This window comes from Lissotriton vulgaris, chromosome 6 (assembly GCF_964263255.1).
Source record: "Lissotriton vulgaris chromosome 6, aLisVul1.2, whole genome shotgun sequence".
NCBI lineage: Eukaryota > Metazoa > Chordata > Amphibia > Caudata > Salamandridae > Lissotriton > Lissotriton vulgaris.
The window spans coordinates 811,824,428-812,941,522 of NC_141694.1; the positions used below are offsets into that span (position 1 = coordinate 811,824,428).

The 1,117,095-nt window shown below is 45.9% G+C and overlaps 5 protein-coding genes across 5 annotated transcripts in view; 1 reads left to right on the top strand and 4 right to left on the bottom strand.

Moving 5' to 3' along the window:
* Positions 1-38,170: 38,170 nt before the first annotated feature.
* LOC147708029 (uncharacterized) lies at positions 38,171-40,813 on the bottom strand. Its single transcript, XM_086925700.1, is given in 1 exon segment — positions 38,171-40,813. A coding segment is annotated over 1 exon segment (2,643 nt).
* Positions 40,814-230,195: 189,382 nt separating this feature from the next.
* On the bottom strand, positions 230,196-816,037 carry MTR (5-methyltetrahydrofolate-homocysteine methyltransferase). Its single transcript, XM_086926839.1, has 33 exons — positions 815,793-816,037; positions 758,433-758,644; positions 751,171-751,260; positions 749,614-749,683; positions 728,075-728,167; positions 680,724-680,830; positions 675,812-675,871; positions 662,788-662,882; positions 657,925-658,025; positions 653,070-653,131; positions 613,330-613,397; positions 603,224-603,303; positions 592,072-592,184; positions 530,129-530,269; positions 517,717-517,902; positions 505,626-505,805; positions 489,571-489,687; positions 484,360-484,500; positions 459,893-459,982; positions 458,425-458,577; positions 429,009-429,116; positions 421,205-421,305; positions 386,823-386,890; positions 381,545-381,665; positions 374,441-374,522; positions 367,521-367,619; positions 352,351-352,426; positions 350,433-350,588; positions 317,639-317,835; positions 287,534-287,734; positions 270,456-270,648; positions 245,265-245,377; positions 230,196-230,478 (listed from the first exon to the last, which is right to left on the bottom strand). The coding sequence occupies exons 1-33, from the start codon at positions 815,836-815,838 to the stop codon at positions 230,389-230,391; spliced, it is 3,810 nt and encodes a 1,269-aa protein (XP_086782965.1). The 5' UTR covers positions 815,839-816,037; the 3' UTR covers positions 230,196-230,388.
* Positions 790,736-793,577, bottom strand: LOC147708031 (uncharacterized). The gene has a single exon (XM_086925101.1). It carries the CDS (start codon positions 792,251-792,253, stop codon positions 790,736-790,738), a length of 1,518 nt encoding a protein of 505 aa, XP_086781227.1. The 5' UTR covers positions 792,254-793,577.
* A 539-nt stretch (positions 816,038-816,576) lies between the features above and the next one.
* On the top strand, positions 816,577-973,609 carry YIPF4 (Yip1 domain family member 4). The gene is made up of 7 exons (XM_086926840.1): positions 816,577-816,705; positions 816,872-817,099; positions 840,272-840,425; positions 872,688-872,859; positions 918,827-918,904; positions 956,359-956,472; positions 972,528-973,609. The coding sequence occupies exons 2-7, from the start codon at positions 817,033-817,035 to the stop codon at positions 972,663-972,665; spliced, it is 723 nt and encodes a 240-aa protein (XP_086782966.1). The 5' UTR covers positions 816,577-816,705; positions 816,872-817,032; the 3' UTR covers positions 972,666-973,609.
* A 129,728-nt stretch (positions 973,610-1,103,337) lies between these two features.
* DESI2 (desumoylating isopeptidase 2) overlaps positions 1,103,338-1,117,095 on the bottom strand; it is a 234,368-nt gene continuing 220,610 nt past the window's right edge. The window contains exon 5 of the mRNA XM_086926841.1: positions 1,103,338-1,111,680. Coding sequence (XP_086782967.1) covers positions 1,111,441-1,111,680 — 240 coding nt within the window. The 3' untranslated portion in view covers positions 1,103,338-1,111,440. The remainder of the gene's footprint in view (positions 1,111,681-1,117,095) is intronic.

The window sequence follows — 1,117,095 nt, forward strand, 5'->3', positions numbered from 1 at the left end:
ATGGTAATGATTTCTATGCCTATATAAGGATCGGGTAATTTATACCTATATACGGGCATGAATCGGGAAAATTACACTAGGGTCCTAGATTCATTTACAACAGTTCTTTACCTCCGCCTGGGTGGGCCATGTCCCGGGGGCATTTTTTTTTCTTTTTAGTGGAGGAGGGCGCACAAGCCATCCATCCTGGGGCTCCCTATTGCCTCGGGCCTACCACCTCCCGGGGGCTTATAGTTTTATAAATGGGGCACCTCTTGGACCCCCCCCCCCCCAAGCCCCTAAGGTAGTCACCTTCCCGGGGCTTCATCTATAAACAAAGCGTGGAGCTGCGCGGACCCCCACAACACCAGGGGCCGCCACCACCATGGAGTTTTCAATTTAAATAATGTGAGGATCCATGTGCACACCCCCGTAGCCCCGGCAACCACCACTTTCCCAGGGAAAATTAGAACAAAGAATGGGGGCACAGCCCTCTCCTGTAGCCAATAATGGCCCTGGGGGATTGTCATCCCCCCCCCCCCCACGGTCGGCTCCTGAAATGCCCAGGGGTGCCCACCCCGGGACTTTGCTGTTTGCTATGGCTACCTACAAGCCATAGCAAACAATGATCCGCTTCTGGCAAGCGAGAGCATGTAAAATGTTCTTGCTTGCACGAAGCGGAGCAGAATTTCTTTTGGGAAGAGGCAGCTGCATCTTAGCAGCTCTCTCTGCCCAAGAGCAATGCCAGCTCTCGCAGCACGCAGGGAGCTGTCAGGGACTGCGGGGACCTTGAGGCTCCCCTGGCAGGACCAAACAGGAAAAACTGGGTGCCCTGGGTGGGACCAGGGCACCCAGTATTTTAGTTACTTAAGGGGTACTTTCCAGTGTAAACAAATATTTTCGCGTGATGGTAAATAGTTTACCAAGACTTTACGTCCATATGCGTTACTTTTGTGACACTGCACAGAGCAATGCCTTGATAAAACTGGCCCTAAGTGTTAGAATACTGTACACCGCTCCTGCTTTACAATTTTCCTTATCGGGACCAATAATTGCTTTCTCATCAAACATCATTGCCACCCACATCAGCCAGACAAAAAAAGTAAAACCCTTGGAAATCGGAGAAGGACTACTGCCGAAAGTGGATGAGCTAATATGAAATCACTGAAATTGGCACTCCATAGGTGGGACCTCGTTGAATATTTCATAAAGTCATTAACCTAAGAGGGGGAGATAATGACTGCTGTCTCGTGTTTGCCCAGGGGACCTTGTGTTGAAGTGAGCTGCATTCCGAGAGTTCCCTTGCCTAAAAATCTATGAGGGTCAGAGATGAAAGGCTCTCAAAATTCCCCCCTGGTTTAATTCACAACACAATGAGAAGTGCCACTCAGCATGCAGGCGGGGAGCTTGCCTCGCCTTACTGTAAATAGACCGCAGCCTCTTAGATCTACCGAGTCAAGGGATCAGCTGCGAGTGGGAGGAGTCACCGACACATTACAGGAACTCTTGAATTGTGGGAGCGGGGATAAGCGGCAGTATCGGTCCAGGCATTAGTAGACACATGTGACGCACTTTTTTTCTATCTATCTTTTAGTAATGGAGCCTGCTGATTGCTGCGGTTGTTCTGCGAGTCAGCTATATCCATTGGTCAATCTGGTCATCCAAAACTGACCGTAATATAAAAGAAAATCTGATTTAAAAAAAATGCTTTTAAGCTTTACTCTGCAGTGACCGAAGTGCACCCGATTAAATCCATATTTTATCACCATGCATTTGACTATATTCTTATGTTACAGTTTAATGTACAAATAGAGTATACTACAGTTTATATGATTATGACAATGTGTGTTTATGGAGAAGCTTAGCAAAAAATACCAGAAAAGGAAAATGGTGCTAGCCTTAAGTTTTCTGTGACTTGCAATGCTGAAACGACAAATATTTTACATCTGCTGCTTGTAAACACAGGTAGTACAGTAAAATGGCAATTTGAGGATATATTGTGCATTACGGCCTCATGAAAACATGGCTTCTTCAGTCCCATGCTCTTTAGCAGGCCGGGCCTGATTTAGAGTTAAGAGGTGGACTTTCTCTGCAATAAATAAGCAGATGTACCTCAACCATGCCAAGGGGAAAGCCACCAATTTTGATATGCTTCGAATATGTCTCTATTGCCTTATCCATTGGAGCCGCAAATAAACAAGAAAAACAAGACATAAACGTGACCCAAACAGGGTGAAAAGTGTTGTGTTCATTTTCCAACGCAAATCCTGATTTCCGTAGGAAAATGTCCAAAAGTAAGGCAAAGAAAAACTATGCGCTACTTTACACCAATGGAGCATTCCATGGTTGTTTAACGTACTCGGGTTACCTTTCATGTGTTTTGATGCAAAGCTTTATCTATTAAAAAAGGAAAACAGGACTTTACTTCAAAAATGTACGCCTCCTCAAAGCAGGCATAAGGTTTGAGCAAAGTTTTCTTTTCTCAAAACGTTTCCAACTTTGCATGCGATGCTGCTAGGTACCGCACACATGCAAATTAGGAAAAGTATTAAACTGTCTTAAAGCTTTTTTTGTACTGCAAGGCTAAAAACCCTTGCACTATAATGCAAGCATGTGTATGTTGATGCGTGACAGCCAAAAGTGCGCTACAGAGGTGAGGGGAAAAGCATAAAAGACCTGCCATCTTTTGTCATGTTTCCCCTGCCTGTTTGCGTCTGACCTTCTGTTTTTGATGGTATGCTGGACTTCATTTTTGTTGGTTTAGTGTCTATGTGCACTTTTTCACAGCTTTTCAGTGCTAAAGTGCAAGTGCTCCTAATGTAAATTGTGTTACTGATTGGTATATCCATGATTGGCATATTTGAGTTACTAATAAGTCCCTGGTAATATGCACAGGTGTGCCCATGGCCTGTAAAACAAATGCTGCACTTTTTGTTCCACCCACAGAAGTGGCTTTCCAAAGGTATCTCAGGCCTGCCACTGCAGTGTCTGCTCTCAGTTTTTGCTGCCATGTCGACCTGGCAAGTAGGGCTTGCCAGGCCCTAGCCTTCCCTTTTCTTACATGTAAGGCACCTCTCGGGTAGGCCCAAGGTACCCCCATGGGTAGGGTGCAGTGTATGTGAAAGGTAGGACAAGTACTGGTGTGTTTTGCATGTCCTGATAGTGAAATACTGTGTATTTAGTTTTTCCCTATTGAAAGGCTATCTGTTTAATAGGATAAAATGGGAGCTGCCATGTAACATCTTACAAGTGCAACTTCTCATTAGGACCAAATAGAGAAATGGAGTTTAAGCTTCCTGAACTCTGAATTTAAAGAAACGTCTTTTAGCAAGATGCCACTTTTAGAAAGTGAGCATTTTCTTGCCTAACCATCCTCTGTGCTTCTGCGTGTTGTGTATTCCCTGTCTGGGTTTAGAGGGACAGGAGCAGGGGATGTACATTCACTCTAGATAGACACAAGGGGGAGGGGGTTGGAGGTGTGTCCTGCCTTTCCTGGGTGACTTAGAGCCAGGCTGAATTGACCTGGCTGCATTTAGAGTAGTGGGAGTTATCACTCGCACCTGAATGTACTGTGCCTGCCTTCAACAAATCAGTCTGCACCTCCTGGAGAGAACCTGGCCTGAGCCAGGCAGACCTGGTTTATGTATGTCAGGGGAACTTTGTTCGTACCATCTTTAAAGTGAAATGTGGTATAAATATTGGGGCCCTGACCCCATGACTTTAGATATCTTTTGGATCAAGAAACCTGGCTAGAAGAAGAGCTGGAGAAGCTATGAGGATAGACTATCACTTTGCTGAGTGTTTTGCTGTGTTGGCTGCTTCTGTCTTGGGCAGTGAAATGACTTGACTGTACTTTCTACAAGCTTCTTTTTCTGAGTTTCTCCAAGAGCTTGAGCTCTGTTCAAGACATCTCAGGAACAGTAAAGACTTCACATTAATCTGCTATCAGCACCAGGTACCCGTGTTTTGTGATGCAACAGAAGAAAAAGCAACCCAACCCTGTCCGCAATGCCGCTACTGGCTCCGTGCCTTGAAGGCACAGCAGAAGGCACCTCCACATCACGCACCATAACCCTGGTGTCACTGACGCCTCCACCACCAATCTGCTGCTTGCATCGTGACCTGTGAGCACCACATTGCACTCTACCTCACTTCACACCCCTGCCCTGGTATCCCCTGCGATGACACTCCATGCTGAAATTGATGCCACAACCTGAGCAGTGGTTTAGTGGTGCCACTCGAAAGTTACATGATGCACCACCCCGTCCCAAACAACAGCCTTGGCCCACCGGTGCCATCGACTTCATTTCGTCAGCCGTCACCAGCGCTTCAACAACAGCGCGGCCGCCGCCTGCACCGTGAGCTGCCAGCACTGCAACAAGCACCATCCTTCTTCGCACCACGGCTTCGGTCTCTCCAACTCCAGTGGAGGCTGTTGCAGAGCCGCTGCCTGCACCATAACCGAGACCACTGCATGCCTGCCGGCACTCCCGCCTTCAACCACATGGAGTTCGCCAGGCAACGCATATGACTTCAAGGGCCGATGACTCCTGAACCAGCCTCTGTAACCAACACCAGGCTCTTCTGAGCTCATCGCAAGCCCCTCGACATCCTGTATTTCTAAAGGTACTATTTTGCAAGTCTTACCGACACTGTTACTGGCCCGCTACTCCGCAGTCAGCCAGAACTGTTAGATTTGTTTGTTTACAATGCCGTGATAGCCACAGATAGACCAATTGACTTCAAGGAACTTTTTTTAAAGTCTATTTTTGCATTATTGATATTTTTTAGTAGCTGTATGTTGGATTCTTATTCTTTTGGTCTTGTTTTACACAGATGAACATTGGCTATTTTTCTAAAACTTGTATGGTGTCTTTTTGTAGTGTTTTCACTGTGTTACTGTGTGTTATGTGCAAATGCTTCACACATTGCCTCTGAAATAAGCCTGACAGCTCGTGACAAGCTACCAAGGAGGTGAGCAGGGGTTATTTTTAAAAGTGTAACTCCCTCATTCTGACTAGGAAGAAGGGTTCCTACTTGGACAGGGTAACAACCTGCCAACCAGAGACCCCCATTTCTAACACACCACCATATAGACTAAGAGATGGTGTTGTTTTTCTCTCTCACTCTGACACAATGCCGCAGCATAGGTTGCTGCGCTACATTGCACCAAAAATGTGTAACTTTGGCCCACAGTGATGGATGAGCTACACAAACCAACTCAAGCATGGAGACATGTGGAGATGTGGAGAAATGTATACCGTGTTACTGTTCCTATACCAAATATTATGATTGAAAACCATCAAGGGCCTGATCCTCAAAAAGCAGTTGGAAATGTATTCTCTTAGATTTTTTTTACTGCTTTACAATCCAGTTGTAGTTTTCTCAGAAATACTCATAGAAATTCTTTGTGAATTTCAAATTTGAATGAGAAAATAAATGTGTGTATATGTTCTCATAGAAAAATCAACTGCTGCATCAACAACTGCTAATCCATATGAAAGCTATTTTTTCTTTATTCTAACTTTTTAATTTTTTTATTGGGAAATTCGAGCACACAGGGGAAGACTGCACACTCAAACAATACATAAAATGATTTAGGCTTTAAATCATAAGAGAAAAAAATGAAAAAACATAAGATGATAAGCTTAATTCCATACACAGTTATTTAAGAATTGATCTATGAATTGTAATTTTGCTAATGTTGTTTCTTCATTCTACATGACAAAACCATGGGGCATATTACCAACAAATAGCAATATTTATCGCTAAGTAGGGTTAGCGGCAATATTTTTATTGCGGCGCATCACCAGTTTTTAACGCTGAGATAACTTGCTATTAGCAAGGTTTATCTCAAAAGCGATAAAAATCAGGCGAAATGCGTGAATATCGCTAAGAATACAGCGATATTCACGCATTAGCGACGAAATGCTCTTAGCCAGGTTATCCACCTCCCATTGGATAACATGGCTAAGAACTGGTCTGAGCAGGCGTTGGTTTTTGGCGATAGAGGGAATATTTCCATTGCTACACCTGCCTTGGTAATAGGCGATAGCAACGTTAGCGACTGCTTTCAGTCGCTAACAGGTTGGGTACGCCCACTTTGCATGTCATTAGCGATAAATATCGCTGACATGCAAAGCGGGCCCCAAACCGCTCGCTATCGCCTAAAAGCTGTCGCTAACATCAGTTAGCGACAGCTTGCTAATAGATCAATGGAATTATCGCCGCAAAACGGCCGCTAAACCGGCAATAATTGCCTATCGCCACCCTTGGTAATATGCCCCTATGTTCCTCAAGGAGAAAACACATTATCTGCACTCTAACTAATTTTAGCGGTGTTCCCTACCCATTCCTACCTTAAAAATGCATTAATTTCTCCTCTTGGCAAAAAGTATAAATCTGACCCCTTCAATGGGGTGAAATTTCATGAAATGCATTTAATGGCCCACAATAATTGCACTGCATATGTAAACACCTACAAATATTCGTAGTACATGATGCCGTTATCATATGCCTATAATTGTCTAGATTTCCAAATTTTTTGTGAATCAGGCTCACAGTTTCCTGGCATCTTTAGTGCTCTTCATGTTATCCAAGGCGGTTAGTGGTCCTGCACTCAAGCGTCAGTGGGTTTTCCAAACAAAAATAAAAATAACATTAAATGTCATTCAGTGCTATTGGTGGAGGACATCTTAAGATCTATTAGAACATGTGCTATCATTATTTATACATTTATAAAATGCAGTACTCAGTACCTTGGATGTGACAAAATGTAGATTGTAAAATAGTGCATAGTATAAACAAGGGCACCGAAGGCAATTCCTCTAGTGGCAAGATACATCCAGACCCAGAGAAAGAACCAATGAGGGGTGCTGTGCTTCCTGGCCTATAAACTAAGGGTTCATCACACAGAACAACACAAAGCAGAATGGACATTTGGAAAGTGATAAGGAAAAGAGAGGAAGTGATCAGAGAAATGTCAGAGGTTATACATTCTATGGAAACATGGAAGGCAAGAGGGAAAAGTGTGGAGATAGAGCTGAAGCACAGGCGCAGCTAGGAGGAAAAGGCTTGCTGCTGTCAAACATGTCATACTATTTTAGTGTACCAAACAATTGTGACCTGTCTTTAGGAAGACGGGCTCTAGGGAAAGTGAAAACATGGTACTTGGGAACACCCTGTGGTGATGCTGTGTTAGCTGCGTTATGAAATAAAAAATCAGGCTTTTTGTTTTCTTATTAAAAAAGTAATGCTATACGAGAGCAGGGTCCATCATGTTCGGGCGTGGGACAAGCTAGCCCGACTGGCCTCCCCTTCTGATGGCCACGTTGCTGTCAGGGTTGGATAGGCCGTAGTGGGCATCAGGCGTTTTACAGGGAGGCTGAAAGAGTGGGCGCCAGTTTTGGAGCAATACTGCACTCCCAGTAACAAAAGCAGCAGTGCTGAGGGCCGGTTTAGTTAAGCAACAGTGCTTCACACTTGCACCCTCGCCCCCCTGGGGGCTGGTCTGATAAAATTGCCTGGGCTGATTGAGCACCGCCTCCTCCACAATGGTGGATGAGCATCACCCACTGGTTCAGAGCCAGCAGTTGAAAAATAAACCAATATTTTATCATTGTTTTATTGTTCAGCTGCTGGCTGAGCCAGCATGTGTGAGGATGGGTGGGGCGGTCCATGGGAGGGGGAGGAGTGATGAGCCCTGTTAACTGTGCATGTCTGTTTGGCCGGCTGTTTTAGGCCTTTCAAATAGACTGGGGCAGTTAGGTTTCTCCAACCCATCAGTATTACACAGCCAGGTTAGAGAAACAGCACAGACTCCCTGTGCCTGAGCGAGCGTTAAACAAGCCCGCTCAGGCCAATCCCTGTGCTGCTCTCATGCTACATTAAAGCTGCGCGGATTGCACAGGGAGTCTGTAATGCATTCCCAGGGTCTGCTGGGACCAGGAAGCATCGGAGAACCGGGGCGCAAGGAGGCAGAAGCAACGCCAGGTATGTTTTTTTGGGTTTTTTAAACCTGCGTGCTCCCCTATCCCCCACTCCCTCCACCCGCTGCACCACTGTTTACATGCGTCGGCCACCACTGGCTGAATTGTGTACTCAGTTCAGCCCTGGTTGCTGTAGAAAAATGGCAAATGTTTATATTAATTATGGTGCTGCATAATGAGGTATTTGGAGCTATCCGAAGAGGAATTGGTGTATGCTTGAGATGGATACCCTTAATGAGTGAATTAGCTGGACAATGGCAGAGAGTGATAAATGAGTATGTTTTGAGGAGCAGTGCGCTAGATGAGGTAGCTATGTGCTGTTTTTTCTTACAATACATACCACCCGATGACCAAGAGTTCTACCACATCTCCGTATCTCAGAGTTACCATTTCAGTCATCCTTTTGCCAATCGATTTTTAATCTGAAATAGCCTCAGTGTGGCACAGATCACCACTTTTTGGACACCAATGAATTTACACACCCTTTTTAGCAGTGATGGCCATTTTGTGGTCTCACGATGCAAGAGCGCGATAATTCATGAACTTCTGCCTTTATCTATGAGGCAAAATTAATTTTGTATCACACGTTTTTAAGGCCCTAAAGTGGAATTAGCTATTCCCATTGTTTTTGTTTTTTGTACTGGTTAAACTGACATGAGAAGGGCATTGCCCCTTTTGCCCCAGTGTTTATTTTTACTTGAACTCCCTGTCATAGCTCGGGAAAGGTAAACTTCAGATGCCAATTGTTCTCCCTCTCCCAATTTAACTCTGCTTATCTACTCATTCATCTTGCACCTGACTCTACTAGGTTCTTTGGGCCTCATTTATGACTTTTTGCCGTAGGGAAGCGCAACAGGCCTTCCTGCTGCGCTTCCCTACGGCAAAAGAAAAGGGCAGAAATGCGCCGTATCTATAAGATACGGCGCATTCCTGTCCTTTTCCCCTCCGCCGGCGCACAATGGGCTGCCTGCGCCAGCGCAGGCATCCCTTGCACAATGGTGCAAGGGTGCCTGCGGTGCGGGGAAGATTATTTTTGTACAGGAAGGGAAACCTTTCTGTACAAAAATAATCACAAGAGGCTTTTCCTCTTTCTATGTGTGCTGTAGAATGCAGCACACATAGAAAAAGGAAATACGAGGAGAAATAAAGACATTTCTCCCTGTTGCGCCTCCCTTATGCCTCCCCTGGGGAGGCGTAAGCTTTTGGCACTGCTTCAGAGTTACGATTTCTCGTAAATCTGGGGCAGTGTCAAAAGGCCATGGATGTTGCTGGGAACGCCCCCAGCAACACCCATTGCACGCCCCTTTAACGCAGAACACTGCGTTAAAGGGACTGATATTTATCAGGCAGCAGTACGCCACAAAAACTGGCGTACTGCTGCCTGATAAATACCACGCAGGCTTCTGCGCCAAGGAACTTCATGAAAAGTGAAGTTCCGATGGCGCAAGGGGCCTCATAAATGAGGCCCTTTGTATCTACCCAAGTCATTTTTTTCCCACCGATTTTCTTCAAGTGATGATGGTCATAGTTCTTAGTAACCCAGGTACCTGGGTAGATTGTTCTTCTCTTCCCTTTAGTTCAAATTTTAATAATCTTTTGACAGCTTTTGAAACCATGGACTCTGTCTCTTCGAACTCCAGGGTCTTAACTGGGATGTTCTTTTGAATGTTAAATAAAGCGGAGTTATATTTCAGTGTTCATTAGCACTACATAGGTTAAGGCGCAATTTCCATTACACTGGTATAATCTCACATAGTTTCACACATATAGGGATGTATTTACAAGGAGATAGCGCCTCCAGAGTATCTCCTTTACCGACGTTCTGGTGGTCCTATGCCCTCCTCCATATTTACAAAGCAGTGCTAAGCCACTCTGAGTGACTTTACGCCGCCTTGTAAATACGGCCCTTTACACACATAACTGTACGTGAAAGGGGTGTGCAATGAGTGTTGCTGTGGGTGTTCCACCGAAACACCCATTGCTTTTTGATGCTGCCCCAGATTTACAAGGATGTGTAAATCTGAGGCAGTACCAAAACCTAACGCCATGCAAGAGCAGCCGTTAGAATGGCGCAATGAGGAGAAATACTTTTATTTCGCCTCTTTTTTGCTCTTTCATAGAAAGAGCAAAACACCATTAAGGACTGTTTATGTGCACAAAGGTGTTCCTTCCAGCACATAAACAATCATAAAATAATTATGCTTTGCTACTTCTATGTGTGCTGCAGAAGGCAGCACACATAGAAGTAGCAAATCACCATTATTGATTGTTTATGTGCAGGAAGAGACACCTTCCTGCAAATAAACAATCACTCCCTACAACACAGGCACCCTTGTGGTGCATGGGTGCCTGCATGGGCGCTAGACAGCTATTTTTAGTGCCAGCACTAGGGAAAAAACAAGGGTGCGCAAGCGTTGGGTCAAAGGTGCCTTTGACCCGACGCTTGCGGCTTTGTGCGTCCGTTCTCCTTCGATCAAAAACGTATCCGGTACTAAACACCCTGAAATAAAATCTGGTTTGAATCACTACTTGGAACGCAATTAAAGGGACAAGTTTTTAAATCCCTGAGGGTATGAATTTACACATTGAACTGCACTTCTGAATGCTCGCAGTGCTATCTGTGTTTTTTATTATAAGGGTCATCCATACTGCACTAAAATTCTCCGTCCTGATGATGGTCTTGGGATAAAAACATATAAGACCGAAACGCCGACACACCAGTCCATGTCTACACTCTACATCTGACTTTCTGTTTGTTCCAACAAGGAGTCAATTCTTCATTTAATTTACAGACTGGATCAATTATCTTATGTATTGATGGAATGATTTTGTCGCTTCCTTATACCTAAGATTCATTTGCAATTATTTTGACCATGAACCCTTGTAAAATTTGAATTTGATTTGAAGATACAAATAATAAGTTTCTTTGAAATATTATTCTGTATTGCTTCTCATTATTATTTTTCTTCTTTCTGAATTTCATTTGATGAACAGAATTGTCATTTCAAAACTGTTTGATTTCCTCAGGGCTAGTGTGGTAGCTTCCATGAGGTTTTAAACTGTACTAATAATTACAACAGTGACTGATTTCTTCAGTTGAGGAGTCTTAGTAAGACAGACCCTATTACACTGAAAAACTCTGATTTTCAAAATAAAACCATTGCTGGTACTTTCTCTTAAATATTCATTGTTGCAGAGACGCTCAATGAAGTTGTGGTGAAGATTTCTATGTTCATACTTAGTCTCTTTTATGAAAGTCAAAAATCTCCAGCAGCGGGTCTCACTGACGGGGAAGGAGTTGCTATAACGGATCCAGCAGCTCTGGCGGCGAGCTTTGCCAACTATTATGCGTAACAATATGCTCAACGGGACTATCTTCCGGCAGATGCGATCGACAAATTCATTGCAGACCTGCCCCCCCGGGCAGTTTCAGATGAGGTGAGGAAATCCCTGGCCTCCCCCTCACGGCGGAGGAGCTGGGAGATGCGTTAGGGCAGCTCAACACATGGAAAGCACCCGGACCGAGTGGCTTTCCTTGCGAATTTTATAAGAAATTCCATCTCCAATTGGGGTCCCATTATAGGACGGCGCTGGAGATGGCGCGGGAACGGGGTAGCTTGCCGGCTGACTGGCGACACGCCGAGGTTGTAGTTTTTCAGAAGCTGGGTAGACCCCCGGACCGACATGATTCATATCGCCCCATATCCCTGCTTAACATCGAGGCTAAATTGCTGGCCAAGGCGTTGGCAAATCGCCTCCTCCCATATGTGGCTGACCTGGTCCACCCAGACCAGGCGGGTTTCATGCCGCATAGGGCGACACGACACAACATCAGACGAGCGCAGACGGCTATTGACGTCATGGGGGCCACAGGGGAGTGGGCGGCATTATTGTTAGTGGACATAGACAGAGCATTTGACTCGGTCAGTTGGACATACCTGTTTGCTCTCCTACCTCGCCTCAACCTGGGCTTATCTCATATGTCAAATTGCTATACACAGATATAACTGCGTCCGTCCGGGTGTCAGGGGCGATCTCAGAGAAATTCTCAGTTGGCCGGGGGACCCGGCAGGGATGCCCACTGTCCCCTTACCTCTTTGCGCTGGCCATGGAGCCTCTGGCCTCTTGGGTGCGCTTCGACGCGCAGCTTCGTGGCTTTGTGTGGGTGGAGGGACTCTCCGATAGAATCGCACTCTATGCGGATGATGTCCTCTTGTTCCTTACAGATCTTAACCGGTCAGGCCCCCGAATCTTGGAGATTATGCGTGTATTTGGTGAGGTGTCAGGACTTTTTCTCAACCCGCGGAAGTCAACCCTTTGGGTGCTGGGCAGAGAGCCAAGTGTGTACCCCTGGGAATCGGCCTTGCAGGTAGCGGTCGGGGGACTGAAATACCTGGGAGTCTTCCTGTCCGAGTCCGCTGACATCGCATGGGAGCGCAATGAATTGCCGGTGTGGGAGAAGGTCCAAGCAGACATCAAGACGTGGTCCCAAATGCCCCTCACCATATTTGGTAGGTCTGCGATCTTCAAAATGGTCGCACTCCCGCGCCTGTTATACCAACTGCAGAATCACCCACATCGGATCGAGCCCCAGTGGTTTCGTCGGGTCAACTCAGTGTTGGGCCACTTCCTGTGGCCTGGGGGCGCCGCCAGGGTGGCGTTACGGACATGTTTCCTATCCACGTATTGTGGGGGTCTGGTCACATCGGATCTCCTGTCCTATTATCAGGCCTCCCACCTCTTGGTTCTCAATGAATTGTGGTATGGAGATAGAGGAGACCCTGCATACGCCCTCGAGCGCTCGTTGATGGGAGACACCACGCTGCACACGCTACTGTATTCGGCTAGGCAACGGAGGGGGCTGCCACGTGCCACTCAGGTGGTCTTCGTGATTTGGCGACAAGTACTGCGTCGTATGGGTTGGTGGGGTAGACTGACAGCGGAGACCCCACTGTGGAAGAATGGACAGCTCCCCGCACTGGCCTCGCTGACAGGGTTTGGTGGCTGGGATTCGATTGGAATTTCTTCACTTGGACACGTTCTGACCGGGGTCACTCTCAAGTCCTTCCAAGAACTTAGCACTGAATTCCATATGCCCAAGACCCAATTCTTCAAGTATTTACAATTTTGCCACGCGCTTGGACCTAGCTTGAGTGGCTTGGAACAGCTGCCAGAGTTTAGTCCAGTAGAAGCAAAAATTTTCATGGGGGCCTTGGGGACAAAAAGGTGTCTCGAATCTATCAAACGCTAGTCACTCATTGCTCCTCTTCTTTGCTTCCGTTGAAAGAAACCTGGGAAAAGGACGTTGGCCCCTTGGACGAGGATGATTGGAGGGATGCTTTGGAGTCCCCGTGTGGGGCTGCTATGGCAGTGCGACTCCGCCTAATCCAGTTTACATATCTGCACAGGGCGTACTATACCTGGGAGAGATTGTGGAAGGCGGGCCTGATTGCGTCCCCGGAGTGCCTGCGCTGTGGGACTGAGAGAGGTACGCTGTTGCATACGGTGTGGTCTTGTGTTGGTCTGACTCGGTTCTGGAATGGTGTTTGGTGCTGTTTGTCGGAGGTACTGGGATGGGACCTCCCCCGCACTCCCCGGCTGGGACTTCTACATGTCTTGGAGAATGTGGGTGGGAACATCTACAAGCGTCATTTTATGCTGTTGGGTCTGGTGGTCGCTAAGCGGGACCTGGCAAGGGCATGGAAGAGTGAGCGGGCTCCTCCACTGGGTGCCTGGAAGGCAGGCCTCGACTACTTCATGGGGTTGGAGCGACCTGTGTTTGAGGCCAGAGGATGCCCCCGGAAACATTATAAGATCTGGAAACGGTGGGCGGATTACAGGGGTTTGACTCTAGAGCAGATGTCTTCAATCTGTGGGGCGCGACCCCTAGGGGGGTCGTGGAGTCCTGGGAAGGGGGTCGCAGATTCTGCCAGAGTGCAGTTCCTGGCGTTGGGCTGTCGAGGGTGCTCAAGGCGGAGGCCGCCTAATTCACACCGAGGTGTGAAGAACATCAAAGCCTCGTTAACAAGTAAAGGTCTTCTAAAGACCTGTGATAGTACTCTGGTGTGCCTTTGTGTGTGTCCAATCTGTTTTAGCCAGGCTGACATACAGGAGCTGGGGGGGGGGGGGGGGGGGGGTGGCTGTAGCCCTTTGAGTTCAATGGACTTAGCTGTGGGTTTATTTTTACTTTTAACGTTTTATATAGCGCTAGTTTAACCCGTAGGTATCAGAGCGCTTTACAAATACACAGTAAACAGCAGAAGGACAGCAGAAGGAGATTACAATCATATCATTGGTTCAAGTCCCACGAGCCCTCATACCTGGCGCCTGTGCAGGAGAAATGTGGCTGAGAGTCTGTTCTTCATGGTGAGATGTTTTCACAGCCGGCTGTCCCCCCCCCCCCAAGCAGGGAGGCACAGAGATGCCCTCCCATGAGAGAGGAAGACGAAGCAGAGAGATACTGACCCCCCATGAGAGAGGCACAGACAAGGTGGGTGAATGAATGATGGGTGAATGGATGGATGAAAGGGTGGACGGATGAAGGATGTATGGATGGATGAATGAAAGGGTGGATGGCTGTATGGATGGACGGATGGAAGGATGAAAGGGTGGACGGATGTGTGAAAAGGTGGGTGGATGAATGATGTGTGGATGGATGTAAAGATGAAAGGGTGGATGGATGGATGTGTGAAAAGGTGGGTGGATGGAGGATGGATGGATAAAGGGTGGATGGAAGGATGAAAGGGTAGATGGATGAGGGATGGATGTATGGATGGATAAAAGGTTGCATGGATGAATGATGGATGATTTGTGAAAAGGTGGGTGGATGAGTGATGGGTAAATGGATGGATGTAAGGGTGGATGGATGAAGGATGGATGGAAGGATGAAAGTGTGGATGGATGGATGAAGGATGGATGTATGGATGGATGTGTGAAAAGGTGGGGGATGAATGATGGATGGGTGGGTGGATGGATGGATGAAAGGGTGGGTGGATGAAGGATGGATGTATAGATGAAAGGGTGGATGGATATATGGATGGAATAATGAAAGGGTGGATGGATTAATGAAAGGTTGGATGGATGAAGGATGGATGTATGGATGGAAGGATGAAAGGGTGGATGGATGAAGGATGGATGTATGGATGGATGGATGGATAAAAGGTTGCATGGATGAATGATGGATGGATGTGTGAAAAGGTGGGTGGAAGAATGATGGGTGGATGGATGGACGGGTGGATAGGTAAAGGATGGATGTAAGGATGAAAAGGTGGATGGATGAAGGATGTATGGATGGATAAAAGGTTGCATGGATGAATGATGGATGGATGTGTGAAAAGGTGGGGGATGAAGGATGGGTGGATGGATGGATGAAAGGGTGGGTGGATGAAGGATGGATGTATGGATGAAAGGGTGGATGGATATATGGATGGAATAATGAAAGGGTGGATGGATGAAGGATGGATGTATGGATGAAAGGGTGGATGGATGAAGGATGGATATATGGATGGATGGATAAAAGGTTGCATGGATGAATGATGGATGGATGTGTGAAAAGGTGGGTGGAAGAATGATGGGTGGATGGATGGACGGGTGCATAGGTAAAGGATGGATGTATGGCTGCAAGGATGAAAGGGTGGATGGATGATGGATGTATGGATGGATAAAAGGTTGCATGGATGAATGATGGATGGATGGATGTGTGAAAAGGTGGGGGATGAATGAAGGGTGGGTGGATGGATGGATGAAAGGGTGGGTGGATGAAGGATGGATGTATGGATGAAAGGGTGGATGGATATATGGATGGAATAATGAAAGGGAGGATGGATGAAGGATGGATGTATGGATGAAAGGGTGGATGGATGTATGGGTGGATGGATAAAAGGTTGCATGGATGAATGATGGATGGATGTGTGAAAAGGTGGGTGGAAGAATGATGGATGGATGGACGGGTGGATAGGTAAAGGATGGATGTATGGATGGAAGGATGAAAGGGTGGATGGATGATGGATGGATAAAAGGTTGCATGGATGAATGATGGATGGATTGATGTGTGAAAAGGTGGGTGTGTGGATGGACGGGTGGATAGGTAAAGGATGGATGTATGGATGGAAGGATGAAAGGGTGGAAGGATGAAAGGGTGGATGGATGAAGGATGGATGGATGTGTGGAAGTGTGGGTGGATGAATGATGGATGGATGGATGTGATGAGGTCTAACAGGCGCATTTATGGTTGTCGATAGTTGTTTATGATGAGGAGTACCAGTTTCTAGAATCTTTTGTCGGAAGGGGGTCCTTACGTCTAAAAAGGTTTTACGAGGGGGTCTCGGCATCAAAAAGTTTGAAGACCTCTGCTCTAGAGCCTCCAGCAGACCTGGATGATGGGTTACCTACGATTGAGGACCTTCAGGCCAAAGGAGGCACTCGACGACTGTTGTAATATATTCAAATGATGAGGCTTATTGTGATCACGTGCATCGGGTTAGGGTGGGATAAGGGGTGGGTAGTTGGGACGTTGGGTAGCTGGGGTAGTGGGGGAGGGACGGGAGGGGTGTTCCTTTCAATTGATTAGGTTTGTAAGAATATTGAGACGTGTCTTGCTATTTGACAGTACCCTCCTGATTGTGGAGAACTGTATTTATGCTTTGCCTAATCAATCAATAAAATCAGTTGTGAAAAAAAAATCTCCAGCAGGACGAAGCTGCAGGCCGTAGCTGGCTAGGGCCCCACAAGGCCAGATACCCCTTCTGTGTGGAGCCGCTGAACAGGATTTGCTGCTGCGGAGAAGAACACATTGGGAGCTGCTGAGACATCAGACTGACCAGCAATGCACCTGGGGCAGATTGGCGAGCAGGTAAGTCTTGGTCTCCTCTCAGTTCTAAGAGCATATTTTGGCTGAAAATTTTCAAAGTCACAAGTTTTCGATTAGGGCTATCTACTCAACTTTAGCACCACTTTCAAGGGTCGAGGACTGGAGGGGCACCGCTTGGTGGTTTAGAACTCACTCAGGTTAGGTCCAGGTGCAAGTTCAAGATGATTGGAGCCTTTTGTGTCCCGAGGCTACAGTCAGGAGGCTAGCCAACTAGGTCTTCTGAGGGTGCAGGGCAAGCTTCAGGCAGCACAGCAGTCTTCTTGGAGCAGCAGGGCAGTTTTCTGATGTACATAGCATGCACAAGCAGCAGGACAGATCTCTGAGTCCTTCCACAGGCCCAGAAGTGAACTGAATAGTGGGTTTGAGGGTCCTAGTTTTATACCTGGTACCAGCTTTGAAGTGCAAGAAACATCTAAAGCTTTCCCCCATAGAACTGGCTGAAATGTTATGCCCCTCTGCCCTGGTCCTAAGGAGTCTGAAGTCACAGTGGCCTAGTGTGAAGTTCTTTATGTGTGTGCTGAGGCACTGTCTTTGAAGTGCAAATGGGGGCTGTGCATGGCTTTGTCTCCCATCCTGATTGGATGTTCCTTTCTGCCAACAGACAAACCCTCTATTGTGTGGCTGTCCGAGAAGAATACACAACGGCCAACTGCCAACTACACCTAGTCATATGACCCTGTAAAATGCTGCAGGCACTAAATGGATAGGACAAGAAAATGCCAACTTTCTAAAAGTTCAAAACACAAAGCAACGAACTTGGCTCCGTGCTACCATACACTCCTACTACTCATGGAGTAACGGACATACTACTCTTTTTGAATGGAATTTTTATTAACCAGTAGTAGGAGTGTATAGTAGCACGGAGCCAGGTTCGTTGTTTTGTATTTTGAATTTTGAATAGCCCTACCTGGCCCGGTCCTTTGGGCTTAACCCCTACAGTTGTTTGCAACTTTCTAAAAGTGGCATTTTCAAATTTGTGACTTAAAATCTAGCTTTGCAATTAAAGAGGATCTTAAATTACAAGTTCTTAGACACCAAACATGCTCCCAAACAAAAGTTATCACTTATTAAATGTAATAAGGTAACCCAATGGAATCCTATGGGTGAGGTAGGCCTTGCAGTAGTAGAAAACGAATTTGGGAGTTTTTTTAAATACAGTGCGCCCTGCCCTATAGGCTGTTTAGAGCCTACCTTAGGGGTGACATGTATGTATTAAAAACTAATTTTGGGCATGGCAATGTATTTATTTGTGTTAAGTCGAATTGGCAGTTTAAAACTGCTTACAGGCTGTAATGGCAGGCATGGGATATGTTTTAAGGGACTACTTAAGTGGGTGGCACAATAAGTGCTGCAGGCCCACTAGTAGCATTTAATTTACCAGACCTGATATATATGGTATCCCCCTTTACTAGGGTCTTAGTAGTAAACTAAATATGGCAATCGGGTCTAAGGCAACTTTATCATGCATTAGGGAGTGAGATCAGGCACTTTAGCACTGGTTAGCAGTGGTAAAGTGCTTAGAGTCCTAAGGACAACAAAACCGAATTCAGGAAAACAGGAGGGTAAAAGGCAAAATGTTACAGGTGATTGTCCTGAGAGGGCCAATCAGCTACAGCGGCTCTGTAGACATGGCTAAGTTCCACTTATCATTAAAAAATACCTTTTTTTGCTTTGGTATTAACATTGGTGTCATTTATAAAAACTGCACAAAATCGGCACACAGCACATTCAGCTATGTTCCGCTATGTCAATCTTCTTGGAGGTATGTCCTATCCCAGAGGGTGTGGGAGTTGAAAGTATTGCTCTCTACTACAGCAAAGACTGCTTAATCGAATCTCTCCAAACCTGGTAGGAAAATAACATTTTAATCAGACTGGCTCTTTTTGTGTTTTGAAGTGAATATGGTAAGTAGTAGGAAAAACCTTTTAGAAAGCTTCTTAAAACCTGGATCTTCACTCTCTCCGATGATTACACCAAAGCAGCCATCTAGACCTCTTGGACTAGCTCTCACAGGATTCTTAGCGCCAAGATGCTCCCTTCGGAGCGAACGCTGCGCTCTAAAAATACCCCCCAAATATCAAATATCAAATAGTAGTTCATTAACACATTTATGTTACAAAAATATAGGCAGTCTTTGAAGAGTTAAAGCTACAGATATATTGACCGATTTATACTCGGATTATTCACTATCTCAGTCCGAGAAGAATGTGAGGATCACAAATCTGAAAATAATAGAATTGGAATAGATGAGTTAACTCTTTTTCTAATTGTCTGATGCAGGAGCTTTGGATCCTCATAGGAAGTGTGGATTTTCGCAATATCAAGAACATTGCGTTACAGGTACCATTATTCGATTAAATAACATGTGGGGGACATAAGGAGCAAGGAGAGCATCCATTGACACCGAAGGGGATATGTTTAAGTTCCAGACTAATCAAAGTGTGTTATGTCCATCCAAGGATTTGGCACAGGGCCTGGCTTAATTCAAGGCCTCATACCTACTCTGCACTGTGCATAGCTGAATAATGTGCATAGCATTATTCTCACACAAGAGCCATGAAATGAACAATAACTATGCACAAGTGCTGTGTACAGAGCATGAGGGCTCAGAGCACGTCCTACCAAAAATCAGGCTCTGTCCAACCCAATCCACACACAGCCAAATACCATGAATAGTGTTATCAAAGTTATATAAATCACTTGTAGGACATATACCCCCAAAAGGTACTTCAATTTTATTCTGATTTTGGGCAGAGCCTGAAGCATCGAGCCACAGAAAATGCCAGTATCTTGTAATTGTGTTATGTCTTGAGTACTGCACCTATAAAAATAATAAATAATAGTGAACGGAGATTAGAAAGCCCTTTATAGGTGCAAGAATAAAGATCTGCTGGCAGAATAGAGTTCTATTTCTGACCAGTGAAGATGGCTCTAATAAGAGCCTTTTTGTTGATTTCATTTTCTTTTTACATTTCTTGAACCCTTAACATACTTATGCTTATTACTTATTTGATTGTAATTTGATTGTAATTACAGCTAAGGAACATCAAGCCCTACAAGAAAATGTGCACTAATCTTAGATCTGTATTGTAAATTCTGAGAAATCACATATTGCGAAACTGGTGGAAAATGTTCTTTATTGCCACAGTAAGGGACATCAGATCTTCCTTAGCATGAAAAGAATGCAATATCAGGAAAACATTCTTCCAATTCTATGAATGAGAGCTTAATGACTATGTCAGACATGCTTATATCTCTTGTTCTCAATGTCAATCGTTAAATCTGGATGTGTAAACCTGTGAAGTTACCACTTTTCTCTAGAAGAAAGTATCAACACAAAACGCACAATTCGACTTTACCTGTTTCCCACAAGCCACAGTATATTTGCAAGATCAATGCAATCCCTTTTTTAAGACTTTGTGCAACACTCTGAAGTCTACATCTAAACTATACCTGAGAGAAAACAACATTTCCATTTATAGAAAAAAAATCCATATTTGGTAGCCTCTTGTGTGTGGACCTCTTGTGATATTATCCTACAAGTCGATTACAGAGCTGTCAGGCAGTGTATATCTTAAATATAATATTATTTCCATGTATTAAGTGTATTTAGATTAAAATCAGTACTTTATTCACGAGAATACATCTTGATAAAGCAGATTTCCATGACACTAGTATCGGCTGTGGCAGTGATTGTATTTGAACGATCTAATATTTGAAGAAGAATGTATTCAATCATTATAAAAGAACCATACTTTGAACCCTCTAGGACTGTGATTGATATTACTGATGAGGCATTACAAAAACATTTTTAATTAAGGTTTAACAGATTAATGCCAGAGGGTAACCAGTATTGGGGAGTTCACTGTAAAGTGCCCTGCACAGTCTTCTGACAACTAGAGAGCTTTACTTTCGAATATGTTTGCTTCAAAGTCTAAGGGCCCGATGTAGGTAGCCAAATACTGGTCGGTAACGGCCGAAATTCAGTAATTTCGGCCATTACCGACCGGTATATGATAATCGAGATGTATGTGACCGAAAACGTACCGATTCGTTAAATACCAGTCGGTTAAACACCGAATCGGTATTAAACTAATCGGAATATACCGAAGGCATATTTACCGAATCGGAAATTAAGAAATGGTAAATATCCGAATCGGTAAATACCGAATACATATTTACCGAGTCGGTAAATAAGAAATGGTAAAAATGGGCTGTTGAGATGTAGCAAATTTCAAAAATACAGAATTTCATGAAAATCGGTATTTAAGAATCGGTATTTACCATGGATTGGGATCAGGTGGTAACCAGGAACAGGAAATATAAGAAGGCCCCAAAATGCAACAGTGCAACCACAAGTTTCCTGCTCAGTGCTTCCCCTGAACTCCATTGGGAGCGCTGAGTCGCTCGCCTTCATGCTCAGACTGTCCCCGGGCCAGGCTTTGAAGGGGCTGTTGGTTTATAGACCACCAGGCCCTGTGGGCTCCTTCCTGGAAGATTTGCAGACAGCTGTCTCCGAGTTGGTGCTGACCACACAGCATTGCGTGGTGGCCGGTGATTTCAACTTCCACCTTGACGTGGCGGACGACCCGGATGCGGCCAAGCTGCTGGATATTACATCTCCGCTGGGTCTTATACCGTTCGTGTCAGGGCCAACACATGAGAAGGGGCATACCCTGGATCAGGTGTTTTTGTCTGTCCCTCTTATGGAGGTTGATACTCTGCCGGTGCTCTGGACTGATCACAGGTTGATCAGATTTTCGGTGCTGGAAAGTGCGCGGCTGGATAACAGCGCCTCTACCTTGTCTAGACCGGCTTCGAGAGCGCTGCACAGAGTGACACCTGACATGCTGGAGCAGGCGCTTCTGGATCACCCATGCCATCTTTCGGGCGATCTGGAAAGCGACACTGAGGCTTTGCAGCTATGGCTCACTGATAGGCTGGACGATCTGGCTCCCAAGGTAGCCTCCCGGTCCACGGCGGCACGGCAATCTGCACCGTGGTTTACGGAGGCGCTCCGTGTGGTTCGCAGTCAATGTAAGGTGGCCGAGAGGGCGTGGCGCCTTCGGTATGATGAGGAGGCTAAACTCGCCTATAAGGCGGCGGTGAAGGCCTACCATCGGGACATCCTGGGAGCGAAGAGGGAATATTTGGCTAGGAGGATCGAGGCATCTGCGAACTCCTGTAAGGAGATCTTCACCATTGTGAAGGAGTTCACGACCCCTAGCTCCCAATCGCCCCCTTTAGTTTCTTCGGATGCGTGGGCATGTGATCTTGCCGGTTTCTTCACCAATAAGATCAAGGCGATTCAGGCCTCCTTTGTGGAGGGACCGGAGGATGGAAGCGGCATCACTGGGGCGGGTCACGGACCTCCGCACACACCTGTGGCGGTGTTGTCTGTTTTTCCTGTTGTTTCCAGCGATGTGTCCAGGCAGCTGCTGGCCAATCTGAAATCTGGCTCGCCACTTGACCCCTGCCCCGCCAAATTTTTGGCTGGGTTGGCGGCGGTGGTGAACCCGCTGGTTAATCCCATCCTCAATGCCTCTTTGAGGGAGGGGAGGGTCCCTAGCTCTTGGAAAAGAGCGATGGTGATCCCCCTCCTTAAGAAACCGGGTCTCGATGCCGAGGTCCTGGCCAATTATAGGCCAATTTCACTTCTTCCGGCCCTCGCGAAGATCACGGAAAAACACGTCCACGGTGTCCTGTCGAGCTTTTTGGAAGCTAACAATCTGCTCCACCCATCCCAATCCGGCTTCCGTCCTAATTTTAGTACGGAAACGGCTTTGCTGGAGGTCACCGAGATCATCAGGGAGACTCTGGATGTTGGCGGGAGGGCCATGTTGGTCATGCTAGACCTATCGGTGGCCTTCGAAACCGTCCCCCATAGGGCACTCCTAGCGAGGCTTTATGACATCGGCCTTAGGGGGACGGCGTTCAGGTGGTTCACATCTTTCCTTGAAGGCCGCCGCCAGACGGTCTGGGTCTCCCAGAGCTCCGCCGAGATGCCGCCACTGGGAGTTGGGGTTCCACAGGGTTCTGTGTTGAGCCCCACGTTGTTTAACATCTTTATGTCCCCTTTGGCGGCCTTGGTTGAAGCATATGGGGCCCAGATCGTCTCCTACGCCGATGACACGCAACTCCTCTTCACATGCGGGAAAGACCAGGAGTTTGATGGAGGGAGAATTCGGGACTGCCTTGCATTGGTCTTCGACTGGTTCCAACGGAACAGTCTGAGGGACAACTCCAGCAAGTCTGAGGTTCTATTCTTTGATGGCGTCGCCGATCCGGAGTGGCAGCAATGGTGGCCGTCTGACATGAGCCCTCCTGCACAGTCTTCCTTGGTGGCTAAAAATCTGGGTGTCAAGCTGGACAACCAGCTGTCGCTGAGAACACATATCATGGGTCTGGCTGGCACCTGCTATGGAATTTTGAAAATGATCCGTAAATTCCTGCCCCTGCTGTCTGAGGAGCACAGGCGGATTACTGTGCAGGCCCTCGTGGGCTCAAGGCTAGACTATGCTAATGCCCTCTTTCTCGGCCTCCCTGATTACCTAGTTCAGCGCCTACAGGTGGTACAGAGCTCTGCCGCCCGGGCTATTTTTGGCCTGCGCAGACGCGCCCGAGCCTCCGGGCTGCTACAGGCGCTACATTGGCTGCCGATCCGGAAGCGGATCCAGTTCAAATCCCTGACTCTGATGCACAAAGCCTTGTTTGGATCAGGGGCTGGATACCTGCGGCGGAGACTGGCCTTCTATCGACCAGCCCGCTCTTTGCGTTCGGAATCTCTTTGTAAAGCGGTGGTCCCGCGGGTGAGGAAGGCCCGCGTGGGAGGGCGTTCTTTCAGGGGCAAAGCTCCCCAGCTGTGGAATTCGCTTCCTCTTTCGCTTCGCAGCACTGCCAATTTGTTCCAGTTCAGGAAGAGTCTGAAGAACTGGCTTTTTAATCTTTAGGCAGTTTTTACTGTTTTCTGTTTTAGTTCTGCTCCTATTTTCGCTGTGTTGTGTTATTTTTACTCTGAGCTGCAGGTGGAAAGCGCCGGGACACTCTTTTCGAGTAGCCGTGCGCTATATAAAAGCGTTATAACATAACATAACATAACATAACATAACAATGGCGGCTTTTTACGTAATTGCAAGGCGGCTACGGATACAGGCAGCAGGAAAGAGGGTCTGGCTAAGGGAGGAGCAGGTGTATAGGCAGAGGATCACCCTCTTCCAACTGACTGAAGCTGAGATCCTGCAAAGGTACCGACTCCACCCCAGAACCATCCTGGACTTGATTGGGGACCTCCACCCATATCTGGAACACCCAACCCCAAGAGCACACGCCATCCCACCCCATGTGCAGGTGCTGTGCTGCCTACACCTTCTTGCCTCAGGTAGCTACCAGCACGTGATAGCCACAGTAGGTGGGGTGTCTCAGAGCTGCCTGTCACGGTTTTTCAGAAAATTCCTAAACGCCATGATGCAGAGGATGGAACACTACATCGAGTTCCCTGACACACCTGCAGAACTTGCAAGGACGAAAACCGATTTCTATCATTTTGACCAGTTTCCTCACATCATAGGCTGTATCGATGGAACGCACATCCCACTATGGCCACTTGCAGCAACTGAACACATATATAGAAACCGGAAGTCCACACATTCTATAAATGTGCAGGTGATCTCCAACGCTGGCAACATAATTACGGACATTGTAGCCAAATATCCAGGGAGTACCCATGACTCCTACATATTCACCAACAGTGGGATATACAGACGCCTTGTGGCTGGTGATTTTGGTGATGGATACCTGCTGGGTGAGTATGTGTGACACACCCTGATAGCCCATGCAGAAGGAAACATAAAGAGAACTTGACTAATCAAAATTTCATTTTCCACCCAGGTGACAGTGCATATGCCCTGCGTTCATTTGTGCTCACCCCTTACCTGAACCCATCCACCATGAGCGAAAGGCGTTATAACATGGCACACAGAACAACACGTTGCGTGGTGGAACGCACTTTTGGACTGCTGCAAAGTAGATTTAGGTGCCTCCATAAGAGTGGAGGTGCACGGCAATACACGCCAATCATCTGTTGCAAGATAATAGCTACCTGCGCCATGCTGCACAATCTTGCCACCAAGGAAGGCACAGAGATTGAACTAACATATCATGAGGACATAGATGATGGGACTGTACAAGCCAATCACACTGCAGCAGGAGCAGCACCTGCAACAGATGGCAGACTGCGACGAGCAGAAATCACCAACAGATACTTTTAATAGAGTGATGACACACAGGCATGTTCATGTCTTGAAACACTCACTTTAATTTGCACAACTGCACTAGTCAAGACCAAAAAAATCAAATTCACTTTGCACACTGGGTGGCCAAAGTTAAAAACGCTGTGACCTGTCCTGTGTTCATTATGATTTATTAATGTTTGCGCTTACGCGTGAAGTTGTGGGAGCCACGGGGCTGGGGGTCAACCTGCGCAGTGGGAGCGGTGTCATCTGCATGGAGTCTGCTGCTCCGACGAATGTCCCATACAGGTGTGCTCGCTCCACTCTTGCTAGTGGACTCCTCTGTGTCCCCTACACACATGTTGCCAGCAGTGGCTGTCTGCTGTGTCAGCATTACCTCCATAGCAGAGGTCACCCTCCCCATCCCCCTGGACAAGTCACTGCAGCAGTGCACAATTTCAGTCTGCATGGTCACTGACCGGCGGCATAGCAGTGTGGTAGAAGTAGCCAGACGGTTAATTGACTGATTCAGCTGCTGTACCTCGCGCCTATACCTGCGCCTTTCTTGGTGGTCACTCTCCAGCGTGTCACAGAGGGAACCCATGCGCACACCCATGTCCCTCACCGCCTCTGCCATGGACTCCATTCCTTTGCCCATTGCCTCCATTCCTTTGCCCATGGACTCCATTCCCTTTACCATGCCTCTTATCCCCCGATCGATGTCTGACACCCTGCTGTTCAGGATGCGCACCTGTCTTTGCACTGGCAGGATTCCTTTGGCCTGCATGCGCTGCACCCTCACCATTGTGGCTTCCAGCCCTGCAAATACCCCCTGCACATTATGCCCCTCATCCTGCTCACGTGCCCTATGGCCACGGTCACTTGCACGGCCAGATCCCATTGACCTCTGTTGGCCTGCGTCGCCAGCCACTGGTGGTGTGGTCGGTCTGGGTGCCTCCACCACTTCCTCATCAGAGCTTTCCATGAATCGTAATGTTAGTACGTCCTGCCTCCTTGGCCTCACATGCACAGGGGACCCAGAGCTTGGTGTTGTTGCACCTGCAGGTGCTGCCGGAGTCTGTGTCTCGAACAGCAGGGGCGACAGTGGCTGTGCAGTGGTGTCTTGCTCCGTAGCTGTGGGTGCTTGGCTTGTGGTTGTGTCCTCAGGGACAGTGCTAGGTCCTGCTGTGTCTGTTGGCTTCTCCCTCTGTGCCATTGTTGGTGCACTGGACTCCCCTCCCTGCGCTGCTCTGTGCGATGACTCTCCTGTGGAGAGACATGGACAATGATCAGCTGTGTGTTTTCATCACACATATTCCTACTACACATTTTCATATGCCTCAACTGGTTGTGAATGGGGAGTGTGGCATGGCATGCAGTGTTCAGTGTTGGCAGCTTTGATGTATGTACCTATGACTACGACTACCATGATGCATTGCTGGTGACTATTGTCATGTGTGCTGGATTGTGAGTGAGTCACCCACATTGGGGAAAGGGGCAAGGGAATGGGTGGGGTACATGTCCATGCATCTTACCTTTCTTCCTTGCAGCTCTGGCTGAGCTATAAGCATCCCCAATCCTGTGTATGCTCTCAGGCTCCATGGTGGATTCCACAAGCTGCTCCAGTTCTGTGAGGCTTGGAGCACGGTTCTTCCCCCCACCTGCGGCTGCTGATTCCTTCCTATGGGTGGCAAGCTTCTTTTTGGTGGTGATCCTCAGATCATACCACCTTTTCTTCATGTCGTCAATTTCGCGATGAGTCACTCCCAGGGCATTGACTTTGCTCTGTATTGCCAGCCAGGTGTTCCTCTTTACAGACCCTGCTACTTGCAGGGACTGTCTCCCAAACAGCTGACTGTAGTGCTCCACAACCTCCTCCACCAGCACCTGGAGTTCTGTTGGGCTCAATTTCACCTTCCTCTTTCTGTCACCTCCATCCTTTTGTGCTTCCTGGGACTCCATGGTGTAGCTATGCTGGTCTCAGTGCAGCCTGCTCCTCTGTCTCACCTCCAGCTCTCTCTGCAGTTCTGTTGCTCTGCACCTGCATGGGTGTGGCCACCTCCAGGTACTGGGGTGTGGTACTTGCATCTGATTGGTTGGTTTCTCTGAGGCTTTGTTGTGGGGTGTGGTGTGTCTCCCTGATTGGTTCACTGGGTCACATGTCATGTATTCAAATTTTCGAGATAGGATTTTTCCGATTCGGTAAATACCGATTCGGTAATCTCCGATTCGGTGTCTCCCATTCATTCCTATGGGACTGGAGGCCCATAGGGGTGAATGGGTGTTACCGATTCGGAGATTTCCGATTCGGTGATTACCGATTCGGTATTTACCGAGTGTGGATACCGATTGTTACCGAATCAGTATTTTTTACCGATTATTTACCTACATGTGGTTTTCCGGTTCATAAATACCGATTCGGTATCATTCGGTATTTACGAACCAGTAAAAAAAAAATTACCTACATCGGGCCCTTAATATTTATTTTTCCGGATCAATCTTAACATATAGGATTACAGATGCGTAACAGTGAGTTATGGAGATGTTTTTCACCAAGCAGTTCTGAGAGACCATAAATAGCCTACGAGAGCAACGAGAGCGATGAATGTATAAGTATAAAAATCTAAAACAAAGGATTGAAAGAGAGCAGCACGTGGTCAGAAATACATTAAAAAGTAACCTCAGACAACTAGGAAATTTAGGAAGTTGCCACGGTTACTCAATTTTGAGACGTAGGCCTTCGAGATGTCACCCGCCTGCCAGTAATAGACAAACCTCTTTCCTGTTGCTGACCTCTCTGTGTAAAGGAGAGGGTGGTCGCGCTCTCTTCTGATTACTTAAAACCGGTGACTGTTGCTGAGGGCCCTTCCAAAATCGAGACTGGGGACCAAGGAGGAACAGCGAGACCTATAGCCGTTTTAGCCTGAAGTCCAGTTTATCAGGCAATCCCAAAAAGCGCTCTTCCTACTATCTTTCAATCTAGCCAGATCATTCCTAGAGATTTTATACAAGGAACACAACCAGTCTGAGTGTGGGAGGTGAGGCCTCAGTCCATCTCCTGCATATTTCTCGTCTAGCTAGCAGAATGGCATAGAATACGTTTGCTCGGGCCTGTAATTTAGCTAGATATACCAAAAATGATGACTCTAAGAGAAATAAGTAATGGGCGTCCCAAAATGTTCATTAGAGTGCTTCGAACTTTCTCCCAAAATTCAGATATTGCCAGGCAGGCCCAAAACATATGTGTGTCTGGGGCATTTTCCATGTCGCATTTTTTACAGCTAACGGGGGGCACTTGGTCATTTTAGAGAGGCTCGCTGGGGATAAATAGGCCCTATGTGTGGTGAAATAATGATTTCTTCTGAGCCAGGCTGGCTTTACTTCTGCAAACAAGATGTTAAAAGAGGTTTGCCACAGGTCTGCCCAGTCTATTTCTGGTATAGATTCTCCCCACAATTCTTCAGCTACTCTGAAGTCTCCATCTATGGCCTCTTCAATAGTCCAGTAAAAGAACGATACCTCTTTCTTGCCAACTGGCTTTTGTACTAGATGTTCTTCCAGCATATTCCCCAGGCCTATAGGATTTTTAAGACTCAGGGACCAACTCTTAAGTTGCAAATATTTAAATCTAGACATGCCCCTTATCCAATTTTCCATCACGAAATACCCAAGGTAAGAGTGAGCCCTCTGCTGTGAGATCTCCCCATACCAGAAACCCAGCTGTTTTTAAAGGGGTCGCCTGTTTATCTTTCAAACAGCTTGGTGTCCCTGGACTGTCCCACAGTGCAGCTAACTTTGAACAGTACTCTAGGCCTGTTAGTTTTTTATTTCTGGCCCAAATACGAACCACGCTCTCTAGGACTTTCAGTCATACTTTCTTGAAGAATTTCTGATCTCCATATTTAAAAAGAAAACCTTCATGAGGTAACCCCACTTGCTCCAACATAGCTAGGTACATTACCCCCTCCCTGATGAATCCGGCGATTTTAACAGCATTCTTGAGTGTGTTAGCTGGAAAGCCCATGCATAGTATTGTATATCCGGAAGTGCAAGACCACCTTTTTCCCTCCTGCATCTCAGCTTATTCCAAGATATCCTACTGGCTTTATAGGCCCACACAAATCAATTAAGAGATTGCTGGAATTTTTTGATTGTTTGCCTCTCGAAGTGTAGAGGAATGGTATTAAAAAGAAGGATAACTTTTGATAGAATTGCCATCTTTACCAAATTGATTCCACCTAAGATGGTCAGGGGGAGATGTGCCCAAGATATCATACGTTTTTGGCACTCTCTTGAGGCATTTAAAAGATTAATCTCCGCGATCTTATTTATACTTTGCACTATCTTCACCCCCAGGTACCTTATCTCGTCTTTGGTATGATATCAACACCCCGGCAGATTCCATGTCATGATTTCAGTTTTTTCTGCATCGACCTCATAATCCGAGACCCGACCAAAATCCTTCGCTATTTTAATAACATGAGGAAAAGATCATTCTAGATATGACAAAAGATTAATATGTCATCAGCGTACAGGGCTACCTTCCTCTCCCATGTTCCACTCTTAAATGGTGAAATAAGTGTCTCATCCCTAAGACGTTGAGCAAATGGTTCTGTGTACATGTCATATAGGAGGGGGGAGAGGGGGCAACCCGGTCTGGTTCCTCTCTTAATTTTAAAACGTTTGGTCAGTTGTCCGTGGACCACAAGCCTTGCCGAAGGGTCGCTGTATATAAGGCTAATAGTCCAGCAGAATTTTGGCCCAAAATTGAACTTCTCCAACACAGCCACTAATTAATTCCAATTGACCCGGTCAAATGCCTTAGTGGCATGCAGGGTCATTGCTGCCAGAGGGAGTGAAAAAGTTGAGGCAAAATCGATGGCACCAATAAAATCATGAGTGAGGTCAAAAAGGTTCCAACCTCTTAAAAAACCCTTTTGGTCTGCATGCAACAAACGTGCTGCTACCGCACCCAACCTATCTGCCAATATTCTGGTAAAAACCTTATAATCGGTGTTTAGAAGCAAGATGGGTCTGTATGACCCACATTTGGGTGAAGACTTGCCTGGTTTTAAGATCAGCATTATGTTGGCTTCACCCCACGAGGTGGGTGGTCTAACTCCTTCAATGAAGATTTTATTGAAGAGGATCGTCATGAATGGAATTATCGCCTCTCCCAAACTTCTATATAATTCAACTGGAAGGCCGTCTGGCCCTGCAGCCTTACCTGCCTTACAAGTGAAAAGCGCCTTCCTGACCTCCTGTTGTGAAATCTCGGACTCTAAATTGACTTGTTGGGCGGAGTCTAAGGGGTGAGATTTATTGGATTTAGCCATTCATGTGCTAATGTGCTATCTACATCTTTGTCTTCATTTTATAGATTCTTAAAGAAAGTATAGAAAGCTTCTCCTATCTCTTCGTCATTAGTTACCAACAAATTAGTATGCGCATTATCAATTTGTTTGATAAAATTTTGTGTCCTATCAGTTTTGGCTTTCAAAATTAATAATTTTCCAGCCCCTTCACCATATTCAAAATGATCTAGTTTGCTCGCATCCCGTCTCTTAGAGATCCTGGCCTGTATAGTATCCTCTAATAGATCTTTCAAAGTTTTCAGTTTCACAACTTGTGCTTGGCAAATAGCTTGGTCTTTTTCAGTATTAATCTTCCTTTCCACCTATTTCATTTCCCGCTCAATAGATGTCAGTTCTTTCCTATACTGCCTATTTTTATAGGAGGCCCTATTTGTTACCAATCCTCTCAGATATGACTTCAGGGCGTCCCATACCACAGAGGGCTCTGCCGATCCTATATTTACATTTAAGAAGAACTCTGTCGCCTGGTATAGATAGACGATTTCAGTTTCATCTAGGAGAAGTGTGCGATCAAATGTCCATATCCTTTGTTGTTCTTTTTCTGACAGATCTAGATCCATCCATACCGCCGCATGGTCCGAGAGGTGAGGAGTCAAATAACCTATATCTTCGACTTTACCCTTTAAATCATTACTAATCAGGATATACTCAATCTTTGATTTGTGTCTGTATTTTTTATTATAAAAAGACACACCTAATTGGGCACCTGACCTTTCCGTCCAAATGTCAGATAAGGCATTCTGCTTCATCATCATTTTTAGGTATGACCTAGATTTGGATAAGGCATTTGCTCTACTACTTGGGGATTTTTTCATTTGCGGATTCAATACTATATTGAAATCCCCGGCTAAAATAATAGTGTCGGGAAACCCCAAAAGATTTACAAAAATGTTTTTTTTAATTCAGAAGGGTCATCCTGATTAGGGCCATAATAGCCTACTACTGTTATGAATGAACCTTTAGTGGATAAGTGGGCTGTGACCCACCTACCACTTCGGTCTGTCATAACCTTTAAAAGACTAGCATTTGCTTGTTTTTTAACTAAAATCGCTACACTCCTAATATTGACATTCTGACAGGAACTGACACAATGTTCCACCCACCTGAGTTTCCCACAGATGCCACTAATTTCTTCTCTCGGGAGGTGCGTTTCCTGCAAAATAATTATCTGTGCAGGTGAGTCCTTAGGATATTGAAAGATTTTTTTCCCTCCTACTTTTAACTCGGAGGCCATTAACGTTCCATGATAAACATTGTATCATTCTCATGGTGGATTAAAAATCTGATTTCTGAATGTGCACCATCCTTCAAGTATCGACACCAGACCAAAAACAATAACCAAGAAAAGACTGCTAGGTTAAAAGGCGCATGAGAATTTTTTCCTTTTTTCTCCTTATGCTCCCCCACCCAATGATTCCCCATCCCTTCCCTTGATCCCCAACCTCCCCTCCCTGGAGAACCCAACCCCCATTTACCTGGACTAGGTCCAGATTCTGCCTGCTGGTGTGCCCCACTCTCCCCCATCTTTAACTCTTACCCAAAAATCTATAGTCAGCCTGTAGTGTAGTTCCTATTTTTCCTATAGGCCCTGCGCATTGGAATTACATAACCAGCAGTGTAGATGTAGGACTGCGGTCTTCTAGGTCTCTACTGACTATGTTAGACTTAATTTAGGTTTGCGCCAGCTAGCTCAGAGGTCACTGGAAACTTTCTTGACTGAATAGGAAGTGATCAGCTTCCCTGGCTCAGACAAAAAGGGATTCAGCTTCCGACAACCGCATAAACAGGACAACTTTGCTCCTCAGAATAAGAGTCAATCTCTAGAGTCGTGTGAAACAATAGACAGCTATTTCACTCACTCAGACGTGCGTTCTTAGTTTCACCAGGGTGCAGAGAATAGAGAGACGGGTCTTTTTCAATAAAAGATATTATTTATTGAGCAGTCTTCTTTCTCATGCAAGAGAAATGAATTGCCACAATTGCAAGACTTGTTATTATAAAAAGTGCGTACAGTAAAAGGAGTATTACGAAATAATACTGTAAAAGCATTGATATGGTTTCTTAGCCATAAGATAGTTAAAAAGAATAAAATATGTACATTCATATATACATTGGCTAATGACCTCAACTGGTGCTTCTAACTACGCCTACCCCGGTGTACCTGACCTAAGCCTAATACATGGGAGGGAGTAAGTAAGTAGCAGTTTAAGTTAAGTTGGTTTTGCCAAGAGTTTGATTCAAGAATTCTCTCTAAGGGTTTAGTCAGCACCGTACCTCTGGAATAGAATGTAGGAGTTCTGGTATCTCCCTCTCAGGACTCGATATCCCAGTCACCCGCAAGGGTAGGCTGGAAACGCCGGAGCTGGATTTTCTCGGCAGGAGAAAAGACAGCGTCTTTCTCAGCGCGTCAAGGAGGAGGGGCAGCGTCCATGGGCTTCTCGCATCTGCTGGGCTCTCTGCAAGGGGACAGCTGTTCTGCTCCAGTATTCACCACCACCGTGTGTTTGCTTAAGGCAACTTTGGTATATTTATACCTGAAAGGTGCAGAGTTTACGTAAGTTTTTGGACATAAGAAGTCAATAAAGATGTCACTAAGAACTGATCGTTCTTACAGTGCTCGCAGGAGTTCTATTACTAATCAAAACAAAGCAAGCAGGGCTTTCCCAGGTTGCTGGAGGTTTGGTATGTCGAAAGAACTTGGTGTGCTATCTAGGAATCTAAGGAAGTGGCTTCTGCTGTGTCATGGATTTTCATGGACTGCAGAGGCGAGTTACTGAAATATGGTTCTGATTTTTATGCCATTTATAGGGATATGTATTGATTATAGCCGTTAGGGGCATGAGGTCACAATATTGATCGGGGTCCTAGATAAAACACATCACCCACTCCACGAATTTATGTCCATCAATTACTAAAAACTTAAGCAAATAAAAGTTGCATCTGTATTCCTACCCACCCCAAAATACATTTTGCATTTGAAATGGTGTATACGAAATACATGAGAATGATAATAGGTGCTGTACGTTTCAAGCAGAGTAATCATTCAAAACAAATTTGCATATATAAGCAGTTGAACGATTTTGCGAAAAATTACACATGAAATGTCTCTTAATACAGAAAAGAAGGGCGAGACTATTTCATCACATATAAATACAGTTTCTGTAAAATGTGCTAGAGGCTGAGGTAATATATTGTCTCTAGATCTACTAAAAATAGAAGCTCTGTTCTTTATGAATAGTTCTACTCTAAGCAGAGTACCAGTGCCAGAAAAAAGGTAAATATTTTGAAATTTGGAAAAAATAATTTCATCTTCAGGGGAAAAATAGTTCCAAATGTTTTTTAGTAGCTCTTGTTTATCAAAGCGGAAGGCCGAATTCAGAGTTCATGGGAACGCTGTGTCCCGGATTGTTTTCCAAAAGTTATTGTTTCTGTTCAGGGGAGAACATCATTTCAGACAGGCTCGCAAAGAATTGGTCTACATATTCAGGTGACAGTTCGACCAAGTTCGATAATGCTGTAACTTGGCAGTTGTGAGAATGATTGCTATCATCGAATTCAGGATCAGCAATGCTCACAGAAGGTCGTACCTGGGTGATGTTGCTTTCACTTTCTGCTTCACTGCCACCACCTAGGCGTAGCGCAGGAGTCTCAACGAATGCCGTCATCAGGATTGGTAACCGCTGGGGACAACACGATGCGTGAGCCGTTACTGGACTTAGCAAAGTATCGACATCCATTGGTACTGCTGATTGTAGTGCAAGACAGGTGTCTAACACGCATTCCTCTCCGCATAGCATACATCGAAGTACAGGTAGGATGCAGGTTTGCCATATAGGTCTGAATGAAAGAAACCAGGTCATATTCAGATCTCGTAGCCGGGCTAGTCCAAGGACTTTAGTTATGCGGTCACGGTAGCGTATTGCTAGGATCGTTTCTTCCATTGTCGCTGGAGCCATGTCTGTGTTTTGGCTTGCCATATCGGAGCAGGAGGGTCAACAATAAAATACCTGCTACGAGTCCCAAAAGTAGTGGTAGGCCGCCAAAGACCGAATGGACAAAATTGGGAAAGATGCCCAGGACTGCTTCGAATGGTGTTAACAGTCCCGAAAAAATTGTCTTAAATACATACGAGATACCACTGGCATCCGACATATTTAGGATTTGGCTGAGCATTTCTGTGAAATGCACGGGGCAATTTGTTGATAAAAGTGTATGTATCTCTGCAGTTGTCCTTGCAACTTGGAGATCATACGTCTCTTTTGATGACGTGATGGGCACTGTTGTCTGTAAAAGCACAGATTTCATTCTGCTTAAAGTATCAATTCGTATAGAAGAGATATTCAAAGGAGGCTAAATCGGAGCCACTGAGTCTCCAAGGCCATTTGGATACAATGCTCCCATACAGCAAGTGACCATGGAGCTGACGCTTAAGAGATATGCTTTCCCTGGCACCAAGCCACAACAGCTGTGGTCCGTTATTAGAACGTAACTCCTGTTAGAAAGTTGTCTAAAGAATGGCTCTATTTGTGCTGCAGGTGTGCCGTGCTGGTGGCATGAAAGGTTGTTCGAAGTACCCTCACAGGCCCCATGCAAGTTAATACCTTGGCACAAAAGTATACCGCTTAGTGATTGTTTACACTCATTACGACTAAGAAATACATTTTTGTTATTTTCACTATAACATGTGTGTGTATAAGGTAATTTCCATGATGACTTAATGTATCCTCTACCCAACTTTTCATACTGGCCTGCTGGTATATACTTTAGGCAATTTTTAAATCGGAAAGTTGTTATCGGAATTGTGATAATCCTGTGTATTATCCATTCAATGACAGGTCTTTCTGACATTGTCAATGGTAATCTCTCAAGTTTTTCGATGCTCAGGATTGTATAGTCTGCTCCTTTCTGTGCCAAACTGATTTGTTTATCAGTAAGGTTAAAGATAGAAAATAATGACGTTGTGTTGATTACACGCCAGGGCACATAGCCTGAACGGAGGTTTTGCAACGTCCAGCCTAGCTGTACAATAGAACGTAATTGGGACTGGCCATGTTGTAACATTAGCAAGTCCTGGTCTATTATATCACTAGCAGATGATAAAATACTGTCCAGTGAATATATTCTGGAGGACAGAGTCATTAACCCATTGTCCACAACAGAAAGTGATTTTTCCAAATTAATACGATCAATTTCTCGTATTCTCTCTGCCGTTTCAATTTGAGTCACTTTCCATGCCTCGTTGTATGCAGCATATATGCTGGCCACTATGAAACGTTTTTGACGCTGTTTGCGTGGTCCCATTATGAAATCGCGCAAGGCAGCACCATCTTTAAGTAAAGACAAGTGTTGCTTAATTTGTGCCAGTGTGGATGTTTGCAGCCATTCAAGGCATAGTTTCCCTACACTGTATGTTGTTACTATCCCTGGATGTTGTCTCTGGGAGTATCTAGGGTCTGGTCTGGTCATTTGTAGCCCCTGTATTTTGTTCAGGAATCTGTCTTGACAGTTATTTGTGTCTGTAGGCCAGATTAACCACTTTTTCCAATCAGGATGTGTTCTGTTTTCATGTAAAATGTGGGATACGTCTATTTCAACATCTGCAGTGGTGTTACTATCAGGTATTGACTTTGGAATAGACGGTTTGTTCAGTTATTTTATCTTAGCTAGGCCAAGACAAGTGGTCTGTTGAATTGTGTGATTCAAGAAAATTATTTGTTCTGGGATCATGCAGGCTCGAAATAGAGCTTCTAGGCCTTGTACCTGCCAATCTTTTGTACCCCAGATGGTTTTTGTTTCAATGTTATTTTTCCAGAAATCAAAACCGAATGTAATCATTTTTTCATAAAATGCTTCTGAATATATCAATTTAGTATTTGTCAGCATGGTTTTTGTCCCTGTTTTATCCAACAGTTTATAATAAAATGTTTCTGCATTACTTGTGTTAAACCCTGAGAAGTATTGGAATTTCTCATAGAATGATTTTGAACTGCTTTTAGGTGGAGTAGCACAATGTTCCCATTGGTTGTATTTAAAAACATTTCTAGGTTCAGCAGATTTATGTAAATAGTGGTCTGCATAATGCGTAAAACAGTACATCTGTTCATAATTAGATGAACCTTGCAAATAATCATGTTCTGTAAATTTTGCTGTTAAAACTAAATCCGACATCATATCATTTATACTTTTAAAGTCCCAATCAGCAGAGAATGTACTTGGTTTCACAAAGTCACTTAATGAGACCTTAAATTGGTGAGGATATTTCAAGAGCTCAACCGGGCCATATATTTCATAGTCAGTTTTGTCCCAAACTACCCCGCCGGGTATTGGAATGGCTGTGACATTCACTGATGATAATTCTCTTTTCTTGATGTGAGATGATTTGTGAGGCTTCAGAACTAGGTTGATGTTCTGACTTGCTGTGTCCATTGAATTGTAATACATTTTCCTAAAATTAAAATTAAAATTAGGCATAGTAGGAGTATAAGTATCCCTGATACAATCCAATGCTCAATCAATGGTGCATTTAAATATGCCTCATTAAGTTGATGAAAGAGTTCTGTTGCTTTTTCTTTAAAAGTCTTTGTTGCTGGCATCACTTCAGGTTCGCTTTGATCTTCAGAAAAGGTATCGAAATTGATGAAGTAGCCAGATGCAGTTCTGTCGATTGTTGGAATTGTTTTTCCCAATTGGCTTTCATTAGCACATTCTGATGCCACATCATTGTAGACTGGTGTTTCATGACGAACTGTTTCAATTTGGGTTTCAAGAGGCACAAGTTCCATGGCATTTCTGCATAGTCCTTTTTTATTCACTGCAGGTTTATCAAATGTGATTAGTCTTTCAGTTTGAACCTCTTGGATACTAGCAAATTTGGGTATTCTGTTACTTCTTGGGAGTCCACTGGGCCTGCTATTGATTATAGGCCACATGATTGTGGTTTTACCAGGTCGATTGATACAACTATGTTCTCCTTTTTACCAGCAAGGGGCAGTAGTACTACTGATCTTGTTCCGTTGATTGCTAAGACAGGTACTGCTTTTCTGTAAGAAGGCCCGAATTCCTTCTTCACCGCTATTTTCTCTCTGACCAGATCCCCAATCTTTGGAATCCAGACAGGTCTTGCTGGGACAGGTGGTGTGTCTTCAGTGGTTGTTGGCTGTTGCTTTAACTTAATGTTGCTCAGGGCTTTTCTTGTTTCATTTAAGTCCTGTAAAACATCCAAATGATCTTTAATGTCAAAGTCTTTATGCTTATTTTCTACCACTGAAGCGAGACTATCTAAGTCCTGAACATACATTCTAGTTCCGAACAATAGTTCGTACGGGCTGAAACCTTTTAGAGAATTCCTTGGCAAGTTGTTAAGACTACGTTGGACACTTGTTAAATGTTGGACCCACCCATCACCCGAACCTAATACCTTTGCCGTTATAGATTGCTTTATGTCTCGGTTTTTTCTTTCCACTACACCGTTTCCCTCAGGATGGAAGGGACAAGAGAATCGCAATCCAATGCCCATGCTGGTCATGGCCTCCTTATAAGCTCGAGAGCTAAAAGCAGGACCCTGGTCAGAATGAAGCATGGCAATTGCGTATGTGCCGATAAAGACTCGCAAATCTTTTATAACAGTTCTGGCGTCAGCCGAGCGCTGGTGTCTACATTTATTAGTATATACAGTCTTAAAAATGTTTTTAATAGGACGCTGGATTTTACTTATAGATAGCTTTATGCTAACTATAAGACTGGCCATGGCATTACTCCGCTTGACTCGTTACTGCGGTCTCTGTCACAGTCTGGACAGTTCTTTACAAATTTGTAATGTTGTATGCTCATTCCTGGCCACCAGTACTCTGATTGTAGTTCTTTCAGAGAATTTTTCATCTGGTTGTGCCTTGCACCCAATCCCATGTGCGCGTCTGCTATTAAAAAGACTCTCCGATTCGTGTATGGAATTACCCTATCCCCCACTCCAGGGATTCGAGCAAAAGGAACGGAGTTTGCATCAATTACATATGTATAATTGAGTGGATAGTTCACGGGTAGCGCTGCACAGTTGCCTTTTGAAGACGTTTTTACCGCCAGCATGGTTTCCCCATCTATGTATTTTTCTGAACGCTTTTTTGTGGCTACGGAAGCCGGCTTAGCTGCTTCCGCTGTGGCTGTATTAGCCAATGAATTCCCTGCAATGTGAACGCCATCACGTTGATGACTCAGAGTGTGTATCACGTGAGTCTTTTGTAGTTGCTTCTGTAAAAGAACTACTTGTTTCCAAAGCACTTTATGCTTGATTGTGGCACCTGTGTCATCTTTGTAATCATTTTGAACCCAGCTCTGCACGTCATTATTGTAAGATTTCACGCAGAAAAGCGAATCGCACACTATTAGTGTCGGGAATTCACGATCGGCATTTTCAAGCGCCATCTTCAAAGATTTGATTTCAGCTCGATGAGCCGAACAGTTTCTCAATAATTCAGTTTTTGTTATTTTCGGTCTGAATTTACTGCAGAGCCAGCGACCTTTAACAATCGCGCAGGCTGCATTGTATGATTTATCATCTACATTGTAATGCTGTACAAATCTGTCTGTATAGATTATACAAGAGTACTGTTGGAGAGGCAGAATTTCGATTGGCAGAGGATATTCTTTTTCATATTTTAAATCATTCCGTTTTTTCATGTTCGGGACATAATAGTATTTCACTTTTTCTGTATCAAGAGAATTTTCCCACTGTATCCACTTTGGATCCAGTGCCACTGTTTTTAGATTTATTGGGCTGAATAGTGCCTCGAAGGCTGATTCTGCTGTGAAAACAGTTATTCCTTTGCCTTGTGCTTGTGATCTTTCTCTTGCTACAGCCGTCTGAACTGCCTTTACAGTATTTTCTGTGAGACTGAATGTTTTTTCTGCTTGTGTGTACAAATGTGATTTGTAAGCTATTGTTACCGTTTCTCCCTCATTAGAGGTCAGGTACGTGAATCAGCATCTTCCTGGGATGACCCGGATTACAAGGTTGCGTGTATTGTCACTTGTTTCTAATTTGGTTTTAGCTAACATGTCTGTTTGCAGTGATCTCAAAATTTCTGTGTGTTTTTGAGTCCAGTTGATTGGTTTGAAATCAGGTTTAATTAATTTGTAGAGAGGTTTAATCCTCTCTGCATAGTTTAGAATATAAGTTCTTCCGAAATTCAGGAAGCCTAGGATCGTTTGTAAGTTTTTCAGCGTTTTCGGTGCTTGGAGTACAGCGCATTCCTCTAAGAAGTTATCCGCTAGGCTTTTTCCTTCACTTGATAATTCGTATCCTAAAAATAGGACAGTTAGATGGGCAATTCTTGATTTTTTAAAGTTGAATTTATAATCCTCTGCTGCGAACCCAAGTATTATGGTGTTCACTCTTTTCAAGTGAGTATCCAAGTCATCGTCAGTGAGATAGATGTCATCGACATAAGATAATGCCTCATCATCATACATTTGCAGTAACTCTGTTACTCTGGCTGAGAATAGTCCCAGGCTGTTCTTGAATCCCTGTGGGAGCCTACAGAAATTCTTCTGTGACCCCATTATTGAGAAAGCGGTCAAGTACCTGCTTTCTGGTGCAATATTTTGACAAAAGAACCCATTAGATATGTCTAATGTTGTTTTGTATTTTTTGCGAACTATGTTATTCATTAGTGCCGCACTGTGCGAATTTTGTACCGCAAATGTTTTGCAACATGAGTTAAGGTGTCTGTAGTCTAAGACTAGACGATACGAATCATCTGGCTTGGAGACAGGAAACAAAGGATTGTTCATTTGAGAGGTGCATGTTTCAATTACCCCTTGGTATTCAAGTTGATCTAAAATCTCCCTGACTTGTTTTTTAGCTTCTTGCTTAATTGGATACTGGCTTTGTGCAGTAGGTTGACTTTTTAACTGGATTTTGTGAGGAGGAGAGTCCTCATCCCATCCTACATGATTCTTATATAATGCTGGTGCCTGGGCTGCTGCCCATTTCCTTGCATATATATATTTAGTGTGAATTGGAATGTGATTTGAGAAGGCAGGCATAATCATTTCTTCGCCGTGAGGGCACTCCCTGACAAACTCTGGGGGCCAATCTTTCTCAGCTAACAGGATGTCATAACCTTTTGAGAGGTTATCCCAAAATAGACCTCTTATTTTTCTAGTCTTATCTCCCTCTATACGCAGTGTTATTTCGTATATCTTATGAGGTTCGCTAACTCTGGTATTCACAGTTTCTACTTGAATGTATTCATTCGTGTCCACTGTCTCCAGATGACTCGTCAGGATCTTGCGAGCTATGCTGATTTCTGCTACACTGTCTAGCATTGTCTGTGCCCACTCTCCGTCTTTCAGCTGTGTCCTCAGTATTCTTGGCATGTTCGATTACTCTAATACTGGCTACCTTCTTTCTTGGAAATTGTAATTTTTTACTTTGAGCAGGTTCCTTGTCTTTGGACTTGGTGTGCTCTTCCCTTGGATCTGACCGTCCTCTTCTTTCCGATTTCTGCGAAAAAGATCGAGAGGGACGTGTATCAATACTTTGATATCTATCAGGCTTTTTCAAGTTATCCCTATTTCTAAGGTTATATCTTTTCTCAGAGTGCTCCCTCTGGGGAGACTGGTGTTCTCGATTCGGAGTTCTTTCCCTCCGCCGAGGAGACCTACCTCTGGACTGGAAAACTTTTTCTTTGGGAGTGGATTGTTTATTTCCATCCCAGTTCTTTTTAGGAGTGTTCAGATTATTTTTAATAAATAATTTTTCAGGATTTTCGAGTAGTTGGGGTTTTACAGGTTTCCCACCCAAACTATCTCTACCTAATTCTTCATAGCATTTTTCTATTATTCTGGCAAGCTCAATTGGTTGATCTGTTATATCTGTTTCTTTCAATTGCTGGCAGATCGCGACAGATGCTGCTTCACACTTTATGTTGGCTAGTAATATAGCCGAGACCTGCTTGAAGTCTTTCAGTAATTTCATACCAAGAGTTAAAGCAGGTTCAGGACCGTATTCACTCTGAATTTGTTTTAGCACATCCGGTATTACCGCCATGGACGGAACACCATGTGTTTTTGTGTAAATGGAAGCAAAGACTGTACCCCAAGTGTCACAGTCCTCCACTGGTGGTGCGACCCCCATTTGAAGGCAGATAGTCAGAATTCTGTGTTTCTCAATAGGGGTAGTATTCGGGAATACTGCCTCTATTTGAGTAATTTTCTGTGCTAACCAGAAAGGAATTTGTTCCCGTTTTGTGGGAGTTTTTCCAAGACATGATTGTATGTTCTGTGGTGTAATTTTATTTGTGTTCCCCTGATGAGGGGTCAGCTGTGGAATATTAACAGCTGTTTGGACTGTTGCAGTCCGCATTACATATTGGACTAACTGTCTGTGTATTTTAATTAATAATTTTAGCTGTGCTAAAAGTTCTTCTCTTGACATTTTATCAATGTCTGGATGTGGTGTGTAGCTGGCTAGAACCGGCCATGTTGCTCCTGGTCTACCTAGTGGACCGAGCCTGGTAATGTGATCATTGTGTTTTAGGGCGCCTTTAAACCAGAGCAGGTGCTCTTGGTATTTTAATGGGATTTCAATCTCCTCAAAAGGAGTATATTCTCCCGGTGGTTCCTCAATTTTGTAATAGTGGAATTCGTGTGGTGTAGCGTTTGCCGCTGGAAAGTTTATCCATGAATAGAATACCTCTGTCTGCCGATATTCGTGTGCCTCTATCACGAAAATGACTGTACCACCTTGTGATGTCAGTCCGTTTTCTATAAGTTTTAAAGTTATAGTTTTTCTTATGTTTGCCGGGATGATAATTGCATCCAGTTCGTTAATCCCTGTAACATCGGGACCCAGCTGATTCGCATCTACTGCGACTTCATTGGTTCCGTTGCTGTCGCCGTTAGTTGACATTGTTTTAATGAAAGTTTGCAGAGCAGGTTTCCAAGGAAACAAAGATTAGGTGCACAATATTTTGGAACACTGTATCCTTCAACGTTGACTGAACCAGAAACTCTACATAGGAATCTCTTCCTACTAAGTTCCGGCGGATTTTAACCTTTCACCCACTCCAGACGTCTATTGGAGTATTTACGGGAGAAAGGGTCTGTGTGAAAAAGCGCGACTGATTACTCTAACGTCTTGCGTTAGTTTTATCGCCTTACCAAACGTTGGGCGCCATGTAGTGTAGTTCCTATTTTCCCTATAGGCCCTGCGCATTGGAATAACATAACCAGCAGTGTAGACGTAGGACTGCGGTCTTCTAGGTCTCTACTGACTATGTTAGACTTAATTTAGGTTTGCGCCAGCTAGCTCAGAGGTCACTGGAAACTTTCTTGACTGAATAGGAAGTGATCAGCTTCCCTGGCTCAGACAAAAAGGGATTCAGCTTCCGACAACTGCATAAACATGATAACTTTGCTCCTCAGAATAAGAGTCAATCTCTAGAGTCGTGTGAAACAATAGAGAGCTATTTCACTCAGTCAGACGTGTGTTCTTAGTTTCACCAGGGTGCAGAGAATAGAGAGACGGGCGTTTTTCAATAAAAGATATTATTTATTGAGCAGTCTTCTTTCTCATGGAAGAGAAATGAATTGCCACAATTGCAAGACTTGTTATTATAAAAAGTGCATACAGTAAAAGGAGTATTACGAAATAATACTGTAAAAGCATTGATATGGTTTCTTAGCCATAAGATAGTTAAAATGGATAAAATATGTACATTCATATATACATTGGCTAACGGCCTCAACTGGTGCTTCTAACTACGCCTACCCCGGTGTACCTGACCTAAGCCTAATACATGGGAGGGAGTAAGTAAGTAGCAGTTTAAGTTAAGTTGGTTTTGCCAAGAGTTTGATTCAAGAATTCTCTCTAAGGGTTTAGTCAGCACCGTACCTCTGGAATAGAATGTGGGAGTTCTGGTATCTCCCTCTCAGGACTCGATATCCCAGTCACCCGCAAGGGTAGGCTGGAAACGCCGGAGTTGGATTTTCTCGGCAGGAGAAAAGACAGCGTCTTTCTCAGCGCGTCAAGGAGGAGGGGCAGCGTCCGTGGGCTTCTCGCATCTGCTGGGCTCTCTGCAAGGGGACAGCTGTTCTACTCCAGTATTCACCACCACCGTGTGTTTGCTTAAGGCAACGTTGGTATATTTATACCTGAAAGGTGCCGAGTTTGACGTAAGTTTTTGGACATAAGACGTCAATAAAGATGTCACTAAGAACTGATCGTTCTTACAGTGCTCGCAGGAGTTCTATTACTAATCAAAACAAAGCAAGCGGGGCTTTCCCAGGTTGCTGGGGGTTTGGTATGTCGAAAGAACTCGGTGTGCTATCTAGGAATCTAAGGAAGTGGCTTCTGCTGTGTCATGGATTTTCATGGACTGCAGAGGCGAGTTACTGAAATATGGTTCTGATTTTTATGCCATTTATAGGGATATGTATTGATTATAGCCGTATAGGGGCATGAGGTCACAATATTGATCGGGGTCCTAGATAAAACACATCAAGCCTGTGGCTTAAAGATTCCTACCATTTCTAATGCTGTTTCCAGTTTTATATTCCTATACTTCATGTTATGCTTTTTACCCCCATGCGATTGAGTTGATTTAGTTTATGGCTCTGATTACTTCGAGACATGTTTTACTGATGTATACTTATAAATATTAATTTGTGAGTGAGTACTTCCCGTCCCCATAAAGTTATCGTATGTGTACAAATAGTAGTCTAGCTTAGGATATTCTTATTGGAAGCCATTTTACATTTTCCAAAAGCTCTTCTGCCTCCTGCACTGTTTTCAGATTATACATTTTGTTATTAAACATTACCTTCAGTTGTGCAGGAAATTTCAACTGGACAACGGCCCCCAATTTCTTAAAATCCTCCATTTTCCTGCCCAACTCCCATTGTCGATCTAAAGTGACCCGTGAGCGGTCTGATCAGATCTCAAAGGCAACGTCTATGGGTTTCAATGATTTTCTGTTTAAGGGCAGCTGTTAATATTCTCTCTTTCACTGAAAAAGTCAGGAGATTGATTAATATCTTTTCAGGTTTTGTTCGGTTGGGGTGTCTCCTGAAGGGGTCCCTATGGATCCTTTGTATATCCCTCATTAAGTCTTCTTCTGAATCATCGATCAGAATCGATTCTTTTATGAGGGTTACTATAAAGGTTTTAAGATCCTACCCCTCCTTTCTTTCTGGTATATTCAGGAGGTGTAGATTATTACGTTGGGAGTTATTCTCCAAGGATTCCAGCCTATCTCGGAGCACAGCCTCCTCTTTCTTAAGTATTATAGTCTAGATGTAGGTAATTCCCATTCACAGACTCTTAAATACCGAATTTTACCGATTCGGTATTTAAGAGTCTGTAAATGGGAAGGGGCAGATGTAGGTAATTTTAAAATCTGAATTACCGAATCTGTAAAATTTGGTATTTACCGATTCTGTAAATACAGAATCGGTATTTCCCATTGATTCCTATGGGCTTTGAAGCCCATAGGAATCAATGGAAAATACCGATTCTGTATTTACAGAATCAGTAAATACTGAATCCTGCAAGGGTGCAGGGGGTGTCACTTTGACACCCTCTAGCACCCCAAGTACAGGCTTGTGTGCAATGTGGCACACATACATGCCCTAAGGGCATGTCTGTGTGTCACATTGCACAGGTGTGCATGCACAGATGTGCATGCACACCTGAATTCGGTATTTTACCACACAATAGGATTGTGTGGTAAAATACCGACTCTTAAGGGCCTGTGGCACTGTAAACTGTGCCACCTACATTTGTAATTACAGAATCGGTATATTTACCGATTTGGTAATTTACCGAATCGGTAATTTTACCGAATCGGTAAATATACCGATTCTGTATTTTTCAGCCCCCTACATCTGAATACCCTAATACCGGTCGGAAACGGCCGAAATCGGCCGTTTCCGACCGGTATTGGGCTCCTACATCTGGCCCTATAATATCAGCTTTAGCTGCTCCCAGATATTTTTTAAGCCCCTCCACTGAGTTCTCTAGAACCACCGTCCTAGAGTCTAAGAGGTCAAATTTTTTCTCAAGGGATTCACAAAAAAGTCTGATCTCTCCCTAATTTGACCCCGAGACAGCAAACCCTTTTCTAATGTCCGAAGACATGGTGGAAAATAATGCTTCCAAAGAGGCCACAGAGGGACATCCCTCTCTGGAATTTCCGGGATCCCCCCTATTTCTGTGCTGGTCTTAGCACTATCATTCTCACTGAAACAGAGACGTCTTAAGGTATGAGCTAATTGGGCTCTGGCTCAGGGCCCCAGCCTTTCACGGGCCCCCTGATATAGCCAGCTCTATTCTGCAGAGTCCCTGGTGATGTTGAATAATTCTTTAACAGATTACTGCAAATAGCGTTTTCTTTAATTTATTTTTAATCTGGTTAATGTGGGAGAGTCTAGTACAGACTTTTTGCAGACAAATGTGTTTATATTTCAGGCAACATTTATTTTAAAAAAGTTTCTCTGTCAGATCCAATCAAGATCTCACAAATAAAAAATGGGAGGGTGTCACAGAGATTATTTGCAGTAACATTAGTGAGCTGCTGTGTTACAATATTGAAAACACGTCACTATTCCTGAATATTAGATTAAACATATTTAGAATGTGGACTAGTGTGCCTGTGCACTGTCAGTGACCTGGCCAAAGAGGGCATGAAAGAGATGAAACTGGATCATAAATTCAAAGCTGTTCTGAACAGGGGCCCCCAAAATACGTTTGGCCCAAGGGCCCCAAAATCCTTAACCCCTCGTGTGCTTCGGACGGCCGTACGATGTCACGTGGGCATGTGCGGAGGACGGCCGGGGGCCGTCCGAACCTCGCCCACTCATTAATTCGCCCGCACCGCAGCACGCAAAGGGTTAAAATGTCCCTGAAGTGTAGTGCATAATTTGGTTGTGGTCACTTCTGTCACCTTACCTGTACGTTTTCTGACACATACTTCCCATACATCTTTTGATTCTCTTTGAAATATCTCAAAATTACACCTAAGACCAGAAATCAGGTCAGTGGAGGTATGCCTTATATGAGTTCACTCCCCAGACCACTGTGCTGCGCATTTTCAAGGCCATCTTCGTAAGGGTCGGTTGCGCATCGCTGCTATTTCTGGGTGACATTGTTGTGACTGTGAGCACACACCTCGGGGCACCCTGGCTATCAGCAGAGATGCTTCCCAAGCAGAGCCTGTTCTCCAGTGTTGAAGGTGGCAACAGCTACTGTACCTTCAGGCGACAGGTCTCAACACAGACTCATCCATTAACTCTCCAGGCTCTCAACGAGGACAATTCCTTAAATTAGCCACCAACAGGAGATGTGAAGTGTGACAGAAGTAGGTATTACAAAGGAGATGCGGCAAGTACTTGCTTAAGGGCATAAATGGGGCAATTTACAGAAAATATAATTAAATTATACAAAACAGATTCAGATATTTAATTTCCCCAAAACGGTACAAAACCTAGTCTACTCGTTTCCTTTGAAATTAAACTATCTTTGAATAAACACATAGAAATTTCGCTCCCACTTTTTGAAAAGTATCTGTGTACGAATGATACACATGCAAAAACTCCCATTTTCTCTCTCGCTCTCCTTCTCTCTCTTTCGATGTCTCTCTTTTTCTCGCTCTATGTTACTTCTGGAACAAAGATAGAAGCTGGAAAAAAGTTGGAAAACTCGGGAAAAAAATTATTTGAATAGACACCAACAAATCACTGCTGCTCCTCCGGGAAAGCAAGCAAAATAGCATTTCATATGTCTAATAACCTTCTAGAAACGAATAACACAAGTACATAGAATTTTATAAAAGTATCACAGCTTACAATGATGATTATTAGTAATATTCATGAATAACATATGCATAGCAATCGCCTTTAACACAGACAAATTTAGTATTAACTTAAGGGCATGAAAGAAGAGGAGAAATAAGAATGTCTGACATCTTTAGTAAGCACTGGTTCACTGCACTATTACAAGCTTTCCACCCTGCCAGGCGTTTTGTCTCACATAATAAAATCTGCTGCTCCTCTATGCGACAATAAAGAAAATGAGCGACCAATTTTGAGATATGTGGTGTCCCAAACTTACTGCACCATTGTGAGACTAGCACGAGCGATCGAACAGGAACAGAAGACAGTAATTAGCACACATTGTCTCGCTGTGTGATTAGAAGAGCACCTACTGGAACAAAAGAGGTTCTAAGCAAAAATATGTTAATGGTTCAGATAATTAACTGTTCAGTGCAGCAGGTACTACAGAACTATTAGGAAATGCAAATCACACTCTCTTGAATATACACCCGCACTCCCACATTTTGCTATCTTTCTTAACCAAAACAATCACCAAGCGTGGAAAGAGAAAAGGTGCCTGTTATTATGTGAAGATCAGACAATGTCAAAACATTCTTATGTCCAGGAATCGAATACTTGGAAGTACAAAGGTAAAAAAGATTCTCTAACCATGGAAAATCCCAGATTACATGAAAGCTACATATAGATTACACAATTAGCGAGAGTGATAGGGGTGAAGGAATAAAACAACAGGAAATCTGAAGGCATGTGAGTTACGTATATGTTTTCTAAACCTCTATAGAACATAGCATGCATAGAAAGCCAACAGAAAACATGGTGCCCAAAGCTGTCAATCTTGGGATGCGTATGCCTTTGTTCACATATTGAAGAGGTTTAAGAGTTTCTACCCTCTGCTCTGCTCTACTGGGTCAGATAGGAATAAATAGGAGTTATGTAACTATCCTGCATAACAAGCTTAGCATATTCATTCTGTATTGAAGAAATTCTGCATGCATAAAATTAGGAAATTTGTGATTTTTGGGACCGAAAAGTCCTCTGCTTGGTAAGAGACGTATACCACTGCCTGAGTGTCCAACTGCACTGTTGTCTGGATCCCAAATGCTGACTTTTTGGCATAGGTCAGCATGTATAATGCATGTGCATCATGCCATAGGCCTGTCTCATGGATTCCGGTCTTGCTGGACTAGGAGGGGCGCCCAAAGCGCTACCGGCATAGTGGTGGAAGGCTACCCCCTTCACCAGGAGTTAAGCAGCACAAGCGCAGGGGTGGCAGCATACCTTTTAGGGAACAGTAGTAGTGGACAGGTCTGTTTTACCTTGTGTCACTGGAGGGAGGCCTACAGGCTCACTGACCATTTTAAAAGTTCTGCTGTGGTGTGTTTAACACACTCATGACCTACCTCAGGTAGATGTGCAAGTGTGTGCATGATGGAAACATGTGCCAAGTGTATATGTGATTGCAAGAAGTACAATACACAAAGGTTGAAGTGTTGTATAGTGCGCAAATGGTAAATGTGTGTATGCTGGCAGTGTGTGTTTTTAAAATAACGCACTCTGGTATAATACAGAAGGGCTTCAGTACTGAACAGTGCAAGCAGACTGAATGTGTTTGCTGCATGTAGTTATGCTTGTGGCGGCATAATGCATGAGATAACAGTGATGTTCAGTAAGTGTGCTGTGGATGTACACTGAATGCATGTGGGCCTGCACTGGTACATGACATGGAGGACCCAGCGTTCCAGTTTGGAAAACCCTGCCCTGTGAAAACATGAGGAGAAGAGAAATCCCCTTAGACAAATGTGTGCACTGTTGCATCTCTTGTTAGATGAGAGGGACATGCACTGGAGTAAGGGAGAGCCAGGCTCTCTCTATGCAGTTCAAAGGGCTCTTCGATTCAGCGATAGTTCACAAGGAAGGGCCCTGGACAAATCTCAGGAAGAAAGAGATGGGGCTAATAAGGTAATCATAAAGAGTACGGCTGGAACACGGGTGTTAGGATTTGGGTGTATTTTATGATATGGCTTTGAGGCCTTATCAAGTACTACACTTGCATAAACTGTCCTGGGTTTAGTCAGGCTCATTTACAAACCTTAAGCTCAACCCTGGGCAGCTGTGGCTGTGGGAAGCGAGACTCAGCAAAGGAACAATGTGTAAGGCATTTAACAGTACCAAACAATAGAATAAGATAGTCACACAACAAGAAAGAGACCAAACAACAATTTTTAAAAATGGAGCATATTTTTATGAATTTGTAGAGATCTTGATGATCAAAATCCAAAAGAGGGTTCCGAAGATACAGATTTTTGAACCTATAAATACTTTTAAATGCAACCGCAAACAATATTTGGTTAACAAAAAATTTAAACTTTTGAAAAGTTTGAAAGAGTTAGTTTGTCAACTCCAGCCTGGACTGGGTGACCACACATGACAGGATGGAGGTCTAGGGGGCCAGAGAGGAAACTGTGAACAGTTACCTGAGCACCAGAGCATTTTTATGGCAAGTTCCAAGCTTTATAGGATGACTGCCTTAGAATACAATGGAGTGGTCCTGCAGCTGGGGATGCAGGATTTAGATGATCAAGCGATGTTATGGTTGAGGTATAGTTGACGGGTAGTGTCTCTGTGAGTGTCCCTCGATCCTGGGGTGATGAAGGGCAACTCTGGCTACAGCGATTTTAGTCTCTCAAAGTGCTCTAGGTTGCAGCAGCTGACCAGCCTATGCTGGGTTACTAGTCTTGTTGTACCAAAATTGGGGCAAAATAGGTGAGGGCTAGTGTCCCTTGGTATGATGAGTCAGGACTCTGATAGCACTCCAGGCAGACATGGGTACAGATTTTGGCTTTCTCAGATTTATCCTTTTATGCGACTTGTAGAGGCAAAACTTCTGTGGTGGCTACCAACTTGTCGGTTTGGGCTCTTTCAGATCTTGTGTACCTGGAGCTAGTTCCTGGAGATCAGCCACCTGATCCTTGGAGGCACTGAAGTATGTTGAACTTTTCCCTGGGTCAGGAACAGCAGGTGCAGTATTCTAGCTACACTCAACTTTTGGGACCCTTCTCAACTGCCAGGAGCATGGTAGCCCACCCTAGAGGTGTGGCTACCTGTGGGCTACATGCCTATGGGAAAGCCGCTTTGGGAACAGGTATTCCCACCCTGTCCTTGTCTCCAATTTGTCTGCAGGAACAAGCAGCATCTTGCTTGGGAGTGCTGTTGCAGGCAGCCCTTCAAATGCAGCTTCCCCTTTGAAGCTCGCCTTTTAGGCTAACACCCCAAGTAGCCGTCCTGGGTAAGAAGGTTACATCTCACTCTGTGGCAACAGCCTTTGTTCCTTAGCCTGGAAGTCATTCACATGTCTCCTCAGACGGGCAGAAAGATGTCTGCATGCTAAGGCCTTTGGGAGGGCACTGAGCTAGGTAGACACAGAGTGGCAACTTCTTAAAAGTTGCTCAACTTTAAAAGTGACATAAATCTCAACATGGGCACTGAGTCAGATTTAATGCCATGGTTAACTTGATATCTTACAGGACCCGATTAGGCAGTTCCATTCAGAAGTTAGCCAAGCTGGGGTACCAGACGGTAATCCTGTGTTAGCCAATGGTGCTACTCACTTATCTCCAGCAAAATGACAATTTATTGAGTGCTGCTGTTAAGACATATACAAAATATATGTCTTACATATAAATATACAGCCCCCTGCCTTAGGAATTCATCGGCATTCCTTAGTGGAGTATTATATATAATGTTATGGGAGTGGTGGCTTTGCCATTAGTTTTAATGACAAAGTCGAACTACCAGCACTGTGTGGATACTCTTCCTTACATGTTCTGGGTTACCATATACTAGGGACTTGTATGCAAGTCAGTACTTGCCAATTGGGTAAAGCCAATTCAATGTACTTTTATTAAGGGTTAAGAATACTGGCAGACCTCAATGCACTCTCAGAGTAAAAAAAACAGCAGCATCAGTCCAAAAATGTGGGGATAAATATGCCTAAAGAGGCATGTACTTACAGGAATAATCTTGTGGTGCACATATCACTGTGACTGATATCCAGGTGAAAACTCTGGTCACTCCCATGAATCTTGTTGTGGGTTGATGAACTTCAGAGTCCTATCTGTTGTGACAGACATACTTCAGGAGGAAAAAGAAGGGGAAAGATGTCCACTTAAAAGAACCTAAACACCCCAACATAAAACTTCAAAGAGTCCGACATTAAATTACATTTTGTGTCTGGAATAGGACTATCAGTAGGGTGTTTGAGACCTTGACTTTGTCACCTGCCAAGCAGCCAGACGGGCTGTGTCAGGAGGGGAAGCTCTTCAAGGCTTCTGCCTGTGACCAGGACTGGGGGCACAGGCTTGCCAGTCTCCCAGCTGGGTGAGGGAGCATCACCCAAGGAAACTAAGATCAACTTCATTGGAGCACCAGCACCTGCCTGCTTGCCAAGACCAGTGTGTCCTGTGAGGATGAGGAAAGTATTAGAAGGAGCAAGGTCTAGTGGGGAACCATATGGTGAGGACTTACTGTGTGAGGTGGGAGGAATACACTATTGCACTGATCAGACCATGGCCCGTGTGCTGGATTGTTTCAGCAATCCCTGTGTGGCAGGAGGGTCCGCCGTGAACTCAGCTGAGGAGCAAGGGTTGTGTGGAGGGTGCCAGGCATGCACAACCTCATGGTGGGTGGCCACATGTCTCATGGGGGGGGCAACTTTGAACTTCAAGTCGGAGAAAGCAGATCAACCTCACCCCCTGCTAAGGGAAGTGTGACTTACTGTGCGATCACCGGCGCGGGAACAACCCTGATCACTAAAACCAGCCGGTAGTGTGGCTAGGAGGAGAAACCCTGTGCCTGCCGGGTGATGCCATGTGTCACCACGCACAGCCCGACTCTGCCGATCTGGAGCAGGACTTCACTGCGCTGCTGAAGGGTTCTACACCTCTGGAGTGGGTAAGCCTTGAACAGGGTGTTTGGCCCCAGGAGACATACTGTCATCGGGGCTGCAGCACCATATACTCCTGTAACTGAACTTCCTAAAGGAGTCGGTAGGGAGAAGTTTTTGAGTATGGCCTAATAGTTTACATTCCCTGGGTGGGGTCATCAGTGGATAGTGAATAACAACGAACCTGTTGCACTAAAGTTAGTATGACAGAGAGTGGCCTGACAACTACTAGAGCCCTAACATCAAGGGGGATTGTGTTATTGCTCTCGAATGTCGTTTACCTTTGCATGTGCAGAACTAGAATTAAAAAACTTGTCTTTATCCAAAAACAAGTATTTGACAGGGCATGGATTTATTGTTCTCGCTGCTTGAATATTGAGTTGTGATTCGTATTCACTGATCTGATCATTCATTAAAATGATGATCCGTTGTCCACACCAGCCCTGAAACGAGGCCCTTAATATAAAATACCCTCATCCTATCACCTTTCCATCGACCCTTTCATCTTTACATCTACTGATCCTTTCACTCTTTCTTCATTCTCTTGTTTCACATTTGTTCACCCTTTCTTTCACCTTTCCTTCATTCCTTCCCTGTTTCAGTCTTTCCTTTCAGCAATCCTTCCTTTTCCCTTTCTCTCTACCTATCTTTATTTTCTCTACTTCTTACTATTTCTATCTTCCCTTTTTCCATTGTTGTTGCAGTATCACCCCATCAGTCCTCTTTTTCCCCATTTTTCTTGTTTTCCTGATTTCTCTTTCTCCCATGTCCACCGCTCAAATTAATTTAATATCTCCCTATACTAATTCACCACTAATCCTTTTTGGGTTCTGGAGTAGCGCACTACTCGCGGAAAAAGCACTTTGACGCCTCGTCATGGGTAGTAAGCGCTCTATAAATGCAATTACAATTCTCAGTTTCTCGGGTGGAAGTGTCAGCCCTTTGGTCAAACCTCCTACACCGTTACAGTGTTATTTATGAGCTATTTCCTGGCTGTCTCCGTATAGAATAAGCCCATAAGGAACAAGTCAGTTTTGTAGAAGACCATGGCAACCCTGCTGTAGCTGGAAAAGTGTGGGGAGGGGATGCGAGGGGCTAATCGCTTCCTTGGACACATTTAGTGGGCGGAGAATGCAGCTGCCCGAGGCCACCCGGTGGCCATCAAGAGGGCGGCACCTTAGTCGCCGGGGGGCTCCCCCCCGCCCCCTTTCCATGCAAGTACCCCCTCCTCCCTCGGGCAGGAGGGGTCCAGCAAGGAACGGGGCTGGCCCAGTGACGTTCTTCGGGGGGCGGCAGGCCGGGCGAGGGGTACTTAAGTCCCCCTCGCCATGTTCAGGCCTCTTTGCCGCCCCTCACCGCGTACAGACGGTCGATTAGGACGCACTTCTTCACCAAACGGGACCGTCGTGCTCGCGGTGAGTGCAGGCCTAGCTGGCCGGTACCCCTCCTCCGCCAACTCCCTCCTAGCGGAGGTCGATCGGGGCCAGGCGGCCTGCTTGGGAAGCAGGCCGCTGTGGAAGTGGGGGGTGCCACAATACTGAGCACCGCTCTGGGGGTTTAGCACGGGAGGGGGAGGTCGGGGGTTATGGTGGGTCCCGTGGCGGCGCCCCTACCGGGGCGGGCGAAAGCTCGACGCGGGGGACCTTGGGGCTGGGGAGGACGGACAGAAGGTCGCCGCAAGCTCTCTCCCACGTGGCTTGGCCCGCGTCCTCCCGGTAGGCCCGCACCATGCGGAGGGCGGGGGTGGAGGCCCACAACACCCGCTCTCCTACACCACCCCCCCCCCCATACCCCCTCTCTCCACGGACCACGCATGGGGGGAGTAACAGGCGTTTTGCCCCTGCCTCCCTCGCCGTCGACGCTGTCCTCGGACCATTTGGTCCAGAGGGGGAGTCCACAGGCCGCGTGTCCGGCGGCCCACAGGCCACGCGTTCAGCGGACCACAGGCCATGTCAGGGAGACACAACGGGCAGGGGGGGTGGCAGGCCGCGAGATGGCGTATCGGCCCAACATGCACCCACGTGCGGTCGGACTTGCAGTGGGGGCTCGGCTGTGAGAGGTCGGTGCCACCCGCATCCCTCCCCCCCCCCCCCCCCGCCTAGTGTGTGCCGGAATGAAGAGCTGCCGTCGGAGCGACCGCTGGCTGCGGCTCCGGGGCTGCGCCCCGCCACCTTGCTGGCAGCTGCATAGGGGCCAGGCAGAGCGCTCAGACCCCATGGCCCGGCATCTGCGCAAGTTGTGTAGGAATCCCGGGGTTGCTGGGGCTACAGGGTTGGTCCCTTGCCCCACTTGGTAAACGTCGGTTTCCGGGGCCACCGCTGCTGGCAAAGCGGTCGGCCGCGGTGCTAGAGGCCACCGGGATCTTGGGTCACATCGAGGTCCCCGTTAACTCGGGGTTACGGCTTCACTGCATCCCCCATTCTGGGGTTGCTGAGCCAGGGGCCTGGGTACAGCCCCATGCCCGGACGCAGGCGCAGGGCCTGGGGCACTGGTCACGCGGGCGGCCATAGATGTTGGAGGGCCTTGGGTCACCGACTCACCATCGGAGGCGCTAGAGCGGCCGGCGGCGTTTGTCGGACTAGCTGGTTGGCTATGCTAGGCAACCGGTACACGCCATCACCTGTCTCAGCTAGGGGGGCACGGAGCCCCAGTCTGGGCACAGAGGACAGCTCTGATGCTGGCTCTGCGGTGCGCGCTGTTACCAGGCGTAGCATGCAAGGGTACAAGGGAGCAAGCGCGCGCTCGGTATCAGCAGTCCTGCCCAGATCCTTCTTTGGGGGTGCGCCCATTAATGCCTGGAGCACCCCAAGGTCGGGCGGAGCAGGAGGGACGCGTGCAGGCCTCGGCTCATCACGAGCAGCCCCGCATTCACGGATCGGCCTCCACGAGGGCCGACGCGTTATTCACCAGTCCGTCGGTAGGAGAGGCATTTACTGCACGGACATCTACAAGGGTGGGACACAAGGATTGTTTGTATGTTCCTGGGGCGTCGCCTCGCTCGGGTCGGACGATAGCTCCCAGCTGCGGGCTGGGGGGTAGGGGAGGCCCGACAGTGTGTCAGCCCGCCAGCTCCCTCCTACTCCTTCTACGTGGCATGGCCTGCGCCTCCCGGGTGGTGGCCCCCACGGGGAGGGCGAGGGGGAGGCCATCCACTCCAGCCACCATCCACGGCGTGGGGTCTGTTCAGCTGCCCGGTACTGTGGGGGCACGGAGATGCGGCTCTCAGGTATCCGTCCATGGGTCCGAGACTGCCTCTCTTCTCCTACAGTGGACGTGCCTAAAATACCATCAGAAACGTGTGATCCTGAACAAACTGGGCACTTCTCTCAGTGACCCACTGCCTGCTTCTGAGAGGACCTCGGAGGTGACCGTGCGCCTGTAGCACCCAGCGCATCCACCCTTGCCCCCGTATCTGCTCGCTGCCCCCCTCTTGCTTGTACCAGCAGTCCTGACCCTGCGCACCGTTCCCTGTGCCTGCACCCTTCTGCCTGGTCGCGGCACCATCATCTTGCTGGCTGGATGCAGTGCCTGCACCTTGCTGCCTGGACGCGGCTCCTACACCCCGTTGTGCCAGCACCCTGTTACCTGAAGGCTGTGCCTACACGCAAGTTGCCGTATCCTTAACTTGCGCCACCCCCTGCCCCTTTAAAGATGCAGTCGGTGCTGTCCCGGCTCTGCTCCTGCTCTTGCTGGCCCTGGTACTTGGCACTGGGTTCCTTTACCAGTTTCCGGCAGCATCCACCCTGCAGCACACCTACGCGGAGCAAGCAGCGGCCCCCCAGGGCGGGGGGTTCCACAACCGCCGGGGAGTACTCGGGCCCTGCCTGCTGCAGAGTTCTTGTTCATCCAGTGCCTGCCAATGTGTAATTTCCTCGTGTGTTTAAATTAAGTAATGTGATCATGCTAAAATGAAAACGTTTCTATAACAACCTTTCGACGTGTTTTCATCCCAAATGGCAGGTACTGTTTTCCAAGTTGTGATGCACAGTGCCCCCTGCCCCTCATGCTTTGTTTTCATACTGTAGCTAATGTATTTCGCGTGCGTCCGAGCCCTGGAGCTGGTGCTGAAAACTAGGGTTCGAGCCTCGGGGTCGCGTCCACAGCCTGTGATTTGGGGCAAATCACTTAATCTCCCCGTGCCTGAATGTGTAATGTAAATACGGTGCTCAGGTAAAGCACTCCGCTTGGAGGGCGGGGGGAGGAAGCCGTCCACACCATCTACCACCCACACTGGCAGCAGCCGCGGACTTTCGGGGACCGTGCTGCCTTTACATGTTCGAACTACCTTGCTGTAACTAGTGCAGGCGTTACCATCTTTGGGTAGGAAGTGGTTGGTGTTTCTGCGGAGTGTTGGATTATGCCCTCGATGGAGGCGAAGTACACTGTGGGTATACAGTCACAGGTTTCTCCGATAAGTGATCCCGTATGTGCTCCAGTGGCGCAATCTGTTAGCGCGCAGTACCTATCCAGAAGTACTTGCAATGAGCGAAGCCGAGGCGGTGAGTTCAGGCCTCACCTCGAGCAGGATAATTTTACATTAGGGTTTGTTGGCACATGTACATTCTCAAATGGTGTTCGGGTAGCTCAGTGTTTTGTGCCCCTGCTATTTAGTGGGAAAAGAGTTGTATTACACTATCGTGAAATAGACTGTCTGGTTTTCCATGGGTGCTCTGACGGGTTGAGCAGTCGAGAAAATAGGCATGTTAGATTGTCCAGTTGCAAGCGCGTGTTCATTGAGGGTAATTTGTATTACCTCTTGCCAAAATACGGTTTGGTTAGTCTGTCTCTGTGTACACTTCGCCGCGTACACAAGAGTGCGCTAGTCAGCCCGTTTCTCACGTTTTAGAGCCTGCTGGGGCAGTATGTATTCTGAAGCTGGTAGCTGGTAAGACACATGACTGACCGTGGCCGGATAAGCAACAGCACTCAAACGGACCTGCCTGTTGGCTTACGGCTATGGCGCCTCAACTTGGGGAGCTGGGTTCCAATATCGGTCATGACGCCAATCGTCATGTGATTCTCGGCAGAGAACTTCATTGCCCCATGCCTCAGATGTTTGTGTCCCACGTTCTTCTGGAGCCATGGTGTTGGACTCGGTTTCACTATTCGGCTCTGGCCTAGGATATCATTAATAGTTATTAGCTGCTACCAATCGGGGCATGGTATGTTGGGATCGGAGGGGCTACGCACGCTGGTGGGGCGGTCCATGTGTTGCTGCCAAGTCGGGGTTAGCCAGTCTCGGAGGCCCGATTTTTGCATTTTGCGTCAGGAATGTATTCCCAGGCAGTAGGCAGTGTGGAGATCACCCGTACAGGCATTGGGAACAAACTATTCAAGAGGTAACAAACGGTACCTTTAGGGCGCTTCACAATTGGAACAGAACCATTACTTGTGAGCACAGTCCGTGAACACTTCTCAAGGGATTAGTCAAGAAATAAGTGTCAGCCTTGAGCAATATATACAAGTGGTAGCAAACGGTACATTACAGGAAGAAAGTGTCATGGGTGCAAAGTTCTAATCATATAATTGCAAGTCGAGGTTTGTGCTGAAATAAGTAGATCACTCATTCGCGGGAACTTAGGTTGCGTGACTTTGATGGCACTTGCGCAAGTGCCAGAACATATCCCTATGTAAGTGGTAGCTATCAGGGGTTACTTAGAAAAGTTAGTGGGCATATTCTATAGAGTACCAGACACGGGTAAAAGGACCATACGATCAATTCGCAGACGCTCAAATTACAAGTCCACTGCGGAATAACTGGGTGTTTTCCCTTATAAATTAACTGAGCATGTACATTTGATTATTCCCCGGACAATATCTGGTGTGCTCTTGTCGAAAGAAGTTCGTGAACCCCCTGTAACCATTAGGGTAATGGGTTTTTCCGTTAGCATTCGGGGAGTCGGGGCTATTGCAGGCATCTCCCGTGCTGGGACAGTATAGGTTCTTTGTACAGGACCTGGTGCGCAAGTAAGTGACCAGGATCTGCGAGCGAGTTAGCATGTCGCTTTCTTGTATATGCTGGTTACGGGCTGTTTTCATGGATCTTCTCTCTATTCCAGAACGCACAGTCTTCGTCTTGATGGTCAATCCCTCGCCTTGCTGGATGACCTGCTGGGCGCGGAGCACGAGCTAGGGAAGACTACACTGGGGAGTGAGTGGGTTGCTGGGCCAGCACGTTAAAGATTTAGGGTAACTGTTTTCCAATTGCAGGACAATGGGAACAAGTACACAGGCTCCACCCGTAGCATACAGTTAGGGCCTTAAAAATTTGAGAATAAAAGGGTGTGCTTGTTGCAGTTAAGTATTGGGGTTTAGTGCCTCTGACAGGTACTTAAATTTAAACTCAGAGATACATGGGCTTGTGATCTCATGCACAGGTGACTGGCAGGCGATGTTTATGTATCCACTGACAGGGCTCGCAGGAGGGCATCACTTGAATAGCGTAACTGGTGGAATTGTCTATGAAGCTATTCTGGGTTTTGAGCAACCATTGTGGAACCCTTTTCACTTGATGTACAATAATACACTGGTACTCACTAAAGTATAACTATGTTATGCTTCCTGTCATAGCAAGTCACCTCCGCCAAAGAGGGGGGGTGCCCTTACTAAGTTCCTCGCCACTTGGTCACGGGGTACTCACTGGTCATACTGGTAGATGTATAACCCAGCTAGGTGAGAAAGTTTTGGCTGGACTGCTCATGGTGGAGACGGCCCGTCGATGCTACTTTCTACAACAAGATAACAGGGCTTTTGAGCCAGGGTGGGGGTTGCTGGGACACTGCACCATCCCTTTATGGTCGCTAAGTAGCATTGCTGGGCTGTCGGATATGTCCACTACAACAGGCACGGAGTAAGTCAAGACCATGGGTGACCTTTGCCGTTGGAGATAGCGTGTTTTGATTGCTGGGGCCCAGGATAATTCGACTCTTGCTGGCGCGTTTCTGGCCAGATAGGGTATGTCTAGGCAGGAGGACCTGCATTTCTCTTGGCAGGAGTTGCTGGTAGGGCCCGGAGGTGGGCAAGTAGCAACAAGAGTCTATTGAACGGCGAGGGTTTTACACGTGGTTGAGGGCCCTCCGTTAGGTACTCTGGTGAGCGTTCGAGCAGAGACAGTGTCTATATGGTTGTTCAGGTTGAACCCGTGAAGCTCTAAGAAATTGGTGGCCAGTTCATGATGGACTATGCAAGAAAGCTTTATTGTGGCCTCTTAAGCTTGTGCAACTAAGCAGCATTGACCATGTCAACAGATGGGCTGTTGGAAGTGTAGTGCTCCTTTTGTAAGAAATTTAGGGAGGCTATGGCGTAGCAGCTTTTACCAGGCAATGTTCAGCACATCACCTGAATAGATGAGTAGCCCTACATTTTTGATGGGCCTGCATGAGCCACACAGATAACCCATACTTCCTGGCCCACGCCGAGACACTCACTTAGTTGTACCACAGCATTGCCAGTTTGCGATTCTCCGGCTAATTGGCACTTTGTGGATGCATTGTCTATTTGCTCAGAATTTTGGGCCTGCATTAGCCACACATACCTCCTCCAGTCTGATCCCACGAAGACCTATCAGCTCTGACCCCACTGTGGTTCAAGCTGATACCTTTTAGCCTCCACTTGTTCATTTCGGGGGACACTTGGTGGTCCACATGCGGCCAAGTTGGCGATTGCTTTAGCTGTTTTACGTGTCCGCAAGGGGCAGGCAATTTCCACAGTCTAAAGTTTCACAACAGGGGTTGTCTTGCAGTGGAGGGCCCTTGGCTAGGTGCTTGGGTAAGCGTTCTACCCAGACCGTATCTATTGAGTTGTTTTCAGGTACGAAAGTTGGGATTCCTCGTGCAGCGTTCACTTACCAGAGAGTTCGAGGAGGAAGTATTTGTTCCCCTAGTTGCACAGCATGTATATACAGTTGTATAGGCTGCCTGTTAAGCACATCATAGGGGCCAACTAAGGCCAAGTACAGGGGGACGACTTGCGCAAATGTCAAACCTCGCCAGGTCATGGGTAGCCGTCTTTAGCTAGAGCCTGTGGGGGTGATAGTGTTCGATTCCCAGTCTGGGGGTTTTGGGCCAGTTTTCCTTTGCCATGCGGTGCGGGGGCAGCGGGCTCTAGGTGCCTCTGAAGATCAGGCAAGGGTCCATCTCTATAGGCAAGGCGCTAGTCAGGGGAGGCGCTGGAGCCAACACGCAGGAGGTCCTGTGCTGTGTATAATTAAAGGGGCAGAGACACAAAACTTGGTAGCCCGACACCGTTCCGGTGGAAGTATCAAGGCTCACACAGGTGGTTAGCAGGGACCGGGATTCTGTGTCCGGTCTTAGGGTCAGCAAGCAGGGTAGACCGCACCAGTTGGCCCTTCATGGAGGTTTTCAGTACCATCCACAGGCAACACACTCTCTTTCCCTCCACCTTGTTGTGACACGATGCTGTGTCGCCGGGGAGCTATGGAGAAGTATTGTTTATTTGTCTGGGCTCTGGGGCTAGCATGCACCCTAGAGGTAGAACACAAGGAGAATGGGCCACACGTTGGTAACAGGTGAGCTCTGTGGTCCGATTTCTTATCCCGAGCTCCCGTGGCATGATGCCCTGTTTGGGACAGCGAGGCAGCTGGCTCGCATGCGGTGTGCTGCGCCATGCGTAACTATTTTGAGCAGAGATTTGGCCTTGTACATATGTGCTACAAGCCAAACTCCCTGGGTGTTGCTGGACTTACAAAAGTTATTGGGGTCTTTTGTGTTGACAGGTTCGAGAGTTTGGGTTCTGGGCCATTCAACCGTCGCAAGGTTAGGCGATGGGCAGCCACCAGGAACTGGATGCGGGGTTTCTCTAACACGGAGTGTCTATGGTTAGGTTTCCCGGGCATGCGCTGGAGTGGCCTCTTGTCCAGACTCAGGCACTCCCTTGCGACAGGTGGCGCTCCGCCGCATCACTTGGTCATTCACCTGGGGGGCAACGACATCATCAACATGGGAAGGTCCGCGCTGCTGCATAAAATGAAGGCGGACCTGGTGGAGGTTTGCAGAATGGTGGGGAGCTGTGAGGTCTGGTGGTCCGAATTGCTCCCACGCAGAGTTTGGCGAGGCACTAGGTCAGGCGAAGCCATAGAAAAGTCTAGGAGGAGGGTAAACCGCGACATGCGCAAGTTTACTTCGCAGAGAGGCATTGGTTTCATCCGCCATGAGATGATTCAGGACAAGATAAAAGGTTACTTTGAGATGGTTGGCGTGCATCTCAATCCAGTGGGCTTGGACCTTTTCCTCCTAGATTTGTACGATGCTTTGCAGGAGAGAGGCTGCAGGTAGGAAGGAGCATAGTGGATGGGGGGCCCGGGCGGCGGCGGCGGCGGTGGCCGCCGGTCGGGCTGTGGCGGAGTTACAGGGTGATCCGGAAGCAGAGAGGTGCAGCGTTGTACCTCAGCAGGCACATAGGGGTGCCAGAGCCTAACACCTGGACTTCATGGGAGGTCCGGGTACACGTGTCGGCGCCTCAGTAGTCCTTCGGGCGGTTGTGGGCCTGTACAACCGGGGGTTGCCTAGTTGCGCTCCGCCCCTCGGGGCGTGAGTATAGTTAATTAACATATGGGGCAGCACACAGGTGGTACACACTGTGCTGCCCGGCTCATCAGGCGGGCAGGTGGCGAGAATGCGGCCTGCCCTTGGATCGCCCGTAAGATAACCCATCTTGATTACATATGTTGTATGTAATAAATCCTGCAGCATTTTCTTTCCAACCAAAGACTGTGTCCTGTGTATTATTCCATGTTTGTAGGGTATCCATGTGTGGGGCGGGGGGTTCCTGTTGCCATGAGGGGACTATGCAGCTGCCCGAGGCCACCCGGTGGCCATCAAGAGGGCGGCACCTTAGTCGCCGGGGGGCTCCCCCCCGCCCCCTTTCCATGCAAGTACCCCCTCCTCCCTCGGGCAGGAGGGGTCCAGCAAGGAACGGGGCTGGCCCAGTGACGTGCTTCGGGGGGCGGCAGGCCGGGCGAGGGGTACTTAAGTCCCCCTCGCCATGTTCAGGCCTCTTTGCCGCCCCTCACCGCGTACAGACGGTCGATTAGGACGCACTTCCCCTCCCTACCTCTTACCCGTGCGACAATGGGGGGTGGGACTGCTTGAACTTTTTAATGTTTTCATTTTTCGTTGCAGGCGGAGTTACAGGGTGATCCGGAAGCAGAGAGGTGCAGCGTTGTACCTCAGCAGGCACATAGGGGTGCCAGAGCCTAACACCTGGACTTCATGGGAGGTCCGGGTACATGTGTCGGCGCCTCAGTAGTCCTTCGGGCGGTTGTGGGCCTATACAACCGGGGGTTGCCTAGTTGCGCTCCGCCCCTCGGGGCGTGAGTATAGTTAATTAACATATGGGGCAGCACACAGGTGGTACACACTGTGCTGCCCGGCTCATCAGGCGGGCAGGTGGCGAGAATGCGGCCTGCCCTTGGATCGCCCGTAAGATAACCCATCTTGATTACATATGTTGTATGTAATAAATCCTGCAGCATTTTCTTTCCAACCAAAGACTGTGTCCTGTGTATTATTCCATGTTTGTAGGGTATCCATGTGTGGGGCGGGGGGTTCCTGTTGCCATGAGGGGACTAAGGGAAAAGTGAACAACGTAAAGGAAATTCTTTGTTTTCATGAGGAGAAAAAATATTAAAAACTGTAATCAATGTTGGTAGTGCACTTCTTCTACTTTTGATCAAAGTTGTTATAAATTTACCGACATCCCGTTCCTTTTCCTTCTTGGAACACTTTCGGCTCTAGCCCATCTGAATTCTGCTCATCTCCGTGCATCGCCATGCGTGTCTTTTTGCAGTCACTATCTCCACAGGGTTTACAATTTTAATCTCTGGAACTCATTTACTAACTACAGTTTGGCATCAATGTTATCTCCACGGTCTGTCGTTTAATTATTTTCTGCTGAGGATTAAACACCAATCCTGTACAAGAAAAAAAGGCAGCAGAAAAATAAATGATGTTATTTGAGCTGTATTATTTTCTGCACATTAACGCGGGAAGCTTCCCGCTGGAGTTGCTGGTCTTATCTTCGAGCTGTCAAATCCTCTTATATTTTTCAAATAAGCATTCGCTTGATGTTTTTACGTTCTATTATACAAGCAAGAGCCGTTGTGTGACTGGTGAAGTCACATCATGCCACGCTGAAAAGCTTAAACAATGCAACTTGTTCATGTTTTCTGGACTGTCTTCAAAAGTCGAGCTACCCAGTTAGGTGGAACAGGTTGCAACGGCCAAGTCTTCAACAGACACGCGCCTTACCGTCCCGCTACTGAAAATCGTGGAATCAGGGGTGTAGCTTCGAGGGTGGGGTTGGGGGGGGGGGGTGAAGGGGGTTGGTTTGAGGTGTTACAACCCCCTAGTAAATGTATTTCTCGACAAATAGTTGGGGCCAGGTGCTTTCTTGCGGGTATGGTGAGATGTCTTTCACATTCCATCAGAAATTGTTCCATACACACAGGCAAAAATGCTCACAAACTCTGGCACTCTCTGTTTTGAAGGTCCTCAAAAATATTGGTTATTTTAAAAAATATTGTGTTTTCGCTCTTCGTGCTCCTACCAATCCGCATTCCTTTCCCTTTTCACTGCCCCTTAGGCCGCTCTCGTGCACTCTGCTTGTCATACTCTATGTTTAAGTCCTCCGCTGCGCTGAACGTTCCGCGCTGGTGCGGAACGTTCTATTGCGCAGGTGGGGCCGCGACGTTCAGCAGACGTGCGCAGCACTACCAAGGTAGTGCACGCGACGTCCGCTGAACGTGCGCCGCACTTAACGGGTTAAACATTCTGGGGCTTATTTATGAACCCGTTGCGCCGTCGGCACTGGCAACGCAACCTACTGCATGATATTTCCAAGCACACGTAAAGGCACCCTGCGTGGCTTTACATATGCTCGTAAATATCACCCCTTTTCACGCAACATGTTTTGTGTTGGGGGCGAGACATGGGTGCTTCTGTGGGTGTTCCCGCGCAAAACCCATGTCCACTTATGCATTTCCAGATTTATGAGTAATCGTAAACCTGGAAAAGCGTCAGAACGCTACGCCACCCCCAGGGGTGGTGTAGCGAGACCCAACAAGGAGAAATTTTATAATTTCTCGTTTTTTCCTCTTTCTATGCATGCTCTATTCTACAGCACACATTGGAAGAGGAAATCACCTCAAGTGATTGTGCAGGTAGGTGCCTCTTCCGGCACAAAAACAATCTGCCCACAATACAGGCATCCTTGCACCATGGTGCAAGGGTCCTGCACAGGCGCATGGCAGCAGACTATGCGCCAGCGCAGGGAAAGGCACAGAAATGAGAGATGTTGTTGTCAATATGTCATACCTTTCCCTGCGAAACTAAGGCAGCGTGGCACAGCAAAATAACTTGAGGCACCATGCTGCATTAGTTTCTCATAAATAAGAATATGAAAGTGGTGCGGCGTTAATGTTGATGACAATTTCCACAGAGCGATTGAAGGAAACAAGGAAGAGCAATTGACAAATTGGGACTGAGTAGATCAAGAAAACTGAACAAAATCATGAATTTACGGCACATTCTCATAAGAATTCGATTACAATACATACAATACATTTTTTTTTTAAAAATCCAAAGGGTAGTATACCAGTAATTATTAATGGCAGGTAAGCTGTAACTAACAAAATAGATTATACATAAGGTACAGTTACCTTTCAAGAAAACACAAGAGGGCTGGAACCAAAGAGTTAGGCCTTTGAACTTGAAGTACAGTTGAAACTTGTAATTCTTTAATAATTATATCTGAATCATAGTCATCAACAGGAAAAAGACGTAACGTGATCTTTTGATTCATTACCTTTTCCTTAACTGAACGCATTCAAGTTTAGAAATAGACAAAGTAGGGAAAATCGACCAATTTTGCAGTATTTTTGTGAATTTGAAAGGGTGTTATCTTAGAGGCAAAAACGTCATACATGAATCGAACTCTTCAAGGGCCTCGAAGGCTTGGTGCTAGTGGGTCTACTACGTGACTGGCTTTGCTTTAATCATGCTAACTCATAAAAACCAATAAAATTAATGCTTAATAAATTCTTTACTCCTTAGAAGCATAGCTGCTGTGATTGACTTGGGCCCAACCAAGCTAGTCTTTTAGAAGCAAGCCTCTTCTGTGATTGACTTGTCTCCACCTCTACACATCTTTCCATAACAAGCCTGCCCTTCTACTAACTACATCGCAGTCCTAGCCACGCGTACTGATTTATCCAATGTCATTTTGCCATGTCTCTGGCTATAGGAGACATATGCCTTTCATGAAAGGTTATGATTTCCTTGCCGTCCGGGTAGTACTTCTCCGCCAGCCAAGACAAAGGCTAGCCAGGGTCTCACTTCCATGACAATAAATGGAATCAAGGAAGGGCAGGGCTGGACTGGCCATAAAAGAAAGGCGGGCCGTCATCGGCCCCGCCGCAGATATGGCAGGGCGCACCGGCCCCCACCCGCTACCGCAATGGCTGTTGCGGCGTGCCTCCGTCTCGTCACCATGAGGCGGCAGGAGCGCCGCAACGGAGATTGGATCCCGGGTCCCAGAGTGACCCGGAAGTGATTGAATCACTTCCGGGCCTCTATTGGAACAAAGGCCACACCGGTTAGATCCGGCCTGGCCAAAGAGGGGTAAAAAGGCAGTGGAGCGCGGGAATTTGTCTCTTTGACTCCGGGCACCACGGCCTGCCCCTCCAGCCTCTAGGAGGCTGTTATTCTTTTTCCCCACCCACCATCCCCTGAAGCAGATGATTGGTATTATGTGTTATGAAGATTTTCGCAGTTTTGCTAAAAATGTTTATAGATGACAAGTGTATCTGACTAATACGTTTCTGTTCCTTAGAACTTTATCCCGTTTACAGGTCATCAATCGTCATATTTATTGCTATTCCTTGGTCAGGCGGTAAGGTCATGATTGGTGAGCAGTAATTTGAGGTCCTTAGGGGTCGGCGCCATTCTTGAATGGGGTCGCCCAAACGAGGGACAAGTGGTCTCTCCTAGAACTCTAGGGGCAGTTACAGCCTGTTGGCTACATGGGTGCAGGGGAGGGGAGAGTCACGCTTTCTCTAGGCTGGTTAGCCGCCCCGCACGTGCACAATGACGCCAGTAAATGGCACAGAGATGCAAGGGCCCCCGTTAATGGAGTTAATAGGGCGTACGGGGTAACCAGGGGGCGGAAGTACCCTCACGGTAAGCGGGCCTTCTGCGCATGCGCACTTTGACTGAAGGGCGAGATTAATCGGGCGTACGGGGGTAACCGGGGGGAGAAGTACCCTGACGGTAAATGGGCCCTCTGCGCATGCGCACTCTGACAGGAGGGCGTGGTTTAATGATAAGGATCTGACACCAGTTAATGACCTTGCCGTAGGCCCAAATAGGATACGCAGAAAATAAATATTGAATAATGTGATTGATATGTTAGTTTCGGATAGGAAATACCTTGTACTAGACGTATGTTAAGGTTAGCCATCTAATATCTGTAAATATCATTTGTAACGTTTTCTGCGTAATTGTGTAAATATTGTTTATTTCAATTTTTGATTTATTTTATATTTGAATAAATACGGCCGGGGGTCGTAAGACCCCCCCACCTTCCAAAGAAATCCCTCTCATGTCCTGGTTAATAAAGTTTTCTAACGGAAGGGTGGGGGGTCCTCCGTTAGTCCCTGGCCATACGGGCATTGGTCATTTCCCCGGGAAGCTAAAAGGGTGGAGGCAGTTTTTTCAGCAGTGGGGTCTGGTTTTGGTATTGTTACAGGGGCCCCCAGGAACAAAAGCGGCAATGCACACTTGCACATTCCTCCCCTGACACATTTTTTGAAATGCACTAGTAGTAGTCATAAATAAAAAAAATGGACTGAACGGGCTACGCTTTACGAAGGCAGTCCTGGAAATTGCTGCTCGTATCAAAGGCAATGCAGTTATATAAATCTATTCAATTAAGCTGCGAACAATATCTGGCCTGGGTAATGCATTTAATATGGTCATATGCATGAACGTATGCGCACGCACCAGCGCAGGCTCGTTGAGGCTGCTTCAGGACTCACAAAAAGTTGCTGACTCACTGACCAAGGAGCTCTCAATCCACATCCTCAGGGCTTGAGCACACAATAGGCTACGACTTTTGGTCAGAAATATATAGGGAGCTTAGTTGAGCATGTTTGAAAGACAAAGAGTGAGATAATGAGATTGAGCTAGGAAAAAGCAGTGAAAGAGAACAAGTGAGAATTGACGAGGGGGAATATAAACACAAAAAAGAGAAAAACAGCAGGGTTGCGTACAAGTTAGAAGAGGGTAGATTTCACTGGCAATGTGTGGGAGGACAGACATCTTTTGGAGTGGACTTTAAATAGTATCTTAGCTATCAATTCCATCCTGGGAACTAGCATGTCACCTTCCCCTAAAATGTGTTTATTGGGATATGTCAAGGCGGCACCGATGGGACACCGTAAGCTCCTGCTATTAGCCAAATGCAGGATTGCGATGCACTGGGGCAAACAACCCCCTCAGACATTAAAGCCTGGGTCCTCGAATCCACAGTCTGTCAGGAACAATTAAGTATATATTGGGAACTGCTACCATTAGCTTCTAGACCCAAAGACATTTGGGGTCCGGTTCTAGCCTGGTTGGCCAGCCAAAACCCAACTACTGCTCGTGATTCTACGCCTAACATTGAGTCACTCCAACCTCCAACTTATGCTCAACCAGATGCTTTGTAATGTGTTCATTGCCATTGTATTATGTTAATACCCTATCATTGCTCTCTCCCACTGAACATCAATCTGCAACTCATTTCTGTATACTCATGCTATTTCTGCTGATGTGCATTGCTGAATTCTCCCCTACACATTTAATCACCGTAGGCTGCTCCTTCTTCGGTTGTGTTCTGTTTGGTATGTTTTAGGCAGCACTTTTTCCTTGTACTAATTGGCATCATATGGTTGAACTAAACCCTGCTGTACCTCTACTGAAATGTCAATAAACAAATAAAAAATAAAAGAAGAATGTATGTTAGATACACATCCCAAGAAAACGTATAGTTAACTCTACCTCAGCATATACAGCCAGATTCATGAAGGTGAATAGCGCTCACAAAGGGCCAGATTCTCAGAATCTGGCCCTTTGCGAGCGCAATTTTTGCATTTGGGATTCATCATCCCAAATGCAAAAATCGGTAATAGCGAATTCGCAAATTTGCGAGAAATTACATTTAAGGAATCTCTATTTGAGATTCCTTAAATGCAATTCATCATCCATTTTCAAATTGCGAATTCGCAATTTCGGCCCGCTATTTACCGCGAGGTCAAACCTCGTGGTAAATAGCGAAAACTTAGAAAAATGCTTTTAAAACCATTTTTCTAAGTTGCATAATGCACACACACATGTCCTTTGGACATGTGTGTGCGCAACACCTGTTTAAATTTGCATTTAAGGGGTGCTACAGGGTGTCCTTTGTTAACCCCTGGCACCCTTTAAATCGCTATCTTATTTGCGAAGGCCTTTTGGCCCATAGGAATGAATGGGGAGTTATTCCTTATTTGCGATTAGCAATTTGCTAATCGCAAATAGGGAATATGTAGGAATCGCATTTTATTTTGCGATTCCTACATGAATCCCATTTTGCGAGCCTGTAATAGCGATTCCTTATGAATCGCTATTAAAGACCCGCAAAACGGGTCTTTGATGAATCAGGCTGTTAGTTTCCATAACATTAGATACATGCTCTTTGGTGTCAGAAAAAAAACTAAACAAGATGTATTTCTAGTCACACAAAGGATTGGGTGGTTCGACCTGGCCTTCAGGTTTTCAAGGATCTCTAAGCCGGACAATGTAGGGAGCACACAAGCAAACTCAAAGGCTCAGTTTCAAAAGCTTTTCACCAGAAAGAGTGCTATCACCTCACCGAGGGCTGATAATACATGCTGATGGTAACTCTAATGTGTGGCTAGCTTTTGTAAAGCTCTACAAAGGTAGTGTAGTGTACTCGTTCTATGAATTTCAATTTACAACGTAATCCTTTCAACCTTGGTGTGCTACACTGGGAAGCATACTGTCTAATATGCTTCTGGGAAATCTGAACTCATGAATACAAGCACATGTACTTGGACCAATGTCCACAATTTACTAACGACAAATGTCAGTTTGATTCTTCTCAATTTCTTTGCATTCAATTGTATTCACAACAATGATTTCTACAATGCAATACATCAACTTACATTTATATTAATTCACATATGAATATTACATAATACACATTCTATTTCATTGCGTTTAAATTTAGCATAAAGGAATGCTTGTTTGCGACGTACAAAGATTCAAATTCTTCATGCCCGCCCAATGCATTTTGGGACCTGTGTCCTTTCGTCAGGGGCCAATCTGTAACAATACATAATAGCAATGTACAGGGTAGCGTTTAATTTAATTTGTTGTACTAAAAACTACAATGTTACTGTGTGGAAAGGTGAAACTGTCATGCTTTTCCGACCAAGTGATCGTGCTGAAACAAATGTGTCCTAATGTACTATTCACCTTCGTGCAAACCTCACCTTGTGTACGACTTGTTTACTGGTAGCAACTGAACCTTATCACCTGTGATATAGTACTGTTCAGAAATTAAACTTACTCAATACCACCTCCTCTAACCTAACGACAACCTCTGCTAGGTGACGTTCCCAAATGTCTCTCTATCAGAATACAATACCAAATTAAAACCAAATTCAAAGCCTTTTTCTGAAAATGACTCTTGGTTTGATAGCAACTAACCTGCTCAACGAATCTTCGTATACACCGAAAAATGGAAAATGAGACCAATGCCGTTCTCTGCAAAATTGAAATTATACCGAGTTGTCAGTAAGAATATGTACAAGCAGCACACAGCAGGATGTTTGGATGTTGGTCATGCACCAGTAAACAAGTGGTACACGAGGTGAGGTTTGCATGAAAGTGAATAGTGTAATGACCTAGAGTCAGCGCTCTAGTGCTCAGCATGTTACCACACATTGAACACCCACCCACCACAGGCGTCATCGGTCAGATGACCCTGCTCAATAAAGAGGGCTGAGCGCACGTGCTCAGGGCCATTTAACCAACCATCACACCAGTGTCTGTGTCACCTTATTTACCAGCATGCAGGCCTAGGGCCCTCACCTCATAACACTAGCGACGAGGCGGAAGCTGTGCCACGCGTGCCACAGCTGTAAATCATCGTGGGGAAAAAGGGGAGGGAGCTGCCTGCCTCGAGGGCACCCCCGTAAATGGCGCTGGCCGCCGAGAGGCCTGCAGGGCATGTGCCAAGCCCCGGGCCTGCTGGGAGATAAGGAGGTGACCAGGAGCCTACCCCCACCTTCTAAGCCCAGCGTGAGCCGTCCCTACCTGCCTGGGGTGCAAAGTGAGCTGATCGGAGCCCACCCGCATCGGCCGCAACCGGGCCGCAACTAAATGCCACGAAAGTGTGATTATCCAGGCGGAGCCCACCTGCGTGAAAGATGTCCGATGGCCAAAGGTGAGAGGCCGCAAGTGCAGAGCGGTCTGACCGGAGCCGACCCGCGTCGGCTGCGAGGGAGTGTGAGACCCACAGCAAAGCCCACCCGCAGCAGAGCAGAGCGGCACTGGCACCCCCCCCCCTGCACGGCCCGCAATGCCAAAAGGTCTGCTGCGAGGGGCGGGAGACCTTCAAAGTGAATGGCTGGCCGCCGCGCCGAACGTGAAGGAACACTGACCAGTGTGAGGCCCAACAGCACACATGAAGCAGCTCTACCCCCACCCCGTGCGTGACCGCACAGGGAGCTGCTCGCTCCTGATGCCAGCCCATGCCCAGCTAAGGAGTGAAGAAGGCTACGTGACTGCTGTGGGTGTAGGCACGAGCTGGAGCCCACCCGTGATTAAAAAAAACCCAGACGAATGTAGCCTGGAAGCAGGCAGCCCCGGGAGTAGCACAGCCCTCCCCCACTGGAGCGCCGCTGCGGTGGTGGGGGTCGAGGAGAAGAAAGGACGCATGAGGGGAAGTAGCGTTTGCCCCCTGGACCTAGCGTTTGCACGCCATACCCCCCGCATAGTCAGAGGAAAGGAGATTGCCCAAAGCGGAAAAGGCCGGCCCCAGCAGCTGCGCCGACTCTCCCCCACCCAGCGCAGCGTGTAAACTGAGAAGCTTCTGCGGGCGGGGAGAACAAGGGCAGAGACTGCCGGTAGACTGTATGCGGTCAGCGCCGCTGAAGCAATTGAGCGGTAGGTCGGGAGGGGTTGAGATCTCCCTCCCCAAACACCAAGTGCATTCTGCCCTCCTGCACGGCCCAGGAAGATAAAATTAATAGAGGGCTGACTCACTGATGGGGCACAAGAGGTCCGGCTGTGGCGCGTGGGTCCAGAGGAGGAATTTGGAGGCACCGGTGGATTGTGTGCACGAGTCCCAGAGGGAGGCCCTGCGCCCAGCTTCGGAGCTGCGCAGGGGCCCGGCACAGGCAGCGATGAGAAAAGGCCCTGAGTGAGGAGAAGACTACTGGCACCTGGAAAAGCGCTCCCCTGCCATCTACTGGCCGTTTCTCTGTACTGCAGGGAAGTAGGACAAACAAACCTGCAACAAGCCAAGGAAACACAGCAGCAGCACAGGACAAGCTGTTTTTGCAGCACATGACCGAAGGCCTAGAAAGCACCGGAATTGCAAGACTGCAGCACAGAGACAACGGTGGCTAGCCAAAGGACAGTAGAAGCAGCCAAGCGCCACCCAAATGGCGGACGAAGAACAACACTGGACAGTGAGTACTGCCAAGTACAGCAAAGCATGCGCGAATAACCTGCCATGCCAGTGTGGCACCAAACCACTGAAAAGGGGACGGCACAGGAACGTGCCAGAAGCGTGAGGAACGCGCCAGGAGTGCAGCACCTCCACACAGAACACTCAAGATAGCGCGCAGCAAGTGCGCCCAAGAGAAGCAAACAAAGAGCGCAGCCATCAGAGCGCAAAAGGGAGTGACCAGAAGAAGGTCGACGGAGAGGTGGCGCAACCCTCCAGAAGCACTTAAGCCACGCCGGAAGAGAGTGCAGCGATGCCTGGTGGCCACAGGCCATCGCTGCAGCAGTATGGCGAAGACAGAAGCACAACCACACGAACCGACGGTGGTTCCGAAACTCGGCAACAGGAAAGTGCGAAGGCGCATGATGCAAATGCACAGCAGTGCAGACGGCTGTAGCCCAAAGCAGCAAGTCACGTGACCGAAGAGCGCATCCAGAAGCACGGCAAAGTAATCGAACTGCGACGGAAAGGAAGAAATGGTTGCGCAGACAACCAGAAGCATGAAGACTCACCGGAAGAAGCCGACCACCCAGTCTGGTTGCAAAGGATAAAGCCGACCAGTCAGATGGTCGCCCAGGGAAAGAAGAAGCCAACCAGTCGGATGGTCGCCCGGGAAGAAAGTATAAAGCCGACCAGTCAGATGGTCGCCCGGGGAAAGAAGAAGCCGAACAGCCAGGTGGTCACACCAAGAAGCCGATCAGCCAGATGGTCGCAAGAAGAAGTAAACCTGCCAGAGATCGGCAGAGTGGACCAGCGAGAGGTCCAAGAAGTTGGAACAAGGCGTGGTCCGCGAACATGGACCAACGAACTTCCACAACACAAGTTAATAGAGTAGAACTGAAGAGGAAGTGAAGGTCGCGACGCTAACTCTGGCAGTTGAGTGAAAAGAAGACAGTGTCCTAGGACTAGGAAAAACCAGGAAGACACGTGCAGAAGGCGCGCGCTGCAAGGGGAAGCCTGGCCAGAGAAGATGAAAGGAGATCGGTCCAGGTTACGTCGCGAGAAGAAGGAAGAAGAATTCAAAGTGGCATGCCGCCATTGCGAAATGAAGGAAGGTGACAGACACTGGAACACCTGAGTGCACTGCAGCAACAAGGCCTGGCAAGAGCACTCACAGAACAGATCAAAGACATCCACCTACGAGCCGCCCATCCACATGGCGATCCCAGAAGAGAGAAAGATAGACTGTTCGCAACATCTACCTTTGGGGTTGATCGGAAGATTGGATGACGAGAGTGCTCAGGGATCCGGAAGTCGAGGAACTGACCACTCCTCACCAGCCCGTGGCAACCCAAGAAGCAGAGGCCTCAAGGGACTCTGGTGGCAGCAAGTCCCGCACGGGAGACAGATCCACAGCTGTGCGTCTGCAGGACCCACGAGGATGAAAGCCTTGTGTGCAAGGAAAGGAGTCAACAACTTAATCTTCAGGTGGAACTAAGGACACAACGGTGAGGCTCGTGGAGTGTCCCGCTCACGGCCCGAAGACTATGGTGGAGTGGTGAAGCAACATGACCGAAAGCACCAGTCCAGTGGAAGCCTGGCAAAGAGGGCCTCCCGGACATCTTGTGAGAGAAGAACACCAGCGAGAGGGGCATCCTAGTAAGAAGGATGTTTGCACCTACTCTTTTCACCTGCCAAGAGACACTTTGAAGTCTGCCCGGAGACATCACCAAAGACCAAGACTGAGTAGGGGAAGCTAGAAGACAGACAACACCCATATCATCCACACTTCTCCCCAACTACTCATCGTCACCTGTTGAGCGAAGTAAAAGCAAGATTGAGGATGACGTCCAGGCAGCACGGGCAGGAGACCGGACCCGCCGAACACCTGCAAACCATGCCACAGCGAACTGTTGGTCTTGGCCGCAGTAACTACTTTGCCTGCGGCCAGCGGCAGCCAAAGAGACTCGTTTGAAGTCATGAGTCCTATGTTATGTTTTAGTACATCCTTCTCCCACAGGTTTTCGGACTTTTCCGTTGGTTTGATTTTTCACCAAGTTTGGGAGGGATGTAATGGCCTAGAGTCAGCGCTCTAGTGTTCAGCTTGTTACCACACACTGAACACCCACCCACCACAGGCGTCATCGGTCAGATGACCCTGCTCAATAAAGAGGGCTGAGTGCACGTGATCAGGGCCAGTTAACCAACCATCACACCGGTGTCTGTGTCACCTTATTTACCAGCATGCAGGCCTAGGGCCCTCACCTCATAACAAATAGTACATTAGGACACATTTGTTTCAGCACGATCACTTGGTCGGAAAAGCATGACAGTTTCACCTTTCCAGACAGTAACATTGCAGTTTTCAGTACAACAAATGAATAATAATGCTACCCTATACATTGCTATTGTGTATTGTTACAGATTGGCCACTGGCGAAGGGACACAGGTCCCAAAATGCATTGGGCGGGCATGAAGAATTAGAATTTTTGTACATCGCAAGCAAGCATTCTTTATGCTAAATGAATTGCAATGAAATATAATGTGTATTAGAACATTGGAATGTGGAGCACTCCATTGCAGACAATGGAATGTTCTGAGCTTCTACGGGCGGTAAAGGACCGCAAAGCAACATTCAATGCTGTTTTCACAAAGGACTCTCGGAGCCCGAGGGGATTTAAACTCGCTCGGGCTCCGAGAGCCCTTTGTTTAATTTGTTAGAACATTCTGCCGTCTAGTGGCAGAACGTTCCAATAGTCTCATAGCCCTTCATAGCTGGGCTATACCAACTATTAAAGTCCTGCTCCCAACGCTGGAGGGGGCCTTTAATAGCCGGTATAGCCCGCTACGGCGGACTATAAGACTATATTAGAACATTGGAGCGTAGAGCACTCCATTGAATACAATGGAGTGCTCTGAGCTTAAGATAGCAAAGCAACATACCAATGTTGTTTTACAAAGGCCTCTCGGAGCCTGAAGAGATTTAAACTCCCATGGGCTCCGAGAGGCCTTAGTTTTATTTGTTAGAGCATTCTGCCCTCTAGTGGAAGAATGTTCTAATAGCCTTATAGCCCTTCGTAGCTGGGCTAGGGTGGGCTATAAAGCTATATTATGTAATATTCATATGCAAATTAATATGAATGTAATTCGATATATTGCACTGTATAAATCATTGTTGTGAATACAATTGAATGTATAGAAATTGAGAAGACTCAAACTGACATTTGTTGTTTGTGAATTGTGCTCATTGGTTCAAGTACATGTACTTGTATTCATGAGTTTAGCTTTGGTAAAGCCCATATCTATCTGAATTTCGAATGAGCAACACACAGTTCTTCTCAGGTGAAACAAGGCTGACTATCTAGTCATGCTCTCCCATATGTTAGCCTTGTTTCACCGGAGAAGAACAATCTGATGTTCATTTGAAAATCAGATGGATACGTGTTTGTATGTAACCAGGCCTTTGTGTTTTATATTTATGAGTGGAGGGCGTACTGGTTCTTTTTTCCTCTTATGCTCCTTTCTGTGAAATGCTAGCTTCGGTAAAGCTCCAGGGCACCCTCTGGACAATGTCAGTGCTATAGGAAAGTAACATAAATACACACAAACCAACAGGACAAGCTGCATGCATGTCTGAAAACAAAATAAAGGCACACACTATCCTTAGATACAAAACACCTATATCCACGGGTCTAAACAGTCAAAATGAACCACAAGAGACCCGAAAAATCGTAACCACTGATCTCTCAAACTCTAGCAGGCTATAAAGGACAAAAACAAAAGTCCTTTTAAAAAGGACGGATTCCCATCACTTACCATTGGTGACATGCTTTATCATCTGGGTCTCCTCCTAGTCTCACACAGGTGGCACTAAGGGCTATAACCCTTTCAAAAGGAAAGGGGAGCTCACAGATGTTTTTATCAAGAGCTATAGGTGTAGCTCTCAATATAACATGCTTATCGTTAGACCTACAGACATGAGCGATCAAATTGTGTGGGAGTGAAATGTGCAGTGCAGAATGATTTGAAATAGTGAACTAAAATTGAGCAGTGAGAGAAAAAAACCTTTATTAATTTCTCTCAAAGCTCAAATCTAAAAACAGTGCAATCAACAGTTTTCAACAAATAACTGTTTTTATATGGATGAAAGGGTCAACATGTTTCAGCAAAAGAGGAAAATCTTTATCCTATACCTTCTTCAGGACCACAAAAGAATTGCTACCGGAAACGTAAAATAAATAGGAAAAGGTTGGAACGAATACAGCCTTGTCACCTGTAATCAGGAATGTGCAACGTGTCCTCTGCAAGTGACGGAATGCTGATAGCTTCCGTAATGCATGAGGGGAAGACCTCACCTGGCTGCGGCTCAGGAAAAAGGAGGCACCGCTCTTTCCGTCAGTACCTCTGGCGGTCCGTTGAACCATCTGGGTTCTGTTTTTAGGTTTGAGCTTTGAGAGATATTAATAAAGGTTTTTTTCTCTCACTGCTCAATTTTAATTCACTATTTTTAAATCATTCTGCACTGCACATGTCACTCCCACACAATTTGATCGCTCATGCCTCTAGGTCTAACGATAAGCGCGTTATATTGAGCGTTACACCTATAGCTCTTGATAAAAACATCCACGAGCTCCCCTTTCCTTTTGAAAGGGCTGTAGCCCTTAGTGCCACCAGTGTGACACTTGGAGGAGCTCCAGATGATGAAGCATGTCACCAATGGTGAGTGATGGGAATCCGTCCTTTTTAAAAGGACTTTTGTTTTTGTCCTTTATAGCCTGCTAGAGTTAGAGAGGTCAGTGGTTACGCTTTTTCAGGTCTCTTGTGGTTCAATTTGACTGTTTAGACCTGTGGGTATGGGTGTTTTGTATCTGTCTTGTATTTGGGGAATATATCCACGCTAGGTCTTAAAATATTCCCTTAGACTCTGTTAAAATTGGAGTGTTTGTTGTTACACACTATCCTTAGTCTGTACTGATTGCACAGCCGCAACAGGGTGAGGCAGTGGAGGCTTCACCTCAACACTCTCTGCCTCACTATCTCAGGAACTCTGTAAACGCACCTGGTCACTCTCTGCCGACATATGAAGCCATAGTACTTCCCTCCCCTACTATTCCCATAACTGAACTTTCAGAAAGAGGGCACACAGTGCTGTTAGCTGCACTTGTGGATGAAAGATGCACGCCGAACACGAGAGACAGCAACACGGCCACTTTATTCTTCATGCCACTGCAGAGTCTGCAAACTTATGTGGGATCAGAGGGTGGATGTTCTGGTTAGCAGTCAATGGGGCAATTGAGGCATTTTTGCCTATAAAAATATATGCAGAAAAGATTTCCCAAGAGGAGTAAATGGTTTTACTATTGTGTATATTTCTGGCACAAGAGCAGAGAAATGAGCAGTAGGCACTATCATGCAAGGTATGAGGAGTGAGTGGTACACAGTATGGTTAACCTTACAACTTTACTTCCCGATCTGTTTATGTTGGTGGGCATTGCCAAACTCTGATACAACCTTGGAAATTATCAAAGATTTACTCCATCAAAGGGCTAGAGGAACTCTCCTTTCAAAATGGGAAGGAGAATGAATTACCTCCAAACATGGAGATCTTGGGGAAGTGATCTCTCAACAAAGATTTTTTTTCCCAATACAAAAATGAAAAGAAAAAAAGTATACATGTGTACATCAGTCTCTATTTCTGAGCCAGTGCTTAGCTTTACGCTATGAAGAATTATGTACCAGGGAAATGGAAGCCCAGGGAACATGCCACAAGATATTTCCAGAAGTCCCTGCACCTGGAGTGTAGTGCTGGAAATTATTGTGAAATCCAAAAGTAGTTAATCACACTCACTAGTAGGAGTACTTTTACAGCTGTTGTTAGAAATTGGGTTACTGGCTAACTGGGGTTTGAGTCCTGGTCAAGCAGCAACTACAAACCTAGTCTGGGTAAGGCACACAAAAATCCCAAATTTACCTGAAATCACCCTCTGGTAGCTTGGCACAGGGCAGTCAGGCTTAATTTAGAAGCAATGTATAAAGTATTTGTGCAAAATTTTAAACAGTAAAGAAGTGAAAACACAACACAAAAAGATTCCCACACCAGTTTTGAACAACAGAGCCTAATTTAATAAATACAATAAGACCATAATGACAAAAATCCAATCAGTGGAACCGGAGTTATTAATTTTTCAAGAATAAACTGTAAAATAGCACCTAGACGCAGAAGGCACCAACTGGGGATATCTGGCCATGCTGGATCAGATCAAATTCAAAAGCTCAAGCCGACCACAATGGAGCGTGGATTGGATACAGTTCAGATTATTCCTGCTGAAAGATTACCTTCTCAAATGTTGTGCCAAGAGTCCCGTTTGAACTGAAGAAATTAACTGAGAGCGTTGCTGGCAGTGGTCAGTGCGACGCAAGGAGTTTGGTACTTCATGTTGGCAGTCCTCCACGGGTGAACGATGCTTGCTGGGTGAAGAGACTGGCTTGTGGCAGGTCCTGCTTATTTTCCTTGCAAGGGGCATGGTTCCAGTGCAGACTGTCCCGTTTGCAGTAGTGAAAATCCAAGAGCTTGAATTTAAGAGCTTAAGCATCGCACCAAGGGCCCAGGACCTGAGGGGCACCTCTTGGGGGTCAGTAACTTGTTGAATACGGGTCCAGGAGCTGTAGGGAGCCTGTTATGTCCCTGAGTCTCAGATCAGGAGGCCAGCAGACTAGCCCTTTGAGTCACTCAGGGGTCCTGGTTTCAAGATGGAGTCACAGGTCCAGTTCTTCTTCCACAGGCAAGATGGCAGCCAGCAGCAGGGCAGTAGTTCAGCACAACAGGTCAGCAATTCCTTGTACAGCAGCAATCTAGCAGTGTGGCAGTCCTTGTAGCAGCACAGCAGCACATCTTCCCGGGAGAGTATCCACCAATCCAAAATTGTACTGAAGTTGTGGTGTCTCAGGTCCTTTTTTTATACACAGATGTGCTCTGAAGTGGGAAGAAGCTTCTAGATGCATGCCTTTGAAGTGCATAGATGCCCTGCCTCCCCAGCCCTGGTTCCAGGCTGGCTGAAGTGAAAATGTAGGATTGTTAAGCCCTTTACGTGGAAACAGGACAAAGCCTATTCAGGTGTAAGTGTGGCTGGGCCAAGCTTCTCTCTCCCATCCTGCCGGTGATGACCCATTCAGACACACCTAAGTTCTCATTGTGTTTGGCTATCTGGACGAATACACAAAGCCCAGCTGCCAACTACACCCAGTCATATGATCAGAGACAAGCTGCAGGCACCAAATAGCTAAGGGAAGAAACTGCTGACTTTTTTGCATTTGTCACCCCGAGTGGGATGGGTATGCTCAGATGTGAGTCCCATGCTCTCCACACAACTGGAGTCAAGCTATCCTGGCTGAAGATGGCTGATAGCCAGAAACTGGTCCTAGAATGCTTGATTCCGGTCCAGGAAAGACATGGCTTGGCAGTTCGGGCTGGATGTTCCCATGAGGCACAGGGTCAAGACTGATTTGCATATGGCCATGTCTGAACTGGGGTGGTGTGGAGTGCATAAAAACGTAGGATTTAGGCCCAGATCTATGTACTTGGGTGAATGTATGACATTGTTCTGCATTCTGTCCATCAACTGTGGTTTTTGCATTTGTCACCCCGAGTGGGATGGGTATGCTCAGACGTGAGTCCCATGCTCTCCACACAACTGGAGTCAAGCTATCCTGGCTGAAGACGGCTGATAGCCAGAAACCAGTCCTAGGATGCTTGATTTCGGTCCAGGAAAGACATGGCTTGGCAGTTCGGGCTGGACTGTTCCCATGAGGCACAGGGTCAAGGCTGATTTGCATATGGCCATGTCTGAACTGGGGTGGTGTGGAGTGCAAAAAAACGATGGATTTAGGCCCAGATCTCTGTACTAGGGCGAATGTATGACATTGTTCTGCATTCTGTCCATCAACTGTGGTTTTTGCATTTGTCAACCCGAGTGGGATGGGTATGCTCAGACGTGAGTCCCATGCTCTCCACACCACTGGAGTCAAGCTATCCTGGCTGAAGACGGCTGATAGCCAGAAACCGGTCCTAGGATGCTTGATTCCGGTCCAGGAAAGACATGGCTTGGCAGTTCGGGCTGGACTGTTCCCATGAGGCACAGGGTCAAGGCTGATTTGCATATGGCCATGTCTGAACTGGGTGGTGTGGAGTGCAAAAAAATTATGGATTTAGGCCCAGATCTCGGTACTGGGGTGAATGTATGACATTGTTCTGCATTCTGTCCATCAACTGGTTTTTGCATTTGACACTACTTCCACAGCTGTAGTGCAGCGGCCAAGGCACATGACTTAACAGCACAATTTGGGCTCACCCTTTAATCCCCGAGTCCCGCACCAGCTCACCTTAGCAGCATCAGACTCTAGGCAATACCTCACTTAATTTTCGTAGCCTCCAACAGCCTTTCCAATTGGCCTTTCTGACATGGAAAGGCTGTCGGAAAGTGACCTTTCCAGCCCCTAGCAGGGTCCCCTTCTCCCCTGGCCATCAACATCTGTGCTTGGGGGACACCTTTGGTGCTCCCCTGAACAGCCCAGCACATTGGGCCAGGCCTTGTGAGGTGCCTGCCACATGGTGGAAGGATGTTCATAAACTCAAATTTTTCTCAATGGAAGGTTGTGCTGCAGGCAGTTTCTGCCTGCCACACACGGTCCCATTGAGAAATGGGAGAGTGAGACCGCACCATGTGCGGTCGCATACAAATAATGCTGTTGGAACCACCGACCTGAGGTTAATCTGTACCCAATACGCAGCGGTGTTGGTCGGAGGCAACTCCAACCAACATCGTAATAAGGGTCCAAGTGTTTTATTTGGAGTTGTTGCACAAGCGCAACATTACTTAAATTGCTGCGCTCATGTCTCCATCATTTCAATGGCATGCTCATGCACACAACTGTTAGTTTTAAGGGCTTAGGATTGGTGTTTAGGGTTAGTTTTTAGGGTGTAGGGTTGGGTTTTAGGGTTCGTTTTTAGGGTTTCTGCCTAGATTTTAGGGTTTCCGGCTAGTTTTTAGGGTTTCCGGCTAGTTTTTAGGGTGTCTGGCTAGTTTTTATGGCTTTGGGTGGTTGATGTTGGGCTACAAGGGTCTTAGGTTCTTAGGGTTGAGGTCATGTGTTTGTTTTGTCCATATAGGTGTTGGCTTGGTTTGGGTGTGAAATTAAGAGTTTTCGTGCGTACATGGCTGAATTTGGCTTGTTTCTGAATGGGCGGGGGTAGGTAGTGTTTGGGGTGAAAATCGTATGCATTCCAGTAATGGCATCTGGATGCGGCTGCTGTCGGGTGTTGGGGAGAAGTGGAACTTGGAACAGCACTTTCTTATGTACTCGCTGTCAGTTAAGAAAAGTTCATACCAGTATTTCAGTGTTGGTGTTTTGCTTCCTTGGAATTAGTTGAGTGGAGTCGTACCCTCTATGTGATTTAGCGTTTCACCAATTTGGAAAAGCTTTGTATTTTCGTCCATTTTCTGCTTGTTAGAGATTGGCTCACTAATGTGCTGCAGGATGCCCTTTGATTACTGTTGGGCAAATCACAATCAGCAAATATACACACAGTTTATAGCAGGACGGCATCAGCTTTCACAGTAATTAATTTTCATCAATCTTCTCAGCTGTTTGCACGCCGACTGGGAATTGGGCGTTTTCATATTATACTTACCTATTAAATTTTGAAAACAGATATGCCTTTACAAAACACGTATAAAAGGCATGAGTGGTAAAGGCATATGTGTTGTCAAAATATTCATTGCAAATGCATGTGTGGCAAAGACAAAGGCGTAAAGACGTTGTGGTAATAACATGCGTGGTTCTGATATACAACCAGGAAGAACTGTTTTCATGTGATCAAGGTGGATGAAAGCCAAAACGCGCCAGAGAGTGAGCTGCCACTTTGTTTACTATCTTTTGAATAAAGCGCCAGATTGGTGTAAATTTACATATATATTTACATACATATATATTTAACCATAAGTAATATATACATTTGTAAAGCAAACCTTAAGAATAGCTATATATTTTAAAAAGAATAGTTATTATTCATATTTGTTCATGAAATACACATATCTAGATACATATAATTAAATTATTCAACAATAGATTCCTTTCAACTATCTGATTACGTTCATCACAATCGGGCCAGAGCGATTTACGGGATCAAGAACCCTTCCAAATTCGAAGAAAGATGTGTCCTTAGATCCTGACACATAGCACTCGCACTCCAGGATTGTGCTTTTCAAAATATTTTTTTAATTACGACTGTAAGTAAAACTTTATTTTAAAAAGCACAATTCTGGAGCATAAGTGTCTTGTGTCAGGGTTTGTGGACACATCTTTCTTCAGATAAATCAAATTATTAATGTTGATATACACCGGTAAATGCTGTACATTAGTGTTTGAGTTTGGTGGTTATGTAAGAAAGAGCCAACTCTTGAGTTATCTTCTGAAGATAAGATAGTTATCCATGGATCTTATGTTTGGAGGTAATTAATTCCCTAGTTTGGCTGCTTGAACAGGGAAAGATGTACCACCTATGGTTTTTGTCTTGTATGGTGGGGTTTTGAGACAGTGCCAATCTGGAGCAGAGGTTCATTTGTTGAATGTATTTGATGATTTTATTCCTGATGAAAAGCGGTCCTGTTCCATGTATTGCTTTGTGGGTGATACAAAGCGGCTTGAAGGTGGATCATCCAGCAACTGGTAACAAATGTTATATATTTTTTATTTTATTTTGTGTGCGGAGTTTTATATAGTGCGAACTTGACCCGAAGGTATCAGGTATCAGCGCGCTTTACACAAGCACCAGTTGTGTTACATGTCATTTGAGGTGTCATCAGTGATGTCATCAGTGATGTCACTGACCATGTCATGAGTGATGTAATATGTGACGTCATCAGCTGTACATTGCGGGGGGCGAGTTATAGTTCCCTCAACTAACTATAACAGCCACATTTTTCTGTTTTTGTATGACTGAAATGTCCAACTAACTATAAATTCCCTGAAACCTGTGGATTTTTTCAGTGTATTTCAAAGGTTTTTTTAAACGCTAATTTCTTATTATAATGTCCCTGAAACCTATGTTTTTTTCAGTGAATTTCAAAGATTTTTTTAAATGCTAATTTCTAACTATAACGTCCCTGAACCATATGGTTTTTTCAGTGAATTTCAAGGTTTTTTTAAAGGCTCATTTCTAACTAGAATGTCCCTGAAACCTATGGTTTTTTCAGTGATTTTCTAAGGTTTTTTAAATGCTAATTTCTAACTATGCCAACATAGGTAGGACATACGCAGAAAGAGGAAGAAAGGCACAGAAAAAAGCAAGAGAAATGCAGAAAGAGGCAATAAAAGTCTAGAAAGACAAAGAAGGGTGAAGAAAGAAGCAAGAGATATGCAGAAAGAACCTACAGAAATGCACAAAGAGGCCTTGTTGCAAAGTCATCCTGTGCCCCCAACATTTTGCTGACTGGTATTGGTGATAACTGACTAACTAACCAGGCACCTAGCCAGTGCTATGCTAAAAGACACTTAGAATACAGGGGAAACACCTAAATACACTAGGGTACACTATGGGTTGGGATACCCCTGTGATTGGCATGACCTCCCCTGTAAGGCCCTAGTACATAATCGGGCAGGGTGATTAAAACTACCTCTAAGTCAGAGGTGCAGAAATAAGCAAGAGCAGTGAAGAAAGAACCAACAGAGGTGCAGAAAGGGGCAAGCGAACTGTAGAAAATGGCAAGAGAGGTGTAGAAAGAGGAAGGAGAGGTGCACAAAGAGGCAAAAGGGGTATAGAAAGAGGCAAGAGGGGTGCAGAAAGTAGCAAGAGAAGTGCATAAAGAAGCAACAGAAGTACTTAAAGAGGCAAAAGGGATGCAGAAAGAGGCAAGAGAAGTGCAGAAAGAAGCAACAGAGGTGCCGAAAGAGGCAAGGGAGGTGCAGAAACAGACAAGAAAGGTACAGAAAGAGGGAGCAGGGGTGCAGAAAGAGGTGAGAGGGGTGCAGAAATTTGCAAGAGAGGTGCAGAAAGAAGCAAGAGCAGTGCAGAAGGAGGCAAGAGAACTGCAGAACATGACACAGTAAGTAGCAAGAGAAGTGCAGAAAGAAGCAACAGAAGTACTTAAAGAGGCAAGAGGGTGCAGAAAGAGGCAAGAGAAGTGCAGAAAGTAGCAACAGAGGTGCCGAAAGAGGCAAAAGAGGTGCAGAAACAGGCAAGAAATGTACAGAAAGAGGGAACAGGGGTGCAGAAAGAGGTAAGAGGCATACAGAAGTTTGCAAGAGAGGTGCAGAAAGAAGCAAGAACTGTGCAGAAAGAAGCAGTAGAAGTGAAGAAAGTAGCAAGAGAAGGGCAGAAATAGGAAAGAGGGGACAGAAAGGCATGAGAGATGCAGCAATTTGCAAAAATGTATGGAAAGAAGCAAGAGTAGTGCAGAAAGATGTAGGACAGATGCACAAATTGGCAAAGGAGGTATAGAAGGAAGCAGGAGGGGTACAGAAAGAAGGAAGAGAAGTACAGAAAGAAGGAAGAGAAGTACAGAAAGAAGGAACAGATGTGCTGAAAGAGGCATGAAGGGTGCAGAAAGAGGCAAGAGAAGTACAGAAAGAAGCAAGAGAGGTACAGAAAGAACCATGAGAGGTGCAGAAACATGCAAGAAAGGTGGAGAAAGAGGGAACAAGGGTACAAAAAGAGCAACGAGGGGTGCAAAAAGAAGCAAGAGCGGTGCAGAAAGAAGCAAGAGGGGTGCATAAAGAAGCAAGTGAGGTACAGAAAGAGGCAACAGGCGCAGAAAGACGCAAGAGAAGTACAGAAACAAGCAAGAGAAGTGCAGAAAGAGGCAAGAGAATTGCTGAAAGAAGCAACAGATGTGAGGTACAAAAAGAGGCAACTGAGGTGCAGAAACACGCAAGAGAAGTGCAGAAACAAGCAAGAGAAGTGCAGAATGAGGCAAGAGAATTGCTGAAAGTAGCAACAGAGGTGTAGAAAGAAGCAAGAGAAGTGTAGAAAGATACATGTGAGTTACAGAAAAAAGCAGGAACAGTGCAGAAAGAACCAACAGAGAAGCAAATAGAGGCAAGAAGGGTGCAGAAAAATGTAGGAGAGGTGCACAAAGAGGCAAGCAAGGCACAGAAAGAGGCAGGAGGGGTACAGAAAGAAGGAAGAGAAGTGCAGAAAGAGGCAAGGGAATTGCTGGAAGATGCAACAGAGGTAAAGAAAGAAGCAAGCGAAGTGCAGAAAGAGGCAAGTAAGGTGCAGTAAGAAGCAAAAGCAGTGCAGAATGAACCAACAGAGGTGCAAAAAGAGGCAAGAGGGGTGCAGAAAAAAGTAGGAGAGGTGCACAAAGAGGCAAGACAAGTACAGAAAGAGGCAGGAGGGGTACAGAAAGAAGGAAGAGAAGTGCAGAAAGAAGCAAGAGAGGTATAGAAAGAGGTAAGGCGAGTGCAGAAAGAGACAACAGGGGTGCAGAAAGAGAGAACAGGGTTGTAGAAAGAAGCAAGAGTGGTGCAGAAGAGGCAATACATGTACAGAAAAAGGAACGTGAGGTGCAGAAGGGGGCAAGAGAACTGCAGGAAGAGGGGTATAGAAAGAAGGACGAGAAGTGCAGAAAGAAGCAAGAGAGGTGTCGAAAGAGGTAAGATGAGTACAGAAAGAGACAACAGGGGTGCAGAAAGAGACAACAGGGGTGTAGAAAGAAGCAAGAGAGGTGCAGAAAAAGGCAATAGGAGTGCAGAAAAAGGCAAAAGAAGTGCAGAAAGAAGCAGCATAGGTGCCGAAAGAGGCAAAAGAGGTGCAGAAACAGGCATGAAAGGTACAGAAAGAGGGAACAGGGTTGCGGTAAGAGGGATACAGACATTTGCAAGAGAGGTGCAGAAAGAAGCAAGAGAATTCCTGGAAGAAACAACAGAGGTAAAGAAAGAAGCAGGCAAAGTGCAGAAATAGGGAAGAGGGGGGCAGAAAGGCATGAGAGATGCAGCAATTTGCAAAATAGGTGCAGAAAGAAGCAAGAGCAGTGCAGAAAGATGTAGGACAGATGCACAAATTTGCAAGAGAGGTACAGAAGGAGGCAGGAGGGGTGCAGAAAGAAGGAAGAGAAGTACAGTAAGAAGCAACAGAGGTGCTAAAAGAGGCACAAAGTGTGCAGAAAGGGGCAAGAGAAGTGCAGAAAGAAGCAAGAGAGGTACAGAAAGAGGTAAGGCGAGTGCAGAAAGAGACAACAGGGGTGCAGAAAGAGAGAACAGGGTTGTAGAAAGAAGCAAGAGTGGTGCAGAAGAGGGAACGTGAGGTGCAGAAGGAGGCAAGAGAACTGCAGGAAGAGGGGTATAGAAAGAAGGACGAGAAGTGCAGAAAGAAGCAAGAGAGGTGTCGAAAGAGGTAAGATGAGTACAGAAAGACACAACAGGGGTGCAGAAAGAGACAACAGGGGTGTAGAAAGAAGCAAGAGAGGTGCAGAAAAAGGCAATAGGAGTGCAGAAAAAGGCAAAAGAAGTGCAGAAAGAAGCAACATAGGTGCCGAAAGAGGCAAAAGAGGTGCAGAAACAGGCATGAAAGGTACAGAAAGAGGGAACAGGGTTGCGGTAAGAGGGATACAGACATTTACAAGAGAGGTGCAGAAAGAAGCAAGAGAATTCCTGGAAGAAACAACAGAGGTAAAGAAAGAACTAGGCAAAGTGCAGAAATAGGGAAGAGGGGGGCAGAAAGGCATGAGAGATGCAGCAATTTGCAAAATAGGTGCAGAAAGAAGCAAGAGCAGTGCAGAAAGATGTAGGACAGATGCACAAATTTGCAAGAGAGGTACAGAAGGAGGCAGGAGGGGTGCAGAAAGAAGGAAGAGAAGTACAGTAAGAAGCAACAGAGGTGCTAAAAGAGGCACAAAGTGTGCAGAAAGGGGCAAGAGAAGTGCAGAAAGAAGCAAGAGAGGTACAGAAAGAACCATGAGAGGTGCAGAAACAGGCAGGAAAGGGGCAGAAAGAGGGAACAAGGGTACAAAAAGAGCAAAGAGAGATACTGGAAAAGGGGTGCAGAAAGAAGCAAGGGGGGTGCAGGAAGAAGCAATTGAGGTGCAGAAAGAGGTAAGAGAATTGCTGAAAGAAGCAACAGAGGTGAGGTGCAAAAAGAGGCAAATGACGTGCAGAAACATGCAAGAGAAGTGCAGAAACAAGCAAGAGAAGTGCAGAATGAGGCAAGAGAATTGCTGAAACAAGCAACAGAGGTGTAGAAAGAAGCAAGAGAAGTGTAGAAAGATACAAGTGAGGTGCAGACAAAAGCAGGAACAGTGCAGAAAGAACCAACAGAGGTGCAAAAAGAGGCTAGAGGGATGCACAAAAAAGTAGGAGAGGTGCACAAAGAGGCAAGACAAGTACAGAAAGAGGGAGGAGGGGTACATAAAGAAGGAAGAGAAGTGCAGAAAGATGCAAGAGAGGTATAGAAAGAGGTAAGGCGGGTGCAGAAAGAGACAACAGGGGTACAGAATGAGACAACAGGGTTGTAGAAAGAAGCAAGAGAGGTGTAGAAGTGGTAATACAAGTGCAGACAGAAGCGAAGTGAGGTGCAGAAGGAGGCAAGAGAACTGCAGGAAAAGGGGTACAGAAAGAAGGACGAGAAGTGCAGAAATAAGCAAGGGAGGTGTAGAAAGAGGTAAGACGAGTACAGAAAGAGACAACAGGGGTACATAAAGAGACAACAGGGGTGTAGAAAGAAGCAAGAGAGGTGCAGAAAAAGGCAATAGGAATGCAGAAAGAGGCGTGCAGAAAGAGGCACAAAGAGTGCAGAAAGAGGCAAGAGAGGTACAGAAAGAACCATGAGAGGTACAGAAAGAGGCAGGAGGTAACAGAAAGAAGGAAGAGAAGTGCAGAAAGAGGCAATGGAATTGCTGATAGAAGCAGCAGAGGTAAATAAAAAAGCAAGAGAAGTGCAGAAAGAGGGAAGTAAGGTGCAGAAAGAAGCAAGAGCAATGCAGAAAGAACCAACAGAGGTGCAAAAAGAGGGCTGCAGATAAAAGTAAGAGAGGTGCACAAAGAGGCAAGACAAGTACAGAAAGAGGCAGGAGTGGTACAGAAAGAAGGACGAGAAGTGCAGAAAGAAGCAACAGAGGTGCTGAAAAAGGCAATAGAGGTGCAAAAACAAGCGGGAAAGGTGCAGAAAGAGGTAACAAGGGTACAAATATAGGCAAGAGAGGTGCAGAAAGAGGTTGCAGAAGGATGCAAGAGAGGTGCAGAAAGAAGCAAGTGAGATGCGGAAAGAGGCAACCGAGGTGCAGAAAGACGCAAGTACAGAAACTAGCAAGAGAAGTACAGAATTGCTGAAAGAAGCAACAGATGTATAGAAAGGAGCAAGAGAAGTGCAGAAAAAGTCAGGTAAGGTGCAGAAAAAAGCAAGAACAGTGCTGAAAGTACCAACAGAGGTGCAAAAATAGGCAAGAGGGGTGCAGAAAATAGTAGGAGAGGTGTACAAAGAGGGAAATAAAGTACAGAAAGAGGCAGCAGGGGTGCTGAAGGAAGGAACATTGTGCAGAAATAAGCAACAGAGGTGCTATAAGAGGCACGAAGGGTTCAGAAAGAGAAAGAGAAGTGCAGAAAGCAGCAACAGAGGTACAGAAAGAAGCAAGAGAGGTGCAGAAACAGGCAGTAAAGGTGCAGAAAGAGGGAACAGGGTGCAGAAAGATGCAAGGGAGGTACAGAAAGAGAAAAAAGGGGTGCAAAAAGAAGCAAGTGAGGTGCAGAAACAGGCAACAGAGGTGCAGAAAGGTGCAAAAGAGGTGCAGAAACAAGCAAGAGAATTGCAGAAAGAGGCAAAAGAATTGCTGAAAGAAGCAACAGAGGTGTGGAAAGAAGCAAGAGAAGCGCAGAGAGTGGCAAATGAGGTACAGAAAGAGGCAAGAGAGGTGCATAAAATGGCAAGAGAACAGCCGAAAGAGGCAAGAGGGATGCAAAAAAAGGGAAGAAGAGTGCAGAAAGAGACAACAGAGGTGCCGAAGGAGGCAAGAGAACTGCAGAAAGAGGCAAGAGAGTTGCAGAAACAGGCAAAAGGGGTGCAGAAGGAAGGAACAGGTGTGCAGACAGAGGCAAGAGAGGTGCAGAAAGAGGGGAGAGGGGTACAGAAAGAGCAATAGGGATGAAGAAATTTGCAAAAGAGGTGCAGAAAGAAGCAAGAGCAATGCAGAAAGAACCAACAGAGGTGCAAAAAGAGGGCTGCAGATAAAAGTAAGAGAGGTGCACAAAGAGGCAAGACAAGTACAGAAAGAGGCAGGAGTGGTACAGAAAGAAGGACGAGAAGTGCAGAAAGAAGCAACAGAGGTGCTGAAAAAGGCAATAGAGGTGCAAAAACAAGCGGGAAAGGTGCAGAAAGAGGTAACAAGGGTACAAATATAGGCAAGAGAGGTGCAGAAAGAGGTTGCAGAAGGATGCAAGAGAGGTGCAGAAAGAAGCAAGTGAGATGCGGAAAGAGGCAACCGAGGTGCAGAAAGACGTAAGTACAGAAACTAGCAAGAGTAGTACAGAATTGCTGAAAGAAGCAACAGATGTATAGAAAGGAGCAAGAGAAGTGCAGAAAAAGGCAGGTAAGGTGCAGAAAAAAGCAAGAACAGTGCTGAAAGTACCAACAGAGGTGCAAAAATAGGCAAGAGGGGTGCAGAAAATAGTAGGAGAGGTGTACAAAGAGGGAAATAAAGTACAGAAAGAGGCAGCAGGGGTGCTGAAGGAAGGAACATTGTGCAGAAATAAGCAACAGAGGTGCTATAAGAGGCACGAAGGGTTCAGAAAGAGAAAGAGAAGTGCAGAAAGCAGCAACAGAGGTACAGAAAGAAGCAAGAGAGGTGCAGAAAGAGGCAGTAAAGGTGCAGAAAGAGGGAACAGGATGCAGAAAGATGCAAGGGAGGTACAGAAAGAGAAAAAAGGGGTGCAAAAAGAAGCAAGTGAGGTGCAGAAACAGGCAACAGAGGTGCAGAAAGGTGCAAAAGAGGTGCAGAAACAAGCAAGAGAATTGCAGAAAGAGGCAAAAGAATTGCTGAAAGAAGCAACAGAGGTGTGGAAAGAAGCAAGAGAAGCGCAGAGAGTGGCAAATGAGGTACAGAAAGAGGCAAGAGAGGTGCATAAAATGGCAAGAGAACAGCCGAAAGAGGCAAGAGGGATGCAAAAAAAAGGAAGAAGAGTGCAGAAAGAGACAACAGAGGTGCCGAAGGAGGCAAGAGAACTGCAGAAAGAGGCAAGAGAGTTGCAGAAACAGGCAAAAGGGGTGCAGAAGGAAGGAACAGGTGTGCAGACAGAGGCAAGAGAGGTGCAGAAAGAGGGGAGAGGGGTACAGAAAGAGCAATAGGGATGAAGAAATTTGCAAAAGAGGTGCAGAAAGAAGCAAGAGCAGTGCAGAAAGAACCAACAGACGTGCAGAAAGAGGAAAGAGGAGTGCAGAAAGAGGTAGGAGAGGTGCACAAAGAGGCAAGAGGGGTACAGAAAGAGGCGTGAGGGTGCAGAAGGAAGGAAGAGAAGTGCAGAAAGAAGCAACAGAGGTACTGATAAAGAGAAGAAGCATGCAGAAAAGAGGTAAGAGAAGTGCAGAAAGGAGAGAGTGAGGTTCAGAAAGAGGCAAGAGAAGCGCAGAAAGTGGCAAGTGAGGTGCAGAAACATGCAAGAGAGGTATAGAAAGAGGCAAGATAAGTGTAGAAAGAGGCAAGAGAAGTGCAGAAAGAGGTATTTGAGGTGAAAAATGCTCCATCACTTTTCTATGTTGGCATGATTGGCCCTGTGCTAATCCTATTCTTCAAATCTTTGCTAAAAACACAGACATTTGAGGTGAGTAGATTTAGGGCCTGATTACAAGTTTGGCAGTCTGACTTCTTGAATCCCGCAGCCACAGCTGCAAGTAGACCACATCACTGGCGGTCTTCACGCAGTCGTATTACGAGTTCACCATAGTGCCGGCAGGGGTGGCTACGGAGATCTTGTGGTGGTGGTGATTTTTTTTCCCTCTGTATCGAAGGCTGTGTGAACATTCTGACTTCATATGTGTTGAATGCACACATATGCATGATACATCTGGAAAAATACCATCTATCCATTGCCATAGACTTACCCATATATGGGCAGTTCAGGCAATGGGTATATGGCACAAAAAAGGACTTACATGTATTTCACTTGTGGTTGTAATCCTTGGGGTAAGATGCTTTAGTAAAGGGGGGACCTGAAGAAAGGGATCCATGTCGAACTCTGATGTGAAGAACAGGAAAGGGGTGAGTACCCACCCCAAATCCATAATTTCCACTAACTTGAAGCTGGCAGTCCCACTGCGCCTCGGCAGAAAGCCAACTCGTAATACGGACGGTAGTTAAACTCCTCTGTACCAACCTATGGCAGCTGCTTTTCCCTGACCATGGCCCCGATGCTCTGTGGTGTGCTGGCAGTGTCTGCATTTAAGCAGCGGTCTTTGCAATAGCAATCCGCCCAACCCGTAATATGGCGGTCGATTCACTGAGCTTTTGGCTGTCGGACCTCAGGTACGGCAGTTCATTGACCGCCAAAGTCGTATTAAGGTCCTAAGAGTGTTGGTGGTATTGTAGAGTGCTCCATATAAAGAAACTGCTCATCACCTACAAGTTGGGAACTAGCCAGGGTTCCTTTCTTCCTTTAAGGCATATATATTTATATATACAGAAAGAGCAAGACCACATGAAAGGTAACTACAGAACATGGTCCAATATTGCAATTGAGGAGTTGTGTTGATGAAAAACGAGGCTGAAGGCCAAGTGGTTTGTAGCTATCACCAGAACCCTGAGAAGGCAATATAGAATCACACTACACAAGTTATCCTTTATGTATTTTTTATATTACATGGTTATTATGAAGTAGTTTGATAGAAAACTCTTTTTCTTCAAAGTGCAGCTAATATTCAGCACTGATAGAAATTATAATGTCGAATTCCTTTTACCTTTCCTGAATGTATTCTTGATTTAATTATGGAAAACAGTGAAGACCAGGGGATATATGTGTTTCTGTGGCTCCAGCATTTACCGCAAAATGATGGATTTACTTCATTTGCACATAATTTGCATACATGGCAGAAAACGTGGCTTGTAAATTATTTTTGCTGCATAATTCCGATACCCTTGCCATACAATTTGGTCCTCTATGCCCGTGATACCAGTAGCTCCAACAAAGCCACATCTCTGCATAGCAGTTTCAGGGCTGTCATTATGACGATCAAACCATATTGCACAGGGAACCGTGAACTATTTTTTTATATGTCTCTGATCCCTGTAAAATATGGATTTTTATTCCATTGCATTTTGTATAGTAAAAGCACTCAAACACGTAAATATATATTTACATGTGCTTACCAAGCAATATATTAATGGAAGATGTAGTGGCAGTATTAAGGGCAAACCTACTGCAGGCGATGCAATGATAAATAATTCTAGCACACAAAAGCTGGTGTTCACCTCAAAAGACATCCTTTATAAAAACAATGTATAAGCTATCACATACTGAAAGGCAGTTAACTTTCTGATGGGATTTCAGTTTCTCCTACATTGGTACAGTGACGCGAGCTGTTCTTGGTGCTACATTGCCATCTTGTGGCCAGAACACAATCCTTTTTGTGGAGAAAAAAAAAAGTCTCTTTCATATTGTGTCGGCTCACAAACGTGTTCGGTATTCATGTTGTACATGTTGTTCTGTCCTCTGAATGCAGCAATGCACATATGACGTTGACAATTCTACAAGTCATAGATTTATTAGCAAAGGTCTCAAAATTGGAGGGTTAGGAGTGTGTGATATTTTAATGCATGGCTAAAGTCTTCACGTTTCGTCTATCCCGATGTGTGGACTCCGTGTAGCTTGTAGAGTTCCCTTTCCTGCTATTCCTTCATTTGCGCCTTTGCATGGTGTTTCCCATTGTCTGGAAACCCTTTCTCGCGAGCGCTAGTTAGCACTGAAAATGAGTGCTTGTTCCTCTCAAATATGAAACTTGATGAACGCCGACCATCTTTTTTCCCTCCCAAAAAACGTAAAAGGGCCATGAAAGTTCAAATTAAATGTGAAATTCCAACTAAAGAAAAATGTGAAAACTTTGAGCAATCGTCGTATTTTCAGGAATTGAGGGATTGTGAGACTCACCTTTAGCGGCCGCATTGCTACTGAAGCACAAACAGCACAGAAAGAGTCTAGGGAATCTTATAGTAAAGAGAACAGTGAAGTGTTCTTAGGGATACTGGGGAGAAGGGCTGGGCAAAATTATAAGAACACGTTTAGGGCAAACATATTGCCAAATTATGTATTCCTATATACCTTAGTGCACCGACATTGATCAAAGAAATTGGGGCTATGTATGTAAGTGTGTTTGTGTGCAAGTAAGATTGTGCCTGTGTGTGCATAAAGGTATAAGAAGCAACAGCTCAGGGGAGTTGCTAAATTGCCCTGAATGGAACTCCAATTTTTGTTTGAGCTGGCATTCTTACATTTAGTAATTTAGAACATTATATCCTAGATATTATTTCCACAAGATTAATATTGAATGCAGATTTTCGAAAGCATTCTATAACTAAGATGGAAGCCACAATGGGAAGTATTTAATGTACCTTTCCCAGATCAAGGTGTTTCCCATATAGTGAAAGTTACATTCTGAAAAAGAATAAATGTGAAATACAAAGTGGCAGTGTTAGACCTGTCAGTCTTATGGTGGTCTTCCGCCAAACCTTTTGTTTTTCTCCTCCATCTTTGCTGATCTCGTTTTTGCTGGCCTTAGCACTCTGCACACATTGCCACTGTAAAGTGCATATGCTCACTCCTTAAAAATAGGAGCCTTTGTTTTTTGTTTTTTTTTTGTTTTTTTAAAACCTTTATTGCAGTACTATAAAAGTACAAGTACGGGCCTACAACCGCAGGGGCCGGCCGCTAGTCAGAAATGTAACCAAACATCTCACAGTTCAACACAGCTCATCAGCCGACAACCCTGAGGTCCGGCAGCGATTCAGGATAACGTTTATCTTGCAGTGTATGAATAGGGTACAGAATATAATAAAGGTTTCATTTTATATTATAGAGATAGACGGATCAGGTGCCATACAATCAAGTTAAAGGAGACGGGGACAGGTTAAGAGACAGGATATACGTAAAAACAACAATATGAGGGACCCTGGCGCCAATACCTATACAGCGAGATGAACAACAGTACGGGAGACAGTTCCATAAGCGCCAGTTCCCAGATCCTGCCCACCCGGACTATCGGTTAACCTATAAAGCACTAAATTCCAGTACACAATATACAGAATAGTTCACAGACGATACTGACCCGAAAAGAAAGAAAGGGAAGGGAGAAAAAAGGCCATAGAAAATAAAAAAGGCAAAATAACCCCCCCCCCACCCTGCACCCCGGCCTATGGCTATAGCCTAACCCCACTAGCAGCGTGCCTGTCGCCCTAAGAACTAAAACCCCTAAAAGAAGGGAAAGAAAGAGAAAGAATGGAGGAGGGCCCAGTAGTACATGCCCCCAGCCCCTTACTCCCCCCGCCAGAAACAGGCACCCCCTATCGCAAAGAAAGGGATGTTATGCAAGCCTTATAGAAGTAAATGGGGGGAACCATGACACACCGCCCAGCCTCTGAACTCAAATCAGCATTAGTCGAACAGTCACAATAGCATTTCAATCCGCCCCGAATGAAGTAATCTCACCCCTGACCCTTCCGGACCAGCATACAAGCCCTCCCCAACGAGACCCAATGACATATAAGCAAGTCATAGAGGAGAAGAAAGTCACCGAAAGTCACTCCGTTACCACTTGCAGCGATTGAGTCCACGGGAACTTCATGTACAGAAAGCCTCCCTCTTCCAACAGGACTGTCTCGATGTTTCTTGCCCCGGGGTCGCAACATTTCCAAAATGGGGGGGAGACGATCACCAGATGGAAAAGGGTCCACAACACAAGTCTCCGGGGGTAGGAAGCCATTCAAGTCCTCGAAAGTCAATAACAGTGGAAGGTGCAGAGGCACCCACACAACCTCCAGGACCCTATCATCCAGGCCTACGTCCGGTGATTCCAATAATCGCGTCTCCATGAGGTCCTCGCAGTGAGGCAAAATGGCCGCTGGTTGAATGGCTACCGGTGGTAGTACAAATAGTGGGGCAGGGTCCGGTACAATATGCAAAATCCCCGACAGGCTTGCATCCATTTTATTCATGGAAATTGCCATTTGCGATCGAAGCGCACAGAGTTCCGCCAATAATGGCCTCAGCGATGGCTCGGATACATTTCGATCCATGGTCTCACACCCGAGACCGACCACAATCACCCACCGAGTGGATTGGTGTCACCGGGGGGAACTGGCAGGGGTCACAAGAATGCAGGCGTAGACAGCAGCCCGTTGTTCTCCACAGCCGCGATCATCCAGCTTATCGCCGCAGGCCGGGGCCCCGACCCGCCAAGCCCCGGAGGGAGCCAGCACCGGGTCCGCGGGACGGGAACCCCCGCCCGCCGCCAGCAGCAAGCAAGGTCACCACTCCATCAGTGCTGAGCAAAAAGAGCAGTCACTGCCAATTCCAGGCGCAAAAAAAGCCTCCACTAGGATCGACCGGACCCTGCCCGGGTCTCTCAGCCGTTGTTGTTGCACTACCACTCGGCCACGCAGATACTCGAGGCCCCGGCTTCGCTGCCGGAGTAGGCCGCAATCTTCCACACGGTATAACTCTGTGAAACCGGCCGATAAAATTCCCGGGATTTCACCTCCGGAATGAGGAACTGTTCATGTACGCAGGGGCCGGGCGTAAAAGCAGGATATAATGCAGGATCTTGTGGCGGGATACGGAGGTCGGCGGAGCCGAGAGCCTAAGCAGCCATCTTGTTTGCCGTGGTAGCTCCTCCCCCCCAACAAAATAGTAGCCTTTGTTAATCCACTATTGGCATATTTAATGTACTTCTAAGTCCCTAGTAAGGAGGGCATTGATGTGCCATGGGCCTGTTACTTAAATGCTATTAGTAGGCCTGCAGCACTGATTGTGCCACCCACTTAATTAACCCTTTAAACATGTCTCAGGTCTGCTATTGCAGCCTGTGTGTGTAGTTTTACACAGCCATTTCAACCTGTTAAGATAAATCTGTTACCAGGCCAAACGTAGATAAAAGGCATTGTCAATAGATCTAACTCTCGCAAATGCGAGACCTAGTCCATTGCAAATGCTTGTTTACCTTGTAAATGTGTCAACCGTAGCAGTGGGTTGTACGGAAATATTTAAGGCAGAAGATGTACGGCTGGCAGGGATGTACACTAGAGAGGGTAGGAGGTAGGGCTTTGACAGATAGGTGCTGAGGGGGCTAGGGCGGGAGCATTAGGGATATGAATGGTTGAGCAGCATTAGAAGGGATGAGAGGGGCAGGAGTGAGTTTTGTGATGGACAGAGTGGGGCTGTGGCCAGAGGCTGGCGCCACTCGGGCTCAGGGCACCTCTTGCAGTCCTCAATGTAGTTTTTGGTGGTTGCCCATTGCAATTGTGGTGTGATTGCCACATTTGTAAATGTATTTTATAAACCTAAAATGTCAGCAGTCGTGACTTGGGATTTTGTGAAAGCAATTGCCCTTTTAGGTTTATAAAGTAGTTGGTTTGTACACCTAAGTCAATGAGTTCACTAACGGTCTTTGAAACTGGTTGTGTGAGTTTGTCGACTCACAGTAGAGAATCCCATGGCAAAATTTGTGTAAAGGTGCAAAATTGTTTTTGTAATTTGCATTGAGGCAAATCTGTTTTATTCACTTCCTACTGCAAGCGGCAAACCGGGTACAATGTGTCGTTTTTGCACGTGTGCACCAGTGCACAGTTAGTAAGTGCACTCTGACCGCACGCAGAGACCCTACGGTTCAAAAGCAGATTGCATTAGGGGCCGGTGCTTGGATTCCAAAAGAGGAATTGTAAAGGAGAAATGCTAAAATACTTCAGCTTTACCCAGGAGGCCCTGGGCTCCCTGAGATCGTAATATAAAACACATGCTCCCCCAGCCCACTCCTCCCCTACCCTTACCTTTTCCCTCCCCACACACACTGGAGTGGCAGACACTGGTGAGCTCTAAGTACCTGCACTTCTCGTTTTAAGGGATAACTCGGAAGGGTGCGTGCACTGACAGGCAAGATGGTTGGTTGAGCAACTGCTACTGTGAGCATACACACCTCTGTAATTCTGCAGCCTCCCTAAATAAAATAACTGCAATGTATGTAGCTCAAGTGTGAGTTAACACTCACCACTGACATTAGCGGTGATATGAACATCGCAAGTTTGAATTCTGGGGAGTCAGAACAGCCCCTAATGTCTTCTGTGTTCGATAGATACATAGGGTGCAGTCGGTAATAGTAGTATGTATTATTATCGTCAGTGCTTAGAAACGGCAGCCGCGCTGTTATTCGGTACGATACAATGTAACAAGTTATCATGTAAAGGAAGGCTGTGCCCCTTCCTCTGTGTGCTGACCTCCCTGGCCCAACGGTTGGACCCACGAACTTTCAGTCCGCTTTGGTTGTGAGAAAGAGGAGCGGTTCAGTGACTAAGATGTAGGACTGTGGCTCCAGGAGACTGGGATTCCAATCCGTGTTTGGCTACTTGGCCAGCTGGTGTGACCCTGGGCATGCAACTTTATCCCCAAGCACCTCAATTCCCTTCTATTCCTAATACTGCGAGTGTACAGAGGTGATTGAGTGGGTACAATTCGTACGGAGCTGTTTTCCGTTGTGGGGACACGTGCCATTAGGATGGTAAAAGTTTGTGCCTTTTGAAGTCACACTCCCTTTGTCAGCCAAGAGTAGCACACTTAGTAATCTCTGACAGCTACCCATCTACTTAGAAGGACAAATCTTTCTCTTCTTTCTTGAGAGAGCGCCATGTTACTTTGAAAAAATTGTAGGGGTGCATGATAATCGCCCGTAGTCAGCACCCACATATTTAGAGGGTTTATTAATGTAGTTTAGAAATGTAACATTAGACCGGGGATCAGTGCAATATGTAGTGGGGTGTTTATTAATCATAAGCAAATGTAGTGCCTTAACCAGAAATTAATGTTTGCATAACGTAGAAATGTAATCACATGGGAAATGTCGTATTAACAATGATGTGCTTTATTGGGGTATATACGTGCTTATTAATGAGTGAGTTAACATAGGCTTTTAATATGAAAGTTATACTGCTTACGTTGAAAATGGAATTAATGCTGAAAATAATGAAATGTAATGTCATGTTGTGATGGAAATTCATTTAACATGCATAGGCCTCGGATATGCTGAAGCCAGTAGAGGCCTAACTGTATTTTTCTTGGTTAGCCTTAGTCGAAAAAAATGATTTCTCTTTTTCTTGGGAAAGGCTGTCCTCAGCGAATATTGAATTGTAACTTTGAAAGCTGCAAGGTTATTTCTCGCGTATTCTAGCCTGCAGGTGCAAGGCCACAGGCCTCGTTAGGTAGAAGGATCCATTGTTTAGAAGTTAGGTTGGTAGGCGCGAGTGCCGAAGAGCCGCCAAGGAATTTGGGAGTGCTACATTTAGCGAGGAAGGTGCCTGGGACCCAAGGACACTCCAACGGACTTTTGATGGAGAGGTGCCATACTGGAAAAGTCCAGAGATCTGTACCTGCCAGAGGGGTGTGCCAGAAGGCGTATCAACTGTTTTTGGGGTTTTGTATTGGGGACAGCAGCCCGCAGGAGGAGAGCAGATCTGAGTATACTTTAGAGAAGAGCAGACAGGAATTGGAGTGTTGGCTTTGGGAAAGGCAAAATGTAGGTCGATGGTGAGCTTAAGGCAGAGTAAGGTATAGGAAGGAGCATCTTAGAACGAGCTCGGTAGCTGAGGTTACTTACTGAAAGGTGAATGTGCTTCTTAGGAAGACTTCGCTGCTTCTGACACCTTTATTCTTGCTTGGGTATGATGTTAAGTAGGGATGTCACCTTAGAGTAAGTGTAGGGACAGTCTAACCAAATTCTTTTCCTTTCTGTAAATGCAGTCTCAACTTCCAGCAGGGACTGTTATTGCTTGTCTAATGTTGCTTGAATTGACTTTGATTTTCATTCTGAGTCGTCTGAGACTCTTGTGAAGAATAATGTTTGTACTAGTGCCAGTTTATTTCCTGAATCTTTTGCTGAGATGTCTATACGTTCAGTTGTTCTTGGCTTTGTAATACATCTTTGAAACTTCAGTTTGTAGTCAGTGGTCCTTTGAGTTCAATTTGGATTTGGTTGGAAAGTTGTTTAAAGTTACGATGTAAAATTCTTCCCTCTACGCTTCTAAGACAGGTAAAAAGATTTAGGGCCCGATGTAGGTAGGGCTTTACCGATCGATATTGGCCGAAAATACCGATTTTTGGCCCTTACCGATCGGTAAACAGCCATCGAGATGTAGGGAACCAAAAACAGAACGAATCGGATAGAAAACCGATTCGGAATGAGTACCGAATGGGAAAGAATCCGATACGTACATACCGAAAATCGGATATGTAACGATTCGGAAAAACACCGAATCGGTTACAAAGACCGAATCGGTCCTTGTACCGATTCGTTAGTGACACCGATTCGGAAAATCACCGATTCGGTCCTTGTACCGATTCGTTAGTGACACCGATTCGGAAAATCACCGATTCGGTCCAAGAACCGAATCGTAAGTGACACCGAATCGGAAAATCACCGATTCGGTCCAAGAACCGAATCGTAAGTGACACCGAATCGGAAAATCACCGATTCGGTCCATGTACCGAATCGGAAAAAATACCGATTCGGACATGATCCGAATCGGAAAACATGCCGATTCGTATGAATCTCCGATCGGGAAATTCCCCGATTCCGACAGTTGGGGAGATGTAGGGAGGCACAGAAACACCGAAATCGGCTCAAAATCGGTAGAATTCACTCGGTATTTACCATGGATTGCAATCAGGTGGTAACCAACTCCAACCCATATAAACAGTCCCAAAATGCATTGCAACTTGCAGGATGGCAGCTTTCTATGTCATTGCGAGGCGGCTACGGCTACAGCAGGAAGGACAGAGGGAATGGCTAAGAAATGAACAGGTCTACAGACAGAGGATAACCCTGTTCATGCTCACTGAGGCTGAGATCCTACAGAGATACAGGCTGGACTCTGACACCATACTTGAGCTCATCAGGGACCTTAAGCCATACTTGGACCACCACACCCCAAGGGCACACGCCATCCCTGCGCACGTCCAGGTGCTATGCAGCCTACACCTGGTAGCGTCTGGCAGCTATTAAAGTGGAGTAGCAGCAGCAGGAGGGGTGAGCCAGAGCAGCCTGTCAAGGTTCTTCCACATATTCCTTGACGCCATGATAGACAGGATGGACCAATACATCTCATTCCCTGCAACCCACGCAGAACTGCTACAAACCAAAGCGGACTTCTACCAGATGGCACACTTTCCCCAAATCATCGGTTGCATAGATGGCACGCATATTCCGATTTGCCCACCAGCGGACACCGAATACATATACCGCAATCGGAAATCTACACACACCATCAACGTGCAGGTGATCTGCAATGCCAAGTGCACCATCACAGACCTGGTAGCAAAATTTCCAGGAAGTACCCATGACTCCTATATATTCCAACAGAGCGGCATATATGCACGGCTGATGGCTGGCGATTTTGGAGAAGGATACCTCCTAGGTGAGCCACATCATCAGACCCCCATAACACATAGTAGGTAGGTGTAATACATGTATGCATGTGTCTAATGTGACCCCTTTCTCTTCCAGGCGACAGTGCATATGCCCTCCGCTCATTCATACTCACCCCCTACCTCAACCCCTCCACACCCAGCCAAAGGAGGTATAACCGGGCCCACATACGCACCAGGAATGTTGTCGAACGGACCTTTGGCATCTGGAAAAGTAGATTCAGATGCCTGCACAAGAGTGGAGGTGCAAGGCAGTATACCCCCATCACCTGCTGCAAGATCATAGCTGTATGTGCAATGTTACACAACCTTGCGGTCAAGAAGGGCACTGAGGTGGAGTTGTCTGACTACGAGGACTATGACGACGACGAAGCTGTGCCACTGACACAGCCAGCTGGGGTGTGTACGCCATGTGATGGCAGATACAGACGTGAGGAGATCACTGAGAACTATTTCTGACTGAGTACAGATGCAAAGACAGCTAAATGTTGCTTGGAAAATATAATTTTTAATAGTGATGCACCACAGTTACAGCACTGAAGTGCATCAAAAAATGGAGTCTGTAAAAACAAATAAAGTCCAGGGTACTGGTTTGCTCATCCCCCCTTGTCAGGCTATTTTTTGGCCCGCTTGGCAGACCCACTGGGGTGTCCCTCGGCCCCCTCCGAATGGCCAGCAGCATCAGCGGATCGCCTGGTGCTCCTCCGCGGTTCAGATGCAGCGCTGGCCGGGCTGCTGCGGCTGCTGCTGTCTCCAGCATCACCCAGGTCCAGGGCAGGATTGGAGGCGGCGTTTGATATTAACATGGCCTCCATGGCCGTGGTGATCCTGGCCATCCCCCTGGTGAGCTCAGCCGTGTGCTGACTGAGCACGTATTCTTGATTTGAGCTTCGATGGCACAGCTGTGCGGTCGCCGCTGCAAGGCGGGCCATGGCCCGGTTGAGCACCCGGGCATCCCTCCTGCGCGCAACCTCATGCTCCTCCTGCCTGGCAGATGAGTGGGTGATGGCAGTGGTCAGCCTGCCCAACCCTGCTGCCACCTCCTTGTTGCTGTCCACAACAGCCTGGAAACCCTTCACCAACTCCCCCATCTGCATGTTGTGCTGCAGGAGCTGGCGTTGGCAGGCCATGGTGGATCTGGCCTGTTGGCGCTGGATTTTGACCATTTGGCCCTCCAGGCCCAGGAACACACTGCCCTCCCGTGCTGGTGCAGCAGTGGTGGTGGTGGTGGCACGGCGTTGGGCACTGCTGCTTCCGGCCTGCTGACTGGGCTGGGGTGCCACTGGTGGGGGTGTGGTGCTGGCAGGTCCCTGAGCCCCTGCTCCCAGGACTGGTTGGACAGGTGGCAAGGCCACGATTGTGGCAGGAGCTGGTGTAGGCGGAATGATCTGCCTTGTAGGGGAGTTTTCGGGTGAAAATTGCAAGGGGGGTGTGCTGGACAGTACTGGGGAGTGCACTGGTTGGAAATCAATCACCAGGTCTCCCTCCATTCCAAGCCCTGGGGTGTCTCCTTCCTCATCCTCATCCTCCTCCTCCTGGCCAGCCTGGCTGTTGCTTGGCCCTGCGACAGCAGTGTTCGACGTTGATGCTCCCTCTGCTGTCACAGTGGTGCCGCCTGATGGTGCCCCTAGGTACAAAGAAGCATTTGTAAACTGAGTGCCGATGTATTACAGTCAGTACAATTATGGCATTCCACATGTCCTTGCATCTCCTTACACTGTGTCACACTGTTTCCTGTCTTGTGATTCTGCACTGACATATTTGGCTAACTTCTGCTGACTACATGTACCATGATGCTTGTCTCTTGTATGTTGGTGACAGTACAGTGCTGGTGTTTGCCTATGCATTGTGTCTAATGGGGAGGTGTCTGGTAGGGTGTGTCATGATGCGCATGCTTCTTACCTGTAGCTGTGGCTCTCGCAGTGCTGTCCAGGGTCCCGATTCCTACTATGCTCTCCCTCTCGATGGTGCTGGAGACAATTTCCTCCAGCTCGGTGAGGGGTGGCGCCGGGTTCTTGCCTCCTCCGGTGTGTCCAGCCTGCCTTTGAAGGTCAGCCAGCTTCCTCTTGGTGAGGCTGCGGAGGTCGTAAAACCTTTTCTTCAGTTCCTCAATGGACCTGGGGGTGACACCAGCAGCATTGACCTTCTGGGCGATGTCAGCCCACAATCTCCTCTTGGTGCTGTCTGGCACGTTGAGGGACAGCTTGCCAAAGAGCTGGCGGTGCACCCTCACCACCTCCTCAACCAGCACCTGAAGTTCGGTGGTGGTGAACTTGGGCTTCCTCTTTTGGGAGGACTTCTGGCTTCCTGCCTGATCTGCCATTTTCTCCTGCTCAGTTTGCAACCTCCTTCTCCCACTGCTGCTAACTGTGTGTGTTGGGCTCAGGCAGGCTTTCCAGAAACTTCTAGAAACTTCTTAATTGGCTGCACCTGCCAGGGTTGCCACTCCCTGTTTGGGTGGGGGAGGGGGAGCCACCTCATTGGCTGAATCGCCTATTGCCGATTCGGCTTTTACCGATTCGGTAATATCCGAATCGGTAAAATCCGAATCGGTATTATCCGATTCGGTAAAAGCCGAATCGGTTCATGCAATGCATTCCTATGGGCTTTTTCGCCATGGGTCTATGATTGCCGATTCGGTTTTTACCGAATCGGCTTTTACCGAATCGGTATTCGCCGAATCGGAAATATCCGATTCGGTGGTAGCCGATTCGGTGTTTTCCGATTCGTTGTTGGCCGATTCGGTAATTTCCGATTCGGACCGAGCTGAATCGGAACGTACCGAATCTCATTACCGATGCCGACCGAATCGGTATTCAATCGGTATTTTTTTCCTACATCTCGTTTTCCGATTTCAGAATACCGATTCGGCCCGCCTCGGTATTTTGAAATCGGAAAATCGCGTTTACCTACATCGGGCCCTAAGTCGGCCTGACCTGGGGTTCTAGAGTTGGTAAGTAAAATCTAGATGAGAATCCCAGCTTCCCCAGTTGGTAGCAGAGGATGGTTCCCTTCTAGAGCGAGGGAAGATCTAGATTAGGATAAGAGTTTCCTAAGGCCCATAGAAATTAGGTGATGATTACCCAGTGGATTGTTGGCGGAAGATGGCGTTTCATGGAAACCAACAGAGAGTGATGGTGCGGTGAAAAGCGGCAGTTCGTAGGAGAGTGAGTATGACTAGGGTTATATGTTGTTAGATTGCGGTGTTTATGTTTTGTGCTTTGTGTTGTGATGTCTTGCGGAGTTAGAATGCCTGTTGTATGAAAGGAGATCAGGCTGTGAGCGCGCAGAGCCCAGGAAAATCTTAGGCTCAAGGAGTAGCTTAAGTGGTTTGGGTGTATGGAACACCCAAAGTAATTGTCGACCATTGTTAAGGGGATCGTGAGGTACCATCGATTGCCCGCTGGACCGAGATAGGGGGAACGAATGTGTGAGTGCGTGAGTAACTGACGCTGGTCGTGAGTTGATGTGTGGTTGTAACCTATCAGTTGAGGTGATTGTCCGGTCGTTTCGTGGACAGACAGTTGCCAGTTCGGTGACAATTATGCGACTGTGGACGTACAGTCAGACTGTGGACGTACAGTCAGCGAAGTGATTGCTTGGTCGGAATTGATCATTTCAGTGTATGATTGGGACGTTTGAGTGAGTGAGAGACGAGCTGTAAAGGAGGGGAACTGCTGCGAAGCTGAGGCGAGTGACGTCAGAAGGTGCCGCGCTGGGATAGGGCGGTTAGTGTAAAGCCGCGCTGGGATTGGTGGATTGTCATCAGGAAGTAAAAGAGCGCTGCGAGAGAGGAAACGTTGGGCTTCATCTTGAAATGCTTCAAAGTTTTGTGAGATTTGTTTAGAAAAGAAAAGAGATTAGTACCCCGGGGGGGGCGGGGGGGGGGGGGGGGAGAGGCCCCGCCTGAGAATACTCCGGCTCATTACATGGCTACGAATGTTGGGTTGCACACTATCTTGTGGCTCGAGAACTGGTGCAAGATGACTGACGGAAATGAGGAGTTGACTTTTCCCAGATATGGAACTTTTACATTGGAAGTGTTATATCAGTTGAAATCGATTATGGCTTCTTTGCGACCCCTACCAAGACCGACACAGTTTGAAGCATTGAATGCGTGGATCAGGGCGGCGAACGAATAGAACAGGGACAGGCGATAGGAAAGAGTGAAAAGATCAGTTAGGGCAGTCCTAGATGCGAGGTGGGCGCATTGGAAAAGAGATGGAGAGTACAGACGATTGAGGGGGACAGGTGGTACCCGTTGTTGGTCAAGACAGGGGAAGCGCAGAAAAAGAATATGGAGGATGATGACAGTGATACGGATTATAGCTTGATAGAAAGGCTGTTGTCTGATAGACCACCTCCATACAACCCAGAGTCAGGGGAGGAGAGATCAGCCCCGGCAGAGGAAGTTAGAGTATTGCAAGTTCCTACTAGAACTGAAGTAGTGGGAAAGCTCTCGGCAGGAGAAACGCAGAATGTAGAGTGTGTCAATTCTCAGAGGTTGTCGAATGCTCTTACAGTATCGGTTACCACTGATCTCATAGTGTCAGTATACAGTCCAGAGCAAGTGTGAAGCGGTAGTCCATCACAGGCAGGAATGGAACGGAGTATCAGTTATGAGAGGAACAGTGTAGTGGATGGACGGAGTCAAATGCCAAGGCCCGTAGAATCGAGTACCCCATTGCCAGCAACTGCAGATTCGTCGAGAGGGCTGTTGGATCTGAGGGGACCAAGGCCAAAATCTTTCGGGGAATTGAGGCCAGACTTGAGAACATGGGGGGCAGTTGAAGGAACTCAGAGCAACAGGCCAAGGGAGGATTGGGACCATGGAAGTACCAAAAACAGGATGGTTCCTCATAACACCCCTGAAGTGAGTAGGCGCAGGGGACAAGACAGTGATTGTAGCGAATCGGGTAGGGCATCTAGTCGAGGTACCCTGAGTGCAGCAATTTAGGCAAAAAGAATTGCTGTGATGCGGCTAAAAGCAGAAGTGGATGAGATAGTGGAAGGAATCTTGCCTCTAGAGAGGATCGAACTTTATGAAACAGATGGGTTGCTGGTTGTAGCAAAGGATGTGACTCGAAAAGCTAGGTCGACTCATGAGAAACTGACTGAATTAGTGAATAAATATGACGTGGATCTGTCTAGGACGAAAAGGTTGCAGGGTAGTCATAGGCTGCAATATGCTGATCAGGACTTAGAAGAGAAAAGGGTGATCAGACTAACGACCCACATTAGAGAACTGATTTAGGGATACTGGCTTGGAGCAGACTTGACAAATGGGAAGAGAGGTGGTCAAAGAAAGTGAGAGTTAGAAGGAGTGTGACAGAGACACCTCCTCCCGGGGGAGGAATGGCAGGAGTTGGGGTCTATCCTTTGCGGGAAGTGGCCAATGTGCTGTGGAGTCGAGGTGATTTGTTGCCTTTACAAATGATTTTTCAAAGCTGAGAGTCCAGTTGAGTGGTACAAACAGGTAGAGAGGTTTGTTAAGATCTCTAAAGTGTTGTGGATTGACTTGAACACCCTGTTTGACATTGTGGTTCTGGGAGATTTGTGGGTAGCATGCAAGGTTGCTATTGAATGGCCCATTGCTGAGCCAGAAAGAGATGCTGCCACAAATGGACCATCACCTTTAGTCATGAAGAAAGATGAGCAGGTGATTACCTGGCTGAAATCTAAGGTACCACCACAGGACATTGACTGGGTGAAGATAGATCGGACAGTTCAGGAACCCAAGGAGACAGTGCATGAGTATTACGAATGATTGTTGCAGGTATTTAAGCAATAGGGTGGTCTAGATGTAATGGACCCTAAAGACATGAGGCAATTTGTTTCTAAGTTCGTGCTGAGATTGAGACCTGAGATTTGCCTCATGATCCAGCAACACTTGATCTGTTAGCAGAACAAGCCGCTGGACGAGATTTTGAGGTATGCTAGATATTGTAGTGATGAAATCGATTTGAAACATAAAAAGCTCAAGGATAAGCTGATGCTAGTCCAAATGCAATCTGCTGACAAGGGAGGACAAGCACATTCAGGAGGAGGTACTCTAGGGAGGAAACAGAATGGTCAGAGAAATGGGGATGACTCCAAGCCAAGAGTAGATTTGGCCACTTTGAAAAAGACTACTGAGTGCCACCAGTGTCATCAGATTGGACACTGGAGACGCAAGTGTCCCTTCAAGCCTGCAAATCAAGTGCAGGAGGAGGAGGAAGTGGTTCAGGTACAAGTACCTCAGGTGACGACGACAGCAGTAGCGAAGACTAAGTCGATAAAAGGGGGGACTTCGGGTCCTCAAGTCCAGGTTCCCCAGCCACCCAAGATTTCGACAGGAACTCGGACTTATCAGCAGATGCCTCTCTTTGATGAGAATGATGAGAATGATGATTGCTACCTAGATCCGTTAGCATGACGGTGCCTGAGGGGGGATGAAGACTGCACTCTTGGGGCAGTCTTGGAGGTAGAACAGAGGGGCCCATTTGTAGAAGCTGACGTTGTTGGTCACCTTACCACCTTTTTGGTTGATACTGTTGCTACCCGTTCTATTGTAAGATCTGCAGTAGTCCCCAACCTACCCCTCTCGGGACAGACAATCCAAGTTGTAGGTGTTGCAAATAGTAAAATGACAAATCCTCTGATGGAACCAATTCCTGTAAAGATAGGAACGTTTAGAGCAGGCATCTCCAACCAGTAGCTCGGGAGCTCACCAGCAGCCTCAAAGTAGCTCTCAGAGGTGAAGCCAACCCAATCCGATCTCAGGGATTTTGTGTATTTTAAAGAAAGCAGCACTGCTTGTTTCATTACCTGTAAGAGTTACAGACAGCCAAACCAATGGCAGGACCTCTTGATAACACTCAAACACACACTCTGTTGTCCTATCAATCAATCAATCAGGGATTTATAGAGTGCACTACTCACCCATGAGGGGGACATTTGGGCAGCTCTGGTCATTTGAAAAGCCAGGTCTTGAGGTTCTTCCTGAATGCTTTCAGTGTGGGGCTTCGTCTGATGCTGAGGGGGAGTGCGTTCCAGGTCTTTAGCCGCGATGTAGGAGAAGGATTTGCCTCATGTTCTGGCTCTGTGGATGCGGGTGATTTCGGCCAAGGCCTGGTCAGCAGAGCGGAGGTTTCTCTTGGAGGTGTAGAAAGAGATTCTTTAGTTGAGGTATTGGGGTCCGGTGTTGTGGAGGGCTTTGTAGGTGTGTGTGAGCAGCTTGAAAGTCACTCTTTTTCAAAGGGGAGCAGGTGGAGGTCTCGTAGGTGCTGGGTGATGTGGTCTTGTCATGGGATGCTGAGGACGAGTCTGGCTGCAGCGTTCTGGATGGTTTGGACTGGAGTTTGTGGAGCAGAGAGTAGTCTAGCCTGCTGGTGATGAGGGCATGGGTGACGGTCTTCCTGGATTCGGGGGTATCCATTTAAAGGTCTTGCGAAGTATGCGGAGAGTGTTGAAGCATGTGGAGGCTACGGTGTTGGCCTATGGGTCTGCCACATGAACCATCTTTATCCACTTTAAATCTACCTAAGAAAGAGATTGGCCATGTTATATGCCCTGCTCTATCAGTCACACCATGTGTGACATCAAATAATAGTGGCAGCAGTAACCAGGGCTGACCTACCAAAGTGTGTGACTGAAGAACTAGAGTGAAAATGTGTTAGTTGAGAGCATGATCAACCAAATAGCTAAGGCAAGAGAGTATGCATCCAGGGTAGAGAAAATTAGAAGTATCACATTAATTTTTTTGTGGGTGGGTGACATTGCGTCCTTCCCTAATAAACCGTGTTGGTTCCTTAAAGCTACTCCTAGTGTCTAGGGCTGCCAAATATGTATGCTGGTCCCCATCATAAGAGTATTATCTCTGACGCAATTGTGCCCGTTCATGGTATAATTGTGACATTGCCATAATATTTTCATCCTTGACTATTTTGGGCATACAAGTCTAGTAATTAGATACTTGCTGCCATCACTGACATAGTAAGAGCATGACTGGCCTGCTTTTAGCTATTCCTGACAGAGGGGCAACCGCTTCTCCCATAATAATGTCCATAACTGATATATGTTGGGCATCCAGCTGTGGCACAGTGGTAGCCCCGGTGTAATGGTGGGCATTATTAGCACAACAGATGCATTAATAGTGTTATGGTGAGCAAGCATGGTCTATGATTCCACTTTCTGGGTATTTGAAGCAGAATTTATCCATCAGAGGCATTTTTACATGGCAGTACTCAAAGAAAACGAAAAGCTGATGTTTAGGGACTGTGTATTTTCTAACAATGAAAACTGATTTGATTTTTAAAGAAAAAAATTATGTTTTTTCTGAAAAGGTTTTTCTTATGGAAAATTGAGTTTGATTGCTCAAAGTGGAAAGTGGTATTGATGGAACAATATAAGTATTTTTAAAAATGAATATGCTAATGAAGACAAAATATCACAATTCTAAAACTCATTTAAAGTTGTTAGCTGAATGATAATTCAATTTGAGTTGGGGAGACTTACTGCTGTGGTAGTACCTTTTGTGGCACACAGCATGTGATGATTGAATTTTACTTGATTACAAGCATTTAATATTAATAAACGTTTTCCTAGCATTTTGCGGATAACGTCATCTGGAATGTTTGGGTGGTTACTACTGATAAATCATTCTTAGGGTGGTCATAGTGTAATATTAATACATATCATCAGCATTTTACAGTAATAAAATATGCTAGTAGCTCGGGAGGACTTTCCTTGAACAGAATTAACTCTCATTACAGAAAAGGTTGGAGACCCCTGGTTTAGAGATAGACATCAATTTGTGGTATGCGATTCAAGTCCTGTGTGTTTGCTGGGAAGGGATCTCCTATGCAAGCTTAACTGCACCATTTATTGCACCCCCAAAGGAGTGGAGTTGCAGACGAATGACGATGATGCTACCTTTAAGGTCACGAATCAGCATGTGTGCATAGAAATGTACCTTGCTCTGACAGTGGAGGAACTTCCACTAGACCTGAGAGATTCAGTCTCACAAGAGGTGTGGGACTTTACAGGAGAAGACATAGGGGCAGATTTACAAGCCCCCTGCGCCTCTTTTACGCCACTGTTGCGTCACTTTTGTGGGAGACTTACTTTTGTGACGCAGCAGCGGCGCAAAAGATGCGCCATGGTGCGGGGTATTTACAACGTGACGCATCTCCCAGATGCCTCGAATGGTAAAGCCCTGTGCCTGAAGGAGGCGCTTCATCGCAGGTTGGGGCGTTCCGGTGCAGGAACGCCTCCCAAAAGTGGCTGAGTGAAATCTACAAGATTTCACTCAGTCACTTTTGGGCCCATGCTGCGTCAAAACACTGCGCCTGCTCGAAGCAGGCGTAAGGATTGACGCAGCATTGTGGAGATAGGGCCCCCAGAGCAGTTTTGGAGCTGTGTCACGCTTGCGACGCAACTCCAGCAATGCGCCACTTTTACAGCACAGATGCGTTACGTTTTTGCCCCATGGTGCGCCGCATTATAAATGCGGCGCATCCAGGGTGGCGGAGCTGCGGCGCACAATAACTGGCGCATCCCTGCTGATATGCAGGGATGCGCCGGTTATTGTAAATCTGCCCCATAGGATTGATCAAAGGAGTTGAGCCAGTCAAGATTCAGATCAAGCAAAATGCTGAATTCCCGAGAACGCCTCAGTATAATTTGACCCCAGAGACAATTGCAGGGATAAAGCCTGTGATTGAGTCTATCATTAAACAGGAAATTTTGAAGGAGATATTGGGCAGTCCATGTAATTCACCGATCATGGGATTGCAGAAACCGAGCTGCAAGTTTAGGATTGTACAGGATTTACGCCAGGTGAACAACATAGTTGTGCCCTGTTGTCCAGTGGTACCGAATCCATCTGTGATCTTATTTCAGATCCCGTGTCAAGCGGAGTGGTTCTCCGTGATTGATCTTTGTCAGGCTTTCTTCTCGATACCTCTGCATGAAGAGAGTCAGTATCTTTTCGCTTTTAAGCTGGAAAGTCGTGTCTTAAGGTGGTGTCGTATCCCTCAGGGGTACACAGAGGGTCCATTGATCTTTAATCAGATCTTGAAGAAGAATCTTGAGAGTCTAGTACTGCCACAGAACTCTGTTCTCGTCCAGTACATAGACAATCTCCTTGTCGCGTCAGAGACTGAAGATGCATGCAGAATTGATACCATCGCTTTACTGAATCATTTGGCAGAGAATGAACACAAGGTGTCGCCAAATAAGTTGAAGTACTGTTTGAACGAGGTGCAGTATCTGGGTCACAGAATAGAGAAAGGCAAAAGGAAGGTGTCGCCTGATAGGATTGAGGCGATCATGAATATGATGGTGCCATCAACTCAGAGAGAGTGCAGGATGTTCTTAGGGATGGTTAGCTATTGTCACCAGTGGATTGCCAACTTCTCATTGAAGGCGAAGCCTTTGCAAAGACTGAGTACAAGGATGTGAGTGATCCGGTACCATGGGACAATGACTGTATGAAGACTTTCCTTGAGTTGCGAGAGGACCTATCTCGTGCTCCAGCACTTGGAATGCCTGACTACAATAAGCCTTTTTCGCTGTTCTGCTGTGAACGAGAAGGTTGTGCTTTAGCAGTCTTAGTTCAGGATCATGGAGGTGTCCGTACAACAATTGCCTACTTCTCAGCTACTCTAGATCCAGTAGCTTCAGTGTTGCCCGGATGTCTCAAATTCGTTGCTAATAACTGGTTGAGTGCGTTACCAAGTGCGTAAACGCATCCTTGTGTATAGGGCACACCTTTGGGTTCGTCAATCATTGACACACAAGGATGCGTTTACACACTTGGTAACGCACTCAACCAGTTATTAGCATTTTGACATATGGGACGGATACGTCACTTGTTGGAGCACCCTCAAAATTAATGAACTCTTATACTCATCAAACCAAAACCTATTTCACTAAACCCACGCAGTGCGCCTGACCTCTCACTCAGTACCTCAAATTCGTTGCTGCAACGGGTGTCAGCATTGAAAGATTTGGGAGCGTTGTGAGGGGTCATTCACTGACTGTATATGTTCCGCACTCTGTTGAGCTGCTGATGATTAGGACCAAGACACAGCACCTGACCAACAATAGACTCACCCGCTACAAGCAGGCTATACTTGCTGCGGAGAATGAGACTCTCAAGAGGTGCTCTGTTTTGAATCCTGCTACCCTGATGCCGTTTCCAAACACACTTGATGAAGATTGTGAGGACCATGATTGTCTTAATGTGACTGAACTTTGCACCAAACCGAGACCTGACATTGTTGATGAACCATTGACTGACCCCGATAAAATTTTCTTTGTTGATTGTTCATGCATAAAAGACAGTGTTGGTCAGTTGAGAGCAGCGTTTGCTGTATGCACCATTCCAGGAGTTGTTGAAGCTGCATGCCTGGAAGGAGTATACTCCACTCAGGTAGCTGAGATCATTGCCTTGACTCATGTCTGCTTAGCAGCAGATCAGATTCGGATTACAATTTACACTGACAGCCAATATGGGTTTGATGTGGTTCAAGAATTCGGACAGTTATTGTCTCAGAGAGGTTACATGACATCATCTGGATCCCCCATCAGGAACGGGGAGTTTGTTAGGTTACTCTTGGAAGCTTTGTAATATCCCAAAGAAATCGCTGTTGTAAAGTGCACGGCTCATGGTAAGGGGACATATTTCGTGTTGTTTGGGAATCGCTACGCAGACGAAGTTGCACGTTTCTGTGCCAAACAAGGTTATTCTTTCACTGAACAAGACATAGAGGGATGTCAAGAAAGAACAGAGTTGAACATGATGATGGCCATGGCAGACACTTGGGACAGGTTCCGGACCATGAGAAGAACGTGTGGATCAATTCAGGCTGTGTGAAAGGAGATGTGGACATTTGAGTCTCAACTGATGGAAGAGCAGTGTTGCCGGATGAGTTATTGAGTCCAAAGGCACAACAGATTCATGGTGCAGTGCATTTGGGAAGAGATGCAATGGTGCGTGTGTTTAGACAAACATGGTGTAATCCACGGTTTCGCACGGTGGCGGAAGCTGTGTGTCAAAGGTGTGTTACGTGTCAGCAAATGAATGTCGGAAAGAGAACTGCAGTTACCATGAGTCACATTGGGCGATCAGGAGGACCTTTCAATAGAATGCAGTTGGATTTCATCGAGATGCCTAGGTGCAACGATTTGAGGTACATCTTGGTGGTGGTGTGCGTGTTCTCACGGTGGGTGGAGGTGTACCCAACACGTGGGTGCAATACACTTACGGTAGCAAAGCTATTGTTGAGGGAACTTGTGCCTAGATTCGGGATTCCGACCTCTTTGGAATCGGACAGAGGAACTCACTTCCATAGTGAGATCATGAAGATGCTATGTGCAGCACTGAACATTGATCAGAGACTCCACTGTAGTTACCGTCCAGAGGCTTCTGGGATAATGGAGCAGATCAACGGCACCTTGAAAGCTCGAATGGCAAAAGTGTGTTCATCTACATCCCTGAAATGGCCAGACGCTTTGCCTTTGGTGCTAATGAGTATGTGCAGTACCCCAGACAGGAGAACAGGTCTTTCACCTCATGAAGTGCTGATGGGGAGGGCATTGAGGTTACCGTCGGTGCCATCGACAGTCTTGCTGAGTATCACAGATGATCTGATTCTTGACTATTGCAAGGGACTTGCTGATGTCATCCGTTCTGTGTCCCATCAGGTGCAGGCTGCAGTGGTCCCGGCTTCCAGTGGTCTCTGTCATGACCTGAATCCGGGGGACTGGGTCCTGCTTCGGAAGCACGTGGGAAAAAGCTGTTTGGATGTTTGTTGGAAGGGACCATACCAAATCATCCTTGTCACGAACACCGCTGTGAAGTGTGGAGGGCTGCCGAATTGGGTGCATGCTTCACTCACCCGTCGAGTTCCAGCGCCCTTGGAAGAAACAGCTCCTCTCGCGAATGAGAATCCAGCTGAGGTGGCAGAGTCACAGGAGGGGACAAGCCAAGCTGTGAGGGTGTCTGACGAAGCTGGTTGCTCACTAGATCAAGCTGAGGAGGGTCACGACAGAAGCGACACTGAAACTGCCTCAGAAAGGGGAAGTGACTGTGAGGGTGACCCAGAGCCAAACTCAGCTGAGAGAAGTTGTGAGCAGAGTGAGCAAGTGAGAAGCGGGAGAACAAGTGGTGCAGAGGAACAGTGGCCGGAGAGACAAAGGCGACTGAACCTGAGGTTGGTCTCCAAAAGAGATTTTGCTCCTGTGTCTGAGGAGTATGAATCGGATGGAGGGGAAGAAGAGCAAGTCTGTGGAGGTCCCGAGGAATTCGAAGCGGAAGAGAGTGCCTTGCCAAAGATATGCAACTCCTGAGTGGACCTACCCTGTGACTGATGCCAGGCATACTGAGATCGGGGAGGGTGAGGGCAGTGACAGTGATCAGTACCAGTCCTAACATCTAGTTGGATGTGCTGCTGTTGGTGCCGGGACTTGAAATAGAAGGCGTACTGGCCATCACCGTTCCTAATCCCCCAGTATTGAGTGGAATCCGTCATTTGATTCTGAGTAGATTGGTCTTTCCTACATTTGGCCCCGAAATACCATCTCATGAATTTATTGTTCTTCATCTTGAACTTTTGGAGTATGTGTTAGAAGCAGTTGGAACAGATCTTATTATGGACTAAAAGATTTTGCTGTAAATAATTGTTGTAAATAACCTAGGTCCGAGTGGAAGAAGAAGACATTTAGGGACTTCCTTAGAGGACGGAGAAGGGTTAGGGTTGTTTTTTCTTGCTGTAAATAAGGAACTGAAATTAAAAGAGGACTTTCAGCTTCTGAAGTGTGGTTCGAGTGATTCAAGCAACAAAAGGGAGAAAAGAGACTCTTACGTGCTGTCGCTGAACAAAGAATTGAAAATAGTCCTGAGACCATGGAGGCTGGAAATCCGAATCGTAGAGCTAGGTGCATTGTAGGCACACTTGTAGGAGGAGTGATACTCTTCATTATCCTACTAGTTGTAGGTTCATATTTAGCACCACATGAGCAGGCAGTGGAGGTTGAGGGAATACCTACACCTACCACTCCTAGCGAGAAAGAGGTCAAAATAGGAGACGAAAAAGCCTTGCTGCTAGAAGAGAGTCATAGGTTACATGCAGATCTGTCCAGAGGTAATTTCAAGCTTAACGCGTATGCAAAATTGTTGTATGAGTATATTGATGCGATGGATGCGAAAGATTATGTGTGTATGCAGTTGCCTGCTTCTGTAGATGAGGGTATTAGATACCATCACCTTCCATTGACATGTGGAATTTCATGTAGTCTGCTGCTTAGCATATTTTATGGACGCAATCATTTTGAATATTTCTTTTCGAATCATGATGCGGTGCTTCCTGAAGTGCCGGCCTACAAGCATTTGAACAAGTATGATTATTACAAGTCAGAGGATAGACTTGGGACGTATTTTATTCCGACCCAGGAGTTGGATACAGCTTATGCACATAATCATAATCTGACGTGTCTGTTGTCAGATACAGAGAAGAAATTCATAGATCAAGTAGAAGACAGATATCGTAAACAAAAGCAGTTGCGAGATTCAGGACAGGGTAAAGTGGATTGGACAGATGAAGAGAGGTTGCACAAGTCAAAGGGGAGTTATGGTCCAATAGCTTTAGATGAAGTGCAGAAAGGGACGTTGTGCATTCATAGACCACAGACCTATCATGAGAATGGCAATCTAGGGCACACCACATGTGAGCATACTTTCACTTTGGAGTATTATGCAAAGGATTTCTTGCAAAGTGTGGTGCAGGTGATTCCGACCCTGTATTTCGTTTGTGGGAGGAATGCTTATGTGCGATTGCCTGAGAAATGGTATGGAACGTGTTATTTAGCGATAAGTTTTCCCAAAATCTACCATACAGAAGATTTTGAACTCCTAGAAGGAGGACAACATGTGAGAGTGAAGTGAGGTGAAAGTGCAGGAGCCATAGTTGGAGATATTTTTGGAGCAATGATACCAACTTTGGGAGTGATTCTGAATGATGTGAAGATCAGAAGATTGGCGACTGTTGTAGATGAATTATCCATGAATACAGCTAAGTCATTAGTGTTGGTTGAGGGTGAGATGTTATCGAAAAGGACTATGGTTTTATAAAACCGTCTTGCTTTAGACATCATTCTAGCAAAAGAGGGAGGAGTCTTTAAACCTTTGAAGGTCCAAGAATGTTGTACTTATATACCAGACAACAGCAAAAATCTGGAGAAATATATAAGCAACATTACTGCAATTCATTATGAAATTGAAGACTTGACTGAAGAAACTGTGTGGGAGTAGATTGGAAAAGGTTTTGGTAAGGTTGGAAGTTGGTTTGTGAATCCTGGAAAAGGGATTCTTGGTTATATCTTGAAGCCAATTATCATTGTGGTGTGTTGTGTGATTGGATTGTGGGGTTTAGTACGAGCCTACAAGTGGTACAAGTCAAGTAGACTGGAGAGGTCGATGAGAATGCAAGAGAGATGAAATGAAATGAAATGAAATGAAATTTAGGTCTTATATAGCGCATGGCTGCCCGTGAGCGTCCCAGCGCTGAAATTGCAGAACTTCTGAGGGTGAAGACGGGGAAGGGAAAAGGTTATTGCGGGAAGAGGTGAGTTTTTAGGAGCCTGCGAAATTTCAGAAGATTGGACTCAGAACGAAGGTGAAATGGCAAAGCATTCCAGGAGGTGGCCACATTGACCGAAAAACGGCGTCCTCCAGTTCGGGCTTTTCTGATTTTGTGGACCGTGGCCAGATGACCTTGAGCTGATCGTAGGGGCCTATTGGGTCTGTATGGAAGGATCATGTTTTTTAACATTGGAGGCCCTTGATTTTGCAAAGCTTTATGGGCCGTGCAGAGGGCCTTAAATTTGACCCTTTCACGGATCGGCAGCCAATGTAGTGCCTTGAGGGCGGGTTTGGCTGAGACCCTGCGAGAGGTCCCAGTAAGAATCCTAGCTGCGGCATTCTGTGTTCTTTGAAGAATGTTGATCGTGGATTCCGGGGCAGCAAGAAAGAGAGCATTGCAATAATCTAGTCTTGATAAGACTAGACCTTGAACGAGTGATGAATGGAGAGACTGCAGGACAGTCAATATCGAAGTCTGAAAAACATGGAGTTGTCAAGAGAGGGAAAGTGGCAGCAAGCTCTGTGTAAATCGGTTCTTGCCCTAAAGATGGTGTTGTGTGTGATGACACAGGTCATCAAAGGGGGGGACTGAGAGAGCACCATGTTGCTTTGAAAAAATTGTAGGGGTGCTTCATAATCACCCAGAATCAGCACCCACATATTTAGAGGATTTATTAATGTAGTTTAGAAATGTAACATTAGGCCGGGGATCAGTGCAATATGAAGTGGGGTGTTTATTAATCATAAGCAAATGTAGTGCCTTAACCAGAAATTAATGTTTGCATAACGTAGAAATGTAATCACATGTGAAATGTCGTATTAACAATGATGTGCTTTATTGGGGTATATGTGTGCTTATTAATGAGTGAGTTAACATAGGCTTTTAATATGAAAGATATACTGCTTACGTTGAAAATTGAATTAATGTTGAAAATAATGAAATGTAATGTCATGTCGTGATGGTAATGCATTTAAAATGCATAGGCCTGGGATAGGCTAAAGCCAGTAGAGGTCTAACTGTATTTTTCTTGGTTAGCCTTAGTCGAAAGAAAATGATTTCTCTTTTTCTTGGGAAAGGCTGTCCTCAGCGAATATTGAATTGTAACTATTAAAGTTGTAAGGTTATTTCTCGCGTATTCCAGGCTGCAGGTGCAAGGCCACGGGCCTCGTTAGGTAGAAGGATCCATTGTTTAGAAGTTAGCTTGGTAGGTAGGCACGAGTACCGAAGAGCCGCCAAGGAATTTGGGAGTGCTACATTCAGTGAGGAAGGTGACTGGGACCCAAGGACACTCCAACTGACGTTTGATGGAGAGGTGCCATACTGGAAAAGTCCAGAGATCCGTACCTGCCAGAGGGGCGTGCCTGAAGGCGTGTCAACTGTTTTGGGGGTTTTGTATTAGGGACAGCACCCCACAGGAGGAGAGCAGATCTGAGCCTACTTTAGAGAAGAGCAGACAGGAGTTGGGGTGTGGGCTTTGAGAAAGGCAAAATGTAGGTTGATGGTGAGCTTAAGGCAGAGTAAGGTGTAGGAAGGAGCATCTTAGAATGAGCTCGGTAGCTTACGCTACTTGCTGAAAGGTGAATGTGCTTCTTAGGAAGACTTCACTGCTGACACCTTTATTCTTGCTTGGGTATGATGTTAAGCAGGGATGTCACCTTAGAGTTAGTGTAGCAACAGTCTAACCAAATTCTTTTCCTTTCTGTAAATGCAGTCTCAACTTCCAGCAGGGACTGTTATTGCTTGTCTAATGTTGCTTGAATTGACTTTGATTTTCATTCTGAGTCGTCTGAGACTCTTGTGAAGAATAATGTTTGTACTAGTGCCAGTTTATTTCCTGAATCTTTTGCTGAGATGTCCATACGTTCAATTGTTTTTGGCTTTGTAATAAATCTTTGAAACTTCAGTTTGTAGTCAGTGGTCCTTTGAGTTCAATTTGGATTTGGTTGGAAAGTTGTTTAAAGTTACGATGTAAAATTCTTCCCTCTACGCTTCTAAGATGGGTAAAAAGATCTAGTCCACCCGACCTGGGATTCTAGAGTTGGTAAGTAAAATCTAGATGAGAATACCAGCTTCCCTTTTTCTCTCTCTCTCTCTCTCTTCCCCCCCTAGCCCCCCCAGTAAAAAAAAATACAGGATGATAGAGAATGTCACAGGGTGAGGAGGTGTGGTGAGTCTGCCGTTAGATGTGCTTTAATGGGATGTCATGGCACAGGACCTGCACAGAAATGTTGAAAAGCGGGAGCACATGGCAGTAACAACAACAAGCATTTGCAATGCATTAGGACTCAAATTTATGCGAGACTTATTGCTTTGCAAACGCAGGCAGGTGAAAAGGCACAAACATCGTGGGAAGGCACGGGAAGAAAATAGTGCTCTCAATCTAAATAAAACATACTGTACAACACTCGAAGTAAAGGGGCCAGTAGCCATGGAAGGATACAGATGACGACATGGTTAGAAAGAGGGACTAACAAGCCTAACACCAATCGGAAAGGCAGCATTTAGTAACGAAAAAGCCACACGCCAATGATAAAGATGGGCAGAGAGTGGGCGGAGCTTCCACTCCATACTGAATACTACATGCCTCGCAAAGGGAGCAGCGCGATACCGCTATAGGCTCAACCTAATAAAAAGTGGGACGTGTCATTTTAACTTTTACATGTCCTGGTAGTGAAAAACTCTTAAATAAGTTTATCACTACTGCAAGTCCTACCTCTCTAATAGACTAACTTTAGAGTTACCGTATCACACTTAATAAGCTAGAATTTTCAAATAGGAGCAGGTAACCAGTTCATGTTTGGTGTATTTGGAATTGGAATGAAAATTCCTAGCTTATAGTGAAGTTAGATTTTAAATTACAATTTTGAAAATGCCACTTTTACAAAGTTGGTGTTTACCTGCCTTATCCATGTAGTGCTTGCAACCTGTCTCTGGGTCACATGACTAGGTGTGGTTGATAGTCAGGCTTTGTGTATTCCTCCTAGACAGCCACACACACCAGAGATCTTAGGTGTGCCTGAATGTGCCATCACTGGCAGGATGAGAGGGCGTAACTGAGAACAGCCTTACTTACACTTTAATAGGCTCTGCCCTGCCTCCACACAAAGGGCTGCATACCCCCTGTAGTTAGTCTGTAGCCAGGACAGGGAAGGTGGGATGCTAGGGAACTTCAAAGGGAAACCTTTACAAGGTCCCCCACACACACTTTAAAGGCACAACTGTGTATAAAAACTGGACCTCAGACACCAACTTATCAGCAGACTTCTGGACCTGTGGATAGATAGAAGGACTGCTGTGCTGCTGAAGGACTTCTGGACTGCTGCCCTGCTGGAGTACTGCTTTGCTGCACTGCTGGCTTGCTGTGCTGACCTACTGCACTCTTGTCTCTTGAATCCAGAACCCCAGATTGACTCAAAGAGCTAGCTGACTGGCATCCTGATCTGAAGCCTCAGGGACAAAACAGGCTTCCAACAACTTTGCACCTGGACTCTGCCATCTGTGAATCTACTCTGCCAAGTGGTGCCACCCCAGTCCTGGACCCTTGGAAATAGGCCTAAGGTGCTCTGCCAGACTCTAGATCTAGTGGAACTGACGTAGCTACTCTGCAGTGCAGCACAACCCAGTGCAGAACAAACGCATCACTGCTTCTTCCTGGATCAGAACCGGTGCTAAGACCCACATTGCATTGCAGCCCATCGTCTCATAAGAACCGCCGCTAGCCGATGCATCCTCAGCGCAAGCTCTTGCATCTCTTGTCAACAGCAGCCTGAACGACGATGGCAGACTCTGCATCTCAGCCTAACAGCTCCTAGGAACCGACACAACGCACCGACTGTGCGATGCATCTTCGACACCGTACTTCATATTGCACGCTGTTGTCATCAATAGGATCTTTGATCATGCCGCAGAACCTCACACCTCAGCATTTCTGCATCTCAGAACCAACTTAATGCTTTGGCTATCTGGCGCATTTTCAACGTGGATCCTCACAACGCTCCGCAAATCAGGATTTAAGGTACTCTGTTCAGCGGGCCTGAGTTCCTGTAGCCAGTCCATGCTCAGATATGCACAGTTGACGCTTTATGCCTTTTAGCGCTATTTTTACAAAAAAATCTTTAAAATTGAATATCTCCAATTCTGCTGATTGGATTTTTGTCATTTTGGTCTTGGTTTATCTATATATATAAAAACCAATGTATGTCTGTCTGTTTGTCCTTTATGCATTACTACACCATTCATCCGATCGGCATTAAACTTTGGGAAGTTGTTGAGTACACTCCCGCAAAGGTTTCTGGCCAAACAAATAAATAAATAAATAAATAAAATTTAAAAAATGTTTTTAAAAATGTGTTAAAAGTTGTTGAGTACACTCCCGCGAAGGTTTCTGGCAAACAATTAAAAATAAATTGTTAAATATCGGCACCCCGGCCCCACAGGGCCCTCATAATCTTTCCAATACTGAATGTTTACAGTTTCCGGTGCGACTCGCTTTTGCAATGACCATCAACAAAGCACAAGGACAATCGCTGCAAGTGTGTGGACTAGATTTGGAGAATCCGTGCTTCTCACAGGGACAACTGTATGTGGACAGCTCACGCGTCGGAAAACCTTCTGATTTATTCGTGTATGCATCAGACGGAAAAAAAAATACTGTGTATCCAAAAGCACTGGAAAAAATAAACAGAATTAAAACAACACTTTAAAATGTTTTCCATACTTAAATGAATATGTTTAAATAAAAATGACACAATGTAAATTGAATGTTATCATAACAAGTTTCCTTAAATTTCCTTTCTTCTGAGATCGCAGCAACGCGCAACGGGTAAGCTAGTTTACTATAAAACACTCTATTTTTCTAAACTGTGTGGGGTCTTTTTGTGGTGTAATTTTACTGTGTAACTGTTTGAAGTGTTGCACACATACTTTACACATTGCCTCCGAGTTAAGGTTTACTGTTCTGTGGTGAGCTACCGAAGGGCTGAGCAGAGGTTAATTGTGGGTTTGCTTGTGACTTTAGTCTGAGAAGAATTGTGGTTTCTGCTTGATAAGGGTTTCACCCCCGTCATCCACGACCCAGTTTCTTACAGGTCACCATGTTTTAACTCTAGTATATTAGGAAACTTACCCAGGACCGCTTTGCTTCCCAATGGCTATTTCTCATTTGCTCATGTCTCACTGAGTTGAAGACTGAATTGTTTTGCAATCTGTCTGAATTGTCTTCTTCAGGGAATCGGCTGAAGTTTCTTCAGTGGAGCCCATTCCTGTTGGAGTGCTGCCAATGTTTTTACAGACGTGGACATTACTTATAAGGTGATATTGTTTCTTGATGGATTCTATTTGAACTAAAGTTATATTTAAATCTGGGGAGTTACAAATCTTCTAAAGATTTTGAATAATGTAGATAGGATACAATTTGTAGAGCGAACTTATACCCAAGTGTGTCAAAGCGCTGGACAGACAGAGGAGAAGAGAGAAGCACGGAGCAACCAACTAGGATGAAAATAGCCATGTTTTCAGCAGTTTTCTAAAAGACCAAAGAGATTCCGCATTGGAAATGGAGGAAGGCAGGGAATTCCATAGTTTGGTGGTCGCTAGCGAAAAAAAGAGACCACCCCATCTGGTCCTGCAATATCTTGGAGAGATCAGTTTTATCTGAGTGGAAGATCTCAAGGTCCTCCCGGGGGTTTATCGTTGGAACATGGTTTTCAACGTTGACGAGCCTTTACTGAACAAGGCCTTATAAACCATTCTCAGGGCCTTGAAGGGAATGCGTTTCCGAATGGGGAGCCAGTGCAAGGCCCGAATCCCCTCCCTGGCAGCTTTGTGCTTCAGGATGTAATGGATCAGCCTGGCAGCTGCATTCTGAACAACCTGAAGCTTGTCCAGGGATGCCGCATTGATGTTTCTTCATATGGTTTCTGTTGGAACTGGTCCTTTGTGCAGGGTTATCGCCAAACTTTTTGCCTTCCTCCTGCATTTTTTCTGATCTGTTTTTGTTGATTTTTTTACCCTGGGCACTTTAACATTGCTGATCAGTCCTAAAGTGCATGTGCTTTGGTAAGATTGGTCTACACCTGTCTGGCATATTTAATTTACTTGTAAGTCCTTAGTACAGTGGTTTCCCAGATACCAAGGGCCTGTAAATTAAATGCTACTAGTGGGCCTGCAGCGCTGCTTGCGCCACCTACCAAAGTAGCCTTTCCAGCCTGTCTCAAGCCTCTGTAGCCGCAGGGCCTGCATACGCAATTTACTGTCATAGTGATGTAGCATTTAAAGTGTTTGCCACGTCTAAAACTCACCTTTTACTACATATAAGTCCCTCCTATATTAAGCCTTAGATAGCCCTATGGGCAGGGTTCTGTGTAGGTAAGAGATAGGACATATGCCTTGTTGTGTGGCATGTCCTGGTAGTGACAAATTGCCTATTTGTTTTCTCACTACTATGAGGCTGCTCTCTCATCGGGTTGCATTGGGAATCCCATTATATGTGCTTCAGTGGTAATGTCTCATATGAAAGGGATAGCGTGACCATGTTTAGCATGTTTGGAATAGTACTAATCAATCCTGCTTATTGGTGAAAGTGGATTTGTTATCACTATTTTAGAATTGCCACTTTTAGAAGTGGGCATTTCTGTGTGCTTATGATTCTTTGTGCCCTGCCTGGGTGTGTATTCACCGTCTGGTTTAGATTAATAGGAGAAGGGGATGTGCATTCACTCTAGACAGTCACAAGGGGGGTTAAGGTGTGTCCTGTCTTTCCTGGGTGACTTAGTGCTGGGCTGAATAGACCTTGGCTGCATTTAGAGTGGTGGGAGGAGTTGCACCTGTACCTGAATAGGGTTGTGCCTGACTTTCACAATGCTGTCTCCCCCCTCCTGTAGTGTGTCTGGAGCCAGGGCTTGGGATTGAATGGGGGTAATGTGCACTTCTAAAGAGTGGTTGAAGTGCCACATAACAAAGACTTTTGGACTATATGTACAGGGGCTGTGACCCCAGGATTCTAGACACTGCGTGGACTTGTAACCAGACGCTGCTGGCTCTACAAAAAGCACCTTGCCAGGAGGAGCTGTTATGCTGCCAGGAGGAACCACCATGGAACTTTATTTATTGTTTTGAGCTGCCCAAAAGGAACCTGTGTGCTGCACTACTGCCTGCACTCTTGCTTTGGTGCCCCAGTGCTCTCGAAGAAGTGCTGTTATGCCCCCTAGTCCTTGTAAGCAGAGCGCAGGGTGAGTGCTTGTTACCTCCATAGCCAAGGAGGAGCGCGTAGTTTTTTTGCCCTCAACTTAGTGCATGGAGAGCACTTTTCTTCCTTTTTCCATCATCAGCGCTTCCTGTGTGGCCAACTCTACTGCATTAGCGAGTGTGGGAACTCTCCAGGACCGCAAGGAAAGAAACGCTCCTCGATCATCAAGCGGGCTAAAGCACTCCTTTCTTTGCTGGGAAGGTGGGATTGAGGGATGAGAGCCTCTGGCCGTGAGGCCCCGGAAAGGTCCCAGAAACGCTATAAGGTCAGAGCAGCTTGTGGGGGTCATTCCGATGCTTCCTTATTGGTTGCAGCTGTACCACGCATTCCTGGACAGCTGCCTTTCACAGAGTGGTAAGTGGGGAACTCCGCAAGGGTTCCCCTCCTAAATCCAACAGTTTGTGCCGCCCCCTTCGTGCCTGCACCTACCTGGGGGCACGTAGCTGATTTTCAAAACAAGGTGAGTCTTCGGTGGGGGCCCTGCTGCATTCATGCAGATATTGGAAATATTGCACTCCCTGTAATAGGAGTGCAGGAGTAGTGAGGCCTGTTTGGGCTTCGTGCTACCGGTACGCATATGCGAGGCTCATTCTGAAATTACCCTATAGTGCCTAATAGGAGTGTCAGTGTCTTGGAGCCTTATAACGTGAATTTGAAATCTGGGTGAATTATGTAAATGCTGCCTGTTATGCCCCGATGTAATGATATTGTTGTAGTGGTTTACATGCTCAGGACTAGGCAGTAGTGGTGATTCATGTTCCCTTACATACTACAGTTCATGTCCACAGGGATATGCACAGTAATGGTGCCTCTCCTGGTTTGTTTAGGACATGTGCAACTGATAAGTAATTACTTGATTGCACTATCTATACTGTTATGACAATTACCCAATTGGCAAAGTGATTTATGATCTATGTGAAGTCATGACAAATGCCTAGTGGCACAGTGATTTATGTGATTATGGTCTAATGTGTTTTCTTAGCAACACAAAGGATATTTTTTAATAACCGTGTGTGGAGTCTCTTTTTGCTGGTGTGTCACTGGTGCAGGTGTGTGTGTTGCGCGAGCGCTTTACACATTGCCTCTGGGATAAGCCTGACTGCTCTGCCAAGCAACCAAGTGGGTGAACAGGGGTTATCTTGGGCGTCATACTCCCTTACCCCGACTAGAGTGGTGGGTTATGCCTGGCTTAGGTATACACCCTAGCCAGCCAGAAACCTCATTCTAAGAGTTTCCTAAACACATTACATGCTGCGTTCAATATTACTCCAGGTAGTTCATAAACTAGGCTCTGCATTTTAGACCATGTGAGGTAGCTCAGTTCAGTAGACAATATAGTAAATGTGTATTCTATTCAGGTCTCAACGGCATGAGACGAAAAGAGGGTCAGTGTGAGGGTGCTCTACCGTGACTTTCCCAACTCCTCTTTTACCCCTGTGATCTCACGAATGGCTTTTAGCTTCCTTAGAGTACAAGGCGGATGTGACGAAGCAGCATTGAAGTCCAGACATCCCTGCAGTGTCACATATGTCTTCCTTAAGGGCCCATAGTATTTTCTTGGTATGTAAAATTAGAAAGCTCCGATTTGAATATCAAATGAAAGTAGTACTTTCAAAATACTCTGCAAAGCAGGGACGCTGAAATGCGTTCAACCTTTTATATATTTTGACTCTGTGCTTTTCAAGTATTGAAGCATTTTCAAGCCCTAAGAAGACAGATGTTTGTTAAAAGCCACAAAGCAAAGTTCCACGCTGACGACAGACTGCTGCTATAGTCAGCGCATCTTTGAATACATTAGGTAGTGCTTTCATTACTGTTTTCAGCTTGCTTCATCCCTTTCGCATCAGGCAGGTCTGTGACAAAAGCCTCAGAGCGGTTGTATTTATATTTTAAGGTATGCTTAGAGACCTTCAAAGAATAACCCTAGACTGTTTGTGATGAGCACAGCCATAAAGAGAGTCTGATTGTGGTAATATATCTCAACAGAAATGGGTTCTTCACAAAGTGGGCCTTTCTGTGTGATTCATGCGTTCATTTGCTTGACAATGCCACACTGATACTCACTGCCGAACCTCGTAAATAGGTAACACAGATGTCATTTATTAATTCTTATCCTGCCTCTTTTGAAATAAGAATGACTCTTTCCATGAACCTATATTCTAAATTGAAAGAATGTATTCGGGTTTAGTGTGTATGCTCACCTGTGATTGATGACAGCACCTGTGATCCAATCAACGATTCTGGGAGGTGGTGGTGGTGGGCGGGAGGGGGAGCGGTGTGGAGTATGCTCAACACAGAAGGGACTGATTTCTAGATGTTTTTACTCCATAGAAGATGTCTATAGCACAGATGCTATCCCATGAGGAGTAGATGTTGTACCACAACAACAAGTGCAGGATATCAGCATGCATATTAATGACTCCAGGATATTGATTACAACTTTAGCCTCAAGGTAAGCATAAAGGGTAAGAAATGTAAACCCATACCAAATGCAAAAACATTGTAGATATAGCCGTAGTCGATAGTCTGCACTCAATACTATTGAAGGTCGATATTTTGTCACTCAAGATTGTGACACTTATAAGGTCCCAAAAGCGAGACTTATTGGCTATGCCAATGCTTGTTGTACATACAGACTGAACCAGCCTTGTTTTTTAATGTATTTAAATTTTGACAAAGTGTTGTTACCAACACTCCTCCCACATTATTAGCTTTCTTTCATTAATTAAATGCTCCCATCTCTGGATACCAACTTCTTTCAATGGGCATGCCAGTTTATCCTTGCACCATTCTGGAGAACCCGGAGATTTCCAAATAGGGGTAAGATTGCTGAAATAGGCAAGTTTTATGCATCTCTGAATGCGTTATTATGTTTCCACCATGCCTCGTAATACTTACAATCTCACCTTATTGAAGTACCTAGGGTCTGCAAACTGTTACATATAGCAAGAATCGCCCCCTTTATGTCTTTTAGCATCACACAGAACATTCTACCTATTTCTGAACAAAGGGGTCTATCCAAGAGCATTTTCCCCTTCTTGAGCAAAAAAGCCCAGGCATAATATCGCAAGTCTGTGAGGGCTAAACCACCTTTCTCTTTTTTCCTCCTCTGTTTCTCCATGCTATTCGAGACCCATTTGAAGCCCAAATAAAGCTAACTGTCTTCCCTTGTAGTTTTTCAAAACACTCAATCCTAAAAGGTAATGGTATTGAGTTAAATAAAAAGGGTAAACTTTGGAAGAATTACCATTTTACCCAATTTACTCTACCAAAGATAGTAGAAGGTAGATGCGACCAGCCCGTTATTAGATTACAGACCTCTTTACTAGCCTTTATAAAATTTGCCTCCGGGAGTACTGTAATATCTTGTGTTATTTTAACCCCTAAATATCTAATTTCTTTCTTAACCTTCTCATTTACCCTCTTGATATTCCAAGCCATTATCTCTGTCTTTTCACTACTGTCCTCATAGTCGGCCACCTGCAGAAGTCTGTGGTCAACTTGTCAATTAAAGGTGTATCCTGTAGAACCACTGTATAAATCATAAGGTCATCAGCATACAAGGCTACTTTTCCCCCCAAATTATTACACCTACAGGGGGGAATACCTGGCTCATTCCTAATTCTTCTTGCCAGTGGTTCGAAATAGAAAATGAACAATAGTGGGGACAGGGGGCAGCATTGTCTCGCCCCTCTAGTTATCTTTAGAGAGGATGTCAAATTCCCATAAGCCAACACTTTAGCACACGGGGAGTTGTAGATTAAGGAAAGTGTCTTACAGAATCGAACTCCTAAATTTAGGGATTTCATAATAGTTTACAAGAATTCTCAATTTACATGATTGAATGCTTTTGTATCATCTAGGGCTATTACTGCCAAGGGGACCTTTTATGCAGAGGCATGATCTATAAAGCTAATAAGGGTGGATGTCAGTTCATTAAATGCTCCTTCTCATATAATTCCTTTCTGATCCTCCTGGATAAGGTTCCCCATAATACAGTTGAGCCTACCAGCAAGAATTTTAGCATAGATTTTATAGTCACAGTTTAACAGTGAAATAGGTCTATATGATTCGCAGTTCTTTGTACATTTTCCCGGTTTTAAAATTAATGTTATAATTGCTTATTACCACGATACTGGTATTGGTGACCCTTTTTCAAAAATCTCATAAAATAGTTCTGTCAGAATTGGTAATAAGGATCCTGCCAAGGTTTTGTAAATTTCATGCAGCAGCCGATCCGTGCCTGCTGCCTTGCCCTGTTCGCCAGCCTGAAGTGCTTGTTCCACTTCAAGAGGTGTTATCTGACTATTTAAAAAGGAGTTTTTATCTTGATTTAATGTTTCGAAAGAGTTTTGATTCAATCAACTTTTCACCTCCTCTTCCGTAACCTTTAAATCTTTTTGTTAGGTTTGGGGGTCTCTAGTTGGCAGAGGTAGGTACCTTTGACGAAATAGGGACCCTTGTGTCTAGTCAGGGTAAGGGGGTATACTCCTAAAATAACCCCTGCTCACCCCCTTGGTAGCCTGGCACGAGCAGACAGGCTTATCTCAGGGGCAGTGTGTAAAGCATTTGTGAGCACATACAGTAACCCAGAGACAACACTACAGATGGACACCACACAAGCTGTAGTATAAAAATAAGTATTTTTATACAGACTTAACACCAGACCACAAACTACAAAAATCCCCAAGACTGTACTTAAAAGGGTAGAAATAGCTTAGTTCTCTTTAGATGTAAAATGCGACACTTTAAGTTCAATGTACCTTTGGATGCGTAACGCTATACAACAAAGGGGTTGAAGGGAAGGTGATGCGTAGATTACTTACACACAAGAACGGTGACGCGTCGGGTCCCTACTGCTGCGTAGGGGATGCTTTGGTTCTTCTCCGCTTGGGGAGGTGATGCGTCGGTTTCTTACTGAACTTCTGTGGCAATGCAACCACCAGCGCCGTGATGCAAAGAAGATCCGGTGCAATGAAACAAAACAACATATTCTTCTTGATGGGACAGCGATGCGTGCAAGCCCCACAGCTGTGTGGCGACTCAACGATTCTTCTGAGCACCGACAGGCCCTGTGACACGCTTCTCCGGTGGTGCGACGGCATCTGCTGCGATGGCGACACTCTGCTCCGGTGATGCGAGGCTCTTCGGGTGATGCGATGGTGGCAGCGGCGCCACACTTCTCCGGTGATGAACGGCGTCTGCTGCAATGGCGACACATCTTCTCCGGTGATGCAATGACAACGGCTTCGGTAGCGACACGCTCCTTCATCTTGAGTATCGCCCCCAGCTCCCAGCGACACGCAGTCTCTCAGAAGGCCCAGCCAAACAGCAGGCACTGCAATTCCCAGCAAGGGAAGGCAGGGGAGCTGGTTGGTGAAGTCTGTTGTCCCTGAGACACCAGCAGGAGGCAAGCTCTATCTCAAGCCCTTGGAGATCCTTTACAAGTTGATTTGAAAGTAGCACAAAGCCCTTTCTCCTTTCTTTGGCAGTCAGGCAACCACTGCAGGCCAATCACCCAAACAGCACTCAGCTTAGGGATAGTCTCCTCCATAGTTTTTCTGGTTCCTCTCCTCAGCAAAGGTTCTTCTTGTTTCCCAAAGTGATCTAAAGTTCTGGGGTCTTGGCCCCCATATTTATACTAGCAAATCCTTTGTCTCTGGAGGCAGAGAGTGTATTTGCCGAGTTCAAACCAGTTCTGTGCAGTCCTGGAGCACTTTGTTGACAAGACATCTTCTTTCCTTGGACAGTGGGGGCCAGGGACATCAAACGCACCACACGAGGTAGAGCCAGCATTGTGGAAGGCAGGCACACCCCTATTCAGATCCCATGTGCAAATCCTCCCACCCATCTACATGCAGATAGCTCTATTCAGCTCTGTGCTGACCCACCCTGTCTCCTGGAATCCCCCAGCCCCTGTCACTCAAACTCCAGACAAGGAATACACAACCTAGCAGAGGCAGGCTAGGATAGTTAGGCAAGGAAATACCTACTTTCTAAAAGTGGTATTTTCAAACACAGAATGTTAAAACCAACTACACTAAAAGATGTATTTTATCATTCTGAGTTCAGGCATACTAAACTCAAATTTCTACCTAGTTCCCTGAGTCAGTTAGGATTATAAGATGTTTTAATCAAACTGCCCATTCTGGCCTGTGGAGAACAGGTAGCCTTGCAATAGTGAAAAACGAAAATGGCTGTAATTCAGTATTAGGACATGCCACACACACCAGGGCATGTCCTACCTTTTACTTACAATGCACCCTGCCCTTGGGCCTGCCATAGGGAAGACTAATAAGCAGAAAAGGGAAAGGTTTAGGGACTGGCGAGTGGGTGCACTTGCCCAGTCAACATGGCAGTACCAGACTGCACAGAGGCTCTGCCATGGTAGACCTGAGACAAACTTTATAGGCTGCTTCTGTGGGTGGCACAACAGTGCTGCAAGCCCACCAGCAGCATTTGATTTACCAACCCAGGGCACCCGCAGTGCACTGTACTAGGGTCTGACAGTAAATCAAATAAGCCAATCATGGAGTCACTAATCTATACATCAATTTACAATCGGGAGAACATATGCACTTTAGCACTGATCAGCAGTGGTAAAGTGCCCAGAGTCATAACACCAACAAAAACAGGTAAGACAAAATACAGGAGGAAGGCAAAAAGTTCAGGGATGACCCTGCAAAAAGGGCCTAGTCCAACACTTCTTAGTATAACTTTTCAAAACAGCATTGAAAGGCATCCTCTATCTGTTTGCTACTCTTTACCACTATACCAGTGTCTTTGCATTATAGTTCACTAACCAAATTTCTCACTAGATCAGTTTTTGCTTTCCATGCTAGTAATTTATTGCAGTTTTCCCCATATTCAAAATGAGCAAGCTTAGTGACCTCCCATCTTTTCTTAACCCTATTCTCAAGCGTTGAGGCTAGCTTTGTTTTTAAATTTATTAACACTAACTGTAAAGCCTCTATCGCTTCATATTCTAGGTTTAATGTGGATATTTCATCTTCTATTTGCCATATCCAATTTTCTAGTTCTGTAACCTCTCTCTTACATGTGAGTCTCTTAGATGCTGAGATACTTCCTATTCTTCCCCTTAGATAAGCTTTATAGGTGTCCAATACTATTTGCAAGAGAGCAAAACCTAAATTAAATTGAAATAATTATTCCGTCTCTTTGTTCAACAACTTTACAGATTCCTGATCGAGGAACAAAGTGCAGATCCCTTGTCCATCTAGTCTAAACATTATTATTCGTTAAACCCAAGTCTAATAAAACTGCAGAGTGGTCCGAAAAATGGGCCCCTACATGTTTAATATACTATCTGATCTTTTAAATTCAAATCTATTAGATAATAATAAATCCTAGATTGATGTTGATATTTTTTATTATTATAGGCATATCCTCTTCTGACTCCTACTTTCTGTTTACAAATATCACATAGGCCTAATCGTTTCAGGGCCAGTTTTATTTGCGCCACCATCTTTTGATTAATTATTGCCCTTTTTTTCATTGACCCATCTAGGGTGCGTTAAAATCTCCGCTATAATAATTGGATCCAGGAAATTTAATAATTCTGCTAACATCTCACTAAATATTTGGTCCATAGTAACCTACCAACAGAAAGCCTTGTCCATAAGCCACCACCTTTACAATAAGCCACCTTCCTGAAGTATATGAAAGACTCTCTTTAATTACAATCCTAGCATTCTTGTTTAATCAAAATAGCCACCTTTTTTGTATTTGAAAAATGTTTTGTACATATTATCTGTTGTACCCATTTCCTTGATTTAAACAAATCTGCACACTCCTATTAATTCAAGTGTGTCTCTTGCAGAATTATCACCTGAGCAGGATATGATCTTAATTTGGGCTACCTTATCTCCAACCATCTTTTTTAAGTTAGGAGTAGAAGCCGGAAGATCTGAGGCATCTGATGTTTTTTTTCCTTTTTACCGCATATGCTCCCCACCCAGTGCCTAATCCCCAATCCCTCCCTCCCTTCCCTGGAGAACCCCCACCAACCTCTTCATAGCCTCCGAGTTATGGGTGCCCCCCCGCCAGTGTGCTGAGTTCTGTTAAATACACTTGAGAGATGAGCGTTTGAGAAAACCTTATATCCCACCAATAATCCTAACATCACTTAATCAAAATTCTAGATTCTTTATAGAGAAAGAGAGAGAAGAAAAGGTCTGAACACATCTCAGATTTGAAATAGTTATTTACCAGATCACGCAATAATCACTATAAAGGTGTCCACTTCCTTAGGAAAACGGAAACTGCATTTATTACTGAACATCACTTTTAGGACTACTGGATTTTCCACTGTACTGTGGCCCCTGGTTTCTTTAATGGGTCTACCCTATTTCCCAGTCCCCACTGTTTCTTTGATGTGATATAGGAAATGTCTGACCTTATCTCACAAGTAATCAAATCTATATTTGTTGATTTAATTTCCAGAGCACTTGACAGAAATCGATCTTTTAAGTTGAGAGTAAGAAAATTAATCAGGATCTTCCTTGGTTTAGATTTATTTGGGTTTAATCTAAAGGGATCCCTATGAACCCTTTGTATATCCTTAAAAATATCTTGCTCTGCATCTGCTATTTGCACCCCATTTTTAATCAAATTAATCACAAAGGTTTATAGTTCTTCCCCCTCTTCTCCTTCCTATACATTAAAAATTCGCAGATTATTCTCCAATGTCTCCAGCCTCTCCTGGTGACCTTCTTTTACTTTTGAGAAGCTGATGTCCCCTTTGCTGACTTGAACAATGATTTTTAACCCTTTAACTGATTCTTCAAGGATAGCCATTCTACTTGCTAGTTCGTCAATCTTTTTTTCCAGATTTTCGCAGGCCGTCCTAATCTTTTTTTGGTTGGTCTCAGAGGTTTCAAACCTACTCTTAATTTCTGAAGAGAGAGCCATGGTCAGGGCCCCTACTGACTATCCTTCCTCATTCCTCAAGGATGCCCTGATAGCATTTACATAGGCAGTCAGTTGCATACCAGGTGATGCATATGGAGTTAGGGAGATTGAAGGTATTGTATATTCTATTATGTTTCCCTTTGCGGCTCCAGTGCGTCTTGCTGATGACCTTGTACACCCTCATCTTAGACTCCTAGGTTATCCACAGCTACCATTTGGAATCTGTTTGGGCTAGTGACCTTCTGATCCACCTCACTTTGTTTTCTCCATTCTTTCCTTTCCAAATTACATTCGTTGATGAAACCATTTAAAAAAGAATGCTCAAGACCTTGACTTCTATCTTTCCCCTACCAACCTCTCGTTCTGGTACTCCTTCATTTACTGTCTGTTGGTTAAAGAGGAGACCCCCCTTTTCTGGCACTCCTCAAGGAGTACCTTGTATTACTTTTTTCTTCTGTGCGTCCTCTGTGAACACCCCTCTCAGTACTTACCTCTACTTCAGGTCTGCACCTCCCCACATGCACTCTTACCCCCTGGGCTGGTTCCTACTCTCCTTCCACTCCCGTCGGCCTTTGCAATTCTGAATGGTGAGGGAGCGATGATTTTTTTAAATCAACCTCAGCGTGTCTCCTGAGGCTACCACCTCCACCCTTGCCCTAAAGGGAATTCTAGGAGCAGCCCACCGTCCTCTCCGCAGCTCAAGCGCGGCTCTCGACCAGCGCTGCCCCCTATCGCCAGCACCCACTGAGGCTGCACCACAAGGTATCCAGACTTTTTTTCCTTTTTAAACGTCATGCATCTTCACAAATGATTCAACTCTGCACATTAGAAGTAGCTCCCGCGACCCGCTGCCATGTTCTCCCTCACTTAATAAATGTTATACGGTAATGCTATTTTATAGCCTTATAGTAGAGAAAAACGAGTTTAGGAGTGTATCACTATCAGGTCATATAAAACTTAAAAGTGCATGTCCAACTTTTTTAATACACTGCAGTCTACTCAATGGGCTCTTTAGAGCCTACCCTAGGGCTGATTTATCTGAATTAAAAAGGCAGATTTAGGCAGGGCAAACGGTTATTTTGCCTGGTCTAAATGGCAGTTTTAAAATTGCACAATAGACTGCAATGACAGGCATGGGACATATTTTCAAGGGCTGCTTGTGGGTGGACCAATAAGTGCTGCTGCCCACTAGTAGCCTTTAATTTACAGGCCCCAATCACCTGTGGTACCATACATGAGGCACTTAAAAGTAAATTAAATGTACCAATCAAGGGAAAGCCAATTGTACCATTTTAAAGGAGGGAGTACAGGCAATTTAGCACTGGTTAGCAGTGATAAAGTGCACAGTTCTAAAAGTCAACAAAAATTGGTTCAGAAAACAGGAGGGGCAAAGGCAAAAAGTTTGGGGTAACCCTGCAGAGAGGGTCAAGTCCAACAGTCAGGATCCTGATGAGTTACATATTCACAGTAATTTAACTGTGCATACTATTTTAGCCTAGTGAAACTTTAGGTAATCTGCTACGTTTTCTGTATCCATTAAGAAGCGTACACTTTGCAGTGACTTAAATTTTGTCTGGATGGATGCTGCTGGAGGAGTTTGAGTATTCTTGTGTTTTTTTGTGTTTGTTTAGTTGTAGCTAGAGGCTAGTAAATTAGTAATGATCTGTTGTCTTCAATAGTTTCAGATAGAGAATATCCAGGTCTTCATTTGTTTCCTGAATTTCCAGATGGTTCTCGTTGGCATATCATTCAGCTAGAAAGTAATTTGATAGCGTCATTGCTGACGGAATGTTCTTTGTTCAGTCTACATGTACTTTTCTAGGAAATTTGACCCTATTCCAATAATGATCAATAACCTGATAGCTGACCACAGTCAGAGAGTAATGGTTCATAGAGACCAGCTTCTGACTCGGAGAACCATCTATTTTAGGGTAATTATTAGATACATTACAGAAGATCTTTTGGCTGGAATTCGCAGCGTAGGGCTCATTGTTTCTGATCAGGAAAAAAAGAGAAGGCAATAAACATACAAAAGACATGCAAAATGAGAAGTAGAACATTGGATTGATGTGGCTCTGAGAAACGTGTATGTAAACAACAAACAAGAGTATTAGCCTTCAATGGGACGGTTTGTGAAAAGGGAAAAAGCAGTCCTATACTTTATAAAAAATAACAACTATTAACATGGATATTTAAACATTAATTTCAATTATAGTGTATTGGTAAACACACATTTGGAGTGCTGTGTTTGTTTGTGTTTAAAGTCAATTTTTGTATCATTTATAGAGCAGTTGCTCAAAATAAGTGTTACTGGGCCAGTTTGTATTTATTCCAATTTTAGTAGGTATCAGAGAAAAGCCAGGTTTTAAAGGCTTTTTAGAAATGACTCATCGCCAAGATCGAATGTGGCTTTGATGGCAGTCGATTCCAGAGACTGGAAGCTTGAAAATAGAAACTTCAGACTTGAAACTTCTCATGCACACATACAAAGCCCTAGACAACACAGGACCAGAATACCTGAACAGCCACATACATTTTTGCCAACCCACCCGACGCCTACGGTCTACCTCCCTCCCACACATTCTTTACATCTGCAAAAGCAATACTGTAAGTCGCTCATTCTCCTACATCGCACCTAAGACCAGGACCAACCTCCCTCAACACATCAGAGCCTCCTCCTCTCTTCTTCATTTCTGTAAGAAGCTGAAGACCTGGCTCTTAGAATAAGCACCTTGGGGACCACAGACATTCACACCTCGAGTGGTTAGTGCACTATACAAATCAATTTAACATAATAGAAGCAGTACCCTCCCATAAGAGCTTTTTTGAACTACCAACAGATTGGCTGTGGTGGAGCACAGTGATTTAACAATGTGATATAGCAAAACACACAGAACGTCTGCAAAATGCACGACGCACAGCATAAAGTGCATTGAAATAGATTAATTCTTTAATGAGCAACCAAAGTATGTATGACAAGAACAGATGTACATGACTACATTTCCCTGCACCTGTGTCTAGGTGGGCTGCCTGATTCTGAAGGACCTGCAAAATGTAGTCAAGGAGTACCAAGTAAAGATAGTGGGCATGATCCAAACTTTGGCCCATCCATGGCCATGATTGCCCAAAATATTCAAAAACTTTAAAAAAAGGGAGAAATGTCCTCATTTTGCGTATGTGAGCTGTCCAAATAGCAGCTAGAGTGTAGATCTTGAAAGCCATTGCAAGTTTGGAATCAAACTTGCTTCCCAAATTGCAGATTAAATTGACAGGTGTGGGCAAAGTTTATATCACGGTGGCCACAGGATTCCAACCAGGGACCAGATCTTTAATTTACCTCCAACTTCCATGGTTTAACTGCATTAAGCATGAGCAAGTAATTTCCCACCCACCCCAGATGTGCCTCATACACTGCTGCAACTACACAACCAATGATACATACCCCTAAGCCTAAAACTAAACTGGATATAGTCAGCCTGCATGCTGAATTTCACATAACTGGATTGGACAAGAGTGGCCAGAGGTAGGGGAAAGGGTGGGCCCCTGAGAAACTCCACGTCCTACACCAATAGACAAAGTTGACTAAGGCAAACAGATTGAGGCAACTATTTTGAATTAGCCTAAATCAGGACATCATTGAACCAGTGATTCTACAGATCCTAAGAGATCAATCAGTCTCTGGTGCTCTCCTTTACAGATAACCCTACGCTTGACTGGTCTAATTTCCAAAGAGGACTGCTAGCAGTTGCAGAATGGACTAATTGCAATTGCCTACACCTGAACGCAAAAAAAACGTAAGCCCTCCTACTGGGAAAAGACACCAACTCTTGGGGTGACCACTGGTGGCCCATTTCCCTCAAACCTCCCCATTCCCAGGTCCTCCATAAAAAAGCTAGTTGTTCCCATGGACAGTACCTTAGCCTTTGAGGCCCAAGCTAAATCAGTAGCAGGCACTTGTTTTCAGCTTTTGAGAAGCCTGAAACCCATTCTTGGCCTCTTTGACGCTAGCACCTGAAAAACTAGTAAATCAGGCAGTAATTCTGTCTTGACTAAACTACTGTTATGTCATGTAACTAGACACCGACAAGTCAGACGTCAGAAGACTCCAGCTTACCAAAATGCGGCAGCTAGGCTGTGTTGTTTCTCTTCTGAAGTTTTGCCCTGTCTCTGGTCTTTTCCACAAACTGCATTGGATCATAGTAGAAGAACACACCCACTTTAAAACCTCGTATGAATCTAAGAAGATTTTGACTCTCAGAGGTCCCGCATTTTGTCCAATCTCTTTTCTTGCTACTGACACTCCTGCCTTCTTCACTCGGCAGATCTTAATTTGGCCACTGTACTGAAATTCAGGAAAGCCAGAGCTGGAGGTCATTCCTTTAGTGCCAAGGCCCCTGCTCTTTGGAATTTGCTATCTCTTCCTATCAGGAAAACTGAGAACCATCTCACTTTAGGAAATCCCTGACACATGGCTTTTCTCCACCTAATGCCAGTCATTATCTGTTAGGCCATAAGTTACAGCTTATCCATCTTTGAGGTCTAGCTATGGGAAGCCCGGTTTTTGAGGCAGCTAGGGACTTTATAAATACCTATAACATAATGACCAACAGTATCAAATGTTTGTAGCAGATCCAACATGGTAAGTGCAATGAAACTGACAGTATCATCAATTAATTGCTAAATCCTAAATCCTAGGCAAGAAAAAGCCTGAGTAAGGTTCAGAACATCTTTCGAGTGAAGATATGTGCAGATTTGCTTAGCAATATGATCCCCCAGTAAGTTTAGCTGCAGCAGGCGAAAGAGAAATAGGATTATAGTTACTTAAGACATTAGAGACAGCTGCCACCTTTGTTCCCTAATGACATCGATATTGCATTTTTAACTTGACCTGGAACAATTCCAGATACTGAGGATATTTAAGAATCATTCTACAATTACTAATGGTCAACAGCACCTGAAAAGCATCTAAAAAACCTGAGGAAGCAGACAAGACCAATCGACTAGTGCATTACCTCCCCCCCACCCCCCACAGAAGGCAGTTGTAAGCATTCTGCAAAACTGGGATTAAAAAAAGTTTATTTAATGGATTTTAACCTGGTCAGATAATGTCATTGATGGCTGATGAGTTTCCTTCCAGATGTGCAGCTCTATGACGTTATGATATCACCAAGAGGTTTGGTGCCGCATAAGAGAGGCATAACTTACCATACCTTCATCTTCAACCTATTATCCCAAGATCAGCAAATTACCTTTCACAGACTCCAAATTATACACCACCCTGCTTTACACCAGGCCTTGGGAGGAAATCAAAAACGTTCCAAGTGAAACACCTGGACAAAAGATTTGTATTTCCATAGATTGTGTAGAATGGCATATGACTTTGTAACTTAAACAAGTTGATGATTATACTTCCAGGATGTTTACGATTTAATGTTTTTATTTTTGTATAGCATCAAAACAAGGCATTAGAGATATGGTAGAAAACTGAATCAATCCATATTAATGCGGACAGATGAGGAGAAGGGTGATTTGGAAAAGTCACATCTTGAGTATTGTTTTCAAGAAGGACAAAGAATCTACCAACTTTTGCCAACCATAGATGATGAAAAATGGTTTGGGCTGATGAAAAATGGTTTGGGCTGAATTAATATATAATCAATGTGAAGCAATACAATGAACATTTCAATCCCAAAGGTAGTTAAAAAATATTGTGTTTAAAAAGAGTTTCAAGAGCGTTCCTTATTAATCTGAAAAGTATGTAATATTCATTAAAACATGGGACTCCACATGACAGTAAGATTAAACTGGTTCACTGATAGAATATCGATGACAAAAACATTGATGTTAAAAATATCGAAAAAAAATATAAAGAATACAAAAATGTCGACTCCCATACCACCACAGGTAAGTATAAAAATATTGAATCAAAAATATAGATGTAAAAAATATCTGTTTAAATATATACATATAAAATAAATTAATATATATTAAATATTAAGATTAATTAAAAAAATACAATTAATATACATTTTAACAAAATATAAGAAACTTATTTAAAAAAACATAAACACAGACATAATTTATACATATATATTTACCATGAAATAGTTAAACTATTATCTTTAATTTTAAATCTTTAAAATGATATAAAAATGAAATATATCTCTCTCTATGTATATGTATATATATATATATATGCATATATATCAATAATCTAGAATACAAAAAAACATTCTATAATAATTTCAAACATTAAACTATTAAAAAATATTTAAAATTAAATTTGCCAATGCATTCAGTGCAACAGTAGGAAAAGTGCTGGATAGAAAAATAATAAAATGTACTATTCCAACTCCAGTGAGTGCAACAGTAGGGAAAGTGTTGGATAGCTAAGGGGTAAAAAAAAAAAACTTTTGCCACTCTAATGAGAGCAACAGTACAGAAAGTGTTAGATAGCGGAGATGAAAAAAATACTATTCCCACTCCAGAGAATGAAACAGTAGGGACAGTGTTGGATAGCAGAAGAGTAAAAATTACTATACCCACTCCAGTGAGAGCAACAGTAGGGAAAGTGCTGAATAGAAAAATTATAAAATGTACTATTGCAACTCCAGTGAGTTAATTAACATTAACTATATATTAATTAATTAAATACAAATTACTTCCCACCCTTTACTCCTATATACACCAAAACACACACCTAAAATTAATGAGAATTAATTATGAATTAAAATTAACATCTTATTATGAATTCAATTAAAAATAAATTACTTCCCACCCTTAACACCAATAAACACCACAACACGCCTAAAATCAATTACAGAATTACCATAATTATTAACCAATTAATTAAAATTAATTAACAGCCAATTATTAATTCATCAATTAAAAATAAATTACTTCCCATCCTTAACATCTATAAACATCACAACACACACCTAACAATATTTACAGTTACCATAATTAATTACCAATTAATTAAAATTAACAACCAATTAGTAATTAATAATACATTACTTTACTCATTTAGCACTATAACATCTCAATTTAACAAATATTAATTTAAAAAAAAGAATCAATAAATTTAAGTTAAATCAATTTCTTCCCACCCTATTCCCCTATAAACTCACAACCCGCTATGGAACTAAAAACACAGAATTCAAATTTTAAAAAATGAACTACTATATTAAAAATACAAACAATTGTTACACAACAAAAATATCCAACACATACATATAAAATATATACAAAAATCCAAAACATTAAACAAACTATATTTTTAATAACTATATTTTTGCAAACGATATTAAACACTTCGATATTTTTAACATCTATATTTACTTACCTAAAATCGATATTCTTGACCACAAGAATCTGTATGTCGATATTTCTGAACCACGATATTTTTTAATGAAAATTCTGCACCAGATTAAGGCTAGTAATCCCTGTACCATTATTAAAGTAACATTTAAGCATGCCTAAAGCTGTGAACATCTGATGCTGAAGTAAAGCAAATTTGCATTTACATCCTCATCATTAGAATTTGCTACATGTGGGCTACAACTCATATCTAATAACCTACAATGAGTACTTGGGTCTGAAGGTGTAGTGTAGGAAGTGTGATCAGCAAGGGGCATTTGATTATTGCAGCAGGAAAAATGCAAAAACGAGACTAGAATGGTACATGAATTGGAACAGTGTAAAGAGAAATAAATTAGAAAATAAAATACATGAAGATTCAGGGCTAAACTCACCATCGTCTCAATAAGCCTCAGAAAAAATTGAACACAGGAAAAAGTTAAAGAAAATAGACAAGGCCAAGAGGTGTATTACAAAAAAGTGCCCTGGAGTCACAATAGACATGAACACCCGCTTTCTGAGCCCATGGAGTGCTTTGGTATAACAGAAAGGGCTCCTTAGGTAATACTGATAACGCTGGCGCACATGAGTGCCAGCACTATTGTGAGCAGGTATTCCTGCATTTTAATGAGAGCGTGGTCCCATGTGAATGACGGAATCAGTTTGCCTCTGTGCCCCCGCCGAATTACGCACGTGAATGGTTTGGCAAACAGGCTCTCAGAAGGCACGCTGAGAGTGCTCCAGAAAGGCGTGGTGCATTGTTAGCCTGCTCAACGAGGGAAGCCCTCTGGAGGCTGCAAGGAAGTCCCATGGAGCACCAAGACATGCCCCTGAAGGGATGTTGGGTCACTCACTGCACCCACCTGGAGGGGCATCTCTTTGCCCTCTTTAAAGGACAGGGAAGTTGCCACCTGTACAGAGCAACGAAATCGACTGTAAAAAACGGCTCCATATTTCACTGAATGCACGGACCCCAGGGCAGGTCAATTTCACAGCTGCCCTGTGGGCAGACGTTCTTTGTAATACGGCGCACTATCCTGGTCTGAGCCAGGTGTACCTTTTGAAAGGTGAGGCGTGGTGCACTCAGGGATAGTGTGGCTAATATATAATCCGAGCTCAGGAGAGTATACAGGGTTATTTTGATGGCACAATCACTTGTAATGGCAGCTATACCTTTGGTAATAATTATGCCCCCATAGAAAGGGATAATATAAAATATCTTCTACAGAAGAAGGAACTAAAGCTAGGTTGCTGTGGGTATGACCAAGAACAGGTGTGTTTTGAAGATTAAAGAAAATCAGAATAAGGAAGTGTGCACCCAATGCGGATTAGTAATACACTAATTATACAGGAGGGTGCTTGGAGAGAGGTGGAGGGGCATTCATTTAGTGATGGACACATGATATGTACCAATGGCACACAAGGAGAGAACTCTGGGTATATTCATGAGAAAAAAACAATTTCAACAGAGTCACAAATGTTTTATATATAAAGCAGTGGTGTACCGTAAGCCACGGGTAAAGCTGCAAAAGTATTGCCTTTTATCAAGTAAGTTTTCAAATGTTTTTGAGTAGGTTAATCAAATGTACAGTGCCACTGATCTGATTAATTTATTTTTACGACATTGATTTGATTCATTTTGGGCAATTAATCATAGTTTACATTGCCCCCTGCAGAGAACAATTGCTGACTTATCCCAGAGTTATCGACAGGTTCATTGATTGTTGACCTATTGTAACCTGGAGGATTATCCTCTATAAACAGGAGACGACGAAAGTCTGGGATCCATTAAACGAGCTGGATGCAACTGAAGTATCCAAGTCACATATTACATCCTGGTCAAGACTCTTGGCAATATCCTGCGTGCTGCACCCAACATATTTCCCCATTGACTGTTGTGAGAAACACCTACAGCAGTATTCACTCATCCATAGCTGAATAGCATCATTTTCATGATAGCAATAAGGGGACTTCTGAGGGAGCTCACCACTTCAGATGTGACATCTGCCCCACGTTTGGCATGAAAGCACACGTTTGTAAAGGACTCTGGGGTTTTGTAGGCTGTAAGAAGAGATTGCTAGACGGTAAGTATACTATCCTTAGGGAGAAATTAAGTGAAAAGGCTGTGGTTAAATTACCATATGTCTGAAGGAAAATTAAACACAATAATCATAAGTGAACATTCCCACTAGACCTCTTTACATGAATAAACTGAAATTAATTCAACGCAGTCGCTGACCCAAATGTTCTTTCAAGAATTGTTTACATTCTTCTTAGACTACCTTATTTGTAAACATTTCAAACTTTTACATAAATTGCACCACATTTTGTTCATATTTCTTTACATAAAAGCCATCTATATTGCACTTCTTTGTCACATCAAAAAATACACTACAATAGTATATAAAAAATGTTGATCAGAACAAGACAAATTGATACACAGAATACTACACAGTACCCCACTCGTAATCTACTGTCTCTCATTCATACCCACGCACTGCATTAACACACGTTCCCCACATACAGTTCTCATGACCTCAGAATAATCCGAAGTAGCCCAACAAGGAGATCTCTTCTTTTAATCTGCCCTCGCAGTGTCTTGGTGCAGGATCTCCACACAACCTTTGTCAATGTACGTTTCGGTGGATACACAGCATACCTAGCCTCCTTCTTCAGGACCAAAGTCCAGTACATTAATTCGCAAGCACAAGTGTGGGTACATTCTAATAAAAGGAAACCAACTAAATCTACTGGTTACTGAATAAAAATATATTTAATAAATAATTTAAAACTACCTTTCTATACAAGCGAAAACAGAAAAGTATGCTTCACCAAATCGACTGAATCCACTCACCAATATGAGCAGTGAAAATCGTGCAACGAATTAAAAATAGAATACCATTATCAACAATGAATGGTGAAGGAAAAATATACATAGAGAAAGAAAAATATACACAGTGGCAGGGTTTGTTCAAGCCTTCAAGGGGGAGAACTCTGCATATATCCATAAAAAACTATTTCAACAGAGTAAAAACGTTGTATATTTAAACAGTTATAGAGCAGATAGAATCAGTAGAATGATTGCCCCATTGACTGTTGTGAGAACATACTGTGGCAGTATTCACTCCTACATCACTGAAATAATATATTTACCCAGGCGTCATTTTCATGATAGCAATAATGAGACCTCTCGGTGAGCTCACCGCCTCAGATGTGACATCTGTCTACCACAAGGTTAACCTGTACCTATTATCAATATATCTGACAGTGCCAATCACATCTCTAGGGACTATTTATTTTCTGTGGATTACTTTTGGCCGGGGTTGATAGCCACAGTCTTCCAGAAAGTGATTGTGAAGTGGTGTTCCAAGATGTGAGATTTCTAAAATGAACTCCTAGTGCTCAGAAGAGAGAAGAGACTTGAGTTAGCAACAAGAGTAATTTATTAAGGTATTTAAAATATTGCTGTGTAGCACTCTGATATTCAGGAAAGACAAATTCAAGTTGAAACAAGGAGTGATAAGAGTATTTGGCAGGAAATTGGTGCATGAAGAGTGAGGCTAAAAATAGATGTGGTAGCGTCCACGTGCGAACTCTGAAGCCAAGTACTATGGGACATAATCCAGCATTTCTTGCCATAGCAAATTATCATTAAAAACTATGGCTCTAATGTATCAAAGCCCAACTTATGGATATTTAATTTGTGAGAAATACTGACTCACAAAATGTGAATCGCTAATTTAGATGTGCTAACATTACCTGCAGTGCAATACCAAATTGTTATGATTTGCTAACGCAAAATACTAAGGGGTCCATTAGGATGGTGGTCGGAAAACCATCCCAACTGCCATGGTAGCAGAAATTAACCGTCCTCTGGTACCGCTGCAAAACCAGCGGTCCGATTAGGATCAACCGCCACAAAATTCCGACCGCAGCGGAACGATGCCATGAAAGACCGCCGGTAGCTGGTGAAAATCCGTTTGCGGCGGTCAGATTCGTGTCGGAAACACAAAACCGCCACTAGGCCAGCGGAGTGACTGCATGTAAAATTAGGATTCCATTGAGGTGACAGCGGGATGATCCGCTGTTTCTGACAAACCGCAAAACAAACAGTGATGAATGGGTGAGCCGGCGGAAGGGCTGATGCATGGCCACCGCTGCAAACGCTCAGTGACAAATATGGCAGTCAACAAAAAAAAAAAATCATCAAGTCCACCAAGTGCACACATCACACTAGCTCAGCCCCAAAAACCACCGAGCACACCCCAATGACACACCACGATGGGAACTTAAAAAATACAAAGCCCAGGACAACCCACACAACACACCTGACAGCAATACTCCATTTTGACAAACCACATAGCGGAGTATAAAACCAGCCCCTTCCCTGACCAGAATCCTTTGCACTACTCCAGCCCTGAAGGAACTAAACCCTGCAGCACATTAGATAGACAAAACACCACACATCTAACCAGCACAGCAACAAGCGCACACACCACCTACACCACCCTCACAACTGTACCTCAAACCATTTGCACATCACATACAATGGCACAAAAGAAAATGCCCAAATTCACTGACAGTGAGTTGTTAGTCATGGCAGATGAGATAATCAGAGTAGAACCACAGTGTTTGGTCATCTGGTTCAAAAGACACCACAAGCCACCAGAGCACAAATGTGGGGCAGGATAGTCAACAAGGTCAATGCAGTAGCGACCACCCCGTGCACCAAGCAGGAAATCATGATGTGGTGGCATGACCTGAAGAGGATGGTAAAACAGAAGAACTACAAGAACCGTCAGCTGGCTCAGATGACTGGCAGTAGCCCTCCCATTCCACCAAGAACATTCACTGCATGGGAGGAGAAGGTGCTTGCCATACTGCATCCAGAGAGTCTCACAGGATTTCCCGGGGAAGTAGAGGTTGGGAAGTACAAACAAATGTCTACCATTACACTGCTATGTACTGTCTTTCACAATTACAAAGCTACACCTCCTAGCCCAATTCCATTCCTCTGCACCACACACTCCCCAACACATGGATTACAGATGTAAGAACACACCCGAACCGAAGACCCTGCAATGCATCCTCCTCAACGTCCGATCCCTCCACAAACACGCCACCGAAATCTGGGACCTCATCGACAGCACCACCCTGGATGTAGCGTTCCTCACCGAAACATGGGCCAACTCCTCCTTGGGACTAGACATCACCATCGCCATCCCCCAAGGATACAAGTTCTCCAGGAAGGACCGCCCATGAGGAGGAATTACCATCGTCCACAAATCCACCCTCTGCCTGAGCACACTCCCTGAAGAGCCCACAGACCTGATGGAATACCTTTACTTCAAGATACTGGCCAGCCCCACCACCACCCTCCGAGGCACCCTCATCTACCGACCCCCTCGACCCTGCGGACTTTTTGCCGAATTCATTACGGACATCATCTCCCCGCAGGCCATCGCATCCACCAACTACATCCTGCTCAGAGACCTCAACTTCCACCTTGACAACCAACTGGACCCCAGCACCACATCCCTCCTGGACAACCTCCACAACATTCGACTCCGCCAGATCGTGACTAAACCCATGCACTCAGCAGGACACACCCTTGCCCCCCTCTTCACAACAGGAAACTCCATCACCTTCAGCCACACCACCAAACTCCCATGGACCGACCATCAATGTGTCCACTTCACCTTCAGAACACCCACCATCCACTGACACCAGCACCTGCTCCCACGAAGAAATTGGACCAGAATCACCGATGACCAGCTAACCTCATGACTCAGCATCTCCACCACTACTGTCGTGGAAAATGACAACCCCAATGCCGCAGCCCGAACCTTGCACAGATGAATAACTGACAGCACAACACTTTAGCCCCCTCAAGAAAAACAACAACACCCACGCAAAGAAAGCTAGATGGTTTACCAATGAACTTCGAGAGTCCAGACACACCTGCCGCCGCCTCGAAAAGGTCTGGAGGAACACCAAATCCACAGAAGCCCACAACAACTTCAGAGCCGCCATCAAAGTACACCACCAACTCATCAGAAAAACGAGGAAAAAAGTGATCAAAGACAGAATCTCCACCCACGCACACAACAGCAAAAAACTCTTCAACATCATCAAGGAGTTCGCCCAATCTACCAGCGAGTCCACCAACATCCCACCCTCACAAGACCTCTGCGACAAACTCAGCACCTTTTTACACCACAAAATCAAGAGCATCTATGACATCTTCGATGAAGACAACCAACACACTGAACCCTCATCAACCACCCCGACACCATGAAGCCAACGATCGACAACTGGACAGCCCTCACCACCGAAGACACCCCTTCCCCCACCACATTTTCAACCGAGCCGCTGATACCATCGCACCCATGCTCTGCCACACCATCAACTGTTCCCTGGCAACAGCATTGTTCCCCGATGACTGGAAACACGCCAAGATCAACCCCCTCCTAAAAAACCCTCGGCAGACCTCACCGACCTCAGAAACAACAGGCCCATCTCCCTGCTCCCATTCCCAGTGAAAGTCATTGAGAAAGCTATCAACAGCCAACTCGCCACAGTCATCGAAGAGCACAACATCCTCAACTCCTCCCAATCTGGCTTCAGAAAAAAACACAGCATAGAAATGGCCCTCCTCTCCACAACAGACAACATCTGCACCCTACTGGACAAAGGAGAAACAGCAGCCCTCATCCTCCTCGACCTTTCATCGGCGTTCAACACAGTCTCTCACTGAACCCTAATACACAGACTCCACAACGCAGGGATTTAAGACAAGGCCCTCAACTGGATCCACTCCTTTCTCTCCAGCAGAACGCAGTGGTCAGAGTCCCCCCTTTCCTCTCGGACCCTACACCAACCACCTGCAAAGTCCCCCAGGGGTCATCCCTCTGCCCTACACTCTTCAATGTCTACATGGCTCCGTTCGCCCCCATCGTCAGAACCTACAGACGCAACATTGTGTCATACGCAGACGACACCCAACTCATCCTCTCCCTATCCAACGAACCCAACACCGCCAGACATAATTTTCAACAAGGCATGGAAGCTGTCATCAAATGGATGAAAAACAGCTGCCTTCAACTAAACACCAACAAAACAGAAGTACTCATCATGGGCCCACACCCCGATGCCTAAAAAGACACCTGCTGGCCCCCTGCCCTCCGAAGTCCGCTTACCCCCACAAACCACGCATGCAACCTGGGAATCATCCTGGACTCTGAACTCAAAATGGACCACCAGATCAACACCATCTCATCCTCCTGCTTCCACAACCTCTGCCTCCTACGCAAGACCTTCAAATGAATCCCCCTCGAACACAGAAAGACCGTCACTCATGCTCTGGTCACAAGCTGAATCGACTACAGCAACGCACTCTACACCGGAATAAACAAAAACCTCACATTCAAGCTACAGAACATCCAGAACGCTGCTGCAAGACTGGTCCTCAACCTGCCAAGACACTGCCACATCTCCCAGCATCTGCGCACACTCCACTGGCTCCCATTGAAGCTAGAGTCACCTTCAAGATACTCACAGATACCCCCAAGGACCTCCATGACACCGGACCAACATTCCTGAACAGCTGACTCAAATTCCAAGCACCCCACAGGACCATATGATCAGCCCAGCTCTCCTACGCCGTGGTCCCCCTCACCAGAAAGACCAGATCAGGCGGCCGCTCTTTCTTGCGGCCAGAGCCTGGAACGCCCTCCCTCTCCACTTCAGACAGACAACATCTCTCTCCATCTTCACAAGAAACCTCAAAACCTGGCTCTTCGACAGACCCACTCCATGAATGGACTGGAACCTGCTAAACGCCTCTCACCCAGTGCCTTGAGACCCTCATGGTTGAGTCGTATCTCTTAACAAACGTGTGATTGATAGATTGTAGGTAGCCATCTTCTCAGGTAAGGGTGTTTGGGGGTGGGAGGCCTGCACTACAACTCCCACTAGACACCCCTGTCCCACCCCTCAGCAGGATGTCGCACTCCCCCCACGCAGAAGCATGTGGCAGCCATTGTATTACAACAACCAAACTTACAGGTAGTTAGCCATCTCCCCAGGGAGTGGTGTTTGGGGGTGGGAGGCCTGCACTACAACTCCCACCAGGCCCCCCTGTCCCACCCCTGAGCAGAATGTAGCATTCCACCACACCCAGAAGCATTGGGCAGCCATTGTATTGTTCACCTTCACCTAACAGGTAGGTAGCCTTCTTCAAAGGGAGGGGTGTTTGGGGTTGGGAGGCCTGCACCACAACTCCCACCAGGCCCCCCAGTCCCACCCCTGAGCAGGATGTAGCACTCCATCACACTAAGAAGCATATGGCAGCCATTGTATTGTTCACCTTCACCTAACAGGTAGGTAGCCATCTTCCCAGGGAGGGGTGTTGGGTGTGGGAGGACCGTACTACAACTCCCACCAGGCCCCCTTGCCCCAACCCTGAGCAGGATGTAGCACTCCACCACACACTCCGAGAGATGTGTCAGAAATTCCACCCAAATGTGACAACAGAACAGGTAAGTAGACAGTGTATGCACCTCACCATTCCTCTTAAAATGCATGGGGCCATATGAGAACACCAGCCCTCACAGCCCACCAAAATTGACACAGATCCAATAGCCACTTACAGCGTGCAAACAGCTAAGCGTTTGTAACTGTCACAGGAACCAAAGTGTGAGTCACCAAATCACATGTTGAAGAAATTCAGGGCACAATCATGCACGGCGCTGAATGCTATCTGCAAGTGCCATGGGGCAGAGCTTGAAGGACCATATGAAAACAAAGCAAGCATGGTCTGTACTACAAATAAAGCAATGCATATGACATGACAAAGGTACGCATGAGATAACAATGGATAGTCCATGCACAGATGTCACGTCTGCCAGGCAGAGTAATCAACGAAGATGCTTCATAGATGGAATTGTTGTGCCACTAGTTGTTAGATGACAGCATGTCCTTATAATCACAAAATCTGCATGTGGTGCATGGTAACTATTGACATGTCACACCATGGACAAGTAATGTATGTACCTCACATCACGTCATGATGCACAGTACTGTGCAGGCATTTACTGTGAGAACTAGTAAACAGTGTGGTGCATAACCTGTAAATAAGATACATCTAACACCAAGCTTGAGGGTAGCACGTCAATGACCATTTCCCCTCTGTCCCACAGGTGACCGAGAACTGACAGTAGAGGATGACGACACCAACCTGCACAGCCAGACTCCACCCCTGGATCATGGACTCTCTGATGATGAATCCCTGGATTTCAAAGATGCGGAGCATGATACCGGCCCATCAGGCATGCTAGGGCACAACAGGTCCCAGGACCCCACTGTCCCTCCCGCACCACATCAGCAACAACTACGCTGACCCCTGCTGTAATTACCTGTGCGGCCTCGACCACCACCACCACCAGTGCTGCCTGCAACACTCTCCCTGTCTCAAAGGATGATCACCCCACCCCAGCAACTGAGGAGGGCAGGTAGAGTGGGCGGGTATGTAGAGGGATGATGCCACAGGTAGCAGTGCATGTGGGAGGGCAAGTGGGAGTCAAACACAACCGGACACAGGGACTGAATCCCTGGCCAACATCGCCAGAGTCCTTGGGGCCTATGAACAACCCAGGGACATACAGGCCAGGCTCTGGAAGATTCTTGTGAGTTCCGCCTGGTGCTGAGGTCCATAGACACCCGCATAGGCCAAATCATGGACCTCTTGGCCCAGCTTGTGGCAGGTCTGAGAGAGAGGTTTGCGGCCCAAACAACAGCTCAACCTCCCTCCAGTGGCCCACAGGATGACAGTACCCTAACCTCCCTGCGGCCACAGAGAGGGTGCTGGGAGTCTTCAGCAGAGGCTCCCCTTGCCAAACGATTGAGGGGCCAAAGAAATCCCAGGGAGGATCCCATGGCAAAGCGACAGCCAAACGCCAGTCAAGGAGCCAGCCATGATGGCACTCCTCTTTACTATTGTATTGACTTTGTTGACTGTCCTTCCCCATACTGCCAGGTTAATGGCATTCATCTGTTGTGTGGAAAATAACTGAAATGGCTGTTAGCATCAGCTGAAGCCATTTTGTTTTCGTCAGCCATTTCAGTAAGCCATGTGCTCGCCATGGGCTTCTCCCTCTTCACTATTGCCTGCCCTTGTATTCTGCTTAAGTAATCAGTTACAGTTAACTCCTTCAGTACTGAGCCAGAGCACTACACATGCTCAGAAAGGCCTAGCTGGTAGAATGCACCTGCTCTTAGTGTATAACTCTGAGGCTGTTTTTACTGATGTAAGGAGAAATGTCTCTCCTCCCACTTTGTTGAGCAAGCAATTTTTGTATACCCATATTAGTCAAATATGTGCCAGTACCTCCCCTTGGTCTTATGTGGACTATGCACCAAATGTATATATAAGGTCCCTGGTTTCTGAACTCCTTAGACTGTCTCATACAGTGGCCTGAGGGTACCGTATTGACGCAGTCTCCCTCATTTGAGGTTAATAAATGCATTCTTTTGATATTATAGCTTCCGTGCCAATCTATTCTTTGTTGCTTTAAGGACCAGGTGCATCAGTGAACCCCTAAAAAGGTTTTTTTATTCTACAGTTGGACTGGTTCACCACATCAATGTGGTGACTACTCAATTGTCTCATCTTCCATCACTGACAACTCATTGATTCCCTATTCACCTTTTTGTAAATATTCACTTCCCTGTCACATATACCCATTGTAAATAAACACTCCTTACACACATATGTTTTCGTGTCTGCTCCATGTTTATCACAGGATGTACAATGTTGACCATGATTACAATGTAGCAGGAGCACGGATTGTTTGTAGGCAATAAGAGGCTGAAGGAACCTAGAAAAACACAAGAGAACAATATTCACCTGTCAGGTGGCGGCATCACAACCATTACACAACATTTGTCATCAAGGTACTCCAATCTGCACACATTACAATAAGCAACAGTACCGACATAGACATCCTGCAGCTGTGCATATCTACCCTGTCCCAGAAATATTAGCAGCCAGCACAGAGGCAACAACAGGCAGCAGTCACAAAGCTCTCCTAGGCCTTTTCACCAACAACATCAGCAGATGGCTCAAATGGTTAGAGCGGCAGACCCTGATGCAGAGGTCTGGTCCGGGACCAGGGTTCAATACCCGCCTCGGCGGGTCTTGGGCTCAATTTCCTCGGACCTGATCATTCTCGCCTCAGTGCCTATTCTAATCATGGGTCCCACTCTGCAACTCTGGGCAATAGCTTGCTTAATCTCCACAATGGCCCCAACAGCGCTGGGATGCCTGGCTTCACCTTGGGGGTGCCCAGGAGTGGACATTCCACAGGGAAAAACCAGGAAGGGTCCCTAAGCGGTATACGGACAGCGCCGGGACACCTCCGTTGGAGGTAGCTGTGCGCTTTACAAATGGCATTTACATTTACATTTACAATGGCCCATTGTACGTTTTCACTCACCTTGGTAGCAGTTGGTGAGCTGTTGGCGCAGGTCGACTCATTTTACTCCTCTCCACTATCCTCATCACTGGACTTGTGTGGGTTTGCAGGTGGGGCCCTCGGCTGCTCATCAGCGTCCAGGAGCAGGGGCATCTCCTTGTGCAAGGCCAGGTTGTGGAGCATGCAACTTTAATCTGACACACCTTTTTGGGTGAGTACATCAGTGCACCTCCGGTCTTGTCCAGGCAGCGAAATTGTGACTTCAGAAGACCAAAAGTATGCTCCACCACACAACGTGCCCTCCCATGGGCATCATTGTAGCTGACTTCAGCCGGGGTCCTGGGACTCTGCAGTGGGCTCAGCAACCAGGGCCGGTTGGGAAATGCAGAGTCACCTAGGTGTGAGATACACATACCGATTTTGTGATATAACTGTGGCAGAGAACAGCATGTCACACATACAGCACGCTACTTGAGTCTGAATACTCACCCACAATCCATGCACGCTCCGGAAGCAGATTTGCCTTTAGCTTGGCACAATGCTGTTACGCAGGATGTATGGGTCATGGGCAGAGCTGGGAAATTTGGCACAGACGTGTGAGATAATCATATCCACCTGGCACACCACTTGCACATTGATGGAATGGAAATGTTTCCTATTCCTGTAGATGTGCTCACATGCCTGTAGTGGAACCAGGCCAACATGTGTGCAGTCAATGGCACCAACAACATTAGGGATGTGCCCAAGGACATAAAAATCACCATTCAGAGGCACCAATTTATGTCTCCTGGGGAAATGGATGTATCTGTCCTTGTAGGTCATCATAGCAGACAGGACATCATGTAGCATCATGCTGAACATTGGTTGCGACATCCCACCTGCAATGGACACAGTGTACTGGAATGATCCAGTAGCAAAACAATTAGTGAGAATAACAAGGACCCCCTGGTTGACCAATTGTAACAATTCCTAGGTCAGGGACATAACAACATGTGAAATAACAACCTAAGCAATTCACTTTATGCTTGTCAGATCTTATGATAGAGAGGCAGGAAAAACTAATGACATAAAAATATTGCTTTTTATTAGTTCAATCAAAAGGTTATACACATTAATACATCAGTTAAAAAGATGTATAACTCAAAGACGAAGAGCTAATACATCAAACATAGGTAAAATCAATTACTACAACCAAATATATTTGTTAAAAAAGGGAGAAAAACTTTTTTTCGAATACAAAACAACACAGTGGCACAAATTTATTGTCGACGCGCGTTTCGGCGACCAGCGACTTCTTCAGGAGTAGCCACGTATTACCTATAAAATACAAAGAAATATATAGTATAGTAGATACTTTTAAACTTATTACAAAGAAAACTACAATAGATTAAAATGCATAAATAATTAAACAAAAACCTTTCTATTGAACTTTTAGCATTTCAGTAAAAGCACTGATTTAAAAAGTCTCATTTCTGGGGGGGCGTGGCTAGCAGCCAAGCATGGCGGCCGCTTAGCGTGAGAGCTCCCGAGGGCACTGCAGCCTTTTCAGAAATCCGTCATACTTATCCGCCATCAAGCGCGCCTGAAGCGGCGGCGTCCGAGTCCGGGACCCAAGCGGTGTCACCGGTCCAAGTCTCGTAAAAATCGGAGCACCGGAGCCCGAGCAGCATCGAGAGGCGAGTGGAGGCCTGTAGCGGGAGGCGAAGCACCGGCCTTGCGTAAAGTCTCGGCCCCGGCGGAAGTGAGACGGACCCGGCCGGAAAAAGTGATCGCACCCCGGTGCATAGCGCTACCTTCGGACCAAGCCTGCCACTACTAGCGGAATCCTCCGGTGACAAGTAGGCTGCCGCCTACGCCACGCAGGACCGACCGGACCGACGCAGAGGTCAGTGTAACCCCAGCCTGGGCCACGAGAAACGGAGACATCGCCTTGCAGCAAATCCCCCCCCCCCCCTGAAAACAGACATACCTGGCGCCGCGTCGCTACTTGGGGCACTCTCAGACACCACATGCAGGCGGGGAGACGGAGGGCCCGCACAAAGAGCCAGAACAAACGACAATCGGCAGGTGCCCCGGGGGGGACGGTGCAACACCGGGCAGTAGCGAAGAACGCAAGGGGACCCCCGGGCCCGCCGTCAGCAGCGTCAACACACCAGCGGTGCCCATCGCACCACGGCCAGTCCAGCGCACGGATCAAGGTGCAGTGCAGAACAGCAGGGGGGGGACCGCAGAGACAGCTCCGTCTCGGAGAGAGAGACAACCGGGGACAACGACACGGTACACAGCGGTGGCTCCTGGACCTCTGCGCTACCGTCCTGGCTGACTGATAACGCTTTTCGGTGACCTCCGTCGGCCCGCGAGCCGCGGGCACCTGGAACATATCTCGGACACCCACAGGCCCCAGCACTATGGCGGGAAAAGGCCTCAGGAGCGGATCCGCACAAACCAAATTGGATAAATTCGCCTATGGACACCAAGGGCAGCAACAACCTACAGGGCGACCCTCCACGGGCCAGGCCCAGGTAGCGGAAAAGACGTCGACGATAACGCTGGAAGACATCATGAAGACGCTCACAGAAGTTAAAACCACGGTGGGTGCCATCTCTTCAGAAGTATCACTGCTGCGAGCGGACTTCCACAAAATGGCGGAGAGGGTGTCGCAGGTGGAAGTGGTCACGAAGTCACTCGTAGAAGACACCTCAGAGCTCCAATTGGCAATGGAAAAGATGCAAAAAGTCACTAAACTCCTACACGACAAGCTGGACGACCAGGAAGGGCGTTCACGCCGTAACAACGTGCGTATCCTTGGGCTTCCAGAGACGGAGGGGAAGGGGGCCATGGACCTCTATGTAGAAGACCTCATCAAGAACAAGCTCCGGCCCAAGGGCCTGTCGCACTTCTTTTCAGTAGAGAGAGCGCACAGGGTCCCGGGAGGCCCACCCAAGACGGGGGCGACTCCAAGACCGGTGCTAGCACGGCTCTTCGACTTCAGAGACAGAGACGCAATATTACAGGCGGCGAGGAACTCGCCACCAGTACAGATTCAAAATGCAACCTTAGCGTTCTTCCCGGACTACACGGCAGAGGTGGCCAGGAGACGTAAGTCCTTCACGGAGGTTAAGAAAGCACTGCGTGACAGAGAGCTGCCATACTCCATGATGTTCCCGGCTAAACTTCGGATAGTGGCTGAGGGGAAGACCTGGTTTTTTGACACGCCGGAGGTGGCTCAAGAATGGCTAGAGGGCTGGCGGCCAGCAGGGCGACGACACCGCTCACAGCGAGACCAGCCGCGACACCAAAATGAACGGACTTCGCCCAGTCAGTCCTCCCACCGACAACGCCTGGGAGGCGAGACAGAACTTGACTCCGACCTCGAGAGGGATCCATTGGACTCAGGACAATCGGCTCCGGTGTAACATTCACCTGTATTGTTTCTTGAGACTGTGTGGGCCGCGGAACCGTGGCTCGGACGTAGCTGAGTAGGGTGGGCACAGGCAGTGCCCAGAGGGGACTCACCAACTCTACGAGCAAGTAAGAGGTTTAGGGGAGGGCTGAAGCACTCTGCAAAGTTGGGGATGCGGGCGGGAGTTTGTCCGTGGAGCAGGGTAGCAGGGAGGGGGGAAGGGACTGAAGTTTATTTGTTGAAATGTTTATTCTTGTTTATAGTCATCACTCACCACCTACACAGTAGTATCACCCTGGCATCAGCAGGCCCCCTACACGACACGACACTAGTCATAGCATGGGCTGAGCCGCAGCACGCGTTGTGTGCCAGACTCCCTCATCAACCCAATGGCCAGGCCACTTAATCGCACGCCCGCGGAGGGCCCCTCCACAACCGGCACGATTCCCCCACTGCGCATACTGACATGGAATGTCCGGGGCCTGGGTGACAAAATCAAGAGAGGCTTGGTCCTCCAGGCCATAAAACGGCAGAACCCGGATGTGGTCCTCCTACAGGAAACCCATCTCACGGGATCCACCTGCAAAGCCTTAGACAGACGTGGGTACACAATGGCGATCCACGCCGACTTCACTACTGGCTCCAGGGGAGCGGGCATACTGGTGAGAAGATCTTCCCCCCTTATGGTATCCAATTGTGTGGCAGACGATCAGGGCCGCTTTGCGGCAATCCACGGACAGTGGGAGGGCAGGACCCTAAATGTGATTTCAGTATACATTCCACCAGCCCTACATTCGGTGGCCTTACCAGCTCTGGGCAAATTCCTTCTTGATCTCCCTGATGGCGACATGATTGTTGGGGGAGACTTCAACGCAGTCATGGATCCACTCAAGGACACTTTTCCCTCTAGAACCCGGCCGCGAGGCACTGCACCACTGTCAGACTTTGTGGAAGCAATGGGCCTGGTGGATCTCGGGCGGCAACTGCACACAGAAACCACTTACTACACCTACTACTCAGCGGTACACAACAGCCTATCTCGCATAGACTACTTCATGACGCTGGGCTTGGGACTGGATATGGTAGAAACATTAAACACACTACCCAGGGGGGTTTCAGACCACTCTCCGATTGTCCTATCACTGGCCACCGGAGGGAAGCGAAATGCACGACCATACCCAATTTACCCCAACTTCCTGAAAATCCCCAAGATCCGGAAGAAACTCAAACTGGCAACGTCTCTGTATTTTAATGAAAACACGGGCACAGTGGAGTCACCCTCCGTACTATGGGAGGCGTACAAAACGGTTCTCAGGGGGGCGGCCATTGCCGCGATTACGGGACACAAACGGGACTCACGGAAGGAACTTACAGACCTAGAACTTGCACTGGATACGGCCAATAACGCTCATAGGGCAGACCCCTCCCCGACCACGATACACACACTCACGCTCCGGCAGCAACAATACCTAGCCCACCTCAAAACGACAGAGAAGGGATACATAGCGAACACTAGACATAGAATCTATGATGTGGGCGACAAAGCGGGGCGAATGCTGGCGTGGCTGGACAAGAGAGGGAGTGGAGTGAGAGGTATCCATAGACTCAATACGGAGGATGGGCGGACACTGGTACACCCGGAAGCTATAGTGGGCGAACTGGCTCGTCATTATCAGGACATCTATGCACCGGGACGGAGGGTCACACAACAAATGGCGAGGGCAACACTTGCTGACATTACCATACCTAGCATAACACAGGAGGATAGCGACGCACTAGAACTGGACCCAACGGGGGAAGAAATCCAGCTGGCAATCCAGGCGTTACAGTCAGGCAAAGCACTGGGCCCGAATGGAATACCGGTAGAATGGTACAAGTCCATGGCGGTGGACCTCAGTGCCCCGCTGCTAGCTATGTATTTAGAGAGTAGAGACAGACTAGAGCTACCGCTGGACCAACGCACAGCGACGATTGTAGCAATACCCAAGCCCGGAAAACCGCCGACAGAATGCACCTCATACCGCCCGATATCATTACTGAACATCGAGGCCAAAATACTAGCTAAACTTCTGGCTACCCGGTTGATGCCCCATCTTAGCACCCTAATCCACCCTGACCAGTCGGGCTTCATGCCCCACCGGAGTACGGCGCTAAATCTTCGGCGAGTCCACGGAGTGTTGGCCCGTGCGCACCTCCTCACGGAACAAGCGGTAATCCTCTCCCTCGACGCCAAAATGGCGTTCGACCTAGTAGAATGGGAATACCTCTTTGTGGTGCTGGAACGCATGGGTTTTGGCCCAAAATACATTCGGTGGATACGGCTGCTCTACACGAAACCCGTGGCACAAGTGGTGGCCAACGGCCACACATCGCCTAGATTCCCGCTGGGCAGGGGGACCAGACAGGGCTGCCCCCTGTCCCCCCTGCTCTTTGCGCTGGTACTTGAACCCTTGGCCATCCAAATCAGATCAACGCCACTATTCGCGGGCATCAAATGGGAGGAGGGGTGGGAGGACAAAGTCTCGCTATACGCAGACGATATGCTCATATACATGACCACACCTGAGACCGGCATCCCAGCACTATTAGATCTTTGCGACACACATGGGCGCACATCGGGTTACACTCTCAATTGGTCGAAATCCACCATTTACACACTAAAAGGCCCAGAGCCGAGATTACAGGGGAACTGTCCTATGCTTAAGACGTCGGCCTCTTTCAAGTATCTGGGTATCATCATCGCGAGCGAGGAAACAGACTTTTTCGTAAACAACCTAAAACCGCCTATAGACCGCCTGCGAGCGGATGTTAAGCACTGGGCAGCTCTCCCCCTGACCCTACTGGGCAGGGCGGCACTGTACAAGATGATGGCCCTCCCACGACTCCTTTACGTACTGGAAAACACTCCGCACCTGGTGCCGCAGCGTTATTTTCAACAGATAGTGGCACTGGTCACGGTCCTGCTCTGGAACGCGGGCCCGGCGCGCATAGCATATGACAAACTGGTAAAGAGCTGGTACGAGGGTGGCATAGCGCTCCCCAACATTCAGCTCTATTACTGGGCGGCCCAACTCAAGATTATAAATTACTGGATCCACGCCCCGAAGAACGACCCGGCCTATCGGGCGGATTGGTCACAACTGGGGACGGACTGTATGCTGTCCGTACTTTACAACAAGTCACAACTGAAGGCCCTGATCGGTCCGACCAAACACACGGCGGCACTGTGGCACGTGGCGCAGACCCGTCTGGGGTGGGCAGGCCGACTCACTAAAATGACACCCTTGTGGGACACGAAAGCGCTGGGGAATCTGCGAAGCTGTAAGGGGTTTGACCGGTGGGACTCGATAGGTATTTCTACAATAGGAGACCTCTGGGAAAGTGACTCAGTATTACCATTTCCACAGTTGCAACAGCAATACAACCTCGGACCCACAGAAACGTTTAGGTATGTCCAGATTAGGCATGCATTACTACAGGCCATCCCGGCCGGCACCACACTACCAGACTCCTCTCCTTTGGAGGATAGATTGCTAACTGACTTCATGCTCCAGAGTGCCACCTCCCTCACGTACAAGAAGCTAATCAACAACCTCAAAGACCCGACGCTAAAACTTAAGGAGAAATGGGAGGGGGAGCTAGGCGATACAGACGAGTTTGAGTGGAATGAGGCCCTGGCCTCCCCAAAGGAAGTGGGAATCTCTAGTAGGCTCAGACTGGTCCAACTTAAAATCTTACACCGCATCTATTACACCAGAACACTGCTGCACAAAATACAAAGAGCAACACACCCCTACTGTTTGCGAGGCTGCGGGGAGGAAGGGACATTGTTCCACACACTATGGGAATGCCCCCAGATACGTGAATTCTGGAGACAGGTGCTCCGATCCATCTCCCAGGCCCTAAAACTTTCAGTCCTGCCTGAACCGCGTAAATGCCTTCTAAACATTTGGGACCCGAACGACCTGGGTAGATATGAACTGATTTGGGCGACACTGGCATTGACCGTGGCTAAGCGGGATATAGCACAGAAATGGGGGGCACAAGAAGCACCCACCGCCAATAGGTGGGCTAAAAACATGGACATCCTAATGGTAACAGAGAGAGCGGTTTATGTGATTCGAGCGGCGCCCAGGAAATGGAACAAAGTCTGGGCGGCATGGAACTTGTACAGAGGGGAACTTTGTGAGCCCTTGCCGGAGGGAGAGGAATCGGACTCCGAGGGGGAGGAGGAGTGAATGACCAACTGAAAGGGGGTGGCCTCAGGCATGTAACGTGAGTACACAGGTGGCCCTGGCCTGAACATTTCTTGTGATACGATCAGCGGCACAGGTGACTACGAGCTGTGGGGGGAGTTACGGGGATGTGATGACACAGGGTTGGGGGGATATGTTGGGGAATTTGTTCTTAGTAGTTAGGGGAGGGAGACATAACCATCACTGAAACAGGGAAGAGGGGTCATCGAGGTAATGCACGTTGTGAACAGATGGAACAAGTCGAAAGCTTAGACGAGACCCATGTCACGGCAGGAACTATGTCTTGATTACGTAATTGTAGCCCGCGAATTATTGCACAGAAATGATGTACGAACTACAGGATTACAAAATGATTGTATGCAATTGATTGACCATTATTCCTTCCTACCAATAAAGTTTAAAAAAAAAAAAAAAAAGTCTCATTTCTGACAGGCAAAAGAGGAAGACTAACCAAATTTGTCTAGTCTTATACATTTATTCATTTCATTGCTCAGAGTCTCAAATACAGATTACAAGAGTGAGATAAAGACCGAGATAGAATACTACATATAGAACTTGATATGTCTATATCTTAGAATGTAAATTCCGCCATATTGGCATCATGCAAGGATTGTTCCAATGTAAATTTGAAAACATCTTGCATTGAGTTATCTCTTTTAATTTTAGGGTATATGTAGCTTGTGAACGATTTTGATGTTCGAAATTATATACATTGTTGTTTACTCAGGGAAGTACTTACTAGATCACTGAATGTGAACAATCGCAAAATACCTTGATTCCCACTTCCCATATGATCACGAGAAGGATTTCTGTGAAAATAAATTCATTGTATATGCTTTATGTTAATACTGGCATTGCTAAACACCTTCAAGGTATAAATATACCTTCACTTGCTATAGAAAAGCACGGTGTGGTTCGGGGCAGTTCGACTACCTTCTTGCACGACGCAGCTTGGTACAACAAGTGCCGAACGAACCCAACTCTCCAGCTGACGCACTGACCAGAAGCGGTCATCCTCTGCCAAGAATCCAGCTCCAGTTTTTCTGACTTCCCTTGCGGGGTGTTGGGAAATCGAGTCTGTGAAAGAGACACCAACCTCTCTCATTCGAAGGTATGGAGCTGATTAGAACCTAGAGAAACCTTTTGCAATTCTTGGCAAAACTAAACCTATGCTAAAGACAAACACCTACTTCTTCCCTGGTACTAGACCTAGGTGAGGTACATTGGGTAGGCGTATTTTAGGAGCACCAGTTGAGTATTTTAGCATGTGTTATTTATGTATGTATTTTTACATGTCATAGCAGCAAAACAATGCTATTACAGTATTATTTTATATTACTGTTTACGCTGTATGCATTATACTTTGCATTCTGTCTAACGATTGTAGCAGTTCACCTCTCTTGCATGAGAAAGAAGACTGTTCAATAAACCCCTTTTTATTGAAACGCCCGTCTCTCTACTTCTTTGCAACTCTGTAGAAACGAAGCATGCACGATTGACTGAGTGAACTAGTTATCTATTGTTTCCGCGACTCTGAAGATACGTTTTGATTCTTAGGGAAACAAAGTTGTCATGTTTATGAGGTCGTCAGAAACTAATCCCTTCTTGTGTATTCGAGAAAGTTTCTAGTGACCTCTGAGCTAGCTGGCACTCACAATTAAGTTTAGTATACTCGGTAGAGACATACTGACCTCAGTCCTATGTTAAATCTGTAGTGCATATTATTCCGATGCGCAGAGCCTATTGGGAATATAGGAACTGCACTACATGGCGCCACAGCTGAGTAGGACGAAAATCCTATGTATTAGCATTTTTGATTTGTTCAACGTTGAAGGATATAGTGAATATTGTGCACCTTATCTTTGTTCCCTTGAAACTTGCTCTGCAATTTTCATTTCACAATGACCGAAAACGAGGATAACAACTCAACTGGAGCTGCAGGCGAAAACGCCGGACCAGCTTTTAACTTCACAGGTTTCCTAGAAACCGACGAGGATGCTATATGCATTCCTCTAAATTTAAGGAAAGCCAACACTATAAAACTTATAAAACATGGCCTACCATCGAGAGGTCGTAGGGCAGTTTTTGTGATAGAGGCACATGAATATCACCAGACAGAAGTATTCTATTCATGGATAGTCTTCCCTGAAGCAAATCCGGTAATACATGTGTTTCACTTCTACAAAGAAGAGGATCCACCAGAGGAATACATTCCTTTCAAGGCATTAGAAATTTCATGCACATACCAGGAGCATGAGCTCTGGTTTAAAGGCACCCTAAAACATTTAAATCGCATTACCAGGCTCGGTCCACTAGGTAGACCAAGAGCAACATGGCTGGTCTTAGCCAGCTATACACCACATCCTGGCATTAATGAAATGTCAGATGTAAACTTACTAGCCCAACTCAAAGAGTTAATCGAAATCTATAGACAATTGGTTCAATATGTCATGCAGACTCTCACAGTCTAACCTGCAATAGTGATTCCACAACATACATCTCATCAGGGGAATACACTAAAAATTACACCACAGACTTTACACTCAGCCATTAGTAAGTTACCTGCAAAGAGGGAACAAATTCCATTCTGGGTAGCTAAAACAATTACTCAAATCAAAGCCATATTTCCTAATACTAGCCCTCATGAGAAACACAGAATTTTAACAATTTGTTTACCAATGGGGATCACACCACATCTGGAAGACTGCACCACTTGGGGTACCGTCTTTGCTGCAATCCACACTAAAGTTAAATGTGACTAGTCGCCCGGAAGTTTTGCTTAAAATCCAGGCACGATGACACGGAAGTGCATCGTCGTATTTCAAAACAGCGAGGCGTGTCTGTCCGGAGCTACTCCGTTTGAAGACCGGTAAGCTTGCCATTGAACCGTTTATCTAATAGTGTGTTTTCGGCCACTAGTATTATCTTTAAAGGTACTGACGTTACCTTTATATTGTAGGAAGCGGCGTTGGTTCGACCACGTGTAGACGGTACACACTTCTTCTTCTTGATAGAGGTGAGCATTTTGAGTACCGATGATACGAAACGTTATGCTTGAACATCAAGCTGGTATTGACCTTAGACACTTGTTTTCTACAGAGTTGTTTACATTCGCCATTTAAGAGTTGAGGATTAACGGCGTTTTTCCATCCTTAGTTGAGGTGAGCACGAGTTTATGAAACCTGTATATTTACGATCTGTTGTTCATGTAGTTCAGTAAGAGTGATTGGTTATCTACATATTTTTTCAGGCAGTGTTCCTTACATCTAAACGAGGTACGCTTTTCTTGTTGTACTATTATTATTTAACGCTGATCATTATTATAGAAATCATTGGTTTTTCATTCATGTTATGTTTGTTTCATGATAATTAACTTCACATCCAATTTTTTCAGAGAGCATTTGCTATGACTGTCATGAAGTTTTTTCATTATAAAAAAGAAGTGTTAACAGCCTATAATTTGTAATGTGAAAAATATGAGAATGATTTATAACGCATGACGAATTGAAAATATGTGATATGGCATCGTTTATATATTGTTTCCTTGTTCTTTTCAGTTGACAATGGGAACCCCTGACGAAGGGACGAGAGCGTCCCGAAATGCATTGGGTGGTGGTTCATGCAATATGACTGCAAAATGTATATTCAGTGTTGAATTTGAATTGATTTAATGAATCTTTGATTTTATATATGGTTCAGTACAAGAAAATGAATTAAATACAAGGTTGATAAATTGAAGAGTTGTTTTGAATGTTTGGAATTCCAATTAAGTAGTGCGCACTGTAGTCCTAACAGCCTATACGGGTGTTAGGCCATATTCATTGCAATCCACACTAAAACAGACGGTGTTCCGTCCATGGCGGTAATACCTGATGTCCTGAAACAGATTCAAAATGAATACTGGGCAGAGCCTGCTTTAAATTTGGGTATGAAACTGCTGAAAGATTTCAAACAGGTCTCAGCAATAATATTAGCTAATACTAAAGGTGAAGCAGCATCAGTGGCGATCCGCCAAAAATGAAGGTGATGTAACTGAGCAACCACAAGAATTAGCCAGAATAATTGAGAAATCCTATGAATAATTAGGCAGAGACAGTCTGGGCGGGAAACCAGTAAAACCCCAACTGTCTGAAAGTCCTGAAAAGGTCTTTACTAAAAACACTCCAACTCCTTCTAAAAAGAAGTGGTAAAATAGCAAACAAACTTCTAAAGAGAAGCGTTCTCAATCCCGAGGTAGGTCTCCTCAAAAGGAGCCCTCTGAAAGGAGGTATAACCTCAGGAATAGGGATAATTTGAGAAAACCTGATAGGTATCCAGATACTGATACACGTTCCTCTTGTACCTTTCAGACTTCGTCACAGAAATCCGAAAGAAGAGGACGGTCAGAAAACAAGGAAGAAAGCGGGAAGTCCAAAGACGATCAACACGTTCAGAAACACAAGAAACCTCAATTCACCAAAAAGAAGGTAGCAGGTCTAAAAATCAGACATGCCGAGGATCTTTAGGACACAACTCAAGAACAGAGAATGGGCTCAGACAATGTTGGACAGCGCAGCAGAAGTCACCATAGCTCACCAGAACCTAAAGTATCATCTGGAGACAGTGGGCTTGAATGAAGACATTGAACTTGAAACTGCAGATACCAGGGTTAGTTCTCCACATAGGTTATATGAAATAACAATCCGGATGGAGGGAGACATACCAAGAAAAGTGAAAGCACTCTTTTGGGAAAGGCTTTCTAAGGGCTACGACATTCTTCTAGCTGAAAAAGACTGGCCACCTACATTTATGTTGGAATGCCCACAGTGCGAGTACATCATTATGCCAGCCTTCTCCAATCACATTCCAATTTATTCAAAATATATTTATGCCAGGAAATGGGCAGTAGCCCAAGCTCCTGCAGTATACAAAAATCATGTAGGATGGGATGAGGATTACCCTCACCATAAAATCCAGTTAAAAAATCAACCAACTGCACAAAGGCAGTACCCAGTTAAGCAAGAAGCTAAAAACAGGTCAGGGAGATCTTAGATCAACTTGAATGCCAGGGGGTGATTGAAACAAGGCCTTTGTCAATGAACAATCCTTTGTTTCCAGTCAACAAATCAGACAATACATATCGTCCAGTATTGTATTACAGACATTATAACTCTTGTTGCAAAACATTCGCTGTGCAAAACGCACACAGTAGAGCATTAATGAATAACATTGTGCGTAAAAAATATAAAACCACATTAGATATTTCTAATGGATTCTTTTGTCAAAACATTGCACCAGAAAGTAAGTATGGGCGAAATTTGCGAATTCGCGGTCCGTGAATTAGTGCGAAAGCAAATTCGCGATCTGCAAAATTTGCGGATTTTTTTTGCATGTTCGTGGGCTTTTTTGCGTATTCGCGGGCTGCTTGCAGCGCACCGACCGCGAAGTTACCCATGCGGTGATACATGGGCGCGGCCATCTTGTGCGCGTTGCGTATTTCCGTTTCCGGGCGCTATTGGCAATCTCGCGTTGTGTGCGGCGCGGTATTACGAGTTCGCGTGTGTTTTTGCGTACTCGCGGGGAAAATATCGCGCAAACTTACCCACACGGTCCTCAATGGGCGCGGCCATCTTGTTTTTCATTCATTGCTATGGTTCTGGGCATGCTTTTCCTATCTAGCTGCAATCTTCGCCATCCTTTGTTTGTTTGAAGTTTTTTTTAATCTTTTTTACTTATTATCTATCCCTCTATTTTTCTAGATCTATATTTTGTGTTTTCTTCTACTTTTGGTTACTTTAAAACTACTTTTTTTGCCTCTTCTTTTATTTACTTTTTCCCTATTCTCTTTCCTATTTATTATTTCCATTCCTGTCCAGGACCATGGCAAAGGGAGCCGGTAAGGAGAAGGGGAAGGGTCCCGCACCCCGTACCCGGCTCCCATGCGGGCGAGTGCGGTGGGAGCAAGTCACAGCCCGGGAGATCTTCAGCGCGGAGGAGGTGGCCGCACTGGTTTACTATATGCATTGCCGCCTCCCCAAGACCATTGTGGCAGGCGTCAGGATCGCTAGCGGGTACGGGCTCCGGGGACGTCGGAAGCTGTGGGAGAAGGTGTGCCGGGCCATGTATAAACACTCTCGGGTCCGGCGCACCTACAACCAGGCCATGCACCGGTGGTCCGACCTCCTGGACCATGAACACGACCTGCTCGACCTGCTAGCCATCGAGATCCCCGGGCTTGGTGAGTAGTAGTAGCTATTTAATCACTACTCTGTTTTCTCCTGCTCTATGTGTTATCATATTGCAAATTTTTGTTTTTTCCGAAGAGCAATAATGCTGCCGATTAGATTGTAGGTAAATTATGTTTCAAAATGTTCTGCGATTGCATTTCAGGTGCACTGCTCTCCTGCTCAGTGGCGTTGCTACTATGCTTATTTGTTTCCGATTTTTTGTGCTCATTTCATTGGCCTGAGTAATTATGTATGAGTGTACTTTACAGAACTGCTTAATGCTAGACACTAAGGGGCAGATTTACGATTACTGGCGCATCCCTGCAAATTAGCAGGGATGCGCCGGTAATTGTGCTCCACGCCTCCACCACCCATGGTGCGCCGCATTTACAATGCGGCGCACCATGGGGCAAAAACGACACAGAAGCGTCACGCATCTGTGCCCTAAAGGCAGCGCATTGCTGGAGTTGCGACGCAACCACGACTCAGCTCCAGCAATGCTCTGGGGTGCCCTATCTCCCCAATGCTGCATCAAGCTGTACGTCTGCTTCAAGCAGGTGCAGGGTTTTGAGTGACGCAGCATTGGCCTAAAAGTGACTAAGTGAAATCTTGTAGATTTCACTCAGCCACTTTTAGGATGTGTTCCTGTGCAGGAACGCACTCCCTTGCGCCGGAACGCCCCCTGATGGCGCAGGGCTTTACAACGTGATGCATCTCCCAGATGCGTCACGTTGTTAATATACCCCGCACCATGACGCCTCTTTTGCGCTACCGCTGCATCACAAAAGTCACGCAATGACGGAGCAAAAGAGCCGCAAGGGACTTGTAAATCTGCCCCTAGAGACTCAAGTCCAGTCCTTCCTTTGTACACCTGCCACTAAGAAGAGATAGTGGTGGTGGATTGATAGTTTGAGTATTTTAATGACTGGTTATGTAGTAGGAAACCTACTTTTTAGTGTTCTCACTGGTCTGCAAGCACGATGGACTTTGTCTGTCACTTTGCGTGCTGCGTAGTGCTGCCTGCCAGTCCTAGTCGAACCTTTTTGTAGTTGTTTTAGTGAGTTACATAACTTTCCAAGTCCACGGTCCGCAAATCCAGCAATACTAATATCCTAGTAAACCACATCAGATAGGTCAATAAATGTAGTGCAATTGTTGTCTATTTGCTATTTCCCCGAAATAATTTGTTATTGTTCTTTTGAAATGTTTGATTTGGTTGACAACAATCATCCATGTTTGGGTATTTCTTTCATGTTGTACATCAGCTTCCCCCAGGGGCAAGAGGACAGAGGAGGAGGTAGCGGTGCCGGCGGAGGAGGACCAGGAAGGCCAGGATCGGTCCGGCGAGGGCTTCTCTGCTGGCCCCAGTAAGTTTTCATGTTAATATTAATAATTATACTTCCCTATCTTTTAGAGTACCTATTTTTTACTAACCTTCCTCATTCGATTTTTTCTAAATCGTCTTTGATCTTCTTGTAGACTGTTTCAAAATTCTTATTCTGCCTCTACTATGACCCTGTGGTACTACTAGATTATTATTATTAGTCTATCTGTGTAGCTAACTAAGCTTGCACAGTTGGCAAAAGGTGTTAAACGAAACTCCCATTCTATTCAGCAATAGCTCCATGCACTGAGTGCAGTCCTCTGGGTTGTCCATAATGTCTTTTGAAGTCTTCTAAATGTTTATGCTTTGAAAATTCCCAACAATAAACTGTCAATGACCACCAAGTAAGAATAAGATACTAGTTTACATTTTGATTGGATAGGAGGACAATCCATACTACTATTGTTGCAGGGACAATTCTGCACAAACAGAACTATGGACACCAAATAGTGCATTGTTTATCAATTACAATAGGCGCAGTTAGACTTTCCACATACCTAAGTCATACCAGAATTTGAACCCCCAATCTCTTTACCGACTAGCTAGTGTGACAGAGTCATTTAGCTCCTTGATGATTGATCCCCAATGATGATTATCCAACCCAGGACATAAGACTACGGAGTCAGAGTCCAGAACTGTCAGAGCTACGGACTCATGCTTGCAAATTGCAAACCCTTTCGCTCACTCACTCATGACTAAAAACCACAGAGTCTATGTAAGTTTTAAAGCTTTATTTAAAGTAAAAACATTTATTAAAATCAAGTTCATCATACAACATAAACGGTGGATTGAAAATGGAAAAGTGCTTAGTGATTTCACACATTAATTGTGGGCGAGCCCTCACCTGGTTGGAACTTCAAATCTTCTTTGTGGTGCTGAATCGTTGCTGACTCCGTCCTAGTGATGATGTTCTGATCTTGCTCTTGTTCTTAGAAGGGAAGCTTCTGTCTGTTATAAGAAAAACGGTGCGTGTTAAAAAGCAAGCATTCATCAGTTGTGCCAGAAAGTGTAACAAGACAACACCCTTCCCTGAAAAAAGTGCAATTTTTAGTTTGACTAGACAGTCACAAATTATTACATTTGTTTGTATAGTCGTAGTGAAATTTTTTCATTCCTAGACAAAATACTAGGGAGTGGTGTATATGGCATCTAAGAATCTGAAATGTATTTTCTAGGCGGAACATCGGCACAACAATCCACCGGTGCCGGGGCCAGCGCGGATGTGGGCACTCCTGGGGAGGAGGCGGTGCAACAGCCAGAGGAAGCTGCTGTGGGGGATGCCACGGTAGTGGCGGACAGTGGTAAGCTATTATATTCCTTACTTATTGAGATTGCAGACTGCAGAGTGTGCTCTCTGCACGGGTGTATATGTTGTACAGTACAAGTATACTATACTGTCAAGAAGACTTACAAATTTAGAACGAAGTTTTTATCAACCAGGTAGTAGCCTCCTCTAAATTGACTTCAACTCAGTCATTTCCTGTTGTTGTTTCCAGTAGCCACGTTGGCCAAAGCTGAAGGACCCTGTGAACTGGCGTAGGGAGCCAGCTGCTGCCGTTTTTGTCAAAGCCGACGCCTCGCCGGACCCGCTTTGCGGGTCCCGCAGCGCAGCGCGGCTCCGTGTGCATTAGAACTGAGCTGTCAAAGGGGGCATTTTCCATACCGGCAGGGCTGCGAGCACTCGCAGGGACTCCGTGGACCAGGAGTCCCTGCGCGCCCTAGGACCAGCTGGGCTGCTCTCCCTGCCGGCCCCGCCCGCCCGCTCACAAGTAGAAAAGCCTGCTGCACAGGCTTCTTGGTGGATTTCCTGTTGTTGTTTCCAGTAGCCACGTTGGCCAAAGCTGAAGGACCCTGTGAACTGGCGTAGGGAGCCAGCTGCTGCCGTTTTTGTCAAAGCCGACGCCTCGCCGGACCCGCTTCGCGGGTCCCGCAGCGCAGCGCGGCTCCGTGTGCATTAGAACTGAGCTGTCAAAGGGGGCATTTTCCATACCGGCAGGGCTGCGAGCACTCGCAGGGACTCCGTGGACCAGGAGTCCCTGCGCGCCCTAGGACCAGCTGGGCTGCTCTCCCTGCCGGCCCCGCCCGCCCGCTCACAAGTAGAAAAGCCTGCTGCACAGGCTTCTTGGTGGATTTCCTAGTGTTGTTTCCAGTAGCCACGTTGGCCAAAGCTGAAGGACCCTGTGAACTGGCGTAGGGAGCCAGCTGCTGCCGTTTTTGTCAAAGCCGACGCCTCGCCGGACCCGCTTCGCGGGTCCCGCAGCGCAGCGCGGCTCCGTGTGCATTAGAACTGAGCTGTCAAAGGGGGCATTTTCCATACCGGCAGGGCTGCGAGCACTCGCAGGGACTCCGTGGACCAGGAGTCCCTGCGCGCCCTAGGACCAGCTGGGCTGCTCTCCCTGCCGGCCCCGCCCGCCCGCTCACAAGTAGAAAAGCCTGCTGCACAGGCTTCTTGGTGGATTTCCTGTTGTTGTTTCCAGTAGCCACGTTGGCCAAAGCTGAAGGACCCTGTGAACTGGCGTAGGGAGCCAGCTGCTGCTGTTTTTGTCAAAGCTGACGCCTCGCCGGACCCGCTTCGCGGGTCCCGCAGCGCAGCGCGGCTCCGTGTGCATTAGAACTGAGCTGTCAAAGGGGGCATTTTCCATACCGGCAGGGCTGCGAGCACTCGCAGGGACTCCGTGGACCAGGAGTCCCTGCGCGCCCTAGGACCAGCTGGGCTGCTCTCCCTGCCGGCCCCGCCCACCAGCTGGTTTCTTGGTTCGCCTCTTAGGAAGGTTCGTTCCCCGCTGCGCAGGAGCGCGCGGGAGGGCGACGGGAGAAGCCCGGGACAAGGGCGGGACCGTCTGTGGCCGTCCGGGGGCCGAAGGAGGCCGGGCTGGGCCAGGTTATGTACATTTCCCTCTAGTATGCACTGACTTATAATTCTTACATTGTGGATAGCTAGCAGTGGTTTATAGCTATTACACTAAGTGCCTTTAACTTGTTTTATCCCCCTTTACCATGAGCCACTCTGCTCCGCCTGGTGTGAGTGTCTCTGTTCTGGGTCCCCTAGATAAATTCTTTAAGAAATCTGTAAAGGAGGTTGATATGGACTTACTTCTTGCCGAAAGAAGAGCAGAGCGTAGACGCTCAATTGAACAGTTAAAGAAAATCCCACTGCCAGTTTTTAATAACACAAAAGATCTTCCCGCCCAAGGTTTGAGCGTTATTGACGCCGACATGACAGATCTCAACCTTACCCCTAGTATATTTAGGTTTCCTGCCATCTCCCCGCCCTGTAGTAGTGCCACCTGTGGTGGTCAGCTTGTCTGTCCTCCTATTGACCACTCTAGCATTATTGAAACAAACTTCCCCGAGATACACAACAGAGAAGTTGAACCAACCCCTATGCTGCCCAACTTGTCTCTGGTTTGTATTGACCCAGGCGATAACATTCCTGACACGAGTGGACCAAAGCCAGGATCCATGTCTGACATTGCTCCAAAGATTGCTCCAAAGGTCGTTCACTCCCCACCAAGGAAGAAAAGGAGGAAGGGAGGGGTAAAAAGGAAAGGGCGTAGCGGCCAGACTCCACCACTACCCCCACCTAACCCGAATAGTGAGCCAGGTCCACTTCCAATAGTAGAGCCTCCTCCTACTGACACACGTGAACATGTATCCCCAGAGCTAACATCCTTAGGGGTAAATGAGGTGTCCCTTGATATCTTGGAGAAGCTTATTAAATCCTATATGCTTCCCTTGCTTGAACGTGTGAGGATCATGGGTGAAAAATTGGATCGCCTTGTGGCGTCCATTGAATCTACACACACCACTTCCCTGGATAAGAACAAGGGCCCCTCCACTAAACTAGCTGGTCCATCTATTGCTGCTGGTAAATCATCTAAAACTACCAGCCAACTCACCACCAATCCCACTAAAGCAGTCACTATCTCAAACAAAGCACCGTCAGTGGTTGCGAATCCCATTTCAACACTACCCCCCGTGGCAGCTAACCTCAGTGTGGTAGTCAGTAAATCTCTGGCTAAGGGAGCAGCACCGCAGACAAAGAAAGGGATGGGCAAACCTGCTGGCGCAAACGGTAAAAAGAACAAACCCTTACCATCAAAGAGAAATGTAGACTTGCCGCCAGACTCTCTAAACTTTGTTATAGTCATGACAGGTGTGCCACCAGTTCAGGAAGGGGATAGACAAAATGACGAAAGTTTAAAAAACAAAGTCATCTTCTGGCTAAAAACAAACAGACCCCTTCCTCCTAACCTTAACGGGGACATCGTCACGGTCAGAAGATGTCAGTGGGTTGGGGTGCGCCCCAAGGATATTGAGGGGGACATTGTGATCATCAACTTCAGGGACCATAGGGTTGTAACCCATCTTACAGACTGGTATGTGGGAAAAAACGAGGGAGGGATTTCCACCAGGAACCTAAGTTATTTCTACCCCGAAACTTTGATCAATTCAAATAGGCGACCCCCTGGTAGAACTAACAAAAACACTAAAAACCTCCTCAAATGGTCCAACTTTACACCAAGTTTTCATGTACCCCACTTTAACCCAGAGGCGCTGTATCGCACTTATATCCAATCTACCTACAACTGCCCAGTACAAACGCCGGGCTGGGTTAAGTCATATATCCAGCCCTCTGATCTACCAACACCTTTGGAACTGCCAGTTTCAAATAATCCCCCGTATCCCTTGGCTCCCCTAACACCAGCCCTCACACAGTTACAGCAGCCTCCCAGCCTATTTCCAGTGAATATGTACTCCAATAGGCCTTCCCATCCCAAAGACCTTTGGAACATTCCACTGAGAAACTTATATGATCCTCTCTCCGGGCTGTCGTCTAATGATTGACAAACAAGAGAGAAAAATAATGACGACCTGTTTAAATCGTGTGTGGAAGCTGTCCCGCGTATCCACTTACGTAATGTTGCAAGTTTTAAAGACTCACTCCAGTGTTGTGAGGTGGGAAGTTCGGTTCACCCAAGTGAACTGGTCATTTCAACATCGGTTGCTTCTCCCACATGCCCTTCTGCAGTGCAAGCAACTCAGGTTGGGTTAATAAGTACGACAAGGGAAGGGTTGATCACTGAGGTTTCACCATCTGAAGAATCTTCCCCTTATCCCTGTGATCCCCCTCCTATTGATGCAATAGTCCTGTGTGTTCAAGCTTGTGTAAAGGGTACTATTTTGGGTTGTTGGAATGTGGCGGGTATTGAATCCTGTATGTGTATACCTGACTGGGCTGACTTCATCCGTCAAGGTGATGTCTGGTCTTTTCAGGAGACATGGTCAACCATTCCGGTCTTTCTTCCAGGTTTTCTGAGTTTTAATAAACCCGCAGTTAGAGGCCAAAGAGGCAGGGCCATGGGGGGCCTCACTCTTTGGGTTCGTCAAACTGCAGGGGTCTCTGTGAAGGAAATTTATATTGACTGCCCTGATATCCTTATAGTTAGCTTGAAATTTAACAGTGGGCTGGTTATCTTGTTGTTTAATGTTTATGCCAGAGGAACCCCGGGCGGTCGTGTATCCCCCACCCTAACATGTTTAGATGAATTCCTGGGCTCTACCCAACTAGTGGGTCACGTGGTTGTAATGGGTGATCTTAATACTTGTTTCGAACCGCTAAGCGGGGAGGATGGGATGCTAACTGAGGCCGAGGACATGTTGTGGGGCATTCCACAACTCGAGCTTCCTCCGATTACTAAGTGGTCCCAATGCGCCACTTTCATCAAAGGCCTATGTCTGAATTGGGGGTTGCGTGCCCTAAACGGTCGTACAAGATCGGATAGATTGGGCAACCCAACATTCTTCAATGGCAGGCATAGTAGTCGCATCGATTATATCCTAGTCGATGCAACCTTGTGGCCCTTAGTAACGGATATGTCAATCAGACCTCGGCCTGAAAGTGATCACGAACCACTCATAGCAGAGCTGAAGGACTTTAGTTTTGCGGGGCCGATTGTGCAACATTCCAATCCTGTTCAAGAGGCCCTTGCACTAACGAACGATATGAGGAGGGTTCGTTGGCCAAAGGTTGCTGTTGACGTGAACGCACGTAGTAAAATAAGATCTTTGGTTTCTAAATCCCTAAGGGAACTAGAGGAGTGTGACGACCCGAACCGGACAACCTCCAAAATTACTGACATTCATGCCAGTCTGTTTGTATCCCTAAAGACACTATTCGTTAAAATCGTAGCCAAAAAGGGCTTAGGAAAGGCGAGGAAACCTGGGAACTGGTTTAATGATGAGTGTGGCAAATCCCATTCAAACTTGTTTAAAGCACTAAAATCCAGGAACCCAGCCCTAATCAAAAGTAGCAGGAAGGCTTACAACGAAGCTAAACGGCGGGCCAAAGCCGCTTGGGATGATGAACGCTGGGCTCTCCTTGTTGAGGCCTGCGGCTCTAGGAACCTTACGCAATTTTGGCATCTACTCAAATGGGGAAAGTCCCAGGATGATCGACCCAGCCCTGCTTCTGTTGATCAACTTAAATGGGTGTCCCATTTTGAGGAACAGTTTAGGTGTCTTAGGGAGGGGGAAGCTCCCATTAGCTGGCCACTGACCTTCGATACCCTTGTGTTTTCGGCCAAAGAGGTTGAAAACGTTTTGAATGCCATCCCTAGGGGCAAAGTGCCCGGTCCGGACTGCATCCCTGCAGATATCTTCCAGCAGGACCAAGACCTATGGGTACCATATCTACTGCACCTGGCAAACACGCTGGCTAGGGGCGCAAAGGTACCCGACTCATGGGCTGGCGCCGAGATCTTGCCCATCTTTAAGAAGGGTGATCGGTCGGTTCCATCCAACTACCGGCCGATCAGTCTTATTGATGCGGTTCAGAAGATAGTATCTCATCTTGTCCTCTCTAGGGTCCAGGCATGGATTGAGGAATTTAACGTACTCACCCCTCTCCAAGCAGGGTTTAGACCCCATGTAAGCACCCTGGATCAGGCCTTCCGTTTTATGCTTCTTCACTGGAAGACGGTCACTCTGGGTAAAGGTAACTTATTTGCGGCATTCATAGACCTTCGGTCTGCGTTTGACCTTGTCCCGAGGGCTGGGCTCTGGAACTGCCTACTAGAAATGGGTATGCCTCCCACTTTGGTCCGCATTATAGTTAACCTCCACACAGAGACGTATGCTTTTGTAAGATGGGGCAAACCCGGAGAGGTGACTAAGAACTTCCCCGTGTCGAAAGGTGTCAGACAGGGATGTGTTTTGGCACCAACCCTGTTTTCTCTATATATTAATAGAGTTATCAAGTACTTTGATGGTTTTCCCACCGATGCTCCTAGTCTGGCTGGCATGAAAATCCCCCTGCTCATGTTCGCTGACGACACTCTCCTGATTTCACGAACCAGACAGGGCCTCCAGCTTGCACTGTCGAGGTTTGAGAGTTTCTGCAGCGAACATGAGCTGGAGGTGAACGTAGCCAAAACCAAATTTATGGTTATGAGGGGGCACAAACAGGTCAAGGCTAGGGTTACAATGGGGGATACCCCCCTGGAGCAGACCAAGCACTTCACCTATTTGGGAGTTACCTTCAGTGACACCTTAAGCTGGACCCACCAGATCGAGCTCATGACCCTAAAACACCAACAGCTGGGTGGAGGCTTGATTAAGGAACACAAAGGGTCATTTACGAAGCCTATGTCACCGCTGATGAAGATCTATGGAGGAAAGGTTTTATCAGCGGTGTTATATGGCGCTGAGCTATGGGGTGGAAGTAATCTGGAATCCTTGAAACATGCCCAAAACAAGTTTCTAAGGATGGTAACAGGTCTGCCCCAGTCAACACCTTTAATCCCCCTATTATTTGATCTGGGGTGCCACTCGGTGGTTGACCATGCAAAGTTCCGTCCCTTATCATTCTGGCGACGCCTGTGGACAACGCCAGAATTACATCATTACGCAGAAGCTTGTCTGGAGGTAAAAAATAGTCCTGGTGCCACTAAAATCGAATGGCTTAGAGATCTTAAGGCCACTCTACTATCTTTGGGCCTCATTGAGTTGTGGTCATCGCCTGTGACAGCCAAATTCCCATCTAAAAACGAGCTTAAAAAATGTTACTGGGAATGGGTGACGCAAAACATTTTCTTAAAAACGAGCTTGTGCAGTCTCTCTGGTCTATTTATGGCTTACAAAGATTCACCCAGGTTAGAAAGGTATTGGGAAATCATTACCAAACCTCTGGACCGCAAACTCTTTTTTCAACTTAGATGTGGCTCACTTCCCATAGGGGACTTCACCAAAAAGTGGGGAACTGATAGTCTGGGGTTTTGTCCTAACTGTCAGGGCACCGGGGAAAGTCTGTCTCACTTTTTGTATGTGTGCCCACTATATTCAGCCCCAAGAACCAAGTGGCTCAAACCAGTATGTAGCCAATTAGGCACCAGATCGGCTGCTGAAGCCTTGAGACTGTTAAAAACCAATCTGGATCCGCTTATTGTTGTGGGGGTTGCTAAGTTTCTAGGGTGGGCTTGGGTGATCAGATGCAGATTTATTAAACACAACATAGCGGAGATTGTCTAAACTTTTGTATATACTGTTGTAGAATGGTAATGCTAGTCACCTTTTAAATCTTTTGTATAGTTCCTAATGAAGTCAACTCGATGTCGATGATTTAATACTGGTTTTATATGTCATTGTGTAATTGTATTTATGTCTTTTATGATGAATCAATCGAATAAAGACTTCTTGAACTGAACTGACTTCAACTCAGCTGTGAAAGTTTTTTCGAGAATCCAAGTCAGATCAGAGATGAACTTAATGGATGGGATGAACGAAAAGGGAAAGAAGGGTGTAAGTAAGTGTGGAAGGACGAGCGAGTTAAAAGTAATGATGACTGGCAAAGAATGATACGTGTTTTTGAATGCTGCCCAAGGTGGCTGGAAATATGATGCATGGCCGGTTGAAGGATGAAGCAAGGATGGGTGGAAGGAGAAAGGGAAGAGGACTGCCTGGGTGGGTGAAACAGAAACTGTATGTGTGCGCAATATATCCTTTGGTTGAAATTCAAATGCAAGTCAAGCACGGATGCATGGCTTGCGGTTTCCAAAATAAAATGAAAATGTTGTTTCCCGTGAGAAAAAGTAAGGTTTGTCCAGTTGAGACATTAAGAAGAATGATTGACATTTACTTTGAATGGATGGAAGCCTGGATCATGGTACTATCTGACTCATAGATAGCATATGTGTATGTAGAGAGAGTAGACGGTCACTGGATGAACTAAGTGTTACTTTGAAGACCATGTAACACCGCACCCGCACGTCCGTTCCAGTGTAGGAAAGGCAAGGAAAAGAAGTGGTAATTTTTCCGAATACTACCTTGAATAGTAGCAGTAGTTTGTATTGCAAGCACAGCATATATCCGGCGATTACGGGGGCCACTCACTACCTCTATTAATAATTTTAGTACAACTCTGTCATTCATGTATGGCCTATCAGTGTTCACTCAATAAAAAACAAAGCACCTAAAGTCATCCCATATGTAATCCATACATATCCTGTGAAGGGATAGATAATCATATTATTTATCTTCATTTTCCTTTTCTAGTAGTCATTGGCATTGTAGGGTGAAAGTTAAATTAATTAAGCAGTAGCCCTTGTAACAGAGTATTCTCAGTGCCACCCGTAATATAAAAGTAAGAGCTTCACCACCTTCATGTACTGGACTGGTACAGTAACGCAAGCCTGTGTCATCATGGCGTGCGTCTGTTTTTCTCGGGTGCAAGTTGACTGCGCTGGCATTATGCCGGCTTCCAGAAGTTTACGTACCAAATTCGCTAAACAAGAGAGAAGAAGAAGAAGAAGACTGGTGTACTGTCATAGTCGACTCTAATGTAGTGAGTCCATAGTGCTCGTAGAATTGATTCCTGAAACTCCCACTAATGTTAGAGCAAGGCTGAAGAAGTGGGAGGTTAGATAGATACAGGCCAAGAATGTTATGTACTGTGCTTTCAAGTTGCCAGTTCTACTGTGACACAACTTTCTGCTGAATTATTTTGTATTAATCTTAAAGAGCATTGGTTACAGATTATGTTTTTCTTTCTTCATATAGATGCTCCTACCAAACTGTCACGGAAGGAGCTGGCTAGACTGAGCCCGGCAAAGGAAACTGGAGGCGACTGTCGCCGAATATCGGTGGCTGGTGGCCCAGGAGGAGGAGGACACACAGTCTACCTCCACAACATCCACAGCGACAGCTGCATCCTCCTCTGCGCTCCCTCGGTCAGCCAGTCAGCGCAGGCCTCCAGCGGTACGGAGCCGTGATACCGCAGCCACCCGCCACCGCCAAGCAGCCAAAAAATCAGCTGCCCCCCAAAGCAGGTGCAAGGCACGCGTGCACCGCCTAACCCTCAGGGTGTCCTACCTTGAGCAGGAGCAGAAGAAAATGAGAATCCTGCTCAGGAACCTCCGCAAGGAGCATGGCCACCTGGCCCAAAAAGTACACCGCCGGCGGCATTAGAGGAGGAGAGTCTGTCCCTTGCCCCTTTTTTAAAGACTTTTGGGGGGTGGGAATTGGGATTGGGTTTTTTGGACTTTAGGGACTTTTTATTTCATGGACATTCTTTGGGGTTAGGTAGGGGGGTGGGTCGTGTCTTGCGGGATAGTTTATTTTTGTTAGGGATATAAATAATTATTACTTTCAACTTAAACATAGCATACATGTTTTTACTGCAGTTGAGGCTGGAGGCGGGAGGGGGGGGTTTAACTGTAAGTTTGTTTTCCTGAAACTTAAGTGGCTTCTTGATTCAAATTGTGTAAGTAATTGCCCAGATGTTTACAAAAGTAAGTGCCTCTCACAGAGTTAGTGAATTCAATTGTCCTATAGGGCTAGGCACAGAGCTGGCTGCATGGCAAATGGCGATTAAGGTTGGCAATCCTGGGCGGTTGAAATGGCATCATTGCGGTGGTACTAGTGGTGGTACACAGTGGCAGTTGCAGCATATGAAAAAAAAGAAATTGAAACCTTGATTGGCTTGAGCGGAGCATTAGAACTGTACGATAGATACTATAGCACGTGACAGTACACTAGAACAGTGCCATAATGTAGCCTTACAAATGCTAAAGTATTGAAAGTATAACTACTACTAGCGTGGAATTTGACATTGGCTACTACTACAAGAAATAGTACTGAAGGTGAAGGACACAGCAGCGTAATCATTTGCCACGTGTAGGAGGAGGATGTTCTTCATGATCAATCCAGTTGATGGCGCCCATGAAAATCTGCTTTGATTTGCCAATAGTCATGGGTCTGTGTCAAGCTGAGTAAGAATATATCCTCAGATTCCTTTACCAGCCTTGAAATATAATTCATTTTCAGTTGCTATGACCGTATCCTCCCCAGCAAGTGTGTGGAATTATTGCTGTCATTTACTCAAACATCAATGAAAACCACACAGCCCGGGGGAAGAGGGTTAGGGTTTGGAAATTGGATGGGAATGGGTTTTTTTGGGAAAGTTTTGTTGAGAGAGGGAAAAAACACAGCATGGACAAACAACAAATGAAGATAAACAAATCTTTGGATACGAAGATATCCATAAATATTTTAAGGGACCTAAAGGAAGTGCATGCACTACTGCAGGCATGAAGTTCATTGCTAAATGGATGGTTAGGTTACTTAAACTAAGTAGTACTTTCTAATGAATGAAAGAATGCGACAGTACAGGGCTGCAGTAATTATGCGTTTTCACTTGCCTATCTCTGCACCCAGAGAAACACTTTGTTTAATAAATTAGTTTGAAAAATAGCAAAGTAAAACTATACAATGGCTGGAGGGATGAATTTAGAAGTAGAGAGCAAAGAAATGCAGAGTCACACTCATAGACGTTCACAGCAATAACATTACTTAAAAGATAAGTAGAAATGAATGGATACTGTTACTATATGTTGTTGTACTTATCCTGTTGAATTTGGGAAGTTGCATGCATCCAGCCATTCCTCTTATTTGCGGTACTCCTCCGTTCCATCTGACACTCAGTCGATCAATGTTGATGACCAGAAGACACCCTGTCCACTGCCTGCCTGGCGGATGCTGAATTGCGGGTCGCTAATGTGAAGCCTGACTTCATCCTTTTTTCCATTGCACAGGGTGAAAGCCGCCCTGTAAATGTTTATGGAAAAACAGGAAGTGTTATTAAAACACCACTGAGAAAAAAATATGAGGTACGTACGCTGTGTAGTGCAAAAAGTCACACTTTCAGTTTCAGAATCAACAGTGCAATAGTTTTGAAAGGGGGTACTCAGTCTCCTTTTGAAGGATAAATAAGTATGGGCGAATTTTGCGGATCTTTCCCCTCAAGCTAGGTGTACTGTAAACTACGATTTTAGAACAAAATTAGACCTTCCCAGCAGTGCTCCCAGACCCTTAAACACAGATGCTAAAATGTAGAATACCCCCAATCAGACCCCCAAAAACTTGTGATACTGCTACCTGTCTTAGGCCTAGTGGAAAATGGTGACAAAACGTACTTTGAAAGTAAAGTAGGCCCAAATCCCCCCTTTCCCACCATGGATTTTCTTCAAACCAATTGCAACCAAAATTAGACATTTCTCGACAAGTGCTCCAAGAGTAGACCCCAGAACCCAGTTGCCAAAATCTCGAACACTCCAAACACATGCAATACTGCTAACCCTAACAAGCCCCAAGTTAAAAATAGTGTCAAACGCTTTCTTCAACTAGGCCCTAACTCACCTTTGCCACCATGGATTTTCTCCAAACCACTTGCAATCAAAAGTATCCATACCCAGCGTTGCTCCAAGCCCCCGACCACCCCAAACACCAGGAACCCCCCCCCCCAAGCAGGCCCCCGAAAACACGAAAGTGAGCGAAAACTCTGAAAAGTTAAAAACTTTTTCAACATGGATTTTATCCAAAACACTTTTATCCGGTATTAGACCTTCCTATCAATGCCCCGAGAACCGTCAACCCAGGCAAAAACAAGTTTAACCCCCCCCCCCCCCAAACAGCCAAAAAGCAAAAATGCAAAAATGGGCACTTTGACAAATTTATGCTTAGTTCCCAGATCACTCCGTGCACGCTCTGCAGCTAGGCCCTAACTACCCTTTGCCACCATGGACTTTCTTCAAACCACTTACAATCAAAACTATCCATACGCAGCGTTGCTCCAAGACTCCCCAACCACCCCCACCCCCCCAACACCAGGAACCCCCCCCCCAAGCAGGCCCCCGAAAACACGAAAGTTCGCGAAAACTCTGAAAAGTTAAAAACTTTTTCACCATGGATTTTATCCAAAACACTTTTATCCGGTATTAGACCTTCACAGCAATGCCCCCAGACCCGTCAACCCAGGTGAAAACAAGTTTAACACCCCCAAACAGCCGAAAAGCAAAACCACAAAAAGTGAGACTTAGCAAATTTCGGGCCTACCTGGTATTCAGTCCAAATGCGCTCTGCAGCTAGGCCCTAACTCCCCTTTTCCACCATGGATTTCCTGAAAAACAAATGCAATCAACATTAGACTGTGCCAGCAATGCTCCCAGACCCCAAAATCCACCCACAAAAACCTAGAAACCCCCCAAACAGCACCCCAAAGAAAAGCAAGTGAGCAAAAACGCAAAAACTTTTTCTCCAAACCACTTTTATCCGGTATTAGACCTTCACAGCAATGCCCCCAGACCCGTCAACCCAGGCAGAAACAAGTTTAACACCCCCAAACAGCCAAAAAGCAAAACAGCAAAAAGTGACACTTAGAATTATTTAGCCCTCAATCCCAGATCACTCCGTGCGCGATCTGCAGCTAGGCCCTAACTCCCTTTTGCCACCATGGATTTTCTTCAAACCTCTTGCAATCAAAACTATCCATACCCAGCGTTGCTCCAAGACTCCCCAACCCCCCCAAACACCAGGAACCCCACCAAGCAGGGCCCCGAAAACACGAAAGTGAGGGAAAACTCTGAAAAGTTAAAAACGTTTTCACCTCCGGTTTTCTCCAAACCACTTTTATCCGGTATTAGACCTTCCCAGCAATGCCCCCAGACCCCTGCAGCCACCCGCCAAAAAGCAGAACACCCCGAAACAGGCAAAAAGCAAAAATGGGCATACCTTCAATTCAGTCCAAATACGCTCTGCAGCTAGGGCCTAACTCCCCTTTTCCACCATGGATTTTCTGAAATAAAATGCATTCAAAATTAGACTGTGCCAGCAGTGCTCCCAGACCCCAAAACCCACCCCAATAACCTAGAAGCACCCCAAACAGCACCCCAAAAACAGGCAAGTGAGCAAAAACTGAAAAACTTTTTCACCATGGATTTGGTCCAAAACACTTGATTCCGATATTAGACCTTCCGAGCTATGCCCCAGACCCCTGCAGCCACCCACAAAAAAAGCAGAACACCCCTAAACAGGCAAAAAGCAAAAATGCAAAAACTCATACTTAGAACATTTTCAGCCAGCCAGTCAACATCGGTCCAAACTCGCTCTGCAGCTAGGCCCTAACTCCTCTTTCCCACCATGGGCTTTCTTCAAATCACTTCCAATCAAAATTATGCTATCCCAGCAGTGCTCCCAGACCCCCACACCCTCCCCCACAAATCTAGAACACCCCCAAACAGCCCCCAAAAACATGCAATACTGGTATATTCAAAACATGGCAAATTGCGCTGTTCACAAAACATTGCTGTTTTCAGCACTTCCACTACTTCGATCCTCTTGAAACTTACCTGGACATCCACTTGTTCCAGCGATTCACAAGAATCTCAGCAAGGCAGAACAAAATCGAACCACTGCGCTCTTTGAAGAAGAAGAAGAAGAAGAAGAAGAAGAAGAAGTTCTACGACTAGTTTTCACTTAGTTTTCAGCCAAATACACGCGCCCGCAAAACACCCAAAAAGGCCACAATTCTGCCAATTCTAGACCAAAGAACACCAAACCCCCCTAAAACATTGGCAAAATCATTATGAACGAGCCTGCATTGGGACCGAGCCCTAGAATCACCGTGAACCATACCAACTTAAACCCAAAAACCCTAGTAAATCGCACTGAACCCTAAACCGTAGATATGCTTTGTCTGTTTGTGTCAAAGAGCCTAGGTATGCTACATCAGGTTGCTTCACTCAGTGGTGCCTGCCTTGACCGTCTGCATGGCCCTACCGCAAGCTTGGGCTAAAAATCCGTTCCACTCAAGAATTTGCGATTTTTCGGTACTTTCGCGAGATTTGCGAAATAAAGAAAAACAGCAAATTTTGCAAACATAACGGATGTTTGGCCAAGCTTGAGGCAGTGCCATGTAGAGGGTCAAGGCAGGCACCACTGAGTGAAGCAACCTGATGTAGCATACCTATGCTCTTTGTCAGACAGACAAAGCATATCTAATTGTATGCAGCAAGCCACATAGCCCCAATTTTACATGAACTGCTGTCTGGAGTGGACTCTGCCTGGCATAACAACAACAGTACACTGCCTCGCCCTCGACCAATACATACCACGAATAGACAGACATGTAGTCCTGCTGTAGTACTTGTTGTAGACTGGTTTACCTGTTTGCCACTCACGAATTGGCCGTAGTTCTTCCGTAAACCGACGCTGATGATCCATCCATCCCAGTGAGTGATTGTAAAGAAAAAAGATATATTATTTAATCAATCATCATGGTATATTGGCAAGTGAGTCTGCTCCAAGGACATTTTGCATATTTTGTGAAATGCAATATAGTGGCCCCTGAATTTGAAGTACAATTTTAATTAAACAAGGTAAAAAAAACAGAGTTGTTGACATGAGTTACAATTACTGTGTGAAAGATTAAATAATAACTAAGACAAGACATATGAATCATCATTTCATGCACAAAAAACAAACAGCAATTGGTTTCATCAGAGCCCGACAGCCATTGCTGTCCACTGCATGCCATATTCTCAATTATTCATTACCTGTTCTACTTTTTGTCCGCATCTTCTTCGGAAAGTGAGGGCCCACAGGGCAGCCTCTCCTGTCAATATCAGAAGTAACTCTGTCAGCAATCCGCAAGCATGTAGTCAGTCAGTAATTTCAGTCCCACTTGAGGGGACTCGTCATAATCCATCCGTCTGCCTTGAGGGAAATGGATAGGGGGAGTCTGGAGGAGGAGTATAAAGGAGCATGATTGAGTTGTGAACTTGTGAACCTCAGGAATGCAGACTGCGGCACCTTCAAATCAATAAGGAATATAAGATGAAGACAGTGCTGCTGATGGACTTGTTGTGATTAGGTGATTAGAGTTTTGTTGTGGTAAAAGTTGCAAAACAAAGAAAGACACAGGAATAAAAGTGAATAAGGACAAAAAAAAGGAAGTCATTTCAGGGCTCGGTGTCAGGGAAGTAGAGCTCGTCCTCAAACTCCATGAATTGAGACGGGAGTAGGTCAGGTAACAGAGAAGAACTTCTGTCACCTAAGTTGGTGTCCTCTTCTTCCTGCGTGCATTCACATACTTGTAATCTGGTGGTATCAAGTGCTGATTCATCTTGATCAGTGTTAACCTCTCCACATTTTTGGCCGAGAGGCGGGTCCTTTTTGAAGTTACAATGGCACCAGCAGCACATTCAGAAGACACGCTTGCGAGTGGGCAAGACAAATATTGTATAGCCAGGTTGGTGATCAGTGGCCATAGAGCCATTTTCCTGTACCAATACAGCAATGGGTTCGTATTAACAAAGACCTCTGTTGGGTTATCCAGATAGGCCTCCACCATCGACTCAAGGTTCTCCACGGTTGCTCCACTTTGCGTACCATCTGTGGCCTTCACAGCACTGGAACGAGCAAACCCTTGATGAGTTAGCCAATCCGCTTCCGAAAATATTATGGCTGGGCCTGGTGCAGGTGAGGATGATGATACGGTAGCAACTGGTGTCGTTAACGGCTGTGAGGGAAAGTGACTCCCTTCGCCCACAGATTCAGAAGTGGAACTTGACGCTGGATGGCCTGCTGATTCAGTTGGACTTCTTTTTCGAACCGAGTGGCTGACACAGCTAGCCAATGTTTGTACTTTGAAACATCTGCTTCATCAAAAGGAATGAATGCTTTGCTGGCCACTGCCTTTTTGTACCGTGGATCCAGAATAGTGGCACAAATGTAATGTTGTTCTGTATGTATGTTTTTAAGCCTTTCATTGGCAACTAGGCGGCTTAATAACCTCTCCGCCAACAGATAAGCGTCTTGCTTTTCAACATCATCTCTGAACGTTGAAGACACCGCCTTCAGTTGGTGCTCTAGCATGACCAACAATGGGATAGCTTTGCTCAAAGAACAGTCCTCCCTGCTGACTTCACGCGTGAAGACCTCAAAAGGACGAAGCATGTCTGTCAGGCTTTTAACTAGCTTCCATTCCTCCAACTCTAGCCTCATGTCTTTCATAGTGGAACCTAGTTGAAAGACAGTCGTTGATTACCATGCACTGCTCAAACAGACGCTCAAGCATGTAAAAGGTTGAGTTCCAACGAGTTGCCACTTCCTGGATGAGTCCTTTGACTGGCACTTTACATTCATGTTGAATGCTCCTCAGCTCCTTCCGGGCCTTAAAAGAATGGCTGAAATGTGTGCAGATTCTTCGGCAGGTGGTCAGTAACTTCTTGACTGTGTTTTCATTTTTCAAGAAATCTTGCACCACCAGGTTTATGCAGTGCGCCAAACACGGCACTCTGAAATATTCACCTTGCTGCATGTCCTTAACTATATTACTGCCATTATCCGTGGAAACATAACCAACTATGCGATTTCTTGGTTGCAGCCATTCAGAGACCTTACTGTTAAACTCCTCCGAAATGTTTTTTGCAGTATGAGTTTTCTCCATGGCAAACATGGCTAATGTTGCATGTTTCAGAGTACCTTGAAAAACTTTGTCCAGGTCAACAACTGCACTTGACTTGTCTCTAACCCCTGCAAAAGAGACCCAGTGTGCAGTGATGCACATTTAATCAAGGGCTTGGCAACTGGTCCACATGTCTGCTGTCAAGTGGACAGTGTGAACAGCACTCTTCTGCAAAGTTGCCCCAATCACCTCAAGCACATCTTGATGTAGTGCTGGAACCGCAACTCTGGCAAAATAGTACCGGCTAGGAACCTTCCATTTAGGGCAGACTGTTGCCACTAATTCTAGAAACCCCACCCCTTCCACGAAAATAAAAGGGAGAAGGTCTAGCGCTAGCATTTTAGCCAGCTTGCGTTATACAGACGTACCGTTGGGTGGTTGCGTTCAAATGGCGCCTCCGACCACAACATTCCGCGAATGGTGGGCTGGATCATTTTACGTGATGATGATGATGATGACGTCTTCAAACCAGTTAGGCCCAGTGATGTAGTTTTTTGCATTGGTGTCTCTCCCAGACTCTTAGTGTGCCTCATAGATGTGCAGGGGGAGAGGGTGTGGGCGATACCACTGCAGTGCTGCTGCCAGCAGAACTGGGTGTACCAGAAAAAATGTCTGTCTCTTCTTCACTTCCCCCCTGCACGATCAGCCTCTCGTCATCATCAGATGCAATATCAAGGGATACATTTGGATTTGTTTTTCTTTTGCCTTCCTCGATCTTCCTCATGTGTGATTCCCAAATGATAGTGTGGTGTTGCTTGAGATGACCTCTCTGGCCTCCGGTACCATAGTTGATACCAAGCTTACCCCGACTAACGGATACTTTACAAATCGAACAAACGACCATGTTTTCCGCCTTTGCGCTAACAGTAAAGAAGTCCCAAACTGGGGACTGGTGATGTCTGCTGAAGGTAGAGGTGCTACTTTGACTTTCAATGCCAGATGAAGTGGAGGATGGGCGTGGCTGAATTTGTTTCTGTTGTTCACTTACAGCACCACTACTTGAGGTCGGAGGTCCATGCCGGCCCTTCTGACTAAAAAAGATGGAAGCTGTAGGTCGTGTTGGTGTTGTAGTTAACGGTGGTGGTACCAGTGCCACGCCGTCCATATCCCGCTCAGCAGCCATTCAGGATAGGGTCAAAATGTCTGTCTGCTGCATGCCCGCTGGAGCTGGAGTGACGACTGTAATGACTGGGTCATCGTCAGACTGTTCATCAGCAGCAGAAGACACCACTTCTTGTTCGTCGTCATCACCCATAAGTCGAAGGCTTGCGGGAGCCTTCCTTTTAGGCTTAGCTACCTTTGTTGGCTCATGGCGTGACTCACTCTCAGACTGAATTTCTGGGTTCCAATCACGATCAAGGTCATCAGAATGAAGGGGGCTTGAAGGAGAACTTGTAGTAGTAGTAGTATCCCTCCTTGACCTTTTTCTTGCTGGGGATCTGGAAGACAATGGATCATCATCAGGAGGAGTGGCTTCCTCGGATGATTCCTCCTCTTGAATATCAATTTCCTGATGTGCCCCTACTTCTGGAGGAACAAGCGTTGTAGGCAGTTGTGCCGCTCCATGAACCTCTAGTTGCAACTCTCCATGCACCTGTCCATGCGCCTATCCTTGCGCCTCTCCTTGCGGCTCTACTTGCACCTCTCCTTGCCTATGTACTAGTACTAGTTGCACCTGTGTTTGTGGCTGTGGTTGTTGAACACTCGTCAGATGAGTTACACCCGGGGTTGATTGGATGGTACTTTCTTGTGATGAGCCAAGATCACTGGTCGATGGTGATTGAACAACCAAAGTGGCTGCCGCAGCAGCACTCATGTTCTTGGACCTAACTTGGCGTGGTGGCACTGAGCCCAATGAAGCGGAGGTGCTGCTTCCAGCTTGGTCCCCGGCGGACACCGCTGCTGCTGCAGGCGTAGTTTTTTCCTCCCAAAAAAGGTGCCTGTGGGCACACCAGTCTTCTTGGTAGGTGGTGCCACTTGCTTCTTCTGCTCCTTACTGGCAGTGGCACTGGCAACTTTTTTCGCTGAGGCGCTACGGCCAACTTTCTTTGGGGCCATCTTCTTGAGATGTCAGAACAGCAGGCCGCAGTTGCACGAGTTGCAGAGTTGTCTTGTCTGTGGCCACACGTGACGTCACGTGACGTGCTGCACACACCGCTGCAGGTCTTCTTCCTGGCACTGGTGGTTCTCTTGTGCACCTAAAAGCAATGGAAGCCAGAGGAACATCAGTTATACACCCCAAAAAGTCGAAAACCACTCAAAAAATCACCACAATCCAATGCCATCAATGCCCTCAATGATGTTTAAATTCAAGACACTACACAGAAAGACTAGGCCCATGCACCACTGAGTACCCCTGGGCATAATGGTTGAAAGCAAAGAAAACTGGGTACAGGCCTGAGCACACTGCCTGGTTTCAAAATGGCCCCTTGACCCCCACCACATGGCCAGGCCCTGCCTGTACCAGGCCTCAAAATGGCCCCCACCCACATGGCCAGGCCCCAACACCAACCCAAAAAGTAAAAAAACACTCAAAAATCACCACAATCCCATGCATCCATGCCCTCAATCAATGATGTTTAAATTCAAGACACCCCACAGAAAGACTAGGCCCATGTACCACTGAGTACCCCTGTGCATAATGGTTGAAAGCAAGGCAAACTGGGTGCAGGCCTGAGCACACTGCCTGGCTTCAAAATGGCCCCTTGACCCCCACCACATGGCCAGGCCCTGACTGTACCAGGCCTCAAAATGGCCTCCACCCATATAGCCAGGCCCCAACACCACCCCAAAAAGTCGAAAAACACACAAAAATCACCACAATCCAATGCCATCTATGCCCTCAATGATGTTTAAATTCAAGACACCCCTATAGAAAGACTAGGTCCATGCACCACTCACTACACCTGGGCCTACTGGCTAGTGAGGCTTTACAGGCACCCCAATATTTTTAAAAAAATCAACATATAACAGTGAGCTAAAATTCCATGACATAAATGAGAATTAAGAAAAAAAAATCACAGAAACAGTTGTATCATGCACCCATGACTAACCCTGGGCCTACTGGATACGGTGGCTACCCACCACAATATATAAGTTGTGAAAAAAGTTTTAGAACTGTAGTTGCCTCATCTGCAATGCCCCAAACAAACAACACCAACGTACTTGTAAAATCTCAAGTCCAAAAGTGATCCAAACTCCAAAGTCCAAAAAGTCCTCAAATACAAATATCCAGAAGCAGCCACAAAAAGTAATCCTTCCAGCTCCACAGCCAAATCAAAAGTGACCAGGACATGGACAAAGCACTGGGAGGAGCCTGCTGGACAGGAACAGGAAGTTGGAGACTCTGGGGCACTACCTTCCTCCCACCCCACCCAAAAATGGACTCCAAATGCAGCCAAATGTCAATCTGAGGAGTTATTCTGATCAGAATCATCATTTTCACAAGGTTTGTGCTTCCTGCGGTGGATTTCTTGTGCAGAATTGCAATTTTTGTAATTTCGGGAACGCGAGCTGTTCAAATCTCCCGCCGGAAGTCAGCTGCACGCCGCATCTACGTGTTCGGCATTGTTTACTCCCGCAATGCGTGATCGCGGGCCTTTATGACGTACTCGCGTTGTCAAACTCTCGCTGTGCAAGAAGGCAAGCCGTGATAACGTAATTGCGTTCGAAAAACTCTCGTGCGATCACGCAGCAAGATCGAAAATGGAGCAGGACACGCAAACCGGGAGAAAAACAACTTGGCGGACTCAGAATCACGGTAAGTCAACGCCGCGTGTGCGATATTGTATTTTTCAAGCGCGACCAAGCAAAATAATTCGTAGCTTGCGAATTTGCGGATTTTTAGGCAAATTAGCACGATTCGCGGATCGCAAAATTGTCAAAAATCCGCAAATTCGCCCGCGAAACGGATTTTACGCCCATAATTTCCAGAAAGTAGGTATTTGACCGCTTTCTCAATTATGGGGACACAGCGTCACTTCTGTCGTCTCCCTCAGGGATCCAAGAATAGTCTGGGGTTATTCTCAGCAAGGGTAACAGAGTTACTACAAACTTATGATGATGAACCATTGTCATATGTTGATGACATCTATCTGACAGAGAATGACTTGGATAGGCACTAAGCATGGGCGGAAAATCTGTTCCGCTCGCGGAATTTGCAGATTTTCGGTAAATTCGCGATCCGCGAACGCTCGCGAATTTACCGAAAATCCGCAAATTCGCACGCAGCGGATTTTTTTTTCTTGGTGATACAATTTTGCGGCGTGCGGCGTAAGTTCGCAATTGCGAACATGTAGGTGCGGCGGGCAGCAACAATCTCGCACTCGCGAAATTACAAAATTTGCAATTCTGCACAAGAAATCCACTAGCAAGCAGCATAGACCTTCTGAAAATGATGATTTTTATCAGAATAACTCCTCAGGTTGACATTTGCCTGCCCTTTTTTGGATTTGAGGCCTTTTGACTTTCTTTGGATCACTTTTGGATTAGAAATCAACTTTCACAAGTAAGTTTGTTTGGGGCATTACATTTGCTGTTCTGCAGAAAAACGAGTTTTGCTAAACTGAAAGCACTCAGCAGGTGCAAAAGTTCAAATTCATCATTAGCAACCATTCCCTGTAGTGCTTCCTGACTGGGGCCCCTCCAGAGTTCAGTTGCTAGTTGCAACAATTGTATGACCCTGCTCTGACCCTCACAGCCGGATCATAGAATAGCTACAAGTAGGCCACAAAGGTCCTGGAAAAAAAAATTGCACTGCAACAGAAAGCAAATTACAGATAAGGAAGCAGGTGCCAGACTGGAATTTTAAAACAGTGACACATTAATAAATCAACCCCAAATTAATTCATGTCAGTTGAAGCAGGGCAGGTGTGCTTGCTTTTTCCCCCCATAATCTACAGTGATGATGATGAACCAGAGGGTGGCATTGATGTACCAGAGGGTGGCATGGGTGAAACAGAGGGTGGCAGTGTTGAAACAGAGGGTGCTGTGAACCTGTGATGATGAAACAGACGTAGAAACAACATAGTCGCGACCGTTGCGTGCCGACAAGTAAGTTCGCAATTGCGAACTGGTACAAAATCCTCGCGAACTGGCAGAAACCCTTGCGAACACTATAAAAACAAAAAAATCCGCAAATTCGCGAGAATTCGCGGATTTTGCGAGTTCGCAAATACGCAAATTCGCGAACGCCAGATTCGCAAAATTCGCCCATGCTTAATAGGCACTTGAACAGGGTGAATACCATTATACTTGGATTCCTCTGAGGGCTATAAATGTAATTTAAAACAAATCTAGAATTGTCCATCTCAACATCCTTTTTCTAGGATATGAACTTTCAAGTGAAGGCAAAAGCCTGGCAGCCAACTTTCTAGAGAAATGTGCGCTGCTCCAACCTCCAAAAACGCTGAAAAACTTACAATGGATTCTAGGTTTCCTGAATTTCAGAAGAACTTACATTCTAAACTACGCAGAAAGGGTTAAACATCTCTATGAATTAATCAAACCTGATTTTAAAACAGTAAATTGAACACAAAACACACAGAAATTTTGCATTCATTGCAAACAGACATGTTAGCAACTAAACATTTACAAACACGCGTAAACGTATGCAACTTAGTGATCCGGATCATTCCAGATCAATGCGGATTCACCTATTTAACTTTTAACGAAGGTGAAAAAATACCAATAGCTTACAAATCACACTTGTACTCACAAGCAGAAATAAAATTCACTTCTACAGAAAAAAATTCTGACAGCTGTTCAAACTGCTGTAGCAAAAGAAAGAAACCTCGCACAGGGTAAGCGCATTATGGTCGTTACACCTTCCTTAGAGGCAGTGACAAAAGCAAGCATTCCAAATGCTAAAGCTTTACATCCTTTTGATCCATATTTGAAAACACAAGAATTTCTACAATATGAACAAGAATGTCCTCCGCCTCCTGAAATTCTGCCTCTTGACCAGTATGAATGTATAATTTATACTGATGGATCAGCTTAACCCGCTACGGGGTAAACAAGCCTATAGTGCGCTGTGCGCAATCATTAAAGGTCGCTGGCGCAATGGCAAATTTAGACCAATGGTCACTAAAACTCAGCGAGCTGAACTACAAGCATTCAAGATGGCACTTGAGAGTACGGATCGCAAATTCACCACAATCATAGTCTGCGATTCGTATTATTGTGTTCAATCTTATAATGAATACTTGCAAAACTGGATTCAAAATGGTTACAAAGATGCAAAAGGTGGCACAATGAAGCATAAACTGCTTTGGGAACAAGTAGTTCGGTTACGACAAGGAGTACAAAACACTCATGTGATACATATGCAGAGTCATCAACGTGATGGCATTAGCGTTGCAGGGTTATTCATTGGCTGATGAATCCGCGAAGGCATCTGGGCAAACGGCTTCCATAGCTGCAATCACCATTAGAATCTTCTGAAATATTCCCGGGGATATTCTGGGATGTACAGATTAAGCATGAGCGAATTTTGCGGATCTCGCGTTCGCGAATTTTGCGGATTTGCGGATTCGCAATCCGCAAAATCCGCGAATTCCCGCGAATTTGCGGATTTTTTTTTTTTTGTGTTCGCCCGTGTTTCTGCCAGTTCGCGAGGGTTTTGTACACTTTCGCAAATTGCGAACTTACCTGTCGGGTCGCAAGTTTCGCGAACTTGTTGTTTCTACGTGTCCAGCCTGTTTGGGACACTCTTCTTCATCACTGCCACTCTCTGTCACCACTGCCACTCTCTGACTACTCATGCCACCCTCTGGCCCACCCATGCCACCCTCTGTTTCATCACCACACCCTCTGGTTGTCCAGTGTACATTATTTTCGGCAAAGCAAAGCACACCTTCCCTGCCTCAAGTGACCTGAATTAATTTGGGGCTGATTAATGTGTCACAGAATATTTTTTTAGCTGGCACCTGCTTCCTTAGTGCGCCCTGATTAGTGATCTTTTGCACTTGCTAAGTGCTTTCATTGTTGCAAAATTAGTTACAACACCTGCCCTGCCCCAACTGACAATAATGAATTAGGGGCTGATTAATGGATTTTAACTTCCAGCCTGGCTCCTGCTTGTCTCCCTTAGCTGTAATTCAGGACCTTTGTGGCATATGTGTAACTATTCTGAGGTTCAGAGCAGGGTCACATAATAGTTTCAACTGGCAACTGAACTCTGGAGGGGCCCCTCAGGAAGCACTACAGGAAATGGCTACTAATGATGAGCCTGAACTTTTGAACCTGGTAAGTAGTTACTTTCAGTTTTGCTAAGATCGTATTTCTGCAATTTTGCACTTATTCGCGGGGCGCGAACTCACGCGAACTCACGCGAACAGTGCGAGCAGTGCGAGCAAAATCCGCTGCTCGCGGATTTGCGGATTTTGCGGGAGATTCGCAAATCTCGCGGATTGCGGATTTCCCGAAAATCCGCAAAATCCGCGAGCGAAACGGATTTTCCGCCCACGCCTAGTACAGATGCAAGTTTGGAGGAATAACGGTATATGTCATTTGGGGGATCTGTATAAGGATGGGGAATTGATTGCCTTTTCGGATTTAACAGCAATATATACTGTAACCAAGAATGATATTTTTAAATATCTACAGTTACGCGATTTCTTACATAAACGTGCTTGGCTACAAGATATTTTGCATAATGAATTTATTGAAGCTATATATAAAGGGGCAAAGATAGGAACGTTATATGAAATGCTAATTTCTAAACAGTGAGACGATCTGGATCTTCAAGATTCTAAATGGCAGGTTCGATTAGACAACTCTGGTTTTATATTACAAACTTCGATCGATATGGCAAATGAAGTAATTCTGTCTGCAAATTTGCATAGCTGCAATCACTCGTTCAAAAATAAAAATAGACAGCAAAATATTGCTGGCTGTCAGTGCTACATGCAAAGGCAGCTGGGCAGTGTTACCTAATAAGTTTCCACTCAAATACTCATATATAATTGATGCAAACAGCGTTCCTTTTGCTCGAATCCCTGGAGTGGGGCATAGGGTAATTCCAAACCAGAAACGTAGGGTAGCTTTGATTTACAAAGCACATTTGGGAGAGGGTCTGATACATCAGGGGATCTCTAAAACGATATTAGAATTAAAGGAGATGTACTGGTGGCCAGGAATGAATGAACACATTCACACATTTGTAAGTAACTGCATAGACTGCAAGAGTGATTTTCTCCAAACCACTTGCAATCAAAAGTATCCATACCCAGCGTTGCTCCAAGCCCCCCGACCCCCCCAAACACCAGGAACCCCCCCCCCCCAAGCAGGCCCCCGAAAACACGAAAGTGAGCGAAAACTCTGAAAAGTTAAAAACTTTTTCAACATGGATTTTATCCAAAACACTTTTATCCGGTATTAGACCTTCCTATCAATGCCCCGAGAACCGTCAACCCAGGCAAAAACAAGTTTAACCCCCCCCCAAACAGCCAAAAAGCAAAAATGCAAAAATGGGCACTTTGACAAATTTATGCTTAGTTCCCAGATCACTCCGTGCACGCTCTGCAGCTAGGCCCTAACTCCCCTTTGCCACCATGGACTTTCTTCAAACCACTTACAATCAAAACTATCCATACGCAGCGTTGCTCCAAGACTCCCCAACCACCCCCCCCCAAACACCAGGAACCCCCCCAAGCAGGCCCCCGAAAACACGAAAGTTAGCGAAAACTCTGAAAAGTTAAAAACTTTTTCACCATGGATTTTATCCAAAACACTTTTATCCGGTATTAGACCTTCACAGCAATGCCCCCAGACCCGTCAACCCAGGTGAAAACAAGTTTAACACCCCCAAACAGCCGAAAAGCAAAACCACAAAAAGTGAGACTTAGCAAATTTCGGGCCTACCTGGTATTCAGTCCAAATGCGCTCTGCAGCTAGGCCCTAACTCCCCTTTTCCACCATGGATTTCCTGAAAAACAAATGCAATCAACATTAGACTGTACCAGCAATGCTCCCAGACCCCAAAACCCACCCACAAAAACCTAGAAACCCCCCAAACAGCACCCCAAAGACAAGCAGTGCCATGTAGAGGGTCAAGGCAGGCACCACTGAGTGAAGCAACCTGATGTAGCATACCTATGCTCTTTGTCAGACAGACAAAGCATATCTAATTGTATGCAGCAAGCCACATAGCCCCAATTTTACATGAACTGCTGTCTGGAGTGGACTCTGCCTGGCATAACAACAACAGTACACTGCCTCGCCCAATACATACCACGAATAGACAGACATGTAGTCCTGCTGTAGTACTTGTTGTAGACTGGTTTACCTGTTTGCCACTCACGAATTGGCCATAGTTCTTCCGTAAACCGACGCTGATGATCCATCCATCCCAGTGAGTGATTGTAAAGAAAAAAGATATATTATTTAATCAATCATCATGGTATATTGGCAAGTGAGTCCGCTCCAAGGACATTTTGCATATTTTGTGAAATGCAATATAGTGGCCCCTGAATTTGAAGTACAATTTTAATTAAACAAGGTAAAAAAAACAGAGTTGTTGACATGAGTTACAATTACTGTGTGAAAGATTAAATAATAACTAAGACAAGACATATGAATCATCATTTCATGCACAAAAAACAAACAGCAATTGGTTTCATCAGAGCCCGACAGCCATTGCTGTCCACTGCATGCCATATTCTCAATTATTCATTACCTGTTCTACTTTTTGTCCGCATCTTCTTCGGAAAGTGAGGGCCCACAGGGCAGCCTCTCCTGTCAATATCAGAAGTAACTCTGTCAGCAATCCGCAAGCATGTAGTCAGTCAGTAATTTCAGTCCCACTTGAGGGGACTCGTCATAATTCATCCGTCTGCCTTGAGGGAAATGGATAGGGGGAGTCTGGAGGAGGAGTATAAAGGAGCATGATTGAGTTGTGAACTTGTGAACCTCAGGAATGCAGACTGCGGCACCTTCAAATCAATAAGGAATATAAGATGAAGACAGTGCTGCTGATGGACTTGTTGTGATTAGGTGATTAGAGTTTTGTTGTGGTAAAAGTTGCAAAACAAAGAAAGACACAGGAATAAAAGTGAATAAGGACGAAAAAAAGGAAGTCATTTCAGGGCTCGGTGTCAGGGAAGTAGAGCTCGTCCTCAAACTCCATGAATTGAGACGGGAGTAGGTCAGGTAACAGAGAAGAACTTCTGTCACCTAAGTTAGTGTCCTCTTCTTCCTGCGTGCATTCACATACTTTGTAATCTGGTGGTATCAAGTGCTGATTCATCTTGATCAGTGTTAACCTCTCCACATTTTTGGCCGAGAGGCGGGTGCTTTTTGAAGTTACAATGGCACCAGCAGCACTGAAAACACATTCAGAAGACACGTTTGCGAGTGGGCAAGACAAATATTGTATAGCCAGGTTGGTGATCAGTGGCCATAGAGCCATTTTCCTGTACCAATACAGTAATGGGTTCGTATTAACAAAGACCTCTGTTGGGTCATCCAGATAGGCCTCCACCATCGACTCAAGGTTCTCCACGGTTGCTCCACTTTGCGTACCATCTGTGGCCTTCACAGCACTGGAACGAGCAAACCCTTGATGAGTTAGCCAATCCGCTTCCGAAAATATTATGGCTGGGCCTGGTGCAGGTGAGGATGATGATACGGTTGCTGCTGGTGTTGTTAACGGCTGTGAGGAAAAGTGACTCCCTTCGCCCACAGATTTAGAAGTGGAACTTGACGCTGGATGGCCTGCTGATTCAGTTGGACTTCTTTTTCGAACCGAGTGGCTGACACAGCTAGCCAATGTTTGTACTTTGAAACATCTGCTTCATCAAAAGGAATGAATGCTTTGCTGGCCACTGCCTTTTTGTACCGTGGATCCAGAATAGTGGCACAAATGTAATGTTGTTCTGCATGTATGTTTTTAAGCCTTTCATTGGCAACTAGGCGGCTTAATAACCTCTCCGCCAACAGATAAGCGTCTTGCTTTTCAACATCATCTCTGAACGTTGAAGACACCGCCTTCAGTTGGTGCTCTAGCATGACCAACAATGGGATAGCTTTGCTCAAAGAACAGTCCTCCCTGCTGACTTCACGCGTGAAGACCTCAAAAGGACGAAGCATGTCTGTCAGGCTTTTAACTAGCTTCCATTCCTCCAACTCTAGCCTCATGTCTTTCATAGTGGAACCTAGTTGAAAGACAGTCATTGATTACCATGCACTGCTCAAACAGACGCTCAAGCATGTAAAAGGTTGAGTTCCAACGTGTTGCCACTTCCTGGATGAGTCCTTTGACTGGCACTTTACATTCATGTTGAATGCTCCTCAGCTCCTTCCGGGCCTTAAAAGAATGGCTGAAATGTGTGCAGATTCTTCGGCAGGTGGTCAGTAACTTCTTGACTGTGTTTTCACTTTCAAGAAATCTTGCACCACCAGGTTTATACAGTGCGCCAAACACGGCACTCTGAAATATTCACCTTGCTGCATGTCCTTAACTATATTACTGCCATTATCCGTGGAAACATAACCAACTATGCGATTTCTTGGATGCAGCCATTCAGAGACCTTACTGTTAAACTCCTCCGAAATGTTTTTTGCAGTATGAGTTTTCTCCATGGCAAACATGGCTAATGTTGCATGTTTCCGAGTACCTTGAAAAACTTTGTCCAGGTCAACAACTGCACTTGACTTGTCTTTAACCCCTGCAAAAGAGACCCAGTGTGCAGTGATGCACATTTAATCAAGGGCTTGGCAACTGGTCCACATGTCTGTTGTCAAGTGGACAGTGTGAACAGCACTCTTCTGCAAAGCTGCCCCAATCACCTCAAGCACATCTTGATGTAGTGCTGGAACCGCAACTCCGGCAAAATAGTACCGGCTAGGAACCTTCCATTTAGGGCAGACTGTTGCCACTAATTCTAGAAACCCCACCCCTTCCACGAAAATAAAAGGGAGAAGGTCTAGCGCTAGCATTTTAGCCAGCTTGCGTTATACAGACGTACCGTTGGGTGGTTGCGTTCAAATGGCGCCTCCGACCACAACATTCCGCGAATGGTGGGCTGGATCATTTTACGTGATGATGATGATGATGACGTCTTCAAACCAGTTAGGCCCAGTGATGTAGTTTTTTGCATTGGTGTCTCTCCCAGACTCTTAGTGTGCCTCATAGATGTTGCAGGGGGAGAGGGTGTGGGCGATACCACTGCAGTGCTGCTGCCATCAGAACTGGGTGTACCAGAAAAAATGTCTGTCTCTTCTTCACTTCCCCCCTGCACGATCAGCCTCTCGTCATCATCAGATGCAATATCAAGGGATACATTTGGATTTGTTTTTCTTTTGCCTTCCTCTATCTTCCTCATGTGTGATTCCCAAATGATAGTGTGGTGTTGCTTGAGATGACCTCTCTGGCCTCCGGTACCATAGTTGATACCAAGCTTACCCCGACTAACGGATACTTTACAAATCGAACAAACGACCATGTTTTCCGCCTTTGCGCTAACAGTAAAGAAGTCCCAAACTGGGGACTGGTGATGTCTGCTGAAGGTAGAGGTGCTACTTTGACTTTCAATGCCAGATGAAGTGGAGGATGGGCGTGGCTGAATTTGTTTCTGTTGTTCACTTACAGCACCACTACTTGAGGTCGGAGGTCCATGCCGGCCCTTCTGACTAAAAAAGATGGAAGCTGTAGGTCGTGTTGGTGTTGTAGTTAACGGTGGTGGTACCAGTACCACGCCGTCCATATCCCGCTCAGCAGCCATTCAGGATAGGGTCAAAATGTCTGTCTGCTGCATGCCCGCTGGAGTGACGACTGTGATGACTGGGTCGTCGTCAGACTGTTCATCAGCAGCAGAAGACACCACTTCTTGTTCGTCGTCATCACCCATAAGTCGAAGGCTTGCGGGAGCCTTCCTTTTAGGCTTAGCTACCTTTGTCGGCTCATGGCGTGACTCACTCTCAGACTGAATTTCTGGGTTCCAATCACGATCAAGGTCATCAGAATGAAGGGGGCTTGAAGGAGAACTTGTAGTAGTAGTAGTATCCCTCCTTGACCTTTTTCTTGCTGGGGATCTGGAAGACAATGGATCATCATCAGGAGGAGTGGCTTCCTCGGATGATGCCTCCTCTTGAATATCAATTTCCTGATGTGCCCCTACTTCTGGAGGAACAAGCGTTGTAGGCAGTTGTGCCGCTCCATGAACCTCTAGTTGCAACTCTCCATGCACCTGTCCATGCACCTATCCTTGCGCCTCTCCTTGCGGCTCTACTTGCACCTCTCCTTGCCTATGTACTTGTACTAGTTGCACCTGTGTTTGTGGCTGTGGTTGTTGAACACTCGTCAGCTGAGTTACACCCGGGGTTGATTGGATGGTACTTTCTTGTGATGAGCCAAGATCACTGGTCGATGGTGATTGAACAACCAAAGTGGCTGCCGCAGCAGCACTCATGTTCTTGGACCTAACTTGGCGTGGTGGCACTGAGCCCAATGAAGCGGAGGTGCTGCTTCCAGCTTGGTCCCCGGCGGACACCGCTGCTGCTGCAGGCGTAGTTTTTTCCTCCCAAAAAAGGTGCCTGTGGGCACACCAGTCTTCTTGGTAGGTGGTGCCACTTGCTTCTTCTGCTCCTTACTGGCAGTGGCACTGGCAACTTTTTTCGCTGAGGCGCTACGGCCAACTTTCTTTGGGGCCATCTTCTTGAGATGTCAGAACAGCAGGCCGCAGTTGCACGAGTTGCAGAGTTGTCTTGTCTGTGGCCACACGTGACGTCACGTGACGTGCTGCACACAGCGCTGCAGGTCTTCTTCCTGGCACTGGTGGTTCTCTTGTGCACCTAAAAGCAATGGAAGCCAGAGGAACATCAGTTATACACCCCAAAAAGTCGAAAACCACTCAAAAAATCACCACAATCCAATGCCATCAATGCCCTCAATGATGTTTAAATTTAAGACACTACACAGAAAGACTAGGCCCATGCACCACTGAGTACCCCTGGGCATAATGGTTGAAAGCAAGGAAACTGGGTGCAGGCCTGAGCACACTGCCTGGTTTCAAAATGGCCCCTTGACCCCCACCACATGGCCAGGCCCTGCCTGTACCAGGCCTCAAAATGGCCCCCACCCACATGGCCAGGCCCCAACACCAACCCCAAAAGTAAAAAAAACACTCAAAAATCACCACAATCCCATGCCATCCATGCCCTCAATCAATGATGTTTAAATTCAAGACACCCCACAGAAAGACTAGGCCCATGCACCACTGAGTACCCCTGTGCATAATGGTTGAAAGCAAGGCAAACTGGGTGCAGGCCTGAGCACACTGCCTGGCTTCAAAATGGCCCCTTGACCCCCACCACATGGCCAGGCCCTGACTGTACCAGGCCTCAAAATGGCCTCCACCCACATAGCCAGGCCCCAACACCACCCCAAAAAGTCGAAAAACACACAAAAATCACCACAATCCAATGCCATCTATGCCCTCAATGATGTTTAAATTCAAGACACCCCTATAGAAAGACTAGGTCCATGCACCACTCACTACACCTGGGCCTACTGGCTAGTGAGGCTTTACAGGCACCCCAATATTTTTAAAAAAATCAACATATAACAGTGAGCTAAAATTCCATGACATAAATGAGAATTAAGTAAAAAAAAATCACAGAAACAGTTGTATCATGCACCCATGACTAACCATGGGCCTACTGGATACTGTGGCTACCCACCACAATATATAAGTTGTGAAAAAAGTTTTAGAACTGTAGTTGCCTCATCTGCAATGCCCCAAACAAACAACACCAACGTACTTGTAAAATCTCAAGTCCAAAAGTGATCCAAACTCCAAAGTCCAAAAAGTCCTCAAATACAAATATCCAGAAGCAGCCACAAAAAGTAATCCTTCCAGCTCCACAGCCAAATCAAAAGTGACCAGGACATGGACAAAGCACTGGGAGGAGCCTGCTGGACAGGAACAGGAAGTTGGAGACTCTGGGGCACTACCTTCCTCCCACCCCACCCAAAAATGGACTCCAAATGCAGCCAAATGTCAATCTGAGGAGTAATTCTGATCAAAATCTTCATTTTCACAAGGTTTGTGCTTCCTGCGGTGGATTTCTTGTGCAGAATTGCAATTTTTGTAATTTCGGGAACGCGAGCTGTTCAAATCTCCCGCCGGAAGTCAGCTGCGCGCCGCATCTACGTGTTCGGCATTGTTTACTCCCGCAACGCGTGATCGCGGGCCTTTATGACGTACTCGCGTTGTCAAACTCTCGCTGTGCAAGAAGGCAAGCCGTGATAACGTAATTGCGTTCGAAAAACTCTCGTGCAATCACGCAGCAAGATCGAAAATGGAGCAGAACACGCAAACAGGGAGAAAAACAACATGGCGGACTCAGAATCACGGTAAGTCAACGCCGCGTGTGCGATATTGTATTTTTCAAGCGCGACCAAGCAAAATAATTCGTACCTTGCGAATTTGCGGATTTTTAGGCAAATTAGCACGATTCGCGGATCGCAAAATTGTCAAAAATCCGCAAATTCGCCCGCGAAACAGATTTTACGCCCATACTTTCCAGAAAGTAGGTATTTGACCGCTTTCTCAATTATGGGGACATAGCGTCACTTCTGTCGTCTCCCTCAGGGATCCAAGAATAGTCCGGGGTTATTCTCAGCAAGGGTAACAGAGTTACTACAAACTTATGATGATGAACCATTGTCATATGTTGATGACATCTATCTGACGGAGAATGACTTGGATAGGCACTAAGCATGGGCGGAAAATCTGTTCCGCTCGCGGAATTTGCAGATTTTTGGTAAATTCGCGATCCGCGAACGCTCGCGAATTTACCGAAAATCCGCAAATTCGCACGCAGCGGATTTTTTTTTCTTGGTGATACAATTTTGCGGCGTGCGGCGTAAGTTCGCAATTGCGAACATGTAGGTGTGGCGGGCAGCAACAATCTCGCACTCGCGAAATTACAAAATTTGCAATTCTGCACAAGAAATCCACTAGCAAGCAGCATAGACCTTCTGAAAATGATGATTTTTATCAGAATAACTCCTCAGGTTGACATTTGCCTGCCCTTTTTTGGATTTGAGGCCTTTTGACTTTCTTTGGATCACTTTTGGATTAGAAATCAACTTTCACAAGTAAGTTTGTTTGGGGCATTACATTTGCTGTTCTGCAGAAAAACGAGTTTTGCTAAACTGAAAGCACTCAGCAGGTGCAAAAGTTCAAATTCATCATTAGTAACCATTCTCTGTAGCGCTTCCTGACTGGGGCCCCTCCAGAGTTCAGTTGCTAGTTGCAACATTGTATGACCCTGCTCTGATCCTCACAGCCGGATCATAGAATAGCTACAAGTAGGCCACAAAGGTCCTGGAAAAAAAAATTGCACTGCAACAGAAAGCAAATTACAGATAAGGAAGCAGGTGCCAGACTGGAATTTTAAAACAGTGACACATTAATAAATCAACCCCAAATTAATTCATGTCAGTTGAAGCAGGGCAGGTGTGCTTGCTTTTCCCCCCCATAATCTACAGTGATGATGATTAACCAGAGGGTGGCATTGATGTACCAGAGGGTGGCATGGGTGAAACAGAGGGTGGCAGTGTTGAAACAGAGGGTACTGTGAACCTGTGATGATGAAACAGACGTAGAAACAACATAGTCGCGACCGTTGCGTGCCGACAAGTAAGTTCGCAATTGCGAACTGGTACAAAATCCTCGCGAACTGGCAGAAACCCTTGCGAACACTATAAAAACAAAAAAATCCGCAAATTCGCGAGAATTTGCGGATTTTGCGAATTCGCAAATACGCAAATTCGCGAACGCCAGATTCGCAAAATTCGCCGATGCTTAATAGGCACTTGAACAGGGTGAATACCATTATACTTGGATTACTCTGAGGGCTATAAATTTAATTTAAAACAAATCTAGAATTGTCCATCTCAACGTCCTTTTTCTAGGATATGAACTTTCAAGTGAAGGCAAAAGCCTGGCAGCCAACTTTCTAGAGAAATGTGCGCTGCTCCAACCTCCAAAAACGCTGAAAAACTTACAATGGATTCTAGGTTTCCTGAATTTCAGAAGAACTTACATTCTAAACTACGCAGAAAGGGTTAAACATCTCTATGAATTAATCAAACCTGATTTTAAAACAGTAAATTGAACACAAAACACACAGAAATGTTGCATTCATTGCAAACAGACATGTTAGCAACTAAACATTTACAAACACACGTAAACGTATGCAACTTAGTGATCCGGATCATTCCAGATCAATGCGGATTCACCTATTTAACTTTTAACGAAGGTGAAAAAATACCAATAGCTTACAAATCACACTTGTACTCACAAGCAGAAATAAAATTCACTTCTACAGAAAAAAATTCTGACAGCTGTTCAAACTGCTGTAGCAAAAGAAAGAAACCTCGCACAGGGTAAGCGCATTATGGTCGTTACACCTTCCTTAGAGGCAGTGACAAAAGCAAGCATTCCAAATGCTAAAGCTTTACATCCTTTTGATCCATATTTGAAAACACAAGAATTTCTACAATATGAACAAGAATGTCCTCCGCCTCCTGAAATTCTGCCTCTTGACCAGTATGAATGTATAATTTATACTGATGGATCAGCTTAACCCGCTACGGGGTAAACAAGCCTATAGTGCGCTGTGCGCAATCATTAAAGGTCGCTGGCGCAATGGCAAATTTAGACCAATGGTCACTAAAACTCAATCCTTAGGAGATTGTACAGCTCAGCGAGCTGAACTACAAGCATTCAAGATGGCACTTGAGAGTACGGATCGCAAATTCACCACAATCCTAGTCTGCGATTCGTATTATTGTGTTCAATCTTATAATGAATACTTGCAAAACTGGATTCAAAATGGTTACAAAGATGCAAAAGGTGGCACAATGAACCATAAACTGCTTTGGGAACAAGTAGTTCGGTTACGACAAGGAGTACAAAACACTCATGTGATACATATGCAGAGTCATCAACGTGATGGCATTAGCGTTGCAGGGTTATTCATTGGCTGATGAATCCGCGAAGGCATCTGGGCAAACGGCTTCCATAGCTGCAATCACCATTAGAATCTGCTGAAATATTCCCGGGGATATTCTGGGATGTACAGATGCAAGTTTGGAGGAATAACGGGATATGTCGTTTGGGGGATCTGTATAAGGATGGTGTATTGATTGCCTTTTCGGATTTAACAGCAACATATACTGTAACCAAGAATGATATTTTTAAATATCTACAGTTACGCGATTTCTTACATAAACGTGCTTGGCTACAAGATATTTTGCATAATGAATTTATTGAAGCAATATATAAAGGGGCAAAGATAGGAACGTTATATGAAATGCTAATTTCTAAACAGTGAGACGATCTGGATCTTCAAGATTCTAAATGGCAGGTTCAATTAGACAACTCTGGTTTTATATTACAAACTTCGATCGATATGGCAAATGAAGTAATTCTGTCTGCAAATTTGCATAGCTGCAATCACTCGTTCAAAAATAAAAATAGACAGCAAAATATTGCTGGCTGTCAGTGCTACATGCAAAGGCAGCTGGGCAGTGTTACCTAATAAGTTTCCACTCAAATACTCATATATAATTGATGCAAACAGCGTTCCTTTTGCTCGAATCCCTGGAGTGGGGCATAGGGTAATTCCAAACCAGAAACGTAGGGTAGCTTTGATTTACAAAGCACATTTGGGAGAGGGTCTGATACATCAGGGGATCTCTAAAACGATATTAGAATTAAAGGAGATGTACAGGTGGCCAGGAATGAATGAACACATTCACACATTTGTAAGTAACTGCATAGACTGCAACAGAGATTGCAGGACAGAACGCCGCCAGATACCTGACTATAGCATAGTCAGCCCTGCACAGACACCATTGTTAAACAGCATTAGACTTTCTACACACAGACGTCCTTATGGACAAATGCGGTCCTACAACTATTAAGACAAGGTTCATTTGAATATGGCCTCAGCGCGCAGCTGACGCTTGAACTGGTATAAAAGATTTGCGAGTCTTTATCAGCACATACGCAGTTGGCAGGCTTCATTCTGACCAGGGTCCTGCGTTTACCTCTCGAGCTTACAAGGAGGCCATGGCCAAATTGGGCTTTGCATTGCGGTACTCTAGTCCATTCCATCTTGAGGGAAATTCGGTTGTGGAGAGAAAAAAATGGGACATAAAGCAATCTATAACAGCTAGGGTATTAGGTTCGGTGACATGTGGGTCAAACATCTAATAAGTGTCCAACGTAGTCTTAACTTGCCAAGAAGTTCTCTAGGGTGTATCACTCCATATGAGGTCCTTTTTGGGACTAGGATGCTGCTTACAGACCTTGATTGTCAGACATCAGTGGTGGACCAAAAAGATTTTGATAGCAAAGATCGTTTGGCTGTTTTACAGGACTTAAAAGAAATAAGAATGAAACAAAGCAACGTGTGCCTGAAGTCAACCACCACTGGGGAAAAACTGAACATCCCAGCAAGGCCAGTCTGGTTCCCAAAGCTTGGGGATCTAGTCAGAGAAAAGATCGCGGACAAGAAGGAATTTGGGCCTTCTTACAGACAACCAGTACCTGTCCTAGCAATCCACGGTTCAAGAACAGTATTACTTCCACCCCTTGCTGGTAAAAAGGAGAACAGGTTTGTGTCCATCGACCTGGTCCAAATACATTATGTGGCCGATAATAAGCAGTAGGCCAAGTGGACTTCGCCAATGTTGCAGACGCACTAATCTGGCTACAATCCAAGAGGTTCAAACGGAGAAACTCATCACCTTTAAGGAATCTGCAGTAGAAAAGGAAGGACTAAGCAACAAAGCTATGGAACTTGCACCTCTTGAAACCTAAATACCAGTTTATCAAGAAACACCTGTCTATAATGAAGTAACAAGTGATGAAGTGGTTCCCTGCGATTTTAACGAATCCTGATGCAGTCCCAACAATTGACAGAACTGCCTCTGACTATTTCATTAACTTTGATACGTTTTCCGAGGATCCCAGCGAGCCTGAAACAACGCCAGTAAAAAGAACTTTGAAAGAACAAACAACAGACCTCTTTCATCACAAGGAAAAGACTTATCTGGTTTCACTATGGATTGCACTTTGGATTGTGTTGGGTATATTTTTTCTTCTACTTTGGTTGACTCTGGTAATAACTCTGGGAATGCCGATAATGGACACAGCAAGTAAGAACATCAACTTAATCCTCAAGCCACACAAATCATCCCATTGTGAGCAAAGAGACTTGTCATCAGTGAACATCACAGCCGTTCCTATACATGGTTGTATAGCATGGGACAAAACAGAATATTACATTTTTGGCCCACCGGAGCTGTTGAAGATTCCACACAAGTTCAAGATTTCATTAAGTGACTGTTTCATCTAGTACCTTTTCTGATGATTGGGACTTCGAGACTGTTAATAATATGATGTCAGACCTAGAAATGTCTGAAGTGTTCACTAATCATGAATATTTAGCACGTTCTTCAGACTATGAACAAATGTATTGTTATAATCACTATGGTCACCATTTCTTGCACAAATCTGCAAATCCTAGAAATGTATTAATGTATAATCAATGGGAACATTGTCCTTCGCCACCAAAGGGTAGCTCAAAAACTTTCGCCAATAAGTTTCCATACTTTTCAGGGTTCAATGTATCAAATCCAGAATCATTTTACTTTAAAAATGTAAACAAAACAGGAATGAAAAGTATGTTGACCAATACAAAACAGATTTATTCTGCAGGCTTTTATGCCCAACTGTCAACACTAGGTTTCGACTTTTGAAAAGACAACATTGAGACACAAACTGTCTGGGGTACAAAAGATTGGCAGGTTCAGGGGGATCGAAGCTTTATTAAGAGCCTGCATTATCCCTGAGCAAATTAGGTTTTGGAATGACACTGTCCAACAGATGTCTTGCCTTGGTTTAGCCAAGATCAAAGACATGAACAATCAGACTATACCTACACCTACACCTGATAATTATAACACGTCAGAGGGGGAGGTCGACGCACATACTATTTTGCTTCACAACAGAACAGATCCAGAATGGAATAAATGGTTGATCTGGCCCACAGACACAAACAACTGTCAAGATAGATTCCTAAACAAAACACAGGATGTAAAGCAACACTTATCTTTACTTAAAGATGGCGCTGATCTTAGGGAATTCTTGCTAGGACCAAGAAAACCACGTCATAAACGTTTTATATGTCGGTATCTATGCTGCTTATAATGAAGCATGGAAGATTACACAAGCAGAGACTGCAGAACGAATACGAGAAATTGATCGTATTAATTTAGAGAAAACTCTCTGTGGTTGACAATGGGTTAACGACTCTGTCGTCCAGGATATATTCATTGGACAGCATAGTGTTTTCTGCCATAGACATCATGGAACAGGACTTGGTCAGGTTGCTACATGGTCAGTCGCAATTACGTTCTATCATGCTATTAGGCTGGATGTTGCAAAACCTTCATTCAGGCTATGTGTCTTGGCGTTTAATCAATACTACGTCACTGTTTTCAGCATTCAATCTCACTGATTAACAGATCAAATTGGCGCAGAGGGGAGCAGACTATACGGTGCTGAGCATTGAAAAACTGGAAAGATTGCCATTTACGGTAGCAGAAAAGCCAGCTACTGAATGGATAATACATGGAACAATCACTCTGCCTGTTACAATTTTCAGTATTGCCTAAACCACATACCAGCAGGCACATATGAAAGGTTGGTAAACGAATACATCAAGACATCCTGGGAATTACCGTACACACATAGATGTTGGAGTGGGGGACGTAAAGTGTTTCTTAGAGGGAAAAACTGTGAAAACGCACTAAGCGGTTCTCTCCTTTGTCAGGGTATAAACTTACACGGGGCCTGCAATGGTTCCTCTAACAATTTATCCTGCCACCTGCAAGGTTCACCAGCTGCAGTGAATGAATGGGAGTTACCTCATGTTGAATGATCACGGCTGCTGTGGCATGTTGCCAGGCATACCATATCTTGTTATTGTGTCAGCCAGGGTCAATTGCTGTATGCAAATATTGTTTCCTAAAACTAAGACAGAGTCGCCTTTATGGCCTTCACTGAACATCTCTTCTATACAAATTGATACTTTAAGCAGAATGAAAGCCATTCTTTTGCAAAAAAACTGTGCCATTGACCTCGGCCAAAGAGACCTATGATCTGCAAGTCGCAAGGACTTCTGCAGAGATACATGCCCTCTTAACTACAAACTGCCCTATACATTTCTCAGAAATGTTAAGTCATATCTTAAACATGTCTGATACAAGCGGTATTGTAAGTATATTTAAGACCGTATTTTCCGGACGGTTCGCATCTTTTCAAGCAGTCCTAGGAATATTTCCAAACTTCGTGCAGTCTGTGTTTGGCGGACTGCCCCTCCTTTTGGGACTCGTTGCGGGGATACTATTTTTACACCTACTGCTACGATATGGCAAGCCCGATCACCAGCGCCACTCCAAGCACCATAGAGAGAGAGCTCTATTGGACATGAAGTGTTGTGAGCGCATCGTACAACTTTTGGGATTAACTTGTTTACGAGAATTAAATACCACATGGTTTCTGTCATTCAGACCAATCTGGCAAGTTTGCATCTTACCTGTTCTACGCTGCCTGCTATGCGGAGAGTAATGCGTGCTAGACATCTGTCCAACACTCCCATCAGTCATGCCAACGGATGTTGATACTTTGCTGGACCCGGTAACGGCCCATGCGCAGTGTTGTCCCCAACGGTTACCAATTCTGATGAGGGCATTCATTGAAATCTCACAGACGCAAAATGCTGAGGTACGAGAGGAAACTTCAGACACACAGGTACCATCCAATTTGAACATTGGTAATGCAACCAATGCTGAAGGCGATGCTTCACATCTATGTGCGGTTAATCTTCTAAACAAGGTAATCCAACTATCACCTACTATGATAGACAATTCTTTTACAGACATAGAAGATTTCATGTTTTCTCCAAGCGCTAACACTGAGAGACTTTGAATTTGACCTTCATTTTTGAAAACAAATAACTTTTTCCTACGATAACATTTTTTTTCCCCAATTTTTATTTTTCATTTTTTGGCACAAAGTAATCTGCTTAAAGTAGAACTATTCATAGAGAACAAGAATTCTATGAAAACTTCCAGAGACAATATTTGACCTTGTCCACATACAAACAGTTTTATGTAATCTGAAATGAAATGGTTTCGGCCTTTTTTCTTCTGTATTTATGAGCCATTTCATAAATGTATATTTACGTGCTTCATTCATTTAGCATTCGAATATAAAAATATGCTTAGAATGAAACATTGCCTTAATGCGTACAGCACCAATGCATCTTATATGTGTACAACCAGTTCTATGTATTTTGGAGGGGTTTTCACATTTCATGTGTAGATATTTTTTAGATATGTTTAAACATGTTTAAAATGTAGTAACGTCGTACATAAGAAAGTGGAGTGGGTGTTGTATGGCGATTTAGATTCCGAATGAATCTCCTGGTACAATTCACATTGCCCTTATATAGGCATAGAAATAGGCATAGAAATCCAGTCCTTATTTAGGCATAGCCCATGCTACCCAAATACAGGCATGGCTACTTCCATCCGTTCATCTACGTTGCAACGATTTCTTGCAAAACCAGACGCTTAAGCCGAAGGGACTTCCCCTAGCCTGGATATTGATTTCTCTAATAAACTCACTATTATGCATGAACAACTATTCCTTAGGGGTTTGTCCATGACGTTCATATGCCCGACTTGACGTCAATACTGGCATTCCTAAACACATTCAAGGTGTAAATATACCTTCACTTACTATAGCAAAGCACGGTGTGGTTCGGTGCAATTCGACTACTTACTTGCATGGCGCAGCTCGCTACAGCAAGTACAGAAGGAAGCCAACTCTCAAGCTGACGCACTGACCAGAAGCTGTCATCCTCTGCAGAGAATCCAGCTCTAGTGTTTCGGACTCCCCTTGCGGGGTGTTGGGAAATCGAGTCAGTGAAAGAGATGCCAACCTCTCTCTCATTCTAAGGTATGGAGCTGATTAGAACCTAGAGAAACCTTTGGCAATTCTTGGCAAAACTAAACCTATGCTAAAGACAAACACCTACTTCTTCCCTCGTACTAGACCTAGGTTAGGTACATTGGGGTAGGCGAATTTTAGAAGCAACAGTTGAGTATTTTAGCCTGTGTTATTTATGTATGTATTTTTACATGTCATAGCAACAAAACAATGCTATTACGGTATTATTTTATATTACTGTTTACGCTGTATGCATTATACTTTGCATTCTAATGATTGTAGCAGTTCACCTCTCTTGCATGAGAAAGAAGACTGAGAAGACTGTTCAATAAACCCCTTTTTATTGAAACGCCCATCTCTCTACTTCTATGAAACTCTGTAGAAACGAAGCATGCACAATTGACTGAGTGAACTAGTTATCTATTGTTTCCACGACTCTGAAGATATGTTTTGATTCTTGGGGAAACAAAGTTGGCATTTTTATGCGGTTGTCAGAAACGAATCCCTTCTTGTGTATTCGAGAAAGTTTCTAGTGACCTCTGAGCTAGCTGGCAGTCACAATTAAGTTTAGTATACTCGATAGAGACATACTGACCTCAGTCCTATGTCAAATCTAGAGTGTATATCATTCCAATGCGCAGAGCCTATTGGGACTATAGGCAAACTACACTACAGCGGTAGTCACAGCTGGCCCCTGCGGTGTGTCACCGCCAATGCCCAGGCCCTTACAGCCAAAGGGAACCGCAATCGTGGTAGCTTAATGCAATTTTGAAAATCACGGTAGGTGTGCTCCACCACCGCGGGCCGGTCATTGGATGCATTTGAGAAAAGCGGACCTGGTACACCAATTGCAGCAGCTTAGAACCACTGAAACTACCCCATGGGGCTATATATATGTGGGAGAGAGCCTCACATTTCCACTGCTTCCAGACACTGCTGCCTGAAACTCTACACCACCAACTGCTGCTGCTCCTGTCTCCTGGACCCAGACACTGCTGCCTGACACTCCTCACCAACAACTGCTACTGCTCCTGTCTCCTGGACCCAGACACTGCTGCCTAACACTCCTCACCACCAACTGATGCCTGACACTCCTCATCACAACTGCTGCTTCTCCTGTCTCCTAGACCCAGACACTTCTGCCTGACACTCCTCACCACCAACTTCTGCTGCTCCTGTCTCCTGAACCCAGTGATGGCGAGGACTGAGAACATCAGGGGCCTTCCCTTCACCACAGAGGAGCTGGAGGTGCTGGTGGACGAGGTGCTCGCACAGTAGGGGAGGCTATATGGTGCTCCAGATGTCATGGTAAGTGTTTCATAGCGGAAGTGAGAGTGCAGGGAGTGCACACATGAAGTTGACTTGCTGTAGCATGTGCCTCAGAGTGTGGCTTTGTGTGATACACTGCCTAGCATGCAGACATCAGGGGAGAGGGGTTTGTAGCCTATTTTACACATTTCCCTGGCTGCATATCAGGCTGGAAGGGACATGCAGTGTTTTTGCAGCCATACAGTGACACTGCAAGTTTGGTAAGCTGAAGTCAGGACAGAAATTGCCTGTGCTAATGGATGTGTGGGTCCATGAGGTGCTTCACAGGCTCATCTGTGACATTACCAAGAGTTTCTTTCCAGAGGGTACTGATGGAAGTGTGTCTGACTTAATATCGTCTTTAAATCAAACTAGCAGCCTGCCCCAGCGTTGCCCGGGGCAGAAGGGGGCTGGGGGCAGCATTTCAGGCTTGCGTGCACTCCCGCCCCGGCCCCCGCCCGCCACGATATTGTCTGTGTCCCGGACAATGTCGTGGCGGGCGGGGGCCGGGGCGGGAGTGCACGCAAGCCTGAAATGCTGCCCCCAGACCCTGAGCCTTACCGCAGTTGTTCCGGGCCAACCTCCCGCACCGGCTCCCTCCCGTCCCGTGTCCCAGAGCCTTACCTGAGCCGCTGCTCCTCCCAGAGCTCCTCACTTTACCGCTGCTCCTCCTCGTCATCACGTACGTTGCGGCCAGCGCTACGTCGTGGCTGTCCGCGTCACAGCCGGCGCTACTTTCAGGGCACTACTTTTTTTTTTAAGTTATATTTTTTAATTTACGTTTTTTTTTACATTTTCTATAGCCTATGTCCATCTGCACACCCTGAGGATTACAATAATGTATTGGGTGTGTGGATTGGCGCTGTGGTTCCAGAGTTTACCTTGCCAAAAGGTTTGTGTTCTCTCTTTATAATAGTAGTATAGATTATTCCTGCCTATTTAATAAAGCGCAGGTGGTAGACTGCGAAGCGGCGCATTTCCAGGTAGCGGTGAGTGCACAGTACTCACTATCAGGCCTCTTAATATATCGTCCTCCGGGTACTGCAACCACATTCAAAAACGTGCTCCCCGAGGTTGTTAGTGAGTTTGCGGCAGGTTCTGCTAATTTTAGCATCTGTGGCGATCTCAATCTCCATCTGGATCAGATCCAAGATAACGCCACTTTCATGGCAGGCCTTGCTGCTCTTCAGCTGGACCAATTAGTCCCTGGAGCAACGCACTCTGCAGGACACCTGCTGGATCCATTATTTACCAACCTTCACTCAATTATTATGGATCAACCAACCCCCTTGGGCTGGACAGACCACTACCTGGTCAGGTGGTTCGTCCCTCTCATTGAACACCCTAATAACGGAACTCCTAGGTCGATCTTTAAACGGCCTTGGCATAAGCTGAAGCTGGATGACTTCCACCATTTTCTTAATGCCAACCCTCTCGATAACCACCAAGACTACGATTGCTTCTGCGAATGGATCCTGCGAGGCCTGGATGCCCTAATTCCAGCAAAATGGGTGAAAGGTCGTAGCTCTACCTCCAATCCTTGGTACACAACTCTTTAACCATTTTGCGTAAAGCCTGTAAAAAGGCGGAACGCGACTGGAGGAAAGATTACTTACCAGAGAAAAAAAGGCATTACTTGGCAAAGATAAAATTCTATCATAAAGCGGTCTGTAAAACACGCGCATCCTTCTATGCCTTGGAGATTAGTTCCAGTCTTAATCCAACTAAATGTATTTTTAAAATCCTTCAGGATCTCAGGACCAGGAAAGCTGGTACCCCAGTGGTACCTTCCACGATCTTATGCGACGAACTGGCAAATTTTTTTGTCAATAAAGTGTGCACTATTTACTCATCCTTTCCTGCTCCCTCACCCTCAACCTATGTTAGGTCTACAGCGGAACCTAGGGTCTCCCTGACATCTATCCCACCCCTTTCGGAGGATGAATTTACCCGGCTCAGTGGCAAAATCAAGTCAGGCTCCCCCTTGGATCCCTTACAGCCTTCTCAATTTAAAAATTCCCTTTCAGTCTTTAAGGAGCCTCTCTGTAACATAATTAACAGTTCCCTATCAACTGGAACTGTTCCGACCCCCTGGAAGCATGCTTGGGTGTCTCCAATTTTAAAAAAACCTAATGCAGACCCCAACAAACCGGAAAATTTCCAGCCAATATCCCTTTTGCCCTGGGTGGCAAAGATTACGGAGGCTCACGTTAACAACGTACTGACCCAGTTCGTGAATAATAATTGTATCCTAGACCCTTCTCAGAATGGGTTCCGAACGGGTCATAGAACAGAAACGGCCCTTCTGGCCACCACTGAGCAACTCCGATCTCTAGTGGACAAAGGTCAAAGTGCGGCGCTGATTTTACTTGATCTCAGGGCTGCCTTTGACACGGTGTCCCACGAGATTTTACTCCAGAGACTCGAGGAAGCAGGGATAGAAGGCATAACCTTAGACTGGCTTCGCTCATTCCTGACCAATAGATCATTCCGAGTCTCTTTACCCCCATATACATCTCAGACCCATGCCATAGGTCAAGGGGTTCCCCAGGGCTCGGCCTTGAGCCCACTACTCTTCAACATATATGTCCAGCCTCTAGCTGCGGTCGCCAAGCTGTGGGACCTTATGATTGTCTCTTATGCTGACGACACGCAGCTAGTGGTCACCTTGGCGGACGGTTCCTCACCCTCGGCCTCCAAATTCAAAGACGGCATGAAGGCAGTGGCCAATTGGATGGCAGCCAATTGTCTACAGCTAAATGCCGGGAAAACTGAGGTTCTGTTGTTGGGTAAGCACGCTAATCTATGGAATGATCAGTGGTGGCCGGCAGCCCTGGGATCAATTCCCTCCCCAAAAAATGTAGTGAAAAACCTGGGGGTTATGATGGACTCTTCCCTTTCCTTTCAGGCCCATACCAAGCAGTTAGCCGCAATGTGTTTTGGCATCTTGCGAAGCCTAAGACCCATTCTAAAATACTTTGCCCCCTCGGTTCGTCAACTTATCGTGCAAGCTACCATCATCTCAAGTCTTGACTATTCAAACTCTCTTCTCCTCGGGGTAAATAAAGCAGAAATTACTAGAATGCAACGCATTCAAAATGCTGCGGCTAGAGTCCTGGTGGGTCTGCCACGTTTTTGCTCAGCTTCCAGCACTATCCGTAAATTGCATTGGCTCCCCATTGACAGGCGTATTCACTATAAAACACTTCGCATTTCTTTTAAAATTCTGAAATGTGCTAGCCCGCCCCTGCGGAGTAACTTGATTTTGCACTATGTTCCTTCGCGCCCCCTTCGATCAGCAGAGCTATACTTAGCAACGGTGCCTAGAATCAGGCTTTCCAGGACAGGTGGTCGGGCCTTCCGATACCTTGCGCCTAAGTTATGGAATTCTCTTCCGGTTCACATCCGCGCTATCGACTGTTTGACGTCCTTCAGAAAGGCTATTAAGACCTTTCTGTTCCCATCACCCTAGTCTGTTTTATTAATTCTTTAGGCTGGCTCACATTGTTATCGTATCCTCATGTGGTAGCGCCGGGACGCCCCTTAGCTGGGGCAGCTGTGCGCTTTACAAAATGGATAACATAACATAACATATTGCCACCATGGATATGTCAGCATTACGCACAAGAGTGAAATGCCAGAGGGTGACACTCTTGGTGGAAATTCACCTATGACACAGCAGATTGTACTTTTGACACGTCCCCCTTCCATTTTCATCATAATTTGTACTGACTCACATGTGTAGGCACTGTTTGCTCTCTCATATTATCCCTGCATGTGACATTTCTGATGCCCCACATTAAACATCAGTGTGAGTCACCCTGGCCTGCACAGTCACTGCCCAATTTGACAAGGACCCATCACTGAATGGACAGAGTGAGACATGGGTTGTCTGCTACCCTATCCATCAAAGGGCTATCTCAGGCCTGTGGATTGCACAAAAAAGACCTTGTTCGAAGGGTGTGAGATCATGTCCCTAAATGTGACCTCCATGACACAGTGAGCCATTCACAGGGCAAGGACATTGAGGGGTGTGCAGTTGGACACAGTGAGTCCGCCCACCACATTGTTTCTAATGTAATGTAGGTCTTGCTCACTCACAAACTGGATAGCAGATGTGGACCTCCTTCACATTGCTTTCTGTGTATGAGATGGGCAGGTATTGTGTTCATCCTCATAGCGGCTTGCATTTTTGTATGATTATCCCATGCTTATGTACTACGTGTTATGCTGTACTGTCTCTGCTAAACAGATCTGTGAAGTTGTGCTGAGCTCGTGCATGCTCCTGTACTGAGAGATAGTGGTACATAACTCAGTGTCACTGAAATTTCTTCCTCTTGTCTCCCATGCCTGCAGCTCAAAGTACACCAGCGTAAGGCAGTAGGGAAGGCCATTGCACGCAATGTGCGGGCTCTGGATGTCTCCAACCGACGACACACACACTGTCACAAGAGGTGGGATGACATCAGCCGGCTGAGCAAAAGCATGGCAGACACTATGCTGGGGCTGTTCCATTGGACTGGCAGGTTAGCGCGCCAGAGCATGACACCACTAATGGCACGCATCTTGGCAGTGACACAGCCAGAGCTGGATGCATGTTTGAAGGACCATCAGCAGTAAGCTGGGGGTGAGTATTATGGGAAGGGTGACTTTGGTTGTGAGTGACTGCATGTATTCCAGAGCTCTGTGATGTTGCTAGTATGATGCAATTGCTTGTAAGTGGCCTCTGTGTTGGGTGCAGCTGTCATGCATTATCGCTACATGTACTTTCTCATGTCATTGATGTAATGGCCCTTGACGTTGCATTCTGAGCTGTGTCCTTATGGCATCTGCTGCATTGGGGGAGTCAGGGACATCAGATGGCAGTGAACGGCAGCGTGCCGCATCCCAGTGTCCTTTCATCAATGTGTGCAGTGCCTGACCTCAAAATTGTGAGAACCACACATCTGACACCTATGTGCAACTGTAGTTGTGGCCCAAAGTACGACATGGTGGATGGCATGAGCTCATGTATCTGTGTTGTCCCCTTATGGTGACTCCATATGAGTGTGTGACAACATGTTGGGGGGTACATCTTTTGCGCCCACAGGTACCTAGGTATGCTCATAGGGATCTGTATGTCTGGTTGCATGGAGGCACGGCCAAGCTAGTTGGCTGTGTGGGCATCACATGGGTCAATTATATCAAGTTTGTATGAGAACATGCAATTTTCGACTTTGGAATTAAGGTTGCACAATATGACTGCACAGGGTGGTGTGCAACATGGGGGTATCATCATCTGTCTTTGTGCTTTGCTTGCATATTATTGTGTGAATGGCACTAAACTGAACCTACGTCTCTGTCTCTTGCGTCAACCAAGGGCACAGAAGGACAGGGGACGGACACCAGTGGTGAGGCATCAGGGACGACTGCTACATGTGAGCAAACTGACACTGATGTGACCGGCGCCTCGGAGGGGGACAGGAGTCTGCTTGAGGAATAACAGCCAGAGACACTTACCTCAATGTCATCTGTCGCCAGCGGTAACTCCTCTATGTTGGTAGGCACAGGGAGCGGGAAGGAGTAGTTTCTGTCCTGTAACTCCAGTTCTGTAGTAGGGGTATCTCTGTTATAGTCATAATCTAGTGAATAGTCCCGCCCATGTGCGTGGACCCTGGAGCAATCAAAAATAATCTCTTAAGGTGTCGAAAAATGCAGCACTGCACAGACACTTAAGAGAGAATTAAAGACAGATAATGCAGCCTATAAAACCAGGCTACACTGTCCAGTACTTCAACTAGAAATTCCACCAAAAATCCACAAACAGCAAAGTCTGTCCTGATTTCCCTTGCCTCAGCAGCAAAACCCCTCTGGAATGATAGAGAGGAAGACCTGGACAGACAAGCCCCATATGCTGCCATTATGTGGCTCAGAACAGGATACTGTGCCTTTAAGAGAACTTTCCACAACTTCACAGTGTCCCAGAATGCACTGCAAGTCCCTTTTACTTTCAGTTCTTTTTGAAGGCGTAACACGCCAGACCTGTAGCATTCCTTACATGAATATCTCTCTCCACCGGGGAGGAGGGCGGGCGCTTATGACTATAACAGAGATACCCCTACTACAGAACTGGAGTTACAGGACAGAAACTACTCCTTCTGTAGTAGGGGATCTCTGTGTATTGTCATAATCTAGTGAATAGAAGGGCAAGCCCATCCCCACACAAAAGCGGCGGTGGAGAACGAGAATTAACACCACTATCGTGCGAACAGATTTCGCAGCGAAGCATACCCAACCTGAGCGTCTGCCCTGGCATCAGTGTCCAGGCAGTAATGCTTAGCAAAGGTATGGACCGACTTCCAAGTGGCCGCATTGCAGATTTCTGCAATTGGAACATTACGGAGCAAAGCAGTCGTGGCAGCTTTGCCCCTGGTGGAATGAGCCTTAGGTTTACCCCCTAAGTTCTTATTAGCTTTTTGGTAACACAGCTGTATGCAGGACACAATCCACCTAGAGATGGATTGCTTAGAGATCGCAAGACCCGTTCTGACCGATCCATAGTTGATAAACAATTGGTCTGACCTACGAATATCTTTGGATAAAATTTCAACACCCTCCTAACATCCAGGGAATGTTAAGACCTTTCCGCTGGAGATGAAGGATTCTGAAAAAACGTAGGCAAAGTTATGATCTGGTTGACATGAAAATCAGAAATAACCTTGGGAAGAAATTTAGGGTGAGTACGCATAACAACCTTAGCAGCATGAAATACAGTATAAGGTTCTTGGCAACACAACGCCTGAATTTCACTCACCCTGCGGGCCGATGTAATGGCCACGAGGAACGCCGCCTTCCAGGACAGGTGCTGCAACGAAGCCTTATGAATAGGTTCAAAAGGCTCCTTCATCAATCTGGACAGCACCACATTGAATTCCCATGAAGGCGAAGGAAGCCGGACAGGAGGGAATACTTTCTTCAAGCCTTCCAAAAAATCTTTGATCACAGGGATCTGGAAGAAGGAAGTCTGTGAAGGGCATTTCCTGTAGGCAGTCAATGCAGCAAGATGAACCTTAATGGAATGAACATTAAGGCCAGACTGCGCCAAATGTAGAAGGTAAGGAAGGATGACGTCTTCCTTGCACGTCGTCGAGTCATAGTTCTTGGACTTGCACCGGATACAGAACCTCTTCCACTTGTAAGCATAGGAAGTCCGAGTGGAAGGTCGCTTAGCCTCCTTCAGTATGTCCATGCAATCTTCGGGTAGATTCAAATGGCCATATTGCACTATCTCAGGAGCCATGCCGCCAAACTCAAAGACGAGAGGTTGGGGTGCAATATCTGTCCCCCGAACTTCGTGAGAAGGTCCGGCCTGCACGGCAGTCGTATGTGCGGAAGGAGAAACCGGTGAAGCAGGTCCGTGAACCACCACTGCCTGGGCCTTTCCGGGGCAATCAGGATCATCCGCGCCCTGGACTGGGACAGCTTGATGAGCACCGCCGGAATCAGGGGAATGGGTGGAAAAGCGTACAGAAAGCTGTTCGACCAGTTGATCCAAAACGCATTCCCCAACGTCCCCTGCTGGTAGTACCTGGAGGCGAAGTCTCGGCATTTGCTGTTTTTGGCGGTGGCAAACAGATCTACGTCTGGAGTCCCCCACCTTGCGAAGACTTCTCCTAGTACTTTGTCGTTTATGACCCATTCGTGGTTTTCCTGAATCAGTCTGTTCAGTGCGTCCGCCTGATCATTCTGCACACCTGGCAGATGGGTAGCCATTATCGTCAGTCCTCTGGCCAGAAGCCAGTGCCAGATCGCCTGCGCCTCCTGCGACAGAGTGCGTGATCTCGAGCCCCCCTGCTTGTTGAGGTAATACTTTGTGGTCGTATTGTCCGTCTGTACAAGCAGAGAGTTGGTCTGGAAGGACGGATGAAAGGCCTTCAGTGCCAAGTGAACAGCTCTGAGTTCCTGGAAATTTATGTGATATGTGGACTCCATCGGGGACCACGTTCCTTGAATCTGTAAGCCTCCGAAGTGCGCCCCCCAACCGTGGAGAGAAGCATCCGTCACGATAGTCTGAGTGGGAATGTCCTTGTGGAAGGGAACCCCTCTGAGGAGATTCTCCGCTGAACACCACCACTTCAGAGATTGAAGAGCATGAGGGGCAGTCGTATCTTGTCGTCCCAAGACCCTTTCCTCTGATCTCACTGATCCTCCAAGCACTCCTGCAACGGTCTCATGTGCAGTCGTGCGTGTGGCGTTAGGAAGATACAAGAGGCCATCGATCCCAGTAGAGAAGACATCGTCCTCACTGTTGTAGATGGAGTGGTCATAAGAGCCTGAGCCTTCCGAAGGAGTGATAATCGTCGCTCCTTCGAAGGAGACACGATTGCGGACAGCGTATTGATGGAGGCTCCCAAGTACTGAATGCACTGGACCGGAGTCGGGACAGACTTGGACATGTTGATGTGCAACCCCAGCTTGTTCAAGAGAACGCTCGTCTTCTGGAAGTGTGCTTGAGCTTCCGAGAAGGAGGAGGCCTTGATCAACCAATCGTCCAGGTACGGGTAGACAAACACCTTGTTCTTCCTGAGGTGTGCTGCTACCACTGCCATGCACTTCGAGAATGTTCTTGGCGCAGACTTCAGTCCGAATGGCAGTACTGTGTAGTGATAATGATTGGCGCCGACTTGGAATCGCAGGAACTTCCTGTGTTTGTGTGCAATGGGCGCATGGAAGTACGCATCTTGTAGGTCTATAGCACATAGCCAGTCTCCCTGTTGCAACTGAGGATAAATCAGATGCAACGACAGCATGCAAAACTTCTCTCTGCGAATCCACTTGTTTGCCTGTCGCAAGTCCAGAATGGGACTGAACTCGTTCTTGTCCTTCTTGCGAACCAGGAAGAACCGGGAGTACAGACCTCTTCCTCTTTGAGACAGAGGTACGTCTTCTATCGCCCTTTTCCTTAACAGGATATCGGCCTCCGCCTGGCAGTCACGCAGCTGACACTGCGCGCTGACCGGAGGAATTGATGGAGGCGGGCTGGTGAACCGAAGACTGTATCCATTGCAAACAATATTCAGCACCCACTTGTCCTGAGTAATTTTTCTCCACTCTGCCAGAAAAAGTTGAACGCTTCCCCCCACCGGAGTGGGTAACGGATGCAGGGGAAGTAAGCGCTCAGGGCCTAGACCCGGCCGGGCCTTTGGTCGCTGCTGCCGACTGTTGGCCGCCTCTGCCTTTTTGGCGCTTCTGGAACGGTCTTCGGAACTGCTGCTGTTGTTGCTGCTGCTGTCCTGAAGCCTGGCCACGCCCTCTGCCCTGTCCACCGTACCGTCTCTGGAACGGGCGGTAAGATTTCTTGGTATCCTTGGGCTTTTCCAGACCCACAGCCGTGAGTGTTTCGGCCTCCGCCTTCATGCGGGCCATTTCGTCATCTGCATTTTTTCCAAACAGGGTTTCGCTAGAGAATGGTAAATTGGCTACCCTTTGTTGTGCATCAGGCTTCAGCGACGTGAGGCGGAGCCAGGCGTGTCTTCGCTGGTTAATCCCATGGCAGTAACCATGCGCCGCCAGGAGGGAAGAATCGGCTGCAGCACTGATGACCTGATTCGCCACCAACATCCCCTCATTCAACACCTCTTGGAAATCTTCTCTCTTGTCACGAGGCAGGTGTTCTACAAACTGCTGGAGGGATTCCCAAAGGGCTCGGTCATACCGCCTTAACAAGGCCGTGGCACTCGCCGCTTTCATGGAAGTTGCCGATGTCCCACAAACCTTCCTCCCCGCCGAATCCAGCCATCTAGATTCCTTATCTGGTGGGACTGTGGATGAAGGAGTGGTGGCATGCTGCTTTCGAGCCGCCGTCACTATCACCGAGTCTGGCGGAGGGTCCACCCTCAGAAATGCCGGATCCGAGTCAGGAGCCTGGTATTTCTTCTGGAGACTCGAGGGGGCCTCCTTAGTCACCGCCGGGGTGAGAAACAGGTCCCTGGCCGGATCCTCCAGGCCCGGTACCAGTGGTAGTAATGGCCGAGACAGATGTTTCTGGTGCAGCGTCTCGAAGATCACCGATGTTTTGGGCGTGGGCACCGTCAACGAGATGCTCAACTTCGCTGCACCCCTCAAAAGGACATCATGGAAGGACACAAGATCGTCAACCGGTGACACCCTTGTCTCCGGCGACCCCGACAATGTCGGTGAATAGTCCCTGGTATCTGAAGACCCCGTATGCGAACGGGACCTGCGCCTCCTGTGGCATCGTCTCGACCGCGTGGATGACCTGTTGTGACTCCGCGATCGCTCCCTCCTCCTGGAACGAGATCCCGATCTCCCAGTTCGTGGATGCTCCACAGGTCTCTGCGGAGGAGTCTTCCGTGGCCTATTCTGGGGGTTTGGCTTAGGCGTCCCCTTAGGTGGTGTAGGGAGGGAAGGCAGCGACACCGACCTCTGTGGAACAACAGGAGGTACCTCCGGCTGAGGGACAGACCGAGGAGGCGGATGTGGTGGTGGCCGTGCAGGCGGAAGCGGTGGAAGAGGAGGATTGCTGGGAGGAGCCTCCTTAAGTAGAGGTGGAGGAGGTGGGGGCGTCTTCGGCCGAGGTGGTGTATAAACCACAGAGTACACCTTAGCCCGGTGACTTCTTCGGGGGAGGGGACTGCGAACCAGCCCCTCCAGTCGGTAATCACCGTCTCCGCCGTCCTCCCCCAGATCCAGCGTGACTTCTGGCGCCAGAACTCCTTCTGCGCCGCTTAGGAGAGTTGGAAAGTCCCCGAGACGCTGATCTCTTTCTTCTCGACACCGAACGTCGCTTCTCCGGCGTCGAACGTCGCCTCCGCGACTCCGGCGTCGAACGCCGCCTCCGCGACGTCGAGCGCTTCTTCCTCGACGACGAGCGTCGACTCCTTCTCGACGCCGACCACTTTCTCGAGGTCCTCGACGTCGAGGATTTCCCTCGACGCCGACCGTCTTCTCGACGGCGACCGGCGGTATCGCCTCGACGGCGAGCGCCGACACCTGCCGCTCTTTCTTCGACGTCGATGGCTCGACGCTGACGACGACAACGAAGAATCCGTCGACGGTGATCTCGACAGCGGCCTACCCAGGCCCTTCGACGTCGATCCTTCACGCCGTCCCGACCCGGAGCCCCGGGGAGATGGGGAACACACCGTTGTCATCCCTCTCGACGTCGTCGTCGATGCAATCGACGCCGACGGAGACCGGGACCTTTTGCTGGGCTTCCTGCCTCTGGGGAGCCCCACAGAGGCCTCAGCAGGGGCAGAGGGAGCCTTCCCAGCCTGCCCAGACCCACCTGCAGCCTGCAGTCGTCTCGCCTCTAGGCCTTGAAGCCTGATTTTCAGCCTTTCCCTCAGGGTCCTTGCTGAAAAGTTCTGGCAGATGTCACATTCTTCAGGGGCATGTGCAGCAGGGAGACAGATGCAGACGTCGTGTGGATCCGACTTGGACTTCTTCCTTCCACATTCTGGGCACTTGTCGAAGAGTGACTTTCATTCTCTCAACATTTTATTTTCATTTGTTAAAAACATTCATATAAAATTCATCACAGGACATTTCATATCCAACATATATATTTGAGCATTCCCTAGTCTAATACAAAAGCAAATCCTATTCTTATTATTGCTCAAAAAACAAACACAAGATAAAAAGCCAATTCTTTGGCATATATTGTTTAAAAGTCTTTAAGTATATGTTACTTCAGGCAGTCCTTTGTCGACGCGTTTCGGTGCGTAGAGATCTTTTAGGCACCTTCTTCAGGACAGACTTATAGGTATCAAATATTGTGCTTCTTTCTAAAATTAAATAAAAACAATTAGTGTCTAATTTCGTTGAGAGTTCCTATCTATCACTATAGTGTGGATCACTCATTGTACCTCATTGGAAAGCAATCTTACTTTTAATGCTATTGTTACGAATATTCCCTCTTCTTTTTGGGGGTATCCGTCTTCTATGTTTCAGTTTCTTCAATCTCTATAACATAGAAAAAGCAAGCCATTGTCATCCTTAACGCTCTACCTTCTTTTCATTAAGGGACTAACGATGTTTCTCATGTTACTTACTTAAAAACAGGAGAATAACTTTTTACGTGCCTTGCTTGTTCCTTTGCGTCTTTAAATTTGCGCACGGAATTATGGATATCGCATTTCTTACTTATCCATCTATTAAAAAGAACATACCGATCTCAGTATATTGTTAATTTATTAAAATCAAGTTCTTATTATGTCTCTATATGAATCATACATCTCCCCTTGAATTACATACCTGATGGGTAGATTTCTTAAATCCCTGTATTTGTTGTATCTACAGGTCTTCACTTTCTCTTGGAATTTATTTGCTGGGCACCCTCTAAGTCAGGTTATTCTTTTATCCCAGACCCTGGTAATATAGGAGAATATAAAAGAATATAGAAGAAGAAATACATGCCCTTCATGTTTTTAGTCATATCTACACGTTTGCGGGCATGTTTACTCTATTCTTTTAATACCCATTCATTAACCGGGTATTGATATCACCAGTTTTTGTTAAGGCAAAGACAAAATGGTTCTCTCATGTACTGTCCTGGTTTGTACTTTTTAAACAAAGTCGCATTATTGCAATTAAATACTCATTTCCCTTATTTATTCATGTATAAACATTGCTCAGGTTTGACCATCTCAATCTTCATCTCTTGCAAGAGCGAGACATTGTCACTCCCACCCCTATTTTAAAGACAGTTACTCCTGTTGTCTGCGTAGTCAGGGTCCTTGCTAAATAAATGGTTTTCTGTATGGGTATGGTTTAATGTGACACATGATCTGTGTGCCACTTTAACAATGCCAATGGCTTGTTTCACTTTTTCAGAGTTTGGCAGAGGTGACAGGCACTTTAGTTCACCTTGACTCTTAGGCTTGGGGGTGCAATGATGGTTATTTGTGATGACCTACTGTTATCCTGATCATTCTATGGTCAGGTTTGCTAAATTGTACACGTCATGTTTGGATGCACTGCCAGCACAGAGTGGGATTCCATCCACAGGATTGCAGGCAGGCTGGCCAGCGTCAATCATGTCTGTGTGATCTTTCTTGATGTGTGAACAGCCGTGTTGATGTATGGTCATCTTGTGATGGCCTATTTTCCTAGTCACAAGGGTACATTTAAATGTGTGCACTTGAGTGGTCATGAAGTGTGTAGTGTGAAGGGGTGACTTGGTCAGTAGTGTTGATGTGTGTGTGCCCCTCCAATGGCAACTGCACACGTGTCACCCAGGAGCTGAGTGCCTGTTAGTTTGATTAGTCAGCCCTGTGCTGGTGATTGTGTGCACATGTGGGAGTTGTAGGTTGTGCACTGTGCAGTGTGTTGGTGTGTACTTGCACTCCTGGGGGACACCTACCTGTTGCTGCCAGTTGTGAGTATGGAGAGTGTGTGACTGCCAAGTCTGTGTTGTGTTTTGTTGATCAGCCATGTGTCTTGTTACTGTTTACGCTCACTGCGCACACCTGCTCAGCCACGCTGACAATATTTGTGGGTTTTCTCATGCATTGCTGTCACTTGAACCATTTTTGGCTCCAGTGTGGTATGTGGAGTTATACCATCCCCTAGCTTTGCTTCTGAAGCCTACCCATTGTGAGTGACTCCTTCATGTATTTGTGTATTGTACACTCCTGACCTGTCCACTACTGACGTACACACCACTTCACTTTCATGTCGCCTATCCCCTTGGGTTGCCAGTGAGTATGCCTTCCCACCACTTCATTTGTTACACTGTGCTTTGTTGTGCTGATCTGTGCACAGGACCAATGTGCCACTCATGACAGCGTCCCAATTAGTTATGTGTGATTTTCTTGTACTTGTTTGCAGTCATGGTTGCTCATGTGCAGTGCAGCTGTTTGTGCTGCACAGTCTTCTGGTCATGAAGTTTGCACCTGGGTGTCCCTGAGTTGTGCATCTGTGGGTTTGAAAAGTGGAGAGTGTGTACTCCATGAGGACTCACAAATATGCTTGTCAGGATTAATATCCGTTCTTTCAAGTCGTCATACAGAGGACAAACCTATTTCAGGTTGCAGTGTAACATCTTTATTGGTTTTTAGTGGAACATGGACAGCCGACACGTGTTTCGCCCCCTCTTGGCGAATTGCGCCGGGGCTTTCTCAAGGCTATTTTCACATATGTAGCATATATTGTTACTGTTTCCAATTTTGGCAATATCCAAGATACAATGAGTTCAATACTCGAGGAGCAAAAGTTCTTCTATGAGTTTTTTTTGGGCTGATGGCGCAGTTCGATCCCTGCTCCCAGTCCTCGGTCTTCAGGTTAGTTTGCGGGTTGAATCCCAGGCATCTGTGGGTGTTGGGTTCGCTGTATGTGTGTTTGCTGAGGTACTGCTACCCTTCCTGAATGTGATGTTGTCTGTGTGCTGTGCGGATTTGTGTTGTGGGAGTACATGGTGTGGCACTGAGATGTGTGTGCTACTGATTTGATTGGTGAGCACACACTGTTGTGCATGCAGTGCTGCCAGTGTATGTTGCCTTGTACTTGCCTGGTGTGCATCCTCTGATGTCCAGCTGAGTTTGCAATGTGATGGATTGGCATGGGCATCTGCTGTGTTTTTGTTGTGGATATATGCAGTGTTTGGCCTGTGTTGGCTCTTTCAGCTGTGAGATGTTCTGTGTGTGATGTTCTATGTGCATGACATTGTGCGTGAGTTGTTTGTGCATTGTGATACATTCAGATGTGTGTTGCAAGTGTAGTGTGCATTACTTGTGTCTGTCACATGCAGCAAGGTGGATATGGCCTACCCATTGCTCAACACAAAAAAGAATTAGAGGCCCACAAGCCTGTCAGGGACTGCCAAGTAAAGAAGAGCACCAGCCAGGACCACAGTAACAATGAGGACAAAGTAGAGCAGGATCTGAGATCTGACCAGATATTGTAACCATTTGGGGGCCATGAGTGCTTTCTATAAATACAAAAAAGCAATTAGGCAATCATCTTTAGGTCAGGCTCCCACTCACGTACTGACTAAAGCATTTAAAACAGGCATTTGCAATGCAATAGGACTCGCATTTGTGAGAGTTTAAAGCTATTGGCATTGTAAATGGCAATGCCTTTTATTTATGTTTTAAAAACCAACACTTAAATAAAAGGCATTGTCATTTAGAATGCCCATAGCTGAAACTCTTGCAAATGTGAGACCTGTTGCATTGCCATAGTGAAAGCGCGCACGGCGCACTGGTAATACATAGAAGCGCCCGCCATTGCCATGTCCAGCGAGTGCTGGGGAGGCAGCCACAGTGAAAGCGTGCAAGTCTTGCTGCCACTATATAGGACTGCCCACCTCTGCCGGCGTCCAGTGAGTGCTGTGGGGATGGCAGCAACAGTGAAAGGGAGCATGACGTGCTGCTCCTATATAGATGCAGCGCCCATTGCCGGCTTCCCCCAAGTGCTGGTGTGGGGCAGCCACATTGAAAGCGCTCATGGCACGCTAATACATAGAGGCAGCCACCATTGCAGGTGTCCTATGAGTGCTGGGTGGCAGCCACAGGGAAAGGCAAGTGTGAATGGTGCACTGCTAATACACGGAAGCGTCCGCCATTGCTGGCATCCCACGAGTCATGTCTATATTAAGTAAATAGTTCTCCAAACTTCTAATGAACGCTTCCGAGTTAGGACACATGTAAAAGGGCCAGTCCTAATCGGAGGTAACAACAGAAGACAAGGAGGTACTAAGGAGGAACTGATAAGCCTATCAACAAATCAGGTGCCAAAATTTACAAAGGACAATGACACAAGTCAATTAAAAATATGGGTGGAGAGCGGGTGGAGGTAAAAGTCCATACCTGAATACAGTATGCAACGCAGAGCAGCGCAATCGCTGCCCAGGCTCAACCTAAAAAAGCACTCCAGTTGAAAAAAAAGTTTGCTTTTTGTACATTGCATACATGTATGAAATAAGGAAATGAATGTGTGTTGATTGAGTGTATTTTTCAGTTGTAAAGTAGACCTTCAGGCATTTCAGTAAGCCAACTACAAACAAGAAAATGTTACCCAAACTCTAAAAACCAAAATCTGTTAGATGTAGTGCTGTCAAATTCCTGTGGTTCGTCTCTTCACATTTCTAGCACCGGACATATTCCACATGATTACAGCTCTGTCTGTGGGTTTACATGCTAAAGGAATATTCAAGCGTCTCAACAAAAAGTTTGAAATAAATTATGGTTTATTGTCTTTCAAAATGCCATCAAGTGGTTCAGAGTTTGAAAAAGGCTTACACATTGGTAAATCAAGTGACACTTTTTACCACAGTTTTCCTCAACACCAAGGAGATAAAAGTGCTTTGCAATTATCATTAAGACTCTAAAATGGACTGAAATAACTAATGAAGCATTATCTAATACTGGCACATTGCAACACATTTTAATGAGGAACTGCAGCAAAGGTAGGTCAAGGTACTCCCAGGATAACAATGTGAATCCACAAATGCCCAGCGATTATGTATGTACAAAGTTGGACAAAAGAAATTGATTACTAGTTTTCAAAACAAGCGTATGCTGTGACACATATATACGAGCATGGACATCACTCAGCTTGCATGGAAAATGCTCACCTTTAGTCAGTGAAGGAAACAGGCTTAACTGTTAAACAGCAGCACACCCTGTGATATAAGTATTTCTGAACAACACAACATATACAGAATATGGGGTCAATCACATTGAGCACACAGCTCAACATTCATATAAATCACTGAGTTCCAATAAGTCATTAAACACTTGAAGGATTTTTTTTTTAAAAAGCACTATACCAAAATGTGAGTGCTACATTTTTTCCCAGTGCAATTGTATTTGGTTTTCGAATACTCAGGTGTAATAAAAAATAGATCTATTTTTTATTTACAATTGTGCAAGCACACAGACTGCCCGGCTCCTTTCTTCTCTTCCAATAAATTCTTGGACCAACACCTAAAACAAGGAGACAACTGTTGCCAGCTTGGTTTATGTGACATACTATATAACTGTGCGCGTCTGCTACATCGATTCATAGTTATAAAAAAGGGATTTACTTCAGTATGATAAAATATAAGCTAGTTTATTTCTAAATCCTGCTTTATGTTAGTACAAAACTAAAAATGCAAATATTGGTGACAAATATAGGCATTTGTGTTGAACAATGAAGTCACTTTTCGCAAAATGAGGACAGTTGGTTAAAAGTGGTCAAAACCAAGATAATTAACAGCATTATGGGGCTGATTACGATGGCGGGCTGACTTTTGTACGCCCGCCATTGTATCCGAAACGAGACCTCCTGACAGTCCGTTGGCAGTCCCGACATAGGCATTACAATGCCACTGCCACCATGGCGGTCACAATGCCTATATTTTGTGTTGCAGAATCTGCAGCTAGCTGCAGCACACACTGCAAGACAAAAAGGGGACACTGCACATATCCCTGCAATAGGGGCAGGCACCATGCGGTGCCTGCCACATAGTGCAGGGATTTGTATGGGGGCACCATAGGTGCACACAGTGCCCATATTTGAGATGCAGGGGGAAAGGCCCCCAAAGTCCCTTACGGACTCCCTTTCATGGCGTGTTACCTGCCATGAAAAACGTAGGTGAAAAGGGACATCATAATCCCTACAGCGGTGCCTGGTAGGCACCGCCACCGGTGTAGGAATATGTTTCCCCTCCGACGGGCTCCTAGAGCCCGTCGGAACCGTGGCGGTCGGTCTTTCCACCAAGCCCGCCATTGTAATGTGGAAGGCTTAAAACCTGCTTACGATGGTGGAGAAGCCGCCACTGACAGGCTGTCGGTGGCGGTTTCACCACCATAGTAATCAGCCCCTTAGAGGGGTTGAGGACAGGGGTGATAACTTGTATCTGTAAACATAGTGCTTGTTTAACGGGCATAGTTCATCTGTTATTGACGGTGTGAAGCAAAACAAACAATGCAGACAGAAATTACATCTCTCTGCTCCTCTGAGGGCCTAAATCACAAAACGAACATAAAATAGATAAACTATCAATTGCTGAAATAAGCAATTACACAGGATTTTTCTTTGAACATTGTAGACTGTTCTCCTGCCTTTGCAACACACGTGGGCAACAGTCTTGAAATACAATGCAATAGAAAATGTTGAAAAGGAGCACCATTATGACACCTAGCAGAACCACTGGCAAATATTTTCCTAATTACTCATCTACATTATGATTACTTTATCTCAATGTACCTTTTACAATGGCTTGTTTGTTCAGTGTGCTGCAAAGTGGAATCTAATTCTATTAATTATGTTACTCTTTAAATGTAAAAGAAATACAATAGAAGATTTAGTGAAGTAGTGTGGCTCACTGGTTAGAGGCGGCAGACCCGAGCGCAGAGGACGGTCCGGGACCAGGGTTCGATTCCCGACGCGGCAGGTTTCCGGACCAGGGTCAGCGGACTCGATAATTCTCTCGCCTCGGTGCCCACTCTGATCAGCGATCACACTCGGCAACTCTGGGCACTAGCTTGCCTCATCTTCACTAACGGCCCCACCAGACCGCCGGGGATGCCTGGTCTCACCCTGGAGATACCCATTAAGGGACCATCTCTCAGGGAAGCCAGGAAGGGTTTCGCAGCGGTCGAAGCGCGGAGGTACCCCTTCGGGAGTGAGTCCTGCGCTATATAAGCACACAATTAATTAATTTAAAAAAATCCAAGTTTTCCTGTGAAATTTGCATTGAATCATTCAGTGAGCGCAGTCAGCTCTTGGCCTGAAAATGGAGTTAACCTTAAATTATCAGACCTGGAGTAAAAACTCTTCAAGGAATTTCCAACTATGCTACAAATTCCCATTAACTTCCGCTATTTCTGCATCCCCCTAAGTGGCTGCAGAAATAGCGACCAGAGGCAGAAATCATATTAAATTATTTCTATCTATATTAAGACTCAGAAAATAGGACAAAAACATGCACCAATTAAGAATCACAAATGCCACATGGATTCATCGGTATGATGAAGTTCATTCGTAGAGGTTAAAAGGATAATCTCACAACTGCAGATGAGTTTTGTCGATGTACCTGATTTACACAACTGCTTAGCTCTACAGGGAGTGAGAACTAGGGCGGTTGTGATCGGTGATTTGGTCTCCATAAATTGTATTCTCATTTTTCCCTGAGCTTTCCGTCATTCGTGAAAATTTAAATATCAATTAAGGATAATGCTTTCCAGGTCCAAGCACTATTCTCCTAATATGTGAGGAGTGAGGACTAAACGTCTGCAGATAACTAAGGAGGGCTAATCTCTAGTCATCTTAGCTCAAAATTTCAACCTACTGCTCAACAAAGTGTTCAGGAATTAAATCGATGTTCTTGGAGGCTGATCAAATTCCGGGGACTGCTGAGCATCCCTTTTTAAAGACTAAAGGCTGTTGTAATGGTACCCCCTTGTTAAGTGATTTATGAGACACTTGTGAGTTGATGTTATTTCGTTCCATAATACCGGGGGTGCACCACCCCCAGTACCATTCTAAGAGGCTCATACTCCATGTCTATGCAAAGGCTACAGTGTACTGTGGCCTCTGGAAAGAACATGACATTTTACAGGATTTGTCCAAACCCAATGGGATCGCTTTAACATTCTTGACAATGTATCATCTGAAAATGGTCCACTGTCCCTTTCAGAAAAATAGATGAGAACGCTGCCACTTGCCAATGCCAATGTATAAAGCACATTTGGTACAAGTTTCTGCGTGCTACTGGCATTCAAGGCACGTGGAGGCCAGATATTTGCAGCATATTGATATGATCACATCCCTCCCATGTGCTGGAAGTTTACCTGCGAAGTGGAGGTCCCAGACAGGTCTGAGTAGCAGCTAACACAAGCCCAGTGTAAGTACTGATCCATAAAGACCAACAGTTCAGGTGAACCCTCTGTGGCATGAACTGAGAGCAGACGTAAAGAATTATTATTGAAAAGTGCATGGTACACTTCTGCATGTCACAAAACAACATACAAAAGTTTGGAAACACAAAAAGGAGAAAGCTGCAACAACTAAAACTGAATCTAGAACTACAATGTAATAAGGACTTGGCCAGTTAAGTAAAAAATTCATGGGCTCCCTCAATTTGGTGCATGGAGATTTAACAAAAGCCAAACAGTGGTTCTGTACCAAACGCTGAGAATGGAGCCAGTAGAAGAAACCTTTGTTTGCCAAATTAAAAAATACATTTGTACACGACGAACAGTTTGGCTACTTATAACTAAACAAAAGCCTTTTAACAAGGAGGTTGCGAATAGTATTAGAAAATATGTTTGGCCAGCAGTGAGAATGTTTCACATAAACGTCAGCACAGACACCCTTCACTCTTGGATAGACAATAAGAGGTTCAATTCGGCATCTGGTCACTTGTAGTATTTTCTTACATCTCAGAACTATGCTGGCATCTGGTTTTCCAGTGTTCCGGTGACAATTGACCTATTGTTTAATTTTAAAGAAATCTACATACAAGAAATAAAACGTTGCCTCCAACAGAACCTCCTTTAAATAAGACTGCTCTGTCACCTTAATTGTAAGTATGTGTACAAGGCAAACAAATGACAATATTAAGTGATATTTCGTGAAAATCTTAAAACCATTATTGAAATTTTAAATTGCAATTAATAAGTAATGGTATTTGAGTAAAATCATCAGCAAGGATATTACAAAACATTTTTTTTAAATTTAAATAGCAGTTGTTGAAGATAAAATACAGTATGTTGCTGTGTTTTTTTTACATCGTAAAAAAAATGAAATGGGAAAAGAGTTTTCTATTCCTCTGGATCATAGCTCAAAATGGGTCCCAGCCATTTCTCCACTTCAGTCACCGGCATACCTTTCCTCAAGGCATAATCATCAACCTGAAGGGGAAAAGAACAAATCTTGGTGTTAGCTGCACACTGACCACAGACTATCAGTACATCGAAATCAGATTTTATTAATTAAGCCTGGATTGGTAATTATCATTAGCAGTGCATTCAACACCTCGTACAGAATGTAGGATTATCTTGCAAGTTCACATTTAAAACTCTTTGAAGGAGACATGAACAGGATGCGGACTAAGCGGATGCTGGTCAAATAACAAGCATCTGCAATGCAAGAGGGCTCGCATTTACGCGTTTGAGCTATTTGGCATTGTAAATGACAATGCCATTTATTTATGTTTTGGTTTTTAAAACATAAATAAAAGGCATTGTCATTTAGAATACCAATAGCTTAAGCTTTCGCAAATGCGAGACCTGTTGCATTCCAAATGCTTGTTTAAAAGTGTGTGTGTGTGGTGGGGGTTGCAAACAGAAGGTAGCAGAAGGAACACAGACTGGGAGGATGCGGAGAAGCAAAACCGAGGGTGCCGGTGCGGGGAAGCAAAACTGATGGCACGATGGGGTAAGGGGCAGAGCGGGCATAGGGAAGCAAACAATAGACAGAGCAATGTGGAGGGCAAGGGGAGAAAAGCAAATGAGTGAGCGCAACGTTACTAGGGGCAAAGCACACCCTTTACAGGTAATCTGAGCCGAGGAGCAGAGCACAGCGAGCTGCCACTTTAGAACTGGAGAACTGCTCAGTACAGCAATCCAATACCTTCCGGTCGGGTTCGTGCGTGTGGTTGCGGGAGTGCGTGTCCAAAGAGACAGTGGCAGCCAAAGAGTTTCTTTCTTTTTTGAATCCATATCACAAATTGAGAAAAGAGAGTAGGAACCCTTTGTTGAAGTCACGATTTATCGCAAGTGAGTGGAGTAGCAAACCTAAAGCATATTTATGTTTAACATAAATGTTTGTTCAGAAAATAAACACGCCATATCTAGCGGAATTTACATCAGGCACCTTTGACCTCCCTAAAGGCATCGCTGTGCTGCCCCCTTCTGTCTCCCATGGCCCCTGAAGAGGTCCCCGTTTGCTACGAGTTAAACAAGCCGGTGGTCACAATTGCGCATGAGAGCCCCTCCTGCAGTAAGAGAAACTCATTAAAGAAAATAGTGCTTATACACTAAAGAAGACGTACTGTTAAACAACCAAAGTAAAAGGGCCAGTCCTCATTGGAGGTTACATTTTAAGACAAGGTGGTACTAAGGAGGTACTAACAAGTCTAATAACAAATCAGAAGCCAGCATTTACGAAGGACAAGGACACAAGCCATTGACAAATATGGGCTAAGAGTGGGCGGGCTTCAAGTACATACTCCAATACAGCATGGCTCGCAGAGCAGCGCATGTGCTGCCCAGACTCGACCTAAAAAACAGAGCTGACTCCGAAGTAACAACACTGAAGACCAAATTCTATCGTAAGCATCGAAAGTAGAGGCAACCCTGTCACATGATGTAGAGGTGTAGCTCATCACCACAGCCGAGCATGGACCCTCCTGTTGAACACTGACAAGCAACATTGCTTGTTCCTTTGTCGGGATGTCGGGAAAACAAAGGCTCAGAGGTCCTGGACCGCGAACAGCAGAATCAACCAGCTGCAGGTGGCGGTAAGCAGATCCGTTCACTGACACAGGTGGCTCAGCGAACATGGGCATAGAGTCCATCTCCATTTATAAGACACTTCATGTGTAGCACACCACTCTAGAATGCCTCACAAGATCCTAAGCAGCAAATATCAGTGTCTGTGACAAACCATTACTATGTTGGGACTATCGACCATGAAAAGTTCATTCATCGCTGGAGAGCCACATTCGCCCCGATTGGGCAAGCATGGAGGGGCCGTTTTGGGGAAAATCAACAGCCTGCAGCCCAAGGAGACAAAAAGTTGGAGAGGCAACAAAACAGGGTTAGATTAGGGTAAAAAATAGGCACCTTGCAGCCCGAAAAAAGTGGCCCACATTTGCGGATTGCGCCTTTACGCAAAACACTACTTAAGTGTTTTAAATATTTGGCAAAGAAGGTATGTTCTCTAAAAGTTACATGTTTTCTGAACTTTACAAAGATAAACATTTTTTAATATTGTCGGGACTCTTTGTGCATGGATTATTTCACAATGGTGAACCACACCTGAATCTAAGTGAGGCCACTTCTGCTCAGGCCCCTACCCCTGTTCAATCTGCGTACATTAATGGGCTGGCTCAGCGAGAGACTGGGAATCACACCTCCGCCCCATTGGTAAAAGGGTACAGAGGTCCATCTGCATTCGGAATGGCTGCTCAAAACCCGACTGGGCCACTGACGGTATCCGGACAGCACAGGCACAGCCCAAATAAGTTGCCTCGCTACCCAAAAAAGAAGCCTACAGCTGCAACTCAGAAACGGCCCGTGGGCCGAGTACCCGCCTTACCAATCCTACCCTGGAGGTAAACTAGGAACAAGAGCTTACGTCTCCTGTGCATACGGGAACCCTGAAGCAAGAAGAATGGGTTATGACAACGCCGTTGCTCGGATTCCAAGCTGGAGGTAGGTGATGCCCTCAATTTGTAACGGTGTGTCGCTTCGCCACACTTGAGTAACTCTCAAGAAACTTAACACCTAGGTGGAAATAGGCACAGAATGGAATCTTCAGATCATTCAGGAGGATTTCTGGGATTGGTAAAGCTTCCGTTTCATAGGGATCATGTCAGCTCACAATGAGTCGAACAGGAGTTGCAAACAGAAAGTAGCTACCAACATCTGGGAGTAGGAGCCCTAAAAGTGGAATTTTACCATGTTTAAGGGAGTAAGCACTAGCACTTTAGCACTGGTTGGCAGTGGTAAAGTGCACAGAGTCCTAATGCCAAAACAAATGAGTTCAGAAAACAAGAAGGGTGACAGCAAAAAGTTTAAAGGAACACCACACCCATGATGTCAGGTCTAACACAGGGTCAATATGAGAATAAGCTGGAGCAAGTCAGAAAGAAGAGATTGATAGACAGAAAAAGGAAAGTAAGAAGAAATACTGAATGGAAGGAAGGGTGAAAGAAAAGGAGGAAGGGTGATTGGAAGAATGGTTGGATGAGTGCGTAGGTGAGTGAGTAGATGGATGAGTGAGTGAATGGACAGTGGATGGATACATAAAAAGGAAGGCAGAGCAAACGGAAATCGGAGAGTGTGGACAGATGGATAGATGCTGACTGGCTTTATTGATGATGGGTAGGTCAAAGGATGGAAATATGGGAGGATGGAGGTATGGATGTATGTATAGAAGAGGGATGTGTGAATGGATGGATGGATTGATGTAATGGCTGATGAATGTGATGGGGACAAATTAAATGATTGGGTGACAGAATGGTGGAACAGTTAGTATTAGCGGGAGGAAGAGTGAAAGAATTAATGGATAGATGATTGGATGGAAGAGAAAAGGGAGGTCTTTTTAGGGAGGTTTGGGCTTGCTTACTTTCTTTGCTTTCTTGGTGTCATCAGAACTTTGGTTCAAAGTGGGGTTTTTTTCCGGCTACTCCCTTGCATGCAAGGCAAGGCAGTAACTGGGAGCCACCTTACAGCAGCAACAATAATGAGGGAGGAAGTGTGTGAGGTGAGTGTTTAATGGGGGAGCTATTGAAATATTAAAACTTGGACAGGTTGACAAGACCTTTAGCTAACTAAAGGGGTAAAGAAACATTTAAAGTGGTATCAGGGGACAAATTAACACAAGACTGATGGATAAAACAGAATACTAGCTCTCTAAATAAGACAGATATGGGGGCTAACAAAACAACATGTCAGCTGGACACCAAACCAAAGATGTTGGTTAAGTCATACATATAATGCTTGAGAAAGTCGGTGGCACACTTCCCCGAGTACTATCAGTAACTGTATGACGAACCCCATGGAAGCAATGGATTATGATATAATTCTGGATGAGGAGAAAGTTTTACAATTACCCATAAATAATTGTGAGCCACTGAAACTTCAATTAAAATAGGGAATTAAAATTTGCCTAAGGAGACTAAAATCAACAAATGAACAGGGCCAGATGGATTTGTCACCTTTTCCAACAGGACAACTGTTCTTACTTGATCGGGATTTCTCACCAATTTGTTTAACCACTTTAGTATGTCAGACAATGCCACACTTATCATGCTAGAAGCAGTAGTCCCCATTATTTCTAAACTGGGTATGGATGTAATGTTTTGTGGCTTATACAGAGTGACAATTCTGAGAGGGCAACACTTTTACCAAGATTTTGTCTTAAAAACATGAGACTATTACAGACCATCTGACCAGTGCATCTTTTTTTAGAAGACAGGGAGTGTAAGGTAAAATGAAAAACAGGTCCATTTTATCGGTCATGTTTGTAAATAAATCAGGAGGATCAGAGAACTGCGCTGTGGAAAAAGTGTTTAAGAGGGCGAACAGGTTTACATTAATACACATTTGACACTGAAGAACAAGTTGCTTACTTTAAGCAAAGCTCTTTTTTGTGGATACTCTATCTCATCACAGATTCCTCACCTTTAGACTAGTCCTCAGGTGCTAGAATTGATCTGGAAACTTGTTATAGCAGTGCTCCCGCAAACCGCTAGGTGGCATCATGCTGCCCCACGTACACGTCATTCTGCCCCCGGAAGTGAAGAGCCGCATATAAGCAACACCCCTGCGTGCCAACTTCAGTTTCTTGCTAGGCTCTTTCCACACCCCTGGACGTAGAGCACAAAACAAATGTCGGCATTAGTATGAAGATCAATCATTTGGATGCCAAAAAGAGACCATTCCACAGTATGGGGATGAGGGAGGCTAGTGCGGATTCTGCGGTTAGATAAAATATCTACCAGAAATAGTGTTATCAAAGTTAAATAACTTGTTCTTCTGATGGATTCTTCTAACTGCAGAGCCCTCACTTTTAGAATAGGTAGATGTGGTGCAATCGATGTAGAAAAACTAAGCTCTTTTAGCATCTAGCTGACAAAGTTTCTCTTCCTGCAATGGGTGAGGTGGGTCAAAGAAAATGGAAGAGTGATGGATTGTCCAACATTAAAAACAGTTACAACTTTAGGCAGATAAAGCTGACTTAGTCGCCATATTCTGGCAAGTCCTCCTTCAACAGTTAGTTCCTGAGGTAGGGGAAGACTAGAATGACTAACCATCGAAGATGTGCTGTGACCCCCGCTATACAAGATCAGGTAGTTCCTCTAGAGTGGTTTATTAGACCCTATATTGAGTAGAATCAGCCTTTTTTGACTGTGTGTATCCCGGGTATACTAGTGGTCAAATCGTGATGACCTCACACACCTGGTATGGAGTCATGCTTCATCATAGGGTGCTACTCGTCAAGCCAGTACTGCAATGCCTGACGTGCAAGCGGGCTCTTTTTCGGAGATCTTTTGATCTGTTTAACGCTGCAAGATAAGTGCATGTAAAGGGAGATGATGGGAGTGATATAAAAGGTGCAAGGGAATCCAGAAAAGCTTTAACCCGGTTAGGATCCCGTGACACGCTAAAATCCAGCGGTGCTATCTAAGGGTGATTATGTACCCTAATAGCTATCATGTGCGAACAGTAAATGTAATGGGGTCGACATGTTTCATGCCTTATTTGCCAGAACGGTCAGACGGCATTTCTTCAGGACCTAGACATTACCTACCCTATGTATTCATTTCCAGGGGTCAGTACATTTAACTTGTACCCTCTAGAGGCCAGAGATACTGCACCTATTTCGATGCAGTGGGGATGGTTCCACCTATATACATATAAGGGAGAGAAAGAAGTTTGCGTTTCATTGAATAAAGAGACCAAATGTTCAAGCCCCGTGACCCTTTATAACCTTATTCCTCCCTCCCTACAAAGGGTCACAGGGATTGAACATTTGGTCTCTTTATTCAATCGAACACAAACTGCCTGTTTAAATGGAAGGTTTTTCGAGGGAAAGAATGAAAGTCAGATACCAATGGAAATAGCGGGCTAACAAATGGCTTAAGCCGATGTTAAACTTGTGTCGGGGGATTGAGTTTGAGAGGGTCACGGGGATCTGATACCTGGTCTCTTTAATTAAATTGAATGTGAACTGGCTGTTTGAGCTTAAAATGTTATATGCGCAAGATTTAATACAGAGTAACGTTGCTATAGCAGTTAATGGCACAAAGTAGTAATGATATATTTTTTGTAATTGTTGATTCACAGTTACCCCTAACGAAGGGCTGACATCAGCCCGAAATGCATTGCGTTCCGAATAAAAGTTTGCTGCTCTGAACTATGCTTTGTATTTTGGATTGTATTCACAAAGCGGTCCGGTTGGGCACATGTCATTATGAGAAGTTTCCAAAATGCAACATGTTAGATATGTGGATCAGAAAAACGAGATACAAATTTGGCAAACATTGTGGTTAAAATTAAATGAATGGAGAACATGGTCAAATGGAGAAATAGTGGTTGGATTTGGTATCCACTTCATGCAGTGCGACTGGGAGTGGAACGTGAATTTCACGCTCCCCACAGGATTGTACTAATGATAGTGCATTCAGGGCAAGGCACGGCCCAGTTCCGCACGCAAACTGCAAAGCATAATAAGAAAATGGATTAAACAAAATAGAGTACATTGCCAGAAATACAGTGCGCATACCACCACTTCATGATGTTTCAATTTAATTGCCCCCGTTGGTTTTGCACCCAAAATAAAGTAAGACTGCATTAATGGATGCTTGAGATCAAAAACTCCACATATGGGAAAACAGCGAGTTCTAAGCAGCATTCAAGATGGTGGTAACAGGAGAAAAAACATACAGATTGGTTGTGGCCATTTAACGTGGAATAATGTGGCATTTTGCGCACATGCATCAAGTCCAGATTCATGCTCAGCGTCAGCACAGATTATTTCAGGCGCAATTAGGCGCATTATGGGCATTGTAGTGCACAGAGTTAATCTACAGAAGTCAGGTGGTTAATTTGTCGATAGGGGAAGGGGGTGGAGCATGTGAGGATTAAAAGAGTGGTAATAGAGGGTCTATTATACAGGAGGGAACAACAACTCGAGGCGCATGCTGAGCGTTGAGCAGATTGTAGAATGAGCAGGTATGTGGGCGGATTAGAACGGGTTATAATTGACGGGTGTAAAACATTTTGTGTGAAGGGCGAGTGCATTAGGAAAAGCATGAAAGTTACATCTATTTCAAATGGTTCATGCCATTGCCCTGGAGAGGGAGGAATAAGGTTACAAAGGGTCACGGGGATTGAACATTTGGTCTCTTTATTCAATTAAACGTGAACTGCCTGTTTAAAGGGAAGGTTTTTCGAGGGAAAGAATGAAAAAGTCAGATACCAATGGAAATAGCGGGCTAACAAATGGCTTAAGCCGATGTTAAACTTGTGTCGGGGGATTGAGTTTGAGAGGGTCACGGGGATCTGATACCTGGTCTCTTTATTGAATTGAATGTGAACTGCCTGTTTGAGCTTAAAATGTTATATGCGCAAGATTGAATACAGAGTAATGTTGCTATAGCAGTTAATGGCACAACGTAGTAATTATATATTTTTTGTAATTGTTGATTCACAGTTACCCCTGACGAAGGGCTGACATCAGCCCGAAATGCATTGGGTTCCGAATAAAAGTTTGATGCTCTGAAGTATCCTTTGTACTTTGGATTGCATTCACGAAGAGGTCCGGATAGGCACACGCCAATATGAGAAGTTTCCAAAAGGCAACATGTTAGATATGTGGATCAGGAAAACAAGATAATAATTTGGCAAACATTGTGGTTAAAATTAAATGAATGGAGAACATGGTCAAATGGAGAAATAGTGGTTGAATTTGGTATCCACTTCATGCAGTGCGACGGAGTGGAACGTGAATTTCACGCCCCCACAGGATTGTTTGCTTGGAAGGACATACTAAAGTCTTTTTGCAGCTGCTCCAGCTGGAGGGTCAGGGCACTATGCCGAATGGGTGGTAGTGGTAACGCCTACCATAGCCACAGAGGGCACAAAACTGTCTCAGCAGAGCAGACAAACCCAGGGAACACGCTGTGGACTTGCTATCCTTGAATTGTTCAAGGGCCAAATCTGCTTTCTCAACAAACAAACAGGAGCAGTCAAAGGGCATGTCCATTAAGGAGGATTGAATATCCCGGAGAAGTCTTTAACCTCATCTAGGTGTGATAACTGAGTGCCACACTGGTACGGATTATCTGGTCGAGGCACTTGTTTGTGCTAGCCCACAGTAGATCACAAAGTTTGCTGCACTGCAATTGTGTTCAATCGCTTGATTGAGAGGGACTCTGTGGACTTCAGGCACAGCAAGTAAAGCTGGGGCTACTGTGTCCTAAAGTGGAGGCGCAAGGGACAGCTAGCCTTGGCGGAGCGCAAGGCAAGGCCGGTAAAGCAAATTATGCTCTTGGCGAATGCCTCAAAGTGCTTTGATTCACGGTCCAGGAGGGGGTTGGGAAGGCATTCAGATTAATCCTGCCATTTAAGGCCTGTATCACCAAGCCCTCAGGTGTCAGATGTTGAGTCAAAAAAGCTGGGTCGTAAATGGTGCAGCGATAGCGCCAAGCTATTTGTCTTTCACTGATGATCTAGAGCATTGCTTTACGAATGCAGCTAGCAGGGCGTCTGTTAGGGCCTCGTTAAAAGGTAGTATAGATTCAGTAAGTGTCTGGTCTGTTTGTAAGGCCTTTGTTTACCTTACCTCCATTGTTGATAGTTGTACATCAAGATTCTCAGCTGCTCTCCACATTATGACTGCAAAGTAGGCACTGTGCTGAGTGGCAACACCAGGGTTTGTAACCATACCAGTGTCTACAGAAATGTCCAGACCACTAGCATCTTGCATTCTTCATACCAGTTGTCCTCTGCTTATTAAGCGATTAACACCTCCCCATCATCTTAACTGTCATCATCTGTGTTTATTAAAACAAGTTTGTGAATGACTTAGACCCTGCCACGAGGCAAGGACAAAGTGCCTGAATCCAATGGGTTGCCCGAAGGCTGTGGCCCAGTGGGTCAGGGCGCGGCCTCGTCGAGGTCAAGACTAGTCAAGCTCAGTAGTCAAAGGGCATGACGGTATGAGCCTTCTACGGCGACGGCATCAGTCTCAATGCATGATGGTCCAACGCAGGCACCAGAACCAAAGTCAGCACCGAAACCAGTGCAAAATTCGAAGGAGATTGAAGAATCCAGCTAGCACAGAAGACAAACCCTCAGTGGATATTCAGCTAGAGGTCCTTGCCGTTCCTTGTGTCTTTTAAGAACAACAGAAGGAGCCAGTTGGGTGCCAACAAGGTGCAACATGGTCTTGTGGAAGGCCTCAATCTGTTGCAGCATAGCCAATTAACACAGAAACTTAGCTGAATCAGGACGAGACTCGTAATACCGTGCAAAGGTATTCAACATCAGAGGCTTGGTGACACTACTGCAACTTCTCTGGAGATCAAGAGTAGTATAAAGGGGCGAGCCCTGCTTGATCTTCTTATGCTTCTCTTTTGACTTACATAATGACTTCAACTGCGATGATGACCTGTGGCAGGAATGACTTCAGAAGCAGGAATGGGACCTTCCTTTCAACCTCAACTGGTCATGGCGCGGAGTCTTTAGACATTTGGCAACATATAGCTTCACTTCACAGTCCCATATAGCATGAAAATGTATCTCAGTTCAGTCGTTGCAGGCCCTGGAATTGTGTTCCGACACCAAAGGCATAACGCATGAGGATCCAGCAAAGCCATTGGTTAGTGAAATTCCTTTGAAGGTTTTAAACCTGTAGTTTTGGGAGGTGACATTGTTCCCTTGCACACTGGATTTAGGGTCATTTAAAAAAAAAAGCAAGTCGTATTTATGCGGTTCTGCATGTAACTTCTGGAATGGAACAATGGTGTTGCAGAGCCGCATTACACCATCTATTGGCACAGAGTGGTACTGTTGAAAAGTTTCCATATCAATCCTGACGAAATATTCAACGTGTGAGGAATATAGGGTTACAAGTAGGCATCAGATTTTTTATTAGAACAATTGGGCTTTAGAATCTGGAAAGGGAAATGGTGACGAGTTAAAAGTACTCACAAATAAGACACAAGGCAGTTGAATGAACACATCAAGGAATGTGGCCAAAAACTACAACTATAACTGAGGGTTGCCAAGTGGGGAAATGGGTAGCTTAAAGTAAAATGCAATATTAAGTGAGTCTACAAGTGAACAATCTTGCAAATACCATACAGGTGCTATTACAGACCAGTCAAATGTAAAAAAAATGGCTAAGACATGCCTCATCTCTCCTCAACAGATGCAGGAGAAAGGGCAACATATCTCATACATGATACATCTTCTCTACTATTACTACATCTTGGAAAATAACTCCTGTAATAAATAAATATGATACTGTGGGAAGACTGGTCTATATGACCAAACTTTATAATATTTATCCTCCCATTTGCTGACACAAACCTACAACTCTCTCCAAAGAGGAGACTCAGAATGTTGGTTTCTAGCTGTCTAATTAGAGCTTCAGGTTGGGTGGAACATACTGAGGAAGCATAACAGAGTGTTGGTATTAGACACTATGAAATTTGTTATATGTAGAGAAACTATTGCATTCACTCTCCTAATACATCTAGAGAAGCATCAGCCTCAAGCATAAACATAAACTCTTCTGTGGGAGGGAAACAGCCTTTGCTACAAAGTTTTTACCTTGTATTACATTGTACATGTATTTTTTACATCGTAAAGACTGTTGGCATACAAATCTTTACCACACAAGACAAAACCACGCATTTGAGGGTAATTAAAAAGGGAGCTTGTGGGGTCCCCCCTACAATTCTAAAATGTTCAAATAGTATCAAACCTGTAAAATCAAAAGGCAATACATTAAATATATCAAAATGTATTGTATAATTTCTTAACACTAGGTGTCCGTGTTAGACTGAGACAGGATTTTTTAGAAACAGTAACCGTAGTAGAAGTATGCGTGGTAGTGGAATGTGTGGTGAAGGTGTTTGTCATGTGAGTGAATAAAAATGCGTGTGAGTGATATGGGTAGTAAAATCGGGAATGTATGTGGTGAAGTAAGGCGTGGTAATGTCAAACAACCCTGTGGGATGATGTACAATTTAAGCGGTTGTGATTTCTCCTTCAAGGTGCAGAACAAGGACAGACTGGCCGTACTGGGCATTTCCTAGAGAGGCTGGAAGGGTGGTGGGCCGGTTTCATAGAAGTGCAGTAGTTTTAAAAGCACTGCAAAGTTTCTTGTATATTCAGCATGTTTGGGCAACAATTGTTTTTTTGTGTCAATTTAACCCTGGTGATTAATGTACCTGCTGGACAGACATGAGAGTATGTCTAGTGGCAGTTTTTACTAATTTAAGGTAGTGCAGAAGGTTAATATGCCTGCTGCAGAGAAGGTGTACCATGCATATCAAAGAACAATATGTGCGTAGCTCACTGGGTTACTACTTTTGTCACAGAGATTCTTTTGTTACTGAGCAGTTCATAATTTACTAACGTAATCTAGCACTGTGAGCTATGAACTACCATCAAGGAGCTGAATGCAAGCTGCATGGTACTGGTTAGAAAGTTATGTTTTCCCAGTCTTTCATTATCCTGATGTTCCTGAAAAAAAACTTGTTTGGGCAGAACTGAATTCTTGTCATTAAAGTCAACCCTAACCACTGTGTTATGTTCTGAATCCCGAGTTTGTGCTTCTCCAGACCAAGTACTCTTAAAAAGAGCCTACAGGGATGCATGGGAATTCTACACCTTGATATCCTCTATGCCTTATGTAACATTTTGTATACACAGAATTACACATGTATGATTCATTGTCTCTGTAGGAATGTGTGATGTAAAGTGCTACGCCAACCTACAGTGATATGAGAGGTGCTATAAAACAAATACCATACATGTGAGAGAGGGGCTAAGGAAAGATTAGAGGTGCTGTTGGAGGGTGATAGTGAGGGAATCATTGAAGCGCCCAAACAAAGATTACCATATCCTGGTGCAAAGTACGATCATTTGCTATACTTTAAAAGCTAATACAAATGAATATACAATGACAAATGAGTTTTAGGATGCACCATTTTTTCCCACATTTTCTTGGGGGAAGAACCCCCCAAAATCACCCTTTGTAGTGGTCAGTATCGCTCGCTGCACTCACTATGAACTGTACGGGGGCTGGTCTGACAAAATTTGCCAGGGCTCGTTTGGGTTCCCAGTCCAGCCCTGGAGTGGAAAACGCTTTCCGCCACATCATGCTACACTAACTTCACTCCCATACGCAGAAGATGTCCTACTCCCTAAATCCCATGAGTGAAACAACTCTAAAAGATGGCAAACTATGAAAAAAAAACGTTAGTTATTTCCTCACGATGGAAAGAGAAGGCAAGGAAACAATCCCTTCAATCATTTTGGGTCCTTCTGTACTCAAGGGGATAAGATGTCAAAACCTACAAATTCCACTTGGGTAATATGGAATATGTTTTTTCCAGTTGGGTACTACAAGCTATGGGATCATAGATGCTGAAAAATAGCTTTCACATATGCAGTATGCACAATACATATGCACAAAACATCAAATATTAAAGGAAAATACTCAAGACTTAATGCGATTAATAAAAAAAAAAAAAAAACAGCGGGGAGAGCCATAGTTAGAAAGGCACAACTTGGTATTCATTAGGACCGCATTTCACAGGAAATACGGTCTTCCACTCTACACCCTCCATATTCCTTGAAGACAATAAACTCCCATCAAGTCCATTTAGGGCTAAGGATACTTGTTTTTTTTTAATCATTAGTTTTTAAGAGCCTATAATTTACACAAAAACGTAACTCATCCCACTTTTCAAGTATATGAAAAAACAGACAATACCGGGGACTCTGAGTGTTGAAAAAAAGTAATTTGCTAAAAGCTAACTAAAGCACTTACAAAGGTATGTTTTTTCTGCTTCCATAAGAGTAGACACTCTGCTTCATGCTAACTGACCAGTGTTAAAGTGATCTATCTAGAGGGCAAATTCTTTTTGTGGTAGCAGGGTATTTGCCTTCCCTTTGTTGAACAAGTCTGAAGAGCCCTTGTATACCTCAGAATTTACCAGCATGTCTTTGGTGCTGGAGTGATTGATTCTATAAGGCGCGAGTGAATAAGACATTTACAGGAACTTCTTAGAAGTCAATGTGAGAAGTTCTTGTGACACACTCAAAAAGAATATAGTGTGTTGAAATAATACTTCTAAAATTGTTCTAGGTTATGCAAACTAGAATGTCTAGAAACAGTAAAACAGATATGTCTACGACATCTTTGAAGTGACTGATAAAAAGGCTTTTATTAACCCAGATAAGAAGTTAATCTCTCTGAAGCAAATTCAAGTTGAAGGCAACTCTTTGGGCATTGCAGCACTACCCTGCAGATACAGTACTACTTCGGGAATAAGAGCAGAGAAATTCTGACCATCCCCTGGCACTCACAGCCCATAATGTTTATGTTTCCAACAGAAAGGTTTAAGGGAACATTGGATAATGTTAATGAAAAGCCAGGATTTCAGAACCATCATGGACTAACCTGTGCTCCTTGAATGACATTTTCAGAGGTGAACACAGCTACACAATTGAGTGAATGCAACAGGTAGGAAATGCACTGTAGTTAAAGGGATGGAGAATCCCACTAATCTAATAACAAATGTGTACCTATCTGGATACTGAACATTTTTGCATGCATCTGAGCTACTTACTTGCCGGAGAGCTACCTGTCTTGTTTTGGTTCCAATTGGATTACAGGCCTTTTGAAGAAACAGTCTTACACTCCACCAGACATTATACCTAGGGCCCTTCAAGACATTCAGCGTATCACTTTGTGCTTTGGGACAACCTTGCTCTGACCCAAAGTGCATGTAAGCCATATAAGAATCTTCATGAATCCTAGAGCTGTTGATTCTGGGTGAAGTGATAGAAGCAGAGCTGAAACTGTAAAAAGGACCACAGGTGTTGGTTTTGGAACTAAAACCAAACTGGACGAAATCCCCAAAGCTTGGAATTGCTACAACATGTGAAAGACGGAAGAATGGAAATCTCTTTCAAAGTCCCAAAGTACTTATGTCAGGTGCCGTAAAAGGAATAAAGAAGAACAAATAACAGACGGTTCAAATGCATAGGCTTGCTCCTTAAGATAGCTATGCAAGTGGTGCATTTCATGCAGATTTTAATATTTTGAAATCACTGACTGGGCTCTGTTCACTTTACATATTTTGGGAGAAGGTTGTAAATAATAAAACAAAATAAATGTAAGTCTGGCTCAGCATAATGCAATTAATGATACAGGATCTTATTTAGAGTTTAGCGATTGAGACGCTACATCAAAATGCGTCATATATCCCATCTGCTGTATTACAAGGCCATTTGTCATAATGCACCTGAAATAGGGTGGACAGGATATCTGTCATGTTTGTAACAGAATATACTGCCTGCCAATCTCTAAATAAAGCCCATAGCTTCTATATCTTTTACTTGAGAAAAAAGTATTCGATTGTGTAATGGTGTTAATGCAATGTGTAAAGACTTGTCGATTTGGTCATATAAAGTTATTTTATGTAGCCAAAGCATACATTGTCAACAATTACACACCTTGTTAAAGTTACCCATAAGATGTTTTTTTTTTCGTTTGGTTACATAAATAGATAGAATATCAGTGCTGAACAAAGTGCAATATTTGGGGTTCGTCGGAGAATAGTGAGCTACAGAGGTATTAGTACATCACTGACAAAATATATTAACATGTAGCTAGAAGTAGCTATGTTTTTAGATTACCAATTTATGTGGAAGACAATTACCTGATCCTTTGAAATTTTACCAACAGCAAAGTATTTGGACTTTGGGTTGGAGAAATAGAGACCAGATACTGCAGCAGCCGGTGTCATTGCCAGGGACTCCGTTAACACAATGCCTATAAAAGATGATGGAAAGGAGACTGGTGAGGGTACAACAAAACATTTCAGATATTTAATGCATGAAATTTATGGAAATTATATACATTTTGCTGGATATGCAAAAAAGTGAATTTCAGCTGAATGTGAATAGTGACCTGAGGAACAAATGACTTATGTTTAGTAACCATATTTTGGATTCATATATTCCTCTGCAGAGTCATCACTTTTTTGAAAGAGCGCCCAGATACCAAGTGGCTACATAAGAGGTGTTGGAGTGGGTCTGGAACTCGAGCACCACAACTGTGCACCTGTGAAGCTGGATGTGATTATACAACAAAATAAGCACTAGGTGATCAAATTTCCAGAAACGAAAATCGCTCTCCATTCAACAATCATACTAGAAACTCATAAAGGAATTTTCATTGCTGCTGGTAAGAGGGTCACCAGGACCACGAAAATACGAGCAAAAAATATAAAATTGACACTTGTCAAGTGGAGGGCTATACAAGCTGCATCCCCATTGTGAACAAAACATCCTTGCAGAGACAACTGATACCTACTTAAAGTTCACAATATTTAGCCTGGAAGGTAACAAGAGTCAGTCCCCAGCAGAGCACCAAACTGGGCCTAATATTATGCTCCAGATCCCATCATCAAAATAAAATGAGTTCAGGGAGGCTTCTCCATCATTCGCAAAGATCAACAACCTGGAGAAAACATTAAGGGCCTGATTAAGAGTTTGGCGGTCCCACAGCGGATGGTGCAACGCGCTGTCCGCTGTGGGACTGCCAAACCTGTGGTGAGACCGCCTGTCAGATCAGGAGTTTTTTCCTGGTCTGGCGGGCGGTGTTGCATTGGTCTGAGAGCGGCGGTCTGTCAGGCTCATAAAAGAGCCTAACAGGCAGACTGCCTCTCTCAGACCGCCGACAGCACCTTCTTGCAAGGTGTGGCATACATGCCACACCATGCAGGAACTGGGGGTGCATATTTACAGGGGGCACAACATGTGCCTCCCTGCATGCACCTCCAGGCCCAGAGGCACAAGGGGCCAGTTAGAGCCCCTTTTGTTGCCTCACCGCCATGAGAAGGCTGGCATTGTCGCACCACCAGCATATTACTTCCTCTGACCACTGCGAGACCGCTGCGGGATCCTGGATCCCCAGACGTTGCAGCTGTCCTGTGGTGATCCGACCACCACACTTAAAATAGTGAGGGAGGGCCCATAGTGTGGCGGAGGTGGGACCCCCATCACAGTTCAGCGGTACTATGGATCGCCAAACTCGTAATATGGCCCTAAATGCACCACAAATCCCCAGCTGGAGGAACACTATATAGCATTATTGTTATGATGCAAAATTTAAAACTGTGTGCATTCCAGAGCAGTGCATGCCAGAAAGTTTGGCGGGGGTTGGAACGCGATGTATGTAGTAGCAAATTTGTACAGGTAGTAGACACTGGCACAAATTTCTTGGGATGAGGTCAGAACTTATTGCTATTTAATTGTTAGTGTTGAGATGTATGAACCTCTTCTATTGTTTTTTAAGCCCTCTTTCCCCTTGGGCTAGGTGAGGGGAGAGGCCAATTTTGCAACATTAACCTTGGGCAAGGTGACAGTGGGTGTAAAGCAAGGTCCCCTTGCACCTTGGCAATATTGAGGGAGGTGGCTAATTCTTCTCCTTCAACTGTGGGCAGGGTGAGGGGGGTTGAAATAGGCCCAATCTCACTAAGAGTGTTGCGGGGAACGTGGCTTGGATGGCCAACATAGTAGACACGTTTTGAGAGTGCTCCAGCATAACCCCCACTATACTGTGTCATCCCGTTGCTAGCAGACAATTCTGAAACCAGGTCACTTAAGTTCGGGACAGACCAGATGGAGCCGTGTGGCAGAGTGTTGAATCCGGAGCCTACTGTTCTCAGTAGTCCAACCAAGAATTTGTGTAGTCGTGCCACGTCCGGCCCACGATAGAGGTCACATTCACACACACTCCAGTGGGTCCACCTGAAACCTTCAGATCCTCCTGGGCAGTCTCAGCGGCCTGCCACAGATTACTGGGGAAGGGGTGAGGCTGTTCTCACCCACCTCCTATCACTTCAACTTAGCCAGACCCCATACCTGGCATGCCGAAGGAGGCTTGTTGTGCCTCATCCATTAGAGGGTTAGGCTGATCGGTCCGGTTGTGGGAAGATGTCAGGGGTGCTGGTTAGCCCAACCCCTGGGGCAGAAGATGAGAAGATGGGGGTGGACCACCTGGCCCAAGGGGGTACTGTTTACGTGGGCTTGTTTTAGGTGGCAGCAACAAGCTCAAGTCTTAAATTTTAGTCTATGAAGGTGTCTGTGCCAGGCTTTCCCTGATGGTTGAGTGATTGTGTCCTTTCATACCTGCGATGTTGGCACAGAGGGCAGGAGATACCATTATGAGGAGGTTCTCCCTGAACTCTCGCCCTGTGTCTCTCCCGATTAATGGCCAGCCTTGCAAACTTGCTCCATATATAGATGATATTTCTTTATTTACCACCCCCCCCCAACCTCACTTCCAGCAACTGAAAACGCTCCATCCAAATATGGATAAGTCTCTGGTTATCTTCTTACCTCAAGTAAGACGCAAGTTCGGTATAATAGAGACCAGCCCCCCATCGACCCTCGTTATCTCACATGCAGTAGTGTCTTGAGCTAAAATATCAGTAAATCATGAGGAGATCATCTGTTTAAACTATGAAGCACTTAGGTTAAAAATACAAACGGTTTAGCCAAATGGAATACATTATCTCTAAGTATGCAGGGTCGCTCTAACATAAAAATGACAATTCTTCCTAAATATCTACTATTGTTTCGAGCACTGCTCATTTTAATATCTATGTGTTCTTGTGCAAAATAGAATGGTCTTGGTCGCCATTTATTTGGAGCCACAAAAGTGCCCGCCGTGCCATGACAACGTCAGATTCTAAAGGGTGGGTGGGCTCTTCCATTAGTAAATTACTGTTATTGGGCTTCTCTATCTTCAAGATGTTTTTAAATGGAACCAGTAACATCTCACTCTGTCTTAAATGCTTTTACTCAGATCTATATAGTAATTTTTGGTTTTTTGATCCGTCCTATTTTAAAAGGCCAGGTTTAAAACAATGTTTGCTTTGGCCTTATTTAGGAGCTTATTTCTAAGAAGTTGAAGATGCCAAAATTCATGTGGTGTACATCACTCTGGCATAATCCTAGCCTCTCTAGCTTCTCACATGACATATTTGTGAATCACGATCCAGAAAGCAGCTACAAAGCACTAACCAGTTTTTTGACAGAAATGCATTAAAATCTTTTAGCAACTTCACCTCTCAATTCTCATTAGAGACCTCTAGGTTCTTTAAGTACCTACAAATGCAGTTTTTAAAGGTAAGTTATCATGGGAGATATTTCAATTTTGTGCATACCGATACTAGATTTATCATTATACACTTATTCGAAACATCAAGTATTCTCCTAAAACATTACATAAAAGGGGTTGCAGATCTGACTAACTGTTTTGGATGTCTTCATCGAGACGCAGATGATGTCCATATTTTTATCACTTGCAGGGAAATGCAATCGTTTTTGAACCCAGGTCTTTTGAGAAACGAGCAAACCGAACATTAACATCAATCCATTAAGAGCAGCCATCATACTTGGAATAGTGCAGACAAGCATCCTTCATAATACAGGGTTAGTGGCGGTGGTATTCATCTTAGATTATTAATAGTTTGCCAATGCTGCAAAAGAATGCCCCGACCGTTCGGGAATGGTGGTACCACTTTTTCGACATTGCTGGTATGGATGGGGACTTTAGAAGCTAATAACTATCATAACCGGTTGAGACAAATTTGGGAACCTAGAACTAAAGTATTACTCCAGCATTAAGGCAAGTAAATTGAGAGGCAGGAGTAAACTAGAGGAAAGAAGACAAAGTGCTAAAAACCAATAATTATTTAATTATTTATGCACACTGCACAGCATGTTAATTGAATGCCACATGTCTACTTATCTGCATCCTTTTATTTTCAACTCCAATTTATTCAGAATACATCTTCTGTCTTGATTACCAATACAGATAGAAGAAATCCATTTAGTCCAATGAAGAGATCCCTGCCTTGGACCCCCCATTAAATCTAGGATTGTCTTCAAGGGTATGACAATTGTTAATTAGGAAATCTATGCTAAAACCCCACTGTTCCGAGCCTAAATACCTTGCACTTCCCAATTAGTACTCTCTCTTCTAGACATTCAGATAGTTTATTCTGACTTTTCTTAAGCGCTCCTTTTCAGTAGAAGACGCCAGAGGAAAAAACTTCCTCTGGCTCTTCTGACAGAACAAACCCATGTTTTTTCAGACATCTGTTGAAAACATGGCTATTTATTTTGCAAACCTTCAGATCAGTGAGCTTTTCCCTTCAGTTATGTTGTTTCAGCCCCAAGAAGCTGCAGTGTACGTGGTTTATTATAAATAAACATGATATAATATAACACTTCAGCAGGCTAGCACACAATGGGGGAGCCGGAAGTTGTTCCACTACAATGTTGATTGCCCTCCACCCTGGGGCAAGGTCAAAGGGTAACAATGCCATCTCACTCCCTGGCCCTTAGACAAGACACAGGAGGGAATCCTTTATCTCTCTCTTGCTCTTCGGCCAGGTAAGGAGAGGAGAGGATGGATCCTCCTGACCTTGGCCAGTCCTGGGGATCAGAGCAAAGACCTTGCTTTTTAGGTCTTGTGGCGTTGAACAGCGCGTAAGCGCTGTGTCCGCCAGAGATCTATTGTCGCTGGGTCTGCTTCCCAGGAGACAGCACCTCGCCGCACGCATTGCCTCTTCAAGGAGGCGATTTGAGCGGGCCACGCGCTCGCGGACGCGCTCAGCTGCTGTCTCCTAGGAAGCTCCAACACCACACACGCATGCGCATAAACAGAGACACACACACACACATACACAAACGAGCGCCCATGCACGCACGCACCCACACATACAGAGAACCCACCCCCGCCGTCGCATACACACACGCCACACACACGCGCGCACACACACACACACACAAGTGCACTGAGCGCCCGCCCACTTACCGCCACTCCATGACACAACATAGCCTAGGATTTTACAAATGCGGATTCTGTAGCATGTGTAAATGGGCTAAACATGGCGTAACTAAATTCATGGGTCCAGATGGTGTTTCCTTCGTCATTAAGAGTAACATCAATTGTACCACAAAATTTGTAATTTATGTCATAGAATGTGAATGCGGAAAATTTTACGTAGGAAGCACCATCAGACCACTGAAAGAGAGAATGATGGAACATATAAGGGCTATAGTGAACTGTGATCCGAAATATCCGGTGGCCTTGCACATAGCTTCCTGCCAAAGAGATAGAACCAACAAAGTGGCCAAATTCTTTGGCATAGACACAGTCCCTCAAGATGTTAGAGGTGGAAACCGCGAATTGAGACTTAGACGCACAGAGGCAACTTGGATCATGCGTCTTAAATCTGTAGAACGGGGACTTAATTATGATCAGGAAATGCAATATTTCCTGGGGGATTGAACCACATGATGTCCTACGTTGATATGGTACTGTGATACATGACAATTTATGGAAATCTGTAGTATACTATGCATTGTATGAATTGTGATATTATGGACATACTGTCACCATTCCATCATGCTAGAGAAACTCTCCTGTTCTTTGTTTGATAATAATCTGTGTTTTGAATTGTTTTCACACGTGGTAGCCCGTTTTCTATTCATGTATATACAAAAGAGATTTGTAATACGATGTTGTATAATTGTATTTCAATGTAGACACCCACGTGTGACTGGGATAGGCACCTGTAGTTTGTTATTGTCCATTCACGGTGCTCACGTTGTAGCTCACCTGGGGAATCTACTCAATTATTTCTCCATTTCCTTATGCCGCCAATTCTGCGTCGACTAATGATATTTTAAGTGGATTTGTTACTTTTTCTACTATCACAATCCGCGCTTGACCGATTACAAAATCGGCATACTAGATATATGCTGTGCTAATTACATATGTTGACCCTCCCCTCTCGTATTACTGGTGCATATCGCTACTCGATCTTATGACCAACGTAATCTCACTCTTTCAATCCCTCAGTAATGGGTTTATATCATAACCGGCAAGCTCCGGGGATTTAGGGGGAATCAAACATGGATGCTTTCCTTAAGACAACAAACGGTCTAGTCTTCGGATGACGTAACGTGGAGACGCATTTAACGTCTCCTAGGACCCGATCACGTGTCCAAACAGGAACACGGCTCGGGGGTCCAGACACGCTACACGCCGCTCTTCTACTTGATACAGGTAAGCAGCCCAGTTAGCAATGTAAGAAGTTACTGTGGACCTATTATTGGAGGCCATTCGTTTCCATACGAGGAGCATGACTCAGAAATCCAATTTTATTTACTTTCAGCTTGGGGCGTTTACTGACGCTAGAATCTCAAACGGCACATTCGAGTCATTTCCCGCCTAATAGGTAAGCACACGTACTGTGGCACCTAAATCAACTGTGACATAGATAAATATTTATTATTGGATTGGAACAAATGATCATTCTGGTCCCCCATTTTTGCAGAACAACACCCTGTTCGACGTAGGCGGCTTCTAACTTTGAAATTATAATATACTGTGACCTCCGTGACGGATGATAAGAATTCTCGGCCTTCCAATGTAAGTTTACATTGAATTTTTTTGCGGCATGTAGATCGATACTAGAGGCGGATACGAGCAACGCCATACTGATTTAGAGGGAGAGTAGGAGGGGTCATTCTAAGGATGACTATGTCGACAATGTGATAGGTCCTAATGCGCTGTTTGTATATAGAGAATTCGAGTTTAGTGTTTTGACGCTACATAGGAAGATTAGCTCTATGAAATGGCTGTATTCATAATACTATGAAATGCCTACTAACCCGTAATAACTCAGGTTACCTAATCTGGTTACAGAGTCGCATCTTTCTACATATATACTCATACCGAGTATCTTCACGGTCAAGGGCCCGGCTGGGTCGGAATTATCACCAGCTGAGCGGTGAGCTACAATCTTTCTTCATTTTTACTCTCACAGCCCCATTATAGTGAATTTTTCTGCCGTTTAATATGCAGTGTGACTATTAGTGATGAGACTTTTCCTATTTTCCCTTTGTTCTTTCTCCTTGTGGATTAATTAGACCTTATTTGACCTGGACACAGCCATCTAGGTATGTTGCGTTTCTACGCTGAGAGTCAGAGTTTCACATCACTAAGCATGTTGTATGATTGGGCCGCACACAGATAGACCACTATGTAGTCAGAGACTCTGTCTCTTTTGAGAATTATCCGAGTTCCATAGGTGGGTTAACACAATTTTCACTATTCACCAACACGATTAGTGACAAGAATGATAATTCTCACACTTGCGACACGGATGTGTTGGGGTGGCACTCAGAAATAATAGATGTATCGTTGTACACTCACTGAAGTAGAGGCACAAACCGAGTATGTAAAGACCAGAGAACTAGGTCTCTTTTTGTAATTATACTCTTACGAGATACATGTTCCATTGTCAACTTTCTGTTAATTTCAGCCCTGAGGAATCGCGAATGCGATGAAACACGTGTCGGCTGGCTGTATACTGCATTAAAGACTCCAAGACTTACCCCTCATGAGAGTTTTTTGTTTAAACACTTCTGTCACTTGTTACTTTTTTGTTGTTGATTGTTACTGAACATTGTATACCATACTGAGTGCATCGGCAACCAAGTCTGTTTAATAAGGGGTAGTTTCCTCTACTCTAATTGAGTGGTTTTAGGGTTCTCCACTCGCCGTTTTTGCACCTGAATAAGAGTTTAATCTATTGTGTGCGTACATACGGGCAGTGCACCCGGAGCTTTAAAAAAACCTTCGGAATCTATTACCGCCACTCCGGACTTCAGCCGCCACCGCGGGGCTCTCTCTAGGGCATGGGAGCCCCGCGTCACGAGCACTGCTTCTCTCCGTGGGCGCGGCTTCTCTCCGTGGGCGTGTGCGCGGGCTTCCGAGGCCGGAAGTCCCGCCCCACGGAAAGTTTCGCTTTCGCTAACGTTTTGTGCAATTCCGTCCACGCCTGTTTGTGAAAACGTGCGGTACCCTGGTGTCAGCAGGGGGAGGGCCGAGCAGGGAGGCCGCGGCTGCACCTAGGTGTCTGCTGTACCAGTCCGAGGAGGCACGAAGCGCCGGAAGTGCACGGGGCACGCGCTCCTTTTATTTTACTTCACTTTCTAGACTTATTTTGATGGGTTTAAAAGGAATAGAAGCGGACACCGTGTGGACTCGTGTAAAGAGGTAAGCGACAGATGGTAGCGTTGTGGGGGGTAAGGGTGGTCGCGCGGTGGCAGGCAAACGAGCAAAGCTGTAAAGCGCTGCTGCAGAAGTGCAGAGTACTCACAGCCGATGGGCACTTCGACCATTCCCATTGTGCGGCGTCTGGGGCCACTTACTAACATCGCGCTGTGAAGCTTATCTTCTAGGCGTGTCACGCCCGTTCTGTACCATGTGAAGGACACAGCAGTTGTGTGCAGGCATTCTGCGCGCCTGAATGAATGTTTTATTTTCCCTTCTGTTTAACACCCGCAGTAAAATACCTCGGTGAAGTGTGCATTAGAGCATATTTACAATCAGGGTAAGACTGCTGCCAAGACCATAGGCAATTGTAGGCAGTGTGAGTTGCTCAGGAGGCCCCCGGGAATAAGTAGGACTGCGTACTCGGAGGGGTCCCTACACAAAGTAGCTCTGCACAAAACTTTCGGGGATAATTTCTATAGGTCTTAACAAAACGTGTCAAATAATTGTTCGCTATTTTGCTGCTTGTGCACTACGGAATGGGACAAACAGATTGTGCCCCACTTGTGAAAATGTCTTTTTGTGTCTACTTCTTAGAATGCCAACATCAGAGATAGTGTGAAAAAAGTTTGCTCCATATACTGTATTCGTGAGAATTTTCAGTATTCCACAAGCCAGTGGACTGTCACGTTTTTTGTACCAGTCCAAAGTTTCTGGGATGTGACCCAGGTTGACCGTGCTGCAAATTACGTAGCTGAATGTGTAAGACTGAGTTACAGAGTCCCGACCCCCCACTTCAGCCAAGGGTAGCAGTGCAGAGAGGCCATCGCTTCTCTAGCCTCCTGCCCATGCACTCACCCCAGAGTTTATTCGGAAGGCACCTCCCTCAGAGTGCCAGACTCGAAGTCAGTTATTGCCAGTTGAATTTATTAAATCACATGCAGTTCACTATCATGTGGTGCAAAATCGTGTTAGCTGCACCTTTGACGAATCTGTAAGAGTGTTTTATGTGCCTCTCTGTCTGTGTGTCTGTGTCTAGGTCTGAGTGTATCTGTTTGTGCATCTCAGTTTCTGTTTGTGTTTCTGTCTCTGTGTATGCATGTCTGTGTCTGCAACTCTGTCTCTGTGTGTCTGTTTCTGTGTGTGTGTTTTTGCCTGTATGTGCAACTTTGTCTTGGTGTTGGATCTCTGTCCAAGTGTGTGTTTCTGTCTTTTTGTGTGTATGTCTTTGTCTTAGTGACTGAAAACCTGTTTTTGTGTGTACATCTATTTTTGTTCCCACTTAAAGCCCTGCCTCACCCTGCATCTCTGACTGCCCATAGTAATCTTGGCCTTCTAATTCACAAGCAGGTCAGGATGCAGAGAGGGGCCACTCGGCATCTGATGAGACCGTCCCTCACATGACCCCCCCAGGGTTCGTGGGTTTACTCTCTCAGCTGCATTGCATGTATGAGAGAGGGGTCCGTTAATGAAAAGAGGAGTCTGTTCCTTCCAGCTGAGTCGCTTCTAGATTCTATAACGGCCACGTCAGAGGGTGCTGGTGTTAAGGTACAAGCAAGGGCAAGTTTCTAGCAGTGCCTGTCTGTGTGCTAGAAAGGTGTTCAGAATACACAGCCATCCAATGTTTGGCCTCTCCACAGTGCAAACAGACAACCACTAGGAGCCCAGGCTGGTTTTCGGTGTATGTCATTTGTGTTATTATATCTGGATGCAATAACAGAAACTCGGATGAATCATACCACCACTTAGATGCTACACTATAGGAATCCCTGAAATGTGCTTTACGTTTTTAAGCCACGCATATAAGTACATAAAGCAAGCCCCCTTTAGAGACACTCCCGCACAATGTTTTCATCCCACCTAAAGCCCTGATGAGTAACCGTGTGGTACTCGAGGTGACTTCGGATTAGGACAGCTTGTTCCTGGCTGCCTTTTCCAGCATCAGGGTTTGCTTGGATACCACGATTACCAACGATTCCCAATATTCACAGCCAATGCAAAGCCAGGGGGTGGGATGGATGGGGTGGGTGTTTCCAAGACTGGAAGGCAGCTGGTCCTTGCCAGGGAATCTCATATCCAGATCAATGTGACTCTTTAATGACTGGTACTGGTGCCTGGTAGGGCGCGGGTCACACCCCACAGCCTGTGCTTCCTGCGATACCCCAACACATCCCTGGAGGACCACAGTGACGTCACAAGGCACTGCCGGCGCATGGCACCCACCTGGGCCCAAACAGCAGTCGAAATAGTAAACGCAAACATAGGTAGGAGGGAGGGCTGAGTCCCTGGTTGGGATTCGCTTGCCGTCTAACAATATTGTTTCAGTCGTACCCAAGGGGTGAGTTATGTTTACATTTAGCCACATTCACAGTCCAGACAATTTGCACCATTGTGATAACATTCTCTGACATCTGGAATACACCCTTGAGTGTTACTTAAGGATGCAAGAGTGTTGTTTGAAAGGCACAGGCCTCAAAATCTGAGGCTCTTCAACTAACATTTATCGAATAATCTTAAAGTATGGGGCCCTGTCCTTGGATAGGGACAGACCCATATAGTCTGGGATCAAGTATGCCTTGAAATACTATATACATTTTGGGCCTCTCAAATAAATTTTGTGAACAGAAAGTCTTCACTAAGGTTTTTGCCGTGATCTAACTCATAAGCTCTGTGTTATGAACTGGCTCTGTCTGTCTGTGTGTGTGTGGCTCTGTCTATGTGTGTGTGGCTCTGCGTGGGTAGCTTTTTTGTAGGTGGCTCTATGTGTGGGTGGCTCTGTGTGTGTGTAGGTGGCTCTGTGTGTGTGTAGGTGGCTCTCTGTGTGTGTGTAGGTGGCTCTCTGTGTGTGTAGGTGGCTCTCTGTGTGTGTAGGTGGCTCTGTGTGTGTGTGGGTGGCGCTATGTGAAAGGCTCTGTGTGGGTGGCTCTGTATGTGTGTGTGTGGGTGGCTTTGTGTGTGTGGCTCTGTGTGGGTGCAAATGCAATAGGTCTCGCATTTGCGAGCGATTAAGCTATTGACATTGTAAATGACAATGCCATTTATTTATGTTTTAAAAACCAAAAAAAATAAAAAAAAAATCATGAGCAATGCCAATAGCTCTAACTTTAACAATGCCGAGACCATTGCATTGTAAATGCTTGTATTTCCTTCTATACTCGCAGTATCTGCTCTCTCCTCCCACTTTGGTTTAAGCAAGTTTCCCACAGCCATTCCCTAGTCTGCCCAACCCCTCCCTCACTCCTTACACCCTTCCTGCACAGGTCCCGCGGGCGCCTTCAAGGTAGGGGCTTCACATCAACATTTATATTTTTAAAAAGCTGCATGTGTATTATCATTTCTAGTAAATGGCTAAATAGCCATTCTCTAGTCTGCCCGACCCCTCCCTCACTCCTTACACCCTTCCTGCACAGTTCCCGCGGGCGCCTTCAAGGTAGGGGCTTCACATCGGCATTTATATTTTTAAAAAGCTGCATGTGTAAAATCATTTCTAGTAAATGGCTGAATACTTGCCCACAGACCAATTGGTAGGAGTACTACATATATTGTGAAAAACTAAATATCAAAAGCAATACCAAAAGCTCTAACTTAAATACTGCGAGGCCTATTGCATTGCAAATGCTTGTTTAAAAACAAATCTGTCTCCAACCACCTTCACATACTGTGGAGAGAAATTCATAAGACATGCCTGCACAACGATAAATAATGCAGCACCAAGTCCCTCGATCCGTGCAGTTTTATTTTTTCAATATTTCTTTTCTTTTGTAGGGTTTTCTTCTCCAAAATTGTAAATATTAGGAGGAAAACACGTGAGAAAGTCCAATTTGCATGTACAAAGAGTTGCAACTGCATACTGTGGATCTATTTGTCCAAGCATGACTACTTGGGTGTTCACACACTATTAGAAGTATAGCAATATTGTGAAAAGCACACTGAAAAATCATAGTTTGCCTTTAAATTCCCAAAATGACTAAAATGATTTTTGCCAAACCAAGGACATGCACTAAGTACTGAGAGACCACAGACAATAACAATTTGGTGACCATCTGTTCAGTGGTTTCAACGTTCTGTACAGAGAAAAATTTCCTAAGGGTAATTCCATTTTAAAGGTGAAGGAAAAATGAGTTTCAGACCCCTCTTATAACTAATAAATCGTATGACTGATCAGTTTTAGATGTGTATACTCTTGGATATCTCCCTATACACTTTTTCCCACCACATATAGTCCATATTTGTCAAGTGGGTGGGGACCGAAGCAATATTATCAGGGATACAAAAATTGGGTTTGTAAGGAGTGAGATATCAATCTTTACTAAAGAGACATGGCCTTGCCTTTGCCAAATATTTGACCACAAAACAGTTGCAAAATAATGGCTAAACTGCCAAAAAATAACAATATCGCTCAACATAACTTTTGACCTTATAGGGATGGTGGCAGGGGGAAGATGATTAATCAGCAGGAAAAGAATATTTCCTTCAGAAAGCGGGTTAACAAATGTAAGAGACAAGTTCTTTTCATAGATACTTTCCCCTCACATATTTCTCAACTTCTGAATGGTGCCCACACAGTACAATGAAATGAAAGTGGTGAAGAAAAAGTCTTATCTGAGTAAATGTTGTAGAACTCCATCTTACCTAGAATTTACAGAGTACTGCAACATGACCGCCCAACTCAATGCCATCACCGCCTTGTAATAATCTAATGTCAGGCTAGAATTGGAATGCTGTGTGTGGGATGTAGACTTCGAATGTTATGATTTAGAAGAGAGGCATTTGTTAGCTTCAGCATGGGGAGATAAGGAGCAGAGAGGTCTGCGTCGCTGAGTAACAAATAAACCTTCTTCTACTGAATCCAGCCATGCCTGTTTGATAATTGAGCATGACGTTACAGATTGGTGATGAGTGCTGAACAACCCATGTTATGCCGATATTACTGATAAATTGCAAGAGTGCACATATTTGGGAAAGACCAGATCCGGCAAACGTTTTGTCTTTAAATTCTGCCATCAGTCCTAACAATATATCTGAATTACATTATTTTCTAGGGATGACTTATCATTGGTCAAGGTATATTAAGAATTATGCCACTACTAGCACACCAAAAGAACAAGTATTCAAATTGGATAAAGACTGTGAAGAGGCATTAGAAAAGATAAAAGAAGACCGCAAACTTGAAATATTTTGATCCAGGACTTTGCACAGAACAGATAGTCGATGCTTGCCCTGTGGGACTTGGTGCAATTTTGATATAACTCAAACCAGGCAGAGAAACACCTCGTTAGTTAATATCACATGCTAGTACAAGCTTATTTGATATAGCAAATAAATATTTGCAGCTGGAAAAATAAACATTTTCATGATTTCTTGAATAGTAAACCTTTTGTAATAATAACGAATCATCAAGCATTGACCACCATCATTTGGAAATCCAAAGGTGAAAATTCCCTTACAAATTGAGAGATGGGAATGAGATTAATTGACTACAATTTTAGAGTTGTTCATAAACTGGGAAAGGAATAGAATTCCAGCGGGTTATTTATGTAGACACCCACTTGGAAGTAAAATGGAACAAGAGTCTGAAGCTGAAGAATTCATATGTTTTATAATAAGATCAGCAGTACCAGAAGTCATTTCAGAAAAAGAATTACTTAATGTTTTTTTAAAAAGGATAAAACAATTCAAGAGATTAAAAAAAATTATTCAATTAGTGGAAATATATAAATAATGCAATACAATTTCAACCTGGAATAAAAAAAAGTTATCCTTCATTTAAAAATATTCAGGCTGAGTTGACCAAGGCTTCATCTGCCATCCTTTTGAGAGGTAATAGACTGGTATCTCCTCTTTTGTTGCAGAAAAGTGTAATTGATTCAGACCATGAAAGTCACTGAGGGGTATGAGACAAATAATTTTTCATGACAAAAAAGTGGATTCAAAAATACATAGTCAAAAAGAAGAAATTGTACGAACATGTCATTTATGTCAGTGTGCTATTAAAGAAAGGATCACAGACAAGTTACACACATCCAGATTACTGGATGCGGTGTGAACTAATTTGACTGCAGATTTTTATGGACCTTTAGATTCTGCCCATTATTTATTTGCAATAATTGACAAATATTTTCGTTTTCCAATTGTAAAAGTCATATTGTCAACTTCAGCTACGGCAGTGTTGTCTGTTTTGGGTGACATTTTCTCGACATGGGAAATAGCAGATGTAGTAAAAATCGATAATGGACCACCTTTCAGTGGGAATGAGTTTGAAAAGTTCACAAATTAGAAAGGAATAACACACAGGAAAATAACTCCAATATGGCCTTGAGCAATTGGAATGGTAGAAAGGATAATGGACACTATTAAAAAAGCTACGCAAAGTGAGAAACTATCTCAAATTTCTATAAACCCAGGCTTTGTGTCAAGTCTTGCGCGATTATAGAAATGCACCTCATAGATTTTCAGAGAAATAGCCTTCTGAATTCATGTTTGGGCAATCTCGACAAACACGTTTACCACACCTCCTGACAATTCCGACAAAGAACCATGATGAAATTGTGAAGAGAGACAAAGAAGTTAAAGAAAAGATGAAGTATTATGTAGATCACAAAAGGAACATTCAGGAGTAAGGGTATCAAGTGGGATATCTAGTGTTGGTGAAACAGCGAAGGACAGACAAGAATTTCACAAAGTAGGTTTCACCCATCTCCATTAAAAGTGACGAAAAAACATGAAATTGCAGTTATAGCACAAGATGATAGCAGAATAGTAACAAGGAATAAACAAAATTTCAAGATATGAATTGAGAGATAATGAGCAGAAAAGCAAACAAAGTGATGACCAACTGGAGCATAATACTCTGCCGAAGATCTACAAGAGCTTTAAAGAAACCACAATGATTACTTGAACATTGTTACAGTTATTTGGGACAATCCTTTAATTTTTCTTTCGTTTTTTTCTTTCTTCTCTTGGTTTAAAAAAAGGGATGGAGTGAAGAAATGTAATGATGTAATGTAAGGCTAGAATCAGAATGATGTATGTGGGGAATGTAGCCTTAGAATGTTATGATTTTGAAGAGAAGTCGTGGGTACTAAATCCAGCCATGTCTGTTTGTTAATTGAACATATTACACTTCTCATGCTTTCATATCCTGAAGATGCTGTGGAAGATTTTAATTTGGCTCTCAATCGGCACCCGGAAAACCGTCACGCACACCCTTGTCACACTCAAGTTGGACTACAGAAACACCTTCTATGCTGGGATCCACAAAAACTTACCAGAAGGCTGCAGACCATTCAGACCTTAGCGGCCAAAATCTCTTAACGTTTCACACCCCACTCACATGACACACCACACCTGAAGGAGCTCCATTAGCTCCTCACTCACAAATGAGCACAATTTGAACCCCTCACCTACACTTTCAAGGCACTACATAACACTGGCCCAGCATACCTCAACAATTGCTTCTGCTTTCACAAACGGTCCAGAAACTTCTGCTTGTCTTGACTCCTACTTGCACAAATCCCATGCATACAGAGATCTGGCGGTCAAACCTTCTCTTACATTGCTCCTAAAGCACGGACCAACCTGCTGCTACACATAAGAACCTACTCCTCACTCTTGAATTGCGCAAGAAGCTGGAGACCTGGGTTTACGAGTAAAACCACGAGGCACTAGCTCTGCCTAGACTCACACCTGGTAAGAGCCAGGATACCCTCCGGGTGGTAGTGTGTTCTACAAATCTTTATATTATAACATAACTGCTTGGCAAATGTTTGCAGGAAGTTTTAGCTGCAGCAAGACTGATGTGATGGAGTGAAATACTTCCTCTGAAGTGCAAAAGTTGTGATATGAATAGTTGAATGAGCTATGAGGCACCGCAGGGTCTTCCTTAGTAATATATTCAATCGCATGTCTTGATGAAAATTATGATCCATCTCTAGATCTGCTTTGAGAAAACCATTAAAGCCTCAATCCGACAAAAAATACCTAATAGAAACTTGTTCATGCTCTAAGCACAAGAGCCTAAATCCCTCTTCAGGTCCAGCTGGTGAAACCTAACTTTTCTAAGAAGTGTGAGAGGGAAAGAGCACAGGCAGGACTAATTTCTGGAACAGGTGAATCTTAGAAAGGAAGGTGTCACTCATAGAAAAACATTGTCATAGAAAAACACAGACAAGACCTGTATTTCTCACACTCATTGAGATAAAGAGCGAGTGACCAGATATATCTTGAAGAAGCTAGTTGTAAAATTAGATACATTATATTAATTCTATAGGCGCTATAGGAGTAGAGAGCAGATTGCTTAATTTGTATTTTTTTAATAATATTTTTATTAGCATTATAATTTGCAAGTCATGAATACAGAAAATAATCCATTTTCTGAACATGATAGTAGAAATTTGACGTTACATCGGGTATAATAGGATAATACAAACATTCATTACTAAGGCAATTGACACTTCCGTCCCCGTCCGATGTACATTATAAAACCTAATCAGTATCACATTCAAGCTAGTGTTAATACTCTGTAATTTGTCATTGAAAGCCTCTTGTACAGTACATAGGGTGCCTGGTGTTCTATGGTCTCTCTATTCCACAACACTAGAATCTAGCCAATTACTTCCCTCCTTCTAGGCTTTCAGGGATTCAGTAATCACATCCAGTCCTTAGTGTTACTTGTAATAGGGTTCAGTAGTATCATTAAGGGAGTCTGCAGTGGCCATTATGATGAAATGTATAAACAGGAAAGAACAAAAAATATAACAAACTGTCTCGGGTCTGTCACCAGAACCAGTGACGCGTTATCAGGAGGTCTCAAGAAGAGTAAAGCAAGGGGCTGCTTAACGGTCTGTAGCAAGGGTGGCGGGGGTGGGTGAGACTGGAGGGGAAGGAGGCCACCTTTGCACCGGTCAGTGATTGATTGCCTAGTGAGAGGGAGAGTAAAGTATTTTCCTCAGATGTTCCCATAGCTCTAGTATCTCGCCCCATAGCCCCACTTTTGGGCATCTGTGAACACCCAGCGCATCTTCTCTAATCGGGGCTCTCTCCTCCACTCTTGCTCAGACCGTAACATCGCCTAACTATGTCATGAGCCCTGGGGTCACCGCTGATTTCCACATCATTTCTATACACCTCTTGCCAGAGCCAGTGCTAAGTCTATGATTTTGGAGCTACTTTCATTTCCAGGGTCTGGAAAACAGCCGCAGGAGGCTGATTCCCAGGTACAATCAGGGGGCCCAGAGTAGTATGGCCAGTCTGCATCACTGGCTCCCATAATGGCCAGAAGTGGGGACAGCTCCAGGTCATGTGGTCAAAGTCTGCATCCAGGAAGGCACATTTAAGGCAGGGCTGAGGCTCTCCTCCATGAATTACCTGGAGTCTGTGGAGAGTCAAATATATATCACGTGGACGTAGTTAAACTGGGTGTACTTTAGCCTCATGTTTCTAGAAACTCTCTTGGGCTATGCCAGTGTTTCACCCCATTCTGAGTATGTGAGATCTTGCGCCAGAAGTGTTTCCCATCGGCCTCTGAGTGTCACCAATGGTTTCTGAGCCATGCCCAGTGGTGCGGTATAGAACCATTTTGTGCAGTGCCCATGGACACCAGCAGTTGCACCACTGCATGTGGCTCTGGTTCGTCCCACCCTGCTGGCCACAGGTCTCCATAAGTTTGCACCAGTGCCTCATAAGTAAGGAATATGCCATGGGGTAGGTCATAGTTAGGGGTAGGTCATAGTTAGCTACTAGGTCATCAAGTGGGATCAGTGTGCCCAGCTTATATAAGTCTCCCACTGATATTAATGCAGCGTTCATCCAGGCATCCAATTGCACATCTGTGAAAAAGGGGAGTGGATCTTCAAGTGGGAGTCCCACTGATGATACTGCCGGAGCATAAAGGGGAGCCCCGAGGTCCTCTGTGAGCAATGCTTCCAGCATTTAGGACAACCGTCAAGAGTACACCCGGCCGCAGGATTTCCACTGCTTGACCAATGAGTTTTGCCATTAAAGCGCCTTGATGGCAGGACAGTCCCGCTGGGCCCAGCTCTTCCTGATCATCGCCTGTCAGAATCTGCGTGATTGGTGACCCACGAAATTCGGACCTGATCAGCCACACCCAGATCCTGCTGAGTCTACCCTCCTCATTCTGTGCTCTGGTAATATACTCTTTGCATAATGGCAGCGCAAGCGCCCAATGCAGCGCTATGTTGTTCCTAGGCTCCCTGAAGCCAAGCATGCACTTCTGCTTCCAACCCCATAGCATTGTCAAGGTAGTGGAGTTTCCTGTCTAATAAACAGAGGTCTCCATTAAGCTTCCTCCGCAATCCCACTGGCAATCCCACTGACTGCCCTAAATGGTGACCTCAGACCACCACCTTAAATGCATCCCACTCCAGGACACCGGAAGACGTGGAACTCTGGTTGTGAGTGAATTATCATACCAGTATCCAGTGAGTCTCTGAGGCACATATACTCCAGGTACAAGGGGTTAAGACACCATGTGGGAACCTCTGAGCGCGCCTCAAACGTTCGGAACCCTAATTGAAATGGGCTATGTTCAGACAGTGTACGTCCCAGATATTCTGTATGGGTCACATATTGGCTAAGTCTGTTGGAGCAGACAAACATATCCAGCCTGGTTTGTAGGTGGTAAATGTGCAAGTAGTATGAGTACTCTTGCGTTTGTCCATGCTGAACTCTCCAGATGTCTGCCAACCCTCAGTACTCCAATCAGTCCCAAAAGCCTTCAGAGGTCTTATGTGCCACAGTTCCAGGTAAGATGGAAGTAGAGCAGTCTATTTTAACATCTATTACACAATGAAAATCCCCTCCCAATGGGAGACAATCCGCTATTAAAGGAGCCAGTAGGGTTGATAGCGCCTGGAAGAATGCCACCTGATCTTGGATCAGGGCATACACACTTCCAAAGGTAACATCCTTACCTAGCAGTTTACCCCTAATCACTATGTACTCTCCCTCCCTTTTGATGGTGAAATGGGTGAGTGCGGAAGGTGTTCCTGCCCTTATCCATATGAGAGTCCCTCTGGCACTGGTAGAGTAAGAGGTGGCATATAACTGCCATCTCCCTCGATGCCTCAAATGGTCAGGCTCCTCCCCCGTGAGATGTATATCCTGTAACATAGCCACTTGTACTCTGTGCCTCTTCAAATATCTGTGGATATTGTGGTGCTTGGTGGCCGATCCCATCTCCCTGATGTTCCAAGACATGAAGGTTAAGGTAAATCTTGAATCTGTCATACAGGAGAGCAATGTGAATGCTTCCCCCGGTTTCTGGCTATCAGCTGTCTTCAGCCAGGATAGCTTGACACCAGTGACGTGGAGAGCACGGGACTCACGTCATACTCTTCCCACTCGGGGTGACAAATGCAAAAACAACAGTTGACGGGCAGAATGCAGAACAATGTCATACATTCACCCCAGTACAGAGATCTGGGCCTAAATCCATCGTTTTTCTGCTCACCACACCACCCCAGTTCAAACATGGCGATATGCAAATCAGCCTTGACCCTGTGCCTCATGGGAACAGTCCAGCCCGACCTGCCAAGCAATGTTTTCCTTGGACCGGAATCAAGCATCCTAGGACCGGTTTCTGGCTATCAGCCGTCTTCAGCCAGACCAAGGGAGAAAAGCCACTCTGGTTTCAGTAGCAGCTTGTCTACAAAGAAGGTGGTACAAGGTGGCTGAACTTGAAGCTTGAAGCCTACTCATGCAACATGCTGATGTTATCAAAATCAGAAAAAATTATCTGCATGGCCAGCAGACACAAGGGACAGCTGTTTAAAAGCTCAAAGGGAATGCACAGAAGAAACATAAGGACCAAATTAAGATCCCAGTGTATTTTTGGGGAAAAAATATGGACCAAACCTTTGAGAAAGTACATCAGAACGGCTGATCTGGAAAACACAAAAAGATTGACAAGTAACCTTTAACAGTGCCCACTGCAAGTCTTTGATGAGCCAAAGATAGAACAAAGAGCAACACAGCTGACAGTTTGGCTTACAGTGGGTCTGTGTTATGGATGCCACACCAAGCCACAAACTTGTTCCAGTGGTCTGCATAAATGGATTTTTAGAAGGACGCCTGGCTGTCAGTATGGCATCCACTTCTTTGGGAGGTAGATCGAATGTAGTTAACTGATGCTGCTCAATCTCCATACATGGAGATGTAGATTGTGCCAAGCCAGGTGCAAAATGCTGCCTTCCTGCTGTGACAGACAATACTTCTGAAGGGACAGCCTGATCGAAAAATAGATGCTCATGACTGGACATTCTGGGTGCCACACATACAAGGCCCAATCCGGAGCCACTAGGATGGTAATTTCTGTTACTCTTTAGAAATCGGGGCAGGACGGGAAGCGGAGGGAAGGCATACGGGAGTCCCAAGCTTCACTCAAAGTGGAATTTGCCTCAGAGACAGCCTTCTTGGGAACTTCAATGCGCAAAAGTGTTGACACTACACGTTCACCGTGGTGGTGAAGAAACTAAGCCTTGGGATCTCACCACTGCTGGAAGACATCCTGTGCAACTGCCATTTGTGATCCAATAGGAACCACCCGCTGGCCTTTGTCTGCCCTGGCATTTTAAAATCCTGCCAGTTATACTATCAGACAGATACCCTGGTGATTCTGCCAGGTCTAGAGGCACAGGGCCTCTTGGCACAGAGTCCAGGACCAACCCCACCTTGCTTGTTGCAATACCACATGGCAGTGCTGTCATCCGTGAGGACCTGAACCAGCCTTCCCTTGGCAGATGGCAGGAAGCCTTTTAATGCCAAGTGATTGGCCCACAACACCAGCAGGTTAATGTCAATGCAGACCTACATTGGAGACCAGAGTCCTTTGAACTTCACCTCTCCTAGAGGCCACCCCCAGCATAGCAGTGACAAATCTGTCACCATTCAGTTCGGGTGAGGCAGGGAGAAGGGTCTGCCGCTGGTCCAAATGCAGTTGAGCAGCCAGCACTGCAGATCTCTTGCAGTCTCCACCGAAAACTGGATGGAGTCCAACAGGTTCCCTGGGTGCTGGGCCCACTAAGAACTGCGATCCCACAGCAGATGCCACATATGCCTTCTGGTGTGATTAACAAGCATGATGCAGGAGGCCCATAGTCCCACAAGCCATAAGTTCCATCCTTACTGAGACCCAGGACTGATGCAGAAATATTAGGATTATATTCAAGATGTCCTGGACTTGTTGTTCTGGAGAAAAGGCTAAAAAATGCACCGTATTGAGAATGGCTCAAAGGAAAGGGAGCCTCTGCAAAGGAGTTTGGTGTGACTTCGGCACATTGATTGTGAAATCTAAAGATGTATGCAGGTTTGCCTTTGTCTAGGGGTGGTCTACGACTGACTGAGGCGAGCTCGCCTTCAGAAGCCGGTTATCAATGTAGGGGAAGCCTGGTACTCCCAACTCCAGAAGATAAGCTGCGAGTATAGCCATCACCTTTGCAAACACCATGGGGCACTGGTGAGGCTGAAAAGGAACACAGTAAACTGAAAATGCCTCTGTAGGCCTGTAGGATGGGGTCATGGAAATAGGCACTCTGCAGGACCAACGCCACCATCCAGTCTCCTCGGTTAAGAGCAGAGAGAATCTGGGCCACTGTATCTTAAATATGTCTTTCAATATGAAGACGTTGAAGAAATAGGGTGAAGGCCTCTGTCCCTATTCTGCACTATTAAATAGCATGAGTAGCAGCCATTTTCGATTACTGAGGCCGAGACCCTCTCTATAGCTTTTGTATCCATAAGAGCCGGGCCTTTCTGACGCAAAATGGACAAATGGTCCTCTGAATGCTGCTGTGATGTAGGCTGAATAGGTGGCAGGATGGAAAGGAGTGGCAGGTGTAGTCCCTTTAAACTGTATGCAGGACCCACCTGTCGAATATTATTTTTTTTATCCGAGGAGAAAATTTGTGATCCTACATCTCACAGGGTGGTCATGTGACGCAAAAGGGTAAACTAAAGTGGACTGAGGCTGCTGCAGGAGGCTTGGGGACTAGGATGTTTGTTGCCCTTGTTGGCTTGAGCACTGCCAGCTAGATCTCCTACCCAAGCCCAAATGAATTGGGTTACCTTTTAGTAGAGTGGCGAACCTTGACTGAAGTCGAAGCCCCTAGCAATGCCTCAAACAAGCTGAAAATGCTGTAGGTGTTGCTTCACATGAATGAAAAGACAGATGGAGCATGCAGTTGCTGCCCTCTCTTTAAAGGCCTCAAGGGCATAGTCAGCCTTCCCGTTAAACGGGCGAAGCTTGTCAAATGCACATTGACGAGTGACATTTTAATGTTTCTTGAAAAGACAGTGGATCTCATCCATACGGAGCCTATTGTGTCCAACCCGGAGCAGATGACTAACTTGGCCGCATCCTACATCTGAATGTTCTGTGCAACATTTACGCAACTGAGTTCCATAATGTGCGGGAGTATTGTCCTGCAAGCAGCTGGTGTTAACTGATTAAAGGGCAAAGCTAGCTGATAAAAATATCCTGTACCACCTGGCTCTCTGGAGCAGGGTGCTGCGTTAGAAAGTCAGGGTCACCAGCCAGAAGTTGGCTTATGGCGATAATCCACTAGACTGTTCACTGGCAGTCAAGTGCAAGGTTTGGACTAAGTGACCACAAGACTGTCAGTTAGGGCCTTATTGAATGGCAGCACAGGTTTGATGAGGATTATCCAGATTGCAGCACCGCTATGAGCATGCCATTCTTTACTTCGAATAAAGGTAGTTCAAAGTTTAGGCCTTTGGTTGCCCTTCTAATAACCATGGCAAAGAAAGTAAATTCTTCTTTGGCAGTACTCGGTGAGAAACCAACCGCTTGTCTGGGGAAGTACCCAGATTCTTGCAGGTCCGTATTATAATTGTTATCATCCTATTGTGGGGAACATTCGTCCCCACCAACGCCATCATTGCCAAACACTGCCTGGCTCTGATCACAGTCCAACCAAAAGAGCTGCTGAAGTACTGGAGGACGAACGCTAAGTAAAGGCAGTGTCTTGTTGCAGTAAAAGTGAATGGGGCTAGGCATATAAGAACTGAACACACATGCAGCTTTGTCCAAGTTCAAAATGGATTCAGCTTGGAATCAGACCGTACAGTGGGTTCAACGTCCTCATACGGCATGAGTGCCAGCGTGGACACAGCAGGGACTGGCACATTGTGCCAGGTGTGAAATAGGCTCAGGAGTCAGAGCTGAACTCAAAATGAGTTCAGGAGGCACAGCTGGCACCAAGGGCAGACCTGCTAGCGGTAGTACGGTTGGAGGCATCCACGAATCCATGGGACCCAAAGGGACACCAGAGGGAACCGGTAGGGTGGCGAAAATGTGGTGGCCTACTTAAAAGTCTCAATTTGCTGTGTCATCACCGACAGACAGAGGAACTCAGGGTGCATCAAAATCCACTGCAGAATCAGCTCTTCAATAGGGCATGGGGAATTAGACAGTGGGTCACCTTGATGTCCTCAAGACTTGTCAGAAGGAGAGCGGCGAAGCTGGTAAGAGGGCTGCGTGGACTTCCTGTGCTACTTTTTCTTATCTTGACCTACTCAAAGACTTGGGGTGTGACAAAGATCTGTTGCATGACTTTTGTCGGTGCTCAGGTATGTGCAGTTTGGTGTGGAAGTCGTGGATCATGTTGGGGTTCATTAGGGCACATCCCTCGCACAACCCCAAAACCAGAAGGATGCTCCATATGGATCGGTCATGAGACAACTACGGCAGTCCCTATAAGGTGTAAAAACGTGTAGTCTTGGAAATGGTCATATTACCTTTCCACACTAGTAAAATTTTAAAGAAAAAAGCTGTGCAACTGACAAGAAAAAAATAGAAGCTACCTCCTAATTTGTGCATGAATACATAGAAAGGAACGCAATTCGTGGCACCTATATACAGTTCCTGTTGTCACTTCAGGGTTGGAGCAGAGTTGACATGAAAGCACACAACATTACTAATGCGCGTACATGAGCAATGCTAAAAAATCTGGATCTTGTCTGGCCGCCTCAGGAAGTGAGGTGAGAAATCTGCGGTTAGGAGTACCCATCAAAATCTTTTGATTCAGTGTTACGAAACTGTAAATAACAATTGTTTCAATGAGAAGGGAGACTTCAATACCAACAGTCTAACTTGTATTAAATAAACAATAACCACATAGCTTAGTTACATACTTCATATACTTTGGACTAGAATAGCTTCCAAGTGGCACCATGTCATCATAAGAGTTATCTTCAGCCAGTGTTTAATGTGTAAAGAAATATGTTCTTGGGTCTACATTTTTGCTGTAGGGTTTTCATTCCACCTCATATCTCTTAACCAGACGCTACCTGCCTCTTTATCTCACTCCTTCAGGTTATTACTCATCTCTGCTTTGTTCCTTTGTTGCTATTTGTAACTATTATTCTGTCTTTCTCTTCCTCCTTTACCCTTTTTGTGCTTTTCTCTGTGTTGCTCTGTATCAAAGTTTGTTGAGGAAAAAGAAGTGCCAGTCTCCAAAAAGAGTGCCTGTGGGCCCTATCTGTAAATACTGGTTCAAATTAAGTACTTGTTTCAGCCAACGCCCGCAATTAAATCGGGATATAAAGGTCTAAAAGTACAATGAGAAAAGCTAAATATATGTATCAGAATTAAAGGGTTCTTTAAGCTAAAAATCTAGAAATGCCTCACGGCGAGTCTCATGACATGGGACCAATTGGCAATAAGTACTAGCAATCAATGAAAAATAAGCAATCATAGTTGGCCTGTCAGTGACAGACATATTACCAGTTTTCTCTTCAATGTTTGCCAATTTCCACATAGTCAGTTTTTCTGTGTGGTCAGGCTGGCTTGGGTAGCCTGGCGCAGGTCGAATGCCCTCGTAGCGGATCTTGCGAAGTTCAGCAACATCCAGCTGTTCACTGCTGCAGTAACTCCAGAACTCTTTTCGAACCCTTTCGTGGAGCTCCTCTGCAAATGCCTTTGACATAAAAGCAAACATACGCCAAACAATTAATTGTGGGTGGCTGTTAATACACTTGAGGTTTTTTGCTAAAAGTCTGCATAATAAAAACAGTACTCAATAAAGAAACTTCCCGCTTAACCTATCTAAATTCATCAGTGGACTTAATCCCCTTTGGAAAGACCCTATTTTTTTTCATTTTGGATGATTTATTTTTTTAATGTTTTCCTATTTTCATTATAACATGGACTTTCTCATAAATACAATGCTTAAAACTCATACATAGATGCACAAACAATACTACAATAAATACAAAATCACAATACAATGTGCAATAGGATTGCCCCCACTCACCTTAGGACATAGGATTTACCCCACTCATCAATCAGTATACATCACTCATACACCACTCCCATGAACCCGATATACACAAAGCTTTCAAATTTCATAGAACAAAAAATCTGTAACAGACAGCAAAGGAAACCATTCTTCTACAGCCTTCCATTGCGACATGTACTGGCTATTTTTGGAAAACTCGTCAACGCATGTTTCAGTGGAACACAAATAATTTACGCCACATCCTTCAAGACCTGGCACGCTGTATTATTTAATTCAGCAAATTCAACAAGCAGGGGAATCTAGTGATCTAGGACTGATCAGAGAGAATTCCAATTATTCATAAGTAATCATATATGGCTTGATTGAGGTAAACAGTGCATCCTAATTGTTCAACTTCCCTGTCATCTGGTTCTAGGGTCCATTCAGAAAGCAGAGTACAAACAGCAATAACACCCATCTTGGAGGTAAACAAAAACACAACCTGAGGGGTACCTCTTCTCCTCCTGTGTTGTCTCCAACAGGCGGCCTTGAGGTCGGTAAAATGCAGCGGCTCTCTACTTAAATTATAACTTGTGGGAACATACCATTTATTTGCATTTATTTCCCAGTATTGTGGTAGTAAATAGACAACAGAGGAATACAAACCCTTTCTTCACCTACTGGTGTTTCTACAATCACCTCATAGCTTTTTCCTTCTTTATCATTTCTTCCCCTTTCTTTAGGTAAGCTCATTTTTACTCTTTAATCATCACCATCCCAGCATCTGTATATTTACTATGTGACTTTATCCTTACTCTTTATTTCTAAATAACTAATTTGGTTATCTTATTTTTTAAATCATATTTCCTTTGCCAAATCCCCTAAACCTAACTATGTATATCCCTAAACCACCTTAAACCCTTACCCTTAACTCCCTACCATAATTCCTTACCCTTACTACCTTAACGCTTTACCTTTAAGCCTTTGACTTTAATCCCTTACTCTGTAATCTTGACCACCTTGCCCATAAACCATTACTCGTAACAACTTTGCCCATTTTCACTTTACTTATTATCCCTAACCCATAACCCATTGCTTACCTACCTTAACCTCTTACCCTTATTCACATGCCTTCATCTTTAACCCTGTCCTCTAACCCTTAACCCCTATTCCTACCCTTTAACTCTGCGGACACACCTTCACTCTTTACCTTTAACCCCTTATCCTCAATCTATTGAACCCCTTACTCTCTTAACCTTTACCTCACCAGTGGCTCTTTCTCATATCCCTTTACTCTTAACTCATCCCTTAACCAGTTACCCTTAGCCTCTCACTCCCTATCATTAACATATTATCCTTAACCGTTATTCACTTACCCTTTACCCCCGCCCATTACCCCTTACTTTCTATTCATACACCACACTGCCATCACCCCTTACCCTTAATGCCTTGCTCTTAAGCTCTTCCCCTTCGCTTTATCCCTTACCAGTACCCGTTTACACTTTACCCCTTAACGTCTTGCTTCTTTACCGTAGCCCTTACCACCATATCCTATTCTCCTTACCCGTAAGCCCCTACCCCCAGCCCTTTACCAATATCTATATCCTTAATCGCTATCTCCATCCCATTCACCTCTTATCCTGAGCCCTTGCCCACGTTTCCCCTAGCCCTATATCCCTATCCATTACTTTCAATCCCTTAACCCCTGACCACCTCTCTTTAGAACCTAGCCTCAAATCCTTATCAATACCATTCAACCACTACCACTTACTCGTAACCCCTTACTTATGCTTGTATCCTTAACCCATTTCCGTTAACTTTTTATCTTTGTAGCCTTAACCCTTTACTCTTATTTTCATTGTATGACTTGTAATGAGCTGGCAAACGATTAGATGGTCTACAATGAAACTGCAGTCTATGAGGAAATACCCATGAGGAAATGGCATGACGAGGGACTGAATGCAAACAAATGGTATATGATCACTAATTAGTCAAAGAAGAAGTCTGACTTAACACTGAAGAGCACTGTACTCATATTAGCAGAATGGTGAGAAAACAGCTGCAAACACACAGGTGCCATGGTGCACAACGTAGACTTGAGCTTTGTTAAAGAGAAGAACACTTATTTTACAGGTTTGTTATATAAGCAAGGAGATCCAGTTCTGTGTCCGGAGGAGGAGACAGAGTGGAGGTATTATTTTGTCTTAGAAGCGTGCAAAAGGAGAGTTTCCCCCACACAACTCGGCAAGAAGCCATAACCACAAAATCGTTTTTTAAAGATAGAAAAGAGAAACAGTAGGATTCAAAATCAGACTCAACATTCGATTGATTTCCATCAATAACTATAAAGAAGCTCAGTTTCAAAATGATCCTAGGATATAAGATGTCTTTCACAAATCTAAATATACACAGGCACTGGTGCATGCCATTACCTCCCAGCAGATGGATACTCGTGTTAATCTTGGGTGAATTTCCCTTTTGTAACAGAAGTAGGAAAACCATCCAGTCATCATGTTTTGCTGTAAAAGAATGTTGTAGCGCCCAGACAAAAGTGCTTAAACAAGCCATGAGGGTCTTTTCCTATGAGAGAGACTAATGTTATTACCAAGGTCCTGTGCTTATAAAATAACACTTCTGCTTTTAAATCAGAAGTAAAGTGTGGGTTTATTGTTTATGCAGTAAAACTAAAGATCACCGAATTGGTCTTTTGAAATTCGGCTCACAGCAAGGAATATGTATCGATTAAAATTACAAAGAAGAGGCATATGAAGACTAAGGACCTTATTAAGCCTCTGGCAATGGGATACTCTGCCAACAGGTGACAGATATCGCATCAGCCATATTACAAGTAGTATAGGCTACAATGCACTTGAAATACAGCAGATGGAACTTTCGGCAAGTTTGTGACAGAGTATCTTTTTAATTTAGGCCCCAAGCTATCCACCCACCAAGGAGTTAAGGCTATGGAATCCACCAGGAAGTGGCATAGGTGAAACCCACCGGAAGATGTAATTTCCGGCCATAACCTGTCTGGTAAATATTTAATAACAGACAAAAAAGTGAGTACTCTCAATGCCACCAACATCACACTGCCTCATACAGTTTTACCTTGGAAATTTCATAGTGTTAGAAGGGAAAGGGCAGGTGTATAAGAAAACATAAATTGGTCCTTGTTTATTTGGAAGGAATTTTTCTATCTTCAAATGGATTAGTAGTGTTGCCATATGTTACCCTAATGGTCATAAACAGAAGATAAACAAAAAGAAGTGTGGACATAAACATAGGGACTGAGAAACCCTGCTTTTAGATTAATGAAACCATGATCCTTCTGAAAGTAAACCCGTCACTGAATTCATGACACTTCTCAAAAATTGTAGGAAGCTGGCTCTTTATGCAATATATAAAAAATCTGATATACCCTGTAAAGAGACCAGGGGTTCCTTTATGAGTGGACAGGGGCTTGCTATTTCAATCCCAAAATGCTCTGTTAGAGTGTAGTGTGGTCGCGCAGCCTTAGGCTTAAAACAGGGGAATCCAAGACATCTGAAAATACACACAATGGTCAATAAATGAGTCACACGACTCAAAAAGGAGATCCACAACAATTTATGAAAAATAGCTAGTATCTTTATATATGTTAAGGCATCAGAAGAAAATTGTTCAGTAAGTACATTTTTAATGGAAATATTTTTCAATTCAAAAAGTCAACAGTACAATTTTTGAGTTCTGCAATGTTAACCTACGGGAGGTAAATCATATGCGGTTTATCGGTTCTTGCCAATGACTTACAGGACCCTTCTCCAGGAGTTAAGGTGAGTGCTGGGCAAGGTCCAAGGCAGCACCAGCAGAACACCACCAACGGCACTAGTGCGGCCAGGTGAAGAGGTGCCAAACATCAGCAGGTGCCAATGTTATCCAAGGTAAAAAAGAGGCTGCAGGAGGGGACTATATGAAACCAACAGGTGGCTTTAGTTCTTGCGATGTTGGGGGATGTCGGGACACCTCTGATCCTCTTCTCCTTGGGACAGGGCATCTGGGTGTAAAGGGTCTTTGGGTGTCAGGTTTCTCCATCCGGAAACACTAACGGTTGAGAGGGCCTGCCAAAAGAGGCTGCAGGCGATGTGGGGGAGGCCATGAGAAGTCACTCCACAGTGGACTTGGTACCTTGAGGGCTTGGGGACCACAATGACACCGTTGGCCGAGGTCATCATGGGATGGAGGGCTCATTTGCTGGTGCTTGGCGGAGTTCAGTTTCGACGGGCCGGAGTTCTCTTGGTCTTTCCTTGGCTGCCTGCAGGAATCAGGGGACAGTTCCAATGTGCCTCAGGAGGTTTTGTTTCATAGGAGAAGGCTGGTAAGACTCCCGGCCTTTGGAGACTCAGCAGCTGCAGGACAAGTCTACTTCTTGTGCAACAGGCAAATTCAGCAGGCTGGCAGGGTTGGTGCCAAGTCAAATGCGGGGTCTTCTGTTCTTGCTGTGGGACTCTTCTTGTCCGTCTTCTTTCTTCAGGTTTGATCTGCTTTTTTGTGCCAGGGCTCCCCTAAATGCTTAATTTAGGGGTGTTAGGGGAGTGTAGGGTAGTAGCCAATGGGCTACTGACCCTTGGGGTGACTACGCACCCTACATGACCCAACTGACAGTGTCATCATTAGACATGACTACCCTTACACTCCCCTGATTTGTGTACTATCTACAGACCCCCAACAGTTGGGTGAAAAATATCCCATTTGGTGGTTAACACTGCCAAAATTCTACTAATTGGGGATTTCAATTATTGGGCTAACAACGAGATGGGTGGTACAAGCTCATCGGAGCTGACTGACTTTCTCAATGTACTGAATTGTGTTCAACACGTGACAGCATCCACCCACATTAAAGGTCACACCCTTGACCAAGTCTGGACGTCTAAACTCATGGCATCCAATCTGACGGTCTCACCTTGTACCTGATTTGATAATTATTTAATAAAATCTTCCCTCACCAATCTGTCTTTAGCCAAACCTCAAGCTAGGGCAAGGCTCATGGTGAGGAATTGGAGCCCCCCCAACACCAATGCATTCTGCAATCTGCTAGTAACTATGGCCCCGTCTGAACAGTCCTCGATCAACAGACATGAAGAAAGAATTGCATCTTATTTAGTGTCCGCCAGTGATAGTCATGCCCCCTTTAGGTCAGTCAATACAGCTAGAAGCCCATCGCTGGTTTTCAGAAGATTTCAAACTCAAAAAACCTGTCCTATGCCATGCTGAACCGGAGTGGAGATGTAATTACTCTCCAGAAAAAAAAAATATATCAAATATATCAAATCCAACTCAAGCAATATAAAAGGGCTATTTTACAAACCAAGTTAACCTATTTTTCTAACAAAATATTGAGTTCCACAATTAAATCTAAAGAAATATTTGCAATTGTCGCCGAGTTATCCAATCCAAAAAGAGTCACAGTGAAGCCAGCCCCTACTCAAGCTTATGTGACTCACTAGACACTTTCGTCATGGAAAAAAGTAATTACTATCAAGACCAGTATCCCTGTTAACTCCCCCCCCCCCCCCCCCCCCCAATATAGCCCAACCACGCTCAAGAAGTCTCATACCCTGGAGCAGTTTTCTACCATCAGCAGAGAAGTTTTTTTGAACCTTCTAATGAAGGTCAGATTTGGGTCTCCGGTGGACTGCTACCCCCCACACATCTTAAGGGAAGCTTTCCTCACTTGTCCCGACCCTCCTCTTTCACTACTGAACAACTCCCTCATGAAGGGGGTGGTCTCCAAAGCATTTAAAGAAGCAGAAATAGTTCCCGTCATGAAGAAACTAAGGGCAGAACCTCTTACCCTTACATATTATCACCCTATCTCCCTACTCCCCTTATTAGCCAAGGTTTTGGAAGCCCACTTAGCAAACTGCCTCTGTTTCTTAAACAAACAGTTGCATTTTCATGACCCTCATCAGGCGGGCTTCCGACCCTTTCATTTTACAGAGGCAGTTATCTTGACTGTTCTAGACGAAGTAAGGAAAGGGGCAGACAAGGGCATTACGCAGGACCTGGTGTTACTCGACCTCTCCGCTGCATTCGACACGGTCGACCATGAACTCCTGGTGGACCATGCCAGTAACGCAGGGATACAGGGTCTGGCCCTTAAGTTGCTATAGTCTTTTCTAGATGACCGCACTCAAGCTGTTCACTTCGCTCAATTCTCTGCCTCTAAAGTCAAATTGACATGTGGGGTACCACAGGGTTCCTCCCTGTCACCGCACCTTTTTAATTTGTACCTGTATCCTCCAATTCAATCCTCTGGTGAAAGGAAGGTATGCACTTTCAACTATGCTGACGATCTTCAACTGATCTTTGATATAGACAAGTCTGCTACCTCTGTCACTAACATCCAATCTACCATGCAACATATAAGTAGCTGGATGAACAGTAACTACTTGAAATTAAACCAAGATAAAACTGAACTGATCTTAACTGGAGGGCCCTCAAACCCCTAGAATTCAAATTTGTGGTTGATTGAGGTGGGAAACGCCTTCACTACCACCCCAATCAACTAAAAGCCTTGGTATTTCTATTGACTGCGACCTGTCCATGAAATCTCAGATTGAGGAAGAGGTCTCTACCTGTTTCAGCTTCGGAAGATCAGCAGATTCCTTGCTCCTGAAGCTCTTACCCAAGTAGTTTTAACCATAGTTATTTCCCACCTTGACTACGCTAACTCGCTTTATTCTGGCATTCCGGCATGTCAATCAAAAAGACTGCAACTAGTGCAAAACCAGGTGGCTCAATTAATCTATTGCCAGCCAAGATGATAGCATGCCACCCCTCTTATGAAAATGTTACAATGGCTCCTGGTTGTCGAACGCAGTGCATTCAAGTTGGGATGCCTTACCTTTAAAGCGCTCCATGGCAGCTGGCCAGTTTTTCCTTCTACTCGAGTCCAGAGATATATCTCCACTCTGGATCTTAGGTCTTCCCATTTGAATTTCTTAGCTATTCCATCTTTTAAACGCAGGAAACTGGAAGGACTTAGATTAGCGGTCTCGGCCCCTCAATTCTAGAACTCTCTTCCTTTAGACGTCAGATTGACGACATCCTACCCCCAATTTGGTAAACTGTTAAAGACCTGGCTATTTCGGCAGGCTTATGAATGAATCACTTAGCAGCAGGGTCTCTTGACCAGAGCACCAAGAAACCGTGTGGTGTCGCACTTTAAAAATATTTTTTAACAAAACATTACATGACCACTAGAGACCTGGTTAGCAGTAACCCAATACTTGTCAGTCAGAGTTGCATGAAATACCAGGCACAAAGTGGGAAAGTACTGCAAAAAGAACCCCAGCTTCTTGCACAAATAATCACATAAATCCGGTTTGTGTCTCAGGATCCAGATGTAGTAAAATATGCAGGCAAAGTTCAAGTAAAATCAACGGTACTCCATACTTTCATGTCTGAACAGTCCAAAAGGACTGTAGCAATAAAGCAGCCCAACTACCTTAGAGACGTCTTATTGGCATAGTTCTGCAAGGATGAGAATTCAAGTAAACATCAGGTTGGAAGCTTAGGGTAAACATACAGGGAGTCTGGGTGAAGATCCAGGTGCCATAGGTGAACTGAGACAAAAGCAAGGGACAGCGGTAAGCGTGAAACAGGAGTGGGAAGCAAGGTCCCATATTGGAAATCAAAGTGCCAGATACTTTCCAGCTGGTGGATTCAACAGAATACCTGTTTAAATACCCAACTCAGGTTGTATAGAAATAAATAAATAACTCCAGATCAAAAGAGTTCATGTGATTTCAGTACACTTTTTACTATCCATAGTTTGATGTTAGAATGTACTTTATTGCACATTGTGAAGGGGTACAGGAGAACCAATGATGTTTGAAGGCATTTGCCTAAGTCAAATAGGAGATCCTCTCTGACGTAGCCACTGCTAACGTGTGTGCAGCCAAGTGGGTGGTACCCTTTTAAGAAGGTTTAAAGCTAGGGTGTCTATGGTTTCTACTAGGGCTGTTTCCCTGCTCTCTTGTAACATTTTCAGAAAGATGTCTGGAAATAAAATGTCGACTTGAGGATTCATGTTGTTAGAAATGGGTCTTCATAAAACCGTTTTTAATATGCTGGTGGACAGAAAGAGCAGGGAATTGCTTTTTTTTTTTTAGAGGGGGAAGGGGGGAGGGAGGTTGCATCCAGTTCTCTTCCCAGTAAATATTGCCTCTCCGTTTGTCACTTCGGTTATCATCTTAGGAAATTTTATTTTTGTTAACAGGGTTTCTATTTTTACAAACTAGTGAGTAATTAGTGTCCCTTTGGCAGGAATGGCCCAAGTAACCAAATCTGAGCTTAAAGAACAACAAGTTAAGGCCAACACGTCTCTTGCAACAAACCAGGCGATAATGCGTATTGGCCACGTAACAAAAACAGAGACTGACAGGACTATTTATTGTTGTTGTGAGCTCTGGCAACCTTTCGCCACAACAGCACACACACAAGAAATCAACACGGTTATTTTTTAAGGCTTTATTACAAGTTCTTTTAAGTGCATAATAAATTAAACAAAATAATTGCACAAATTTGTAAAATCATAGCAAGAGTGTAGGCAAAGAAGGTAAATATTATGAAACCAGACAACATATTTTATTCAGTGCATGTTTGTTAGAATGCCTATATGCCTAATCTTGAAGCATCATAGCTATTACCATAGTGAAGGTTTAAGTATTTTCAACACACATTCTTACCTGAACTTCATGTGTTTACCAGTTTGTAGGTCTGTCTACTAGAAAAGGCCATGTTGTGTCCCTAAGGAAAAAGAGGATATGAAACAAACAGCCCTGGGCCTTCAAGGGCACAGTTCAGAGCTGCAGTGTCTGGAATATCAAAGTTCTAATCTTTCTCAGAGAGAGTACTGTTCACAACTATTGTAGAACAAATTACTTACCTTTGGTAATGATGTATCTGTAAGAGACAGATGTAGTTACCCCTAGGCTTCAGAATGGATCTTGATAAAGTTTTCGTAGCAGTACCCCTCCGCGTCTGTAGGTGGGGTCGGTCGACTGTGTCTGTCGTCGGTGCCGGGTGACGTTTGCAGAAAGGGGAGGATGGGTGGGGCAGTAAGGAATCTATAACTAAATATGTCTCTTACAGATGCATCATTACCGAAGGTAATTAACTTGTTTATCTGAAAGAGACCAAAGTTATAGATTCCTTACCTTAAAACAGATACCCCAGCAATGCCAACCCCGGTGGTGGGTCTGCGAACTAACATGACACCAAGAAGACCTGGAGAACAGAACAGCCAAAAAAGCTGTCTCTCCGGACTTGGCCGTCCAGGCAGTATTATTTCGTGAACGTGTGCATGGATGCACACGTGGCTGCCTGACCGATGTCAACCAACAGAACTCCACTTCCCAAATCAGTAGTGACTGCTGTCGCCCTGGTAGAGTGGACTCGCAGTCCTACCAGAGGTTCCTTTTTTGCCAAATAACAGATCTTAATGCATAAAACAACCCATCAAGAGATGGTACGTTTGTGCACTGCCCGCCCTTTCTTGGCACCCATATAACCCACTTAGAGTTGATTGGCTACTCATAATTCTTTAGTGCAGTCAAGGTAGAAGGACAGCACACATTTTGGGTCCAGACGGTTGAGTCTCTCCTCCTCTTTGGAAGGGTGCTGAGGCGGGAAGAAGGTGGGCAACGTGATAGTCTGGCCTATGTGGAAAGAGGTAACCAGTTTGGGCAGAAAAGAAGGCGCAGTACAAAGGACCACTTTGTCCGGATGGACAGTAAGAAAGGGATGTTTGGGAGAAAGACCCTGAAGTTCACTCACCCTGCGTGCAGATGTAATGGAAAGCAGGAAAACAGTCTTTAAAGTAAGTGGACGAAGAGGACAATTATGTAATGGCTCAAAGGGAGCACACATAAGCTAAGTGGGGACAAGATTCTAGTCACACTGAGGCATTACGAAAGGAGGAGGAAAGAGATGAGTAATGCCCTTCAGAAATCTGTTAACGATAGGGGACTTGAAAAGTGAAGGCAGCTCAGGAAGGCGAAGAAAGGCATAAATGGCCAAAATATCGCCTTTAAGAGAGCCCAGAGCATAGCCCTGCCGGGCCAAAAAACAGAATGAAGAGGAGTACCTCTGAAAGAGGGGCAGAAAGGGGATCCACAGCCTTTGATGTGCACCATGCCAAAAATGTGTTCCATCTACAGGCGTAAACCGTTTTAGTGGAGGGACGCCTGGATGCCAAGATGACATTACAGACTTCGGGAGGAAGGTCGAAAACAGTCAACTGTCACTGCTCAATCTCCACGCAAGGAGGTGCAGACTGGTCAGGTTTGGGTGGAGAACAATCCCCTGCTGCTGCGACATCCTCCCGAAGAGGCAGTCTGATCAGAGGATCAACGGCTATGATCAAGAGCCCGGGGTACCAGACTCTTCGAGTCTAATCCGGAGCCACAAGAATTACTTGGGCCCGGTCGCGCTTGATCTTCTTTAGCACTTTGGGTACAAGTGGTACAGGTGGAAAGGCCTACAAGAGCCAGAAATTCCACTCGCGACGAAAAGCGAGCGAGTGCCGCCTTGGAAACTCCAACGCCCAGAACTGGTGACATTGCGCGTTCTCTTCGGTGGTAAACAGATCTAACCAAGGCTATCCCAACTGCTGAAAGAGACCTTGCACCACCTCTCAGTGTAGACGCCATCCTTGATCCATCATGCACCGTCTGCTGAGCTAGTCTGCCTTGGCATTCAGGGAACCCACAGGTGTTGAACAACCAGGGATAAGCCCTGATGTTTAAGCCTTGTCCAAAGGCGAAGAGCCTCTTGACATAGGGTCCACGAACCCACCGCACCCTGTTTGTAACAGTACCACATGGCAGTGGTGTCGTCCGTGAACACCTGCACTACTCTTACTTTGACAGAAGGATGGAATACCTAGAGTGCAAGATGAATCGCCCGGAGCTCCAGAAGGTTGATGTGGAGCCCGGAGTCCGCCAGAGCCCAGAGACCCCTGATATCCGCCTCTCCCAGATGGCCGCCCCATCCCAGTTGTGATGCATCAGTCACCACATGAACTCTGGTTGGGGAAGGGAGAGGGATCTGCCGCTGACCCAATCTTGGTTCATTAGCCACCACTGCAACTGACTCGCAGTCCCCTCCGAGATTTCGACAACATCGGAAAGATTGCCTTGATGCTGCGCCAACTGGAATTTCAGATCCCACTGCAGACCCGCATATGCCATCTGGCATGATCTACCAGCAGCATGCAGGAGGCCATGAGGTGCAGCAGCCTCAGGGTCATTCTCACCGAAATCTGGGATAGAGGCTGAAACATCGGAATCATAGCCTGAATGTCCCGGACTCGTTGTTCGGGAGGAGAGACACGAAACCGTGCCGTGTCCAGAACCGCTCTGATGAAGAGGCATTTCTGAGAGGGAATCATGTGCGACTTTGGCACATTGATGGAGAACCCCATCAGATGCAGGAGGTCGGCCATAGTCTGGAGATGGGAGACGACTGCCTGAGGTGAGCCCGCCTTCAACAGCCAGTCGTAGAGATAGGGGAAGACTGGAACCCCTGATCTGCGCAGATGAGCTGCGACCACCGCCATTACTAATGTGAACACTCGAGGGGAGCTGGTAAGGCAAAAGGGGAGCACGGTAAACTGAAAATGCTTGTGTCCTGTCATGAACCGTAGGTAACGCCGGTGGGCTGGCAGGACAGGGATGTGAAAATAAGCGTCCTGCAAATCCAATGCTATCATCCAGTCTTGCGGGTCGAGGTCAGACAAGACCTGAGCAAGCATCAACCTTTTGAACTTCTCCTTCCGGAGGAAGCGATTGACGTCACTGAGATCCAAGCTAGGACGAATGCCCTTCTCCTATTTGGGAACCAGAAAGTAGTGGGAGTAGCAACCACAACCTACTTCTGGGACAGGAACGTGCTTGATGGCTCCCTTGGCCAAGAGAGCCGTAACTTCCTGCTGGAGAAGTGCCAGATGATCCTCCGACATATGGTGGTAAAGAGGTAGCATGGAAGGAAGGGTAGTCTCGATGGGGAGGGAGTAGCCCCTTCGTACTATCTGCAAAACCCACCTGTCTGAAGTGATGGTGCGCCAGTGGTGGAGGTGATGGTGAATCCTGCTGCCCACTGGCATTTGATGGGCCTGAAAGGTCGGACTAGGAGGGTTTGGAGGCTGCTGCAGAGGGGGGTTGGTGGACTGGCCCGCCCGCTGGCCCCCGGAACCACAACACTGGTTCCCACGTCCCTGGCCGCGCGAAGGCTGGGTAAGTTGCTGCGGCCTGTGGCCCTAGATGGTACGTAGCAGGGCACCCCCTCCGTAGCCACAAAAGGTGCGCAAAGCAGACTGCGTCAGATGGGAGGAGGGGCCCAAGGACTTGGTTGTAGCCTGTGAGTCCTTGAAGCGAGCTAGGGCGTGGTCTGCTTTGTTGCCAAAGAGGCGACGGCCATCAAAGGGCATGTCCAAAAGCCAGTGGACCTCATCCAGGCGTAGTAATAAAGCGCTAACGACGTTGAAATAGTCCTGCCCAGAGAGTCAGCGGTGTCCAGCCCACAACCGATCGTAAACTTTGCTGCATCTCTCCCGGTGGCGATAGCATGGGAGAGCACTGTCAGGCCTCCTCCAGACACTGAGGCAGCCCTTGCGCCACTGTATTCCACACTGAGTGCCAATAACGGCCCAAGAGGCATGCAGTGTTTATGGACCGCAGCCCTAAGCTGGCGGAAGAGAAAGTTTTCTTCCCAAGATGGTCCAGCTTCTTGGATTCCTTTCTGGTGGAGCTGTAGGGAAGGCACTCTTAGAGGTGGAGGCTTGGACCACCAAGCTCTCCGGGGTGGAGTGTAGGGAGAGGAAAGTGGGGTTGCCCAGAGCCAGGCGGTGGCGTCGGGTGATCATCCTGTCCACTGGAGTCCCCGTGATGAGCCTGGACCAGGTGCCCAAAAGTATGTCAGTGAGGGCCTCATTAAACGGAAGCAGGGGCTCCGAAGAGCTCGTCACTGGTTGAAGCACCTCAGTCAGGAGGTTAGTCCTGACCACCACCGTAGGCAGCTCAAGGTTGAGAGCCTCAGCCGCCCTACGCAACACCACAGCGTAGGACGCTCCCTCCTCCTTGGCCACGTTAGGAGGAGACAACATGCCACGGTCGGGTGAAGTGTCAAGACCACTGGCTTCCCCCAGTTCCTCTCTCCAGTCCTGTTCAGAACCAAGCTGGTCAGTTAAGGTGTCACCTGACCCTTCCCAGTCCTCCTCATCTTCCTCTGGTTGCCACTGTGGTTCGAAAGGGGCCCCAGAAGTGAACAGGGGTACGAAAATCCCACCTGGCGCTAGATCCGGCGTTGATCGACGCTGGTCGGGCACCATGTCCATGCCAGGAAAGAGGCTGGGGTTGATGCCGGTCGGCTCCGGCGCCTTGTGGAGGCATATTAAGGTCAACCGGTGCAGATCTGGATCCAGGCCTGGATCTAAAGGGGGCCTGCGGCGCCAGGGCCAGAGCCGACGGCAGCAAAGACCTAGGCCCCTTAACTGAGTCCGCGGGGCCTGAAGGCGCGCCAGCGGAGTTGGTCCGCCCAAAGATGGCATGCGTCACCTTGTAGAACATACAAAGCTTGGGGAGGTGTCGGTCCGGGTCCCGGAAAGGGAGGGAAGCTTGGAATCGACCCATCAGGCTCCGCGTGTTGAGCCGCGGGAGTGGCACCACCTGCGGCCGACAGACGAGGAGAAGGTGGAGAGCGACGATGCTTCTTCGACTTCTTCTTATGCGTTGACTTACCCGACCCAGAGTGCGAAGACTTCGATGACTTTGAGCCGAACTGATGGTGGCTCTGCGACCGGTTGCTCAACCTCCCTCTGGACCGGGACCTCGAACGGCGGGGAGCAGACTGCCATCATTCAAGCAGCTTTCGGGACCGCTCCCGCAAAGCCTTCGCCGTCAACAACTGACAGTCGGAACACGACTTGGGGTGATGGTCGCGCTCCAGGCAAAAGAGGTACACGTGGTGCGGATCCGTCACCAACATCAGTCGGTTACAGGAACCGCAGGCCTTGAAGTCGGGCATCCCTCATGCACCTGTTCAGAGTTGGAGACTCGAAACAAGACGTCAACAAAAGTCGAGAAAAACTTAGTAAAAAAATGACTGAGGTACCGTTCTTCACGTATTTGCGCTGGCTGGTGCGGAACAATAAAGAACAGCCGTCAGCGCGCGAGGGCAGCGTCTAAGAAGCTGCCGCGACGTCATCCCGGCGACTACGACGACGAACGCAGAGCCGACCGATGCCACCTTCCGACGCGCAGAGGTACTGCTGACGAAAAAACTTTCCGAATCCAGTTTGACGCCTGGGGGTAATCCTAAGGTAAGGAATCTATAACTAACGTGTTTCTTTCAGATCCTCAAATTCATTCCTTCGGGTTACATATCGAAAAACCAATTCAGATCCCAATTTCTTAAGTGCGAGTGATGTCTATTACTCCATACAGTTAAAAACAGCGAAATATCTCATCATCATAGTGTGGGGGTAAATCACCCCCACTGTCAAGCTAATCAGAATATGAGACAAAAAGGTGAAGCCTCTGGGGAAGGCATTACGAAATAGAAAGTGTTGCTCTAAATCACAGTTTACATGAACATGGTGCTTTGAAGTGGAGTCAAGATGTGACTTTAGTCGGGGTCAAAATAAATTCGGCACAAGGTCAGACATCACCGTCAGCAGAGGCTTAAGCTCCGGCACCAACCTAGTCGGGGCCACCGTCGATAGAAAAGGAACCAGTGCAGATCTTTGAGTTGGAATGGAAGTCGTCCCTGGAGTTGGTGTGGAACCAGAAGTGGGTTCAAAAGGCACAGATGGCGCCAGGAAGGATAAGCTGGTGGTAATCCGGCTGGAGGTCCCTGGGGATCCTTGGTGCTAGAAAGCATGCCGGAGGAGCTAAAAGAAGGCCAAAAATACACAACATTGGCCTCCTTTAACACCTTAGCAGCTATGGAACGTCCAGCTCCAGTGCTGAACGTTCCATTGCGCAGGTACAGTTGGAACGTCCAACGGCCGACGGCAGCACTCCCGAGGTAGTGGTGCCGTCGGCCGCTGGGATAGGCGCAGCACTTAAGAGGTTAAGACGTTGAACTGCTGCAGCATAACCAATAGCCCAAGAAAATCAGTGAGCAACAGGACCGTTTGAGAAATCCACTACACCATCAGTAGTGAGATTTATTGATACATTGACGCTCTCCTGACTTCTCTTTGGATACAGGTTGGTGGGATTGAGAGTCAAGTTCTTCTTCAACTTGTTATACTTCTATCTGTACTTCGATGTCGACTTACAAGATGACCTTGACTGCGAAGAGGACTGGAAGCGACCTTAACAGCAGGAACAAGTCCGCACACTCGACTTGGAGTGGGACTTACGTGAGGTCTGTAACTTCTTATGGTGTTCAGAGTCATACAGCTTTGCGTCACAATCCCAGATTGTCTTTGGATGTGTGAGGCGCACTCCTCATGCAACGTGGAATCATGCCTGAGCCCAAACACCAGAAGAATACCCCATGCAGGTTTATTACCGACATCTATTTCCGGCAGTCACATTAGAGCTTGAACCCTATAGTCTTCGGTGGGGTCATTATTACTTTGCATACTGGGAAATATTTTACAAGGAATGTGCAACGGGCAAAAATGGAGCACAGCTCCGGATTTCAATGCATAAAAAGAAAAAAAATTACATCCACACACAGAGTTGGCGCCTCTATGCTCCCTAGCCCTATGTGGCATCCCTGCTGGGATAACCCCCAGATCCAATCGTGCACCTGGGGAATATCATAAAGGCGAGGAATCTGTGAATAGAAATATCTATCAGAAAAGATACAATTCGAAATGTCACATATTGTGAACTAAAGGTAATAAAATATTATAAAATGACTCTCTCATAGAGAGGCATTAGTGTGACTACATGGATTCTAAATCCAATAATTCACTGCTATGACATTGGGGTTTCAGAACTGGTTACCCACCGCTGATGTGTCAGAGAAATTTCAGGCTGCTCTCACTGACCTCTCTAGGAGCCAATCAGAACAGCATTTGAGAGCAGCCTAACCGTTTCTGGGGAGGAGGGAAAGTAAGGCAGAGACAGCTATTGGGGGGGGGGATCAGGTTTTTTACATTTGGGACAGGGAGGAGAGGCCATATTATGTATAGCACTCTTATTAATGACTCCTCTGCACCTGTGTAGCAGTTGAAAGTAGTGGCAAATGATTTACAGGGCCATACATAACAAAGTTATAGATGGGTAAAAAGTGAATAACTGGAATGTTTTTTGGCTCTGTGTAACATCAAAAACAGAACTTGAGATTTACACACAAAAATAGACCTACCCAATCTGTCCTTCCACAGGACAATATCAGCCTATTACAATTGGTGAGTGTACTATTAAATAGGTACAACTGAATTACATTTCAAAGCATTAAAAACATATTTGGACTGGCAAATATTTCACAGTAATCCAATGAAAACGGCCTCAGCATATCGATCTGCTACAAAACAAGAGGGAAAAGTTATTTCCACAATGAAAACCTAGCTCTGCTCCCATACCTCTGCTAATCGGTCTCCCAATGCTTTCACCATGATGCTGCTGTAGTCATCATACTGGTTCTCATAGTCTTTGCTCAGGTCGTCTACTCCAAAGCAAGCAACAGCGAACAGGCCGATGTAGTCAACAACACCAGAGTTCTTTGGGGCCACAAAGTCAGAGAGGCAGTAGTATGGATCTGTGCAAGAGGAGTCTTTTTCAGACTAGAGAAAAACAAACACATCCTTCACTAAACAGGTCAAAATAATGTGCTATCTTAATTATTGTTGAGTATTGGTGAATCATTATACATAATCTACAGAAACCACTAGAGTAGGGAAAGGAAAATGCTACTTACCAGTATGCATCTGTTCTTGGCATGTAGAGCTGCAGAGTTGCACACTGTGCATAGATCGCCACCTATTGTTGGGCTCGGATGTTTGCAGTTTGTTGTTGTCCAGAAAAGTTCTTTGGAAGTCACTCGGTGGTTGACTCCTCCTTTGGACTACATTGCGCATGGGCATCGGCTCCAACCCCAGATTGTTTATCGCCATTAGGTAAATGATGGAGCTTTGCAAGAACAAGGAAGGATGCCCATCTAATTTATATCTACTTAAGATAATACTGGAACAGACAAGGGTAGCCGGGGAGACAGGTGGGCATGTGCAACTCTGCAGCTCTACATGCCAAAAACAGATGCATATTGGTAAGTAGCATTTTCAGTTCGAGGCATATGAGCTGCGGATTTCACACTGTGCATGGATTGTATAGCAGTACCCACTCTTAGCGGCGACCACCCCTATTTGTTGCAGTAGTTTGGAATAGTGTCTTGAGAACAGCCTGGCCCAACATTAGCTTGTTGTTTGGTTTGCACATCTACACAATAGGTGTTTTGTGAATGTGTGCGGTGTAGACGATGTAGCTGCTCTGCAGATATCATCTAGGGGAACGTTCCCTAAAAATGCCATTTAAGCCCCTATTTTTCTTGTAGACTGGGCTCTAGCAGGAACAGATAACGTACGTTTAGCTTTGTGGTAACAAATCTGTATGCATTGGACAATCCATCTAGCTATCCCAGATTTTGAAATGGGATTACCTTTGTGTGGTGGTGATAAAGACACAAAAAGTTGTTTTGTCTTACGAAAGGGTTGTGTCCTTTCTATATAGTATAGCAATGCTCTTTTGATATCTAATGTGTGAAGAGTTGGGGAGGAGCCAAGATGGCTGCCGAGACGGACGCTTAGTCTCCCGGCTCCCGGAGCCCGTATCTCCCGCACAGCCATCCTGTATGCTATCCTGCTATTTGGTGCCAGCGGGATGTTTGGAAAAGCTTCCTGACTCTTCGGGGGTTCCTCCGATGTCCCTGCCTGCTCGCTAACCTGGGGAATCGTCGAGATACACGCCGACCCCTCTCCTGGTCCTGTGCCCGAGACCTACGATACAGCGCACCGCCTTTGTCTGCTGCAGCTGCGGGGACCGGTCGCTCTGGAACGGTGCTGTAATCCTCGATGGTTGTTTACACCGGACGCTGGTGTGGAAGGCACTGTTGGCCAGCTGGGAGTTTCTCTCATCTCCTTCTCTCTGGGACTTTTAAGGTGCGCCGCGCTCCGCTCTCTCCAGTGTTGGGATTGCCCCGGACCTCCGGGGCTCCTTTCTCGTCTTATCTCTGCCTGTCCCGAGCGGAAAGGGACGCCTCGCTGTGAGCCGTCCACGATTACGGAATTATCTGGCTCCGGATGGATTGACTATTCTGCCACGGTGCCGACCTCACCGGTGATCCTTTGTCGTCTCTGGAGGCAGGATCACTACGGCTGGCTCCCCAACAACTATGGCGGACGGCGCTTCGACTCCTGCCCGGTGTGCCCGGCTCATACCCGACTGGGAAGCAGACCTGCCTATTGCGCCTCGCACCGAGGGGGTAATGGAGGATAAACAGACGTTTACTCGTGCTTCGGTGCTTTGTGCCCTTACTCGACTGCGGAACGAGTGGCGAGAAAACTCGAGACTGTTAAGGGAGAAACTGGATGGGTTTGTGACTGGATCATGCTCTACTTCGTCTGGACTCTCTTTTTGCAAAGTCTACCAGCCTTCGCCGATCCCTGTCAATGATACACTGTTGCCGCGGGAGTGTGTTCCTGAACTACAACGTTGCGTGGATGCAAATTGTGTGCTGCGACTTAACCGCCCTGGCGCTGATACAATGTCGCTTTCTTCGGTGCAACACTCAACCTTGCCTGCTGAGTTCATGGGGCTGCTGCTACAATATCCGACTATTTCCGAGGACAGTGTTTATTCATTGGAGACATTTACACCTTCTGCAACGCAAAGAGTCAGTATATTGATAATGCTGTTTCTTCTATGTGTCGGCTCTGGCTGGGACTGGCGGCGTCCATTTTATCCTTGGACATTACTCCATCATCGAGTGCGGCCATTTTGCCTCTTTGTTCTCACTGGGGCGGGCTTTCTCCTTTCCTCCCACGGTCGTGGCCTCTTACCGGGGGTGGGTACGTGGAGTCTCCCGAGATCGGGCCAGGGCTAGGCGATTTCTCTAATATTATGCACGCATTGTTGGGCGGGGACTAGGATGGAACTGGGGTTTTTTTAATTTTTGTCTGACTTACTTGCACATATGGAAAGGATTCTCTCCACCTATAATTCTGCTTGCTACTTTTGTTATGCTGATAGTACTTGGGGTGGGGGATGCTTACGGGGCCGAGGGAGACCGGGAGTATGTTTACTTTCCTCCTCCCGCCTTCTCTGAGGGTTGGAGATTGGGATCGTTTTTTCTCACTCTCTTTACTCTCTTTCCCACTTGGGGTCTCTTGGGGCGACAGGCATGCCTATTGGGGGGGGGTGGGCCGTGGCCTTCCGCTGGTATGCAGGGTGGGGGGGATGGGATGTGTTTTGTGTTTCTCTTTGTTTCTATGGCCCTCTTTCTTTTTCCTCTCTTCTTCTGTTCCTTTCTCTTCTGAAACTTTTCGCTCCTTTGGGGTTGGGGTTTCATGTCACTAGGGAGTTTCTGGTATTCTTTTATTATGTGACATAGCGGTTGGTCCTGATCTTAATAGTGGTCAATTATTTTTTGATGCCTGCCTTCCTCTATTGTGCTTCCTTACGGGTGCTCCTCGAATCATTACAAGCTATCCTGGTCAATAATTAGCCTCTACTCTGTTCGTAGTTTTCTAAATTGTACTCAACAAAATTACAAAATTAAACCTTTTCTATCCTCATGCAATGTTTTGTGCTCCACAAGCCACTTGTCGCTCAGAGACTGCTTCAACAGCGTTCTGTCCCGATGGATCCCTTTTTTTTCATGTCCTTTCTCGTATGTCATAGCGGCCGGCCCCGTGGGGTTGTAGGCAGACGCTGTGTATTGTGTTCTCTACAAATAAAGGTTTTAAAAAAAAAAAAAAAAAAAAAAAATAATGTGTGAAGAGCTCTTTCTGCTACTGACTGTGGTTGCGAGAAGAAAACGGGCAGTTCCACAGATTGATTGAGATGGAATGGAGCAATGACTTTGGGCAGGAATTTTGGATTGGTACGCAGAACCAACTACCTTATTCTGATGCATTTGCAAGAAGGGTTCTTAATTGGTTAGTGCTTGTAGTTCAATAACTCTGCGCAGAGAAGTAATAGCTACTAGGAAGCCAACTTTCCACGTTAAAAATTGTAATTCACATCTGTGTAAGGGTTCGAAGGGAGGGCCCATTAACCGTGTGACTACAACGTTTAAATTCCGCACAGGTGAAGGTGGTACTCTGGGAGGAATTATTCTTTTAAGGCCTTCCATAAAGGACTTAATGGTAGGCACTCTGAAAAGAGATAGATGTTGCCTGTTTTGCAGATATGCTGCAATTGCAGCAAGATGTAGTCTAATAGAAGTATAAGCTAAATTACATCTTTGGAAATGCAGTAAGTATCCTATGATGTGTTGAATAGACACATCTAGGGGATAGTTGTTGTGACAATATATTACAAATCGTTTCCACTTGGCTGCATAACATGATCTAGTGGTAAGACGTCTTCTTTAATGTCATTCATGCAGTCTGGAGGAAGGTTCAGATATCCAAATTCTAGGATTTCAGGAGCTAGATAGCAAGGTTGAGCTGAGCTGGGTCCGGGTGTTTGATCTCTCCATGGTTCTGTGTTCAGAGGTGTGGAGACAGGTGCAGTTTTTGGTGCGGTTCTACAGACAGTTGTAGCAGTGTGGTGTACCACGTTTGTCTGGCCCATGTTGGAGCAACTAAAATAAGGGTCAGAGAATGCTGCTGTAGTTTGCGTACTACTAGTGGCATGAGTGGTAGAGGTGGAAAAGCGTACGCAAATTTGTTTGACCAGTTCATCCATATCACATTGCCTTTGGACAGTGGGTCTGGATATCTGGCGGCGAAGCTTGGGCATTTTGCATTTTCGTGGGTGGCAAACAGGTCTATCTGAGGTTGTCCCCACATCAGAAAGAATGGCTGAGGAACTTGCATATAAAGTTCTCATTCGTGGGTCTGTTGTGTTTGACAACTTAACAGATCCGTTATGGTATTTTGTACTCCCGCTACATGCTGGGCTAGAAGGAATATGTTTTGAGGTATAGCCCACCGCCATATGTCCTGTGCTAGTTGAGAGAGTTGCAGGGAGTGTTTGCCTCCCTGCATCTGTATGTAATACATTGCTGTCATGTTGTCTGTGCGGACTAACACAGCTTTGTTTGATACTTGCTTCGGGAAAGCTTTTAGTGCTAGGAATATTGCTAGTAACTCCAGATGACTGATGTGGAGTGTTTTTTGTTGCGGTGTCCACCTGCCTTGATTGGTGTGTTGCAGTAGTTGGGCTCCCCAGCCGGAGAGCGATGCGTCCGCAGTCAAGATCATCTGAGGAACTGACTCTAGGAACGGTCATCCCTTGGAAAGGTTTTTGGTGTTCCACCACTGCAGAGAGCGATGAGTCCGACCGTCTACCAACACTAGGTCTGTTAAGTGACCTGGAGCCTGGTTCCATTGACGTGATAAGAACTCTTGTAGCGGACGCATTTGAAGTCTTGCGTGGGGTACTATAAAGATGCAAGAGGCCATCATCCCTATGAGTTGCATGAACACTCGTGCTGGGAGGGAGTGTTGTAGCTGAAACCTTGTTAGAAGGTTTTGCATGCTGGCTATCCTTGCTAGAGCAGGATAAGCTAGCGCTGTTGAGGTGTTTATTGTGGCACCGAGGTACTGTTGTACTTTAGATGGCTGTAGATGAGACTTGGTGTGGTATATTGTAAACCCCAAGTTGTGAAGCAGTTTAATGGTGGCATGAGTGTGTTCCACGCATTGATTGTATGAGCCAGTCGTCGAGGTACGGGAAGACATGGATGTGCTGTCTTCGTAGATGCGCTGCCACTACTGCTAAGCACTTGGTGAATACTCATGAGTAGCCTCTTGTGTTGCCTCTGTATGATGGACGAAAAGACCGTCTGGGAGCTTGCTGCTGCAAGGCTCCCATAGATTTAGCAGTATTGGTGTCTTTTTTCATTTTTTCTAAAGACACTTGAACATTTGGGCCAAATAAGTGTGTCTCATCTAATGACTGATTAAGGATGGAGTTTTGTACCTCAGGTTTAAAACCTGAAATACATAGCCAGGCATGTCTTCGTAGTAAGGTGCTGGTATTGATTGTCCTTGAGGCAGTATCTGCGGTGTCTAGGGCGCAACGGATGGAAGTATTGGTAATATTTTTACCTTCCTGTATAAGTTCATTAGCCCTGTTTTGATATTTGTCTGGTAGGTATTGCATTATGGACTCTAGCTCATCATAATGTGCCCTGTCATATCTTGCCAGCAGCGCTTGGGTGTTGGCAATGCGACAGATTTTGGCTGCTTGTGCCACTGTTATTTTGCCAGAGGAACTTAGATTCTTTGTCTGGTGGTGATGCCTCACCTGATGTCTGGGAATTAGCACGTTTACGTGCATTAGCGCCTACTAAATAATCTAATTGTGCTGGACCTTGAATATAAATTGGATCTGCAGGGGCAGCTTTATATTTTTTCTCAATGCGAGGATTGAGGACCCTAGCCCTGACAGGATCCTTAAAAACCTCTGTTGCGTGCTTGATGACACCCTTGATGACACCTTTGAGTGTTATCAAAAGTGTCTAATAGGAAGTCTTCCTTCACTGCATCAGTGTGTAAGTCCACCCCATGATATTGTGCAGCCCTTTGTACTAGTAGGTTGAAACCTATAGTATCTTCTGGTGGGGAAGGTTTGGAAGGGTATACATCATATTGTGGGATGTAAGGCACATCAGGGGTGTTGTAATCATCCCATGGATTAGGTGACTGAGGGGGACTATTGGTCCCTGCTGGGTCATGTCCACCCCCACTTGCGTTGTCAGAATCTGTGTCTACATCATCATCTGGATTAGGAGATGTGTAGGTGAATGATGTGGTGGAGGAGGTGTAGGAGGAGGAACTGTGTGGGGAGGTGATGGGGAAGGGACCCTTAATGGAGAGGTTGCATTGTCTCTCTTCTTTGGTGGGGAGGAGGTGCTGGCGCCTCAAGTGGTCTCTTCTTGGAGCTGAGAGTTGTTTTTTCTGCGGAGGGCCAGCGGCGGGGTGTAATAGACTAAAAAGACAGGATGTAGGAGGCAATTGTTGGCAGCACAATCGTGCCGTCGGCGGGGGTGCAGGGTCTGTAATCATGTCTGCGTTGGGGAGTGAGGGGTAGTGATATTGGACGGGTGAGCGTCTTGGTCCCTCTCGTGTGTCGTCTGTTTAAAGTGGTGTAGTAGCATGGCCCACTCCATGGATATGGGGTGTTTTCGGATTCCTTTAACCTCTTCTTCCCGCAGCGCATCTTCCTCTGCCGCTGCCCACTTACATACCGCACCCACCCATGCCGCCAGAGGGGGGCCTGTGGGGGACCGCCAGTGCATGGCTATTCTCCTTTTTGTTAGTAGTAATGCTAGGGAGATGAAACGCTTATGCGCTTTAAGATGTTTCTGTATTCTGAATATGCCAAGCGCGCTAGCTTCCCATGTGGCCAGGGTCGTGATTCCCGTGAGGTCTCTTAGAGTTTCATGGACAGCCTGCCATAAGGATCGGAGAGCAGGGCAGCTCCAGAACATGTGGTGAAAGTCTGCGTCCGGGGAGTGACATCTGGGGCAGAGAAATTGAGTATCGGGATAGAATTTGTGCAGGCGTGCTGGCATCAAATACGCCCTATGGAATATGTTGAATTGTATGTTTTTAGAGCAGGCATTCCTAGATGTCTTTTTTGGGGCCTCGAGGGCTTTGATCCATTCCGACTCGTGCAGTGGACGGACGATTTTGTCTTCCCATGTGGCCTGCAGTGCCGTCAGGGGTGTGTATGTCAGTTCACGTAGTGCCTTGTAAAGCCAGGTGATCAAGTGTCGTCCCACTCCCATGAGCAGGATAGCGTGTATGACAGGGTGTGTGTTTGGTTCTCCAAGTTGGAGATTGTGATGGGGCGGAAGCCTTCGAGGAGTTGGAGATACTGCAGGAACTGACCCGGGGGGGAGACCGTACTCGTTCACAAGGCGTTGGAATGATTTAAGCTGCCCGTCTTCGAAGAAGGACTCCATGTCCTTGATCTCGCATGCCGTCCATGCCGTTAGCATGTTGGTCGGAAAGTATGTCTCGAGCCTGGGCCAGCCGACTAGCGGGATTAATGGGGAGTATGGGGGTGTATCAGGCGACATGCGGTGTACCCGGAGCATACACTGGCGCGCCACCGTCACTTGTAAGGGGTATGTACGTTGTGGTTTGGTGCCAGGAAGAAGGAGACGGGTGAGCTCCGGCACGGGGATCCTACCTGTCGGGGTCTGTGTTTCATTCATGTACCGATCCGCTGTCCAGTTAGACAGCCATTGAAGATGTGCCGCCAGGAAGTAGGACTCAAAGGACGGGGCCCCTAGGCCCCCTTGGGTGGTAGTTAGCTTCAGTGTCCTCAGCGCTATTCTACGCCTGCCTGATCCCCAGATGAGCGTGCCAAGGAGGGAGTTAAGGTCGCGAAAGAAGGTTTTGGGTGGGATTACCGGCAGGTTCGTGAAGTGATACAAGAGCCAGGGGAGCATGATCATTTTAGCTAAAGCCACTTGGCCAATTTGGGCGAGCAGGAGTTTGGTCCAAAAGTCGACCGTCGACCGGATGCCAGCCAGTGCCCTGCAATGGTTGCCCTCAAAGATGTCGGCAGGAGAGTGCTATAAACGGATCCCGAGGTATCGGGGGGCCTCCGTAGTCCAGGACACTCTCTGTGCCCCCAACCATATGTCGCAAAGGGGTAAGTCTGGGTGGAATGGGTTTACCGTAGACTTGTCCCAGTTTACTCGGAGTCCGGAGGCGTCCGCGAATTCCGTGAGCGTCGTCCATATGGGAGTGAGGTTTTCCGAGATGTCCGGTACATACATTAAGAGGTCGTCAGCGTACATGGAAACGCTGTGTGTGACATCCGCGAGTGGGATGCCCCACTGCATGCCCTCCTAGCGCAATCTAATGGCCAGCAGTTCGACCGCGAGGGCAAAGAGGAGAGGCGAGAGGGGGCAGCCTTGCCTCGTACCCTCCTGTACCTCAAAGGCCGCGGAGATGTGTCTCCCTATCCGGACCTGTGTGGTAAAACCGGTATATAAGAGCTGCGTGTACGCTAAGAGAACGGGGCCGATGTTAAGCCGGCGCAAGACAGAAAATAGGTATTGCCAGGTGAGGGTGTCAAAAGCCTTCTTGAGGTCTAGGATGAGACAGGCAGATCGTGGGTATATGTCTTTCACCTGATCTTGCACGTGGAAGATGCGGCGAATGTTTTGGGAGGTGTTCCTGCCGGGGACGAACGCACATTGATCTGGGTGGACCAGGGGACGTATTATTTGAATATATCTATTGGCTAGTATTTTCCCTAGGATTTTACAGTCAGCGGATAAGAGCGTAATGGGACGATACGACGCCAGTAGTTGCGGGTCCCGATGCGGCTTCAGAAAGGTCACAATGACAGATTCCCTTAGGGATTGGGGTAACTTCCCTAGTTCGAGGGCCGTCGCAAACATTAGAGTTAACTGCGGGACCAGGAGAGAGGAGAATGCTGTGTAGTACTCCAGTAGAAGTCCGTCGAGGCCTGGTGCCTTATTACGAGATAGGGCGCGTATTGGGTGGGCGACATCAGCGGACACTATCTTTGAATCCAACGCGAGCTTATCAGCGTTCGTGATCGCGGGTAACGGTAGTGGATCAAGGAAAGGAGCTGAGAGTTGATTGTCCAGTTTTGGGATCTTTAACAAGAGTTGTTTGATGTGGATCGGGTGTAAAAAGTTCTATTGAGCAGAGCAAATCCCTCGGCGTCAAAGTTTTCGGCTCCGTAGGTTTTTTCGGCACCGAGTCGGTAGCTGTCTTAGGAGTGTGCCCTTTAGAAATGTCTTTTACTGGAACCTGTTTTTTCGGTTCACGGTGTTATTTTGGCTCCAATGCGTGTGACTCTGGAGTTTAGGGTGATTTTTTAGTCGGCTCCGAATGCGGTTTTGGCATCGATGAGCCGCTGCCAGTCTTCGGCGCCATGTGCTTAGGTGTCGGAGCAACGGTCGGCGTGGTAGAGGAAAATGGCTTCTTTGTCAGTGTCCGTATAGGGTTGGCACTGGGAATAGGCTGGCTCGAGCCCGAGCCGCCTGAAGGCTTAGTGGGCTTCTTTGCCGGGCCCGAAGGCGGGGCGTGGGAAGCAGTGTCTCGGTGTGCACCCGGGTCCGAAGGTGAGGGTGTGAACAAAGCCTTTTTTGTGGGTGTCGAGGACGGGTTGGGGTCGACGGTCTTACTTACGACCCGTTGAGCTGAGTGATGTCCTCGATGTCGGAGTCTTCGGCATCTGAGGATCTGATACTCTCCTCGGCGTGCTGGTGTTCTGGCACGTCGACGCCCTCTTCGAAGATGTCGTCGGGGATCAAAGCTGACGAGCGAGCCATGGTTTTTCGAGCTCGTCGGTCCCGGATCGTCTTCTTGGAGCGGAAAGAGGCACACGCCGAAAAGTCTTTGACCTCGTTCTCCAGCGAAAGGCAAAGGTTACACACCTCATGTAGGTCGGTGTGGGGAAACTTCGACCCACATTGAGGACACTTTTTGAATGGCGTACTTTCCATGAGCCAGAGAGTAAGGCCTAGGTAGGCCCGAAGGTCTTCGTCGACGACCGGAATCGAAGAATTCGAAGTGGTAGAGAATCATGTCGATGTGGATCGCGATCGAAACAATACCGTCAAACTGGGTGAGGATTGCGTGCCGAAGGAAATTCAGTTCCAAACCGAAGCGCAGAAAAACACATCTGAACCCGATGGCGGAAAAAAACAATCTGGGGATGGAGCCGATGCCCATGCGCAATGTAGTCCAAAGGAGGAGTCACCCACCTCGTGACTTGCAAAGAACTTTTCTGGAAAACAACAAACTGCAAACATCCAAGCCCAACACTAGGTGGCGATCTATGCACAGTGTGCAATCAGCAGCTCATATGCCTCGAACATATGTTCATAATCCATGATTTCAGACAACATTTTTGAAAACTGTAAACAAATGAGGATATTAATGTAAATGAATCAGGCAACAAAATACACCTTGAGTGTATGTCTAATGATGAGGATACCAGGCAGCCTTCAACCAAGGTAGTGAAATCACCCCTTTACCATCAAGGCAAAGATATATTTTTCAACAAAAAATTATTTAGTACCTGCATCTTTAGAGTCTCAACAATGTATAGGGCTGATGCATAAGGTGTTGTTACTGTGGGAAAATTGACATTGTGATACCCCATCTACCACACAGGCAAAATGCCCTATCTATAGTTTCTAGGGGACGTAATGCCCCTATGATGGTGGTGCTCTAGACAGTTGCACCTTATTGCCTCTAAATTTCATAATACACAGCTCAATCAGAATTGTCATCTGAATGTTATTAAACACAGAGAAATGATTAACTATTGCAACGTTTTTTTTTTTTAAACTTTATTTTTTATTATGCAAGGAAAAACAAACATTCCCCCCCAATTGTGGCCTCATACAGAACCGTTGCATACAGGACGACAACCTCATTAAACTATCGCAACGTTTTAATCATTCGACAAACACGAGGCCAGTACAGACAATTGTGCAGTGCTGTGTTCAAACCAACACACAAATGTGTACAGACATAAAGGTGTGTTTTACAAAAGTTCAAATGATAAAGGAATATTTTTACAATCGGTAAATAAATATGGAGAATCAAGTAATATTATTAAAGAGATTTTGGCCCTAACTTATATGAGTGTGCCGACATTAAAACACAACACAGGAATCTAATCAATATTCATTCGTTCGATACTGTCAGCCACACCCTGCTCTTGGACAGATTGAAGAGCTTTGGGATTAAGGGCTCGGCGCTGCAGTGGTTGGAATCCTTCCTTACAGGCAGGACCCAAAGGATACAACTGGGGGATGAAACATCTGAGGTCGGGGTTTTAGAGTGTGGAGTACCGCAGGGGTCGGCCCTGTCCCCTCTTCTATTCAACCTATACCTGCAACCCCTGATCGCTGCGCTGGCTGCGATGGACTGTAAAGTCTTCAACTATGCGGACGATACGCAGTTGCTGCTAAGTATAAATGACACCTCGGCCGCACAACTCCAATCCCAGAACATCCTGAGGTTCACGGTACGATGGATGACAGATAACCTTTTAAAAGTCAATCCTGACAAAACTGAGATCTTGGTTATACCATCCACCCTCTCACCTTGGAGCGACCTCTACTGGCCCATGGAGCTGGGCCCGGCCCCAAAACCAAGCCTGGCTGTAAAAAGCTTGGGGATTCGGTTGGACGCTGACCTATCGATGGCGCCTCAGATCGCGTCGGTGGTAGGCAGCTGTACTAATATCATCCGGCAACTGCGGAAGTTATCCCCTATCCTTTCAGAGCCCATGATGCGCTCAATAGTAACTGCCACTATCATTTCCAGAATTGACTATGGGAATGCCCTCTATCTTGGCCTACCGAAAACCCTTACTAATAGGCTTCAGGTTCTAATGAATGATGCTGCCCGATTGATTTTTAGACTCCCTAGGAGGTCTAGAGCCACTCCTCTACTACAAAACCTACATTGGCTTCCAATTAAAGAGAGAGTGGAATTCAAGAGTCTGTGTACAGCCCATAAGGTCATCTATGGTAAGGCTCCGGCCTATATCAAGGAACGCCTACAACTGTACTGCCCGACGAGATCACTTCGGTCCTCGGACCTGCAGTTGTTGACTTGCTCTCGGTACAGGCTAGTGACGAAGGGAGGCAGAGCCTTCTCGGTATTGGTTCCCCAGCTGTGGAACAACTTGCCTGGAGGGCTACGTGAGGAAGGAAACCTCTTAAAATTTCGAAAGAGCCTGAAAACGCTACTGTTCAGGAGAAGCCTGAGCATGGCTTAATCCAATGCGATCTTTTGTTCTGACCTGTTGTGTTATTGTCCTATTCCATCTTTCCGGGCGCTTAGAGGCCTGCAGGTGATTAGGCGCGGTATAAAATTAAAATAACAATAACAATAACAATAACAATTAGGACAAAGTGTTAGGAGCAACTGGTCTTTTTTTTTTTTTAGTACAAAAACCTTTATTGTATATAAGGCACGGTACATCAATGCAATGACTTCGGGCAACTGTTTATCATATATTCTTACAAACTGTGTGCATCTTTCGTGCATAGCGTCTTATATTGATCAATAGTAGCTTACATAAACAATATGAACATTACCCCCCCTCCCACCCATCGAACATTACACACAATGAATCAATATGGAAAACCTATCCGAAATGGGAAGTATTCTTGAAGTCTGTGACAGAGTTTTGAGGTATGTGTGACATTAACTACAATCGGAGGGCGACCTGACTCGAAACCCATGAGAGCATGTCGTGCCCTGTGCATGAGCCAGCATGTGGGTGCCAAGCTCGCTTCCATTGACCCTGTGGGAGCCCCTAAGGATACATTTGCCCAAGTTGTTGGTAGAAGAGGAATGACAGGCGTGAGTATAACCTCAGATGCAGTACTAAGCAGTGGACCGTGATGCACTTACGTCAGCAGCATCTATCCCTTCCTGCCTGTCTCCCTCATCCGCCTGTTGCCTAAGGAGGTAGGAAGTAAATGGACCCCAAATGTCTTTTGGCCGCAATCTCGGAGGCAGTAGGTCAGCGTAATCATGTAGTTGTTCTTGCCAAGTGGACAAAGAGAAGCAAAAAGTTTTAAAAAATCGATCGGGAGTCCATCGGTCCCAGGGGCCTTGCCTGATCGCATTCCCAGGATAGCCTCTGTTATCTCATCCAGTTCCAATTCTAAATGAAGGAATTTCTGCTGGGTGTCGCCTAACCAGGTCAATGCAACGTCGTCAAAGTAGGCCGGGAGGTCAAGAGGTTCCACCCTATGCGAAAAGTAAAGTGTACGATAGTGTTCCTGAAAAGCGCGGAGCTGATCAGGGAGGTTCCTGAATGCGTTGCCATGGGCCTCGTGTATTTTGGTGACATAGTTGGCAAATCTAGGGGGTTTAACCGAGTTCGCCAACGCCCTTCTGGGTCGATCACTCTCCCCATAAATACGGGCAATGTGTGGCTTTCCTAGAAATTTGCATTCCCTATCTGCCACCGTTGTGCATTCAGTGAGCTTATCCCACATGCGGGCCTGAGCTGCGCAGTCGCCTGGGCTCTGAGCAAGGACATCTCAAGCTCGTGCAGTTCAGTTTCTAATTTATGCAGGTCTGTACGCAGGGATTTCAGGATTCCACCTCCTTTGGCTATGTACCAGCCTCTCACTGTGACCTTAAAGGCCTCCCAGACTGTTGTGACACTAGCTACGGATGACATGTTGCGATCAAAAAAATCCAGAATATCTTGCTCCATTTCAGCCTTGAACACAGCATCTCTGAGATGAGCAGGGTTAAGCCGCCAACTCAAGTAAGGGAGCATTCAAGAGGAATTAGGAGTTCTAAGAGGATTGGGGAGCGGTCTGAGTACGTGCGGGTTAAGTGTGATGCATGTAGCAACCAGGGCGAGCCCAAGCAGAGTGTATAGTCGAGAAGTGTGTGCCTTCCTTTAGGGTGGGGTGGGCATGTCCACAAGCATCTATCAAGCCATTATCGTCTCCTATATCACAGAGCGTTCTTTGAGTGGTATTGTAGTGAGTGGAGAGTGGTCATGATCTGTCCATTTGAGGCCTCAGCGCAGTGTTAAAGTCACCCCCCCCAGATGACGTACGTGATTCCCAGCGTCTGTATTTTCCCCCACAATATAAGCAAAGCATTAGGATTGTCGACATTAGGGTCATAGTAATTGGCAAATAAAACGTCATATGCATGTAGGCGCCCCCACACCAAACAAAATCAGCCCTCTGTATCGTTGTCTATGCCCTTAGGCTTGAAAGCCACCCCCGTTTGATTAAAATGGTAACGCCCCTGGAATAGCTCGAATAGGAGGAAAACGTACGACATGTGGCCCACCTGGATGCAAACTGCGCAGTGCTGCTGGGTGCAAGGTGCGCTCCTGCAGGAAGGCGATGGCTATCCCATGTCTGTCTAGATACCCCAATACCGGCCTGCGCTTTCTAGGGTCATTTAGGCCACGAATATTCCATGAGGTCAGCTTAATGTTCTGGAGTGCCCTATTCTCACCAGGGGAACCCATGGTCGTACTTGTCACATAACCTTCGGCAAGGGTGTGTAGAATGTCCGGTCAGAAATATCAACAGGAACTTTGTGCTAGACTCCATGTGCGATCTAAATACAATCAGTACTTCGGCATGCATTGATGCAATTTGTCCAACAAAACCTCCCACCACCCACACCGGCATCCCCAACTTGCCGGGCATTACAAACCCACCCGTGAAAATAAGACCCATCATAAAACAGAACTCCCCCGCCCAAACTAAGAGCAAGAGGGGATAAGGGGTTCGCCCTGTAAGGGGGGAAGTCACTAGGGGCACTCGACCTGCCCATACATCTCCCTTCTTTCACCCACTGATACCACAGCCATAAGCCAGGAACACGAGTGTGGGACAGAGATGAGTATCTGAGCAATACAAGAAGTACATATTTGAACAAAGTAAAACAGTCATGTACATCACCAAGGCAGTTGAGGGCTTCACATCATATCGGGGTGGCAAGGTGCTCCGCCGAAAGTTGTTGTTGCGGGGGTCAGTCCCGCCGAGAAAGTGGAGAGGATGATCTAGAGCGGCTCTTGGAATCAGCCGCTCTGGAGGATGCCTTTCTGTGGCGCTTTAGGTATTCTTCAGCCTGCTGCGGGGAAGCGAAGAAGTGTTGCTTCCTACGATGCGTTATCTTTAGTTTGGCCGGATAAAGCATGGCGTAGGGAATTTCCAGAGATTACATTTTTTCTTCACTCCTGTAAATTTGCGTCGTGCCTCCTGCACTGTTGCCGTAAAGTCAGGATAGAAGGACAACGTCGTGTTCTCGTATGGTACTTGTTGTTTTTCCCGGGCCAACCGGAGAACCGTATCCCGGTCCCGGCAATTCAGAAAACGTGCGATGATGGGCCTGGGTGAGGCACCAGGAGGAGGGCGGGCCGCCAGAGATCGATGTGCCCTCTCCACAGTGAGGTGTGCAGAGAAGGAGTCCCTACCAAAAAGATCAGCCACCAGCTTTTCTATGAAGTCCTCCATGCGTCCTGTATTGGTTATCTCCGCAAGGGCCAAAATACGCACGTTATTTCTTCGAGACCTAGCCTCAAGGTCCTCATTTTTGTCCGCTATTATTTTGAGCAGCTTGTCCATCTGAGTGACCTGGCGGCAGTTGGCTGTTGCGTTGTCCTCCAAATCAGAAATTCTGCTCTCAGCTTCCTGCAAGCTGGTGTCATGTTGGCTCGGTTTAGCTACCACAGTGTTTATTCTGGTGTTGAGCGCATCTATTTTAGAGTCAATTGACGTGAGGCTTTGTTTCATCCCCAGAAGGAGTGATTTCCAGTCCTCGTCTGGCGGGGCTCCAGCCCCGGACTCCCCCTGCTCCGCAGGCTGGGACCCAGAGTTTTTCAGGAACTTGAACGGCAGTTTGGATTGCCCGGCGTCATTCTGCCCCATAGTGCAGCGAGATACAGAGAAGTTGCGATATGAGCCGTCCAGATGTAGCAGGTGGCGAGCGAAGCCGTGAAGTAGAGGGTGTCAAGCACGGTAGAAGGATGCGCCGAACAGCGATGTCCATGGCGGGCCAAGTACCAGCAGTAGAGTGCAGGCGGGTTACGATCAAGCCGTGAGGTGCACTAGGCCCGGATAACACTGGCAGGCAACCAGGGGAGCAGGCAGCGTCCAGTGAAGTGCTGTAAAGGAAGAGGGCCCACCTCAGCGGAGTGTATGAGGGTGGGAGCGGAGGAAGCCCCACCTAGCCACAGCACGATTCGCAACAGGGGACTGGTTGGACCAGCAGCGCTTGGAAGAACGGGGATGACCGGAAACAGTGTCTCTGTGCAAGGCAGTGGGCCTGGCTCAACCGTTCGTAGTGTAGAGCGGGTGGGGGCGACAGGGCTATGATCCAGTGCAGGCACGGGCAAATCCAGCGTGAGTGTAGCACAGGGAGTCCGTCAACAGTAGGGGGCCCAGGGGATGTTACTGCAGGAGGGGGGAGGACACGCAAAAAGGCAGGCAAGTTAAAATGGCGGCGCCAGAGTTCACCACCCCCGCATCCCACATAGGCTGGATGTAGTCTAGGCTGCACACGTCCGGTCACAGCACCCCGGGGGGACAGCACTCCCCAAGGGCGGTCACAGCCAAACAGTACCACGGCTCCCTGCGCACCAGCAATCTCCCATGCGGGGTCCGGGCGGGGTACAGCAGCCCAACCGGCCTGTAGAGGGGTGCCACTGGAAGCACGTCAATAGTCTTGTGGGCCAGGCATGGCGGAACAGCGCCGTAGTGCTTGTGTCCAAAAGAAGCGGGCCCTCCACTGGGGAGAGGATAGGGAGAATGCAGCAGGCGCCAAAAAGACTGCGCCACCAGTGGCACACGTGGCGGGTATAGCGTAATGGGTGGCTGAGGTGGTGATCGGGCCTCCGCGTCGGCTTTAAAATTTAGCAGCCATAGTCAATGCAGGGCACGGGCGTCTCGCAGGCAGCAGCAAGCGTGAAGAACGGCAGGTCACGAGTGCAAGGCCCGAATACCCGGCCTAAAGTGATGTCCGCAGCCGAGCGGGAGACCAGGCCCAGTGGGGCGCCCACCCGCAGACTCGGGGCTCTGCGATCACGGGGAGAGTGTGGTCGAGCTCCTCACTGTGGCCCCCGGGCAGGTCTCGGGCACCCACCGCCGGCAGTGCGGGCTTGTCGCTCCACCCTCCGTCGGGCCTCTCACCAAAGCAATATCCTCTAGCCCCAGAAGGCCTTCAATCCTCGGACCGGCGTGAAGGTAGCAGCCGGGTCGCGGGCCCCAGGGGAGCACGCCGGAGTCCGAGGGCAGGTTCAGGCACGCGTAGCACGGCCCCCACAGCAGTCAGCACGGTTTGCGTGGTGTCGGCGGAGTCCTCTCACCTTCACGGTGCCAGAGGTGAGGAAATTGGCTAGTGAAATACGCACCAGGATTGTATAAAGGATGGTGAAGTGCTCAGCTCGGCCGCGCCTATGTGAGGCCGGAGCCTCACATAGGCGCGGCCATCTTGGACCAGCGCCACCTAGCGCCTCCATGAGCAACTGGTCTTCATTGTGTTTTAGTCGCTAAGGTAAAAACCATCCAATTGATGGAAGGTATGAGAGTTGGCATACTAGAGAATAAAACAGTGTTACACTGAAACACCAGCAATTGTTAGTGCTAATCGAGGCTTGTAGAGCCAATCAGTCAAGAAAGAGGTACAGCAACTTTAAAAACGATGTCTTGACAATTCAATTGTAAATGCCAGAAGTTGTGGTATTGTGAGACTGTCTCTATTGACTGTGAAGGAGAAAATGTGGCTTTCTTCACCACAGCTTCTTTCAACTGATAGAGCAATCTTCAAATCACAAGAGCTCCGAAATTGAAGACACATAAGGAGATTACTCGAGTTGGGGTACAGCCTCCTTTTCACACACAGGGACATATATGAGTGCTAAATCCTAATGATCTATAACTCATTTTCAGGAGGTAAATCCCAATAATCCTAAGAGGACTCCTTTTCTTTCTTTAGTATATCGGGGACTAATGAGCCAACATTACGGAAATGGCAGGGAAGGTGCATTGAAAGAAGCTAAAAAGAATTGGGAAAGCAGATAGGCCTTGCCTTTAAAAATCCACACTACTGCTTTGTTCCATGGCAATTACTCCTCTGTTTTGATATTCTTTTAGATGTGTTTTAGAAAGCTATAAAATACTTTTTAAGTGATTTCCTAAAGTTTGCTTTATTTGGTTAAGGCCTAATAAGGTAACAAAATATCAGATTTCACTGTTTTTCCAATGTTTTTATTGGCTGGGATGAAGACGATACCTACTTTTGGTAATTCCTTATCTGATAGAGACACTATCTAGCCACTGATTCCATACCTTAGAATATTTCCCTGGCATCAGACTGCATTGTTAAACTTTTCGAGCACTACCTCTGCACGCCGGCAGGTGGCATCCTTCGGGTCGGCATCTGTGTCAGAATTGATTTGCATGGTGTCTATATCGGTGCCAGCCCAGCACTCTGACATCGCTTGTTTTTCATGACCTTTCCACAGAAGCACCTAGCCACAAAGGTTACTGACGTAACAGTATGCAGAAACTAGGTACCTCATTAGGGCTACTCAATATGGAGAAATCCCTCGCCATAGGTGGGTCTGTGAACCGATTTACCAGGAAGTTCTGGAGGGCTGAAAGGGCAAAGTGCCCGTAACGACACACCTGACTTTCCAGGCAGTAGTGCTTTGTAAATCTGTTGGAAGGATGCCTACGTTGCAGCCTCACAGATGTCCAGGACAAGGACTCTGCAAGCTAATGCAGTGTTCATTGCTTTGGCTCTGGAGGAAAAAGCCTGCAAGCCCTTACTGGGCTGCTTCTTGACCAGTGCATAGCATATTTTATTGAAGAGCACTACGCATCATGACATGATCCGTTTCTGCACAGCCGCTCTTTTCTTAAGCCCAGACAAACGCAATGAAGAGTAGATCATCTACCCAGAAATCTCTGGTACAATCAGTGTAGAACCACAATGCTATTTTTGGGGCCAGGTAGAATCTCTCCTACTCTTTTGAAGAGTGAGGTGGAGCAAAGAAGATAGGCAATGTGATGGAATGGCCTTAGTGAAAAGGTGTTACCACTTTAGGCAGGAAAGAGGCATGTGTCCTTAATACCAGTTTGTCTGGGAAAAAAGTTGGGTAGGAGGATGCACAGAAAGTGCTTGCAGTTTACTAACCCTCCTGGCCAATGTAATGGCCACTAGAAAGGCTTTTTTAAAGGTTAACAGGTGCTGAGGATAAATGTGCTAGAACTCAAAAGAGTAAGCACATCAGGAAGTTCAAAACTAAGTTCAGATCCCACTGGAGCATGAAGGGCTTTGTAGGGAACATAAGCCCTAAAATCCTGCCTGGAGTACAGAGAGGATGGGTAGGTCGGTAAAAAATCTGCAGTTAGATCATGTCTCTACCAGATACGGTGTAACCAAAGGTAAATAACTTGTCCATGTGATAGAGGCATCTAGCCGTAGATTCCTTACCTTAGGATAGATACCTAAGCAATACCATCCCGGAGGAGGAACTGTTGAAAAGTTTAGACCAGGAAGTCCTGCAGGACAGAACGGCCAAAAAGGCCGTCCCTGCGTACTTGATTGTCTTCGCGGTAGTGCTCAGTGAACGTGTGCAGTGATGCCTGAAAAATGTCAAGGACTGGAACACCACGTTGCAACGCAGTCGTTGCAGCCCTAGCTCTGGTGGAATGAGGAGGCTGTTTCTTGACCAGAGCATTACAAAGTTTGATGCAGAGGACGACCCATCACGAGATAGTCCTCTTCTGCACGGCTTAACCTTTCTTTGATCCAACGTATCCCACGAAGAGTTGGTTGTCCGCCCGCAACTCTTCAGTACAGTCAAGGTAGAAAAACCACACTCTTTTTGAGTCCAGACAGTGGAGTCGCTCCTCCTTTTTGGAGGGGTGCGGAGGAGCATAGAAAGTGGGCAAGGTGACAGATTGCCCCACGTGAAATGGTGTTATTACTTTCGACTAGAAAGACGTTCTAGTACGAAGCATCAACTTATCAGGGAAGATAGTCCGGTAAGGAGGCCTGGATGATAGAGCCTGCACTTTGCTCACCCCCTGGCAGAAGTTATCGCCACCAAAAAGGCTGTTTTGATGGTAAGCAGCCAGACTGGCCAGTTGTGCAGAGGTCACGCATGGGCGAATTTTGCGAATTTGCGAATTTTGCGATCCGCAAAATCCGCGAATTTGCGGATTTTGCGGATTTAGTGGGTAATGGCCGGGCGGGAAAACGGTGCACATCGCTAGTGTGAGGGGCAGGGCCAAACGGGCGAGGCTTATATGCGAGTTCACATGCCTCTTGTGTGCATAAAAGGACAGGCACGGATCAGAGAAGCTCGTGGTCACAGGAACTACACAAGGATTGAGCTTGTGAAAGAAAGTCAATTATGCAAAGGCCTCCACCAAGCATTGATAGTTATGGGGAGAGCGCACACCTACCCAGCCTCGACAAAACACACATTTTTGGGGGTGCTGATCAAGTGGGTAAAGGGTGCGAAGACGGTGCACACACCACTAGTGTGTGGGGAGGGGCCAAACGGACGGGGCTTATATGCGAGTTCACATGCCTCTTGTGTGTATAAAAGGACAGGCACGGATCAGAGAAGCTCGTGGTCACAGGAACTGCACAGGGATTGAGCTCGTGAAAGTCAATTATGCAAAGGCCTCCATCAAGCATCGATAGATATGGGGAGAGCGCACACCTACCCAGCCTCGACAAAACACACATTTTTGGGGGTGCTGATTAACTTTGCCATCACACCAAAGAGCGCCGGGGTCCCTCGAGTGACCTGTCCATCAAGTGGGTAAAGGGCGCGAAGATGGTGCACACACCACAAGTGTGTGGGGAGGGGCCAAACGGACGGGGCTTATATGCGAGTTCACATGCCTCTTGTGTGTATAAAAGGACAGGCACGGATCAGAGAAGCTCGTGGTCACAGGAACTGCACAGGGATTGAGCTCGTGAAAGTCAATTATGCAAAGGCCTCCATCAAGCATCATAGCTAATTTTCGACAATAGATATGGGGAGAACCCACTCCTACCCAGCCTCGACAAAACACACATCATCCTAACTAACTATTTTAGGATGGCGCCGGCAAGCTGCCAGCGCCATCCTAAAATAGTTACTAAATTAGCTTCATAAGGAAGCACTAATAGATAAAATAAAGCAGGTGCTTCCTGTTGAAGCTAACTTAGTAACTATTTTAGGATGGCGCTGGCAGCTTGCCGGCGCCATCCTAAAATAGTTAAAAGTTCAACAGGCTTGAACTTTTGCCCACGAAATCCGCCGCTCGCGGATTTTCAGTAAATTCGCGGGAGTTCGCGGATCGCGGATTTACCGAAAATCCGCGAAATCCGCGAGCGGAACGGATTTTCCGCTCATGCCTAGCAGAGGTTTGAACGGAGCACACATGAGGAAGGTAAGAACCAAAATAAGGTCCCACTGAGGCATGATGAAGGGGCAGGTGAGATGATATGTACAGATCTTTAAGAAATCAATTTACAATAGGGAATTTAAACAAAGAGGGTTGATCTGGTAGCCTCAAGAAGGAAGACAGGGCCAAAAGATACCCTTTGAGAGTGCCCAGAGAAGAGCCCTGCTGGGCAAGGGTCAAAATAAAGAGAAGAACTTGTGAGAGGGAAGCAGAAAGAGAAGATTCTCCCTTAGGGGTAGCTTGATCGGATGATTGATGCAGAGTTGGAGAATCTTGGGATACCAGACTTTCCGTACCGAGTCCGGAGTCACAACAATGTCTTGGGCCCAGTCACTCCTGATCTTCTTGAGCACTCTGGACAGGAGTGGAATTGGCGAAAAGGCGTACAGGAGGCCTGAGCTCCACTCGAGACAAAAAGCGTCGCCGAGCGAGTGCTGCCTTGGAAACTCTATTGTGCAAAACTACTGACATTGCTTGTTCTTGTTGGAGGTGAACAGATCTAACCAAGGCTCTCCCCACCTCTGAAAGAGACCTTATGCCACCTCTGGATGGAGACGCCATTTGCGATCTGCTAGGCAGCGATGGCTGAATTCTTCTGCCCTGGCATTCAGGGAACCTGCCAGGTGTTGAACCACCAGGGATATGCCCTGCTGTTCTAGCCATGTCCAGAGACGGGGGGACTCTTGATAGAGGGTGCCTGACCCACCCTGTTTGTTGCAGTAGCAAATGGCGGTGGTGTTGTCACTGAACACCTGAACCAGCTTTCCCCTGATGAAAGGAAGAAAAGCTTTCAATGCCAAGCAAATCACTCAGAGCTCAAGCAAGGTGATGTAGAGTCTGGATTCCACCAGAGACCAGAGTCTTCTGATCTCCACTCCTCCCAGAAGGACGCCTCATCCCAGGAGTAAAGCATCTGTCACTATTGTCTGATCTGGTTGGGGACGGAAGAGGGGTCAGACTCATGACCCAATCACAATTGGTGAGCCACCACTGCAGGTCCTGTGCAGTTCTCTTCGAGATCTGGACCATGTCGGAGAGATTTCCCTGATGCAGTGCCGCCCAATGGAATGTTAGATCCCACTGCAGAGACAACATAGGCCATATAGCATGTGTCACTAGCAAGATGCAGGAGGCCATGAGGCCCAGCAGCCTTAGAATCAGTCTCACCAAAATCCAGGATAGGAGCTAAAACATCGGTATCATAGCCTGAATAGCCTGAACTCGCCACTTGGGAGGATAGGCCTGAAACTGCACATCTCCGATGAAAGGGAGCATCTTAGAAGGAGTCAGGTGTGACTTTGGTACATTGATAGTGAACCCTAGAAAAGCAGGAGGTTCGTCATAGTCTGGTGTTGGAAGAGGGCAGTCTTGGGCGAGCTAGCCTTCAATAGCCAGTCGTTGAGCTAGGGGAAGACTGGCAACTCTGATCTGCGCAGATGAGCTGTGACCACTGCCTTCACATTGGTGAACACTCCAAGGGTGTTAGTAAGGCCGAAGGGGAGAACTGTGAACTGGAACAGCTTGTGGCCTAGTGAACTGCAGATAATGCCGATGGTCAGGCAGGATAGGAATGTGAAAATAGGAGCCTTGCAAGTCCAATGCAACCATCCAGAGCACAGGGTCTAGGGCAGACAATACCTGAGCCAGAATGAGCATTTTTAATGTTTCCTTTTGTGAGGAAGCCATTGAGGGCTCGCAGATCTAGAATAGGATGAAGGCCCTTGTCCTTTTCTGGGACCAGAAAGTAGTTTGAATAGCAACCACACCCTACTTCTGGCGCCGGAGCCCTCTCTATGGCTCCCTTGGCCAAGAGAGTCCTGACTTACTCCTAAACAGGTTCAAGTAGTTCTCCGGAAAACAGTCATATGTTGGAGGCATGGAGAGAGGGGTATCCCCCAACTGGTGGGAGTAGTCGTCTTGGACTATCTGAAGAACCCACCTGTCCGATGTGATGTTTTGCCAGTGGTGGAGGTGATGGCGGATACTGCCACCAACTATACGTCCATGATTGGAGTAGGGATGTTTGGAGGCTGCATGGGGAGGAGTGGACTGACTCGATCTCTAGACACCCAACCCACAGGTCGAAAGGAGCTGCGTCCAGGGCCGGGCAGAGGTTGCTGAACTTGCACAGTCTTGTGGTTGGGGTATTGATTCATCCAGAAATAAATTTGCAATCAGATAATAACCCCTGCTTTTAATGTGCATCTAAAATGTTGGCCATGGGTATACAGTTATAATTTTTTTCCACGAGTGATGTGAATGCGAATGATTCAGACCGTGGTGCTACTATGTGTGTATAAGGAATATTTTCTGCCTCTGAATGAAAGAGATCTGAATAAGTGAGTGAGAAATCAGTGACTAGTGGTATATATAGGTTATACTGCTAGCCCTTTAACATATTCCAAAGTATTTCTTTTTATTGATACAGTTGTATAGAACCCTATTCCTTTGGTTTTAAGGGGACCTTCTAATTTTTTTGCAATCTGAAGAGAAGGTGCCATCAAATGGCCTGTCCATAGGGAAGCCTGGACATCCCCAGAAAAGCCAGTAGTTTTCATTTAGGAGTGGTGTTGAACAGCCGCCGCCAAGGACATTGCTCTGCCCAGCGAGTCGGTGGTGTCAAGCCCATAACGAATGGTGAACTTTGCCTCCTCTCTCTAGTCTGATACTGCTTGGAAGAGACTTGCCCAGGCTCCTCTGAAACCCGTGGCAGCACTTGAGCTAACCATTATCCACAAAGTGTGGCCCTAACAGCCCAATAGGCTTACAGTTTTCAGTGACTGCAATGTAAGATTGGCGGAAGAAAACATTTTCTTGCCCACACTATCCAGCCTCTCAGATTCCCTGTCTGGGGGTGTGGAAGGGAAGGTGCCTTGTGAGGTAGAGGCTTGGATCACCAAGCTCTCAGGAGTAGGGTAATTGGTGAGGAATTTTGGGTCACTCGATGCATGAAGGTGGTGGCAGGCTATTATCCAATTCGCAGAAGCCTCTGTGCTGGGCTTGGACCAGGTTCTCAGAAGGACATCAATCAAGGCCTCGTTGAAAGAAAGGAGGGGTTCTGAAGAGGAGACACCTGGCTGCAGGACCTCTCTCAAGATGTTCGTCTTGACTTCCACTGGTTGGAGCTGAAGGTCGAAGACCTCAACTGCCCTTCTCACCACCATAGCATATGAAGCTCCCTCCTCTGTAGCCACCGTAGGAGAAATTATATAACCAAAAGACCAAAAGCAGCAGACAAGGTCAAGCACAACGGATCTTAAAGTTCTTTGAGGTTAGAGTGGTGCAATCACTTCCAACACCCGCTGCTGTAGGATGTACTATTTACCACAATGCAAAGAAACAAAATGGAAGGTGCACTCAAATGAAGTCAGTAACAAAAGTAATTTGTAATTATCTTCTTCTTTATTCAAAAGGTATTCATGAAGCAAAGGCACAGCCAACACGTTTCGTTCCCATTTTTGCCTTAAGGAACTTCGTCAAGGCGAGTTAATATTCCTAAGGGGCAGTATTCGTAAGTCAACCAAAATGAGTAAACCGGAAATAACAGCGTGCTCGCTAGGTCAAGGTTCGTAACCTTAATAGGGAAATTTCAGCCCTAATGTGGAAGGTCACGAGTAGTTCCAGTTGGTGCGGTAAGTTCAGAATGTTGCAAATGCTATTATAAACCCCAAGTAGGAAACAATCCAAGAAGGACGGATCTTGACGTCTTAGTTTACCTCTAAGACGACAGCACGATGTAAAATAGTCCAATGTTAACAGAAGTTCATAGTATGTGTCCCACTAACGTAGAATGAACGCTAAGGGACAGGTAGTGACCCAAATCAAGAATTGAAGTAGCGATGCCGCACCTGTGATAGGGTCCCGGCTCCAAGTACCGTCAGCGGAAGAGGCGTCCTACTGTTTGCATTGTAGGAAAAATTAGGCCAGAATTTGGTGAGGTATCCAGTCAACTGGCTTCACCCAATTCCTCATACTAGCCCATTGCGTGCTTACGCTGGTCTTTTAAAGAGTCCAGCGACCCCTCCCAATCTTCTTCCAATCCTAGCCTTTCAAAATAAGGCAGAGGAACTGACCTAGGACACAGGGGTGCTGTAGACACTAATCTGGCTCTTGGTCATCGAAGATGAGAATGGGGTGCTGTTGGCGGCGGGAGTTTTAACGCAGGGGCCTTGCGAGAAGGTCGCAATGGCACGAACAGCGCTGATACGGATCTACCACAGGCACTGATCCACATCAACCCCCAGATCCATTGGGGGCATCAGCGACGGTGTCAGAGACGTCGGTGCGGAACCCAATGGAGCCCCTCTGAGCCTCCGGTGCTGGAAGGCTCGCCGGGAGGGTCAGGTCGCCCAAATGTTATGTTATGTTATGTTAAGGTTTTGTTAGAGCGCACAGCTGCCCCAGCTAAGGGGCGTCCCGGCGCTGACCGTATCATTGTACCAGTAGAGGAGAAACTGAAAGAAGAAACCTTAAATCAGAGGAAAAAGATAGGTCTTAATGGCTTTCCGAAATGGGAGCAGCTCATCGATACTACGAATAGATGCAGGCAAAGAGTTTCACAGTTTTGCCGCCAGCAGTCGAAAGGAACGCCCTCCAACACGGCAAAGTCTGAACTTGGGTGTATTTACCAGATGTTGACCCAAGGAGCGCAAGTTATGCTGAGGAGTATACGAAGTTAAAAGTGGGCGGAGAAGCTCAGGGCTGGCACCTTTCAAAATTTTAAATGCTAAACAAAGTGTCTTAAACTGGATTCTAGCATGAATCGGCAGGCAGTGTAAAGCTCTAATAGTGGCTCTAGCAGAACATCTGCGAGGCAGTCCGACAAGAGCTCGGGCTGCCGAGTTCTGAACTCGCTGTAGACGTAGAATCTCAGCTTTATTTGCGCCCAAAAGTAGCGAGCTGCGTAATCCAAGCGCGATAGAATTGTGGCCTGGATGATAAGCTGCCGAACAGGCGCACTAAAAAACTTCAGAATAGGGCGAGGCCTCTCAACAAGCCCACACATGTCGCTGCCACCTTCTTCGTGTGGCACTGAAAATTGAGATCTGCGTCTAGCCACACTCCCAAGTTCTTGACCACTGGCTTGGCTGCAGGCATAGTGCCCAAGGAAGCTGGCCACCAATGTTCGTTCCAAAGGGAGGTGTTTTTCCTTACCAGCATCACCTCGGTTTTAGTGGCATTCAATTGAAGACAATTTTCAGCCATCCATTGGGCAACTGCGGTCATCCCATCTCTGAACCTAGTGGCAGCGGCAGAGGGACCTTCAGCCAAGGTGACAATCAGCTGAGTATCGTCAGCATAAGAAACTAACGTTAGGCCCCACTCTCTTGCCACAGCCGCGAGAGGTTGAACATAAAGATTGAACAACGTCGGGCTCAACGCAGAGCCCTGCGGAACCCCTTGGCAGATGGAATGAGCTTGAGATAGAAAAGGTGGTGCCGAGACCCGGAAGGATCTGTCCGTCAGAAATGCACGGAACCATTCCAGGGCCTGATCCATGATCCCATATGAGGCACAAGGCATCATAGAATTCTTTAAGCTGGTCAGCGCGGAGCCGACCCCGGCGCAGGTTCCACAGAATGAAGTATATAGCGTTCAGACTCCTTCAAAATATCGGTCGACAGATAGGTAGAAATTGAAGTACGCTTCGACTTCTTATGTTTCCTATGCCTCATACCTGACCGACCGGAAGACTTCGAGCAGGAGGACGAGGACTTAAGACTCCCAGACCAGTTCCTCGACCTTCCTATCAATCGGGACCGAGAACGAAACCTCCGGGGCGATTAGCGTGGAGCCGAGCGCCAGGCCACAAGCAGCTTTAGGGCCCGTTCCCTAAAAGCCTACAGAGCCATGGCCCGGCAGTCGGAGCACAATTTCGAGTCTTGGTCGCGCTCCAGGTACTAGAGACAAATTAAGTGTGGATCCGTCACCTGCATTGCGCGATGGCAGGCACCGCACAGTTTGAATTCAGAAAACGTCTTTGACATAGTGAAAAAAACCTACACACCACAAATGGTTGATAAAACGTCAAAGAAAGCCTGCCAAAAGGTGACAGAGGTTAGCCCTCTTTACGAATCTGACCTAGCTGGCGTGGAAAGAAGAGAACGGACATCAGGGCGCCGAGGTGGCGCCTATATAGGTGATGACACCGATGACGTCACGTGGAAATGACCAACACCACCTACCGGCACACAAGGGTATTACTCAAGCAAAAGTGTTCCTGATCCTGCCTGACGCCTGGGAAATTCTAAGGTAAGGAATCTGTGGATAGATGTCTCTATCAGATGAAAAGTTTTAAGGTCCAGTCTAACTCCCAGGGAATATTCTAAAGCGGAGGGATCTATTGTTAGAGGTATCCATCAGAAAAAAGCTCAATATTGTTTTCAATTTCAGCTCTACAGCAAAACCATCTTTAAGTTTTCAGCAATTTAAGTCTGTGCTATATTCTCAGCTTAGTTTGCTGCATAGTAGGGCTTTTGGTGTTACTCATTTTAAAAATTTGAGTAACAATGTATCATTTCAGATTTAACTAACAGTGAAAAAAGAATTCCATTTTCCGAAAAATTCTGAAGAAAAAAAATGATCAGAATGATGACCCTGAATCCGTGAGCGGTTACATTCGTTAAATTATGTCTAAGAAACATGGCATAATAAATATAATTCTGTGTGTTTAAATGAATGGTGAAGATAGAAAGTACACAATCCCTGTCACCAGCTAGGAAATGGAAGACAGTTAAGATGAACAGCATGGCAAGGTTGGATCAAATCAAGTCAAGTTAAAAGCCTCTTGTTTAATTTGGCCATAATGAAAAGGAGAACATGGCGAAAAATATAATGCTTTTACTATTGCATCGATCAGCTGAAAAAATTTGTGCCATCCAATCTCTGGATTTGTTTGAGTTTTATGGGATATAATGGCTATGGCATTATTTATGGCATAACTGGAAATAAGGTATGGGGAATAACCCTGTACGCAAGATCCAAAGTGTCAGGTAGCTGTAGATATTAAAGGTCATTAAAACTTCATAGAAGGATATCATCAGTAACCTCATGAGACTAGACAACAAATGAGAGACCTGGAAATAATCTGAAGCTGCATCTCATATATTGGCATCTTTCGCAAGTCAGGCATGTTGGTCAAGCTCATGCAGGGTGTTTCCAGAAATAAAATCAAGTCTTCAGCACAGCTGACCTATGGTATGCTTACCATGATGAAAGGCTAGATATAAACACATGGCACCCTTGTGGTGACTACCCATGTGATAATCAGGAGTGCAATCTGAGGGAATATTGCTGGCCAGGAAACTGGCATCCTGTGAAACAACTCTGAGCACTGGAGAAGTTGGAATCATTTTTTCAGTGGATGTATGTATTAGATAAGTCCAAAGATAATTCTGAGATGCAAGTTGCATTATTAGAATCAAGCATATTATCATTACCTGCCTAGCCACTGCCAGGTCAGCGAAAATGGTTTTAGAGATACAGTGCTGTTTCAAAACTACACGAGAAGAGGCCATAGCTGTACTATAATTAAAGACACTAACATATTTCAGACTTACAACACTATTGGGCAGTTTTAACTGTTGTTGAATGATCAAAGTCGTGGCCAACAGCACCAGGCATTTGTACTGACAGTATGCAAGCAGAACAACAGTGGGAAGGCACTCCATGTTCATGGACACATTCTAAAAGGAATAGCTAGATGTGGGGCTACAAGTTAGACACTGCAACAATATCTAAACTAATCTTCACTATAACCAGCATCAGAATAACAGGAAATCTTCCATTCAGACCTTGTAAGCCTATTCAATACCTTGATGTAATTGATTGTATCTAGAAGAAAGAGGATATAGCTAGCTTAGAGGATGGTTCTTCAGATGATAAATACCAGGTGATATTAAATCAGCAAATGTTAAGTCACCCCAACCCTAGGTGTTTCACTACACAGCTACTACTTGGTCCAAGATGGTCCAGCCTTTGCCAGCACAGAGGAGAGTCTTCGGAGGTAGAACTCTCTTGTATACCATGCTTGGGATGCTACCCTGCGACAAGTCTATAAGAAACATGTTGGCTATAAAGATCAGTTACTATATATTTGCAGGGGAAAATGTATGCTTATCTATCCCTACAGACATATCTGGGTGATGGCAGGAATATTAAAATACTGTTATGATATGCAAATAACAAAAGCAATGCTTGTTTTGACAAGACAGAGCAGATCTGAAGCACTAGAAACAAAAATTGCATTACTTCATCATCAGCCATAACCGTTCCTAACTATCTGATGCTTACGAATTTAAAGTAGAAAGAACATGGAAGGAGCAGGTCACTGTGATAATACTAAAGGACAGTGATGTCCTTTAATATTATCAGAAATTATATCAAATTACAGTATATTTGCTTTGGCATTAGAAAAATAAGTCATGAACAGAGAGCATTTACATCCGTAATAACAGCAATATGAACACTGATGACAGGTCAAATATATCTGAAACAAAATAAAAAAGTATTATTCAAAAGTGGAAATAATTGATCAGACCTGTTGTCTTAATCCATAAAATATAGCAATTGGGTCGGCAGATTGTGGCTGTGCATCTTCTCCGTACAAATAGATATCATCTTGCACACTCTGAGCTGGCCAGAACCCTAAGATGCCACGTGCTTTCAACTTCTTTTGGCAAATCAAAGTCTTGAGCATGTTTTGGGCATCGTTGTAAACCCTCTTCGCTTCTTCTCCTATGGATGAAAACAATGTTGAATGGTCTTAATGCAAGCACCCAAAATCAATGTATTGCCATGAAATGTTAAACATGCACCATTCTGCAAATGTTTGCATGTTTAGTAAAATACAGATTAACACCCTATTTCAACTGCAGTGTCCTTACAAATCTATAAACCTAGCAAGAGCAGGAGGGTTAAAGTTCAAAGATACATTTCAATTAAGTTTGGACTGGTAAAATGCACCTTTAGTTACATCTTCTCTTATGGCAATAACATTTTAATTTAAATAGAAATCGGGCACTGTACTCTATTACAGAAGTTAATAACGGAATTTGGGGCCATATGTATCAAGATTAGTAATTGCGATTTCAAAGATGCCATTTTAACGGGGGGTGTGGCTTGGACGGCAGCGGCAATGACTGCCTGATCACGTCGCTCGGCAGACAGAGGAGTGATCAAGGCTATTTTCAGGGGTCTAATCGCCGCACTTGCAGTGGAGAAGACCGGGTTTTTACTCCCCTCGACATGTAGCACACTTTGGTGCCACTAATTCCAAAGTATCTGCACAGCGGTAACTATTCGCAGCACCGTATCCAGCGACTTGCGGACCAGAGTCGAGAGACCTCAAGATGGCGGGGCACTGCCGGGAGAAGCTTCTCTAGCCCCGACACCTAATCCGGGCTCTGCTGGCCCTGTGACGATCGGAACTGCGGCGCTCCACTGCTCTTCCCCAGCGACTCAGAAGGTGGGTGATTTTAGTATTAAATCTTTTTATTGAAAAAATTTAAATTGCAGCACATACAAAGCAATATTATCAATTGCAGCCATCACTTCGTTACCATAAATCAGTGACAGAAGGGGAAGAAATGAGTTGTTCAAGTCAACCATGCCAGTTGTAGTTTGCGCTGCATCAGGATAATCTGTGCTAACATCAAAACTTTTAACTGTAGAAAAGAGAAACAAAGAATCAACGGAAACCCTCCTTGCCCTACTCTTCCCCACCCCACACCCGTGTTCCAAGTCCACCATTCATAACATTCATACCATCGCCACTCTCAGTTCCCCTCCGGATGTTCCACATTAGCGAGGCGTAGCAGCCGGAGGTATTGGGGACCTGTAACCTCATGGAACTCCAAGGCCAGTAGGGACATAAAGGGTTGCCATAGCTCTGCATATCTGGACCCCTCTCCTGCTAAGGTCAATGAAATCTTCTCCGTCCCGAGCACATGCCATAGGCGATGAAGCCAGCCCTTGAATGTAGGAATATGTGCGGTTCGCCAGTATGCAAGTATGTTCTGCATTGCAGAGCCCAGCACGATAGCCATCAGACGACCTCTGCGGGAGCGTAGAGGGTATGTCAAAGGATTCGGGAGTCCCAAGAGGACATATGAGGGGAGGTGCGGAATCTCAGTCTCAAAATGCGTATCTATCTAGTCCAGTATTTGCTTCCAGTAGGCTTGGAGATGAACACAATCCCATAGTAAGTGGACCAATGTACCCACCTGCCCGCAACCCCGCCAGCATGTAGCCTCCCTGGAGTGATCCATCGCGTGTAGGGGTGTAATACCAATATATTGGGATTTTAGTGAGAGTGTCAGTGAGCCCCATGTGATACGCTGAATGCCTCGCTCTATAAAATACTCCCTCCCATTCTTTATGGCTAGGTGTCCTACCTAACTCCTTCTCCCAGCGTGCCTTGCCAGTGCTATAGGTATGAGTGTGTTTAGCCAGCAGCATTTTATATAAATCTGAAATTAAGTTCTTATCCGTCGTACGAGTAATCAGCCAACGTTCATAGGGCAGGAGGTGCCTATCGGCCGTTGGGCGCACCTGTTCACTGAGTGCCCAATGTTGCACTTGGAGGTAGCCTAGCCTCTCCGTCTCCGGCATCTCGTACGTTTGCCGGAACTCAGTGAAAGGCATCACCCCCTCTTCCGAATACATGTGAAAAAGTTATCGGCAACCAGCCGGCCGCCTCCTTGCATAGTTCACCAAGTTAGTACCTGGCGTAAAGTCGGGGTTCTCCATCAAGGGGTTGAGTGGTGACTGGAAAGTAGTCAGTTCGTGTTTGGCGTTGGTTTGGTCCCAAACTTCCATGGACACCCGTGTGATATGAGATGCATAAAGATTAGGGGGCCGATGTTGTTTTTGGAGAAATGGAATTTTCTGTAGAGGTCGGTCGGCCACTGCTTGGTCCTGGAACAGCCAGTGTTTCTCGGACTCCCATCTACTCCATTCCACCAGGAGACGCAATTGCGCTGCCTGGAAGTAAAGCAAAAGGTCCGATATCCCAATCCCCCCCTCCTCCGGCAGAAGCATCGCCAGTCGCAGTTTGAGGCGCGGCTTTCTCCCATTCCAGATGAACTGGGCCAGTTCTGATTGAGTTTGTTGTATCCAGCCAGTCGGTGGACGGAGCGGAATAGTGCGGAACAGGTATAAAATGTGGGGGAGAACAGTAATTTTGACCGCAGTTATCTTGCCCAACCACGACAGCGGGTAGTGCTTCCACCTCCCCAGTTCCCTCCTAATCTTCTGCCGCAGCAGGGTATACTTAAGATTAACTGTGTCAGCGAGCGAGGGAGCCAATTGAATCCCTAGATACGGGATAGCCCCAGTTGCCCATTGAATGGGGAGCGTGCTTTGCAAGTGCTCCCTAGTAGGCTTCTTCAGAGACAGATCGAGAGCCTCCGACTTTCCTGTGTTAACTTTGAAGCCAGAACATTGTGCAAAGAGTTCCAAATCTGACAGGCAGGCAGGCAGTGATTCTCGCGGGTTAGACAGAGAGATCAGGACATTATCAGCGTAGAGGCTGATTGTTTGGCCATAACCCCCAAATTTGATACCCGCCACCTATGGGTTAAACCGCAGTTTCTGCGCTAAGGGCTCCATGTAGAGGGCAAAAAGGAGGGGTGACAACGGGCATCCCTGCCTAGTGCCTCTCTCGATGGGGAACCGGGGGAACGTGTACCCATTAACTCTCACTGCCGCCGTCGGAAACTTGTAACAGTTCAGCACATATTTGCGGAACTTTGCACCCAGACCCACCTTCTCTAAGACTTTCTCTAGATAGGGCCAATGCACCCTATCAAACGCTTTTTCAGCGTCAATAGCTAGCATTAAAAATTCTCCGCTCGTTCGGGTCACTTTTTCAATAAGGTGTAGGACCCGCTTCGTATTGTCAGAGGTTTGCCGTTCCGGGATAAAACCGGCTTGATCCGGGTCGACTAGGCCACCCATATGGGGTGCGAGCCGGGCCGCCAGGATCCCCGTGTACTACTTCAGATCCACATTAAGGAGCGAGATGGGGCGATATGCACCACATTGCGACTTATCTTTCCCCCGGTTTAGGATGACAGCTATAAAGGCCTGTAAGAGGTCTCCTGGTATGGCCCCCAGCTCAGAGAAGGTATTAAAAAGGTGTGTAAGGAGGGGGACGACCTGCGTGCACAAGGTCTTCTAAAAAAAATGCCGGAAAACCATCCGGGCCAGGCGACTTGGCCACCTTAAGGCATGAGATGGCAGAGATAACCTCTTCCAACCGGATGTCGCGTTCCAGATGCTCCGCCTGCTCCTTCGTGAGGGCGGGTAACGGCACCGCAGCAAGGAAAGCATCCGCATCTGAATCCCTCAAGGGAGCACTGGTGTAGAGATCAGTGTAAAAGTCACTAACGGCCATCGCGATTCCAGGGTCGCACCTGCCTTCCGGCCGCAGAATTTCCCGACCCGCTTGTTGTTGGCGAGCTTCACGCAACTTTTGGGCTAACAGTCGTCCACACCTATCCCCTTCCGTATAATAGGCATGTCGGAGTCTCAACGCCGCAAATTCCGCCCTATCCTGAACCATAGCCGCCAGTTGCTGCCTTACCGCTTTAAGTTGCCGCCAGATACGTGGAGCACCTGAACGTTGGCGCATTTGCGCCAACACCTTCGTGCATTGGATGAGTTCTTCCAATTTGCGACTGCATTCGACGTTATCTGCCGCGGAGATTGCAATAAATTCCCCCCTGGGGACCGCTTTCAGTGCCGCCCACTGTGTAGCGAGTGTGGTGTCTGTGTTGCTGTTGTGGGAGAGGTAATCCGCAATAACGCACTGCACTCTCATGACTACCTCTTTGATGTGCAATAAGGTCTCTCTGAGCTGCCATGTTCGCTGTGCGCGCAGAATTGGCGGGAAAGCAAGCACAACTGTCACCGGGGCGTGATCAGAGAGGGAAGCCACCCCGATCTCCACTTCAGTTGCTAGCGCCTGTAATTAAGTCGAAGCCAGCAAGTAATCCAAGCGTGCGTATGTTTTGTGGGCATTAGAGTAATATGAGTATGCACGCCCCTGGGGGTGGAAGCTGCGCCATAAATCAGTAAGACCCAGGTCATGAAGACAAGCTAGTCCCTCCGCAGAGAAAGCGCCAGTTTGCGAGGAGCGCTGACATGATCTATCTAGGATATTGTCAAAAACCAAATTTAAGTCCCGTCCCAACAGTATGTGGTGATCTGGAGTGTCAGTAGCTTCAGTGAGGGCAGAGTGAAAGAACCTCTCTTGGTCTTCGTTAGGAGCATAGATGGAGCCAAGAGTAAATGTGTAGTCCCCCAGCGCGAACCTGTAAGTCAACAACCTGCCCTTTATCTCAGCCTCCTTCTGTATGATCTTGCCCTTAAACCCCTGGGCCACCAGAATAGCCACTCCCGCCGTTTTACTAGGCCCTGAGGAGAAAAACTGATGTGGGAACTTTCGGGACCGAAGGCGGTGGCAATCCTTCTGCAAAAGGTGCGTCTCCAGCAGGAGACAAATGTCTGCCTGTGAGTGCTCTAAACAAGAAAGGACTGCCTTGCGCTTCACTGGATAGTTCAATCCCCTTACATTTAAAGGGAGTATCTTAAGGTCCGTGGTCACCATCTAGTCTCACAGGTGGACAAAAAGCGAGGAACCTCCCTAAGGCTGCAAAACCTAAAAGGTAAGGGCATCAGCTTCCCCACAAGGACCAGGATTCACGCCTCAATCGCAACCCCAAACACACTGTGGACAAGGAACACCAAACCCTCCCTTCTTCCCCCCCTCCGAAAAGAAACTACCCCCCCCCCCAACAAGAAACCCAATGTTCAAAAACCCATTGCCCATCATCCGTATGTGATTGGGAATGTAATACAGTGGGGTGACTTAATCAATTTGCTACAGCCCCACCTCCCACCGACGACCTGGCCAGAAAAACAAGCAGACAAACGGCCTAGTAAAAGGTTAACATAAAAGTCAGCAGGGATGGGGCGAGGTCAGCTCAGCCGAGACTGGTTCTACTGCAGCGCATTGTCCGTCCTTAATCTCAGCTGCAGGGGGCTTCCTTAATCGGCGCAGCCTACCTTGCTGGCGCCACCGTGGCCTTGCGTCATCCAATTCCATGGCGTGGCCCATTGACTCGTTCTCCTCCACTGGTGGGTCGATACCCAGAAGGCGGCACGCTTCCGCCAAAGACCGAAGCTGATAGAGCTTATTGTCCAGCTTGAATACCAGACGGAATGGATGGCCCCAACTGTAGGAGATGTTACGCTGTTGGAGGTATGCCGTGATGGGTTTGAAGGGTCTGCGCTTCTGCAAGGCAAGGGCAGATAAGTCCTGGAATAGCACTGGAGATTGGTTTCTGAAGGACAGGGGGTGTAGCTGCCGGGCTTTCTGGAGGATGTCTTCCTTCGTGCGGTAGTCCTGCACACAAGCCAGGATGTCCGGCGGAGAAGTCGACGTAGGGCGCGGAGGTCCCACTCTGTGTACTCTGTCGAGTCGGAGTTCGGTCTCCAAAGGGCGCCCCAAAATGTGATTGAAAAGTTCTTGTGAATCCGAACAGATCTTTCGTGTCTTTGATCAGCATCACTCCCCGGATCCTTACATTATGTCGACGAGAACGGTTCTACAAGTCTTCTAGGTGTGTTTGTAGGTCTACTTGTTGGTCATGGATCCGCAAAATCTCCTGCTGTAGCGCCTCAATTTCTGTATCTCTCCCGTCCTGCTTTGTTTCCAGCTCTGCCACATGCTCCCCTATGCCGTCCACATCTCTGAGGACCTCTTTGATCTCCTCTGTGAATTATTTTTTTAGAGTTTGGATATCGTCCCGCAGCATAGTAACCAGTAATTCTAAGAAGGGCTTTGTGATGGGTTCGGAGCCGTCCGCTTGATCCGCGGCGGGGCGAGCAGCGCTCGCCGCCATGTCCTTGAGTTATTGACTTGCCTGGGCCTTGGCGAACAAGTCCTTCACCGTTTTATCTTCGCGGACCCTTGAGCTGGACAGAGCGCACCCCACGTACCCCAGGAGTTACTCGTCAGCGCCACCCCTCACCAGTTCCACTCACAAAGTTCAGGTAGCCTGGTAGGCCGCTCACCCTTCTCAGAAGCGCTCTTCCGCCGAGTGTGGCCCCGCCGTGTACCTCAGGGCGAGCTATGCAAGATCAGCTCGCGGCTCCAGCGTATGTGACCCCCAGGACTCTCCGGCTTATGCGAATGTGCGCCGAGTCCACCGCCAGGCACTCCCCGTGTCTTCATCTGTTAATCCCCCACTTGTGACCCAGTCCGTGCGCTAGGCCATACCGCTGAGCAATCTGCCATCCACTGCAGGCTCACCAGCTGTCCCTGGCTCTCTCGAGGGCCCCCAGCCGGACCAGCGAATCTCCTCTTGCCCGGGTCCAGTCCCGAGACCAGCGCGGTCAACCAGCTACCAGGGTGGTCCACCCCTCTGCCTCCGCCAACCTCCCTGGAACAAATTGCAGGCAGAAAAATCCTGGAAATGGGCGCAGGCCCCATCCAGCACTCAGGGGCTCCCTAGGACCAAGACCTCAGCCTCCACGCTCTCCAGATCATGTTGCACACTGCGGACCTCCACCCAGAGTCCAAGGCCCCCCTCAGTCCTCTCCTCAGTCTGAGTCTCCACTCCCGGCCTGTGCTGTGCTGGGCCTCTGAACTCCTCCTCTAATGGCCAGCCACTCTGCCCCGCATCCCTGGGCACTCCGCAGGTCTCCTCTCGGCTCCTCCTAGGACCGAGGCAATGGCCACAGCCTGTGAACTGCCTCTAATTTCCCCAGGAGATCCCCCGGCTCCGCCAGTACCCCAGGCTATGACCGATCTCCTCCGTTCGCAGCTGCGAGGCTGGAGGCTGGAGGCCGCCAGCACCTCCCACTGTCAAGTCTTGATGGGCCCACTCCAGCTTCCACCCCGTACTGGCATGGGAGGACCTAGACACCACCACTGGGCCCCTGATCACGCCGCGCCGCAGCCAGCCTCAGAGCCCCTGCCGGTCCGTCCGCTCCGGGCCCCGTCCCGGGATCGCGGCTCCGCGGGAAATCTCCTACTACCAAACAACAGGTTTCTCCGCTCAGTCCCAGGGCGGGGGTCCGCACTCCTGGCCACCTGCTCAGTCTCCCACGGCCACCGCTGTCAATCACAGCACTCCTCGGCCCATCTGCAGTGGCCGGTTGCGAAGTAGGCCTCCTCTGTCCACGGCCTAGCCCAGCGCCAAAATGGCGGCCCGCACAAGACCGCTGTGTCTCCGCGCTCTCTCACCGAGGACCCACCGAATCTCCAATGCTCCAGCCGCTGTGGTACCGGCGGCCCTGATGCCCCTTCTGCGTCTCTTCTGGCAGCGCGCCACCCGGCAGGCTCTGTCTCACAGGCTCCCTCACGCTCACCTCCGGGCCCGCGACAAAATGGCGGCCGCAGCCCAGCCTCCCGGCTCCACTTCGGTCCCCAGTCTCGGGGGGCCGCCCGGCCACCACAACCGGGCCCCTCTGTCGCTCACCGCGCAGCTCTGGTGTCTGCGCACGGACCCACCATCCCGGCTGGGGCGATGTGCAGACTCTCGGGCCGCTCTACGCCCGGTCAGTGTTTCTGGCTACTCCTTTGCCCCGAGAGCCACGGAAACCATTGGCTCGCCTGCCGGTGTGAAGACGCCACTCCAGCCGCCGCCACAGCCTCAAGGAGCCGCCCTGCGCAATCAGGACCACTCCCCAGCATCGAGACAGGGCCGACAGTCACAATAACGGCCCCTAAGCCAGTGCTAGATCAGGCCGTCAGCGGGAGCCTCAGAGCAGGAAGTCTGCTCACGCCGCCATATTGGCCGCGCCCCCCCAGGTGGGTGATTTTAGAGCGATTAAGCAGCAGCAACAACCGTTGCAAGGGACACAATTCTGCTCCCCCACCACCCGATGCCAGAAACTCAAAATGGTGGATGATCATTAACAGCGCGAACTTTCAATAAGCTTCAATAAGTAATACAGCTTCCATGGAGTCCAGCGTTCTTGTGGGGCGTACACGTGTACTGAGTTGGAGCTCTGCATTTAACCCTGCCATTTAACCCCCCCACCGCGTGCCTTCAAATAGAACTAGCATGCAAAGGTCAGTAGGACTCTGACTACCCACTGCTCCTATCACAAAATGGAGGCAATGGCGGCAGCTGTGGACCCACGATACACCCCCATGCCTGCAGTCTGACTGCCTTCCAAAGAAGTGGCTGCGCAATCCACTGCTCCATTTTGGCTCCTGATGTATGAATAGCGCACAAGTGACGGTGATGCGAGCCGACCCGGGGATGTATCCGCAGCCTTGGCAACAGCTCTACAGCCCAACGGCTCACGAGTCCCACGAGACCCACAGCCAACATCAACTGCCATTAAAGTAACACCATTAATGCCTCAAACACCCTTAAATGCATTAAGGAAACACCATTTATGCCTTGAGGAATGTCGTAGGAGCTCTCGCTGATTGCCTGCACATACAAAGCCCAATCACCTCTTTAGCTTAATCTTTTAATGAGACGCTCTCACCCGGACCTCAACGGGGGTTACACCCATTAGCCCTCGACATCGCAGCGCCTGAAGGGGAGAATCTCGATATCCCAGCGCCTTAAGGCCACCATGCAGTTCTAGTCTGATGCCGCCCAGTTGAGATCTAATGTTGATACTACGCCCTGATACTCTAACCTTGCTGATTTGGAACGACTCAGGAACGGCGCAGCAGCTGATAGCAGGGGGATGTAGAGAGGGCAGACTAGAGAGAGAGAGAGTGTACACCAGTGATCACCAGCGGAGAGTGGACACCAGTGGTCACCAGAGGAGAGTGGACACCGGTAAACATTATCGGAGCAATAGAGTGGTCACCAGCGATTCCTTTCGACAATAGCGTCAGTCTCATCAGTTCTTCCCCGCAGTCGGCCCCACCATGCCTGTCAATGGCGGACAGAGAAGCAGACTCAACAACAAAAAGGTGCGTCCAGAACCCTCTCCCTCAGAATCTCTGATCAAAGCCAGGTCAGACTTGACCAGTACTATGGACATGATCTTAAAAAAGCTAGCAGAAGTCCATGATCTAGCTCAATTTACAAAAAGCAACACGGACACTATGCAACTAGAACTTACAGCAATCCGGGCGGATATGAGCACTATGAATAAAAGCATCCACAAAGCGGAACAACGCATAAGTGATGTGGAAGACAGGACCTTCCAGTCATCCAAAATCATAAAGCAACTCCAAAGCACCACGAATGATCTCAAACGACAAAACACTGAATTAGAGGACCGCAATAGGAGAGGAAATATACGTATATTTGGTGTTCCAGAGAACGCAGAGAAGGATGCAGGTTCTTGTGTGGCCTTCCTCGAAGCTTGGATAACGATGATCACAGGGATCACATTCTAACACGGCCTGGAACTAGACAGAGCACACAGAATACCAACTTTCAACGTCCAGGGGAAGAAAGGCCCTCGACCCTTGATCTGCAAACCACTCCGATACCAGCATGCTGAGGCCATTTTGCAGTTCGCCTGGAAAAACCATCATGTCAATTGGGAAGGTCAACGCATAATATTCACCCAAGACTATTCTAAGGAAACCGTTGAAACGAGAGGGATAAACTGGAGGCGAAAGACATTAACTTTTCTTTTGCAGGTCCTTTAAAGTTCAAAATCATTGAAAATGGCAGACCACATCTCTTCTCAAGCCCTCACGATCTTGCACGCCATCTAGAAGGATCCCCATCACAAAGCATGGACCTGTCCAGCGGTACCTCCAACAAAAGAAAAAAGGAGATCCTGGACTCATCGATCCCCTTTTCTGCCTGGACAATGTATACCACTGGTACTGTGCGTGTTGCAATCATTGTCCTCTTGTTAGCCAAATGGCTCCCTAGACTAATTCCTGTTAACAGAATGTTGAAGTTTGCCAAACAGACATCACATCAATACATGCCATCAAAAGGGCTATTTGCCATCTAGGTCTTTTCTAGGTTCTGAGGTAGAACACCGCTTTGGGCTCTATATATTGATAGCTATGTACTTCACTACATCTTCACCGCTAGCCATGTTAATTCTACCCAAAGTCGCTTTAGGGTGTTTGTTACCTCAAGTTACCTCTAGTGTTTGTATTTACCACGTTCCTTGATAGTTACCACACCTAAACTATGGTGTAGTTTCAACCCACGATTCCCCTGAAAATTAAGGTTTCATATATTTCCTCTGTGCCGTCTATAGACGGTACTGCCGTTGCAGGTCCTGTGTTCGAATCTTCTTGGGGGGAGAGGCTGGGCGGGGAGGGAGAGGAGGGATGGGGAAGTAAGGTGTGGGAGGGGCGGTGGAAGGGGAGTTGGGGGTAAATGCGGTACTGGTTGTTTCCCTTTTATTTGTTTACTGTTCCTTATATCTTAGCGACAGCACCACTTTTGTAGTACCACACGAGTCATACACAGAGTGCAGGCTCCTATCCAGACCTCATATCTGTTACTGTAGGGAAGGAAGTTCACAAGTGATTAGTTCCATCCCTTGCTGCGGTTACTTTGCAAAGGGGGACATTCTAAACACTGTCTTCCAAATGGTAGATATCAGATTGTCATCCACCCCCCTAGTGATCAACACCCTCTAGATGACTCAAACTAAATCCCTGGTAGAAAATCTCAACATAGTCTCTCTGAACGTCAAGGGACTTAACCATCCAGTGAAAAGACGGAAGGTCTTGGACTACCTAGCAAAATCAAAAGGGGACGTCATCCTACTCCAAGAGACTAAACTCTCAGAGGAGGACATAGGTTTTATAAAACTCAACTGGGCCTCACACACTCTTTGCTCCTCGGCCGTCCACAAGAAAACAGGGGTGATCACCTTAGTCTCCAAAAAATCTACCATTGCTATTACCTCATACACTCACGACGCAGACGGTAGGTTAATAATCACCCACATGACGAGAGATGAAGACCCCATCCATGTGGTAAACATTTACGGTCCCAACTCTGACGACCCAGACTTTTGGGAATCTGTCTCATCCTCTACAGAGAAGATACCACAAGATGAACTCTTGATTGTAGGCGGTGACTTCAAACTCCCGCTAGACCCCCTAATAGATCGCCAATCCAAATGCTCATACCAACCGTCCCGCTCCCACAAGTCACTCTTACGCATGTGCTCCAAATTTAACCTAAAGGATTCCTGGCGCCTTCAACACCCGGATGGGAGGGACTATACATTCTACTCAACTCCACATAATTCTTACTCCAGAAATGACTATATTCTAATATCTAGCCCCTACACACACTGTTAGAAATGGCGATTTCCGGTTGGCTAAGGCTTGCGCAAAAGCCAGGCAGAAACCATCACTCTAGTCAGGGCAAGGGAGTTACACGCCAAGGATAACCCCTGCTCACCCTCTAGGTAATGTGACACGAGCAGTAAAGCTAATCCCGGAGGCAATGTAGGTTAAGTATTTGCGCATGCACCCCCAGCAACAACATCCAAGGCCCCCCACAAAAGGTACTCCACACAAGGTTATATATAAAAATAGCCTTTGTATTATACCAAACACATTAGATAAGAAACACACATACTTTACAATGTGCCATAGGCACGGGCAGAATTTACAGGGGATTATATACATGGGACAGGGCCACATGGACCACTGTCAGGAATAAGCACTTTTAGAACTAGCACTTGGTAGAATCAACACTTTTAGAACATAGAACATATATTAACGGGCGGCGGGTACGGACCGTACCTTCCCTTAGGGTTGCGCAGGACAATGTGGGTGACCTCCTCCGGCAGACCGGAGCGGGCGGGAGGCGGCCAGTACGCTACAAGCGTGTGGGCATTTCTTGCCTCCCTAAGGGGGCTCCGGGCTTTTTCAGAGGCTGGGGCGACACAAGGTGTGCGGGACAGAGGAGGAGGGGGGCAGGGTGCGGGCGGCCCAGCGAAGCGGACGCGCCTCAGAGGAGAGCGGCGGGACTCGAGGCGGGGGTGGCCAGGCACGGGCTTCAAAGGGGGGCGAGCGAGGCACACTTCAGGCGGGGCTGCGACGGCACCGGGAGGTCAGACAAGTCCCAGCAACTTGGCAGGGAAGGCACAATAGAATCCACTGGTTCTGGGATTCTGGTCAGGGGGCGAGCTCAGTATCAAGCCCTTGGAGATAGTTTTAATCACCAAATAGCAAATGTAGCACACAACCAGTAACCACTGGTAAAAGGTAAGTACCACCTACGCAACCCTAACCACCTTAGGAAAAAATCACGCAGGGAACCATGAACTCACTAGCATAACTATACTAGGAACAACAACCACCTAAGCATAAAAATACATTTAGGGGTATAGGCAAGAAACTTTACACATGATGCATAAAAACACATTCAGAGGTGTCGGAACACAGGATGCGCAAAACATACTACACACAGTACATTTCCTAACACCCCAAGCATTAGCGCATGAATCATGATGTCACATAAATCACATTAGCACAGAAATCACATGTAGCCCATAACTCACATCAAGGTCCAGGTTGCGCCACTGTGCCAAAACCTAAACGTAGCAGCTGTCCACAACTTGCTGGGCAGCTGAGGATAGGGACAGAACAGAGCCTAAACGCTGCAGCTGGCACTAAGTGCTGAGCAGCAGGGGAAGGCCAAGGTAGGGATGAAGGAGTGCGTCTCACTCCTAAGTCCAGAGACATGTCCCTAAAAAGATAAGAGCCTAAACGGTGCAGCTGCCCACTACTTGCTGGGCAGCTGTGAATGATAACTGCGACAGGGGCTCTCGCTAGCCCTACAGAACAAAGATGCGCCAAGATGTAGGAGCCCTCTAGGCTCTAGGAATACAAATTGCGCACATGGGAGCCCTCCAGGCTCTTCAAACAGCTGTGCCCCCAAAAGGTGGGAGCCTTCTAGGCTCTAAACAAAATGTGTGCATCTCAGGGAGCCATTCTAGGCTTGGGAGGGAATAAGGCGCCAACCGGTGGAGCCACACGTGGCTCAGTGACTACATAAACTGCCTCTGGGGGCCATCTGGCTCCGGACACCACTGTGGCCTCGTTGGAGCCCTCGGGCTCGAGAAGTGACCAGCACAACGTGGGGGCGGCCCACTGCCATCTGGTGCCGCCCTACATGTCCCCTACCTACTGGGCCTTTTAAGACAATGTCCCCCAATCGTTGGAGCCTCGCAGGGGCTCGGTACATCGTCAGTGGACCGTTGGGGCTGCCCTCTGCCATCCGGGGCCGCCCTAAATGCACCCTTGCCGCTGCCACGATCAGGCACTGCCACCCTCAGAGCTCCCACACACCCCCAGCCCTTCAACACTCACCGGGCTGGTCAGGGGTGCTCTGCTTCACTCGCGGTTTCCGTGGCGGAAGACTGGCTCTAGGGTGGCCTTGCTCAGCATGACGCGGGGCTCTCTCCTCCATCACAGGAGCCCTGCGCTGCTATGGGCGGCCTCAGCCTGCTTCTCCACTTCACCCGGGCCTCCTCCTGGGGCCCGGGACTCTGTACCGACACTCCTCTTCTTTTTCCGGCCGGCGGCGGGGCTTCCCCTTTGCACCGGAAGCCCCGGAGTATCATGGCCGAACTTCCTCTTCCGTCCTGCGGCCCCGCCCACAACCAGGCGGGCCGCGGCAATCTTTTACCGCGGCTCGGGCCGCGGCGGTGAACCTCGGGGGCAAAATGAGGGGTGGGCACCCTCAAATTAAAGTAAAAATAAAAAGGAAGGCGTAGGGTGGGCACCTGCGCCTAAATAATTAAATAAACAGGATGGCACCCGTAATTATCAATATAAATGGGCATAATGCAGGGTAGGCTCCTGCCAGTAGAGCACACAATCCACGGGCACAATGCAGGGTAGGTTCCTGCGCACCATACACAGGACACTTCAAAACAAAGCGCTTCCCAGGCGATAAAGGGGACTGAAACCCTGGCCCAACAAAGCAACTGGGGCAAAAGGGGTTTCAACCAGTCCTGGGCATAAGGAAATTGAGCAACCAGCTCCTCAGCGCAGGGAAGACCTCCAGTCCCCCTGGCAAGGCAGAGGGGTCCCAGCACAAAGTCCAGCAACAATCCAGGGGCTGGGCAGGGCCCAGGGAGGTAAGCCTTCCCCTGGGCCCCAGCAGCAGCAACCCCCTGGTAGATTCTAGTCAGGAAAAACAAGAACCGTTTACAAGAGGTCACAGCCTCTTTTTATACACACAATTCTTTTGTCTAAAGGCGCAGGCAAGGGGCGAACCAGATACAACTGGTTCCTGAGCACTTTGTTTTGCTCAGCCCCTCTCTCTATTCACAGGCTAGGCTAGGGTCATCAGTTGCACCACAGAGGCAGAGCAAGCATTGTGTGGGGAAAGCCCAGCCCTATTCAGGTCCCAGGTGCACTCCTCCCCAGCCATCAACATGCAGATCTCCCATTCACCACCGGGGCAGACCCATCCTGACTCCTGGAGCCTGGCACACCAACCAGCTCCAGCCAATCACAAGCCAGACAGCCAATTCACATAATTTTAGACAGACAGGCCAACTTCTAGAAGTGGCACTTCCACACCAGACACAATTATGCCGCACACATCATCGCGCAGCATTTAATCACACGAGTCCGCACATACCAAACTCAACATTGCACTCCCCACGCATCAGGAATTACCATGGACACACATATTCCCCAGGCATTCCTATGGGAGGGCAGACCATTCTCACACACGCATTCAGAGAGCGCACGCACTTTACACTGCGCCACAGTGCTAAAGTGCGCAAAGACCAGAAATCACTATACTTATTTCAGAGTTCAAATGCAAAAAGTTCAGGGGTGAACCTGCCAGAAGGGCCAAGTCCAACAAAACCCCCTTCCAGCCAAAACGCAGGGCAGACCAATCACCAGTGTGACGGACTTCCCTGCTTTGGGCGAACTCCGATGCGGGCTCGCACTGCAGGGACACCCTCCGGTTCTACACCCTGTTGTTCCACAAGACAAGCACGTACTTACAAAAAATAAAATAAAATCAGGCCCAACCAGGCTACCCCACTGGTACTCCTTAGTTGTCCACGACCAGGACCAGGCCCTAAGCCACCCAGATACCACTGGTCCTTGCCAATCCACAGAGTGGGGGGAAGTAACCCCTGGCCTACAATAGCCATTCTCCAACCTCCTTCTCAGTGTAGTTCCAAACTACCACTGATCCTCCAACCTAGGGTCCGCACCCTCAGGCTGACCAGAGGTCACGGGCAAGAATGCCCCACCCTACCTCTACTTCTGGGGTTGCGCATTCTCCCAGGAGAAGCACCCTCCAGAACACAACTCTCCCACCAGTTTGGGACGTTACTCCCATAGTAGCAGTGATGGCGGTCAGACCATGCCATGGAGGTGCAGCGAGGCGTTGCACGTTGCGGTGCCTACAGGACACCAGGGTGATCATGACGGCGAGGTCACGGCTCCCTTAACTGGTCTACCATCTGGGATCCAAATTCACCGGATGCACAGGGGTCAGACTCCCTCTGACCCCCTTCCAGAGTTCTGCACCCTCCCAACTGGAGTGGTACCCCTAGAAGACAAACCGGCCAGGACACTGGCTACAGTCGCCCTGCCGTCCAAGACAGGCAAACACCTGAACCTGTCTCCCCAACCTAGGGACGCTGTCCTTTGGTTAGATGCCTGGCGCACCAGGACTTCTACAAGTTGAAAACAAAAATCTAAGACTTTCTCCTCTCCTTCAGCAGCAAGGCAACCACTGCAGGCCAATCCCCCAGGTCAGGAACAGTACTCCTCCATACAGCTTACCCGGTTCCTTCTCTTCAGGCAGAAGTTTCTTCTTGTAACTTCAGAACACTGCTTACAGTTGCCCTTATGTCCAGATCCGGAAACACCGGCTACTGGCTCCCCAACCGAGGGACGTACCCTTTGGTCAGATGCCTGGCGCACCAGGACTTCATTGAAGGTGACACATAACTAATGTGTCGTGTAGCAAGTCTGCTTGTCACTCAGGACAGAAGTGGCATCACCATGGTCACTCCCCGGCGACACAACCCTTCTGGCTGGCCCCTGACCCACTGGTTCTTCCACTGGGGGGTCTCCCCATCGCACCCCTCCATCTGGACTTCTGCACCCTCCCAACTGGAGCGGTAATGCCAGACAACAGAACTACTAGAGCCCTGCTTACAGGCGCTCCACGTTCTCTCCACCCTGGGAGATCCTCCTCAAATGGCCTATTAGTACAGCCTAGGCCCCCGACCTGATGGTCCCTTAAGAAACAATCCAGGCCCTGAGACTGTGGTTCGGGCACCTGGAGACACGCAGTCCCACCCACTCCTTCTCCTCAGAGACAGGACGTGGGCCCCTACACCGGGACCTAGCCGGGCTACTCTGAACCTTTTCCACCACACTGGGCTGGAAAACACCTCAGCCACTCCTTTTGGAATCAGTCCACCTCTATGTCTCCCTCTTCCCAGAACCTTACCAACTCTAACATACTGTATCTAAACAGACCACAGAAGTCAAAAGCAGGGTCCATTTTGGCGGACGTTCGAGAAAAGTTTAACACAAGGAACCTAGGTGTCTGAGCAAAAACAAGAGTACACAATTCACAAAGTATTCAGCAAGCTCCCCATCCCTGAGAACTCACACCCCTTGTCCAGTGCAACACACCATTCATCCACCTCCCAGACCGGTAAGGCAGTTTCTACCACCCCTGATTTCTCAACCTGACCACACGTGACACAGGTACCATTACTCCAGGAACAGGACGGGGAACAAATGCACTGGACACACCTATGCTGCCACCACTGGATCCCACCCTTCCTGGGGAATCCAGAAAACTTACACTGCACTTAGGGGAGGATCTACCCTCCCGAGCTAGGGACCCCTAACTCACAGTGCACAAGAAACACATTTCCCAAGAAATTACATTTAGAACAACTTAAACACAATAATCCTCTTTCATGTGACTATCTAAAATGCAGAGTTTTGTAAAGGAGCCAGTGGTCGCTGTGGTACTACGCAAACACAAATCCGGATCCCTTCCGCTGCCACCAATGTTCGAAATGGCGATTTCCGGTTGGCTAAGGCTTGCGCCAAAGCCAGGCAGAAACCACCACTCTAGTCAGGGCAAGGGAGTTACACGCCAAGGATAACCCCTGCTCACCCTCTAGGTAACGTGACACGAGCAGTAAGGCTAATCCCGGAGGCAATGTAGGTTAAGTATTTGCGCATTCACCCCCAGCAACAACATCCAAGGCCCCCCACAAAAGGAACTCCACACAAGGTTATATATAAAAATAGCCTTTGTATTATACCAAACACATTAGATAAGATACACACATACTTTACAATGTGCCATAGGCACGGGTAGAATTTACAGGGTATTATATACATGGGACAGGGCCACATGGACCACTGTCAGAAATAAGCACTTTTAGAACTAGCACTTGGTAGAATTAACACTTTTAGAACATAGAACATATAATAATGGGCGGCGGGTACGGACCGTACCTTCCGTTCGGGTTGCGCGGGACAATGCGGGTGATCTCCTCAGCAGACTGGAGCGGGCGGGAGGCGGCCAGTACGCTATAAGCGTGCGGGCATTTCTCGCCTCCCTAAGGGGGCTCTGGGCTTTTTCAGAGGCTGGGGCGACCCAAGGTGTGCGGCTCAGAGGAGGAGGGGGGCAGGGTGCAGGCGGCCCAGCGAAGCAGACGCGGCTCAGAGGAGAGCGGCGCAGCTCGAGGCGGGGGCGGTCAGGAACGGGCTGCAAAGGGGGTTGAGCGAGGCACACTTCAGGCAGGGCTCCAGCGGCACCGGGAGGTCAGACAAGTCCCAGCAACTTGGCAGGGAAGGCACAATAGAGTCGAATGGTCCTGGGACTCTGGTCAGGGGGCGAGCTCAGTATCAAGCCCTTGGAGATAGTTTTAAGCACCAAATAGCAAATGTAGCACACAACCAGTAACCACTGGTAAAAGGTAAGTACCACCTACGCAACCCTAACCACCTTAGGAAAATATCACGCAGGGAACCATGAACTCACTAGCATAACTATACTAGGAACAACAACCACCTAAGCATAAAAAAACATTTAGGGGTATAGGCCAGAAACTTTACACATGATGCATAAAAACACATTCAGAGGTGTCGGAACACAGGATGCACAAAACATACTACACACAGAACATTTACTAACACCCAAGCATTAGCGCATGAATCATGATATCGCATAAATCACATTAGCGCAGAAATCACATGTAGCCCATAACTCACATCAAGGTCCAGGTTGCGCCACTGTGCCAAAACCTAAACGTAGCAGCTGCCCACTACTTGCTGGGCAGCTGAGGACAGGGACAGAACAGGGCCTAAACGATGCAGCTGGCACTGAGTGCTGCGCAGCTGGGGAAGGCCAAGGTAGGAATGAAGGAGTGCGTCTCACTCCTAAGTCCAGAGCCATGTCCCTAAAAAGAAAACAACCTAAACGGTGCAGCTGCCCACTACTTGCTGGGCAGCTGTGAATGATAACTGCGACAGGGGCTCTCGCTAGCCCTACAGAATAAAGATGCGCCAAGACGTGGGAGCCCTCTAGGCTCTAGGAATACAAATTGCGCACATGGGAGCCCTCCAGGCTCTTCAAACAGCTGTGCCCCCAAAAGTTGGGAGCCTTCTAGGCTCTAAACAAAATGTGTGCATCTCGGGGAGCCCTTCTAGGCTTGGGAGGGAATAAGGAGCCAACTGGTGGAGCCACACGTTGCTCAGTGACTACATAAACTGCCTCTGGGGGCCATCTGGCTCCAGACACCACTGTGGCCTCGTTGGAGCCCTCGGGTTCGAGAAGTGACCAGCACAATGTGGGGGCGGCCCACTGCCATCCGGGGCCACCCTATATGTCCCCTACCTACTGGGCCTTTTAAGACAATGTCCCCCAATCGTTGAAGCCTCGCAGGGGCTCGGTACATCGTCAGTGGACCGTTGGGGTTGCCCTTTGCCATCCGGGGTGGCCCTAATTGCACCCTTGCCACTGCCTCGATCAAGCACTGCCACCCTCGGAGCTCCCCCCCACCCCCAGCCCTTCAACACTCACCGGGCTGGTCAGGGGTGCTCTGCTTCACTTGCGGTTTTCGTGGCGGAAGACTCGCTCTGGGACGGCCTTGCTCAGCATGACGCGGGGCTCTCTTCTCCATCACGGGAGCCCCGCGCTGCTATGGGCCGCCTCAGCCTGCTTCACCTCTTCACCCGGGCCTCCTCCTGGGGCCCGGGACTCTGTACCGACACTCCTCTTCTTTTTCCGGCCGGCGGCGGGGCTTCCCCTTTGCACCGGAAGCCCCGGAGTATCATGGCCACACTTCCTCTTCCGTCCTGCGGCCCCGCCCACAACCAGGCGGGCCGCGGGTGGCGGCAATCTTTTACCACGGCTCGGGCCGTGGCGGTGATTCTCGGGGGAAAAATGAGGGGTGGGCAACCTCGAATTAAAGTATAAATAAAAAGGAAGGTGTAGGGTGGGCACCTGCGCCTAAATAATTAAATAAACAGAGTGGCACCCGTAATTAGCAATATAAATGGGCATAATGCAGGGTAGGCTCCTGCCAGTAGAGCACACAATCCACGGGCACAATGCAGGGTAGGCTCCTGCGCACCACGCACAGGACACTTCAAAACAAAGCGCTTCCCAGGCGCTAAAGGGGACAGAAACCCTGGCCCAACAAAGCAACTGGGGCAAAAGAGGTTTCAACCAGTCCCGGGCATAAAGAAATGGAGCAACCAGCTCCTCAGCGCAGGGAAGTCCTCCAGTCCCCCTGGCAAGGCAGAGGGGTCCCAGCACAAAGTCCAGCAACAATCCAGGGGCTGGGCAGGGCCTAGGGAGGCAAGCCTTCCCCTGGGCCCCGGCAGCAGCACGCCCCTGGTAGATTCTAGTCAGGAAAAACAAGAACCTTTTACAAGAGGTCACAGCCTCTTTTTATACACACAATTCTTTTGTCTAAAGGTGCAGGCAAGGGGCGAACCAGATACAACTTGTTCCTGAGCACTTTGTTTTGCTCAGCCCCTCTCTCTATTCACAGGCTAGGCTAGGGTCGTCAGTCGCACCACAGGGGGCGGAGCCAGCATTGTGTGGGGAAATCCCAGCCCTATTCAGGTCCCAGATGCACTCCTCCCCAGCCATCAACATGCAGATCTCCCATTCACCATCGGGGCAGACCCATCCTGACTCCTGGAGCCTGTCACACCAGCCAGCTCCAGCCAATCACAAGCCAGACAGCCAATTCACATAATTTACACAGACAGGCTAACTTCTAGAAGTGGCACTTCCACACCAGACACAATTATGCCGCACACATCATCGCGCAGCATTTAATCGCACGAGTCTGCACATACCAAACTTAACCTTGCTCTCCCCACACATCAGGAATTATCATGGACACATATATTCCCCATGCATTCCTATGGGAGGGCAGGCCATTCTCACACACGCACTCAGAGAGCGCACGCACTTTACACTGCGCCACAGTGCTAAAGTGCGCAAAGACCAGAATTCACTATACTTATTTCAGAGTTCAAATGCAAAAAGTTTCAGGGGTGAACCTGCCAGAAGGGCCAAGTCCAACACACACCTAATAGAAGAAACGGACATAGCTCCTAAATTAGTCCCTGACCATTCTTGTATTAGTACTAAACTTGCAGGCTCACACTCTATACTTCCACCAAAGCGCTGCTGGTTTAATGAGGAAATTCTGTCAAATCCTGTCGACAAACAATAAATTGAGAACGCTATCGGAGAGTATATCACATTAAAGGACTCCCCAGGTACGGACACCTCCGCCGTCTGGGACGCCCTAAAAGCCACAATTAGGGGTATCTTAATAGGTATCAGAGCGCGAACCAATAAAAAATTAAACATGGAACTTGACACACTTGTAAAGGAAATCAAAACTCTGGAACTCGCCCACTCAGCTAATTTGGACAGCAAAAGCTCCCTGGACCAACTTGTTAAAAAGAAGTACGAATATAACACAATTGTGAGCAGACATGCCGGAGTATGGATCAACACGTTTAAAGCTCTTAAACTGTGTGAGGGGAACAGAGCAGGGAAACTGCTTGCGTCATACCACAAACATAGACAGAAACTACTCACCATATCCTAGATCAAAGACTCTGCCAATAATATCGACACCAAACAAGACAAAATCCTAGCTTCCTTTCAGGCCTTTTATGAAGACCTTTATAAGAATAAGATGATTTGGGAGTCGGAGACATGCACTAAATACCTGGACGCTCTAAACCTCCCCAAACTCTCTGAGAGGACAGCGCTACTTTAGGGTCCCCCTTCACAGACAAAGAAATTTCTACTTCTATTAAATCCCTCAAAAACAACAAAGCCCCGGGCCCTGATGGCTTTTCGGTGAGCTTTTACAAAGCCTTTGATAAGCCTCCTAGCCCCATACTATTAAAATTATTTAACTCGATTGCTACCGCAGGCAGTGTCTCCAAGTCAATGGGTGAAGCCACTATAATCGTTATCCCGAAGGAGGGTAAAGACCCCTTACTAATAAAAAACTATCGCCCTATTTCGCTCAAAAACTTGGACTGCAAAATGTATGCGAAGATATTAGCCAGAAGACTCAATGCCATCCTCCCTAAACTGATCAGCAATTCTCAAGTAGGCTTTCTCAAATACCGCATGTCCAAAGATAATACAAGACTACTGTGCCATATCCTGGAGAAAGCTAAAACAACTCCCACCCCCTCCATGGCCATCACCCTGGACGCAAAAAAAGCGTTCGACAGGGTGTCCTGGTCCTTCCTAAAACCATGTATGCGGACTTTCAACCTGGGGAAGTATTACATTGACATGGTGATGGCCCTCTACTCTTCTCCATCGGACAGGATCGCCATCAATGGCACCTGTCGGACCCATTTTGCCTAGAACAAGGCACCAGGCAGGGGAGCCCCCTATCGCCTGCACTGTTTCTCCTGGCCCTCGAACCACTCATAACAGATATAAAGCGAAACAAGGACATTACAGGAGTGAGCATCGGGGACACGCGGGTGAAACTGGCAGCATATGCAGATGACATCCTGGTGGCTACAGAAAACCCAGAGACCTCCAATGAGGCCCTCATGACAACCATAGAGAGATATTCTACCCACTCTGGGTACAAACTGAACCGCAACAAATCTGAGATTAAACCCCTAAACATCCTTGTCACCAGAGACATGCCTGGAAACTCCGGTCTTTCATGGCAGGCACCCTCCTCAAGACCCTTCAACGGACCGAGTCCATCACACTAGATAAAATTAAATCACAATTAGATGGTTGGTCCCTCCGCTTCATAACTTGGTTGGGTAGGGTCGAGACTATCAAAATGATGATCTCACCCCTAGTAAATTATCTCATTGCTATGCTTCCCCTTACCCTGTCACAGGACTTTCATCACAAACTGGACAAGCTACTCTCTAAGTTCCTATGGAAAGGGAAAAAGGCAAGGATCAGTATAAAAAAGCTCCGCCTCGATAACTCTCTAGGAGGGGTCAACTTAGCGGATTTCAAATTATACCAGACAGCGTTCCTTGCCAAACAAGGTTAATATTGGCTTGCTCCCCTGATGGTTACACCCCTGTGTGGCTAGCTGTAGAGAGAGCTCTCTTCAAAAACCTTGTTCCAGCGACCATTCTAACTGATAACCCTAATACGGCCGCTTGCTCAAAATCCATTTTCCAAAATACGAAAATCGCCTTGTTAAAAATAGATAAACTCCTAGAGAGTAGTATAAGACGCTCTAATTGGGAATCACTATGGTGTAATCATACAATACTTTACAAAGGGAAACCACTTTACAATGAGATATGGATTAAAAAAGGCATCTTCTTCCCACTCCAAATGCTTGGTGAGTCTTACCACCCTCTCCTTTAAGGATCTCCAATCCAAATTTGACCTAGACTCGATAGAATTCTACAACTTCTTGAGCATTAAGGCAGCGATCTCCAAAGCAAAATTATCCACAAAAACTCACTCCCTTCCGAAATATCTAGCTAATCTCAATAAGCTGGGTCACCAGGTCTCCTGGCTTTACAAACTCCTGCGCCTGCAACACTCTAACCTTAACAAACATCTCTGACAGTTCTGGGAATCTCACTCCTCATCACCAATTTCTGATTTAGACTGGTCCAAATCCTGGGAATCGACCACGAGACACAAGATGAGCCCTAAACTCTCCCAGATGAAATTCTGGCTCCTCCATAATGCTTTCTGGACCCTGGCACTGATTACTCCAATGTGCATGTGTTATGCCCTTTTGGGATACAGTCTTCGCCTTTCTCTCCAAGGTCTTCCCTTTCTCCCCCACCAGAGAGCTATCCTTTCTGGTATTCGGCTTCCTAAGTGCTGGTTCGCTTACCAACAATGATAGGGCCCTACTTGACTTACTCCTTACTGCCGCTGTAAAGATAGTTCTTAACAACTGGAGAAGGTGACCACCGCGTTATAGAAGCGCTTAGAGCGATACTTTGACTAGCGCTGTGCTGTGGATCGCGCTGCACATTTTAAATACCTGTTTTGTATTTTTTTTCTCTTGAGTTGCATTCTGCCTTGTTTTTAACCTGCTACTGTCGCGACCCCCCCTGGCCCCTTACCGCATATAATTACAAATTCCAGCACCGCTGCTTAGCGGGTCCGGGCTCCTGGGTTTCTGCATCACGTGGTTTCCGACGTGACGACGCCGCCATCTTGGGAAGGCTGGTTCCTTCCTACCGGGGGTTAGCGCGCTAGCGCTTGTTACCGCCAGTCGCCTACATAAGGTGAGCTTAGTCACGGGGTCAGCCTGGAGAAGGTGACCACCGCGTTATAGAAGCGCTTAGAGCGATACTTTGACTAGCGCTGTGCTGTGGATCGCGCTGCACATTTTAAATACCTGTTTTGTATTTTTTTTCTCTTGAGTTGCATTCTGCCTTGTTTTTAACCTGCTACTGTCGCGACCCCCCCTGGCCCCTTACCGCATATAATTACAAATTCCAGCACCGCTGCTTAGCGGGTCCGGGCTCCTGGGTTTCTGCATCACGTGGTTTCCGACGTGACGACGCCGCCATCTTGGGAAGGCTGGTTCCTTCCTACCGGGGGTTAGCGCGCTAGCGCTTGTTACCGCCAGTCGCCTACATAAGGTGAGCTTAGTCACGGGGTCAGCCTGGAGAAGGTGACCACCGCGTTATAGAAGCGCTTAGAGCGATACTTTGACTAGCGCTGTGCTGTGGATCGCGCTGCACATTTTAAATACCTGTTTTGTATTTTTTTTCTCTTGAGTTGCATTCTGCCTTGTTTTTAACCTGCTACTGTCGCGACCCCCCCTGGCCCCTTACCGCATATAATTACAAATTCCAGCACCGCTGCTTAGCGGGTCCGGGCTCCTGGGTTTCTGCATCACGTGGTTTCCGACGTGACGACGCCGCCATCTTGGGAAGGCTGGTTCCTTCCTACCGGGGGTTAGCGCGCTAGCGCTTGTTACCGCCAGTCGCCTACATAATGCTCGCCCGTAGCGTAGCGGTCTAGCGTAGCGGTCACGCCTTCGCTACGCCTGAGTCTCGCCAGAGTCCTGCCCGTCTGCGCCCGTCAGCGCTAAGGCAGGGCTAGGGCAGGGGACTCTGGCCTACTCACGATGATATCTGCTGAGAATCTTCGTCTACTGCGGCGTCAGGTACGAGTCTGCCGTCATGGCACATTGGATCCACTTAGTGGGCCATTTCAGTGCCCCTCTTGTTCTTTCAAATTACCTTTACCTCTGCCCATTAAGGGTCTGCAATCTAGGCCTGCAGTGGACAGTAAATTGGATATTGCTGTAGTCTCTTCTACCCAATCTTCTCTTAAAATCTTTCATTTAAATGTCAGATCATTGTCCTGCCACGCTCTTGAAGTTTTTACTTTGATAACTGATGAGGCCCCGGATATCTTTTTCTTCACGGAAACTTGGCTGCATGACCAGTCTATGGCGGTCATGAATTTAGCCTTGCCTGTGGGATACACTATGCACTCCCTTCCCCGCAATGCTAGAGGTGGAGGTATAGCAGCTGCGGTGAAATCATGCTACCCCTGCATTTGGAAACCCATCACTTTGCCAGGATGTGAGAGTGCCCTTTTCAACATCTCAGTGAATCCCCACTTTACGTTTACGGGACTCCTAATTTACAGGCCCCCTGGTCCCGATGGCGCTTTTCGCCAAAGCCTCCCGGAGGTGATCTCCTCCCTAGTTTTAAAAACTGCTAATTTTACAATCCTAGGTGACCTCAACCTCCATATGGACGTTCCACTCTCCAACTCGGTACATAGCTTGCTGGCGGATCTTGAAGCGCTTCAAATGATTCAAATGGTACAACTACCGACCCATACGGGTGGCCACATATTAGATCCCGTTCTGACGAACCTTGTAACTAATATTTCAGTGCTGCCCCCTAGACCTATGGCATGGACTGATCACCATTTGATTGAGATCCGTATCGTCACTACTCTACCTCCCCCGAATAATAACATCCCAGCCAGTTTCAGACGCCCCTGGAGAAATTTGAATTTAGAGCATTTCCACCAGCTACTGATGAAATACCATCCCTCACCTCCTACTGAAGTCTCCCGGGGCTATGATACTTTCTGCGAATGGCTCAATCAGTCCCTAGATATGCTCATTCCGGCCAAGTGGAGTAAGACCAGATCGAGTCCTTCAAGCCCTTGGTACGATGAATCCCTTAAAGCCCTTAAAGTCTCCTGTAAAAAAGCAGAACGCGCATGGCGTAAAACGTATGATACTGACCTCAAGGCGGCCTATAGGGCTTGCACTAGAGTGTATCATCGGGCCATATGTGCAGCTAGGGCTGCTTTCTACGCTCAGGAGATTAAGAATAGTACTAACCCCTCTAAGGTCATCTTCAGGGTGTGTAAGGACCTCACAAGCAAGAGGACGGACATTGCTACTATTGAGCCCTCCATGGCACACTGCGAGGATCTAGCCTCGTTTTTTGTTGAAAAGGTGGAGGCCATCTACAGGTCATTTTCTCAGCTTCCCATCAGGGAGGAAATGTCTACTTCTATGGCTCTTAAACCATTGCTAATCATCCCCAGTCCGACCCGGGATGAGTTTTTAGCTTTGACAACAAAAGTTAAATCCGGTTCTCCGGATGATCCCTTGCGACCCGCTCAATTCCGGGAACTTGCTGAATGTTGCTATCCTGCCCTACACGATCTCATCAATCTGTCCTTTAGTTCGGGCAGTGTTCCCAAGGCCTGGAAACAGGCGATGGTCATTCCGATCCTTAAAAAACCTACCCTCGATCCGACTAAGCCAGAACACTACCGGCCCATTTCCCTTCTTCCTTGGCCAGCCAAGCTAGCGGAAGCACATGCTAACCGTATTCTTTCTGCTCACCTGCAAGAAATGAATCTACTGGACATTTCCCAGAACGGATTCCGTGCAGGTCACAGCACCGAAACAGCTCTCTTGGCTGTGGTGGAACATATTAGGAAGATGTTGGATCAGGGTCAGACGGCGGCACTGATCCTTTTGGATCTCAGTGCCGCCTTTGACACGGTGTCCCATCAGATTTTATTACATCGTCTGATGGAGGCTGGAGTCGGAGAGACGGCACTCGAGTGGTTTCGCTCTTTTCTTGAGGATCGAGGTTTCAAAGTGTCCACACCCCCTTTTGTCTCTGCTTCACGTCCTATTCTTCAGGGTGTTCCCCAGGGTTCGGCTCTCAGCCCCACTTTATTTAATTTATATGTTCAGCCTCTGGCGGAGGTAGCCCACAGTTTTGGCCTTTCCTTAGTGTCATACGCCGATGACACGCATCTGGCGGTGGCACTAAACGGTGACTCCAACATGGACGCCCCCACCTTCCAGTCAGCGTTAAAAGCTGTTTCTGGCTGGATGGCGAACAACCGGCTTCAACTTAATGCCTCTAAGACTGAGGTCATTATTTTTGGTAAGGAAAGTGGCCTATGGGGAGATCAATGGTGGCCTACTGATCTTGGCCCTGTCCCTACCCCTGTGAGTGAAGTCAGAAACCTCGGGGTGTGGTTTGATGACAAGCTTTCATTTATCTCCCATACCAAACGCGTGGCTGGCGTATGTTTTGGTACTTTGCATTGTCTGAGACCCATTTTTAAATTTTTCGATGCTGAGACAAGACAGATTATGGTCCAGGCTCTGGTTCTTACCAGACTGGACTATGCCAACTCTCTGTTCTTGGGTTTAAATCAGGCCGAACTGTCCCGTCTTCAGAGGGTCCAGAATGCGGCCGCTAGGATGCTTGTCGGTCTCCCGAAATTTGTTTCAGCTCGCCAAACTATCCGGAATCTCCATTGGCTTCCGATTGAGCAAAGAGTTAAGTTTAAAGCCCTCTGCTTAACTTTTAAAATTCTTAAACTAGCCTCTCCCCCTATTCTTTCACAGACTATTCTGCACTATGTTCCTGCTAGAGCTCTTCGCTCTGCTGGATTGAACCTCGCCACAGTGCCCCGTTTTAAACGGGCTAGAATGGGTGGTCGCTCGTTCTCAGCGCTGGCGGCTGCCCTCTGGAACTTTCTTCCAGCTCCACTCCGTTCAATCCCAGACCTGTTTCTTTTTAGGAAGACCTTGAAAACCTTCCTCTTTTCCACAGTCTAGTCTGTCTTCTTGCCTTTGCCTTCTTATATGTGTTGTGTTATTCAGATCTCCAAGCGCCGGGACGCCTCTTAGCTGCGGCATCCGTGCGCTATATAAAAAATTAATAACATAACATAACATAACATACACGCAAAGCCTCTTTTAAATGTTGGTTAAATTGGGTCACCAACCTAAGAGGAGCTGACAACATCTCACTTCAAAACACCCCGTGGCGCCCTCCTCACAGACAAATGTGGGTCACTCTTGATAACTACTTTAGCGTACATAAACCTCCATGAATCTCCAACCTTCTCCTCCGGTCTCAGCTCACCATGCCCTTACACGCTCATTATGTGCAACATTTGCAAGCCCATTATCTTCAGCGAATGTAAATCCCTGCAGATCACTGCCAATGTACTTGTGCTGGTACTCCTTAAGCAATGTATGCGATTGAAGTTATTCATTTCTCTTTTTGTTTGTCTTATGTTTCTGTTTTGACTTCCAGATCAGTATCATCGTCATACATTTATTTCCTTTTTTTTCTGAATCCACCATTGGTCAATATGATTCTTAACAGCATCTGGATACTTTCTGTTTGCTGTTCTTTCTTTGAAACAACCAATAAATACTTTTGAATACAAACAAAAAGATGCCATTTTTACCAAATTGCAATTTATAAATTGCAATTACTAATGCATTAAACTTTTTATTTTAATATAGCGATTCCACGTGGGGTGCAAATAATCCTACTTCAAGAATATTAATGAGGTAGATCGTAATTGCGACTCACTAGGTATCTGCGCCATCACAGGGATGGTGGCCTGCTTGTTTTTTTTTTAAATGCTGCCGTGGCCAGGGGCAGCTCCTCCACAAAGGCAGAGGAGCGTCGCCCCACTGCTTTATTGCAGTGTGAGAAAGGCAAACATTTTATGTGCTTTGGGCACTGCAGGCGGGCGGGGCTGCTCTGCTCTTTGAGCAGGGCAGGGGAGTAGTGGTATGCCCGCTCCTGAGTGCGCAAAGATTGTTTGGTCTGTCCCCTCGGGCCCTTCTCAGGCTGCCCAAACCAGTCATGTGCACTTTACCCCTTCTCCATGCATACCCCTTCTTCTGCATGGAGAACATGGCCACCTCATTAGCCCCTGGCTGGGCGGCGTCCCGACCAATCACAATGCTGCTTGCAGCACTGTGATTGGCTTAGGGGAGGGAGCCTGGCTGCCTGCTTCCTGTTCCTGTTGGAGGCAGGAAAGCAGGAGCCGCGAAGATGCGGGTTGGGCAGAAAGGTATGTTTAATTTTATTATTTTTATTTTGTTTAATTTCCCCCATTCTCCCCTCCATCCCCTGCAAATCTCCCACTCATGAGCAATGCCAGCCGCTAATGGCAGTGGTCCAGGGGATTCCTTCCTGTTGTGAATAGGTCACCACTACATGTTTGTAGTCAGTAAATTATTAATGTTTTGCAACCCGAAGTGGGTCACAAAGTATTAATACATTCTATTTGATTCGGTATTTGGAAGTGACACCACTTCCAAATATTAAAGAAGTATTTGGTTGCAAACCCAAAATGCAATTCGGTAACGTGTTATTGATTCGCAGTTTGGGTTTGAAACATACCAAAATGCTTTTTTGTGGTTCCAAACTGGCCGATTTTGCAAATAGCTCATTTGCGAATGCAAAAAAGCTTGATACATAAAGCCCCGAGTTACTGCAATTTATATGAACATCTCAACTTGTCAACAAAAAGCTTTGCTCTGATACCCGGAGACTGGCACATGCTTTCTGTGGGCTCTTTCTGTGTGCGTGAATTACTCCCTTATTTCCCAGATTAATTTCTAAGAATAAGTCAGCCTCGCTGCAGGCATTGGTGGGAATTTCCAAGCATAAGTCTTGCATACTCATGGTGAAAGAGCTTTGTGACTAAGGCCTCTTTTTCAATCAGTTAGCCACTCATATGCCTATAAATTCAAGAGTAAGCCAGACCAGAGTCTGGAGTAAATCACGTGCAATTTTATATTGCAACCACTGGTTTCGTTCCCACAAATATCCTCTGTTTCTTACATCCCCCTATATGCCTCTTCATTTGGAGATTACCAATTCCTTTGGATCTGCAACTCTCCGGCATTTCTTCTTGTGTATCAGGCTACCTTACTCACCAATTTGAAAGCTCAGCTCTTCCGCGAAATCAACACTCAGTGCCATTTTTACCCTTCTGCAATTACTCTTTTGGCCAAAGCTCTTTTCAACCTTTCAGCATCTCCCTAATTTCGAGTTAAACATATGAATAAAACCCTCTTATTGTACCCTGAACATGTCAATGCTTAGGATGTCCTCTCTACCCCTGTATAGATGTTTCTTAGGTATGCACATTTAGTTTTACTACCCATTCTATATTTTGTTTTTCATTGTGATTCTATGGAATTCAGTAGTGAAAAATAATACACTGAATTCAAATTATTAAATCAAGAAAATGCAGTCACGGTACACTCTGGTCCATAGCGCTGGATTCGATGAAGGGGGCAATTCCGCGGGTTGAGTGCCTCCGTCCAGTTTCGTGACAGAGTGATGTTGCCTGATGCAGGGGGGAGCGGGTATGGGTGTGACGTGGGGAATGAGCTGTCCATACTGTTTGTCGGGTGACATTTCCCAGATGGATAGATTAGGAGTATCAACTGCTAGCGGTGGGATGTATACCAGAGGCTTGATCTTTGTACGCGGGTCAAATTGTCAACATGATATGTAAATATTACATTGTCTTCTATGTATCTATGAATTACCAATGCTGACTAATGTGCGATTTTATGGAGCCTGTTTTTACAATAAAAAGATTTTTTTTTTTAAATCAAGTAAATATATGTCCTAGCCCTGGGTGTACCCAATGCTATTCCATAACTGCAATATATTAGGGCAACTACAGATAACATAGGCTGCGATAAAATCTTCATAAGTTAGGAAAACATATTTCCATCTTTTAAGGGTAAAACAGACACTTTGCTTCTCCCCCCTCTTTCTCAAGAATTGAAAGCAACAGAGTTCTGTAAATAAGCTTGTACGGGTTCATTCACTTATTAAAACTTGTAACGGACTGAAGCAGTATTTAGAGTGAGTTCTTTAACTCCTGCAAATGAAATGTGCTTGTTAGGCTGATTGTGGATATTGCTAAAAATGTATGTATTCCTAAAGAGCACAGGAGTGGGGAAACTAGGTATACTTTGCCCTTGCAGTGAAGTTTTATCTACGGGGTGTAGGCACATTTTCTTTTTTTTTTTAAAGTTTGATAAAGTCCCTGGGAAAATATATTTAAAGCCATTGTTATTGACAATGGGACACTGTAATTGTACGGCAGCATTTCTGCTGCTTCTCTTGATAAATTCCTCTTTTATCACATTCACAGTTTCTAGGTCTTTAACAGCAGTATTTAAGATCACAGCTAATACGGGAGAATAATGCAGGAGTATAAATTTAAATGTATTACTGATCATATTTTCTATTCCGAATTTAAATGGTTTGCTTATTTTGCGCAAATGTATCATTTTATGATGTTTTTACGAACATTTCTTTTTTTGTACGTTTTTTTAACAGATGTGCATATTTTAAAATTCATTCAATAATAGAAAACTTTCAATAAGTATTATTGCCCATCCAGGCTTTATCACCCAGTAAGCATCAGAGTTGATTATTGCACACAGAGAACCTATTATTTTCATTTATTTATATTTCACAGTTTTATATAGTGCGAACTTGACACAAAGGTGTTGGAACGCTCTACATGAGCACCAGTTATATTATACAACAATACATTCCTTTTTGTATTTCTAGGCACAGGGAGATTAAGGGCTAAATGTAAGACCACCAGTTTTTGCGAGTTCCTAATTGTGCCTTCTTCTGACTCTCAATTAGGAAGTCGCAAAATGCGATATACTAATGTGTCTCAGCCACGTTTAGCGATTCCTAATGGGGTTGCATTTGACCTACCTCATTAATAGTCATGAAGTCAGTCGCAATTTGCGATCCACTAGAAATCGTGAAAACACAGGGATGGTGGTCTGCTGGGGACACTAGACCACCATGTCCATGTTTGCTTTTAAATAAAGCAATGTTTTTTTTTTTTTAAATGCAGCCCCTTCTCCCTAAAGGAAATGGAGGTGCGTTTTAAAAAAGAAAAATGAAACGATTCAGTGTCAGTTTTAAGAGTAGGCAGTAGTCCCTGGGACCACTGCCTGCTCTTAAAAATGCCTTTGAAACCATTCACTAAGGAGAAGTAGTGCTCAGCTTCATAAAAAGCACGCTATGCAGTATAGCTGTTGGAGAGCACTAATCCAAATGAAGGCAGAATGATGAAATAAAGGGGTTGAGTGCTGATCAGGTGTAACATGGAGCTAAGACTATCTGCATCAGTCTATTTGCACTCAGTGGGACTAAGTACATGCACATGTAAGGTGAGTGAGAGCAAAGTAGCACAGTAACCTTTCATGATAAACTCCCTGCAAATTAAATTCCAGTTCCTTTCTGTAGGTAGAGCAATTGGTTAGGGGAATAAGATTTCAACTCGAGGCCTCAGAAAGTGTAACTTTGGGGGTCCAAGCCTCTCTGGACCCTCTATGATTTGGAGAGTCCCCATTTCATTCAACAGCAGCACTCCCCTCTGAATGATCCTATCATTCAATTAAGAAACCCGATTTAAATGTGAGTTTTTTTCCATAAGGGTGGTACTTTCCATTTTTTTTTTTAAAGAAAAAAACGACAAGTTGTTAAACGGAATAGAGCCACATTCACTCACCCACTGTATTGTCGTTGAAAATTTTCGGAAATCCTCGGTTGGGGTATTTGCCACGGAGCTGCCAAACATCAAAGAAAGGTTTCCAATCAATATAGCTCGCCAGCCTCTCCAAGTCGTAGTCTTCAAAGACTTTTGTACCAAGAAATTTAGGTTGGACTGTAAAGAATACAAAGCACACATCATGTAGTGTACATAAGGCACAAAAGGATAGCGTTCACATAAGAATAGACTTTGCTAATGCATTTTGTTTCCACAACCCTCCAAACATTTTAACTTTCAGTCGCCTACGTTTCTAAAGTGCAGTCTCTGCAGAAAAGGAATATTCTCAGTACACCCAAGAACCAACTATCGGTGGTTAGGACTATTTTATGACAAAACAATCCAGAACGAGAAAACCATCAGAAAGAATTGTTCAGACATGATATTCCAATAACTGTAAACCACTGATATAAAATGGATCTTTTTTTGTTGGGGTTAGATTAAGCAGGGTTCTCCAAAGTCAGTCCTGAAGGACTGGATCCATGTCAGATTTTTAGCATATCCCTATTTAGATAAATGTAGTTATCTTAAGAATTTGGCATACATCCGGCCATTCAGAACAGACTTTGGAGAACCCTGGATTAAGGTAGAGACTTTGAATATCATTTGAGTTGTTTTTACTTTCAGGCTCAGGGTTAGGGAAAAGATTCTAGTAAGCATTAGATTTGGATTTAGGGTCATGATGACAAATAACTTCAAAAACAAGCAAAGGTTAACATTATGGTTAAACTTAGGGCTATACCTAAGGTAGGGACTAGAGGATTGTTAGGTATTAAAGTAAAGATTACAGTTATGGTGACAGTAAGTTTAAGGAATGTTGATTCAAATTGTTCCAACAACTTCATTGCAATAGGTTACCTGTAATGCTAAACTATATTCCATAATGACTTAAAAGTCAGAAGTACTAGAGTAAGATTTGAAAAAAGTGGTCGAAACTTGGGAACTGACTTCTTGCAATTCCTGTGGCATTTTGCGAACCAACCTATGTACAAATAGGTCCATTCCCACAACACTGAGTAGCAGTGGATCATAATTCGACCTACCTCATGAATATTAATAAGGTAAGTAGCAAATTGCAACTCACTATGATTCGCTGTAATCACAGGGATGGTTGCATGCTGGTGTCAAAAAGTCAGTGTTTTGCTTTTAAATAAAGCTTTTTTTTAAAATGCAGAACATTTTTCTGAAGAAAAAAAGGGATGTGTTTTTAAAAAAACTTTGTAAACGACTTTTTAACAGTAAGCAGTGGTGCCATGGAGCAGTGCCTACTCCCAAAAAAGATTTTTTTGACAATGTACTAAGGGGAGGGGTCCCCCACGGACCCATTCCAGTTTGCGAACGAGCACTACCCTTAAGAAGTTGGTAATATATGAAAGTTTTGAGATCGGATTTTGGTTGTGTAATGCTAATACATACCATACGGAATTGCCATTTGAAAGGGATGTCCTAAACACGCCCCTTCCATGTAGCAATTCTTACTGGTATCTTAAACTCATTTCACGATTTGGTAACATGTTACCGAATTCCTAAATGGGTTTAGTACATTTGAAAAATAAATTTCCGTGTCACAAACCCCCAGATTTACTGAACTGCAGGGTTTGTTGTAGGAATAGGAGTTTGAACATCTGGCCCGTACATCTGGCACCTAGATCTGTGCCAGATTGCAGGTGAACAAGTACATTCCCATAAGCAAATCCATTGTTGGAACTAATATCTTGGTCATTCCATTTTAAGTGTAATATTGTCTGTTTTTTACAACAAAATATTTTCTCTTTTTATTGTCAGTGGTTTTAGCATAATTGTAGTATGTTGAACGACTGATATATTTATGTGAATAAGAAGCCTTATTAAGTATGTTTAGGAACTACATGGTACTAACCGGGTGGATCAGCGGAAGCCCAATCTATGAATAAACCCTTGCTTCTTGCTTGGTCTAACGTCAAATATCTTCTTTCCTGTAAAAAATAGATGTATCCAGTCATGTTATCAATTAATAACATCTAAATGAAGCAACATTAAAACAAAAATAGAGATACAGTTATAATCAGAGCACATGGAAATTATAAATGTGTGTGGGGGGGCGGGGGGGGTACCACGACACCAGAGACAAACAAAGTGTCTAAATGACAACATGTGGACACCACCGGTGATGTAGAGTGGTGTAAAACAGCAAATTCTCAGCTAATGCTAGGGGCAGACTTGCCACTATACCACTTTGGGATTTTTCCAGTGGACTACAGACTTGGGTGGGCTGCCATGAGTCAACCATGAAAGCCCACAATAGAGATCGCACTGACTAGAAGTGTGAGGCTGGTTTGAACATTTGTGCCAGGGCTGGTTTAGTTTCCGGTACCAGATAAGGAAGCGAGAGCATCCACGTTGAGGACAACAGAGCTTCAGAATGAAACACAGCAGATCAAATGATGTATGAGAGAGGGGACAGGGATTAAATGAGTTGGATGGAAGCATAAAGAGTGCCCACCACAAAGCAATAAAGACTTAAACAGAATGAAAAAAATCTAACAGGCACAGACAGACAAAATACTTGGGTGATAACAAATAACACACAGAAAATCCACGCACTTCCCCAGAAATATTCAAGAGAAACAATGGTTTGGTCCAACACCCATTTTAGTCGTCAATACCATTATAGAGAACTCGGTTGCAAAATAACTTACAGTCACAGTAATTCATTTGCAGTTCGTTAGGATATACTTAGTGACTTTATGAGAGGAAAGTGCATTTTTGTTGATAGCCTACCACCAATATAGCTAAATACTTTCATTAACAACACAATACGCTCTGAAAATCTTTTGTTCTCATACTGTCTCTGGTCTTCCATTACACAATAGAGGCTAGATACATGTATGGGTTCAAGAAGGTAGGAGTCATTGATGTATATTTAACTGATATTATCTGCAATAATAATAACATAGATATGCAACATTCACACTTATTTTTCCAAAACACGATTGTGAATAACCACAATACAAATAAAATCCAAATCTCATGGCAGATCATTTTCTAATCTTTATAAGAAAAATAACACTAGAAGTACACACAAGCAAAACATATGGTTGCTTCACTGGTAAATTCACAATTTGCTAAGTTTTTAAAGATTGCTCAGTTACCAATTTCACAAACTTTCCAGTGCAAGAATGTTCTTGCAATAAGTGTGTAAAACTTCTCACACAAATCACTCTATGCCAGGTTTCCCTCTGTTTTTATTACAAATGTGCAACCACCAGTCAAGCTCATGAAATTTAAGTTTATAAAAGCTTCACAAATAAATGGGCAAAACAACTTTGCATCATTTTACATACAACCCAACAAGCTAGCTAGGAATTTCGATTTCGGATGGAGAGCTCAGTGTCAGTTGGTTGTCTGCCAGAGGGGCGATGCAGCACAAAACGATTTCTCATCATTTTGACCTTGCGCACATAGTCAATGACTGTACGCTAACTAAGTTGACCCATTCTGGATCCTTACAGTGAAAGGTCTTTTGCACTGCCTGCATGCATTGTACCAGGTATTTTCTGTCGCAGAGACAATCTAGTAAAATAAAAATTTACATTGAGATTGCAGCTGTTCCCTAGCAAAGAGAATCCTGGGTCTGCCACTGCCAAAGACTTAATTGCGTCCTTCCTTGCCAAAAGAACGCAGGCTGTCATCTTAGGACCCTTTCAATCGGCCCAACTCTCTGCTCCATGTGGAGTACCTCAAGGCTCATCCCTGAGTCCGACACTTTTTGACATCTACGTGTCGGACCTTGCTAAGACCATCAAAGCACATGGGATGAGCCTAACCTCTTACGCCGACGACACCCAACTAGTGTTGGCAATCAAAGGGGATGGAGAGCAAGTAGCCGAAAAATGTAAGAAAGGGCTCCTAGATATAGGAGAATGGATGGCTACCAACTGCCTAAAGCTAAATTCGGAAAAAACCGAGGTACTTATCTTTGGACCACTCCTACCAGCCTGGCCAGCAAGTTGGTGGCCAGAGACCTTCAGTACCCCTCCCACTCCTACCGCCAAGGTCAGGAACCTTGGAGTCATCTTCGATGACGGTCTAATATTCATGGACCACGCCAACAAAACAGTGTCTACGGCACACTTGAAATTAAAAATGATCAGGAAAATACGCCCTTTCCTTCCTGACTCTGCCATTAAGACTCTTGTCACTTCCCTTGTCCTCTCATCCTTGGACTATTGTAATGGGCTATTCCTTAATGCTCAAACTAGAGTAATTACCAAACTCCAAACGGTACAAAACGCGGCAGCACGTCTGCTCTCCGGCAAGACAAAATTTGAATCCATTTCCAAAAACATAAAGGATTTTCATTGGCTCACTGTACAAAAAAGAATTCACTTCAAATCCCTCTGCATTGTGTTCAAAGCAGTTAACAATCAAGGACCACACTTCCTTAAAGATCAATTACAACACTACAAACCCACCAGAGCTTTACGATCAGCTACTCTCAATCAATTGGTCATCCCCCGCACTAAAACGGTCACCTGGGGTGGCCGACGCTTTCTAGTGGCGGCCCCCAAACTCTGGAACACCTTGCCTCTTAACATCAGGCAAAGTGCCACACTCCTTCAGTTCCGTAAACTCCTGAAAACTTGGCTGTTCACTCAATGATCATTTCCATCCTTCACAGTCCGTCTTAATTAACTGGTTTATAAACTCACAGTTCGTATTCCAATAAATGGTTTATTAGCGCCAAGACGCCGACGGGTATATGCAGCGCTCTATAAATATTAAAAATAAATAAATAAATAAATAAATGAAAGAACATTTCTGCTCCTTTCCCCAACCCTGCTGACTTCTCTGGGTGGCTGTGGATGAGAAGGTGAGGCTTACATTAAGGGATGAGCTATGAAGTTGAGCAGGGGTCCAAGTACAATGCAATTATCTCACTTGGAATAAAAAAAAATATATCCAACCAGTGTTGTCGATTTTGTATATACATGACCCTTTCATAATGCCTCAGCAAAGAACACCACAAAGTGCACAAACATTCTTAATAAATATCCAGTGTTTTTACTTTTAAAAAGAAATAACTAATTTAATTCCCACACAACTAAATATTAAACAAATTACTTACTGGTAAGACTCTTGCTGGTTGAGCGACCAGGCGCAAGTTATCCCAGTGGCTCTGGATTGGTCTAGGAAAGTGAGTTATCAAGAACTTCTGGGCATGGGCATTGTCCTGCGATCATGGTACCGCTTTTGATTAATCTTCTGTCACAGCAGCAGGGCAGGGTTCTTGATGCAAACCTGCACAATCTACAAATCCATGCGTGCAGATGGAGAGGGGCAGTTGACTGCATTTTATCTACCTTCTGAGGTTGTGGATGTTCTCCTTTCAAGCCATGGGTCCTTGCACAAAATCTATTCATGCAGGCTCCAGGAACAAATTTGTAGCCGGGTGTGTGGTCCACAATACTGACCCCCTGCAAGCTAAACTGACAGATGTTTTGGTGTTTGTTATACCTGGGGCCCAGAAAAGTCTTGCAGTGGAATCATTGAGGGTTAGTTGTCAGCACTTTCACACTCTGCGTTTTCCATACCAACCTTATTTAAATCACCTGTTGTGATGCGGTTCATAAAAGGTTTGGTACACATGGGCACTTCCACAGCATTTTGTGGAGGGACACCAACTGCTAGAATAACATCAATGACTTGGGGTTTAATGCAGTAAAGTTTCACCACTCAATCTCCGAACAAGGAGGTGAAGATTGTGCAGGTCCAGATACAGGATCCTGCCCTGCAGCCGCCATAGACGTTCCTCCTGAAGGAACAATCTGATCGAAGGATAGATACTTATGCCTAGGAGTTCTGGGTAACAAACTTGATTTGTCCAATCCAGTGCCACTAGGGACTTCTTCAGAACTCGAAGCAGCTGTGGTAGTGGCTGGAAGGCGTACAGAAGTCCCGAGTTCCATGCCAGGTGGAATGCATCTCAGAGAGTGAGCCAGCTTGGGAATTCCAAAATGTAAAAATGTTGACAATGCCCATTCTCAGCAGTGGTGAATAGATCAAGCCAAGGTTGTCCCCATTCTGAGAAGATACCCTTTGCCACGTCAGGATGTAGCAGCCTGATCAATTGGGCTTAAATAGCTGAATTTGTCCGCTCTGGAGTTTAGAGAGTACACTAAGTGGGGCTCCACTAGGACAATTCCCCAGTTATCCAACCACTTTCAGAGGCATAGTGCCTCCCGATACAGAGTCCATGGCCCTGCCCGGTTTGTTGCAGTATCAAATGGTGGTGGTATTACTCGTAAGCATGTGTACCAAACTCTCTTTGATGCATGGCAAGAATGTTTTCAACGCCAAACGGATAGCCCGCAACTCCCACAGGTTGATGCAGAGCCATGCGCCGACCAAAGAAAGATCAGATGCCTCTGATCTCTACCTCTTCTAGATAAGTGCCCCAAACCTATAGTGATACATCCATTACCAGTACCAACTCTAGGTAGGGTAAGGACAGAGCAGTGCCTCATTTCCTGAGCGGATGGCCGGTGAGGTGAGGAGCACTCCCGCACAAGGATGGGAATGATATCCAACCATATTCAGGATTCACAGGTGATCGTAGGTTGTATTGAACCAAGCTTTTTCCTTTGAGACTTTGTATTCATTTTTTGCACATTAAGCGCACTATATTGCATTAGCGATTCCATTTCTTAGGTCCTGATGAAAGCCTAGATCAGAGGATCCCTAGGCTGAAACATGTATACCTGCCATCCTTGTGGACTTCTTACAGTTATTCTTTTAATCTGTACACACACTGTTTTAGTTTTGAAATTAGGATAGCGTTTATTAAAATTGTTTAGTATCCTAGTAGTCAATTTTAAATTTCACTTTTTACACACATTTATTTACATTCACTGCAATCATCATTACCCCTCTAAATTAGAAATATCTAATCACATTGGGATCATTGTGGATTCCATCTCAGGCCACTGATTAAAACATCCGTGAGCGCCCTTCTACTGTTGAGAAGGTTGTAGCCCTTGGCTGCACTAGGATTTGCAGCTAAGAGGAGATCCCAGATGATGAAGAATGCCACCTTGGTGGGTGATGGGATTCCGTCCTCTTTAAAGGGACTCCTTTGACCTAATTAGTTTAGTCTGTTGTTGTCTAAGTTTATTTCTTATAGACTAATGGTTTCTTGTTTGTTATCTAAGGACAGGGGTCTGCCGCTTGCTCAGTCAGAGACTAGTAGCCACCATGCATCTCTTTTACAGTCTACTGTGAAATGTAGACAGGATTAGACAGATCCTCCTGATGCTGTGCCCATTGGTACTCAAGATCCCACTACAGGACATGCATATGTCATCTGCAATGCTTGGCCAGAAAGATGCAGGAGGCCAACAATCGCAGTAGCTTAAGAATAATCCTCAATGAGACCCAGGACAGAAGCTGCAACAGAGATCATAGCCCAAATGTCCTGGACTCTCCGCTCCGGAGGGGAAGGCACAAAACTGCACCATGTCCAGAATAGTTCCAATGGAAAGGAACATCTGTGAAGAAGACAGGTGTGATTATGGCACGTTGATTGTGAAACGCAATAATATTAGGAGGTTCGCTGTAGTCTGGAAGTGGTGATTACTGCTTAGGCAGCCACTTGCCGAGGTAGAGGGGAGACTGGCACCAAAAACCTTCAAAAGTGTGCAGCGGGCTAAGATGGCGGCTCGGTAGGACGTGTTCCGCGGTGGCTCCCTGCACCCGATCCCCCGACAGGGATTATAGCAGACCATCGCCTCCACCGAGCCAGCCACCATCGGCGGACAGGGTCCGCAATTGCCGCAGCGAAGCAGGGGCCGGTTACGGGGCCCGAAGCAGGCGAGAGGTGCCGCGGAGCGGAGACGGCCTGCAACCGCGACTTGGCGCGAAGGCAGCACCTGGGCCTAGGCGCACGGAGACCCGGGGAGGACCCCCACAGCGCTCCCGCCACCGGAGCAGAAGAGTCGGGGACACCCACAGCGCTTGCGGAGGCCAGGAGGCGAGACCTGGCTGCGGCGGAAGGGGAGCCCGGCGGAATTGAGGAGGTCAGCGGGGTGCCGGGTCCGCCGGCTGCCGGGACTACTCGAGGCCCCGGCTTGGGCCTAGTCGCGGTGGGCGCGGCTTGGCCTCTCTGCTGGCCAGAGCGACCGGCGCGCAGCAGGGTAAGGAGCCCAGGAGACAACAGCGACGGCCTGCTAGTGTCCTGCCGCGGTGCCGAGGGGGCGGACCCCCCCCACGCAAGTCCAGACGTGGCCCGGGTGGAGGGCTGAGAGCACCGGACGGCGGCGGGGCCCTGGCGCACTAGGCACGCGGGGCCACTGAGCTTTATAGGCGGCCAGGAGACGCCAGAGAGCCCCACACTGGTGTCCAGTGAGGGGTGCCCCAAGCAAGGAGTCCTCAAGTGACCCACAAGGCGGGACACGGCCAGCAACAGCGCCCGACTCCCCACGAGGGGCCTGCAGCAAGGGGCAAAAGGGGGTCAGAGGCCCACAGGAGGAGGAGAGAGTGTACCGGCCACAGACTGGGCCGTCCGCGACCGGGGGCTCGGTTAGCAGTGAAACCACCGGCTCGGCCAGAGGCGTCAGAGGGCCCTGGGAGGTGGAGGCCCGAGAGGCCCAGCAGAATCCAGGGATTTGCCACGTGCGCCACAGCCAGCGCTACACACAGGAGGGGGTAGCAAGGTGAGGGCCTTCGGCCGAGGTACAGAGGATACGGAGACGATCGGGGCGCGGAACTGAGGCGCTGAGCGTGCACGGATCGCCCCCCCATTAACCGACCCGGGCACGCCTAAGAAGTCTGCAGTCTTGCCGGAGACCGCGCCTCAACAGGGGCCCCCGGCCGGGACTGAGAACACCATGGCGTCCAACAACCGAAAGGGGAACCGCAACATCTCTGACATGCTGGTCAAGGGTTCCTCCAAGGGCGACAAAACACCGGACAAACCGGCCCCGGTGCCCCCCCCTAAGGGGAAGGACCACTCAGAAGGCGAGACCCCGGCGACTAAGGCTTTCATGGAGGCCCTCTTCACCTCCCTTAAGGAGGACATCCAGACCCTCCGGCAGGAAATGACCGGGGAGTACAAAGCACTCAGGCGCGATGTCGACGATCTGGGGGAAAGAGTGGCGGCCAACGAGCTCTCGGGCCTCGCCAGGAGTGAAGAAATAGAACTCCTCCGGCAGGAGATCGTCCGACTCCACGACCAGCAGACAGACCTCCAGTCCCACACGGAGGACCTGGAGAACCGCTCCAGACGGAATAACATCTGAGTCCGGAACGTGCCACCCAAGGCAGAGGGCGACGACGTGGCAGGGTACCTACAAGCACTCTTCCGGATGGTGTTGGGCGAAGATGATAACTTTGTGATTCGCATAGATAGAGGCCACCGGGTGGGCCTGGCCCGTCGGACCCAGGGCCCTCCCCCGGATATCTTGGCCTTCCTGCCGGACTATCCCCTAAAGGAGCGCATACTGAAGGCGGCACGTCTCAAGCAGCCCCTTCGTTTCCAAGACCACAACGTGGAACTTTTCCAAGACTTGTCGGCGATCACCCTACAGAAGCGGAGGTCATTTAGGGTTGCCACAGCCTTCCTACGCAAGGAGGGGGTCTCCTACTCATGGGGGCACCCTTTCCCTCTCATCCTTAAGTGGAACGGCGCCCTGCACCAACTGCAATCCTTAAGAGATACCTGCGCCGTACTGGACATCCCGTATGAGGAGCCGCTGCAGGACGACGCGGACGAGGGGCGGTCATCAGGGAACACGTCTGGCTCCCCTCGGACGACGGGAACGGCTGGCAGAAAGTGCGACGAGGCAGGCAGCAGAAGAAGTCACTTAAGCCTAATCCCGACACAGTAGCCCAGGAACAGGCCGCAGCGATCCAAGTTGTATCCAAAGACACTGGTGCAGACTCGTGAGACGACTTCAGCGATGGTCGACAACAGCTAAGTTTTTGCTCCTGGTCGGGGGGGGTCGGGGGGCCATGGGCCGCCACTGCCACACACCCATACTTTGACTCATTTACCACAGGCCTAGACTGTCAAATGATTGGCCTGGGACTATGTTCACCTGTTGGGGGAGGGGGAGGGGGAGGGGGGCAAAGGCTGGTGGGGGAGTTGGGGTTAGGGCGGGCGTGGGGGTGGGAACTCGGTGTGTTCAATGCGGACTATGGCCGGGAGTCCTGGGGTATGGTGGCTCGGGGCACAATCTAGAGCAAGCGGAACAGTCACACATCTATGACAGTGGACAGCATTCGCATCCTCTCCCTTAATTTGAAGGGACTTAATAATCCCATCAAGAGGAGGGCGGTTCTCTCGTTCCTCGAACGATCTGGGGCGGAACTTTGTCTGTTGCAGGAGACACACCTGTTAGCGAAAGACTGGCACCGCATGAAAGCAAGGGCCTTCCCTCATCAATTTTACTCCACCACTACTGAGAAAAAAGCAGGAGTAGCTATACTGGTAGCCAAGCATTTTAGGGGACGGGTGGGGGGCAAAGTAGCCAAGATTAAAGGCAGGCTCCTAGCACACACGGTTCATATAGGCCCTTCTTCCTGCACACTGGGCTCTATCTACGCACCCAACACTAAACAGGAGGTCTTCTTGAAGGGGGCGCTGTCCGAGGCGCTGTCGGGGGACATGAGGCTTGTTCTGGTAGGCGGGGACATAAACCTGGTCATGGACAATGAAAGGGATAGGTCCGGGAAGAGGTTTGGGGACACGGGGGCACTCTCGGAGTCGGGGAGGCAGTGGCTGAGGGACAGGGGGCTGATTGACATCTGGCGGGAACGGCATCATACCTCCCCGGGATACACTTTTTATTCGCATGTGCATCACACCTATGCTAGGATAGACCACTTTCTGGGCTCCACAGACATGATCCCCATGATTCAAGACATAGACGTTACACCTGCGGCGCTTTCGGACCACGAGGCAGTGGTCCTCCAGCTTACAGTCCCGCGCACACCTCCGCATAGGGGCAAATGGCGTCTCCGGGAGAGCCTGCTCTTCCGCGAGGGGGTGGTAAAACAACTGTCCCAAAGCATCACCAGCTACCTGGACCAAAACGACACCGGGGAGGTGGCCCAGGCGACACTGTGGGGGGCGCTCAAGGCGGTCGTTCGGGGCGACATCATTGCGATCGCGGCGGCGGATGGCAAGGAGCGACAGGACCGGAGACGGGAACTAGAGTCTCAGGTGCTAGAGCTGGAGCGGGTTCATTGCCGGACAGGCGCCCCCCGGATCTGGCGCAAATTGAAAGCAGCCAGGGCACAATTGGCGAGTCTGGACCTGGACAGGGCAGAATATGCGGCGCTCCGCCTCTGCCACACATACTATGTAGGGGGCGACAAGACTGGTCGCCTACTAGCCAGTAAGCTTAAGGCTAAAACTGTTCGCTCCCAAATCCCCGCTCTACGCGGAGACGATGGCGAGGAAGTCCGAGAGGACGACCGCATAGCGGAGGCGTTTCGAGCCTTCTACGCACGGCACTATGCTGTGGACCCGACCCCGGGGGGGAGGCAGGGAGGGCCTACTTGGAGACTATGGATGTCACCGCCCTCAATGACACGAACGCCAAGGCGTTAAACGCCCCTATCCGCCTGGAGGAAGTTATATCGGCCATTGCCCGCCTAAAACCCCTGAAGGCCCCGGGCCCAGATGGCTTCTCCGCGGGCTTTTATAAGACCTTTTGCCCTCTCTTGGCGCCGGTCCTCACGAAACTATTTAATTCATTTGGGGGCCCGGGCTCGATACCGAAGGAGATGCTGGAGGCAGAAGTCATAGTCCTGCCAAAGCCGGGCAAGGACCACTCGCGATGTGCGGCATATCGGCCGATATCGCTCCTCAATCTTGACCTCAAGCTCTTCACGGGCATCTTGGCCTCTCGGCTGGGCCCCTGCCTGCCAGGCATCATCGAACCGGACCAGGCAGGCTTCGTCCCCTCCCGGCAGTGCGCTGACAACACTTAACGCATCATGCATGTCATAGATAAGGCTCACTTCAACGCCTCTGATGCAGCACTACTATCGGTCGACGCCGAGAAGGCATTCGACAGGGTGGACTGGAGCTTCTTAGATCACAAGCTGACAAAATTCGGGGTGGGCCCCCGTTTCCGCTCCTGGGTGGCCGGTTGTTATTCGTCACCAAGAGCGACAATCAAAGTAAATGGGGTTAGCTCCAAGCCATTCGACATTCAAAGGGGCACGCGGCAGGGCTGCCCGCTCTCGCCGCTCCTGTTCGCTCTCTACATTGAGCCTTTTGCCCAGCGCGTTCGGGACAATCGCTCCATCACGGGGATCAAGTTTGGGGGGTTGGAGCAGACACTGAGCCTGTACGCGGACGACATCCTTTTAGCGGTGGACAATCCAAGGATCTTTTTACCGGCCTTTCTGTCGGAGATGGAGGCGTTCGGAGCGGTGTCGGGCTTCAAAATGAATGTACAAAAGTCCGTAGTCCTCCCGCTGGGTAGCAACACCCGGCCGGCTAACAGAGAGTCGCTGCACATAGGGGGTCTCGAGGTAAGCACCACAATACAGTACCTGGGGATAGACTTGACGCCAGCGACCGCCCAGACGGTCGACCTTAACTACACTAAGCTTCTGTCACGAGCCCAGGGGGACATAGCGCGGTGGAAACAACAGCCGCTCTCGTGGCTGGGACGGGTGGCAGCCATCAAAATGTCCCTTCTGCCCAAGATCCTGTACCTATTCCAGACCATACCGGTCACTCCCCCATTGGGGATGCTGAAGAAACTGCAGGACGTCCTGTACCAATACGTGTGGGCTAACAAGAGGTCCAGGCTGCGGCGCGACTTGACCACGAGGGTAACGGCAGAGGGGGGCTTAGGCGTCCCAGACCTGCGGCGCTATTTTCAGGCAGCGCAGCTCAGATACTTTCTGGAGTGGTCTAGGCCGACTTCAGAAAAGCACTGGTTATTTCAGGACAGGGCCATGGCGGGCCTGCCCCTGTGGAAGGTCCCCTTTCTCCCTTTCTGGCACGGCCTGATAGACCACCATACCTCAAGAAATCCCCTATCACCAAAACTCTCCTACAAGTATGGGACGCCACTGCGGTCCCGAAGGGCCTGAAGACTTTCCCCTCCCCTATGACACCCCTGCTAGATAACCCGGCGTTTCCCCCGGGCGGACCGCCGGGCTCGTTCCCCCAGTGACGACAGTCTGAGTGCCGCTCCGCAGGCCACCTGTTTGATACAGAGGGCTTTCTGACATGGGACATAGTGACAGCGGACTACACACTTGACAAACCGCTCCGCTACCAATACTTCCAACTTAGGCATTGGCTGACGCACGCCAACGTAGCGCCCTTGGCCAGTCGCCCGCTCACCCCCTATGAGAGGTGGATTATGACCAAAACATCAGACTCACGGTCCATCACGAAACTATGCCAAATGCTGTCCCCGCCTCCCCCCACGGGGAGATCCGCCGGACAGAAAAGATGGGAGAAGGAACTGGGGCGTGCCCTCTCTGACAAGGAATGGCAGGACATATATTACCGGGCTCATCACACGGCCAGAAACACAGCTAGCAAAGAGGCGGCGGTGAAGATCGCCTATTAGTGGCACCTGACTCCGGAACGACTACATCGGGGAAACCCGAGTAAAGACCCCAACAGCTGGAGAGGGTGTGGACAAACGGGAACCATGCTACGCATTTTATGGGAGTGCACCGAGGTACAGGAATTTTGGGAATCAGTGCTTAAGGACATAGACACCCACTTCGACACCGACATTCCTCGCTTCCCTGCTTATGCGTTACTGGGGCTCCCCAACAGATTGATGTTCCCGCTCAAATCCATAAGGGGTAAACAGATGGGATTGGCAATGGGGGCAGCGACCCAACACATCCTGTCGTTATGGGGGACCACCAGGAAGCCCACTCATACGGGGTGGCTACATAGATTATGGTACATCATGGGGATGGAAAGGATACAAGCCTCACTCACACAGACCTCAGAAACATTTAGAGAGGTATGGCAGCCACTCATCTCCCTGCTATCCCAAGAATTCACGGAACTCACCTGCCCGAAGTACCTCAGGGTTCTGAAACTGGCGAAGGGATTCCGCGACGAGACGACCAAGGGAGGCCACAAGGGTTAGCCTACACCCCGTAGAGTCATCTCCAAGCGTTACAAGGAACACACCGAGTGGGGAGGGTGGGGGAGGGTTGGTAAGGGTCGGGAGTTGAATACAGTTGGGGTAAGTTGGGATGGGTGGGGTACCTGGGGGGGATGGTGGAAAAGAGCTCCTGCGGACAGGGCGAGGTTTGTCTACCACCATACGAGCATGCATGGACACCTGGCAACCCCTCGCTTAACAGCTGGACGGTTCAGTAATGCGATGCCTCGGGGGCGGGTGCTGCAGCTTTGTTCATTTCATTTACTGTATGTATGGTATTGCTTTGTGGAAATATACAAAATACATTTGATCAAAAAAAGTGTGCAGCAACCCCCTCCTTAACCGTCACTGATTTTATTCTGACTGGCCTAAGGAAAACTTGGGATCAGATCAAGTACTGTTATAGCACTAATTTGTCCTGGTGTTTGGGTAATTTTACTTAGATTTAATAATTCTTAAAAATATAGCAGAAAAATAATAAGCCATATTCATATGAAATTGTTAAAGCATTATTCGGAGGTAAAAATGAAGTGTCTCGGTAACTGGTATGAAATTCGCAAAGAAGATGCCATTGATGATTTATTAGCAGAGCTTTTCAATAAATGGGGTAAAGAGATCAGGATGAAAATTTCTAGTAAAATGTGGCTGGAAATATCTCATTTAAGCTATACATGAGTTTGTGGAGCTAACTTTAGGCACATTAACTTTTTCGCAACATGGATGCTTTTTTATACTCCTAAGGTTTCTAGTATTCCTGGTACTATAGAAATGTTTTAGTCTCGCCTTTCAGATGTTAAAATAGTACTGTGGGAGGCTGGGGGATATGGTGGGGCCCTTACTGCAATTCATCATCCTTTGGGTTGAAGATTTTCAGTTTGTCAGCTCCAGGATGGATTATAATATCAATGCTGATCCCTATACAATATTAGAGGCATCCATTTTGCATAGAAATGGACTAGATCACTCAATGAAAAAACATCTTATTTACTGATGTATCAATCACACATTCTTTGATCATGCAAACATAGAAATCAATGAAGGTATCAACTCTCAAGAACTGGAATGGTAAATTGCATAGTCATTCAATTTTAATCTTTAATGCCTAAAGAATGAAAAATCATAAGAAGTTCAAAGAGGTATGGAAATGTTTTCAATACATTTATGTAGTGGTGATTATACATTAATGAAATGTTTTGTAACTAGTTTTCTACCCTAACAAAAAAAGGTGTGGGACTAATAGAAACGGCTGTGGCATGATTCGCAGCCCGGGGAGAAAACAAGCAAATGGTACTGGGATCTTAAGTGGGATTGGAAGGACCTGCACCAGTGGTACTGGAAATCACAGAAGCAGGATTATAACAGGCTCTCTAGCCACTTGTTACATACCCGGGAAATGTCAAAAATGAGTGAGCTCAGAATGAAGTACAGCATGAGGCAAAGTGGGTGCAAGGAGAGTTTGGAGCAAGTACTCCTGGTCTGTTGAATCAAGCGTGTCAAACCTGCCTGCCATGGAACCCAAATTCCCTCAGAATGGGGCCCACAGGAGAATCTCCCGAGCAGACTAAATCTGAAGTAGGCAGACTCTTAGAGGAGGTGATCTGTAACTGCACAAGGGAGATTACTGCCAAGTCCAATGCTGGGTCAGTAAGGATGACGGTAGGAACATGGTTCACGGTAAGACCACATACTGTTGTTACAGATGTATCACCAGCAATAAGACTACTGCAGACAGCTGACTCAAGAGCAAATATCAGTGTGGGCCGATGCCTTTCAATGCTTCCGCTTCTTCCTGTGCTTACTGTGTTTCTGCATGGAGAGGTAATGTCCCAAACATTTTACAATTCTTCTTATAGTGATATTTCATGCCTGCAGGGCAAGGGGATCACTTTCTTTGAAACAGCCACCAGTATAGACTCCAGATTAACTGTAAAAAAGTTAAACTTAGTTCATCGATCTGCAACCTGGGAGAGAGACACGCTTGACTCCTGGTGTAACAGTTCTAGCACCCCACAGCCAACAAAAGAGACTACTCAATCCCACCGTTCAAAGGTTGCCTGGGACCATCATACCCTAAAGTCGAATGGACTTGACCAGACAGTGCAACTGAGTACACAAGTAGAAGAGGATTTGGTCTCTGGAGGCTTAGCACATTTGTCCAAGAACAGGTAGTTCTGGGTGGGATTGGCTTTCTGGTAATGGTGAAAATATGGCAGTGACACAGTTGTAATGCTTTCCTTAGGGTACTCCAACATTTGAACAGGAAGGGTGAGATTGACCTCTTCACAGTCAGAAGAGGATTTCTAGTTAGCACGTTTCATCATATCACCAACAGTTTAAGACTTTTCTCAGGCACATTGGTGAGAGGCACCATTGCTTGAAGAGGAATGTAGGCTAAGTAAACAATTTCAGCTGCATCTACCATTGCAGAGATGTGTATGTCCAGTGACATGGCCAGGAGAAGGAAAGGATTTTACAACTGAAAGATGGGTCTTGAGTGTCCCTTAGCTTGTTGTAGCCATAGCAGTTTGACTGTTCAATAAAGAGGAGTCAAAGAAACTGAGTATGCACAGGAAAGACAAGGTAAGATGGAGTGGTGGTAAGTCAACAGTCTCATTTGAAACTGCAGACCATATGCTCATCCAGCTGCAAGCATTTCAGGGACACAAACACAGTGATGACTTCCTCTACGGTTCAGAAAGGGGATGGAGAACGTCTGCTAAATAGAATATATTACTAGACAGGTCCATTACAAGCAGGTCAAGCTCACGTGTTCAACAGTCCAGGAAAACAGAGGAATAGTGTGTCCACGTTAACAGTAGAGAAGGAACAGCTGCTGGAAAGTCTATATTAACCCTTTGTGAAATAATGTACAAAACAAGGAAAATAGAAAAGCTCTTTATAGGTTATGTACCTTCAACGATTCATAGTGATCCTGTCGAACCTCTTCATACTCCTCTGTTATTTCCTCAAAGAAATCATCTTTTATATTTTCATCAAGCAATTGAGAGCACTGAAATGAAAGAGGTGGTTATAAAATGTAATATGCAGGAGAATGTATAAATATGAGCAGTGCCTAGACATATTAAAAGACAAGACATCAAACCACATACAAATTAAAGCTGACCCATTTCCAAATACTCAAGTTGCAATTAGGACATTTTTTGCAGTTTATACCAACAACGTCATGTTCGGTTATATCAGATTTGTAAATCAGCAACATGCCATTAGTGAAAGCCACATTAAACAGTGTCTAACAGTCAGAAGGAAGAAAAGAGTAAGAAGCAAAGTGTTCCCATTCCACTCGTTCTGGAGTCAATGGGTTTATTAAATTACCATGTAGGTGTTCTTTGACAATGTGGCTATTATATGTGCATATAGTCTGTAATATGATTTCATTATTTTATTCTTATGAGCAACCTCTACTAGAAAAGTGATTTCTAATGTCCCTAAAAAAGGGCGCTGTAAACTAGTTCTCAATGGTTCTGTCGGGAAACAAGCTCTTTCATAAACCTTCTATATAGGTAATTCACATCATTTGCATTGTTATTAGACAGATTCTTTTCTCTAATAATACCAATACATTGGAAAAATGAAAAAGGGTGAGAACACCCTGTAGAAGTAACCACACACACTTCTTCTTGAGGATTGTATCAAATTGTATCTTATTTTTAAAATGTTTAACCTCGAAATGTCATATATACACATATATACAATGGCTGTCCTAAACCAAAATTGACATAATAATATCTCCGTGAAAAATTGTGTTGCAGTGCAATAGTGACAAGTGTTTTAGTTAGTGAATTGATACATATATACAAAACAAGGGTAACAGTGTGGCAGTCCCAAACTCAAGACAATAGTTTCAATAGATACAATTTTCTTCTTTGTATTGAAACTTGGATAGGGACTGATCCATATTTTAACGTCGACGTTTCGACCCTAGACATTGGTGCTGGTTTTATCGCAACCTGGGCGGGTCTTCATCAGGACTATAATACAGTTGGACAACCTGTTATTTTAGAAGAAAGCCTGCTTGTATCTCTCATTAACAGCAGGGCAGAAATGGTGTGCCAGCCGGCACTATCTGACACTGAGTGATCAATCGTGGTATCTTACTCATTCTCTATTTATCCACCAACCGGTGGAAAATTCTGGATATCTCTTTATGGTTGTGCCGCAATTGCGATCACTTATTATTCTCTTTAAACTCGAAGCTATATTTCTTTAGCTTTCTGCCGGTCGGTGCTCGAAGTGCCCCAAACGCCGGTCTGTTAAAACCAATTACCTATATAGAAGGTTTATGAAAGAGATTGTTTCCCGACAGAACCATTGTCTCTATATAAACTTGGAACCCAGGTTCTGAGGGTCATTGGGCCACCCCATTATATTTAATGGTAAACTAGTTCTCAACTAGCGTGGCTGTTATGAATGGGTGCATCTGCTTTTTTCCAACAACCCTCAAACATGATGATGCTTTTGGTACTAATCCATGTGCCAAACTGTCAGTTCCTTAAAAATTATTCCCAACACTAGAGTAACTAGAAACAATGTAGGAATAATCTCAAAACAGAAAAGAGAAATTTATATATAAAAAAATATGTCCTTAATAATAACCAATCAGTATGGGTTAACTGAACCCCAGGATCCAGAAAACCCTTTGTCACCTGAAAAGCTCCTGTGGTGCAGAGCGAACACATCAGTACAGTCCTGGACAAAGTTAAAAAAACACAGACCATGTTATCCAGCTGCAGCTCTTCATCTCTAAATGTCCATAAATATAGGTGCAGTGGCTATGAAGTCACTTGTACAACAAAGATCAGGCTTTCTGGAACTTGTTTACTTTCTAGCTGTCCGCAAAAAATGGATATGTTAATTTTTGCTTAAATGATGCTCAGAGCATCAGGAGAGTAAGGGGATCATTTAGAGTTTGGCAGGGTTGAGCACCATGGCAGTGCTCTCACCCATCAACTCTGTGATTATCAAGTCTCATGTAAAGGTGGGGGAACAGCAAGGTTTTAGACAGCAAAGGCTCAGCCTTTGACCTAGAAACCCTTGACCCAACAGCCCTTCTGCCAATGGACCACTATGTCACTGTCGAGATTGTTATGCCCGTCTAAGGGCTAAGCCACTTACTTTCCCTGTCCATGTTTACCATTTGAGGCAGGGCGGCCATGGTTGGGGGGCGGACAAACAAAGGCCCTAACACACAGAGGGACCAGTCCCAGCACTTCAGCTTCACTGCAAATAAACATTCTCAACCAACCTCCTGCTTTGGAAGTTTACGCGAAGAAACCAAAACTGAAGGCTAGGTAAGGATAAGAAAAAAAGGCACCCACTCAGCATTCAAATATGTAGATGTACTGTTGGCTGGGATCCCTATTAGCCACATATAGATCTGTCATTTTGGTGGGCCAAATTGTAGATGGTTTCTATAGTTAAAACTAAGAAAGGGATGGGGGTGGAATGATGGAATGGAATGTTTCTTCTGAACTTAGTGGATGACCTTTAGAAAAGAAAGTTTAAAAACTGATTTTATATGGGAAGAAATGCACCAATAGATCCACCCAGTGTTGAAGCATAAAATGGAATAATCCAGAAAGCTGAAGTAATGATCAACAAAAGAAAAACTGACTTTGGAGTGGTTAATACATTTTTACTTAATGATTTATTTAACTCAGCATCCTCCAACACTAATGTTCTCATGAGCAAAATGTGATCCTCAAAAAGAGCTAAAAATTGTAAGGATATATTTTTCCTACACATTCTTCATCTTTAGAAATTATCCAGGCATGGTGCAAGCTTAACACTCAAGTAAATGATCCCCTATGTGACAAACACCAAGCAAAATATTCTCTTCTATTTCAGGGACAAAGAACAAGTAGTACTTAATAGCGTGTTCATAGGGGAGAATAGGTGAGGATACTACAAAAAATACTTTCAAGTAAAAACTTATTCTGATCATTTGTAAATTGTCACTATATTTCCACCCTCTCGGCAAACGTCATAAAACAGACGTACAACAAGTAATATTTTCTTCATTTTATTATAACTTTATCATTTCTTAGTTAATAACATGATATATAAAATATAGATAACTCAGCTTAGCCTTTGTACGAGCTGGTGTATATCGTTCAAAAAATGTGGTTTACATTACAACTTTTGCAGTAGGGAGTAAAAGACATTAGCACACCATTCTGTCTACATTTCAATTAATCAGCCAATGATATCCAATGCTATCCAAGTCCATCATCCCACCAGTCACACAATCTCGACTCAAACCCCACACAGATTTAATGTCAAACCCCCTTCTTGGGTATCCACCAATGCATTATGTTCACTCTGAATGTCCACCAGTTGACTGTCCATCTCCTCCCAGAGTCCCAGACCACGTTCTGCTTGTCTATCCACTCTCACCTCATGCATCAGAGCCCATTCATGCAAGTTCGCACTCCAAGATTGGCCTCTGGGGCGGGTGAAAAAAAGTCAATGTATGGCTATTCGCCTCTTAACCCTTATCAGAGACTCAGTTCAGAAAGGCTTTTCAGAAAATACTGTATCAGTCTTAATAATATTTATGTCCAGTTTATTCTCATTAGCTATGGTAACTATGTTATTTGCTACTGCTATCTTCATTTTATGTCAGCCATTATTAAAGCCTCTAACAATACTAGTACAAATGTCTTGTGTACGGGCTGGCTCTGGAAACACGGTGGGATGACCTCAGAAAAATATACTAGTTGTCTCAGGACAGTTTGTCAGTTAGTAAAATGGATCTTTTTGAGGTATGTTTAGGACAGTTTCAAATAGTACACAGGTATGCCTACATTGTCAGACGGTCAAGAAAAATCTATCAGGAGTAACCAAGATTTGCTAGACATCACAACATCAGAAGGAAGGCCAAGAAGATTACGTAATCAAACAGAACACTATTTCATTAAATTGCTCAGCAAAAAGAAAGAACTTTGTGATGTATGTCAGAGTCTTTGATGAGCAAATCATTGTGTCAGAGAGATACAGAACTCTTTCATGGTTGTCACAACCGTACTGATTTCAATTTTGTTCAACTGTAAAATTCAGTTGTTCTGGTGATATGTGAGATTTGTAGTTGTTTAGCTGTATTTATGGCCATAACAAGTCATTGGTTTTATAAAAGCATGACAGTTACCATGAAGCATGGTGGAGGTAGCTCGGCACTAGTAAAGCCTGATACTAGGGTTCAGGAATGGATTAGCTATTTAACCTAGCCAAAAGAAAATGGAAAAGTCTTCAACCTATGACAGAAATTCAGGTGGTCCTGAAACTGTCTGATGGATCATGTGAGGTCGTCCCAGGCCTTAGAAGATGAACAAGTAAAGTACATGGCCTCTGGTTCTAGACTTCAAAGCACAGGGTTTGATTTAAAGGCAAGGAGAGGTTGAAAGAGAGCTCAGTGTGTGAAACAAAACTGAAAAAACCTTTGAAAAAAGGCAAAACCCTGTCAATATAGGACCCGGTGTGTCATGCAATGCACTTTAGAAGAAATTAATTTCCTGATAGCAAACAGAAAGCAGGTAAGTAAATTGCAATGAAACTCCTATCATTTAGCCTTAAAATGAGCATTACTGCAGAGTTCTGAATAACATGCCACTACTGACTGAGACAGAGTGGCATCCCAAACAAAAAGAGTTATTATAGTCCTACAAGAATGGACAACTGTCCTTCTCAAATGAGAGGATCTTCCATAGAACTTTAAGCAATGTTAATGTTCATCAATGTAGGATTGTTGGAATGCTCCTTACAAAGACTGATATCAAATATAACCCAGCCAAAATCTGAAGACCATCAGATGGGTGAGCATTCAGTTGTGCCTTTGCTAAAGATTATCTCTGTCTTGCCTGAATTTAGGACCAAAGAAGTTATCATCAATCCTCGCTGAAATCATTTTAAAAACTGGCTTGGTTTTGAGTTGCATCATGAGTTATATGTACCAACAACAGAGTGTCATGAGCATAAGAGTAGAACACGAGTCCAAAAGATCTCAACAACTTTGTTCTATTTGATCAAGCAGCACATACCTCTCCTCATTTTTAATAAAGCCATTCCATCTGCATCCCGCACCGTACAAAAGTTATATAAAGTGGTGTCAAAAAGTGGTAAACCCTATGTTAATTCTCATAAGGGCAAAAAACGGTACCACCTACATCAAACATTCTAAGAGGAACTCTCACAAAGTTAAGACAACGTGAAGCAGCGTACTGCAACTCACAATCCCTAAGACTGACTAATACAATTGACTTAGAGAGCTATGTTTGGGATATGGCCTAACGTTTCGTAGCTGGTACAATTCAACACTATAGATATCCTCTTAGAGGAATTAGTTGCCTATTATTGAGAAATACAGTTGAAGCACTCCCTAGGCTAGTCACAAGCAATTTCAATAGAACATATCATTAATATTGGAACATCATATAACAATATATATCACAATTATCTGGTTGAAAAATTAATAATGCGTGTTCAGGTAACACACAAATTCTCAAGAATTCTTGCTGTGAGGCGAATAAAGCGTGTCCACATAACACATAGGTTCTCAAGGATTCATCACAACTGATGAAAGCAGATCTTCTTTATTTGTATAAGGCAAATTCCAGCAATTTTATCGAAGCAAACACGTGTTTCGACTGTACAATATTAGTATTCAGACTTTTTCAAGGCAAAAAAGAAATTCAAATCTGGGTTCCTAAATTATGTGGTATCCAAGTCAGGAAAACCCAATAATCAAGCGACCATGACATGGTTGGCAAAACAGCCAAACTATCAAAAAATGTGGCAAGTAGTTGGTGTCTAATTACAGTCGAGTAAAGACTGTCACAAGTCTTGACCCCAACCGGGACACTGCAATCCTAAACGTAGCACCCAGACACACACCACAAAAGGCAGTCAAATATCAGTATCTATACTGTGCAGGACTCAAACCATGGTAAGTCGGACCGATGTTCCAATATTAATGATATGTTCTATTGAAATTGCTTGAGACTAGCCTAGTGAGTGCTTCAACTGTATTTCTCAATTGTTTATGTGCATGTTCTTTTGAACCTGCCAGGAGCACCATTTGGTAGTTGGTGCCATTAGTTATAACAGCACCCCTCATATTTTACATTATTGAATGTACATCACGGTATTAACATTGAATTATCAGACTTTACCTTTACTTTGAGGTGTGGATTGCCACTATTGTGACTGCTACTAACAGTTGTATATGCCTCTAGTTGCCTATTATTACTCGATTTTTGTTGGTAGCACCACACTGAAATCCCTTACTCTTTCACAAGTCCTTTATATGTAATTTTGTCTACAAAAATAGAAAATATACACTATTGAAAACACTATCAAATAACAGTGCACACATATTTGCAGAAACTCTGCAGCTATAAGGCTAAAAAGAGAAAATAATTTTGCAGAGAGTCAAAGGAGGCCACCATCCTTCAAAAGCTAAAGGAAATTATGGCAAAAAGAGATGGTCATCAGACATATATGCATCCCTTCAGTCGTGATAACTCCATATCTTGTTGCTACTGGTCATCAATCATCTAATTTGAATGCAATGGAAAAATATTTATCATGTATGTACGTATCAAGTTTATTAACCTTTTGTGTACTTGGTTTGTTAGTCCTGAACGAGGTGAATATCTGTTTTATGTATGTTGTATGGAAATAATACATTGTCGAAATAAATATTATGAGGAAAAATGTGATCCAATCAAAAGGTCAAATGAAAACACTGTTCGAATGTCTGCATATTAGGTCAGCAAACATCTTTCAAGAAGAATGATATCAGAATATTTAACTTACAACTACTACACTCTTGGATGCGTCAAGCACGTGGATCACTGGAGAGCTGTATCGAGGTGCAATTTTAACTGCAGTGTGGGTTCTAGGAAAGAGACAAAAAAGCACAGAATAATGGTACAAAAAGCCTTCCCGTTAAATGTAATTGCTTTTGGAAATAAACATAAATGAAAATGAGCTATTCAAAAGCACACTTTTGAATAGCTCATTGAAAATGAGCTATTCAAAAGCACACTATTGCACAATTTACACACTGCTTAAAGTCATATATCCTTGGCTGCTTGAAAACATGTAGACCATAAAGAAACTTACCTAAATGATTAGCTCTTTTTCTGATGGCTTCTCTCGTTCCTTAACTTACACAGAAAGCCCCAGACAGTAGACGGGAATTGAGCAAACATTCAAATCACTGCTTCGAGACATAATTATCCCACTCTTAAGAAATGGTGCAGGACGCTTATTTCCTCTGAGTTCAATAACAGTCTACACAGCAATACGAGAATTTCCGAAAAAGAGAAGAGAGTGAGCATGAGCTGTCCAGTGCGGGGATATCACTGTTGTCAAGTAATGATTCCTTCATATGAAAAGTTTTCTCTGCACATTTATTTTGTCCCGCTTTTCATCTGTACAACAACTTTTCACTATGCAGAGTACTTTACTACTAATTGTACTAAGAGGTCTATCATAATAGTCTATGCTAAAAACCCTGAAGCCCTCAATTTACTTCACTTCCATTTGCATTCATGATTCCTTACAATGTAAGTAAATGCCACTTTCACAGAAACAGCACAAGATCCAGTGCCAGGGTGGTTGCTGGGAAGGTTACTTGAGCGTTTAAACCATGTCACTGTTGACATAATTAATACCCAACTGCAATACGCAGTCATTCGTCAGATTCAGAAACAACAATTGTGAAGGTACTAATAAAACAAACAATCTTTGAAATTGATTCATCTATCAACTGGGGTCAAACTGCAGGAAAACTATGTGGCAAGCTTACTGCTGGACCAGGTGGTCTTGTGTCAAGTGAAGGATCCCCTATATACCTAAAAAGCAGTGCTTATTGCTTGTGAATGTTCACACTGGGATAAATACAGCCGAGCCAAGTATCACACATCAGGGGTGACACTAACGCATTTTACTGCTGGTGTCCGCATCACTGCACTAAATTATATTAGTCACGCATAACAGCAATCCAGGGACCACCCGATAAGAGGTGCTCAGCAGGACTGACTTCATGTCACAAAAGCAGCCAGTGTACTTTTGGCTTACTCTGGCTTGGTGACTAGTGGCAGCGCAGTGCTGCTACAGTCTCTGCCAAATTTTGACACAGATTTGAGCAGGACAGTTTGGAGGGTGAGCGATGGCATGTTCAAGTTTTCTGTTATACATTAAGGTCAAGGTCACTGTGGTACTCGCAATCAGGTCCACTGCCAGCCCATTTGACAGGCTTTCTGCGTGGACCACGTAGTCCACGATCTTTGAACAGGTGAAGGAGAACAACCATTTGATCATTGCACAGATAGGCAGTGTCTGCAGCCCTCATGTGGATCGGATGGTGCTTTGCCTTCTGTTGTTTTAAATTCCAGCAAGTCACCCCAGGCAGAGGTAACCACACAGAGCAGATGATGACTGCAGACAGTGTCAGGAAGCTCTGTAAGTTTTAAACTGAGTTGCCATGCTTAAGTAGTGCTCATTACTGGCAGGGTGTTGTTTACCCTGCTTCGCAAGTCCTGAAAGGCCCATTGGCAGCCTGCAGTACCCCCAGAAATAAGATTGGTGACAGACAGCTAGGCCAGTCATAGAATTACCAGCAACATCCTCTGAGCAGCGAAGGAGGACTCGGAGGGCAGACCGTTATTCACTGAGGGCAGTCTACTCTGCAGCAAAACCAGCAGGCCCACACAGTGACCACCTAAAAGTAGAAGTTCCTGCTGTGTGTTGAAACCTACCAAAAGGTAATGGATCCACTTTTTTAAATCCAAAAGTAAAATACAATGTTAATTGATACTTGTATAGCGCACTACTCACCCACAAGGGTCTCAAGGCGCTTGTACGAATACCGCTGTGGAACCCATCCTGGCTTTCCCTGTGAGGCGTCCACTCCTGGGCACCCCAAGGTGGAGGCCAGGCATCCTTAGCATTGTGAGGGCCGTTGTGGAGATTAAGCAAGCTATTGCCCAGAGTTGCAGAGTGGGACTCCATGATTGGAATAGGCACCGAGGCGAAAATTTTCAGGTCTGTGGAATTTTGAGCCCAAGACCCGCCGAGGCGGGAAATTGAACCCTGGTCCTGGCTAGACCTCTGCATCAGGGTCTGCCGCTCTAATCATTGAGCCACATTTCTCCACAATACATCGCCCTATTCAGTCGCAGGTCTGAATGAGCAGACAGACCCGATCTCTCAGTGTGAACCCACAGAGTCTACTGGATACGGTCCGTCCCTCCGTTCATCGTGACACAGGTGACTATGTGCACGCATAGGAGTCCTGTATGCGTGGCTGTGCGACAACAGACTTTTAAATCAGCTGCAAGACTGAGCTCAGAAATTGAAGCAATTGTTCGCCGTTCAGGCCGAAGCAAGAGAGATCATATTAGGCCTGGATCCTCTCTGCAATACTCAGCAGTCGGAGCACCGTCTGGTTGCCCCAGCACCACAGGTCCGATGAAGACACACTGGCTTTCATCCTGGCAGTGTGGTACAGGGGCAGCACCTGTCACTGATGAAGTGTGCTGTGAATGGGTTAAGGTGGCTAGGCAAGTAGGGTCACCACCATTCCCAGAGAATAATAAGGACACTTTGTTCATGTTTTAGGACTCTGCGAAGGCCCAGACATGATAAACAGGACTTTATACAAAGTAGTCCGTATTGATTAAACACAGTTTTTCTGCCTTTGTTTACTTTATAAGTCAATGAACCATTTAAGCAGCCCTGGAACATATTTTAAAAAGCTTTACTCTTATGTTTACTGTTTTAAAGATGCACTGAGAGGAAAAAAATACTGCTTTAGGTGAGTTTCTTAATTTTTGTAGTGTGACATTAAAAAGAAGGTCAGTCCGGATAAAAACAGATAGCAACGCCATTGCCTGGTTCTGGTCGATCGATCGATATACCTGGGGCTAGGATGGTTTAAAATGACTGAGTTTGATAGATAATTTTGGAGTTTAAATGCAATGGGCATGGCTGACTGGGTCACACTGGGAATGGGGCTAATGGAGGGGGCTGGTGAATACCAGGCATGTTCTGCTTAGGGTTAAAGGGGCTAGAATGGGCTGGGCAGGACTGCACTGGTTCTGGTGAATGCGAATGGGGCTAGAATGGTGTTAGAATGGACCATATAGTCAAGCTAGTGCTTCTCATTGCTCAAAAGGTGGCAATTTGTTATATTTAGCTCTTTAGAAGGACTTCATTGCTTAGTTTTACTGGTGAGAAAGTACCACTCGTGTCACATATTAGTCAGCAAAATGTCACTCGTAAAGAATTTTAAAACCAGGGAGCAGTCTGAAAACTTAGCAGCTATGAACAATTAATATGGTGTATTCAGAAAAGCAGGCACAGGTAACTGATGCTGCTTTGAAACCTTTTAATTATAAATCAGTCCATGCAGTCACAAAAGTTTCTTATGCCTTTGATGTTGACGTTTTTTTGGCACCTACCGTGTAATGGGTCATCATCAGGTCAGACAAATTCACACAAAGCAGCAAGCCATGTATGTATCTGATGCAGCAATGATGATTGAGATACATACTGTTTTCCAAGGTACAAATCTGAGAAACTGTGCGGGATTGGGAATCAATCCCTTGATGGCAAGGGTGAGGACTTCATCTGAATGTACGGATGCCAAATGTGAGCCTGCCATGCAGCTGATTAAAAATCAGTCAGACCGCCACCACAAGGAGCCTCATACAGAAGCGTCCACAGCAGTGGACATCCCGAAGGGGGAATAGATAGGAACACTAACTGATTCATAATCAGTTATCATTGAGTGATTTTTATTAAATGGACTCAAAGCAGTGGTTCCTGTGAATGCTTTTCTGCACACCCAATTTTAATTGTTATTCATACCTGTGTGAACACTCATGAGCACTGAATACTTTTTCATACAGCAGTAAAACATTGGATAATTACATCTGAAGCATTTAACTGTATCTGAAATTGTCAAATCCTTTCATTGATTGCATGATTCGCCGTTTGCAACCACCACTACCTCATCAGGGCTGCCAAGAAGACTTCCTTCAAAGACTGCCTCGACAACAACGCACACGACAGCAAGGAGCTCTTCAACATCGTGAAGGAACTCTCCAACCCCAGCTCCAACACCAACGACATCCCGCTGTCGCAAGACCTGTGCGACTCCCTCGCCACCTTCTTCCACCGCAAGATAGCAGACATCCACGACAGCTTCAACACTGAGACAGCCCCAACAGACAGCAACACAACAGACCCTCCGCACACCATCGACCACGTCCCCGTGCTAACCTGGACCAGAGTGAGCGTCGATGACACCATCAAGACCATGAGCACAATCCACTCCGGCTCTCCGTCAGACCCATTCCTGCACCACATCTTCAACAAAGCAAGCAGCTCCATCGCACCCCACCTACGCAACATCATCAATCTCTCCCTTGAGACCGCGACCTTCCCAGAGAGCTGGAAACACGCCGAGATCAACGCCCTACTCAAAAAACCCAAGGCAGACTCAAGAGACCTCAAGAACTTCCGACCCATCTCTCTGCTCCCCTTACCGGCCAAAGTCATCGAGAAAATCGTTAAAAGACAGCTAACCCGATACCTCGAAGAGAACAGAATCCTAGACTCTCACCAGTCAGGATTCCGCAGCAACCACAGCACGAGACCGCCCTAATCGCCGCCACCGACGACATCAGGACCCTGCTAGACAACGGGGAGACTGCAGCACTCAACTTCCTAGACCTCTCCGCCGCCTTCGACATGTCTGCTACCACACACTACGTGCACGCCTCCACGCAAGGATCCGAGACAAGGCTCTGGAATGGACCACCTCCTTCCTCTCCGGCGAAACACAGAGCGTCCACCTCCCCCCATTCCGTTCCGAAGCCTCCAAGATCATCTGCGGCATACCCCAAGGATCCTCCCTCAGCCCGACACTGTTCAACATTTACATGGCCTCGCTCGCACACGTTGCCCGACAGAACAACCTCAACATAATCTCCTAAGCCGACGACACTCAACTGAACCTCTCCCTCACCAAGGACCCCATCACCGCCAAAGCCAACCTCCATGAAGGAATGAAGGCCGTCGCCGAATGGATGAAGATAAGCCGTCTGAAGCTGAACTCGGACAAGACGGAGGTCCTCATCCCCGGCTCCAAGCCGTCAGCCTGGGACAACTCCTGGTGGCCAACGGCACTGGGGGCAGCCCTGACCCCCACCCACTTTGCACGCAACCTGGGAATCATTCTCGACTCAACGCTCTCAATGACCAAGCAAGTCAACGCTGCCTCCTCCTCCTCCTGCTTCAACACCCTCCGCAAGGTCTACAGATGGATCCCGACAGATACAAGAAAGACAGTCACCCAGGCCCTCGACAGCAGCAGACTCGACTACGGAAACACCCTCTACGCTGGAGCCCCGACTAAGCTCATCAATCGACTACAACGCATCCAAAACGCCGCGGCACGACTGATCCTCGATGCACCACGACACAGCCACATCACCCCCCACCTGAGAAACCTGCACTGGCTCCCCGTCAACAAGAGGATATCTTTCAAGCTCCTCATCCACGCACACAAGGCACTCCACAAGACCGGCCCAGCCTACCTCAACAGACGGGTCTCCTTCCACACCCCAACTGCCAGCTACGCTCCGCCGACCCCTCACTCGCCACCGTCCCGCGCATCCGAAGAACAACCACCAGTGGGAGTTCCTTCTCCCACCTCGCCACCAAGACATGGAACACCCTCCTACTGAGCCTATGACAGACCCAAGACCTGCTGACCTTCAGGAGGATACTAAAGACCTGGCTGTTCGATCAGTAGCGGCCCCCACCTCCCCCCTCCCCAGCGCCTTGAGACCCTCACGGGTATGTAGTGCGCTTAACAAATGACTGATTGTTTGATTGATTGATTGATTGATCGATTTAACTTGCATTCAAATTTGTCAAATCCTTAAATATTTCCAGGTATTGTCCGTGGGAATCTGACATTCCCCTTATACCTCATCAACTCTTGGAATGATATCTCGACAAACGCTAAATGCTTAATCTTGCTGTATGCTAGGCAATCATTGAACAGCATCTAGACCCTGTTCTCAAATTGTGCCTTTTACAAACATTTTTAGTGATTCAACAAGTTATTCATCTATGGGTTGCAATAATTCCCAAATAAATATTTTGGCTGGTGGGATCCTTGGTTGTGTAAAAAAAAAAAAAAAGCAAAGCTCTTTCAGCCAACCGTTTGCAGCAAGACTGAATAAAAATATCTTACAATTGTGTGAAAGGGTGCACAACTGCATGCTACACAGATTGCATTAAGTAGCTCTTCTCAGGAGAGCAGTGGTAGGAATCTCTTAATACAACAAAGTGCAAGATTTTCTTGGGACAACCTTTATGCAACTTCTGAAAACACACCCCTGAAATAGAGTATCATCCCTGATTTCAACAATTCTTATGGAGGCTGCAGTCTGGTTGGGTATATGTATTGAAATATCATATGTATATCTGTGGTTGTGTAGTTGTTGTCAGACAGACAGACAGACAGACAGACAGACAGACAGACAGACAGACAGACAGACAGACAGACAGACAGACAGACAGACAGATAGATAGATAGATAGATAGATAGATAGATAGATAGATAGATAGATAGATGAGTTTAATGCGTGTGGCTGAAGTTCTTACCAACAGTTTTACTTGCTCTCTGGAATAACAGGCTTCTCCACTGTTCGTCATGCTGTTACATATGCATATTAAATTAAGTTAGTAGTGGTGATTGAGAGCCATCAAAATCATCAAAAAGCAAAACACAATTTTTTAGCAACTGAACAATGGACGAGTGTGGAACAGAGCAACCTGCAGGATACACAACATACAATATTTCACTGCTCACGTTAATGCCTTAAGAGAACATACTTGGAAGTTGTTGCTCCTCCAATCAACAAGGGGATCTTTATTGCAAGTCTTTCCATCTCCTTTGCAACAAAAATCATTTCATCCAAAGATGGCGTGATAAGACCTGACAGGCCAATGATATCTGTTGGGGGTGGGGAAGTCAAAAAAGAAATGCCTTAAAGAGTGCTAGAAAGCACAATGCACAACACACCTAAACACAGAAAATGTAATGCATTACCTGAGTTTGCATAGCTTACAACAGTTTACCTCTCTGACTCTGTGAGAAGCGGTCGCTCCCCACGCTCCCTGCCTGGATATCATAGCGCTTGGCTCTCACTGCTTGCCTGTAAAAATATTGCTGCCTGGGTATCGTAGCGCTTGTTAGCATTACTCGTAAAGATCTTGTGCCTGCTATTGTACTTTGCTCGCATTTAATTTGTGGAAGTTATTTCCCTGCTCGCATTTTTATCTGTGCTATCTGACTGTCGGCGCGCTCGCATTGCTGGACTTTAAAATTAATAACTATTGCCTGATTGTGCTGGTACCACTGCCCATAGCGTCCTTCATCTGTGTGCCCCAATCTCGTCCTGTTTCAGTTTTGCTTTCGCTGCCATTTTGTTTGTTGTGCCTCGTAGCCAGCCTCTCCACTTCGCTCCCGCCTCCCAGCTGCTCCTCCCTCCCACGGACTGATTAGGCTCGTCCCGTTGAAAGTAGCGCTGTGACCTCTCTGACTCTGTGAGAAGCGGTCGCTCCCCACGCTCCTTGCCTGGATATCATAGCGCTTGGCTCTCACTGCTTGCCTGTAAAAATATTGCTGCCTGGGTATCGTAGCGCTTGTTAGCATTACTCGTAAAGATCTTGTGCCTGCTATTGTCCTTTGCTCGCATTTAATTTGTGGAAGTTATTTCCCTGCTCGCATTTTTATCTGTGCTATCTGACTGTCGGCGCGCTCGCATTGCTGGACTTTAAAATTAATAACTATTGCCTGATTGTGCTGGTACCACTGCCCATAGCGTCATTCATCTGTGTGCCCCAATCTCGTCCTGTTTCAGTTTTGCTTTCGCTGCCATTTTGTTTGTTGTGCCTCGTAGCCAGCCTCTCCACCCCGCTCCCGCCTCTCAGCTGCTCCTCCCTCGCTCCGCCCCCCTCCACTATCCACTTATGACCGATGCTTTTGCGCGCAGCGTTCACGCGCAGCGGTTGCGCCCCATGCGCGCCGAAGGTGCGCCAAAGGTAAGCCCGTCTACGCCAGTCCGCGCCTGGACCGCGCCCAGCGCCAGACCCCCTGTCACCCGCAAAATCCACTCCACCCGCATAACATACGACGCAGCAACCCTCTCAGCCCTTAACCCCGGTCGACCACCAAACTGCTACCTAGCCGTCCCAGGACTCACCCATGGACCCTTCACCTGCCACTCCTGCAAGTTCGACTGCACCAGGAGCCGCACCAAATCCACAAACTACAAACAGAGCCCCGACACTAACCACCTGAAATGCATCCTGCTCAAAACCCGCTCAGTCCACAGACACGCCATCGACCTTTGGAACCTACTCGACACCACTTCACCGGACGTCGCCTTCCTTACAGAAACCTGGATGAACCTCTCATCAGCTCCTGACATCGCCATAGCCATCCTGGACGGCTACAAGATCATCCGAAAGGACCGCACCAACCAAACAGGAGGTGGCATCGCCATCGTCCATAAGAACACCATCCGCATCACGACCAGTTCCGACGATAATCTCGCTACCGCCGAACACCTTCACTTCCAGATCCACACCGACCCCAAGACCACACTCAGAGGCACCCTCATCTATAGGCCACCAGGACCCCGCACACAATTCAGCGAAGACATCGCTGACTTCATTAGCCCACACGCCCTCCCCTCCGAGGACTACATTCTTCTGGGAGACCTCAACTTCCACCTGGAAAAGAAAAACGACAGCAACACCACCACCCTTCTGGACAACCTGGCCAACCTCGGACTCGAACAACTTGTTGATACCCCCACCCACTATGCCGGGCACACGCTTGACCCAATCTTCACCTCCAGCAAGCACATCTCCTTCAACCACACCACAGCTCTCCATTGGACGGACCACAGTTGCGTTCACTTCAACTACAAAAAGACCACGACCCACAACCTCTCACAACCAATCCCCCGAAGAAACTGGAACAAAATTACCACCGACCAGCTCTTCACATCGCTTCTCCAAAACCCTCCTGCCAAATCATCGGACCCAAACCAAGCAGCCACCAACCTCACACAATGGATCTCCCATAGCGCCGACGAACTGGCACCCTTAAAAAACCATCAAATCAAGCAAGGTAGCAAAAAAGCCCCCTGGTTCAACGATGACCTTAAGAAATCCAAGAAGTTCTGTCGCACCCTCGAGAAAGCCTGGAGAAAAAACCCAACCACTGACAACCTGACCACCTTCAAGAACGCCACCCGCAAACACCACCAACTGATCCGATCCACCAAGAAATTAGCATTCAAGGATCGACTTGACAACAACGCCCACAACAGCAAGGAACTATTCAACATCGTCAAAGAATTTACCAACCCCACCGCCGGCACCAACAACATCACTCCCTCCCAAGACCTCTGCGACTCCCTAGCCTCATTCTTCCACAACAAAATCGCCGACATACATAACAGCTTTGAAAACCAGTCCGGAGACCAGTCCACTCCACCCACCTCCGAACTAAAACCCCCCTCTATCAACCTTTGCGCCTGGAACCCAATCACCACTGAAGACACCATCCGCCTGATGAACTCCACCCACTCAGGATCACCAACCGACCCATGTCCCCACCACATTTTCAACAAAGCAGACTCCATTATCGCACCCCATCTCCGAGACGTCATCAACTGCTCCCTCAATTCCGCTACCTTCCCGGAAAGCTGGAAACATGCCGAACTCAGAGCCCTTCTGAAGAAACCTACAGCAGACCCCACTGAACTTAAGAACTACCGCCCCATCTCGCTCCTCCCATTCCCTGCCAAAGTGATTGAGAAAGTCGTCAACAGTCAGCTCGCCACCTTCCTCGAATCCAACAAATCCCTCGACCCCTCACAGTCCGGCTTCCGAGCCAAACACAGCACCGAAACCGCCCTCATCGCAGCAACAGACGACATTCGAACACTACTGGACAACGGAGAAACAGTTGCCCTCATCCTACTTGACCTCTCCGCAGCCTTCGACACAGTCTGTCATAGCACCCTCATACAACGCCTCAGCAACGTCGTAATACAAGGAAAAGCATTGGACTGGATCATCTCATTCCTCGCCGGAAGAACCCAGAGAGTCCGCCTCCCCCCTTTTAGATCAGAGGCCACCGAAGTCATCTGCGGCGTACCACAAGGATCGTCACTCAGTCCCACCCTCTTCAACATAAACATGATTCCCCTTGCATCCATCACGCGCCAACACAACCTCAACATCATCTCCTACGCAGACGACACCCAGCTAATCCTCTCCCTCACCAAAGACCCAAACACCGCCAAAACCAACTTACACGAAGGAATGAAAGAAGTAGCCGAGTGGATGAAGATCAGCCGTTTAAAACTGAACTCGGACAAAACGGAAGTCCTCATCTTAGGTTCTTCCCCCTCTGCTTGGGACGACTCATGGTGGCCACCGGCCCTGGGAACTGCACCCATACCTAATGACCACGCACGTAACCTGGGCTTCATCCTGGACTCCTCCCTCTCGATGACCAGACAAGTCAACGCCGTCTCATCATCATGCTTCAACATCCTACGCATGCTCAAAAAAATATTCCGTTGGATCCCCACCGAAACAAGAAAGACTGTCACCCACGCACTGGTCACAAGCCGACTGGATTACGGAAACACCCTTTACGCCGGAACCACAGAAAAAACTCCAACGCATCCAAAACGCCTCAGCCAGACTCATACTAGACATCCCCCGCCAAGCTCACATTTCCGGTCACCTGAAAGACCTACACTGGCTCCCCATCAACAAGAGAATCACGTTACGTCTCCTCACCCACGCACACAAAGCCCTCTACGACGTAGGACCCGAATGCCTCAACACGCGCCTGTCCTTTTACACCCCCACCCGCCAACTTCGATCGTCCAATCAAGCCCTCGCCGCAATTCCGCGCATCCATAGATCCACCATGGGGGGAAGATCCTTCTCCTACCTAGCGGCCAAAACCTGGAATTCTCTCCCCACCCACCTCCGCCTTACACAGAACCACCTCTCCTTCAGAAAACAACTAAACTTGGATGTTCGATAAGTAAAGTACCCCCCCCTCCCTCAAGTGCCTTGAGACCCTCTGGGTGAGTAGTGCGCTATACAAATTTTGAACTTGAACTTGAACTTATGTAAAAGAAAGCAAGTCTAGCTTCGATATGCATGATTGTTTTTAAAAGCCATGAAAAACATTCGGACTACATTCTATAACTCTCACTCTTGCCACTTCACTTCCCTCACACTTCATTTTCATTAGATCTGATAGGCAAGACACTGCAAGAACACTTTTGTCTTTTGCTATTCTTGTGGACCCCAAGTGGAGAGCATTCACTTTCCCACGTTGTATTCAATAAAAGCATCAATGTGGTTCATATTAATTAAAAAAGATTCATTGACAACCAAACCTTTATGGTTGATATATCCATTCTCCCAAAAACACGAGCAGGCAAGACAAAGCTATTTGAGAAAATAGTACTTGGAGGGTGTAATTGAAGCCTACTGAGTAACAACAGACGTAACAGGGGGTGTCACCATGGGAGGTTACAAAAGAAGACCAGGTGGTACTAAGGAGAGACTACTAAGCCCATTGACCAATGAACAGCCACAGTTTACATTGGACAATGACACGAGTCAATGAAAAATATGGGCGTAGTGTGGGTGGAGCTTCAAGTCCCCACCTGAATACAACATGCCTCGCAAAGCAGCGCACACGCTGCCCAGGCTCGACCTAAAAAAACTAACTGACCCGCTAATTCTCACATTGAGAAATTGAAAAGACAGGAAGGGTTTTACTTACATTTTATCCAGAGAACTATTTTTTTAGTCTAATACACAGAGTAGCATTCAGTATTACAGCTTCATTTCCAGCTACAAGCGGTTACCAAGAGATTTGGCGCTACTGTTCCAGATGTTCTGCTATCGGTTTATTCAAACTTTTTGATATAACATGAAAACTGTAAGATTTCTTACATTACATATCTTGCTATGTATGGTCAGCTTTAAGAGAAAATGAAGGTAGAAAGCAATCATTAAATTGCTGGGAAAAAACAAAATAAAAGGTAGAAGGACTAACCTGCATTGGTTTCAATAGCAGTCCGCAGAATTTTATCACATGGAGTCATAACTCCTAAATCGATAACTCTAACACAAGAAACAAAAGAGCAAACATTATTAACAGAACACAAATGTGCCACCGTATTTACTTCATTAGTTTCAAATATGTCTGAATGGTCTTAATTAACTTTTGCCCATTTCAGAACACTTATAACAGTAGATAATTTAATGGTCTGAATGTATAAGTTGCAAATTTAAACTTGATGTGGTTGTGACCACAAATCTCAGAAACTTGATGTTGGTGTGAAAATGTACATCTTGCTGGTACAAAGACACTAAATGGGCCCGATACTCCAGTTTCTGTGAAATCTAATGCACTCTCATTAATTGTAATTGTTGAATTTCTATGAACATTTTAAGAAGCTTTAGCCCAAAGCAAAATGTGAAGCAATACACCTTTTTTGTGGACTAAGGAGGTCAAAGGTTCCGTGGTTGCTAGGTTAATGTAGGCTAAGAGGTACAGTGGCTGTAACTCCTGTTCACAGAAGTGGATTGCGGACAAGCCAACTCTGCCAAGCAAGCTATAGCACCGCACTGGGCTACTCAAGCGAATTGTCTCCTTCTCTACAGTTGTTCCCAACTGAATAGGGTGTTCATCAATGCTGATTAAAAGTGTCTTAAAAACCTGAAGCCCCCATGCAAAACAACAGTGAAGGAGCAGTCCACGAGCAATTGAATAAGGAATTATATACAGATTACAGCACAGTATTTGGTTGGATGGGTCCTACTACTCGTCATAAGTAGGCGGAATGTTGCTTGCAACGGATCTAATATTGCCAGCCTGCCAAAGGGAAATCCTTCCTGCCAAATTTTCCTTCTTTGAGTTTCAAGGCTAACAATCTGAAGGAGAGGTGTTTCGTCTTCAGGAAGAAGGTCTGCACCAGTGCACCACCAAGCGTCAAATTATAGGCTAGTGGGTGCTGAGAAACTTGATATCTAAAGGTGCCAGAATGGGCTTCCTCACAGATATTGTTTAGACAGCTGACACAATATAGAATACCTGCAAGCCAGACAGAATAACTCCCAAGGAGACTTGACTGAAAATCAATAATGTACATCTGCTATGAAAGAGACAATATATATCTGAATAGATTAGCTTTTTGTTTTCAAAAGGAGGAATGTTGCAAGATCCAGTGTTTCTTTGCCTTTGAAATTAAGAGCTGCCCCTACATGGAGAATGGCTTTTGAGTTTTCAGAGGGTAAAGTTGAAGCTGGGGAGGCTGCTTGGATGGACAGTTCTAGTACAGCAAGACATCAGTTCTGAAGAAGGGTGGATTTAAGATTCCAAACTACTGAAGAATGTGTAACAGAAAAGGGCAGGTTTTCAGATGGTAACAGCATTACGTCTGAAACATGAAAATAACACTTGAGATGTTGGGAAAGGCACCTAAAAGGGTGAATGAGATGTCCGAAGCAAGGATATGGAATTGAAGCAGTGGTCAGTCAAACAGAGAACTGTAGTAGGCTAATTCATTGCATATTGTATCTTGTTGTATGACATTTTGGGGGATTTAGCGATTTCCATTTGTCTGTTACAATGCCAAAAGAGTGTTCTGGTATTGAATGGATCAATACGATTGCTGATGTTGTAAGTTAAGTCCATGTCTGAAGACAGTACAGAGACAATCGCTTACACAGTGTCAAGGGTGAGTTTTTTTTTTGTTCACAAATACGCTGCATTGTTTTACATTTTGATCTTACATGAACATTTGTGTGTTGGGACTGCAAGTCATCTTGCCACACTGTAATCTTATTTTGCATAAAACTAGTACATATTGAGTAAAACACTTACAAAAGAAACAAAAAAAATCAAAATTCCCACTTACCCTCCCTTGGAGCTGCAACATGGAGAATATTTAAGGTCAACTGTATGCTTTCTAATTCCCAGCACCCTCTCCAGCATCTATCAAAACTCTTGAGTGACATGCTGAGTGTGTGATTTGAGACCATGTGCAATCCTGCTGTTAGTTTTAACCTAGACTCCCTACAAGCTACATATTTATTATTTGATATATAATCTCTCCAAAAGTAGACTTGTATTCTGTAGACTCATCTGTAATGGTGTTCCATTGTTTCATGTACATCCACTTGTGTTGATCATTTGAGCATAATATCAACGCATATATGCTTGCGACTAAGTTCTTAATGAGCATATGTGTAGTGATACATTTTTCAAAAGCCGTTCTGTCTCTTGTGACTGCAAATTTGTTTGGGCAGTGTAACACCCAATGTCTCAGATGAAAGTATTAGAATCACTCATGGTCAACCCAGTTCAAAGGCATCATCAGTGTTTTAAGGACCTGGTGAGGGCTATCTAATGAGTTACCTGAATCTGTGCCCCTCTCATGCCCCAAACATATAAGCAGGTCAGGAGACGCCATTGTGCTGTAAACAAGCCTCATAATTGTATTTCATCCTCTGGGAGTTTTGTCATATACTGTATCAGTAATTATGCTATTTGGTAAAGTCTCTGGGCGTTTCCGCCCTTAATCAGGGTTTACTTGCCTAACCAAATTCAAGGAATGAAAACGCAGGATATAGGTAATGATTCCTGACCACCTTTTCACCTTCCTCCCATTACTGCACAGTCTACTCAAACACATTACTTTACAATATCGATAAAACTGGCACCCTTTTAGAATCCGTCTTCACCCTGTAACATGTTCTCCCAATATGGACTGCATACCCCTCTTCACAGGTACTTTAGGCTTGGTATTGGACAGCTTTGGTTCCTACCTTCCTTCATTACAGTCCCCGATGTACTATTAGGAGCCCCATCTGCAGATTCACCTGATCTCTGCTGCTTTCAAGACCTGACTCCAATGTTTGGGTCTCACACATTGTTTATCCATCTTCAGTTCCAAGTCACTCCCATGACTCTTGTCTCTGAAACCAGATCTCAAATGTTGCAAAAAAACAATGAAGAGCCAACAATGGCCTGTGCAACTTCTCCCATGGCACATGCCCATGCTAGCTTGGCATCTTCCCATATTTTGAGACAAGGTGCTAGCACACTCATCTGGTGGCTCCGCGCCTTCACACTGACTAGCTCCCTTGTTGTTCCTCCTCCTACTCTTCCAGCAGGTCTGCACCATTATGCTAATCAGTGTCCATCTCTAGCAATTTTAAACCTGCTCTCCAGCCCCTCTGAGAAACAATCGATTAAAGACAGTCTGCTGAGAATGTCCCAATACTCAATCTTTCTACCTCCAAAGACTGCTTGACAGGACCAGAGAGAATAGTGCTGAAGACGATGGTACAGTGCTATGTTCAAAAAAATATTTAAAATTGAGAGAGAACACATTCCTATTAGTGATGATCAGATAGATGGCTCCCCCTTTTTTCTTGGAAAAGACAAATGTTCTAGAGTACAAGATAAATAATTGAGGTACATGTTATAGAAATATGTAGTGATTTTGAGAAAGACAAGATTTTTTCGCACTTGTGTTTTCTAGACGAGGGGTGACACATTATGAGGAAATGATTAGGCCTACAAAATACAGGGGAGATGGGAAGACATGTCAGAACAACAGCACTTTAAGGTGAATATGTATAACATAGCTACCCTTTCTCCTCTTTTGGAGAATCTGTATTTTTAAACAGAGGGTTCAAGATAGTAGAAAATGTGTTACAAGGAATAAGGGGGATCATTGCTATAACAATGTCTAGATAGAGCACACCATTCAAAGCAGTAATTTTAAAGTTGGCTGCTGCCCAACAGGCATTTCACAAACAGCATTTCAGAGCTGAGATATTAGACAAGATCTTATAAGTGAGGGCATGATTGCTGTGGCAATAAGATGGACGACCCCTTTGGAGAGCTTCTTGTTAGTAGATGCAGTCGGCTCCGAAGGGAAAAGAGGAGAGAACAGAGCAAGGAGAGCAGGGATGATGGTGATGGTACATGTTTTGGGTCCTAGTCAGTTCTGTGCATTCAGATATAGACTGTTTTGCAGTCTGGGATGTGAAAGGGGACAATGACGTCTGCTTAGTCCACAGACAACCTTCTGAAAAAGAAGCTACGGCAAGGGCTCCAAAGCAAACAGAGGGCATGGGAGAAGAACATAGGTATGGGAAAAAAGGGAATCAAGAAGAGTGAATGGAGGCATTCATAAGAAGAGGGGGGATAGAGACTCCTGAAGGAGACAAAACCAGGGTGGGTTGCGGACTCGTCCAGGACAGAAAGTGCAAAGACGGCCATCAAGAGTAGTTGAAGGTGCAGCCTTCAAGAAAGGCAAGTGAAAATGTTGCTATAACCTGAGCAAAAGTGTGTCAGTTGAGACAGCCAGGGGTGCCACACTGCCTGTCATGCAGTTCAGGATCTGTGAGACCCTGGAAAACAAAAAGACAGGTGAGTTGCTAATGGCTTCAGATAGCATACCTATAACAGACTATTAGGATTACAGGTAAATACCATTTTCTTCTTTGTCATGGATTCTCTCTGATATCCATGAAGAGTAGAGCAGAAGAGCAAAACAAGCAACACTGAACACCGGAGGAGTATTCGGAGGAAGATGGTAAAGCAGTACAATTATTTCTGTGCAAATAAATTGTGTGATGAGGCCTGGACTACCAGAATATCTGTCCTGGAGACATAGTCTATGCAGTAATGACTGGTAAAAGTATGTACCGATCTCCAGGTTGCTGCTCCGAAAATATCATATTTTGTCAATTCTCCATCAGAACAGTAATAGCAGGCGTGTGTACAGATGACCTGCTATCACCATATCCCTTTTCCTTATACTTTTACCGAACTGATGGAGATGTTGATTGGACAATGAGTTTCCACAGGAGATAAAGGTGATGTTGCGGACTGACCGATACATCTCTATGTAGCTGTAAGTCATCCTCCATTGATGGCACTGGTGGGAGCTGCTTTGTTGAAGGTTGCAGCTCCAAAGAAAATAGAACATCAAAGATGCACCACCAGCTTCTCACTGGAAAGGGTATCTGGCCTTTTAGCGCTAAAGGATTGACATAAGTATCAATCAAAGCACTAGAAATGCCAACAGCATTGACATCAACAGTCTTGATGATGAATGCTTCAACATCGAATGTCTCAACATTAACTGCCACAATGTCAACCAGGAGCGGCAATGCCCGTGTATTGAGGAGCAGACTGACTGTCGTGAAAGGGAATCAGACCTGGTCACACCAGGAACTGAAGAATCCACCTGGAGCCAGTTGACTGGGAGGGCGAACAGTAGACTCTCTCCTGTTTCACTCCACAGTGCCTGTATGGCAGCTCAGTGCACACATTACATTTTATGATCAACTGAGAATTGAGAGAGCAGATGACAAAAACATTGTGTTTATCTTTCCAGTACATTTTACCTTCACACAAAGGGCACCTGTCAGAAAGAGACCGCATGGTCCACAAAAGTGAAAAGGTGAGGGGAGAAACACCTCAGAGATAATGACATGGAAAAAGGCACTTATCACAAGCAAAATGCAGGAGTCCAGAGAAAAGGACCAAATACAACAAATAGAGGCAAATTCTCCACAGAAAAATGCAGGTTTTCGACTAAAAACCCTCAGAGAAAGGTAACAGTGTGGTGATCCTTCTCTAGTGAGACAGAAAAGAGAACTGCCTCGTCAACTAGGCACTTCATGGTGGGTAGGCTGTTAGACTGTTGAGTTCCTCAAAGGTGCTCTGCCTAATTAGCAGACAATTATGCTCAGTCTATTAGAGGCTACAACTTACATTTTGTATGGTTTCCAAAAGGATCTAGTATAGTAGTGTTTTCAGTCAAATGCAATATAGTGTCAACTTGGCTACTTGATTTACTTATAGGAGTGTTTTATATGTAGCATTTCTTTTAAATTGCGGAGTTAATCTACTGTTACAATCGCTATCCAAGAGAATTCCATGACCGAGACGGTGTCTTTCTTAGCTCTGGCCTTCACGCTGGGTTCAGATAATTACACATTAGGGCTAACATTACTTCTCTGTGTGAAGACCCAAAATTGTTACTTGAGCAATTCTGGGTAGAGCTTGGTGTAATATAAAGGAGAGCTCTAACTATAGTGATGCAAATTTCATGCCAAGAACCTACCAATGCCAATGTAACCTTAAAGTGGCTAAACTGGCTACCTCATGCTGCAGTAATGCAAGGAAAGATATGCCAATGACATATTTCTTGGATTTCTGACTTTCTCTGTAACCTGTTCTACCTCTCCCCTGCTGAGTTCCCATTTTCAAGTGAACAAAAGTATGCTACGTTTTTAGAGCCTTGATCAGCAGAACACAGGGTCCTGCTAGACCAGGGGACATTGTAGTGTATCCAGTCTACATAGTGGATAGTGTCAACTAAACCCTGACCACACTATGAGGAGAGTAGCAACGTGATCCGCACTGCTTCAGGCTGGCCTCTTTAGCTGTAAGGGAGACATACCATTACTTTTGTTTAGTATTTACTCAGTCACCAACAATGAGGTGCAGCCCTCAGTTGCCCTTATGTGTGTGGTGTATTTGAGTATTACAAGCAAGGACGCATGGCGGTTTCAAAAATAAGATTGTGCCTTTCCACTTTCTCAGGTGTAGATGCTCATTAGTAAGTATCTGTATTGTTTTGTTGGGGATTTGATGTTTTAACATAGTACATGTTTGGATTTGACTCTGGCTTCCCGCCAGTGCACACTGTTTTAAATATATACAGGCTCTCTGGAGAATGTAAGCTGCATTTGTCTTAGCTTGTCTTGGAGACTGAAGCATCAAATTAGAGAAGGTGCTTGACATACGAGTTACTTACCTTTGTTAATGATGTATCTGGTAGAGACGTTGTCTAGCCGTAGATTCCTATCCCCAGGCATCAGAATGGATCCGGAATTTTTTTTTTGCAGCAGCACCTCTAGGCGCCGGGATACGGTGCCACACGACCCCACCCTGTCGTCGTCCATGTACGTGATGTCAGCAAAGTCATATAAGTCCCTCCCGGCGTGCTGATGTCAGTTTTCTTCGGAGAAACTTTTCCGCTGCACAACGCGAAGCCACCAACAAAAAACTGTGAAAGAATTGGAACAGTGTGCGAGGGATGAAAAATCTGTGAATAAAGAAGGAGGATCGTGCAAGACACTATCACAGAGACAGAATTAGACACTGCCTACAAATAAGTGAAAAAGCTGTGAGAAAGAGCATCGCAAGCTAAGCGAAGACCCTTCCCAGAGTGCAACAAGGGAAGAATATCTCGACAGAAATAGACTGTTATTACCATGTGGAACTGTGTCGTCCAGCAAGAACGGAGCAGAACAACAGGCCACTACAGGAAGGTATGAAAAGACTGGCACTGCCCCTATAGTAATAGATGTCTGAAACAGAGGTCAACAGATCCCCAAAGAAGACGACTACAGAGGAGACCCGAACCCTGAGGCAATAGGAAAGGCGGGAGGGACGGTAGGCAGCAGGAGAAGAAAAGAAAAAGAAGATGAATCTCCTGGTGAAGGTGAATCAAAAGGCACCATTTTACATGAGAGAAACCCCTTGGAAGGAGTCAGCTGTATATGGCAATTCTCAAAGGGACGCAACAATGTAAGCACTCGTGAGAGAAAAACCAATGGTAACTGAAAGAGGCCAGTGGCGAACCCCACTTGGCAAGGTACTCGCAGAACGGGGCGGCTGGGTGGGCGTTAAGGAATCTGCGGCTATACAACGTTTCTACCAGATACATCGTTATCGAAGGTTGGCAACTTGTACATCTGATAGAGACATCTAGCCGCAGTTTCCTTAACTTAGAATAGATACCACAGCCATACCCCAAGGGGTAGGTGTGTCTGCGCAGAACAACAAAGTGCCAAGCACTTGAGACGGCAACAGAGTGACGGACAATGGGGGAGGCAGTGGCATAATAGCCAGACAGCCATCCAACTAGCTTAGAAGAGCAAAAGATAATGGTCTGCAAGATATCCCAAAAATGCCAGAACGGCGCTACACCACACTTGTATTAGCATGAGAGGTAGAAACGGCACCAGCCATATACAATTTTAAACGAAAGAGAGAGGAGAAGGACCACTCTCAGCTTAATGGCGCACATTATTAACACCTACCAAAGATTGAGAAGAAACATGAAGAGATGCAACCAGAGCCTACCAGGCTAGCCCACGGAAGGAAGGCCAGAGAGGCTACAGCCAAGAACCAAAGGTCAAGAGGTAGAACTCAGCAATGTTTCTACAAGTGCAGGCGGAAACAAGAAACACGCCAAGTGCACACCCAGTCCCAAAAGAGGAAACAGGGGCGTACAGTACCAATCTGAAGCACGCTGATGCGAGCCACCATAGAACATGTATAGAGCAAATAGCCACAAGGTAGCGCAGGAAAAATAAGCATAAGACTGCTCGAACAGGCAGCTTGAAGACTAAGGTGTGAACCAACACACGAAATGCAGAAATGCAGGGTGTAGACTTAGAACGACTGACATCAGAAGAGCCGCCCGCATGCCCAGCTGATATAATATAGGGTAAAAAGGAGGCACATCCGAGGGAATGGGCAGCAGAAGCACCAACGTACCAAGGCGTAGAAACAGAGGAAGAATCTAAGAATTTTAGACCACGACTTCTGACTGGAAGGAAAGTAACCCTTGTCCAGAAGAGAGAATCGTTCAGAATCTGAACACGAAGAAGGGAGCAGTGTAAAACTGGGGAACCACCCCACTAAGTGGAACACAAAAAGGGATTGTTTTGACAATCCTGCATACATCAGTGAACAGCCCCCTGGCACATAGAGTCAGTGGACCAGACCTTGCAGCCATGAAGAGAGGTGAAGACGTAGGGAGAGGGGTACCCATGGAACATACACATATATATATATATTCACTGAAAAAACCATAGGTTATAGACCATATATAGTTAGGAATTAGCATTTACAAAACCTTATTTTACTCACACAAAACCATTGAAATTCGCATATATAGTTAGTTGCACTAACTATATATCGAGCACCCGCAATCCACTGCTGATCATGTCACATATTACATCATTCATGACATGGTCAGTGACATCACTGATGACATCACTGATGACATCACTGATCAAGATGACTTCAGGTGTGCCATACTTTTGTCATAAGTAAGACTGTTAGCGCTCTAGTTGTTCTTTAGAACACTCTGGGACATTCTGTCACTGGGCTATAGTTGGGCTAAATCTGGCTGATATTTGGGCTACATTTGTTTTTTTTTGTCTCTGGTGGCCATCTTTGGGCTACATTGGGCTACATTTGGGCTCTAACATATATATATATATAGCCCAATGTAGCCCAATATATATTTTTCAAAGTTAATTTTCGTAAAAACCACTGGAGCATATATCTTGAGACATAGCAAAGGCACATCGGGCTACCAGTCCCTACAATTTTGCCAAGTTTTGTGGAAATCCATTCAGCCGTTCGAGCTAAAAGTGAGTCCAACCGCCCTATGGAAAACTCAATGTTAACCCCCCTTTTTTCTCGGCCCCCGCTTGACGAAACCCCCCCCCAAACTTTCAGGGGACGCTCAGAAACAAAATGTGCCATTTTCCTGAAAATTTCAGCCAATTCCGTACATCAACGCCAAAGTTATTCAACATAGAATTTTCAGAAATCCCTATTCAAAAAAATCCTAACTATATATACCTACTGGCGACCGCCAGTAGGTAATATATATATATATACTCCAAAATGCTGATCGAGCGATCCTCAGCCAAACAACGCTGATGTCGTCGGTAGTAGCAGCCGCTACTCTTGATTATTCACAGCTTCCAAGTCCCGCTAGGTTTAGTAGGACACAGAGACGACACACCAGGAGATCATTGCACAAATCCTTTATTGTGCACTCGTGGAACAAGGACGACGTGTTTCAGCGTTAGCCTTTTTCAAGTAACCACCATTTTGAATTTTACACATATATAAGTCCATCTTCTATGTCCCAAATCATAAACATGAAAAAAATACTTTCATTTCAAGTCAACACATATTATTGCACAGCCGAATCTATATGTATACATATATCAATAATATAATGGCATGTTAATAGCGCACAAATAAATAAACCTGGGTGTCTGACTGTGTGCGGGACAAGGCGGGTGATGTTGTTGTTGTAAACTCGCAATATTCACAGAATCGCGATCGAGAACTACACGATCGCTGTGGCTGTCGGGAAACGGAGTATCACCTCCACAGCCTGGGACTACCAATTAGAGTTGGCCTGCCGGGAAGTGAAGTTTTGTAACTCCTATGCTGAGAGCGGGGTTCGATGCTGTTGTCGTTTATCTCCCTGTGGGGCTTTCAATTGATATTATTATCCACTTCGAACCGGAGTCATAGTTGGATTAACTTGGGAGCTCCCTTTGTTAATCCCTGTGTATATATTTTTTACACGGGTTGCAACTGCAGAATCGTCCGGCCCATCTGGAGACGTGGATCAATTACTTGAAAGGGGACGGGGTTCAAGACTCCTATCCGATGAAGGTCTCCCCTGATCTTAGCATGTTATCCTTCACTCCGGGTTCAAATTAATTATCAAAAAGTATTCGAGGAATTACTAGATAAAAAGGGAGCTCCCTTTGTAATCCTAGGCTTCCCGAAAAAGAGAGGACCATCTAACACTAGATGTGTCCAATTTAAGGCTGGAATATTGCATGGGGGGTGGTAGGTCTAATGTTCGAGTGCTATCAATTCTGGATGAGTGATAAGTGAGATATTAAATAGTGAGTTATAGTGAATTTTACAAAGAATGTCAGTGATGTCATGAGTGATGTCAGTGACCATGTCATGAGTGATGTAATATGTGACGTCATCTGCAGTGCATTGCAGGCGCGCAAGTTATAGTGAGTCCAACTAACTATAAGGTGGGAATTTCAATGGTTTTATGTCAGTAAAATTTCCAGCTAACTATAACTGGTGTGAAACCTATGGTTTTTTCAGTGAATTTGATAGGTTTTTCAAATGCTAATTCCTAACTATAACTGGTCTGAAACCTATGTTTTTTTCAGTGAATTTCATAGGTTTTTTAAATGCTAATTCCTAACTATAACTGGTGTGAAACCTATGGTTTTTTCAGTGAATTTCATAGGTTTTTTAAATGCTAATTCCTAACTATATATAAGGCCCCAAACCTATGTTTTTTTCAGTGAATTTCAAAGTTTTTTTAATAGCAAATGTCTATAGCTATGAAATGTAATATTTTTCAAAATGAATTCTATATTATGTAAAACAAGTTTTTTTATGTATATTGTTTTTTTGTTTTGTTTTTTGCCCTGGAGTGCTCCCGGTGCGCGCCCCGGTGAGCACCCCGGAAAGCGTAGTCTTTTGAAGCGCCCCGGTGCGCGCACCAGGGAGCGTCCCGTTAGCGCCAATGCCGCGGCCCAAAACATCATTGTGACATACCGCGTAGCCGCGTCCGCGTGTTACGCACGGCGTAAATGCACCCGGAAGCACTCAAGCGCATACGATCGCGCTACATAAGCATCCAACGTGCTTACGAGACGCGCCCCTGGGCGCGCCCCGGGGCGCGTAGCGTAAGCGCGTCGGGTCATGTGACCTGAAAATAACACTTTTCATTGGTTCATAACAGTTTTGGTTTCATAATGATGAAACCCCTGGTCTTGTGACCTGAAAATAGCACTTTTCATTGGTTCAGGCCTTTTGTTTTCCAAATGATGAAAGCCCCCACCTTTTTTCCTTATTCTGACGTTGTCCTTTGACTGAGGAGGACCTGTTTGGAGATCTTTGTGGTGTATTTTGTACTTTAAAATGGCTACAGTAGCAGCAGCAGCTGGAGCATCTGCACCACCACCACCACCACCACCAAGAGGACCACCACAACATCACATTGGTGGTCAAGAAGAAGAGGAGGAGGAGTAAGAGGAGGAGGAGGAGGAGGAGGAGGAGGAGGAGGAGGAAGAGGAGGAGGGGAGGAGGAGATGGCTGGCAGAAGACAATACCCCATACAAACCCAAGCAGCACATTGTATGGGAGTTTTTTTCCATTCCTGAGGGAAAAAAAAAGTGAATGCGCCAAAGGTGACTTGCCTTATCTGTGACATGGAACTTTCAAGGGGGAACCCTAATAAAAAATATTAATTTGGTAATAATACCATGATTAGGCACATGCAGCGCAAGCATCCGAACAACTATGCTGCCGCAGACGTGAGAGAACTGGCCAGCAACCCTCCCCAATCTACACCCAGCACCTCCAAACGAAAACAACCACTCCATCGGGATCAGAGACAAGGGAGACGATCCCTTGCATACAACCACGGTTTGGTGAATTCAGGATCACATGTATTTTTTGTGGTAAGACCATCTCCTATCGTGAACAGAGCATAAAGCTCATCCTCCTTGCTGGTGACAACCACAATTGCCCCAAAAAACCCTATTTTTTTCCTGATTTTTTTTTGCTCCAGTTGAGCCATTTTCAAATCCCTGTTTTTTGTTTCTTCCCATAAAAACAACAAAAAAATATAAAATAGTTCATAAAAGCCAAAAAAAGTACAAAATGTTCAAAAAAAAGAAGAAAAAAAAAAACAGTTCTTTTTAGAACTACCTCCAATTTATAAAAAATGCTACATTTTTTGAAAACTCTATCATTCTATATATATATATGTATAGATGTATATATATATAGATGTATATATATATATATATATATAGATGTATATATATATATATATATATATATATACATACATACATACATCTCTATATATATATATATATATATATATATATATATATATATATATATATATATATATATATATATATATATATCGGGTAAATGAGCCACGACTATGCAACATGGTTATACAGGAACACACCTAGTGCAGTAATGGCAAACGGTAGCTGCATTTAAAGCATGATAACACCCTGAAAACCTCCCAAGGAGGAGAATGAGGCAATTAAGCAAGATGACCCATGACGTATAGAAGATGACGCCAAGGCACAACATTGAGCACCATACAAAGGCAGATAAGCGCACCAGGTGTCGCATAGAGCCTAAGGGATCGCTTAGGACCAGTTGACATAAAGCAGAGCTACATAATAGCATAAAAGTACCCCACACGGAGTATGCACACCCCAACAACGGGGAACACCTCTTTGGACAAGCTACAGTCAGAGGACCAGACACAACAATCTGTGGAACACTGCCACAGTAGGCTAACTGCCAGTTCAAAACGCATAAAGCATCCAAAGGATGCCAAATGAAAGGGTAACCACCCCGGACCATGCTAAAGGAAGATCTGAGGCCTACTGCCAGCCTAAAACACATAACGCATCAAAAGGATGCTAAATGAAAAGGTACCACCCCAGAACAAACGCCTGAGGAATACAGGGCTAAGGGGGGGGGGGGGGCGAAAGCCCGCAAGGAGGCGCTGAACAGTCGATTTAGCATCAAACAACAAAACCCCATCAAAGGGTAAATCAACAAGTTTCTCCAGGATATTCTCCGGGAAGACGGTATCCCGCAACCAAGCATCGCGCAGCAAGGCAACTGAACCAGTCATAGTCCGGCCTAAGGAATTAGCAGTATCCAAGGCCGAGCTGATCATAAATTCAGCAAGGTCACGCCCATCCCGGATAAGATGAAGGAGGTCAACACGGGCGCCTTCAGTGGTGGCAGAGAGCAAAGACTCTGCAGAGTCCCACCGGGTAGAAGTAGCCCGAGCCAGGACACACACTGTATTTAGTGACTGTAGGGCAGCACTAGTGGAGGCAAAGATATTCCGACCCCATGACTCAAGCCATCTGGACTCCCGGGAGGGAGGAAGCATTAGCCAGAGCAAGGAATGGAAGGCAGTTTGCAAAATAAACACCTACACGTCAGGATGCACAAATAAACAAACTGGATCATGTGGAGCAGGACGGTGGCGGTGCAAGAAAGAACGAGCCACCGGATCACTGGAAGCTGGCCGAACCCAGGTACCCAAAAGGGTATCATACAGAGAAACTTCAAAGGGTAGAAGTGGTTCCACATTCTCTGACCAACGGTGAATGACATCAAGTAGAGGGTCCACAGACAAAAGTGCTGAATGGGGTTTCATGTTCAAATTCGGAGTGGCCAAGGAGACCACGCTCAAAAAAGCCGCACCAGCCTTGGTAGCCCTCCGTGGAGGGGACAATAGCTCATCAGTAGGGGAGGGCTGTAAGCTAACCCTCCCAAGACACTGAGGGTGCGACCAATGCCCAAATGAGGGGAGCCCCATTGACGAATGGGGATCTTGATGGGCTCTGGAGGAGGCGAGGAGCCTGCCGGGTCCGGGGTCTACTTAGGAGGCAGGGATCCTGCCGGGTCCACATATTCCAAGGGAGGCACGGGCAAGAATACCTCCTGCGTCGCCAGGCGTGAGGCTGATGCCAAACTCTCTCCAGACGCATCTGTATAAGAGTCAACAACCCGGTGTCGATGCAGCGCCAAACCGACTTTAGTCTGCGCCGAGCGAGCCCTGTACGGCGCTGACTCAACTCAATCTGGCATCGATTCAGCCCCGTCTGGTGCCGAATACACAAGCTCCCCTTCCGAAGAAGGAGATGGTGCCAGACCCAGGGAGGCAAGCCTCAACCACAACAGGCTCGGACTCTGAAGAAAGAGGCGGATGCAGAGCCTGGTAGGCGAGTTTACGGCCCCGCAACAGTGCCGACCCTGGCTCCGGACAGGCAGCCGCCTGCCCGGAAGGCCGAGGCGCGCTCAGCGCGAGGCTTTAAGCACCAGCAACCACCTGCGATGCCATAGGGAGCCCCACGGGACTATGCGGAACGGCAGGGGTCGTAGAGGGGACCCAGCCAGGCCGCACCCTGACGACGCCATATGGATCATAGAGGGGGACCCAGACGGGCCGTGCCCTATTGATACCACATCTCCGACCCTGGAGGACAGGACTTCACTTGGCGCCGGGGGAAAATCCACTGGCGTGTCCGTCGGGGACCCGGCAAGTAACGGAGGCCCTGAGGACACCCCAGGGACGGGAGAGGACCCAAGGGAGGCCTGCAGAGCTGTGGCATAGGCCTCCATCTGGGCCAGAGTTGTCCCCGCACCGGATAGAGCGGATAGAGGAGGGACAACTGTCGGGGGCGCACGTCTGGAATGTTCTGGGAACCAGTGCCCCCGACAACAGATGAAAGGGAGGTTGAGGACCTTGGCGACATGCGACGCAAATTACCAATAAGTGGCAAACGACGGCCCCGGGCCCCTGAGGGCGGTCGACGGCGGAAGTGGAAAGAAGAGGGGCCTGCCAGCGTTGAAGAGGCTGGGGGACGAGACGACTCCGACCGGGACAGCTGTGCCGAAAGAAGCTTCATCCGGCGCTCCCGCCGAAATTTGGCTTGAGGTGTTGGCACGCGTCGCAGTCCGTGGAGTCGTGGTGCTCGGCCAGACACCATATACAAATAAGATGTGGGTCCGTCGCGGACTTCTGCTGCGAACAGGAAGTACAAGATTTAAAGTCCGAAGGCATCGCACACTGTTCCAGATGCAAAGCGTCAAAAAAGGGCCTAAAAACAGGCCAGAGGAACCGCTTACTCCGGATCTGCATTGCGCGCGAAAAAGAAGAAAACTGACGTTAGCGCGCCGGGAGGGTCTTATATGACCCCGCTGACGTCACGTACGTGGACGACGTCAGGGCGGGGTCGTGTGGCGCCGTCCCCGACGCACAGAGGTGCTGCTGCTAAAAAAATTGCAGATCCAGTCCGACGCCAGGGGATATTCTAAGTTAAGGAATCTGCGGCTAGATGTCTCTATCAGCTAAGGAATTTGTGTAGATGTTCCATGCAAGGCAAAGATCAAGTCAAGCCTACACAAAAGGTGAAGTTCTGCTTCTGTAAAATGCCATGAATGACCTTAAGGATAAACCCAACTTCAAGCTGACTGAAAGCTGCATGCAGGATGACTCAAGAAACACTCTACCAGAAAATATGATTATCTAGACCCATTTTCGATCAAAGGATTCTACCATTTTCAATCCTTGCGGGTTGACTGACTGGCTTCCCAGCACAAGTCTCCTGCAACCATACTATTCTGTTTGTTCCTCTATGTCCCTGCACCTCTAAGGCACTCTGTGCACCTCTAAGGCACTCTGAGAATACCAGAAGGTGATTAGTAGTACTTTACGAAATGCCCAAATAAATAAATAGAGAAGTCCAGTTTCCATTTTTACAACCAATGGAAGCCCAGTTATGGTCAGATCCAATTAACTTTAGTTGATGGGCTTGTGAATATTGCATTTGATTTGCTTTAGCACTGGCTCAGACCCACTGAGCTGCAGCGCAATAAATCTCAATCTGCAGGAAAACTAAGTAAAATGGCACAGAACGCTTGTCAAATTTTGCAATAAATTGAATGAGTTGTAGGTAACATATCTGGATAGGATACACAAGAAAAACTGTTGGACTGTAAGCCAGTAGTCAATGTGTTTAGCATATACGGTGCAAATGTTTGCACAAAAACTTTTAATACAAAGCATACCACATTTCTAGGTAGAAGAAATGTCTGCTGAGCATCCAAGGACCTCGTGTATGCTATTCAGCAGGTTGGCGTCCCTATAACTCCATGGGGTAAATAATGAGTAATGTTCAATACATGGACATTGTCTTTACTGCATGTCTTTACTAAATGTGATTACTTTGTCATGCTACCTGCCACAACCCCCTTGGGTAAAACTTGAATGGTCACACAAGCTACCTTTGGAAAACCTGCAAGATGTGATTACTCAATTAGAGGGCAGTAGCATAAGAAACCTCAAACTACCACGGGTAGTCAATGGTATACACCACAGACACAAGCCATAATTTAACAAACTAGATGGGCTAACAAGTAATGTAATGTTCTTCCTGTGCTACGGTTCGGTGTGATATTTGAGACAGAGCTTCACAAGCAGGTCAATTTACATGTGTATGTTTCCATTTCATGAAGTTCAGGCCAAGGTTTTGGGCAGTAGCCTGGCTGACAAAAATGAGTAACAATTTGAATCCTCAACAATGGGATCCACCTGAAATATAATGGCACAACAATTATAAATTGAAGTGCGCAATAGGAGAATTCAATAAACCATTGAATTTTCATTAATGTAGGGGTGACCCCCAGGTAGGTGTTACTTTACCTTTTTATATATTCACCAAGGTTATTAGAGGATCGAGTGGTCAATCTTTCCCACTCTGCTACTCAGAGGCCCTGTAAACACACACTCTGATCATCTGAAAATAGGTTTATGATTATAGTGTTGTGCTATGAGACTGCAATTACTTGCACTAAAGTAGAGTTTTTATGAAAACTGCATTCCATGCACATTTTATATGCCTCCTTTGTGTTGACAGGAGAATTTAAAGAAACAATGTACACAAACGATGAATGTACCTTTTTAATACAATGAAATAGTTCAGACAACTGAGCAACATGGTGTGAAAACTATAGAATTAGTTTGTGTACCATGGGATAAAGGAAAGCACTGGGAAATGATTGTGATCATCGAACTGTTTGCGATCCAGGGTGACCAGAAAAATGTTTTAATATAAACCAGACCATTAAGAAAAGACAAACCTTAGCACCCACTAAGGTCAAGATGTCAAGATGATTGGGAACAGGATTTAGCTAGAAACGGAGCCCAAAGGCTATGGACAAAAGCAGTGCAAAGTAGACCCTGGTAGCAATGTTCAGGTTTCAGTGAATTGCAGTTTTAAATCACCAAAGGGTGCATGCAGTGCATTTTGGGAGCAGGGGGATACTGCACAGGTGTGATCACTGTCTATGCCCTACTTCCATTGTACACAGAATGCCATGGCAATGGTAGCACAATGACTGGTAGCAGCCGTGTAAAGGCAGATTATGAAAATGTGGTTATGATTTTTTACTCCAATCTGTAAATAACTTTTTAGGATGGTACCACTTAGTACAACAAAATAGACAGTAAACTCAGCAGTTAATTTGTAGAGGAGTATACTAAAGCAATTTTACTTTTTCCCATACAATCTTACAATTTACTCAAGGTTACTCTTTCCATTCCCGTTAAGCGCACTTTTACATATATTTTGCACTAAAAGTGGGCATTAATATTTTAATAAAACTTTTTAAAATGAACGTGTGGATTTCTTGTGTGAGTATGTATTTTGGGAAAAAATATAAATCTACCCCTACCTATCTCATTTCCCTTTGCTTAGCCCTCCTGCAACTAAACGGCACTTGCCTTTACAGTCCTCTACTCCTTACCTAATCTCTTTTTAATATAAACCAACTGATCCTGGCTTATACCCCCACTCCATTCTCTCCCAGTCATGCCTCCCCTCACCTACCCCCCCACTATCACATCTCCACCCATCCTGAAGCTCGGCCCCAACTCTTGGTCCATCCTCTACCCTCCCCACCTCTCCAAACACGGGAAGAAAAACTTTAAACACAAACTTCTCTGTCAGCATCCCGAAACCCTATTTGCCGACCACCAGAATAGCCTCAACTCCTCCATCACCACCAACTATATCTTCTTCTCCAAGGACCCTTCTAAATGGAAAAGCCTATTTCTACAACACCTCCCTATTACCACCTCCCGCAAGATCCCATACGGTCTGAAACTCTCCACCACCCCATCTGCCACCTTCACCGGTGAAGTAGACATTTCTATCTTCAAGTCTGGAAACATTCTCATCCAAGCCTCCGATCTCCATCTATACACCTTTGAACTCCACTTTCATGCACTTTTTCAACTCCTTTCACCCCATCCACCCCGTGACCCTTCACCTCTCTCCTCTTCCCCTGCCCCCATGTCTCCTCTCTCTAACATACCCCAACCCCGGGGTCCATCTCTATCCATGGTCTCTCTCACCCCCCCTCCCCTTCCCCCGATCTCACTGTCCGCACCCCCGTCTGTATTCTTGATTCCCAACCTCTTCAGTCCACTAATGCCACTAACCCCCCCACTACCCCTAACGCCCAATCCCCCCCCCAGCCCCACTTTCCCCCCTCACAAACCCACCCAATCTTGAACCCAACCTCCTCTCATACCCCCGCCTCTTCCCTCCCCATACTAATAATGCAGTTTCTTCTACACCCCCATCTCCCTCCGAATTCCTCCTCACCCCACCCTTTGATTAATTTCTCCCTCACCCTCCCCACTTAACATCCCCCCTCAGCCCCTTTCTACTTCCCACGTCCCCCCCTCCGATTCCTCCCTCCCACACTCCCCTGTTCTCCCATGCAACACAAAAGACACCAGAAACGCCACCCCCGATCCCCCTGTCCTGTTCTCCAAACCCACCACCCAACCTGAACACCTCATCCCCATCTATCTCCTGTGCCCCCGCTCTACCCAACCTGAACGCCTCATCCCCGTCTATCTCCGGTGACCTCGCTCTTCCCAACGACGACCATCACCCTCATCACAACTCTCCCCCAGGCTATCCCCCTGTCCTCCCTTCTATCTCAGACCCTTAGACCACTCCTACCCCTCTAACTTCATTAACCCTATAGAACCACTTTACTCCTCAATCTTACCCAATCACTCCTTAATGTTGAACTTCTCCTATCATCCCTTGCCATTGAACTCACCTCCTTTAGAACTGATGTCCCTCTCCTCACCAAAGCACACTCCTTGGTTCATGCCCACACATCTATACCCTCACAATACACCATCCCCTCTTCTATACACTCCAACATCCCTCCCCTCAACCCCCCTATTAATTGCCCACATGGCATTGTTGCCAACACCGACACTGTTGCCAACACTGACACTCCTCCTGGCGCTGTTGCTTATACCGACATTCCCCCCTGAACGACTCCACCATACCTGAACCTGCTGAAATTACCATAATCAACCCCCTTCTATGCCATCAAGCCCCCACCTTCACAACTTGACACCTGCGTGACAGCCCTAGAAGTTAACTCTCTTACAAGCTCTCTCATCTGCCCATCTTCATCTTTCCCTCCACTCCCCTTAACCTTCAGTCCACTATCCCAGTTCTCGTTGGCACAAGCAGACTTCCCCTACCTCCAGCGTCTCCTAGACCCCCCGACTACTCAGACCCGTCCCCCCTCCCAAATGCCCAGCCCCCCCCCCCCTCTCGTGCTTGCTGATTAACTGCCGATCCGCCTGTTGTCATGCGACTGAGATTGCGGAAACCATTCTCCACAATAACATTGACATAGCATTCCTTACCGAAACCTGGTTCAACCCTCACTCCACTCCTATCCTCGACCTGCTGATCCCACCTGATATTCCATTACTAAGAAAGATAGAAGCAAACAAATAGAAGGTGGCCTTGCCCTAATCTTTAAAGAAGATCTTAATTTCTCAACAGTCCATGTGCAAGACCCTTTCACATTCGAATACCTATGCGCTGAGATCAACTTTCCTGGCTCTCCCGCCATTAGGTTTCACACTATCTACCACCCTCCTGGAAATTGTATTGCCTTTACTGAAGAGATGTCCGATTTGATTACCCAAGCATCGCTCTCCCACTCTAAAAATCTCTTTCTTGGGGACTACAACATCCACTGGAATAAAAATGACGACCCCGCAGTCTCCTTATTCAACGGCATCATGGACATCACTGACCTGACTCAACTCTGCAAATCCCCAACACACGCCAAAGGTGCCACCCTTGATGCGATTCTGACCTGCAAGGATCTAGCCTCCCTCTCAAACATCCTTCCCGTTGACTGGTCCGACCACCACCTCATCCTCTTCACCCTGAATTGCTCCATTACATGCCCCACTCCCATTGGCAATCTACCTCTGAAACCCTATCTACTCGTAAACTTCACCTTATTCCACCGAGCGAATTGGAATCCACTATTAAAACTCACTTACTCCTTGCCCCTCTTAGCACTAATGACCTAACTGACCATTATAATATTTCTATTACTGAAGCCCTGAACCAAATTGCCCCAATCAAAATCAAACAACAAAAAAACCTTCCACCCAAATCATGGTACAATTCTGACCTCAATAACGAAAGACGGGCCCTCAGACAATCTGAACGGACCTGGAGGAACCATCCCTCCTCTGACAATCTGACCCTCCTCAGAAAGGCCATAACCCTATACAAAAAACACATCTTCAATGAAAAAGCCTCCTATCTCCGGCCCCAACTGGACCAGGCCAGAAACCGCCCCAGAGAACTATTTAACATTGTTAAAAAACAAACATCCTCTGGCCCCCCCAAAATGCTAGCTTCGGTTGAACGATATGAAGAAATCGCCAGCTTCTTCTCTAATAAAGTCAACTCGATTGAACTCTCCTTCACCTCCACCCATCTTCCTCCTCAACCTCCCCACAATCAACTCCCCCCCACAACATCACCAAGACTACTTCATCCTCTTCCTCCCCGCCACAAAGCCCCCCTAATTCCCTAAATGGTCGCCCCCAACTTGTCTCCACTATCACGCACCACCAGGCTAAAAACCGTAGCCTCCTGGAGCGAATTCATCCCTGTTTCCGAATCCGCGGTCACCAATATCATCTCTAAGCTCAAACCCTCCTCTCACACTAAAGATCCTCTCCCCGCACACCTGGTCCAAGAACTTAAACAAGTCATAGCTCCAGTCTGGACCAACATCATCAATTCCTCTCTTTCCACGGGCTGTGTTCCCGCTTCCCTTCAGCTAGGCCAAATCTCACCCATCGTCAAAAACCTCTCCGCTGACCCCAACGACCTTAACAACCTACGTCCCATCTCTAACCTACCTTTCATCTCAAAAGTCCTGGAAAAATGTGTCCTGACCCAACTTGATAACCATATCACCTCATTCAATTTCAATTCAAGAGACTTTATTCGGTTACATTAGATAATAACCATAAAGGTTTACACATAATCACAATTTATATTACAACAATTAAATCACATAATTCATATTACTTAAAACATACAATGTTCACAATAAAATGCCACAGTTCAATTACATGCAAAATCATATAAGAATAGATTTCCGAGAATAAAAAACTCTTAAGAAAAGCAGAGACTGATGCCACAGTAAAAATATCATCTAATTTCATTATTGCTAAAAAGGCAGGTCGACATTGTCTAAGCTCTAAGTACCTTAATATTGGCAAAATCCATCTTTTCCTTGGTTTAGAATAAAATTTGCAGAAAAATAAAATATGGATATCTGGCTGTGTAGACAAGTTATCGCAGGGACAATTACATATGTTACTACTCCAATTGTTAATAAAGGGAAGCTCAGGAGTCTAAAAAGGATACCAAATCTGAGACGAGTAATCAAAAACCTTTCATGATCTCTCATCTGCAGGGTTAAATATGGTTGAATAACCTGCGGAGTAAGTATCAGTTGGTGAGAGATCACAGTTTTCTTAGTAAACTCAATTTTCTCCCTGCATTGTTCCAAAGAGTTTAAACATAACTTTTTTTATACTTTTCTTGGAATCTGATCCATTGATAGAGGGTCGTCATAATACTCCGGATGATCAATGTTAATAAGAAATGACTTTAGATATCTCAACCATTTCACTCGGTGAACACAGTCCATTTTCAATATATCTTCCAAAATGAGACGGTTTAGTTGGCATTCTTTTGTTGTCCACACCCTATGCCAAAGAAGAACTGGCTGAACCTTGATAATATCCTCTAAATAGGGTAAGCCTAACTCAATATGGCAGTTATAGGTGGAAATACTTTCAGGTCGAGATAGAAGGTATCCAATAAAGCCATTGTCAGTTAGCTGAAGAGTAGAGACATTAACATCCCCCCAGATTCCCGCTCCAGACGTAGCAACGGCTATACAACTAGATTTATATATATAGAGAAGCTCTTTCACAGGCTTACTAACTAGCTTTTTACTAATCAGTTTAAGGGCCATAATAGATTTGGCAGATAACAGGTTCCTACTTTTGACTACGCTACCCCACTGTCCAGTGCGATCAAAAAGAATTCCTAAATATGGGAAGTTTTGAACATGGTCTAAGGGTTTAGAGTCAATAAACATTGTTCTTTGTTTCAGATTAGTTCCTCGACCACAATTCATGCTAAAAGTTTTTGTACAGTTAACCTTCAAATCCAATTTAGTCATAAAGGTACTGAATGATGATATCATCAATTGCATAGCAGAGGGAGTCCTTGCCAATAAAACAGCATCATCTGCATAGATGAGTGCAGGTATTGGTCGCTTTTGTGCCGTAGGCATATCATGACAATCTTGAAGCAGGACACTCTCTAACTCGTTAATATATATAGAGAATAGGAAAGGTGCAAGAACGCATCCTTGCCTCACGCCCCTCGCTATGTTAAACATTCTAGTACACTCCCCTCTTTTGCCATATCTAATCGTGGCTCTTGCGCCGTTATATAGTTCTCTAAGGAACTGAATGATGTTATTGTCGACACCCAGCCGAGTCAAGATCAACCATAATTTGCTGTGTGTTACACAGTCGAAGGCGGATGTTAGGTCCACAAATGTTAAATATAACCTACCCTCTTTCACCCTAGTATATTTCTCTTGAATAATAAATAGATTAAGGCATTGATCAACTGTCCCTATCCCTTCTCTAAAACCATATTGGAGGTCACTAATAACCTTGTGCTTCTCAGCCCATAGCTGCAGCCTGTTTAACATGACATGTCCAATTATTTTGATTGTTGAATCAAGCAAAGATATTGGACGATAGCATGCACATTTAGCCTTGTCCCCCATTTTAAAGATAGGGACGATAATTGATTCATACAATGTGCTGACTAGTCCCACCTTATCTGCTGCATTAAATAATATTGTAAGTAGAGGTGCCCATAAGGCTATATTGTTCTTAAAAACATCCACAGGAACACCGTCTGGTCCGGGTGCCTTACCACCCAGACTGGAATTTATCCCCTTAGTAATTTCTGCTAAAGTGAATTTCAACTCCTCTTTATGTTGATTCCCAAAGGACGAATCCTTATTCAATGCTAACATCTCACTCGATGGTGGACCATTTATGCATGGGGAATCATAAAGTGTATTAAAATAGTTCATCCACTCATCCTCAGAGATGGTAATTTCTAGCCTTGCCTTAGTATTATCTTTAAAATAGGGTGCATTGACAGCCTTCCAGAAGGCTGTCATATCTTTCAGCTGGGAGGCGTCAACTAATGCCCCCCACGCTTCCTTCTTCATCTTATCCCTTCTATTTTTTATTGCGGTTTTATAAATTCTACGAAGGTCCCTGATCAAATTCTGATCCCTTGGTTGGCATTTCAGGGCCCTCTTAAGATTGGAATATGCCTTAGTGCATACTGGGTCGAACCAGCCTTTAGGTTAACTTTTTGGGTTCTTTAATTCTACCCACAAATTATTTTTAATACATATTGTTATTTCCCTAAAACTAGAGATTATTTCTGCATTATCAGCGCCCATATCCAGGCAGGTCTTAAAACTCTCTTTATAGGTCCTTATAGTTTTACCCAGAAATTCTTCAGGCACCACCTTAGTCCACTTAAGTGCATATCCATTTTGCCTTGAAATGTCAACGTGTCTTGAATATAATCTAGATACATTTTCAATTGTGCCAGAATCGATACGCGGATCTGTTATGTCCACCCTTATAGGGTAGTGATCACCAAGGGTAATATCCAGCAATGAGTAATACAAAACACTATCTTTATAACATGTAGATATCAAAATATAATCAATTACTGATGATAATCCTCTACCCATAAAGGTAGAAGAGAAGGAAACTTCTGGCTGACACAGGATATTAGCAAAACCAAGGTCATTCATGAACATTATTTCATTCAGAATATCCCCCGTTGTTGTGTGTTCAAAGTGGGCAAATGAAAAATCTCTTTCTACTGTTAGTCCACAGTTCCCCTTACCGATTCTGTTACAGAGGCCAACGTTAAAATCACCCCCCCATATCATTAGAAACTCTTTACTATTGTTACTAATTATATTGCTAAGTTCATGTTTCAGGGCTTTAAAAACACCAAGTATATTTACTGAAGGGACATTATTGTACATATTCACAATCAGAATACAAATAGTATTATTTAGATGTAACCCTACTATGTGATAAAAACAATTATTATAAAAGGTCTCCATACTTTTACATTGAAAGGAATTTGAAACATATGTGCAGAGCCCACCCTTGGCTCTGCCATGTAATGAACGAATGGCAGGAGTAAATATTGTCTTAAAACCATTTAAGCCCTTTGTTGCTCATGACAAGCTCAGCTCGTCATGAGGCACGGTTGAGCTGTGCTGATGACGAGCTGAGCTCGTCATGAACAATGGGATTTTCCATCAATCAGCACAGGAGGAAAATACCTTTAGCATTGAAGGTGTTAAATGATGCTCTTCCCTTGCCCATGTCTCCTGCAGGCATATGACGTCGTAATCATTAGTCATTTTTCCCCATAAGGGGTTATCCAGTTTTGATCTGAGACCGGCTATATTCCATGAAATAAACTACCACTTTGTCCTTTCCTTGCTACTGCCCCCTCATTAAAAATCACAGCATTTTCTATCTGAGCGGATTTTGTATCATCAGACAGGCTTTGATCGGGCACAGTAATCATATCACAACATGAGGTCACTATGTTAGCAAGTTCTGTATCCAATGGATCCGATTTTGTATCATCAGACAGGCTTTGATCGGGCACAGTAATCAAATCACAACATGAGGTCACTATGCTCGCAAGTTCTGTATCCAATGGATCCGAGGGATCCAGAAATTCCTGTATATCCCTATCTGGCGGGGAAGTCAGTTCCACGTTATAACTAGCCTTTAAAGTCTCAGCTATTGGTCAGTCCACCCACCCGAGCCCAGATAGAGGTTCAAAGCTGTTACTAGTTTGAACATTAAAATGATCCCTACCTCGAGGATAATTTCCGCCTTGATAAAAATCATGTGGAACAAATCCTGTATATCTTGTTAAAGCTGATGGGGCCTGGAATTGATGACCTTGACAGGAATTTACCCTTATGTAATGTCGATTGTATGGCCGTATTCCACTGATAACTCCTGAGGTTGTCGGGTACAAATAGCTCAGATCAAAGGAGAAAATGCTACCAGGATTCTCATAATTGGTGAAACTACTAATAAACTGTACTACTCTAGGATCTCTAAAGTTGACTATAATGCAGTCACCATTAATGTCCTTAACTTTGTGTCCCCACCCAGTGTGCTCTACGTACATTTAGGATTTCCCCAGGCAAATCTGGTCTAAGGGGTCTATTGTTAGATAGCCAAAACATGACCTTGTTTTTTAGCTCGTGGAAAGATTCAACCGTATCTTGCGTCCATTCTGGGACACCTGCCAATACGATTAACATATGGGTATGAGGCTGGAGGAAGATCAACTCTCATCCTGGGCCCATTTTGATTACTCGTTACTACTTTATTTGTCCCTGGTATAGTCTCAGTACTCTTAACTACTTTATTTTTCGGTCCACCCTGTTGCCCTTCATTTACTTCACTTGTAATTACTGTTGGGACCGTATGTGCAGTGTTTCCACGGTCTAACTTTGGTGTGTCGGTCTTTTCATGCCTTAGTTTCCCTTTCGGGTCTATTACCTGTTTAGCGGGAAGTAATTTTACAGTACTATGTGCCTGTGTTTTAACCTCAGCCATCTTCTCCAGCATCGCTGAATTGGCCTGAGTTATCTTTTCAAGTGCCCCTAACTGGTCGCTAATCCTTTTTGTACGTTCCACTAACGGCAAGATTAGCGATCTTACTAGGTGTCAAATATTTTCTAAAGAAAAGTCTTTGCCGCTCAGTTCTCTCTGTAATGTTTCCTCAATAACTACAGGAGGACTACTTGAATTAATATTAGTGTTCCCTGCTTGTTTAAGTCTATTAATCCTATCTGTGTTTGACCTACTAATTGCGTTAGGTTGCGAAACTTTGGGCTTCTTGGAACGTCCACCCTTCTGTATATTGCCACGCCGCTTCCGCTTCAGATTAGTACCTAGCGCCTGTGCTTGTATTTGGGGATTTGATTCTGGGGATAGTGTATTGACTGTTTGTATATTATCACTCGGGGCTATGGATGCTCTGGGTAGGACCATGAATGATTCTATACTTAAGTCAGGTCCACTAGTACCTAGAATTACAGATAAATCTTGTTGTTGCTGTGTAGTAATTACACTGTGAGAGCTTAGGACTATTGGTTGTTCTGGAGAAGGTACTAAGGCTATCCCCCCCAGGGAGGATCTCCTCAAAGACATGAAATCGGAGGATATGCGCTGTTCAGTTCGAGTAATCTCCTTTTCTAATATAGACACGGCCCTGGTAATAAATGCGTCAAGAGTGCCGGTTACCCCCTTTGCCTTGTTTCCTGGCTTGTTCCCCTTTGGGTTTTTTGATGTCATTGTCATTCACAGGATCTTATGCTTAGCTCGAGATTTTGTGAGCAATTAGGAGGAGTCTATATAATATAGAAAAACAACTATGAATAAAACTACAATTAAACGCAATAATAAAAAGTCTCACGAGTTGAGGAAGATCAAAGGGAGTGGCCCAGTCCAGTCTCTTCCTGCCTCTGACGGCCACAGACGGCCCGGGCTTAACCCGGCGCTACCCGCGCGCTCCCGAGACGCGGGGGCTGTCGTCTCTTTTTCAATCGCCTCCGGGCGCGGAAACGTCGGTGGCGGCTTCCGCCGCTAAGGCCTCTGGGGGTTGTAGTCCCCCCTCCGCACAGCGGTCGCGGAATGAAATGCCGCGGCTGCGGGAGGGAGTGCAAAGGGACCTGCTGCCGTAGAAATCAGGTAGGTCTGGTCATGCCCCCACAAGTGTGCTGATAGCGCCTGCTCCACCGGGGCTGTCCTCTCTTTTTCAAGCGCCTCCGGGCGCGGAAACGTCGGTGGCAGCTTCGCCGCTAAGGCCTCTGGGGGTTGTAGTACCCCCTCCGCACAGCGGTCGCGGTCACCTCATTCAATCTCCTAGACATATTCCAATCTGGTTTCAGAAAAGGATGCAGTACTGAAACGGCCATACTCAATATTACAGATGACATCCATCGCTCCTTAGACAAAGGTGAATCCTCTCTACTAATCCTCCTTGACCTCTCGGCTGCCTTTGATACTGTCCATCATCCCACCCTTAACACCCTCAAAGTTTGCTTCGGTATCGAGGGCACCGTACTCAAATGGTTCTCCTCATTCCTTCAATATAGATCCCAACAAATTAAGCCCAGCCACTGCCTCTCCAAGCCCCAACCGGTCTCACTTGGTGTTCCGCAAAGCTCCATCCTCTCCCCTTCCTTATTTAACCTATTCATGGAACCTCTCACCCTCATCCTTAAACAAGCTAAAATATGCTACCACCTCTATGCAGATGACACCCAGCTATACTACAGGATTAAATCTCACAATGAAATCCTTCACCTCAACAAGACCCTGATTAAAATCCAAGCCTGGTTCCATCTTAATCATCTCAAACTAAACCCCCAAAAAACTGAAATCATCCTTTTCACTTCTAAAAACAACTTCCTCCCCATTCACCTCTGGATCAAGGATATTACAGCTCTCAATTGCCCCCTCTCCCCCTCGAATACTGTCAAATCCCTAGGCATCAGCCTTGACCATAACATGAATCTCATCCCACACATCAAAAATGCTGCCAAGGGTGCCCTCTTCACCCTCCACCACCTCAAAAAACTCAAACCTTTCATACCAGCAGACGACTTTAAAACCGGTGTCCAATCGCTTGTCCTTTCCCGTATTGACTATGGTAACGGCACACTCGCTGGCACCCCTAAAGCCCACCTAGCACCGCTCAAATCTGTCCTCAACCTTGCCGCCAGAATTATCTCGGATTGTAAAAAATTCGACCACATCTCTCCGGTCCTAAAAAAACTCAATTGGCTCCAAATAGAAGGTAGATCCACCTACAAGATTGCATGTATCACTCACAAAGCCCTTCACCTAAACACCCCCTCCTACCTGGCTGAGAAACTGCAAAAATCTGGATGCTCCAGGTCCCTGGGGAACACAAACTCCCTTGTCCTGATCCCTCCCAAACTCAAGCACAAAAAAAAACAATCTTGTGCTTTTTCTGGGAACGCCCCCACGATCTGGAACTCTCTCCCCAAAGATCTTCGATGCAACCCCTCCTACCCTCTTCAAAAAAAGACTGAAAATACTCCTTCACAACAAATATTGGGGAACCTATCCTCACTGATGTCTGACTCTCTACTCTCCTTGCTCCCTGATTCTCGCCTCCTCCTCAACCCCACTCCCCGCCTCTCATTCTGCATCTCCCCTTTTCTTCACTCCCTTCTCCCCCTGAACTTCAACACCCCCACCCCCTATTGATCTCCATCGACCCTAAACACCTAGCACATTCTATTACCCTATTTTATGTAACTCATGTTTTTAATGCACATTGTTTTACTTTATTGTAATTGTTTACCTATCTTGTAAAGCGCTCCGATATCCCCGGGTCCAGTAGCGCTATATAAAACCTTGGAAATAAATAAATAAATAAATAAAAATTCCTGACTGACTTTGGCAGAATCTGATTGTTTGTCTGATACAATACCCGAGTTAAGTTGTAGGAGATATGTGGGTCACATCCTCTTTGCTCCTTCTGCTCAGGACAATAACCACCTTGGTATTTACCTGTATGCTTGCCTGAGGGCCAAAAAGGATGTACTGAGCCGTGTTTACAAGAACACTTGTGAAAAACATATCAAACACCAGAGGTGAACTGCTGAAGGGAGAATCAGCACATGGTTTCAGCCAGCCAAAGGAGAAAGGAGTTAGGACATTCCTTATTACTTACTAATAAAGCTCATTGCAGGATGGGGGCTTGCATATAGAAGTGGGCGAGCAGCTGAAAGCTGGAGCCAGGCTTGAGCATTATGCATGTCTCTGGCTCAACTCATGGCCCTCTTGGAACCTCGAGCCCAAAATTATTTGAGTTGTCATGCGATGCAACCAATTACGGGGAATCCAGTGGGAATCCTGTCCTCGGCCTAGCATCCTATGAATCCTGGCAAATGTCCCTGTGCTAAAAAAAAAAGTGTAACTTTGTGTCCGTGTTTGTTGTGAGGAGCTCTTATGTCTTAGGGGAAGGTTGGTGCTATATAAAATTGCAATAAACATGTGTTTTCTGTTTTTCATCAATGCTCTAAGCTCATACACCAACAATTAAACACTTGATTTTGGCTGAATTACAGTGGGAAACTGAAAAATGGGGGATCAATCCAGTCTTCCATGCTTGACCAAATTGTGTGATCTTCGGCAAATTCTTTATTTAACCAAGTCTGTTTTTTTAAATTCATTATCGCATCGGAGAGCACATTCAACAAAGTGAGTTTTGGAAGTCTGCTGTACAAAAATATCTTCTGTTTGATTTAATAGCCTTTAATGGTGCTCCATCTATAATAAGAATTTAGGCTACATTTTGGGGACACGGTCAACTGATTTACTTCTGGGGGTCCGATTTACCAAGATGTCATGTAACGTTGGTTGCCGTGTTGCATGAGGAGGAGGTAGCAGGAAAGCGCCAAATATACAAAGATATGGCACCTTCCAGCTCTCTCCCAGCACTGGCTCACAATTAGGATGCCCAGCTCCACACATAAACAAAGTGTAAATGCGTCTGCGTCATGTCTAGCATAGGTTTGTGTGTACCATTACAGTACAAAATAATATGGTTAGACTAACAGTTGGACCTGGCCATTTCTGCAGGGTCACCCCCAAACATTTTGCCTTCGTCCTCCTTTCTTTCTGACCTCGTTTTTGTTCACTTTAGGACTTTGGGCACTTTACCACTGCTAACCAGTGCTAAAGTGCATATGCTCTCAACTCTAAACATGGTAACATTAGCTTAAGCACAATTGACATATTTCATTTACTTGTAAGTCCCTAGTAAAGTGTACTATATGTGCCCAGGACCTGTAAATTAAATGTTACTAGTGGGCTTGCAGCAGTGATTGTGCCACCCATTCAGTAGTCCTTTAAAAACGGCTCAGGCCTGCCACTGTAGAGCCTGCGGATGCAGTTTTAAACTGCCATTTCGATCTGACAAATTAAGCCACTTGCCAGGCCCAAACCTTCCCTTATATTACATACAAGTCACCATTAAAGTAGGCCATAGGCAGCCCCAAGGGTAGGGTGCAATATATTTAAAAGGTAGGACTTATACTTTTGAATTTTACATGTCCTTGTATTGAAAAACTCTCCTATAGGTTAACAAGGGGATTGACTTAAAACATCTTTTTAAGTGTATTTTCCCATTGGGCAGATGGAAAATGTGAGTTTAGTGTCTCTGGACTCACAATTTTAAAACACATCTTTTTGTAACTTTAGTTTTTAAAATGCAAGTCTGAAAATGGCACTTTTACAAACTTCGAATTTTCTTACTTTAAATATTGTGTGCCTCTGCCCATCTCTGAATACACATCTGGGTCAAGGTGAATGCTGGGCTTTATGCATTTCCTCTAGACAGTCACACAAAGGGAGCTGGGGAGTGACATTTGCATCCTGATGGCTCATCACCAGCAGATGGGCCTTCATGAGGTAGATTGGGAGAGAGGAGCGGACACTTGCACTTTAATAGGGCTGTGCTGTCCCCAAATAAAGAGATGCATACTCCCCTGTAGTGCATCTGATGCCAGGGAAGGAAAGACAGGGACCTTCTGAGGTTCAAAGGTCTCTTTGATGTCTCCCCCACTTCAAAGGTGCCTTTGGGTATAAGTACTGAACCCCTGACACCCCCAAATTCAGTTCACTTTGGGGTCTTGATGAGATTCTGCAACAAAGAGGAGCTGTGCTGCCAGGAGGGACTGCCACTTTGCTACTTGCTTTGCTGTGTTGGTCTGCTGACTGCTGTGCTGCCAGGAGGGACTACCACTTTGCAACTTGCTCGGAGTTGGCCTGCTACCTCTTGCAGTGAGGGGGGATTTTAACTCAAGAACTCCAGGGGCTTGCCCCATGTTGTCGAAGTCTCAGGGGCCATCAAAGACTTTGCTGGCATCCACACAATGGTGGATTGCCGCTAAGGATCAGTGCTTTCAACTTTCCTGATTGGCATGTGTCCCGAGCTGCAGCCGAGTCCTGCACCCCGGATTGGTTTTACCCAGGGCACACACCTCAATTCTGGCTGTCCACCACCTGTGCTCATGGCTTCCCAATGCGCTGCTTGCAGCAACTGAGAAGAACGCAGCATTCGAGGAAGCCCTCATTAAGCATGGCTCCGCAACACTTGTGTTGCCGGAGCAACCAGAGTGATGCCTGAGGCTCGCGCGCCAGTGGAGCGAATGTTGCAGGCTGATGTGGACTACAGTCTGTAGTCTACCAGGAGGGCGCCACGACCAGTATCCTGTTGTTATCAAACTACTGAGGCCGGTCCCATGAAGCTGATGTTGCAGCTCACGATCGCCTGAGGAGACCTCTGATGACGCAGGCCAACTGCTGGGCGGTTAATGCTGCACACCAGAAAGAAGGTACTGTGACCCCGTTAGCCACACGGGCTTTCACCGGCAGTGGGAAGTAAGAAATTCACCATCATGAGGGACCGAACGAGGTCTCCTGCATGCACCTTCTCTTCTACACCTAACCATTCTAGGGGCTTGTGGAGCACTGTTTTCACCCAATTCAACGTGATGGAGTCTGTCGATCCCCGACGAGGATCATTGCAATCCCAATAAGCTTACAGTCGTTCCCACATGTACTGATTGCATACATTTTTGAGCCCTTATACCTGGACAAACACTTACTGGATTTTTGTTGTTTTGGTCACATTTACATCAGATAAAAAGTCTCAAATTTTCTGACCTGGTGTGGAATCTTTTTGTGGTGTTTTCATAGTGTTACTATCATTAATGAGTTGCACAAACACTTTACACATTGCCTCATAAGTTAAGCTTGACTGCTCTGCCCAAGCTACCACAGGATGAGCACAGGTTAATTTAGAGTGTGTAGTTGACTTATCAGGACTAGGAATGTTGTCTCTACTTGGACAGGGTGCAAACCTCTGTCAACTAGAGACCCCATTTCTAACACTAACTTTAAAACTTGTCCCACTTCAGATGTGTGTTGTACAATGTAACACACATGCAAAATGGGAAACGTTAAGAAAAGTGAAAGTATTTCTCCTTTTTAAGGCCAGCTTCATAGAGGAGTTATTTTTTTGTGTAAAGCCCCGTCTACTTTTGTCAGTAGATAAGGCTTTCCATCAAAATCCATGGGTGGTTGAATGGAAATGCCAATGTACCACCTATGGAACACCATTGATCCAAAGTAATGCAACACAGCGCAAAGCGGCTTTGTGTGTATTCCAGGAAACCTTTTAGTACATTTAAAATAAACTTTTTGTTCAGGTGTGCGACACTTTTGTGATGCAAATCCAGCACAAGACGCTTCTAAATCTGCACTCAAGTTCACTAAAAGCATTGTCGTTAGGGCTGGTGCTGGGTGGATTCAGGTGCCATAACAGGAATGTTTCTCAGTTCATATTTAAAAACACTTTCAATAAATATTTCTCAGTACAGAGATTTAATCTGATGCACTAAGGCGAAATGCTTTGGTGTGCTTAGAAATACGCTTACTTGAATTTTAAAGACACAATTTCATTTTCTAACATGATGACTGTAGCATGATTTGCATGCCAAATATTTTAAGAGTTCAAATCGTGCACAGGCTCTTCGAGCCAGAGCGACCATGGGCTCGGCTCTTCATGCTAATTTGCTGGCTCGTTCACCTTTACTTGCATACAGATATATGACAGGAGGAGGATCAGTTTGGAATGGAAAGGAAAGGGATGCTCAGTAGGGAATGGAGATCACTAGGGACTAGTTGGCTTTCCTTCTCGTTATTGCGGGCACGTTTGCTCAAACAGAATGATGGGAATGCAGATTTATGGGAACTGACAGGTATGCCTTCTCGTTATTGCAGGGAAAAGGTGTCAGACTACAGGAGTAGGACTGAGAAAAGGACGTTTTCTACTTCGGGAATTATCTATAAATTTCATCACACGGAATAACCCATCATGGTTATGTGGGAATTTATAATAATAAAGATCACTGTTTGAAATGCTGCTGGAGTGAGCCTTTTAGAATGGTGAGGTAAGGCTTTTCATGTTTTCCTCTGTTCTAATTAATAAGGCAGAGGCACAAAGCAATAAGCTTGATGTTTGATTGAAAGGAACTGGAGGAAAGAAAGACCATCTCATAAGAGGATGGGGAACTAGGTGAGCAGACCCTGATAGTCACTCGCATCTAATACATTTGAGACTATTATACATCCTGAAAGTTCAAAATATACCAAATTGCTTAGATGCACACTATCAAATTTAGAACATGCAAAGCGGCTATACCATGTTTTACAAGCATTATGTGAAATATACAAAAAATCCCTAAATATACAAAACTATTTAAAAGACTAAGCATACTCCACTACACTAAGAGCTAGAATGCTGTCTAGTGAAATTATAGAAAACAGAAAACTTCTCACGCTTTACCTGAAATTGTTGCATCCAAGAACCACACCTACAATATTTTTGCCAATGTCGTGAACATCTCCTTTTACAGTGGCTAGCACTATTGTTCCATGGTAAGGATTCTAGACAGACAGACAGACAAATATTTAAAATGAAAGCGTTTGTAAAAGAAATGGCTTATACTGAGTTAATCATGGAAATAACTAAATTATTGTACCTGTTAATAATAGTCTATAATGATTCTCATCAAAAACGCACACCACACATTTGTGTTCCATTTAGCCTTGTAAGGTGGAGTATAGTGCCATGGTAACCCATGGTAATTCAGAGTTAGAGTGGCACCTCATGCACAGCTCATCATAACACACCTGGACCTGTGGAAGGACAGACGTGCAATGAGCCTGTTGTCTGTCAACTGTGTTGAAACCTGAGGGGCTGAACTTGTTCATACTTCTGGGCTACACTGGCTAACCTAGAGTATAGCTACAGGGACATAACATGCTTCAAGAGGTCTTTTTTTCATGGAGGGCCCAGTTAGCCAGTAGCAACTGGACCCGGACTGGACCTTGCTAGTGGCCTCTCCTGGAGTGAGCCTTGGCCTCTAATTGTGGTACATGAGGTCCAGGGAGCCTTAGAATAGATCAACAGAATTCGACCAGACTGTCTGCAAATTTGGAACTTAGAAACTTTTTGGACTTCCAAGAACTCTGAACCATCAGCACGACCTCATGGGAAAAGTTTCCACCTATGCTAGGACCTAATCAGATATCGCATTAGGATTGCCCAACTAAAAGATTTTGAGCTCTATAAAAAAGTGACTAAAGGCCAGATGTACGAAATACTTGTTGTAAAATACTGGTCGCGACCAGTAATTTTGTAACTAGTGTGGAATTTTGAGAACCAATTTAGGTACAATTAGGTGGTTTTATAGAACTCAATCACAATCAGATCTAGCTCAATAATGTTCAAGAGGTAGAACACAAACTGGGGCGTGCTTAAAAAAAATAAAAAGGTTTCTGACATTTTAAAAGTTTGAGAGTAGACAGTGGTCCCTTGGTCTGTTGCCTACTCCCCAACAATTCTTTTTTTAACATTCACAAAGGGAAAGGGGCCAAAAGGGATCCGGTCCTTTTTGCAAATGGCTTGCCACACCATGTTGAAAGTCTGTACAATTTGAATTTTTTGAGACCATATGTCGGTCGCAAACCATTGATACCACAGGAAATCGCTATTTGGAATGTACACCCTTAAAGACGCATATTAAAAAAAGGCAATTTGTATTCTCCTCTAAACCCATTTTGTAATGTGGTAACCTGTTGACTAATCACAAAATGGGTTTTGTATATTACATCAAGCATTTTTGTAGTCAGAAATTCTGATTCTGAGCACTTGTGAGCAAAAACAATTATTTGTACATATGGCCATAAGTACAAAGGTAGAAATCTTGACCGTGCAAAGGGACGAAAAGTATCAAACCGAGAGGATTTCGGTGCCTGTAAAATTTTACTCTTACTGCTAAAACCAACAGGTTCAGGAGGATCCCCTGCACTAACAGCCACCTCACTTCGCGAAGACTTTACCAGATACAGCCCACAACCTTGACCTCCTAGAGGATTTCCATTTCAGGTAACATTTTTGACTCGGACAACTCATTTGGGGTATCCAACCATCACAGCTAGCCCTAAATTGTGCCTAGGTCCTCGTAAAACACAAACTGTGACTTAGGATTGGTACTTTACTTTTTCTTGGCGCTTATTTGTCCTAACATGTTAAAAGTTCATATATCAGGTTCCCCTTATTGGATTTTAGTCATTTTGGTGTAATTTTTCTCTATTTTAGAAATTTGTTGTAGGATTTTTACTGCGTTGTTTTTTGACTTTTTAATTGTTTTGGTACTGCTAAATATGATACACATTTTTCCTTAAGTTAAGCCTGTCTCCTCTGTGCCACAGCAACTAGAGGTTGAGCTGAGCTTTACTTGCTGAACTTGTGTGTTGGACTGAACAAAATTATGAACTCCCATCCTTCCCAACTAATAACCCATTTTCATAAACATGTCAACACCACACCTCTTGAAAGGTAAATTCAATGCAAGGATCTCAGAAGTGGGAGTATTCCCCCACAAATTGTGTGCTCATTCTGCAATCAAAGTGTTGATTCAAGGAGCTAATAAGAGGCCTGCTCCTAAGTACTTAACTTTCTATGATAGAGTTAGGGTTGTTCTATGGCCTGAGGGTCAACTTAATAGTAGTAACGTGTGGTCTGTTCTCACCAGTACAAGAAGCTTGGTATTGTCGCCATTTATGTACACAAAGGTCTCTTTCACATAGTAACACATGTTCTAGGACTCTCACAATGATTTCCTAGCTTTGTGGCTAGCTTAACACAAATGTAGACATTGATATAATCTGCTTACATTTAGAAAAGTGCCCAACATTGCTCTAGAATTTCTGCTAACAGGTGAATGCAGCCAATAAACTGTAAAAAGACAAATGACTCCCTTGGGTGGCCATCAGCTCATAGTATGGATTCAAGACTCCATCAATCCATCAATCCAATGCAGACTTTTTAGCTCCACTTCAAAAGAACCACTTATAATCTAAAGGACTTCTAGACAGCCACACTTATTAGCTATTTAAATATAATCAAAAAGGACTTGTGATCAACCGTTCCTCGAAAGATTCACTTGCCAGCTCGCTATGGTGAGTCAGATTTAATCAGGACACGCTATTTTTAGGGCCTACTTGTCTGGTTTGGTGAGTAGGAAGACAAACTGACTTTTGAGCTCTGTCTCTGAAAGCGGAGCAAATGGGACAAGATGAGATTTAAACACAGTGGTCCCTAAACAAGGACGATAAATATAAGGAAAGATGAATATAGACTCAGTCACACGCTTAGTAGGATGCAGGCTTGTGTTTCACTTTATTGTTTTCGTGTTAATTTTACTAATTAAAAGCATTTCTGTCCTCCTAGAAAGCTTTAAATATAGTACTGACTCTGAGTCTATATTCATCTTTCCTCATATTTATCGTCCTTGTTTAAGGACCACTGTGTTTAAAACTCGTAACTACCCAAGGTCCCTGACCAACTGAATTGGGTTCCCTTGTTCATTATAGCAAGATAAAATGTAAATGCATCTTTATTGCTTACAAAGTGAATGAGCAATAAAGATACCTGTAAATCTTGTTATCTTGTCACATTTGCTCGACTTTCAGAGACAACGGTCAAATACATTACAGTTAGGTCGAGTACATTTTTCAAGTTACTAGACCTGCAGGTCTAGTAACATTTTTATTATCTTTTGAGCCATGGAGTGTCATGAAATTGAGGAAAACTTGCAACTTGTTGGACCATAAAGGCAATATTCCATCTTCCCAACGATTCCCCACCTACTTGATATCTCCAGGTGTAAGACTGGATATGGAAACTCATCAAAGCAATGAGTAACAGATGTTTAAGCAACCACCTTCATAGAGCTTTTAGGTCCTGGATGTGACGATGGGTATCTGTAAAGGGAACTTAAGAACTACTACAGCAACAGGGAAGAGTGAAAGATTCCAAACGTGGAGTCCTTTACAATACCTACATTTAGGTTCTCCTTAGCCAGGGAAAGAACAGAATATCCGATGAGAAGAACTCAATTCAAGAAAGCGCCAGCATCATGGGCACAACATCAAGAGAAAAAACATCCCCAAAGGTGGGTGTTGACACCCTTAAAGAAAATCCATTTACTTTGAAAAAGAAGTGGAGGTGTATTGGAAACAAAACTTTTAGTCCTACAGAAACACATCACTTAAGAGACCAGTTTAATGGCACTTCCCTGAAGCAGAACTGAGGTAGTTCGTCATTTACATTTGAGGGAAACAAATTCATGTCTGGCACCAGATCCCCTCCAAGAGAAGACTCTCTTGGCATTCACATGAGGACTATCCAAGCCAACTAACTGAGCCACTACTAAGGAGATTTTGTGTGTAAGCACCCTGATCCACAGAGTTAAGCTTTTGCTACAAAGAGCAAAACAAACACCAAATCCCCTCTTTGTATGTAGATCTTAGCTATTGTGCTCTGATGACTTACATAACAGTTAGCTTTCATCAATCATTCTCTAGACAACAAAAAGTTGACAGGTGGCTGATACAACACATGATGCAAATCCTAGCCTTCACAAAATAAAGAAATCCAAATCAGGTACCCAGGGATTAATACACTAGGAAACCAAGGCATTCCCACAGATCACGTGCCTTTTGCAAGGCCTGGAAAACTCATATTTTTTAAGACCACATTCATTGCAGAAAAACTACTAAGATATTCAGTCAGTAGCCTCTATAAAATGTTAACTGTTTTCCCCTTTGTGAAAATTCACAATGCATTTTCCTGGTTCTTTTCCCACTGCTATCACTTACATATCTTTGTTGCGTGAAACAACATCTGCTGTTTATCATAAAGGGCTCAGTTGCTTAATAGAGCTCAGTATGATTTACCTGATAGTGGGCCCAATATCGGGGGCAGCATTAAATCAGGAAGGGAGAACAAAGGGTATTACAAGGTACATGGAGCTAACATTCAGAAATTAGGAATTACCTAGAAAATTAGAAAAATTGCATGTGACCCCCCTGGTTATTCCTAATTTTTCCCTGTAGTTTCCTGCGGGCACTTTATATAGTGTCAGCAGCTGAAGTATCGGGATGAAGTGCACTAGATCATCAGTGTTTCTGTGGATCTTGTAATTCCGATGGAGCAGTAATTCTCATTACGAGCCCCACCTGAATTATAGGGGCACACATGAGACGCTTAATGTTTAGAGAGTATATGGAAATAATAAAAATCTATATTCACCTTAGCTAGAGAGTATATGGAAATAATAAAAATCTATATTCACCTTAGCCAAATCAAAGAATACCAGCTAACACTGCAGTAGTAATACAAATATTGAAGCACACTTTTTTAGTTATCCGTAATCATTTTCCACTAGGTAAAGAGAAAATTCTTAACAGATGAACTCTGACCAAGTGGCAATTTATAATTTTATTAGCCACACATGCTATTTAATAGAAACTATATTTGTATTTTGGTAAGAATAAATGTTAACACAGATTCTAAGATGATGCACCTCTTCCACTGTGAGTATTTAATATTTTACAAACTCTGATGTATGCTTGTAAACCTCAACGAATACTCCTCGATAAGCAAGACCAAATAAATAGACATCTGCCTCTTTTCCTTAAGCAAAATAGACACTCTTGCCAAGTGTAATACAACTTACTACTCACACGAGTGCTCTTGATCTGGCAAAATAAACCAATTACCAAAGATTTATCATTTAACTCCAGCCTCATCTTAAGTGCCTTTCGACTGTACTAAACTTTTCCCTCCTCTTGCACCCTCTCAAAAAGCACTAGTTGAATCCACACTCTCAGCCAGCAAATTAGTCTTTTTATTAATCTTATAAATCACCCTCATTCGGAGCAACCTACACCCACACCTACTTCCCTTTTCCCTGGGGTCTTCTCCCTTTACCCTTCCACCACGGAAGCTATTATGCATTTACTCCTGACTGCCAACCGATCTCATTTTCCGCCTAACCCTGATGGCCGACAGATCAGGAAAGTCACTCAAGCTCATCTATTTTTCTCTCCTGCCTTGATGACCACTTTGATCAGGTACTCTTATGTTTCTAATCATGTTGTTTTAAAGCAATAAGGTCGAACAATTGCCCAAGAAACCAATTGAGAACTTTACTCTCCATTCAACTATTACTCTATTTCCCATCTTCCATTATTCTCAGAACCTTTTGAACAATTTGTGATCAACCACCTCCCTTTCTGCCTCTGTCCATAAACTATTCAATACCATACATATGATTTTGCCAACTCCATTCACCAAGAATGAACTTTCAAAAGTGTTTAGCTTCCTTGGCATGCTCTTTCACACCATCAGTCACCACAAGTCACAAAAATACTTTCTCATCTTCCATCAAGTGGTGACATTTCACACAATCAAACACTGAACCTTCGGCACCATCCTGGCAGTGAAAGAATAGCCTACGGGGCAACGAGACAGTGCCTGTTGAGCTGGCCTGAGTGGTCTGTGCGTGGTTGTTTTTTTGGGCTGTTTATGGGCCTATTTTATGGTCTACTGGGCCAGTTTTGACTCTTTCCATGTTATTGCCACAAACATTCCCTACAGCAAGCGCAAATGCATGTTGCCTCCTCTGCTTGCAAAAAACCTAGACAGCATGTCTTTCCAAGTTCAAGACTTCCTGATTTTCAAATGAAGAGGCCACTTTCTTAGCTATTTGATTCACCATTGGTGGCCACTTTAATTTTGGTGCCTGGGCCTATTTTCTGCCCCAGCCCAAACCTGCCTCCTGGTATCCCAGAGGAATAATGACCGTTCTTAACTAGGTTCCCTCCTACCGACTTCGAATGCTCCTTTTTTGCATCCTACCTTCTTAGATTAATTAATTCCCACCTGGGGTTTCTGCCTCCTATAGCCTCATCTCCTGCCACTGGACATCCCTACGGGTCAGCCTTAGGCCCACTCCATACCCTTCACTAACTACATCATCACCCATGGCAACATTATACTCCTTCAGATTCTTTCCACCACTTCTTTGCCAATGACACAAAAACTATCGGTTAAACCCATCCTTATTTCCAAAAGCTCAAAGAAAGAGCTGTCTGACACTGGAGAGAACATTGTTTGTCTATGTTTCATTTCTCAAAAATAGGAATCCAATTCCCAGTACCCATCAACCCCACTACAATATTTACTCCCATCTCCTCCCCACCACCCTTCACTCAATGCACACTCACCCATTACCAGGACTGAGCCTACTGTTTTGCTGAAGCACGAAGCTGGCGCTCTTTATCTCCTCCACTAACAGTGGAGGAGAAAATGTAGTCCACTCCCAAAATGTGTTACTTTGGAAACTAAAACACCTAAGCCATAAACTGCAACAGTTACTTCTACTGTGTGATAACATAAACAATTGTGTGATGCATGTATCTAAAGCACTACTTCATATGCATACCCAGGAATGGTCTTTACATACAGCACTCAATTTCTCCACAACTGGGATTGCACAATATAAATACCTATTCATACACACAATAAAGACAGTCAAAGGTTTTCACTACTGATATCCAAAGGTCCCTTCCACAAGTCTTTTATCACTGACAATTCCCAATTGGCACTTACTATACCCTCATAGTTGGCTTCCCACAGTAATTTTCCCCTCCTCCTCGCAAAATTAATAAGTGTGCCATCTCATATAAACTTTCACCTGCCCTAACACAAACCCAGCAGCTCCATCAATCAGCTTCTTTTCTACAAAAAAGGGCATACTCTTCACATCTTTGAAGCAATGAGTCACACCTCACCCATGCTTCCCATGCTTACCTCTTAACATCGGCCTATATTTGTTTGTAAATAATTTAGCATGGAAATTTACAAAGATAGGTGTTCTCTTTTACTACTATTTTTTCAGCACCATAATGTTTGCAATCATTCCACTAACTAGCCTTCGTGTACTGCTTGCTACTAAACACTGTGTTTCCAGTAAATTCAGATGATACACTACAAGGATGAATAAACTGATTGAACTTTCCCAAAAAGCTTTGAAGAACATGGTCAGTGTGGCCAGTTGCTGGAATACACAACCTAGAGTCTGGGTATGAGAAGCACATTTTTTGCCGTTTTCTTCACATGAAGAATGGCAAGAAATCAATGCAGACATTAAGAACATTCTCGTCCTTTTTCTTTTACAGTTTTGATCTTTTAACAAGAAATATTGTGCTTACCCATGATGAAAAAATATACTTACATCTTCTTCTACGGAACCTGATAGAAGCCTTGCCTCCTCTCTTTCCTTTTCCATAAAGGGAATGAGGTGCCCAACAGCTTTTTTCATCACTCGTGCAGACTTTATCACCTGTAGCATGAAAAAACAAAATACTTCAGGCACTGCACATTAGATGTACCCTCTTTGGCATCCACTTTATTTATACTGAAAATGTTATCATTCTTACAGCAGAGATAGATTATAAATAGAGTCTCTGACTTCCTTCTCTGGAAAAGTGGCATGCTTTGTACTTTTAACCAAGGCACTTCTTAATGTTTATTTCATCTCCTCGATGCACAAGGAAACTCAGATGTCATATTTTACTTTAACGGTGAAATTTGTTGGGGCATGGCCTGGTGCCAATGAAGATGGTTGCAATCTGAGAGTGCTCTCCCATCCGTTGGTTGAAGTCCCCACAAAAGTCTGTATAACTGATCCCAAGGGACTACAACGCGCAAAGCGAAGAAGAAAAAGGAAGCAAAAAAAGGTGGCACCTACTGTCTCAGTGGTCCTATCTACACAGTCGATGCAGCAATTAAAAAGTGCAACACCCACTCCCTGGCATGGTATGGCCTTGCTGATATCTGGTGTGACTGAAGCCTGTTGCTTGGCATAGGGTCAGCTTGGGAGTAACTGGAGTGTGTTGCAAAATACATAGCCCAATGGATGCCAGATACTGAACGCACTAACTCCTTACAGCATGTGTGTGGCAAGCTTAGGACCTAGGAGGCTAACTATTTGAACAGTAATGCAAGCAAATGTGTACATGATTGCCATATTTTATTGGGAACTACATTTTCACATTAGTCGCATTAACAAAACAGAGAAACTGGAAATTGGCTGCTCTCCAAAAGCTGCAAAGCTATGAGCAGTGATCACAGTCACGTGGCCATCCTGCATTCTTCTGATCGCACTTGGAAGGAAGCAGAAATAGTTAATTTGCTCACTTTCTGTGCACATCTGTAAAAAGGACATTGTCCCTTTGGCTTCTTGTGTCTCCAAGAAACCTGGTCCGTTGAGCCTGTTCACCTAAATGGGTACAGAACCTTTCATGCTGCAGCTTTACACTCTAAACGCGGGAGGAATATGGGTGGACTTTGCATTTATATTTCGAATTTGATGGGTGTTGAGGATATTAAGGTAATTAAGTTGGGAATTTGTTATCAGATCCTATTAATTCGGATGGTCTCCAAGGTTGATATCATTTTGATTAACATTTACAATAATTTGCTCAAACGCTTTGTTTCAGATCTGGTCTCTTCCTTGATTAATGAAATTCACGGGATTATAACCCCGAAAGGGAGGGATTGCATTATTGTTTGTGGGGGGGATTTTAATCACAATTTTTGTGGTCAAGATCGGGGGGTTGTGGATTTATAGGGGCGGGTGCGGAAGCCACGTCCCCACACTTTTCCCATCTGGACGGGGGTGAATCCTTGAATGATATGCTGGCATCTTTTAATCTAGATTTCGTTAACAGGTTGTGCTCCCCTTGTGTAGAGTTTAGCGCAACTTTTGTGGGGAGAGGGCTTGGCACCATTATTGATTTTATTGTTGCTTATGAAAGTCACGCTACTTGGTTTGCGGATTATTCCACTCATTCTGTAGGATTTAGCGATCATCTCCCCCTCTCCTTTGCCATTAATTTACCACAGGCCAAGTATAGTTCACTGATTGAAAGACTGTCTTGGTTAAAAATTTGTGATATGCCCAGACAAAATGGCTACGCTATTAAATGGAGTCAGAATGACATGGAGGTAACGCATGCCAAGATAGTCAGGGGATCCCTTGCCTCAATTGAAATGTGTCTAGACGTAGAGACCTCTCACGAGGATACATTGTCAGCCTTTGAGGTTATTACCCGGACCACTCGAGATAGTTTGTCCCGTCCGGAGAGAGGTCATACTTCTAGGTCGACTACTAATTCCTGGTTCGATGCTGCCTGCTCTAGGGCGCATTCTCGCCTCATAGCTGCGTTACACAAAAAGGTAAGGGACCCGGTAGAGGTGGCCACTTGTAGGAAAGCTTATCGCCTAGCTCGGATTAACTGTAAGAATAACATCAAATCCGAGGCTTGGAATAATCTGGCTAACGCCGCACAATTCAAGGATAGTGCCCTATTTTGGCGCGCAGTTAACGCACCATTTTTTAGGTTGAAAGTATTTTATTAAGTACAGCAGTACAGCAGTGAAGGCATAAGTGTAAAAGGCAATAAAAGATAATCACTGACAAAATAAATCAACGCTTCCTCCAGGGCTCGCAGCCACCTATAGAGTCTAATAGTCCCAGCCTTGTCAGAGCCGCCCCAGGTGGCTTGCTCGTGTATTGTACTCAAGCGTTGGACTGTATGCAAATAACAACCCCGCTGTACTTCTCTTGCAACGAAACAAACCATCCCACTCCTTATGGCTGAGTGTTCTCCCCAGTTCTCTGTCCCACCTCTCTCTACAGGGGTTATAAAAATGAGAGGGCGGTGGTTGCAACATTTTATACAGATCAGATATCAGTTTAGCGTCCGCCGTACGCGTCGCTAGCCACCTTTCATAAGGCAACAGGTTCCTGTCTGCTGACTCCCGCACCTGCAGCTGCAGGGCCCAGTGTCGAACCTGCCAATACCTCATCCTGTCTGCCTCGGTCAACTGGTAATTCTCTTTGAGAGCCTCAAAGGGGAGGACCCCGTCCTCACCATATACATGAAAGAGTGCTCTACAATCCCTCCCCCGCCAGTGCGTATAGGCTCCCGGTTCCGTCCCCGGTGTGAAGTCTGGGTTGTCCACAATGGGCGTGAACGGAGAGGGGAACGTGGTGAGGCCAAAAGGTGTGTTAGTGGCGTCCCAAATCCTCAGCGGCACCCTCGTAATATAGGATGCATAGAGGTTCGGGGGACGGTGCGGTCTACGCAGGAACGGTATTTCTTGCAGGGGCCGGCCCGCCACCGCCTGATCCTGGAAGAGCCAGTGCTTGTCTGACTCCCACCTGCTCCATTCCACCAGGTACCTTAGCTGTGACGCCTGGAAATACTTTTGAAGATCAGGGACCCCCCAGTCCACCTGCCTCCGGTGCTAAAGTCGTCAATGCCCTTTTTAATTCGGGGCTTGCGGCCCTGCCAAACAAATCGGGACAGATCAGTCTGCATCTGCCGTATCCAGCCCCGAGGGGGCTGTAGCGGAAGCGCACGAAATAAGTACAAAATCTGGGGTAAGACCGTCATCTTAATCGCCGCTATTCTTCCTAGCCAGGATATCGTCCCCTTGCCCCATCTCCCCAGCTCCTCTTTAACTTTCTTGCTCAGCCCCTAATAATTAGCCGCCACCATCGCCTGTAACGTGGGAGCTAGTAGGATACCCAGGTATGGCACGTGGTGCCGCGACCATTGAAGCGGGAAACGCCTCTGCAGGTCCCGTCTCGTCGCAGGCGTCAGGGAGACGTCCAATGCTATAGATTTCCTCACATTCATTCGAAACCCAGCTGCTCCCGCGAAGGCATCGAGCTCCTCCATACATGCGGGTAAGGCCCGCCTCGGGTCTTCCAACGTGAATATTACATCGTCCGCATATAGGCTGACCGTGTGAGTGTACCCTCCCATCCGCACCCCGATCGCGCCCGGATTCTGCCGCACTCTCTGGGCAAAGGGCTCCATGTAGAGAGCAAAAAGAAGAGGGGATAATGGGCACCCCTGCCTCGTGCCACGCTCAATATTGAAGCGCCTCGAACCGCAGCCATTGACACGTACCGTAGCCGACGGGAATTTATAACAGTTAAACACCATGGTCCTAAATTTCTCCCCTATGCCCATCCGTGCCATCACCCGTTCCAGATACGGCCAATGCACCCGATCGAACGCCTTTTCGGCGTCGACCGAAAGTAGCATCCTCTCCCCTGGGATCCGTGAGGCTTTTTCCAGTACATGCACTATCCTCTTAGTATTATCTACCGTTTGCCTGCCAGGTACAAAGCCGGATTGGTCCGGTTCAATCAGCCCAGGGAGATACTGCGCCAATCTTGCAGCCAGGATCCCTGTATATATTTTGAGATCGACATTTAGAAGGGAGATTGGTCTATACGAGCTACACTGAGTCCTGTCCTTCCCTGGTTTAGGTATAACTGATACAGTCGCCTGCAGGAGATCTGGCGGGATAGCACCAGGGCAAACAAAGGAATTAAACAGCTTGGTCAGTATGGGCGCTAAGATCGTGCAGAACGTTCTGTAGAAGAGAGAGGTATAGCCGTCCGGGCCCGGGGCCTTCCCGAGTTTCAGCCTGGAAATTGCCGTAACAACCTCCTCAATCCGAATCTCACGTTCTAGGTAATCGGCCTGCACCGGAGCCAGGGACTGGAGAGCCACCGAGTCCAGATACTCATCGGGCTCACCTATCACCGAGCCATCCCCCGCGTAGAGCTCAGAATAGAATTGGCGGAAACTCTCAGCTATGTCTATGTCTTCGGTGACTGACTGCCCCCCTGCCACCGCTATTTCCTTTACTCAACGGCTTTGGTGCGCAACTCTGAGCTTGGCTGCCAGTAACCGGCCACAGCGATCCCCCCCTGTATAGTATGCGTGTTTTAGACGCAGTGCTGCATACTCAGCCCTGTCTAAATCCAAAGCTGAAAGGAGTTTCCTCGCCGCTTTCAGCTGTTTCCAAATTCTGGGCGCCCTAGTGCGACGATGTACTTGCTCCAGTTCCCTGACCTTCTGCGTGAGCTCCTCCCGCTTAACCTTTCTCTCTTTGTTTTCGGCTGATGAAATTGCTATGAAGTTTCCCCGCAAAACCGCTTTGAGTGCTCCCCATTGGGTCGCTAAGTTGGTGTCGGGGTTGGAGTTTTGCAGTTGAAATTCCTGCACGGACTCTGTTATGTGCTGCACCACAGTCTTTTTGTGTAGGAGAGTGTCCCGAAGTCGCCAGACCACACGTTGTGCCGGGATCGACGGGGGGAGGAAGGTCCCCGAGACCGGCGCGTGATCCGAAAGAGAGATGACCCCCACCTCGGAAGCAGTGGCCATGTCTCGAACCGGGCCAGAGACCAGCAGATAGTCCAACCGAGCGTATGTCTTGTGTGCGTGTGAGTAATAAGTGTAGTCCCTATCCAAGGGATGAAACCCCCGCCAGAGGTCATGTAAATCCAAATCAGCTAGTTGTGTTTTCACCGTATTTGACAATTCCCCAGTCTGTGGGTAACGCTGCGCTGACCTATCCAGAGAGGAATCGAACACCAAGTTCAGGTCCCCTCCCAAAATGATGTGCCTGTCCGGTGACGCCGTGACATCTACTAATGCAGTGTGGAGGAATTGGTCCTGGTGCTCGTTTGGGCTGTAGACTGACCCTATGGTAAACTGCAGAGGGCCCAACTTAAACCTATAGGCTAGCAGCCTCCCCTTCTGCTCTACGAGTTTGTGTAGGACTTCCCCCCTAAAGGATTTAGACCCCCAGGATAGCCACTCCAGCCGTTTTCGTGGTATTGGAGGAAAAGAACTGGGTGGGGAAGGAGCGGGACCGTAACCTATGGCAGTCTCCGGCTAGCAGGTGCGTTTCTTGAAGCAGACAAATGTCCGCCTGAGAACCCTCTAATAAGGAGAGAATTGCTCTCCGTTTCGTGGGATTGTTCAACCCTTTTACATTCAGGGTCACTACTTTCAACCCCGCCATACCAAATCAGAGTCACCTCGCCTCAGCGGCCGGTCCGCAACAGGGAGTACCAAATTATCGATCGAATAGGCCTGCGAGCTCTGGCAATGCTGAACGGACTCAACTAAAGCACCGGACAGACCCGTCCCCAACTCCCCCCTCCCGGTTCCCCGGACCCCCAATCCCCAACTCCCCAACTCTCCCCCCTCCCGTTCCCCAACTCGAACCCCAAACTCCCCCCACTCACCCATCTCTCACTACCCTCCCGTGACCCTCAGTCCTGATAGTCCCAGTCCTGCCCTTACCGGGCAAGTCTGTGGTAAATTACCTTCGTGGGCGACCTGCCACAAGCATCCCTCCTCCGCCCCCACACCCCCACCCCCCCCCCCGAGCCTGCTCCAACAGTAATGCGTAGTCATTCCCCCCCCCCGGAGCCTGGTTATGCGGTCAGTGCCACTTCATCCTCGACCGCTGAAGACCTGGAAACAGTTCGGATTGCATTTGCCATCTCCGCCCTGATGGTGGGCGAGCCTGGTCTCCGTGATGCGGCAGACGACCTGCGTCTCGAAACTCTCCGCCAGCCGCTGGTGGTAAGATCTCCCCTCCCTGGCGTGGAGGATTCCTCCTCTTCCGCAGTGATCCCCAGCACTTTGCATACATCCAGGAGGGACCGTAGCTGGTGTGATTCTCCATTCCATCGGAAGATGAGGCGAAAAGGGTGCCCCCACGAGTAGGGCGTGTCGTGTTGCCTCAGGAAATCTGTCGCAATCTTAAACGCCCTCCGCTTCTGGAGAGTGGTCGCGGACAGGTCTTGATACAGCGCCACTGGATGACCTCGGAAAGAGATCGTCTGCTTCCTCCTCGCCTCAGTCATGATCCGCTCCTTCAGCGGATAATCTGGAAGGAAAGCCAGAATGTCCGGGGGGGGCCCTGTCGCCCGTCGTTGCGGTCCCACTCTATGGGCTCTATCTATCCTAATGGGGAAGTCTGCAGACTCGCCCAGGATGTCACGGAACAGCCCCTGCAAGTAGTCCATTATGCCAGTGTTCTCTTCTGAGGACGGCACTCCCCGAACCCTAATGTTGTTCCGCCGGGATCTGTTCTCCAAGTCCTCATTATGCAGTTGTAGATCTATGTGCTGGTCTCTGAGGCGGAGCACCTCCTGCTGCAGGTGCGTGATCTCCTCGTCTTGCCTCTGCGTGGAGCTTTCGACCGTGGCCACTCTCTCGCCGAGTCCATCCACTTCTCTACGTATTTCGCGCACTTAGCCAGCCACTTCCTGCTTTAACGCCTGAAAGTCCTCCCACAGCGTCCCAAAAAGTGACTCCAGAAATGATCTGGTGACCGGGGGCTCTCCACCGCCCCCCACTTGGGAGCTGCTTGCACCTCCCGGCGGTGTTGGATGTCTGTCCCCTTTACCTTGGGATTTGTGAAGCATCTCCGGGAGTGTGCGATTACTCCCCTTGCCACCCTTCTGTCCTGCCATCAGTCTTGTGCACCAGCAGCGTGCGCGTTATGAACCGCGACACCAGCCGAGCCGACGCTTAATTCCAGGCCTAGAGCACCAGTGCCCGTTCCCGGGTGCCTCCGCTGCCGCTGATCGCCCCAGGTGTTTGCAGTAACAAAGGCCCGGGCCTACAAGCCGCCCGGCCGGACAGCGAGTTGGGTGCACCACTGCACCAGCACCAGCCGCCGCCTCTCCGCGCTCCGCGAGCGCCTCTCCTCCACAGGTCCGTCGGCCCCCCACCGCAGCCGGCGCGGTGATGTCGCAGCGGCCCCGGACCAGTGCACCGCCTCCCAAATTCTACTGTGCCATCCGGCGGAACCCGCTGTGCATTCAATGTCCGCGCACCCACGGGGTGCCTTCCCCTGCTCAGTCACTGCTCCCAGGGGCCACTACCCCTTCCCGGCTATGTGTCATGGGCCAGGCGCCACCGCGGCCTCTAGTCCTCCCTGGTGTGGCGCTCTTCAGACACTTGCTCTCTGCGGGGTCGATCTGCAATATCTCCGGGAGCTCCGCGTCGCACTACGCCCCCCCAGCTAACTCCTCACCTCCTCTGCCGAAATCGGGGAGGGGGGGTGGATGAGGGGGGATTTTGCGTCCAGGGCCCAGCTCCGTCTCAGTCCGGCCCCGATGCTCCGGTCCTGCACCGCTCCAGCCTCAGAGTGCCATCCACAGAGCGCCTGGGACCTTCCCCGCCGAGGCTCGCCACTCCGCCAATGCCGCCTCGCCGGCGTTCCGGGCCTCCGCTCTCTTCCGGCTAGGCCGCAGCCACGGCCTCGATTAGTCTCCGGGGCGGGCCCGGGGCTCACCGCGTCACCGGGGATCCGGCCAGCCCACCCCGGTCTCAGGTTTCCAGCTCCGCTGGGCCGCAGACGTGCTCCCGTGCACCGCAGGACCTCTCGCCGAGACTCGCCACTCCGCCAATGCCGCCTCGTCAGCGCTCCGGGCCTCCGCTCTCCTCCGGCCAGGCCGCAGCCGCGGCCTCGATTAGTCTCCGGGGCGGGTCCCGGGCTCACCGCGCCACCGGGGAACCGGCCAGCCCACCCCGGTCTCAGGCTTTCAGCTCCGCTGGGCCGCCGGCGTGCTTCAATACCTCACAGGACCCCTCTCTTTGATCCCCCGGGTCTGTGCCACCTTCAGCTGGGCCCAGATCCGGCCCGCTCCACCACCGCTGCTCGGGGCTCCAGCAACCGGGCTCACCGCTCCTGATGCTGCGGCCGGCGGGGAACCGGAGCTCAACGCAGCCGCGTTTAGAGGCTCTCCCAACCGCGCCCGGTCTTCCGGGCTGGCGAGGGGGGAGAAAAGCGATGTTTCAGGGCTCAGGGCCTAGTCGGGTGCGGGAGCTCGGGAGGAACACGTCCGTTCACTCCGCCATCTTGGCCACCCACCATTTTTTAATGAAGTGAACAATGCAAGGATAGAGGTTGCTATCAGTGAGAACTCCTGGGTTGACTTTTTTTCAGAAGTCTATAATCCGGAGGGGATTCTAAAGCTAGCTGACATAGAGGATATGGACAAGGTGGCATCCGGGACCTTTCGACAAGTTAATCTGGGTATCTCAATTGGCGAAATGTCCGCTGCTATTGAGCAGAGTAGGGGAGGCAAAGCCCCAGGCTTAGATGGGGTTCCTATTGATATTTTTAAACACTCAGTTGACTTATGGTCCCCCATTTTGAAGAGAGTCCTGGACGGAAGTTGCGAGCGGGGGTTTCCCAAGACCTGGTCTGATTCTATTATAATTCCCATTTTCAAGAAGGGAGATAGGGAGAGTCCTTCTTGTTAACGCCCTATCTCTTTTCTTGACTCTTTTATGAAGATCACAGGGAGGGTTGTCCTGAATCGGTTACTATCTTGGGTAGAAGAAGCAGGAGTGTTATCCCCGGTTCAGTACGGCTTTCGAGAGGGGATGGGCACCCTCGAACAGGTCCTGAACTTTACACTTCTTCAAGGGAAATATGTTCAGGCCAAGGCGGGCAAACTATACGCAGCATTTGTTGACCTGAGTGCCGCATTCGACTGCGTTAAGCACGATCGTCTGTGGAAGGTGTTGGAAGAACTTAAAGTGGAGGAGGCCATTATTTCTTTTTTAAGGCAACTTTATGCTGGGGCAAGGGCCAGGGTGAGATTTGGAACCGGAGGAGAATGCACGAAGCCCTTCCACGTGAAGCGTCGAGTGAGGCAAGGGTGCATTCTCGCGCCCCTTCTTTTTAATTTATACACTAATGACCTAGAGGCTGTTTTGGTGTCCAAAGTTATTGACTCACCCAGAATTAATTTTAAACAAGTGGTGTCCCTATTATATGCGGATAATGCCGTCATTATGGCCAGGACAGAGAGAGGTCTGCAGACAGCCCTAGATGCCTATATTAATTTCATGGATTCAAGGGGTCTGAAAGTGAATGTGAATAAAACCTTCGTGATGACGTGCGCCAGGGGTAAATCCAAAACCTGTAAGTTGTTTGCATGCAGGGAGAAAGTGCAGGCAACTAAATCTTTTTCATACTTAGGAGTAGTTCTCGAGGGTGGGGGGCATTGGGGTCCAGCCATTAGGAGCAGGACCCTGTCCTTTAAAAAAGCGACTGCAGCACTTATGGCCTTCTCACAAAAGATGGGTAAAAGACCCCCTGAAATTTTACTAAAAATATATATGGCCAAATGTGTTAGCACGGCCATATACGGTGCCGGTGTTTGGGGCATCCAAGACACCAGGGAAATACAAACAGTAGAAAATGCTTTTTTAAGGTTTATTTTAGCTGTACCTTTTAGTTTATCTGTGTATAATTGTCACGCTGAGCTGGGTGTTCGTCATATCAGTGATCTGATAGTGATGCAACCACTGTTACTTTGGCACAGGGTTTGGACTGCAGTTGACCTGGAGCTGAACAGAGAGATTATCCGCGATGTTATGGCCCTGGATAAAGCATATAAAATTGCATGGCTAACCTACATTCAAAAGTTTTGCCAAGATATGGGGAAACCCAAGTTCTTTACTGCACCAGAGGGGTTATATAAGATCATGAGGAAAGACCTAAAGAACAACTGCTGGTACCATATGGAATCCCTGCGGCTAGGGGTTGAGCTCAATAAGGGCTCGGTCGTGCGGCATCAAATGCAGCTAGTTTCTGGTAACATGCAACCCTACTTTAATTGGTGTACTAAGGGATTTGATAGGTTCTTACTCACAAGGTTTAGATTCGACATCTTCTTTCGCCTTGTTTCATTTCCAAAAACTAATGATTGGACCAAAATGCTCTGTAAGTGCCCATGTGATGGGGTGGCCGAACAATCAACCCTCCATGTGATTTTCTTTTGTGGATTTTACTGTAAAGAGAGAGCCCAATGGATCAAACCTTTTCTGAATAATAGTGGAACATGGTACCAGTGCCGCTCAGCCTTACTGTATCTCCAGTTGTTACAAAGCTTAGTTAGATAAATATATATTGTGTAAAATGCTTATGAAAACTGTACAGGAGTTAGACAGAGTAGGGAGGACCGATTAAATATATTAGAGGCATGATAACAGTTTACCCTAATTTTACTTCTGATTGCTGAATTTGTATTATAAATATTATTCTGATACATATAATTTGTATATGGATAATGCACAATAAATAACCAATCACTGGAAAATACAAACGTGTGTGTTATCTGTTTCTGTGAAATAGGGTGAGGCTTCACCTACAATACCCCCTAAAGATGAGGAATCCTCTAACAGGTTTTGTCCGACTCCTCACACTACCTATCTAACAGAGACATGAGTGAGACGCACATGCCCCTTCTCCTTTTGTTCAAAACCGGTACAATGCTTATTATTTCCTTTTGGGGTTAAGGATATCTACTGGGTGTGCCCCACTAAACAGTGGAGGACACAACAAAACCACATATGTAAAAAATAAGTAAATCTGGATAGGGCCATTAGGCAAAATGTCCATACTACAATAATCCTGTGCTCCCTGGTTCTCATTTCATAACCTCTGACAGACAAGTACTCTTTGCTGCACGGGAGCCCCGTGTTCTGAGCCTCTGGTCAGACACTCTACATGTTTTGAAAGACGTTGTTCATCAGGAAAACACTTGAGTCCTATAAAGATGGAGGTAATCCTAGGTAGACCTCCTCTTCACATGGGGCTCCTGTACCAATTACCAAATCATAACACAACTAATGTTTGCTGGTAGCTGATTATTAGTCATGGGCTGAAGTCCTTCTCTATGAAAAGTTGGGGAGGAGGCCTACTGGTACTCCCTGGTGAATCTGTGTAGGTCATCAAGACTGGTTCTCTCCTCTCCCTACAATGGTCACAGTAGTCAGGCTTTTGAGCATCTGGCTTGGGTCTATGAAGTCCTTGACAGAACAGGGAAGTTTTTTTTGAAGACCCGCTATCCAGCCAACAATGTACTTTTCACTTATATTTAATGATATCAGTCAGGAATAACAAGTTAGAAGTATGAAGGCCCCAGGAGATGAGCACCACAGCTGTCAACGTTCTCTATCCATCATCACATTCTACCATACACATTCTGTTACATCATCTAATATAAGCCCTTTTGTATTGTATTCTCTAATAAAAGCTCCGACTAATTTCTACATTCTAGACACCACATGTCTCTCTACTTTCACAATAAAAACAAAATAAGCATAACATAGATAAACAATGGCTAAAAATAATTTGAAAAAGTTGCATATAACTATGTACATGATATAGTCATAAACTAAAATTAACAAAAGAATCATAAAATTTGCTAGACATTTTCCTGGCCCTTGTACTTCTCTGTCACATAAGATTGCTTTGATCTTCCAATAGTTTATTCATTCCCCTTTCCAAACTTGTCAATCTTGGCCAGGCAAGACATGTTCTACCACTGCCCATTGGTACTTTTCACAGCCTGACCTTTTATGTCAATTATGCGAGTAGGTTCCTTGAACTTTGCCTTCCCTTTGGAAACATCAACGGATCTTTAATTCAAACATACTCCCCCACCATAAAATTGACATACCGCTTCTTTTTTTACACCTCTCAAAGTTGAATGTGTCACTGGAAAATTTGGCCTTGCATGCCTCACCCAACACATCGCACTCTTCACCTAAAGCCTTGATTTTCCAAAAAGGGTTCAATAAACAGCCAAATGTCCTGCCTTTCATCAACTCAAATGGTACTGAACCAGTAACATAGAATAGTGTAGACCTGTAAGCCCATACTAAGTCTCTGATTGCATTTTCACAATCACCTTTAGCCTTAATAGAACTCTTAATGCATTCCATCAGTACCCTCTGAACCTCTCGACTTTACCATTTGCTTGGGGATGATACAGTGGTGTGCGTAAATGCTTCCGCCCCACTTTAGTTAAGATGTCTAACATGGTGAATGAGGTGAATTGAACCCCGTTGTCTGTTAATAGTTCCTCAAGAACCCCTTCCTTGCTGAACACAACCTGTAAAAAACAAATCACTGACTTAGTGTTGGGTTCCAAAACACCTTTCAATTCTACCCACCTGTACATATGATCTATTAATACAAGTAAATACTTCATACTGTTTGGTAAAACATGGAAAGGATCTAAAAAATCTACTGCAACACTATGCCACACTACGTCTGGACACAACACAGGCTTCGGAGAAGGTGTAAACATGATTGAATGTTTGGGACTATAAGAACACTGTACACACTCCATTACCAAAATCTGCACCTCTCGATCCACAATAGGCCACCAAGTCATGCCTAACTCTGCATTTTGCACCCGACATCTCTAAGTGACCAGAGTGAGTCGTCTCTAATATTCTTTGTCTGAAGCACCTTGGTGGGACCAATTTGCCACCCTTAAGTAGCAAACTGTTTCCTGGAGATAGCTCGTCAGCAATTTTGCAAAATGGCTGTAAACTCACATCAACTGAATTTTCATTAGGCCAATCTGTGATAGTAAAGTTCATGTCCTGTTTCAACACATCATCCCCTCAAGGGCATTTTGCCACTTTTCCAGATCAGAACAAATCACCCTGTCCTTAACACTTGCAATGATGCATTCCTCTATTTCCTCTTGCTCATTTGTATCCAATTTACCATCCTACAAGAGTAATCCAGATAAAAAAAACCTGCATTTAAGTTCTTTCCTCCTGCAATGTGGGTGGCAGTAAAGTTGAATTCCAATACCTTAGTTTGCAGTCTTTCCAACCTAGCTGTTGCTCTCTTTATCTTTGAGCCGGACAATATCTCAACCAATGGTTTATGGTCCGTCCTTAACCAAAACGTCCTTCCCTACAGATATGGTTTCAATTTTTCTATACCCCACACACAAGTTAACATCTCTTTCTGTATCACTGAATACCTCAATTCCACTTCCTTCAACCTCCTGGATGCTAATCTAACCGCTGCTTATTTGCCACCAACCATTTGTGACAGAACTGCTCCTGTTCCATAAGAGCTAGTATCAACTGTCACATATGTTTCATGACCTTCAGCATAGGCCTGGAGTGCTGGAGCTGCTACTATACTTTGTTTAACTGGAATTTCTCCTGACAAGCAGAGATCCAAATCAAGTCTGCTCCTTTCTTTAATACGCCCCTGAAGCATTCCGCGTGCCCTGAAAAGTTTGATACATTTTGAATAAAATTCACACAATCCAATATATGAGCGCAACTGAACTTTATCAGTCTGATGGGGAGCATAGACGATACCCTCTACAGTACTGGGTTTTGGTTTCACCCCATCCTTTGAAAGACTATGACCAAGATATTCAATTTAATTCACCCCAAATATTCATTTATCCTCTCCAACGGTCACTCCATTCTTTTTTTTAAAAATTATTTTTATTAACTCAAGGCATCAAACAAAAAAGACACAATACAGATGAATCAAATTATAATCTGCAGTACAGTAATAGAATAGGAGGAGGTGAAACGAGGAAGGGGAATAAAACCAAAAATATAGGCTTATTAGCAGCATCATGGGGAAGGAGGAACCTCTAACACTGAATCTCTAGGTGGAGTACATAGTTCACCCCTGTACTGATTCCATAGAGTCCAGATTGCGGCCCATTTTCGAGGACGCCCTCTCGCAATATATACAGTTTTTTCGCGGAACATACTCCAATCCAAATCCCTCTTCCAGTTCTCGATGGTGGGAGGAATTTCAGCACCCCAATGTTGGGCGATATTTCTTTTTGCAATCATGTAGCTCAGTGCAACCCACTTTATTTGCGCATTATTAAAATCAGTAGGCTCCCATATATTTAGAAGGCACCTTCTTGCCTCCGGCAACAGCAAGACACCCGTAACCTCCCGAATAATAATGTGTATCCTACCCCAATATTGAGTCATATATCGGCACTCCCAGCAGATATGTAGAAAGGTACCTACCAATCCACACTTACGTCTACGTAGTCCCTCCTCCAACAACCCCATCCGCACTAGGCGAGGACCAGTGACATAAACCCTATGCAATATCTTTAGCTGTATCAGCCGTAGCCTTGCAGGAATAACAACCACTTTCGGGGAGGACACGGCCATTTGCCAGTCTTCATCATCTAGTTCTATTCCATCTCGTGTCCATTTAACCCTAAGCTCCGTAAGCAGGTCAGCTCCATTATTGATAAGTTTATTGTAAATCACGGAAATTGTTTTATCTGGGAGATATCGATCCAGAATCCTGTCCTCAAGAGGCGAGGCTTCCGGTAACTCTTCATCCACCGGCAGTGCAGTCGACAATGAATGTCGAACTTGCATATAACGGAAACCTTCAGAATCCGAAAGCTCAAACTCTATCTGCCTTTCTTTAAATGATTTTATCTGCCCCTTGCCCCATACGTCTTTAATAGTTGATATCCCTATCAGTTCCCATTTATCAAACCCCCTAGTATTTCACAGCTTACCTAATCTTCCAGAAGCAAAAAGGGGGGTCGCCATTGTTAATTTATCTTTCCACCCCAGTGAGGTCATGGCATCATCCCAGATCTTCACTGCGTGTCCCGTCGGTCCCGTGAGGTCAAGCCTCAACGATTTAGAATACAGTGCCCTATTATAACTGCTTCGCGGAAGGAGCTATTTGTCCATAGCATACCCAGGATCATCGCCGGGCCCATATGTGCCATGATTAATAGCAGCCAGTTGGGAGGCCCAGTAATAACGCTTAATGTCCGGCAGGGCAATACCACCATCATACCACGGAAGCGTAAGCTTAGCCAGGGAAACACGGGGCCTCCCCTCCCAGAGTAAACTACGCTGAATCCCCTCAACCTCGCGGAAATAGCTGGCAGGCACTGCATCCAACGTATTCTGAAGGGCATATAAAAAACGTGGTAACGACATCATCTTGAATAAAGCTGCCCGGCCCAGCAGGGAAATCGGAAGCCTTCGCCAATGGGCGGAGTCGCTCTCAAGTCTACTCAAAGGCGGAAGATGATTTTCAGCGTATCTAGCCATCGGGTCCAAGGAAATAAAAATACCGAGATATTTAAATCCAGTCCTAGTAATCTGAATGGGACAGTTTCGCGGAGGCACCAGGGCCTCCCCACTAAGGACATACAATAATGACTTCCCCCCAATTAATGGAAAGTCCAGAATTTTTACCAAAAGAAGCCAGTACATCACAGACCACCATAAGAGACCTTCGAGGGGAAGTCAAATAGAGCAGAATATCATCAGCGTATAGCGAGATCCGATCCTCCCACTCAGGAGGCCACCGGATTCCACGAATTGATGGTTCCTAGCAGATCCATGCCGCCTAAGGTTCCAGAGCCAGGGAGAAAAGAAGAGGAGAAAGAGGGCAGCCCTGCTGCGTGCCCCGTTCTAACTGAAAGGGCTCCGATACTCTTCCATTAACCACAACCTGAGCTAGCGGCTCCGTGTATAACAGCTGTACCCAGCCAATAAACTCTGGTCCAAATCCAAATTTAGCCACGACCGCCCACAAATAAGACCACTCAAGAGTATAAAAGGCCATGGTAGCATCCAGGGAGGCGACAACAGCCTGCTCTCGCAGAGTATGAGCTCTGGCTATTACACCATGTAATCTTCTCAGATTCAAAGCAGTATTTCTGTGGGGAATAAACCCTGATTGGTGGGGGTGCACCAATCCACTAATCACCTTTGCTAACCTATTGGAGAATAACTTAGCCAATATTTTAGGCTCTGCATTTAACAACGAGATAGGTCTGTACAAGGTGCATTTATTTTTGGGCTTACCTTCCTTATGGATCACCACCACCGCTGCCACTCTTTGTTCTCTGGGCAGCTGTCCTTCCTCCCGGGCCTCAAAAAACATACCCTTTATATATTGAGCTAATCTCTCTGGTCTAAGTTTATACAATTCAATTGGGAGCCCATTAGGTCCCAGAGCTTTACCAGAGTCCAACGAACGAATAGCCAGGGCTAACTCATCAATGGTCAAAGAACTCTCCATAAAATCAAACTCCTCTTTAGACAAACAAGGAAGCAGAATATATCCCGGAGCAAGCAATGAGAGTCTTCCTCTGGCCTATCCAAAACCGAGGTATAAACAGTTTGGAAATATTGCGCGAAGGCATCTACTATACTCCGTGGGTCTGTAAGCAACTCTCCTCCATCTGTAAGCAACTCGGGGACCACGCGCCCAGCACTCTCTTTTTTGTCAAGCCATGCAAGTAGTTTCCCTGCCTTATCTCTGAGATCATATAGTCTTTCCTTCTGCTCCCTGTCAAAGCCCTGGCTCTATCAGTGACCAACGAGTTGTATTCATGCTGCTTTAGACGCAAAGTGTGCAGGCCAGCTTGCGTCACCCCCGCTCCAATTCCTCCTCCACTCTACAAATTTCGGACTCCGCCTCAACAAGTTCCCTATTCTTTTCCTTTTTAGATCCAGCTATTAATGATAAGGCATGGCCCCTGATAACTGTTTTAAATGCCTCCCACAGTGACACTATAGAAGACACCGAACCATCATTATCTACAAAATAATTTTCCAAAGCCTTCACGAGGTTCCTGCAATTCTTGGGATTTCGGAAATACCATGGGTTAATGAGGGCAACTCTACCTGCTGAATTTGGTGCTATTCGAAACCTAAGCCAAAGTGGAGAATGATCAGAAATGCCCCTAGCTAAATGAACCACCTCACAGATATATGATACTTGATCTGCTGGGACCAAACAATAATCTAATCAGGAAAGACTATTATGCACCCCTGACTGGAAGGTGTATTGCCTGCCATCTGGGTGAAACAATCTCCAGCTGTCTACCATGCCCACCGCATCCATAAACTCAGGCAACCATCTCTGGGCAGGTCTGACATCTCGAGGGGGGTATCTATCCAGCAATCCAGAAGCTACAGCATTGAAATCTCCACCCATAATCCATAATCCTCCCGGCAATTCAAGCAGCAGTTTTCCCAAATCAAAAAAGGTAGCAGACTGCAGACCAGGGGGAACGAAAACCGATAAAATATTTAAAGCATGCCCCTCCCACCAACCCGAGATCCCAGCGTACCGCCCCCTTTCATCCACCCAAGTGGAATCAATCACTAAGGGAAGTGCTTTCCGAATCAGGATACCTGTCCCCCTGGAGCCAGTTGTGAACCCTGCATGTACAATCAAATTATAACCCATTCTGTGCATAGCCATGCATGTGTTTCCAACTAAGTGCGTTTCCTGAAGCAAAACCACATCAGGCGCCTGGCGCTTTAAATATTGAAGGACCACGCTACGTTTGATCTTGTCCCCAACCCGTTGACATTCCAACTTATGACCTTGAGTTCACTACCCCCATCATCATAGGTATAAGCAAATTGTTCATCTGGTGTCTGTTGCATATCAATCAAATACAAAACATTGATGCCGTCGATAACACAACACATAACTAAAATAAAACCAAATACTAATCTTGTGACATACAATACTTCAGAAAACTCTTGAGCTCTTCTCCACCCACCCCCCACCCTGCACCCCTGCATTTCGCTTACGCGCATCCCCAACTAGCAGTGTGCCTGTCACCCCAAAACACCAAATACTAATCTACAACTAAATAGAGGTAGAAAACAAAGGGAGGGCCTACACTCGCCCGCCACCCCTCCGCCCCTCGCACCATCACATCCACCCCGCTTCCCGATCAATATATTCCAGCGATTATGTGAGCATAGCAAAGCAACAAATTATTTACGTCCCCCTCCACCTGATCTTAACTCGTTATCATTTAGGCACAATACACCAATTTTACATTATTCTTGATCTCCCATCTCGCCCCTATCCTGGCCCTCTATCTCCGAGGCAATCACACTGTCTAACCAGTCTACTGCCACCTCAGGACTGTCAAAGAACCAGGTCTTTCCGTTAAATTCAACTCCGAGCTGAGCTGGGAACATCCATGCCAAATTTTAGTCCCTTTTCCCTCAATCTTTTCTTAACTGAGAGGAAACTCTGCCGCTGTCTCTGAACCAGCTGGGTGAAGTCTGGAAAAAAGGAAAGGGTCACATTCTCATAAGGCAATGGGGGTCCATTACGTGCGACTTGCAAAATCACATCTCTGTCTCGGAAATTCAGGACTCTTGCGATCATGGGGTGAGGAGGCGCCCCCGGTCTAGGCCTCCCTCCGGGACTCTGTGCGCACGCTCGACGGTGAACAAGTTACTAAGGCCCTTAGGCTTGAGATGGTTAAGAACAAGAGTTTCAATAAACAAGTCCGGCGTCTGGCCTTCTGATTTCTCAGGAATCCCAAGAATGTGGATATTATTACGTCTGACTCTTCCTTCATATTCGTCCAGCTTACGATCCATAAGAGTTCTCGATTTCTGGAGATCGTGCACCTCTTGTTGTAATTGACTTACATCGTCAATTAGACCATTCGTCTTAAACTCGAGTGATTTGACTTTCTTATTGGTTTTTGAGAGATATGTTCGGATTAGTCCCATCTCAAATGTAACAGTGTCTAGTTTGGAGTCCAAAGCTTCCATCTTCTGACCCAATGACGCCTGCACCCCATTGATTGCCGCCATAAGATCAGTTAAGGTAGGTTCAGCTGGATCCGTCTGAACCTCTTCTCCCACTAATGGCGCCTTCTTAACCTCCCCCGGGGACCCTTTCGGGATAGTGTAGCGATCAAGTTTATTAACTTGGGTTGTCCTGGATCCCTTGGAGGATCGTGGTGGGAGCCCACCCGAATCCAACCTTGCAGCCATGGTATTATCTATCAACAGACTCAATTAGAATGAGGGTATTACCAGCACAGGGTCTTCATTCCCTCTATAGCTTCAATATCCGACGAAGATAATGCTCAAGGGTATCTCCCTCCTGCCCCCAGTCGACCTCCTCCACTGGTCTAGGCCAAAAGTTTGCCAAAAGAGCCAAACGCACCAGAACAAAAACAGGAATGCAAGGCGTATTACCCCCAAGTAGGTCAGCCAAAGGAGGTGTCTCACAGACAGACAAAGACAAGGGATCAAACACCCCATTCCCCGTCCCCCGCCACACCCACACCAAACACGTCTCTGAGAACACTGCTACCGTTCAAAGCCGCATCTCCTCAGCAAGGCCTCCAATGTCCCCAGAGCCAGTCGGACAGTCCTCCGCAATCCTAGTACACAATGCTGTCGTGTCCACCACACAGCGTCCCGGGGTAGCAAAAATAAACCGGCCATCAGCTGATGGCCTGCAAATATTCCAGGGGTTACGCTATGGTTCCATATGCCATCCAATGCCGTCAACCAGTTAATACCATCCGAGTAAATAGCTATCGGGCCGGCAGCGGTCTCATCCGCCAATCTAGCAGGTACTCCCAAGACAACGGTCGGCCATCGTCTCCACCGGAGCCTCAGGGCTGCACTGCAGATTTTCCAAGCAGACACGGCCGCAGTACTCATAGGCCCTCTCAGTTCAGCACTGATTCATCAATTCCACTGCTCCACAGCATGCAGCTCCAAGTCGGCACCGGCGGGGTGGGGGGAGGCGTGGGGGGGGTCGGGAACTCACCCCTGTCGCTCTTATTTTCTTCCCCCCCCCCCCGCACCGCTGCACACCGGACCAGGCGGCAAGCACGGCAGGCAGCTTCCGGCGTCACCGCAATCCTTCCCTCAATACCGGGCAAAGTGACCGTCCCAGTCACGTCTCCCGGTCAGCTGCCATGTACCTAAGGCCTCAGTGTCAAAAAGTTATATGTAATGAATCATCAGGGTGGGCAAAAAATGTGGCACTTCAAGGCCAAGCTCCGTACATCCCAATCAACGTGACAGAGGGCATCACAAACAGCAATTTAGTACATCCAGCAACTGCGAGACCCTGGCCAGGCCAGCCCCCCCGCGATTCCGATGTTGTTAAACTCAAAGTCGGTCTCTGCAGTCACTCTAGGTCCCGGCTTCCAGTCCGGACCAGGACCCGAACCTCCGGGCGATATAACTTTAGTTCACGGGCTCGTAGGAGGTTCACCGGTGCAAAACAGAAGGTGGAATATATGAACAGGATAACTTGCAGGATAGATGTGGCTGGAGCGGAGATCGGCGGAGCCGAGTCTGTACACGACCATCTTGGTTGCCGACTTGGCTCCTCCCCCGGTCACTCCATTCTTGAATAAGATCAACATCGTGCACCTCTTGTTGTAATTGACTTACATCGTCAATTAGACCATTCGTCTTAAACTCGAGTGATTTGACTTTCTTATTGGTTTTTGAGAGATATGTTCGGATTAGTCCCATCTCAAATGTAACATTGTCTAGTTTGGAGTCCACGACCATCTTGGTTGCCGACTTGGCTCCTCCCCCGGTCACTCCATTCTTGAATAAGATCAACATTACTTCCTACCCAATTCTAGTGTGTGTCTCTTTTGTACCCGCAAGCACAAAAATGTTATCCTGGAAAATGACCACCTTGGGTATCTTACAATGTTCTGGTCATAACTTTCCGAAATACAGACACTGCTGAGGCTAGTCCAAATGGCATACACCAGAACTGGAAAGTGCAATCAGGTGTATCAAAAGCTGTTAAATGATGGGACTGTTCGTCGAACACTACTTGATGGTACGCCGCACGACGATCCAACTTCGAAAAGCATTTAGACTTGCCCACAGCTGTAATCAGATCGTCAATGCATGGAAAGGGATAGATCTCCACACAGATCAAGTTGTTGAAAAATCTTCGGTCCATGCATAAACGTCAATCACCTGTCTTTTTCTTTGCTAACATGATAGGTGACAGTCATAACATGGCATCAACTGGTTCAATAATTCCATCATACTTTATAGTTTTTAACATTTGTGTCAGATCAATTCTTATGCTAAGTGAAACATTGCAGAATCTATGCTTCACTGGAGCTACTCCTTCTTTGACCTTAAAAGTATGTACCAAATCTTTTATTTGACCAATCTTATTCTGAAATACATTTTTAAATTTGTCCCACCGCTCCATCTGATCGTTTACTGAACTTATTAGAGAAACAGGACCCTTCTGACCCGCCTTGATTTTTATGCCCTATTCACCTTGATGCCTCTGTCCTAATACATTTATGCCTTTATAGCCTACATATACTTTTCTTTGTAGAGTTTTACTGTCAAACGTTATGTCTCCCCAAAAATACCCCACCAGATCTATTCTACTACCCTCCAATGCTGAGGTCACAACATCTGGGGTAACAATACTTTGTGTGACCAAAATTCTCTATTCTTGTCAATTAATATGATAGATATCCTTGCGCCTGAGTCGATAGGAGGAGGCATTGTGATGAAGTCAATTTTTATGGACACTAGGGTATCAACATACTTTTTTTCATTCTGCACACTTTATTTCTAAACAGTCCAACGACAATACTAGCTATTCTACTCTTTTCTCAAGATCTTCATAATCATCACTACCCCATGGTCGTGAACACTCTTAACAGGAATGTGTTTGCCCACCCTCCATACCTTTTCAAAGAGCACCACTTTTTTGTACTTCCAGCATTCCTGTTCAATTGTTGGAAAGTTTCTGAAATTCGACACCTGTGGTTGAGCCACATTAAAAACGTGTCGATTTAGTTGAAGGATGACCCACAGAACGTCTACCGCCTCTATTGTAGTTTTCAATGCACTTTTACTACCTCTGCTATGAATTTCACTAGGGATAGAAGAATGTTGCCCTTTATTCTGGGAACTAATATTCACAGCAGGGACATGAGGATTTTCAGCTTCCAGTTGCTTTGCATCCTGTTGTAAAGTTGATACCGAATCAATTGCGAATCAAACTCCTGAAACTCACAGTAACTAGCCAACATCTGTAACGCAGTCACATATGAGTCAATAGATTTATTTGGTCCTTGAACCAGAGTGAAAAATGTACGTCTGAGAACTTCTAGATTTACTTACCCTTTGCAATACATACTTAGCTGTTTTACCGCAATTTGGAATTCATACATACCCTCACTGTCAAGACCAGTATATTCTGGCAAGTGGTCAGAAACGTTCTGACCCTCAATTCCCAAATTGCAGTACTGTAAATTCCTTTTCTTATCCCCCTTAAATTTCAACCCATCAATGGCACCCTAATATGCGTTATGTGACCGGAACCACAAACGCCATTTTAATGACGATTCACCAGGTTTCGGTAGAAAATGACTAGATGGAGGATTTACATCATGATGGCTAGAGTATAGAGCAATGCAGCCATACAATAAATATAGGGCAATGAACACCTTAGAAAATATGGGAAACCATATGTGATACTAAATAAATGTCATACTACATAGAAGTGAATACAACAACTGTAAATATGAGTCAATTGCTGGATCAATTGCTGAAATAGTGTGCCAATTGCTGCAAACACGTCCAAAATGATGAAGAGAATGTCAAAATTGATAACTTAGCGTGACAATTGGAGTGGACACCAACACCACAGAAAAATAAATTTTGCAATAAAATATTGTGCCAATCGCTGTTGACACCATGTGGTAATATTACTGCTCTATAGCGTGCCAGTTGCTGTTGAGTACCTCGCTGATCCTCAAGGGGCCGGTGACCGTTCAGAAGGGCACTGCGACAAAGGTCTGGACAATCCCAATATGGCTGCCGCTACATCCCAAACAGGAAATGGACGCCTTGCTCTAGTGGGGCATGGCCATATGCAAATCAGTCTGACCCTGTGCCTCATGGGAACAGTCCAGCCCGAACTGCCAAGCCATGTCTTCCCTGGACGATTTGCATATAGCCATGTCTGAACTGGGGTGGCAGAGTGGGCTAAAGAATGGTGATGGATTAAACCCAGATCTCTTGACTGGGTGTGAGTGTCTGATTGATTCAGAAGCTCCGTCCATCACCAACCCCTTTTGTACCGCTTTTGGCCACCATAAGTGTGGCAGGGTATACTCAGACGTGAGTCCCTTGCTCACTTTGCAACTGGATTCAAGCAAGCCGGGCTGAAGAAGGCTGGAATGCCAGAAACCGGTTCCGGAAGCTTGTTTCCGGTCCAGGGAAGACATGGCTTGGCAGTTCGGGCTGCACTGTTCCCATGAGGCACAGGGTCAGACTGATTTGCATATAGCCATGTCTGAACTGGGGTGGCAGAGTGGGCTAAAGAACGGTGATGGATTAAACCCAGATCTCTTGACTGGGTGTGAGTGTCTGATTGATTCAGAAGCTCCGTCCATCACCAACCCCTTTTGTACCGCCTATCACCTAACTAAGGGCCCCATTGGGATGGCGGGTGGATTGCCCCCGCCTGGTTGGCGGTAGCCACCGCCGGTGGGGGCAATCCGCCCACCATCCTCACTGAAATGACCCACCGCCACATTAGGATGGCTGGGGAGTCCGCGGCAAACGGAAAGACCGTCTGCCGCTTTTCCGCCGGTCGCCTTTGCGGCCGGCGGAAAAAGTGCGTACATATGGTGGTGGTGTCAGCGACACACCGCCAACCATATTACAATGCCTGCGGTCCTATGCCGCCGTGGAAAGGCACACAGTCTTATCTTCGGGGGCCCGTTGCGGGCCCACAGGGTGAAGGGGGGGGGGCAATGCGGCAGGCACCGCGCGTGCTTGCCGCTTTGTGTATGCAAATGCATGCATGCATTTTTAGCATTGTGGCGGGCAGTGCTGAGAGCACCGCCCGCCACAATGTTAAAAATGCACGATGCGCCCGCCACTGTTGCGGGTGCATCCTAATACCCCCCACGGGACCCCCGCCCTTATGGCGGCGGTTCCATTATCCGCCAGGATGGCGGGCGGACTAAGTCCGCCCGTCATCCTAATGACCCCCTAAGTACATCACTCATGACATGGTCAGTGATATGGTCAGTCGACCGCCTTTTTCTTGGTCCCTGCTTGACGGGACACATCGAAACGTTCCATGCACAACAAGATTCACTATGACAATTTTTATAGGAAGTAGGTTATATAGATAAATAAATCGCTAGACAGACAGACAGACAAGATAGATCAGACAGACAGACAGACAGACAGACAAGATAGATCAGACAGACAGACAGACAGACAGACAGACAGACAGACAGACAGACAGACAGACAGATAGATAGATAGATAGATAGATAGATAGATAGATAGATAGATAGATAGATAGATAGATAGAGACATATATAGATAGATATAGATACACACAAATCCATCCGGTCGCCACTGGGTAGTTAGGTTAGCACTTCTTCAGGAAATAAATTTTTTGTTTTGCTAATATCCCATTTGATAAATCTTCATGAAACGTTCCAACCGGGTGCTACTTTTTCACTAGTATGTGCATGAAATGTTTCGGGGAGATCCATCAAGCATGGGATGTGAAAAAAGGGGGTCTCAAATGCAAAATCCCCATGCATTTTCCATAGAAATCTTTAAGAAGCACTACCGCAAACACTGCTGAACAAAATTACACTAAATTGTTAGGAAACTATATCTTGGTTCTTAGATTGTGCTTTTTATGGTTTGGTATAAATATGTTAAGTTGTTTTTTGAGAAATTAAGGTTTAAATGCAATTGTATATCTAGATGGTTGGGTCTGCAAGAGATTCTTGTGAGTCTCGCGGGACACCAATTTAAAAATTGAGCGTTCTGATTGCCCAGAGGGAGCTTTTTTCCCCTTGGGCTATCTTGCGAATCCAGTGGGAGTGAGTGCTTAGATTGGCTGTCAACAACAGGAGAAAAAAGTTGCTGGCAGCCATTACAGAACCGTCCATATCTTGTCCAAACAAGCATTTGCAATGCAATAGGTCTCGCAGCATTAAAGTTTGAGTTATTGGCATTGTATATGACAATGTGTTGCATTAAGTTTTTAGCAAAGTCTGTATTGGTGTATAAAGATGATTTGCAAGATGATAGCTGTTGCAAAATATTAAGCAATGTTGGCAATAATATTAAATTATAATAATATTGTAAGTTACTGTTGTACTTATAAGCATTTTGGTAGCGCATAGTGATGTTGTGGTGCCCCTGAGTAATGCTGTGGTGGTGCCGAGTGATGCTGTGGTGATAGGATAGATAGTGAGGGCGATAGATAGATAGAGGGAGGGCGAAATATAGATAGAGGGAGGGCGAAATATAGATAGAGGGAGGGCGAGAGAGAGATAGAGGGAGGGCGAGAGAGATAGAGGGAGGGCGAGAGAGAGATAGAGGGAGGGCGAGAGAGAGATAGAGGGAGGGCGAGAGAGAGATAGAGGGAGGGCGAGAGAGATAGAGGGAGGGCGAGAGAGAGATAGAGGGGGTGCGAGGGATGGAGTGTGGGCAAGGGATTGAGTTTTGGGCAAGGGATAGAGTTTAGGGCAAGGGATGGAGTGTGGGGCGAGGGATGGAGTGTGGGGCGAGACTGTCTGTGAGATCATGGGGAGAGCTGTGATGTCATACACATGGCTCAGTGAGCAAAGAGTCGTCGGTGACGCCTGGTATCTTCAAAAGATCCTAGCTGAAAACATGCGAGGCGGACTCAGACTTCCACCCTCCCCAGGTCGGTAAATTGACTGCGGTAATTGGACGCTTCCTGACTGGCTCTCCATACTTTTTGTATTTGCCCTCATGTTTCCTATTTCTAAAAGCGCACAGAAATGTAAATAATAAATCCGCTGTTTCCTAACAACGGAGATTGACTAACATTATGGGAGTTGTGCACCGGTCGATAAAAAGCTGTTTTCTTTGGAATGGGTGTTGGCAGTGTGGTGCTTGTTAAGCAGCTCATGCCAGGAGAGCTAAAGCTGTTTTTGCAATGGGGGTTGTGCGCCTCTCCATAAACATGGGGGCTAAAGCACTTTTAGGCTGCCACACAGGAACTGTTTCAAGCGTTGTAGCTGCGCGAGGGTTAAAGTAAATGTAAAATGCGCTGCTTGGTAACTACTATAATTAAAGACTATTAACTAAAGTATAAAACGTGCTTCCTCATTGTATCTCCATGCTTGTACCTGCCCTCATGTCTCCTATTTGTGAAACTGCGCGTAAATAAAAAATGCGCTGTTTTCAAAGTACCGTAATGAAATAACATAAAATAAAATATAAAGTGTGCCTCTTCACTGTCTCTCCATGCTTCTTTCTATTTGCCCTTATGTGTCCTATTTTTTTAAAGGCACGAACGGGTGCAGTGATGCAAGGCGTCACTGGCATACTTCAGGGCAGCGATAGGCACAATCAGAATTTATGGCTCAAGCTGATGCAGAACCTGGGTTGCGTAGACATACATCAGACACCCGTATAGGGGGCGCGAACCCAAATGCATGGACACGGAGGCAGATGTTTCTTCGTAAGATGTGATTCTGTTTCACCTGGAACAAAAAAACAAGAAGCTCAACGAGAACTGTCTGAAAGATGAGCCCCATGCCTTTATTTACCTCTTGAACCCGTCTCAAGAGGGTCATCGACTTCGGCCCATTCTGGTTATTCGGCCAAGATCACAGAGGAGTCGGAGAAACAGTTTATACTGTTCCAGTTTCAAGCAGGAGTCCCGGGGTGCTAGAGCATAATAAAAACCTGCAATGGCAGAAGGTGACACTCGTGACCTCTGGCAGCTGGCACAGGCAGTTTAGGAAGCTTAAGATTCTCTTTTGCATAAAAATACACTAGTTTTACAATTTACTTGTTTAATTGATTGTTTTTAGTATCTGATCTATATAATTTACTACAAAGTCCATTTTGAAGTCATAATCCTTTTGGACTCTGGTGTAAAACTGATTACCACGTGACTCAACGGCGACAGTGTTTTCATGTCTTCGGTTCCAATTCAGCAGCCCGGTGCATTTTTTTGTTGTTGCAGTTTTTATAGAGCACGAACTTAACCCGAAGGTATTGGAGCGCTTTTCAGCACCAGTTACGTCACAAAAGGACATCTTCATTTTTGTTAGGCACTGGGAGTTTAAGTGATTTGCCCAGAATCACAGGATGTTGAGCCGTCGGGTAGGCTCGATCCTTCTACCTCAGCTATGGCCGTTAGGCCACACACCCCAAATTCTGGGCGTTGTACACTAGGTTCATTTCAGCTGAAACAAATCGGCATCTTTAAAACAATGGGGCAGGGGGGGGGGAGGTCGGCATGCGAGGGAATGCAAGGCTCTTTGTGGCCTGAATTGCGGTGATGTATGAGGGCAAGAGGTCTTGTGGAGCACTCGGGCAAGGGGACATCGCGTAGCTGACAATGGAGCAGCTCCACTCCCGGCTTTTCCCTGATGCGAGAGTGGAGGGTGGCTCGCAATTAAGGGCAACAAAGGTTAAAAAAAAAGTTGATGAGCCAGGGTGGACGCCGGTGATGCGGTGGGACAATGGAGCAGCCCCACTCCCAGCTTTTCCCTGATGCGAGAGTGGAGGGTGGCTCGCAATTAAGGGCAACAAAGGTTAAAAAAACAAGTTGAAATTCGACACGTGTAGTCTGTGCCTGCAAAGGCCTGTTAAAAGGCTATCACAAAGGCGGGACCAAAAAAACAAGCTCTTGGCATTGCTGTGGGGAGGGGGAAGGAGAAATGCGAGTCACGGCCGCCAGGCCGTGAAGTGTGAAGCAGTGGGCGGGGAAGCAGATCCCTTTGAAGCTGCTGGGCAGAAATGCGAGTCACGGCCTGGCGGCCGTGAAGTGTGAAGCAGTGGGCGGGGAGGCAGGAGCAAATGGTAAGGGGAGCCTTTGAAGAGCAAGGCAGGGGGATAGAAGAGCGTTCACGAGCACGTACACTTCTACAAATCCTCAGCTTTCTGGTTTGACTGCAATAGGTCTCTCTACGAGACCTAATTTGACTGAAATAGGTCTCTCTACGAGACCTAAAAATATACCATAAGGGGGCGGTGTAGGGATACCCTGTTCCCTAGACCTAAGACGGAGACCCAGAGGGCCCCCGAGCCAAAATTGGGGAAATCCAACAAGATTTGTGCAAGCTCACAGCAACAGCAAAAAAGGTGTCCCGGAGGGCACATTGTTTAATTAAGGGGAGGGGGCACTTAGCTCCCTTCCCCCAGATATTTTCGGCCCCAGGACCACATAACCTGGGGCACAATTTCATTATAATGTGGATAAGGATCTGAGGCCCCCTCCTAAAGTCGTTTTCAGCTCCAGAGATCTCATCCCATGGGGCCCAAAATATTTTTACGGTGAGGGTGCTGGGCAGCCACCCTTCCTCCCCAACCGTTTAAAAGGCCCTGGGAACATCAAAGCCAAGGCCATGAGTTAAATTAAAAGGAATGGTGCTGTTTGGCCCCCCACCTGCCTGAGCATTTAATGGCCCCGGGGACCCCATCACCTGGGCCAGCTCACTTGCTGTGTCCTGGGGAGCCCACTTCCGGGACAAAGTGGTCTTTCTACCCACATCGATGCGGTGAGGGAAACATATTTCCTCTCATCTGGAGGGAGTATTTTCAAATCTCCCGCCAAACTGGAGGAAACACAAAGTCTGCTCCCAGTGGGCGAGAGCTTTGAAAATGCTTCCACCAGCTGGGAGCAGATTTGTGTTTAGTTCCCCCTGCACTGATGTTCCCACAACAGATTGCGCCCTCCCACATTGACCTCATGGTAGTCCGCTAGCCTTGCATTGCTCTACACTTTGAAGCTGCCACCAGTGAGCCTTTGCACACTATAAATTAAATAAAATAAAATGTAGGACATTGCCTACATGTCCTCTTTTTATGCCCTGTTGTAGTGATCGTCACCAGTATCTTAATCCTCACATCACCCTCCAGTAGTAAGCCTGGTCTATTTAGCCTTTTCCCTCAAGTTAAAGCGAAAAAAAATTCTCATCGCTCAGTATAACACAATACAGCCCTAATATCAAGCTGTCAAACACTTATGCTATACAAGACTGCACAATAGGGTTTACACTGGCTGATAAACACACTAACTCACAAATCAAAATAGACTCAGGAAAGAGGACTAAGAAGAAGAGCATCACGGATTTCTATTACCTGAGGTAAAAACATTTTTCCTGCACCAAAGAGTTCTCCAACCACCTTCATTCCACTCATGAGAGGTCCTTCAATGATGTTGAGTGGTCGAGGATAGAGTTTGTGGTTTAGTCTTGCTTCCTCTGTGTCCTCAACCACATACTTATCAATGCCCTATAAAAAAAAGAAAATGCATTGAGAAAAATAATAATGTTTTTAAAAAAACAAATTAATCGTATTCCAGAATCCCATGCCTATTTAAGAATGCCACAGAGATTTTGTCAGGATTCAAACATCTTAGCGCCTTCAAACTTTACCAATATACTACTTCCATGTGAAGGTTAACATGGAGGTAACTGTGTGTTCTTGCCTGTACAAACTAAGTTTGCATGGACTACAAGTTGCCTGTTTTTCTCTCAGTTTCCAAGTGGAATATGGGTTGAACTGGAAGAAAGCACAGCAAATCTGATGTAGAAATTCATACAGCCACATATAACAAGAACACAATGAACTAAATGAGTATGTCACATTCTTACCATTTGCAAAATTATTTGCAGTGTTTTGTATGACATTGAATAGGTTTCTTAGTGAAGGTGATTTTCACCGATGGGTGTGAGTATGTCTTTTATTCTGCTTTCAGTGCTATTATATCATATGCATTATAACAAGAACAAACCTTTTTAAAAATAAAAACACACTGCTAAAGTTTAAATCTGCACAACAAACTAATTGAGTAGACAATTCTTCATATAAGCAAAAGCTCAAATTATGTTCCTGCCTCAAAAGCTAATAAATAGAATTGAATCCATTCAGCAAAACACCCAAACAAAACTCTTCTAGAAGTTAAATATTCCAATTTTTTATCCCTGTGCCCACGCATTATATATTTTGCTGCAAAAAATATTTTCACTTAAACACATCCGGTGACCTTCCTGCAGGAGGTTACAGTGCATCAGTGTTCCCAAATGTGTCTCCTGCTGGTCAATAATCAAAGCCACTTTTTCACTTGATAGCCAAAGCCTGCTGTAATCCCTGGGTGACTCGTCAAAAGACCTTTAGGAAGTAGCATTGATCCAGAAGCTTGATTACCCCAACACCAAATCAAACCAAACTGGACTCCTTTGACAAACATTCTCATATCAGTGAACTTAGACTTAAATAAATGTCCTCATCATGAACTGTAGCTTGATTTACAGCAGTATTTATCCACTACAAGGGTTGAGAGCGTGAATTGATCAGTTATTATATTACATTAATCTGTTTCCTGGTTTCAATGTAAGTTTTAGCTTGGCTTCCCATGTCCTTCCAAATTAGCGATTGAAATCACCATGAACTACCTACTAACAGAAATGCACTGTGGTTATTCATTAGTGCATTTTATGAATCGAGAAGTAGGATACTCTAATCATTGATTTTTAATGCCCATATTGTTGTATAGATGATAAAATAGCCACACGGATTCAAATGGTCTTCTGAGAGTGCAACTCACCTTCACCAGAGAATATTCTAGTCTTTCCTCGACTGTAGCAGAACGCCATTCATCAGTTTGAATTACTTTCTTGCCACCTTTAGCTTTGGTCTGCAATAGAGTAAATCTGTTCATAAAGTGGCAACTCACATTTAATACAGCCTGTGAACAGTGAGAAAATGTAACTAGAGAACATTGTCCTTGTTATTTCAAATAAAGACAGGGTATAATTGCAGCAATTGGAAACGTAAATAAACGCTGAAATGTAAGAAAAATATATGGCAACAATTTCTCTAATTTTTTATTGCTCTAGATTCCATGCACAAGCAATCTGTATGTTACGTGAGTAGCACGCAACATTCATTAATGCATAATGAACAATACAGGTCTACAGTAAATGCACATTAAAGAGGGACAAATCATACAAACATACAGTTTGGAATATATTTAACAGCTAAACTCAGTGTATATTTGGATAATCACTTATGGTATACAAACGAAGAAGGAGTATACTACTTACCAGTATGCATCTGTTCTTGGCATGTAGGGCTGCTGACATTCATATCTGTGCATAGATCGCCGCCTAGTGTTGGGTCCGGATAGTTGCATGTTGTTGTCCTGGAAGAGTCTTCGAAGTATCACGAGATAGGTGGCTCCTCCCTTGGACTACAGTGCGCATGGGCATCCCCTCCATCCTCAGATTGTTTTTCGCCATTGTGGCAGAGATGGAGTATAGTACAGTAAGAGATGTCCATGCGAAGAGTGACTGCTGCGGCTGCGACAGGCACCGGGGAGGTGGGTGGGCGATATGAATGTCAGCAGCCCTACATGCCAAGAACAGATGCATACTGGTAAGTAGCATATTCCGTTCGAGGCATGTGGGCTGCTGAATTCATATTTGTGCATAGAATGTATAGCAGTATCTCCCTTAGCGGTGGCTACCTGTGTCAGTCGCAGCAGTCTGGAAAAGAGTTTTGAGAACCGCCTGTCCTACAACAGCTTGCTGTTTTGAATGTACATATACACAATAGTGTTTTGTAAATGTATGTGTGGTTGTCCTTGTGGCTGCTTTACAAATTTCGTTTAAAGGAATATTACCCAGGAAAGCCATGGATGCCCCTAGCTTGCGTGTGGAATGTGCTCTAGGGGGAACTGTTAAGGTGCGTTTGGCTTTTAAATAACATATTTGGATGCATTTAAAGATCCATCTGGCTATACCTGATTTTGAAATAGGGTTGCCGTTGTGTTGAGGTGAGAAAGCAACAAACAACTGTTTTGTTTTTCGAAATGCCTTAGTTCTGTCTATATAGTATAGCAGAGCTCTTTTGGCATCTAGATTATGCAAGGCCCTTTCAGCTACTGTCTGTGGATTTTGAAAGAACACTGGCAGTTCGATTGTTTGATTTATGTGGAAATGAGATACCACCTTTGGTATGAATTTAGGGTTTGTTCTGAGAACTACTCTATTTGCATGTATTTGGATGAATGGCTCTTGAATAGTTAAGGCTTTCAGCTCGCTTACTCTTCGAAGCGAAGTAACGGCAATAAGGAAAGCCACCTTCCAAGTAAGAAATTGTATTTCGCATGAGTGTAGTGGTTCAAAAGGTGGTCCCATAAGTCTGATTAAAACAATGATCAGATTCCAGACTGGTGAAGGTTGGTGTGTTGGAGGAATTACGCGTTTGAGTCCTTCCATAAACGCCTTAATTGCTGGCACCCTAAATAGTGAAAGGTGTTGCCTGTTTTGAAGATATGCTGCTAACGCAGCTAAATGTATTCTGATGGATGAATAGGCTAAATTGCAGCGTTGTAGGTGCAAGAGATAGCAAATGATGTTTTGAGTTGAAGCATCAAGTGGGTTTATATCATTGTTACTGCAGTAAATGACGAAACGTTTCCACTTAGCTGCATAACATGCCCTGGTAGTGGGTTTTCTTGCCTCCTTGATAATGTTCATACAGTCTGGAGGCAAGTTTAGGTATCCAAACTCTAGGATTTCAGGAGCCAGATCGCCAGGTTCAGCTGTTGCGGATCTGGATGTTGGATTTCTCCATGGCTCTGAGTTAGGAGATTGGGTGTGAGTCTCAGTCTTTGATGAGGCACCACTGACAGTTCTAGGAACGTTGTGTACCATGGTTGCCTCGCCCATGTGGGAGCAACTAGGATTAGCGTTAGTGAATGTTGACGTAGTTTGCGTGCCACTAGCAGTATTAATGGAGCTGGGGGAAAAGCGTACGCACATTTGCCTGACCAGTTCATCCATATCGCATTGCCTTGCGACTGTGGACGTGAAAACCTGGCGGCAAAGTACTGGCATTTTGAGTTTTCGCTTGTGGCAAACAGATCTATTTCCGGGTGTCCCCACTTCCGGAAGAATTGTTGGAGCACTTTGGGGTGAATCTCCCATTCGTGCATTTGTTGCTGTGCCTGCTGAGCAGGTCGGCTACTTGATTGTCCTTGCCTGAGAGGTGCTCTGCCATAAGAAACATGTTCCTTTGAATGGCCCACTTCCACATTGCTTGAGCTAGGTGCGACAGCTGTGGCGAGTGTGTTCCTCCCTGTTTTTGAATGTAATACATAGCTGTCATGTTGTCCGTCCGGATCAACACAGTCTTGTTGCATAAGTGTGTCTAGAATGCTTTTAGAGCTAGAAAGATAGCCATCAGCTCCAGAAGGTTGATGTGCATCTTCTTTTGTTGTACAGTCCATAGTCCCTGTACTGTGTAGTGTAGGACATGGATTCCCCATCCTAGTAGGGATGCGTCCGCGGTTAACACTATTTGTGGGACAGGCTCTTGGAACAGTCGTCCTTTGCAAAGGTTTTGTGGACTCCACCAATGCAGAGAGTTGTATGCCCGACTGGTCACCAACACTAGGTCCTGTAATTGCCCTTGAGCCTGGTGGTTCCACTGCCTTGCAAGGCACTCTTGGAGAGGACGCATGTGTAGTCTGGCATGAGGGACTATGAATATGCACGAGGCCATCATGCCTATCAGTTGCATAAACACTCGAGCTGGTAGTGAGTGTTGGGGGCTGAATTTTTGGATTAGTGCTTGCATGCTGTTGATACATGCTGAATTGGGGTATGCTTTTGCTGCCAGTGTATCTATAGTTGCTCCCAGGTATTGTTGTACATGGGAGGGTTGTAGATGTGACTTCGGGTAGTTTAGCGAGAAGCCTAAACTGTGCAGGAGATGGATGGTTTTTGACATGTGGTTGGCACCCTGCTGGGCCGATGGCGCGTGTATTAGCCAATCGTCCAGATATGGGTACACATGGATGTGTTGCCTTCTGAGATGTGCCGCCACTGTAGCTAGACATTTGGTGAAGACGCGTGGAGCTGTTGTGACACCAAATGGTAGTACTTTGAACTGGTAGTGCTGTCCCTGTATGGTGAACCTGAGATACTTTCTGTGAGCAGGGTGTATTGGTATATGAAAGTATGCGTCTTTGAGGTCCAGAGTTGCTAGAAAGTCTCCCTTGCGGAGCAATGGTAAGACTTGCTGAAGAGTGAGCATATGAAAATGCTCCGACAAAATGTACAGGTTGAGGGGTCTGAGGTCCAATATTGGTCTGAGAGGCCCGTCCTTCTTTGGAATTAGGAAGTATAGGGAGTATACTCCTGTCCCCTGATGTTGTAGTGGGACTGGTTCTATGGCCCCCTTTTGCAGCATACTGATGACCTCTTGCTGCAGTAGTGTTATATGTTTCTGTGACATTGGACAGTTCACGGGTGGTATGTTGGTTGGGGTTGAGGTGAGGTCTAGGCAATAGCCATGTTGGATAATTTGCATGACCCACTTGTCTGTTGTGATATGTAACCAGATTGGCAGAAACTGTTGTAGTCTTCCCCCGACCGGTGTTATATGGTCTGGGGGTAGCGCCAAGAAGTCACTGTTTGGTGTTAGTGGAGGATCTATTTGCATTGCCTCCACGACCCCTTCCTTTGGTGTTATTGCCCCTGTATCCACCCCTGTTGGTGTTTTTGTTGTACGTGGATTGCGTGTTAGTTTTGTAGGTGGAGGATTGCTGTGATGTATTACTTCTGGCTCCTCCTCTATAATTGGAGCGACAAAAGGAGCCCCGGTGTTGTTGGGACTGGAGAGCTCCCATGGACTTCGCCTTTTTCCGCATCCTTTTTCATTTTGTCCAGAATTGGGTCAACTGCTGGACCAAATAAAAAGTCTGGGTTGATGGGCTGATTAAGAATAGTGGATTGGACTTCATTCTTAAAACCTGATATGCGAAGCCATGGTGGCGCCTTAGCAGCACGCTTGTATTGATGGATCTGGCAGCTGTATCATCCGCGTCTAGAGCACATTTAATTGAGGCATTGGTGATGAGCTTCCCTTCTTGTATCAGTTCATCTGCCTGCTGTTTATAAGGGTCAGGTAAGTGTTGGAGAATTTCTTCTAAGCTGTCATAATGCGCCCTGTCATATCTGGCCAGCAAGGCCTGTGTATTGGCAATTCTCCAAGAGTTTGCTGCTTGAGCTGCTACTCTCTTGCCTGATGCCTCAAAGATTTTTGACTCGTTGTCTGGAGGAGCAGCCTCTCCGGTAGTCTGGGAGTTAGCCCTCTTACGTGCGTTGGACACCACTAGGGAGTCCAGGGGTAGCTGCCCTTTTATGTATGTAGGATCGATAGGTGCAGCCCTATATTTCTTTTCAATTCTAGGGTTAATGACTTTGCCCTAGCAGTGTCTTTAAAAATGTCATGTGCATGTTTTAAGACGCTCTTTAACATGGGGAGTGTCTTGACATGTCTCTCAGATGTTGTGAGTGTATCAAAGAGAAAGTCTTCTTCAATAGCGTCAGAGTGCATATCTACGTTATGGTGGGTAGCTGCTCTATCAAGTAAAGAATTAAAAGCCACTGTATCTTCAGTGGGTGATGGCTTAGTTGGGTAAACTGCTGGTTCTGTAATGGGCAGAGTCCCCTCATTATCTGGTTCTCCTCCTGCACCCCATGGCTGTAGGTTGGAATCTCCAGTTGGGTTTTGTGGATAACCAAACCCCACATCTGCATCCTGATCTTCATCTGGGTTGTATTCAGGTGATGTTGGGGCATATGGGGTTATAGGCATGGCTGGACTGATAGGTTCAAAAAGAATAGGAGAGGTAGCACAGTCTCGTTTCTTTTTGAGTGGTATTCTATGAAAGTCTGCTATTGGCAGAGGCCTTTTCTTTTTGGTGTACACAGTCACTTTGCCAGTTGCTGGGTCAATATACAGCTTTGACTGGTCCTCTATGGAGGGGTCTGGGTGAATAAGCTCTTCCTCCACAGTCCTTGCCTTTGGTGCCGTAGCCTTTGGTTTGCCAGATTTTGGGTCTGTAGGTTTATTGGTTTCCACCGCTTTTGGTGGTTGGATGGGTTTTTGATGTTTCTCAACACTTTTTGTCGTTTCAGCTGGCTTCACCACCTTTTTCGGACCGAGCGGTTTGGTTGGTTCGACAGTCTCGTTAGTTGTTTTAGGTGTATGTGGTTTTGGCTCGATGCCTTTTTTTGGTTCGAGAGGCTACAGCTCGACCGATTTGTTTTTGTCCACAGTAGGTTTCACTTTCGGTTCGACATTAGTCTTGGGCGTCGGCCTTTTACTTTCTTCGACAGTGTTTTTCCCTTTGTCGATATTTGAGGCTTGTTTGCTCGATTCGACGTGCTTTGGTTTAGAGGTTGATTCGACGTGCCTTTGCTTTGGAGTTGGATCGACATGTTTGGGCCGCGAGGTGGACTCAACAGCTTTTGGCTTCGAGCTCGACTCGACAGGTTTTGTCTTCGATGTCGGCTCGACGGTCTTTGGCTTCGAAGGTTGTGTTGGGACTACGGCCTTCGGCTCGAGGACCTTTTGCTTAACTACTTTTGGATCGACAACATTTGGTCCGAAGACGGTGTTGTCGATGAGTTTTGGTTTCAATGGAACCGGTGCCGTATGGAGTGTCTCAGAGAACTTTTCGAATATGTTCTTAGCCCGGCGGTACGGCAGGTCTGTAGAACGAAAATGTTGATCTTGGCTAAGGCCCACTGGCGATGCCTCGACCTGAGTCTCTGATATTGGTGTAGTGTCTATATGGGGCGGTGTACTCACGGTTAGCCCCTCGTCGTCATCGGAGTCGTCTTAAACAGCTACGATGTCATCTTGATCGTATTCCTGGAGAAGTGTGGCTCAATGGTTAGAGCAGGCAGACCTCGATGCAGAGCTCTGGCCAGGGACCAGGGTTCGATTCCTGCCCCGGCGGGTCTCGGGCTCAATAATTCCCCTGACCGGATATTCTCGCCTCAGTGCCTATTCTGATCATGGGTCCCACGCTGCAACTCTGGGCAATAGCTTGCTTAGTCTCCACAAAGGCCCCCACAACGCGAGGATGCCTGGTCTGCACCGTGGGGGTGCCCAGGAGTGGACACTTTACAGGGTAAGCCAGGAAGGGTTCCCTTGCGGTATTCGTACAAGCGCCGGGAAACCCACAGCGGGTAGCTGTGCGCTATACAAGTACAAAAACATTTACATTTACATTCCTCGAGATCGACGATTTCTTCGTCCTCTTCGAAGTAATTTTCGGAGTCGTGCTCCGAGTATTGTTGTACGTCTTGATCCGATTCTTCGGCGCTACCTAGTTCTTCCTCATCGTCGAAGATGTTATCTGGTTCTGGCGCCGACCTCTGCATTTCTTGCCTTGCTGCCCGTCGATTCCGGATAGTCTTTTTCGAACGGAACCGGGCACAAGCTAGGCAACTATCTTCCTTGTGATCCGGAGATAGGCATTTGTTGCACACGGGATGCTTATCAGTGTGCGGGAACTTTGAGTTGCATGGCGGGCAGTATTTAAATGGACTTCGATCCATCGACGGTCGGTCCACGTGTTGTCGAGAAGGCCTCACGGCCCGATTCGACGACCGGAGTGCAATAGATGTTTCTGAAGTGTCTCGGTACCGAGGGCTAAAAAATACAGACGGAACCGAAGGCCTTTTGGCCTTACAGAAGAGTTAGTCAATTCCGAACTTGGAGTGTAGGAAAGTACATCCGAACCCAATGGTGGAAAAAAACAATCTGAGGATGGAGAGGATGCCCATGCGCACTGTAGTCCAAGGGAGGAGCCACCTATCTCGTGATACTTCAAAGACTCTTCCAGGACAACAACATGCAATCATCCGGACCCAACACTAGGCGGCGATCTATGCACAGATATGAATTCAGCAGCCCACATGCCTCGAACACAATGTAATTCATTCCGCTCTTATTTATATCCCATTGGTGATAAAAATATATTGTCCCTGTACTATTGAAGGTGAAGGCTTTCATCAACCTTGGTACATGCAATGAGATTAATGCCAAATATGCTTGGTTCCTTCTAAACATGGAATACAAAGGTTGATAAGAGAAATAAAAGCAGAGTAATATCCAAATAAAACGATGAATGCATTTTGTCAACAATCAAGGAATTGAAGGAAACCCCTGGTCAAAGGTTTGAAACCAACACAGAGGTCAAATGTAATGAATTTGCAGTCTTCTTCGAAAGGAAAATAGCAGGCACACAAGCATACTTATTGTCCAACCCAATCCCAACCCCAATTCTCCCTACTGAATAAACAAGACTGTATGTCTTTGATAAAGAACAGTAAGCCACTGGGTTTGTGACTAGATGTTGTTCCTGACAAATTACGCAAAAAGTTACTGATGAATTCATATTACCATGGTCAGATTATTATAAAATAGCTGTTAGAGGCTCTCTGTGTTCCTGAAAAATTAAAAAAGGGTTATATTTCACAATTATTAATGCTCCTTGTTAGACCAGGACTATGTCCACAACTGCATACCTATATCTCAACTCCAGTTCATAGCCAAACTACTTGAATGGGCAGTGTTTAATCAGTTATAGACCTTTGTAGAATTTCAAGAGTTGTTACATTCAAAGCAGGTAGGTTTCTGTGCCAGTTGCAACACGGAATGTGTAGTAATGGCAGTGTTAGTTGACTTTGCATGCATGCTTACAAGGAAGGTTTGGCTACACTGATCATGCTAGACCTGTCAGGGGCCTTAGATGCCATTCGCCACCAGGTGTTGTTGGACTGCCTGGAGGGCTGTGGTATGTAGAGTACCATCCATTAGTAGTTACAAAGTTTTTTGACTAACCGGACCATTTAGGTTACTATGGGTCCATTTTTATCCAATGGCGAAAGTATTCACTTTAAGAGTAGCACAGGTTTCTGTCATTTCACCATTATGTTTTACCTTGTATATAGTTCCAATGAAAGATAGATACAATCATATGGGCTGACTACCCTATGTATGCGGATGATATCCCGATTCTTTTTGTGTTTGACGAGGAACCCAGTTTAAGGGTGGAAATCAGGGCAACTGTATGACCAACTTCCAACAGTGGATAAACAGAGGGCCGGCTTTAGAGCTGGGGCGCCTGGTGCGACAATCATTTTTGGTGCCCCCATGACCGCCTCCTCAGATTCTCTCCCTACCACCAGGCAAAAGTGTGCCACATCTCTCCATTCATAACTTATTTGCTAAACACAGTGCACCCCCCCGAGGTCAGCGCGCCCTCCACAGGTCAGCGCCCAGTGCGGCTGCACCAGTCGCACTGCCCTAAAACCGGCCCTGGATGAACAGCAAACATCTGAAATAGAATGGTGGAAAGACAGATTCTGGTCTGCTTCAAGCCTACATTAGTCTGGAACCAAAGGTTTTGGCCAAAAACCTAGTTCATTCCAACTTGTGAAGAATTTTGGTGTGAAATTTGACATAACACTTACTATGGAACACCAAATAAAGTATGTGACTAAGAACTGTCTTGGGTTCTGAGGTGTATAAAGAATCTGTTTACGACTCAACAAATAATTGTGAATATAAACATGTTTATTTTGGCAACGCTTCATTATTGCAAAGCTTTGTATCTGAATGTTCCAGCTAAGTTGATATGTAGATTCCATCTGATTCAGAACGCAGAAGCTAGACTTAACTTTCACATTCAGAAATTTGAGTCCACATCACTAGAAGTGGGGAAATTGCACTGGCCTCCAGTTGCTCAAAGAATAAGATTTAAATCACTTTTTCTGGTCCATAAATCACTTTATCATCATGGCAGAAATCCACTTGCAGAAAACGTTGTCTCTTAAAATACTTAACTGCAGTCTGAGATCCAATGGGGTTCTGTCTTCAAAAAGTCAAAATTCTTAAGTATCACTCAAGTAGTCAGAGGTTTCTCTGTTGCACAGGACAGACTGTGGAACAGTTTATGCCTCCTAAAATATGAAAGGAGACACAACCCTCCTAAGGTTCCGTAAACAACTTAAGACAAGACTTTAATCCTGCGCCGAAAGGTCCAGGCCATTACTGTACACCATTTTATTTCCGTTGACAACTGATATTGATATATTTAGTGCCGTGATACCTTTGTGTGATAGCTGGTGCTTAAAAAATAGCAAATACAAAGTGTGCAGAATTATTCAACTGATACTCATGGCACCACAATAAAGCCCAGTGAAAACAAGTAGGTGGAATATTTCCACCAGGTGTTACAAGCCTGGAGGGCGTCTATCTTTTGATTCTATAAGCTTAATATTTCTGTTTACAGCTCTTGATCAGAAGGTTTCTGAAGTATGGACATATGTATTGAATTGTAATAAGGTAATTTCCATAGCACATATATGAGAGAGTAAATAATTATACGGAATGTATCGGTCAGTTTTACTTTTGATGCTTGTACTGACACATACCACACACAATTTAAGGAGCAGACCACGTGGTTGTCTTTCTAGTTTACAAAGATAAGGAGTCGTTTGGATAAGGATGTACCGCACAGGGTCGTTTTCCTGCTCTTTTCCCACTGTCTCTGAAACCGGCAGCAGATACACAGTAATCTACGGTGATCAAACTTCTTCGAATTGCACTGCTATTCTGCACTATTTACATATTTATTTTATTTCATTTATAAAGTTTTATATACCGCGAAGATGATCCCGAGGGATAACAGAGCGCTGTACAATATGAAGGGAGGAAGGACAAAAGCAACATCTATAGCAATATACATGGTATAGGAGGCATGCCTTTCGGAACGGCGCAGGCATGACGACACCATTGTTATGTGTACAGCCCATGCTGCACGTATGGTGTATTCTTTGTATGGTGTAGATGCTTGTCTAGATGTCGTGATTCTGTTTTCAGAGGCACACCAAATCCTCAACTGCTAATGAGGTGGTTAGGAAACATACCCGGTTAGACAGTTCAGAATAAACAACTTATGCCCCTTAGACATGTCCTCTAATATAAGCGTTTTCCTGGGTTCACAACCTGGTGAGAGCACTAGCGATAGAGTTAAGCTCCTTGTAATCTATCATGCTCTGTTGTGAATAAAGACCGCTTCCCTCATTTATGCGACAGTTACGCGTAACGTAAATGAGCTCTGTTGGCCCACAATCTAAAAAGCATGCAGATAATAACGTATGATCATAGTAATGAGCGATTATTTATGTTATTTATTAATTATTAAAAGCACATATTGTTATTGACTCATTCATTGTGTCGCAATTATCGGCAATCTTGATACACAGGTGAACTGAGACATTTTTATGTTCTGTCGTAGAAAGATGCATGAAAACTGTTAGGTTACTAAATCATGACTTTCATACACCATAGTATCTCAAGTGTGAACCTTTTAGCAAGATTAGTGGTAAGACAGAACAATGTGGGTTATATGCCCACAACATCATTACCAAACTATGCCCAATTAATTTTCAGTGAAACACTGTTGATGATGAAAATTGGATCTGAATATAGACACTTACCCTCCACTGGTGAATATAAGTTCATAACCTGGTTTATTAAACTAAAGAACGAAGTATGTGAACCTTGCGACATGAACACTATAGCGACTGTAATCCCAGTCACACACTCTAAAGGCCCTCTTTTGTTTAATTCACAGACTCATAGACAGATAGCATGTGTCCTGACGAAACACGCAAACTAATACTTCCACGTCAAAGCATCAATGATACTCATGGTGTTGTTTTAGTGACCGCACATAAAATGGAGGCAAAAATCCAAGATAGACATTCTCAGCTAACTACTGTTTGACCATTTAGGATTTACAGGGTGGAGTGGAGTGGCTCACTGGTTAGAGGCGGCAGACCCGAAAGCAGAGAACGGCCCGGGACCAGGGTTCAATTCCCGACGCGGCAGGGTCATGGACCAGGGTCAGCGGACTCGATAATTCTCGCCTTGGTGCCTACTCTAACCAGGGATCACACTCGGCAACTCTGGGCATTAGCTTGCCTCATCTCTACAACGGTCCCCCACATTCGCCGGGGATGCCTGGTTTCACCTTGGAGATACCCAGTAGGAACCATCTCACAGGGATAGCCGGGACGGGTTCCCCAGCGGTCTACAGCGCCACAACGCCTCAGGGCAGCAGTGCGCTTTACAAGACCACATTGCATTACATTACATTACATGTGCAATTTCAACAAGATTCAGCTACTCATCATTTTGAGCACTGCACTTTCTGGACTATTGTCGATATTGTGGTATTTTACTCGGTGACATGAATATAGAGCTATTTTGCTTAATTTTGAGAGGCTCTTAATATATACATTTATTTGAAGGTCTGCAAACTGGCTGATTAGTTCAATGCAGGGTAAGTATGTATACTGTACCTATGTAAAACAATCCCACAGAACTGTTGTTAGGTTCTTGGAATGTACCCTTCTTTCGTCCTTTGGTCATAATGGTTAGTCTGTGTTCTATACCACTACATAAGGAAAGCTGCTTTCATTTTTAGACATTCGTATCCCATGTACGAGCATCTATACAGCATGTACTATGAACATGTACCCATTGTTAGTTAAGGAAATAAGAGTCATATTGGAGAGACCTTACCAAATATCTTTTTGTTTTGGAAAAAAGTAGATGGTGTTCCCTGTTGTTTTAAGTCACGTACAGATTCACTTAAGAATCCCTCACAAACCACAGATTCAAATCATGTCTTATCAGCGGAACACTTAGTTAAGCGGAGCCAACTTCAAGAGGTTTCCTACGAGACACCATTTTAAGAGTAGCTGATATTCCAAATGAGGATAATACTGTTTCAGATTCTTTGCCTTTTTGCAGAATCCTAATGACCCAGCTCCTTTTCTGAAGCGATCTATTGTCATTATACTTATATATTAGACTTGGACATACCTACGCTTGATGACTCAAAGAAAGGAAAATATTACTTACTCTGTAAGCATGTATTCGCATCGTGTAGTGTCATAGATTCATATGCTTAGCATACTCCTACCATCTAGTGTTGGGCTTGAGGGTTAGTAAGTTGCTTTTCTTCGAAGAAGTCTTTTGAGTCATAAGGTAATGTGACTCTTCCGATAGTGTGTATTGCAGATGCTCATCTGCTCCTTTGTTAGATTGTTTTTCAGCTCATCAGGTGAGCTTAGGACAGGAACAGTGTAGTGACAGAAAAGATGAGCATTTGAGTAAAGTTAAGATAAGGTTGAGTGTTTTAGTAGAGAAGGGAATACGTCAGCCAGTAGCTTCCTGGAAGGAGAGTGGGTGCATATGAATCTACAGAACTACACGCTATGAATAGATGCTTACTGGGTAAGTAACATATTCCATTCGTAGCATGCGTTGGCCGTAGATACATATGCTTAGCATAGGATGTAAAGTAGTTCTTACGAAAGCGGTGGATAGCTAGGTGTTGACATAGGTGTTTGAAAAAGTATTTGTAATAAAGTTTGACCCACTCTAGCTTGTTGATTAGCTAAGACATCAACACAATAGTGTTTTCTGAATGTATGTGTGGTATTCCATGTAGGTGTTTTACAGATGGCCGCTAAGGGGATGCTTTCTGGAAAAGCCATTGAGACTCGGTTTTTTTGGCATGTGGAGAGAGCTCGTGGAGTTACAGGTAGTGATAGCTTTGCTTTGTGGTAGCAAATTTGAATACATCCTACTATCCATCTTGCGATTCCAGCTGATAGGGGAACATTTTTGGGGGTTTGAAAACGCAACAAAAAGTTGTTGTGTTGTGCGAAAAGTTTTAGTCCTCTCGAAGTAATACATTAATGCTCTTTTAACATAGCGGGTGTGAAGAGCTCTTGCTACTGAATCTGGCTTAGGAAAGAATACTGGTAGTTCAAATGTTTGGTTCGCATGGAAATTACTTTAGTGAGTAACTAAGTTAGTCTAAAATACTAATTTATATGGCTAAATTTGGAAGAAAGTTTCTTCTAAAGTGAACGCTTGAAGTTCACTTATTCGCCTGAGAGATGTGATAGCTACTAAAATTGCTACTTTCCATGTGAGGAACTGTAAATCACATGAAAGCAGCTGTTCAAAGGGTGGTCCCATGAGCCTAGTGAGAACAATATTTAGGTTCCATAACGGTGCTGGTGGGATAGAAGGTGGAATGACTCTTTTTAGTTCTTCCAAAAAAACTTTGATTACTGGAATTTTAAAGAGTGACATGTTTTCTATTTTGCATACAAGTGGCAAGAGCTGCTAAGTGTAGTCTGATAGAGGTATATGCAAGGCCTGCTTGTTGTAAATGAAATAGATAACAATGTTGGTCAGAGTGGTTGGATTTGTTTGGCTAAGCAGTAATGGACAAATCTCTTCCATTTGGCTGCATAACAGGCTCGCGTGGTTGGCAGGCAATCTTGTTTTAGAATGTTCATGTATTCTTGAGGTAGATTGAGGTGTCCAAATTCTAAGACTTCAGGAGCCAAATCATCAGATTGAGCTGTTTTGGAATTGGATGTACGACCTTTTCTTGAGTTAAAATGGCTAGAGAGCCAGTTTCTCGTGTGGCGCCATCAACAGTTGTAGCAGTGTTGTGAATCATTTATGTCGCGCACATGTTGGGGCTTTTAGAATTAGTGTGGGGTATGCTTGTGTTAGCTTTTGAACCACGTAAGGAATTAGTGGGAGAGGGGTAAAAGTGCATGCAAATATCCCTGATCTACTGATCCATAGGGCACTGCCTTTAGATTGTATGCGAGGAAACATGAAAGTAAAATTTTGGCATTTCATGTTCTGTTGTGTTCTGTTGTGTCTGTCTCCGGTGTTTCCCCTGTTGGACATATGAGTGGAGGAGTGTTGTGTCGATCTCCCACTTGTGTACTTGGGGATGCATTCTTCTGAACATATCTGCGAAGTCGCTTTCCATCCCTGGTAGGTATTCTGTTAGGAGGTGGATTCTGTGATATATGGCCCAGTGCCGTATCTGCTCTGCTAGTATGAGAGTTGTATGGAGTGTGTGCCCCCCTGTTTTTTAAAACAATAGATTACGGTCATGTTGTCAGTAAGAATCCGTAATACTTTGTGATGAAGAGGTTGGTGAAAAGCTTTCAGAGCTAATTGAACCACAAGAAGCTCTAGATGATTGATGCGAAAGTGGTTTCGAGTTAGCGACGAGAGATCACATATTGTGAGGTCCTCCATATGTGTAGGTCCCTGGCCAGCTCCCCCTTCTTGATCACTCATTATTTTGGGCCATTGCTGTTTCCCCTGCCTTCTGCCTCACATCTCTGCCCGATGTCTTTCTGGGCTGACTCTTCGTTCCCCTCTCTCCCTCGCTTTGCCACTATCTGCACCATTTCTTTGCTCCTCTCTCACCCTCTTGGTGCTGCTTTTTGTTCCTCTCCAACGCTTGCTGTCTCCTCCCATAACCCTTTCTTTTGGTCTTATGTGTTCAGTCTTCCAATCTACGGTGTAGCCTACACCATTGTTTTCTTTGCAGATTCCCTAAACTACGTCTAACTTCTGTTTTTCTCCTCCAGATTCCCCAACTACTGTTTTTCTTTGCAGATTCTCTAACTTCTGTTATGCTCCTCCAGATTCCCTAAACTATGTTTTTTCTTTGCAGATTCCCTAACTACTGTTTTCCTCCTCCAGGTTCCCTAAGTACTGTCTTTCTTTGCAAATTCCGCAACTACTGTCTTCCTCCTCCAGATTCTCTAACTAGTGTTTTCTTGGCAGATTCACTAAACACGCTCTTTGCCAAACTCACTCGTACTTTTCAGATTCCTCTATTTTTCCAGTGTTATTTGTCCACAGATTCCCGGTTCACACTCACACATGCTCCTCAGTGCAGCCCATCCCCCACCCAGCTGTTCTCCCCTCTTCTGCCTCCCTTTGCACCATGCCCAACACCCTGCCAAGGTAACCTACTTAATGGAAGGCACAGCACCTGCGTTCGTCCGCACCTGGACCATGCCCAGCGCCCAAAATCCTGGCCCCCTGCCCTCCCACCTCCGGGCCCCCGCAACTTTAACTGCCCCCTCGTTGCACTGCCAGACCTTTCAGCTCCCTGCACTTCCCTCCACTGTGCATCACCATCCCTACCACACCAAATTCCCCCCAGTCACCTCCGACTTGGAGCAGACCACTGTCAGCTCATCAACACCCATGCTCTCCACAAACACGCCAGCGAGGTCTGGAATACCATAAACATACTCACTCACTCACTCCGGACTTTGTCTTTCTCACCGAGACCTGGCTCAACTCGGCATCAGCCTAGGTCAGTGCCGCCGCAGTACCCAGCGTATACAAATTAATCCAGCACAACCGCACCAACATTAACGTTGGCTGAATAGCCATCATTCACAAAAAGGACATCAACAGCTCCCCCACCACTGACACCCCCTCACCGATCATGGAGCACATGAACTTTCAAATCAACACCAACAGCAAAACCACTTTAAGAGGCACCCTTGCCTACCAACCGCCAGGCCCGTTATCCTTTTTGCAAAGACTTCACAGATTTCATTGCACCGCTAGTCATCCACTAGGATGTCTTCCTCTTCTAGAGGACCTCAATTTTCATCTGGAGGACCCTCCGACCCCAACACTATCATCCTACTCAAGACCCTAAAGAATCTCAGACTCTCCCAACTAGTAACCAAGCCCATACACACAGCAGGATACACACTGGACCCAATCTTCTACGCCAACTACAAAATCTCCTACAGCCACGCCAGCAAAATAACCTGGTCCAACCACTCCATAGTACACTTCCATATCACCATCACCACTAAGCCCTGGAACAATCTCCCTAGCACCCCCCACAGGAGCTAGAGCAACATATAAGAGGATTTCTGGTCACACACCCTAAACGCAACACTACCTCCCCCCACCACAACACCAAGGTAGCAATCGCAAACTTCAACACCTGGATGTCTCAATTCGCCGAATTAGTAGCCCCCTCAAACCCTCCCGACCCCACAAAACCCACCCACAGGGCCACTTGGTTCACTGACGACTCATCAATACAAACGCAACTGCAAGAAATTAGAAGGGACCTGTGCACCAACAAGACTCATGCCAACAGGGTAACACTAAAAAAAAACTTAAATACCACTCCCAACTAAAAAATGCCAAGAAAGAGGTCCTCAACACCGCCTAAATGCAAGCTTCAATCTCATCAATTCAATTCAATTTGCTTTATTTGATTTTGGTTTAAAATCATAAAAGCGTACAGTTAAAGACAATCATAAAACAAAACATGCAGTAGCACAAATTATGTACAAGTTAAAAAAAAACATATGCCCAGCCTGTGGGAGTAATTTCATTATTGTTTACGAGCTTTTCACAGGATTAGCATTCACAGTTCTACCATTACATCAGATTATCACTTACTAAAAGCAAATTAATAGAACTTTCCATGCTTATAGGTATTGTACATTGATTCGAATCGATTAGAAGCAGAAAAGCTACTACCGTTCAATACACAGACGCTTCTACCCATCGAATAATTATACCCTGTCTTTGGTCTTGTTAGAGGGGGGCATGACACGCTGGGGTAAAAGTCATGTAGATCCCAGGTGGATATAGGGCCATCTCCTTCTTGGGGCTGCCAGGTTTGCAGGTACGGGACAATATGTCTGTTCCTAAATTTGACTAGCACTAAATCACCGGGAATGTCTTTTGGGAGAGAACCTAACCAGCCCACCCTTCTGACACTCACTATTCTTCCATTAAGGTCTGTTGGCAGGGGGTCTATTTTTTGTTAACCAATACATAACCTTGTTTAGTAGGTCTCCTTGTCTTTCGACTTTTCCATAAGTGAGTGCTGGTACTCCCGAAAGGACATACACAAACGGGGCAGCCTCTGGTGGTAAGTGAATATAAGGTGCTTTGTTAAGCTCTGCTCTAGGAGCAGTATACTGCGCTAATAAGGGTTTAGAAGGGATCTTAGCAGCATTTGGGGCTAGTGGCTGAGTTTGAACGTTAATGCTTTGTGTAGTTTGCATAGGGACTTCGGAGGCAGCAGGGGGCTGGGAACGGTTAGGTGTTACAAGGTTTTTAGTGAGTGGCAAGTTGGCCGTAATCATTTCTTCTAGACCCGTCAGCCTGTCCCCTAAAGTGTTTAATTTTTCCACCAACGGCGATGTAAAAGATTTAACCAGTAGTTCAATCTGGGACAGTAAAGCCAATTGGGAGGGAAGTACTAGGTGATCTAATTCTTCTGCAGCCTCCGAGGTTAAGGGGGAATTAGTGGTGGACAATGAGGGGCTTACACACAATCTTTGTAGCTTTGGGTGATTCCCATTGTGTTTATCCCCGTCGTGCTTCCTTTTAACGGATGAGACCTGGGGGAGTGCTATGCCTTGGGTGTTAACTTTTTGAGGTAATAGGGGGGTTCAAGCAGGCAGTAGTTAGGGGATAATGTTACGATACTATTTGCAGGACAGGGTAGAGCACTATTTTGTTCAAATCTTGGTTCCACTGGAACATACCTAGTTTTACACAGAATATTTAATTCCTCTTCCAGTAAGAGGCTTTGCGCAATACCGGCTGTTCGTGAAAGAGAATCTGGGCTTAATATGCTATCTACGGACTTGCGAGAATTATTTTCATCTGTTTCACTAGAAATGGGCAGTATTATCCCGTTTGGGTGGTGGACTTGTGTCCCATGGCACGAACCCCTCTGAGGAATGTCTTTTCTGTTAACCCTGTTACGAGTCATAATGTGGCTTGGTTATGGGTGAGATTTATATGGGTAATACCAAGCAGCGACAAGGTCAGGAAATTTAATGTACAAAAGTTAAAGTCCATTAATACAATCAAATATTAGGTAAACCACAAAGTATGGAGTCCAAGTCTCTTTACCTCCTCTTGTGGAAAAGCCAAGGGGGGTGGACCGTCCCGTCCTCCTCGGGCCTCCTCGGGCCACAGAGGGCCCGCCCTTTGCCCTGGCTTAGCCCGGCGCAGATCCGCTCGCGGTCCCGCGATGCGGGAAACGGGAGACGTTAAATAGTGCCGTGGGTGTGGGGGCGGACCTCCTCTCCGGTCTTCAACGCACGGACTCCTGGACAATGGAGTCCCGTGCAATAGCCAGCAAGCAAGTTCCCACAGGCTATGAACCCCTCCAGGGGCGGCAGGCAGCTCTGGTGACAACGAGCTCTCACGAGCGATGCAGGACCCTAATCTCATCAAAGAACTCTTTAGCATCGTCAAAGAGTTTACTAACCCAGCAGCAATATAGAAGGCAGTCACTCCCTCCCAGGACCTCCGCGAAGCCCTCCCAGAATTCTTCCACAACAAAATAGCAGCTGTATACAGACACTTTGACCCACAACCTCCTCTTGAAACACTCAGCGCACTAAGCACCATCAACAGCAAAATCTCAGTCACCATCTCTACTGGGAACCCCTCACCACGTAGACCACCACCACCCTCACGTGTCCATCCACTTGGGAACCCCTAGGGGCCTCTGACCTCACCACATGTTCAACAAAGGAACCGGTGCCATCATCAGGGAACTCACCCTCATCTTTAACACCTCCATCTCAGAGGCCTGCTTCCCCACCACTTGGAAGCATGCAGAAGTCAAACCTCTTCTAAAAAGCCACCTGCAGATCCAACGGACCTCAAAAATACCCACCCCCTCTTGCTTCTTACTTTCCAAGCTAAAGTTATAGAAAAAGCTATCAGCATGCAACTGACCAACCATCACAAGACCCACAGGCTCCTGGACCCCTTGCTTTTTAACTTCTGCTCACAACCCAGAGACCACCCTCATAGCAGGCACAGATGACATCAAAGTACTCATGGACAAGGGCGAAACCACTGCCCTCATCCTTCACAACCTCTCTGCAGCCTTTGACACCATATCTCACCACACCCTCCTCCTTGACCTCCACCAGATAGGCATCCACGGAGGCCCTCAAATGGATGGCCTCCTTTCTCACAAGAACCTAAAGCATCCACCTCCCACCCTTCGCTTCAGCTCCGAAAAACATTGTCTGTGGAGCCCCACCCTCTTCAATGCCTACATGGAACCCCAGCCACCCTGATCAAATCCCACAACATGATCATATCCTACGCGGACGATACACAATTTATCTTGCCTTACTCCTCAGACCCCACCAACACAAAAGCCAGCTTCCACATGTGCATGACCAACGGAGCCAGCTGGATGCAGAACAAATGCCTCAAACTGAACAGAGTCACAACTGAAGTACTCCCCCTGAGATCACACCTGGGCCAAATGAACTAGGCCTCCTTCAAAGCCCACAGAGCACGCAAAAAACCTAAGCATCATTCTCAACAGCAACCTATCTACGAACAGACAGGAGAACACCTCACCTTCCTTCCACATCATCCACATGGTGAAGAAAATCTTTGAGTGGCTTCCCACAGACACCAGGAACACCATCACCCAGGGCCTCGTCACCAGGCGCCTGGACTACGGCAACACCCTTTATGGAGGGAAAAACACTTATCTCAGAAACAGGCTCCAACTATACAGAATACTGCAGTAGAACTCGTCCTCGACCTCCCGATGACAAACCCACATGTCCCCACACCTCAGAGCTCTACACTGGATCCACATCAAGAAAATACTGCCACGGAGGAGCCAAGATGGCGTCCAGGTCGGACGCGTAGTCCCTCGGCTCCGGGGACCATCGCCTCCTTCTCAACTATCCTGCACCAAGACGGCACACCGCGGAAGCAGACGGGCTCCGACGACCTGTGCCGAAATCCTGAAGCTCGCACTACATCACAAGTGGGCGAACCGTCCGACTGCAGTTTGCGGCCTGCAGCAGCTCCGAGGCCGGGACCTCGAGTGGAAGCTGTGACCGGCTACCAGGCGAACAACATCGGGCTTCAGCGTTTGGGACGACCCGGTCGGAACTCTTTACCGCGCAACGGATGAGCCTGCACCGTACGCCCCACTGGACTGTAGGTACAGAGATGCGTGTGCCTGTCGATTGTGTAAATCACCCGTCCGCATGAGCCCGGATTACTGACTGCCCAGAGACTGCTTGTGCACTTTCCCGCTAATGGCGGGCGGCTCCCGGTTTTTCCGCTCTCTTGATATCGGATGGGGCGGAATCTCTAAGGGATGATGTTTATGGCCATATCCCGGTTCTGCCTGCTGCTCCTTGCCACCCAGTGAACTGATGGCCCTTTGTGTGTAGCCTAGCCCGACTCGTGGCGTCTCTACTGAAGACTATGGAGGGTGTATTGGATTGCAGCCTTGAGATGTCTATGACACAGTGTGGTCGTGGACGTGTGGAGCAGCGGGCCATGTTTGGAGGGGCAAATGGAGATGTGCAGGGCTATGGTGATTTATTGGCGGCTGTTGTTTCCCTTCGCCATGATATCGTGTATTCTGCTCGAGCTCTGGCCAGCAAGGTGGACGGCATAGTGTGTGAACTGAGTCGCTTCAAAATGGCTGACACGCAGGTTCACAGTGACTCTCCTTCCTCCATGTCCGCCAACAACAAGATGGCTGCCCCATGCGATGGAGATGGTTCCGATACCCCAAGTCCTGAGATGTCTTACGCTGTGGATGGTGTTTATCCGGGACGGCGTGCAATCAGGGAATTGCGACCGCGACGGGAGTGCTCTCCTCATGTCATGCCCCCCGTTCCCCGGGGTCCGCTCCAGAAAGGGCTGAACGCTGAGACTTTCTCCCCTGGCCCGGCTACGCCTTACAACACGGGAACTCTGTACTTTGTACCCATCCTGGGATCACTGGATTTGCTTGTGCCTGGTGCGATTAAGTGCTTGTATCGGACTGGCTCTCTCGACTTATCGTTCATGTTCCCCTGGGTTGCCAAGGCTCGCAGTGGTGGACTAGAGAAAACCGGACAGGGATGAACGCTTCTTTTCATAGCTTGGCAGTTTCTTCGTTGCTGACCCGGGCATGTGGGTGGTGTGTTGTTACTCTTGATCGCGCTATGTGCCACCTTTGTGCTTTTAAACTGTTTTGCTCGTAATGCTCAACGTCACCGGACTTTCTATTATGTCCTGTTATTGGACTTATGGGAGGGTGAAGCCGGGGGACGGGTGGTGGGCTCCTCCCCGCCTCTCTTTATTTAATGGGAGTTATAGATTAGGACTCTTTTCTTACTCTCTATATTTCGGGACTCCTTTTGTGGGGCGACAGGCACACTGCTAGGGGGGGTAGGCCGTAGCCAGCTGCAGGGGTGCAGGGTGGGGGGTGGATGGGGGGGGGGGTTTGTTTCTTTCTTTTTGGTTCTATGGGCCTTCTTTTCTTTTTCTTTTTCTTTCTTTTCTGGGTTTAGACGTTTTTCTTATTTGTGGACAGCAGCGATTCTGGCGATTTGTTGCATTGTATATTTATCTATCCTGATCCTACGAGGCTGGAACAATCTTGTTGTTCTGTGATATCCTGATTCTGTCTATCCTTCAGAAAAAACCTTGAAAATTAGACCTCAATGTCTCTGTAATTGATCCTTCGCGCGTTGTCGCGTTGAAATGTACTGCATTTGTGAGCCCCGGGCTCTTCGTTGGGCTGTATGTACGACTTTCTATAAATAAAGGTCTTCCAAAAATTAAAAAAAAAAGAAAATACTGCCACATCAAACTCCTAACCCACAACTACAAAGCCCTCCACAACAAGGGCCCGGCTTACCTCAACCAGAGAGTAAATTTCCGCCAGCCCATGGATTACTCCGCTCCTCCTCACCCACTCCCCCCGTATCTATAGATGCAAAAGTGGGGCCCACTCTTCTACCACCTCACCCTGCACCTGCAATCGGTGACACCCCTACTAGAATTCAGAAGGAGTCTAAAGACATGGCTCTTCAACAAATAACCCAAAGCGGTAAAAAACAACACCCCTCAGCACCTGGAGACCCTCACGGTAGATCTGTCACACTCTATAAATCCCTATTTATTAATGGATTGCCCCCCAACCCTGTAGTGATGCATCTGTTATAATGGTGATTTGCGGAACTGGAACTTTTAAGGGTCGACAAAGCAACAGGTTGTTGCTTTTCCTCACTGCAGAAAGGGATGCGATGACCCTTAGTCTGGTAAGGAATGGAGACCAATTTTCTGCAACATCCGTCTGAGAATTTCCCTGGTGTCCACCAGAGAGTGAAGGTACAAGTCAGCGCAGAACTCTTTCCATTTCACCACTAATGTTTCATTGTGTGGTTAACAGGATTCAGAGGCAATTTGGTAAATTTGTAGGGTGGCCAAACATCTCATTCCCATGTCAGGTTTAACCTTCATTTAACAATATAACGCTACATGTCGTAAATGCAAATTATACACACAAAAAAGGGAGCGACCCCACTTGCCAAGAGACCGGGTACCACAGGTAAAAGAAAGAGAAGACTCTCTTGGGATGAATACAAATCTGCGTTTAACTGAAAATATTCAAACACACAAAGTCAACATTCAGACAGTCTCAAAATTTGCATATACATTACTCTATGAACCCAAAAAACAACTATAATATACATAAGGACAGGGAACTCAAAAATCCATATTAAAAAGCATTAATTTATTAGTATATATTTGTTGCACTTAAAAACGATTTTTTTTCCTATAATTAAAACTTTTGTACAATACATCAATCTAAAAATCAACACATAAGAAACATTGAGAGACAAAAGAAGTGCGGAACAATCCAAACATCAAGACAAGGTTGCTCCAAAAAAAGAATCCACTTAGCACCTTGCATGCTCATGACGAGCTGAGCTCGTCATGAGGCACGGTGCTCATGACGAGCTCAGCCCGTTATGGGCCGTGGAACGCTCAGGTGCGGGGAGAATTCCACTGCTGTGCTGAGCATTCCACGGGAGCCAATGCACCTGTGACGAGCTGAGCTCGTCATGAGCACAGGAGCACTGTAGCTCATGACGAGCTCAGCTCGTCATGAGCATGCGGGAGCTGTGACCGCCCCCACCCCCCCCAGCACAGCGGGGGAATTACCCCCGCAGCAAAGGGGTTAATGGTAATTTCATCAGTCCATTATATTGTATTGTTATTGGACATGAGGAGGTTCCTTGAATACAACCAAATACCAAAAGAAGCGTCGCCGGGTTTTCGTGGCAATAGATTATTAGAACACCACCTTCATCAGTACATTAAAGATATGTCTCTCTTATAGACAATATGTAATTCATGAATCCTAATCAAAAAATAAATACTATCTAAATGCAGATTATACTGGAGATCTTCTTCCTAGTACAAGTATTAGCATTCCCTTTTTAATATTTTACTTTATTTTTAGATTGATTCAAACAGTGTTGTTACAGTTTACAGCTCCTCATTTTATGAAACCTTTTTTTCCAATCAAACATTTGCTTAAAGATTCTTAGTTCCACTGTCAATTCTTCCATAACACTGGATATGATATTTTCGTGCATAAACCAGATTTAGAGACTCATCTAGGTATTATACCACTACAATGCACCACGCCAACTAGCGACCACTACCTCGAAGTTACAACAACACTTTTACCACTGCAAAGGGGTAAGTTACAATGAGGTAAATTATGGCACATTGAAGGGTATTGGTGAATAGCAGTAATAATAGTTTTTTAGGGTTCAGGGATTGGTAGAGTTTAGAGGTAGCGAGGGGCTTTTTGATTCAGGGATGGGTAGTGCATAAGGGTATTAAGGGTTTTTGGGGAGTGTGGGCCCTGTAAATACATAAAAATGATCATTTAGGGATCAGGGATGGGTACTGTGTAGAGGGAGAAATAAGTTTTTAAGGTCCAGGGATGGGTAATTTATGTGGGTAGCAGGGCTTTTGATGGTCAGGGATGGGTAGTTGGAATGGTTAGTAAGTGTTTCTAATGGTTCTGGAATGTGAAGGGTATAGAGGTAGTAAGGGTTTTTAGGGTTCAGGGATGGTTAGTGTATGGGGCAGTATTGGGTTTTAGGATTCATGGATTAGTAGTGCACAGAATCATAAGTGAGTTTTAGGCTCAGGGATGGATACGGTATGGAGTAGTAAACAGTTTTTAGGCTGTGACGAGGGATAATAAGGATATTTTAGGGTTTACAGATATATAGTGTTCAATGTTAATTTGTTTTTTTAAATACATATATGTGTAATGCTTGGTTGCGGTTTTTGTTTTAACGTTAAATGTGGCTGTGACGAATAAGAATGCGTGGTAAAGTGAGTTTGTACCATATATTCCTCATCAACAGAAGCACTCATCCTGCATCACAGCTTTAAAACTTAGGTACATTTTTTTCAAAATCAAAATTGTACCTGAGCATAATGTAGCAGTTTTTCTGTTGCTTCTGGATCTGTGTTCCAGATCAGGGTCTCACAAAGCTGTAGAAGCTCCTTCTCAATATCATCATACACGGGAAGGTTGCCGGCATTCACAATTCCCATATCCATACCAACCTGAATAGAAACATTGCATATCATGATAATTGTTCATTGAGGACATCACACCTGAACATCAACAAGAATTCAAGCTACACATTTGTGAGAGACTGGGTTGTTGGTTGAGAGGAGTGCGAGTCTATTCTTAAGCAACAGTAACAATCTTTGTCAGGATGAACCACAAAATTCACTAAATTAACCTGTGCTTATGGCACAAAAGCAGTTAGGCTTAAATTAGAGGCAATGTGTAAAGTATTTATGCAACACTCAAACAGGAATAAAGTGAAAACACAACACAAGAAAAAATCCACACCAATTTAGAACAAAAGAGTAAAATCAAAAAAATAATTTGACACTAATATAACAACAATCCAATCAGTAGAACCAAATATATGCAACTTTCAAGGTTTCAGGTAAGGATAACGCCTAAAAGCAGGAAGCGCCACTTGAGGCTGCATAGGATGGATACAGGGAAGAGGTTAGTACTACTGAAAAAGTTACCTTCTAAAAGAAGTGGGAAGAGGAGCAGGGAGAGAGTGCGAAAAGTCTACGCAGTATCGCGAAGGGCAGCCAGGGCGTCGCGGACAGTCATCGCTATAGCATGACGATTCTTGCATGTCACACTTTCTATACCAATATAATTGAAAAAGCTAGCAAGAAATCTTAATTCCTTTTAGAAATAATATCTGATTTTACTGGGCTTTGCACCTCTCTTGGAAACAAGCATTTCCCTCTGGTCTCAAGTGAGTTCGTTTTTTGAGGATAAGATTCAGAAAATTCAAGACAATCTAGTAAAAACCTCAAATAATGCTCCCACGAATTTTGAGAATCTACCAATGCCTAGAGCTCAAGACAAACTCCTGCAGTTCATCCCTCCAACGACCATCGGATTGGAAAATCTCTTTTCCAGAAGTAAAACTGGCTCCCCTTTGGATCACATGTCCACTCAAATTAAAAGGTAGGGTACAGCCTTGCCCCTATCTACCAAGAGCTCTTTACCACATCCCTGCATTCAGGGATTGTACCACCTACCTGGAAAAGGGCCAGTGTCATTCCCTTGTTAAAAAAACCTAAGGCCGACCCAAAAATACTCTCAGAAAGCAGACCTATTTCCTTGCTCCCCGGAATCTCAAAGATTATGGAAAAAATTGTTAACACTCAGTTGACATTTTTTTGGGAAACTTCAAAACTCCTCCACCCATCCTGTTGGGCTTCAGGGCTCTACACAATACAGAGACAGCACCTACGTAGATTACTGACTACATTAATTTTACATTGGATGCTGGTCAGAACGCTGCTCTAATCCTGTTAGACCTCTTAGCAGCATTTGACACAATGTTGCATGAGATCCTACTGTGTCGTCTTGCAGACATCAGGATGTAGGGGAAGGCGTTGGCCTGGTTTGGATCCTTTCTGGAACATAGGGAACAAGCTGTTCGGCTTCAGCCATTTTTCTCTGAGGCCAAACATTTAAAATGGTGTGTGCCTCAGGGCTCTACCCTGAGCCCTACACTTTTTATCATATATCTAACCCCCTTGGCCTATCTCATTGAATCCTGGAAGTTCAGTGGGAGGTGTATCATTCAATATCAAGGCTGGCATTTAGGGACTTCTTGGAGAAGGATTGAAGGTATCAGCTTCATGCCTTGTGGTGGAGAAGGCATTGTTCATCTTTGATGCCCAGAACCCTTGTCTTGAGGCTTCTCGGTAGCCAATGTTGGGTCTTAGCGCAGAGCACTCCTTGGGTCAGTGACCGAAGTGGATTGTCTTGGGGCTTGATGCCTATCACCCTCGAAAGCTGTGCTCTGTCTCCATGTGAGACTGTGCAACACAAATGGTCGATCCTCGGGCGGTGGTTGAGTTATGAGCGTCTTTGATGTAGCCCTGGTCCTAGGTGTGAGCCTATTAGGGGCCCCAGCAGTTTTTTAATCCCCCAAATCAGTACCACATGAGGAGAGGATATCTGGACTCTTCAGTCTGACCAGCAGGTAATCCAGATTTGCCTTCCCCTTCATAGTAAGCCCCTCAAGGTCTTTTAATATGAAGACTGATGTTAGCTCTGGATTGCCTTCTTGCTTTTAAGTCTGGCAGGCCAAAAAGTCTGAACCCTGTTGGTTCTGAGGTAAGCAAAGATTACAGAATCTGTGATGGTCCAACCATGGGAACATAATATTGCATTTAGGGCAAAAATTGAAGGACGTGTGCTCCATACCCCACCTTTCCAAAAGTCATTCTCATAAGACTTGATTTAGGTAAATCTAGGGTAGATCCTCTCAATGATGTAGGTCGGAATTCCAGTCACTGGAGTCGAATGGGTAGTGATTGTAGCTTGACTAACCTCAAGCTTAAGAAGAACATCCAAACCCAAGGCAGAAAAAGACAAGGTGAACGTGGGTTTCAAGAAAGAGTCAAGAGTAATCCCAATACTCAAACGTCTTAAAAAAAAACCTACAACTTCTGCCCCCAACACAACACTGCAGGAGTATGCAGAGCATGTAATCAATAGCAGCACATGCTGCAAACCTAGAAATTACTAGGGAGGACCAATCAGGGGGACTGGACCAGGATCTCCAGAAACAAAAGTATTTCACCTATCACAGTGAGGAAATAATGCACCTGTGGCACTGCAGTCCTGCCCACCTACACATATTTGACAATAAGAATCCAAGCACACGTCGAGGTGGTGCAGTCAAAAAGGAGTGCCAACGTTTGTCCTAGAGTGCTGCATAATACTGGCATGATACTGGAATGTGGGGCTGAAAGGGATATGCCCGAAAACAGGGGTAGACTTAGCTTGAAGACCATTGGTGGCAACACCATTATAATGTTTCACAGTCCTAAAGAGAAAACAATATCCTTCCTATTGCTATCGTCAAACCATGCCATGCTCACGTTGTGGGAAAAGGCTGAAGTATCTGGGTATGACATGTAGCTGTTACATTTATTTAAAACAGATTTTATCAAACAGTTAATCAAGACTTCTTACAGTCGGCAATACAAGTACACTATTTTCATACACAGCATTGTGGTTTGCTCATGCCTTCAGATCTTTCCCCCTGCAACGTTGTTTGTCGAGCAGCTTTCAAGTAGGGTGAGTGTTCGTCTTTTCTATCATTAACTGTCATGTATTAACCTGTCCGTCATCTGTGATATCCTAAAGGCACCGAGCGATCAGCTATAGCGCGTTCTCACCTGCTTCTTGCAAGAAGCCATTAACCCCCGCCAGGCATATCATGATGTGTAATGGTCCCTATTTATATCTTATATGTCATTGGGTGGACGATGTCTTGAGTGGGTCGATTTCCCACCTCCGCTCCTAATGTATGCGGCCTGGGTATTCTTTGTTGATCAAACTACACTAGCTCACTCTACATGGTAGGCTGTGGGCGGTAACATCTCTTCCCCAGGTCTCATCTATGGTTGTTGTTAAGTATTGAGAAATTAACCGACAAAATGGTAGCGAAAGAGAGACAACTCTCCTCGGGGGTTGTACTCTGTTTCTTGCATAGTGATTGAATCAGTGTGATCTGTCCCACAACACTGAGAGCACTTTCCTATGATAAATGTGGAGGTGCCAGATGGAGACACACATTAGGCTCAAAACCACTGTTTAGACAATCCATTGAGATGTCTTTAAGAAACAAAATAGCACATAAGAAGCGATACTGATGCCATACGCAGCTGAGGATGTAGGCTTGGGGGGAGGCAACCACATACAATTTGATATCAAAATCCTAATAAAATCACAGAAACTTTAAGAAGGAAATAATGGTATCTTTCACAATACTGCAACGACAAGCGATCTTGCCTAAGCAAGGGCAATCACACTGTGCAAGTATATATTGTAATCCTGGTTAAATTCCCGTTAATCACAAACATGATCGTGCACCACCTGAGGTACTCTCAAAAGCCAAGACTGAGCTCATATCTCCACGTCCAGCATGGGTTAGTGCCGGGAGCAGACACAATGAAATATATTATTATGGCCACTACTTTGCATGTTTCTGCAGTTCAGAAAACACGAATTGCCATGATCCTACTTAATCATGAAAAAGCTTTTTATATGGTAAACCTAGTGAGAGCTTCACTCTCAGTTTTAGATTGGGAGGTAATTTTAAAAACTGATTAAAGTGTTGTATCCTTGACCCATGTTTGATTGATGGGCATCTACTCCTCCTTACTTCCAGTTACCTCCAACAGAGTACATGCTAAGGAAGTCCCCGTTTGGAGACTCCTTTCAATTGAACACTAGGAGTCTTCGATCAATATGGTTAAGAAAAACAACAGATACTTCTTATCAACAGCAACAATAAGGCAATATGGGCAGCTTTTTCAAAAGCTAGTATCAGACACCACTGTAAAGTGCTGCTCAGATAAACATTTTTAGTTACCAGAAAATATGAAGCTAAAACGGCAGTGCAGCGAAGTTTTCTATTGCATCAGTCTGACACCACTCAGAGTCCCTTTCACTAAATCTAACTTTAGAAGGCATACAATTTGGCAACAGGAAAGGCAGAAACTACATAAATCAGTCTTTTGAACCTTTTATATCATGCTCGTTTTCCAAATGGTCCAAGAGAGTGGGCATGGGCAATAATTACTACACAAGTTGACATTCTTTATTTTTATTGCTGAATGAGGTTTCATCTTGCTTTTCTACCTTCTACATTACATACCGCGATTTCCTTACATCTTATGGTTTAAACTTGAATCTCTGATACTGCTCAAAGCCTGCCAGGCAAGAATAATGATCTTGCATTGTCACTATTTCATTTTCACTTTTTACGAGAAAAAAAACGCTTGTAAATCTTATTGTTTTTTCATATTTGAGATGATGGGAGAAGGAGAAAACTGAAATCTAAGATTCAGGCAGGGCTGTATTTTATGTACCCATTGCCCCATAAAGGCTGCTAGAAAAGTCTCTGACTCCGAAATACCACAGAGTCAATACCACATTATAGTGATCCATTATTCTTATGTAATTAATGAGCTGGAAACAACCAGACCATGAATCACAAATCTCTACAACAAGCTTGTTAATAAGCAATTGTTTATGGAAGGGACATCAGACAGTCTTCAAGCACCTACCTTAATGGAATGATAAAGAAAAACACCATGCATAGCTTCTCGAATGGCCTCCATTCCTCGAAAAGAGAATGACAAATTGGAGAGTCCACCACTGACTTTGGCTCCAGGAAGTGTCTCCTAAGGTAGCAATAAGGAAATCATTTTATAATATTTCATAGTTACACAGTAAAAAAAAAACACTGAATAATTGAAGCATGGATACGTTTCCTTGAAGTGTTATATGAATCTTTTTATTTTAACTTTATGACGCTGAACAATACACTACTTATCTAGACTATAAATGTCCTTTTCATAATTATTTCAGACACGAAAAACATGCACACTTACAAACCAAGTGACAAAATATATCAACTAAGTAAGATTTACTCACTGGAGGACTATTGTTGAACCTGGTTCAATATCAGAGTACCTCAAAAGGAATACCACGTTTTTTAGTAAGATTTTACATGGTGGCAACATGCCTATGCTATCCTTGCTAGAGGCCACTGCATCTTGTGGCCATGCAATACCATATCTTTTATAGTATCACTGATAAGAATTAAGGAGCAGTCCTGCTTAGAGACCCACTGGAAAAATGATTTGAGTGGATCAACAAAGAGAATTAACATTACTACTAAAGTCGTCTTTTTTCTCCCACTATATACACTCCATCTATTCGAAAGCTTGACCAAATGCTGGGCAAACTATTCACTGAAAAATTGTTTAGGCAAAACAACCTATGCCTCAAACATGCAATTTTAGAGGGCAGAGTATGTACAGAATAGGCTAGATTACCTTTTAGAATGAAATCAATAGGCAAATCATAACAATGAATACAGATGGTGCTTTTAATGAATGCTTTAAAAACCCACAGAGTACAGCATGATTCCTGGTCCCTAACAGATGTGCTTAGCCAATGCCTCACATGTTTTCACTGAATTAGAAGGCACTGTGCTTTCCTTCCACACTGATGAACGAAAGCTGCTGATGCCCTTGAACCTGTGGCCACCCCCATGGTTTTAGAATCAATCACTGGATTGAGTGTAGTAAGCAATTTTCATATGTAAGCTAGAGGGAGTAAAATTCCTATAAATCCTAAGGTGTAATAAGGGACAACTGTCAAGCAGCCATTTACAGTCTCAGACTCACAAACACTTTTTTAAAGACCTTCCACCATTTCAATATTATTATCCACCCTTGAGGTGTAGCAGGGTTTCCGTTCTCCCACAGAACTGTGCATAGAGATCTAGAACCTCAGTGAGTTAGGATGATCCAAAAACTCATCTCAGTGTCAGAAATCCCTTTACCTAGCTAGCTACAGTGTCTCATGGATCATTATGGAATGATCCATGTCTTAGACAAACCAGAACATGATCTTTAGAATACCTCAGGAGTCGTGGAACACATGAACACTCTTTCGTTATATAATCATTTCAAACCAAAACTGAGAGTCAAAGAACACAAGTGCAAGTTTGAAATATTTATTATTCAATGCAAAGTTCTCAAACGCAGTATCTTGTATAATACCAAAATGCAGATTATAAAAATCAGAGTCAGCAGCATAGTCACTAATCCATAGTAAGCAAAAGGTGCTAGCATGTTATAATGCAATTTCTATAGAAATCTATATCACCTATATTTCGCGCACCCTATCTAGCATATTATTTTATATCTAAGAAGGTCTCATTCGGGCTTTAGCAGGGCGGCCCCATACCTCTCAATGTCAGTAGGAGCAGATCACATCAACAGCTACCAGCTCTCTTCATGCGCAGCACCAAGTGTCTACGTTCATTCCGTGTAACTCTATCTTAAACCCGCGTAGAGCCCAAAATGTTGGCATCAACATTATTTGTGTTATGTCTAATGTGGTGCGAGGATCAAGCCTCCCAGCAACCTTGTGTTAGGTTAATTTTAGAGTGTGCAGCTCTCAGTGTGCAGACAGTTGTACCAAGTGTACCAGGCAAAGCTGATAGCATAGAAATAACATATTATTCTCAAATAAACCACCTCACCGCTTCTAGGGTGAAGGCGACAACAACAAATATGTGTCGTGTGCAAAACTGAAGCCGAAGGAAAAAAGGCTGTTTAAACATGTAATGCACTCATGCTAACTTAACGCAATATATGTAACGAAGTATCCATATGACACCCCCCCATTGGTCCGAGCACCGTCAAACATAAGGGAAAAGGCAATACTAAATCAGATACAAAAATTGAAAGCAAAGTTCAATAATCTTGAGCTAAAATAAGCTAAAAATATGTATGAATGAATATGTATGAATGCCTACAGTGGCCTCAAGTCTAAAAATAAAAACAAAACTTTCGAACCAAAAGTTATTCGCCAGGTCTCAAAAATATGAAAGTAGGACCAGGTCGCATCAATCCAAATGTCTGTAAGAGAAAAAACAAGGCACTTATCCGATATCCAAAGTCATGTGCCACAATGACGTTATCCTCAGTGACATCACGTGATTGAATTCTCCATCAGCTGAACACACTCCATCTCTCCAATTCAGCGAGGGGAAAGTCATATTTCACAACAAAGCACTCCTCCCAGGTATGTCATGAATGGAAAGTATATGCAAAGAAAGTTGCAACAGCCTCCAGTATGAAATCACTGCCATCATCCGAAAATAGTTCAGCAATCCAATTCAGCAATGGGAAAGAACATACGTGCTCCTCCAGCATCGGATCCTCCTGTAACGCCAGAGGACAACTCGGTGGGTTCACCAGATCGCTGTGTGTCAGAAAGGCATCCGCCGCTGCAGAGATCTCCCATTGGCCCAGAACTCCATTTATCGCTGCCAAGGCCATAACTCTTTCGCCAGAACAGATCAGCTCATGAGCCACCATGGGACGCATTAGTTGATCAAAATCGACGTCAGGAGCATTCCTCAAGCATAGGCACAAATCAATGGCCCAATCGAACTCGCAGCTTAGGCAGTGAAACACAGGTTGGACACACGTGAAGTCGGTGAACCGAAATGACAATCTATAGGCCGTGCTTAATGCTGCAAGCGGCAAAGTTCCATAGTAATTGAGCATCCGATTACGGCACAGCGTCAGGAGGCGTTGAACGGCGTCTTGCGCAGGATGGGCATCCATGTTTTATGAAGAAAAACACCAACAGAATGCCTGCGGCTACAGCCAGCAACACAGGTAGTCCACCAAACAAACTCGAAAAAATAGTGTGGAAAAACGTGGGAATGATACCAAAAACTTTTTCAAACGTAGTCACGAGGCCACTGCTGACTAACTTGAAAAAATGTGCAAGCCCAGTCGTTGAAGAAGCATTAAAAATCTGGTGTACCAGCTCGCAGAAATGAAACGGCAAATCAGTATTTAAAAGCGCCTGCACCTCTGTGCGGGTGTTTGCTATGTGAAGGACATAAGTTTCCCGGGCCGAACTCAGGGTCACTTGTTTTTGAGACAAAAGGGCCCTTATTCTGCTTAAACCATTGAATTTTGCTTCCAAGGTTGGAATCCGTGGCCAGATGGAGACATCTAAAGACCCATGCGTGGGTGGGTATAGAACATTCTTGCAGCACACCACACGCTCTGATACAGTTACCACATAAGCCACACCAATTAATAAACCACAACATAATTCGTTGTTTAAAAGCAAATAACTACCATTAGCTAATAATGTGAATGTGGGAACCACTGCTGGAACTGGCGTGCCTTTTAAAACACATGCTAAATTTGGACGGTCCTGATTACAAGAACCGTGTAACTGAATGTGTCTGCATATTAATGAATGGTCAGGTGACTGTGTGCATTCCTCACCATTAAGATTCACTTCTTTCCCATCCTTCAGACATCTGTATGTGTATGGTAATGACCATGCCTCATGTAGGAATGCATTGCCTAGTGGTTCATATCGTCCTATAGCAATATACCGCATACAGTTAGTAAATTTATATAAAGGAAATGGTAATGTAATTAACCCATGAATAAGCCACGTGGCAGTAGTGGTTTCAGCAACAGAAAAAGGCAAGGATTCTAGCTTCTCAATATGTAACATAGAAAATGATGCATCACGCATTGAAAGCATGCGCTGTTTTTCAGTAAGATTAAAAGGGGCGAATAGGGATGAAACGTTCAATGAGGTCCAGGGAACTCGACCAGCCTTAATTGTCTGTAGAGTCCAGGCAAACTGCATTACAGAACGCAATTGATTTTGACCATGGTATAACGTGGACACTTCATCATGTACAATATCAACAACAGAAGAAACAATATTATCCAATGTGTAAATCCTGGAAGAAAGCATGTTAATACTGTTATCGACCACTGCAAGCACTTTTTCCAAATTGGCTTGATCAATAGCCCTCAGGCGTTTAGCCGCTTCGACTTGTGAAAATTTCCAAATTTCATTGTAAACAGCATAAATAAAGCGTTTAGACCTACCCATAGTCGGGCCTTTTATAAAATCATTTAGCTCTATATTCTCATTCAACTGGGACAGATGCAGTTTAACTGCAGCTAAAGTGGAATGTTGTAACCAGTTCTGACACAATTTGCCTACTGAATAAGTTGTAACAGTGTGATCTGTGTCAAACCTGGGATCTGGCCTGATGTGTGTAAAACCTTCAGACAAACCCATAAAACGACGTTGGCAAGAATCAGAGCTTCTTTGCCATAAAAGCCACCCATCTGGATCAAAACTGGAAATATTAAAGGATGAATTCTGCAAAAGTGCTTGTATCCCACTGATGGATAATGTAGTGAAATTACTCCAACCTGAATATTCTTCCAAATCAGGGATAGTAGGGGTATTTAATTTTTTAGATGTAGCCAATCCAAAACATGTTGTTTGGGAAATAGTCGAATTTAAAAATAACATGTGATTCGGGATGAGACATGCACGATGCAAAGCCTCAGTGCCTTGTACCTGCCAATCTTTGGTACCCCAAACCGATTTAAGGTCAACAGCCTCCTTCCATAACTCATAGCCATCCACAGATAACCTTTCTAGAAAGGACTTTGAATACAGCAATTTTGTGTCAGTTAGTCTAACTTTGGGCATGAATTTCTGGTTCACTTTAAAATAAAACGACTCAGGATTTGATTGATTAAAATCTGTAAAGTAAGAGTATTTTCCCAGAAACGTACTTGAGCTCCCCTGTAAAGGAGTAGGGCAATGTTCCCACTGAGTGTAATTCACAGGAACCCGCCTGGAACTTGTCTTGTGCAAGAAATGATTTCCATAATGTTGGTAACAAAACAAATCACCATAATTGACAGAATCTAAATACAAATCCTCATCATCAAAGGCCGTATAATATTTCAAATCAGAGAACAATGCTTCTACGGCCTGAAGATCCCAATCATCAGAACAAATATTTTGCTTAATCACATCTCCCATGTTTACTCTAAGCACATTAGGAACATTAATAACCTCTGTGGGGCCATGTATCTGAAACCTAACCGCATCCCACACAATCCCATCAAGGACAGGCCAAGCAGCAATCTCCACTGAATGTAAGTCTCTCTTTAGTCTGTGTGCTGAATGTGAGGAGGAAAGAGGGGCCAATGTTCCATTAAGGTACCGAATTCCTGTTCTTTCTTTCACATAATGGCCATCGATCAGGCGGAAAAAATAAAACACAAAACCAATTGACATAAAAAGATAAAATGAAAATAGTATCAGCCAAATGTATGTCCAAGGTGGAACTAAAAAATGTTTTTTAAACAACGTGGCATATTTTGCAATAGTCGATGGTTTCTTTGAAAGTTCAGAATCAGAGTCAAAAGAGAATCTGGACTGGTTAGCCAAACGAGCATGTAAATCGGACATAGATAAATCAGCAGGATCTGCATATGTCACTTCATCAATGTTAGTAACAGGAATAGTATTTAATAAAGGACTGGATATGGCAGGCATCTCGAGGGACACCTCCCGATCTGCACCAGATGTTATAGCCAGCACAGAGTGCCTCACCATGGAAGGACAGGATACAGCCGGTGTCATGCTATGAAGAATCGGCCACCCTGTGTGTCTTGACATTGTCAATAGAAATAAATCTGTTTTCTTTACGACCTGGAAGTGGTGGTAAAATGACTGTTCTTGTGCCCTTCACTCCAAGGACTCGAACCGGCGCTCGATATGAGGGACCAAACTCTTTCTTGTTATCGATCTTCTCTCGAACTAGTTCTCCAACTTGGGGTAGCCAGCCAACTACCGGGATCTGCAACGCATCATCCGACGTGGAGGGCAAGTGTTCCTTTGCAAGACTGTCTCTGGTCTTTTGTAGATCCTGTAAAACATTGCAATGTTCATCTACGTCAAAGGCCGCGGCCTGGGCCTGGCAGTCTGCACCATCAAGGTCAGGGACGTACATCTTGATACCAAAGAGCATTTCGTATGGGGTCCGCCCACCCAGAGACCTTCTAGGGAGATTATTAAGCGCACGCTGCACGCCATAGAGGTGGGTCAGCCAGTCTCTACCAGTGCCTATAACACGGGCTGTCAAAGATTGCTTTAAGTCGCGGTTCATTCTTTCTACTACAGAATTGCCCTCAGGCCTGTAGGGACTTGAAAACTTCACCTGTACTCCCAACGAAACCATAGCATCCTTATATGCCTTAGAGGCAAAAGCCGGACCCCGGTCCGAATGGAAAGCACCACAAGCAAAGATTCCCACAAAGACACGCAAATCCTTAATGACAGTTCGCGAATCAGCGCTTCGATGCGGCCATACCCATACAAAGCGTGTGCATGAATCAACTGCTACTAAGATGTATTTATACGCAGTATCAGAAGAAAAAGGACCGCAGTGATCCAAATAAACACAACCAAGTGGTTTATTAGAGATGTACAACTGTGTCTGAGGCGGACGCGCGGCAGTAGAAGGCTTGATCTGCTGACAAATGTCACACATAAGGACATAATCGCGCGTCTGTTTGTACAGTCCCCGCCACCAGAACCTCTGTTGTAGCTGAGATACAGTGGCTGAGACGCCCGCATGCGCAGACGCCACACCTTCATGAGCCGCTGTAATCAGAGAAGCTCTGCGATCCGAGTTGGGAACTAGACGCTCTCCAACTTCAGGAATTTTCACATAAGGAACCTTATCGGGACTTAAGTGGTATGTGTACTTCGAAGGGAACCCCGCAGGATATTTACCTCCCTTCTCCGTGGCAGCAACAGCTGCCAAGATGTCATCATCTATTTTGCTTTTGGACCTCGTGACTGCTGCAACTAAGTATTTAGATACCGCTGACTTCGCTGCTTCATCAGCAAGCGAGTTGCCAACAGCGTGGACCCCCACGCGCTGGTGGCCGAGAGTATGAATCACAAACACGAGCGGCAGTTTCTCTTTAAGTTCTGCCACTCGGACCCAGATCATTTTATGTTTTATTGTGCTACCCTTGGAATCATGAAAATCATTCTGAATCCAAAAGAACAAGTTCTCATTGTAAGACTGGACACAATAGTAAGAATCACTTACGATTAAAGTCGTCACACAAGGATCAGCGTACTCCAATGCGAGCATCAGAGCACGCAGCTCCGCTAATTGTGCGGTGCAGTCCCCAAGCGTCTGTGTGTGCACGACACTGGACTTGAACTCATCGTTCACCATGGCACCGACCACAATGGCGCAAGCGGAAACGTAGGCATGTTTAGAGCCATGCGCAACCTGCGCCGAACCATCTGTGTAAATGATACAATGGAAATCCTCCAACGGCCGCATTGCTAAAGGAGCAGGATGAACAAATTCATACTGTAAATACTCCTGCGACCGTAAAGCGGCGTCAAAAATAAACGTGACATCCTGAGATGTCAAGGATGTAGCCCACTGAATCCACCGAGGGTGCAAAGCTTTAGAATTCGGTACACTGGCTTTCGTGACCGCCTCCAAGGCAGGACACGGGGTAACAACCAACATGCGCTTTCCCTGCGACAGGGCACGTTCCTTAAGAATTGCCATCTGCACAGCCGTTAAAACTTTCGCCACAGTGGAAAAACGCAGTTCAGCCGAAGTGTACAAGTGTGACTTGTAAGCAATAGGTACAGTATCCCCCTCATTAAAAGTCAGGTACGTGAAACCCACCGTCCCAGGGATAATTCTTATCACCAGGTTGGTCTGGTTATCACGGGTCTGTAAGTAGTCAGAAGTGAGCAAATCAGCCTGCAAAGACTGCAGAATGGCTGAATGCTCAGGCAGCCAGCATGATTTGGAAAAAGATGGTTGTACCAAGGCATATAAAGGCTTGATACGCTGGGCATATTCCGGAATGTATGTCCTCCCGAAATTAAAAAAACCCAGTAAAGACTGTAATTTTTTCAGCGTTGTCGGAGAGCGCAACTGCGCGCACTTCTCCAGGAAGTGAGGAGCCAATCCCTTTCCTTCATGGTTAAGTTCATAACCTAGAAACAACACTGTGTACTCCGCAATGTGTGATTTTGCAAAGTTAAACTTGTAACCCATGTCTGCAAAGTTACAAATTATGCTGTTTACTCGACACAGATGCACCCAAAGTTCGTCGTCTGTGAGATAAATGTCATCCACATACGAACATGCAACTGGATCGAAACTCTCCAAAAGAGAGACTATGCGGGCGGAAAACACTCCAGGACTATTTTTATATCCCATTGGGAGTCGTTTAAACATTTTTTGTACGCCGCCGCACGTAAAACTGGTCCATTGGGAACTTAGACCATCTAATCTATGTGCATAAAAACCATTGGAAATGTCAAGCGTGGTTTTGAACCGTTTACGCTCAAGACTATTCACTAGGGCAGAGCCGTGAGTATTCTGTACTGCACAGTTACGGCAATGCGAGTTCAAATGCCGGTAATCCAAAACCAGACGATATGAGCCGTCCGGCTTGTTAACAGTAAAAAGGGGATTATTCATCGGTGACACACACGTTTCAATTACACCTTGATATTCCAATTGTTCAAGGATAGCCGCGACCGAAGCTTTAGCTTCACGCCGTATGGGATACTGGGGTTGTGGCTGCGGCTGTGACCGTAAAGGAATCTCATGGCTAGGGGACAATTTATCCCAGCCACACTGATTCCGGTACACAGCCGGCGCAAGCGCCAGAGCCCACTCTTCTGCAAAATGCAGCGCTTCCACTCTCGGCACAGTGTGCGCGAAACTGGGGAGGATTACCTCCTCCCCTCGCGGAGCTGCGAGAACAAAAGGTGGGGGCCAGTCAGCCTCCGAAAGCAAAATGTCATACGTATCCGAAAGATTCTCCCAAAATACCCCTTTTACAGTTCGCTGCATGTCACCTTCAATCAACAGGACAATTTCAAAAAGTCTTTCAGGGGGAGCAACATGTGTATCAGCTGTTTCAATCACAATAAAAGTCTCAGTCGCTGTCACCTTCAACAGTGGACGGAGGGCCTCTCTCACTATGGTAATCTCCGCCGCGCTGTCCAGCAAGGTCAGAGCCCACGTCAGATTCCGAAGCCGCGTTCTCACTATCTGGGGCATATCGATGCGCCGTTAAGGCAGCGACTTTCTTCTTGGCAAACTGCGGTCTCTTAGGCGTAGAGTCGTCCCGCTGATCCCCTTCACTTCGCGTGCGGGGCTGGCCACGTCCTTGCTGGCCACCCCTGCCCCTGCCGCCCCCTCCACCACCGGTTGACGGAGCCGATGAGTCCTGAAAGGAACGAGGAGAGCGTTGGTCAGAAGCCTGATATCTCTCTGGCGTTTTAATCATCGCGCGATCGCGCAAATCATAAACTCGATCTGACTGCGCAGGCTGCGAAGGTGCAGGACCCGAAACCTGTGTCTGCTGTTGTTGTTGCTTACCCTGCTTCTGCTTTTTAGGCCAATTTTGTTTTTTGGACTTGGGCTGTCCACCCGTATCCGAAGACTGTCCCTGGGGCTGCTTCCTCTCTTTTTCAGAAAAAGCTTTTAAACCCTTAGAAGTGCGGCCAACCATTTTATAAGCCGCCACAATAATTCTTGCCAGCTGACGGGGTTTCTCGGCCTCGGGAATTAACGCCAGAGCATTGGCCACCTGAAAGTTCACTGCATCCCCCTTGACATTTGCAAGGATAAAACCGCAAACCGTCTCAAATGAGCCGCTCAGGCGCATACCCAATTCGACCGCCGACTCCGGTCCGTGATCATCCTGAACACGTTTAAGGACCTCAGAAAGGTTTGACACTGACGGGGTGCCATAGCACCTCGAGTAAACCGCTGCAAAAGTCTTGCCCCACGTTGGGCGCCATGTAGCAGGGTTTCCGTTCTCCCACAGAACTGTGCATAGAGATCTAGAACCTCAGTGAGTTAGGATGATCCAAAAACTCATCTTAGTGTCAGAAATCCCTTTACCTAGCTAGCTACAGTGTCTCATGGATCATTATGGAATGATCCATGTCTTAGACAAACCAGAACATGATCTTTAGAATACCTCAGGAGTCGTGGAACACATGAACACTCTTTCGTTATATAATCATTTCAAACCAAAACTGAGAGTCAAAGAACACAAGTGCAAGTTTGAAATATTTATTATTCAATGCAAAGTTCTCAAACGCAGTATCTTGTATAATACCAAAATGCAGATTATAAAAATCAGAGTCAGCAGCATAGTCACTAATCCATAGTAAGCAAAAGGTGCTAGCATGTTATAATGCAATTTCTATAGAAATCTATATCACCTATATTTCGCGCACCCTATCTAGCATATTATTTTATATCTAAGAAGGTCTCATTCGGGCTTTAGCAGGGCGGCCCCATACCTCTCAATGTCAGTAGGAGCAGATCACATCAACAGCTACCAGCTCTCTTCATGCGCAGCACCAAGTGTCTACGTTCATTCCGTGTAACTCTATCTTAAACCCGCGTAGAGCCCAAAATGTTGGCATCAACATTATTTGTGTTATGTCTAATGTGGTGCGAGGATCAAGCCTCCCAGCAACCTTGTGTTAGGTTAATTTTAGAGTGTGCAGCGCTCAGTGTGCAGACAGTTGTACCAAGTGTACCAGGCAAAGCTGATAGCATAGAAATAACATATTATTCTCAAATAAACCACCTCACCGCTTCTAGGGTGAAGGCGACAACAACAAATATGTGTTGTGTGCAAAACTGAAGCCGAAGGAAAAAAGGCTGTTTAAACATGTAATGCACTCATGCTAACTTAACGCAATATATGTAACGAAGTATCCATATGACAGAGGATTATGAAAGTAAATGAAGCATTACGCTCAGTTCCTGTGATGATCAGACAGTCTTTTATACAAAAACTTTGTATGAGGAAAGCAGCCATGCTATACTGAAAACATGTGATAGGCGGCCTGAAAGCATAAACAATGTAGCTTAGATATTGTTGTCAGTTACATTTACAAATGTAATGCCCTCTAGGGTGAATGGAGTTTCATTTATTTTAATGAGCAATGACAGGACCAGATTATGGTCATATTCAGGATTTAAATATTCCCTTTTGGAGTGGCCTGGTTATCTTGGGTAAGACCAAATAGACAAAACATAGATGGATTAATTATTAGCTTGCCACACAACGATTTGGTATTTCATGCCACCCGGATTTATTGAAAACAGTAATTCTGGGGATAGGGGGATGATATATTCCAATTTGTTGGATTTTGAGGAATAAGTGTTTCTCAATCGATTCCTGCATGCTTTCCTCTGGTATTCCATAAAGAGTTCTTGGCTTCTTTCACCAGCCGAAACTTGTACGTGAAATACTTCGGACAGGTGCAAGTAACAGTGTAACCATGAATTGACCATTATCTACTGCCAAGGGTCCAACTAGAATTACCATGAGATTGAAAATGAGACACAGACTAAGTTTTTTTTCTTCTTTTATTCAGTTCAGTACAGTGAGAAATTAAAGCAGGATAATACAGCCCACCCTAGTCAGGAAACGGCATATAAACCCATAAAATGGAAAAAATAGACACTCTTCTCTAAAAAGTAAGCACCCGCCAGAAGGAGGTCAGGTAGTCTTCTAAGTCAAAATCATCTTATTTCCCCAAAAAACTGAAGATACTCAGACACCCCAATAAGGGAATGGTATATAAAGATCCACTGAGTCAGGTAAAGCTTCAATTTTGGAGGATTATTTTTAACCAATGGACAAGAGAGATTGAGTGCATACTTTGTATGTGGGTGTGAGAAAGTGGATTATTAGCTGGGGTTGATGGTAGTCCACCACAAGTAATAGTGTCACTATTCTTGTTAGGTATAGTAAAGGTTTTAGTAATTTAAATCTGAGCTCAACCATTAGTAGCTATGACACAGTGTAGACAGGCTCAAGTTGAGTAAACGTGTTAAGCATTTAGAAGGTCCCCAATAGTTACAAAATCAAAAAGACAACACAATAAAAAACAAAATCATACTTCAATTTAATAAAAAGAGATTATGTTAATGAACAAAATGGCGTCTAAATGAGAAAAAGCCAATAAAGGAAATCAGAGATATGAATTTAAAAATGCATAAATAAAAACAGCACCAGGAAGCACAAAGCACTAAAAAGAAGCAACTGGTCACACTAGACTAGGACATGGGTAAGGTTTAAGGCCGATCGTGACATAGCATACGTTGGATGTATAGGTTGGATTGGTCCCAGACAAAATGTTACCTTTACACTTAATAAATTTCAGCGAATGAAGAGTCTTCAGCGGAACAAGGCTCCTGGCTTGATCCGAACACAGGCCTATCAACGACGGATTAACAAAGGACAAGGTCTTGCTAAAGCTGTCAGGTAGGAAAAGCACTGACCAGGAATTGTCTGGAATTCATGCCCAAGAAGTCGCAGATGTCAATTGGATGCTGCTGGGCACTAGGCCCGGTTAAGCTTTTATCTTCAAAGTTCGATTCTTTTCTAGAAATAGGATTTCCTCAGCCGGATCAGACTATAGATGAGGAGGGTTTGATGTAGTCAGATGCCGGTTTGAGCTGGGCAGCCTGAAATTGATTTTCTGCTTCTGCGAAGAACGTATAGGTAGCTACGGCGAAGTCGGGTCCATTTGCAACACACCCATGGCGGATCAGCTGGCGGGTTGGTCCCGGTCCCTCAACAGTTTTACAAGCAAAAAGTCCCAGTTTTTTAGGTTTAAACAGAAGGAGCATACTTTGCCCCACTCAAGGGTTCCAAGACCTCAGGAACAGCACTTGTGGGTAAGAGCTCACTCCAACAGAGGCCACCAGCTGGATTCAGGGCAGGTTCAATTCAAACTGGTCAGCTGGGCTCTCTCTCAGGTAAGTGGGTTTCTTGCATCTTTTTTTATCCCTGTAGTTTAAAAAGAGGTCAGCCAACTGCCCCTGAAGTCCATTTCTTTATCTGCGGTACAAGTGATAGAAGTTCTAGCCCTTTGGGTTCCCATCACAGGTTTCATAGCAGATGTAGCCCTTCTTGTGTCTTCCAAAGGTCTAGTAGTCTTATAGAGATGGTACCCAGGGGTGCCACATTTAAACCTGGCACTAGTCTATGGGTGGGGTTAATTCCATAACTAAAAAGGAAAACGTTCTTGGGGTTAACCGTATACACTTTTGCAGCAGTGTGCCCCACTACAAACAATCCCACATTGCCCTTCTCCATCTAAAATCAAGATGGTAGAACATTGTGATCCTTGTGTAGGGCTCCTGTGTTCACCCTAGAAATGTGGCCAGGGAAACGAGCAACCCCTCCTCTGTGATCACTCAAAACCTAATCTGGAGGCAGCTCCTCTTCCACTGGGCCTGGTGCCTGACTGACTAGGGGGAAATGGAAGAGGGAAGGCCTAGGTGTCAGCTAAATCTGTATGTGACCGAGTAGACCTCTTTGAAGATAATTAATTTACTGGTGCTGCCCAAATGGTCATCCTGACAGAGGAACAGCACACCACCCCAAACCCAAGAGTTTTGTGTCAGGTCTAGGAGCAAGTTCAAACATAATCAATGAGCTATTTAGCTCCTGGGTGACATTTGGAAGCTAATGCAAATGAGCTTCTTAAGTCTTTAGGCAGGAAAAATGTGACTTTTTAAAAAGTGCCATTTTGTAAAATATTTAGCACAAATCAGTCTTTACTAATTAAATGAATTTTGTAACAAATATTTTAAAAAGTCAAATAATTAACTTTTTAATTATTTCTTAGGCAAAGATACCTTTATTATTAATATATCCCAATGCTCTCCTATGGAACAGCTAATCCTGATATAGTGAAAATAACTTCTGGGGCTTTGTCAATGTGAGGCCATGTTTTATATTATAATTTTACGTATCCTACTTTTACATAACATACACCCTGCCTTATTAGATTCTAAGGCCTACTTAGGAGAGACTTGTCACGTCTTCTCAATGTCTTTTCAATTCCACATTGAAAAATATTAAAAATAATTATACAAAAAAGGAGGGTTTAGGCCAGGGTTTTTGACAAGTCAAACTAGAATTTTGAACCTGCACAGCCAGGTTACTGGTGCCAGGAATTTGTAATGTTTTGCACTGTCACTCTAGAGGTGATACAATGTGTGCCGCAGTCCACTAGTGAAATTTAAATAACCGGCCCGAGTACACTTTGTACAATATATTAGAGACTTACAGTAAGTTAAATATGCTAATTGGGCGTATAGTAAATTTCAACGTGTTGTTGCAGTCAGGGCACATGCACTGGATAGCAGTGTTCCAGTTGTCAGAGTCCAAAAACCAGCCACAAAATCTAGCAAAAAGTGGGAGTAGCTCCGCATAAAGAGGCAGTTTTCTACAGTGGTTTATATGTTACTTGCCGACAAATCGCCAGACAACTACTTTGTTACAATCATCTGAGAATCTGACCCTCATTGTTTTGTATGTACTATGCTGATATTTTAAGGAATTTCAACTTTATTTTAAAATAACATGGGATTGTAGAACATTTTACCAAAAGTTGGAATAGATTTCCTTCCTAAGAAAGACAAACATACTAAATAAGGTACTAGTTTCCCTGAAAAAATAAGTGAAAAATAAAACAACTTAATTTTTTTAAAGTGCTATAGACATTGCTACAAGTGTTAGAAAGCTTCACTAGAGCAACATAAGTAAAACATCCTGCCTAGTCTGAGTTTTTACTTATTTTCCAGGGAAAGTAAGAGTAAATTACACATGAATTGTCAAATTTATTTTCTTTGGGAACATTCTCCAAAAAAAAAAAAGTGCTTTTGCAGGAACTTTTACCACAGCCATTATTCAACAAAATCGTATAATATCATAGCGCAATACTGTAAACATTGCCAAGTTACACATTTTAAAATTCAATTTATGCACTTGCATCTCTCAAGCTGAAGATACCAGATTCTTCGATTACAGACACCGTGTTGCACCTTTCATTCTACTATCTAATGCTATTTGAAATATAGAATCTCAATTCTCCTACTGAGAATAGGAGATAAGAGATTTGAGAAAGAACTCAATTTGGCTACAAATAGCAAACTTTGGGGTCCATTAGGATGGCGGACGGATCGCCGCCGCCATGCAGGCGGTGGCAGACGGATCACCACCGCCATGCAGGTGGTGGCGATCCGTCCGCCATCCTTGCCCGTCCGCCACCTTTCTTCCCCCCCGCCATATTACAATGGCGGGGGGACCGTGGCGGAAGGGAATACCGTCCGCCGCTTTTCCGCCACGTTCACCTTGCGACCGCGGCGGAAAAGGCCTGATATGGTGGCGGTGTTTATCAGACAGGGAGGAATGCCTTTCCGTGGCGGCAATGCCACCACGAAAAGGCATACGGTTCCTGCTTTGGGGGCCCGTTGCGGGCTCCCAGGGTGAATGGGGGGGTGCACATGGTACCCCCCTGCTTTTGCATGCACAATGCGGCAGGCACCGCACGGTGCCTGCTGCTTTGTGCATGCAAATGCACAGCATACATGTTTTACTTTGCGGCGGGTGCGGCTTAAAGCAGCACCCGCCGCACTGTTAAATATACGGGATGTGACCGCCAGGGTGGCGGTCACATCCTGTTTCCAACGGAGGAAACGCCGCTGCCCCTGCGGACAGTACCTCCACCTAGGGGGTGGCGGACGGACCCCTTTGCGTGGTGATGGGGCAGTGACAACATTTTCCAATCAAGTTGAGAACAAGCAACTACTAAAATTGTATTTAATTACAATGAACTATATTTAGTTATGGCTCACCTTTATAGTTTTAGTTGCTTCAATGAAGTTAATGGCATACAAATTATGTTCTTCCATTCCAGTACCAATTGTCAGAATATTCGGGTCAAAGATAATGTCGTTTGGGTTGAAGTTTAATTTTTGCACCAGAAGGTTATAAGCTCTGGTGCACACCTTGATTTTGGTTTCCGTGTCTGTGGCCTGGTGACAAAAAATAAATACATTAAAATAAAATGAAAAAACATTATGCAAAGCTTTCAAATGGGTTTGGAAAATAACTCTTTGCATACTGGCAGCAAAATATTCACAAACAGTCTGCTGTAAAACTCTCGAAATGCATTTATTTATTTAACAGTTTCATATAGCACTTTTGCACACATCACTATATAAAAATATCTAGGCAGTATCTAAGTACTGTTAACACCATTCCACATTTTCATTTCTGAAGCCTTAAGTAATTACTGTATCCACCACAAAGTCACCCAAAAAAAAATTGCTCACAGCTTACAATGACAAATAGACCTACACATTTTATTTCATATAAAAAGTGTGTATCTTTTATTATGGCACATTTGTCCATTTTAGTGTACCAGAGACTGTACCCTTGCAATTCCTCACTCCTGTTCTTCAACCTATTAGAGATGGTGTTGGACTTCTCAATACTAGGTCATGCTTTGCCCACTGTAGGAAGAGGGAGGCTCTAGTTGGCGCAGTTGCAACACTAGCGACAAGCAGGGACTCTCTCTTCCTCGTCAGGGCTGAGGGTTACCTTCCAGACAACCTCTGCTTACCCTCTAGGTAGTGTGGCTTAAGCAGTCGTAGGCTAATCTTTGGGGCACATAGGGTTAAACACTTGCAATATTACACCGTCACAACCAACCCACCACACAGTGAGACCAGACTGTATTCTTTAAAAATATATATCTTTATATAGAATTCAAGCAGGCTTATGAATACAGTTATCAGACTTTCAAGTAGCGGTTCCAAGTTACTTAGTTCAAGTTGCCACAGTTCTTTCGAGCAATAAGAGTTCTTTGAGGGCCTTCTGCCCAGTTCAACAAAGTTCTTGTGGAGCAGGCGGCTCCCAGGGGATCTGTCCCACGTCGCGTTGCCTTCCCGGGGTCGCTGTTCGTTGCGGCTCTCAGCCGAGCAGTTCACGGGGCAGCGGTGTTCTGTGGCGGCAGGGTCCTCTCCTCGTCGTCCGCTCCGACCCTGGAGGCGGCGGTTGCGTGGTGGCGGCAAGTGGCAGTACGGTCCTCAAGTGCAGGACGTACCCAGCCAAGTGCCGGTGCAGCTGTGCGCTCACAGCTGAGCTGTCGGGCAAGGTACCGACCTAGGGGACTCTCACAGGGCGACTGTCCGTCTTTGCAAGTGGATTGGCTGCTCGTTGCGCAGTCAACTCGAGAGCTCGGACCGGACGGGTCCTCCTTCGCTTTGCTCTCGGGCTCCCGGTGCAGTTGCGGTCACGGTGTTCGGGCCAGCGGCGGCTGGTCCTCACTTTGCTTTCGCTGTTGCTCTGGGCCCCGGTCACGGTGGTCAGGTGGATGTCGTTGCCTTGGAGGAGATTCCTCCGTCGGTACTGCCACGAGGAGCAGCACACGCAGTTGCTTTCTTCAGGGTGTAGCGCCCACTGGTCCTGGGGCGCTGGTCAGGGGGCAAGTTCAGTTTCAAGCCCTTGGAGATCTTTTAGCAGAGTTTGGCACAAAGTCTTGTAAAGCAAAAGTCTTTTCGTAGTCTTTCCTTTTTCCTCTCCTTCGGCAGCAAGGCACCAGACACAGGCAAGAGACAGCACTCTTCCTTGTCCTTCCCGGTCCTTCTCGTCGGGCAGAGTTCCTTCTGTAGCCCAAACAGGATCTAATTTTCAAGGAGCAGGGCTCCTTCTTTTATATGGCATTTCTTTTGTTCTCGCAGGCCAGGGGGGCCTTTGCATAGCCACTCTCAGTCCTTGAGTACCCTGGCGGGTGTACTCCGGCTTCTGCTTTCAGTGTGAGGGGCAGGCGCATCAGACGCCCCACAGGAGGTGGAGCCAGCATTGTGCGGACAGGGGCAGCCAGAGTACCTTGTTGATGGGGCTCCGCCCGTCCCGGGCCAGGTGTCGGCTGAATCATCCGACGCTCCCCAGGGGGGTGGAGCCAGCATTGTGGTGGTAGAGCACAGCAAGATCCAGAGTCAAGAGCCACTCCTACCTCCCACTAAGGTGTAATCTGCGCAGTCACCACCTGTCATCCTCCCAGCCCTGTCACTCACACGTCCCAGACAGTCAGATACACATACCAGCAGAGGCGGGCTGAAATGGTTAGGCAAGCAAATGCTAACTTTCTAAAAGTAGCATTTGCAAACCCAGGATACTAAAATAAACTTTACTAAAAGAAATATTTTATCATCCTGAGTTCAGGCATACTAAACACGACGCGCTACCATGCTCCTTGAGCCTGCTGGGATTATAGGGTGTAATAACTCCAGCAGCTCAGTCTGTCCTAATGGAGCAGGTAGCCTTCAATAGTGAAATACGGTTTTGGGTGTAAGTCACTACTAGGACGCCACACACTTCAGGGCTTGTCCTACCTTGCACCTACAACGCACCCTGCCCGCAGGCCTACCATAGGGGTGACTAATATGTAGTCAAGGGAAGGTTCGGGGGCTGGCAAGTGGGTGCACTTGCCCAGCTAGCGTGACGGTACGAGACCGCACGCGGGTTCTGCGGTCGCAGTTCCCGGACACATCTTTACGGCTGCTTCGGTGGGTGGCGCAACCAGCGCTGCAGGCCCACCAGCAGTATTGGCATCTACAAGCCCCGGCACTCCTAGTGCACTTTACTAGGGACTAACAGTAAATCCAATGAACCAATCATGGATACCAATCGCATGTACAATTTACAGTAGGGAGCACTTGCACTGCGGCACGGGTCAGCCGTGGCGCAGTGCCCTGAGTATCGGAAAACCAGCAAAACATCGGAGGCACATCAGCGAAACGTGGAAGGGAGACTCACGCCAAGGTGCCAGGTCTAACATGTGTCCCCTCCAGCTGAAATGTGGGGGGAACTACCCTTCCCCAGGGAGTTCCACATCACTAAGGCGGAAAAATCTGGACAGACCGTCAGCGTTGGCGTGATCGGTGCCAGGGCGGTGTTCCACCGTAAAGTCCATACTCTGTAGAGAAATGGACCACCTCAACAGTTTCGGGTTCTCACCCCTCATTTGCATCAACCATCTGAGGGGCCGGTGGTCCGTCTGAACTCGGAAGTGAGACCCAAACAGGTAGGGTCTTAGCTTCTTCAGCGCCCAGACCACAGCAAATGCTTCACGCTCTATTGCACTCCACCTACTTTCCCGTGGAAGTAACCTCCTACTTATGAAGGCTACGGGTTGGTCAAAGCCCTCCTCAGTCATCTGTGAAAGAACAGCCCCTACACCATGCTCTGAAGCGTCTGTTTGCACTATGAATTCCTTGGAGAAATCAGGGGCCAGGAGCACGGGCGCCGTGCACATGGCAGTCTTCAGGGTGTCAAAAGCCTTCTGACAGGTGTCAGTCCAAATCACATTCCTGGGCTGCTTCTTCGAAGTCAGCTCTGTCAAGGGGGTCACGATGGTGCCATAGCCCTTGACAAACCTCCTGTAATACCCAGTGAGCCCCAGGAAGGCTCTCACTGCAGTCTGGGTCTTGGGGGGTTCCCAAGCCAGGATGGTCTCAATTTTGGGTTGCAAGGGTGCTACCTTGCCACTCCCAACTTGGTGTCCCAAGTACACCACTGAACCCTGCCCAATCTGGCACTTGCTTGCCTTGATTGTGAGGCCTGCTCTGCGCAGAGCCATCAACACTTCCCAGAGGTGTCGCAGGTGTTCTGGCCAGGTGCCACTGAACACCGCGATGTCATCCAGGTAGGCGGCACTGAACTCGTCCAGCCCAGCCAACACCTGGTTGACCAATCTCTGAAAGGTGGCAGGGGCATTCTTCATCCCAAATGGCATAACCCGGAACTGGAAATGCCCATCTGGTGTAGAGAATGCCGACCTCTCCTTTGCCCCATCGGTCAAGGCGATCTGCCAGTACCCAGACGTCAAATCAAACGTACTGAGCCCCTAGCCGATCAATGAGCTCATCAGCTCTGGGGATGGGGTGCGCGTCAGTCTTCGTGACTGAATTGAGTCCTCTGTAGTCCACACAGAACCGGAGTTCGGGTGTGGCTCCCGGCGCAGCAGCCTTCGGAACCAAGACCACGGGGCTGGACCAAGGACTGCTGGAAGACTCAATCACCCCCAGGGCAAGCATCTTGGAGACCTCCTCCTTGATGCAGGCCCGGACCCTGTCAGTTACCCTGTAAGCCTTATGCTTCACAGGTAAGCTGTCTCCGGTGTCCACGTCATGGACGCACCAATCTGTGACACTCGGAACCAGGGAGAACAGATCTGGAAACTGCCCCAGCAACCGGCGGCAGTCTTCCTGTTGTTCGGGGGTCAGGGTGGGTGAGAGGTTAACTCCATCCACTGACCCGTCTTTCTCACAGGCCACTAAGAGGTCAGGGAGAGGCTCCGACTCCTCCTCCATTCCGTCATCAGTTGCCAACAACATGCCCACTTCGGACCTTCGCAAGTGGGGCTTGAGGCGGTTGACATGTAGGACCCGCAAAGGGTTCCTGGGCGTCTTCATGTCCACCAAGTATGTCACGGGGCTCTTGCGCTCCACAACCTCGAATGGGCCTGTCCACTTATCCTGAAGGGCACAGGGCTCCACTGGGGCCAGGACATACACCTCTTGTCCAGGCTGAAGCTCGACCAGAGTGGCATTCTGGTCGTACCACCGCTTCATCTCTTCCTGGCTGGCTTCCAGATTTGCCTCGGCAAGTTGTCTGAAGCGCCTGGTCTGGTTTCTGAAGGCCAGCATGTAGCTATATACATTCTGGGGAGGTTTCCTGGGAGATTGCTCCCAGCCTTCCTTTACCAAACTCAGTGGTCCTCTCACGGGGTGACCGTACAGTAGCTCAAAGGGGCTGAACCCTAGGGACTTCTGGGGTACCTCGCGATATGCAAAGAGTAGGCATGGTAAGAGGACGTCCCACTTACGCCTCATCGGACCTTCTAGGCCCATGATCATGCCTTTCAGGGTTCGGTTGAATCTTTCAACCAACCCGTTACCTTGGGGATGGTAAGGCGTGGTGAACTTATACGTTACGCCACACTCTTGCCAAAGGGACTTCATATACTTGGATATGAAGTTGGTCCCCCTGTCGCTCACCACCTCTAGAGGGAATCCTACTCGTGAGAAAATTCCCATCAGTGCACGTCCCACCACGGGGGCCGTCACTGTCCTCAGAGGGATGGCTTCAGGGTACCGGGTGGCATGGTCCACCAAGACCAGGATGAACCTGTTGCCCATGGCTGTCTTGGGGTCCAGAGGCCCAACAATGTCAATACCCACTCGCTGGAATGGCGTACCGACCACAGGGAAGGGTTGGAGGGGAGCCTTGTTCTTCCCTCCGGTCTTCCCACTTGCCTGGCAAGTCGGACAGGTTCTGCAATGAGCGTCTGAACTCTTATGCATTTGGGGCCAGTAAAAGTGGGTGACAAGCCTGTCATAGGTCTTGTCCATCCCCAAATGTCCTGCTAAAGGCACATCATGAGCCAGACCCAGTAGGAAGGCTCTGAACTTCTGGGGTACCACCAGCACACGGGCTGACCCAGGTTCAGCAGCCTTAGGCTCTGAATACAGGAGGTCGTTCTCCCAGTACACGTAATGTGTTTTGGCCTGAACACCATTGGCCTGGTCTGCAGCCTGCTGCCGCATACCCACGAGAGAGGGGCATTCTTTCTGCTCCTTGCAGAATTCCTCCCTGGAGGGTCCTCCTTCTTGCTGCCAATGGGTCAGCTCAGGCAGGTCCCCCAGTTCGGCGATCTGTTCCCCTGTAGGCTCCAGGGCATCCCCCTCAAGGTCTGCTTCCTCCTGGACCGTGGGAACCTCAGGGGCCGGTTTCCCGCGCCCCCTGCGCCCTCTCCCTAAGGCCGGTTCCTGGGCCTCTCCTTCAGGCCCCAGGACCTCTTGATCACCCCTACTGGCTGTCATTGACCGGGTGGTCACGCACGCCCAGTCAGGCAGACCCACCATCCGCAGGTGAGTCGTTTTCTCCACCTTTTCCCAAGGGGAGTGCTCCAAGTCATTCCCTAGCAAACAGTCAACAGGCATGGTTTTTCTTACACAGACCTGCAGAGTACCAGAGACCCCCCCCCACTCGAAGGGAACTTGAGCCATCGGACACTGACTCTCAGAATTATCAGCGTTGATAACCCTACAGTAGGCATGGGGTACAACCTGCTCTTGAGACACCAGGTGCTGCCTCACTGCAGTCACACTGGCTCCTGTGTCTCGAAGAGCCTCAGCTTCCTTGCCATTGATGATCACCATCTGCCCATATTTCTTAGTGTTAGAGGGCAGGTAGTTCGTAGGGATCATCTCACTGTCTCCTAGCGAGACTAGGGTCATCTGAACGGGATCTCCACCCCCCGGGACCATCACTTCTTCTCCTAAGTGAACACTAGTCACTTGACGGGGCGGAGCACCAGTGGGTGTGGGTTTTCCAAACAGGCGACACTTGGGGTCACTGGATATGTGCCCAGGCTCGCCACATTTGTAACAATTGAAGGGCCCCTTTGGAACAGGTTTACCTGTCGGGGCCCCATTCTGCTTTGGGGGTGGGGGAGGCTGAGAACCTTGCTGCTGGTTCCCCTGGGAACTACTTTGGGGGCCTTTTTGGAACCCTTTCTGTTTTCCCCCCTTGTCCCCCCCACTCTTCTGCTGGGGACCCTGCCCACTCTTGGCGGAGTCTCCCACGGGACCCTTGTGGACCCTGGTGCTGAGCCAGCGGTCCGCCTCCTCAGCAAGCTTCCTCGGGTTGGACAGCTTGCTATCGATCAGGTGTTGGCGTAACTCAGGAAAACAGTGATCAGACAAGTGCTCCCATGCAATTAAATCAAAGAGACCTTGAAAATCATTCACTTTGCTACCCTTCACCCAACCATCCAGTGCTCTGCAAAAATAAGTCACATACTCCACATACGTATTCCCAGGCCGCTTAGTACATCCCCTAAACTTCTGTCTATACATTTCAGGGGTAAGCCCGTACCTGCGCATTAAAGCTTCTTTCATGTGGGAATAGGATCTCTGTTTCTCAACGGGCAAATCTAGCAAGGTATCTCGCCCTTCGCTAAGGAACCTTCCCCACAACCCCGCTCCCCAATCCTTGTCAGGGACCCGGTGGGAGGACATGGCTACCTCGTATGCCCTAAACCACTGTCCTATGTCATCCCCCTTAAAGAACTCCTTAACTACGTCCTTCGGGATGTGCACTCTTGACTCTACCTGCACTGGCGATGTGCTGCCACCAGAGGGAGGACGATCCAAGTCTCTCTCCTTGAGACTTATCTCCCTCATTTTCACTTCATAATCCATTTGGTGCTTTCGCTCTTCCAGCGCCATTCTTTTTGTTTCAAGCTCCAGTTGGATTTTCAATTCTGCCAGCTTTCTTTCGTGATTCCTTGTTTCCTTCCTGTCTGCCAGCTCCTCTGGCGACAGGCCTTTACCAAAGCTGTGCACGCTGTCTTGCCTTTCGAGATCCACCAGATCCATAGGTGCATTCTGCTCTTCAGTCGCATCTTGCTCCGCGAGGGCATCTTGATCCTCCGGGGCCTTTCTGGACTCTATCCAGGCTTTCAGGACCTTGTAGAATTCTGGCTTATTCTTGCAACCAGCGTGCGGAACTTTGAGTTTCTTACAGAAAAACTTCAGCTCCGTCTTTGAGTATTTGTCCAGCTTTGCGGCGTCCCACTCCACCTCCAACACCTCAGAGGTCGTGGACTCCGCTCCATCCAGGCTCTTCGTGCCCGGCATGGTTCTCACACTCGGAATCTTCTTTCAGCAAAAAGCAAAGTCTGTGGCTAAGTAACTGGACTGAAATCACTGTGCAATGGTCGGAAGCTAAGGTATAGATACCGCAAGTGTAAATTCGAAAAATCCCACCGCTGCCACCAATGTAGGAAGGGGGAGGCTCTAGTTGGCGCAGTTGCAACACTAGCGACAAGCAGGGACTCTCTCTTCCTCGTCAGGGCTGAGGGTTACCTTCCAGACAACCTCTGCTTACCCTCTAGGTAGTGTGGCTTAAGCAGTCGTAGGCTAATCTTTGGGGCACATAGGGTTAAACACTTGCAATATTACACCGTCACAACCAACCCACCACACAGTGAGACCAGACTGTATTCTTTAAAAATATATATCTTTATATAGAATTCAAGCAGGCTTATGAATACAGTTATCAGACTTTCAAGTAGCGGTTCCAAGTTACTTAGTTCAAGTTGCCACAGTTCTTTCGAGCAATAAGAGTTCTTTGAGGGCCTTCTGCCCAGTTCAACAAAGTTCTTGTGGAGCAGGCGGCTCCCAGGGGATCTGTCCCACGTCGCGTTGCCTTCCCGGGGTCGCTGTTCGTTGCGGCTCTCAGCCGAGCAGTCCACGGGTCATCCGGGGCAGCGGTGTTCTGTGGCGGCAGGGTCCTCTCCTCGTCGTCCGCTCCGACCCTGGAGGCGGCGGTTGCGTGGTGGCGGCAAGTGGCAGTACGGTCCTCAAGTGCAGGACGTACCCAGCCAAGTGCCGGTGCAGCTGTGCGCTCACAGCTGAGCTGTCGGGCAAGGTACCGACCTAGGGGACTCTCACAGGGCGACTGTCCGTCTTTGCAAGTGGATTGGCTGCTCGTTGCGCAGTCAACTCGAGAGCTCGGACCGGACGGGTCCTCCTTCGCTTTGCTCTCGGGCTCCCGGTGCAGTTGCGGTCACGGTGTTCGGGCCAGCGGCGGCTGGTCCTCACTTTGCTTTCGCTGTTGCTCTGGGCCCCGGTCACGGTGGTCAGGTGGATGTCGTTGCCTTGGAGGAGATTCCTCCGTCGGTACTGCCACGAGGAGCAGCACACGCAGTTGCTTTCTTCAGGGTGTAGCGCCCACTGGTCCTGGGGCGCTGGTCAGGGGGCAAGTTCAGTTTCAAGCCCTTGGAGATCTTTTAGCAGAGTTTGGCACAAAGTCTTGTAAAGCAAAAGTCTTTTCGTAGTCTTTCCTTTTTCCTCTCCTTCGGCAGCAAGGCACCAGACACAGGCAAGAGACAGCACTCTTCCTTGTCCTTCCCGGTCCTTCTCGTCGGGCAGAGTTCCTTCTGTAGCCCAAACAGGATCTAATTTTCAAGGAGCAGGGCTCCTTCTTTTATATGGCATTTCTTTTGTTCTCGCAGGCCAGGGGGGCCTTTGCATAGCCACTCTCAGTCCTTGAGTACCCTGGCGGGTGTACTCCGGCTTCTGCTTTCAGTGTGAGGGGCAGGCGCATCAGACGCCCCACAGGAGGTGGAGCCAGCATTGTGCGGACAGGGGCAGCCAGAGTACCTTGTTGATGGGGCTCCGCCCGTCCTGGGCCAGGTGTCGGCTGAATCATCCGACGCTCCCCAGGAGGGTGGAGCCAGCATTGTGGTGGTAGAGCACAGCAAGATCCAGAGTCAAGAGCCACTCCTACCTCCCACTAAGGTGTAATCTGCGCAGTCACCACCTGTCATCCTCCCAGCCCTGTCACTCACACGTCCCAGACAGTCAGATACACATACCAGCAGAGGCGGGCTGAAATGGTTAGGCAAGCAAATGCTAACTTTCTAAAAGTAGCATTTGCAAACCCAGGATACTAAAATAAACTTTACTAAAAGAAATATTTTATCATCCTGAGTTCAGGCATACTAAACACGACGCGCTACCATGCTCCTTGAGCCTGCTGGGATTATAGGGTGTAATAACTCCAGCAGCTCAGTCTGTCCTAATGGAGCAGGTAGCCTTCAATAGTGAAATACGGTTTTGGGTGTAAGTCACTACTAGGACGGCCACACACTTCAGGGCTTGTCCTACCTTGCACCTACAACGCACCCTGCCCGCAGGCCTACCATAGGGGTGACTAATATGTAGTCAAGGGAAGGTTCGGGGGCTGGCAAGTGGGTGCACTTGCCCAGCTAGCGTGACGGTACGAGACCGCACGCGGGTTCTGCGGTCGCAGTTCCCGGACACATCTTTACGGCTGCTTCGGTGGGTGGCGCAACCAGCGCTGCAGGCCCACCAGCAGTATTGGCATCTACAAGCCCCGGCACTCCTAGTGCACTTTACTAGGGACTAACAGTAAATCCAATGAACCAATCATGGATACCAATCGCATGTACAATTTACAGTAGGGAGCACTTGCACTGCGGCACGGGTCAGCCGTGGCGCAGTGCCCTGAGTATCGGAAAACCAGCAAAACATCGGAGGCACATCAGCGAAACGTGGAAGGGAGACTCACGCCAAGTTGCCAGGTCTAACACCCACTGCTTTAAAACCACTGACTTCTGTCACTTTGGCTATACAATAAAACACTTACTAACTGCGGGCTCCAAGAGGCAAATTGAAAGATCTTCCAACCAAGAACCTTGAAATAATAGCTGTGTATCCACACCGAAAAAGTACAACATTCTTAAACATTAAAAATACATTTTAAATGCAGAAGAAACAAACTTGCATGGTTGTAAATAATCAGCTATTGAATAAACTGCAACTCAATTTAGTTACTGTGGTCCTCCAGTAATAGATTATTTTGACACATTAACGAATTGAACCAATATCTAGATTCATACTGATGACTTGTAGATTTGCAGATGTTTTAGACTATCTATGTCAACAATAGTCAGTTGTCTTATGCCAAACTGGATTGTCTACCATTTCCCCCAAATTTCAGACCTTAAATATTTGTTTTATTAGTTCTACGCAGTTTGTAAAATTGTTTTTTATATTACAACGAAAGATGTTATATTGTAAAAAAATTGTATAAACATTTTGGATTCAGAAAATACAATAAGCAGTCAACTGCAAAGTCAACTGTTGGATAGCTAGCTATATGTAATGCTATACTTCAATACACACCAACTGAATAAAGAAAGTGTTTATTGCAGTCCACTCCCATAAGTGTTGTCTGAAAGTCAGAAAATGTCTATTTAGAGGCCAATGGCAAGCTATGTAATCAATGTACTCTTTAAAACATGAGCACCAACTGGGTCTACTTTGAAAAATAACAACAGTAAATCGTGATTATGTGTAGAGCTAGAACTGCAGACTCACATCAGAGCCGATTTTTAACTAAAGAACAACCTTGCGTTGAAGTTGACAAGCGCTTACATTATAAACTGTCATAGTTGCAAATTACCTGCTCACCACGTAGTCGAATTTGGACGTTGCCTCTGCCTTATTTGAAACCTTTCCTTGTCCTAATCTCTAATAATAAGTTTAAGAGACAATGTTCCCAACTGTTTACGGTCAAAACGTAGAAGCAAGCTTATTAAACTATTTTACAGAACGCAGGCATGCCGCCTCACACCCACTTTAGAGCGCTTGCTTCTTACCGGTTCGCAAAAGCACGTTCTTTGCTCCAAATTTTACTTAATTACTACAATCCCTGCTTAGTCCCTTACAAATGTGCCTTGGAATAATGGAACTTATTGGACTATGATACACAACTGTGTTTGACCTTTGTCATATGTACCCATGCTAACAAGTCATACACTAAATTAAACATTAATTCCAAAGAGTGCCTCCAAGATACGATTGTCAGTTTGTAAGTCATAGCATTTGTCAATTTCTCACCCTTGGTGCTCTGATTAATGTGAAATTTGACGATTTTACAGTATTTAAAGGTTTTAGTTTGTGCAAATGATGCTGTGATGCTGAAGATGGACAGTATATTTCATCTGTAGAAAGCAGTTTGTTGCCTTGTTTCACACTTTTTAGGAAAATATGTAATCCCGTTTTAGTGACTTCAAGAATTCTAAGCTGCTTTACCGTGGTCTGTTTCCATGTTCAAGGAATGTCATATCTTTCTGGCATTTCTTTGTCTTTCAGTGTGCTATATGGATTGCAATAGGAAACCTAACACATTCCATCCCAAACTTGTCAAATGGCCAATAAACGTGCTCATCATATAATCGTCAAACACAATTTGTATATCATTAGCTAAGAAATGTTGAAAATGTGCTTTCCAGGGTTTGTCTGACAGACAGCTATCTATTCACAGGAAAAGGTAACTCACCTGCCCCACTTCATCAAAAGCCATAATGACTACAGCAGCTCCGTATCGTCTGATCCTTCTTGCTTTCTCCAAGAAGTCTTCTTCGCCTTCCTTCATGCTTATGCTGTTTACAATGCACTTCCCTTGGCAACACTTCAAGCCTGCCTCTATTACAGCAAAATTGGAGGAGTCAATGCACAGAGGCACCTGCAATCATAAAAAAGGCTTGTCATGTCTCTATGTACATATTTAGGTCAGACCCATTCCACATTTTTCGAACCAAACAAAATGGCAGGCACAAAATGGTGTGTTATAGGAAGAAAAAGTCACTAACCTATAACAGTGCCTTTTACAAGTTTACTACATCTTCTTTAACCCATTATGCCTATTGTAATACCTCCTGCTACCAGGGAGTTTTGGGAGTACAATATCAACAACACATTTATCCTTCCAGCATCACCAGCACCAGAAAAATAGTGCAGTCTATGAGGTCCAAAAGTCTCTGAACAATCCAACTTCTTTTTAGACCATAGCTGCATGGAATAAAACTTCTTAGAAAAAGAACCTCGACATCTGCATACATTTGCAGGAGTTATGGGATTGACGGATCTTTGGAGGTGCCACAACCCCACCCTGAGACACTTCAAGCACATCTCCATAGACATGGCAGCGGATCCCATTTTGACTATTTTCACACACACAGTATCAAGGGGACTTTTTCAGGGGTGTGGCATAAGGCACACAGAATACCGGATCATTCGCCAGTAGATGTTCAGCTGTGTGGACCAAGGCGAGAATGGTCTCACCCACCGAGGCGAGACCACTTTCTATTTAGAAACCAGGAATTTAGTGACATGTTTGAGCAGCGTACCAATCAGTACTTTGCTGAGAATGTGGATTCGGTACGTTCGGATTGTATCCTCTGGGAGACGTATAAGGTGGTGGCCAGTGACTTTGTGCAGGCGACATGTGGCGCCAAGCGCAAAGAAAAACGCCCTCTGTGTGAAGCTTTGGAGCGTGAGATATTGGCTCTTGAGCTGGTAATGGGCTCCAAACCAGGAGGGGGGACCGGGGGCAAACACTTACTCAAGCTCAAGCAAAAAGAGCTTAAAGATATAGAGGAAAATGCTGCTCATACACATGCGCTAGCCACACAGAAAAAGATCTACGACCTGGGAGAAAAGGCTAACAAACAAATCCCCTGGCTTGAAAAGAATGGCAGGAGTCGTAACTGGGTCTCCGCAATCAGAACTGAGCACGGCTTAAAGGGTGGTACGGGCACAGAATTAGCGGATGTCTTCGCTATTATGTAAATGTAAATGTATTTGAGCTTATATATGTATTTGAGCTTATATAGCGCACAGCTACCCACAGTGGGTTTCCCGGCGCTTGCTTAGGGAACCCGTCCTGGTATTCCCCTGTGAGATAACCCCGGCAGGGTATCCACAAGGTGAAAGCCAGGCATCCCGCCGCGAGGGGCCGTTGTGGAGATTAAGCTAGCTATTGCCCAGAGTCGCAGAGTGTGAACCCGTGAGTCGAGAAGGCACCGGAGCGAGATAAGAGAACATATATCAATCACAGACCATGCGGGGGGAGGCAGAGTCCTATGAGTTACTCAAAGACATGGCTTTGCAGACGCCTGAGAACGAGGACAGAGTGGCGCTGAAATCGGACTTTACTGTAGTGGAAGTAGACAATCACAACGTGACTTGCCGTGCGGGAAAGCGGCAGGCCCAAATGGACTCCCCACTGAAATGTACAAGTGCGTAGCAAGTAAGTTAGCGCCGCATATGCTTAATATGTTTCCTGGTGCAAGGGATGAAGGGCTACTCCCAGAGGATCTGAGGATGGTGACCATTGTAATCATCCTGAAAAAGGGTAAACCTCATGACCTCTGTAGCTCCTACAGACCTGTCTCCCTTTTAAACTTTGAAACGAAAGTACTGGCCAAGGTTATTGCAACTCGATTGAGCTCGGTTATCCAATCCCTCATTCACCCAGACCAATCTGGGTTTATTCCACATAGTATACCAGGCTTAACTTACGACGTCTTTACAGCATTATGCAGATGACACAAAGCAACCGGGATGTGCCTGCCGCCCTCTTCTCCCTCGATGCCAAGATGGCATTTGACAGCATCGAATGAACGTACTTGTTCGCTGTCCTAGAATAAATCAGGATGGTCCAAAGCTGCAACAAAGGATACGCCTCTTATACACCATCCCAATGGCGCGAGTTTGCGTCAATGGGAATATATCCAGAGCCTTTAGGCTGCATCAGGGCACCAGGCAGGGCTGCCCGCTGTCACCCATGGTGTTCGCGTTAGCATTGGAACAGTTAGCAGTATGGATACGGAGGGATCCATTGGTCAGAGGAATCGATTTCAGGGGAGGGTTGGAACAGAGCATATCGCTATACGCTGACAATATCCTACTGTATGCCCACAGACCACACTCGGAGAATGAGTTCATGCGCTTAAATATACAGGCACAACTAGATCATCTTCTGGATGATACTACTCATTGTAGAAGACTACCTGTTTCCCTGGCAGGCAGAGGGGTTCCCTTCAAAATGATGGCCCTCCTCCCTCGGCTGCTGTATGTGGTTCAAAAATCACCATTTCGGATACCGGAGACATTCTTCCGCTCTGTTGAATCCGAACAGCGTATGTTACTAAGGGGGGGGGTAAGTGGCACTCCCAGAATTGCGCTTAAGAAACTCCCGCGAGGAATATATGATGGAGGCTTGGCCGCTCCTAACATTAGACAATATCACTGGGCTTCCCAACTCATTAACATTAATGGTTGGGCCTTCTTCCCTCTGGGGGAACCGGCGTACAGTGTCGACCGGCTAGCAATGACCAATGGTAACTGAAAGCCTGGAAAAAAGATTTGGATTGATGTCAGGGTGCGGAACGGGTGATAAACCAGAGTCGGGGCTGCCCATGTAAAGGTGAAAAGATATGGAGGCATGGGTGCAATATAGAAGCCAGTGGGCAATGCCACAGGGGGTGTGCTAGCTATCGCCAAGGGGTGAGAAGGTACTATATCCATAGATTGTACGGATAATACCAGCTAATAAGTGTCAAAGATTTTCGCCATGTTCTGGGAGGCCTAAAGCAATGTTTATCCTGTATTGCTAACATGTAATTGATGATGGTCTGAAGTATGTTTTTATGTTCAATAAATAGAATTAAAAAAAAAATGTTTACAAAAAAACTATTGTATGTGAATCCATTGAAGGGTTCAAAGTCAGAGATCAGTTTTTAAAGGACAACACATTTTGTCTGTATCATTGATTCTGATATAGATCCCATTGAATATAATACTTAATAGTTTAATCAATCATATCATGTGTAAAGCGCACTACTCACCCGTGAGGGTCTCAAGGCGGTGGGGTGGGGAATGCTGCTACTGCTCGAAAAGCCAGGTCTTGAGGAGTTTTTAGAAGGTCAGCAGGTCTTGGGTCTGCCGTAGGTGGATGGGGATGGTGATCCAGGTCTTTGCGACGAGGTGGGAGAACGATCTGCCGCCGGAGGTCGCTCTTCGGAAGCGAGGGACTGTGGCGAGAGCGAGGTCAGCGGAGCTGGCGGGTGGGGGTGTAGAGGCTGAGCCGTCTGTTGAGGTACGTTGGTCCAGTATTGTGGAGTGCCTTGTGTGCGTGGGTGAGGAGCTTGAAGGTTATCCTCTTGTTGACCGGGAGCCAGTGCAGGTCTCTCAGGTGGGGTGTGATGTGGCTGCAGCGAGGGATGTCGAGGATCAGGCATGCAGAGGCGTTCTGAATGCATTGGAGCCGTCTCAGTAGTTTGGCCAAGGCTCCTGCGTAGAGGGCATTTCCGTAGTCCAACCTGCTGCTGACGAGGGCCTGGATGACTGTTCTTCTCGTTTCAGTGGGGATCCACTTGTAGATCCAGCGGAGCATGCGGAGGGTGTTGACGCAGGAGGAGGAGATGGCGTTGACCTGTTTAGTCATGGAGAGGGTGGAGACGAGGAGGACCCCTAGGTTGCGTGCGTGGTCGGCTGTTCCTTATCCATTCAGTGACGGCCTTCATTCCTTCGTGAAGGTTGGTTTTGGCGGTTTGAGGGAGAGGATCAGCTGGGTGTCATCTGCGTAGGAGATGATGTTGAGGTTGTGCCGACGGGCGACGTGGGAGAGCGGTGCCATGTAGATGTTAAACAGAGTTGGGCTGAGGAATGAGCCCTGGGGTACGCCGCAGATTATCTCGGTGGCTTCGGAGTGGAAGAGGGTAAGGCAGACGCTCTATGTTCTGCCGGAGAGGAAGGAGGTGGTCCAGGCTGGGGTTGCTGCGGAACCCGGACTGGGAAGGGTCCAGGGTGTTGTTCTCCTCGAGATAGCGGGTCAGTTGTGTAGGAGAGTAGGGTCTGCAATCCTATGATCACCCAGATTTTTTGCTTTTGTTTCACTGGTTTATGACTTTCTCTGGCTGTGGGCCTGCTAATCAGACCCACAGCCTGGCTGTTCTCTTTCTAAATTACGATATGTACCCTAGGTGCATTTACCAATTGGTACTGGGCCACCTTATCAGACCCTGTAACTCAGGGCATAGGTGTACCCAGGGCCGCCAGGGGCTGCAGCATGTATTATGCCACCCCTGGCTGGCCTCCTAAATTTGACACAACTGGCTGCATGACAGCTGGGGCGAAGTCGTGTAATCACACTTTGCTTTAGATATAGTAGCCCTATATCTAACCATACAATGGACACTCGAGTTCCTATCAGTCACTCCTATGGCAGGCCTTGACAATCCTGAAGGCAGAGTGCATGGGCTCGTGTGAACTAGGCTCTGGCCCGAGCCGAGCCCGGTTGCAGCTTGCGGAATCAAGACCCAATGGCTGTTCCATGATAACGCGTACCACATCGGTAACTTCGGTGTCGCGTTATCAAGACATGTCGAGTAAGGTGTCATACGAATCGGGATGCTGCCCTCTCCCCAACTCTGGCGACGAGGTTAGCATTCCGCCCTTCTAGAGGGACACGACATGTACGTAACTGTGAACCCCGGTTAAAGTTAACTAAAGCCTCAGCTCCACAAAATGGATGCTGCCACCACAGACACGAGTCTGACCTCCTGCTGCTGGGAGTCCTTCCAGCGAGGAGAGCTTGGACAAAGGGTTTCCTGTCGAGGGCGGTGTTCGCACCGTCCCAGACAGGGTTTGTGTATTCTGGGTAGGTAGGGCTTTTGCGAGAAGGTGACTGCGGAGTGGCACCCCGGTGCTCACTACGCATCTGCCGGTCAGAACCAGTTCCAGGGGCACCAGCCCTGGCCTGGGGAAAGTCCGGCAGGGGAGAGGGGTGTAACTACCTCCCTTCCTGGTCCCACCCTTAGGGCAGGACCTAGTCATGTACCCACCCCTTTCTTTAGAATAAAGGCCGGAGCGGGGACCCTTCCAAATTAGATCATCTTTGAATCAAGAACTACTTTCTACGAAAGGACACTCAAGACTCTTCTCAAGATTTCTCCCTTGTGACTAAGGAGTAGTCACCCTGCATCAGCGGGCACCATCTAAGAACTCTGCGGTTTGCTGCAAGTCCTTCCTCAAGGATCCGACGGCCCAGCTCGACGAGAACCGGCTTCCCTGGCACCTCTGACCTCTACCCACGTCATCAGCTCAGCTGTGATCTGTGGGTGCGACGAGACCTCGAGGGACCGACCATCATCAGAACCTGCACGCTCTTAACCAGCACGACCATCGAAGCGATTCCCTGGTGAGTGCTCTGGGGTCCGAGAAGCCCCGACCCTGAGCCGCCCCAGCACCGAAGTGCAGTCTCCCAGCATCTCCACGATCTGCGTGGGGCCCTTCTGCTCGCTGCTCAGCACGTTGTCTGGTCACTAGCCGCTGGCTTGTGCCCTTCTGTGACGACATCCGACAATCAACACTGCTGGTCTGGTTGCTCCAGACTGGCCCTTGCTTCCATCATTGCGAGAAGCACCCCGGACCCTCCTGGTCCACTCAAGACGCCATCTTAGGCCCACCACGTGGCCCTGAGATCTGCCAAGGCTTGTTGCCCCATCCTGGGCCCAGCGACGCCGACAGCATCATCCTTCGTGGGACAGCTCGCACCTCCACCGTGGTCGCCGACAACGCCTCCTGGTCCGTGAGACTGCAGAGCCTAGCGTCGCCCACTCACCTGGTCGAGGTGACGGCCAACCGGTGCCATCCTGGTACCCTCTGACTACTGGCTAGTAGTACGAACTTGGTCCCCTCTGCTTTCAGGTATCAACAATCTCTGATCCAGGCTTGGATCTCTACGAACTATTCATCACTGGTCGCCGGCCAGCAACTTCTTTTCTTCCGGCTCCTGGCTCGTCAGCGAAGACCCCGACGCCTGTAAGACTTGTGCAGCCGCAGCCCTTGTGGCTAGGTAACTCGGCATTTCGGTGCCTGCATAGCCTCTTTACTCTAGGGTCCCGAGTCCCTCGCTTCCGACTTGCCTTATCGGGTCCGCCCGAGATCTTAAACTTTCCGTGTCCTCGGACACTTGTTTTAATTGTGCACTTGAAGTATTTTCCTAAGAGATTTGGTTTGTGCTTAGTACCCTGTCCTCATAAAGAGTCCAGGGCTGTTGTGAATCTTAATAAATATCCTGTTTATTTTCATAACACTTGTGTGGTGTCCTTTCACTGGGTGTTCAAGGGGTACATGTGTGGTAAACAGCTGGCTTAACGCGCCCTCTCAAGTCTTTAGCCTTAGACTGCTCGTATCCACGCTACTAGGATAGCTGGTCTATAGGTTGACTTACAACCAAACACCATAAGGGTCGTTGGAACGATACATAGCGGTCGCTAGAATAGCGAACGTTGCATATCGGGCCAACTTCTCACAAGTTGTTCGTTGACGGTCTTCTCGATTACCTTTGCCGGGAACGGGAGCAGGGAGATGGGCCGGAAGTTCTTGAGGTCCATGGGGTCCGCCTTGGGTTTCTTGAGTAAAGGCGTTGATCTCGGTGTGATTCCGGAGATGGGGTGCGAAGGATGTGCTGGCTTTGTTGAAGATGTGGTGTAGGCATCGGTCTGACGGTGATCCGGACTGGATGGTGTTTATGATCTTGATGGCGTCGTCGTCGTTGATGTTGGTCCAGGAGAGCAGGTGGTTGGTGCGGTTGGTGGTCGTCGGGGCGGAGGTCTCAGTGGTTGTCGGGCAGTCGTGGGGTTGAAGCGGTCGTGGATGTCTGCGATCTTGCGGTGGAAGAAGGTGGCCAGCGAGTTGCACAGGTCTTGCGAGGGTGGGACGTCGTTGGTGTTGGAGCTCGGAATTGGAGAGTTCCTTCACAATGTTGAAGAGCTCTTTGCTGTTGTACAAGTTGTCTAGGCGGTCTTTGAAGAAGGCCCTTTTGGGGGATTTGATGAGGTGATGGTGTCTGCTGGTGGTGCTCTTGTGGGCTGCATGGCTGTCCGGTGTTCTTTCACGGAGCCAGATCTTCTTCAGCTTTCGGCAGGTTTGCTTGGAGGCCCGGAGCTCTTCAGTGAACCAGTTGGCTTTCTTGTTGGTGTGACTGTTGGGGAGGGTTTCTTGATTGGGGCAAGGGTGTTGGCGCAGTCGTTGATCCACTGTCTGAGGTTGCAGGTGGCGGTGTCGGTGCGTGGCTCTGGGCGAGGGTGGTGGTTAGCTGATCTTCGGTGACTTTGCTCCAGCAGCCGCGAGGCATCTGTTGGGTGCGGTGGTGTGTGGTGGGTTTCTTGAAGGTGATGTGGATGCAGCGATGTCAAAAAACACAAAAGGGAGGTAGAGCGAAGGGTTGGATTCTTGCTCCACAATGATACTTAAATAAACACAAAGAATCCAACACAGAGGGAGGGAAGGGGGAGGAGTGATCAACAAATGTTGAAGCACTCAGTGTTCTGTAAAATACCCCTCACACACCAAAAGGCCCCTTGGTGTCATGCTTCATCATCGGGGTCTTCGCACCCCTCTATCGGGATGCGGCGTGCTGCGACCTACGACTACGCGGGAGCACTTATAGAAATGACTATGTGTGGTGTGAGGTGTGTGGGGTATGTTGTTATAAGTGAGTGGTGGGATGTGGTGAAAGAAAGGAACAGGACCTCTGGTGTGCGGTGATGCAGCGATGGTCAGTCCAGTGGAATTCGGTGGTGTGGCTGAAGGAGACGTGGGGGCTTGCGGAGAAGATGGGGTCTAGCATGAGACCGGCGGAGTGGGTGGGTGTTGTGACGAGTTGTCTGAGTCCGAGGTTGGCTAGGTTGTTGATCAGGGTGGTGGAGTTGGTGTTGTTGTTGTACTCGAGGTGGAAGTTCAGGTCACCGAGGAGGATGTAGTCCGTGGAGGCGAGGGCTTGTGTGCTGACGAAGTCGGCGATGGAGTCGCTGAACTGTGGTCAGGGTCTGGGGATCTGTAGATGAGGGTTCCTCTGAGGGTGGTATTGGGGTCGGTGTGGATCTGGAAGAGCAGGCGTGCTGAGGGTGTTGTCGGTGTTGGTCGAGACTCAAAGGGTTCCTGTGGTCGATGGCGTTTCCTCCTCCTGCTCCGTTGCTGCGGGTGATTTTGTAGCCTTCCGGGACGGCTATGGCTATGTCAGGTGCCGAGGCGGGGTTAAGCCAGGTCGCGATGTCTGGGGAGGTTGAGTCAAGTAGGTCCCAGAGTTCAACGGTGTGTTTGTGGGAGTTGAGAAGGATGCATCTGAGGTGGTTGCATTCTTTCCTGGTCGGCAGCATGGTGGGGCGGATGCTTGTGAAGCTGCAGTTCCGGAAGGTGAATGAAAGCTCCATGGGTGTGCTTCGGGGCAGACATGCAGCAGGTGTGTGACCGTCCGGTGTTAAGGGCGTGGAGGGTTCTGGCATCGTTGCAGTGTCGGGCGTCGTGGCGTTCACGGGGTTCAGGGGTTGTGGCGCTGGGTGGAGTCCAGGCGCAGATGGGCGCAGACTGGCTTGCCTTAGGCGCGCTTTCAGCACACCACCGGCGTGCCCGCTGCCAAGCCTCGATATGAGGGGATGTGGGAGGGAGGCGCAGCTAGGAGACGGGAAGGGGGAGGCAAATGGGATTGCATGGGGGCGGGCCGCAGGAATGCAACGGGGAGAAAAATAGGCGGGCCGTGGGAGAACCGAGCACAGGAAGGAAAAACAAATTTAGGCAACAAAACAAGTACAGGAACAGAGGAATAAAAACAAGTCTGGGCAAGAAAGCAAGTACAGGCACAGAGGAATAAAAACAAGTCTGGGCAAAGCAAACCCAAACAGGAAATACAGACCAATTATTCTGATTATCTGCACCAGAAACTGTGGCTCTGCTATAATGCATAAGGGAATGAAGCTTAGAAAACCTTGACTATTGTGTACGAGTGTACTATTGTGACTATTGTGTACGAGTCTTGCGATTGTCTGGATGGATTTATAAAGGGCATCTTACAAATATTTTGGGGAAGACACTATCCATTAATGTAGGGCTCTAGATCCAAAGGATTAATTGATTTAATTTGTCTTAACCAAATATTTACATAGTGCTCTTTTGGTGTTAAGAGTTGTGTGATCGGTCAGCATGGAGGCACTGGTGGAGCAGACAGATATGTCAGATATGTCAGTAACAGATGTCTGTGACTAAAGGCACAATGCACACCTCTTTTTAGCAGTGGCGGTACAGAGCTACGGATTGTAGGACTTGACCAGCATCAGTGGTCAGAATCAATGCCATGTGGTGTGCACTGTACCACTGCAATTTAACAACCTATGTTGCACGCTGCGGTGGCTCCAAACTACACTATGGTTACGGTAAGTGTGATTATACTTTACTGACCTTTGCATGGTCATTGGAAGCTGCTGACCTAGGATAGATGCAGTCATAGCATAGCAAGGCTACTGGTAGATACGTAATATACTGTGGTCATAGGGGAGCCTTCAAGGCTACAGAAGATAGTGTGCCACATTAACGTGCATTCTCTCACATAATCTTTTTCTTAATATAACAAGGGAACCCAAACAGTTGGCTGAGGACCGTGGGGAATTATGCTTTAGAAGACAAGGGTCCTTAGCTTATCAAAATTTAAAAACGAGAATGAAATACAGGCCATGATAGGAAGCTATATTTGTCCTCTGTACAGCCGGACAGGGTATTTATTAAACACAATGAATACACACTTGTATAAATGGTTTTAGGCACAGTCCTGTACCTTTCTTATGAAGGACACACGACACGTAAGGGAGAATGAGAAGAAAAATTAGAAAATTGACACGCAAAAAAAAGCAGTGCTGGCCACTTTTGATTCTTAAATTAAAATGTATGCCTTACAGCACTAGACACAACGAAAGTAAAACACAATGGTTAGGTTGTGAAAGCACTATATCAGTCGACGTTTCGATCCTTATGCTCTAATTATACAGGATCATCATCAGGACTAAAATTGACAACATTTGCCTGCCTGAAATTGTGATACAACCGCCTTGGTACGATGTCCAAAGTTAGGCAGTGTGGAACTGCGGGGTCCGATCAGATTTCAATCGGGTTTCAGGGCCTTGTTAATATGGGTACTGCTTTACAGTTGGAGTTCTGGTAATCAGGGGAGCGGTGACCCGCGCGTTGAAACCATTAGCAGTTGATGGTGATGGAATAATGCTTTTCCTTGTTACTATGAGTACTGCTTTTCAGTTGGAGTTCTGGTAATCAGGGGAGCGGTGTCCCGCGTGTTGAAACCATTGGCAGTCGATCGAATATTGATGCTGTCCCTTAGTAGTGCAATGACTACGTTGCAGTTGGTGTTCTGGTGGCCGGCGGAACGATCTCCTATCCGATCTCCTATTTCTTTCGCTTTCTCGGATTGCTATGGATGCGTTTGGCTGCCTTGGTGAAAGTCGGAGGAGGGGTGACAGCTCAACGGTCGCGGCTGTGGACGGGGGTCCTGCCCGGTGACCCGGTAAAGGGCCCGCTGGTGTTCACTGGTTCGGGGTCTCCGCCTGCGGTTGTGGACCTGGGATTTCATCTGAACCATTGATAAGTCTCCCTCCGTAGTCGACTATTCCTGACTCGCCCGTTCCCTCTCTGAGAGATAGAGTTCGAAAGGGGAAGCGATCATGACTGTGTCCGATTGCAGAGTAAAGGAGCGAACCGAGAGTGACCCGTCGCTACGAACTGTGTTGGTAGCCATTGAGCCTATTCACGTACACGTGGAAGAGCGTATTCAGACGATGATGGTGCGCTTGTCTGAGTTGGTACAAATTGGACCGGACCCTGCTCCACTACAAGAAACGGTGACGACCGAGACACCCACGATGGCCACTCCGCTGGAGGAAGTAAACCCCGTACTGTGTGATGTGTTGGAGCCTTTGCCCAGTGTCATTGAAGATGAGAACAAACTCAATGCCACCAATGGATGACCAAGCTTACGATCGCTGCTGCCTATGGAAGAACTAATTGTTGTTCTCATTTTAGAGACTTTTGATGAGAACTGCTATCGGAATGGAACTGCGTCACTCCCCTATACATCGGAGCCACTAAGATGGCGGAAGGATCAACGTTGGGACTTCATAATGGGGAGGGGAGTCTCTGGACCTGTCGATGTTCACAGCACTCTCGCATTGAATTCTCTTACATTTTCTTCATCCTCGGACTGTCCGGTGGCAGAGGTGGTTTGTCCAGAGGGGACTCCTGCGTCTGATCGTAAGGGGCAAGTATGAGTTTGAAAGACTGTTTTTTTTAAGAACGATGGACACAGGATCTGTTAAACTTATGTAATTGGAATGGCTGGGTGGTGATTGAAGTTCCCCTTGTAGAGACACATGTTTGTTATCCGATAGATTTCTTGACTTCAATTTGGGGATTCATGATTCTGGCGGGGGGGGGGGGGGGGGGGGGAGAGGGTGACCGGGGGCCCGTACAAATATGCCATCCTCCACTTCTCTTCTCTACTCTGATAGATTTCTTCTTTTAGAACCTAGTTAATTGGGGCGCCAGGCACGCTGCTACTGGGGGTTAGGCGGTAACCGTTTGCAGGGGTGCAGGGTGGGGGAATGGGTTTGTTGTTTTCTTTTTGTTATCGTCCATATTATTTTTCTCTTTTTCCATTTTTTTCCTAGTCTTTCCTATACATGTACTATTGTCGTAATATCCGGACTCTGATCCTAAACTTCTAGTGTCAGGTTGCCATGATTCTCCTGCTGTTTGATTTGCGGGTGAGTGGGTTTTGAGGATCCGCTTCTAAACTGTTTAGCGATTATCCTACTGTCAATTCTACTTTTGTGCTTAATATTGCGGACCTCTCAAAGAATTTTGCTGTTTTAAGTCTATCCTGTCTTTTGTACTAACTCACCCTGTTAACATTGAATGGATTTATGGCACCGGATATGTCTGTTTATTTCTTTATTTTTGCTGTATAATAATAAAAAGATTTATAAAAAAAAAAACATCCACATATGTATCATTCTGAAAAATATATGCAATATATATAAGTAACAAAGAGGGTCCACAACCTTGGAAATGTCTGGTTCAGAGGAAATGAAGTTGCAAAATTTGGCCATTGCACTGGGTCCATCCAACATCCCATCGTCCATGTTGATGTCCAGGACCTGAGCTCCCATCTCTACCTGGGCTTTGGCAATACTCAGTGCTTCCTATTGCAAGAAGAAAAAAATAGACAAACATTTTATAGTGCTGGTTGACTGGAATAGGAAAATTGCAGAATCACAAACAAAAGGGATGAGTTAATCATTGCTTAACTATTTGGTAACCAACCAACAATTGAGATTAGGGATCTATATTGCTAGATTAAGGGTTTGTACTTCACTGCTGTCACATTTGTCTAGCTCCTTGTTCTCCAATGTAAAGCAGGGAACTTTATGTATTCTTTCCCTCAGTATTAAAAAAAAATGTTTTAAAGCATATTTCTATTGCCCTTTCTCTTGGTTACACATATGCAGACAGGATACAAACATTGTATAAGTTACAGTACACATTTTGCATAGCATTCCCCTTGGATTGGTCGTTTCATTCTGCAACATTTAGTTCCCCCACCCACTTTTTATGTGACCAAACTGTATGTATTATACATTGTATATGACTATGTCTTTGTTAAAGATGATTGTAACGTTACTATCAGGGAGCTTGTAGAACGCCTTCTATATTCTATAATCTGAAGATTATATAACAATGATAAGGAAAACTAAAAAAAAAAAATACTGAACATCGAACTTCACTCTGGGGAAACGCAGGCAAGGGTAAAGATTCAGGGGAGGGGGAAGGAGCTGGGGAAGCAGACAGGTAATGAAGGCGGGAAGAAGGAGGGGAGGGGCAACGGGGACACAAACCGGTAGACAAGTCAAAGCAACGTCCTAAGTCTAGTAAGTTGTGATCCCAGGGGAAGGGGTATCACTTCCCTATCTCTGTTTTGGGAGGCTCCATTTACGCAGTGGACTCTTTCAGAGGGGTCTTTGAGACTCCAAGGCCTACATACTGGATACTTCCCCAAAAAGGGGAGAGGGAGTGCTTTGGCAAGGGGTGGCATACCATACCTCAGCTGAGAGAGCCCACTGCGCCAAGGGAGCCACTCACAGCTGAGGTATGGTATGCCACCCCTTGCCAAAGCACTCCAGAGTATAAATATTGGATCTTTCCCCAAGAAGGGGAGAAGGAATGCTTAGTCAAAGGGCACAAAGGACAGGGGGCTAGGCAGACTAGCAGGCAAGGTGAGAGATTCAGGGTAGAGTGGATAGGAGCTAGGGTGGTAGACAAAGGGAGAAAGAGTACTAAATGGAAACAAACTTAATTAATGGGTTATTATATAGCGCTGGCTAGACCCGATGGAATCGGAGCGCTTTACACAAGGATCAATAATGTTGCAAATGACATCAGTTAAAAGTTACAGAAGTATCAAGAAAAGCATTTAAAGAACATAGGGGACAAGTTGAATGGAGCAGGAAGGGTAAGGGGATAGGGTAAAGGGGTAGGAGGAAGACAGGACGTAGAGACGAGGGAAAATCTGACCAAGGTCCAGCTTGGTAGGTGATGGCAGGGAGGGGGAGACCACAACACATCTTCTCTTTAGCTATTTTGTAGCTCCACCGGGCATCAGCCAAATCGTTAGGTCTCCACAGTCTGGGGTAAGTTCTGCAGGTTCCAAGTCCTGATGTGTAGGCAGGTTAGGGGATAGGTTCAAGGTCTGGTCAATGTCCAATTGTTGTCCCAGGGAAGTAAAACAATGTGTAGGGGACCACTATGGAAGCCCTTTTGGGATCAGGCAGGGGACTGTACTGTACACTGGCGGCCATCCGAAGGTTAGGTATCAGGCAGTTAAAGTCAATATCCAGGACAGCGGCCGCCAGAAAATAACAAATGCAGCGTGCACACACCATCACACGCACAGACATGCACAAGCACACACCAATGTAAACACACACTCTCATATGGGCACTGACGCACACAGACAAGCACATAGCCAGAAACATCCAAGAACACAAGCACACATACAATCCGATGCTCTAATACAAAAATACCCAAATACATGCACACGCCATCACACGCTCAGACATAAGCACACATACAGAAATATCTGCGCGCACAAACAATCACTTATAGAATCACATGCTCTAATACATGTCAACACCATCACACGCACAGACATGCACAAGCACACACAAATGTGAACATAGTCTTTCATACACTCACAGGCGCGCAGGCTCACACACACACACGTGCGTCAGTGGGGAGGCCTAGATCAGCTTGTGCTGGCAGTCTATCTGTGACCCAATATTGGATTTCGAGGACATTGCTATCTGCTTTTTGGCTAAGGCCATGGCTAGGTCTATGAATTTATCCCCTGTATTCTTTCACTCTATAAGTAAAGGCATAACTGCCACTAGCATGCTTTTAACTTAATATAAAGCCCTTGTGACACTGTCGATGATCTGTCTAGACCAAGGCTAATCCAAGCTCTTGGACGTTTGATTCTGCATCTAATACTGAACACAGGAATCTCTACTCCCTCAACAAACTCATGGGATTTGCCTAGAGGTTCTGAGCAAAAAGTCTACGAGAAAGCTGTTTTATTGACTGTCCTGTGTATCACATTAGTATTGGCAAGTTAGGGGGCGTGGCCAAGGAGCCGGGCATGGCGGAAACGTGAGCCTGAAGCTCTGCGCCATCCTGAAACTTATCAGCCTTACACTTGTTGCCAGAGACCGGGAAGCACCTGCATACGCTGAGGGCTGGTTTTAGCACCTAAGCGATTCCCTGGACTGCCACGGACGTTCGGTGCTGTGACCGCCGCACCCGAGGGGAAGCACGCAAGATGGCGGCCCGCAGGTTATCGCGGCTGAGAGAAGAGCACAGCCTGCTCTTGGATGTGGCCCGCGCCCTGGATGTGAGCCTGCGGCTGCAACTTTCGTGCCGAAGGAGTGTGACGGAGGCAGGTCAGCCGCCACCGGCAGAGACACTGGTGACACTGGAGGTGGGGAGCACGCACTTCGGCATGGCTACACAGCGTGCAGATCCTAGTCGGGGTTCACACACTTGGCGAATGCGTGTCCCTTGGTGCCTGTGACTGGAGAGTGCCTGAAACCGGTGCCCAGAGGTGCGGAGAAGCTGGGGCTGGATTCGACGGCTGGGCAGTTCCTCGACCTGCTGTGGGAGCTCGGGGCTCTGGTTGCGCACCCCTGAGGGCAGCGGGCAAGATGGCGGCCCGAGTGTGACTACCCCTGGATGAAGGGTGAGGCCCACTCCTATCTGAAGCCCCTACATCAACAGAAGATCTGCAGCTACAGGTGTACAGCTGGCGGCGTGTGCAGCAGGGGAGCTGTAGCCCTCGGCGAGAGTTGTGCGCCACTCAGTGCAGCGGACCTGTGTGTGGACCCGGTCGGGGCATGTGCACATAGCGGGCATGCGACATCACTGGCCCAAACATTGGATGGTGCCCTTGCCGCTCACAGGGATGGACAGAGGGCCCCCTCTGGGAGGTTGAGGGGCTGCAGGAATACTGGCTGGGTCCTGTAGGGTGAACGCGTTGGTCGCTGCAGGGAACTGGGGCTTGACTCCCGTGGACTGGTGGTCTGCCGGGCCCGTCCTGGTGCAAAGGATGGCAGGAAGAAGAGGCAGCCGCTTCTTGGTCTGTGTGTCTGGCCAGCCTGGGGTGACCACAGAGAGCTGGGTTTATTGCTCAGGCCTATTTCGGAGCTCAGGGTTTGGACTGCAGGTGTGGCACACTGGCTCTCTTGTGGTGGTGGTGCCTGGTGTCCTTGCTGTCTGCGTTGAAGAGGCGTATGTTGGGGGTCTCGCTGGTCACTGTGGCCGGGGCGGGATCGCCCTCTGGTGAGTACGTAAGGCCTGGGGGCCCACCCTGGATAAGTGCCTGGACTTCAGAGGGTCTTGTTGGTGACCCTTAACTGTGGAGACTTCCAGAGGCAGCCGGGCTCTTGTGCCCGCTTCATGGGGTGTAGGAGTTCTATTGCCTGTATAGCATGATAGTCCCTGGCCCGGAGTGAGAGAGCCATTTTCAGCCGCAAGTTGGTGTGCCCTGAATTGAATAGTGTTTGGCTTTGAATGCTTGGTACCTGGTGGTGTTTGGACTGACCAGCGCGTGGGTATAAGTCTGGCCATGCACGGAGCTGAGCCTCGTTCATGACTATGGGGGCACTTTCCTTGTTTGGCCCTCTCCCGGGTGCGGCCACCCAGTCGGGTGCCGACAGACCGGAGCCACGCAGGACCCAGACGACAGTGCCCAGGAACAGTCACAAATTGTTGTGGACGACCCAATACAGCAGCAATTGGGCAGATATTGGAGGCCATTGCAGACATGAAAGCCACCCTCCACCAAGATATCAGCAGTGGGGCTGGGTCTTTTGTGAGAGGAACACAAGAAGCTCTCCGAGAGGGTGAAAGGGGCCGAAGTCAGTATCTCTGAGATAACCCCTGCACAAAAGGCCCTGGAATAGCAGGTGGGTGCCCTCACAGACAGGATGGGTGTCCTGGAACGGAGTGCTGAGGATGCGGAAGGGCGCAATCGTCGCAACAATGTTCGGATCTTGGGCCAGCCGGAAGGAGTCTAGGGTAGCAATATGGTGGCCTATGTGGAGCAGTGTCACCGAAGGGCCTGTCGCCCTTCTACACTCTTGAGAGGGCCCACAGAGTCCCGGCCAGACCCCCGGCGCCCCTCGCGTCCAGCGCTGGCCCGCTTGCTTCATTAACGGGATAGAGATCTTCGGTTACGGAAGGAACGCACAGAGGGTCCCTACACAGTTGACAACAGTAAAGTTTCCCTCTTTCCAGAGTACACACTAGAGGTCCAGAAAAGGCAGGCCTCCTGCCTGCAGGTTAAAAGAGCCCTAAGAGAGGAGGGCCTGCAGTATTCATTGATGTTCCTGGCTAGGTTGCGGATTGTAGTAGACAACACTACCCACTTCTGGGTGAGGCCTGGGACTGGATTGAGACTGGATTGAGACTTATAAGACAGGGGGTTTCCAGCCTGTGGGCCCCGGAGCGAATGCGAGGAAATCGGCAGAGCATGGGAGGCGCTCCCGAAGACACTCCCAGAAGGGAGCTCCCAAGAAACTGACCTCTTCCCAAACCGGAAGCTCTGCAGGTAGTGGTGGCGATAATGCAAGACAGGGGCTCTGCCCCTTAGAAGACAGCCCACTCATCGAATGACGCTAGGGGCGTGAACTCTGGGATATCCCACAGTGATAGTGTGAAGATGCCAGTGGTGATGCCTCGCACAGCCGACAAAGTTATGTGAGGCAACCTGGGCCCTGTATTGGTTTGATTGCTTGGGAAGTTGCAGTTCTGCTGCTCTAATGATGGTGGTCTCTGGTCCTGGTCTACCGTGACTTGTGGGGCCTGCGTGCCAGGGACGGTGTGTGCGACAATCCTCTATTGTCTTTTGCTCTTACTGTCCACCCCCCTTGAGCACCTAACTAGAGTAAGGCGTCACTAAGGGTCATGTTCCACATATTATTTGGACGACTGACCGTTGTCAGGCTGTCCCGGGCTTGGGGAATTGTTCAAGATGGGGGGTTTCTTAGAAGTTGTTTCTATTGTTTGTTTGATTGTTTGCAGCGGAGGGTGGTGGCACATTACTGGGACATGGGCGGGGGGTCCCCCCATGTCATCCTGCGTTGGGCTCCTGTGGAAACGATGGGCACACATGGCACTTTGAGGTTCCTCATGTGGAACATACGTGGTATGGGAACAATAGCCAAGCATCATACTATTTACTCCTACCTTCGGCGCAGGGATGTGCACATAGCCTTTCTCCTGGAGACACATCTTAACAAAGAGGAGGCTGGGAGGGTGCAGAAGAAGTGGTGGGGGCAGGTCTTTGCTACCACCTTCTCAGCTTTTGCCAGAGGGGTCTTGGTTTGGGTGAAACCTAGGATCTCTTTTTCACCTGAACGTACATGGCTGGATCCGGAAGGGAGGTACGTCCTGCTAGTGGGTCGCATGGCAGGGCGGGAGGTAATCCTAGGTAGTGTTTATGCTCTTAACCAAGACCAGGTGGGTTTTCTAGAGTCTTTCTCCACCTCATTAGCCCAATGTCTCTCATACGGGGGATTTTAACTGTGTGGAGGATGTTAGTATGCCGAATATTTCTCTGGGCGAATCCTGGCTGCTGAGAGTCAGCCAAGAGAAATCTTTGCTACTGTTCGTGAGCTGGCCTCATCTGACAGGACATCGTCAAAAATTTCCCCTTCCCAGGACCTCTGCGACTCTATCAATGAGTTTTTCATTGAGAAAGTCGCACTCATCAAGACCAATATTCCCCCCCCCCCTTCCCCCACTTTCAGCGACCTCCAACCGCCTTCCAATCGGTCTGCTCTCACTCACATTCCTTTATTGACCAGAGAATCTTTTCTCCCTTTTCTCAGCCGTGTCAAATGTGGCTCCCCTGCTGACATTTGCCCAGCTCACATTTTGCGCCAGATTTTTTCAGATTGTCCTTCCCCTCCCCTTACCCTCTTGAACGATTCCCTCACTATGGGCGTTGTCCCTGTCCCCTTCAAAACCGCCACCATCATCCCCATCTTAATAAAAGCCGGGGCTGACCCCGCTTCCCCGGCAAACTACTGTCCCATCTCACTTCTTCCTTTTTTGGGAAAGGTCCTTGAGTCGTACGTCACTCAGGTACTCAGCTCCTTTGTGGAGGAAAGCGTCTATCTTGCACCTTGCCAGCCGGGCTTTCGCCCTCGGCATTCCACCGAGAAGGTGGTCATTTCGGTCATGGATCAGCTTAGGGAGGGGCTGGACACTAACATTCCTCAGGCTCTTGTCCTCCTTGACTTGTCCGCCGCCTTTGACACGGTTGATCATTCTATTCTTCTTTCTCGTGTCAGGGCGGCGGGCATGGGGGGCCCAATATTGGCCTGGCTCAGCTCCTACCTGAGTGACCGTACCCAGGCGGTCCATTTGGCCGACTTCTCTGCCCTCCCCCGTAAGGTGCAGTGCGGCGTCCCCCAGGGGTCCTCCCTTTCCCCCTTATTGTTCAACCTTTATATTTTCCCTCCTGTTTTCACCCTGCAGCAGATGGAGGTCACGTGTATAACTACGCCGATGACCTCCAACTCATTTTTAATTTGTCCCCTTCCTCAGCAGGCATTCACAGCTTCCAATCGGTCATGCTGTTTATCCGGGATTAGATGAATTCTTAACCACCTCAAACTCAACCCAGATAAGACAGAGTTGGTCTTGACCGGTGGCAGTCGCAACCCCTGGTCCCCTTCCTTCTGGCCCCCCTCCCTAGGCCCCTCTCCCTCTCCTTCACACTCAGTCAAAACCCTTGGGATCACACCTAACCAACACCTTACACTTCACTCCCACATTAGTTCTGTTGTCTCTTCTTGTTTTTTTACTTTGCGTATTATCCGGAAAATCTCCCGTTTCTTTTCCCTTCCTGCACTCAAGCTGATCTTAATTGCGATGGTCCTGTCTCGGATCGAATACGGGAACATTATATACAACGGGGTTCCCGCTTACGACCTCCAGCGCCTCCAGCTAGTGCAGAAGCAGGCCGCCCGCCTGGTATACGGCCTTCCCAAGTTCCACCACTCCTCCCCCTACTCAAATCACTAAACTGGTTACCCATCAAACAGCGGGCTCTTTTTAAGCTGGGTTGCGTGACTTTTCAGGCTCGTGCAGGCACAGCCCCTGTCTTTATTTCCTCTGCTATTAAAGCCTACTGCCCCACTAGAGACCTGCGCTCTTCTTCCAAATCCCTTCTTTCAATCCCCCGCTTCAAGAAAAGCAGATCCGGTGGTTTGAAATTCTCTGTTCTCGCCCCCACCTTCTGGAACACACTTCCGCCCCCAATTAGATCTTCCGACTCCTATATGGAGTTTCGTAGGGCTCTTAAAACCTTTCTGTTCCAGCAAGCCTTCTCTCCCTAGCCCTCTGTACTCCCGGCACTAGTATCCCCCAGCCCCAAGAAACCGCATGGTGTATGCGTGCTTTATAAATTCTTTTAAATTAAAATTCAAATTAAATTCAAATTCAAATTCATACTATGGATCGGTCGCACCCTCCCATGCTGGGGACCCAGCCACATCGTACTGCCTCATCCTTCCAGACTTGGATGTCCCATTGGGGCTTAAAGGATACCTGGAGACTGCAGCACACTAGGGCTAGGGTGTACTCCATTTTTTCACCAGTTCATCGTGTCCATACCAGGTTTGAAATGTTCCTTTGCTCCCCGGTGTCTCATACAGAGTATTTGGTATGATCCCTGTCGGATCATAGCCCGTTGCTCATGCTGCATCAACCGCTGGATCCGCGATCCCCGATCCCTACTTGGAAACTGAATCCACTCTTACTTGATGACGCCCCTTTCCGGTCCTCCCTAGAAGCGTTAGTTGACAATTACTTCTCAATGCTAACACCGCCTCATCTCCACAGGTAGAGTGAGAGGCGTTTATGGTTGTGGTGCGGGGTCATTGGATTGGCTCAGGCGTGTGGGGCACACAGAGAGATTAAGCGCGAGCTGCTAGACTTGGAGGGGACCATTCGTATACTGGACAACCTACAGGGCATGGATGACGCTACCCTGCCGTCCCTACATGAAGCACAGGAGCGATACCACAAAGCGTTGGTGAGATTAGGGTGTTATAACTATAAGGATTTTCTGGATAGGGTGCAAAGGGAGGGAGGGCCGACTGTTAGCGCGTTTAATTAATCCGGAGATGGGGGGTGCGCTCGTCACGCGGCTTGGACTGGCTACGGGGGGAACAGTGCATGACCCTAATGTTGTTAATGACACTTTCTTGTACCATTATGAGAGCTCATAAAAGGCCCGGACTGCAGCCCCCTTGTCCGATATACGTAACTTTCTGGCTCCTCTGCAACTCCGCACACTTGAAGCCGACAACCAGGATGAACTAGGAGGTCCGGTCATGGTACAACAAGTCGGAACCGCTATAACTGCGCTGGCACACGGTAAAACGCCTGGGCCCAGTGGCCTGCCAGCCGAATTTCACCAGTGGTTCGTTAATGTTCTGGCGCCACGCTTGGCGTCACTGTATGCAGAAGCATACGAGGGAGGGGGGTTGCCTAAATCCACCCAGACAGCACTGGTGATTCCACTTCCTAAGTCCAAAGAACGTGATGCGGGAGTGAGGGACTATCATCCGCTCTCCATCCTGAACTTACACTTTAAGATTCTGAGTAAAGTATTGGCGGGTAGGTTCCTCCCGCACATGAAGTCTCTGATTCTCCCAGACCAAAATGGGTTTATCCCCACCTGTAGCGCCTCTTATAACCTCCGTAGGCTATATTCTGTGCTCTACCACACGGATACTCTGGCTTTACAGCACGCAGCGGTTTTCTCGGTCGGTCTAGAGAAAGCATTTGACACACTCAGCTGGGAGTTCCTATTTGAGGTGATACATCGCATGGGCTTGGGTGATGACTGGGTGCGGTGGGTACAGCTTCTCTATGCCTCCCCCACTGCAAGGGTCAAGACGGGACGAGCTATATCTAGACCTTATAAGAACTCCCATGGCTCCCGGCAGGGTTGTTCTATATCTCCACTCCTGTTTGCCCTGACTGTAGAGCCGCTGGCGGAGCAGTTTCGATTGAGAGGCTGTGAGATGGGGTTGATGTTGGGCGGGCGTTGCCACCATGTCTCTATCTATGCTGATGACCTGTTGCTGTACCTCGCGGAGGCAGTTGAGGGGGCCGCCACGGCCGTACAGATACTAGACAGTTTTGCGGTCCTTTCGGGCTTTAAGGTTAATAAAACTAAGACCTATTTGTTCCCAATAACCGGGCCTTTACCTAGGCCGGAGGCGCTGCCACCTGACTTCCTTTGGGTACAGCGTACATTTAAATATTAGGGCATACAAATTTTCCACGACCTGGATGATCTTAAGGACGGGAATTTGGGTAAGGCATTGCATTCCTTTCGCTCTTGTGTTCATTTCTGGAACTCGCTTCAGCTGCCCACCATGGCCTGAATTACACTGTCTAAAATGGTTATGTCACCCCGGCTGCTTTACGTTTTTGTGAATCTCCAGGTTCTGATGCAGAGGAGTGGATTCAAACCTCTGCACGCTCTCTTGCGGGCAACTGGTTTGGGGAGATGGCCGACCACAAGTGTCCTTGCAAATCCTACAGCGCCCTGTGTTGGAGGGCGAATTTGGCACATCTAACTTTGATTTTTACATGTTGGCCGCCCAACTGCAGTGGTTAGCGCAATGGGTGGAGGGATTGAATGAGGAGGGAACGTGCCTCACGGACCCGGTGTCTAGCCGAGGACTAGTGATGGCACAGCTCCTCTTTCCAGCTACGTCCTTCCCTTCCTGCTCTCTTTTGCAGCGCACCGCTTTCCAGGTGTGGATCCGGTGCAGTGGCAGCAGGCAACACCCTGTGAAGTACTCCCCCTTGATTCCCTTGGTGGGCCTTCAGCACGGGCCCCCCAATCTGTGTTCACGGATGCCCAGCTGGCTTGTTGGTCAGGTGCTGGGCTGGAGACTTTAGGGGATTGTTATTTCGAGAAAGCTCTGATCCCTTTTGCGGACTTGATGGAAGATAGTGCACTTACCCCTGTCCAATTCCTGCACTATGAAGCGTTGATGCGCAAGTTTATGCAACTATGGGGCCTGGAAAGGAGGAGCCAGATATGCACCCTGTTCTTCATGCGCTACTTACTCTGGATGCAACTGGGCACCTTGTGAAGTGGCTTTATGCCGCTCTGGTGGAGGCCTCTACCGGTCCGCTGGATAGGTTACGGGCACGATGGGATACGATGGGGGGGGGGTAGGGTTCTTAATGACTCGGAGTGGCGTAAAGTATTGAGCTATCCTGTGAAAACCTCCCAGAACAGCCGACTGAAATATATACAGTTTAACTATACCCAGATGACCTAAATGACAGCACATCGGCTCAATGTGAAGTGAGACTATGCCCCAGGTGTACGCATCCAGACGCGGACTTTGTCCATATTATTTGGGATTGCCAGAGGTTACGCCCTTATTGGGAGGCAGTGTTGGTTAAGATCAAAGGTGTGCTTGGTAGGGAGTTGGCCTTACCAATTCAGACGTGCCTGTTAGGTCTCTTCCCAGACTTCCTAACCGCAAAGTCGGGAATTGCTTGATTGATCTTGCGATGGGCTTAGCTAAATGCAGGATCGCAATGGAGAGGAAATCTGTGAGAGGACCGTGGATCTCGGCTTAGGATAGGGAAGTCATTGAGTGGGCGGTAGCAGAGGGCATAGCATTGGTGTGGGAAGAAGCTAGAGGGGTGAGGAAACTCCCGATGGCACAACAATGGTGGGAAGTAGTAGCTGCATGGGAGAGGTCGGCGGAGTCGGGCAGTGACGAGGGAGGATCGGATAGTTTGCCACAACCGGATGGTGAGACCCAAATGCTTGAGCCAGGGCATTTGGGGCTGTTGCGGTTTGATGTTTAGTGAGGGAGTGGGTGGACCTATATCATGCTCTAATTCTGCCAGGCCTATGGAGGTGGGACAGCCCTGATGGGAGGGGGGTTCCCCGCATCAGCCCAGTTTGCTTTTCCTTGTGGGTTGAGATTGTCCTCAGTTAGCCGCTGTTATGTATTCTTTTTATTTTTCTTACTTAATATTAATGTGGCTTTATATATCGTCAATGGCAAGGTACGATCCAAATTATGAACAGACATGTACAAGATGGATGGATGTTGAACAACTCTCTATAACATTGGTGAGATACTTCTGTATGGGTGGGACTAGCACCCTTGATTGTAGTCTGAAATAGTAGTTGCATTATATTGTGTCTACCTCTTCTTTCTTGATTTAGGTTTCTTCTTTTTCTCCTGATTGTATTTTAATGATCAGTTTCTACAAAATGCATATAAAAATATATTAGAAAAAAAGTATTGTCAAGTTACAAAATACATAACGTATATCAACCAATATAGGTCCCATTATGTCCTGTGTGTTGGTCTGTTAATGTGCATATCTCCAGCAACAAAGACAAGAAAACTAGAAGAACTAATGAATCTCTTTTTGAAAGCCCATTCTATTGGCACTAAAGTTGGAATTTAAGGAGTAGTTAGCATTCGCTAGACAGTAGTTGTTAAGATTTTTTTAATATCATTTGCCAAACAAATGATAGAGTATCTTTTACCTGAGAGAACATGACTAAGAGGCTAAGTTAAGGAGATGAATCAGACAATGCGAATGTGCTTGAGGTATAACAAAAAGGACGTCGGGTTATCTCACGTGCAGCCCAGATTATCCATGTGCGCCTGAATCTCCACAAATCCAACATGTAGGTTGCCACCTAGTGCACCAAAATGTGTTAACGCTAAATTGAAAAGAGGCATGAGACACTAGTTAAGCTTTTTCTCCTGATCTTTTGATATATATATGGAGGTAACCGAGATCACTGGCCCAATTCCTGACTCTTCCCTTCCCACCTGGAAGTAGAAAAACAACACAGGAGAAACTGATGAAGCTCACTTAAGGGGTTCTGGCAGGTCTTTGAAATGTCATAGCATAGACTGGAAACAGTAGCTAGAGAAGTACATTAGTTAAAGTGCAGCAGACATTGATCTAATGGAAGCAGCACCACTTCGCTCCTTAGCCGCAGAGGGAAAGGAGATGCACATCTGCAAAGTTATAAGGTGTCAAGACCAGGAGCATCCAATGTTTGAAAATGTGAGAGTGACAAATCTTTAGAATTTTCACCATAACAGCGCATCTGCAGAGGGCTATTTTTGTGAAAACAGTTAGATTGGTGCAGGGATAGTGGTCTAGTTATGTGGTCATACAGCACCCCACATTTGGATCATACAAGTTCTAGGCACAGTAATAGTTTCCTTTAACTACCAGTAAGTCAAACACAAATATAAGTAGTGCCAGTGGAACATAATCTTTTGCACCATAAGTGAGTATTTGGGTGCCTAGAAACTTCCTACTTCTGTGGACTCACAATAGGAGGGAGGAGACAGCAACATCCTACGTCCAGACCGGAATGCCACAATGCATAAGTCTGAGCAGGCAATCATAGCAGTTTGAATGAAAACTAAGAGTTTGGATGGCAAGATTGTGGGTCTATATCAATAATTTCATTTGTAAATTGAACAGTGTTAGATCAGGTGGTCTCTAGTTGGCAATGGTAAATGTAAATGTAAATGTGGGATTCTTGTAAAGCGCACTGTTACTCTACCCGAGTGTCCTGGCGCTGTAGACTGCTGGGCAACCCGTCCTGGTTTTCCCTGTGAGATGGTCCCTTTCTGGGTATCTCCAGGGTGAAACCAGGGCATCCCCTGCGTCTGTGGGGGGCCGTTGTAGAGATGAGGCAAGCTTAATGCCCAGAGTTGCCGAGTGTGTTCCCTGGTTAGAGTAGGCACTGAGGCGAGAATTATCGTGTCCGTTGACCCTGGTCACAGACCCTGCCGCGTCGGGAATTGAACCCTGGTCCTGGGCCGTTCTCTGCTTACAGTTCTGCCGCCTCTAACCAGTGAGCCACACCACTCCACCTTTGTTCAAATAGGGACCCTTACTTCTAAGTCAGGATAAGGGGATTACACTCCTTAATAACCCCTGCTCACTGCCTTGGTAGCTTGCCACGAGCAGACAGGCTTATCTCAGAGGCAGTGTGTTAAACATTTGTGAATATACACAGTAATACAGTGATAACACTACAGATGGACACAACACAGGTTTTATAAAAATCAGTATTCTTTATATAGACTTAGCACAAGACCACAAACGACAAACATCCACAATACTACACTTAAGATTACTTAAAAGATGATTAAAGTCTCTTAGTTCAAGTTGATGGTAGATGCGACAAAGTTCTCAACAAAGTACCTGGATGCGTGACGCAAAGTAAACAAAAGGCTCGCAGAAGGGGAGATGCGTCTGTTCCGTGACCCGGGGGAACGGTTGCGTCCTTCCTCAATGCTTGCGCAGAGTAGGGGACTCATCGTGAGCCTTACCGGTGCGGAGGTGATGCGTGGACTCTCGGCCTGCGGGCCTGATGCGATGCGCAAGATGGCGCCTTGATGCGATGCGTCAATCCAGTTGCGATGCGGGAAGATGGCGCACTTGATGCGGCGATACGATGATGCCCTGGCAGCCTTGCGATGACTCTGTACTTTGGAGCGGCGACAGGACCTGCAACGCGCTTCTCTGGTGATGCGATGATGACTCTCTCGATGCGTCGCGCTTCTCCGGCAATGCGACAGCAGACAGCTTTGATGAACACACGCTCCCAGCGAGATGCGGCAATGCTACGATCTCAGCTGCGGCGGCGACACGCTTCTTCTCGATGCGTCGCGCTTCCAGCTCCCAGTGGCACGCAAGTGACTGGAGTCAGAATTCCCAGCAAGGAAATTAGAGAAGGAGCTGGAGGTGAAGTCTTTTGGCCTGGAGACTTCAGCAGGAGGCAAGCACAGTTCAAGCCCTTGAAGAATATTCTGTAGATGAAAGTCCTTAAAAGTTCCTTCTCCTTTCCCTTGGTAATGAAGCAACCACTGCAGGCCAACCCAGCAAACAGCACACTGGCAGGGGGGCAGTCCAAACTCCTGCAGCTTCCTTGGTTCTTCTCCTTGGCAGAAAGGTTTCTTGTTCCAGAAGTGATCTAAAATCTGTGGGACTGGGTCCCAATATTTATACCCCAAAATTCTTTGTTCTCTGAAGGCAGAGAGGCCTCTACCTAGTTCAAACCAGTTCCCGAGTACTGTGTTTACATGACTCTTCTCTTCCTTTCACTGTGCAGGGCAGAAACATCAGACGCCCCACAGGAGGAGGAGCCAGCACAGGGGAGGGAAGATGCAGCTCTGGAGCACTCTGTTGACAGGATTCCTCTTCTCCTTTCACTGTGCAGGGCAGAGAAAAGCCACAGGGGGTGGAGCCAGCATTGTGGAGGGAAGGCCCAGCCCTATTCAGGTCCCAGGTGCACTCTCCCCCTCCTATCTGGATGTAAATCTCCCTATTCATCACTGGGCTGTCCCAAACAGTCTCCTGGAATTTCCCCAGCCCTTTCACACACAAACTCAGACAAGGAATACACAAGTCAGCAGAGGCGGGCTCAAATGGTTAGGCAAGCAAATACCTACTTTCTAAAAGTGGTATTTGCAAACACAGAATATTAAAATAAACTTTACTAAAAGATTTATTTTATCATTCTGAGTTCAGGCATACTAAACTCGAATTTCTACCATGTTCCCTGAGTCAGTTAGGATTGTAGGAATGTAACAATCTTCACTGCCCATTCTGGCCTATGAGAACAGGTAGCCGTCAATAGTGAAAAACTAAAATGGCTGTAATTCACTATTAGGACATGCTACACACACCAGAGCATGGCCTACCTTATATTTACATTGCACCCTGCCCTTGGGCCTAACATAGGGGTGTCTAATATAAAGCAAAGGGAAGGTTTAGGGACTGGCAAGTGGGTGCACTTGGCCAAGTCGACATGGTAGTCACAGACTACCCACAGGCCTTGCAATGGGTGCACTTGGCCAAGTCGACATGGTAGTCACAGACTATCCACAGGCCTTGAAATGGCAGGCCTGAGACACACTTTACAGCTGCTTCTGTGGGTGGCACAACCAGTGCTGCAAGCCCACCAGCAGCATTTGATCATTTACAAGCCCTGGGCACACATGGTGCACTGTACTAGGGGCTGACAGTAGATCAAATAAGCCAATCATGGAATGACCAATTAGTATATTAATTTAACATAGGGAGCTCTTGCACTGGGGCACTGATTAGCAGTGGCACAGGGCCCAAAACATACAACTAGCAAAAACATATTAAAACAGAGGAGGCAATCTGTCAAAAATGGAAGGGAGACTCACGCCAATGATGTCAGGTCTAACACGTGTCCTTTCCAGCTGAAATGTGGGGAGAACTACCCTTCCCCTTGGGAGTTCTCTTCACTAAGGCGGAAAAATCTGGACAGACAATCAGCTTTTGCGTGTTCTGTACCAGGGAGGTGTTCCACTGTAAAGTCCATACCCTATAGGGAGATGGACCACCTCAACAACTTTGGGTTCTCACCCCTCATCTGCATCAGCCATCTGAGGGGCCTGTGGTCGATCTGAAAACGGAAGTGAGTCCCAAACAAGTATGGTCTCAACTTCTTCAGTGTCCAGACCACAGCAAATGCCTCACGCCCAATTGCACTCCACCTCTGTTCCCGTGGAAGTAACCTCCTAATGATGGAGGCTACAGGTTGGCCAAAGCCCTCTTCAGTAATCTGTGATAGAACAGTCCCCACACCATGCTCTGAAGCGTCTGTCTGTACAATGAATTCTATTGAGAAGTTGGGTGCCTAAAGCAAGGGTGCTGTGCACATGGCAATCTTCAGGGCATCAAAAGCTTTCTGACAGGTGTCAGTCCAGTTCACTTTCTTGGGCGGCTTCCTGGAAGTCAGCTCAGTCAAAGGTGCAACAATGTTGCCATACCCTTTGACAAACCTCCTGTAGTACCCCGTGAGTCCTAAAAAGGCTCTCACCTGTGTCTAAATCTTTGGGGGTTCCCATGCCAGGATGGTATCAATCTTGGGTTGTAGGGGCGCCACCTGGCCGCTTCCTACCTGGTGACCCAAGTACACAACGGTGCCCTGCCTGATCGTGAGGCCTGCCTTGCGCAGTGGCATCTACACTTCCCAGAGGTGCTGCAAGTGTTCCTCCCAACTGGCGCTGAACACTGCAACGTCATCAGGTAGGCATATTTAACAACAAGGGGTGGTGATGGACAGAGTTTCTGAATTAAGCAGAATACTCTCACCCAGTCAAGAGATCAGGGCTAGATCCAACACCGTTTTTTAGCTCACTGCACCATCCCAGTTCAGAACCTGGCCATAAGCAAATCAGTCTGTTCCTGTCCCAGTGCATGATGGGAACAGGGCAAACCAAACTACCAAGCCAATTCTTACACTGGGAAGGAAACAAGCTTCCGGGGACCGGTTTCTGGCATTTCAGCCGTCGTCGGCCCGGCTTGCTTGAATCCTGATGGTGCAATGAGCAAGGGACTCACATCTGAGTATACCCTTCCACGCTTAGGGTGGACAAAATATTTAACAACAAGGGGTGGTGATGGACAGAGTTTCTGAATTAAGCAGAATACTCTCACCCAGTCAAGAGATCAGGGCTAGATCCAACACCGTTTTTTAGCTCACTGCACCATCCCAGTTCAGAACCTGGCCATATGCAAATTAGTCTGTTCCTGTCCCAGTGCATGATGGGAACAGGGCAAACCAAACTACCAAGCCAATTCTTACACTGGGAAGGAAACAAGCTTCCGGGGACCGGTTTCTGGCATTTCAGCCGTCGTCGGCCCGGCTTGCTTGAATCCTGATGGTGCAATGAGCAAGGGACTCACATCTGAGTATACCCTTCCACGCTTAGGGTGGACAAAATATTTAACAACAAAATGGTGCAGTGAGATAAATAACGTTGATGGATCAAGCCCTGATCTTTGGACTGGGTAAGAGTGGTCTGTTCAATTCAGACACTCTGTTCATCACCACCCCCTTTTCTGAATCGTCATCAGGTAGGCAGCACTGAAATCCTCCAGTCCAGCCAACACCTGGTTGACCAACCTCTGAAAGGTGGCAGGGGCATTCTTCATCCCAAAGGGCATAACCTGGAATTGGTAGTGCCCATCTGGTGTGGAGAATGCTGACCTCTCCTTATCCCCATCAGTCAAGGAGATCTGCCAGTACCCAGACATCAAATCAAACGTGCTGAGGTACTGTGCAGCTCCTAGCCGATCAATGAGCTCATCCGCTCTGTGTATGGGGTGTGAGTCAGTCCGGGTGACCGAATTGAGCCCTCTGTAGTCCACACAGAACCGGAGTTCAGGAGTGGAACCCGGCCAGGCAGCCTTTGGAACCAAGACCACTGGGATGGCCCAAGGACTGTTGGAGGACTCAATGACCCCTAAAGCAAACATCGTGGAGATTTCCTCCTTAATGTAAGCCCTAACCTTGTCAGTCACTCTGTAAGCCTTGTGCTTCACAGGAGGACTGTCACCAGTGTCCACATCATGGACGCTTCAATCTGTGACACCAGGAACCAAGGAAAATAGATCAGAGAATTGCCACAACAGTAGGCGACAATCTTGCTGCTGATCAGGGTGGCAGAGAGGCTGACACCATCCACTGACCCATCTTGCTCTGTGGCAGACAGGAGGTCAGGAAAAGGCTCAGTTTCCTCCTCCATTCCATCATCTGTCGCTAGGAACATGCCCACTTCGGACCTTTCTAAGTGGGGCTTCTGGCGGTTAACATGAAGGACCCTCAAAGGGTTCCTTGGAGATCGCAAGTTCACCAGATAGGTGGCATCACTCTTGCGCTCCATCACCTCATATGGACCAGTCCACCTGTCTTGGAGCGCACAAGGCTCCACAGGGGCCATGACCCAAACTTTCTGTCCAGGCTGAAGCTCAATCAGAGTGGCATTCTGAACGTACCACCGCTTCATCTCTTCCTGGCTGGCATCCAGATTTGCCTGAGCGAGATCCCTGAAAGGCCTGGTCTGGTTTCTGAAGGCCAGCATGTAGCTATATACATCCTAGGGAGGTTTCCTGGGAGATTGCTCCTAGCCTTCCTTTACCAAACTCAAAGGTCCTCTTACCGGGTGACCATACAAAAGCTCAAAAGGGCTGAACCCTAGAGACTTCTGCGGCACCTCTCGGTAGGCAAACGGAAGGCATGGCAAGAGGACGCCCCACTTACGCCTCATTGGTTCTTCAAGCCCCATGATCATGCCCTTAAGGGTCCGGTTAAATATTTCAACCAGCCCATTACCTTGCGGGTGGTAAGGAGTGGTGAACTTGTAGGTAACACCACACTCCTTCCACAGAGACTTCTTATAATTGGAAATTAAGTTTGTACCTCTGTCAGAAACAACCTCACAGGAGAAGATCCCCATCAGTGCACGTTCCACCACGGGGGCCGTCAGTGTCCTGAGTGGAATGGCTTCCGGGTAGCATGGTCCACCAAGACCAGGATAAACCTGTTGCCCATGGCTGTCTTGGGGTCCAGGGGCCCCACAATGTCAATGCCCACCCATTCAAAGGGGGTACTGACTACAGGGAAAGGTTGGAGAGGGGCCTTGTGCCTCCTCCCACTTATTCCACTTGCCTGGCAAGTTTGACAAGTCCTACAATGAGTATCTGAACTCCTTCGCATCTGAGGCCAATAAAAGTGGGAGACAAGCCTTTCAAAGGCCCCAGACGACCAACTAATGGAACATCATGAGCCAAACCCAGTAGGAAGGCTCTGAAGCGCTGGGGTACACGGGCTGACCCAGGCTCAGCAACCTTAGGCTCGCTATACAGGAGACCATTCTCCCAGTAGATCCAATGTGATCCAGACTGATCACCTGCTGCCTGGTTTGTGGCCTGTTGCCTCAAACCCACAAGAGAAGAGCACTTCTTTTGCTCTTCACAAAACTACTCCCTGGAGGGACCCCCTTCTTGCTGCCAATGGGTCAGCTCGGGTAGGTTCCCCAGTTCAGAAACTTGCTCACCAGTGGGTTCCAGGGAATCCCCCTCAAGGTCTGCCTCCTCCTGGACTGTGGGAACAATAGGGGCTGGTTTCCCGCGCCCCTTACCTCTTCTCTTTAAGGCAGGTCCCTGGGCCATACTTTCAGGCTCCAGGGTCTCTTGAACACACTTAGCTGCCATAGACCGAGTGGTCACACATGCCCACTAAGGCAGACCCAACATCTCTAAATGCGCCTTCCTCTCCACCTTAGCCCAAGGGGAGCTTTCTAAATCATTGCCTAACAGACAATCAACAGTCATGGACGGCCTCACAGCTACTTGCAGAGTACCAGAGACCCCCCCACTCAAAGGGAACTTGAGCCACCTTGCAATGGCTCTCTGTGTTGTCAGCGGCAACAACTGGGAAGAATGCATGAGGGACTACCTGCTCTTCAGAGACCAAGGGCCAGATGTAGGTAGCCCTTTACCGGTCGGAAACGGCTGAAAATACTGATTCAACCGGTAAAGGGCTATGGAGATGTAGGGGCAAAAAAACCGTACATTTTCGGTAATTTTACCGATTCGGTAATTTTACCAAATCGGTAAAATTACAGAATCGGTAAATTTACTGATTCTGTACATTTTACCGATTCTGTAAATTTACCATTCGGTAAAAATACCGAAAATGTATTTTGTGATGTAGGTAGCACTTCTAACAGTGCTACAGGGCCTTTAGATTTCGGTATTTACCATGCAATACAATTGCATGGTAAATTACGAATTCTCGTGTACATGCACATCTGTGCATGTACACCTGTGCCATGGGGCACACACACATGCCCTAAGGCATGTATGTGTGCCAGATGGCGCAAAAGCCAGTTACAGGGGTGCAACAGGGTGTCAAAGTGACACCCTGTCCCCCTTAGCAATTCGGTATTTTTACCGATTCGGTAAATACCGAATCGGTATTTGCTATTGAATCCTATGGGCTTCAAGGCCCATAGGATTCAATAGCAAATACCGAATCAGTAAATACCGAATCTTACCGATTCGGTAAAAAATACAGAATTTTTACCTACATCTCATTTACCGATTCATAAATACTGAATCGGTAAAATTCGGTATTTATGAATCGGTAAATGAGAGTTACCTACATCTGGCCCCAAGTGACACTTGACAGCTGTCACACTTGCTCCTTTGTCTCTGAGAGCCTCCACTCTATGGCCATTGATGGTCACCCACTGCCTGTATTTTTTAGTGTTCTCAGGCAGCTGAGTTTTAGGGACCATCTCAAAATCTCCTAATGAGACAAGGGACATTTCTGCGGGACACAACCCACCTTGGGCACCCATCTCCTCCCCACCCGGGGCTACACGGGGTGGTGCACGGGGTGGCACATACTGTCCTTTCTGAGGACACTGGGGATAATACCAAAGGTGTCCCACCTGCTTACACTGAAAGCAGGTAACAGGCCCCCTAAGAACAGGTATACCTGTTGGGGGTCCTGACTTCTTTTCAGGGGGAGGCTGGGAACCCTTACCCTGGTTCCCTTGGGAATTACTTTGGAGACCTTTTTAGAACTCCCTCTGTTTACCCTTGTCCCCCCCACTCTTCTGCTGGGGACTCAGCCCACCTTTATCGGAGTCTCCCACAATACCCTTGTGGACCGTGGTACTGACCCAGTGGTCCGCCTCCTCAGCAAGTTTTCTAGGGTTAATCAACTTGCTATCAATAAGGTGCTGGCGTAGCTCTGGAAAACAATTAGCAGATAAGTGCTCCCTGGCAATCAAATCATAGAGAGCTGAAAAATTATCAACATTGCTATCCCTCATCCAACCATCCATAGCTCGGCAAAAGAAAGACACATATTCTACCCAAGTGATTCCCTCCAGTTTTTTACAATTCCTGAACCTCTGTCTATAGAGTTCTGGAGTTCTGGAGTTAACCCATACCTTGTCATCAATGCTTTCTTCATGTGGTTATAAGACATCCTATGCTCCCTGGGCAGGTCTAACATAGTATCCCTACCTTCAGTGACAAAGCGGCCCCACAACCCGCTCCCCAATCCTTCTCAGGGACCCGGTGGGCCAACTTTGCTATCTCATAGGCTGCAAACCACTGACCAATATCTTTACCTTTGTAAAATTTTGATGACATCCTTGGGAATATGTACCCTGCCTTCTGAAGGCACAGATGGTGCGCTGCCACCAGAGGAATTGATCTCTAAGCCCTTGGCCTTGATCTCTAACTCCCTCAACATTCTCTCATGCTCCATTCTCATTCTCCCTCTTTCCAAAGACAACCTGTTATTCTCTGTTTCCCTCTGACCCTCCATCTTAAGCTTAGCCAATTCCAGCTTCAGTGAACTATTTCTCTCCCTTCCAGCTTCAGTGAACTATTTCTCTCCCTGTCTTCCGGTTGTCTGGGGGACAGGTCTTTGGAAGAGATGCTGCTGCCAGGTGGGGGCGGGACCCCTCCCCTGGCTGGAAATTCCTGCTCATCGATTTGCCCATCTGCATCCCCAACAGGCTCCACAACAAGATCAGGGACATTTCTGGCTTCTACCCAGGCCCTTAATGCCTTTTGGTAGTCTTCCTTTTTAGAAATGCCTGGTGTAGCAACTTTCAATTTCCTGCAGAGTTACTTGAGCTGTTTCACAGTGTAGGTTTCCAACCTCTCTTCCTCAAAATCAAGATCCATAGATGCAACAGAGGCTGCTTTACTCATGGTAGTAAGAATTGGGAGTCTTTAGAAAAAATAACAGTTCCAAGGAAAAAGGATTCTAACAAAAAAAAAAGTATGTGGTCGCGTTTGGTCTGCGCTCACTAGTAGTGTACACCAATTACTGTATATGAAACACAAATGCAAAGTCCAAATCCCACCGCTGCCACCAATGTTAAATCTGGGGGTCTCTAGTTGGCAATGGTATTCACCTTTGTCCAAATAGGGACCCTTACTTCTAAGTCAGGATAAGGGGATTACACTCCTTAATAACCCCTGCTCACCCCCTTGGTAGCTTGGCACGAGCAGACAGGCTTATCTCAGAGGCAGTGTGTTAAACATTTGTGAATATACACAGTAATACAGTGATAACACTACAGATGGACACAACACAGGTTTTATAAAAATCAGTATTCTTTATATAGACTTAGCACAAGACCACAAACGACAAAAATCCACAATACTACACTTAAGATTACTTAAAAGATGATTAAAGTCTCTTAGTTCAAGTTGATGGTAGATGCGACAAAGTTCTCAACAAAGTACCTGGATGCGTGACGCAAAGTAAACAAAAGGCTCGCAGAAGGGGAGATGCTTCGGTTCCGTGACCCGAGGGAACGGTTGCTTCCTTCCTCAATGCTTGCGCAGAGTAGGGGACTCGTCGTGAGCCATACCAGTGCGGAGGTGATGCGTAGATTCACGGCCTGCGGGCCTGATGAGATGCGCAAGATTTCGCCTTGATGCGATGCGTAGATCCAGTTGCGATAAGGGAAGATGGCGCCCTGCGATGACGCCCTGGCAGCCTTGCGACGACTCTGTACTTTGGAGCAGCGACAGGCCCTGCGACGTGCTTCTCCGGTGAAGCAATGACAACTCTCTTGATGTGTCGCACTTCTCCGGCGATGCGACAGCAGATAGCTTTGATGAACACACGCTCCCAGGGAGATGCAGCGGAGGCTCGCTTCTCCGGCGATGCGACGATCTCCGCTGCGGCGGCGACACGCTTCTTCTCGATGCGTCGCGCTTCCAGCTCCCAGCGGCACGCAAGTGACTGGAGTCAGAATTCCCAACAAGGAAATTCAGGAGGGAGCTGGAAGTGAAGTCTTTTGGCCCTGAGACTTCAGCAGGAGGCAAGCACAGTTCAAGCCCTTGGAGAATATTCTGTAGATGAAAGTCCTTAAAAGTTCCATCTCCGGGGGCGTGGCCAAGATGGCGGGCTGAGAGGACGCACTTGCCGTGAGCTCCCGAGCCCCTGGAAACCCTGCACCGCTCTACACCGCTGATCTCCCCCAGATCGAGCGGAAATTGCATCCAGTGCTCCCCGTGGTGGTGTGGAACAGTCCGCGGCCCTTGGTTACCCTGCCGCGGCAGCGGCACCGCTAGAGAACCAGCCGAGGCGGTGGCCGCCGAGGGACTTGCCGGGAGACCCGGGAGCCACAGATCTTGAGGCCTTGGTGTTCCGACGTGGAGAGCCTGCAGCACTGGGCGGGCTGCCGGCTTGCACACGACTCGACACCCCAGTGGGTGCCGGGACGGCCTTCATCGGCAGGGCGGAGCTGCGTTGGAGGTGGAAGTGGAAGCAGAGGCGGAGTCAATGGGAAGTAACTACGCAGGCCCGGGGATCGGGAAGGCCTATGCCACGTGGCCCGTCCCGGAGCCCCTCCTTTGACTGCTACGGAACGGGGCCGGGCCCTCCGGCGCCCTTGATTACCTCGGCGACGTCTGGCTCCGGCTACCACACACCCTGCGACCTTAGCCCCCGGCTGTGCGATCTTCGAGTGGACCCGCGGGGAGGGACTGCCACGATCCCCGGACCTGGGCCTAGCCGGAATCATCGGATGTGTTTTTGGGGGTGATCGTCGAAGAGACTGCTCGGAGACGGCCTAGATGCACTGATTGCAGCGCGACACATTGCCTGGGATCTGGCCTACGCAAGTTCAGCGCTGGCTCCCTGAGCCGGAACGAGCGGCCATTTTGAACGGGTGCGGAGCGGCTGCATCGGCCCTCATACGAGGGCTCCTCGCTGGGAGTGCCCCCACGCCGGCAAGAGCTGTGTGACCTGCCACCCACTGCTGGACCACGGCCCCGGCCTGTGGCACCTACTCACCGCGGCCCGCGGGCTCCAGTGATTCCCGCCTTTCCGCGATGTCAAATGCCAGGGGGCAGAGGAAGGGCGATCGAACTTTGCCGGACATGCTGGGACGCGGCGCCCCGAGACAAGACAGGACCCAGCCCGCCCCGAGCCCCCCGACCAGCTCACGGGGCGCTGAAGGTGGGGAGCCCCCGGTGACTCGATCGTTCCTGGAGTCCCTGTTCAGCTCCTTGAGGGAGGACTTTCAGGCCTTGAAGCAGGAGGTGGCCGGGGAGGTCCGGGAAGTCCCTAGAGAGGTGGACTCCCTGGGAGAGCGAGTTAACACAGTGGAGGCGGCTGGCCACTCCAGGGACGAGGAAATCACCCATCTGCAACAGGAGGTCCTGAGGCTGCGGGACCAACAGATCGACCTACAAGCCCACGCCGAGGACCTTGAAAACCGGTCCAGGCGGAACAACATCAGGGTCCGAGGTGTTCCGTCCAACGAAGAAGGTGAAGACGTGGCCGCCTACTTGGGAGCCTTGTTCCGCGAGATCCTGGGAGAGTCCGAAGACTTCCAGATTCGGATCGACAGGGCACACAGAGTTGGCCGACCTCGCAGGGCTTCGGCGCCTCCCCCGGACATTTTGGCCTTCTTACCGGACTTCCCCTTGAAGGAGCGGATTCTCCGTGAGGCGCGGCGGCAGCAGCCTTTCCGCTTCAGAGACCACCCGGTAGCTCTCTATCAGGACCTGTCCACGATAACATTGCAGAAACGGAAGGCCTTTAAGATTGCCACGGACTTCCTAAGGGAACATGGCACGCAGTACTCGTGGGGGCATCCCTTCCGCCTGATTTTTCGGTGGAATGGAACATTGCACCAGCTCCGGTCCCTCCAGGATGTATGCGTGGTACTAGGGATCACTGCGTCGGACACGGACACCACGGCGCCTCGCCGCAGGCGGAGCACGCGAGATGGCTGGCAACTGGTCGGGGAGAGGCTATCCCCGACGCCCGCGAGGCCTGGCTCGCCCACAATTCGAGCTGAAATGTCTAGCGCCATCCAGGAGGCCTCCAGGACTACGGCGAATGGCGATGTGGCCCTGACGGCCTGAACTTACTCCGGGGGGAGTCTACTGTAGCCTATCTCCATCGCAGGTGCGGGGGTTCTGGGGGTGGGGGGTGGCGGGGGTGCTGGTGGTGGTGGCTGGACGTCCACTAGTACGACTTTCCACGGCCTTGTCCGTTAAGGACCGGACTGGGACAATGACGCTTTTTGAATGGTTTGGGGAGAGGGGGGTGGGAAGGGGAGTTGGACGGGGAAGTTCGGGGTCTGGGGGTTCACTAGGGGGAGGGGGGGAAGGGGGAAGTGTGGGGTTGGGAGTGTGGGGTGCAGGGGGAGGGGGGGCTCACACAGTTGGGGGGTTTTGGGGTTCAGGGACTGTACTGTGCTGTGGGGTGGTTTGCTTTCTCTGTGCGCTGAAGCCGCTTGCTGTGGCCTTTAAGTTATGTCCGGTGGGCCTTGCCCGCCTTAATGTGCGTTTCTGGTATTCCCCTCACTGATGGCCCTTAAAATTGTTACCTTGAATGTGAAGGGGCTGAATAACCCGGTTAAACGACGGTCTGTGCTGTCCCTTCTGGAGGACTCACAGGCCGACATTTGTCTTCTGCAGGAGACCCACCTGCTAGCTAAAGATTGTCACAGGCTGCGGACCCCAAAGTTTCCCACACAGCTTTTCTCTTCCTGTGCCTCCAAGACGGCAGGGGTAGCGCTTATGATATCTAGGAGGTTCAAGGGGGAGGTTTTGCAAAAGGTAGCGGAACAGAAAGGGAGGCTCTTGGCGTATAGGATCAAGGCGGGAGGTCTAGTGTTTACTGTAGGCTCCATATATAGCCCCAATGACCATCAGGATCAGTTTCTACACAGGGCACTAGAAGATGTGGCGTCCACTCCTGACAGACACATTGTCCTTGGGAGGGACTTGAATGTGGTCTACGATGCATCTTTGGACAGGTCGGTGCAGAGGCGCCTACAATCGGGGGAGCTTTCGGGCTCGGTTCGTACCCGTTTGGAGGAGCTTGATATGCACGACATGTGGCGCCGTCTCCACCCCGCAACCCGTGCATACTCCTATTACTCCCACAAGTCATATGCAAGGCTGGATCATCTCTTAGTGACGGGCCCGATGTATGAACTGGCCTCGAGCGCCGATATAGGGGTCCTATCTCTCTCAGACCACGCACCAGTGGAGGGCACCTTCAGACTGCCTCCGGTGTCTCCCTCGAGAGGGGTCTGGCGCCTCAGGGACACTTTGCTGCATAAGCAATCGGTGGTGAAACAGATCCGTGAGTCCATAGCGGAATTTCAACACGTTAATGATAACGACGACACCACCACCCGCGCGACACAATGGGCTGCCCTGAAGGCTGTGCTCCGGGGTGAGTTTATCGCCATCTCCTCAGCGGAGAACAAAGATCGCCAGCTCAAGAAGGACGAACTTACCCGCCAGGTGCGGGAGCTGGAGCAGGTGCATCAACGGACGGGTGCCCCCCGTGTCTGGAGGCAACTGAAGGCCGCCAGGAAACTCCTGTCCGCGCTTGACATGGACAGAGCGGAGTACGCAGTGCTTCGCTTGAAGCATAAGTACTACACCGGCGGAGACAGGTGCGGCCGGCTTCTGGCGCACAAACTCAGGGTGCAGCACCAACAGCACCGGGTGAAGGAATTAGCGGCCCCCGCCGGGGGGACGGTCACGGAGGACGGACGGATCGCGGAAGTTTTCCGCGGTTATTACGCTGATCTCTACGCCGGCGTTCCCCCCTCAGCGCAAGCTGAAGCAGACTATCTAGAGTCGGTGTCGCTCCCGTCACTGACGTCGGATCAGGCCCAATATCTGGAGCGGGAGATTCGGATTTAGGAGGTGGTCACGGCGATCTCCCGGCTCAAAAACGGGAAGGCTCCGGGACCTGACGGTTTTATCCCTCTCTTCTATAAGACCTTTTGTCAGGTTCTCGCACCACTTTTAACGTGCCTATTTAACACGTTCTCGGAGCCGGGCGCTATCCCCTAGGAATTCCTTCAGGCTACGGTATCGGTGATTCCGAAACCGGGCAAGGACCGGACTGCTTGCGGGTCCTACCGACCGATTTCCCTTTTAAACACAGACCTGAAGATTTTCACCAGTATCCTAGCGGCACGTCTGGCGCTCCACCTCCCGGGCATGGTTGACCCGGATCAGGCCGGGTTTGTACCGGGCCGGCAGACTGTCGACAACTCTAAGAGGGTGACCCATATCCTGGAGAAGGCCTCGCGGATACCCGGGGAACGTATGCTCCTCTCCATTGACGCGGAAAAGGCGTTTGATAGAGTACATTGGCCTTATTTGGAGAAGGTCTTGGGCAAATTTGGCATCGGCGAGAAGTTCAGGCACCTGGTGTTCAATTGCTATCGATTCCCATCCGCGGTAGTGAGGGTGAACGGGTGCAGCTCTCAGCACTTCCCAATAGAGCGAGGCACCAGACAAGGGTGCCCACTGTCACCATTGCTTTTCGCTCTTTATATGGAGCCGTTCGCACAAAGAGTTCGCCAGAACCCCGACGTCATAGGTGTCCGTATGGGGGAGTTCCATCATGCTCTGAGTCTCTACGCGGACGACGTCATCTTGACGCTCGATGATCCACGGAGGTCATTGCCTGCATGTATCGCAGAACTGGACCTCTTTGCGACGGTGGCGGGATTCAAGGTAAACCTTGGGAAGTCGGCGGCCCTTGACATCTCGCTGTCTAGCACCACCAGGGCTGACTTACAGAGACTCTTCCCTCTGAGCTGGTCTAGGGACCGGATACCATATTTGGGGATTCTTCTAGCACCCTCTCTCCCTGCTATGGTCACGGCCAACTACACGGCTCTAAGTGCGAAGATCAAGGAGGAACTGGCCCGCTGGGATAGGGGCACGTTGTCGTTGCTGGGACCAGGCGGTGGCGGGCAGGATGCTACAGGAGGTGCCCTTCCTGAGGAGGGCCCACCGCCCCCCCAACCTCTATGCGTCCTTTGTAACGCGGGTCCCGCTCCGTGTGTGGGACTCAGTGTCCGTCAAGCATGACCTTACCACTTTTCCCTCTCCTTTCACGCCAATAGTTGGTAACCCGGACTTTAGCCCAGGTATGGAGTCGGGAGCCTATGACCTCTGGCGAGCGGCCCGCTGCTCCGCTCTATTTCATTTGTATGGCCCGGAGGGTGTAGTTTCCTTCCAGGACTTGCGACGGGACTATGGCCTTCCCGAGACGGAACGCATGCGATATATGCAGGCGCGCCACTGGGCGCTACAGCCGCAGGTGCGAGCTACGGCGGATCGGAAAATCACAGCATATGAGCGTTGGCTAGTGACTCGCTCATCGGACGCCAAGCTTATTTCCGACCTATACAAGATGTTGCAACCTCCCCCCTTTCACATCTACAACCCAGGGAGGGAGCGGTGGGAACGAGAACTTGGTCGAGCGTTGAGCCACACTGAATGGGACCACATTTCTTACCGGGCACGTCACTCTGCCTATCACACCGGACTCACGGAGACTTTCACCAAAGTTACGACTTATTGGTATCGCACCCCCGAGAAATTACATGACATGGACCACTCGATACCCAAGACATGCTGGCGCAACTGCGGCCAGACTGGCACGCTCACTCATATACTATAGGACTGTCCCCTGCTGGCTCCTTACTGGGAGGAGGTACTGAATGAGATTGATAAGTGCTTTGGGATTGAATTACCCCGCTTCTCCGCTTATGTTCTACTGGGCTTGCTGAATGGTTTAATGTACCCACTAAGGTCTAAGAGAGGTAGACAGACAGCGATAGCCCTGGGGTCGGCAGTACAGAACATACTCATACACTGGCGCACTACCACACTTCCTACTGTTGTTGGATGGCTACACAGACTGTGGCATGTCCTGGGCATGGAAAAGCGGTCCCTAGTGGTGGCGGGGGAGGTGGACACTTTTGAAGAGCTGTGGGCGCCATTCCATACTTTGTTAAGATCAGAATTTAAGGAAATCACTTGCCCTAGGTATCTCAGATTGTTACGGCTGACGCCGCCGCCAGATCCGCCAGACTGAACTGACCATGTGGGCAGTTGGAGGGAGGGAAGGATACCTAGCTGCCACAGTGAGAAAGCGATAGGTTGACGGCACAGTACAGGGGGTGGGGGGGGGGGGGGAATTGGGGGTTGGGGGGGCAGTTGGTTGGGAGGGGGAGGGGGAGGGGGGAGTTGTCCCTTTTTTCCTTTCTTTTCTTTTGTTCCCACCCACAGGTGCGCTAGCCGTGAGACTTTGGCACGAATGTGCCCACCGCACTGAAAGAACTGCCTTCACGCATTTATTGTATTGTGCACACTGACTTTGGGGAGCACCTGTGGTTATTTGTTTGTGATGTTGTCCCCTTTCTTTTCTTACTGCAATAAAATACTTTAAACCTAAAAGTTCCATCTCCTTTCCCTTGGCAATGAAGCAACCACTGCAGGCCAGCCCAGCAAACAGCACACTGGCAGGGGGGCAGTCCAAACTCCTGCAGCTTCCTTGGTTCTTCTCCTTGGCAGAAAGGTTTCTTGTTCCAGAAGTGATCTAAAATCTGTGGGACTGGGTCCCAATATTTATACCCCAAAATCCTTTGTTCTCTGAAGGCAGAGAGACCTCTGCCTAGTTCAAACCAGTTCCTGAGTACTGTGTTTACATGACTCTTCTCTTCCTTTCACTGTGCAGGGCAGAAACATCAGACGCCCCACAGAGGAGGAGCCAGCACAGGGGAGGGAGGATGCAGCTCTGGAGCACTCTGTTGACAGGATGCCTCTTCTCCTTTCACTGTGCAAGGCAGAGATATTAGATAAGCCACAGGGGGTGGAGCCAGCATTGTGGAGGGAAGGCCCAGCCCTATTCAGGTCACAGGTGCACTCTCCCCCTTCTATCTGGATATAAATCTCCCTATTCACCACTGGGCTGTCCCAGACTGTCTCCTCGAATTTCACCAGCCCTGTCACACACAAACCCAGACAAGGAATACACAAGTCAGCAGAGGCGGGCTCAAATGGTTAGGCAAGCAAATACCTACTTTCTAAATATTAAAATAAACTTTACTAAAAGATGTATTTTATTATTCTGAGTTCAGGCATACTAAACTCGAATTTCTATCATTTTCCCTGAGTCAGTTAGGATTGTAGGAATGTAACAATCTTCACTGTCCATTCTGGCCTATGAGAACAGGTAGCCTTCAATAGTGAAAAACGAAAATGGCTGTAATTCACTATTAGGACATGCTACACACACCAGAGTACGTCCTACCTTATACTTACAATGCACCCTGCCCTTGGGCCCACCATAGGGGTGTCTAATATGAAGCAAAGGGAAGGTTTAGGGACTGGCAAGTGGGTGCACTTGGCCAAGTCGACATGGTAGTCACAGACTACCCACAGGCCTTGCAATGGCAGGCCTGAGACACACTTTACAGCTGCTTCTGTGGGTGGCACAACCAGTGCTGCAAGCCCACCAGCAGCATTTGATCTACAAGCCCTGGGCACGCATGGTGCACTGTACTAGGGGCTGACAGTAGATCAAATAAGCCAATCATGGAATGACAAATTAGTATATTAATTTAACATAGGGAGCACTTGCACTGTGGTACTGATTAGCAGTGGTACAGGGCCCAAAACATACAACCAGCAAAAACATATCAAAACAGAGGAGGCAATCCATCAAAAATGGAAGAGAGACTCACGCCAATGATGTCAGGTCTAACAAACAGCATGTCTTCCATACATCGACTCACTGATGTTACTCAACCCTAATTACAGTAGTTGGGGAGTTCCAGCCATGCACTACATACGTCTTGAGTGAAATGAGAAGAGCCCAGCTCTATATGTAGGGAATCACCACCGAGCCGAAAGTGGATAAGCAGTTCTAAGTAGTGGAGACACTGCAGAGGAATGTGATGGCATCACTGGTTCATAGCATCTAGATGTTAGAGGTAAGGGCACACTGTGTAACCATGAGAGTGCTCAAGAGGGACAAAGAGAGAGCCCAAGGCAGGTAATACTGGAGATAGGACAATGCTTGTGCAATCTCATAAGACGAGGACGTATGTTCTGAGAACCTCGGGTGGAAGAAAGTACGTTTTTTCCCAGATTTTAACCATAATCAGTAAGAAAGCCACTATGACAGTGAAAAAAGATCTGAGTAACTTAGCATTTACTGTCAACATCATTCCCTTCAACACACCTTCACTGCTGACCCTTATGAAAACGTTTGTTTTCTTAGGAAGAAGTGACACAGGCCTTCCTGGAGAAAGCAAAGGAGGAAAATGGCACAAAGTGACTGGCTGTTTGATCGTTAGTCATCCTTGTAGGAGTATTGTGGCGGTTTAAAAGGAATGGTGGTATTGTGGTACTTCTTGGGACTAGGGGCCCGATGTAGGTGTCCATTTACCGACCGGTAACGGCCGATTTCGGCCGTTACCGACCGGTAAATGGTCATTCCTGATGTAGGGGCCCTATTTTACCGATTCAGTAAATTTACTGAATCGGTAAATTTACCGAATCGGTAAAATACCGAATCTGTATTTTTACCGATTTGGTAACTTGGGAGATGTAGGTGGGACTCTTCTGAGTCCCACAGGCCTTACCAAATCAGTATTTTACCACCCAATTCAATTGGGTGGTAAAATACCGAATCCAGGTGTGCATGCACATGTGTGCATGCACACCTGTGCCATGTGACAATAACGGTGATGGATCAAGCCCTGATCTTTTGACTGGGTAAGAGTGGTCTGCTTAATTCAGACACTCTGTTCATCACCACCCCCTTTTCTGAATCGTTTTTGGCCACTATAGGTGTGGCAGGGTATACTCAGACATGAGTCCCTTGCTCACTGCACCATCAGGATTCAAGCAAGCCGGGCCGACGACGGCTGAAATGCCAGAAACCGGTCCCCGGAAGCTTGTCTCCTTTCTGGTGAAGAATTGGCTTGGTAGTTTAGTCTGCCCTGTTCCCATGATGCACTGGGCCAGGGACAGACTGATTTGCATATAGCCAGGTTCTGAGCTGGGATGGTGCAGTGAGCTAAATAACGGTGATGGATCAAGCCCTGATCTTTTGACTGGGTAGGAGTGGTCTGCTTAATTCAGACACTCTGTTCATCACCACCCCCTTTTCTGAATCGTTTTTGGCCACTATAGGTGTGGCAGGGTATACTCAGACATGAGTCCCTTGCTCACTGCACCATCAGGATTCAAGCAAGCCGGGCCGACCACGGCTGAAATGCCAGAAACCTGTCCCCGGAAGCTTGTCTCCTTTCTGGTGAAGAATTGGCTTGGTAGTTTAGTCTGCCCTGTTCCCATGATGCACTGGGCCAGGGACAGACTGATTTGCATATAGCCAGGTTCTGAGCTGGGATGGTGCAGTGAGCTAAATAACGGTGATGGATCAAGCCCTGATCTTTTGACTGGGTAAGAGTGGTCTGCTTAATTCAGACACTCTTCATCACCACCCCCTTTTCTGAATCTTTTTTGGCCACTATAGGGGTGGCAGGGTATACTCAGACATGAGTCCCTTGCTCACTGCACCATCAGGATTCAAGCAAGCCAGGCCGACGACAGCTGAAATGCCAGAAACCGGTCCCCGGAAGCTTGTCTCCTTTCTGGTGAAGAATTGGCTTGGTAGTTTAGTCTGCCCTGTTCCCATGATGCACTGGGCCAGGGACAGACTGATTTGCATATAGCCAGGTTCTGAGCTGGGATGGTGCAGTGAGCTAAATAACGGTGATGGATCAAGCCCTGAACTTTTGACTGGGTAAGAGTGGTCTGCTTAATTCAGACACTCTGTTCATCACCACCCCCTTTTCTGAATCGTTTTTGGCCACTATAGGTGTGGCAGGGTATACTCAGACATGAGTCCCTTGCTCACTGCACCATCAGGATTCAAGCAAGCCTGGCGGACGATGGCTGAAATGCCAGAAACCGGACCCCGAAAGCTTGTCTCCTTTCTGGTGAAGAATTGGCTTGGTAGTTTAGTCTGCCCTGTTCCCATGATGCACTGGGCCAAGGACAGACTGATTTGCATATAGCCAGGTTCTGAGCTGGGATGGTGCAGTGAGCTAAATAACGGTGATGGATCAAGCCCTGATCTTTTGACTGGGTAAGAGTGGTCTGCTTAATTCAGACACTCTGTTCATCACCACCCCCTTCAATGCCCATAGGAATCAATGGGCATTACCGATTCGGTATTTACAGAATCGGTAAATACCGAATCTTAACGATTCGGTATTTACCGAATCTGAAATACCTACATCCCCCCCCTTCCATTTTACCACTTCTTAAATACCGAATCGGTATGATTCGGTATTTAAGAAGTGGTAAAATGAATTTACCTACATCGGGCCCCTAGATCTTGATAAGTTGTGGGTTCCCAATGGCAGAATGCTTTAGAGGTTATCATCCTTGCTTTTCATTTAGACATATTTTTGGATCACTCAGCTTCTACTGACCTTCCAGCCCAACCTTTTTAACTTACAACTCTCTGATTGATAATTTTGTTTAAGATATTAACAGGTTATATTAAACATGGGCATACTTATGTTATTACACAAGGTTGATGTAAAATGTGCATTCTTTTACAAGAGCCAATATCCAAACCTGATTGGCTAAAATATGAACAATAAAGTTTGTGATGCAGCATTGAATTTACAAAAATTTGTTGAGAGCTCTACAACAAAGTAGGCATGGTAGCTTGTAGGACTCGCCTGCCCTGTTTAGCAGAAAGCGGGCTTCGAGGATGCCTCAACCTCAACTTATCAAGGTTCATATTAAAGAAACATGGGTGAGTGGCTCATGTCAAATAGGTCAATGTGCTACAAATCTCTGGCACTGAATAACCAAGATGAGATAATAATTATTAGTTCACATGTATAAAAAGCATAATTGAGGCTGTTGATACTCTTCATCCCCCTATTGTAGTCTTCCACCATACTAATGTTAAAAACAAAAAATCTGCATTCCAGCAGCCAGTCCCAAGATTCAAGAACTATCTGCAAAGCATGTACTAAGGGGACTTTGATTGGTCAGACAGAATAATGCTGCACTGTTGCTGGTGCAGAGCTACATAAGCTTACATTGACGGGCAAAGAGGAGGAAGAGAACAACCAAGCCTAGTATGATTTCATACATGCACTCTATGTTTGGTTTACTATAGGAACAGCTGTGCTCCCCCTGATTAAATGCAGTGAAATGTTTAGGTTTAGTTATTGCTGTTGTAGACACAGTCATGCCGCCATATGAACACCTAGTGCATTTGCATTCAACGAGCCAAGTACATTTGGCATAATGAACTAGTGAAGGGAGAGAGAGTGACTGAGGCAGGGAGTGAGTATAAATGAGTGAGTGTGTCAGTGTTACAAGTCTTTTATGCTTGTGAGTTACTGCCCATGACATACTCAACATAATTCTTGGCTGATGGAGGCACTAAGGTGGAGAAGGCAAACAATGATAAAATACTGGCTCTAACATACTGGAGGTATATTTTTGGGCATAGGTCACCAATGGTATATGGTTTTTTGATACTGGCATACTGTATGTAATTCTTGGCATAAGGGGTACCCATGACAAAAGGCTGGGAGACTGGAGGTAATTCTAAACATATAGGTACCGCCCAAGGCAAAATCTGGAGAAAAAAAATGGGATCAACTTATGGCAAAAATTAAGCCCAATCACTTTCAAAGAACGCTTATATTTAGACCTTTGCGTGATAATCTGAAGATAAATTCCTACAGGCTTTATTCTGAACACCATCGCAAATCCAACCTGTTGGTGTTGGAATTTGCCATTGTGGGTTGTGTTTTATAGTTATCACTTGGTCGTGGCCTTTATACAGACGGCGCCAAAATTCTTGATATAATAACTTACTGGCCGGGAAACAACTTACTGCCAGAAATTCCTATGACCTTTCAGTTCATGGAAGTACTCCACCATCATCTAGTGCCCTGAAGAAGTCCTACACTAGGACGAAACGCGTCCGCTGTACTGTGTGTTGAGTCATTAGAACTGAACTCTGTTTTTTATCTACGTAAAATGAAAATGGAATAAAAAGAAAAAATTGAAGAACTTTCTTCTCTGGATGCGGACTTCATAACTGTCCCTATTGATCGAATTTCGTTGTGTGGTGCACCTGTGCTTTTGTTCTAGATAATACCGTTGTTTTTATGCCAAGGACTCCCTGAGGGAAATAAAAAATTCATTTAGCTCAATTTCTTCGTTTCTTGTCAACTTTACTCTTTGTGGCGAAACAGTAGGGCTCTCTTGTATAACACAAAGAATAATGTGTCACAAATTCCCCACGTTTTGTTGCCACCTTGGTTTTGTGCTGGGAAAAACTACAATGTGGAGCGACCCTTGACCCTGCTTGCAGGTTAGGCCGCTCCCTCACCGCACAGCTCCGCCTGTGTTGCTCTGCCCTTGGTGCCTGCTGCTCTGTGAGTTCTCCTCCCTCCCCTGCTCCGTGTTATTTTTTTGCCTCCCCTCCTATTCACTTTTACTGTACTGTGATTACTGTATTTACTGTTATTTACTGTTCTATTGCCGTTCCGTTGCCGCTTTACTGACCCCCTCAGCCCCTGTGATCCGTTTTTTGGTGTTCCCCCCCGTCCACTTTGCCTTCTGTTCCCAGCATCCTCCCGCCACTGCCTCCCTGCGGCCCGCCCCCTCGCGCTCCCATTCGCCACCCCGCTCCCGCCTCCCAGCTGGTCCTCCCTCCCACTTCCCCTTATATGGCGGCCGCACCTAAAGCAAGCCTGTCTGCGCCCGTCCGCGCCCAGCGACAGAACCCCTGGCCCCCGCAAAACCCCCAACTACGCCCATTACCGCTACGATGCCAGCACCCTCCTCGCACTCAACAATGGACAATCGCACCTGTGCTTCCTGGTCGCCCCGGAATGCACGCAAGAACCCTTCACCTGCCGGAACTGCAGCTTCACCAGCATCCAGCCCGCCAATCCACTGACCAGGAAAGAACCCAACTACCTCAGATGCATTCTCCTCAACACCCGCTCCACCCGCAAACACACCGGTGAACTCAGGGACCTACTCGACTCAACCTCCACTGACGTCACCTTCCTGACGGAGACTTGGCTGAACCTCTCCTCAGCACCTGACATGGCCATAGCAATCCCGGAAGGCTACAAGATCGCCCGCAGGGACCGCACCAACGGAGCAGGTGGGGGAATCGCCATCATCCACAGAAACACTCTCAGAGTCTCGACCAACACCGACGACACCCTCAGCACCGCCGAACACCTGCACTTCCAGATCCACACCGACCCCAACACCACCCTCGGAGGAACTCTCGTCAACAGACCTCCCGGTCCCCAACCTCAGTTCAGCGACTCCATCGCCGACTTCGTCAGCACTCACGCCGTTACCTCCACGGACTACATCCTCCTCGGGGACCTGAACTTCCACCTTGTGAACAACAATGACACCAACTCCACCACTCTGATCGACAAACACGGACTCAGACAACTCGTCACTACTCCCACCCACTCCGCCGGCCACACGCTGGACCCCATCTTCTCCGCAAGCCCCCATGTCGCCTTCAACCACACCACCGAACTCCACTGGACCGAACACCGCTGCATCCATTTCACCTTTTGAAAACCCACCACATACCACCACACCCAACAGATGCCTTGCCGCTGCTGGACCACAGTCACAGAAGACCAGCTAACCACCATCCTCGCCCAGAGCCCACTCGCCAACCCCACCGACCCAAACTCCGCCGCCCGCAACTTCAGACAGTGGATTGATGACTGTGCCAACACCCTCGCCTCGATCAAGAAACCCTCCAACAGCCACACCAGCAAGAAAGCCAGCTGGTTCACTGAAGAGCTCGAGGCCTCCAAGCAAACCTGCCAAAAGTTATAGAAGAACTGGCTCTGTGAACGAACACCAGACAGCTACGCAGCCCACAAGGACGCCACCCTCAGACACCATCACCTCATCAGATCCACCAAAAAAGCCTCCTTCAAAGACCGCCTAGACATCAACGCACACAACAGCAAAGAGCTCTTCAACATCGTGAAAGAACTCTCCAACCCGAGCTCCAACATCAACGAAATCCCACCTTCGCAAGACGTGTGTGACTCACTGGCCTCCTTCTCCCATCGCAAAATCACAGACATCCACAACAGCTTCAACGTCACGTTCACCCCTACAACCTTTGAGATATCCGCCCCCACGACCACCACCCGCACCAGCCGCTTGCTCGCCTGGACCCACATAAATGACGACAACACCATCAAGATCATGAACACCGTACACTCCAGTTCTCCATCAGACCCTTGCCCGCACACATCTTCAACAAAGTCAGCGACACTATTGCACCCCATCTCCGAAAGGCCATCAACCTTTTCCAGCCACCTTCCCGGAGAGCTGGAAGCACGCCGAGATCAACACCCTACTCAAGAAACCCAAGGCCGACCCCAAAGATCTCAAGAACTTCCGGCCCATCTCCCTACTCCCATTCCCGGTGAAGGTCACCGAGAAGGCCGTCAACAAACAACTGACCCTCTACTTCTAGGAAAACAGCATCCTTTACCCATCTCAGTCTGGGTTCCGCAGCAACCACAGCACCGAAACCGCCCTCATCGCCACCACTGACGACATCAGGATCCTGCTAAACAACAGAGAAACCGCGGCCCTCATCCTCCTGGACCGGTCAGCCGCCTTCGACACGGTCTGCCACCACACGCTACGCACACGCCTCTACGATGCCGGGATCCAAGAGAAGGCCCTGGATTGGACCACCACCTTCCTCTCTGGCAGAACACAGACCATCCGCCTCCCTCCCTTCCGCTTCAAGGGTACTGAGATCATCTGCGGCGTACCCCAGGGCTCATCCCTTAGCCCAACGTTGTTCAACATCTACTTGGCACCGCTCGCCCACGTCGCCCGACTGCACAACCTCAACATCATCTCATACGCCAACGACACCCAGCTGATCCTCTCCCTCACTAAGGACCCCCACACCGCCAAAACCAACCTCCACGAAGGAATAAAGGCCGTCGCCGAATGGATGAGGAACAGCTGGCTGAAACTGAACTCAGACAAGACTGAGGTCCTCATCCTAGGATCCACCCCCTCGACCTGGAGCTACTCGTGGTGGCCGACCGCACTGGGAACAGCTTCAACACCCACCGACCACACATGCAACCTAGGGGTCATCCTCGACTCCACTCTTTCCATGACTAAACAGGCCAACGCTGTCTCTTCCTCCTGCTTCAACACCATCCACATGTTCCGCAAGATCTACAAGTGGATCCCCACCGAGATGAGAAGAACGGTCACCCAGGCCCTCGTCAGCAGTAGCTGGACTACAGAAATGACCTCTACGCAGGAGCCTCGGCCAAACTCCTGAAACGGATCCAACAAATCCAAAACGCCTCTGCACGCCTGATCCTCGACATCCCTCGCCGGAGCCACATCTCACCCCACCTAAGAGACCTGCACTGGCTCCCCGTCAACAAGAGGATAACCTTCAAGCTCCTCACCCATGCACACAAGGCACTCCACAACACCGGACCAGCGTAGCTCAACAGACGACTCAGCTTCTAAACCCCCACCAGCCAGCTCCGCTCCGCCGACCTCGCCACAGTCCCCCGCTTCCGAAGAATGACCTCTGGCAGAAGATCGTTCTCCCACCTCGCTGCCAAGACCTGGAATACCCTCCCCACTCACCTACGGCTGACCCAAGACCTGCTGCCCTTCAGAAGACTCCTCAAGACCTGGCTCTTCGAGCAGTAGCAGCACTCCCCACCTCCCAGCGCCTTGAGACCCTCTCGGGTAAGTAGTGTGCTTTATAAATGCTATGATTGATTGATTGATTGATTGATTGATTGTTAGGGGATGATGTTTGTTCTGGAACTACAAGAAACTCAGACTATCACTGTAGGGCAACCCAGTTCTGGGCAACACAACGGAATACCATAATGTTTCCACAATCTCCAGATTCAATGCTTACTCAACAGTAGATCTAGGAATAAATGCAAAACTCCAGCATTTTACAAGTGAACTTATTAAGGGCCAGTGACCACGAAGACAACTGATGGCTGCAATGCAGAGAGTGAATATAGCAGGATGTGTTTGTTTAGCAAACAGCATCATATAGATCACAGTTGACAGATCTAGCATCAGTAATTTCATTTTCCCTTAAACTAGGGTGTAATTTTCTTCTTTTGGGCTAACCAAAAGATGTTTTTGTTCAAACATGAGGCCCAAAAACAAAGCGTTTGTTACTCTGTGATAAAGAGGCCCCACTGAGATTCTTCCAAGCAGATTATATATGGGCACACCACAAGGGAACCATGAGTATTACAAGCACAACAGCGATGCTCCCTTAACTACTGTTCGGCTTCTTGATTCTTGCACCGGCTGAGTATAAACTCCCAGAGCTAGAACCTTTCTAGTGGGTATCTATATGGCTTTCATGCATGTTCATTTGGAACACCAAATGTGAGATGTAGTTGGCTTATGAACAGCTTCATCGTGTTCCACGCATTTTTAGCATTCTCTGGAATTTTGCTAATTTGCAAGGCCGGACAGTCTCAATGAAATGGAGTTTACAACAGCAGCATAATTTCTCGATTGATAGCATTTATAAAGAATTCGTCACATGCTGAGTCTCTTGGCACTGTGACCTGATATAAATGCAAATTTGGTAGTAATAGTTATCTGATAAAGGACGGAAATAGTTCCTAAGCCCTCACAGCTTAATATTTCAGGAATGGGCGGACACTGACCTCTGGACGAACAGTGTTGCGATCACCTTTGGACATACAGAAATTAATTGCATCCATAAACGTACTTCTCGCCAACAAGAAGAGGATTTGTAATAGCCTCCGCAAAGTGTGTAGTGAAAGTGTACATCCTGGAAAATAATGACGATCAAGCTAGATTTTTTTATTTAGTAGAGAAAATAATATGATCAATCAGCATTTTGAGGTTCTAGAATTCAACTTCAGCTGTACAGTGGAAAGTTATTGAGTAAACCACTGATTGTCTTTCCATTGTTAAGCATCTGGAATGAGCCTTTTGTCCTCCGGACTCTCTGGAAAAATCTCAACAGCTAGCAGGTCCAAAAGGTAAATCCTAGCTGGGAGTGCTAGTCGAGTCTTGGATGCCTTCACCAGTTCTAGTGTGGAAAAGGTTTCAAAACCAAATGGAAAGCTGATCACTTCACCTTCATTCCTTAGAAGTGAGCATTCACATTTTGTGTCACACATATGTGATGTGTTAAATGCAGCGACCTGGACTTGCATAATAGTTCATTTGCATCTAGTGGAAATGTTTTGCCATGCCGGACGATGACGCATTCTACTACAGCAGTTCTTCAAATCTGCAGAGTTTATCAGAATTATATTTTTGTTTTAAGTGCGAGAGCTTGCTGTATGTACTGGCTCATCTATATGACTAACTCATTAATGTGGCCTTAGCCCTTTTGGAAAAATTATGTCAATGCTGACACATGAGTAACAGCAAATCAAATAATTTTAAGATTTTAAGACTTGAGTAAGCCATTTTATAGAGAACCTAATAAGCGGATCAGGTCAACACAACAATATGGAGAAAGGGGCATATTGTCGCGGGTTCAATGGTTCCTCAGGAGCGAAGATGAATGATCCATACCCTTCCAGAAAATAACACTTGGAGGACCAACTCTAAGAAGTACTCACAAGTAATTATTCCCAAAAAGTGTGGGGAAAATAAAAGAGTGTCCACCACTCTTCCCCAGATGATGTAGTAAAGATGTTTTTCTGGAATGAACAGGTCAGGAGGGTCTTGCACTGTAGAGAAAAAAGTATCCTGCATGTAACACTATTCTATAGAGACTGTAGCACACTGATAGCAAAAAATAGAGTCTCACTCACCTTAGAGATTCTCATGAAGTCCTCAAAATAATTAACTTCCCCTTGCAGCACCCCAACACTGTTGAGGTTACGGGAAGATAAAGGACTAGAACAGCAAGCCCAAGTTCACTCCAAAGGAGCAGGGTGGACCCAGCAAGAGGGGGCAGGATAAGGAGGCACTATAGACTTTTGAAAATGGCAAAGCACCGAGGGGCTGACTGGCGCTATGACCCAAAACGAGGAGAAAGAAAAATAAAGAAAACAGTGAATCAGCCCAGGGGTTGTAAAGCAAACCCACACCACAGTGCTCCGTATAATTAAGGGGTCAAGAGAATTCAGTCCGTCTACAGGATCAATAGCGGAACCGCGGAGACGTGATGCCCGGCTTCGGGGAGAAAAGCGGAACATACACGCACTCCTCAGGATAGTTAGGGAAACTGGCCAAAGACTCACAGCAGGCAGCGGGTAATGAAGAATGAAACCGCTAACCGACCTGCAGAATCCAAAAGCCGCGAATGCGGCGTGCTGCTCTGCGATGCGCTCGCTTAGACAGAAGCGAGCGGGAACCAAATCGGCACAACAAGGGATAAGTCCGTGGTAAAGGTCGCGGACACGGAAGCAATTCAAAACACACGCCAAACACAGGAACAGGAAGCGTAGCAAGAAAGGGGGTGCGGAGATTCAGGAATAGGGGCGTGGACTTCTCCAAGGGATCAGTAAACCAAGCAAAGACGCAGTGGTGGAGGTGGGTATTAAGCGTGTAAGGGAGCGTCTCAAAATACCATTGGGAAAAGAGGGTCAAAAGAACAAGGGAGTATCCACAAATTACAGGTACAACTGAAAGAGATGAGAAGCTATTTTACTTATCAGGGCTAGTCTCGTTGACACTAAATCCGTGTCCTAACACATATAACTTCATGACTGGTAATCTTTGGTAATGGTTATGCCACTGGATCAGGAGCACAAAGTCAATCTTTACTTTGTTCCAGTTTACTGAGTCAGTAATTGTAAAATACAGAAAACAGAGACTTAAAGGATGGTCAATTAAGAGTTATTAAGTCTCCAAAGTAAACACTGAATGAAAGACAGAAGGTGGCTGTAAATCATCAGGACTTGGATTATCAGTAAAGACCTTCCAAACGAATTGAGACAATTTTTGGACAAAATAGTAGAATGACTTGCTCCATTTACAATAGAAAGAAGAGGATACACATGACAAGGTTGCACTCTTTTTTTGGTAAACTATCCAAATGTTAAATTCTTCTTAGGATGAAAATGACACAGAGATGCTACACAATCATGCTAAGGAGTTCCACTATGAGCCAGGGTTGGCTCAGAAGGAAAATGCTACTTACCAGTATGCATCTGTTCTTGGCATGTAGAGCTGTAAAGTTGTATGCTTTAGCATAGATCACCATCTTTTGTTGGGCTCGGATATTTGCACCTTATTTTTGTCGAATAAGTCTTTGTAGTCACAGGATAGGTGACTCCTCCTTATGGTGATAGTGCGCATGGGCATCGACTCCATCTTCAGATTGTTTTTTGCCATAAAGGGTGAAGATGGAGTTAATAAGAGAATAGAAGAGGATGTCCATGTGATGTATCTAAATAAGATAATACTGCCAAGAGATAAAGGTACCCGGGGAGTTGGGTGGGTGTATATGACTCTACAGATCTACATGCCAAGAACAGATGCGTACTGGCAAGTAGTATTTTCCGTTCGAGGCATATGAGCTGTAGATTGTATAATTTAGCATAGACTGTAAAGCAGTTGTTTCCCCTTTAGAGGTGGCACGCTGTATCTGTTGCAGTAGTTTGAAAAAGTGTTCTTAATACAGCCTGACCCACAGTAGCTTGTTGCTTTTCTTGCACATTTACACAATAGTGTTTAGTGAAAGTATGCAGTGTAGACCAAGTTGCTGCTTTGCAGATGTCAACTTGGGGAATGTTCCCTTGGAATGCCATAGAACACCCTAGTTTGTGGGTGGAATGAGTTCTAGGGGGGATAGTTAATGTGCGTTTAGCTTTGAGATAGCAGATTTGGATGCATTTAACAATCCACCTTGCAATACCCGTTTTTGAAATGGGATTGCCTTTGTGAGGTGGGGAGAAAGCTACACAAAGTTGTTTTGTTTTTCTAAAACTTTTAGTTCTTTCGATGAGGTATAGTATCGCTCTTTTAACGTCTAGCATGTGGAGAGCGTGTTCGGCTACTGAGTCTGGTTGAGGCAAAAATACTGGCCGACTGATTAAGGTGAAAGACAGATACCACTTTAGGTAGAAATGTTGGATTAGGCCTTAGAATCACTTTACTATGGTGTATTTGTAAAAATTGTTCTTGTAGGATTAATGCCTGGAGTTCACTCACTCTCCTAAGTGATGTGAAAGCTACGAGGAAGGCTACTTTCCAAGTAAGGAACTGCAACTCATATTTGTGTAGAGGTTCAAATGGGGGACCCATGAGTCTGGTGAGGGCTATATTGAAGTTCCATACAGGAGAATGTGGAATTCTAGGTGGAAGTATCCTTTCAAGTCCTTCCATAAAAGCTTTATTAGCGGGCACTCGAAACAATGATAAATGTTGTCTGCTTTGGAGGTAAGCAGCAATTGCAGCAAGATGTAGCCGTATAGATGTATATGCTAGGTTAGATTGTTGTAGATGCAAAAGATAACAGATAATATTTTGGATTGAAGCATCTAGTGGATCGATTTTTGTTATTTGTACAATAAATGACAAATCGCTTCCACTTTGCTGCATAGCATGCGCTAGTAGTAGGACGTCAAGCCTCTTTAATGACGTTCATGCAGTCTGGTGGGAGATTGAGATAGCCAATCTCTAGGACTTCAGGAGCCAGATCGCAAGATTGAGCTGATTGGGATCTGAGTGTCTTATCTCTGGTTCTGAGTGAGGAATTAGGGGGGAGAGGTGTAGCTTTTGTTTGATGATGCACTACTGAAAGTTCCAACAGGGTTGTGAACCATGGTTGGCGTGCCCATGTTGGAGCAACTAGGATCATTGTGAGGGAGTTTTGTTTGAGCTTCCGAACAAGTGACTGAATGAGCGGGAGAGGCGAAAAAGCGAATGCAAATCTGCCTGATCAGTTCATCCATAGTGCATTGCCTTTGGACAATGGATGTGGATATCTGGAGGTGAAGCTTGGGCATTTTGCGTTTTGGTGTGTGGCGAACAGATCTATGTCTGGATGACCACACATTTGAAAGAATGGAAGAAGAACTTTAGGATGAAGTTCCCATTCGTGGATCTGCTGTTTTTGATGACTGAGCAGATCTGATTGTTTACTCTTGGTAGATGTTCTGCGAGGAGGTAAATGTTTTGAGGAATGGCCCATCTCCATTTGCTTTGCGCTAGTTGTGAAAGCTGAAGAGAGTGTGTCCCTCCCTGTTTGTGTATGTAGTACATTGCTGTTATGTTGTCTGTACGGATTAAGACAGCTCTGCCTTTTAGCAAGAGTTGAAAAGACTTTAGTGCTAGAAAGATTGCTAGTAACTCCAGATGATTTATGTGGAGTTGTTTTTGTTAATGGGTCCATATACTCTGAACGGTTTGGTTTTGGAGATGAGCTCCCCAGCCGGTGAGCAATGCGTCTGTGGTTAGCACTATCTGTGGAACCGGGTCGAGGAACGGTTGCCCTTTGTATAGGTTTTGTGTATTTCACCACTGCAGAGAGCGAGGTGTGCGGCTGTCTACCAACACCAGATCTGTTAACTGTCCTTTAGCTTGGTTCCACTGATGTGCTAAACATTCCTTTAAAGGACGGATCTGAAGTCTTGCATAAGGAACAATGAGGATGCAAGAGGCCATCATCCCTATTAGCTGCATAAACACTCGAGCTGGAAGGGAGCGTTGAGGTTGGAACCTTAATATGAGAGCATGCATGCTGGCTATCCTGACTGGCTAGGGGTATGCAAGGGCTTTTGAGGTATCTATTGTGGCACCTAGATACTGATTGAGGTGAGATGGCTGAAGGTGTGACTTGGGTAGGTTTATTGTGAATCCCAATTCGTGGAGCGACTGGATTGTTCTGTGTGTATTGTGTACACTGTGTGTGTGTGTGTGACTTGGCTTTTATGAGCCAGTCGTCGAAATAAGGAAACACATGAATGTGTTGTCTGCGCAAATGAGCTGAGACTACTGCAAGACTTTGTGTGAAGACATGGGGTGCTGTAGTCACTCTGAATGGGAGGACTTTGAATTGATAGTGCTATCCGTCCACTACAAACCGTAGATAATTTCTGTGAACGGGGTGAATGGGAATATGAAAGTTGGCGTCCTGGAGGTCTAGAGTGGCAAGGAAATCACCCTGTTGGAGCAGTTGGAGAACCTGTTGGAGAGGGATCATGTGGAAGTGGTCCGACTGTATGTAGAGATTTAACGGTCGGAGGTCCAGTATTGGCCTGGGAGTACCGTCCTTCTTTGGGATTAGAAAGTAAAGGGAGTAAACCCCTGTTCCTTGATGAGGTAAGGGGACTGGTTCTATTGTGTGTTTTTGTAATAAGAAGAGAGCCTCTTGTTTTAACAGCGTCAGATGTTCAGTGGACATTGGACGTTGTTTGGGGGGTATGAATGGGGGAGTTGAAGTGGGTTCCAGGCAGTAACCATACTGGATAATTTTTCTTACCCACTGGTCTGTGGAGATGGAATTCCAGACAGGTAGGAACTGTGATACTCTTACCCCGACTGGAGTAGAATGGTCGGCGGGAAGTGGAGGGAAGTCACTGTTTTGTAGTAGGAGAGGTGCGGGGGTTATTACCACGGCCTCTACCTTTGTTGTTGTTGCCTCTATAGCCTCCTCTGAAATAGCCTCTCTTAGGGGAGGTTTGAGTAGTGTTTTTGTAGGAGGATGAAGTGTTGTAAGGAGCGTTGAGAAGAAACTCTAGAGGTTGTTGCCAGCATGGCTCCCATGACTCGACAGTTTCCGAGTCCTTTTTCATTTTCTCCAAGAAAGTGTCTACAGTGGGTTCAAATAAGTGTTGTTGATCAAAAAGTTGATTAAGAATTGTGGACTGCACATCCTGTTTAAACCCAGATATGCGTAGCCATGCGTGTCTGTGTAGTAAAACGTTTGTGATAACCGCATGAGATCTGTCGGCTGTATCAAGAGCACACTTTATAGAAACGTTTGTAATTAATTTTCTCTCTTGTATTTGATCTTATACTGGTCGGGAAGATGTTGTTTGAGCTTTTCAAGCTCGTCGTAATGAGCTCGATCATACCTGGCCAGAAATTTGCTACTTGTAAGGCAATGCATTTGCCAGATGCATCTAGTAATTTAGACTTCTTATCTGAAGGTGGGGCATCCCCTGATGTTTGGGAATTTGCTAGTTTACGTGCATTTGACACATTCAAGGAATCTTGAGGGAGCAGTGCTTTATTGTAAGCTGGATCGTTGGGAGCTGGTTTATATTTTCTTTCAATCCTGGGGTTGCAAACTCTAGTTCTGACGGGATCTTTAAAAACGTCAGGTGCATGTTTGATGATACCTTTTAACATGGGTAGAATGCTTGTCGATTTTTGTGACTGTGTTAAAGTTTTCAACAAAAAATTTTCATCCTGAGGATCTGAGTTTAATTCCACCCCATGATATTGTGTAGCTCTATTTATGAGCTGTGCAAAACCTATGTTGTCGTCTGTGGGAGGATGGCCTAGATGGGTAGGAGTCTGGATCTGGGAGATCTGTGACATCTGGTGGATTATCATAACCCTCCCAAGTATCAGGTGGTGGGAAGGTAGTGTCATCATCATTAGCCTTCTGTGGGTTCTCATCTCCACCCCCAAGGTGATCATCATCATCACCAGACCATCCGAGAGCCCATGGCGGAGAAAAAAATGTAAAGGACCTTAGACAATGAATCGGAGTACCATCCCCCAGTTAACAATAAATTGGTTTTCAAACCACAATATGTTTCAAGGGGAACACATGACATTCTAAATAGAAGTGTCTTGCTTAAATTATTTCAAGCTCTTCCATCTCTAAGCCATATAAACACAAATGATAATGAAAGTATCACATTTAATCAAAATCAGAGTTTCATCAGTCAAGAAGCTACAATAGCTACATTAATTAACAAAATGCACACTGACCACATTTGGCAGCAGAAGGTCATGTTCGACAGTTGGGGAATCGAGTTAAAAAAAGATAATTCCCCCTCGTTACCCTAGTCCACTACAACCGTCTCCTTATATTGTGAGTCTTTTAAAAGGGGCAAAAGGCCCGGATCATCATAGTAAAAGAAGGGATACAGAGTACTCGGCCAGGAAAGTTACCATTACTATTGACTATCCTGAAGCTGGTAACTTTTCAGGCCCTTGGGACTCAAACATAGAAGGCACATCCTCGGGAATGGCATGAACAACCTCACCAATAGCTCCAGGCTCACACCAAGGTTCTAACATCTGTTCCTGGAACGTGCATGGACTCCACTCAAAATTAGAAGACCCCGACTTCATGGACTTTATAACACAATATAACATTATTCTTTTTGAAGAATCCTGGCAGATAACTTCATCCCCAATAACTGGTTTTAAGGAATTCCTGAACCCGGCTAAGAGAACCACAAAATACGGAAGAGCAAAAGGGGGTCTCTCTATCTTTATTTCAACAGAAATTCCATGGCACGCTTCAATCATAGATTTAGACTGCTCATAGATGTTGTGCGTCAAAATAGTCGTCTCGGAGTTCCACATTTATATTCATCCTGCATCCAAACTAAAGAAAGCACTAAGTGATCAATTAATCACCTCATTAAGAACACTAAAACTCACCTATCAAGATGCTAAAACCATCCTGTCGTGCGATTTCAACATAAATCTACAATATACCAGGAGCAAGGGTAAAACGGAGGCCACTCCAGGTCTTAACCAACAGGATACAACTGGTAAGAAATGCGCAGCCTGCTTGAAAGACCTTTCAATGTGTGTACTTAACGGACAAGGCCCGACCGATCGGCCCGCAGCATACACCAGAGTTACACAAAAAACACGATCTATCATTGATTATACCTTTACAGATTACGACCTCCTCCTGTATATCGCGAATTTCCAGATAAAAGACAGGGCGGAAAGTGACCACCAGCCGCAATCTTTTACTTTATTAAAATCTTTCACAACCCCAGAGAAAGCAGAAGCCCTATCATCTTTAAACCAATGTTATAACCTAAAACGCCTCTCTTGGTATAAGGATAACATTGAGGCCATTACAAGCACCTTCCCCAGTCTTTTGGGAAGACCCAACTCTGAAACATTGACCATAAAAGCTTGGGAGTTTTTTATTCATGAAATTAATAAGACATTTTATAAAAACGCCCACGCCCATAAAGCAGTAATCGTAAAAGGGGCAGCCTGGATCAACAATAGCCTGAGGACACAAAAACAACAACTAAATAAATACCTCAGACAACTACGATCTCGGGGAACAAAATGCCACCAGTAACTCCTGCTTTTAATCTCAAAAACAAGAAACAAGCTAAAAAGAGACATAAAATCTACCAAAAAAAGAGTACCTAGTACATATTTGGGCGAAACCTCTATATGCATGTAAATTAAGGGACTCCAAGCGCTTTTGGGAGCAAATTAACCAACTAACTAATGGCCGGAATCGACATCACAATTCGGATATGTTGGTAGTCGACAAGGAGAAATCACATTTAACTCCTATATAATGAAAATACATCCCAATCGGCCCTAAACTGCAGATTACCGACAGGACAGGAGGCTGGAGGTCGAGGTAAAGCCAACGATACCACGAACCACGAATTCCCTTAGGACTTAGAGTTGTTTTCAGAAATTCAAGTTAAAAAAATTATAAAAAATGTTAAATCCGTGGGAGCCCCAGGTCCGAACACACTACCAAATGTTCGGCAAGACCCTCAATTCTGGTCTCAAGTCCTGACTCCTCTATTTTCCAAAGTTACAGCCGACAGTTTGATCCCTGAGTCCTGGAGAGGAAGCATCCTTAATCTATAAATCAGGTTCCCGTTCGGATCCCGACAACTACAGGTTAATTGCGCTGATTGATGTGGAGGCGAAAATATACGCATCTAATCTCCTGGTAGAGTTAGAGGCTTGGATCAGCCATACAAACCCCATTCCTCCAACGCAAACTGGATTCCGGGCTGGAATGGGCACCATTACGAACATCTCTGCAGTCACTCTTTTAGCTAACCAAGCACTCGCAAAATCAAGGCCCTTGTATGCCTATTTGGTAGACCTCAAAGCGGCCTGCAATAAAGTTCCAAGAGCCTCTCTATGGGTAAAAATGCAAACCTGGGGGTCCCGCCCAGACTTTTGGATGCCATTATCAATCTGTACTCTCATACGTGGGTCCAAATCAAGAAAGGAGACGGGTCCAGCGCAACCAGTAAGATTCCAATGTTAAATGGGCTAAAACAAGATTGCGTTTTAGCGCACTGTCTGTTTAACATTTATACGTCAGATCTTGACAAGTGCCTTCAGTCAATCCCAGCTGACCCCCAAAAATTGGGCAAAATACCAACACTGTGCCTCCAATATGCAGAAGACATTGTGTTGCTAGCACAAACACCAGTTGGCCTGCAGAAATTGATTACAGGACAAGGAGCCTACATCACTTCAAACCAACTTACGATCAATCACCATAAGACAAAAGTCATGCGTTTTTCCAAACACAATAAAACATTGCACAGGCACACCTTTTCCTGGAAATTGGGCGAACAACCATTGGCCCACGTAGATTCCTACAAATACCTAGACTTTCTTCTAGATTGCAAACTCAACTTTAAGCAAAACATGGAACAAGGACGCACAAAAGCTAAGCAACTGTTATTCGCCTTCAAAATTCTGAATTAAAAGCTCAGAGGCTGCTCTACCACTCATCTGCTAAAAGTGATCGCCGCAAAATTCCTACCTTCCATCTCGTATGGCTCTGAAATCCTGAATATCAAAGATGCTACAATACTAAATACAGCACAATCCACATTCTTTAAAAGACTGTTTTTAATACCGTTTCACACTTCACAAGAACAAATCTGTTTAGAATTCGGACTAAAAAAACAGATCATGGCCAGACAAGGCGCCTTAGTAAAGTACTATTGGAGGATGAGGGAGGCAGAAGATGACACTTTAGCCCACCGCTGTTGGGTTGAGATTGAAAATCAAGCAAGACTAGCTAACTCGACCACGACAATCCTGAAGGAATCTTTGTCGGCATTACAGCTAGAGGAGGCCTGGAATACACCATTAACGTATTTTGGATTCAAAACCGTGGTGAACGGCACAATCAAGCGGATCTCTTTGTTAACTGATAAAACGATCTTCGCAAAAAAACATCACGCCTGGCTGTGATACAGGCCTACCAGAGGCTAAAGCCGCAACAGTATCTGACTGAACATCTTTCCTGCCACAAAAAGCATTTCCTAATGTTGCTACGAATGGGATTGTTCCCCTCATAAGGATTTGTCCCCAAAATGGAAATTTATATGGCCATCTAAGGAATGCCGCCTCTGCTGTCAAGGTGAGAAGTCACTTCTACCTTTACTATGTATATGCCCTTTTTTTTCCAGCTGATCCTTGGTCTCTGATTTATCAGCCTCAGAGACGCTGATGTCTTCATTGTCCAGTTCTTGTTCCTCGGGAGCATCGAGCCTGCATCCTAGATGTCGTCCGGCACCGAGGTAGTGCATCGAGACATTATGTGACGTCCAGCCCAGTGATCACGTATGGTTTTATTCGATTGAAATGAAGCGCAGGCCGGGAAATCTTTGTCTTTATGTTCTGGAGAGAGGCAAAGGTTACAGACCTCGTGGAGATCTGTGTGTGGGAATTTGGCACCACCTAGGGGGCACTTTTGAATGGAGTTCTTTCCATTAGCTGTAGGGCCTGATGGCAAGGATAGGCCCAACGGACCGCGTCGACAACCGGAATCGAAGGTGTTGTGATTTATGGATCCGCGTCGAGGATGGCAATCAAAAACAATACCATTGAGCGGTGAAGGATTGCACATCAAAGGGGAAATTGAATACGATACCGACCCAGAGTACAACCATTTATATCCGAACCCGACAGTGGAAAAAAACTAATCTGAAGAAGGAGTTGATGCACATGCGTACTATCGCCATAAGGAGTCACCTATCCCGTGACTACAAATAATTCTTCGACAAAAACAAGGTGCAAACATCCGAGCCCAACACCAGATGGCGATCTATGCTAAAGTATACAATTTACAGCTCATATGCCTCGAACATGAACAATCCCTAATCTATGAATACCAATCTTAAGTGGCAAGTGACTGTAGACAACTAAGCCAGTGAGATTAGTCCAAAGGGGACGTTAAAGGGGTTAAATGCTGGTATCCTTCTCAAGAATGAACAGCACTCATACAGAATAAGGGAACCAAGTGATAACTCAAGGGGCATCAAGGAAGACAACAGGGTCTCGTATTTAGCCTTTGGGTGAGCAACAGTCCTCCTTTCCTGTCAAAGTAAACCCCAAAACTGTCTGAACTAACTACATGTGGAAGTTTTCCTCACCATAGGAAGTGGCATACACACATGTTGAGGAAATTCTTTTTTAATTATCATGCCCGCAACTAGGTCCTTCATACCCAAGAACTGATACCTGTACTGCATAAATTCCTGAGCATTTGGTCAATTGAAGTGTGATTTAAATTACATCAAGCTGTAAAGGAAACATGCAGTAATCTCTCATTAAAAAGCTCTGTTAGAAAGTTTATGTGAAAATAGAAAAAGATAGGTGGTATCGGTGTCCGATGCCAAGATTCAAATATACAAGACAAGGGACTAGGAGAACAACTAGGTCCAGCTTACTTGCTCCCAACGAGTCTAAGACTATGACAAGAGTATGAAGCTCCTCAAGGGAGTAGGGTCAGTAGTAAGCTGAGGAATCAGACTGAGGTAGCAGAGATGGGGTAGATCATCGTGCGATCGACGCGCTGGTAATCTTTAGCCCACAAAATTAGCACAGCCTCTGCTATCACTGAGGGGGCCATATTACCTTCCTTAACTGGGTAGGTTTTATTATGAGCAAGGTATAATATATGCTTAGGTTTATTTTGATTAAAGCTGTGATAGGGTATTTTTTATAAACACATGAACACTAACCCAATCACTGTGTAAATTAGGTCTCCGATGCTGATGAATTGCCCATGATCGATAATGACTCTAAAAGGCAAGAAAAATGCTGACCTTTTTATGCACAACGTTATGAGCTGGAAAGGACCATTACTTCCGCCTTGAGCCACAACTGCTTTTTATCTTCAACAAGAGGACCCATACAGTAAAATTGTCAGGGTACCTCTTGGTTTATTTTAACTCACCCATACTTACACCAGTCTAAACACAGAGCGCCTACACCCACACTTAACATATGGCAAAAAACAAAAGACCTCTGGAAAAGGGCCCCCTCGAGGGCCCGTTGGGCATTGGACTACCTGCCCAACAAGGGGATGCCAAATGATGAAGCATGACACCCATCTGGGTGTGCGAGGACTCCTGAGCAATCAGATCCTAGAACTAATTCCTCAACTTACTACCAACACTTCTTCCCTTAATCAACTGCATACTTTTTTTTTCTTTTTATTACCATTTATGCAACCATTAATACAGTAACAGTACACTTTCGGTTCTTATATCATACATGCATTTTCAATGTTTACAGCCTCTTGCCCATTTCATCATTCCATGTGATGCACATTTTGCACACAGTCTAGTACATACATATCTCTTGACTACTTGATTCTAGCATTCAAATCTTGCTTTTTACATTTACCAGTATCGTTTTGCATGAGTGTCCACTGGCTGAGGTATACACGTGCATAGGCAAATAAAACAATCTCCTACTGGGGAGCATGCAGTCTCTGCAAATCAGGTACAGTTCTACCTCCAATCCTATCTCTTCTTGATGATGGGTATCTATAATTTATTCAGCGGCTGCATTATTAAGTACGACTTTAATGGGTCCCAAATATCTTTAGGGAGTGATGACCGTGGGAGTAATTCTGTACATGTCAAAGATTGTTCCTGCCAGAATACCAGATCCCGGATTCAATCCTAGAATTGAGGGCCCGTCCCCTATGACATCTACAGGCAACTCGTAGTTTCGCTAGCAATAGTCCCATTGTCAGGTATTTCCTACATCCAACAGCTACATGATCAGTATGCCCTAGGAGAGCAAACAGTGGAGATGCCGGTATTAGCAATATTGTCATTTGTGTGAGTGCTGCGAACACTTGTTGCCAGTATTGATTAATGTCGCTGCATAAACATGCAAGGTGCATAAAGTCCGCCCCTCAGTACCACATCTTTCACACATATCATTGTCCCTTAGTTTGAACCTATGCATTTTTAGCGGTGTGTAATTTATACGATGCAAAAATGTATTATGAATAATGTGGTAGGGGCTGCTTGCCGAGAAGAGCCCACTTTGTGCGCAGCAGTATTCCCATTGCTTGTCTGTCAGCTCATATCCCAACTCTGTCTCCCATGCCACTTGTGCAGAGCAGTGACCTGTCTCAAGGTTGGTCTGTATATTGTGATATAGTAAGGAGACCATGTGTTTAGGTGTTTTTAAGTGTAATAGTATATGTAGTGGAGCCAATTAACTGCATACCCTTTTCATAATCTTTCTCATGAACAGCCTGGCTGCATGGTTAAGAAGTAGTAAGGTGGGTGGCTTGCGCCCGACGAGGACGGCAGCTCTCATGTGAGCGCTCCGGGTCGTCGTGGGACTCCGCCACCTTCCTTTGACTCTCGACGCCTGCAAACGCCACATTCCAGCATCGGAAGCCAAGCACAGCACCAGGCTTCTAAATGCGGCAACTTCTAAGCGGAGGAACGTCCGCTATCTTCATTTTCTCGGCGGACGCGGCTCCCTGATTGCCGCGACCGCCATCTTGGATTTCTACAGCTCCAGCTACGCAGCATCCGCTGACAGGACATGAATGCTGAACGAGGAGCCTCCTTTAACGCCGACTACTCCTGCTGAGCTTCCATCCTCAGGTTAGCAACTCTGCTGAAAAATCTTTGAGGAGCGCTGCTTTTATGTGACTTTCAACCGCATTTTTGCTATAATTTCACATTGGCGGCCATTTTGCGCAAGTCGGCTTTCCTCACAGAACCTACATGCAAATGCAGCTTCTGCATACTCCCCAATGTCAGTGCTGTAATTTATTATGCTTCTGTGCATACATTCTCTTACAACTGGTGATGCACCTCTACCATAAGCTGGTGCATTTCTCTCTGCGTGTACAGCTTTATTACTCGCCTGAAGAGTTTATTATGCTATCTACTGTGCCAATTATCAACATTTCACTGCCATGCTGACTTCTTATGTGCCTCACTCGTTTATGGGTCGCTCCCGCCAGTTAAATGCATGAAGGCTGCTCTAAATACCATTTAACTCTTAGGCACTCCTGATTTTCAACAGGCAGCTTCTTCTCTTCTCCATTTCCGTCCTCTGAAGCTTGTGTACCTTGCCTTACTCAAGTGCTCCTGACCAGACTCTGAGACATTCACGGGTGTGCACTGATTATTACTGGACCCCCTTCCTCTCAAACATTATCTCTCTTGTATGGAACGGAGAGCAACTCCACGAACTCTCAAAACTCCGCGTCGTGTTTTCATCAAAAACTCGAAAGTCTTCTCAGCATTGGCGCACCTTGAGGCCTCCAAAGCGCTCGCCACCCAGATGTCACAGTCTAGCACAGAACGACCTACCCAACCCACAGGGAAAGGGACCACGAAACGCCTCAAAAAAGACCCTCCGTCACCGACTGGGTCCACGTCGACTGTCTCCATGGAGCTGTTATTAGAAGAGATCCGTGCCCTCAAGCCGTTCATGGAAGAGACTAACTCTAAATTGCAAGTTCTCACGGATAATTGGTCTCAAATGGATGCTAGGGTGACCAACGTAGAACATTCTATCACGTCTCTTCAGGAGTCATCCTCCAAGGTGACACACATGCAGTCTCAGATTTCCTCTCTCCAAAAACAAGTCGAAGAATTGGAGAACCGAAATAGGCGCAACAACCTTCGCCTTTACGGCCTGGCGGAGAATTGCGAAGGGACTGACCCCATTGCCTTCTTCAAATCATTTTTACCTAAACTTCTCCATCTACCTGAAGGCACAACGCTTAACATTCAGCGTGCACATAGGCTGGGTCGCCTACCTTCTACTCCTTCCCCCTCGTCACGGCCAAGAGGTGTCATCATGTACTTTTTAGAATACACTGATCTACTCAAAGTCATCTCAGCGGCCCGTGCCTCACCTCGTCTTCAATGGTCAGGTTCCAACCTCTTCTTCGCGCAGGACTACGCCAAGGCCACAGCCAGCCGCCGTAAGGCCTTCCTGGATATGCGACCAGAACTTCGGGCCCTTGGAGCTAGATACGTCCTTTTTCATCCTTGTTTGTTTCGAGTAACTTACAACAACAAGACTACGACCTACGAGGATCCTGTTCGTCTCCGAAGCTTCCTGAATGCAACACAAGCATCTGACATGGACTTTTCCAGTTCTTCATCGGCTTTCCCTCCATGATTTCTGCATGGCGTGGTTTAGATGCTTTACCTAACCTATATGTTTTATACTTATTGCAGATTGTGCTGTTGTTTTCCCTTTGCTAGGTCTCCTAGCGTCTTCAATTTCTATGTTCCTTTTTTCGCTTTTCCCCTATTTCCCATGTATCCTGGTTGAATGTTTATAACATGATTTCTGCATGGCGCAGCAATGTAGTTTTAATTAGTACGCGCGCTTATCGCGCACTGTTGAATGCATTACTGTTTGTTCATCTCATGTTTCCAACGACTCTACTTTTCCAGCTTTTCCTCTCACTCTTCGTCACTTTTCCTGTACTCCTGTTAGTTAGTTAATATTGCTTCCGAATGTTTCCTCGCGCACCTTTTTGTTTACTCATCATTGTTTTGTTCTCCTTCTTTCTCACTCCTCTCATGCATCATTGTTTTTCCCCCTTTTTCTTTGCAGGTTTTACGATATGTATGGCGTTTTCCCCCCGACCTGTTGGTTCGCTTGCATTGGACGCTTGCTTCCTCTGCCTGGCGCTCCCCCCTCATCCATTTCCTCGTGCATCCTCCCCCTGGTGATCAACCCTCCCCGTCTCTACCCTTCGTAAGTATGTTTTCCCTCTCCTCCCGGTTGTTCACTTTCCTTTTTGTATCTTTATCACTTTTAAGTTCCCAAATTTCCCTTGTCACACAGGTGTCTCTCTCTTTTACCTTTCGAATACTCTTCTATTATTATCTTCTTTTTATTACTCTAACTATTTTTTGGACTACCTCTCCACTCTTTCTACATCGTTCGCCTTTATCTTCCTTTTCCTCATCCTATTTTCTCTTCCCTCCTATTACTCCACTTATCTCTACTTTTCTCCTCCCGGATTTTCTACATCTACTGCTTCCATCTTTTTCTTCCTCACGTTCTCCCCCCCTTCCTCATCTTCTTGCTCATTGTTATCATGTACTGACGTTCATTGACCTTTTCGCTTTTCTTACTCCTCTGGGTCCCTCTCGAATTTTCTTATCTTCTTCTGCTTTTCTTTTTTTCCTCTTCTTTGATATGATATGTCTCTTAAAATAATCACTTGGAATGTTAAGGGCATCAACTCACCTATCAAACGACAAAGAATCTTGTCTCATCTTTCGCGGTTAAATGTGGACATTGCTTTTTTGCAAGAAACCCATTTGTCTGCTGAAGAATCTATTAAGTTAAAAAGAAGCTGGGTGGGTGATGTTTATTTTTCTCCTGGGGATGGTAAACGCAATGGAGTTGCTATTCTATGTCATAAAGCTCTTTCTCCTTCTATGATTGCTCAAGAATCAGATACTGAGGGCCGATGGACTTATGTTAAACTTTCTATTAAGAATGTTCCAATTTCTCTTCTAAATGTTTATGCCCCTACCACTGGTGATCCCACTTTCTGGCATTCATTCTCCCAGCACGTCACCAGATTCATGGATGACAATTTCATTTTAGCGGGAGACTGCAATCAGCCCTTAGATCCCTTTTTAGACAGGAACTCCAAAGCACATTTCATTCCTAACAAACCTCACAAATTCTTCTCCCAAACCATCTCCCAACATAAACTCACTGATGCCTGGCGTCTTTGTAATCCAAATCTCCAAGAATTTACTTTCTACTCCCCATGTCATCATTCCCAATCCCGAATCGATTACATTTTTGTTACTCACAGTATTGCCCAAACTCTCTCTTATGCAGAAATAGGTCCAATCTTACTTTCTGACCATGCCCCTACATTAGTTCAATTGGATCTCTTACCCAAATCAACAGGCCCTAATCATTGGCGTTTCAACAATTCTCTTCTCCTAGACCCCAAATTTACTACCGCCTTCACCTCTTTCTCCCATGAATTCTTTGCCCTAAACGATAACTCCCCTGTTCCTAAACATACTATTTGGGATGCTTTTAAAGCGGCAGCGAGGGACTTTATCATTGGCTTTGTTGCTAAAAAACGTAGAGCTGCTCGAGAAGCTACTAAAACCATCCTTCTAGATATTAAGAAATTGGAGCATTCTTATTTTACCTCCCGCTCACAGCAAACTCTAACTGCCCTCATCAGCGCTAAGATGAACTTTAACAAAAAATCTACAGATGATGCATCATTATATTTATTAAAGTCTAGTGCCAAGTTCTATGGGGGCAAAAATAAAGCTGGCAAGATCTTGGCTAATTATCTGAAGGTGAAACACAACAAACTAAACATTGAATCTATCTACGACAATGACTTGAACCTCAAACACATAGACGCAGACATTCTCACTACATTCTCTACTTTCTATAAGACCTTATATTCTTCTGAAACTCAACCATCTTCCCACTCACTGGACACATTTTTCTCCACCATACAAAAACCCTCACATTTTCCACTTGACCTTTCTCAATTAGAACACGATATATCCCAACAAGAATTACTCAAAGCACTTCAAACCCTCCAAAAAGACAAAGCCCCTGGGCCCGACGGCTTCACGGTAGAATTCTTTCTCCACTTTTCAAAGCTTCTTATCCCCAGACTCCATTCTCTTATCGGCACCTTCCTTTCCTTGGGTTCTTCCTCTGGCTCCTTTTCAGACGCTCATATCTGCCTCATACCCAAGGAGGGGAAGGATCCTCAATATTGTAAAAATTACAGGCCGATTTCTCTGGTCAATATTGATTACAAAATTTTCGCAAAATCTCTTGCAGCTCGACTCGACCTTCTCCTTCCAGACTTACTGGGTGAAGAACAGTCCGGCTTTGTCAAAGGCCGATTTATCACTGACAACACCAGACTCTTATTTAACATTCTCTCTAAATCCCGCCCTTTACCTCACCCTCTTGCGGCCATTGCTTTGGACGCTGAAAAAGCGTTTGATAGGGTTGAGTGGACTTATTTGTTTCATACCCTCCAATGGTTCGGTTTTGGTCCTGTTTTTACGTCTTTAATTTCATTGCTTTATTCTAACCCACGTGCAGCGGTTTGTGCCAATGGTCAAATTTCTTCATTCTTTGATTTAAAAAGAGGTGTTCGTCAAGGATGTCCCCTATCCCCCTTTCTTTTTAACTTGGCTTTAGAACCCTTCCTCTCCAAGCTTCGTCAAAACCCCTCCATCCATGGTTATCAATTATCAGATTCCCACATCAAACTAGCTGCTTATGCGGATGACATTCTGTTATTTGTCTCCAACCCCTCTCTCTCCATCCCTGCTTTTCTCACCGAAGTCCATGCTTACTCCCAAATCTCTGGTTACAAACTTAATAATGACAAATGCGAGATCCTTCCTTTAACCAAATTTACATTCAAACCAGATTTTGCCGCCTCCAACTTCACGTGGAAACCTTCCCATATCAAGTACCTTGGAATGCATGTTGCCCCCGCCATCCCGGATACCATTTCCCTATGTATGTCCAAATGTCTTCAAAAATTGACAGATCTCACGTCCAAATGGCATCCTCTTTACCTCTCCTGGTGGGGCCGCCTAGACACTATAAAAATGATGCTGTCTCCCATTGTTTTATACACGCTCTCTAATATTCCGGTTCCTATCCCATCCAAATTTTTCAAACAGATCAACTCCATTCTAATCTCCTTTCTCTGGAACAAAAAGAAACCACGAATGTCCTTGGCGCGCTTGATTCGTCCTAAATCAGAGGGTGGGGTTAACTTCCCTGATTTCCCAGCCTATCACAAGGCGTTCCAATTGAGACAAGCCTCTTTTTGGCTCCAAGACCCTGACGCCCCATGCCCATTATGGGCCAAACTCGAACGCCTTCTTCTATCTCCCTTCTCTTTTTCCGAATACCTCTCCTTCTCTCGCAAACCCGCATCTGTTTCTACTCCGATTCATAAGTTTACCACAAAAATACTCCTCTCTTCCTCTCATTCACCCCCTACCACTATTGCCGATTTCCTATCCTCCCCCATATGGCATAACACCTCCTTACTTATCCGGGACAGACCCTTTTTCTGGAAATCATGGCATACTCGAAGTCTGCAATGGATTTCCCAACTTTTTTCCAACTCCTCCTTTTTCTCTTTTCATGAACTTCGCATCCTCTATGACTTACCCACCTCCTCTGCACGCCAATATCAATCCCTTAAAAACGCAGTTTTATTGAAATATGACCTCCTCACTCAACCCAATCCTCCTTCCCCCCCATCCACTCTCACTTCTTCACTTCACTCCTTCTTACGCACTGCACCAAGGGCTACTGCTATTTATAAATACCTTCACGCTAGCAAGACTCCGAGACCTAAATCCAAAGTCGAGGAGTCCTGGGAGCATGACTTGTCTGTCTCTTGGTCAGTTCCCTTCTGGGACAAAATCTGGACCAAACTCCGCAAATCTTCAAGAGCAGCAACACTCACTCAGACTTTATTTTTTATTTATAATAGACTCCTCTTCACACCTTCTGACCTGCACAAACGCTTCCCTAATACTCCTCACACATGCTGGTCTTGCTCATCTCCACAAGCTGATTTATTCCACATGTTATTTTTATGTACTCATGTTCGCAGTTTTTGGTTGCAGGTTTGGGCTCAAGTTAATGTGATTTTCCACACTTCTATCCCTTTCTCCCACACACATATTTTCATGGGTAGCCTTTCCCCTTGCTGGGACGATGTTGACTTGAAACCCCAAATTGTTGACCTTTTACTTGCTGCTGCTTTCCAACAATTAACAGTTAACTGGAAGGATTTCTCCAAAATCTCTTTCAAAGCATGGTGGTTTAATGTCTGCCATAACCACAGGCTCGATACCACTCATGTTTTCCCGGCATGTTTGGCTGTCAAACGCATGGACTTATGGACTCCAGTTACACTTTATTTGGACTCTTGCAGTAAACGTTTGTTTCATCCTCTGCCTCCACAACAAGAAGTTCCCAAACCCCCTTAATCGCCCGATACGTTCCATTTATTCTTCACTGTACCACTCTCTCAAATTTTCTCAATATTTTTATGATTGCCATATTTTATGCTCATGTATTTTTCCTATATCTCTTCCTTATTTTTCAATCTGTACCCAGATTTCTTTCTTATTGCAAATGCATTCGTATACTTATGTTCTTTTTTTTATTGCTTAAGAGTCTTTAACTTTGTATTCCATTGTATTTTGTTTGACACCTGATTTTCTCTTTTTATTACTATCAAATAAAATTCTTTTGAACTTAAAATAATGATACAGCTGGATAATAGATAAAAAATATATAGACACGATATTGTCAATGAATTGATTATCAGAGTAAACAGTGTAAATCTTCATAGACCATCCTCAACATGAATAAATAGATTAAAACCATAAGAAGTAGTAAGGTGTGTGTAGACTTAGTAAAAGATTAGACATGGAAAGAATATCTCAAAATAACCACTCATCAATGCTGTCAAAAAAATATTGATGTGACTGGCTATTTCCAGACACTCAAGTAAATAGTGAAAACAAGGTTTAACTGATGTAGTAACTATTGTGGAAAAAAGTGTAGGAGATAACTATGGCTAGGACATTTTTCTACTTAACTGTTTACATGGCAACACTAATCCCAGCTAGCAGAAATTGAGTCCACACCAAGCAAGAGGAACATCTAAGAGCCAGCAAAATGCTTCCAAGAACCTATAGTGATTTGTGGTATTCTAATGTACAAATCAGTTCATTCTTATGGGATTGCCAAAGTTTTGCCAACACGGATCCCCATACAAAACACTCTGTCCAATGGCAAAGAACACAATAGAGGGGAACAAGGAGCTTACTCCTCAGATCCAATGAATTAGCTTAACTAAATAAGGAAATCATATTAATTTTCCTAAATCTCAGAATATTTGTGAGTCTCTGTCGACAGTAACACAGCAGTTTGCCTGACTCTATAAAGAGCAGGGAACATGGGTATGGTGAGATGAAAGACTACTGGTTTATAGTGTTCTTCCTGCTCTGAGAAACCCTAAATGAGGCCCTTCATTTTGAAAAAGGTAAATGGGAGCTTCTCCTTTTGCTGAAAGGATGCTTACCAGTTCTGCTTTTAGGTTTTTGAAGACAGCATCTACAATCTAAGAGATCCAACATTTGGAATTCAATTTAAAATGAATATGTTCATTTGCAGAAATATAGTAGAAATGTATTAAGTGAACCTTTATATGGTAAGGTCAGTTGTTTTATTTCACCAGATGCATTAGCTTTTTCTTGATGAAAATCGTGCGTCTTTTCTAGGATACACTGTTTACATATCTAAAACTTACTGACCTACTAATACTTACTGGCTTTAAAATACTTACTTCATAGTGTCCTGCCATAATGAGTTTCGCAAACTTCCTTGATCCTGCCACATTACAGCGCTCTCCGATGTTAACAAAATTGGTGTATGGTCCAATTCGGAAGGGCTCCAAACCTGAGAGGAGAAAGAATACCTAATATGAAAATGAATAATAAAACGACTACATTCTATGCAAGGGAGCATGTGTAGAAAGGACCAAAGACGTTCAAACCAAAAGAATGGACTTCTCCAATTTTCTCTCCTTTAATTCACTCTTTTCCATCTTCATCAGACCAGATCATACGCACTAATGCGGAGTTGAAGGATGCTCTCTATGGCCTTCAATAGCCATAATAACTACACACAGTCAGAAAACAAGAAAAAAGAGAATACAACCTTTGCTAGCTACCAATTAAAGCCTGCAAGCGATGCTGGGAAAAGTACACTAAAGTATACTAAAAAGTGATGGATGGAAAGCTTGAATTAATCTCAGCCACAGGTTATTACTAGGGCTGCATCCCAATTCATTGCTATTTTGCACACCATGTCACCTCAGTTTGGGCCCAGCTACATGCAAGTCAATATTGACCCTGCACGAATCAGAACAGTCCAGTCGGAACTGCCAAGTCAGGTCCTTCCTAAACCAGAACTCAAGCACTCCCACTTAAGTAGCTTTGTAAAAACACGTCATTGCAGCAAGTGTGTGCAGTTTTAAACTATAATTTCGACCAGGCAAAATAAACCTTTTGCCAGGCCCAAACCTTCCTTTTAATACAAAGGAGTCCCCCCGAGGGTAGGGTGCAGTATATTTATAAAAGTTGGACATGTACTTTTTAGTTTTACTTGCCCTGGTAGTGAAAACTCTTAAATTCATTTTTCACCCCTGCAAGGCCTACCTCTCCAATAGTGTCAAAACACAACAAACGGGTGATCTATAAGGTACACACCTGAACCTAAATTATAGCTGGATGTACCCGGAAAGTGCACTGCCTAGGAAACCCTCATGATTCTAAAAAGAACCCTCACTCACCTACCTAGTAGGTGACATGCTTTATTATAGGGTTCCCACCCTGGTCACCAAATGTTCCCAGGGTGTACTGCGAAGCCGGATTATGGCGGAGCTGGTTGTTTTTTGGGTGAGGTTGTGATAGTGAGTGAATGCAAAGTGCCAAGGTGAGTTGTACCAACACACTCAATAATTTAATTAAAGTTAATAAACATAGTGTTTAGCCAATTTTAGAAGCACAACTCACTTGAGCACTTTTCATTCACTCACTATCACAACCTCACCCAAAAAAACAACCAGCTCCGCTGTAATCCGGCAACGCAGCACACCCTGGGAACATTTGGTGACCAGGGTGAGAACTCTATGATGAAGCATGTCAGACCCAAACTCTTCAGTACACATTTAGACCTGTGGAAAACTCAGAAGGACTGCTGAGCTGCTTTCCTGCAAGAAGGACAGCCATTCTGCTGCCCTCTTGTGCTGCCCTCCTGCCTGAATGAGAAGGACTGGACCTGCATATTGAACGCAAGACCGCCAGAATGACTTAAAGGGCTAGTTGGCTGGCCTCCTGATCAGAAGCCTCAAGGACACAACAGGCTTTCATCTTGAACCCAGCACCTTGACTCTGTCAGCTGTGAGTCCTGCCCTACCAAGTGGTTCCACCCCAGTCCAAGACCCTTGGAAGTGGGCCTGAAAGTGCTCTGCCAGACTAACTGTGGTACGAGCAGAGCCACTGCATCGCCTCCCAGAAAATCCACATCAGAGCTGCTGCACGATTCATTGCCTTTCCAAACTCTGCATCGGTACCACTGCATGACACATCCCCAGCGCAGGACTTTGGATTGCCGCCCACAGCCTCCCTACTACTGCTGTGCAACGCATCCTTGACGCAGGCCTTCACATCACAAGCCCCTCGTCAACAACATCCTCAACAAAGACGCAGGACTTTACATTGCAGAATATCAGCTCCTAGAAACCTGAGAAATGCATTTTCGAAGTGGGACTCCACAATGCTCCGCAACCAGCATTTAATGTACTCCTGTCAGCAGGCCTAACTGGGTCCCTAAGACTTGACAGAAGAACTGGCAATAAGGGATACTGAAAAGCAGCACTACCTAGCTATACAAATTTGTTGTCTGTGAAACACAAGTTCAGAGTTGCCCACCTCTTTAGTCCACTGCCATGGGACTCAACAATTGCTAAACAATATTTAAAACACAGAGAGGCACCATAATACAATATTTAAAGCATCAATGCAAATATAGTAATCAGATCCAAAATCTTTCTTCGTTTCTCAGTAACAAATCTTTTAATCTTGTCTCGTCGTCATATAGAGTGCCAAGAGATGTTTCAAAAACCACCAGAAACAGCCTGGGTCCCTGTAGCCCGCCCTCACTCCATCCCAGTCAACCTGAACATGTGACTTTGTTCTGGTCCGGCACAATCAGATAACCACAGTAGGCGCATTGTGGTTTTTGGCACTATTTTCACTTAAATCTTTCAAACTGCATTATCTCCAGTTCTTCTGATTGGATTTCTTTTGCTTTGGTCTTAAATTATTTATTACATTGTATTCTATGTTTATAAATCTATGTAGGATTTTCCTTGTGTTGAGTTTCACTTAATTATTGTGTGAATTGCTTCACAAACACTTTGTTCCTAAGTTAAGTGTGATTGCTTTGTGCCAAGCTACTAGACGGTTGAGCACAGGTTCATTTGGGGTTAGCTTGTGATTTCACCCTCACAAGGATTGTGGTTGCTGTCTGTGGAGGGTTCACCCCCCAACCAGTAAGCCAATTTCTTACAATGTACATAACCTTGCATGAACCTGAGACACAACTCACAGCGTGCTGGATGAGGGAGTTCAATGCATGGGTGGCCTGAAGTGAAGAGAAAAAGGTATTGTGTGCAGGGGTGATGTCAAGGGTACTTGAGATTATCTGTATCAATTTCGGGTCTGGTGGCTCAGTGGACTAATGCATTTACTGCAGGGGTCTGTGTTCAACCTCATGGTCAGAGGATCAAACCCCGGTGGGTCCACTCAGCCTTTCATCCATCTGAAGTCGATAAAATGAGTAGCATTGAGTTGGGTAACAATAAACATTTGCTATTCAGCGCCAAGAGACCATTGGGTGAACGTGTGCTTTACAAATACACGTTATGTTGTGTTATGTAGTCCCAGCAGGTTGGTGTCCTAGCAAGGCAAGTACAGTGCGAGTGCATGAGCGTCTTTGTGGAAGTGATGGTAGCTTGCACATGCTGCTACTTTTAAGATAGCGTGCAGGAATGAGACACATTTATAAGTGGAATGGTGGCAATCAGTATGGCTGCATAAGTGGATGTTTGGAAAGCGAATAATAGTGAGCTTTCTTGGGAGTGGATTCATTTTGTGGCTTAAATGATATAGAGGAGAACCACAGCAATAGATGCAATATCATAGTTTGACAAATTCTGAGAGACACTCACTGCTGTTTGTGTAGAATGTTTGCAAGTTTCTTACTGGAAGAACAGTGATGATGGAGGTTCCTGACCTGGGAGTTTGTGACTACCACCATAAATTATGGCTCGGTGACATACCTTGCTGCATGACCCGTGGGGAACGATTTGCAAGGATAACTAATGCAAATGCAGGTTTGCTTATCATTGTCTTTCTACCATTTTGTCTTGCTCATCCCAGTTTTTCACTGCTGTTCTTTGAACGGTCTTTGATGAAGATGTGTTTATTGGTAATGTAATTTGTGCATTTATTCAAGGTATCAAGTTTTGTAAATGTGCCACTGTTTTTGTGAAAGACACATGAAGTTTTGTGTGTTGAGTCAGGTGGTGTTTTATACGTGTAACAGTCTGCTGGGTTTTGTCATGTGTCTTCCTATTTCAATTTAGATAATATATAGACAGTGCTCAGATTACTCTGTGTGGGATTTGTGGGCTGGCAGTTTGATCAGCTGGAGATTTAGAGCTGAGCAGGGAGGGTACCCTAATCCTGGTGGGACTTAACTATGTAACTTAAATGTAATTGGAAATAGACATACCAGTGTGAACCCAGTCTCATATTTGAGGATGCTGCCTCTGATGTAATACAGGGGTCTTCTAGATGATGTGGTAATGTACATTTCACCACAGGAGGACAATTAAATACTTAGTACCACTGTGATTCTGCCAAACATTAGGAAAGGTCTTACAGTAGAAGAAGTCTCAGGTGTATTGGTTCCTCTGGCAATGTTGAAGGTTACTATGAAATATGAGACTCTGTCCTAACTACAACATGTGCGTTGCTGTAGTTCACATTCCAATAATGGAAAACATGGAGAGAAAAAAGAATGAGGTGTTAACGGGGTGCTCTTAAATAATAAAAAGGCAATGAACACTATTAAATAAAGGCAGAATATAATACAGAATTAGAATGCAGTATTTTTTAAATGTGAAAAGGCAGGGCATTTATTTCCCCTTTATAATATTAGTATCACATCAAAGGGAAGTATTAGCTTAAGATTATTGTAGGAAATCTGCTTTTCTGCGTGTTCACCCCAGGTTTTTTTTTTTTGATAATCAACTTTATTGGCATTTCGGAAGCAACAAAGAAAAGTCATTGACGGCAGCTCAGCAATTATTAGACACAGGTAAAAACATTCACCAGCATACAGAAACGGGTGAGCAATGTTTCAATCCGGCAGCACAAACTTTTCGATGGAGCAAGACACAGCATAAATATCAGCGCTCATGGTGGCAGAAGTTTAAACCATTTCCCCCAAATGCTGGTAAATCGTTCTAGCGCACCCTGAGCTTCGCAAAGGGCCTCCTACTGGACCCCGCACCAGTCCACCCCCCTCCTCCAGCCCTTAACCGTTGGTGCAGGTTCTCGGAGCCAATGACGAGCAATATCGCGCTTGGCCACAGCCAACGCCGTCCCCAGCAGGCACTTGTCCGATCTATTGCCATCAAGGCCATCCAATACCCCTAGGAGCAGCCGAAGTGGGTCATGAGGGACCTCCCAACCCAAGGCCCGTGTTAACTCCTCCACCCCCCTCCAGAACCTCTCCAGTCCCGGGCATATCCAGACTATGAGGAAAAAATCAGCCGGGGAACATCCGCCTCAAGGGCAGTCTGGGGTGGCTCTCAAGCGGGCTCGATGGAGCCTCTCTGGGGTGAGGTAGGACGTGTGTAGGTAGTATATCTCTACAAGCCTTAACTTGGAGGACGTCGTCAGGGTGCGTGGGGCCATCAAGGGGTCTCTCCAATCGGCCTCTTCCAGGGGTCCCACCCATCCCTCCCATCGGGCACGCAAGCGATCAAGGGACGCAAGGCTGTTGTTGATTAGGGCACGATAGATTCGGGACACTCCCCCCCCCCCCCCCCCCCCCCCTCCACAGGTCTCCCATCATTACCTGGGCTTCTAATGGGTTACATTCTGGGAGGGTAGTTGGTGCAGGGAGGTGCGCGTGGAGGGCGTGTCTCAGCTGGAGGAAATGTTGGGTATGTGAGAGGGCGTCACGTTGCTGTACACCCCAGATTTTTTACCTTTTTATTTACCTAAATTTTATTGGACTTCAACACTGTGCACTTTCATCCTTGTTAAATAAGAGTAAAGTGTCTATGGTCCCACTTTAAACAAGTTAAAATAGGATTAACCCTGATTGGCGCAAATATGTTTCTTATAAGGCCATAGGATTTGGTGCAGAAATACACCCCTGGCATGGAAAATAAAATGACACCTGTGAACTGTAGCACCTATTGCGCCATCCAGAACAGTGTCAAGGAAAATATGGCTTTCAGATCTACCCTGTGTGGCCTGACAGCAGCAGTTTGAACCCTGCTGCACAGAACTGTCAAAGCGACTCTTTTTACAGGTAGGAAAACCAGATTGTAAGTTTTTAATAAGTCACTACTAAGCACACCTTGCTGCCCACAAGGTACGATGCATAATATTAAAGAGCGGACCAAGTGTGACATTGGAAATAGAATGGTTCCCCAGTGACTAGGCCCAAAACAACACTTTTACTGGTCAGGCTGTAATTATATATGTTAATGTTTAAGAGTTTACCTTTACCATATACAGACTCCACTCAAATACTTATCTATACATTTATTAATAGTCTAATCTCATCTATAACTTTTGATCTGTAACAGCTAAAGAGTCCATTAAAATACTTACTTTTATACTTTTTTTAAAAAAATCCAATCTAATGGTGAAGTTGGATTTTTATTTAATATATTGGAAATATAACTTTTAGAAAGTTAACATTACCCTGCCTGAAGCTGCTGGGGGCTAACTGACATTAGCTCTCCAGCCACTGCTGAGCCTGTTCTGGGCCTGATAGAGGTGTGAAAACTACTCCCAGAGCAGAGACAATGCCCTGCATGTGTGTGTTGGGGACAAGAGGGAGGTGTTTTCTTGCCCTTGCAGGAAGACCAGTTATGGTCAACCCAGGAACTTCAATAACTTCAAACAAGCATAGAGTGTCTTTTTCTCCATTGCCAGGTTAGTACCAAACCTAGTGCGTGGAAGGTTACCCCAAGAACCAGTTTCAAGTGATCACAGAAGAGAGAAATCTTCAATACTCTGGCCATACCTCTATATGGACACACAAGCTCTGCACAGTGGGAGAAAGGTTTCCCCATCTTGAATTTTGAGAGTGAGAGGCACTGTGACATTGTTTGCACATGGTCAGGTCTAAACTGGGGTGGCATGGTGAGCAAAAGAATAAGGGATTTAACCCAGATCTCCTGACTGTGGGTGAATGTTTTGATTTGTTCTGCATTCCGTCCACCAATTGTGTGTCTGTTGTTTGCACTAGAGCATGTTTAACCAATTGGTTAGGGAATGCTCAGGAATCATCCCCACACCCTAGTCTGTACAAGGCACAATTTGGTATCTCCAGGCATCAGCCTTAGAACACTTTTTGGATCTGTGGAAGATCAGAAAAGGACTGGACCAGTTGTCAGTGACCTGAAAGACTGAGCCTGCTCCCTCTTGTACCCAAGCACAAAGAAGTGGACTCCGATGGTAAATTGGCTGACCCAGAGTGTCGCTACAGTACACAGTTCAGTTCAGTTCATGAAGCTTTATTCGGTACAAATGAATGACCATGAAAGCACAGATAAAACAGTGAATACATCATGATTGAAAAAGATAAAATACAGAGTTTTAAAAAAATCCATAAATGTAATACATCAAAAAGTCATATTTTTCCTGGAATAAATGCATTTGTTTAAAAACGTTGCAGTATAAAAACAAATATCTGCTGATTGTAAATTTAAAATAAGGCCCATGGCTTCCTTAACTGTACGTACACCATATTTGTTAAGCATAGGTTTCAAAAACATAGTACGCTGTTCCCTGTACAGTTCACAGAACAAAAGAAAGTGCTGAGTGCTTTGGGTAGATATCGAGTCACACATGCATGGTCCTGTCGGATGTTTCTTAATCTGGGGATGGGCCACTAAATAATGTGCCATCCTGAACCGCAACCTTGTAAGTACAAATTTGTGTGACTGTCTAGTTACCATCAGAAGATATAATGGAAACATTTCTCCTGTAACAAATGAATTATAAAACAGTACAGTAGATAATGATCCAGAGACTAGTTTACGCTTTCTATCTGCAAATCCAAGAAAGGTATTTTTCATATCAGACTTAGTAATATTGGATACTGCAGATGGGTCGTTAACAATATTAACACCATAGATTTCCGAAAAACAGACAACAACATATTTGATCCATGGGATCGCCAAAAAGTTGTCCATTAAAAGGCAATCCTCAATGACAGATCTGTTAAAGGCCTTCTCTTCCTTAAGCCAGATGGAGCGCCAGACCATCAAAGGTCCGAAGGATAACAAATCGCCTAAAAAGTGGATATTAAGCTCTTGATGGATCAATTCATTGGAGGTTGAGACAGGTAGGCATAGAAGCTTTTTAAAAAAATAATTTTCTTCAATTTGCAAGCTATCATGCCGGCTATAGCCCCATATGCCTGCTCCATATAGTGCAATAGACACACACCTTGCCTGATAAATTTTAAGCATGTCTGAGGTGCGCCTCTCCCCCACTTTCGAGGCAAATCTAAAAACACCATAAGCATTCTTGGCCATTTTATTCCGGATATTGGTGAATTCACTGGACCATTTCCTGTCATTTGCAAAGGTAATTCCCAGATAACAAAATTTGTCCACATGTTGGACTTTTTCCTTATCAATAAAAAAGGCATTTGGACACTTCCTTTTTTTTCCGCAGGTCATTGTTACAGTTTTCCCTTTGTTAATCACCAGTTTCCTTTCTTTAATAAAGGCTGAGAAACTATCCATTAGGCGCTGTAATCCTATCGGCGTTCTTGATAGTAAAACAGCGTCATCAGCATATAATAACACTGGGATAGGGTCGCCGTGGATCTGAGGGGCATCTGCCCCAACCTTCTTTAAAACTTTATCAATCCCGTTAATAAATAAAATGAAAAGAAGTGGGGCCAAGACGCAGCCCTGTCTAATTCCCCGCTTGACCTCAAAGTTCGGGGTACATTCCCCCCCTTTACCAAAACGAACGCAAGTCTGTAGGTTGTCATATAATCTAGCCAAAAAGAATACTATACCCTCTGGGGCACCTAGATTGAGCAGGGTGGTCCACAAGGTGGGATGGTCCACTAGATCGAAAGCACTGCTCAGATCCGCGAAGCAGAGGTATAGGGAGCCCTGTTTGGCCTCAGTGTACTTCCCGATCAGCAGATCCAAATTGATGCACTGATCGAGAGTACCCCTACCCCTTCTGAAGCCATATTGGCTATTAGCCAGAATACCCTCCTGCTCAGCCCATTCCTCCAATCTTACTAACATGACCCGGCTCATAATTTTGACCGACGAGTCAAGGAGGGATATAGGGCGATAGTTTTTGGCCTCTGACCTGCTGCCTTTTTTATAAATGGGTACAATAATTGATTGTCCCCAGGTAACAGGTACATCACTACAGACAGCAGCATTAAAAACAGATGCTAACAGGGGTCCCCATAATTTGGGTTCAGTCTTATAGACATCGATGGGTACCCCGTCGGGGCCCTGCGCCTTGCCTCCTTTACTAAGTGTAATGCAATATTCTACTTCCTTGGGAGTGATGTCAAGAGGCACCACATCCCACCCCTTGGGCTCCACCGCTACTGTTCTATTTGTATCAAAGATGTTGGAAAAATGAGTTATCCACCCCTCACTAGACACGGTGGAGGTTAGTTCTGGGGTATCGTCCGCTTTAAGAAATGGGGAATTAATTGTTGCCCAGAACAGGGTGGTATTCGATGTTTCAGCAGCTAAATTTAGTGAATCCCATGCCTGCAATTGGAGTTCCGTCTTCGTCTCAGTAAGGGCGCATTTATATTCCAGTCTTGATTTAGCAAATAAAACAGGATCCCTAGGTTTAACCGATAATGCCGACTTCAAGGAAGTTAAAGAGACTGTACAGTTATGGCTAAACCATCCTGGATTCTTCCTCGATAGAGTTTTGGCTTTCCCGGTAAATTTCCTACTAATAGCTAAGTTAATACTATTAAAACACAGCAGTACCTTCTCATGGTCATTAACATTTGCTAAAATTGAGTCAATTTCTGCAAAGCTCCCCTTAATAATACAGCTAGATAAATCCCCTGCTTTATCCCCTGACCATCTCAGTCTAACACCATTAGTCCTACGGGGTTCCAAATTAGAAACAGTAGGTCCCACTATAACTGGCTTATCTGCCCAGAAAGAAGTTTCTATTGTAATACAATTATGATCACTGGTATTACAGACAACTATTTTTGGGGTGGCGCAACAAGAAAATACATTGGAGGATATAATCACATGATCAATGACCGAGCCACCTAGACCGCTCTTAAATGTAGGGACAGTTAGACCATGTTCATCTTTACAGGGTTCAAGAATTTCCAAATCATTACAGCTCATTAATTTGTGCAGTTCATCTCCGTAGCTGCCATGGCTAAAATGCGGAGCATCCCAGCCATCGTTAGTTGTAACCCCGCAAATCCCCAATGTTGAATGTTCACATAACTTAGTATTGAAGTCACCAACCCAAATGAAGTCGAAAACAACCTTAGAATCTGAGCATAAATTTTCAAGGGCAACAGCTAAATCGAGGACCACTTTGGACCTGGTATTGTCAAAAATATTATTATAATAGTTGATCAATATAATGTTTCGAGCACCAGTCTCGACAAGCCAAAGGATCACAAAAAGCTGCAAGAAGCCTTTTTCCTGAAGTAACCAGCTGACCATTAGCAACTGGAGCTCTTCTTTGCTGTTAGCCTATACCAGGCAACCCGAGATTCTGTAATTGAGGCCCCCGATGTCCTGGGGGTCTTACAAGCGACTCACGTGGTTTTTTGGATACCAAAAGAAAGTCTGAAAACATTTGAAAATGTTCCTCCAGGCCCTCAGCCGGTCCTGCTGGGAAATGTATCCGACCAGCTGTTACATGGCATCGGACTGAATTTCAGCTTCATCCCGGTCAAGGTTCCTATCATTAAGTCCATCCTGTGTTGGGATTTAGAAATTTTACAACTAAAAATCCAGAGAGCGTTGGTGATATGTGGGACGTAGAAATTTTTAAAAACCTTCGAACGTCCATACTTTTTGCCGGGACCAATTCACTTGTTTCCGACCAGGGCACCATTGCGGTCTAGGTCCCAGCCTACTGCTCCCATAGACTATTATTGGGGCTTTGTGCTTTTTTGGGATTATTTCTACTTAACAACTTTCAAAATTCATATCTAAAGTTTCCGTTATTGGATTTTTGTTCTTTTCATGTCATTTTGTTTATTAAATCTTATTGAATTTCTCTAATCAGCTTGGGATTTGAATTGTTTGGTGTTTTGACTTTATCACTGTTTTGGTATACTGCATAAATACTTTACACATCGTCCTAAATTAAGCCTGTTTGCTCTGTGCCATTGCTACCAGGGGGTTGAGCGCAGGTTAATTTAGTGACTTTTAGGGTTCAACCTGACAAGAAGTGCTATCATTCATTTCGGTGGGCAGTTGCTGACCCCTAAATAATATTCCGCTTCCTTACAAGTATCCACCCAGGTCAAACCTATTCCAGACACATACGAGATATGTGCATTTATTATATATAGTCAAAACTATATTTAGTGCTTTGTGCAGTCCAACTCTCAAAATAATGTCTTACAAGTACCTGATAACAACATGTATCCATCAAAAACAGATGAGGGAGGAATTCTTGGTTTGCAGGTTTTCACAGCATTTGCTATTTCCCTGAAAGAAGTGAAAATTAACATATTTTAGTGAAGTCAGCATAATCTTATAGTCGGACACAGATCTTAAAAGAAATCTAAGGCCTAACTGGAGAACTATATGGCCTAAAAAAGCTCAATTCAAGTGAAAATGTATATTAGGTATCGGTGTACTCAAGTTTGGATAACTTTATTAAGCACATAAGCTGAAAGGATAGATCTACTAATCCCTTTTCAATACTAGGGAAATTGCAAACATATAATACTGACAGCAGTGGTCAACTGGTAGGCATGCTTTTGGGAAAAATTGCACTAGAAATTGAACATTGTAGCAGAATGCATATGGCACTAAAGCAAGCATTCACCTCCAACTGTACAGATTACTCTGGTTTTACTGTAGTGTACCACAGAATTAGAATCTTCAAACCTGCCGTGATTTACAGAATTCTGACTCTTTGTGTGGCTATCTAGGAGACAGTTGGTTTCAAGATATGAAGGCAGAAGCTGTGCATTAGACTGTCTGTATGTTTCTGTGGCGGCGATCAGGGATGACTAATGTACGTGCTAAGTTCTTCCAAAAATTCTGCTTGTGATGCTGCTATTCAACGCATTTTCCACCCCCTATACCTCCTATACCTTCTGTGAGCCCTTCTCTCATCTTTCTGCTTCACTGAGGGATGGCCTTTGGATCTGATATATTCAGGGACTATTCTAAATATTAAGTTGCACAATATTAATACGATATTGTCAGGTCACTCTCTAATTAAAGCCAACTCAACTCGGATTCTACCTCGACCTGGATAACTACATGTTAAATTCCGACATGTACTCACTCAGATTCCTAAGCACCCCAATGACTATGCAGTAACTCACAAAGGATTCACATCACCATGTTAGGACTCCAATGAGTGCTTCTTTTCTGCCTATTTGCAACACAATTCAGTCACTGGCTGGTCAGTCCCTTCCAACTATTGCCCCCACCCCTTGCCTCTCAGCTACCCTTCTTCTAAAATATACTTACACTGTTGTTGTCAACTATCTCACACTGCAATGATGGGGCATGGCCAGCCTGGCAACATGGCAGACGTACCTAGATAGTGCTACGTACCTTGCTGCCCACTTATCCGGCATATATCTCCTGGTAGTTGATACCGGAACCTGGATGCCAGTGAGCGCGCTGAGACTGGGGAGAGCCATATCGAGCAGTTTGACCGGCGGGTTGCGGAGTATTGCTGCTGACAAGCGCTCGACCCTGCTGGCAGACGGGCCGCGAGCGGACATTTTGTGCACGGGACTGGCACACTGCTGAACGCAGTCAGTCCTATAATGGCGGCGGAATCCAGAAGCAGGTGAGCCTTGGCGGCAGGAGTGCTCCCTCAACTCTGACATCCTAGTGCCCAGCTGCGGAGCCCCTCAGGCCACAGCAGCAAGTGAGGGGGTGAAGTTGTGCACAAGAGGGCGCCTGTGCAGGGCAGACAAGGCTGGGTGAAGGGGACAGACCCCCGTGTTGGCGGGGGGACGGCCGGGCACTTGAGCACTACAGAGGAGGCAGCAGGCTTTCGACCCGTCCGCCCACTGTAATAATAGATGCAGACTACAGGTACGCCACCCGCACATCCAGGAGCTGCGGGCTGGGTGGGGCCAGCGACTATATGGCGTAGACAGTGTGTGGACCTCTAGGTGCAGCTGTGGGAAAAGGTTGGTGTCCCCTGGGGTCCTGCATGACGGGATGAGGTGAGGCCTCAAGAGCTGTGAAGGCCTGAAAGACCCAGGTGGCTTCTGGAGTAGCCTACAGGCACAGGGAGCTTCCACCCCTGACTTTTGGAGATTCGTTGCCCCACTGTGGCATCCCCTGTGCTCCTGCTGGTGTGTGGAGGCTGGGGGCTGAGAAGAGATGATGCATGCTTACCCGCATTGGGGGCATTGTAGGCGGAATGTGACTTGCACGCCTGGTGTTGGAATGTGACGTGCCCAGAGTTACGGGCTCAGTGGCTGTGGTGTCGCGCCTCTGTTCGCGCTTATCCCCTGTCAGACAATGCTACAGACACCACATGTGTGGACCCTGGTACTGCGGCTGAGTGCAGCGGGTTGAGGTGCAGCGAGAAGATTGCCCAGGGCTGAGGCGGCCGCTGTGAGGGAGAGGCTTGGAATTGCTCGGGGGCCCCACAGGGCGGTGAGGAACTTGGCAGGTACCACCGCACGGTCATTGGGAGCAGATTGTTATGAGGATTACTCTGGGGACAATCCTCTGACAGGTTATAGACGACCTCGTGGGAGCCTGTGAAGGCACAGAGGAGCAGAGACGAGTGTCAAGCGGAGCAGTTGGACCCCGTGTGATCACATGAGGAGCTGCTGACCTTACAATGGTGTGGCAGCGCGACGGGAGAAGTAGCGGTGGGACTCGATTAGGTTTGAAGGCTACCGGTGCAGCCCCGGACGGAAGGGGGTATTTAGAACGAGCAGGCGGTGCATGACTAGAGGGACATAAGTATGAGACATTACCCAAAGGAGGCTGTAGTAGTGCCTCGCTTTTTCCCTCACCAGGACGCTTCTGATGTTGTACCGCTGCCTGCTGGTTGCCTGATATTGGCTAGGTCTCCCTGATCTGTGACGCGTACACCACTGGCACTGGGTGCGCCACCACTACTGATAGGCGGGACCTATTCGTCTGCTGGTGGGCTGCACTGGCAAAAGAGATACACGGGCCCCAGGGTACAGTGTTTCTGTCACGACACACCGGAGGCGTGGAGAGAGTAGCCAGCAAATGCCCACAGCGCAGCAACTGGTGATGGGCCGGATACGGGCCAAGATACAGCAAGGACACTTGAGGGCTGCCAGCCTTGATCCTGTGCAGGGTACTGCGGAAGAGATGCCGGACCCAGCGTCCGCAGCAGCCCTAGCGGCCAAAATGGACTCTGTCCTCGTGGCGGTGGAGCGAATTGGTGCAGCACTGGACCACACTAGGACCTCACTGGAGACCAGAATTGACAAAGTCACCTCGGACTTCACTTTGCTTCATGCAGATCACCGGAAGCTCGCTGATTGAGTGGCCAAACACGAGCAAACCCTGAAGGAGCTCCAGCCCGTGATGCAAAATCATGGGCCGCTCTACAGGACTTGATAGACCTTGTCCACATACTGGAAGATCAGGCAGAGGATGCGGAAGGAAGCCCCCACAGCAATAATATTTGTGTGGTGGGCCTTCCGGAAGGCGAGGAAGGTAGGAACCTGGAGCAATTCACGGAACGCTGGCTGCGAGATCTGCTTCCCCAGGGAACCTTGTTTAAGCAGTTTGTAGTGGAGCGGGCTCACCGTATCCCGGCACAGAAGCCGCAACCTGGAGTCAGACCACGTCCCTTCATATTCAAACTGCTCATCTACAGGGACAGGGATGCGGTGCTTCAGGAAACTCGGAAAATGGACCCTCTTCAGGTGAGCGGCAGTACAGTTATGTTTTTCCCAACCTACACTGCTCTTGTGCAGCAGCGTAGGAACAACTACACCGCGGTGAAACATCAGCTCCGCGCCCTGGAGCTCCCCTATTCGCTGCTGTTCCCTGCCCGGCTACGAGTGGTCACAAAGGATGGGGCCGCTTCTTTGACTCCCCTGAGGAGGCATGGGACTGGCTGGAGGAGTCGGGATTGTGGTCCGACGTGCGGCCCTCGGGCCCGGATGGCGACAATCTATCAAGCAGGAGAGTGCGGCGGCGGCGACGGAGGGGGCAACTGAAGACGGCCAGCGCAGGGGCCTCGGCTCCTAACTTAAATAACATGAGGAAGGAACGACGAGACGTGCGGGAGGCAGTTACGACCCTTGGATCCCCACAACCTCGTGAACGGACTGACTGTTACAGACAAGCTCTGTTGGTGTCCAGCGGCTCCTCGTCACCATCCATAGTACTCTCTGAGGAGCCTGGTGTGCCAGTGATCACCACGCAAACGGCTGACGGCATCATTGGATGAAATGAGGGACTGCTGCACTTCAATGCAGACTAGTCACGCAAGTAGAATGCTATTTACTGTACTGTATAATCTGGCTGGTACACTGGAGGGGGTAGGTTCAGTTAGGTTGCGCGTCACACGTCCCTCACATTGAGCTGCTGCCTGGGTGGGATACCTGTCGTTGAACAAACTTGGCTCTACTAAAAGTTCCTGTACATAAAGTCTGGATTCGCATACTAACCAGCTGCTGGCCCCCGAGCCCTTTCTGTAGCTCAGATAGTTGGCACACTAAAACGCATTTGTAACAAAGGGGAAGGGTATAACATACCATCACTAGCAAGCAACCCCCATAGGTAACACATTGCCTTAGTTCAGGATTTGAACAGTTTGGACGGCCATTACGAAATGACTGCCCCAGATGTTCAGTTGTTTACGGTTAGTTTTCTGTTGTTCTATCCGATGCAGCAGTTCGACACACTCTTTCAGTCCCTGAGCCCCCGTGCCCCGCGAGATGCCCCTCCTGAGGCCTCGCCCTTAGTATACATATTGATCATTACAAGCAGGAATGGCGAGGGCTAATATAATCACATGGAATATACGTGGTATGTACACGCCTAGGCGCCGTTACTCCATCTATGCTTATTTACAGCGACACTCGGCTGCAATTGCACTGCTGCAAGAAACACACACGACTCAGCCAGAAATAGATAGGCTGCATAGGCGCTGGAGAGGGCACATTTATGGCACTACATACTCGGCGCATGCGAGGGGTACACTCATTTGGATAAGGGGAGGTACCCCATTTGTTTGCGAGGACACTGTGGCAGACCCTGATGGCCGATACACCTTAGTGAAGGGGACACTTAATGGACAGCGGGTACTCTTAGGCTCTATATATGCCCCAAACACAGACCAAGCCTTGTTCCTAGTGCGACTATCTGTAATACTGGCACCCTACGCTGTGCTGCCCTGGCTGTTGGGAGGGGACTTCAATGTGGTCATTGACGTGCACATGGACAGATCCTTCCCGTCCTTTCGGTCAATGGCTGCAACCTCCAATGCGCAGGCACTTGCAAACTGGTTGACATACTGGGCAGTACAGGGTATATGGCGTATATTGTATCCTACAGACCGCATTTACTCCTATTTTTCTGCAGCTCATGGTTTACATGTGAGGTTGGATCGGGTGGTGGGGTCCTAGGCTCTGGTCCCCTTGGTTGAGGTAGCGGAATACCTAGGTAGGACGCACTCCGATCATAATCCCTTACGGCTCAGACTGAATTGGGATCCCCCCCCGCCCATACCCACCTGGCGCCCCAGCCTGCTGCACTGGAGGACCCAGAATTCTGTGCGTCACTGGGATCAGCTGTCCTGGAATATTTTGAGCACAACGAGGGGATGGCGAGCTCCGCACTAGTGGAGTGGGACGCTCACTAAGTAGCTGTTAGGGGGCACTGTCTTGGGGCCACGTGGAATCTGCACAAGCAACTATCCTTGATGCTCACGAAACTAGAAATGCAGCTGCTCCAATACGAAAGAGACGGAGAGGGTGGGGGTGGACAGTCAGGATGATTAGAAGACCTTAGGACACAGCATGCAGACCTTATGGAGAAATTGCCCTGCCATAACTACGCTGCTCACACAGCTCGCACATACGCCAAAGCAGACAGGGCAGGCCGACTTCTGGCCTGGCTGTTGAAACAGGAGAGTACGCATGCACCAATCGAGGCACTACGCTCGCCAGAGGGCTCCCTGGTCTACACGCAAAGGGAGATACACAGGGTGTTGACGGAACATTACACACGACTGTACCAATTCAGGTGGCGATGCTCCGAATCTGACCTGGAAAGATTTTTTGCTTCGATTCAGCTACCGGCTGCCTCAAGGACACATCAGGAGGTCCTTAATGGTCGCCTTACGTTGGAGGAAATCGAGGAGTCGATTGGGTTCATGGCGTCCGGGAAGACGCCTGGTCTGGATGGCCTGCCCGCTGAGTACTACAAAGCTTACCGGGACATTCTGACACAGTGTCTACACACCATCTACTCCACGGCCTTGAGGGTTTCCATCGTCCATGCGGGAGGCTTACCTGGTGTCTCTTCTCAAGCCACGCAGAGATCCCGAAAGCCCGGGGTCATACAGGCCCTTGGCGCTCCTGATGGTGGATTACAAAATTTTCGCTAAGCTGCTCGCGGAACGCCTGACACCGCTTTTTCCCTGAATTAGTCCATACTGACCAAAACTGTTCGTGCCCAAGCGCAGTACGTCATTGAATCTGCTGAGGTTCTTTCGGGTTGCGGCAGACAGCAGGAAGGAGTGGCCCAGGGCGGGGTGCCTGGTGTTAGATCTTGAGAAGGCATTTGACTGCTTGGAGTGGAGCTATCTGGCAGGGGTGTTGTCACGCAATGTTTTAGACTGGGGGTTTCTACAAATGGTGAGCCTGTTATACCGCAATCCAACAGTCTGGGTGCAGTTAGGACCATACATTTCCGATAGCATCCCGATATGTAGGGCAACTAGGCAGGGGTACCCACTATCGCCCCTCCTGTTCACGCTGGCAATCGAGCCTTTGGCAGTGGCCCTGCGAACAGCATTAGGTGTGGGAATACCTCTGTGAGACGCAACACATCAGGTCTCGCTGTATGCGGATGACCTTTTGGTCTTTGTGAGGGTTGTGGGGGCTATTCCGGCTCGGCTAGAAGACATCTCCCGTGACTTTGCTGCTCTCTCTGGACTCCGGGTGAACGCCAGTCAATCCTGTTTATATGCGTTCGGAGAGGACATTCAGGACCCAGGCTATGTCTTGGCTGGTGCGCGAGTGCAGTGGAAGGCAGACACGTTCCGTTATTTGGGAATCCAGATCTACCGTCAACCGGCTGACCTCTTTGACGGTAAAGGTCATGCGGTGATGGTCATCAAGTCACAAATGAACTTCTGGAAGACGCTACCGCTCCCGCTCACAGTCACAGGTAGGGTAGTGATATCTACAATGGTGATCCTTCCGCACCTCCTATATTACTTTGTCAATCTCCCACTGTATGTCCTGGCGGCCTTTTTCAACAAGCTCGCTATACTCCTCAGAGACTTCCTTTGGGGTAATGCGCGCCATAGGATAGCGCAAGCGAAGTTATACTTGCCCACAGATCAGGGGGGCCTAGCTGCACCTTGCTTTGAGCACTACTATTTAGCGGCTCAACTGCAGTGGATAGCTTGATGGCTCGCAGACAAGGGCCGAGAAGATACGGTGACCACAGCCCCTCCCTTCTCTTTGGATTCCATTACGGGGCTCTTTCACCCGCTGCCAAATTAGCCACACCGGCTCCCCTTCTCCTAGCGGTGGCCTACAAATGCTTCTGCTGCTGCCTGTACGTTACTAGAGACCTAGTTCCTTATGCGCCTGCCATACCACTAGTGGGCTCTCCCAGTGGGCCTGGGGTGCTCACGTCCCAGGAGCTTCTGGAGTTGCATGAAGCAGACATACAGAATCTGGGAGATTTGTATCGGGATGACATGCTTCTGCCATTTGAATCGCTTACCAAAGAGCAGGGGCTACCACAGGGCCACTTCTTAACAAAGCGCTCTTTGATCACCACACTGGCCTCTAGATGGGGAGACATGTCGGAGGAGCCGAGACAACACCTCACCATACAAAACCTACATGTAATGGGTCGGGCCGACACTTAATCCTGTGGTTCGCGGCATCCCTTTGCACGCAAGCGGCGATAAAATTAGACTCACTTAGATGCGGTGGGCAGCTGGAGGACAGGGATGGGAAAAGATATTGGAGAACCCTGAGAGAATTTACAGAAATATGCCGTTCCGGCAAATTCAATTATTCATAGTTCACAGGGCATACCTCACCCCTGAAAAGATCAATAGGTACTTTCACCGTGCGGATGCAGCCTATCCCGTTGTGTGGAGGTGGGGGCTGGCCTGGTGCACATGCTGTGGGGCTGTCACACATTACACACCTACTGGCGGGCTATTAGTGAGGCATTGGGCGCATGTACAAGTCGCAATATATAGTTCGAATGGCCTACCTACTTACTGCACCAATTCAGTAGGACCCAGTCCACAAAAGTCACTTCTCGCTTCCTCGACCTGGGGCTAATCGTTGCCAAGCACCTCTTAACGAAGAGATGGAAGTCGCAATCCCCACCACACATTAGGGCATGGACGTATTCCATCATTGCATTGGCTAAGGCAGAAGGAATTGCCATCATACAGGAGGAAACACTGGGCTTGCGTAAGAAGCCTATAGCAGCGCAATGGGAGGGTTTGCTCCAAAGCCTTATGCACATGGAAGGGGGCAACTCAAAGCAGCGGCCGCAAGTTGGGGGAGACCCCCCTGCAACTTGAGGAGGGCGATTTGTTGGGGGCACCCTCATCCCATCCCACAGGTAAATTATATTATCTACCGGCTGAGTAGTAATGCAATTGTGTGTTGGCTGATGTAGCAGCTTTGCGGAGAGATGTGAGAAGGGGAGTAAGGGATGGGGCGGAGAGGGGGCGACAGGTGTAGTTACAAAGGGGGGAGGGAGAGGGGACTCAGTGCAAAGTGAAAATGGGTAATTAGAAGTCGATTTCAGCTGCTGTGGTTGGTTGTTTTTTTTTAGTAACTGTTTGTTTCTATATAACATCTGTGCATTCACACACAGTGTATGAACTGTAAAACTCTGCATAATCTGTTACCGAATCCACATTATGACGGCATTGTGGACTTTACCTCTGCTGAAGCGACGAATATGTTGTGGTCCTGCTGGAACTGTGACTAAAGGGTCATCAAAATACATGGTGGCCACCTCAAGATAATTTGTGAGCACTGTGCGTCACTGCCTGCAGACTCTAATTGTGGTGGTAATGAAACGCGGGATATTATCTTACAAACACTTGAACAGTTATGGGAAAAAATAATAAAACAGATTTAAACAATAAAACTATCTCACACTGCAATATCTCCAACCACCACATCCTTAAAGCTTTTCAGTCTGTCTCTGCGAACTTCACTAAAAAGAAACAGCTATCACCTGTGCAAAGCTTTATTGTCAAGGTCCAGCACAATCGACTGTCCACTATCCTTAGTCTACTCAGCCTCTCAGTGGCATGCTTATGTTTACATCAACGACACAGGCAATATTGCACCTGCTTTAGATTTTCATTATCTATATGCAGATCACATTTTTACCTCATTGGCATCCTTTTCCCCTGACCTCCAGTCTCACATCTCTAACTACCTAACCAACCCCAAAAATATGAAAGATCTGCCTCCACCTACTATTCCATGGAGCTAAGGCTCTAATCAATGCTTCTGTCATAAGCAAGTGCCACAGGAACAGTCACTTTAGTGACACTGCCTCCAATGTTTAAGGTCACTAACTTGCTATATGTACCCTCTTCAATAGCTACATTCACTCATCTCCTCACATAAAAACACCAGATTGACAGGCTGTCTGCCAAAAATTCAGACCTGTACAATTTGTTGAAACTAGTATATTAGGTAATTCGCTGGGCAGCCCATATACAACTCACAGATATCCCCTCATGCTAATTATCTGCAATGAACCTGATTCTGACAAATGATCTGTGCTTTCAACCCATCAAACCCCTCTGTGGAGTATCAAAATTGATTTCATGTGAACAGACTCTGTCCTTTCCCCATTCAAGATCGATCTGGAGAACCACACCCCTGGGACAGTACTGACAACTTGATCTCCATCACTGAGAAATCCGAACCAGCCTTAACTACCAAGTTCCTCAATCCAACTGATCCAGGGGCACATAAATGTATACAGTGTATACATTTGTCAGTTTGAAAGATGGCTCCTATTTAAACGTACCTATCAGTTTTGCTGCGTATGGCCTTTCTGGTAGACAATCAACACACTGAATTCATATTATTTTGGAGAACTACAGTCATCTTCAAGGTATCACCAAGTATGACCAGCACCAACACTCAAAATAAGGAAATATACTTGTAGGTATAATGCAGCCTTCTATCCCCTAATTGACATGAAACACATTTTCGGTTCATTATTTGTCAAGTAGTTCTACAGCCTGAGTTGTCACAATGTTCAAGAACCTTTCCTTTAACACAGTAGTTTGTTTACCTTATATGTGCAGGAGTAGTTCCACAGCAGCCCCCAACAATGTTTACTAAACCATCCAAAGCAAAGTCCTGAAGACAGGAAGGAAAATGTATTAGGTTCGTCTCAGAGCATAAACTGCCAATTCAAAATATTTTTTTAGCACTGAGCGAGCAGCTTCAAATATTTGACATGAAGTTGGAAGAAAATTCAGAGTGACTTTGACATAAATCTAGCAGATGGCATTCATTACAGAACTACATTACACCGTAACTCACTTTTTACACAAAAATTGAGATTCTTGATTTCAGTTTTGCTGCATCTGGGAGTCAAGCGTAGTTTGAGATATGTCATATCTTTGCTAGATTTCAGGAAAACTACAATATAAATGCTTCCCATTTGATTTCATTGCATTAAATGTATCTTGTATGGATATCCCATAAATCTGGCATGGAGCTAACCCTCTTGAATCTTCGCTGGACCCTACTGCCTTTTGTGAGTAACCTTTGGGCAAGATGCACTTTTTTATCCACTGCTTTAACAATATATTAAGCTTTTCTAAAAATCGCAGGAGTTTCCACAGCTGCTAATAGAGTCATATTCAAAATGAAGTGCCTGAGTTAAGAGGAGCTTTTAGCAAGGTATTCCCTTGTTCTGGGTAACAATATACTCAATAGTGCCGGCATGGACTTTATTTCCATAGGTCACTTTCTGACATGATCGTCTCAACACCTTGACTCTCTGTAATAAATGACAAGGCATTAAGGCAGTTATAGCCAGCATTTACTTACTACATTGTCAGCACAGTTCTACATTATAAAGCACTATTATACAAGTGTAAAAAAGGAGGCATATATATCACCGGCTACAAAAAATTGATCATTAGTAACATCAATTCCACTTCAAAGTGATGCAGGGCGCAAGGAAGGAATACGAAGCATCTCTTATTGGAATATGTTTCCCAAGCAACGCTATATGAACCAAACAAGTTATAAGCATTTAATATGAAAAGAGAGAAATTTAAATTGACAGGAACAGATATTTGCATACAAGCCTCTGCCAAGCCAAGGTATGCTACCTTGTCTGAAATACTTCGTGTTGCAGTGTTCCTTTACTCGATTTTTATCTTCACACATATGTGTTGTCATAAAGCAAGCAAATATGAATTGCCAAGCTGGTGGAAAAAATAATAAATGCACCATAAAGCTATACTAGAACTAAGTTCTCCAGCAAGTGTTTGGTGGTAGAATTAGGTCTAACCATGTAAATTAGAATTTACATAGCTATTCACATCATAGAAATGTATATTAAACCTACTGCTTGTGCCCCATCCTTTAAACTTTGTGAAACTGACTTACACCCAATTGGCACATTTGTAGGTCCATAGGAAAGTGGTACTGCATGTACCAAGAAGCTGTAAATTAAATGTTACTGTGGGCCTGCATCCACCCACTTAAGTAGCCTTTCCAGCATGTCTTAGGCCTGCCACTGCAGCCTGTATGTGCAATTTTATACTGTCATTTCTGTTGTAATATGGCAGCGTTGGGGTTAGCATTAGCAGAAGCCATCCTGTATTTAGAGACTATCTTGTCCGTTTTGTGGAATCCATTTTGTATTTCTGTCAGCCATTTTGTTTGCCGTGTGCAACCATGTGCTCACCATGTGCTCTGTCCTACCTTCCTGTTAACTGCTCTTGAAATCTGCCTAGAGACGATATATATTTAGCCTTTTCTGCTCCGCACATCTCAGTTGAGCTTGCAGCTGTCCCCAGTCTGTAACTGTCAGGATGTGTTCACCAGAATTAGCAACTGTTAGCTCCTCCCACTTGCTGACTGTGCATTTTCTGTATGACCTTATATGTACCTAAAACCAGCATTTTGTACTAATACAGCCTTCATTTGAGCCCCTGTGTGGGATTAAAAGGACCAAGCTCCTTCCATTCAGTATGCTACTTCATACATTACCGAAGGGTGCTGTGTGAATGTAGTTCCACCTCATGAGGTTTAATAAACTCTGTATTTTCTATTCCAGCTTCTGTGCCAACTTCTTTCTATTGGTCTGAGGACTCTGTGCAGAGAAGGGAGAACCCCTAGCACTGGTAGGCCTTGCTGAGGCCCACTACTACAAATTTGCGCTCCAATGCGGGGTTTATCGGCGACTCAGATGCCCGAAGGACTGGTCGAAACGAAGGATTGGAATCTCGCTTTGGACGCGATCGCTGCCTGAGGAGACCAGAGTCTTGGCAACCACGGCGTTTTTCCTTTCTTTCTGATCTGACCATCTAGGTGGAGCTGGTCCTCGACTGAGATCTCTTCTGTTGATTCGCTGTGCAGTGATCATTTGGTCGATTTGAGAACTTGGCAGTTGGAACCTGGACACCATTTGATTAGTAAGAGTTGTTCTGCGGCACTTGCTGTTGGTTTTTAATGCCTTGGATTGGTAAGGTAGTTTAGTAACACTTACTGCGGCTTATGATTTGTATGACTGGCCAGTATTCGTATTTGTATGTATGATATATATATGAATTGCAATTTATATAGGCAGGTAATGAGGAGATTTTTCTCTATTTGAATTTGTTTGAACGGCACAAGGTACGAAGAGTACCTTAAGCGCTACTTTGATTATAATACTGCATACTTTGCGCTATTTTTGGCATGCCTGTTTCTAGCACACTTCGTAAGATGTGTTGCTTTTGTAGAGGTACCAGTTTGAGACTCGATGAAGCACAACCCCCACCACCCCCCGGGCGGGAACGTCTAATAGGGACATGTATATTAAGTATGATATTTCTTACATAATGTATAGCACGTTATGGAATAAATACACTCGTAAGGATCCTGAGTTGCGTTGGCATATGCATGGGTCATTTGATTTGCAAAAGATTCAGTATGTGGAACAATGTTTAAGCAAAAGACTAGGCAAGATATGTTTGCCTGTGTGCGAATGTGGGAGAAAGAAGTGCGTGAACGAATGAAGCGTGAGCAAGCTTTGATTGAAAAAGAACAGCGAAAGAACATTTATAGGAAAGCATTAGAGTTAAAAAACAAGGAAACAAAAGAATTAAAGAGAGAGAGGATAGGGAGCGCCATTTACAGGTAACTGCCCAAAACGCTGTTAGGCAACCCCTTTATCCTATTCTTAATAAACCCCAAGATGATGTTTTGTTATTAGATCGTTCTCCACCTCCGTATATTCTTCCCTCTGCCCCTTATGAGTCAGATGAGGATTCTCCTACAGAGCAGGAGAAAGCGCGGGAAACTCGTTCTTTACTGCCCGCCCAGCGTTCGTCTGAGCTTAGATCTGCTGCCCGAAAAGCCCTTCGCAGTACCGCCCCTGCTTCTGAGCTTTTAGAGGAGATGAAAAATTGGCATGAAAGGGAGCAAATATATTTTACCGAGGTATTTGCCGCAGAGGTCGTTGAGCGGTTTAGGAAACATTCTGATGAATTGGAGCCTGATGATGTAGCACAGGATTGTAAACAAATGCGTGATGGTCTTTTTGTCTTTTCTAAGGTGGCTGATACAATCAGGGGTTTGGTTAAATTACGTGTTGAGGCAGTCCGTGTAAGAGAGGAGAAAAAGGCAGCAGATGCAGGTGCACAAACATCTCAGGTGTGGCACAAGCTTCTATCTTCGGAACAGATAAGACTGATAGTTCATGCGAAACCTATGCGGGATGCCGCACCTTTGTATGTTCCTCCTAAAGGAGCGGGTACGAGGGATGATAAGACTTCTATTGATGCAAAGGGTTATTTTATTCATAATTGCGTTTACACTCCTTGGAATAGAGCGGATGTTATGGCCCTTAAAAATGCATTGCCTGATTTGCTGTTTATGAGGAAGTTGAGGGTGCTATTAGCTCTTGTACCATGACTTTGCCTGATATTGATTTGTTTTTCAGATTGATATTGCCGCCTGACATGTGGAGAACTGTGCGTAAAGTTGATGATCGTGCAACATTTGGGGCATTATGGAAAGAGTTAGAACAAATGGATGTAGAGCGGGAGCCTGCACAGAAACCGTGTATATTGATTTTAGATATCCCTACAGCTATATTAGTTAAGTTAAAGACGATTATTCCCCCTAAAAAGATAGATTGGATTGTATTAGCATTGTGTAAGCAAAAGGCAGATGAATCGGTTTCAGGTTTCTTTACACGCTTTGAGGAGGCATTCCACGATTTTAGTGGCCAGTCATTGACAGATGACACGGGTAGGCATCTGTTTGTCGATAAATATGTTGCAAACCTTTTGCCAGGAATAGCTAGTTGCCTACAAGCCAGTGAGAGTTCATGGACTACCTCTTCTCCGGTTTCTCTTTTGACTATGGCTCAGTATTATGAACGCCAGGAATTAGAAGCGAAGGGTAATGAGGATAAAAAGACTAAAGAGTTAAAAACAAAGGTTTTGTTGGCTCAGGCCTATGTTCCGCCTTCTAGAGGTAATGCTAGAGGTGGTCGTGGATCATGGTTTGCCTTTCCGTCCTATACTCGTTCGAATTTGTCTGTTGACCAGTGTGCGTACTGCAAGAAATTTGGACATTGGATTTCTGATTGTCCAGTGCTGCGTGCTCAGCAGTGTCTACGTGGTCGGGGACAAATAAGTAGTCGTTCAGGATATTCAGGGCCTGGAGGAAGCACGAATGATTGCGCTGAGTTTGATGCTATTACACGTGGGCAGGATGGGTTTAACACTTTTGATAGGAGGAACCAATATCAAATGTCCGACTATGTGCGGTCTGATTTTCAAGATTCTGCTTAAGCATAGGATTGCCTAGGATGGGGTAAGGAATCAGTTGAAGTTCCAGTATATCAGAGGGGTCACTATGTTACAGCACTTGTTTTGGGTTCTACTGATCAGTTTCTGGTTGATACAGGAGCTACTCTTAGAGCCTTATCTAAACAATTGGTTCCAAGGGCTCCCCTGTCTGGCTCAACCATTACATCGATAGGGTTCGATGGAACGCCTTCCCTTAGCCCATTGTCACAACCACTCACATTCCATGTTGATAAGTTCACTGCTCCATGTTCATTTTTGCTTTCTCCGAACACACCAGACATTATAGTGGGTCTTGATATGCTCAAGTATTTCAGGGCTAAGATGCGATTTTCTCCGGAAGGAGTACGAGTTATATTGAATGACAATTACCCCGCGATTGAGAGATCCTGCATTGTTAAAGAGGACATTGCATTAGCTTCACTCCCTAGTGCTTTGTGGGCTACTTCAGACACCGATGTAGGGCAAATGGTTATTCCACCAGTACATATTAGTGTCAAGGAGGGTGCTTCTTTGCCAAGACTGCCTCAGTATAAAATTTCTAAAGAAGGATAAGAAGCACTTACACGCATTGTTCATGATTTGATTAAAGTGGGGGTTTTGGAAGAAGTTCCTTACAATGTTTGCAATAGTCCTATTAGTCCTATTTTGAAAAAAGATACTGACACTAGGATTTACAGATTCATCATTGATTTGAGGGAAGTCAACAAGATTGTAGAACCGCAGTACCCTGTGGTTTCTGACATAACTCAACTACTTACTTTGGTTCCCCCCAACAGCGACTACCTTTTCTGTGATCGATTTGAAGAATGCCTTCTTCTCGATTCCTATTCATCCTGATAGCCGATATTTGTTCGGTTTCACTTTGAATAATCGATCATACAGATTTTGTAGAGTTCCTCTGGGGCACACTGAGAGTCCGAGTATTTATAGTCAAGCCTTAAAACGACAACTTGATTCCTTTATTTTGCCTGAAGGAGTGGCTCTCATACAATATGTCGATGACATCTTGTTGGCAGCCGATACGCCTGAACTATGTGTACTTTGTCTTTGCTTTCTTTTCTTTCTACACACCATCATAAAGTGTCACGAAAGAAATTGCAATATTGTAGACCGAAGGTAACCTTCTTAGGTCTAAGGAGGGCCGTGCACTAACACCAGATCGAGTACAAGCAATTTTAGACACACCAGTACCTTCCACTGAGAAAGATGTCCGTGCATTCATTGGTCTGACCTCGTTTTGTAGGCAATGGATATTAGGGTTTTCTCACATTGTCAAACCCTTGCTAGCACTTTTGACGAAAGATACTCCAATGTCCCTTCCATGGACAGATGAATGTGAGAATGCTTTTCAACAGTTACGTCAATCTCTTTGTTCTGCACCAGTGTTAGGCACTCAAGATTACACAAAGTTTTTTACACTCTATGTACACGGGAAAGATGGATGTGCATTATCAGTTTTAGTACAGACACATGGTGATAAGCAGCGTCCCTGCGCATACTTTCCAGCTGTTCTTGTTCCTGTTGCTCGTGCATTGCCAGGGTGTTTTCGTTCAGTTGCAGCAACAGCTGTGTCCATACGTCAGAGTGAAGGGATAGTTTTGTCACACAAACTGTTGGTGCAAGTACCCCATGCAGTAGATGCACTTTTGAATCAGACTAAGACACAACACTTAACTAGTGCTCGTCTGACATGATATGAATTGACACTGTTAGCACCTCATATTACCTTGAAGAGATGCGAGACACAAAACCCAGCCACTTTGTTGTCATATCCTGTAACCGAGTCACAAACAAAAGAGCCTCACAATTGTATATTCCTTACTGAGGAACAGACAAAGGGTTGCGTCGATTTACAAGATACGCCCCTTCCAGATGTAGATGGGGAACTGTGGGTTGATGGGTCCTGTTTGAAGTTACCAGATGGCACAACCTCAGCTGCATATGCAACTACGACACTTCAGACAGTAGTGGAAACAGCTCGCATACCTCAGAAGTCGGCTCAAGCAGCTGAGCTAATAGCTTTGACATGAGTGTGTGAACTTAGCACTGTCTTGTGTGTGAACATCTACACTGATAGCCGCTATGCGTTTGGAGTGGTTCATGATTTTGGCCTACTCTGGAAGGAAAGAGGCTTTCTTACATCCCACGGGATGCAGATAATGCATGGAGAATTAGTACATAATCTCTTGACTGCACTTACATACCCAAAGAAAATTGCTATTATGAAGTGTAACACACACAAGAAAATCATTGACAAAATAGGACAAGGCAATGCCTTTGCAGACCGCGTAGCTCGTGAGACTGCAATGCAATGAAGCACTACTTCCATATACGTAGTGAAGTCTCAAGCTGAGCGATGGCATGATACTAGACAGGAAGTGTTAGATGTACAGGGATCTGCTTCTGTAGCAGAACTTGAGCAATGGGCTAAAGAAGGAATATTGGACGATGAGGGTTGTTGGCGCAACAAAGACATGGATAAATGGAAATTGCCTGCAGCCTATTAACAACCTATGGTTGAAATGGCACATGGACTGGCACATGCTGGAGCTCTAGTAATAACTAAATTGCTTACGCAAGTTTGGGAGCATCCTGAAATTGCTAGCACAGCTAAAAGAATAGTACAGTCCTGTTTGATCGGTTGGTAGTATAATCCTGGTAAAGGGACATGGACTCCTACAGGAGGGTTTGCTACACCAACCGCACCTTTTGAAGTTTTGCAGATGGATTACATCCAACTCGAACGCTGCAATAATCTGAAACACGTCCTAGTGGTGGTATGTGCCTTCAGTAAATGGATAGAGGCATACCCTACAAAGGATAATACTGCTCTCACCACAGCGAAGGTGCTTCTAAAAGAGTTTTTCCCTAGATATAGTGTTTGTAAACTTTTGTGGAGTGACAACGGACCTCATTTTATTGGGCAAGTTGTTGAGCATGTCCTGAAAGGATTAGGGATCAAGCAGAGATTCCATGCAGTCTTCCACCCGCAATCAGCAGGATTAGTGGAGAGGTACAATGCTACTTCGAAATTGAAGTTGGCGAAAATACTGGCTTTCATGTATTTGAAGTGACCAGATGCACTACCCTGGGCATTGTTGTCCATAAGATCGGTGCCACATTCACGTTCTGGCCTTACCCCATATGAAGTGTGTGGGGAGTTCCTAAGCCACGCCCCATACATGACGTTCCATGTGTTCTGATGAATGATTATTTGGCACAGTTAACCGACAGTTTGATCTCTATCCATCAACAGGTTCGAGAAGCTCTTCCTGACAGATCTACAGGTGAGGCACATGAACTCAGTCCTGGCGACCACGTGATGGTCAAGGTCTTCGACAGATCGAACAGTTTGGAACCGAGGTGGCGAGGACCGGTGGAGGTGCTCCTAGCAACAAGGACAGCAGTTCGAGTGACGAACAAGAAGAACTGTGTCCATAGCACACACTGCAAACGTGTGTCGCCTGCCTTGGTGGAACCTGCTGTGTTGACAGACCATCGAGAGATTCTGGAGACGGAGAAAGGTCAAGCTATCTCACCTGACGAATGTGCGGAAGTCTTCCCGGACCACACGATCGCTGAAGAATCCCGATATCAGCTGAGACCAAGGAAAGAATCTGCTTTGCCGAAAAAAAGACGGGTTGAGCTACCGCCCTGGGTTAGGGAAACGGAACGCCGTTGTGGCATGGGGGGGGGGGGGGATCAGTCCTGCGTAGTGTAGTGATACCAGTCTTGGCCCGTGGTGAAGAAATCAGCGGCTGCCCAGGGATAAGAGCTCCAACGATTGTTTCAACGATTGTTTCAACGAGTTTGTAGAAAGATCAATTATTGCTGTTGCTAAAATGCATAACAAAAGAATCATTTGTGCTGTAGGGTTTGCTGTTGCTCTGGTGGTTATGGCAATAATCACCTGGTTTGTTAAGAAAGTGGCTCCTGCTTGACAGCTTTTTGTTGCTACCACTACAATGCCAGTGGAACATCATTACTCCACGCTTCCCTACCATGAGCAGAAGCATCGACAATCCTACCTATATAATACATTCATCCAGATGTTGCATCATAAACACAATGCCACGAATACCACCAACTGTTGGGTGTGTGGAATGATACGTGCACACCAAAAGAAAGGAGGAACACTTTTTATTCCTCTACCGTTTTCCCATAATGGTTTGTGTCAATCTTGGTATGCACTTTTGTTTGCTTTTGGAAAGCCTTCAGTAGGTGGGATTACCTTTCGTCTGAATAAAATAAGCTATCAAGATACAGATGGTTATCCTCAAGCTAGGGACTAAATGGGAATGAGAGGAGTATCAACCTGACAATATTTGGACACCATATGTTTTTACGAACATGAGAAATATCAAGAACAATTGACCTTTTGTAATTTCTGTAACAAGAGCTAAAGCAGATTTATGTATTAGTAGTGTTGGGAGAATTCCAGTAGGACAGAGTGAATGTATTTTGACACTGACTATTGAAGGAGCTAATAATAGTAGTTTCACATCTTCGCACAATACTTATTTTGTTTGTGGAAATAAGGGATACTATCAACTACCTGTTGGGTGGTCAGGGATATGCTATGTGTCTTTTCTGTTGCCCCCTGTGTTTTTGGCACTTGCTTCATATCACCTCGACTTCAAACTGTATAATGACATTTCCAAGAACAGATACAAACGTACAATAAGTACTGACTTGGTTGATCAGACTGATACCACTTTGCAACAATATGTCGATTTTAATTTGGGTTTGTTCTTCTTTCTGGGTGCTGCATTAAACAGTAGGAAGTAAGGAGTCTCACTTGTGTTGTGGAAGTTGTTACCAATCAGACAGCAATGGCACTTGGGAACATTACAGAGGAACTGCAAATTGCAAGGATTGTAGCACTCCTAAACAGAATGGTGCTTGTTGTGATTTTGGCTGATCGAGGTGGTGCATGTCGCATCATCAGTAGCAGTTGCTGCGTATTTATACCAGATCACTCACCTTCAGTATACGACGCAATATCAAAACTGCATAAGATTGCTGCAGAGATTCACCCAGAGACTGGTACATGGACTTTTTCGACCTGGTTCTGGACACTATTTGCTACTTGGGGCTGGAAACTACTGACTATTTTATGTATACTGTTGGTGATATTATTTTCATGCTGTACTTGTATACAATGTGGTCCTATGCTTTGCTCCATGTGCACCACTGCTTGTACACCTGCCAAGAGAAATATTGCAGAAATAAAAGAACAACAAATGCTAAATAAAGAGATCATTGGATTATGACCATCAATGTACTGGATGCATATCTAGATTACCCCAGATGAATGACTGTCTTCAGCTAATGCTAAAAGGAGCGTCTGTTGTAATTTGGCAGCGATAGGGTTAGCATTAGCAGAAGCCATCCTGTATTTAGAGACTATCTTGTCTGTTTTGTGGAATCCATTTTGTATTTCTGTCAGCCATTTTGTTTGCCATGTGCTACCATGGGCTCTGTCCTACCTTCCTGTTAACTGCTCTTGAAATCTGCCTAGAGACGAGCCAACAAACAATCTGGGCCGCTCCATTCTCAGCCTCAGTGCCGCCGCTGGAGGTGAGAGTTCCTCAAGTGTCAATCCTCTCTTTTTAATATATATATAGCCCCCTTGGCAGCTTTGGCTGAGTATTACGGAGCCCAGATTGTATCCTATGCAGACGACACGCAGCTTCTTTTTATTTGTAAAAAGAACACCGATTTCAATGGTGATAACATCAAGGGTTGCCTAGCAGCTGTCTTTTCTTGGTTCCAATTGAATCAATTAAAGTGTAACTCGGATAAATCTGAGGTTCTTTTTTTTTGGCTGTCACCCTGACCCCCACTGGAAATCATGGTGGCCGGCGGATATGTTCCCTCCTTCAGCTGCCACTTCCATGGCAATAAACCTGGGGTGAAAGTGGACATTGGGCTGATTCTGGGTTTAGTGGGGCAGTGTTTCGGCCTCTTAAAAATTCTGAGGAAATTTCTCCCCTTTTTATCCCCTGTCCACAGAAGGATTACGGTTCAGGGATTGATTGGCTCACGGCTTGATTATGCCAATGTACGATACTTGGAACTCCCCGAGTATCTCCTCACCCGTCTACAAACTGTGCAAAACTCAGCCGCACGGGCAATCTTTGGCCTTAGTCGCAGGTCTAAGACATCTGCTCTACTAAAATCACTTCACTGGTTGCCAGTGCGCAAACGCATTTTTTTCAAGACTCGTTTAAAGCTCTTCATGGCACTGGCGCGCTCTATCAAAGGAAAAGAATATGTTTTTACTATCCTTCCATATCCTTACGATCTGCCTGACTAGCACTGGCCACGGTTCCGGCAATCAAACGAGCTCCCATTGGAGGACGCTCGTACAAACTTTTGGCACCCCAATTGTGGAACAATTTGCCTCTGTCTCTCCGGAAGTTAGACAACCTTCTCTCTTTCAGGAAGGAACTTAAAACATGGCTGTTTGGACAATAGCCTCTGCGATTTTGCTGTCTCTGCTTTCTAGTTCTGATAGCGCCGGGACACTCTGCCCGAGTAGCTGAGCGCTCTATAAGACTCCCCCTAACATAACATAACATAACATATTTAGCCTTTTCTGCTCCGCACATGCTCAGTTGAGCTTGCAGCTGTCCTTGCAGCTGTCCCCAGTCTGTAACTGTCAGGATGTGTTCAGCAGAATTAGCAACTGTTAGCTCCTCCCACTTGCTGACTGTGCATTTTCTGTATGACCTTATATGTACCTAAAACCAGCATTTTGTACTTGTACCGCCTTCATTTGAGCCCCTGTGTGGGTAAAAAAGGACCATGCTCCTTCCATTCACTGTGCTACTTCATACATTACCGAAGGGTGCTGTGTGAATGTAGTTCCACCTCATGAGGTTTAATAAACTCTGTATTTTCTATTCCAGTTTCTGTGCCAACTTCTTTCTATTGGTCTGAGGACTCTGTGCAGAGAAGGGAGAACCCCTAGCACTGGTAGGCCTTGCTGAGGCCCACTACTACAAATTTGCGCTCCAATGCGGGGTTTATAGGCGACTCGGATGCCCGAAGGACTGGTCGAAACGAAGGATTGGAATCTCGCTTTGGACGCGATCGCTGCCTGAGGAGACCAGAGTCTTGGCAACCACGGTGTTTTTCCTTTCTTTCTGATCTGACCATCTAGGTGGAGCTGGTCCTCGACTGAGATCTCTTCTGTTGATTCGCTGTGCAGTGATCATTTGGTCGATTTGAGAACTTGGCAGTTGGAACCTGGACACCATTTGATTGGTAAGAGTTGTTCTGCGGCACTTGCTGTTGGTTTTTAATGCCTTGGATTGGTAAGGTAGTTTAGTAACACTTACTGCGGCTTATGATTTGTATGACTGGCCAGTATTCGTATTTGTATGTATGATATATATATGAATTGCAATTTATATAGGCAGGTAATGAGGAGATTTTTCTCTATTTGAATTTGTTTGAACGGCACAAGGTACGAAGAGTACCTTAAGCGCTACTTTGATTATAATACTGCATACTTTGCGCTATTTTTGGCATGCCTGTTTCTAGCACACTTCGTAAGATGTGTTGCTTTTGTAGAGGTACCAGTTTGAGACTCGATGAAGCACAACCGCCCCCCCCCCGGGCGGGAACGTCTAATATATTAAGTATGATATTTCTTACATAATGTATAGCACGTTATGGAATAAATACACTCGTAAGGATCCTGAGTTGCGTTGGCATATGCATGGGTCATTTGATTTGCAAAAGATTCAGTATGTGGAACAATGTATGTTTAAGCAAAAGACTAGGCAAGATATGTTTGCCTGTGTGCGAATGTGGGAGAAAGAAGTGCGTGAACGAATGAAGCGTGAGCAAGCTTTGATTGAAAAAGAACAGCGAAAGAACATTTATGGGAAAGCATTAGAGTTAAAAAACAAGGAAACAAAAGAATTAAAGAGAGAGAGGATAGGGAGCGCCATTTACAGGTAACTGCCCAAAACGCTGTTAGGCAACCCCTTTATCCTATTCTTAATAAACCCCAAGATTATGTTTTGTTATTAGATCGTTCTCCACCTCCGTATATTCTTCCCTCTGCCCCTTATGAGTCAGATGAGGATTCTCCTACAGAGCAGGAGAAAGCGCGGGAAACTCGTTCTTTACTGCCCGCCCAGCGTTCGTCTGAGCTTAGATCTGCTGCCCGAAAAGCGCTTCGCAGTACCGCCCCTGCTTCTGAGCTTTTAGAGGAGATGAAAAATTGGCATGAAAGGGAGCAAATATATTTTACCGAGGTATTTGCCGCAGAGGTCGTTGAGCGGTTTAGGAAACATTCTGATGAATTGGAGCCTGATGATGTATCACAGGATTGTAAACAAATGCGTGATGGTCTTTTTGTCTTTTCTAAGGTGGCTGATACAATCAGGGGTTTGGTTAAATTACGTGTTGAGGCAGTCCGTGTAAGAGAGGAGAAAAAGGCAGCAGATGCAGGTGCACAAACATCTCAGGTGTGGCACAAGCTTCTATCTTCGGAACAGATAAGACTGATAGTTCATGCGAAACCTATGCGGGATGCCGCACCTTTGTATGTTCCTCCTAAAGGAGCGGGTACGAGGGATGATAAGACTTCTATTGATGCAAAGGGTTATTTTATTCATAATTGCGTTTACACTCCTTGGAATAGAGCGGATGTTATGGCCCTTAAAAATGCATTGCCTGATTTGCTGTTTATGAGGAAGTTGAGGGTGCTATTAGCTCTTGTACCATGACTTTGCCTGATATTGATTTGTTTTTCAGATTGATATTGCCGCCTGACATGTGGAGAACTGTGCGTAAAGTTGATGATCGTGCAACATTTGGGGCATTATGGAAAGAGTTAGAACAAATGGATGTAGAGCGGGAGCCTGCACAGAAACCGTGTATATTGATTTTAGATATCCCTACAGCTATATTAGTTAAGTTAAAGACGATTATTCCCCCTAAAAAGATAGATTGGATTGTATTAGCATTGTGTAAGCAAAAGGCAGATGAATCGGCTTCAGATTTCTTTACACGCTTTGAGGAGGCATTCCACGATTTTAGTGGCCAGTCATTGACAGATGACACGGGTAGGCATCTGTTTGTCGATAAATATGTTGCAAACCTTTTGCCAGGAATAGCTAGTTGCCTACAAGCCAGTGAGAGTTCATGGACTACCTCTTCTCCGGTTTCTCTTTTGACTATGGCTCAGTATTATAAACGCCAGGAATTAGAAGCGAAGGGTAATGAGGATAAAAAGACTAAAGAGTTCAAAACAAAGGTTTTGTTGGCTTAGGCCTATGTTCCGCCTTCTAGAGGTAATGCTAGAGGTGGTCGTGGATCATGGTTTGCCTTTCCGTCCTATACTCGTTCGAATTTGTCTGTTGACCAGTGTGCGTACTGCAAGAAATTTGGACATTGGATTTCTGATTGTCCAGTGCTGCGTGCTCAGCAGTGTCTACGTGGTCGGGGACAAATAAGTAGTCGTTCAGGATATTCAGGGCCTAGAGGAAGCACGAATGATTGCGCTGGGTTTGATGCTAATACACGTGGGCAGGATGGGTTTAACACTTTTGATAGGAGGAACCAATATCAAATGTCCGACTATGTGCGGTCTGATTTTCAAGATTCTGCTTAAGCATAGGATTGCCTAGGATGGGGTAAGGAATCAGTTGAAGTTCCAGTATATCAGAGGGGTCACTATGTTACAGCACATGTTTTGGGTTCTACTGATCAGTTTCTGGTTGATACAGGAGCTACTCTTAGAGCCTTATCTAAACAATTGGTTCCAAGGGCTCCCCTGTCTGGCTCAACCATTACATCGATAGGGTTCGATGGAACGCCTTCCCTTAGCCCATTGTCACAACCACTCACATTCCATGTTGATAAGTTCACTGCTCCATGTCCATTTTTGCTTTCTCCGAACACACCAGACATTATAGTGGGTCTTGATATGCTCAAGTATTTCAGGGCTAAGATGCGATTTTCTCCGGAAGGAGTACGAGTTATATTGAATGACAATTACCCCGCGATTGAGAGATCCTGCATTGTTAAAGAGGACATTGCATTAGCTTCACTCCCTAGTACTTTGTGGGCTACTTCAGACACCGATGTAGGGCAAATGGTTATTCCACCAGTACATATTAGTGTCAAGGAGGGTGCTTCTTTGCCAAGACTGCCTCAGTATAAAATTTCTAAAGAAGGAGAAGAAGCACTTACACGCATTGTTCATGATTTGATTAAAGTGGGGGTTGTGGAAGAAGTTCCTTACAATGTTTGCAATAGTCCTATTAGTCCTATTTTGAAAAAAGATACTGACACTAGGATTTACAGATTCATCATTGATTTGAGGGAAGTCAACAAGATTGTAGAACCGCAGTACCCTGTGGTTTCTGACATAACGCAACTACTTACTTTGGTTGCCCCCAACAGCGACTACCTTTTCTGTGATCGATTTGAAGAATGCCTTCTTCTCGATTCCTATTCATCCTGATAGCCGATATTTGTTCGGTTTCACTTTGAATAATCGATCATACAGATTTTGTAGAGTTCCTCTGGGGCACACTGAGAGTCCGAGTATTTATAGTCAAGCCTTAAAACGACAACTTGATTCCTTTATTTTGCCTGAAGGAGTGGCTCTCATACAATATGTCGATGACATCTTGTTGGCAGCCGATACGCCTGAACTATGTGTACTTTGTCTTTGCTTTCTTTTCTTTCTACACACCATCATAAAGTGTCACGAAAGAAATTGCAATATTGTAGACCGAAGGTAACCTACTTAGGTCTAAGGAGGGCCGTGCACTAACACCAGATCGGGTACAAGCAATTTTAGACACACCAGTACCTTCCACTGAGAAAGATGTCCGTGCATTCATTGGTCTGACCTCGTTTTGTAGGCAATGGATATTAGGGTTTTCTCACATTGTCAAACCCTTGCTAGCACTTTTGACGAAAGATACTCCAATGTCCCTTCCATGGACAGATGAATGTGAGAATGCTTTTCAACAGTTACGTCAATCTCTTTGTTCTGCACCAGTGTTAGGCACTCAAGATTACACAAAGTTTTTTACACTCTATGTACACGGGAAAGATGGATGTGCATTATCAGTTTTAGTACAGACACATGGTGATAAGCAGCGTCCCTGCGCATACTTTCCAGCTGTTCTTGATCCTGTTGCTCGTGCATTGCCAGGGTGTTTTCGTTCAGTTGCAGCAACAGCTGTGTCCATACGTCAGAGTGAAGGGATAGTTTTGTCACACAAACTGTTGGTGCTAGTACACCATGCAGTAGATGCACTTTTGAATCAGACTAAGACACAACACTTAACTAGTGCTCGTCTGACATGATATGAATTGACACTGTTAGCACCTCATATTACCTTGAAGAGATGCGCGACACAAAACCCAGCCACTTTGTTGTCATATCCTGTAACCGAGTCACAAACAAAAGAGCCTCACGATTGTATATTCCTTACTGAGGAACAGACAAAGGGTTGCGTCGATTTACAAGATACGCCCCTTCCAGATGTAGATGGGGAACTGTGGGTTGATGGGTCCTGTTTGAAGTGACCAGATGGCGCAACCTCAGCTGCATATGCAATTACGACACTTCAGAAAGTAGTGGAAACAGCTCGCATACCTCAAAAGTCGGCTCAAGCAGCTGAGCTAATAGCTTTGACACGAGTGTGTGAACTTAGCACTGTCTTGTGTGTGAACATCTACACTGATAGCCGCTATGCGTTTGGAGTGGTTCATGATTTTGGCCTACTCTGGAAGGAAAGAGGCTTTCTTACATCCCACGGGATGCAGATAATGCATGGAGAATTAGTACATAATCTCTTGACTGCACTTACATACCCAAAGAAAATTGCTATTATGAAGTGTAACGCACACAAGAAAATCATTGACAAAATAGGACAAGGCAATGCCTTTGCAGACCGCGTAGCTCGTGAGACTGCAATGCAATGAAGCACTACTTCCATATACGTAGTGAAGTCTCAAGCTGAGCGATGGCATGATGCTAGACAGGAAGTGTTAGATGTACAGGGATCTGCTTCTGTAGCAGAACTTGAGCAATGGGCTAAAGAAGGAATATTGGACGATGAGGGTTGTTGGCGCAACAAAGACATGGATAAATGGAAATTGCCTGCAGCCTATTAACAACCTATGGTTCAAATGGCACATGGACTGGCACATGCTGGAGCTCTAGTAATAACTAAATTGCTTACGCAAGTTTGGGAGCATCCTGAAATTGCTAGCACAGCTAAAAGAATAGTACAGTCCTGTTTGATCGGTTGGTAGTATAATCCTGGTAAAGGGACAAGGACTCCTACAGGAGGGTTTGCTACACCAACCGCACCTTTTGAAGTTTTGCAGATGGATTACATCCAACTCGAACGCTGCAATAATCTGAAACACGTCCTAGTGGTGGTATGTGCCTTCAGTAAATGGATAGAGGCATACCTTACAAAGGATAATACTGCTCTCACCACAGCGAAGGTGCTTCTAAAAGAGTTTTTCCCTAGATATAGTGTTTGTAAACTTTTGTGGAGTGACAACGGACCTCATTTTATTGGGCAAGTTGTTGAGCATGTCCTGAAAGGATTAGGGATCAAGCAGAAATTCCATGCAGTCTTCCACCCGCAATCAGCAGGATTAGTGGAGAGGTACAATGCTACTTCGAAATTGAAGTTGGCGAAAATACTGGCTTTCATGTATTTGAAGTGACCAGATGCACTACCCTGGGCATTGTTGTCCATAAGATCGGTGCCACATTCACGATCTGGCCTTACCCCATATGAAGTGTGTGGGGAGTTCCTAAGCCACTCCCCATACATGACGTTCCATGTGTTCTGATGAATGATTATTTGGCACAGTTAACCGACAGTTTGATCTCTATCCATCAACAGGTTCGAGAAGCTCTTCCTGACAGATCTACAGGTGAGGCACATGAACTCAGTCCTGGCGACCACGTGATGGTCAAGGTCTTCGACAGATCGAACAGTTTGGAACCGAGGTGGCGAGGACCGGTGGAGGTGCTCCTAGCAACAAGGACAGCAGTTCGAGTGACGAACAAGAAGAACTGTGTCCATAGCACACACTGCAAACGTGTGTCGCCTGCCTTGGTGGAACCTGCTGTGTTGACTGACCATCAAGAGATTCTGGAGACGGAGAAAGGTCAAGCTATCTCACCTGACGAATGTGCGGAAGTCTTCCCGGACCACACGATCGCTGAAGAATCCCGATATCAGCTGAGACCAAGGAAAGAATCTGCTTTGCCGAAAAAGACGGGTTGAGCTACCGCCCTGGGTTAGTGAAACGGAACGCCGTTGTGGCATGGGGGGCGGGGGGGGATCAGTCCTGCGTAGTGTAGTGACACCAGTCTTGGCCCGTGGTGAAGAAATCAGCAGCTGCCCAGGGATAAGAGCTCCAACGATTGTTTCAACGAGTTTGTAGAAAGATCAATTATTGCTGTTGCTAAAATGCATAACAAAAGAATCATTTGTGCTGTAGGGTTTGCTGTTGCTCTGGTGGTTATGGCAATAATCACCTGGTTTGTTAAGAAAGTGGCTCCTGCTCGACAGCTTTTTGTTGCTACTACTACAGTGCCAGTGGAACATCATTACTCCACGCTTCCCTACCATGAGCAGAAGCATCGACAATCCTACCTATATAATGCATTCATCCAGATGTTGCATCATACACACAATGCCACGAATACCACCAACTGTTGGGTGTGTGGAATGTTACGTGCACACCAAAAGAAAGGAGGAACACTTTTTATTCCTCTACCGTTTTCCGATAATGGTTTGTGTCAATCTTGGTATGCACTTTTGTTTGCTTTTGGAAAGCCTTCAGTAGGTGGGATTACCTTTCGTCTGAATAAAATAAGCTATCAAGATACAGATGGTTATCCTCAAGCTAGGGACTAAATGGGAATGAGAGGAGTATCAACCTGACAATATTTGGACACCATATGTTTTTACGAACATGAGAAATATCAAGAACAATTGACCTTTTGTAATTTCTGTACCAAGAGCTAAAGCAGATTTATGTATTAGTAGTGTTGGGAGAATTCCAGTAGGACGGAGTGAATGTATTTTGACACTGACTATTGAAGGAGCTAATAATAGTAGTTTCACATCTTCGCACAATACTTATTTTGTTTGTGGAAATAAGGGATACTATCAACTACCTGTTGGGTGGTCAGGGATATGCTATGTGTCTTTTCTGTTGCCCCCTGTGTTTTTGGCACTTGCTTCATATCACCTCGACTTCAAACTGTATAATGACATTTCCAAGAACAGATACAAACGTACAATAAGTACTGACTAGGTTGATCAGACTGATACCACTTTGCAACAATATGTCGATTTTAATTTGGGTTTGTTCTTCTTTCTGGGTGCTGCATTAAACAGTAGGAAAGTAAGGAGTCTCACTTGTGTTGTGGAAGTTGTTACCAATCAGACAGCAATGGCACTTGGGAACATTACAGAGGAACTGCAAATTGCAAGGATTGTAGCACTCCAAAACAGAATGGTGCTTGATGTGATTTTGGCTGATCGAGGTGGTGCATGTCGCATCATCAGTAGCAGTTGCTGCGTATTTATACCAGATCACTCACCTTCAGTATACGACGCAATATCAAAACTGCATAAGATTGCTGCAGAGATTCACCCAGAGACTGGTACATGGACTTTTTCGACCTGGTTCTGGACACTATTTGCTACTTGGGGCTGGAAACTACTGACTATTTTATGTATACTGTTGGTGATATTATTTTCATGCTGTACTTGTATACAATGTGGTCCTATGCTTTGCTCCATGTGCACCACTGCTTGTACACCTGCCAAGAGAAATATTGCAGAAATAAAAGAACAACAAATGCTAAATAAAGAGATCATTGGATTATGACCATCAATGTACTGGATGCATATCTAGATTACCCCAGATGAATGACTGTCTTCAGCTAATGCTAAAAGGAGCGTCTGTTGTAATTTGGCAGCGATGGGGTTAGCATTAGCAGAAGCCATCCTGTATTTAGAGACTATCTTGTCTGTTTTGTGGAATCCATTTTGTATTTCTGTCAGCCATTTTGTTTGCCATGTGCTACCATGGGCTCTGTCCTACCTTCCTGTTAACTGCTCTTGAAATCTGCCTAGAGACGAGCCAACAAACAATCTGGGCCGCTCCATTCTCAGCCTCAGTGCCGCCGCTGGAGGTGAGAGTTCCTCAAGTGTCAATCCTCTCTTTTTAATATATATATAGCCCCCTTGGCAGCTTTGGCTGAGTATTACGGAGCCCAGATTGTATCCTATGCAGACGACACGCAGCTTCTTTTTATTTGTAAAAAGAACACCGATTTCAATGGTGATAACATCAAGGGTTGCCTAGCAGCTGTCTTTTCTTGGTTCCAATTGAATCAATTAAAGTGTAACTCGGATAAATCTGAGGTTCTTTTTTTTGGCTGTCACCCTGACCCCCACTGGAAATCATGGTGGCCGGCGGATATGTTCCCTCCTTCAGCTGCCACTTCCATGGCAATAAACCTGGGGTGAAAGTGGACATTGGGCTGATTCTGGGTTTAGTGGGGCAGTGTTTCGGCCTCTTAAAAATTCTGAGGAAATTTCTCCCCTTTTTATCCCCTGTCCACAGGGAGGATTACGGTTCAGGGATTGATTGGCTCACGGCTTGATTATGCCAATGTACGATACTTGGAACTCCCCGAGTATCTCCTCACCCGTCTACAAACTGTGCAAAACTCAGCCGCACGGGCAATCTTTGGCCTTAGTCGCTAGGTCTAAGATATCTGCTCTACTAAAATCACTTCTCTGGTTGCCAGTGCACAAACGCATTTTTTACAAGATTCGTTTAAAGCTCTTCATGGCACTGGCGCGCTCTATCAAAGGAAAAGAATATGTTTTTACTATCCTTCCATATCCTTACGATCTGCCTGACTAGCACTGGCCACGGTTCCGGCAATCAAACGAGCTCCCATTGGAGGACGCTCGTACAAACTTTTGGCACCCCAATTGTGGAACAATTTGCCTCTGTCTCTCCGGAAGTTAGACAACCTTCTCTCTTTCAGGAAGGAACTTAAAACATGGCTGTTTGGACAATAGCCTCTGCGATTTTGCTATCTCTGCTTTCTAGTTCTGATAGCGCCGGGACACTCTGCCCGAGTAGCTGAGCGCTCTATAAGACTCCCCCTAACATAACATAACATAACATATTTAGCCTTTTCTGCTCCGCACATGCTCAGTTGAGCTTGCAGCTGTCCTTGCAGCTGTCCCCAGTCTGTAACTGTCAGGATGTGTTCAGCAGAATTAGCAACTGCTAGCTCCTCCCACTTGCTGACTGTGCATTTTCTGTATGACCTTATATGTACCTAAAACCAGCATTTTGTACTTGTACCGCCTTCATTTGAGCCCCTGTGTGGGTAAAAAAGGACCAAGCTCCTTCCATTCACTGTGCTACTTCATACATTACCGAAGGGTGCTGTGTGAATGTAGTTCCACCTCATGAGGTTTAATACACTCTGTATTTTCTATTCCAGCTTCTGTGCCAACTGACTCTGTGCAGAGAAGGGAGAACCCCTAGCACTGGTAGGCCTTGCTGAGGCCCACTACTACAAATCGACCTGGCAAAATAAACCTTTTGCAGGTCTAAACCTTCCTTTTTAATGCATGAAAGCCACTCCTAGGGTAGGCCCTATACAGAGGGCAGGGTGCCGTGTGATTTAAAAATATGGAAATGTACTTTTATGTTTTACATATCCTGGTAGTAAAAAACTCTTACATTGTTTTTCACTACTGCACGGCCTACCTATTTCATAGGATAACCCGCTCCACCAATAACCCACTTGCTAACAACCTCCAAACCTAAAACAGAGAGGGAGTTAGATGTCAGATTCTAGGATGCAGAAAAAAAAGACTTCAGTGATGTTACTCACCCATAGCCTATGTCACCAAATACCTCAAACACCAAGCCAAACACCTTCAACAGTAACAAATACAAAAGTCTCACAACATGCCATTAAAAATTAATTACTCATGTTTATGAGGAGCATGAGTGGTTGACTACACTTTCTTTTTTTGAGGAAAAACATACTATCTCAGGTTACTGTGAGAAACTGGGTTGTTGGTTGAGTGGAGTGTTGACCATGCTCAAGCAACATTCACAATCCTTACCAATGTGAACCACAAAATTCACTAAATTAACCTGTGATTAACCCTCCGATAGCTTGGTACAAAGCAGTCAGGCTTAACTTAGAGGCAATGTGTAAAGTATGTATGCAGCACACAATCAGTAATACAGTGAAAACACAAGACAAGATAAATCCCACACAAATTTTAAAAAATAGGGTAAATCTTAATCAATTATTCGACACCACAATGACAAAAATCCAATCAGTAGAACCAGGGTTATGATTTTTTAAACTTTGAGGTAACAACTAGTTTCTAAAAGATTAAAGCGCCAACCACGGACATCTAGTCACTACAGACCAGGTCAAAGTTGAAAAATAAAAGAAGTGGATTGCACCTGGTCGGCGCTTAGCTTCGAACATAGAAGAAATTTCGACAAAAAGTGGCTGAGAAGGTTGAAGTTCAGCAGGGCAAGACTGCAGGCTTGGTGTCCAAGGAGGAGTAGACGTTGTTGTGGGGAAACCACTGGAAGAAGTCGCAGTGAAGCTATCTAGGTTCAGACTTGGGGCCAGATGTAGGTAGCCAAATACCGGTCGGTAACGGCCGAAATTCGGTAATTTCGGCTGTTACCGACCGGTATATGGAAAATGAGATGTAGGAGTCAAAATATTACCGAATCAGTAAATACGGGTCGGTATTTACCGAATCGAATTTTACCGAATCCTTATTTACCGAATTCTTAATTACCGAATCGGTAAATAAGAAATGGTAAAAAATGACTATCGAGATGTAGGAAACTCAAAAAATACCGAATTTCATGAAATTTGGTATTTAAGAGTCGGTAAATACCATGGATTGAAAGCAGGTGGTAACCAGGTGCAGGCTATAAAATAAGGTCCCAAAATGCAACTGTGCTACCCGAATGGTGGCATTCCACGTCATAGCAAGACGCCTACGGCTACAGGCAGCAGGAGAGAGGGTATGGAGAAGGGAGGAGCAAGTGTACAGGCAGAGGATAACGCTCTTCCAAATGACTGAGCCAGAGATACTGCAAACGTACAGGCTACACTCCCAAATCATCCTGGACTTGATCAGGGACCTTCACCCACTCTTGGATCACCCAACACCAAGGGCGTACACCATCCCACCCCATGTGCAGGTGCTGTGTAGCCTACACCTGCTTGCCTCTGGGAGTTACCAGAGTGTGATTGCTGCAGTAGGTGGTGTGTCCCAGAGCTGCCTGTCCCGTTTCTTTAGGAAGTTCCTTGAGGCCATGATGCAGAGAATGCATCATTATATTACTTTCCCTGACACACCTGCTGAACTTGCGAAGACCAAAACAGACTTCTATCAACTGGCACACTTCCCTCACGTCATAGGCTGTATAGATGGCACCCACATTACACTCTGCCCACCTGCAGCTACAGAACACATTTACAGGAACCGGAAGTCAAGGCACTCAATCAATGTGCAGGTGATATGCAACGCTGGCAACCTCATTACAGACATTGAGGCCACATTTCCAGGGAGTACCCACGATTCGTACATCTTCCAGAACAGTGGGATATACACACGCCTTGTTGCTGGCGATTTTGGTGATGGATACCTGTTAGGTAAATAACTGTGACACACCCTGATAGTGAATGCAGGTGAATCAATCATGAGTATGTAACTAATGGCACTCTCTTTCCCACCTAGGTGATAGTGCTTATGCTCTGCGGTCCTTTGTCCTCACCCCCTACATGAATCCATCTACCTGGAGTGGGAGGCGTTACAACGTGGCACACAGAGCAACACGCAGCGTTGTCGAACCCACATTTGGACTACTAAAAAGCAGATTCCGCTGCCTCCATAAGAGTGGAGGAGCACGGCAGTACACTCCAATCATCTGCTGCAAAATAACAGTGACCTGCGCCATGCTGCACAATCTTGCTACCAAGGAAGGCACAGAGGTGGATATCACACATCATGAGGACATTGATGATGGAACAGAACAGGCTGAGCCCTATGCAGCAGGAGCAGCACCTGCAACAGATGGGAGACTGAGACGGGCAGAGATCACACACAGCTATTTCTGAATAAGTAAGGAGACACACACAGGCTTAGTATTTGAAGCCATGAGTTTAATTGTCACTACGGCATTTAACTGGTACCATCCCATGGTACTACAATGTCTATTTTTCAGACTGGGTGGTCACAGTTAACCTCACCGTGACCTGTCCTGTGGGTCGAGGGCATCTTCAATGTTTCCGCCCACGCACTACAGTGCAGGATGCACGAGGCTGGGTCTCAACGCTTTCAGTGGTGCCTGGGTCAGCAGATTGGCCCCTGCTGCTCCTACGAATGTCAGGGACAGGAGTGCTAGAGCCACTCCTGCTGGTGGAGTCTTCTGTTTCCCCGACACCTGTGTCTCAAGCAGTGGCTGCCTGGTGTGTGAGCATAAGCTCCATGGCAGAGGTGACTCTCCCCATCCCCCTCGACAAATCCGTGCAGCAGTGCACAATTGCATCCTGCATGGCGACAGAGCGCCGGCATAACAGGGAGGTTGCTGTAGCAAACCGGTTCAAGGCTTTTGTCTGTTGCCGCATGCACTGACGATCCCTGCGCCTCTCGGAGTGGTCTCTATCTAATTTGTCGCAGAGAGCACTCCTGCACTGTGTCATGTCCGTCATCCCCTTTGCCATGGACTGCATGCGCTCTGTCATGGTGCCACTACCCTGGTCTATGTTTGACATCTTGCAATTTAAACTGCGCACTTGTCTGTGAACCGCTAAAATTGCCTTTGCCTGCAGGCGCTGGACTTTTACCATGGTGGCCTCAAGACCACAGAAGACCCCCTCTCCATCCTGCCCTTCGCCTCTCTCCCGTACCCTTCTGCCTCGGACACTGGCCTGCACAGCTCCAGATGAAGTCTGCTGCCCAGTGTTGTCAGCCAGAGGTGGATTAGTTGGTGTGACTCCCTCCTCATCTTCCTCATCTGACGTCTCCAGAATCCTGAGAGGGGTCACATCAAGCCTCCTTGCCCTTCCCTGCACAGGGGACTGTGATGTTGGTGTGGGGGAAAGTGCTGGTGGTTCCAACTCTTGTGACCCAAACAGCAGAGGTGACGGAGGCTGTGGTGTGGTGAGTCGCTCAGGTGTAGTGGCGGCCTGCGCTGTGGTGGTTTTTTGCTGAACAGCGCTTTGACCTGCTCTTTCTTTTGTCTTCTCCCTCCTCTCAGTTGTCGGTGCCCTCTCCTCCCTTTCCAGCGCTGTACTGCGCGATGACTTTCCTGTGGACAGATATGGACATTGGGTCAGTGGTGTTGTTCACCTGTGTGTCATTATTAAATCATATTCCTATCATACAATTGCCTAGTCCTCAACTGCTTCTGGATGTAGTGTGTGGCATGTCTTGCTGATTTCTATGTTGACTGCATTGATGTATGTACCTATAACTACATCTCCCATGATGCATTGTTGGAAAAAAGAAAAACCTGTTCTGGAGTGTGATGCAGACACCCACATTGGGGAAAGGGGTCAAAGAAAAGGGAGGGGATTCATGTCCATGCATCTTACCTTGTTTCTTTGCAGCTCTGGCTGAGCTGTCAGCATCCCCGATCCCATGAATACTTTCTGGCTCCAGGGTGGATTCAACCAGCTCCTCCAGGTCTGTCAGTCTTGGTGTTCTGTTCCTCCCTCCACCTGTGGCTCCGGCTTCTTTTCTCTGTGCTGCAAGTTTTTTTTTGGTGATGATCCGCAGATCATACTATCTTTTTTTCAGGTCATCTATGTCCCTGTGTATGACCCCCAATGGCATTGACCTTGGACTGGACTTCCAGCTAGGTGTTACGTTTCACAGACTCTGTAACATGCAGACGCTGCTTGCCAAAGATATGGGAGTGGTGTTTGACCACCTCCTCAACCAGCACCTGCAGTTCTGCTGGGCTGAATTTAATTTTCCGCCTGCGCTCAGCTGCATCCTTCTGGCCATCCTGGGACTCCATTCTGCTACTCGGGTATGCTCAGGGAAGCCTGCTCCTCAGTGTTTCCTCCTGCTCTCCAAACAGTCAGTTGCTCTGCACCTGCTTGGGTGTGGCCATTTCCAGGTACTCGGGAGGGGTGGTTGCATCTGATTGGTTGGTTCCTCTGTAGCCTTGTTGTGGGGTGTGGTGGGTGTTCCTGATTGGTTCAAAGGCTCACATGGGTTATTTTTTAATTTCCGATTCGGTATTTTCCGAATCGGTATTTACCGAATCAGTGCTTTCCTAATCGGTAAATTCCGATTCAGTAATTCCCATTCATTCCTATGGGCCTGGAGGGCCATAGGGTTGAATGGGTATTACAGATTCGGTATTTACCGATTCGGAAAATACCGATTACAATTTCCGAATGCTACCGAATCGGTATTTTTTTCCAAATGTTTTCGTACATCCCGTTTTCCGATTCTGAAATACCGATTCGGTATGATTCGGTATTTAAGAGTCGGAAAACTGGGATTACCTACATCTGGCCTTTAGACTCTTATTTTTTTTAAGTCAAAAATCTCAAGTAGGGCGAGACTGGAAGGGCTCAAGGAGGCTGATAGCCCTTAAGCAAGGGACAGCTAAACCGGATTTGCTGATGTGGACAAGAACTTAGAGGGAGCTGCTTTAAAATTAGCCTGACTGGCGATGCACCCTGGGCGTATACATAAACAAGTTGGTCCTGACCGCCTCTTGGTTATCAGAGCAGTTTTTAGGCAAACAATTTCCAGGTCCTAAGTTTTTAATTTGTGCTATCTGAGCACTTTAACCACCAAATGTCCAGGACTGGAGAGGCACCACTTGAGGGGTTAGGACTCACTAAGGCTGGGTCCAGGTGAGGATTCAAGATGGTTAGAGTCTTTTCTATCTCTGACGAACTGATAGGAGGTCAGCCATCCAGTAATTGGAGTTACTCTGGTAGTCCAGGGCTCAAGCAGTAGGGCGAGCCTCTGAGGATTCAAGGCAGGCTTCAGGCAGCCGAGAAGCCCTTCCAGGTGTAACAAAGCAGTCCTCTGAAGAACATTGCAGGCCACAGCAGCAGGCAGTCATCAGACTTTCTCAGGTCCAGAAAGTGAAGAGTGGGTTTGAGGAACCTATTTTAATACCTGGTGCGTTCTTCAAAGTAGTTGTTTCATAGAGAATTACTTTTGGAGTGTGTGAAGTTTCCTGCCACCCATGCCCTGGCTTGTGGCTTACTGCATGAACAATGCAGTGGTGACAAGACCTTTGCGTCTCGGGCTAAATGACGTGGTGTAGTTGGAATTTGTTTATTCCTCCCCAGTAACTACACAATAGAGGGATTAGGTGTGCCTGAATGGGCCATCTCTGGTAGGATGGAGGGTGGAGCTGGGCACAGCCTATTGATTTGCAAGTGGGGCTCTGCCCAACTCCACCCTCCATCCTACCAGAGATGGCCCATTCAGGCACACATAATCCCTCTATTGTGTAGTTACTGGGGAGAAATAAACAAATTCCAGCTACACCACGTCATTTAGCCCGAAACAGGTTGCAGACACCGAATAAGACATGAAAATGCGAACTTTCTAAACGCGACATTTTCAAAATTTTAGCTTAAAGTCCGACTTTCCCATTAAAGAGGATTCTAAATTACAATTTCTCAGACACCAAACATGAAATCCTTACCCGCTACTGTAAGAAGCTGGCTCTATATAGAGTGTACCAAAATGAGGCACACTGTGCAGAGAGTCCAGGCAAATCCTAAAGGAATTACAGAGGCACAAATGACACCCCAAATGCTCTCCTTTGTGGTAGTGTGGGCGAGCAGTTAGGCAGATCAGAGGGTAGTGCTAAGCATTTATTGCATACACAATGGCAGTAAATGAGACACACATTCAATTAAGAAATCTGACATCAATTTATAAAAATAACACACACTTTTATATAAAATTAGATAACAAGATCATCTAGCACAGAGCGATTTCTTGAGTGGTAAGGTTATCCCTTGGAGGAAAAACATGTATTGCATTCAGGCACATAGCAGTAACTTAAGGACTCTTCTTCAGGACTTAAGGTGAGCATGGGGCAAGGTCCAAGGCCATACCAGCAGGTCACCTCGAAAGGCTCTGGGTAGACCGGTTGCACAGTTGTGTCATGGCCTTGGGTACCCAATCCACTTCAATGGGAGATTGGTCCAATTACAAAGAGACTGCAAGCAGGGACTGGGGCACTAGTACAGAGGGAACCGACGGAGGGGGGCTCAACCCCAGAGGTCAATGGGCACACAGGGACACCCTAGCTCGACTTCTCCTCGGGCTGTGGGGCTTGGGTGCAGTGGTGTCTTTTGGCATCAGATCCGGTGCTAGAGTTTCTCGTGGTTGGAGGGGGCCTGCAGAAAGAGGCTGCAGGTGGCAACTTGAAGTCCAGTCTGGGCAAACCCAAGGATGGACTTAGCACATGTGGGTCTGGGGACCCCATTGGCACCATCACCTCCCTTGGACTTAGGTTTTGGAGCACAGGAGCTTTGCGGCATCGGGTGGCGGTAGTCACAGACTCACTCTTGGTCTTTGTTTCTGCTGCAGAGGGACAAACAAGATAGCTGGGCCACTCCTAATGTGGGTCTCTCGACAGGCAGGTCAGTCATCCTTGGCGTTAGTGTTCAGTCCACCTTCTGCCCCAACAGGCTTTGCTTCTGACCTCCTGAGAGCCAAGGCCCTCACACCTGGGAGTCAGAAACTCATCCGTGATGGCAAGCTGGTACTAGCACACTAGTAGTTGGTAGGTTTTCTGGGGCACCCCTAAGATGCCCTCTGGCTGCATGTATTAATAACTACCTCACTGGAATCAGGGTGGGTTTATTAATACAAGGTGGTTTATACCAAGCACCATATGATCCAGTGAAGGGGTAGTTTAAAGGGATGAAGTTTGAAAGGGGGGTAACTTAGGGGGGGGGGGGGGGGGTTATTTGATAAGAAGTAACGAATATGCTACTTACCAGTATGCATCTGTTCTTGGCATGTAGGGCTGCTGACATTCATATCTGTGCATAGATCGTCACCTAGTGTTGGGTCCGGATGATCGCACATTGTTGTCCTGGAAGAGTCTTCGAAGTATCACGAGATAGGTGGCTCCTCCCCTGGACTACAGTGCGCATGGGCATCGACTCCATCCTCAGATTGTTTTTAGCCATTGTGGCCAAGATGGAGTGAAACTAAGTGAATGATGACCATGCCAGAAGTATGTGTGAATGCTGCAGCCGCTACAGGCGCCGGGGAGGAGGGCGGGCGATATGAATGTCAGCAGCCCTACATGCCAAGAACAGATACATACTGGTAAGTAGCATATTCGGTTCGAGGCATATGGGCTGCTGAATTCATATCTGTGCATAGAATACATAGCAGTCCCTCCATTAACGGCGGCCGCCCGTGCCAGCTGCAGCAGTTTGGAAAAGTGTTTTTAGAACAGCCTGCCCTACAGCTGCCTGCTGTTTGGAGTGCACATCAACACAGTAATGTTTTGTAAATGTGTGTGTGGAAGACCATGTGGCTGCTCTACATATGTCTTCCAAAGGAATATTTCCAAGGAAAGCCATGGAGGCCCCCAACTTTCTGGTGGAGTGGGCCCGTGGTGGAATGGTGAGAGTGCGCTTGGCTTTCTGATAGCAGATCTGAATACATTTAACGATCCACCTGGCTATACCAGCCTTGGAAATGGGGTTACCTTTGTGTTGTGGCGCAAAGGCAACAAATAGTTGTTTAGTCTTCCTAAAATCTCTGGTCCTATCAATGTAGTACATTAGGGCCCTTTTGACGTCAAGTGTGTGGAGCATTTTCTCCGCAAGTGACTCTGGATTTTGGAAGAACACAGGTAGTTCTATAGTCTGGTTGATATGGAACTGAGACACTACCTTAGAAAGGAATTTAGGGTTAGTGCGAAGCACCACCCTGTTAGAATGAATTTGAATAAATGGCTCTTGGATAGTTAGTGCCTGGAGTTCACTAACTCATCGTAGCGACGTAATCGCTATAAGGAAAGCCACTTTCCATGTCAAGAATTGAATCTCGCAGGAATGCAGTGGTTCAAAAGGGGGACCCATCAGCCTGGTGAGGACCACATTGAGGTTCCACTCTGGAGCTGGTGGCGTCCGCGGAGGAATGACTCGTTTGAGTCCTTCCAGAAAGGCCTTAATGGCAGGCACCCTGAAAAGTGAGAGGTGCTGTCTGTTTTGGAGATAAGCAGTCATTGCGGATAAATGTATACGAATGGAAGCATAGGCCAGATTACATTTGTACAGATGTAAGAGATAACAAATGATGTTTTGAATAGATGCATCCAGCGGGTCAATGTTGTGGTCTGCACAATAAATGACAAACCGCTTCCACTTCGCCGCATAGCATGCTCTGGTGGTGGGCTTCCTTGCCTCCCGGATGATGTCCATACAGTCAGGAGGTAAGTTGAGGTAGCCAAACTCTAAGACTTCAGGAGCCAGATCGCCAGGTTGAGCTGTTGCGGATCTGGATGCTGAATGTCGCTATGGCTCTGCGTCAAAAGCCTGGGTGTGAGGCGGAGCCTTTGATGCGGTACCACGGACAGTTCCAGAAACGTGGTGTACCATGGTTGGCGAGCCCACGTCGGAGCAACCAGGATGAGAGTCATCGAGTGCTGCTTCAGCTTGCGTGCCACCAGCGGTATTAGAGGTGCTGGGGGAAAAGCGTACGCAAATTTGCCTGACCAGTTCATCCATATCGCATTGCCTTGCGACTGTGGGTGTGGAAACCTGGCGGCAAAGCTTCGGCATTTTGCGTTCTCCTTTGTGGCGAACAGGTCTATCTCTGGATGACCCCACCTTTGGAAGTACGGGTGGAGTACTGATGGATGTATCTCCCACTCGTGCATTTGGTGGCTGTACCTGCTGAGCAGGTCCGCCATCTGATTGTCCTTGCCTGGGAGGTGTTCTGCCATGAGGAAGATGTTTCTCTGAATGGCCCACTTCCACATGCTCTGAGCCAGATGAGACAACTGTGGAGAGTGTGTTCCTCCCTGCTTCTGAATGTAGTACATGGCCGTCATGTTGTCGGTCCGGATCAACACGACCTTGTTGCACAGATGTACTTTGAAGGCTTTTAGTGCCATGAAGATCGCCATCAGTTCTAGAACATTGCGTCAGGATGATCTGTGGCACAGGCTCTTGGAACGGTCGTCCCTTGCAAAGGTTTTGTGGATTCCACCAATGCAGAGAGTTGTATGCCCGACCGCTCACCAACACTAGGTCCTTCAACTGTCCGTGAGCCTGAGTCCACTGACGTGCTAAGCACTCCTGAAGCGGACGCATATGTAGTCTCGCGTGCGGGACTATGGAGATGCAGGAGGCCATCATGCCTATCAACTGCATGAACACTCGTACTGGAAGCGAGTGTTGAGGTCTGAATTTTTGTATCAGCGATTGAATGCTGCTGACCCTCACTGAATTTGGCTGTGCTGTGGCTGCCAGAGTGTTTATTGTCGCACCCAGATACTGCCGTATGTGGGCGGGTTGCAGGTGGGACTTTGGGTAATTTAGTGAGAATCCCAGATCGTGAAGAAGGTGAATGGTGTGGGACATGTGGGCGGCACACTGCTGGGCCGACTTTGCCTGGATGAGCCAGTCGTCCAGATAAAGGTAGACGTGAATGTTTTGTCTCCTTAGGTGTGCTGCCACCGTCGCCAGGCACTTCGTAAACACCCTGGGTGCCGTGGTGACCCCAAAAGGCAGAACCTTGAACTGGTAATGTTGGTTGTGGATGGTGAACCGGAGGTATTTTTTGTGTGACGGGTGTAGCGGAATATGAAAACATGCATCCTTCAGATCTAAAGTTGCGAGAAAATCCCCCCGATTGAGCAATGGTAGGACTTGCTGCAGGGTCAGCATGTGAAAGTGCTCCGATAGGATGTACTGATTGAGGGGTCTGAGGTCCAGTATGGGTCTGAGGGACCTGTCCTTCTTTGGTATTAACCACATGGCTGCTGGGCGTTTTCCCCCCCCTGTGCTGGAAAATGCCATTTTAGTGGCACCATGACGAGCTCAGCTCGTCATCAGCACACGACACCCGTGGGTGATGACGAGCTGAGCTCGTCATCAGCATCGAAAGGGTTAAGAAGTACAGGGAGTAAACTCCTGTGCCTCTTTCTTTCACAGGCACGAGCTCGATTGCCCCGTTTTGCAGCATGACGAGGACCTCCTGCTGCAATAAGTGCAAATGCTCGGCGGACATAAGACGGTGTCTTGGGGGTATGTTGGGTGGAGTGGATGTTGACTCCAGACAATAACCGTACTGTATAAGCTGTGTGACCCACCTGTCTGTGGTGATGGACTTCCAGACTGGCAGGAACTGTTGAAGTCTCCCCCCGACAGGTGTTGCGTGGTCGGGGGGCAGCGACAAGGCGTCACTGTTTGTTAGTGGCGGAGGATCTGGAGTTTTTGTTTCCACAACCTCTGCCTTTGGTGCTGATTCCACGATATCCACCTCGACTCTGTTTTGTGTATGTGGTCTGCGTGTTGCCTTTATAGTACTGTGTGGTTTGGGAGAGCTGGCCTCTGGAATCACCTCTAGTGCTTGAGCGACAAAAAGAACCACCCCTGAACTGCTGGGACTGCAGAGCCCCCATGGACTTAGCAGTTTCAGTGTCCTTTTTGATTTTCTCCAAGGTGGTGTCCACCTCTGGGCTAAATAGATGATCAGGGTTTACTGTCTGATTGAGAATGGTGGTCTGTATCTCTGGCTTGAATCCTGAGATTTTGAGCCAGGCATGTCGTCTCAGCATGACACTAGTGTTGATAGCTCTGGCCGCGGTGTCAGCCGCATCCAGTGCACATTTAATAGAAGCATTTGATATCAGCTTCCCCTCTTGGATGAGCATCTCAGCTGCCTCTTTGTATTCGTCGGGCAGGTGCTGTAACAGGGTCTCCAGTGTGTCGTAATGTGCCCTGTCATACCTTGCTAGAAGTGCTTGTGTATTTGAAATGCGCCAGATATTGGCCACTTGAGCTGCCACCCTTTTCCCTGATGCCTCAAACACCTTAGATTCCTTATCTGGGGGAGGAGCATCAACCGTTGTTTGTGAATTAGCCCTCTTCCGGGCATTAGAAACAACAAGAGAGTCCAAAGGCAACTGTCCCTTGATGCAAGTAGGGTCACCAGGTGCCGGTTTATACTTCTTCTCAATTCTAGGGTTTATTACCCTGGCTCTCGTAGGCTCTTTAAAGATCTCCCCAGCATGCTTCAAGACACCCTTCAACATAGGCAGAGTCTTGACAGTCCTCTCTGAGACGGAAAAGGTGTCAAAAAGAAAGTCCACTTCAATGGGGTCAGCATGGAGCTGGACATCATGATTTTTAGCTGCCCTTTCAATGAGGGCATTAAACGCAGCTGAATCCTCTGTAGGCGACGTTTTTACAGCATACATCTGAGTGTCTGGGGTAGAGTGAGGACCACCTGGGTCAGCAGCAGCTGCCCAGGGTTCATTGGTATCATCTGGCTCAGTGTACACAGGATAGCTGTACTCATCATCATCACCTTCCCCAGTGTCCACATCTGAATAAGTGGGTGATACATCATGGCCATGTGGAGAAATTGGTTCCACAAGAACAGGGGTCCAAGTGGAATCCTTCTTCCTCTTCAGTGGAATTTTATAGGACTCCATTGGCTGTTCGGGGGCAATTTTCCGCTTATGAAGGGAAAGCCTGCCTGTTTCGGCATCGATAAAATGTTCTTGTTGTTCTTCCAACGAAGATTGTCGATGCTTTAAGGCCGGGACCACCGTCGTCGACTTCGGCACCAAGGACACCTTCTCGGGCACGTTGGTGACCATCCTAGGGGCGAAAGCCTTTGGCGCCACTTTCGGCGGCAACATGAAGTGAATGGGCGGCGACGCTTTCTGAGGTTTATCGACAGGCTTCGAAGGCGGAGGATCTTTTGGCCCGACACTTGAGGCCTTGTCCTTGATGCGCTTCAGGGAGTCTGCCACTTGCTTGGAGAAAGCGGCGGACGGCTGCGTCGAGTCGACTGAATCCTTTGAGGCACCACTAGACGTGGACTCGTGGGTTGGGCCGCTCTTGGTCTTGTCTTGTCGACGCGGAGTCTCGAGAACCTTCGGATCACTGAGCCCTTTGTCGGTGTCGACCGTCTTCGGCGCCGATTTGCTCGGCTCGACTGCCTTCACCTTTGTCTTCGGCGTGCCAGACTTCGTCTCGACGCCCTTGAGCTGTTTCTTCGGGTCGACAACGCCCTTTTGCTTCGTCGGTGCCGACAGGTCCGAGGGCTTTGAGCCGACCAAAGCAATATGCACTTTTGGTTTCGAGGGGGGCACCAGTGCTTTCACTTGCGTCGAGACCGGTGTCTTCACTTTTGGTTTCGATTTCGCAGGGTGCGGCTCAATAGCAATGTCCGTAGCCGAGCCCGAAGGCGGGCCGTAGAACCCACTGGAAGATCTTGGGTAAGGCCTAGTGGCGATCCCTCGACCTGAGCCTTTTGAAGCGTTTCGGCCCCAATGTCAGTTTGAGTTAGCTCTTCGCTCGAGCTATCTTCCATGGCCCCAAAGGCCCCATCGTCGTCTCCTACCTCGTCGACGACTTCTTCCACTTCGAGCATTTCAACGTCCGCGTCGTAGTTGTAGTCGACCTCCGACGCGGGATTAGACAGGTTCTCACTAACTTCCCGGTCAGCTCCCTCATCATCCCCGGCATCGAATATGTTCATAGGCGCCGGTGCAGTCTGCTGGGCCTCCTGGCACGCAGCGCGACGATGCATAAGAGTCTTCTTGGATCGAAATCGTGAACAAGCCATGCAGCTGGCTTCATCATGATCCGGTGACAGACACTTTTTGCTCACCGGGTGGACGTCGATGTGGGGATACTTGGAGTTGCACACGGGACATCTCTTGAACGGACTCCATGATGGTCCATCGATAAGGTCTTTGGCGTCAACTGGGCCTTCAGCGTCGAAAGCACGCGGCTCTCTGGAATCCGGCTCGAAACTGAGCTGGAAGAATCGGGCACCGAACGCAAGACTATACCAACGAAAAGCTAAAGGCCTTTTGGCCATAAGAAAGTTTTATATCGATTCCGACTAGAGTGAACCAATATACATCCAAACCCAATGGCGGAAAAAAACAATCTGAGGATGGAGTCGATGCCCATGCGCACTGTAGTCTAGGGGAGGGGCCACCTATCTCGTGATACTTCGAAGACTCTTCCAGGACAACAATGTGCGATCATCCGGACCCAACACTAGGCGGTGATCTATGCACAGATATGAATTCAGCAGCCCACATGCCTCTAACCTGCAGTATACTACATCGAGGAGATTTATTCCAATTCATATGATTCGCATGGCTTTGCTGGAACAAGAACTGTGGGCTTATGTGGGATTGGACTGAACATTTCTCCTTTTACGGCTAAGAGGTTCAGAAGATGGTATGTAATTCAATGTCCCGAGTTTCACATGTTTGGATATATAAGGGAATCCATTTGGATTTATAATGTGAAAAATGAGATATAGGTGAATGTTTCTTAAAATGCAATAAAAGTATGTTTAAGTAGCTGGAAAACTTGTTTTGACCAGTGCCCAGTACATACCTTAAGATGGCTTCCCTGCTCACTTGCAATATCTAGTAATAGAATTAGACATCACCGGGGCACATATGGTCATGCAGATATTTCCTCACATGAAATATAATGCACACTGCCTTAGGGCTCAAAGACCTGCTGTAGCAGTGACTTGCATATACTAGATGCAGTGTTTGTTTCTTATTCAGGTGTTTGTTTGTTAGGCGCGACTACTCACCCGTAAGGGTCTCAAGGTGCTGGGGGTGGTGGGGGGGAGGTTCGCAGGTTCCAGTCCATCAAGAAGGAGGTCTGTTGAAGAGCCAGGTTTTAAAGTTTCTTGCGAAGATGGGGAGCGATGTTATCTGTCCGAGGTGGAGCGGAAGGTCGTTGCAGGCACTGGCCGCGCGGAAGCAGGAGCGGCCTCCCGATCTGGTCTTCCTGGTGCGGGGGACCACGGCGAAGGAGAGCTGGGCTGATCGAGGGGGCCTTTGGGGCGCGTGGAATTTGAGTCAGCTGTTCAGGTATGCTGGTTCGGTGTCGTGGAGGGCCTTGTGAGCGTGGGTTAGCATCTTGAAGGGGACTCTAGCTTTGATGGGGAACCTGTGGTGTGTGTGCAGGTGCTGGGAGATGTGGCAGTGGCTTGGCAGGTTGAGGACCAGTCTTGCGGCGGCGTTTTGGATGTTCTGTAGCTGGTGGTGAGGTTTTTGTTTATTTCGGCTCAAAGTGCGTTGCCCTAGTCGAGCCTGCTGGTGACCAGGGCGTGAGTGACGGTGTTTCTGTGTTCGAGGGGGATCCATTTGAAGGCCTTACGTAGGAGGCGGAGGGTGTGGAAGCAGGAGGACAAGACGGAGTTGATCTGGCTGTCCATTTTGAGCTCTGAGTCCAGGATGATTCCCAGATTGCGTGCGTGGTCCATGGGGGTTGGCAGGCTGCAGGGGGCCACCAGGTGTCGTTCCAGGCATCTGGGTTTGGGCCCATGATGAGTACTTTTGTTTTGCTTGTGTTTAGTTGTAGGCAGCTGTTTTTCATCCATTTGGCAGCAGCTTCTACGCCTTCTCGAAAGTTGTGTCTGGCGGTGCTGGGTTCGTTGGATAGGGAGAGGATGAGTTGGGTGTCCTCTGCGTATGACACAATGCTGAGTCCATAGGTTCTGACGATGGGGGCGAGCGGAGCCATGTAGACGTTAAAAAAAAATGTATATATTGATACTTGTATAGCGCACTACTCACCCGCAAGGGTCTCAAGGCGCTTGTACGAATACCGCTGTGGAACCCGTCCTGGCTTTCCCTGTGATGCGTCCACTCCTGGGCACCCCCAGGGTGAAGGCCAGGCATCCTTAGCGTTGTGGGGGCCGTTGTGGAGATTAAGCAAGCTATTGCCCAGAGTTGCAGAGTGGGACTCTATGATTAGAATAGGCACCGAGGCGAGAATTATCAGGTCCGTGGAATTTTGAGCCTACGACCCACCGAGGCGGGGAATTGAACCCTGGTTCTGGGCTAGACCTCTGCATCAGGGTCTGCTGCTCTAACCATTGAGGGTAGGGCTGAGGGAGGACCCCTGGGGGACTCCGCAGGTGATAGGTGTAGGGTCTGAGAGGAAAGAGGGGAGTCTGACCCGCTGCGTTTTGCCGGAGAGGAAGGAGCGGATCCAGTCGAGGGCCTTGTCTTGGATCCCTGTGTCGTGGAGTCTGCGGTGAGAGACTGTGTCGAACACCGCTCAGAGGTCGAGGAGGATGAGGGCTGCAGTGACTTTAGCATGACACAGAGGAGTGTACCATGTTATGTTTTCACTCATGGTTTGCACCATGTAACACAGCCTGCAATGGCAGTTTGTGTGGCATTTGTATGTGGGTTCCTTAGGATAGCCTAAGAATGCTACAGCCTTTAAGGACTCTCTTTAGTACCCATGCCCTAAGTACCTGGGGTACCCTCTACTAGGGACTTACAGGAGTGTTAAAGTCCTTTGCCAATCGTAGCATAATTAGACAGCACCTTGTTTTAGGAATGGAGCGCTTGCACAGAGGTGCGGTTCTCAGGCCTCGGTGCTCTGTCAGAGTTGAGAATCAGCATCTGATAGCTACAAAGGGGGCAAAAAGTGTGTGCTTGTGGCGGGTAACTGCAACAAAATCGCAGTTTTCTACAACTGCCAATAAAACATTAGCACTTATTAATTGTAAAAATACAACCTAATGTTATCCTATGGGAAAGGTGGGCCTCACAGTAGGGAAAAATTATTTTGGGAGTATTTCAATACCAGGACATGAAAAACGTAAACCTTTTAATTACAGTCGGCTATTTCAGAACCCTTAACTCATTCTTTTCCCACAATTTCCAGAGCTAGACTTCCTAAACTTAAAAATCAATCTACCCAAGCAAACTCAAAGAAATTACATTCTCTGAACCAAAACTCCATATCATACATATCACATGAAACCTGTCCTCCTGAACTGGAGGTCTGCGGTCTCTAATTCAACCACTATATCACATGTCTTACGATACAGTGATATTGATACTACTGAACTCATGGAAACCTGCTCTGCTTATCCTCTTCACCATAGATTCTTAACCTTTTGACTTTTGCGGACCCCACTGTCTCTTTACTGGAACCCAGGGAACCCCGCCTAAGAAATTTCTTTATTTGAACTTCAAAACAATACACAAAAATATAGAAAGTAGTACACATCAAACAAATGGTCAAATATTGAAATATTTTATTTAGTTTACAAATTTAGATATCACCATGTTTGCCCCTTTATTTGTATATGCATTATTAATTGTAAAGTATTCATTTTAACATTATTTAATTTGTGAACACAATCGCAGACTCCCAGGAATCCTGGACCACAAGTTAAGAACCACTGCTCTATATCACGGTTTGATCTTATCCTTCCACTATTATATATCCTCCATCTCCACAGAGCAGAAAAAGCTGGTGGAGGTGAGCATGTCCACAAGGAGTCTCTACAATGCGAACTCAAATGCCTACATTTTCGAATGCCTCACTGAGGATATTACAAACACAATATCTAACCCACTGAGGCTGAACATATTGTACTGCCCTGACAGTTAGAAGAGTTTTTCATTTACTGATCAGCTCATCTCCTTTTGTGATCAGTTTTTCCTGGGAGATTTGCACCCGCCCCCACTGGGAAAAAACAAAGATGCTCACACATTCATCCTTAAATATTTTCTATCAGACAAAAACCTCTGCAACTTTGAGCTTCCATACCCAAAATAAGGATGATACCCTGGAGGTGCATTTCATAATGAAATACAATGTGCAAATCTCGAACTGTCTCAAACTGGATTGGTCAGACCAGGTCTTCATTTTTTCAATCCCTGACATTAAAGGACCCTCCCCATGCAAAACTAGCATTGTATACCTAAAAACCTCAAAAGCCTTGACAAAAATGCCCTCGATGCCTTGATCTGTAAAGAACAAGGCCAAACCGTAGCCCAGCCAAAGTAATGGTGTATTATAACATTGACCTCTATAGCACTACTGATGAATTACCTCGACCACTTATAAACTGAAAAAAGGCAAGACACCCTCTAACTGGTACAATGATGATATCAATTAGATGTCAAAAAAGCAAACAACTGCCCACACGTATGCATCCACATTCATAAAGTCACCATTCTCACTCAGTAATCACATCCCACATACACACATTTAAACATTCTTCTATCAACCCACACCAAACATTGATTTCTCACGCTTGCATCCATCTAGCTACAATACTCACCCATAAGTCCACTCATCACTGTATACATCAACAGCCATCCAATTGTGCTTGAATTCTTGTATACAACCATCAACTAGCCATCTGTACAGCCATCTAACCAACATTCACCTGTTGCTGCATGTGCGAATATGTGTGTTGTGAGAGGGAGAGAGAGATATACGATTGTTTGTTTTAGCAATTTGGTGATCTCTAAGTATATGGGTCCCAGTATCTGTTTGACCATCCAAACTTATCACAAAAAATATGACAATTACAACGAACAACACATGTATCTAACATATGCCACACACATTGATGTCACTAATGCTTGCTGAAAGATGCCTTAACAGGTCTCAAGGTGACCGAAATGAATACTGGAGAGGCTTTACTTAACAATGAACTAATACGGTACATATTGTGAGTCCCCATTTGCCTAAGTACAGACAGATGAGTTTGAACAGATAACATTTTATATCATTAGAATCCTGGTCTCTACTGCAATTGCTCTTTATTATACATTCTAAGAAAACAATACAATGATTCGGAGTAAAGCAAAACCACAAAGACTAAGGTACCTTTATGTGTTTGGCAGTCACTTCAGGGGTTTCATCGTAACCTCCAAATGTATTCGGGAGGCCTATAAAAACAATTGCATTACATTAAAATAAGCCAAAGTAAAAACAATTCCATTTCTGTATACCTTTGAAAAATTGAATACATTTATAAATGAGATGACGTGGAGGTTTATGTATAAAGAGTGCTAAAGATCAACAGTAATTTATGTAAACAAGTAAAGTGTTTCCATGTTACTTCTGAGCTGCAAGTATTGTGCTTATCCATATTTGGTAAATGTAATGTGTTCAGTGCCAGGCACAGCCCGTACAGGTAAGAGTGGCGGGGCAGGTTTCGACAAACCATGACGAGGGAAACTTGAATTAAAAAAAATATATGGTTTTCTTCTTTTTAAATTTAAGCCTCACTCGTCATCATATGTCATATCCCCACCACCCCAACGCTCTCAACTGCACGGGCCACGCCTGTTCAGTGCTAAGAGGAAAGACAAATTGTGAACTTTCAATTTGGGATCACATTTGATTTAAACAGGATACACATATATTAAACTTTTATTTCACAAGGCACTGATGAGTTAACTCAAACAATTCAGCCAGCAACAAAACAGAAGGGCAATATTTTGGATCACAAATACACAATTGATAAGTAAGAAACACCCAAATAGAGAGGCCACAAGAAGGATATCAACCATTCCTATAAACCCTGTTGCATTTTTAGACTCATTACGTGAAGGACAGCAATGTATAGTTGATAGGTGCAATTGACCAAGTTAGCAGCCCAATAATGTTCTCAACCTGGTTGTAATATCTGATAGGGTAATGTAGATCTATGACAGAAAGGAGATGCCCAGGAGGAGGAAGGGACATGCCCTTGCCTTGGCCAATGAACAGCACCCTTGACATACCCCAGTAAACCTTCCACCAGGCTATCATCAGGTCAAATATTTGTCAATTCTCTTTTTAGCTCATAGCCAAAGCATTGTAAGTGTTAAAATAAAAGGCAAAAGACGATGAACATAAAGACGAAGAACATACAAGGCTTCATAGCCCACTATGGTGTCCAGCACTGGGAAAAGCATTACCTCCAGAGACTTTAAACAAGAAGTCAAACTTTTCATTTGATGCCATGGCAAACAGAGGTGCATTTTCCACCTAGCTTCCAATAACATGCTTTACTGTTTTTTGACTAACTCAGTTCAAGATATGTGTCTTTCTGTATAATTTGCAGATCACAGAATTCCTTTCATACTCCTACATCTCAGTCTCCATATTCCTTGCAGCATTCCCCATCAAACACAATCATTTGCAATGTTGCTCCTTACCTGATGCTCCCAAGACAGTTGCAGAAAAGTAATCAAAACTAGTAGGTGTTTTTAGTAGAAATGAGTACATGCTCACCAAGAAAAAGACTAAGGCCTCCAGTCTGACCATTTAGACCAGTGACCTACAGTTTAAAGGCACTTTAGTCATGTGTACCCTCATATCGGTGTTACTGCATTTCATTCTTCTATTCCAACTACTTTGTATTCTACTTAATGTCCCCATGTGAAAGTAGATTTCATGATGTCAGGGCTTCCAGCCCTTTCATCTGTCATCATGATTGTTCCTTCCATCTTGATAAATTTTACGTCCATTAAAATTATTAACCTGTCTGTCCTTGAAGAGCACATAATCTTGAAATACAGTAGATCACTTGAGGAGAACCTGTACATTTCTATCCATCGTTTTTAATGTATTTATCAAATTTAATTCCCATAGACATGTCTGACCTGCTACTTTTTGAGATGATCCTTGATTGCCAAATTATGCTCCTGATGGGTCTTTTTAGGTCTGGCCTACCAGATCATACAGTGGGCTCACAGCCCCAACATTGGTTGGCCTAGCATTTGAATGCATTGGTTGGCTTTGACACTCATTTGCTTTCTTCTAATTTGATGGCTTGTCTCACTCTTCTCGTGTTTGTCTCGCCCCTAGAGCACAGCCTTTTTACAATCCTAATGATTGGCTGACTTGTATCCTTCTATTGCGCACTTTTAGGAAGCTACATTTTCTGTTTTGTTACGCACTCCTTCCGAGAGCATGAGTTTTCTAGCTCTTGCTCCTTTGTGTGCTGCTTTCTCCAAACTCCAGAAGTTCTGGCAAGTGTGCTATAGCCTCTCCCCTGCTCTGTACTGTACATGATGTTCCACCCTCCCCTCATGTCTCCTGCTTGGCTTTTTTTCCTAATCTAGGAAGGTGATCTCTTTCTATGTGCAGTATATGCTTTTCCCCTTTTCCATGCTGGGTAGTCTCTTGTTTTGAAATCTTTCTTTTTTTAAGTTTGCGTCTCTTCTTGAGCTTTGAGCAGCAGAGTGTTCTCCCCTCACCCATCCATGAACAGACCAGTTGGTTCCACACATATTCCCCTTTTTAATGCTGGCTCATTCACAGTGGTCTGGGACTGCAGCCAAGGTGGCGCTGAATCTATCCAGGTGAAAGGGGAATGAATTTCCAAATGCTCCTTGACTTCAGTTAAAGTTTGGCAAATAAAGAAACTGATGCCAAGACAAATGAAATGATCTGCCAAAGATTACACAATTTGTCCAAGAGGGAATGCTACAATTGAGGCGACTACAATCAACACCTCTCCTTTTTCCAAAGGCATTACAATTAACACGAGACATGCTATAGTAATGCAGAGTTCCGGGCATGGCTGCAGATGGATCAGTGGCCTATAAAGTTGTAAAACTTAAGCAGTGGGTGTTACCAGATTTTACAGTAGTAAATATTTATTTTTTCCGGAAACTATAATGTTAGGTGCTGATTTTAGTTGGCAACGTACAATCATTTGATTAAGTCAATTATTTAACTCAGCAATGTAAAACCATAATAGTATACCACAATTGATCCAAGCAAAACAAGATATTTCAATCTAACAACACACAAATGACAAAGTACAATAGAAACAAAACACCAATGTAAACAGATTACAACATTAACACGATTACTAAATTAATATAAAGGCACAACAATTAAACAAAAAAAATCAATGCAACACAGAACACACCTTTGTAAGACATAAACATAAATTAACACAATAATACAATTGTAGTATGCTATTGTGTTTTTCCTTTTTGTGTTGGTATAAGGCGTTTGTCTTTGGGTGATTGTATTTTGTGGCTGTGTTCTGGAGGTTAGTTGTCCTGCTGCTGTGTTGCATTTTGATGCAGTTTTATTTTTTTTGTGGTGTGCTGGTATTTGTCCTTTATTTGCCTGATGTACTGCATTGTGCTGTTGCTTTGCATTTTACTGTTAAATGGTCATGTTCTTGTGTAGTGTTGGTGTGTTAAGTCACAATGTGCTATGTTGTGCTATGCTCTTGCCTTGACTTGTTGTTGTGTTATATGGGTTTGAACTGTTTCAGTTGTCATGTGCTATTATAGTGGGTTGATCCAATGTGTAGCTATGTTATAGTGCCGTGATGTGTTTTTACACTTCAACCTTTCTGCTTAAACAAGCACACATGCTTCCGGCTAAAACGAGCTGAAATATACCTGTATAAGTCAGAGGTTTGTCTTTAGATCAGCCTGCAAAATCAACATTTTAAACTATATATCTGTAAAAGTCTGCAGTAAAGTAGCTCATATGACCTATAAAATACAACTGTGTGAAGAATCCCTTCAAGCTCATTGGAGTAGTTTGAGCTCTAACAATGCTTCTTTACCTTGACATGCATATCGCTTAATTAATTATGAGACTTCTCTTCCGCAGAATGGGGCAGTTGTATATCTTTGGCCCACATACATCATAGAGTATATTGCTGCATTTCCCAGCTTTAACCTAAACTAGATACTAATTTTTTTCTTTCTCTTTGCCTGGATGTGTGAAATAGCAGAGGGCATTGTGTTCGGCGGGTAAGTGGAAAGAATGTTTTTGCAGATAGACTATGCATTCGTGAGCATGCGTACATTTCACCGGTCAATTTTGGATTTGTTTTCCTTTTCGACAATGTTTTGCAAATAATAGCTTAGCATACACTTTTTAAAAGGTGAGACAGATAGGCTTTGCTAATGCTTGATTGAAATGGTGTTAAAGACTTTAGTTTGCAGGGAAGTATAATAAGCAATCCTTATCGGCCTGAAAGATATTAAACGGGACTGACTTGTGCTCCAAACACAAGTTAGTTTTGAATAACAAGCTGACAATATGATTGTTAGCGAAAAAAGTGTTAACTCCCAGAGTCAGAAATTGAGGATTCTAAGGGGAGCAATGGAACATTCCTGAGAGGTCTAAAGCCCTGCAAAGAATGGCAGTGATGAGTCCTGAATGATCTGGATTGATGTAAGGCAGGGATGGTATCCCTTCCAAATGCCTTAGTTTACAGCACTGGAAGAGTCTGTACATTACAGAAGCGCACCAATCTGCCCTTTGGAAGGGGAGAGGAAGATAAAACTAAGTGGTCAAAAATGCAGCTCAAGAATAAGACACTCAAACTAGCCCGGTGAAATTGACAGCCCCAAGCAGTTAGCATAGCTTAATGCAAAAAAGTCTCCCCAGATGTCTTCAAATGTTTATAGTATGTCCTTCAGTTAGTATATATCACAAGCCGTGTGATGCTATGTTTGCCCTCATTGTAGACCATTCCTCTACTGTCATGTGGCAGTTTCCAATGTCTTAGTATGCATTGTGTGGTCACTGCTAGAAACACATCTATCCATAGTTTTGTGATGATTTTTTAAGTCAAAGCAACAATGACTTGAGTAACTCCTCCTTGCAAAACTATGAAAGTTGCCTTGTTTGAATTCATAGCATCAATGTTCTTTTTCTCTTTTTGTTTTAAACAGTTTTTACAACAGTTTGCCTTGCTTGACTTACCCACCTGCATTTGGATAACAGATGACATAGGTGGTCGTACACTTCCCGATGGCTTCTATGAAAGGTCTCATTTCAACGGCCCCCAATGCGCAATTCAAACCGATGCTTAAATAGCGGGGGATAAAAAGATCATGAACAGTCATTAGTTTGATTTTGTATTTTTTCTCTCTTGAATGTATAAAGTAGTACATATTTCAAAAATAGGTTCGCTCCACCAACCCATTTATCCGCACCCATCTTTATCTTTGTGAGAGAAAAGTTAATATCCCAGCACATACTTTTCCAACAGCGCACAACATAGCTCATTCAAAAAAAAAAATAAGCTTACCTGTGCCAGCTAGGAGTACTTTTGGTCAGCCAATTAAAAATACTCAATGCCCAAATATAATTCGGTCACTCTAAGCTTAGTAGTTAGAGAAAATACACAAAGCTTTATGTAGAGGCTCTGCTGAAATCCTGAGTATACAACTGTAGAATAAAACTCAGTAAAGACATTTTGATGAAGGGATCACATTACCAAAGGTAAGTAACATGACTTCCAATGGATGCTTCCAACTGCAGATTCCTCCCCTTTAGAACAGATACCAAAGCTGTACCTCACAAGGTGGAAGGTCTGAGTGGGCTCAGACCAAAAATCTCTGCAGGATTGAACAGGTGGAACGCCCCAGCTGTCAGAGTTGGCCATTAAGGCAGTAGTGCTTCATGAACGTGTGCACAGATGCCCACACTGCAGCCTGGGAGATGTCCAGAACAGGCATTCTGCATGCCAACGCGATGGCAGTAGCTTTGGCCCTGGTCAAACGGGCCCTCAATCTTTGGGGAGGATGTTTTTAGGATATTGCGTAGCAGATCTTAATGGAAAGAACTACCCACCTTGACAGAGTCCTCTCTGCACCTCCTTGCTTTTCTTTGCCCCAGAGAACCCGACAAAAACCTGACTGCCCACCTAATGGTCTTTGGTGTGACTGAGGTAAAAGCTCAAGGCTCATTTGGGAACAAGTCGGAAGAGACATTCCTCGTCCATCGAAGGGTATGGCGGAGCAAAGAATGTAGGGTGGGTGATAGATTACCCAACATGAAAAGGAGTGATGACTTGTGGAAAAATGGACGCCTTGGTCCTGAACATCAGTTTGTCTGTGGAAAAAGGTGGCTGGGGCCGCTTTACCGAAAGCCTAGAGCTCACTCATGTGATGAGCTGAGGTGACTGCAATTAGGAAGGTGATTTTGAGAGAGAGTAGACACAGAGAGCAGTTGTTCATCGTCTCTTAGCGGAATACACTTAAGGAAAGTCAAGACCAAATTGAGATCCTATTGTGGCATCACAAAGCGTTTAGAAGTAAACATGCGTGTTAAACTACTTAGAAACCTCATCCTAACAGGTGACTTCAACAAAGACGGCTGGCCCTGCAAACGTAAAAAGGCTCAAAGGGCCAACAAATAACCCTTAATATTTGTCACTGAAAGTCCTTCCTGGTCCAAAGACAAAACCAACAATAAGACATCAGAGAGTATGGCTTGTATGGTGTCTCTGTTGAGGGCACAACACAGAACCACCGATTTGTCTCAGCGTCTGGTGTAAATGGACTTTGTAAAGGGGTGCCATGCAGCAAGAATAACATTCACAATCTCAAGAGGTCCAATGAACATAGTAAACTGCCACCACTCAATCTCCACATATGGAGGTGTAGATTGTGCAGGCCAAGGTGCAGAACGCTCTACTGCTGCTGCGACAGAAGTTCCTTACGCAGTGGTAACCTGACCGGTTCATGCCCAGATATTCTGGGTACCACAATCGCCTGGCCCAATCCAAAGCCAATAGGATGAAATGGGCCCAGTCATTTGTGATCATTTTCAGAACACAGGGCAGGTGAGGAAGAAGTGGAAAGTAGTACAGGAGTCCTGTGCTCCACTAAAGTCTGAATGCATTTCTTAGACAAAGCGCTTTTGGGAACGCCAAAGCGCAGATGTTTTCACACTGCTTGTTCTCAACGGTGGCAGAAATATCCAGCCACTGGCCCATTTAAGATCAAGCAGCCACCACAACAGAGCCTTTGTAGTCTTCTCTGAAACCTTGACGGAATCCAACAGGTTCTGCTGCTGAGACTTTCGGTTCCATTAAAGAGCCTGCATATTGCACCTGACACATTTGACGAGTAGGATGCAGGAGGCCAGGAGGCCAAGAAGTGTTAGAGCCACTTACACTGTGATCCAGGATATAGGCTGAGACAAAGGGATAGTAGCCCGAATATCCTGGACTTGTTAGACAGAGGAAAGGCCCTTAACTGCATCATATCCCGAATGGCTTCAATGAAAGGAGGCCTCTGCGAAGACGTCAGGTGTGACTTTGGCACGTTGACTGCAAAACTAAGCGATGTCAGAAGGTTCGCCGTTGTCTTGAAGTGGTCTATGACTGAGAAAGACAACCCTTCCTTCACAGCCAGTCATTCAGGTAGGGGAAAATTGGAATCCCCAACCTCCAAAAAGGTGTGCAGTGACCTATACCACACTTTTCGTTAACACCCAAAGGCCACTGATGAGGCCGAAGGATAGCATGTTAAATTGAAAATGCCTATCTTCAACCACAGGTAAAATATGTGCGACTGCAGGTTGGGTATATTAAAATATGGGTCTTGCAGGTCCAGGGCTTCAACTGAGTTGCCAAGATCAAGGGCAAAAGGAACCTGGTCCAGTGTGCGCATCTTGAGTATGTCCTTCTGCACATTCACAAGGTGGAGATATGAACTAGGGCGAAGGCTTCTGTTCTTCTCCTGCAGGTGAAACTAGCAGTAGTAACGACTAGTCCCAATTTCCGAGGCTGCAACACTCTCGATGGCCCCCTTGGACAAGACAGCCTGCACCTCTTGCAACGAAAGGACCAGGTGCTCTTCTGAAAATTGAGAAATTAAATGGTCCCATTGAACGATACAGAGAGCTCATCTGTCAGAAACTATCCTTCACCATCACTGGAGAAAGTGCTGGATCTGGCCTCCTAGGCGGTAGTGTGCAACTAAGTAAAATGTAAAGCAGCTTACGGACTGATGCTGCAGGTTTGGGGGACAAGGATATCGCTGCCCTTCATAACTTGGTGCCAAGAAATGGACAGACATCAGATCCGACAGAGCAGTTCATCTGATTATGGCCTTGTGGCAGTGGCAGTGGCAGACCGGAGGCCTTATGATGGGCCTGTGAGCTCGACCCAGAGGGAGATGCTTGGCTTCTAAGTAGTGTTGAGGGGCGACAGGCGGTATGTCAGTACACACATTTTCATCGCTGGATACCGTGCAGGTAGAGTCTTGTCCACTTTGACGTTGGAGCTGGAATTTTCCTCTATCTTCAACATATGCTCTGCATCGGAAGTCTATGGCTGCTGCTTGCCCTCTGTGCCCTGTTGTCTGAATAGGTCCGGAGTGTTGCCTGCTCAGTGTTGCGCCATCAAAGCTGAGGCGACGCCCAACTCCCGAAAACAGGAGACTCTTTTTGTTCCGGAAGGGGAGACACGCCAAGCAGGAGGCCTCCTGGTGGTTCAGGGACAGACCGAGGGTACACACTTGATGGAGGTCTGTCCTCTGGTATTTTGCTCGACACTTGAGGCAGCAGCGGAATTGAATTCTTTCCATCACAGCTACATTCTAGGGTACACGACGGTTGGAACCGACGGTGAAATGCACTGTTAATTTGTCCAACAATTAGGAAGGATCTAAGTGGGCCCGACGAGCACACCACGCGACAATGAAGCAGAGCTCAAAGGGACACGTTTGAACCAGACAATGGTGAAAACAAATCTAACAATGAAGGCTATGCCCATGCGCATTATCGGTAATGGGTGGAGTCACTATACCTGGTGACTTGATAGGCTTCTTTGAAAAAAATCAATTTGCAAAAGTTCTAGCTCAACACTAGATGCAAGAGTCTGAACAGCAAGTTTATCTACAGCTACACATGACAAGAACATGAGGCTTTTTATGCGTGGCAATCTAAAGTATCTATTTTAAGACTTGCCTACAGCTGAGAGAAAAATATTTGTTAAATGCCTTGATAATATCGATTAGGGATTTGGAACGTGGAGATATACCTGGTTTCTTTACTGAAATTAATCATAATTTACAAATACTACAAAAAGAGCTACAAAATTGACTTGTTCGGCAACACATGTGCTCCTTAGAATCTATATTTACCTATTATCCTCTACTTTCCTTCACTCAAACTTCCACATATATCACAATTACATTATATGTATGTCACATATATCACACATAATGTAATCCTGTACTCAACTGGCTGTTTAATATGTTGTACTTTTAGTTCTAGCCTAAAGACAGCTTTAGCAACTTTTGCCAACCTCATGTTTCCCAAAAATGAAATACTAACAATACAAACATGTATGCATAAATATAGGGTCAGTCAGCACTTTCCATCCATTGATCTGTTCAAGAGTCATTCACATTCCGTTTCCACCTCCCAAAGCATTCAGCATGGGTACGTAGGTCAGCCAAATTCATCCACTGGCATTCGCTGCAAGGTGAGTAACAGCATTTACCTGACCACAGGTGCACATCTGCCATAAAAGAAGTGAACTTCAGTGCAAGTCCTGGGATGCCGGGCTCCTCCTTTATATTTCCACCAATTTATTTTTTTACATATTCCATTTATGTTTGGAAAAAATATACATACAAAATGGAATGCTCACCAAGGCAGACTAACTGGCTTTGCCAATGTTTGCTGGTTTTTCAGCTTGATCTTAAACAGAGATAAGCTTAGAGTTGGGAATTTAACTGGGAACAAACCTTTATCTTGAATTTGTATACCTTCCTTAATTTCAAGTCAATATTATACAGGCCTCACATGTTAAATAAAACATGTTTCTTACCATAAAGGTTCAGCATGGGATACACTAATGACAAATGCCTCGCCAGTTTGGCCGGAAAGAGTACGTCCACTTTTATCCACAATTGTGCCTGAAATCTGAAATATATATTTATAAAAAAGTTATCAAGCGTTTTCAGGTTAAATTAATTTGGAAGAACAGTAGTATAAACTACCCCAGCTGTACTTTCTTACTTGCATTTATAGACAATTTCGTACCATATCGTTTCTATACTTGTTAGAAATCTTAGTTTGAAAAATGAGTCACAGAGGAGTAACAATACTATCAAGCAACAAACAACCTTTGTGTGTGGTAGCCACACAATTCCCCTTTAAATGGTGGGACAGCCACTTACCAAGTCACCTTCCACAGGTAGTAGAAAAAGCTAATAGCAATGACTAACAAGCATTTACAATGCAACGGTCTCGCCTTTGCAAACGTTAGAGCTATTGGCATTGTAAATGACACATTTCTTATTTATGTGTTGGTTTTGAAAACAGATAAATAAATGGCTTTGTCATTTACATTGCCAATAGCTTTTCTGGCTGCCTAACTTAGTCAACTATGTCGCAAAATTTGGTCCTCCTCCGCCACATAATTCAAGGAGGCCTTGCTTAGTGGTGCCTTAAACCAGTCACCTTCGTGCATTGATCTAATTTTGTGTCATTCCCATTTTTCTTTCATTCACTACTGGTACAGCATAGTGCAACTTGTTAGCCCACTTCAGCCATTGGCTAACTTCACTGAGAGCTCCTGCACAATGTGCACTAATTTAGAAAAAGTAAGGTCCTGTAATCTCAGCGACTAGTGGCTCGGTGTAGGCTTTTTATTAACAAGATCGATGAAGCAAAAAGGGTTATCTAAATAAAGTTTAACAAAACCCAACAAAAAAAGTAAGCGCAAAAACAAAAGGTTGGAAGCAACGCCAGACCTATGGGCTTCGCCAATGCTTGATTTTATTAACACGTTCTTCTCTAGTCTACGAGGAATAACCATGCCGGGGAGCAGCCAGTCTACTCCAGCTCTCTGCCTGCAGCACGTGCTGAAAATGCTGATACCACATTTCAGTGACTTTCTAATATCTTACAGGACTACACTTGAAGAGATATTCTAGCACTGCCACCTCTCAAATTAAATAACAAAATGGTGCTGCATCCACATCTTTTCTAAAAATAAATGTGTGTACGTTAACCGAGGGCAGTGGCTACGAGGAAGGAACTTTCTACTAGAGTACAATATGCTATGCTATGCTATGCTATAGTGATTTATATAGCGCACGGCTGCCTCAGCAAAGGGGCGTCCCGGCGCTGCGGAAGGACAGAGTACAGTGAGGTGGAGACGCTAAGGAGGGAACTATTGTTGAAAGAGGTGTGTTTTGATAGCCTTTCTGAAGACTAAGAGATCCTGAATCCTGCGGATAGCTACAGGGAGACTATTCCATAGCTTGGCCGCTAGGAAACTGAAAGAGCGGCCGCCCACTCTAGCCAGTCTGGTGCGGGGGACAATCGCAAGATGCTGCCCCTCTGACCGGAGCAATCTTCTAGGGATGTACTCTGACAGAAGTGGGCGAAGCATTGGGGGGGAGGAGGTTTTAAGAATTTTGAAAGCGAAGCACAATGCTTTGAACTGGACCCTTTTGCCCACCGGGAGCCAGTGCAGTTTCTTCAAGGTTCCCGATATAGAGGAGTGGCGCGGGAGACCAACCAGAGCCCTGGCGGCCGCATTCTGAACTCTTTGCAATCTAGTGATTTCAGCTAGATTCGCTCCCAATAAAAGGGAGCTCGCCTAGTCCAGTCTGGAGAGAATGGTCGCCTGGACGATAAGTTGGCGCGTGCGACAATCAAAGAACTTCAGAATGGGCCTGATGTTACGCAAGACGCCAAAGCATGTGGCGGCAACTTTTTTGGTGTGGTGCGTGAACTTTAAAGCAGAGTCCACCCAAACTCCCAGGTTTTTGACACATTCCTTAGGCGTAGGGGGAGGGCCTAGCACATCCGGCCACCAGTTGCCACCCCAGGACGAGGTGTTTTTGCCCAGGAGGAGAATCTCCGTTTTCCCGGCGTTTAGTTGGAGAAAATTCGCCGTCATCCAGTTGGTGATGTCAGTGAGTGTCTGTTTGAAGTGTTCAGCCTCCAGACCACTGTTGTCATTAAGTGACACCACCAACTGGGTATCGTCGGCGTAGGAAACCAGGGCAAGTCCATTTCTTCTAGCTACCTCTGCCAGGGGGCGGACATATACATTGAACAGGGTGGGGCTCAGGGAAGAGCCTTGCGGCACTCCCTGTCCAATGTTATGTTCCTCAGAGATGTAAGGAGGGGTAGAGACTCTAAAAGACCTGTTGAAAAGGAAGTCTCTAAACCATTCCAGCGCTGGCCCTGTGATCCCAATCTCCTCCAATCTCGACAAGAGGACCTCGTGTGACACCGTGTCAAAGGCAGCACTGAGGTCCAACAGGACCAGTGCTGCCGTGCCTCCGGTGTCTAGGATGGTACGGAGGTCCTCTGAAACACTGAGCAAGGCGGTCTCGGTGCTATGACCAGCTCTAAACCCGTGTTGAGAGTCATCCAAGATGTTATTGGTAAGGAGGAAATCTGTCAGAATATTGTTGACGTGTGCCTCGATGATTTTGGCAGGCCAGGGAAGCAGGGAGATAGGTCTAAAGTTCTCAGGAAGCGAGGGGTCTAGGGTGGGTTTTTTCAGAATGGGAGAAACCCAGGCCTGCTTCCACTTGGAGGGAACTTTAGCGGTCAGAAGGGACCGATTGATGATTTCTCGGATGTGCTCAGTGATAGATTCATGGGCTTCGCAAAAGGTATCCGGTTTAAGGGGATCTGCCGGAGAGCCTGATTTAATCTTTTTGCAGATTTTTAGGAAACTCTCTCGCTCAAGCGCGGGAAAAGAGGAGAGAGAAGGCCTAGTAGGATCAAAGATAGCAACTGGCTGCGGGCCTTTGGGAAAGGAGTCGTAGATTTTCAGGATCTTGTTGGTGAAGAAATTGGCCATGTTGTTACAGAGGTCAGGGGAAGTGATAGTGGTGTTAACAGTTTTCTTTGCGGTGAGATCTTTCAAGATTTTAAATACAGCTTTCGAGGTGTTAAGGCTGTTATTAATTTCCTTGGCATAATATGCCGCCCTTATTCTGCAGATCTTACGATGGTAGGTTTTTTGGAGCATGACATAGTCTAGTTTTAGATTGACATCGTAGTTCTTCCTCCATGCCCTCTCTGCCTTTTTGCATTCCTTTTTCAGGCTAGCTAGTTCGAAGTTATACCAAGGGCTAGCAGTATGGGTGCGAGCTTTACAACATCTGGCCGGGATCAGGGTATCAAGAGCCTGAGTGATCCATAGACAGAACTGGTCATAGCTTACATCTAAATCTTCGGTAAGGGGTGGAGGATTTAATACCAGAAGATTGTGTAGGTCTTCAAGATGAAGCTTTCTCCATGGCCGTTTCAGGACTGAGGGAGTAGGTGCCGCGACAGATCTCAAATTGCACGGGATGGACAGAGTTACTAAACAATGATCGGACCAGGTCATGGGGATCGGCGTGCCTGCGGAGCAGCTCGTGATATTGGAGAAAATGGGGTCAAGAAGATGGCCCGCTGTGTGAGTGGGGCCCTTCACAAATTGAGTGAGTTGGAAGGCCGCGAGATCAGCAAGAAAGGTGGACATTTTGGGTTCGGAGTCCTTATCAAGATGTAAATTAAGGTCACCCATGATTGTAAAGTTAGCAGATTTAAGGATGTTGACGTCTAGAAACTGTAGGAGTGAGCTAATGAATGGAGTGTCTGCACCAGGGGGTCTATAGATTAGAAGCCCCGTTGCGCAGAACTGAGGGTTAGCTTTGATCGAAAAACGCGCACTTTCGCAGCCCTTAATATCAGTTTTGCTAAACAGGCAGTCAAGATGGGATTTGATTATTAGAGCCAAGCCCCCCCCTCTCGTGCCTCTATTCACAGTGTGAATGGTATAACCTGTGGGCGTCGCCAGGTTGCAAACCGAGTCCATTTCATCGAGAAGCCACGTCTCCGTCATGAACAAGGCATCGAGCGAGTGGTCAGTCAGGAGGTCAGAAATTTCAGAGTGGTGTTTATGCACAGATCGCACATTAATATGACCTATCCTGAGAGTGTGGATCTTGGCGGGATTGGGTGTGATATTCCTAGAGGAGCAAAGTTGAGAGGGGTGTAGTACAGGATGACGCATGTGGGCTGGGTTGCGTCTGGCACAAGTGCAGGTGGAGTGCTGTAGATCAAGCAGTTCCGCTTTAGAATAACACATCTTACAAAATAATAATAGACCGATAGCAAGAACAAACCAGGGGGACTGGCGCATGGCGCTGCCTTAGCGCGGACGGGCGCAGACGGGCAGCTCTTTGGCGGGTCTTCGGCGGGGCTGCGCGCGATCGCTGCGCGCCCGAGCTCTTGCGAGGGCTAAGTAGCCTTCAGGAAGTAGAGCACTAGAGCGCTAACCGCTCTTCCAGCAGGGCGACCGGAAGTGCCCCCACGAAGAAATGCAGGGAGGCGACTCCAGCCAGAATCAGTAAGGCGTGTGGTGCAGGGGGGGGAGTGAATTTTACAAAAAGCACAGCAATAAACCAGGCGCTATGGCCTAATGTTTATGTTTAAAGTGGCAACGTAAGAACACTAATGTATTTTAGATGATAAAAGAGGCATGTGAACTGCAAGAACGAAACAATGGTGCATTTCTTCTTCGTACTGCCACGGGCTGAAAAATAATAAAAAAAGATCACATAAATCCCTAATGGGCATATGATTTGAATAAGCGTTATCATGTTTCGAATTAGCGACACCCAAGAAAGACTATTTCAATATGGCAGCCATGTTTATAGTGATTAGTACATATGGTATTTTTGACTCTCGCTCAGTTTTTGGCGCTGTGTGTTGGAGAGGCTCAGCTCCAGCTTAAGTCTTTTTCTCAAATCTTCTGGACTGCCCGGTCACAGTTCAGAGCTGAGGATGCAGCACAACCCCACAGCATCTTCAATTAGGCGCCAATAAATACATGAACACATTCACTGAATAATAACCACAGAATGCCATGACGAAAAAAGGGGCGGGACTTAAAAAAGACACAAACGCCCACGAATCGGATCCAGCCGGTGTAAAATCTCGGCTCCCCCACTTCTACACATTGCGTGATCCTGAGAGCACCGCGAGCTCAAAAACAAACTAAATGCCGATTTGTTCATGTTATCAGAGCAGGGCTCGGGCCGGTGCGGGCTGTGCCACTCGCCCGGGCGGTGTCGCCAATCGGGAGGCGAGGGGGGGGGGAATAGCGGCCATGCAGGGCCTGGCCACAGCTGGATAAAGAAGTATACAAACGCCCACAGAATGCCATGACGAAAAAAGGAGCGGGACTTAAAAAAGGACACAGAAACGCCCACGAATCGCATCCAGCCGGGGGAAAGAGTAATTGACACCCATCTCTTCCAATGGCTAGCCTCCATTTATGGAGCTATCCAATGGAAGAAGGGGCGGGTTAAAGTACACAGTATTGAGATAACAAAATCTCAGCCTGCGCCAACACTGCTGCGCAGTGTACGCTAGGTCAAAAACTAAAAAGCCAATGGCTGACGTGAGCGGACTGTGCCCTACGCTGTATGATGTGGTGGGTGGAAAAAAACGTCAACCACACATTAATAGACCAATGGATAAATTGCCAAAATGTCTTGTTTAATGCCAAAGCTAAAAATGAAAAACACCCCCACAAACAATGAAGCGTTAAGATCACTACACAAAATGAGAAGGAATGAACACCCAGTACAGAAATTAACCCATTTGGGTGGACCAAATTGACAGTGCAGATGTTGGCATTAAGCACGTGATAACGTAGCAACAGGCTGCCGAGTGAACTATGCAGCACAGAAGTAGTCTGCACCATCATGTGAAGCAAGCACAGGCTTTGCTGCAGACACTGCCACTGACGTCTAAACATACGATGCAGCGGACCACTGTTCATCTTAAGATAGAGAATGGGCACGGGTATTTGAAATTGCCTTTAAAAAGATATCTAGTTCTTCTACTCTGACCGAAGCACACAGGTGTATAGTTAGATCTCTGGGATCACTCTCTAATAAGGGGACACGTGGAGGTCAATCACTCAAGAAACATTTATAGAGCGCTGCTTGTCACCCGAGAGGGTATCCAGGCGCTCGAATCCTCCTTTACACCACCACTATTGAAGGTGTGCATTAGACCGCTGGGACACAGATTCACAACCATCTAAACGACAACTGGGGTAGCCAAATATCACCAAAAGCCTCAACCACAAATGAGATATCTCTGTTAAAATGTGAGAAAATCACGTCTTGGTGCTGGGAGGAAACCAGCAGAATCTAGCCCATTATAACGTGACTAAACCCTTTGACCACAACACAAAACAAGTAGAAAATAAATGTTGGGTACTTGATGAGCAGGTTATTTCAGTTCAGTATGAAGGGGGTGGGGTGCTTGTGTTTCCATTGATGTAATTTCGAATTTGACGAAAATACAGTAGTGACGTGACTAAAAACAGTGTGCAAAGTGCTGCTGTGATCAGCCGAGACCATTTTGCTGGGTTGGGCAGGCCTACGGTTGCAGGTCTTGCCAGTGCCAGCAATTTGGTGTGTCTTGGGGTCACTTTCTCGCACCAACGAGTAACTGGGGTCATCAGTAGGTCAGTTTTTCGTCCTATTAAGCGCCAGTGGGAGTCCATTACTAGCAATTGGGTACAGTCTAACATGGGGGTAGTCTTGAGTCGCTGGGGTGGGCACGGCACTTACATGAAAAGGAAAGATGCGGGGGAAGGGATGTGGATACGACACTGGTTATGGGGAGGTTAGACTCTAACAAGGAGCTGCTAGCATCATTATGCCTGACCCAGACCCCGATATCTGCCCTCAACCCACAAACGGTGCCCCAGTTTGGGGAAGAGCGTCCTCGCAGAGCTGTGGTGCCATTCAAGGCACCTTTCTCCCACTATACAAAGGATACCTTTGTGGTTACCAGAAGTGATTGAAGTACTGCAGTCAGAGAGCCTGGGCGCAGCTGGCCCCCGATCCTAGACTGAAGGAAGCGATGGAGAGTCCTTGGCTGGTAATGGAGAGCTACTCGCCGGTATTGCCTAGGCACTTCCTTGGCTGCCAAAGTTAGCGGGATTTACCTTCAGGGGAAATTTAGACTACTGAGGCGAGATAAGGTTCTGGCAGAAGATTGATCAAGTTGCTGACTGCAGAAAAGCAATGGATCCCAGACCCTTCAAGCCGAGTAGTTGGCTTACGGAATGGAGGGAAGTGGGGTGGTGGTGCCAAGAGAGGAGATGAACGAGAAGAGTAAGAGTGGTTTTTGTAGACATTTTTGTGTTAATTATTAAAAAACTGAGAGTCGTGAAGCCAAAAGATTCCATGATGTGGCAGAGGAAAAAAGGTGTGTTTGATCCTATAATAAGTAAGCATGCACACACCTACCTGGGATCTGCAAATTCAAACATAACTCCCTGCGCACCCCAAATAAGTGCTTTAAGAAATCTGAAGAAATGAGAGCTCAAAATTGAGTCAGACTGGTTTGCTTAGCAAGGCTCCCCCCCAGTTTTGCTTTAAGATCCCATGGGTTAACTCTTATCCCAATTGAAAGGCTGCTCAACAACTTTACTGTGGCTTCTGCTATGGTGTTAGAACACCTACAGTGGGAGTGGAGTGTTTGGCGGGACAAGGTGGGGCATCTTTTGTAATAAACCAAGAGTCCTTGGCACAAAGGAATGCAGCTCCGCATAAAATCGAAAAAGAGTTACCATTGGGCCTTTTAGGGCAGAACCTCTAGAAGGGTTTGTGCGTTCCCAGAGGGTCGTAGTTCCTTTAGATTTCCTCACAATCTGTAAGCTTCACAGGCCAACTTGTTGATTTTCATCTGCTAGGCTTTGGTTCAGTGGTCCCTACTTCAAGTGTATGCAAATAGGTTGCTCTGATTTCTGTGCTTGCTATGTGCCTTTCTAAGCTGTCTTGGAGCCAGTCTTTAAGGAATCAGCTAAGACAAAGTTGATCCTGTATTAGCTTGGTTAATGTTAAAATGCACCCTCAGCATTTAATATGAAGCCCTTTACAGGTGTGTGGCTTAGGTCAGGGTTTTTTACCAGTCTAAGGTATTTATTAACAGGTGTTTTCGGGCTCCGTGCTGGCATTTCAGGGTACCTGCTGTACATCATTAGATTTATTTTATGAAAGAAGCGAACCTCCTAACATCTGTGCCACACACTCATTGCCTTTAAAAGTAAATAACTACTAAGGAAATAAAAGGGCGGAAGATTTCAACTCATTTAAACATCAAATTGCTGTGGTCTCTGGAACTTGAAGCATTGGGTAGGAGGCGTGTTACCAGGAGCTTAACATGGGGCATGTTCAATCAGTTCAGTTTGTGCACATTGTCTTGAAGGGCCATTTGTGTGCTGTAGAGAGAGCGGGGCTCTGGGCAAGGAAAAACGGTTTTAGAGTCACTGCTCTTGCCAGTAAGGAGGAGAGAGCGCACGATGCTTTAAGCTACGAAGCCTACATTTGTAAGGATTTTAAACTATTCTGTCAAAACAATCTTGCCGTATATTAGTTTAAAAATATGTTTAGCAAGCAGCTCAAGTGCATTTGTTTTACAAAACCCAACCCTTATAAATAAAACTTTCTGCAATTTAGACAATGTATTACACTTTCTATTGGTTTTTGCTAACTGCAAACATGTATTAAATAAGGACCTAAGGCTCTTGGTCTCTGAAGAGCAGCTGTTTACTTTGAGGACGAGATTTGTTCTCTTGCTGTAGATCACTGGACTTCAGAGCTTGGCCAAATCTGGCCTGGATCGTCTCTCTGTAATAAGTCCCTGACGTAAACCCTCCACCAAGTCAAGCAGAAGATAACTCCGCTGCTCCGCATCTGCGCTCCCCATCCTGGGAACTGGTGCTGCGCCAGTGCATGCGGGAGGGAGGGGCGGGCCAACTCCTCCGCTATTCTGACATTTACTTGTTCACTTTGTGAGGGAATGCATTTTTACAGTTCAAGGATTGATTCATTGAACACTAGGCATTCACATAACCAGGATTATGCTAGTGTATCAGAAGAACAGACTTAAAATCAATACTGCTAAAAAATGTAGACTATTAGTAGCACTAATTGTTATCTGCGAAAAAACTCAGTTACTTGTCCTGGAGTACTGCAAAACTAGAGGCAGGAAGATCACGGCTATGCCTGTAGTTCTGATATTGCACTGTTCATTCAAATTCTCGTTGGTTCCTTGCCCTGGCTTTGTCATTCTTCGTGTATCCTGCCACGTAGTGACGGTATTGGAAACTGCCTGAAAAATAGCTTCTTCAAAGGTTTGTGCCACATATGAGCATGCCATGGATGGTCCTTCCATCCCTTCCATGGTTGTAAAATACATCTTTACCTTTCTTAGTTTTCTCATGTTTGACTTTGTAAACTTGCCTCTAGCCAAGAGTAGTCTTACAATGTTTTTTTTTTCTCTTACACACTCCTCTTCAGAAGCTGCTCTCCGAGAAGCCTCCTTTCTTAAGTTTCTGGTATGTCAAATGGATGCATAAGCAAACTGCAAGGCCTTTGCATTTCAGAACCATTCACTGTATTCCATCAGGACACTGTGGTCCCACGGACCTAGTCCTTCCCGCCTTGTTCCCTAAGGTTCTGATGCAGGTTCATTGGAATGAAGGGATTGTTCTTCAAATGTCTGCATTTTCCTCAGTGGTGCCGATATCGCCTCATTTGTCAGGTAAGTTACTTCCTGTAGCACTTGCGGTCTAGATTGCTGGCTCATCTCCAGCCGGTACCTGGACGCACTACACGAGTATCTAAGTGGCAGCATCCTCCTGGTGCAAACCTGGCAAACACCTATTTTGGTTGTCTACATGCATTCAGGTATCCGTACTCCCCTTAAAATAAACAGTGCCCTTTAATCAGTCTCCTGACACAGGCAGCCTCCCATTCTACTTCATAAATATACCTTATCAATATCAGTCACTCTTACACTACGATTGGGAAGAGTTTGGATAGTGCACTTGTACACTGTGACGGGGAGGGCATGTACTTTATTTAGGATTGTGGGTAACTGCCTTTGAGATGGAGACGCAGGTAATGGAGCAAAGGAGTGCCAACATGGATTTACTTAGATCAATGACGTGGTGTTCCAAAGACAAAACATCTTGGTCATTTTACACAGGGGGGCAGAGATGGGGACAGGAATGCTAGTAGATGTGATCTTGCACTAAGACATGGAATCCACAAACGCCAGATCAGTAAGTACTTAGACAAAGTATCATGCTTACAGGGATAGGGATTGTCTTGAAACTGATTACATGGACACTGAGATGAAGAATGTACAGACCGGCAACGACGTGGACACTTCATTTGTCTTCTACTGTGGGACAAGAACATGTACACACCCACTCGCAACCCACACAAAACAATAGATACTGAATAACTCTTATGCTTTTGGTTGAAAGTTGCAAAAACGAACCTCTTATTGGAGCCCCTGTGTTGCAAAGTAAACCATATTGAAACATGTTATTAAGTACTTCTTTATTCAAGATCAGGATCCCCAGAAAAGAGTAGTGTTCTAGGACATGCATGCTTTAGGCGACTGCATTATGCCAAAATAACATCAAGCATATGCAACAGGTCTCGCATTTGTGAGAGTTTAAGCTGTTGGCACTGTAAATGACAATAACTTATTTATGTGTTTAAGTGCGTATTTACGCACTACTCGCAGGTTTTCAAAACACATAAATAAAAGGCATTGTCATTTACAATGCCAATAGCTCAAACTCTTGCAAATGCGAGACCTAATGCATTGCAAATGTTTGGTGCTCTCCTGGCAGCAAGGGCTTCACTGGCCTGTGCTGCCTGGCCACGGAGGGTGATTTGTTGGCAGCAATGGTTTCAATTAGTTGCAGATGCCTATGTTCTCTGCGTGACTTCACGCAGGTGCGCGGCCTTCAAGAAGCTGTGTAGCCTGCGACCTGAAGTCTGCATGAGCGAGCTGCACAGCCTGGGCTCTCTAGGCAGCACGATCTTCAAAGAGCCACAGCAGCCTATGCTCTTTCTGCAGGATTGGATTTAAGAAGCTGCGTGGTTTGCGCTCTCCAGGAAGCAAGAGCTTCTAGGAGCCTGCAGCGGCTTGTGCTCCCGGGCTGGCGCAAGGGTTAAGGGGCCTGTGCTGCAGCGGTGTATATTTTATGGTCAGCAAGGGTTTCAATGAGCTGTCCAAGGTGTGTGCTCCTTGCTTAAAGCAGCTTCAAGGAACACAGTGGCCTGTGCTCCCTGCTTAGCGAAAGCTTCAAGGTGCTAAAAAGGCCTGTGTTCACCAGACATTAAAGGTTACCTGTGCCCTCTAGGCATCATAGGCTCTAAGGAACTAGCTACTGCGTTGTGTGCTCCGGACTCCAGAGCCTCAGGAAGCTGCAGCGGCCAGTGCTTCCAGAATTGCGGCTTCTTCTGTTTGCACTCCCACGGTCTTCAAGTCGCTGCACAGTCCCACTACTTGGAGAAACTGGGAGCAGAGTGGCCAGGGAAGAAACGGAGCGGCCGACATCAAGAGAACAAGACCTCTAGAAACACTCTCCCGCTGAGGACTAAGAGACATGGACGAGAGAGGGAGACCTGGGGAAACATTCACCGCTCTGTACCAAGAGACAGCGTGAGAGTAAGCGAGGGAGAGAGAGAGACCCTAGATAACACTCTCCCGCCTGGCACCCTGCGACTACGAGAGAAGTGGCCAAGGAAGAGACCTGGTGAAAATACACTCAACACAACAAATAAATAGAAGAAATAGTCACTTACCTCAAGGGCAGCGTCCCATGAATGATGTGGTGGCCGCCATTGTTAAACAAAAAGGAAAATGAAAGCGGGCAAGGCACGCAGATAGTAAAACAAGCGCACGCCGCCGCATGCGTTCACTGTGCTTGTAGGCTGGCTCGTGCACAGATCCTGTGCTAACGCAAGGGAAGCTGACGCCGGCGCCGTACACGCTCACAGCGCTTGTCGGCGCGCGGCCAGCTCCTGACGCCTTTTTTTACACCCCATCCTAACAGGAATCGCCAGCGCTAGCTCGACCAAAACTAGTAAGCAGCTCCAGATTTCACCCCGGAGTTCCCTAGGAGACTAGAGGGAGTCTACTCTGGATGCATGCGGCTACAGAAAACGAGAAGCTACACTCAGGGATTGCCCTCTGGACTTCAATTGCAGTCCTGAATAGGTAAGATCTAACTATCGTCAGGTAAGTACGGGGGAGGGGAGGGGGTTGTGTGTGTGTGTTTGTTTGTGTGTGTGCTTCCGTGAGTGTGGCTGTGGGTGCGCGCGTGATTGTGAGTGGCTGCCGAATGTGGAGCAAGAGATGTGCACGGCTGGGGGGGGGGGGGGCGCGTTCACGAGGTGCAATCGGCGCTCGTACCCAGGCCTGACTCCGTTGAGAGCCGACTCAACTGCAATAGGTCGTCTCGACCTAAAAATGATATTTAGAAATTCCATTCTACCCATAGTCTCTTTATAGTCAATACCCAATGCCTGAGTGTCTTTTTAGAGAAGAAGAGCGCCCCCGTCGAGACCTAGGCATTTCTTTAAAAATAAAATGTTTTTGCTAACATTTCAAATCATTTCCCATTCAATCATCATGGTTACTGTTATCAAACTTAAAAGTCAAATGCAGATTACCAAAATGAACATTGTCAAGAATACTTCATTCCCTTGGACGAGTTATCTTGTATCTAAATTGTTTATTTTTCCTGGTATTTTCAAGTCAATCACGTTGTGGTTCTACCATTGACCTGTAGTACTTGTTTTCTTTAAACACTTCATTATGTCAGTAACAAAGCACACATGGCTATAACAAGCTGCAAGTACAACTATAAACCATTCTGACTTCTAATTTTACCAGAGAAGTTGCAGTTACAACTTCACCTGGTTGTACAATGAATTAAGAGCTGTTGTTCTACGTGCAAGGTGAGTACACTGGATAGGCATACAAATACTCACAAAAATGGGCTTAGGTTCATACTCTTCTTCAAACAATTTTTGGATTGCAAACAGAGCTGCCTGTAATAAACAAACCAGGAAAAGATAATAAATCAACATGAGCTTTTGAGGATTAATTACCAACAGCATGCCTAACTGGGCAGGCAGCACAGCGTGTACGCATTTACAACAGGTATCTGCAAGCCTTATCACATCACTTTCATTTAATAGAACAGAAACATGAATTCTACGTCTGGCTTCCACAGCGAGCCTGCACAGCTATATTTAATAGTCTTGAGTAAGATTAGTTTTCATAACACACCAATATGTTGCAATATTTTCATGGTCCAAGCTTTTCTACAGTTTCATTCTTTTACAAGATGAACAAGGATGTGATTTTGGTCTCCTCCAGAAATTCTTAAATTTGATTTCAACAAAAAAGGTGGAAGCTAATGTTCTTTGTAAAACAACTATGCGCTTCACATTTACAATGCAAACCTCTTCAACGTGGCCGTGACTATTGTGTGACATTTTTAGATAGAACGAATGCATCCGTATGACCTTACCAGAAGAGCAAATACCTAAACAACACAGACAGGACAAGTAAAGGAGTGACGTAACTTTTGTCTTATGGTAGCATAAGTTGCTGCGAGTCACTTTACTGTGTTACCAGTTAACTGATGATTCCAAACTCTTCCTCAGAAATGCCAAATTGGTGTCATGTTTGATGATTCAGTAGTACAAAACTGCAAATTAAGTTTTTAAAATAAAATGATGAAACTATTTGTAATCATAGGTCAAAATGTCAGACTGAAATCTTGTAGTCGCAATAGGGATGTAATAAAACGATTGAATATGGACAGAGACAAAGGTGCGTTTGCAGAATACAGGGTGGATCGGTCCTACATACTTGCATCCCTGTTTTCTTGTTTCTACAGGTCAGATATTTGAAAAAAGTTGATATGGACAATAACACCCCAGATAGGATGTATAGAACTCAGCTACTTCTGTATGCAAACAACAATAATCTAAGTGGATTAAACTGCCATTTTAGCTGAATATACCAAGTAAATAGTCTTAAAAAAACACAACATTCTAAGTCACCAGGGGAATAAACTGATGTTAAATCAGGTAACCCCAAATGTCCATACATAAGAATGTCCGTTAAGAATTGGCTAATCTGAGTGAATAAGGGGAGGAAACAGAATATGATCCAAAAAAGTAAGAAAGCAGAACAAAGAGGGGTCACCAAAGTACGGAAATATGGGAAGCGGGTGGAGGGTAAAGAGGAGGGGACAGCCACTCTTAGAGGACCATCAGCAACAGATCCACAAGCAATGCAAGAGATCATGGACCTTCCTGAAGGCGCAGAGCATTCTTTCATTTGTTTTGGAGAACAAAATGACCCCTGCTAAGTTCCCTGAATGCCTTGATAGGATGGAAACAATCACATTGATTGGTTTTCATTCAAGAATGATTTAAGACCGCCTGCTCACAAAGGGTTTCTGGAAGGTAGAAGGGCAGTAGTAGTTCACCTTAGACATTGGCTAGTTCTACAGATTAATTAAGAAACAGTAGAGCTTGTGCAAATCAGTGCCCTTGCTTTTTGATAGTTGCCCTTAAAGGGCAAAACTCTTGTGGTGATAGGAGGACAGGAAAGCTTCAAAGCCAATAAGCCTTGCAGTTCTAGCATATGAAAAGGATCATGGCAGCAACCCAAATATATGCCAACCTACTTGTGGTGAATGAAATTTAAGGGCAGGGAATACTAAAGGATCACCCCCACTAAGAGGCCAGTCCACAGAGCTCAAAAGAAAGAACAAACCTTGCAGAAGCATCCTATGAGAAAGAGACTAAGGCTAATGGTGGTTCCATGCCCTGATCCTAAAGTTGAGGAAAAAGCTTCTGTGTCCTTTGCAATCTCTAATGTGCCAGGGGCACCTACTGGTCACAGAAACATCAATGTAGCTAAATAAAGTAAAACTCAAAAAATATCTCAGGCTTGAAAAATAGGTACGCCTTCATAAAAGGTCAATTATTACCAGGAGAGTGTCTAGAATTGTTTAAAACAAACAGAGCTTCAGTATTTAAGTTAAAGGATCTTTCCCACTTTTACACTCAGGGACAGTATGAAAAAGAGGGTTATCACTATGTCTTGGGACTCCATGGGTACACCTTCTATTAATTATTCTCACCCACAGGTAATCAAGATAGCAGGAGATAACTAGCCCTGCTGACAGAAATTAGTGATTGGTTAATGCTGGAAGACTGATATTGGCTTGGATTGAAACACGTTTAACTAGTAGTGTGAATCCCTTTTATAGTCTGCAAGAAGTTCTCTTGTGCCAGTCATACAATGAAAGTAAGCATCATTTAAGTTGAAACCACAGCCAATCACCAAGCTGGAAAGCAGATAGGCGATGTGATACAAAATGGCTATTTGAAGGACTCTTAGGGAGCAAAGAGGTTAAATTGGTAAAAACCCAAGATGGATAAGCAGTCAGCCTTGTGCTTCATTGTTGTAACTTTAATCAAGAGGAATGTTGACTATGTAATTATGTTCCAAATAATGTTTCACTATGTTCCATAGTTGTTTATCTCAGTATCTGTGGAGTCAGTTGAAGCTGTGGTGCTTAGCCTTAATGGTGTAACTGTGCTAAATAAACTTCCTCTGTTTAAAGAAATCATTACCTTCCACATCACAACATTATTTCCATCAAAAGAAAGAGGACTAAAATCCTAGGTTTGCCCATTCCGAAAGGCAAAAGTTCCTGAATTTCTGCCAGATCTCATAAAAGACAGCATGTAGGGAAGGAAAGGAGGAGGAGGAGGAGGAAGAGAGGACAGATTGTGGGTGGGGGAGGGGGAGGGGTCCTGAGTGTGTGGTAAAGGGAGTCACTTTCAGCCTAATCCTGTGTTGGTCAGGAAGGCAGAAGCTGGCACCTTGGAATTCTTGGTCTGGAATGAAATCAGTGTGAGCAATCCAGGAGGAACATATGGCCGCCTCCTAAATGATTACATCCAACAAACGTCTGCTGCGGAACTCTGGGCCCTCAACCCAAGCCAGACTGCCTTCAAAAATACAATTAAAAAAGCTATAAGACTGAAATGCCTGATCATGGACAAAGCTCTCCTTGCGAAACGCAGCCATGCTTGGGCAGTAGCCAACTCCTATAAACGACTTTATCCGGCCAATTATCTTTCGATAACATTCTCTTATCATCTAAAGCGATGTCTGATCACCCTAAGATTTGGAGATTGGCGCTTCCTACAAAATCTCCCTGTATGGCGCCAAAACAGGGCTGATCAAACGTGCAGAGGGTGCAGGTCAGCAAATGAAACCTTTTTGCACGTGCTCTGTATATGCCCCTTCTTCATGTCCCAACGCAGACGCCTACTCAGGCCGGAATGGAACAGGTTGGGAGTTCGGACTTGCAGACATGCCATTACTGCTGCTCTGTCCTTAGAGAACACGGTCTTAAACATAAAATTGGCTAAATTCGTTCAGTACGCCTACAGGCTTTTAGAAAAATTGGACCACTGTGCAGAATAATGTGCACCTAACCCCACCAGCATTGTCTGGGAGTGCTAACCTTTAAATTGACATGCTGCAGTAAGCACTGATAAGAAAGCCACATTGTATCCTGTTTTTATTCTCTTTCATCTTTTAATCTTTTTTAAGCTGTAAGATTGTATTAATGTGCTGGTAGAAACTTTTAAAGATATGTTTTTATATATCTAAATAAAGATGTTATATATATCTGTGTTGGTCAGTAAGCTGGACCCTGGAAACACTGCTTAGGTCTACATCGCCAAGATGTAGACCACACTACATCAGGGAGATCGACACACATCACCAGTTGTGTTACTGATTAAAGACAATATTTATATGGTGTGCAGGAAGGATATTTCAAAACGTCTGAAGCAAATGTGCTAATTTTAGAGAAGTTATTCATTGAACATGGTGAATTATTGGGTGACTTAATTCCGAATGCACGGTAACCAGTTTATCTACAAACAATTCGCCTGACTTTTCACCTCCTCAATTTGGGAATAGGCTTTACTTCCTTTCCTTTTCTGTTCTAGGTCTTCTTTCCCAGTTCATTATATTCAATAGGTTGACCTTTTAGGATTAAACAAATATTTAGAAACATTTTTATAGGTGCAATAATGGGTGAAACTCTGCATCAGACTTCGTAATAATATATATTTTTCAAGGTTTATGCAGCTTTTCTTTTCTCCAGCAAGCCTTGTTTAAATTTCCAGCTATACAAAATCTTCATGTACATGTTTGAAATGGTTCATATTTATGGAGAATTAAATCTCATTCAAATGATTTGGGTTAATTTGGTGGCATTATTTACTGTGTGTTTTCAGTCAGGCAAAGGCAATTTTCCAACTGTAATAAAAAGACCAGATCAACTTTAAGTAATGGCTAATCTTCACCAGGAATACATGGTTTATATTTTACAGCCTAAAAACTGTCAAGGAGAAAGGCACAGATCTGATTGGTAGATGGCAACACTGGAAAGTAATGTAGGCCTCCATTTCAAATCTACCAGCAGAAAGCATGCAAACATTTGTACTATTAATATTAATTGTAAGGAAATACAATTATCTATAAATGTATAAGGATTTTTGCCCAAGACCCCAGAAGTTAATTAATAAATGACCCAAATAACAGCATCATAACTAGTAAATCTATGTACGTCAGATAAAGTGGAGTTGTTAATGACTTGCCCATCATCCACCTAGAAAATCACCTCACAACAAATGCCATAAGAGACCACCTGTCCTTACAACCTATTTACCACATTTAAGTCAACAGCAAATGATTGAAATAAACTTTTTAGTTGCTCTGTCTCTTGCAATCCAGCCCACATGTGACAAGACCCATTTTTTAAAGATGATCCAGGATTGTAGACGTTCTTACCTTTGAGTTAGCTGTATCAAAAATTGTTTCCACAAGTAAGATATCAGCTCCTCCATCTAAGAGTCCTTTAGCTTGTTCTGCATATGCTTCAACAAGCTCGTCAAAGGCTATTCAAACACAGAAAAGAATGGTTATTTCACAATCAACAATTGTATTACAAGCATAGTGGTCTGTCTTTGATATGCATTAATACAAATCCAGGATTTTAAATTTGTATCCTGTGTATATGTTAAACCAATATTCTTCCTGCTTGAACCTGGTCAGATTTCTATTTATCTGCACACAATGTACCAAAGTTCAGTTACTGACATGTCTCTTTTAGGTTTAAAGCATTTTATTGAAAGAGTACAAAGAAAGATAAAACATTCGAGCAGTGGTTACAGTGCTATGAGCCGTGGCACCAGTCTTAAAGGAGTGTGTAACATCCCAAGTCTCTTATAACAGGGGCCCCTTCGGTATCGCTCTGGTGTGCTTAGTCAAAGATCAAAAATACAAAAATAGAGTTCTCCCTCTGTACCCCTTCTACTTTTATTAAACTACCCCCCCCCCCAACTCCCTGACCCCCCTTCCCCTCCCAACCCCTCCCTACCCCATCCAGTGCCTTGCTTGCCTCCTGTGTCGTTTCCCTACCACCGCCTACCATCACCGACCATGCCCGGTCAGCTGACTTTTAAACAGTGTGATCCATCGGTGGGGTTAGTCTCAATAATCTCAGATACCTTGGACAAGTGAGCTCTTTGAATTCCGTGGTTAGCAGTGCTTGGAATGGTTGCCACAGCTCCTCAAACTGTTCCACCTCCCCGGCCACCATGAGTGATAATTTTTCCATGCCTAGTACATGCCACAGTCTGTGCAGCCAACCCATAGTGGAGGGGGTGACGGTCGTGCACCAGTGTATTAGGACGTTTTGAACTGCTGAGCCCAGTGCTATAGCAATTTGCCTACCTCTACGGGATTTCAGTGGGTACATTAAACGGTTTGGAAGACCCAGCAGGATGTATGCAGGGAAGCGGGGCAGCTCTATTTCGAAGTGTGTATTGATCTCGTCAATCACCTCTTTCCAGTAAGAGTGTAGCAGCGGGCAGTCCCATAAAACATGTGTAAGTGTGCCTATCTGCCCACACGCCCGCCAACAGGTATTCTCAACCTGGCGATTCATCTCGTGCAGCCGTTCTGGGGTGTAATACCAGTATGTGGACACCTTAGTAAATGTTTCGGTAAGTCCTATGTGATATGCAGAATGCCTTGCGCGATACGAAATCTGGTCCCACTCTTTATGGCTTAGCGTCCTGCCCAGTTCCCGGTTCCAGCGTGCCCTGCCAGGGTTATGAAAGTGAAAGGGGGGAGGCTGTATCAGCTTGTAGAGATCCGTGATTAGTTTCGCGTCTGAAGTGCGCGTTACCAACCATCGTTCGTAGGGCAGCAGCTTCCTGTCAGCCGACTCTCTCACCTGTGGCTGTAGCGCCCAATGCCGCACCTGCCAATAGCGCATCCTGTCCGTCTCGGACAACTTATAATCCTCCTTGAGACTCTGAAAGGGGAGAATCCCTTCGGCATCATACATTTGGAAGAGCGCCCTACATCCGGCTGTTCGCCAGTGCGTGAAGGCTCCTGGTTCCGTCCCTGGCGTAAAGTCCGGGTTGTCCACTAATGGTGTGAACGGTGAGGGGGAACCTTCAACGGGACCCGTGTGACAAAGGACGCGTAAAGGTTAGGAGGGCGGTGTGCCCTACGCAGGAAGGGCACCTCTTGTAGGGGACGGCCAGCAACCGCTTGGTCCTGGAATAGCCAGTGCTTGTCCGACTCCCACTTGCTCCACTCCACCAGGTACCGTAGCTGCGTTGCTTGGAAATATTCGCGTAAGTCCGGAATACCTAGTCCCCCCGCCTCAGGTGCTAGAGTAGAGAGAGCTCTCTTTATCCTCGGCTTGCGGCCTTGCCAGATTAAGCGGGCTAGGTCCGCCTGTCTCTGTTGAATCCACCCCTTAGGTGGTTGGAGCGGCAGTGCCCGGAACAGGTACAGAACCTGGTGTAGGATTGTCATCTTAACCGCCGCTATCCTGCCAAGCCAGGATATCATGCTCTTGCCCCATCTCCCCAGTTCCTCTTTGATCTTCTTACCCAGAGCCGCATAATTGGCGGACACCATTGCCGGCAACGTGGGCGCCAGCAGGATACCCAGGTACGGTACTTGGTGCGACGACCAATGCATGGGGAAGAGCCCTTGCAACTCCGATCTCGTGGCGGCTGTTAGGGAGACATCCAGTGCAACTGATTTTCCCATGTTCATTCTAAATCCCGCCACCGTCGAGAAAGCCTCTAAGTCTCCGATGCACGCGGGGAGTGCCCGTTTCGGGTCTTCTAGGGTCAGTATCACATCGTCCGCATAGAGGCTGACTGTATGGACATATCCTCCAATCTTTACTCTGGTCGCTTCAGGGTTCTGGCGTATTCTCTGGGCAAACGGCTCCATATACAGAGCGAAGAGTAGCGGGGATAACGGACAGCCCTGTCTGGTGCCTCTCTTGATAGTGAACCTCTGGGAGCTACAACCGTTCACTCGTACCACTGCTGATGGGAACCTATAGCAGTTGAACACTAAAGAGCGAAATTTCTCTCCTATACCCATTTTCTCCAACACCTGTTCTAAATAAGGCCAGTGCACCCGGTCAAACGCCTTCTCAGCATCGACAGATAATAGCATTCTCTCCCCAGGAATCCGGGAGGCCTTCTCCAAGATGTGTACCACTCTTTTGGTGTTATCCCCAGTTTGCCTCCCAGGCACAAAGCCGGCCTGGTCTGGTTCCACCACCCCCGGCAGGTGGAGCGCCAGTCTAGCCGCAAGAATCCCCGTGTACAGTTTGAGGTCGACATTCAGAAGGGAGATCGGTCGATAGGAACTGCATTGGGTCCGGTCCTTTCCCGGTTTGGGTATGACCGACACCGTGGCTTGTAAGAGATCAGGCGAAATAGCTCCCGGGGTTGAAAACGAGTTAAAGAGTCTGGCGAGAATGGGTGCCAGCGTGGTACTGAACGTTTTATAAAAGAGTGTTGTATAGCCGTCTGGGCCTGGGGCCTTCCCATGCTTGAGTCTGGAGATGGCAGCAATCACCTCCTCGACCCGAATCTCTCTTTCTAAATACTCTGCTTGCGTCGGTGCCAGAGATGAAAGGGTGACCGTATTCAAATAATCCTCTGTTTCTCGCGCCGCTGGATGGTCCCCTGTATACAACTCGGCGTAGAATCGACGGAAGGCCTCAGCTATCTGGGCATCGTCCGTAACCGTTACACCATCACCAAACACGATCTCCTTTACCCGGTGACGTTGGTGCGCCACTCTGAGTTTGTTCGCTAAGAGTCGACCACATCTATCGCCTCCTGTATAATACGCGTGCTTCAGACGTAGCGCCGCATATTCCGCCCTGTCCATGTCTAATGCCGACAGGAGTTTCCTCGCTGCCTTCAATTGCTTCCAGAACCTGGGGGCCCCTGTGCGGTGATGTACCTGTTCAAGTTCCCGGACCATTTGCGTGAGTTCCTCTCGCTTTTGTTGCCGTTCCCCATTCTCTGCCGAGGAGATTGCAATGAATTCTCCTCTCAGGACTGCCTTAAGTGCTGCCCACTGAATCGCCAGCGAGGTGTCAGCGTTGTCGTTGTGAGACTGGTATTCCCTGATCGACTCTATAATGTGTTTCACCACTGTTTTTTTGTGCAGGAGAGTGTTCCTGAGACGCCATACCCCGCGAGTAGCCTGAACCGGTGGCAGAGTGAAGACTCCCGAGACCGGCGCATATATAATATGGTCTAGTCTTGCGTATGTCTTGTGTGCGTGTGAGTAGTAAGAGTAGTCCCTATCTGTGGGGTGAAGTCGGCGCCAAAGATCGTGGAGATCCAGGTCTGCTAATTAGGTCTTCCCTGACTGCGACAGTTCCCCAGTCTGTGGCTAACGTTGCGTTGATCTATCCATAGATGAATCGAGCACCATGTTCAGGTTTCCCCCTAGAATGATGTGTCTGTCTGGGGACGCTGTTATATCCACCAGTGCAGAGTTAAGGAAGCGTTCCTGATGCTCGTTCGGGCTATATATCGTCCCAATGGTAAACGCCAGGTTCCCCAATTTAAATCTATATGGCAAAAGTCTCCCCTTCTGCTCTGCGAATTTGTGTAGAATCTCCCCCCTGAAGGACCCAGATACCAGGATTGCCACTCCCGCTGTTTTAGAAGTGTTCGAAAAAAAGAACTGTGTTGGGAGCTTGCGCGATCGCATCCTATGGCAATCTCGCGTTAACAAGTGAGTCTCCTGTAGAAGACAGATATCCGCTTGCGTACCCTCCAATAGGGACAGGACCGAGTTCCTCTTAACTGGGTTGTTGAGCCCTTTGACATTAAGGGTCACTACTTTAAGGGTCGCCATAAATGTGTGAACCAGTGTGGTAGAAGCAATGGGTCAGTTTCAGTGAGTGACAGTTTGTGGGCAAAACGGACATGGATGCTCCCTTTGGGGCAGCGTAAATGTACCAAGAGCACTGGATGGACCCCCCCGTCCCCTTCCCGCAACCAAATCCCCACCCTACTTCCCTGCAACTCGTCAACCACCCCCTCCCTCCCCACCAACCACCTCCCCTAACTCCCCCCCTTCTCCCTCCTCCCCCAACCCCCCGAAACCTCCAAACTTATAGTCCCAGTCATGTCCCAAGTGGACAAGTCTGTGGTATAGTACCTGAGTGGACGTCCGGCCACGTACTTCCCCCCTCATCTCCCCCTCCCCCCCCCCCGGCCCCTGTCCCCAAACCTGCAACAACAGCAAAGCTGTGCCGTTCTCCCCCCGGAGCAATCTTACGCTGTCAGTGCGATGTCACCATTAGCAGCTGAGTCTCTGGACGCTTCCAGTATGGCGCTTGCCATGTCGGCCCTGATGGTGGGCGAGTCCGGTCTCCGAGACGCAGCCGATGGCCTCCGCCTCGACACCCTATGCCAGCCATCTCCGGCGGCGCGCCTCCGTCGCGGTGTGGCGGAATCTTCCTCCTCCGCGGTGATCCCTAGTACCTCGCATGTCTCCTGTAGTGATCGCAATTGGTGCATCGTGCCATTCCATTTGAAGATGAGACAGAAAGGGTGGCCCCACGAGTAGGCTGTCTCATGCTCTCTCAAAAAATGTGTCGCTATTTTAAATGCTTTGCATTTCTGAAGAGTGATAGCGGACAGGTCCTGATATAGCGCCACCGGATGACCACGAAAAACTAGCGATTGCTTCTTCCGTGCCTCGGCCATGATCCGTTCCTTCAACGGGAAATCCGGGAGAAAGGCCAGAATGTCTGGTGTCTGGCTGATGTGCGTCTCGGGGGTCCCACTCTGTGCGCTCTATCAATTCGTATGGGGAAGTCCGCAGCCTCTCCCAATATGACTCTGAAGAGGTCCCGTAGATAGCCCGCCACATCCGTTCCCTCCTCCGTTGATGGAATTCCTCGAACCCATATGTTGTTTCGCCGAGACCTATTTTCCAAGTCCTCGTTGTGTGCTTGAATGTCCAATTGTTGGTCTCTGAGGCACAGTACTTCTTGTTGTAATTGCACAAGTTCCTCGTCTTGCCGCTGCGTAGTGCTTTCCACTGTGGCCACTCTCTCCCCCAGGCTGTCCACTTCTCTACGCACCTCGCGCACTTCTCCTGCCACCTCCTGTTTCAGTGCCTGAAAGTCGTCCCTAAGAGTGCCAAAAAGGGATTCCAAGAAGGACCTGGTGACCGGAGGCTCCCCGCCACCTGCTAAGTGTGAGCCTCCCGCAGAGCTTGGCAAAGGCTGATTCCTGTCTCCTCTGGTTCGATTTCTGCTGAGCAGCTCAGTGAGCGTGCGCTCCCCCCTCTTATTGCTTTTGTTTCCCGCCATCCCGGCTGCGGGGCTTCTACACCTCTCCTGTGCCACCTAAGAATTCAGTCCGCAGGGCAAATGCACCTCTGAAGGCGTTCGCTCCACTCCCTTCGTCCCCAGTGGGAACCGGTGTGCTCCCGCCCTGCCGATCTATTCTGTCCTCAACTCTACTAGGCCGCAGCCGTGTTCGCAATGCGGTCTTAGCTGGGGCCACTAGGTTGCTCTGGCTATTTCAGTGTCCCCGATTTGCCCAACCTTCCTCGCTGTAAGTCCCAGGTGTGGAGGAATCTCCGTGTATCTCCCCCTTCTCCGCTAGGTCCGAGGGAGGTCTCTTCGGCCCCCTGTTCCCTTAGGCCTTCACAGTACGTGGGTCCACCGGGGCTCCGCTGCGAGGTGGTCCGTGTATACCCTTGCGCTATATCTCTACGTGTTATCTCCTCCTACCTCCGGTGGCCCTCGTAGGCAGCATCTTCTTCAGGTCTCTTGTTCCACTCCCATACCTTACCCGGGCGGGGCTACTTATGAGCTCTCAGGTGCGCGATGGGACTGGTAGGGGCCCCTTGGTGCTATGTCCTCTCACAGGCCCTACCGGGTGGCGCCCTCTTCAGCGGGCCTCTAGGTCCCCGGGTATTGCCTCTCGCCGTCCCGTTGCCCTTGCTGCCCTCCGGCCCTGCAGCGGCTATCGAGGGAGTCCGGGCTCCTACCTTCGTGCCGTGTGACTCTGCTTCGCGATGTCGCCGATTCTCAGCCGCCCAGCCGGTCTCTCCCACTGTAGGCCGCAGCCGCGGCCTCGATTTTGGCTGCCACCGGCCTCCCGGAGTGGTACTTCCTGCCGGGTCGCAAGGTGTCTTCCGGGGTGTCACAGTCCGCCTCCGCTTCCCCAGGGCCACTTCTTCACCTCTCGGAGCGCCCCCGGCAGAGGGCGGCACCACTCCGGGTTCCCACGTCGCTCTCAGCCGTATCTCGGGCCCGGTCTCTCGTCGCTCCCGGCTCCGGAGCTCGTTGCACACCGCACCTGGATGGACGTGTCCGGAGTGTCTCCAGTGTCAGGTCCGGCCCCGGGATCGGTTGCACTGGCTCATCAGTCTCTCCCTTCCCGCCGCCGTCGCTTCCTCGCACTCCCGCTGATTCCTCTCTGGTGTAGGCTGCAGCCGCGGCCTCGATTTGGGTCGTGTCCGGCTTCCAGGGGAGAGGCCTCCCCATAGGGTCGCCCGGCTGCTCTCGGGCTGCCCCCAGCTGCACAAGCGGTTCTCGGACCACTTCTCCTCGCGGAGCGTCACAGCCAGAGGATCTCTCTGTCCCAGGGTCCCGCGTCACACTTGTCTGTATCTCGGCTGCAGACCCTCGCCGCTCCCGACTCCGGAGCCCGCTCTGCACCACACCCGGTCCGTCGCGTCCGGGGTGTTTCCGGGGCCAATTCAAGCTCCGGGTTTAGCTCGGTGGACTCCGTCACCTCTCCCTTCGCTGTCTAGCACCAGCGGGGGGAGAACAAGCTGTCAGCGTAGTTCATGTAAATTTGGACATTTTGTGTTATGCATAATTCGGAAAATTCCACCAAGTGATCACGTCTTTGCAGAAAAACTTTACTACAAACATTACGGAATAATGCAAATGGCCAGAACACAAGCCACTGTTGCTCATGCCACTTTTGTTTTTTGTGCTAATATTTTACTGCAAAATGCGTACTTGTGTCAAAAATTGATGCAAGGACGCATTACGAGCTAAAACATAGAGCTAAATAAAAAATTGCATTTCCCATAATTAAGCATAATTTTCCAAAGATTTCACATAATTACGAGTAAGCAAGATATGTGAATTTCGCACACCCCTAGTTCTTAGTATATTTTATCAGAGCTTTCGTTGAAAGGTGATGTATAGTCAAAATTTTATACAGTGCCGAGACCAAACCGTTTCAAAACAGAAAATGTAGTAACAAAGGACTTACATGGTGTTTTTTCCTTGTGGCTGCAATGCTTGAACCCCTAAGGGGAATTAAGACTCATACATTCTGTGAAAGATGTTATCACTGTTTCATTAAACATACTAGTCACTTGGCTATAGTAGAGACTGGCTAATCTGTCCCTCTTTGGCAACCATAACACTCCCTATAGGGCTTTGCATGATCCATAACACTCCACTGTTTATCACAGTCTCTGCACCCACTCACCTTGGTCTAATATTACAAAAAAGCCCAGACCCCATTTAGCCCTCCAACAATCGTAGAGGTTTACTATGCCAGACATACATAAATAGATTACCTTGCTGCACATCCAGGACACTCTCATTAACTGTAATTGATAGTGCTATGTAAACAAAGTTGGAAACACTGAGGTGCGGCCCCACCAGTTTGTCATCACCCAGAGTCTGACCATATCTCCTGCAGTAGTTGAATGATATTTGCTCCATGCAGTTCTCCCAACTCTGGGGAGCTGTGAAAGCCCAAATACTTGATACATTTCTCCAATATTCTGAAGCAAATTGCACATATCACAATCTCCTCAGGGACCATGCTCAGTGGTAACAATGCAATCTTGTCGTTAACCCTAAAGACTCGTACTGCAGTGAGATCCCTAGAAATTCCAACAACCCCGAGAGAGCTCTGCCTCAGTAAGGGAGAGAACGGCTTTGTCAGCAAAGATCAAGATCTTGTTGATACCCTTAATTCTCACATTGTCTCGAATCCTAGGAGCAAGGTGTTCAACTGCTGCTGCACAAAATAGCTGGGAGAGTGAAAGCATTTTCTCGTTTCTCTACCCAGCCACTGCCCTGAAGAATAAACCTCTTTGACTACCAACTTTACTTATGGAGATGCACAGCTTGACTTAATCAGACCTACAGACCCTTGACCCAAGTCAAATTCCTATAGAATACACTGCAAGAAGGAGCAACCCATCGGAAGCAGTCTATGTACCATCATATAGCCAACCCTGGAATAAGGTTTGTGCAATTTGAACAGTACAGCTCCAGCTCCAGCTCCCAACGATAGCAGACGTTACAATGTCCTCTTGGCCCAGTTTGCCAAAGACTCTCTGTTGGACCCGTCTGCCTTAGGGCGGTCTACGCCCAAACTGTTCACCTTCATCCCTAATATTTTCCAACCTCGTTTTTGATGGCCTTACGACTCTGTTCACTTTACGGCTGCTAACTAGTGCTAATGTGCATGTGCCCACTCGGTAATTGCCATATTTAATTTACTATTAAGACCCTAATAAAGTGGTATTACATGTGTCCAGGGCCTGTAAATTAAATGGTAATTGTGGACCTGCAGCACTGATTGTTACACCCATTTAAGTAGCCCTTTAAACATGTTTCAGTCCTGCCACTGCACTGTGTGTGCAGTTTTTATTTATTTTTTTAAAATTCTTTTTATTGAACATAAAAACAAGCATGAGATAATCATCATATACATGGAGATTGTACAGGATAAACATTGCGGCCGGTAACCCAAGGCATAACACATATCTAGATCAATTACTAGCTGGTATCAGCTATACACTCGAGGGTTATGTAAACATCTGGCCATCCTAGCATCCTGGCAGTTTCTGTAACATTCCTTACAACGGTGTCCATTGGCCTCTGTACTTTGCCCACGCCCCAATGTCTTTTCTCCTTTACGTGGGCATCCAGACTCTGATAAATCACTTGCTCCGCACCTTGGCACCAATCTAAGTCTTTCTTCCATGCCTTCAATATGGGTGCTATCCCTGCTCCCCATGCCTGGGCTATATTCCTCTTGCCCCCCCAGGCTAGGGCCAGCCAGGTCTTGGCGCATTGGGGCCACGTCGTCTCTCCCGTTACTCCCAGTGTATGCCATCTCGGTTCTGGTGGGAGATCCTCCCCATCACAGCCGTCATCACTCGGGCAACACCTTCCCAGTACTTTTGAATTATGGGGCAAGGCCATTAAATGTGGAAGAAAGAGCATTTCTCGCCACACCCTCTGATACACTCATCTGACGTACAGCTACCCATTTGTACTTGAGCCATTCGTGAAGCGTAGGATCTATGGAGGATGCAGATCTGGACCAACCTTAAGCGTGCCCTGATGGCTATGTCTCTGGGGCTCTGTAAGGCTTTGGCCCAGTCGTCATCCTCGAGAAGGCCTTCATCCGATTCCCAGGCCTCTTGCAGCGGGCCCATGCAATCTGGGGAGTTGTTCACAAGTTTTTTGTATATGAGGGATATTGCTTTATCTATCATGGGGTCTAAGAGGAGATGACCCTAAAGCGGTGAATACTCCGGGATGAGAGTTCCGTCTTTCCCGTAAGGTGTCAAAGTCTATCATTTTATCTCCCTTCCATACATCTCCCAGCATATCGATCCCGATAAGGCTCCATTTCTGGAAGCCCTGCAAACGTTTCAGCTCTCCCAGGTAATTTCCCTCCCCTGTGTGTGCAGTTTTAAACTGCCATTTCGATCTGGCAAAATAAAGCTTTTGCCAGGCCCAAACCTTCCTTATTAATACATATACATCACCCTAGGGTAGGCCTTGGACAGCACAGAGGGAAGGGTGCAATGTATTTAAAAAGTTGGACATGTACTTTCAAGTGTTACATGTCCTGGTAGTGAAAAACTCTTACATTTGTTTTCCACAACTGCAAGGCCTACCTATCCCATTGGATAACACTGAGCCTCCCTGAGAGAGGGTGAGCCCCGAGATAACGTCTACCATCCCGGGTGAACTACAAAGACCAAGATCCTTCAGGACGGGGAGGAACACATTAGGGACATACGCCGACAAATCAAGGCCAGAAGAAAAGACACACCGACCTCTCATGTCTTTCCACAGTACAACACGGAGGTAGAGAGGGGATGAGTTGACCCCGGAAGCGGTATTGCGTCGTCCTTGAAAGTGAGGACCACCCAGGAAGAGACATCTTTGTCCAGCGGAATCGAAGCACGGAGCGAGGAGTCGAGTGCGGAAGTGCGAGGCGACCAGCAGGAAAGGGAACGCCAAGACGGTGACCGGAGCGGAGATGAGGAAGAAAAAGCAAACGACCACTGGACCCAGGAGTGTTGGCGTCCACCGGAGGAGGCTGAGGAGCGGCTGCAACTCAGGAGAGTTGTGACGGTGCCGGAGAGTGTCGTTAGATCAGCGAAAATCGGGGAAGGTTTAGACGAGGACGGCGGGAGGAGGGAGGTTATCGGGTAAAAGAAGGGGGGGGGCGGGAACGATCGCATTCTGGGGCCAAGGAACAAGGAAACCTTGACAAACACCGTTGCCACAATATTTATTGTTTGTTTTGCACCACGTTCGGACCCCTTCACTTAAACCTTCCTTTTTTGTTGCCCTCCATATCACCTCGCAATCCCCTAGTAAGAAAATCCTAAGACTTACCGGGTGTTGGTGACGGGAGTAACAATAGCCCTAGCTCATTATAGAATTCACTGACGGCCACCATTGTTTTTCCTCCTTTACGAGCCTCCGGTCAAGGATAACACCACGGACGAAGCCGAGCACCAGTCCCTGGCCACCGGCCTTACCCTTGAAGATACAGAGGCGACAACACCACCATCCCATTCTGAGGACTCTGAAATGGAGGAAGAACAATCCCCTGCTGCCATACAACCCCAAACTGTATCACTTGACAATAAAATACCTGCTGTTAGACAATATATAAAACCTCCGCGTCTGTATATCCGACCTGCCCTCCCACACTCCCTTATTACATTTAACTGTAACTTCTAAATATGGAACAGGTAACCAGGTTGTGTTTGGTGTCTTTGGAATTATAATATCTCTCATATGGTAAAGTCAGACTTTGAAAATGCCACTTTTAGAAAGTTCCATAAACACCACCAGAATGCCAATACTGCTATCTTTCTAATCAATTACTTATGGAGGTGACACATGGTACAACTCAATATGACACCTGTATTCATTTGAATCTCTTTTTTATTTTAAATTATGATTATTTTTTCATTCATATATCAAAATAATTCCAACAATTTTCACATAACAAATATACAAATCACACCCACTATTTTTCACAATTTACATGTAAAAATTCAATTTCAGGACATAAAAATGTACATGACCAAAACACCACGTATAACAAAAATTAATTCATGACAAACCTTTTAACAAAGACAATACACATTTGAATATAAACATAGGACAAAAGACAAAAAAAGTGGCTTTCTGAGCCTTACATTTAGACCCAACAGTGCACTATTCAAAAAGAACCCACTGTCCAACAAGCAGTAAAAATATATTCGCTTTAGTTTTTGAAGAAAATTATTAATTTTTATGCTTGTACATAACCAGGGGTAACTCTTTTCCCTGCACTTGTTTGGAAAGATGCGTGGTCAATTGTATAATCCTTGAATTCAGCTATTTCCTTCTCCACTTTCAAAAGCAGATTTTTAACGTCTGGTATCAATTGGTTATCCTTTATTTGCTGTTCTAAATTGGCAATTTCAGCCAATTGCTGTTGGGAAATCTGTTGAGCTGTCTCCACGGTTAGGACCATCAGATTCCTACTACATTTGGGCTCAATAAAACTATATCCTTTCTTATAGAGGGGATCTTCCGTAAAAATTACCGGAATATTCCGTATTTTAAGTCCTCCAGGAATTGTGCCTGGGTTTCAGTGTTCCAACAAAAATTGGCCATGTAGGTCAGTTCTAATTTGTCTTTTCTTTAATCTGGTCAATTTATCAGATTCCTTTTGGGTTTTAGCTGTATCACTTAGTGAAACTGGTGCAAACAAAGAGGGGGCATTAATACGTTTTTGGATGTGATCTTCACTGTAAGCAAATGTGTCTTGTTTAGAAAGTTGGCATTTTCCTGCCTTAGCTTATTAGTGCCTGTCGCTGGTTCTAATGACTGGGTGTAACTGGCAGTTGGTATTTGGGTATTCCTCCTAGACAACCAAACACAATAGAAAACGTAGGTGTACCTGGATGGGCAATCACTGGCAGGATGTGACGGCTAAGCTGGGCACAGCCCTACATACACTTGAATAGGATCTGTCCGACCTCTCCCATTTCAAAGAAAGGCCCAGGTATAAATACTGGGCCTCAGACAACAACTCTTCAGTACACTTCTGGACCTATGGATACTCTGCCAGGAAGAAATATAACTCTGCTGGACTGCTGCTCTGAAGGACTTCTGGACCGGACCTGTATCTGTTGAACCCTGGACCCCAGAGTGACTCCAAGGGCTAGTTGGCAGAACTCCTGACTAGAGCCTCAGGGATAGAAGATTCCAACAACCTTGAACCCAGCACCTGAACTCTACCATCTGAGAGCCCAGCCTTGCCAAGTGGTGCCACCCCAGTCCCCGGATCACTGGAAGTGGACCTGAATGTGCTCTTCCTGCCCATAATTGAACCCAGCAGAAACAAAACCTCTCCTCTCCTGCACAGTGCAATCCAGAGCACAACATTACACATCGGTACTGCTGCAAGGATTCTCTCAGTGCAAAGACTCCACATCGAGCATGCATTGGAACTGCCGCCTGTGCAAACCACACATCAACGGCACCCTTGATGATGACGCAGGTTCCCACATTGTAGTCTGACAGCTCCTTGGAACTGATGCATCACCTCGACTGCATGACGCACCCTCAACTCTGGACTTCGTAGTGCAAGCCCTCGTTGACAGGATCCTCAATGATGAATCACAAATTGCATTGCAGCTTCTCGGAATCGATGAATTGCCTCGGCTGTGCAATGCATCCTCGGCACAGGACCTCTCAACACTCTGCAACCAGGATTTAAGGTACTCTTGTTTAGTGGGCCTAACTGGGTCCTTGTAGTTGGCCTGCGCTCTATTGCAGTCAGCCCTTAACTTGTGACTTTGTCCCGGTCTGGCGTGACCAGATATCCACAGTTAATTGTGTGCACTATTTGGTGCTATTTCCACTAAAATCTTTAAAATTGTGTATCTCCCATTCAACTTATTGGATTTTTGTTGTTTGGTCTCGTTTTATTTATTAAAAATTAATCTATCTTTCTACATCTGGTGTGGGAGCCTTTTGTGGTGTGTCTTCACTGTATTACCGTTTGAAGTGTTCCATAAATACTTTAAAGATTGGCTCTAAGTTAAGCCTGACTAATTAACAGGAGGTTGAGCACAGGTCAATTTGGAGTTTGCTTGTGACTTCACCCTGACAAGGATTGTGGTTTCTGCTTGAATAGGGTTTTATCCCCATCAACCACCAACCCAATTTCTTACAACCCAGCTGGTGATTAGTTGGGTATGTTCTTTGCTAGAAAGCCTTGTGCACTCACACTGTAATTTCTTGTTTTCCAATCCTGTAGGGGTCTAGGAGAGCTACATTTCTGCAGTAGCTTGCTAACCTCCTTGTGCTCTGCCACGCTTGTCTCCTTAATTCAAGGTTTGTTTTGCAGTTCCCAGCTGTCTCTCTGTTATTTGGAGGGGCCTTGTTGACAAATTTAAGGTAATGGTGCGCCCCGGTGTGCATACCCTCCTCCACCTCAAATCCCAGTATCTTATAGGTATCGGTGAGGGATTTTATCATCGAAGACAATTTTGGATAGATAAATAACCCCATATGTCTTTAATCTCCTGTTTCTTAAAGGAATTATTCACTGGGAGAAGATTCTACATGTCTGCAATGTTATTAGGGATAGATTTCCAAAAATTGTACTGAAAATGCCATTACATGCAAATGCTTTAGATAGAAGAAGGTATACATTAAATATTTTGTTCCTTGTCCTCAAAGTGGTGAATGCATGACACGGTATTAGAAGGGGGTGCAGTCTTAAATGGTTCCAGTGTTCCTCTGTGTGCCCTGTCTAAATGAATGGGCTTACCACTCAAGGCGTTCCAGGATGGCATCTAGTATCTTTTGTATGAAAAGGTGGATGACCTTGCCTTCCTCTTGGGCGCACCCTTGATTTGCATATTTTTGTGGATTCATATTTAATTCCAACATCAGCAAGCTTTTAAATGTTTGTGCTTTTCTTGGAACAACACATTTTATTCTTTCTGGAGTAGGCGTTTGACTCTATATTTCTCCCGATTTAAGGCTTCTTCATTGTGATTGTTTCCCATCCTGGTCGGGCGGTGCGCATCCCTCCAATATGGCGGCCGCTGGACTCCAAGCAGGAAGTGGAATGAGCGATCTAGACACTCAATCCAAAACCCCAGGTATGGAAGTGACAAATCTTGAGGGAGGATCTAAAAATGCAGACTTGCCGTGGAAAGAGGTCAGCATCGAGGAAGCCGGAGAAGGAGAGACGGCGGACAAGACGGAGCTGGAACACGAGGAGGAGAGCCCGGATGTCCAGTGTACCAAGACAGAGGCGGGAGCACGACGGGAAGACCAAACCCCTACCGGAGAATACGAACGACGAGGATAACCGCTCTCGGAGCAGTGCCCTAGAGTCCGGTACTCCAGCACGGGAAGCGGAGGCTGTGACGCCCCTCCCCACGGCCCAGGAGGGTCGTGGGTTCAGGCAAGAGCCGGGATCTCTTTTAAGGGGTTGGTGGGTGGGAATATGGGGCACAAAGCACTAGGACACCTAAAAAAAACCTTCCCTCACATGTGCACCTCACTGTTAAGGACTGGTGGCAGCAGCACAATACCCCTTAATCTGGCAATCCCTTTTAAGAAGAGATCTGACAATTGCTCTTGTTTATTTTTTTTGATTTCCGGTTCCCCTGTAAAGAGACGGGCACCCTCATAGGCTCCACGCAGGCAATTAGAAATTGTAAATGCCAATTTTAAAATTGTTTACTTAACCTGTGTAGTTAAAACCAATCGCCCCTCGGCACAACGCTTGTGATTTTAAAACTTGATGAGAACTTTTAATATTTGCCACTTTGCACAAACACCGCCTCTCGGTGCAACGCTTAATTGAAATTGTATTCACTTACCCTGTACTGGGCTTCGTTCCGCCGCAGCTTGTGCCGTTAGAGCGGCGGGCCCACAGCAACACCATTTCCGGCACCCAACTCGGAAACCTCACTTCCGCCCTGACCTGCTGCTGAACAGGCAGGTTAGCGGTACAGTGAATGCTAGTGCCACCGGTACTTAAGACCTCGGCAGCTCTCACTCTGGGCTGACTGGCGGCAAGAGAAGGCCGTGTAGGCTCCACGCAGGCAATTAGAAATTGTAAATGCCAATTTTAAAATTGTTTACTTAACCTGTGTAGTTAAAACCAATCGCCCCTCGGCGCAACGCTTGTGATTTTAAAACTTGATGAGAACTTTTAATATTTGCCACTTTGCACAAACACCGCCTCTCGGTGCAACGCTTAATTGAAATTGTATTCACTTACCCTGTACTGGGCTTCGTTCCGCCGCGGCTTGTGCCGTTAGAGCGGCGGGCCTACAGCAGCACCATTTCCGGCACCCAACTCGGAAACCTCACTTCCGCCCTGACCTGCTGCTGAACAGGCAGGTTAGCGTTACAGTGTACCCCCTCCCCCTGTATAAATGGCACTGTGGAGGAAGCGCAGCGGACGAGCGCAGCGGGAGCGCCGACTTCGCGCCAAAGTCGTGCCAAAGTCCTGCCCGTCTGCGCCCGTCCGCGGCCGACCGGGGCAAGGGGCCACACCCTCTGTCCAACCAACCCTAAACCATGCCACCACATTCACGTACGACTCCCAAACCCTGATCAAACTTATGCCGCCTATCCCCGACGGCTGCCTACACTCTATTGTACTCGGCAACTCAACCAGCGCATGTACCCACTACAGATACCGCCCTACGTGTCAGGCAAAGCACTCACAACCTGCCAAAACATACCAAATGTTTCTGCTAAACTGCCGCTCTCTTACTAAACATGCGGTTCAAATGTCGCTTCTTTTAGAGGACCTTAGCCCCGATGCCATTTTTCTCACAGAGACATGGCTCAAAGAGGCATCAGACCCTGACATCACCTCCCTCCTGCAACAGGGATATCTACTCCAAAGAGTCGATAGGCCGGAGGGCAGAGGAGGAGGAATAGGTATCCTTTATAAAAATCAATACCAATGTAGGACTAATGCAGGCTCAATATCAAACTGCGAAAGTATGCAGTTCGCCCTTGATCTATCACCCACGGCGACCTTCTCAGGCATACTTATTTATCGCCCCCCAAACCAAATGGGAGAATTCCTCGACTCCTTACAACTTAAAGTCGCTGAACTAGCTGTCACTAGCTCACACTTCACCATATTAGGTGACGTTAACATCCATCTGGATAACCCAGATGACCCCTCAACCAAAGCCTTGCTAGATAATTTGGAAGCCATCCAACTCATTCAGAAGGGCTTCGAACCCACACACGAGAAAGGCCATCTCCTGGACGGAGTGTTTAGTAACGACCACAGACTGGCAGTAGGGACCCCTATGGCCCTCACATGGTCTGACCACCACTTGGTCCCCCTACGGTGGCAGCACACCGTCTCTGCCCCGCTACCCTCGCGTACTTCGCTCCAGGGGAGAGAATGGACTAAACTCTCTGTCGACAGGTGGACAGATGCTTTGCTCGCCACCATCCCACAAACAAAGGACGACCCAACACTATTGTATGACAACTACTCCCTTTGGATATCCAAGGCCCTTGACTCTGTGTTACCGCAAACAACCCTAAAAGAAAAGACTAAATCCAAGGAATCACCATGGTACACTCCCAAACTTAAAGAAATGAAAAGACATTGTAGGAAGCTAGAAAGAACCTGGAGGGAATCTCGCAGCAACTCAGATAAAGTAAACCATCATGATGCTATAAAAGAGTACAAATCCGAGATTAACTCAACCAAGGCCCGTTTCTTCGAAGACAAAATCAACAACGCCCACAATTGTCCCAGAGAAATATTCCAAATTGCTAAATCTCTAATTGACACCCCGTCCACCCCCCCGGATCCCAGTAAAGCACAATTTCGATGCAACAATCAGGCGGAATATTTCTATAAAAAAATACAAACAATCTCATCGGCCTTTGTCGCACCAAATCTAGCGGACCTGGAAGGAGCTACGCCATCCTGCATCACACCCCATAAATTAGCAGAATTCCCCTTAGTAGGAGCTGACGTTCTGGATCACACTATAAAAAAAGTTAAATCTGGATCCCCAAGTGATCCCGCACCTCCATGTCATTTAAAAAAGATTACAGACACAATACTACCAGTCATTCTCAACATCCTTAATAAATCCATCACTACTGGCATAGTCCCCACGGCCTGGAAAAAAGCGCAAGTACAAGCTCTTTTAAAAAAAAACACCTTAGACCCAGACAACATGGCCAATTATCGCCCAATATCCCTGCTCCCCTGGGTTAGTAAACTGCTCGAAAGACATATCAACACATCTCTCACACAGTATTTGGAATCAAATAGTATACTCCACGACTCCCAAGCAGGTTTCTGCCCCAGGTTGGGAAGGGAAGCAGCCCTTCTGACAGTGACCGAGTTAGCCAGGAAACAGATGGACTTAGGCGGCACCACAGCAATCATTTTGCTTGATCTTAGTGCCGCCTTCGACACCGTAAACACCACCATCCTTATTCACCGCCTTAATCAAATAGGAGTGTCAGGAACAGCCATCCGATGGCTACAATCTTTCCTAGAAAACCGCTCATTTAGAGTAGTTGAGGGCACTACTCACTCCAGAACCTGGCCTCTTGCTCAGGGTGTGCCTCAGGGCTCGTCCTTGAGCCCCACCCTTTTTAACATATATATGCTCCCCTTGGCAGACATTGTCCACTCATTTGGCCTGGAGTTAGTCACATACGCTGACGATACTCAAGTGATCGTCTCCCTGAACCAAACTAACACCTCCCCGCCTAATCTCAGTAATTGTTTAGTAGCAGTCAATAAATGGATGGCCACCTCCCATCTAAGACTCAATGGCGATAAAACAGAGCTCATGATTCTTGGGAACCCAAACATCCCCTGCCCATTGCCTGACTGGCCCCCATGCATGGGCACCCAGCCTCAGTCCAAACCCCAAATAAAGAGCCTGGGCATCTGGCTTGATGCCAATCTTAATTTTAATGACCAAGCAACCATCATATCTGCCACCTGCTTTGGATTGATGCGTATGCTTAGGAAAGTACTACCACTTCTCCCCCAACAAGCCCGCAGGATCATGGTGCAAGCCATCATTCTGTCCCGTTTGGACTACGGGAATGCGCTGTACCTAGGGGCTCCGGCCACTACAACGAAGAAGCTCCAGGTCACGCAAAACGCAGCAGCCCGCCTCCTGCTGGGCCTCAACAGGCGGGACTCAGGGACTGCTGCCCTAAAGAGACTCCACTGGCTGCCCATTAAGGCCAGAATACTGTTTAAATCAATATGCTTTATGCATAAGGCCATGTGGAAGGAAGCACCAGCAATGATCTGCTCGCTGGCTACTCCATATCTCCCTCGCAGGTCGCTGCGCTCCAGTACAGCCTTTCTGGCCACTGAGAACAAAGTCAAACGTTCCAGATGGGGGGGCCGCTCCTTTTCCTGGAATGCGGCCAAGGCATGGAACTCCCTGCCGGCCTCCCTGCGCAGCGAACCTAACCTCCTAAAGTTCCGGAAGGAATTAAAAACCATCCTTTTCACCTAAATCACACTGCCCTCACTTGCCCCCCAGTCATACTCATTGCTACGAGGCCTCCGGGTAGTCTGCGCTTAACAAAACCCATTTAATAATAATAATAATAGAGCTGACCAGACGTGGACCATCGCAGCCTTCAGGAGGACCCTCCCCTCTTTGGACCAAGGACATAAGGAAGCACCCCATATCTAGCTGCCTTGGATCCTACAACGCCTTGCTTTACTTCTCCCCCCCTTTTATTTTGTTTATTGTTGCTTTTCTATAAACCATTCACTTGATCAAAAGAAGCTTGGAAAGACCCGAGCACAAGATCCTGAATAGCCAGAATAAAGGCTCATCCCTATCCTATCCCCAGACTCTGGTGTATCTTTCAGAGGAGAGAGAGTGGAGGTTATGCAATAAACCACACCCGAAAGGGGGGGGGGGGGGGGGGGGGGGAGAGGGACACAAGGACTGTGGTGTCAGAAGTGGGATCTCCGTGTCTAGCCACCCATGACGCAACCCATAACCATGGAATCTGTTGTGTCCTAGTTGGCAGAAGGCCAACGTCATCTTCAGCTCCTCTTTGAGGAACAGACCAAAATGGCCCAACTAGAATGGGAGGTTCTGCAACAGGCCCTAAAGCACCAGGCTTCCTTGATGGCTTCCAATCAGCAAGTCCAGGACACGGCTATTCTCAGACTGACAGACACTATAGGAAATGCCCGAGTCCATCCCAACGTCCCCAGTCCTGTACTTCAGAAATTCTAGGAGGGGGATGACCCTAATTATTATTTTTTTTACCAATTTTGAGAGGGTTGCCTCCAAAGCGGCTTGGCCCCAAGAGAGATGGGGTCAGTATATCGCTCCATTGTTGTCAGGGGCTTTGCAAGCTGCATTCCAGGCCGCCAACCCAGATTGGACAACCCCCTTCGATGAATTAAAAAAAGCCATCCTGGAGCGGATCGGCTGCGACCGCGAATACCTTTAGGATGGCACAATTCATGCTGAAGCTCTTAGACCCTCTGGAGTTCCACGGCCCTAGATACCAGAGCACAACTTATTAGGGATCCTAAAGGGGTGCCAATCGTGGAACAATTGCACAGTTTAGGGAAGGAACACTGGTGCTGGGGACCTGGCTACAAGGAACCCAGCATACTTTCAGTCAAAATTGCCCCAGATACCAGGCAAAAAGTGTGTGGGGGGGGTAAACATATCAAAAGGGGCACTTACCTACAGATATCAACCAATAGACATCAAGAAAATTAGTCATATAATGGAAATTTTTGAAGCTCGGTCTCCCAAAACGAGACCAGTCATTCCCATTTAATGCAAGACAAAGACGATCAGACTCTGTAAGACGCTTACTTTTCTGAGGTAATCCATAAACAAGAGTAAAAGGGCAAAATGTATCCTTGGGAACCCCCGGGGTAAATGTTTCCCAATACAGCTCTTGAACAGGTTAGACCTTTGTGCTTACTGCTGCAGAAGGAATATGCTACTTACCAGTATGCATCTGTTCTTGGCATAGAGGGCTGCAGAGTGGTACATTATGAATAGATCGCCATCTGGTGTTGGGCTCGGATGATTGCACTTGTTTTTCTCTTGGAGAGTCTTTTGTATCTTGGTGACTCCTCCTTTGGTTGCTAGTGCGCATGGGCATCGGCTCCATCCTTAGATTGTTTTGCCATAGTAGGGTTAGATGGAGTAGTATGATAGAATACAGATAGAAATGCCCATGTAAGTGTATCTAAATAAGATATTGTTGGAACAGACACAGGTTTCCGGGGAGGCTGGGAGGGCATGTACCACTCTGCAGCCCTCTTTGCCAAGAACAGATGCATACTGGTAAGTAGCATATTCCGTTCGAAGCATATGGGCTGCAGATGGTACATTATGAATAGACTATACAGCAGTTCTCTCCCTAGCGGTGGTCGCCCGTGTCTGTTGCAACAGTCTGAAATAAAGTCTTTAGTACAGCTTGTTGTGTTGTGTGCACATCTACACAATAGTGCTTTGTGAAGGTATGCGGTGTAACCCAGGTAGCTGCTTTGCATATGTCATCTAGTGGAATGTTTCCCAAGAATGCCATAGATGCTCCTAGTTTACGTGTAGAGTGAGCTCTAGGAGGAACAGTTAATGTCCTCTTTGCCTTTAAGTAGCATATTTGTATACATTTTACAATCCATCTGGCAATGCCTGCTTTAGAGATGGGATTGCCCTTATGTGTAGGAGAAAACGCTACAAATAGCTGTTTTGTCTTTCTGTATAATACAATATTGCCCTTCTGACATCTAATGTATGTAGGGCCCTTTCCGCTACTGTCTGTGGTTTTGGAAAGAAGACCGGTAGTTCCACTGACTGATTGATGTGGAATGCTGAAATTACTTTAGGCAAGAATTTTGGGTTTGTTCTAAGAACCACCTTGTTTTGGTGTAACTGCATGAATGGTTCTTGAATTGTAAACGCTTGTAACTCACTTACTCTTCTGAGTGAAGTGATAGCTATGAGGAAGGCCACCTTCCATGTGAGGAATTGTATTTCACACCTATGCATAGGTTCAAAGGGTGGACCCATTAGTCTGGTAAGTACTATGTTGAGATTCCAGACTGGGGAAGGTGGCAGTCTTGGTGGAATGACTCTTTTGAGTCCTTCCATGAAAGCTTTAATTGCTGGTACTTTAAACAGGGAAAGATGTTGCCTGTTTTGTAGGTACGCTGCTATAGCTGCGAGATGAACTCTGATAGAGGTATATGCTAAGTTACATTGCTGCAAGTGTAGTAAATAGCAAATAATCTGTTTAGTAGATGCGTCCAGAGGGTTGATGTGATTACTGTTACAGTGTACAGCAAACCTTTTCCCTTTTGCTGCATAGCATGCTCTGGTGGTAGGACGTCTTGCTTGTTTAATGATTTCCATACATTCTGGAGGTAAATCTAAGTATCCAAACTCTATGATCTCAGGAGCCAGATCGCTAGGTTCAATTGTTTGGGATCTGGGTGCATTATTTCTCCATGGTTCTATGTAAGGTGCATGGGTAATAATCTTAGCTTTTGATGTGGCACCTGTGAGAGTTGTAGTAGCGTGGTGAACCACGGCTGTCTTGCCCACGTGGGTGCTACTAGTATCATTGTCATTGAGTGCTGTTGCAGTTTCCGAACCACTAATGGAATTAGTGGGAGAGGGGGAAAAGCGTAAGCAAATTTGTTGGACCAATTTATCCATAGTGCATTGCCCTGGGACCGGTGGTGTGGGTACCTGGATGCGAAGTTTTGGCATTTTGCGTTCTGATGATTGGCAAACAGATCTATCTCTGGTTGCCCCCATCTTTGGAAGAATGGCTGCAGTATCTGGTTGTGCAGCTCCCATTCGTGTACTTGTTCTGACTCTCTGCTTAGGATGTCTGCTATCTGATTTTTAACTCCTGGTAGGTGTTCTGTTAACAGATAGATCTTTTGAGGAATGGCCCATCTCCAAATGTCCTGTGCTAGTCTGGATAGTTGGAGAGAGTGTGTACCCCCCTGTTTTTGAATATAATACATTGCAGTCATGTTGTCTGTTCTGATCAGGACTGCTTTGTTGGTTATTTGCATTTGGAAAGCTTTTAGTGCTAGAAATACTGCTAGTAGTTCCAAGTAGTTGATGTGCAGTTTCTTTTGCTGCACACTCCACTTCCCCTGCACTGTGTATTTGTCCATATGCGCTCCCCATCCGGAGAGCGATGCGTCCGCTGTCAGTATCGCTTGTGGAATCGGTTCTAGGAACGGCCGTCCCTTGGAAATGTTTGTTGTGTTCCACCACTTCAGAGAGCGATGCGTACGGTCGTCTACCAACACCAGATCTGTAATCTGACCTTGAGCCTGATTCCACTGTGTCGCTAGGCACTCCTGTAGTGGGCGCATTTGTAGTCTGGCATGTGGTATTAGTAGTATGCAGGAGGACATCATGCCTAACAGCTGCATAAACACTCGTGCTGGTAGTGAGTGTTGTGGTTGAAATCTTTGTATTAACTTGACCATTGTCTGTGTCCTGATTGGATTGGGGTATGCTTTGGCTCTTTCTGTGTCTATAGTAGCCCCCAGATATTGTTGAATTTTGTTTGGTTGTAGGTGGGATTTTTTGTAGTTCACCGTAAACCCTAGGTGGTGCAGCAATTGAATGGTCTTCTGTGTGTTGTGAAGGCATTCGTCTTGTAACTTGGCCTTTATTAACCAATCGTTCAAGTAAGGGAAGACATGTATTTGTTGTCTTCTTAGGTGTGCTGCCACCACAGCTAGGCATTTTGTGAACACTCTTGGTGCTGTTGTGACCCCGAACGGAAGGACTTTGAATTGATAATGTTGTCCTTCCATTACAAACCTTAGGTATTTTCTGTGGGCTTTGTGAATTGGGATGTGAAAGTAAGCGTCTTTTAGATCCAGTGTAGAAAGAAAGTCCCCTTTCTTCAGTAAAGGAAGTACTTGTTGGAGCGTGACCATGTGGAAATGTTCCGAATTTATGTATGCATTGAGAGGTCTGAGGTCCAAGATTGGTCTTAGAGACCCGTCTTTTTTGGGGATTAGGAAGTATAGAGAGTATACTCCTGTCCCTTGTTGATGTTTTGGAACCTTCTCTATGGCATGCTTTTGTAGCAGTGATAGTACTTCTTCTTTTAACAATGTCAGATGGTCTTGACTCATTGGACGCTGTTTGGGGGGGATGTTTGGTGGGGTAGCAGTGAGTTCTAGGCAATAACCATGTTGGATAATTTGTCTCACCCACTTGTCTGATGTGATGTTTTCCCAGACAGGTAGGAACTGTGCTAGACGTCCCCCGACCGGTGTTATGTGGTCTGGGGGAAGTTGTATTAAGTCACTGTTTTGGGGTTGGGGAGTTGCAGTTGTTATTATTTCCGCGACCTCTACCCTTGTTGTTGTTACCTCTGTAACTGCCTCTTAAATTACCTCTGGGTGACGTTGGTGTAAAAGAGGTGGATTGCTGACTTGTTCCTGTAGTTTTTGAGCCCCCTCTATAGGTGGATATACGAAAGGAACCCCTTTGTGTTGGCTGTTGTAATGCTCCCATTGACTTAGCCGTTTCTGTGTCCTTTTTCATCTTTTCTAAAGTCTCATCTGTGTTTGAGCCGAAAAGTGTTTTCTGATCAAAGGGTTGGTTCAATAAAGATGTTTGTACTTCTTGTTTGAACCCTGAGACTCTAAGCCATGCATGTCTCCTTAACATGATACTGGTGTTGATGGATCTTGCTGCAGTGTCTGCCACGTCTAGGGCGCACTTAATGGAAGTGTTAGTTATTATCTTTCCTTCCTGTATTAGCTGATCTGCTCTCTTCTGATGTTCTTTAGGGAGATGTGTGATGAGTTTTTCTAACTCATCATAATGTGCCCTGTCATAGCGTGCAAGTAGCGCTTGTGTATTGGCTATGCGCCAGCTATTTGCCGCTTGTGATGCTACTCTTTTGCCTGATGCATCTATTAATTTTTACTCCTTATCAGGTGGAGGGGCTTCTCCTGTAGATAACGAGTTCGCTCTTTTGCGAGCGTTTGAAACTACAAGCGAGTCCAGAGGTACCTGCCCCTTGATAAATATTGGGTCCTTTAGAGCTGCTTTATATTTTTTATCGATTCTTGGGATTAACACCCTAGCCCTCACTGGGTCTTTGAATATGTCTGCTGTGTGACTGAGAAGACCTTTCAGCATAGGTAGAGTACCTGATGTTCTTTGTGCAGTAGGTAGTGTCTCTAATAGGAAATCCTCTACTTGAGGTTCTGTATGTAGATCTACCTTATGATATTTTGCTGCCCTATTAATGAGCTGTACAAAACCTGTGTTATCATCAGGTGGTGAAGGCTTTGAGGGGTATAGCTCTGGGTCATTGTCATCATCTGACCCTGCGTCATAATGTTCCCATGGGTCATCCTCATCTGGGATAGTGTCATCATCCCCATGAGGTTCTCCCTCCCCTGTATCACTGTCTACATCTGACTGAGGTGTAGATGGTCTTGGTGTAGAAGGTGGAGGAATAGTTGGCATAGTGTGAGGAATAGGAGAAGAGGGTGTGACTCTAGGTCGAGGAGAAGTAGGAGGAGTTGTATTTGTCCCCATTGTTCTCTTTTTAGAAGGAAGAGCTTTGTCCTCTGGCTGTTCATTCTTCCTCTTCTTCGTCACCACTTTGCCAGTTTGTGGGTCGATAAACAAAATCTTTTGTTTCGGATCTGTTTGTTGCTCCTGTGTCGGTACCAAAGCTTTTGGTTCCGAAAGGTGCCTTTGCTTTCGATCGTCAATGTTTGGTGTCTTCGCCACCGAGGATTTGCTCGAGTCTGATTTTTTCGGTGTCGAGTGAGTCTTCGACGTCGAAGCATGTTTCGGTTTCGACATGGAATGTTTCGATTCCGAGCTTTTCCTTGCATGAAGCTTCGGTGTCGAAGTCGATGTCGACCGTTTCTCGGATCCGACATGGTGGGAGACCGAGCGTTTCGGTTTCAGTTTCGGTTTCGTTGCCGGGCCCGAAGGCGGGGCGTCAGAAACTTTTTTCTGCGGTTTGACCGGGCTCGAAGGCGGGGTCGTTACCACACGGGGTCGGTTTTTTGGTAAGGGGACGTCGTCACTCACGGTTTGTTGAACGTCGAATTCTTCGACCTCCGACTCGTCCCCTTCCGACCCCGACTGTTCTTCATGATCCTCTTCTTCTTCGAGGTTCTGGTCTTCTAACAGCTCCGGGATCGCCTCCGACTGCATTCTGGAAACCTCGTGTCTTCGAGCTCGACGGTTTCTAATTGTCGACTTGGAAGAGAATGCTGCGCAGGCTTCGCAGTCCGTGGATTCGTGTTCAGGCGACAGGCAGAGGTTGCACACCTCGTGTAGGTCCTTGTGTGGGAACTTAGCACCACACGTTGGACATTTCTTAAATGGAATCCTTTCCATGGACTCCGGGCTTGACCACGTCGAGAAAGGCCTCCTGTTCGTCGACGTAGATCCAAGTTTTTCTTCGATGTTGGAGTCGAAACGCGTCGGAATGGAAATGAAATCGCGTTCGATAACAATACCGTCGAATTGGAAAGGGAATACGAGCCGAAAAGTCACTTCTTTCCGAAGTCGATCTGGAGCGCTTCAATCCTCATCCGAACTCGATGGCGGAAAAAAACAATCTAAGGATGGAGCCGATGCCCATGCGCACTAGCAACCAAAGGAGGAGTCACCACGATACAAAAGACTCTCCAAGAGAAAAACAAGTGCAATCATCCGAGCCCAACACCAGATGGCGATCTATTCATAATGTACCATCTGCAGCCCATATGCCTCGAACCTGGGGTTCTGGAGGAGCAACATTTTAGTTGTTTGCCCTCTATGTATCACCTAATCCATAAATTGTACAGTAGCTTACAATGATTTTCATTGATCAGAAGTAGCTCTCAATGTAGGAATGGTTGGAGGTCACTGAATTAAACCAACATCTGGACCAACAGTTCTTTACATTAAGACACAAGCATTGGCATAGCCAATAAGTATCGCCTTTAGGACCTTATAGTATATAGCCATGCAGCACATTATCTTGGGTGCTACAACATCTAATGTTTTTTTAACATGGAAGCTTTGACACTATTAGGCACATTATAGTACTGCATTAAGAAGTACTTATTTAAAGTGTTATTTTTGTACAACTGGAAGTCCAAACTCACATATCTGGAAGTGCTTTCATAAGCGATAATGTAGAAAAAAGAGACCAATTCCCTTTATGCACTTTGCTTTGAGGTGTAATAATCAATCACAAAAGTTTCAACTAAGGCACAAGAATGCACACCAGCAACAACATCGCCAACAATAAGTGGAAGTAAGTCAAGTTGGGTTGTATTCTTCCCTAACTTACATTGCAATCAGTGTCAACTAATATAAACAGCACTGGTCTTTACCCCTTACGCTTATGTGTAGATGAACGTGGTCCACTAGTTAGGCTGGAGCAATTTAAAATAAAAGTTTATGCCTGTAGGATAAATCAGAATTTTTGTTGAATGCTGAAAGAGCGGCTGCTCTCATAAAAAGGTTCCTTTCTCCTTAATTATGCAAACCGAAACCTTTGTGTCCTTTGAAACAGCCACCCATTAGCCTCCCTCACAGTCCTGCTGGCCTGGCCTAACCTTCCGCCCTTGGGTTATGAGGCATCAAGGACTGAGGCATCTGCCAAGATTCTGTGCCACCCTCAGAAGCTCCAAGTATACCTTGCCACTTCGTTACAAAATAATTTTTGTTTTATAAAAACATATTTCAGGTTACTGGTTACCAACTGTCCCTGTCTACTTCTGTCCTCAGAGTCTGCGAAAATGGGCCAGTTTGGGAAAAATTAATTTAAGAATAACCACGCCCCAGCCCCCATTCTTACAGAGGCAGCCAGAAGTTGGATGTCTGTTAGATGTTTGACAGGGTGCATCCTTTGTTCTACTACCATTGGATGAATTTCTGGGAACATGCTTTATTGAAGCAAGAGCAGCATGACCTAGAAGTGTACATGTGGCACCTAATGTCTGTGGAGACCAGAGTACAGACGGCAAACCGGATTTAATGAAGGAAGGTGGTGTAGCTTGGAAAGTGAGAGTGGGCGAGAGAGAGAGAGGGTTAGTTGCATGACTTGGTTAAAATCTGAGATAAGAAAGAACTGTTTATACTGGAGCAACTTCGACACGACAAAGAGTGGACAAATATGAGCCACTGGAGAGACCTTTTAAACACAGTCTTAGAATACCAAGAAAACTATATTATCAACAACTGGGACATTTTCGTTTTCATGAAAACAAAATTGGTGTCCATAGTTAACATTTCTCAACTGCAGCCATTCCAGCCGGCCCCAAAGTGGAGCTTGGGGCTGGGGGCGTGAATATCAGAGCCCTTGCGGTCCTTACTGGACCCCACCGCATGTAGTGAGCCACCTGGCCACTACGACACTTTGCTAGCACTTGCATCCTGAAGGCCAGGCTTGGCCCAAAGGTTATAAATAAGAGTGCTTATGCTGCTCGGGGCTAGTGAACGTAGTACCCTTTTAAAGTGTGGTGGTCGATTTTAGGTTGGCAACTGGAGGGCCCACCACAAGGTCAAGCTCTAAGTATTTACCCCTGCTACATTGGTGATGAGGCAGGTCGACCCTGGCAGTGAGCAGCTCTGCGATGGTGTGCACACAGACGACAAGCACTGCCCGAGGAGCGTGCCTGCACATTGCAGATGACAAAAGGCGATGTCTGCTGCAGAGTTGGAGGCCGAAGGCGGTCTCATAGGAAAGGTAGCTCCGGAAGATTGTGGAAACTGCTGCCGTACCTGCCACCCCCTGCAATAAGCCATAGAACACTGAGGCGAACACACGCTTCATTGGAGCATGTAAGGTGAGCCAGCTCGCACTGTGTTTGCGAATCTGCATGCCTGTGAAGAATCCAGGCCCACGGCAGGTCCTGCGAAGTTTTTCCTCTGCGGGTGTGCGCCACCAGAGGAGTTAGGAGATTGCCACTGACAAAGATGCCACAAGTAAATCACTAAGACTGGCCAGCTCAAGCAGGCTAAACGGACACCACATATCACTGTATGAAGAGTACCTCACTAGTGACGCAGTAACGTCAACAGCAGAGGAAAATGCGGCGGAAGCTCCAGCGCCAGAACGCTACTCATATCCCCCAGTCACATAACTACCTCTGTTTAGTCAGCGAGAGGATTGGTCAGTTACAGTATTACTTTCACACTACGCACAAGACAGAGGGAGCGGTCAAAAGGCACATGAGTTTATAGACTTACCTAATAAAGGTGCAGATGCAGCAGTACAAGCCTTGAATAAGGAATTTGATCCACAATTAACTCCAGATTATCAACATTTTAAGCTGCGTCAGGCAGGTCAGCATGAGGGGGGAGTCCGTAGATATGTTCTTTGCAAGGTTACACAAGTTAGCAAGCACGTGCACAGGAATAGACAAATCAGTGGAGATTAGGGTGCAACTCATTCAAGTCCATGTCTAGCATGGTGAAAGTCAAAGAACACGTGGAGGCAATTTGAAAGTGGTTTGAGAGATCACATGACGCTGCTGGGGCCAAAATGGGCAGGAAGGCGTGCAGTAAGTGCGGGTTACCCAGTCATCCACAGAGAGGATGCCCAGCGCAGGGCAAGACGTACCTGAAATGTGGATGCCAAAACCACTTTGTGACAGTGTCGAAGTGCAAACCATATATCGAAAAATGTCACGAATGGCAAGCAGTGCAGCAGGGTAATGCACCTTTCGCTGGAGGAAGAGGAAAGCAATGCTGCGCAGATGCACATGAATCAAGTGGAAGAAGAGGACCATGACGAGGAGGTATTTACAATTTCACTCACAGGCCGAAACAATCAGAAACTAAGACCACCTCCCATGTGCCAGGTGGATGTTGGGGGTGTAAAATTCAATGAGCTCATTGATACTGGCGAGTCAGTAAATGTCCTCGATTCCAAGCAGTTTCTCAAGCTACACCCAAAACTTGAGCAAATACTAACTCGGGCAAAGATATACACATATGGGGGAATCGTTCCAATCCCTCTGCAAGGAGTGGTAGAAGTGGAAATCACCCATAGGGAGGGCTAAATCAGACAAAGTTTCATTTTACTAAAGAGAGTACGGGAACCTTCATAGGCTGCTACAAAGTCGAGGACTTAGGTCTGATGTTAATTGCGAGACAAGTTCATCAGTCTCATGCCGACCCCATCATGGCTGAGTACCCTGAACTATCTGAAGGACTGGGGTGTTTGAAAGATGTGCAAGTCAAACTCCACATAGACTGGACTGTCAAGCCAGTGACTCTGCGCAACGGACGTGTGCCATTTCACCTCCACCCACTGGTTGAAGCCGAACTTGAGAGGCTGGAGTCATAGAGAAAGTAACAGGCCCATCTCCATGGGTATGACCCCTGGTTATTGCCCCAAAACCCAAACAACCAGAAGCCATAAGACTATGTATTTATATGAGTTTATCTAATATGGCCAGATCACTCCAACCGTTGCGGAGATTGTAGCAGACATAAATGGGGCCAGATGGTTCTCCAAAGTGGATTTAAACTCAGGATACCACCAGATAATGTTAGATGAGTCCAGCCGTTACATCACAACTGTTTCTAGCCAAGTCAGGCTGAGAAGGTTCAAAACACTTGAACTTTGGGGTGTTCTCAACAGCAGAGGTCTTCCAGGATGCCATACGCAAAGCCCTGTCGGGACTGGTAGGAGTAATTAAAGTAAGTGACAACGTGTTAATCTTCTCCAGTACCCTGGAGAACACCATGTATGGCTAGGGGCCACTTTGCAACAATTGGTGGAGCAAGGATTGACCCTTCATTACCAAAAATGCTCCTTCTGCTCCCACAAATTGGAATTCTTTGGGTACAGATTTTCCAAAGGTGATCTACAGCTGGACCCTCAAAAGGTCGAAGCAATCGAAGGGGCAGCAAATCCCCAAAACCCAACGGAAGTTCGCAGTTTTCTGGCGATGGCCGATTACTGTCATATCTTGGCAGGCAGCTCTAGGGGTCCAATCGCCACACACCTCCCATGCCCCCACAGGCTGTGTGGCAAGCTACATGGTGCTTTCGCCTCAACCAAGTATTGGTGGCATTGTACTTTGATGTCTGCCCCAATTCCCTGATGGCTTATACACCGTTGGTACTTACTATGCTGCCATGTGTAATGCACCTTTAGTAATACTGTGCTGCTGTATTGTGATGTGCCTTTACTAGTGCCTCTATTTATTTAGTGCTTTTGTGTCTTTCAGTAATCCTTTTGTTTAGTTACATATTGAACTGCTTGTTCGATTTGCCCTTCACAAGCATCCAAAATATGAAGGGGAAATATATTCTTGGCCCTATAGTCTTTGCTTTTGGGTGCAACCAAAGTAGTGCGCACATTGGAACTACAGTTCCCAGAAGCACGAGCGAGGTGGCCATGTTGGGAGGGGCTCAAGCATAAAACGAGCCCCGCCATTGAATGCGCACTCGTTATTCCTCCATCTGCCTCCAGGAGAGGTCTTGTTTGGGTGTTCTAGCTTCCTGCATCTGCTGGTCCTTCCATTCCAACATCGGCTGGAACTGACGAGCCCGTCAATCTAATGCAGATGATCTTCTGACGCCTGTTAACACCACAACCTCAGGTTTGAAATAGGCCTGATCGGGGGTAAGAACGCATCGTGCCATACACTTGTATAGAATTTGAAAGGCACCATTTTTTTTAAACACACAGTATCGTGTGAGGCAGGTCCTGCATTCCACGCTTGACTACAAAATGTGTTGAACTGTTTGTTGGGGGACATTGATGCCTAGCAAGACACGCAGGGAAAGGTCAGATTAACCAGCGAATAACGATAAGGAAAACTGTGTTACAGACTAAATCTCAAGCTACAGAGCAAAGCCTGGTAGGTATTGAAATGAATACTAGTAGAACCAAACACCAGAGGTTACTTTATTGTGTGAATCTAAACCTATGCGTCTTTCAGCTCACCAGTGTGCACCTTGTGGCTTTATAGGTTAATAGCACCAAAGCACTCACTGGAGAAGTTGCAAGACTGGGTTCAGGGGAATATCATTGGAAACAAAGAGGAACTAGGGGGTAAAGGGGGGCCAATAGGAGAAATAGTTACAACCTGTGATTTTTCCCTTACAGGTCTCCGAGCTCGCAGTTCCTTAGCAAACAACCCTTTCCCTTACCTGACCACTCAAATAGTCTGAGCTATAATAGCATTCCAGACTTGGTGGTGCCTGCAGGTGGAACATTCTAGCAACAAGCAAGCCCGGAGGAACCGCAGAATTGACAATCCCCAATTGGCTACTTTGTCAGAACCGTTGAGAGCATTAACAAAGACAGATGCTTAGTGGGAGTGGACCAGCGTAACAGTGCAGCGTTCAGAGAGGTCAAGAGACGGCTGATCCATGGAATGACTATGACTTATTTCAGCCCTGTGAGGAAGACCAAACTCATCGTGGATGCCAGTTCAGTGGGACTCTGTATGCACAAATCGGAAGAGAACCCTGGCTATCGGTGGGCATGTAAGCACTTCCTCCTTTACCTGGGTGGCCAAAAGTTTCAAGTAGTTACAGATCACAACATCTGGTGCCCTTATTCGGGGGCACAGCATGGAATGGACTGTTGAGAATCAAGAGATGGGCCATCCAGCTGCAGCAGTGCTCATTTGAAGTGGTGTACTGTCCTGGGGTAAAAAGAAAACAGTTAACTACTTATCACGCCACCCTCTAGTAGTGGATCCCTGAACCCAGCAAGAAAGTGATCCAGGGGGTGGAAGTATTTTATTATTTTAGGAGTTTTATATAGCGCTAACCTGACCAGAGGGTATCGGAGCGCTTTACAACAGTGTTTCATTGGAGATACTTAATAAAGCAATATCAAACAAAAGTTCGGAAGTCCACAGGTGCTGCAAATTCTTGAGGTAGTAGTAGAGTATTGATGTGGCCTTGTTGCATGCATTTTTGAGGTAGTTCAAGAATGCTGCAAATTCTTGAGTTAGTAGTAAAGTCTTGAGGTGGCCTTGTTGCATGCATTGTTGAGGTAGTTCAAGAGACATAAGGAAACCTCGGTTTTGGCTGAGGCGAGTCAGTTGGTGCGGAGCTAAAGCGGGGGTAGGGTTTGGCAAAGGGGTTATCCCTTCGGGTTGGAGCGGTTGAAGAGGAGGGTTTAAGGTGCATTTTGAATTTTGTGAAGGACACGATCGTTCTGATATCTGCTGGGATGGAGTTCCAGATTTTGGGCGCATTTCCCGCGAATGACCTAGCAGCGGTTGATTGTTTGCGTGCTCTAATGGGAATGAGAAGGAGGGAGATGGAGCTCTTTTGAAGGTCTGAGATGGGTTGGGACATATTTGGTTACTTGTAACAATTATTTCGTAACAGAACATCCATTTATGGAACACCGGGTCTAAAATTTCAAGTTTGTCTTCGAACAGGGAGATTAAGAGACAGGAGCAAAAGCACAAACACTTGAAGCATTGAGAGCGGTCCACCAAAATTTAAGTTACTGGGATGAGAAGCTCCTATGGGTCTTTTGCAGAGCAGCAATGAAGTATCCACACAGTAAAGTTATGGTGGAAACTAAAACGCATCTTTTACGCATATGAAAGACCCATACGCGGTGCCTGGGGTGAGGTGTGTAGACACAGGAAAGTGAAGAGAACGGGAGCCATGTTTGCGGCAGCTGTGGCATGCGGGATACTAAAAACAACAACTGTTCTGAAAATAAAGATTAGTACAAGGAACTAATTTTAAACAAACTTCCAATCAGCTAAACGTGCTGAGCGTGTTTTATTATGCAAATGCCGTCAGATGAGTGAAAAAACACATTTCCAACAGCGAAGCAGGAGGTGTTTGGGAAGAGAACGGGAGCCACACAGAAAAGGTTGCTTCTAAAAATACATTTATGAGCAACCTCGACATTGAATGAACAACGAATATGCTACTTACCAGTATGCATCTGTTCTTGGCATGTAGGGCTGCTGACATTCATATCTGTGCATAGATCGCCGCCTAGTGTTGGGTCCGGATGATTGCACATTGTTGTCCTGGAAGAGTCTTCGAAGTATCACGAGATAGGTGGCTCCTCCCCTGGACTACAGTGCGCATGGGCATCCTCTCCATCTTCAGATTGTTTTTCGCCATTGTGGCAGAGATGGAGTGTAATACAGTGAGTGATGTCCATGCTACATAGTAATTCTGAATGCTACAGCTGCTAAAGGGACCGGGGAGGAGGGTGGGCGATATGAATGTCAGCAGCCCTATATGCCAAGAATAGATGCATACTGGTAAGTAGCATATTCGGTTCGAGGCATGTGGGCGGCTGAATTCATATCTGTGCATAGATTACATAGCAGTCCCTCCTATTAGCGGCAGCTGCCCGTGCCAGCTGCAGCAGTCTGAAAGAGAGTTTTTAGAACAGCCTGTCCTACAGCTGCCTGCTGTTTAGAATGCACATCTACGCAGTAGTGTTTCGTAAATGTATGTGTGGTGGACCATGTGGCTGCCTTACATATCTCTTCTAAAGAATATTCCCCAGGAAAGCCATGGACGCTCCTAATTTACGTGTGGAGTGTGCTCTTGGTGGAATGGTTAGTGTGCGTTTAGCCTTAGCATAGCAAATTTGTATACACCTAACGATCCACCTGGCTATCCCTGCTTTGGAAATGGGGTTGCCTTTGTGTTGTGGTGAAAATGCAACAAAAAGCTGTTTTGTTTTTCTGAAGTCTTTAGTTCTGTCCATATAGTACATAAGAGCCCTTTTGACATCTAATGTGTGTAGGGATCTCTCTGCGACATTTTCTGGATTAGGAAAGAAAACTGGCAGTTCTATGGTCTGGTTCATATGGAACTGCGAAATCACCTTAGGCATGAATGTAGGGTTGGTGCGTAATACAACCCTATTTCCGTGGACCTGTATGAACGGCTCTTGAATGGTTAAGGCCTGGAGTTCACTCACTCTTCGTAGTGAGGTAATGGCTACTAGGAAAGCCACTTTCCAGGTTAGAAACTGAATCTCACAAGAGTGGAGAGGCTTAAAAGGTGGTCCCATCAGTCTGGTGAGGACCACATTGAGGTTCCAGACAGGTGAAGGCGGGTGTCTGGGAGGGATCACTCTTTTGAGTCCCTCTAGAAAAGCCTTAATGGCAGGCACTCGGAATAGCGAGAGGTGCTGCCTGTTTTGAATATAAGCTGCTATTGCGGATAAATGTATACGAATGGAACTGTACGCCAGATTACACCTGTATAAGTGCAGCAAATAACAGATAATGTTTTGAATAGATGCATCCAGTGGGTTAATGTCATTGTTGTTACAATATATGACAAACCTTTTCCATTTAGCCGCATAGCAAGCTCTGGTTGTGGGCCGTCTTGCCTCCTTGATGATATTCATACATTCTGGCGGCAAGTTGAGGTAGCCAAATTCTAAGACTTCAGGAGCCAGATCGCCAGGCTGAGCTGTTGCGTATCTGGATGCTGAATGTCGCCACGGCTCTGCGTCAAAAGCCTGGGTGTGAGGTGTAGCCATTGATGCGGTACCACGGATAGGTCTAGAAACGTGGTGTACCATGGTTGGCGTGCCCACATTGGAGCAACCAGGATGAGGGTCATCGAGTGTTGCCTCAGTTTGCGTGCCACCAGCGGTATTAAAGGTGCTGGGGGAAAAGCGTACGCAAATTTGCCTGACCAGTTCATCCATATCGCATTGCCCTGCGACTGTGGATGTGGGAACCTGCTGGCGAAGCTTTGGCATTTTGCGTTTTTCCTTGTGGCGAACAGGTCTATCTGTGGATGACCCCACTGCTGAAAGTACGGTTGGAGTACTGATGGATGTATCTCCCACTCGTGCATCTGGTGGCTGTGTCTGCTGAGCAGATCCGCCATCTGGTTGTCCTTGCCTGGGAGGTGTTCCGCCATGAGGAAGATGTTCCTCTGAATGGCCCACTTCCACATGCTCTGAGCCAGATGAGACAACTGTGGAGAGTGTGTTCCTCCCTGCTTCTGTATGTAGTACATGGCAGTCATGTTGTCCGTCCGGATCAAAACGACCTTGTTGCACAAGTGTACTTTGAATGCTTTCATCGCCATGAAGATTGCCATCAGTTCCAGAAGGTTGATGTGCATCCTCTTTTGCTGTGCTGTCCATAGTCCCTGCACTGTGTAGTGGAGTACATGAGCTCCCCATCCAGACCCCCCAGGATATAGCGGCATGGATTAGCAAATTTAGCGGCACAAAAATGGAAATTTAGCGGCACAAATATGGAAATTTAGCTGCAATTTTGCTGCATTTTATGTGGCCATTTTTCCTACAACAAACACAGATATCTTAGTTTTTTTAGTTATTTAACAACATGAAGCTATGTATATTTGGTTTCTTTACAATGTAGACACTTTGGGGCAGATTTACAAGCCCCTTGCGCTGCTTTTACGCCGCCGTTGCGTCACTTTTGTGACGCAGCGGCGGCGCAAAAGATGCACCATGGTGCGGGGTATTTACTACGTGACGCATCTCCCAGATGCGTCACGTTGCAAAGCCCTGCGCCAGAAGAGGCGTACCATTGCAGGTCAGTTTGTGTCTTGCAATAGCCTTGGAGCTTGGTGCCACTGTACCTGCTGCACTAATGATGGCTATACCTATCGCCCCTTTTATTAGTAAGCACGTTAAATAGTACAGTGTATTTTGAACACGACCTGATATCCCACCGGATGCCCGTTCGACAGACCTAACCACTAGAGAAAGAGCAGTCAAAACCGCCAAGTGGTCACTTGTTAAACAGTAGCGAACTGCATGTTGGTACTTGTAGTTTCGTTGCAAAATGTCAGCCTGCAAATCGTCTCCGATTTAAAAGCGGGGACTGGTTGAAGTTGACACCCATGACATGGGGCCACTTGACGCCCGTGTTAAATTTCTCGCCTCTAGGATTTTTCCCATGGCTCACTCCCAGGGGGAAATAGTCTGCAATAGGTGAGCTCAACCCTCTGACTTCATCCCTTGTCCAGCGCGCCTCTGCAGATACCCCGTCCCGTGTGCGCCTCAGCTCCCTCGGCTGAGTGGTTCTGTCTGTTTATCTTGAGGGACAGACATCTCTGCACGGCGCTCCGTCTCCAAGCCAGCGAATAGGGTGACCAACTGGCATTGGTGCAAATTCAGGACGGTGAGTGTAAAAATTCAGGACAAAGGGTCAAAATTCAGGACACAAATTCAGGACAGGAGCTCAAAATTCAGGACAAAACTTCAGGACAATAGGTACGTTTTACAGACACATCAGAGGTCGCACAATAGTATATAAGTAAGCCCAGCCATTTCCAAACATATTCAACCGTTTGCAAACCTACCATCATGTATCCTTCCATCTATCAATTCACTCATCCATCCCTTCATCCATCCCCTCATCCATCCTTTCACTCATCTCCATTATCCATCCACCCTTTCACCCTATCCATCTGTACACTTATCCATCCACTCTTCATCCCATCCATCCATTCACTCATCCATTCAGCCATTTACCCTTTCACCAATCCAGCCATCCTTTCACTTACTAATCCTTCCACCCATCCACTATTTTAGTAATCCATTTATCCTCCCTTTCTCTCTCCATCGACCCTTTCACTTAGCCATCCTTCCTTCCATCCATCCTTTCACCCACCCATCATCCATCCATCCATCCATCCATCCATCCATCCATCCATCTGTCCTTCCCCTCATCATCCATCCTTCCCCTCATCACCCATCCATCCTTTTCCCTCATCATCCATCCATCCATCCTTTTCCCTCATCATATATCCATCCATCTACCCACCCACTCTTCATCCATCCATCCTTCCCCTCATCATCCATCCATCCTTTCACCCGCCCCTTCATCATCCATCCATTTCCTCATCATCCATCTATCCACCCTTTCCCTCATCATCCATCCTTTCACCCACCCCCTCATCAACCATCCATCCATCCATCCCCTCATCATCCATCCATCCTTTCACCCACCCATCCATCCATCCACCCATCCATCCATCCATCCATCCATCCTTCCCCTCATCATCCATCCATCCATCCTTCCCCTCATCATCCATCCATCCTTTCACCCGCCCCCTCATCATCCATCCATTCCCTCATCATCCATCCATCCACCCTTCCCCTCATCATCCATCCTTTCACCCACCCCCTCATCAACCATCCATCCATCCATCCTTTCACCCACCCATCCATCCATCCTTCCCCTCTATCCATCCCCTCATCCATCCATCCTTCCCCTCATCCATCCATCCTTCCTCTCATCCATCCTTCCCCTCATCCATCCTTCCTTTCATCCATCATCCATCCTTCCCCTCACCCATCCATCCTTCCCCTCACCCATCCATCCATCCTTCTCCTCATCCATCCATCCTTCTCCTCATCCATCCATCCTTCCCCTCCATCCATCCATCCTTCCCCTCATCCATCCATCCTTCCCCTCCATCCATCCATCTCCTCATCCATCATCCTTCCCCTCATCCATCCTCCCCTCATCCATCATCCAGCTACCCTTCCACCCATACATCCAGCTATTTACATTTTCTCTCCATCCTTCCCCTCTCATCAATCCATCCATCCTCTCTCATTATCCATTTATTCAATCTTTCATTCATCCATTCACCCTTTCACTAATTCATCCAGCCATTCACCCATCCCTTCACTTACTTACTCGCCGACCTTTCCATATTAATTTTGAGCTGAGCCCTTTTGAGAAGAGGCCCATCAAGAACTTCACCCTCGCTGCAGGGGCCGTTCCAGGACTGGGACAGAAGCCACCCAGGGCGGAGACAGGATCCACCACAGGGGGGGACAAGAGCCATCACAGGTGTAGGTGGACTGGAGCCACAACATGGGGGGACAGGAGCCATCACAGGCGGGGGGTGGACTGAAGCCACCACATGGGGGGACAGGAGCCATCACTGAGGGGAGGGCAGGAGCCATCACAGAAGTGGGAACAGGATCCACCAGGGTGGGCACAGGGGTGGGCATGCAGTATTCTAGTATCATCTTGGGCTCCTCGCCCCCTCCTGCACAAGACAATGAGAAGACAGGCTCTCTGTCCAAAATGCCATCCCCCACTGTGATGTACAGTACTTACAGGAGATACTCTAAGAGAACTGATTGAACTGATTGTCCTCCATACTCTGTTAATCAGTGTGGGTGCGATTGTGCCATTTCTGTATTTTCTTAAATTATAGACTGCATGTTTGAAGAACCGAGGTTTGCTTACAATTTAGTGACAGTAATTACGCTCTGTGAAGAGAACCACGTGCTGCCTCGTTGTAATCAGGGGTGTAATCTGGCCGAGTCTCGGATGTTTGGGGCCCTGGGTAGAAATGGAATGTGTGAGCCCCCCTCTAAATAGCAGAGACATGACACATTCAGGGCTGTTTGCATGTAAATAGATGTCGCAGCTCCTGAACCTGCAGCCTATCCCTCTCAGTCACCTTCGAAGCACCTCTTAACAGGTCATCAAGGGCTGGAGGTGTGAGGTTTGCCATCCCGCTGTGACGCTTCAATGCTGCCGAGTATCTGAGGAGCTTTGGTGCAGCATCGGAGACAGAGGCACAGGCGATAGCCACATAAAGCAGACCCCCCAGGATATAGCGAAAAATGCCGCGATTTCTACAAAAATGCCGATTTCGCAGGCATTTTTGTAAAAAATCGCGGCATTTTTTTTAAAGTGCCGATTTCGCGGCAAATCGCGAAATCGCGATATCCTGGAGGGTCTGCCCATCCCTGGAGAGACGCGTCCGTCGTCAGTATAATCGGTGGCACAGGCTCTTGGAACGGTCGGCCCTTGCAAAGGTTTTGTGGGTTCCACCAATGCAGAGAGTTGAATGCCCGACCGCTCACCAACACTAGGTCTTTTAACTGTCCTTGAGCCTGATTCCACTGACGTGCCAAGCACTCCTGAAGCGGACGCATGTGTAGTCTCGCGTGCGGGACTATGAAGATGCAGGAGGCCATCATGTCGATCATCTGCATGAACACTTTTGCTGGAAGCGAGTGTTGAGGTCTGAATTTTAGTATCAGCAATTGCATGCTGTTTATTCTCGCTGAATTTGGCTGAGCTTTGGCTGCCAGAGTGTTTATTGTCGCGCCCAGGTACTGTCGCAAGTGGGCGGGCTGAAGATGTGACTTCGGATAATTCAGCGAGAATCCCAGACTGTGAAGAAGATGAATGGTGTGGGACATGTGGCTGGCACACTGCTGGGCCGTCTTTGCTTGATAAGGGTAGACATGTATGTGCTGTCTCCTTAGGTGTGCTGCTACTGTCGCCAGGCACTTTGTGAACACCCTGGGTGCCGTCGTTACTCCGAAAGGGAGGACTTTGAACTGATAATGTTGGTTTTGAATAGTGAACCTGAGATACTGTCTGTATGATGGGTGTATGGGTATATGGAAATACGCATCTTTTAGATCCAGCGTTGCGAGGAAGTCTCCCTGACTGAGTAACGGCAGAACCTGTTGTAAGGTGAGCATATGAAAATGCTCTGACAGAATGTAACTGTTTAGAGGCCTGAGGTCCAGAATAGGTCTGAGAGACCCGTCCTTTTTGGGTACTAAAAAGTACAGAGAGTACACCCCTGAGCCTTGGTCTTCTACAGGCACGAGCTCTATTGCCCCTTTTTGCAGCATGCTGACGACCTCCTGCTGCAATAAGTGTAAGTGCTCTGCGGACATAGGGCCGTGTCTTGGTGGGATTTTGGGTGGAGTGGATGTTAATTCCAGACAATACCCGTACTGGACAATGTCTCTCACCCACCTGTCTGTGGTGATGGATTTCCAGACTGGCAGGAACTGTTCTAGTCTCCCCCGACAGGTGTTATATGGTCGGGGGCAGTGACAGGGCGTCACTGTTTGTTATTGGCAGAGGATCTGGAACTGTTGTTTCCTCTGCCTCTGCCCTTGATGTTGTTTCCATGATATCCACCCCGGTTGTTTTTATTGTAGGTGGATTGTGTACCTCCTTTATTGTACTGTGTCTGTTGTGTGGACTGGCCTCTTGAGGGGTCCCTAGTATTGGAGCGACGAAAGGAGCCACCCCGAAACTGCTGTGACTGCAGAGCCCCCATAGACTTTGCAGTCTCTGTATCTTTTTTAATTTTTTCAAGGGTGGTGTCAACCTCAGGTCCAAATAAGAAGTCCGGGTTAACTGGCTGATTGAGGATAGAAGTTTGTATTTCACGTTTGAATCCTGAGATTCTCAACCTGGTGTGTCTCCTTAACATAACGCTAGTGTTGATGGCCCTGGCTGCAGTGTCAGCTGCGTCTAGCGCGCACTTGATGGAAGCATTGGTTATAAGCTTCCCTTCTTGGATTAGTAGTTCTGCACCCTCCTTGTACTGATCTGGTAGGTGTTGCAACAGTGTCTCAAGGGTATCATAATGGGACCTGTCATATCTGGCTAAGAGTGCCTGAGTGTTGGCAATGCGCCAGATGTTAGCCGCCTGTGCAGCCACCCTTTTCCCTGAAGTTTCCAGAACTTTTGACTCTTTGTCAGGAGGAGGAGCATCACCTGTAGTCTGGGAGTTTGCTCTCTTACGTGCATTAGAAACAACTAATGAGTCCAAAGGCAACTGTCCCCTTATATAAGGAGGGTCCGCAGGTGCTGGTCTATATTTCTTTTCAATCCTTGGGTTTAACACCCTGGCTCTAGTGGTGTCCTTAAAAATGTCATTAGCGGGGGAGGAGCCTAGCCAGCAACCGCGATGGCCGCCTGAGCCCTCGGCTCCGTCGATCCGTCTGCTTCCCTCCCGGGCCGCCTCTTCTCCTGCATGCTATCCTGTGACTGCATGCGGCATCAGGACCGGGAGGTGAAGCTGATTTCAGGGATGTGCTTCTTGACGACTTCCCTGCATTGGGAGTGACGGGACGCCCTGATCGCCTGCCGGTGCTTGAGGAAGGGGATCGGTCCTTTGTTCTCGATCGTGCCCAGCCGGACAACAACAACAGCGGCCATTGGGGGCAGGGTGAGGCGGCTGGCGAGACGAGGCAGGAATCCGGGACCTTCGGCTGCAGCGCAACAATTTCTTTCGGGACTTGCATGCTTTCACGGCTTTATTGTCGTGACTGCTACAATTGTATCCCTCTCCTTTGATTGTCCTGCGGCTTTCCTTGTCTTTAAGCGGAGTCGGAGGGGGCCATTCTTGGGCGGAGTGGTTAGCGCTTGTGCTTGCTGAGCTGATCTGTCCTGTGGGCGCCTGATACGACCGACTCGGATTTACCACTGCACGTGACGCTACAATGGAAGAGGCTGCCTTGGTTCCCGTGCCCTGGCTGTGTATGTCGGGGAGCCGAGTTGATAACCGGCTGTTGGGATATGATGCCGGTGCGCGGTATCGCAGGCTGCCACAGGCTGGCGAGCCCTGTGTGCTGGGGACAGCAGACCCATCCTCTCCCGAGGCGCCCCTAAATATCGGCGATGTAATGAGGGCTTTGACCGGTTTGCGGGATGCTTTGGTTTGCACTGCCCGGGACCTGGAAGGCCGATTGGACGACCTTCTGCCTCCGCTTTCCCCGACTAGCCGAACTGGCATTTGGGTGCAAGGCGCTTCGCCACACCCTGGGCTCAAATGTTGCTACCAGCCTCTTTTGAGATGCGATGGGGCGCTGAGGGAGATGGAGCCGATTGTTACAGCGACATTGCCGGTCACGGTGATGGAGAACAATGCGAGTCCTTCACTTGTCCTGTTGCTTGGGGATCGCTCTTGGACGCCATGTTTGCTACCTACACTGGAATTTCTTGGCATTGCTGGTACTCTTCTTCTGGGTATGCTGCTTCTGCTTGGTTTAACTGCCTTCGGAGGACTGCTGCTTTGTGCTGGCCTGTGCTGTACCTTACTGGATCGCAATGCCCTGAGTCGGATGTATGTTGGTGGACGGTGCTCTGACTCATCTAGGTTGCCCTGGCGGCTTCTCCTGTTCCGTGTGGCTCCATCGTTTCTGTACCTCACTGGCACGTTGGATCGTAAGGGACAAGGTTGACTCTGCTTTTCCCCTTCCTAATTGCTGTTGCTTTGATTACCAAGACTGCTATGGATAGATGGGGCGGCTGGACGTTGGCTGGGAATTGATTAGGGGTCAGGGGTGAGGTGGCCGATAATCATCTTGGGACTGTTTCGGGTGCACATGGTTGGCCCTCCTCCGGTAATACGTGTTTTCCTTTCTTTTCTTTTCTTTCTTCTTTATTTTGGGTACTCTTTTGGGGCGACAGACACACTGCTAGGGGGGGGGTAGGCCATAGCCTCTGCATGCGTGTAGGGTGGGGGGTAGGGGGGGATATTATTTTGTCCGTTTTGGTTTCTATGGGCCTTATTTTTCTTCTTTCTGTATTCTTTACTTTCCCTTTTTCCTTGGGTCAATGGCGTTAGTTGTAAGGGGGTGGGTAGCACTTGGCGCACTACGAACTCTGCGATTGTCAATCCTTCTGTACTGTTTTGGTGGCGCCATTTTGATGTTGTCTCCATGCTTGCTGTATCTCTGTGCTACGAGTTGCTCACTTAGGTCTGGTTGGTATGTTTGGTCCTTGATCCTTTCTAGTCACTACAGTTATTATTCTTCATAAAAAACTTTTAAAAATAAACCTTCACGTTGGAGGACCGACTGCTTACAGATTACATGGAGGCCGGGGCGACATCCCTCACTTATCGGAAACTCATGAATAACCTGCCGGACCCCCTGGGGAAACTAAAGGGGTATTGGGAGGACGAGGTAGGGGACCTAGATGAGGCAGACTGGAACGCAGCGCTGGCTTCGCCCAGGGAGGCGGGTATTTCCACTCGATTCAGACTGATCCAGTTCAAAGTGCTACACAGGGTCTACTACACCCGCACGACGCTGTACAAAATACATAGAGCAGAACACCCACACTGCCTGAGAAGATGCGGGGAGGAGGGCACACTATACCACACTATTTGGACGTGTCCACATATTCAGGATTACTGGCGGCGCGTCACGCGCACGATAGGTCAGACTCTACAGAACCCATTTACACCAGATCCCAGGATCTGTCTCCTGAATGTCTGGGGCCCAACAGACCTTTTGTTGCAGGCAAAGAGGTGGGTGGTCATAGGGGTTATGCTAGCGAAACGTGACATCGCAAAGAACTGGGGGGCACAGGAAGCACCGACACTGGCGCAATGGTGCAGAAATATGGATGTGCTTATGCTAACTGAGCGGGCTGTGTATCAGCAGAGACATAATCCTCGGAAATGGAACGGGATATGGTCGCCCTGGAACAAATTTAGGGGAGACCTCTGTGAGCCCCTGCCTGAGGAAGAAGAGGGGGACAGCTCAGAGGATGACGAAGGCCCGGATTGAGGAGAGGGAGGGGGGAAGGGACTGTGGGATACTAGGGGGCACAGGACCACGAGCACTTGCCCGCAGTTGACCATACTGGATTGTACACATGAACCGCGACCTGATGGATGCATTTAGACATTCTAATGTTGATGTAAAACGTTACTAGTTATTGACTAAACCCTGAAAGTAGCACTTTAAGTTGGGGGGGTAAAATATTAAAAAGTTGCTCTATTGATTAAGGCAGCGGAATGTTGACGCTGCAATACTGACCTAATGTACGTTACTGTATACCATGAGACAGCAACAACAAAAATAAAATTTAAAAAAAAAAAAAATAAATAAACCTTCACGTCTCCTGCTCCCCGGTAGTATGTACTTCTCCAGTGTAACTCAAGTCGATTGTAACTCGTTTGTATAACTACTGGGGTGACGTATTGATTGCTGCTGTGCTCCAAACGTTGTCGAGGCCGGCCGGATGGTTGTAGGCCCGTATTTGTTTTATGACTTTGCGCAATAAAGGTTTTCAAAAAATTAAAAAAAAAAAAAAAAAATGTCATTAGCATGCTTAAGGACCCCTTTTAGCATGGGCAGGGTTGTGACTGTTCTTTCCGAAGTGGAAAAGGTCGACCAGAAAGTCTTCCTCCACAGGGTCAGCATGAAGTTCGACGTCATGATTACTGGCTGCCCTTACAATAAGGGCGTTAAAGGCAGTTGTGTCCTCAGTAGATGTTTTCACACTGTACACTTGAGTGTCAGGGACAGTCTGCGGATCCCTTGGGTCAGCTGGGTCTGCCCATGGTTGGTTTTGATCATCGGGATCAGTGTCCACATGATAAAGGCCATCTTCATGTACGTCATCCCCTGCATCCACATCTGAGTATGTTGGGGGAAAATTCTGTGGTTCTTGTCCATAGGAATGGAGGAGTTCCACAAGAGCTGGTGACGTCGTGGAAACCCTCTTCTTCTTCTTCTTCTTATATGACTCCATGGGTGTTTCTGGTATGATTTTCCTTTTATATATGGACAGTCTACCAGTTTCCGAGTCGATGAATTGCCTCGACTCCTGTTCTTCAGGCTCTTCTGTAGCCTCCATTTCCGTCGACATTTTTTTAACGGCGCCAATACCTTGTTTTGGCTCGAACATCTTCGGACGCACGGAGGGTGGCAACCCGAATTTGATCGGCGTCGACGCGGTCTGAACGTGTTCGACCAGCTTTGGTGTCGGGGCCTTCTTTGGCCCGACCGCTGTAGCCTTGTCCTTGATGCGTTGGAGTGACTCCGACACTTCCTTGGCTATGAATGGACTGGGCCGCGTCGACTCGACAGGGTCCTTGGAGCCAGTCTTCGTCTTGTCCGCAGGCCTCGACCCAGGATTGATCCCGTCTTTCGGTTCGAGTCTTTTGTGCGTGTCGACTCCCTTTGGCGTCGGCCTTGGTGGTTCGACAGCCTTGACCTTGGTCTTCGGTGCCCCAACCGTCGGTTCGATGACCTTCTTGAGCTTTTCGGCATCGACGGCCATTTTCTTTTTTGTGGGCTCCGAGGGGTTTGAGGCCTTGGAGCCGACCAGAGTTAGTTGCACTTTCGGTTTCGGTTTTGGCATTGATGCTTTTGGTTTCGATTTCTTTGGATCGACCGATGGCGGTTTTGAAACTGATGGCTCTCTAGTAATGTTCGAAGCCGGGCCTTTATGCAGGGCTGTAGAACGAGACTGTAGATCTCGGGTAAGGCCTAGTAATCCCTCGACCTGAGCCTTATTGAGTGCGTCATCTTCGGCCCCCGTATAGCTGGTTGGGCCCAGCTCCTGGCCTGATCTATCTTCTATGGCCCCAAGGGCCTCTGCGTCGTCTCCTACCTCTTCGACGACGTTTTCGTCTTCTTCTTGCACCTCTTCGTCTTCGGCGTCATACTCGGAGTCATGGCCCGAAGCCGGATCGGAGCGGTATTCTTGATCCTCCAGATCAACGACCTCCTCGTCTTCTGTCCCGAAGATGTTTTCGGGAACAGGCGCTGACTTCTTCGACTCCAATCGAGCCGCGCGTCAAATCCGAAGAGTTTTCTTCGACCTGAACCGGGCACAGGCCATACAGTTGGCTTCGTTGTGATCCGGGGACAGGCACTTGTTGCACACCGGGTGGACATCGATGTGCGGGTATTTTGCATTGCAAAGTGGACACCTCTTGAATGGGCTTCTTTCCATTTCAGAACGAAGATCGGGTCAAGTGTGGAAAGAAAACCGTCTGATTCCTCGATGTCCTCGCAAAATAAAGTTACCGGTACCGAACGAAACGATACCGACGCAGTCAAAAGCCTTTTGGCTTTGTAGAAAGTTTTCCTAACATGAGCTAAGATAGTAACATCCGAACCCAATGGCGGTAAAAAACAATCTGAAGATGGAGAGGATGCCCATGCGCACTGTAGTCCAGGGGAGGAACCACCTATCTCGTGATACTTCGAAGACTCTTCCAGGACAGCAATGTGCAATCATCCGGACCCAACACTAGGCGGCGATCTATGCACAGATATGAATTCAGCAGCCCACATGCCTCGAACACAATGTTACATTCCAGCAAACGTAATGCTTACAAAACAATGTGCTCCGGCTCCAATATAAATAAACACAAAAGGTTGCTTCTAAAAATAGATTTATAAAAGGCACGAACGCAAATTCAAAAGAAAATAAAAAACTTTTTAAAAAATGAGCAAAGAAACCCAAGCAATCGTATGAATCCCTTTAAAATACAATTACAAATAAAGAAGTTTGACAATCACATGCTATAATGTTAAGCAGTGGAAGGATATTGTACTTGGTCACTGATCTTTGGGAGGGATAAACACTAAAGGAGGCCATAAACAAATATAAAGCAAGTTTTCAAGAGATGACAGAGGAACCATCTAATAGCAATCCTATGGGTGGGCTTATAGCCATATAGTGAATACAGCATGCCTCGAAAACAGAACAACTGCAATATAGAAAATCAGACTGACTTGATTACAAGAACTTAATTATTTGACTTCTATTCCAATTTCCTCTCACCCTTTGAGAAACAACTTAATAAAATTGGGTCTTGTGAGTTAAATATGATCTCCAAAGTACAATTTAATTTTGCAACACAACTTTTACCATTCTTTTAACACAACACGCAGCTCTATGCAACTGTTCATTAGACACTTCATTTGTGCTTACTGATATTTCTGTAGTCTGGTCTTTCCACAGAAGGAGAAACAGAGAGTGTCTTGTTTGTCGGGCCCATGGCACCTGCAACATATCTCTTGATACCTGAAAAGGCACAATATACTCAAATTGTGTGCGCTGCAAAAATACACAACACTCAAAATCGAAATTCCGCTCTTAAATGCAACCAAAGTTTTATATTGAAGGTAAATTATGACCTAGTTTCAGAATTAACATGTTACTTACACTGTAAACATCTCATGTAGGGCTGTAGATTCACATGCTGTGCATACTCATGCAATCTAGTGTTGGGCGGGGATGCAGGCAAGTTATTTTTCTTCACAGAAGGCTTTTGAGTCACAGGGTATAGTGACTCCTCCTCTTACTGGTAATGTGTCAACGACTCCAGTGTTAGATTGGTTTCCTGAACGGTGAGTGAGGATGTAATATGAAGCAAAGCGATGTAGAGAGAGATGTCAATGCAAAAGAGGGAAAGAGATAGTAAGAGACACTGGAACAGTCATAGGATTACAGGGAGGAGGGGGACGCCTGCAAATCTACAGCACTACGTGCCACACACAGTTGCTTACATGATAAGTAACATTTTCAGTTCGAGGCATGTGTAGCTGTAGATACACATGCTGTGCATGGACTGTAAAGCAGTCCTCCCAAAAGTGGTGTCTAGCCTGTGGGTGTTGCAGTAGCTTGAAAGAGTGGCTTGCTGGCGGGCTAGCATATCCACACAGTAATGCTTTGTAAAAGTGAGTGGTGAGTATTTAGGTAGCTGCTTTACATATTTCAGCTATTGGGATGCTCCCCAGGAAGTTCATAGAGGCTCCTTTTTTCAGAGTGGAGTGGGTTCTAGGAAGAATGGGCAAAGTCCTCTTAATTTTAGCATAGCATGTCTGAATGCATCTCATGATCCATCTGGCAATGCCCGATTTGGACTTAGCCTTCCCTTTATGAGGTTTAAAGACAGCAATAAAGAGTTGCTGTGTGTTTCCTAAATGTCATAGTTCTGTCAATGTACTACATGAGGGTTCATTTCACATCCAAAGTATGGAGAGCTTGTTCCGCAAATGAGTCAGATTGTGGGAAAAGACAGGAAGTTCAATGGATTGATTAAGGTGGAACTGGGAGACCAACTTAGAGGGGAATGTGTGGTTAGTGCGGAGGACACCCCTATCCCTATGAACTTGGATGAATGGTTCGTCTAAGGATAGAGACTGCAACTCACTGACAAGCCTGAGTGAAGTGAGAGTGACCAGAAATGCCACCTTTCAAGAGAGGAACTGAAGGGGGTAGAAGTGGAGGGGCTCAAAAGGTGGACCCATTAGTCTTGTCAGTGCCATATTGAGGTTCTATATGGACCCAAGGGGGAATGACTCGGAGACCCTCCATGAAAGCCTTAATGACTGGAATCCAGAAGAGGGAGATGTGTTGTTTATTCTGAAGATAGGCAAAAAGAAATAGAGTTACAGACAGACACGTGAGGGATCATGTGAGAGGAGGAGCAACAGGAGCGCGAGTGCGAGCAGGAGCAGGGGAGAGACAGAGCCTCTGAAGGAGCTTCGAAACACTGAAAAAACGCCGCACGTTAAAACTCTCAGGGGCCGCGGCAGGAGTACTGCGGAAGCTTCCTGAATCGGCCGTCTTGCCGTCCTGTGGGGGACTTCTGCCAGCGACTTCAGGCTCCCTCTGGCACCAGGCTTCGGGGGACTTTTCCAGCACCGGGACCGCGACCAGCATTCACTAACGAGGTGAGGCTGCCTCCGAGTCCCCCAGGCTATGAGAGGGGCGCAAGCGCGGCTGCCAGTAGAGAATAGACCGCGAAGTAAGAGCCCGGCGGGGGGTTGACCTTGGCAGGACCGACTAGGTCAGATCCTGCCAATGGCCCCTCTCCGTGCGCTCCGCTCGCGATTTGCAGCAGTTTCTGCAACACCCGAAGCCTCCCCGGGCCACGGTGAGCCCCACCTAAAGGAACTACAGAACTGAACAAACAAAAAGGGCAAGCAAGGAGGGGTTACCCCCCCACCCTCCATCGCTCCACTGCTGCTCGCCAACTCCATTAGACCTCCCTCTCCCGCCGTTGACCGTTGCAGGCTTTCGCCCCAGACGCAAGATCAAGCCCTAAGCGCAAAGGCGCGGAGTGCTGGGCGTGCTCTGGTGCTGAGCCGGGCCGGACGTATAATCGCACGGTGAAGGTACCCTAGAGCACAACAGGAGAAACTGAACTGGACCCCTACTCCTTGTGAGCCCGTGACTTAAGGCCATCTAAAGCCTTCCTCACCATTGCAGGCCTAACCAACTAATAAACTAAGTTGCACACGCCACAAGATGCCAACATGGATCCCAGTCACCAGGTCAAAATCAGCCGCAGACTCCAACAGCGGAGAAGCCTCTGCAGAACTTACAATGAATGGCTCAAGTACACTCTGCACAAACGCCTCGAACCCAGGCAACCTCCCCGGGGCCTCTAAGCTACTGAATAATCAAAAACCTACCAACACAGGCCTCATAACCAACTACTTGATTCCACGGTCTTTAAACAACGTACCAGTTAACGACAGGACAGACCACTCAGGAAACAGCTCAAGTGTCTGGGACGATTCTTCTCCTTCTGCAACAATTACTCAGGGCCCCTGCCAATCGGAGACCAATAGTCGATCGCTCTCTCATGGACATCATTATTAGTCCCACTCAATTGTGCTCGGACCCCGATTTGGCCTTCAACACCAACACAGGCTCTGACCCAGCAGCTCCCCGCCTATTACTTGACACTGACAGCTCCAAACTGGCCTTAAGTGGGCACGCCAGAACAACAACAACTGAGGCATTAATACATCAACCTCACTCACCTACTAGGCAAGTCTCCTCCCTGAATACTGTTACACGTTCTCCCGTTGTTTAAAAAAAACAAGACCCGGGAGAACTCTCAGCATCTTTTTTACAGCAACTCGAAATCAAAATCGAGCAAACCCTTGGAGTCCACCCCTTAGCTGTATAGACTATCCAGTGCGACAAATTATCAACATCACACCCCTGAAAACACAGAGAACTCCAGTTTCATGGGCGCCCCTGAATCACCAAAATTCACTAATCCGCAATACCTACCGGCTAAAGCTTTACTTTGGCAATCCTCTAAGATGGACTTACAAATGGACCTGCTACAGACAATAGCTACATGCCTATCTGAGCTGAAAGGAAAAATGGACTACACTGCAAACCAGATTTCCAATTCTCAAATTACTTGTTCATGCTCATGTGCGGCCATTGTGGACCGATGGGCAAACCTACCTGCAGTTCTGACTACCCTAGTTAATTCAGTTCGCTCTTCAAGATCCCCTCCTGGTCCTCCTTTGCTATTGGCTTCAACCAATTCACACATGGAATCAACAAATAATTTAGTCAACCCACCCGCAGACCTCACCGACAGTCCAACTGAAAATTCGCAGTTGACCTCATTTGCAGCTCCTACCCCAACATCCCCGATGCAGACTACATCTACTGTATCTCATCTCTCAACCAGCTGTCAAATAATAGAAGAATCTGAAGCTGCCCCAGTGCCCAACCAAAAGGAAGCTCCACTTTCCAGGAAAGCATAGAAAAAGCTAAAGAAAGCGCAAAAGAGGGAAAAATCCAAAAATCGAGCAGCATCTTTTACTACTTGTACACATATAACTAAACCAGTTACCAGCACAGCCAAGCTCTATCCAATCTTTACGAAAAAAACATTAAGTAAGAATGATGAAGAAGTGGCATCAATTAACTTACAATCTAAATCATTAAAGATCAAGAGCTCTGCTGAAGACCCAACCCGAGAGGCGTCTCCCCTTAATGCCTCCCCCATCTGCCCCCACAACAAATCGAAAGGCGAGGACTGCACAATGCCAACTGGCCTTGAACCCGCGGAAGGTTCAGGTGCATGGATAAGTAATGCTCCCGGAACACCAATGCCAACTACTCTCTTAAGGCCACATCCGGAGGTCAATGAGCAACCACCCTCCACTATTACACATAATACAAATATGGAGCACCAACAGGCGGCAATATCCCCTCTCGGATCCATGGCTATCAGCACCCTCTCAATATATAGACCAATATCTGCGTCTGATAGCCAAGTTACATCGGGTACTTCAAGGATCAGTAGCTGTCCAAAATCAGAAGAGGTAGAGGTTGTACTTACACCAAGATACCACGCTAAAGGCAACCATGATGTCTTGAACAGAGGTAACATTTTGCGCCTGTTTAACCATATTCCATCACTGGATCATATAGGATCTGCAGATATCGCCTGGGCGAAATTTCTAAGCCTGGCAAGTGATTCCCACGACGATTCAACAGTGGTGGGGCTAAATCAACAGACACACTTGACAGCAATGCTACGCGAAGCAAATCAACTTGCAGACTGGGGCATTGAGATCAGGCCCCCACCTCAAGATAGATATCCCCAGGTTCTAGCTAAAAACTCCCAAAACACTTATTCCATCTTAAAATGCAGAGATGACCCGGGCTCCGGACACCACCCAGCCAATATTCCTCTTCAGCACGAACATCTGAGGATTACTTGCTCTACAAATCAGAGAAGAGTCTTTTCCAGCTCTCAGGTCACCAACTATCAATCTGGACACCAGGTCGAAAACTTTCCACAGTATCTTTGACTGCCTTAAAGGCAAAACGGATTACACTTGGAATAATCAAAATAACTGCCTTACAATCATATCCTGGAATGTGGCTGGCCTCCAGAAACTGACTAAGAACAACTCGGCTGTAGAGTACCTTCAAAGTGGTGACCTAATCTGTCTCCAGGAAACATGGGCAACTACCACCACCGCCCTTCCCGGATATTACGAAATTCACGTCCCAGCTACGAGACGGAATATCTTCGGGCGGCCAATGGGCGGCCTCTCAGTTTACATCAAGCATTCGTGCAGACTGGAAGCAACTATGATAGGATCTGATTCATCCGGAACTCAAGTAGTATGCATTAACGGACTAAAAAATCACAACAACCAGCTCCGTTTGCTACTATTTAATTGCTACGTTAATCCTGCCTTGCACCAGAGAAATCAAGCACTGGACGACCTGGCCGCCACAATCGGAGACTTTCTTATTAAATACCCCAACCACAACCCTCTTATAGCTGGGGACTTCAACAATAGATCGCTTGACAAACCAGAAATGAAAACAATGCCGCTAAAGAGGTTGCGCTTCTACAAGCTCTATTTAAAGCAAGCTCCATATCATCTGCCTTCAATCTAAGAAAAGCAAATGACCACACATGGGCACCACCTCCAACTTATAGAAACATCTCTACCATTGACTACTTGTTCATCAGAAGTACGCTAGCCCTCCACCTAAATGATTTTAACATCGATCATCGAACCGAGAGCGATCACAGGCCTTTAAGAACATCCTTCAGCCTTTCCATCGCTGCATCCTGCAGATTCACACCTACGGGCGAATCCACGGGCGAGGAAAACGAGCAAATTTCACGCAGGATTAAATGGTCCATCAATTTAGATTCAAAACTGGCTGACTGGGTAACGAAAAACAATCAAGTAAAAATCGCTATTGGCCCACAAGCCCTCCTAAATCATTGGCCTATTCTCTTGAGAGATTTGCATCAGGCTCTGGGGGGGCTCAGCTGCCGATCAAGAAAAACAGACGCCAAAGGCTCTCAACCAAGCTTCAAACCAGGAAACATCTAAAAACAAACGAAAGAGGCAAAATGGCCTAAATAGAAGGAAAAAAGGAGAAAGAGCAGCCCAGCGAGCCACAAAAGGGCCACATCGAGCAGCCAGCAAGAAACGTGCATGGGCCCAACGGATCAAACGTTTGGAGGAAGCCTGGCTAAAAATGTTCTCCCTCTTAAAAGAAAAAAATTTGGCCCGATTCTGGAGACACATCAACCAGCTCAGTAACAACGGCCAGACTAAAGAAAACGGGGTTCCTGAGAACGTATGGGTGGAGCACATCAACCAGCTTTATAACGGCGGGGTAGGGGAGCTGTCATCCCCCTCCCCGCCCCAAGCTCCACTCAATGGAAATACCCTGGGCCTGGCCATATCTGAAATCGCAATAAGCAAGATCATTAGCCGCATGAAGAACGATGGGGTGCTAGGGCCAAATGGAATACCCGCAGCAGTCTTTAAAACATTTCGGCAGTTTTGGGCAGAACTCCTTACACCCCTCTTTGGACATGCTTTCCTGCTTTCCTCACAGCCACAATTCCACCTTCTTGGCAGGGCTCAATACTACACCCAATTTATAAAAAGGGCAATCACTCAAACCCGGCCAATTATAGATTAATAGCTTTGTTGGACATTGAAGCCAAAGCCTACGCCCGTGTTTTACTGACGGAACTAGAAAACTGGGCCAGCGAAAACAACATCTTGCCTCAGTCAGGTTTTTGAGCGGGCTGCTCCACGATGGGTAATATAATAGCACTGTCCTACCTGTCGTGGAGAGCGACCTTGGCCAACCAGCTACCTTTATTCTGCTGCTTCGTGGACTGTAGCGCAGCTTTCGACAGAGTCAATCGAGGGACGCTATGGCACAAATTAAATTCCTGGGGGCTACCATCTCCTTTTCTCTCAGCTCTGATATCCTTGTATCATAAAACGTGGGTTAGGATCAAAACAAGTGCACAAACATTATCCCAAAAAAGTGCAACTAAAAACATCCTAAAACAAGGCTACATACTAGCCCCGCTACTATTCAATCTCTACACTGGCGACTTACCTAAAGAACTGGCAGGTGCAGCCCTGGCCGCCCCAAAACTGGGCAGGATACGTCTACAGACAATGCAATATGCCGATGATATTATTTTCATGGACCACACGAAAATCAAACTGCAAAGATCGCTCACCGCTCTTAATAAGTACAATACAAAGAACCATCTTTTGATGAATGAATCCAAAACCAAAATCTTGACCTTTGGGAACTACAAAAAAAAGAAAAATCTTACTTGGAGAGCAGGGGGATTACAAATAGCGACCTGCACCAGCTAAAACTACTTTGGAGTCTGATTTAACGTTAGGGCAAACCAAGCAGCACACCTTAGACACTTAAGGCCTAAGGGCATGGGGATGGGGATCATTCACAGCCTGAGGTGCTTGAACCTTCACTTGCACAGCCCTTTAGCCGAACCAATCCTAAGGGTGCTAAGGGCCAAACTACTACCTGCAGCGACCTACGGCCACCTGGCATTCCCCGGAAAAATTGATGCATTTCTGGGTAAGTTACAAATAAAAGCCTACAAGAAAATCATCTCAGTCACGCAACACGCAAGGAGGTCGAGGACGAGATTTGAGCTGGACTTGACATGCGCAAGCCTTTATTGCCTGGGAGACAATCAAATTTTACATTCACACCTTACGAGCTCCAGGACAATCTATGAAAGAACAATTACAAGCTGTGTTCAAGGACGAACATTCCCCTTGGCACAAACAGTTGCACCTTGCCATTTCCACACTAAAGATTGAAGCCACCTCCTTCACTAACCCAACTATCCCCCTGTCATTGTGGAAAAAAACAATAACAAATCAAATCATTTCAGTTTCATTCCAGACAGACGCTGCCGGGCTCTCTAAAAATGTACTTTTCACAGCTCTGAATGAATCATACATCAAGGGGAAACCTCAACCATATTTTAACTATTTCCTTAATCCCCAGACTCACAACAAAATACTATACATGAGGCTGCTAGCCCTACCAATTTTTGACTTCAATCCGCAGTGGGCCTGGTGGAATGAGCAGCCCACTTGCAGGCTTTGCAATTACATACACGAGTCCTGGCTCCACCTGTTATGCTGCTGCCCATTCTTTGCTACAGACCGACGCCGCTTACTGACTCCTGTTTTCCGGGAGCAGTCACTGAGACATTGTAGGGAAGCATCGGTTTTGTGTTTTAGCAACAATTCAGCCCAGGCCCTAGCAAGAGCTGGGAAGTTTATAATTTATTTTAACCGCACTGCATAATGCTCAGCACTAAGAATCTGACCACGACTTTATACATTTTAAAATTTTACTCTATTATGTATTGTTATGTTTGTACATTACGGTTTTCATTAACTGTATAATAAAGTAACTGATAAATTATTAAACCTGAAAAATAAAGTAACCTGATAGGCAACCACAGCAGCCAGGTATAGCCATATGGGGGTGAAGGCCAGTCCACAACACCTGCAAGTGCAGCATATAGTACACAATGTGCTGCGCTGTTGTCATTATTGGTCAATGTATTTTGAGTGACAGTATTACACAAATCTACTCCACTTACCGCATAGCAGACACAGGTGGTAGGTTTGCATGCTTTCTTGAGACTGCTCATGCATTCAGGTGCAATATTAAGTTACCCATACTAGAAGACCTCAGGAGCTTGGGGTCTTGGGGTCTCTGCGTGAGAAGGTCCGGCCTGTTGGGGAATCTCTCTTGTGGAGCCAGTGAGAGTCTAAGGAAAATCGTGAACATGGCCAGGCGGGCCCATGTGCAAGGCGAAGCTTTTGAACCTCAAATAGAAGTAGTGGGAGAGGCAGGAAAGTGTAGGCAAGTATCTTGACCACTCATCCATAGTGCATTGCTGTTGTACTGTGGGTTTGGGAACCTGGAGGCGAAGTTTAATACATGGTTATTTATTGTTTGTCCATACAATAAGAACTTTGCCTATAAGGTGAGGTAGAAAAGCCTTCAATGCTACGTGAACAGCTAGGAGTTCCAGGTAGACCTTTGGACACCCTGGTGTCTGGGCTCCCACTGGTCTTAGACAGTCATATCCTGGAAGTGTGAAATCCATCCCATAAGGGAGGGGTCTGTTGTAATTGTCCTTTGCAGAACTGGGTCGAGGAAAGACCGCCCTTGCAACAGGCTGTTGGTGTTCCACCACTGCAGAGAGTAACACTAGATCGTCCCAATGACCTTCCTCATGAGACTACGGTTGTGCTAGGCATTACTGCAATGGACGCATGCGTAGCTTGCATGGGGTACTAAAGCAATGCAGGAGGCCATCATGCCAAGGAGCAGCATGACCATCCTGTCTGTGACCTGGCTGTCTTGCTGGAAAAGAGGGACCAGTGCTTGAATGGAAAGGATCTGGGCAGGATTTGGCTAGACCATGCCAACCTCTTGAGTTGAGATTTGCCCCCAGATAGGGTTGAATCTGGAGGGGTTGAAGATGGGATTTCATAGCATTGATGGTAAGCCCTAACTCGTGTAGGAGGTTAATCGGGAGTTGTGTGATTTTGCAGCATTGCTTTTGGGTGGCACTCTTGATCAGCCAGTCGTCCAGGTAGGGAAAGACATGTGCCAATTTTTTCTAGCGTCTAGTCCACCTGTGGCCTAAATAGATGTTGACCATTAAATGGCAGATTAAGCAGGTTCTGCTTGACTTCCGGCTTGAAGCCGGAGATACAGAGCGAGGCGTGCCTATTCAAGAGGACACTAGAGTTAATCCCCCTAGAGGCAGTGTCTGTGACATCTAATGCGCAGCAGAAAGTGGTATTGGAGATCTGTTTCCCCCTCAGAGACAATATCATAACCAGTTTTTCAGTGCAATACAACAATGGTTGGTCGAATGTGCAGCCACCATTTTACTTGCAGCGTCTGCACGTCTGATCTCTTTATCTGGTGGAGGGGTATTACTAGTGGACTAGAGGCCCTCTTATGGGCAGTAGTAACAACCAGGGAGTCAGGTTGGAGCCCACCTAAAATGTAAATGGGGTCAGTAGGGGAGGCCTTCAATTTCTAGTTCACTCTAGATGTAATAACCCTAGCACAGACAGGTCCTTGAAAAATGTCAAGGGTATGGTGCAGCAAGCCTTTGAGCATGGAGAGGCATTGGGTGGAACGGTGGGCGGGGGAGAGGGTCGTAAAGAGAAAGTCCTCCTCTAAAGGTTCGGTGTGGAGATCCACCTTATAGAAGGAAGTGGTCATACCAGTAAGTTCTTATTAGGATTTAGAGTTATTTGGAAGGGATGGACAGGCAGGGTACAAGTCAAGGTTTGTGTGCCCCTGGCTGGTCTAGGTCATAGGAGTCTGAGGGGCGGAGGAGTGTCAAAGGTGTCCCCACCCTACACCCCCCATTTCAGAGTGAGGTGACTCTTGAGGTGGTCCCCTGGAGAAGCGGGTGGGGAAGGTAAGCACTCTAGTACAGGATGAGGTGATGGGTGTGTGAAAGGTAAAGGGCTAGTCACCTTGTCAGCTTTCTTGTACTGCTTGTGTAGAGGTGGCATGTCCAGAGTTTCTTTGAAAGACAGCTGGCATTTGGACGGCTAAGTAGCAAACCCCAGAGGACTGGCGAGGATCTGACCTGTATGGGGATGACTAACCAAATGACTAACCATGTGTGCCCAGGGCCTGTAAATCAAATGCTGCTGGTGGGCTTGCAGCACTGATTCTGCCACCCACAGAAGGAGCTTGTAAAGTATAGCTCAGGCCTACCATTGCAGAGCCTGTATGCAGTCTGGGACTGCCATGTCGACTTGGCAAGTGCACCCAAAGGCCTGTCCCTAAACCTTCCCTTTTCTACATATCAGTCACCCCTAAGGTAGGCCCAAGGGCAGAGTGCATTGTATGGGAAAGGCAGGACATGCCCTGATGTGTGTGGCATGTTCTGATAGTGAATTACAACCAATTTTGTTTTTCACTATTGCAAGGCTACCTGTTCCCAAAGGCCGGAGTGGGCAGTTTGATTATAACATCTTATAATCCTAACTGACCAGGGGAACAAGGAAGAGTATGCCTGAACTCAGAATGTTAAAATACTGTTTTTTAGTGTGGGTGATTTTTACATTTAGTGTTTGAAAACACCACTTTTAGAAAGTAGGTATTTTCTACCCTAACCATCCAGTATGCCTCTGCTAGGTGTGTGTATTCCATGTCTGGTTTGTGAGTGACAGGGGGCTGGAGAGTGCCTGGGCTCCAGCAGTCTCATGGGTCAGGGCTGGGCTGAGTAGGCCCTCTATTGAATAGGGGGAGGAGATTTCCTTTCACTTGCCTGAGCCTTCATAGAATAGAGAGTAGGGGGAGGAAAGTTCCTTTCAGCTACCTGGGCCAGTTCTGCTTTCAAAAATGCTGTCTCCACCTCCTGCCAGGAAGCTGCACCAGGGAGGACAGAACTGGTTGGTTTTGACTAGGCACAGACACTCTCTGCCTTCAGAGAACAAAGGATTTTGCAGTATACATTTTGGGGCCCAGACCCCAGAACTTTAGATCACTTCTGGGAATCATGACAATCCCTTTGCCAAGGAGAGAAACCAAGGAAGCTGAAGGAAGAGACTGCCCCTGTGCTGTTTGCTGTTTGTGGTTGGCCTGCAGTGGTTACTTATTGCCAAGAAGAAAAGGAGCTTTGTGTGTATTTTTACTATCTTGAGGAAGATCTCCAATGGCTTGAAGCGGAGCTTGCCTCCTGTTCTGAAGTCTCAGGGACACAAAGACTTCACCACCAGCTCTTCCTTAATTTCCTTGCTGGGAATTCTACCTGCAGTGAGGTGCCTGCTGTTGTTTTAGGCCCTCTGGAGACTACGTGTCGCTGGGAGCAGGAAGCACGACGCAACGAGGAAGAAACCTGTTGCAGCCACAGCAGTCATCGCCGAAGAAGCATGTCACAGCCGTAGCTAGTCGCCGTCGCATCGCCAAAGAAGCGTGTCGCATCACCAGAGAAGCGTGTCGCCACGCAGAGGTTGCCCTCGCATCACCGGAGAAGCGTGTCGCAGGGCCTGTCGTGGCTCAAGAGTTCACTGAGTTTGCCGAACGCATCCCATCCAACTTGTCGAATCGCATCAAAGACGCCATTTTGTCGCATCGCACCGGAACGCAGTAAGAAACCGACTCATCAACTCCTCTCCGGTAAGGAACCGATGCATCACCTCCCCCAAAGCAAGGAATCGACGCATCTCCTTCCCTGCGACCCTTTTGTGTGTATTGCGTGACGCATCCAAGGCACTTTGAGAGTAAAGTGTTGCATTTACCATCTACATTGAACTAAGCTATTTCTACCACTTTAAAGTCATATTCTTGATAACGTATTGTGGATTTTTGTCGTTTGGTCTAATGTTAACTCTAGTCAAGATTACTTATTTTTCTAAACTGGTGTAGTGTCCATTTGTAGTGTTTTAACTGTATTACTGTATGTGTTCACAAACGCTTTACACACTGCCTCTAAGATAAGCTTGCTTGCTTGTGCCAAGCTACCAAGGGGGTGAGCAGGGATTATTTTAGGACTGTACCCCCCTTTCCCTGACTAGAAGCAAGGGGCCCTATTTGGACAAAGGTGCAAATCATTGCCAACTAACGACCCCCATTTCTAACAGGGCCAAATAATGTATTAGAATTCACTTTGTCTAAATTTGTGTGGGCTATTTCTTGGGTTGTGTTTTCACTTTATTGCGGTTTGTGCTCTACATAAATACTTTACACATTGCCTCTAAGTTAAGCCTGAAAGATTTTGTGCCAAGTTACCAAAGAGTTAAGCACAGGTAAATTTAGTGACTTTTGTGGTGCACCCTTACGGGGATTGTGCCTGTTGCTTGAGCAGGTTTAACACCTCACTCAACCCACAACTCAATCCAGAAACAAACAATATGTAATAAAAAAATAAACAGATATTAGTTAATACTAAACAGTTTACATTGTGTACATGCTTATTCTTTCCAAATAAGATCAAATACATCCTAATGATCTCTAAATTTAAGTTATCTTTTGATTTGGATGGAACCTGCAAACTACTGCAATGTCATCTTTCTGTGTTGTATCAAAAAGGAGGGACAGAGAGCCGGGTTAGGATGTAATTGATTTACTATAATGTATTCATGGAAAGTTGTGGTATCATGCTGAGTTGCGACCATGAACAACGCATGTCGCTCACCCAGGCCAAAGCTTTGACGCCTTTCTTTTGGTTGTTTCCACCCTTCTCGTTTCTCCCCCCCTTTTCCCACAGGTCTACAGAACTCCCCAGTACACGTCTACTAGGGCATTCCTACCGTCCCTGGTAATTTATGTCACTATACTGAATACCAGGCAGTAGTGCACTTTATCACACTTTACAGGTCCTGACGAAGTGCCAATTGACCCGTTAGGGGCAAGCCAGGCACAAAACATGTTGAACATTCACACATAGATTGACCCTTGAGGAACATTATTTTCCAGACAAGGGCACACACACAGTTTTTAATTAGGCTAGAGCTACCTAGTTTATTAAAATTTGATTCAATAGGACTACTCCATACCTATTTTAACAATTTCACCCCCGTGTACACTACTTAGCCCCCACACCCGCACACACCTTACGGTTTCTTCTTCAAAAGATCCCCGACAAAGCGCCCCAGCTTCAGGAGCCCGTCAGGCATTGCAGCGCCGGCCTGACGAGGGGCAAACGCCCGATGATGAAGCATGACACCTCTCGGGGTGTGTGAGGGCATCACGAAGAAAGACCTGTCTTTCCCACACATCCAGAAAGGAACTGTACACCCGTCTAGTTCTTATCTTTCTGTGTTGCTCGGGCCATCCAACAAGATCTCTGCTGGACAGCTGACGCACACGGACAGCACATATCTGGGGGTGAGAAGCAGAGCTGTAGCTGATTTCATCTTTGCAGGATCTCACTCAATGTATGCTATTCTTAAGGAGATACAAAATAACTCTCACCTTATGCTGGAACATAAAAGGATGACATCTGCCATCCAACGAACACTACTATGTCTGACCATCGTCGGTGAAAGCAGGAGGCTGGTGCCGCGCAACATTCTCAGCAGTGTTAAGGACCTTCTGATAGCTGAGCTGGAGGGTGGCAATAACGAAATTCTTCATGTGCTGCATCTTCCCGCAGGCTTGCTTGTGGAAGAGGACCCGATGAAGGGCCATCCTGTGTGGCCGCAGGTCTTGCCGTTTTCGGCAGAAGAGACTACCCACTCAAAAAAATAGAATTATTTTACCCTCATGGCACGGAGACAGAGAGGCTAATGAGAAAGATGTTGGCAGCTCAGCAACTGAAGGACTTCTAAAACAGCAGAAGGAAATGTTGGCCACTCTGAGGAGTACCAGGAATCAGCTTGGGGAAGTGGGTAAGGCTGTTTCAGCATAGGAAAGGGATGAAAATGAAGCACACAATGGCTGCAGTAGAATTACTGGTGGCAGCACTGGATGTTAGAATGGGGTACATCAAGATGTGAGCAGACACATCAGACTTGGAGGTGAGTGGTTTGCAAGAGTTCAAGAGTGGAGTGTCAGGAGTAATGTAACAGGAGGAGAACAGATTAAAACAGCTGGACAATGCAGGATAACTGCAAGACTGAAGGGTTGGAATTTCCCTTACGCCTTCTGATGAAGATATCAGAGGCAATTGGGGATTGCTTTTGCTGCCTATTTGATCTTGCCCGATTGCTCCAATGTTATGATTGTGAAGAAAGTGTAAAAGGACTGAGTCAGTAAAAGGTCACCTCACCAAGCTCAGATAAAAGTACCGTTACTATGACCCTCTGTGATTTCACCTTGTTTGAACTTATACTTAGAAAAGCTTCCTCCCTGAAGCAAAAGGCTGCAAATTTAGAGCCTGTCCATCCGGATATCGACAAACTTCTGTGCATCCTGATATCCACAAACTTCAGCCCTGCAACATTTGTGTGCCATAATATCACAGTCAAATTATCAACCTAAATAAATATTGCAATCACCATATCGCTAGCACTACATCATCAAGGTAAGTATTTATTTAATAGTCTTGCTCTGCATCCACTGCATCCATTTGCCTAGACTTACCATTCAATGTAGTGGTAAGGTTGATAGTGTGGATACAATCATTTTATAGGTCTATATTTTAACCACTATATAGTGGTAGAACACCCCTAAAACTCAATATAAGAACTAACAGCTCAGAGACATTTAGAGATTGCTAGCTCAGCACCAATTAACGTGTTAAAGAGCATGGGAAGTGTGAGTAAATAACAGAGACAACAATTTGTCTTCCCAAGACCTGAAGCACCCAAATGTATTTATAGAATCTCTGCAGAATGCTTTGATGGCCCTAGATGTCATGAGTTTCCAGACTATTTGAGGTTTTTTTTTACAAGATTTGACTCTCTCTGCCTGCTGATGGCTACATGTTTTTGCGACATTGGATTTGGGAGTGGGTGGTCCATATAAAAGCCTAAAGTTATTTGCCATACACTAAATCATTTCAATTTGTAATGTTGTTAAAGGGAATTATCTTGGAAGAGAACACCACATGAATACCAAGAGAAAAGCTCATCTGATAGTGACATTATTATTATTGTGATTGTTATTATTATTCAGATTTAAAAAGTGCATGGCTGCCCCAACTGAGCTTCCCAGCACTAGCATAAAAAGATAGGGCAGGAAACTGGCAGTTAGAAAAGCAAAATCTTAAACTGCTTTTTGAACTTTATAAAAGAGATGTATAAACACAGTTTCGAAGGGAGGGAATTCCATAATTTAGGACCTAAATAGGCAAAAGAACACCCTCCTTGCCAGGCCTTTTGGATTTTGGGGATGATCGCATAATTAAGATAAAGCTTAGATATAGCGTGCCAAATGTTTCATGGTTTTGTCCATGTAAAACATTGCCTTATACTGAATACGCATATCTAATGGGAGATGGTTTAAGTCCCGAAAATGGTAGGAGACCGAAGCAAATTGTGGACGGTGGTAAAGAAGAAGGCTGCATTGTGTACTGCCTGCAATCTCTTCGTTAAATATTTAGTAGCACCCAGATAAGGAATATGCTACTTACCAGTATGCATCTGTTCTTGGCATGTAGGGCTGCTGACATTCATATCTTGAGCATAGATCGCCGACTAGTGTTGGGTCCGGATGATTGCACTTTGTTGTCTTGGAAGAGTCTTCGAAGTATCACGAGATAGGTGACTCCTCCCTTAGACTACAGTGCGCATGGGCATCTTCTCCATCCTCAGATTGTTTTTCGCCATTGTGGCAGAGATGGAGATAGTAAACTAAGAGATGGCCATGCCAGAGATAATGCTGCAGCTGCTACAGGCACCGGCGGAGGAGGGCGGGCGGGCGATATGAATGTCAGAAGCCCTACATGCCAAGAACAGATGCATACTGGTAAGTAGCATATTCCGTTCGAGGCATGTGGGCTGCTGAATTCATATCTTGTGCATAGACTGTATAGCAGTATCTCCTCTAGCGGTGGCTACCTGTGCCAGCTGCAGCAGTTTGAAAAAGAGTTTTGAGGACAGCCTGGCCTACAGCAGCTTGCTGTTTTGCTTGCACGTCTACACAGTAGAGTTTTGTGAAAGTGTGTATGGTGGTCCATGTGGCTGCCTTACAGATATCTTCAAGAGGAATATTTCCTAGGAAAGCCATGGATGCCCACCTTTTTCTTGTGGAGTGTGCTCTTGGGGGGGACGGTTAAAGTGTGTTTTGCCTTTTGATAGCATATTTGAATGCATTTAACTATCCATCTGGCTATTCCTGATTTTGAAATTGGATTCCGTTTGTGTTGTGGTGCAATAGCAACAAACAGTTGTTTTGTTTTCCTAAAGGATTTAGTTCTGTCCACATAATAAAGTAGAGCTCTTTTTACGTCTAATGTGTGCAGGGCTCTCAGCTACTGACTGTGGATTTTGAAAGAACACTGGCAGTTCTATTGATTGGTTGATATGGAAATTGGATACAACCTTAGGCATGAATTTAGGGTTTGTTCTAAGAACCACCCTGTTGGCATGTACCTGCATGAAATATTCTTGAATTGTTAGTGCTTGTAATTTGCTTACTCTTCTGAGTGAGGTGATGGTAACCAAGAATGCAACCTTCCACATTAAGAATTGTAGTTCGCATGAATGTAGAGGTTCGAAAGGAGGGCCCATGAGTCTGGTAAGCACTATATTTAGATTCCAGACTGGGGAAGGGGGGTGCCTCGGAGGAATCACCCTTTTTAAAGCCTCCATGAAGGCTTTGATTGCTGGTACTCTAAACAGTGAAAGGTGTTGCCTGCTATAGCAGCGAGGTGTAGTCGTATTGAAGAGTATGCTAAGTTACATCTTTGTAGATGCAGCAGGTAACATATAATGTTTTGTATTGAAGCGTCTAAGGGGTTGATTTGATTATTGTTGCAGTAAATAACAAATCTCTTCCATTTAGCTGCATAGTACGCTTGTGTGTTTGGTCTTCTTGCCTCCCTAATGATGTTCATGCAATCTGGGGGCAAGTTAAGGTATCCAAACTCTAAGACCTCAGGAGACAGATCGCTAGGTTCATTTGATTGAGATCTGGGTGTCTGATTTCTCCATGGTTCTGAGTTAGAAGATGAGGTGCAAGGCACAGCCTTTGATGAGGAACTACTGAGAGTTCTAGGAACGTTGTGTACCATGGTTGTCTCGCCCATGTGGGAGCAACTAGGATTAGTGTGAGGGAGTGTTGCCGCAGTTTGCGTGCCACCAGCAGGATCAGCGGTGCTGGGGGAAAAGCGTACGCAAATCTGCCAGACCAGTTCATCCATATCGCATTGCCCTGTGACAATGGATGTGGGAACCTGGCGGCAAAGTACTGGCATTTCGAGATTTCTTTTGTGGCGAACAGGTCTATTTCTGGGCGACCCCACTCCTTGAAGAATGGCTGGAGAACCTGGGGGTGAATCTCCCATTTGTGTAGTTATTGGCTGTGCCTGCTGAGCAGGTCGGCAACCTGATTGTCCTTCCCTGGAAGGTGTTCTGCTAGGAGAAAAATGTTTTTGGGAATCGCCCACTTCCATATGCTTTGTGCCAGATTGGACAGCTGTGGAGAGTGCGTTCCTCCCTGTTTCTGGATATAGTACATCGCGGTCATGTTATCTGTCCGGATCAACACCGTCTTGCTGTACAAGTATTTCTGAAATGCTTTTAGGGCTAGGAATATTGCTAGCAATTCCAGTTGATTGATATGCAGCTTTTTCTGTTTGTTTGTCCAGAGCCCTTGTACTGTGTATTAAAGGAGATGTGCTCCCCAGCCTGTCAGTGATGCGTCCGCTGTTAGTACTAGTTGTGGAACCGGCTCTTGGAACAGTTGTCCCTTGGAAAGGTTTTGTGGTTTCCACCACTGCAGAGAGTTGTGAGTGAGACTGTTTACCAACACTAGGTCTTTTAGTTGTCCTTGAGCCTGGCTCCATTGCCGTGCTAGGCATTCCTGTAATGGGATCATTTGAAGTCTGGCATGGGGGACAATGAATATGCAGGACGCCATCATGCCTATGAGCTGCATGAAGACTTGAGCTGGCAGAGAGTGTTTTGGCAGGAATTTGCGAATGAGTGTCTGCATACTGGCTATCCTTGCTGAGTTTGGATATGCCTTTGCCACCGAGGTGTCTATAGTGGCTCCCAGGTACTGCTGTTTGTGGGACGGTTGCAGATGTGATTTTGCGTAGTTGATTGAAAAGCCTAGGCTGTGTAGCAACTGGATTGTTTGAGACATCTGTGCTGCGCACTGTTGGTACGATTTTGCCTGTATCAGCCAATCGTCCAGATAAGGGTACACATGGACGTGTTGCCTTCTGAGATGTGCTACTACTGTCGCTAAGCATTTTGTAAACACTCTTGGAGCCGTGGTAACCCCGAAGGGCAAAACCTTGAATTGGTGGAGTTGACCTTCTATTGTGAACCGGAGGTATTTTCTGTGGGCTGGATGGATGGGTATGTGAAAATACGCATCTTTGAGGTCTAGTGTTGCTAGGAAATCTCCTTGTTGTAGAAACGGGAGCACTTGTTGTAGTGTGATCATATGAAAGTGCTCCGATAGTATGAATTGATTTAGGGGTCTGAGGTCCAATATTGGTCTGAGGGAACCATCCTTCTTGGGAATAAGGAAGTATAGGGAGTACACTCCTGTCCCTTGCTGTTGGAAAGGGACTTCCTCTATGGCCTCCTTTTCTAGCATGCAGTTCACCTCTTGTTGTAGCAGGGTGATGTGTTCCCTGGACATTGGACGATGTCTGGGTGGTATGTTTGGTGGTGTGGAAGTCCGTTCTAGGCAATAGCCAGACTGGATAATTTCTCTCACCCACCTGTCTGTGGTAATTGCGTTCCAGACAGGCAGGAACTGTTGGTGTCTGCCTCCGACCGGTGTTAGGTGGTCTGGAGGTAGCGTAATGAAGTCACTGTTTTGTGGCCGTGGAGACTCTGGTGTTATTGCCTCCACGTCCTCTTCCCTTATTGTTGTTTCCCCTGTAACCTCCTCTGTTTGTGTTCTTGTTGAAGGAACCTTGTGTGTTACTTTTGAATGAGGCAGATGTTTGTGAGGCATTTCCTCGTGTAGTTGCTCTGTATGAGGAGCGACGAAAGGAGCCTCTATGTTGCTGAAATTGCAATGCCCCCATTGATTTTGCGGTCTCTGTGTCCTTTTTCATTTTATCCAAAATGGTGTCGACAGCAGGGCCAAATAGAAAATCCTGATTGACAGGCTGGTTAAGAATGGTGGACTCCACCTCATTTTTAAAACTAAAAATACGCAGCCATGCATGTCTGCGTAGTAGGACGCTAGTGTTGATTGACCTAGGTGCAGTGTCTGCTGGGGTCTCAGAAGGTTTCGGTTTCGGTTTTGGAGCCGAGCCGGATGGCGGGGCTTGCAAAACTTTTTTATGATATTGGCTAAGGCCTTTGGCGATGCCTTGACCGGAGCCTTTGGTAACGGGGTAGTTGGTGTCGGGGCAGGGTACTCACGATTTGTCCCGGTGGGATGTCGTCATCGGAGTCAGAGTAGTCCTCGACGGTGACGATTTCTAGGTCAGAGTCTGGAGCTTCCTGTAGATCCTGGTCATCATCGAAGATGTTGTCCGGTTCCGGTGCCTGTCGCTGCATTTCTTGCCTAGCGGTCCGTCGGTTTCGAATAGTTTTCTTCGAACGAAACTGGGCGCAGGCTGGACAGGTTTCTACCTTATGGTCTGGGGATAGGCACTTGTTACATACTGAGTGCTTATCAGTATGTGGGAACTTGGAGTGGCATTGTGGGCACCTTTTAAACGGGCTTCTTTCCATCGGCGGTCGACTCACGTGGTGTCGAAAAGGCCAAACGGCCCGCGTCGACGACCGATTCGAGATGGAAGGCTGGATCGAGTAGAGAGGTACCGAACGAGAACAATACCATCGAATCGAAGGCCTTTTGGCCTTTAAAAAAGTTTTGTTTTTGATTCCAAAGTTGGAGTATAGGAGTTAGCATCCGAACCCAATGGCGGAAAAAAAGAATCTGAGGATGGAGAAGATGCCCATGCGCACTGTAGTCCAAGGGAGGAGTTACCTATTTCGTGATACTTCGAAGACTCTTCCAAGACAACAAAATGCAATCATCTGGACCCAAAACTAGGCGGCGATCTATGCACAAGATATGAATTCAGCAGCCAACATGCCTTGAACAGAACATTACTGTAATCAAGTCTTGAAATAATCATCGGTATTTGAGAGGAAACAGGTAAAAGCCAAAGTATTTTCCTCAAACACATGAGAAAGCCCAAATAAGATCACCGCCTTGGTGATTTTACTGGTCCATGATAAGCTTATCATCAAGCCAAACGCCTAGGTCCTTAATCACCTAGCTTGGACTAGGACAAGGCCCCAGTTCGTTTGTCCAGCAATGAGGGCCCCAAAGTTGGGAATGATTGCCAATCAGTAAATCTTCAGTCTTGTTCCCATTTAATTTTGAAGAATGGTTCCTCATATAGGTCTCCAACTTGACAAGACAGGAATTTAGGTCAGCTGGACTGCGGCTATTCGTTCAAATTAAAGGCACAATAATTTGAGTGCCATCAGCATAACAAAAAAGTATAAGGCCATGCACTTCAGCTGTCTGCCAGCGGGAAAACTTAGATCTTGAACAAAGCAGGCTCAAGGAGGAGCCGTCAGGAACCCCTTAGAGTAGAAAATGAGTCAAAGATGTATGCACTTTAGAAGAAACTTGAAAATAATGGTCGTGTGAAAAAGAAAAAAACCAAGTCAATGCCAGGCCTTGGAGGCCCAGATCAGCTAGCCTGTGTAAGAGTACCAGATGGGGAAACGGTATCAAATGCAGCACTAATATCCAGCAAGATGACAGCATCAGCACCCCCTCTATCAAGCTGTGATCTGAGATGCTCAGCTATGCCTAGCAACGTAGTTTCAGTGCTATGTTTTGACCTAAATCCAGATTGCAAAGAATGTAAAAGCATGTTAATCTCCAAATAACCGACAATTGTTGATTACCATGCTTTTCAAGACTCTTTGGAAATGTCAGAAACAGCGATATAGGCCAAGAATTAGCCCAATCTGTGACTTCCAGATTAGATTTCTTGAGTAGTGGTTCCACACCACCATTGTGTGTTTCCACCTCCAGGGTACTAAACCCTCAGTATGTGAAGGATTGAGTAGATTTACCATAACTGGAGCAAACGTCAGACAAATGTTTCTCAGATTCCCTCCTATCAGTCTGAAACGATAAGAAAACCTAAAGGCTTACAACTTGACTCTCTAATATTAAACAGCTCTCAATGAGCAAAGGGTTTGTTACCAAATAAACTGATAGAAGAAAATGTAGAAGTATAAAGAAAACGTAGAAGTATAAAATGAACTACTCACCTGTTTCAGCAGTTACATCCGCAACTGCTTTCCGAGCCACTTCAGCAGAAACTTTATTCATGCGGTATGCCTAAAACAAAGCCAAACATGATAGTGGATTGTTTAGAAATATCAGAGATCACACACGAGATAAACTGCTTGCTTTGTAAAATAAGCAAAATTGTCACGCCCGTTTCATGGGGAAACCTCAATACAAAAATATGATAAACGTTTTTCTGGGAGAGTAGTGGAATTGTGGCGTGAAACAGTTACTGCGACCAACACGATGATCAACCAAGTATTCAGACACATGAGAAAAACCATAGTGACTGACCTCCTTATTTGCATGTACATATGAAAAAAGCAAAGAACGCACAAATTTATTTCTGCACACATAGTAAATGAACAGGAGAGAACACCACTGTCTACCACCAGCTGCATAGCAGCATTAAATGGTTTGCAGTCCCTCACTGAAGTCACCATTAGTACCCTGTAGTAGCAAATACGTCTTGCCTTAATTAGCTCTCATACACAGGTCCTAGCTGGAACAGAGAAACAAAATCAGCCCCTTCAATTAATTTTGTCCGTTACCATCCCCTGGACACCGTCCCATCTGCATTATAGACAGCCAAACATTCCACCATCACCTTCAACTAAGATCTCCCATTCACTCCTGAATGCAGTGCAGTCTTAACAAGCAGGAGTCATTTATTCCATCAAGAAATCCTCTCTTATCCCATATCAACAAAGGAAGAGATTTATCAGAGCCACGACAGTCCCACTAAGCTTGATTATTGTAGCTCACTGCAACTCGGTCAACCAAGTAATTATCAATACATACTTCAGAAAAAAAAACACAGGCTCATAATCCACAGAATAGAAAAGCAAGTTACACCATTACCAAGACCTCCGTTACCATAACGAAGACATGCATTACCTTCATCTCTCAAGAGGGTTCAGTATGAAAACAATCCTCCCTACATGCATGCTGTGGAAATCCAGCCCTTATTAACCGCAAAACTACATACTGCAGTGCGCAACCTCCAACCCTATCATCAGGAAATAATGACTAACTGGTCACTCCACCCATTGACAAATCGTGTCAGTGTGGAAATGATTTCAGCTAATGAGGCTCTACAAACTGGTACACACTCGCAGTCTAAGAAGCGTTTCACCACTACTGCAGGGCACATTGTTAATTAGCTACCTCGTATGTTATTCCTTTCCCTTTACAACCACCCAATTGAAAGTTTGAACACTTCCACTCCAGAATAAAACTGAATACCACTCAAGTATTGGGAACTGAAAACATATGTCAAATAAATACGCTTATGAAATACTCTCTACACATAAGGGCACACACATCTTACAATTATATAAAGCCTTTGACAATAAAGGGCCTGCCTTGGGAGGAGCGGGGGGGGGGCTTGTCTAATAGTAATTACAGCCAATTCCCAGAGCCCAGCTCAGATCCATAGTGGTCACAATACTTTAAATCATGAGGTCTTTTAGACCTTACTTCAAAAGAAGATATTGTTAAAATAAAGTTGTATGTGAAAAAAAGAATACCAAGCTTACCAGGTGTTCAAGCCCATAGTCTGCTTGAGCAACACTTGTGCTGCTGAATGTGTTTGTCTCAACTATATCAGCTCCAGACATCAGGTACTCCTGCAATAACAGAATTATTCACAATTAAAGCAGTTTTTACCCTTTTTCATTCACACACATAAGACAGCACTTTTCATGTGCACCAACAAGGCTAGCAAGAGAACCATTTTCCAGGCTGGTTAACATATTACGTCCTGATGAAATGAGAATTGGATAAAAGGGCACTGTTCTGTATTGGTCTATAGCTGTGTATAAGGATGTTTTCACTCCATGGATAACAAAAGTGTTCTGGATTATTAAAACTAAACAGAACGAAAATAACAGTGGTTGGTACAAGTTTGCTCCTCCAGCAACTTCAAAGACATGCCGAGAGCTTGTTTTCCTTGCTACTCCTTGCCCTCTGGTCTTCACCTGCTCTCCTGTGTGCTTGCATCTTCCTTCCTTGGCCCTGGGTGTTTTCCGTGTTCTCCCATTCAGTACCTTCTCGACCTCTTACTTGATTGCTGTTCAAGCCCCAGCCCTCGCTGCCTCTATCATTATACACTCTCCTTGTGTTGTCCTGTTTCCCCTTGCTTTTTCCCGGCTCCATCATTCTGTGCTTTGATAAACTGAACACGCTTTGTAGCACTCAACCCTGCGCGTTCTTAGCTTCAGTCTCTGTGCTGCTGCAGCACATCACTCAGGGACACCACCACATCACTCAGGGGCACCACCACATCACTCAGGGGCACCACCACATCACTCAGGGGCACCACCACATCACTCAGGGGCACCACTCACGGGCACCACCACATCACTCAGTGACACCACCACATCACTCAGGAACACCACCACATCACTCAGGGGCACCTCCACATCACTCAGGGACACCACCACATCACTCAGGGACACCACCACATCACTCAGGGACACCACCACAGCACTCAGGGACACCACCACAGCACTCAGGGACACCACCACATCACCCAGGGGCACCACCACATCACTCAGGGACACCACCACATCACTCGGAGACACCACCACATCACTCGGGGACACCACCACATCACTCGGGGACACCACCACATCACTCTGGCACACCACCACATCACTCTGGGACACCACCACATCACTCTGGGACACCACCACATCACTCTGGGACACCACCACATCACTCTGGGATCCCACCACATCACTCTAATACACCACCACATCTCTCTAATACACCACCACATCACTCAGCTCAACCACATCATCACTCAGCACCACAACAGCACTGTCCTTGCTTGCTACCAATAATCATTGCCAATAGGACTCACATTAGGAAAGTGTAAGCTATTGGCTTTGTGAATAACAATGCTATTAATTTATATATTTTCAAAGCCAACACATATTTAAAAAAATTGTCATTTACAATACCAATAGCTCACACTTTGCTTATGCGAGACCTATTGCATTGCAAATGCTTGTTAAGAGCATGCACTGGCCCATGGGACCACTGCCTGGTCATAAAAAAATATTTATTCAACCATTCTCAAAGGGGAAGGGGTCCCTTGCAATGAGTTATCGCCAACTTTGAGTTAGTGTTAAACTGAAAATGTTTTGCAACCACATTATGATTGCAAAATATTTGTACATAACACTGTGAATCAGTATTAGGAAGGGGTGCCCTCAACACGCACCTTCCAAATATGGAATTAAAAACTCAAACTGCGACTGAGTAACAAGTTAGTTACTGAATCACAGTTTATGCTTGGTAATTCAGAAAAAGCATTTTTGCGTTTGTAAACAGCCCAATTCACAGAATCTGGCCTTTTTCAGCACAAAAATCCTTCGCACATCTAGGCCCTAGTGTTAGAATGAGCAACCAGTCTGAGGAGTCAACCAGCTAATAGAAGTGCCACATCGGGAGCCCATAGCTCCACCTTCTACACACATATACACATGCACACACAGTTGTACCTAGAGCAACACCTTTATTGCTTAAATGGAAGTACAAGTATCATTCATTAACAACTCAGAAATATGGCAGAATAGTGTCAGAATAACTGCATAACGATGTGGTATCAGAAATTAGATTTATGAATCTGACTATATAGGGATGAAAGAAGGGTTATTCATACCGTAAGAAATCTTGGAGAGGGTGTGATGGAGAATCTGTATTATAAATTGTACAACATAAGTGTTCTACCAAATCTGAGTGCCAAGACAGGCAAGTATGATGTCTACAATAGCAGCAGTGCTTGATATTGTATTCACCTAGTTACGCATTATAGGAGCACAGCTGCAAGAGGTGCATCCTTCTTGCCATGACAACAATCTTGTGGGTTAAAAATCTATTGCATTATACGTCGGGCCAGCTCTAGGTGTCGATTATAATATCCTAAAATGTTTGATAGCAGTATATAACTTGGATTCCAGATTGCAAATCACTGCAGAATTACCTCATTGTGTGGCATCTGCCTGCTCAGTCGATTACTATATCTACTATTGGGATCTGTAATTCATCCCATGGTCATCGGTTCGAATAACAGTAATTTCAGTCAGCCTTTCATTCTCCCAAGGTCCATAAAATGGGTACCATTGAGCTAGGTAAAAAATATCTGTTATTCAACTTTATAGCTATATGTTACAGGAATGTATACCTTGCAAATATATGCTAGTTACACTATGTTACATGTAGCAGGACAGGGCAAAGTCTTCAGTAGCTTATCTCTGGCATGCCTGAAGTACCTTTGACGCATTCCGGTTAGCCACTATAACCTTACACAGCAGAAATAATGTCTACCAAGTATGTATCTGCAACGAAGGGCCACTTAATTGGGAGGGAAAAGACATGCTACATAAGAAAAAGCTCCTGGCGGATGTAAAGTATGGATAAAAGTAACAACAGCATACAGCACACACAACTAGGCTGAAGGGATTAAAGATCTGTCCAAATACAGAAGAAAATCCAGGTACAACATCTAAGAGAAACAGAAATAAGGCAAAAAAAAGAAAAACAGGGAGATAAAAGGCCCACACAAATATTGTGACGGCATTATGATGCAGACAGGAGTTGGTGTCGTCTCCTTAAACAGTGCTTTACAGAAAAAAGGAAGAGGAGGCTTCCAACAGGAAGTATGGCCGCCCTGATGGGATGGTCTCATATGAATGTAATGCTGCAAGGTAATCATGAGAAAATGGTTTCCTACAAAAAGGGGAAGATATGAAGTGAGGTGAATTCTACGTAGAACTCATCTAGAATTTTTACAATGCCCATCTGTAGATGCCCACGATGACCCCCAGATATTTTGTGCACTTTTACATGTATCACATGCCAAGTAATGAGGTGCCACATAAACCACCATGCACTGACGACGAGAACAAAGGAGACCATTGTGAGAAGTTAGCCTGGCATATGATGTCCACTATTCTAGTGGACACCTTGCACCAGTCTAAACGACCCTTATTGATGGTGGTTGTAAAGTCAACCTTATAGACAAGCTATCCTAGTGGTAGCATGGACCAGCAGTCATAGGCTAAAATTTCAGAGAGCATGTAAAGCAAGCTGTTTTACCAATTATAATCCCTTGAATACCAAATGAAAGGACACCACACAAGGTATATATCAAATATATATGTATTTATTTTTAACACAACCCCTCTGCACTCTTTATGAGGTCAGAGATCGAAATACATCACAAGTTACTCAATTAGCATACGATAAGTTGCACAAATACAGTTATGCCCTAGGGGCCTCACAAACCATATACTAAGTAAGTGGTATACGGACCACTTCAGAAATAGTGAATAGGCCTAGGGCCTAGGGAATTGCAGGGGCTACGCTAAACAACCTATGGTTAGGAAGTAGGAGACCCACGGGAGACGCGTGCACTGTCTAAACACAGTAGTGAGTTACCATTGACTTATAATGGAGAACGTAAGAGTTACAAAGTTACTGTTTAAGGACACTTCCGGATGGACTACGGTAAAACCCCTTTAAACTAGGACACTTCGAGAGTCAAGACTCATGGGAGCACCGGAGTACTAGAGTTACCTCGCCCAGGGAAGCCGGGTGCATAGGTGTCTTTTCGTGACTGGTTTTGTCGATGTTTTCAATGGAGATCTGCAAAGAAGTGCTACAGGCGACCAGAGGAAAAGTGTCCAGGTGGATCCAAGGGTGGATCGAAGATGTGAAGAACCTGAAAGCAGAGGGGACAGAGTCTGGGTCACTAGCCAGTGACCAGGAAGGAACCAGGCGATGTTGAGTTGATTTCAGGTGAAGAGGTGAAGCTTGTCTCTGCAGCCAGGAGGCGTCAACGACGATTAGGAGCTGGACGCGAGCTGTCCCATGAAGGATCTAGTTGACTGCGGTGTCGGTATCCGGACTGGACCCAACAAGCCTTGCAAACGCAATCCACGGAGGAAGTGAAGATTGGCTTCGGAGCAACCTCTCCTTTGCAGAGAAGATGGAGCAAGCCTCGAGCAACCAGGAAAGCAGTTTGGTTTCAAAGGAAAGTCTTCATAGGGCTAACTAGCCAGTGGGCAAGCAACCGGGAAGACGCGTCTAGCTGAAATGCAAGAGCGGGCCCCAGGCGGCACTCGTGGAGTGTGGAGGGCTGAGCTTCGGTGCAATTGGCACTCGGGTCTGGGGCTTCTCGTACCCCAATGCACAACTGCGAGTTTCCTCAGGAGTCGATGCAGTTAGCAAAAAGCAGGATGTCCAGGGTGTCCGGTCCCACGTCTTTCGTGTCTGCAACGTGTCTCAGCTTTGCTGTGGATGTGGGTCGGAGTCAGAGAAGTCTGAGAAGTCTGAGAGTCCAGTTCCTGTGTCGCTGAGTCTTTGGGTTCCAGCGGGAGCGTTGACAAAGCAGACAGGCAAGTTACTAGTGGTGCCTGTTTGCACAGGGTGGTCACTCCTTGACCACAAGGGAGATGTCGTCAGTCTTCTAGTCAGAATAGAACGTCGAAGGTCCAAGAGTTTTGTATCAGAGTTTCATTCCAGGATAATCTAAAGTCCTGGGGACACAGCACCTATCTTTATACTAAGAAAATGGGCTGGATTACCTGCTAGGTCCCTCCTATGGCTGGACCTGGGAAGGGGGTGGTTACACCCTTTTCCCTTTGTCCAGTTTTGTGTCAGAGCGGGGCTGGAGTGCCCCAGCAACTGGTTTGAACCGGGCTATGCATGGAGCACCTTGTGTGCCCCAGGCAGTGTCTGGAAAAGCATCTTTCCATTCAACCCACCCTGCCCCAATACACTACAGGCTGTCTGGGGAGGTGCTGGCACCTCCCTCAACAGGAAACCTATTGTCCAAGCCTCCCTTGCTGGAGTTTCCCCCAGCAGCAGGAGGTCAGACTCGTGTCTGTGACAGCAGCATCCATTTTGTGATGCTGCGGTTCTGTTTAACTTTAACCGGGTAAAGCAGTAACTACATGTCTTTTCCCTCTAGAAAGTTGGAATGCTACCCCTGCTGCCAGAACTGGGGATGGGGGTAGTATTCCAAAGTGTTTGACACCTCACACAACATGTTTTGAAAAAGCCAAATCAAAGTTACCATTAACCGCGAGGATTATAATGCACTTAATAGTATATAGGATGGCTATATCATAGAACAGCTATAAGGAGATGTTTCCGAAAGCTGCAGAGGGGCTCAGCTCATGCTAGGGCACCATCTTACATAAAACCAAGCACTCTGCCTCCAGGATTGTCGAGGTCTACCATAGGAGTGACTTATAGGTGCATATGTGTCTATATGTATGGGTAGATATAGTTATACTATATCTAAGTAAGGGGTGATTACACCACCTTACCCAAGCTGAGTGATCAGCCTGTGGTGTCAGTTTGGATGGCCAGCCAGGGGTGGCTAATACATGCTGCAGCCCCTGGTAGGCGTTGGATGCACCTATGCCCTGGGTACCTATGGTACGCTATACAGGGGCTCACAAAGGTGACCCAATACCCAATCAGATATGTACCTAAAGTACATGGAGTCCATTTTATAGGGAGAGCAGATAGCCTGGGGCCCTGAATAGCAGGATCCCAGGCCAACTAAGTCAAAAACCAGCAAAACACTAGGCAAAAAAGTTGGGGTAACCATATAGTCAGATAACCACCTTCCTACAACTGTGGTCTTACTCGAACAACAGGAAGGCAACGAAGACGCTGTGCAGGCACGAAACTGGAGCAACAATTACTGTCAGCACGCAACAGTGAGACGCAGTGAGTCTCTTCTGCACCTAGTGTGTACGTTTGACAGAAACCATGAGTCCCAAAAGATTGCCAGTGTAAAGGCACAACAGTTGGAGATCTGATTTGCTTTACATCCAATACACTCTGCATATCATTCTGATGCAAATGATTGGGACACCATAGCTACAAAAAATGATGAGAGGTCCCACCACATTGAAGATTAAGTTCATTAAATTCATAGAGCCAATCAATACATGAATCATTCACTTTCTCAAAAACTTTCCCTAAATCATGTACTTTCTCAAAATGTTTCCCCAGATGCACATACACATTAGTTGCGAATTCAGGTGGCTCTTAAATAATCTCCACAGGATGTGAACAATTATGTAACTCATACTCTCCTCCTATAAAACGGCAAATAATATCAGTTTAAGGATCAAATTAAATGTGAATTCATTGTTTACTAGAGCCTGTAAAAATAAAATGATGTTCTGTACTGATAGGTCCTCCGATGTGATTCCATTGATAGAGCAAAAATGTGTCTTCAACCTCTAAAGGATTCCATTTATGTAGTGTCTGCCTTGTACACAGACATTTCATTTTAGTATTTAACAAGTCTTTTGAACATTAAGCAGCAAATCTTCACATTTTGAGGTTATCAGTCCTCTGGAAATGTAAATGTCAGGGAAATGGGAAAGAACAATTAGGGATAATCAGAGTGAACTTGAAAGAATGTAGGACTGTCAAACAGATGAGGAAGGGAGAGCATATACTGTGTCCAGCTGAAGAGAAATAAAGAACTGTGATGAAAGAGTGGTGGGTCATTGTCTGGCAGAGGAGTCAGAGGGAACAAACAGTAAACTGCTCATCAAATGAGGAAGATGGATTTCAAGCACAGAAGGCTAGGGTCTGTTGGGGTTGTATGGAAAAACATTAAGCACTGAAAGGGGGTAAAGTAGTAAGAGAAACTTTTTGGCACAAACGAAGATGGAAATGTAGGTCCAAAATATACTATGAAACACAATGAAGTTCTAGTCTGTACTCACATTCAAATTTTCAACAATAAACAGCTGAATACCTTGTGAATTTTGTAGATGAGATCAGGACGAGTAATGCTCAGAAGATCATTATTTCCTTTCAGCGGTTTGGGGTGATGCTGAAATTCGGGCCCCTGAAAATCTGCTTCTGTCAGCATGTGCTGCTGAATCATGGTGCCCATGCCACCGTCCAAAACCATGATTCTTTCCCGTAAAATTGCTTCAATTTCATCTTTCAGGCTCAAATGGCTAGCTGTAAAATATATAAAACAAAGAAACATTAAAAACTTGATTTTTTTGTACACAACTTCCTTTATAATTAGACCGTTGTGACAGTCCAAATGTTTTTAAGTGTCTGAGAATCACAATTCTGCAAAGCAATCAATTTTAACTTGCAAAATTGTGAAATATGATTAGATCAGATACTTAACAGAAATTATCCTGGTCTGGAACCTATAGTTTGGACCTATCAAAAACCTGTAACTGGTAGCAGTGAGAAGGCTGCATGAAACTTATCTGCGGGCCTCGCAGGATCACTTCAGATTAAGGCAGTGGATGGTGACCCATCCTGCATCGCTACTCTTTCTTGACCATGTATGAGATGTCTTAATAAGCACAGCATGAATGAAGTTTAATCTCAGCTTTATAAGTGTTCTGTAGTATGACTCTCATTCTTTGTCTATGATACTATAAGTCTGTAAGAGGAGGTATGCATTCGAAAATGTGCACATGGACGCAGCAGGATTTGAATGCATCCATTTCTACAATAGAGCACACCCAAGTCCAGCATTACTCTGCCAGGGAGCAAATATTCAGGTTTCTAACAAGCACACGTTTAGATTAAAACCATTGATGGGTGCTGTTGCAAGTAACCTAAAGAATATTTTGATAAGACTTTGAATTGAACATAGATAAAAAATGTAATTGATAAGCTCCTGGTAGGAAGTACATTTTCTATTTGCAGTCCAGTTTACCGTCTAAAAGCCATAAAGACGAAGAATAAATAATAACAAGAACTGGCAAAGCCAATAGGTCTCGCATATGCAAGAGCTATTGGTTTTGGCAATGTGTTTTGTGCCATGCTGTACACCTGTGTGGCTGCTGTTCAGAGCGGCTAAAAGTTAGCGGCAGGGAGTGGGGTGGGGTTGATAGGAATGGTGTAGATTGGGGTAAAGTGGGGTGGGGTAGAATTGGGTAGATTGGAGTGGGGTAGGTTGGAATGGAATAGAGTGGGTAGAATGGAGTGGAGTAGGGTGGAGTAGATTGGAGTGGAGTGCGGTGGACTGGAGTGTGGTAGGGTAGACTGGAGTGGAATGGGGTAGACTGGAGTGGGGTTGATGTGAGTTGGGTGGATTAGGGTAGATTTGAGCGGAGTGGGGTAAGTTAGGGTGGAGTGGGGTAGACTGGAGTGGAGTAGGGTAGACTGGAGTGAGGCATATTGGAGTGCAGTTGGGTAGATTTGAGGTGAATATATTGGAGTAGGGCACATTGAAGTGGGGAAGATTGGAGTGGGGTATAGAAGTGTGGGTAGGTTGAGATGGGGTAGTGTGGTGAGTGTGGTAGATGGCGGTTCAGTGGAGTGGGTACAGTATAGTGGGTTAGAATGGATTGGAGTGGGGTAGATTGAGTGGCATGCAGTGGGGTAGAGTTGAGTGGGGTAGATAAGGGCGGAGTGGAGTGGGGTAGATTGGAGTGCGGTAAATTGTGGTAGACTGGAGTGTGATAGAATGGTGTGGAGTGGAGCGGGGTAGATTGGAGTGGGGTCGATTGTGGTAGATTGGAGTGGGGTAGATTGTAGTGGGGTGGAGGGAAGTGGGATAGATTGTAGTGGAGTGGAGACTGGAGTGGAGAAGGGGGTAGATTGGGGTGCCCAGAAAATGGCATTATAAATATTCAACTTGGCTGATAATGGGTCTAAGCGGACTTATTGTGCATGCAACAGAAAATGACAGGCTACCAGCAGTAGGTCCAGGACTCCTTTAGCAATCATTAGCTGCCATCTGCCCCAAAACTGTAATTACTGGGTTCCTTTAAAGAAAAAATGATCCTGAAAATACAATAACCCTGAAAGTATCTACTTCTAGATTCATGGCATAACTAAATGTTGTGAAGGAGAATGTGCCAAAGCATAACAAATCTATTCAATTCTCACTGACTGTCTAATAACCTATGCCTTGGTGAGGGGGGAGGGGTCTGTTATTCAAATGCAACAAGCATCATATATGGATTCCCTCAAAGATCAATACTTTTATCTTGCCTCTTCAAAACATATTTGGCCCACGTGCCGTCCACACTAAATGTCCTCATCGGTTCACACTTCTATGTAGGTGACAAAATGAACTACCTTAAACTGTAGGGAGGATTATGGAACAACTCAGTTGGCTGATTAAATTAACCCTCAAGACTAGATGCAATAAAACTGAAATTGCCTTAATGGCCAAAAGTAAGAATTTCAGGTGTGTTTGTCCTGTCCACTGTTACCCAACTCAAATCAATGAGTCCACTGCAATTCCAGTCTAGAGTATAAATAATTTGGGAGTCATCTTCGAAATAGATGTCTCCTTTGTCCCACATGGTGAACGTCTGAAGTGTGCCTTCTTCCATAGGGAATTGTATAGGCCATGCTCTCCATCTTTGCATTTCTTAAATGACAACTTCAGGCATAGACATGATGTATTTGTGATTGGAATATTGCTACAAAAGCTGCAAAATCAATTAAATCAATTAGCACTGCACATTTGTGGATGAAGGCAGAAGATCAAATCACACCAGGTCTCAAATCATTCCTCTGGCTCTAACAGATCCTGCCTTAAGACTCTGAATCATCCACAATTTCTCCCAAGGCTATGTTAAATTGTACCCATCTAAAGTCTTCCAGCCCCAACAACCATTTCAGCACCTAAGACCAGCCTCTGAAAACTCACAAGCTATCAGACCAAGTAAACTAAGAAAATGTTTGGGGCAAGATGTCTCCAAATACAAGGCCTGACCCTTGGAACTCCCTTATTTTCTCCTTGAGACTGGAAAAGATAGCTAAAATCAGAAAAGTCTTGATCAGGTCTCTTCCATTCAGCATATGGAAAGCCACTTTACGATCAGTTTAGACCTCCCACATTCTCCTGATGTATGCAGCTCATATACATGCCGGAGGCCATGCCTTGCAGGTTTAATCTTTAAAGGCTATTCCAACAAATAACACTTGCATTGTGATGTCTACAAGGAGATATTTAAGGACTGACCACCATTACTAGCCCATGTTTTGGCAAACGTGATGACACATGCGCACACCTAAAAAAATGACACAACAGTTTTCTTTTCTTTAGACCATGCTGTAGAGCAGTAGCAAAAATGGTTTTGCTGATGCTACGCAGTATCGCCAAAAAGAACTGGCTAAACAAATAGGTCCAAAAGTCGAGAGCTATTGGCTTTGCTAGTGTTTATTTTGCCAACTGTATCACTTTACAAAAAAGTCAAAAAATAAAAATAAAAAAGCAGCTCTAAGGGAACAGGTAAAGTGGATGGAGCTGTTGGCAGTGACGGAGTATCAGTTCTTGACAGATGTCTCCATGGACACAATCAAGACATCGGCTCTGGTTGGCGGGTTAAAGATAGAACTCAGGTGACACGTGCATGTACATAATAGACCAACAGATGAAGCCCAGAAAGGGTCTGCTGTACAAGTATGAAGTTGCATATGCTATACCTAGACAAAGTGGTGAAAATGTATTTGGCAATTGAAAATATGCCCAGTTTTCCAAGATAAGTTCAACTCCTGGCCCTCAAACATAAGTCCGGGAATCATCCATCAAAGTCTCAAAACAGGCCCCCTGTGGGCAGATAATAAGAAGGTTATAGTGGGCAGCTATGCTGGCGTTCTATCAGCACTGTGGTAGTTTGCAGGAAATCGAACATTTGGTCTCCTATCTACTGTAGGCTTTAGCTAATTCTTACTTCTCAAAATTGTGTTAGTTACTGCTTGTGCTCACATTCCCATTTGTAGAAATTCTGTTGGATATGCTGCTCTCAAAGACCTAGTTTTTGGTGCTGTTTTCTTCAGTTAAACAGCTTGTAGACGGACTTGTCCGAGGTTTGTGTATTGGTATTTAGGATAAATCGCTGTTTTCTGCCCAAAGTTCATTCTAGTTTCCATTTAGATCGTGGTACGGTGCTGCATATTTCCTTCCTCGAACCTGGTTCTTAACAGAAGGCTCTTCTCCATAGTTGGAACTTTCATCAGGCAGTGGGAATTTAATTTCGAAAGAATGCTAAGAAGTGGACATGTTTGGGGAGCTCCAGAAGAGTATCGCAACATCCGTTCCCATCCTTATCTGTTGGATGCGGGTGAGGATTAGAACAGCATATGATCTGAAAAAATAATGTTTGGGTCGAACTGATTAGAAATGTATGAGCATCTAGAGCTGAGGGTCTAAGAGTTCTGTTGGTGCATATCTGCCAGAAATTATTTTGCTCTTCTACACTCTGAGAAATGTTGCTGATAGAATGTAAGAGAGCTATCACAATGGATTTGAGGAGACGGTCTTCGTTTTTCTCTGAATTTGATCAAATATATGACAGCTGGATTACAAATATTTTCCTGATAAATATCTTATCTTCTAATATCTGTGATAGATCCTTTTTCCCCAGCCAAATGGTAAATACTACTTGCAGTTCTAATAACCGTTTAGTGATGGTACAGATGACATTTAGAAACATATGGGGGAATTTCTGATGGAGAACAATTTGGTTTTTTATGAGATTAAGCATTTATTCTTGTGTAATTTAAGGCAGACCTTTAATGGGTTGCTGGGTAAAGAAAGCTTGGTAAAGAAGGAAATATATAATTTAATCAATTCTCGCACATTCAAACAACCGACCTGTCAAACTTTATCATTAATCATAGGCATGACTCACGGACAAACACAGTTTCCATTCAAAAATGTTTTGCATTTCTGGGCAACACCCTGCTTAAGTTTTAATAGGGATTTCGAAATATTGTATCTTGATTCTATATGCTTTTTTATTGGAGCGAGATTATTCCAGGTTCAAAACTAAGGCAGCAGAAAAGAGGTTCCTGTGCAAGGAAGTAAAGCTGAGGAGCTCTAATAATCAAACGGGCAGCACAGATTATTTTATAAAACACATAAACATACCCACAATGCATTTAAACAGGCTAGATTAAAGCCTGTACTATGCAGGGCTTGTATAACATTTCCAATCCCTAGTTAGATGTGGAGAATCAGTGATTCAAGAACTCGTTGTTTTCCGTTTTTATAGATTTTTACAGATACATAAAGACAGAAAACCATGTTTTTTCCGGTTTGCACTTATTTTAAATGTGGATAAAAACGGAAACTGGGTTTCTTTTTGAGTGATTCTAAATGTGGTCAGTCATGACTGCCAGGCTAATAGGTGTATGGATTGGCAGGTACGTGAGTTGAGAAAAAAAAGTAATTTTAGTAAACAAGCTTAAACAGCACTAAACCTGTACTAAATACGAATTAAAAGGGGCATGTTTTCATATAAGTGCCTTGATTTATCACTTAGTTTTTCCTATAATTGAAACCTGTCAGGCATTCAAGCATGATTGCACATTTATTGGTTAATAAATGTGGAGATACTTGCTTTAGCTTAATTTTTCCCAAACGTCAAAACAAATATGGATTAATACAGATAAAACTAGCAAAAACTATATATGGATAGATACGGATAGAAATGTCAAAACAAAATACCATAAATCTGGGAGCCCTATCTTATGATACCTTCGGCCGTATTACAATAAGCGCCGGGGGGGCAACGGGCGTTTGCGCCCGCTTTGAGGACCTCTGAGCACTTTGGTATTATAGAAGGGGGCACAGACACTTGGGCGTCCCCTTTACTAATACTGATACCGCTGGCGTACTTAAAGCACCAGCAGTACCTTCAGAGGGTGTTCCCTCATTTGCATTGGGGGTGTGCCCTATGCAAATGAGGGAATTTATTTGACTCTGCGCCCGCGCCATATTTAAGAAGCGGGTGCAGATGCAAAGAAGCCCTCTGGAGGTGCACTGACAGTGCGTCAACTAAAAGATGGCACACTTTCAGTGTGCCCCCTAATAGCAGCCCTCAGGCAGGGGGAAAGTGGGTCCTATGGACCCCCAGACATCCCCTTGCAGGAGGGTGCAGTCACTGGTGTAACCCAGGAGGGCCACCATGGGGATGCTAGGCAGGTAGGGTGCAGTAGTTGGTAGTATAGTTGAAAGGGTACCCTCCCAGTAATCCGCCACCCTCAGACATCCCATGCCAGATGTATAAAGGTGGCCTGGGTGATGCGCATCTCAGACAATGTGCATCTTCGGTGACTCCCATTTTGAATTGTTGTACCAGGGTGCAGTATAGATGGTACAGAAATCTAAAATGTATCACTCCCAGCCTATAGTTTGTAAGAGGGTTGTCGTCTGGCTACAACAGTAGGACCATTGTGTGTCGGTGATAGGTGGGACTGTATCAGACATCCATGTGGTGGAAGCGGCCAGGGTGGCTGCCAGTTCAGAGGTCTGCATGTGGTGTAGAGACAAGACACAATCCTGCATGTGATGGATTTTTGAGAATATGCTCAAGAGCTGTAAGTGTCTGCTGAGGAGCAGAGAAGGTTGATATAAATAGATCTTTCGACTAGAGGTCAGAGAATGTCATGAGATTTTGTCCACGGGCACGGATTTAGGCACCCGCATCCAGCAAGAGTGGCAGTTGCATGTTGGCTTCCTGGTAGAAGTACATATGAGTAAAACAATAGTAGTGGCAACAAAGTGTGGTGGCACAGTAGTAAATTCATGGCATATTTTAAATGCGATATATTAATATTTTGAGTTATGTTTTAATGTATTTTGTTAACTCATAATAGCTAGGGTGTCCTAGTAGTGGGCAATGTGGTTGTAAGGACAGTGATACCCAACTATGGTCTTTATTACGAAGAACCTTTAAATTCTGATGGGCCCAGTATCTGACATTAATGGGGCCATAAGAACAATAAGTTTTTGTTTTTCACACTGAGATTTCGGCTGCTTAAAGCAGCCAAAACCCCACTTTGAAAGATTGGGAGAAATAATGCGGAAATCGGTGAAGAAATACCAATTTCCATGTTATTTAAAAAAACAATTTATCATTCATATTATTTCTCTGCTACCTGAATTACTGGGACCCTTGATAATGGTAACACCAGGGCAACTGGAATTTTTAAGGGCCACTAGTAATCAAGGCCTATGTGGTATCTTGCGCAACACAATATCTGTGTAAAACCAATATGGTCCTGGTCAAGTATGGTTGTATTTGATAGCATTTGAAGACCGCGCCTCCCTGATATACCTGGATATATCTTTCATTCCTGCGTTTACATTATGAGAGGCTACAGAACTGACTGACTGGCTATAATGGACAGGCACATTAAACCACAGACAATAGGGTTAAATTGTGAAGCACCACAATGCTATAATGCAATATCAGCACTGTTATGTAATATACACGGACACAAGTTTATAAAATGTTTTTCCTCCCTCAGCTAGATTTCCCTTAGCTCTCTGGGACATGCAGCTAGACTATGGATCAACACAGTGGGAATAACAGACGGAGCTCACCAACGGTTACTGGTGCAGCTTGTGACATTCAAAGGTGTATCAAATCTACGGGACTGCCAGTATTACATAACATTACCTGGTATTAACTAAACTAACAAGCATTAGAAATGCAATAGGTCTCGGATTTATTTGAGTTTGAGCTAATGGCATTGTAAATGGCAATGTATTTTCGCCATGTGTTATGGAGTGTATGCATGTGGTGTGTAGTGGAATTATGTGGGTTGGATTGGAATTGTAGCAATGGTGGCATGCTGTGCTTTAGATGAATATGTTTAAAAGTAAAGTGAATCCATACTGTGATTGCTACAATAGTTAATTGTGGATGCGTTAACAATTGATGTGTGCACTGATGGCTGGTGGTGTGTGTGCCTGTAGAAATTGTGCACTGATGGCTGGTGGTGTGTGTGCTTGGTGGACGCGTGCACTGCCGGCTGGAGGTGTGTGTGCCTGGTGGAAGCGTGCTCTGACGGTTGGTGGTGTGTGTGCCTGGTAAAAGCGTGCACAGATGGCTGGTGGTGTGTGTGTTTGGTGAAAGCGTGCACTGACGGCTGCTGGTGAGTGCGCCTTGTAAAATCGTGCACTGACGGCTGGTGTTGTGTGTGACTGGTGAAAGTGTGCACTGGCGCCTGGTGGTGTTTGTGCTTGGTGAAAGCGTGCATTGATGGCTGATGGTGTTTGTGCCTGGTGAAAGCGTGCACTGACGGCTGGTGGTGTGTGGTTGTGTGTGTAGTGGTGAGTGTGTGGTGGTGAGTGTGTGGGGGTGAGTGTGTGGGGGTGAGTCTGTGGGGGTGAGTCTGTGGGGGTGAGTCTGTGGGGGTGAGTCTGTGGGGGTGAGTAGTGATGAGTGTGTGGTGGTTAGAGAGTGGTGTGTGTGTGGTGTGTGTGTGTGGGTTGTATGTGTGTGGTGTATGTGTGTGTGGTGTGTGTATGGTGTGTGTGTGGTCTTATGTATGTGGTGTTATGTATGTGTGTGGTGGACTTCGTTTGAGTGTTCGTTTCCTGCACACTCACACACTGCCCCTACACACTCACACACTGCTCACCCTGCACACTCACACTGTTCACCCTGCATAGTCCCACACTGTTCATCCTGCACACACACACACACACACACACACACACACACTGTGCACCCTGCACACTTACACACTGTTCACCCTGCACACTCACACACTGTTTACCCTGCACACTCACACACTGCAGTCACTGTCACTCTGCAGTCACTGTTACTCTGCAGTCACACTCACTCTGCAGTCAGTCTGCAGTCACTCTGCAGTCACACTCACTCTGCAGTCACTCTCCAGTCACACTCACGTTGCAGTCACACTCACTCTGCAGTCATATTGCACTCGCACTCACTCTGCACCTGCACTCACTCTGCACCTGCACTCACTCTGCACCTGCACTCACTCTGCACCTGCACTCACTCTGCACCTGCACTCATTCTGCACTCACTCTGCACTCACACTCACTCTGCACTCACTCTGCACCTGCACTCACTGTGTACTGACTCTGCACCTGCACTCACTCAGTACTCTGCACTCTTTCTGCACTCACTCTCTCTGCACTCTGCACCTGCACTCACTCTGCACTCACTCTGCACTCAGCACTCTGCACTCACTCTGCACTCATTCTGCACGCACTCTGCACTCACTCACACTCTGCACTCACTCACTCTGCAGTCATTCTGCACTCTCTCTTATTCTGCACTCACTCTCACTCTGCACGGGAAACATCCTTTACAACGCAACTTTTACCACGCAGTGCCATTACGACGCAACTTTTACAATGCAAACCATTACAACGCATTGCGCTGGGGGGCGCTCTAGGATAGGGAATAGGTTTAATTTACTATCCAACACCTTCCCTACTATCCACGGGGACTGGAGTTGGAATAGTAAATTAAACTATTCACTATCCAGCGCCCCAAAGCACTATGCGTTGTAAAGCCATGGGTTGTAAAAACCGCGTTGTAAAGGCATGCGTGGTAAAAGCATGCGTTGTAACGTCATACATCCCTCTGCACTTATTCTGCACTCACTCAGCACTCACTCACTCTGCACTCACTCTTACTCTGCACTCACTCATTCTGCACTCACTCATTCTGCACTCACTCATTCTGCACTCACTCATTCTGCACTCACTCAGTCTGCACTCACTCAGTCTGCACTCACTCAGTCTGCACTCACTGTCACTCTGCACTCACTGTCACTCTGCACTCACTTTCACTCTGCACTTATTCTGCACTCACTTCTGTCACTCTGCACTCACTCACAATCAGCACTCACTCTGCACTCACTCTCACTCTGCACTCACTCTCAATCTGCATTCACTCTCATTCTGCACTCACTCTCGCACTCACTCTGCACTCACTGTCACTCTCGCACTCACTCTGTCACGACCCCAGTACACGCCGGTGCTACCAGAGACCTACTAGGTAGCTGCAAGTACCCAGACAGCGAGTGAGCGAGACGGCATCAACCCACAATTATATTCAATATACGGGAGAAGCTGATCCTTTTAAGATACCGCTGCAGAACATCTGGTACTCGAATTATAACAGTTACATTTTGAAAAATCACTGGAAGGAATACTGGTTTTAACTTGTAAGAGCGCAATAAATACCGATTCGCAGACTTAAACAGGAAAGAGAACCAGCCACACAGAGTTTCACGACTTTCACCAGACCAATGGATCATAATAGGTGCAGATCTTGATATCTAGAACCTTAGCTGCCTGGATAATAAGGGGAGATCTCACTGACCCCCTTATGGTGACAGATAAACAGCAAGTCTTGATAAAGGTGGTTATTACCATTAGAACCCACCGAGACGCATCAACGCCATTCCTGGTATAATTCAAGACTCTGACATCGATGTTGACGTACAGATGCTGTAGTAGCAAAATTTCGATGGAAACATAATGGAGTCCGAATGTACAACCTGTATTTAACAATTTTCATGTTTTACTTTTTCTGTCCTTAACTTCAATTGTGCAGGTCATAATTGATTGTCTTGTTTTGTTTTATGCATTTTAGATTAGGGCACTAGATTAGTTAGCCCAACTATATTGTTTTTATTCACAATGTACTCATAATAAATGATTTTTAAACTGTCAATTTTGGTGTTATATATGATTGTACTGCTTGCATTTGGAGGTTTGTTTATGTGAACCTGTTCTTAATTTGACTCAAGGGAATCTTTGAAATTTTGGGTAAAAAGCAGTGTTCCCAGCGGGTGCCATGTGTGGCAGTAGACGTGAACTGCTGAGCAGGCATTTTTCGATGGTTTTGTGTAGACGGTTTTAATGAAAGACAGAACTGCGCCACTACTGGGACCTCAGCTGAACACCAGCGAAGTGATTAATGTTACATGAGCAGGGGTATTTTTTACTCTCCATCCTGAATAAACACAGACATGCTGTATTCGGTTACAGGCCTCTGCTCAATTGGAAATGTAGGGCGGCTTTACGGAGCAATGTTTCCCACGCAATAAACAGCGTAGAGGAAACATGGCTCCAGTTAAAGAAAACGCTGTTTCAGGCTAAAGTCCCAGTGATCATAAAAGATAGATGGCACAATAAACACAGGCACAGGCAGGACAAACCAATGCCAGGAAGGCCACTGATTACATTTTCCAACTCTCCGGCACCTTCTGAGACATAAGCGTCTCACAAAAGGTCTGTGTTAAACAAAATACAGTCAATTTGTCTGGGTTTTTTTTCACAGCTACTGAGAGACGCAATCTGATTTTCCCCGCTGACCGCTTGTGTTTTAAAATATCGTGATTTGGGAAGACAAGCACACAGTTGCTGTGATTGTCAAATATCCTAAATCAAGTGGAGAAAATGCAATAAAGCACAGTTTCCATGGCAGCACCTTGAAACCAAGTACCCTGCATTACGAGCCTGCTCTCATCCGCGGTCATTATTTGTTGACAGGCATAAATTGAACTTTAAAACGTTAATTTCAGACACAAAACTGGAATGCTGAACTAAGTGCCATTATTAAAATGTTTCCAGGGCATTCGCAGCACACCAGCGATGGAGAAAGCGTACACACAGAGAAGAGGCGCTGACAGGGAGAGCTCCGCCCAGCATCTGTCTTCAATTACCGCGGCCCCTGACAGCTGGTAATTGAAGAAATATGGCCTTCTGGTGCGTGTGACCGCACACAATATGCCATAGGCGGAGCTATTCTACCGCCTATGGCCTATTGTGTGCTCTCTTCTAAAAACACACGCATGCGAAGCCCAATTGCCATGCAGCTGGCAAAAAAAAGGACGAAAAATCACGAGCAACCAGGAATTTGTTAGGTAGGTTTTCGGAGACCCTTAGAAAAGGACTCTTGGGCTCCGCCCACACTGCTACGCAGTGTGACGTAGGCCCGAGCCCTAAAAATGGTACACATGGGGTAATGCACAGATTGGTGCACTCCGCCTGTTATCCCCACAAGTTTTCATGTTTATTGTGTCCATTGGACAAGTAGGCCCAACCTCCTGCAGCACAAACCCTTGTATGGGAAACTGCATTTTTGCTGCCAATGTAAGATATATATCCATATCAACTAAAAGTTCAGAATTGTATGCATGGTTGATAAATTCAAAGACTTTACTATTAAGGCAAGCACTCTAAGAAAATGTTTTAAACCATAAGCTCAGTTTGCACTGCTGAAAGTGGTTGCGTTATAAGCACACATTCACATTTGCAAAATCAAACAATGGTACTACAATGTTCAAAGAATTGTCCTTGTTTGTATGCAAATACATGGAGAGGAGTGGAAGCAAGATTTGTAATGGTTACCCACAAAGGACACTCAAATCAAAAAATATATGTGTATATTATATATATATATACAATGTTGGCTATTCAATGACTTGAATAAAGAATTCACACTCCATCCATATCCAACTTAATCAATACAATGTATTAACGTCATTTGAGAGTACAATAATTATGAGTGATCAAGTACTAATTATCTCACACAGGTCAAGCTTCTGAAACGAAGAAGCCAATCCAGAACAATCAGGGAACTCCTATTAGAAGTTCCAAAATCACTTTTGGTGCCTGTGACCAGAGCGTGATGAAGCAGTTGCATGCTCTACCAGAATGAACCTCAGGAAATCAGAGAACAGAGCGCGGTATAGATATTGCACAAACTCCCTGTAATCAGGAACCTCCAATAGGGTCTTACTCATCAGGAGTTCCCTGGCTGTCCTGGATTGGCTACTTCGTTGCAGAAGCTTGACCTGTATAAAATAATTAGCGATCACCACTCATCCTATTACCCTGATGAATACCTCCCATTGACCCGAGATCGAAACGTCATCAATTACAGACTTTTATAGATTTTGCTCATTGACCCCCAAGCCCAGAAATATTTCAAGGAGTCAAGAGTCATACGTCTTATTTGTGAGGCACTTTTCCAATTTTAATTCACACCAGCACTTTCTTTATGTGTCTGAGCAAATGATCACTCATTATTACTACAGTCTCGAAGGATGTAAATAAATTGTATTGATTTTCTTGGATATGACTGGCCTATGAATTCTTCATTCAAGTCATTGTGAATGTCCAAAATTGTATACAAATTTATATATTTGTTTGATTAATATATTACTCATGGATAGCGGCTGCATCCACAACAATAATCAAAGATGGTGTTTCAAATAAGTCAACGTAGAACCAATGTTGTTTAATATAATGTATTGCCCCAGGTTCCTGGTTTAGGAGATTGGGCTTACCGTTGTAGTTTGGTACAGTTGGAAACCAAGGCACTTTGCTCAAAGTATAATGTGGGTTTCTTCATAGTAACATTTTATGAAATTGCGTGCCATAAATTATTACCACAGTGCATGGTATACAACTGGGCAAATGGATTTTAATAAAGGGCAAGTAGATTTAGGAAGCATTCCATCTATTGACAAAGTACATATTTTATAAAGTTGCACACCCCGGAAATTGTATAAAGTATATTTTGCAACAGATGATGGCCTAAATTTCAGTGAGGGTCTACTGTGTCAAACTGCAAGACCATTTAGACATTTTGGGTGTAGGGATTCCTTTACCTCTACTATTTATGAAACTGGCAGGGACTTAGCTTCAAGAGGGCGTTATCGGGTGGAACACCCCCCCTGTCAATTTCTTAATCAGTGTTGGCCTGCCAGTGTCAGTTGGATTGGCTGTGTGCAGCAACAATGACATTTAGTCTTTGTTGCTGCAGACTGGGTAGAGGTGGGAGAGCCAGCATATTGACAGGGAGTGTCGAGCCAAAATCAATACAATGGTCTGGCTTGACTCTTAAAGCCGTACACGAGGCATGACTTGAAAATATTTGGCATGTGAATCATGCAACAGACATCATGTTAAAATATAATATTGTTGTATAAAAAAAACTATTTCTTTAACATGCAGATGTGTTTCATCATAGGACTTCAGATTTTATCACTGCATTCAGAGGCATTTATTAAAAGAAAGAGTTTTAAAACAAACCTAAAATATTCATGCCGCACCCAGTGGTAAGTTGTGATACTGGCAGGGACGTAGCTTCATATGTACCCCCTTAAGTGGCCTACATGAGCAGTTCTAAACTTGTGGTTCGGGGACCCCAGGGTGTCCGGGATGCCTGCTAAGTTGGGCTGAGACTGCTTAGAAAATTAAATAAGGTTGACAGACTGATAGCATATATAAAAAAGAAGCAAAATATAAAAATAAATATTTTAAAATGTTCTGTATATATGGAGGTATTTGAAATTGAAGGCTAAAAATTAAGCTGGTATCCTCAGCTTGATTTGTGGGAGCAGTGCAACAACATCAAACAGAATATAGCATGGACGGTGAAATGAAATGAAATGAAATTTAGGTTTTATATAGCGCATGGCTGCCCGTGAGAGTCCCAGCGCTGGGATTGCAGAACTTCTGAGGGTGAAGTCGGAGAGAGGGAGGAAGTTATTGCGGGAAGAGGTGTGTTTTTAGAAGCTTGCGAAATTTCAAAAGATTGGTCTCAGAACGAAGATGAAATGGCAAAGCATTCCAGGAGGTGGCCGCTGTAACCGAGAAACGGCGTCCTCCAGTTCGGGCTTTTCTGGTTTTGTGGACTGTGGCCAGGTGACCTTGAGCTGAGCGTAGGGGCCTGTTGGGTATGTATGGGAAGATCATAGCTTTTAGCATTGGGGGCCCTTGATTTTGCAAAGCTTTATGGGTAGAGCAAAGGGCCTTAAATTTGACCCTTTCGCGGATCGGCAGCCAATGTAGTGCCTTAAGGGCGGGTTTGGCTGAGACTCTGCGAGAGGTCCCAGTAAGAATCCTAGCAGCAGCATTCTGTGTTCTTTGAAGAATGTTGATCGTGGATTCTGGGGCAGCTAGAAAGAGAGCATTGCAATAATCTAGTCTTGATAAGACTAGACCTTGAACGAGCAATTTCTGTGAAGGTCCAGGAAGTAGAGGGAGGATCTTTCTGGTGGAACGCAATAGCCCCACACATGTGCCAGCTGTTTTTTTCGCTTGCGTTTTAAGGGATAGGTCCTGTTCAAGCCAAAAACCCAGACTTTTTAATTCAGTCTTGGGTTGAGGGAGGGGGCCTAAGCATGCTGGCCACATGGCGGATGGAAGAGAAGATATTTTATTTCCCAGCAGCATGAGCTCAGTTTTCGAGCCATTGAGCTTGAGCCTTGAGGAGGACATAAATTGAATTTAGAGAAGCTCCAACCTTCCGATTGAAATTTAAATGTAGATTGTTTATATTTGTTTGTTAAGTAAAATATTTAATAATTTGTGTATTTATTTGATAAAGGGGTGTGTCTGTATTTTTGTGCATTGTTTGCAGTTCAAATCATCAAAATTGTTCAGGCTGGGGGCCCCGGTTTCCAGTAATGACTCAGTGGTGGTTCCTGGCTTCCAGTAATGATTAAGTGAGGATTAACAGAATTCAAAAGGTTAAGAACTACTGGCTTAGATGTTATTATAGATGGAGCAACACAACAGTCTGCCAATCAATCAACAGCGAGTTTTGTACAGTGCACTTCCTGTACTTACGCATTTGAAGGTACTCTAATTTGTGATAATGAAGAAAGACGAAGCTTGGTCAAATAAAAGATTTGTCTAGGATCACACCATTTGTTCGAGCAGGGAAGCCGGGATTGATCCACGATTTTCAGTTTACATCAGTGTCAGAATTCAGTTACTAGATGGGTATCTCTTTCTCTTGTTCAACACAATTAGGGCCGCTCCCAGTACAGTGACCGAAGATGCCCTAAGATTAAATTGCGAGTGTGGAGATCTCACAAAAAGTGAAGGACTAGCCTCACACACCACCAGGTGTCATGCTTCATCATCAGTCCTTGCTCTCTAGAAACTCGGTTTGGTACACGGCGGGCATTCACCGGACGACAGGGATGCACTTCTAAACTAAGTGGGGGCCGTGAGAAGTGAGTGAAGTTTAAAAACCATTATAGTTACCAAATAAAAATTTTAATAGGATAGGTAGCTGTATGGTATTAAAAAGGTGAACCGTGAAATGGGTATTTTATTGTCCCCTCACCGTAGTAAGTGGGCATGTTTCTGCCGTTTGGCCCAGGTGGGTCCGTGACATTCATCAGGACCCATAACAAGGGGGCTCCGTTTTTACTAACTTGGTGGTGAGAAGGCACCACTCCTGGAGAGAGGAGGGCTCTCAGTAAGAAAGTAAAACATAAATATACACAAAAGTACCATCAGAAGAAAGCTCAGTCACTTAATAGAGTCATTCAGGACCACATGCACATATATTAACGGGGTGGCTCTATGTGTGTAACACGTGACACTCATCTGTGCACACACTGGAATATAGAAACATCATATGTGAGAGAAAATCTATTACATCTTACCCTAGGATCATACCCTACATGCCCCATGGGAGGAGGATGGAGGGAAGCCTCTGTAGTCACACTATGGAAGGGTAAAAAACAATAGTAGCCAAGATAAAAACGCAAAATATGTAATCTCTTAGAGCACGGAACCTGTAGGTGCTCCTTTTCAGACTCACACGCATTCATTCATTCATGGATGCATTCCCTTACTGCCTCAAGGTGCGCCTCCCGTGATAGCACCTAGTTGTATCCTTCTGCCCTCCCCGATGGGGACTGAGCGAGGGGGGGGAAGTGGTTTGAATAGTGCTCTTAATTGGGCATAAAAGGGAAATTGCACTGTGATTATTTAAAGTACCTGCAAAGTTGTGCGATCCGGCGGCCCAAAATGTGCCGAAGAATGTACGCAGACTCGCTGCCTGACGTGCTCATAGCGTGGTCGCAAGTGTCGCGTAACAGTTGTTGAAAATCCGGTGTCCGTGCGGTCAGCGTTCTAAAGTGGACAGGCTTACGCCTGGCCGTGGGTGCAACCTTGCTGATAACCGATCCGGAGGGGACCCACGGGCGTGGCTGGAACCAGGTGTGTAGGTCCCGGCGGGAGGGTAAGGCGCAGCCTGGACCCGTGTCATTAAAGACCGTAGCCAATAGGCGTATGTGGAACCGTCGTCACGTGGACGGAGCTGTGCATCCAATAGGAAGATGCGTATGGCGTGATGTAACGCTATGAAAACGTCTGTATTAAAAACCAAATGTATGGGTAGAATAGACATTGCATTCATTAAAAAATAAGAGAGATGTTATACGCTCTGGAAGCGCCCATATTACACCATGCGTGCCAGGCTGGTATACCCGCATATAAACGTATCTTTGCATGGGAATCAAGACATACTGGTGTTGCATACTGGGAGTATACTGGCAGAAAACAACTTTGCATGAATGAAGGTTTATGCAAATGTGTCAACAATGTACAGACCCGGAAACATCCGCATTCTAGTATGTACACTAACTGATATAACGCTGTTACTTACACAGAGAAGTCCCTCCGTATGTGAGGTTTTTAAAAGGGAGTCTTACCAGTCAGTTCAGTCAGTTCAAAACTTTATTCGGTTATTAGTACAGAATAACCATAAAAGTACAAATAGAATCACAATTATAAAAGATTCTTCCAATGCACCTAGATCAGTTCCTCACAATTCAGGTTACAATTGATTTCCGCGATTTAAAAACATTTTTTAGGAATGAGGAAATAAATACAATGGTTAAAATATTATCGGACTTCTGTACAGCTAAAAAAGCAGGGCGACAGCGATTAACACCCATGGTCTTCAGTAATGGAACAACCCACATTCGCCTAGGCATAGTATAAAATTTACAAAAGAAAAATATATGTATATCTGATTGATCTGACAAATCATCACAGGGGCATTTAATCAGGTTTTTCGACCAATAGTTCATAACTGGGAAACTGAGCAACCTAAACAACAAATTCATTCTAAATCGGGTTAACTAAAACCTCTCATGGTCACTCATTTGCAAGTTAAGATATGGCTGTATTTTTCTTGAAATCACGATTTGTTCATGGGCCACTACTGTTATTTTCTTCATTTCAATTTCATTTCAATCGCGTTCTGTGATCGTGCAGGTAGGTCATACATTTTTCTTTTAAAAGCTTTCTTGAAATGTTACAGAGAGAAGATGGTTCTAGGAAATAGTGCCCCATACCCAGTACCGTAAGAAATTCCCTCACATAGCACAGCCACCTTATTCTGCCACTCTTTTCTAGCCTAACCGCATTATTCATGATCAAACGATTCAACCCGCACTCATTAGTTGTCCAAATCCTATGCCATAATAGAACTGGGACAGTCTTTATAATATCTTCCAGGTAAGGTTCCCCAAGTTCTACATGGCAGACATACGTGGAGACACTTTGCGGGACGGCTAGAAGGTATTTCATAAAACAGTTTCGACCACCTTTAGAGAAGTAACATTCGTATGGCCCCACAAACCCGCGCCATGTGTCACAATTGCTAGACAAGTAGCTTTTTATACAATTAACATTTCCTTGATTGGTTTCCTCCCCATGTTATGGCTAAAAATTTGTAGAGCCGTGATCGATTTGCAATACAGTAATTTCCTATTGTTAATAGTGGTGTTCCATAGGCCCGTACAATCAAATAAAACTCCTAGGTAAGAAATTGTCGAGGTAAAATCAACTGGGGTAGAGTCTATAAAGATTACCTTTCTCTTTTTGTGTGCACCCAAACCACAGTAAAGGGAGCCAAGACGCAGCCTTGGCGTACACCCCTTCCAATTTCAAAAGATTCTGTGCATTCACTATTTTTCCCAAATCTGACTTTGGCGGATGCTCCTAAATAGAGTTCCATTAGGAAGTTAATTATACCATAAGCTTTATAAATCACAAAACATATGCTCATTTAGTCAAATGGTTAAAATATACCAAGTGGTAAAGCCATGCACAGCTGATGTTTTTACGCCATCTACCTCTGTATAAACCTACATGGTTAAGTCTGCTAAAGAGCTCAGTGTGGCAGGTGACAAACATTCTGATATGGCTCTGTGTGTCTGGTGGCAGATAGTCTGATGTGGACAAGTGTACGTGGTCACACACACAACTCGGTCTGCTTTCTCCTTGGATGTGTCTTCCAAAAGTGCTTCTCAGTGGTTATTTCTGGCTCTTTTCGTCGCCTTTCAAACCATTTTCTTCCAGTAGTGTCGGGCAAGTAATTTCTTCTCTAGTTGTTCAGCCTGTTCATTGTAGGTTTCTGTGCTCAAGCAGATTCTGCGGACTCAGAGAAATTAGCCCACAGGAAGGTTTTCCTTAAAGCCCTCGGGTGGTAACTTTCGTATAGAAGTAGACTGTTCTTGTCGCTGGTTTTATTGTGTACTTTGGTACAGATGCCATCTGTTGTCATATTTATTATCAAGGTCCAGGAAAATAGTGTGGTCTTTATTGATGGAGTGTGTAAACTTGAGATGTTCATCCTTGGTGTTCACCCATTATACAAATGCTGCTGCTTCTTCTTGGTTCCCATGCCATACGATGAACATGTCATCTATATAACGTTTCCAGGTTTTCAGCTGTGCTGCATAAGGGTTGTTCTGGTTGAAGATGTGGTCCTCCTCAAACTTGTGTATGTAAAGGCACGCCATGCTTGGAGCAAAAGTACTGCCCATGGACGTGCCTTTGATTTGATGGTATATGACCTCTTCGAATTAGAAGTAGTTGTCTGTAAGTGCCACCTCTGCACACTTCATGATGAAATGTCTGGGGGTGGTGAATTCCCAATCCATATTCAGTAGGATCTGTTCCACAACGGCTAGTGTGCGTATCTGAGGAATGCTAGTGTGAAGCACCTCTATATGCATTGTGATAAAGAGGTCCTCACGTAGTGTTAATCTCCAAATTCCGTAGGAGGCAGAGGACATCATTTGTGTCCCTTAGGTATGAGGGTGATCTTTGCACAATGGGTCTTAGGAACCAGTTGCAAAATTGCGATAAGGGTTCCAGTATAGATCCAATGCCCAACACTATTGGTCTCCCTGGTGGAGGCATTCTATCCTCATGGATTTTAGGTAGTGTGTAAAACCTTGTGGTTCTAGGATTATCGTTAATGAGAAATTCTGCCTCATGTTTGGTGGCTCAATCGTTGGTAAGTTTTTCGTCAACCATGCCTTTAAATTTATTTGTGAGACGAGTGGTGAGGTTGCTGCGGTAAACTTCATAGCTGATAGTGTAAGAGAGCTATCGGTTACATGCCTCTTGGTACATCGTCTGATTCATAAGGACGATGGCGCCACATTTGTCTGCTGGTTTGATGACCAGACCCGTGTTGGTTTTGAGTCTTTGGAGTGCTGTTCTTTCGCCCTTCCTCAGATTCTGGAAACTTTTTGTGTTCTGGAAGTCAATCTCCTCCGCTTCTTTCAGTACCGCCTGTTCAAATACTTGTATGTGGCATGGGACGCCTTGTATCGGAGGTAAAAAGGTGGATTTCTTTCAAAGGCCTGTGTTGGTGTTTTCGTCTTGATCGTCTCTGAAGTTCCCAAAGTAGTTTCTGAATTTTATTTTTCTGAAGAACTGAGCTAGTTCTGCATTCAGAATGAATGGATCATTAGTAGGTGTCAGGACAAACCCCAGACCTTTGGAGAGGACAGACTCCTCATCCTTCGTGAGTGGTCACTGAGGTTCACAATATTAGTTACTCTCTGCTGGTTGTTGGGCCGTTCCCCCTCCCCTTGCTCCAGGTCACCACTGTATTGGGTGTCTGGTCTTCCCATTGTACTCTGGTATTTCTTTCGCTTGCCTGTTTTACATCACTGCTTTGTCCTTAATTCTTGGTACATGAAGTTTCTGTTGTTAATTCTTGTGCATAAGGTTATAATGTGGGGTAGGCAGGAGCCACATAAAATCTCAGCATGCCTTGATGTAGTGTCCAAGAAGACATCGATGAGCCAGTAATGCTCCCCCCACAATGACAACAATGCAATTAGCGATTACATCCAAAAACTGGAGAAGGTTTTGTACAGCATGCATCCTGAAGTCATGTATTTCGAGGTCCTCCTACATGTAATAATGACAAAAAGGAGGGAAATTGAAATATAACAATTGTCCAGGATCACACAATTTGGTCAAGTGGGGAAGCCGGGATTCATCCCAGGTCTTCTGGTTCCACATTGTGCAATTCAGTTCAGCCGCTAGTCGTACATGCTTCACCCGTACAACCCTCCTCCCCTCCCCTCCCCTCCCCTCCCCCCCACCCTCCCTCCCGCCATCAGTGTGGCCCTCGGTCACACTAAAGACCAAACTTTCCAGCCCCCAGGAAAATAATTGAGGGTACCAAAACTTTAGGCATATGGGCGAGATTCGGTTGGGATGGAGGGTACATGACTGAATGCAAGTGTGAACACTTGAGATGAGTCTGAAAGTAGTGTGAATTTTTCACAGTCAGTGTGTCATAAAGGTGTTCAGACTTCACCGACATACAATTCTTAGCCTCACTGCAGAGCAATCTTAGCAACGGTCCCATATATGGCAAAGTGTGTGGCAAAATGTGTGCAGGAGGATACAGCAGTTAAAATATTGACAGCGCTAAAGGAAAATAAAATGCAGCACTTAAAACTTATTTGGCGGACTGTGTGTGTGGGTTGGGGCAGGTGACATGAGAAGAGAGTGGCAAGACGGTGTTAAGAGGAAAATGGTAACGTGTGAGATATGCAGAGAGAGGGTTTCAGAAAGAATGAGGAGAAAAAGGGAGAAAATATTTAATAGAGTGAGAGAAAGTAACAAGAAGGGGACAGACGTTCTTGAGACACTCTGAGGACCACCTCTCTTCCTACAGATCTTAGCAATGTTTATTCAGTCTCAAGTTTTCACATTTGAAACATTTTCGATTATTATTCACAACAAAATTACTGTTATTACTTATTTATTTGATACTGCAAAAAAGTATTGGCAAAGCAATAGGTCTGGCTTGTTTTAGGTGTGGGTCTGTTGGTCTCTTATTTGTCTAGATTCAATAACAGAACTCACAGAGAGGCACCGAGCTGCTGACTAGATGGCATTTGTAAAGCACAGAAGTTTAGTTTTCATGTTTTAAGCTACACCCTTAATTACGTAGGCCAAGCCCCTTTGAAGGTTTTTTTAGTCACACTTCTTTGCCAATGCCCCTTTTAGAGTTTCCCCACCTTTTTCATATAACTTTAATCAGTGGCTTCCTGAGATGATGGCCAGAGTGAGCTGATCAACAGTGGGGCTTCAAGTCCCTCTAAGACCTTATGTGTAGCGCTTTCACAACAGGGGCACAGTGCTCCAGCAACTGAAGTCTCCTTTTAAATTATGAGTTCTTCGTCGCAGCATCGGAATTCCTCTATCTGAATCCCCTCATGTATGTGAAAAGTATCAGGCATGCCTCATCGGGTCCAAACAAAATCCAGCTTTGTTCACTGTCATTAGGTTCAAGTTGGTCTACAAAGCCCCCAGCATTGCACCACCCACTTCCCTTACGATCTGTCTGGACTGTTACCCATCTGTCTCTACAGCGTGGCAGTGGGTCAAAAAAGCCAGTGTGTGGTGGTTCTATATCTGCTCTGACCATACCGTCGTAAAACAGGTACACTTTACTGACAGCGATTAGCATCCCAACGATTAGTTCTTATAACGCTTCATGTTGTGTCATTCTGAATCACTGACAATAATGTTCTGATAAATCGGGGCACATGGTTAACACAACTTCTGGAGTCACAGTTGCATGTCTGACCGATGAACTGGAACCTATAAGTCAACATGGTATACATTAATGTACTCTTTATATTATTGCTTCCCTTCAAGTCGTTGCACTGCGGTGTCCTGTCACAGTGGGTGTGGAGATATCTCCAGAGGCAATCAATCAGTTACAAGCCCTTCAGATGGTTCAGTTTTTGCTAATCACTAGTGCCTCCAGCTCAAGCCACACTAAGACACCACCCTAAAACAACAATAAACAGACACAATTCCTGTCACCGTCATATGCTTAATACAGCTCTAAACAAAAAAACAAAAAGGGAGTGAAGAGGGGAGAAGGTAGAATCGTCCTCCTCTAAATACTATAATTCAACAAAAAGATTCTACCACTTACACTTACCATTCCTAGTCTAGAAAATTAGAATGATCAGGCGGGAAAAGGTGTTGAGTCCAAGAATTGTCCTGGGAACCACTATATGTTTTTTTGAATACCCCTCTAACACTAAAAATTAATTTGGTATCATGCTTCATCATGGAGCATGAGTACTCACAAACTTTCTCTCGGGGGCCAAATTTACAGTGTGGTTTATGTCCGAGGGCCGCACCGGTGGGGGCAGGGTCAATGAGGGAGGGGGCGGGGCTAGAGCAACTAAAAAAAACTGTGACCATGAGGTTGATCACAGGTCCCTGCAGCAGACGCCTTCGTCCACTGAGCCACCAGACCCGGCATACACACATCTCTCTCTCTCTCTCGTTCTTTCTCTCTCTCTCTGTCGGTCTCCCTCCCTCTCCCTCTGTCTCTCTCACTCTGACTGTCTCACTCCCTCTATCCCTCTGTCTCACTCACTCTGACTGTCTCACTCACTCTGAATGTCTCACTCTCTCTGTCTCCCTCTCCCTCGGTTTCCCTCTCCCTCACTCTGTTTCCCTCTCCCTCACTCTGTTTCCCTCTCCCTCACTCTGTTTCCCTCTCCCTCACTCTGTTTCCCTCTCCTTCCCTCTCCTTCCTTCCCTCTGTCTGTCTCTCTCCTTTCCTTTCCCTCCTTCCCTCTGTCTCCCTCTCTCTCCTTCCCTCTCCCTCCTTCCCTCTGTTTCCTTCCCTCTCCCTCCTTCCCTCTGTTTCCTTCCCTTTCCCTCCTTCCCTCCGTCTCCCTCTCCCTCACTCGGAGGTCTCCCTCCCTCACTCTGTCTCCCTCCCTCACTCTCCCTCCCTCACTCTCCCTCTCCCTCACTCTCCCTCTCCCTCTCCCTCACCCTCACTCTCCCTCACCCTCACTCTCCCTCACTCTCCCTCACTCTCCCTCACTCACTCTCCCTCTCCCTCACCATCCCTCACTCTCCCTCACCCTCACTCTCCCTCACCCTCACTCTCCCTCACCCTCACTCTCCTTCACCCTCACTCTCCTTCACCCTCACTCTCCTTCACCCTCACTCTCCTTCACCCTCACTCTCCTTCACCCTCACTCTCCTTTCCTCTCTACTTCCCTTACTCTCCCTCACCCTCTCCCTCACCCTCACCCTCACTCTCCTCCCCTCACTCTCCTCCCCTCACTCTCCCTCACTCTCCGTCACCCTCACTCTCCGTCACCCTCACTCTCCGTCACCCTCACCCTCACTCTCCCTCACCCTCACCCTCCCTCACTCTCCCTCACTCTCCCTCACCCTCTCTCCTTCCCTTACTCTCCCTCACCCTCACGCTCACGCTCCTTCCCTCACTCTCTCTCACTCTCCTTCCCTCAATCTCCCTCACCCTCACTCTCCTTCCCTCACTCTCATTCCCTCACTCTCCTTCCCTCACTCACTCTCCCTCACCCTCACTCTCTCTCCCTCAATCCCTCATCCTCGGTCTCCCTCACTCTCCTCCCCTCACTCTCCTTCCCTCACTCTCCTTCCCTCACTCTCCTTCCCTCACTCTCCTTCCCTCACTCTCCTTCCCTCACTCTCCCTCACCCTCACTCTCCCTCACCCTCTCTCTCCCTCACTCTCCCTCACCCTCTCTCTCCCTCACTCTCCCTCACCCTCACTCTCCTTCCCTCAGTCTCCCTCAGTCTCCTTCCCTCGCTCTCCCTCACTCTCCTTCCCTCACTCTCCTTCCCTCACTCTCCTTCCCTCACTCTCCCTCCCTCACTCTCCCTCCCTCACTCTCCCTCGCCCTCACTCTCCCCCGCCCTCACTCTCCCCCGCCCTCACTCTCCCCCGCCCTCACTCTCCCCCGCCCTCACTCTCGCCCTCACTCTACCTCGCCCTCACTCTACCTCGCCCTCACTCTACCTCGCCCTCACTCTCACTCTCCCTCTCCCTCTCTCTCACTCTCCCTCTCTCTCTCCCTCCCTCTCCCTCCCTGTCTGTATCTCTCCCTCCCTTTCTCTACCTCCCTCTGTCATCTCACCCTGCCTGTGTGTGCCCGGGCTGAGACAGCTTCTGGGCACACACACACAGCCTCACCCGAGCACTTCACAGGTCTTTAAAAGACCATTTGCATGTTAACGAGGCTTTGTTCGCCTCTTAGCCCCCTGCAGCCCCACTCTGACTATGGTGGGAATCGCCCGGCCCCCACAGAGCAGCAGAGTCTTTGAGTCGCGCTGCCGCAGGGGTGTTTGCTGACACTCTGTAAAAAAAAAAGAAAATTAAAACACGGGTACATGTCTGCAAGGTCTGCGGGCCGCCAGGGAAGGCTTGCCGGGCCGCTGACGGCCCGCTTGCCGTACTAGGAGTACCCGTGTCATAGAAGGACGGGAAGACCCCTATGATGAAGCATGACACTGAATAAATTTTTAGTGTGTGAATGTCTGTAAATGCATTTTCTAACTGCAGGCAGTGGTCCCACGGACCACTGTCCGATCTTAGAAAATGAAAGGAAAAGTTTTAATTTTCTCTTTTGTAAGCCATCCAGTTTTCCTCTGAGGAAAACGGGCTGCTTTGCAAAAAAAAAAAAAAAAGATAGCTTTATTAACAAGCATTTACAATGCAACGGTTTCGCCTTTGTAAAAGTTTGAGCTATTGGCATTGTAAATGCCAAATTTTGTATTTATGTGTTGGTTTTGAAAGCAGATAAATAAATGGCATTGTCATTTACAATGCCAATAGCTTAATCTCTCACAAATGTGAGACCTATTGCATTTGCACACACACACAGAGCACACACACACACAGAGCCACAGAGCCACACACAGACAGAGCCACACACAGACAGAGCCACACACACAGACAGAGCAACACACACAGACAGAGCAACACACACAGACAGAGCAACACACACCGACAGAGCAACACACACCGACAGAGCAACACACACAGACAGAGCAACGAATCATGCGACAGGGGAGCAACAAATTATGTTTAAAAGTTGAATGAATTATGAGGCAAGATATTATGAAACATAATGCAGTCAATTTTTTGATAGTATTTCATTATTTGGTAATGTTTGCACATGGTAATGATGTCTGGGCAAAGATTATGTGGAAAATCCTTAATAAGAGAAAAAAAAACTGCAGCCAAATAATTTCAATGGCCCTGAAGATAGTAGACGTACCAATGAAGGAAACGCAGCTCTATACACCCACTTCAGCAGCGTCCCACAACATTTCTTTTCCCATCAGCAAGATTCTCCCGGAGAGAGGGGGGAGATAGTCCCTCGTTTGTTTCTATGACCTGGGCCGGGGTTCTGTGGCACCAAACAGCCTAGACCAGCGTTCTATTACTTTTAGCTAGTTATCATGGGGTAAAGGTGAGGCAAAAGCCTCTCTTGGATGGAGTGTGAAGAGGGATGAGGGGGGAAGGTTGCGCATTCCATTCTGCTCCCACTCTGAAAGTCTAGCCGCTATGGGAGGGTGAGCGCACCCAGCTGGAGGTTTCCCCGCACCCACTGTTACCCCGCGCTTGGAAGCCCGGACTCTGATATCCGACATGGACCACTGCACCCATCCATACATCCCTGGATCTCAGGCCTGGGTCACCGAGAACGAGTCTAGCGCCCAGCTCTAACTTGGGAGGAAAAGCCCTGGGTGTGGCGTAAAGGCCAACCCCAGTCAGGATGGACTAGCCTGTCCTGCGGCTGACGTGTTCCACACAAGGTCGGATACAACACGTGGCCACGTTTTATTCAACAACACACTGCATTGTGGGGCTTGTAGTTCGAGTGATCTGTTCGTCATATTTTTGCATCTAGGCATTCTTTTCGAGGGGTTTAGGGTAGGAAGTCGGGGAGCAGGCTGGGTACCGATGGTGCCCCTGAGAACTGGGTGACTTTTGGCTTATGCTTTGGGATTCATTCCAGACGATTCACGCCCCCTTCCCTAGAAACTTCAGAAGGTCAGAGGTGAGCACTGTTAAATTGAAGAAACATATACTTTTTATTGCGCAGGCCAGTCGCTGTTTCGTCTTTTCTTGAAGATGTCCTTGGACAGGGAAGGCAGCCCTTCCTCGTCGCCCCCCTCACCTGCCCACCCCCCCCCCAAGGCCTGTGAAAGAAGCCCCCCTCTCCCTCCACCGCTCGGCTCGTCTCTCCGCTGTAAATGAATTTGCTTTGGACGGCGAGCGGTGCCGTGAAGTGCTCGCCAGGGAGGGATGCGCGTCCGCGGGAGGAGTGATGGAAGAGAGGGGGCGAGGGCTGGGGGGGGCTCAGTCTCCCCGCACTGATCACCGCCGCTCCCGGCCTCGACGCCTCCATCTCACCGGCTCCGGATTGAAATCAACCGCAGCCGGCACAAAAGCGCCGAGAGAGCGAGGCGCCGCCTCGCAGCGCACAATCCCCGCTCTCGGCTGCGTTTCTTTTGTAATCTCCCCCTCGCTTTTGTCAGACTCCAATCCCGGCTTGGAGGACCTGCAATTTTCCAGAAATAAAAGCAGGGAATCGTCCTCCGGTGCTCTCTGCCCGAGCCTCCTTTTGAGCCCTTCTTTCTGTGATTCCACTGGAGGCCGGCAATTAAATATAGCGTTGGCACAGCCAATGGGTCTAGTGTTGGCCTCTGCCCTTTGGCTTATCAATGCTTGATTTGTCATGGATTATGCTAAACGTTCTTTCGGGGAAGATGCCAGAAGGCCAATCAATTACCAAAAAAAAACAAGTCAGGTCCCGGGCCGTGCTGTGATTGGCTGACGTCACGGGGGTGTCCCGGGCCGGCAGCCAATCACAGCACGGCCCGGGGAATGACATCACGGGGTGTCCCGGGCCGGCAGCCAATCACAGCGCGGCCCGGGACAAAGGGGCGGGGCTTAAAAAAAGCACCAGAAACACCCCCGAATCGAGTTTTCAAGAGAAAGCGCGATTGACAGCCTCTGTCTCCCAATGGCTAGCCTCCATTTATGGAGCTAGCCAATTGGAAACAGAGGCGGTCTGAACATCCCTACTGAAAACAAAAGTTTTCAAACTGGGAGGGGCACTTCGTGCCCCTCGCCAGGTCGAAACCTAAAAAGCAATCACAGACATGGTGGTCTGCTGACCCCAGCAGGTCACCATCCCCGTAATTTTTGCAATTCCTAGGGGGTTTCAAAGTGTGATCTACCTTATTAATATTCATGAGGTAGGTCATTTGCGATCCCCTAGGAATCACAGAAAGTGTTAAAAACACGTTCATGCATTCCGTTTTGCGAGTTTCTAATTGCGAATCATAAGGATTCGCAATTAGGAAATCGCAAAATGGTTTGTTGATGCATCTGGCCCTTAGAAGCAAGAGTTGGCTTGTTTTCATTCCTCTCTCTCAGATATTTCGCTTAACAAATCTCATGCCTGCACTTGCAACTAACTTAACATGAGGAATGATGTAACCAAGTTACTGTGGACATGATGGACCTTTAGGACAAAAAAAGTTGTGATTCTGTAAACTAATGTTAGGTAGAAAATGGACAATGTAAGCAATAGAAGCATAATTTAAGAGGAGACTCATCTGACTCCGCTCTCAGCCAACATTATCTTAGACAATTTCCATGCACAGATAATATAAGAACATTTGTATTAATCACATAGGCACCAGTATCTGTCTCTAGGCATAGGTCTAAAAAAAGAGAGGAGTTAAGTATGTACTTAAAAAGGGAATTGAGTTTCTCGTCTCAAAGTGTTAGGGCGTTTATTCCTGAAGTTACACTGTTGGGACCAAGGGGGGTGCCCACTCTTATTTGTTACTGTAGGAGTACCAGTATATGAAAAAGTTTATTCCTTCAATTCTCATAGGAGTTATGGTGACTTGGCTCACGACATTGCCCTTCAAATGTCTCACAAGCACAGAGAAGCTGCAGAGGTGGCCAGATAAACTTCCATAAGAGTTGCCAGCTGACTGGACCTATCTACCATTGGATCAGTCTACTGGAGAAGTTACTGTCAGAAAGGTATTGATTTTTCGAAAAAGAACAATGCTAGTACCAATGTTATGGAATATAAAGGTTTTCTTAAGGAATTAATGATTTTTATATCTTTAGTTTCAGAAATTATTTTCCAAGTACTACTTTCCAGCATCGTACATTGGAAATTATCCTAAAGTATCCCACTTTCTGGTCCAGGAAGCACGTTTGAATGTGTATGGCTGTATAGGAGCATGATGAAAACACTTCCTAGATACTTTAGGCCTATATTTTAATTGCTAGCATGAAAGGAAAGTGCTACAGTCGCCATCTATTACCGCATACTCTGGAAGGTCTAATGAGATTATGGCAAGAATGGTATCCTGGCTGACCCTGAAATGCGAACCTGGAAGAACTTTTACAAAACGTAAAGGAAACCACCATTGTCAACTTGTCCTCCAAACAACTATCTAAACATGAAGAGTCCGTCCTTGAATTAGGAATAAAATTTGTACCAATTACGACTACTGACTTCGTCAATTTGAAAATAAAAGCTTTGGAATTCTGCCGCAAAATTAGACTGAAGGCATTCTTTCACAACAAGGCAACCCATAAAAAACATGAACCATCTGGGTTAATGAAAAAGTCGAGTTTTATTCGACCAACACACAGTATACCAAAGGAAATAGTAGCCTTTGAACATGCATTAGTAGTGTTGTAGTCCACAACAAGGAACACGGCGACCCACAGGAGAGAAACACGTTCTGGCTGCTACAAACAAGTCGCATCCACACGAGGAGTTATCCGCTCCTCTTGTGCATTTTTGATTATCCTGCGGGGTTCTTAGCACTTCAAAGACAGGCAATGCGTTTGTGTACTAACAAGCCAAAACTTGCTCATCGCAGATGTAACCTTTCGAGACACTTAAGCTTTCTAAAGACGTCCAGGATCTCACACTAAGGTTTCCTTTTATCCGATAACGTTTCTCACACATCGGATATATCATCACTAGAGTCTCGGGCCCTGCCGGGTTGGAATTATCACTGGCGGAGCGACTAACTAATTCACATTTACTTCTGAATACAGCCCTGAGGAGTCGTGGAAAGACTACTCCACATGCGACGAAACAAGTTTCGGCTGGCTTGCTTGAAAAATTAAAAGAGACCGAACTGTTTATACACCAAACAAGAAATTCTTCTGTAGAGCGCTCAGCAATTTCCCTTAACAGAAAAACCCTTTTGCGAGTACATTACCGAAAATACAATCCTACACTATCGAAGCTTTTATCCTCGAAGTCTTAAAGACAATCTGCCATACAGCCAACTACTGCGGATTAGGCGGAGTTGCGCCCGCAAAGAGGATTTCATGGTTCACGCAGAAATTGTGTGTGAAGAATTACAAGAAAGAGGTTACCCAAAGAAAATGCTAAAACACTCAACAAAGAGAGCATGGTATACACCGCAGGAAGAATTACTTGTCACTAAAACTAAAAAGCCATTAGACAAGTTAGTATGTGTATCCACATTTGGCCCGCACACCCAAAAATTTCCCAATGCAATTTTGAGTAATTGCCATCTACTTACCAACCTTAAATGTCCCATGGAAAGACCACTGTTCACAATGAAATATAAACAAAAGTATAGGACAGCAAACAATACATGCCGATTTGAGAAATCCCAAAGTCAAGACAGATCTAAGAACTTTATGGAACTTAAAACCAGTGGAAGGCCACCACAAATGTGGCACATATTCCACATGTCTTAATACCATGTAAGGTAACAAATTCAAACACTATTCAATCATATGGGTACACAAAGAATTCACTTACTGTAAAACTAAGAATGTTGTGTACGCCATCATGTGCCCATGCTCAAAGCTGTATATTGGCAAAACAACTCAGCAGATAAATCAAAGGATTGTTCAACATCGTTCCAGGACAAAGCAAAAAGTCTCAACTACGCCAATGGTACCCCACTTTCTTGAAAAAGAACACTCTGAAAAGAACTTTGTATGGTCAGTACTGTCAGGAATTAGGCCAGCGTCCAGAGGAGGTGATGTAGTAACATTATTGCAAAAGAGAGAAGCCTACCTTATTTTAAAATACAACTGTGTAAACGACGTCTAAAACTAAATGTCTGAGCTGCACCAAATTTTGCGCTAAGCCCTCTGTAAATAATCAAATCCCTTGCGGACTGGCACGCACATTTGGAAAATCCAGCAGATGTGCGCATCAGTTCAAACATATTTTTTTTTTTTTAAGAACTGGAAACAAGATGACATTTAAGAACCCAACATTACCATGAAAACAGTTGGAAACTGTGTTGCACAAGAAAGTGCACCCATTTTCGAAAACGAGCTCTGGTCTTTAGATTTCAGAAAAACTTCAAAAAAAGTTTATTGATTCTGACACTCTCCAATATATTGGTACAGTGAATGTAGTTGGAGATTACTCTGCCCAAAAAAAACACAAATTCATACAAGAAACCAGCATATTGCCAGCAACTGGTCAGCGGGCAATCCTAATGACATATACAAGGCGAATTGTTCAACCGTTCGTCACACATTCATATAAAACAATAGACCTTCTGAGTATCAGTGTAAAGTTGCATCTCTGCAAAAAGACACTACAAATCCCACAATCCCTCAGTTAAAAAATGCCCTCTACACTTCATGTGCAACAGGGTATAGGAAAGTTTGAAGTCAGAAACTGAGTTTGTTTGACTGGAGCAGTTGGAAGATTCACGTAGAATTCGGCATAAAGAAGCTTTCCAAGTAAGTTGAACAGAAAGTTCAATTTCTTCAATATTTGGCACTCATTTAAAGCCGAGACAAGAGATTCAATTGTCCCAGAACTCTCCTCACAGAGAAATAAAATGTCCAGTCTTTTCGAACGTGTCATTTAAATGTCAAGAATGCACATGCTTATAAGTAAGTGCTCGAAAGATCTTTATGCTTTGTCATAAACTGCACAGCAACGACTAGCTAGAAACGAAATATTTGTTAATTTATCTCTTGCTTCTAGTCAGCGCAGTGACTAAACCGCGAAATTGAAAGCTGCACTGTTAAGTAATGCTCAAGGCGAGTGCATTTAAATATACTTTATTCTTCGTATAAACGACACACCGGTACACAAGGCAGCGCTCCGGTCACCGGCTCACAACATGGACAGACCAACTCTCATCATAACTGTCAACTTGGCTCAACTCTCATAGGACAAGCCATCTGACGTAACATATGCAAATAAGTTAAGTCGCACGGCAGGGACGGGGGTATGCAGGGGACAATGCGCGATAGGAAAGACTATCAACATAACACATCTCCTTCCCTAGAAAGAAGGAAAAAACATGAACTGTAGTAAAACACGAAGTCCTTGTACTTCATGAACCTGACCACCAGACGTTCATGTCAACCGTGCGACTGGTTTCTTCCTCGTTGTAATCATTCGTGTTAAGTCCCACATCGGCCCTCTCATCGTTCTCTATTCCAGATTCACTGGTGTAGTCCCTGTCGACAGGGTCCATACCATCCGGAACGGCTTCCACCAAGTCCTGATCTTCATCCAACGTGGGCGATTTAATTCCGCAAAAAAGGTCGGCTGAGTCCTCAGATCCCCTGAACTCGTGCTTCTCCATAGACTCCATTTGCATCCATTTCACTCCCAAATCCACTTCTGGGAGTGGACGCAGTAGGTGTTCTAGTGTCCCTTCACTCCCGTTCTCTGACTCCTCATAGTACAACCATTCATAGTAGTCCTTCATGTTGGTGTGCACAAGACTCCTCTTACACGCACATTCTTCCTTATGCTGGTCTGTGTCACTCGCTAGATAATCCTCTTCCTTAGGATTGCACACAGTATTAGGACCACCGGTGATGTTACTGTCCATAGGATCCATTTCATCCGTAAAAACTTCCTCTAGGACCTTTCCTTCCTTCAACATGGACGATTGAATTGTACAGAAAGAGTCGGCAGAGTCCTCTTTACCGCTGTACGCGTATTCTTTCCTGGACCTATTGTGCATTTCGCTCATCTCAAAATTAACCTTAGGGTGTAGACGGTTTAAGTGTTCTAGTGTCTCTTCACCCTCGTTCTCTGACTCCTCAAGATATAGCCAGTCATAGTTGCACTCTAGTTCATCCAGACACAAGTCCTCTTCTTTCCCCTTGAGTTGTGCTGGTATACATTGTCCCTTTTCAAACATTACACTCTCTTCCACTTTTACTCCTTTACCTTCCCTGATCTCGCATTCTTTGCTTTCGTGTTTATCATCATTTTTCTCCTTGTAAGTACCTAGTTTTATTTTGTTGTTTTCCATAGTTGCTCCACCTGTACTTCCAGCTCTACTTGCAGTTTTTTGCCATCCATCATTGTCCTTGGCCTGTGAAGTCCTCTCGCTCAACAACACAGAATGGTTATATTGTTTTCTTCCGTTTTGAACGAACCAACTCACTTGTTGAGAATTGTTGGGATTTAGTGTTATTCCTAATTTACTCTGCTCTTTCCATCCCAGTACCGAAAGGCCTTTTTTAGAAATGTAGACCTTACTCCAGGTACTTCTCCCTTGGAAACTCAATTCCATCTCACTGCAACCAACCAGGTCAATGATTTCCCCTGTGTATGTTTTAAGGGTTAAATTTGCTTCCATTAACTCTTCTCCTAGTTTTCTTGACAATTTATTTTTCCACACATTCTTGTTTACAATTGTGCAATCTGACCCAGAATCAGCGACCATGTCAATGTCCACCCCACTCATGGTGATGACACACTCAGGTTTTTTTACATACTCTTCTTCCTTGTCATTGGTATCTCCTTCTGTTATGATGAGCACACATAGGTTGCATTCTGACACGTCCGAAGATTCGGATTCTTCTACCTCGCTCACTTCAACATAACTCATTTTCCCCTTAACTCTCCTGTAGCACACCTTCTGAGAATGACCTATCAGTCCACATTGGGTACATTTACTGTTCCTTGCGGGACATTCCCAATTATCTGCCAAGTGTTTTTTGCTCCCACATCTGAAACCTTTCAGATCTTTGTATTTTCTAGTTTCACTTTTTGTATCATTATCTTCCTCCTTTACATTTTTCCTTATTAAGTGCTTCTTCCGCCGCTTACTTTAGCTACTATTCCTGTTTCTTTCTTTTTATTCTCGTCTTCTTTTATGACTGCTTTTGCACAACGACCCGTTAATTCTTTCTTCTTTACTATTTCAATTACTTCCTTGAGTGGTTTCTCTCCTTTAGCCCATAATGTGTCCTGTATGTCGGGATTAGCCGCACACATTACAATTTGGTCTCTTATCAAGTCATCATGCATGTTCTCGAATTTGTATGTAAGAGCCAAATTTTTTAAAGCGGAGACATAGTCTTCTATACCTTCTTCCTTCCGTTGTTTACCCCTATAAAATGTATAATCTGTTAACTGCTACACACACAGTTGGCTTGTAATAATTGTCCAAGTCTTCCATGGCATTATTGAACACATCTCCTTCATTTACGCCACGTGTTTTTTTTTGTAATGTTGTTGTACACCTTCAGGCCACCTGCCCCTAAACAGTGTAACACTATCTTTTTCTTTTCCTCAGCTGGTAAAGCTTCTTCTGGTTTGTCAAAAGTCGTTATGTAATTATTGAAGCACTCTCTCTATTCTTCCCATTTTATTTCCGGTTCCCCTTTACCTTTTAAGAATGATTGTGGGGGTGGTAGATTGTATAAGATGCCTGTTGCCATTTTGAAATAGTTGTGATCTTTCCTTAAATGGACCTCTTAAAATCATGTTCTTATTTTATTTTAACCTAATACAGTCCTTTTTTTTTCTTTTCCAATGAAGTTTCACAATAAATTTCTCGTTTCAAGTATTCTTACATATATTTTTCTCCGCACACGTGCCGTTATTTATTTCTTTTTTATTTATAAAGAACTGTGCGGTGCTGTTAATGCTTCATTTCAGTTTCACCTCACACTAATATTTCCCTCACTCACGTAACTGGCTCGGTGACTCCCTCACTCAATATGGCCCCCAGACGTCAGTTACGTCATCACGTTTACTCTGGATGCGCGCTGGAGATCTGAGGCGAGTTTTTCCTCACACGCTTGACGCGTGTTACATGTTGTCTATTATAGCAAGCGCCACCTCTGCCCCACGACCTTTAACACTTCACCGATAGACAGAAACCCGCAAATAACTTTGAAACTATAACTCTCCAGTTTCCTCCTGCTGAATTCAATTGTAAGTCTGCACAATAAATTTGAATATTTGAAAGATACAATGTAGCTGATATGGCCCTTCTGACACCAATTACCCTGGTCTCTTTAGGTTCTGAAAACGCTACAACCGCAGGATTTGAGAAGCACAATAAGTGCATCATCACAGTCTCAGGTACTGCCAATTCTTAATTAACAAGAGCTGCTCAAACAGAGCATTAGAGAAGGTTGTCCTACGGTGTAGAGTATTTATTTTTCACTCCCATTTTTAATCTGCAGGTTACACCGTGCCCCGGCCCTGATGAAAATCCTGTGAGTCCACTTCGGGATTGGAAAAACATCGGAATTTTCTATTCGTTTTGTACCACAAAGGGTAGTTGTGAAAGCCTTAAACCTCTGGAGAGGGTTTTAGAAATTAATATAACCCACAGAGTAGTACCTTTCCGGTGTGGTAGCAGTCCTACAAAGTTATTCTAAATTATAGGACACATTGGTATGGCTTCATGTTATTAACAATCTGCTGGTGTAATTTTGTACAGTGTCTTATGATGTGTGTATGATATCAATAATTGTATATTGTTTTGTTGCACATTGTTCAGTATTATGTATGCACTTACGTCGATTATGATTTGTTTGGTATATCAGATGTGCATCTAAGTCAGACATGAACAAAAGATTTTATGAAGATGACTAATATTTGAGTATGTGTGATTTGTTACACTTGAAGCGAAAGAACTGATGGTCTTCACTTTGTTCTGCCAAAATAAATAGTGATTCATAAATAGACAGCCAGGTTTTTCCTTTTTTTCTTCATTAAATACTGAAAAACAGCCTAAAGTTATAGGAGTATGCAACTGCAACATGACTGTGAATACAATAAGCTAGCTCACTATCCCAGGATGCCAACCTGTGAAATGCATCTTACACTCGAAGATTGTTACCGTTGATATATGTTATGTTAAAAAGATTTCTAAAGTGCGTGGCTGCCCCCAGAAAAGGTTCTTTCCAGCGCTGACCACAAGTGAGACAAAGCAGAAGATGGGAGAAGAGCAAATGCAACCCAGACTGAAAACAGACAGGTATTCAACTGTTTCCGGAAGCTTCAATGATTTTGGATCTTTCTTAGCTTAGGCGCCACAGAGTTCCATAAGGTCAGAGCCAGAACTCGAAAAGAACATCCTCCCAGTCTGGCTCTTATAGAGCGAGGTATAAAGGCCGGCTTCAGATAAGCAGAGTGTAAAGCTTCTGCGGAAGAGACCGAATTATTGTTGGAGCAAACTTGGGGGACGGATACGCCGACTGAATAAGTTGCATTTCGGATAGAGTGAAGGACTACGTTCTGATTCGACTTTTGTTTTCAAATTATGACGGCCACCTGTACCCAAGAGAGAAAGATGACACTTTGAAAACTTTTAAAGTACACAGTTAAGGTGTTTGTGACTGACAGCAGGCATTTAAGTGACTTTTCTCCATACTAATCAGCAGAAAAGAAGACTGTGCCCTTCGGAAATGGGCTCTCTCCTGCAAATGGTACTGTTCTGGGTGTTTTCTCATATCTTAGTGGGAAATACTTTTCCTCAGTAGTGGATACCTCTATTCAGAAATACCAGGGTGTAGAGAACCAGTGGTTTGATATCTGGCGGGTCCTGATGAAGGTGGCTCCTACTGTTTCTGTATGCCACCGAAACGCGTTGACCAAGTCCTTTTAAAATCCTACTATAAGCAGTATCCCTGTATAGGGTCATAGAGACTGAAACCAACCAAATGTGTCAACTTGGGCAGATGTATATAGTTGTGCATGGGATATGTATGCAGTATAAGAGATGTGCACGTATGAGTGAGTGGTATGTTTGCGTTAGTTCTCTACCTGGGTGTGAACACATTGTAATGTGGAAAAATAATTTTGTACTGTAGACTGTTGTGGACAATAGAAATATGTATTTTTGATAAAGTTGAAAATGATGATGATAAAAGAAGAATATTTTAGTAAAATAAAAGAAAGTTAAAAAATAAGCTGTATGTGTCTTTGAATTTCGGTTGTTTAGAAATCTCATGTGTTGAATTCATATTTAAATCATAGGAAACAATATATAGGTCATGAGGAAGCAATTCTGTGGTGCAAGGCTCTTGTAGGCACATATAATTGCATAAAGGCAGCTAGACTGTGTGCTCCTTGCTTGTGAAGGATTTTATGAGAGATGCATAGAGCTTTGAACTTCGTACGCTTCTCAACTGACAACCAGCAAAGGTTACATTAACCTACAAAGCTACCATACCATGTTAAAGCTTGTCTGTGCTGGTATGAAGGGTTAAATATGTCTGATGTTACCAACATATGTAGAGGTGGGCTGGATCAAGGTTAGATTTTCATGGTAAACACTGACTATGTAAAATAGTTCTATGTAAAACTAGAAGTAAAACCTGTATGGGGATATCCTTAAAATCTGGCTTAAAATTTGCCCTCCAGGACCTATGTTGAACTTACCAACACAACAAGAGATTGAAGGATCAAGTTTCCTCATGTTATACAGGTACCTCTCCCAAGTTCATACAGCCACTACAGACGTTGTGGGAATGTGGGGGACCTGCAACAGAAGCATGGTTGCAGTAGTTGTCTCGGCCATTGGTCTTTTACTGCTGCTACAGGGATCTCATGTTGGCCCATATCAGGATTGAGCGGTTCACCCATATATGGTTTTTATTAGCATTATGGTACTTTTACAATTGATTTCCCCATTGTAAATGTGCCAGTGCACGTGCATATAAAATTTAACAAGCATTGGCAAAGCCAATAGGTCTCCACTATGAGAGATCTATTTGCTTTGTCAAAAAAAATTGAGACATGTTGTACAACTTTTGTGTAAATGTATGTGTATATATATATTTATTTATATATCATTAACTTTTGTATGGTGTGGTATGTCACTATAGTATGGTATGGTACGTATGGCCTGTCATTGCATAGTATGGTATGGTCTGTCATGGTATGGTTTGTCATTCTGAAGTACGGCATGGTATATCGTATTGTTTGTTATGTCGTTGTATAGTTTGGTATTGTAAGGTATGGTATGCCTGTCATTGAATAGTATAGTATGGTATGGCCTGTAAATGAAATTGTATGGCATGTTTGTCCCTGCATGGTATGCCATTGTATAGTATTGTACAATATGGCCTGCTATTGAATGGTATGGTATGTAATTGTCTAGTATTGCATGGAATGGCCTGTCACTGTATAGTATTGGACGGCATGTCATTGTACAGTATGGCATGGCAAGATATGGCCTTTCATTGTATACTACACTATGGCATAGAATTGCCTGTCATCGTATAGTATGGTAGGTGACCAGTCATTGTATGTCATTGTATACTATGGTATAGAATAGTCTTTCATTGAATAGTAGGGTACAGCCTGGCATGGCTTGTGTGGCATTTAATGGTATGGCCTCTCAATCTATAGTATGGTATTGAATGGCACGTTACTGCATAGTATGGTATGGCCTGTCATTGTATGGTATGATGTGGTATGGCCTGTCATTGTACAGCAGTGTACGATATGGCCTGTCAATGTATGGTATGGCATGTCGTTGTACAGTGGAATATGGCCTGTCATGGTATATCATTGAATATGTTGTGGTATGGTATGGCCTTTCGTTGTATAGTATGGTATGATGTGTCATTGCATAGTACAGTATGGCCTGTCATTGTATAGTATGGCATGGTATGTTATTTTATAGTATGGTGTGGTCTGCCATTCTATAAGATAGGATGGTATGTGTGGTATAGTATGGTATGGGCGGTCATTGTATAGTATGGTATAGAATGGCCTGTCGCTATATGGTATTGTATGTTCTGTAACTGAAAACTATAGTATGGCCTGTCATTCTACAGTATGGTATGGCCTGTCATTCTACAGTATGGTATGGCCTGTCATTTATAGTAAGGCATTGTATTGTATGGTATGGTCTGTCATACATGGTATTGTCTGCTATGGTTTAACATGAGATTGGGACCCCCTCTATTTGTTACTTTAAGGTCAGGGAAAGAGGGGAAAAGCAAAACACTAACAGAATATGTTCCCCCTTGACCTCTAAAACTTTAGCGGTATATATCCAATGCTTTGATTCTATTATTTTCATACATAAGGGCAAACAACAAGAAAAGATTTTTTTTATAACTTTCTCATTTTATTATTTTTTCTTTTTTAGTTATATTTCTTAGTACAAAGATTTTTTTCATTTGTCGTTTTATCACATCACTTAATATACTTTATCAAAAAAACACATAGTATAAAACACATCATTTTCTAATCTCATCAGTAAAAAACTATTTACTGCAGGGGAAACGGTATACAAAACAATCAACACTCTCACATGTACATACATCCCTTATTTAACATGCATACTACATTCATTCTTGATTCTGCGTCTGAGGGATCGCAGGTGGAAATGCAAATTAATACGCAAGGTCGACGCGTTTCGGCAGTGTGGACCGCCTTCCTCGGGACCTGTCTTGCAGAATACTCAAACACAAACAATAGTTTTATGGCCCCTGCATAGTTGAATATCTGTTATTCTGGGAAAAGGATTCCTGTCAAGTTGCAAGTATTGACTTCTGGATTTATTTAAGTAGTACTTCCTATTTTATCAGATATAGTTATCTTCTAATTGTTGGTACCAAGGCTTGTTTATTATGGATCAAGTGTTAAAACTAAGTGTCACAATGACTGGGACTTGAAACATGAAATCACACTCCTTGTGTTTATGGACGTCAATAGCCGCTGAGTTGTTGTACTTCAGACCGATATATGTCTTATTTGAAAGTTTAGCGCGTTTCTCTTAAAACCCGATCATTGGCTGCAGAGCGTTCAAGCGATGTGAGGCAGAGCTCCTCCTTGCACAATTCAGAGTACCATTACTTTAGTTGCTTTAATTTCTCCGTTTGTTCGGTCCAAAGACGTATTCACTCGTACTCGCAGGAAGTCTGCGAGTACGAGTGAATACGTCTTTGGACCGAACAAACGGAGAAATTAAAGCAACTAAAGTAATGGTACTCTGAATTGTGCAAGGAGGAGCTCTGCCTCACATCGCTTGAACGCTCTGCAGCCAATGATCGGGTTTTAAGAGAAACGCGCTAAACTTTCAAATAAGACATATATCGGTCTGAAGTACAACAACTCAGCGGCTATTGACGTCCATAAACACAAGGAGTGTGATTTCATGTTTCAAGTCCCAGTCATTGTGACACTTAGTTTTAACACTTGATCCATAATAAACAAGCCTTGGTACCAACAATTAGAAGATAACTATATCTGATAAAATAGGAAGTACTACTTAAATAAATCCAGAAGTCAATACTTGCAACTTGACAGGAATCCTTTTCCCAGAATAACAGATATTCAACTATGCAGGGGCCATAAAACTATTGTTTGTGTTTGAGTATTCTGCAAGACAGGTCCTGAGGAAGGCGGTCCACACTGCCGAAACGCGTCGACCTTGCGTATTAATTTGCATTTCCACCTGCGATCCCTCAGACGCAGAATCAAGAATGAATGTAGTATGCATGTTAAATAAGGGATGTATGTACATGTGAGAGTGTTGATTGTTTTGTATACCGTTTCCCCTGCAGTAAATAGTTTTTTACTGATGAGATTAGAAAATGATGTGTTTTATACTATGTGTTTTTTTGATAAAGTATATTAAGTGATGTGATAAAACGACAAATGAAAAAAATCTTTGTACTAAGAAATATAACTAAAAAAGAAAAAATAATAAAATGAGAAAGTTATAAAAAAAATCTTTTCTTGTTGTTTGCCCTTATGTATGAAAATAATAGAATCAAAGCATTGGATATATACCGCTAAAGTTTTAGAGGTCAAGGGGGAACATATTCTGTTATTGTCTGCTATGGTATCATAATGGCCCGCTATGGAGCACCTGTGATGGTATAGAATTCCATTCTATGGCCTGTCATTGTATGGTGTGGTGTGGTATGGACCATCATTGTACAGAATTGTATGGTATGGGTTGTCATTGTATACTACGGTATGGGTGGTCACTCTAAGGCACGGGTACTCAAAGTACGGCCCGCGGGCCGGTGGCGGCCCGGCAAGCCTTCCGTGGCGGCCCGCGGACCTTGAGTCATCATGCCCGTGTTTTAATTTTTTTTTTTAAGAGTGTCTGCAGCAGCGCGATGAGACTCTGCTGCTCTGTGGGGGCCGGGCGATCCTAGCGATAGCGAGAGTAAAGCTGCAGGGGCCTAAGAGGTGAAATACATCAAGGCCTCATTAACATGAAAATGGTCTTTTAAAGACCTGTTAAGTGCTCGGGTGCGGCTGCGAGTGTGTGTGCGCCCCGGCAGACACACAGGCAGGGTGAGATAAGAAGGAGGGGACTTATAAACACATGCACACCTCAAAAGAAAAGCGCATTCTTTAGCTGGAAAATCACCTACTTAATCGGCACTTCTCGCTTGCTCAGTCTATTGTCCCACATTCAGGGTCTACCACGGAATGCAAGACCACCCAAGAGAAAATTACGATTTACATTTTTGTTCCAAAATAATCAGCGCTAACAAATGCTACTGCAGCTTTCAGTAACCTTCTTAGGTGTAATCGGTTTTAAACCCAAACAAGGTAATTTTGCACTTTCCCTATCCTGGATGCCTGTAAGAATTCGAATACTCTTTCATAGTCAGCAACACATTTATAGAACAGGTCAGGTTTTAGTAAGAGGGATTACAGCGTTTATTTGGTTAAAGTAGTGTGCGTACTATTGATTCAGCGTCAACTATTAATTCTATATTTGACCCTATGGCTTCCGGAAATTATGCGCTACATTTGTTTTAAAAAATATTATGTTTTTGTGGGTGTTATCTAATCACAACTCTGTTTGCGGCTGTGAGTGTGTGTGTGCCCCGGCTGACACACAGGCAGGGTGAGATGAGGGTGAGATGAGAGTGAGAGGGAGAGAAAGGGAGGGAGAGGGAGTGGGAGTGAGAGGGAGGGAAAAGGAGGGAAAGGGAGAGAGACAGAGAGAGAGGGAGGGAAAGGGAGGGAGGGAAAGGGAGGGAGACGGAGAGGGATGGAAAGGGAGGGAGACGGAGAGGGAGTGAGAGGGAGGGAACGGGAGGGAGATGGAGAGGGAGTGAGGAGAAAGAGGGAGAGAGAGAGAGAGAGGGAGTGGGACAGAGTGAGTGAGACAGAGGGAGAGAGGGAGTGATAGAGTGAGAGAGAGCGAGTGAGAGAGATTGAGAGAGAGTGAGAGGGAGTGAGAGAAAGAGAGTGAGAGGAAGTGAGACAGGGAGAGAGGGAGGGAGAGAGAGAGAGCTAGAGCGAGAGAGGGAGACCAAGAGAGAGATGTGTGTATGCCGGGTCTGGTAGCTCAGTGGACAAAGGCATCCGCTGCAGGGACCTGTGATCAACCTCATGGTCAGTTTTTTTTTTTATTGCTCTAGCCCCGCCCCCTCCCCCACTGACCCCGCCCCCACCAGTGCGGCCCTCGGACACAAACCAAACTGTAAATTTGGCCCCCGAGAGAAAGTTTGTGAGTACCCATGCTCTAAGGTGTGGCATGGTATGGCATGGCATGTCATACATGGCATAAGATGACCTGTCATACATAGTATGGTATGGCATATCATTGAATGGCATGGCCTGTCATTATATGGTATAGTTCGGATTGGTATGGTATAGTATTGTATGGGATATCATTGTATAGCATGGAATAGAATAGTATGATTTGTCATTCTGTATTATGGTGTGGCCTGTAATTGTACAGTAAGGTATGAGCTGTCATTGCATGGCATTGAAGGGAACGGGCTGGTATTGTATGTTATGGTATTGTATAGAGTGATATGGTATTTAGTTATATGGTATGGTATGGTATGGTATGGTCTACCATGGAGCAGCCTGAAGTCCTAAGGCCTGGTATGGTACTTCATAGGATATAATAGTATGGTGTAGTAAGGCCTACCTTCATGTATGTTGTGTTATTGTATGGTATGATCTGTAATTGTAGAATACTGCATGGCCTGTCATTGTATAGTATGGTGTGACCAGTCATTGTACAGTATTGTATTTTATGGCAGTTCATTGTATTATATGGACTGTGTATGGTTTGGTATATTATAGTATGTTGTAGTCCGTCATTATCTAGTGTGGTAACGTATGGTATGGCCTATCATTGTAGAGACTGGTATGATATTCCCTGTGTCTGTATAGAATGATATGGCCTGTCATTGGATAGTATGGTATGTAATGTTATGGCTTGCCATTGTATAGTATAGTATGGTCTGTCAATGGATACTGTGGTAGGAGCTGCCATTGTATAGTATGGTATGGTTTGTCATTGTATTGTATGGTATGGTACAGTCTGACATTGTAGAGTATGATATGGCCTGTCACTGTACAGTAAGACATGGTACGGTATGGCCTGTCAGTCTGTCAGTCAAGGTATCTTTATTCGACTCAATTAAAAGTCATACAAAGAAATTAAAAACATTTCATACAAGGAATTAGGAACATTTCATACATGTTAAGGTTTAATGTATGTTAAGATTTGACAATAAAATCATTTACATTAAATCAAATCTAGGCATACAAAAGGTATGGCCTGTCGTTCTATAGCATGATATTGTATGGTATGGCCGGTCATTAAATGGTATGGGTTGGTTTGTCATGGTATGGTATGGTAAGGTATAGCATTTCATTGTATGTTACGCTATTCTATGGCTTGTTATTCTATAAGATGATAGGCCAGTCATTGTACAGTATGGTAAGGCGTATTGTACTGAATGGCCTGTCAGTATGGTGTTGTATGCTACAGTATGGCTTGTTATTGCACAGTATGGTATGTCATTGTGCACTATGGCATGGTATGTCACTGTATATATAGTATGATATGGTTTTTAATTTCATGGTATGGTATGGTATGTCGTTGTGTAGAATGGTATAGTATTGCTTGTCATTGCATAGCATGGTAATCTTTGTTACAATGTACATATTAAGATACAGAAGAAAGCTCAATAAGAACGGGCAAAGAAGCACAAAAAAACAAAAAAAATCTCCAATGGCATGTTGTTTTCACACTAGAATGATTTATCCAATCTGTAATCATGCCAACATAAACCAACTTAAAACACCGAGTTTTTTGCATAAACATTTTAATTGTTCCCAAGTCATCCTATAAATCATGAAACATGCACCCTGAAAGCACTTTGTAACAAACTAAAATTGTGATTACTTAATTGTGGTAGCAGAAAGCCATTAATGTTATATTGAAATCATCGTTAAAAGCAACGCTAACAGCCTGCGCCCATTTGTTATGCTGCACCAAAGAGTTCAAAGGGAGAGGATGAAAAGTAAAAAGTAATGAACAAAGGCGAACAGAAACTGTATATGGTCCATGCTCCAGGGACAGGAAACACACAAACTGAAAATTAAGCCAAAGTGAAGTCGGCATGCGGTTACAGCAAATAAGACTGACAATGAAGAGAATGAACGGTAAACAATAGGCTGGCTCTAAGGTCCTTACGTAAAGAAAATGTCTTGCAAGCAACATTACATGTGCTGTTTCATGAGACCTAAAAAAGAGTGGACTGAGCTTCTCAACAGACATGAGACAATTTGAAACCTCTGCTGCTCTGTACTTGCAGGAGAGGTGATGAAGGCTAGGTCATTTGAGCAAGCCATGTTTGGCTAATTCTTTCTCCCATTTCACATTCTGGCACCAATGTATTCCTTAGACACATCCAGGAGAAGCGCTCTCTTTTTTGCTGTCTCCCATTGGCTGTTTCCTTATCTACTTGATAGCGATGAAGAGAAAAAAAAGAGAAAGCAAGACAGAAGAATTAAAAGAGGTATAGAAAGATGGACAGAAAGGATGAGCAATAAAGAGATGGGGAGGTACAGAAAGTATGGAAATAGAGATGTGCAGACTAAAGGGAAAGGATCTATAGAAAGACAGACCAGTTAAAGGGGACAGTGCTGTAGTGGAAGCATGGACATTGAGAGAAGGGGAAGATAAGGGATACTGAAGTGATTGTAGGAAGAAGCAGGGTACAGTGTTGGAATAGATTTTTTTTTGCTTTTGGTGTTGTAACAATGTTAAGAATTACACACTAGGTTGTGAGATAATTCCTTTATTCCGAGTCAACACGCATGCTCCTACAAAGCGTCAGAGCTCAGCTGCAAACAGATTGGCGATCAGCTGGGAACTGTCACTTCTGACAGTTATCAGCTGATGACCTCACTCCTGGTACGTGTCCTCGCAGGGACACAGGCAAGCACATCTGATAAGGTGTCCCGTAGTGGACACAAGTATATAAACACAACACATCCCCCTCCTATAGGGAGAACTGAAACCAATAAGAACCGGGAGGAGCGTAAAGCTCCGCGAACCATATATATAGTCTTTAAGTTTAGCAGGCGGTCCTAACAGTCTACCAGCCCTGCTTCTGTCCATTGGTTGTGTCAGGTCACGCACTGGGATGGCAGGCAACCTGCGCCTTGCGCCCACAGGTCTGGATGTAAAGGTTGTGCGGTCCTCATGGTTGAGTGTCCCCGTGCATATCATTATCACCCCTCTCCCCTGGGGTTGTAAGAAGTTCAATGTCAGAATCAGTGTCTGAAAAATATTGTTTTGCAAGACCTCCCTATTGCATACTAGGCTGCTCTTTAGTAGCATCAAAATGTGTGTTGTCCTCTGCCTCGTTTCCAGGATGTTTGTGGGCAGACAGTGCTGAGAAATGCCAGACTTTTCCGTCACTCAGGCGTGCAGAATTGCAGTACACTTCCCGAACGGTAAGGGGTTTGGTGTATTTTTCTTGACACTTGACGATGTGTCCACTTCTTTTCACCTTCACCGCATCTCCTGCCTTGATTGCTACCTCTTTGCATTCGTGTTTTTTGTCGTAGATACACTTGCTTCTAGATTGTGCTTGAGTCAGTCTTTCTTCCACCATCTTAGAAGACCAGTGTACCCTTCGGGCAGCCTTGACCCAGCCCATATTGTCCTTTGTGAGTGGAGTCCGTCCGCGCATGAGTTCGAATGGGCTGTGAACTGTAGACTCACATGGCGTTATCCTGTAGGCCCACACAGTTTTCATTATTTCTTTTATCCAGTTAAGTTGGTTAGAGTTTGCAATCTGAATTGTAACACGTGCTGTGAGTCAGCCTTCTTGGTGATTCTTACTTCGGGCCATTTGGTGTAGTGGTCAATAATGACAATTATGTATTGTTGTTCATTGTCATTGAGTATAGGTCCCGATTCTCTCCCATGGCATGGATGGGCACTGTATTGGATGCAGAGGTGGTTTAAATGTTACTTGTGCCTTGTCAGAGTCCACGCACAACTTACAACATCTAACCTTCCTTTCTACATCCAGGCTGACACCTGGCCACCAATACGTTCTTCACTCTGCTTTTGCTCTTAGCGATGCCCAGGTGTCCCTCATGGCATATTTCCAAAATGTTCTCCCTGATAGCCGTCGGCGGTACATATCTTCCGCTTCTCATCTTCCGCTTCTCATAAGTAGTCCTTCCTCTATTGATAATTTGTCTTTTACTTCCCAGAAGGATTTCACTTGATCACTTAACTTGTTTTTGCTTGACCAACCTTCTTTGATCATTGTTATTATCATTCCAATGTCTTTGTCTTTATCCTGTTTTTCCAACCATTCTTTCTTCGTTATTCCACTAGAGCATTCCCACAAATTTGCAATGCACGGGTCTTCAATTTCATTGATTCCAGTGTTGTTTTTAGATTCCAGTGGCATTCTGCTTAAAAAGTCTGCTACCACATTCTTTACACCTGGAACATATTGTCTCTCATACATGTAGTCCAACAGGCGCATCTAAATTCTTGCAAGACGTGGAGAAGCTGTGTGTAGGCCTTTGGTCGTGAGGACCTTCGTTAAAGGTTTGTGGTCCGTGCAGAGATTCACTTTCCTTCCCCAGATGTACTGTCGAAAATGCTTGAGGGCCCAAACACAGGCCAACGCCTCCCGTTCAATTACTGAAAATTTTTCTTCAGCTGATGTTAGCGATCTCGATGCAAACGCAATTGTGTACTCCGCTCCTTTGGCATCTTTCTGTGTTAGTACGGCCCCTATGCCTTTGTTACTTGCGTCAGTTGTCACGTAGTTTTGCAGGGTGGGATCAAATCCTTGCAAAGGTAGCGTTTTGCACATATCCTGTTTTAGGTCTTGAAAGGTATGTTCGCATTCCTCAGTCCACTCAAATTTGTTTTTTAGTTTTAATAGCGGTCTTAATGCATAAGTTTTTGTTGAAAAGTTCCTGATGAATTTTGCATAGTACTCCACCAATCCAAGAAATGACCTTACTTTGTCTTAGCTGGTGGGTACTTGTGAGTCCTTTATAGCTTGAATTAAGTCGTTCTTAGGACTGATGCCTTCACCAGTTATCCGATGGCCCAGATAGCTGACAGAATTGCGTGCAAATTTACATTTCGAATGCTCAGCAGTTAATCCTTTTTCATTCAATATGTCTAGAACGTGTTCCACCAGACTGTCATGTTCCTCTCTTGTTTCCCCATCACTAGGATATCATCCTGGAACAACAATATTCCAGTGACACCTTCAAAGACATTATTTATTAATCTTTGGAACATTGCTGCCGCAGAGGCTAATCCGAATGGAACGCGGGTGAATCTAAAACATCCAAACGGTATTACAAAGGTAGTTAATGGCTTGCTCTCACGGTGTAATTGCACCTGATGGTATGCAGATTGTAAGTCGATGGTGGTAAACCATTTGACACCCTTGGTAGTGGACAGCATCTCATTTATCTTTGGGAGTGGGTACTGTTCCACTAAGATATTTTGGTTCAGATCACGTAGGTCAATGCAGAGTCTGAGTTTCCCGTTGGGACGTTTTGCTACGACGAGAGGTGCGACCCACTCGGACGCCTCCACTCTCTCAATTATACCGTCCATTAGTAATTTGTCAAGTTGATTTCTGACCTCATCCAAATGGTATGTTCCTTGCCTTGTGTACTGTGGGTGTGGTGATGGGTTTCAATTTTATCTTATGTTGGTATCCCTTAAGTACACCCACGTTGCCACTGAATACTTTGGGGTATTTCGTTAGTATTTGACTAGCATAGTTGTCTGTGTCAGACAGACTCAGCACGGGTTCATTGCTGTTAGGATCCAACTTGATTCCCAGACTTCCCTGGTCCATCCAACCAAGTACAGATGGTCCAACATTTGAAACATAGAGTTTACATTCGGTTTCTCTACCCTTGTATATAAATTTCAGACTTCTGTAACCACGTACTTCTATAGGTTTGCAATTGAATGATTTTATTGCAATGTCTGGTTTATTGAGTCTTTCTCCAATTTTCCCTTTGAATTTGGTTTCCCAGACCTTCTCGTTCACGATGGTATAGGGTGAGCCTGAGTCTGCCACTATGTTTATTTCCACCCCACCAATTGTCATTGTACATACTGGTTTCTTTGTTTTAGCTTTTAATTTGGTTCCATTGTCTTTCTCCTGTTCATCGTCTGTGTTGAGAATGTACATGTTGATGTCTTCATCATCCTCAACATTTAACTCTTCTTCTTCATCTTCCACTGCTTTTACACGTTGGGGTTTTTCTCCTATTGCATGCTTTGTTAAAATGTCCAATTAGACCACAATATGTGCATTTTGCTTCATGGGCTGGGCACTTACAGTCATACGCCATTTGAGCAGTGCTGAGGCATCGGTAACAATATCTCCTACTCCGTGTCTCATTCCTCCTGTAAGTTTGTTTGGGGTCTTTTGGTTTCACATTCTGCTTACTAACTGTCCAACTTTTTTGATCAGACACCTTGTTGACGCTCTCACCTTCCTTCTTTACTTTATCTTCCTTTAGCACCGCTTTAGCGCATCGTCCCGTGAGTTCAGCCTTCCTCGCTATATCTATTATGTTCTGCAGAGGGTACTCTCCCTTAGCCCATAGATTATCTTGAATGTTTTCATTAGAGCCTTGCATTACGATTTGATCCCTTTATCAATTAATCGTGAAGGTGTCCAAAACAACAGTTTATTGCTAGGTCTGTTAGTGCTGATACATAGTCATCTATAGACTCATCCTTTCCTTGTTTACTGTGGAAGAACTTATACCTGTCTACCCCAACACAAACCGTCGGTTTGTAATATGCGTTTAGATCGTCAATTGCGTTGGAGAATGCATCACCCTCATTTTCTCCTCTTATTTTCTTGTTTATAGAATTATAAACTTTAATTCCTCCTGCCCCTAAGTTATGCATTAACATTTTATATTTCTTTTCAGGTTTTATTTCTGCATCTTCTTCAAGCGTGGAAATGTAGTTGAGGAAATATTCCCTCCACTCTTCCCATTTTAGCACTGGTTCACTGCCTGCGCGCAGAAATTACTCAGGGGGTGATAGGTTCCATATGCAACCAGTTGCCATGTCACTCATTGTATTTATCGTTTTATAACAGTTCTTGTGTAAATAGTAGCTGCTGTTATGTACAATGTGCAATGCTTAAACCTCTGAAAATGTTCTAGTAATAGCTTAAGTTTGCTTCTTAATGATACTTTTCCTTACAATTTTATTAATCATGCGCTGCTTCAACTTTAAAATGTAAGAATTTTTATTTCATTTATTTTTTTCGTTACCATCAGTTCCTCCGTTAGCTGATACTTGCAAATCCTTCCCTTTTAGTAGTGTAACTGACGTGCGCACTGTCCGCGTTGTCCTTTCTGGCTGGTTATTTTTTTTTATTGCTTTCAAAATGTCAAAAGCAGCACAAAGACGGGTAGCGTTGATGATTTTTATTCTATGTCTTTTTTTCCCGTGGGTTCCGTGTTGATTCTATTTCAGGACCGGAGGCTTCAGATTATGCTTCTCCATCTTTAATGAAGCTCACAGCAGCCAATGAAAATGCTTGCTTTTCATAGTAAAAACGTTAAACAACTACACATCCCATCATGACTAGCCCAAAGGCACGCCCCCCTAGTCCATAAGAGGCCTCTGCCTGCCGCCATCTTCCTCTTTCTTTGCTGCTCACAGCAAGAGCTAAGTGCACATTGTTTACTCCCTCTAGCTGTTAGCAACGATTGCACATGTCAAATGTGAATGATGTTATGTTAACTGATTGATTTTACTAAGTGTACCCATTATAATATGCTTAAAGCGCAATTTGGTCTATCGAGTTACCTTCTTGTGGGGTGATCGATACTTCAGGGAGAGTGTTGTGCAGGTTTAGCTAGCGTCGCGGCGCCTAGCGTGTTCCGATTTATTCCTCAGTGTGGCTTGATTACGCCTTGTGGCGTGGGGTAGCGGCGGTCGTTGACCGGGAGTAGACGGGCACCGGGTTTCACATTCAGGGCCTTTGTCCCGGCTGGTTTCCCCGTAGGCGCGTCTCGCGCATGCGCATCGGCGTCCCTCATAGGCCGATGACGCGTGTAGGGTCCGGGTGGCTCTCGGCCGTGGCATGCGTCCAAACGCGCTGAATTTGGGCTTGTTTCTAGTAGGATTTCAGTCACGTTTGGGCTGCACGTCACGGCGCAATCCCCAAACTGTCAAACATAGCGATTTTGAACACGGAGAGTTACCGGTGGCCCCTCTGCTCTGATAAACGCCTGTGAAGGTTGTAAAATATTGAGGCCAGTGATTAGAGTGCGCACACGCTCTGTGGACAGTGTTTTGGCCTGGGTCTTTGGCCCCTTGTGACTACAGCTTTGCTGAGGGGGTTTGTACTTTGTGGAATCCAGTGTGCTTGCAGGGCTAACCCCCCCCTTGACCCTCCTGGTGGCTGAACAGTGCTTTGGCAATTCTTCATTGACGTGCAGGACCAACCACACCTGAAATGTCGCAGTGGGGTCAGTACAATGAAGAATATGCGGAGGAGGAGGTTTATGACGGACAGCAGGAGGCTGTCCTTGAGGACAATTTAGTCATTGCATTGGACGCATCTGTGCAGTCGTCCGTCAATAGGGCTATGGAGACCACGGTCCCACAAACAGTGCAGCAAGCCCTAGCCACAGCCCTTCGCCCAATCCGGAAACAATTGGAGGGCTTTGCCAAGAGGCATGGCTATACCAAACCGCAAAAGAAGAAAGCGGAAGCTTCCACTTCCAGTCAACAGGCTGTTGACACTGCCACATGGCCTCATGCACAGGCCCTTGCTACCCTACCGGACACAGCGGATCATTCCTATTTTGGCGCCAAGGCCAAGTCCAAGCGCAGGGTCCATACAGATACTGACACGGACACGGACGCTACCACAGGCACGGATACCGATACATCGGAGGAGCAGCCTCCTCCGAAGAAGGTTCAAGTGGAGATGGCCCAGGTGCATACTCCTTTCACATTCGATCCTACGGAGATCATACACCCCAGGTCACAGGACTGGGTGCCGCCTCAGGCGGTGACGGCATACATACACGACAATCTGAGAAAGAGCTTCCCGAGGGAAGTCAGGAACCGCCTTAAATCAGAATGCCCTCGCCCGGACATCCCAGACAAAGTGGCGGAGACCCCAGAGATCGACGCAAGCCTCTTGACCTTCCTTCGGAAGTTCTCTAAAGACCCCAAACGAGGTTTGGATAGGGCATGGTCAGGCTGTCAGGACAAGATGTTGGACACAATCGGTCCTCTGGCGAAGATCTTAGAGATGGCTCTAGCGGCCAAGGAGAGTTCCACCCCTGTAGACCCGGATGTATTGGCTGGCTGGACCCAGCGTGCCATTTGCTTGCTGGGCAACGCCAACTGCGCTATTTCGTCAGAGAGGAGGAAATCCCTGCTGATGAAAATGGACAGCAACCTGACCGAGCTAGCGGATGCTGAGCCGGGACCCCTAGCAGCGGGCCAACTATTTGGAGACAAGTTTGTCAAAGACGTGTCCAAATATGTAGGGACATTTACGGCGCTGGACAAGGCGCAGTCAGGGATAAAGAGAGCTCTCAGTCAGAGAGTTTTTAACAGGGCCGGACGAGGCGGGGGCCGCTCGTCGGGCCGTGGAGGTCAGCAAGGTTCCCAAAGAGGCGATTTTGGCAGGGGAAAAAATGAATACGACTCCACCCGCGGTGGAACCTTCTACCCCTCCCGCAGGAGGTTCGACAGGAGCCGCTATCACTCCAATAACAACAGGGGGACCTTCAAGCATCAGCAGAACGCAGGTGAGAGTAACAGAGTTTACATTTCTACCTTTGGGGGGACGGACTCGGCACTGCCTAGAGCAGTGGCGGGCACTGACACAGGACGCATGGGTGCTACAAACTGTGCAGGGTTTCCGCTTGGAGTTCTATTCTCATCCCGTTCAATCGGGGCTCCCGGCGGATCTCCATTTTTCCCAACAAGATCTCAGTTTTATAGACGAAGAGATCTCAGAATTGCTGCAGAAGCGCGCGATAGCACCGGTCTGTCAAGGTCCTCGCGGTTTCTGCAGCAATATCTTTGTTATTCAGAAGAAGGGAGGCGGAAACAGATTAGTTTTGAACCTCAGGGATTTCAACCAGTTTATAACGTACAATCATTTCAAGATGGAGGGCATCCATCTTTTGACGGATCTACTGCAGGTGGGAGACTGGATGGTCCGACTGGACTTGAAAGACGCTTATCTGTCTGTGCCGATATTTCCCCCGCATCGCAGATATCTCCAATTTCGGTGGAAAGGCCAGTGGTACGAATATTTGGTTCTGCCTTTCGGACTCGCCTCGGCACCTTGGTGCTTCACCAAGGTGATGAAACCAGTGGTGGCGTACCTCAGGGAACGCGGTATTCGCCTCATAATCTATCTGGACGACATCCTGATAGTGGATCAGTGTTGTCAAGCACTCTTGCGACACCTTACTCTGACGACAAGCTTGCTTCAAAGCCTGGGCTTTGTAGTCAACACCAGGAAATCAGTCATGATACCCACTCAGGTGATAGACTTCCTGGGCTTCACGATCGATTCCAAGATAGCACAGCTAAGCCTCCCGAAGGACAAGCTGAAAGACCTGAAGAAGGAGATCAGGAGACTGTTGAACAGTCAGACAGTTTCGCTCAGGGCGATTGCGAGAGTAGTAGGAGTTTTGGCATCATCGGTGCAAGCGATATTCCCGGGCCCTCTTCATTACAGGGCTCTTCAACAGCTGAAGATCAGACACCTACGGAAGGGTCTGTCGTACTCGGACAACATTCCCCTCACAGAAGAGGTGAGGACGGAAATGCAATGGTGGCTCGGTCATGTAGACGCCTGGAACGGTCGGGCAATCTTCGGCTCTCTTCCGGAGGTAACAATAGAGTCGGACGCCAGCCGTTGGGGCTGGGGGGCTCGTTGCGGAGATATCTCTACAGGTGGCAGATGGTCTCCAGACGAGCTTTCGCTTCACATAAATTGTCTCGAACTGCTCGCGGGATCGTTCGCAGTGCGGACGTTGTCCCCGAGGCAGACATCTTGCTGTATCCTCCTGCGTTTGGACAATGTGTCAGCGGTGAGATACATCAACAAGTTGGGCGGCACGAGGTCGTCAATGCTTGTGCAGATAGCCAAGGACTTTTGGCATTACTGTCTAGAGAATCAGATATCAGTAATAGCAGAATACCTGCCGGGCCAGTCCAATCAGGTGGCGGACTGGAACTCGAGGTACCTCAGGGACTACAGCGACTGGAAGTTGCTCCCGAAGGTGTTCCAATGGCTGCAGGAGATTTGGGGTCCGTTCGAGACGGACTTGTTTGCATCCAGACTAACATATCAGGTACCCAGATTCTTCAGCTGGAGACCGGATCCCGTGGCTCTGGCAACGGATGCATTTCTCCAGAATTGGTCGGAAGGGACGCAGTATGCGTTCCCACCCTTCCTGCTGATCCCGAGGGCGATGTCTCAGGTGATCAAGCAACGGGCGGAAGTAGTGATGGTGACGCCTTGGTGGACGTCACAGTCATGGTTCCCCAAACTAATGCAGTGGAGTTGCGACCGTCCCAGACTCCTCCCGGAATCGACGACGCTATTGCTGGGCCCTCATCAGGAACAGCATCCCTTGGTACTGGAAGGCAGGCTCCAGCTGATGGCTTGGAGGCTTTCAGGGAACAGTGGCAGCTGCCAGGCCTTTCGAGCAGGACTTGTGATTTCATCAAGCAGGCCTGGGCACCATCCACGAGGAAGCGATACTCCTCGGCCTGGACGAACTGGATGGGTTGGTGCATGGAACGACATCTGGATCCCGTGGGGGCAGACTTATCCCACGTGCTGAATTTCTTAACGGACAAGGCATCCGAGGGTTTGGCCTATAGATCGGTCAATAATTTTAGGTCGGCCATCTCAGCAGGCCACGCTCGGCTGGATGGTAAGCCAGTAGGCATGCATCCACTAGTATGCAAATTGCTTAAAGGAATTAGGGTGGCTAACCCACCGAAGCCCAAGTACACTGGGTTGTGGGACGTGTCTTTGGTTTTGGAGCTCTTTAACAAATGGCCGGTTAACTCGCTTTTATCCAGAAAACAGTTGTCAGCCAAGTTAGCCATGCTACTCTGCCTCTCGGCATGCAGGAGGTCATCGGACGTTCGTGCGCTGGAAATTACAGGTAGAGTATTTACTCCAGAAGGAGTTTCTTTTTCCATTTCAGGACGCACTAAGACATTATCTCGTCATATTTCTTATAATGCTTTTCATGAGAACGATAAATTATGTGTTGTAAAATGTTTGAAAACCTATGAGGAATGTACAGCGGCTAATAGACCGCAGGGCTGTTCTCAGTTGTTGATTGCCATTCAGAAACCATTTAAAGCGGTGGCAGCTGCCACCATTGCCAGATGGCTTCGTTATATTATGGAAGAAGCAGGTGTAGATATCACCATTTTCGGTGCTCATTCAGTCAGAGGAGCCATGGCATCTAAATCATTTATGTTGGGTTCCAGCATACAGGATATCATGCGTAGCGCAGATTGGTCATCAGAATCGACCTTCAAGACATACTATTATAAGCCGGTGGGGGATATTACCTCTGTTGTTTTTAGTAAGCGTTAAACATGCATAATCTGAAGCCTCCGGTCCTGAAATAGAATCACAAATTTGCTAGCATTCGCGACAAGAATTTGCAATTCTATTAAGGACACGGAGGCGAGGATTATCCCACCCGGCATGTTATGTATAAATGCTTGCCCACCCAATGGTTATGGTGGTTACGGTCTCATATCCTTTATTGCAGGGCCAGAGAAGAAGAGTGACTGAAAGTCGACGACTGCAAGGATAATACGACCGAATAAGTTATTTTCTTCCACGTTGGAGGAGTTACCAAGTTATCTAAGTTGTTGGAGCTGTTCGCCTTCAAGAAAGAGGAAGATGGCGGCAGGCAGAGGCCTCTTATGGACTAGGGGGGCGTGCCTTTGGGCTAGTCATGATGGGATGTGTAGTTGTTTAACGTTTTTACTATGAAAAGCAAGCATTTTCATTGGCTGCTGTGAGCTTCATTAAAGATGGAGAAGCATAATCCTCGCCTCCGTGTCCTTAATAGAATTGCAAATTCTTGTCGCGAATGCTAGCAAATTTGTGACTCTTGTCGCCAGTTTTGTTAAGAATTTCACACTAGGTTGTGAGATAATTCCTTTATTCCGAGTCAACACGCATGCTCCTACAAAGCGTTGGAGCTCAGCTGCAGGGAGATTGGCGATCAGCTGGGAACTGTCACTTCTGACAGTTATCAACTGATGACCTCACTCCTGGTACGGTGTCCTCGCAGGGACAAAGGCGAGCACATCTGATAAGGTGTCCCGTAGTGGACACAAGTATATAAACACAGCAACCAACTTGTCACTTTTCAGCCATGTCAGCATCATATAAGAACAAAACAGTGATTTAGAATCGAGGAAAATCACTAGCAAACTAAGCATTGTATGTCTGTGAGGTGTTAGTGCAGAATATGGGCAAGTGTGATTACTGGTGATATGCTCGGATTCTTGTGCCGCAAGTCGGGTAGTCTGGAGAGTAAACAGCAGAGCGGAGAATCGTCATTGTCGGTCAGAGCCGAAAAAAGTCCAACTGAGTCCAGTCAAAGCGGTCTGGTGTGTGCAGGTGTCAGTGAGTGCCTGGGGCGAGACGGGAGATTTATGACTCTAGCCAGCCAAGAAGGTCTGGCACTAGGACACTGGGCACTTTAATTATTTTTCCTAGTTATATAATGCGTCTTATATCCTTTTTGGATATGGGTATATTGTCATTGGCTTAGGTATTACATACTCATGAAGTAAAACACAATTTTAAACTAAATATTGGCAAATTGTTAATTTTTTGTCCGTTAGTTTGTTGTGTTCTTGCTTGGTTTTTTTTTGCCCGATCTTTTTGTATTTTTCAATTCACTGCGTGCTCTGAATACAAAGTTGCTAATTCATAATTGCATGTTAAGTTCTACCAGGTGAAACATTGTGCTTTGATAAAAAAAATATATTGGGGCCCATGGCACCCTGGCTGCCCCTCTGGACAAACCAATTTTTTTTTTCTTTTTACTCTTCTAAAATTTGTAGCTTTGCTTTCATCTTTTCAGGATCAAAACTGGATAAGCTATTTAATCTTGCCATTATTTTTTAAAATCTCTGCAACAATTCTGCTAGTAAGTGAAGCCTACATTTGGTTAAGTACAATCTTCTTTGGCGTACTTCTCATCTTAAAAACAAATTACGAGGTATTGTATTGCAGCATGGATGGGGGAAAGAGAAGAGATCTGCTGGGATGGGCATTATCATCCAATATCTAAGTCATTATGAGATCAGTCAGTGTACTGATACTTGGGACCTGCACGGGAGGGCTATATTAAAGATTTCTGGATTGTCCAGAAGTGTGTGACATCTATTCAGTTATTCCATGGCTCTTCATTTAGTGGCCTGTTTATTCTATATACAGTACTGGTGATGGACAACTTTCATAGCAGAAATTTCTTGTTTAAATATAAGTAGTCTACGTTACAACTGACTGTTGACCGTTGCGATTATTGTTTTAGTATTATTCTGGTACAGAAATGAATATACATAACTATATAAGGCGTTGATCAATAAATAATTGTATAGAGGTAGCCAAAGAGATCCCTCATACTTCATTCAGCATTGCTCTGAAAGAGTTAAAGCTTCGGGCACATACGTCACCCTCTCGGCCAAAGTGATTGCAAATAGCAGCTGCGGTCCACGTGTGGGGGTAGGGGCAGTGTAAGATTGAGAGAAATGAACAACCAAGATGATTCACACAAACACACGTTCGAGCAAAGAAAGAAGCAGGCGCGGGCATTACCAGGTCGGCCACAGCCGTGATGCACCCCATGGATGGTGGGAGACATGATGCAGGAAATATTCAGACGGCCACCAAGGAACACCTGCCGAACTACAGAAGATAGGATTGCGAATCCTCTCTCCCCGTGGAAAGAAACCACGCCTCCACAACAAGAGCCAAACTCCGCCTCTTGCGGAAGACTGAAAGCAGTTTTCCAAAGTCAGCCGCTCCATTCACCCGGTGCACTCGTGTGAGTGTTTAGAAAGAACCAGCTGTCTGTAGACATAAACGAAGGACATCCGTTCCAAAACAGAATGAACTAATAGGAACAGGCTACAGAACGTAACAACTAGCGCGCGTACATAAATCGTGACATTTCTTAGTGGCATAATCCCGGAAGCGACACAAAATGTTGGTTTTAAATAACCTATTTTTGTTAATGCTGTAAAGAGCGTTTTCGGCATTCGTTAGAGCATAACGTTTTAAAGGAGAGAACTATTTAATATTAATTGAGACAACGTTCAGAGTATGTCAATTTGATGTGCGGGAAATGGGAGAAAAACGGATTTTCTTAGCTATGTGCGATTGTATTTCTAAGTGTACTTGCGAGTTGGCACCTTGAATCAGTCTAATATAAACCAATTTAGATTCGTATTTGTTTATATTGTGACGAACAGACGAGTGATGACTCGCTGACGAAGTCACTTTCGTAAAGGTCCGAGTTATCAAAAAGAAACTTTTTTTCAAACAAGAAGCAGGCTGTCATTGAAGTCGTACATAACCATGAATAAAGTGAGTGACACTCGCTCGCCAGTGAAATGGAAAACGGACAACGCGATTCATGTAGCGTATGAGCGCGACCACCTTTAAGTGGTGCATACCGTCGCACATCGGAACGGCTAAAGTATGTAGTAAAGAATAAGTCAGTATAAAGGTAGGCAATGTGTGATAAAAGGTGATTATTTTTCTTTTCGCTTTCCATAGATCAATGCAGGAATAGTGTATGTTAAAAGTATCTGTCACATTGTATCTAATGACCAAAAGGCTATAATACATATGCTGAATCTCTCATCATCCAAAATACCTTTATACGCTACTAGGAAGCCAAATATATTGTCGCTACGTGGACACGAAAACGCAGGCGGAAACAGAGTAGCAGATACCCGCCCCTGTGCGTACGTCACTGGGAGACGCAGAGGCAGGGCCAGGGAGGCAGACGAGCCCCCAGCTGTAGAAAGGGGCCGTGGAGCCCGAGGACATCATGCAGCCCCCTGCATACCCACCTCACAACGGGGACTTCACCTTCGTGTCATCAGCAGAGGCAGCAGGTGAGGAGAGCTCAGTACCTACTACCAGGGAACCATTTCCAACCAGGCAGTTGTGCGAGAAGCAGCGCCCCCGGCCTTTTGCCTGTTTTAAAGTTCTTCTTTGTACTATTTGTTATATTTACATTTCTCGCGCAGTCTACTGTCTAGCTTATAAGACTCATATTAAACGATTTATGGACGTAACATGAGGATTGCGGCCTGGACTTTCGTTTCCGAAACACACTACTGGTGTGGAGCTAGGTTTGTTAGAGTACGGCGGTGTCAGATCTGTCCTCGGGTGACTGTCAGTGATTGCAACGCAGGTAGTTGTAATTGCCTTCCTTGTGGAAACCAGTAAAGGTTTTATGTCTGACAGCAAAGCCCTAACAACTGTAATGTCACCGTTTACTCTATTCAATAATAAATATACACAATGCAGTAGGTCTGTACACCACTACTTGCCTGCTAATCACGGGGTGTACTAGCGTTTGTAAATAACTGATGCGAATGGCACCTTTTCCAAGTCTCATAAGTAAACAAGCAGGGGGTTGAGATCAGCGGTCGAATATAAAGGTTATGGTAACTGCAATGGTGAGTACGACGGCGGAGGACTCGGGAAGGGAGGTCAGAGATGTGGCTAAAATAACAAAATGCACTGTATGTAATTATATTCTAGGCATTTCGTTTACAGCTTGCAGGTAACTATATAAAATGAGTAATAGACACAAGTAAAACTGTGGTAAATACATTGTTCTGGTAGGAAAGCGTGGTTTATTAATGCAATAACATCAGATGTCTGTCCGTGTAACTAGAGGGTCACTGATTGAGTACTTGAAGATGTACTGGGGAATAATGAAATGTATTTATGGTGCAAGGAGGTCCCAGCCTGTAACAGAAAACCCTGAATATAGCTCATTTAAAAAAATAAATTCCACACAATATAAGAGGTTGCCAAAGTTTAAATCTAATTGCACACAGTATAAAATAGGCTGTATACATATCAGAGAGGCTCCCACAAAATGAGCAGAATTATTCTAAGTGCGTTGAATATATATATTTTATAGTTGTGCAGAATCAGACTGTACCAAACATTTTTTACGTCTCGCCTTTGAATTCCACTGTAGGCTTCTCACCAGACTATTATGGTTTTCCCAAAAAGAGATACATATTATGCAAACATAGAGTCCCTCTTTTAATGTGTGGATATTAATATCGTTGCATTTCACAATATCACAGGCTATTGTTTTCCCCAAAAATCATAGATAAACTGCAAACATAGAACCCCTCTTATAATGTATAGTCGTTGAGACTGTTGATGTTCCACTTCATCACAGTGAAGGCTGCCATCAGGTTTGTAATGTTGTACGTGTATGTTGTAGGGGTTTTGTGAGCAGCCCTATCTCCATACCGTTGTCTTGGTGTCCTGGGAGCCGCGGGTAAGTGATGCTTTGTCCTAGGAAATGAAAGCACCTTGTGGAAGTATAGAAGAAAAACCGTTTGGAAAGGGGGATGTGTAGATCAAAATGACAATTTTTGAAAACCTTTTCTGGAGGTTTTGTTTTCAGTCTACCGTGGATGGACAGGGATTTTATATTCCAACATTCCGCGGAGCCCAGCAAAATTGGAAAAACAAGTGCACTTGCTTCCCTCCCCCCCAATGTGGGCCAGGTCCAGGGGGGGAGGGGAGCCTTTTATATTAAGGGTGAAGGTAGCACACGTGGCCCCCCTCCACAGGCCCATTTCAGCCCTGGGGACCCCATACCTCCGGACCCGGCCTTAAAACATATAAGGAAGGGGTGCCACATTCGGCCTCAGGACTCTATCTCCACGGGTCCAGCAGTGCATATGAAAGTGAGTGGGACCGAACGGCCCCCTCCCAGAGATATTAATGGCCCTTGGGACCCCTCTGTGTCCCAGGATGCCTACCCCTGGGACATTGCGTGTTTGTTGTCGCTAGGCGGGAGCAATTTTTAATCTCCTGCCAAGTGAGAGCAAACACTAAGTCCGCTCCCAGCAGGCAGGAGCTTGTAAAATGCTCCCGCCTGCTGGGAGCAGACTTTTCGGGCAGTAGATGAAAAAGATTGCTCCCACCCGCAGGGAGCAGTATTTTTTGCTGTTCCCAGCGGGCAGGAGCAATGCTGACTCCCAGTCGAGGTGGGCAGCTGGCAGGGGCATTGGGGCTTCCCCCGCAGCCTCTCACCGAACCCATTACTGGCAGGGCCCCTGGGGATGGGGTCCACGCGGCCGAAAGTGGCCTTGGGGAGGGGGTTGTGCACCCTCTCCCTTCCATAATGAGTTGGGCCCTGGGGGATGGGACCCAGGGGCCAAAATAAGTCCAGGGGGGTCTGAGGGTCCACCTCCTTATTGATAATATGGCCAGGCCCTGGGAGATAGGGTCCCCCAGGGCTGGGAAAGGCCCAGGGAAGGTTTCCACGGGGCCCTCTCTCCCCATTTATTAATTACATAGGCCCCGGGGGTGGGGTCCCTGGGGCCAATATTTGCCCAGGAAGGGGGGCTGCGTCTCCCCCCCCCCCCCCCCCACCCTTTTCAATATGCAGCTTGTGCCCTGTGGGCTTTAGCACATCTACCATTTACTGTCCGGGACTCAGGGAATGTGGTCCCCGGGGCCAATATTGGCCTGGGAAGGGGGGTTATGTGCCCCATCTCCCCCTTCAGACAGGTCCCGGGCCCCAGGAGATGGGGTCACCAGGACTGAAATCTCCCAGGGAGGGGGGGCTGCATGACCACCTTCCCATTTATAATAAGGCTGGGCCCTGAGAGATGGGGTTCCCGGGGCAAAATACGGCCCAGGGAGGGGGGCCACAAACCTGCCTCGCTTAAAAAAAATATAAAGTGGTGGGCTCCAGGAGATGGGGTCCCCAGGGCTGAATTAGGCCAGGGGAGCGGGCTGCATGACCCCCTCACAGGTGGGCTGCCTTTGGGGGATTGGCCATAGGGCCTGGCTGCAGGAAGCTAACCCCCTCCACGCACGACCTTTGACTGTGCGCGGTGTGACAGCTGCATGCAGAGAGTTGGCTGCATACAGCGGGTTGGGCGCAGGTCCTCGGTGGCCGGGCATAGGTCCTGGGTGGCCAACACCCTGCTGTGTTAAAAGAAACAGTAGAAATTAACTGAAAAAGCCAAAGGTTACAGGGACGTTATAGTTAGACAATAGTATTTAAAAGCCTTAGAAATTCACTAAAAACACAGGTTACAGGGATGTTATAGTTGGGGCCAGGGTTCACACACACAAAACCATAGAAATTCAGCATTTGGAGATCTCTCAAGAAACTATAACTCATGCCCTAAGGTAACTATAACTCGTGCTCTCGCCATGCACTGCTTATTACTCCACACATTGCATCACTGATAACATCTTCTATGACATCATTTATAATATCAATGCAACGTGCTGTAAAATTATTGAGGATAAAACTTTGCATAGTGGGAGCGCGAGTTATAGTTACCTTAGGGCACAAGTTCTACTTTCTTGCGATAAATAAAACTGCTGAATTTCTATGTTTTTTTGTGTGTAAATTCTGAACCTAACGATAGCAGCCCAGTTACTTTTTTTTTGTGTGAATATATATATATATATATATATATATATATATATATATATATATATAAATACCCACCGCATAACTTTAGTTTTCATTGTTTTTAAACTAATTTAGTTATGTAATTGTTTATTAATAAATATTTGCTTATAAATATATAGGTGTAAAAACCACAGTTGATGGACAGAATGCAGAACAATGTCATACATTCACCCCAGTACATAGATCTCGGCCTAAATCCATCGTGTTTTTGCACTCCACACCACCCCAGTTCAGACAAGGCCATATGCAAATCAGTCTGACCCTGTGCCACATGGGAACAGTCCAGCCCGAACTGCCAAGCCATGCCTTCCCTGGACCGGAAAGAAGCTTCCGAGGACCGGTTTCTGGCATTCCAGCCGTCTTCAGCCCGGCTTGCTTGAATCCAGCGGTGTGGAGAGCATGGGACGTACGTCTGAGCATACCCATCCCACTCGGGGTGACAAATGCAAAAATAACAGTTGATGGACAGAATGCAGAACCATGTCAACTGTGGTTTTTTGCATATAAATATATAGGGACATAGAAACATGGATCTCTCTATGCATATCTGTTCATGTGTATATATACTAAGAATAGAGCAATTGCTATACAAAATACAGACCTAAATAGCTCCACATAAGTACATGCCCATAATGTAGTGTGTATGCATGGACATGTATATATGTGTGTAAAGTTGTAAATGTACATGTATTGAATATATACATATACAATAGAGCACGAAATAGATAAATATACATTTAGTAGGGAGTTATCTTCAATGATCCATGACATTTGAGTGAACACTGTTCTTCCTAGAGGTTTGTCCAGGAATGGTCTGTTTGCTATAGGTCTGTAGTTGTTGGGGTCGTGAGGGTTCATACTTTGTGTGTGTTACAGGCATCCGCGGCCACTGCAGGTAAGAGCGGTGGTGGGGGGAGGGCAGCTGGGGGGGATTTCGAGAAACGACCACAAGGGAAAATTAATGATTTAATTTTCCCTTGTGGTCGTCTCTCGAAATCCCCCCCAGCCGGCTCCAATGCTCTTACCTGCAGCTGCTGCGGCTCATTACAGGTCATATTATGGCTTACCGTGAAATAGATGGGCTTGAAACACGCTCATTCCATGCCATTGTTTGACTTTCCGTATTACTCTCATTAGCCTGCAGCTTATTGGTGCCCTAACTTTTCAATCTTGTATTTATTATTACCATGGAGTATTCCCTCTTTACTATTGCTCGGATTGGTTTGCATCTCTGCTTCCATTGCTTGCTCTTCAAAACACTATTTTTATGGTCTGGCTTGACAGCACCACTGTTGCCAGGCCATTTTGTGTGCATCGCTATAGAGGGGCTTTGGTTTTGCCCTCATGTTGGGAGCCAGGAGTACATGTTTTGATTGGGCATGAGTGGTGTTCTTCCATGCACAGCTGTGATCATTTTGTTTATCCAGTTGCCTAAGCTTGGGCTTTCAGGGGCACAGACATGACATTCGGATGCTATTAAAGTGTTTTAGATAACTAGATAATTCATGTTGTCTCTCTTTGGTAGCAGCACATATGGAGTAGGGCATTCATTAACCTACATGGATTTTTTTTACGTCTGGTTTGACAGTGCAACTGTCCCCTCGTATTTTAGCCTGTACCAAACTATTCTACAGTTCTCTGCTTCCACACAAATACATGTCTATTCCCATGCGATTTACTTGTAATGCTTCTCGTTACCATACAACATTTGTTTAAAGCCAGACCTATTGGCATTGACAAATTGACAATACTGTTTTCTTTAGTGGTTAAGCACTCCATGAGAGTGCATATGTTTTGCTGTGTTCTTTTTGTACTTCTTCCATCCTACAGTCCATATTGCTCTTTCTCTCAGCTCCACTGCCCCTGTGCCCCCACCTCCCCTCTGTGTTTTCCCACAACTTTGTTGCTCCCCCATCCCTCCTGTCCTCCCCTTTATTTCTTCTTAGTTCATCCTGTCCTTGCTTCGTCGCCTTACCCCAAGTTGCTTGGTCGTACCCACCAGCCCTACTCCTTTTTGCTTCGTCATCCACACCACTCTCCCCCATCTAGATGAAACTGTTTACTGTTGATATGTCCCGCACTGAAGGTAATTGAGTGCAAGTTCAGAAATATAAAAGTGGCCCAGAGTTTCATATTACCTCAGACAGAGAGCATTTGGGCAGTCATAACGCACTGAATGGATAGGAATTCGATATGTAGGCACAGGTTGAATTCATACACTTATTGAAGACGCTTTAACGTAATTTGTGGTACCCCTGTCATTTTAATATGTGGGTGTGTAGGAAAGTAGGATCTGTGTGTAGGAAAGTAGGATCTCCTTCCATGGTTAGCCCCACTTTTTGCCTGATGCTAAGCTGTTTTTCACTTGTCTGACTGGGATCCTGCTAATCAGGACCCCAGTCTATCAGCTTTCTCCCTAAACTGTTGTGTTCAGTACTTGGGTACATCCCAGATTGGCTACTGTGGTACCCTTAGACGTCCCTAGTATATGGTACTAAGGTACCACGGGCATAGTACCCCAGAGGTCTCCCATGAAATGAAATGAAAATAGATTTCTTAAGCGCATGGCTGCCCAAGAGCGTCCCAGCGCTAGTACACACCACAAGCTTCCATGATCCTCAAACAGCAGACTCATACTCCTCGTGGAAAAAGGAATGTCTTTAGAGATTTCCGAAACTTCTGGAGGCAGGGTTCCAGGCGGAGGGCAGCAGGAAGATCATTCCAGGTCTTGGCAACATTCACAGAGAACCTCCGACCTCCTGAACGTGCTCTCCTCACTCTGGGGATGGTCAATAAATTGCTCCCGTCAGAGCGGAGGGCACGGGTGGATTTGTAGGGGCATATAAGGTCCCTGAGGATAGGGGGGCCCATTCCCTGGAGAGACTTAAAGGCGATGGAAAGGGCCTTGAATTTAATTCTCTCACGGATGGGGAGCCAATGGAGAGCTCTGAGAGCGGGTTTGGCCGAAGTTCTTTTCGCCGTGCCGCCGCATTTTGTACTCGCTGAAGGGAGTTAATGGCTGATTCAGGGGCACCGAGCAGCAAGGCGTTGCTATAGTCCAACCTAGACAGTATTAGCCCCTGGATCAAAAGTTTCCTAGAGCTAAAGGGAAGAAGAGGCAACACCTTCCGGACAGGGCGTAACAGACCATAGCAGATCCCTGCCACTTTCTTAGTTTGTACTCTGAACGTCAGGTCGGGCTCCAGCCATACCCCCAGGCTCTTAATCTCATTCTTGGGTTGGGGCGCCTCCCCCAGACAGGGGGGCCACATGGTTTTGGGAAGGGAGGTGGAGAGGTTACCCAACATCATAAGTTCCGTTTTGGACCCGTTGAGTTTAAGCCGTGATTCTGTCATCCACGCCATGATACCTGTCAGACAGCACCCGAATCTTTCTGCCGCATTTTCATGGTGGGATAGCGAGACGACAAGCTGGGTGTCGTCCGCATAGGTCACTATTTTCACCCCGAAAGGTGAAACCACATCCTCCAGTGGGGCCATATAGATATTAAAAAGAGTCGGGCTCAACGAGGAGCCCTGCGGGACTCCGCACTGGAGGGGGATCGACTCGGAGAGGTTCGTGCCATCGTAGACCTGGTAGGACCGACCATTCAGAAAGGAAGTCATCCAGCTTAGAGCCTGGCCGGATATTCCCATCCTAGTAAGGCGCTGAATGAGGATACCATGGTTGACAGTATCAAATGCCGCGCTGAGGTCAAGTAGCAGCACTACTGATTCCTTTTAGGAAGCTTTCGTCTCACAACCTTTATCATTTTTCTGCTTTGGATGCACCTGATAAAATCCTGTATTGAGCATCGCTGATCTATTTTAAACAGCACCACCGTCTTCTCTCGGGAAGTGTCTGTCTTAGAACCTCAATTTTTTTCCAGGGACATCAACTGTAACTGTAAATGCTTAAAGCTCAAGTCCTGATGATGGTCTTATGAAATCATCTCCAAAAGACAGAAACGTCGACTACTGAGTCTAATTCTGCCTGATATTTATTAACCACTATTGATTTTCATTTATTCTTGATTTGAAATCATTGTGTTCATTTGCTAGCAGCATAGACTCTTTTTGTGATATATCATAGGAACATATAAAACGCTCCCTTTTTATATCCCAAATGCATTTTTTTTTGTACCCTATCTGTACTACCGATTTAATTTTCCTGTTACAAAGAAAATAACAATCTTTTGATTCATAAATACTTATTGTATTTTTTGACGTCTTTAATGTGTTAGTGTGGTAACACTATTGATGTGTATCTGTGAAACTTCATTCAGCCACTAATTTTTAGTCGTGTGGGTACCTTATTCATTATAGTTCCCCTCTGTGCTGTAACTGAGAATTCCTAACAAACAAACCCCTTGCTGGCCCAAATTTGAAACGTGTTAATTGCCCAAGCCCGCAAGGGTATATTGAGTTGCTCACCTTATTCAAAATTTTGCATAAACAGCCAATCGGATTCATGTTCCAAATGCTCACTGTATGGGTGCTCAACAAGCATGGCCAGGCCTCCATTTAAAAGAAATATCCATCTTAATAGCCTGAACACTTCTTTCGCAGTGAGCGAAAATAGGTTGGAGCCCCCTCAAATTAAGAAGTTAGCTGGCTGTTTAGAGTTTTTTCCAAAGTGGTTGCTGTAACATGTAAACAGATGTAACTTTCAATACTATGAGCATTCTAATCACGGTGAGACACTGTCCACACAGTAGCTCTCATATTAACATAACATATTTTGGGGTTAGAATATTGGTATGATCATTTCTTTCTCCTACCCAGATTCAAGACTTGGGTAAATGTGTCTGATTGGATCCACTATATTGAGAACCTCTGTCTTTAACCTCCTAAGGGACTACTTTACTTTCAGAAGACCTCTTTTGTGTAATATTGTCATGTTATAAGTAAAAACGTTTCTCCCAAAGCAAAGAGGTTACATTGGCGGTCTGTCCTCACTTTTGAAATATTAATTAACAAAATATGGTTCCAGTACCTTTACACTGGATCTCTACCACCTGGCAAAATTAACTTGTTTGAAAAAATAGCTTAAAAACTCTTCTTTTCTGTTAAATAGCTAGTAGATGCTTTTAAGACTGCCTGAACTAAGATGCTCTAGCACGTGTGCTTTACTTTAAATAAAATGAATGACTCACTATATTTAGAACTACTCTTAACATAAGGCCATTTTCACTATCATCCTGGTGTGAGCTGAAGTAAATGAGGCTTGAGTAGATACCAATTTGATCATTGTCCAAATGCTATTAGGTGACTAGGTCACAACTTCAGCCCCTGATTCTAAACCATGTGCCAAAAATACTGAAGTATATAAAAAAAAAGTGATGGATGGATGCTTGAATTAATGTCTGCCGCTGGTAATTAGCGCGATAGCTACCCTTAGGCGTCCTAGCGCTGCAGCAATCACGCTTATTGCAAAACAGTTGAGAGCTATTCTGGTTTATTAACCCCTTTGGTGCTGATGACGGCTCCCGGTCGTCATCAGTTACGGTGGGCGTGTGCTGATGACGGCCGGGAGCCGTCATGACCACACCCCCGATCGGAATGTGCCGCACAGGCGCAGAATTCCGGCCGCGGTGGAGGGGTTAAAAAGCAAGTTTTCAGGAGTTTACGGAAGTTCAGTAGTTTGGGCTCCGATCTGAGTTGACGAGGGAGGGAGTTCCAGAGCTTGGCGAGATTGTGGGAGAATGAACGCCCTCCACACCTGGCTCTCTTAAATCTGGATATTACAGCCAGGAAGGAGGATCCAGATCTTAGCTGTCTAGTTGGATGGTAGGCGGTTATCAGGGGTTGGTTGATGATAGCGCTTGTTCTCCAGAAGGATCGATGTGCAATGCACATTGCCTTAAATTCGATCCTTGCCCTCACTGGGAGCCAGTGGAGGTCCTTCAGTCTGGGTTTGACTTGGACTTGGCGGGGAATTTGGAGGAGGGTTCTAGCTGCACAATTCTGGATAATTTGCAGCTTGTTTAGAGTAGTCTGGGGTGCCCCTAGATACAGGGCGTTCCCAAAGTCTAGACGAGACAAGATCAGACCCTGTACCATTATCTGTCTCGCGTGGAAAGGTAACGGGGGAAGGATTTTACGCAGAAGTCTTAGCAGGCCAAAACAGGTGGATGATAGTTTGGTCGCTTGATGGTTGAAATTAAGTTACTTGCCTAGACAGATGCCCAGGCTTTTGATCGAGTCTTTAGGTGCAGGGGCTGGTCCCAGGCAGGGGGGCCAGAGTGGGTCAATGATGTTGTTGATGGGGTTGCCAAGGAGCATGAGCTCCGTTTTGTCCCCATTTAATTTAAGGCAGGAAGATGTCCTCCATTCGGTGACTGCTTCCATGCAGTTCTTCGGGTTGTAGGGTGCGGTTTGTGGGGGATTGAGAGCCACCACTAGCTGAGTGTCGTTCGCATAGGTGATGATTTTTACTCTGAAGAGGCAGACGATCTCGGCTAGGGGGCTCATGTATATGCTAAATAACGGGGGACTAAGGGGCTTGCTGGGAGAGGTGCATTCGCCCTCAAAAACCTGGAAGGAGCGGTCGGAGAGGAAAGATTTAAACCAGGCGATTGCCGTTCCTGAGATTCCCTTCCTGCTAAGTCGGTGCAGTAGGATGTTGTGGCTTACAGTGACAAAGGCGGCACTTAGGTCGCGGAGGATGATGGCTGCCGAGCCTCCATTGTCCAGGATCCTCCTGGCTTCCTCTGTTACTGCGACCAGGGCGCTTTCAGTCCCATGGAGGGGGCGGAAACCCATCTGGGTGGAGTCTAAGAGTATGTTGGACTCTAGGAACTCTGTTAGCACCGTGTTGACATATTTTTCCAGGATTTTACTTAGCCAAGGCAGCAGGGAGATGGGTCGATAATTGTAAGGGTTGTTTTGATCTAAGTTCGATTTTTTTAGGAGGGCTTTGACCATGGCTCGTTTCCATCGGAGTGGGACAATGCCGGTGGATAGGGAAGCATTGAGTACTTCTAGGATGGTTGGTAGAATGTGATTAGTGACTGAGAGTAGGGTACGTGGAGGTGCCGGGTCATTAGAGGAGCCGGATTTTACCTGATGTATGATAGATTCTAGATTGGTGGAGGCTAGAAGAGGGAAGTGATCATCCCAGTCTATCATTATTTTGCACACCATGCCACCTCAGTTTAGACCCAGCCATAAGCAAATAATTTGTGATCCCTAACCTTGATAGGAACAGTCCAGCCTGAACTTGAAGGCAATGTCCTCCCTGAACCGGAACACAAGCAACCCAAGACCTGTTGCACCCTTATTAAGGCTCATCAGTCGGTTATAGCTTGTCTCCAGGGGCACAATGCGCACAAGACCCATGTCTGTACATACCTGTCGCACTTATAGAGTCACACTGAAGTATAAAATACATTGTTATTGGACTGGGTTGCTGCCTCAAACTTTTTGTTCCTCAAAGAACAGGTACAGCATGTCAGTAGCTAAGTAAGCTTCCTTCTCTCACAGATTGCAGCAAGTGCATTCTTCCATTCCTAGCAGACCAGATTTAGCAGTGCAACCTAATAATATCAGCTTTTATCGCTCTCAGAAAATGCAGTTAGAATATGAGTGACATAAAGGTTACAGATCAAACTCTTCAGTGCTTAACTCACTGAGAATAATGTGTACATGAATGCATATGAGAGTTATGGCTGCTTTCTCAACATCCTGAAAGTCAATCAGCAGTCAGTCTGCAGGGATGTGGAATTCCTATAGCCCGATGCCCGGGACATATTGTTTGGGGTCAAGGGTAACACGTTTTCATGTGTATTTTATCCTTGGGACAAGTAAGCCCAGCACCCTGCAGCACAAACCCTTTGGCTTCCAGTTTGCAGTACCACATTATGGTTTCATGGAAGGGCACTGTCTGCAGTTAATGTTATGCTGTTCAAACTTGTATTTATGTTTCATAATTGAAAGCCTTTATTATTAGGGTGAGCGCTCTAAGTAAATGTTGTAAGCTCGGACTGCACTACTGACAGTGGTTCTAGTATAAAAATGTGTACACACGTTTTCAAGGTTTAGCAATATGAGGCTATGTATAATGCTCCCTGAATGCTCTCTGATCTGATGTAAATATTTGCAGAAGCTTGGAAGCAAGATTGATGATTTGCTTTCAAAATAAAATTTTCATAAAAAAATGAAAGCAGTAAAAAACAATTCGCTAAACTACTGTAAAATTTCAGGTACCATTTCTTTGCAGCATTATTTAGTGACATGTGTAACCAGTTTCAATAAGATTATGGGAAACAAAAATAAGTAAGCATTGGCAAAGCCAGTAGGTCTAAAATTGGTGGTCAGATTTTTCGTTTTGTCAATGTGTGACCTGTTTTGGCATGGTTTTTGTTAAATCTTATTGGTGTGGGAGCTGCTGGGCCCTCACCATTATAACAAACATTGGCAAAAGCAAAAATTGTGTTTGGGCTCAAAAAGCACACACTGCCAAATTACTTACTGGCATTGAACAAAACTACTTTGTGAGCCAATATGCTCCTTGTGATAGAGCAGAATGCTGTCACTCACAGTGAAGCCACCCAATACAGAGAGAGACACAGAGTTTTAATAAACACAAAAGGGCACGGTCAACGGCAGACCAAATTAGAGGCCCAATTATTAAAGAAAGTCTCAAATGTGCACACATGCAAGGATGGTGAATGTGTATCGCCCGAGACATCTAGATGTAGTACCAGGGCAAGAAGTTTTAATGATTTTTTTTGTCCGAAGACAAGCAGATTGGATAATAGTTAAACTACGGACAAAACTGCTGCTCCCTCGAGCGAACAGACAATCAAGAAATCAGAAGCAGATACCTTCAATAACTGAAATGTTTATTGGCTTATGATTCTTTAAACCTGTGACTGTAGTCACTATTGTGATTGGCTCGATCAGCAATGCATCCACTCCCAGGTAAAGCGTTGCTTTTGATTGGTGAACTCAGCCAGGGGTTGGGCCTCAGGACGAGCTTGAGGCTGCTGATATTTGTGAAATGGCAATAGATGAAAAGCAAAGTCAAACTGCTTTTTCTACAGAGGTTGAAATGCACGTCATGGAGCAGGATAGCAAAGCTCCGATCAGACTGCCAGGTAAGAGACTGGGTGGTGGGGGAGGAGAGGAATGGAGGCCCTCTCAGTTCTGCCTCTCGGTTTCCTGCCCGATTACCTTTGCTCCCCCTTGTGCCACGTGCATTTCTTAGGGCCTCGTCTCTGGCCCTAGCTCCCTCTGGGCCTTGCAGAATCATCTTAAGTCTGCCCGTCGGGCCTGTCTCTTGCATTTTTAGGTCTCGCCTCTCAATGCGCATGCGCATTGAGCGGAGCGAGACTATAGGGGCTTAAACAGAGGTTTAACTAAATGGCGATTTGATGCTGTGCCCGTGCGCTAAAATGCACGTGCACAGCATCAAATCGCCAGCCATCTGTTCCCCAGCAGTTCTTCCCGCTCCACCCCACAAGCTTCCCCCAGCGTGCGCTCTGCCTCAGCCGCACTCCTCCCACACATTTGAAGTGAAGCTTAGCTTCACTTCAAAGGCCCCTGCTGCTTCACACTATTCACGGCCGCCAGGCCGTGTCTCTCCCTCATCGCCGCTCTCCCCGCTCCGCCCCCTGCTGCGGCCGTGTCGCATTTCTCCTCCCCCCAGCAATGCCCTCCGTCTTCTTTCATTAAATGTTGTTTGTATCTTACACTTGCTCTTGCTCTGGATACAAATGTATTAAGTAATTTCAAATCTACTGACTTGGTCCAACGTGTAAATACTCTACAACCCTGCATCAGGATGATATTATGTAGATCTCAATCTGTTAATAATGCCTGTCGTGCGTGTCTATAAAACTTGGATTTAGACAAGTTTAATCCAAAAACTTGCAGACAAAACTTGTTTTTGCGTGGCATATTTTGTGGAAGTTGCGCTTGTGGCATGTTTTTCAAAACTGTAGAATGTGTTTTGTTTTTATAATTTTCTGGTTGCTGATTCACTTCGTGTTTAACTTTCGATACCGGTTAAAAGCGTCGCCCTACATACCGCCGCGAGTGTGCAGCATGCCTTGGCCCGACCTTCCAAGCTGGTGCTGCCATTGGTCGCCGCTCATCTGCGGAATGTTTCCTGCCTGCCCAAGCGTTGCAGGAAGTGGGTGTTCTTGATGTGTAAGCGCAAGCGGCTTATTTGTCAGCGATAACTCGCTATGGTAATGCTGCACGGGCCCTCACACAGCCGTGCACGGTAGTCTGTATTTAAGAATGTGTCGACATCTGAAACGTTTGCTAATTAATTGACCCTTAGTCGGGTTAATTGAGTTTTCTGCAGTGATGAACATGTTAACACAGCAGCAGGTGTATCATTTCATTCGAATCCTAATGTAAACGAAGCAGTTCGGAAGACTTGTATGTACTATTTTAGTATCCCAAGCTAGCCGCACAGATCTATTTCTGTTGCATTGTGCAGTTTGAATCTTTAGATGGTTTTTTGTATTTATTTATTATATAACAATCTTACCAGAATCTCGTTGTTCACGTGTTACTACGCAGAGTTGCGGGCTACGATGCATTGTGTTTTTATTATTACGAGGAGTATTTTTTTTTTTTTTTACTTTATCATTTTAACATGTAAGTGCAGTACAAATATAAGGGTTCACTGTCATTACAGGCATCGAAATGAGGAACATAAAATGAGGTAATCATTTCAGCACCACAGTGTCAGGATATTCAGCCTCCCCTTTTTTTCAGCCCCTGTTGTGCCGCCCGACTTGTTTCTGTTGGTTTTCTTCCTGTTGTGCAGGATGTGGCCCCTCTCTCAGCCGTTTAGCTTCAGCCTTTGCCAGTGCTTGTTGAATTGTGTCGTAAGCACAGTCCATTGCAACCGCGGAGCCCAGCCATTTGAGGTGTTGTTTTTTTTCATACAGGCATACAGCCAAAGGGACCTAGATGTTGCTTCACACAGTACCAAGGCCATTTCACCCCCTCACCCACTCATCCTCACACACCCTCACTCACCCTCACACCCTCAACCCCCATCACAACCCTCTCACCCTCACTCACCCTCACAACCCCTCACCCTCCCCCCCTCACCCACCCTTACCCTCACCCTGACACACCCTGTCTCCCTCACACCCCCTCACCCCCACACCCCTTACTCACCCTCACACCCCCTCACTCGCCCTCAAACCCCTCACCCACCCTCACACGCCCACTCACCCTCACATACCCTTACCCTCACCCCTCACCCTCACACACCCTCAGTCACCCTCACACTTCCTCACCATCACACACCCTCACATCCTCTCACCCTCACAAACCCCCACCCTCACCCACCCACCTCAAACCCCCTCACCCTCACACCCTCACTCATCCTCACCCTCACACACCCTCACTCACCCTCACACCCTCACCCCCCCTCACAACCCTCTCACCCTCACACCCCCTCACCCTCACACCCCCGCACTCACCCTCACACACCCACTCACCCTCACCCTCACACCCCCTCACCCTCACACCCCCTCACCCTCACACCCCCTCACCCTCACACCCCTTCACCCTCACACCCCCTCACCCTCACACCCCCTCACCCCTCTCACCGTCACACCACTCAGTGCTACAACGCATATTGTGTTACAATAGGTGTCACATTTGCGAAAGATAAAACTATTGGCATTGTAAATAACAAAGCTATTAATTTCGCTATTTTCAAATCAAGCACATAAAAAATGTGTCCTTTACAATACCAATAGCTCAAACTTTCCTAATGCGAGACCTATTGCATTGCTGTGCTTCTCTCCCCTGCTGCACTCCCCTGCTCTCTAGAGATGTGGCCTAACGACCAGAGCTGCCATCTAAGTCACGTAAATACAAAACATGTTGCATTCCAAATGCTATAGGTGTCACATTCGCGAAAGTTATAACTATTGGCATTGTAAATGACAAAGCTATCAATTTAGCTATTTTAAAAACCAACAAATAAATAAAATATTTGTCATTTACAAGACCAACATCTCCAACGTTTCTAATGCGAGACCTATTGCATTTCCAATGCTTGTTCTCCCTGTGCCTCTTGGAGTCCACACAAGTCTGCTCATAGTGGGCATTTCCGTTACCTTATACTTTCCGTGGACGTCACATATGAGCAGCGATATGTCCCCCCCCCCCCCCCCCCCCATTAATCTCTTGTGCTTCCTGCTTGCCCGCGTTTTATGGACAGTGATTGGCATCGGCAAAAAATCCAGGGCTTTGTGAAAACGCTTTGTTCTGCAGTACTTCTCACTTCAGCATCTATAAACAAAATGATTGCTAAAGAAAACAGAAAAGGGCAGTGCATACTTTTGCAGGTTTGCTTGCAAGTTTTCTGATAGTGTATGTTATATAAATGCCGTCATTTATTCAACACATTGAGGTGCTTTGAAGGAGTTTCAATGAAGTGGCGAGCATGCCTTTGTGGAGGCAGGACAGCAACAAACAGCTGTTGTCAATATCTGCTATAGTTGTTCATATTATAGGATTGATGCCTCCCGATTCTCACAGGGTCTTAAGCTGGGTAACTTTAGTTCTCAGTGTGAAAGCTATTTAAATAATGTTTTAAAAATGGTGTTGTTTTCTCAAGTTCTTATATATACTGGTGTAAAAGCCATGCTGTAACACATAGGAGTTAGCCTTTAGCCAAGTGCAAGCAGTTTTGGCAGGTAAAGAAAGAGAGTCCCAGGAAAATAGAACATTTGCACAAGATCACACATTGTAGTAAAGTGGAGCAGCATTAGAAATTTGGTTCCCTCGTTTGATCACTACTAATCTAGCAACTAGGCTACATCTTAACAAACATGACATATTGTGTGCAATCGGAGGGCCAACACCTGGGGTGTTTATTTCAGACATACCCCAAATGGAGCCCGGTAAAATGCCTGACAATGAGTTAATGCAGTGCATAAAAAGGAGTTTCTTAAAAATGGCCCTGTAGAACTGGCTTGAGTTGTGGAGGGAGTGCGATGGGTCTGAAATGTCCTACCCGGTCTCTTGCTTGTAGTGTATATATTAACGAGGCACAGATGTTCCTGCACATCAGTTAGAAATGCCTTGCTGTCAGGCAGTAAACACTTCTATGTCTTGCGGTTTGTCTTTTGAATTTCATCTGGCTTCTCTTCCAAGTGTTTTTAATGTGCTCTAACCTACACCTTGCAATAGGGTTAACCTTTAAAAAGCATCACAGAGGACAGGCGTTAAACCCCAGACAGGCAGTACTGAAGCTTTTCTGCCTTAAATACATTGCACACAAAGACAGTAACTACAAGATGAAGGTCCTGTTAAAAGAATGTAAATCTAGGAGGAATCAATATTTCAATACTCTCAGAGGAATTCAGTAGGAGAACAGTCAGAGAAAAAATTGGATGCATTTATGTAACATTCTTCACAGCAACTACCAGCTCTGGTTAAAAAAACACAACAAAGGCACCACAACTAGCCCGTGCCCTGCCTAACACTTCCACTATAGCTATCCATGTTTAACACACCTATCTTCTCATGCACCATAGCAAATTCCTGAACCATCTCTATCCACATCTGACCCTTTACATTCTCCTGCACACAATCAACCCCAACCTTTCTCTCATTTCTAGTCTCCAGTGTAACCATTCACCATGCCTCCAGGACTCAAACTCTTCTCTTTTTCCTTGTCTAAAGCCTACTGATATGTTTTAGTTCCCTGTCTAACGCCCCACCCTTCCCTAACTCCATGGTTAACCTCTCAATCATCCCTCACTCTTCTCTGGCCACCAGCCCAACACCCCATGTAACCATAAAGCCTTCAGGGACTTGCCCTTGACACATAAGCCATTTCTAGAGAATCCCTGGACCACTACTGTCTCTATTTATAAATCCTATGCTACCACAGGGTCTCGGTGTAACTCGAGGACATCTCGGGCTCCCTGCGTTACCCCTCAGTCATGATTGGCTCCCCATGGATCTCCATGCCCATCTATAGATCCCCCTCAAACCAGCCTTCCTTGACTAATTTTGCTATGAATGTCGAAGGGTCTTTGGTACTATCATACATTTAATGACATGAGGGTCACATGATTGTGTATCAGGGCGTTCCTAGATTATATGTTGTACTGAGAAAACCAATCACTTGCATTTACCCTTCCTACTTTAGAGCACAGGCGCTATTCCAATTTCTGTAGTGTCTTGTTCTTGTTCTTTAGCTGCTGTCTTCAAGAAGACATCTCCACAGTTTGAAAGGCTGAGGATGCGGTCAGTTTTTGGATGTTGGAAACTGGTGTAACCTCTTCATACAAACCTGAGGACTAATTTATGTGGCAAATACTGTTACCTCCAGCACAGCTACTTTACTGTGGCATTTATTTTCCTGTAAATTGCCCTAAAACATTCACTCTCCCCCATCTCTACTTCTCCCCATTTTATCTTCCTACCCTCCACCACACTACTCTTTCTTAAAGCTGCAGATGGTGTCTTGCATTTGCAAAAAGGCATCAATCTTCCATCTGAGTAATCATCTCTCCTCACATGCATGCTCAATGTAAACCCGATTCACAAGCCCCTGTGTATGGTTGGTCTCTCCTTTGCCAAATCTAAATCCAGTCCTAAAACATACTCCAGCATCCACTCAATCACTCTCTACTCAACAGCTGAGAAATATTTTAAGAATATAGCATAATTTATGCTTTTTGCTTAGATGTCTCCTACCAGTTGCCTTCTTTATGCTTCCTCCTGGGCTCCTGCCTAAACCATAGTGTATCTGATTCAAGAAATACCAGAATCGGAGTCCATTTCTTGACAACCTGCAGGTAAGCAAGTGGTGTTTGGGCCAGACCACGCTGCAGACATGATCCCTGTTGGATTCTTTTAAAAGTAGATCAGGCAAATATCAATAGTTCTTTGTCTTATGTCTGACGAGGATACACTGGACCTGGAGACGGTGATCTGTATTTTCTTACAGGGCAGACTATCCTCACTGGAGAATAACGGTTGGGGTGAATGCCAACTACTCCTTCAAGAAGCTTACCGAAAATGCCATTGAATAATCCATACCGACTAATTTTGAAGCTCTCCTTAAGGTGGAATGTTTGTGTTAAATTTGCTGCAGAAGTCTAATTCAGCCACTGCACTGTGATAACTATTACTGGCGGAACCTCACAGCTACAACCACAACTGTTTTGAAAACACTGACATTTCTTCCGATATATTGTCCATACAGAAAAGGCACAATTCCTCCTTCCGATATGTTGTCCATAGTTTTAACACAGGATTTATTCGGCAGTTCATCATGAGCATACCAGTGCATTTTCATAGACTGTATTCCTTTCAGTTTTTATCATACCACATCAAAATCCTGCTGGGACTGACAAGACTCGCAAGAGAAGGATTTTCAGATCCTTGACCCTGATACAGCTACTTGCATGAGTTTAGTCATTTCAGATGTCACCACTGCTGCTGCACAACCGGTTATTGTGTTAGTTTTACCTATCTAACACAGGTAAGGTAAATGGTTCTGGAATCTACTGAAGCCTTCCAACACTTTCAATCAGTTGTTTCCTATGGGAAGACTTAGAAATCCTTTTTGTAAACCTGCAACACAAACTGGGTTTTGTTGAAGATCCCACTGACTCTTTACCAAGTTTAATGGTACCCTCACTTTGGGACTGCTGGTAAGACTGCCATACCTTAGGCATATACATGAGCCTCTCTCTCCGGCTGCTTGCTCAACCATGGGCCCAGCCCCAAGAGTTGTCTTTATTACCATTACATGTTGCAATGTTACAGTCGCCCAAATGAAAATCTTTCACATCATGTGAGATGATGCTTTGATGTTTATTGGACTGAAATATACAGAGATGTCTGCTAAGAAGAAAAGTGTTCTGACTCCTGCCCTTTACGGATGAATCAGAAAAAACATCTTTGGCTCTGCTGAAGAAAACATAGTTAAGGCATATAAAGAATAACATTTATGTCCATCTCTGACTTAGGGCTGGAGAACAGATGTTTTGTAGAGATCAGCTTGGGTCTAAAATGTTTGTTACTGTTTTTTATTTGCCAATTCATAATGCAAAATGTATATTGTAATATCGTTTTTCCAGTGCAAGCACATCAAATATTTAAATTAAGTCGTAGTCTGGACAAGTTGATTTCTGTGCAGGGCAAGTAGATTTCGGTAGCCTGTTGTCCCTTGGACAAGTACATTTTTAAAAATATTCCACATCCCTGCACATGGTATATGTCCTTGCATTAAGTGCAGCTATACGGCTTTGGTGAATTCCCAAGAATTTACAGAAGTAAGCCTAGGAATAGTACTCCTAGAAAATATTTGTGAACTACATTTTAGCTTGAGCAAATATGCATGTGTACATTAGCTCATGCGAAAATCTGAGTGTTTACAAGTTCACTTTCCCTCCAACCACTTTTTTCCCAACTCTGGAAGAAGGTTTACGTCTGCCATTGTCAGAAGTACATTTCCAACATTTCTCAGTATGGGAAAAGATTAGAGAAGAGTGGTTGAAAATCCTGCAATTTAGTAGGTTGCACAGACTCAATAGGGCATTCTAACCCTGGAACTATTGCTAACCACTGCCTTCAGCCCTAGTATGTAGATCTGCGGAAACGTGGCAACATTAGGGGATTGCATGTATTCAAACACTACAATGGTATGAGCCCTGGCATATTCAGAGATGCTATATCAGAGCTCTTATATATTGAGATTGCTGGCATCATTTGTTGCCGCACTACATGGCACCAAAGGGACAAGTGGATTTTGTTACAGGATAAGTAGATTTATAAAGCAACCTGCCCCATGGCCAAGGAGATATTTATTAAATTCCACACCCCTGAGTCAGAGTCCTTCTGTCTCTGCTGTAAATGACGGTGTCATATCCTATAATCTTGCTACTGTCACTTTCTTTTGATCCATCAGCTGCCAGTCACGTGCACATGGATAATGAACCTTAAACCTCTAAATCCAAGCCTTTGTTATACCAATACAGAGACTTCTCTACTCGTAGTGTGAAAAGGCATGAAGGGAGCAACATGTTCACAGGATGACCAATTTAAAGACAATGGCAAAAACAAAAAAAGTTACACTCTCTTATTCTCTTTCTAGCCGTCTCTCGGATGCGCACCTCTTTGACTTGCATATGTCTCTTCTTATTGTCTCTTGTTCCGGCTTCATTTGTCCTAACCTTTTTCTCTTACCCACAGGTCCCTCCCACTTATCATTCACACCTATTTCTATTTCCACCTCTTCTATCACAATTTAATCTGTTACACTCACACTCTTCAAATTAACACACTATCACCTTCTATAGCTCTCATATGCCATTTTCTCTTTCTTACTTGTCTCTATTAAATCTGTCTCAGTCTCCACCAGTTAGGGCCTGCATAAGGATTTTTGCCATCCCTAGTTAAATATAAATTGTTCAGTACCACCAATTCTAGCAATAGTGCCACATTTGCTGCAAGTACTGGACACCCCTGCTGTTGGCAGTCCAGACATCCCCCTAGTATGGTCTTCCACCAAACTTGTCTCTGCTGTCTTGTCTCACCGTTCTGTCTTCCCACAGCTACTCTCATGTTTTCTCATCATTCATCCTGCTTATATTTCTTAAATGAGTCACACTTTCTCTTCTCAACCCTACTCCTCCCTTTCTGTAGCTCGCATACTGTCCTCTCTTTGCACACTTTCCTTTCACACACCCATAATTTGTCAATCCTCTGCTCTGTGTATCCTTTCTTAATTCCCTCATTCTCAGCACTTACAGACTATTCGTTTTGACAGTTATCTCACTATTGTATCTCTTACATTTCTTACTTTCACACATTTTTTAATGTAAATGTCTTACACACTTTTCTCAAAGGCCCTCTTTTCTGTCCATACACTCCTTCTAAAATCATATTTTCAATCTCAATCACGCACCTCTCATTTAAATGCTTCTATCGCAAACACATGCACACATTCCATTTCCTCTTTCAAATCCACCTGTCCCTGACAAACCTCACTTACTTCCCCTTCTTACACCCTTAAACTCCCTTATTCTGCCTGCTCTTGTTCACATCCTTCCCTTTCTCAGCTCTTGTTTCTCACAAGTACTTTAATTGTTTCCTTCTTTCCTTTGCACTAATGTAGACACTCAAGGAGGCATGAGTTTTTATGTTCCCTATCACCAGTTCGAACTGTGAATGATCATGTTTGGATCACGCTTAGTCTGACGGCGGAAGATCAATTGTGAGCCTTATAGTGCGCTCACAGTCTACCTGTTGCTTACCATTGGTTGGCTTTATTGTTACTCTTGTGCTTCTTCTTATTCAATGGCTTGCCTTCCTCTTTTTGTGCTTGCTGCTCCCCCGGAGCATAACCACTTTATGATCCTTTTCATTGCCCAACTTTCACTCTTCCAACTCTCAGAGTTAAGGAAGTACTTTTTTCTTTAACATTCCATGAGGGTGCATGTTTTTTCTATCTCTCTCCCTCTACACTGTTTTCTTCCCAACCCTTCCTATGTTGTCTTTAAAAGCACAGCAATAGAGGTAGTTTTGCCAGGTTAGGACTGAAAGACTTAAAGGGCTGGCACTAGGGTAAGGGCCTTCTGCTGAACTTATTCAACAGGCATCTGAGGCAGAAGGTTGACTTAGTATGACTCTTCTGGAGGAGCACAAATCTGCTCCTTGGGCAACTGTAAACCAGCAAATGGCTCATTTCTGCAGAAAGTAAATTAGGCCTTGGCAAGCATTTCCTCTTGTTATTGCCCATTCCGCCAAGTACCTGCACTCCGTATTGGTGTCTTCTTCATGTTGCAAGCTCACTCACATATGCTTCTCCCCCTGCAAACTCCCTGCCACCTCAGTATTCCATGTTGTTTACCCACTTGTGGTTTTCACCCAAGTCCCCTATGCGGTTCTTCTTCATGTGCTGCTTAAGCACTCCACAAGAGTGAATGTATTTTTCAGCTGTCTCTTTGTGCTTCTTTTCCGGCTACTGCTCCGTGTTGCTCTGTCTTGTTCTTCTGCCTTCCTGCGCTGCTTTCTCTCGTTTCTTTTTGCTTAAGTATTCCCCAAGAGCAAGTGAATAACAGCATAGTTGAGAGGATTCAATACTTGGGTTTAAAATTGAGTTGGTGTGCAGTAAAAGTTGAAAATGATCTGCCACATGCCCTGTTATTGATGTTTCTTGTGACGAAGCTCAAGTCTAATATGTTGAAGCAGCTGGATAAGGATCTGAGAGGTTATCTAAAATGCACTGCACCAAATGTGAGCACAGAATGTATAGGAATTAGTGAAAAATGTTTAACCTTTTACACTTCTACAGCATAAGTGAAATGATAGTCACATGATGCTGGCACTCGGCCTGGATAAGTTAAAGCGAAGTGTGGATGAGTTTCCTATCTACAGTAAAAGGCCATAAAGACTCAAGGCAATAGTCCTAATTGTCTGTGGACTGATCCTTGCAATACTGGGACATACAACTGAAATTCAAATCGGTGTCCTCTCAAATGTCACTCCCAAAACAATGCAATCCTTGGTGTACTCCTTAGATGCCCCCACCGTTTTTCCCCTTTGTGGATTTGTCTTTAATACCTGATTCTTTTTATTTGCAGATTTGAGTGGTACCATTGCATCCCCGGATATTAAACTTAATCTTGAGGGAGAATTTACCAAAGAATCAACAGCAACTACGTTTCTTAGACAGAGAGGATATGGCTGGTTGCTAGAAGTAGATGAAAATGATCCTGAAGATATCAAACCACTTCTGTAAGTTGCTGTTCTCTTCCTCAACAGTTTAGTTCCTGTAGTTGATTTAGAGACATTCTTTTTGCATTCTGGTTTTGCTACTGTTATGTGTTATGTGTTGCATACCTTGGTAAATGTATGATACATTCTTTTGCTATGTATTTTTATGTGTCTCATTTAAAAAAATAAGCCTTGTTTCCTTCACCACGTCTTCTGTTGCTTCACATGGTCTCTGTGGAAAGGAAATGTTACTTTCAGTTGATCACTGTCACTGCAATTCCACTAAGAAAATATTCACCTGTTCATTATCAGGTCTAGAGCAAAAATATTCTTTAAATACTTTCTTTTAATTTTATTGGAACATTTATTATTACATGACGCAAGGTGTGTCACAAATTATATTGTTGTTTTTTTCTTTTCCTTTGACCCATTTTATGGTCTGAATTATCCATTCAAGTAAAGCATCTCCCTCTTATTTGACCCTCCTAGTGCAGGCAAACTATGTGTTACAACCCAGAAATTTCTATAACATCTAGAGATGTTATGGAAGTTTCTGGAGGACATGGAATTGATGGGTCATATCCCAGACTAGAAGATTGACATTCAACATAAGAAAGAATTGAAAATGGGGAATACTTTCACGTAGCAAACTACAAAATTTACCCCCCCCCCCCCAACATGGAGGCACTTGAAGTGAAGTATAAACTATTTGTGGCTACGTAGCAAGAAATGTTTGAAGCCCTCTCTCTATGGCAATGCCATTTGTCTCAGATATGTCACAAATGAATCTATAGGAGGAGGAATGAATATGAAATGTTTGATCCAACAATGGCCCATAATTGTCTCACTACATTATTGCCATTATGAATCTATTTTGGGAATTAGGTTTGAATTGATTATCAACATATTGGCAATATAAAAGGAGGGGATCAACATAAATTTTAAGTTTGAATGGAGTTCGCTAACTTTGTCTATGTATGCTGTTTGTAACATCTCTGCTATGGAATCGTTTGAGGAGAGGTGATCCGTAATGAATATGAGACTTTATTTTTAAAGAAACTAACAATATTTCAATGTACATTTGCTATCATGAATTTATTTTTTAATCTATTTTATATTGGATCAAGCATAAAGTTATCACATGATTTGAAAGGGCATACTTGTTGTGGGGTAATGTGGAGTCTTTCCTTTGTTTGGAATTTTGTTTCTACAAATTTTTGAGGGAAGACGGGCAATTTGTTTTGACGAAGGCAGGTTTGGCTGAAAGTGTCACTGTATGGAGAAATAAACGACGCTGCAGGAAATCCTGCTGGGTGGGGTGTTGGTGTTCTTTTCAGAGAAGAGACAAACTTGGAATTAGATAAGTATAGTGTTGGAGAGGAAAATGACATTTACCATTAATGATCAGAGAAACCAAACATGGCACCTTTTGAGAGTTACACGTTGTAGAAATGATGACGAAAACAAATAATTTTAGTTACTGCACCGTAAAAGCAAGCAGAAAAAGAGCAGCTTAGATTATATCATACGTGTAAGTAACATAGGTTGCGATTTACTAAAGAAAAAGAACTATATTTTATTAACGTGTGTTAAAAAACATGCAAATGATGAACTCTCATGTTATAAAGTTTACCTTTAATCGTTTCTGAACATCATTCATATGAAGGAATAACCAATAAAATGATCAAATAGTATGATTAATCCTCATAATGGTTGTAAATTTGACTAAAATCTACCTTTGTGTGTGTGGAACCGTGTACATCGAAAATGACAAATGTAAAGTAGGTGCTACACATTACTATTTGATGATGCTTCCTTGAAACTTATATAGAATATACTTCACCTATATAACACTCTATATTGTCCAAAACTATATCAAAATTGTGTAATTTTTAATGTATTTACATGTTGTTACATACAACATTTATAATCACCTTATTTTGACACGTATTATTTGTAATCTTACTAAATGTTCCTACGTACATCAGAAGTTATACTAAAAACATGACATCTTTATATTCCTTTATTAGGTTTCGCCTGTCGAAAGCTGCGCAAGCAGCCTTTCGCGCAGGCGAAATCTAATGAGAACAGTATGTGGCTTGGTCACCGCCTCTCTGTTCCATTGGCTAGCTCCATAAATGGAGGCTAGCCATTGGAACAGAGATCTGTCCGTCATAGCCGGAGCAGATTCGTGGGCGTTCCGGCGATTTTTAGGCTTTTCGCAACGTCATGAAGACGTGTCCACTGTGGGCGTGTACTTTAAAAAAAAAATTTTAATGGCTGTTTTTCATCATTTGTTCGATCGTCCTGGTCCCGCATGGTTGTATCCCGCTGTCCGTCCCCCCCTCCGCTGTCCGTGTCTTTGTTCGTCCCCCCTCATGACTCCCGCTGTCCGTGTGCCCGTCCCGCTGTCACACGGGGCACCTCTAGTTCCCCTTTCGGCCGCTTTGATGTTCTCGTCTCAGTGAGCCACGATTTTAGGGCTGCGCCAACCCACCCACCTCTCCCTTTCCCCTCTTCCTTATGCCCCTCGAAGGATTACAAATTATTTGGCTTTTAATGTGTTGCGATTGCGAAGCGCCCTTCTGCCACCGGTAAATATATTGCAGTTGCAGCAGTGAAGGCTGTGCGTTCTACATGGGTGTCCTTTATGAGCACGGAGACCACCTTACGGAATGACCCACACTTGCATTTTACAACGTGGTCGTTATGCAGAGCCTTTCTCGTTTGTCAAAGCAGCTTTAATAATGTTTTAAGATGTGCAGAAGTGACCAATCCCGATTCTTGTCACCGGTCATTGTAAAACGTCATCAGAGGCACAACATTTTTCTCTAAAAACTTAACAGCTTATTACATGGTGAGTAAAATTAAAACTCGTGATACACTTGTTTAGTTAGCTTACAGTGCATTCCTCGGCGAATTCCATGCATTGCGTTTCTGCTAGCTGTGCTAGTAAACTCTGCAAAGATTGGCCTGCTGTACACTGTTTGTGAAAACTCGAATGTTTCTTCTAGGAGACCGGATGTTTGCTTTGGCTGGAAGGAGCCTGTTTGTTTTAATATGATGTACTTTTTTCTTTCTTTTATAAAACTACTAGCAGCCCGCCCCAGCGTTGCCTGGGGCAGAAGGGGGCTGGGGGCAGCATTTCAGGCTTGCGTGCACTCCCGCCCCGGTCCCCGCCCGCCACGACATTGTCTGTGTCCCGGACAATGTCGTGGCGGGGGGGGGGGCGGTGCGGGAGTGCACGCAAGCCTGAAATGCTGCCCCCAGACCCTGAGCCTTACCGCAGTTGTTCCGGGCCAACCTCCCGCACAGGCTCCCTCCCGTCCCGTGTCCCAGAGCCTTACCTGAGCCGCCACTCCTCCCCGAGCTCCTCACTTCACCGCCACTCCTCATCGTCATCACGTACGTTGCGGCCAGCGCTATGTCGTGGCCTTTAGCGTCGCGGCCGGCGCTACTTTCAGGGCACTACTTTTTTTTAAAGTTATATTTTTACATTTACGTTTTTTTTATATTTTCTATAGCCTATGTCCATCTGCTCACCCTAAGGATTACACCAATGTTTTGGGTCTGTGGATTGGCGCTGTGGTTCCCGAGTTTACCTTGCCAAAAGGTTTGTGTTCTCTCTTTATAATAGTAGTATAGATTTTTTCAAGAAAACCGATCATATTGCGTTTTAATGCCTTACATCAGCATTCCGTTGGCATATTACTTCCTTTACTGTTCAGTGTCCAGCATGCACTGTGCTGGCTACAGTTTGCAGTGCATGTGAGCGGGTGCGCGTGCAACACTCGCGTGCTTCCCCCTGTGATCACGTTCCCTTCTGGCATTCCCCCAGTCCTTCTTGTCAACTCGGCATGCACTCACCCCTTCTTTCTCCCCTTTCGGCACTTTGATGTCCTTTATAAGCACACGCATACTCACACATGCAGGCTCTCTGCTCTCTTTCTCTCTCCCCCTCTCTCACACACATGCACCCACACATGCACGCTCTCTCTCTCTCACACACACAGAGACACACACACATGCACATTCTCTCACTCACACACACACACATGCACAAACACATTCACTCTCTCTCTTTCTCTCACACACACCCACGCACAGACACATGCGCGCTCTTGCTCTCACACACATGCACGCACACATCCACGCTCTCTCTCTCTCACACACACACACATACACACGCCCACGCTCTTTCTCTCCTCCCCTTCTCTCTCGCGTACACACACAGGCACTCATGCATTCTCTCTTTCTTTGGTGTGTAGTACCAAAGCACCATTGATTCCTGCTACGCACGGTAAGTCCTTCATTTGTGCTTTTATTATGATACAAGGACCCCTTGCTCCCTGTCAGGCCTCCAGCACTGGTGGCGTGGTGGGGGTAGTGCGTGGTGTGCAGTGCAGAAGCACCCTTGACTCCTGCTGTTTACAGTAAGACCTTCACTAGTGCTTTTAGCTTGACTGTGGTATGATACAAGGACCCCTTTGCTCCCTTTCAGGCCTCCAGCACTGGTAGCGTGGTGTTGGCAGTGTGCAGTGCCGAAGCACTTTTGACTTCTGTTATGCACGGTAAGGCATTTATTGGTGCTCACTGCTTTCAATAGGGCCATGGCTTGGCAGCAGGCAGGCCTTTGCTCCCTGTCTAGTCTCCAGCAGTGGTGGTGCATCATCCATTCCAGCTGCTCAGGGCTGGTGCCTGTTAATGATTCTCCTGCAGCTGCGGAGTCAGCAGTGGTTGTGAAAGGCTAGGGTGGTGTGTGTGCGTTCCCTCACACCTTTTCCTGCTCTACTCCACGCTCCACGCTTGTCCCGCGATGTGTATATTACAGAGGTACGAAAAACACAGCATTTGAAATACCTAAAACACAAAAAGATTGCATGAGAACTGGTGCCGCGGAGCGCCTTCCCTCTCATTGACTGGATATACCCGCTCTCACTACTCTCTCTTTCACGCACACAAGCTCTCTCTCTCTCACACACGCATGCACGCACACATGCATGTGTGTGTGTGTGGGTCTGGGTGTGTGTGTGTGTGTGTGTGTGTGAGTGTGTGTGTGGCTCTGTGTGTGTGTGTGGCTTTGGGTGTGTGTGTGTGTGTGGCTCTGGGTGTGTGTGTGTGGTAGTAATTGCTGTCTGCTGAGCTCGTCCGTAGGGTACAATAGGTCTCACATTTGCGAGAGAATGGCAATGTAAATGACAATGCCATTTATTTATCTGTTTTCAAAACCAACACATAAATACAAAATTTGTCATTTACAATGCCAATAGCGCTAACTTTTCCAAAGGCAAAACCATTGCATTGTAAATGCTTGTGAATTTATGCTTGTAATTTTATATACTGCGTTATATTAGATTAAATTAATATGGGCCTGAATACATTCACAAAGTTTCCTGCTTTGCTAAACTCACTAACTGTGAAAAATGTCCCCAATATAACAAATTATGTTCAACAGTGTTTTGCCTTACTGAGTTCAATTGAATTGAACCAGAGAGTTTGCTACAATTATGTTACCATTTCAGGACATCTGCCTGGGAAATTGTCCTCTTCAACTTTCTCACATGCTGTAGCTAAAGGAGCATTATTTTAACATTTCACATACTGGATGGCTTAACCCCTTCCATGCTCATGACGGAAGGGTTCCGTCATGAGCACAAGTGCAAGTGTACTCAGGACGGAACCATTCCATGAGCACAATTAAAAAAAAAAAATCCCTCTGCTGTAAACATCAGAGGAATTTCCCTTTTTTTTTTAGGTCTCGCCTGGCGACGCAGCGCGAATTTCTATCGCTAGCGAGATCTATTTTTACTAACTTGCTTCGGAAGGGAGACAGGAGATGGGCACGCGCAGGGGCGACTGAGGATTGTGAATGCGCCCGTGAACACGTGCTAGTTAACTTGCGATGTGAACATCTCCAGTCCCACTTCCGTTGTCGCAAGGCTCATGCAGATTCAGTGTCTTAATGTGCACGTGCGCTCAGCTCGGGATGTCCTCATGCCTCGGTAAGCGACACGCTTTCGCTTGATTTATAAGCCCCTCTCAGCCTGAACCAGAGGCAATGAATACAGACCCGCCCCTGCTCCTACTCTATCATCTCTCTTCCGATCTGCTCCGTCTGATGCAATATGGAGAGGGGGGTCGTAATGCAGCCCTTCACACAGTGCCCCCCCAAAGCCCATCACTCGGGGTCGGCACCAGCAGTAGGAGGAGCAGGAAGGCGCCGCTGTCTGCCGGGGCCACCATTTATCCTCCGCGCATCCTCCCGCCGCGCAGTAGGGGGCTCCTCGAGTTGTTCCGCCGGCGGGAGGGGGGCTCTTGGAGCGCCAGGGCCCGGCCTCTTGGGGACCTGCAGCCGGTCTAAGCCCTGGATAAAAGCATTTAACTTTCAGTTATCACGCATGTGTAGTGATTGACGTCACGTACGTAAGTAAATTCTATACAAAACTGCGCGGGGACATTGAGAAAGTGAAACTGCATGAGGCTTAAAACGGCTGACGCTGGTGCGCAGTGCACGGGACAAAGTCTTGCTGCGCTCTTTGCTCTGCACCTTGAATAACTGCTGCCTGCCTTATGATATAGCGCTGTGCCTCTCCTAAATATTGCTCGATTATTTTTGCTGTCCTAGTCTGTATCGCTCACTTGTTTAGCTTAGACCTTTCATTATTATTTGTATTGCTCGTTTCCCACAGCGTATCCCCACTTTGTGCCCCATCCTGTTCCGGTTTCACTTTTGCTACCATTTTGTTGTTGTTGTGCCTCGGAGCCCGTCCTCTCCACCCCGCTCCCGCCTCCCAGCTGCTCCTCCCTCGCCCCACCCCCCTCCACTATCCACTTATGACAGATGCTTTTGCTCGCAGCGTTCACGCGCAGCGGTCGCGTCTCATGCGCGCCGAAGGTGCGCCAAAGGTAAGCCCGTCTACGCCCGTCCGCGCCTGGACCGCGCCCAGCGCCAGACCCCCTGGTCACCGCAAAATCCTCTCCACCCGCATAACGTACGACGCCGCTACCCTCTCAGCACTTAATCCCGGCCGACTCCCAAACTGCTACCAAGCCGCCCCAGGACACACCCATGGACCCTTCACCTGCCACTCTTGCAAGTTCGACTGCATCAAGACCCACACCAAATCCACTAACTCCAAACAGAACTTATACACTAACCACCTGAAATGCATCCTACTCAACACCCGCTCGATCCACAGACACGCCATTGACCCTTGGAACCTCCTCAACACTATATCGCCGGACGTCGCCTTCCTTACGGAAACCTGGATGAACGCCTCATCAGCTCCCGACATCGCCATAGCCATCCCGGACGGCTACAAGATCATCCGAAAGGACCGCACCAACCAAATAGGAGGAGGCATCGCCATCGTCCACAAGAACACCAGTCCGGAGACCAGTCCACTCCACTCACATCCGATCCAAAACCCCCTTCTAACAACCTTTGCGCCTGGAACCCAATCACCACTGAAGACACCATCCACCTGATGAACTCCATCCACTCCGGATCGCCAACCGACCCATGCCCCCACCACATCTTCAACAAAGCAGACTCCATCATCGCACCCCATCTCCGAGACGTCATCAACTGCTCCCTCAACTCCGCTACCTTCCCGGAAAGCTGGAAACATGCCGAACTCAGCGCCCTTCTGAAGAAACCCACAGCAGACCCCACTGAACATAAGAACTACCGCCCCATCTCGCTCCTCCCATTCCCTGCCAAAGTCATTGAGAAAGCAGTCAACAGTCAACTCGCCGCCTTCCTCGAATCCAACAAATCCCTTGACCCCTCACAGTCCGGCTTCCGAGCCAAACACAGCACCGAAACCGCCCTCATCGCAGCAACAGACGACATTCGAACATTACTGGACAACGGAGAAACAGTTGCCCTCATCCTACTTGACCTCTCCGCAGCCTTCGACACTGTCTGTCATAGCACCCTCATACAACGCCTCTGCAACGTCGGAATACAAGGAAAAGCATTGGACTGGATCATCTCGTTCCTCGCCGGAAGAACCCAGAGAGTCCGCCTCCCCCCTTTTAGATCAGAGGCCACTGAAGTCTTCTGCGGCGTACCACAAGGTTCATCACTCAGTCCCACCCTCCTCAACGTATACATGAGTCCCCTCGCATCCATCGCGCGCCAACACAACCTCAACATCATCTTCTACGCAGACGACACCCAGCTGATCCTCTCCCTTACCAAAGACCCAAACACCGCCAAAACAAACCTTCACGAAGGGATGAAAGAAGTAGCCGAGTGGATGAAGAACTGCCGTCTAAAACTGAACTCGGACAAAACGGAAGTCCTCCTTTTAGGATCATCCCCCTCTGCTTGGGACGACTCATGGTGGCCACCGGCCCTGGGAACCTTACCCATACCAACGGACCACGCACGTAACCTGGGCTTCATCCTGGACTCCTCCCTCTCGATGACCAGACAAGTCAACGCCGTCTCATCATCATGCTTCAACATCCTACGCATGCTCAAAAAAATCTTCCGTTGGATCCCCACCGAAACAAGAAAAACGGTCACCCACGCACTGGTCACAAGCCGACTGGATTACGGAAACACCCTTTACGCCGGAACCACAGCCAAACTACAGAAAAAACTCCAACGCATCCAAAACGCCTCAGCCAGACTCATACTAGACATTCCTCGCCAAGATCACATTTCCGGTCACCTGAAAGACCTCCACTGGCTCCCCGTCAATAAGAGAATAACGTTACGTCTCCTCACCCACGCGCACAAAGCCCTCTACGACCTAGGACCCGAATGCCTCAACACGCGCCTGTCCTTTTACACCCCCACCCGACAACTACGGTCATCCAATCAAGCCCTCGCCACAATTCCGCACATCCATAGATCCACCATGGGGGGTAGATCCTTCTCCTTCCTAGCGGCCAAGACTTGGAATTCTCTCCCCACCCACCTCCGCCTTACACAGAACCACCTCTCCTTCAGAAAGCTACTCAAAACTTGGATATTGGACAAGTAGAGTACCCCCCCTCCCTCAAGCGCCTTGAGACCCTCTGGGTGAGTAGTGCGCTATACAAATTTTTGAACTTGAACTTGAACCTGAACTCTGCACGTATGGCGCATAGCAGTTTCTCTGGTAGGTCGGTGTGTCTGGATGTGGCTTGTTTTAGTTTTCATTCAACCAACGTGATAGGATTTCTTCAAAGCCGGTCCCTGCTGGGTAGTGTGAGGCTTGGTGTCTGTCCTCATTTATAAGGGGCTGAAGACAAAGGCCATGGGGCGGTCTGTGAGGGCCAAAAGTTAATTGAGCAGCTGCCATTAGGGCCCAGGAGAAGTGTGTCACTACCGTGATAGCGTGATGTAAGGCCTATGTCAGCAAAGTATGCTGTCCCGAGTATAATGCAAATACATCATCTGGGGAAGGGGTGCAGCTGTGGGGGATAGAGGCAGTGCCAGCAATGTGCAGCTGTGCGAAGTATGAATGCAAGTCTGAGGAGGGGTGAGAGCGCTGGGAGGGTACGAGTGACTGCAGGGCCCGTGGAGAGGTGCCACTGCAGTGCAGCTGTGGTGGGGGAGACTAATACAGAGCTCATGAAATGGCGCTTGACCAGCGCGAACCTTTGAGGTTTCTAGTGAATGCAGGACCCCTTAAGGGGTGCCACTAGTGTGTGCAGCTGTGAATGCATCATCTTGGATCGGGTGCCAATGAATTGATAGTGTGAATGCAGGCCCCCTGGGGAACGCTAAGTTTGCGGGGGCTTAGCAGCGGTCAATCTAGGGCTCAAGAAGTGTTGCCGGCAGAATGTGTAGCTGTGGGGATAGGTTAAATGTACGGGCACGTAAGGGCTGGTGGTGATGCGTGCAACTGTTGGTAAAGTGGGTACAAGCCAATAAGGAGTGTTAAAGTCCACACTGTTGGTGCTGTGCAGATAGTGAACGTACCGCTTGGGAAGGGGCTCCCTCCCGGCGCGCAGCTGGAGGAAGAGTGGACTTACCCTTCTGGTGTGCAGCTGGAGGCCACAGGTAATAGATACCTTCGGTAGGGGTGTGAGGAGGGACTGGATGCTCGCGTCAACATGTTGTGAGGCTGGGATGATTGTGAACGTGCATTTTATTTTACAGTCTTTGGTCTTGTCAGTGGGGGTGGAGAAGTCACAGCTTGAGGGATAAGCACTGTGTGCAGCTAGATGTAGAATGAGTGTTACTTTTCCTACAAATCTCCATCCTTCGCACCGGTTATGCCAGGAAAGTTAAACCCCCAAATGCCTGGTCACCATTCAACTAGCACTGGGGCAGGTTGAGAGCCTGCATGCAGGGGTCACACACTGCATACACTTTAACATAGAGTGCGAGCAGTCACTTGTCTGGTTTGTTTGCCTATGTGGCGTCAGTATAAGAAAGCATAGTTTCGGTTTGGCAGTTGAGCGGGGAAGAGTGTAAACATCACAGTAGTCATAAATGACTTCGGTCTTTACACACACACACACACACACATACACACACACCGCCGCCACCCCCCCACGCACACACACAAACACACAGACGCGCACACGCTGCCGCCGCCCCCACCTCCACCCCCACAATTAAGCCCCACTCACCGTATCAGCCGCCACTCCTGACTTCTGCTGCCACCGCGGGGCTCTCCCTCAGGCATGGGAGCCCGCGTCACCACTGCTCCTGGGCCATCCACTCAGTGGGCACGGGCTTCTCGCAGAAGACGGAAGTCCCGCCCCACGACATTGCCTTGCACCGCGTCTTCGGCGAGAGAGGGAACAGCCAATTGGGTCGAGTTTCTCAACTCAATGAACTACATCTCGTGACTTTAATCCTCACATGCCTTCTTTCTCGGCTGGGAAAACGGGCGCCCTTGAGTCGAGGACACTGTTTGGGTAAGTGACAAGTGCCCCGGCTATTAACGCGTTCATTTAATTATTTTCAGCGCCCTACAGTGGCGAAGCTCTAGGAGAGTCAAACAGTATGACTGAACCTTCAACTCCGTTTGTGCGACTGACAACTGTAATAGCGTGGTATTTAATGTGATGTTCCAGTTAATAATGTTTTATTGCTTGTTGCCGACTTGGTGTGGCGCTGAGGTGATAGTGTTAAAAGAAGCATTTCATGAAAGTCTCAGATCCGGAGCTATAATAAAAATATAAAGCGTCTGCGATGAGCGCTGCCGCTCGGGGTATGCACATTTAAGACATAAGGATTAGGGCCGTCTACTTGCGATGAAGAGTGCGGTAGGACTGTCTGTACAGTGTTATTCTATAGCTAAATTGATTTATGTTGTATAGCGCAACCCTTCTGGCAAGGTTTCTATTGAGGTGGGACATTTTGTAATAAGTATTATGGGCCCTATGCTCCGATTAAAGGTGCCCATGTACCCACTCCACGCACTGGTATCTCTCGTGTCTCTTGCAGTCTACGCAGTGTGCTTCCAGTTCCACCACACAATATTACTACCGATGAGGACAGTGGTTCCCAATCTGTGCGCCACGTAATGCTGGTGCGCCATTGAAACTAGCCAAGGACGCCACAGAGCAAGCACACAGTTTGGGAACCACAGGCCAGTTCTAACTCAACAAAGGCCACTGTGGATAACTTCAAGCAGCACAGGAACAGCTAATTCACTCACTGCCCCGACTGCCGGGGTACACTCCATCCTAGCGTGGTGCTGCTCCGCGCTCACCATCCTTGCCAGTGGAGGTGGGGGCGGGCAACACTCTCACCACCCTTCACACCGCAGCACATCATTTTCACAGTCCTTTCCGATACAGGTTATTCAGACACATGGATGGATGGATGAAAAAATTCTCCTCATACACAACCTAACGCACTAGTGCACAATTAAGCATACGCAGATATTACACACACATACACCAGCACACACTCTCAGACATACACAAAAACAAATACTCGCATATATATGAAATCACACCCCAAAAACACAAATACACATAAACACGTACCCTGACACACAGACACACACACACATACTAATACATACACCTACTACACACAGATACACACAAACTTCCTCACACTAACACACACATACAGTGATACACAAGTAGAACTGCATCTGACAGGGCCATGTGAGCCGGGGCCTGAGCGGGGCAGATACAGTAAGGGTCGAGGTTGTTCTGTGTTTCTGACAGAGATTGAAGAACTGATTAAGACTTTGAGCTATTGGCATTGTAAATGATGATGCCTGTTATTCATGTGTTAATTATCAATACAGATTGATAAAAGGAATAGTCATTTACAATACCAATAGCTTAAACTCTTGCTAATGCTATTGGCATTGTAAATGACAATGGGCCAGATGTAGGTAGCCAAATACCGGTATTTGGCTTTTGACATGTAGGTGGGTCGGAATTTACAGAATCAGTATATTTACCGATTCGGTAAATTAACCACTTCGGTATTTTTCGGAATCGGTAAATATACAGATTCTGTAAATCCATATGTAGGTGGCACAGTTTGAAGTGCCACAGGCCCTTAGGATTTCTTATTTTACCACTCAATCCTATTGGGGGGTAAAATACCGAATTCCAGTGTACATGCACATCCGTGCATGTACACCTATGCCATGTGACGCACAGACATGCCCTTAGGGCATGTATGTGTGCCACATGGCACACAAGCCTGCATTTGGGGTGCTACAGGGTGTCAAAGTGACACCCCGTTCCCCCTGCCAGGATTCGGTATTTACCGATTCTGTAAATACCAAATCGGTATTTCCCATTGATTCCTATGAGCTTCAAGGCCCATAGGAATCAATTGGAAATACCGATTCGGTATTTACAGAATCGGTAAATACCGACTCTTAAAGAATTGGTAATTAATTACCTACATCTGCCTCCTTCCAATTTACCTACTCTTAAATACCGATTCGGTATGATTCGGTATTTAAGAGTAGGTAAATCGGAATTACCTACATCTGGCCCAATGTGTTTTATTTATGTTTTTTTTTTTTTTTAAAGCAAAAATAAAAGACAGTCATTTGCAATACCAATAGCTCAAAATCTCGCAATTGCGAGACCTATTGCATTGCAAATGCTTGTCTTCCAGTGTGACTGCATAGCTAGGCCTCCCTGATCCCTGTTTTTTAAGTCATTACTTCCAGAAAAAGCTTACTTCGGAATGGATGATGGACTATTTTACATTAAAAGAACACCCAATCACCCTGCTGTCATTCATTTATCACCTGTGCTCGTTAATTCTTTTTTATGTTTCTCAGAACTGGCAAAGCCAACAAGTGTAACTAACAAAATTTGTAACCAGCGTTTTCAATGCAATAGGTCTCGCATTTTAGAAACTTTGACCTATTGGTATTGTAAATAAACCTTTACCTTTGGGAGCGTGGTGTTTGCAGCAGTGGCGGAACAGAGCGGATTGGGGCTAATTTACAAACCCCCACAGACGGACGGACAATCGAAGTACTCCTCGCGTTTCCCGCTTCGCGGGAAACGCTCGCATCAGGGTCCGTCAATTGGTCAAGGGGGAGCTTGACTACATCACCCACAAGGCAGTGCGGCACCCTGACCACCTCCGGCAACGCCCAGCCCAGAGCCGACCAGGTGCTTAAAATCTTCACCGGAGCCGCGCATCGCAGGAAACCTTTACCTTTGGGAGCGTGGTGTTTGCAGCAGCGGCAGAACAGAGCGGATTGGGGCTAATTTACAAACCCCCACAGACGGACGGACAATCGAAGTACTCCTCGCGTTTCCCGCTTCGCGGGAAACGCTCGCATCAGGGTCCATCAATTGGTCAAGGGGGAGCTTGGCTACATCACCCACAAGGCAGTGCGGCACCATGACCACCTCCGGCAACGCCTAGCCCAGAGCCGACAAGGTGCTTAAAATCTACACCGGAGCCGCGCATCGCTGGACGAGCCGGGCCAAGCCCGGGCCAAGGGCGGGCCCGTCTGAGACAGTAAGAGACTAGACTGGGCCACCCCCCTTGTCCTCTGTATATCTCCATAGTGGCTTGTATGTGTGAATTGTGAAATATTTTTGTTAATGGTTAACAGCCCCTGATAACTTACTCCATAGGTTTGAATACTAATAGAAGAGAATGGCTTCAAAAAAACTTAAAGGCAACAAAACTGCTAACAAGGGAGGTGGAGGGGGAATCACTGGCCCTATAGAAGCCTTTATTACCAGGGCAGCTTCGGCTCTGGAAAAGGAAATTGATTTAACGGTTCGCCGATTATCTCTTGACCCTGTGTTCCAGAAAAGATCCTCGTTTGGTAACATAGCACGCGCAATGTCCCCTGTTGATATTCGGCCCCAAAATGTCATTACATCCCAGACCAATAGGGAGCAATCAAGCACCTCTGATATAATTGGGTTGGATACTAGCTTGGATACTAGTTTGGTTTCCTTTATGGCCTACCAGAGCATTGAAACGGGGGCTAGGAAAAGTATTGAGCAATTAAATGACTTGTTAGCTGAAATGAAATCCTCAGAAAATACATCGGCGTCCGCACTTAAGCGCAAGCTTGGCGGAAACCGACAGAAGGGAGGACGTATTTAGAGGACTAAAGCCTCATTACCCAAACAAAGGGCAAAAGCGCAACAAGACAAGAATAACACTCCTACACAGGGGGACATATCTGGCCACATACAAAATAGTTTCATTCCCAAACTAGTTGAAAACCACCCAGAGACGCAGCGGGCATATTCTGCTCGCTAGATGAAGTTGAGCATTTGGTCAAGTCTCTAACCCTTCCCGTAGTGGCGCGCACAAGCAAGATATGCACTCAGCTAGAAGCCCTTCAGATGGTTATTCAGGCCAATTTGGATATGCTTAAGAAACTTACGGAAGCAAAACACTCGCCGATTAGTACACCCACCATGCCTAACCCTCCTAAGAAAAATCAGAAGCCTGCCCCAAAGAGAGATCGCCCAAAGGGGACAGTGATTCTTTAAAGCCAGGTGGAGATAAGGCGAAAGGCAAGACCCCCCCAGTTAGTAAGTCAAGCGTTTAAGGGCAGTCTAGTAGATAACAACAGTCTAAGAATCCCTAAGGGGCTAGAGAAGAAAGATACCAGGGTAGATCAAGAAGAAACAGTGGGAATAAATAGCTGGGATTTCAAAAAGAGAGTTGATCTTCCTCGGGAGTCATATCCCTTTGTTATTGTGTTGGCCGGGGTCCCAGAGTGGCAACATGACAGGGTGGAAACCTTTCATGAATTAAAAAACAAAGTGATGTTTTGGTTGGTGAAAAACCAGCCCCTTAGACCAGACTTAAATGGGGAAATTAATAATGTCAGGAGAGCGAGCTGGGTGGGTCATAAAGTCAAGGACGTAGAGGGAGACTGCATCATAGTGAACTTTAGAGACCCACAAGTAGTACAGTTCATTAGTGGTTTCCCTAATTACAATAACTCAGGTGGGATTTTGTCCTTTGACCTAAGTTATTTTTATCCTTCGGCTCCCGCTATGGAAAGTAGTTGGAGACTCACCAATCCATCTTATGGTAGTAACTACTCTCAAAAAGGGCATTATGTTAACGCTCCTCCAGCGTTTACAACGCTCGGAGGCTACCCCCAAAACCATCTCCATGGCACTCACCCAGCAGGAAACTTTTTTAATGTCCCAATTATTAATCGTTTTGATCCATTGTCCGATATGGGTTGGGTAGATTGACAAGGGGGGGTTAAAGTACAGCAAATGGCAATGAATCCCCTACTTCTCACTGTACAACGGCTAGCCAAGTGAATTTGAGTTCCTCTGAGATTGTTAAGGAATCGGCACCGGTTATTTTGGGAAAAGCTAATGGGTCTGATTCACTAACAAGTATAAATCGTCTCTCAGACAGGTTGGTCAATTTACCTAGGAGCACAAATATAAAGCTCGCAACCTGGAACATCGCGGGCTTAAGAAATAAAGTAGATGACCCAATCTGGAGAGAATTTATAGGGGCAGCAGATATCATTGGGTTGCAAGAAACTTGGGACACAGGGAACATCCTTAGCCTAGACGGCTACTCCACGCATTTCCTCCCCGCGGTAGTATCTACCATGGGGAGGGCAAAGGGGGGGCTGGTTACAGTAATCGCGGCAACAGTCCCCGGTATTCACACCCAGATAACAACAGGTTCTCCCTACTGCTTGGCAGTCAAAATTGCCTGCAAAGGGGCATGTAATATTTTAATAGTCAATTTGTATAACTCTTATGATAGAGTTACTACTACTGACCACCTGACCACTTTAAATATTTTTTTGGCAGAGTATAAGAAGGTCAATGTTAACAATTGCTCGATTATACTCCAGGGAGATTTTAATATTCATGGGTGCCGAGATAAATGTTTGACATTAGACCATTTAGGCCCCCTTGAACAAGGCGATACCCATTTTGAGCATTCTGTACAGGGAGATCTTCTTGAGAAAAAAAATTTGGGCTGACAATGGTTTGATGCTTCTGCCAAGGGTAGAGGAGGATACACCCACTTTCACAGGTAATGGTAGTAGCTCAACCATTGACTATATCTTTATGAGCCTTACGCTGGGGAACAAAATTAGCAGTTACTCTGTGGTTTGGTCACACTTTAGCGACCATAACCCAGTGTTTCTTAGCGTTATAGACTTAATTAAAACACCTGAGACTTGCCAAAACAGGGTTGATAAGCATGCTAACCGTCCGACAGATCAGGCCCGTAGGATCAGATGGTGTAGAGTTGTCCCTGTAGACTTTTTAAATAATCTTTTAATCAACAGAGGCACGGAGTTGCACACATGTATGGATCCCGAAGCAGGGGATAAGGAGGTTTTAGATGCCTATCAAAAAATTTGTACCCAGGTTGCTGCAGATCTGAAATGCCCAGGCAAAGTAAAGGACCTTGGGAGGACTGACTGGTTTGATCATAATTGTTCACTAGCTAATCAAAAACTAAGGTCCGCCTTGAAATGTAAACCAGTTGATAGGTCCCTAGTGGCCTAGAAAGCCAAAAAAATGCAGTGGAAGATAGGAAACGAGAAATTAGGGAAGCAGCCTTGGACGAACTAACTTCCATAGATGTACTCAAGAATAGTGCTAAATTTTGCGCTGTTGTTAATAAACCTTATTTCCATGATCCATGTAATAATCAACTAGATTGTGGTATTCAGGAACAGGAGTGGTTCTCTTATTTCAAGTCAGTCTATGAAGGGGAAAATATAGGGGAGGATGTTTTACGCATCCCTAATTTGCAATCCTATACTTTATTGGTTACTGAGGGAGAGGTGGCAGAAGCCATCGGGAAGATGACTAGTAATAAGGCTCCAGGTCCTGATGCTGTTCCAGCCGACCTCTTCAAATCAAATGTCAAGACCTGGTCTAAAGTTTTAACTAACGTTTTTAACAGAGTTTGTAAAGTTGGCATTCCGGATACCTGGTCCGAATCAGTTATTGTACCGATTTATAAAAAAGGAAATAGAGGAGAACCCAGCAATTATCGCCCGATCTCTCTTATCGACTCTGCAGTGAAAGTTCTAGGTCGTGTGGTCTTGAGCAAACTTACAGATAGGTTGGAAGAAACAAATACCCTCTCAGCTCTTCAATTCGGGTTTAAGAAGGGGCGAGGCACTACGGATCAAAGCCTCAATCTCCAACTATTAATTGGGAAGTACACTATCGCCAAAAGGGGCATGCTATTCATAGCATTTATGGACCTGTCCTCGGCCTTCGATCGAGTAAACTGGTCCAAATTATGGGGACTGCTCCTAAAGCTAGGGATTTATGAAAACATTGTGCACTTCCTAGCAGATTTGCATAGGGACCTCACGGCCACAGTTAGATACGACCGCCTGGGCAATTGTACAAGAAAGATCGGGATTTCGAATGGGGTCAGGCAGGGTTGTATTTTAGCCCCCCTACTTTTTACTCTCTATATAAATGATTTGGGTGCTGTGTTAGGGGAGGCGTGCAAGGACATACCAAGGGCAGGCAAGTTCTCTATACCAGCATTACTTTATGCGGACGATGCCGCTCTTTTAGCGCGCACAGTAGTAGGGTTACAACGCCTTCTAAACTCATTTTATGACTTTATGAAAGTTTTGGACCTTAGTGTCAATTTTTCAAAATCCCACGTAATGGCGGTGGGTAACAAGGGTAAGAAAATGAAGACCCTGCACTGTGTGGGGAACGTATTGTCCAGGGTCTCGAGATTTCCATACTTAGGGGTCATCTTTGATGATAGCTCCACATGGTTGCCCCAACTGGCTGCTAAACGCAATGCTTTCTCAAGGTCTATTTTGGCTGTACTTGGTTTTTCGCGTAAATTGGGGGTGAAACCGTTACAGGCTGTCCTAAAAGTTTATGATGCTAAATGTAAATCTTTAGTTATGTATGGAGCTGATTTATGGGGCATTAAAAATGTAAAGTTGCTGCAAGTGGCAGAGGACACGTTTTTGAAAACTATTTTATCGGTCCCCCAAGCGACCCCTGGTTATATTGTCCATCAGGAATGTGGGGTGGAATATCTGGAAGATAGAATAGCTACAGAACCGCTCTTAAAATGGATTACAGTCTGGCTGAACCCTGAACTGGAGTTGAACCATGAGGTTTTGAGGGACTGTTTAGCCCTTGAGCACAGTAATTCCATCCCATGGCTGAATTATGTCAAAAAACTAGTGGACACCCTAGGTCGTCCAGAATTGTTTGCTCAGCCATCTAAATTAGTTAAGGGGGATGTGAAATGGGTAAAAGATACATATAAGCTCAACAAGGGTCTGGACAGAGAAGAAAAGGAATTGACGAAACCAACTGTTTGGGCTCATCAGCTATTAATAAACTCTAATGAACTAGAACTATATCTGAAAACAGTCAATAATGCTAATCATAGATTTTTGCTGACCAAGTTCAGGTTCAATAAATTTCACCTTCTTCTTACTAAACGGCCAGGGTGGACAAAGGTGTCAGACCTGGAGATCTGTCCTTGTGACGGATTCTCCATTATGGACACTATGCACTTTACGTTTTTCTGTAAATATTTTAACTTAATATGAAAAAAGTTCATTCTACCTCTAATTAAAGAAAAAGGGTATAGACAAGCCAAACCGGCCCTCATGCACCTTCAGCTGTTGCCAAATATCTGGGTAATTTTTAATGTAGCGAACTATTTGACAATAGCTATGAGATTAGGAAAAAAAATTGAGTGGACCAATTGTAAAAAGTGGATTTTAGTATCTGCATCGGAATGCTCTGTTTTCTTCTTTTTAAATTGTGTTGTATTGTATAAAAATGACCATTAATGGATGTTTTTTAAAATGATAACGTATTGTATGAATTGGTAGTTTTTTAATATCGTATTGTATTTTGGTCTTGACTCTCAATGTTTGTATACTTTTATGGTTTTTGATATGAACCGAATAAAGTACTTCTGACTGACTGACTGACAATGCCTTTTATTATTACTGGTTTTTTAACACAAACATAAAAGGCGTAGGGCCATATGTAGGTAATCAACATTTAACGATTCTAAAATACCAAATTTTACCGATTGGGTATTTTAGAACCGGTAAATGCTATGTAGGAAAAAAATCGGTAAATTTTACCGAATCGGTAAAATTCGGTAATTACCGATTCGGTATTTACCGATTCGGTAATTCCCATTCATTCCTATGAATGAGAATCTCTGATTCGGTAAATTCCGAATCGGTAATAGGGGGAAGACTTACAAGGGTGGCACATTGACACCCTGTTGCACCCCTGAATAGTGAATGGGTGCACATGTGGCACACATAAATGCCCTAAGGGCATGTATGTCTGGTACATGGCACTGTTAAAAATTGCAAAAAATTGCTTTTTTAACGGTTTTCGATATTTACCACCAACTTGTAGTTGGTGGTAAATAATGAATTCTGAAATGAGAAAAGCACTCATTTGAGTGCTCCCTACATTAAGGATTCGGTAATTTACCGAATCGGTATTTTAAGAATTCGATAATTTACTGATTCCTTAAATTACCGGTTCGGTAAATTACTGATTCAGTAAATTACCGAATCCTTCAGTTTGGCCTCCTACATCTGAAAAGCCTAATACCTGTCGGTAATGGCCGAAATTCGGTAATTTCGGCCGTTACCGACCGGTATTAGGCTGCCTACATCTGGCCCTTAGTCATTTACAATGCCAATAGCTCAAAATCTCGCAATTGCGAGACCTAGTGCATTTAAAAAGCGTGTTTTTTTGTTTTGCTTTGGGAGGGGGGGGAAGAGCTTCCCCAACCTCCCAAACCATGGTTAGGGTTTTCATTGTAATGACAATCGCGCGCGCTGTTGTCATTACAATGAAAATGAAACTGAAACAGTTTCAGTTTCACAGTTTCGGTGCTTCTTGGGCTATCTCAGCCCCCCAAGCACCGAAAAACATGGTATAGTTGGAAAGAGGAGAATCTCCCCTTTCCAATGGTGCCCTTTCCAATGGTGCCCTTTCCATGTGGATCCCTGCTTGGGGATCGCCCCAGGATGGCGACCCCCAAGCTGGGTTCCACCCACAAGCCACCAGGGAGGGGGGAGTGGCCCCTTGGGCAAGGGCCTTTGCTCCTCCCATCAAATTTTGCCAGACAGCCCTTCTGCCCCCCTGGGTGGGTGGGGGGGGGGCAGAAAGCACCCTAGTCGCCCCCACCCTACTCCCCAGAAAAGGCATCAGAATTTCTGCCCGCCCACCCCCCAGAAGGCAGATGGGGCAATAGCCCCTGATCTGCCCCCGGGGTATGGGGGGGGGGGGGGGGCAGAAAGCCCACTAGGCCCCAGGGATTTTTAGGGTCTGCGCAGGAAGAGCCCTTTTGTATGGGGTTTGAAAGCTGACCACACGCTTGTGCGTGTGATCAGGCTTTCGCATGTTTAAAAAAAAAAAAAAAAAGTCACGCGATTGGCTAAAGGAGGGCGCATGTCCCGCCTCTGTAACGCCCATTCCCGACGGTGGTAGCACGCGCAATAGCGCGCGTTCGCCGCGCTCCCTAGCCCCACTCCTCTGTGGTGCACGCGCACCACTGGTTTTATTCTTAACACTGCCTTCTTTTCTTTACACTCTGTTTCTTTCCTCCATGGACCACGTTTTCTCACCCCTCATGTGGCTATGTCATGCTCCCCTAATAATTCATCAGAGAGGCCTGTTTATTTCGCCCCTGACCCGGATCTGGTACAGTCTGGGTCGAGGTGCCTGTAGCTAGGCTGACACTACGCAGACAGGTACTCACAATCACACTCACAGCTTTAAGTAATGATTCCCGCTGATGTTCCTAGTTGTGGATGTGAGGACGGCGCAGGGGTGAGTTGAATGGTGCAAGTCTCAAGCAGGCTTGACAAAACTTCGACCTTTGACCCCGTTAGTGCTCAGACACGAGCAGCCAGTGGAAGAGACTGGAAAGGACCGGACTCCACATTTCTTTTGGATAGTAATTCCAACTGCCTACCTTGCTGTACATTCGTCTTTAAACCGCATCTCGTCCAGACCAGTGCGTGTTAAAATGCACAATTACAGAAATAGCTTCTTGAAAGAGAAACCCACACGTCACTTAAAAAAAGTATCTTTGCATTAAGTCCAATTCTATTCACAATAATCATACAAAAATCCACACCGAAGGCTGCCCTTGAGCTTGCACTACCCTTTGTAGCGCAGTCTTTAGGACCAAATCAATGCCAACTCAACCGGACAAATATTACTGAGCCAGTGTGTGATAGACATCCGAGACCCGCCTATGGTGTTCGTATGTTACCCCCTTCACTGCTAAACCGCACAGACCTCACCGGGCGTCATATAGTGATAGTCTAAAGTTCACCGGAATGCAGCACTGGTCGACATTGTCACTTGCAAAGTGTGACCTGGGCTTAGGGCTCTGACAGACGGTTGTTAATACGTGGGTACAAGGGGCACAGTAGGACCCCAGCGAGCAGTAGTACCTTGCTGCTTCTGATGGGGGCAGTGAGAAGGGTGAGCGTTCTCGGGGGGCCGGTGGACAAGGGGAGGCTTGGCGTGAACTAGAGTGCGAGCCTGGACAGCAGGAAGCTGCCGGGGCTGGAACATGGATGGTGCACGTGCAGGCCGTAGCACTACCTGAGAACCAATCAGTAACTCAGACCCACTCGGGGCACGGCTAATGAGTTTTCAAGCTTTTAGTCACGCTCTGATCTCTCAAGTAAAGAGTTGCTGCTACAGGCAAAAGGCTGCTGCACGCATCCGTCGTCCTCCTCCACCTGTGAAAACTGTGAATGAACAAGAAACGGAATAAGAGATACTTTTACTGAGTAACCGCAGACGTGTAACCGCAGATGTTAAAGCACACTGAACTGTTTGGAACATGTATGTCTTGGGGATGACCATGCCTTGTCCCGATTTATATGCCAGGAATTTTAGATGCTAGAGAACTCCATCAGCAGGGGGCGTTTGTACTGAGATGGGAAAGGGGAAAAGGACGGGAACAAATTATGACAAGGGTAGGTGGGTGGAAGGACGTAGGTTGAGGGAATATGATTTCTGTAGGGCAGGGAAGGAGGACATTAGTGTGAAAAGTAATCCTACCTTTCATTAGTGCAGCGGCACTAGTGTCATAGGTTGTTGGGTGGCGGGGGGGCAGTGCAACCAGAGGGTCCATGTTCCTTTCTTTCATCAGGTCTTATGGCACCCCTGCTGCACTACTGAATGTGTGACGTGGGTTAACTGGGATCTCAACAGTGTCTACATGTGATGTGGGAAAGAAAGGGGGCCTCTGAATTTTTATGTGCTGGATTAATTATTTCAGGAAAGGCTCTGTTGACATTTCTACATCAAAATTGATGTTAACCCGTTAAGTGCTGCGCACGTTCAGCGGACGTCGCGTGCACTACCTCGGTAGTGCTGCGCACGTCCGCTGAACGTCGCGGCCCCGCCCGCGCAATAGAATGTTCTGCACCAGCGCGGAAGGTTCAACGCAGCGGAGGGGTTAATGACATTTCCCCTACATGCTTCACTAGAATGAAATCGACCTTTTGATTGATGGTTACCTTGAGTAAAATGAGAATTCAGGATAGTGTTATGGCATTGTGGATGTGTTGTTGTATTCTAAGTTATCATCGCAGAACTAGCGCCGGCCGTCTCTCTTCTATGCCTAATTCAGAATCCTGAATGGAATGGAGTCCACCAAATATTTTTTTTTACATATGTAACTGCTGTTGTTTATCTGCGCCTTTCAATGCAATAGGTCTCGCATTGGCGCAACTTTAAGCTATTGTTATTGTAAATGACAATGCCTTTTATTTATCTTTTGAAAACAAAAATAAAAGGCATTGGTATTTGCAATGTCAATAGCTCAAACTTGCGTAAATGCGAGACCTATTGCATTGCAAATGCTTGTTTTTTTATGTGTAGGTAGGGATGGGGGCTGCCCAGAATGGGCATGCCAATGCCCCCACCCCCCAAAACAATGCCACAGTCTTTCTGCCCCCACCCCCCAGGATGCAGATGGGGGCAGTAGCCCCTTATCTGCCCGGGGGGGGGGGGGGGGGGGGCAGAAAGCCCACTAGGCACCAGGGATTTATTGGATTTATTTATACGCAGGGGTGGGGGCTGCCCAGAATTATGGGTCCTAGCGCAGCTGGATCCCAAGGAAACCTATCAATTTTTAGGTCTCGCGCCTAGCGTTGCACTGCGTAGCAGTGCTTCGCTCAGCGCGAGAAATTTTGTAAACAAAAAAAGGGGTTTTCAGAGCCACTTTTCACAGTAAAATGCTCGTGCGTGTCCTTTTTTGTTTACTGTTACTTCATTGGCCTTGGCGTTTTTTCCATAATGAAAGACTTAAATCTATTGGCTTTTTCCGCGAGCATTGCTCCTCCCATGGCCTATTGGTGTCTATTACGCGCATGAAGCTCGTAACCGACACCAATAGGCCCTAGGAGGAGCAACAGAGCTACGGGCATGGTAAGAGAAATGACACGCCTTGCTGTAGCGCGCGCGCGCGTGTGTGTTTACCAATTACGGGCTTCGAAATGACACACCTTGCTGTAGCGCGCACGCGTGTGTCTTTATCGATACAGAGAAGTACAATGGTAGGAGTGAGATACAAGCTGGAAGAATGCGCATGTTTACCAATTACTTTATTTATTTATGCATTTTTATGTACTACGGACTTTACCGAGGCGTCAGAGCACTTCACACTAGGAACAGAACTGATACATGAGGAGAACATAACACGTGAACATATTACAAAAGCAGACGTTAACTTACATAAGGTTAAAGTGATAGTTGTGAGTAAACAAAATACATGAGAGCAATGACACGCCTTGCTGCAGCGCACGCGTGTGTTTCGCAATTACGGGCTTTTAAAAAAAAAAAATTGTTGAACGGCGTGCTTTAAGGAACAGTAATAGAAATGACACGCCTTGTTGTAGTGCGCACGTGTGTGTCTTTATCGATACAGAGAAGTACAATGGTAGGAGTGAGATACAAGCTGGAAGAATGCGCATGTTTACCAATTACTTTATTTATTTATTTATGCATTTTTATGTACTACGGACTTTACCCCGAGGCGTCAGAGCGCTTCACACTAGGAACAGAACTGATACATGAGGAGAACATAACACATGAACATATTCCAAAAGCAGACGTTAACTTACATAAGGTAAAAGTGATAGTTGTGAGTAAACAAAATACATGAGAGCAATGACACGCCTTGCTGTAGCGCGCGCGTGTGTTACGCAATTACGGGGTTTATTATTATTTTTTTTGTTGAACGGCGTGCTTTAAGGAACAGTAATAGAAATCAGACGCCTTGCTGTAGCGTGCACACGTGTGTCTTTATCGATACAGAGAAGTATGTCGGAGGGGATGATTTATTAGGGGCAGAAGGGGCCAGGGGGACTCAGTGCAGCAGCTTTCAGAAGCCGCGCTGGCGAGACCGTGAGTGAGAACTAAGGGGAATAGGGCGGCTTAAATTGCACCGGGGCTGTCCTGGACCTCTTGCTCTAAAACAGGAAAAAACATACATATGAGCTTTTGGAGACTGAAGCTTGGAGTTGTACAATTTATTTGAAGACACAGCTTCTAGAAATAATCAGTGATAGCATACAAATCATATAGTACTTGGTCCTGTACCCAGCATTCTCTTGAAAGTCACATGGACCAGTTTGAAATTACAAAGTACAGATTACAGCAGCTATGAGAGAGAGAAACTATACTTTAAGAACACTGGTGAGGCATGAGGCATATTGTATAGAAGAGGTTAAGCACATATTATTGGGCACACTCACCACTACCTGTAAGATGTCCTGAAAGTATTAGTTCAAAGACTTTAAATGCAGTGTGGATAAAACAAAGTCAGAGAAAACATAACATTTCAAATAATGGAATACAACTTTAAATGCAACAAGGAAAAAGCATTTCATTACAGCAGAATATACAATAGAGTAGACTCTAAGTACATGAAACCTAAGTACATAAAACAAGGGCTATCTCGAGTAACCCCTGGGAAAAACTCTTGTCCGCCACCCATGTGCTGACGGGAGTAGTTCAACGATAATCGGGCGGACCACCCTTTTATACTTGTTCAGGGGTGAGGGGCCTATGGTCACGCTATATTACGTCACCTCGAACCACATATCCTTCTATCGCCTCTCACGCCCCTGCCTGGTGACTTTCCCATCATTCGTGTAGAAGTGACTACCTTCTCGTAATTGTGTGGCACGTATGCTAGCCTAGACTGAGTTCCTGCCATTCTGACTGGAAGTTTGTCATCAATCAGAAATGTGTTATTATTGCTTTGAAGGGTTCTATTCATGTGTCAGTCAGGCAGTCTGCGATAATATTTCGCTACACTTATCCTCAGTTTATCGGATATCTTGCTTGACGTAGCTGTGGTGGGAACTTCCCTTATTCTATTCATGGCTTAGGTGGGGGACGTGGGGCATGTTGCAAGATTTATAGAGGAACTTGACTTCTACAGTGTGTGCGAAATATACAATGAGGTGGGGCCTGGCAGGGGTGCTGAGCTTTGCAGACAAGAGCAGCTGGATGAATCTTGGGTCAGACCTGCTTTCTGCTTCTGCTTAAGCTAAGAGAAAATGGCAGTGCTCAGGGCAATGTAACTGAGGCCTGCAACTTCTAAACAGCAGCGCCTACACAGGGGTTATGTTGTGCAGGTGACAGGTGTGTCCTTGGATAGCTGTGCAGCTAAAAATTCTTACTCCAACAAGTACAATGGTAGGAGTGAGATACAAGCTGGGAGAATGCGCATGTTTACCAATTACTTTATTTATTTATGCATTTTTGGTTATGTTCTCTCTTCTGTGTGTATGTGCTGACATGTAATAGGTTAGCCATTGTTAAAATGAACGGATACGTTCGCACCCCCTTTAAATCCAAACAAAGCAGCCTTTCACAAGGAAAGTTTGCGCTACTCGAAAGCTTGTCTGTGGGGATGTGATGTAATTACACGGAGAACTGCTTACTGTCACTTGTGGTTAGTGGTAGACTACTAGAACAACTTTGACCCTGAATATTCAGTCTATTGCAATACCACAGTAATAAGAGACGTGCAAAACAATGATTTGTTTTGGACATACCGTCGAATTAACGGTGACTATATAAAGTTATTCTCCTAATTATAGAACCATTGATGCACGTTGTGTCGCATTTATGTGATTATTCCCTTCAGTATACATTGGTCACCTGCCTAGCAATATATCAAAAATACAATGGAAAAAAATACGATTGTGATAAACACAGTTGGCGTGCAGTGTATATAAACTACTAATAACTATGCAGATCTATTTATACCTATTTATCCATTTATATTTAGGTCCAGACTGTAGTCCATATGTAGTGCAAGCTTGCACTGTCTAGTATTGACAATGAGCAAAGAAAGGCTAAATGCAGTGTTGGCGCAGTCTTAAAAAGAAATCACACTCTACATGATAGGGATGACCTAAGCAACATTTTTATGAAAAAAAGGAGCTTGGCAAATGCATGAATTGTAAGGAGAATTGGGTATTTATGAACAATACCATTTTGGTGCCCCCGTAATTAATCAAAGTGGGAAGAAATGCGGTTAAAAATAGAAGACCATGTGTATTGTGTGTAAGCTTCTCTGCCTCATGGAAGGCCATTGAAAGGCCATCTCCCACAAATGGCGTTTGATTTTGAATTGCTGACAACTTAGACATGGGCGTGTATGTCACAACATGGATCCACTGAACCCGTAGACAAACATTGTTTTAGCTATTGGACCATCTCCATGGAGAACAGCTCTGTCCTGTCACCCGTGCATACCTTTATTTTGTGTGGTTTGTGCTTTTGCACTATTTAGTTCACAATACAGGTCAACCATGCTTACCTATTTTCTGTAGAAAATCAAAATTACATCTTTTATTTCTGACTGGTGTATTTCAAAATTTTGCATTCCCTCACTGCCAGGTTGGAAATTGCACCATTATAGTTTTTAAAAAAAAGTTAAAGATGGAGGCCTAATGTGTCTATATTTCTTTTTCACTTTACTTTTGCTTGAAACCTCACTCAGTGCATCTCCTTTTCTGAGGGTGAGAAATGGTACCTGTACTGTAAACTGCTTCTGTACAGAGGCCTTGCTGTTTTCATTCTTTTCTGATATACAATTTATTTTGTTGCTTGTGTTCTGCTGTGCAGCTCTTTTTCGGCTGGTATATGACATAAGCCCCTATGCAAGAGCTGCTGACTTGAGTCCCTGTGGTTGACTATTCAGGGCCCTTCAAAACTACCCAGGTTTCTCTACTTCATTCCTTTGCCTAATTTATGCAGCACTCTAAGATTAAAAGGGTATTGTTTTGACTTATACTGGGTGATCCCTTGTGTCTGGACAAAGGTATGTCTCTGACGAGCTCTGATACGGGGGGAAAACACATGTCACGTGCTGCTCTTATACATTCCAGGTTGTCTCTTTGGTGTTTTACTAATCCAAAGCTGTAATACTGTGTTTAGAAGGGTGGATGGTTATTGTAATTTTTCAGTCTGGCGTGGATGGCAATAGCCAATCTTGAGCTCTTAATACTTTGGTTCAAAAATGGCAAAAGGCTTTGTTGCTTTTCTAGCTTACTATGAATGGTACTTTGCTATAATCCTATGCTTAAAAACTCTGCTATAAAAACATTCATCTGAGATGAACATATTTAGACTGACTGTTGTTGTAGACTGTGCCATATAAAGGAGCCGCACCCCACCTAAACAAGCATTGACATAGCCAATAGGTCTCGCCTTTGGGACCTTATAAGTGTTTGGATATCCAGCACAATATCCTTGGTGCAACATCAACTGTTGCATGGCTAAACACTTATAAGGTCCCAAATGTGAGACCTATTGGCTATGCCAATGCTAGTTTAAAATTAGACACCATGGGGAATCCAGGGTGTGGTGACTTGTGTGGCTCTCACTCCATTCTGTTACCCAAAATTCCTTACAAACCTCAAACTTTGTAAAAAAAACAACACATTTTCTTGACATTTCTGTGATGGAAAGTTCTGTAATCCGTGCAGATCCATAAGCTTTAACCCACCCCGCATTCCGCAAAGCCTTCCGATAAAAATGATAACTCACTTGTGTGGGTAGGTCAAGTGCCCGCGACAGGAAACGGCAACGTGGACACACCTCATTTTTAGAGAGAAAACTGAACCTTTTTTTGCAAAGTGCCTAGCTGTAGATTTTGAACCATATCTCTGCGGCATCTAGGGAAACCTAGCAAACCTATACATTTTTAAAAAGTAGTCACCCAGGGGAATCCAGTATGGAGTGACTTGTCTGGCTCTCACCAGATTCTGTTACCCAGAATCCCTTGCAAACCTCAAACTTTGTAAAAGAAAAAAAAAACATTTTCCTCATTGTTTCTTTGGTGGAAAGTTCTGGAATCTGCATGGATCCCCAAAATTCCACCCACCCAGCATAGCCCAAAGTCTTCTGAGAAAATTGGTACCACACTTGAGTGGGTAGGCCTAGTGCACATAAAAGGAAACGGCCCAAAACGCACCGTGGTCACACCACATTTTCACAGTGAAAACGGAACCTTTTTTTGTCTAGTGCCTAGCTGTAGATTTTGAACGCTAGCTCTGCCGGCACCTAGGGAAACCTAGTAAACCTATTCATTTTTGAAAACTAGACACCCAGGGGAATCCAGGATGGGATGACTTGCCTGGCTCGCACCAGGATCTGTTACCCAGAATCCCTTGCAAACCTCAAACTTTGGTAATAAAAAATAAAATAAAAAATCCCCTCATTTCTGTGGTGATAAGTCTGGAATCTGTGTGGATCCACAAAATTCCAACCAACCCGCAGTCCCCAAGTCTTCTGAGAAAAATGGTACCTCACTTGTGTGGGTAGGCATAGTGGCTGCAACAAGAAATGGCCAAATCGTACTGTGGAGACTTCAAACTTACCTATCCTAAAACTACCTACTATCACTGAATTCCCCAAGGTCTAGTTTTCAAAAATGTTTAGGTTTGCTAGGTTTCCCTAGGTGCCGGCAGAGCTAGGGCTCAAAATCTACAGCTAGACACTTTGCAAAAAAAGGGTCCGAATTTCACTCTGACAATGTGTTGCGTCTGTGTTGAGTTTTGGGCCATTTCCTGTCGCGGACACTAGGCCTACCCACACAAGTAAGGTACCATTTTTAGCGAGAGACTTAAGGGAACACAGAATTGTGGAGCAACTGTTATTACCTATTGACTTTCAATGCATTTCTGACTTCCAAATGTAAGACTTTGTAAAAAAGAAGTCACTTTGAAAAATGTCCTATAATTCAGTGCCTCTTATATGATCTTCATTTCAGTCACAACAGTTCTGGAATTTCTTGAAAGGGCTCTATCCTGTCTACAATGGTTTAGTGCCCATACAGTTGGGAATCGGTGAATTCAGCTGTAAATATGGTTCTTGATCCTATACCTATTCCTCATCATCATTATTCAGAGCTGCACCCGTGACTATGCAGAGTCTTAACACTTGAATAGATGGCATCCGAAGTGTTTCTGATCTCATGATACTGTTTATGTTGAATGAATTCGCCCTTTGACTCTAGAAATAATGTAAGAAGAAAGTTAGCCACAGGGTAAACATTCTGGAATTATGAATCCAGATTTGACTTTTTCAAAGCATGTATTGCAGAGTTTAAAATGAGTGGGAGTTCATGTAGAAAATATTCAAATTTTGAACTAATACTAATCCACATTTATAAAGCGCGAACAATCACCCGTAAGGGTCTCTAGGCGCTAGGGGCCGCCGGGAAGATTAAGCAAGCTATTGCCCAGAGTCACATGGTGCTGGGCTAACCTGCCACCAGAGCCGGGGATCGACACGTGATCCCCAGATTCCAGCGTCAATCACCCTGGCCGCGGCGCCACACCTCTCCCCTTCTGATCCTGTATCATCTACCAATGGGCCAACACATTAAATTATAATCTAGATGTTTATTGTGGCATCTAATGCAAATCATTGAATGGATAGGACCTAGTGAACATGTTGCTCTTGCTCTCTCTTTATACCAAGCTGGCATTCAGAATTCTGAACCTATATGTGATTCTCCCTACTCTAGTTCTCAGTGATACAAGCAGTAATGTGACAGCTCTGTGGCACAAATCACTCCAGTCCCATTCTAGTGGCTGAGCTCACGACTTGTCTTTCTGTGCCTAAAATGCTTAAAATTATTTAACAAAATGCAAAATGTAATGCACTCATAAATATCTGAAATTAATTTAAAGGTATAATTTATGTGTTAAATCCTCATGGGATGTACCTGATTATTCTGCCAGCCCTCTCTCAATGCCCTATTTAAGTGCAGTGCTTCCTGACAGTGTTTGAGTTATATAATTGTTAATACATCTAGTAGAAGACCCTAATGTAGATGTTATTTCTACCACCAATATAAAGCCTCTTCTTTTGATTATGTCTGGCCTTTGAGGCTGCTTTAGCTGTCTTGCCAGATGGTTGTTTTTCCTAAAAAAAAATACTTCATATACATACATTATTTTTTTTTGTATTAATTTTAAATACCAGCTATTTATTTTGCCTGCCCTTCGGGTGCCCAATTAGATAGCAATTTAATCCCCTATCTGTTGCAAAGTTTATTTTATAAAGTATTTCTGTGACATTGTAACATTGTAGCTTCCTTTAATTCAAGTGTTTGGTTAGATGGTGATAAATGCTCTATATCTTTTCAAAAATAATAATAATTTGCATGGCACAACTGAAAGACTTGATGCGCCAAAACATCTCTAGTAAATGAGCCACATCAATGAACTTTTTTTAATGAAAATGTTGCATCACAACCGCATATATGCTTTTGTCCTTTCGCCCAGTGTATTGCTTGTCCTTCTCCTTCCTACCGTAGCCTTTTATTCATGGTTTATTATCTACCCATAACATGGTTCTTGCCATCCGGTAGCCATGATTTGTGTACCATCTCTCCAGTCCCCCTCATAAAATATTTTAAATACAATTTTTCTCAAGCACATCCCCAAACTTTGTATTACGCTGCAGTAGCTTGACTGCCTTGGAGATGTAGCTCGCCTTGTTACCATATGCTTCCATAGAGTATGACTCTCCTTATTAAAACTTCTGAACGGTTTTGCATGCAGGTATTGAGAATAGTTGGAGGTGGGCAATACCACTGTCATGCTGTTTGGATTGAACTACTCATGTCCTGAAAGTTGGGCTAATGCTCTGACTTGCACAATGGCCACATCCCTACATCTCTTATCACTTACCTTTCTGCTGGCAAGATGTAGGCTTGCTTGAATCATAAGATGCTAGTTTCAAGAGTAGACTAGAGGCTTTTAATCTTACACTTTTGGCTGTTGCCAAACCTACTTTACCACCTTCCGCACCAGAGTCTGTCCCTTCCTTTTTGCACTTAATCCATCTCTTGCCTTTGCTAGGTAGTAGAGTGTGGAATAAGGAAAGAATAATTTGACTGAGGAGAGTTTTATTAGATACTTGCAGCCTGCCACTTCTGTGTAATTTTGGGTACATTCGGCTGGAGAAGAATGATATGTTAATTCATAGATGTCCCCATCTACCAGTAGAATTGATGGTGATTTCACCCGGGCTAGACATCAAAACTTGAACAGTTGACAGGCATGTGAGTGTTCATCTACTTTTTGGTAGTGCAAATAGATTTCAAACACACTTGCTTTGTTCAGTCTAACATTGATTAATGTAGCTGCTTTGTGGAGCTTAAACTACTTTGTCTTCCATGTGTCCTGTGATATCCTCATGCTTGTAATCCAACATGTTTAGAAGTATGTCCTTTTTTCAGTCTTGTTTAATTTTATGAGCGTGAGCTTGATATAACATCTCATAACAAGTAAAAATTTAAATTTTTATTTATAGGGAAGAGCTGGACATAGATCTGACGGACATTTACTACAAAATTCGCTGTGTGTTGATGCCTATGCCATCGCTTGGGTTTAACAGACAAGTGGTGAGAGACAATCCTGACTTTTGGGGTCCGTTGGCAATCGTCCTTCTCTTCTCAATGATCTCCCTATATGGGCAATTCAGGGTAAGTCTAGTTTCAGGTCAGTAACCTGGTTTTAGCTGTTTCACAAACAAACATTTGGATTTTTTGTTTTCTAAATCATATTCCCAAAAATTGTACAAAACTGAAGTTTGGAAAATGTTACAAATGTATATTTCAAAAGACAATACATTTGAAATTATACATGAACACAACACTGATAATCTTGCTGAAAAGGTTGTATATAACATTGAAAAGCCTTTTAAGTAACAGCAACTTCTGTTACACATTGGTTTTTAGGTCTCGGCCTGCGTAGGCTGCGCTTGCGCAGTCTCACCGGCGAGATCTTATGTTTCTTAGTGTGGGGGCTTGAACCCGCCCGCCCCTCTTCTCCATTGGCTGGCTTCTTAAACGGAGGCCAGCCATTGGAGAAGAGGGGCATCTGTCCGTTTAAGCCCCGTCTTTTTGGGATTTGGGGCGTGTTTTTTCATGTTCTTTCTCTCTTCTTCCCATTGGCTGGAATTTTACATTCCAGCCAATGGGAAGACTAGAGAAAGAAAAACACGCTCCCCAGTCTGAAAATCGCGGGGCGTTTTGGAGAGCCATTTCTGCTTGACCTCGGATTCGGAGGGAGTGTACACCTCATCTGCCCCGTTTTCACCGCCGCAGCCAGGTAAAGCCAAGATCACTACCCCTGTTTTAGCAGCCCGCACGCTAATTGTATGCAAAAGACAGCCGGCATGTTTCAAGATGGCCGATATATATTTCAGACACTAAATCCGGGCCGGGCTGCGCACCTCGGCCCGTGAGAAGCAGCGAGGCTGGTGCTGGGCGTTCGTACCAACTTGCCTTTTGTCACACAAGGGACCTCTTCTCTTCCATCGCTGGCTTCATCGCTGGGATCCGGAGACTCGGGTTGTTTTTAAATTAATTAGCTCTGCTGTCGTATTTTGCAGTAGATTTTGTGCAGAGATAGAGTGCAGATCCAACAGCGCGGACCCTCCACCGAACAGACAGACAGACGGCTTTCTGAGGCTTTCTGTCATGCAGCCACCGCGGGCGGCAATGCAGAAACTGCTAGCATCACCCCCCTCCCACCATCTGCTCTTTCACGGGGCCGCCGCGGGCGGCAGAAGCAGTGACCGCCATGGGCGGCACAAGGGCTAGCTAAGCCACTGCTAGCCCACATTCCTTAGTTGAACAACAGGCCTGCAAGAGAAAAATGGCCTCCAAAATGCTGCGCATCCACCGCCGCCGAGTACAGAGCCACGCAGCGCGACGCTTTCAAGGGGCATCTCTTTATCCCTTGGTCCGAAGTAAGGTAACACAGAGCTATCCTAAGACCCTTGGGGGCCCTGCTAAGATGCATTTGGGGCCCGCTGTGCAGAGCACAGCTGCAGTTTATATCAATTTCCAGATAAGTGATGTCTTCGCAATGCCAAGCCATATTTCATTGCTGGGCAAGTACGCCGCTCACGGGCCCTATGGGGCCGCCCCCAACTACCGCGCCTTCCTGCCTTACACCACCGAGCTGGCGCTCTTCTCCCAGTACGAACTGAAGGACAGCCCCGGCGTCCACCCGGCCACCTTCGCCGCCTGGTTACTACCCGTACGGCCTGTTCCAGTACGGAGACCCGGGCCGGCCCAAGAACGCCACCCGGGAGAGCACGAGCACGCTGAAGACCTGGCTGAACGAGCACCGGAAGAACCCCTACCCCACCAGGGGCGAGAAGATCATGCTGGCCATGCCGCTGAGTCCCACCAGCCTGCTCCGTTCCCGCCGAGCCATGGGCACCCCCTGCCCACTCCACCACGGCGCGCTCTTGGAAGTGAATGAAGTTGCGGTCCCAGTTTTCGCCCGAGCCGAGAGGAAGACCCGGTTTCCTGAACACGCCTCAACTCCGAGTGACGCCAGAAGAAAGTCCTGTTTCTTTTGTTTCAAATCAGCAGGCAAAAAGCCCCGGGAGCACCACCTTCTCTCTCCCCGCTTGTGTCTCCAGCTAGGCACCATTTTAACTCAGGCTGAGGACACAAGGTGAGGACCGTCTGGATAAAAAGCGTAAAAGGATAAGGGTGTTTACGGGAAACTGGGTAATATAGAAGGTCTGTGGAGGTTGACTCCTTGGGGCTTGTCTTGCCTTTGTTCCCTGCTTGTCAGCGTTTTTTCTTGCCTCTGTTCCCTGCTTGTGCGCGATTTTCTTGCCTCTGTTCCCTGCTTGTGCTCGATTTTCTTGCCTCTGTTCCCTGTTTCTTGCCTCTGTTCCCTGCTTGTCAGCGTTTTTTCTTGCTTCTGTTCCCTGGTTGTCAGCGTTTTTTCTTGCCTCTGTTCCCTGCTTGTCAGCGTTTTATTTGCCTCTGTTCCCTGCTTGTCAGCGTTTTTTCTTGCCTCTGTTCTCTGCTTGTCAGCGTTTTTTCTTGCCTCTGTTCTCTGGGGCGTTACTGGACAGAGATGGGCGTGTGGCTGACCTAGACTGAGGGATGTCTGTGTGTGTGGCTCTGTGTGTGTGTGTTGGGCTCTGTGTGTGTGTTGGGCTCTGTGTGTGTGTTGGGCTCTGTGTGTGTGTTGGGCTCTGTGTGTGTGTTGGGCTCTGTCTGTCTGTCTGTGTGTGTGGCTCTGTCTGTGTGTGTGGCTCTGTCTGTGTGTGTGGCTCTGTCTGTGTGTGTGTGGCTCTGTCTGTGTGTGTGGCTCTGTGTGTGTGTGGCTCTGTGTGGGTAGCTTTTTTGTAGGTGGCTCTATGTGTGGGTGGCTCTGTCTGTGTGAGGGTGGCTCTGAGTGTGTGAAGGTGGCTCTGTGTGGGTGGCTCTGTGTGTGTGTGGGTGGCTCTATGTGAATGATTGTGTGGGTGGCTCTGTGTGGGTGGCTCTTTGTGGGTGTGGGGGTGGCTCTGTGTGTGGGTGCAAATGCAATAGGTCTCGCATTTGCGAGAGATTAAGCTATTGGCAGTGTAAATGACAATGCCATTTATTTATATGTTTTAAAAACAAAAACATAAATAAAAATAATGTCATGAGCAATGCCAATAGCTCTAACTTTAACAATGCCGAGACCATTGCATTGTAAAAGCTTGTTTAGGCATATGAACTAAAAGCCAAAATACTTTTCTGCCTACCACTGTCATGAGCATTACAACCACTAATTGTTTTTTTGATTCGTAGAGGAAAAATATTCTCTGTATTGTGTATATTAAAGTACAACAAACTATATTTTCTGACAAAGATAATAGAGGCGCACATTATGCTACTCTTTCTTATTAATATTCTGCATACAGTAAAAAAAATTGGAACAAGAGTTGTCTTAAAGGCAGAATTTGTTAATTTTCATGTCCCTGTGCAGAACCAGTCTTTATCAACTGCTTCATGCTCAAATTCCACCTCATTCTTTGTGCCAAATGATATCGCCCCACATTTAGATATTATTGCTTCTGAACTGTTTACAAAGTATTTTGGAAAGAACGTGTTCTGTCAACAGGATAAAAGATAACATCTTTAGTAACGCAATGCATAATCTGTCCTGTGATATGAAAATTATACCACAATTAATGTTGACTTTACCAACACCAACCGATTGGATAAAACATGCCTTAGTCTAAATAATATTGAGACCTTATTTTACATTAGTATGGAAAGATATTATTCTAGGTCAGTGTTCCTATTAAGCTTGTTTTCAGTTTATCAAGTAGAGACCTTCATGGTAATAATTTTTTAGTCCTGTTTCATGACCGATTCATTAAGCTTTTTTTTCTTTCTTGAAACACTTTTCTGTCACTGCCCCATCACAGGATGGCTATTTGATGCATGCCTGTTATATTGTCAACCTGATCAACCACTTGTTAGTGTGTTAGACGGTGCAGGATATGAGCCGTATCAAGCCACAGATTCTCTCCGCCCAAGAATTGTGACCATGTACCCTGCTCGGATTCAGTCTTGCCAGAATGGCTAACAGTCTTGCTAGCCTGGTAGCTCCAAGGTTGATTACAAAAAACACTCTTTAAGGGATGAACTTCCAGGCCATATAATTGACAGCCCTACTCTGAAAACACTCTTGCAGGGAATAAGGCACAACAATTTGGTGAGCTTCTTTAAAAAAAGCTTTGAAACATAGATCATTAATGTCCATCCAAGGAACAAATGAAATTCCTTTTTGATATCTCTGAGATGGATGGCTAGTCTTTGACAGCACCACTCTTCATTTCTCATAGCAGCAACACACAAGTGAATGGAACCCACACAGGCTTACATGTGAAAGAGATTGCACATCTTTATGTATTATCTGTCAAATATGGTCTTGCCCACCTGAGTCATTTCCGAAAAGAAATATAGGATGTGCACTAAGGATGATACAGTGAGATGCAGTTCACATTCCAGAAACCAGACACACTAGTAGAACCATGCCAGCCTATTCGGTCTGCTTCTACCTATTGGTACAAAATCACAACATTCTTAGAAAGGCCAGAAGTCCCCAAGCAAGACTTTAAATGCTCCCAGATGTCACAGATAGCACCTCATCTGCAGCAGAGGATCAGGTCAACTCACAGAATCTGTGATTGTTTGTACTGACTGGGAAAGAGGGATTGGAAATTCTACAGAATGTTTCCATAGATTAGGGAGCCATGATCAGAAGAATTTTACACAGAATACACCTTTGCATGTTTGCATGACCCAACTCCCTGAGGATTAATACATTGGTCAACACTGACCTCATCCTTGGAGAAAAGTTTCCCAACTTACTAGCTCTGAATCCGAATAAATGAGGAACCTGACCTTTCAGCTTGGATATAAGGACATCCCAAAGTATCTGTCAAAGCTCTGAAAACATTCATGGGCAGCATTCAATACATGCGTTCCACTAGGTGTTAGGAGTGCTAGTGACCAACACATCAGTAGATCTTCAATATATAGCTTAGTAGGTAGAAGTTGCAGAAATTGTTTGAGTTCTGCCAGGATCCAGCATTAGGTACGTCAGCTTGATTGCCATATATAACCACTGCCAAGATATTGTCTGGCCGTAGAGCTACTGCTAAGCTTTATGAAAAGGTGAGTCACCCAGTCTACGAAGCGGTCCAGTCTCTAGTAAAGTCGCTCCATTGTCTCTGGGACTGTCCGGCGCAGTTGTCCACAAATTCTCAAAGGGCCCCATAAAACAGTTTAAAAATAAAGACCATGCAGCCCTCCCCCCACACGCAAACACACACACACACAAAAAGGAAATTATTTCATCCTAACAAGACAAGCATATCATCAAGATTTAAGACCAGACACCTTTGGCATGCGTTAGAGGATACCTTCGTAATGCATTTGTTGAAAAAGTGTTTATGAAAGTGTCAAGTTCGTAGATTAATGAAAATATTTGGTGGCGGATACCTACCCCCACTGTGACTACAAGAAATCTCCTCTGAGTTTTCCACTGTATGAATGAATCGGAAACTGGCAACACTCAAACATTTTAAGATGCCTAGCAGCTACTTGGATGGGTGTGTAGGTATCGGCACAATCACAAGCTATAAGCTGCATGGGAAACAGGCAGAAGATGTTTGGTAGCTCTCCGCTCTGTGTATGGAAAGATAATGCTCCTAAGAATCTGCCACCAGAGTTCCGCCTCCAACTGCATGTCAAATTATTTGCGAACACATAAACGGGTTACATAAAACACCGAATATGGGGTGCACATGCCTTATTCAAACGCAAAGTTCAATTGGGCATAAAATCATGGCACAGCAGTGCAGTGCTTTGGCGAATGATAACATGGGATTTAGTTTGAGTGTGCAGCAAAGAAAGAGACACGTTTGATGTGGGAGTAGCTTGGAGGCCTGATGGAGCAGTTACTTGGCCTTTTTTAGTGACTTATGTTATGGTTGATAGATTTGTCAGTTTTGATGGAGTTTGTTGTGTTTTTTGGTTTTGAAAAGGGTTTCTCTGCTGCTGAGAATCAAAAAGAATAGATTCACATAAAAGTTCTTTACCTCGAATTAACATACCTTGATTTAATTTATGCATTCGCTAAACACAGGAGATAGCACAGTGTGTACCTTGGTAGTACATCTCCGTGTGTGCTTTGACAGTACACTGCTTTAGACATTTTTGTTGTTGCCACAGTTCCCTTTAGGGAAAAAATATTTGGCATAGCAGTCTAACTTTGCACTACATTTCAAGCTTGATTGGAAGGATATGAGAGGATGAATTGCCTCAGCCTCCCATCCCATATAACCACTTGCTTGTTACAATTTTCAAATTGTTGTTAAAGGATATTTTAAAGATTTGCTGCCTAAAGCATGCTCCAAAAAGTCTAAATCATTAGCCTCTTGTCTGAATCTTCGTCATTTTTCATTTACCGTGGTTAGAGTATCTCTGGATAGTGTACAATTTACGAATGCCTACCCATTTGGCTTACTTTATCAACAATATTCTTTGCAACTTATCAAAGTGAATTCACATATTTGTGACTATTGGGGAGTTAAAGGGAAAGACACAATATGCCATAGGCGAATCTTGGTTTAAGGCAAACACATTTGTGAAGACATAAAATATTAAGCACATTATCCCAGGCATCCAATAGGATTATCAACTACAGCATGAGATCTTAAGTTACCTATCACCCTTCTTCTCAACCGCAGTAATGGATCAACCATTTATGAACCATGATGAATTGTCCTCTGCAAGAGAAAAATAACATCAGGCACAATTGTTCTCATCTTTTGAGACTTTTATGTATACTTTCTGGTTTATGCCTAGGTAGGTTTACAGATCTTCTGGTTCAAAAAGAATTTTGTGACTTGACTTTGTTTAGAGATCTTCACAGTAGAAGGGTCACTGAACAGGCATTTGTATTCTAAGTCTCCTAGGCATAGATGCATCAAGCCAAAAACCGCTCGCAAAGGGGCAGATTCTCAGAATCTGCCCCTTTGCGACCGGTATTTTTGCATTTGGGATGCATCATCCCAAAATTGCGATTACTTGCATTTAAGGAATCTCAAATTGAGATTCCTTAAATGCAATGCATTAAAGTTAAAAAAATAGCGATTTCGCTAATAGGGGTCGCAAATTACCATGAAGTTGAAATTCATGGTAATTTGCAAAAACTTTGAAAAATGCACTAAAATGCATTTTTCAAAGTTCCATTTTACACCCAAACATGCCCTTAGGGCATGTGTGTGTGCAAGATGTACCCACATGCAGATTTCAGGGGTGCAACAGGGTGTCCTTTTGACACCCTGGCACCCTTGAAATTGCAATCTCAATTTGCGATTCTCTAATTGAGAATCGCAAATTGAGATTGTCTTCCCATTCATTCCTATGGGCCTCTAGGCCCATAGGAATGAATGGGGAGGTATTCCTTAATTGCGACTCGCAATTTGAGAGTCGCAATTAAGGAATTTTAAGAAATCGCTATTTTTTAAGCGAGTTCTTCTTGCATAGCATTTTGCTATTCCTTATTAGCGAATCATTATTTTTCGCTAATAAGGAATCGCAAAATGGATGCTTGTTGCATCTAGGGACTAGTCTGTGGTTCATCTCTAAAATATTTGTTTGTCATCAACATGGTCTCCTGAGCCTAAACTGATGAATAGATATTTTGCTTCACTCACAAAACAGATGTTCCCTCTTTATCTACTGCATACATTTCAATGATTAGATGACAATGCAAGACCTTGAACATAATTATTAGCCTCAGTTTGTTACAGCACCATTCTGTAATGTTGTCATTTTCAAGTAAGATGATGGAGATTAAGATTGAACTTCTCTATTTAGGATCTGCAATCTTTTCCCTCCAGCTTCTCGAGTTGAATATTCTTAGATTACAGAACCAATTACTATTCTTGATGTTTATGAGAGTGGATAGGAAAGTATGCAGGACTCCTACTATGTCTGTGAATGCTACAAAAGCAACTGCACTATGGGGAATATACATTTGTTTACTCCAGTAGTCCATCAAAAGGTTTTCAGATGATCTGGCTCTTAACACACGAGGATTTACATGAAATGCTGAACGAGAGTCTTTTGATGTTCAACCAATCCATCAACAGCATTAAATTCCTCGGATCTTATCTGACATCACTATTGCTGTTTCCTCGTTCTTAAATGTTCCCTTTGGTTTGCCTCGCTAGCTTAAAACTGCATGCCTGACTGAGGATTTTATATCTTTGGTTTTTCAGGAAATGTTCTCTTTGGGTGAGGTGACTGATGAGGAGTCACACCACATAAAATCATAAATGGGTACACGAAAAGCTTTGGGTTTCAAAAAAGAAAGAAGGAGTTTAGCAGGTATCTCTACAAGTCTGACTTAAATTACCATTAACAGCGCTGACGGCAGTGAGGTGTTGAAACCCGTTGGTGCCATCATCACTCATAATATAAGCAGCCAATACAAAATAATGCAAGAAAAAGAAGAGATGGCCAGCAGCTATTTGCAGCCCCAGGAAAACCCACAGGCTAGAGGCAAATTATGCCTTACTCCTCCAGTTCACCACTATAGTAGGAGGAAACCTAGTAAATCATATACAATTGTGGCATGAAATCACAAAAGACAGCGGGGTGCTGAATTGAATTGTGAAAAAGTGGCTATGGATTTGGGTTAAATTTGTCCCCTCTTAAAGTTCATGTGCAAAAATGTCCACCTGAAATGGTCAAGAATTGGTGAAAGGAGATGTTGATATTTTTATGGGAAAAAAGTTGTTGGGGTGTGAGGGGGGGGATGTATTCCGGTTCCTTAACTTAATGCCAAACAAGAGTTCACGCCCTGTCTTTGCTTGAAGACTGAAAACAATTGGATAAAAAAAGGAAAAACTAAGGGTTATCCCTTCAACAGGGTAAGCCTCAACTTCATCAGGGAAACTGTGTGTGAAAAGAAATTATAAGAATCCTACTTCTCAATCCCAAGTGCGGAGAATCAGTGTAATTTCCTCTGGTTTCTTGTAGGAAAGAATTACTTTCAGCACAAAGTTCTTCCTTCCGCCTAGAAATAAGCCACACAGCCCTTCTCTAAATGAATGGCAGTCGTGGTGGTACATCTGAGAAAGAAACCATCTTCACCTATGTAGCCAGACAATTCGCTCATCAAGGCTTCCACACCACAGGAGGCTTTGAACTTAAAAATTACAGTGTCCCATCTGCATCTTCTGGAACTTGCCATCAACCATTTCAACTCAACGAAAGCCCAAGTTCCGACCATTCACTATCTTGGAGCGGTCTTGAACACCCCAAAAACAAAAGTGAATATTTCAGTGGAAAGATTGTCTTTTATCTAGCAGAGGTAATAAAGTCTACAAATCACTGCTCATTAAATAGTGTGTCTGATCTGATCTCATATTCAAAGACAAAAATGCTTCCGATTTATGTGACCTCATGAGACATGCGCACCCAAATGGTAAGGAGCACCAGACACTGATGTATCAGTCATTGTTATAGTAGATATACCTTTTTTTCAAGTAAGTAGACCCCCTTCCATCTAAATGGCATGCTTCATCATCAGATTGCCCCTCATCCGGACTATCACTGGTAATCTGGATGGGCTGCGATATTCAGGGCTCTTGGTGGAGATCTTTTTGATTTTTATGTCTAGGCAGGAAACTTATCCGTTCAAGACTTCATAAGCTGGGCAAATTGTTCTTGTTGCCTATGCTAAGATTAAAAACCAACCCGTGGTTCCCTAATCTCCTGGACATAGGACGCAGATAACTGGACCATTGATAGTCCTCCAGGAATCCCACAACCCTTTCTTTGTGCTTTTGTTTTTCAGACACCATGTCTCTGCCCAGGGAAGGGGATACAAAGCTGGAAAGCATGACATATTGCAAAACAAACATTTCAAAAGAAAATAAAACTGCATAGCCAAGGCTCAAAGGCTTTACACTAAGCTAGGGAACTGCCATACAATAACTGGAGAAAGGTGAATAAGTGCCAAACCCTTTGAGGCAAAGTGGGCGGCCACAACAATAACCCTTGGCCTGGTAATTCTTCACACATCCAAGAGGTAAAAAAAATTCAATGCCTGCAAGGTAACTTGCACACATAGTGACCAGTTACTACAAAGAGGATATCCAGGCAGAGTTGAGAAAATATCTCAAGAGTTATGGATCCCCATAAATGCTTCCATGCTGAAAGAACAAGGAATAGGGCAAAAGTAGTAAGAGGATGATATTGCTGCTGAAATTGCAGAGTACAATCAATCTGAATCCGATTCTCCACTGTAGTCGAGTGAACAAAACCAACAGCTTATCTCAACAGTAATGAGACCATATGTTAAGTACAATAAAGAATTCTATTTAACACTGAAAAATAGTGTGTGTATGTATGTGTGTGTATATATAAGCGAAGGATTCCCTGTCCGAGTTGTACCACCAGATGAAAGACGAGACTCGCACTCCACGCTGCTGTGTATTAAAGTTGATTTATTTCGGCTGACGCGTTTCGAGCGAAAGCTCTTTGTCACAAGCCAAGGATTCACCACCAGTGATCACCATTATAGACGCAGTATATACAAAACATAGAAGTAGGGCCATTCCTTGCAATAAACATTGAAAAAAGACTTATAAGATTCTCGTTAAGAAAAAAAGACTTGCTGCCATTGTTTGCATTAGCAGTGTGAAAAGGTTAACGTACATGTTGCATACAAACACAAATTCAGGCTATACATTATTACATGATATTATGGGTAATTTCAGATAATTTTAAATAAACTCATAACATAACCCCTTAGGTTAAAAACATAATGCCCATATTTCATTGTGCACAATAATGGCCAAGTGGCCCTTTCATAGTGACTTCAAAGCAGGAATGGTATAAAATCGTGTGCTATTTACAAAAAGAAAAAGTAAAAGGTCAAATAAAACAGAACAGAGAAGCATAATTCATAACATGTTCTGTCCCCCATGAAACAGGCCAGTGCTGATGCTTAGGTAGAGGAGGAGCGGAAGGGTGGGGGACAACAAGTGCCCGTCGTGTGGGGTGGGTGGAGGTGAAGGGGTTATTTACAAAAAAGAAGGAAAAAGGGAAAGTTTATTTACAAGTAAATGCAGGCTAGGTTAGGTTACTGAGACCGGGGCGGTATCATAACTGCAGAAGGTAGGATAACCTAGTCAGTTATGGATGGGGCTAGCATGGGGGAAAAGAGGCTCAAAAAGGGGAGTTCAAAAGGGGGGCTGTGGAGGTTAGGACGACTTGGTCAGATATAGGGCATTACGTGAAAGTTTCCAACCTGCTGACACTGTGTTGCGGTGGAGAGCCCTCACAGTATGTACAGAGAAATCAAATATCATTCGTAAAAGGCACAAATCAAAGTCCAAAGTCCTAAATTGTACTCATCCAATGTGAACTGAAAGTTCCTCGTCCTCATTAAGGCCGAAGGGGTTCTTGGTGACGAGGAGCAAGATGTACTTGGACTCCAGCACTTGTAGTTGTTTCTCCCTGTTCCCCCCTCGGGGACTTGCTGCCACTCTGTCAACACCAAAGAAAGATAGGTTATTAGCGTTTTTGTCATGGTGTTTCAACCAATGTTTAGCTGTGGAGTAGCTAAGATCGCAGTTTTTGATTGCCATGATGTGCTCTAGGATTCTCTTCTTTACAGGAAGATCGTACTGCCCACGTACATTTTACCACACGGACACACAATGGCATACACACAGTAGTCAGAATTGCAGTTTATAAATCTGGAAATGTCGCCTGTCCTGCCCGTGGGTAGAGGATACGTTTTCCTGTTTTTACTAGTGCTGCAGGCCTTGCACCTCCCGCACTTAAAATAACCCCTCTGTTGCTTACTCCCTCCCATGTAGCTGTTAACTAACATGTCTTTCAGGGATCTAGTTTTCCTGTATGTTACCAATGGGACTTCACTCACTGTGTTTCCTATCACTGGGTCGTTCTTCACAATGTGCCAACACTGAAACGCTATGGTTCAGTGTTGAATAGAATTCTTTATATATATTACCTACGGTTGGTCATAGTTGCTTCAATTTAAAAAGCGTTTTTTCTTTTCCCAATATCTTTGGTGCCGTTTGACGAATCTTCGTGAAATTTGCCAAACTAATGGGGCGCTCCAGTCAGCTCCTGTCTTGAAAGTTTCGGGGTGATTCATCAAGCGGGGGCCGAGAAAAAGGAGGGTACCAATACACGTTTTCTCAATGTTAATTTCCATAGGAAACGTTTGTCGCAGCTACAGCCTGATGAATGCAATTACACTAAATTTGGCAGAGTGGTAGCTCTTGGTCCAGAGTGCACTCTTTGCTTTAAAGTGTTTAAATCCATTCAGTAGTTCCCTTTAAATGGTGTAAATCCATTCAATAGTTCCCGATTCCCGTAAAAAAAATATTAGAATCTGGTGACCGCAGTGGATCCGCGAACCCTCCCGATCACGAGCTTGAATCTGATTGACTGCCAACACTTCAAACCAGGAAGTGTTGGCAGCCATCTTGTGTCTCGGTTGAACCGAGTCGAAAGAAAAAAGTTGAAAATAGAATAAAAGGGGGCAGGGTAGAAACACCCTGACCCACCAGGTCTGCTCAGGGTGTCCCACAGGGACCCCAAGGGCCCAAAAAGCACGTATTTATTATTTTTGGCGGCATTTGCGTAAGGTCTGCAAATCCGGACAGGAATAAAGAAAAAAGAAGTGCGGTCTCCCACACTTTGTTTTCTTGAAGCCCCCGGGTGGTCCAGGTCCCTGGGGCATTACAAAATTGGGATGCCAGTGACGACACGGCCTCCCCAACCCCGGTGCCGACAACCTCCTTGGGGCATTCCTTAATTATGGTTGGGGCACCTCCCTAAGGCTTTTTAAAAAAAAATTATTAATATGTGGGGTGGGTCCTGCCCCCCTCACACTGACCCGGGCACCACCACCACCTCCTTGGGGCATTAAGTAATTAACATACGGGGCTCCGTAGCTGATCCCCGGCCCTGGGGACCACCACCTCCCCGGGGCTTTCATCCTGTTGGGAGGGGGGCCGAATGGCCCCCTCCTAGAGCCCTGGGGACCGCCAAACCCCAGGGCTGGCTCCAGCAATGTCCATAGGTGGTCACCCCAGGGACTTGCATTTTGTTATGGCAGGGCGGCAGCACTGCTCCCGCCCTGCCATAGCAAACATATGCTACGCTTCATGAAAGCGAGAGCAGGAAAACTGCTCTTGTTTCCATGAAACGAAGCAGAATTGCTTTTGGGCAAAGGGAGCTGCATGTTTGCAGCTCCCACTGTCAAAATGCAATGGCGGCTCCCACAGGAGGCGGGGAGCCAGCGAGGAACGCAGGAGCTTTATGCCCCCCCCCGGTTCCCAACGTGTATGCCCAGGGGGATGGGGTTCCCAGGGACAAAAATGGCCCGGGAGGGGCCCATTTGACCCCCCTCCCTTTTTTAATAATAAAAAAAAAAACATAAGGCTGCCCCGGGGAATGGGGTCCCTGGGGCCAAAATGTGCCTCAGGAAGTGGCGGCCCCCTCAAAAAAAAAAGGGCTGGCCCGGGGATGGCCCCCCTTCCATAAATAAAGTTTTTGTCGGGCCCGGAAGATGGGGTCCCAGGGACCAAATTCGGCCCGGGGACGAGTGCCACTCTCAGCAATTCAGCTGTGTGGGGAATACTGGGGGTAAAAAGAGGGCTGGTTGGCCCCCAGGAGGCAAGGGGACTTCATCCCCCAACCAAGAGCACGCCCGAAGGTGCGTTTGCAGAGTGGTGAAGAAAGGGGCGTGGCCTGTGCCCACCTCTCAGCAATCCCACTGTGTGGGGCTAACTGGAGGTAACCGGTAGACTAGTTGGCCCCTAAAGACCCCCAGCTGAGAAGGGAACTTCAATCTTCATCCAAGAGCGCGCCAGGAAGCGTGTTTGCACAGTGGTGAGAAAAGGGGGCGTGGCTTGCTATGAGAACTTAGCAATCCTGCTGTGCAGGATTTACTGGAGGTAATAGGAGGGGTAGTTGGCACCCAAGGATGGCCCCGAGGATGTTTTTGGGGGCCAACTACCCCTCCTGTTACCTCCAGTAAGTCCAGCACAGTGGGATTGCTAAGATGTCTTCGGAGGTCACTCCCCCTTTTCCCACCACTCGGCAAACGCACTCCCTGGCACGCTCTTGGATGGGGATTGAAGTCCACTTTACTGTTCGGGGACTTTTGGTGCCAAGAAGCCCTCCTGGTATGTCATTTGAGATGTCATCAGTTATGTCACTGACTATGTCATGAGTGATGTAATATGTGACAGCATCAACAGTGTATTGCGAGGGTGCGAGTTATAGTAAGCTCAGCTAACTATAACGGCTGAATTTCTCTGGTTTTGTACGAGTGAAATGTCAGCCTAACTATATAAAGTCCCTGAAGCCTTTTGTTTTTTCAGTGAATATACATATATATATATTACCTACTGGCGGTCGCCAGTAGGTAGTTATAGTTAGGATTGGCTACCATAGGAAATCCGCAACATTCTATTGGTAATAGCTCTGGCGTCGGTTGAGGAATTTGTGTGTAATTTTCCAAAATTTTGGCCAGCTCCGCTGCGCTCCTTCCCTTGAAGTTTCGGGGGGATTCGTGAAGTGGGGGCTGAGAAAAAAGGGGGGTCCCAAAACGTGTTTTCCCCATTTTAATTTCCATAGGACTGTCTGACAAGTCTACAGCCCGAACCGCTGAACGGAATTACGCCAAACTTAGCAAAATTGTAGGGACTGGTACGCAGATGTGCCTTTGCTATGTTTGGTGAAAATTGCTCCAGTGGTTTTTACGAAAATTAACTTCAAAAACACACATATATCTATCGGTGCGCTCCGAGCGCTCACGGGTGCGCGTACCGGGGAGCGCACCCGGCGCGCTACGGGAGTGCGCAAGCGGAAAGCTGATTGGCTTTCGGGTGTCTGTCAACATTCTAAACAGTCCGGAGAGTCCGCCATCTTGTGTCTCGGTAGAATTGAGACACAGGTGAAAAAAGAAAGGGGGATATAATTAAAAGGGGGCAGAGTAGACACCCCCTAGGTTTTCTGAGGACCCTGAAGGGCAAAAAAACGTTTTTGTTTTTTTAAAATTTAAATTTAAAAGTTATGGATGGGGCTAGCATGGGGGAAAAGAGGCTCAAAAAGGGGAGTTCAAAAGGGGGGCTGTGGAGGTTAGGACGACTTGGTCAGATATAGGGCATTACGTGAAAGTTTCCAACCTGCTGACACTGTGTTGCGGTGGAGAGCCCTCACAGTATGTACAGAGAAATCAAATATCATTCGTAAAAGGCACAAATCAAAGTCCAAAGTCCTAAATTGTACTCATCCAATGTGAACTGAAAGTTCCTCGTCCTCATTAAGGCCGAAGGGGTTCTTGGTGACGAGGAGCAAGATGTACTTGGACTCCAGCACTTGTAGTTGTTTCTCCCTGTTCCCCCCTCGGGGACTTGCTGCCACTCTGTCAACACCAAAGAAAGATAGGTTATTAGCGTTTTTGTCATGGTGTTTCAACCAATGTTTAGCTGTGGAGTAGCTAAGATCGCAGTTTTTGATTGCCATGATGTGCTCTAGGATTCTCTTCTTTACAGGAAGATCGTACTGCCCACGTACATTTTACCACACGGACACACAATGGCATACACACAGTAGTCAGAATTGCAGTTTATAAATCTGGAAATGTCGCCTGTCCTGCCCGTGGGTAGAGGATACGTTTTCCTGTTTTTACTAGTGCTGCAGGCCTTGCACCTCCCGCACTTAAAATAACCCCTCTGTTGCTTACTCCCTCCCATGTAGCTGTTAACTAACATGTCTTTCAGGGATCTAGTTTTCCTGTATGTTACCAATGGGACTTCACTCACTGTGTTTCCTATCACTGGGTCGTTCTTCACAATGTGCCAACACTGAAACGCTATGGTTCAGTGTTGAATAGAATTCTTTATATATATTACCTACGGTTGGTCATAGTTGCTTCAATTTAAAAAGCGTTTTTTCTTTTCCCAATATCTTTGGTGCCGTTTGACGAATCTTCGTGAAATTTGCCAAACTAATGGGGCGCTCCAGTCAGCTCCTGTCTTGAAAGTTTCGGGGTGATTCATCAAGCGGGGGCCGAGAAAAAGGAGGGTACCAATACACGTTTTCTCAATGTTAATTTCCATAGGAAACGTTTGTCGCAGCTACAGCCTGATGAATGCAATTACACTAAATTTGGCAGAGTGGTAGCTCTTGGTCCAGAGTGCACTCTTTGCTTTAAAGTGTTTAAATCCATTCAGTAGTTCCCTTTAAATGGTGTAAATCCATTCAATAGTTCCCGATTCCCGTAAAAAAAATATTAGAATCTGGTGACCGCAGTGGATCCGCGAACCCTCCCGATCACGAGCTTGAATCTGATTGACTGCCAACACTTCAAACCAGGAAGTGTTGGCAGCCATCTTGTGTCTCGGTTGAACCGAGTCGAAAGAAAAAAGTTGAAAATAGAATAAAAGGGGGCAGGGTAGAAACACCCTGACCCACCAGGTCTGCTCAGGGTGTCCCACAGGGACCCCAAGGGCCCAAAAAGCACGTATTTATTATTTTTGGCGGCATTTGCGTAAGGTCTGCAAATCCGGACAGGAATAAAGAAAAAAGAAGTGCGGTCTCCCACACTTTGTTTTCTTGAAGCCCCCGGGTGGTCCAGGTCCCTGGGGCATTACAAAATTGGGATGCCAGTGACGACACGGCCTCCCCAACCCCGGTGCCGACAACCTCCTTGGGGCATTCCTTAATTATGGTTGGGGCACCTCCCTAAGGCTTTTTAAAAAAAAATTATTAATATGTGGGGTGGGTCCTGCCCCCCTCACACTGACCCGGGCACCACCACCACCTCCTTGGGGCATTAAGTAATTAACATACGGGGCTCCGTAGCTGATCCCCGGCCCTGGGGACCACCACCTCCCCGGGGCTTTCATCCTGTTGGGAGGGGGGCCGAATGGCCCCCTCCTAGAGCCCTGGGGACCGCCAAACCCCAGGGCTGGCTCCAGCAATGTCCATAGGTGGTCACCCCAGGGACTTGCATTTTGTTATGGCAGGGCGGCAGCACTGCTCCCGCCCTGCCATAGCAAACATATGCTACGCTTCATGAAAGCGAGAGCAGGAAAACTGCTCTTGTTTCCATGAAACGAAGCAGAATTGCTTTTGGGCAAAGGGAGCTGCATGTTTGCAGCTCCCACTGTCAAAATGCAATGGCGGCTCCCACAGGAGGCGGGGAGCCAGCGAGGAACGCAGGAGCTTTATGCCCCCCCCCGGTTCCCAACGTGTATGCCCAGGGGGATGGGGTTCCCAGGGACAAAAATGGCCCGGGAGGGGCCCATTTGACCCCCCTCCCTTTTTTAATAATAAAAAAAAAAACATAAGGCTGCCCCTGAAGGGCAAAAAAACGTTTTTGTTTTTTTAAAATTTTCGCGGGGTAAGCGCTGGGTGCGTTCCCGGGTACGCCCTCCGGTATGCGCACCCTGAGCACACCACGAGGAAAAACAGTGTTAAAAAATAGAGTAAAAAAATAATGTAGAGTGTTTAGAGGAAAGTGATGCATTGCTGGAGTGTGTCACACAAATGATGCAACTCCAGCAATGCATCCTTTCACATGGGGCAAGCCCCATGTGAAAGGGCCTGCATCAGTCTTACGCCTACTGTGAGGCAGGCGCAAGATTTTGACACAACGGCGTCCTAAAAGTGACGCAGTGAAATCTTATAGATTTCACTGCGTCACCTCTACGGTCCTTTCTTGCGTCAATACGCCCCTTTTGCATACATTACACCTGACGTAGGTATAATGTGGCGCAGGGGTTTACAAAGTGGCGCATCTACATAGATGCGTCACTTTGTAAATATGACTCAACAAGGTGCATTTTTTACAGCACTGGTGCTTCACAAAAAGTGACGCACCGGTGCCGTAAAAGTGACGCATGGCCTCATAAATGAGGCCTTCAGTCTTCTACTCATGCGTCATATTTAATTTATGACGCATTATGTCGCAAGTACTTACAGATACGTCAGTATTTCTGACGTATCTGTAAGCGCAAAAGTGATGCATTGCTGGAGTGTGTCACAAAAGTGACACAACTCCAGCAATGCATCCTTTCACATGGGGCCAGGCCCATGTTAAAGGACCTCCGTCAGTGTTACGCCTGCTGTGAGGCAGGTGCAAAAATGAGGCCTTCAGTCTTCTACTCTTACTTTTTCTTTCACTTTCTATGTTTCTTCACTGCCTTACTTACCTGGTCTCACACTTACTTGCCTTTATCCAGTCTGTATCTCCACTCTTTCCAAAACATCACTGCTCTTTTCTTACCCTTCCATACCCCCGTTCCTTTACTACATTTTCTTCGCATATCCACATTCCCCATGTTCACTCTCCTTCTCCTCACTCTCCTTCCCCGCACTCACCTTCTTTCAGTCCCCCTACTTCACTTCCCTTCTCCTCTCATCCCTTTCTGTGCTTTCTCACTAATTTTCCTCTCCTTTATCAATGCACTCCACTTCACTTACTCTTTTTCATTTTTTTAAGAACACAGCTCTTTGATGAAAATTGGAGGTAGTTCTGAAAATAACTTTTTTTTTTCTTCTTTTTTCCTTTTTTTAGAACAAAAACAGGGAGTGGGAAACTGCTCAACAGGAGCAAAAACAAAAAAAACTAATTTAGGGCTGGGAACGGCAGCGATGGTTCTCCAATGCTTGAACCATGAGCAGAACACTTTGTTCCCCATAGCAAAGTAGCTGAGCACAGTCTCTGCATTTAATAACGCCTTTATTAAAAGCAGGCTGAATGTTAGGAATCAGCTCTTGCGATCGCCCCCTCACTGAAGTAGTTGCTCCTCCGGGTGAAGTAGAGGCCCCATCACTGGGAACCTCTTGTGCCAGAGCCCTGACACTCTCCCGGGCAAAGTTCTGGGGGTGCCTCCTCTCGACATGGCGAATCATAGTGGAGTTTCCAAAAGAATATTTCTTGGTGGGGTCACCCCGTGACAGGACAGTGTGACAAATCCTGCACTCCCCCTTTGGAGCATTTACTTTTTTCTGGTCATTTGGAATGGAAAAAAACTTCCATATGAAGTGTTCTTTTATTTTCAGCTGAGGAACCTCTTCATCAAGAAATCCCTCTGAGTCATCTTCACTGCTGGATGGTCTGGCAGCCATGGTAATCCAAGATATTAATCCAACAAAGATCCGACAGCAAAAAGACAGGTCTTGCAGTCACAAAAGTGAAAGAAGAAGTGAAGGAAATGGGTGGGGATTCCATTCTTTGTAAAAAAAAAAAACTGTTAGCAACCAATGAAAAGAGTTATTTTAAGGTCACATGACTTGACGCGCTTACACTGCGCGCACCGAATCGCTTCCGGGGCGCTTACACGGCGCGAACGTAGGTGCATCCGGGGGCGCTTACGCGGCGCGAACGTAGGCGCTTACGCGCGCGCCTAAGTGACGTTTCGATAGCTTTACGGAAATGCAAACTCATTTTCATTTCGTAAATCAAAAATACTGCTTTTATAAGTATGGTACTAAATGTCTTCCATTATTATTTACTTTTCATACATAATTTTTTTTTTACGAACGCAGAAATAGCGCTGTCGGTGCGCTCTCGGGAGAGCTTACCGTTGCGCACATCCTGAGCGCACCAGGAAAAAATGTAAAAAAAAATATATACATTTAACAAATGTTTTTTTTAAAAAATATATATAATTAATTGTTGTAAAAACCAGCTAACAAAAAAAATTATTGTAGGTTACAAAGTCGATATACAAATGAATTAGCTTTTAAAAAAACTATGAAATTCACTGAAAAAACCATAGGTTTCACAAACGTTATAGTTAGGAATTAGCTTTTAAAAAACCTTTGAAATTCACTAGAAAAACCATAGGTTTCACAATCGTTATAGTTAGGAATTAGCTTTTAAAAAACCTTTGAAATTCACTGAAAAAACCATAGGTTTCACACTCGTTATAGCTAGGAATTCGCATTTAAAAAACCTTTGAAATTCACTGAAAAAACCATAGGTTTCACACCAGTTATAGTTAGCTGAACAGTTTACTCATACAAAACCATTGAAATTCCCATGTTATAGTTAGTTGGACTCACTATAACTAGCGCGCCCGCAATCCACTGCTGTTGATGTCACATATTACATCATTCATGAGTAGTATATAGTGATACCTTCACTTCAACTCTGGTCTTAAATTTGACAGTTCCAGCCAGGATTCCTGGCCTTAAATATGATGGGGCTAGTCTTAATTATGACAGGCCTAGTCTTAAACTCCTGGGCGGAAATTTGACTGCTCTGGCTGGAAACCCTGGCCTTAAATTTTGACATGGCCTGGGCGCAGGCTGTTGGCATTAAACAGGCCTGGTTTTAAAAGGGGGGTGACATGTAGGGATATTCCCAAGAAGTAACAGGCTGCAAAACATGTGGTAATTGTGTACATGTTTTAAAAGTGCATATGAAAGTGCGTGCAGGCTGGAAATGTCTGTGCATGTTTAAAACTGGGTGTTGCAGACAGCTGCAGGCTGAACAGCTGCTGAACAGGCCTGAGTCCCCAACCCTGTGTGTTGGGAGATGTTTTTTTATGTTTGAAAAAAAAAAGGGGTGCTTTTAAATTGTAGCTGTTGGGAAACCCATAGTGTGTTTTAAAAAGCACAAGCCATGTTCAGCAACCCCTGAGCTTTGAGATGTTGAAAAAGACAGATGTCGTGGCAAGGCTTCCCCATGAGAACCTGAAACAGGATGCCAAGTGCTCGGACGTAATTCACACCCCTCCAAAGCCCCTGGGCCGAAACGGGCTTTTAAAATGTAATTTGTTGGAAACCCATAGTGTGTTTTAAAAAACACAAGCCAGTTTCGGCCCCGGGGCTTTGGGATGTTGAAAAAGACAGATGTCGTGGCAAGTCTTCCCAGGAGAACCTGAAACAGGATGCCAAGTGCTCGGACGTAATTCACACACCTCCAAAGCCCCTGGGTCGAAACTGGACATGCTGGCAGGAATTGTGACAGTTTAGGCCACGACTTGATGACTCTGGCTGGAAAGATGACATGTGATGGGTTTAGGGCGGGGACAAAGGTCGGTTCCCGGGGGTCTCTAATGCCCAAGATAAGCCATTTTAACATATGAGGCCCATTATAAAAGTGTCCAGAAGATTTTGATATGTTTGCTATGGCCCCAAGCACCCTACTCTTCCCAAGATAAGATAGAAAAAAGTTACCTTCCAAAGACCCCCATGACATTCTAAACCCCTCAAGTCATAAAGGGTGTGGGGGCTTCTAATTAGCATGCATGGACAGGTATAAAAAGGCCCCTTAAGGAACACTGTCAAACACCCATTCCAAAAACTCTGGGAGCGACTGGCGTGGATTGCTTTTGGCTGGACCTTGTGGGCTCCTGCATCCAAGTCAAGAAACCTTTGGGATTGCCTGGCCTGGATTGTTTTTTGGCTGCACTTTGAGGATTTCTGCACCAACAAACCCTTCAACACCCTTGGGGAGCGAGTGGATTGTCTTGGAGTCACAGCGCCAACCTTGGATCTTAAGGCAAGAATGGACCTGAGCAACTTCTCCCAAATTGAAGCCGCCTGTGACAATTTAAGGAAGGTAAATAAAGCATGGCGCAAGGATGTATGTGTATGTGGTATTTAAAGTATACAAAACTGTAGTTTTGAAAATGCTAAATAGTACTTTGTAAACTGTTAATGTTTAAGGCATTGCAACATGTTTAATGTGAATAATGGTGCCAATGAAGTTTTTTACAAGACGTGAAATGTAAATGTATTTAAAATGAATAAAGGCGTTGTTGAAGGATTGAGTTTAAAGCTATGTGTGTATGTATTTAATGTTAATAGAGGAGGTGTGGTTGGGCTGGCGCAGAGTTTGCAGGGTTTGTATTTAAGGGGCATAATGTTGTAGGCCTTAGGAGGGTACATGCAAAGGGGGTAACGTGTATTTTACACAGCATAGAAACATTTTACCAGGATGCTGTACATTTAATGCTAATAAATGTTAAAGGCTTTGAGGTGTTGGTATTGCAAGCTTACCAGAGGGTCTTTAAATAATATACATTGCATACATATGAACATAAATAATGCATTGTTGTGCTCACCAAGCCGTTGTTTTGAGGGTGTGAAGTATGGGTCTGGATCCTTAAAAGAGAGTCTGCATGGGGTCCTTCAGTATGCGTGGCGCTGAGGGGGCTCTGGGGGTGGGCTCCATGGTCCTGGCGTTTAGGGGTATGAGGCCCTTTTAAAATAAGCCCCGAGCCCGCTTCTCCATGGCACTGCTCTGGGGGGGAGGGTGATGTGTTCCTGGTGTCCTCGTGGCTCCTGGGGCCCTTGAGCTGCTTATTTTATTTTACGAACAAATGCCCCACGAGCCCGCTTGCGGCAGGCGCTGCTCGGGGGGTGCGAGGGTCCTGGTGTCCTGGGGCTCAGGGCCCCGAATGCCGCTCTGTGTTGCATTTTTTAAAAATGCCCCCGAGCCCGCTTGCACAAGGCGCTGCTCGGGGGTGTTGTGGGGCTGGCTCTGTGTGTCCCGGGGCCTCCGTGGCCCGAGTTTTGCTGCTTTTTCTTTCTAAAATGCCCCCGATCCCACTTGCAGATGGCGTTGCTCGGGGGTGTTGTGAGGCTGTCTCCGGGGTCGTGCTGGTCCTCTGCAGGGTCCTGGGGCATTTCCAAACAGCCCATGTGGATCCCTTGGGTCAGCGGCGGCATGGCGGCTGAGTGCTTCTCCGGGGCTGCTGCGCAAGGCCTGCACCAACTCATCACTGACGGGGCGGGCCTTGCACAGCAGTCTTGTGTAAGTTACATTTATTTATGCGCTTTTATATAGCGCGGACTTTACCCGAAGGCATCAGAGCGCTTCACAAAAAGAACAGAAAAATTACAAATGAACAAAATTACAAAAGCAGACGATAAGTTACATGAGGTGAAAGTGACAATTGTGAGCAAACAAAATACAAGAGGTAGCAAAACAGTGTGTTACAAGAGAAAAGTGACGTGTAGCAAGTTACAAAAGGGTACAATACACAGGTACAAGGATAATACTGCAAAAAAAAAATGGGCAAAAGTATCACTGACGGGGCGGGCCTTGCACAGCAGTCTTGTGTAAGTTACATTTATTTATGCGCTTTTATATAGCGCTGACTTTACCTGAAGGCGTCAGAGCGCTTCACAAAAGGAACAGAAAAATTACAAATGAACAAAATTACAAAAGCAGACGATAAGTTACAAGAGGTAAAAGTGACAATTGTGAGCCAACAAAATACATGAGGTAGCAAAACAGTGTGTTACAAGAGAAAAGTGATGTGTAGCAAGTTACAAAAGGGTACAATACACAGGTACAAGGATAATACTGCAATAAATGGGCAAAAGTGACATTTTGTGAGCAAACAAAATACATGAGGTGGCAAACGGAGCAGACGTTAAGATACATAAGAAAAAAGTGACGTGTGCAGGGTGCAAGAGAAAACCAAGTACAATTAGCAGCATAATACGGCAATATAAGGTGTGTGTGTGTGTGTGTGTGTGTGTGTGCGGGTGTGCGTGTGTGGGTTTGTGTTACTATCCTTGTGGGGACTTGGGTGTGATAATACACTCACGCTGTGGGGACCTGATTGCACTGTGGGGACCTGAACTCAGGTCCCCACAAGGTAATATCCTTTAAATGATAAAAAAGAACTTCAGGAACATCTGTGTCAAGTTTTACACATTTTTAAAAAATTGTCTTGTGGGGACCTGTGTTTCATAAAGCGTGTTTATATTTTTGCTCGCTCTGTCCCCGTAGACAGGAGGCGGTACTGCAGTCTTAAACACACTTTGCATTTAAACACACTTTGTTCACCAGGAACATAAGTTAGCAGCAGAAAGCACAGATATTTCAAAGGAAAAGCTGCAAAACCCGGGGGTAAAACAGATTTTTCATGCAAAGTAACATTTTCCCCATTTAATAAAGTAAAACTTTATTTACATGAAAATTTTGAATTCAGACTATTTGACTTTAAACATTGTTACAAGCAATTTGGATACGATTTGAATCCCGGATTACATCACTATTGTGGTATGATCCTTAGCTGCAATTAAAGAATGATGGTGCATTAAAACATGATACAATATAAACGGATCTGATCGTTTTTTTACAAATTTGATTACATATTAATATCCACTTTGGAATACGTTCTTAAGATGATGGTTAGATGAGTGAGTGCCAAGAGTTGCATTGTGCTAACAGCTATGCTCTCTCAGATGCCGAACTGCAGTAATGTCATGCTCACAGCATTGGGAAGTTTAATTTTAACAGAAAAAGCATGTTCTTAGATAGTTAGTGACATTCTTAAAACATATAATCAAATATTACCATAAGTTGAAATTACATTTAATTGAATTGCTTAATTTTCAAACTGTTCCTAATGCTTTACAAATTAAATTAGCTTCATTCCCATAGATGGGTGAAGAACAGTCATATAACAAGCATTAGCAAAGCCAACCGGTGTCACCTACGAGACAGCTACTGACTTTGACAGAGTTTTTTTGCCCTGTTGTACAGCAGCATATCTGCTCTGCCTCATGGATGAAATTGAAATTCAGATGTTATAAAAGCACTATGATGCAGCCAAAACAGACACCATCATGATATTTATTTCTATTGATGGCAGTAGGGTGGGGCGTGTGAGGGGCCAACACTATCACCAGAGGGGGTGGGGAAAAGAAAAATCACTGACGCTGCCACTATTGATCACAGTATATAGAGAAGTTGTCAGAGCCTCCTTGGCCTTATTCAATTAAAAAATGCAGACTCTGATATATATCAACCGTAATGAAGTAGGTGCAGACACACAGACTCCTGGTTCACCCTAATTAGTGGGTATGCTTTAAAAGCCAAAAAAAAAAGGGGAGGTGGATAGAAGACCAAATCCCTAGCTTGCATTTGGGCTTACAGTGCCCTTACTACTGCATTGGCACCCACACTTATTACAGTTTGGACTTAGTGCTTCAGCTAAGGTGCAAAGTTCTGCTGTAAAATGGGCACCCTCATGTTGATGTCCACTTCAATTTGCCCTTCCTGTGTATTTAAATATAGTTTGCCTTCCAAGATCATACTAGTTTAACTATAACATACTGCAGTAGCAAAGGCTGTGCTCAACCACCTGCCTAATGAGTGAGAAGGTCTTCAAGTCGGAAGGGTGGAGAGGATGTGGAGTTATGCTAGAGCTGCAAAGTTCAAACTCAATTCTTGACTTTAGCTTGACATCCTGTGATTCTGGTCAAATCACTTAATCTACCTGTGCCTAAAGAAATTGTGCATGACTTAACTGGTGCTCATGTAAAGTGCTTCAAAGTGGTGTGACACAAGCACAACACTGGCAGGAATGAGACATTTACGGAAGTATGTGAGAATCGGCTTCTGTTGCTTCACCATTTATTTATTTTTAAAGTTTTATATTTATTTATTTAATTATGTATTTAAGCAATTTGTAGAGCGTACAAATACCCGTGGGTGTCTTGGCGCTGTAGACGGGAGAGGCAGTAGTGAAGTGGTGTGCTGCTCATTGTAGTGGTGTGCTGCTCAATGTATGACTGGCAGCAGGTGTGCCACAATTGTGCATCCCATGGCACCACTCCTCCTGCTAAAGCAACTAGGCAATAGGTACTCAAATCAAATTCCCACACTCTGTCCTGCACTTAATTATCAAGGGCCGCGCAACGGAGTGCTAAATCGATGCAACGCATCAGAGGCGATTCCTTAAGCCATGCAAGCAACCTTCCAGGGCCCTAAGTGGCTTGATAAATCAAGAGTAACGGTGCCCCAGGGAGGCATTGCATGGGCGGTGCATGGTTGTTGTCATGCAAAACCCATGGATTTTGATGCATTCCCAGATTTAGCATAAGTGGTGGACCTGGGAATGCGCCAAAACGGCTACGCCTCTGCAGGTGAGACATAATGAGGAGAAATACGTTTATTTCCCCTCATTTTAGCCTGCATTCTGCAGCACACATGGAAAGAGGAAAATGTCTCAGAGGTTTGTTTTTGCTCAGGAAGGGGCCCCTTTCTGCACAAAAACAACCATGCTAGCAATGCAGGGACCCTTGCACCATGGTGCAAGAGTGCCTGCGTTGGTGCTAGGCAGCACATTGTGCACCTGCACAGGCAAAAGCAGAAGTGTGCTGCACAATGTTAAATACAGCGTATTCCTGCCTTTTCCCTTTTACACAGCTCAGCAAAGTCACTTTCTGCGCTGCATGATATGATAAATATGTCCCAGGCTTAGGTGCTGGGCCTTTTAATTATATTTTTCTGGATAGGTGCTATAGTTTCAGACAGCACAGCTCAGAAACAGATACAGGCAACCTTTGACTACTGTTACGGAGCTATAATATCTCAAAATATTGCAGTAACTGAGAGAAATCTGGTGTAAAGGAGGTGTCTTTACTCAGTACAGGGCCACAGAAACAATGGCTTGGCTCAGTGCACCAGAAAAGCTTATGTAAGCCCTATGTTAAACTCAAGAGAAAATAAAAAAATATATATCCACACTTGATCTAACAAAACGTATGCCTGTTTATTTTGCGCATCCCAATTGTGTCTTCATTATTGTGTATATTGGAGTAGCTCTTTCCAATAGGTAACACGCCTGGCAAACCACATAGTGCAATCAGACATGCCAACCCTCCCGATTCAGGCGTGAGACTACCGATTTCAAGGTTAGTCTCCCGCCTCCCGATTCCTGCAAGCAAAAACCCGATTCCTCGGGGGTTTTAGCTGAAAGGGTTTGGTATTGTGTAAGGTGCTAATTCTTCCAGCAATATTCCTAGTGGCGATGCAGGGGCTCTAGAAGGGGTGAAAAACCAACAAAGCGTCATTAACAAGGCAATGGTCTTTTAAAGACGTGTGAAGTACTGGGGCGGCTGTGTGTGCGCGGGGAAGCTGTTACAGCCCGGGCTGCCACACAGGAGGGGGAGGAGGAGTGCATGCACTGCCAGTGCACAACACTTGCATCACCTTCTCTCTGCCTGCCATTGCGCTCCGTGCATCTGAAAGTTTAAATAAACACGTGCATTTACGTTTCAAATGTCCGATCCTGCAGCAGCCACTTTCAAAGCCCATACATGCCAGTAACCCGATTCAAGGCCCCATTCTCCCGATTTTTTTTTAAATTCTCCCACTTTGCTCTTCTGAAATGTTGGCATGTATGTGCAATGTTTATTATTGATGTTTCTGATCAGGCAACACTATGGCTTTTTTTTCCAGTTTATATAGGTGAACCCAACCCAAATGGTTTTGGTGCGCTTTACATAAGCACCAGTTACATTAAACAGGTTTTAGGCACGTGGAGATTAACTGCTTAAACTCGTCAGACCTTAAAAGAGAGATGTGCGTGGCTAGCTTCACTCTAAACTCCGAGAGGCCTTTTGAAAAAAAAAGTATCGAATGCTCTGCTGTTTCTGTGAATCCTCGCTGCTTTGAGAAGAAACCCGAGGCAGGACTTCAGGGTGCCGGAACAGAGATGCAAATGCACCTCTACACACAACAAAGGGGTGACATTAGCATCGCTCTTAACCCAGACTGGGGGATGGGTCCTGCTTCTAAGAGTGCAACTTTCTAAAGAGAAGCAAAATGAAAGGGCTGAGATGTGCAAACCTAGGCTGTCTCTGCTAAGCCACAATATACCAACAGTTAAACAATTGCAACCATTAAGTGATGTAGGATTTTAAAGGCGCAGAACATTTTTTATGTGTACATTTCATGTTAGATTTAATTATAAAAACGAAGGATACTGTTTTAGTTAAAGTGATTAAATAAAAACACTATGTACAAAAACACATTTATAATCAAATGCTGCTTTTTCCCAAAATGAAATGGTGGTATTTTATTTCTTGCTTTCACATGTTTAACCCCAGTAAAGAACGAACGCACATTCTCTCACCATTTAACAAAAAAATGTGCACCTGTTTGAAAGCGGACTGCAATCGAGAGGAAGAGTAATCGCCCATGTGTAGACACAGATAGTTAATGGCTCTCAGTTTCGCCCACCCCCGACTCTTCCCATACACTCAGTGTGGAAGCCTTTGGGGGTGGGGGGCTACAAAGCACCCCTTGAGGCTGCGTTCAAGGCGTGGCAGCCGCAGGCGTAGCACTGAATGGAACACATTAACTGCTCCGTGAGGGAGGTGCTGAAGGTGCAGCTCTAGGTCCTGAGCACTTATCTCTTTCATGTGATATTTTTAATTTAAAAAACCAACCAGCACCCCAAAAAAGGGCAAGATACGCATAAATCAATTCAGTTTTTTGCCTCGCAACATCAACATTTTAGTCTCTCAATACATTCAGAACCGGATCTCTTTGGAGATTTTCCCCGTGTGAACCTCCTGCCTTCTGGTCAAATTGAATAGTATATCTTTCGTTCTTTTTCATTGTTAAGGCATGGAGTGGCCTCTGACATTAACATTTGGGGGTTTGTGCTTTCATTTCCATGAGAGCACTGAGGGCTTTCAACAAATGTAGTTTGCTGCTCTGCTTTTTTTAAATGTTGCTAACTTTTTTTTATTCTCACAATTCACTGTTATATTGTGTGTAATGCCATGCCATCGTAGTAAAAGTAAATTTTGAACGGTGCAAAGGTAAAATCTAAATTTATTAGCTTAGTCAGAGCCTAATTATGCAGCACGGTTGAGTACATTATGGGGCAAGAAAAGGCAAGTTATGTGAGTGAATAAATGAAAAGAATTTTAGAACGCGCAAACTTAGCCCCAAAAGGGCATCAAGGCGCGAGGTGGCAAGGCGCAAGGTGGCTAATACAGGCTATTTTGTGATGGTATTACATAATTTTTTTCATTTTTACACTTGTTAACACATGTCTGGGCATTGGTTGTACTTCATTAGTAACAGTTTAACACCTATATTTAGCCTTGAGAAACAGAAAGATAATCAGTCAGACTTTGCAAAGGGCCTTTACTGTAAGGCAACATGTGTCGCTGTTTTTCTAGCAACTTTTGAACCATTTGTGGTAGAATATTTTTTTTGTTGAAATCCACAGGTTATGCAGCAGATGAAGGATTATATGGAAAATACAGTTAGTCTATAATTGTGCGAATTATGCAACAGCTGCACAAGCACATAATTACAGTGACACCGAGTATAAGAAAAAAGAGACATGAACAAAACTGATTTACTGCCTTTCAATTAATAATCTGCTATTTAACTCTAAACATAAACCCCTGGATAGAGTGCTACTTTGCCTCAACACGCATCAATGCCTCTTCAAGGGTACTAAGCATTATACATAGCTCCAACTGTGGCTATTACGACATTGTGTCAGGCACAAATCCCAAACACACAGCTGACTGCAAGGTGTACAGGCTGGCCACAGAGTCACATTGATCCCTAAGTAACAGTACCTTGGAAATCAGAGTCAATGGAGGGTGCACAGCATCATGGAGGTGAAGCGATGATGGGGCCAAGGCGAGGGCTGGCTCCTTACAGCCTTAGGGGAGGTGAGATGTTGAGTCCACAAGGCATCGAGTTTGGGCTGGCAAGGGAGGTGAGGCGACGGTGAGGCGTCAATTCCATTCAGCAGTTGGTGTCGATGAGTTCGGGAAGTCACCCTCATAGGTTATTGGCTCCGCGATCATGAGATGCAGGCGCTGGTGACGTCCGGCATAAGTGCAAACTCTGGCGTTGGGAAGAACAATAACTTGCAGGTGTCGGCGGCTGTCTGACCTGGGGTGCAGTCAGGGCAGTGGGTCATTTACTTCATGAACAGGGGCCTACGGCCTCGGTGCATGTCACGGCATCACTGGCAACAACGCTCACCCATGAACTGGAATTGGCACCCTTTGAATGGAGTCCAGCAGAGGAAGTCAGGTGCAGGTAAATTCTTTGTGTCCCTGAAACTTTAGAACAGTAGGCAAACTTTTTCTTCAAGCCCTCGGAGAATCTTCTTAAATAGGATACCACAGCAAGGCAAACGTACATCCTTTCCACTGCGGACAGACAAAAGCAGCAACTGCAGGCCAACCCAAAAAAGCAACACATGTTCCCAGCGATCTGTGTGCTGCACAGAGGCCAAGCATTTGATCAGCATGTAATATGCACACATTTATGACCCAAGGCCATGCAATGTGAGAAACTCTCACTGCCTTCATCTTCAACTGAGTCGCCCTTAGGTGTCTGGGTGAAATTGGGATGGGGGTGGCAATTCATAAAGGGGCACAGCTGAGGGCTTCATAGTTGAAGATGAAGGCAGTGAGAGTTTCTCACATTGCATGGCCTTGCCTTCATCTTCAACTATGAAGCCCTCAGCTGTGCCCCTTTATGAATTGCCACCCCCATCCCAATTTCACCCAGATTTCACCCAGATCGCTGGGAACATGTGTTGCTTTTTTGGGTTGGCCTGCAGTTGCTGCTTTTGTCTGTCCGCAGTGGAAAGGATGTACGTTTGCCTTGCTGTGGTATCCTATTTAAGAAGATTCTCCGAGGGCTTGAAGAAAAAGTTTGCCTACTGTTCTAAAGTTTCAGGGACACAAAGAATTTACCTGCACCTGACTTCCTCTGCTGGACTCCATTCAAAGGGTGCCAATTCCAGTTCATGGGTGAGCGTTGTTGCCAGTGATGCCGTGACATGCACCGAGGCCGTAGGCCCCTGTTCATGAAGTAAATGACCCACTGCCCTGACTGCACCCCAGGTCAGACAGCCGCCGACACCTGCAAGTTATTGTTCTTCCCAACGCCAGAGTTTGCACTTATGCCGGACGTCACCAGCGCCTGCATCTCATGATCGCGGAGCCAATAACCTATGAGGGTGACTTCCCGAACTCATCGACACCAACTGCTGAATGGAATTGACGCCTCACCGTCGCCTCACCTCCCTTGCCAGCCCAAACTCGATGCCTTGTGGACTCAACATCTCACCTCCCCTAAGGCTGTAAGGAGCCAGCCCTCGCCTTGGCCCCATCATCGCTTCACCTCCATGATGCTGTGCACCCTCCATTGACTCTGATTTCCAAGGTACTGTTACTTAGGGATCAATGTGACTCTGTGGCCAGCCTGTACACCTTGCAGTCAGCTGTGTGTTTGGGATTTGTGCCTGACACAATGTCGTAATAGCCACAGTTGGAGCTATGTATAATGCTTAGTACCCTTGAAGAGGCATTGATGCGTGTTGAGGCAAAGTAGCACTCTATCCAGGGGTTTATGTTTAGAGTTAAATAGCAGATTATTAATTGAAAGGCAGTAAATCAGTTTTGTTCATGTCTCTTTTTTCTTATACTCGGTGTCACTGTAATTATGTGCTTGTGCAGCTGTTGCATAATTCGCACAATTATAGACTAACTGTATTTTCCATATAATCCTTCATCTGCTGCATAACCTGTGGATTTCAACAAAAAAAATATTCTACCACAAATGGTTCAAAAGTTGCTAGAAAAACAGCGACACATGTTGCCTTACAGTAAAGGCCCTTTGCAAAGTCTGACTGATTATCTTTCTGTTTCTCAAGGCTAAATATAGGTGTTAAACTGTTACTAATGAAGTACAACCAATGCCCAGACATGTGTTAACAAGTGTAAAAATGAAAAAAATTATGTAATACCATCACAAAATAGCCTGTATTAGCCACCTTGCGCCTTGCCACCTCGCGCCTTGATGCCCTTTTGGGGCTAAGTTTGCGCGTTATAAAATTCTTTTCATTCATTCACTCACATAACTTGCCTTTTCTTGCCCCATAATGTACTCAACCGTGCTGCATAATTAGGCTCTGACTAAGCTAATAAATTTAGATTTTACCTTTGCACCGTTCAAAATTTACTTTTACTACGATGGCATGGCATTACACACAATATAACAGTGAATTGTGAGAATAAAAAAAAGTTAGCAACATTTAAAACAAGCATTTACAATGCAATGGTCTCGGCATCATTAAAGGTAGAGCTATTGGCATTGCTCATGACATTTCTTTTTTTTTCTTTAAATCATAAATAAATGGCATTGTCATTTACATTGCCAATACACAGCACTCTGCACCTGCACTCACAGCTCTGTCTGCACTCAACAGCACACACCACTCTGCACCTGCACTCACAGCTCTGCACTCAACAGCACTCACCGCTCTGCACCTGCACTCACCGCTCTGCACCTGCACTCACCGCTCTGCACCTGCACTCACAGCTCTGCACTCAACAGCACACACCACTCTGCACCTGCGCTCACAACTCTGCACTCAACAGCACACACCACTCTGCACCTGCGCTCACAACTCTGCACTCAACAGCACACACCACTCTGCACCTGCGCTCACAACTCTGCACTCAACAGCACACACCACTCTGCACCTGCACTCACAGCTCTGCACACACCACTCTGCACCTGCACTCACAGCTCTGCACACACCACTCTGCACACACCACTCTGCACACACTCACAGCTCTGCACACACTCACAGCTCTGCACCTGCGCGCACTCACAGCTCTGCACCCTGCACTCACAGCTCTGCACCCTGCACTCCCTACTCTGAATTAACGCCTCGACCGACGAATGGGTTTGCTATAATTTTTAAAATCTTTTCTAAAACTATATTGATTATGCTTATATTTTGTAAACTGTTTTTAAATTTGTGGTCCTCAGTTGAGTACCAAAGCAAATAAAAAAACTTTGACTTTGACTTTGCGCGGAATGGCGCGTAATTACAGGACGTGGCGTAATGGCATCGTTTTGGAAACTCCATGTAACAAGCATACCACGAAATTCCCCAAATGACTGGTATTAGGAGCGCGTAATTTCAATTTAGCACAAGCCTAACATTTCACTTCTGTACTATTTGTTTTCCTCCTGGAAAGTATAGCGGCCAGATAGGTAACCCGCTTTCCCTTCCATGATCCACAGAACACGGGCCTGAGCCTGTTTCTCACGTGTACCAGTTGAGAGTATCCGTGCTTAATTTGTGCCGGCGGTTGCAGGTGGATGCACGGGAACACTTTTTGGGTGTCTCTTATTTTTCCTCATCAGACTGTATGTACCCAGAGCAAGAGAGAGAGAAGCAAAACACGGAGGACGAAGGATAGAAAACAGATAGGAGAACTGAGCCAAAAGAAAAATGCAGGAATGAAAGGGAACTTGCAAACGAGACATAAAGATACAGGAATGGGAAGAAAGAGGGCGTGTTAAAGGGGGATCAACCCTCGGCAGTCTAGACAATCGCCAACTCAGCAAGCATTTTGGCATCACTCAGTGAATATGCGGAAAATGTGCCTCCCTGCGCTTGTGTTATATATCCCAATCCCCTTTTCTATGGGCTCCTTTAATGTTACAGCGAGTAAAACGCACGAGGGCTCTGTCTGGAATGCCATCCCTCGCGCATCAGGACACTGCTTTGGCGCTTGTTACTTCCGCCTGTCTGTCACGAGCTTGTTTAGCTGTATGACACAGGTGCAGGTCCTGCTTTTCCTGTTGGGCTGAAGACCGAGACAATGCAAGTATTCAAAGGCAAGGACTTGAGGAGGAGCTCAGACAATAAATAATAGGGCGAGACTCCGTCTCCCGTGACCTGGGCTGGAAATTAAACAAAAACAATAAAAAGTCAGGATGGGGCGAAGCAATGGTCAAGGTCTGGCTGAAGTGGAAGAGAGGGAAGCACATGGAGGTCTATGAGTGCAGTATAGAAGGGGCAGGAAAAAGAAAACACGTACATGCTCATGGAGTGCTGAAATAAAAATAAACAAGCATTGGTAAAGCCAATCGGTTTCGCCTATGCGATATGTATTTGACCATTTTTTTTACATGTTGCACAATTGAGCTGCTGAGCAACATGGCATAAACAAAAAAAATAAGCGCTGTGGCGATTTTTTTCTTTTTACTTTGTCATTTTGCAATGCAATCGGTCTCGCGTTTGTGAAACTTAGAGCTACTGACGATGTAAATGACAATTTGTTTTACTTTTGTTTTTCCTTCGTTTGCAGTCGAGTGATCATTTTTGTATAGCGCTATTGCTATTTGTAGCTAACCAAAGCTCCACGACTGGGTTCATTTTTGTTATCAACCGGCTCCTAATACTTACGTGTTGAGAGGGAATGGTTTTTTGAGAGCTTGGCAGGTGGAGAAGATAATCTGTGCAGTTGCAGCACCGTCTTTGTTGTGAAGTAGCACAACAGAGTTTAGATGGAACAACATGGCAACAGGAAAGTAACACGATTGGCGCGGGGAGGGAGGGCGGTCCCGAGACCGAGTATCTGCCCTTAATTGGCTCCCAATTAAATCATTCTGCGAACAACTTAATAAAGGATTTTGGCAGACAGTCATGTTAACAGTACATTCGAAATACTAAAATGTAAACTATTGATGACTTACACAGTAAACCCTGAAGAATGTGAGCGACTAAGTGCGGGACAGAGGAGCAAAGAGCTGCAACAACACTACAGCTTCTGAAGTGGGAGGAGGGTTGCCCCCGGGCTGTTTACTCCGCAGCGGTTCTGCAAACATTGCCCGCTTGCCGGTTGCTCTGAGCGCCCCTGGCTGAGCTCTTAAGAGTTCCCGCCCAGCGAGCGGAACAAATTAAATTGAATGTGAGCAACTTGGTGTGGCGGAGGGAAGAAAAGATAGCTGCCATGAAACAGACAACAGCTTCTGAAATAGGTAGAGGGTTGGCTGCCGGGCTGTCTGCTTGGAAGCAGTGGTTTGCACAGTGCCCCCTCGCCTCACATGCCGCCTGCTCTGAGTGCCACCAGGCTCCCGTCAAGGGTTGCGGGACAAAACAATTTGAACATGTCTGCAGGTAATTAAAAAAAGTGTTTGGCTGTCTAGTGCAGAAAAAAAGAAATGCGAAAGCCGACATGTTAAAGATGAAGGGCATTGTGGCGCGTTCTAAAAAAAAAAAATATATATAAAAATGTTTTAATACAGACACTCTCACGGAGCAGGTCACGCTAAGCAACAAAAATATCATTTTCAAAAGCAACTCATATTACAGACGAAGGGGGGCGGGGGGGGTGCGACGAGAGACGAAGGAGAGCTGCGGGCAGAGGGAAGGTGGGGGGGGGAAGACGGCACTCACCGGCTGTTCAGAGAGGCGGCGGTTCCTCCCTGCCACGGGCAGGGCTGCTGGGCTTCGGCTGGGGACGTGCTTCTTCTACTCCAAGATAAGAGCGGCAGGGCGGCTTTGCAGAGTGCGCTCCGCGGCTCCCTGTGGTGCCCCCAATGCCTGTCTGCCCACAAAAAACGAGACGGGCCGATGTGTACACACAGAGACTGCCAGGTGGAGGAGGCTGCGACTTCTTGGGGCGGCTGTTGTCGAGAAATGGCCTAAAGAAAAGCGCCGCCATTTTCCGATTCGGGGGCGTGTTTTTTGCGCCCTGAGTGACAGACGACGTCACAGGGCTAAAGAATGCAAAAAATCACGCCCCCGAATCCGAAAAAGACGGAGCTTATTTGGAGGGACAGCTCTCTCCTCCAATGGCTGGCCTCCTTTTAGGAAGCCAGCCAATTGAGGTGAGACGGCCGAGGGAGGCGGGTTCCAGATCCCTACTAAGTATCATACGGATCTCCTCCCGGAAATGCTGGCAAGCCAGCATTTCCGGTCCTCGACCGAAAAAGCAGAGCAGCAAACTACATTTGTTGAAAGCCCTCAGTGCTCTCATGGAAATGAAAGCACAAACCCCCAAATGTTAATGTCAGAGGCCACTCCATGCCTTAACAATGAAAAAGAACGAAAGATATACTATTCAATTTGACCAGAAGGCAGGAGGTTCACACGGGGAAAATCTCCAAAGAGATCCGGTTCTGAATGTATTGAGAGACTAAAATGTTGATGTTGCGAGGCAAAAAACTGAATTGATTTATGCGTATCTTGCCCTTTTTTGGGGTGCTGGTTGGTTTTTTAAATTAAAAATATCACATGAAAGAGATAAGTGCTCAGGACCTAGAGCTGCACCTTCAGCACCTCCCTCACGGAGCAGTTAATGTGTTCCATTCAGTGCTACGCCTGCGGCTGCCACGCCTTGAACGCAGCCTCAAGGGGTGCTTTGTAGCCCCCCACCCCCAAAGGCTTCCACACTGAGTGTATGGGAAGAGTCGGGGGTGGGCGAAACTGAGAGCCATTAACTATCTGTGTCTACACATGGGCGATTACTCTTCCTCTCGATTGCAGTCCGCTTTCAAACAGGTGCACATTTTTTTGTTAAATGGTGAGAGAATGTGCGTTCGTTCTTTACTGGGGTTAAACATGTGAAAGCAAGAAATAAAATACCACCATTTCATTTTGGGAAAAAGCAGCATTTGATTATAAATGTGTTTTTGTACATAGTGTTTTTATTTAATCACTTTAACTAAAACAGTATCCTTCGTTTTTATAATTAAATCTAACATGAAATGTACACATAAAAAATGTTCTGCGCCTTTAAAATCCTACATCACTTAATGGTTGCAATTGTTTAACTGTTGGTATATTGTGGCTTAGCAGAGACAGCCTAGGTTTGCACATCTCAGCCCTTTCATTTTGCTTCTCTTTAGAAAGTTGCACTCTTAGAAGCAGGACCCATCCCCCAGTCTGGGTTAAGAGCGATGCTAATGTCACCCCTTTGTTGTGTGTAGAGGTGCATTTGCATCTCTGTTCCGGCACCCTGAAGTCCTGCCTCGGGTTTCTTCTCAAAGCAGCGAGGATTCACAGAAACAGCAGAGCATTCGATACTTTTTTTTTCAAAAGGCCTCTCGGAGTTTAGAGTGAAGCTAGCCACGCACATCTCTCTTTTAAGGTCTGACGAGTTTAAGCAGTTAATCTCCACGTGCCTAAAACCTGTTTAATGTAACTGGTGCTTATGTAAAGCGCACCAAAACCATTTGGGTTGGGTTCACCTATATAAACTGGAAAAAAAAGCCATAGTGTTGCCTGATCAGAAACATCAATAATAAACATTGCACTATGTGGTTTGCCAGGCGTGTTACCTATTGGAAAGAGCTACTCCAATATACACAATAATGAAGACACAATTGGGATGCGCAAAATAAACAGGCATACGTTTTGTTAGATCAAGTGTGGATATATATTTTTTTATTTTCTCTTGAGTTTAACATAGGGCTTACATAAGCTTTTCTGGTGCACTGAGCCAAGCCATTGTTTCTGTGGCCCTGTACTGAGTAAAGACACCTCCTTTACACCAGATTTCTCTCAGTTACTGCAATATTTTGAGATATTATAGCTCCGTAACAGTAGTCAAAGGTTGCCTGTATCTGTTTCTGAGCTGTGCTGTCTGAAACTATAGCACCTATCCAGAAAAATATAATTAAAAGGCCCAGCACCTAAGCCTGGGACATATTTATCATATCATGCAGCGCAGAAAGTGACTTTGCTGAGCTGTGTAAAAGGGAAAAGGCAGGAATACGCTGTATTTAACATTGTGCAGCACACTTCTGCTTTTGCCTGTGCAGGTGCACAATGTGCTGCCTAGCACCAACGCAGGCACTCTTGCACCATGGTGCAAGGGTCCCTGCATTGCTAGCATGGTTGTTTTTGTGCAGAAAGGGGCCCCTTCCTGAGCAAAAACAAACCTCTGAGACATTTTCCTCTTTCCATGTGTGCTGCAGAATGCAGGCTAAAATGAGGGGAAATAAACGTATTTCTCCTCATTATGTCTCACCTGCAGAGGCGTAGCCGTTTTGGCGCATTCCCAGGTCCACCACTTATGCTAAATCTGGGAATGCATCAAAATCCATGGGTTTTGCATGACAACAACCATGCACCGCCCATGCAATGCCTCCCTGGGGCACCGTTACTCTTGATTTATCAAGCCACTTAGGGCCCTGGAAGGTTGCTTGCATGGCTTAAGGAATCGCCTCTGATGCGTTGCATCGATTTAGCACTCCGTTGCGCGGCCCTTGATAATTAAGTGCAGGACAGAGTGTGGGAATTTGATTTGAGTACCTATTGCCTAGTTGCTTTAGCAGGAGGAGTGGTGCCATGGGATGCACAATTGTGGCACACCTGCTGCCAGTCATACATTGAGCAGCACACCACTACAATGAGCAGCACACCACTTCACTACTGCCTCTCCCGTCTACAGCGCCAAGACACCCACGGGTATTTGTACGCTCTACAAATTGCTTAAATACATAATTAAATAAATAAATATAAAACTTTAAAAATAAATAAATGGTGAAGCAACAGAAGCCGATTCTCACATACTTCCGTAAATGTCTCATTCCTGCCAGTGTTGTGCTTGTGTCACACCACTTTGAAGCACTTTACATGAGCACCAGTTAAGTCATGCACAATTTCTTTAGGCACAGGTAGATTAAGTGATTTGACCAGAATCACAGGATGTCAAGCTAAAGTCAAGAATTGAGTTTGAACTTTGCAGCTCTAGCATAACTCCACATCCTCTCCACCCTTCCGACTTGAAGACCTTCTCACTCATTAGGCAGGTGGTTGAGCACAGCCTTTGCTACTGCAGTATGTTATAGTTAAACTAGTATGATCTTGGAAGGCAAACTATATTTAAATACACAGGAAGGGCAAATTGAAGTGGACATCAACATGAGGTTGCCCATTTTACAGCAGAACTTTGCACCTTAGCTGAAGCACTAAGTCCAAACTGTAATAAGTGTGGGTGCCAATGCAGTAGTAAGGGCACTGTAAGCCCAAATGCAAGCTAGGGATTTGGTCTTCTATCCACCTCCCCTTTTTGTTTTGGCTTTTAAAGCATACCCACTAATTAGGGTGAACCAAGAGTCTGTGCGTCTGCACCTACTTCATTACGGTTGATATATATCAGAGTCTGCATTTTTTAATTGAATAAGGCCAAGGAGGCTCTGACAACTTCTCTATATACTGTGATCAATAGTGGCAGTGTCAGTGATTTTTCTTTTCCCCACCCCCTCTGGTGATAGTGTTGGCCCCTCACACGCCCCACCCTACTGCCATCAATAGAAATAAATATCATGATGGTGTCTGTTTTGGCTGCATCATAGTGCTTTTATAACATCTGAATTTCAATTTCATCCATGAGGCAGAGCAGATATGCTGCTGTACAACAGGGCAAAAAACTCTGTCAAAGTCAGTAGCTGTCTCGTAGGTGACACCGGTTGGCTCTGCTAATGCTTGTTATATGACTGTTCTTCACCCATCTATGGGAATGAAGCTAATTTAATTTGTAAAGCATTAGGAACAGTTTGAAAATTAAGCAATTCAATTAAATGTAATTTCAACTTATGGTAATATTTGATTATATGTTTTAAGAATGTCACTAACTATCTAAGAACATGCTTTTTCTGTTAAAATTAAACTTCCCAATGCTGTGAGCATGACATTACTGCAGTTCGGCATCTGAGAGAGCATAGCTGTTAGCACAATGCAACTCTTGGCACTCACTCATCTAACCATCATCTTAAGAACGTATTCCAAAGTGGATATTAATATGTAATCAAATTTGTAAAAAAACGATCAGATCCGTTTATATTGTATCATGTTTTAATGCACCATCATTCTTTAATTGCAGATAAGGATCATACCACAATAGTGATGTAATCCGGGATTCAAATCGTATCCAAATTGCTTGTAACAATGTTTAAACTCAAATAGTCTGAATTCAAAATTTTCATGTAAATAAAGTTTTACTTTATTAAATGGGGAAAATGTTACTTTGCATGAAAAATCTGTTTTACCCCCGGGTTTTGCAGCTTTTCCTTTGAAATATCTGTGCTTTCTGCTGCTAACTTATGTTCCTGGTGAACAAAGTGTGTTTAAATGCAAAGTGTGTTTAAGACTGCAGTACCGCCTCCTGTCTACGGGGACAGAGCGAGCAAAAATATAAACACGCTTTATGAAACACAGGTCCCCACAAGACAATTTTTAAAAAATGTGTAAAACTTGACACAGATGTTCCTGAAGTTCTTTTTTATCATTTAAAGGATATTACCTTGTGGGGACCTGAGTTCAGGTCCCCACAGTGCAATCAGGTCCCCACAGCGTGAGTGTATTATCACACCCAAGTCCCCACAAGGATAGTAACACAAACCCACACACGCACGCACGCACACACACCCGCACACACACACACACACACACACACCTTATATTGCCGTATTATGCTGCTAATTGTACTTGGTTTTCTCTTGCACCCTGCACACACGTCACTTTTTTCTTATGTATCTTAACGTCTGCTCCGTTTGCCACCTCATGTATTTTGTTTGCTCACAAAATGTCACTTTTGCCCATTTATTGCAGTATTATCCTTGTACCTGTGTATTGTACCCTTTTGTAACTTGCTACACATCACTTTTCTCTTGTAACACACTGTTTTGCTACCTCATGTATTTTGTTGGCTCACAATTGTCACTTTTACCTCTTGTAACTTATCGTCTGCTTTTGTAATTTTGTTCATTTGTAATTTTTCTGTTCCTTTTGTGAAGCGCTCTGACGCCTTCAGGTAAAGTCAGCGCTATATAAAAGCGCATAAATAAATGTAACTTACACAAGACTGCTGTGCAAGGCCCGCCCCGTCAGTGATACTTTTGCCCATTTTTTTTTTGCAGTATTATCCTTGTACCTGTGTATTGTACCCTTTTGTAACTTGCTACACGTCACTTTTCTCTTGTAACACACTGTTTTGCTACCTCATGTATTTTGTTTGCTCACAATTGTCACTTTCACCTCATGTAACTTATCGTCTGCTTTTGTAATTTTGTTCATTTGTAATTTTTCTGTTCTTTTTGTGAAGCGCTCTGATGCCTTCGGGTAAAGTCCGCGCTATATAAAAGCGCATAAATAAATGTAACTTACACAAGACTGCTGTGCAAGGCCCGCCCCGTCAGTGATGAGTTGGTGCAGGCCTTGCGCAGCAGCCCCGGAGAAGCACTCAGCCGCCATGCCGCCGCTGACCCAAGGGATCCACATGGGCTGTTTGGAAATGCCCCAGGACCCTGCAGAGGACCAGCACGACCCCGGAGACAGCCTCACAACACCCCCGAGCAACGCCATCTGCAAGTGGGTTCGGGGGCATTTTAGAAAGAAAAAGCAGCAAAACTCGGGCCACGGAGGCCCCGGGACACACAGAGCCAGCCCCACAACACCCCCGAGCAGCGCCTTGTGCAAGCGGGCTCGGGGGCATTTTTAAAAAATGCAACACAGAGCGGCATTCGGGGCCCTGAGCCCCAGGACACCAGGACCCTCGCACCCCCCGAGCAGCGCCTGCCGCAAGCGGGCTCGTGGGGCATTTGTTCGTAAAATAAAATAAGCAGCTCAAGGGCCCCAGGAGCCACGAGGACACCAGGAACACATCACCCTCCCCCCCAGAGCAGTGCCATGGAGAAGCGGGCTCGGGGCTTATTTTAAAAGGGCCTCATACCCCTAAACGCCAGGACCATGGAGCCCACCCCCAGAGCCCCCTCAGCGCCACGCATACTGAAGGACCCCATGCAGACTCTCTTTTAAGGATCCAGACCCATACTTCACACCCTCAAAACAACGGCTTGGTGAGCACAACAATGCATTATTTATGTTCATATGTATGCAATGTATATTATTTAAAGACCCTCTGGTAAGCTTGCAATACCAACACCTCAAAGCCTTTAACATTTATTAGCATTAAATGTACAGCATCCTGGTAAAATGTTTCTATGCTGTGTAAAATACACGTTACCCCCTTTGCATGTACCCTCCTAAGGCCTACAACATTATGCCCCTTAAATACAAACCCTGCAAACTCTGCGCCAGCCCAACCACACCTCCTCTATTAACATTAAATACATACACACATAGCTTTAAACTCAATCCTTCAACAACGCCTTTATTCATTTTAAATACATTTACATTTCACGTCTTGTAAAAAACTTCATTGGCACCATTATTCACATTAAACATGTTGCAATGCCTTAAACATTAACAGTTTACAAAGTACTATTTAGCATTTTCAAAACTACAGTTTTGTATACTTTAAATACCACATACACATACATCCTTGCGCCATGCTTTATTTACCTTCCTTAAATTGTCACAGGCGGCTTCAATTTGGGAGAAGTTGCTCAGGTCCATTCTTGCCTTAAGATCCAAGGTTGGCGCTGTGACTCCAAGACAATCCACTCGCTCCCAAAGGGTGTTGAAGGGTTTGTTGGTGCAGAAATCCTCAAAGTGCAGCCAAAAAACAATCCAGGCCAGGCAATCCCAAAGGTTTCTTGACTTGGATGCAGGAGCCCACAAGGTCCAGCCAAAAGCAATCCACGCCAGTCGCTCCCAGAGTTTTTGGAATGGGTGTTTGACAGTGTTCCTTAAGGGGCCTTTTTATACCTGTCCATGCATGCTAATTAGAAGCCCCCACACCCTTTATGACTTGAGGGGTTTAGAATGTCATGGGGGTCTTTGGAAGGTAACTTTTTTCTATCTTATCTTGGGAAGAGTAGGGTGCTTGGGGCCATAGCAAACATATCAAAATCTTCTGGACACTTTTATAATGGGCCTCATATGTTAAAATGGCTTATCTTGGGCATTAGAGACCCCCGGGAACCGACCTTTGTCCCCGCCCTAAACCCATCACATGTCATCTTTCCAGCCAGAGTCATCAAGTCGTGGCCTAAACTGTCACAATTCCTGCCAGCATGTCCAGTTTCGACCCAGGGGCTTTGGAGGTGTGTGAATTGCGTCCGAGCACTTGGCATCCTGTTTCAGGTTCTCCTGGGAAGACTTGCCACGACATCTGTCTTTTTCAACATCCCAAAGCCCCGGGGCCGAAACTGGCTTGTGTTTTTTAAAACACACTATGGGTTTCCAACAAATTACATTTTAAAAGCCCGTTTCGGCCCAGGGGCTTTGGAGGGGTGTGAATTACGTCCGAGCACTTGGCATCCTGTTTCAGGTTCTCATGGGGAAGCCTTGCCACGACATCTGTCTTTTTCAACATCTCAAAGCTCAGGGGTTGCTGAACATGGCTTGTGCTTTTTAAAACACACTATGGGGTTCCCAACAGCTACAATTTAAAAGCACCCCTTTTTTTTTTCAAACATAAAAAAACATCTCCCAACACACAGGGTTGGGGACTCAGGCCTGTTCAGCAGCTGTTCAGCCTGCAGCTGTCTGCAACACCCAGTTTTAAACATGCACAGACATTTCCAGCCTGCACGCACTTTCATATGCACTTTTAAAACATGTACACAATTACCACATGTTTTGCAGCCTGTTACTTCTTGGGAATATCCCTACATGTCACCCCCCTTTTAAAACCAGGCCTGTTTAATGCCAACAGCCTGCGCCCAGGCCATGTCAAAATTTAAGGCCAGGGTTTCCAGCCAGAGCAGTCAAATTTCCGCCCAGGAGTTTAAGACTAGGCCTGTCATAATTAAGACTAGCCCCATCATATTTAAGGCCAGGAATCCTGGCTGGAACTGTCAAATTTAAGACCAGAGTTGAAGTGAAGGTATCACTATATACTACTTTCATGACCTGGTCAGTGACATCTCTGATGACATCACTGATGACATCTCAAATGACATCACTGATGGCATCATCCATGTGATAATACGATGCACCTCCTCACACTCTAATCTAACCTTTGATACACCCAGTGTTAAATACAAACTACTATTCCTGAAATTATTGACACACCAATACCAGTAACTACATACGCACTCACTGATTCCTAGGTCTACACACACACATCCACTCATTCACCCATACAATCACTCATACATACAGTCACTCATCAATAGTACACTATCATATCCACTCATACACCTATACAGACACTTACATGCTGACACTCATCCACAAAGTTACTCAAACACCTAGTCAGTTATGCAAAGAATCAATCACACTCCCATTTCCTCAACTACAAACTTATACACACTAAACCTTACTTATTCAAACATATACTAACACATACTTACTCTCTTTTACAATCACTAATACAAGTACACATTGATCCATACAGTCACTTACGCAATCACAGGCTCTGATGTTTAGTCATTTATATATGCCAACTCTCACATTCACTGTGTTTTATATATGTACTTTCATGGATATGTAGCACTGATATATCCATTCACTCAGCAACACACCCATGCACACAGTCAACCGCCCATAAAGCTGTTTCTACATGCACTCTTGAACCCATATACCTAGTGAATCAACTGGTCACACATCTATGCACAGAGTCACACACCTCACAGCCACCCACACACATACTCACCCTCACATTCAAATACTTAAACCAATCAATAACCCATATAGCCACTCAAATAGCTACTGATCAACACATGCAGCAGCTTACACAACAACAGACCTACTGATGCACACATTCAGACAGTTTAGTCACTAAGCAATGCATTCAGTAAGACCCATTTAATCACTCACTCATACAGTCAGTCACGCACCTACTAAATCCTTCATCCAGACACTCATACATACACTCATTCTTCAATATGTTAGACACATTTTAACTTTACAGGAACACACATTCACTGGATGATGTCATCAGTGATGTCATCAGTGATGTCATTTGAGATGTCATCAGTGATGTCACTGACCATGTCATGAATGATGTAATATGTGACATCATCAGCAGTGGATTGCGGGCGCGCGAGTTATAGTGAGTCCAACTAACTATAACGTGGGAATTTCAATAGTTTTGTATGAGTAAACAGTTCAGCTAACTATAACTGGTGTGAAACCTATGGTTTTTTCAGTGAATTTCAAAGGTTTTTTTAAATGCTAATTCCTAGCTATAACAAGTGTGAAACCTATGGTTTTTTCAGTGAATATATATATATATGAAGAACCAAGTCCTTTGGAAACACAAGTAAGGCAATATCCGCCTAGCGTTTCACCAGCAGGAACGGACCACACCACGGAAAATTAGATATTTAAAGTGCAATTTTATTGTTCATCTCCTCCAACATGACTCGTTTCGACAAGGTTACCCCGGCCTTGATCATATATATATATATATATATGTGTGATTACAAAAAGAGAAAATAAAATAAGTTCCTTTATAAAACCTATCAAACAAAAATTAGTAAACCCAAACAAAAAGCATTATTGATGGCTTCTTATTCTCCAGGCTTTGTGATGTGGGGGATTACTTCCAGCTGAGGACTGTGCACAGACCTGGCTGGTGGCCAGGCCCAATGGTTAACCATGGTCATGCCCAGCAAGAGTTGCACACCATCAGCGCACTTTGGCAGTGTCCAGTAGGAGTTTGGCCACATGTAGTAGGGTGGGGCAGGCCCTTCGACCAACCTGGACTACCCAGCTGAAGGCTTGGTGCAGCGTAGGTTGGCCAAAATGGTTTGTCAGATGCACTGCCAGGCCCTGCAGCTGCATGAGCATAATGCCATGGCTGCAGGCCAAAGCGAATTTCAGTATATGGAAACCATTGAAATTCACAAGTCCTGGTAGAAAACCATACCTCGTCTCCCATCAGGTACTGCTGACTGTTGATGCCATCTTCTATGATGGTGTTGTTGGAATTACTCTGGGTACGCTATTTTTTTTTTTATGGGGGAAATAGCGGTCTATGGCCATAAGCAACATGGGCAGGCTATTTAAAGAGGATTGAGCGCAGAGCCTTGCAGCTATCCACACTGCACTGGACCGATGGCAGAGCATTAGTACTATTGGATGATGTCTTCAGTCATGTTATTAGAGATGTAGTTATGATAGTAATTTAATATGCCATGATTATTGTCACCTGCGGTCCTAAGTAGTGCATAGCGGGTGTGAGTTATGGTTATTTTGCCTAATCATAACTGGGGTGCTTTTTGTAACCATTTCATTGCAACTCAAATTGACACAAGGTTTCTGCAAAGTTATTTAAGACCAAACAGTATCCCTTTACATATTTAAGAGAAATGATGGGCATTGGTTTTTAAAAATATTGTTCTGTCTTTGCGCACTAATGAATGTAATTATTTGTCTTTTATAACAAACTGATATATTTGGAACTGTTGCTGCTCCGATAAAATAAGTACATTTTAAAACCCTACATAAATACTACATGAGAACATAATTGATCCATTTTCTGTTAAAATAAGAGCCAAATTGCAACACATGACTTTGTTGTCTCACTTCAAAATCACAGATTTTCAATATATTTTTAAAACTTGTACTGTTGATGACTGACAATTTGTTTTACGTTTTAGGTGGTTTCTTGGATTATTACAATTTGGATATTTGGATCATTGACCATTTTTCTTTTGGCCAGAGTTCTCGGTGGTGATGTAAGTAGCTGCATATTTTAGTTCTGTGCAACGTTTGTAATCCTCAACTTCATTTATGTCGGTCAGGGCTAGCAGTCTTTTAAGAATACCTCAGTGGACCTTTACAAAGTTGCATAAAGCAGTAAATACAGATTTAGGATCAAAGACCAAAATAACTCAGTTGGTGGGAAGAAACAGGTCGTATTTCTCCATCCTAGTCTTACTTACACGCAGCCATGAAACAGTGGTTTAAGGCAGAACTGCTCTCTTGTTATGTTGTGACTACAAAGATCAGGAAAATGCCATATTTTAGTAGGTTGCATTACATTGCAGATTAATGTGAGAATGCTGGAATTCAGCAGAGTAACAGACCATACTAAATGCAAATTGGCATGATGTGCAGCCAACTTTTACATTATCTCATTTATATTTTTGATGTACAGCTTGCTGCTTTTTTCAATTTACGTTTACTCTTTCACCTTGGTTGCATTAAATACGCCCAGCGGGGGCTCTGTCCCTTAAAAGAAGTGCACAGGCAACAAGTGACCTCCGTAGGCGCAGGCCATCTCAGTGGATGTGGGATACGAGAGGCGATGGCCATTGAATGGGTGTAAGAAGAAATTCCAGTCAAAAAAATTATGACGTTGGAGGAAGTGCTGGGTCAACGAGTTTCCTCAGAGCCGCAACGGGTGGTGCTGCTGCGGCATGTTAAAAAAAATAATCCACTGGGAAATAGAAGAGGTTTGAGAGAGTGAATGTACCTACCTTGTTGGTGAAGATGGCATTGCTTGTCACCCTTTCGCGGCACGCTGTTGCTTTTGCGCGTTGTCAGCAAATGCTGCGTTATTTCAAAAACCCCTACGCCTAGCATGACCCTGTAAAACAACTGTTGACTGCTTGGGCACCCACTGTGCATAGAGGCTGGTGCAGCCCACAGACTCTGTGCTCTGCCACTACTTTCCTGTGTGCCAGACTGCAGGGTTGGCCTCATCACAGCTAAGAACAGTTCTAAAGTGCCAGTATAATAGCGGACACTTGTGTACGTCACAAGAAGAGAAGTAACAATCCGTTTTGTAATGTTCTTGACGTGAAGCACTGTGCCGAGCTGTAGATATAGTAAGCAGTGGGCGAGGGTGTGTGTTGGAAATAGCGCTTTTTGCAGGATTATCCCCAAACTATTTGCTTCTTCCTCCTATCTTTTCCTGACCTGTTTGTGTTGGTTTTAGGACTCTGGGCACTTTACCTCTGCTAATCAGTGCTAAAGTGCATATGCTCTCTGTGTAAATTGTGGTATTGATAAGTGTTTCCATGAGTGGCTGTTTGGTTTTCTTGTCAGCCCCTAGTAAGGTGCACTGAGTGTGCCAGGACCTGGGAATCCAATGCTACGCTTGGGCCTGCAGCACGGATTGTGCCACCCACGTGATCAGCCCGGAAAAGGTACCTCAGACCTGCCATTGCAGAGTCTTTGCACAGTTTGTAACTGTCATAACGACTTGGCCCGTGCACACACTGGGCAGTCCCTAACCTTCCCTTTTCTTACATGTCAGGCACCCCTAAGGTAGGCCCAAAGTACCCCTGTGAGCAGGGTGTAGTGTATGTGAAAGGTAGGAATACCCTGGTGTATGTGGCATGTCCTGATAGTGAATTACAGTCCATTTCGTTTTTCACTATTGCAAGGCTACCTGTTCCTAATAGGACAGAATGGGAAGTTTGTTTATAACACCTTATAAACATAACTGGCCCTGGAAACTAGGTGGGAAAATAAAATTTAGTATGCCTGAACTCAGAATCTAAATCTTTTAGTAAAGGTGATTTTTACATTCTGGGATTGAAAATACCACTTTTAGGAAGTAGGTATTTTCTTGCTCAGTCATCTGTGTGCCTCTGCTGGAATGTGGATTGCCTGTTTGGGTTTTGGACGACAGATGGCTAGGAAGCAAGGGTGGCTCCCAATAGCCTAGGTAGGTCAGGAAAGGGCTGAATAGACATGGGCTGAGATGGGGGAAGAGGGAGGAGATTTCCTTGCACCTCAAAGGGCCTGGTCTGTCTCTGACAATGCCGTCTCCACCCCCTGCCAGGAATTCACATCAGAGAAGGCAGAACTGGTTCTGGCTGGGCAAAGACACCATCTGCCTAGAGGATCAAAGGATGTTTGGATACAAATACTGGGGCCCTGACCCCTGAACTTTAGAACTCTTTTGGATGAAGAAGACTGTCAAGAAGAAGGGCTAGAGAAGCTGTGAGGAGGAACTACCACTTTGCTGTGTGCTTTGCTGTGTTGGCTTGCAGTGGCTGCTTCTGTCTTGGGCAGTGAAGGACTGGACTGAACTTTCTGCAATCTACTTTTGTAAGTTTCACCAAGGGCTTGAGGTACAGCTTGCCCCCTGTTCAAGAAGTCTCAGGAACAGCAAAGACTTCAAGCTCTTCTGCCTCCAGCTATTTTGTGCTGCAACAGAAGAAAAGCAATCCAATGTCGTCTACGACGCCGCTGCTAACTCCGTGTCCTGAAGGCACCGCAGAGGGCGCGGCTTCAACGCGACCCTGGTCTCACCAATGACACCTGCTGACGCTGCCTCCGAGCCACTGCTCGCACGGCGACCTGTGGGCACCGCACTCCACACCGCCTCGCTTAACGACGACGCCTTGGCACTGCAGAAAGCGCCACCGCAACGCCACACCGCGACCCTTGTCTCCTCGATGACGCCTGCTTACGTCGCCACCAAGCCACTGCTCGCACCGTGACTTGTGGGCACTGCACTCCGCACCGCCTCGTGACAATGCCTTGGCCTCCCCTAAGACGCCACTCCATGCCGGAATCGATGCTGCTGCTTGCACCGTGGTTGGAGGGCACCGCTCGTAAAGTTACACACACGCACCGCCCTCATCCCGCACCGCAGCCTTGGCCTACTGACGCCGGCACCATCGACTCCAGTTTATCAGCCGACGACAGCGCTTCAGCAACGACGCCGCTGCTGCTTGCAACGTGACCTGCAAGCACGGTGACGAGCACTGCCTTCATCTCGCACCGCGATTCTGGTCTCACAGACGACGCCATCTGATGCCGCCACCGAGCCGCTGCTCTCACCGCGACCTGAGGGCACTGCACGCCGCACCGCTGCACTTCTCACCGCAGCACTCCACTCCTGCTAACGCCAGCGCTCCTGACTCCGGAGAAGATCGACCTTCAATGCTTGTAACTTCGAGGGCCTTGACGACTCCTGCACCAACCTCCGGAACAGATGCCTGCGAGCGCCGTGGTTTCGGAAGCTCAACAAGAGGTCGCTGACGACCTGCATATCTAAAAGGTACTGTTTGCGGGTCTTCCTAACACTGGAGCTGGCCAACGACGCCAGCCAGAACTGTTTGGATTTGTTTGCTCACGACGCAGTGATAGCCCCGGACAGAGCTATTGACATCAAGGAATTGTTTTAAAGCGTGTTTTGATAACTGTGGATTTTTTTTAAGAACTGTATTGTGGATTTTTATTGTTTTTGGTCTTGCCTTAAGTATATAAAAATATTGAATATTTTTCTAAACTGGTGAGGTGTCCTTTTGTAGTGCTTACACTGTATTACTGTTGGTTATGTCCAAATGCTTTACACACTGCCTCTAAGATAAGCCTGGCTGCTCGTGCCAAGCTACCGTGGGGGGTGAGCAGAGGTTATTTTAGGAGTGTAACTCCCTTATCCTGACTAGAGTGGTGGTTTCTGCCTGGCTTTGGCACATGCCCTAGCCTGCCAAAAATCCCATTTCTAACCGTGTGGGTACAAAATGAAACTGGGTCAGCGAGGAGAGATGTACATAGAATTCATTATTCAACCACCGCCTGGGATGGAGGAACCCGCTCTCCAACATGTATACAGGGAGAGGAGAGGATGTGGCGCAGTGGGCAGGGCTGCGACTTGAAATCTGGGGATCCTGGTTCGAGTCTCGGCAGCGCAACATCCTGTTATTCCAGACAAATCACTTAATCTATCCTGGTGATCACTTGCACTATATAAATATGCTAATTTCATTTAAAGTATCACGCAAGACAAAAAAGCAGAAAGAGGCAAACGTTTATGAAAAAATGGAACCACCAAAGCGGATGTTAACATTGTTTCGGCTATGGGAAACTGATAAGAGAAGCAGACGAGGAACACGCATTGGTAAAATGCAGGAAAATATGCTATAGCCAATGTAAATGGAGGAAAAGTAAGTGGCAAGCACAACACCCAGTAGAAAGCCTGGAAAGTAAGAAGGTGGGATGTAAACCCCTTTTAAGATTTATATTAAAACCAAGCCCAGCGCAAGCGATGTGCTGGCGAAACCTAAAAAGGGCTTGTAGCCCGCTCATTGATTATCATTTGTTTTCTCCAGTGTCCCTCTTCTTTGCCGCCTCCTTTATTGGCGAAAAATCACTACCAATCTTTTCAGTGCAGCACGGACCAAGCACAGATTGGTTGAAGTTAATCGGATTCTGTTCACTGCTCCCAAAGTCATTGAGGGTCTCTATCGCTCTCTCTCTCTCTCGCACTCTCTCTCGCTCTCTTCCTCTCTCTCGTTCTCTTTTTCTCTCCCGAAAACCCTTATGGGTGGGTTGCAATTATGAAAGAAGCAAGTGGGGGGGTCAAAGGGGAATTTTTAACGACCACGGTAGCTCAAACCCCTATGCCTATTGAAAAAACAAACAAGAGTTACCTGGTCCAAATGATTGCTTGTGTGTTGTGTCGCGCAAAAAAAGCGTTAGACCAACATGTCACCACTATGATAATGCTGGGTTGGAAAAAATTCCCATCAGCCCACCATTATGGTGGAGTATCGTCATGTGGGATACATATCATAAACCCAAATCTCCCCCAGCGCACCTGATAATGATGCGGAGATGGATTTTGAAAATACTTTTCCAAACCACAGTATTTCAAAAGTAGGACTGAAGGAGTGCAGTGCTCGTGAAAAAGAAGGTTAAGTGTAGATAAAATTGGCTCCTGAGACAAAAAATATGTTTATTAGGTATTATCCCAGGGTCAAAGGTTAAAAACAACGCCTAATAGTCTTAAAAAATGACTATATAACGGTGAAAAACTAGGTGCATTGACAATATGGATTAATCCTACCAGAAACTTTGAGCCCAAATGTTCTCTGGTAATTATCCAGCTATGCGTTATTCTCCCAGCATTTTGTGGGAGATCACCTCACCTCACCCGGTACCCACTCGGGAAAAAGGAGGCCCGCTCTGTCCGTCGGTACCTCTTGGGCCAGCGTCCGAGCAATGCACCTAGTTTTTCACAAATTGCAGTCGCTTAATATCATCTGGTCCTGAAGAAAGCTTGGACTCACTGTCCACATAAGCTGAAACATGTCGACCTTAACGCACTGCGCCGTTATATAGTAATTTTTTAAGACTATTAGGCGTTGTTTTTAACCTTTGACCCTGGGATAATACCTAATAAACATATTTTTGTCTCAGGAGCCAATTTTATCTACACTTTACCTTCTTTTTCACGAGCACTGCACTCCTTCAGTCCTACTTTTGAAATACTGTGGTTTGGAAAAGTATTTTCAAAATCCATCTCCGCATCATTATCAGGTGCGCTGGGGGAGATTTGGGTTTATGATATGTATCCCACATGACGATACTCCACCATAATGGTGGGCTGATGGGAATTTTTTCCAACCCAGCATTATCATAGTGGTGACATGTTGGTCTAACAGTTTTTTTGCGCGGGTTGCAATTATGTACATTTTGGAGGCTGGCCACAAGGCATCCTTCCGTTTAGCAAAGGTCATTTAGGGCTGAGCGACGAGAACAGTCTCTAAAACTGGAGTGATTAATTGCATCTGTTGTAATCTTGGCCCCGTTTTTAGGTCTCACCTGAGCCATCGCGCATGCGCTGCGAGGCTTTACTAAGGGCTTTAAAACTTTGAACACACGCTTGTGCGGATGCTTTTGTTTTATCTCTCCCTATTGGCCTTTGCATGCGTCTTTGTAAGAAAGACAGCATGCAATTGGCCCAAGGCGGGTGCATGTTTCGCCTTCTCTGTACCATGGCCTAGGGTCCGCGGGAGCGAGCAGCAGTGCCATCTATTTCCAATTATCGCGACAGGTCATGTTAATAGGAAACAGATGGTGGTCACGCTGGCCCTGGTGCACTTTTGCTGGTTTACTTTTGTTCCATTTGACGATTTCCTAAGGCCCTCCCTTCCTGTATAGTACTTTCGCATTTCAATGTTAATTAAACTTTACCTCGCGGTTAGTAGAATTTACCTCGGAGTTTCAGTTGCTTTTTTTGCTTCTGAGGGTCTACCCCTTCACCCCACCTTCTATGGTGGACTAATTTCAGGGTGGCCACCTCACTTCGTGTCAGCCTGGACATATATTTTTATTACGTGTGTTGGTTTAGTTTCTTCCTCTGAAGTAATTCGAATAAAACACCCGGGATCAAAGCTGATGCCATCTGCCCTAACTAATTGTGCGTAATTATATTTAACTGAAGGTGTTAAGTTCAGTGAAATTAATTGTGTGACTGGGCAAGGACGTTGCTGGTTCTAGTTACGCATTTATAAAGGCCATTGTTTATTATTTAATGGCCATTGTCACTATGAATTATATCAAAGCGGAAATAGGACATCATTTATTTACCAAATAATTAGTGTTAAACACCACAATACACGGGAACTGCGAGCACCGTCCTAAGTCTTTTCGTTAAATCACTCTCAAAACTGACTTCCTCCTGCAGAGAGCCTTTAAAGAAGATGAAATGTGGTTGTGATTTTTGAACATCTTTGAGGGATGTCAATATTTAGCCGCAAAAGCCCTCTTCAAAGAAGCCCTGTGTACAGATTATGACGTCATTCTGCGTGCTCTCCTGATACAGGGCTCCTGATTGTCTCCATTTCCTGATAGTGACTTTTAGAAAGTCTCGTTTTTTCAGCAAACAGCGCATGCACCATGCTAGAACATTTACGTTGCCTCAGTATTGGAACTTTCATAGATTCCCATAGCTTGTATCATTCCCCGCCGTCGAAATGGGAGCCTCGGTAAATAGAAAATAACATAGCAGTAGGTACAAAAGAGAAAGAAAGGCCTAGGCCTCATCTCATTTTGTAGCATATCCACCTCTTTTTGTAAAAGAGACCACAAACTTCCAAGAACCAATCAGATTAGCCAAACCCCATAGAACCCTCCTGAGAGAGCCTCAGATTTTCTACTGCACTTTGTGCTTAGGGAGTCTCCACTGAGGTCTGCTCAGAATTCTCAACAACCCTTGGATTTCTACTATATTCTCTTCAGAATGTCTGATAAAGAAAAGAAACCTTTATTTAAGGCCTGTGCTACTTGCTCTAAAAAAAAGACTTTATGTTGAAGACAAGCATAAGGATTGTATTTATTGCTTGTACCCGGATCACAAGGCCACTGATAGTAAGATTTGCAGGACCTTTTCTACTAAGACCCTGAGAGACAGGGAAGGACGACTTTTGACCTGGTTATAGAATATGAAGTCAATGAAAGACGTAATTTCAAGTGATGGTGAAGATTCCTCCTCAGCAACATCTTCAAGGAGGTCTAAGAAGAGGGGTAGGTCTTCCCCTTCCACTTCAGCTGAGCCTCCTGCTAAGGTCTCTCAAAAGACCTCTGATAGGTCTAGAAGGCCCAGTCTCAAAAAATCTCCTCAGCGAGGTGTAAAGGAGAGGGAGGGACTTGTTCCCGAGGTACTTCCATCTAGGAAGGTGATTCTTGGACCTTTATTTTGCCTCTCCACCAACTGAAAAGACTAAACTTTTCAAGAAACCGGCATCTGTACCTCAGGAGGGAAAATCGGAGAAGAAAACCCGTTTGTTGACGACGATAATTCCAGGTACGTCGACGACGACAAATAAAAGCCACCAGACGTTGACTTCGGCTCCTTCAATGGTTCCGTAGTCGAGAGCTTCATCGTCGACAGCTTTGGCGATGACTTCGTTGACGTCGACGATGCTGACGCCGACGGTGATGTCGACGATGACGACAACGGCGATGATGGTGCTGACGTTGAGCTTGTCGACTGTTCCGTCAACGATCACTCCACTGTCGGCAATGATCCTTCCACCGATGACGACGCATTCTACAATGATAATTCCTTCGACTACAATGACGTCGACGAATCCGTCGACGGTGCAAAAAGTCAAAATCTATTAAAAGACGTCAAATAACACCAGAGATAACATCACCGCAGAGGGTAACACCATTACCTCCTGCATTACTTTTAGACGAGGAATACTCAGATGAGGATGATAGTCCTTATGGAGATGCTTACAGCCCTTCTCAGCTCCAGGTGAAATACCAGGACTCAGATTCTGATGACTATTATGAAGAACAACGGCAACTCCCCCCCTCTGGAGAGACCTCAGGAACAATCACATCAGGGCCTGGTTTCTATGCCTTCCTCCCTGATAAGTGAATTGCAGATCATATTGATGGATTATAGGAGGAGATTTCCTTCCCAACCCTCTGAATCCATGCAACCACCTCTAATGCCTCCTCCGTCAACTTCTACGGTTCAACCACCAGAACCGGAACCTTTGGGGGAACGTCAGAATGTCTTCACGGGGCAGGCGAATGATGATGATGATGATGATGATGATGAGGATGATTCCTCAGCTGATGAACGGAATGTGAAAGATGTCCCAAATCCGGATAGAGAATGGGACGACTATATCATACCAGATCCCGCTTCGCCTTTACCTGATCCTGTGGGTTCTCCTCCAGCAGACATTGGAGGTTTCCATAATCTTATGGAGAGAGCTTCAAAAAGATTTGGTCTTCCCGTTCTGGTAGTTCAATCGGACTGTTTAATCTATGATTTCAAAGAGCCTTATAGAAAATCCATCCGCTCTATTCCCATTATAGAGCACGTATGGAGTGAAAGAATAAAGGTAATGCAGTTTCCAGCTACTGTTATCCCAGTTCTACCGCGACTGGAGAAGAAATATAAGGCACCTGATGGTAGTCCCGCTTGCCTGGTTGGCCAACCGAGGCCGAACTCTGTGTTCTCCCAGGCGGCTCAAAGAAAATCAAAGAACCCATCGGCCCCTCTTACAGCACCGCCAGATAGAGAGGGCAGACACCTGGACAAAGTGGGCAAGAGATTCTCCTCTATGTCGAACCTCCTGGTTTGAGCCTCCAATGCACTTGCAATTTTGGGACGATATGATCGCCAAATGTGGTGCGATTTGTCTCCTTTTCTGGATCAGCTGCCGGACAGTTCCAGGGCAGATGCTAAATAGATCCTTGAGGAGGGGGAGCGATCTTCCTCAGAGATTATTGATTGTGCCATAGACATCGCTACAATTGCTTTTCGTGCCTTGGCAGGTTCAGCTGTCCTGAGGAGACCAGGCTGGCTTCGGGCTACCTGGTTTTGCCCTGAGGTACAGAATAACATTTTGGATTTACCGTTTGATGGAGACATGCTTTTTGATAAGCAAATAGATGACGCTTTACAATCCATCAAAAAGGACACAGAAACTGCAAGGTCCTTGGGCACGTTACGATATCGCAAGGTGCCTTTCCGAGGAGCTAAAGGTAAATGTTTTTCTACCTACAGTGGAGGATACCAACAACACTACTCCTCCTATTCACAATCCTCGCAGTCTTACAAACCTCAATACTCTCAGCGCCAAGGCCAATCGGCGTCTTTCTCTCGCCAACTGACAAGAGGTCGACAGGGGCTTCAGGGGAGAGATTCTTCTAAACGCCAATAGCGGCCTCTCGGCTCTGTCTACTGTTCCTCCACCCTCAATAAAAATTCAGTGGGGGGCAGGATTTCACACAGTCTACGCAGCTGGAAGATCAAAACATCAGATCAGTGGGTCCTCAATATCATTCGGTTTTGCCATACATTGGAGTTTCAACACCTCCAACCTTCCAGAGCCCCTTGCGCCACCGAATCAAAACATCTACGTCTCGAAGCTCATCAACTGCTCAACAAGGGAGCGATAGAGCCCGTACCTCTATCTCAACGAGGAGAAGGGTTCTTTTCCAGGTTTTCCCTGGTTCGCAAGACAGAGGAGAAATGGCGCCCAATTTTAGACCTGAGGGAGCTCAACACCTATTTGATAAAATTATCGTTCCGGATGGTATCTCTTCACAATATTTTGCGCCTTCTCAATCCAGGAGATTACATGGCAACTCTGGATCTTGAAGACGCATACTTTCATGTCCCGATCCACCCAGCTCACAGACGATTTTTATGCTTCACAGTAGCCAAGAGCCATTTTCAATTCAAAGTCCTGACTTTCGGGCTCGGATCCGCTCCGTGGATATTCACAAAGATGTTTGCCCCAGTGGCAGCGTTTCTCAGAAATCAGTCTCTACAGGTTTTGCCATACATAGACGATTGGTTGATAATTCTCCATCTTCTCAAGCAACTACAAGAGCAGTGAAAAGTTGCATTCGACTTTTCAATCATCCAGGTCTTCAACACAACAAGGACAAATCGATCCTTCTCCCATCCAGGTCGGCAAAATTCCTAGGGTCCATTCTGGATACAAGATGCTGCAAGGCTTTCCCATCGGAAGAAAGAAAAGGCTCATTCTCTCTGCTAGTCAATTGCAAAGAAGACGATCTCTATTGGTCCCCCTATACAAGTTGCTCTTCGGATCGATTTCATCCTGCATACCCTTAATTCCGCATTGCAGACTGTGCATGCGCCCGTTACAGGAGCAACTAGACAGGCAATGGCGCCAGGCGGAGGGCGCGTTCGACGACAAAATAGTGTCACACCTCTCATGAGGAAAGCAACCATTTGGTGGACGATCAAAGACAATATCTCAAAGGGTCTCACTTTCAAGATTGCTCTATCTCCCATGGTTCTGATCACGGATGCCTCACTGGAAGGTTGGGTAGCTGTTTTGCAAGACCTACAAGTGAGCGGTCATTGGACGCCCGAGCAGCGTACTCTCCACATCAATCTTCTGGAGCTCAAGGCAATTCGTTTAGCTTTGCAGACTTACCTTCCGAGAATCTGGAATTCCACGGTATTGGTTCGTACGGACAACACGACGGCCATGCATTATGTGAACAAACAAGGCGGAACAAGGTCTGAAGTTCTTTCAAAGGTGGCCCAGGAGATATGGGAATGGGCAATTCTCCACAGAGTTTTTCTCTCAGCAGAACATCTCCCAGGTACCCTCAACACGACAGCAGATACTTTGAGTCTTCTGAAATCAGTCTGTCACGAGCGGGAACTGGATCAGGACACTCTCGACGGGGTCTTCGCATGTTGGGGTACTCCGTCCATAGACCTATTCGCAACCCCAGACAACAGGAAATGCCAGTTCTATGCAAGCAGGGATCACCATTGTGGCTCGTTGGGGAATGCTCTTTAGATAGCCTGGTCAGGCACATTTGTTTACGCCTTTCCTCCAATTCCCCTGATTCCGAGGCTACTCTGGAAACTCAAGACGGAACCCTGCAGAATGTTTTGATCGCGCCAGCGCGACCCCGCCAATTCTGGTTCACAGAGCTTCTCCTGCTCTCTCAAGATCAGCCAATTCAACTACGGCCCATTCCATCTCTATTGACAATGTCCCAGGGCCAAGTGTTGCATCCAGACCCAAGCTCTCTCCAGTTGACAGCATGGCTCCTGAGCACCGGGAATTCCAGAATTTAAATATCCCTCAGTAGTGTAAAGAAATATTATCTCAAGCCTGCACACCAAGTACAAATAAGACCTATCGCGCAAAATGGAAAAGTTTCTGCTTATGGTGCCACTGACAGAACTTCCATCCGGTCTCTTCTGCTCCTCACCAGATATTGCCTTACATTCTTTCTCTAGCTAAGTCAGGCCTGGCACATTCCTCCATCAAGGTACATCTGGCGGCTCACTCTAGATTCAGGCGGACAGCCTCAGGTCCTTCTCTCTGGTCCGCTAGGATCGTCCAACAATTCCTGAAAGGTCTTTTCAGGGTTTTCCCTCCAGTTCGGCCTCCGCCTCCAATGTGGCAACTCAATTTGGTTCTGGCCTATCTCATGAGACCTCCGTTTGAGCCTATTCACAGAGCAGATCTAAAGTTTCTATCATGGAAGGTGGCTCTCATTTTAGCCTTGACGTTGGCTAGAAGGGTTGGGGAACTGCAAGCTCTTACCATTATGGAACCCTTTTTACAGTTCAAAAAAGACACTAATCCTAAGAGCAAATCCGAAATTCATTCCAAAGGTCCCTTCGGATTTCCAATTGAACGAGCCTGTGGTTCTGAAATCTTTTTTTCCTCGACCTACGTCTCCAGCAGAAAGGTCTCTGCATTCCTTGGATGTCCAAAGATGTCTGAAATTTTTTCTTGAACGCACAAAGGATTTCAGGAAATCTTCACAACTCTTTGTTGCTTATAGTGCTCCGCTGAAAGGTTTTCCTCTTTGAAAACAAGGCATCTCACGTTGGATCTTCAGTGCAATTCATTATTGCCACCAAGCGTCGGGTAAGCCTCTAGAAAGACATGTACGAGCTCACTCCACGAGATCAGTTTCATCCTCTGCTGCTCTCTTCGCTGGAGTTCCTTTCAAAGACATTTGTAGGGCAGCTACATGGAGCAGTACCCACACGTTCACAAAGCATTACTGCTTGGACTCTTCCACAAGGAGTGAGGCAGAAGTTGGACAAGCGGTCCTGAGGAATCTCTTCCAATGAGCGGTGAGCTTTCCCTTCTATCCCGCCTTCTATTATTGCACATTTTGTATCTGATAATGTTACTGACTACTGTTTCAATGGCTTTTTGCTTCTTATAACGGTATGGATACTAAGGTATTTCGATGCTTATGTCACAAAATGTGCTTTTATTGCTTACTGCTAGCTATTCTGATACAAGCTATGGGAATCTATGAAAGTTCCAGTACTGGGGCAAGAAAACAAGTTACTTACCTGTAACTTTGGTTCCCCAGTATTGGTAACTTTCATAGGTTCCCATGCCCCACCCTCCTCCCCTGGGAAAGCTCAGCCTTCAGCAGATGTGAGGCTCTGAGGTTCTCTCAGGAGGGTTCTATGGGGTGAGGCTAATCTGATTGGTTGTTGCAAGTTTTTGGTCTCTTTTACAAAAAGAGGTGGATTTGCTACAAAATGAGATGAGGCCTACGCCTTTCTTTCTCTTTTGTACCTACTGCTATGGTATTTTCTATTTACCGAGGCTCCCATTTCTACGACGGGGAATGATACAAGCTATGGGAATCTATGAAAGTTACCAATACTGGGGAACCAAAGTTACAGGTAAGTAACTTGTTTTCTTCATAAATATGACGGAAAACCTGAAACCTCAAGGCTTTCGACTTTAAAGCTGTGCGGAACTAACAAAGTAGGCACCGTTTTGTGATCTTAAAAAACTTCACCAACTAGAAGGCAATGCTTGACACCTTGGACACCTTGAGTGAAAATACTTACCACTAGTCTGGAAGTAGGGCGTGCAGCCCAAAGGTGAGGTTTTTGTCTACTGCTGAGTAAGTGGATGTTTTTCCATCGTTAGTTCCTCCTCGACATAACATGGTGAGAGCACCTGACTCGCATAGGTGTGCTGTGTGTCTGTTAAGGAAACCTTAATGTATTTTCTGCACAAAGTGTCAGAACTGGGCCTAAACGCTTCCAGCGCTAGTAACAGCGCGTGCTTTCCTTGATGAAGCACTCCCTGCGGGTGCGAGAGGTTTGCTTACACACAAACACTGAAGTAGCTGTTTCAAGAGGCCAGGTGTCTGGCCCGGAGCCATGCACTCCGAAAGGAATGTGTGTGTCTGGCTGTGTCAGCCAAGGCAAGAAAAGGCTGCAAAGGTGTACCCGGCAAATAGCAGAACAAGTGAGATGCTACATTGTGTGATGCTATGGCCTTTGGGACCTTATAAGTATTTAATTATGCAGTACAATATCCTTATTGCAACATCAACTGTTGCATGGCTTAACACTTATAATGTCCCAAAGGCGAGACCTATTGGCTATGCCAATGTTTGTTTGTTTTTCCTATTTGTGCTGTTGTGTAAATAGTCTGTGTTGACTATGCATATCAACTGTTACAAATATCTAAACTTAGGTTGCCAATAAACAAAGATGAAAGCTATGATTTTGATTTTGTACTTGAGGACGTTTGTACTTGAGGATGTTTGCTTTAATTCCATGTGTGACTCTAAGCTTAAATGGGATTTGTTTGACGTTTTAGCCTTGGGGGCATAATTATAACCATGTCATCACCGTAATTCACTAAGGAGCTGAGTAGAGTGCAATTTCGGAGTATTTTGCAACTTCTGGTTAGGCGCATTATCCATAATTCAGACAACAGCCATGCAAACTATAACCTGTAGACCTGGGGGATGTCTGGACTGGGGCTGTTGTCCGGTAGATCAGCCTCAGTCAAAGCATCCTGCTAATGTTTCTGATGCCATTTGCAGCCGGATATGCAGTCCTTTTCTCTTTCCATTTTTAGGTCGAGCCTATCCCATTCCGCAAGGAATGGATAGGGTCGAATTTTTGTGTGCAAAATAAGTTCTCAAACCATCGGGAGGCTTTCCGACAGTTCACGTGAACACACGCACGCGCTTTTCCCTCGGAGAGCTTCCCTTCAAAGGGCTCCCCCGCCCACTGCTTCACACTTAACGGCCACAAGGCCGTGTCTCCCATTTCTCCTCCCCCCGCCCACTGCTTCATACTTCACGGCCGCCAGGCCGTGTCTCGCATTTCTCCTCCCCCCTCTCCTCCCCACAGCAATGCCAAGAGCTTGTTTGATCTACAGAAAACATTCAGGAGTCATGGCCGCGCAAATACAAGAGTTTTTTATAGTTACTTTTAAAGTTAGCGCTGCTGGATTTGGGCAGAGCGTTCTGTTTTCTCTATCCAGAGAGTATACAACACATGATCAGTCATTTAAAACACACAGGCAGCTCTCTTGTTATGGCGCAGCAGCGGACACAGCGTGTGATCGCCGCAGATTATAGTGGAGAGAGAATTCTTTCTAGAGCAGCGCTGTATGTGAACAAGACGCGCAACACTCCCTTTGGCACTGCGGGACATGACACGTATTTTTAGCTTGTAACAGCAGAGAGGAGTAACTGTAGCATGGGCGTTCCGTAGGGGAACCGGGACTGTTAGACAGGATGGCGACAGATTATGTCCTTTTTCATCAAAACTTGAGCTTGGGAATAGACGTGGCGAGGTCAACAGAGCGTGATTTGTAAGTACTTTCTCACTAGGATCACACAGGAGAAGACACGTACTTGGAGTTGTCTTTTAGCATCCAAAGGGTAACCATGATAATTATGTTTTTAGTTTGAGGACACGCTGAGCTTCCAATTTGAGACTCAGGCAGCACGATGCATAGCGCAAGTGAGATTTCAGATGCATGCTGGACCCTGTATTTCCTTTCAATTATAAAGGCACTTCCTTCACCATTCTTTTCAGTTGACTCATTAGTGAAGAGTTTGTTCATTGAGTCTTCACAGGGTTTGTAGCACAAAGATCTAGATTGTTTGCACACTGTTTGTTATTGAGCACATACTTGTGAGCACGCACTGGTTGGGTGTTGCACTGTTCCTCCCTCGCAGCTCTCTCTGACCATTGACCATTAAGAGGAGACAGTTCTAGCCGGCCAGATTGGGTGTGAGGTCTTGCGGGTGTCGGGTGTGTGGTTGTCCGTGTCTCTGACTGTACGTGCCTCTGCGTGCATTTGTGTATTTCTTTCTGTCTGCCTCGTTGTTTCTTAATGGAAACTGAAATGTCATTCCTTTTGGTCGACAGCTCTCTAGCACTGAGTTGTATTTCCATCTGTGGTGGATGCTATAAGAAGCGTCAATATTATTATTTTTCGGACAAAGAGTTACTTTTTAATGAGACGCTGTCTGAGAAGAGCTGACATCTTGTGCTTGCCGGCACAATTTTATGCTTAACTCTCATACTCTCCGTTTGCAATGTAACTCGGGAGTACATTAATGTACCTTATTAAACACCAATTGTTGTGTTTCATAGTATACATGCCGAAGCATAATGTTTATGATATATTTTAAGCATGCTGGAATAACCATTGTTTACATTACGTATATTAAATCTGCTGATGTAGGTACTGTATACATTGGCTAGTTTTCGGCAAGTACGACAGTAATATGTACTAGAAGGTGTAACGATGTATGCAGTACTGAATATTCTACGTAGGCGGCGAGCTGGGTTATAAACCTAATACCCAAGCCATTTACTTGTATGATAGACTACAAGTACTATAAACATATTTTGGGAGAAATTCCTGGTTCGCTGCTTGAGAATTAAAACCATGATGTGCTGTGACTTTTAGATGCATTTATAATGCGCTTGATTGCAGGCACGAAGTAAGCGTGTTTATGGATGCAGAGATTAGGAAGAAACGTGCACAGAATGGCCTTCATTTGTCGGTTCAAAGTTCGATTTATTTTTGTATATAGTCCTTTACCAACTTACTGTTGTGTGTTGAAGTGGCGTGTGCCTCAGGTCGGAGGGAATAGATGTGTATATCACAACTCTGCGCAGTGGGTGGCATCTAGGCACATGCATTGCAGACTCAGTTAAACAGTCCATTTTGTTTTATGGAGCAGTGTTCACTCTATTTATAAGCAAGTGGCATTTTGGTAATAAGGGAATTGGGTGACGGAAAGAGAAAGGACTCTGTCCAAGATCACACGCTTTCGGTCAAGTGAGGAAGTAGGGGTTAGTGCTGAAGTCTCCTTGTTTCGCCTGTGCTGATCTGCTGTTCCTTTCAACAACCTCCTTCTTTAACTCCCTGTTCTCTTATAATATGCTGATCTGCTCCTCTCTTCCACATACATCCTTCTGTAACCGCACACTCACATACATACAACCATGCACGCACTCACAGACAACAACACACATACAACCACACAAACACAACCACACATATCTATCGCCCTCACTCTATCTATCGCCCTCACTCTATCTATCGCCCTCATTCTATCTATCGACCTCACTCTATCTATCACCCTCACTCTTATCTATCGCCCTCACTCTATGGCCCTCACTCTATGGCCCTCACTCTATCTATCTATCGCCCTCACTCTATCTATCGCCCTCACACTATCTATCTATCGCCCTCACTCTATCTATCTATCGCCCTCACTCTATCTATCGCCCTCACTCTATCTATCGCCCTCACTCTATCTATCACCCTCACTCTATCTATCTATCGCCCTCACTCTATCTATCTATCTATCGCCCTCACTCTATCTATCGACCTCACTCTATCTATCTATCGCCCTCACTCCATCTATCTATCGCCCTCACTCCATCTATCTATCGCCCTCACTCCATCTATCTATCGCCCTCACTCCATCTATCTATCGCCCTCACTCCATCTATCTATCGCCCTCACTCCATCTATCTATCGCCCTCACTCTATCTATCGCCCTCACTCTATCTATCGCCCTCACTCTATGGCCCTCACTCTATCTATCTATCGCCCTCACTCTATCTATCTATCGCCCTCACTCTATCTATCTATCGCCCTCACTCTATCTATCGCCCTCACTCTATCTATCTATCGCCCTCACTCTATCTATCTATCGCCCTCACTCTATCTATCTATCGCCCTCACTCCATCTATCTATCGCCCTCACTCCATCTATCTATCGCCCTCACTCCATCTATCTATCGCACAACAACAGCATCACTCAGGGGCACCACAACATCACTGAACGCCACAGCATCACTTGTCGCCACCACAACATCACTCATCGTCACCACAGAATCAATCTGTGCAAACATTCAACAACAACTGGCTCAAATATGTTCTCTCAATGTTTAAAGCTTTATTACAAATGTCACAAAAAAGTTGATATTTCACTTCTATTCTTATATTTCAGTCACGATAAAATACACTGAACATAATCTTCACAAAAGTTATTTACAAAAGTTTAAGCTATTGCCATTATAAATTACAATAACTTTTATTTAAGTATTATTATTTTTTTTTTAAAACATTATTTGTAAAATCAATACTTCTAAGTCACGTAAATACAAAACAAGTTGCATTAAAAATGCTATAGGTGTCACATTGTCAAAAAATAAAAGTATTACCATTGTAAATGATAAAGCTATTAATTTCACAATATTAAAAAATAACACATAAACAACAAATTTGTCATGTACAGGACAAATAACTCAAACTTTCCTAATGCGAGACCTATTGCATTGCAAATGCATGTTTTAACCTATTTCTTTGTCTTCTCGAGCGAGACTCCCAGCCTTCAAGCTCTGTCTGCCTAATTCTTTCACAGATTATCAGCAATCATTTTATGGTATTGGCTACTTGGTGTCCTGGGACTGGTTGTTAAAAAGCAGGTATTAACTCTGCTATTGTCACATTAGTCACAGTGCTATTCGTTCCCTTTGACGCTGCCATTTTAACTGAGTTGCCTCCCTGGCACTGCATTATTTATATATTCTTTTAAAATAGTTTTCTCTTGAAAGGAATACCAATCTACTTATGTTTACCTTAATTACACACCGTTTCCTAGGACAATGTAGCACAAGCGCACGAACAATGTGAACGCCCAAAATACAAGCTTTGCATTTTGCCAAAAATTATAGCGCCAAATGATTGTTTAGCATTTTGTGTAATTTTGCTTTACTTTCTGAAATGTAATGAAATTACACAAAAGCATTTATGCAAATTTCACACACCCCTTCTTTTGACATACTTTGGACTATATCTGTTAGATGAAATAATTTACCCAGCTGGTGCCCCAGTTAGACTAGATGGAGAATAAGAAAATGTATTAATCATGTTCCACTACCGGAGGTTTGGCATTGACTAATTGTGAACATGGGCTCACAATTATCCTGCCAGAGACCTTTTGAAATAAGCATGTCTTATACACTTTAGGGCAGATTCACAAAAATATTACACAACACAGTAAACAAAAATATTACGCAGCGTAGAAGCAAAGTAACTGCTCTTTGCTGTGCATGTGATAAAAGACAAAGCAGTGCTGTATTCACTAAATATTACCCTGCACTGATAGTCTTTAAGGCCCCCTAGTGCCAGGCACAAACTTCGCACCATAGTGTAAAGATCTGTGCATGCTGTCTAGCATAGTGTTTTTAGGTCTCGCCTGAGCCAGCGCATGCGCTGTCTGGCGAGACATTTACTGAGTGGGCTTTAAAAAGCCGACCACAGCTTTTTGGGTGGCCTAGAGCATGCGGTTACGCGCACAGTGACGAGCAGAGGCGCCATCTGGCTTTCCTCTCTCGTCATGGTGCGCGCACATAGCATAGCTCGCGGCACCCTTACAGTGCGCGATCTCTTTCGTGGCCGTTTACTTTCATTTTCTTCCCACGCCCGCTCACTTTCATTTTCTTCCCACGGCCGCTCACTTTCACTTTCTTCCCGTGGCCGCGTCACTTTTATTTTCTTCCTGCGTCTGCGTCACTTTTATTTTCTTCCCTACCTATTGAACTTGTTTACTTTGTTGGGCCAAACCAGTGAGTGGCAGCATAAGTCCATTGATACAGTGGGCACCAGAGCCTAAGCATCCCTTCCCGCATCAGTAAACTTCCTAGTAATCAAAATGGGCAATTCTCCTCAAGAATACATGTCAATTGTTAGCATTCCCACGTCTTTTTTCAAACTTACTCATAACATACATCGTAGAAAGATAAATCCTATAAAGCCAAGGTGCCCTGATTGGCATGGTTACATGCGAAGGCACGCATAGACAGGGTATGTTAAAATTTAAACTTTAACAGTTCTCATTTTTCCATCAGTCTTGCGAGTGCTACAAGGAAAACCTGGAGTCATTCGTCTACACCACTTTTTACCTGCCTCTATTGTAGTTTATTAATGGCAACAGGCTACTTATCCTTTGAAGTTTGCAAACAAAGTACTCCATGTCTGCATATCTTGTAGACAGAGGATCTACTGTGCTTTCTCACAATTTCTTTTTATAAATTCCTCCTCATTGGAGAGTGGTGTTATAATTTAAATTGACTGTAGTGAAAATCGGAATTCGAAGTGAACACCACTTTTTGTCAGACTAGCTCCTTGAAGAGGGCTCGCATTTTCACCGGGCTCTAAGGCACTTCTTCGAGAGCTGCAGAGATGTATTCCCAATTGTTGAAATTCCATAGTAGTCGGACCCCCGCGTCCAATCGCCTGCATGAAGGTATGCATGTGAACACACAGACACCACTCTGCCTCCTACACACTAGTGGGAACCAACAGGAAGCGCTATGTTGTATGCATTAATTCACTTTCGTCGCAGATACAAGAGCTTTCTTTAGGTTAAGTTTACACTAAATAAAATTGACATATGATAGGTGTAGCCCTTTGAAGTTAGCTCCCTACTGCTTCGGCTCAATGTTTTCCACGTGCAAAACAATGCCCTTTTGTAATACAACAGTTTTTTATATAAAGCGCTATACTCCAGATTTGGATATGAAGCTCTGTAATATCTTTAAGTTAACTTCACGCTATACAAAATTGACACGCGGCACTGCGTGCAGAGCTTTAAAGCAAGTCCCCGCATATAAACTGTAGCATCCTGTTGCTGCTGCTGGTTGCAGTATGTATTTGTGATTTTTTGTGTGTGGGGCAAAACACTGTGTATTATCTGCGTACATATGTAATATGTGTGCATTCAGTTGGTGTGTGTGTGTGCCTAGGGGTGTGTGTGCGCGTCGGTGTGTGTGAGTGTGCGTGTACACTGTGTATATTATGTGTGTACTGCGTTTTTCGCGCCTACACAACTTTTTACCAAACATTGGTTACAAAAAGTTGGAGCAGGAGTATTCTGTTTTTGCTCTGAGAAAGCCAGTCTTTTGGTATTTCTAAGTAGAGTTTATTGCAAGTGTTCACACTACTACCAAGGTGTATAATGGGTGCTGCAGAAAGGAGGTTGCCCTGATAAGATAAGGATCAGGAATCAAAGGCTATGTCTGTCTTTGTGAAACATGCGTGGCTGTATTCTTGGCTAGAACGTGTGCAGCTTTTCTGTTATGCCGATATGGTACAGCGTGCCTATGTGTTTTTATCCTTTGAAGGCCTACACTAAAATGGACCTGTTTATGCCTGTGTACCTTGTGTGCGTCTATGGCCTTTTTGTGCCTACAAAAAAAAATGTTCTTTTATAATTCAACTGCTGGTCAGCTGAAGCACTCCTGGTAAACTTGAAAACCTCCGACCCAATGTTTTTCACAAGTTTGTTTTCGGCTCACAAGCGGGGGTTTTCACATTCATCACGTTTTTTTCGCAAGCCCATCACAAGTCAACAGCATTCTAAAACCCACCGAGATCACATGGACAATATAGCCAACTGATGCAGGCTGCTTCCTGCACTCAGTTGGCTTAAGAAGACAAGCAATTGACTCTACATAATTCAAAAACGACGCCACACAATTAACTGCTATGCAATACCACAACATACAAATGCACACTGCATAATTCGACTACGTAACACATTCAGCATCACCACAGAATCACTCAGCGCTACCACAGCATCAATCTGAGCCAGCACAGCATCACTCAGCACCACCTCAGCATCACTATGAGCTACCACAGCATCATTCAGCAGCACCACCACAGCATCACTAAGCACCACCACAGCTTCACTCGGCGCCACCACAACATCACTCAGCACCACCACAACATCACTCAGCACCACCACAACATCACTCAGCACCACCACAACATCACTCAGCACCACCACAACATCACTCAGCACCACCACAACATCACTCAGCACCACCACAGCAACACTCAGCACCACCACAGCAACACTCAAGCACACAACAATATCGCTCAGAGCCACACCAGCATCACTCAGCACCACCACAGCATCGCTCTATGCAAACACAGCAACACTCGGCACCACCACAGCATCACTCTGCACCACCACAGCATCACTCAGCACCACCACAGCATCACTCCTGAACACCACAGCATCACTCGGGCAACCACAGCATCACTCAGGGGCAGCACAGCATCGCTCAACGCCATCACTGCATAACTCAGGGCCAGCACAGCATCACTCAACAACACCACAGCATCACTCAGTGCTTCTTACACTTTTTAATTACAACTTCTCAGCATGCTGCACAGCAGCCACACTTCCCTACAGCACAGCTTAGAAACATTGGCAAAGTCAATAGCTCTACCTAAACACTTATACGGCCTCCACAATGCATAGCCAATAGGTCTCGCCTTTGGAACATTATAAGTGTTTAGTTATCCAGCACAAAATCCCTCATTAAACAACATTAAGTGTTGCATGGCTAATCACTTATAAGGACCCAAAAGCAAGACCTATTGACTATGCCAATGCTTGTTTGAATTGGAAGTAGACCACGCCAGTACAAAATACTATACCTGGATAGACGTTTAAACATTTCCGACATGGGATGTGTGATATAGAATGCAGAACACAAGCAAGGTGGAATATGTTACGAGAAATGAAAACAGCTCTCTTTCCTCGCACCTGCTTCAAGGCTAGGTTATTTTTTTTATGGAAAGCCCTAATAAATGTATTAGATATGGTGCTTCATCAAAAACCATGGTTGGTAGTGCTGGAACATCCAAGTGCCCCCTATGGAACACCCTCTTCACATGAGGCAGTGCAGAGCACTTTTTGCACTACACAAGGCACTTTTTAGGTAAAAGGTTTTGCACTGGAAATGAAATACCATGTCAAAACGTTGTGCCAAGTTGCGGCACTTTGCAGAAGCTTGAAGTCTTGATAAATCTGTCCCACAGATTTTATGTTTAGCATTTATATATGAGAAAAGCAGCGATTGTGCAGATTGTTCTTTTATCATCTACAAGGGGTTGCAGGAAATCCTTGTAGCAGTCTTCCTTAGGAGCACGACTTCCATTATAGAAAGCTGAGGCTCCGCTATGTCCACAGAGGTACTCCTAACCCTTCTTCCGCCAAGGAAAACTCAAAAGCCCTCTGTTGTGTCCTATGAAGGTAGACACCAGGAGCCAGGATGTATATTTAAGTCTTCTTTATTATCTCTCAGTCCAAGTTACATCAGTCTTGACTCCAGCCAGCCTAGTGTGGTACCAGCCCCACCAGGAGCATCCTGCCTAGCTGCTCAGCCCATCTCTAACTGCCAACTCTCATCCACTCAGACACCCAGGCATTCCATGCATCACAGACACACCAACATTCTAAGACCAACTCACACTCTGGCTGAGCAGCCAGAGGCAGCAGGGCTGGAATACATGTTATACAAATAAGTAAGGTATAACACCCTGCCTACCTGAAATACCTACTTTTCACCTTGGGAACAAAGATACCAAATGACAAATGAAAAATTCAGATGCACATAAATCCATACATTCTTTTGGAGCCAATGAAAATACAGTGGAAGACCATAAGTGACTCATTTTATTTAGTGCACTAAATTCCACCGTAATGTTGACTGCAATATTCCCAGCTTCAAATGTTTTTTGATTCTCTCATCTCTCTGTAGTCTTTGTTGCCTGGCTTGCATCTTGTCACAATTGGGAGTTTCATTTAAAGAGAAGAAACTAAAACGGCGGATTTAAAAATGACATACGATGTGGTATCTCTATTTGTTGTCGGAAAGATGATTTCCACAAAGTTCTGGTTCAAATTAAGAATTTCAATGCAATTCTGTTCTCCTGAGTGATCTTGAGCCTCGAAAGGTTCATGTACATATTCATCAAGGGAAGAGATGACACATGTATTAGAGGGACAAATGACTTAAGTATTTTTTAGAATATAGGTCTAGGATTTAGGAATAGAGATGTGTTAATACTTTTGTATTTAATAGATTTGCTCTCTGAATGCAAAGGGACAACATGAATGGAGTAGAAGTGGTTTCAGGAGCTATCCCTTGATCATTTAAATGGGTGGTTAGCAAATATTTAAATCTTAGAAGTTAACTGGAGCAAGTTTAGCATGCTGTGGGATGATTGTCTGGTGCAGGAGATAAGTTTAGTGACTGCATTGACCGTGGCTATTAAGGGGCCAGGTGGGTTCTCGGAATGCCTTTCAGTGGGGAGTTGCCGTAGTCAAGCCTAGCAACGACTAGGTTTAACGTCATTGTTGGTATGACTGACTTGGTCTCCCAATGCAGTCTGATTTGGTACAGTCTCTTTCTGCAATAGTTTTCTGGGGGTTTAATTTAAGAGGTTGAGTCATCCTAGATCAGGGGTCTCCAAACCGGTCCTGGAGGGCCGGATCCATGCCAGATTTTCTGGATATCCCCATTGAGATACATGTAGTTATTTTAAAAATCTGGCATGGATCCGGCCCTCCAGGACGGGTTTGGGGACCCCTGTCCTAGATTGTAAGTGTTTTAGGGCCTTCACTTGTCTTGGTTTTGCCTCTGGCATGTAGACTTTCAAATGCAGCCGATTGTCATCAGCGTGTAGATCAGTGCTTAATTTGAGGCAATAGTTTCCTGTGCTTGACACCGGCACTTAATCGCCAACACCGGCGCTTATAGCGCGATTGTTGCATTTCACCTTTTATTTATTTATTTCCTTTGACTGGAACTAGAACCCTGCTCCTGCGTGAGCCTTCCTGGTTCTGTGTTCCAGATTCCTTGTGTGGCAGTTTAAGCCTGCCCTGCTGTTCAGCTGGATGCTCTGTGCCTCTTCACCTACAATAAATCTTCTTTTGATATAAAAATCGTTTGGCATCTTACCCTACAAAATTGGCGACGATTGGAGAACCTAAGGAATCCTTTTGCGGCATTTCCAAGGCACAGGTGCGAGGATTTCTTCGAAAAACGAACCCATCCATCTCTCTTCACTTTCAACGTGGTCGGAGTACTGTTGAGAGAAGCCTCTCTTCATACGTCCTTTTGGCAGCCTCGGGGTATGTACTTTGAGCAAGTTCTTGTTTTTTTACTATTTTCCCCGTTACGAGAGGTTTGCCGTTGGCTACGCAACGTTACCAGGTTGCCATAACAACCTATCAGCCTGCTCAGCCTGCATGTCATCGCGCTTTAAACGTCACCGCGTTTAACGCGTCATCACGCAGATCACGCTCTTTCTAGAGCCGATCCGTCTTGTTTTCTCGTCTTGCCGAAGCGTCCTGGATCAGCGTCTGCATCACGAGGCGCGTCACAAAGGGTGTCCTGGATCAGCGCCGCCTCAGCGTCAAAGCGTCCTGGATCAGCGTCCGCCTCAGGTATCTAAGCTGACCGAGTGTAATCCTGACGCTAGGTACTTTGTTCTTGATGCGCAACTACACGAAGAACCACAACGTGATTAAAACTGCTATTTACTCTTAGCGTTTTGACGACATGCATTTCCAGGCTGAAAACGCTACACTGTTTGGTATTTAAATGCTGAAAGGCTGATTTTAACTGTTTCTTCCTCAGAGGTTTGTTCTTCTTCTGCTCTGAGGATTAGTACTACATATTTTTGCTACTCTCCATTTTTGCTCTTTTAAGTCTACCCTTGAAATTTTTCTTGCTGTGTCCAGTATAGTGCAAGTATATTTTGGACATTTTGACACTTTGCTTATCATTTTCTGTGTGCATTCTACACCATTGGCGTTATCTATGCTATTTACAGATACTGATACTTTATTTAAGTTGTGTTATTGACATATTACTCAGCCATGCAATTTGATCCTCCAAGCAAGTTTTTGCAGAGCAAAGGTGAACCATCTATTCCATGGTCACGTTGGAAGGAAGAGTTTATCACCTACCTTAAAGCCATCGATGGTGAGCGTATGTCTGCTGAGAGGAAGAAAAATATTTTCCTCCACTGCTTGGGTTCAGAGGGTCAAAATGTCTTCAGAACTCTTCCTCCTATGCGTTCAGGAGGTGATCACAACGTTTACGATGAAGCTTTATTGCGAATTGAAAATAGATTTAAACCTAATACAAGTGTAGCATTGAACAGGTATAAATTCTATACTAGAGCTCAGGAAGAGAATGAAAGTTTTGATGACTTTCTCACTGCACTTCGAGCTTTGTCCCTTCATTGCAATTTTGGGTTAATGACTGACGAAATGCTCAGGGACCAAATCATTGTACACGTGAGAAGTAAAAAAGTTCAGGAACAGCTTTGGATCCTGGGTGATCCCAGTTTAGAAGTGACCATCAGTACCTCCAAAGCTCTTGAACAATCTGAACGTTGGATGAAAACTTTAGAAAGTAAAGCCTCCTCTGGTACTGTTAGTAAATTATCTGCTAGTGTTGATGAGGGTAATGTTAGTGCTGTTTCATCCTCTAGCTCATTTTCCAGTGGCAAGCCCAATATTAATACGAAAACTCAGGTCAATTCTAAAAATTATTACTGCTTTAGATGTGGTAATCCCAACCACATTGCTTCGTATTCCCGTTGTCCTGCCATTGGAAAAGAGTGCACTAAATGTGGACGTCCAGGTCATTTTTCTAAAATGTGCAAAGACACTAGTTCTAGAAAGGATTCCCCCTTTTCCGCTAAAGGCAAAATTTCCACTGTGTCACAAGGTATGTCATCATCCCAAGACCTAGAACATGGTATTGTTGTTTCTATCCGCAATGTGTTTGATACCAATTCCGCAGAAACTTTGAGTTCTCCGGATTGTATCGTTAAAATTTTGGGTAAAGAGCTCAAACTTATGGCTGATTCAGGCTCTCCCTGGACCATTATTACCAAGTTATATTGCAATGAAGTTTTTGGTAGCCTAGTTGATCTAACTAGCTTATGTGAGTCTGATATTGTTGTACAAAACTTTGATGAATCCTACATTAATATTGTTGGTTATAAAGAAGTCCTTATAGAGTTTAGGGGAAATAGTGCTTGGATCAAAATGTACATTGCCATCAAAGGTGTGAATGTTCTGGGCTGGAGGGATCAATTCAGACTTGGTATTACCTTAAATCCCAGGAACAAAGATCCTATCTCTGTTGTTGCCATTACTTGTGAGGCTGCACCTTTGGACAACACTGCTTCCTGCACTACGAGTACTCGTCTGTCTGATGATACTATGATTTCTCCTGAACCTTCCAGGGATGTCTGTGATCTCGAGAAAGACCTCCCTTTGCTATTTCCTCAAGTTTTTTCTGAGAAACTTGGCAAACTTAGAGGTTTTTCCCATAGGATCAAAGTTAAAAATGGTGCCATCCCGGTCAAACAAAAGTTGAGGGGTGTACCCATCAGTATAAGAGCTGAACTCAAGATCTTATTGGATGACATGATCCTTGGTGGTGTCATTGAGGAAGTGGAGTCCTCTGAATGGGTTTCGCCCATCGTTTTGGCTCAAAAACCTGATAAAAGTATCAGGTTATGTGTGGACCTGAGGGCTCTCAATGCCAACTTAATCACTGATTGTCACCCTCTCCCCAATATAAACGAAATGGTTTGTTTGTTGGATGGTGCTTGCATTTTTTCTACTCTTGATTTGCGTTCCGCTTATCACCAAATCGAATTGACTGATGATGCAAAGCATTTTACCGCTTTCATCACTCCGTTTGGCCTTTTCCAATTTAAGCGGATGCCTTTTGGCCTAGCCTCCGCCGCTTCGGTCTTTCAGAGGGCCATGCACCATATTTTTAAGGAGGTTAGCGCTTTCGTAAAGTGTTTCCAGGATGATATCCTCATTTTTTCCAAGAATGTGGATGATCATCGTGTTCATCTTAAGGATGTGTGCAACAAGTTATGTGATGCTGGTCTCACCCTCAAATTTAACAAGTGTAAATTATTTTGTAAGAGTGTCGAGTACTTGGGACACACCTTGTCTGCTGACGGTGTAGTTCCCAAGCATTCCCTTGTTGATGCCATTGTAAAAGCCCCTTCTCCTGATAACAAGGAGAAATTGCTTTCCTTCGCTGGCTTATGCGAGTACTACAGTAAATTCATTCGCAATTTCGCCACGAAAATGGAACCCCTCAGGGAGCTTACCAGGAAGTCTTCTGATTTTGTGTGGTCTGAAAGGCAGGAGTCTGCCTTTTCTTCTATCAAAAATGATATCGTCAATGCTCCCACTTTAAGATCCTTCTCTCTCAACAAGAAGTGCATTATTACCGTGGATGCCAGTTGTTATGGTCTTGGAGCTGTGTTAGGTCAGGTTTCTGGCAAAGAAGAATGGTGTGTTGCCTTTGCGTCAAGGACCCTATCTCTCACTGAGAGGAGGTATGCGGTCATTGAAAGGGAGTTGTTAGCCTGCACATGGGCTGTGGAGCATTTTCGCAATTATGTTTGGGGCAACAGATTCATTCTTAAAACTGACCACAAGCCCTTGGTTGGGATCTTGTCTCCTGGGGGAGGTTGGAACTCAACCGCTCGCATTGCACGCTTATCTTCAAAGTTGCAGGAGTATGATTTTGAGGTTTTGTATGTTCCTGGTAGGAGTAATGTCACGGCAGATTTTCTCTCTAGGTTGCCTTGCCCTGATGTTGGTTCCAACCCAGATAATCCTGAAATTGACATTGTTTCTGTAGTTAATGACTATATTTCTAGTGACTTCAGGGGTGTTTCTGAGATTGAGTGGATGTCGGAAGTTGAGAAGGATCCCATTTTCTCATTTATTTTTGACTGTTTGGAAAAAGGTTGGCCCAAGGATAAATCTGTTTTACCTGAATTTGCCCCTTTTTGTCAGGTTTCTTCTGAGATTGAGGCTGTTGGAAGGATTTTGTTTAAGGCTGGGAAAATGATTCCTCCTGCTTCCTTGTACAACAAGATTCTTTCTTTGGCCCATAGGACTCATATTGGAATGTCCTCTATGAAACGTCTCATTAGGACCAACTTTTGGTGGCCTGGCCTTGACAAGATGGTAGACAGAACTGTCCGTGACTGTGTGGAGTGCATTAGTAGTGATAAGATGCTTAAGGTGTCTTCTGCTCCCCTTCACCCTGTTTCTTGGCCTGATCATCCCTGGCAGAAGCTGGCTTTTGACATTTCTGGTCCTTTCCATCGCCTACCAGAGAATGCTCGTTTTGCTTTAGTTCTTATTGACTATCACAGCAAATGGCCGGAAGTTAAGTTTGTCTCCTGTGCCACCACCTTGGTCATCATTTCTTTCCTTAGGGAAGTTTTTGCTAGAGAGGGTTCCCCTGAAATCCTTATTACTGATAATGGCGTCCAACTTATCTCTCGTGACATGGAGGATTTTCTTGTTTCTTGTGGTATCAAGCATCACACTACCTCGTTGTATGAGCCCAGAGAAAATGGCCAGGTTGAGAGGTTTAACCGTGTCCTCAAAAATGCTGTGGAACTTGCTTGTTCTTCTGGTGAATCCTGGAGGGATGTGGTAAGGGAAAGACTTTGGATGTATCGCATCACTCCACATGACGTCACTGAGGTCAGTCCCTTCCAGCTTCTGAAAGGGAGAACTCCCAGTTCCGAAATCTGTCCTTGGTGGGTTAAGAAGTTGGATGTTAAGGTTGACCACTTAGACATCTCGCAAGTGGCCAGTCGGGTTGAAACCAAGCAGAACACTATGAAGTCCTTGTTTGACCGTAAAATGAATGTGAAAGTTCCTGATTTTGTTGTGGGCGAGTGGGTCAAGATCAAGAAACCTGGGTTCACTCTCAAGGGTTTTTCCAAGTTCGGTAATCCCATTAAGATTGTCAAAGTTTTCAGGAATTCTGTCATTACCCAAGATGGCAGATCCTGGAACATAAGGAGGGTTGCCAAGTGTAAGTCTGTTCCTCCAGGTTCTGCCCAGACTTCTACTCATGATAAATGTTCTGCTCAGAGTTCTTCTCATGACGACAGCAACTGTGTTCCGCCCTCCCAATCTGTCGCTCATAGAGTTAAAACCAATGCCAGACCTGTTGTTATGCCTTCTAGGTTTTTATCTTAATTCTCCTTTTCACTTTACTGTTTGGCTTGTTTTATAGGAAGGAGATGTGTTGCATTTCACCTTTTATTTATTTATTTCCTTTGACTGGAACTAGAACCCTGCTCCTGCGTGAGCCTTCCTGGTTCTGTGTTCCAGATTCCTTGTGTGGCAGTTTAAGCCTGCCCTGCTGTTCAGCTGGATGCTCTGTGCCTCTTCACCTACAATAAATCTTCTTTTGATATAAAAATCGTTTGGCATCTTACCTTACAGCGATCTCGACCCAATGGCATTGGAGTGCTTTTCATAAGCACTAGTTAAGGATACATTCATTTTTGGTAGGCACGGGGAGATTAAGTGATTTGCCCAGAATCACAGGGTGTTAAGACTCAAACCTAGTTCCCCAGCTCCAAAGTCAACAATTCTGGCTGTTATTCCACATCCTCTCCCCACTTGTAGGGTTTCATGGTTAGTAGTTGGTTCTGTTATAGGTGGCACTAAGAGGAGCAATAGACTATGGTGCCTGCTACCTCCTGACGAGACCCCCGGGGGATGGACCTCTGAGGAACTTCTTGTTGAAATGGCAGGATATAAAGTTGGACAGTTTCACTTATCAGCAATTGCAAGTTTGGACTCAATCCATTCTTTAATGATTTTCAGGAGGGAGGCATGGCTGACCATATAAAATGCTGCAAACAGGTCATAAACGAGGAAGCAAGACTCCCCATTATCAAATATGCACAAAGTATACTATGTCTACCCTTGCTTTCTTACTACTGACCATGGTATAAAGCCTGATTGAGGATCATTGAGGAGCTGATTTTCATCAATGTGGACTTTTTGTTATTTAGTGACACACTTAAAGGTTTTTTGCACTAGGAAAGGGAAGTTTGATATTGGGTGCAATTGTTGAGTCCTCCGGATTTGAACCAGGCTTTTTGAGCAGAGAATTGATTTGACCAAATTGTAAGAAATCTGTGATTAATAATCGAAACCATGGTGTAAACTGTTTTAGTTAGTGGAAAATGATGCAGTTAGGTATTTTACTTTTGTCCAGAGGTAGGATATGAGAATCGAAATTTGCCTAGCAGAGGTAACGGTAAGTTTCAATTCTATTAAGGACGCGGAGGAGAGGATTATGCTTTTCTCTCTTTGCTCTTTATTCATAGTTCAAAACACGGCAGCCTTAGAAAAGCTCCAACCAAAATGCGTACATCCCTAAACACAGGAAAAAGCATTTAATAGAGAAAAAACCACAGGGCTCTCCGCAACAAACTACAGCTCCCATCAGTCCATTATAGTAGTCCATAGTATTAGTCCTTCCACTATGTCCACCAAGGCTAGATAGGTAGTCCCTCTTCTGTCTTCCTCCTCTTTCTTCGCGCAAATTACGCTCACTTCTCACTGGTCCTGCTTCGAACCGTCATTTCCTAACAGAAAACACAACAGCGTAAGCATTGTAAAAAGAACTACACACTTACGATAGTCAATCAAGAACACAGCATTATGTAGTATGCAACACATTTCAGTTTCAAATTGTAAACCCGATTACTTACTGTCATACGGGAGGCATCTCACACGAAAGTGACCTGGGAGGGATAATCCTCGCCTCTGTGTCCTTAATAGAATTGAAATTTACTATTACCTCGGCTAGGCAAATTTCGATTCTATGGCAGGACCGGAGGCTCTGATTATGCTAGTTCAAAGCTTATTTACCACGAAATGGGCGATATTCACTACTGGTTTAAAGTAAAACCTCTTAAACGTGGAATCTGAGGACCAATCTGCAGCTCTCATCAAGTCCTCTAAACGAGCTCCTACGGAAAAAGCCTTAGAAGCCATGGCCCCTCTGGGCGAGTGAGCTCCGAACAGTTTGGTATCTATACCTGCCTCCTGCATGACCCAGCGCACCCACCTAGCTATGGTGGGGGAAGAGACTGCTTTGTGTGGTTTTTGCTAGGCAATCAGCAATTGTCGTTCGCCCGGAGGGAGGACGAATGTCGACTGTCATATCTTCATATGCTTTCAGGCATTGAACAACACACAACTTGGGGACATCCACAAAGGCTGGGTATGAAATAGTTCTTGACGCAGACTTCGTGCACCGTCCCACCGTGAAAGTAATCCCATCTGGGGAAATAACTTGTGCTTAAACATCCAAAGCACGGACATCCGACACTCTACGGCAAGACACCAAGCACAGAAGCATAGCTAGTTTGGCTGAAAGTTCCTTCAAAGACAGGTAAGTGTTAGGTTTCCATGATAGGAAAAGATTCAAAACAATATTGACATCCCAAAGGACTGAATAACGAGGTTCACGAGGCAACGAAAGACGAATACCTCGCTAGAGTCTACAAACAAAAGGGTGTTCCCCCAACCGGTGCGCCCTCCACCTGTGTTAATGGTTCGGTACGCTAGGCCATCCGTAGCCAGTTCTGCCAAAAAATTCAGAATGGGAACGACGCCTGCGACCAGGGGATACAAGTCCCGTCGAAGACACCAATGCACCCACTTAGTCCAAGCGGATCTTTAGTGTTTCGCGGTACTGGTCGCCCAGGCTCTTGACAAAAGACCTTCAGCTGATCTCGAAAGGCCCGGGAGCGTCGCCCGAAAGCCTCCATGCCATGAGGTGGAGAGAGCCCTGAGTGATGCTGCGGCTCCTGGTCCGGATTGAGCAAAAGGTGAGGAAACCGGGGGAGTAGGATTGGAGAATCTCAAGCAAGTTCCAGAAGAACCGGAAACCTCCAGAGCGGTGTCACCAGCACCAGCTCCACCTTCTGACGGCGAACCTGAGCCGCCGTTCGTACCACCATTGAGAAAGGGGGAAATGCATAAGGCCTCTCCTGACTCCAATCTTGGAGGAATGCATCTGTAGCTTCCGCCAGAGGGTCCGGCCTCCAACTGAAGAACCGCGGAAGTTGATGATCCAAGCAAGACGCAAACAGGTCCACTGAGAAGGGACCCCTTAGGGCGTTCAGCCACTGAAAAGCCTGAACGTCCATCCTCCACTGACTGGAGTCCCGAAGGTACCTGGAGTGCCAATCCGCCACTAGATTGGCTTGTCCCGGCAGGTACTCCGCCGTTACGGATACATGGTGAGCCAGACAGTAATCCCAGAACTCTTTTGCAAGATCCGCTAAAGCTCGGGACCGAGGACCGTCCAAATGGTTGACGTATCGAACCGCTGAGACATTGTCCGTTTTCAACAGAACACACAAACTCGCTGAATCTCTGGTCCAGCAGCGTACTGCGAAAGATCCCGACAGAAGTTCCAAACAGTTGATGTGCAACTTCTGACCAGGCGCCGCCTGTGGAAAACTCCCCGCAGCGTGCGCCCCAACCCGCCCTGCTGGCGACGGATTCTATCACCAGGTCCGGGACTGACCCGAAGATCGCCCGACCGTTCCAGGCCTCCATGTGGGATAGTCACCACAACATTTCTTCCTTCACCTCCTTCGAGAGTGGAACCATCTGATCGTAGGTCATTCCCTTCCTGAGATGATGAGCCTTGAGACGCTGGAGTGCCCTTTAATGAAGAGACCCGGGAAGATTGCCTGAATGGAAGAGGAAAGAAGACCCACCGCTCTGGCAATCTGCCGCAGGGAAGTCTGGGCCTTGGCAATTGTCTGTGCAGAACGTGTCGGATCTTGGACATCTTTTGCGACGGAAGACTCAGAGGCTTGGACAGAGTCTATGACAAAACCCAGCAATACCAACTTCTGACACAAAACGAGGACGGACTTGTCCCTGTTGATGATAAAACCCAGCCCCTGCAAGAGGGAAACTGTCTGCTGAAGTTGGGAGTTCAGTTTCTCGAGACATTGGGCCATCAGCAGGATGTTGTCCAAATAGACGATCATCCGGATACCTTGACTTCGCTGGCATTCCACTGCCGGATGCAATACTTTCGTGAAACACCAAGGGGCTGAGGAAAGACCGAACGGAAGGGCGGTGAATTCGAACACTCGATCCTTCCAGACAAACTGCAAGAAACGGCGGTGAGGAGGGTGAATGGGAACCACAAGGTAAGCGTCCTTGAGTTCCAATCGAACCATCCAGTCGTGTGGAAGGAGGACATCTCTGAGGAGATTTATCCTCTCCATTTTGAAATGCCGATAGATCAACCACCCTTTGATCTCTTTGAGATTGATCACCGGCCATCTGCCCCCATCGGTTTTGTCCACCAGAAAAATGTTGCTGTGGAAACCCGAGGGATGCAGATGTGACTGACGAATGACACCTTTGTGCAGAAGCTCTGAGACCTCTACGTCGATCAACTGCGCGTCGGATACTGAAAAGACTATAGGGCGTGGAGCCCCTGTCTGTCTGGGATGGTCATAAATTTCTATGTGAAATCCGCATACAGTCTGTACAAAGCCAAGTGTCTGCCGTAATCGCTGCCCATTCCTTTTGAAAGGCAGCTAAGCGACCGCCAATCTAAACATGGTCTGCAGGAATAACACTCACCGTTAGAATTGTTGGGTCCTGAGTTCTTCCTGAAGCCTCGCCCCCTGAAGCGTTGCCCTCTTGTGGGGTAGAAATTGTTGAAGTTGGCTGAGGTATTATATTGGCCTCGCCCGGAGCCTTGCCCTCTATTGTTGGCATTCTGACCGCCACGGCCGGTCGTGCAGCCCCTGCCACGACCGGCCCCTTGGGAGAAACGTTGCTGAAAGACCCTCTTTATGCTGGACTGGGCCTTGTCCAGGGAAGTAAAGGTAGACACAAATGTGCCTAATTCTTTTATAAAAGGCTCCCTGAAGAGACCCCCTGGGGCCACTGCTCCTGCCTCCGAGGAGGCCAAGTCCCCTAACTACGGGTCCAGTTTAATCAAGAGTGATCTCCGGCGTTCCGTCGATAGGGCACAATTGGCGTTTCCTAGAAAGATTATCACCCTTTGTGCCCAATTCCACAGGACGTCGGGAGAAATGACGGACCCCGACACCTTCGCCTCCTCCGCCATATCAAGAATCTTCGTGATAGGGCCAACCGCGTCCAATAACTTATCCTGGCATGATAGCCAGGAGCGGTCAATGCCTTTGCGGGGGTCCTTCATGAATTTTGCGAGGAAGGTGGCCATTTTGGCGTCTAACTCTGGTGTCAAGGCCACCTTGCCCTCCAGCGTGGGCCTCGTACATTCCCCACGCAGACACCCTCTGGCTTCCTTCTCCAAGGGTTTGCGGAGGCGACTCACCACGAACTTCGCCACTTTGACACCCGGGGCCCAGGCTGCGAAGCGCGGATGGATGATCTCATCCGGATCCAGCATGCCTGAACTGTCCCGGGGTATCTCGGCGGCAGAGCTCGACGGGTGCCAAGACCGCACTGACTCCTCGTCATCATCTGAATCTGGGGTGTCTCCACCTGGTGATTGAGGAGCCGTACCCATAGCTACTGAGGGCTCAGGGGCCGAGGGGAGTACAGGGGTGGTGGCAGACGCCTTTGCCAAGAAAGCGTCACACAGACACTCAAAGGCGCCCCCTATCCACTCGCTGTCCTCCCTCCGGCATCCCTTCCCTGCAGGGCTTCTTGGGGGCATGGGGGCCCTCTGCTGAGGGGCATGGGGGCCCTCTTCTGAGGGGCCTGGGAGACCTGCTGATGCTCCTAAATGGGCTTGCGCAAGTTTTGTGCACTCCTCTACAATGCGATTAGAAAGGCGCTCTTCCATGGGGCCTACCACTTCAGTAACACAGCGGTAAATAGAGCTGTCCATCGCATTATAGAATTCCTCATCATTCAAATAGGACTGGAACTCATCTTCGTAATAGGCGTCCTGCTCCATGACAGGTAAGTACCAAAACACCCCCCTAATTACTGCCCAAACTGTTGTGGGAGTCAGGTAATTTTTAGGCAGACCCAAGGACTGCAACTTTCTTTGGGGCCGGTGAAACCAGCAGGATAAGGCCGCACTAAGCCTCAGAAAGCGCGCTGACCCTCTTTAAGAAGACCGGGTCCTACCGCCTCCCAGCGCGCCACCACACACACAAGCTACACAGTGCTACACTCCCCGCGGGCGATTTTCCGCAGTTCACACCGCAATACTGACCCCCCAAGGGGCGTTTTATAAATAACTGGGGCAAATACAGACCCGGAGACCGGGCGTAGACAGAGGCGGCGGGGGCAAGGCTCCGACTTGGCAAACTCCTCAGCGCGGCTCCTCTCTGTGAGGAGAACCGCGCGCCGGAGCATCGAGTCGGCACAGCGCCCCCTGGTGGGTGTTTATGCACCGCACCTAACGGACGGGGAAAGCATGGCGTTAGGAACGAGAACGTTCCAATGATAAACAGGGGCTCTGCGAAGGGAAAACACATCGCAAACCCCCGCATTAACCACCCACCATTAAACTGTCCCCTCAAGACATTTCAAGGAAAAATATGAGGGAGATGAGAAAAACAACTTAACTGGCTACGTGAGCAGCGAAGAAAGAGGAGGAAGACAGAAGAGGGACTCCCAATCTAGCCTTGATGGACATGGTGGAAGGACTAATACTATGGACTACTATAATGGACTGATGGGAGCTGTAGTTTGTTGTGGAGCGCTCTGTGGTTTTTTTTCTCTATTAAATGCTTTTTCCTGTGTTTAGGGATGTAAGCATTTTTGTTGGAGCTTTTCTAAGGCTGCTGTGTTTTGAACTATGGTTGAGGGGAAACATGCATTTCTTTGACAAACTAACGTGCAAACCTGACAACCTACCTAACTCCTAAAGATACCCAATTGTGGGCGTCGACCGTTCTTCTGCACTCCTCAAAAATAGAAGCATACTGTTCACTTACAGCAAGATGATGTGTCCCATGTGTTTGTGGAATTCACCCTTCCTTATCTTCGAAACCCCGCAAAGGGTCTGTTGCCAACGCAAAGAGCATGGGGGAAAGGAGATAGCCTTCTAGTCCTAAGGTGGATTCAGTATGGCAGAAAAATCGTTCTTTCAGCCTTGACTTGCCATACGCCTGTTATACAGGAACTTAATCCACCTTACCCATGCTTTCCCTACTGTGATGTATGTGAATTTTATCGAGTTGCACCTTCTCTACTTCTGGGTGAATCCTGTATGCTCTCCTCTGAGATGCCTGCTATAATCTATGGGGTGCCACTTATAACTCCTGATGGTCTCCGCAGTTTTGAATGCTAGTTGCATTATAAAGTCAGGGAAGCCCACCATGAAAATGCTGGCGGTGGGGAAACAAAGGCAGGGGCACCTATTGCCTTTCTGCATGGGGATGCATGCAGGGGGGCACATGTTGTACCCCCTGTGTGCATGCACCCCCTTTTCTGCAAAGCATTGACTGCACAATCCATGCCGTGCATGAACGGCCTTTGTCGCTCCCATCGCGGTGCCTTTCTTATAGGTACCGCTTTGGAACCGCCTCGCCGCCTGCCCACAAGAAAACTTGTAATCGGGCAGACGGGTGGTGGTCGGCTTTGGTAGTATGGAACCGCTGCAGTGGCCCGCTTCTGCAGCGCCAAAGTCGTAATCAGGTCCTTAGTCTCTTAACATGAAATAATGCCTGTTCAGAAAATAGCACTGCAATAAGCTGTGATGTAACAAATATTTTCATGGCAAGTTGAAATAGTTCTATTGGCCAGGTATAGGTTTTGATAGTTAAAGTAAATCCAGAATGACTTACTTTTGAATGTTAAGCCAGTAAGATCAATCACACTCTATTACGGCAGTGCTGCTGGAATATGTATAAAGTGTCTGTCAAGTTAGAGAAACAATGTAGGTGTATGTCTTTCATGGCTAACGTATTTGTCTTTTTCTCTTTAGGTCGCTTATGGGCAGGTCCTTGGAGTAATTGGATATTCTCTGCTTCCACTTATTGTAATTGCGCCACTGCTCGTGGTGGTTGGATCATTTGAAGCTGCGTCTACACTAATAAAAGTATGTTTGTAAATGTTTTATGCCGTTTATTACACTAATTTTGCTAAATATATTTGTTTGTTATCCAAGTGACACATTTTTATGTCAGCTTTTTCTTGGTACTTCAGGCACAGTAGTGTTGGTTTAATTTCTCAGCAAGAGCTAATTAACTTTTGCAAACCTAAATGTAGAAAGATTTATAATTAGTTGCAAAATATTGGTTTAGCATTTTCTTGAGGTAACAAACAGATGAACTCAAAATAGAGATACAAATGTAAATTTAATTACATTTACCTTACCTGTCGCGTATTTATGCCAACATTACATTCGCTAAAACATTCAAAAAGTATTGGTTCTCAAGCTTTTATTTATCTCTCATAGGTTCGCATGGTTAGAGTATTCCTTTCCTTTAAGTATGGTATTTCCTTATTCTTGCTGTGTTATTTCAATTACAGCTTCGGCAGATCATCCTTAGAACACTGCTGTTAGCCATACTTGGGACAGTTGGACTTTGCCTCTATCATTCAATTTTGCTGGAATAGTAGCAAGGACCTTATGCAGCTTCATCTGCTATGAACACACAGATGTGTGAATTGGGGCTCAACTCAACTTAGTGGCATTGTTATATTCTATTTTCTTGATCTAGGAAGGGATACTATGCAGGTATTGTTAAACCTAGACTTTAATACCTTCCACTTGTTGGAATGCCTCTGTAGTGCTAAGGTCCACTAAAACCGACAATCTGGGTTGGACAAAGTCAAAAGAAGATCATCTGCTTATGGAACACACTCGCTGTTTTGCACTTCTGTACGGACCTCATGGTCCTTGTGACACTACTTCACTAGCAGGGAAACAGCTCTATACCAATGGCAGAAAGGGTTGGTGATGATGGGGAACAACCCTGCCAAAACTCGCTGTTTTGCACTTCTGTACGGACCTCATGGTCTTTGTGACACTACTTCACTAGCAGTGAAACAGCTCTATACCAATGGCAGAAAGGGTTGGTGATGATGGGGAACAACCCTGCCAGTTACCCCTGTATAATCAGAATGCATGTAGTACGGTATTCTTCATAACAACCTTACCTGCTGGTGAATTGTATAACAATTGTGCCCAAATTATTATACCTTGCCTAGCCACTTTTTCACTATTGCAAGGTATAACTAAACCCAGCTCAGTAATTTGAATATTTTTTTCACTGTCTAGCATCCAATAGCTTTTGCTTCAGGATTTTCTTTACCTTTCTTGTATCCCCATGTATGGTCAGTGGAGAGGACCACTTACTTAGCTAAGATATATCATGGTAATGTATGTTATCATGTACCGTTGCTTATAACTCTGCTTTTCAGTAGTGAAAATTATCTACTAGATCATCAGTTTGTGTGACCATTACCACACACTGGGATCAATAGCACTTATTGGGTTGGTCGGGGCAGCATGCATCATATGAAGAAATATTTTGTTTAGTAAGTGTTGATAGCTATGACTTTCCTTCTTTTCTTTAAGAAGGATTGCATGTTTCTAATGATGCAACTTTTTTTTTTGTTGAAAACTTTTTATTGTTATTAACAGACACATCGAGTAGAGCAGTACATCATCTTGACTGATGCGGTCATTTACAGACAGAACATACCATGCATTCTAATGATGCAACTTGAAGTGAAACTAAGGGAAGTTCAGTCAGTCCTTAGGCAGACTTTTGTTCCTACATCTTGTCTCCAACGTTTCTATCTAGTAGTCCGCCCATATCTGAAAATTTGCTTTTGAAGAGTAAGTGCATTTTAGATGCAGATGCTGGACCTCATCCTGTCATCAAGTGAATACGCTTAAAGAAGCTTTTTTGAATAAAGTTGTATGGACATCAACCATTGGCGTAGTCCTTATGACTCAGCATGATGTCACCCCGAAATGCAAAATGTCCCACACTGTAGATAATAGGAGTTTTCCTACCATGGAGTTTGGTATCATGTGCGCTGACAGGACCAAAGAAAACAAAATGCAGATCATTGTAAACGAGTGGCTTCCACAATTGGGGATTCTGGGTGTCAAAAATCTGCGCTTCTCACGCCAAGAAGAAAATATTGCCATTTATGTTTTGCCTAAGTTGTCCTCATTTATACCACTGTGCAGATCAAAACAAGATGTGTGATTAGCTTACTGGCACAAGATTACAATGACAGCTCTGTTAATTTTGCATAAAGTTCCTGTACAAGGCAATACAACCAGAGAAGGAACAAGCATTGGCATAGGCAATAGGTCTCGCCTTTGGGACCTTATACGTGTTTAGTTATCCAGCACAATATTCTTGATGCAACAACATCAACTGTTGCATGGCTAAACACTTATAAGGTCCCAAAGGCGAGACATATTGGCTATGCCAGTGCTAGTTTAGGAGGACGTGTCGGACTGTGACCTACTTTAGTTCAAGAGGGTTCACCAAAATATGACTGGAATAGGTAATTTAGTAACTGGATGAGCAGTTAACTTGTTTGTGAACTGCCTTCATCTGTCATTCAGAGGAGAGTCCCAAATGCAAGAGATTTGTTTTATAAATAATTCAAGTTTCTGACAATATTTATTTTGCTCAAAGAAATCTATATAAAAGTGGAAGTACCAGTAAGCATGAACATAAATTCACACTTTTCAACTGCACATGTGCTTATATTAAGAGTGGCCAGGATCTTAACAAGAATTTAGGAAGCTGGCCACAACCTTTATTGGAGTCAAAACACATTAAAGTGAAACAATACTCAAGGTCACACAGGATCTTAAAACCAGAGCACAGGACCAACTCTTACAGCTGGGTGAGTAAAACATACTGCATTAGTCTTATAATTGGGTTATTGTACATTGTAAAAAGGAATGTTGCAAATGATATGGTGTTAATACCCAACGTGAAATATGTTGTGGTAGATCTCCCAACCCATGCGTTGTAATATTTTATTGAATTCTGTACACTTGTGCAGGCGGTTGTTGCCCATAGGTCACACAATAATTTGTAATGAACATTTTTCTTTTTCCATAAATACAGTTGTTTGAAAAAGCAGAGCACTGATGAATGCACTTACTAGGCAACATCAAAAGTTGTATTTTAATCTATGGCCCTCACACCTAGATGTTAGCTTAAGACCGAATATTGATACTGTAGTAGGTTAGTTTCCCCGCATTGTTGTCATGTGCTCAGGCCATCTTGGCAGCAGATATAATCCTCAATCTTATCCATTCCATGATATTGAGAGCCTATCTCACAAAACGGGTTCAAAAAGAGAATCACGCAAAAATCTACAGAGTCCTGCCACAATCGCAAAGCAGATACTGAAATTAGAGAAATGTGATCCCAATGTTTTATGTGTGTTTCTTATTGGAAATGTGTACATGGATAAAACGATTAGGGCATTGTGCAGGGTAAGCACTAACAGGACAGCTCCCAAAAATCAATGGATGCCTCTTCACATCAGTTAGAAGCACGAGATGGGTTTTTCTAAAAGCAGAAGAAACACCAGCTCTGCCATCAGAGACAGCTTTCTGCTAGATAATCATACTATATAACCATTAACTACAGCGGATGCCCTGCTCATAGCAACCCTTCCAATACCATGCTTGTCCTGGAACAATGTACTCAACTACTGGGAGAAAACATTCAGTTCACCAGTGACATGCTTGGTTTGCCGATGTCTGTTTGGAAAACTAAAATGGCTTCTGGTGTACCATGCCACCATGCACTGGGTTACATGGTACACTTTCACTTGCCAAGTCAATGGCAGCAGTTTTGGTGAGAAAAAAATGCTATCCTCAAAGGCTTCCAGCAATGTTTGCACAAACATCTTTACATCAATGTCTTACTGTCAGGAGTTTTTAGCAGCGCACAACTCATACAAATCTGAATGGCTATACAGTAACCATGATTCAGACCTTAAAAATGTCTAAAGTGGCATTGTAGTAAGACACTTTACATATTTTTAGAATAATATTAATTCTTTAAAGCCGGGGTGCTAGACCAAGATTCTATGGGATATTCGGTGCCCAAGCGTGCATGTGCTACCTGTGTGCGTATTCTGACAGGAACTTGTGGTGTGCCATTACCTTTGCTATTTAAGTGTAACAAGGCATTCCCTTATGAGATAATGCTGGCCTAATAACCCATTTCAGGCTTTGAGAGTACTGGTATGTCTTCTGAGATTCTAGTCAACAAAACGCTGTAAAACCCCTGCCAGACACCTGGATGTACATCATTCACATGAATATGGGCACCCAGATCATGTATATACAAAGCACAGAATGCACTGTATGCCTTTGCTGCATCTTCCCCAGCTTCCTTCGTGGGTAGGTCGGGATTGATCTGACTTCTAATACTAGATCCTACTTCAAGTACTACACCTTGGTTACTCTGCGACCGCTTCAGCATCCTGCAATAGTAGCTCCTACCACAGACTTGCACATCTGATCCCCTTCTGACCTCTCCCCTCAGTGTGTCCAGATAAAGGGTGGAAAGGTTAAGAGTGGCTTGGCTTTGGGCCTTTCTGTTTGGGCACATGAAAATCAGGAAGGGCCATGAGCCAGAAGCCATGCTCATTGAAACTTCTTCATCCCCTTTCCTAGCTAAGACCCAAATCAACTTTCTTCTTCTTCTTGCAAATAACCCAAAGCTGCTGGGTTGCCCCTCTACAGTATCTATACGTCAATCAGCGCGCAACCTGTAATTACTGTCTCTGTAAATGGCTGTGCCACGCCAATCCCTGAGCCGCTTTCAATAATTGGAAAAGTGAAATTAGTGCCTCATTTACACACAACGGTTGATATTGTTGCACCAAGGATATTGTGCTGCATAACTAAATACTGATAAGGTCCCAAAAGCGAGACCTATTGGCCATGCCAATGCTTGTTTAATTTCTATCTGTCCTTCTGAGGAAGGACCACAGGGTCCGAAATGCATTGGGGGTTGATGTGAAGCTCACGGTTACAGCGAGATTGTTAGAGGAAAGTACTCCATAGATTCCACTAAACAAGTGTTTCTTTGAGATCATACTCTATATCGCTTGGATCTGAGCTAAGGTTTTTCAATCGCTTCTAGAACAAATTCTAGAATTGTTCATCAAAATTAATTCAAGAATCAACTAGCCGTGTACTAGTGACCTATATAAAAAATAATAATAATAAAAGTAAGATTAAGGACTGAATATACAGGCGTCTAGTGGAAATAATGTGCACCATGGTACTACTCCCAATATGAGGAGCAGCTACATTTAATAACAAGCTGGCCATGCTTATATATAATCCTTTGATTTAATGTTTGCCTCCAGACAGTGCATACCGGACAGGGACCGAATACCTACCTGTATCATAGTAGGGTGTCGCCATAACAATCTGCCAAAGTTCTTGAGAAGGGTGAGAACTTGAATTCTACTTCAGACTAGCTACGTAGCTGTTAGAGAAGTTCACAAGACCCTACCTTAACTAATTGCTCCATTTTCCCAGAGTTACCCCACCTGCCCAAATCCACATAAGAATTTATTTCATAGGCAACGCTAACTTAAAAGGAAAAATTCTCAAGCTGAAACCAAATAGAAAAAACAAAAACCTCTAACATTGATTGCCCCATTGCAATAAGTAGTTTCTTTTCTTTCTGTTCTCTCAAAATTAAGGTGTAACCACAAACTGGTGAAAAGAAACTGAACTTGTTAAATAATTATGGCTTCTACTTCTGAATTTAAATAGCGTCTAAGATGGCTGCCTGAAAGGAGATCTTTCAACAACTCTTTCAGACCTCTCATTAGTGTATTGAGCATGGCCTTTCATTTGGTGCTTTCAACATCACCTTATAATCTGCACCACTACTTCTAGGAGGTATAATTGTACTTCTACGCCATATGAAAATTGAATAAACTAGTTAGATGGGCGTCCTTCCTGGGACCCAATCTGATGACTAGATCTCAAACTCAAGAGTGTGCACACACTCCCCTATCTAACAACACGAATTCTAGCTTAACACAGTCCTGCTTGGGGAGTGTAAGGACACAGGTACCAGCTGCTTTACATACCCTGGGAGGACCTGAGCACCGAACAGGATCCTCCTTTCGATGCTTGGTGACACAAAGATAGCCAGCTGGTCAAGCTACGCTGCCAGCAGAGTTGTCCGCTCCGGATAAAACTCTGGAGCTCAAATCAACACAGAGGACTCCAGGAATCTCGACCACATCTGAAGCACTTCTTTCTCCTAAGTAAGATCCTGCATGTGCCAACCTGTCCATCGAACCATGGTCAGTGCCTGACATCATCAGAAGGCATCTGAAGAAGCTCTGTCCGGAAGAACCCTTCCTTATCTGGATCCAGTTGGCACGACGCTGTTCCTCTAAGTGGTCCTTGAGAGAAACTGGCCACGAAGTCTGCTGTGCCCTGAAATGCAAGGGTGTTGAAGCACACGCATAGCCATTTTGAATTGAAATATACTACCAGCTAGCTGTTCTCCTTCGGTATCTAGAGCGCTTGATGACTGATTGAGTATCTGAGGATGCCTAAAATGCAGCGGCCGTCCTGGAATAATAGAAACATTTCACCACAGAGTGAAATGAAATGATCTCTGAATTCCCGTTTCCCCCAAATAGCAAACACGCTTAAACACAAAGAAAGCTATCTTCTTGCTAAGACTGCAACACAGTTTTGCATTGGCCTCTTTAGTGTGGACATTGATTCCGCTTCTTCTGAACAATGACTTTGGTGCCATCTATTGGTTTGAATAATTATCTCAACTTCTCTAGTAATTTAACAATTAACCCTCCAATTATAAATAAATAAAAACAAACCAGCACAGTTATCACAAGACCCTCTGCCTTCATCAAGGCAAAAGCCTATTGAAATGGTTATCAGTAAGATATTACTTTTATGGATTGCATCTCGCATCACCTTCTGCCACCCATCGCCTGCCAATACTGGCTGCAACATATTATTCAATCGAGGACCTTTCTGTTATCAGGCTCACGTTAGTGGAGGTCTGGTCGAGCCGTCCCGTCTGCTTGCATCCGCTGCGTTGCGGGTCCGTGAGCTGCGTGGGTGAGCTGTAAAGTTGACGCTTCCATTTGGCTGTCGGTTCTCCCATATTACCGATCCCTGTACGGCATTCTTCACACGCTCCCACCTGTCCTTAGAGACCATTGCCTGGCATCCTGCTCATTGCTACCAGAGATGAGCCTGGTGGCTTAGCAGAACAGTTTTGCAGTGTGAGGAAGCAGAGGTGACCAGCTGGGATATTCTAAGGGAGGCCTAGGCATGTGGCAGCACAATGGTGAGTGAGGGTGGAGGCAGTAGGATGGTAGGATGTATTGTATTGTAATTGCATTTATATAGCGCTTACTACCCCTGACTAGGCGTCAAAGCACTTTTTCGGTGAGTAGCACACTTCTCCGGTACCCATAGAGGATTAGTGTTGAATTAGTATAGTCAAACATGCAAGTAACATTTTAAGTGGTGGATAGGTTAGTCAGTTTTTTGGGTTTGGAATGATAGCAGAAGGCTAGAGTAGGTTTGTATTTATATAGCGCTTGTTACCCCTGATGGGGTGTTGAAGCACGCTACTCCGGAAGCCCATAAAGGATTAGTGGTGAATTAATATGGTGAAATATGAAAGTAATCTCAGTGGTGGATATTAGTCAGTTATTTGGAGTGAGAAGGATAGCGGAAGGCTAAAAGTGGAAGAAAGGTTTGCATTCATATAGCACTTGTTACCCCTCATGGGGTGTTGAAGCACGCCACTCCATAACCTATAAAGGATTAGTGGTGAATTAGTATAGTTGAATATGGGATTTGAGAAGTGAACATGTTAGTCTGTTAATTTTGATTAAAAAGGATAGTAGAGGGATAAAAAAGAGTGAATGATTTTTTTTTTTTTTTGCTCTTAGCAGTAGGGGGAGGCTTTTGGATGAGTAAAAAGGAGTTTTGTAGGGGAGGAGTCAGATGGAAGATTTTAGTACGGTTTGTATTGGGGATAGGTATAGTAGAAAGAGGTGTCAGATGATACAAGGAGGGGTAGAATATGAGATAGTCAATAAAGGGTTATTTTGGGGATCATAGTAGTGGCATGGGGTTTGGATACATGAGAGTGGATCTAGAGGATATATTGATAGATGTATATTCTGAGAAATAGGATAATGCTAAATTAGAAGAAAGTGATAAATATATAGATCCAAAAGGACCTTAGGTTTGTGGATGTGGATAGTGTGGGCTGGGTATTCCTAAATGGGAAAATGGGCAGCATTTCTGGCCCTGACCCTGGTCAATCTCGAACCGGCTGAAACAGGCAGCAGCCCTTGTCCTCTCCGCCCTTAGCCTCGATGCCCGGGCTAAGACGCCCTAACCATGGCCTTTTATAGCCCTAGTAATCAGGTGGTCCCTTCAGCCAATGGGAACTCTAGCCCTAACACTATCCAATCACAACACTAGCCCTAAAATCTAAAACCAATAGGAGACCAGGTCCTTACAGCCAATCTTAGCGCTAGTCCGAACACCCAATCAGTTTAAAAATGCTGATCTCCACATCCAATAGAGGCCGTAGCCCTACCAGTAGTCCCAACACAAGTCCAAGCAACCAATGGTACAGGAAGCCCTAGTCCCTACTTCCAATAGAAAGCCTAATCTTACTCTTAGTCCCACAACTAGTCCAGCAACCAATCACACCAGAAGCCCTAATCGCTACTTCCAATTAAAGGTCTAACCCTAGCCCTAGCCCCACCATACTCCCAACAACCAATATCATAGGAAGCCCTAGTCCCTACTTCCAGTAGAAATCCTAAACCTAGCCCTAGTCCCAACCCTACATTGATTGAATTACAGACCCAGAAACCAATCAAAACCCTCAAACACCCAACCAATTAGTGCTCTGGATCATGGACCAGGCCTAGTGCCTGAAGACACGCTGGGGACAACATAGCCTGTCCTTGGGTCCTGCAAGCTCATTGTATACAGTAGTGCTCAGTCCAAAGGTACTTTAATCTGATATTGTAGAGGAGGGCCTCCTTCACCCCACTTACATTTGTGTAAATTAGACGAACATCACCCCTTACCATGTTAGATTCTCCCTAAAAGTGCTTCGTGCAGGCCCTAAGGCTGTATGCGTGTGTTCTTCTGGATGTCTATTTGGGAATAACTGCCTTACTCCGGCTTCTTGCTGCATTATACAAGTTCAATAATTACTTAACTTTAAAACACTCTAAGCCTGCATTGAAGAGAGAGGCACTTTGGTGGTTAGTGTGCTGCAGATTGTCCTGTGTCCCCTGTAGTGGGTATGTATACCTTTCAAAAGAGACTTATGACTGGACCAAAGCTTAGTCACCACAGTGAAACAGCAGAGACCTGGCTGCTCGTGCCCCCTCCAATGGTCTACTAAGGATGTAGCTCCTAGTTGGATCCTGATGGAGGTAGGTGGGCTGAGTTGGGCTGATCATTTACTCCACCTTTCTGTACTAGTTTGTCCGCCTGCAGTATTACACCAGACTGTCCTCATTGCTCTGGTGCACCAGACACTCCACCAGAGCACAGTGGACAAGCATTCATGAAGCAACTTATCACTATGTCAGCTGTTACCTTTCTCATTCATCTCTCTTCCCCTTGGGAAAGCCAAAGGGCCTGAAAACAAAATCTCTTCCCTGGGACAGGAATTCTGCGATCCGACCAGAACTGAAATGTTGTATGATCTTGATTAGCCGAACCTCTCGGAATGTTCATCGTTGGCTGACAAACTGGACTACATATTGGAAGCTATAGAAACATTGCATTGGAAAGCAAAAGAGAATAACTGGCCATTGACCTCGTCCTTCTCCATGAAGATCAGTGGAAATTAGATGGAAAAGTCAGCAACAATGAACCACTAAAAGATGTGTGTCTCCCCCCCCAAAAAAATAAGAACAGCTGCATGAACCTAAAGAGCGAATCAGATTTCTCAAGGGCAGGACTGAAAATACAGAGGGCCAGTATCCGCATATTAATAATTGGATAGTGTACATGGCCTAAGGAATTGAGGTTACAGCGTAGCTCTCTTTTATTCAAAATGCAGCTATCTGAGGAGGTTGTGCCGAATGGACTATCAAAGCTGAGAACAGTACAGGGCTCCAGTTTCCGGCACACTGTCCTCCTCCATGTGCACCTCCAAATCCAGTAGTTGCTCAACTAATAAATTGTCTGGCAAGAGTCTCTATGCTACAGTGCTCCAGAACAGCTGGTCGCTTCTTGGTTGATGGCAACAAGATAATGCTCTTCCCAGACTTCACTCTTCCTCGCCAGCACCAGTGTGCCTCCCTCAGTGTTTAAGATTATGGTGAATCAACAAAGTCACTTTATCTGAAAGAAACACTTTGTTATTGATTCCTTACCTTAGAATTACCCCCAGGCGTCAGACTGGATCCAGAAGATTTCTCGTCAGCAGTACCTCTGCTCATCGGAAGTTGGTGTCGGTCTGGTCCACGTTTGTCGTTGGCGTCGTGTCACCTGGATGACATAGCGGTAGCTACATAGACGCCGCCCTCACGCACTGACGTCGGTTCTTTCTTTTTCCGCACCAGCCAGCTCAGATCCGGAGAGAGCAGTGCCTCCAGTCACTTTTTGACTGACTTTTTCTCGAATGTTGTCGACTTCTTTAAGTCCTTTGACTCCTGGTGCACGAGGGATGCCCAGCTTCAAGGCGTGCAGTTCCTGTACACGACTGATGTCGGTTACGGATCTGCACCGCATGTGCCTCTTTTGCCTGGAGTGCTCCGACTGCCAGTCGATGGTGCCAAAGGCTTTGTAGGAGCAGTTCCGAAAGCTGCTTGAGCGCCGGCAGTCGGCTCTGCGCCGTTTGAGGTCCCGGTCGTGGAGCCATCACCACCCATCAAAGTTATCGAAGTATTCGCACTCGGGCTCAGGTAAGTCGCAGCACAAAAAGAAGTCAAAGAAGAATCGTCGCTCTTCGACTTCTCGCCGTAGGTCGGCTGACGCGAGAAGGTGTGCTGGCGGCGCCCCTCCTGTGTCTCCACGCGCCGAGCCCGAAGAGTCGACGCCGGGCTTACCTCCCTTCCCGGGTTCCGGAGCGACTCCCGCCCAGCTTCGTATGTTCTACAAGGCGATGCGTGCCATCTTTGGGCGGCCCAAACCCGCCGCCGTACCTTTGGGCCCCGCGGACTCGTTTGGGGGGCCTAGACCTTCTCCGCCATCAGCTCCGACCACAACGCCGGATGCCCCCCTTGGACCCAGGCCTGGATCCGGATCGGCACCGGTTGACCTCATTAAACCCTCCACCGGCGCCGCTTCCCCTGGAACCGCAACCAACGCCAGTCGTGTCCCCAGCCGCGGTCGACCCCGGCCTCCATTTTGGTACCCCCGTTAACTCCTGGGGTCCCTTTTTGGCCAGATTGGCAACCTGAGGAGGACTGGGAGGGGTCAGGTGACTCTTTATCTGATCAGATGGAATCTGAGCAGGACTGGAGAGAGGAACTGGGGGATGCCAGTTGTCTTGATACATCTCCTGACCTTGGCATGTTGTCTTCTCCTACATTGGCTACGGAGGAGGGAGCACCATACCCAGTGGTATTGTGCAGGGCGGCCGAGGCCTTCAACCTCGAGCTTCATACTGTGACACTCTGGACTAACCTCCTGACAGGTGCTTCAGCCGGCGGCAAGCTCTTCGGAGCCCCTGCTGCTGTTCAATGATGCCTTTAACAATATCTTTTTGGGCACATAGTCCAGGCCCAACACGGGGGCACCCATGGATGGGATGATTTCCCGACGCCACCACCCGGCTCCAGACGACCCTACTTTCCTCTCCCAACACCCCACCCCGGAGAGCTTGTTGGTCCAAGCCTCCACTTCCAAGAGCGCATTCCCTACCTCTCCACCAGAAAGGGAATCCAAGAAGCTGGACCATCTTAGGAAGTAGATTATCTTTTCCATCAGCTTGGGACTACAGTCGGTAAACACCGCATGTCTACTGGGCCGTTATTCCCACTCTTTGTGGGATACGGTTGCGCAGGTATTGCCTCAGTGTCCGCAGGAGGCCTGGATAGTGCTCTCCCAGGCTGTCGCCGCCAGGAGGGATGCAGCTTAGTTTACCATCCGTTGTAGGCTGGATACCGCCGAGACTCTAGGCAGGACAATTTCCACGTCTGTAGCCCTTCGTCGCTACACCTGGATGAGATCGACTGGCTTATTGGGGGATGTCCAGAATACCTTGATAGGCATGCCCTTTGATGGCCGTAGCCTTTTTGTCGACAAAGCGGACATCGCTCTAGAGCGTTTCAAGGACTCACGGGCTACGGCCAAGTCCTTGGGCCTCTCTAGCCGCTCAGTTCATTCTGCTTTTCGCCCCTTTCGTGGCTACGCAAGGGGTACCCCACTACGTCCCAACCTTCGTGCGGCCTGGGACGTGGGAACCAACGCCGTGGTTCAGGGGGCCAGTGGGTGGGCCAGTCCACCAGCCCCCCCCCCCCCTCAGCAGCAGCCTCCAAACCCTCCTAGTCAGACCTTTCAGGCCCATCAAACGCCAGTGGGCGACAGGAATCGCCATCACCTCCCCCAGTTGCGCATTATCACGTCGGACAGGTGGGTTTTGCAAATAGTCCCAAGGGGCTACTCCCCGGCTAGCCCTCCAGCCATACCACCTCAATACCACCGCATGTCAGTGGATCACCTGGGCCTTCTTGAACAGGAAGTTATGGCTCTATTGGCCAAGGGGGCCATCGAGCGCGTTAATGTCCCAGAAGTAGGTACTGGTTGTTACTCCCACTACTTTCTGGTACCCAAGAAGGACAAGGGCCTACGTCCTATCTTGGATCTCAGGAACGTCAACCGCTTCCTCCGGAACGAGAAGTTCAAAATGTTGACGTTTGCTCGGGTCTTGTCTACCCTCGACCCGGGAGACTGGATGGTGGCGTTGGACTTGCAGGACTCTTATTTCCACATCCCCGTCCTGCCGGCCCACTGGCATTACCTGTGGTTTACGGTAGGCCACGAGCATTTTCAGGTTACTGTGCTCCTCTTTGGCCTTACCAGCGCCCCTCGGGTGTTCACAAAAGTGATGGCGGTGGTCGCAGCTTATCTGGGCAGATCAGGGGTCCCAGTCTTCCCCTATATGTCTGGCTGTTGAAGGCGAGCTCGCCCCAGGCTGTTGTTTCCCACCTCCAGACTAAGGCCGACCTCCTGCATTCGGTGGGGTTCTCCATCTATGTGCCGAAGTCACACCTGATTTCCTTTCAGAAGCTCCTCTTCATCGGAACGGTTCTGGACAGGACGCTGTTTCGGGTTTATCCTCCCGAACAACGAGTCCGGGATAGTCTGGCTATGATTCTGATCTTTCAGCCTCTATCCTGGGTTTCGGTCAGGATGACCCTGAAGCTACTGAGCCTCATGGCCTCCTGCATCCTGCTGGTCGATCAAGCCAGGTGGCATATTTGGGCTCTGCAGTGGGGCCTGAAGTTCCACTGGGTGCAGCATCAGGGGGATCTGTCCGATTACGTCCAGATCTCGGAGAGCACTGCACAACAATTGCAGTGGTGGCTCGTGAACCAGGATTGGGTGAACGGCAGATCCCTCTCCCTTCCCCAACCCGAACACACAGTGGTGACAGACTCATCCCTTCTGGGATGGGGCGGCCACATGGGAGAGGCAGAGATCAGAGGCCTCTGGTCCCCGGCGGAGTCCGGGCTCCACATCAACGTTCTGGAGCTACCGGCGATTCGTCTTGCACTGAAGCCATTCCTTCCCTCTGTCCAGGGAAGAGTAGTGCAGGTGTTCACAGACAACACCACCGCCATGTGGTACTGCAACAAACAGGGCGGGGTGGGGTCGTGGACCCTATGTCAGGAGGCCCTGCGCCTCTGAACATGGCTGGAACATCAGGCATATCCCAAGTTGTTCAACACCTGGCAGGTTCCCTGAACGTCAGGGCGGATGAACTCGGCTGCAGGCGCGTGATGGATCACGAATGGCGTCTTCACTCGGAGATGGTGCAAGCTCTCTTTCAGCAGTGGGGAGAGCCTTGGTTAGATCTATTCGCCATCAAAGATAACGCGCAATGTCAGCAATTCTGCGCATTGGAGTTTCCAAGGCAGCACTCGCTAAGCGTCGCTTTTCGTCGCGAGTGGAGTTGCGGTCTGTTGTACGCCTTTCCGCCTATACCACTTCTGCCCAGAGTGCTGAAGAAGATCAGGCACGACAGGGCCCAAGTCATTCTTGTGGCTCTGGGTTGGGCACAAAGAGTCTGGTATCCCGAGCTGCTCAACATGGCCATCGATCCTCCGATCTGACTGCCTCTTTTTGTGTCATGATGCACAGCAAAGGCTGTGGATCCCCTTTCTGCCACTCTTTCTGAGGTTCTTTTGTTCCTCCTTTCTTTGGCCCAGCAGGGCTCTGCTCTGGGCACTATCAAGGGCTATCTCTCTGCCATCTCTGCCTTCCTTCGGCTTCCAGATCAGCCTTCTCTTTTTAAGTCCCTGGTTGTAAATCTTTTCCTAAATGGCATAACTCATCTCTTTCCTCCTATTCCTTTCATTATGCCTCAGTGGGGCTTGAATCTGGTCTTGACTTATTTAATGTGCGCACCCTTTGAGCCGCTTCACAACTGTCCTTTGAGACTTCTGACACTTAAAACTGTATTCCTGGTTGCCATCACATTTGCCAGAAGAGTGAGTGAGTGCCAGGCTCTTTCATCTAAGCCTCCTTTCCTGTCTGTCCATCCGGACAAGGTAGTTCTCAAGACTCATCCATCCCTCCTGTCCATGGTTGTCACTGCCTTTCACATTGGGCAGACCATCACTTTGTCCACCTTCTTTCCACCTCCACATCCTTATAAAAAGGAAGAGAGGCTCCACCGTCTGGACCCAAAACGTGCGCTTTCCTTTTATCTGGATCGCACCAAACAGTTCCGGGTGGATGACCAGCTCTTTGTTGGGTATGTGGGTGCCAAAAAAGGTCAGGCCGTATACAAGCAAACTATCTCCCGATGGGTCGTTTTGTGTATCAAAGCCTGCTATTCTCTGGCGGAGAAGGAGCCTCTAGTGGGGCTGCACGCCCATTCCACCAGGGCGACTGCAGCAACCACTGCCCTGGGCCGAGGCGATCCTCTGAATGACATCTGTCAGGCAGCTACGTGGGCTTTGTATCACACTTTTACGAAACACTACTGTCTTGACAGTCATGTCCGGAGAGATGGCTTCTTTGGCTATTCTGTTCTCCAGGACTTTCTGGTGTGATCTTGGTTCGCTGACCCACCTCCGAGGTTGGTATTGCTGGAGTATCAATTCTAAGGTAAGGAATCTATAACTAACGTGTTTCTTTCAGATGAACAAGTTACTTACCTTCGGTAATGATATATCTGTAAAAAACATTAGTTAGTTACAGATTCCTTACTGCCCCACCCATCCTCCCCGATCTGCAAACATATTTCTGGGGTTAAGGATATTCTTTCAGGGTCCTAGGTTTGTACACCAGTGGTCAGTGTCTTGCATGGCTCTGCGTTTCTGGCGCGGAAAGTCGTGTACAGAACTGACGTCAGCGTGCGGTCTAAGTAGCTACTGCAATGTCATCATGATGACACAACGCCGAACACGGAGCCGACCGACGCCACCTTCCGATGCGCAGAGGTACTGCTGATGGAAAACTTTCCGGATCCAGTCTAACGCCTAGGGGTAATTCTAAGGTAAGGAATCTATAACCAACTGATGTTTCTTACAGATATATTGTTACCGAATGTAAGTAACTTGTTCTTTTGCATCTGTGCACTTCTTGCTGGCTCGCAAATCCATGTCTTATTTGTATAGTAGCTATCACAAAATGGCAGGCACAAGAGCCAGACTCACTAGCAAGCAACTACATTGGTTGCAATTAATTTACAGAAAAAAAACTGCTACAAATATTGATAAACTCGAGACATTGAGTAGTAAATTCACTATGAAAATGGCCCGTCAAGCAAATGAGCAATACATTGTTGATATCGAAGTTGCTCAAAAATAGAAATGTCTATTTACAGTAAATAAAAATGATTAAGATTGTTGACTGGTCAAATTTCTATGTCAATTGGCAGTCGGGTAATGTTTTTTTTTTTTTTTTTTTTTTACCAGCTTTTTGGTGTGTTTTGGGCTGCGTACAGTGCTGCTTCGCTTCTAGCTGGAGAAGAATTCAAGACTAAGAAGCCTTTGCTGATTTATCCCATCTTTTTGTTATATATATACTTTCTATCATTATACACCGGTGTCTGATGCATTGGTGGGAATGTGCTGTACTGTTACTTTCCATTCATGTTTAGAATGATACGGAGTTTAACTCAAAGGGCTGTGGGGGATAATGTTTTGTACAGTCCCCTCTTTATGCCTGTGGTCTGTATTAAGCATATATATGTATATAATTTAAGCAAATATAGCAAATAAATTTGTATCAAATACGTTTCTAGGTTTTGTTTTAAGACTTTTCAATTGTAACATTTTAAATGTGAGAAGTATGGTGTTCATGACATTGTGTGTGTTTTAAATGACCTTTTCTTAAACTTACTGGGCTAAGGCCTATGCATAAAGTGTGCAAGTTAAGCATTTACTGAATAAATTGAGCAAGCTAAGCACTCCCCCCCCCAACATGTATATAAATGAAGTAATAACTATTATGTGAAAGGGATAGAAATAGAAGTGCTAACCACAAGAAGGCCTTGCACTTTAATGCATTATGATGTGAACTACCAGACATCTGTAGATGCCACATTTCTTGTGGTAATTTTATGGTTGTCCTCTAAATTTGTTCCTATGCTAGTTAATTCTGCTTCAAATTAGCCAAACCTCTTGTGCGATTTAAATGCAAGATTTTTTTCTCCTTAACAAAACCTTTTTCAATAAAATGGCTACGGGTAGATTTCCTAGGTGATGGTTCTTAGGCAAAAATGTCTTGGACAGCAGTATGTGAAACCGCTGAGATTAGCACAGCCTGAAAGTGCAATTGTTTTCTTCTTCGTTCTCTGTCAATATATTTGGAAGGTGTTACTTGTATTTTCTGTATAGATACCTACATACGTATTTATGAAGCGAACCTCCGGTTTTCCGCAAGCATGAACATTGCTGCATATTCTTTTTGGTGCCGAAGATAATCTTGATGCAGTTGTTACATTAAGAAATTTTATAGATATTAACTTTGTTAAAAAAAGGAAATAAATGATAAATAATGATTGTTTACAGTATTATTTATTTTTCCTCTGCTGTGCAGCACAGCTGAATGCTTCAGTCCTTTCTCTGGGTTCCTCAGATGTGCATGGTAGTGAAGATTGATGCCCTTCTTTTGAAACTCTTGAGTACCGTTCATGGGGAGACTGAGTATTTTGAAAAAACATGAATTCTATCCGAATCCAATTTTCTCTGAATAGACTTTGCATTGCCTCATATCTGATTTAAATACTTTGTCTTATTGTGCTCTGTACAATTTTAATAATTTATTTGGATATACTTTTTGAGTTAAAAAAGGTTTTACAAATTTACAATTAAGTTTCTATTGATCAAGAAGGAGGTCCTTGAATAATGAAGCTATAAGCTAGGGTGGTTTAATGAGGTTGAAAGAATTTTGTTGACAGGTAATACAAAATTGACATTTTGTACGAAACTGTGATTGATTCTTCTACCTTTTCTCATCAGCACACAATGTCAAACACGTTTACTGCTCTAGTCCCGCCTTGATTATGGTGACTTTGCTTTGCCGAAGCCTGACTAATTGACTACACCTTAGGCAGTTACATGAAAACTATATATTAGGGTTCAAAGCCAGAAGAGCATTTATACAGTTTTAGTGATGTCAGTATGTGAGAGTTAAATCCCTGATTCCAGCATGTTGCATTGTGCAGGGAGATTGGACCCATTGTTGCCCCTTCTGCTGTCTCCTAGCCAAAAGGCTTGTCAAAGTCAAACCTCTTTGCGCTTATCTGAGCCATGCCAGGGTACTTTGAACCCCTCCTTCTGTTACACGCAGCCCAACCTTTCCCTTCCATATAATTGAGTCCATCCCGTTGATGTTACTCATAACGACCCAGAACACTAGTAGAAGTCACATTGGACCTTACAGAATCTTTCATCAAACACCGACAGTGAGCCTCCCTATGAATCATGCACATGCACTCTCCGCTTCTGACACACTTGGGAGGCTATTAGGTAGTCATGATTCACCCCATTAATACACATCTCACACTACAACATCCCTCTCCACTCAAAGCAACCTGTTGAACCCGACCAGTGAATTCAGATCTCATCATGCAAGAAAAGCACACAATTACATTTTCTCAACACAAGGCACCCACTACCGCGACCCCATCATACCACAACCTCATATACCCAGCCAACACGAATATAAACACCCCATCATACAATTCTACACTTTAGACCTTCTACAATTCCACATTTAAAACCTTACATTTCCTCCATGTTGCCTTCTCCTGACAGTTTCCCACATTCTGAACATCAGACAGATCAGCTCAAGTCTGCTGCCCCTGTAATAAACCAGGGACACACTAGTATGCACCCTTACTCCTCCTAGCAAACCGGTATTGCCTACCAAATCATATATCCAAGCTTGTACACCTTTGTTTTTTTTCATCAATCAGGCTAGCAGCCCTTCTTACCGACACATTGCCTCCCAAACAGGGAAACCTACCTGGGAGCCACTTGCCTTGCCCACAGCCATTGCCTGTGCAAAACACACCACCACATATTATTCAGTATACACAGATCATACAGTTGCTACAGAAAATATAAATAGATCAGGTGGTACTCTGTGCAGCAAAACACTGTGAAATGCCTGCATCTCAACCACAAAATAATTATTCATACTTATAAATGAAAGTTCATACTTATAAATGAAAGTTCACTGAAACTTCCAACGCAGCCCTTCCATCACAAGAACTCTCTTAACAAAGTACAATAGCAGACTTCTTCCACATAGTGTGGTCAAGACTCACCAAAGACTAGCAAATCGAGCACCCCTCTCTTATGACACTGAACTACCTAACTCTTTCCATTTCCACAACGTTCAGTCCCCCTTACAATGTCACTACATTGAACCACCTGTTGCAAGTAACATCCAGTAGAAAAATCAGATTTTTCTCTGATCCTTTGATTCATTATTTTTTAAAAATCACATTGCAACTTTTCCCACTCACCCGCTTCACATTTTTCAAAGTTTTTCTAGTTTCTTGCATTGCTTCTCACCTTTCCTTACCATCATGCGCATGTTTAAAAAATCTTCAGTCAACCCCATTTTAAGAAATTGGGTTATTATTTGAAATGGGTGGAAGCTCCACTCCAGCAACTACCACAATCCTTATCAGGATGAACCACAAGCAGGCACAAGGAAATAAGCCAATTTAGAAAAATAGAGTACATTTTTATAAATAAAGTGGTACCTTTTTATTAGTGGTACCAGAACAACACAAATCCTATCAGTAGAACTGGAGATATTCAGTTTTAAAGTTTTAAGTGAAAATTGCTCCTAAAGGCACAAAGTGCCTCTTGCGGTCATCTGGTCATGCTAAACTGGTAGAAAGTCAGTAGTTCAGACTGACCATAACAAGCACGGGCCAAATACAGTTACCAGGTTAGTCCCACTGAAAAATTACCCTATTAAGTCCGGCGTTGGAGGAGGTGGGAGAGCGTCCGCTACAGTCATCGCTGTTGTGCGAAGAGCAGGTCGAGCTTCATGGACAGCCGTTGCTGTAGCTTTGCGTTGGGAATCGTAGTGGGCTGTTGTTGCTGTAGCGCAAAGTTCAATTCTCGTGGTGCTGGCAGTCACCAGCACTCATAGTGTGAGGCCGAGTCTTGGTGTAAATGGGCCTAGTCACAAGCAGCTCCAACATCAGGATTTTCACCTTTTCTTTAGGAGGAGAAAACTCTGATACCAGCCAAGAATCTAGGACCTGAGGGCATCTCTTGGGAATCAGAAACTCTCTCCAGCAGAAGCCAGCAGCAGGACCTAGGCAGGTCCAGTTGCAGCAGGTCAGATGGCCAGTTGCAGGGAGGCATCTGAAGCTTGTGGGGTCAATGTAGCTCATAGAGGAGGTTTGCCAATTGACACTTGGAGTCACTCTGGGTAGCTTGAGATGAAGGTAAGAAGGCAACCAGATACAGTCTTCCTTCTCAGACAGCAAGGCAATCCATTAAAAGCAGGACATCCCTCTGGAAGCAGGGCAGTCTTTTTGTAACTCCCACAGGCCTAGGAGTGTTCTGATAAGTGGCTCTGAGGTCTAATATTTATAACTGGGGCCAGCCTTCAGGTGTGGGGGACTCCTTGTCCTACTCTCACATCTGGTTCTGGAAAGTGTTTCCGCTTCCCTCATTTAGGCTCCAAACTGGGCTGACAAAAGGCAGGGGAGACCTGGTGTCATTCTTTTTTGTGTGCAGCAGGCAAAGCCCTTTGAAGTTCAAGTGGGGCTGGGTACAGCCCCTCCCCAGTCATCCTGTCAGGTTGGCCCATTTTGTCCACACCTAAGCCTCCTTTGTGTCACTGCCTAGAAGCAAAACACAAACCCCAGCAGTAGAGCCTTTCATATTCACGTGACCCAGGACACTGGCAGAAGCACAGTTGGTTAAGACCTGAAAATGCCAACTTTCTAAAAGTGCAATTTTAAGATTTTATCTTAGATTTCATTAGTGTGAACAGCATATCTCTATCTGCAGCCCAATCCATAATAAGTTAAGCCAGTGTTAATCAATGAGGGGATTTATCCATTACAACTGTGAAAACGACTTTAGGAGTTTTTAACTGCTAAGTCATGAAACTTAAGTACACATGTCCTACTTTTAAATACAATGCACCCTGCGCCATAAGCCTTAAACGCCTACCTTAGAAGTGACTATAAAGTATACTAAATTAAAAGAAGGTTTAGGCCTGGCAAATGGTTTATTTTGCCATGTCGAAAAGGCGGTTTTAAACTGCTCTGCGAGCTGCTGTGGCAGGCCTCAGACCTGTTTTAAATTGCTATTTTAGAGGGTGGCACAATGAGCGCTGCAGTCCCTTATAGCATTTAATTTGCAGGCCACGTGAACCCGTAGTACCATTTACAAGGGACTTAAAAGTAAACTAAGTGTACCAATTATGGGTAGGCCAATTTTGCCATGTTTAAGGAGAGACCACAATCATTTCAGCACTGGTTAGCAGTGGCAAAGTGCACAGTCTTAAAGCCAACCAATACAAATTCAGCAAACCGGAGGAGAGCCTGCAAAAAGTGTGGGGGAATACCACACGAAGGATGTCCACTCTATCTCCCTTCATCCCTGAAAGTGACAGATTTGTTTAAAATTTTACCTTCTCTGCTAGACTGCTGGAGTATACTGTCTGCGATCAACTGCCTTAGCATATCGAAAATCACAACTTACTCGACCCTGACCAAGTAGGGTTGAGACCCATCTGTGAAACAGAAACTGAAACTGCACTGGTCTCTGTTTTTAATGAACTAATGATTGGAGCCCCTTGCACATGATTACTCTTACCATTTTTAGGTCTCGCCTAGCGATGCAGCGTATGCGCTGATCACCTTGGCGAGACCTATTGTTGTCGGTTTGGTGGGCGAAGGGGGACATGACATGTGCACGCTTACGGGCGGACAGGAGATGTGTACTCGTACGAGAGTACAGGTCAAGTGTACGAGTGCACATTGTGAGAAGTTGGCCTGGCATATGCTGTCCATTATTCTAGTGGGCACCTTGCACCCGTCCAAATGACCCTTATTGTTGGTAGGTTTAAGACAACCTTTATAGAAAGCTATCCTAGTGGTAGCTGTGGAGAGCAGCCTTCAGGCTAAGTCTTGAAGGAATGTAAAGCAGCTTGTTTTACCAGTCTATAATCTCATGAATGACCAAATGAGTATAAGAACCACGACTGACATAGAGACCAGGCCTAGAGCCTGTAAAACCGCTGGGGCCACCAGGAACCACCTAAGGTAGTGACACAGGGGACCCACGGGGGACGCGTGCAGTGTCTGCACACAGCCGCGAATCACCATTAACTTCAATGGGGAAAGTCACAGTTGGAATTTTAAAGATAAAGGACACTTAGAAGAGGACTTGGAGCAAACCCCTTTAGAACTAGGGAGTTCTAGAGTCAATACCCACGGGAGCACCGGAGTACTCGAGTTACCTCACCCAGGGAAGCCGGGTGCATAGGTGTCTTTTGGTGTCGGGTTTCGTCGTTGATTTCAATGGCGATCTGCTGCAAAGTGCTGCTGGGGTCCAAGTGGAAAGTGTCTGGGTGGATCCAAGGCTGGATCAGAGATGTGAAGAACCTAAAAGCAGAGGGGGCAGAGTCTGGGTCACTTGCCAGTGACCAGTAAGGCAATGAGCGGATGCCCACGATGTCGCATGACTGCAGGTGAAGAAGGTGAAGCTTGACTCTTCAGCCACGAGGACTCGACGATGACCAGGTGCTGGATTCAAGCTGTCCCACGAAGGATGTCGAGTGCTGCGGTGTCGGTTTCCGGATTGGACCCAACAAGCCTTGGCAACAGCAACTCATGCAGAAAGCAGGGATTGGCTTTGATTCAGACCAGCAAGGTCTGAGGGACTCCCCACTCGGTGGGGAGTCAGGGCACGTCTGGAGCAGCCAGGGAAGCCCAAAGGAAAGTAGAGTTACTTTTGTGGGGACCCACCAGTCGACGGACGAGGGATCGCAAAGGGGCCTCTAGCAGAAATGCTAGAAGCGGGCTCACGGAACACTCGTGGAGTGTAGGCCCACAATCTTCGGTGCAGATGGTGCTCAGGGCGTGGACTACAAGTAGCCTGATGCACAACTTCAGGAAAGCTCGGGAAGTCGATGCACTAGCAAATGTGCATGGTGTCCAGGAGTTCCGGTCCCACTTCACTTGTGAGGGCTGCAGGTCTCAGCTTTGCTGGGATCTCGTGTCGGGCTCTGAGAAGTCTGGAAGTCTGTGTACTGAGTCGCAAATACTTCGGAGTCCGGCGGGAGCTTCGTAAATGCAGACCGGCAAGATGCTTCTTTGGTGCCTGTTTGAACAGGGGAGTCAGTCCTTGACCCCAATGGAGATTCTTCAGTTCTCTAGTCGTTAGTAGTATGTCGAAGTTCCAGGATTCAGTTTGAGTTTCGTCCAGGTATAATCCAAAGTCCTGTTGCCAGGGGTCCCTTATTTATACTGAAGAAAGGGGTTGGACATACTCTGGGGACCCACCTATGGGAGGGTCTAGGAAGAGGGGTTGCTACACCCCTTTCCCTTTGTCCAGTTTCGTGCCAGAGGAGGGGCTGAGCGCCCCTGCAACCGGTTTGAACTGGGGTATGCACAGGGACACCAAGTGTGCCCCCAGCTCTGTCTGAAAAGCACTCTCTGAGTGCCCCCACCCAGCCCCAATACACTAAAGACTTGTATCTGTGGCTGCAGCATCCATTTTGTGATGCTAGGGTTCTTTTAAACTATTAAGGGTGGAATTCTACCCCTGCTGCCAGGACTGGCGGGGGGTAGGATTCCAAAGTGTTTAACACCAAACACGACATGTTTCCATGCAGCCATTCCAAAGTTAGCATTTACCGCAAGGTTATAATGCACTTAAGAGTATATGGTCTTGCTGCATCACAGAACAGCCTCAGAGAATTGACCCCGAAAGCTGCAGAGGGATCCTGCTCATGCATGGGCACCCTCTCACACAAAACCAAGCACTCAGCCTTCAGGATTGATAAGGCCTGCCATAGGAGTGACTTGTAGGTTTACATGTGTCAGTGATTAAAGGTAGATATAGGTAACCTGTATCTTAGTAAGGGGTGCATACACCCCCTTTTACCCAGGCTGCAGTAGCAGACCTGTGGTGCCATTTTGGAAGGCTTCCGAGGGGTGACATAATACATGCTTCAGCCCCTGGTAGGCCTCTCGGGTACCTATGCCCTTAGTACCTAAGGTACCATATACTAGGGACTCACAAGGGTAACCCAGTAACCAATCTGGAGTGTACCTAAAGTACAAGTAATCATTTTAGAGAGGAAGCAGCTAGGCAGGAGTCCTGGTTAGCAGGGCCCCAGCCAGGCTAAAGTCAAGAAACAGTGAAACACCAGCAAAAAATGGGGGTAACCATAGTAAGCAGATCCTACTCTCCTACACACATCTCCTGTCGCTCCCTGTCTCTTCCCGCTGTGCATGCGGAGACAGCTTGTTAAGTCTCTGCGTGGCGAGGCTTATTGTTGTCGGGTTGGTGGGCGAAGGTGGACAGGACGTGCATGCGTAAGAGCGTACAGGAGATGTGAACATGTACAGGTCATGTGTACGCGTGCACCTCTCCTGTCCCGTACGGGTCATGTGTTCACATGCACATCTCCTGTCTCCTGCTCGCTGTGCATGCGGAGACAGCTTGTTAGGTCTCTGCATGGACAGGAGATGCGCACGCAGAGACAGCTTGTCATTCCCCTTTGGCAAGGGTGGCGGCAGCATGTTAATTTTTGCATCGCGCTTTCACTTAAAGTGAAATCGCGATGCAAATGTAAACAAGCAGCTAGAGCTTGTGCTGCTTTAGCCTCTGCTGTATGGTTGCCCCCCAGCCGGTTCGATCAGCAGCAGGCACCACGGGCAAGCGCAGCGCCACCTCACTCAAGCCACGGCCCCCAACCTCCTTCTCTGCCTTAATCACGGTCGCCGCCGTCCCAGACTGTCCCAGGCTAGCTGCTCTCTGGTATTCGCTTCCATTCTTTCTAGCGGCTAGACACTTCACACGTTTGAAATGTGCCTTTGAAAGGCAGCTCACGGGTCAGTCGCTCAAAACATCGTGATCTGCCACTCAAGGATACAGATTGTCAGGTACAAAGAATGCTGCCGCCTTCAAGTTCCGAACAACCTGATTGGATGAAGAGAACATAAACACTAAGGTCTAACCAATCCGAATTCAGGCATTCGAGAATAATGACTGTCGGAAAGAGCAACTGTCATTTTGTGAGATCTTTGAGCTGTCTGCTGGTGAAGATTGTGGCACCCCTGTAGGTAAAGGAGAAACCGTGGACATCCTGTCCGGTAGACCGAGGGTTTAGAAAGTTGTTGAAGGATTCGTTTGAAAAGGGGGCTTCAAAAAACTTAAAGTGTTCAATAGGGCATGACTTGTAAACGGAAGCACAATTCCATCCGTCTGAAAGTCACTGCCTGCCAAAGAAAGAGTAGTCTTTGAGAGGGCTCTCTCTAGGAGATCTCGCACAAGGACATCTCTCGCCAAGAGACGCCTTATCAGATCTTCCATCAGAAGACATAGAGAGAGAAGGTGCAGCTTGAGGGCTGACAACAATGATGGCATCCGAGAGCCTTACAGCAGCAAGTGTACATGTGAATGCACATTGGCGGATGACAGTAGCGGGTGGACTGATAACATACACTGCAGCATGGTGACTGACGCAGGGACTGTAGTCCGAGGTTTGACAATATTGACTCTACCGAGAGGCCTGAAGCAGTTAGGTAGAACAGTGGTGAGCGCAGCATGGGGCATGACAGTAGGGTCTTGTGTGTGGCTCCTAACAGCGAGCTCAGCAAGGGTGCTGACAACAATGGTTGTAGCACGAGGCATGGTGGCCATCCCAGTGTCATCAGGCCTTACAACACTATCTTTGTCAATAGGACTGAATTTGGTGCCATTATCTTAAGTGGTGGTAGGAAGAGGCCTGACAACAGTGTCAACAACTTCATCTCTGATAAAATCTAAATGCCTGGCAATAGTAAATTTAGCTACAGTGGCCCTCGTAGGACACTTGACGACACTACTCGAGGAGGGAGGTCTTACAACACGTATTCTATCGGGAGCCCTGCCAATATCGGCTGTGTCTAGAAGCCTGGGAAAAACGAAGCCATACAGTGGTCTGAATGCAACATGTGCAGCGAGAGCAGCAACAGCCCTGGCAGGTGTGAGCTCAGCGCGAGGCCTTACAGGAGCGAGTACCCTAATGGGACTGAGCACCGTGAACATTTTGAGAAGGCAGCCAGCATTGAGTGCAACGCGAGACTCAGCCATAATGATTATAGAGGTAAAACTGACACCAAGGACACTGAGGGGAGTCTCAATACCAGCGACCACAAGGAATGTGCTGATAACAGTAACTCTAGCGGACAATGTGACAACCGCAGCGCTATAGAGGGGGCGAAGAAGGGGTGTTCTAGCAGGAGGGCTCACATTAATGATCACAGCCAGAGGCCTGGCACCACTGACTGCAGTGAGAGTGGGGGCAGTAAATATCATTGCCAGAGACCTAACGCCGCTGCCTGTATCGAAAGGCCGGACTGCAATGTCTTATACTAAAGACCTGAAAGCATTGTCTGTGCCAGGTGTCACGATGACAGTTGCTCCAGTAGGAACCACAACAATGACTCTACTGGTTGGGCTGATGGACTCCAGCTATAAACAGGACAAGAATGGCACTAGTGGTAGACCTAATGATAGGAGCTGTAGCACAATACAGGATAAGAATGACTCCAGCTGTAGACCGGGCAATGATGACTCCAGTGAGGAACTATAACTGTAGGCCGAACAACAGTTACTCCAGCAACAAAGATGACAAGAATGACTCTATTAGTAGGCTTAATGACAGAGGATCTATTGAAATGCAGGATAACAATGACTAGTGGTAGGCGAAAAAACAAGGGCTGCAAATGAAAATTGTAAATGAGACTCAATTAAACATAGTTGTTGCAAATTGCAAAGGCTCATAAATCAGTGGGAGTCTGGTCACGTGGTTAAAGACATTGCCATTTCCAATCCTAATATCTCTAATTCAAGTAAACGCGAAACCTATTGCATTTCCAATGCTTGTTCAATCTGGTCACGTGGTTGAAGGGTCTGTCTTTACTGTAGGCCTCTCAATATAGAGGGCATTTTATACAGAGCTTGTGCAAGGCAAAGATATCCTCTTGAGTGCCGCGGTGTACCTGCACCTGTGTCAGGCCCTCAGCTGGGTTGACCGCTGTAGCAACAACATGTAAAAGATAAGTCATTCGTCTAAGGACCAATGAGCTAATGACCCTGGCATGGTTTTTCCACCTTGGACTGCTGTTTGAATACACCAGAAAATCATGCTTTGCTCTGCTTAGTGCCATTTTGCACCACTTTGTGTCATGAGGGTGTTACTTGGGCCAGTTAGTGCATGCATCCTTTGTTTTTGATGTAAATCGCGATTCACACATTGTGCATGTTTTGCACTGTACAGCATACAATGTGTGCAATGATTCAGATTTTGGGTAGGTATAGGAGAAGGGTATGCTTCCAGTACAAATCTATGGTAGATAGCAAGCACACACCTCTAGAACATGATGCAAAGATTGTGCATGGTGCTAGGCTGACTGTTGGTGTGCCTGCTCAGGGGCTACTGTAAGCAGCAGCAGGCCATTAATATATATATAAAGCTCTGCATTGTTTTCACCCTCTTGCACATTTTTCACTCTCAGGCAGTTGGCACAAATAAATTGAACAATAAAGTGTGTAATTTCTCTCACCTTACTTAATAACTTCACCTGACCGCTTCTTATTTGACCTTCGCTCTTAACGCCTCTACGTCTGTATGTACCTTCAATCTTTCTCTCTACGTTATCTTCTTCTCCTCTCCCTCAATATACCCACCATACCTCACTTGGATTCAACTATTTCTACCCATCTCTCATGACCATGCCCCTCGCAATCACTCGCTGGGCCTACTTGCATATCTATCACTGTTGATACCCTCGTTCCTTTCTATCTCAACGCTCTCTCTACATCATCGTGCTTCTGACCTCATGGCAACTGTTTCCATCTGACCTTCATGTATCTCTCCTCAATCTATTTCACTTCTCACATCACATCTCTAGTCTTGCCTCACCTCTTTATCCTTCGCTTCATGTCTCTACAACTGTACCTGTTTCTCAGTCCTTTCTTTACCTTACCACTCCCCTTGCTTCTCTAGATCATTTATCTCTCTACCTCACACATACATCACCTCTCTCTACCCGTCTGCTCTCTATCTCGCTACCTAACCTCTGAATTTACCTCTTCATTGGTTCATAACATGACCTGACCTCTCCACCTCCTGTTTCCCTTGTTCTACCTCCATTTCCTTTCCGTGGCCTCTCTAAATAGCTTCTTTCTGGCTACCACTATTTCTCTCCCTTTACCTCCTTTTATGTTGTTCATCTCCCTTGTGTCTCTTTCTCCCTCTCTGACACAAACGCATCTCTCTGGAACGCTTTCTTGATTTTAACAAACACATTCCATCTCAATTAGCTCGCTAAACTTCTTTGTTTATGGATCGCTGTATCCCATCATCTCTTCCTCTTTTTCTACCTCACAACTATCTATCATGGTATGAATCCCATACCAATTTCTCTATTTCACATATACCTCTCAGCTTTTTCTTTCTGCTCTACATCATATTTCTCTTTCTACCCTTTCACCCCTCTCTACCACATTTCTCTTTCTACCCTTTCATCCCTCTCACCCCTCTCTACCTTTCGCTCTTTCTCTCCCTGACTCTGTCTGACCCATTTTTAGGTTGAGCCTAGCGCAGCACACAAGCGCTGCTCTAAGAGATGACCTTTTGGAATCGGTCTGCACTTTTGAAACACTCGTCCTTGTGGCAGCATCCACCTTGCGGGAGCCAGCAGAGGTGCGCAGGGGCCATCTGTTTCCAATTAGCGTGGCCATGCACGCTTATTTACATTTGCCTGCTCGCGGTCTCGCTCACTTTCTTGCCGGCTGTTATTCCTTTCTTCTTATACAATCAACATAATACAAACCATTTTCCATTTGCATTTGACAAACTCCTATTGACTGGCAAGTACTTTTTCCCCATATGAAAACAAAGAAAGATCACGATTAAGCTCCGTGTACATGTATGTTATGGTTCAAACGTGGTTCTTCGTGGCTGTGACTGCCCTTGGCCAACGTATGGCCGCCAATGTCACCGACAGCGCATGCTTTGATTTAGTGGCACATTTTGTTTGTTAATCTCATTAGTGTTCTCCATAATGTAGCAAAGCTAGTTATTCACGGTTGGTTGTGGAAACAGCATTGCCATGGTAACAGTGACACTTCTCCGTTCGGGAGCTCTGTATCGTCCTGCCTCACTAAACCATCCCCACGTGTCCTGGATCTGAGCCCAGTGCTTGGTAGAGCCTATTATTGGCTTCCTGCGAGATGTACAAATAGACACATTTGTTTATCTGAACACAGCTCCCTGGGTCATTCTGAGGCACTCAGAGCTGCCTCAGCCTCTGTCCCTTCCCTGTCCGTGCTGCTCTGCTGATCTTTACACACTGCATCAATCTCGTGCACAGTCAAGTGACCTGCAGTGTGAAACAGCAGGTGACGTATTCTGCCACCCGGAAGTGAACTACCGGGATCTGCAGCGGCATTAGTACTGGGGAGACCAGAAGGTGACAAGCAGTGCCACAAAGCTGTGCATTCATTCTTCAATATTTGGCATCAGGGGAGGCAAATATATGTGTGAAGTTGGCACTCACCTGTGCCCTGGTGGACTCGCATCCCAAGTCAAGACTGCTTGCGATTCCCAGTTTTCTGCCGATTTTTCCGCCGCTACCGCTACTGCTGCCTTGGGTCCCTCTGGCACGGTGGGAGAGACGTCCATCCAAGCCCACCCCCGCCCTCCCCCCCCCCCGCCCCCCCGGCCGTGTGCGGGACCGGTGGCGGGCGACGCAGTGCGACAAGCTGTCTGTGCAGTCTGTGGACCGCGGCCGCACCAGAACCAGAGGCCGAAGGACACACCAACCTGCGAAAGAGCCAGTGAGGAGCCGGAGCCCCTCCCCGTGGAGTGCGGTGCAGTGCAGTGACCGGTGGCGTACGGTGCGGCATGGCGTGCGGTCAGTGCAGTCTGTGGATTGCGGCCGCACCAGCAGCAGAGGCCGAGGGACGTATCGGTCTGCCCCAAGCCACCGAGGAGCCTCTAAGGAGCCGATGAACCTCCGGGACACTCCCAGAGCTTAAACCTGGTCTCCCCGGGCAGGCAACTGGAGCTGCGAGCCGAGTGTCTCCCCAGCGGGTCTAGCGAGACTCCAGTCTCGGCTCTTGCGTCCCAATGCTGAAGAAGCCGATCTCCAGAATATACCTACTGACCCCCCCCACTAGCCTCCGGGTCAGAGCGAGCAGACGTAGCACAGTGTCAACCCAGTGCTAACCCAGCAGTGGAAACGGGGGAGGAATTCGCCCCTCGATAAAACGGATGGTGCTCAAGGACAAAGTCGGAGGGCAAAGTTGACAGCAGTGGGAAAGTGGCGCAAGGGTCAGTAAGCCAACGTCATACCTCTAGGGCAGGGTTCTCCAAAGTCGGTCCTGGAGGGCCGGATCCATTCCAGATTTTTACCATATCCCCATTTAGATAAATAGAGTTATCTTAAAAATCTGGCATGGATCCGGCCCTCCAGGACCGACTTTGGAGAACCATGCTCTAGGGTAACAAAAGACATCAGCCCACCTACTGACCCTCACCCGGCAGGAGCCGCGTGAGTCTTCCAGAACACGGCTGAACCGCTGGAGCTTGCCGGTGCAGCAGGAGCTGCGAGAGACCCCCAGAGACCTCAAGGACGCGGCTGAGCTGAGCGGGTGCTAGCCTGCGCGGGAGGAGCATCTGAGCCCTGCTGCCATCAATCATCAAGAACCAAGCATCGAGTGGAGTCTGGACAGAGCTGACCAGGTAAAGAACAGAATTGAACAGTACCTGGCCCTGCGTATGATTACACACGGCAGGCGTAAGCAAACTGTGGAGATAAAGGAGAGCGCCAGAACTCACCCAGAGCCATCGAGCATAGCACAGCATAACGCATTTGAAGACAGAGCAGCTTCTAGCGCACCAGCGTTCGCCTGCCAGTCCACAAGCCAGCTCAAACAACCCCCTCCCACGTCTCTCCACACAAGCAGCAAGCAGCAGGAGCAACTTGCAGCAAGGCAAGGCAGAGGCAGAAGAGGCGAGGAAGCGAGAATAGCTGTCGTGCCAGAAGCAGCAGCATAGTAGACACCTGGAGAGAGACAGGGAAAGGGACCAAGTGGGGTCGCTATGAGATCAGGAAGAGAAAGAAGACCCTTAATAAGGCCACCGCCCAAACAAAATAGAATTGAAGCTGCAACAAGCCTAGTGACCCCGGAAAAAGACAACCTGAGAACAATCCGCATCAAGGACAGTTATAATATCATCTCTCAAAAAGGTAACCTCATTGACACAAAAAACTGCTCAAACTAAAGCCTGCCAACAGGCAAAGGACAAAGCCAAACACAGACAATAGAGCAAAGCAACACAAAAGAGCAAAAACACCCTCCTACCAGCGACAAAAGGAAAAATTCCCACAAGCTAATCAACATAAAAGGCCAGCCTCCAAGAAAAATAAAAAATTACTACCAACCAAAAATCTACACTAACTTTACTTTTTTTTTTAAAGATCCAGGTAAAGCAATCTACTCAACCAATGACTTCATAACTGGCTTACAATCCCCACTGCGCCTGGCTGGCGCAAACAGCTCTTTACCTCAAACATCAAATTTCACAGTTGCAGAAATACACACGTTCCCAATCCCAACGGAGACTTTGGACCATACAAGAAGCACAATTTGGGCTGGATTACAACAGGGGCAAGCAGCAGGAAGTCCAGAACCAAAAGTGGGGGATACTAGCCAAATTACCCCATCAACAGGTGCAGGCGATCAGGAAACAAACTCAAGGGGGCCTGCACCCGTCACGGTCAAACTGAGCAAACTGGTCCTTGAACCAGAAGGGCTCCCGGAGCACCATAATGCAAACACCACAAGAGGCCAGCCATCACTCACCCATACCCCCACGCCCAATCAGTACGCACAGGTCAAAAATGACCAAGAGACCACACCACCTTATACATACATTAGACCAGAGAAGCGATCCTTTCCTGCAAATCTGGATCCCCCTCCGACCCCTGTCCCCCTAAGATTCTCCATCTCATCATTGATGAGATCAACCCTATCGTCAATGACATTATCAACCTGTCTCTCAGTTCTGGCTCTGTTCCCCTCTCATGGAAAAAAGGCGTGGTCAAGCCACTTATGAAAAAAGCTAACAAATCCCCAACTGACTTGACCAACCTTCGTCCTATCACCCTCCTCCCCGCCCTGGGCAAAATAACAGAACAGCTAGTCCACAAAGAACTCAAAACCTTTCTGGAATCCTACAACATACTCCACCCCCAACAATCTGGGTTCCGGTCTAAACATTCAACCGAAACTGCCTTAATCGAACTGACCGACACCATTAAAACACTGCAAGACCAAAGGAAGAAGGCCATTCTGATCCTTCTTGACCTTACGGCAGCTTTCGATACCATATCCCACTCCATCTTGATCAATAGACTTATGGACATCGGCATCACCAACTCAGCCCTATCATGGATCAGATCTTTTCTTAGCGATAGGTCCCAAACTGTCACCCTGGGCTCCTTTCAATCCAATGAGAAAAAGGTGTCCTCCGGAGTCCCCCAAGGGTCCATCCTAAGCCCCCTCCTTTTTAACATTTATCTTATCCCTCTTCTCACCCTGATAGAATCATTCGGCATAACTGTCACTTCATATGCCGATGATACTCAGTTGATCATCCCCCTAGACGACAATTCCAACAAGGCTGAGCTCAATCTTAAACACTGCCTAACTGCAGTATTCCAATGGATGGACGTTAACCACCTCCGTTGCAACTCAAATAAAACTGAGATCCTCCCCATTGGAAAGAACGCCTCTTTCTGTCCTGCCCTGTGGTGGCCTGACAACTCTGTTGCTCCCCCCCAGACCGTCACCTCTGCCCGGAACCTCGGGGTTCTTTTTGACTCTGACCTTTCATTTGATCACCACGTCACGTCCGTAACAGGAAAATGCTTCGGCATAATCAAATCCCTGAGAAAGTTCTTTGATTTTCTCCCCCTCGACTCTAGAAAAACAGTAACAGTAGCCCTCATACTCTCACGTGTAGACTACTGTAACGGCCTCCTGGCAGGGACCAAGAAGTCCACTCTCTCTAAACTTCAAAGTGTTTTACACACTGCCGCCCGCCTTGTCCTAAAACTTCCACGCAAATCCTCAATCTCCTCAGCCCTAAAGACCTTACATTGGCTCCCCTTGCACAAGAGAATACTCTTTAAGATCCTCACCGTTGCCTTCCGAGCCTTTAACAACACAGGTCCCTCTTACCTTACCAGACGCTTCCGACACTACAATCCGAGTCGTTCCCTCCGATCTTCACAAGAAAACTTCATGATCTCCACCAAATTCAACCTGAAGTCTAAAGGCGGAAAAACCCTTAGCACCCTGGCTATTAGAGCCTGGAACAGCATGCCCAGACATCTCAGACTTCAGACCCTTGAGAAACCCTTTAGGAAACTTCTCAAAACTTGGATTTTTAATCTCTCCGACGACTGGACTAAAGCCTCCATCTAGCCTCCCCCCTATCACTCTGTGACCTGGTTTCAAGGATTTTCAGCGCCATGATGCTCCTTCCGGAGCGAACGCCGCGCTCTATAAATACCCCTCCAAATATCTAAATATCCAAATCCAAATACATAACCCACCGACATGAGGAACCGACAACCCAAGGCGACACTCCGGTAGCTGAGAAGCAGGAAATGCAAATCGACCCTATAAATCTCTCCCCATACTTGGCACAGGGGGATTCATGCTCTTCAGGGAGGGACATGACCTTCTTGGCATCACAAGAATGGGATGACTTAGTGGCATCGTACAACGTTAAGTCATTCACAAACAGCACCAGAGAAGAGCATTCTCATCAGCCCACCGAGGGACCAGAGGCCCCACTGAAACCTTTTGGGCAACCCTACTTAACACAATTCAGCTGTCATCAACAGCTCTACAGTACCAATCTGACAAATTAGACCTACAGCTGACTGTCCTGGAAATGCTAGCAGAAGCCACCTCGGGGATAGAAAGAAAACTTGCCGACCTTAATGGCCTCATACAAAGAGGACAAGAGGCAGCAAAATTATCTCAAATAGAAAGAATAGACTGCGTCTGCTCTCCAATAATCGACAAATTATATACACTCCCCACGATGTTGGGAAACCTCCTGGGGGACTTAAAATTAAATACAACTACACCTCCCACAATAGAGGCTAGGTTCGGCAGATCAACCCCCAGTAAAAGGCCTCTAGGAACCTTCAACGACAACCATGCGGCTATCAAGCTAGGGGACAAAGCACCAAAACCCAAAATGTTACTAGAAGAGCCCCCTAAGAACTTCTCAATCAAAGATAGGGTTGACCCACCAAGCGCAACGAACGCGCGTGCGCGCCGTAAGCAAAAAAAGAAAAGGCAGGAACAGGAAGTCAGCAGGAGCTGACTGTACTGATGCGAACCAGCAAACAATCACACTATGGGCCAAGGAGCAGTCAGGAGCCACTTTGAACAACACGAAAGGCACAAAGACATCACCTCAACACACAAACTCAACAGAAGTAAAGACAACAATCGAAGCAGAGACAGCCACACCGTCACCATCCAAAGAGAAAACAAGCAAACAGACAGAGCAGAGGACCCTCGTCGAAGCTAACAACCCACCACACAGCAACTTACCCGAACTGGGAAATGATAGACAAAGCAAAAATTGTTCTCCTGTAGGCAACTCACCGACAGTAACGACTCAGCCTGCCACGGACGCCGCAGTGCAGGCGCCTGCAGAGTCTGCCAAAACCAACATACCGGTCACAACCACCGACCCCCACCCCCCAAAAAAAAACGTCAGCCACAGTACAGAGGCCATCACTCAAGAACCAATGACGAAGGCTAGGAAGCTAAGTACCACCAAATCAGCTAGTGCACATGCCAAAGAGCATCCCTAGGGAGCGAGTATAAAATGCTGTGCCTCAACAACTAAAATCCAACCCCCACATGGGGCCCAACAAAACGAGTTAAACATACACCAGCAAAAACTGTCCCCTGGGAAAAATGAGTCAGATATTATTCTCTTTATTCCAGAATTTAAATCTAGAGGACGAGTGGACACCCTAAATAGGGGCAACATTCTTAGGCTTATCCACTCAATCGAAAAATTAAAAAACATTAATACAACAGACTTGCTCGCAATCAAATTTCATCCCTCGCCTGACTTACTAGGCCATGAAACAACAAAACTGTATGGAAAACAAACGACCTAGCAAATTTAATCCTGGGAGAAAAACTCAGATTCTCCCAGTGGGGAATAAAGCTCGAAGCAGGAAAAAGGCCACTTTATCCCACACCGCTACTAGAAGAAAGAAAACAAGAACGCTCCCAAACAGCTAAATCAATACTGAAAGGAGCACGTAGTTACTCTCCAGGACCCGACAGCAATCCATCACATCTACAACACTTAATAACTCAGCAACCTGACTTAAATAGTGCAACAATACGGCGGACAATCACCGTAGGAGGCACTAATTGACAAAGAGCAACAGTGCTAGGCACTAATTGACAAAGAGCAACAGCCCTGACCCTCACGTCAGCTGAAACACCCAAAATCAAAATGTGCATTTGGAACATCAACGCCCTCTCTGACAAACTGGAGGACCCAGAAACCTCAAACTACCTAAAATCATTTGATTTGATTTTACTCCAGGAAACCTGGGAAGAGGACGAAATACCCCTACAAGGCTACACAACTCAAACCCACCCAGCGATCAGAGGTTCTTCCTATGGCCACAGCTCAGGAGGCCTGGCGTCATTCGCCTCCAATATCAACCATCGGCACAATAGAAGAAATTAACGTAAAAATGACCTCTCCTAGTGCGATACAGGCACTAGGCATAACAACCAAGTCAATGAGTGCTTCCTCACAACAGTCACAAACCATGGTCTTATAACACATATGATTCACATTCTCACATTTTTGTGTGAGGCTTCCCCACATCAATCACAATCCGTGACAATATAACGCACATGTATCACAGCTTCACTTTTTGCTTGTGCTTCCTCACATCAATCACAAACCGTGACATTCAAACATATGAATCACATCATCACCATGTGCGTGTGCTTACTCACTTCAATCACAAACTGTGACCGTAAAACACATAAATCACAATGTCACCTTATGCATGTGCTTACAACGCAAAGATGGGGTCCTTGTTATGTGGCCTCGAAAAAATGAGGAAATTATTATGCAAGAACTCGGAAAATATAGCACAAACATTCAGGTGCAAAATAAAACAAGCATTGGCATAGCCAATAAGTCTCACTTTTGGGACCTTATAAGTAATTCCTTATGCAGCACAATATCCTTGGTGCAACAACATCAACTGTTGCCTGGCTAAACACTTATAAGGTCCCAAAGGCGAGACCTATTGGCTATGACAATGCTTGTTTTCTTTTCTTCTAATTTAGCTGTGTCTCTATCTTACATCTCTTGGTTTTCCTCAATTCTCTCCTGTCTACGTCTATCTCTCGCTAGCCTTACCTCCCTACAACGAACCTCTTTTTATACATGTACAACACAAATGACTTTAGAACTATTTTTTACTTTGGATTTAAATAAAAAAAACATGAACTCTCAATGCCCATGCACGCTAAACATTTAAAACCACATGTTCTACACTGTTGCAATAAGAGATTACAACTCACTCATAATATTTCTACATGAAAACAATACATTTGTTTAATAAGACTATTTTTGCAGAACATTCCATGGATCAAACAGGTATGAAACTGCGGCTTACTTTAAAATGGGTATCCCGAACTACCTGGTTCATCTGTGGATGATCTAAGAGAGAAGATTGAAAACTTGGGTGCTTTGAAGAAATTCACACATTACATTTTTTCTGAAAACAGTTGCTACTGCCAAGCTCATAAAAAGTACATATAATACTTATGTTATGGGCTACGACAGGTCTGGAATTGTTGAACGTCTTCCACAGCCGTGAATCCTGGATATGCCATAGGGTTCTGGATTTCTTGGACTGCGCACTAGAGAAGAAAATTGCTTCTGGCACCGATGAAAGATGAAAGACACAATCGCTGGTTGCTTACTTGTTACTTCTGAAATAAAGAACTTAACCTACTTACCTGCTTCCTGGGGCTAAGGCATGTCTTGAATTCTCAGCTGTGGAAGCAACGCAACAATTCCAGCCATATCATAGTAGCCCATAGCAACTTAGAAAGTAATTGTTCAGATATCTGTCGAACTGTGAAAAGTGCCATCAAAGCAGTTGAGTCTCATCTAAGTGGCTTTTACCAACAGATTTAGCGAATAAAGCCAATTACCCATTAAAACTGTATGTAAGTGCAAAGAGTTTCAGAAGTGCCTACGGGTGGATTTTCACTGCTGCCTTTCTTACACAACACAACACAGAGCCAGGGCTCCCGATTGTTATCTCAACTCAAAGTTATGCTGTTTGTGCTTGTCCACTACCCAGTGGCTGTTCACTTGTTTATATCAAATTTGTGTAAGAAGCTAATATCATAATTTAGGAGGTTTCCTTACAATATGGTAAGAATATGTAGAAATGTATAAACAAAATGCCAGATTAAAAAAGCTGACTGCTCGAATAGCTGAAGGCCCGATCAAATACGTGATTATTGAGAGAATGCACTCCTTCCCTTTAATCATTAAACTTTTTATCCAACTCAATATGTGAAGTGCGTGCGAACAGGTGGTTAGGTAAAAAGGAAGATGTAGGACACAAAGTTTTGGATTATGATTGACGAACTGGAATAAATTATGCAAGTTTGGCGGAAGTTTTTCATTCAGGAATGATTTCCCTTTCAGCAGTGCGAAAGTTGGGCGCAGGAGGAAAGCGCCCTTTGGGTGAAGTCCCATTCAATCACCGGACTAGGTGTGAACTTGATTAGAACATGTTGAGCATTTGGGCAATTTAATATGTTTTTGAACCGATTAAAACATTGGTGAGAGCTATTAGGAAGTCTAAATTATTTGAATTTTTTACAAGCATGCTACAGTCTATGGAGGAGCTACTAAACCAGGTGGTGTTTGAATGGAATGAGTGGTTTGAGGATGCTAAGAAGGAAATGGAAACAAAAACACCCCAATGGCAAGAGTATGGGGTTTTGGCTCTGCTGTTAGCTGCAGAAGTAGCAATGCTCATATAATTTAAGCCTCCTTTGAAGTATGAAAAGCAAATATTGATCATTTTCTAAAATATCTGCAGACGTAGCGGTCTTTTTAAGTAAATTGGTAGTGAATTCCATTGCTTTGCTATGACTACATGAAAGACTTTCCCTCCTGCACTGGTTAAACTGTTAGGCTGATGGAAGGCCAGTCACCTCACTGCTGAAGCTTTCTAGCCTGAAAATAATGAGTACCTACATACCTTGTAGAGCTTGTAGATTTATATAGTGCAGCTTATCACCCATAACAGTATTCGGGCGCTGTCCCTGGGCACGGGGAGATTAAGTAATTTCCCCAGAATTACATGATGTTGCGCCGACATCGAGACGCGAACCTGGATCCCCAGCGCCTGAGTCTGCGGCTCTAGTTGTTGCTCCACATTCCCAAAAGTTGTATGCAACAAGCACAGACGCTGTTGAATAGCTCCCTGTACCAGTGCATAGTTAGCAGAGATGGTAGATGTGGTTACATTAATGCAACCTCCATCACAAACTGCCAGGGGCGTTTTGTAGCAACTGGCGACACAGAATCGCTCTTGAAGGGTCTCTTAATACACACTATTTCTGTAGCTCAGGTGGGACAGTTTGAAAGCATTAACTAGCGTTACAAACAGTCCACAGGAAAAACATTTCAATATTTTAAACCGATAAAAACAGCTGCTCAAGATGATGTTACTTACTTTTCCAATGTTAGTTTTAAATGAATAACCATCCTAAGGTTTGTTTTGAGCCAACGGTAGCTAAGGTTGTATCTAGTGAACTAGTCTACAATATAGCTTCCCAGAGAGGACACTTCCATGTAGTTAGTTGAACCTCTGTCTTACTAGGAGTAAGCCTCAAAAACATTGTGGACCCCCTTCTTGATATAATAATAATCAAGCAATGAGGGAAAGGTTTCTAACCGAGAAGGGAGGTGACAAGAGTCCAGACATATCTTTGAAGCTGATGAATATACCGCTTTGTAACTGAAGTCAGATAGCCCCCACAGAATTCTGGTCTGTTGAAACAAACAGTAATCATGACTCCCATGTTTGCAGTATGAAATATACCCAGGAGAAACCAGAGTATCAAACTAGTCACCTAAGGGACAGAGTTAGGACTTGTGCTCCAACTGCTCTGCCTTCTCCCTATATATCTCTTCAGATCAGTGGCATAACGAGACTTGAGGGGGCCCCCTTCCATGTACATGGAGGGGACCCTGCTCTGGATTTGATCAGGAGTTCTTGGGCAAGCAATACTGAGCTGAGGAGGCCCCCTGTGGCTTGGACCCCCCACACCGCAGGGGCTGCGGAGGCCTGTGTTACGCCACTGCTCCGAATCACTGACCATAAAAAAAGAGAAAGGCAGTGAAGACCCCCAGGGAACAGGTTTTGCCTGAGATGTTCCCCAATACCAACTGAGAAGGCTGGGGTGCAGCTGGAAATGCACCTGGAAGTGGAGAAGCTCCTGTGGGACTGCTTGTGACTGGAGCACTTTGAGGTAATGCACAACTGAGCCTACAATGCCCCTGACAGCAAAGCATTTGGAAGAGTAGTGCAAGTGACTAGACAAGATTCTGTTTCCACTACTTTGGATCGATCTAGAGTGCAAGTGCAATCTATCGCATTGGGGGTACAGAGACCTCCCAAGAGCGCAACCCCACTATTACTAGAGAAAGCTGAAGATGGACAGCAGACCACTTGTCTATTAGTCACTTTCCCTCTCCCAATTCTAATGCCCCAGACACCCTTCTTCCTTTGAAGACTATCCTACAGCCAGAAATAGAATTACATTCCATGTTCCCAAGACCCCCTATGACCTAAGGAGTGTTTAGAAGCAATTTCCTGAGGGGAAAACACAATCCAGTTTCAAGAGGAGTAGCAAAGTCTGTTTGAAAAGTGCGGACCCAACGGGGCATATGTGAACCAGTTATTGTGACTGGTGGTGCCGTGTGAAGTGAGAGACCTATTGATGGAAAAGTCAGCATTGCCAAGGGTTGATGCTGACAGCGATGGAGCGTTGAATGTCTTGTTGAATGTGGTTGTGGATGTATGCCTGCTGGAAACTAATTGGACTAAGATCTTGACCTGAATAAAGAAGAATAAAGGTGAAGCACCTCCAGATTACTTAGGCAGACTTAAGGATGTGTCTGAAAGATATTTGGGCATAGCCCAAATATCTGCAGAGATGGTGCAGGGAGCTGTAGATGGAGCTTTTGTAGAGGGATTGCTACCAACTGTGAGAAGCTAACTGATGACAGTATCTATTGAACTGAAAATTAAGAAGTTGTCAGAATTAGGAAGGATTGCAAACCACAACGTGGCTTCGCAAGAAAGAAAGAGAATGCTGATTAAAAACTGATGTACCTGGCATTGCAGAATATGCAACAAACTGTAAAGGGAAAACCTGCATAGGGGAGTGGGAGGGAGGACAGGGTGGTAGAGAGCAGGGTAAGGAAACAGAGGGGAAGCCCATGAGCCTGAGGATCTTGTTTTGCTTGTGGTCTGTTAGGATTTTGCCAGCGGGATTTTCCTTTCACTGCGTTTTACGTGCCAGTTCTCACCAACCAAACTTGGTTTCCCCAGATGACTCTATATTCCTATAATGAATTTTAGGACAACCCACAAGGTTCTGACTATGCCATGAATACCTAAATTCCAGTAGACCACAAAAGCCCTTTTGTAAACACACCACTTGCCTCATTGACACTGGCGCTAGTCGCTCTTCCCTAAAAACCTCTTAGTTTCCCTCACTGCCTCTCTCAGGCTTATCTATATACACAACTGGCAGGGTGCATCCCACAACGGCGGGTGCAGGAGCTGAATGTGCACACCGATTATCAACTTATACATAAAGTATTACTTGGGGATCACACTGAGAAAAGTGCGGCATTTGGAGTCCGCCGTTGGTTCTTTGTTTACATTATCTATGTACACAGTCAGTATTTCTAACCAATGAGATCCTCAACATTTTTCCGATCCGGTCCCTATCGCCCTGGGACCTATAAATGACAAACATTCCTGCTTACTCAGCCTGACCTAACACACTAATTTGTTAGGGCAGGTTGTCTTGTATAAGCCAAAGTGCTTCGTGTTTTGTACCCCATATGAGGTGTATCTCAATATACCCCAACAACATGAAAATGAGGTTCTTGCCCTCCTTTGTGGAATCACTAACCATCTAGTCTAATATGAACAATACAGCCATGGTTTCAAATTTAACTGATTTGTTTTCTCGGGTCCTGCCCACATTGTGGTCCACGGAAGTTCATATCATCAATGGATTTCTATCTTTAACAGTCTTTGGAAAGAGAGGAGAGGATGTAGCCTAACGGTTAGCAAGGTCTACTTCGAGTCTAAGGAACCGGGTTCGAGTCTTCAACGGCGCTCAACATCCTGTGATTCTGGGCAAACCACTTAATCTCCCCGTGCCTAACAAAAATGAATGTGTCCTCATGTACCGCAACTGGTGCTCATGTAAAGCGTCCTGATGCCTGATTTCGGGTCCGCTTTACGCCATATAAAACTTCAGGGAAAAAAAACTTTAAATCAATTTATTTTAATGGCAGGTTGAAGATTATTCCATCTGCAAAAAGAGACCCATTCAAAGTAGAGCGCATGCTATACGTTTTTCACGGGTGTGGTTCACACTGTACTATTGTTGCACCATTCTTCCCAAAGCATTATATTTTTATAGCGCTTACAACCCCTGATGAGGCATTGAAGAGCTTTATGGCGATTAGCATGCTAATCTGGAACTCAAGGTTAGTGGTAATCCAATGGTTATTGTTCATATTTAGGTTTCACCTAGCATTGCAGCGGGCATGCGCAGCTCGCTCTGTGAGGCATATTGTAGTAGGGTATGTTTTGGAAGTGGAGTTGAAGCCCTGCCCATCTTTTTCATTAGCTGGCGTCATCGTTTGTGGTAAACGCTGGCTTCCGATAGATAATGAGGCTTCTTAGTCCCTCCTTGTTACCACCCTGTCTCCTTTTGGTACTGTCCATCAGGACTGGATCGTTTACTTGCAGCATTATACTCTCTTCAATTAGTGGGTAAGCACTTTTTTGCTATCATTCGGGCAATGGCGACAGCTTTTTTAACATTGAGGCAGCCGCAGCACTAATAATGGCTGCCATGCTATTCTTATGTAACTTGTGAACGCCTAACGCAGCCGCATGCCTTTTTTTGTATTTATTTACTTTTCCTGTGAGTGCAAGGAAACTATTGGTATTTCAATAAATATATAGCTGACTGAACACACAGTGCGCGCTGCAGCTTAAGTTGCAAAACTTCTCACCGAAAGCAAAACTACCTACTGCGAAATGCACAATTATGGCAACCCATCCGTATTACATAGTATATATTGCTTAAATGAACATGTACACAGCAATGCAGTTATCCGCTGGGCTACGACAGTGGACTGAATATTTTTGTCTTGCGGTGTTATAGAGGGACGGTTAGCCAATCGTTGAACATGTATTCTTGGTGCCGCACAGACTGCAGTGATCGGTCGTAAGTGTTGTTGTAGAGGGCTATAAGTGCACGGCTGCTGGAGCACAGCTCAGTCCTTCAAAGGAAGGTGGCTGTTTATATGTATACTCTATATTTTAGAGTCAGTAATGGCGACTGTTTAGTTATGGCTGTAAACAGAGGCGCGACTAGAGCCAAATTTCGGGGGGGTTGATTCTTCCAGTGATAGTTAGAGTGGAGATGCAGGGGCTCTAAGAAGAGGTGAAAAAACAAAGCCTTGTTAGCAAGTAAATGGTCTTTTAAAGACCTGTGAAGTACTCGGGTGCGGCCGTGTGTGTGCCCGGGAAGCTGTCTCAGCCTGGGCTGCCACACACGACAGGGAGAACTGAAGCCCGGGCTGCTTTGCGATGCGCGCCTAGCTGTAAGCATCCATTACAAAGGCATTTAGGATGTGCTTATAACTTTGTCGCCGACTGGGGTCTTGAGCGAAACTTGGTATTTGCTTAGCACATTAGTTATATTAGATGGTGATGATGTCACGGATTAGGTCATATGTGACATGATGGGTACGACTGTGCATGAGCAACGTAAAGGGGTTTTGAGTTACATTTATTTAGGGAAACATAACTGTCAGATTCGTGGGGGGTTACGTTTCGTTACCATTACATTACTTAAATTGCTTTTTTCATGCTAGATTCTATACATTAAACTATATTTGCAGGGATAGGCCATTAAACCTCCAAATGTAGCCAGATGAGCAGGGTTCAAACACCACACCGCAATGCTGGCTGTGCAGTAGTCGGGAAGGTTTACCGAAGACGAATAGCGAGCTGGTCCTCGATGGGAAGCGTCGCAATCTCAAACCTGGCAGAAGATCCCAGAACCTGGAGGATGTGGGTCTAGTTAGTGATTTTTTCTGTGTATTGCGTGGTGAGTGAGGTCACAATGTAGCTGTCAATGAAGAGCAGGAAGGCAGGAGCTGACCACGGAATCTCACCTGCCAGTACCTTCCCCCTCAGCTAAAACAGACAAGCATTTACAATGCAATAGGTCTCGCATTTAAGCGAGTTTAAGCTACTGGCATTTGTTGCAAAGTCATCCTATGCCCTGGGCACCCTTACAACTTTTTGCTGACTGGAACTGGTGGTAACTGACTCTGACTGACCCTGGGCTCTGTTTAACCAGGCCCAGGGCCAAGCTGAAAGGAACACATTAGAATACAGTTAAGACACCAAACATACACTAGGGTGCACTATGGTATGGTGGGTTACCCTTGTAATTGGCATGACCTATCCCATAAGCCCCTAGTATATAATAGGCAGGGGATTGAACCTACCTAGAAGTCCTCAGTATCCTGGGGCATGGCAGTTTAGAGGCCAGCAGATTTTATGCACTAGCATGTGTGGAGTGCTGAAGCCTGAGGTCAGTTTAAAAGCAGCACTGGGTGCCAGGACTGCTTTTAAATGGTAAATTGTGCCCAAACTCGACTTTGGTGGTAGGGGCACTTAAAAATGGAAAACCTACAATGTTTTAGTATATTAAGGATCCCCAGGATCTTCCCTAGGTATCCCAGGGGTGGGGGGTCAGTTATCTATAAGGTACACCCTTATAAAATGAGTTTTTATATGCCTGGATAAAGTGAAATTTCACATTTCACTCCCCACATTGTTTTACAGTGCTGCTCAATTCGACTTTGATGGTAGGAGCACTGGGTAAGGAGGATCTGCAATATTTCAGCAGATTCAGAACCCCTCCCCTAGTTGCACAGGGGGTGGGGGTCCTGTAGAAATTAGGGAAATACTTATAAAATATGTTTTTATAAGCCCTGGTGCTAGAAAACTGGCCAAAGTCATTTTCCCCATTGCAAACCCCATGGCCCATAGGTTAACATTGTAAGAAGTTATTGATTAATAAATATTGATAGGAGAGGACCAGCCGGACCATTCAAAGACTTCCCAGAATGGTAGTAATAAATCCAATTTATATTTAAGGCTATCTGTTTTCCGTTTTTACTGTTTTTTACGGATAAATACAGGGAGAAAACATTTATTTTCTTGTCTGTTTTTATTTTTGAATGTGGATAATAACAGAAATTGGGTTGCTTTTTGAGTAATTCTAAATGCTGTCCGCCATGACTGCTAGGCCAATAGATTTGTGGATTATTAGGTAAGGGGGCTAGAAATGAAAGGAATTTTAGTAAAAATGCTTTAACAGCAGAAGATATGCACAAGGTTGATATTAAAATTTGCATATTTTCTTATAAGTGCATTGATTTATCTTCTGTGGGTGTTTACAACACTGAAACCTAGTAGGCATTCAAGCATGAGTGCATATTTACTGGTTAAATAAATGTGGAAATATACTAATTTCAGCTTCATTTTTCCACAAACCGAAAATAAATATGGATAAATACCGATAAAATTAGCAATAAATAAATATGGATAAATACAGATGGAAATGTAAAAAAAATAATTACCGTAAAAACTTTATATTGTTACATTTCTCCTAAAGTGTACATACAAGAAGTTATAAGACTTTCTTGTTTGTAAGTCCAAATTCAGCCATCCAGTGGTCTGCCCTGATTGGTCAAAGTTAAGTGGATTAGTCAGGCTGCTTTGAAGTGGTGATAAGGAACCCCTAGGGTTAACAACTCTGCTGGGAGGGCAGTGTGCTGGTCTATAGGAACATAACAAAAGAGAGTACACGGTTCCCAAGAGAGAAAAAACACTATCGAAAGTTGAAATCAAAGTGAGTGAAGGCACGCAGGAGGGGAATCCTCCTTGTTGGAACTAGAGTCCTCACACACCCAGCAAGCGGGGAACAACCTTTACAACAAAGGTTTTACAACGCGGTACTGTTACCACGCAACTTTTACAACACAAGTCGTTACAACGACTTGAGCTGGGGAGCGCTCCAGGGTAGTAAATAGTTTAATTTACTATCCAACTCCTTCCCTACTATCCATGGGGACTGGAGTTGGAAGAGTAAATTAAAATATTTACTATCCAGCACCCCCAACGCAAGTCGTTGTAACGACTTGCGTTGTAAAAGTTGCATAGTAACGGCACGCATTGTAAAAGTACGCGTTGTAACGTCGTACATCCCCAGCAAGCTAGGTGTCATGCTTCATCATATGGGCTTGCTCCTCGTCGGGTCGGCGGTGCAATACACGATGGGCACCCGTAAAGGGGCTCTTTAGCGGAGATCTTTTGTTCCTGCCGTATGGTTCCGTGGGTGTGAGGGCCCTAGGGAAGGAAGTGAAGAGTGTAGATGTGTATAAGTGGTTAAAAAAGGTTGGATTATCCACACCGGACTTTAATGAAGTGGTGACCCACCTCACTAAAAACAAAGAGAGTGGCTGTTTTCTGGCTTAAGGGTCCAGGGAAGCAGTAACTTACTCTATATAGCAATGGTCGACATGTTTCATGCAATAATGTTCAAAGCGATACAGTGCATTTCTTCAGGACCAAACCAAACTATCTACACTAAAGGGTTTAAGGTGAGTAGTGTTCACACCCTACTGTTCAAAGGATGAACACGGGGTCCCACCATGGCTGAAACCCCAGTCAGTGGAAGCGTCTGCTTCAATGGTTTCCCCGGGCGTTGACACCTCACTGTAGATGTCCTGTCCTTGGTGGGACAAACTTCCGAAACCTACCCCAACGCCTTTCTCGGGGAGCCGGAATGCCTGGCTATGGGGTGGCGTCGTAAAACATCCTCTTCAAAGGCAGGGGGGAGGCCAGGGTTTCAGTTTCACTCTAACACTCTTGACCCAGAGTCAGGGCTAGGCTTAGGAAGGTATGTGCAGATGGTAGGGGGAGAGGCCATGGAAATAAGCCATCCCAGGGGGGGTGTTTAGCCAGCTCTAACCTGCTTGCTGGAAAATCAGCCATTATGGATTTGGAAGAATGATGCGCTCTGGGACAAAATAATGCCACACTCTACAGGATGTGGTCATAACTATGAGGAGTTGCCCTGCTCTCATTGGTCAGAAGTGACCTGGTGCTTGACCCAGAGAATTTTGAATAAGTATCTAAGAGGGGCAGAGCCCTCCAGATCTGCTGTTTGAAACTTATTGAAGCAAGAAGTGCCCTGCTGAGAAGTTTTGCTGTGCAAAGATTTCTAAGGCCTGGCTTCTGAAAAGTGCACCAAGTGAAACTGCAGCCCTGTGGATTACCTTGCTGCAAAAGGACTCAGTGGACTCCCTGCAAGCTACAGGTTAACAGAGCTCACCTGGACAGCCCCACTAAGAATTCTCAACCTGTACCAGTGGATTTGTAAGGGTGTTGTTCTTGTGGATTGCGGAATTGAAGTTTCACACTTCCAAGGACCGTCTTGGAGATTCCAGAACCTTGGACTGTGTGTTGGATACTTTGGGACCCCCAAGCAGAACTTCAGGAAGGAGTTCTAACTGGACCCAGCCTGCTGGAGAAGGCTGCACAAGAGTGGTGAGAAATTCTCCAGAACAAGTTCTAAAGGCGTATCCCTGTCAGAGAAAACAAAATGACTAAAAGGGGCACTGTTGGTCTCTAAGCACTAGAAAGTGACTAATCTTTAAAACTTCATATCTCTGGTTCCCTATAGTGGATTTTTTTTGTTTTGATGTCACTTAAAAGATACAAATATTACCTATTTTTATAAATTGGTGTTGGATTTTTATTTTGTGTTGTGTCTTACATATTTACTGATATTGTGTTTTTAAATGCTTTACATACCTGTCTTTGAAATTAAGCCTGTCTGCTCGCAGCCACGTTACCAAGGGTTGAGCATAGGAATAATTTTCTAAGACCTATGCTGAGTCCTATCATGTGTTAGTGGCCTTATTGCCAGTGGCAGACCTATATTTGCCCCTACCAATGACCCACTTTCCAACAGCATTGTATATACCAATGCCTTTTATTTATGTTTTGAAAACGAAAACAAAAAAAAGGCATTGTTATTTGCAATGTCAATAGCTAAAACTTGCATAAATGCGAGACCTATTGCATTGCAAATTCTTTTTGAAATTAGTCATGTGTCTCTGGGAACCATTCCATGCATTTGCTCCGGTTTCTTTGTGATAGAATAATTTTTTTTAATTGTTTTAATTTCGTTTGAGCAAGTTATACAACACATCAAGATTAACAGTGTTATTTTCAAGCAAGATTAATTCTATCGCCTTCCCACCCTCCCCAGAATTCTAACCTATGTTCACTGTAGATATCCGTTGGCCACCCAGATTGTTTGAAGTGGTGGAACACCAATCGTCCTTACACTATTTTTCTTCTCCATGAGCAAGAAAGTGGTCTATCATTGCCACCCACACCTCCAGGAGCTTAGAATTAACCCTGGGCGGTGAACTATGCTCCGCTCGAGGAGCTTGCAACGTTTCGGTAACTTCGCGGTTCGCCTAGAGCGCGAAGTTGTCGAATACTACGCAATCTACTGCATAGCATAGTGTTTTTCTTCCTCGTGCGCTCAATATGCGTTATCGCGGGCGCGGTAACGTCTTACCATAATTCTGCGATCGCCGACTTGATTTTCCATCCCTGTCACGTGCGACATGAGGTTTGGAATCCGGCCGCATGATCCTGCAAGACTGTGCATTCGGACGTGCTATCTCCTTCCGGCGGCAGTGTTGATAAGATCGCGTTCCCAAACACGCAGAAACTACAATCTGGCAAAGAACATCTCTCGAGCACGATAAAACCTTCTCGAAAATTATCATTTTGCTCAGAAAAACTCCTCAGATTGTGATTTGGATGTAGTCTTTTGTGCAAGGAGTCCTTTTTTTTCTACTCATTTTTTCAAGAGGAAGGAAGTGCCCCTGAGTCTCCAACTTCCTGTTCCTGTCCAGCAGGCTCCTCCCAGTGCTTTGTCCATGTGCTGTTCACTTTCATTTGGATTTGGAGCTGGAAGGATCACTTTTTGTGTATGTCTGCTGCATCATGTCATTGGAATGGATTTATTGAGGACTTTTGGATTTGAGATTTTATTTTACAATTTGGAGAATTGGTGTACATGTTTGTTTGATTGGGGCTTTTTTTTACCTACAGTTTTCTGGACTTTTCATTGTTTTAAAAAAATTATTGTTGTGGGTGGTCTGTACTTTCAGTGGGGGCCAAGTTGTATTTCTTTGAAACGTCCGCCAGTAGGCCCATAGGTAGCCATGAGTCCAACCATGTGTCTGTGGTGTCTGTTGAATTTCAAGTTTTAAATATCATGGATGGCATTGGATTTAATTGCAAAATATGGTTTTTGGAGTGGAATTTCAGTTTGTGGGTGTGTGTTAATTAAATAAGGGCTTTTCAGCCAATAGGTAACCCTAGGAGTTCATATAGTTAGTGATATAGTCCTGCTTGAGTTCATTGTATGTACTTTCTTTATTGTGGGTGGGCTGGCCATGTGGTGGTGGCCATTTTGTGGGACCAGCCACTGTGCTTTTGCCATAGGCCTCCAAGCTTGTGGCCTACTCTGCCAGTAGGCCCAGAGGTACTACTCAGTCATCATCAGTCATCATGGGTGCATGAAAGTTGAACAACTGTTTTTGTGTTGTTTGTAGAATTTGTAACATCATGTATGGCATGGATGGCTTTGGATTGAATTTCAAAATGTGTTTTTTTGGGGTGGAATTTCAGTTTTTGGATGTGTGTTAAATAAATAGGGCTTTTCTGCCAGTAGGTAACCCTAGGAGTTCAGCTCGCATAGTTTTGGTAACTCTGCACAGCGCGACAACGCGGACTTACAGTTTTTGTCTTCTTCGCGCGCTCAATCTGCGATAATGACTTTTTGTACAGTTTGCCATGCCGAACACGCCGAATTTGCAATCTGACGAACAATATCTGTCAAGCTGCAGAAACCCTTCTCGAAGATGATGATTTTATTCATTTTGCTAAAAAAAACTCCTCCGATTGTCATTGGGTTGTAGTTTTTGGAGCATGGAGTCATTTTTCTGTTCTTAATTTTTTTTTAAAAGAGGAAGAAAGTTCCCCAGAGACTCCGACTTCCTGTTCCTGTCCTTTGTATGTACTTTCTTGTTATTTTGGGTGGGCTGACCATGTGGGTGGCAGCCATTTTGTCAAGTCAAGCATTGTGCTTTTGCCATAGGATTGCATTTTCTATCTTCTCTTTCTGTTCATGTTGTTATGGGTGATCAGGCCATGTGGTGGGGGCCATATTGTGAGACCATCCAATGTGCTTTTACCATAGGCCTCCAAACTTGTGGCCTATTCTGCCACTAGGCCCAGACTCCCAGAGGTACTCATCAGGGGTGCTTGATGCAACTGTTTTCTATGTTGTCTGTTGAATGCAAACATCATGTAGGGCATGGATGGCATTGGATTGAATTCCATTATGTGGTTTTTGTGGTGTAGTTAACTTTTTGGATGTGTGATAATGAATGACTTTGTTGCATGTGTATGTGTTGTTGTGTAACTTTCCAACCCTTTTAGCCATGCGGATTTTCTTTTTTACATTAGAGCTGTGTTGTGTAACAGGCATCCTTTGTCTGGCCATATAATGAGATAGGCCTGCTTGACTTCTTTGTTTTCCGGGCCATGTGCCTGTGATGATGAGTGACCATGTGGCTGGGAGCCATTTTGTGGTGGTAGTAGTAGTGTGCTGTTTTTGCCACATAGCGGTACAAAAGGGGGTGGTGATGGACGGAGCATCTGAACCAATCAAACACTCAAACCCAGTCAACAGATCTGGGTTTAATCCATCACCGTTCTTTAGCCCACTCTGCCACCCCAGTTCACGCATGGCCATATGCAAATCAGTCTGACCCTGTGCCTCATGGGAACAGTCCAGCCCGAACTGCCAAGCCATGCTTACCCTGGACCGGAAACAAGCTTCCTAGGACCGGTTTCTGGCATTACAGTCGCCTTCAGCCAGGCTTGCTTGAATCCAGGGGCAAAGTGAGCAAGGGACTCACGTCTGAGCATATCCTGCCAACTTATGGCGAACGAACAAAGCGGTACAAAAGGGGGTGGTGATGGACGGAGCATCTGAACCAGTCAAACACTCACACCCAGTCAACAGATCTGGGTTTAATCCATCACCGTTCTTTAGCCCACTCTGCCACCCCAGTTCAGACATGGCCATATGCAAATCAGTCTGAACCTGTGCCTCATGGGAACAGTCCAGCCCGAACTGCCAAGCCATGCCTTCCCTGGACCGGAATCAAGCTTCCTAGGACTGGTTTCTGGCATTACAGCTATCTTCAGCCAGGCTTGCTTGAATCCAGTGGCAATGTGAGCAAGGGACTCACATCTGAGCATACTCTGCCAACTTATGGCGAACAAAGCGGTACAAAAGTGGGTGGTGATGGACGGAGCATCTGAACCAATCAAACACTCACACACAGTCAACAGATCTGGGTTTAATCCATCACCATTCTTTAGCCCACTCTGCCACCCTAGTTCAGACATGGCCATATGCAAATCAGTCTGACCCTGTGCCTCATGGGAACAGTCCAGCCCGAACTCCCAAGCCATGCCTTCCCTGGACCGGAAACTGAGGTGGCAGAGTGGGTGTGAGTGTTTGATTGGTTCAGATGCTTCGTCCATCACCACCCCCTTTTGTACCGTTTTTGCCACATAGGCCTGTGTGTATTTCCATTGTTCTTCTTGGCTTACTGCTTCCATCCCCATTGCCAGCTGCAGGTCCCTGATGCTGCATTCATCCCACATGACGCACAAATTAAGGCCAAACAGGTTCCACTTCTACATTTGTATTTTTGTTCTTTGCTATTCTTACTCTTCCTGAGTGTACACAGTACACTAGTAGTAATTAAATTTAAAGCACAACAAATTCCAAGATTTTTTTTTTTTTTTTTTATTGGTTCATTTCAAAGCCACACAAAACAAACAGATTTATGGTGCAAGTACACAATCAAAAATAATCAAAGAATAAAAACAATACTGCATGTGCTGGAGGGAGTGGGGGGCAATCTGTACAAGAGACATTTGTTACTTTTGGGACTAACAATAGCCAAGCGCGACATAGCTAGGGCCTGGAAGGACCAGCAGCCCCCATCACTTCTCGCTTGGAAGAGAGGCCTGGACTTCTGTATGGGGATGGGGAGGCCCATATTTCTGGCCCGCAGCCGCCCCAGCAAACACTACAAGATATGGAAGAGGTGGGCTGAATACAGGGGTCTTTGGCTAGAGCCCCCGATAGAGCAGGATCCGGATCCAGACGTATGAGTGAGCTCGATGATCGGATGGGTGTGTGTGAGTGGCTTGATCGACCGAATGCCGTGCGGGGGGAGGGATCTGGGTGGGATGGTAGGGGCGCTAGTTGGGGGAGGGGTTAGGGGGAACGGGTGGGGGGACTTGTTCTTTGTGATAGTTCCCATTGTTTTGACTACGAAAGTAATGACGGATTGCGTTATTGTACAAATTTATTGATACCTGGCAGATACCTCTGGGGTACAGAGATCTGTGGCCACTTATATGATCTGTCAATAAAATCTGTTTTGAAAAAAAAAAGAATAAAAACTATCAAACATGCTATATAAGAAGCGATATCATCATATTTAACCAAAAAAAAAGAAAAACGGTCATTTTTATGGATCCAAATGGTCTATCATTGCCTGCCAAATTTTATACCCTTTTGCATTTTCCTAACTGATTTAATCCGATAGAGATTAAATTCTAAATAAAAAACATTATAAAACTTTGCCCGCCACATTTCATATATAGGTGCTTCGGGCTTCAACCACATTGAAGATATACATAGGCGAGCTACCGCCATAGCCATAAATAAAACATATCTGTTATTTTGATACCCTGGAAATGGATTATTATCATTAGATAACCCAAACATAATCATCTCTCTTGGGATTGTCACATCACACTTTGTAATATAAGCCAGAAATGTTTCTATAGATATAAAGAAAGGTTTTAACACTGGGCAGTCTGAGAATATATGTACAATATCTGCCTGGTCAGATTGGCACCTATAACATTTCCCGTTATTCCAAGTTTGACTGATGTTCTTTTGTTTTTTTTGCACAAAAGACTGAGGAGGAGGTGTCTGTCATCATCGCCCGTTGTACTGCCAGACAGACGTCCTGCTGTTGTACATGACGTGTGGTGTGACCTGAGCAAACATCTCTGCAACTTGTGCAACTGAATGCTGCTGAATCTGAAGAAGATGGGCCCAAAGAAAGCAAGTACCAGGTCCTCCAAGACCAAGAAAGTTGCTGAGAAGAAGGAAGAACAGAAGAAGGAAGTGACACTTTAGTCTGGTGTTGACCCTAAAACCTTTTTTAGGAAAACAAAAATTACGCCTGCAGCAGCGTTGTCCGGGGGGCAAGCTGCGGGCAGCACCTCCGCATAAGTGGGCCCAGACCATCAAACCCAGGCCCAAGCAGATGAGTGTGGAAGAGGTAGCCAACCTAATGGTGGAAAGCAGTGATGCTGAGCCTGACTTATCTCAAAGTAGTACACAATTAACACAGGAGGGAACACAGCAGATAAGTGGTGAACAACAACAGCCGCAACCACAGCTCGCAATAGTAGTTGTTGTTCCTCCCGAAGTAGGGGCAGTTCAGGAAACTGAGCCTCATGCAGAGGAAGAAGAAGAGGAAGCCACTCATTCAGGAGCTCCATTGTCTCCCAAATCCCCAGCAAGGAAAATAAGGGTTAGTCCATTGAGGTCTTCGCAAAGCATCCCTTCTGATGATCTAGATCTCACTTAGGAGCCACAACAATCTGAGCATGAGAGGGAGACACATCCCAAGACTAGGCTAGGAAAAAGAAGGTTCCAGAAAGCCTTAGACTTATGGAGGTCGATGTAGAAGATCAAGATAATGATGATGAAGAGCTAGTCATCATGAAGATCACTCCCGGCCCCGAGGACATGGAGACCAACATCATTAACCTATTCAGAATGGCTGCGACTAGTAGGGATGTAGCACGCATACCTCCAACAAAGGTAATACCAACACTACCTCCAGCTTCCATATTTACATTAGCAAAGGGCCGGCAGCGTCCAATATCCAGCACAAGGACCACCTCAGCAGAAGTAGGTAGTGGTACTGCACAGCCACAGAGTCAAATTCAACACACACCCTCCTGCTCATCCGGCATTGGACGTGGCACCTCCAGCAGGAGACAAAAGTTAACCTTCCCAGAGTGGGACTTCTTTGCGTTAGCGTAAAGGAGGAGAACATTGCTATATGCTCCATTTGTCATACCTTTTTTAGTCGTGGTAAGCTTAGTACAAATTATGGTACCGGAGGCCAAATTACCCATCTGAAAAAACAACACACAAGCAACTGGAGGACCACCTTCATCGCATAAAAACTGGAACCATTACTGTTGGTGGGGATAAAGGAGTAGAAGGTCCGCTCACGGTGGAACAGGACTAAGAAGAAGAGGGAAACATTCTCTCTGGTAGTGGTACACAAAGTAGCCCTGTCCCCAGCACTGCAGTGGTACCGCCCACATCCTCAGCATCAGCAACATCTCACTGGCACCAGAGTAAGAGTCAGCCTGAGACACCAAGGAGTACTGCAATGCAAAAAAGTGCTGCGTCGAGCCGTACAGAAAGGAATACCAAGCAGCGTACCATTCTTAGCATGTTTACTAGGCAGGAGGGACAGTACGAACGCAACCACCCAATAGCACGTTTGTATAATGCGAAGCTGGCTAAAATGTCAGCACTGGACCTTCTCCCCTTTTCTTTTGTTGAAGGGGTGGGTCTTCTGGAATTTGTGACAACCATCTGCCCAAAATGGTAGGTTCCCAGTTGCTACTATTTCGCCAGAGTTGCTGTACCAGCACTACATCATGATGTGCTGGAATTGCTTGGAAAAGCCTTAAAACAGAAGCCTGTTCAGAGTATCCACCTGACAACAGACATGTGGACCAGTTGCCAAGCCACTGATTACATGTGCATCACTGCACACTGGATCTCTTTTTTGGGTGTTAAAGAAATGATATCTGCAGGCGTTGACACTGCTGAGATTTTTAATGACACTCGCAAACATGCAACTGTAGCCATGTTTGCTATGGAGAAATCTAATACTGCTGCAAACATTTTGGATGAGTTTAACAGCAAGGCTGCTGCGACCAAGAGGGCTTAACATTGGTTTTGTTGCCACGGACAATGGCAGTAATGTAGTTAAGGCCATGAAAGATGGTGGCTATTTCAGGGTCTGTGTTTGGCACACTGCATTAACAGCAACTTACTGACCCCCTGCAGAAGAATATACACAAATTTCAACCATTCTTTTAAGCCTGGAAGCAGCTGAGGGTCATTCAATGTGAGCATAAAATGCCAGTCAAAGCCCTCATCCAGGAGGTGCCAACACGTTGGAACTCAAGATATTACATGCTTGATCGTCTGTTTGAGCAGTACATACCCCTTATGGTTATGTCATGACAAGAAGATTAGGGGATCCTACTATGAAAGCCATGACCATTGAGATGGGCCAATGGGACCTCGTTAAATGAATGACAGAGATGCGACTTCCTTTTGAGGTCTTCACACGTGCAGTCAGCAGGGAGGACTGTACTATGGGCTAAGCTATCCCATTGTTGTACATGCTAGAGTATAAAACAAGAGAGGTACCCCTTAAAAAGCTCAAGGGAATTGAGGTAAAACTACCTGGCTAAGAGAAAAGATACCCTTGATGTCAATTCACAGTATAACAATATACTCAAAATATAAAATCACAGTATAACAATATACTCAAAATACAAAAGACATGTAAAAAAAACTTTTATGTGTTGTTTGTTATAAATTCAATTTATTCATATATAGTTAAAAAATATAATGTATATCATAAAATCAAAACAAAAATACACAATATTAAAGACTCATACACAATCAATTATGACCTGCATAATTAAAACAACAGACAGAAATGTGTACAACATAACATTTGTTTGATACTAGATGTACATTCCAAATCCTATTTCGCCACTTAATTATATACAGAGAGAAAATCAGTATTATAAATTCAGTGCTTGATTCTTGAATTGTACAGGATAAAAAGTGTTGACGCGTTTCGATGGGACCTGTGGTTTACACCATCTTTATCAAGACTTGTAGATATTCTGTCATGTCAGAGGGGTCAAATGTTAATTCACAGCCCTTATAGTTTCTTAAAAGAAGACTTCAATCAGTCACGATAGACCTCAAATGCTCACAAATATCACTCGGTATAGAGAAAAGCTCAAAAAACAACATTTCATACGTAAATACAGCCCCGTGTTCCAATGCAGAAAAGTGCTACTTTGGTCCACTTCGATCTGGTCTCGACAAGGTATTCAATATATACTTCAATCTGTTCGAGAATTATCTTAAAAGCGACAGGAGGCTGAAATGCATTACCCGTATAATATGTGGTAAAGAGAACCAAGTACGAGGTCTCAGAACGGGTAAATCCTGACCGGCGAGCTGTCAGAGTGTGGTCTCCTGCACGGGTGTGTGCAAACAATAGATCTCATCATCTGGGTTGTGGATCCGCAACCCGGATGATGCTCGCCGGTCAGGATTTACCCGTCCTGAGACGTGCACTTTCACCACGTACGGCTCGCCGAACTGAAGCTTGCCCGGACACTACCAGACCCTGATCCTCTTCCTTTACTGGCGCGCCGTTTACACCATTAGATGCCACATTAGCATATGCAGCCCTGAAGAGTCACAGCCGCAACACGGTGTGATGAAACACGTGTCGGCTATTTATTATTTTTTCTTGGTTGTACTGATCGACATTTCACCATTAAATATACATACCTCATGATGATGGACTCTGAGATCATATATTGAACGCTTACCGAATTCTGGGTTCTCACTTGGGAACCATTTAGATAATCGTGTGCACGGGACACTCTTTGCATCCAAAAATAAACATCACTTTCAGAAGGCTCGGCATCTGATCTGATCTGACAACCAAAGAGAAGAGCAAGACCGGTATGATTAATGAATGATGCCATGCATTGCATTGGATGCTTGCTGACTCTGGGCAAATGTGCACGAAGTCGAACTATACTAGTTAATCCACAAAGTAAAAGTGACTCAAGTGACAGTCAATGTTTCCTTGTTGTTTAATAACCACATTATTTGTACTCCTACTACTGCAGGTGCATTCTTGACTTAATCGGAGTCACTCACTACAGACTGAGTTGGTGTTGGACAACATGTACACGTACCACACCATGATGATGATGACCATACTATCTTTGCATGCAGTCAGTCAGTTGGATCGGAGATGATTGATGGAATAACTGCGTTTCATGAACTGGCATAAAAGGTAAACATAACAATTCAACATGAACCACAGCAGACCTAGGCTACATGTCCATGTAGTCGAATAATGGTATGACTGACAGTGGCGCATTAATTTAGTCACTTGATGTGGAAAATGCTAGGTTTCTGTATATGCCTTTTGTCTGGCTCTGTCAAAATTTAAGGTAAATGGAGGTTGGGTCATGGGCCGGCCTGGTGCCTAGGGCCTGTTCTGTGCTTGCTCCTGTCCTGTTGTTGTTGTAACTTAAGGCTGTGTAAATACTAGAGTAGACACGATGTATCCAAGCCGCCTACGTCTGAAAGTGTTCTCACTCAAGAGTCTTGTCTTCTTGCACTACACCGTAATACCCCTTTTGTTTTTCCATCTACACTTATATGCTGACCTGTACCCAGTGCTATTATACTGGAAGCAACAACTCACACTTACCTGACCCATCCGCATCAGGCAGGCAGTGGCACCGAAGAATGATGTGCTGAGTTTCCATGAAAGGGAGAACCAAGATGAATGACGAGATGTAGCTCCACAATTGGACCTGGATAATACAGTAACTTTAGTATCATATTCCTCATTCGTCTTTTAAATAATTTGATTCCTTTTTTTTCTTCAATCCTTACGACTGTGTGTTGTTGAATTGTTGTTTGTTTGCTAATTGATCCCTACAACAATTTTTTTAATTTTCTTTGCTAGCTTTAAAAGTAAGCCCAGTACAGTCTCTCTGACCGCATACAGCCAAGGCAAATTTATATATTGAGGTGTGATGTGATTTCATTAAATGTACACCAACAATTGATCATACGCTTGGTGGGGCAGATGTGGTGAAAGCAACACTAATTCAATTTCAAGACAGGACGAGGATCTTCTCTGCTTGCCCACCCATGCTCAGTCCAGTATGTACAAGCCATTTTTTTTCCAAAGGGACCCACCTAATACATCATAATTATTTGCCGGCATTGATTGTATTCATCATCCAATTCAAACCCTACCACACAGCAGTAAAGTGTACGAATTATGATTGTGTTAAGTCACTCACTTGACCCAACTACAGTTTATTATATCTTCTTGTACTAGGCTGTCCCCTCCACCATTAAGTTTTATTTTACTTTAGCAGTTGCAATACTGTTTGTTTGGCAGTCTTCTCCTGTACTGTACTTTACATCGTTCTACTACTCACACAGTCTCTCTCAGGCAAGTGACTGTCCCTTTTTTTTGTTTGCAAATGCTAGTGCCAGTGTCTACTACCACCATAACCATGGCATCTTCTCCATTCTCTTGGGAAACCATACAACCATTGCTGTGCCGAACTTAATCATCATCAATCACAGGTAAGATAAGTTTGCTGGGAGGTATAATGGACTAGGAGGAGCGACTGACAATACTAGTAGGACAAATATAACTCAGTGAGGGGTACCGCATCTATCTGTTTGCGTGTTACAAAATTGGCAGATTATTTAAATCCAACACTGGATGCTGCCGTGCAGCAGCAAAGAATCCATGTGACGTAAATAAATTCGTACAACAGTAACCCCCCCACAAAACATTAACATTGTATGTGTAAGTATAAATGAATAAAATGTATTTCCCTATCAAAAATAAACTATCCCATACCTGACCCAACCCTCTCTCTAACCCCAACCAATGTCCAAATCGATAAAAGTCCAAATGTCCAGAAAGTCCAAAGAAACCCCAACACCCAATTCCCACCCACCAACAAAAGTAATAACAAGCATTTACAATGCAATGGTCTCGTCCTTGTTAAAGTTAGAGCTATTGGCATTGCTCGTGACATTATTTTTGTTTTTAAAACATATAAATAAATGGCATTGTAATTTACAATGCTAATAGCTTAATCTCTCACAAATGCGAGACCTATTGCATTTGCACCCCCACACACACAGAGCCACACGCACCAACACACAGAGCCACACACACAGAGCCACATATACACAGAGCCACACACACACAGACAGAGCCACACACACACAGACAGAGCCACACACACACACAGACAGAGCCACACACACACACAGACAGAGCCACACACACACACAGACAGAGCCACACACACACACACAGAGCCACACACACACACACAGAGCCACACACACACACAGAGCCACACACACACAGAGCCACACACACACAGAGCCACACACACGCACACAGACAGAGCCACACACAGACAGAGCCACACACACACACAGAGCCACACACAGACAGAGCCACACACATACACAGAGCCACACACACACACAGAGCCACACACACACAGAGCCATACACACCCACACACAGACAGAGCCACAGACACACACACACACACACACACACACAGACAGAGCCACACACAGACAGAGCCACACACACACAGACAGAGCCACAAACACACAGACAGAGCCACACACACACAGACAGAGCCACACACACAAAGACAGAGCCACACACACACAGAGTCACACACACAGACAGAGCCACACACACAGCTCTCTGCCCAGTAACACCCTAGGGAACAGAGGCATGAAAAACCGGATCACAAGCAGGGAACAGAGGCACAAGCAGGGAACAGATGCATAAGCAGGGAACAGAGGCACGAGCAGGGAACAGAGGCACGAGCAGGGAACAGAGGCACAAGCAGGGAATAGAGGCACAAGCAGGGACCAGAGGCACGAACAGGGCACAGAGGCACGAACAGGGCACAGAGGCACGAACAGGGATCACAAGCAGGGAACAGAGGCACAAGCAGGGAACAGAGGCACAAGCAGGGAATGGAGGCACAAGAAGCAAACAGAGGCACAAACAGGGCACAGAGGCACGAACAGGGCACAGAGGCACGAACAGGGATCACAAGCAGGGAACAGAGGCACAAGCAGGAAACAGAGGCACAAGCAGGGAACAGAGGCACAAGCAGGGAACAGAGGCACAAGCAGGGAACAGAGGCATAAGCAGGGAACAGAGACACGAGCAGGGAACAGAGGCACAAGCAGGGAACAGAGGCACAAGCAGGGAATAGAGGAACAAGCAGGGAACTGAGGCACGGACAGGGCACAGAGGCACGAACAGGGATCACAAGCAGGGAACAGAGAAACAAGCAGGGAACACAAGCAGGGAACAGAGGCACAAGCAGGGAACAGAAACTGGATCACTAGCAGGGCACAGAGGCAAGAAAACCGGATCACAAGCAGGGCACAGAGGCACAAGCAGGGAACAGAGGCACAAGCAGGGGACAGAGGCACAAGCACGGAACAGAGGCACGAGCAGGGAACAGAGACACGAGCAGGGAACAGAGGCACAAGCAGGGAATAGAGGAACAAGCAGGGAACAGAGGCACGGACAGGGCACAGAGGCACGAACAGGGATCACAAGCAGGGAACAGAGGCACAAGCAGGGAACAGAGGCATAAGCATGGAATAGAGGCACAAGCAGGGAACAGAGGCACGAACAGGGCACAGAGGCACAAAAACCGGATCACAAGCAGGGCACAGAGACACGAGCAGGGAACAGAGGCACAAGCAGGGAACAGAGGCACAAGCAGGGAACAGAGGCACAAGCAGGGAATAGAGGCACAAGAAGGGAACAGAGGCACGAACAGGGCACAGGGCACGAACAGGGATCACAAGCAGGGAACAGAGGCACAAGCAGGGAACAGAGGCACAAGCAGGGAACAGAGTCACAAGCAAGGAACAGAGGTACAAGCAGGGAACAGAGGCACAAGCAGGGAACAGAGGCACAAGCAGGGAACAGAGGCACAAACAGGGCACAGAGGCATGAACAGGTATCACAAGCAGGGAACAGAGGCACAAGCAGGGAACAGAGGCACAAGCAGGGAACGGAGGCACGAACAGGGCACAGAAGCACGAACAGGGATCACAAGCAAGGAACTGAGGCACAAGCAGGGAACAGAGACACGAGCAGGGAACAGAGGCACGGGCAGGGAACAGAGGCACAAGCAGAGAACAGAGGCACAAGCAGGGAATAGATGCATAAGCAGGGAACAGAGACACAAACAGGGCACAGAGGCACAAACAGGGCACAGAGGCACGAACAGAAATCACAAGCAAGGAACAGAGGCACGAGCAGGGAACAGAGGCACGAGCAGGGAACTGAGGCACAAGCAGGGAACAGAGGCACAAGCAGGGAACAGAGGCACAAGCAGGGAACAGAGGTACAAGCAGGGAACAGAGGCACAAGCAGGGAACAGAGGCACAAACAGGGCACAGAGGCACGAACAGGTATCACAAGCAGGGAACAGAGGCACAAGCAGGGAACAGAGGTACAAGCAGGGAACGGAGGCACGAACAGGGCACAGAAGCACGAACAGGGATCACAAGCAAGGAACTGAGGCACAAGTAGGGAACAGAGACACGAGCAGGGAACAGAGGCACGAGCAGGGAACAGAGGCACAAGCAGGGAACAGAGGCACAAGCAGAGAACAGAGGCACAAGCAGAGAACAGAGGCACAAGCATGGAACAGAGGCACGAACAGGGCACAGAGGCACAAACAGGGCACAGAGGCACGAATAGGGATCACAAGCAGGGAACAGAGGCACAAGCAGGGAACAGAGGCACGAGCAGGGAACTGAGGCACAAGCAGGGAACAGAGGCACAAGCAGGGAACAGAGGCACAAACAGGGCACAGAGGCACGAACAGGTATCACAAGCAGGGAACAGAGGCACAAGCAGGGAACAGAGGCAAAAGCAGGGAACGGAGGCAAAAGCAGGGAATAGAGGCACAAGCAGGGAACAGAGGCACGAACAGGGCACTGAGGCATGAACAGGGCACAGAGGCACGTACAGGGCACAGAGGCACGAACAGGGATGACAAGCAGGGAACAGAGGCAAAAGCAGGGAACACAGGCACAAGCAGAGAACAGAGGCACGAGCAGGGAACAGAGGCACGAGCAGGGAACAGAGGCACAAAAAGGGAATAGAGGCACAAGCAGGGAATAGAGGCACACGCAGGGTACAGAGGCACGAACAGGGCACAGAGGCACGGACAGGGATCACAAGCAGGGAACAGAGGCACAAGCAGGGAACAGAGGCACAAGCAGGGAACAGAGGGACAAGCAGGGAACAGAGGCACAAACAGGGCACAGAGGCACGAACAGGGCACAGAGGCACGAACAGGGATGACAAGCAGGGAACAGAGGCACAAGCAGGGAACAGAGGCACGAGCAAGGAACAGAGACACGAGCAGGGAACAGAGGCACAAGCAGGGAACAGAAGCACAAGCAGGGAATAGAGGCATGAACAGGGCACAGAGGCATGAACAGGGATCACAAGCAGGGAACAGAGGCACAAGCTGGGAACAGAGGCACAAGCAGAGAATAGAGGCACAAGCAGGGAACAGAGGCACGAACAGGGCACAGAGGCACAAACAGGGATCACAAGCAGGGAACAGAGGCACAAGCAGGGAACAGAGGCACAAGCAGGGAACAGAGGCACAAGCAGGGAACAGAGGCACAAGCAGGGAACAGAGGCACAAGCAGGGAACAGAGGCACAAACAGGGCACATAGGCACGAAAACTGGATCACAAGCAGGGCACAGAGGCACAAGCAGGGCACAGAGGCACGAACAGGGAACAGAGGCACAAGCAGGGAACAGGGGCACAAGCAGGGAACAGAGGCACAAGCAGGGAACAGAGGCACAAACAGGGCACATAGGGCACAAACACGGATCACAAGCAGGGAACAGAGGCACAAGCAGGGAACAGAGGCACAAGCAGGGAATAGAGGCACAAGCAGGGAATAGAGGCACAAGGAGGGAACAGAGGCACAAACAGGGCCCGAGGCACGAACAAGAATCACAAGCAGGGAACAGAGGCACAAGCAGGGAACAGAGGCACAAGCAGGGAATAGAGGCACAAGCAGGGAACAGAGACACGAAAACCGGATCACAAGCAGGGCACAGAGGCACGAAAACTGGATCACGAGCAGGGCACAGAGGCACAAAAACCAGATCACAAGCAGGGCACAGAGGCATGAAAACCGTATCACAAGCAGGGCACAAAAACCGGATCACAAACAGAGCACAGAGGCACAAAAACCAGATCACAAGCAGGGCACAGAGGCACAAAAACCAGATGACAAGCAGGGCAGGCCACAGAGGCACAAAAACCGGATCACAAGTAGGGCACAGAGGCACAAAAACCGGATCACAAGCAGGGCAGGGAACAGAGGTACAAAAACTAGATCACAAGCAGGGCACAGAGGCACAAAAACCGGATCACAAGCAGGGCATAGAGGCACAAAAACCGGATCACAAGCAGGGCACAGAGGCTCAAAAACCGGATGACAAGCAGGGCAGGCCACAGAGGCACAAAAACCGGATCATAAGTAGGGCACAGAGGCACAAAAACCGGATCACAAGCAGGGCAGGGAACAGAGGTACAAAAACTAGATCACAAGCAGGGCATAGAGGCACAAAAACCGGATCACAAGCAGGGCATAGAGGCACAAAAACCGGATCACAAGCAGGGCACAGAGGCTCAAAAACCGGATCACAAGCAGGGCACAGAGGCACAAAAACCGGATCACAAGCAGGGCACAGAGGCTCAAAAACCGAATCACAAGCAGGGCATGGAACAGAGGCAGGAGCAGGGCACAGAGGTAGAAAAACTGGATCACAAGCAGAGCACAGAGGCACAACAGGCAACGAAGGGGTAGGGGCAGGAGAGCAAGCACAAGCAACGAGGGGGCAGCAAGCACAAGCAACGATGGGGCAGGGGGGCACAGAGGCACAAAAACCGGATCACAAGCAGGGCACAGAATCACAAAAATCGGAGCACAACCAGGGCAGGGAACAGAGGCACTAGCAGGGCAGAGAGGCACAAAAAATGGATCACAAGCAGGGCACAGAGGCACAAAAACCGGATCACAAGCAGGGCACAGAGACGCAATGAGGGGGCAGGAGAGCAAGCACAAGCAACGAGGGGGCAGCAAGCAAAAGCAACAAGGGGGCAGGGGGCCACAGAGGCACAAAAACCGGATCACAAGCAGGGCACAGAGGCACAAAAACCAGATCACAAGCAGGGCACAGAGGCACAACAAGCAACGAGGGGGCAGGGGCAGGGGCAGGAGAGCAAGCACAAGCAACGAGGGGGCAGGGGGGTACAGAGGCACAAAAACCGGATCACAAGCAGGGCACAGAAGCACAACAAGCAACGAGGGGGCAGGGACAGGAGAGCAAGCACAGGCAACGAGGGGGCAGCAAGTGCAAGCAACGAGGGGGCAGCGGGGCACAGAGGCACAAAAACCGGATCACAAGCAGGGCACAGAGGCACAAAAACCGGATCACAAGCAGGGCACAGAGGCACAACAAGCAACGAGGGGGCAGGGGCAGGAGAGCAAGCACAAGCAACGAGGGGGCAGCAAGCACAAGCAACAAGGGGGCAGGGGGGCACAGAGGCACAAAAACCGGATCACAAGCAGAGCACAGAGGCACAAAAAACGGATCACAAGCACGGCACAGAGGCACAAAAACCGGATCACAAGCAGGGCACAGAGGTATGAAAACCAGATCACAAGCAGGGCAGGGCACAGAGGCACAACAACTGGATCACAAGCAGGGCAGGGCACAGAGGCACAAAAACCGGATCACAAGCAGGGCACAGAGGCACAAAAACCGGATCACAAGCAGGGCACAGAGGCACAACAAGCAAGTAGGGGGCAGGGGCAGGAGAGCAAGCACAAGCAACAAGGGGGCAGCAAGCACAAGCAACGAGGGGGCAGGGGGGCACAGAGGCACAAAAACTGGATCACAAGTAGGGCACAGAAGCACAAAAACCGGATCACAAGCAGGGCACAGAGGCACAACAAGCATCGAGGGGCAGGGGCAGGAGAGCAAGCACAAACAACGAGGGGGCAGCAAGCACATGCAACAGGGGCAGGGGGGCACAGAGGCACAAAAACCGGATCACAAGCAGAGCACAGAGGCACAAAACCAGAGGCACAAAAACCGGATCACAAGCAGGGCACAGAGGCACAAAAACCGGATCACAAGCAGGACACAGAGGCGCAACGAGGGGGCAGGGGCAGAAGAGCAAGCACAAGGAACGAGGGGGCAGCAAGCACAAGCAATGAGGGGGCAGGGGGCACAGAGGCACAAAAATTGGATCACAAGTAGGGCACAGAGGCACAAAAACCAGATCACAAGCAGGGCATAGAGGCACAAAAACCGGATCACAAGCAGGGCACAGAGGCTCAAAGACCGGATCACAAGCAGGGCACAGAGGCACAAAAACCGAATCACAAGCAGGGCACAGAGGCTCAAAAACCGAATCACAAGCAGGGCATGGAACAGAGGCACGAGCAGGGCACAGAGGTAGAAAAACTGGATCACAAGCAGAGCACAGAGGCACAACAGGCAACGAAGGCGTAGGGGCAGGAGAGCAAGCACAAGCAACGAGGGGGCAGCAAGCACAAGCAACGATGGGGCAGGGGGGCACAGAGGCACAAAAACTGGATCACAAGCAGGGCACAGAATCACAAAAATCGGAGCACAACCAGGGCAGGGAACAGAGGCACTAGCAGGGCAGAGAGGCACAAAAAATGGATCACAAGCAGGGCACAGAGGCACAAAAACCGGATCACAAGCAGGGCACAGAGACGCAATGAGGGGGCAGGAGAGCAAGCACAAGCAACGAGGGGGCAGCAAGCAAAAGCAACGAGGGGGCAGGGGGCCACAGAGGCACAAAAACCGGATCACAAGCAGGGCACAGAGGCACAAAAACCAGATCACAAGCAGGGCACAGAGGCACAACAAGCAACGAGGGAGCAGGGGCAGGGGCAGGAGAGCAAGCACAAGCAACGATAGGGCAGGGGGGCACAGAGGCACAAAAACCGGATCACAAGCAGGGCACAGAAGCACAAAAAACGGATCACAAGCAGGGCAGGGAACAAAGGCACAAGCAGGGCACAGAGGCACAAAAACTGGATCTCAAGCTGGGCACAGAGGCACAACAAGCAACGAGGGGGCAGGGACAGGAGAGCAAGCACAGGCAACGAGGGGGCAGCAAGTGCAAGCAACGAGGGGGCAGCGGGGCACAGAGGCACAAAAACCGGATCACAAGCAGGGCACAGAGGCACAAAAACCGGATCACAAGCAGGGCACAGAGGCACAACAAGCAACGAGGGGGCAGGGGCAGGAGAGCAAGCACAAGCAACGAGGGGGCAGCAAGCACAAGCAACAAGGGGGCATGGGGGCACAGAGGCACAAAAACCGGATCACAAGCAGAGCACAGAGGCACAAAAAACGGATCACAAGCACGGCACAGAGGCACAAAAACCGGATCACAAGCAGGGCACAGAGGCATGAAAACCAGATCACAAGCAGGGCAGGGCACAGAGGCACAACAACTGGATCACAAGCAGGGCAGGGCACAGAGGCACAAAAACCGGATCACAAGCAGGGCACAGAGGCACAACAAGCAAGTAGGGGGCAGGGGCAGGAGAGCAAGCACAAGCAACGAGGGGGCAGCAAGCACAAGCAACGAGGGGGCAGGGGGGCACAGAGGCACAAAAACTGGATCACAAGTAGGGCACAGAAGCACAAAAACCGGATCACAAGCAGGGCACAGAGGCACAACAAGCATCGAGGGGCAGGGGCAGGAGAGCAAGCACAAACAACGAGGGGGCAGCAAGCACATGCAACAGGGGCAGGGGGGCACAGAGGCACAAAAACCGGATCACAAGCAGAGCACAGAGGCACAAAAACCGGATCACAAGCAGGGCACAGAGGCACAAAAACCGGATCACAAGCAGGACACAGAGGCGCAACGAGGGGGCAGGGGCAGAAGAGCAAGCACAAGGAACGAGGGGGCAGCAAGCACAAGCAATGAGGGGGCAGGGGGCACAGAGGCACAAAAACTGGATCACAAGTAGGGCACAGAGGCACAAAAACCAGATCACAAGCAGGGCACAGAGGCACAACAAGCAACGAGGGGGCAGGAGAGCAAGCACAAGCAACGAGGGGTCAGGGGAGCAAGCACAACGCGGGGGCAGACGCACAACAGAGGGGACAGAGGCAATAACACGCGCACAATCAGGGAAGAGAGGCAAGAAAAGCGAGCACTCACTGGAGGACTCAGCAGCGTCTTGACTTCTTCCGGCGGCAGTTGGGCAGAAATGGCGTCAGAAAAGCACCACCATTTTCGCATTCGGAGGCGTGGTTTTTGCTGTTGGGTGACGGATGACGTCACGGAGTTAAAAACTGCAAAAAACACGCCCCGAATCCGAAAAAGACAGGGCTTGAACAGAATGACGCCCCTCTGCTCTAATGGCTGGCCTCCGTTTAGGAAGCCAGCCAATGGAGAAGAGGGGCGGGTTCAAGCCCCCATACTTGTAAACATAAAATCTCGGCTGCGCGACACTGCTGCGCAGTGTACGCTAGGCCGAGACCTAAAAAAGGGGCAATTGAATGGGGTCCTACATTCGGCCGGCTTTTAGGTGTTTGTCCCCCATGATCTTCACTCGCTCCTCTAACTGGTCCTCGAGCTGTGCCACCCGAAGGAGAATTTGGCGTAGAAATGCCCGGCACTTGCATTTGTATCCATGGGGGGCAGCAGTTGTTGGAAATGTGCGGTGGTGGATGGCTGCCTGACCGCGGCGCCGTACCACTGGAGGCGGGGCCTGGCTAGGGCCCGGGGCATTGGAAGAGGCTGCAGCTGCCGCCGCCTCCTCCTCATCCTCCTCTGCCTGAGCCACCAGCCGGCGGTATTCTTCACAGATAGCCTCCAGTTTAGGGCGTTGGGCCCTGGCTGCCAACTCCTTCTGCGTTGGTTTTTCATGGGAAGGAGTATCTATAAAGAAAGAAACAGAATTGTAACCAATACTCTAAGCAAAACAGTAACACAAAATTAATTCAACATATAGTGGCACAGTAGCACTAGCAAGCGAAGTACATAACATTTGTAGTAAGTATCTATCCTCCCACTTCCTCGGCCTCTAACATTTGTTTTTTTCAAGCATTATACTTGCCCTAGTACTATGGACTCCACTACACAGAACATCAGTCTTTTTCTTATCTCTAGTTTAGCTAAATTACATAACCTTGTTGTAGCCGGCATGCCAGTTCAGTCAGCTAAGCTTGCATCCAAGACCAACATACGATAAGAGTAATACGCGGGGAACAACCTTTACAACGAAGGTTTTACAACGCGGCACTGTTACCACGCAACTTTTACAACGCAAGTCATTACAACGACTTGCGCTGGGGGGCGCTCCAGGATAGTAAATAGTTTAATTTACTATCCAACTCCTTCCCTACTATCCACGGGGATTGGAGTTGGAATAGTAAATTAAAATATTTACTATCCAGCACCCCTCAACGCAAGTCGTTGTAACGACTTGCGTTGTAAAAGTTGCGTAGTAACGGCACGCGTTGTAACGTCGTACATCCGTAATACGCAGACTCCCTTCACTTTTATTTACTACTGTCTGCAGGTGGGGAAGCGCGTATTTTTTTCGATTAGGGGTGGCACTGGCCATAACCTCTCTGTTACATGAAGGGCAAGTGCTCAATTTCACTTTCACTCTGCCCTGGCTACTACAAAAAGGCAGATTAAAATTATATATCTGATCCAATGATCATTGCTTATATATAGAACAACGACATATCAGTACAGTAGCGATCAGGGGTGGGAGTGCTCGCGGGTGGTGACGTGGAGAGGGGGAGGGGCAGGGTGGTAAGTAGTAAACTATGGATTGTAGACAATTACTGGTAAGTAAACATAAATAAATTAAAAAAAATTGTTGCGCTCACTGCATTCATAATCCATAGTTTACTACCCCCCACCCTGCCCCTCTCGCCCTCCCCAAATCACCGGCCGCCAGCACTCCCACCACCGACCGCTACTGCATAAGGTACTTTGTTCATTGATTGTGTAACCAACAGATAGTCCACATTTTGGCTGACACAATCAAAAATAAATTAACATAGGTAGGAAGTGGTCCTCGGAATCAGAGGAAGGCGCTTGATAATTTATATGATGTGCTTGCAAACTACTGAGTCAACTTTATTCTAAAAATACAACTTTTATATTCCCATCTGCTTTGCTGCTCTAGCGCAGTTTCTTTTACATTCTCTTCAAAGTAAGACTCTGCATCCAGTGACAGTCTCCACCTATGCTGTCTATGATAAATACATCCAGGCATCCATCCATTAAAAGTAAATGTCTATCATTCTTTTTAATATATCGCTTACCAAACCTTAGCTAGTTTCACCAACAACCACCCATGCGTCCAATCCTTCCTTCCTTGCCTTGGCTTGGCTTTGAGTTTGACCCAAACACCGCTGATGATTCTTGCTATTCAGTATCCACCCATAGGCCACCCAGGCAGGAACCTTCCACCCATCCTTCAACAACCCATGCATCTGATTCCTATCAGCCACCTGCATGCTGCTTCCAAATTATCCTTCTCTGCTAGTCGTATAATTACATCTCGCCCGTCCTTCCTCCTTCCACCCTTCTTTCCCTTTTTGTTCAACACATCCATCAAGGTAATCTGACTTTTAGTCTTCTCCATAAAGCTTTCAGAGCTGAGTTGGAGTCAGATAGAAGAGGCCATTGGTTACGCAACTCACGCTGGTAATGCTAATGCATTGGTAATGCTAAGTAAAGGGTGTTTACTCTTCTTCAACAGTTGTATATTGTTCACTACAACTTCAAGTTCATACTTAATTAATAAATCTCACAGGACAGTGAGTGAAGTGTTCACCTTCCAGCTAGTAGTAATGCCAATAAGTAATGAATATAACTTACCACCGCCCATCACTGCTGCTGGCTCCCCCCTTGGAGCTCCTGCAGGTGCCGCATCTCCTGACCCCCCCCCGGAATGGCAGCATCGCCGCTGGCTCCGCCGGCACTGGCGGTTGGTACTGGTAGTACGCCTAGAACAAAAATTACACATTTTTAGATGCCTGTACACCTCCCTCTATTTTGTTTTCTAGGAAGATTGAAAAAACAGTTAAAGTACAACATACATCATTACTAGTCCAAATTGCATACTAGAGTAGAGTCAGTAGACAGATATTAGTAGTATTATGGTCCCTAGGGTCATCTCTACTCCTTATCTACTCTTTGGAAAGTTAGCCTGAGCCATGTAACCATTTTAGATTCAGGTCTTCTCTTTTGCGCATGTTACCTCGCAGCTTGTTGTGCAGTAAGACGCCTTTGAGGCCACATGAGTGTTGCGTACTGGTGAAGAGGTCGAAAAGCAATCCATTTTTTTTTAATGGAGTTCAGTTAGTCCCTATTGCTTAGCAATAATGTTACACTTTTTGGCATGACTGCGAAATGCTTGCATAATTGCATTATACTGTCTTACGTGCACCATTTTTCTCATAATAGGCAGAAGATTCCCTTCTACAAAGTAAACCAGAGATTTGCAGAGCTTACGCGACAATGCATGTAACCAGTATTTCTACGTTCCATGGTGAGGGGTCTCCCAGAATTCACACAGATCTTGTCTTCTATCATGTACTTGTAACAAATGTTTACTGTTTTAATCTTACGCATTTTCGCATGTTGGAGCTGGCTGTAGTAATTGCATAGAACAACGTACAAAGCTTGTTGTTTGAAAATAAATAAACCTTTTGAACTTACACATAGACTCTAGTATTTGGTGTGGTGTTGTGGACTTACACGAGTGAGTGAGCGAAAGGGTGTTATGTTCTGGGTTATGTAATCATTGGGTATCTTCGTGTGGGGGTTCGGGACCTAATGTAACACTATAGCTAGTCGGTCAGGGGATTGTGGGTTCTGAGTTCTGATTGAGGTGTGAGTAAGGTCCAACCTCCCATCACCAACATCCTACTTTCTTTTTTTTTTTATAAACATTTTTATTTGCATTTTATCATATATCAACTTAAACATCACATCATGTTCGGACCACATTTCCTCCCGCTCCACCCTCCGCCCCCCCAGCAATACCTCATCATGATTAACCTATTCATGTCGTTCCATCTTCTCGTGTACCGCATTGTGATAGCCTGGTGTGTCCCACCCCCCCCCCATATCCGGTGGTTGCCTTCCCTTGTTCCTACCCCTCTTGACGTCTTTTCGCCCCTGGTTACAGCCCCCCATCCAACCCATGGTACCTCCTCCATTTACCCCAGACTTTCCTAAACTTCCTAGGGCAGCCTCCCGCTTTATATGTGACCCTTTCCGCCGCCATATAGAGATCCAAACCTCTCCTCCATTCTTCCGGCCCAGGTGGTTTGGCCGCTCCCCAGTACTTAGCTATATCTCTTTTTGCAACTACTAGGGCCAGCACCAGGAAACTCAATAAAGGGCGGGTCAAATCCACGTCGTTAGTCATACCCAGGAGGGCTAACTTGGGGTCCATCTGGAGGGGTGTCTCTAGAACTTCACTCAGCTCAGCGAACACTGCCTTCCAGTAATTCGGAATTACTGGGCATAACCAGATGATGTGGTAGAAATTTCCCCCTACGTCTCGGCACCTGAGGCATCTCGTGTCGTCCAACCTGTCCATCTTGTGTAACCTTTCTCCGTCATAGTATGTTCGATGAAGCACGTTAAATTGGATTAATCTCAGTCTGGATTTTATGGCCACCTCCCTAGGGTGCATTAGAACCGTATCCCAGTCTACGTCGTCCATGGATCCTACGTCACTTTCCCATTGTTCCCTAAGTTTGACCAGGCAATCTGTCAAGTTATTCAGCAGCGTTTTATGTGTGAGTGAGACTGCCTTTTCTTGTATCCGCTCCTGTAACAGCCTGCCCTCCAGTGGTGCATATTCTGGGAGTGTGTCCGCGTCTATCCGCTCGGCTCTCCACGCATGTCTTAACTGCACATATTTAAAGAGCTGCGTATGGTGCAGGCCAAATTCCGCTCTCAGGGCCGCAAATGACTTGAGCTCCCCCTTCGCCACGATGTCTCCCAGGGTCGAGATCCCTATGTCATCCCACCTTCGGAAGCCCCGCAGTTTGTTCAAGCCTATCAGCCACGCACAATGCCATATCGGCGTTTGACGAGTGGCCTTTCTCCCCCATCCGACATGCTTTGTTGCCTTGTCCCACAGCCCTAGTGTGAGCGTTGTGGCCGGAAGCAGTTTCCTGTCTCTCTTCCCACCGTATAAATAGTTCATCATCTTCTGCGTGGGCATACGGGATCTCTCGAGGGCATATGTTGGATGGTCCGCCGGAGCATGCAGCCAATTGTTAATCGAGGCTATTTGTTCTGCCCAGTAGTACGCCTCCAAATTTGGTAATGATATCCCCCAGCTGTACTGATGGCGCTGCAACGTTTTCAGCGCCACCCTTGGCTGTTTGCCCAGCCACAGGTAGGACCGAAGTTCCGCGTTAATCCTGTCAAACACCTTTCTAGGTAAGGGGTAGTATTCATTTTGCATTGCGTATAAAAATTTAGGTAGCGTGATCATTTTGAATAGCGCCGCTCTCCCTAATAAGGTGAGGGGCAACTGTCTCCATCGGGCAGCGTCCTCAGTGAAATTCCGAATTATTCTATCTATGTTAAGCTCAAACAATTGTTTTCGGTCTAATGTAATATAAATTCCGAGGTATGTAAACCCTTCTGTGGTCTTCAGCAGTTGCCTCGGTAGCGCCGACCATAGCTCTCGCTCCTGTGGGTCATAGATGACCGACTTGTGCCAATTTATCTGATAATCCGCATACTGTCCATATTTTTCCAATTCTTCAAAAAGTTCTGGGACCGTGGTCTCCGGCTTTGTAATGTACAACAGGACATCGTCTGCGTACAGGGATATCTTCTCCTCTGACCGGTCATCCTTCCCCCTAGTAAATCCCCGGATCACCTCATTCTGGCATATCTTGGCCGCCAGGACTTCTATCGTAAGTGCGAAGAGGAGAGGGGACAGTGGGCATCCCTGTCTAGTCCCCCTCTGTATCGGGAAGTCCCTGGAGACTACCCCGTTCACCCTTACCGTGGCCCTAGGCTCCGTGTAGAGCAGTCAGACCCAGTTTTGGAATTTTCGGCCAAAACCAAATTTAAGCAGTACTCCCTCTAGGAATGGCCAATGGACCGCATCGAAGGCCTTCTCGGCATCGAGGGATATGAACCAATGGGGCTCCTCTCTCCCTTGGACCTCCTGTAGCCAATTGTGTGTGCGTCTGAGATTGAATCTGGAGGCTCTATCAGGGAGGAAGCCCGTTTGGTCCAGGTGGACCAGGTCACCTATTACCGTCCGCAGCCGTAGAGCCAGTACAGTACAGCTTCCCCTCGATGGTCAGAAGGGAGATGGGGCGATATGAGTTGCAGTCCTCTGGCGGTTTCCCTTCTTTATGAATCGGAATGATGGTTGCCATACGTAGATCCGGTGGGAGTCTACCCTCCAAAGTCGCCTCCTCGAACAGCCCTTAGAGGTGGCGCAGCAGGATATCTGCCGTCCGTTTAAAAAATGCCATTCGGGCCCGGTGACTTCCCTGGCTGCAGTTTAGCCAGGGGACGCTTTTATTTCATCTAGAGAGAAGTCTGCCTCCAGAGCCTGTTGGGCTTCCGTGAACAAAGCCGGCAACTCAATTGCCTCCATATAATGCATGACCCTCTCACATGTTCCAAGATCTCTAGCCTTATAGAATGATTCGTAGTGGGCCGCAAACGCCTCCGCTATCTGAGCATCCGATCGGTGGAGCACCCCAAGGGGGTCTCTAATGTGCTCCACCCACCTAGCCGCTCGCTCCTTTCTGCTGAGCCATGCCATCAGTTGACCTGACTTGTCCCCCACATCGTACAGTTTGTGTAGTGTCACTATCGCCTGTGTTTTGGCCTCACCGGTCACCGCCTCCCGGTACTGTTTCTGCACATCCGTAAGCATCCTAAGGGACCTCAACTCCCCCGATTCCAGTTATATCCGCTCTCTAAGTCTAGGATTCGCACCTCCAGCGCCTCTATCTCCGCAGTGAGCTTCCGCCTTTCCCCCGCCAACCTATTCTGCACTTTGTCTCTGAGGACTGCTTTCATCGCCTCCCAGAAAACTGTCCTGGATTGTACCGTCCTCTCATTGTCCGCTATATAGACTTTTACGTCCGCTCTGATACCCTTCAAAGTAGTTGCATTCTGTAGGTCCCATGCCGTCAATCTCCAGGTTCCCCTATTGCCGCGCCTCCCTCCCCCCACCGTCGCCAGGAGTGGAGAGTGGTCCGATATCCCCCTTGCTTTGTATTTGGCTGTGTTCGCTGCTGTCAAGATCTCTCTGGGCAGGAAGAGATAGTCAAGTATACTCTATGAGCGCCCGAAAAGAAGGAAAAGTCCCTACTGTCTGGGTGTAGCCATCTCCATACATCTATCAGCCCCATAGAGGACAGAGTTTTAAATAATGCAGTTTGCATCAGGTCTCTGGAGCCTACCCCTGTCCTGTCAAGCGCCGGATCCATGACATCATTGAAGTCCCCACCTAGTACCTGTATTGTGTCTGCAGTGTCTAACAATACCGCCGCTACCCCTCTAAGGGTGGCCGCCTGCAGCTTCGGGGGGCATATACCGAAATGATTGTGTGCTCTTGTCTCCTCCACATTCCCTTCACCCCCACGTACGTCCCCAGAGGGTCCTTCCAAGTCTAAGCCACGTTGAATGGTGTGGTCTTCTTGATGAGTATGGCCACCCCGGTGAGCCCATCGTGTATCCTGCATGGGCCAGCACACAGTACTGACCTCTAGCCAGGAAGGCACAGTGAGTGCCCTTAAGGTGCGTCTCCTGTAGGAGTACGATATCAGGGTTCAGCCTTTTTATATATGCAGTCACTAAACCTCTTTTGACCTTGCTACCAAGGCCGTTCACATTCCATGTCAATACAGTAAAACTCTCCCCCTCAAGAACCTGCCCTCTCGTATCACCAGTCATCTTGCAGTAGTGCTTGGGTTGTGCCTCCAGTCTCTCGCGTGTGGATGGTGTCTATAGTGGTAGTGAATGCGTCCTCCATGATGTGATTCCCCTTCCCCTCACCCCCCAACTCCCCCCAACTCCCACACCCTCCCCCCCTTTGCTACATATTGCCCGTCTTTTCCAATTCAGTGAACTGCCCCAACTTGTCCCCGCTCCCCCACCCCACCTTCCTCCCCATCAGTCCCATCATCTGCCTCCCTCTTTGATAGGACTTGTTGGCAGGAAAAGGTCTGTCGCCCACCCTGGTATCTCTCTTCCCTACCAAACTACCCCAACTTGTCAATCAAACAAATAGCTAAAAGGGCTGTATTCCACAGAGTCCACAGTCCTGCGCGGTAGTTCATTATGAGAAAGGAAATATACAAGAACAAACAAAGAACACTATATCAAATAAAAATTAGGTGGCGTGTGAGTCACTTGCGTGCTGCCATGTGGTCTAGCTGACATCTCGTCCATCCAGCATTTCTTCTGCTCAGGTATTCAGGTTACTGCTCTCTCCCTGTGACGGGGCCTTGTCTTTGGCGGGTTCGCTCTCCAGCTCATGGATGGCCGCTACCAGCGGGTGGAGTGACTGTTCCTCTCCCTCCTCGCCCCCGTCGTGTCCCCGCCTGTCTCACTCTCCCTCTCGGTGTGTTCCTCGACAGCAAGGGCACGAAACCTAGATCCCGCTTGATTGTCGCGTTGTGGAGAGCCAGGGTCCTGTTGCCTCCTTGGGGTCCTGTTCTGTGAGGGGTACAGTGTTGTCTGTGTCTTCCTTGCTCTCCGTAGTCTGCGTCTCTTCTGTGACTGGACCCTCTCCCAGAGGTTTCCTGCGGCTGAACCCTCCATTGTCTTGTTTCGCTCACCCTCCTCCCGTCTCCTGGGCGGTGGACGTTCCTCCAGCCATTGCCATGCGTCGTCCGGGTGTATGAAAAAAAGAGTCTTTTCCTTGTATATTACTTTAAGTTTAGCTGGGAAGAGGAGCATATATTGAATCTTTAGTTCTCTGAGTTTAGCCTTTACAGTGTCTAATGAACGTCTCTTCTTCCGCACCTCCTGGCTGTAATCATGAAAGATCATTATTTGCGAGTTTTCGACCCTTATCTCGCCCAGTTTTCTGGCTTCTCTCAGAATTAGGTCCCTGTAGGCAAAGTTGAGGAACATCGCGATAATCAATCGCGGCCGTCCCCCCACCAGAGGCTTGGCCAGAAGTGCCCTGTGCTCCCTCTCAATGATGAAGCAGTTGGAGAATGTCGCCTGAGGCAATGTTTCAATCAGCCAGGAGTGCAGAAACTCCGCCATATTGGTCCCTTCAATTCCTTCCCTAAATCCCACAAAACGGAGGTTGTTGCGTCGCGCCCTGTTTTCTGCGTCATCCACCTTCCACTGCAATTGTTTGTGGGCATCCTGCAGGGCTTTGACATCCTTCCGTAGGTCAAGTATGACGTCCTCCGCCTCTCCCAACCTCGTCTCCGCAGTGGTGACTCTCTCAGTGAGGTTTCGGACGTCCTGTCGCAGCAAGTTGACCTCCACTCCTACTTCTCCTATCTTCACCTCTAGGGCCGCTCTAGAGGCCTGGATATCTTCCCTAGACACCTGTATCGCGCTCATCAGGAGGGCTGTGTCCGAGCTCAGCCCAGCTCCTTCCATACATCCGATTTGTGGTGGCACCGCAAATTTATAAATTGGGCCGTGTTTCGGGGCCTTCAGGACCATATCCTTCTTCCCCATGTTGGTCTGGCTCCTCCGTTGCGGGGGGGAGGACAGGGTCCACGGGCCTTGCAGCGGTCTGACGACCACTCCGGCCCTCCACGGCGTCGCCTCGCTGCTGGCCTGCCCGGTGACACTAAGTCGGATGCTGTCCGCTGGTAGGTGCGGGCCTGGGTGGCAAGGGTTGTAGGCCTCAGCGGGCTCCCCCCGGGTGGTTAGGTACGGCGCTGAGACTAGGCCGCAATGGCCGGTGTGGCTGTTTCGCGGTCAGTGCCACCCGGTGCAGGGAAGGCATGCTACGTATGCACAATAGTTTCACAGCCGCTCCGGGGCGGGTCCGCAATTCTCGGTGATCCAGATGGCAATGCGGCCCACCCTCGGTCTCCTCCGGGCCCAGCGCCGGCTCCGTAGTGGTCTAATTCCACAGGACCTGTCCCCAGCTTCGCAGGCCCCCCAGGGTTGCCGACCTCTCCTGTGGCAGCAGATGGCGTATGGGGGAGCGCCCTCACTGCGCAGCCTTTTCGCGCCTCCTCCTCTCCCACGCCCAGGACGTTATTGGGCCTAGCCGCCACCCATGTGCTGCCGCTTCTAGAGATCGTGCTTCTCCACGGGCCGCCTTCCACTCGCACTGTCTATCAGCTGCGGGGTATAGCTCAAGGGCCTCTTCTCAGTACCCCCCGGCTTCAGATCAACCCCGGAGGCAGAGGCAAGAGTCGTCCTGTGTCCCCTCTCAGCCCACTGGCATCTTCTGACCGCCTTATCCTCGAGGCCAGTGCGTGTTGCAGGGCAGGGGGAGGGGGGTCCTGCTCGCGTCGCCTCCGGTCTGCTGCTTCTCGGACCCTGCACCCGACCCGGCTCCCCAGCCAGTCACCCCGGAACATCCTACTTTCTTGTGCATAGCTCTGTATGTGGCTGTGCAGAATCCCCATAACAGTAGTAGTATGTACTACTATCCTAACCAAAATACTAGTCAAACATCTTGTTGGGCATTTTGTTGGTGGGAATTGTCAAAGCCTCGAGATTAAAGAGGATAACCCAAAGGACAAGAATGGAACCAGTTGCTGGAGCTATTGGTCTATCTGAGCTTTATTCAAAAGAAAACCTTAAATAAAGAGTGGCCAACTGGGCAAGCTTAGCTACAGACAGACTAATAGTAGTAGTACAGAGAGTCATAGCAGAGGAAGTTATAAGGAACTTAAAGGCAGGGATAACCAGAATTTGGAAACAGATAGTCAGGGTCAAAGAAGCATTTGTAAAAAATTGAATTAGGAAGTGGAACTGTAATAATTAATAGTTCGAAAAAATAAGGTGCAGTAAAAATTAGGGAAATATAATTGCTAATATAACCACTGGAGGGCTTACTGGGGCCAGCAGCAGGGCCCTTGGTAGAGGACCGGTCCTCTGGTGGTTGTCCCGCTGACTCAGACCCCGTCTTCTTGCCCCTGGGTGCTGATCATGTAAGAAATAATAAAGAAACAAACAAACATTAATGAGTGCTGTGAAACAAATAAATCATTTAAAAAAACGCTCCAAAAACATTTTAGGAAACAATTGCAATAAAATTGACCTATCTAATCCGATCGACTACTGGCTTGCAGGATTCACGAACTGTCTACTTATTTATGAACACTAATCAAATGTTCCATAATCATTCTGAATCCAGAATACTAACGAAGCCTAAGTACCACCTGACCTAGACCACCTACTCCAGACGGGCCAATTGTTCAGTAAGTCTGCATTTCCATTATATTTTTGCCTTCAAAAATTCATAGATGAGATGGAGGACACATGCATAAATTTGTGCATACACCCAATTGTTGGTTTGTTGCATCTGATGTTGTTCTGCTACTGACTGACAATGCTAAGCCTACCACTCACTAAGCAAATTACAAAAGGTTCTACGCAGGACGGGGGTAAACAGCACTCAGTGACAGAGGAGGTGTCACACAGACCGTAAAAACAATATGAACCAATACTAAGTAAACCTAGTATCCATCCACCACTATTTCACAGAAGGACAATGGAAGGACTAGACTCTCTCTCTAGCAATAGCATTAACTAACTTCAGTTCTCTAAAGTAAACTTTTACATTAATCAGCCCAAGCTAGCGCAAAGTTGCAAACAAGTAAGAGTAGCGCCGAGCACCTGTGTCCTACAATCACAGAAGATTTTGAAACGTAATTTACCTGCAATGTAAGCACCAGTAATCGCGTTATTCGTCAAAAATTATACACAATACTTATACTACTATATATTAGCTACTCACCAAGCCCCATGACGTACACACCCAGCAAGTCCAACAGGTCCTACTCCCAGTCCAGGATGTTGGACCACCGGTGGGCCAGCTGGTTGTGGGTGCTCCGGATGCCTCAGCAGCGAAACACCGCCCGGCGCACCTTCACCCACCGGCGATGACACTCCTGGGTAGGGTACCCAGAGCCTAGCCTGCTGCCTGCTGCCAAGGTCAAGGGGAGGTGGCGCTGGATGAAAAAACAAGGGCGCCCACCTCCGCCTCTCCAAAAAGCTGCCGGTCCGCAAGGCAGCCAGGTCTTGGGCGCATGCGCCTTGACCTTGGAGCCGGTACTGCTGCCCTTGGCCATGGTTCTGGGGTGGAGGCAGAAAAGAAAAGTTAGAACAGAAGGAAAAAATAAAGTTAGGGGGAAGAAGTAGGACCTTAAAGAAAGAAGTAAAATAAAACAGTTGAAAAGTAAAAAAAACACAGTAAAAGTAGAAATAAAATGCAAAATATAAACTTAAAGTCAGAAAAACAGTGTCAAAAACTGAGGGTTGCAAAGATAAAGTATGGATAGAAAACTAGGCCCAGAACCATAGCATAGAGTGAAAAAACAAGAAGGCCGCGTCCATCGGAACCGCGTGGGAAAGTTTACGCGATATTTCTCGCGAGCATGCCCTAGTCATCACGAACATGTAAATAGCATTCCCGAACATGACATGTGCATCGCAAACACGCTATACGCGACCCGGAACGGGAAATAAGGCATCGCGAGCGGGCAGGACAATTGAAAAAACAAGATGGCCACGCCCATAGGCAACCGCATGGGTACGTTCGCGAGCTACTATCCCCCGAGCACGCAAACAGCGCCCTGAACATGCACCACGCGCTCCCGAAAAAGAAAAATGCATCGCGAACGGGCGCAACAAGCAGCTGCTCGCGAAGCTACGCGCAGCTTGCATAGTGCAAGAACATATTTGCGAAGCGTGACTATCCGCACTACGCCCAGGCCTACTTAAAATCCCTTCTGCAATGTCTATGATGTAGCTCCCCTGCCAAAGCCCATTCCATAATGCCCTGCACCAACAGCTTCCCGCTTGGGTCTCTCACCTCCATCCAGTTTATGGCCACACAATGCTTTGCTAGTACCAGTACTAAGCATGGGCGGAAAATCCGTTTCGCTCGCGGATTTTGCGGATATTCAGTAAATTCGCAATCCGCGAGATTCGCGAATCTCCCGCAAAATCCGCAAATCCGCGAGCAGCGGATTTTGTTCGCACTGCTCGCACTGTTCGCGTGAGTTCGCGGCTTCCCAGTACAACTTCGCGCCCCGCGAATAAGTGCAAAATTGCAGAAATACGATCTTAGCAAAACTGAAACTACTTACCAGGTTCAAAAGTTCAGGCTCATCATTAGTAGCCATTTCCTGTAGTGCTTCCTGAGGGGCCCCTCCAGAGTTCAGTTGCCAGTTGCAACTATTATGTGACCCTGCTCTGAACCTCAGAATAGTTACACATATGCCACAAAGGTCCTGAATTACAGCTAAGGGAGACAAGCAGGAGCCAGGCTGGAAGTTCAAATCCATTAATCAGCCCCTAATTCATTATTGTCAGTTGGGGCAGGGCAGGTGTTGTAACTAATTTTGCAACAATGAAAGCACTTAGCAAGTGCAAAAGATCACTAATCAGGAAGCACTAAGGAAGCAGGTGCCAGCTAAAAAAATATTCTGTGACACATTAATCAGCCCCAAATTAATTCAGGTCACTTGAGGCAGGGAAGGTGTGCTTGCGTTGCCACAATAATGTACACTGACTGGACAACCAGAGGGTGCTGTGATGAAACAGAGGGTGGCATGGGTGGGCCAGAGGGTGGCATGAGTAGTCAGAGAGTGGCAGTGGTGACAGAGAGTGGCAGTGATGAAGAAGAGTGTCCCAAACAGGCTGGACACGTAGAAACAACAAGTTCGCGAAACTTGCGACCCGACAGGTAAGTTCGCAATTTGCGAAATTGTACAAAACCCTCGCGAACTGGCAGAAACCCGCGCAAACACACAAAAAAAAAAATCCGCAAATTCGCGAGAATTCGCGGATTTTGCGGATTGCGTGTTCGCAAATCCGCAAAATTCGCGAACGCGAGATTCGCAAAATTCGCCCATGCTTAACCAGTACGAATCGGAGGGAACTTATATTCCATCTTTTTTTCCTTCGGGTTTAGCTATTATATGAAGTAGACAGTGTTGTATGGAATGATCCAGCTGTACCCTATTAGCCTCCTTCAGTTCGCTCAAACTGTCTCCCAGAAGCACGCCACTGCCGACAAGACCAGGCTAATTGTAGGAAGGAGGCCCCTGCACAGTGACATCTGGGGTAGTCGCTGATTTTGTTGGGTATATTTTAGTGGGATTGATTGAGGTGTGGTATGCACAATGAGGAAAGTTAAAATGGACCAATTTGAATCTCTCAAGAGCTCTTTCACTGCCTGTGACCAGCCATTGTCTGAAAGTTGTTCCCCCAATTCTGCCTCCCATGTGTTCCTAACACTCAGTAATTGTTGTTTTGTATCACTTTTCAGTGCTTTGTACATCAACGTAACCATGGGTCTACTCACTCCCAAATGTATGATATTGCCCCATATGCTAGACGGAGTGAGTGCATTTGGAAACATGTCCAGATATATCTTGCTGTGTGTAGTAAATGTCCACTTCACAGTTTTTGTGACTATTCAATGTTTGAACACTTCAAGTCTTCAGTGTGTTCCAGTCCTTTATTACATCGCACTCCGCTTTTGGTGTTTGTCACTATCAAGAGGAGATGTCGATGGGAATCCGGGTGAGAGATCGCTCACCGGAGCTAATATTATTAATGTATTTGTGTAGCAGTTATCACTGCATATTATTTAACACAGTTTTGTTCTGTATAGGAGTGTGTGTTTTTAGCATGGGAAATTCCTGGTGCTTCTTTAGAGAGTGTGTCGTAGTTTGGTCTTGTGGGGTAGTCAATGCCCATCCATATTGTCAGGGTTGGTATCCTGAAGTGTACCCTATCTAGGCGAGGTGGTGTCTGTGTGGGTAGTCCATGCCCTGTGTAGTGGTGTTTGCGGGTAGTCCATGCTCCATGTAGTGGTGATTGTGGGTAGTCCATGCCCCATTTTTTTCTTCCCAGGGTTTTGTCCTTACCCTGCGGTGTACCCTTTTCAGGGGAGGTTGGGTATTTGCGGGTAGTCCATGTCCCATTTTTTGTTCCCAGGGTTTGTCCTGCGGTGTACCCTTTTGACGGGAGGTTGAGTGTTTGCGGGTAGTCCATGCCCCATCTTTTGTCCCAGGGTTACTGTCCTTACCCTGCGGTGTACCCTTTTCAAGGGAGGTTGGGTGTTTGTGGGTAGTCCATGCCCCATTTTTGTTACCAGGATTACTGTCCTGCGGTGTACCCTTTTTTAAGCGAGGTGGAGTGTTTGCGGGTAGTCCATGCCCCATTTTGTTCCCAGGGTTTTTGTTTTATCGTTGGATCTTTGCGGGTAGTCCATGCCCGATTTTAGCTCCCACGGTTTTGTCCTTATACTGCGGTGTACCCTTTTCAGGGGAGGTTGAGTGTTTGTTGGTAGTCAATGCTCCATTTTTTTCCCAGGGTTTTGTTCTTATCCTGCGGTGTACCCTTTTCAGAGGAGGTTGAGTGTTTGTGGGTAGTCCATGCCCCATTTTTGTTCCCAGGGTTTTGTTCTTATCCTGCGGTGTACCCTTTTCAGGGGAGGTGGAGTGTTTGCGGGTAGTCTGTGCCCATGTTGACTTGTAGTGAACCCTACTCTGAGTGTGTACTCTGCGTTGTTCCCTGCTTTTGGTGGAGTTTGTTTTGTTCGAAGTCTACCTTCATGCAACTCGTGTCCAGGGTTTCATGTTCGTAAAACTTTGAGGTCGACATGTATTGTTAGGGGGAAGTTGTTTTTTGGTGCATTCTTGTAAATGGGGTTTGCTCTCTTGATGTTATCTTGTGTGAATCTCACTTCTTTTGTGTCTCTCCCAAGCGTTTCAGTCTACACTCACTTTTAGTTCTAGGGTGTGTACCCTGTGGTGTACCCATGTGTGGGGAGGTTGTGAGTGTGACCACTTAGCTTAGCTGTCTTGGTCTTGTTTTTTTTTCGAAACCATGTTGTTTCGTTAAGGGAGGGGGATGAGGCATATAGTTTTAAAATTTAGTTTTCTTGGTTCATATTTTTCTGCAAATGATACCTCATGCTAATGTTGTCTCTGAACATCTCCTTTTTGTACTTTCCTGCTGATGTTGCATTTGAGGTATTTTGCCTTTTGTATTCTCTCTTCTGTTCTTATTCCATAAGGGAAGAGGATGTGTAGTAAATGTCCTCTTCACTGTTCTAGGTATTTTGCCTATTGTGTTCTCTATTCTGTTCTTATTCCATAAGGGAAGAGGATGTGTAGTAAATGTCCTCTCCACTGTTCTTCACTAGATAGACTGTACTATGACATCTGTGACATCATAGAATGCCTGGGTGACTCTCTGGCTCACAGTGTCTCTCTCTACCTGTCTGTGGCAGTTGGTCAACTCAGGCTGAGCTGCTAACAGCTGGCTCCTGGTGGGGTTTTACTTCTGTACTTCTTATCTATTTGACTTGGAAGGAACTTACAATAAAGGATCTTAACTTACACAGTGGACTGTGCATCTTTGTTTACCACACTGTGCTTGCCAATTTTGTCTACTAGAGGAATTGTCCAGCACCAAGTCCGAACATTTCCCTCGCCTCCTTGTATGTAAAAAAAAGACCTCTCCAGGATAGCAGTCACCTACCAATGTATATAGGCCATCCCTTCATTGCGCCATGGACATTGTTGAATCAATGTCCTGGAATGGTGACAAGTCCATATTTTATGTTCTCTATCAAAGGGAAGGCTATGTAGTACTCTAGTCACTATTTCTCCCACATTATCTCAGTTTGTCAATGTATGGAATCCCTGCAGCCAGGCCACCTCGCTCCATGAGTAGTGTTGCCAGAGTGGCATTGCCATAAATTCCATCCAGAAGTCGCTTCTCCCAATTATCGTCCTCTTCCTGCCAGCCGGCTGCATGCTGGATATGAGTTGCATAGTAGTAGAGTTCCAGGTTTGGGACCGCTTGTCCCTCCTCCCTCTAGTCTCTCATCAGGGCATCAGGAGACACTCGACTGCACCTGCCAGCCCTCACCAGAGAAGTTAATAGACTATTAAGGTGTTTGAACACAGTGGGATTCCACTGACATAGTGAGATCTGAACCGAGTATAGGTAATAGAGTTTTTGCAATTGCCACTCCCCATCGCTGAGAGAGGGAGCATGTTCTAAAACTTTGTGGATGCTCTGAATCCCTCTAGGACTCTTCCACTTGTAGTTATAGTGTTCATCCTCCATGGCTTCCACCATGATTCCCAAACACCGAAACCTATGTACTTCCCATCAAAGGCCCAAGTCGGGCAGTAATCCAACAGAGTGCTGGTCAGTGTTCCCGTTGGGAAAAGTATGGTTTTGTACCTATTCATCCTCAACTCTGAGAGATTTCAATATTTCCGGAAGGTTGCCAGAGACTTCCGGGGAGACCGCATAGAGTGAGATTCAATATGTGCTCTGCCCCCCTGTGAATCCCCACTTTCCTACCACTTGTCCCTCACCAGTGGTTTGTGTGCTACAGTGAAAAGCAGCAGCAAAAGGGGCCCCCTACCTGGTGCCCCAGCCTGTGGTGCAGACATCCAAGACCACTCTCCTGCCGTGACCCTCACAGTAGGGGCTGTGAACAGTAGGCGGACCCAGCCGCAGAACTTTGGGCCAGCGCCCACAAAACCTCCAGAAAATAGAGCCAGCTCAAGGTGTCAAAAACCTTTTTCAAGTCAACCAAGCGCAACACTAGTTCCTCCTCCCCCCCCCCCCTCGCATAACAAGTATGTGAGTTTGCTTATATTCTTAGGCGTGCTGCATCCTGGGATAAACCCACACTTGCCTTTATGGACCAGGTGACACACCACATTTTTCAGTATTTTGGCCAACTCCTTGCAAAGTATCTTAGTATCAGAAATTATCATAGTCAGGAGGAGGGGTCTGATGGATCGCCAGCTGGTTTTCTCAGCATGCTGATGATCTCCGCCCTCATTGTAGGGGAAAGTTCTCCCTTTCACCTGGCCTCCTCGAAGACCTCTTGCAGGTGCTGCATGAGTTGCGGATTGTATATTTGATAATACACCATAGGGAAGCCATCACACCCCAGAGATTTACCCCTTGGCAGAGACTGTAAGCCCCCCTCAACTCTTCTAAAGTGATCTGGGCCTCCAACTCATTGCTCAGCTCTGCCATGACCTGAGGGAGTGTCATGTGTGCTAAGAAAGACCTCATATTGTTTCCCAAGGCTGCACCCTTACCACAGTAAATATGTTCTAGATGTACACTGAATGTCTCCATTATCTCCACTTGTGAGTGTGTAGTTGTGCCATCCGTCTGGGTAAGGTGCAAGATGGGAGGGAACTCAATTGCCTCCATAGTATTAATGCTAATAACTTGCCAACTTGGCTCCCTCCCTATGTAAAGCTGTCTTTATTTCCTGATTGACAGTTTGTCCAGCCTATCCCATATCGATTTCACCTCTCTTATTGTTTCGACTGCTTCTAGGGATTCATTTTCACTCCTCTGTTGTGCTGCCATTACCCCCTCCTGTGCTGTCAGCTACCTCCGTAGTTGCCGTTTTACCTCATAAGAGGTACTTATGTATTCTCCTCTGATTACAGCCTTCATAGATTTCCATTCAGTCTACCTGGAGTTCGTCATGCTTTAGTTATGTTCCATATAGTCTATGAGGGCGGTCATCAAAGCGACCCTACATAGCACATCGGATAAAACCTCTGGAGAAATCCTGCTAGTGCGGCCAGTCCCCCGGGTTGCCACCCATGCAAATTCCAACACTAGATGGGATTGGCCAGAGAGGAATCGACCCAGATGAGTTGTAGTCTTTTATCTGTCCGGGGACATGCCTGCCACCAGTAAACAGTTAATTCAATTGTATGTGTTATGTGTTTGCGAGGGCCGGGTGTATCCTGACAGTACTGATGTACTGTTCTCTAGCTGTCCAGGAATCCTATAGTAGCCATCATGTCCCTAAGTGTGCACATCATCCACGGCTTTGTCTCCTATCTCTGCTGGTGTCTGTCAAGGGGGCCATTAAGTATACAGTTTGAATCCCCTGCCCAGAGTATAGGTGCATCCACATACCCCACCAAGAGATCTTGCATCTGGTGGAAGAAGAGACTATTGTCTATGTTTGGGGCATACATATTCATGATATGCACCTCCGGGCAATCCAATGTGCCATGTAGGAGTAGGAATCGTCCCTCTACATACACTTCCATATACGTAAGTGTGAAAGTCACCCCAGGTGCTAACCATGTTGAGACCCCCTAGCGTACTCTGAGATGGTGGCAGAGTACAACTACCCCCTCCATTTTGTAGCCACCCTCTCCACCATTGGGTCCGTGAGGTACGTCTCCTTTAGGCTGGGAATGTCTACCTTATTGTGCCTCTAGAAGGACATCACTGTGTCTCTTGGTGTATCCCCCTAATCCTCTGATTCTGAGTCCAGGGCTCACTTTGTCACTGAAACCAAGTTATACCCAGCTGAAGAGCTCATACCAAGGGAAAAAACGCTTCTGGGTTGCTTGAGTTCCATTTCAGGGAGGACCCAGCCTGGCAGTTTGGGCTAGACTGGTACCCGAGGAATAGGGTCAAGATTAATTTGCAGATGGCTGAGTTCAAACTGAGGTGGCATGGTCGGCGAAAAACAATGGATTGGGATACGGCCCGAGTGATTGCCAGTGACTGAGATTAGGTCAAGCATTCCATCCATCACCTTGTTTTTTTGCGTTTGACGCCCTAAGTGCACCAGTATCCCTAGGCGTGGGTCCCAGGCTCACTGTACCACTGGAACCAAGCTATACACAGCTGAAGGGTCCCTAACAAGGGAGAAACCACTCTTAGGTTGCTTGTTTTTTGGTCCAGTGAGGACGTGGCCTGGCAGTTTGGGCTGGACTGTCCTTATGAGGAACAGGGTTCAGACTGATTTGCATATGGCTGGGTCCAAACTGAGGTGGCATGGTGGGAGAAAAACAATGGATTGGAATGTTGCTCAAGCGATTGCCTGGGCTGGATTAATTCAAGCATTCCAACCATCTTCCAGTTGTTTTGTAGGCCCACTAGTGGCATTTAATGTACTGGCACTGGGTGCAGGTTGTACCACTTTACTGGGGACTTACAATTAAATGAAATATGCCAATTGAGGATAAGCCAATATTACCATGTTTTAAAAGTGAGCAAAGCACTGGTTAGCAGTGGTAAAGTGAGTAGAGTCCTAAGGCCAGCCAAAAGATCAGCAAAAATAAAGGAAGGAAGGCAAAACATTTGGGGGATGACCACCCTAGGGCTGATAGATCTAACAATACTTGTGAGGTTTCCCTTTCAATACCTGGGTATCCTATGTAGGTAAAAAACAAGCTATTTTTGGATTTTTGATGAAAAGAATGAATCATCCATCCAGCTGTGGTAAATAAAAAACTAGTTATTTACGCCGTTCGGAATTTCTATAATTACCCAAGAAAATGGTAATGCATAAAATGAGGAGCAGAGTCCGTGGTCTTCGAGTAGAAAGGGTTTTATTCCAGAACTCGAGTTAAGAGAGAGCTCCTTCACCAAGCGGGTTCAGGAGTAGTCTACTTTGCTTGGAACATGTCAGCCCTTTTATACAATACGAGTACAATCAAAAAGAAGGAGTTTCCCTTAGACTTGATTCAATCATTTCATGACGTAGTCATACAGAAGACATAGCATACTTGTTCTCGTTTAAAGAATAACCTGAATAGCATTTACACATAGACAAACATATTGCATCGGGGTGATTGAGGTAACAAGTTACAAAGTTGTTAATATCTGAGGACAGAGAATCGAGGCATTGTCACAGGGTCATTTCTGTCGGAAAGGTAAAGAGGACGAGGCATTGTGCGTTCTTTACTTCGTACACAAGGGCGGGGATGTCTCACAATGGTATGTGTGTGCAGCGGGGAAGAGGGAGAATGGGCTGTAGTAAACTATTCTTCTTCGTGGCTGTCTCGTGTGCTTGATTAGGTCTCCCCTTGGTTGTTAACCCAACCCGTGGCTGTCCTCGCAAACTAAGAAATCATTGACGAGCAAGAGCTGCTCGTTCGGTGACAGGGTTAGGGAGGGGGTTTTCCGAGTCAACCATCCGACTGACTCTGTTCTGGTCTAAAGGAAAATATCGAACGGAACGGAAACCCATAGGATACATGATGGCTGGTCATTATTCTTTGCATGTGCCAGTACTATGAGAAAGAGAGCAGGCAAGAGGGGGTATAACGGGATTTGTGCTTGAAGTAGGAGAATCGGCTTGCCTGGTCGATGTCAGGGTGGATAGGGTGCATGATGGGACACCAGGGGAAAAGGGAGCTTTTTAGTCAAGTTCCACATTCCCTCCTTGTCCCATAGAAACCCTATTACAGAAATTCTTAATCAATTTCTATATTCATCAGGTCGTATACTTGCTCCTGTAACATGATCATTTCATTTTTCTTTCCTCTATTTCGTGGACGAGGAGTACAGGAAGTGGCACACAGTCCACAAAGGGCGGGGCCACACTGGACACAGAGGCAACAGGTGAAGATAGTGGCGAAAACGAGGCCCAGGACTGTTAGTGCCTTCCACCCCCAGGTGGACAGGAGATCCCACAACCAGCCGGTCAGGGACCATGTGCCGGTGTCCATATCCAATTTGTCGGATAGAACATGAAGGCGGGAGATGGCAGAATAAACTGATGGGGCGTTGTCTGGAATAAATACACAACAACTGGACCCTATTACCTTACACGCACCACCACGGTCGGCTAACAGGACATCTAAAACTATACGGTGCTATAGTGTCATGAGCCTGTCTGCAGCTACCTCAGCTGTAATGTTATTTAGGGCGCCAGTTGTTTCGTCTATGGCGGCCTGAACTACACGGGTTAGTTGCCGGATGTGGCGACTATTTGCCATAGGTCCCCAGAAAGGGAGAAAACCTTTAAAGAAGTCTCCAGCTACTTGTCCTGTAGTATCTTCTGCATCTATGACCCCCCTTCGTTGTCTTCTAACTTGGGTCAGAGGGTCAATCAGGTGGTAATTGGCAGGGGCTGTGTAAGTCGGTGGTAAAAGGAATGCGATGTAGCACTTTACAGACCAGCCTTGGGGCAACCAGGTGCGTGCATGGGGTCCACAAATGAAATAGGTGTTTGAGGCAGTTACTATGGTCGGAAAATCGGGAGCAGGCAGTGTGTATGTCCTATCACACTCACTGTTCCCCATTACTTCCCCTTTTCCTTTCCCCCTTATGCAAAACCGGCCGTTTTGCGGTACTACCCAACCCCCTTGATCTGTCCGTCTTTGATCGACGGAAAACATTTCCCTGAAGGAAGCAATGTCATGGAACTGAGAGTAACTGATATTTTCGTGATCTTCGGCCCTCCCCCAGGTAACAGTGAGATCCACCATTTTAGAAACAGCCTTTACTATTTTGGTCTTTACCTCGTTCCAATTACTCTCGTTTTTCAATTTGGTTGGGGGAATGTTTCTGACTGAGGCAGAGAATATCATGGCTAAGGCATAGGCGGATCCTGAATAACCAAACGGGAGGGAGAAAAAGGGCATTCCCTTATGTACGGAATGTGGCATCAAGCCACAAACCCAACAGTTTGTCTTGTTGACTATGAGCTGGTGTTTATGGAGGGTGGAAATGAATGTATTATTTATAAATTCCTTTCTTCTGTCCTCGAGGTGTGGGGGAAGATCAACATAGGAATGCATAGTGGTATTCTTTACAAACGTGGAAGGATGTGGAGGGAAAACTGTACATAAGATCCATCCCAGACAGGCTGCTACACAGTAAACAAGCAACATTGTAAATAGAAAGATCGAGAACCTGCTATGCAGTAATTTTACATAATTAGTCTTTTTCCATTGACGCACTGCGTCATTTCTCCTCATAATGTCTATGGATTTAATATCAAGATGTCTCCTACTTCGGGCTGAGGAGGGGAGCAGGCACACGCACTTTACTTCACCTGCTGCTGGGGCCCTGACGCTGCTCGTTCCCCTGTCGCCGTAGTCACCAGCCCCACGGCCGCAGTTGGGGGGAACTACAGCTCCCAGCAAGCCTTGGGTGAACTTCCGGTCCCGCCCACACAGCCACAGGAACTGCGCGCCCGGAGGCGCTCAAATTGAGGAAGCTCCCACGGAGGAGCGGGGGACATTTTTCACCTACTTCGGGCTGAGGAGGGGAGCAGGCACACGCACTTTACTTCACCTGCTGCTGGGGCCCTGACGCTGCTCGTTCCCCTGTCACCGTAGTCACCAGCCCCACGGCCGCAGTTGGGGGGAACTACAGCTCCCAGCAAGCCTTGGGTGAACTTCCGGTCCCGCCCACACAGCCACAGGAACTGCGCGCCCGGAGGCGCTCAAATTGAGGAAGCTCCCACGGAGGAGCGGGGGACATTTTTCACCTACTTCGGGCTGAGGAGGGGAGCAGGCACACGCACTTTACTTCACCTGCTGCTGGGGCCCTGACGCTGCTCGTTCCCCTGTCGCCGTAGTCACCAGCCCCACGGCCGCAGTTGGGGGGAACTACAGCTCCCAGCAAGCCTTGGGTGAACTTCCGGTCCCGCCCACACAGCCACAGGAACTGCGCGCCCGGAGGCGCTCAAATTGAGGAAGCTCCCTCCGCGTCGCGGACGCGCGCGGACGCCGGGCGAAGCCCGGGCAAAGGGCGGGCCCTCTGTGGCCCTCAGAGGCACGAGGAGGACGGGACGGGCCACCTCTCTTGGCTTCACCGCTAAAGAAGGTATAGTACTGCATACCATCCACAAGATTATTGATGGACTTCTAGGCTACCCCATCACTGTCACAAGTTTTGAATATACTGTATTAACAGTGATACATAACGGGGCATACTAACTTTCTATACTACAGCCAGAGAATGGATAAGCTTATTCTGAGCTATGCATCACCTACCACCATCTGTGACATAGATATTGATGATCATCGTCAAATGCTATCCCCGTCACATACCCCAGTTAGCCTGCCAAACTTGCCCTACTGGGAGGAACTAAATGCACTGTGCGGGTCTAACTTTATCCCAGTATATCCCAGTAACTTCCCCCTCCCCCGTAAAAGGCCTTAGCACTAACACTCCCACTGATAGACCTTGTGAACTTTCCCTACTATCCAATGAGGATAACATCGAGGCAACTGCTCTATCGCTGGGCCAAAGTGTGAAAAGGAAACATGAAGGGGCAATTGATTTTGAACTCCAACCTCAAATACAAAAACGCTGTATTGATCACCCATCGCCTGTTATGAACTCCATTACACCCAGGGGGGCCAGTGAATATTTGGATGTTAAAGTTCTATCGCTTCAATTGCAACTACTGCCCCAGCTCGAACTGTTATTAAATTCTGTATTAGCACCCCTGCTAGAACAAATTTCCGCTTTAGGGGATAGGCTGACAAGTATAGAGTCTACCATTAAAGCCAACTCTTTACCTGTTATAAAGATGACAACACCCAACTGCTCCATTCCACGAACTGTACCTGAAGTGCCTTTGTTAATTGACACAACAAAAAATGTTTCAGTTCCAGCCATGTTACCTCCAACTGCTACTAAAACCGCGCACAAACCTTTGGTTAATACAAAAAATGTCCGGATTGATAGACAGCCTCCTAAGAGTCAACCCCCACCGGTCACTAAAGTTGCCCCCAATCCTTTGTTAACTAATTACCCTGCTATTAGAGCAGAGCCTAACAGAACTGCACATATAGACCTACCTCCGGAAGCCGCCCCCTTTGTGCTTGTTCTTTCGGGAGTTCCAGCTCCCGCTCACAGGAAACCCGAGAGATATCAGGACCTATTATACAAGGTCATTTTTTGGTTAGCTAAAAATAGACCCCTGCCACCCAATATGGATGGTGGTATCCTGAGTGTTAGAAGGGTGGGCTGGTTAGGGTCACTACCGAAGGTCATTCCTGGGGACCTAATCCTTGTTAAATTTAGGAATAGGAACATCGTCCCCTACTTACGATCCTCACAGCCCCACGAAGGTGACGGTCCCATCTCCATTTGGGATTTGTATGATTTTTATCCGTGTACCCCACACATCCCCTTATTAAGATCTACAGCAGCATACAATTATTTGCTAGAAAGGGTTGGTATTAGCTCACCAGCTCCCCATAGTCATAACATACCCTATCAATACTGCAATGGTTGAATAGCTGTTATTAAGGGTCTAGTTTACATTTTAACCCAGTCAGTAATGTGGTTTCATGTAGTATGTTCTTAGAATAGGTACAGGCTCCTATAGATTGGGCATATGTCTCTTTTTAACTTGTATTATATATAATTATGAAGTGCCAATAGCTAAGTGCCACATTTGTTAACCTAATTTTCCAGGGAAGCATTCCTGAATTGACTATTTATATCTGTATTAACATTGACACAAACGTCTTTCTATGCGATTTAATTGTTTTTTTAAACAAGATTCTTGAAGGAATATTTTAATTGTTTGTATAATTCTGTACATAATAGTTGTGTGTTTTGTATATGTATTTTATATGCTTGTCTTTTATGAAGAAGAACTTCGAAATAAAGACGTTAAAAAATAAAAAAATAAAAAAAAAAAGATGTCTCTGGACACGAGATCAAAACGTCTCCCAGCAGCCGCTTCACCAAGAGCTTGTTCCTGGGCTTAATTAGCCACCGGTGCGTTATGATCAGGTGAAATGTCTTTAGTCTGTTTTTGGTGAGATCGCAGCCGCGATCGGTATTCCTGTTGAGGAGTGAGTTCTGGAATTGGTGAAATTATATCCGGGGCGTTTGTAGCTGTTGAACAGGGCACAGGGTCTGTGGGTGTAGGTCCAAAAAATTTCCGACAGTGGCTAGCGTGGAGCCATCCTTTGCGTCCTTCTACTTTGACGGCTGTCCTCGTGGTCAGGAGGACCAGCTTAGGAGCTGTCCATCTCTTCTCCAGGGGGCTGGTACGATCGAAATTCCGCACCAATATCCAGTCGCCGGGCCTGATGGTGTGTTCTCCAGGCGTGGTGTGGTCTGGAAATGCTGCTGTAACCTGTGAACGACAAGATTGGAGTGCAGACATCAAGGAAGCCAGGTAATCTGTTAACATATTAGAATCAATGTCAGTCAGTTTTCTAGGAGAAGGGACACCCCAGATGTTAGGAGGTCTCCCGAATGTTATTTCGAAAGGGGACAGTCCCGTCCGGGAATGTGCCACCATTCGCATATAAAAGAGAGCGACCGGGAGGGCAGTGACCCAGTCTATCCCTTTTTCTGCACATACTTTGGCTAGTTTTGTTTTCAAGGTCTGGTTGTGCCTTTCTACCAAGCCAGCTGCCTGAGGGTGTCGGACACAATGGAATCTCCAGGAATATCCCAATAAAAGAGAAACAGCCTCCATTAATTTGGAGGAGAAAGGCTGTCCATTGTCTGAATAAATGACCCTTGGTAACCCATACCTGGGGAAGAATTCTCTCACTAATTGCTTAGCGGTTGTCTGGGCACCATAGTCTAGGACGGGGTATGCTTCAGTCCATCGTGTCAGTGTACACACTACCACTAGCACATATTTGTACCCTCTGCATCTGTCCATCTGGATATAATCCATTTGGAGGACTTCGAAAGGATGATCAGGAGGCTGGAATCCACCTTGTTCTACTGATACACCTTTACCAGGATTAAATTGGCAACATATCATGCAAGTTTTTACTTTTTGTTTGGCTGCAGATCTCAGATGTTTGTTAAACCAGATGTTCCGTAAACTATCCAGCATACCTTTCGCGCCTAGGTGGGCGGGACTATGGGCCGTGTCAATTATGACTTGTACCATGGAATCAAGGAGAAACCACACTGTTCGGTCTTTGGTCATCCAACCTTGATCTGTCTGGACCCCTCCTTGTTCAGCCCATTTCTTTATTTCATCTGTGGTGGCATGTGTCTGTATGTCTAGCACATCTTTCAAGGGGTCTCTCACTACCATAGTGACAGTCTGTGTTGGTATCTGTGAGTCTGATGTGTTCGCTGGACTCTGGGCTGTCTGTTTAGCAGTCTGGTCCGCTAAGTCATTTCCTTTGGATATGGTGTCTGTAGCTTTGGTATGTGCTTTGCATTTCAGAATAGCTATGGCTATAGGTAGGTGTATGGCATCTAGTAGGGCTTGAATCAGGGGACCATGTTGTATTTTGGCCCCATGTGAGGTAAGGAAACCTCTTTCCTGCCACAACACTCCAAAATTGTGAACTACACCGAATGCGTATTGGGAATCGGTATAGATGTTCACTTTCAAATGTTTTGCCCATATGCAGGCCTGTGTCAGGGCGATGAGCTCTGCTGCTTGAGCTGACAGAATGTCAATTCTTTGGGTCTCTATAACTTTACAGTCTGTTGTTACTGCATAGGCTGCCACTAACTCTCCAGCACTTGTCCTCATGCACGACCCATCCACATAGAGTGTTACATCAGGATCTGGGAGTGCAACATCTGTTAGGTCTTGTCTTGGTTTTGTCACTACGTCGATCATTTCCACACAGTCATGTTGTGTCGTGTCATCTGAGCTTGAGGGCAAAAGGGTAGCAGGATTCAACACGTTGCATCGTCTGATCTCTATGTGTGGCTGAAAGAGCGTTAGTTCGTATCCTGTCAGTCTTGCTACAGTCAGGTGTTGGGTCTGCGTTCTGTTCAGTAGGACTTCCACAGCATGTGGTACTTGTACTATCAGGGGATGTCCTAACACTATTGAATCACTTTGTCTTATGGCCAGGGCTGTAGCCGCAACGGATTTCAGACATGCAGGCAAAGCTTGAGCTACGGGGTCCAATGTGCTAGAAAAATAAGCACAGGGTCTGTTTTTTCCTGCTTGGTCTTGTGTGAGGACGGATAGTGCTGTTCCGTCACGTTCTGTCACAAACAGGGAAAAAGGCTTGCTATAGTTCGGGGTGGCCAGAACTGGTGCTTGACACAGAGCTAGTTTCAGAGCTTCAAATGCTTGGGAGTGTTCCGATGTCCAAGGGAGAGTTGTATGAGTGGCTGCTTCCACTGTGGTTAACTGTATGAGTGGCTTGACTATGTGGGCATACTGAGGGATCCATTGTCTGCAATATGAAGTGAGACCAATGAATGCGTGAACTTCTTTCTGTAACTTTGGCTGTGAAATTGTCGAAATCAGTTGGATTCGTTCTTGTGTTAGTTGCCTACCCTCTTTCGACAGCAAATGTCCTAAGTAAGCTACTTGCTGTGCGCAGAACTGTAATTTTGAGGGAGATACCTTGTGACCTTTGTCTGTCAGGAAATGTAGGACTGTGAGAGATGCTTTTTCACATTCTGGTTCTGTCCTTGCTGTGACGAGGATGTCATCTACATACTGTATCAACGCTGTGTTGGCAGGCATAGTGATACTGTCAAGTTGTCTTTTCAGTGCTTGGCTGTAGATACTTGGACTTTCTGTAAAGCCTTGGGGAGCTCTAGTGAACCTGAAGCTTCGTCCTTTTAAACTGAATCCGAAAAGATATTGACTGTCGGGATGTATAGGAATGCTGAAAAACGCATTCTTCAAGTTGATGACTGAAAAATGCAGCTTCGGGATCTATGGCAGTCAATAGTGAAGAAATATCTGGGACCACCGGATATTGTGGGATTACACATTTGTTCAGTTCTCGGAGATCAACCACCAGTCGGTAGACCGGGGGTGCCTGAGGGTCAGTCCTTTTGAGGACCAGAAGAACTGGAGAATTGCAAACATTTGAATCAGTCTCGATCACCACACCATGCTCTATGAGTTATTTTTAGTAAGGCTTGTTCAGCCTCGGGTGGAATCTTATATTGTCATATACGGGGTAGGACTACACCCTCCTTGAGTGTGACTTGATGTGGGGTGATGTCCATGTAACCGACATCCGTCGAGCTTTTTGCCCACAAATGTTGTGGGATGTCTTTTAGTCTGGGGTCGAATTCTTTGACTGTGAAATGTCCTTTGAAATCTCGTAGGAACAATTTTACTCCTTCCGGTGAACAGCATATTACTGCTCCTAGTTCTTTGAGTGTCTTGATTCCTAGTAAATTCTCTGGGCACGTTTCTGTAAGGACCAGGTCAGTAGTACGTGTCAGAGGACCCACTCCTAAAGAGACTTGTTCAGATACTTTGTTTATGATCGGTTTTCCTGAAAAGCCCAGAGATATATTATGTGAGCCAGAGAGAGGAACCTCTGGGACTTCCTTATGACTTATGGTAGTCCTACTCGCCCCCGTATCTATGAGGAATTTTCTGTCTTGTCCCAGTAAATGAGCTTGTACATATGGACCTTTCTGATCTACTGGAACTGGAATAAGGGGCAAGTCACTTTCTCTCTCAAGGCTGTCTCATGCACATGGTTCAAACTCGGGGTAATCTGACTGTGCGTACTGGTACATCTGTGTGGCAGCAGTAGCGGGCGTCTGAACCTGTGGCGGCGTAATGGTTTGAGGCTGCTGAGTGTTACCTGGTCTAGGAATGTATGGGCGTTCTTTCGTCTTTCCTGTCGCTATGTTGTGTTTCAGAACTGGACATTCTTTCACAAAATGGCCCTGCTGCTTGCAGTAGTTGCAAGTACCTTTATTGGCCCCCACATTACCTTTGGGGCCCGTATTTACTGGTGCCGTCTGCGCAACCAGTACCTTCATTTTTGTGTCTTTTACTCTTTTCTTTTCCTGTTCCTGTTCCTCCCTTATTCTGTTGTGGTGGTACTGTAACATCTGTAATATTTGTGAAGGACTATTTGTTTGCCAGGTACTCTCAATTTTCAACACTCTATTTCTGATGGGGGGTAAGGCGTTGTCCACCAATTTGGACACAAAAAGATGAGGATATGCCTCGCTGCTATGTGCGAGTCCACTATTTATAGAGAAACATTTCTCCAATCTGGTGTAGTAATCACCCGTATCCTCGTCTGGCTTTTGTTTACAGGCAGAAATGGCATCCCAATCTTCCTTTTTCGTTGTCAATAACAGAGGCAAGACCTGTATGAGGAGACTGGGCAGTTCTCTTACGCACTCACCTAGACCTTCACCTGGTTTTCTGTCTGTCTCTTCTTGTTCTAGGGCAGTCCACGTGATCTTCTTACCACCCACCTCCCAATCCTTTTCCTTCAATTTGTCAAATATGCCTGTAGGTAGAATTACTTTAAGGAGTATTATTATATCTGGATATGTAAAACTACCCATTTGGAGGATATCTTTCAACTCTCTATGGAATCCTCCAGGATCTTTTTCGTGAGAGGGCACCATCTTTTTCATTTCCAATATCTCTAATTTGGTGAGGGGAGTATACACATGTATTCGTTGCAGTGTACCATCTGGCTGGGGTATGGGGTGGACTTCTCGTAAGGGATATTGGCCTATACTGTAAGGTTCATGATCTGATGAAGCTAAGGTAAGTTGCAGGAAACGGAGGCGCAGGTCCAGAATGGTGTTGATCAATTCCGGTCCCCGAGACCTTCATCTATCCGTCACTATTTCCTGTAACAATTTGTATAGCTTGTCTGGTCGGTGGGAGTTATTCTCGTATAAGGTAGCCAGGTGTTGGACCATATAAATACCTGCTAGTCGTTGTTCTGCTCGGGGGAGAGCCAAAAACATTTGCGCTACTATGTCTGGGCCGTATACCCGGTACTGTGATATCCAATGGGTGGCAGACCGGGCCAATTCTTTTTCTTGCTGTGTAAGGGGAGGCTCATTGTCCATCCATTCATCTAGGGCTCTTTCCGTGGACTGAAAAAGTTCTTCTGAAGAAGGATCTAATCTTTTAATTTTCTGTGACATTCGTGGGGTTCGCCACTTGGAGCCAGGACATGTCGCGCTACACCCAGGAAATTCATTCTATCTAGTGTCGAACTATCATCTTCCTCTGAGTCGTCCTCCTGTGTGACTTTCTCAGAGTGAATAGTGACAATTTTCTTAACCAGTCTTTTAGTTATTTTGTCGATCTGGTGTCCCAGATCGTGTGCTCCTCGGTGTATCTGATCGCTAAGATCTACTAACTCAGAGTCTACGCTTCCATTACCCGGGTCTAGTTCCCGGATCAGACAATTTATGATGAACCGCAGGAGCAGTCCTCTGATGGGAACTTTTCTGTTTTTCATGACCTGGACCAGAGTATCCGGACCTTCACCTGTCCGTATGAACTCGTAAACTCTATCCAAATGCTTCGTTATATCAGGGACCTTTTGGAGTTGACCCACGGCTAGTCTTAATCTCTCTGATATCGTGGTCATTGGGCCACTACCAGGTTCGGGGTCGTAAGGACACTCAAGAGGCGGGACATCGTCTTTATCCTCAGCCCCATTCCCGGACACTCCTAAATCAGAGGTGGAACCACCGGCTACTAGTTCAGGAGCACGTATGGACGGGCGTGTTCTAGGCATGTTTACATAAGCGGGGGTATTTCGGACAGATAGGCAGGGAGGAAATTTTCGGGAGCAGTGGGAATTACTTTCACTGGGGACTTGGGGGGTTCTTCTACAATTTCTTCAGACAAAACGGGATAAATACCAGTAACAAGGGCGTTTTTCTCTCTCTCTACCTGTTCAGCTAGGACTTTCTCACCTTTTTCCTGTAATTGCTTCTCTTTAGCCTGTTCCGACATTCTCTTACTTTTCTTGACTTTCCCTAGTTCTTTCTGGGCCCTCCTATGCGCTTCCTTACGCCATAACTCAATGGCTTCTGTCTGTGAGGGCCTCGCCTTTCTTTTCCATAACTCTTCCTCCACTTTCATAATGCATTCTATATCCCATGTACCTGTGGCAGGCCACCTATACGCCATCTCTAATTTCTCGGTATAGTCTACCCAAAGGTCTAAAAATAATATGGTACTCAATCCATGCTTGTTGTACATGAAATATCCAGGAGTGTCCCTAGGCGGGACTTTAACTGGTTTTTCTAACAGATTCTTTTTGGTGCCAATTGTACGCAATTTGGAAAACAGAGGCATTCTTAAACTCAACAAATTACAATTTAAAAGACTTGGAATATACAAAAACAAAACGAACACTTTATACACTAGAATATAGTGCAACCGTACCGGTTTCACGAATGAAACACGTCTTTACCGTTTTCCAAAAATGGAACCCGTCTTTATACTATCTCAGTGGTACTCACCAAGAAGCAAAACTTGAAGACCTGGTCATCGGACTCTTGACGCTTGCGCAGGAATTCGGGGCTCCAAAGACCTCGGACTCGGCACTCTCACTGGTCAGGCTCTGGGTTGGGACGCTCCGCTATCTTCTTCACCGCCTCGTGTGGATGATCAGTCGCAGTCTGCCTCCTCCTCGTCTCAAGGGAGTTAGCGGGAACACCCCGCTGTTGTGCACTTGAAGTCCGTCGAAAGTATGGAAGGGACAAGGACCCGACTTACATCGCCGGCGCGTAGGGAAGAGGGAGCGTCCCTGTTCAGGCGCCAATTAATATGGTAAATAAAAAACTAGTTATTTACGCCGTTCGGAATTTCTATAATTACCCAAGAAAATGGTAATGCATAAAATGAGGAGCAGAGTCCGTGGTCTTCGAGTAGAAAGGGTTTTATTCCAGAACTCGAGTTAAGGGAGAGCTCCTTCACCAAGCGGGTTCAGGAGTAGTCTACTTTGCTTGGAACATGTCAGCACTTTTATACAATACGAGTACAATCAAAAAGAAGGAGTTTCCCTTAGACTTGATTCAGTCAAAGGGTTGACAGCCTTCGTCCTTGGGTGCCCTTAGCACTTGTAGTGTGTTACAAGAAAATAACTATCTCAGGCGCACCCCCCCATACAATAAAGCATAACATTGACAGACAGTAAACAAAATATGCACACAAAAAACTAGAAAACTAGAAGAAAAGCCATACCCAGATGCACACATGGATCTGGAAAAGCATCCACATCAAATCAGAACTGCGAGAACCCTTCCCGCCCTTTAGAAACTACAATATCTCTGCATTATATATCATTATGTCACCACATACAACTCTGTCACAATGTAATCAACTTTGAATCATTTCTCCTGGATCCCACCCATCACTCCATTATGCTTTGAACATATCAGCACTGCCTTTTTGATGCTAATGGCTTTTAAGTACAGTGCATGATGATGGTTGTTTTGGACGTGCTATTGTAATATATAATGAAGGGTTTTACTTTGATTTAATATTTTAAGTGATGTGTACGTACCCTTTGCTCTACTGCCTTGCATGGTTCTGGGCATGGTTCCTCAGTTACGAAAAGTTCAGGTGATGCTGATGTGATCCACGCAGCGGATTTACCTGGTGACATGAGAGCCTACAGCGACCGCCTCTAAAATATGCTTGCCCGCTGATGAGGTCTGCCACATTATGTGAAAATGTATTAAATTAATCATGAGACATTGTTGTCTTGGAAAAAACAAAAATAGCCTTGAGAAAGCCATGGCTCTACTCGCCAAACAGGGCGAAACACGTGTCGGCTGTTCTGTCTTATTGCTTCTAAAGAAAATTTCCACAATGAATAACTAACAAATGAGTGAAAATGGATGAAACTTAGTGAAAAACATAAATAAAAAGAACTGTGCTCACTCAAGCTAATGTGTACTGTACTATCTTCCACAATCAAGCAAAATATACTCATTGATGGGAGGTAACTGAAATACTTGGGAAGGAGGAACACATGCTCACAACTTTCTTATTACGGGAAGATTATGTGATTTTCCCAGAATTACAGGATGTGGACGCGAACCTGAGAGTCGAACCCTGGTTTCCAGGACCAAAGTCGTCAATCTACCCGTAAGACCACTGGACATTCAGTGGGCTATCTACCCGAAAAAAAGAAATCGAATCTTCCTGGTCTTCTGACAGTCAGTGTGCCTGGGAAGTTTCTGATGTTTGAACTTTTTAGGGTTTGTGCAGCTTCTTGTGGATCTAGGTAGGCGACTTGCCGCAGATGTAGGAGTCTGTCTTATTTTTGTGACACGCCACATGGGTATTTGATAGCATTTTTGCAGCATTTTATTTACATTCACTAGTAGTGCATTGTTGTCAGCCTTATATGCTCTGTGGTCTTGTTAAGTGCTCAAATGCCCTCAGGCGTCTTGGCGCTGGCTGAGAACAGAAGAAAGAAGATCCAGGAACAATTTTAGCAGGTTATAAAGAGCCAGGTTTTTAAAGATTTCCTGAGTGCAAACAAATTTGGCATTGATTTGATATGCAGAAGAAGATTATTCCAGGCTGTTGAGGCTCCCAACCCAATGCCCAGTAGCGGCTCCTTCACAATGGGGGAGGAGCATCACCCCACTGCCTGGCTCAGGGTCAGCTAATGTAAAATAAAACAATGCTCTTGCATAGTTTTATTTTACATTTGCCGGCTCTGCCAGCGGTGATGGGAGGGACGGGGCTTAGGCATGGGAGGCAGAGTTCTACGTGTACTCCACTTCCTAAGTGTGTATATGTGTTTTGGCCGGCTGTTTCAGTCTGACCAAAACACACATGTGCACTTAGGGTTTCTCCAGCCTAGCTGTTCACCTTTTCCATGCGCCAGGACGCTCCTTCGCTGGAGCAGCTGTGCGCAAAATAAATGTAGCTAACATAACATAACATAACATAGCTGCATTGAGCAGCTGGGCTGGAGAAACTCCAGATTCCCTAATCTGAGCTGGGCATCTTCCCTGCCTGTTCAGACCAATCCCTGCTCTGCTCTGCAGCATGGGGATTGGATGGGAGTCTGGGTCACAGGGGCTGCTGGGACCCAGGAAGAGGAGAGGTGGTGAATGCGACGGAGAGGTAAGTTTTCTATTTTTTTGTAAAGATTATATTCCTCCCGTGCAACACCACCCGCCACACCATCCTTTGTTAAAGGCAGTCCCCGCTACCTCTGCCACCCCAAGAGGAGTGCCTAAACCTGGGTACTGACACCAATTTAGCAGAGGTAGTAAATTATATATGTATAGTGTCCAGCACACACCCTGAGTTGATACAGTTTGGAGTGGAAATAGTTAATTATATATGTTTACTATCCAACGCCTTCCCTGACTTTTTCAAGTTTGGAGTGGGAATAGTAAATTATATATTTTTAGTGTCCAACGCCTTCCATGAGTTAATACAGTTTGGAGTGGGAATAGTAAAAATATATGTTAGTGTCCAGGGCCTTCCCTAAGTTAATACAGTTTGGAGTGGGAATAGTAAATTATATATGTGTAGTGTCCAGCACTTTCCCTGACATTTTCTAGTTTGGCATGGGAATAGTAAATTATATATGTGTAGTGTCCTGCAGTTTCCCTGAGTTGATATAGTGTAGAGTGGAATAGTAAAATATCAGTTCTTTATTTTGTAGTAAGCTTAATGATAAACACCTATGTTTAAGTGGTAATAGCATGTTATCTATGTGTATTAAAAAGAAATATATGTGTGATATATAATTTAAGATAAATATTTTATCGAAATACAGAAAACAACAATTAATGTAGGATTTAAATACAACACAATATTTATATTTTACTAAAGTTTTTATTTTCATTCAAAGAGTCAAGCAAATAAATAATATGCATTTTGTTTGATTAAACATTTTTTTATATATATTGTCATAAAGTGAAATATTAATACATTAGTTTTGCTTACTTTGCATATTTAGTACATATTGTAACAAACATCATTTTAAATTATAGTCAGCATGAAACATTTTTAACTTTTTTATAATGTAGAACTTGGTAAATATGTACCTTTTTTACAAATAAAAGATGTAATTGTACACGGGTTTCTATACATTTTTATAACATACTTTTTTGGTAACGGTTATAGTATATTTATTTACATTGTAAATATGCATTACATAATTACATACCGTGTACATTTTTAATAACGTTATTACAATTCTCTCGTATAACTTTTTTATATTTTTTAATAAATAATATTATATTTTGTATGATATTTAAGTTGTAGGTACAAATAGAATTATTAAGGTAAGAAAACATTTTGAAAAAGAAAATAATTTTTTAACATTAACACGTGCTTTCACATTTTTAGCAAGCATTGTAATTTTTTAAAAATCACATAGGTAAGTTAACATATTTATTTTAATGTATAATAATACATATTTAATTTCTAATATTTACTATTATACTTTAACATTTTTAAACAGTAAAGAAAAAACATTTAGTACATCAGTAATACTAATTATTGTATTGCATTTCTAATGTACATTGACTAATGTAAAAAAGTATTTTTATTATTTCCTTTAGGTAGCCATTTTCTAAACTAAGTTATATTTTGTAGGCCATCTGTGTTGTTTTAGGTCATTTCTAAGGGGAGAAGCTCGAGGTTGAAAGCTGCGGCGCATAGGTTAAGGCAAGTTTAATTTAATTACTTTTAGGCTTAATTTAGGTGTTGGGTGAAGGTAGTGTATAGTGTATGGATAGTTTGTATTTTGGGTGCGGTTTAGTTAGTAGTTTTGCGCTTGTGAAAAGCGGTTAGTTTGTTGCTAGGTAGGTGTTAGGGTATGTATGTTTTGTATGATTAAATATGTTTAGAGTATGGTGTTATTAGTGTGATTATGTGTGTTTTTTTATGATTTTATTGTGTATTTGTGCGGGAGGGTTTGTGTTTTTTCTTTACAGGTTTTTGTCGTTTGGAAGTTGCCGTTGGGAGAAACATCCTTTTTTACAGGAACTGTGTATTAGTTTCTAGTAAGCTAATAATTATTTTACAGTTCCTTTATTTTTCGGGTTTTCCTGGAGCGTTTCTTTTTTTAATTACATTTTTCCGGTTTTTGATGGACTGTGGATATGCGGTCGCCGGATTATATTTTTTACAGTTGTATTTTTCCATTTTTGTGGGGGACTTTTAAGTAAGTTTTGGGAATTTTTACACGTTTGGATTTATTTATGGCAGTTTGAATTCAATTCTTCAGGAATAAAAAAGTAAATCATTTTAAAATATTTACAGTGGGAGGGAGATATAATTTTTGTCATTTTTATTGACGTTTGTAAATATATAATATATATTTATTATGTGAAATAATTTTTTTAAATACGTTAGAATTGACATATTTATATTTTACATGTTTGCAAAGAAATGTTTATTTAAGAATGTAATGAATAGTTACGGTTTTCCAATGTTTTTGTAGTATTGTTCTAAAGTAGGGATTTAGCTATTGTTACTAGATATTATAACCCTTTAGTGTTCTTACTTTGTATTGTAGGTGCTCGACCATTGTTTTAGTCTGTTTAGTTAGTTTTGGACCTAGTTTTGTTACAGACTGTTCAAGTCTTAGTTGTTGGTAGCTTTGTTCTTTTTGCAATGATTTTAGTAATTTATGTAGCGTTGGTTGGGTTCTGTCTGTTGTGGCTTGGAAAGCATTATGCCATCCTTCCACAGTGTTATTAGTTTTTGCTTCTTTGTTTAGGATACTGTTATATACATTCCACAATGGAAAGTGGGATTTAGGCTGTCTCCTGTGTCCATATCTGTGTAGCCTTCCACCCAGGTGTTCTGGAAATAGTCGAGTTGGGGACTTAGTTTATGTTCATTTGTTTGATAGTAGGGGCTTTATATTAAGAGATTGTAGTGTTCTGCTACATCAGTTATTGGGACATATGCTAGTGCAATGCTGCTTTTTAATTTCATTTGCAAAATTGATATTAGTTGCATTTTCTACAGTGAGCGTAGATTTTTTAAGGTGTCTCCAAATGCACTGATTAAAGTGGTAATAGCACCCTTGTATTGCTGTGTGAGGGTAGTTTTTCAGGATGGCTTGTATCATTGACTGTTCAAAGTCTATGATTTTTTTAGGATAGTAATTATTAGTTTCTTGCTTTACTTGCGTAAAGAGTTCTACATAGGAAGTTGTTTTTTTGTTTGGTAACAGGGCATATATAAAGGGGATGTTGGTATTGTGAAACAGTCCATGGATTGTATATAATTGGTAAAATGGTTTGGGACTATCATCCATGTCTCATAATTCTGAAGTTTAAGTTTGTGGGAGTTGCATATATAATAATTCTTTTATCCTTAGATTTATTGTCATAAAGTAGAAATTGCTCTTCATTGTGACTTACAGTGAGTTTAGGAGGTATTGGTATTTCACTGAATATTTTTGGGGAAGGTAGGGTGGTAGCAGTTGCTTTTTTGCTCTAGGTATTAGCCTTTTCAACGTAGAGACAGAGGGTAATTGGCCAGTTACATGTCTGGAACTCTGGGAGTACATATTTTAATATTTCAGTAGTGGGTTTTTGAGAGCTAGTGCTAGCTTCTTTCAGAGTGTCTAACGCATCTCTCACTTCTATTTTAACTATGTTAGCAGGGTGGTTATGTTCCTTAACATGTGACACAGTAGTTTATTTTGCTGTAGCCTTCCCATGCATGCATTTGAATAATATTTGCTGCATTTCCAATTATCTTTGTTGCTTGTCTGTTTCTCCTGAGTGTAGACATATCCCATATAACATAATAAACATTTTCCTTTCTGGGAAGTTATGGATTTGGCACCTTCAGTAAATTCTGATGTTTCGAATGCTATGAAAAATGTATATAAAAAATATTAAATGTATTGTAATTGTTTTATTTTTAATACAGGTTTTTATATACAACATTATACTTACATGTTTGAATATGTTGAACTTTTTTTGATGCTGAGGTGTTTCTGTTGGTGCTTGCCTTTAGTGTTTCTTTTGTTTTCCTGTAGAAAAAAAATGTAAATTCTAATAAACGTGTTTAACAGCATTTATTTCATTTTGGGATTTGTGAGGTTAGTGGGCGATTTGGTTTGGAATTTTACTTGTTTTAATAGTTTAATTGAGATTTATACTTACTTTTTTGGCAAGGTAGTTTTTAGATGATGTCTGAAGGTAGTGGAGTATGTGTTGAAGTTTCTGTAGAGGAGATATAATAAAAAATATATATATACACATTAATTATTTAGTTAATATAAATAAAGTGCTTTACGATTATTTTATGCAGTTGTAACATAAAACAGATATTGTACTTACTTTTTGAAGTTGTACTCAGAGCTTTCAATGATGAAGTCCAGTGTTGCAGAAGCAATCCAGCAGAGATTCCCCTTATTCTTGGTTTTGTTGTTGGAGTATAAAATAATGTTACATTTTCTTTTGTTTATATAGTGTTTTTTAATTGTGCTTTCAATCTTATTGGGTTATTTTAGTTATAGGTACTTTTCATTGGTTGTTACTAATGTTTTCAATCAATTTGGCAGATTTTTCCTTATATGGGAAACGCTAATTAATGTTCAGTTGAACTTTTTTTTATTCTAACTTTATTTAAAAGTGTAATAGTATATTATTTTTATTTCAAATCAAATGAAATCAAAAATACTTTATTCGGCATAAAACAATACCATAAAAAGTACAATGTTAAAATAATAGCTAATACATTTTTTTTAAAAGCCACACTAAAAAATCTGTATACAGACCATACATACAAAGAATGAATAATTCATCACAAGGATCATCTCAAAGAGCTAGCATAAAATATCCTGGATTAAAATAGTTCATCCCTAAATGTAGTAAAATATTGCATTAGATTATTGTAGAGTCAATACACAAATAAGTAATTCATATATGCCCGAAAGATACCATCCCTATTTCTAAAGAACAGATAGTAAACACAGAAACATTTATCCCTCCCCTCTACTAGTTCTAAGTTTCGTCGCCAGTCTTAGAAAATTTACTGTGCAAAAAAGCGTTAGGGGCTCTGCAGACAATTTCAAAAACAATAAGGCCACCCTAGCTTGTTTAAACTTAGCGTTTCTTTAAAAGGAATGGAATGGAAGAGGATTTATAAAGCGCATGGTTACCCGTAGGCGTCCCAACGCTAAAGAGTAGAGATTACTGTGGGGAAAGCAATATTTTATGGAACCTTAGGGAAGAGAAAAGTTTTAAGAAGCTTACGAAACTTCTGAAGACCGGGTTCAGTTCGGATCTTGAGTGGAAGGGAATTCCACAGTGTCGTGGTATTGACGGAGAAACGATGTCCTCCTGTTCGTGCCTTCTTTATTCTGGGTACAATAGCAAGGTACAGATGGTCAGATCGGAGTGCCCTGTTGGCTTTATAGGTACTCACCAAACTCCTCAAGATAGGGGGGGCCCTTGCCCTGTAAAGATTTATGCATAATGCACAGAGATTTAAATGTAATTCTCTCGCGTATTGGCAGCCTTTTAAAAACAATTGCCTAGGGTAAGTATAGAGAGGGCATAATAAAACAAAGTGAAGCGTGTCCTGCGGAGACCGTTGTTCGCAGCCTCATGGACCCTTCATCTCTAACTGAGTTATATACCCTGCCGGAACTGCAAATATGTGGTGAAACAGATTTAGCCTGAAACGGGTCATAAGAAATCTGTCCCGGGGGTTATAAATGTGGGACAGATAAGGTTCCAATCCCAAACAAGACTTTGTTAGCTGATGAGTTCTCACCGATAGTTTTGTCAGCTCCCTATCTTCCCTATTTGATATTGCTCTATTTAAAAATTCTGTCTTAATGGGGCCCTTGTCCCGGGATGACAATTTTGTTGGGTGGATAAAATATTCAGCATGACCCAAGGCCGACATATTTGAGCCAGGGTATAATGTGGCCCTGATCCGGAGCCAATCAATCCTGCATTATCTGCTTACTTAGCGCCGCCTCTAAATGTGTCTATATTTTAATCCAGCATGCAAGGGGTTTCCATTGCAGCCTATCACTAATATGGACCAGGCCCAGTTCCTCGTGAACAATGTGAGAAGGTGTGCTCTGGGGGACTTTTAGTACCCGTCTCAAATGTTTATTTTCCTCAATTTGTAGCTTATGTGGCTCTATATACCCCCAGACCTCACTACCATATAGGACTTTGGCACAACTTACAGAACTATATAGATTCAATATTTGCTCCGGGGACCAACGGCCTAGCCTTTTAGCAAAATTCATTGTTGCCCCTGTGGAGTTAATTAAAGTAGTACATTTCTCATCTACAAGGGCTTTGAAACTAAGGAGGCTATCAAATAGGATCCCCAGGTAGGAAAATGACTTAACCTTATCCAGTCCATGAGTACCTATTGTATACTTAGTTGTCCTGGTTGGTGTTTTCCCTATCTCCATGACATGATTTGGTAAGGTTCGGTGTCAGATCTAAGCTATCCATAAAACGGACAAAGCCATCTATAAGGTGCTGGAGTCCACTTAGGATGTAAGGCAGCCTCCCGCACCCCCTCCCCTGACCTCATGGGTCTGGAAGACACAATGCTGCCCTGCTCACATAGCAGGGCGAAGTTTTTCCTCAATCATCTTAATTTTCTCAAGCACAGGCCCTAGGTGGGTGATTAGAAATAGTTCCAGCTTAGGCAATAATACACTTTCCACTCCCTGATCTGCCTCCACATTCCCACAATTTTGACACTGTGAGCTGTCTATGTCCCGCCGGAGTTTTGGCCCTACTCACCTTTGCCACACCCCTCTGTTTTGGCTTTGATCTCGGTGGGTGCTGCCCCCTACCCCCGATCGAGTACCTCGTGTTCTGGTGTAGGCTAAAGGCTGTCTGTAAAAAACCTGTGCCTTTTATGGCTCCTTTCGATCGTGTCACCACCTCTCCACCCTCCCGAGCTGTGGTTCCTGCTCCTGATTTAACACTGGGTACTACCGGCTCTGCCTCCCCTAGTTCAGTTCCATCCATCACCGATGGAATTGGGTCCGAGTACCCCTCTGCCTTTCCAATGATAATCTGCGATTGATCTAAGTTAGTAATGGACACATCAGTAGGATGGGTAGGTGAGCCAACCACCTGTGTAAGATGGGATGCATGAACTAGGGCACTAGTACTATGGCTGGTACTATGGCTGAGATTTAGTTTTGACTGGCTTTAAGGAATGCCTTTGTTTGGCCATTTACACCTAGCTATGGGTCCCATAGATGATCGCTTGTGGTCAAGGAGGGTATCTAGGGATAATCTCTTTTCTGTAAGTTGAATTTCATGAACTAACAACGACTCTGCTCTCAAATGAAAGGCGTCAAGAGTCCCCTTTACCCCACTCCCTACCCCAACCGATGTCCCCTTACGCTTGCTCATACTGGTAGGTATTTGATATAGAATACAGTTGTGAGTATGTTTTGACACTTAAATTAGCCTTATACTACACACAGAATAGGGATCTAAAGGCTGGAGTAGAATCTGCAAAAGCTATACCTCAGGGGCAACTACTAAACCAGTCAGTTTTGTCTCTTTACCGCAAAATGTCTTGCTGCCTTAGCAACGTCCGACAGCCCACTTGACTCTTAGTCCCACAATGCTCGCAGATTAGTGATATATGCAGACCAGTCCACGTGTTACCTCTTATAGTCTTCCAGTACAGGCGTGAGTAGTCGCCCCAGCTGAAAACACAAGGGGGGTGGCCCAGCCCGGCCTCCTCCGGCCTTTGACGGGCACGGATGGGCTCGCCCTTGGCCGGGGCTTCGCCTGGGATCGCCCGTGCTGCAGGAGCCCTGATCTGCTTAAGTGCGCCTCCTGGCGCGCTGGCGTGGCGTTGTAGGCGTGACCCCGGTGGTGCCGCTGGGGACTCTGGGTGTTGTGGTGCCGTGCGGCACGATGTAACGGCCCCGATGACTCTCCCGGCGGTGGACGGCGTAAAACAGCGTCTCCGTTCCAGCAGAAGACACAATGACCCCAAGTTCAGCCCAGATTCTGCCTCCGGTAGGTTAAAGCTGCACAGCCGATTTGTATTTGATTTGCATTGCATGTATATTAAAAAAATATGCATTTTATACATAGTGTTTGTAAGTATAATACAGTCGGTGAGTTAATATGTTAAAGTTATTTTATTGAATTATAATGTACTTAATGTTATATTTATTTATTTAATATGTTGTGTGTTTGTGATATTGTTTATATTGTTATATATTGTTATTAAAAATATTTTTAAGGTGTCGATATTTTTTGGGGCTATAAGTGATCTATATTTTTGTTCTCGATATTTGTGTCATTTTGTATGTTTATTTAATGTTTTCGATGTTACTTATGCTAATATTTTTTTGATCGATAATAGTGATGTCTATGTTAATGTTGTCAATTTTGTGTCAATATTTGTGCATTTTTTAAAATAAGTACAGAGTATCGATATTTATGTTATCGGTATTTGTGTTGATAATTTTGTAGGTCGATATTTTGAGTGTCGATGTTATGTCAGTGATCCGTCTAAGGAGTGCTCCAGTCCTCTGTCAGTATTAACCAGCCACTCCAAGCCAGCGCCAGTACAAATATAAATATATACTGTAAGCAGTTTCTGTTCCCCAAAAGAGCTGTGGCTGGCCTTTGTACTTAAAACTATCTAGAGGTATAGGTGCTCACAGCAGGAAAACCTTCAGCTTCTATGGCTCCGTGACCTCGAAGTCGCCATCTTGTGCACTTTGATATTGGCGCTAACTTCGCATGGATGTCATCAAAGACAACAGGAAGGACCAAGAGAAGCCTCCAACTTCTGCAACAGATCTTCAGTAAATGCAGGTCAAAACATCAGTACAGCTCAGCATGGTCAATGCAGGTTGGAAGCACACGGGAGCTACTTTATTTTCTAAAAAGGAGTGCCGGGCTCTAGTGGGTTGCTGCCGTTGCAACTAGGGTGACCAACCGTCCGTAAATTTCACGGACAGTCCGTAATTTCGGCCGTCTGTCCGTTGTCCGTGAAGGATTCTTTAACGGACGCCATTTGTCCGTAATTTTAACCGGGCACAGCTTGCCCCCACCTCCCTTCTCTACTCCGATGCTGTATGAAAGCTCAGACCCCCAGCAGCACTGTAGAGGCACAGCGGGATGGCAACCCTCACACCTCCAGCCCTTGATGAGCTGTTAAGAGGTGCTTGAAGGTGACAGAGGGAGGGGCTGCAGGTTCAGGAGCAGGGGCATCCATTCACATGCAAACAGCCCTGAATGCGTCTTGTATCAGCTATTTAGAGGGGGGCTCACACATTCCATTTCTACCCAGGGCCCCAAACATCCTAGACTCGGCCAGATTACACCCCTGATTACACCGAGGCAGCACCGGCTTCTCTTCACCGAGCTTAATTACTGTCACTAATATGTAAGCAAACCTCGGTTCTTCAAACATGCATAATGTAATACAATAAAGAAATGGCACAATCGCACCCACACTGATTAACAAAGTATGGAGGACAATCAGTTCTCTTAGAGTATCTCCTGTAAGTACTGTATATCACAGTGGGGGATGGCATTTTGGACAGAGAGCCTGTCTTCTCGTTGTCTTGTGCAGGAGAGGAACCCAAGATGATACTAGAATACTGCATGCCCACCCCTGTGCCCACCCTGGTGGATCACGTTCCCTCTCCTGTGATGACTCCTGCCCTCCCCTCAGTGATGGCTCCTGTCCCCCCATATGGTGGCTCCAGTCCACCCCCCCCCGCCTGTGATGGCTCCTGTCCCCCATGATGTGGCTCCAGTCCACCCCCGCCTGTGATTGCTCCTGTCCCCCCCTGTGGTGACTCCTGTCTCCCCCGCCCCCCACCCACCCACCCACCCCCGCCTGTGATGGCTCTTGTCCCCCCTGTGGTGGATCCTGTCTCTGCCCTGGGTGGCTTCTGTCCCAGTCTTGGAATGTCTCCTGCAGCGAGGGTGAAGTTCTTGATGGGCCTCTTCTCAAAAGGGCTCAGCTCAAAATTAATATGGAAAGGTGGGCGAGTAAGTAAGTGAAGGGATGTGTGAATGGCTGGATGAATTAGTGAAAGGGTGAATGGATGAATGAATGAATGAAAGATTGAATAAATGGATAATGAGAGAGGATAGATGAATTGATGAGTGAGGGGAAGGATGGAGAGAAAATGTAAATAGCTAGATGTATGCGTGGAAGGGTAGCTGGATGATTGATGAGGGGAAAGATGGATGAGGGGAAGGATGATGGATGGAGGGGAAGGATGGATGGATGAGGGGCAGGATAAATGGATGGGATGGATGGATGGGTGAGGGGAAGGATGGATGGATGGATGAAGGGGAAGGATGGATGGATGGATGAAGGGGAAGGATAAATGGATGGGATGGATGGGTGAGGGGAAGGATGGATGGATGAAGGGGAAGGATGGATGGATGAAGGGGAAGGATGGATGGATGGGATGGATGGATGGGTGAGGGGAAGGATGATGGATGAGGAGAAGGATGGATGGATGGAGGGGAAGGATGGATGGATGGAGGGGAAGGATGGATGGATGAGGGGAAGGATGGATGGATGAGGGGCAGGATAAATGGATGGGATGGATGGGTGAGGGGAAGGATGGATGGATGGAGGGGAAGGATGGATGAGGGGCAGGATAAATGGATGGGATGGATGGATGGGTGAGGGGAAGGATGATGGATGAGGAGAAGGATGGATGGATGGATGGATGGATGGGAAGGATGGATGGATGGAGGGGAAGGATGGATGGATAAGGGGCAGGATAAATGGATGGGATGGATGGGTGAGGGGAAGGATGGGTGAAAGGATTGATGGATGAGGGGAAGGATGGATGGATGACGGGAAAGGATGGATGATGAGGGGAAGGATGGATGGATGATGAGGGGAAGGATGGATGGATGGATGATGAGGGGTGGGTGAAAGGATGGATGATGAGGGGAAGGGTGGATGGATGGATGATGAGGGGGTGGGTGAAAGGATGGATGGATGGATGATGAGGGAATGGATGGATGATGAGGGGGTGGGTGAAAGGATGGATGGATGATGAGGGGAAGGATGGATGGATGGATGGATGATGAGGGGGAAAAGGATGGATGGATGATGAGGGGGTGGGTGAAAGGATGGATGATGAGGGGAAGGGTGGATGGATGGATGATGAGGGGGTGGGTGAAAGGATGGATGGATGGATGATGAGGGAATGGATGGATGATGAGGGGGTGGGTGAAAGGATGGATGGATGATGAGGGGAAGGATGGATGGATGATGAGGGAAAAGGATGGATGGATGATGAGGGGAAAGGATGGATGGATGATGAGGGGAAAGGATGGATGGATGATGAGGGGAAAGGATGGATGGATGATGAGGGGAAGGATGGATGGATGATGAGGGAAAAGGATGGATGGATGATGAGGGGAAGGATGGATGGATGATGAGGGGAAGGATGGATGGATGATGAGGGGAAGGACAGATGGATGGATGGATGGATGGATGGATGATGGGTGGGTGAAAGGATGGATGGATGATGGGTGGGTGAAAGGATGGATGGATGGAGAGTGGGTGAAAGGATGGATGGATGGATGATGAGTGGGTGGGTGAAAGGATAGATGGATGGATGAGTGGGTGGGTGGATGAGTGGGTGGGTGGATGGTGGGTGGGTGGGTGAAAGGATGGATCAGTGGATTGGATGGTGGGTGGGTGAAAGGATGGATGAGTGGGTGGGTGGATGGTGGGTGGGTGGATGGTGGGTGGGTGGGTGGATGATGGGGGTAGGTGGATGAGTGAAATGATGGATGGATTGATGGATTGATAAGTGCAAGGGTGAATGAATGGACATATGAGTGAAAGGGTGGGTGTAAGGATGGATGAGTGAGTGAAAGGGAGGGTAGATGGACAAAAGGATGAATAGATGTGTGAAGGAGTGAAATGATAGATGGATGAGTGATAGGGGCAATGGGTGGATTCATGAGTGGATGAGTAGATGGATGGATGGGTGGATGGATGGATGGAAGGAAGGCTAAGTGAAAGGGTCGATGGAGAGAGAAAGGGAGGATGGATGACTAAAAGAGTGGATGGGTGGAAGGATTAGTAAGTGAAAGGATGGCTGGATTGGTGAAAGGGTAAATGGCTGAATGGATTAGTGAATGGATGGATGGATGGATGGGATGAAGAGTGGATGGATAAGTGTACAGATGGATAGGGTGGATGGATGGATAATGGAGGATGAGTGAAAGGATGGATGAGGGGATGGATGAAGGGATGGATGAGTGAAATGATAGACGGAAGGATACATGATGGATAGGTTTGCAAATGGTTGAATATGTTTGGAAATGGCTGGGCTTACTTATATACTATTGCGTGACCTCTGATGTGTCTGTAAAACGTACCTATTGTCCTGAAGTTTTGTCCTGAATTTTGACCTCCTGTCCTGAATTTTGACCCTTTGTCCTGAATTTTTACACTCACTGTCCTGAATTTGCACCAATGCCAGTTGGTCACCCTAGTTGCAACTACAATGTCACATCTTCGAAATGGCCGGTGCTGTACCCATGGAACCATGTAAATGCCAGGCCCCTGTGTCCTCCTCTGTTTAACAATGAAAGGGGTTATTGGTCTCTTAAGGAATTTTTTGCTCCGACTGCATCTTGCTATTTAAGCACTTTTCTTTTTACTGGCCTACCGCCTGAACAGACCAGCACTCTGTATTCAATTTGATGTCCTCACTCTGACCTTTGCATACTGTATCCAATCTCAACATCGTGCTGTACTTCAAAAGAGAAGTCTGCAGGGCTCTGATCTATCATCTCGGGCATGTCACATTCATCTTGCCGATCCCTTTCTTAAATGCCTTCTGTGACCAGCAGATGAAGCCCCTGCTTTCTGCATCTGATCTACACTTGAAAACACATCAAAATGGTATCAAGAGATGCCCTGGGGCCGCTATTTTTCCTGAGGGGGTGCCGGGCGGTGATGAGCTCTAACAGGAAGCGACCATTTGTGCTCAACCAACATCCACACCCTGATGCTTAATTCACAGAAATTAAACCTGAACGGGAAGCACTTGCAAATATAAATATGGCAGGTGCAACAATTGAAGCTCCACTTCCTCATTGAAAAATGATCTGAAATCCTAAATGGAGGTGATTGGATGGTCAATCTATCAGAGCACAATCTGTAGTGACTGAGAAGTGGGTTCATTCTTGTCCTCTCCTGAAAGAGCAGAGGACATGGTTCTCCCCTTAAGTTATTATCAGTATCCAAATGTGTAAAATCACCTGGAAGCCTCTGCCGTTTGGCCCTGTCCACCTCAGTGGTATGTAAAGGTATTCCTGCCTTTTGTCAGTATGATGGGCAGCTTAGCAAAAGGTACCCCAGCGTGTTTCCTGCCAAATTTGGTGACGCCTTCTTGATTAGATGAGTATGAGGACATCTCCACCAAACAAAGAACCACTTACTTTATATAGTTAAGTGGAAGTACCCTTGTTTGGTGGAGATTCACCTCTTTGTAGTCTGGTCATCTTCTTTATGAGAAAATTCATGTTATCACAGATTTTGGGACGAAAACGCATGAGGAAGAGTCACACTGCTGAAATTAAAGGAACAGAAGGGCACTTGTGACATTTCCTTCAGGTCCATTACACAGCTGTACTGTAGAATATGCACTAGACATTTACCCAACGAACTAGCACTTACTAATTATCCAGTAGAAAGTACTCCAGTTAAGTACAAATTTTGTGCAAAACTGTGTACTCTTTTTGGATAAAGGGGCAGGTTAGCTTCAGTTCTGGCCCAGTCACTCACACAGATACTGACATAACCACACACTCAGACACCCACTCACACACCCATTCAGCCACTCCCACATCCACTCACAGACCCATACAGCAACTCACATACCCATACAGTCACTCACACGCCCACTCACAGACCCATATAGCCACTCACACACCCACAAAACCACTCTCACACCCCCTTATAGATCCATACAGCCACTCGTACACCCACTCACAGACCCATACAGCTACTCATGCAGCTACTCACACTCACATACAGCCACTCACACACCCACTCACTCACAGACCCATACAGCCACTCACACACCCACTCACAGACCCATACAGCCACTCACACACCCACTTATAGATCCATACAGCCACTCGCCCATCCACTCACACACCCACTCACAGACCCATGCAGCTACTCACACACCCACTCACAGACCCATACAGCTACTCACACACCCACTCAGACCCATACAGCCACTCAAAAAACAGTCACACACCCACTGACAGATCCATACAGCCACTAGCACACCCACTCACAGACCCATACAACCACTCACAGACCGACTCACAAATCCACCCACTCACACACCCTCAAAACTACTCCCACTCTCACTTCTACACCCTTACACAAGAGGTCTTCAAACTTTTGTAGGTTGAGCTCCCCCAGCTCAATTGTTTTAGCTGTTGGGTCCCCCCCCCCCCCCCCCCCCCCCCCCACCACCCGACAGAAATTTCTCGAATCTGGCACACTACATAATCGACCTTCGCGCGCATATCCCGGGCCATATCCAGCAAATAATGTTCTACACAATAAGAGTGTTTAGTAAAGTGCAGGTTTGTGAGTGGGTGTGCTGAAATGACAGAGGCTTATTAACACAGCTCAAACCACCATTTATTTTCTTAGATAAAATGTGCACATATTGTTTTTAATAGGATGCTTTGTTTTACACATAAGGTTGATTGATAATAACACCACCAACATAAATGTGACAGGTGTGCCTGTTTTTCGCCACAGACGGTCAATCTGTGGATGGATTTTGCTACTGCCATCCTCAGGTTGTGCTCCACATCCAGGGGCAGATCTACAAGGAAGTGCAGCAGTGTGGCACCGCAAACCTCTTGGTTGGGCCACGCTGCAACACTTCTGAAGCACAGAGATGCAACATATTTACAAGAATATGACGCTTCTCTATGCTTCCCCCTGCGCTGGCACACAACCTGCAGCCATGCGCTGGCGCAGGCATCCTTGCACCATGGTGCAAGGATGCTAGACCCGAACTTCGGGATGGTGCTAACACTCCCAGCCAGGGCTGGCCCTAGCACTTGTCGCACACTATGCAACAGTCTTTTTTGGCGCCCCTCCCACATTTCCTCCTTCTCCATGAATTCCCTCACTACCACTCACCAATGATGCACCTCATCTCTCTTCGTTTTTTTATAGGACTAGTCATTGTTTACTCACACTCAGTTCTCTGATTTGCATGGTACACATTCTATGGAGCAGGCACATTAACCCTCTGCGCTGTGTGGGTGGCAGGAGTGCTCATGCGAGTGCACGGTGAGCGCAATACGACAGTTTGAGAGTGGGGTAAGAGGAGTGACTGCAGGGTGAGTGAGGTGACCATTTGGATTTGGGTGCAGATATAAGTGCATAGTGGGACGAACAAATGTATGGTTAGTTGTGGGCTTATTTGAGTCAGATAGAGCAATGAGGGGGACAGGTGAGTGAAGTGTCACATGAGCGCAGGTTGAGTAGTGTGTTCGTGTGATTGCAGGGTGTGGTACAGGGTGAACAGCGCAAGTGCATTGTGAGTGCAGAGTGATCACTGTGAGTGCAGGGTAAGTAGGTGAATGGTGCGAGTACATGGGGATCAGTGTGAGTGCAGGGTGAGAGTGAAAGTGAAGGTAGAGAATGAGGAGCGAGTTTTCTGAATGCAAGGTGCATTCCCAGACACTTGAAGTAACTCAGAATGTTATTTACAGCAATGTAGGGTTTTAAATGTGTTAAACTATTGCTAATATGGCAGTGATCAGGGTGGAGGAAATAAATAATGTGGTGATCCTGCAACAAACTCCCAGTCTTGTGATTAGGGTTGCCAGCTCATTATTTTGATGTCCCAGGCTGTACAAAAATACTCAGTCACCTAAAGCTGTATTGTCAGTACATGTCTGTGCATACTTTGAACAGCAACTATAAATAGAAATAAGTTTTACATGTGTTCTAGGGCTGCCTGAATAATCTATGGCTGATAATAAAAGGGAACATGCTTATTGATTTATAACCATTTTTAGTGTCAAGACAAGCATTTTGAAGTCTGCTCAAACAACACATGGCTGGCTGGCATTTTGCACGCCTGCCTGTGTAGTTTTAAAAGAAACTTTGTCTCTTTTCTGGGAAGAGCTAACCCTCCCAGGAGGGGGTTAATTTAAGGAGCTGAAATGCTTCAGCTGCAGTGAGAGGCAGGATGTGTCCACTGCTTAAACTGAAAGCAAACGAACAGACAGGCATTTCAGCTGCAGTGCGAAGCTAGGAGTCTCCTCTACTATAATATCGAATGCGAAGGAACAGGCCTGTCTGTTCGTTTTCCTTCGGTATTAGCAGAGGAGACTTCCTGCCTCCTCACTGCAGCTGAAACATTTCAGTTCTATTAATTAACCCCCTCCTGGGACGTTTAACATAACAAAAGACTGGGCACTTCGTGCCCCATCGATTTCCCCTCCCTCCTCCCTCCTCCCTCCAACAATACCGGAGTTATCTAAGGCTTGCGACGCTGGAAACAAAGGTAAAATTAGAGTGCAGTGCGCGCTCCCCCTAGAATGGTGTCACGCTCCCCTGGGGGGCTCGCCCCACAGATTGAATAACTCTGCCTTACACTCACACACCCACTCACAAACCCTTACAGCCACTCACACACCCAGCCACGAACCTATATAGCTACTCACACACCCATCACAGAACTATAGAGCCACTTACACATCCACTCACTGACCCATACAGCCACTCACACACCCACTTACACACCCTTACAGTCTCACACACCCACTCACTGACCTATACAGCCACTTACACACCCACTCTCAAAGGTTAGAGTTAGGAAATAAAATAAAAAACCTTCGAAATTCACACAAAAAACAAAGGTCACAGGAACATTATAGTTTGAATATAACATTAAAAAACCTTAGAAATTCACCGAAAAATACAAATGTTACAGGGACGTTATAGTTTGCCTCAGATTTCAGATGCACAAAACCACAGAAATTCAGTAGTTATAGTTACCTGAGCTAACTATAATTTACGCCCCGCAGTGCACTACTTATGATCTCACATATTACATCACTCATGACATGATCAGTGACATCATTGATGCCATCATGCAATGATTGTAAGTGTTTTCTAAGAGTTTGAGTGTTAAACATCAATCAATCAATCAGAAGGTACTTATATAGCGCTGTTTATCAACCAAGAGGGTATTCAAGTGCTGTGCTGCTCTGTCAGTCGAAGAAAGCGGTACAAAAGGGGGTGGTGATGGACGGAGCATCTGAATCAATCAAACACTCACACCCAGTCAACAGATCTGGGTTTAATCCATCACCGTTCTTTAGCCCACTCTGCCACCCCAGTTCAGACATGGCCATATGCAAATCAGTCTGACCCTGTGCCTCATGGGAACAGTCCAGCCCGAACTGCCAAGCCATGTCTTCCCTGGACCGGAAACAAGCTTCCGAGGACCGGTTTCTGGCATTGCAGCCGTCTTCAGCCGGGCTTGCTTGAATCCAGTGGCAAAGTGAGCAAGTGACTCACGTCTGAGAATACCCTGCCAACTTATGGTGAACAAAGCGGTACAAAAGGGGGTGGTGATGGACGGAGCATCTGAACCAATCAAACACTCACACCCAGTCAACAGATCTGGGTTTAATCCATCACCGGACCATCACCGGTCTTGTTTCCGGTCCAGATAAGGGGCAGGGCTCTATACTACCAACGGACGGGAGATTCACTGACAGGTGTTGCCTGACACCTAACACTGACCTAATTAAACATAACAGGGTAGAGAAGGAGAGGAAACATCTCCAAGTTTTTCTTCTCTTTGAAAAGGTCATAGGTTCCTTTGGGGGCGCAGGAATTTTACCAGGTGTGTCCCGAATAATTTGGGGGTAACAAGACAAGTTTGAGGTTACCATATTTTTAGAAGGTAAATCTGGGACGCCCAACGTCTTGGCCATTATTTAGAGTTTAAATATAAATTTGGCATTAAAACCATGAGGCAAATTTTTATTGCGCTAAGCTTAAACACCTGGGGGCTTATTTACAAGCCCCTGGCACCGCCGGTACGTCACTTTTTCCTATGTTAAAAGTGATGCACCGGCGGTGCAAGGGGCTTGTAAATAAGCCTCCTGATTACGCATTTTAAGAACTACAGGGGCAAACCATGCCTGCACTATTTTAGGGCTGGTTTTTCCTCCAGAATATAGTAGTGTCGGAGGAAAGGTGGTGAAAAGGACCATTGTAAAACTAATTTGCAGACTATTTTGATAAGACGTGTGAAGGGGAAGGCTAAAGGTTTCACTTTCACTTTTGGATATTTCTTACATCACTCCAGAGGTCGTATTTGGGTGCAAAAGCTAAGGATGATCATGCTCGAGTGATTTGTGTGCCCAAGTCTGAGGAATTCATCTAGATGAAAAGTAGAAAATAATAATTGAAAACATTTTAATAAAAATGCAGCTTCAGGTGGCCCTTTACTTCAGGAGGAATCATTTTTGCTTCTACTAAGAAGCCTCTCGGGGCAGTGTGGGTGGGCAGGGCTGTTGGTTATAATGTGGTGATCGCTACAAGCTGTGGACATTTCTTGCTCCAGGATGTCCAGCCACAGGATATTGTAGAGCAGAAAGTGGTTACCAAGAGATGGAGGATTTTCCACTTCATCTGCAGTAAATGAGGCCAAACCTGGAAACCTCAGCCAAGCTAAGGAAGGCGAATTGTACTCGTTTCAAACCACCACAATGGTGTAAATATGGTGATGAGCGATATAGTCTCACTCTGAATAATGCGTCAGACAGCTGTTCAAAATGCCACTCTACGATATATACACGGGATAATTTGTTCATTTTTTTAATGTCAAGTAGCTAAATGACTTTGCATCATATGCACAGAAGTTAGGGATTTGAGTTCCTAATTGCAATTCTGTGCAAATTTCAATCAGGAAATCGCAACTGCCAATTCACAAAAATGTACAAGTTAGTAATAGTGATTCCTAATGGGGCCGCAATAGACCTACTTCATGAATATTAATGAGGTAGGTTGCAATTTGTGACCCATTAGGAATTGCTACCCTCACAGGGATGGTGGCCCACTGGTGTTAGGAGACCACCATGTCTGTAATTGATTTTTAATAAAGCACTTTTAAAAAAAATGCAGCCTGCTTTCCTTATAGGAAAATGAGAGGTGCTTCAAGAAATACAATGAAACGTTTTAAGTTTCATCTGTTAAGAGTAGGAAGTGGTCCCTCGGGCCACTCCTTGCTCTTAAAAAATATTTGTTAAAACATTCACAAAAGGGATGGGGTCCCATAGGTACCTGGCCCGGACCTCTTCCTATTTGCAAATGGTTACCATCACCATTGAGGTGTCAGTAAAAAAGGAATATTTTCTGACCGTTATTCAGTCGCCAAATATTTACATAGCACCGCAATTCGGTATTTGGAAGGTAAACCCTAAACATTCCCCTTCCAAATACTGAATCGCAAAACACAAATTACGAATTAGTAACATTACTTAATTGAAATTTTTGCTGTGTACATTTGGAAAATCGTTTTTGCAGTTGGTAACAGCCCAATTCAGTCATTCAGGCTGTTTCCGACCACAAAAATGCTTTTGTACATACGTCCCTAGAAAAGTCAACAGTTGACTGGCTTTGTGACCACACTGAAGACCTCACCAACACGAGACCTGTGTCTCAGGTTGTTTCCCCCCGAAACAAAAGATGATCCAAGGGAAATCTTACTGACTATCTTTTTGGGATTGTCTACTTACATTTTTTAGGTCTCGTGACCTATCAATGCGCATGCGCATTGAGAGAAGCGAGACTATAGGGCTTCAAACACACTTTAACTAACTGGCGATTTGGTGCTGTGCCCGTGCGATTTTAGGTCAATGCGCAAGCGCATTGACCTAAAATGCGCGTGCACAGCATCAAATCGCCAGCCATCTGTTGCCCAGCTTGGTGCCGCTCCACCCCCTGCCGGATCAAAGGCTTTCACGGCCGGCCGGCCGTGCTTTCAGTTTCGGCCGTGTCGCATTTCTCCTCCCCCCTCCCCACAGCAATGCCCTCCGTTTTGTTTCTCTCTCTCTCTTCAGCTCAGGTACCTGACAATGACGAGCAGTTTGTGCCAGATTATCAGGCTGAAAATTGTAAGTACCCCATGACTCATCTCTCGTGTGTGTGCCTTTGTGAAATGTTTTATTTAGACTTGAACTCGGCCCTTCGTCTGGCGTCCTGGGAGAGAGTGCTGCGCTTGTTTTTTTATGCGGCTCGTCATATTCACTATGTTGAAGCTGCTTGCACAACAGAGCACCGCCCTTTAACACACGGGTCTTTACTTCTGCTCGGCGATGTGCAACTCCTCCCTTGTTATCGGTTGCTTTTCATTTCCCACTTTGCCACCACACTGTAGCAGGGCTCCGTATCTCTTCACGTTGGATGGGTGGACTTTCACAGCCCTGTACAACCTAACGTGCAATGCATGATATAATTTACAGTGCTGTATGTACATCAGAGTGCACTGCACACTCTTTATTTTAGAACACTTAATTTCAAGTATTTCTGGGTATTCCCCCTCCTGCTTCACGTTTGGGGCCCTTCCCCTACCCTCTGAGAACAAACGCAGCATTGCCCTCCCCAAACCCCTCCTTTGCCGTGTGCTTCGAGTGAGGCAGAAAGAGGCACTGCCCTCCGCCCAGACCTGTTGCTTTCACGGCGCTCAGCCACCCACTGAGATGAGCTTCTTGGCCTCTCTTGTCTGCTGCACCATTACCAATACCCTGTCCTTCCTTACTATCCTCCAGTAAAAATATTGCGATCTTTACTTTCACCCTTCTGCTCCTCATCTATAGCTAGTGCAGTTCCTCTTACGTTACCTGGATACTCAACTCAGTGTTTGGTTTACCTTATTTACTGTTATGTTTTGTTTATTTCCTGTTAGCATTTCCTTTTTAGTCCGAGCAAAGCTTGTTTTTGTTCCATTGGCCTCTTCCTATGCTCACTCCTCAATTGTGCTGCGGCATCATTATTTAGCCTTTCTCATGCTTGTCTGGAACAATTACCACCCACACCCTTTATTGTATTTATTACTCAATTGTGTTTATTATACAAATGTTCCATGTAATGAACTTGAAAGAGCTATACTGCAGCGCTATGCTGTATCGTTTTACACCATTTCACAATGGCGGTGAATGTTCTTTGACACAGAGTCCTAAGTTAATGTTCCTGACCATTAGCCTATATACGCACGATACTAACATCTGTAAATGTATTAGTCTACCATGCCGGCAAACTTGAACTTCTGAATAAACATCGATACACCTACATTATATGCATACGCACGGTAAGGGTAACTTTTTTTTTTAATAACATCTCGTTTCTTGCTGAACTCTGGCACAGTAATGTACAACAATGCTTGGCACTCAGGGATGTAATGTTAGATATGCCACCCCTTGCCCCGGATCTATCCCCACCCGCTGTCCTTCTCCATCCTCCGTCTGCCCCTGGGATTCCTCACCAGGATTCTGCCTATTCCATCACCACCGCTCCTTCAGCAGCGTTTCAGCGGCGTCCGTTACCAGGGCAACAATCAGGTTGAAGGGCCGTGTATGTTATTGAAATGAGATCATCTTTTCTCTGTCACAAACCCTTATGGAACCCACAGGACCACCACACCCACCACCACTACATCCACCACCACATCCACTACAACCACCACCCCATCCACCACCACCCCATCCACCACCACCAACGCATCCACCACCACCACCACCACATCCACCACATCCACTGCATCCACCACATCCACCGCATCCACCACCACCACATCCACCGCATCCACCACCACCACATCCACCATCACATCCACCACCACAACCACCACATCCACCACCACCACCACATCCACCACCACATCCACCACCACTTCACCACCGCATCCACCACCACCGCATCCACCACCACCACATCCACCATCCACATCCACCATGACATCCACCGCCACATCCACCACCGCATCCACCACCACATCCACCACCGCCACATCCACCACCGCCACATCCACCACCGCCACATCCACCACCGCCACATCCACCACCACATCCACCACCACCGCATCCACCACCACCGCATCCACCACCACCGCATCCACCACCACCGCATCCACCACCGCCACATCCACCACCGCCACATCCACCACCGCCACATCCACCACCGCCACATCCACCACCGCCACATCCACCACCACATCCACCACCGCATCCACCACCACCGCATCCACCACCACCGCATCCACCACCACCACCACCACCACCACCGCATCCACCACCACCACCGCATCCACCACATCCACTGCATCCACCACATCCACCGCATCCACCACCACATCCACCATCACATCCACCATCACATCCACCACCACCACCACCACCACCACCACCACATCCACCACCACATCCACCATCACCTCCACATCCACCATGAAATCCACCACCACATCCACCACCACTTCCACCTTATCCACCACCACCACATCCACCACCACCACATCCACCACCACATCCACCACCGCATCCACCACCACCACATCCACCAGCACATCCACCACCTCATCCGCCATCTCATCCACCACTGCATCCACCACCACCACATCCACCACACCCACCACCATCACTTCCACCACCACATCCACCACCACATCCACCACCACCACATCCACCACATCACCACCACATCCACCACCTCCACCACCACATCCACCACCACATCCACCCCACACCCACCACCATCACCACCACATCCACCATTACCACCACCACAACATCCACCACCACCATATCCCCAAGATCCACCACCACCACATCTATATGTGTGTGGCTCTGTGTGTGTGAAGGTGCAAATGCAATGTTCTTGGATTTTCGTCACAATAAAATACACTGAACATAATCTTCACAAAAGTTATTTACAAACGTTTAAGCTATTGCCATTATAAATTACAATAACTTTTAGTTAAGTATTAATTATTTACAAAATTAAAAGCCATTGTTATTTGTAATATCGAGACATCTAAGTCACGTAAATACAACACACATTGCATTACAAATGCTATAGGTGTCACATTTGCAAAAGTTAAAACTATTGACATTGTAACTGACAAAGCTATTAATTTTGCTACTTTCAAAACCAACACATAAATAAAAAAAGTGTCATTTACAATACCAATAGCTCAAACTTTCCTAATGCGAGACCTATTGCATTTCCAATGCTTGTTTTAGCAGTGCATGCTGTATGAGAAAATTCATTAGTAGCTAGCAGCCTGCTAGCTAAGCATTACTCACAAGCTAGGAGAGCAAGAAAGTGACTAATGTGTCAAATTATGATTGGTTTTAAATGTTCTTTTGGCTGAAAGGCTCTTCTTTTGCCTTATATAATTCATATATTTTAAAGCTTAATTCATATTAGAGTGAAAAAGAGACAAATTTGTTTGCCCTGTATGGATTGCATGTCAATTATTGTACCTTTTATTTTAATTGGAACAATACTGACCGGAAGTATTTGTTGCTTACGCCTGTGCTACTATTGTTAATTCCAATTGTTTTGCCTCACAATAAATGAAGTAGATTTTCAAGATTCAGCAGAGTACGAGGAACTACTCTGTTTTTACAAGAATCACAATCATTCCAAAATGCTGGATTACAGAGAAGGCGCTGTGGGATTTACAGCAACATCCAGTGACCTGTGTCACTCCGACATCATCTGCAAGGTGTCCTTTCCTTGAATAGTCAATGTCTTGACAATTGCTAGGATGGTATTCTCAGCTAAATGTGTAAAGGAAAATTACCACTCACTTGGAGCTCCCCTCAAAATTCCTTATGTGTATTCCCTAAGTCACAGTCTCAGAAGCATGGTGCACACAAGCCAATTCACTAGGAGAGCTTCCAGTAGAAGCATCCAGCAGGTTATAAAAACAGGTACAGCTACTAACAATGGTCCCCAGAGGAGGATACAAAGGTCATGTATCCTTTTAGTAAGCTGTGCTAGGCCTTCTTACCAGCTGGCCCAAAACTGAGGAGTCCTTTTAGTAGGAATGATTATTCACCCCGTTAATATCACCATCATTAGTATGGTCATCAGGCGGCCACAGATGAAGAGTCTGAACCTTTGGCACGCTGAGTAGGTGGACAACTCATCCAGAGACGAGGACTAAAAAACAGATTCTTTCTGGAATGTCTATCAGACCTACATGAAGGAGAATGGAGGAGAGGATGTATAAAACATTGCTCCCCTGGAAAAGAAGCCAGCCCAGGCGGCGCCGAAACTGGACCCAGATGAGACAAACAAGCCAAGTCATCCAAATGGGTGCCATCGCCAAGGATAAATTATGTTAAAAAAATAAAAATGTAAAATTATGTTTTAAATAAAAAAAAATTTTTTAAAAGAGACTGCAGTGACCTCAGGATAACAAAGAGCCTTATAGTCTCTGGGTGAAATGTCCCTGTCCAACGGCAAAGTAACAAATATATCAAACTACAAAATGGAGATACCTTACCTTTGAGGGGATTACAGGCATCCTTATTGAATTTAGTTGGAGGGCGTCATGGGGTTTCTCGATTCGCTTTTGAAGATAAAGTTTGGTTCAGCATGGAAATGTTAGCTCACAATCAGACCATGATAAAATCATGAAGTCTTATGGATGGGAACAGACTGGAACAATACTTTAGATATCCAGACTGTACAGCCTCGAGAAAGAATCGGTTTAATCCGTGAAATAGGTGTTAGCTATTGGGCTGTTGTACGTCCAAATTTAGCTACTGAATGGCCATTGAAGTTTGTGAAGACTATCATAATTACTTGAAAGACAGGTAACACTGATGATCAAGCCCACAGAGGCACAGTAAAGAACATATATAACTCTTAAGATGCACGCTGTATTTTAGGTGTCTCCAAAGAGTTATCAAACAATTTATTAATGCACTTTTTTGGGGGTTAAAAGTTTGAACGAGAGAGAGGACCGACAGTGCCAGGCATTATCCTTTGCTGAATTTTTCCCAGTTATTACATATTCCACTTTGGGTTTTTTTTTGGGGGGGGGGGGCCAGTCACCTCATTCCTGACCATTGTTATAATGGTCACTTGCGTGATGTTGGAAGCTGGTAAATATTTTGTTTCCATATTTTACTACTTGGTTCACGTCTTCCCAAACTTCCTTGCTGGTGCTAGATCAGAAAATATTTTTAGGATGCTTGATTGGATGGGAGATTCAGTTTTAAAGGGCTTTTACTTTGAGCCCATTTCTCATGCTGCATCATCGGTGGTGAGTAACCATTAAATTGGGATGTGTTTATTTCTTGGCCTGCCACAGAGTGTACATTTTCATAGCTATCTTTAAGCAAATTCTGTATTCTATTAAGGGCAGTCTTAGACTATATTTCTATTCAGCTTCTATCATGATGTATTCTGTTTTCAATAGTAAACAGTATTAGTTTATGGTGGTTCTATCATATATTCTTTTCAGGTTATAATGCTCACTAATTATCCACTCTTAAGTTGGTTATTTTATTTCAGACACGAAGCCTGTGTAGATTTTTGGGGACTGGAGGTATGGTTGGAATTAAACACCATCGGCATCACAAAGAAATTAATGGGGTTAATAGGTACAAATGATAATATAAAATTAGATATTTTTCTGTTGGTTAATATGATAATTTAATTTTAGTTTTAAGTCATCTTTTCAAGGGTGGATGGGACAGTTACCATTTCATTGTTGCGGTCAATAGAAAAAGAAATAGAAAAATACATTGTGGGCTTCTTGTAATACGTACCAGTGTTCTTTTCCCAGTTTGCTTATTCTCATTCTAAGGACATCCTTAACCTATCTTTAGCTGACAAGTCTTAAGAAGATAGCATCTTATCGGAGAGTTATTTCCATCTGCTGTGGATAAGCACATTCAAATTTCCCTCTTTTTTGTTTTTCTGTCTTATTCAGCCCATCTCTGATCTTTACTCTGCATTAACATGCCTCGTTGAGAAACGTCTTGCTCTCCATACATTATAGCTGCACCTGGTTTCAGTGACAATTTTATCGTTAAGAAGGAAGGCCATATTCACCAGGATAACTTGTGACCATTTGTAACTTTCCATTATTGGTAACCCAAATGAATTACATCTGCGCCAGTTTTGTTTAAGATGATAACCCTCTCTGTATTTCAGGCAGTACTCACATCACTAGCCTCCGAAATGATGGTCCATTAGAACAATGTTCTAGCTCACAATAAGGTGATTTGGATTTTAACCTAGTCATGGTTTGCTGTGTTAATATATGCACAATGTTGATAGGTGGAAAATGTTAAGGCTGTAGCGGATGTCCACCACATTCTTGTGGTATTATTGCCGGTGGCTTGTTTTTAGGTTTCGCGCCTAGCGATGGACTGCACTGCACAGCAGTGCACGCACAGCGAGTGTCCTTTTGTCTGGGGTTCTGAAATGGACCCTGGAATAGTACATGCTTGTGCGTGTGTTTTTAGTTTGCTCTTCTGTTATTGGGCTTTCGGTGCGTGTATTTTTTAAACAGAGCACGCAATAGGCTAAAGGTGGACGCATTGCTCCGCCCACATCCTATTGGTGTCTGTTACGTGCACCAAAGCACTTATGTTTTCAATTATCGTGCCCAGACATGATAATTGAAGACATATGGCTCGCAGTGGCGTGCGCGCACCACTCGCGGGCGTGTTTTTTTTTTTTTACAATAACAATCGTTTTTGCGATCACTTTCAGTGCCGCTTGTTAGGGAAGTATTCAAGTGACGTGGAGTACAGCACGTTTCCTACAGTAAGATGAATCACCAGCAGGGAAAAAAAGGCCTCCGCAGTGCATTCTGTGCTTGGAAATAGCTGAAATGCTCGAGAGAGACGCCGTTTCACTGCGGGCACGGCGATGCCAGAGTAGACCGTCAGAGGTGGCGGTGTTCACAGTACGCTCTGCATCCCTGCCTAAGAGCCCTTCCTCCGGGCTGCTAGATACACAGACTACGCCGAAGAAGGCTTCGAGGAGAGGTGTACTGCTACCACGTTGCTTTCCCAGTGCCGTTGTTCATAGGCTTGGAGCTGTCTGTGTGTGAGCTGGCATGCAGAAAAAAACTAACGAGGAAGACGCTTTTGCTAAAGAAGTTTTTCATCCTGAGAAGTAATACAGTTTTTGCGGGCAGGTAAGATGCTAACAATCTTGCATCCATCGTATAAACATTTGCTAGCTGCAAAGTTAGTTAACCACGCTTATCTCTTTGTTTTCTTCTGTTTGTTAATCTCTGCTACTAAAAGCTATGCGGCGGTAGTTGCAGGTTTGTTTTCATCAGTTGAAACCCTTTAGAAGTTGATAATCGGTGTGATAGATTACTTGGCCTCACTTACAGGTACACTGTAGGGGGGACCATATGTGTGCCACGATAGTTAAAAAGAACAGAGGATGCAAATCTGGTTTTTCCAGGGGGCAGACAAAAGGCAGAGTTGTTATGTTCTTTTTGTACTTCAGTTTAGCATAGCTGATGGTGTTACGACAAAAGTAAGTTGCCTTTACAGGAGAGTTTCCATATCAGAAGCCGCAATGCGTTTATAGCAGTAGTATTATTATTGCAGCAGTTATAATGCCACAACAGGAATGATCCTCCCATTTGTACCGCAGCGGTCTGTCCGTGTCTGCATTGGGATGTGATGTGGTGTAACGGCCACAGCTGCAGACTGTGGAACTGGGGAACCAGGTTACAGTCTCGGCATTGGCTCAACTTCCTGTGATGCTGGACATATCACATGCATAAAAAAAGTATTTGCATAATGTAACTGGTGCTCGTGTAAATTGCTCCAATACCACTGGCTCGAGTTCGCACAATAGAAACCCGCAAACAAATGGCCCTGTTCATGCCACTGTGCAGTTATCGCAGTGGAAGATGAATGGCAGCATCGATTGCCGTGGCGCCGTCCCATCACAGCGCTGACAGTTCATTATGGCTGAGGCAGGTCCATCGCAGAGCAGCCTTCTGTTGAATCACTCAAGCGGCAGTTGGCTGAACAGTCAGAACTCTTGATCTGTTGGGGGTTCAGTGGATTCTTGACTGCTGAACCACAGATGAAGGGAGGTCGGTCCAGTGATTGAGTTAAAGGATATTTGCTTCAGTGTGGGCCTTGTGCCGTGAGTTCTGTTTTCCGTGTCTACTTTAAGTTTAAAGCACCGGCATTACCAAGTCCTGTAAAAAAATTATTTTAGAGCTATTAAAAGCTTTTTGGGGGAGTAATCTACAGTTGGTGTAATCCGCAGGCGCGTTCGCAGGAAAATCACAACTAAAGTAAAGTGAGTGCGTCTTGATATTGAGCACCTCGCGGCTCACCTGGCAGACGTCATCCAGTAACTACCGTGCAATGCGGCTGCGACGCTGCGGCTGCGTAGTACGTGGTTGTTACGAGGGTTCAATCCAGCGACAGAGAAGAACTATAGAAAATCGCGAGATTAAAGTGTTGTACTTCCTTTCAAGGCAAAGCATGCTGATTACAAACAAGGTGACAGGAACGTGCTTCGTGTGTAGTTACGCCTTGCTCTCGTGCCAAGGTCACGGTGCCCCACCAGAACCCTCAGATAAACATGTCGGTGCTTGGGTGCAGCGTGGGATTATGCAGGGCAAACGGGAGTGTGGTGAAACTACAATAACAAAGGATGCACACCGCAATCGGACAGGGAAAGAAAGGTTAGTTGGAGGGGATGAGAACTGATTATTTGAAAGGGTGGCAAACTCTACTGTTAGCACGCTGCTTTTGGTTTCCCACAGCTATTCGCTTTGTATTTGTTTTATTTCTCAATGCACTGAAAAAGAGGCTGCACGACTGATGGGAGAGGTTTGTGTATTTCCAAAACCTCGTGTTATTATCCTGTTTTACATATGACCACAGTTGACTTATTTCACTAGAGCACTTTTATTAAATAGCGATATGACTGCACTGTACAGTATGAAGAGGTACACATAATAAATTTCAAAATTATGCGTACTGGGGTTGCAGCGATGACTGCAAGGCACAGCATCCAGGTGTATGCAAATTATGTGGGGGCAGCCAGTACACCATGTCTGCTGAGCCAAGCGTGCAGAACTGTTTTTTGGGTAAATGAGCGCGAGTTGTTTTTGTTAACTGCTAGGAGTTATACAACTAATGACATAGGTTGACATGTTTGCAAGATGATCTTTTTATGTTTGCATTCCTACGCCTGTAATCTACAGCATGCCAACTTATGTTATGTCATGTCATGTTATTTTATCAGCGTTTCTGTAGCACTTTCCTGTCGTGTGCAAGGCCTCCCACTACTCAAGAAAAATACCAGTGACTAGTTGATTGTTTCTGATGAGCTAGCTACTTGAATGCTAAATGACAACAAATCCCTTTTTTTTTTTTTTGCAGTTTTACATAGTTCGAACTTATTTGCAATGCAATAGGTCTCGCATTATTAAAGTTTGAGCTATTGGTGTTGCGTTATTAGGAAAGCCAATAGCTCAAACTTTAATAATGCGAGACCTATTGCACTGCAAATGCTTGTTCTTTTCTTGTACTATTCAGAAAACATTTTTTTTTTAAAGGCAATGTTCTTGGTTCTCACACGTATGCTATAGTGCTAAAGATTGTTGTTACTTGTGTATATGCTGCATGTGTTTCTGGTCATCCATGCAATTCAACTGCAGTCTGTTTCGTCTATGACTTATCCTCGGTGTGGTTTCTTACGCATTTCCACAATACTGTTTCCCACGTGTGATTGGAGGTGTATTTCTCCTTGAAAATGCTTTCCTCACTCTGTGGGGTATTTACTGAGGTAGCATATCTTTCATTCCCTCATGAGTGCTCGAAGGTCTTTCTTACCAACCATAATCTGCTTTCACAAAAAAGATTGTTTGCTTGCATTCCTGGTTTCCTTTGTGTTTTTATCCCCCTCTACTGATGTTTGGCGTGTGACCATGTCAGGGCTTGGGGGAACTGCATTACCACTATGTCTGGTCATTCACAGGGATCCTGAATTTAAACTATGTGGTCCTCACAGATGCTGCAGTAATGCACTCTTAAGACCACAATGAAAGCGAAGGGCAGCATATCTACTTACTCAACACTGCAACACTCTCGGAGTGTATCCATTACTGTTAGCTGAAACAGGCATGAGAGGGATTGGGGTTAAAAGACTCTCAATCAATAAATCAATCCGGTGCATTGTAAGCGTGCTACTCAACCTTGACTTTCTCAAGGCGGTGGGGGAGTAGGTAGCTTGAGTGTCTTCCTGAAGATGTCCAGGGAGTGGGCGTGCCGGATGTCGATCGGGAGTTCGTTCCAGGCCTTGGCCCCGATGTAGGAGAAGGCCCTTCCACCTCTGGCTTTGCGGGTCCATGGGGTTTTGGCGAGGTTGGCGGATCGGAGGTTTCTCTTGGGTACGTGGAAGGAGATTTTTTTGTTGAGGTATTGGGGTCCGGTGTTGTAGAGGCATTTGTAGGCGTGTGAGAATCTTGGAATGATTCTCTTCTCAACGGGGAGCCAGTGGAGGTTACGCAGGTGCTGGGTGATGTGTTCGTGTCGGGGGATGCCAGAGACGAGTCTGGTTGTGATGTTTGGTATGGTCTGGAGTTTGTGGAGCAGTGACTTGTTGATTCCGACGTAGAGGGCGTGGCCGTAGTCCAGTCTGCTGATTATGAGGGTGTGGATAATGGTTTTCCTTGATTCAGGGAGGATCCATTTGAAGGTCTGTTGGAGGATGCGGAGCGTGTTGAAACAGCTGGTGGCAACGGCTTTGACCTGTAAGGTTATGGAGAGGGAGGAGTTAGGTACGATGCCAAGGTTTCAGGTGTGGTCAGTGGGGGCGGGGGATGGCTGCTGAGGGCTGTGGGCCACCAGGTGTTGTCCCATGCGGAAGGGGGGGGTCCGAGGACGAGGACCTCTGTCTTCTCAGAGTTGAGCTTCAGGCAGCTGCTGCTCATCCAGGATGCAACATCCTTCATTTCTTCCTGTAAGTCGAGTCTGGTGGTGATGGGGTCCTTGGTGAGGGAGAAGATGAGCTGGGTGTCGTCTGCGTAGGATACTATGCGGAGTCCGTGCTGTCTGACGATGGTGGCGAGTAGAGCCATGTAGATTTTGAAGAGCGTGGGTGATCCTTGGGGTACTCCGCAGTTGATTTCTGTGGGTGTGGAGAGGAAAGGTGGCAGTTTGATTCTTTGGATTCTGCCGGTGAGGAAGGGCTGTATCCAGTCGAGGGCCCTTCCCTGTATGCCAGCGTCGTGGAGTCTGGCGAGGAGTGTGCGGTCGAACGCTGCGGAGAGGTGGAGTAGGATCAGGGCTGCGGTGTGTCCTTGGTCGAGGAGGTTGTGGATGTTGTCTGTGGCGGCGAGTAGAGCAGTCTCAGTGCTGTGGTTGCTGCGGAACCCGGATTGGGAGGGGTTGAGGATGGAGTTTTCTTCGATTCATTTTGTTAGCTCGGCATTGACTTCCTTCTCAGTGACTTTGGCCGTGAAAGGGAGGAGGGAGATGGGTCAGTAGTTCTTGAGGCCCGTGGGGTCTGCTGTGGGTTTCTTTAGCAGGGGTCTCACTTCTGCGCGTTTCCAGCCAGGAGGGAATGGTAGGCTGGCTGGCATTACAGAGGGGGTGGGGGTGGTGGGGCAGTGATGGTTTCAACGTCAGTAGTCTGGTCATTGAAATGGTTGTCAAGGTCCATGATTTTCAGGTGGAAGAAGGATCCGAGCTTGTCGCAGAGGTCCTGGGAGGGGGGCAATTGTCAGTGGTTTCGCCAATGGGCTTGGTGAGTTCCTGGATGACGTTGGAGAGTTCTTTGGAGTTGCTGGAGTTGGCGAGGATCTTGTTTTGGACGAAAGTCCTTTTGGTGGATCTGACGCGTTGGTGGTATTCAGTCATGGCATTCTTGTAGGTGGTGCGGGCTATTTTTGTTTTGCTGTTTCTCCAGTTCTCCTCAAGATGTCTGCAGGTGCGTCTGGATTCTTGGAGGTCAGCGGGGAACCAGGTGGCTTTCCTGGGGCGCTGTCGGTCGGGGTTGCGTAGGGGTACAAGCATGTCTGCGCAGTTGGAGATCCATCTGCAGAGTTCTTTGGCTGCGTTGTTGGGGTCCGTCGAGGTGGTGGGGGGGATGAGGTTGAGGGGGGAGTTGAGCTGCTCCTCCCTGATTTTGCTCCAATTCTTTCATTGGGGTTGCGGTGCCAGTTTGGGGCGGTGGGTTTGTTGACGTTGAAGTGTGTGCAGTGGTGATCTGTTCAGAGGGGTTGCGTGGTGAGGCTGCAGTGGATGCTGTTACCTCCTGCGAAGATGGGATTGAGGGTGTGTCTGGCTTGTGGGTGGGCGCAGTAAAGAGCTGTTTCAGGCCAAGGTTGGTGACGTTTTCCAGCAGGGTGGTGGAGTTGGGGGTCACTAAGGTTGTCGAAGTGAAAGTTCAGGTCTCCGATGAGTATGTAGTCCATATAGGCGATGGTGTGGGTTGCGATGATATTGGCGATGGTCGTGATGAACGGGGCGCAGGGTCCGGGGGGTCTGTAGGGCAGGGAAGGTGGAGATGCAGTCGGAGGGAGCTTTTGTGTACGATGGCAAGTCCTCCACCAAGGCAGTTTGGGCGGTCTTTCCTCTGGATCTTGTATCTGTCTGGGATGGAGGTGGCGATGTCGGGTGCGGATGAGGCGTTGGTCCAGGTTTCTGTGAATAAGGTGACGATTCCAGATCTCAACAGCGTGTTTGTACAGGGAGCGCACGTTGAGGAGGATGCACCTCAGGGCTCAGTCCTGGGTTGCTGGCCGTGGTAGTGCTGATGGTGTTGAAAGTCTGGCGGCAGTGGTGGCAGGAGAACTGTCTGTGGGCGTAGCTCGGCACGGACAGCTGGCGGGTGGTGTTTCTCCAGCGTTGAGTGCGAAGAGGGTAGCTGAATCATAGTGGTGGATAGTGGGGGGTCCAGGGTCCCTGGCACTGGTCGCGGTCATGTCACGGATGGGCGTAGATGGGCTTGCCTTTGGGGAGTAGGGTAGAAAGCTCAGCTGGGAGGTTGGAGCGTGAGGCAGGGGAAGGGGCCGCGGGGAGCAACGGCAGATTAACGGGCAGGACGTGACAACAGAGGCGGTGCCAATTGTGAACAATACTTACCCCTGGCACCTAGAAATAAAACACACAATATAAAACACACACTATGAAACACACTATAATATAAAGCAATATAACAGCACAGGAAAAAACAAAGGAAAAAACGGGCACGGCGAAGCAAGGTGGCGGCAGGCGGGCTCAAACCCTGCCAGATCTATGTCAGTGGCAACAGCACAATGGTGGAGCTACTGGGGGAGACAGCTGGTCCCTGGCCGGAGTCAGAGGTCTCCTTGGCTCCCTAGTGTCCAATTACCTCCATAGCAAATACAGGCCCTGCCCCAGCTATAGCAGAAAGAAAGATGTCCAGAAGAGAGTCACAGAGGATGTCAGCCTACTGCTTGAGGCGTTAAGAAACAATGCACAAACGCCAGTTCAAGTAGAAACGTAGAAAACACAACCTTCTCCTAAAAACCTACTCTGAATGTCCAGCAGAGGTCCAAATTGCACTTAATGGGGACTCCAGACTCCAGATGGAGACAGTTAAAACAGGCTGTTGTGGGCCTAGGAGGGGGGTTTTAGGAGCCCAGGGAAAAAAACAGAACATGAGCTATGCCTAAGCTTTTAAGAAAGCAAAATCTGTTTGGCACAGGTTCAGGGCAATAGTATTGTCCACTTCACAGGTAAAAGCTCACCCTCACACAAGAAGGAAAGTGACCTGAAGAGACTGATTTAGAGTAATGAAAATTACTAGTAAGTAGATATGCTCCTGTCCCAGTGTTTTTCCTATGATTTCAGATGTTTTCCAATGCTTCTTTTGTTGGTGCCCCTCTTGTGCCTGAAACATGTAGACTGAGTCATATTTGAGGATAGTGGGGCAATGCAAACTCACTACCATCCCGCAGAGTAGCACTTTTAAATCGGTCAAGGCAGGCAACAATTAACCTATTGTGTGTGCTTATACCCTAGGCAGGTTTAATCTAACACATTCGTAAAATAATCTGATCTCTAATTATAATATCCTGAGCTCCAACTACATGGTTGAGCCCATCCAAACACAAGAATGTGCCTTGGATGTTGGAAAAGCCCAGTGATTAAGTATACCACAAGATGTGGGTGAGAGCTTTTTTCCTAAAAAAGAGGGATCACCTTCGTAATAGTATAGAATGTAGCACTACCTGGTGCTCACTACACCATTTTGTGTAATGTCTTTTCTTGTGCTTAAGGCACCTGCAACCCACAAAGAGTTATCCTCTGAATCCACAGGATACTGTTCTGTTTTGTTTTGCCTGTTGGTGAGCATGCATGGTGACCAGAGGGTCAAAATTTTCTTTTTGCGTCAGAGTAGGCTGAACAGAATCTCTACAGAACCTAAAAGTGCAAGTGATTCCTCACCAAGGCCCTGGTGTGGTCTCTTTGTTCTAAGAACCCTACATAAGGCCTACTAATGACTTCAGACCCACTCCTTTAGTTATGTTATTTTTAAATTCATCATAGTCCTCTGCTTCATATTGATATTCTTTTTTCTCCATCAGCCTTTTAAGCGGACATCTTGAACATTAATACATATTGTATAGTATCTCAATTTAGCCCCATCATCATTCTACCCTATGCTATGCAACAATTTTAGACCAGCTTTCTTTGAACCAGTTGAACATTTCCGCAAAGGCTTTAGAGCAACCCTGGCTTGAATTAATGACTAGAGAATCAAGCTAGAACGCAGAAATCCATCCCAGAAATCCTCACCTGTGTACCATTCTGGGAGAGAGGGGATCATTCTGAAGTGCCTCTTTGACAATATTTCACATACACTGGATCTAGCTTGTTCTTTTCCAGGAGAGCAACCATAAATACCTGTCAAAATTAGCCAACAAATGTTTCTTCAAACAGACACATCACCAGAAAGAACGGGCCACAAACTAGAACATGTGTACAAATCTCTACCCAAGACAGGCAGGGTCTGCTACAAAATCCACAAAATGATGATAGTATAAAGCCAATATAGGATCCAAGAAAAGTTACTATGCTAAGCAGATCAGTGGGACATTTAAACCCGGACTAAAGTAAGATCTGCAGTAAATTCATTCACCAAAGTGTTTATGATGAATGTAACAACTAGATTGGTGCTTCATGTCATTGTTTGAGTCAAAGATTAGATAGAAAACAGCCACAGACACCCAAGCTTTAACCATTGCGTTAAAGATGAATTTAATGAAATTACTCAATGACCAGAACTAATATTATCAAACCAAAATCAAAACTTCAAACACTAATGCTTATCAAAGCGACTCAAGAACAATGTGCTTCTTCTTTGGGGATCTATTATCAATGACCTAAAACATGCAGTAAAAGCATCCCCTGTGAAAGTCCTCAGTAAATCCCAAGGACCTCTCCAATAACCATCACTGAAAACTGAACTTTACATTCACCAGAAAAGTCTTGAAAAGAAAGGCCATGAAAGCATCTGTGAGGGAGTCTTGAGAGCCATAAGATACATTTATGATTGCCTAATAGTGATTTAGAATTGGTAGAGCCACACAGTTTGTACAAATTGAAGAGAAACTAGACGGAAACCACAGTAACCGTCGTCCTTCTAGGTCTATCCACCTCCATTGACAGTCAGCAGGACTGGTTTATGTTGCCCTCACACGTCCCCTAGAGGAGGTCATGCTTCATCATAGGGCAGTGCTCCTCGTTGGGCTGGCGCTGCAATGCCCTATGGGTCCCCCAAAGGGTCACTTTGGCGGAGATCTTTTTAGATGCTTCTGATGAGGAGTGCAAGTGAGGTGATTCGTGAAGTGGTGGGGTGTGAAAGGTTAAAACTGGCAAGGGAAATCTTGCACTGTACTTTAATGAGGGGAATGCTCTTCCAGGGATTAAAAAAACAATGGCAGGGGAGTGCTACCACAGTGGTTTAAAGGAATCCTGGTAGTCTGAGTGTTGAGACTTAATAGGAGAAGTATCCTACCGCCTCAAGGGGGGACCGGACTACGGTCACGCCTTCACAAGTGTGTTGATGTTTCGCGCCTGTTCTGGTCTTTTAAATATCAAGATCGGGTTCTGAGCTGGCCAGCAACCTGCAGTAATGGAGTTCTTCCCCACATGTTGTAGGCTGTGTTCCACTCAGCATAGCTTCTCACCTATGGGAATATCCAATTTGGACATTCCCAGTTAGTCTGTTGAAGCCCCTTTTTCACACTTTCAATCTCAACTCCCCCCTTTATGTTTTTCCTGGCTCCTGCACATCACCTCTCAAGAGTATCTTTTTCACTGGAGCTTTGCTCCAGTCAACTCTTTCTTCCTCTGGGGCTATTGCTCTCTAATGGGAACTGGGAGTTGGCAAAGGTTTGCAAGCTGAGTTAAGGGTCTTCTTTCGTTATCAGGGTCAGCCCGCTAACTCAAAATGTAGCAACTGGTTTTCCTTCTGCCTCAGTGGGAGCCAGTACCTCGCTTCTCAATTCCTTATCACAGAGATGCCGCTCACTAATCCCATCTGAGAGATTACAGGTGATAGAGTGAAAGTTGCTCATTTTGCAAATTAAACGTATTTCATTGTAAAGTGCAAACTTCAACGTAAAATAACACACACATTTAACATAAGATTTGTAGTAGGTAATTACATAGCCATCATGAGGAAAACCCCAGTTAACATATAATTAAGTTAGGCTAAATACTGATGCCATTTTGAATCCAGATGTTATATGTTTGAGGCTGGTAAGCCTGTTTAAGCATTCATGATGTGGCTTTGAACAAGGTGTTTTTCTTCCCTCCGCAGATGCTGCATTTTTCCAGAAACCCTCTGTTAGCTAATGAATAGGCACTGGTTAAGTATTATACAACTGATAGCAATGGCTGCAACATATGACATACTGTAAATACCTCATCCACTACCTCTTATGCTTTTAACAGTCTTTGTTTGGCAAACGCATAGCACCTTCACATTGCTGTTCTGAGGTGATCCACGCTGAACTTGTCAAATCCTGGAGCCACGGAGTGGTTGTTGATCCAATGGGGTTGAGGTGAAGCAAGTCTGCCAGAGCTTTTGGGGCGATCACATGCCTGTGTTTTAATGTTGTTAACTCATCCCTCCTCCGGCCTTTAGTTTTATTGAAGATACTCACAAGCAGGCAACCACACAGGATGCAATTAACCATTCCCCAAGAATGGAGGTATAGGGATGATGATGATGATAATGATAAGGCTCCCCTTCGCCGTCAATGTTTACGATAGAGTTTAGCTTTTTTATTTGGGGTATACATAGAGCTCAACACCCTCAAACCCATCAGCTAGGCTGGGAATAAGGAGGGCCTCCACACACACTGAACTCTTCTCTGGTCTTTTGTGGGGGCCTGCAGTGCAAGAAAAGGTCCCAACCACTAAAATCATTTGTCACGAACACACCTGCACAAAGTCTGACATGTGGGGAGAGGAGCTGGCCTAATGGCTAGGGCGGTCGTTCTCGAATCTGGTGAACTGGGTTAAAGTCTCAGCAAAAACGCTGAACATCCGGAGATTCTGGGAAAATCCGGTCATCTCCCCGTGCCTAACAAAAAATAAATGTGTCCTAATGTAACGAAACTGGTGCTATGTAAAGCACTCTGATAACAGATACCTTCAGGTCAAGTTCGCACTATATAAAACTCCGTAAAATAAAATAATAAATTCTCCTGGCGTTTGTGTGCTATACCAACATGATCTGATAAAGATGCTAACACCACTTGTAGAACATCCTACAACTCTACTGCCTGCTGTCATGTCAGGGTCGAACCCCTGCAGACAAATGGTTTTTCAGAGGTGTTGGGGAGAAGCAAATCACGATCATAGCCTGGAAGCCATATTGAAAGGTTGTCAGCAATAGGCTTATGGCTGGGAATTGACCGCAGAGGTGAAATCTGGAAGGTCTGATATAGCCATCACCAGCACACTGGATACAATGGGGAAAAAGGTAGAAGCCCTGGAACTCCGCTTTTACATTACAGAGGATTGGGGATCCACCCTATGGCACCTAAAGTAGAAGATGGGGAATGCTAGGTCAATATACACTTTTGGGGGTGTCAGAAGAATATAAACAGAACAGCATGAAAAGACTGGAAGACAAATTGCCTCATCTCTTGATCCAGACGTTTGATCCCCTCGGTTTGTCGCTCTCCCTATCAATGTGGATGCATTTGCTGAGGCCTTCACCAGTTGTGGCTTTTCGTCACTATCTGTACATAGCACTTCGCTTGGGTCCATCTTTCAGCACGCTACCAGAAGTGCTTAGACACCCCATGAGGCCCAATTGCTGAGGTCTTTTTCAAGGAGCAGGACGACTGAGTGGAGGATTCCACTACTATTACAGCCAATCAGTATAACAGCAATACCCCTCACAAACATATCTACACATGTGAATGGCCTTTCACATTGTGTTAGAAGAAAAAAGGTCTTATCCTCCTTGGCATCAAAACAGATGGACATTGCGTTGTTGAAAACAACAGCTTTCCTACAAAATCTGAAAAACTGAAGCATGATTGATTTAGCAGGGTGTATTTCAGCAGCTATACTTCAACCTCGGAGCCTTCTACACCCAGCCCAACCACCAGGAAATGAAGGATGGCTCTATTAGTTAGGCAAACACTACCATGCAAGATTCTGAAAAGTTTGTCAACCCCCTAAGGAGGATTTGTATGTGTGAAGCTTGCTATATGGACTACATGTTTGGAGGAGGGGTCTTTGTCCGCACCCAACTTGAAGAGACTTATCTATCCAGTTTGTCTAGAATATCTAATGAATTTCATGAAATGCACACTTCGGTTAGCGGGCGACTAGAATCTGGACTCTGACATTAACCTCGCAAGGACCTACCTGACTGATTGATTCACTCAGTGCTACAATATGGCTGTGTTGGACAACGTGATAGAGGATCATGCTTTGATTGATATCTGTAGACCAGGGGTCTCCAAACCGGTCCTGCAGAGCCGGATCCATGCCAGATTTTTGGGATATCCCCATTGAGATACATGTAGTAATTTTAAAAATCTGGCATGGATCCGGCCCTCCAGGACCGGTTTGGAGACCCCTGCTGTAGACTCATCCACCAGAATGATACAGTGCACCTTGCTGTCCTGTGCTCCTGGCTCACAATCGAGAACTACTTACCCCCCCCCCCCCTTTGCATCAGTAAATGCTATATTTTGGTAGTGGCCCTGTGTTACCATGCACCTGCAATGGTCCAAATGGAATGGGCCTTGACCAGGCTATTTCACAAAAGGTGGTGCATGAACACTTCAAGCTACATGCTACTGATAAAGAAGTAATTGCTGAGGAATTATATCAAGAAGGAGTTGTCAGACAATGGGCGACTCAGTTACATTACAGTCTCCACTAGAGGAACTGTTTGGAAGGTAATAATCTCAGTATGGTAGAAGGGAATATACACCTGTCTTGAGTGACTCAACTGCATGCAAATCTGGTGTCCTGACTTTTTACCGGTCCATCTAACACTAATCAGGTGTGCGTGCCAAGGACCAAGCCTTTTCCTGTTAGTGCCAATGTCCAAAAATACTTCTGTGACATTAAAGGTCCGGGGGGGGGGGGGGAGGAGGGGGGGGGAAAGAATAACGCATGTCCTCTTTTATCCACATGGGACTAGTGTCCTTCTCCTGGATTGTTGACCTAAAGCAGTGGTGGCAGCATACCAATTTTGCTAATAAATAGTCATAAACCAGCCTTTTTTGCATATGTCCTAAAGGAGTGTGGCCTACTGGCCCTGCTCGGATAAACCTTTTGCTTCAATAGGGCACTGAGGCCCTTGACATTCAGTTTGTGTGTAGAGTGTGTGGGTGGTCAGTGTGTATGTGTGACATATGCAAGGGAGAGTTACTGTGTCCAATAGGAGAATGTTTGCTAGGACCAGTGGGAAGATACATGATGGATACAGCTTCCCCCCAAACATTGGAAGAATAGGTCTTGCAGTCCTGAAGCTATAAGGGGAGACCTAATCACTGATGAGAGGGGGGTGGCTATCCTTAAAATTCTGTGAGGACCTTTTAGGGAGAGATTGCCAATGATATATTCCTGTACACTGCCACTTGGTAGGCAGTCAAGTAGAAGTGAGTTAGCAAATTCTGTTGATAAAAAGTGGGTGGAAGTGCCCTTTGTCTGTACCGGTTTGCTACTACACCCTCGCTGATGACAGCCAGGTGCAGTATCTGCATACTCCATTGCGCTCATATTGTGGATACTCCTGAATGAAGCCCCATCAGCGCTACCTGCTGTGAGAACCATCACATTGCACAAAGACTGATTCTGCGCTAGAGTCACAAAATTATATTTGAAGGTGAAACTCCTCAAACCGATTCCATAGCCTTGGACAGTGGTTCAACATTCTCGGTCTGGAAAATGAATATAAAAAAAACAGACCCAAACCATCCCAATATTTTCCAATGTCATGTTCTTCTCGATCAAGTAAAGGAGTGTTACGCAGAATACTCAAAAGCTGCTGTGAGACCAGGGCTGGTGTCTGCTTAACAGTCTCCTAGAGGTGAGAGGACATCACCAGAAGAGTACTCCACTGGCAAGAAAAAGCTGTGGGTATCCCTTATGCCTAGAAGTCGGCTGGCCTACTCACATAAGTGAGGAGAGTACATGTCCCTGCAGGAAGATAGACTGTCCAGGGGAAACCAATCCATGTTCCTGGTGTGTGGGGGGCACTGAAGAAGCAGGCTGCCAAGTGGGAGTCCCACAGGATCAACGTTTTTTGGGAGTTGTTCTTCGGTTTCCCAGAGTGTGGTTTTTGTGGATGACTGCACAATTTTTTTTAAACAAACAATGTAACATCCAGCATCCCTGAAGCCCGAAGGACTTGTGCTGCCTGTGCCAACATGAGGTGCAACCTCAGCGGGACTGTCACTGCCGAAGCAAGAGAACTGCCCCAGCCCAGAGACCACAACAGCCAAAGGCATGCATTCACCAGTTTGGTGTGCCCGGTTATACCCGCAGCAGTCCATAGGAGAGACACAAGATTGAATGCAAGGCACCACCATCAGAGACTGAAATACGAACAAGAACAAGTTGCAACAGGGATTGGTTCTTTTGGGTAAGACTCTTTGCGCTAAGAACTGTTCAAAGTGACCTACAAGTTACCGAGGTGGCAACAGCTTCCAGAAACCTGCACATGTCCCTAATCTTTCCTCACAAGGACACGGAGGGAGGTCACCACAGACATTGAGACATAATATGTGGAGGAAAGTCTGTGGTGCATGGCTTCTTTAAGTTTCTTTAGGTGAGATACACCTTGTTGTCATAACCCCTATCGAACTGTGTAGTATTGTGTAACAAAAGTCAAGCTCTGTGGTGGAAAGTGATATATATTGTGTTTGTTGACTTTGGTCTCTGCCACTAAAGTATCTCTCTGAGAAGCCTTGGTCTGCTCACTTTCTGTACTCAGAGGACCCAATGCAGAAAGGGTATATATTGGCCTCATTTGAATAATCATACAAGTGCAGACGCCAGTAGCAAACTATCTCAACCACCATGATTATAGCCCAATAGAGCCAGTCTTTTAAATGGGCCCCTAAATGGGGTTGACAAGAACGCTGGTGGTGCTGTTGGTGTTTGGCATGAGCACTTGAGAAAGCAAAGCTGTCTCAGCTCCCTATTCACTTCAATAGCTGAATAAGTCTTCTATCACCTAAACAGCCATCACTATGAACATGGAAAGAAAGCCAATAGACTACTAGGAGTTCACCTCAACCAAAGGAAGGCAGCATCTGTGATACTGGCCACATAAGATGAACAATGGGCACTCAGTGTGATCCCACAGGCAATCTTGAACATGTTTGCCTACTACCATAGGAGCCAATACAGCTCAGAGGCAACACCAACCCAACATTAAGCAAGGTTCTTCATGGGGCTCTGTAGCAGGAAGTTTGTGATCTCCTGGAGATGAGAAATTAAAGATGAATTATCAGCTGCCACTGTGGATCTGCACTTCAACACAGCATGTGGGTTGGGTTTTTTTTGGTGAAGGTTTTTTTTTGCTTTCTAGGGGAATTTTACAAATGGAACAAGGTGCTTCTGGTAGACTTCCTACATAATGCTCACCAGGAAGCAAAGGACACTGGCACATTGTCATTGCTGTAAATAGGGCCATGATCTTGGTCCTTCCCAAGCCTGGTGAGGATCCACACTACACAACTCCATCTACTTGTATATTTTGATAACAAATGTGGGCCAGAATATACTGGTAAAAACAAAAAAATCACCAGAAAAAGGAATTGTCCAGAGCTGCATGTGTAAGGATAATCTACAGATGTATTCCAGCCTTTTTGGCTCACCAAGAACTCACTGGAGAAATGAAAACTGACTGTCTCTTGATGCTGGAAAAGCGTTTGACAGGACAGAGTGTGGATACCTGAACCATGATCTTGATAGAGCAGGCGTGGATCATGGCTTTACTGCTAAAGTGAATTGGCTGTACTAATAACTGAAGGGCCAGTTGAACTGTGGTGGTGGAATCCAAAATTCTATGTGTGATTTACATTCTTCTTACTTTGACAGACCTCCGACTGCTTACTACTGATGCTCATTATGCCTTTTCTTACTTTGCTGGGAACAGAATAAACTGGAACAAAACTGAGGCGCTCCCCACATCGAGAGGTACTATGCAGACATCCATTGCAGGCTACAATTTCCAGTGCAAAAGAGAGGAGCTGAAGTATCTGGGGAGCTTCCTCAACAACACATTGAACGAATGGTGGATGAAAGCCTAAGCCCACTGCTTGCAATCCATCTTTGGAGATGATCATGCCAGGTGCTCTTAATTGTCGCTATAGGACGAGGTGCTCATAATTAAGATGGCACTGCATTTCAATGACACACTGGGGACGCGACCATCCATGATGCCAAAACTATGCAAAATAGACTAAGGCATCAAATTAATGTGAGGGATTACGCAATATCGCCTGAAAATGTCAAAAATCATAGCTGATAAGTACCATGGTGGAATGGCCTTGAAACACACAGAATCTTACTACCAGGCGTTACACCCATCTCAAATTGAGTACATGTTCCCACACTCCAAAACACACAAGGAGTATTACTGGAGACACAGACTGCCGATGACTTGACAATCCTCTCTACTGTGAGATCACTACACGTCATCCCAGCAGGGAGTTAACCTAATAGCTAGAGTGACGTAGTGAATATGGAAACCCGCCTACAAGTACTTGAAAGTGGATCTAGGTCTCATAAAAAAAAAGCTCCATTATGGAACAACTCCGCTAAATGCGTCAGAATATACCATACGCTGGAAGGCCTAGGATGAAGCCAGAATACAAAACATTATGTATGGTGAAATGAGAAGTTTTGTGGTTCCATCAAGACAAATCAAGTTACCAAAGACAAAGCTACTGCAACATACACATTGTCTTAGGAACAGGCGAGGGACTCCCCCATCGGACCTGCCAACGTCTCCAATATTGAGTTACCTGGAGAAATTAGGTCGGTACAGGGGAGTGTGGGATGGCCCGACTGTATAAAGGCATGCGGACAACATTTTTTTCAAAAAAACAGTGGGAGACGACCTACACTTTGCTTGGCAAATTGCCCCTGACAAGGACTTTAGTATGGATGACTTGTCCAGAATCCTAGAATCACCTGGGATGAGATTTTGGCAAGCTTGCCTAAAAATTATACACTACAAAATGCGGCATAAATGGTACTAGACCCCTAAAAACGTAGAAGCCAATGTATTGGGGATTCACAGTCTTGGAGACACGGGTTTACTAACTACGATCAAAAATGCACATGGTGGCCCTGACCAGACCTTCAACAGTATTTGGAAGCAACATGGGGCACATTATCCGGCTCTCCCATGATCACCATGGTACAGTCTGATAGATGAGCCCTGCTGCAGGATACTCCGGACATGCCAGAGACACCTCAATGCCAAGGAAGGTGGATGGTCACACTACAGTGAAGTACTGAGATACTGGCGCCTGCACCACACATTCAATATGACAGAATAGATGATGAAGGTGGTGTAGATGGCGTCTGACAAGCACAATACATTTAGACTGAAAAATCAAATGCCCACTTTCTAAAGAACATGGTTGACATTCTTTGGATCAGACTAAATTGGACCCAGTTTAGAGGTTTGTGCAGAGTAGGAACTCTCATATACTGGCACCTATCCCTTACCATTCAGTACTTTACCTCTAAATGCCATTTTTCACGCAAAATGCATACCTACCTAAATCCATCCCAGCACTGTGGTTACTTCATGCTCTATAGGTGAGTCCCTAAAGTGATGAGTCAACTTCTGGGAACCCACGTTGATGAAGGTTAGAGGCTTACCATGCTAGGCTGGGGTTGGTGTGGGTAGGACTTCGACTTGGGTGGAAGTGTCATTGGGGGCTTATGACAACATATGGAATTTAACATTTTGCTCACTTTAAATTATGCCGAGATCAGGAACTCCGTGTGCATTGTACCGGTTAATACACCATCTAGAGAATACTCAATTTCCTAGTCATTCTTTTTTGCTCCAGCCTTAGAATTCCATGGGACAATCCTTTCTCCATTGCTACTCAGAATCGAATACACAGTTTGTTAAATGAGGGATCTTTGTTCACTGGGGTTATTTCCTTCTCTCTCCCGCCCCCACCACCTCTTGAACTCCTTGATAAAGTAACTGCATTCCAGAGTGCAGTGGAGACAACTGCACTTCAATTTGCTTGAGGAGACCGCACTACTACTGCATAGTCTATATATCTTTTCGTGCAAATACTAAGAACGAATTGTTAGAATAAATATTTAGGAGTTATACAATGTTACATGGTTCAAGCTTTCATCCGTTCTGAAACAGTTTGCCTAACTGGAAGAGTTTAAACTGTTTGTTTACATATAAGGTATTCTTCAAATTGCATTGCAAAATCATAAATATATCTTTACACTCCAAAATGTATTTAGTAATTACAGAACACATATAGGAGAACTTGTATAGATGAACATTAAAGTTGCTTAATAATTTGGCCATTCATGAAATTCAAATGAGTGACGTCTTGCTGTTTTTTTTGTTACTTTTTTTTATTTAACGCAAGTATTATTTTACTTAAAAAAATACAAAATTCATTGTGGAAAAAAAGACTAAACAGGCTGTTTCTGCTCCGAGTTACCAACTATAAAGCAAGGGAAGTTCTTGCACATCGTTTGGGGGGAAAAAACGAGATAACTAAGGCAAAAGTTCAAACCATCTTTTCTGGGATTAAAGAGTCCGATTAAAAACGTTTCCAAAATACTAAAAGTGCAGCCAAACTCATATTTCCTCGTATGGTTTCGAACTCTACTGCAAGGACAGCCCATTTCCCCATTAAACAATAAGAAATAACAGGAATTGACATTTAGTACCAAGACTGAAATACTGTAAACCTCAAAGCAAGTATACACATCTCTCAAAACAACAACACAATAAGAGGTTTAAACACTCCATATAAATCCATTCAAAGCATATGATGTTAGCACGCTGTCAGCATTAGATAATTGGCTTATTAATGCCGCATTTATTTTATTTTTGTAAAACAAAACCATTTAAACAAGGAAAATTCATTAGGTATCAAAAGTACAAATCATCTTACACAACAGCTCATCGAATGAGTCATAAAACCTCCTTTTACCCTGAAGCAGTTTAATACTTTTGACTCTTTAGGACGGAAATAATTCACTGGTCTTTATGTAATAACTGTCAGCTTGCATTTGCTACATATCAGTGCTTTACAGTATTATTTTTCTTATCTATAGAAAAATGCTGGTGTAAATCCCTTCTCATGGCCGAAACAGCAGAGTTACTTTTATTTCAAAAGACTAAAGAAGACATTGTAAAAACCTGAAAGCAGCATTCTATAGAATTTTGTTGGATGCATAATAGAATGGAGCATTGTGGATTTGAGCTTTATTCTTAACTACAGGTCGTAAAATACCGTTACCAGCAGTACAGTTACAGAGCGCCAGATAATCAAACATTGTTGTACTTTTTATGCAGCTGTTAGTACCGAGGCTCAGAATAAACAAATTGGAACTAGTCACCACCAGATAATGTGTGAAGTAAATCTATACCAAAGGCAAGTGCTAAAGAAGGGCAGTTATTTTCCTGTTTCAGATAGGCTTTGAATAAACTTTATTTAAAAGGGATCGCCAACATCAGTTTACATATGTAAGGAAATTTATAGTTTGAAGTTGATGCTAACCAGGGTATTTGGCAAAGAAGATACAAATATGACAACTAGAACTGCTATGCCATCAACCATTCTACTGAAAAATCAGGTCAAACCGATTAGTTTTAGTGCCCAACTTCTAGTTAACTGACTAACTAAAATGTCACCTTAGTGTCTTGAGTTCTAAGAAAGGGTTTAGGTATGGCTAAAATAAAATCCCCAAATCATTAACTAGTCAAAAAAGCCTTCAGTTCTCAGCAGTCTTAAGATAGAAGAAAGTGTAATTTCCTGCTGAGGTTGGTCTCTTCACCAGGCAACATCTGTGCATATCATTCTGTAGTACTGCAAGCCACAATTCTTTAGACAAGCGTGATCTATCAAGGTAAAGAGAACATCCTCCACGCTTTGTATGTTTTTGAAGAATCACAATTCAGTCACTGTGACTTTTCACTTGTTCAAGCAAAGATATTTCACTTGACCTACGCCGGATATGTGAAACAGAGTAATCGGTCATACAGGACATTAGTAGCACACTTTGTAATCAAGCTGCTCCACACATTTTGTACAACTTCTAACAGTAGCTACAGGGCAAACAGAATATATATATTACCAAGTTAAAGGACTACCTGGCAGATTTGATTCAAATCACATAGCTAAAGAAGGTTTTCGAAGGCCCTAAAAGCAAAATGGAAAAAAGACAGTGGAGCACGAATTTTAACTAGGCTCTAGATTTGGTACCCTCTACAGACTGAAATGTAATCATAGCTCCATTGCACTACAATGGAAAGATGTGGGAGGTTCTAGATAAATGTACTATATTCATCTCAGTATATTATGCAGAGAAACATCACAAAGATTACTTGCATATTCATTGGTAACCCTGTTAACTAATGGGGCTCGTCAACAAGTGCATAGTGTTTGCACACTTTCACAGTCCCCTCTGAGTATAATACATCGGCCGATCAGAAAGGGGTACAATGAAAATTACACTGTCATGCCCATCACTTCGACAAAGCAATACAATTATATGGCTTGCTCATCTAGCTAGGTGTCGTAAACAGTCTTCTCCTGAACTAGAAAAAGAATACTTAAGATTAAAATAACACCTATGAATACATTAAAACATTCACTGAGAACAATGTTCCAGGGCACATTCAGGCATTTTATACATGTGAAAGAACCCATTCGTTTTTTACAGCCACTAACCTATCATAAGTTTGCAAGGCAACAAAAAGTACAGTGCTGAGAAACAAATCCCATTGGATAACAACTGGTAGTGGTATGTTAGTAAGCCCTATGGAAATATATGTGTGAGTGTGTGTGTGTGTGAGAGAGATTGTATATAAAAAAAGAAATATATACACACACACACCATACAGTGAGGCACCAAGGATTTACAGAGGACCAGTCACTTTAAGGATTATTGAGGGCAGTGAACATACTTATCCTTTTCAAAGACATAAATCTACTTTTGTAAGTTCAACACACCAGGTCTAAAACCATCTAGGATTGTCTTAGAAGGCCTGGGTGTAGTCCCTCACATCAATTGTAGGCAGACCTATATATCACAAATGTGAAGTGCTGTTGTAACTTATGGCTCCCCTAGGTCTGCAAGTACTGATCAGGTTTATAGAATACATTAAGTGTATGGCTAACTGGAATACCACTGACTAACACATGTGAGGCCATGTACTACATCTGCCGAAAGCAGTGCACCAATTTATCATACTTGGCATACAGTGATTTACTGATCACAGATGCAATGTCTTGGATCAAAACCTTTAATAAAAATAAAATCCATTAACTTTGTCTAAGATGCTACTGAAATTTAGACAAAAAAATCAGTTACTTGAAATGGATGGTCCATCTAAATAGCTACCTAGCACGGTATAACACTACAATCATGATCTGCCAAAAAGTATCTTTTAAGCGAAGGACAAAACAGAAGGATCATCCTAGGGAATTTAGGAGAACTACCCATCAGCATAACCTATAAACACCCAAAGGCACCAACACTGTTTGGCTAATCGCTCCATGAACTGGCTTGGTTTTGAAGTAATACAGATGCCTCACTTACCCACTACCAACGTTTACACTTTAAAAAGCTAGCATGTCAAATACAAATGTATAATGTCTTTGTTGACAATAGTAGGAAATGGTAAACCAGAAGAGAAAGAACACAAGGAGTAACAGAAATACCTCAACAAATTTCACAAACGTGATGAAAGTAAAGCTATGCTTCCGAAAAGACGATTCCTAAGAACGTAATGACTAAATGGTGCATCAAAGATGCAGCCACCATTGTAGAAAGGAGAGTTTTTGGAAGCGGAGCAAATAATCCTGCAGTCACATAGCCGTCCTGCAGGATAAATGTCAGGATGGAGCCTATTAGGTACGGTCTCAATGCTCTGAATAAAGCTCTGCAGAAGGTAAAGAGAGTTACAGTTTTGGTTCTCAAAGCCCAGATGGATACCAAAGGAGGAGATTCTTAAACTTCTTTATTACGGTAAGGTTTTAAAATAAAAAATCCATCTCTGCTTAATAATGCTGACCCATATTTTTTCAGGTTTCATGCTTCTTTGGAAATAGATAAGTCACAAAAAGGTTACAGAATAAAAGTACTGAGGAAATCTTGCAGCCATGAGTAGGCCTGCACAGAAGGATAAAGCTCAGCATAAAGAAGAAAATACTTCCACACAAGCTGCCTAAAGAACTTTAAAATACTTGCATCATTCCTCGAGTAGCCCTGAATAGCAGAACCTGAAATTATAATTTGCCATAAACTCTATGGAGGGTGGTACAGATCTTGCTAAGATGGTTTTACCAATACGAGACACATTAAACACATCGGCATGATGAAGGAGGTGCTCCACTTATGAAAATTAGCATGGTAAATTAGCAAGTAAGGCATTGGTTTCATCATTACATTGTTCAATGTGTGTACACCCAAGCCCTTCTTAAATCGAAATCTCTAACTGGACTATTGTGTTGACGGTGGCTTTCTGTAACAAAGCATCCTTTGGTAGGAAACCGAAAAAGATAGGATCATGTTCTCTAGTGTTTTGGATAAAGGATACCAACGAATGAGGTCATTTCCATTGCTGTGTAGAGTAACAAGAGCAGGGAAAAAAATTAATTAGCTGGACCAGGTGACCTGGGCACTGGATGAAAAAGAGGATTAATGAAACACAGCAGCACAATATGTTTCATTTAGAGCAAAATTACAGGAAGAATTCGAAACATTGGATACACTGTAAAACCCTCTAGCCTCGGACAATAGTACTACCAAATACACAATTTTGCCAACAGCAAAACCTTGTGCTGTGCCCAAAACGTATGAAAAATGTAGACCTTTGACCATCTCAGATATGACTGTCCCTTTCAGAGCACTGAACTAGCAACAAAAAAGGCGGGCGTCATTGCTGCTACTTGTGCTAGTACACAGTGGAAACTAATTGGGCGGAGACTTGGGGATGGCTGTGAATTCATCTTTACTTATGGTGGGGTGCTCAATTTATCCAAGGGACTATAATAAGAACAAAGGCAGTGACTTGAATATACAGCTCAAGTAGTAGAAAAGATGTACATCTTCCGTTTGGTGCTACTACACTAATGCAGTTTTGGAAAAGGCACCATCTTTGTTTAAGTAACTCAATGGCAAAGTACCACTGACCCATTCTGTGCGCTGCTGAAACATATTCGTATGAAAGACATGGCAACAAAAGGTAACTATGAGAATCACTATGGGCCAACCACATGCCCAAAGCAGAAGTCTGCACTTGGGGGCAGGAAAAGAGGGGTGAAACTCAAAATAACTTCGACAAATTCTCAGACTGTTAAATAGTAGACTCTTGCATCAAAAATATATTTAAAAAAAGAGTAGAAGTAAACATCCTGCTAGTAGTTTAAAGTGCAGAAACCTGCAGTTTAGAGACTGAACATTTTTCACATACTTAGTGGAATTAGTTGTTTTGATACTATAAACATTTGGTATACCTTGTAAAAATGTCATGCTTACTAGTAAAATTGTTTTTACGCAGTTAGCCAATATTGTTTTTCAATTATGAAGTATGCTATGCCTTAGTTTAAAGATGACAAGACTTAAAATGTATTTTTAAAACCATCTCCTTTAAAACTACTGCGCTGAAATGTCTTTGTTAAAAGATTTTAAGCTGTACCAGCAATATCTTCACATGAATGGAGGTAAGATGACTTCATTCAAGTCAGATCATAGAAATTAACTTAGTGTCTTGTTGCAGAGGCATAAAAATATATATCTTTCATGCAGTGGAAGAAAATTGTAAGGCCACAAATGCCTAACATCTTGCACTTAAGTGACCTAGTTACTCTGTGTGAGCACTGATCTTCCTGAAACCCATTATATGACATGTCAGCATATTAACAACACTAACTTATTTCGATAAAACCAAAATGCTAGCGGGGTTGTTACTATGAGCAAGTGAGACACCCCTCAGCAACCAAATAGGTTGCAAGCAAAGTAAGCAAAAGTGGAGTCAACATTCTCACTGTGCTTCTATTTATGCCAATATATGTCGCTGGGAACTGAGGCTCCAAACCCACTGCCATACATGCATAAGGCCTTAGTAACTTTTAGAAGTAACTACTGCTTGGTCATTACCACCTTGCGACATGCACTTTTTAAACATTTCAAGTGGTTCAATTAAGGGAAGATTATCTTAAGTATATTATTAACAGTATACCTCGTTGCTAGCACAGCAGCAGTCACAAACTCCATCTCTTCCCAATCATTATGATAGATCAGACAATCATAGGCTGCAAAAACTATAGGCAGTGTTTGAGAATTGGCCTACGTCCGCCGCAAGCCAATGCTGTTGACAAGTAAATTCAGAGGGTTAAAATGACGTTGTAGTGATGTTCTATATTTGTATTAACCTTGACTCAGTCACCGAGTGTGGTGACGAAATTAGCAATTTTGCAACTAATGGTGAACTTCAAATGTATAACAACAGTGTGAAATAAAATCGTTATTTCCAGGATGGGTACATTCTTGACAGTACGGGGCATGGAAGTAGAATAGTCTTAGTCCCTTAAAATCACTCATTACGATGTTTGACGACCTTTCCTGTTAGCACAAACATGTTAGAGAGGTCCAGGAATAAAAAAATCAACAATTTAATGTAAAAAAAAAAAGACTTGCAGTTTAATAACCATTTCTGAAACAAGGCTATGCATTAAGTTTCAGAGAGCTAAAACCAATGCACCAGAAATGCACATTGTATTAGTGGTATGCTCGTGGGCTCTCAATGTTCTAATGTTAAGGGAGAGGAGTGAGATTTTTAGGGGCGTCGATAAACTCTCAGACTGAACACACAAAAAAAAGTATCATTAAAGACTGTCAAATGCTGGAAACTTTTGTAACCTGACAGAACCTGTCGGAACCCACCACACCCCTATTGTGAATACACAAGAGGATAAATAAAAATACGTCCTTACTATAAACTACTTTTAATATAAAGATTGTGCACAGAACCTGAACTGGTGATTTTTTTATGACAAATAAAAGCAAATCAACTGCTCGCATATTCGCAGTCGACAACAAACAGGGCTGCGTAGCCAAAAATAAATTTAGTATGTGCAAAAAAAAAAAGTCAGTTTGCAGCAAAAAGAACCTTAAAATGTCAGTGCACATGGCCTCCAGATTGTGTCGCCTGTGTTATTTGCGTAGGTGATATTTGCAGTTTACCAGTTCAAATAAAGCACTGAATTTCTTTCATAAAAAGAATGATAGTTCCTCCCCACACTGCTGCAAAAATGATTCCCTTACATCAATAAGCCACCATACTAAATACAAACTCACACAGCCTGTAGCATATGACTATTATGGTGGTTGTAGTACGTCTTCCATATTGGCCGGGAAGGGACAGTCTAAGTTCTGCTGTTGCTTTCAAACGATAATCATAGGAACCTAAAGCGTCTTCTGGAGGTGGCTAACAAAAAAAATATATCAAGGATGCAAAAAATCCTGGCAAAATATTAAACATTTATATAAGTTAGAACTACATGATTTCACAAATAAAAGGTAGAAGTACACAGTTTTAACTTAGCAGTGGACTAAAATAACATAACTGAAACTACTTAGAAAACAAGCATTTAAAATGCAATAGGACTCGTATGTATGCGATACCTATTGCATTTTAAAACGGAAGTGTGAGCGTTAAAAAGGCACACACGGGAGGGGGTGGGTGGGTACTGCTGCCGTGAGAAGTCACGTACTGCGGGAGGGAATGGGGGGGGGGGGGGGGGGGGGGAGGGAAACTAAACTGTTTTGAAAGTAAAGGGGCCGATAGGAGGCAGGATTAAGTTTACAAAAACCAATCAGAATGCAGCATTTACGATTGCGGCCAATCAGAAAGATAGGCGCAAAGTGAGCGGAGCTTCCCCTACTATACTGAATACAACATCTCTTGAGGAGACAGCGCATGTGCTGCCTAGCCGAGACCTAAAAAAGGATTCCCTGCAAACAGTAGAGGAATAACTACGTAGATCAGTTTTGATTTTAGCACAGATCAGCTTTTCATATGTAAACCTTAAGCACCTGTAATTGCCAACTGAGAGCCTTGCCAAAATTCTATGATTCTTCAAAGACTTCTTCCTTGACATTAGAAACAAGTGGGACATCAGCCTCAAAACAAGGACAAATGAACAGAAAATCAGAAAAGTGAAAATATAAGGCCATGGATGGAATCTCTGGTCTTAATGACATGCATAACACAAAAGTGCAAGATACTCCAATACTCACTACGGGCAACAGAAGACAGAACCCGAGCCACAGTGCGGCCTTGCCATTCATCGGTCGTCAAATATTTCTTCTGATACTGAACTACAATCTCTCCCTGTAGTCTCTTAAATACCCTGTCCTTATGCTTAATCGGCATTCTCTGGTTTCTTTCTGTGATAGAGATTGCAGAAATGTGTTACGGTGTACCTTCACGATAGGCAGGGTACTGTCAATTCAGCCATGACCAAGATGGCTTCTTGAGGTAAACAACCTGTATCCTGCTTTTTCAGTAAAGATACTTAATGTTTCCCCACCTTCTAATAGTAGAAGGTTGTGGTGCATGGCTTGTAAACAATCCAAAATACTACAAACTTTAAAGATCTCGCACACAACTGAACAAAGGTAAACAATTTACTGAATAAGTGTATGGTGAAAAGGGTGCTTCCTTGAAATTCCCCAATCTCTTCCACCGATTCCACCAATAAGAAATATAATCCTGAGCGCGAGATTCCAGGTGGGGGTAGAGTTCTTATTACATCAAAAGGGAACACTGGAATGTTTCTCCCTTTTGATGGTGTGTACTGCAGCCATATGTTGAGGACAACTCTAAAAACTTGAGTTCTGAATATTTAACACTACTGCGATATTTAGAGCTTGGTATGGCGTCCCGGTCTGGGCAGTGCTGTGGTGTTTGAGGTAGACGAGGAAGCCGATGCAGCTGCATCCTCCGCTTCCTCAAGTCCATCGTGGAGCTCCTGGCTGATACTGGACTGAAGCGCTGCAGGAGTCAGCCATTCCTTGGGCAGGCAGCTCTGGAGAAAGGGTACACAGGAACTGAAGTATGCAAGGCGGTTCACCCAACGAGGGATTTCTTTTCCACAAAGGATCTGCAGAAGAAAAAAGTAATTAAATTGCAGCCACACTTATGATGCACCGATAAAGCACACAATTTACAATGAAAAATGTTTTGCCTTATAAGATGGTCACTACGTATTAGCAATATGAGTACATAAACTATTCAGGACGCAAGATGAAAAAAACTTTTAATAATACATGTCTGCAACTGATTTTCTCAGATACAAAGCAGACAACCACTCAGAGGCTGGGTTTTAAATGTGGGCTTGATACATGGGCAGTAAAAAATGACAAACAACAGAGTTTGCTTTACCACGTCACATACTACCCTCTATTGGTCATTTTCTTGTTGCTGGAGTTTTTATATAGCGCTTGATCCGAAGGTATTGGAACGCTTTACATGAGCACCAGTTACAATACACAAGGTCACACTTACTTTTGGTAGGCATGGGGAAATGGAGTGATTTGCCCAGAATCCCAGGATATTGAGCCAACGCAGAGGCTCGAACCTGGTTCACCAGCTCTAAAACCGGTAGTTCTGGCCTTTGGTTGAACCATAATCCTGTTCTGCACCCGTGCTATATTAGAGACACTGTAATTGAATAAAAAATGGGGCATGATCACTCCCCTTCCCCATTTGCACCTGTGCAATGAATGGTGAAGAGTGAAATCATGATAGGGACTTTGCTCTCCTCCAGTGTGGGTCTACCCAACTACTGCATGCTAGTTTCTACCTCACGATTTGGGTAAATGTCTGGCCGTGACCACGTCAAACAGTGCCTACCCCAATTGAAAGCCTCTATGCAGGAGACTGTTTGAGGGTGTCTCCGACCTCACTTGCTGTGCCTCTAAGCACAGCCTTCATGGAGGGCCCATATGTGGAGGCCAGGCAGTCTCTCTAGTGAGTGGTTCCTTTGCTAAACTATGCTTGCCCTTCGATCACACATACTACAGCTGAAACTCTAGAAGTTCATGCGAGAGTAGCGGCTAGTGCAGCTTGAAAACAGATATGCACAATAGACTGCAATTACGTTAAGAATGTGCACTCAGCGCCTCCTCTGTTTCCAAACCGAGCTTTGCAGGCACTCTGCACTTGTTTCTACCTCCCAACATGCACATAGTTCAATGGTGCTAAGTGCGAGGGAGCGCCACAGATGTCGCCCTCTAAGTGAACAATGTATTTGCTGGAGGTCAGGTGCTGCTTCCTTTGCATTGCTTGCCTCTCCTCAAGTAGACTAATGATTCTAAAGAGGAAGTACTACATACATAAAGGCTGAATTAAAATCAAGCTAACATGACACATCTGACCCCACTCCCTGCTATTAATTTTTTGAAACTTATAAAGCACTCAGCTACCCCCGACGGGGGTGTCCCGGCGCCAAGACAGGCGGCAGTTGCAGGTACCAATAAAGGGCAAAGGGTTGGAAAAAAGACAGGTCTTATGGTTTCAGATTCAGTCATATGCAGGGACAGTGCCAGGCTATTCCAGGTTTTGGCAGTAATCAATGCGAAATCTCTGCCACCCATTCTGGAACGGCGTAAACAGGGAGTCATTAAGAGGCGGAGATGGTTCGATTTAAGTGAGCGGTTGGACTGAGAATGCTTAACCTCTTCAGCGCGGCGTGAATTTTCGCGCTGTGCTGAACATTCGAAAAACAGGTGTGGTCATGACGGAACGGTTCCGTCATCAGCACAGCCCAACCGACACTGATGACGGAACCGTTCCGTCATAAGCATCGAAGGGGTTAAGTCGAACTCTAAGGTAGGCTGCACCCCGACCCTGAATTGCTCTAAAAGCCAAAACCAGCGACTTGAACTGGATACGTTTAATCACTGGAAGCCAGTGGAGCTTCTTCAGGTGGGGTGAGATCGAGTAGCGAAATGGGATGGTACAAATTAGTCTTGCAGGCGCATTCTGAACAATCTGCAAGGGTTTGATTAGGTAGGCTGGAGCATCTACGTACAGACTATTTGCATAGTATAGATGCGAGGTGATCGGGGCATGAATAATGGTCCGGCGAAACTCCAGAGGGAGAGAATGGGGAATTTTACGGACCATGTGCAATTTTCCAAAACAAGCTGAGGAAACCTGGTTTATTTGAGATTTGCAGGATAACTCCTTATCAAACCGGAATCCAAGATTCCTAGCTGAGTTCACATGTTCCGTAGGGGGAATCAACTCAGATGGCCACCACAGTAGTGTCAAATGTTTTTTTTAAATTAAAGAACACCTCGGTTTTGTGGGAGTTGAGCCTAAGCGTGTTTAATTACATCCAGGTGGTGATGTTACACAGACAGCGTCTGAAATTAGAAAAAGCTGCTTCAGAGAGATCTTTAAATGAAAGCACCAATTGTGTGTCGTCAGCATAAGAGATCACTCAGACTCCACAGGATTCTACCAATGTGGCCAGAGGAGAGAGATCTACATTAAAAACCAACATTTCCAATGCAATAGGTCTCGCATTAGGAAAGTGTGAGCTATTGGTATTGTAAATGACAATTTTTTTTAATGTGTTGGCTTTGAAAGTATAAAAATTAATAGCATTGTTATACAGTTTCCTAATGTGAGTCTTATTGACTATGGCAATGCTTATTGGTAGCAAGCAAGGACAGTGCTGTTGTGGTGCTGAGTGATTATGTGGTTGGGCTGAGTGATGTGGCCGTGCCCCCCCCCACCCCGAGTGATGTGGCCGTGCCCCCCCGAGTGATGTGGCCGTCCCCCCACCCCCCGAGTGATGTGGCCCCCCCCGAGTGATGTGGCCGTTCCCCCCCCCCCCCCCCCGAGTGTTGTGGCCGTGCCGCCCCCCGAGTGATGTGGCTGTTCCCCCCCCCCCCCCCGAGTGATGTTTATCCGTCCCCCCCCCCCCCCGAGTGATGTGGCCCGTGCCCCCCCCCCCGAGTGATGTGCCCCCCCCCCTAGTGAATATCCCTCCCCCCCCCCCCCGAGTGATGTGGCCGTTCCCCCCCCCCCGAGTGATGTGGCCGTTCCCCACCCCCCCCCCCCCGAGTGATGTGGCCGTTCCCCCCCCCCCCCCCCCGAGTGATGTGGCCGTTCCCCCCCCCCCGAGTGATGTGGCCGTGCCCCCCCCCCGAGTGATGTGCCCCCCCCCCGAGTGATGTGGCCGTTCCCCCCCCCCCCGAGTGATGTGGCCGTTCCCCCCCCCTCCCCCCGAGTGATGTGGCCGTTCCCCCCCCCCCCGAGTGATGTGGCCGTTCCCCCCCCCCCCGAGTGATGTGGCCGTCCCCCCCCCCCCCCGAGTGATGTGGCCGTTCCCCCCCCCCCCCCCCCGAGTGATGTGGCCGTGCCCCCCCCCCGAGTGATGTGCCCCCCCCCCGAGTGATGTGGCCGTTCCCCCCCCCCCCCCCCGAGTGATGTGGCCGTGCCCCCCCGAGTGATGTGGCCGTGCCCCCCCCGAGTGATGTGGCCGTGCCCCCCCCGAGTGATGTGGCCGTGCCCCCCCCGAGTGATGTGGCCGGGCCCCCGAGTGATGTGGCCGTGCCCCCGAGTGATGTGGCCGTGCCCCCGAGTGATGTGGCCGTGCCCCCCCCGAGTGATGTGGCCGTGCCCCCCCCGAGTGATGTGGCCGTGCCCCCCCGAGTGATGTGGCCTTGTACCCCCCTCCCCCGAATGAGGTGGCCGTGCCCCCCCCCCGAGTGATGTGGCCGTGCCACCCCGAGTGATGTGGCCGTGCCCCCGAGTGATGTGGCCGTGCCCCCGAGTGATGTGGCCGTGCCCCCCCCCCCGAGTGATGTGGCCGTGCCCCCCCCCCCCCCGAGTGATGTGGCCGTGCCCCCCCCCGAGTGATGTGGCCGTCCCCCCCCCCCCCGAGTGATGTGGCTGTGCCCCCGCCCCCCGAGTGATGTGGCCGTCCCCCCTCCCCCCCGAGTGATGTGGCCGTGCCCCCCCCCCGAGTGATGTGGCCGTCCCCCCCCCCCCCCCCGAGTGATGTGGCTGTGCCCCCCGCCCCCCGAGTGATGTGGCCGTGCCCCCCCGAGTGATGTGGCCGTGCCCCCCCAAGTGATGTGGCCGTGCCCCCCAAGTGATGTGGCCGTGCCCCCCCCCCCCGAGTGATGTGGCCATGCCCCCCCCCCGAGTGATGTGGTCATGCCCCCCCCCCGAGTGATGTGGTCGTGCCCCCCCCCCCCGAGTGATGTGGTCGTGCCCCCCCCCGAGTGATGTGGTCGTGCCCCCCCCCCCCCCGAGTGATGTGGTCGTGCCCCCCCCGAGTGATGTGGTCGTGCCCCCCCCGAGTGATGTGGTCGTGCCCCCCCCCGAGTGATGTGGTCGTAACCCCCCCCGAGTGATGTGGTCGTAACCCCCCGTGATGTGGCCGGCCCCCCTCGAGTGATGTGGCCGTGCCCCCCTCCGAGTGATGTGGCCGTGCCCCCCTCCGAGTGATGTGGCCGGCCCCCCCCCCCCCGAGTGATGTGGCCGTGCCCCCCTCCGAGTGATGTGGCCGTGCCCCCCCCCCGAGTGATGTGGCCGTGCCCCCCGAGTGATGTGGCCGTGCCCCCCCCCGAGTGATGTGGCCGTTCCCCCCGAGTGATGTGGCCGTGCCCCCCCCCCCCGAGTGATGTGGCCGTCCCCCCCCCCCCCGAGTGATGTGGCCGTCCCCCCCCCCCCCCGAGTGATGTGGCCGTCCCCCCCCCCCCCGAGTGATGTGTCCGTGCCCCCCCCGAGTGATGAGGCCGTGCCCCCCCCCCGAGTGATGTGGCCGTGCCCCCCCCCCCGAGTGATGTGGCCATGCCCCCCCCCCCCGAGTGATGTGGCCGTGCCCCCCCGAGTGATGTGGCCGTGCCCCCGAGTGATGTGGCCGTGCCCCCCCCCCCGAGTGATGTGGCCGTGCCCCCCCCGAGTGATGTGGCCGTGCCCCCCCCCCCGAGTGATGTGGCGGTGCCCCCCCCCCGAGTGATGTGGCCGTGCCCCCCCCCCCGAGTGATGTGGCCGTGCCCCCCCCCCCCCCGAGTGATGTGGCCGTTCCCCCCTGAGTGATGTGGCCGTCCCCCCCCCCCCCCGAGTGATGTGGCTGTGCCCCCCCCCGCGTGATGTGGCTGTGCCCCCCGCCCCCCGAGTGATGTGGCCGTCCCCCCTCCCCCCGAGTGATGTGGCCGTGCCCCCCCTCCGAGTGATGTGGCCGTGCCCCCCCCCTCCGAGTGATGTGGCCGTGCCCCCCCCCCGAGTGATGTGGCCGTGCCCCCCCCGAGTGATGTGGCTGTGCCCCCCGCCCCCCGAGTGATGTGGCCGTGCCCCCTGAGTGATGTGGCCGTGCCCCCCCAAGTGATGTGGCCGTGCCCCCCCCCCCGAGTGATGTGGCCGTGCCCCCCCCCCCGAGTGATGTGGCGGTGCCCCCAAGTGATGTGGCCGTGCCCCCCCCCCGAGTGATGTGGCCGTGCCCCCCCCGAGTGATGTGGCCGTGCCCCCCCCGAGTGATGTGGCCGTGCCCCCC

Bases quoted from the DNA above. Each gene is read 5' to 3' on its own strand.
- MTR (XM_086926839.1), bottom strand. From the start codon at position 815,838: ATGTCTCCCACCATCCATGGGGTGCATCACGGCTGTGGCCGACCTG. The intron at 728,168-749,613 runs GTGAGTAGTTCA...GTGCCTTTTCAG, and splicing joins GGATGTAACTGCTGAAACAG to GTATCAAGAGATATGTTGCA. The intron at 230,479-245,264 runs GTAATTGTCTTC...TTTCCCCTTCAG, and splicing joins GTAAAATTTCAAAGGATCAG to GTTGATGATTATGCCTTGAG.
- LOC147708031 (XM_086925101.1), bottom strand. From the start codon at position 792,253: ATGAGTTATGTTGAAGTGAGCGAGGTAGAAGAATCCGAATCTTCGGAC.
- YIPF4 (XM_086926840.1), top strand. From the start codon at position 817,033: ATGCAGCCCCCTGCATACCCACCTCACAACGGGGACTTCACCTTCGTG. The intron at 817,100-840,271 runs GTGAGGAGAGCT...TTTTATTTGCAG, and splicing joins GTCATCAGCAGAGGCAGCAG to ATTTGAGTGGTACCATTGCA. The intron at 872,860-918,826 runs GTAAGTCTAGTT...TTTACGTTTTAG, and splicing joins CCCTATATGGGCAATTCAGG to GTGGTTTCTTGGATTATTAC.